The sequence below is a fragment of the Pan paniscus genome, chromosome 11 (assembly GCF_029289425.2).
Source record: "Pan paniscus chromosome 11, NHGRI_mPanPan1-v2.0_pri, whole genome shotgun sequence".
Taxonomy (NCBI): Eukaryota; Metazoa; Chordata; class Mammalia; order Primates; family Hominidae; genus Pan; species Pan paniscus.
In genome coordinates, this window is record NC_073260.2 from 108,174,552 (window position 1) to 109,175,680 (window position 1,001,129).

Sequence of the window (1,001,129 nt, forward strand, 5' to 3'; positions counted from 1 at the left end):
GACACAGGGAGGGGAAAAACACACATGCCAGGGTCTGTTGGGGAATGGGGGGTGAGGGGAGGGAACTTAGAGGATGTGTTAATAGGTGCAGCAAATCACCATGGCGTATGTATACCTATGTAACAAACCTGCACATTCTGCACATGTATCCAGTTTTTTTTAGAAATAAAAAGGAGAAAAAGAAATTTAACATTTTTAAAAAGCAATGGGACAGTATTCCATTGAATATTTAATAATTTATTTAACCACCCCGTATTTATAAAGTTTAGATATCTCTAATTTTCTTTGTTAATATTAGCAATCAGCAATGAACAGTCACGCATGTGAATATTAGTACTTATCAATTACTTTCTTAGAATCAATTCTTCAATAATAATTGATGGGTCCAATGTGTTTAAGTTTTGACACATGTATACAATTGTACTCGGTGAAGGATATACCATTTTGCTTTCTCTAACAATGATGTCATTTCCTTGTAGTTTCATCAGCATTAGATACTATCAATCCTTACAAATCTGATTCATAAAAATAGGTTTTAATTTTCATTTCTTTGCTTATTTGCGGGATTAGCATGTGATGCTGTCTTTGTCACATATTAACATCTTCTGCACACTAGGTCTGTCTAAGGGATGACTATTCTGTCCATCTGTTCATTATCTTTTGTACAAGTCCCTCACTTCAAACAAATTTTGATATCTGATAGCAAGGATCCACCATTGCTCAAAAAATATTAATTGTTCTCACCTATCCATTCTTCCCAATGAATTCTGGAATCCCATTTGTGGTTTTTGGTGAAATTACAACCAGCCTAAGATGTTTATTTGAAAGAATTAACTGTTCTACAGTATTTAGTCTACTCGGGTTCTATCCAGAAAGGAGCTATCTTTCTCTATTTAAAAAATCTTCCATTATGACCTGTAGTAGAGTTCTGTTTTTAAAAAAATATGGGTTCTTCATGTTTACTGCTATAGTTTTTCTTAGTTATTTATTATTATTATTTTTTGAGATCGAGTCTCACTCTGTTGCCCAGGCTGGAGTGCAGTGGTGCGATCTCGGCTCACTGCAATCTCTGCCTTCTGGTTTCAAGCAATTCTCCTGCCTCAGCCTCCCGAGTAGCTGGGACTATAGGCGCGTGCCACCACACCAAGCTAATTTTTTATTTTTAGTAGGGACGGGATTTCACCATGTTTGCCAGGCTGATCTCAAACTCCTGGCCTCAGGTGATCCACCCCTCTCAGCCTCCCAAAGTGTTGGGATTACAAGCGTGAGCCACTGCACCCAGCCTCTTAGTTATTTTTTCTTAAGTTACTTTTATAAAGTCCTTTTTTCCATTATACTGTATTATTATGTGTTCAATGTATTATGTTTGGTATGTAGAAAAATTATTTTTAAGTATTTGGTCATTTTAACTACTTTTGTTATAATAATTTTCAAATTTTCTTATCTGGTTTTATAATTTTGACATCTGGAAGTAATAATTATTCTAGTCCTTTGTTTCTAATAATTATATTTCTTACTGTTATATGCCTTTCTTATTGGTTAAAATGTCTATAAGATTAAACAATAATTATGTGAACTGATATATATTATATAAAAGTTATATGTATATAGGTTATATATACATTGGTTATATGATCTATATCTACATATATAATTTATTTCAATAGTTTTGAGGGAGTACAAGTGGTTTTGGTTACATGGTGACTTGGATAGTGGTGAAGTCTAGGATTATAGTGCAACTGTCACCCAAGTACTGTTATGTTGTACAGAAGAGGTGGTGTTTTTCATCCCCTACCTCCCTTTCACTCTCCCCACCTCTGAGTCTTCAGTGTTCATTATATCACTCTGTATGCCTTTGTGTACCTATAGCTTAGCTTCCACATATAAGTGAGAACATGTGGTATCTGATTTTTTATTCCTGAGTTACTTCACTTAGAATAATGACCTTCAGTTTCATCTAAGTTGCTGCAAAAGACATTATTTCATTCTTTTTTATGGCTGAATAGTATTCCATGGTGTGTTTTTGTGTGTGTGCGTGCGTGTGTGGGTATATACCACATTTTCTTTATCCGTTCATTGGTTGATGGACCCTTAGTTCCATGTCTTTGCAACTGTGAATTGTGCTGCGATCAACATGTGTACAGGTGTCTTTGTGATATGACTTCTTTTCCTTTGAGTAGATGCCCAGTAGTTGGGATTGCTAGATTGAATGGTAAATCTACTTTTAGTTCTTTGAGAAATCTCTATACTGTTTTCCATAGAGGTGGTACCAGTTTACATTCCTACCAGCAGTGTAGAAGCATTCCTTTTTCACCACATCCATGCCAATACCTACTGTTTTCTGGCTTTTTAATAATGACCATTCTGGTTGGGGTAAGGTAGTATCTCATTGTGCTTTTCATTTGCATTTCCCTGATGATTAGTGATATTGAGCATTTTAAAAATATGTTTGTTGAACATTTGTATATCACCCTTAAATGGGATTAGTTGTTTTTTTCCTTGCTGATTTGTTTGAATTCTTTATAGATTGTGGATATTAGTACTTTGTCAGATGCAAAATGTGCAAATATTTTCTCCCATTCTGTAGGTTGTCTGTTTACTCTGACAATTAATTTTGCTGTGCAGAAAATTTTGAGTTTAATTAGGTACCGTTTATATTTTTATTTTCTAATTCTGTGAAAAATAATGTTGGTGTTTTGATGGAAATTGCATTGAATCTGTAGATTGCTTTGGGCAGTATGGTCATTTTCATGATATTGATTCTTCCAATCCATGAGCATGGGATATTTTTCCATTTGTTTGTGTTGTGTATGATTGCTTTCAGCAGTGTTTTGCCCTCTGAACAAGGGTGTCTTATCTAAGAGGTGTCATTCACACTATAGGCATAATGGAGGTATATATTGATTACGACAATTTTCTGGCCCCTGACAATAAAATATCTCGTTCTAAAAGAAAGCTGTCTGAACACTTTCTGATGGAAATAGACTTGAGGAGAGGGCAGTGTTGTGTTTCTCCTATAGGTAGGTGTGTTAATTTCAGTATGAAGGTCCTGTATGGGTCATTGATGGCCCTGTTTTGTGGGGGTCAGCATATGTTTGGTCTGCTGAAGTTCTGCCTGGGGTTTATTCTTAGACTGTGCCACTCTTTGTAATGGAAAAGCGGCCACATTATGTGTCAAAGCTTAACCTGGTGCCTACAGGGCTCAAGGCCTCCAACCTTGATGGTCATTTCAAGTTATTTGTCCCTTCCTTCTCATTCCTGTGTCAGCTTGCTCCAGCCAGTTTTTCTCTAGGATAAGCTAGGGGAGTAAATGATTAAGATTTGGGGAGCAGTGGGTGCCTGCCTCTCCCTCATACAGTTAAACTTCGACTGGCAAGAACTTAACTTTCCTGAGCCTGTTTTGCTTTTTTCTTCTCTTCTTTTTTGAGACAGAGTCTCGCTCTGTTGCCCAGGCTGGAGTGCAGTGGTGCAATCTGGCTCACTGCATCCTCCATCTCCCGGGTGCAAGTGATTCTCCTTCCTCAGCCTCCTGAGTAGCTGGGATTACAAGTGCACACTACCACGCCCAGTTAATTTTTTGTATTTTTAGTAGAGATGGGTTTTCACCATGTTGGCCAGGCTGATCTCAAACTCCTGACCTCAAGTGATCCACCCACCTTGGCCTCCCAGAGTGCTGGGATTACAACTGTGAGCCACCGTGCCTGGCCTATTTTTACTTTTTTCTAAAATGAAGGTAAATAATATTTACCTCATGGAGTTGTTCTAGGGTTAAAAAAAATACTCTCTGTAAAGCACTTACCTGGCCTCCTGACTGGTCCAGCACTCAGCACCCCCGTCATGCCTCCTCTCCAGTGCTGGTCCTCTGGGTTTTCTTGCTTTGCTTTCCCAGCCACTGTGCTCTGGTGACCTCTCCCTCCTCGAGGCTCTTCTTTCTAGAGCGTTTACTGCGTGTGGTGCATGTACCACCTTATTTTATGTGTGCTCTCTCCTGATCCCTGATGGATTTTTAAGTCCCCAGGGACATTGTTCCATAAGCCTTCGTTTTCCCCACAAGAAGCAACAAGGTCTTTTCAAGCATCAGAACATTATTACTTTGGGCCAAAGCTATTGCAGAACTGACAATCATTGGGTCTTCAAAATACAACACAAGATGAATGTACAACAAAATCAATGTAGATATTTGAAGGAAAGGAAAAACAATATGTTCATCCCTGTTTTATCGAATAAATCAGGCAAATGCATCAGATTTTTAAAAGAGGCTTTAGGTCAGTTTTGTTGAAGGGACACGTGCAAATAGAGAAACTAGAATTGTTCTATACAGTTGGCAATTTAACTTTTTCGTATGTTTTCAAGAGCTTAGATGTAATGGAATCACATAAGCATCTCCCTTGGTGGTCCTAGTTAAATGGCAAGGATGGGGATGGTGGATGTTATTTGCCACAGGGTAGAGGGCACCTTAGTTCAGAGATCTCATGGTATCTGTTAAGTAGACTGGGGGATGCTGTGGTTTCTGTGTTCTGTGATGGCTGATGAATGGTTTGGAGGCAACTTGCCGTCATCTCCCCATCACATCCAGTCATTCACATTCTCTCAGGATCTGGCTCCGACTACTATTCATGGCTGTTCTCTTGACCCCTGCTCTGCCCCCCATGCACTCCCTGTGTCAGCCTATCTGGACATCCTGACATTTCTTAGACAGACCCAGCCATTTCCCCCACACTCTCTCTTCCTGCTGTTCTTTCTGCCCTGACTCCCCCATTCTCACTTTCCCTGGTAACCTTCGCTCCTCCCACCCCCATCCAGTTGTTACAGTTGTCTTGTCCTTCAGGGTTTACATTCAACTCCTGCCACCTCCAGGTAGAATGAATTACCCTCCTGAGTGATCTCACTGAGATTTGTTCAAACTGTCACCACCTCATTGACCGCCCTCTGTCTTCTCTGCTGGGTCCTCCATATCTTTCCATCCTCTAAATGCTGGTAGATTGAAAAGCAGAGTCCTGATTTTTTTCTCTGCTCTGTCCACACTCGCTCCCTACGCAATCTCATCCAAGAACATGACGTTAAACACCATGAGATCAATATGCAGATGTCTTCCTAACTTATCTCCTCAGCCTACAACTCTCCCTGAACTTTAGGCTTGAATAGTTAACCCCCTCCTCTAGTCTTTGCTTGGATACTAATAGGCGTTTCAAGCACAATGTGTCCTAAATGATCTCCAGGTCTGAGGAAAAGGAGCCAGCATTCATTCACTTGCTCAGGTGAAAAACATTGGCCTCATCCTTGACTTATCTCCTTCACGTCCTCATCCACTCTAGAAACAAATTTTTTGGCTGTACCTCCAAATGCACCCAGGACCCTACTACTTCTTAGTATTCTCTCTTCTGCTGAATCCATATCTCTTAGCCCCTCGTCCCCGCCTACATTCTCCTGTCCTATTCTCCATAAAGCAGCCAGAGGGCTCCGATAAAACAAAAGCATGTGCATGTCATTCCCCGACTCAGAACCACTCTGAAGGCCTCCTGCCATATGCAGAATGAAATCTACCCTCCTTCTGGCTTGCAAGGTTCTCAAGGCTATGGGCCCTGGCTGTCTCCCAGTGCTGTCTCTGCCTTTCTCTCCTGCTCTGGGCCCAGTCATGTTGGCCTCTGGCTCTTCCTTGAACACACCAATGAAATGTCTGCCTGCCACAAGACATTGTACTTTGTCTCCTCTGCTTAGGTCCATGTTTTTGCTCATATTTGCCCCCTCACTGAGGCCTTTGACAACCATCCCTATTCAAAGCAGCAACTCCTCTTCCATCTCCCTCACCTGCTCTATTTTCCTTCATAGAGTTTTTCTGAAACAATATGCCACTTGCTTCATTGTTCATTGTTTGCTACCTACCCTCACAAGAGTATAAGCTCCCTGAGTGCAGCGGCTTGGTCTGTTTTAGTCACTGCTATACTCCAGCACTTCAAAATGCCAGGCATACAGTAGGGCATCAATATACTTGTGTATCTGAATGACTGAAGGACCCTATCCACAGCCTGCTTGATATAATGGCGTTTTTTGCACTTGCCTGTGGCCTCCCCTTCCTCCACCAGCAATATGAGGACAGAGGCCATCTCTTACTACTTTGAATCATCCACATTGTTCATTGGGCCCTTGATCTATGCTTGTGAACTTGGGGTTGAAAGACTTGTCCGAGCTCATGAGAGGTAAGATGAACTATGTGAGCACTCTCCAGTGACTGCTTGGATTCTCTTGAAGGCTTTATTCCCTTGGGCTTCTCCTTGAAAAGGAAGATGGAAATATGTGGAGGAACCTGGCTCTGGTGCATTAGCTCCAAAGTGGCTGAGCCTATGCAAAGGCTCTTGCTAATGCTTTCACCTCGCATGACTGCACAGGGCTTCCCTCAGACAACTGGATGTATGAGAAGAGCTGAGCAGCTGAGTTAGTAAAAGTGAACCCTCTGCTGCATCCTGCCGACTGCTCCAGCTATGGTGACTCTGGGTGACAGGAGGTGAGGAGGGGCCCTCCATGAAGCCTCTGAGGGGACCGTGGCCATCCAGGGTGCTAAGCAGCCTCCCTGGAGAAGGAGCTACCACCCATTATTCACCAGGGGCTTACTCCTGGAGATGGGAGAGGTGTGGTCAGCAGTGAAGAGTGGCCGGCTCATGGGGAAGACTGTCACATATCACAGGAAGGGATCCCCAAGCACGCCCCTCACTATCAGCAGAGTGCCCCAGGTGCCCTCTTTACTTTGTAGTTAACCCCAGTCACCATTTTACTTTTCCCAACTGGTCCCATTCCGACCAACTGAACTAAAGACTGTAAATCTTAGTCAGGACATCTGGGTGCGGGCATCTAAGCAGCCCTGATGCTGATTCCTTAAGAAAACTCATTTCTTGTAATGTGAGCCCTGCCGAGGATGGCCATGTCAACTTATTAGACTTTTTACTTGGCCGTATTGATTCTGCTTAGCCCGATGCGGCCCGTAATGCTGGCTAATGTTATTGACGAGCCATCAGTCTTGCAGAGAAGTGTGGGGCTTGCAGCTCTTTCTGAACCACAAAAACCTCCTGGTGGACAGTGATGGAGAGGAGGAGGAGGACTTGAGTGGAGCTCTCGGGCTAGCTCCACGTAGGCCGGGATACATTAATGAAAGGCACGCACGTGGTGGCGAGAGACAGATGCGCCTCTCCAGAAGCCATTTATTTATGAAATAATTATGAACGCACAGTTGAATCATGGATTTTCATTACTGTGTGTGTCCAACACTCTTTCTCGGTTCATATTTTGTTGGAAATGAAGTGTTGTTGGTTATAGGGTGGAGGCGGTGAGGGGGTGGGGGCAGGGGACACCTTCAGGCAGGAGTTCTAGGATATTTTCTCTCTGTCTTCCACCTAACCTGCCTCTCTCAGCACCATTTGTTGAAGAAAATTCGTCCGTGCTGGGCTCAGCCCTGTGTCCAGAGGGAATTCAATTTTGATCTATCCTGAGAAGGACCCAAATTTTCAACCTCCTAAATCTGCAAATCAAAGACTCACTCAGCAGTCTGCAAAGTTGGTGCCTGATGACTGAGTGTGCTGGTATAGGAAACAGACCTTTGGTGGGGTATTAAAAAGGCAAGAGGAGATATTAGCCAGGTGTGGTGGTGCGTGCCTGTAGTCCCAGCTACTTGGGAGGCCGAGGTGGTAGGATCGCTTGAGCCTGGGAGATTGAGGCTGCCATGAGCTGTGATTGTGGAGCTGCACTCCAGCCTGGGGAATAGAGTGAGATACTGTCTCAAAAAAACAAAAAAAGCAGGAGGAAATAAAGTACAGAAGACTCCCTACCCCACCCATTCCCAGCTTCTCCAGCCTGAAGGGAACTTTGACTCCTCAGCTCATCATTTTCAAACTGATCCCAGGGGAGAAAGATGGTCCTGGTCCCTCAGCCCTCACAGTTGCCTTAAACAGAAGGAAACCTCGGTGACCATTTACTACTGCGTCTCATGCTCTGTGTGTCTAGAGTAACAAATCCGATACAGATCCCAGCACACTGATGGGGGAAGACATAAGTAAAAGGTTGGATGTCAGGCTTTTCACTCTCTGCATTGGCATTAGGGATTCAAAGTAACAAATTTGGTCAATCCTGTGAAAGTTCAAGTGGAGAACTTCTGGAAGGCACAGGTAAGTGAGGTCGCTGTGGGATTATTTCTAGCAGGGCGGCTGGAGAAGCAGGTGCTCGCACCAGGTGTTAGCAATTTCAGGGCTGCTTTGGTGGAGTGAGCTTCTGCATCCCTCCATTGGTGTCCCCAGCACTGATTTTATCTCTGCCTCCCTGTGGCTCTTTCCTGTCAGTCCTCCCCCTGGGTTGTGAGCCGCTGGAGAGCTGGGACAGCCCTGACAGCTTTGAATCTTAGCACGTAATAAGCACTTCCAAAGTGTTTACTGGGTGGGTAGAAATGTCTACTTTATTACTAAAGTTAGGTCTTTACCAGAATCTATTACTTCAAACTATTTGCTTCCCAATACTTCTTAAAAGTCTGGTTGGTCAAAATGATCCTTACAGCAGATTTTGTGAAGAATCTGCATCCACAGGTGATTTTTTACATAACCGGAGCTGCCAAAGCATAAAACAGATAACATGGAGCTAGTTAGGTGGCAAAGAAATGGGGTGGCAGTGAGATGCGGAGTCAGGGATCAAGCACACTTTTTCTTAAGGCTCTGGTCACCCGTGTGCATCTGACAGCAGAGGCGCATAAGGCAGGAGATATGGAGAAACCAAAGATGATCAGACGGTGTCACCCCATCCCTGAGCCCCACCATTCCCATTACACACACACTCTCATACATGCACACGTGAACACACGCTTGCAAACACACATTCAGAATCACACTTACACACAAACATGCCCACATAAACGCACATGCTCACACACGCCCACACACACATAAGCAGACACACACATATTAAGAGGAAGAAAAAAGCAGCCGCATTTGTTGACTGTTCAAGGGGTGGTCTTTGCCGGACTGTGCACTCTTTGTAGACTGTGGGCCCCTCACAGATAGCCAGCTGCTGTCATTCCCTCCAAACTGGGCTCCTCTTTTGACTCAAAACTTTTGGAGTGGTGGCTTCACTCTGATTATGGCTTTATGGGTCAGTTACCAGCTACTAGCTGGGTGACCTTGGGCAAGTTACCAGTTTGCTTCTCAGTTTCTTCCAGTGTAAAATGGGGATAATAAGAATACTTGTCTCAGAGGTTTGTTGAGAGGATTAAATGACTTAATGGATGTAAATACTTGGAATTGTGCCTGGCACAAAGTAAGCACTCAAATCCTGTTCGACATGATCTCATCCTTATAACAGCCCTGCAAGGTAAATATTTTTTAGATGAGGAAACTGAGACTCATGGACAAATAATTTCCCTAAAGTCCCTCGGTCGCCAACCCTGCGGTCAGAGCAGGAGTCCCATCCAGCCACACTGCCTGTTGCTTGTGAGGCATCGGGGTCCTCTCAATCATCTACCATGGGTGGCACCTGCTGGGCTCTTTGTCTGTAGTCTGTAGCCTCCTTTGAAGCTACTAACACCTGTGTTTTCACCCTCTGTGAATGTTTCGTCCCTTCAGATTTGGTCTCATTGTCTACCACTGTGGGGTCAAGTAGGATCCTGGTGTCAGGCTTTCTGTGTAGCCCAGAGGTGATAGCCTTGATCACCAGTGTTGGGTGGGTGCTGCAGAGCTTGGTGGGCTTGAGGGAGTGTGCCTGGTCCTTAAGGGAAAAGGATTTCGAAAACAGATGCAGTCAATATATACCATTATAGGAGTTGCAGAGGCTGCTGCATTCTTCAAGGTAATGACCTCCCTAAGGGCATGGAGCGTGACTGCTTAATCACCTCCCAGTTGACTCATGGGCGCATTTGTCTTTAATCAGTCTTTTTTTAGCTAATGGTAGCAAAACTAAGAACTTTCCAACTTTGACTTTTTTCTTATGAAAGTGATTTTTTTTTCCTATTTAAAAAAAGACACATTCAGAAAAATGTAAAATATTGGTATTTTGCGTAGAGAACTTTGGATTGCCTAGGGAATACTCAGCACCAGTGTTGGCTTGTGGGCCCTGCAGATGCTCACCAGGCTTAACACATACACCTCGCCATTCAGGGCTGGCAAAATCAGTGTAGTCCCTGCCTTTAGAAAGTTTCTGCATCTCCGCTAAGTGCAGTGGTTCACACTTGTAATTCCAGCACTTTGGGAGGCCAAGGTGGATGGATCACCTCAGGTCGGGAGTTCAAGACCAGCCTGACCAACATGGAGAAACCCCGTCTCTGCTAAAAATACAAAATTAGCTGGGCGTGGTGGTGCATGTCTGTAATCCCAGCTCCTTGGGAGGCTGAGGCAGGAGAATCGCTTGAACCCAGGAGGCGGAGATTGTGGTGAGCCGAGATTGTGCCATTGGACTCCAGCCTGGACAACAAGAGTGAAACTCTGTCTCAAAAAAAAAAAAAAAAAAAAAAAAATTCTGCATCTAAATAAAGGACCACAGACTACACTGAAAGATGTTTAGACCAAGTGGCAAGATGTAGTGCTAAGTAGTGCACACTCCCTCAAGCCCACCAAGGTCTGTACCACCCACCTGACATTGGTGCTAAGAGAAATTGGGGAGTACAGAGACTAAGCAAAGGTCATTGGGTAGTGGTCAGAGTTGGGAAGTTGACTGGAAGGGGTAGAACCGTTGCTGCCAGGGATAAGGAGAGAGTGATTGGCGTGGATGGGGCAGACCAGTCATGATCACTGTCCAGGAAACAATCACTATAGAGGACATGTCTTAGGCCCCAGCTAATGCCAATTCATTATGTGGGTATTTCCAAAGTACTTGTGTGTCTATGGTGGACATGACACTGTGCTGGGATGGCTGAAGGAAGGTCATTCTGTCCCTGTCCTCCGAGTGTTTATAATCTTGAGGAGATGAGACCTAAATGCTTGAAATAATCCCATAGTTACCAAAGGCAGAATTTGTATCTAAATGGGGCACATTTGGAGACAGTCTAGAGAGAAAAGAAGTCAGTTTGTTATCCTCCAGGAATAAATATGGAAGCCTTAGATGGGTGGCTGCGAGGATAGAGGGAAAGCGAAAGAAATCCTTAGATGAGTCTATAAATCTTGAGGACCTGGAAATCAAAGAGGGGGCATGGGACATTGGTGAATCTGCATTGCAAGTTGAAGTTACTAAAAAACCATGGACCCCTGAGAGAAATGCAGATGTTAGGAGAGAAAGCCAACTGGGCTGGTGCCAAGTCATTGAGTTTGAAACTTGTTGGTTTGATCTGGTTATCAGATGCAAAGTAGAAATGTGCTGGAAGCAGCTCCAGATTGGAGAGTCACTGGCCTAGAGAAGATCATTGAGTTTTGACTTGTGATCCCTGAAGAAAAGGATCCTGGCCTTGGAATAAGCTCAAGAAGAATATAGACAGAAAGCAGTTGGTAAGGTCAGAGGGCTGGGGAAGGGAGACACCAGGCAAGCCCAGAGAGGAGAGGTTTGTGGGGAGGAGCATGTGTTCACTGGGGCACCTGCTTCTGAAAGGTCTGGAAGGTTAAAGATTAAGAAATGGTCATTTGGTTTGGAGGCTCATGCTTTTCTGAAGACGTCTGGGAGAGCATCTTCAATAGAGCCATGAGGTGAAAAAGCAATTGGAGAGAAGCGTTTAGGGAGAGAATGGGAGAGAAGGAGGGAGAGGCAAGAGACACCCACTTCTAGATCCAAAGGCTTGGAACTGAAAAGGAAATAATGTGATAGGATGCAGGCCAAATAGGTCAATGGGGTCAAGGCGAAACTCTTCAAACCGGGTGTGAATGCTGCACGTTTGCTTCAAATGGAAGTGAACAGAGGAGCAGGAGAGAGGGAAGACTGACAGTGGGCCAAGAAGAGCCCAGGAGAAAATTCTCTCAAGAGCTAGTGAAATCACTCTTGCAAAATTATAACTAAGAAAACGATGACAATGAAAGAGATCTGACCTAATCAACTCCATCTTGCTTTGAACCTCCAAGCTGCCGTTGTTCATTCCTGGGCGTTGTAATCCAACTAACTTTGGGAGAAACTTATTGTATAGTTTAACTTTGAAACAAAGACCATAACAACCCTTTCCCAAAACAAACGTTCCTGCCTAGGGACTAGCCTGCCTTTGCAGGACTAACAAATTGGCCACAAGATTAGAAATTATGGTTTAGGAGTCATGCAGCTGGAGGCTACAAGATTCTGACCCTCCCCAAATTGCTCTTGGGGAATAACATCATTATTATAAAACCTGATACCAGTGCCTAAGATATTTAGCAGACCCTGCACTTGATGGACCAGCTGGCACCACCCAGATGGATAAACTGGCTCATCTAGTCATATGGCCCCTACCCAGGAACTGGCTCAAGTGCAAGAGGACAGCTTTGACTCCCTATGATTTCATCTCGGACCCAAACAACACTCTGGACTCACTGGCCCCCACCCACCAAATTGTCCTTAAAACCCCCAATCCCAGAGTTTTCTTCAAGACTGAGTAATAATAAAACTCCAGTCTCCTGTACAGCCAGCTCTGTGAGAATTACTCTTTCTCTATTGCCATTGCCCTGTCTTGCTAAATCGGCTCTGTCTAGGCTGTGGACAAGGTGAACCACTGGGTGGTTACGTTAGGAAGGAAGGAAGGAAGGAAGAGGAAGGAAGCGTCTGCACTGTGGGGAAAGCTGTGAGGGTGGCCAGTGGAGGACAGGCAGGAGGGATTTGGTAGGCAGAGGTCAAGAGGCTGGAGGATAAAACTTCTTGTACCATGTGACTATGGCTTTCTCAAAAGTAGGAGGTCAAGTCAGTTTTTGGCAGAAAATTCAAAAGGAGAGGCATGGAGGAAAGCTGAGGGGCCAGCAGTCAGACCAAGAAACCAAAAGTTCTTCTTCCCCACAGAGTCAGGTGGGGAGGGAGATGGGAAAACTAGTAGGGGAGAGGGGCTTGGAAGAAAGCTCATCCCCTGTTGAGTCCAGGAAGTTAGAAAAGTGTGTCAACTTGGGGAAGAAAGATGAAGTTTGCATTAGAAGCTTCAGGGGAAGGGGACCACTGGGGATGCAAGTGAGGGTGCTTCCAGGAACCCGCTTCCCCGAAATGTCAGAGCTACAAAACTGTTTCCTTTCTTCCTGCCTGGAGAGTCAGTACTTTCCTGAGGCATCTGTGGCCTGGTAGGCAGGAGGGGTTAGCCAAAGCAGCTTCTCCACATGCCTGAGGGGGACAAAGCAGGGCTCAGCAAGGGCCTCCCAGGCCAAGAGGAGACACCCTGCTAAAATAGACATTTCCACAAGTGGCAGACTCCAGAAACCAACACAGACTCGGTCTAGGCGCAGAGCCAAGCAGTAGCACAGGAGGCGATACTAAAAGGACGGAAACAAGCAGGTTCCGAGAACTTCGAGCATAATTACTCAGAACAATGGGCTCAGGCTTCTGCTTGGCAATGAATGCCCTGTATCTAATAACCCAGGCATCCCCGTCACCAGCCCTGGGGGCCTGTGGCTGAGACAAGGTAGCAGATCCTAATGGGACCCAAGCATTCAATACTACTGCTACTAATATCAGCTAATCTTTTTGGAATGCACTGCTTTAAGTCTTCCATTATCATAACTCATTCATCTTACTAACAACCCAGAGAGATAAGTCCCATCATTATTCCTGTCCTTCAAATGAATACACAGAGGCATCAAGACTTTAAGTGACTTGCTTAAGGACCCACAAGCCAGACTTGGGACAGGGCCTGGACCCCAGCAGTGGGATGTCTCCTGGGTGACACCGTCAGCCTCATTATCTCAAAGCACCTGTTGAATGTCTACTGTGTGTAGGGCACTATGCTAAGCAGCAGAAGCCAAAAAAGGTGGACGAGTTGGGCCTGGCCTTGAGTGATGAGGAGGTAATAGTACGGCACTGCTATCTCTAGGAAATAATAATTAATGATGTTTCCAGGATTTTGTTTCCTGTTTCTGCCACCCTCCCCAGCCCCACCCCACCAGCTTCCTGAATGAATAAATACACAAATGAGGAGATGGCTTTAAATAAGTGGATAATTACTCTGCTCCTGGCTTATGAAATGTGTGAGAATTACCAGTTTTCTGAAGCAAAACACAACAATAAAGCCTTCCATCTTTGTTCCTTGTTGGGCTCAAAAGCCAATCCAGTTCAATGCCTGCTGCAGGCACAGGCAGGAAGGACTGAGAATGTCTCTCTCAGTCTGCTGCAGCTTCAGGTCTGCACTGGGTCCCGTCAAGTCCTCCCCTGACACACAGCTTTCTGTCTGCTGTTTTCTTTACTATATTTGCCTCCGCACCTTAGTTCTGGCCTTGATCATGTCTTGGCCCTGCGATTGTCATAGCTTCTGAACAGATACAAGCAGGGGCTTCAAAGCCAGCTGAATCTGAATGTCATCTTGACTCTGCTTCTTATTTGCAGTTTAGCCCTTGGGCAAGTGTCTGGATATCTTTGACTTTAATTTTATTATCTGCACGACATAGAAAATACCACCCTAGCTCACAGTTATGTGAGGATGAGGTGGGAGTGACCACATCCAGTGCCTGGTACAGAGTCCCCCGCGATGCTGTTACAATTCCTGGGTATTATTATTATTAGATCTCCCACCTCTAAATCAGCCTACATGTTGCTGCCAGATGAATCTTACCCAAATACAATTGTGACCATGTCATTTCCTATCATTCTGCAAAAGCTGCAGTTGCCAGTGGAGCAAGTCTGTTTGTAAGGGGAGTTACTTACCTCATTTTCCCATTCTGGATGCCAGAATCTTGACTACCAGAGTCAGGTAGCTCCTGCTCAGCCCACTCTGTCTATAAAAATACCTGGAGAGTTTCTCAAATTTACAAAGACAATACAAGGGCTTGTTAATGGTGGTGGAACCCACTCAGTGGGATGAGACTAATGTAAGTTTCACTGTTTGATTAGGTTATGCATACTTATGTGATGGGATAAGAATTTTTGGAAATGTCCACAGAGCCCCGCCCCCTAATCATTATAATTTCTTTGGCTCTTTGTCCCCTTCAATTAGGCTAATCATTCCGTATTCATGGTCTTGGGGAAACAATGTGATAGGAGAAACAGAGAAAAGGGGAACTTCTTCCTAGCTGTTGAGTTCCAAAAGCTAAGCCCCTTTGGGGAAAGAAAGAAAGAATTGACAAAAGCCTGAAGAGAAATTTTGAATTAAAAGTACGTGACCACCCCAGGTCCAAGGCAGCACTCCTAGGGTTCTGCTAGCTCTTTTGCACTCTACTGAGGATTTCCCTTCACAGCAGCCAGAATGTTCTTAGTAACCTACAGAGAGGATGCGTTCCCATTCCCTGAGACTTTGCTCTGAACCATTTGACTAACTTCTGGTGAACTGCCCTCAAGGTCTCCTCTGGGCCAGCAAGACTTTGTGAACACTCTGCTATAATTGTATATTACAAACAAGATCACTTACAGTGGGGCTGTAATCCATATTAACTAAGGATGTCTCTACTGAAGTCAAACCTAAATGTTCCCCCTGCAAAGAATGAAATAATGGTGAGGTGGCAGAGAGTGGGGTTATTTTTTGAGATGGGGGACCTGCTTGGTGCCTCTTGAAATTGATGCCACATAGGTGATGACACAGAATGTAAATTTCTGACTTGAACAAAGCGCGTCCTATCCCTTGCCCTTCTGACTTGAGCCCTGCCTCCCAGAACCACCTGCTGGGGTGGAGCTTTTGGAGGGAGGGTGGATGCTAGGAACATAGCTGACCCAGTGCCCTGGGAGAGGCAGCCAGTGGGTCAGACATCCTGTGAAGCTTCTTGTGGTAGACTGTCCATCAGTGATCCCCAGTAGACCATGATTCTCTTGGTGTGATCCCCTCCCATATGGACTCTGGGCTCAGCCATGGGACTTGCTTGGCCAGTGAGACATTAGAATGTAGAGACTTGATAAGTACTTGCACAGTGGGACCTCCTTCTTGGGAATCAGCTGCCATTTGATAAGGAGGCCAATGGAGACTAGTAGAGGAAGAGAAGCCACTTGGAGGAAAATCTACGCATACCAGCTCTCAGCTGGCACCAGTTGCCACACATGTCAGTGATGCCTTCATGGATATTCCTTGGCTGAGTTCTCAGGGGATTGCAGCCACCTAAGAGACCTTAGGAGGGCCCCTCTGAGCCTTGTCCAAGTTGTAGAATTATGAGCCAATAAATGGTGGTTGTCATCTTAAGCCTCTAAATTTGAGATAGTTTATGTAGTAATAGATAACCGAAATTCCTTCTTTCTAGAGAATATTTTTCCTTTCAATTGCAGGGACTTTCCACAGGATGGGAACCTCATCCAATTTGATCATTATATCCTCAGCCCCTAACAGCCCATAATAGGTTTCTAATAAATATTTGTGGAATTCATGACACAAAATTATATACTACAGCATCTATACTGTATTACGATGCTCTATTTCCTGACTATTTTTCTCCCTTTCAAGCCATGAGCTCCCTAGCTTTGAAGCTTCCATTTATTGTTGATGAATGGTTGACAAAGTTCTAAGAGATTTATATATGTAACAATATATTAAATGGAACTTTGACTATTGTCTATGGAATTTTGGTTGACTGAAAGCTGAGAACAGAGCGACAAATACTCCTGCATTCTGAAGATGGGTACTAGACACAGTTGCGGCACATGCCAAAAAATAACTAACATATTTTCAGATGCTTTAGTCCATTCTTCACTTCTACTTAAGAGAAAGACAGAGAGGAAATAGGAATTTGTGATTAGGGTCCAAAAGCTAAAGCCCAGAGAGTCTGAGTTCAAGTTTCCTCTCTGCTACTACTAGCTGCAAGATCTTGGCTAAATTACTTAGCTCTGTACTTTCATTTACTTACCTATGAAGTGGGGTGACGATAGCATCTACCTCATAGGGATGCTGTGAGGATTAAATGAGTTGTTATATATGGACCAGGCAGTTCTACATCTAGAATTCTTAGAACAGTATTTAGCTCATAGTGAGGGCCTATAAGTGTCAGCACTGTCATCCTCAGTACTGTCAGAGTGAGTAAAGATCTCTTTGAAAAGAATGGGCTACCTGGTGGAGGGACATACATTTCCTAGCAGAAAAACTCAAGTTTGGGGTGATTAGCCCGAAGGGGACTGGTATTTCACTCATCACTCCACCTCACCCTCTAGCTGAATGATCGTGGAACTGAAGAAACACCTAGACACTTCCATAGCTGCTGTGGGAGTAGACATGGTGAGAGAATTCTGGGCAAAATTAATCCGCATCCTCTGGCACATGGAGGTACTGAAACTGCAAAAGTCCAAAGGAGAAGGTTAGCAGAATGAGGAGAAAGGCTGAGGTGGACATGTCACACACTGCCAGGATTGGAGGGGTGAGGATGCTGAGTTTCCCACTAGCTAAGTGGACACTATGGATGGGCAGTCTTAAGAGTAGAGGCCTCATGATAGGGCTATGCCCAAGAGGATGGCCTTTCCAAGGGCAATCTCAGCCACATGGGTAGAGGGGGGATTGGGGAGGAGGTGCTTCCATGGAGGTAGAGGAAGGCACTGAAGTGCCTGTGGGTGACAGTCAGGGTTTGGCCATCTGCCACACACAGGGCCTCATGCAGATCTTCACAGTGCAGCTAAGTCAATTGACCATTTTAGCCCTTGCTATAAACTAAATATTTGTGTCCCCTAAATTCATATGTTGAAACCTAATGCCTAGTGCTACGGTATCAGGAGATGGGGACTTTGAGGGATAATTAAGTCATGAGGGCAGAACCTTTATAAATGAGATTAGTGCGCTTTTTAAAGAGGCCTTGAGAGCTCCCTTACCACTTCTGCCATGTGAGGTTACGGTGAGAATATAGCTCTCTGTGAACCAGGAAGAGGCCCTTACCACACACCAAATCTGCCAGTGACTTGATCTTGGACTTCCCCGCCTCCAGGACTGTGAGAAATAAATTCTCTGTTGTTTATAAGACACCAGTTTATGGTGTTTTGTTATAGCAGTCTGAACTGTCTAAGACCACCCTTTACCTTTCCTCCTTCCTTCTGCGGCAGTCCTGGAGAGGCCAGAGGAAGTGGAGGAGGGACTGAGAGTAAGGAAAAGCCCCCCCTTCCCAACTGCAGGTTACTGAGCCTGGTGTAGGCCTGAGCTGGGGAAAGAGAGAGCCTTTGAATTGGATGAGAAATTGAAGTTTTAGTGTTAGGAGAATCTGAACTTTATTGATTTCTGAGAATCAAACTTTTCTAATGTCTAAAAAGTGACTGATAATGCTCTGAGCTCAGCCAAGATAGCACTGCTGGAGGAGTTGGGGTGCAAGGTGAGTGGGCTGAAAGCTTATGGTTGAGAATAATATCTGTCACAGCAATATATTCATTTATATTGACATCATCTCATTTTATCTTCACAACAGCTCTGTATTAGTCTGTTTTCACACTGATGATAAAGACATATGTGAGACTGGGCAATTTGCAAAAGAAAGAGGTTTAATGCACTTATAGTTTCACATGGCTAGGGAGGCCTCAAATCATGGTGGAAGGTGAAAGGCACGTCTCACGTGGTGGCAGATGAGAGAGAGAGAGAGAGAGAGAGCGAGCGTGTGCAGGGAAGCTCCTATTTTTAAAACCATCAAATCTCAGGAGACATATACACTATCATGAGACCAGCACAGGAAAGACTTGCCCCCCTGATTCAATTATCTCCCTCCCACAACAGATGGGAGTTATGGTAGCTACAAGATGAGATTTTGGTGGGGACACAGAGCCAAACCATATCAAGCTCTTAGAGGTAAATTGCTCTATTCCCATTTTATGTAGGCTTAACAAAGTCAATGATCTTATCCAAGGTGCAGCATACAGCAGTGGCAAAGCTGGAGTTCAGGCCCAGCCTTTTCTGACCACAAGGTACAAACTCTTAAACACTCCTTGGGGTGGACGCTGCCTCTCACAGCTTTGCACCCCCAACAGCTTCTCCCTGTCCCCACATACAGGAAGTGTTCTTGCAGATGAGTGCATTTTCTCAATCAGCAGCTCCCCTGTGCCCTCACTGCAGCTGAAACCACCTCTGGGTTGGCAAATTAGGATTCTTTGCAAGCTTGTCCAACCTGCCTTATTTGGTGGTGGTGGTGGTTCTGTTTTGTTTTAGGCTTTTTAGCAGCCTGAAGCCATGGTTTTTAGTTTCTGTCTCTAGTGATAAGCAGAAAAGAGGGATGAGGAAGGGACTTTACTGGCCCAACCAGGAACAGAAATTAAGAAGCCATGACTGTATCCTTTCCCCTGGACACTCCTGAAGAGCCAAGCACATTAAACTCCAGAGCCTTATTGCTCTGACAGACCAGGAGAGAACAGTTGTACTGGTTGATCTTGGGTACTTCTGACCCACTTCCCACCATCCCTACCACAAGAATCTGCCCTGGAGGAGCTATGGTAGCAAACACTGTGCCAGACTGAAGCTTAGGCTGCAGGAAGGAAACTGCAGCCTGAACCATCTTTGTTGAAGGTCTCCAAGAGCAAAGTTGTTTGCTATCAGGAAATATCTCCAGTGTCCTAAAATACTTGAATAAATTAGCAAGGATTCCTGTGTGTGTTTCCTTTTTTTTCTCTCTCTCTCTCCATCAGAAGCCATTGAGTGGAATGGGTGAGGGTTCCAGGTAGTTGCTTTGGGAGATGTTTGTAATTTACATTCTGCAGGGCAGCTGATTGCATGGGTGGAAGGAAGGGAGGAAAGAAGCAAGGAAGGAAGGCGGGCAGACCCAGCATGAATAACCCTGAATTGAGAGGGGCCAGGATTCCCAGCACCCTTGGCTTGGGTGTGTTTTTTACTTACATTTGACCGTGGGTGTGTCTGATGTTCTGGGAATTCACATCATTTCAAACAAAAGCCCAAAGCCACACACTGAGAAGATTGTCTCTGGAGGTTTGGGAAAACTGCTCAGTTTCCCTGAGCTGCCCCCAGAGCAGCTCCTCCCCAATTTCATTTGCTGTTTGAAAAGCATTTTCACAGATATCCTTTCATTAGCTCCTTACAACTCCCCTACTGCCTCAAAGCAGATGGAAAAATACCATTATCCTTATTTTTACAGAGTTCTCAGAGCCTCACTGTCATTAAAATTCTTGCCTGGGGTCAAATAGCCATAGGTGAGGGCACCTGGCCTAATTCTGGCCCTGTTATTCACCACATCCCCTTCCCTAGTGGGGTGGCCAGTCCTGGCCGCTCCTAGGGTCATCCCTAGTTCTGAACATCCTGCCTGGGCTGGGACTGGGGCTCTGTTTATTCTGGAAGAGTGGTCGGGTACCTGTGAGCATTGTGTGTGAGGTTTGTTTGCACAATGTCATTATTTTCATCTCCCTTTCTGGTGGGCCTTAAATTTTTCCAGAGTCTTGGACCAAGCAATTCCATTTGTAGAGGTTTGTTTTTAGGGTGTATTCAGACCCATTTACAAAGATAGAAGTCTAAAGTGTTCATCTATAGATAGTTGTCTATAGAGTCAGTCATAAAAGGAACACATTGAAAATAGCCTGGATATCCAAGAAGGAGTTCTTTTACATAAATTACTGTATATTGAATCAATGTCATATTTTCAGCGCTTAAAACCTCATATAGGAGGAAATTGAATGGCATGGAGAGATGTTTCTGGTCCATTGTTAAATAAGCAAAACAGGTGATGTAAAAAGTGTTTCAGAATGGTTCCATTTTGCTTTAACAAATATTTATATCTCTGTAGACATGTTGACAAATACCCAGAAGGCTATATACCGAAACCATAATGGCAGCTGTTTCTTGTTGCCAAGATTCTGGATGATTTGTATTTCCTTCTCTTTGATTATCTATACTTCTTAAGAACTCTACATCAAGCATGAATTCATTTTATAATGTGAGAAAACTATTTGCAAGATAGCAATGAAGGATTAGCTCTATGGTTCTGGCCATTCATTAATTCATCACTCAGCTTTTCTTGTTTAATGTGTTCAGTGCTGGAGATTTGGAAATGAATTCAGAATTCGGTGTGTAGTCCCTGTGCCATTGCCCATTTCCAGGTGCACAGGGTCAACCCTTTAGAAGGAAGCCAACATTTACTGAGCATTTACTCTAGGCCAGGTATTTTTTTTCACATGATACATCTCATTTAATCCCCAGTGCTGTTCTGCAAGAGAGGTATTATGATTCCTGTTTTAAAGATGAGACTTAAAACGTTAACTAACTTGGTTAAAGTTGTGCAGCTTGTAAATGGTGGAGCTGGAATTTGGCCACAGGTCTGCTTGAATCCACCACCCCTGCTTCAAGCTCTGGTTGCCTGGCACCAGGCTCGGCTGCCTCTTGGCTGCCTGTCTTTCAGAAGGACTGATCGAGTGGACATGAATGGTTTCTGATGCTTGCTCCCTGGTTGGAATTTAGGCGAGTGTCTGCAGGACCTGAAGAGGTGGCTAAATTGCCAGGAGCAAACCCGATGACCTGGTTCCCTGAGTTCTCCCTCACCTAGGAGAAGCCAAGCCAATGACAAGACACAGGGACCCACATCATGCCTGTTCTTCCCCACCTGCTTCCCTGGCGTGGTGTGCCCTGATCACACACTGCTATGTGTTAGGACTCATGATTCCCTACAATCACACTGGAGTGGAGCAAGGACCTTTTGCTGAAAAAGGAATTTTCCAGTTGGCATTTAAAAGTTTGAGATCCAAAGGAAGGCATAAAAGAAACAAAAACCAAAAACAAAATAAAAATCCACCAGCAGGCTGAGCTCTGGGGATCAAATATTCTCTTTGTATTGTGCAGAGTGAGGCGTTCTGCAGCCTGGGCTGGAGTTTCAGTTGGCCATGCAGAAAATGCTCCTGGGTACTCCCTTTAAAAACTAAATCAACATTATTTTAATTTGTGTTCCCTGCTTCCTCCTTCACCATGGAGGAGAAGGTGCGAGGCTGAGAAAGAGCATATTTCTCTCACAAGTTAACTTAACATGCAATATGCAGGGGATTACTCTGCGCTCACTCAATACCACAGCCCAGAGCTTTATAGAATTCTATTGATCTTAGCTAAAGCTGTTTAATTTTTTTTGCTTTAATTTTCTTTCCTTATTTGTTCATTAAGTTGAGGTGAGGACGGGGCGGGGGACTGATGGCAGGCGATGTTCCTTGGTTTTAAGATTGGTCTGGAGGACCAGGGAACCAGTTTGCCTGTAGTCACTGGCAGCAAGCAATGGCAGCATTTTGTCCCCTGTGGCTTGGGATGGGGAGAGGCCACAGGGAAAGGGGAAATAGAATGTCTAGTACCCCCAGATATTTTCTCCTGCAAATTCTCAGAATAAGGACTCTGTGCACAAGACAGAGGCAGAGCTGGGGTGAATCTGACACTGATATGGCCCGCAGGGAGCTTACTATCTAGTAGCAGAGAGAAGCACACTAATCCCAACTGGCACACCCATGTGTCGGCATAACCGAACAAGATATTCATGTTTGCTATTGTAGGAGGCTCAAAAGGATGAGAACCTAATTTCTCCCATCAACCCCTAAGTCTTTTAACTAGGGTGTGATCCCCACATAGGACCATCAGGGACTTAAGTGGGGCTTGCCCAGGAGGGGAAAGCATGGCTAGAGCTTGGGCAGGAAGTGTGGGAGGTGGCAAGAGGGGAGGAAGTAGGGTTGATGGTCTAAGGGTCAGAAACTCTGCCCTCCTCCCTTGCTTTCCTTCCTGGTCCAGGTGGTAAGACTTCTAAAAGGGCAGCCCCTGTGTTTCTGGGTTGTGGATTAGGCTCCTGTGCTCCAGGAGCTCAGGGTGGGGAGTGGGCTGTGGCTACACTGAGTCCTGTGGGATGCACTTCTGGAATATGTCCCCTGTAGCAGAGCCCAGCCTGTGGCAGAGGGCTCCTGCTCCCCTGTGGCACCCTATAGTAGAGGGACCACAATGACCACCACCAAAGATGAAGGAAATGGACCACTTCTTATTTCCTTGGTATAATTTAAGTCCTAACAGTCTCATGGGACCGAACATAGAGCTAAAGGAAAATACAATAATACTAATAATAAATGTCATCTGTGGAACTTTACTATATGCCAGGCACTGTGCTAAGTCCCTTTTGTAGATTATTTTGGTGAATCTCTCACACAGGTCCCATTATCATTCCCTTTTTCATAGATGATGATATTGAGATGATGATCCTGCCACTTAAAATACCATCAATAAGAAATAAGTCAGATCCCTTGCTCAGGGTCTTATGGGTGGTAAGTAGCCAAGGTGGAATTTGAGGCTTGTCGTGCTGGCTGCCGGACTCCTTGCCCCAAACCGTTGTACCAGTGCCACCTCTTCCAAGGCCTATCTGTCCAGAGATGCATCCCTTAGTCGTCATTAGTAGAGTTTTGTTTGGGGGAAAGAAGATTGAAGCAGAATGTTATTTGCAGCCTAGTATTGTGGGACAAATTCACATCTGATGCGAAATAAATACAACAGAGAGAGTGCTATGGGAGTTTAGAGCCCAAACAGCTTACTTCTGATGGAGAAAATGTGTGTTTAGTGGGGCTGTGAATGCACAAGTGAACATGCAAAAGAGGAGGAGTTTTTTGGACAGGGTGACTGAAAATGAGGCATATACCTGGAGACAGTTGGTAGTTCCATTTGACTATGGCATGGGATAAGGAAATGGCAGGCAATGAAGTGGGAAGTGGAGGTTGCATCCAGATTATAAAGGGTTGAGGGATCAGACTATGCTGAAGTGTTTCATGCAAAAATATTTCATCTCACGGGCTGTGTGGGATTGGTAGTGGCTTTCTGGACTGTTCTGCATGAAGCATACAGAGTCAATAAGAAAGAGAGTGGAGCAAGTAGCTATGTGCACCATAGGCTGAGATTTACCGATCTCACTTCTTGTCCTGGGGTTCAACAAAGGACTCTGAAAGAGGACAGTGAGGTTTGAACCTGATGGGGATGTATACATGCCCCACACTGTTACCAAATATGCAGTATTTCTGGGGTACAGAGAATGGTTCCTTTATTTTGTCAATTATTCCTTCTCTCTCTTCCCTTAACACCAATTTTATTGGGAATGCCTGGAAATGGTGAAAGCAAATATGTTTGGGGTTGGATGGGGAGTACTGGTTGTGTGTGCCTCTGATCTGGAACTGCTGGGAGTCTGATACAAAGTGCAGAATGCTGTATGGAATTCTAGAACACCAAGTTCTAAGCTGGGCTCTGCCAATAACTGCTGGGGCACTTTAGGCCCACACCTGAGCCTCCCCAAAGTAGTCCTACAACACAAAGTTTCGGTGACAGCAAAGGAAGTAACTGTGATACATCCTTGAAAAAACCACAATAACTAAAATATGCCTTTCTTGTTTAATGCAATCAAAGAAAACATGCCATTGCTTATAGGATATTTTATCATTTTGTGTATCACTGAGATGGAAAAAATCCTGCCAGTTACAATACCCCATCCACTGTCAATCACATTCTATATAGCATTTTAGAATCAATTAAATGTAGTAGATTTTGACAAAACTCCTGCTTTCCCTAACTAGGCATGGTGACTCATGCCTGTAATTCTAGCATTTTGAGAGTCTGAGGCAGGAGGATTGCTTGAGGCCAGGAGTTCAAGACTAGTTTGGGTAACAGTGAGATCTTGTCTCTTAAAAAAAAATCCAGCTCATAGTTACTAACCCCTATTTACACAAGTTAAAATGTGTTTGCTAGGATTCCAGTTTAGGTTCCTGAAGCATGAATTTCCATATTCAAAACAACTCATATTGTGTAACACAAAAATCTGGTCTCCCATTTTTTTACTTTGTAGCTCAAAGTTGGAGAGATACCATTCTTAAGGGGAGACTGTCCCAATTTACAATGACTATGAAAACATTAGTCTGACGGCTGGTTCAGATATAACTGTCTCTAAATCATATGGGCTGCCAAACAGCCCTGATTAAGCACTTGCTAGAAATATTCCAAGGTCAGGGAGCCCTGTGATTCTGTTGTGTGACACAGTAAAGCTGTGCTAGACAGTCCGGGGCTGGCAGTGGGAGAGTGTGGGGCCCAAGCTGATGTTCACAAGCCTGTAATCTGCCCCTGATCTTCATTTAATTATTTGTGCACTCCTTGAGAATAAGCTGTGTGAACACAGACTATCACCTAACCAAGCAGGCCCCCTTGGGGAATGTATATGAAATATTCCTGGGAGCCTCAGGTTAGTCTGCTTATTTGAGTTTACACAAACCTGGGGATCTTTTGGTGAAAGAGTTTTGAGAAACGGTAGAAGCATTTACAAGTCTTCCCTTTGCAAAAAGTCTTCTCTTTGCAAGTGAGAGAAACTCAACTTCAATTGGCAATAGGAGGATTATAAAAGGTCTAAGAGATACCCTGAAACCTGGGGACATGATGCTGCCAGGTCTACTTTTGTGTCCTTTGTCTCTGCCTCCCTCTGTGTTGACTTCACCTCCTCCTCTACAGACTGGCTGCCTTCACCCAGCTGGGAATGCAGCTGTTGACGGCTCCCAGGACTGTATAGAACAACTTCACCACCAAGGAGGGCCTGAAATGCTTTCTCTAGCTCCAGTTTGAAAAGCCCTAGAAAGAAATCTGAGTGGCCCACTTTGGATCATATGTGACCCCTAGACCACTCAATTGTAGCAAGAGACTAGAGTGCTATACTTTTAGACCCCAACCACAAATGGATGATTGGACAAAGAAAAAGGAACAACTTCCCCAAAGGGGTAGCCTGCTATCCAAGAGGGAAGGAAAGTGCTGGCAGACAAATAATAGGTGCATTTCAATGATCACATTTATTCTTAGAAAAGCCCTTTCATTTCATGACGGGAAAAGGAAAATACCTTAGAGGTACGGCTGATGACAAAATAATTTTATCATAATAAGAGTCAGGCAATGTTACCTTATTAAGGTAACCATTAATAATGGGGTACCGGGGTCTCCACAGAAAACATGGCCTTCTTGGTGAGGGCTTCACACCCTTTCCTGCAGAGGATATACTTTGAAAGGCAGTGTGTGTCCATACTACAGAAATTCCTGACATTCAAAGTATTGTCATTGGAGAACTCAGTCAAGTTCTATCTGTTCAACTGCACGTGTGCTTTGTGGAAGAGTAAATGTGTATGGGCTAATATGCTCAGAAGGACTAGGTCTGATTCAACTACCCAAACATACAAATAGAATTTGAAAGTTTCTTAGGAAGCCCAGTCACATGTGTGTTCTTGACCAAAAACTTGGTCTCATCATCTCATAAGACACAGACTATGAAACTCATTGCCCTGATCAAAGATGCTGCAGAAGATGGTATTTATTATTCCCAGGGATGCTCAGGAGAGCTATTTTATTGTCTTGGCATCAGGAATGGCTATGTTGCTTCTCTGAACAACTGGCTTATTTTTACTTTACAAACTCTACATCTCATGACCTTTCATGTTTCTCTCTTTATAGTGACTGCTAGGAAGCTCAGAGCCAACTTTATGACCCGCCTGTAGTCCAACCTTGAATTCCTAATGGCAGACATTTAGGGACTAAAACTACGTCTTTAATCCATCTTGCTTCCTTGATCTTATTTTCCCTTATTTTGAAACTTATATAAGAGTTATTTAATTTCATGATAACATTTGTATCTTAGCTAACATAAATCTTTTTTTTTTAAGATTAAATTGTGGAAATAAGTAATTATTTAACCTTGGACTCAGAGGTTTTGAAGGTGCTTTCTGGCAGAAACCATCTTGGTGGAGTGAGTATTTATGGTGCCACTCCTCCTGGAACCCAGGTGAAGTCTCAGGGACATCCTTGATATGTTGTCCCTTAGCAGATATCCTAAAGTCACCTGCTCACCTTTTAGATAAACTACATTGTAAATTTGATTTTGATTCCTAAGAAAACAGAATGTTATCTTGTGCTCTTTTCCAAGGCTTGGGAGGTAAATTCAATACCACTTCCTTGTGATCATGAATTCTAAAGGAGATTCAGTTTCATTCTCTACTGTACTATTATTCCTTGTTCAAAAATATCTTCAAGCTGCCACAAGTCTGTCGTTGCTGAGAGATATATGGTTAACAACGAATCTCAGATATTTAGCCTTCAGGCATTTAAAATGCCAGCAATAATGATAACAAAACTAAAGCAATTGCTGTCTGTAATAATGAGCCATACCAATGATTTTTAGAATAATATTTGATGAACAATTTTTATCCCCATGATTGGGGAGTAGGGTTGAGAGCCTGCTGAAGTCCACCAGATTTAAGAGTGGAAAATTGGATAATCTAAATGAGCCACTCATTTCTCAGGGATGTGGCAAACACTCCTCTGGGAGATGGGCTGGTTCTTTTCCGTCATTTGCTGCAGTTTTGTTCTGGGAGTGTTTTAAAGCTTACATTCAAGGTGTACATCCATACGGGCCCTATTTTTCTGAAGCTTCTCCAATGACATGAAAATGAGGCAAACTTTTTCAAAGTAATCTGCATCATATTCTTCTTTGTGCAAGTTCATATTTTGGTTGAAATGATAACTATAAATATTTAACATCCTAAAAGCTGTGGCTTTCCAGCCCCAACCATCTGATGGGAGACAATGTTGCAGACATTAATTTGCAACCCACTTTCATTTCAAGCTGATCGATAGTATTTCATAAGGTAGGAAACCAGACAGCGTGATTCTGGTGGAAAGAGGAAAAGAGAAGAGGGTGCTTAAAGACCTAAAGACCAAAAGTTGCTTTGTGTTTGAGGCTCACTTTTTGTTTTTTCTTAATCATAACAAAAGTTTGATTTTCTCAAACTGAAGAAATTAATGGTATCATTTTGAGAGGAAGAAGAGGTGAAGGCACTTTTTCTTGGGCTGACTCCACCCCTGCCATCTCTGTCTGTCTGCCCCCCACATCTCCCTCTCTCTCTCTTGCTCACTCTCACACGCACACACACCACAGAGCAGAGTATGTCTGAATGAGGGGTACTGCTGCTCAAGGGACCAACAGCAAGAAAGAAGGAGGGGCTCTGTCCACCAAGGCTGGTCACCGTGTGTCTATGCATTTGACGCAGTTGAACAAAGATGTTGTTTTGAAAAATGACCTCACGCTTGACATTTACATGATACTGAATGATCTATTTGAATGTCATTATTTAAGTGATTGCTTTTCCAGCTTGCAGACAGTCTAGTTCCCATCAATTTCACCTTTAATCTAGAAGAAAAATGTTAACCAATGTTGAGAAGAAGAAGAAGGAAATCACCCCCAACAGAGGCCTGTGTCCTTAAGTTCCAGGGTGGTTTTTCATTCAGAGTGTTTTCTGCAAATGTGATTTTGAATAAACCACAAACTGACAAGTAAACAGTTGGGTAGAAATAAATTCTTCCTTTTTAGTGGAGATGGTAGAAAAACAGGTGACTAATAAAATATTCTAATTATGAAAGCACTACCATAGGATCTGTTAAAATACATAAATATAAAGTCAGTCACATGAAAGTAATTGTATATCTATATGCTGATGTGTGAACCAGCCACTTTTACTCTAGATAACTGAGTGGCTATTGATTTTTTATTTTATATGTGTAATAACATGCTCCTAAGTTCAAAAGAATCAAAATACTGATGTTCAGCGATTTTCACCTTCAAAGACCTTTACCAGTGTAACTAATTAAAGCTCAGGCATCATTGCCCAGTGCCTCAATGAGATCCAAATGCTGAAAGCAGAACTCCAGGCTAGCAGCCCAGAGCCAACCATCCTGTGGGACTGACTCTTTTCTGCTTCTTTTCCTCCCGAACTGAAAGTCTCACACTAGGGTAATGGCAGCAGAGGCACAAAGCTACATCACGTGCCCATAGTTAGCACACATATGGACTCTGGGCTGGGCCTAGAGTCTGAGTCTGTTGTTTGTGGCATATGTTGAGACCAAAGGCCCCTGAATCTCCATTTTCCCCTCAAAGAACTGTTAGTCAGGACTTGTGTTACAGAAAATGACTAAAACAACCAGTTAGACAATGAAAAACATGTATTCGTTCACATAACAAGAGTCCAGTAGTCAGACAGACCTCAGGTCAGACTTGGTCCAGTGCCTCAAAGGATACCCCAGGACCTGGTTTCTCACCATCTCGCTCGTCTGCCTTTTGTGGTGTTGACTTCATTCCTGGACTGCTCAGAGTGGCCCCTCAGCAGCTGCAGTTTCTTATCTGGTGGTTACAAAATCACTCTAGCTGGTCAGATTTCACACCCTCATGCCTCTCCTCATGTGGAAGGGAAAGGGTCCTCCTGCAGCTCCTACAAGTCCTGGGCGTCTCTCTCTTTTGCTCCTGTCACTGGGGAGATGGGATAAGCTGCTTGAGTTCAGCCAATCAGGACTCACCCCTGGAACTGGGGGTGTGGTCATTCCCACCGATGCCCACTTGGAACCAGAGTAGAAGAGAATGGAAGAGGGGTAAATTGCTGAAACTCAAGGTACCATTGAAGGGGGAAGATGGAGGCTGCAGATGAAAACAGCAATTGTTCACTATGACAACTTTGTGGCTTCTTCGAAAGGAATGCCTTTTACTGGACATCTTGATCTTATTTGTGCTTGCCACAGTTACCTGAGGAAGTTGAAGTCAGGTTGCAGGCTGGATTAGGACTCAGATGATCCTTTGATGTTCATCTCCAAGTATTGGTCCTGTGTCTCCAGACCAAGGGGCTGGCAGTGATGGCAGACACCTGGCACACAGGCCCCACATTCCCCTCTCATCCTATGGCAGACATCATCAATCCATCATAGGGTTTCTCCCTGTGCAGTCCAGATGTGGCCCCAGAGACCTCCTTAAAACAGTCCTCTGGAGCGCCCCTACCAATGCATTGGTGTTGACAAGTGAGATAAAACGTACTTGCCATTTCTGGAAAGGATTGCTCACCAGCGACCCAAACTACCAATGCATTTCCCTCATACACTAAGAGCATTCACAATCACATACTCACACCACCCTAGTGTTTGTCACAATGCGGCTTACAGATCTCTCACATCAGAATCTCCTTCAAAGACCTTTAAAATGTCTTTTTTTAAAAAGACCTTTGTATTAAAATGTGGATTCGTGAGACCCACTCTAGAGCTATAGAATCAGAATTTCCAGAGCTAGAGTTGTACAAACACCCTGGGAGTGGTTTCCAAACCATATTCTCAAAATAGCAGGCTTAAAGACGCAATAGGCTAATACATGCAATCAAATAGTAAGCTTCAATCATGCTAGGTCCCTGAGATACTGGCTTATTCTTCATATATTCTTTCAGCAGAAGTTTATTGAGCTACTACATATGGCACTGGGCTAGTTCCTATGAAAGTGGTGAGAGTGGTGCAGTTAAAGATGTCCTAGAACTGCTCAGTGAAACACACCAAAAAAATGCTCTGTGTAAGGGGTTAATTGACACAAGAAAGGATGAGGGCTGTGGGACTTCACATAAGGGCAAGATCTCATCTACATGGTGGGGCTACAAAGAGAGAACTTGTCATGGAGAGCTTGGCCCTGGAGCCTTTGACGTCAGGAACAGCTGGGTTGTGGGATGAGGAGAGTCGAGCCTTCTGGGAGGAGTAAGTGGCAATGGAAAGGGGTGACAATGTGCAGTGAGAGATCATGGACAGGGAGTCATTTAATTCAGGAATTTAAGAAAAGAAGGTGGAAAGACAGCGTTCAGTTTTCATCACGGAGGGTTTTGTGGGGTTGGCTTCAGTGTTTACATTTTATTTTGCAGCCTATTGAGAGCCAGTTTAAGCAAGGGAGTGACATGATATTAAGCCATGCTTGAGGGTGTGGAATCGGAAAATGACATTTCTACATGGGGAAAGAAATAGAGCAGGACGGCTGATGGAATGTTAGCGTAATCATACCATTGAGAAGCTGGGGTCCAAACAGGAATCTTGGCCATTGAAATGAAGGGGAATAGATGCAAAAGACATTTGGGAAGGAGAGCCTTTGTTTGTTTGATAGCTTGGCCAGACTATTAAGGGTGCATTAATCAGATGTGCTGGGCCATGCTGTGATAACAAATTAATCTTGAAATCTCAGTATTTATCATGACAAAAATTGAGTTGCTCATGTTTTACATCCAAGACTGGTTAGCAAGAGGCCCCACATTATGCTCAGGGACTCAGGTTGAGAGAGGCTCTGTGGTCTTCTAGCAGCACCATTTGAAACACGTGGCCTCATGGGATGCTGAAGTACCGGAAGAGAGGGAGGGAAGATACACACAAAGACTTTTAACTGACTTGACCCAAAAGTGACCAACACCACTCATAGTCTGTTGGCTTGAACTAATCACATGGCCCCAGTATGACCATACCCATGTGTCAGAAGTCACATATCCACATTGCCCCTAAGAACATAGAAGCTGCTAAGAAATTAGTGGAAGGAAGAGACTGGAGAATAATTTTTGTAACCCACCCAATCACTCCCAAGGTTGGTGTTGTGATTTCAGGCTTGTGGGTCGTGGTATATATGAACCTGATTGGTTCTGACTTAGGGTTTTCGTCTTTAGGAGTCAGTCAAATGAGCCTGACTATGATTATCTGTAGTAGTGAACACACTTCACATAAGACAAACAAAAAACAGTGCTCACACCCACATGTACACACACACTCCTGGGTTTTAATTAATCTATTTTTGCATAAAACAAAAACAAACCCCTCAATTCCAAATGTATTTATTTTCCTCAAAAACCTTAGAGGTTTTTTAGAAAACACAAATACTTTTGTGGCATAGGAAGTCTTTGGTGGCCCCCAGTTCCTATATTCTTTGAAAGTACTCTGAGAGAAAACCCCTCCCTCCTGAATTTGTAGCATCATTTCCTCCAAAGAAGTCATGGCTATTGTGAAACAGACACATGCATGGAGGACATATACATTTTCCATGTGCCCATGGAGTCCCTGGCACTCTTCTCGGCCCTGGGAATACAATGGCGGGGATGTTGCCTTTCTGGAACTTATATTCACCTGGGGAGATACAGAGCTACTCAGTACACAGCTGACACTTTGACGGAAACTTGAGACTCCAAATCCTCTGCCCTAGCATGTCATGCTAAAGACTCACCTGTTCTTCAGAGAAGTCTTCCAGCTTTCTGTCACTGCCACCTCCTAAAGCATTAGCACTTTTCCAATCCTCCTGAAAAATCACAAACTGGCCCAAGCATATTGAGCAGGATGCCAGGCTGTGGTGCTATGAGGGATGCAAAGATAAAGCTTTCTCATTACTTGCAGAGGGGCTCCTGCTCTCACTTTGGGGTACCAATCTTTTTCTGACATGTCCCCTGAATTCCCATTACTGATCTTTGTTTTAATCAAATTTCAGTGCCATGCAAGAGCAGTTAAGCAACCATGACAGCAGCATGGCCAGGAAAGTGAAGACCTCTCTCTGCCCTCCTTAGGAAGGATAGGGAGATGTTCAGGGACGGGATGGGGGTGCCCTTCACCCCTGCACCACTACCAGAACCATTCTGTTCATTTAATAGATGCGTTTCCAGGGAAAATCCAAAGCCATCTTCTTTTTGCTCCTGGGGACAGCGGCTCTACCAGAAAATACTTGGAGTCATTGGGGCAGAAAATAGAAGGCTCTCTGGGAACATTGTGCCTCTGATCCCATTCCTTTCATGCCCCAGGAAAAGAAAAGAGGCCCATGCGAAAACCCCTCCTGGGGCTTCCCAACCAGTTAAACACCAGGGAGAGAGAGAAAAGGGAAAAAAAATTCTAAATAAAAGCAAAGTCTTTGAAAAACTTCAAAGAAACCTTTCTCCTGTTCAGAAGTCAAGAGCACATCTGGCTGGCGGTAAAAAGAGAAGTGGTGTCATCTGAGCAAAAATGTTCTCTTCAAATATGTCCTTTAAGGAAAGCAAGAGAGGAGAGTGCGAGAGCTGGAGAGGAGAGAAATAATGCAAGGAGGGAAAGGAAGTCAAAGGGAAAAAGAAGAAAGGAAAAAAAATCCCTCCTAAATCTTGTAATGTTTTAGGAGGGCTTATTAGAGCGAAAATTAAGTGTCATACAGAGCTCTGCTCCAGTATTGATGGCTTTTATTCAAAGAGCCATCACCCTGTAAACTCACTTTAACAACTCCCTTCAGATGAAATATAAAAATTAAAGACATTTACAACACAGCTTAGTAGCAGATGTAGTCGTCCTGTTGGGGCTTAGATCAAATAGTGATGTAAACCCCAGCAGGGTAACAGGTCTTATGAAAAAGTCCTTAACAACAGCCCCCAAAAATCTTGGAAATCTTACAAAACATGTTTCCCATTCTCTCCCAACCTCAAGTCCCCCCCCCTTCTTTTACCTCAACCACCTCCCCTGATCTGCTAGACTCCTTTTCCATCGTCATCTTTGTCTGGAGTTCCTATGAGTCACTCTACACTTAGCAATTCGAAGAAAAAAAAAAAAAAAAAAGCCTGGTCGGGCTCCTGGTTATCTTCTCCATGTAGTCATCTTCCCTTGTTTCCTGAGGGAGTGCCTGGGTAGGGAAGCACTGAGCAGTCTGGGAAAAGGACTGAAGTGTGCATAGAGCTCATGTGGGCATGAAGGTCTGACCTTCATCTTGGTCAGTTCTTCCCTATTTGCCTCTCCTCCTCCTTCAGCTCTCATCTACCCACCCCGAGGAGCCTGAAAGGAGTTTCTAATTTGATTTGAAGGCTGGGACACTCAATAGGGTGGGAAACATTGATATCTGTTATAATGTAACTAACACAGGTCACGGGCTTCTCCACACTTCACCCTTTCCAAAGAAGATTTTCTTGAGGATTTATTCTGGGAACCATCCTCATTCACACAGTCATCCACCCATTCATTCATTCATTGTTTCAAAAACTATGCTTGTGTGCTTACAACAGACCAGGCCCCCAGCAAAGTGCTGGGGCAAGGGCATGACCGTCCCCTTGGGCAGAGTTCTCTTTGCTCCTGAGTCGTTGACAAGTCCATAGCCTGCCTCTGGAAAGAGAACAAGGTTGGGGGATGAAAGTGGAGGGGGTAGAAATAAGTTCTATCTGAGAATTTCTGGTTGTTTGTCTAGTTTCTCAATTTCCTTGGCTCTTAAAAATGAAGCCCGCGACCTTTCTTGCCCTCTCAGTGTATGAGAAGAGTCAAGTTGCCCCCAGGCCCAAGGTTTCCTTCCTGAGCTCCTCTTTTCTGGCAGACGAACATTTAGCCAGTAATTTGGGAGTGGCAGTGTTAGATGTTTGGCTGTAGCTTGGCCCTTGGACCAGGCAGAGGCCAAGAGCCTGGAAAATAAGAAAGAATCCGAAGGGCCTTCAAGAACAAGGGAGCAAGCCCCAACTTGTAATGAGCTCCACTCTGAGGCTGGGTTGGGGCCCTGCTCAGTCGGGAGCAACCTGATAAAAATCTAAACAAAACAAAATAAGATGTTATCACCTCAACTGCCTAAACAAAGGCCAGTGAGAAAATTGTCCTAGAAAGCTCTGAAAGCAGCAAATGAGAGGCGAACTTGGATGCCACATAGAGCTTAAAGAGGCTGGAGACTTTCCAGGGCTAAGTGGTGGCCTTCTGAGGTCATGCAGTCTAGAGTTTTCCAACGCCCAAGCCAACAGTTACAGCTTGAACTCATGACCTCCCTGCCCTCTTGCTTTACCCAGGAAATCTGTAATATGATTGAGTTACAAATACTGTCGGGTCCATCCTAAAACCTCCCGGCAGGCCCGGCTGGATTTTGTTTCACACATGCTCTAATTTGAAAACAAATGCTGAACATCATCTGATAAATTGGGAGGCCAAGTTGATATGTCCAATGACCAAGGAAAGTCCTCTCTCTGGATCCCTGCACGAAATGACTTCAAAGGTAGCTTCCTCACTCACACTCACATGCATATCCTCCCAGTCACACACGCATCCTAGCACACACTCACGGACACTCGCACACGCACACAGATACAGACAGCCTCAATCCCACTGGATCACTTCACGACTTTCTGGGCTATTTGGCCAAGAAGGAGGCAGCATTTACCTCTGCTAATGCAAGGTCTAATCTGTGAAGAAAATGTGTGCTTATGTAAAAAAAATCAAAGAAGATAATAGTTACAGCCTATGTCACAGGCGTGGGCTAATCTTCGATTAAATAATGGTATTCAGATGACATTTCTTGGCAACTGGCAGACCAGCTGGAAAAATAAGTCAGAATTTCCACAGAGAATAGACTGTTTTGCCATCCAAAGCTGGCCAAGTACAAACAGCAAAGGTTCTAAATACATAGGAATAAAAGGTCCCAGCACTCAGCTTGCAAAAGGGCTCCCTTTTCTCTATGCACAGATACCGCACACACTGGTGTGCAGATGTGTGTAAAGTGCAGATGTAAATTTAATATCTACTGGTATACACTGTTCTCTTTCTCCTGGGATAGCTGACCTTTGAAACCCTCTAATTCAGCTCCTCATTTTTCAGATGAGGAAACTGAAGTCAAGAGAGCTGGGGAGCTGGAGGGACTTGCCCAAGGTCACACAGCAAGACCTTGCTTCACTCTCCCTCCAGAGCTCTTTCACGTATATTCTGACCTCTACAGAGCTGAGGGGTGAAACGTGGAAGTGCCTGTCATGGGATGTGTGTATGTGCACAGGAGCTGGAGTGGCTGAGACTGCTTGTGAAAAATACACACTTGTGTGTAACATGGTGTGATGGGAAAACGTGCACTTCGGCTCCAGACAGACCTGGTCTATTGTCAGTATCCCAACGGGAAAAAGATGGTGACCCTAACATGGGAGCTATGTACACAGAGGTGGGCGGGGTCAAGAAAAGCTGTAAGGGATGGTCAGGGACCATGTGAGCACCAGCAAGGAGCTGTTTGCCTCCTTAGACTTGAGGGAGGGTAGTGGAGGGAGAAGCTCTCCAACCCAGGGAGATTAAGATTGATCTTTGATGCTGCCACTCAGACAACCAGGGTGACCTGCCAGGGAAGAAGCTGGGAAATCAATAGTGTGTTCTTACCCTTCCCTATTCACAACTCCTGCTCATGCCTCCCAGTGGGTGAATCTAACAGGAGCCGGAGGCAAGGGGGCCATGATGTGGTCCATAATAAGCCTCCTAGGGGAAGAGAGGGGCAATTGCATCCGGAGGGGCAAGCAGAATACCCAGCACATCTGGGCTCCAATCTCAAGTAGCCTTTGCTACTTCCCAGTGCTATAACTCAGGACAAGTGACCCAACTCACTGACTCTGGCTTCCTAGTCTGTAAGCTGGTTGTAATGCCATACACCCTGAGAGGTGCAGTGACTCTCAGAGCCTATGTGTGTGAAGCTCCAAGCTTAATGCACAGCACATATGATCAGTTCCAACACCATAGGCCTGAGACTATTAGGCACTATCAACCAGAAGGCTTACACTTTTGCAGACCTTTGAATCCAGCAATTCTGCTTCTAGGGACGAATCTCAAGGAACAAATCAGGCAAATGCACAAAATTATAACATTGTTCACCACACCACTAGTTAAAATGTGAGAAATGAAGAACAGCTTTACTGTCTGTATCCATCAGGATAGTTGCAATCAATAAAAACTGGGTTAAGTAGAAAAAGAATTTATTGAAGGAATGCCGGGTGACTCATAACTGCCAGAAGAGGCTGGAGAACCCAGCTCAGAAAAGGCCCAACAATAGTAGATAGGCCAAAATGTGATGGTGTTCCCCTAGCATGGACTGTATTACATTTGTGTTGAAGATCTAATAATGTAGAAAGATATTGAATAATGTAGGCATGATACAACTAAAAAGTGTTGGTCACCGTAGAAAGACATCTGAAAAGGTACATGCTGAAATATTGACGGTGGTTCTCCCTGGATTGGAGAAAAATGATTTTTTTTTTGCCTTTGTATTCTAATGGTATTCAATGAACACATACAGCTTTCATAATAAGAATGAAATATCTAAAACAGCAAAATGACTTTGGATATTTGGAAGACGTAGAAATCTCCATTCTGGGCCGGGCGTGGTGGCTCATGCGTGTAATCCCAGCGCTTTGGGAGGCCGAGGCGGGCGGATCACGAGGTCAGGAGATCGAGATCATCCTGGCTAACACGGTGAAACCCCGTCTCTACTAAATATACAAAAAATTAGCCGAGCATGGTGGTCGGCACCTGTAGTCCCAGCTAGTCAGCAGGCTGAGGCAGGAGAATGGCGTGAACCTGGGGAACGAAGCTTGCAGTGAGCCGAGATCGCACCACTGCACTCCAGCCTGGGAAACAGAGCAAGACTCTGTCTCAAAAAAAAAAAAAAAAAAATCTCCATTCTGGGCGGTGACTTCTTGCCTTCTTCCTTCTTTGAAGGGCCAGTGGCTTCCTATCCCTTGAGTGTCCACAGGCCCAGCTATAACCTACGGCCCTGGCACAGATCTAGGAGTGGCATGGCCAAATCACCTGAACACCAGCACACCCTGACAAGCAGGGATGGGTGTGTGATGAGACACCTAGAGTTAGAGAGAGGGAATGGGAGACTAGGGGTGGGCTAAGTTGTTATCTCACACACAGCTCTGGGAAGCTGTTTATATAAATTGCCAGAAACAAACAAACAAAACTGACCGATGCTGTATTTGGGGCTGGGTAGGGGACAACGAGACCCCTAGGACAGAGTTTTAAAATACTATATTTTACTTCCCTGCTTTCTCACTTGAAGCTAATTTCCTAAAATTAAAAAGTACTGTTTTCCACCAAAGTGACTCCGAACTGCAAAGGGAAGGCTGTGAGCACATGTACACACATGCGCACATATACATGCACACGCATACATGTACATATACATGCATGCTCATGCATAAGCATGCAATACATGCAGATGTATACACATATACATGCATACACACATGCTTGCACACATGCACACACAAACTCATTACAAGAGAAGAAGATCCTACAGCTTCCCTGAACACTTTCTCTCAATCTCTAACACCCAGCAGTTGCTTGGGAGCTAAATTCCTGGTTCCCCCTTGAATTCCACACCTGCTCCTCCAGGCTTCCTGGGTGGGTGGGAGGAATTGACCTTTTCTTACATACTTGAATTTGTGGCTGATAACTGGTGGATGTTGGTGTATAAATCATGACCCCGGAAAGCCGGGGTACCAAATAGTTTTGGGCAAATCAACTTGCTTCTACCACCCAAAGTTGTGTTTTGTGGACACATACCTGATGTACAAACAAGATGGGGGAGACATGGCTCAGGACCACCACAGGATAAGACTAAGAGGGGTGGATCCACCCCATGTGGACCCCTGCCCATGCATGTGGTTTCACACTGAGGTTCTGCAAGGAAACTGTTAGCTCACCTTTGTTCACAAGAATGTCCTTTCAGAGGTCACAGATAGATCAAAGTGATGTCAGGGGAACGTGGATCTGATACTGGCCCTTCTGACTCTTATCTGCCTGTAACTGTCCATGTTGAGGCCCCACCCAGATGCCCTTTCTGGGGCCAGTGCACCTGAGACTTTTGGCTGCTGACAGCTCCCAGCTGTCACCTTCTTTGTTGAGCTGACTGCGGAAGCTGCCTGGCTGGGGCTAAGTTTATTCCTCCCCAGACCCCTAAGAGTCAGGAGGACAAGACCTTACCTGAGAATGTATCCTGGCTCTACTCTTTCTCCTTCTCTGACTTTCTTTCCTCCCTCCCTCTATGGTTTTCCCTGAAGAACGCTCCCTTGATAAATCAGGTGCACTCAGTCCCTATCTCAAGCTCTGCTTCTAGGGCAATGGATCCAAGCCACCTCCTGACATAGACTCATGTCTGGTCTGGAGCTCATTTTGTATGTTCATCTGGGCCTTGGCCTCTGCCCTCTGCCTTTTTGTTTCCAGTCTTTATTCTATTTCTAAGTGCAGTGTGATAGTGAAAGACAAGAAGTGTACAGTGCTGAGGGCAGGACTGGGGTTCACTCAGGGCCACCATTTTGCTTTACCCTCTCACAGGAGCCAGTTCTGTGTGATCAGACTGGGGTGACTCTCCCTCCTCTGAGCCCCCCAGAACCCTGTGTTTACTTCTGTTGTTACTATATTACAATCTGCCATTTTCTTGTCTTTCTCCCTGAAAAGACCAGAGCACTAGAGCTAGGCAGAGACTTGGTGCCTGCTCTCAAGAAATGGAAGATGGAATGATTGCCATTATTGATGGGCACACAGGTCATCTTTGTCAAATGAGTGAAAGAAACTCCAGAGGACAAGTTTCCTCCCACTCATTGTCACCCTTTGGGGAGAGTGGATTTACCCAAGAGGCAGGCTGCGTTATCAGGGTAGCCCATAGATCAGTTTAGAGTGAGAAAATAGTGAGCACAGATTCTCATTACATCGAAGTTATTAAGCTGTGATTAGGAAAAGGGAGCAGGGAAGAGATGAACATTTGTAAAGGGATACAACATCTGTATTTCTGTGTACACAGATACCACATGGGACCACCTGGCTACCTTTAGTGAACAACATACATTTCCGTGGACCGTATTTGTGTACCTGCTTTGTGCTAGGTGCTAGATGACATAAAGACCGTCAGTTGAGGTCCCTTTCCCCAAGGACCTCAGAATTTCATTGGGAAGATAGACAAAGAGGCAGCCATAATAATGGATAATATTTATTGAGTGTTCACTATGTACCAGGCATGGTTCTAGACATTTCATATATATTAATTCATTTAACCCTCACTGCAACACTCTGAGGGTTATTTTACAAACGTAGAAACTGAGGCACAGAGAGGTTGATCAACTTGCTCAGAGTGACAAGCTGTGTTTCCTAGGTGGAAAAGCCAAGATTTGAACCCATAGCCTTTTAGCTCTAGTGCACTTACCTCACATCTCTGTAACACTCACTGTGAAGTATATGCCAGAGGAAGCCCACCCTTCTTCCTGAAAGTCTTTTCCTGCCAGCACACATACCCACAAAAGGAAGCATGTCTTCTGTCTCTGATCATTTCCCCCTTCTCCACCATCTGGCCAACCTTGTCTATATACATGCAATATGATCCTGTTATTTCAAAGGAATCTCAGAGCTGTCTTTACTCCATCTCCTGTATCCCCTGTAACTCTACCTGGTAGTTCAATCTGCTGAATTCTGTATTGGATAAAACTCCATAACTCACCCCCTTCTCCCTGTTTTCTTGGCCCCAGGCCTAGTTCAGGCCCTTCACGTCTTGGTTGGATCATTGCAGTAGTCTCTGACAGGTTTCCTGATTCTTGCTCATTCACCTTTCCACACACCTTTCACACTAATGCCACTCTTCACCAGGTTCACGTTAGCCATATTGTAAGCCTTCAGGAAGGGACTTAGACTTTGGTCAAACCCGTCATGGTAGGCTTGGGTTCCACCTTTATAAGAATGATTATGGCTAGAATTAGGAAGTTACTCATATCCCCAGGGCAGAGAAAGAAAGGCCAACAGTGTGCACTAGAAATCACACTGTGTCACAAACCTTAATGCCCATATGAGTCACCTGGGAATCTGGTGAAAGTGCAGTTTCTGATTCAGCAGGGTTGGGGTGGGGCCTGGGATTCTGCATTTCTAATGAGTTGCCAAGTGAGGCTGATCCTGCTGCTCCATAGTCTGAATAGTAGGGTATCAGAGAGCAGCTTCAAGGACAAAGGCAGTCACAGTCTTAGGCCAGGACAAGGGGAGCTGTAGAATAAACTTAAATAAACACAACACTTTATTGAGCACTAGCTATGGGTTAGATGCCATGCTAAATGTTTGTTTTGCATCGTCTCACTTAATCTTTCCAATAACCCCAGAGGCTTCATGGCATTATTATTTATACTTCCTATATTAGAGAATAGAGGCTTAGCAAGATGAAGGAACTTTGCTCAAAGTTACCCAGGGCTGGGAGTCCAAGATCAAGCCCGTTAACAACTATGGAGTCCAGCCATGAGTCCCTAGTTTGAGATGACAGGATGGTATTGCATTTATATAGACAAGGTTGGCCAAAGGAGAAGGGGGAGATGATCAGGGAAAGAAGGCATGCTTTCCATTTTGGACACCTGGGCTGCGGTGGTCCATACAGCCCTTGCAGTGGCCTACCTGGAGCCGGCAAGGCCAGAATCAGGAATTCTTGCCCTAAACAGACACTGCCAGTAGAGTTACACTCAATGTAGACTCCCAACAGAACTGAGAGTTCTCACCCTGGTTCTAGAGCAAAGGACCAGTGTGATCCTGAGCAGCCATTTTCCCTTTCTGGGCTTTTTTTTTTTTTTTTTTTTTTTAATCTGTAAGGCCATGCGTAGGGCTGGCTATATAATTTGCAGGGCCCAGTGTACAATAAATATACGGGCCTCTTGTTAAAAATAAATTCTGAATTTCAAGATGGTGACAGGAGAGCTTTAAATGAAGGGTAGGTTCTCCCAAGTGTGGGGACCTGTGTGACTGAATGGGTCCCATGTCCCTGAAGCCAGTCCTGGAGACAGGGTGAGCCCATGCGATATTTAATGTCCTTCAAGCTCTATTATTCAATAAAATTGGTTTCCTTTTGTTTTCTGCTATTATTCCCTCCTTACTGGTTTATTCTTAGGTCACCATGAAAATATTTGAGACAGCCTTTCCACCTGACCGTGTCTCTCTCTGGCATCTCATAGAATCATCTCTCTCCCCGTTCTGTCTGCTCAGCCATCCAGAGACCTTGTAAGGACCACTGTGTCCTGAATGCATGAAACCCTCCAAGATCTGTTGGCATCTTAGAAGGGACAAGGAGCAGATGGCTTGGAGGAAGGAGAACATGTTATTTTGCGGTCCTGAAACTCACCCTTTTCAGATAGCTTCTTCATTTCCCAATTCTTTCCCAACTTTTCAAGTATCAGAACGGAGAGGCAGTGAGAATGAGTCAGCAGCTCATGCCCTGTCCTTGGCCAGCACCCCCAACCCCAGGGAGTGAATACCTCAGTTCCCAAACTCTCTGAGTCAGGGAGGTCACTCTGAGGACATCTGCCTGTTTGTCTAAACCATGCAAAGCAAGCAACAGCTGCTGAATGAGCCCAGGAGGCATCACTTCCTGTCAGCCAGGGGACCAGACCAGGTGGCCTCCTTGCCCTCCTCCCTGACTCCTGCCACACTGCCCAGGTATCCCAGTACGGGGAGGGCATTTGTTTTCCCGTCCCATTGCAGAGATTCAGCCTAGGGACCAGGAGCATCTTCTCCTGGGATGCCGAGCATTAGGTTTATCCAAGAGTGGAGGCAACCCCCTGGACAACCCAAACCCTGGAGAGACAGACAGAGCACAAGCTCAGTGTCTGGAGTCCTGGGGTCTCTCTTGGGTTTTACCACTGACCTTAAGCAAATCTTATCACCTTGACCATTGACATGGTTAGGCTTTGTGTCCCCATCCAACTCTCATCTTGAATTATAATCCCTGTAATTTCCAAGTGTCAAGGGAGAGACCAAGTGGAGGTAATTGAATCATGGGGGCTGTTTCCCCCATGCTGTTCTCATGATAGTGAGAGAATTCTCACAAGACCTGATGGCTTTATAATGGGCTTCTTCCCCTTCACTTGGCAGTTCTCCTTCCTGCCACCTTGTGAAGAAGGTGCCTTGCTTCCCCTTCACTTTCTGCCACAATTGTAAGTTTCCTGAGGCCTCACAAGCCATGCTGAACTGTGAGTCAATTAAACCTCTTTCCTTTATAAATTACCCAGTCTTGGGCCATTTTTTACAGCAGTATGAAAACAGACTAATACAGACTAAACAGTTTCCTCATCTGTAAAGTGAGAAATCTTCTTTGTCCCCTTCCCCAGGTGGAATGAAGTGGTCATTTTCTGGGAGCCCAAAACATATGACACATGACTTGATCTGGGCACTTAACCCATTGTAATCTGGTTGGCTAATTATGTATCTGACTCTCCATCCAGAATATCAGCTCCTTAAGGACAAGGAGCACCTTTAAGTCTTCCCCTGGTGCCCCATTTAGCTCTAGCCCTCCATCATTCTGTATCGTACATGCTTAGACTGCATTGAGAGGGGCTGCTAGTGTAGAGGAAACAACTGCATTTCACACATTTATTAAGGTGACATTATGACATCACTGCATATCCACCCCCTGCAATGCTTGAGGATAGATTCAAACAAAGAGAAACCCATGATCTCTAGTCACGATGCAGGACCAAATAACCGTAGTTATAAACATGCCCCATCCCATCACTCTCTGTCCCATGCCGGCCACTCACCTGTGCTGAGTTTTTGATCTTCTGTTATCTGATGACTAAAGTCCTGTGTTCCATTGACACATGTCTTGGGGTAAAGACAGATGCTACAGTGCATTGGCTAAGGACCGGCTCTATGGGAGAAGCGGAAATGACAAGGTGCCAGCCATTCTCCACTGCGTCCGTGCAGAGGTGTGCTGATTTTGTAAGGGTTTTCATCCCCACAGGGGGATAGGATCCCCCTCCTTATAGGGTGAGCAAGAGAGAGATCTTGTCAGAGGGGGCAGTCATTAGACCACTTAGTGTAAGACAGGCTGGCATTTACCAGAGTTGTCTGGGAACACCAGCTTCCAGCACCTGGAGCCTTGGGACCTATGTGGTGCCGCAATCTTCCTGCAGAGGGAGGACACTCCGTCCCATGGGCAGGAGAACTCGGCTACAGACTACCTTCCCCTACTCCCCGACAAACCCTAGGGAAATTTGGGGCCTTTGGTTCCAGCAAGATCATTGTCCAGGTAACCCAGAGTGTGCACCAGGGTCATTCCAGATAATCCAGGTATTTTTGTTTAGGCCTGGACCAGAGTAGTTGGGAGAATGATACTTCCCTAGGGTCAGGCTGGTGGGAAGGGGATGCAAAGGCAGCAAACCCAAGAGAAGGCCTCTCTCAGGAAGAGCACGGCCATCTGATCAGCTGCCCCTCCACGTCAGGAGACTTTCCGTCCTGGGGCTGATTTGGAAGACTATAGATTTCATTCTTATTAAGGGCAGTGGCTTCCTTCCACAGGGTAGACAGATGAAGGAACGAGATGACCATGGCAGGACATGATGTACCTCCAGGCTAATGAGCCCTGTGGTTTCACGTGCTCCTGAGATTGCAGTGGCATCCTCTTTGGGGGAAGACAGTCATTGAGTGGGCACGAGGAACTGTGATTCTCATCTGTTTGGGTGAGAGGTCCAGTTTGGCTGCCAGATGGGAATCGTGCCAGCATTCTCAGCCAAAGCTTTCTTGGGTGGGTAGGATGTGCCCAGGCTCTTTTCTTCCCCATCTTTGGCCGCCTTGTTTGGCCCAGTGAGGGCTTGGGATGTAAAACATATTTGCTTGTGCTGGGCTTTGCTTTTCTCCACAGACCTTGGTAGCTAGAATGAGTACCGCCTGTAGTGTGTGTGTGCACACAATGGTACACATACATGTGCGTCTGTGCATGTGCTGGCTCTGGAGCCAAATGGAATAGAGACAGGATAAACCTGGTGGGGCCGGCTGCCAGGTATGTCCAAAATCTCCATCTGCGGCCCCAGATCAGGGTCCACCTTGCAGCAGAGCTTCAGCCAGAGCTCAGACTGCCTGTAGTGAAGGCTCACACCTGGGGCTTCAGAGGGCCGCAGATGGTATGCAGTCCTGTCCGGAGTCTCTGAGAGGCCACTGGTCCTGCAGTGCTACAGAGGCATTACCCCATGCTCGGCACACCTGCCTGCCTTCTCTGTACACCTCTTTAACACATTCAGCCTCCTGTCTTTCAAAGCCCAACTCAGACACCCCCAATCAGTCATCTCAGCTGAAGGTGAACTCTCTCTTCAAAATTCCTTTTTTTTTTTTTTTTTTTTTAAAGAGACAGGATTTCACTCCATCACCCAGGCTGGAGTGCAGTGGCACAATCACAGCTAATTGCAGCCTTGACCTCCTGGGCTTAAGCGATCCTTCCATTTCAGTCTCCTGAGTAGCTGGGACTACAAGTCTGTGCCAACACGACTGGCTAATTTTTGTATTTTTTTTTTCCGTAGAGGCAGGGTTTCACCATGTTGCCCAGGCTGGTCTCAAACTCCTGGGCTCAAGCAATCTGCCTGCCTTGGCCTCGCAAAGTGCTGGGATTACAGGCCTGAGCCACCACACCTGGCCCAGAATTCTTAAAACAAGTAGCACCAAACTCCTGGCACATGCCACGGACAGCACTCATGTGAATTGTAGTCCTGTAAGTATATATTTACTTCCCCTGCTGAACTGGGTCTTGTTGCGGGGCAGGTGAAGACACTGGCAGAAGCATTTCTTGCTCCACATGGTGGCTCTCCCATGTACTGTCCAGCTAATGTGTGTTGCTCTGTCATGGACTCTCTGCCTCTCACATCATAGTCTTCCCCTAGTGCTGACCACCTGCCCTGCTCCTCTGCCTCCCATCACCCGAAGGGGTTTGTCTCTATTGGTGCCTGCTCTGGAGCCTGACCATGAGCTTCCAGGCTGACTGCTCCCCTCCAGCTCCCTGGTAGGTCTGACTCTATCGGAAGCGAGCAGAGAAAGCAAAAAAAATCACCCATGACTTTATGTAGTTTCACCACTGTCTGTCCTCCCTCCACCCTGGGCAATGGTTCAGCTTTGGTAGATTTCTTGGTCACTGTCTTAGTTCAATCAGGTGTCCATAACAGAATAACAGACTGGACAGCTTATAAATGATAGAATTTATTTCTCACAGTTCTGGAGGCTGGGAAGTCCAAGATCAAGATGCCAGCAGCTGGTTCTTGTGGTGTCCTTGCATGGCAGAAGTGGGGAGGGAGCTCTCCTGGGTCCCATTTATAAGGGCACTACTCCCACTTGTGGGAGCTCAACACTTACAACCCAGTCATCTCACAGAGGCCTCACTTCCAAACACCATTACACTGGGGGTTTCAACATTTGAATTTGGGGAGGAACAAAAACAATCTATAGCAGTTACTTCCCTCTAATATTACTTTCAAAATAAATGTTAAAAAGTCCAGTCCCATCTAATACCAAAGCTTCACTCTCTCACCCAATTTAAGGGCTTCCCCTATTCCCAGCCTAGCCCCGATTCATGGCAAGGGGCTGTGGTTGACTTCTTTGCTACTTTCCCTTTGCTTTCCTTTTCTACTGACTATGGAGTTTGTGCAGCCTCCAGGTTGGAGCAGGGGACAAGAGACAAATGGCAGAGAAGGTATTTCTTGCCTGGCCTCTCGTAATCTGGCCCTGGGCACCCCAGGCCGGGGCAAGCTCCTTTTCTTGTGATGAGCTTTTGTGGATCCTCCTGGGGCCCTCTGCTTTGCTTTTCCTTGGCATGGGAGACAGTTTCTTCTTGATATCTGATAACCCTCCCACCTCTACATTCTCTGGATCGCCTCCAACCTCGTTTGTGGGGGCTGTCTTGCCCCTGCCAGAAAGTCCTCTTGTGTGGAAACCTTGATCAAGACAAAATCAAACCTGCTGGCTTCTGTAGGTCTGCTTGGTCCAAAGAAAATTGCCTGTGTCCTCTTTCTGCCTTTGGTGGAAGCACAGCTTGTTCCCGTCGTCACCTTCTCTCTGTCTCCTGCTTTGGACTATGTTTCTCCAGTCACTCATGTTGAGAATTCTCTAAGTAAGAGTCCAGCATCAGCCCAGTGTTCTCCACTCCAGGGGATTCATGACAGGCTCTATTAACACAGCCTTTCATTACTGGTGACACCAGGGCACAGACTGGTATAGCTCAGAGAGCATCTGGCCAGAGGGCTGAGGTCACTTTCTCCTCATGAGAAACTATAATTCTGTATGTATGGTTCCCTTGAAGGCCCCCTCATCTGGCTGGAGTTAGGGGAACCTCTCTCTTCCTGGCCCAGGAACAAGAGCAGCATTGCTAATGACTCTCCCTCCAAGGAAATTGTTTCCATCAGTCACTACTGATCAGTCCTCTTCTCTGCCTTGGAGAATATATGTGGACTAAGGGAATGATCTTCAACTTTGTTGTTTGAGGACCTCCTAAAAGGATTTTGGAAAACTAGTCAGCCTCTTGAGCGTTAGCTGACATTGAAAAAATTTTCATTATTAGTTTAGTTACCAAAAAAACATGATTTCTGGTGTATTGACTATGACATAATATGATATATGTGCTTTAAATATTTAGAATCCTGAAGCTTTAGATTTGGGCCATTCAATTTATAGGAGATATCCACTGTATCACATCATTGGCCAAACCAAACAGCTAAATCAGAACTTTTTATAAAAAAGGGAAGATTCTGATTTCACTTTTCACTATGAATATACATTTTTATATATACTTGAAACATTTGTATTCTGATCCCAAGAAAGACACATAGGCAGGCAGGGGAGGTGCAGAGTTTTGCAACGAGCTTGTCGCTCATGGTAAATATTTTTTGCTTGGATTTTTACTGGACTTTTTCTTAGAGTCCTATGTTTGCTGCCCTGAGGATTTTATATCCAGGGGAGATCTAGCACAGCCAGATTCAAGATGGGTAAAACCTTTCTTTGTTTTGTAGGAAAACTGGAGACCCTCAGTTTATGCTCAGACAAATTGATTTTAGAAAAGAATGCCTAGATTGGAGGGGCTGGAAAGTGATGTCCCTAACACTGTGTATGCTGCGTATTCTTGGGAAAGTCTCCATGTGTCCCCAGGGGTGCCCAGTTGGAAGGCTGCTGTGCTAACTGCTGGATCTTTTGTGGTCACCCCTTAGCAGGTTTGGCACAGGTGGTTTGACACCCCGAGTTACCATGTGGGTGCATTAACACCCTCTGTCTCAGAATCGAGGTCTCATCTGAAATGGGAATGACAGGCAAGTCCCATTTGAACATCCTGCTTGACTCATGAGGGGTTTAGTCCATGGTGGGTGCCCAGTGAGGGTCAGAGGGCCAATGTCCAATGTCAGTGGAGGGTCAGCCCCCAGAGTCCCTGCTGCCACTATCCCTGCCTCCTGCCCCACCCTGCGTGGGAAGGGGTGTGATGGGGGAATTCTGGGCTGAGCAGCCATTTCCGTGTGGTCAGGCCTTTGGTGTGGGCGGCAGTGGGAGACACAGCTGGTTGGCAGGGGCTGGGGATGCCTCTGGGGGATGAGGCCTGGGCCAGGGCAGAGTGTGTCAGCCAAGTGGAATCCCCGTGGTCCCATTTTCAAAGCCATTTGCAAGGCTGAGCTATTCCTTTGTCTGTGTCTGAGGACCCCCCACTTGGGGCCGCAGCCTGGGAAAATGTGTGCAGTCAGGGCCACTGTGGCCTCTAGAAGCAGCAGAAGTAGTGCAGGCAGCTGTTCTGCATCCAGCCTCCAAGGAATCCGTCTGTCTGGCCCATCACCAGCCTTATGCTAGAGTTGGCCTCTGCCTGGGTGGTGAGATTAGAGGACCCAAGGATGTGCTTGATCCAAATATCTCCCACACCAGTCTGTCACGATGCCTGACAGCCCACCATCAGAGAGATGAGAGAGAGACAGAGAGAGAAAGTAAGTAGGTCTTGGGGTTGACACATATCACTCCCTTTGTTTGTTCTTCAAATACTTGTCCCTGGGGAAGCCCCCATGCCTTTCCAAGCCTCAACCTTCTCTCTGTAAAATGGGCCTGGAATACAGGGTTGAATGGATAAAATGAGATCAAGAACATGGAGGAATCTGGCACACAGCACGTGGCCAGTAAAGTCCTGCTTTTCAGAGATGTCCATTAAATCCCCCAGATCTCTTGGGCCTGCAAAAACCTAGAGTACTAAGGCCTGGACTCCCTGACCATAGGCTACTGTGCTGTGGCGTCCCCTCTGCCTAGAGGTGTCAACTCATAGACTGCCCTGAACCAGTCAGATTTGCTTTCTTGGGGTCTTGGAATGAAGAGAAACGAGGAGGAGGGAGCTGAGGTGTGGGAATAGTTGGAAACTAGGAGAGTCTGAGACCTCTAGTGCTGAGCCCCTTACCCACATATGGCCTAACACAGGAATTGTCACACTGTAGTGGAGGGCTTGGAGCGAGGCTTATTCCTGGGCCCCACCACAAGAATTAGGAGGCCAGCTCTATGGACTAGGGCAGGGAGGTGGTCTAGGTCCTTGGAAGCAGATCCCTGTCTTAAACTCAACACCTTGGCTTCTCCTCAGACCGAGACTGCTAGAGGCCTGGGCAGGAGCAGGTTGAACATGATAAGGCTGTCCAAAAATGGCACTATCCAGATAAGAGCATCTCATGATGGGCCCATCCCTGAAGAGGGAGGTGGGTTCTGGGGACTCAAGACAGGGAGAGGAATGGGAGGAGGAGAATTGTGGATTAGATGCTGGAGGAGACAGCAGGAGATATGACCTGCATCTGGGCCTTTGCTGGAGGAATGTCCAGTACTCAGCCTGATCTTGGGGCTCAGTTGACTTTTCCTCTGCATTGAAGGGTGGTGGTAGCTGACTCATCTCTTTTGGGTGGCAGGGAGATCACTGCTCACTCTGGTCTGTAGTGCTGGCCTAGACTCCCCTTTTGACCACACACAGCTCCTAGTGGGGGAAAGAGTCACCCAAAAGACAAATTGTTGCAGACTCAGCTTCTTTGATTCCCCTGACTTAGGGGCAGTCTGAGGACTAGAGCGCTGGGCCAAGAGTGGCTGAAAATGGGCATTAGCACATCTGAAGGCCCCATTTTTCTTCTTCTTTTCATCCAGGGCTAGATCAAATGCCTCCTCCAGGAAGCCTTCCCTAGTTACTCCCTCATCTACCGCCCCCTTGTGCCTCAGTTTACCAATCAAGCCATTCTGCCTTGTGTCATGATTCTGTCTCCCTGAGGGCACCTGTGCGTCAGTAGGGACTCTGTCCTCCCTGACCTGGGCTAGGATGGAGAAGTCTGTCTGGTCCTAGGAGGTCGGATAATGATGTAACAATTAACAGCTCTGCTTTAGGGCCTGAGAGACCTAGATTCAAATCAAATTCTGCCAAGGTGAAACCCTGGGGGAAGTCGTTTAACTTCACCGAGCCTCAGTTTTCCAACTGTACAAATGGAGGAAATAAGCATTCTTACCACATATGGTTTGTTGTGAGGATTGAAAGACATAAAGACGTGAACCCTATACAGTATCAGCACTTTACACTTGGAACACTTACAACATACTTGGAGCTCAATAAACGCAAATTATTTCATTAATGTTCACTCCACTCCCTCTTCCAAGGTTACATGTCTGCCATCTGTCAAGGGCTGAGCCATTTCAGGGGATAGCAGGGTGAAGAAGAAACCTCCCCATCATAGGACAACTCGAGTGATGTGTTATCATACAGATATGGCCGGAAGACTCAGAAAGCTGGAAGAGGGGTTGCTCTTATTAGGCTGAACTGAGATTCAGTGCAGGGTGTCTTCTGTTGGGGGGGTGACAGGAGGCTGTGACTCTGCCCAGGGTGCACAGCTTTTTATAAAGCTGAGGATAAGGAAGACAGGCATTGCAGGCAGAGGAGAGAATACAAACAGAAGGAGCTCTTCTCAGAAGGGAATTCCCAGCCACACCAGGGGAGGAACAGAAGAGGAGGGAGGGGCTGAAAACTAATTCAGGGAACACCCTTCCGTTTGCCTCCCACTGGAATACAACAATTCAGTCCCTCTAATGCTGGTTCAAACCTGTGCACCAGACCTGGGGAAGGCTTCCATGGAGGGGCCCTGAAATGTCAGGTGAGGCTCAAGGAACTTGGGGCAGACGAGAACAGAATGGGCAGAGTGAATATCTTTCAAATGACAAGTCCATCCCTAAGGCCCCCACATGCAAAGAACCAGGTTCCCAGCACAGAGCCCATCTGTGGACCTCCAACTGGACAGACAGAAGGCCACCTGTGGATCATAGAAGAATGGCTCTTATGGGGACATGTGGAGGCTCAGGTCACACACGGGGAACTGGGCTTTTCTCCCTCTTTGTACCTCTGGTCCCGTAGGCCAGGACTGGCTCTGCCTAGAAGTGGCTGCAGCCACAAACATGTCAGGCAGCCCTCGCCATCCCAAAAGTGTGTCTTTTTATTAAAGCTCATACATCACACACTGAAGCAAATACCCGGCGTGGGGGAATTGGAATCATTCAGCGTGGACCCAGATCCGTCACCTTCTAAATCAGGTAGATCAGCCCGTGAATCAAACACATCACCTCTGGATCCACTGGACTCCCAGTCGGATTAGATGCATCACCTATTGAATCAAATGCAACTCTGATTGAATCAGGAAATGCACGTCACCTAGTAAATCATCTAAATATTACCCACATTACAGGTTTGGAATGGCTGCCTCACCAATACATTTGAACAGACGACATGTTAAAGCTGCCGTAACATTTAAACAATTACCTGCAGAAACGAACTCAATACATCCGTCACTTGGGCTGGCGGATCAGCGTTTCCAGAGCAGAAGTCGCTGCCCAGATGCATGGGCTTTCCTTTCCCCTCCTTCTCCCAGCCACCCTCCTTCCCCACTGGCATCCTTTCTCCTCCAGAGACCAGCTGAGGTAGGGCAGGTGGGAGAGGTGGGGGCGCTCCACCACAGTCCCAAGGAGGCTGGCATGGAACCTAAGGCAGCAGAGCAGATATGGGCCCAGCCAGCTGCAGACAGATTTTGCTTAACCTGCACAGTGCTTAAAAAACCGTGAATGCTTCAAAATCAGAAGATTCACCATAAAAACTTGGATTTCTCGGCTTCTCTTAACAAAGTGAGATATGGCAATAATAAATCTGCATGCCCACTATCAGCTGAACCTAGCCAGAGTAACTATTGCCAGGCGTGGTTTCACATACATTTCTGTATCCTATCACGCAATGCTCAAAACAGCCTTATCAGAGTTTAGCGTAATAGACTATTACTATTTCCATTTGAGGAAACCACAGGCACAGAGTGGGGCAAGTGACTTGTCCAAACGCACAGCTGGGCAATGGTAGAGGCAGGTGCACAGCAGCCCACTGAGAGTGTTGTGGAGCCGTGGCTGCTGTGTGCTGCCAGGAAATGCGCTGCTTGGTTCACCTCGGTCCCAGCAGTCCTGGACAGTGAGGCCTAGTGTCGGGGCCTGTTCTTTGAGAACAGATTTACATCCTCCTGGTTTCCTCTGGGACATCACCTAGCTGGCCCTTGTGGGCATTTGTGTTTGTGACCCCATGTACAGATGGCAGGAAGAAAGGTACCCTCATTCTCTGCCTTTGGGCTCATTCTGAGCAAGCCCTGGAGCACCTCGGCTCTCTTGCCCACAAGTGTGATCCTGCATCAGTGAAGAAATGAAAAACAAATCCCACAAAACCCCATTCTTTGTATCATGCATCTGGTTCTCAAATGGTGGGTCATGACCTATTAGCTGGTGGCGAAGTTAATTTAGTGGGTTGAGGCCAGCATTAAAAAGTTGAGTGAATAAGAGAAGGGAAAGTGGAAGAAGGAGTTGAGTGCCGAGGGGCATCTGCTGAGGACAGGCCAGGAGCGCCTGCAGTTCCAGAGCTGGGGACGGGTGGGAGACAGAATCAGACCAGGGCATGTGCAGAGCCACGTGCAGATGACGGGTCCAGGGAGGGGTGGCCTGCAGATCCTGGACTGAAACAGGGACAAAGGACATGATGGGGCTGAGCCTCCATGAGGCTGTGCCTTATGTCCTGATCCCAGATGTCACCCGCCATCACGTGGACCACAGTCTATTCTGTAAATTAGGCTCCGCTGTCTGAAGGCAGCAATATCAAAGGCTTTGTGGGCATAAAAGTGGACATTTTGGAAGCCACCGCTTAGCTGTGCCTGTGGTGATGTGAGGCCCTGGACGTTTCACAGACAGGACTGACACAGTCGGGTTCGCATTTTTTGAAAACTCACTGGCCAGCCACATGGAGATTAGGCTGAAGAGAGGAGAGGTGGGGGTTGGAGGAACGTCAAGGGAGCGGGGAAAGGGAGGCTGGCCTCGCTAAACCCCTATGCCATTGTGTTCCACCCACCTCTCCAGCAGCCAAAGTCCCTTCCCCATGGTAGTGCCTATCAGAGAGGGCCTCAGCTCCAGACCTGTGTATTATCTACAAGAAAATAGGAGGCTGTACTGGCAGAACTGGAAGAAATGTTCATTGCACCGTTTTAAAGTTGCATCCTATGTACTATATTACCTTGAATATGGTGCCATATCATTCAATATGTAAATTTAAAAATAAATTCTGTCTTGCATTGTAAATGATACAATTACACTGTGTTGTATTTCTGTGAATATGTAAGTGTTAATCTCTTAAAAGTTAACACTAAAAAATGATAGCAATAGCACGGTGTTTGAAACCTTGCTTTGTCTTTCTTTCTTTTTTTTTTTTTTTTAATGTACCAGAAGCTTGAGCAGGGAAATGGCCCAGCCTTCTGCTCCCAAGAGGCCCTGCTTGGGCATTGTGGTGGTCAAGGCTGCCACCCTGGGCTCAACGAGACGGCGTGACCTCTCTGTTAGGAGCATCTATGCTCCTGCCCCCACCCATTCCCAGCCTTTGGACTACAAACAAACCAAGTAAAATAAAGGTGACAGTTCTAGACTGCATGGTCTTTGCATATCATCTAGCTCTGGAAAACTTAGTAGAGAGGACTGGTGAGTTTCCGAAGGAGGGCCTAGGAGAGGCCAGGCTCTAGGTCCAGGGAAGCTCAGGAGCATCCCGGGGCTCTGTGGGGACTGCCCTGCAAGTCCCTGGGAGCTTTGGCTGCCAATGCTGATTGCTGTGAGGCCACAGACAGGATGGGACCAGACCAGGGGCAGCATCCAGGCCATAAGCCCAGCCCGAGGGCTCCCCTAGACTGACCAGGAAGCAAAAGAAAAGGCTCCTGCATTCTCTGCAGGAAGCTTTACAAACTATGGTGGTGATGTCCAGTGTTCAGGCCGCAGAGCTGGACATCTCACCCATGGCCAGGACACTTCTCCCCCAGCAAGCAGACACTGGCTGCTCCCCTCCCCTTCCTTTTTCCTCAGCTTGGGGGCCTGGTTGAGAGGGTGGGGACACTCCCTTGAAAAGTACACTCATCCTAGGCCACACCTTTTCTTGCTCTACTATATGCACTTTGCATGATGGGTCCCTGCAAAGCTGGAACTCCCTCTGCCAAGAACCCCTTCCATCCCTTATCTGGCACGGAGGGATTTCATGGGAGGCGCAATGCCTCAATGCTTTCCATTAAGTGAATGCTTTGTAAGCTTTAAAACTTCTTTCTTAGACTACTAGCTCCACTTCCCCTTGTCCTCATCCTTACATTGATATAATAGGAGTTAGACTTTGAATATTTGTTATGAGAAGAGGCAAACTGATCCAAAAGCTGCCCGGGGTGAAAGAGTGCATATCCTTAGTAATGGCAGCACCTGCATTCCTTCAAAGGCAGCTGCACAGATGAGCAGGACCTGCATGATCCTGCCTGGACACTGCGGGTGAGTGTTGGGCCTGGCCGTCCTTTGCGGTCAGTTGGAGAACCCAAGTCCAGAGACTTCCTTGGGAGTCAGGGGCAGCTCATTGAGGTGTTTGTTTTGTTTTCTTTTTCATCTGGCATTCCTCCTGGCCAAAGAAAGTCAAAATGCTCTAATTCACAATCCACTCCTCCAAACCAGCTTATTCCCCCTCCTACCACTTTGCCTCAGTGTCCTTGACTTTGGAAAAAGGCTCAGGAGCAATGTCTGTCCACTTCTACATTTCCATAGATAATGGATGGCAGGGAGAGCCTGCGAAAGGCATGCCAAGGAATGCTTGTGGCTGTGGCTGGAGGCAGGGCCCATGGAAAGCCTCTGGAAGCTTCTCCGTGGGTGCAGTGTCAGGAAAGAGGCCTCAGGTGTTTGGGCCTCTCCCATGCAGAGGCTTCAGTTTTGTGGAGGTCCGGCTGTCCCTCGGGGTTGCCCTGGCAGGTGGTTGCTCAGTCTTGACATTGGGTTTAAGCTGGGGTCTTGTCCTCAGCCCAGTGCTGCTCCAGTCCAAGGTCCTCAAGGAGACCCTAGGAGAGGGCTGCTCCCGAAAGTCGTGCAAATGCATGCAGGGGGTATGTCCCAGACATGGACGCTGGTGAACGACACACAGGCCAGCAGGAAGGACAGACAGGAGTGCTGGACAGTAAGGACAGTTAGCCGTGCAGGGGCCCAGCACTGGGCAGGACGCTGCGGAGGTTGGCAGGAGAAGCAGCAGGCAGGGCCACTGGCCAACATTAGTGAAGAGGAAACAGACAGGGGAGCAACAGGATCTTCATCCTAATGATTGAATGTAGTGGAGTCAGGCATGTCCTAAGTTCTTCTTGTGTATTATCTTATCCAATTCCTACACCCCAAAGGTATTGCTATTATTTTTATTTTTACTTTATTTATTTATTTTGCGCTCTGTCACCCAGGCTGGAGTGCAGTGGCGAGACCTCGGCTCACTGCAACCTCTACCTCCCAGGTTCGAGTGATTCTCCTGCCTTATCCTCCTGAGTAGCTGGGATTACAGGTGTGCACCACCACGCCTGGCTAATTTTTGTATTTTTGGTAGAGATGGGGGTTTCACAATTTTGGCCAAGCTGGTCTTGAACTCCTGACTTCAAGTGATCTGCCTGGCTCAGCCTCCCAAACTGCTGGGATTACAGGCATGAGCCACTACGCCCAGCCTTTTACTTTTATGCATGAGATAACTAAAACACTGGCAACTTAAATAGCTTGTTCCCATTTTACAGGGTAAGAAAACTGAGGCTCAAAGTTATTTTCTTGTCTAACCAAGATCCCAGAGTTATCAGAGTGGTGAAGATGGGGTTTAAAATCCAAACATGTGGCCGGGCGCGGTGGCTCATGCCTGTAATCCCAGCATTTTGGGAGGCCAAGGTGGGCGGGTCACGCGGTCAAGAGATTGAGACCATCCTGGCTAACACAGTGAAACCCCGTCTCTATTAAAAATACAAAAATTAGCTGGACGTGGTGGTGCGTGCCTGTAGTCCCAGCTACTAGGGAGGCTGGGGCAGAAGAATTGCTTGAACCAGGGAGTCGGAGGTTGCAGTGAGCCAAGATCACACCACTGCACTCCAGCATGGGCGACAGAGCAAGACTCCATCTAAAAAAAAAAAAAAAAAATCCAGACATGTTTGACTCCCCACCCTGTGCCCTTCAAGATCCTGGCAATGACTGTGAGCTTGTGTGGTTGGTGCCAGTTGTGTCACGGACATGGCCGAGGAGGATGTGGACAGGCTGTGACTAATACCCAGGAGGTGGAGCATTTGGTTCCACTTCTAGGAAGAGGCTGTGCTACTTCCCACATTACTTACTCCACCCTGAACACCCCCAATTTTTATTATACCTGGAAGTTTCAGGTGGAAACTCATGCCTGTGAGTGCCTGGAATTGGCTCTTGTTGGTTCTGGGCAAACAGGGTTGCTCTGGCATCTTTCATGCCAATGCAGTTTGCAGTTTCCTCTGAGCAGCCCAGGGAAGATGCAGTGGATGCAGCTGGAGGCTGGAGTGAGGTCTGCCCCCAGGCCTCTTTGTGCCACACAGCCACTGCCCGGCCCCCACTCACTCTGCCTGCTCTCTGCAATTAGTAGCTCGGCAGCTCAGCCACTCAGCTGACAGCCTGAACTTTTCTGCCCACAGTAGCCTTCAATGCCTGAGGTCCCCAGAGATTCTCAAAGGTCACAAGAAAAGAAATGCTTCTGTGGGCTCCTTCTTATTGGATGAAAATATTCCTGGCTTAACATTGCCCTGTTTGTATTCAAAGACCTTCACTCTTTGAGGCTATGAGTGTGTGATTAGAGGGACATTGAAAGACCCCTGTCCCTATCTGAAATGCCCCGATTTGCCACTGCTGTAGGCTAAGTAGTTTTCAAACTTTCTTTAGCTGCAGAATTTTTTGTTCAAATATCTTATACAGAAGACCAGTTGATAAAATAGAGAAAAGTAGAGTATCTCTGATTGAATAAGGGTATGCACTGGGGGACCTGGAGTCCTTGTCTGTTGGGCCCTCCCTCACCCCAAAAGCAAGACTAGCCAGGCTTCCCAGCACAGTTTGAAAACCTGTAATCTAGTCCATGTCGTTTGATTTGCCGGAAAGGAAATTCAAGTCCAGAGAGGTGATGTGACTTGTCTACTACTTCAACAGAAAATATAGAGCTGGCATAGTTTATACTAAGTTTGGTTACCCAAGTTTATTTGGCAGAGTATGATAGCCTGGTTAGAATCCATTATTCTCTCTCTTCCTATAAACTAATTATCAGCTATTGAAAACATTGTTGGAAGCAGATATGCAGGTGATTTAAGCTTAATAAGCAGTTAGTAAGTGCCTCGTGGCCACATTCAGGGCACTGTGCGGCAAGAAAAAGCGTAGTGGCTGCCTTAAGGAATGGGAAGAAAGAGACCCTCAAGCAGATCATTCCAGTACCTTGTGGAGTGCAAGGGCAGCATGCACAGACTGCTGTGGGAATGCAGACCACCTCAGTCCAGCCTGAGTGTTTGGGGGGCTTCCCAGCTTGAGTGGAGCAGTGAGAATGAGAGGACTCCGCTGGTGAGGGCAGGAGGCAAAGGGCATTCCAGGCAGCTCCAAGGCCCAGAGGGAGGATGAGTATGGTATGTGCTGTGAATGGCCCAGTGTCACAGAGGGAGGGATGCAAAGTGGGGAGGCAGGAAAGGGTGCTGGGGCCTGGGAGGCCATCTTCAGCATCTGCTGGGGCCTGGGAGGCCATCTTCAGCATCTGTTGGGGCCTGGGAGGCCATCTTCAGCATCTGCTGGGGCCTGGGAGGCCATCTTCAGCATCTGTTGGGGCCTGGGAGGCCATCTTCAGCATCTGCTGGGGCCTGGGAGACCATCTTCAGGATCTGCTGGGGCCTGGGAGGCCATCTTCAGCATCTGTTGGGGCCTGGGAGGTCATATTCAGGATCTTGGGCTTCATCCTCAGCGAATAAAGATCAAAGGTTTTCAGCTGGGGCTAAGCAGTTTAGGATAGGGACATCTGGTTGCTGTGTAATGATGGATCTGAGGGGAGGAGGGACAAAGGGAGGCCCGCTTAGGGCATTGTTACAATGGTCTAGCTGAGTTGTAATGAGGGGCCTGGGGTGAGGCTATCTGGTAGAAGTTACTGGAATGTTTGGGAGATATTTTAGGGAGGTGAGTGATTGGATTTAGGGAAGGGGTGCTGAGGGACAGGGAGGAATTTAGAATATTTGGCAAGTGACCTAGAAGGGCCTGGAAAGAATAGGCCATGTGCTAGACCAGTGCTCTTGAAAGTCTGGAACATGGATAGGTCAGGGAGGCCCGTGGTTGGGGCAGGTACCACCAGGAGAGGCTTTGTGTGGTCAGCAGGCTTCTTGGGCAACAGAAGGTCCCCCGCTGCCCCACCCCCTGCCAGCTCCCTGGCACACCTGTGGAAGCCTTTCTAACTTAGGCAAGCTTTCTTTCCCCCCACAGTGACAACCTGTGGAAAAGTCCAGGAACTGAGGGTGAGCTGGAGGTGAGGCTGTGCTCTGTGTTCACCGTCTCAGTGTCTCCCGAATGCTACTCTTTGTGGTCTCCAGATGACTCTCGAATGTGTGTCTACTGGAACACCTTTTGTGCTGCTGTAACAGAACACCATAGATGGGGTGGCTTATCCACAAAAGAAATGGATTGCTCAGAGTTCTGGGGGCTGGGAAGTCCAAGATCAAGGTGCTGGCAGATTCATTGTCTGGTGAGGGCCTGCTTTCTGATTTATAGACAGTGCCTGCTCACTGTGTCCTCTCCTGGTAGAAAGGGAGAGAGAGCTCTCTGGGGCCTCTTTGATAAGAGCACTGATCCCAATGACGAGGATAATGGCCTGATCACCTCCCAAAGACCCCACCTGCAAACACCAGCACATCGTGGATTAGGTTTCAACATAGGAATCTGGGGGGACACAAGCTTTCAAACCCTGGTGTGGAGCAAGCAGAGAAAAAGCAAACTCAGGCCCAGATCCCTAAAACCAGGTGTGATGCAGGAGGCAGCACCCTCGGCACCAGCAGCCCGGCGAAGAAACTGCTGAGGTCACATCGCCCGCCATCACCCTCTCACAGCAAGGGGTTAAACATTTCTTTAAAAACCCTACGGTGCCTTGGAAATCAGCTGAATGGCCTTTCTGAACAGTTCCAAATGTCCCGGGTGCACTCCTTGGCTTTCTGATGAGATATAAACGGTGGATTTTATGGGCAGCGGCATGGGCCAGTGGGCTAAGGACAGGCCAGGGAGTCAGCAAGGACACCACTTCCATGCCCGGTGACCGCTTGACTCAAGGTGTGACCTTGGGCTGATTGCTTAACCTGTTTACACCTTAGTTTCCTTGGCTGAAAAATGGGAGTCCTGATACCACGGGGCCTCACAGGGGGGCCGTGAGCGGCAGCTAATTGATGGTTGAAGTGCACCCTAGATGTCTGCAGCGCTAGTAAACTGCTAAGTAATTATGCGGCGCCTCGGCGTGCTGGCAGCCAACACGCAGGGCACTCTTCCCAGGCCAGGGGCCCGGGTAGCAGGCTGAGAATGCCGGCTCAGCTAAACGCCAGCCATTCACCTCCCCGGTGAGCCCCTCCGCAAGGTCGTTCTTCATCTCCTGAAGATCTTTCTCCTCAGGGCGCTGACATCTCTTCCCTCTCAGACCTGCTTTTAACCTTCTTTTCTGCAAGATGGGGCTTTTTCTTTAATTGACAGTCTTGTGAACAATCCTGTTTGTTGAGCAGCCACTATATGCAGGACGCTGTGCTAGGTGCTTCCCATGTCTTCTCTCACTGAGGCCTCCTCACAGGAAGAATCTGGGGGATCCTATTGTTCCCATTTAACAGATGCAGAAACCGAGGTTCAGAGAATTTAGGCATTCTGCGTATTCGTTCAGTGGAGCCTGTCCATCACTGTGTCCATTTAAGGGACGAGGCTGCACAGTCCCAAAGAGCCATGAGAAGGGTTCAAAACTAGAGTTTTCTGGTTTCGGAGACCTTCCCATCACTCTGCACAGCCCTCCCTGTTAGCTCTTTATTTCAGGTAGTGGAGCAGGGGATGGAGCAGGAGCATCACTGCACTGAGGTGCAGGGAACCTGGATAATCTTTCCCTGTCTCTACTGCAAAACTATTGTGAGGTGTGGGGCAAGTCGCTTGACCTTTCTGAATCCATTCCGTCCCTGTGACATCCCTTTTGGCTCAATATGTAACAGCTTGACACTGCAGATGTGTATCACATTCACAGATACCTACTCTCTGCTTGTTCTAAAATTTAACAGATAATATATTTGCTCTGCCTGGCTAGGCTAAGTGATCCTTGTGGTCAGAGATGGTACTCGCATCCAGTTGTCTGTAGTAAAATGCACACACAGAATGTGCCAGGAGGTGTGTTAGGAGTGAGAGTGTGTCCCTGCCCTGAGGAGAAGAGTCTAGTCAATAAGACAGATGCATGAGCAGGAGGTTCCAGGAAAATATACCCCAACAGAGGTGGCTTTCCTTCTTCTTGGGTCCACCTGCTCTGACTTGTCAGTGGGCAAGAGCTGTGGAGCTAGCCCCTGAGGGGCTGCTACTTGAGAAACCAAGTGATTCCCATCAGCTCATCTGGGAAGGAGGAAGTGTGTGAAGAAAGAGTTGAGTCTGCGTGACACCTCTCTTACAGGGAGGTTTGGCTCTGGGGGCTGCGTTGACAGAGACCTCGTCCATTGGATGCACAAGGATACTACGGAAAGCCAGCGGTCCTCCCCTCCTGGGACTGATCAATAATACCAAATCCCCAACTGCCCCAGAGGAGCACTCATGGGTCACAAAGAATAAGGAACAATGCCGTCATCAGTTTGAGCTGGCACAGTGATGGTGGCACTGTTTAATTTTGTATTTCTTAAACTGTTGACAAAGCTGTGGAACATTTCACCAGCCCAGGCCTCAGACTGCCAAAATCCAGGCAGGCTGACCGCCCCCTCCCTCTTTAGGCATGCTCAGAATAACTGCATCGAGACCCTGCGTGCCTGCTCCTCCTGCGTCTCTGCCCCTCTGTGAAGGCTCTGCCGGCTGGCCCTTTTCAACCTTCCCAATATCTTCCCTGTTCTCCCCCTTCCTGCTCTTAATAAAGGATTGGCAAAAATAGCATAATCCTTGGTACCCGCAGGGCCAGCTGCCAGCCGCCAGTCCCACCGTCCCTACCCCTCCTCCTCCCCAAATCACAAGTCCCTGCTGTATTTCGGTCCCCATTTCTCACCCCTGAGCCTCAGCTCCCAGGAGAAGGGCCAGAAGAATGTGAGCTTCCTTTAAATCCTGCTTTCCCGGATGTTTCCAAGTAAATGGGATCAACCATCACTTCGTATTAGCACAACTTGGCCTTTCCAGCAGTGATGGGCAGCCCCGGGCTGCTCTGCAATCACTTAGAGTCATAAAAACTGCTGCATGGGCTACCCCTGCATCATGGAGGGCTCTGGGGGGCAGCTGAGGGAAGGGGATGGGGGAGCAGAACACTGATAGCTCTGAATCTTTCACTAAGGCCATCTGCCAGGCCTCCCCGCCCAGCCGGCTCTGTCTCTTTCATTGGATGGCACTGGGAACTCACCAGGGACAAGGACATGGAGCTACAGCAGGTAACATGAGTGGCTGCAACCCTCGGCGCCTGTGCCAGGAACTGTTCTCAGGTCTCCTGCAATCCTGCCATAAAGTCTATGATACATTTAAACACGAGGCTCAAAGAGATTGACTCGCTCAAGAAGGGGCAGAACTGGGATTCCACTGTCATACTCCTTCTCCTTCCCCAAGGGGCCCTTCACTTGCCTGCAAGGGAGGACCCTATAATGTAACTCAGCTCAGAGTAAGCTGTGCCCCTTATTGGAGACAATTCCTTCCAGAAGGGCTGCATCGGAGCGGAACAACCAGAGTTAGCTGTCTGGAAGTCACAGGGACCACCTCTTCAGGGCCCACCCAGGCACTCAGTGGTTAAAAGTGAACATGTAGCATTTATCCCTCTGCCTCCATATGTATGGGGACACTGTTTCCCTCCAGGGAACAGACCCCAGGGTTGAAATTCCAGCTCCAAATTTTCCAGTAGCTCATCTGACTCCCCTGCATAGAGCATGTGGTATGGACAGCAAGGCTGGAGATTTTTTTAAAAAATGAAACAAAACTGAAAAAATCCTGATGTGGAGCTGCTATGAACCTGGTGTAAAAGCAAGCGTGTGAGAAACAGATCTTCAGATCAGTCCTCTCACCGGGCTCTGAAACTCCTTCACCAGTCCATTTCCCAGGGTGGCCGGTGGCGGGGCCCCAAGGCAGAAGTGCCTTACTGTGGTGGAGGATTCCCGGCTTGGCCTGCATCCCATCCGTCCTTCCCAGAGTGACCCTTCACTCCTTCATTCTTTTCGTACAAGTTTCTGCCAAAGGAACCCAGATGGAGAGAGAAAAATCAGGGCTGGGTTTAGATAGGGGAAAAACATTCTCAGAATGCCAATATGTTCATCCTGGATGAAAAACTTAAAACAATTAACAAATCATTTTAGGGTTTGTGTGGCAACATGCACACACACACACACACACACGTGTACAGAAAATGATGGTTTGGTTCTCATGTCATGCTTCTTTGAGCTATTTCTAGAAAATGAAGGTGCTCGCTGGAGAACATTGCAGAGGTGTAGGGCTAGCTTTCAGGCTTTTCTTCCATTTCAGTCCTCAGGGCCTCTCCTGAACCTCTTGCTTTTTGTTCTTTCCCCCTGCCTCTCCTTTTCCTCTCTGTCCCCTCAAGTCCTCAAGTTCTCCTCTCCCTCTCCCTACAAAAACTAGCTTTGCAGAAAGACCCTCACTCATTTACTCCACAGGGAAAAGGACTGACATAAAGTGTCCCCTTCCTGGAGGTTTTGCATTTCCAGGGACAAATGGCTGTGAAAGTGTGGAGTCTCATACCTCAGAAGCACTGAGGCGGGGGTTGCGGAAGGCACACTGAGTTGAGGGCTGCTGACTCCTGCTCACCTCAAAGGCCTGCTCTGAGAATAAGGTCTTGTCTGCTGCCCTTTGCTGTTTGGAATCACCCCTACAGGCTCTGAAGGTGCTTGGTAGATAGAAAGAAGTCTTGGTTTTTTGTTTTTGTTTTTGTTTTGAGATGGAGTCTCTGTCGCCCAGGCTGGAGTGCAGTGGCGCAATCTTGGCTCATTGCAACCTCCGCTTCCCGGGTTCGAGTGATTCTCCTGCCTCAGCCTCCCCAGTAGCTAGGATTACTTAACATGCGTTTCTTCTTCACATTCCAAGCAGCATTCCCACCCTCCAAATAGAGGCACATTGAGAATGAGCATAGATTCGGCTGTGGCTAACTGCGTTTGCGGGGACTAGACCTACTAACCTGGCTGAGGATGGTCTAGTTTGGCAGGCGCTGCCCCGGAGGTGCCCAGAGCTCGGGTTGGAGGGCTCTGCCTGATAAACAGTGCTCTGGCAGCAGTGAAAGGGCAGAGGGAAGGCTCAGGCCAGATGCTGAAGGGAACTGACAGTAGAAGCATGCCTTTGCCCTTTCTTCTCCTGAGTGACAGGGGCCTGGAATTTGAAAACCCCTAAAGGTGACATGGCCCGACCTTTGGCATCTGGGTTTTGGGAACTGGTAACATGACAAGAGAAGCCGCTTGGACTGAAGCCCGTCCTAAAGTGGACAGGGCTTTGCTCACACCACCTCATTAGGTCCTCAAGAGTGATGTGGGCAGATTTCTCACTAACCAAAGCATCAGGCTTTCCTTCTAGGGAATGGGATGAGGGTCTGCCAAGGTCACCAGATGTGTGAGTGACAGAACCAGGACTAGAACTCAGGTCTTCTAACTCCGAAGGGTCAGCCTGCTGATTTTTCCAGAGGTGTGAGAAGTAATCCTACAGGTCAGGGCAAAGTTCAACAACAAATAGCATGCAAGTTCCATATATATGTATGTAATGTATGTAATATATACATTACAGAGAGATTTATACATAACAAAGCAACACTTTCTAGCAACTCATGGTCATGTGATCTTCTCACACTAACTTAGTTTTCATAAGAGTAAAATTTCCTCTTTGTTCTCATTATATCATCTGCTTAGGAACATTTTGTTAAATTACTTATTGCAATAGGCTTATTTTTGCAATAGGAACAAAGATCCACAGAGTCTTAGTAGGCATGCCTTCACCTTAGGATCAAAACATCACACTGTACCCCATAAATATACACATTATTATCTGTCAATTAAAAACAAATCTAAAAAAGATTGGGGAAAAAGGAAGACATCAAAAATGATTCTTCATTCAGATTACTTAGCAAGTGGACATTTTTGTTTCACTTTAAGGAAATGGAAGCTGGAAATGCCAGGGATGGTTTGCTCAGGAAAGACAGCTGGACACGCCCATCCATGGACCCATACTCAAAGGAAAGGTGTTGTGCCTAGATCTAAGGACTGTGAAAGGATGTACGTTTATGTTTTAAGTTAAAATGTTGAAGGTGTGTCATATAATTTTCTCTGATTTGTCTTTTTGAACAACTTTTTCCATTAGCTGACCAACAGCAGTCCATATTGCATCAGATAAAAGGGACCCTGATGTAATAGCTAACAGTTATTGAGCAATTATTCTGTGCGAGATGCTATGCTTAAGTGCCTTTTATATAACAGCTCTTCTAATCCTCACAATCTACCCAGGAGTTAGATACTAGTATTTCCTATGGTGGGACATGGGCCAATTTTAACAGATCTTCGTCTCTCCTGCCTCCCATCCACTCTCCCTTCTCTTGCCAGCTGGTAGCCCATTGCTGAACTGCATCCCTATAAACCAGTACCCTGCCTCTCACAGCCTTGTGTTAGAAGGTGCTGAAGTCCTCGGATCTTTGGAAAGACCAGCCCCTGATGGATCCATGGGGAAGGGGTATGGTGGCTTCCAAATGGCCCAACCCAGGTTCCAGGTTTCATGGACAGACATGAAGAAGTAGACAAGTAAATCCATGGGGTGGGAGCTGTGAAATAGAAAAACCGGTGGAATGTGCTCAAAAAGGATAAAGTCCAGCTCTGGCCCTTTCCTGTGAAGTAAGGTGAAGGGCCAGAGTGGAACGTTCAGCAGCGAAACCCTGGGAAAGCCAGTCCGAGGTGCTCAGGTGGCATGGGGTTGTGGTGAGAAGGACTGGAAGTTGGGGAAGTATTCCTGGTGGCATGTGGACCAGGGGACAGAGCTTCCTGCTTCAAAATGGAGTCTAGAAATGGGGCAATAACAGCAGCAACAAGAACCACTGAAGGAAGAACAAAGAACAGTGCCTCCTTCAATGAGGGGCATCATGGAACCCATGACTCCTGCAGCTCATGAAGCTGCAATCAAACATATTTAGTGAACTGTTGTAGTTGAGTCAAAACTCCAGGGTCCATTCAGGTCGATAAGGTTGGATGAGAAGGATGCTAGGGGGGGAATGTGTCAAGAGCTATGTACTGGGAAGAGAGACAATCCTTGTGACACACACACCTGATGAAGCACTCATATCCAGGATACATACAGAACTCTTACAACACAAAAAGAAGAAGACAAATAGCCCAATTAGAAATAGGTGAAAGATTTGAGTGGACACATCACAGAATAAGACATGCAAGTGGCCAATAAGTCCAACTTCATCAGTTGCCAGGGAAAGGCAAATTCAAGCCACAGTAAAATAGCACCGTGCAGACACTAAGGTAGCTAATGTCTAAGGCTGTCGACCAACCGTGGGTGAGCAGTGGTGTGCCCAGGGTGGGGCAAGCAGGCTGAATAAGGGGGTGTGTTCTCTGTAGAGAATTTTCAAACAATAGTAAAACCGCAAAGACAATCTGCTTTTTATTATCACCATGGAACAGCAATTCTAAACAATGTCAGTGATAAGATATTCCTCCCCAGCTAGGGCAGACCTCTCCCACAGCCCCCTCCCTTGGCACCCCACTTCTCTTGGCCAGGATGTGGAGCCACATCCCAGCGGGATATGTGTGTGTGTGTGAGATGTAGTACAGCCACCTCGGAGAATTACTTGGCAGTTTCTTTTAAAATTGTAGAAATTGCACTTCTACATATTTACCCAAGAGAAATGAAAACACATGAAATGCATGTTTATAGAAGCTTTATTTATAATAATCCCCAAATGGAAACAATCTAAATGTTCATCAATAGGTGAATGGATAAACAACATGTGGTATATCCATACAATGAAATGCCACTCAGCAACTGAAAAAGAATCAAGCCCAATGCTCGCAACCAGTAATGAATCTTAGTAACATTATGCTGAGGAAAAGAAGCCAGACACAGAAGAAATCACACTGTTTGATTCCATTTACTTGAAGACCAAGAACAGGCAAATCTAATCTATAGTGACAGAAAGCAGAACAATGGTTGCCTAGGGTGGAGGGTGGGGCAAGTATTGCCTGGGAAGGGCTACAAGGGAACTTTTTGGTATGCAGGTAATGTTCATTAGATTGATTGCCCTGGTGGCTAGGTGGGTGAACGTATTGGCCAAAACTCATCAAAACTGCGTACCTAAAATGTGTGCACTTTATTGTGTGTAAATTACACTTTAATGAGTTTGATATGAAACCAAAGTTTGAAACAAAGGAGAAAAAAACCCTAGGGTTGGGACCAGGACAGATACTGATTAATTCAATAATATGTCCCAGGCTTTTTGTGGTTATTCCTGAGTGGAACCCCATCAACAACATTCCAGAGTTGTGCCTGTAGACCACACTTGCAGTGTTCAATCTGGAAGTGCATTTACATTAACCATTATGGGGAGCTCTGCATGTTTGAACCCATAGAAGTTTATATTTCTTCCCTCTAAAGTGTTTTTATGTGTCTTTCAAGTTCCAATATTTTTAACTGCTTCAGGAGTAGGTAAAAACTGCCGTTTGAATTACAATGATAGTGATGATAATAACAGCGAACGTTTATTGAACACATACTGGGGCCAGATACTGGGCTCTGTAATTTACCTGCATTGTTTTATGTTATCTTCACATAACCCTGACCCTATGAGGCATTGTCTCCGTTTTTTAGAAAAGGATGGCAGTTCAGAGAGGTGAAAGCTCTTGTCAAGAGCACACAGCTTGTCAGACCAGCACTGACGTTCAAGTATGTTGGATTAGGTTGCTGTGTTCTTGTCACTGCACTCCAGGGCTTCCTACCCTGGGCCAGGCTGACCCCTCCTTCTGCCGTGGGAGGGCACAAGGCATGCCTGCTGCTGCGGAGCACACATCGTTGCTCTGCTGCCAGCGTCTTCAGGACAGCTTCCCCGTCCTGGAGGAGCCCTCTGTAGCTCAGGCTTCCCTGCAGTCACCGCGGTGCCTGGCAGATAGACTTACACTGTGTGACGAGTTCTTGTTAGCATCATTCATGGACTGCAACCAACTGCAAAGTTGAATTGCCTTGTCCTCATGGGCTTTCTGGGTGGGGGGAAAATTCCTCCCTGACCTTCTACTCCTGCCCCGAGCTGTACGTTCTCCCTCTCTTCCCTCCCCTAGGATTCTGTGAAGTTTATTCTTTTGAACTGTGACCGTGACTGTGTATATCTCTGGGTGTCTTCTAACAGGAACCTGTGTTCCTTCCACCGCTGAGCTGGCTAAAAAGAGGTTAGGCAGGGCCCAGGGGAGTCCTGGAGGAATTTGTTCAAGTCTGCTGGGGTCTGCATCCTGACACTCGAGTGCATAAGTGCGGCGGAGCCTGTTTGACAATCAAACCCAGGCATGAACAAGAGGGGGGAGGTGCTGGGGGGCGGTAGGGACCCCAGGCTGAGCCAGCAGCTTGTGTGAGGAGGCCTGTCTGGAAGCCTGGTAGGGGACATGACAGGGAAGAGGGGCCCCAGCTGGGGAGGGGATACATTCGGAGAAGAGAGGAGAAGATAATGGAATCCAATAGAGCTCCTGAAACCGTGTCATCTTGCACGGCCGAAACCCTTTGAATACACTAAATCCTTAATCAGAGTAGCCTAAAACTGCGATGACTACATGGAGACATGTTAGTCCAGATAAATCCTTGCAGGTTTCAAAGATCTGAAGGGCCCGGGCACTTCCCTGTGCAGCGGCTGCCCTCTGCCCTCTCCTCCATGATGTCATTATTGAAGTTGCGCTCTCACCGCGCATGGTGTGAGTTGACATTGACAGTTGTAGCACTCTCACGCCGACTCTGGAGGATTATTAGCTTTGAAGCTATTTGGCCTTGAGCGTTGAATTCCTTTTTGAGCTCACACTGGCTTATAATATCTGAGAAGGCTTGCTCCACTCTGGCCCCAGCTTGAATTAGGAGAAGAGGCCGCTTTCCAACTTGGAACTGATCCCAGCAGGAACAGAACAGGGAATATTATCCATTTCTGATGGGCAACAAAGTTAGTGTTCTCGAATCCCCCAGAGGCCTTCACACCGAGTTTCCATTTGAACATCAGAGTTGGAGCCGCGGCCTGGGCTACGTTTGCCGGTAATCGCGGCGCAGTCTTGCAGCTCGCAGCTGGACCCAGAGGGGGACTCGAGGAGTACACGCTCCTCTGGCCTCTGATCTGTTTGTTATTAGGCTGTTGGAAACCCCTCGGTGGGGCTGGAAGCTGATGTCAGAAGAGTATAATTCAAGTGAATGTTTGGAAAAAATAGCAGGGGGAAAAAAAAGCGCCCTTCTGTGATAATTTGCATGTGGTGAATGTAAGTGTCTGGGGGGATTAATTAGCTGAACAAAGCTGAGGAAGGGACTGCCAGTGAATGGGCAAACAGTGACCCGAAGAGCTTCTGACCTGCCCTTAATTTCTTCCCAGGATTTAAGCTAAGGTCTTGCAAAGCTTATTCCGGGGAAAAGGGACCCCTCCCCAATCCCTAGTGCCTCTCACCATCCCCAGGCTTAGCCCATGACGGCTTTTCCGAAAAGAGAAAAAGTGTGCTCATCACTCTCCACAAACTGTGCCAATGTGCACAAAAGCAGCTTGGGGAATGTGACATGGTGGCCTCAGTTTCATTAGGGACCAGCAGCTGGGGTACATGATGGTCTATGGAGGAATTACGCACAGCTCTCTGGTGAAAGAAAGGAAGAACTCCCAAGTTTTGGGGTTGCTAATTTAGAGAGAAGAAAAGTTTTCTTGAGATTATCACTTATTTATCTACATGTTCTTGTTTGTCTCACAGTTATCACTTATTTATCTGTCTGTGTGAAGGTCAATCTTCCACAATACTATTTATGTCCATAATTTATAGACTGGCTTTCTCTTGATGCAACTGGTTTTTGGATGTACCAGCCTTGGAGCTTAAAAGAAAACAAACTGGATGCCTTCAGATTAGAGCTGGCCCCCGTTTTTTCAGTTGGCTAGAAAAAAACTCAGCACCACTGCCAAACATCAAAGCTGAAGAAGTAAATGTGTCCAGGAAAAGATGCTAATAGAGGTGAAAGTACAGCCTTCCTGAAAACGGGGAACCCAGACCACAGCTGGAGGGGATGGGTTAAGTTACAGGACACAGACATACCTAACAAATCCAAGCACATCCCTCTTTGCAGTGGTTCAGTTGAATAAACCCCTTACATGTTATTTCTGTGATGCTCAGGCAAGTAAACAATGCATTTCCGGGCCGGGTGTAGTGGCCCACGCCTGTAATCCCAGCACTTTGGGAGGCCGATACAGGTGGATCACTTGAGGTCAGGAGTTCGAGACCAGCCTGGCCAACATGGTGAAACCCTGTCTCTACTAAAAATACAAAAATTAGCCAGGCGTGGTGACCGGCGCTTGTAATCCCAGCTCCTCAGGAGGCTGAGGCAGGAGAATCACTTGAACCCAGAGGCAGAGGTTGCAGTGAGCCGAGATCACGCCATTGCACTCCAGTCTGGGCCACATAGTGAGACTCCATTTCAAAACAAAAACAAAAACAAAAACAAAAAACAAAGCATATCTGTAACTCTAATGGATGCTCCCCACCCAGTCTTCACCATTTCTGAAACTGAGACATCTTACAGTTGACATGTGCATTAGATGTATCAGTTTCCACCAAAAGGTGATATTAACATGATATGTCTTAGAGTGTGTGCAACAAGGAAATATGGTAGGAAAAAAAGTATTTAATATTTAAAAAATGACAATGAGACTTGTAATCATTATTTTCACAGTCTAACTTGTAAAAATGATTTGGATATACACTGAGGTGAGAGTCTGTGAACTGGCTTTGTTTACCTGTGTGATATCCAGACAACGAATGGGTGGTTCCAATGCTGACATTCCCATTATTGACTTATTTATGAAATTGATGGGTGCTCACCTCATCAAGGTTTACTTATTTCAGCAAAATGATAAATTGCACTCTTTTTTTTCTGCCTCAAGGCAAGTTGGTGAGCTTTTTTTTTTTTTTTAAATCTTTTTCAGGTCTGTTAATAATTTCCAAAGAAAAGAGCAGTGAATGGTTGAATAAATAAACCATTCTTGATGACAATTTAAGCACTGGAGTGACAATATATGTGCATGTGTGTGCTTGTGTGTGTGTGTGAACACACAAAAGTGCAATCTATTTCTGATTAATCCTATTAATTTGGGAAGTACTATAGTAGCTGATTCTGTGTTTAAGTGTGTGCATTTACATATGCACATGTAATATCTTGCAGAGAAGAGTTTAAAAATAGATAGCTAGTGTCCAGGGTTAGCTAATGACAGATAATTAACCAAAAACAAAGCATGAGAAATTTCCAAGAGTAATTTAGTAATTTATAGCCACAGTTTCAAAGGTAGGGTGGGCTGCCTTAGGAGGTAGTAAGTTTCTGGTCACTGGATGTGCTTGAGTTACAAGTGTTGAAGGACCACTTGATGAGAATGTTTTGGTTGGAGTTCTTTTATCATATGTGAGGAATTGGATGTGGTGAATATTTTAGCCCTTTTCAATGAGAGAATCTGTAATTCTGTGACATAGAATATACAATATCATCTTAAGTGAGAGTGCATTGAAGTCAGGGATTACATCTTATTTTGGCATAGTCCATGTATATAAGATCAATGTATGGAAACATGAATGGATGGAACTAGATGATTTCTGATATGCCTTCCAGCACAAAGATGGCAGTTGAATTAATGTATGTCAGCCTATGCCAATAATGTATATGTGGCACGACTTTCTTGATGCATGACTTTCTTCCTCAGGAATGTATTTTACTGAATCTCTGGTTCTCTCTCTTTTGCTGTCTGTGCTCTTTGAACCTGAATTTTTGGTGGCACGTGTGATGGAGTTAAGTTACATCCACAGACATTTGACTATTCACTTGCCTGCCCTACAGTGCTGCGTTGCCTTGGAATAGACTTGTTGACTGCCTGGGTCACACACTGTTCTACTTTCCTGAGGAGGGGTATCTCATGTCCCAGTGAACACCCGGTACCCTAGGCACCAGCTTCTCCTTCAGCCTCACTTCTTACACATCCTCACATGCAGGAGGGTCATACTTTAATCCTCAATGCTCAAGTCATCCAGTCACCTTGAGTATGAACTTTTCCAATGCTCTGTGTTTTTTGTAAGAAGTTGAGCTTCTCCTGTACTGGGCATGATTTTCAGAAACTGCTGAAAATCAATGAGGGTTGGCAGAGCCAGGGTAGAGCAGCTTCTAAGTATGGGTAGCTCCATAAAAACAATCGGTGACAATAGAGTAGGCTTTCAACAGCAGTTTAGCAGTTTAGCTCCCTGGAGCTGACTTAAGTCATACAACTGTTTTTCTGACTGTGTCCCCCCAGATTCAGCTTTGCTCCTTTTTTTTTTTTTTTTTTTTTTGAGATGGAGTCTCACTCTATTGCCCAGGCTGTAGCTTTGCTCTTGAAGTTTAGCTTTCTGATGTCCTTGAAAGGGTCCTTGGGCTATGCCTGGGCCACATATATATGTGTCTACTAAGCAGTGCCCTGCACAACTGGGGAGTGGAGGTGGTAGAATAGATAGATGTGGATTTAGATGGAGCCGTGTTCACCAACTGTTGCTAGCTACCTCTCCCCACTAATTTTATCCTTTCTTCTTGTGCAAAACTGAGTTTGCCTAGTTTGCTTCACCACATTGTAGGTTCAATGGAGACTATAAAGGAGATAGGCTCTTGTGATTTTTCGGTCCATGTCTTCCATTTCCTCCCAACAGTTGGCAACACTATTTTCCTCGCAGAAGAATGCTGACCTCCAGTTTCACATGGAACACACTGGGGCTCAGCAAGTCTTCCCAGCAGCTTTGATTTTAATTCTAGTGATGTGAGCATTGAGGACTTCTCAAGAGGATATCTTGCAAACTTCAAATTGCTATTGCCTTTTTGGGACTTTAAAGCAAGTTTCTTGTGCCCCTAGGCTTCCCCGAGGACACTTCCAAACACCAAATTTGCTTTGACTTAAAGAAAGTCGACAAGTGCACATGCAATAGAATGGTAAGGAGCAGTGAGGAATAAAGATGTAACAGAGTTGCGAATTCACTCACACTCACTCAGATGTGCAATATTGTGTAGTTTCTGTGTTTCCTAAACCTGAGCTGGTCTTCCTTAGATACTCCCCTACTTGCCAATTAACACTATAGCAGTCTCCTCCAACTTAAATGTTCTTATTTTAATTTAAATAGTTTATTAATCAGATGTTCAATCCTTTCCCAAGGCTGGTTTAAATGTTCCCTTTTAGAACTCTCCTCCTCTTTAGGTAAAGCTCATTCTCCATCCCAAGGTGATTTCAGGGTGGTTAAGGAGGCTCGCCTATTATTTGGTGGAGAGGAGAAAGGGGATCATGTGAGATCCTCCAGATTCTTGCTGGTCTTTGCTGCAAAGTGGCCAGTCTAGCCTGCTTCCTGTACTGGTAATCACTGCCTACCTGGAGTTCTGGGGTAACATGCTGGCACCCACTTCTGACCATGTTTTCTGATCTCAGGGCTGCTTCTGGCCTCTTCATTTTGACCATGGTTTTCATCCTTCCCACCAGTCTTTTTAGTACCTTCACATCTCTATACTCTAGTTCCCCATTGTGCCATCCCTAGGGCAGTAGGGACCTAGGAGCATTGTTCTGGGCTCACTTGCTGGTTACCTTCTCCCTCCACTGTTGCCCCATTGCCTTGTACCATGCTGGCAGTGACCACTCACAGGACTTCTCCTTAAGGCTTGTAGCCTTCCACTAGAATCCCCAGACATGCGTGACAAGAAGTGCTTCATTACTCTCCTGACATTTGCAGCCTTCCCCTCTGTCTATGTAACATGCCCCCCCCCTTTCCAGGATGCAGGACTGGAGAGAAGAATTGGGGACCTAACTGGCTTCCCTTGACTCCCCTGCCCTCTGTCTTCTTCATCCAATCCCTCAGGCTGAAAGCAGCCAGCTTTCCACTCCTCCACATCCTATCCTGATGGCATATAGTAAATCTCTATGATCTATTCCACCAGGTATGGCTCTTGATACACTAATGGGAGCTAAAGGAATTTAGAAAATCCCTTTCCTTCTCAACAATGCCTGGCTTTGAAGACTATTTTCTTGCTTAAGAGGTCAAGAAAGTCAGCTCTGAGATTCAAACTGATCAATGGCCTCTTTGTTCTAGGCAGTATCCCTGGGGCCATAAGCCTCGTGCCTCAGCCTTGGAGGTGGAAGACGGCAGGGGAAGGTGATTTAAGAGGAAACTGAAAAGTTAGAAGTGTAATATTTGCAAAATATTATCCTTGTTACAGAAATATGGTTCTTAGCTTTCATGAAGCACCGTTAAACACTCCCCTTCTAGGAAATGTCCATTTATACAATTTTCCTGTTGGAAACATCTATAATTTTCGACTTCCTTCCTAAAACACTTTCCCCAGAGTCATATGTTCTTTGAAAGACTGTCTTTGAAGGATTTCATTCCACATCCTTTCTCTATTTTTCTGGCTAACAAACAACACTGAATCAGCAATATGTGTTATTTTTACCTATTTGCTCTTTCTCTGCAACCAGAGACTGTCTCCTCATTTAGCACCCTTTTCATTTGTAGGAGCTCTTAAGCCAGGAGGGCATTGTGCAGAACAAAATTACAAACCTTGTGGCTGGAAGAAAGTAGGATGGTTTGGTAGCAGTATGCTGGGTGGTTGCTGTGATCATTACTAAGAAAGAACTGCCAATTTGCTTTTCATTTGGGGAATAAACTCTAGTTCTTCTTTGCATGCCATCTCCACGATAATGGACGTGACCCCAAAGAAAATGGACACAGCACGGAGAGGAGTACGTTTTCCTTATGCTTGTCAAAGCATGTCAGTGTTCTCCCATGGAATGTAGTACTATTCTCCTAATGCAATTAAGCAGCGCCTTCTTTTTCCATGGAAATGCACTTACAAATGTCAGACTGGCTTGCGGTCACCAGTCTGGGAAGAACTTTTGTTATGGAACCTGAAACCTGGCCTGATTACATGTTTTGCACAAAACCCCAAAGTTCACATGAACTTTTCAACTGGTGAGTTTGGCCAGGGGGTCATCGTGGATTCACTTGAGTTTTGGGGCAGAGGATTTTGACTCAGTGATGCTCAGTATGATATTGAGTTTCTGGTGTCTTCTTGTTACCGGAAAGAAGGTCCCGATCCAGACCCCAAGACAGGGCTCTTGGATCTTGCACAAGAAAGAATTCAAGGCGAATCCATAGAGTAAAGTGAAAGCAAATTTATTAGGAAAGTAAAGGAATAAAAGAACGGCCACTCTATAGGCAGAGCAGCCCTGAGGGCTACTGGTTGGCCATTTTTATGGTTATTTCTTGATTATATGCTAAACAAGGGGTGGATTATTCATGAGTTTTCTGGGAAAGGGGTGGGCAATTCCCAGAGCTGAGGGTCCTTCCCCTTGTTAGACCATATAGGGTAACTTCCTGACATTGCCATAGCATTTGTAAACTGCCATGGCGCTTGTGGGAGTGTCTTTTAGCCTGCTAATGCATTATAGTTAGCATATAATGAGTAGTCAGGAGGACCAGAGGTCACTTTCATGGCCATCTTGATTTTGGCGGGTTTTGGGTGGCTTCTTTACCTTAACCTGTTATATAAGTAAGGTCTTTGTGACGTGTACCTTGTGCCAACCTCCTATCTCATCCTGTGACTAAGAATGCCTAACCTCCTGGTAATGCAGCCCAGTTGGTCTCAGCCTAATTTTACCCAGCCCTTATTCAAGATGGAGTCACTCTTTTTCAAACACCGCTGACACTGTCACTCTTCCCAAATCTTCCAGGGAGTGCTTTCATCCCCATTCTTTGGATGTCACAAAAAGCCACTTTTCCTTCACATAATTCAGTGGAAAGTATGCCATCTCCATGAGATGCTTCAAGTTAGAAAACAGCTCATCTCTGCTCATCAACAAATCACCAGCCCTGCCCCTTGACTCCTCCCATAAGTTTGGTTACACCTGGCCTGCAACGACAGTCTTGCCCTTCATTGGGAGCATATATGTAATAAAAATCACAAGTCTTTACATGAGTATTGATATGTAACAATTGCTCAACATGTTCACATACTCTATATATCAGTTAATTCTCATAGACACCTGCACTGCCCCCACACTGCTGCTGAAGAAACTGAGGCTTGAAATTGAAGTTCAAGGCCATGGCCAGAGGAGTACGTGGCAGAGACAGGTTATAGCATAATGGTGGTCCATACAGCCCTTCTTACCATTGTATATCAGTGGTTATGAGAATGGGACTTACCTTGTGGGTGCAATATGATATAGCACCTAATAGCACCAGTTATAGAACTTCCGTTCCAAGTCCACCTACATTTGTGGGGCCCAGTGCAAAATGAAAATGCAGGTCCCTTTTTTAGAAAGCAGGAAAAAATGCCACTAATGCTATAGAAATATGAAGCTTTTTCCTTTCCTCTGTAGTCTCTCTCTAGACTTACCATGGGTTTGAAAATTTGCTTTTTAATGCCATTTAAATGAAAAAATGAAAAATCTTGAATTATTAGCGTACCTTTTACATTCAGCTTTATATTGCAAAAGGCCACTTTTAAATGCAGACATTAGAGCATTTAACTGATGTGGAGTCATCAAAATTACACAATTTGTATTTCGTAGCTTGCACACATATCTCATTGTTACTAGAATGGTGGAAATGCTCCACAAAACCGACCCAACTGTTTTATTTCAGTTCTTGATATGCATGCATTCTACCAACACTCTCTACCTTCAGCTAACTGCTGAGTAAGGAAAAGGAGCTATGGGCTGTCCTATCTCTTCTGTTCCCTTATCATTTTCAGTGTAAGTGGTTGGCTAATAAAGGGAAGTAATAACAGCAAGAAAGGATGTTTATATTTCCTAGAATGCCATTGCCCTCTTTCTATGTTCAAAGCAAATTCTAGTTCAAATGAGGACGAAGCCTCTCAGGGCTCTCAGCACCGCCCCTTTCCCACCACCCCCAGCCTATTCACTTAATTTGCAGACATAACACACTTACCTTGTACTCACTTTGAGTCTTGTCCATGGGTTTCTAACATTCTCTGCCATGGGGTAAACGCTCTATGTGAAGGAGATGGCAAGGGACAGCAGATACTCATACTGTGCCTGTCTCCTCTGCTCACATGTTGTGCTGCATGGTCCTATCAGACTTCACTTACAAAACCCAAGTTCAAAGATATTATGTGACAGAAGCCCTGGCTCATATGGGCCTGATTAGGGCCATTTACCCCTGTTAGGATGGGTTACTTCCCTTCTTGCCTGAAGGCCTCAGGCATCTGGAGAGATGCCTGAAGTGACTAGGAGGTTCCTGTAGCTTCAAGTTTAATGGGACTCTTGCTGGGAAGCAAGGTGTCAATAACTTCCAGCAACAGTCATCCAATTCTGTAATCCTTATATTTCCCCAAAACCTCTTAAAAGTCTGAGATACGAAAATACCAGCACATTCCCTTCCACCACTGTCCCACATCATTTCACCATTGGTGCAAGTGCTAACAATCACATTGCTTGTAAAACCCTAAATGACAAGGATCATATCTTACAAACCACCATATTCCCATTGCCTTGCCCAGGAGCTGGGAAACAGTTGGTGCTGCCTATTTCTTCAGTCACGTGTAGACACATAGAAGGTGCCATTTATGAGAAACAGGCCCTTATCAGACACTGAATCTGCTGCCACTTTGATCTTGGACCTCCCAACTTCTAGAACTGTGAGCAACAAATTTCTGTTGTTTGTAAATTACCCAGTCTAAGGTATTTTGTTATAGCGGCACAAATGAACCAAGACAGCAAGGCACTAGTGGTACGGTGGTGAGCAAAACTGATATTGTCTCTGTCTACATAAAGCTTATAGATTAAGAGGGGACACAGACTTTAAGCAATAATTATGAACTGTGAGGAGGACCATGAAGACACATTACAGGGAGCTCTGAGATTATACAAGTCCTGAACTAGTCTAGGGGGTTAGGGTAGATTTCCCTGGAGAGCTGATCTTAGGAATCTGAGGGTTTTTTAAAAAGTTAATTTATTTTAATTTTATTTGTCCATAAGCTATTGGGGTACAGGTGGTATTTGGTTACATGAGTAAGTTCTTTAGTGGTGATTTGTGAGATTTTGGTGCACCCATCACCTAAGCAGTATACACTGCACCATATTTGTAGTCTCTTGTCTCTTACCTCCCTCTCACTCTTCCCCCCAAGTCCCCAAAGTCCATTGTATCATTCTGATGCCTTTGTATCCTCATAGCTTAGCTCCCACATATCAGTGAGAACATGCAATGTTTGGTTTTCCACTCCTGAGTTTCTTCATTTCGAATAATAGTCTTCAATCTCGTCCATGTCACTGGAAATGCAGTGGTATATATATACCACAGTTTCTTTATCCACTCTTTGATTGATGGGCACTTAGGTTGGTTCCGCAATTTTGCAATTGTGAATTGTGCTGCTATAAACATGTGTCTGCAAGTGTCTTTTTCAAATAATGATTTCTTTTCCTCTGGGTAGATACCCAGTAGTGGGATTCCTTGATCAAATGGTAGTTCTACTTTTAGTTCTTTAAGGAATCTCTACACTGTTTTCCACAGTGGCTGCACTAGTTTACATTTCCAGTAGCAATGTAGAAGTGTTGTTCCCTGTTTGCCACATCCATGTCAACATCTACTGTTGTTTGATTTTTTGATTATGGCTATTCTTTCAGCAGTAAGGTGGTATCACATTGTGATTTTGATTTGCATTTCCCTGATTATTAGTGATGTTGAGCATTTTTTCATATATTTATTGGCCATTTGTATATCTTCTTTTGAGAATTGTCTATTCATGTCCTTGGCCCACTTTTTGATGGGATTGTTTATTTTTTCCTTACTGATTTGTTTGAGTTGTTGTAGATTCTGGATATCAGTCCTTTGTCAGATGTATAGATTGCAAAGATTTTCTCTCACTCTGTGAGATGTCTGTTTACTCTGCTGACTGTTTCTTTTGCCATGCAAAAGCTCTTTAGTTTAATCAGGTCCCAGCTATTTATCTTTGTTGTTATTGCATTTGCTTTTGGGTTCTTGATTATGAAATCCTTGCCTAAGCCAATGTCTAGAAAGGTTTTTCCGATGTTATCTTCTAGAATTTTTATAGTTTCAGGTCTTAGGTTTAGGTCTTTAACCCATCTTGAGTTGATTTTTGTATAAGGTGGGAGAAGAGGATCCAGTTTCGTTCTCCTACATGTGGCTAGCCAATTAGCCCAGCACCACTTGTTGAAAGGGTTGTCCTTTCTCCACTTTATGTTTTTGTTTGCTTTGTTGAAGATCAGTTGGCTGTAAGTATTTTGGTTTATTTCTGGGTTTTCCATTCTGTTTGATTGGTCTATGTGCCTATTTTTATACCAGTACACACTGTTTTGGTGGCGATGGCCTTATAGTATAGTTTGAAATCAGGTGGTGTGATGCCTCCAGATTTGTTCTTTTTGCTTAGTCTTGCTTTGTCTATGTGGACTCTTTTTTGGTTTCATATGAATTTTAGAATTGTTTTTCTCTAATTCTGTGGAGAATGATGGTGGTATCTTGACGGGGATTGCATTGAATTTGTAGATTGCTTATGGCAGTATGGTCATTTTCACAATATTGATTCTACCCATCCATGAGCATGGGATGTGTTTCCTTTTGTTTGTGTCATCTATGATTTCTTTCAGCAGTGTTTTGCAGTTTTCCTTGTAGAGGTCTTTCAACTCCTTTGTTAGGTATATTCCTAAGTATTTTAATTTTTTTGCAGGTATTGTAAAAGGGGTTGAGTTTTTTATTTGATTCTCTGCTTGGTCGCTGTTGGTGTATAGAAGAGCTACTGATTTGTATACATTAATCTTGTATCTGGAAACTTTTAACTGATAAAAGAACTGAATTCTTTTATCAGTTCTAGGAGCTTTCTGGAAGATTCCTTAGGATTTTCAAGATAAACCATCATATCTTCAGCAAATAGTGACATTTTGACTTCCTCTTTACCAATTTGGATGCCCTTTATTTCTTTTTCTTGCCTGATTGCTCTGGCTAGGACCTCCAGTACTATGTTGAAGAGGAGTGGTGAGAGCAGGCATCCTTACCTTGTTCCAGTTCTCAGAGGGAATGCTTTCAAATTTTCCCCATTCAGTATTAAGTTGGCTGTGGGTTTGTCAGAGATGGCTTTTATTACATTAAGGTATGTCCCTTGTATGCCAATTTTGCTGAGAGTTTTAATCAAAAAGGGATGCTGGATTTTTGTCAAATGCTTTTTCTGCATCTATTGAGATGATCATGTGATTTTTGTTTTTAATTCTGTTTATGTGGTGTATCACATTTATTGACTTGCATATGTTACAAAATCCCTGCATCCTGGTATGAAAGCCACTTGATCATGGTGGAATATCTTTTTGATATGTTGTTAGATTCGATTAGCTAGTATTTTGTTAAGGATTTTAACATCTATGTTCATCAAGGATATCCATCTGTAGTTTTCTTTTTTGGTTGTGTCCTTTCCTGGTTTTGGCATTAGGGTGATGTTGGCTTCATAGAATGAGTTAGGGAGGGTTCCTTCTTTATCTTGTGGAATAGTGTCAAAAGGATTAGTACCAATTCTTCTTTGAAAGTTTGGTAGAATTCTGCTGTGAATCTGTTGGGTCCTGGATTTTTTTTGTTGTTGGTAAATTTTAAATTACCATTTCAGTCTTACCTGTTATTGGTTCGTTCAGGGTATCTAATTCTTCCTGATTTAAGCTAAGAGGGTTGTATTTTTCTAGGAATTTATCCATCTCTTCTAGGTTTTCTAGTTTATGTGTGTAAAGGTGTTCATAGTAGCCTTTAATAATCTTTTCTATTTCAGTGGTGTCAGTTATAATATCTCCTATTTTGTTTCTTAGTGAGGTTATTTGGATTTTCTCTCTTCTTTTCTTGATTAATCTTGCTAATGTTCTGTCAATTTTATTTGTCTTTTCAAAGAACCAGCTTTTTGTTTCATTTATCTTTTGTATTTTTTGTTTGTTTGTTCAATTTTATTTAGTTCTGCTCTGATCTTGGTTATTTCCTTTCTTTTTCTGGGTTTGGGTTTGGTTTGTTATTGTTTCTCTAGTTGCTTAAGGTGTGACCTTAGATTTTCTGTTTGTGTTCTTTCAGACTTTTTGATGCAGGCATTTAGGGCTATGAACTTTCCTCTTAGCATCACCTTTGCTGTATCCCAGAGGTTCTGATAGGCTGTGTCATTATTGTCATTCAGTTCAAAGAATTTTTAAATTTCCATCTTGATTTTGTTTTTGACCCAATGCTCATTCATGAGCAGGTCATTTAATTTCCATGTATTTGCATGGCTTTGAAGGTTCCTTTTGGAGTTGATTTCCAGTTGGTGGTCTTGTGGTCCATTGTGGTCTGAAGGAGTGCTTGATAGAATTTCAATTTTCTTAAATTTATTGAGGCTCATTTTATGGCCTATCATATGGTGTATCTCAGAGACAGTTCCATGCACTGTTGAATAGAATGTGTATTCTGAGGTTGTTGGATGAAATGTTCTGTATATTTCTGTTAAGTCCATTTGTACCAAGGTATAGTTTAAATCCATTGTTTCTTTGTTGCTTTTCTGTCTTGATGACCTGTCTAGTGTTGTCAGTGGAGTATTGAAGTCCCCCACTATTATTGTGTTGCTGTCTATCTCATTTCTTGGGTCTATTAGTAATTGCTTTATAAATAAATTTGGGAGCTCCAGTGTCAGGTGCATATATGTTTAGGATTGTGATATTTTCCTGTTCAACAAGGCCTTTTACCATTATATACTGCCTCTCTTTGTCTCTTTTAATCGCTGTTGCTTTAAAGTTTGTTTTGTCTGATATAAGAATAGCTACCCCGGCTCACTTTTGGTGTCCATTTGCATGAAATGCCTTTTTCTACCCCTTTACTTTAAGGTTTTGTGAGTCCTTATGTATTAGATGAGTCTCCTGAAGGCAGCAGATGGTTGGTGAGTTCTTATCCATTCTGCAGTTTTGTATCTTTTAACTGGAGCATTTAGGCCATTTACATTCAGCGTTTGTACTGAAAGGTGAGGTACCATCGCACTCATCATGCTCTTTGTTGCCTGTGTACTTTGGTATTTTTTTTGTTTTTTTGCTTTTGCTTTTTAGCTTGTATTTTTGTTTTATAGGTCTCGTGTGATTTATGCTTCAAAAGGGTTCTGTTTTGACATGTTGCCAGGAGTCGTTTCAAGATTTAGTGCTCCTTTTAGCAGTTCTTATGGTGGTAGCTTGGTAATGGCGAATTCTCTCAGCATTTGTTTGTCAGAAAACAACTGTATCTTTCCTTCATATATGATGCCTAGTTTGGCTGGATACAAAATTCTTTGCTGATAATTGTTTTGTTTGAGGAGGCTGAAGATAGGGCCCCAATCCCTTCTAGCTTGTAGGGTTTCTGCTGAGAAATATGCTGTTAATCTGATAGGTTTTCTCTCATAGGTTACCTGGTGCTTCTGTCTCACAGTTGTTAAGATTCTTTCCTTTGTCTTAACTTTGGATAACCTGATGACAACGTGCCTAGGTGAAGATCTTTTTGCGATGATTTTCCCAGGTGGTCTTTGTGCTTCTTGTATTTGTATGTCTAGGTCTCTAGCTAGGCTGGGGAAGTTTTCCTCAGTTATTCCCCCAAATGTGTTTTCCAAGTTTTAGAATTCTCTTCTTCCTCAGGAACAACAATTATTCTTAGGTTTGGTCGTTTAACATAATCCCAGACTTCTTGGAGGCTTTGTCCATATTTTCTTATTCTTTTTTCTTTGCCTTTGCTGGATTGGGTTAATTCAAAGACCCTGTCTTTGAGCTCCGAATTTCTTTCTTCTACTTGTTCAGTTCTATTGCTGAGACTTTCCAGAGCATTTCACATTTCTAAAAGTGTGTCCAAAGTTTCCTGAATTTTTGATCGTTTTTTCTTTAAGCTATCTATTTCATTGAATATTTCTCCCTTTACTTCTTTTATCATGTTTTGGATTTCCTTGCACCGGGCTTCGCCTTTCTCTTGTCCCTCCCTGATTAGCTTAATAACTAATTTCCTGAATTCTTTTTCAGGTAAATCAGGAACTTTTTCTTGGTTTGGATCCATTGCTGGTGAACTAGTGTGATTTTTTGGGGGTGTTGAAGAGTCTTGCTTTGTCATATTACCAGAGTTGGTTTTCTGGTTCCTTCTCATTTGAGTAGGCTCTGTCAGAGTGACGGTCTAGAGCTGAAGGCTGTAGTTCAGATTCTTTTGTCCCATGGGACATTCCTTAATGTAGTACTCTCCCCTTTTTCCTGTGGATGTGGCTTCCTGTGAGCCGAACTGCAGTGATTGTTGTCTCTCTTCTGGGTCTAGCCACCCAGCCAGTCTACCTGGTTCTGGGCTGGTAATGGGGGCTGTCTACACAGAGTCCTGTGATGTGAACCATCTATGGGTCTCTCAGTCATGGATGCCAGCACCTGTTCTGGTGGAGGTGGCAGGGGGTGCAATGGACTCCTTCAGAGTTCTTAGCTTTGGTGGTTTAATGCTCTATTTTTGTGCTGGTTGGCCTTCTGCCAGGAGGTGGCACTTTCCAGAGAGTATCAGCTGTAGTAGTGTGGAGCGGGATCAGCAGTGGGCAGGGCCCTAGAACTCCCTAGATTATGTGTTCTTTGTCTTCTGCTACCTGGGTGGGTAGAGAAGGACCATCGAGTGGGGGCAGGGCTAGGTGTGTGTGAGTTCAGACTCTCTTTGGACGAATCTTGCTGCAGCTGCCGTGGGGAATGGGGGTAAGACTCCCAGGTCACTGGAGTTGTGTACCTATGATTATGGCTGCCTCTACAGTGTCATGCAGGTTGTCAGGAAAGTGGGGGTAAGCCAGCAGTCACAGGCCCCACCCAGCTCCCACGCAAACTAAAGGGCCAGTCTCACTCCCACAGTGCCCCACCAACAGCCCTGAATCCGTTTCCAGGTGGAGGGCGAGAGGGGCTTGAAAACTTGCCCAAGGCAATCTGCCTTCCAGCTGCGAAAGAAAAAAAGAAAAGGGCTTTAGTTCTTCCCCTGATTTCTGGCCAGGAGGCTTCTTGCCCCATACAAATTGTTACAAAGTTTGGCTACAGAATTCCTTCTTCCTGTGGAGTTTCACCCCCCACCCCTCCTCTGGCCACCCTCCCGGTGGATTCCTGTGGTGTCAGGCAGGAATGGGTTGCTTGGGGATCCAGTGAGCTCCCAGGGCCTTTCTGCTGCTTCCTGTACCCCTGTATTTCACTCAGCTCTCTAACTTGACACAGATCCAGGTAAAGTTGGAAGTTTCTCCTGCATACATACCTTCAGCTTCTCCAGTAGGGGTGTGTGTTCAGGAGAGGAGGGTCTCCCTTTCCCACTTCTGCAGCTGGGGCACTCACAGTACTTGGGGTATCTCCCAGGTCCTGCAGGAGCAGTCTGCTTCTTTCAGAGGGTCTGTGGGTCCTCTTGGGTTTGCTGGGTTGTTCTTGTAGTCAACCTGGAGCTAAAATTCACGACGCAAGCCGCCAGATGCTGCTCTTCCTGGAGCTACAATCTGGTCCTGCCTCCCGTCCACCATGATCCCCTCAAACTTGAATCTGAGGTCTTAAAGGAGAAACAATGGCCAACTAGGCAGTAAATCCAAGGTTCTTTCCAGTTTTTATGTCTGTGAGAATTACTTGATCCTAAAACTATTAAAGAGAAATTAACATTTTATCTTAAGAATTAGGACTAACTGGACTAGGTTAGCAATGAGAAAATTCATTCCTTCTTGATTCTTTGGGCACATTTGCTCTTTTCTGTGTCCCAGAGTGTGAGTGTGTGAATTTGGGAGGATCCCAGCATTGCTGGCAGAGTCCTGGGGTGATTGAGGGGTGGAACAATTCACCACATCATTCCGGGTAAGAGAGTCAATACTTCTGCTTTCTGTCAGATCATAGCTAGAATCCCAGATTGCCAAACGGAGAGTGGAAGCCAGTCTTTTCTACTTAGTGGCTTTCTGGTGACAGCCCCCAAAACTTTCACAGGCTATTTTAAGTGAGTGCCAAAAGCACTGCTGCACTACAGAATGACCCCCTGGCTAAGTGAGTGTGCAGGCAACAGCTTGTACATCAGAGTCTAAAACAAGAATTGAAAAACTCCTCATCTCCTATCCGTCTGCTTTCTAGGGGCATGAGATCCTCACTGCCTCAGTCCCTTTGGACTGCTATAATAAAGTGCAGTAGACTGGATGGCTTATAAACAACAGCATTTTGTTTCTGAAAGTTCTGGGTCTGTAAGTTTGAGATGAGGGTGCCAGCATGATTGGGTTCTGGTGAGAGCCCTCTTTTGGTTGCAGACTGCTAACTTCTCATTTGCTCCTCACATGGTGGAAGGAGGGTGAGAGAGCTCTCATGCCTCTCCTTGTAAGGACACTAATCCCTTTCACGAGGGCTCCACCTTCATGACTTAAGTATCTCCCAAAGGCCCCACCTCTTAACACCATCACATTGGGAGTTAGGATTTCAACATATGAATTTTGGGGGGCACAAACATTCAGACCATAATACACACATTTTCTGAGGCCCTACTGTGTGCTGGGGGCTCCCATGGGCTTTACCTCATTCTATCCTCCAAATCCATTTATTTTTTCAGATGAGGAAACATGTTCATAGGTTTCTAGTTAATTAGCTGGGTTTCAGATCCTAATCTGTAAAGCCCACCTTTCTCCTAGCATCCCATGCATGCATTGTCTATTCTGATGTTTGGACTATTAGAAAAGCTCATACCAAAGCATCCTTCAGTCTTCTTCGTTCCACTATGCTCCCAGTTACATGGGCCAAAGCCCTTGAGAACATTGTTGATTTCTTGATATGAGAAAATATCACATGTTCAATCCATCATCAGTAGATAAAATAACAATAGCCATTTATGTATACATAAGTACCATTTACATAAATATCGGTTATTATGTGCCCAAGTACTGTGTTAAGTGCTTTGCCTTTATTATCTCATTTAATGCTCACAACACCCTGTGAGATAGGCACTAAGTCCTATTTTTCAGATGAGGACATTAAGGTTCAGGGAAGTTTAATAACTTGTTCAAGCTCATATGGCTAGCATGTGATAGATGAAAGATTTGAACTTAGGAAGTTTGTACCCAGGGCCTATGCTCCTAAATCATTACATTTCAAGTATGTCTAATTGACCCTACCCTCCAACATCTGCCTTGAATTTGTTTTATCCGACTCGATAGCTACCATATAGTTCAAACTACCTTTACTTTATGCCTGGACTTTAGCAACTGTCTTGTTAATAGTCTCTTTGCTTTCATTCTACATTTCCCCTGCAATTCCTTCTTCACAAAGAAGTCAGAGAGGGCTTTTGAAATATAAACCACATTCTTCCACCCCGCAGCAAGAGCCTTCCATATGCATCACCATGACCTGTAAGGTTCTTTGGCCTGCTTTCCTCTCTGACCTCACTCCATGCTGTCTCCCAACATTCATTAGCCTCCAACTCCATTGGCCTCCTTGCATTTCTTGAATGCACAATTTCTGCCACAGGGCCTTTGCACAAGCCAGTCTGCTTTTGTGCCAAAGTTTTAGGTAGCTCAGTCTCTGCCTTTTTGCAGATCTTTGTTCAAATATCATCTCCATAAAAAAGCTGTCCCTGACTACCCTGGCTGTGGGAGGCAATATTCTTAGATGGCCTTTATGATCCCTGCCCACTGGTGTAATGTCCTCGTGCAAGTGGAAACGATGATTCAAGGGGATATAACCCCTGTCATGAGGTTACTATTCACTTAACTTTAAGTCATTGAAAAGAAAGACTATCCTGAGTGGGCCTGACCCGATCAGGTGAGCCCTTGGATGAGAAAGAGGCAGTAACAGACATTCTCCTCCTGCCCTTGGTGGCACAGCCTCCATGAGTCCTCCAGCTGCAAGGAAATAAGTTCTTCCAACAAGCCCATGAGTTTGGAAGAGAACCCCAAGCCTTGGATGAGACCCCAGCTCTGACTGATCCTGTGATTACAGCCTTGGGAGACCGAACCAGGGAACCCAAGGAACCTAGGCCTTGATTCCTGACCCATGGAGTGAGATAACAAATGTATCTCCTTGTCAGCCACTAAGTTTGTGGTCATTTGTTAGGCAACAATAGAAAATGAATACACCATCTAAAATACCTCCCTCGACAATTTTCCATCCCTTTGCCTGCATTATTTTTCTTTATAGCATTCTTTTGCTATCTGAAAATATATTATGCAGTTATTTACTTGTTTAGTCTGACTGTCCCACTGTACTACAGTCACCATGAAGGCAGGGACTTTGGCTCATTTACTGTAGCTCTCAGCTTCTCAGAGCGCTGTCTGGCACACAGTGGGTACTCAATAAATGTATGTTGGAATAAACTAATAAATAAATGTTTACCTAATTTAAAAAATGGTTCTTACAGGTAAACTTCAATTTAAAGAAACTTGACATGCAGAATCTCAATTTATATATAAAAAAGAGGTTAGTACTGATTTTTATTTCCTAAAAGGACACAGGATATGAAACAACTCACCAAAATTGTTGCCACAACTTTGTAGGAGCATATGTATTGCATAAAGCAGGCTAAGCCTGGCTGTTGGACAGCCTTATTACTGTTTCTTTTGACAAATGCCAGTGTATTTTACCATTAAACATATAGGAACAGGACAGAAGACAGGCAACCTTGACAACACGTACTTGTTGAAAGACATTTCAGTTAGGAAGGCAATTGAATGGATGGAACATATGATAAAAGTGCTGTCGATAATGTATTTGCCTTAAAAATATTCCAATGATGGCAGTGCCCAGGACAATTTAATGGTTTATTTAAAATTGTTACAATGGTGAAATGCTTGATGAATTAAAAATTCATAATCAAACAAAAATGGGAAAAATAAACTTGCTAATATCCAATACTCTCCCTTCTTTGTTCATTTGTAAAGATAGATGATACACTGAGATACATTTGGACTTGTTTTTCATTTTTCAAAGAAGGGAATTTTGACATTTGAAGCGGAAAGAGATGTTTGCAGGCTCTTAGAACGAGATGCTTCTGATCATGGCGGAGCCAAAGTGAGCTCCTCATGCAGGCTTTCTGCTCTGTGCTTCCTGGTGTCACTGCTATTGGATGGGGTGGAGGACTCACAGGTGGGAGTGCTCAAACAGGCCACCAGGTATGTCTCCTCTGCCTTCTGCAGTGCACCAGAAGCAATGCTGGGGAAGCATGGGTTTGTTTTGAAACCCTGAGATGCTTCTCAAACAGAGGGGAAGTTTAGAAAAGCATGAGTTCTGAGACTGTGGAGTCACGTCTGACTTTGTGGGCTACATTGCTTTGCCTGTAGCCATAAGTTTTTTGTTCACACCTCCAGTAGGGGGAGAGTGGCGTCTGACTGTGAGAGGCAGCCTTGGGGCTGGAGGACATCTCGGTAGTCCTGACTGTGAACACTCATCCCGTTTCCATACACAAAATAAAATGACTTCTTTTTTCTTGAAGAAAACGTCTGATAAAAGAACAAAGCATCCTGCAAACTTACCAGTAGGGAAGACAGTGTTGCTTTTCTTGAGCAAAACCTTTTCTTCCATATAGATGAGGGTCCCAGTGGGTTTAATCTGCGTGTCTTCTGGGACTCTAGGATCTGAAGGCAGGCCTGGGTCAGCTTGCACCTGACATACTGTCAGGGTTACCTTCTTAATGATGCACCTATCCAGTTCCCCTAGCCTTCTTCGCTGGCTCTGCTTCCGTTCTGGTCCTCAGTAGCTCTCCCCTGGATCGCCACAAAGTTCTCTAACTGCTTTTCATACTTCCAGTTTTGTTACTCACCCAGAGGAAGCTTCCTCTGGGGCCCCTCCCTAGGGATCAGCTACAATGAACTTGTTGTCCTCAGACTGTTCTAGGTTGTTTCATGCCACATGGTTGTTCCTCACTCTGATCCCCCTTGCTTGCCTGGGACACCTTAAGTCAGCTCAAACTCTGCTATGGAGGAAGCTCTTCTTCAGACTCAGCTCCTAATGAATTTTCAGTTTAGTAGAATGCTGACTCTGGGCTAGCAGGGGGCAAAACAGTTAAGGGAGGTATGTAAAATGCCACCCCTCTCTTGTCCCCCAGGTACTCTGCAGAGAGCTTTCACAACACTTGCAGCCCTTCATTGTACTTATGTCTTCACTTCTCTGCCTTCCCTCTTAGACTGTGCACTGCTTAAGGCCGAGCACAGTCACTAATTCATCTTGATCTTTCCAGTGCCTATACTTAGGATGCTCAACAAGGTGTGTTGATGAATAATAGTAAATTACAACATCAAACACTTACAGAGGGCTTACCATATGCGAGGCTTTGTCTTGAGTGCTTTATGTCTAATAACTCACAAACCTGTGAGGTAGGTTTTGTTATTATTATCCCTATTTTTCAGATAAGGAAACTGAGGAAAGAGAGTTAATTTGCCCTAAGTCACATAGCTGAATGGCATGTGACTCTAGAGTCCCTTCTGTAAACTCTCCAGGGTTCAATGATGATGGAAAGGGGCAAACGCAGTTAGGATAGGGTAAAGCCAGGAGGCATGAGCTCCAGCTTCAAGCTCAGTTTCACCTTCAGATCTGATGCTGATGGAGGCATCAAGCACCACAAAGCCTGGTACGAGGAAACCTGCTGGCTGCCCCACCATGATCAAGACCTGTCTGACTTTTCAAGGAAGGGACAATCTCATATAGGGAGGAGTGATGGGAGGTCTCCCTTGTCCCTGTTGCTTCCTTGTGGAGGTGTCCACCATCACCACAGTTCTGGGGTTCACTGTGAAGATTTGTTCTATATTGCCAACTGGAGGATCTGTATTAGATTCTGTTAAAGAAGCTGTGACTACCCAAAAAGTTGCATAACCAGTTCCTAAGAACAGCATAGGAGGAAACATGGACATTTCACACTTCACAGCCATGAAACTGGCAGAATAAAGTTGGCTCTGGTTGGTCCATACTTTAAACCCAAGGCTTCTACTCAAGGTAAAAATGCCTTTCCTTTGGAGTAGAAGGAATTAACAGTGTTCATTGGGAGCGGAGCTTGCCTGGGACAACTCTAACCACAGTGAACTGTCATGGTGGTGCAGCAACAATGGAACCAGATCTGAGCCCAACAGTGGACCTGGGGTCCAGAAGAAATGGTCCAGTGGGAAAAAGTGGGCAAGGAGTAAAAAGGCAATTCACAGATGAAATACAAATGCCCTGTAAACATTGAAAAGCCATATACTTTACTCCAGAAATATTTTTTATAAAAAACCAGTTTTTAAAATCTGGTGTATTGATACAATTAAAATGATAATTTTAATTGCTGGCAAAGGTACTCTAGAACAATACTGATACAAGTGTAAATTGGTACAAATTATTAAAATTTTTTGAAAAAGTACCCGAGGTAGCTGTCCTATAGAAATAATGAGATGCAATGGTCAAAATGCACATGCAAGGGTGTTTAATTAAAGTTCTATCTATAGTACCATGAAGCTAAAAATGACATGAATATCCATTCATAGGGGAATGGTTACTAAAGATGGGTTACCTCTTCAATTACAGCTATTTTCCCATGGAGGAAAAATAAAACCTGTATGTTCTACCATGAAAAAAACCTCATTTAGTGAAAAATACAATAGTCCACTCTTAATAAGAAAGCCACAACACACATTTTTTGCATGGTGAAAATTTTGAGGAATAATGAACAAATTAATAAGAGGTGTAATCTGTGGTTGTATGTGTAAATGTGCATGTGTTTGGCAATTATTATTGACTGCCTACCTAGGGTCCACTGCCTCATTCTTACTTCCTAACAGAACCCTAACTTTACCCAGGTATCCACCCCACAAGGAAAGAGATAGTATTCCCAGCTCTGGGGTGAATCCTGATGAGTCTACACCAATTCTAGTGGTCCCATTTCCTTCCTGGTGATTGGTTAGGAACGGGCATGTGACTTGGTCTTGGCCAATGAAAGGCGATGGGGATCTACTGTGGGGCTTCTGGGAAAGGTTTCCCTGTCTTAAAAAAATGGAGTCTTGCCCTCTGCTGAAGTTGTCTTGTTTGAATGTGACACTTGGAATCACTATGACCATTTGGGAACCATGAGGAGAGCTAACCCAGGGACCAAGTCCATACATTGAGAATAACGGAGAGGAAAGATAAAAGAAACCTGTGTTCTCATTGATGTGAGTTACTGAGTTAACCAACACTGGAACCATGCTGCTTTGGGACTTCCTATTATGTAAAATAATCAATGTCCTATTGCCTGTATCAACAGAAGCTCCGTGTGTTCTCTTCCATTTGCCAGAGGCCTCCCAACTGTCATACTAATGAGGGTTTGGGATTTCAGGAGCAGAATGACTTCCACTTCCTAATTTATTTGTATCTTACAAGCTGATGAGATTGTCTATAAATTTTATTTTCTCTTTTGTCATTTCTCATATTTTGTAAATAAAAAGTAGAGTATAAAATTAAGTGTGGGCTACAGATAAATCTCCCTGTCTGCACCCTACACAACAGGGCAGTGCATGCGGTTTACCCTGACTCTGGGTCAGACAAACCTGGCCTCTCTTTTCTACCTATAAGACTTTGCATAGAAATCTGAGCAGTCTTCTTAGCCATAGAATCAAAGTAATCATAGCCACTACCTCCTATGTTGCAATGAAGGTTAAATGTGTCCAAGGATGAAATCTGTCTGGCACCTTGATAAATATTATTCCTTCTGCTCCCCAAACTCCAACTCTAATTTTTCTCAGAACTTCTGTAACCCCAGAAAATGAGGTATGAATGGTGATAATAAAGAAATTGGGCTTGGTAAAGAATGGAAGCTCAGGTTTCAGTCCGACCAAAATGGCCCAGGCAATAAGTTGAAAAATACATCCAATATGAAAAAGGAGTTATCTTAAGGGAATCGGATAATGTGCTGCGTGACTAAAACATGCCCCAAATCTCTGTCAGTTACACAGAACTTCCTTGAGTTTTTTTAGGCAGCGAGGAAGGCTGCAGATGAGGGGTTGCCACACCTGGAAGTGCCTGCCCCATCTTTAGGCTGCTGCATGGGTACATGGATGCTGGTTGTCCGCTTTTGCAAAATTCACTTAGAACAGCTTCAGCTAAGCATGTGGCCTCCACCCACCTTTGAAATCAGTACTTTGTACAAGTTCAGAGGCAGCAAGTCCTCCACAGCTCCTGGGTCCCTCTGCTCAGTGGGCTATAAAACACAATTGCGCTCAGCAAGCCCCGGTCATCAGTAATAATGAGACGGCTTTGAAACTGCCACTATGAAACCCTAAACCAGGCACAGACCCGCATGCTGGGCCAAGGACTTGGGAAAGGTTGGCCAAGGTTCGCAAGCACTAGCCTGGGTTTGCAGAGAGCTTTCTTAGCTTGGGTTTCTTCAGGGGCTGAGTCTGTTTCAGCAGAGGCTGGTCTGGGTGGTATGTGAATGGGCTGATTTACTGGGCTTGGGCAGAAAACAGGCAAAGCCTGGGGCTGTGAGTAGTTTTCACTTTGAGGTTTTGGGGGAAGTGATTGAAGCCTGAGTTTTACCTTCTGGAGGGAATTCTGGCCTCCCTCCCCAACCTCATTCCCATAAGACTCATATATTTCTTTCACCCACTGTCCCAGCCTTCTAAGATGGAGGGTGTGAGTGAAGGGAGCCACCTCAAACAGATTGGCTTTTCAACAATTTGTACATGGAAACCTCAAAAGAAAATGGTTTTCTTTTTAATATGGTCTTTAAAGTCAAGCTTCTGATGGCACAGCTCAGTAACTCCAAAAGATATTATTTGGATCTCCCTTCTTCCTTTGAACAAAACATGACAAATAACACCTGGGCTGCCCCTGCCAGTCAGGGCCAGGGAAGACCTTGTCTGCTGTTAGCCTCTGGGTCCCAGCAGTAGGACAGAGTGATAGAGGGCTTAGGGTGGTCCCAGGAGCAAACTCCCTAGAAAGGTGTCCATGGTGGCCCCCTTTATACCCTATCCCATGGATTTGTAAAAACCCAGTTTCAGGTTAATTTCCTAGATATTCAGTCAGGGTCTCAGTGGGAAGCATACAGCACATTACAACAGGGGGGATTGAAAGGAGATTAGTGAAGGGACTGTTTTCAGAGTTGTGGGCAGTGGTAAGGGAAGTCTAAAAGGTGCTGGAGAAGCACCCAGGCTGAGCACAGCCAAGCACCAGGAGGGCTGACGGGATGAGGGGAGGAGTAGTAAGTGAACCTGGAGAGGCAGCGGTGGCTGAGGGAGGGCCACCCGAGGAGCTCTGGGAGGAGAACCAGCCATGGTCACCTTCTGGGAGAAGAACCAGCCATGGTTACCTTCTTGGAGAAGAACCTTGCTCGGAGGAAGTTGGGGCATGAACACCCCACTCCACTCTTCTTCCAGCTTCTGATCTGCTAGTGCCTCATTGTGGCTGAACCTAATCAGAAGCCAGAGAGCAGTGGAGCACATCTGAGTGTGGTCTATAAAGTTCCCATTCCTTGGGCACAAAGCAGGTGGGGGAAGGTGACACTGAATGCAGTTGTGCATCACAGTCACCTGGAGAGGTTTGGTAACAAGTACAGATTCCCAGGCTGCCCCTGGAAGATTCCAATTTCGGTTGTCTGGGATGGGCCCAGAGAAGCTGTACCCTTCCAGAGCTCTCTGGGTGGTTCTATGGCCCAGCCAGAATGGAAAATGCCTTCCTAAGTCATCATAATTAGTCCGTTCTCATGCTGCTATAAAGACATACCTGAGACTGAGTGATTTATAAAGGAAAGGAGGCTTAATGGACTCACAGTTCCACATGGCTGGGGAGGACTCACAATTGTGGCAGAAGGCGAATGAAGTGCAAAGGCAGGTCTTACATGGTGGCAGGCAAGAGAATCTGTGCAGGGAAATTGCCCTTTATAAAACCATCAGATCTCATGAGACTTATTCCCTATCACTAGAACAGCATGGGAAAAACCTGCCCTCATGATTCAATTACCTCCCACTGTGTCCCACCCATGACACGTGGGGATTATGGGAGTTACAATTCAAGATGAGATTTGGGTGAGGACACAGCCAAACAATATCAGTCATGTGATGGTCTTCTGAATTAAGTGCTATCACCTGGATCTCAGCTCAAGTTGTCCATTGATCCCTGACATCACGTTCAAAGTGGGCAGTAAGGTTTATCCATTTATTCCAAACATTTGCTGAGCACCTACTGTGTGCCAGGCACGTTGCTGGGTGCTAGGGGGCCAGTGGGAATAAATCTTCCCTGAATAGGCATCTCAAATTCTCTCTTGCTTTTGTGGAAAATTCTATATCCTTGGGAGTAAGATGGAAATATTTTTGGGAGATCAGCATATGTTACCAGAGGAAAACTTTCAATATGTTACTTAATCTTCAATTCCTTTATTTGCAAAATGGGCATGATAATGGTACTTTCTCACAGGCTTATAAGGAGGATTGAGTGAGATAATATGTGTAAATCTTAGCTGGAGCCCTGAACATCATACATATCAAATACTGTTATTATTAATTTTACCATTATGATTTATTAGTAGGTCTCCCTCATCCTCTGACTCCAAAATAGCAAATAATTGAGAAAATGCAAGTAGCATTTTGTCTATTTTCACTACTCTCCATTTTTGAACATTTCCTTCAGAAGAAATCTTGGCGAAGTCTATGATGTGATGGAGTGTATTAGTACCTACACAGCCGCCCTGTCCATATGTTTACTCAGTACATTTCTATATAATTTTTAAGATACAAAGCAGGGTCATAGGGATGCAGGGAATGTGGAAATGATTTGAAGGTAGTGATTTTAAGAGTTGAGAAACAGGACTAATGGAGAAACATGAAAAGAACTACAATTATTAACTTGAACAGGAGATGAATGAGGGGATGGGGAGCCATTCTCTGAGATGAAAAGATTATTAAGGAGAAGACGGCAACTGGTGCTTCTCTGGAAAAGGTGAAACAAACGGAAAGCAGAGAGTGTGGCAAGAGGGAATCAGGTCTACTTTAAGGATCATTTCCCAACAGAGCTGGGTATGAGCTCCAGAACAGGCTCAAAAATACCACGGACTTACATGCCGGTGTCTGGAAATCCTCCCCAGTGGAATCACATTTGAGCGGGCCAAGAGTTTGAAGCAGGCAATAGGGTAGCAAGGCAGGACTGGGTGAAAAACTGCCTGCCGCCACGTGCCCCCGTGGCCCCAGCCTCCTCATCTGTCAGGGACAGGTGTGGGACTGCGCCTCCAGAGACTCAGTGAGTCCTAAGGCCCACCTGAAATTTCCAGTCACTGTGGATGTTTGTGGGATGCCCCGTGTGGTGAACACTTTGCTGGCTGGCACACCTTCTGAAATGCTGCATTCCACTTTGAAGATGAACAGTTTTTGTTGACTGGTCAGTTAAAAACTCATCATACCACATATGGAAGCTCAGTATGATTCTAGACAGGTTTTGGGCTCAAAAATGATTTCGTGTTGTGGTATTTCACAGGGTTTTCTACCTCAGGGTAAGTCAAGAAGCATGAGATGCCTTAGGTGCGGAAGACCCACTGTCACCTGCTGAGCGCCTTCTATGGGCCAGGTGCTTGATGTACGTTTTAGGACAGTTCTATTCTCCTTTTCCCTTTTTGCCTTTTGTGGTCTGTAGACACAAGGCAGGGATACCAGAGGAGACTTTTTCTTAAAGCAAAATGCTGGCGTAGAAGCGTTGTGGATCTGGGCAGGGTGGAAGGCCTGCTTGTATTGCAGAAACCACACTGAGAGAGTACCACACTGAGGAGGTCTTCCACCTCCTGCCCAGTGTTCTACTTTCCCAACTCATCCAGAAGGACACTAGACCAAGAGAAGAGGAAGAACCCTGAAGAAAAGACGAAAAAGAGGAAAAGGCTGGAAGGCTGAGAGAGAGAGGCGAAGAGGAGATGGGATGTCCGGGGTGGAAGACCTCTTTGGCTAACCTCCATGGCTTTGTGGGCTCTCTAAGGGCTGACAGCTAAAAACCCCAAACAAAGAAGAAATTGGGGATGGGAAAGTTGCAGGTTGGACTGCTGAAACTCTCCTGAATGTTTATTCTTTGTGGGATCTGTAGTACTTGGAATGTCCAATGAAACTGACTATAAAATCTATTTTTTAGAGCATTCTTCTAGACCAGAGGTCAGCAAACTTTTTCTGTAAAGAGCCAGAGAGTAAATATTTTAGTCTTTGAGGCCTGTTGCAACTACTCAACTCTGCCATTGTAAGTGAAAGCAGCCATATACAACTCATAAACAAATGGGCATGGCTGTGTTCCAAGAAAACTTAATTTACTAAAGCAAGTAGCTGGCTGGATTTCGCCACAGATCGCTGTCCCCATTCTAGATCAGAGTTTCTCAAAGGTTCATGCACACACTCATCACTTCAGGATCTTGCTAAAATGTAGATCCTGGGCCGGGACCAGATTCTGCATTTTGAACACACTCCCAGGTGCTGCTGGGGCAGAAACCACGCTTTGAGAAGCAAGGGTCTGGATATCTCAAACTGCAGGGGCCGCAGAAGCCAGAAGTGGATGTGAGTGAGTTGGTGGGTGTAGGGGCACACACTGGCTGAGAGCTGGGGTCTGTGGCCTGGAGTGAGCTTGCCTGTCTACAGGAAGCAGCTCCTCGTCCTTGCAGGTCCTGCTGTCTGTTGATCTATGGAAATACTGTCCTGTGTGCCCAGATATTCGGCTTCATCTAGAGGAACCGGAAATACAGGTTTTTATGGGAAAATGTTCTGATTTTTGTGCAAGTCAAATAAGACACCTAGCTGGAATGGCACTCACCCACAGGCTGCCATTTTGCAACCCTAGTTTCAGACCCTTGAGCAGTTACCCAGGACTGCACTGGGCCTGCCTTCCATGATAGGAGTGTGGTGCTTGGATTATGCACACAGCACCTCTCAAGCTCAAGGCCTGGAAAAGAAGGAATGATCGTGATTTTATAGATGTGGTTGATGAGACTTGAAGAAGTCAGGAAGAGGGCTGCAATTCATGCTTATGGTGACTGAAATTAAAAGCTACATCCTCAGGCCGATAACTTTAGAAAAGGTACCTCCTCTGAACAGACAAACTGTACAAAGCCCTCTTTGGCAGGGCAGAAACTCTACGACTGACGGTGGTAAATGGCAAGCAACTTTTCCAAACTCCTTGGGCTAGCAGTGAAGAAGCAGGGATTTGAACCCAGGCCTTTCAGACTCCAAATTCCATGCTTCCTCCACTACCACCCATTGACTCTAATTTGATGGATATTTGAAAGTGAAAAAGTTCAACCTGTCATCTCCCTCTAATCCCGGATCTAAGCCACATTTGTAAGATGTAGGCACAGCCGATGTGATATTTTTATCTGAAATATTTACAGGTGGAAAGGATTAAAGCAAGTGATGGACTATTGAAGGTTAATGCCATCTTTTAATAAGGAAAAACTACTCTCTCCACAAGAAATATACTTGTGGGATAATCTTGAGATATGTGTGTGCGTGCTCAAAATGTCAGCTAGAGTTTCATTAATTTCAGCCTCCCCCAAGAACACTATGTTATGGTTCTGAGGCTGCGTGTTAGCATGCTGACACAGGTGGGACCCACAGCACCCGGCCCTCAGGGGTAAATTTATGGTATGATGTGTGAGGAATCCATCATGCAATTTGGCCCATGCCCCCAGCTGCTTAATCAGAGATGGGGGATGCAAGACAAATGTTGTCTCCAGGCTTTGGGTGCTGTGTCTGTTTGAAGCTTTGACCCATTAGGACAAACACTCCAACTAGGAAGGCCAATTAATAAGATGGCTTATTAACACCCAGCCTCTCAGAACACGGAGTGCTTTGCCCTCAGCTTCTTCTGGGCTATTATTTAACTATTCTCTAGGCTAAAGGATCGTGTCCTAGAGTTTTTAGGCAAGCATAGGCCTTTGTGAGATATCTAAAGCATAACCTCATTTACTCTGGATGAGTTGTGAAGATCATGCTTACAACTGGACCACAGCCAGTGTCTACAGATGATGGGTCCAGCAATCCCGTCATGGGCATCTACTTTACAAGCCCCTTTGAAGGGCTGATCTTCCTCCCAGCAGAACAGAGATTAAGAGGCAGCCTCAAGGGGGAGTTGGCCTTCAATTCCTCTCCCAACTCTTCCAGTTGTAACCTGAGTAAATTGTGAGAATACACAAGCCTTACTTTCTTCATCTGTACCATGGGGGCAATAGTAGCAATTCCTACCTTGCAACATGGTTGGGAAGACTAGAGACCCTGTGTGGTACTTTGCTAGTACCCAGAAAAGTACTTGACCCTCAGTAAACAATTGCTGGGTTGTGTCCTAGATTTGGTGGTGTCCCTTTCTATGGTTTTGCTTCTGTGTAATGTCCTGGCTAAAAGGACCCGCTTTGGGGCAGCTGGACTAAGGTTAGTTTCTACTGTACCTCTTTCCAGCTGTGCAATCTGGGATGAATTATTTAATCTCATGAAGCATCACTTTCCTCATCAGTAAGATAGAGATAAAAATAGTTCTTACTTTGGAGAGCTAGGATTAAGATTGGATGGGCAGTTGTGTGTAAAATGCTTATTGCTTGGCATAACCAGGCACCTAGTAAAGGTTGTAAATAGAAGATAGGATATGTACTTTGGAATCTGTGAAGGCTTTGGCTACATGGAAAAATAATATTTCTGCCTCTTATCCAAAATACAGTTGACCTTTGAATAGCATGGGTTTGAACTGTGTTGATCCATTTATAAGTGGATTTTCTTCTGCCTCTGACACCCATGAGACAGCAAGACCAACTTCCTCCTCCTCCTCTTCCTCCTCCTCCTCCTTCTCCTCCTCCTCCTCTGGCTACTCAACCTAAAGATGAGGGAGATGAAGACCTTTATGATGATCCACTTCCACTTAATAAACAGTAAATATATTTTTTCTTCCTTCTGCTTTTCTTAATAACATTTCCTTTTCTCTAGCTTACTTTATTGTAAGAATATAGTATATGATACACACAACATATAAAATATGTGTTGACTGTTTATGTTATTGATAAGGCTTCCAGTCATTAGTAGGTGATTAGAAGCTAAGTTTTGGGGCAGTCAAAAGTAACATGTGAATTTTCGGTTATGCAGGGGGTTGGCATCCATAACCTCTGTGTTGTTCAAGGGTTGAGTGTATATCAAAGTAATATGGAAAGCCTAACCAGCCTCAGGAACTTTGATCTGTAAATTCTGACATTGTACCAAGTGCAAACCTACTTGCACTTACTTGGAAAATAACTTTCTAGGGTGCAGAAGATATTTTAAAAACCATCAACTGCAGCTCAGCCCCTCTTTCTGAAACAAATACATGGGCCCAAATGAACCCAAGTCAGAGTTACTACTTTTTGGGCAACTATACTGTGTGGCATGCGGAGCCGGATGCTGGGTAAGTGCTCAGTCCAGTAACCTCGGAAGGCTACTTTTATTATTCATATCTATGCCGGAGGAGCCCAGGGCTCAGAGTAGATGAGTAACCAGAGCTCAGAAGTGAGAGAGCTGGGACTTGAACCCTCTCACTCCAAACTCCATGGTAATCACCTTGTCAGCTGTCCCGAGGCATTCAGCAAGACAGGTGTTCATGTCTCTCTTTTGTAGAGAAGAAAACTGAGGTTCAGAGAGGTCGAGTAACCCACACATGCCCACACAGCTTGGGCCTGCTCCTTGCCCAGAAGCTGGGTGACTTCTCCTGTAACCCACTCACGGATGCGTGTGCGTGCTAGCGGAGAGTGATTCTTATCTGGGTCCCTTAAAGAAGTGATATTTTTCCGTGGTTGTTTACCTGCTGGCAACCCTTGTCATCTTCAGAGGAGACCCAGAGACTGTGGGCAGGGTGGTGATTCCCCGAGTCAGCCACGGAGGGCAGAGTTCCCTGTGATGGCAAGACAGCAAGCCTGTGTCTCGAGTACACATTTCTCACTATAAAGCAAACAACCCGACTGGCAGAGCACTGTAGGGAAAATGACATCACTGCAGAATTTTAGGGCTAATCATTTAGCTGGATTAGCCCCAAAGTGCTGTGTCTAAAATCAGCATCCCTGCCTCTTTATGTACTCCAGATGAAACACATTAGCAGAAATATGGCAAGGGACACTCACAATACACGGTTCTACACTCTCAGCAGTTTTTGCAAATCTGCAATTAGTCTAAAGGGCCTGGGTAAATTAGGCCTCTTGATAAATGAAGCACCTAGACAGGCCTCAGATTTATTGGATCCCGCTGTCCCGCTGTCCAGAGCCCTTGTCAGCTCCACTGCAGAGCGGGGACTGTACAGGGAAACAAAACAGAGCCAATTCAGGCTCGGAATTGCCCCCAAGTCTTTGAAAAGACTGTGTTTGAGACTGCTGCCTCGGTGGCCTTAAAAGTTTCTGCCAGGAACATAATAGCTGAAATAGGAAGCCATTGCCAGGAAGTTTGCGAGGGGGTAGAAGAGGCCTGTTATACACTCCAGGCAGAAGGAGAGATGGGGGAAGGGTTTTTGTTATAGGCAGGAGGGAGGGGGCCACTGAGAGGCCTGCATGTATCAGCAGTTCTTTGCCCCATCCCACCCTGGGCCTCTCCAGCCTCCTCATGTCAGAGATTAGCAATGGGCACCAACGGGTACCAGTGGGAACCACCAGCCTCTCTCCCAGCACTCCAGGTCTGGGCTCTAGTTGTTAGTTAACACACTCCTTTCCCAAATGCAATTTTCCACATGCTTCAGGTATTAATAATAAATAACCTGGTGTTTTGACTACGCAGAAAGGTTACAGAGATTCTAGAAAAGCACCCTCACCTCCAAAGTTGGGGGGTGGGTGTTTGTAATGCCTTAAAGCAAGCGTCCAGGGGCCAGAAGCCTGTGAGTGGTTGTGGCTTAGGTACAGGGGACATATGGGAAGGGGGTAGTATGGGCCTGTTGTTCTGATTTATGTCTCTGAATCCTGAGAAGCAGTTTGCAGCCATATTGGGGTGACACCTGCTAACTTTGCTGCCGGTGCTGCTGCCGCCGCTGCTGCTGCTCTGAGTGCTGAAGTCAGCTGAACCAGACCAGTAAGGGGCCAGCAGATGCGCAGATGTTTCTTGGGTGGCGAGAGTTATTTTTTGTTAAGTCTATCTTATTTATTTATTTATTTTTGCAACATTTTCTTTACTGATTACTAAAGTAATTGCTGTTTGGGGATGGTGGGGACATTGTCTGAATTTTTAATTTAAAAAGTAGTAAAGGACAATTTGTAGTAGGAGACAATTTGAAACAGAGGTCCCTGTTTTGTGTGTGTGTGTGTGTGTGTGTGTGTGTGTGTGTGTGCATGTGTCTATTTCTTGCTCCCTCCCTATCTCTTTCTGTCTGTATCTTACAATCTTAGGTCCTCTGTCTTCCTTCTTCTGTATGTATCTCTCTGTTCTCAGTAACCCAGCAGAGCATGTTGTGGCCCTCTGTACCCCCAGCACTGTCCCCACAACTGAGCACTTTGCCACTTAACTCTTGGTGGCTTGGGCAGCTGGGTCCACGGGCTCCTTTGAGGTTAGGAGCACCCCAGGGTGTGAGCTTTCCAAGACCACTTTCTCCCGGAGGCTGCAGGAACGACCTCACTGCCATGCCGCTTTCAGCTGCTGTGATTCAGTGTCTCTGGTCTGCAGATCAGCTGGGCGATTCTCCTGTCAGCCCACATTGATTTTCCTGTAGATTACATTACCTCCAATCACAAAAGAAATTGTGCTTCTCTCCTGGAGTGTCAGGGCAAAATGAATAGCAGGCATTTTCCTGCAGGCAGCTCAGCTTTCCTGTCAAAGGCCACTTGAGCAGGCAGAGCACCGTCCTTGCTCCCCCAACCCCCAAATCTTTTCTCTCCAACTCACTGGAAAAGTTTCTGGGATGAGGTGGGACATCAGATGCAACTTGGAGCGCACAAGATACCCAATTATGCCTCATTGAGATCCTTCGGTATCTTAAGACCTTCTAAATTATGGAATTAAGAGGGTTTAGAGGGGGAAAAGAGCGGGTGACACCAGATGTGTTAAGAATTTAGAATGTGCTTCCTCATATATTAAAAAAGACTCTTTGAATATCATCAAAGAGATTGAGCAATTTTTATTCCTTTTAAAAGTACTGATTGGGGTCTCTGGTCTCTGGCTGGTGTGTGTGTGTGTGTGAGTGTGTTGGGAGGCTATATCACAAGGGCCTCTCTTTCTACGCTTGGTTGATGCCAGGTCCACTTTCTGAAACCCTGGCATGCAGGGCGAGCCTTGCTTGTGTGGGCAGCTTTGGCACGGAGTCCTGGCACGGTGGATGAAGAGAAGCGTCAGCACTTTTCAAACAACTAACTAGCAGCAGAAGGCGGGCGCCAGTCTCCAAAGTGGGCTTTGTGGGAGAGAGGTCTGTGTCTGGGCGAACAACCTGCTTGTAGAGGCTGGAAGAGGAAAAGGCCAAAGGCACTTGAAAAGTAAGAGAGAATCTTCTCTAGGGACACTGGGGGGCCACATAAACACAAATTCCTGCCCAGGTGAGCATGGGTTTCTGTGTATCCCATGTGTGTGTCATGAGATACTTATAGCAAGAATTTTCATTGATAACTTAGCCAGTGTTTATTGAACAACAACCATGGGCCAGACACTGGGTCAATGCTCTACCTATCATTGACCTATCTTTTCACTTGTCATCTAAATTGAATCCTTGCAGTGGGGAAGGCAGTGTCATCCCTAGTGACGTGATCTGGAAACAGTGCATTAGAGAGTATAGGAGACTTGCCAAGGTATTATAGATTGAATTGTGTCCCTGACCCCAAGAAATGTGTTGAAATCCTAACCTTCCCCACCTGTGAATGTGACGTTATTTGGAAAAAGGGTGTTTGTGGATGATCAAGTTAGGAAGGAGTCATTAGGATGGGTCCTGATCCAATATGACTGGTAGAAAAACCAGGGAGATTTGGACACAGAGGGAAGACCATGTGAAGACTCAGGGAGAAGAGGAAGGACAGCCATCTGTAAGCCAAGGAATGCCAGCGATTTCTAGGAGGCCTAGACAAGATCCTTCCCCCACAGTCCTCAGAAAGAGCCAACCCTGCCAACAGCCTGATAGCGAACTTTTAGCTTCCAGAACCATGAGACAATATATGTTTGTTGTTGAAGCCACTTAGCCTGTGATACTTTGTATGGGAGCCCCAGGAAGTAAGTACACAAGCTCACCCAAACTGTGGGTGGTGGAGCTGGTGTGTATGTATCCAGGCCCTGCCTGTCCCCGCAGTTATGCAGTGTAGCCTGCACACTGCTGGTTTCCTTGATGAGGGCCCAGCCAGTGCCTGGATGTGCTCCCGTGGGCCTTGGATGTTTAGGAGTTGGTATGTTGGGATGGTTTGGGGGCAGAGGCCAAAGGGAGACTTTATGATGAATCTAGCGTCTTATATATACTTTTGCTTACAGGTCTAGGAATCTGCTAATTTTATCATTTATATAAAGAACCTTAAAATGTGTATATCTTTTGACCTATTACTAGAAATCTATTAAAATAATGATAAAAATGGTGACATATTTCTGTAGAATTATATATCATAGTACTACTTATGAAACAGGTAGGAACGTTCCACATCCCAGGAATGTATGAAATGCCACATTTCCATATTTTCTAAAGTGAAATGAAATCTGATAGAAGTCGACACTAGCCAAGGGTGGTGAGAAGAACTCTGAATTCCTCTACCCCAGCTGGGTTGGCAGAACCTCTCTAGCCATAGTGTGTGGTGTCAGCCACATAGACAGCCACGTAGCAGTGCCCATCTGAGGTCACCCAGAGCATCGGGCTCAGATAGGGCCATATCTCCACCATAGGTCACAGTTCAAGTCTTATTTCTTTTCCCAGTCTTGGGGAGTCATTTAGCCAGGGAGGAGCCCATCTGTTAAACGTCTGCAGCCCACATCATTCATCCTCTTCTTTGGACGATGTAGTCTACAGGTGTCAAGGGCCTCTGTTTTTGAAACACAAAGCTCTCTCACAAAGTACCATAATCTCCTTTAAATAAGCAAAATAACCTTTCAGAAGTACATTTTCTCTCTCTCTCAGGGGTTATAGGGGAGCAGTTGTTGAGAAAGATGTTTCATCTTTCTTTCATGTGACCACAGGAGTCAAAACAAACACAAATAAGAAAACAACACAACTTCCAAATAACAAATCCCTAACACAAATAGTGGCTACATTTAAATGCCCAATCATTCAGACTCATTACATTGATTATAATCCAAATACATACATTAGACATAGACATTAAATTTTTAGTTAACATTAATAGGAGACAAAGTTCAAGTTGTAATGTAAAGTGAAAAAATAGAACACTATATTATTTTCTATTGCTGCATAACAAATTATTGTATGTTTAGCCACTTACAGCAACACCCATTTACTATCTCATGGTTCTGTAGGTCCAAAACCCCAGCAGTCTTGTTTGGGTTTTCTGCCCAGGGTCTCATAAGACCAAAATTAAGGTGTTGGCCAGGCTGTGTTCTCATCTAGAGCTGGGGTCTTCTTTCAAGCTCATTCATATTTTTGGTAGGATTGAGTTCCTGTGGTTGCAGGCCCAAGGTCCCTATTTTCCTTGCTGGGTGTCAACTAGGGGTTGCTCTCAGGTCCTGGAGACTTCTAGCATTCTTTGCCACGTTGGGCTCTCTATCTCCACAGTCACCAAAGGAGACTCTCCCTTGTTTCAAGTCCCTCTCATGCTTCGTATCTGTCTCCAGGAAAAGCCCAATCTCTGTCAAGACTCACCTGAACAGGCCAGACCAACCCAGGATCATCTCCCACCCTTAAAGTCGTGCCATAGAACGTAACCAAATCATGAAAGCGATGGCCCATAATAGTCACAGGTCCCACCTGCCCACATTCAAGGGGGAAGGGATTACATAAAGCCATGTGGATTCCGGGATCATCTTAGAATTCTGTCTAATACAGATACCAGTTGTATATACACAAGATCTCAGCCATGTAATGTTTATGAGCTCAGAGGAACACATGTATGATATAAACCTCAATATTAATAAGACTTTTCTGTGGGGTAGGATTATGGATGACTTTTATTTTCTTCTTTATACTTTTCTGTATCTTCTAAGCATTTTATAATGAGAACGTTTCATTTATGATCAAGGAAAACACCCACATTATTTAGATAGAGAAATAATTGGGCCTCAAGCTAGGGTAGTAACGCATGACTGGTAGGCATTTGCTCTGTAAAATTAAGTGTGTGTAGCTGAATGGTTTGTTCATTCATTTATTCTTTCGTTCATTCATTCACTGGCCCCCTTGGGAAGAAGGTGCAGACAGGTTGCATTTTCCTATAGGACTGCATGCTGATGGGGTCCCTCTGTTCAGAATATCTCTGGAATTGCTTCACACTTTTCAGCAAAAAAAGATTCCAAAAGACAAGTAGTATTTCTATTTGTTATTACTCCTGTGGAAAAAATAGTGAAGGAAAATTACTCAGACTGTTTGAGAAATACTTTGCAATTTCTATTTTCTCACCAGTATCCTAATAGCTTGATAATGTTTAGGTTTTGAAATTTCATATTTTCTTTGTGAGCAGAAAATACCAGCTTCTCATAAAGAACTGAAATGAAACAACAGAACTTTTGGCTCAAATTCACTTTTCAGCCTGACGTGTCAGAAGGAGCCCAGTGCAAAAACTCTCTCCCGAAACAGAAGTGTGGCCCAGGGAGACTAGCAACACAAATGATCCAGAAACCTTATAGTGGGAACTCCCGCCACGAACAGAGCAGAATTGCTCAAGGATGGGAACATCAGCATGTGGCAAACCATCAGAGGGACATCGACTGGCCATCTCAGGCCACCCTGTGCCAGTAGCAAATCTAGGGGCTCAAGTCAGGTGAGAGCGTGAAGTAAATGAGGTTGGGCAGAAAAATAGGGCAAGGATGCCCTGTACCAAACGGTGATGTTGGCATGATTTGCCTTTGGGCTTCTTTGTCTCCTCTTCCTTCTTCATTCATTCCCCTTCCCTTCACTGGTGCCCACTCCTGCCCTGGTGCCGGCTTCCATCTCCCACCCACTTTCAGTTAATGAAGATCATTCAGGGTTTTTTTTTTTTTAAATGCGGATACACTCAGGAGTATTTGCATTTTAATAAGGGATTGTAAAAGGTGAAAAAGCCTTGAAGATAGCAAAGAATAGTTTGCTAATAGTGGAAGGACCAGTAAGGAGGTTATTTTTGCTTGGGGGCCCTGCCCAATGCCCCCAAAGTCATCTTCCAAATACTGTTTTTTGTACAATGTTGACCTGGCTCAGGAATGGGCTGCAGGGATTCTATTCTGTCAGCATTAAATGGGTGTTGACAGCTGGAAGAAAGGCATCAAAATACATAGGAAACAGCATTCTTGAAATGAGAACTAAAATATCTGCTGTGTGTCTTCCACACCGTGTCATGGGGAGAATCAAATGAGGTCATGTATGTGACAGAGTCTCCTAAGAGACTCAGAAATGAACACATGCAGAGTAGTATCAGGATACGTGGCTTATGTGGTTGTCCCCAGCACAGTCAGAGAACAAAAGCCTGGGCACAAAGATGATCGGGCTTTTGACACGGTTGCCTGCCTTAGAAACTGACACTATTTCGTTAGGCCTTTTCTGCAGGTAGTCATTATATGTAAATGTCATGAGCGAATGAATCCACTGAGATATAAAGGAGCATTCGCCCCTTGAGAGTTGTTCTGGGTTCCAGAGACTCACCTCATACTATGCCTCAGTTTCTCATTTGATAGACCTGAAGATGAAAATAAGTATTGGTCTTCCCTCAGCAGAAATAGGAAAAGTGAATGGGCAGCTGGGGTGAAGCTCTTTGAGGCCTCCGTGAAGAAGGGGGAAGAAGCTCTTCTTCCCGAGACGGGGTATATTTGGGCAAAGGTGAAATCATGTTGGTTTTAGTTTTTTTTCAACTTATCAATTATTTTCTAAATATAAACTTACAAACTGTGAAGCATGAGAAGTAAATGGAGAGCCATGAAACTTCCACCCAGTTAACGATAAATAACATCATCACCCTCCACTCCATCCAGGGTCTCTTCCTCACGCTGGGCCCTTCCCTTCCCATCACCTGAATACATGGCAAGGAACCACTATCTGAATGGTGCTTTTATTTTTTTAAAACAATATTCTTTATTCCTATTTTGTATCACAGTTTGACCACATATCCAGTAACCATATATCACTTAGTCCTGCTTATCTTTTAAACTCCATATAAATGCCATCACCAGGTATGTATTCTTTTGGGACTTGCTGTTTTTAGCCAACGTTATGTGTTTGTGATTTGACAGTTTTTATGCCTCTAGGTTTGGTTCATTCATTCTCATTCCATTGTATTCCATTTATGAATATACCAGAAATCAATCGTCTCTTCTCTTCTTGATAGCGCAGCTTTAGTCTTTGCATTTATTTTAAACATGCTTTCACTGTAGGATTTAGGGTGCTTGTCTTAGTTCAGGCTGCTGTAACAAAATACCAAAGATATAATCTTTGGTTTATATCACAGAAACATATTTCTCACAGTTTTGGAGGCTGCAGGTCTGAGAAGGGGGTGTCGGCATGGCCGAGTTCTGGTGAGGGCCCTCTTCCACTTGCAGACTGCTGACTTCTCAGTGTGTCCTCACATGGCAGAAAGGGGGTGAGTGAACTCATGGGCTCCCTTTTCTGAGGGCATTAATCCTACTCACGAGGGCTCCCTGCTCAGACCTAATCACCTCCCGAAGGCCCCACCTGCTAATGCCATCATGTTGGGGGTTAGAATTTCAGCATATGAATTTCAAGGGCAGAAACATTCAGTCCATTTACAGTAGTGTTTATTCCAGTAGAGGTAAAGCCAAGGTGTGGTTAAACAGGACTAGGTGACTGGGCAAAGGAAGTAAGAAACTAACTTTTTTTTTTTTTTTTGAGACGGAGTCTCGCTCTGTCACCCAGGCTAGAGTGCAGTAGAGGGACCTTGGCTCAGTGTAACCTCTGCCTCCCGGCTTCAAGAGATTGTCCTGCCTTAGCCTTCGGAGTAACTGGGATTATAGGCATGCACCACCACGCCCGGCTAGTTTTTGTTGTTGTTGTTGTTGTTGTTGTTGGTATTTTAATTAATAGTAGAGATGGAGTTTCACCATTTCAGCCAGGCTGGTCTCAAACTCCTGACCTCAGGTGATCTGCCTGCTTCGGCCTCCCAAAGTGCTCAGATTACAGGCATGAGCCACTGCGTGTCCTGCCAGAAAGTAACATTTTGAAGGTAAACCAGGCCCTAGCCCCCAACTCTCCTAATGGTCTTCCTTGTCCATGTTATGTCACCATTCTCAGAAACACTTTTTCAGTAAAGTAAAGAAGTTGAGTTAGATAAGCTTCAGATTCTCTTCTAAGGCAACCTCCTAATTCAATAAGTTGTTCACTCACTGAACACATAATCTGCTATTTGCCTCCATTACTAGATTCAGTAGAAAACAAAACAGGCACGTCACAGAATTTCAGACCACGGAAGATGTCAGAGAAAAAAGGAGTAGGCCGCTAAAAAGTTTTTTGTTTTTGCTATTGTTGTCTGGTCTGTTTTAAAATTAGAAACTGTAAATACTATTGTAGAAACACCCATGGGGTGAGGATACAGAGCTCTGGATGGATCTATTTTAGGTAGAATGGTCGGGAAAGGCCTCCCAGAGAATGAATACCTAAGCTTGAGAGGCACCAGCCACACATGGTCAGGAGGAAGAGGATTCCAGTCTCAGAGAACTGCCTGGGCAAAACCTCTGGGTAGAACAAGAGCTTCATATGTTCTAGAACTTGGGGGGATTGTGTGAGAGGGAAGCATGCCTCCAGGTGAGCCCTGACACTTCAGGGAGGCGCTCTGTGGACCATCGAAAGGATTTGAGTTTTATCCTGTGTGCAAGTGGAAGGCGTTAAAGGATTTTTCAGTAGGGGGTGACATGATCAGATCTGTGTTTTTGAAAGATTACTGCGACTGTTGTGAAGAGAACGGGTAGGAGGGGGCTAAAACTAAAACTGCATCTGTCGGGCCTCGCAGGAGGTGACGGGGCTCAGGTTGGAGAAGCAGTCATGGAGGTGAGAGGGAGGGGACGGGCTAGGTCCCAAGATGATGTGGAACCAAGAAGGGGCATTGCCGCAATGTATTTTTAATTAGAAACATAATCAACATTGGGAGTAAATGGGGAAATAATCAGACGCAAGCTCACTTCACTAGAGAAGAGAAGGTTCAGAGAAAATGGGGTTGGTCAAGATAAGGAAGTTGGAGGAAGCTGTGATTCTTTAGTAATGGGACACTACAGATCCTCTGCGCATACTCCTCCTTCCCTCCCTCTCTTCCTTCCATCTTCTAACTACCTTGTCTGAAGACTATCTCTAAAACTCTTCTCTGTTTGAAGATAACCTTCTTTACCAGAATGGAGCAGACAAGAGCCACCTCCCCAGTCTTCCAGAGGAGAGGGGACATCCAACCCCCCACCACACACCCACCTCTACACACACATCCAGGCCCAGGACAATGTCCTCACCAGCACTGTTCCACCCCTCCCAATCCTTCCTGGCCAGAAAAAGTGCCTGAACCGCTGTGTCAGATCCCAGTCTTGGCACAGGCTTTATATCTCCCTAACAATATACTGCCCATTTAAAGAACCATAAAACATGACCGAATGGGGAATAGCAGCGGCTGTTTAGTATGCTTTAAAATTCTTTAATTTGCTGTGCCACAATAACTTGCACTTTAATAAAAGCAATCTCTCGTCTTAATAGCTACACAATAAAGAGTTATTTATATGAGTCAGTGTGCAGGCCCGAGCCTTCCAGGTGTGCCCCAGATTTTAAGCACTCCGAGCGATTTGCAGGCTGGCGCTGCCTGATGCAGCCCATGGAAGGCTCCTGACACTGCCATTTTGCAGTGTCACAACTCCAGGGCCACGGCCCGCCCCAGGCTCCTGGCCCTGCACAGCCCACTCGGCGCGCTGATTTATTTCGGTATTACGTTTAATTGTTTCCTTCTTGTGGAAGCCTTAACATGCAATGCTTGTAAATCTGACCCAAATCCTCCATATGGCACTCTGGTTTTCCATTTTCAAATGCATTCGCCCTGGAATAATGACTGTGGTATAACTCAATTTGAGTTCTGCTGCTGGGGACTTTATTACATAATGCTTTCTAATTGACCCTCATAGTTTAATAAGACAGAACATTTCACCAGAACATTGACAAAAGTTATTAATTTTCACTTCAGCAGAGACCCATGTCCCAATTAAATCCCCTGATAATGCCTGACTGACTGACCTCATTATGGCTAATGCTTATTAGTCCTGCGGAGAAGATAGCATCACACACTGTTAAAATGCCTAAATGAGCACATACAACCATCCACTGTGATTACAATTTACATACATGACAAATTTTACTCCCTAATCCTTGTCTGGTGCAATGAATGTGGCATGCTGCTGTCATACCACGGGATCAGCCATTGAGGATTTGGGAGGTGTAAAAATGCTCTGCGAGTGTGCTAAGCTACACCCAGTTAAATTCTATCTGCCTTTCTAGGAAACTATTTCAAGTGTGTGGGCGTCTTTAAACAGGGAGATGACTTCTGCCCTTTCCTTTTTTAATGAGAACAACTAGTACTCATTTGTTTGTTTGTTTTTAGCCGACTTCAAAAAATAGAAAACCCACCAGCAGCAGCAGCAAACAGTGATTTCAGCCTTTCTGCTTGGGTAGCTCATACTCCCTGAAGTGGACTTTTCTTCCCTGAGTTTAGTTACATTTTTACATTTTTCCTGAGCTTTCATTTTGCAGGGGACAGTGGGTGGGGGCTTGTAGACTCAGCTTCCAGTTGAGGGTATCATAGATACCACCCCATTTAACCAATGACAGGGCCACTTACTCAAGCTAGTCCCGTATTGTGGCACAAGCTGTTGGAAGGTCAGTTGGAAGAAAAATGTATATTTGCATATGCTGATAAAATGGAAGCCTCAGAGTGGCAAGAAAATGAAAGTGAAAAAGCCTTACAGTGTCTGAGGCTTCAGATTGTTTTTCGACCTTTCTTCTTCTGGTCCACACAGCAGTGTTTATCTTTGAGGCGGTCTGACCACGGCTCGATGTCTGTTTTTCCTGTGCAATGTAGTCATTCCCCCTGGGCTGTATGATTTGACACATGACAACAATCTAAGAGCAGAGATCAAACTTCTCAGACTCATGGCAATGTGACAAGTAATGTGTATTGACACAGCAAAGTGCATTCTGGAAATACGAGTGGTTGGGCGGGCACAGCCCCTTGCTCAGCTAGAGATAGCTTAAATCATAGGCTTCAGTTGCCCACAAAGATACAGCCAAAATTTAAATAATAATAATAACCAGCTGCAAGCTGCAATTCATTGAACTCTTTTCTCTCTCTCTTTTTCTTTGGGTATCATCATGTTGAAAGCAGGAATTTTGTGGGAAAATAGTAATAGTAACAAAAGAAGAAAGTGAAAAAAAGAAATGAAACTCAACCTCCTTAGGGAATATTTTAAAGTACTGCATGTTCTCCTCCATCACTCATTCTGCAGATGTCTACTGAGTAGCTCCTTCGTGTTGGGCACTGTACTAGGTTTCCGAATACTAAGGTGAATGACCTAGAGATAGGGCACATCATACCTACTCACAAGACACCCTACCACATGATGCTACAAAGGTTTATGGGACCCCCAAGAGAGGGCATCTAACCCACATTTGGTAGTTCCTCCATGCGTTCGACACATGGGCATTTAGCCCTACTATGTGCTAAGCGCTATTGAGTCTGTCTATTCCCAGTGCTAAAGAGTGACTCCTAGTGGTGACCCAAGGTGTGGCGGCTTCCTCAGTGAGACAAGGATTCAATAGGGCATTGCTCATGAAAGGCTTTCACTGCCTGTTTGTGGCATCAATGATTGATGGCATATATACTGAGGAAAAGTGAACTCGTTCGCCCAAAAGAAGATTTTTTAAAACACTGCTGTGGGAGAAGAATCATCACAGAGTTGTGTAATCGCAGGGAAAAGAAGGATCCATTTGAAGGATGGAGGTAGGTTTAGAGAAGATGTTGCTAAGGAGGTGGTCACAGAGTTCTGGGTATGGCTTTGGTGCTTAGACTTGAATCCACATCCTTTTCCCCTGGTGGGGTCTCCTGCTATTGCACTGGAGCCAGGTCAAACTGGCCCAGAGAGCCAGTCATGCCTAACTCTTTCCTACTGCATTTTCAGTTCTATCACATTGGTAGCTTGAATTTAGCCATGGTGGGAGTATTTACACCACAGAAATTGGCAAACTCTACAAGCCAGAGCTCTTCGTCTACAGCTACCCCTGCCCCCGGAACCAGTTGTTAAATACTGATCAGCACACCACTGTCTCCACACAAGAATCCCTAGCTGTATGAAAAACTCAACATTGATTTCATTAGATGACTGGCAAAGGCTTACACCACAGTGCAAAGCTCTGGTAAAAATTCACATCCATGCCTTAGGTCTGGGGACCCTAACTTCCATGAGGGCAGTGCTGGGACCCTATGCTCAGGCTGTCCACAGAGAGACAAGAAAGACTTCCAAGTCTTTTGAGAAGATTCTGAGCCAATTTCCTGAAGCAACTGCATGGACGAATTACGGAAGTGGCGTGAACTGGTCAAGACAGGCTGCTGCCCTAGATGACGGATGTCCCACTCAAGGGCACTTTACTCAAGGGAGCAGCTGTGAAATAATAGTAATGGGGATGATCCAGGGCTTCTCTGAGAGAGCCAGAAGTGGAATACACCATGCTTGGGGAATTGTGTTCTCTTTCAACTCAGTGACCCCACTCTCTAGGAAACATGACTCACTTAAGGCTGGGCTCTGTCTTCTCAAGCTGAGCACCTTGTCCCATGGAGTGGAGCCCACAGGGAATGGGGAGGACTCAGAAGTGTGAGGAAGGTCTGTCTCCTAAGGGTTAAGGAAGAAATCCGAGTTGATAGATGCCTCTTCCCTCCCCAGCAATGAGGGCTGAATAAATGGCCACCGATGGGAAAGGCAATAGGGCACTGGCGTGTGGAAAGGCACAGCACTGTGGGCAGAGGAAACCGTGGAGATTTCTGTGGGACCTATTGTGTGTTCTCAGGGGAGAGGGTGATGGCAAGAGGAGAGCATAGAAAAGAAGACGGGACCCAGATTGTGTGGGCTGTGGTGTTTGTTCTTTATTCTGTAGCCAACAAGGAATCAACACAGATAGTTAGAATAGGGGAACGATATGGTCCAATCCCTTTTTAGGGACATGGAGGGTAGAGAAGTAGGGGAAGAGTTTGATGGCTGGGGGACCAAGACCAGGCTGTTGCAGACACAGTTATTTGCTTATTCAGTATCAGTTCTCATTTTCTTCCTTCCTGACAGAACCTCAGTTTTATTCAGAGAGGCAATGTGTGCTGCATGCGAAAGAAAACAAAAGAAAGAAAATCCCCACTACCATTCCCAACCTTCCTTGCAGAGGGAGAGGTCAGACAACACAGTTCTGGCCAATGAAATGTCAAGTGACATTTCCCTGGGCGGAGCTTCCAGGAGAGCTCTTTGAAAGGGGTCAGATTCAGGAGGCAAGCTGCTTTTTCCCCCTTGCCCTTCGCTTTCTTCTAACCTGGAATGTGGATCTGAAAGAAGCGCAACCATTTTGCAACCATGAGGTGACAAGCATACTGAGGATAGCCATACGGCAAGAGTGGCTGATTGGAAAGATAGGAGGCATGCAGGGTCTCTGGAGGCATTGTGGGGCTGCCATATTGGCTCTGGATCTCCTACATCTGGATTTCTTATTGTGTGAGGAGAAAATCAGACTCTATTTGGTTAAGCCACGGCAAGTTCAGCTTTCTGTTACATCAGCTAAACCCATTCTTAACTCTTTCTGGTACTGTTTCATAGGTCCAGGTGACAGCCCCTGAGTACCTGAACTACAGCAGCCAGTGGCATGAAGAGGTGAGGAACAGCTCTCAGGTAGACTTGGCAGCAACATCTTGTTAGGGAGAGTGAAGCCTGAAAGACAGTGTAGCTCCTGAAACTGACTGAAATGTAGACGGCAGAATCGGCCCACCCCAAGGATTCAGGTTTAAGGGCTGAGTAGGACACATGCCAGAGACGATGAGCTTGGTCAAGGGCAGACTGAGTTTGAAGTGCTCAATGTGCAATGTAGACGGGGCATCTTCTGGGCCACTGGAAAGGCCCGTCTGCATTCGGGAAAGAGGTAGGGAGAGTTCTGAAAAAGAGATATGGCAGTTACCGGCAAAGTGATGGTGGCTGGATCCATGGGAGTGGACAGGATTACATATGAGACAGGTGTGTGAGGAGAAGAGGGGCAAAGAGACAGCTTTGGGGAACACTGCCAGGCAATGGGCAGGCGGTGCTGGGTTGGGGGATTATGGGGGATAGAGAAAGAGAGTGTGAAGGGCTGGGAGAGAGTGGGGAGAAGAATTCACAGAGGCTGGGTCACAGAAGCCAAGAGCAGAGATGGTCTCGAGAAGGAAAAGAGCAGTCAAGAGTGCCAAATGCGGTGGAGTTGTCAAGGAGGATGAGGAATGAAAATTAGCCTATGGATTTGGCAATTACGATGTCAGTTTTTCTGCTAAAGCTGCTCCCACTGAGGTCACTAATGAAGCCAGAGAAATAGAATGATTTGCCCAAAGTGACATCGTTAGTAATGAGTCTAGCATTAGAAACTGAGGCTCCCGACTCTGGTTAAGTGCTCTTTCTCTTTTATTACATATACTTTTAGGCTGCCCCAAATCACAAAATCAGGTTTTCTTAGAACAGCTTTTGGGTATCATTTATGGTCAAGTGCAAAAACCTTCTAGCTGTCTTTATTGATGTTAGTTTAAATAGGTGTCACTTTGTTCTCAGATTAAAGTATCTTCTTAGCTAATATTTTGATGTGCTGAGGTCTCCTAGTGGAGAAATAAGCAAGCCATGGAGAGGAAGAAAGTCAAGACAGGCACTGTCCGCTCCCCTGCTTGTCACTCAGGGCTCTCAGCCCTGGCTGGAGGCTGTCTTCATTTCTCGGTCCATGTCCTGCCCCACAGCCAGAGGCTGAAGAGAGAGTCTGAAGTATTGCCTGGCGGAGGAGTGCTGTTTCTTTTATCTCAAGCAAGAAGGAGCCTTTCCACAGACTGGCCCACCCTGAGCAGACTAGTATCCAGCCGGACATACAGCATTGACCCCCGCGGGGACCAGAAACAGCCTGGGCACGTGAAGCCAGCGGGAAATATTTTAGCCAGAAGTTCTTACTCTATTTCCAGAACAATCAACATGAAGGTCACAGCATCTATAAAAAGCCTGAGCTATCTATCTACACGAGAGGTGGGGTTCAGAGAGAGAGGCAAGAGAGTCCATCTTGAAATTCTCAAGGCTGAACTCGAATCTGTCTCTCTGTCTTTTTTTTTCCTCCCCTCCCAAAAGCAGAGGTCAGAAAGGTGTCACGAGGTGAGGGCAAAATTGTCAGAACCCCAGTGTGTTTCAGCCCCTGCTCTCCCAGGCGATCACACACCTATCAGTACTGAGGATAGCACAGTAGGTGCACTGGCAGAAACCCCTCTTGGAAAACCTTCCCTATCAGAGAACAGAAAGTAAAGCAAATAAACATCCTGAGGCTGTGAAACTTTCCAATCGCCACCCCCTGCCCCAGGCTGACAGGGGGTGAGTCAGCAGCTTGGATATATAGTGGCAGTTGGTAGGAAAACCCGGTGGGCTTGCTAGGGGGGCCCTGCAATCCATAAAGGAAAATTGTCTCAGCAGAGCAAGAGGTTTTTGTTGTTGTTGTTGTTTTTCCTGAGCAAACGAGCACTGGTGTTTTCTCCCATGCAAGAAAGCTGCTACAGATCTGGAGTCAATTTTTCTCTGATGGACAAGGTAGTGAGGGCCTCTGGCTGATTAAAGAGAGTAGCTACCATTCACTATTTCTCAGTAGAGGGAACATAAAAACGGAGATGCAGCCAAAATAAACAGATGGCTGGATCGGGTGGAGGATGCTGTCACGAGCAGACACACAGGTAGCATGGGCCCCAGGCAACCACACAAAGCCATTAAGAGGAGCCAAAACTCAGCAAAGAGTTCTAGAACCCTGGGAAACAGATTGTGCCCTGCCCCAGGGGGGTCGCCTTGGAATTGTCACTGATCCAAAGGTAGTCAAGTTTGCACAGAGCAGGGGGACCCAACAAGCAAGCAAGCAAGCCTGGACACCAGGAGGACTGAGAAAAGACAGAACTGAGAGTAAAGGGGTGAGGCAGTGAAGTCCGTGTAAACTCTGAGCCGCTCAAGTGGCTGGAAGGTTGAGCAGCAGATAGGATGGCGTACCGACTGGCGGGCTGCTTTCAGAACCAACTCAGAGCCACTAAGGCAATTCCGCAAACATTCACTGAATGCCTTGTAGGTACCAGAGCTCTGACTTTGAGGATCTTGTGGTCTGGGAGTGAAAAGTTTATAGATAAATGACACTGCAATACAATGATTATGAACAGAATCCTGAAGGATCATAAGGGAGAGAGCTGTCAGGGAAGGCTTCAGAGAGGAGGTGACACTGAGGCTGGTTAATAAAGACTGAGCATGGTAAAGAAGGAAAAATTGTACCAAAGACTATAGTTGGGTAACCACAAGACTATTATAATGAAGGCTCTGGTTGCAGAGAAAAAAAGTTCAGTTAAACTAGCTGAAGTTATGAGGAGCATTACTACAGAAGTACAACAGAGACTCTTACCAGAAAGTAAGAGGAAAGAAGTGCTGTGGGTTGCCATGGGGACTGGACCCAGGAAACCATGATCCAGCGTCAATTCCTGACAGAGGCACAAGGACTTCCATCCTCCAAGCTCTGTGTCTCTGTCCACTTCCCGTCTTCCTGAGGTCCATTCTTCTCTGGTTACATGTGGCCTAGGAATCCCATATCTTTGCCTCATAGGCATTCGTGGCTTGCTCTGGCATCAGCTTCAGGAGCAATTTCCTATGACCTTTCAGGTAAAGTGCCTATCATCCTGTGGGCACACCTGACTCTATCCCTCAGTGTTCTACTTCTCAGGACAGAGAACCCAGTTGGCTCTGATTAAGTCATTGATATCTGATTGGTAAACTGGTGTCTGGAGCCAGAAGGCTAAAGTGCAGGTTGTATATAATGTCACCTTTCTTTCTTTCTTTTTTTTTTTTTTTTGAGACAGGGTCTTGTTCTGTCACCCGGGCTGGAGTGCAGTGGTGCAATCTTGGCTCACTGCAGTCTGGATTTCCCAGGCTCAGGTAATCCTCACACCTCAGTCTCCCAGGTAGCTGGGACCACAGGTGCCTGCCGCCACGCCTGGATAATTGTTTTGTATTTTTTGTACAGATGGAGTTTCATCATGTTGTTCAGGCTGGTCTTGAACTCCTGGGCTCAAGCAATGTGCACACCTCGGCCTCCCAAAGTGCTGGGATTACAGGCATTAGCCAACATACCCGGGTGAATGTCACCTTTCAAGGTGTGAGTGGGCGTGGATGGGGAGGTGATGACTGGCATATTTACTAAGGTGCATGTACTCATGTGAGCACTCTGGAAACACAGGGTATCTGCCATAAGTGTCCAGGATAGACTTTTGGCTCTCTGTGCTGCAATTGTACAAACCTTTATCTTAACACCGAAAATATTATAAAAATTTATCTTAATTTATCCTTCATCACAATTTAAATCCTAAAATAAGGGTAAACACTTTAATCATATGTATTCATGTTTACCATTGCAATTCCAGAAAATAGCATAGCATCAGGCACCTGTAAGGCTGAATAAACTTTGGTTATCCTGGTTATTTCTGCCATCATCTTCATTCTCAATTTTCCATTCACTGTAATTGTCTGTTACCTGCAGCTTCCTATGGTGGAAGAGAGGCATACTCAGTATGCTATTTCAGTGGAAGACTGAGAACAGAGATTTTACAGATGTCAGAACTGGACTCAACTTGTGTCCAAATTCCATATGTATGCAGAGGGTCCTAAACTGTGACCACTATAGAATAGTGTCTTAGTCTGGGCTGCTCTAACAAAAGTACCATAGACTGAGTGGCTTATTTCTCACAGTTCCAGAGCAATCAAGGTGCTGACAGATCCAATGTCTGGTGAGGGCCTGCTTCTTGGTTTGCAGATGGCCGTGTTCTCATTTATCCTAACACAGAGGAGACTAGAGGGAGAAAAACAAGTGCTCTCATGTCTTTTTTATAAGGGCACTAATCCCATTTATGAGGGTTCCATCCTCATGACTTAATTACCTCCCAAAGGCCCCACCTCCTAATACCATCAACATCGAGGGTTAAGATTTCGGTATATGAATTTGGGGTAGATGCACAAACATTCAGTCCACAGCTGATAGACATAGCTAGGTGCGTTTACCCCAAGTCTTCTTGCAGGAGGTACCAAGGAGACACGTGGGAGAACTCATTCTAATGGATGATAAAATTGGCAGATATATGTCACCTCAATGGCAGAGAAGCAGACAGTGTCTCAAGACAGTGTCTTGAGACAGTACCTGTCTCAAGCTGCATGGACTCCTGTCTGAATACTAAGAAAGGGGAGCTGGAAGTTAAAACAAATCAGGGTGCTTCACTGAAAGATCTAGAAAACGTGTGGCATAGGGTATCACCATCTTGGCACCTGAGGACAAAGAATAGTATGGAAGGTAAAAAGGCTCCTACCTTCTACCTTCATGGTGTGGCTTTGGGATCTTAAGAACTGCAGTCTGCGCCATGGCAGTGCAGGTGTCTGGCAGCACCTAGGAGGTGGTGCCAGCCAATGACAATACTCAGCAGAAGTGGCAGCGGTGCCCAGCATCAGTACTAGTGCCAAGTGATCAGAGACATCCAGAAGGTAGACATTGGCTGAGGAGTCCAGAGGATACCATTCTCATCTGACTGTCTTGTTAGTGGGATTCACTCTCTGAGATTCACTGAACTATGTAGAAAAGTATTTGGTAGGGCTTGAGGGCCTGCCAGTATCTGTCGAATATTACTGTAAGGCGATTCCACTTGTACCCACAGGCAGTCTGACCCGGGGAAACTTGGGTGACATGTAAACAGAGGCACCTAGCTTGCTCTTGACCCATGGTCGAATGTCAGGAGTTACTGCTTATTCTGTTATGGGCTGAATTATGTCTCCTTAAATATACATGTTGAAGCCCTAACTCCCAGTGTCTCAGAATGCGACTGTGTTTGGAGCTAGAGCCTTTAAAGAGATGATTAAGTTAAAAATGAGGCCATTAGGGTGGGCCCTGATGTAATCTAACTGGTGTCCTTATAACAAGAGGAAATTTGGACATAAAAAGAGACACAAGGAATGTGCTCACATAAAGAGAAGTCCATGTGAAGAGGCAGCAACAGGGTGACCTTCCAAAAGCCAAGGAGAGGGACCTCGAAGGAGACCAACCCTGATGGCACCTGGATCTTGGACTTCCAAACTCCAGAACTGTGAAAAAATAAGTTTTTTATACCACTTAGTCTGTGGTATTTTGTTAGGGCAACCCTAGCAAATGAATACACACCCCATATAAGGCTCAGCAGGCATTAGGACCCTCTTTGAAGGACATGCAGGAGATCCCAGATCAAATAAAGTAGTCAGCTCCTACCAAGAAAAGCCAAGGGCACGAAGAGATTGAAAAGAACAGCCGCCGACGGAAGAGTGTAATCAGAGAGAAATGAATAGAAACTGCCCAAAGAAAACACGTGCTACCTAGCAACAAATACACCAAGTGTAGAGAATAGGCCAGACAAATAGCTCTAAAGAGGATGTGGTCGTGGTAGGGGAAGGAATCAAAACTAGGAAAGCGAGAAAGTATGAAAAAAATCAAACAGCGACTCAGCTAGAGAAATTATAGCGCGAAGTTAAGAAAGTGCAAAAACATGATAAGGAAAGCAAAGGTGAGGAATGAAAAGAAGATTGCGAGAGAGGTTAAGATAAATCATAAGGCATTTTTCAAGTGCAGAAGGAGCAAGAGGTCAGTACAAAAGCTAATAGGTCCTCTAAAAGCTGGCAGAGGCAATTTATTGACAGAACATGAAGACACAGCTAAAAAATATTAAAGGGCTCTCCCCCACTCCCGCTCCTTGCCTCTCTTTTCACAAAGGAAGATGGGGACATATGCCGAAGCAGACAGAAATTTCCCGAGAGTGGAAAAAAGACATATTGAAGGAAATCAGGATCTTGTCAGCACAGGTGATCAAGAAATTAGGACATCAGAAAAATTACGGAAAGTCTAGAGCCAGGCCAGAGCCTCCTGGAATGAGGGACCCAGAGTCCAGCGCGGCCCGAGGCCAAGGCTCGGGAGGGATGAGTACGGGTCCCGGTGCACAGGCGCAGAAGCTTGTGCAGGAAGCAGTCTTGGGCCGCATCTGTAAGTTCATCTTGTAGACGAGTTTTCATCTCTGGTATGGGGAACAGATTCAGGGTTGAATCAGGCCTTTATACCCAAAGCAGCTGGCATTTGATCATCTTTGATGGGGCTCTTGTTTTTAAGAGTACCTGCAAGACCTAAGTTTTGGGCAGAAGTTCACTCTCTTTCCCAGATCATAGACAGAAGACCTGGGTTCAAGTCACGACTCTGCTACAGACCTGCCTGTGATTTCAGGCTAATCGCTGAGGGTCACAGAGATATACGTGCCTCTTCTCTAAAAGGAAGGTGAGCATTCCCTTGCTCTAAAACGGACTATGATGCTCAGATGAAATCATTACTCATTCACCAATACGACAAGTAATCTTGAGTGCTTTTAACGTGCCAGGCTTGTTGTAGGACCAGGGAGGGAGGAGTAAAGACAGATCCCTCTGCCCTTGCATGGTTGACATTCTTTTGTAGGGGAAAGAGATAAATAAACAGAAAAATAAACAAGGTAATTTCAGAGATTGATGAGAGCTTGGGAACAAATGCATAGCTGTGCAAAGCCCTGCCCCTACTGGTGGTCAGGGCAAATGGCATTGAGTTGAGATCTGAACCAGGAGGAGGAAAGATCTGGGACAGAAAATTCTAGAACAAGGGCAGTAGGCTTCAGTCCTAAAGTTAATGTGTAAAGGCATTGTTTAGAGCATACAGTGCGGCCAAAATGCTGGCTCTGAGTGACGTTATCAAGAGCCTTTTCCGAGGCTCAGAATTTGATATTTCTCTTCTGTTCTCTTCAACCTGACTAGACGGTAACGGTTGTCAAATCAAGGCAAACTTCAAGAAGACAAGCCTGGCAACAAAGATGTATAAAGCATACAACACATATAACACTGATTCCTGGAGGAGATGGGAAGGACACCCTTTTTCTTTCCAAACATAGAGCCTCTCTTGTCACAGGGAGACTGAGGCTATGGTCACTGCTTGTGGCCTGCCAGGAAGTCCTAGACAAAGAATCGGTTTCAGGTATATTGCTTACCTTGGGCTCTACAGATTCTGTGTAGTGAATGGGGTAAAACACGAAGATGCGTGGATGAGCTTCCCTGCTAAAAAGGACCAGCCCTCCTTGAAATGGATTCCTTTCCATTCCCACACTCTGCAATATTGTGATTGAGTCATGCAGCAATTAAAGAGAAAAATGTCACTATTGTGCTTCCAAATATATTATTTAATTTTCACAAAACAAATCAAACTCTTGGTCTTGAATGCTGAGAGAAGAATATAAATGGAACCACAAATCTCTAACATTTCATGTTAACGCAATAGTTCAATAAGAGAGAGGTTGAATTTCCTTTCACAAATGTTTATTGAGCACCTACTAGCTTCAGGGCATACACAAAATAAATACTACCTGGTCCTTGTCGTACACGAACTCATGGTCTCTACTTTGAATCACACTCTTTCGAAATACAATATCTATTGGATCAAGAGAAAAGCGTTTATAGTGATTTTTACAAAGAAATAAAGCAGAAGCAATTATACTTAATTTAGGAATACTGGATATTCACAGATGAACACGTTTTCAAGCACACAAACCCCCAGATTTTTGTCTCTAGTAGAGCCTAAAAGGAGTTCTACAGATCAAGAAGATGGGATTTATGCTCAGACAGGCCCAGATTGAAAGCCTAGCTCATCTCCTCACTAGTGGTGTGATATTTGGCAAGATACGTAGCTTCTCAGTTTCCTCGTCTATAACATGGGACTCATGGTACTGACCTCATGGAGTTGCTGTAAGGATAAAATGAGATCATGCATTTAGGCTGAGAGTTTGGCTGTTGTAGGTGCTCTACAATTGCCCCTTTCCCTTTTTAACTGGGATCATTGAAAAGCAAGCAGTTAGATGGTTGAAAATGTGCAATTGTTTGTGTCTTCCTTTTTAAAAAGGAGCTAATACCAGCTCCATGTTTTGGAACTGATGCCTACAATGTGTTTCATGTCTTTCTGTCTTCAGAGAGAATAACTCGTCATTTGATAGCGTAATCCTCTGATTCTCTGGGTCACACCAGCCTGAGGCAGAACAGCAATAGCAATAGCTCAGTGACAGAAGAGACACTGCCCCTGCTTGTATTGAGGGAAACACTCATCCTAAAATCATCCACGTGGTGCTGCAGTTTCTAAGTTTTGTCATGATGCAGTTCACCGAGTGCCTGTTGGGTGCTACTGAGGATAAAATGGCAAAAAAAAAAAAAAAAAAAAACCATGCAGCCCTTGTTCTCAAAGCACTTGTACCTGGGTTGCTAAGCCACGTGACCACACAGGTGCATGTTGGTAATCATTTGACTGCAACTTCTTGCAACTGTGGCAGGTCTTAAGAAGAAGGTGTCCATGGTGTTATAGGAATCTTAAATAGGGAATTCATCTTAGGCAGGGAGGTGAGAAGGCGATACTTGAGCTGAGTAGAAGGCCAGGAAGAATGAAAAGGAAGAGGAGAGGGAAAGCATTCTGGTCAAAAGAACCAAAGGAGGCAAGTGCCTGGGGCTGGAGTGCAAAGAATGGTGAGGTTGGCACCATGCACAGCCTGCTGGGCCTCACTGAGTTTTCTGGGCTTAACTTAGGAGCAATAAAAATCTCCCAAAGAGCTTTGTGTAGGGAATTGGTATGAGTAGGTTGGAACGATCACTAATGTTGGAAACTGAAAGACAGTTGTGTAAACCTATTAGAGGGAATTATGAGTATCTCGAGAAGATTTAATGGTGGCTTGGACAGGGTGGTGGTAGAAGTTGATGGAGGGAATTTTATAGATTTTAGGTTTATTTGGGGGATGAAAATGATAGGAGCTTGAAGATGGTTTGTATGGAATTGGGGAGGAGGAAGCCAGGTTGAAAGGTGAGAAAGCCTTGAGAGATTCCTAGAATTCCACCTTGAAAGATGGATGAGAGGGGACGGGAGGGAGGGGGGTCACTGAGCTGGGGAACACTGGAAGGCACTGGGTACGTGGAAAGATCATGAGTTCTGTTTTGGGTGTTTGATCTTGAGGCTGCCATTGAGAAATATGAAAGATGTTGAGGAGCAATTTCGATTCTTGGATCTGGAGCTCAGAGAAGCCTGGAATAGGTGTAACAGAAACCATTATTTTGTTTGGAGGAGGTCCTTAGAAACACCCTGAGATGAGGGGTCATGTACAAGTTACTTATTAAGGCTGTGTTCCCCTGGGAGACTGGTCAGGGAGTGGGGAGTGGAGCAGGCGAAGGGAAGAAGCTGAGCACAGGGTTATCTCAGGGTAAGGTGTTATCAAACGGTAAGTCCTGCAGAGGACAGGCTTTAGCCTGATCTCTTGGGGGCTCTGGTGAATAAGCCACAGCTTCCCCAACTATTGCAAAGGAACCTCACTGGGAGGGGCTGTGCAAACTCCTGGGCAATCCCTGAGGGCAATCTTCCTCCACCTCTTCCTCCTCCAACGGCCGCAGGTGCAGCTGAAAGCACACCACAGCTGGTGAGGGGTGAGGCAGAGAAAGCCTAAAAAGAGATCCCAGGGCAGCTGGGTGGAATGCTGACATCCTCACTATTGGGGTGGACAAGAATTGCCTAGGGAGATGGAGTAAGAAGAGAGATGGTCAAGACTGCTTTACTGAGGCCCTCCAAAACGTACTGACTGATTAGAATAGAAGCTTAGAAAGGAGGCTGAGGACTATCGTTTCACAACCACCCTGCAAAGACAGCAGCAATATAAGTATTATTATCTCCATTACAAAGATGAGAAAACCAAGTCTTGCGGAGGTTAGAAATTGAACACAGAGCTCCTGACCCTAAGCCTAGTGCTCCTTTAAACCCAACAAGGGAAGGTTTCCCAGCGTTGGAGGGCCCAAGTACTGAAAAGAACTGGTCCTCTTTTGAAAGTGTTTATAGATGCCAGTGCTCATGGTTTAATATTCACCTTGCCAGATTTCAAAACCTGGGGAGAAAGGGAAGCTGGCGCGTGATTTACGGTGATTTTTACAAAGAAATAAAGCAGAAGCAATTATACTCCAGTTAGCAATACTAGACACTCATAGATGAACATGTTTTCAAGCACATGAACCCTCAGATTCTCATCTGGCATAGAGCCTTAAATGGAGTTCTACAGGACAAGATGGGCTTTGTGCTCAGGCAGGCCTGGATTGAAAGCCTAGCTCATCTACCCACCGGTTGTGTGATATTGGGCAAGATATGTAGCTTCTAAGTTTCCTCATCTGTAACATGGGACTCATAATACTTACCTCACGGAGTTGTGTGAAGATAAAATGAGATCACGCATTCAAGCTGAGAGCTTGGCTATTATAGGTGCCCCTTTTCCCTTTTAACTGGGGACATTAAAAATAAGCAATTAAATGATTGAAAATGTACAACTGCTTGTGTCTTCCTTTTTGAAAAGGAGCTAATTCCAGCTCAGTGTTTTGGAACTGATGCCTAGCAATGTGTTACGTGTTTTTGTCTCTTCAGAGAGGTGGGGAGGGGAGGCTGGAGCCACTCCTCTGCATCCCCGGAGACAAAGGTGAATGCGATGAGGGTTTGAGGCAAACGTGTGGGGGTCTGAGCTGCCCAGAGCACAGAGCCCAGCCTGCTTGCTGTCTACCAATGCTTTGAATTTATTTTCTGCCTGTGGGGAAGCTGCTGTTGACTTTGTCCATTAAGCAGGCTTGCAGGATATCTGCTGACCCCAGGTTCCTTCTCCCCTGAGGAAGCACCACTGCCTCAGAGATCAGCAGAGGTGTGCTCGTTCCCAGGGCTTCCCCAGTCCAGAGGGAGTGTGTTGGGGGTGAAGTGAGCTCTGGGCTGGGACATAGGGACATGCCTCAGGGACACAGAGCACGACCCTCTGTTTGCCGACTCTCTGACTCTCTGGCTTGAGGAGCAGTGAGGAAAATCAGAACTAAGAATACCTGCCCCCTGAATAGTCTGGGATTAATTAGGAGACTGATAATGCACAGTGTGTGCCTAGGATGCAAATGAGTTATAGTCTCGTTACTAATATAGCTGGGTGGATGATTAGTATATAAAACAAGGCCACTTCTCAATAAGCCAGAGGTCATTGGGTGTCCCCATAGGGTGACTTAAGCCAACCTTGTATTTGTGAGGAATTCCCACTGATTTACCAGGGAGTAAGAGCCAGCAAATCAAAGATGTTTTGCCCAGTTTAGTAAATAAAATGCAAAGACCCTGCATGATGCTTGTGTTTATTTTTTTTCCCTTATAGAAAATATTTTCCATGGAATTGAACATCAACATTAAAAGTAAAAAGGGGGTGGGAAGAAGAAACCTAAAACCGAGGTAAGTTGGAAGCAAACTAGTACTCATTTCCTGTAGAGGAATTTTATACTTTTTAATGGAGTTACTGTGGCTTTTTATTTCAGCATAAGGTGAAGAGTCAAAGCATGAGGATTTAAGGCTTCCAAGTGTGTGCAGTTATATGAACAGACCCTTAAATTTGCCAGCAAGCCCCAGGCACTGCTCCTGCATAACTAATGTCTCCCTCACCAGGTCCAGGGCGGAGGGCCCTTTGACTCCCCTGGAAGTTATGCAGGGATAAGGGGAGTGTCAGGAATGCAGGATTAGGCCTCATAATTGAAGCTGTCATTAGCTGAAGAGGCAGGCGGGCTTGTGAGCCTTTCCAAGTTTGCATTTATTATGAGATGAAGATATGGCTCCTTTGGTATAAAGGGGGTAGAGGGAATTTCTGCAAGTCGGCAATATCTACCCCCCACCACCACCTTTTTAAGTTGGTTTGTTCTACAACATTCATTATGCTCTTCTTAGTAGATCCCAGAAAAATCATCCTTTAGAGGATTTTCTTTATCTTTTGAGGAAGGCCAGCTGGAACCTTCTGAAATGATTCCCATTCAGCGTGCAGCCACAGACAGTACCAATGGTAAGGATGAAATATTATTTTTGTAAAGTACATGTGGTTACAGCAGTGCCACTTAATTAGCCACTCCTTATTGGATGATGACAATAGAGACCATGGGGCTGAGCATCCTCTATGGCATAAACAAGCCAGGAAAGTGAAAGGTCTTAAGGCTGTGGAGAGAAGAGATTACTGTGATCATTCCTTATATCCATGCAAGTAGCATTCTGCGTGCACCTATTCTTTTTCTATTTAAGTTTTTTTACTGTGGTAAAATATAAATAACAAATTTAGCATTTTTAGGTGTACAATTCAATGGCATTAAGTACATTCACATCATTGGGCAATTGTCACCACCATCCATCTCTAGACCTTTTCCATCTTTCCATACTGAAACTCTACTCATTCAACAACTCCTTCCAGGTCCTGGTCCCTGTATCCCTCCAGTCCCTGGTAACCTCTATTCTATGTTCTATGTTCTGTTTCTATGAAATTAACCACTCCAGGTACCTCATGTAAATGAAATCACACAATATTGTTCTCTTTGTGCCTGACTTATTTCATTTCGTATTGTGTCTTCAAGGTTCATCCATGTTGTACCATGTACCATTCTTTTTTAAGGCTGCATAGTATTCTCTTGTATGTATATACCATATTTTGTTTATCCATTCAGCCATCTGTGAACACTTGGGTTGCTTTCACCTTTCGGTTATTGTGCATAATGCTGCTATGAACATGGGTATATAAATATTTCCCCCAGACTCTGCCTTCAATTGTTTTGGGCATATACCAAGAAGTAGAATTTCCAGATCATACGGTAATTCTCTTTCTGATTTTTTGAGGAGGCTTCATACTGTTTTCCATAGCAGTTGCACCATTTTACATTTCCACTAACTGTGCAGAAGGGTTCCAGTGTCTCTACATCCTCACCAACACTTGATATTTTCAGCTGGCTTTTTTATTGTTGTTAGTAGCCATCCTAATGGATGTGAGGTGGTATCTCATTGTGGTTTCGATTTGCATTTCCCTAATGATTAGTGAATCTGAGCATCTTTTTATGTGCTTGTGTATAAATATTCATTCCAGCCCTCATTTTCAGTTCTTTTGGGTGTATACCAGAAGTGGAAGTATGCACCACTCAAACGTTGGAGCAGCCCCCATAAAGACTTGCTAGGCAATACTTTGAATGGGTTATGACAAACCCTGAGGGTATAAGAAGACTTCAACCAAGCAGAATTATAAGAGGTAGAGAATATTCTGGCTAACAGAAGATTTATTAGATCTTTTCATTTTTGTTTCAATCATGCTTACTAAAATTCTTCCCAAAATATTTTATTATGTTTCTTAGATGAGTTCCACAACCTGTCCTTGGAGAATTTTCATTATCGTAGAGGAATAGTATAGGAGGACCACCTGGGAACTAGATGCTTAATGTGCTATCCTGGAGTTTTAGATGAGAAGCATCACATACGTTTAGCCATGTTATAGGCCAAAAGGTAACTGTTGTATAGGATTGTGAACCTGAAGTCAGTTAAATATTTGGGATGTGGTTTCAGAATAAATGGTCTGTAGCTCTTCTTTCTGGCAGTGACTGGAGAGCAGGGCCTGTTGTCTATTAAGGCCACTCCTAGTTCATGAAAATAAAACCATGTCAACTTCAGATAAAAGAATGTTTATCTTTCTGTTCTCCTAGGAGGGAATTGGAGGGGCCAGGCTGGGAAAGTGTCTTGTTGATCCAAATGTGGTAGCATACCATTGATGTTTCAATGGAAAAAGAAAAGTATGTTCAACATTCATCTATTGTTTCTCCTCATTGCAAATGAGGATTAAGGCAGTTCTGCATTTATTCATAATGATATCCCTAGCACCAGTCTAGTGCCAGGCCATAGTATGTGATCAATAACTATTTATTCAATGATCAATGGTGCCTGCTCCTTTAAAAGACTGCCCTGCTAACCTCATTCTCGTGTAATGTCAAGATGGTAGTTCTCTGTCCGCATTGGAATACAGCCTTTGGCTGGCCAAGCTGGGTCCCAGGTGTTGGTAGTGTAGACAAGCCCACTTTTCACCCCTTATTTGCATCTGTTTGTGACTGTTCCTTTAATTGCATGGGTAACATTTTCTTTGGGAAAGAGGCAGAAGGAAAAGGGAGCTATTGGGTAGAATGCAGGAACAGCTATTTTGAGTCTGGTCTGGCAGAGAGGGTTTGAAGCCACGCCTAGAGGAATGAGAGTTGGAGCACAGGAGAGCTGTTCTCCTGAGAAGGCGAGATTCTGGCATGGATCTGCTGCTTTGGGGCCCACGTGATCCCATAGCCACAGAAGCTTCTATCCTTCTCTTTCCTGCAAGGCTCCACAATCTCCTCTGGGCACATAACAGATGGCAGCCTGGGTGGGAAATGGCACTCTGGGGATGCTCACTGTCCTGGGGCAGCAGGGGCTCCTTTAGGCAGCTCTATGGGAGCCATAGAGGAAGGACAGGAAGGAGATGCAGGAGAGGAAAGAAATGCAGGCACCTGGTGCCCACTGACGCTCCAACAACAAACTGCAGGATCGTGCAAGCTCCTTTCTGGAGCGCATGCAGTGCTCAAAATCATAGCTTGTTGTGTGTGTGTGTGTGTGTGTGTATAATCACCAGCTGGTGAGACCTGGGGTATATTTATTTGTGCTCCAAATTACTACCTTTGTACCTACAAGCAACCAAGCACAAAACAGATACCCACTTTGGTAGCTAATAGACAAGGAAGGGACAACAAACTCCACACCAAAAAGCCATCTATAATTCTAAACAGATTTATTCACAGCTTGGTACAAAGAATGGTCTTTGTGTCAAATAAAAATCCCAGGTTTGAATAATGATAACAATAATAATAACAGCAGACACTTTTCCACAGTGTTCCCTGTGTGAAAGGTACAATTCTGAGTAATTTATATGTTTTAAATAATTAATTTAATCCTCCCAACAGTCCTATGAGATAGGGTATCTTACTACAGCCACTCTACAGAAGAGGAAACTGAGGCACAGAGAAGTTAGGTAACTTGGTCAAAATCACACAACCAGTATGTGGCAGAGTTGGGATTCAAACCCAAGAAGATGGCTTTATACCATCATGAGATATGATAAAGATATCATCTTTATTGAGGTATAATTTACATACCATAAAACTCACCCTTTTAAAGTGTATAATTCAGCAATTTTTAGTATGTTCAAAATTGTACAACCATCACCATTATCTAATTTTAGAACACTTTTATCACCCCAAAAGAAGCTTGATATCCATTAGCATTACTCCCCATTCCTCCTTCCCCCTCCTCGTAACCGCTAATCTACCTTCTGTCTCTACAAGTTTGCCTATTCCGCGTTGCACATAAATGGAATCGTATAATACGTAGTCGTTGTGTCTGGCTTGTTTTTCACTTAGCAAGATCCTTTCAAGGCTCAGCTGTGGTGTGGTATGTATCAGAATGTCAATCCTTTTTACGGTCAAATGATATCCCATTGTATAGATACAACATTTTGCTTGTCCATTCATTAGTTGATAGACATTTGGGTTGTCTCCACTTTGTGGCTCTGATAAGTAATGTTCCTATGAACCAACTAAATTGTATTTAAAAAAATAAAACCAGAATATATTTCACATATGATCACTAATAAGCTAATTTTCTGGGAGATTCAAGGATTGCCTTTCTAAAGCCAGGCAGGCACTCCTGTGCCTATCTGTATTTAAGGAGCTGATAAAAGTGGCAGAGATTATGCCAGATGATGCATATAAAAGTGCTTTCTGAAACTTTAAAGCATCAGTCCAAATATTGGTCATGAATAACATGAGCTTGTCCAACGACTTGAGAGTTCAAGTTAGAGGATAGTTAGATGGCTAATTGAGGTTTTATTGTTAAAAACACTATTTATTTTAAAAGGTTCTATGCTGTGTTAACTGGGAGGCAGGCAAAGGGCCCACTTTGTGTCCATAGCCAGTCACAATGGGCTGTTCCACAAATGTCATTGTGGGTCCCAGGGATACTAGTTTCTCTGCTACTATATTCCTCTTTCCTATTTGGTATTCACTTTTGATATCTTATTGATCATTCCTCATATAAAGAAAAGGAAATTTTTAACTCTCTAATCCAGTTACGAATATGTTTAGCTGCATGTAGCAGAAAACCCAAGGGTGACTTAAACAGAATTGTGTTTTCTTACACAACAAGACATCTGAAGGCTGCTTTGGCATTGGGACCAATGTCTCTGTGCTGATTTTAACCTTTCTCTCATGTTCACAAGAGGCTTGTCTCACCTTGAGCGGTCATGTCTGTGGTCAAGACAGAAAAGGGACTTGGGTAGGGGTGGTGTCAGGAGAGCTGAAACCCTCCAAGAAGCCCCCAGCTGACTTGTGCTTCTGTCTCATTGGCCAAGAGATCACCAGAGTGGCTGGGAAATACCATATTTAGATTTTCCAGCTGCTATAGTAGAGAGAGATAAAGAAAAAGGGGGTTGGAAATAGGTGCCAAATTATTTTTAAAAATGTGTTAGCCACACCTGCCTCTCAAGAGAAGTTAGGAAACCTAGGCAGGTGAGAGGAAGAGGCAGCAGCTCTGAGCTCTGAAGGAAGAGGCTGGCATGGCCCCCTCGCTTTTCCAAGGGTTTTGCTCAGTGAAGTTCTTCATTTGCCATTTCTGCTCTCAGACTTGTGATTTCACTGAAACTACTCATCTCCCCACAGACACTGGTTTGGCTATATAATGGTTGAAGGCATGTCTGGATGTTTTAATGATGTGACCATACTGCATTGTGACATGATGTGGTCCAGAGACACCGTGGCCAGAACCAATCTGGCTGGCTGAGCCATGTCTAAATCTCAGCAAGTTTGTCCAGGGTTGAGGGTCCAGCTTGGAGTGTCACAAGTGTTCTGCCACAGGCTTTCTGAATCTGTTCCTCCTCATTAGGATTAAGATGCTGGAGGACAGGACCCAGGACTCACAATTCTGTTCTATTTCCCTTTCCCTGCTACCCTCCCCCACGGTACTGGAACACTCCTGGGCACGTACGCGAGTCTCAATAAATGCTTGGTGGATAAACTCACATTCCTGGTGACTAGTCAAAGATGTGTCATTTATTATGAAGTGTGCCAAAAAAGTCACTCACTAACTTGTCCAGTAAGCACTTTAGCAATTTAATCTGTGAACCAATTACTTCAATACAGTTTCCAGAAATAGAGTTGTTCATCCTTTGAAGCAGGTTAATTGTCAACTGATATTTTATCTTTGTTGATTCATCTGACAGACAATTAGGGCTTCTAAAGTGTCAGGCACGGTGCTAGGCACAGAGGAGCACAGAGAAAATCATAACACTTCCCACGAGGTCTCAGAGGGGAGTGGGCTAGACAGGCGTGTCAGCAATGCACCCAGGTCTCTGAAGGGCTGCATCAAAGCTCTGTGGGCCAGCGGGGAAAGAGTGATTCAAGGCAGGGAGGAGTTGTGGGGTTGTGAGGTTAGATTGGCTGCTGGAGTCTCCTTCCTTAGACATTCTAAGCTGACTGCTGGCCTGGTTCCACCAAGGGGATCCGGGTGCATGACTCTGTCTGCCTTCCCCACTAGATGGGCTCACTGATGAGAGCACACTGTTTTCTGGAGCTTGTCCACATATGCTCCAAGTTGGCTTTTTCAAGAAGCAGGATAAAGAAGAACATTAAGGAGAGTCAGAATGAGGTTCAGGAAGCCCAAGGCCCAGGTCTCCTCTCTGAAGGAAGCTGGTGGCTCTAGCCTTCTTCATTCCCCAAAGACTTTGGAGGGATGGGGTGAGGTGTTGCAGAATGTCTGGGAAGGACTGTCTACGAGATGCTCACTGGTTAAGACACTCTGAGGGTGGAACACTACGACACAACTTTCTTCACCAAAAAATCAATTTAGGAAATAACATCAGTGTAGTTTTGGAAGCATCTTACATTCTCATTCAAATGTAATGGTTTTATGGAGTCCTATGTGGAGGGTGGAGGGCATGCATATTCTTGGAACTTAGATGACCCATTTATGTGAATACTGGAACAGCACTGAGAAAAATGCCACTGCTCTGTAGCCTCTAAAGGGTTAACATCAGGGCATATTTGAAACTTGGCAGCCAAAGGCAGCTGTGTGACCTTTTATTGTGAAATCAGATTGGAAGCTGTAGCACAAAGCAGGGGGTGGAGAGTGGAGCCAATGGCCCTCAAGACTGCAGGAGCGGGACCCTCACACCCTGTGGTTAGTGACTGAGTTTGAAAAGCAAGCCAGAATGAAGCCTGTATCTCCAAGGGGCATTTCCAAACCAGTAATTGAAGACTTTTTACAAATTAAATTTGTACTTCTTGCTATCCTTTAATTTTTAGTATGTACTAACAATACAGATTTGCTAAATCTGGAAGTTGGTAAGCAAGCATGTAATCATTGGTAACTCCTTATCCAAGAATCTCACTCAATATTTCATATGCTGCCTCATTAATGCCTGTCCCTGCCCACTGATCTCTGGCAACTCTAGGGTATTGCTTACTCCTATTTTACAGATGCAGAAGATGAGGGAGAGAAAATTAAATGCCTTCATGGAGAATTAATCATGCAACAGAACCAAGAGCTCTAAGTGTTCTGGCTTCCAGTTCTTGGCCTTGACGGTGAAACTGAGCTTTTTTTTTTTCTCCTAGGAAAAGCTAGAACTTTCACTTTATGGGGCTGACAAAGAAAATCACCATTTGCTGAAAAGGTAGTGAAATGCCTACTTCTTAGCCCTCTGGTCAAGGCAAGTTACTTGAAAATGCTTAAAGGAGGTTGCTGTAAGACAGATCCAACCGTTTTGTCTCAACTGCAGTGGTGGCTCAGCCACAACTAACCAAAAAAAGTGGGGGAGCAAAATCTAAACCTATGACTGAACTGAATTCCCTGTTTCTTTGATTGAATTTAATCTTCTTTAAACTGTTACTGAATTTATTGGCTAATTAATTACAAGAGTTGAACTGGTGGTGAAACTTCCATGGAAGACTTGTGTCCATGCCTTTCATGTGTTTGGCTTAAAAAATCTATACAATGCATAGAGCTGGGTGGGAGGTAAAGTGAGTCAAAGAGAATGCTTTCCAAGCCATATACTTGCCCTCCAAGGTGACCCCTAGCTACCTCCAAGCTCTCAGACAGTGGAAGGCCATAAAGAGTGAAGAGGTGAATTCTGAGAGTGTTAGAAAAAGCTGGGAGATTGCCTGATTCCTGTTGAACTTCAGACCCAAAATGTATGGCATAAGCAAGAAACTAGAAATTGGCCTAGGAGGCAATGGTAATCATTTTTGGTCGATTAAGCCTAGAAATAAGCAGAGATTTAAAAAACAAAAATTACACTCAGAATTAAGCTGTTAAGAGGCTACTGCCCTAAACCAAGGGGTTTGTTCTTTGTCTATTGAAAGCTGTTAGGTTGGTGCAAAAGTAATTGCACTTTTTGCCATTAAAAGTAATGCCAAAAACTGTTTTTACTTTTGCATCAACCTAATATTTAATAAAAGATAATGTTTTTGAACCAATATTTTGTACCAGACTTGAGGCTAAGCCTTCATACACATTAATCTTCACAACAAGCCCAGGAAAGAAGTACTCTGATTATAATTTATTTTTTATGGAAGAGGAAATGAGGCTCAGAGAGATTCAGTCACATCCCTAGGGTCTCAGAGATTGTAAGGGATGTAGGCAGAATTTGAACTCTGGTCTGCCTGACTCCAGGGACCACATTCTTAACTATTTCTTCCCTGTTTCAATATTTATTAAATATCCACAATGAACAAGTTGCTTCTAATGTGTTGTACAACTATATGAGCCTCTCAAAATTGCCTTAAATGTGACAGTCTGGTTTTTTGTCTTGGACTACATCATGAAAAGTCAAACATTACAGTCGCTGAGGTGTAAGAGACAAGGACCCTGAATTAAGACATTTTTGCTGAGAATGAAGTGGAAGATTCCTGGAGATCCTAAGGAAAAGAGGGTCTCAATATGACAAATCATATGAGTACCTTAGGCTTGAAGATTAGGAGTTGGGAATGAGAAAGAAAATGGCCTCAGGCAAAGACAATAAAACTTGATTGCAGTTTGACATGGTGGCAACTTTCCTTAAAAGAAGGAGAAGCTGGGAGAGAGATGGTGGTGAATAGAGGGAAGAGAGTATGTTCGGGTTGTGTGTGTGTGTGTGTGTGTGTGTGTGTGTGTGCGCGTGTGTGTGTGTGGTAGAGAGAGAGAGAGAGAGAAAGACATTTCTTGAGTCTGCTTCAGTTAAAAGTGATGGAATAGAGGAGATCATCTAGAAACAAAGTGCAGAGGTAGCACAGAGCCCCAGGGAAGAAAGCGTGGCCCTGGAGGAGGTGAGATTAATCAGCTTCGCCTAAGGCAGCCACTATTAAATAAAGGATGCAGGGGGAGGAGGGGAGGCATTCTGGAAAGGCAAGGGTCAACAGTGGTTTCAGTGACAGCTATTCAGGGGCAAGGGAACAAAGGTGGAAAGACAGTGGGAGGAGCCCAGTTTGCAAGAATGAGGAAACAAACACCAACCAGGACATCAGTGGAGGGACCTAGGCAGGAGAAGGGCTGTATTCCTCCCTAGGGGGTGTTTAGGGGCTGGAAGTTGCAGGTGGGAGGGTGGCAGTTAAGGCCTATATGACCACAGGAGGGAGAGGAAAGCTTGGGGCAATCATAAAGAGGGTACTTAGATGCCTCTCTAAAAACTGAAGTTCACTGTGGCTATAAACTGTGAACAAATGTGCCCAAGGCATGTACGGCTTTGGTCCATCTGGCCAGCTCAGTGCTTACCACACAGAGACCTGATCTGGTCATTAGAGTGGCTGCAAACACCAGCCCAAGTCTACCACAACCTGTTTCTGGGAGCTTGCTTTCTGATGGAGGAGGTATCTGATAGACACGTGCGAATGACGGTAAAGAAATTAAAACCTACAAGAAACGGCTCGCTTCATAAAGAAGTCTCTTTTTTTTCCCCCAAGTTGAAGGCCCAGTGAGCTTCACTTTGCAACCGAGTGGAATAAAGGGGGAGGATGTGGGTTTTGGGTTGGAAAGGCTGGGGATCGTGACCTGGTCCTGCCACTTTTGAATTGAGCCTGGGCTGTGATGTCCTCACAGTTCTCATCAATGGACCCTTTGCAGAGTCAGTGTCCAGACAGTGGCTGGCAGTGGAGGGGGTCGTGCCTTTGCTGTGGGAGTGACAGGGAGGTGTGAGGGCAGAAGAATCTGGTAGGACTCAGCAAATTTCCCAGAGCCCGATTTTATAATGGTGTTGAGTAATAAAAAAATATAATTTTATAGTCACCCGTCTTTTCCATATAGCCAGGGAGGACAAATCACATCTTGTTTCAAAATAACAGATGCCAAATTTTAGGAGTCTGAGAGCTGGGGATTATGTGATAATATGAGGGTCGATCTGTTTTTTAAAAAATAAGTTTATCATGGCATATTTATTTATTATTACAGTTATTCATCTCTCTTTATCTAATCTATCCTATCCTATCTGTCTATCTAGCCATCCATCCATTAATCCTGGCTAGAGACACTTGGCAAACTGAGAGACCCTTATCCCTACCTTCTAAATATGCAAGTGTGAGCTTATGAAGTATACAAAAAGTCGATTTTATATCTGCTTTTAGTGCCACATTCAGACTGTAAAAGCTGCTGTTAAAAAACCTTTAGGTAAATATTTGAAATATTCTAAAACTGACATTCTGAATGATATTCTGATGCCACTTCAATAATGTTTTATAAAATTCAGAGGAAAAATAGAATTAAGTAAATTTGAACTTTCCCTTTTCCGAGACACTTAAAGGCCGTACTATTTGCATATTCTAATGTGGGATCACTGTAGCTGGAGGTACAAAGCTTCAAAAGAAACTGTCCCTAGCAGGCCAAAAAAGCATGAGTCCTTATGGCCTCCGGCCTTTCATCTGTATAAGACAAAAATCAAAGTCTTTCCTTTTCAAAGTGGCTTCTGTGTAACCACTCACCACAGCCCACGCTTTCCAGAGCTGTCTTTGGAAGCACAATTAGAAGGTTTAAAAACCAGAAACACAAGCTCCATCCTATTTACACATTTAAAGTAAAGGTCATTCTCAGAAACTGGGCTTCCCAGATTTCTCCCCCTGAAATCCCTTAAGATATGTAATACCAACATAAAGGGAATCACAAATCCAGTTTTCAGAAAATGGCATTAAATATAGATTTAAACTTTGACCTTTAGTCCCAAGTGAGAGGACAAAAAATTCTCTTTACAGTGAAGGGCATGTTGCTACTAAGCTTCAATGAGTAGGAGAGAACCTGCCTGGTAGTAGCCAGGATTAAGAAGCGCCAATCGATTTACCTCCAATGCAGGTGTGCTGCAAATCCGCTGGGCCCAGATGCAGCGCGTGATTGGGCCAGGCTCATCTATATTCTAGAGTTTGTAGAAGTAGCTTCTGGGAAACGGGGGTCTTCTTGGCTTGGGGAATTGATGTTTCCACGGCAATATTTGAAATGCGTTTGGAGTGAGCAGGAATAAGAGATGGAATACACAGGGTCTCCCACTCCACATTAGGGTCATGAGTAATAGTGGGAAATCCATGGGTAGCAGAGTGACGGATTGGGCAAACAGGGAAATCATGGAGACCCAGAGCATTCATATTTTTACATTCCTTATTACCCTGATTGCTCTGCAGGTGCTGACCAGGGCCCCAGGCTGCTGACCCACTCTGCAGCTCATCTCCCTGCTACATCATTGACAAGTTGATATGGGGGCCCAGGTGACGGCAGGGCGGGGGTGGGTGGATGATGGGCAGTGAGTAATGGAACTTATTAGAGAAAGGGACTATTGGTTATGTGCACACCCAGAAACAGAAGGAGAAATGTTCCCTGACCATGGGCTTTGCTAGAACAATTAGAGAAGTAACAAAATATACAGGAAAGAGCACTGGACTGGGAGTCCATTTGTTTTGCTTCTAACTAGCAGGGTGAACTCAAGATGACTAAGAAGCACATTTTTTCATTTCACTAGAGACAGTGACCTTTAGCACAAACCTGATCTTGCTGATCTTATATCCGTGGTTGCCTGCTCCATGCCTGGCTGATACAGGGTACTTAGCAATGTTTGTTGATTGGATAAATGAGGAAAAGAAGAAGATTATTTGTTGTGTGTGGCCCCGGCACTCATCCATTCTCTTTAAAGAAATGGAAGCGTTAAGAGGTGAAATAACTTTATTGAGACCCCATTACTTGTCAGTTGCAGGAAGAAAAAAAACAAGGTATGCTACAAATAATAACAATGATGATGACGAGGGTTAAAATAATCAAGCACTTAATATTTGCCAGGAGTTGTGCTGTTTGTGTTAGTGATTTCCTCTTCTGTATCCAGGGCTGGGAAGCCTGAAAACTACATCTCCCAGACGTCCTTGCCAGGTTCGGTTCCATTCTGTCAATAGGAAGCACTCACAGAATACTGGGAAATGGGAGCAAAAAGTCATTATTTTGATATTTTAACTAATCCAGTGTCTTGTGCTGGTGGCTGCAGCAGCAGCAGCAGCAGCAGCAGCAGCAAACAATAGCAGGTGACCATGGGGCCCCTAACATAGCTGGTAAGTGACAATGCCCTGAGGTTTGTTGAGCTCCTGGGCCCCTGCAATGACCACAAAGGCCCAGGTCCTTGCTTTCTCATTATGGCAGCCAAGGTAACAACAGTAGAGGAAGCAGAGGCACCATAGCAGCCCCACGGGGCAGAGCTTGTGAGCTATGGGCAACCCCACCTCCCTATGGTCTCCTGTCCCAGAGGGCAGGGTCTTCCTGTAGGTACCTATCTCTAAACAACACTGCCTTCCTGGTTTTGCTCCAGCAGCCCTTCCAAAACATTCATACCCAATCACTTGTATTAAACTTCCTTTGTTGAAATACCCAGGGTGGTTTCTGTTTCCTCACAGGACAGACTGATACTACTTTTCGTGGCTTATCTCACCGCATTCTCATAGAATCCTAGGAGAGGTTAGCTGTTAAAACTATACTTCCTATTCACAGATGAGGTAACTGAGGCTAAGAGATGCTAAGTGACTTGCCTCAGGTCACACAGCTATGTGGTGGCAGAGTGGGGACATAAATCAGGTCAGTCTGATGGCTAAATCCATGCATTTAACTCTGCCCCTCAAGAACGCCTCTGCTCCCTGCCCCTGGGTGAGTTTATCAGGGCTTTTTGGGTATTCAGGGACGGGGGCTTCCTGCCTGCACTGTGTGAGACTGGCTTCTGCGGACCCTCTCCAGAATGCCCTTTCTCCAGGGCCCTTGTTTTCTGCCTCTTACCCTGAGCCTCATGATGCAGTCATTTCCTTCATAAAAAATGTTATAGGGACTGGTCCCTCTTCTAACAGCAAAAATAGCACAGGGCATGGCACTTGTTGGCAGGAGAAGCAAGGAGGTTACTTCAAGTGAGGGTTGCGGGGAGGAGGAGGGAGGATGATGTTTAGGGTTATTACACAGCCGACAGGGGCCCCTGTTCTGTCAGGGCAACAGTGAGGGCCCTGGGCCCGGGCTGGGGGTGAGGATGAGCCCAGGGCCAGGATGGAAGGAGCTGGTTCATAGATATAGTTTAGAATGGTGCTGGGCTGTGAGTACTTAATGCGGTTAAAGAAAGAAAGGGCCATGAGACATTTAGTGCTGCAGGAGACACCAGGCTCAGGGGACGCTTGGACCAAAAGGGCTGAGGCAGTGCATATCTGCACTGGGAGGGAAGAGCTGGGAAGCCAGCACAGACATGCTGTGGGGGGTTCCAAGGGCCTAGAAAGGGATAGTGTAGACTCTGGGCTTTGAGCAGGCTCTGGAGTAAGGGGTAAGATAAGAAGTGGCTGTATGGGAGGGAGCAGGAGAAAGCACAATTGGCGGTATCTTCAGACTAAATTCTAAACTCCCGGGATAAATACTACAAAACTTCCTGTCTCCCTTCTAAATGTCTGAGAACCACTCTGGAAGCCTTCAGGTGCCATTCAGCGTTGAAGCTTCCTCCACAGGAGACAAATCCAAGGAATAATTTGGCATTCTCTGTATTAGTCCACTTTCACGCTGCTGATAAAGACATACCCAAGACTGCGCAATTTACAAAAGAAAGAAGTTTAATGGACTTACGGTTCCACATGGCTGGGGAGGCCTCACAACCATGGCAGAAGGCGAAAGGGATCAAGTCACGTCTTACGTGGATGGCAGCAGGCAAAAAGAGGACTTGTGCAGGGAAATTTCCGTTTTTAAAACCATCAGATCTCATGAGACTTACTATCATGAGAACAGTGTGGGAAAGATGCACCCCCAAGATTCAATTACTTCCCACCAGGTTCCTCCCACGACACCTGGGAATTGTGGGAGTTACAATTCAAGATGAGATTTGGGTGGGGACTCAACCAAACCATATTATTCTTTCCAGCCTTTCTCCATCTCTCCATAAGCTCTGTCCACCTCATCCAGCACCCCTGGCCCGGAGCTCAGGACTCCGTCTCTGCTGTGACTCAGTAAGGAAGCTCCTTTACATCAGAACTTTGCTGAAGGAAACTCCCTCACGCCCAAGTCCATGTCTCCTATCCTATTCCTCTAGGTTCCTGCCATTGAACCGAATAGCTATTTTGATAAATGCTCTTGAACTTACGATATCAATGGCTTGTTATAACTTAAAATGTTCCCCTTCCAAAAAGCATTTGTATTTTAATACAAGCCTTCAGCACTTCATTCAAAGGAGTGAGTAATGTGGAATTTCAAATGTCATTGACATGAAATTTATGTCAGTTAAGAATGTCTTTGGCTGTAACAGAAAGCCATACTACAGTGGCTTAAAGAAGTAAAGGTGTTTATGATAGACACACATTCACACCCACACCCACACCTACGCAAATTGTTGAGTTGTCTGTCCAGGGCTTATATGGCAGCTCTATCCCATCACTACAGGCCAAATTTCCCTCTCTCTTCCTGCTTTATCCCCATGGTTGCAAGAAGATCACATGGAGTATTGAACCACGATGGGGCAAAGAGGATGAAAAAGGGGAAGACACAGAGACTATCTCCCCAGGGACTTCTGCTGACATCTCATCGGCTAGAACTGAGTCACATAGCCAACCCCCAGCTGCAAGGGAGCCTGGGGAAGAGAGCTTTTAATTTTTATTTATTTTAAATAATTTGGCATAGTGACACTCAAAATCAAAAAGGAGGTTCTGTTAGTAAGTGGAAAAGAGAATGGATGGGGAATTGGCCATAACAGTGTCTGCCATAAACAGCCACAGGCTAGGACTGAAGAGACCTCAGAGAACATGTTGTCCCACCCTCTTCCTCTATGGAAAATGTGCAGAGGGATGTGCTGAGAAGGGAAGGGATGGACCTGTGTGAAACCACACCAGTCTCTGCCTCTCAGCCCACTGCCCACTCCATCACCCCACGTCTCATCTCCTAGAGCCAAGGGGTGTGCTTTAAAACAAGGAAGAAGAGGTCTCCCTTTCTCCCGTATCCACCTGCTCTACCCATTGCAGAAAGCCACCCCCACCCCCCCACCGCCACTGCTGTCCTCTGGTACAGTTAGAATGGCTTTGGTTTTTTACATTTTTTCTTTGCCATTTTAACCATTTCTAAGTTTAGAATTCAGTGGCATTGACTACGTCTACAATATACTTTATGTGCAGTCATTGCCACTATTCTGTATTTTGCTTTTCATTGCTAATGTAATGTTGGGTTTTCCAGATGTAGGGTTCAGAGATTGAGATTGGAAATAAAGGCAGTGAAATATTTAATTCATTCAAAAACACAAAGTGCTTTTACTATTAGATGTGTCTAACAGTTTAGAAAGACATGTAGTTTCTTCCTGGGAACATGTGGTTTCTCATCTGGATTATTTATCCCCCTCCAATAAATGTTACGTGTAACTCTCTTGCACAGAAAGCTGGCATCAGGGCCAAGCTGCCCCATCTTTTATTCAAGGGCATCAGTATCAATCCCCTTGTGTTTGTACTCAGATTCTACAAATAAATTATTTTCTTTGAATGTTCTCGGGGCCATTTTGTGATTTGGGGCAGATGAACATACCTCTGGATTCCTAATCCCTATGAATTGGGCCATGACCAGAAAATGATGAGAAATTTGGGGGAGGTAAAGACAGTTTCCAGCCCACAAACAACCTTCCACTCTTCGAAAAATTCCTCTGAGTCTCACGGGCAGAAAATGGAGTCCTATAACTTCAGTAGACGGTAAGACTCTGGAGAGAGACAACTGGTGCAATTTCCATCTCTTGAAACATTTAAAATGTATCTGATCAAAGGAGGAGAAAATTAACCACAGTGTAGGAAACTGGCAGGGGGACGGACGAGATGACCTAATTTGCCTTTCCCATTACTAATTTCAGTAGGAGTTGTCTCTGGGAATTCCACACTGAAATTCCAAGGCAAGAGCTCCACAGTGGGAATTTGTGGCTTCAGAAAATGACACTCTGGACTCCTGATTTTCGAAGCCTCTGCTGTTGCATCCTTCGGGGTTTAGCGTCGAACTAAATTCTTCTCAGATAGACACATGAGGCCCCATTCTTATCTACATAATAACTTTGGAGAAATTTTCCCTTTGGGTTTCAAAGGATGTGATTTAGGCCTACGAAAGTTGGGGCTATGCAATGAATTCATTACTTGCTGAAATAAAAATCAACACAAATATGTCTTTGCCTTAATGAAAAAAAAAGAACCCACACCACTTAGTTGCTTTACCAATCTCTGGATTCAATTAATTTTTAACATGGAAGTAAAGTCCCTTTTATTTTTTTTCTCCTTTCAAGCCAGACATTTATTTTTAACAAGGGATGAAATCATCTGAGAACAAAACGGGACATCTGTTACTTTATATCTGTTTATTTTAAGTACTTAAATCTGAGTTTGATTTCACACAATTTTGACATTGTTGCTTCATTAATAATCCTTACGTAATTGCGACCTCAGAGTGAGCCCTGCGATTGCAGCATTCACTTCTCATTAGCGCAGAGTCTGATAGGAAAGCCAGAGTCACCCTGGGATGGGAGAGGCTTCCATGTTCAAAGCTGGTCCAAACGCGGACCCCAGCAACAGCAGGAAATCACCTCAAAAGGTGCAAGGAGAAGGCCTCTGATGGAGCCCCAACATGACAAAATGATGGCCTGTAGTCTGCTGTTCATGTTTGCATGGTCCAATTTTGCAGAAGTTGTTGGATGGGCAACCTAGTGGCAGCAGTTGTTGCAAGAAAAATAAAAGATTGCATATGAAACACACAGAACTAACACCTACATATGTGTACACAACAGTGTGTTGGACCACAAGTACCACTTCATCTACCAGGTCAACCAACCTGCCTTCCAAGAGCCCTGGGATGCAGAGTGGTGAGCAGGTAGGAAGTATGAGAGAGCTGCAGAGCTTCACAGAGAGGGGCTCTCTGGCCACAGTGTGGCTGGCAGATAGGTGTGGCCTGGAACCTGGGGCTGAGAATGGAGAAGTGGGTGGGGCTCACAGATGGGAATGTGAAATAAGGGCAGTAGAATTTTTAATTCATTCAATTCATGTGTAGAACATATACTTAATAAGCCCTATGCCAAGCACTGGATATATGTGGTAAACAGATGATACTTCCGTTTATGAAGGGTAAGAGATTAGGGAGCTATGAGAATGACAGAGGGGTCTATTTGAGATTTAGGTGTCATAGAATGACACTCAAAGAGATAAAATTTAAGCTGACACTAGAAGGATGGGAATGAGCTAGAAACAGGAAGAGGAAGGGAGAGAATTCAAGCCAGAGGAAACAGCCTAATGGAAAGCCCAGAAAGGGAAAGAGATTGGCATGTTGGAGAGACAGAAAGGGGGCCAGTGTGGCTGGAGTACAGTGAAAGACAGAGAGGGAGTGGAGAAGGAGAGGAGGGAGAAGATGATGGAGATGAAGATGGGAGTCATGCTTGGTTTTACAGGCCAAGGTGAGGCATGTGGATTTAACTGTATACACACAAGGGAACTTACTGGTAGTTTTTAGTAGGCAAGTAAAATGATTGGGTTTATGCCTTCATGCTGGCCATAGAGGGAGTGAATTACAAGGAGCAAGAGCCAAAGTAGGGAGGTGAACTTCATAAGCTGCTGTTGTGGTCTAGGTATGGGTCACAGCGGAGATGGTGGGAAGGGGGCAGGTAGCGGCAATCTTTAGGGTAAGATCAACAGGGAATGCTGATGGACTGGATGTGGCAGTGAGGAAGTGTCACAGGATCCTTAGGGTGTCACTTCGCCAGCCAGAAACCTCTGCGGCTGGTGGCGCCTTCTGCCTGAGTATTGCTCATGCCCACTGGGGTTGTTCTGACCACTTGGCCCAGCAGGCTATGCACTACTCATTTTGCACTACTGGCCAGGATCCCACACTGGTCAAGCAGAAGCCAGGTACAGAGTGGCGAGGGGTGTGTGGGTAAGCAAGCGTGTGGTCCAGCCACTGTTCACAGCTAGGCACACTGGCTGCTGCGCAGGGCAGGCAACTCCAGGTACCAGATCTGTGCAAGGCTGCAGCTGGACCAGATACGCTGTATGTGGCTTCCTCTGAGGGCACACATTTCTGGACGAGGGGAATGCAGTGCTGCCTGGAAGCACGGAGATGCCAGGAACCACAGAAATCCAAAAAGGTGTCACAGCCCTGGCTTGGGGAGCCCCTAGGTCTGGGCTCCAAAAGGGCCACAGCTCTTCTCTCCTTGTTGTCCGCAACATGGTGAGCAGGGGGGCGTGCTTCAGCCCTGTTTGTGTTACAGCTCTTTTAGTCCCACCATTTGGTGGGTACTGAGTTCCTGTTCTGTGTCCAGGAAGAATAAGGTACGTGGACATCTGGAGGGTAAGCAAGGCAGAGAAGAGCTTCACTGAGTGGCAGAACAGTCCTCAGGAGATGCAAAGTGGGTAGCTCCTTTCTGCAGGCAGGTTGTCCCCATGAGCGTCCAGCTCTCAGAGGAGACAAGACCTGCAGTGGGGTAGCTCCCTCCCACAGGCAGCTAGCCCCAACGTCTGTGCAGCCCTCAGCCGAGAGGATACCTGGAGTGGGTAGCTCCTATCCTCAGGCAGGTCATCTCATCATCTGCAACCCTCAATGGAGAGGAGACCTGGAGTAGGTTCCTAATCATAGGCAGGACATTCTGTCCTCTGCCTGAGTCTGGCTGAGTCTGGGCTTTTTATGAGCTTCTGAGGGGAGAATGTGTGTGTTGATTGGTCCATGGGTGCCATAGGTGGGCCCAGAAAAAGCACCATAAATTCTCACTCTGGTCCACAGAACTGACACCCTGGCCCTCAAGCTTCAGGCTGTCCCTGGCTTGAAGGTGGGACTTCAACAGGGACCCACCTCTTTCCACCCAGGAGCCTGTCTGCCTCCTGTTGCCATCCGTATGTCATCTACAGTGCCCATGGTCCCCAGGCTGTTCATGGCAAGGGGTGCCTGCAGGCCCATGCCAAGCTGCCCTCAGCCTCCTCTTGGCCTCCCTCCCATGCTTTTTGGTGCCCAAAGTTCAGAGGGGGCCAAGGTGGCAGAGGGCTGGCATATTAGCACTGCCCAAAGCACGTGCGCACCAGGCCGGGTAGTGATAATGCCTGGGCTCAGCCACAACTTGGTCTGAAATCAGAGCAGGTACTGTGAGTGGGGAGAAGCCAGGCAGCATGAGCAGACAGTTTGAGCCAGCAGGGACAGAGGGGTTTCCCTGGTCCCCTAGAGCACAGGGATGCCTGGGTCTGCAGCCATGGCTGGGTGGCTGCAGCTACACCTGGGAGGGTGGGGCTCCCACCCCTCCAACTTGAGAGGGGGTAGGACTCCTGCCAGCTCCATGGAGTGCACTGCCCCAGCCACAAGTGCCCCACTGCAGTTGGTGTCATGTCAGCAGCCACTCCAGACAGGCTGCCACTGCCATCAGAAAGACGAGGGACCAGGACTATTGCACAGGTTCCTGAGTCAGACATCTCAGTGAACAGTGGTCCTATTTGTCAAGATGAAAAAGGTGGGATGGGGTAGGCAGGGAACTAGGTTGTTGGGATAGGTTTGGGGATGAGAAACAAAATACTCCATTTAGGACATGTTGGCATTGAGATGTCAAATTGTCAGTCAAATATTTGAGTCCAGAGTTCTTAAAACAGGTCTGGCTTGCAGATATAAATTTGGAGTTGTTGACAAGTAGATGGTTTTTAAAACCATGGCAATGAATGATGTTACCTGGATTTTGAATAAAAGTGAATAAGTATTGTGCTGGCTAGAGGTCCTCCAGAGAAGGAAGAAAGGTGCCATATTTACTTCACAATATGTTATGAAATGTTTTAAAGTAAATTATGGACATGATATTTCACTCCTAAATTCTTTAGTGTACATATTCACAAAATAAGGACATATTCCTGCTTAAGCACAATCCCAGAAATGACATTTAGGTTCATCAACTCAGAGCCAGCTCTTGCCCTGGGCTCAGCAGTGTCCATTTATATTTTTCTTCTAATTCTCACAACAACTCTATGAAGAAGGTATGACTGGCCCATTCTATCAACAAGGACACAATGGCTCAGAGAGCGTTTGTAACTTATCCAAGGCCAGGTAACTAGAGAGGTGTGCAGCCAAGATTCACAACCAAGTCTGGCTGTAGAGCTTTCCCTCAGTCACTACTTAGCTGCAGAAAATGGCCTAGAAACTCATCTGCATGGAAGGCATATGATCTTTCTCCCCCTCGGGCCCCATCCTTGACCTGGCATCTTTGTCTTGGGAAACTGTCTTTTCCTCAGAGCATTTGACAGACCCCACAATTTCCATTTTTTTTTTCCCCCAAGTTCAGAAGGCTATACTTTGATTCAGGCCAGGCCTAGCCTAATGCCCTGAAGGCATTAGGAATCTGGTTGCGCAGTGATCATAGATTTTTTTTTTTTTTTTTGAGACAGGATCTTCCTTTATCACCCAGGCTGCAATGCAGTGGTGCAATCAAGGCTTGCTGCAGCCTTGACCTTCCAGGCTTAAGCAGTCCTCCCACCTCAACCTCCTGAGTAGCTGGGACTACCTGCGTGCACCACCACACCAGGCTAATTAATTTTTTTTTTTTTTTTTTAAGAGATGGTGTCTCACTATGTTGCCAGGGCTGGTCTCACACTCCTGGGCTCCAGTGATCCTCCCACCTCGACCTCCCAAAGTGCTGGAATTACAGGCCTGAGCTACTGAACTTGGCCTTGATCACAGATCTTGAGAAGCCAGCTTTAATTCCTTCTTGAGCTGCCCACTGCAGTCAAGGGATGGCAGGGCAGGCAACAGCATTTCCCTAAAGCTTGGCAAGGGAGTAGAGGTAGAGTGAGGGGTTCTGACAGTGGTGACAGGATGGGGCAGGATGCATTACCATTGTGTATGCTATAGTCATATCAATATCTCACCCTCCCAGGCCTACCCTCCAGAGGAAAGCCTGGGGTTGTGTCCCTGAGGGACTGCCCCAGCTTCCTGCAAGCCGTGACGGAGGGTAGGGGATGGGTGGAGTTGACTCAAGTATACTGCCAGTTCTGATCTCCCTAGGAAGGGTGTCCTTAGCTCACCCCCACCATCCTCCTTATTGTAGATTGTGTAGACTTCAGGTGTAGAGAGGCCTGTATCATTCAAAGGAGGGTGTGTGTGCACCAGAGTGCTCATGGTAGCCTCCCCATCACTCTCCAGCCCTTACCCTATTTTTTCTTCATACCATTTATCAGCATCTGCTGGAAACATGTTTGCTTACTATCTGTCCCTACTAGAATTTAAGCTTCCTGAGCAAAAACTTTTGCTAGTTTGGCTCAGAATTCATTCTCAGCACCAATAAGAGTGCCTGACACATAGTAGGCACTTAATACATGGTTGCTGAATTAATGATTTTATCAATCAATCATGTAGAGCTATAGACATATCTAAGCAATGACCAAGTAGATTCAAAATAGTCCATAGCAGACTTCTGTCCACCTGCACCTCACCCTGCAAAGCTTCAAAACACTTTCCTGTCTCACAAATCTCAACAGTCAAAAGAATGGGAAAAGGAAAAGAAGGAAGGAAAGCACTAGAGGAGAGAGTGAGTACAGGCAACACCAGAGCCAACCAGAGGGAGCCTCATTCAGAGCAAAGTGGAGAACCCAGGCTGGTTTTCAAGACCTCCAGGTGGGGCACAGGAAGGTTGCCTTACTCTGAAGCCAGAAAATTCAAGGAGTTGTAGCTTTTGATCATCAACTTATTCCAGGCTGGCTTAGAGGTCTGGGGAGGACATTCAGGTGCTCTGAAATACAGCGATAATCAAGAGAAAGAGGGAGTCTTAAATTGAGGATGGAGAGCAATATACTCAGGTTAATGGAAGCACTAGCAATATTAAATGAAATTACTCTACCACTTCTTCATAAGGCGGCACTGGGGAGCCCGCTCTTTGCATAAGCAGGGAGGGTCCTGGGATTTAGCAGGAGGGCGGAGGGGCTGGGGAATCAGTCATGCAGCAACCATTACGGTTCATGGGCGCCCAGCTCGCAACCCCTCAGCGCACCTGCCACATATTTACTCAGGCCCACGCAGGAGCCAGGCAAATTTGGGCAGGATTTCAAGGGAGGCTGGAGCCAGGGGAGCCTGCTTTAGTCCAATTAAATGAAGCAGTATCAGGTGGAAAGTAATTCTGAGTATTCACCATTATAGGGAGTTTTGTGTATAAGCCCCTCAATGGACTTTCTTTTAATGAAGAGCTAAATGCGGCGTCTGGAAGTGGGCAGGAGGAATTGCTCCAACTAGCGGAGCTGAATCTCTCCCTGAGGAAGGCACACAAGGGCAGGCAGAGTTTCCTAAGGGCTACATCTTGTGGCCCCCACTAGACACTCCAACCTGGATCCCGGGACACCTCTATGGACATGTTACTTCCATTTTGTAAAGATAATCGAGAAACCTCACCAGGCCTGGGGCGCTAAGAACCTGATTTGAATCATCACAGGCGGATCCAATGCACTTAAATCTTTGGGGATCTTCTTCCTGCTTCCTGCCTGTCTGTCTTCCTTCCCCAGTGTTGGTCTTCCGAGGCAGTGGAAGCCAAAGAAGTGAAGATGAGCTAACAGGGTTGCAGAGAATCAAGAGTCTTATATAACTGTCTTAGGGAAAACCAAGCCCACTAGTGTAGGTAATAAATGAAAGAGGAGAAGAGTGCAATTCACGAATTCGAATAGCACAAAGAGGATGAGCTGTTTTTAAACTGTTGATGATACCAGAGAAATCTCTCCATCAGTGGACATTTATAGAGGACTTCAGGTGTGCCAAGCACCTGAGGAGACAGTCAGAGGGGGTACCACCCAGAGAAGCACAAAACAGGATTTCTGCCCTCAAACAGCTCATGATGACAATGCCCTGAAGGTATCTGTAGAGCTAAGGAGACAAAGCAAAATTTCGTTAAATGAAATAACCAGGCATAATTTAACCACACAAACAATACCCAGACCCTTATTTCAGGCCCTAATTTCTGTTGCCTGCAACAGTACTCCAGGCATATCTGAGTATCCAGTCCTGCTCACCATTCCCATGACTTTTTAGATGTAGACATCAAGGATGGGGCAGCCAGAGCTGAAGGCCCCAGTATTGGAGTGTTATTGGCCAGATTTTTATTATCAATATACACCACTGGTTCTAAAAAGAAGTCAGTGATAAAATATGCTTCCCCTACCCCCCATAATCCTCTGGTGGATAACGTTAAGCAGTTGTTAAAAATTTCTATAAAGTGTTATTTACATATGTGTACATTTTTATTGTTTATAATTTAATAAACTTCGTATTCTACATGGAAGTTAATTGATAAATTCTCATCCATATGGTCTCCAATACAGATAGACACATATATTTGTCTTCCTTTTGAGAGTAAATTCCTGCAGGTACAGATTATTGGGGTTCACTTTGGGTACAGTATTTGCAGGGAGTCCTGGTTTGTATCTTCCACTCCTGTGATAGAACATATCCCTGCTTTTAAACAACAGATTTTCTTTATTATTATTATTATTATTATACTTTAAGTCCTGGGATACATGTGCAGAACATGCAGTTTTGTAACATAGGTATACACGTACCAGGGTGGTTTGCTGCACCCATCAACCCATCACCTACATTAGGTATTTCTCGAAATTTTATCCCTCCCCTAGCCCCCTACCTCCTGACAGACCCCAGTGTGTGATGTTCCCCCCATGTCCATGTGTTCTCATTGTTTAACTCCCATTTGTGAGTAAGAACATGTGGTGTTTTGTTTTCTGTTCTTGTAATAGTTTGCTGAGAATGATGGTTTCCAGCTTCATCCATGTCCCTGCAAAGGACATGAACTCATCTTTTTTTATGGCTGCATACAATTCCATGGTGCATATGTGCCACATTTTCTTTATCCAGTCTATTATTGATAGATATTTGGATTGGTTCCAAGTCTTTGCTATTGTGAATAGTGCTGCAATAAATATACGTGTGCAGGTGTCTTTATAGTAGAATTATTTATAATCCTTTGAGTATACGCCGAGTAACAGGATTGCTGGATCAAATGGTATTTCTAGTTCTAGATCCTTGAGGAATTGCCACACTGTCTTCCACAATGGTTGAACTAATTTACACTCCCACCGACAATGTAAAAGCTTTCCTGTTTCTCCACATCCTCTCCAGCATCTGTTGTTTCCTGACTTTTTAATGATGGCCATTCTAACTGGCGTGAGATGGTATCTCATTGTGGATATGATTTGCATTTCTTTAATGACCAGTGATGATGAGCATTTTTTCTTATGTCTGTTGGCTGCATAAATGTCTTCTTTTGAGGACTCTTTGTGCATATCCTTTGCCCACTTTTGAATGGAGTTTGTTTTTTTCTTGTAAATTTGTTTAAGTTCTTTGTAGATTCTGGATATTAGCCCTAGTCAGATGGATAGCTTGCAAAAATTTTCTCCCATTCTCTAGGTTGCCTGTTCACTCTGATGATAGTTTCTTTTGCTGTGCAGAAGCTGTTTACTTTAATTAGACCCCATTTATCCATTTTGGCTTTTGTTGCCATTGCTTTTCGTGTTTTAGGCATGAAGTCTTTGCCCATGCCTATGTCCTGAATGGCACTGCCCAGGTTTCGTTCTAGGATTTTTATGGTCCTATGTCTTATGTTTAAGTCTTTGATTCATCTTGAGTTGATTTTTGTATAAGGTGTAAGGAAGGGGTCCAGTTTCAGTTTTCTGCATATGGCTAGCCAGTTTTCCCAAAACTATTTATTAAATAGGGAATCTTTTCCCCATTGCTTGTTTGTGTCAGGTTTGTCAAAGATCAAATGGTTGTAGATGTGTGGTGTTATTTCTGAGGCCTCTGTTCTGTTTCATTGGTCTATATATCTGTTTTGGTACCAGTACATGCTATTTTGGTTACTGCAGCCTTGTAGTATAGTTTGAAGTCAGGTAGCATGATGCCTCCAGCTTTGTTCTTCTTGCCCAGGATTGTCTTGGCTATGTGGGCTCTGTTTTGGTTCCACGTGAAGTTTAAATTAGTTTTCTCCAATTCTGTGAAGAAAGTCAGTGGTAGCTTGATAGGGATAGCATTGAATCTATAAATTACTTTGGGCAGTATGGCCATTTTCACGATATTGATTCTTCCTATCCATGAGCATGGAATGTTTTTCCATTTGTTTGTGTCCTCTCATATTTCTTTGAGCAATGGTTTGTAGTTCTCCTTGAAAAGGTCCTTCACATCCCTTGTAAGTTGGATTCCTAGGTATTTTATTCTCTTTGAAGCAATTGTGAATGGGAGTTTACTCATGATTTGGCTCTCTGTTTGTCTGTTATTGATGTATAGGAATTAATAACATAGGAATCAATGTGATTTTTGCACATTGATTTTGTATCCTGAGACTTTGCTGAAGTTGCTTATCAGCTTAAGGAGATTTTGGACTGCAGTGATGGGGTTTTCTAAATATACAATCATGTCATCTGCAAACAGGGACAATTTGACTTCCTCTCTTCCTATTTGAATACCCTTTTTTGCTTTCTCTTGCCTGATTGCCCTGGCCAGAACTTCCAATACCATGTTGAATAGGAGTGGTGAGAGAGGGCATCCTTGTCTTGTGCCAGTTTTCAAAGGGAATGCTTTGAGTTTTTGCCCATTCAGTATGATATTGGCTGTGGGTTTGTCATAAATAGCTCTTATTATTTTGATACGTTTCATTGATACCTAGTTTATTGAGAGTTCTTAGCATGAAGCGGTGTTGAATTTTGTCAAAGGCCTTTTCTGCATCTATTGAGATAATCGTGGTTTTTGTCATTGTTTCTGTTTATGTGATGGATTATGTTTATTGATTTGCATATGTTGAATCAACCTTGCATCCCAGGGGTGAAGTCAACTTGATCGTGGTGGATAAGCTTTTTGATGTGCTGCTGGATTCGGTTTGTCAGTATTTTACTAAGGATTTTTGAACCGATGTTCATGAGGGATATTGGCCTGAAATTTTCTTTTTTTGTGGTGTCTCTGCCAGGTTTTGGTATCACGATGACGCTGGCCTCATAAAATGAGTTAGGGAGGATTCCCTCTTTTTCTATTGTTTGGAATACTTTCAGAAGGAATGGTACCAGCTCCTCTTTGTACCTCTGGTAGAATTCGGCTGTGAATCTGTCTGGTCCTGGACTTTTTTTGGTTGGTAGGCTATTAATTACTGCCTCAATTTCAGAATTTGTTATTGTTTATTCAGGGATTTGGCTTCTTCCTGATTTAGACTTGGGAGGGTGTATGTGTCCAGGAATGTATCTATTTCTTCTATATTTTCTAGTTTATTTGGATAGAGGTGTTCTCGGATGATAATTTGTATTTCTGTGGGATCATTGGTGATATCCCCTATATCAATCATTTTTTATTGTGTCTATTTGATTCTTTTCTTCTTTATTAGTCTGGCTAGCGATCTATTTTGTGGATCTTTTCAAAAAAGCACCTCCTGGATTCATTTATTTTCTGAAGGGTTTTTGTGTCTCTATCTCCTTCAGTTCTGCTCTGATCTTAGTTATTTCTTGTCTTCTGCTAGATTTTGAAATTGTTTGCTGTTGCTTCTCTAGTTCTTTTAATTTTGATGTTAGGGTGTCAATTTTAGATCTTTCCTGCTTTCTCTTGTGGGTATTTAGTGCTATAAATTTCCCCCTAAACCCTGCTTTAAATGTGTCCCAGAGATTCTGGTACATTGTATCTTTGTTCTCCCTGGTTTCAAAGAATATCTTTATTTCTGCCTTCATTTTGTTATTTACTTAGTAGACATTCAGGAGCAGGTTGTTCAGTTTCCATGTACTTGTGCGGTTTTGAGTGAGTTTCTTAATCCTGAGTTCTAATTTGATTGCATGTGGTCTGAGAAACTTTGTTATGATTTCTGTTCTCTTGCATTTGCTGAGAAGTGTTTTACTTCCAATTATGTGGTCAATTTTAGAATAAGTGTGATGAGGTGCTGAGAAGAATCTATGTTCTGTTGCTTTGGGGTGGAGAGTTCTGTAGATGTCTATTAGGTCTGCTGGGTCTAGAGCTGAGTTCAAGTCCTGAATATCCTTGTTAATTTTCTCTCTCGTTGATCTAATATTGACAGTAGGGTGTTAAAGTCTCCCACTATTATTGTGTGGGAGTCTAAGTATCTATGTAGGTCTCTAGGAACTTGCTTTATGAATCTGGGTGCTTCTGTATTGGGTGCATATATATTTAGGATAGTTAGCTCTTCTTGCTGCATTGATCCCTTTACCATTGTGTAATGCACTTCTTTGTCTTTTTTGATCTTTGTTTGTTTAAAGTTTGTTTTATCAGAAATCAGGATTGCAACCCCTGCTTTTTTTTGCTTTCCATTTGCGTGGTAGATATTCCTCCATCCTTTTATTTTGAGCCTATGTGTGTCTTTCCATGTGAGATGGGTCTCCTGAATACAGCACACTGATAAGTCTTGACTCTTTATGCAATTTGCCAGTCTGTGTCTTTTAATTGGGGCATTTAGCCTGTTTACATTTAACATTAATATTGTTATGTGTGAATTTGATCCTGTCATTATGATGCTAGCTGGTTGTTTTGCCTGTTAGTTGATGCAGTTTCTTCATGTTCTTTACAATTTGGCATGTTTTTGCAGTGTCTGGTACCGGTTGTTCCTTTCCAAGTTTAGTGATTCCTTCAGGAGCTCTCGTAAGGCAGGCCTGGTGGTGACAAAATCTTTCAGCATCTGCTTGTCTGTAAAGGAATTTATTTCTCCTTCACTTATGAAGCTTAGTTTGGCTGGATATGAAATTCTAGGTTGAAAATTCTTTTCTTTAAGAATGTTGAGTAGAGTATTGGCTCCCACTCTCTTCTGGCTTGTAGGGTATTTGCCAAGAGATGTACCGTTAGTCTGATGGGCTTCCCTTTGTGGGTAACCTGACCTTTCTCTCCGGTTTCCCTTAACATTTTTTCCTTTATTTCAACCTTGGTGAATCTGATGATTATGTATCTTGGGGTTGCTGTTCTTGAGGAGTATCTTTGTGGTGTTCTCTGTATTTCCTGAATTTGAACGTTGGCCTGTCTTGTTAGATTGCGGAAGTTCTCCTGAATAATATCCTGAAGAGTGTTTCCCAACTTGGTTCCATTTACCTTGTCACTTTCAGGCATGCCAATCAAACATAAATTTGGTCTTTTCACATAGTCCCATATTTCTTGGAGGCTTTTTCATTCCTATTTATTTTTCTCTAATCTTGTCTTCTCTATTTCATTAAGTTGACCTTCAATCTCTGATATCCTTTTTTTCTGGTAGATCGATTCGGCTACTGATACTTTTGTATGCTTCATGAAGTTCTGTGCTGTGTTTTTCAGCTCCATCAGGTCATTTATGTTCTTCTCTAAACTGGTTATTCTAGTTAGCAATTCCTCAAACCTTTTATCAAAGTTCTTAGCTTCCTTGCGTTGGGTTAGAACATGCCCCTTTAGCTCAGAGGAGTTTCTTATTACCCACCTTCTGAAGCCTACTTCTGTCAATTCATCAAACTCACTCTCTATCCAGTTTTGTTCCCTTGCTGGTGAGGAGTTGTGGTCCTTTGGAGGAGAAGAGGCATTTTGGTTTTTGGAATTTTCAGCCTTTTTGCAGTGGTTTCTCACCATCTTTGTGAATTTATCTGACTTTGGTCTTTGATGATGGTGACCTTTGGGTGGGGTCTTTGAGTGGACGTGCTATTCCTTTCTGTTAGCTTTCCTTCTGACAGGCCTCTCTGCTACCAGTCTTCTGGAGTTTGCTGAAGGTCCACTCCTGGACCCTGTTTGCCTGGGTATCACCAGTGGAGGCTGTAGAACAGCAGAGATTGCTGTCTGATCTTTCCTCTGGAAGCTTCATCGCAGAGGGGCACCTGCCAGATGCCAGCCAGAGCTCTCCTATATGAGGTGTGTCTCCCAGTCAGGATACACGAGGGTCAGGGACCCACTTGAGGAGGCAGACTGACTCTTAGCAGAGCTCAAATGCTGTGCTGGGAGATCCACTCCTCTCTTCAGAGCTGTCAGGCAGGGACGTTTAAGTCTGCTGATGCTGCACCTACAACCGCCCCTTCCCCCAGGTGCTCTGTCCCAGGGAGATGGGGGTTTTATCTGTATGTCCCTGACTAGGGCTGTTGCCTTTTTTTCAGAGATGCCCTGCCCAGAGAAGAGAAATCTGTCAGTCTGGCCACAGCAGCCTTGCTGAGCTGCAGTGGGCCCCACCCAGTTCAAACTTCCCAGTGGCTTTGTTTACACAGTGAGCGTAAAACTGCCTACTCAAGCTTCAGCAAGGGCAGATGCCCCTCCCCCCACAAAGCTCAAGCATCCCAGGTGGATCTCAGACTGCTGCTGTGCTGGCAGCGAGAATTTCAACCCAGTGGATCTTAGTTTGCTGGGCTCCATGGGGGTGGCACCCGCCGAACCAGGCCACTTGGCTCCCTGGCTTCAGCACCCCTTTCCAGTGGAGTGAATGGTTCTGTCTTGCTGGCCTTCCAGGCACCAGTGGGGTATGGAAAAAAAGAACTCTTGAAGCTAGTTTGGTGTCTGCCCAAATGGCCGCCCCGTTTTTTGCTTGAAATCCAGGGTCCTGGTGGGGTGGGGCACTGAAGGGAATCTCCTGGTTTGCGGGTTGCGAAGACCGTGGGACAAGCGCAGTATCTGGGCTGGAGTTCCTTGGACTCAGTCCCTCACAGCTTCCCTCGGGTAGGGGAGAAAATTCCCTGACTCCTTGCGGTTCCTGGGTGAGGCAACGCCCCAGCCTGCTTTGGCTTGCCCTCCACGGACTGCACCCAGTGTCCAACCAGTCCCAATGAGATGAACCGGGTACTTCAGTTGGAAATGCAGAAATCACCTGCCTTCTGTGTCAGTCTCACTGGGTGCTGTAGACCGGAGGTATTCCTATTGGGCTATCTTGCCAGCCTTAACAACAGATTTTTTTTTTTTAAGCGATGGTATGTGATTGTAAGGATGAAAAAACAAAACTTGGGTTCTATCAGTGTTGTCATTTTATGTGACCTCTTGGAGTTTTTGTGTTTGAAATTCAAGACAGTGAAACAGTGCAAACTGTGAGATGTAATGTTTTTGTTTAATAAATATAAATTTTAGTACATATATGAAATGTTTTGCTGACTTTGACTAGTATCTTTAAGGTTGATATTTCTCCTTTTTAAGTTGCTAATTGTTAGTTTTAAAACTAAATAACAAATAAAAATTTTATAATTGAATGCTACACACTGATTCCTAAAAATTAATGTGATATAGGGGATGATGTTAAATAATGACCTGCTCTGAGTATAAAATATATTAGGACATCCCTGCTTTCTAGAAATTCCAGAACTTGTCCTGGAAGAATTCAGACCTGAATTCATGACCTGGATGTTGCTTGGGTTGGTAGAGTTATCTTTTTCACATGCCATGGCAATTCAGGTCCCTCTATAATCCCACTTCCACGCTACCTTTTTCCTCCCTGGTCCCCAAGACTTTCCACTCTGGACTATAGTTCTCCTATCTATCTCATATTCCACAAAAAGAATTTTGAAAAACAGAGTCGACTATTTTTTTTCTTGTAAGCCTGCTACTTGTTTTAACCTCTTTCCACCTCCTGATTGCTTTATGGCCCCGCCTTAGTTCTTTGATATGTATAAAGGAAGCCTAAAGAGAAAGGGTGCTCTTGGAGAGTACAGATCAGTAGATTTGAAAGAATTGGCCTTCCCTGCCCCCAAATTAGAAACTGATCAAAACAATTGCTTAAGAAGTGAACTTGTTAAAGGACTGAAAAATATGAATCACTATCAGGGGATTTATCAGAAGTATTAAAAGAAGACATGTGGGACTGATTTCCAGAATAGGGAAGCATTATTTCCCTGGAAATAATCCAGGGAAAACATAGAACTGGGAAGTTCAATGTTTTGCAAGAAAAGGGAACAAATCTTAAGAGAAAAACCTCAGTATCTGCAAGACAACAGGACAATGGGGAATTAACATGGCATGTTTCTGAAAAACTGAGTTTGCCAAACTTGAGCTCTTTGCATACTTCAGTTTCAGGAGTTTCAGGATTAGCAAATATGGTGGCTTTAAACCACTTCACCTATCTTCCTGTCTTTGTTGGATTTGATGTGAAGACTAGAATAGGTGCAGCAGTGAGAAGTGGAAAGACCCTAAAATATGTGGTACAGCCCCAAACTCAGAAAAGAGGTTTTCAGCAAAGTACTAAAAGGATCTCTCTTTGGCCAGGGTTGTTTCGTCGATATTCTAGAAAGAGAATCAAATAGCATAGTACTGGATGTGGGAATCCAGGTTTAAGAATCATCAATGTGATCGGGACCTGGGAGAATTAGCAGAGTCTGTGATCAATATAAATCTAGCTCTGCACACCTAGGCAGCTGAGAGTGTGAACTCAACTGGAGCTGACATGGGGAAGTAGGGTCCTCCGAGCCCAGCTGGCAGGGTGCCACCCTTTCAGGCACTGACAGAAGAGTGTGTTCAGAATAGACTCCCAGGACAGAGGAGTCTGGCGAAAAGTTGGAGGTTGTTAAACCAGAAAAAGAGAAGCGTCAGGGATCACACAAGTGACTTATTCATGTGTCTAAAGCACTGATTTGCAGACAAGAGACTGTTATGGTTTGAATTTTCCCCCCTTATATCCCCAAATTTATATGTGGAAGAAAGCACAAGGAAGAGCATTCTAACAATTCAGACTGTCTGAGAGTGGGCTGAGCTGCCTTTTGGTGTAGGGTGCTTTGTAGTATTGAGGATGTGTAAGTGGAGATGATGATATGACCAGTTTCTGGAGCTAGTATAGGGAAAATTCCCGCAAGCGGGGGATGCACAATCTCCAAGATTTCCTTCAATTGTAAAATTCTATGCTTCTAACTCCAAAAGTATTCAGAAACAAAAAATTAGCTGAAGATTTTAAATTAGGAATTGTTTTGTTTTTAGAAAGGACAGAATCTAAACGAGCATTAAAAAAGAACCAGTAAAATGTAATTCTACACAAGAAAAAGTGCAAGTTTTTGTTTGTTTGTTTGTTTGTTTTGTTTTGTTGAGATAGTCTCACTCTGTTGGCCAGGCTGGAGTGCAGTGGCACGATCTCAGCTCACTGCAACCTCTGCCTCCTGGGCTCAAGCAATTCTCCTGAGTCAGCCTCCCGAGTAACTGGGATTACAGGCATGCAACACCATGCCCAGCTAATTTTTGTATTTTTAGTACAGAAGGGGTTTCACCACATTGGCCAGGCTGGTCTCAAACTCCTGACCTCAGTAATCCGCCTACTTCAGCCTCCCAAAGTTTTGGGATTACAGGCATGAGCCACTGAGCCCGGCCAAAAAGTGCAAGTTTTCTTTTACTCTTAACCTAAGATCTACCCTCTTAGCAAAATTTTAGGTATACAGTATCATATTGTTAGTTCTAGGGACTACACTGTGTAGCAGTTCTCCAGGACTTATGCATATCACACAACTTCATGCCCTTTGTCTAACTTCTCCCCATTTTTTCCCTCCCTCTGACCCTGGCAACCACCATTCTACTTTCTGCTTGAGTTTGACCATTTTAGATTCCTAACATAAGTGAGACCATGTTGTATTTGTCCTTCAGTGTTGGGCTTTTTTTACTTAGCATAACGGACTCCAGGTTCATCCATGCTATCAAAAAGGGCAGGGGCCGGGTGCAGTGGCTCATGCCTGTAATCTCAGCACTTTGGGAGGCCGAGGCAGGCAGATCATGAGGTCAGGAGTTTAAGACCAGCCTGGCCAACATGGTGAAACCTCGTCTCTACTAAAAATACAAAAATTAGCCAGGTGTGGTGGGCGCCTGTAGTCCCAACAACTCGGGAGGCTGAGACAGGAGAATTGCTTGAACCCAGGAGGTGGAGGTTGCAGTGAGCTGAGATCGCGTCACTGCACTCCAGCCTGGGTGACAGAGCAAGGCTCCATCATCTCAAAAAAAAAAAAAAAAGAAGGCAGGATTTCCTTCTTTTTAAGGCTGAGTAGTATTTCATTATATGTATATACCACATTTTCTTTATTCATTTGTTGATGGACATTCAGGTTGCTTCCATGTCTTGGCTGTTGTGAATAATGCTGCAGTGAACATTGGAATGAAGATATCTTTTTGATATCCTGATATTCAGTTCCTCTGGAAAAGAGCAAGAATTAACAGGGAAAATATTTCAAGAACCCAATGGGCAGGAAGTACAAAAAGAACAATGATGCTGGGAAACACAGGGCATTGAATGATATTAAATATGTTGGATACCACATGGCTGCAGAACAGGGTGGCTTACTATGAGCAGTATCTGTAGCTTTAAGCCAGGCAGGTTCCTGTCCTGCCACTTAAGAGCTTTGTGGTCTTGGCCCATCTATGTAACTTGTCTGAACAAGAGTTTCCTCATCTCCAAAGTGGGACAATATCACCTGGATCACAGGGTCAGGAGGATGACATGAGACAATTAATGAAAACTGTGAGACATGTGGTAAGCATTCAATAAAGAACTATGAATTTCATTACGAAATTAGCATCTTCAGAGCCAAAAATCAAAGGCTTATTACACAGACACACACACAGAAACACAAATGACAAAATTAAAGCTTTAAAGGAAATTTCTTTGTTAGAGTCCATGATGTAAATAACAATCTTTCCTATGTCAGTGTAAAGTTTCATTTGCTAATATTTTATCTACACTAAATGATTAGAAATCATGATTTGCCACATCATTCCACATAGAACCAAGTGGAATGGTAGATTTTGATTTTTTTTTTTTTTTTTTTAGTGGGTACCCAGCTCATTGGAAAGTACTGAAGGCGGTCCCATGTTTGAGACCGTTGGTCTGATGTATGGCCTTGGATAAACTTCTGTCATTCTTGGTTTTCTCATCTGCACCTAACTCATCAAGTTGCTGGGATGATGAAACGGGACTAGGCTTGGGCAAAGTATTAAGTAGATGGCCGATGAGCATGTTACCATCGCATCCTCGTAGCTTTCGGATGGTGATTGTCGGTACTGGCTCTACCCCAAGGATAAATGCCATAAATACCATGGGAAGCAAGGGTCAATTTATCCTGATAGAGCCAGTCAAAACGAGGAATAATGCGTGAAATTAAGGTAGATGAGGCTTTAAGGAAAGGAAAAACTTCTGTTCAGCAGGATCTTTTAGATAATGAAGTGGTCTCTAAGGAGACTTGAAGGAGCTCTACACTGGAAGAAAAACTAAAATGGGCAACCACTCTGCCTACTGAAATATGAGTGATTTCAAAGCTTCTGCCTTCTCTTAGTGTTTGCCGCTTCTCCTTCCTCTTTTAGTTTTGTGCTTTCCCCAAGGATGTTCCTTGATCCAAATTGCTCTTTATTCGAGGCTGTGATTCATTCCTGGTGTGGTTTAAATTGACCCATGTTTGTAGTATCTGATGCTAGAGTCCTGTCTTAAAAAGGCAACTGCCATCTTTCCCCCGGGTTCACCCTTGGTGCCTTCCTGTCACCCCACTCCACGTTTGCAGCGGGCCGTCCACAGCCTGGCCTGGCTCTTCTGCCTCAGTGTCAGCCTCCTCATTAGGCATGCTCTGGAGCTGGCTGGTGTCAGAGCCGGCCGATGCATCAGAATGCAGGGCATGCGTCCGGCTCCTGGGAAGCTGCACATTCCGCATGAAATATGAAGGCAACAGCCAGCCCAGGGGAGACCCAGGGTGGATTTAGAGGAAGAGCAGCAAAGGTGGCTGTTGGGGGAGGGGCATTCTGCAGGGCCAGAAAGACAATGTGGGCACCTATCACATATTTTAAAGGCACTGCTTTGGTGGGGGAGAGGGATGCTGGGAGGGGCACCTGGTTTATGTATCCTCTTGGCCGCTCCTGACACACACTCCCTCGGTACATTCTTTCTGCATATGCTCATGGTATATCTGTGATTATGGTGATGTGCCCTTTTGAGATAGGCAGCCGGCTCACTCCCCGCTGTGCTCATCACTGATTCTTGAGTTTCTCTTTTGGGATAACCTGAAATCATAAGAGCAGTCCATGCGGATTTCGGAGCACCTGACAGTAAGAAACATAATAAAAAGTAATGATTGTCCAGCAAGCCCTGGGGATGCTTGTCACACACCACCTTGGGTCCACAGAGGTTAAGCGTGCTTAACAGGCGGTGGCCTCAGATGGTTCCAAGGCCTGACATTAGAGCCTGTCCTCGTCTTTGTCCAGAATCCTCTAGTTTCCAGCCAAGGCTCCATGCTGGGGTTCTACCCAGCCATTCAGAGATGAGGAGAAAATCATTCATCCCCACCATAGGCACTAAGAGATTACTGCATGCCTTAACATGTCATAGTGTAATGTGCTGTGCACAGACCCTTAGAACACTTACCCACTGTAGTATGCTTGGTTTATGTGCAGGTCCCCGACTTAGCCACTCTATCCATGAAGCAGAAATGCTGTATTATTTGTTTTTATATAACCAGAGGATTGGTACATAGTAGGCACTCAATAAATACTGAGTAAATTATATTTGATGAGACTGTCCTCCCACACCAAGTCATCAAAAAACACAAGTCTACTGGCCCCTCCAAATACAGAAATTTTGGGAGGCCAACTTTTCTCCCCTAACCTAAGTCCACAATGCCCATTACAGTGTACTCAGGGTGTAATTCCATTTCATATCATTGATTACAGAGTATTACAGAGTATCCCACTTTCTTTTGATCAGAGAACATATTCACACACACACACACACACACACACACACAAAAGGAAGCAGTCTGCAATCCTTGTGTGTGAGATGAATGTGAAAGTTTTCTGCAAGAAACTCCAAAGCATTGATGTCTCCTGAAAGCCCCGGCCATTTCTGGTTGGCAGTACTGCCTGCTGCATACCTTCCAGAGGTGCCATTCAACAGGGGGGTTCCACGCTGAGGCTGCCCTGCTGGCTGGAATGCGAGACAATATGTATGCTTGCTTTACATGTGGGAACTTTCAGTGTACAGAACTGTATTTGGTAACTTTCTGTTAATTTTATAAAGAAATTGGCTTTTTTTGTGATCGGAGAGGACTCTGTACTTCTGTTTGGTTCTTGATGCAGAGTAGCAGGAAGTAGCAGGATTCAACTAAAATGTTGGCTCTTCACAAGACCATAAGCTGCCTGGGAGCTGGGCATCCTCTCCCCTGTCCACGGCTGTGTTCCCAGTGGCTAGATCGTAGCTAGAACGGAGTAGACACGAAAACATTGGGTTGAGTGGAGACTTGGACCTGCACTGTCACTTAGAGAGGGTGTCACTTAAACAGATCTGTCTAGATCTGCAGTTTCTGTAGCAGAGAAAGTATAGTGCCTTATCCTCTACCCAGTAATATGTTCAGCGTTGGGTCCATTAGAATCCTCCCTGGTTTTGATATGCCTATGCTGAGAGATAGAATTTCTCTATTGGAGCTACCAAGTTGAGAGTAGGATGCTAATTCGAAAGAGTAGAGAATTAGGCTATTAGACAAAATATGGATATGGAGAGAGAAAGAGAGCCAGCCAAGCAGCTAGCCCTACCAGCATCATATGACTTTGCATATTCAGCCCCAGCTGGAGCTCTAACCCAGAATGTCTTGGTTATATGAACCAATAAATTACTGATTTATTTATTTGCTAGAGGTAATATAGAAGAAGGTTTTCATCACTTAAAACTAAAAGCAGTCTGACTGACAGCCTTGTTTCATACTATCCCTGTCTACTTTTAAAGCTATTCATTTGCTCCATGCTAACAGCTAATCTTCTCTTTACATTTAATGCATGCGGATCTCCTAAATGTCTATTTTCACATGGTGGTTATTTTGCCCAGTCCTTTTGCCTGCTTTAAGCAGAACTGTGTTTAGGCCACATACTCAGGCCAGATATATCTGTCCCACGCAAAGACTATAGAGAGAAGGAATACTTCACATTTCTGGATAACAGACCTAACAGTTCCCGCTGGTGTTGGATCCCCCAGCGCTGCAGCACACAGCACCCCTTTGACAGTACACATTAACTCTGCAGTGGACCTTGGTGATGGTGAGGACACCCTGCTCTGGACTCAGCTCTGCTGTGGCTGCGCTCACTTGTTTGTTTGTAACTTGTTTTGTAGGAATGGGGCTTGGCCCCCAGCTAGACGCGAGATGGCTAGTTTTCAGAGAACAAAGGAGAGGGAAGAAGATAGATGTTCCTTGAAAATCTACTATGTGAGAAACACCACCCAGGGCACTGCACCTGCCTGTGAGTTACATAACTTCTCTTGTCCATAGCTGTGGATGCAAAAGGCTCAGAGTAGTTCAGCAGTTGCTTGCACGTGGGCTGAGCTGTTTAGGTGACAGTGCAGGTCTGTCTAAATGCAAGCATCCATGCTTTTTCTACCACCACTAAGTTGTCTCCTGGGGCCATATTTTGATTTGTTTTGTGCAGTCCAGACCACTCTGCACCATGCTGGCCACACTGTAAGTCCAATGATGACAGCACTGTGTTTATCGCCATTTCATACGAACCTAATGAGGAGGGAATGTTACAGAACACCCCCTCCATAGTGTGAGAGAATTGCTTGACATGGAGATGCACAGAAACAAGAGAAGTTTGGAGTCCAATTTCCTCTTCTGTGGCCCACCCAGCCTCTGGGATTGAAAGCGTGGCCAGGGAAAGCGTTCTGTTCCCGTACACGCAGGGATGTCTCTGGCTGGGTGACAGCCACTGACCCACCTCGTTTTTGTTCTGCAGGTGTTGGAAAGAGGATGCAACCATCCCCAACAGGGAAGGGTGGAAAATGCTGCACTGTGCATGGGTGAGTGTGCACATGTGTGTATGTGTGGTCCTGGGAGCAAGGGCCGGGCAGGGACCAGTCTGCAAAACAACATTAAGAAACCGAAACATTTTCCACTGAGAAACAGAATTACTGCCCATGGAATTCTTACCCAGCCTGAGAAGCGAGCAGCAGCCCCTCCTTTTCATTAGTTAAACAAAGAGGGTTATTTTTCAAATGAAAACTTTCAGTGTGGAAAACAATCTAATTCCCGGGGCTTTTTGAGAAGTGAGATTCTCAGTGCTCCAATAAACATATCTATGTGGATATGCAGCTGCAAAGGCAGTGTGGGTGCGCTGACCAAACGAGAGGGCAGGCTTGGCCAGTGGGGGACACGGGGACTTAGCTTCAGGCCTCTCATGACAATCCCAGGTAGAAAGGCCAACAGACGGAATGAACCATGGCCTGGAAGATTTGAACTGTTCTGCGAGAGAAAAAAAGCGAAAACAAAAATATTTTCTGTAAGTCCATTAAATGATCTCCTTTCTTCCTCCAAGTCAATGAACTCCTTCTGGTCGGAAAATAATCTGCAAACTCAAGCCCTGCTTGGTTCAGTGGGGTGTGTTCCGCCTTATTGAATTCCTGGCCTTCAGAGATCTTTCAAAAAAAAAAAAAAAAACTTGCACCCACTTATGAACCCGTGGGGTAATGTCAGCTTTCTTTTGAGGGGTTCTCTTCATGAAAGCTCCTGGGTACTTGCATTTGTTTAAGAGTGGGCAAGAATAGGAAGGCAGACTGCCAGGGTTCAAATTTTAGCTCTACCACTTAAAAATAGTGTGTGCTTACTCTCTCTGGACCTCAGCTTGCCCATCTGCAAACAGGAGTAAGAATGGTACCTACATCACAGAGTTTTCATAAAGATTACATGAGAAAGTGCTTACAAAGTGCTTACCACAGTTTCTGGACAAAGGAAGACCTCAAAGTGTGGCCATTATTATGAAGTTAAAGGGACATGGCATATGGTCACAGACCTGAACTTTTTAAATTAATAAATATCATTCTTTGAGGTTTCTACTTTTCCCATCTCACTAATGGAAAGCATGTTGTTTAAAAAAATAAAAGCAGACACAAAATAGCCTCTCTTCAAATCAGAGCTTCCTTCTCTAATCAGTCCGTGAATGTTTCGGGGAGTGCTCTATTTAACTTGGCTGGCCCCTGGTTTTGCCGTGAGTAATACACTGGGCTTAATTTCAAACTCCACACAGCCAAGATCACTGGATACTTGAGCTTCCCCAAGCTGAGTTGATACAGCTGCTCTGCCCCTGGTCACTGGTGAGTTGTCCCTGTGGATTCCAAAGGGTCTGAATACAAACAGGCCAAGGTGCATGGGCCAACCGAGATGGTCAAGGACATGGGTTCCCACTGAGCAGGTGTCCAGGTGAGACAAGACTGAGGAGGCCTGGGGAGCCCTACAGTGAAGTCAGAAGAAACTGAGACAGACAGAGGGTGGCCAGAGATTATGGAGAGAGGGGCCTCGCTGACACTTGGGGAGACAAGTGTTGCTTGGAGCATCCTTGCTCTTACAAAGGCAGCATAGGTGGTTGAAAGAAACCATCCTGATTTTGACGTTGCCACAATGATAAACAAAGGGCATGAAAACTCTCCAAATTAGGGTCTCTGAGACCAATTAGGTCAGATGATGAAGATTTGCTTGAAAAATAAAATTGAGTATGGCTTTCTTTTAAACAAGGCTTCATTTCAAATGGAACTGAATAAACCAAATTCAATTTAGACATGTTATTCCCCAGGAACTTAGCTTTGGCATGAAATAAGGCTTGCCTGAGGCCACTTGAGAACCGCAGTCTGTGGGACAGCCCTGTGATGGACAAATAGAGCAGAGTGTTAATTTTGAGGCCTGTCGAACCCCAGTGACAGGCGGGCTGGTAAACAGATTGAAGAAGCTAATGACTATTTAGTGCTTTCCAGGATAGGAAATGTCTCTTTGGCTTCTGAGGTAGCAACACCCTTACCTTAAAAGGTTTAGATTGATGATCTGGGCCCAATAAAAGCCCCTTCTGAAATCTGTTGGGAAGCCCAAGCATTTCAAAAGTGAAAGATAATGAAGATGTTCTAGAAGCAATATCATTATGAGTATACATTATAAATGATAATTACAATTAATCATATTAGCCTTCATAATCTCCCAACATTATAACTCAACAATGGTAGATTCATCTTCCTTGTGTTCTTTGCAAGAAGATTTTGCCTTGAGCTACACATTTTCTCCTTTAATTTGACTTGTGGTGGTTTCTGCTTTCTGACTGATTCTCCGTCTCCTGAAGACAGACATGTGATGGGGAGGGAGGTTTGGGAATTAGATGAAGTTGTGGGGTCATGATGCCCGGCAAGTTCTAGAACCCCAGAATTTACTTGGCCCCTGAAGGAGACACTCGAACAGCCCATCTTGTTACTTCAATGCTGTCAGAACTCTTTCATGCCTCTACATGTGAATCCATGGTCAGGCGTTCCCCAATCCCCGCTGCAATCTAAATCGGCCTCCTCCTTTTATTCTCTCTCATAATTCCCTCTTCTTTCTCCCCAAGCACTAATCATGGTTTTTAATCATTTCTTTTCTTTATATTTATTTGATGTTTAGCTCCTCATTAGATATGAGCTCAATAGGAGAGGGGTCATGTCTACTTTCATCACTACCATACAATGAATACCTAGCTTTGTGACTGGAATAGGCAGGCAACCTATAAATAATTGTGAATGGAAGACAGAGTGGGTTGCACAGCTTGGAAAAGCATGCCCCTTAGAATGAAGCCCTCTCTTCTTTCTCTTCCCATTGACACCAGACATTTACTATCTCAATATATTCCACAAAGGCCCACAGTGACTTCCCGCATGCTGAGTCCAGTGGCTTTCTGGGTCCTCATCCCTCGGTTGAGTTGTAGAGTCTGATACAATGCACTCTGCCCTACTAGAAAGCCTGCTTTCTTGGCTTCTGTGGCTCCAGGCTCCCCTCTCTGGTCTATGCTCACTGACTCCTTCCTCCTGTTATGCTGTAAAGGGAGTAAAGCCCATGGTTCTGGACACAGCCTCATCACATCCTCATGCTGTTGCTTGTTTTGACAGCTCCTCCACTGTCTTGGCTCCAGCCTGCAGCTTTTGACTGGGACCTACAAAGTCTACATTTCTAACCCTGAAACGCTCTTCCTCTTGCCTTCTTTTTCTTCTCCCAGTCACCAGGCTGGACAACTTAGTGTCTTTCCTCAACATCGTTCCTTATATTTTCCAAATAGTCAACATATGAAAATACTGAAAATATGAATTCAGTGTCTTCTCATTGTCTATGACTCAAATCTCTTGATTGTCCACACCTTCCCATCTTTTCCCAATTTCCTGCTGCACATTATCCAAATTTCTCTTATGCCAATAATGCCTTTTCTATTAATACTGTCAACATTCTACCTTTCCTTTAAGGTTTATCTCAATTATTTCCCACTTTAAATCCCCTGTGAGCTTCCCAATCAATTACAATTTCTCCTGCTTTTAACTACCAACACACTATATATCTTTGAGTTGGCATTCTCTTAACTTTTTATTGAATAATGAATTTCTATGTATTTGTCCATATTTTCAGGGAAAGCCTAATAAATAGATCCCTGGAGAGACTGACCTAGATAAATCAAAAGCATAAACTACTAACACACACACTAAAGACATTAAACAAAATATTAAGATGATATTATGAAGAATTTTATGTCAGTGGCTTTGAACATGCAGGTGAAATGGACACATGCCTAGAAAAATGCAAAAATTGACATAAGAAAAAATGGATAATTTGAATATTCACATATTTGCTAGAGAAATTGAATCTATAATTTAAATAGATTCCTACAAAGGAATCTTGAGGCCCAGACATATGAGTGAGGAGTTATTTCAAACATATGAGAAAAAAAATGAGTGTTACACAAATTCTTCCAGGGACTGGAAAAAGGAGTACTTTGCTACTCATTTTATGAGGCCAGCATTACTTTGATACTGAAACTTGTCAAGGACATTCCAGGAGAAGAAAATTATAGGCCAATCCTTCATTGTAATATAGATATAAAACTCTTGAGCAAAATAGTGGCAAACCAAATCTAGAGATATTTTAAAAGGATCAGATATCATGACAAAATAAAGTTTCTTTTAAAAATGCAAGGTTGGTTTAACACTAAAAAATCAATCAATATAATTCACCACAGAAACAAAATAAAGAAGAAAAACCATATGAACACCTCAAAAGATGAATAAAAAGCATTTGTTAAAACTCAGAACTTGTTCATCACTGAAAATATAACTGGCATCAAATTAGGACTAGAAGGGAACCCTTTCATCTATAAAAGTCTGTACTTACTTAATAATGAAATATGAACACTTCTGCTGGAGACCAGCAACAAGACAAGGATGTTCACTCTTACCATTTCTATGTAACAGTGTACTGGAGGTTCTAGCCAGAGTAGTTTAGACAAGAAAAAGAAATTTCAAAATTTAAGGATTAGAAAAGATACCAAGCCTGACAGTATCTGTGGACATGATTGTATGCATAGAATCTACAGGTGAATTATTAGAATGAGTCAGCAATTTAGCTAAACTAATGAATATAAAGTCAACATACAAAAATCAGCTATGTTTTTGTATACTTGCAACAAATATTAGAAAATAATACTTTAAATTTGATGCCATTTATAATAGTATTTAAAAAATTAAGCACCTTGTTAGGAATAAATTTAGCAAAATATGCACCTGACCAATGCATAGCAATGCAGAACATTGCAGAGAATAGTTTTTAAAGACTTAAATAAATGAGGAGATATAACATGTAAATTGGATTGGGAGACCCATAGTTGTAAAAATGTTAACGCTCTTTAAATTGGCCTATGCTTCCATGCAATACTTGTCAAAATCCCAGCAGGTTTTCTTTCTCTGTCCTTCCTCCTTTTTTCCCTTGCTTCCTCTCTCCCATCCACCCTCCCTTCCTCTCTCCCTTCCTTCTTAAAATTGGTAAGCTAATTCTAAAATTTACGTAGAAATACAAAGGGTCAAAAATAGTCAAGACAAAATTGAAAAAGAAGAAAGCTGAAGGACTTGTACTACCAGAGATATCAAAACTTACACAGCCACAGTAATTAAGGCAGTGTGATACTAGTGTAAATAGAGACAAATGGATCCATGGAACAGAGTTGAGGGTCCAGAAACAGAGCTGCATAGAAATCACCTAATTTACAACACGGGCACCACTGCAATGTAGTGTGTGAAAACAAATGTCTGGGTTAATTGGATTTCCAAAAGGAAAAAAATTCTTTGACCCCCTATCTCACACCAAACACAAAAGTCCATTACAGATGGAACATAGGCCTAAGTATAAAAGGTTGAACAATAAAGCTTCTAAAATATAACCTATGAGAATATCTTCATGAGCTTGGTGTAGATAAATCAAAACAATACATAAAATTTACTAACGATAAAACTAAAGATTGATAAATTGGTATCATTAAAATTAACAACTTCTCATGAAAAAAAGTAAACACAGACATACATATACCATTCATAGAGTGGGAGAAGGTAAATATATCTAGAATATTTAAAGATTTCTTATATAACAACAACAACAAGATGACATATAATGTATTAAAAATGGGCAAAAGAAGATGTCTAAATTTGTAACAAACTTATGAAAATATATAAAATTAGGTATGCAAACTTAAAATCACAATTCAATATTAACCACTTTCTTATTAGAATATAAATTTCAGATAAATTGACAATGCTGAATACTGGTGAGAATCTGAAATGACGACAGGAATTCTTACATGCCATTAACAGGCATGGAACCTGAAGTCATGCTTTGAAAAATTGTTCTTGTGGTACCTACTAAAGCTAATGTACGCATAGTCTCTGATGCAATCATTCTCCTAGATACATACACAAAGAGATCTGTATATAAGGGCATCAAAAGTCACGCACAAGAATATTCATAGCAGTGCTATTTCTACTAGCCAGAGCCTAGAAGCAACACAAATGTCTATCAACAGGAGAAAGGTGTTCATTATGGCATATATACAATGGAATACTATATAGCACTGAAAATAAACAAACTACCACTATGTGCAACAGTATGGATAAAAATTATAATGTTGAGTGAAGGAAGAAATAAAAAAATATTGTATGACTCTATAGACCTTCAATGACAGACAAAACTAATCTATACTGATGGCTGTCCAAAGAGGGGTCACTCTTGGAATGTGGGAGTAAAGATGGTAGCCTTACAGTAATGGCATTATTCCATGGCCAGGTCCGAATGGTGGTCACGTGGGTGTGTTCACTCTGAAAAATTAATCAAACTGTACACTAATGCTAGGTATCTTAGTTATACTTCAAATTATGAAGTTTATCAAAACAACCACAATAGCAAAAACCTTTTACCAGAGGATCTGTATGAAGTCATTTAAGGCTTAGCATTCATTTTTGCAGGCTGCTTTGTGTCTTTGTAGTTCTGGGGCTGTCTGCCTTCATAGTTGCCATTGCTTTTGTCTGTTGACATGGTTCTATCACTTTCTTCTATTCAGCCCTTTGCTTTCAATCTAAACTTGATATATTCATCCTGATCCTTCATCTAGTTGTTTTGCCCTTGGAGCTAATTTCTCATTCTCAACTTCTGTTTCAGCATTTCACAGCTGGGCATGGTGGCTCACGCCTGTAATCCCAGCACTTTGGGAGGCCGAGGTGGGTGGATCATTTGAGGTCAGGAGTTTGAAACCAGCCTGGTCAACATGGTGAAACCCCATCTCTACTAAAAATGCAAAAAAATTAGCTGGGTGTGGTGGTGGGCACCTATAATCCCAGCTGCTCGGGAGGCTGAGGCAAGACAATCGCTTGAGTCCAGGAGGCAGAGGTTGCATTGAGCAGAGATCATGCCATTGCACTCCAGCCTGGGTGATGGAGAGAGACTTCATCTCAAACAAACAAACAAACAAACAAAAACGATAACAACAACAACAACCAAAATCACATTTCACTAATAATGTCCCATGTCAGGTAGTTCTACTTCTTCTGTATATTTTGTTAATGGCCTTGGTTTAATTTTATTGCTTAAATGTTCACTCTTTCCTTAATTTTTTTCTGTTTTGGCCTAATGATTTTTATGTTCTTTTTATCAATAATTTCATAATTACTATTACATTATCTGCTTGCTTGGCAATCTTTTTTTCCCCTCCCAATATCACAACTTTTAAACAAAGCTTTCTCCTCTACTTTTCTGTCTAATGGGGTAGGAGTATGGGATACGGAATAGAAACTCTTTCTCATTCTTCACCCTTTACATCCAGCAAAAAGAGCCAGGTGATCTGACATCCAATAGGAAAGGGGAAAAACAAAGATTCAGAAATGATAGCTAATACAAGTCCTTCCCAGTTGCCCGAAGTGGTTTAACAGATTACTTTTCTTACAGATTTAGCTAAGAGGCCGTCTGACCTGAGCTCTTTTATGGAACTATTCGGCCTCGCTTTCATTTTTTCTTTTTAGAAATAAATCCTCTCGTCCTCAATCGGAGACACTGAAGAAAGCAGGGAGTTTGTATTTTTTAAATCCATATGAAGGTTTTGGCCAGGAATTTTTCAAACACTAGAATAAATTTTTAATCTGGACTTTGATATCCAGACAAGCCCAGCTCAAGTTCTCTTGGGTCTCCTTCCCAAAGAACAGACTTCAAACAGACACTGCTCGCTGTCTTAGCAGAAAGGCACCACGGCAGCTGCGACGGCCGCGGTCAGCAGAAACTGCTGCACATCCTGCCTATCTGGGCGGCACCTCCGTTTGCTACATTGCCCTGGGAACCAACACATCCTATTCCGTGGTCCTGAAGCAGCAGTCTTCAGAAAAGAAGGAAAGAGCATGGAGACCATCAGAGCAGGAAATGCTGGGTTCTCTGCTGACAGCATTCTCCATAACATGAGATTAAAATATTGAAGGGAAAAAGACAAACACTATTTTCTTCAGCATTATGATTTGCTTCTTATGCTTCTCATTTTTGACTTTGTCTTTGGAGTTTGGATTGTAGAAGAAATAGATGAGTTTCTTACAGATGAGACCCCCAGAGAACCTTAGGTTTAACTCTTAGTTTAACTTCCTGAAACTTGACTGACAGAACAGAGACTGGGAAAGATAAAGAACCTTAGGTTTAACTCTTAGTTTAACTTCCTGAAACTTGACTGACAAAACAGAGACTGGGAAAGATTAAAAAAAAAAAATAATAAATAAATAAAATAACTGGTTTTCTGTGACAACTATAGAAGCAGTTCATTTCCTTTTGGGGACTTAGATGGGAGACTCTAAGTAATTGAAACTTAATACGCAGAGTCCCTCAGAAAAGTGACCACCCTGGGGCTGTTAGCATCATTTCCTGTTAATTGTCACCTGAAATAACCAGTTGTGGAAATGGCACAGGGGGCCTGAAGCAAAGGAATGTAGTCTAGCCCACTCATGGCCCATAATGAAATACAAATGATTTAACAGCAGTACTGACAAGGTTCTCAGAATAAATCATTTCCATTCTCACCACTTCACATCACTTACTGTAATTGCCCTGAGACAGAATGGGGGAGTTGGCCATTGGTTACCTAAGCTCTGCGACAATTCCCCCCTTTTACCCATGAGGACAAAATGCAGTTCTGACCTAATTTACTTCTCTTCCCTAAGGCTGAAGCGCAAGTACTTTCTGTATCCCAGAGAAATCTAGAAGTTAAAGGTGGCCAGAATAATTGCAAAGTTTTTCTGAGAATCCTTTACCTGTGTGTTGACTCCGAAGTGGCCTCTCACAGGCCCGAGTGCTCAAATGAGCTGCTGTGGCTGGGCTTGCCTGGGTTTTCTACCAAATCACATGCCTGGATGGATCTGCTGTAGTTTGAATGTTTGTTTTGCTCCAAAATGCATAGTGAAAATTAATTCCCAATGCAACAGCATTACGAGGTAGGGCCTTTTGGAGGTGATTAGCCTTCATGAATGGAATTAGTGCCCTTATAAAAAGGGCTTGAGGAACCGAGTTCACCCCACCCACCTCTGCTCTCCCTTCCGCCATGTGAGGACTCAGCACAAGGGGCCATCTTTGAAGCAGAGGCAAGGGCTCGCCAGACACCAAACCTGGCACGTTGGTCTTGGACTTCCCTGCCTCTAGAACTATAAGAGACACATTGCTATTATTTATAAATGACATAGTCTGTAGTATTTTGTTGCAGCAGCACAAATGGACTCAGATAAGACCCAATCATACCCTTCTGTGTATTTCTTCTGTTTTCTCCCAATCTTTCATCCCACTGCAATGAGTAAGGTTTGGAACCTCTCTTGCTTTTTTGGAGAGGCCAAGTTCCTCTGTACCCTTGATCAATAGGGAGTTATGAGTCTCTATGAACTATGCTTCTCATTTGAGTTAGTCATCCTGTTCTCTTGGCCTCCTCTGCACTTTGGCCATGCCTGCCTATCGGTTTGTCTATCTCCTTTGGGCCAAGAACATCTGGGATGAGGAACCTGGTGTGTCTCATCATCGTATCTCCACCGTCTGCCAGAGCACACAGGGAACAAGTAACTGAGGAAAGCAAGGGAGGGGAAGGATGACAGGAAGAAGTCTTGGCCTACTGGCCCAGTTCCCTGGATGTGGTTGCCAATTGATAAGATGCACAGAAACAGAACTTCCAGGGAAGCTTCCTGGAAAATCTTTATGCTTAGACGGAAACTCTGATATGAATGCCACCACAGTATTCATAGGATCAGGATGGCTGGGCAGCCATCTCCCCCAAGACCTGCCAAGACCATGTCATTTCCTTATGTGATGCTGACAGTCTTAGCTCTGGCCCTTAATACCCAACACAAGGTGGCCATCCTGGACAAAGCATGTGTCTAGGCTCCTGCTGGCCCACTCACCATCATTCCACTATGGCCAAGTAATCATTCCCAAAGGACAGATCCTGCCACTGTCCTATTTAAGAATCACATGCTCATTCCCAGGCCCCACCTGGCCTTTGAGGCTCTCCAACAGTGCCCGTGGCACCACACAACCCTCCAGACTCCCCGAGGATGCTTAGGCCAATCCTCTCGTCCCCAGTGTGCTTAGTCCTAGCTTGGACCTTTCAATGCTTCTGGGCCAATATGTATTCATCTGTTATTTCAAGAAACCTTTCTGAGGAACCATATCCAGCTCATCTTTCTCACACTTTGTATGTCCTCCTTGCTTGGGTGCCCCATCTGGACCACATCCTGCCCATCCTTCTCCTCCCTATGCATTCCTTTTGTCAATGCCTATTTTGAGAACCTTACCAGGTGCTAGGCCCATACCTTGTAAGAGGCAGAGCTGAGATTCAAATCCAGATCTAAACAACCCAAGAGCCTGGCTCTCCATCACAACAACACTCCATGGCACCCCCTGCCCCTGAGGCCTCTTTGACCTTGCCTTAGATTCCTTTCTCAGTGAAAAGAGATGTCACTTTGGCCAGAAAAGCAGGAGTCCCACTAGTTGGGCTGCAGCCCCCAGGATCCATCTCTTCGACAGTTTCCATGCACCAGTTGTGGAAATAATATCACTGTGCAGGCCCGGGAGACACCTTTCTTGGAGTGCAAGACAGCAGAAGGGCTTCAAAAAGGGACCCAAGATTGGGATAGAAAGAGGAAAGCATTCCTCCCTCTCATCCAGTGCTCCCTCACACACTAAGTGGAGACCCTTCCTTTGGGAAGAAAGGAAGCAAGTAAAGGAGATGGAGGCAGTGGTGAGGAGGGGACTCTGCCAGGCACAATGATGAGTCACCATCCAGATCCATGGCACAGCGGCTGGACCAAGAAAAGGATAAGGATTTGGACACAGGGGCTGGTACCCTCTTCCCTTTGCAGCTGGCTGAACCTGTGGAGAAGGAATCTCTGGACGTGGGCCTGAGGTTTTGAGTTCACTCATAGTGGGTGACAAAAACGAGATGGTTATTTGTTTTATGGTAATGATCTCCATGAAGCTCCAAACTCTAGGACTGCAGTCGGCACGCCACGCGGCAGGCCTTCCTTCGGGTGCGAAAGGATTTCCTTGGTTTGGTGGGATTCGTTTGTTTTTTAAATGAGGCTGTTTATTTTCTCTTCTTTTAATGTTATGATTTTTTTTCAGGCTCACAAGGAAGATACATAATGTACAGCCGAATCTACAGTCTCCTATTTTGTCAGCTGCTTGTGTTGATTAAAACTTCAATAAAGATCCTGTGATAAAACAGAGCTATGTTCAAAGGATCCTGTTATGTTTTTAAAGGGCTGAGCTTGGCAGAAAACATGTAGAGTATAGCTTTGCTACCTTGGTATTTTTCCCCTTTTCCAGGTTAAAGAGGGAGAAGTGGAGGAGACACATACAGTGGTTTCTAGTACCTGTGGGATCGTTAGACAGCATGCGTTTAACCAAGTCCCAAATAATAAGCAGGGTCCAACTTAAATGCATGAACATTGTTTATCAAACTGGTGTTAAATGTGTGACCAAGAACAGACCTCGTCCCATAAGTCTGACTGACAGCCTCTCTCTGCAAGAGGTCCCAGCCTAACAGGGAAGGGGAGGAGGCAAGCCAGGGGCAAAGTGAGGACACAGAGCTCCAGGAATTCCATACCCAGTGATTCACCCAACTCGCCCAAGATGATCCATTCCAGCAAGATTCCAATAAACTGCCAGTAACACATCGTTTTAAAGCTCAGAGATCACTGAAGGCTCTCAAGGGAGAGGTGTCAGTGGTGCCATCTACTCCCCAACCCCTTTTCCCCCTTCCCTCCAGACAGCCCATTCCTGGCAGCCGCTGAAGTCTCTCAACTCTTATTCTGCAAGAGGCTGAGAAATGGATGTACGTGAACATCAGGCTTGCCAAAGTCGCTGACTTTATGCAAAGCAGGCAAGTGCAGTCAAAACACTTACAGCAATCAATTCGAGTTGTTGGGTAAAGTTTTTTCCGTGTCCCATACATTATTGAACAGTTAATTTCGTCTTTGTGCCTGCAAGACATTCCAGCTCTCAGATGACAGCTTTATCCATTAAGGAGTGCCTGGTGACAGCCGTGCAGCAAGAGCTTTGCCAGCCTGGCCTGCCGAGAGGCGCGCCTGCATCACCACCGAGAAATCCTGGGACACATCAACATCTTAATCAATATGCGAGAGTCAATTACCGGGGAAGCTAGGACTTAAGCAGGAGCTGATGATGAGGTTCACGTGCAAATGGACTTGATCAATACGCAGCTGAATCTCACACGTGGATTCACATCAGTCCTCCCACGGCACCCAGTCCCTGACTGGCAGGCCAATCACACCGCTCCTAACCTCCAATCATCTGCTTTACTAGATTCATTACTGCTTTTCTTTGATTCATTCCTTTGATAAAAGTATTGGGAACAGAGAAGCAGAGTTGAGGGAAACAACGAAAACGTGATGACTGGACTCATGGAGAACTCATGGAGAGTTCCGCACAGAGCCTGGAAGGACTAGCTCAAAGACCAAGAGAGAGGGTTTCTGCAAAGATGTGTTCTCTCCACATTCATTTTTTTTTTTAAACAAACACTTCTTAAAGGAAAAACCAATTCAGCTTCTGAGGGAACAATATTTCTTTTTTACTGATGAGAAAGCTGAAACTTAGAAAGGCCAAGAGCATAGGGTTACACAGAGTGGATTCACAGCAGGGACTAGAACCAAGGTCTTTAGATTCCAATATCTACCTAATCTAATTGAATCACATAGCTAAGGGTTAGAGGACTGCAAAAAATGCAAGAGCCACATGAACTAAGAAAGTGAAAGGGAAACAGTGTTTTCTTGGTTGCAGTAGGAATTTCCAGTTGGACCTTAGAGAGTGGAGAATGACTTGACAAGGGTCAGGGAAAAGGCAGTATTCTCTGTGGGATGGGGGCCTGGGTGTCTGATGAGCAGCACAGAGCCACGTTAATGGCAAATGGCTGCACTAATGTGGAAGGGGATGCACTAACAGGAGGTGAGGTGGATGGGCAGGGCAGGGCAACGTTATTCAAGTCAAGTTAGTCATTGTGTTTGGAACACCAAGGCCAGGATGGCAAACTTGGACTTTATCCTCTAGGGCAGTCTTTCTTAAACTAGTATGCTATGGAACACTCGCCCTCTAAGATGCTTCACAAAAGAGGGCAGCAACGTGAAGGACACTTGGAAGACGCTGTGTACAAAGTCATCCCCTCAAAAAAGTCATACTACACTCTAGCACATCGTCACACTCTGAGAAGACCTAGAACAAAGACATGTCTTTAGCTTTCCTCAACCCAGTATGCACCCATAAACAGCATTTGGATCTTCTTCAAAGAAAGAAACCTCCCTGACCAGACAGCTAGGTGAGATTGGCTCACCTTTCAGGGGCTCCCAAAAGCATTCTGTATTTTTCTTTGAAACATTCACCACCTATGCAACTTTCATTCAATGTCTACTTTTTTATTACCATGAAAGCTTCATTCATTTGTCTCATTGACTTCCTGGCACAGAGCAGATTCTCCTCCAACAAGGGGATGTGTGTGAAATACTCCAGGAACATAGTTTGGGCAAGGCTGCTCTCCTGGGAACCACTGGAGTTTGCTTCTTGCTCAATATGGTAAACACAGCACCTAAGATGAGCTCTTGATGTTGTTCCTGATGAAAAAAGGTTGAAGCCAGGGAAATCATGGTGCTGGGGAAATCAGTCCAGGAGAAAGGTGGTGAGGGACAAGGTGAACTGGGAATAGACCAGCGTTTATGACTTCAAGAGATATTTCTTGGGAAGAACTGAAGGGGATCTGCCTGATTGCCACAAAGTATGGAGAGATTGTGAGTGTAGGCTCTGCGGAGGGGCAGACCAAGATCAGAATTGAAACCCACTTCTTGTAGCACCACAGGCAGTGAGGTGACCTTGGGCCAGTCCCTTCCCATCTCTGAGCTTGTTCCTCATCTATGAAATGACCATGGCATATGGAAGAATCTAATTAAAGTTAGGTATGATTATTAATACATGGGAACTATTGTTAGTATTAGGAAAGACAAGAGAGTGAGAATAGTTTTGGTATTTCAGATGTGCGTATTCAGAAAATTGGGGACATTGGCTCAAATACCAAACTGTGGGAGGAAAAGGGTTTGTTTTGGGGCATGTTGAGTTTGAAGTGAGGCCAGCATGTTTAAATGTCCCACAAGCAGCTAAGCACATAGGACTGAGACCCTAAGGAGGGGTCAGCATGGGGCATGGCTGAAATTGAGAGAATAGATGAGAAACTCTATAAAGGGAATAGAAAGAAAGGGCAGAGAGCAAGAGGCTTCCTTGGGCAGCTGCCTTATTTTGGGAGCAGGAGAACGAAAAGAAAAGTCGACCTTGTTGCTGTTATGAGAAGATGCTGTGGTTCTCAGGCTGCCTTAGACAGCTGAGTAGCATCTCATCAGCCTGAGCTAGGGAAAGTCTGCTGTGTGCGCTAAAGCTTATGTGGTACTCACAGAATATGTGGAAAGTTCCCGTGGCAACTTCTTATTGAAAATCCTCACCCCAGTTATTTTCCATTCCTGCTGAGACATCTCTGTGTCCCTCAGGTTATGGTATAAATATTTTATGAAGTACAGAGGGTTGAGATATCTTAACACTTTTACTGAAAACTCATTTTTCTGAAAGTTAAAGGATGCATTTTCCACTTACAAAAATATGAAACTCTAGATTGGACAAAGAAATGGACATGTCCCATTGCAATATTTTATGCAGTGTTTTTCAGGGTCTCAAAGTACTTAAGATGTTAATTCCATTCCTTTCTCCATGAGGCTTGTAAGTTTCATTATCCAAGTTTAAAGGTGGGTAAGGACTTAGCACAGAGCCCAAAAGATAGTAGGTGTTCAATTGTCCTCTTCCCTTCTTATATGATGAAGGTTGAAATGGGGTCTGTAGACTCAGGGAGGTGAATAATCTGAGATATTTCCAGACTATGCTTAATGCCATTAGCAGGGGTTAGAGGAGAGAAAAGAGAAGAAACTTAATTAGAAGGAGAATAGGCCAGGCATGGTGGCTCATGCCTGTAATCCAAGCACTTTGGGAGGCTGAAGCGGGCGGATCACGAGGTCAGGAGATTGAGACCATCCTGGCTAACACAATGAAACCCCGTCTCTACTAAAAGTATAAAAATTACCCAGGTGTAGTGGTGGGTGCCTGTAGTCCCAGCTACTCGGGAGGCTGAGGCAGAAGAATGGCGTGAACCCGGGAGGCGGAGCTTGCAGTGAGCTGAGATTGCAACACTGCACTCCAGCCTGGGCAACAGAGTGAGACTCCATCTCAAAAAAAAAAAAAAAAAAGGAGTGGAATAGAAAAGATATTCTGAAAGGCAATTAGAGCAAGCTTTATGATGAAGTAGAACTGCAGGACCCCCGAATAGAGAAATGATCCATAGTTCATGAAGGAGTGTAGACCTTAACACTGAAAAGTGGTCGTTTTGCTAACTGCCCAGAAAGAGTCACACAGCCTCTGCCAACCCAAGTTCTGGCAAAATCATCTCAGTTCCAACTCTCTCTGTGGATCACAACCAACTCATAAAGAACAAGAACATATGAAGGGACCAGGCAATGAATGTCATCAGGCTCCATCGATCCTGCGCCTGCTCACAATCTCCACCGAGGTTTGTGTATCTAGAATCCTGTTCCTACCTTATTATACCTGTGGCTTAGGGAATTAAGCAGCTGGGGGAAAACATGGTTTTTGATACCAAAGAGCATCCTGCTAACTCAAAGTCTGTGTCCTGGGCTTCATTGGCCTTCGTTTTTATCAGAAGTAGGTGGGTAACACATTAGGAAAAAAAAAAAAATTGGCCCCATAAAGGGATCCGGAAAGAATGACATATTTGTCTGTTAAGTATAAATACGAACAGCCGTGGAGATACGGTCCTGTGGTGCTAGGTTTTCACTCCAGCAACATTCATCTATTGCCAGGAAACGCTAGATTTAGTACCTGAGGGACTGAAGTTTCAAATACCTTATACTTTTTTTTTTTTAATACTCTGCCAAGAATTTAAATTGGTAAAAGCTGGGGACTGACAAAACTTGATCCCCAAGAGCTTTTCTGGCACTGGTTTATCAGAGAATATGGTGCCATTATTTTTATTATAATTATTATTTTTTTCTTTGGTGGGGCGAGAGCTCGTTTATAACCCAATGACTTCTACTCCCAGATGTATTTTTCTTTTTTTTTTTTTTTTAAATCCCAATGCTTAAATAAACAGAGGCTTTGCCTTTTGTGGTGGCCTTAGAAGCTGTCATTGGATTTACATGCAAGCGGGTGGTTGTGAGCCTTTTCATGTTTTTAGATCAGCTCAGAAAGAGTTGAAAGGAGAAAGCTAATTTTAGGAAATGTGTTTCCACCAGCTCCACACTGCACATACCTTCCTCCCAAGCCTCAGGTCTCCACCATGCCCTGACACCAAAATCACTTAACAGGGCTTTGCAAAGGGGGCCTGCTGGCCCCAAACTGGGACAGCTGTGGAAGAGCAGAAAAGGCCAACATGAGTTAGTAAACCTGAGTTTGAGTCCTGGCACCATCATTTTTTAGCCATGAAACTTTGGACAACTTAGCCTCCCTTAGATTTTTCATCTGTAAAATGATAATTGGATTTTCCTGGGAGGGTTCTCGGAAGGATGAAATTAAACGAGACAAATTATGTGAAAATGCTTGGCGCTGTGAGTTTTTTAAATGACAACCTATAAACGACGAGTCCAGGGAAGAAGGGAGAGAACATCATGGAGCACTATTGTGGATTTTTCTCCAAGGTTAGGCTCTTGACATAGACATTCTAGCCGAGAAAACAACTGCCACCACGGAGACACATAAAACAAGAAGATACTATTTACAGTACAACATCTTTATGGTCCCTCATTGCTCCCCGCAGCCATATTCCCGACTGCCTTCAGATCCTCTGCTGATTTTACCCACAAGCAATTTCCAGGGTCAGCTCACCTCTCTCTTGCCCAGGGCAGCGGCGGCAGCAGCAGCAGCCCTGGCGTGTCCTATCTGGCTGGAAATGATTTGAGTTTTATTATACAATTAGATCAAGTCTCTTCGGGGTAGTAGCCTTCCACATACTTAGAAGAATAGATTAGCCATTAGGACTTTGTATATTTTTCCCAGTAATTGACACCACATCCCATTTTCCTCACCAAAGGGAAAAATAACCGCATAAAACAATCATGATTTGGGGGGCAGGAGGTGGGGAACCGGGGCATTCACAATGCAACAATGTCTCAGTCCCACCTCAATCTCCTTCCTTTGCCCAGCTTTGCGTGTCTCTAGGAGCCAGGCAGAGCGGGCCTCCGGTTTGTTTTGTTTTGTTTTTTTCCCCATTCCAGAGCCCCTCAGGCTCAGCGTCCTAAGCACTTTACTAAGAATAAACCAGGCATCATCTCTGCCACCGAGAAACAGCAGCCACCACTGGACGGGAGCCTGGACATTCTTAAAAAGCCCACATAAACATCACCAGAACAGAATTGGTTTTCTTTCTTTCTTTTGCTTTTTTTAGTGCCTCCAAGGTATCCCAGGATGGGTCTATTAGAAACCCTTTCCCTCAGGAGCCCCTTTCTTGTCCTGGTCAGAAAAGGAGTGGGGCTATTGTGGGGTGGTCCAAGCAGTGGTGAGTTGAGGCTCTTTGGTATCCAAGTTAGGAAAAGGAGAGAAAAAAAGAGTTTAAATCCAGAGGGTTCAAGCCACACCTGTTCTTTTGTCCCGTCTCTTCAACCACTGTAAGTTTAGATTTGGAATAGAACAGGGGGAAACCCATCTTACTGAGGGATTTAAACAGAGACCAGTGCAATCCCCTAGGCTGGCTTTGCCTGTATTTGGCATGGTGCATGTCTGCAACGGGCCTCCATGTTGCATCTCAGCCAAAAGCAGACACCTCAGGCCAGCAGTCTGCATCTACACAAGCAAAACAAAACACATGTTCTCAGATGTCTGGTCAAACATTTGTTTCCTTTGGTCATGTTCTAGCAGCCCAAACTCAGATTCCAACTGCAAGGCCTGGTGGCACTAACAGACATTGTTTTTGTTCCATTCATTGCTGCAAAACATCTGTGAGCTAAAGGTTCTTCCCAATTGCAACGATCTTTGTGCCAAGGCTTGATAGGTCCTTGACAGCTTCCATGCCTGCCCATAGGCCTATGAGGCGGCTCTGGTGCAGACATAGGACTGCAGAGAGAGGCGGTCACTCTTCCCAGTCCCTCCCTTTCTTCTTGGATGGACCATCAGACAATGCAGCTAGCAGTACCAGATTTAGTAGACATGAAGTGTTTTCATACATTTTTCAGCTTGGGTCAATGTGTCCAAAGGGACTCTTTGCTGACACGTCTGGGCTGGTTCCTTGGAGAGAAGCTGAAATGCCCATTTTCCAGTAAGATCAATAAACCCACTCAGCTCCGACCACAGACCTTTCCTCAGGTATCCTCCAGCAAGTCAGGGTGTGCTGGACTTTCGTCGTGGCAATGTGACCCAGTGTGCCACCAGGAAATTGTACTTCAAGCTGAGTTTACTTTCCTGAGGACAAAGTCAAAGCCCTAAAGCTTTCAATTTGGTCCCCAAGGACCGTGGAAAATCACAAGATGGAAAGTGACCTTTCTTTGGCCACAACTGGTGATGACTTGTGAACATGTCTCTTTTGCCCAACTTGGCTTTAGCTAAAACCTACTGTTTTGAATAAAACTTGGGCCATTCTCCACCCTCTTCTTACCATACCTCTAGGCACCCACTGCCAAGTCCTAAGAGGCCCTGCCTCTTTTTAACAAGGAACACAAAATGAAGCTGTAATCATAACCTCTCTTGCTCGTTCAGAAAATATGCAGATGTGATTTTTCTTTCTTTTTTTCTTCTCAACATACCTATGTCCCTTCATTATTTTTTAAACTGTCTCTTACTTTTTTTCCCCCACTCCCACCCCCACTGTTCTTAGCTAGGGGCCAAGTTCAATCAAACATCCCCCAGTTGGCACCAAATGGGCACCTGAGGGTAATAGGGCGCAGTGGCACTTTCCCGCCTCCTTCTTTCTCCGGTTGCCAGAAGAAACCCAGCTGGGTCCCTCAGCCAACACAGGCCCCTAATTTAAGTTTAATAGTACAGCATTTTTACTACTTTTGGCCAGGGCATTTTGAGAAAGGGTAATGTATGTGAAAAATATACCCTAAAAAATTCTGTTTAGAAAACAATTCCAGTCTAAGCGCTCCATGCTCTCAGTTTCTGGCCCTCTTTTCAGGAAAGCAGCTCCAGCAACCACACAATTTAGACCCATTTTGGGGTGGGTGGGGGGGGGTTCCATTTCCTTCCTATGTGATTTTTTTATTAGGTGTTTTTTTTGTTTGTTTGTTTGTTTTTTGCTATTTTTCTTTCCCTATGCTGGTTTACTGCCTTGTACCTATCTACCCCCAAGGAGTTTAAAAACCTCAAGTAAGTATTATTGGATTTTTCTTAGTGTATTTTTGGACATTTCTGGTTGAGAGTGTGTGGTCGGGATCTGTGTGTCTGTGCTGGGAGGGTGCTGGGCTGCATGCCCAATGATGATGGCCATGAAGGCCTGGGAGAGTCAGCAGAGCCTCCCAAGCATGTGTGGAACATGGAATTGCCCCTTGTTTCATGGTAGTGAAAACCCTACTGGTTAAAGGTTGAGGCACCTGGTAGGCTTTTAACAAGTATCCATTTTGTAGACAAGGGAAAGAGAGAACATTAGGTACCATTTCTTGAACTTCTACTTTGCATTTCATAATCAATGCTCTAGGTAGTTTATTTCATTCAACCCTCACAACAGCACTGTAATGGTGACGTACTCCACTACACAGAGGAAGAAACTTCAGAGGTTAAAAGGGATACGGTTACTTCCTGTAGCACATGTGCAATAAGGCAGGATTCTAATCCAGGTCTGCCTTTCTACTGGAAAGAATCTAAACTGGGTGAAATTATTAAAAACCATGATCCCCACTCCCCAAAAGGCAAAATATATTGACTGGGAACCACGAGTAAATGTTTGGGCCTCTTAGAAAGAGGCAACTGGTTGTAGAATCATTGCCTTGAGACATTTGAAAAGTTCAGTTAATTTCTCTGGGCTTCCTCCTCCTCTGAAAAAGGAGCATGTTGGGCTTGATTCAAGAGAGCAAGGAGACCTCACAATTTGCTGTTACCCCCAGCAACCTCCAGCGCTTCCCCGTGCGCCATGGCAGACGTCACTAACAGACAATGCATGGGGCCTCAGACTCCTTCTCTACACAACATTCTAGGCAGCTACTAACAACATTCTCACTGCCCTTCAAGGCAGCACAGCCAGCTGTGGCATCCCCCAACCTCCAGTCATCTGTTCATCTCCTTCATAATTTTTACTGTATCTATCCTCCCTATCAACTCAATATATTTACTTGCTTGATTTATCGCGATTCCCTTTTTTTAAGCCAAAGAATAGCCTTTTTCTAAGAATAATATCCATGGTTTAATGTGGTAACAATAAGATTTTGAATATGTTTTTAAAGTATATAATTATGTAATTTTTAAATAAAGTTGTCCAGGATCCATTCAAGGTTAACTTAGCATGTTTTCAACACTTTCTATGATGCTGGCATGGCAGGAAGACTGGAGATTTGAGGCTCAAAGAGACTTAGTTGGAACCCCTGCTCAATCTTGTACCAATTCCGTGGCCTTGAGCAAATTATGCAATCTTTTTGAGTCTCAAGTCCCAATTATGGGAATAATAAGCCTTTCTTTGCTATACTGTCTTGAGGGTGAAAGTTAACTTAATGCAATAATTTGCACAAAGCTCCCGGCATAGTCTTTGGTACAAGGTAGATATTCAATAAATGGCCACCATTGTAATTGTTTGTATGCTAATACACTGTGTTGCTGGTATCACAGTCCCCAGCGCTGTATGAAAGTCCCCTTCTTTCCTGAAACCCAAGCTAGATCCCATCTGTCCCAATGCCTGGGACTCCCAGAATATAGGATTGAGGGTCCTCAAAGATGATGTTCTTTAGGGACAAATATTTACCCAAAGAAAGTAGGTCCTTAAAGAATTCTGTCATTGCTGTCCTGTCAGAGGAGCCTGGCAGCACTGTCACAGGAGCATGGCTTTGGTAATAAGACTCTGTCATCATTAGGGAGCCATTTTATTTTTGTGACACCGTCATCCCCAGGTCCCAGCACACCTGATTACATAAGTGGCTTTTCTTTCCTGCCTCATCTCTGTTATTACTTCTAATGTTTTTCTGCTTCTGAAGGATGGGAAAAATGAAGCGTATCTATGAACAAGGCCTCTAAGTTGGGGACTGGAGTAGAAAATACAAAACAACCTTTCCCTGTCTCTATGACCAGGTGGACTGCCAGTGAGTCACTGTTTTTATTTCTCCAAGCCCAGCTGAACATACCTATTTTATCAGTTGACTTTGTCAATGCAAAGCAGCAAGTGACACTGAAACACCTGTATTTTGAGGCCCTGGTCATCTAAATCTGCCTGTGAAAAGTAGATGACACAGTAGCACAACACTGAATCCTCCCCCATGTTTTAGCCTGAAAGATGCTTTTGCTTATTTACTTAAAGAAAGGAGGGAAAGGAGTGGCAAACTGCCTGTGTCCTGAAAGACTTCAGGAGTTATTCCTGGCGCTCTCTTTCCGTGAACTCTGAGGTTTGGGGATAGGAGAAATGAGAAGGAAAGATGTGTCTCCAGAGTAAATGGTGAGATCTGCTCTCTCTGCTCCTGCCCACTCCCATATTGTATTCTCACTGAGGTCCTAACCAGCTGTTCTTAGAATGGGGGCTGGGGAGGGTGAGAAGTCTGCGGCCTCACTGATGCTGCTGGGGACAGATGTAGGTCCAAGGGTGATCATTTCTGCCAGGCAGAGGGGAGGGAAATTTCTGATAAAAACAATATAACTCAAAGAGAAAGGGAAGAACCAAAATCATGCCTGGAATGTAGGGAATTCACAGGGATGGGAGAGAAGATGAATAAAATGTCTGAAAAAGACCCGGGAGGACAGGCAAGCAGCACATCTCCACCTCTGATTCTGCTCAACAGAACCCATCTCTTCCCATCAGACAATGGCAAATACCTGGGCAATCGTCAGCCACCTCATTCTCTGACCGACTGTGAACCTAGACCCTCACAGTGTGTGTGTACATGTGTATGCAAAGCAATTAAAAAGGAAGACTGAAGACGAAACAAATCAGTGTTTACAGATTCATAATAAGTTCCTTTCCATATATTTATTTATTTTCTCTTTCGCCACTAAAGATGCAACAGCAAACTTGCAGGGAGCAGTTGTTGCCAGAGGGTGAATCATGGCTCTATTGATTTGATTATGTAAAAGCTCAGAGGAACCTAAAGCCAGATACAGAAATATCTCATAGCCCTGAACCCTATGGGACACACACTAGTAAAAAAGCAATCTTTATATTGTTCCTGATAAAAGCATCATTAGTTTCCTCATAGTGAAACCATTTCTCTGCTGATACAGTATATGGTTTTCTTTTTCTCCAGAATCCACTCAGACATAATTAACACTCAGTTACTAGACTTGAGGTTCCCTGGGGTGACCTGCTCAAGTTGGGGAGGGGGGTGAGGGGCTAGAGATGGAAAGAAAGAAAGACTGAGAGAGAGGTGGGAAGGGAGGGAGGGGGCAGAGAGGAGAGAAGAGATAGGAGAAGGAGGGAGGCAGAGGCGGGTGGAGTGGGGGTACAGTATCGAATCTATCCTTCCTTGGCCTTCCTGAACACCGCCCCGTTGCCTGCACTGCGCGGGAGAAGAGAGCCAGCGCGGTGGCGCCCTCTGCTGGGCCTGCTTACCCTCCTCGCCACGCGATCTGGACCAAGCCCCAAGCCATGCAATTCCGGGACGACCCTCTCCACCCCTTGTTCTTCTTTGCTTCCTTAGGAATAGCACTCCAGCCATCGCCTTCCGATGAGAGAAGTCTGGACTGACCTCTCTGCAGACAGACAAATGCCCAAAGACGTGCTCACAGTTTGTGCTAAAACTGCAGCAGCAGCAGCAACAGATAGCAATATGCTCTGCCTCCTTGTCCCTGTCAGTGTAGGCAGTGGCTCCCTGAAAAGCCCTTGAATAAACAGTGTTGCTGGGGTCAGCAGGGCTGGCCTTGGATGGGATCTTAAGATTTAAAGGTTTGGAAAAATGGAACCTGGAAGGTCCTTCCATATCTCTATTTGACAGCTGGATGGCTAATGTCTATGAGCCCCAGGGACAGGTCCTGGCTGCCCACAGGAATGGGCTCTGGCTTAGAAAGCCTGCATACCAGGGGACTCTGTGTTCGTCTCCAGCTGGGCCTCAGCTTCACTAAAGATAAGAGAAGAATGCCAAATGTATTGCTCATCCTATGGACTTCTAAGCAAATAATGGCCCTTTCAGGAAAAATAAAAATTGTTGATTTTAGAATTCCTGGATGTGAATTTGAATTCACTAAGACAGAAACCAAGTCAGTTTACAAGGAGGCTATTCTTGCACCTTTCATGTATATTAACAAGCCCATGGATGTATCTACAAACACATACATGCACACACACACGCACATGCATATGGTGGGTATTAAAACATAAATGCATGAACACTTTCACACACAGGGACACCCAACCAGAACCACATGTACACAGACTTCCAAACACATATATATAGATGTCTTCATGTAATCCCATATGGACTGCATCTTCCAGCCACAGACTCACCCTCCCGGCCTTCCTCCCTCTGCTCCCAAGTTGTGTGAAACTTGGGAAATTTCCTCTGGGAGTCATTCTGTTGCTCTATTGTTCCATCCTGAAGGCCCTTCCAGGGACCACTTCCCAGACAGCAAAGTCTCTGTGCTCCCACTGGCACCAGATCTCTGTACGTTCATTAGTTTAGGCAGATCACAGGGGATTTCAGTAAAGATTTCTGGAAAAATTTAAAGAGCAAAGCTCTGAGGTCAGGCAGGCTTAGTAGCTAACAGCATGGATTCTGAGCCGGATTGTCTGCATGCACCCTAGTGCTGTCATGCACTAGTGGTGTGCTTTGGTTGCCTCATCTATAAAATGGAAATAACAGTACCTGCCTAATGGGGTTGTGATGGTCATAAAATGGGTTAGTATTCAGAATCTGCTGGAACAGTATCTGACATATAATAATCACTATATAAATCTCTCTCAAATAAAAGTACATAACCCAGGCTGGTTGTGCTATTTCCTGAGTAATCCTGGGGGCCTCTTCCCCTATCTCTCATTAGGTAAAAGGAAGAAGAGAACACAAAGAAATGATGACCAGGGCCATGCACAGTGGCTCACACCTGGAATCTCAGCACTCTGGGAGGCCGAGATGGTGGATCACTTGAGCCCAGGTGTTGGAAACCAGCCTGGGCAACATGGCGAAACCCCATCTCTAAAAAAAATACAGAAATCAGCCGGGTGTGGTGGTGCATACCTGTAGTCACAGCTATGAGGGAGAGTGAGGTAAGAGGATCACCTGAGCCCAGGAGGTCAAGGCTGCAGTGAGCTGGGATTGCACCACTGCACTCCAGCCTGGGTGACAGAGTGAGACCCTGTCTCAAAAAAAAAAAAAAAAAAGGAAAGAGAAAGGAAAAGACATGATGACCAGACACATACTTCATACTTTTTCAGTCTTAGGGACCCTTTCCTGTACCTCATTGATTAGCTTTATTATATGTTATAATAGCATCATGACCTGCAGTCAGTTTGAAAATCTGCAATGCCTCCTCATCTGCAAAGCCTCTTGAAAATCCCTTTTAGTGTACATGATTTTAAAAGTCAGATATAGGCAACTTTTAAACCTCATTTGTATTTTTATTTTACTTTAAGTTCTGGGACACAAGTGTAGAACTATTTGTTGCACAGGTGTACGTGTGCCATGGTGGTTTGCTGCACCTGTCAACCTGTCATCTAGGTTTTAAGCCCTGCATATATTAGCTATTTGTCCTAATGTTCTCCCTCCCCTCGCCCCCACCCCCCAACTGGCCATGTGTTAAACCTCATTTTAAACATTCATTTCAACCTTCTCCATTGATTTTTACCCCTCTTTTAAAAGTTAGAATTGTCAAAAAGTAGAATACTTGACTGTTTTATATTCCCTTCCTTATTTCTTTTTTATCTTTCCCACTTTCTCATGGAAGCATAATTAACAGTGAAATAGCAGAAAGCATGGTGATTAGGGTCACAAGATAAGTTGGCCAGTGAGCTTTAAACCATCAATGCATTAGGAACAAAGCCAGACGCTGACATGATGATCTTAGTAGGAAGCCTAATAATGGAACATGCCTCCATATTGATTTTCTTTAAATATCTGTTCAACAGTTTTGTGGAGGAGTAAGGGAAAGAGAAAGAAGACAGCTAAGAAAAGTCATAGGTCTTTCCTTTGCTCTTCTAACAATTCTGCTCTGCCTCAAATTTGCATATCCCACTCAAATAAACAAAAGCTCTGAAGCAAACTAGACCTGATTTCCTTTGAAGATGAAAAGACATGCAAGTATTGTGAAAGCCCAACCCACTGCAAAGAACATTTAATTGAAATATTCCATCTACACATGTACTTTTGATGAATGCAACTTTTCTCATCTTGTTACATTTCTAGTAAGGTTTAGCATTCAAGTGATACTTCGGTGCTCCTATAGGAAGCAATGCCCCTGGAAACTGCACATAGACCCTACTCAGCAGCTGGTTTTGATTAGGAGGGAATTTTTTTCATAGATGCCTTTTTAGCTCTGGGTCAGAGAAGGCCCAAGACAGTGTCTGTGGTGGCATCTGTCCTCTGGAATGGCCCTGTGTTGCTCTTTGAAGGTCTTCTCATTCCAGGAATAACCTGGAAGACCCATGACTTCCTAAGTTGACATCCACACTCAACCCCTAGAGCAAGCTTGGTGGTTTCCACAGGAAAACATTCTTTGCCCTGTTTTTCCCTCTCAACATCATATACCTAATTTATCTTTACAACACAGACTTTAAGAACCCACAAAATCTGCAGTGCCTTCTTGACAGTGAGTCTTGATAGAAATATTAAATCAATGTGCAAAAATCACAAGCATTCTTATACACCAATAACAGACAAACAGAGAGCCAAATCATGAGTGAGTGAACTCCCATTCACAATTGCTTCAAAGAGAATAAAATACCTAGGAATCCAACTTACAAGGGATGTGAAGGACCTCTTCAAGGAGAACTACAAACCACTGCTCAATGAAATGAAAGAGGATACAAACAAATGGAAGAATATTCCATGCTCATGGGTGGGAAGAATAAATATCGTGAAAATGGCCATACTGCCCAAGGTGATTTATAGATTCAATGCTATCCCCATCAAGCTAACAATGACTTTCTTCACAGAATTGGAAAAAACTACTTTAAAGTTCGTATGGAACCAAAACAGAGCCCACATTGCCAAGTCAATCCTAAGCCAAAAGAATAAAGCTGAAGGCATCACGCTACCTGACTTCAAACTATACCACAAGGCTACAGTAACAAAAACAGAATGGTACTGGTAACAAAACAGATATATAGACAAATGGTACAGAACAGAGCCCTCAGAAATAATGCTGCATATCTACAACTATCTGATCTTTGACAAACCTGACAAAAACAAGAAATGGGGAAAGGATTCCCTATTTAATAAATGGTGCTGGGAAAACTGGCTAGCCATATGTAGAAAGCTGAAACTGGATCCCTTCCTTACACCTTATACAAAAATTAATTCAAGATGGATTAAAGACTTACATGTTAGACCTAAAACCCTAAAAACCCTAGAAGAAAACCTAGGCAATACCATTCAGGACATAGGCATGGGCAAGGACTTCATGTCTAAAACACCAAAAGCAATGGCAACAAAAGCCAAAATTGACAAATGGGATCTAATTAAACTGAAGAGCTTCTGCACAGCAAAAGAAACTACCATCAGAGTGAACAGGCAACCTACAGAATGGGAGAAAATTTTTGCAATCTACTCATCTGACAAAGGGCTAATATCCAGAATCTACAACGAACTCCAACAAATTTACAAGAAAAAAACAAACAACCCCATCAAAAAGTGGGTGAAGGATATGAACAGACACTTCTCAAAAGAAGACATTTATGTAGCCAACAGACACATGAAAAAATGCTCATCATCACTGGCCATCAGAGAAATGCAAATCAAAACCACAATGAGATACCATCTCACACCAGTTAGAATGGCGATCACTAAAAAGTCAGAAAACAACAGGTGCTGGAGAGGATGTGGAGAAATAGGAACACTTTTACACTGTTGGTGGGACTGTAAACTAGTTCAACCATTGTGGAAGTCAGTGTGGCAATTCTCAGTGATCTAGAACTAGAAATACCATTTGACCCAGCCATCGCATTACTGGGTATATACCCAAAGGATTATAAATCATGCTGCTATAAAGACACATGCACACGTATGTTTATTGTGGCGCTATTCACAATAGCAAAGACTTGGAACCAACCCAAATGTCCAACAATGATAGACTGGATTAAGAAAATGTGGCACATATACACCATGGAATACCATGCAGCCATAAAAAATGATGAGTTTATGTCCTTTGTAGGGACATGGATGAAGTTGGAAACCACGATTCTCAGCAAACTATCGCAAGGACAAAAAACCAAACACTGCATGTTCTCACTCATAGGTAGGAATTGAACAATGAGAACACATGGACACAGGAAGGGGAACATCACACTCTGGGGACTGTTGTGGGGTGGGGGGAGGGATAGCATTAGGAGATATACCTAATGTCAAATGACGAGTTGATGGGTGCAGCACACCAACATGGCACATGTATACATATGTAACAAACCTGCACGTGTGCACATGTACCCTAAAACTTAAAGTATAATAATAAAAAAAAAAGAAAATTCACCCCTCTCTCAATAAAAAAAAAAGAAATATTAAATCATGCACAGAGTTATTTCAGACCAAAGTGGTGCTTAACTGGATTCTAATTATTTGAAAATCAGTAAGGTATGGATGATCTCTGTGTAACCCTTAGTTAAATGAAATAGTCAATTAACCACCACAACTTTACTTACCCAGTCATGCTAAGTAGGAGTTTGCTATGGCCGTGATGTGACTTTTCCTATAGATACATGGTTTCTGTCCTTAACATGTGTGCTTTAAGGCTTCTCAATTGCCCCCAGTAAAATGGATGGAACTTACCCAGCTTGAGCATTACCAGCCAGACGCACCAGTGGGACAATTAGCTAGTGGTGGTCACTGTTTGCTGCAAGCATCAAAGAAAGCAAACCAGGCCATGTGGGAAATGAAATCAAGAGACTGACTTCATTCCCAGTCTGCCCAGTCTAACTAGATACAGGCAACATGAAGACATTTTCCTCTTTCTCCCATACCCACCACTGTCTCCTCAAAGGCCTATTGGTGCGGGAAATTCTATTTGGGGAGGGACCAAGATCAGACTGTGGGCATGACCTGTGTAAGACTCAGATGCAAACACTATAGAAAGCCTGAACACATGAGGGGCCTGTAGGAAAATCCCAGCAGCTCTACATAACCTAACCTCAGTAGTCACAATTCCCTGCCCCAACTGTGTTCTCTTCTACATTGTCTGCTCAACAAACTTCTACTCATCCTTTATAGTCCAGCTCAAATATCTCCTCTTTCAGAATGGCTCTCAGGACTCTCACCCCAACCCAGGCAGGAAGAGGCTCCTCCCACCTGGACTCTGCCAGCACTCTGCTCATGCCTTTTTTTAAAATCCCAGCTCTACCAATTATGAGCTGTCTTTCTAAGTAAAATGGGGATAATGTCAGTACCTATCTCATTGTGTCGTTGTGAGGGTTGAGTTAATGCAAGTAGAACCTCTCTGGCAATGATGGGCACACAGTAAACTATCAATACATCCTGGCCATGGTTGTTAGTGCACTGTATGCAATGGACTATAATCATCTGCCTGTTATATTTAGGAATGTGTGCTTCTTGGAATGTTTCTCAGAGCTCCATCAAAACAATCCTATAATCTAGTCTAATGAGGTGCGTAACTAAGATAAACCTTCATCCTTCTGGTTTTATTAACTGACAATTGTGAGAGTCACACACTTCTTGAATGTTTTTGAGATTTCTCAGTGCTCCTGTGGGCCTGCGTGGTGGTTTTTAAATATCCGCAAATAGGCCGGGCATGATGGGTCACACTTGTAATCCCAGCATTTCGGGAGGCCGAGGCAGGAGGATTGCTTGAGGCCAGGATTTCAAGATTAGCCTGAGCAACATGACAAAACCTACTCTTTACAAAAAATTTAAAAAGTTAGCCAGGCGTGGTGCTGCTCACCTGTAGTCCTAGCTACTTGGGAAGCTGATGCAGGAGTTTGAGTTTTCAGTGAGCCATGATCACACCACTGTACTCTAGCCTGGGTGACAGAGTGACACCCTGTTTCAAAAAATGGAAAATAAAACAAAATAGAAATAATCAATAAATATCCACAAATACTTTGATATTATTTCCTTCAATAGGTATACCCTAATTCCCTCTCTGAAATGCGAGCTGTACTTACTGACTTGTTCTAAGGAATGGAGTGTGCCGGAGGGGCAGTGTGCGTCTCCCACGATTCAAACACAAATGGCACCAGGACTTCCTCCTTTACCTTGGATTACTCACTCTGGGGAAAGCTGGCTGCCATGTCATGAAGACACTCAAGCAGCCCCAGGGGGAGGTCCATGTGGCAAGGAAGTGAGGCTTCCTGCCAACAGCCAGCAAAGAACTGAAATCTCTTGCCAGTAGCCATTGGGTGAGCCATTTCAGAAGTGGGTCCTCCAGCCCCAGTCAAACCTTGGATGGCTGCAGCCTTGGAGAGACCTGGAGCTAGAACTCCCAAGCTATGCCGCTCTGAAATTTCTGACCCACAGAAACTAAGATAATTAATGTTTATTATTTTAAGCTGCTAAATGTTGAGGTAAGCCGTTATGCACCAATAGATAACTAATATAGATGATGACAGTACATTTTGAGTCAGATTTCTGTCTGAAAGTGACATGCCTTTGAGTGGAAAGAGAAGGCAGAGAATAGGATTGGTAATTTCCTACAAAACTTTACATGCTAGGGAAAGGGACAACTCTTGTCATCTCTCCTGATGGCTGGCCAGGCTGCTACTCCTCAGGGGTGCCGTGGCCTCCTGGAGGCTCCCCTCCTGGGGAGGGCTTGGTCTGCTCATGGGGGAGGGAGGGCCCACTGCATGCTGTTACCCCTGAATCCTGCTGGCTGCTAGTCACTGGCTACAAAGCCAACCTGAAACAGTTTGTGAATATCTTCAGTTCCCTGGAGAACCCACCTAGAGTAGGAAAAAAAACACCCAACCCATGGACCCGAGTCACACCTAAACTCTGCCCCTTAAGTCTAGAGCTTGGAAAAGTCATGCAATCTCTCAAACCCTTGGTTTTTCTCATCTGACAGATGGGAATAATAAAAGTATCTATCTTTTGTGTTGTGGGGAAAAATGAGATAAATACACAAAGAATTTTTAAAACCACAGATTGATGGTGTTTTATCATTTCATATCATATATCATATCATACTATATCATAGTTTTGTTTTGTTTTCTCCCACAGTCCACATAGATGCCCAGTAATCTCAAAATCACTCGGCAATTCCCTACTGCCCTAGAGAAATGTTATTTGATAAGTTTATATAAAGATCGAAAGAGAATGCCTGGAGATAGGTAGCCCGAACAGATGACTTTTAACTTACAAAATTTTAAGGCAGCAATGGAAGAGAGATTGGAAAAAAGGGCATCTACCTGGTGCTCCTTCAGATAGATCAGATATCAGGTCTACTCTCCGTGACAAAGGAGGCTTTTGGCAGCATGAGCAAAATGGCCTAAATATCTAGAATGCCCTTGTTGCCAATTTGAAATAGGAGGTGCATCTCCCCCGGTTTTAGAACGGTCCTGACTGCAGATGGGGCCTGTAGTGTTTGACCCTTTGAATTCCTTCCGGTTTTATGATTTCACCTTCACTGCATCCTCCTCCTTCCTCCCCTCCTCACCTCCACCTCCACACACTTCTACTTTGTCAGACAAAACCCAGAAATACTGAAATGTGGTTTGAGTATCACGGCAGCCAGGAAGTTGAGAGAACAGGTTAAAACTATTTTCTTAAGTCCCAGCTTCTTTCCAGGAAATACAGCACTTACAATATATAGATAAATAGCCAGAGCCATTTAGATGATTCCATTTGTCCTTTCCCACTTGTCAAAGCATTGCGCTACCAGCATGTCGGGCCCTATTTAAGTAAATGGACCCCTCCCTCAGCCATAAACAGTGGCTCTTCTCTGGGGTTTTGTTCATAGAATTAGGCCACAGGCGATTCAGAGGATTCCCAACCAAACAAACTCTGCTTATCTGAATTAGTTACGAGGCGTGCCCCTTCTTAAGAGTTAGTTCTTAGTAATAATGCTGCTCAGGTCATAGTCAAGGTCATGCCCAGTGGAGCCAACTTCAATTTCCAGACTTCTAAGACACATTTTAGAGTAAGCCTCTCAAACTCTCTGCCTCTGAAAATGGCCTGACAGGGCAAAACATCCAGCAAAACAAGGAGGGTTTATTGTGAATATCCACAGTCATGGGCAGGAATTGGAAAACTGTTAGCATTAGAGACAGTTTTATCAGTTTTAGAGACTAGTTCTCTCTTGTCTCTCTGTTTCTTTCTCCTTCCTTGTCTCTCTTTCACTCTGTCTCTGTTTCTCCCTGTACATCTCTTTCTCTTCCATCCTTCAGTGACCTACGTTCACCTTGTGCACCACGTCTTTGCACCACATATTTTCCCTGCCTCATAGCTCCTGTGTCCCTGTAAAATCTACTTCCTCATCTCAGAATTTGTTTCCCCAGGATCTTGTCCAGCCTAATTCTACCCCAGGATATCCTTTCTACTTCAGCTCTCATCGATGATACCTCATTGCATTCTCTCAGCTCAAATGAAGGTCTTGGTTAATTCAGCTCATTTTGTGGGGGGCCAGACCATGCCTTGTGTCTTTGGCTTGGCTTCCTTAGAGCACTGCCCATCCCTGGTCCAGTCATCCACACCTGGTCCGAGTCGTATTGTATCAAAGATGACAGCTCTAAGTCTTTTAAGCAGAAGCTGCAGGGAGGGAAGGTTCTCCAAGAATGGGAACGTGGGCATGCCAGGTGGTCTTAGTGCTATACCAGCATAACCAAGGTGAGGCCTGTGACTAAGGCAGGTGACTGGTCTTATCTGAGAGTCATCCAGGTTTCCTTCATTATCCCCATATTTACAAGTAAAGACCATTAAATGGCTGGCCGCAGTGGCTCATGTCTGTAATTCCAGCACTTTGGGAGGCTGAGGCAGGCGGGTCACCTGAGGTCAGGAATTGGAGACCAGCCTGGCCAACATGGTGAAACCCTGTCTCTACAGTGTTCACACTAAGTATGTATTAGGGCTATTCTATATCAGGAGAATAGGATTCCGAACTGGTTAACCCCAGGCCTCAGGAAGGCTGAGTCTTTATTATTCACAACTGGTCATCTGAGTACCTTGGTACCCAGAGTAAAGCCAAGTGCTTCCTGAGGCTGGAGTTGCAGCTCTGAGTATCAGTGAAGCCTGATTTATTGATTTGCAGAGTCTGGTTATTACACTACTTGGGATCAGATTCCCTGTGTGTCATATAATAAACCCATGGCTTAATGTGGAAACTCCTTGAAGCATAAGCATATACCAATGATGTCCCAAAGAAAAACAATTTTGTAACTGTCGTACAGATGATGGAATGGTTAAAAGGACAGGAAATCAGCTATGCAAATTGTGAGATGTAAGTCACACTTCTATTTGTACCAGGAGAGTATGAAAACTGGAATTATTTTTTGTCAACATAGAAAAATAGTGAGAGACTATTGAGCACTGTCTTATGAAGAAAACCACTGTTCTATGTCCGAATTATCTGTGATGTGCCTCACTATCCCCTTGATTTTTTTTTCTGACTTAGCCAATGGCTCAAGGACTATCAGTATTGTGCTGAATTTGATTTTTCAAAAACTTAATACAATGAAAGTATACGTGTGACTATTGATAAACACTGCCCCGGTTGATAATGAAGAAACAAATCATGCCATGTTCTGTTGATAATCAGTTGGTTTAATTCTGCCAATTCAATTTCAAAGATGTGGAAAGTAATAAAAAACTAAATCTGAAGTTCAAAATATGTCACTATTAAATAGATACCTTGGTTAAAAGATCCACTATGTTAAACTGTAAGTTTCACGGCCTTGAAGTGGCATTCAACTACTTTATGGAAGATAGCATAGTGTTACATTAAGAATATGGGCTTGGCAGATACAAATTTCTCCCACTAATTATATAATGCTTCTAAGCCCTGAGTTGCCTATTTGTAAAACAATGACTATGACAGCTTGTTCTAGAATTCTTGGAAGGACTTCGTGAGATAATGCCTATGAAGTACTCAGCACAGTGACCGGCACATGATATGTACCTAATAATAGGCAGCATTCATTATTATTTTGCCCATTTTCTCTTTTGGAAAGAAAAAGTACTTAAAGAGCAGCTCACCTCAGAGGCAACTCAAAATATAATAAATAACACAAACCCCTAACTGTTATTAATTACAGCCTCATTTAACTTTAATTCATTTGAAAAATATATTTGTAATTCTCCCTGAATCTTTATGGTAAAATCAGATATTTCCCAGGCTGGGATATTTGGCATAAATGTCTCACAGTCATCAGCAACGTGTTCTTCTTCAGTTACTGGTGGAAAAATAATGATATCACAGCAACAGCAGCAGCAACAGCAGCAGCAGTAGTAGCAGCAATAATCTGCTTGACTATTGATCTTTATTAAACAAAAAACATTGGTCTGCCTTTCTAGTGTCTTTCTGAAACTCTTGCCCTCCAAATTCCTAAGGGCAGAGGAGAGTGACCATTCATAGGCATGAGCCAAAGAACTTCCTGGAAAATAGAAATTCACTTTGATGCTTCCTGTTTTATTTTAAAAATCCATGTGGGTTTTGAATTCTTTTTATAATATATTGGTATTTGTTTTAAAAACAAAAATAATGTTCATCTATGACCTTTGCCTAACTGCAGTACACCAACCCAAACATCAGTGTGTCAATTAGAAAGGGTTTCAGCTGCAGGTAATACAATACCTAACCATAGTGGGTTAAGCCATTAGTACCTACATTCTGACTTAACATGTTTAAGTGCTTCAACTCTGTCATCAGTGACCTGACTCTTTCAAGCCTAAGTTAATACACCATCTTCAACGTGTTGGCTCTCCATGATTGTCTTGTTTTGTTTTTTCATGATCACAAAATGGTTACCATAGCTCCAGGCATTCCTTTTCACACTGTCATTCCAAGAAGAACGAAAGGTAAGGGACAGGCCCTCCAAAATATACATACATAAATCTCTTTGGGTGACACTTGCTATGATTCTCTCTAGCTACCAGGGAGGCTGGAATGTAAGTTCTGGTAAAGGGGAATGGAGTTCCCATGACTGGTTTAGACTAATCCTGATTCATTTAACTGGCTAACTGGGAATAAGAAGGCAGGAAATGTCTATTGAATAGACAAATATAAGAGTCTCCCTTTTTCCATAGCTGACAAGTTCCAAGACTCTCAGTGGTTGCCTGAAATCACGGGTAGTACAGAATGCTATATATACTATGTTTTTTCCTACACATGCATTCCTATGATAAAGTTTAATTCATAAATTGATAAAGTAAAAGATTAACAGCAACTAATAAAATAATTATAACAATATACTGTAATAAAAGTTATGTGAATGCAGTCTCTCTCTCTCTCTTTCTCAAAATATCTTACTGTGTTGTACTCATGTATTTTTGAAGGCAGTTGACCGTGGGTAACTGAAACCATGGAAAGCATCACAGCAGATAAGAGGGGACTACCTAACAATGTCTGCCACATTCAGTTTGCAAAACACAGAGTTAGGAAATTTCACCATTCCTGCTTCCTCTGAGTCCTCTGTTTTCAGGCACCAAAGAAGAAAAAAAATTGTTTAACTGTCACATGAAATCTATACAGTTTCTTTCTCTCTCTTTCTCTCTTTCCAAATATGAAAGGAACAATAGTCTACTTTTTCTTTAAAGAAGAAAGAAAAATATTTTACTTCCCAACAGAATTGTCTAGCACTAAATGGTGCCATAGGAAACCTTACAATTCAAATACGATTAGAGAAGAAAACCTGCAGATTGAGCGAGGTCTATTGTTGGAGCCTCGAGGGCATCTACATACGTTGAGACTTTGGGTTCTTAAGAAGAAGTGCCTATGAGGGGCCAATGAAGGGTAGCTTTTCTGAGCCATGTTTTTGACACTAAGGGTTGGTGGGGAGGAGAGCTGAAGGATGTGGTCTGGCTTTGAAGGGCTCAGCAGGTGAGATCACTTCTTGCCTGGCTGCCTAAGGGGGATCCCCAGCTGAGCCTGCGGATTCTGCAGCACAGGCACAGAAACTGCCCCATCTGTTTGCTGGGTGCAGCCCTGGGAAACATCTGTTCATCTCATTGGTTCTGGCTGCCTTCAAGGGCAACAATCTTGGAATGAACAGCTTCCCTTCCACAGACTTGAAGACAGCACTTCCCCGTCAGTCATGGAGAAAAATAAGATCTTGGGGCCGGACACGGTGGCTCACGCCTGTAATCCCAGCACTTTGGGAGGCCGGGGCGGGCGGATCACGAGGTCAGGAGATCGAGACCATCCTGCCTAAGACAGTGAAACTCCGTCTCTACTAAAAATACAAAAAATAAGCCAGGTGTGGTGGCGGGCGCCTGTAGTCCCAGCTACTCGGGAGGCCGAGGCTGGAGAATGGCGTGAACCTGGGAGGCGGAGCTTGCAGTGAGCACACATGGCGCCACTGCACCCTAGCCTGGATGACAGAGCAAGACTCCGTCTCAAAAAAAAAAAAAGATCTTAGAGGGCTCCTTATGCCCCAGAAAACAGGACTCAACCTGCTAATCTGTTGGTAACTAACTGGTGGAAAACATAGTCCTCTTTTTCCTTTGTTCACTTGTCAATCTTCCACTATGTATACATGCCCAGTAGACACTGGTAGCCTTACCTACACAGGTCCCAAAACAACTCACATACACTAATAGAAAGATTGCAAGTAAAATCAGTAGACTCCAGAAAAGCAGATCAAGCTAAAACCAGGATACATGGCTGCTATGGAGGCTGATTTAATGATAGAAAGAGGATATAAAACAAAACAAAATATAAAACTAAAATGAAAACTCTTAAAATGATAAAAGATGAGGTTGCAATGGAACAACCCAAGAACACAAATGTTTCTGGAATAAAAATATAATTTCTAAACATTAAACTAGAACAGGAAAATTGAACAATAAACTGGACCATGATGAATACTCAACTAGTGACTTGGAAGAGTCAATGGACAAATTATCTCACAGGACAGAGAACAATAGAAAGAAATGGCAATAATGAATAAAAAGATAAGAGATGTGGAAGATGGATCCAGGACATCTATAATGTGAAAATAGTAGCCCAGAAGGAGAGGAGGGAATAGTTTGAAGAGAATAATCAAATGCATTTTAGAAGACAATTCCTCTTACATGAAAAATGACTTGCATTTTCAGATCAAAAATGCTTGCCAGGCAGATTTAATAAGACAAAACAAACAAAGCTGGCTATATCTGGATGATAAAGTTTCTGAAATCAGATAATAGAGAGAGAATGATTTACTTAACAGAGAACAGAATGAGACAGGCATTGGTTTTCTTATCTGTAAGAAAAGGATTATAATTTCAGAATTATCTACCTGACCAAGATATTGGGATGGTCAAAGAAAGACATTTCCACACAAGCAAAGACTCTTGTACTTTTTATAAAGGAATTACTTAATAAAATGTGAAAGTCACATAAAATTAAAATCAGAATGCAAATCTCAAGGTAGCAGATAATGGAGTATAAGAATTAGAGGAGACCAAATGCAACAATGCAATGAAGTTTACAATTTAATCTAAATTGGATGATGATGATACTACCTTACAGATTTTGACTACCTACCATCTGTCAAGCATTTTTCTAAGTACATTATATCTGTTATTTACTATTACTTTCCCCACATTAGAGGCAAATATCACATTTTGCTATTACTTTTCCTTTGGTAATTTGTCCAAGCTCATTGAACCAGGATCTAAAGTCAGATAAACTGATTCCAGAACCTGCATTTATCCTGTATACGGTAATGCCGTGCATAGCCTCATAATAATGCAAATATAAATGATAAAGTGAATGATAAAAAAGAATGTTTGAAAAGAGATGTATTATAATAAAAGTTTAATAGCTTGTCAGAATTAAAATCCCATATTAATTAAACAATACTCAAAAGTGGGAGTGGGGGTGGAGGTGTGTGTAGAAATTAAGAGTGAGAAGGCAAAAACCCTGCTGAAGTTCCTGTGCTTTTTAGGAGAGGGGTGCAGGTGTGAAGTTATTACTTAATTTTGGCAGAGACATATGTTTAAAAATGACTTTTAAAGATATAACTTTATCAACAAAATTAGAAACATAGCAGAATTTCATATTGAAGGAAGAAAAAAGGATTTTAAAATATTCAAATCAGGGAAGAAGAAGAAAAAATAAGAATTAAAGAAAATATAAAATGGAAGGCATCAGAACAAACATATCAGATATCACAATTAATGTGAATGGCTTTATTTTTCTCATTAATAGACAAAGACTCACAGATTAGGTTAGAAAAACAAACCAACCAACAAAAAACAAAATTTAATTGGGCACTGTTTAGAAGATTATAGATACCTGAAACGAAATGAAAATGTTTAAAAATAAATGATAGCTATAATTATATCATCCAAACACAAACCAAACGAAAGGAAGAATACCAATATTAATGTCAGATTAAGTAGTACTTGAGGCCAAAACATGAAATTAGGTAACAAGGAATATTTTGAGTTGTTGAAATGAGCAAAATATAGAAGCAATAAGTTATATGTAAAAAACATTTTAACTGTATACAAACAATTTGGTAAAACCATAATCATAGTGGGAACTTTAGTTCTCTGAGATTCCAACACATCAATTTTGGCAAAAAAAGATATAAAGGAGTAAAATAATAAATTCTAATATTTCATATGTGTGAGTATATATATAAACACACATATATGCACATACATAATGTATGTTACAAAGATTCACTTTTCCTTTTATGTTATATACACATATATAAAAAATTGATAGCATGCTTGACCAAAAAGAAAATGGTAAAAATGTAAAATGTTGAGTTCATATGGGTCATATTCTCTCAGTATAATGAAATAAAGCTAGAAACCAGCCATAACCACAACAAAAAGGTAACCAAACAAAACTTACTCGTCTGGTAATTAAAATGGAAATTTTAAACAATTCCTGAATCAAAGAAGAAATCAAATCACATAATAAATTACATAGAAAATCAGCAGAAAAATGACATGATACAAATTTATGAGTAGTGGCTAATGCTGTATTCAAAATAAAATGTATAGTTTTAGTATTTAAGGAAACAAGCAAACTAAACATGTAACTTAAGGAAATAGAAAAATGACAGCAAAAAATCTACTACAACAAAGTTGGAAGAGAAATTATAAAAAAATAAAATAGCAATTTTAGAAATTGCTATGGTTAATTTTAGAAATATAAATAGCAAAGTATAAGTGACTAGTAAAACCAAAGTGGGTTCTTTGAAAAGACAAAATTAACTAATCCCTGGCAAGCCTGAGAAATAAAGAGAGAAAACTACAACCTACAAGATGAGGAATAAAGAATCAATGGCACAGTCACAGATACTGAAGAGACTGAATGCATTTTAAGAGACAAAAGCAATCACATCTCTTAGCCGCTGAGGTTGCCTCAGAAAATTTCAACTTAATAACTGCCTTAGATAAAGACTTCTTTGTCTCCAGTTCCTCAGAATCAGTCTATAAATGAATTTGTATTTTTACCAGAATGAGACATTTAAAAACTGCAAAAACAAGCCGTAAGAAGGGTTTAAACAGAGTATTGTAGGGATTTTATGACATATGTTCATACAACTTCGTTAAGTGACATCTGTCTTACTAGATTTCCGAGTAGAATGAAATGCCCTAGGCCTTGCTTAGGAAGGAAAATCAACACATTGTTTTTATATCCAAATCCGTAATGGTCCAAATCCATTTAACTGCCAGAAACTGAGCCCCCTCAGAGTGTTTCTCAGCTATTTCTGGGAGTTCCCAAAGGGATGCCTTTCATGTCCCAAACTGTGACAGCAGCAGCCACCCGTGGAGTTGGCCCTGTTAGTTCTCTCCTGCTGTCTCTCTGTTACCCTGCAGAGAGCACCCAGCTTTCTATCGTTTCTGCCACCTGTTTTTCAAACACCTTCTTTTCCTCTGGGTAACCATCCATCCTCTTCTGCCAATGCCAGAAGTGGGCCTCTCTCCATGGTTGGGCCTATGACTCAGGCCTGACCAATCAGACCGTTCATTCCCCTGGACCTTGCAGTTGATTCAAGAGGGTCAGGTGGCCCCATCAGAGGCAACAAGATGCAAAGGCATTTTTGCTGGGTAGGCTGGGAGAGAGGCTAGAATTCTTTCTACTGGACTTGAACTGCTGGCAGCCATCTTGCCACTGCATGGAGTCTGGTTATGAAGCCAACTAGTAGGGAACAGAGCCAAGAGAAGGGTAAGGGTGACATCGTTTGAGCCCCTGGGACAACCTGAGAACTAAAACCAGGTAATTCCTGTCAGTCACATAAACCAGGTAATTCCTGTCAGTCACATGAACCAGTAAGTTATTTTTTTCTTTTCCTTAGGCTAGGTGCCACTAGAACTAAGAATTCTGAGCCTCAAAGCACTTATGCTTGCATCCACAACTTCTCAAGTCTATTTTTCCTTAGCACATTGTTATTTATTTATTGTGCATGTTTAAGATATATAATGTGATGCTTTGAAATACATAAACATCATGAAATGATTACTAGTCAAGCAAATTAACATATCCATCATCTCACATAGTTAATTTTTTTGTGTGTGGTAAGACTATCTAAAATCTACTTCCAGCAAATTTCCAGTGTACAATACAATATTACTAACTATAGTCCTCATGCTGTATGTTAGATCTTTAGATTCATTTATCCTATATAACTGCAACTTGGTACTGTCTGACCTCCATCTCCCCATTTCTCTTACTCCTGATAACCACCTTTCTACTCTCTAAGTTGTTGTTGTTTTGAGATTCCACATATAAGTGAGGTCATGCCGTATTTTTCTTTCTGTGATTGACTTATGTCATTGAGCATAATGTGGTCTAGGTTCATTTATGTTGTGTTGTTCCAAACGGCAGGATCTTCTTCTTTATGGATATATATATATATATGTGTGTGTGTGTGTGTGTGTGTGTATATATATATAATATGTATATATGATATGTCTATATATAAAGAGATTATATATCTCTATATATAGGTATATAATTTAGCCTTAAATTTTATATATATATATACATATATATATACACACACACACACACACACACATATCTCAATTTCTTTATTAATTCATCCATTGATGGACACTTTGGTTTCTTCCATATCTTGGCTATTGTGAATAAGGCTACCATATGATTTAGCAACACAAAGGAATATACCCAAAAGAAATGAAATCGCCACTTCATAAAGATATCTACACCTCGATATTCACTAAGCCTCTTTTGAGCTGCTCTGATGGCTTTTGCCTTTAATCTGCTTTCCCAGAGAAACTTAAAACTAGCCCAAGGGAGTCGATGGAAACCCGTCTCCTCTCTCCAAATCACCCCCTGGCTCCCAATTTCAACGAACATGCCTCTCACCTTTCCCATCTATGCCCACTCATTTCAGAGGATGCACACGGGATGTGGTGAGCAGGAGAGCTGGTGGCAAGCTGTAGGGGCGGTTACTTGAGCAGCATCTAGACTCTTGCCAGGCCAGCTAAGGTATCCTAGTTCACCATGTTCTCAACTCGCATGACACAAAATCTGTCCCTTAAGCACGAAATGCAAGTCCATAGAGAATGACCTTCAAGAGAAGAGTGAAATACGTAGAGGAAGATCTCTCTGAGCTCACACAAATCTTTTGGTTTAAGCTACATATATTCAACTTGAAGGCCTTTAAAAATCCTTTCTAACATTTAAAAACTTTCAATTCACTGACTCAGACTTTTTAAAGATTAATAAGCCTTCACAAATCTGCTCTTGTCAACCATTTTAATAGATTTGTCCTGCAGAGGTCTCAGCCCCACCACCTCAAAATAAAACAAACCAAACAATAAATCAAGACCACTGAAATGAAATCCAGTCTCACATCACAGAGCAACAGTTTTATGGGTGGAACGTGTGTTTGTTAATTTCGAGAACAAATTATTGTGTTTTATTTAGTGCAGTTCAATTTATACAATTTTAGCTACAGGAAATAAAAAATAAAGCCCACAGGCCAGTTTTAATTCGGTCAATTTTTTCTTTCACGAGCATCCCCATGGCAGAAGAAACTGGCTAACACCAAGTCAGAAAACCCCTCTCTAGTATCTTGCCTGACAGTAAACACAGCCACTCAAACTGAGACGTTATTCCACTTTCAGTGTCAATGATGTTTAATAGAACTGCATTATTAACAGAATAATGTTTCTGCATGGCAAAGCTGGAGTCAATATTTAATAGATTTAGGTCCTATTAGCAACTGGATTTTGGAGAAACCTGACAAAATTAAACATAGTATGCAAACTAACAGAGTAGATTTAAAGATGACAAAATAAACGTTTCCATAAACATGCATTCCTCATAAATATTTGAGGCTATGAATGAGATACAGTATCCTTTAATCATTTCCTAATTAATATTCTTTAGATAGGGCAATCCTGAGTAAATATTAGGCTTCTGTTAAAGAGTTCTGTTGAACAACAAAATATCCAACCAAATGTTTTTGTTGTTTTTGTTAAGGAAGTATTAGCAAGGTTTTTCTAAATAAAACAACAGCCTCCATGAGAAGATATTCCTTCCTACATTCCAAAGACTGTTAAAGAAAAATGAAGTCAGCATTTATGATCAGAGGAGATGGCTTGAAGGAAGCTTAGAAATCACCAGGCTGAGCATTTCATTTTGCAGAGGCTCAGCCCTAAGAGATCTGGGAATTACCAAAGAAGAAACTGGGGTTCCAGACTCCACTCTGCCCTGGCCAGCTACGCTTGGATATCACTTAAGTTCTGCTGTTCAGTTTTCTTGTTTGTAAAACGGGAATCATAATTCTTATCCGCTTCCTTTCCAGAGCTAAGTGGAGAAGTTGGTGAAATAGCTTTTGTGAAAATCTTTGCAAACTGTTTTAAGACTCTAAAGAAAAGTCACACTGCCTGGATCCAAAATCCAGCAGTACTTACTACTGACCCGCTGAGTAGCTTTAGGTGAGTCATTGAAACAACCTGGGCCTCAGTTTCTTCAACTGTGAAATGGGGATGATAATAGCACCTGCATGACAGGGTTCTTGAGAGATTTAGATGAATTAATTCAGGAAAAGTGCTTTGGTGGTGATAATCTCTTCCATAATAAGAACACAATACATATTAGCACTTATTAGTATTATTCTCGTTATTGTCATTGTTATCCATGATGAGGATATTCAGTCCCAGGAAAATTCAAGTTCATAATTCCATAGAGAAAGTATGATGTCAGGTGACGAACCTGTGCATTTAAGTCACTTTCTGGACCATGAGGTCTGCTTCATCCTGGCAGACTCTGGCATGGGGCCACCCAGAGTGGCACTGATGGTGCCCTCAGCGGAGAAAGCATGTCTGATGGAAACAGCAGTCAGCTGAACTCAAATGAGACTCAGCCACAATGAGCCCCCGTGAGGGTTGCCACCCTCCCAGCCAGGACTGGGCATTGATCAGCAGCAGCCCAGCTCAGAATGAGCAGAAAAAACCCTTCAGGCGGCCTGGTGGGAAAGAGCAAAGCAAGGTCACCTGACATTCTCGGAAGGAAGGAAAACAAGAGAAGCCCAGCTGCCCTATCTCTGACCCTGGCCTGGGAAGACAACCATAAAAAATGTCATTGTGATTGATGAAGAGCTGATAAGGTGTGAAGAGCCAACGCCAGTTCAAGGTTGGTCTGTGTTCTCGGGGCTTCCCTCCTAAGGGGCAGGTTTATAAATCTCAGTCGGTGCCAGCCATTGTAAATATAGGGTTTTTTTGGAGCAAGACAGCTGCTTTCTCCTCTCACATGAGTACTCGATGGGAAGGGACCCTCTGGAGACACTGAGGAACTTGCTTGAGAGCATGAGAGTGTCCAAGCTACCTCCCAGGCCACCCACGTGGCCATGGTCTTTGCCCTCTGCCCATTTCCACGCTCCATCTACTGCGCTCCCCACCTCCTTACAATCCCACTTCCACTCCCTCTCCCTTCATAACAACTGGGTGCCTAGCATTTTTGCCTCCTGAGAGAAAATAACTAGGTATCACCCAGAGATGCCAAGCATATGTGGAGGGGGTCTAAAACACCAGCTATTTTTTTGCCTGTGGGCTGATGGCTTTCACACAGTTCTTGGTTCAAGGGACCACTTCCCAGTGGCCAGGACAAAGCGCTGCAATATTTGGGAGGCAGATGATGTGAGGACTCAAGAGTATGGTATGGGAGTTTCTCTATTTTCTTTGTCACCCTCTCCTCTCTCATTCTGCATCTTTTCCTTCTTCCTTTTTTCTGACCCTTTCTCCGACTTTTCCTCTTTTCCTTTCATGTATCATTTTCTCCAAAAAGTGGGTATTTCAGGAGTTTCACAGAAGGTCAAATTATTTCTCTTCTTTTCTAGTGTTACCTGAACAACGCCAAGCTAAGTCGATATTTAAAAAAACTTTAACTTGATATTCAGCTCGTTTATCAGGATGTAGTGTAAGCTGGAACCCCTCCTCATCTACAAAAAGGGGTACTAACTAAATGCAGGATCTCAGGTTCCCTCCAGCTCTGCTCTCCCAGGTAGTTTTCGGACTCACGCCTTTTCCCCACCTGGGCCTCTCAAGACTTTAAATTGCTTTCCAATAGGAAATGTACCCCAAACGATGTGAAGTCAAGGAAAGGCACACAAAGTCATGTCAAGTCCTTTTGGGAAAAAAACCCTTTAATGTTTACCCAGGCCTGCTTCTTAGGAAGATGCATATCAGAAAAATATTGCACAGTTTTCTAACGGAAGTCACACAGTGCGGCAGCAAGACACCACCTCCCTTCCTCTCAACCTCACTTACTCTGGCTTCGAGACCTCTTCGACAAGGTGTTTCAACATCAAGGCTGAGTTTCCACAGTTCATTTGGGCTTGGTTTGAAGCCAGGGCAATAACTCAGAGATCCCAGAACCAGAATTTATTGGATTTGTCTAGAAAGTCACCTGCCTCTGAATTAATATCCCATGGGAAATGAGATATTCTTCGGCTGAGGTCCCCTGTGTTAAATGTAGACCAAACCCATGGCAACTATCCTTTGGCCACCTGAGAAGTAGGTAGAAATGCCAGTCTTCTTATTATAAGGCAGCAAACATAACCAATAAATGTATTCCTTCTTGGAATGAAAGCATACATAGCAGGTACTATTACTGCTATTAATAATACATTAAGTGGATGTGAAAGCGCCTGCATACAGAAACAACAACCCAAACCCCAAACCAATGAGAATTAACTTTGAACCTTTGCAGTACACAGTATATCACACTCACACAACCAATTAAAAAGGCATGTCATCTTGTTTGGAAAGTATCTATTGATTTTCCAGTTCATCAGATCAGGTTGATGTGTCTTTCAATGGCCTCGATGACATCATCAATATTTTTCTATTTAAAATAATGACTTATTTTATATGCCAACAGCTATAAAAAACAGCCCACCTATATATATTTCTACCGACACCAGCTTAAGAGCCATCTGGTTTTCTCTCCTTAACATATGATATTGGTAATCTGGGGCAAAAGAAATGTTTTGGTCTTGTCATGAGACTCATTTAAAGACCACAGTAAATTTGTTTAGTTTAAAAACCAACCACTAAATCATATTTTCTCTATTAAAGGCTGATGCTCTCCACTGCATTTGGTGTCCAAATTACATTCATTTTAGAGTAAATTACTTTCATTTCAGAAGCAGCCCCCAACTCTCTTCTCCCTCCCATCCAAGAAGGCAATACACTCACCAGCTGTGTGATCTTTGGCAAGTGACTTAATCTCTCTGAAACTCTTTTTTCTCATGTATTAAAAGGTGGGATAAATATGAGGTAACATGCATATAACTACTTTTTACTCTCACAGTAGCCCCACAACGTTGATACTATTAGCCCCATTTTACAAAGGGGGAACTGAGGTACAAAGAGGCTAAGTAATGTGCCCCAAAACAATACAGTTTGTACAGGATGCAGCCAGATAATCTGACTGCAAATGTTCATAACCAGTTGTACTTGCCTCACAGGGACGTGTGGGGATTCAGTGACAGTTAAAACACCAAAATGCCAGTGCTGGCACTTGACAGGTGCTAAGCAGACATTATGGCAGAGGGTTGGGAATCATACCACTCAAGTTCAAATTCCAGCTTTTACCATTTAGTACCTATATAACCTTGGGCAGATGGTAACCTTTATGTGCTTCAGTTAATTAATTGTAAATGGCAGTGGAATGGCACCTGCCTTGTTGGGTGGTAGTGAGGATAAAATAGCTCACAGCATGCACAGGACTTATATTAGTGCCTGACACAGTTGGTGCTCAATAATGGCAACTGGAGTTATTAATAGCCACTCCATAAATGCTATGCTCCCTTTCCCCCAAATCCTTTGTGCTCCCATAAGTGTTTTCAACATATATTTAACCTCAATCTATGACCTATGGATCAGAAATTCAAGCATCATTGTGGCCTTGCAGGAAGCACCCTGCTGGAAGAATTAATCTTTCCCCACCAAGGGATAGCATTGAGGAGTGAGGAGGAGGATCTTGGCTGAGCCTCCTTACATTTTTCTTCTCAAGTCAAAACATCCATCATTAGTGCATGTAAAATTGAGTGATAAAAGCACGTCCTTTGAGGCCCTGTTTGTGCAGGGTGGTGCCAGAGTCTGAACTGGAAATGAAAAGCTTGTAGTGAGACATGTGTGGCTTAAGATCTGGCTCTAAGTGAATTAGCTGTGTAATTTCCAGCATTTGTGGCACTACCCTGAGTTTTAAGTTCCTCCTCTGTAATCTAGAATAAATGCTATTTCAACTCATAGTATGGCTGTGAGAATTAAACAAGAAAGCACATTGAAGCTAAGTTCCCAACAAATGTCAGCTCCCTTCTTCTGGTCACCATCCATGAAATTATTCTGGGGGATAGGTGATAAGGGGTCTGTACCTTTTCCAAGTCAGGAATGAGTTTCCATTCTAACTGGAGTGTGGAAGGGGCGAGGGCTTGCTTTGAGTGGGTCTGATTATAGAGAGTGGGAACATCTCAACAAGTCATTGGGGGTGATATTTTGGGGAGTCTTGAGATTTCTTTCAGTATAAGGGCTAATAAAACCAGACCGAGTTTTAGGATACAACAGACCATTTACCAGCCCAAGAAATACGGCAGATGAGATCTCATGTGCAGTTCTCTGGGGAACTGCTGCAGTGGGATTCCAGACAGAAACTGGCAGTTAAGCAGCTCTGATGACAGTCTTGGTGCATTTTTCCATAGCTTCCCTGTCTGTTGCCTAGGCTCGCCCTCCAGTTTTCTTTTTTCCTCCTCTTTTCCAAGTCCAAGCCTCAACAATTCAGTTTGCCTCTATAAAAATGAGCCCAGTTGGCCTCTCTGTTTCCCTCCCAGTCGATGGGAAAATGAGGCTGAAGTCCTGAGGCCTTAGGAAAGGCATCTTGGGGAAGAAACTGGAAGGCACCTGGAATCTCCGTCTAAGCTCTGTCCCTAATAGGCCAGGTCACCCTGAGCAAGTTGTTTCACCTTTCTGGGCCTCAATTTCCTTATCTCTAAAGAGGGGAGATTGGAGCAGCTCCATGGTCTTCACACTGTGTTCCACGGAGCCTAGGGCCCCATGGCAGCACCTCTGAAGCTGCCACAGTGGCCTGGGGCAGAGGTCAAACTCCAGCACCTCATGGTCAGCCTACAGATGAGTTTTTATTGATCTGTGCAATGATTTTCTTTTCTTTAAATATTGAAGTAGTAGCTCAAATTTCAAAATCAGGAGGTTTTAAAAATATACATTTTATTTATTTATTTATTTTGAGACGAAGTCTCGCTCTGTTGCCCAGGCTGGAGTGCAGTGGCGTGATCTCGGCTTGCCACAGCCTCTGCCTCCCGGGTTCAAGCGATTCTCCTGCCTCAGCTTCCCAAGTAGCTGGGGCTACTGGCGCGCACCACCATGCCTGGCTAATTTTTGTATTTTTAGTAGAGATGGGGTTTCACTATGTTGGCCAAGCTGGTCTCAAACTCCTGACCTCGTGATCCGCCCGCCTCGGCCTCCCAAAGTGCTGGGATTACAGGCATGAGCCACCATGCCTGGCCCACTTTATTTTTTAATAGCTGTTTTAGATTTACAGAAAAATTCAGCAGAAAGTACAGAGAGTTCCCACATATGTCCTCCCCCCTTCCACGTGGACCCTCACACCAGGTTTTCTCTATTATTCTCATCTTGCGTCTTGCAACAGGTATGCCTATTACAGTTGATGAGCCAACATTGGTACATTATTATTAACTAAAGTTCACAGTTTACATTAGGTTTTACGCTTTGTGTTGCACATTCTATGGGTTTTGCAAATGCACAATATCGTGTATCCACCCACAGTATCATACAGAAGAGCTTCACAGCCCTAAAAAAAAACCCTGTGTGTTCTGTCTAGTCATCCTTCCCTTCCCTCTACCCCCTGGAAACCACTGATCTTTTTACTGTATCTATAGTTTTGCCTTTTCTAGAATGTCATAGAATTATAAAGTATGTAATATTTTCAGACTGGCTTCTTTCACTTAGCAAAATGCGTTTAAAACTCTTCCATGTCTCTTCATGACTTGATAACTCATTTCGTTTTAGTGCTGAATAAGAAGTATATTGTGTGGATGTATCACAGTTTATTTATTCATTTCACCTACTGAAGGACATCTTGGTTTCTCACAAATTTTGGCAATTATGAATAAGTCTGCTATGAAAATCTATGTGCAGGTTTTTGTGTGGACATACGTTTCCAATTCATTTGGGTAAATACCAAGGAACACAATTGCTAAATCATATGGTAAGACTGTGTTTAGCTTTGTAAGAAATTGTCACACTGTCTTCCAAAGACAGCATATCATTTTGCATTTTTACCACTGCTCCACAATGGTGAGAGTTCCCATTGCTCCCCATTTTTGCCAACATATAGTGTTTTCAGTTTTTTACTTTAGCCAGTCCCATAGGTGTGTAGTAGTATCTTGTTTTAATTGGCAATTTCCATGAGTTACAATATATGATGTTGAACATCTTTTCATATGCTAATTTGCCATCTGTATATCTTCTTTGCTGAGGTGTCTGTTTAGAGCTTTGCTCATTTTTAAATCGGGTTGTTTTTCCATTGTTGAGTTTTTTGGTATGTTCTGGATACAAGTACTTGATGAGGTATGTGTTTCGCAAATATTTTCTCTCTGTCTACGGTTTTTTTTTTTTTTCACTCTTTTAACAGTGTCTTCGACAGACCAGAAGTTTTTAAAAATCAAGACATTTCACATAACAATCTGACTTTCTGGCTTCTCTTGGAAGTGCATCTGGTAACACTGGGACCCATGCCTGCAGGGCTAAAGCCACTGGCGGCTGCCTCTGTGGACGGCCAGCTTTCCCCAGTTCTCCAGAGCTGCATCCCTCCCACTTCACTCAGCTGCATTACCTGCCTGGCCCCCTGAGATATATGCCTGGAATGACTCTGGTCTAGAGAAAGCTTCTCCTTTCTACAGTGGGTTTCACATAGGTATGCCTTGAGTAAAACCATCTGATGCTTTAAAAGAAAAGTTTAAACATGACTGGCTTAGATGATCTTCCTGCTCTTTCCAATCAGTCTTACCCTTCCATTGTCACATTCAACTTGAACGAGAGGAGAGGCAATTTCATAAACTCTCTCTCTGTGGCCTGTTGTGCTCACTCCAATCCATGTCATGGAGTATGATGCCTACATAAGGTCACCGCCACCAATGCCACTGTGCTTACCAGAAGTGCCTCACACCAGCTGGATCAATAAGAAGAAAACCTTCACATGCAGCTGCCTTCTATATGGGGATGGGGGTAAAGTCATCTTATACAGCACAAGTATCTTAAACCCCAAATTACCTCGAGGTATGGAAAATAGACATTTGCTATAGGTTGGTTCATTTGACCCTTCCAAGTCTCCTGTTGAAATTTGATCCCCAATGTTGACAGTGGGACTTAATGGAAGGTGTTTGGATCATGGAAGTAGATCCCTCATGGATGGCTTGGTGCCATCCTCATGGTAATGAGTGAGTTCTCACTCTATTAGTTCCCACGAGAACCAGTTGTTAAAAAGAGCCTGGCACCTCCCTCCCCTTTCTTGCTTCCTCTGTTGCCATGTAATCTCTGCACATGCCAGCTCCCCTTTGCCTTCTACCGTGAGTGGAAATTTCCTGAGGCCCTCACCAGAAGCAGATGCTGGTGCCATGCTTCTTATACAGCCTGCAAAACCAAGAGCCAAATAAATATCTTCTTTATAAATTACTCAGCCTCAGGTATTCCTTTATAGTAACACAAATGGACTAAGATGGCATCTTTATAGACAGGAACCACTCTTGCCACAGAAAGATGCTCTTGCATGAAGGCACATGAGAACTGAGACCAGGAGAAAACAGTAGATTGGAGCCACAGATTTCTGCCTCTCAGCTCATACTCATTCTGAGGCATAAACCTATTGAGTAGGGTGGTGGGCTAACTCTCAGCATTATCTAAATTTCTGTCTCTCTCTTTGTCCCCTGAATTGGTGTAGTCAACTTTCTTTAAGGAGTATGTGTTTGGCATGACTCAGTTTTCACCAGGGTCGCTAATGCATCTGAAAACTGCTTCTTGAGTTCTAAAAAGCATCAGTAAAGACAAATCAAAAGGGCCTAGCCCAAATTTCACAACAAATTAGAGGTGAGGTAATGATTTTTATATAAGTTCCTTGTCCCCTGGCCAAGCTTGGTATCTTATCGTGTATACTTGTTGAAGTTACATATGTAGAAGACAATGTTAATTTGCTAGGGCTTATATGACAAAGTTCCACAAACTGGGTGGCTTATATGACAGAAATTTATTGACCCACAATGCTGTAAGCTAGAAAACCAAAATCAAGGTGTTGGCAGGATTGTTCCTTCTGGGAGCTCTGAGGGAAGGAGGCGTTCCAGGCCTTTCTCCTTGGCTTGTAGATGACTGTCTTCTCCATGTCTCTTCACATAAGCTTCACTCCATGGGTGTCTCTGGGTGCAAATTTTCCTTTTTTATAAGGATGCCAGTATATTGAATTGGGATTCACTCTAATACCTCATTTTAACTAATTACATCCACGATAATCTGATTTCCAAGTAAGGTCACATTTTGAGGTATAGGGAGTTAGGACTTCAACCTATGATTTTGTAAGGGGAGCATAATTCAACCTATAATAAGGCCTCTAGGGTAGGACGACAAAAATCCCTTGTCTCCATCAGTCAGTTAACTCATGGGGAAATATAGCTCTTGGGAAAGTGAATTAATAAGGAAAGTCCATAAAAGCAAACCTTAATGATGGCATTCCCAACGTTCTTCATTCTTCCAGAATCTTTCTCTTCTTTTTGAGATAACATAGTTATGGTAGAAACAAAGAGGTGCTAAAAATCAATGGAAGATTATTGAAAGTCTCAAAACTCTTCTCCAGTCTTCCCCCAATCCTCACGACATCTTCATAAAAGCTGTTCTTAATGACTGCCCATGAATAGCTCTTCAAGCAGCTATCTTGGCCAAGTAAATAGAACTGTGAAATAAAGACCAGTCCCACCTCCTGTGCAGGCTTCAAAGATGCCAATGGCTTCCCAGAAGTTCCTCACCTAACTTCATGGGCTCTCGAGGCATTCCTCTTTCTATTCTCCCAACAAACCTCTACCACCTGCTCAGCCATCACCACACCCCACTGTTTCATCTGTGACTTGTTTCTTCAGGGAATCCCAATTCCCTTTTCCTGGTGAGCCCATTCCACCAGCTTTTGGGCTCAGCTTTGTTTTAATCTTAAGTCCTCTGATGTACCCTTCAGAGTTTCTACTCCTAAGGCACTCCTTTCTTACATGATCTCTCTCTTGGATGGAAGCATATTTTGTTTCTCTTCTCTAGTGAAATGGTGAAGGCATAAATTAAAATTGAAACAGGGTGTAAAGAGAGAGGAAGGAGAGGGAGCAATGAGCAATGGGTCTGGAAAGGCAGACCAGCAGGTCCTAGATGGCTCATGTGGCCCAATGGAAAGAGCCAAGGCTTTGTAATAACACAAACACGGGCTGAGGGATCTTAGTTAGATCAGCACCTGGAACAAGTTCATTACATCTCTGTGTGTGGTATTAAATCTCATCTCAGCATCAACAACTCCCCAATTTGTATCTCCAGCCCTGATTTTCCTACTAAATTAGATGGTAAAATTCTAACTTCCTTCTAGACATTTGTATTTGAATGTTTCATAGGCAGTTCTGACTCAGTATATCAAAAAGTAAACTCAATTTCATTGCCAAATATGCTCTTTACCCAACCTTCCTCATCTTGGTAGATGGTAAGTCCATTGTTTTTTGTATTTGAGCCCAAAGTTTTAGGAGTCATTCTTGACTTCCTTTTCTCCTTCTCCTACCTCACGTTTTTACCCATCAGCAAATCTATCTAAACTTACCTTTAAATATATCCAGAATGTGTGCACTTCTCACCATCTCCTGCCCTGTCACTCTAGTCTGTGCCATCATTATTCATTACCAGAATTATTAAAATCACTTGCTAACTACTTCATTAGAGTAGTTCCACCCTACTGGAATTCCACCCTGGCCTTCCAGACTATTTTTTCATCTGATCCTTAGAGTAGTCTTATTAAAAACATAAGTCAAATCATGTCACTCCTTCCCTCAAAACCTGTGACAGACTCCTAGCTATTCCCAAACATCTATTCTCCTTTCTCCCTTAAGTCACAGATCTTCCGAATTTTACCCAATGACTAACAACTCTATTTTCCAGCCTCTGTTGTCGTTGATGTGCCCATGTGACTGGGCTGGAACTAATGGGATGTGAGCAGAAGGAACGTGAACAAGGTGCAGGTCATGCTCTAAAGGAAGGGGAAGTTCAACTTCTTCCTTTCCCCTCTTGCTGGTTGTTCACCATCACACCCTGGGGAAGGGTGGACCAGAGCCACACTAACTACTCTGGACTGTACCTGTGGATGTGACATGAGTGAGAATTCGATTTCATGAAATTATTACAGCAGCTGAACATGTACCCTAGCTATAGACCCCCGCCCCCGCCCCCCCACCAATGCCTTGCTTTTGCAATTAGACTAACATCTGAAACCTTTCCAAGGCCCACAAAGTCCTATAGGATCTTGCCCTTGACTAGCTCTTTGACTTCATTTCTTTTCCCCCTCCCTTGCTCTCTCCACTCCAGCCACTTGGCCTGCTTGTGCATCCTCAAATACATCAAGGACACTCCTCCTCAGGGCTCTGCTTAGATGTCACCTCATCAGGGAGCTCTTGACTGCCCAATGTCACCTCACATCCTGCTTTATTTTTCTTCACCATCTTATCCTTCCTTGACATATAAGTACTTGTTTGTTGGCTGTCTTTGCCCTGCCCCCACTAGAATGTGACCTTCCTAAGAAAGGGACATTATGGTTTTGTTCATGGCTTTAAACACATCGTAAACTTTCCAAAAATATTTATTGACTGAATGAATGAACAAACTTCTGTTTCATCATCTGTGAGATGGGGATAGTAACTTCTGCCATGGAGGCTTGTGATGAGAATGTGGGAACACAATGCCAATGGCTTCATGTGGTGTCTGGCACTTGGTAGATGCTCAGGACACATTAGCTACCCAATTTGAGAGATTTCTTACCTGCACAAACATGGGTGCATTCAAGAAGGATGTTTTCCCATTCAAATCTGGTAGTTTGTTTTTTTTTGTTTTCTGAATCAAAGAAGTCCTTTTCAATTAATATTTTCGGTGTTATAATCTCTGTCTGTTTGTTCATTACTCCCTCCCAATCTCCCTCACATCTGTCTCCATTCACTGGCAATATCCATTTATTGGCTCTGTCATCGATCCAGACATCTCTGAAACTGGCGATCCTATTTCTCATCATTGCTATGCTCATATCCAAGCATGAAACCTTTAGAAACAAGAGACATCCTTGAGACACAACCTCAGGGGACACTCCCTGCTGACCGTCTCTTTCAATTTGGCAGAGGGAAACTGCATTGTGTCTTGTATTTCTCCGTCTTGAGTATAGCTTTGCTGATTTAGCACAAATTTCCCATAAAAAGCTGGCCTCTAGGGAGCAGAGACTGAACTTGGAAACTTTTATCCCAAAAGGAGAATTTGTTGTAAAGTTATGAGAGGCTGAAATATGAGGGGCTGGAACTGTTGGGAGCGGGGTTGAATGGCAGTGGTTTTACAGCTCCTGAGATTCTTTTTCCTCCCGTGAATGGTCAACTAGTCCCCCATGAGCCACCCTTCCCCATGACCCTTGGCAAAAAGCATTATTACCCTGTTTGCCCACTGAAAAAGAAGATTAGGACTGTTACCAACAAAGCTACTTCCCATGGTAAAAAGAGGCTCTTGGATCAAGTTTTCTCTCTATGGTCACTGAAAATGACAATTCATTTCTTCTCCGCCAGCCAAATGCTATCTCCAGATGCACACATGTGTATCCCATTGAAGTCAGAGAGGCCCGAAACACATTTGAGGTCTCTTCTTGGTGGCAAGAAAGTGGAGCTATAAAGACAAGCTCCAGAACAGAGATGTGTGTGTTTGTGTGTTTGTGTGTGTGCACACATGGAAGGTTCTTACCCAAATCTAAAACTCATTTGCCTTCATAGCTTGAAAGCAGCCAACTCAATTGTCCTGAGAATCCTCTAATGTCTATGTGCCAGTGTAAGAGTAAAGATGATGGAAATGTTCTGTTGATAGCAATTGTCAAATTTATAAAACCAAATGATGTGCAGGTCAAGAGGTAGAAGGCACAATGGGTACAGCAACATACACAGATATTGAGGCCACAGACCTGTGTTCAAATCCAGGCCCTGTCACCTTTTAGCTCCATATTCTTGGACAACTTCCTCAATTTCTCTAAGCGCCAGCTATCATGGCTTCCTACCTTTTTGTCATTTGTAAAATGGAAATAATATATGTAAATGCCCGGCTTGTCATAAGTACTCAAATGGTGACCATCTCATTTAAATTAACAAGAACTAGAGGATACCATGCACACTATCCCTATCAATACCACACCTCCCCCCACATTTGCATGGCTACACACAAATGTACTCTTCAAACACATACACCCAATACAACTACCAAGCCTCTCAGTTTTGATACACTCTTGTGAAAGTCTGCTTTTGGGCCTCCAAGTCCTTACCATTCACAAAGCTGGGACCTCTTACCATCACCTCAGTCTGAAAGTCTCTGGAAAGCCCAGAGCAATACCTCAAGAAATTTAGCATGGAGTCATTTTCAATACCTAGTCCAACTTGGAAATAGAAGAACTGAATTCTAATCTTGCTTCCTCTCTTGCTACCCATTGTAAACTTTGTCCATTCTACCTTAAACATGTGGTAATGAATACTTGTCTGTAACCTTGACAAAGGTGTAAATATCAAGTAAAATGTCATAGAGACTCGCCAAGTAATCTCTTCCTTTCATGTACAGCACTTATGTCTGCAGTTTCAATGATCCATACAATGATTTGTTTAAAATCTGCCTCCTCCACTAGACTGTAAGTTCCATGAGGCCTATTTTGCTCACTATTGTAGCTCAGTATGGAACACTATAGCAGAGTGATTACTATATAGCAAGCCTTTGATGAGTATTAGCTGAACAAATTTGAGAATGTAAAAGTACTTTGAAAACTGCAAAGCACATACTAATGTCAAATACTATTATTATTATGCGACATGTCAATACCAAGTGATTGGTTACTAGGCTGCCCTGTTCAACCAATTTATATGTGTATTTAAAACAATTTCCACTGTAAAGTTTTTAGGCTTATCATTTCCTTGAATGAGTATGATGCTTTTAGTCATTTCTATAGAAATTCAGCACAGAGCCCTGATTCAAGAGTATAAAATCCTGCATTAACATTGCTTCCTTGGAAAAATAGATTTTTTTTTTTTTTTTTTTTGCTGGGCATGTAAATGTGAGGGTTACCTGTTTTTTTTATCTTCATATATCCATTCATCAATTCAGTCACACACTTAAGAACTATTAATTAAATGCCTACCCTGTGGCAGGCACTATATTAAGTGCTGAGGATACAATGAAAGATATGACTGGTGGTTCTTGAATTCATCTCACTGTCTACTGGGGAAGCCTAATCTACAAACACAGTTACAACTATGTGATCTGGACTGTAATGGAGAGGTGCACACATGTAAGCAGTGATGGGAGCACAGAGGGGGAAGCTCTTATTCCTCCTCTGCAATGGTGTGGAGTGTTGTAAGAGGCCTTTCAGAAGAGATGATATTTGAACCCAGTCTTGAAGAATGAGTATGGGTTTTCTAGGTGAACTAGATGCAAAAGATGTATTCAGGTATTGGGAAGAGCATGTGATTTGGTGAATAAAGGATGATAGATGAGTGAAAGAATAGCTTAAGTAATAAAGGAGATAAACCTAAATTATCTGCCACCTTGAATTTCAACTGTGTGGCTATTTGTGGATGGAGATGCGTGCAATGAACTCCTTTTAACTAATATGCTGACCAAGTAGCCAGAAAGGACACCTGGAACCATGGGAATAAGAGGAAGGGTCCTAGCAAAGGAAAAACAAAAAAGGAATCTTAGGCAGATACTAGCCACTTGCCCACTTCCAGGAGGAGGATAAGAAATAATCTGCAATGCTGTTACCGATTTGGAAATGTCAAAATGTGACAGAGGACTTAATCTTCGTATGTCACAAAGATGTTCTGAAGAATGGATGGAGTGATGGACATTTTCCTGCTCTCTAGGATGCACAAATGCACTTTGGTTCAAAGCCGGGGACATTGTTAAAGACAACGTTATTCTTCCAGAAAGCCAAATCAAGCACTTTTGAAAGCCTCCGACTTCATTCTGAATGTGTTGCAATCTACGCATTTAAAATCATTTTCTAAGCTGGGACAATGACACAAACATCCACACAACACAAGCTGCCATGTATAAAGTTGGGCTGCCTGGTCGAGTTGAGCTGAAAAGTGCTGGTGCAGGGTGTTTTCATTTAAAAATTCTTATTATTTTTTTAAAGAATTCTTGTTATAAAAAAAATTATTATTATTCAAGTGCATGCTGAAACTGAATCATGCCATTCTTACATAATTTTTCATTGGATTGTTGCAACCCATAAAGAAATCCAATTAAATTTCCCTTGCAGGCACAGGCCTTCATTCAGGGGGCCTTGAAAAAGCTGGTTTGTTGTATTGTATGGCAGGTCGATGAATTGAGAAGCAGAGAGGGCCTGTCCCGTTTCTTGTCCTGTGTGACATGATGTGAAGAGAGTCCGCCAGCAATGTTTCAAAGAGCTGCATTATCAGACAACATAAAGGCCCTCCATCCTTTCTGCTGCTGTGCCGCGGAATATGCACATACCAGTGTCTCCATCTGATGAACAGTTTTGAACACTGTATGGTTAACATATTGCTTTCTGGATCTCATGAGCATTCACCATCATTATCCCAGAGACATCGGACTCCGGCTTAAGGCCAGAGTGTGCCAGAGATAAGATAACGTTTTTGAAGATGTTTTAAAGGGAATGTCCTGGAAACCAGACTACACAAACACATGTTTTCACTACCTAAAAAGAAGGCAGAAGACAATGTGTTGCAGAATTATGTTATTTTACATTAATCTGTTTCTTGGTTGCTATCTGAATTGTTTATGCATTTCTCTTTATTGATTTATATATTATGTGGAATCTCAATTATTTCCAGACATCCAGGGTTTTTGTTTTTAAATAAAAATCCTGCATGAGTAGACGTACAAAACACACATACGCACTCTTTTTTCCTTTTCTTCCCTCGAGTACATCAAAAAGCTCCTCTAAACTTCCACCATGTAAGTGAAACTTCCTTTAAGATGTCAACCATATGGTAGAATTCACTCTTCTTGCTATCTGTCATGCTAGATGTGGAGAATTAAGGTTACAGTCAAAACAAAGAGAAAAACACTGAGAAGCATGTGGAAGAAAGGTACTGCTCTTTGGATTTTTTTTTTTTCCCAAATGCTACCTGAAAACTATTTTACATTCTCTTCTCCTGCTGTTTTTGTTTTGGTTTGTTTTTGTGTTACTTTTCACAGTGTTTCAAAAGAAGTAGCAATTGCCTAAATGTTTTCTACCATCATCTAGCAGCAAACATGAGAAGCTGATTTCACTACAGCTGGGATTTTATAGGACAAGGATAGTCATTCAACTCTGCCTTTTCTGTTTGTTAAAGGGAACAGGCATATCTCACAATCAGATTTTCAAAATAATTCACTTAGGCTATTTCCCTGCACAAGGAATGCAGGCATGTATTTATCTTGCTTTAGCACAAAGCAGTGATTTGATTGGTGACAAGATACATAGGCAGATCTAATTGTTTTATGTAAAAAGATTCTCCAGGACCAAAGCACGCCTGAGTGTCGATCTGTGCTTAATAACTGGAAGCTGCACCGGGACTTTTCCTGCCCTAGTGTTTGCAAATTATTTGTGTGTCAGAAATGTTTCTTTAAAGTTGGAGTTCCAAAGTGACGGCTAGTGATCATCACTGTTCATCCCAGAGGGGCCTAGTTAAAGGTGTAAAAATGGGGTTGATGTTTCCCATGGAGGAGGCAGCACACTTCCTCCTTTGTTTCTGGTTTCTGAATGTCTTACAACAGGAAATTTCCTTTTTTTAAAAAAAAAAAATAATAAAGTACAGTTCTCTGAGCCTGAAAACATCAAAGTGAAATGCAGTTGGAAGAGTCCCTCACATGCAAACCTTGCAAAACCCAGATAAGGTGTTTGTCTGTGTCTATATGTGTGCATGTGTGTGTGGCTGCTCTTTACAGAAACCCAAAATTGTTCTTTAGATCATCAGTAAACCCTCCTTGCACATCAAGTCCTAATTGGACACAGACTCTCTCCCACAAACCGACCTGGGGTCCCCAAGAAACCACTCCTGATGAACTATCAGATTTGCTCAGCCCTAAAGGGTCGCAGCCACAAATCAGCCTTTTGCTGAATTTGGCCCAGGTTTTGGGTTTTCAGTGAAACTTGAGCCCAGGGAAGAGCTCTCAACTTTGAATTTAGCTATGGACATTTCCTCCAAGATGCTTACAGTTTTATTCTTTTTACCAGGACTCCAAGACACCATACACACACACATACACACACACACACACAAGCCCCAGAGTCACACTTTCACTAAAAAGGAAAACTTCAAAAGGAATTGGATTTCAGTGACTCTATCTTATCCTTGAGAAGAACCGTAACTGACTGTTAACTGAATTATTTCCCGAAGAAAAACAAGTCACATTCTGAGAGCTTGTTAGAAACTTAAAAGTAAGATAAAGGCTCTAATGTTGTTGCTCTTTGCAACGTGAGTTTTTCATTTTCATGGAATAGCATGTATAAAATGTCCCTCAAGTAGTAAGGGAAGTGGAGCGGAATTTAGATGGAAAGAATGGCTCCCCTCTTTTGTGGGATCTAAGAAAAAGGAAAAACTGTAGAGAATGGGACCAAATAACTCATGCACTAAAAGATTAACTCCATGTCTAATCAAGCCACTAATTTGTTCTGAGGAATCTATCAGTACTTCATTTTGCCATTTGTAAACCAGAGCTCCTCATTATCGTGAAGGAAAATTAAATTACCGGAGCCATGCAGTGAGTGGACAAGGCTAGGTAAAGACAACATCTGATGTCGAGTAGTTTGCACACTGCAAACCCAAAGGGATGAGAAGTCACACGCACCAAGTTGCAAGCATTGAGCAAATAAAAAGATTATAAAATCTTCATTATGTGAAAGCTGAGACAGCTGGAAGGAAGAAAAGACATCCGTGCATTGGATGTCAAGATAAGTCACCAGTCCCCTCCAATGGGCAGAACGGTCATTGGGAAGAAAACAGGGTTTCAGGAAATCTTTGACAAATAAAAGAGGGAGCTGGGCAAACTGTAAGGAATAAAAAGGCATTTCCACCACAGGCCCAGAAAGAGATAGAGGGCACGGTAATGGCATTTTCTTGGGGGCAAAGAAGGGGAGTATAAGGTTATGAGGTTCTTAAAGATTTTGAAGTTGATAGTAGGAGACATGGTCCCTCTGTAGGTCTAAAAAGGGAAGAATTTTGGGGTGGGGTATTGGAATGAAGCTGTATTGAAAAAAGAAAAAAAAAGCATGTTTCCAAGGCCTGTGAGAAGTTTGCAAAGCAAAATCCTAGAGAAACAGAAAAACATCCAGGGGTAACTGACAGCAAATTCAAACATCAAATAGAGGTGAGCCATGGGCTCATCTTTGTTCAGCAATGTCTAGCAAATTTTCACAAAGAACCAAAAATACCTTAGGAACACACAAACACACACACATACACACACACACACCCCTCAGGAGAAAAGTACTGAAATCCAGATTGCAGTAAACACCTGAGAAGTTTATGTCCTCTGGTGCTAGGGACCTAGGATGAGTTTAGAACCTGAGATGTCCCTCGGGTAGTGACATATTTGATTACAGAGGATTCCCAAGGCAGACTGTGGGTAGCTGAGAGTTCCCAGCCATCTTCCCCCACCTGAAAGGAGAGAGTCTGAAGTTAGGAAAGAGCAGGAACTTGGAGAGACCCACTGAGGTTAGCCTCTGAACTGGCCTGCCAGAGGTAGCTGGGCCAGAAGGGTTGATCTAGAGTGTGGGGCAAAGGTAAAGACAAAGATGGGAGTCGGTCTGAGATTGAGCCATTTGAAGATGTCATCAAGTCATTCAAAAAATTCCAAGCCAGGCCAGTTCTCCAAACGAGCCCAAGCAAACCCCGCCCGAGAGACAGCTGGGCCTGCCAAGCAGTGACCAGACATTATAAGCAAAATTAGCCAATTAATGGGCTCTCCTGTCTCGTGGCTGGCTCGCGGCGCTTGCTGCTGCAGCACCAGCGTGGCGTCGGAGCCGCACAGCCGCCCCCTGCCGTCCCCGGGCCGCGCTCCACCAGGTGAGCGACAGAAGGGTGGAGGGAGCGGGAGCGCGCCAGATGGCCGAGCGGCGAGGAGCTGCGCTCAGCTTTTTCTTTGCTGCAAGTTACTCTCAACACACTCATTCTGTAACCTTCCGGAAGTGATTCTCGATCTGTTTGTGAGTTCCAAGTGTTACCTTAAATGGGTGATTGACACATGATGTCTTTTTTCCCCTACGCAAAAACTTTTTTTTTTTCTTTTGCAAGATTTTCCAACAATGAACTGAGACCTCGACTCGTGCTTTGGGTTACTATAGCAACTTTTTCTTTGGAGGATTAAAACATGTGTGAATGATCTTCTTTTATTCATCTTTACAACACAGCTGACAAATGACCGTCAGGAAGATGGACATTGTCCCCAGTTTTACTGGTGGGGAGGCCAGGATGAAGAATGTCAAATCACTTGGCTGGGTGTGTGCAGAGAGCTAGGAATGGACTCCCGCTCCCAATTACAAACTGGACAACATCTTCCAACTGTGCATTTTGAACTCTGGTAAAGAACGGTTTTAAGAGCAAAGAGGCAAAAACACTTTGCTCCTAAATTAAGACAAGTATAGCTGTTCGTTGTGTATGCTACAGAGATAAGAAAAAAATCCCGCTTTGTGTGACATCTGTAATGTGACTGATCTATGAGGCTGAATCAATGCCGCTTCAAAATAGGAAGGAAATATCGTAAGAGTATCAGTTTTAATATTAATGAAAATAGTCCAATTCAAGAAATATGTATTGCAGGCTTTTTCTTTTTTCTTTTTTTGGCCAGGCACTGAGCCAGGCTTTTTAGAAATTATTATTCTTAAAGGGAGGCATTATTCCCACATATTCTCCAAGAGGAAGTTGAACAAGTAAAGGCTTATGAAGGGATAATTGGAAGAATAACCAGCTTCCTGCCCCATTTCCCACCACCTACCCAGACCTAGGGAGGAGGAGGGGACCTGGCCCAAGAACTTCATTTGAGCATTACAAACTTTGCTTTGGGGCCTCTGTGAAGAGAAGGGACAACCTCAGCTGAGGGGATCAGGAGACCAAGAGTTTGGAGCTGAGGCCAGAAATAAAGAGAGTGGAAGCTCACAGTGAAGCAAAAAACAAAGGCGGGGCGGGGGGAAAGGAGGCTGGGAAGAGGGTGGCACCGCCATTCACTCGGCTGTGCTCCCACCACCATCACACCACCACGAGCACTCTCTGCAAGTTATTAGAGGGAGATGATCCTTAAGAAGGAGGGGAAAAGGGACCTCAGTTCCCAGGGTTGAGCCACTGTGGTTTGCTTTTTCCATGGAGCTGCTCAGGGTGCCCACAATCAGCGGGGAGCCGTGGCAGCCCACCTTTGGAAACTCCGGAACACATAGAGGTTGCATGACTCTTCAAGACACATGGCACCATGAAGGATGGAACCAGTATAATGATCCAGAAAGGACTGGTCCCATCTGCTACAGAAATACAGAAGCTACACACGGAACGCCAGGGAAGGAGCCACTCAATGAAATGTCAATTTTCCTGAATTTTAAACCAGACAAACAAGGAGCCAGAGGCTCATCCAAGTCTCCTGCGTTGTTTCCTTTTGAAAGAATCCGTCCTTAAACGCAGGCCTCTTTCCTGACTAAATATGTCATTTCAGCCCTGCTCATTCTGCTTGTTACCACGACGGTGCTAATTCGAGCATGGCTCACTTCAAAGTTGACACTGATCCTCCTCATAAGCAATTGTTTTTCAGCCAGACCAATCAGTGGCTCCCGTCAGCCCCTTTCAAGCATGGCGCCAGCTCTTCAAAATGCTGACAAGAGTTCCCCTCTGTTGCCTAGGACAAGCCATGGTTGTCCTTTTCTGAGCATGTAATTGTCTCCTGGGGAGAGCAGATCCCCTGCCCCATAGGCCCAGCCACCTGTCTTTCCCATCGCAGCAACTGGTAGTTCAGACTCCGGCAAATGCTGGGGAAAGTTGAAACATTTTAGAGGTTGGCGCCAGAATTAGGTTATGAACCAGAATAAATACAGGACTGATTTGTGATATCCATGGGAATCTTTAAACTGCTGCCCTTGAGTCTAAGGCCATGGGACTAGAAGGACTGCCATTTCTGTTTCCAGGAAGGACCAACCTGTGCCACCCCAAGAGCCATCTTATTCCTTTTTAAGGCAGTGGTTCTCCAGCTTTCATTTGCACCGGGGAAACTTGTCAAGCATGCAAATTTCTGGGCTCCATCCCCAGAAGCTCTGATACAGCAAGTCTGGAGAAGCCCAGGGAGCTGCGTGTTTAACAAGTTCCCCTGTGATTCAGATGCAGGTGGTCTTGAACTATGCTCTGTTAAACTCTGCTTTAGAGCCTTAAGCAAACAAAAGTCCTCCACCTCCCTTAGGAACACATCTGAGAATTTCAAAAGCTTCAAAAAATTCTTCCTTCTATCTATTCCTGTGGGTGTTTGAGACTCACGACGACATTCCTTGAAAACAATATAAATGCATCTGAGTCGGAGGACGATAAGCACCAGGTGTCAGCCTCTGCCTCTCCTCCCCAACTTTCCCATCTGTATTTTCTCACAGGTATAACCTTCTGCTGGGCATCTCCTGCAGGTCCTGGAAGACCCGTAGCCCATCAGGATTGCAGGAAGGAGTGTGTTTGTGGCCTCAGTCCCCACAATGAGAGAGGATGGATTTGGAATTATGTTATCCACCATCTAGATGAGATTCCCAGGGGCAGCCTAGGTGGCAGGGACATCATGCCTCTCTGCCACTTCAGGCTTCCCACCTCCATTTTGTGGGCTCATGTTCACATTTTGGGCTTTTGCCATTTCTCCCCCTCTCCCATTTCTCCTCCCTCATATTTTCTCTCTCAAACTCCCCTGGATCTCGGGTACTGAGTTGGACAATATTCTCTTCATTACGACCTGAGCACCCCACAGCACTAGGAGGGGGTTGTGCTGGTCATTAATGCTATTCACCAACTATTTCCAGTTCTCCTTTCCACCTACCTACTTGGTAAAATTGTACTTCCTGGATCTCTTGCGTAAAGCCCGTGAACCTAGTCCTGGCCAATGAATTGTGTGGGGGTCATTACTCAGATAGAGCACGTATTTACTGATGTAAGTCCCCCATCCCAAGATCTCTTTTCTCTCAGGCAGGGTGACTGGCAATCTTTAAGATGGTGACTGTCACATCAGCCTGTATCCCTAAGTGCCAATGATGAACTGAGTCCTTTGCTGTTGCAGTGGTTCCATAGTACAAGCAAGAACAAACTTGTGGTTTTAAGTCGCTGAGCTTTGAGGTTTGTCACCACAACATAACTTAGCCTCTCCTGGCTAATGTAAGGTCCTTGTGCTCTTTTCAGCTCTTGCTAATCTCCTTCCCTGGGACTTGAGTCCTCTACTTTTATCCCAAGGTATTGGCTGAGAAACTTCCACGAATCAACAGATAGACAGACTCGGCAGCCTGCGAGTGCAGCTCTGACTGCCCACAGGGTGGTGATTTCCCCACCTTCCTCTGGCACTCTTGCTTGACTCAGTATCACCTGTGTTTTGATTCTCCTGGGACACTGTGCTCCAGGCTGTCTTGCTGGAGGTGAATTCCCTCCAGCTGACACCCAACACGCTGGTAGGGAGGTTCTCCCAGGGTCACATTTCTTTCTCCTCCTCTTGGTCTGTTGTTGCTGCCCTGTCTGATCAAAGCTTCCTCCGAGCCTGTTCTCACCATGACAAGGGAGATAGTTATTTTTATGATTTCTGGAGATATCTTCATCATTACAAGTTTTTGCCTAGAGTTGGGAAATTTTTACAAGTATATCCAACCTCACTGCCTCCTCCATTTTTCACGACAATGATAATATAACTGCTAGAAATAATTCATTTCCAGCAGTTGCCTTGTCTACCTTGTGTTCCGATTCCTAAGGACAGTTGGCAAGTGAACCTGCTCCGCTGCAGGCCTTGGCAGCTCACGTGACTATCTGGTTTTGCAATGATGACAAATGAAATTACTGCAGGTCCTGGAGCCTTAGTCCCTGGAAACCATCAACAGGATGACAGCTCCTTCTATTTGGCTTGTAACAAGCTCTTCCAGGCAACTAATCACTAGACAGGGTCTTCCATCCAGAATGCAGAGTTTTTAAATCTTATTTTGAAGAATTAATTGTGTGAGCTCAGTACTGGGAGTATTCCTCATCAACTATTCCAAAACTGCAACTCAATGTAAAAGGGTAATTATAGTGCCAAGGACACAATGACATAAAAAAGGAAAAATTTTACAAAGTGACATGCTTAAAAACAAAGTGAAGTTTCAGGACATATGTGAGTGCAAAGAAATAATTTCTGATGTAAATTTTTTGCTACAATTACAGTAAGCAAAATAGATTTAGTGAAGATTCAGTGGAAAGAGGGCTTTGCTGGAGAGTGCAAACCATTCTTATTTCTTTATCTAGGACTTTCCTCTTGTCCCTGCACCTGGTAGGGAGCTTTACACTTACAGCATACTCAGTTAATGCCTAATAAATTTGAATTTTATGAATCTGACCTCATGAATAAATGTTTTGTGCTTAGTGTGATAGGTGATATGTGTGTATTTGCATGTAGGAGGAGTGTGTGTGTGGGTAGGTGTATACTTGGAAAAATATACAGAGAGTGAGATAAAGATATGTGAACAATAAATATTAAGTCACTCGTTCGTTTCTTCTATAAGTATTTATTGAGCGCTCGCCAGGTGCTAGGCACTACTCTAGGGGCACAGACAAAATTACTAGCCTTGTGATATCTATATCTGAATGAAGGAAACAGAAAATAAACAATAGATAAATAGATCAGTGTTACAAAGAAAAGTAAAGTTGAGGGAATAATGATGGATGGGGTGAATAGGGGGGTGAAGGGAGCCTCTTTGAGCAGAAATGTGAATAAATCAGGAGTTAGATATATAGCTATTTGTGCAGAAGACACTGTAGAAAGATGAAGCAGCAAATGCAAAGACCCTGAGGCAGGGACTATTTTGTGTACTAGAGAAACAAAGATGCCAATGTGATTGGAACAAAATGAAAGACAAGTGAAGCCATGAAAATAGGTAGGGGCCAGGTTATGTAGGGCTTTATATGTCATGGAGGGACTGTGAATTTTGTTCTGAGAGTGAAAGGAAGTCATTGGAACATTTTTGAGCAAGAAAATGATATTATTTGATTTAAATTTCCAAAAAATTTGGAAAGGATGTGGAGAAAAGGGAACCCTTGTACAGTGCTGGTGGGAATGTAAATTAGTACAACCACTATGGAGAACAGTTTGGAGGTTCCTCAGAAAACTAAGGACAGAGCTACCATACAATCCAGCAATCCCACTGCTTAGTATATACTCACAAGAAAGGAAAACAATATATCAAAGAGATATCTGTACTCCTATGTTTGTTGCAGCACTGTTCACAATAGCCAAGATTTGGAAGCAACCTAAATGTCCATCAACGGATAATTGGATAATGAAAATGTGTTACATATACACAGTGGAGTACTATGCAGCTGTAAAAAAGAAGGAGATCCTGTCATTTGCAGCAATATGGACAGAACTGAAAGTCATTATGTTATGTGAAATAAGCCAGACACAGAAAGACAAACTTTGTATGTTCTCACTTATTTGTGGGTGCTAAACATTAAAACAATTGAACTCATGGAGATAGGGAATAGAAGGATGGTTACCAGAGGCTGGGAAGGGTAGTGGTGGTAGGGGGGTTGGGGAGTAGGAGGGAAGTGGGGATGGCTTAATGGGTACAAAAAATAGAAAGAATAAATAAGATCTAGTATTTGATAGTACAACAGGGTGATTGCAGTGAGTAATAATTCAATTGTATATATAAAATAACTAAAAGAATATAATTGGATTGTTTGTGACACAGAGAATAAATGTTTGAGGGGATGGATACACCATTTTCCAAGACATGACTGTTTCTTACTGCGTGTCTGTATCAATGTATCTCATGTACCCTATAAATGTATACACCCACTATGTGCCCACAAAAAAATTTTTTTTAATGGTCTTGGTGCCAGCCCAAACTGGTAAGGAGCCAAGATATCAGAAAGCTCACTATTTATTAATGCTCAAAACTGGAGATGCTATAAATGTTATCATTTTTTCAGAGTTGATAATTATTGGATATAGCATTGAGGGTGGAGAGGCTAGGAGGGTAGTAAAAATTCTACTCTTACCTTACCCTCTTCTGGGAGCCCAGGAATTTCCCCTTATGTTCTCAAATCCATATATAACAATCTTTGGTGTCCTGGTTCTTTGGTTTTATTGCAGTGTTCCCATGATGAGTTTTTGAGAGAAAAGAGTGGTCACACACAGGCAGGAATCCATTTGAAAAATCAAACATGCGAGAGTTCCCTTAATTTTCCCCCTGCTTTTCTCAAACAGAAGGAGTCTTTCACCACAGCCACCACAGCTGGGAATGTGCTGGGTCACACCTGAAGCCAACGTATCTAAGAGCCCAAAGCCCATGGCATATTACCTGGGTATCATTGTTGGTTATTCAGGGCCCAGGGAGTCTTTAGTTAGCAGGTGATGAATCCTGACAGGTCTCCACTGTAACAGGACAGCACTGAGTTCAATGCAAAGTCCCCCACCCACTGTACTCTCCCTCTCCCAAGTTCACAGATTTCTCTGTGCAGCAGGATCAATGCTGGGGGCTGGGGAGGGGTGGCACAAGCACTCCCTAAGCCATCTAGGCTGGTGTCTCAGCAGGTTGTAGGTCCCCCACTCCCTCTGCAGTCTACTGGCTCTGAGCCCAGCTCAGCACTAGGACTTGCCTTGGAATTGCAGTCCTTGTGGCCTAGACTGTCTCTCAAGTTCACTTAAGGCCCCAGAGCACTCCCGCCTGTGGTGCTGAGACTTGCCAGAACTCAAGCCCTGATGCTGAGATGGGCAATGACCCTCCGGCTATGGCTAATCCAAATGCTTTCTCGGGGGCACCAACTGAATATAGTGGGTTCCGCTTTCTGTGACAGGGCAGCACTGAGTTCAATGCAGAGCCTCACAATCACCATGCTCTCCTTCTTCCAGGCACACAGGTTCTCCTTACTGTACTCTCCTGGAAGAAGGAGAACACCGGGGGTGAGGGAGGGGTGGCATTGGCCCTTGAAAATGGTCTTTCCTTTCCCTCCTCAATGTCTCTTTCTGTGAAATAAAGCTAAAACCTGGTACTGTGATCACCCACCTGATTTTTGGTTCTTGTGAAGGTGATTTTTGTGTGTGGTTGTTAAAATTTGGTGTTCCTGCTCAAGAGACAAACGATGTAGGCTTCTATTCAGCCATTTTCCTCCACCCCCTCCCTCAACATTTTCAAAGGGAGGATCAAATATTTCTGAGGGCCTTCCCAATTAAGGTTTTTCTTTGGCCATTAAGAACCTCACAAGAGGCTGGACACAGTGGCTCAAGCCTGTAATCTCAGTGATTTGGGAGGCCCAGGTAGGAGGATCAATTGAGCCCAGGAGTTCAAGACTAGCCTGGGCAACATATCAAGGCTCCTCCTCTACAAGAAATAAAGATAGAAAAATTAGCCAGGCATAGTGGTACACACGTGTAGTCCCAGCTACTCAGGAGGCTGAGGTGGGAGGATCACTTAAGCCCAGGGGTTTGAGGCTGCAGTGAGCCATGATCATGCCACTGCACTCCAGCCTGGGTAACAGAGCAAGACCCTGTCTCTAAAAAGAACAAAAACAAAAACACCTTACGAGATAGGTTGTCCAACAAAGGGATGCCCTTGCAGCTTTTTCAAAATACAAAAGACCTCCAAATCCTTTGTTTTCAAAGCATGATGCTGGAAGGAAAGAGACAAAGAGAGAAAGGGAAGTCGCCCACAAAAGGAAGTAAGGTCATGGGGCTAGTGGAGGGCTCTGAAAGGCTTTCACGCTTCACCAGGAAAAAGAGGGCTTTCTCCCCCGCAATCTGCAGTTGCAACTGGTATCACTTTTCCAAACTCAGACTTTAGGACTCATCTTGTCTATGTGATGATTTTTAAGAATCTTAACTTCTCTGGTCTTGATTTCCTCCCTTTTGAAAGGTAAGGGGATTTGACTAATTTATCCATGCTCAATTTAGCTTTAAGTTCTGCTTCTTAGACTCACACACAAAGAGAATCCAAACCAACATATTCCAAGATCGGTGACCTAGTCCTGTAACATGGAGATTCAAGCATGAATTTCAAGACCCACTCTAAGCAGTTTTGCTTACTATTACACACTTCACTGTAGATATGGTTCTATTTTCATGAAGGCAGAAAAGCAGAAGGAAGAAAGGGAGGGAGAGACCTTAAAAATATGCAACTGATATCCATAAGATAGAGCCGCCTTTTCCCAGTATTAGTGGAAATGTAAGTTTCCTGCCATCCTCCAACATAACCCATGTGTTTGTGGGCTGGAACATTTGGCTCATGTATCAACCTTCCCATTCACAAAATTTTCTTTAGAATATACTTGTTTTGAAAGACATTTTTCTCCTTCCTTCGCATTTTCCTCTGACATCAGTGTAGAGAGCACCTGTCACTAATGTCTGTAGTGGGTCTTCCCCTTGGCCAAATGTCCTTCTTTCCGACTGAACCCAACTCGTGGCAGTAGGCCACCACGGGGCACCCTCTATGTTATGTTTGGCTTACCCCTAACCGATGGTCCCTGGAGCGTGGATCTTGTGATCAGAGGGATCCTCTTAGAGACATCACTATCGGAATAAAATGCTGTTTAATCAGTTCTCTGATTTAAAAAAAAAAAAGAAATGAAATCCATGTTTTGATGCAGAGGACAAGACTGGTCAACTGACTCATTCAGGCCTAAGTAGTCACTTCAAGAAGCCCACACAGCACCACCTCTGATCTCACATCTCTGATCATAATGAGGTTCTGTCTCCCCTTGCAACTTGACCATCTTGGCTCCAGCTGAGAAACACCTGTGGTATTCGAATCTCGTGGAGCCAGTGGCTCCTAAAACCTGAAAGCTGAGAAGCAACATCTGTCTGCCTTTTTCCTCTTCCTGTAACCAGTCTGTGGCACAACCAGGGAGCAAATGCTGTGTAAGACTTGGTGGCTGGTGCCTGAACAGGGGGTACCTAGCAAAGCAGTGAACCCCAGGCCTTCATCATGTGAGGCTTTGTGTGCAAGCGGGCTGGTTTCTCTCCTTCCCTTCCCTCTCACACAGAGGAAAGGGAACTTACTAGACAGATTTCTTCCACAAGAGAAACAGTGTGGGAGTCTCGGTGTTGGTGCATGCTTGACTTTAGGTCTGCGGCATGTCAGGGTCAGGATTTGTAGTGGCTGAAACCATTTGTCTTGTGTTTACGTACAGTCAGAGAACATCAGCTGATAAGAATTAGCGAGGTCATCTTGTTGACCTTTTTCATCCAGCTCTATCCAGGAGGTGGAAGCAGAGAGGGGAGAGGCCTGGAGGCCAATGGGAGAGACAGAGCCACGTGAGGAACCACTGGCAGATGAGAGTTGAGGCATAGAGTCAAGGAGCTCTCTCTCGCCTCACTTTTTTGGGGTTTTTCTCCCTTCTCCAGGGAGCCTGAAGCTGGAAAAAAGTTTTGCTTTTCAATTTGAGCTCCTCATTTCTCAAGGTTCTTCATGGGAATCAAATTTCTCTTCCTTTTCTCTCTTTACTTCTGACTCGGTGTTAGAATGATGCCCGTGTTTCCAAGTGCAGGCAATTGAGTAGTGGGGTCTTGGACCTCTGGCAGTGAAAGGAGGAGGCTGATGGCCTGGTCTTCTGGAGGCTGATGTGCACCCTGGCTTCCAGTTCCTGGGAACCCCACATCTCAGACAACCATGCTGATTGGTTTGGGACAGTAGAAGCCCCAAATCCAATTTGAAGCCTGCTGGGGATTCCTGAGTAAATGAACTTCTGGGCAGGGTCTCAGAGAGGCTATGATCTGAGCAGGAAAGTGTTTGTGGCATGTAATATGAAAGAACAAAGAAACCACAAGCGTGCTATCGCCCCAAATGCCAGGCGTGCCCATTCATGCCAGTGAGATGAGGGCGCTCCAGATGAGAAGCGTTGAAAACTGCTGACCCAGGGGGCAAAAGATGATTGGCCAGACTGTTTCACTGGCGCACTTCTGACTCATCAAAGATACTCTCAAAACATTCGAAAGATAGAATGAGCAAGAAATTCACTACTTATTTAGTGTGCGATTCTGCCCGAGTGTATGTGTTTTCAAACAGGATCTCTGAGACTAAAGCCAAGGAAGGTGTGCGGTGCGTTGGCTGAGGGTGGTCTTCAGTATTAAACAATCCTCAATCTGAGTCCTGGCTCTACCACCTACTTGCTGTGTTATTTTTGGCAACTTGTAAGCCCTCGTTAGTCTCAGTTCTCTAGCCTGAAAATGGGGATTATAGTAGTGCCTACTTCACGTGGTTGCTGTGAGAATTAAGAGAGGTAAAGTATGTGCACTGGCTAATTTTATGCATCAGCCTGGCTAGGTTATGGCACCCAGTTGTTTGGACAAACACCAGCCTAGATGTTGCTGTGAAGGTCTGTTTGAGATTGACGGATTTTTTAAGCAGTGGACTTTCAGAAAAGCAGAGTGTGGGTGGGCCTCATCCAATCAGTTGAAGGCCTTAAGAGAAAACACTGAGGTCCCCTGAAGAGGAAGGAATTCTGCCTCCAGACTCAAGACTGCAACATCGACTCTTCCCTGTGTCTCCAGCCCCCTGGCCTGCCCTGCAGATTTTGCACTTGCCAGCTGCCACAATTGTATGAGCCAATTCCCTAAAATAAATGTCTCTTTCTCTCCCTACCTCTCTATCATTTATTATATATATGTGTATACATACCCCTATTGCTTCTGTTTCTCTGGAGAACTAATACGGTATATACAAAATACTGAGCACGATTCCTGACACAGTATGTGCACAATAAAAGTATGAATAATTCCCTAAATAATAAAGCCTTCCATACCTGGATGAAATTGCAGATGCCTGCAGGAACATTATTAGGAGACTGGGGATTAGGGAGGACAGGAGACCTGCTCCTCACCCTGCAGCATGCAATTTCGGTAGTACCAGCTCTGGGAGTGGAGCCTGCCTGAAACCTGCTATTCTGGGGGCAAAAGACTGACCTGTAGGCCCCCAGCCGTCCAGGCCTCTCTCCCCTGCCATCCTTGCAGCTCCTGGGCTCTCACCAGGGAGATGATTCACGGTCTGTGTGCTGGTGGGTGGATACTGGCTTCCCCTCTCCCTCGCCACAGCCTGGCCTGCAGAGGTTTTCTCCTGGCCTTTCTTCTTTCAGACCCTGTTTCCCTCCCTGACCTAAACTCCCAGCGAGGCTGTTTGGTAAGCCGTGCCTTACCTCGGGAGTTTCTTTGACGGTTATCATCACTAAATCATTGGAATCATCAGCCTAGGATGGAGCCACTGACAGAGATCAGAGACTCCAGCTCCCCTTCTTGCTCCTGCCTCCTGGGGTCACTATTCAGGAGTCAGAGAGTGGGAGAGAGGGGGACCCCGCAGCACTAAAAAGCCTCTTGTCCTTGGTTGGTCCCTAGCCCAAGAAAGCTGCATTTTCCTCCTCCCTCCCTCCCTGCCTGCCCTGGCTTTCCTTGCCTCCGTCTGCCCTGTAATTCACCTCCAGCACTGGGGGTTCCTCATCCTGAACTTCCATCCCTCTTCCCTCCCTCTCTGGTTATGGCTCTGAGGACAGGGCTGCCCACAGGACTGGAAGTCACCCTGCCATGAGCTGGAAGATTTAAGGTCTGAGCGGCAGACACTTGATAATTCAACTACAGCTTCTGAGGAGTCTGTGGCTTTCAGTGACTGTGGCTTCTGCACTGAAGGCCAAGTGTGCGATGGCCGTGGGCACCTGCAAAGGCCACTTACAGACCACCATATTTTGATGGGCTCCAGCAGATCACCTAGGCCACACCCTCTTTAAAAGTTTTTTAAATTGACATAGAAGTATATATATTTATGGCGTACAACATGATGTTTTGATGTATATAATTGTGAAATAGCTCAATCAAGTGAATTAACATATGCATGCCTCACAAATTTGTCATTTTCTGTGATGAGAACACTTAAAATCTACCCTCTTAGCAATTTTCAAGTATACAATATATTGTTATAAACTATAGCCACCAGGATGTACATGAGATCTCTTGAATTTATTCTTCCTATCTAACTGAAATGCTGTGCCCTTTGACTAACACCTCCCCAATGCCCCCTCCCCTCAGCCTCTGTTAACCACCATTCTACTCTCTCCTTCTCTGAGTTTGAATTTTTTAGATTCCACGTATAAGTGAGATAATATGGTATTTGTTTTTCTGTGCCTGGCTTATTCCACTTAACATAATGTCCTCTAGGTTCACCTGTGTCATACATGACACAATTTCCTTTTTAAGGCTGAATAGTATTCCATTATATAAATCACATTGTCTTTATTCACCCCTCTGTTGATGGACACTTAGGCCGATTCCATGTCTTGGCTGTTGTGAACAGTGCTGCAGTGAACATGGAAGTGCAGACATCTCTTTGACATACTGATTTCATACCCTTTGGCTACAAACCAAGCAGTGAGATTCCTGGATCATAGGAGAGTTCTATATGTAGTTTTTTGAGGAAACTCCATACTGTTTCCACAATAGCTGTACTAGTTTATAGTCCCACCAACAGTGTGCAAGTGTTCCCTTTAATCCGCACCCTTGCCAACACTTGTTATCTTTCTTTTATTGTTTTATTTTTACAATAGTCCTTCTACCAGGACCACCCTCCTTTGACAGAGCCAGTGGCTAATTCCCAAGGAAGGAAAGAGGCCTAACAAAGGTCACACAGATTACTGGGGGCCAAATTGGCATGCACATGTGGGCCTCCTGTCTCCAGCCTAGTGTTCCCCACAGACTACCTAGAATAGGCCATGGGACTGGCATTCACGTCGGCAATGACCCTGGATACAGTATCTGAGGGTTGTTCATAGGTGGATCCAATTTTTATTCAATTAGAAAGTACAAGACAGGGCTATGTAGGTAGCCTGTGGAAAGGAGAGAGGAGACCAGAGTAGACCAACTAGATCTCCTAGCTCATCTCTTCATTCATTCATGCATGCCTGCAATCCTCCCTTTATTCTACTCTGGATCTTTGGAGATGCCCTGTCTAGCTCCCACCAGACAACGTCATGGATTCTATCTTAGACACCTGGCTCCGCATTCCAGGCATGGAAGATTTGAGTCCTGGGAGCAGCAACAGCACACGCGTGCATGCGTACACACACACACACACACACACACACACACACACACACACACACACACACACACACACCTGAAGCCCACATCATAGAGAAGAGAATGCTGGGGTTGAGGGCCTACTGCAGGTGAGGGCATCTGCTTTCTTCCCACAGATCTTGGAGTCACAGAGTTTTCCCTCTGTCTCTCTCTCGCTCTGCTTCTCAGTGGATCACCCAACCTGGAAGTCCAGGTTGGCTCCAGTAGCTGTGGCTTCGGGGTCCTGGATGGACTCCATGGCCTCTTCCTCCTTCCTGGCCATCTCCCCTTGCCCCCACAGCTGTGAGAGCTTGGCCTGCCAAGCCTCCTGGAGTCATATGGATCCTACCACCCAGTGTAGATGGGGAGGCCTTGGAGATGCATTCTGCAGAGAAGGCTGCTCCCAGGAGGCAACATTCTGAGCTTCAAGCCATTCCCACTCCTCAGTGCTATTCTCACCAGCTCCATGAGGAGCATCGGAAAGGGCATTTTCTGCAAAGACCATCGTTCTTCACAGCACTGCCACTCGGAAACACGCCAGGGGTTCTTTTAAGAGTCCCAGAGGCCAGTCCACAGACTGAGGGGAAAGAGAAGCAAAGAAGCAGTTCCTCTCCAAGAGGAAGCCAAGGACCCAGTGGAGCCTGAGGATCTAGCCCTACTTGTGGTCAGTCCCTGTAGAGTCCAATGAAGCAGAAAAAAGGAGACAGAGGAAAAGTATTAGGAGGCTGTGGGTTTTCCTACAAAGAGCTTAGACTTTGGAGTCAGGCAGCCTCAAACACTGCCTAGCTCTGTGACCTTGGGCAAGTTCCTTAACTTCTCTGAGACAAATCTTTAAGATAGGATAAAAGTACCTTTCTTGCTTGGTTAGTGTAAGGATTCGAGAAAACATATGCAAAGCACCAAGACAGTGCCTAGTGGTACATTAATAATAATGATGACAGCTAAAGCCTGGGAGCACTCTCTGTGTTCTAGGAAACTGGTAGCTATTAAGCTATTTTAATTTTATTCTTGGTGTAAGAGAATGGGTGTTCGAGGTTCAAATATGGACTGGGTCTTTTGACTTTGTAGCTCATCTTTATACCTTCCTGGGGAGACTTGAAGCCCCGTCTGCTTCTCACAGAGACAAGAGATTCAGAAGAGAGGATGCCAGGACACGAGTCACCGGGCCCACTGACTCAGAGCACGTAGGACCCCAGGGGACTCTGTAGCACCCACCAATCAGGCAGAGTCCTACTTTGCTACTGCAATCGCAAGGTGGTATGGCTGGCAGCCATGGGGGAGTTTTTGCCCCCTAAAGTGTTTGCTGTATAAAAACAATCATAAAATGAAAGCTGTGTATCAGCGATGGCAAGGCTGGAGCAAGAGCGGGAGAGGCATTGTTCTGGAGATGGCTGGTTGTGTCCAGCCCAGCCCCAGCAGTCAGTGTGGAGGAGGAGAGGCCCTGCATCCCATCATGTTGTCACACCCTACTTTCTCCAAACTTCACTTGGCTGGAGCAATTTACAGAGGGTCAAGGGAGAAAGAGACAGCTGGGAGGGGGAGGAGGGGGAGGAGGGGGAGGAGGCGGAGGAGGCAGAGGAACAGGAGGAGCACGAGGAGCAGGAGGCAACCAGGGAGTTATGCTTAACCGCTCCCTCTCCCAGGCTCCAAGGCCTTGCTGGACTCTGAAAAATAATAAGGCTTCCACCAACTTGTCATTTGATCCATAAAATGCACTGCTTGGGTACTTACAATATTCCCCTAGGGCTGCATCTGTGTGATTCTGATTCAAAAGCAGAATTACTGACCATGGAGATGGTTCCACCATCAAGCAGCCTGAAGGATGCTCTGGGCCCTCAGAGCCCTCCAGCTCTGTCCTGTGTCTCCATGGTTAGAAGTTTTCAGAAACCCTCTGGCTTGATTCTACATGGTTAGAATCAATTGGAAGATTGGAACAATGATTTTAGGCAACTCAAGCCTCTGCCTCTTCAAAACACAAAACAAAATGTAAAAACCTCTATAAATCAGCAGAGAATTGGCTTAAGGTCCTGAGTTATCAAAACAGCTGTCTCAACTCTTGGAGTCACTTTGGTGATGGAATTCGATCTTTTACACTCCTGTCCCCTGCCCTGCCTGGTCATATTTCCTCCCCATCCCTACTGCCACGCCTTGTGGACTTTAAGCTCTTCCCCCAAACACTTCCAACATACCACCAGCTCTAGCCACCCCACATTCTTCCCCTCATTTGTCTCTGACTTTATCTTAAAGAACTTGAGTTCTTCAAGGAGGCTGGGGAGCAGGGGGAGGCTGCAAGAGGTCAGAATGTGTATGCTAGGTTCAGAATCCAATTCAGATGTATGGTACTCTGTCTGCTCGGAAGGAAAACTTATGACTCGCAGCTGCATTGCAACAAGCACCGGGATGAAGCCACCAAGGGCCCCCGCATATTTTCCTTGGCTTCGGCGCAAGCAGTTGACATCATTTCAGGTTTTGCCATTCATCCACTGCTGCCTGGAGCTTGTGGCTGTGTGCGGCTGTGTTCCAGAGTCTGGGGAAGGTCTGAGTGAAAATTTGGGGGGGGGGGCGCTGAGGTGGTCCCACTGAGTTTGTAAAAACAAGCAAAAATGCACTGAACCCTGCCTTTCTTCCACTGCAACGAGGAGTGAAGCTAACCTTAACCCCTCTGCCCAGCCCAGTCCTCCAGTGCACACAGACCCGGGCCAAGGCGAGGCTGGAGACCCAGAGAAGTCTTTGTTCTGTCTGTGCTATTTTGGGAAATGATGACAAATGTTCGCCACAGGTAAGAAAAGCTGGAGTTCCAGTAGCAAATTCTATCACATGCTTCCAGACGTCACTTGGGCCGCTCTGGGCCCATCTGCCTTCTCCTGCAAATCCTGGGTAGCAGGAAAACCCTGTTAATGGTTCCCAGGAGTCTCAGAAAAGAAAATGGCAAAAGTAGGAAATGTTAATATTAGGAAACAGGGCATGTGCGTGGGCGCATGCTGTGCATGACTAAGAATCAATTTTAGAAGACAACTCTTCTGTACTGGGGCTGCTGTAAGGGAGCTCCCCTTTTAGTCAAGCCTTCTCAGCTCCACAAAATCTCTCAGTTCTAGCAGCATGAGAAAAGGTCAAGAATGGACAAAGACTTGAGGCAGGATTAGGGAGAGCAAGTGGAGAGAGCCTCTGACCTTCCAAATGTTACTTCCCATGTTGAGAATGTGGGATGTCATGTTTCTATGATATGGGCAAAGCTCTAGACTTTGTCACTGAAACAAAGCATGACTTAGTGAAAAATACCCAGCCTCTAGAGGCTGGCAGAACTGAATTTGAATCCTGGCAAAGGACACTGTTCTATGACAATTTCCATAGAGACTACTTCATGAAAGAGCTTCGAAACAGGATCACCTCCTTCTCAAACGTCATTTGACACAAGGGGTTTGAGGAGAGAGCTCAAACCCAGAGATGCCCATACAACTCAGAGCTGGAGGGGACCAATGACATTCTTGGAAATGTTTAACAACCAGCTCTCTATGGGGAAAAGCCCTGATTTGTAGCACTTGCCAATTTTTGTGGTGTAAATATTCCCATCATGGCCAATTTCAGCTACCAAGAATTAGGAGACAATTCTTCATTAATCTCTTGTGTTTCAGCACAGCTTGTGAGCAGAGATCCTGACAGCTTTTGTTCTTGACCATGTTTTCAAGAATGCTTGTGTTTTCTATCCCTCTCTCTCCACACCTCAACCCCCCATCTTCCTTGCCTCTTCCAGGGCTGGAAACATAGACTCCCAGGTACTAGAAGGTGGGAGATACACACAAAGGAAGGAGTCCTGACCTCACAACTATTTCCCTTAGAGGAGCCACGAAGAGAGCTGCTGATCAAAAGCATTCACATTAGACTTCGCATGCAAGAGAAAGAATCTTCTCATGGCAAGAATATGAAATTTAAGTTTGCTGGTTATGGTACCTAGCAATATTTATCCTAATACAAGTGGTTATCATTACTGTCTCCATTTATTTATGAGGAAACCGAGGCTTGGAGGTTAATGGATTAGGCACCATTGCTAGTAAATGGCAGAGCCTGGATTCAAACCTAGGCCTGCCTGCCTCAAAAGTTTTTTACTCTGCTTTGCTGCCTCTTCATGACAAAGGCCCATGTGTGCAAGAGTTCTGAGGCCCACAGATTTGCCCATAGTGGGAAACAGGTCTCCCTGCCAGAGAAAGCCAGTTATCTTTGGTAATCGGCTCCACCTCCAGGGAAGTCTGGAAAGAAGTCTGACCATCTGCAGCTTCCAAGAAGATTGATTCATCATGTCCAAGCCACTGCTGTTCAGGGCAGGGCAAGGATCCTCTGAAGAACTCTTAACCTGATGAGTATTGCGCATTCAGGACAGCTGGTGGACTAAATGAGGGCCCCCTACAGCCACTGAGAGACTCGGGCACCGTGGGATTGCAAACATTGCAACAATTCAGTAGGAGCTTAGCACCATGAAATTGCATAACACCCACAGATGAGGTTGGAGGGGAGCTCCTAGGGTGTCACAGCCAGGATGACAAGACCCTGGGAAGCAGCTGCCTGGCTTCAACTTCCAGAAGGTCCCGTGTGGCTCAGGTTAGGTGTCTTTTAAGCACTTACTGACCACCTGCTATGTACATACCACTACAATTACTGCTACTCATGAGACCCTACTTCAGAAACTGACAAAGGATTTGTTGTTCTGATCTCTAGGTATTTTTTTTTAAGTCTGACAAAGGTACTAAAATAAGGTCATATTTGGTTTGACATTTAATGAATCATCTTTGCTGAAAAGGAAAAAAATACAGAGACTCAGGACCGTCTTGGAAAATATCCGACGTGGAAATGTTGCTGGCTGATGCACATGAAACAGGAGAGGCGAAGGGGCCCCGTCCGTGCCACCCGATTCTGTGTCCAGTGCCAGCGTAGAGCAGCACTCGGAGAATGTCCACAATGTTTCCTTAATACACAAGAGTTTTCTGAGCTGCTTTGGTAGTTCTTACATCTTTTCTGAAGCCTGAAGAAGTCAGTGAGGTTAATCTACATGCCAAATCATGAGGGCAAGGAGGCATTCCTGCCACTGTCTCTCCCAGAATATTTGAGAAACACACCCGGCTACTCAGTAGTGGGCCTGAATAACCACACACCCTTTGAGCGTGTGCCCTGTGGTTCCACCATCACTGCTTTCCAGAGAAGCAGGCCCCTATGGGTACGGCCCCCACCCAGTCACCACTGTCCAAAGCTGTGGAGCTTCTGACACACACTGAAGAACACTGCCCAAGGTGTGAGTGGATGAACATAAAATAAGTAGCTGCAAGGCTGAGTGCCTGTGTGCTGAGCTCTGGAAAATGCAAACTTCACAGACCATTTCTTTCTCTGGGCTCAGCCCAGCTCCTCCCAAGCCTTGGCATTCTGCAGTCCAAGAGTAGTAATAGTAACTAATAATAGAAATCATTTCCAATAATAACACGTGGACTGATCCTACTATAGAGTCACAGGGATTAAAATATTCTTTGTGTGAAAGAAACTATTTGTTCTATCATTCAACCTTTGGCAAACACAGCCACTAGATCCCCAGCAGTCTCCCTGGGCTGGCCTTTGCATACATGGGTCAGGAAATTCCAGTCCATGTACAACTTATAGGGACCCCTGCCCCTAACAAAACTTGTCATCTTCCTTTTTTCCCTCCTCCATACTGACACCATTTACATTCCAAAAACTTGCACATGAGCTTGCTTCTCCCCTTCTCAAATGTCTTAGATGGTTCCCCATGGTTTAGGTAATAGAGTCACAACTCTTTTGGCATTAAATGCCCTGAACTCTACATCAGTCTCACATCCTACTGCACCCTGCACTTATTCCCCAGTCTAGAATCTCATGCTCTAGTAAAAATTAGCTATTCATTTTCCTGAACACATTTTTTGTTTAGTTTCCATTAAAGAAAACTTTACATATAGTGAAATGCATAGATTTTTTTTTTTTTTGAGACGGAGTTTTGCTCTTGTTGCTCAGGCTGGAGTGCAATGGCACAATCTTGGCTCACCACAACCTCCGCCTCCTGAGTTCAAGCGATTCTCCTGCCTCAGCCTCCCAAGTAGCTGGGATTACAGGCATGCACCACCACGTCTGGCTAATTTTGTAATTTTAGTAGAGACAGGATTTTGCCATGCTGGTCAGGCTGGTCTCGAACTCCCGACCTCAGGTGATCCGCCCGCCTCGGCCTCCCAAAGTGCTGGGATTACTGGCGTGAGCCACTGCACCCAGCTGAAACGTACAGATCTTAAATATACAATTTGATGAGTTTTGATACATGCATATATCACCCCCTCAATATTTCCATATCTCAGAAAGCATCTTATGTCTCCCCCAAGTCGGTCTTCTCCCCCATAAGCAACCACTGTCCTGGTTTCCATCACCATAGGCTGCTTTGCCTGCCTGGAACTTTATAGAAAGAAAGCAGAGCATATACTCTTTTGTGTCTGACTCCTTTCATAAAACATAATAATTTTGATATTTATATATCTTGTTACACGTAGTAATCCATTCTTTTTCATTGCTGAATAGTATTCCATGATATGAATATGGCACAATGTTTATATTCATTCATCCATTGTAATAATTGGACTGTTTGCAAGTTTCGGCTATCATTCATAAAGTTGCAATGAACATGTCTAGCACAAAGCTATCTGTGGATGTATGTTTTTCATTTTTTTAGGTAAATACCTAGGAGTGGAATTACTGGAATGTAGGATAGGCACATGTTTGACTTTGTAAGAAACTGTTAAACTGTTTTCCAAAGCGGTTGTGCCGTTTATACCCCCCACCAACAATGTAGGAGATTGAATAGACTCTGTATCTTCTTGCCTCTGAGTCTTTGTTTTCATTGTTTACTAAACCTGGAAAGCCCTATGGCTACTGCCTGGCTCTTCTCCCTTGAGTCACCTCTATTAAGCCACCTAATATCTGTAACAAATACACCCAACATGCATAATGCCTCAAACCCAATGACACACCTTCTCACTCACATGGTGTCCGAGGTAGTTCTATGTCAGCAGGATGTTTCTGGGGTAAATGTGCTCCACATGGTCATTTAGAGACTAGGCTGGCAGCTCTTCCTTCCCCAAATAAAACTCACCAAGCAACTCGGGCATCAGCATTTAGTCATGAACGAGGAATGAGAGGATGAAGAAGGAACACCTTTTTCTTTATGGATGGCCCAGAGGTAATCATCATCCCTTTGGCTAACATTCCATTGAGAACTCGTCTTAGGCCTTACCCAGGTGAAAGAAAGCTGTGAATTTGAGGGCCATGCTAGACAGCTGCTTACCAATGACATGTGTATACTATCGCAAAGGAAACACACATCTCTGATGTACAGTTAGGCATCTCCAGCACACCAGCGGTTAGAGTATTAAAGTCCTTTTCAGGCTGACTGAGCCCGGTGAACCTGCCCCGTAATCTGTGCGGAATTTACCCCTCCCTCTTCCGTGCTCACTTAGTGCCTGCGGTCCTTCCTACTGCAAGGCTTATCACAGTTATTTATGTTATGTGTTTTCTCCACTAGATGGCGCTCTCTTGGAGGGCTCTGAGCTCGGGTCAGCTGGGATCCAGGTGCTTGGCACGCGCTGGAGTCTCCGTATGTGTTTACTGAATCCACTGTGGCAGGGACATGGAGCGCCCACCAACTCCTCCTCTTGAACACACTACTTGGGCACACACGTCCCAGCTCTCTGGCACCTAGGTGAGGCCATGTGACTTGTTCTTGCCAATGCAACATGAGCCATGACTTGGCTATTTCCAGACTGACATAGGAAGGAGTGGGTGAAGTGCCCTCATTTGAGTTATCCTAGGTCTCTCTTCCCTCACCTGCCAGCTGCCTGTGGGGGCTCCAGCAAAGGACCCCAGACCCGACAGGCAGGGCCTGAGCCCTGAAGACCGCATGGAGAGGAGTCCCTCCGGTGGCATTGCTTGTTAACCAGTTAGCCTACCCTGACAAACACACTCACATTGTGTGAGCCAAAGAAGCTCAATTCAGAGATGGATGACCAGTTCCCTTGTCTTTCTATTTCCTGTCACTACTTGATACAAGATGCCAACTGTACATCCACCCCATGATGCCAGTGTCTAGGCACAATTTTCAGAGTATTAAGTTTAACTGATTTTGTACCTAACCCTGCTACTGATCCCATGGAGTCTTACATGCTATGTCTTTCTTCTGCACCCCATTTGACTATCAGCTCTGAAGAGGCAGGTGCAAATTCTTCCTCTGTGCCCTAAGTCTACAGCTATTCATTTAGTAAATATTTACTGAGTGCCTACCACCTGTCATTCACTATTGCAGGAACTAGAAATAGAGCAATAACCAAACAGACTGAGTCCCTGTCCTCATGGAATTTATGCTATAGAGGGAGAGACAGATAATAAGCAAATGTGACTACTGAAAAAGCAGGAACAACAAAAATTCCTGGAAAAGCCACTTCTATAGTGTGGTGTCCTTCCTTACCAGTGCCTTCTACAGAAGCATTTTCACAATGATTGGGTAAATAATTGATTAATGTCTATTTCATCCACAGAGCTGTGAGATCCATGAGGCTGGGGCACCACTCTATCCCCAGCACTTAGCACAGCACTGGCACATAGCACACACTCCATAAATATTTATGGAATAAAAAAAGTTATAATGATGATAATATCTGCTGTCTGCTAAGAGCCAGTTATTTTCTAGGTGCCAAAGGGTTTTGCTTGCACCATCTCATTTAATCCTTACATCATCCCTGCAAAGTAGTTATTATTATCTCTGTTTTAGCAGCAAAGGAATTGTGACTCAGAGAGGTTAAGTGATCGGCCCAGTGCCACATGGCTAGCAGTAAACGGCCAAGCTGACTTTAGAATCCACGCACTTTTCTCAGGCCTGCCGTGTGACCCACGACAAGTGCTTTTTTATGCCCCATATATTCTTTCTCAACAATGAGGAGCAACAACTACGGGCCACCGTTCCTGAGAGCTGGACCATCCATCCCTCTTTGTGATTTGCTCTGGCCAGCTTGGGCTGCCTTCCCCAGCAGATGGAAGATGTGGGCTTGCGGTAATTACAGACCGTGTTGTCCTTTTCATTTATGTCTTCACAATCCAGCTTGACATTGTGTCATAAAAGTTTATGTACTGTGTTCTCTCTGCTCCTTACTAATATTCTCTGGCATTCTCCCTAGCCATCCGGAATCAATACCATCGCTCCTCTCTCAATAAAGAAGGGAGCTATGAACAAGGCCCAAATGTGCACAATGACTATTTGCAGCAATTAGACGTCACACTGAAAAATGGCCACGCTGAAGGAGTGTGGGCAAGATCTAAGGACCAGCACATCACTAATGTCCCTCACCAGGGACCCTGGAAATTGGACTGCTTAAAAAATATCCTCTCTCCTCTCCCCGCTTCTCTTACTCACACTCTGTCCCTTCTTTCTCACAAGAGATAAGGAGAGAGAAGAGCATTCAAATTAGGGATGGCAGCAATCGATTTTTACTTGCAGTTGGTGGATTGTAATCAATGTTAATTAACCAGATTCTTTTTCAGCAGAGGTTGGAACAGGAGAGTAACTGCACATTATTTTTGATGAAGACAACATATATTAATAGGCTTTGCTATGGTCAGAGGGCAGGAGGCAGAAGGAAGGCCAGTACTGAGGCCTGGTGGAAAAGAAACTGCACAGGCAGAAGAGAGCCTTGAACTATGTAAAGGCAGGCCTGTTTATGGGATCTGGTAGCTGTTTTTGGAAGCTGGAGAAGGGAGGCTCAGCTGTTTGCATATACTTGACCAAAGTACAGGTTTTCTTCCCCAGGAAAAGTGGGCTTCATCAGGGAATGTTTTCCACGCTGTCAACTAGGTCAGTGGCATCCATCAGGAGGGTGACAGGTGAGTCTGGTCAAGCACCTCCCTCTAATGCCAGTCATTCTGGAAAGTTGCTCATTCCTGGACATTGTGCCACAATGGGAAGAGCAAGGAATTTAGCAGTAGAAGGTTTGGGTTTGCGCTGTAGGTGGTGCTATGGAATTGCAGGCGAGTTACAGAACGCCTGGGAGCCTCCATTCACTCATCTACCAGGGATGTGATTACACCAACTGACCTCATGAGAGCCGACGTAAGACTCAAGTAAGATTCGACGTGGAGCTGCACTGTGCCATTCTGTGAGAATGTCAGCAGCTACCATGCTCACAGGCAGCAACGACAAAACCCCAGGGCCTCTGATGTCAACCTGCCGCATACTAGATGGCCCCTGAGGCTTCTTTCTGGTCTCTAATCATGTAGGAGGTTGTCTTGGTAGCAACCCATGCCAATTTTTATTTGAAAAGATTATCCATCTCTATGTGTAACACTGAGGAAGGGCCCCCAAAACATGCCAGTGTTATTTTTTTCAATATCCCAGAAGAAGTAAAAGAACATTAGAACAGTTGGAAACATGATAGAACTGCCAAAAATAAAACCCAAAATTCAATCTATTTTGAAACAGTGCAAGCATTACAAACTTTTGGTCAAGATAGAAAATAAGGATAGAGGAAGCCTATGGGCACCATCCCCTGGCAAGACCTACAACAGCCGTGTTCTCCAGGCTTCCGCCAATACTATTTTGGTCAAATGGTGCCTCTGCCTCCAAGTGAGGCTCCCAAAGCCTTCAACTAAGAGAAGGGCATGCATGGTTTTCATGTTCTTAAGGTCTTCTGAGGGTAGGGAGTACATTGGGGAACACCTGTAACAGGTGACATTGTCATGGAAGAAAACAATTCCTAATTCCTCAGGGTGGTTCCTTGGCATCTGGGATATGAGAATCACAACTGTGGAGCTACATGCTAGCTCCTCCTTTCCCTAGCACCTTTAGAGGTCTATCCCTTAAGAAAGGTAAGTGAAAAGAGAGGAGAAGAGGAGAAAGAAGAGGAGAGATGGAAGAAGGAGGAGCAGAGGAGGGTGTCAAAGACATGGTTAAGACACTGTGCTCAGCACCTGCCACGAGGCAGGCCCTCTGTCTCGGAGTAGGGACCATGGGGGAAACACCATCTCTGCATACGAGCTGCTCACAGAATTCTGGGGGTGATGGGAGAGAGGCAAATTAGCAGATAATTACCATGGGGGTATTTATCTGGGGTACAGGGGGGTGCATTCCTCAGGGGGGCTTAGGGGCTTGGGGAAAGGAGGAGTCTCTAAAGAAAGGACATTGTCAGTGAAGAGAAGGACAAAAGAGCAGAAAGGAGAGGCAGCAGAGGAACAAGAGAGGGAGGGAAATCAGGAGATAGCAGGGAAGACAAATGATGACTTCACCCAGGATTTATATACTAAGCTCATATGCAAATCTGGTCTCATTGATCTGTGACTTCAGTGAATCAAGCTGCCTTTTCTGGAGCCATTGATTGCAAAGCAGGCTGAGAAGACCTGGTCAGTTCTGACCAGGCCTGGGGAGTGAGCTCACAGTTGGTGTATTCAATTAGGGAAGGGCAATCGCCCAAGTGACCAAAAGTGTAGCCTTGAAGGAGGGAGTTTCTCACGCAGCACCCCTCCTTCCTCTTTTATGAAAAACACTGTGGTCTGACAAACAGAACCATGGCCATCATCCCATAGCCCCAGCAGGGGACTTCTTGGCCTGGTGTAAGGGTAGGGGACCTGGCATGCCTCGAGGGAGATCAATCCCCCAAAGCTAGTGGGGTTCCACATAGTATCAACAGGGTATGGGCCTTGAGTCAGAGCCAGTCTGAGTAGTTGGGGGAAAGGGGATGTGGGTTCCACAGGGCACTCCTGTGAGCAAAGGGGAAGAGGGAAAACAGAGGGCCCCTCTTTGGCTACCTGCAGCCAGTGTTCTCAGAGCTGGGTCTGATGGTGGAGGCTGGCATGTGGAGCTGCTCAGGCAGATGTGGCCTTCACACAACAAGGGCTTTTGAGAGAGGACCCTGAGGATGAATATTTTGTCAATTTCCTCTTCAAATTTTTTGGATGGAAAGCCACTAGAGGCTATTAAATCTGTTTTCAGGTGTGTTCTGTCTTCACTGTTAGGAAGGAAGTGCTCTGATTATATCTGCTGTTATGGCTATTGAATACGGAGCCTCTATCCACCCTCTGTGACTGACTGATGCAGAAGTTTAAAGGTGACAACCATTCCCTCGGCCTGAGATGCTTCTAGTTTTAGCATTAAAAATCCCTCAAACCAGTTCAGTTCATCCTAGAAGACATGACCATTTGGGCCCAAGTTACAGCGGGCTGAAGGGCCCTTTTAGTGCCAGCAGGCTGGCCTTGCCCTGGTTCAATGCCCCACTTCTCCCTCTGCCCAGTCCTGTCCCTGGCCCACCCTTCCGGAGGGGTTGATCCCCAAAGCCCTCCCTAATAACATCTAGAACTCTGCCTCAGAGTCTGCATCTTGGAGACCTCAATGGACATTTCCAGTGAGTAAGAATTATGAAAAGGAAGAGGAAGAGAAAAGTTATGCATTCACGTGTGTTCCCCAGGACCTCAGATGTGTTGCTAGGGAATGGGGACTTTGTTGATATAATTAGTTTAGGTGAGGTCACACGGGAGTAAGGGGGGGTCCCTCATCCAATACAACAGGGGGCTTTTTTAGAAGAGAGAGACACAGAGGAGACAATAGCCAAGTGAAGACACAGAGACACTGGGGAGGGGAAGCCCTGTGAAGATGGAAAGGGACACTGGAGTTTCCTGCCTCAAGCCAAGGATGGTCAGGTCCCCAGAAGCTGGAAGAGGCACCTCTCCCAGAGGCTTCAGAGAGCGTAGGGCCCGGCCAACACCGTGCTTCCACACTTCTAGCCTCCAGAACTGCGAGAGAGAAACTGGTTTTCTTAGGGCATTCAGTTTGTGGTATTTTATTAAAGCAGCCCCGGGAAGCTAGCAAAAGATGATGAGAAGCGGGGAGAGTGTCACAGAAAAATGGGAGAACTGTTCTTGTTCAAGCTGGGGGCTGATTCCTGTCCTGGGTGTCAGCTTGACTTAGGGGAGGAGAGACATGCAAGAGAACACTGGGGTCGGAGGGAGCCCAGCCCTGCGGGGACCTGGGGTCCTTCTCCTGCAGTAGGGAAAGTGCTGAAGTTGGCAGGCCCTGAGGGACAGCATGCAGAGAGGAGCAGAGGGCTCTGGGGTGAAGCTTGGGAGTCATCGCATTCAAGAGGTAGGAGAGAAAGAGGGATCAAGGAGATGCTGTCAGGAGGGAAAGAAAAAGCAAGAAAGATCATGAAGGGAAACGGGAGAGGAAAGAACCACAAACCCATCACAGAAAGTGAGCTGAACTGGAACCAGGTGGTGATGAGTGGGTCCCTGCTCATCCTGCCTCAAAGGCCCGTTAAGCCCCTCTTCCTGCCATGATGTGGCAGGATCTGTGAGTGCAACAGGGAGGAGTGCGGCTTACCTGCCCTCATGACGGTTGCACCCTCGTGGGGGAGACAGAGACAGAAGGCCTCAGCATCCAGGGCTTTTCAGCCTCTGTGTGGTGGAGCCCCAGCTGCTGTGGATTCATTTCCTATCCACTGGACTGATGCCATGCCATGCCAATGTCAAATTGTTACAAAATGTCTAAATGTCCATGTTTCTGTGTTTATCTGCTTATAGACTGACATGGACTGCCCACCACGCCTTGAGTAGCTGGGGTGGCGGAGACTTCTGATTGCCCACCCTACTCCTGCCCACAGCTACTCTCTCCTTCTATCTTACCAAGGGCATCTAGTGTTTTCCAGGGTGCTAAAACACTGCATAGCAGCTAAACACAGGCAAGGAGATGGCTTTTGGTAGAGCTTACAGAAAAATTTCCTAAAGTGGGCTAACTCATCTGGGAGTTATTTCCTTTTGTTCTTCCCCTTTCGTGGTTGTGATGCTTCCACTCCACAGCCATACTGCAGCCACGAGATAACACTAAAGATATTGGAACAAAAAGCTTTAAGAACCTGAGTTCCTGTTGATCATAAGCTCTAGACAGCCTATCTCCAAACTTGATGTTACATAAAAGAAATTAGACATTTCTCTTGTTTAAGCCACTGTGATTTAGGAGCTATTAAGTACATTTCATCTGTGACATGAGTGAACAGGTGTTTACTGTGTGGGGTGGTAAATACTATGATCGCAATGATTTGGGAAGTATAGAGCTCCATGGCGTCCTGAGACATTGCCTCTAACCCAACTTGGAGGAAGGGTCAGGGAAAGCTATCTGGAAGAGGCAGTGATGGAATGGGAACCTTGAGGAGGATTAAGAGTTAACTACAGAAATGGATTAATGGGGGAAAAAATTTCCAAGCCCCCCAAATAAACCCAGTTTATGCAAAGACCAGGAGGTGGGAGGGAGTGGGGCCCATGAAAACTCAAAGATGTTTAGTGTATCTGGAAGAAGAGCATGAAGAGGGGGTGAGAGGTGAAGAGATATTGGTGGTCCCCCTGAGGTGGTGGCTGCCAAGTGGTGGAAAGTGTTTGTTCACTTAAAGGAAATCAGACAGCTGACCTTCTGCCTTTCCCAACGGAAGTCGGAAACTTTCAGAAAACAGCGTTACCTGTTAGCAATCAGCTAGAAGCATGGATTCTGGTTTCATCTTAAGAGAGGAAGTATAGAGTTCTATGGCGTCCCAAGACATTGCCTCTAGCCTAACTTGGAGGGAGGGTCAGGGGAAGCTATGTGGAAGAAGCAATGCTGGAATGAAATCCCTAAGGAGGAGTAAGAGTTAACTACAGAAAAGGATGAATGGGGGTTCTGGTCTCAACTCTTCGGGAATCGCATTTGGTTTATCCAAGTCCTTCACCTCTTTGGGTTTCCATTTTCAAATCTGCAAAACAGGCCTCATGATACTGACCCATCAACCTCTCGAGGAGTTTGCACCCAGAGGTCATGATGTCCCACAAACAAGGAACATGACATTACTACGTTCAGTCCTCTCATTTTACTGACAAGAAAACTGAGGTCCAGAGAAGTGGCCCCAGAGAGATGGAGAAAAAGTAGAGCCTAGAATCTCACTCTCCAGACTCTCAGGCTGTTATTCTTTCCCTGCAAATAGCTGTGTGTTATGCACTTGAAGTGGATGGTTAAAGTTCAGGCTCCTGTCAAAGGGAACACAGCAGCGTAAGATGATAGAGTTTCTTATTTCAAGAAACCTAGTACTTGAAGGTGCTTTGAATAACACATAGTTCTGAAACTGACTAAATATTTGGAGTGTGTCTCTTCATCCTTTCTGCTGGAAAAGCAAAAACAAGTCTCTGTAATTTGGTGGGTGGGGGTGACTGAATTAGATAAAAGGAAAATTTAACTCAGTAACCACAGATGTGAAAGTGCCCGAAGTATTTAGTCCAGATATAGATCTTTGGAGGTAAATCTTAAGTTTCCACTGAATCACTGAGAAAACACAGCCAACCCTCTTCGGTGACTTCACAGTTGCTATCTGAAAAGGTCATTGTAATCCACCCTCTTTATACCATAAACTGGCAACTCTGAAGCCATGTTGGGATAACCATTATTGAGGGAACTACTGAAAAAGTTCATAAACCAAATTAAATTTTGTTATAGTAGTAACTGCTACTTATTGAAAGATCACCCATTATTTTGGTTGGTGTCCATAACGCCCCCCAGAGTTTGGGAACTGCCCCTATTTTATGGATGAAGAAACTCTGCCTGTTACTCCACTGACTCTCTTGACGTACAAGCCCTGTTGAATCATTGTTTCACAATGTCTCCTTCATGTGTCTCAGCTTTCCCAGTGCTTCCAGGAAAGCCTTCCAGTCTCCAGTGGCTCCCATCCTCCCAATATCCTCCATTCCCAGATAGATGTGAGTATCACGACATCACCACAAACTCAAAAGATGTAAACCTGAATGTATGTTCCCTTGTCAACTGCCCCTTCACCCCAACTCCTTCATTTTAAAAGTTACTGAAGATTAAGACCACATAACTTATTGGTCTACTTACAGAGCTGTGAATAGACCCTCTTCTTTCTACTCTTGCTCATGCTGTTTCCTGCCCCCCAGCTCTACAAACATCCCACCTTTTCTCTGAAATCTTCCCTAATTTCCCCAAGCAGAAGCTGGTTTAACAAGTGCAAAAGAATAAATGAACAAGGATGTTCGCTGCAACACAATTTCTAAAGGAGTAAAAGAGAACTGAAGTGTCCATCCAAGACAAGACATTATGTCACACACACGATGGAATATTATGCAGCCAATGAAGGTAAAGCGAGGATAAGATATAGCTCTATGTAATGATACAGCTTAGAGAACCGTCAGCGTAATATGCATCAATTCCATAAGAATGCACATTTCTATACACATAAAAATTCTGAAAGGCTACAGCAAAATTCTTAATAGTGCCTGTCCATGAGATTAGAGGTGGGGATGCAGAAATTTTACTCCCTTTACTATACGTTTCTACTTTATATCAATTGTTATGACAGCAAATTAATTTTACAATAAAAAATTTTGTAATAAAAAATTTTTATTTTGAAAAAATTTTTCTTCTTTTAAATTGCTGATGTCTCATAGTGTCCCTGGAGGGTCTAAATATGTCTTGCACATCTCTGCAGCCTCTAGGGCCTGCAGCAGACTGCCTCACGTGTCAAAAGTTGTCTAAAATTGGGATATTTTGATTGGCCATAGAGCACTGACACAAGAGATTAAATGTAAAAGCCCAGCTTTCTGGCATTCCCTCCCATATATTGTGAATGCTCTTGATACACAAACATGCACGTAATTCACCCTCCGTTCATCACCACCACCACTTTCATACTCAGGTGGAATGAAACAAGGCAGAGAATGCATAACCATTCTTCGAAGAACACTTGTTCTTTGGATTTGGAGAGGGGAGCTAGGCCACTCTGATAAATAAAATGAGGAAAAAATGAGGACAGATTTGTTGACTCTTAATCCCTGTTTTCTGTTGGTTTTAAGGCTTTAAAATGTCTCTGGGAGGTGCTGTGTTATAACCAGGGTCAAAATCCATCACCAAGATAGGAGAAACTCTGTTTAAAGTGGCAGTGAAGGAATGGGAATGCATAGGGCCCTATATTTACCTCTCCCTGGTTGGTTATTTGTTGGGAGTTGGTGTAAATAATTTAAAGTGCTGAGTTGTATTCTTGAATATCAGTCATGTCGCAAGGCCTGCAACTCAGGCAGCTCAAACAGCTTGTCAGAGGACTTCTTAAGGACAGAACACGGGGTGCAAAGGGCCCTTTTAGCAAACAGTAGTTGTGAGTGCATGGTCCTTTGGAGACCCACAGGTATATGCCTAAGAAGTGGAGCTTCAAAAACAGAAATGTCTGACTGAGAAATAAAACTCAGCTTTCCATAACTACCTACAGATAACATCAAAGCCATCTTAATGGCTGGCAAGGATATCAGCGTGTGGTGTCCCTTCCAAAAACAGCCCTGCATCCCACAAAAGACTAAAACATGTTAGTTCCATCCCCACTACACCAGTCTTTGAGAGGTTTAAGTTCATCAAAATAGCCTTGTGGGATATGATTTGTGGGAAAACAACAGTTTAATATTCTCATCCATGAATCAGAAAGCCTTTACGAATGCCAACACCATGCCTAGCATAGTCTAGCATAAAGAAGAAGGAGGTGAGAACTTCTTGAAGGAACTGAGACCAACATGCAATAGTGGTCAGCACAAGTGCATAATTATGAGAGTAGATACAGAGTCAATGCTATCCAAGGTTTCAGAGGCTTAGTTCATCAGGAAGGCCTCTTATGAACCCTACAAATGCTGAGAGCTGTGTGGGCTACCACAGACCTATGAGATGAGTCTCAGATGCCGTTCTCTAGGACCTTAATATCCTGTTGGGGAGCGCAAGCCTTCCAATGAAAAACAATGTGAAAACAATAGTACAGAGTAAAATGCAGACTTACGTGGCGCAAAGATAAGTCATAAATTGTGATTAAGAAAAAGGAAAAAGGTAGTTGAAGACCAACTCAATTCTACAAACCTTTATGAAGCTTCTTACTACATAGCAGGCATTAGGCAGACACTTTGGAGAGGAGAGGAATAGGGTGATTTTAGATAAAATAGATTTCCTCTTCTCAAACAGCCTGTAGCTTAGTGGGCCAGAGAAGACCATTAATGCCAGATGCTGTTAATCAGACTCAGTTGCTGGGCCCTACACAGTCAATCCAACAAAAGATTGGTGTTAAACTCCGAATCAGGAAGATTTTAGCAGGATAAAGAAAGGAAAAGAAGAAGGAGGAGGACAAGAAGGAAAACGAGGAAAAAGAAAAGGGAGAATGCGAAGAAGAGGAGGGAAAAGGAAGGAAAGGGAAGACCTTGATTTGGAATGGTTTAAGCCATAAGAAATTTGTAATTTACATAACTTCAAGTCTAGAAGTAGGATGATCTCAGGCTAAGGTTCCCTCCATCTCTCCCCACCACTGTCCTCATCATTGGTTTCTTTCGAAAGCTAGTTCCATTTGGACAGCAAGATGGCTGCAGCAGTTCTGTGTGTCACTTCCAGATACGACACCCTAGAGAAAATAAGGCACAGTCACTTAAAAAGATTTCTCTCCCAGAAGCCCACAGCAGACTTTTCCTCACATCTCATTGGCCAAAGTCAATGCAGCAGTGGAACCATGACCACTATAGTCACCTACCATGAGTTGAACCCTGTGCCAAGGGCTCGTAAGACAAAGTCCCTGCCCTCAAAAGACTCTTAGACCAAGTGGAGAAACAGATCAAAAATACCCTATTACTGCACCATGTCTTATCATGGCACTCAAGAATGGCATTTGAGAGGCACAGGAGGGATAAAGAAGAAGAAAACTCAGGGACCAGTGAAGCTAGCTGGTCAAAGAGGCAAGAATGTAGTTATATGCAGAGAGAGAGAGCTGAGCTCTTAGAAGTAGATTTCATTGAGTCTTGGTCAGCTCGTGTTTTAGGCACTGGCAGAAGCAGTATATTCCCAGTGCCTGGTGAATGGCTGGGAAATAGTAGCCACCCAATAAATTTCAGTTTGATGTCCAAACAAATGAATGAATTAATGAGCCTTTCATACACCTGGTGAAACAGACAGGGGCCTTTCATGCTGTGCTAAGGAGTTTAAGTTTTATTTTGAAGGCTATTTTTTTATTTTGAAGGCTATTTAAGTTTTATTTTGAAGAACATTGTATGTTTTCAGTATAGGAGTGGCATGATCATGATCAGATTTTGGTTTTTTGAAAGATCATTGTTTCCATAGTGTGGTAAAAGAAAGTCTAGAGGCCATGAGATAGGTTAGCAAGAGTCTGCACAAATATAAAGGCAAAAGAAGATTAGGGACGTGGGCAACACCTAAGACTCAGAAGTCTGGGCCTCTCTTCTTGTTCCATCCATTTGGCAGAAAAATCTGGGAATCATCTGTCAGAGACATCTGACAGGGAAGTTTTGCCTTCATTTCCTGAGCTCAACAGGACTACAGTTTGAAAGAAGCAGTATTTCTCCTCTGCTTTGCAACTGCTTGGGTGGAGCTGCGATGATATTTCTACATGACCTAGTAGCATACTCTTAGAAGAGAAACCGTTGGCTAGTAAAAATAGACAGACAAAAACCCTATTAGTTGACTATCTTCTGAGACAAGATATTATATATACCAGGACTTCTAAAACGGCTAGGATTTCTTTCATGTGCCTGCAGTGATTGGGCATGGGGTTAACCCAGAGATGTTTTGCCTCCATGAAGGACTCTCACTAGAGCGGCTCTTCCCTGTCTGCTTCCTGTTATCACAACACAGCTTCTGGCTGCAGCCAGCTGACTCACAGACATCAGTGGCTCGGGGCTGTCATTTCCTCATCTATTAAAAAAAAATGGGAGAGGGGATCAAAACCTGATTCAGCCTCAGGGAGTTGCTGAGGGTGAAGAACATCCTGTCTGCTAGGTGCTCTGAGCTCTTCAAAAGAGCAAAGGAGAAGGCGTGTTATTCATGTAAGACAGTGTTTTCCACTCTCCTCACTGGGGAGGCCCTCACTAGAGAACAGAGAAGATGGAGTATGGTTCCCCCCACCCTCTCTGCACACCGTCTCCCCAAGTCCGGCCTTGGGGAGGCTCCAGGGGAGAATAAATCACCTGGAGCAGGGCCCTGAGAGAAGGGGAGCAGAGTCGCAGGTGTGCAGTAGGCGGTCCTCGAGGAAGCGCCCAGCATGCAGCCAGCTGTGGTCTGGGACAGGCTCGGAGGCTGCCTGCTCCCTTGGCCCAGCCCCTCTCCAGAGAGAGACCCTCCCACAGCCGCCCCGTCCCACTTCACATAAGCCCCATCTTCAACCTCAGGTTCGAAGTTGAGGCCCATTAATAATGCATCACTGGGACTTGAATTGAATTCAGCCAACTGGCATTCATTGGGGTAATAATCAGGGTTTTTATCCATCCTGCATGTTGGCCTGTTTTTCCTTTTTGCTACAGTCACCACCTGAATAGGATTAGAGAAAACAAAATATTGCCATTCACTGGAGATTGCATTTCCCTTTCTTCTACCTTTGCCTTCGCTTGCGGCTGAAAAACAATCAGAAGCAGCGTACAGCTGTGACTGTGGCTCTGGCCCGCAGAGGAGCCCAATGGGGCAGTGATGGGGAACTCAGAGGCTCAGTGCCACCTGCTTAGCCCTCGGCCTTACTGGCCAGGGCTGGGCACCACAGAGCTTGCTCTGCCCACAAGCCCCGGAACAGAGCGAGTAATTCACATAGCCACTGGGGGGTTGTCATCTGCCAGAAGGCCTTGGGGAGGGGGCAGAATATTCAACATTTTTGCCTTGAGGCAAAGACCTCTGGGTGGAATGTGTCCTTGGCAAGAAACTGTGTTGTGTCTTGTGTTTTTCTAGGAGTGAGCAGAAGGTCCAACAGTCATCATCTATGCCTATAAGGGGACAACAGTGGGTTCCCAGAGCCATGACAAGCGGTTCGCTCTCTCTCCCTCTCTCTTATGCACACGCCCTACCCCCTGCCTTCCTGATGAGGGATAGGAATTTGATGATCTGTTTTTGTGGGCATCCCACAGTCATTTGGGGGCATTTCCCAGTTTCTTTCTTCTCCGAGACAGTTGTTGGATCTGCTCAGTTAGGGAGCCTATGGGACATTTGATATCATGCATTTGTTGCTTTAAAAATACCAGTGCCCCAGCAAGAGAGGGTCATGGACTTCTTATTGGCATATTTCCCCAGACATGGTGTTTTCTTTGTCTTGGAGAATCGTTTAGGTTAAATGGGTGTTGCATACAAAGAATGACAGGAATTTGGTGATCATTATTTAAAAAAAGAGAGAGAGAGAAGAGAAATGAAACAAAAATAGGCCACTCTCAGCGCTCTTCCAGGACCCAGCAACTCGGAGCAGTTCTCATTTCTCCCCCAGCAAAAGCCTTTGCTGGAACCAGGGGACTTCTGGATACCCTACTGGAATGCCTCTGGTGCCACAGAAACCATTCTCTAAAGCCAAGGCCTTCATCTTCTCTCTGTGAACCACATGATCTATTTCACTCCACCTCTCCCACATGCCTTCTTCTACCGCTAACAATCCCATCTGTCTGCCCTGTGACCTCGGGGAAGTCTTTTTAATGGAGTCATTTCCTGGGTAACCCCCACTAAGGTAGGATCTCATTCCAGGATGTTTATTTCTAAGATATCTTGGGTGATTTGGGTGATTCTCTCACCTCAGTAAGTCACTTAAGATACAAAAAACAAGGTAATAATTACTGCTGTTAATAAAATGAACATGAGATGTACGGAGGAAGGATAAAGGAAAAAATGTTATTTTGAGAGTAACAATCTGCAGATTGGGAATGGAGCCTCCCGGAAACAGTGAGCACATGCTACACAGAAGGAGAGGAAACAGGCATTTAAGCCTTCCAGGATTTAACCTGCATATTTATCAGGTTTGGGGGATGTCTATGAATATTTATGGAGAAAATCTAGTGCACGTGCAGTGAGTTAACACATATATGACATACATCCCATGTTCACTTTGGGGTGGGATTTTAACAGCAAGATGAAGTTGAATTTGGCTTTTACATCAAAAGGTGAACTATAGGGCACAGAGACATCTTGTACATAGTCTCTGTAAGCCAGCTGGAACTGGCTTAGGGTCTGTGGTTTCTTATCAGGAAAGAATGTTTGCAAGGCCAGTCTCCTATCCAATCAGTGCTGATTGCAGGACCCTCAATATGGGGGTGCCACGGTCAGCTGGCGTCAGGCAGTCCACCAAGTTCAGTTGGGCAGTGTTACACTACAACAGGTTTCTGCCTAATCGCAGGAGGAAAAGTTTATGGCAGTTAACAAACATTACGATAGTTAACAACATTAAGGTATATGACTGTATTAGTCCGTTCTCACACTGCTAATAAAGACATAACAGATTGGGTAATTCATAAGGGAAAGAGCTTTAATTGACTCACAGTTCCACTTAGTTGGGGAGGCCTCAGGAAACTTACAATCATAGCAGAAGGTATCTCTTCATAGGGCGGCAGAGACAGAATAACTGCCGAGTGAAGGGGGAAGCTCCTTATGAAACCATCAGATCTTTTGATCACTCACTTGCTATCGCAAGAACAGCATGGGGGAAATCACTGCCATGATTCAATTACCTCCACCTAGTCCCACCCTTGACACGTGGGGATTATTACAATCCAAGGTGAGATTTGGGTGGGGACACAGAGCCAAACCATATCAGTGACCAAACCATTTTTCCTGCTATGGCCACTTAATTTTCTCTTGAGGGTCTCATCTTAGCCACAGAGAGTCCATCTCATCTGTTAGCTGGAGGTACAGTGCTAACAATGCCTAAATTGAAGCATGGGGAGTTCCTAATACCACTGCTTTCTTCCTGTTCTGCGGATGCCAGCTCTGGGCATGGTTGGCTGAGATGAGAGCACTCCACTCATAAATTCAAAAAGGGGCAGAACACTGATCCATAAATGCCCTGGTCATTCCACTTCTGGCCTTAGTTTGCCTGGCCTGTTCATACTTCAATCAGAAATCTGTTTCTTGTCTCTCCTTTTAAAATCAGAGCGTCTGGCTCTTCCAGGCTGTCCTTGAAGCATATTCCTCAGCAAGATCTGCTTCATCCATCTAGCCTGAGCTTCTTAAAGGAAAGGGCCTGGTCTTGCCAAGTCTTGGGAATACAGCATATAGTATCTCATTGGTCAGGAATCTTAGATGCAAAATCAATGAGCATATAACTAAGGTCCTACATGATCACATAATTCTAAGAGCTATAGGTTTAGTGAACAGAGGTCTAACCAAACCACAGTAATAGATTCACAATTCTCAGATCTGAGTCAGTTCATAGATCCAGAGTCCCTTGAATGAAGAGAGGATGCTTACGCTTAGAGAGAAAGAGAAAGAAAACAAAAACCCGTCATACCACCATGAATATGCACTTTAAATCAGTGGATCTCAAATTCTGGTGTGTCCCAGAATCCCTATATGGACTTGTTAAAATGCAGATTGCTAGGTTCCACTCCCAGAGTTTAAGATTAACAGGGGCTGGGGTGGGTCCTGAGAATTTTCATTTTTGAGAATTTCCCAGATGATAATGATGCTGCTGGTCCAGGGACCACACTTAGAAAACTCTAAATATTCATTCCAGTTCCTCAAAGGAAACTGCAGCAATTTACACATAATTTTGGACTAGAAAAATAGAACTAGCTGGACATTTTAGGGATTATTGGACAGCGACTCAAAACTAATGCTAATCATTAGGGTTCCAGAAAATCACCACAGTCTGTAAGTTAAAATGGATGTTTAGGAGAGTCCATTGATAACTGGAATGTGAGGCTACTTCAGTCTCACTTGGGCCTAGAATAATCTGTGAACACATCTTTTTGTTATTTTCATAGTTCTTAAGGAGGTAGTTTGAATAGGTATACTCAGCGACTCGTAGAACCACCACATTGACTCTTTGGCTTGAAGAATCAGGGCTTTTATGATACAATGGGTAAAATAGAAGCATCTGTGGCACCCCCTCCATACCAAAGTAATGAACTAAATGCATCATCGCATCCCTGGCAGCCTAACACAATTATTTTAGCAACAAAGACTTTAAAGTTGCAAGGGAAGTGATCTCTATTACATCTCTCTAGTTAACTGATCTATTTGACCTCTGCAAAAAATACGATGGATCTTGGAGAAAGATAGTGTATTATTTTAAGGTTGTAAGGTGATGATTACAACTGATGCTGCTGCTGTCTTTACTCTGTGAGTTTGCCATATGTCTATTGATCTGGTGAATACATTTTCTCTATTAGAAGAAAGTTGCTTTTACCTGACAGGAATAACAGCATATATTCACCATCCTGGTCTCAAAGCTGCATTAATTATTTTGCTTTATACCATAACTTATGGCAATAAGGTCTTTGATCTTTTTATTAATCGACAAAACTTTATGCTGGACCACAATTTATATGATATCATGCTAATAACAGACCAGGTGATCAGGCAGGAGCACATACCCTAAATGCCATGTCAAACACATTTATGTTAGAAGGTTGAGATGCATCCATTGGAAACTCAGGGATTTCAGAGATGATTCTAGAAGTTCAGATAACTATATAATATCAGAATAGCCCCTCCAAAATGAAAAATTCCTGCACCATGCATATCCCACTAATGAAAACAAGCAATACATTAATTGTCTCTCTTTGGACTTAATTTTTACTTTTTTTAGAGACAAGGTCTCTGTCACTGAGGCTGGAGTGCAGTGGTGTGATTATAGCTCACTGTTGCCTCAAACTTCTGCACTCAAGCAATCATCCTGCCACTGTCTCCTAAATAGCTAGGAATTCAAGCATGAGCCACCATAACTGGCTATTTTTAAAAAATTGTTTTTTTATTAGAGACAGGGCCTCACTATGTTGCCCAGGCTGGTCTCAAACTCCTGGCCTCAAGCTGTTCTCACACTTCAGCCTCCCAAAATGCTGGGATTATAGGCATGAGCTACCATACCCAACCCTTTTTGGATTTTTAAAAATTATTTATTTTTTTTTTTTTTGAGACAGAGTCTTGTTCTGTCACCCAGGCTGGAGTGCAGTGGTGCGATCTTGGTGGCTCACTGCAACCTCTGCCTCCCAGGTTCAGGTGGTTCTCCTACCTCAGGCTCCCAAGTAGCTGGGCTTACAGGCATGTTCCACCATGCCCAGCGCATTTTTGTATTTTTAGTAGTGATGGGGTTTTGCCATGTTGACCAGGCTTTTCTCAAACTCCTGACATCAACTGATCCACCCGCCTCAGCCTCCCAAAGTGCTAGGATTACAGGCATGAGCCACTGCACCCAGCCCCTCTTTGGATTTTTGAAGGCAACATATAAGGATGTATTCCACATAAGGCTGTATTCCTCTGACCCTGTTGCTGACTAATGCACTGGCTACTATCTTTGAATGGGGTGTTTGGCTCTGTCCCCACCCAAATCTCATTTTTAATGGTAATAATCCCCATGTGTCAAGGGTGAGGTCAGATGGAGATAATTGAATCATGGGTATCATTTCCCCCATACTGTTCTTGTGGTAGTGAATAAATCTCACAAGATCTGATGGTTTTATAAATGGGAGTTCCCCTGCACAAGCCCTCTTGCCTGCTGCCATGTAAGACGTGACTTTGTTCCTCATTCACCTTCTGCCAGGATTGTCAGGCCTCCCCAGCCATGTAGAACTGTGAGTCAATTAAAACTCTTCCCTTTATAAATCACCTGGTCTCGGGTATGTCTTTACTAGCAGCATGAGAACAGACTAATAAAGGGTCCAAAACAAAAGTAGTTGATTCAGGCCATAACACAAGCAATTCTACCCATGGGTCTTATGATTAATGAACCTAATGGTGCTTGAAGAGTGGCTGTTCAGGATACTATATGGACCCCATGCCAAGGCCTGACAGAAGAATCACAATAAAGAACCCTGGAGTTTAAGGGCAAGGGTTTGCCCTCAATAGCAAGTTAGTGTATTCTTCTTCTTTTTTTTAAGTCAACTTTACTGAGATATAATTTACATGCAATAAAATGTAACATTTTAAGTGGACAGTTCAATGAGTTTTGATAAATTTATACACCTGGAAAACTGCAGCAAAATCAAGATAAGGAGCATTTTGATCAAACCAGAATTTTGCCCCTTTGCACCAATCCTTCCTTGAACCTAGCTCCAGTCAACTACTCATCTTCTGTCATCATACATTTGGTTTATCTTTTCTAGAGTTTTATATAAATGAAATTATGCAGTATATACACTTTGGGGTCTGAACTTTTTCATTCAATATAATGTTTCTAAGATTATTCTTTACATGTATCAGTAGTATCAGCAGTTTGTTCCTTCTTAATGATTAAGTATTTCATTGTATGGACATACCACGATTTCCTTACCTGTTAACAAACATTTGTGTTGTTTACAGGTTTTGGTTCTCACGAATAAAGCTACTACAAATATTCCTGTGATATCTTTTTATGGATGTATATTTTCATTTCTCTTGGCTAAATACCTACAAGAAATTTCAGGGACATATGGTAAATGCATATTTAACTTTATAAGAAACCAATGAACTGTTTTCCAAAATGAGGTTGTACCACCTTGTATATGAGGTGTTTTTGACACTGATATTTGATATTTTCAATGTGTTAAATGTTAGTTGTTCTAATGAGTATATAGTAGTATTTAATTGTGGTTTAAATGTTCCTTTCCTGATGTCTAATAATGATGAGCATCTTATCATGGTCTGGTTAATTACATTTTTGCCCCATTTTAATTGCTTTTTAAATTGTGGAGTTGTAAAAGCTTTCTGTATAATCTGGAAACAAGTTGTTTGTCAGATACATGTACTGTGAACATTTTCTCCTGATCTGTGGCTTACCTTTTCATCTTCTTTGTGGAATTTTCCAAAGAGCAAGAGTTTTAAATTTTGATAAAGTTCAATTATCACATTTTATTTAATGGTTTGCTATTTGTCTCCTGTCTAACACATTTTGACTACCTTTAAGCCACACAGATTTTCTGCTGTGCTTTCTTCTAGAAATTGTAATTTAATTAAATTCTAATTAAACTTTGCATATAGTGTATTGCAAATGTTGAGGTTCATTTTTCCATACGAATATCCAGTTGTTCTTGTACCGCTTGTTGAAAAAACTATCCTTTCTCCATTGAATAACCATGTCAAAAATCAATTAATATGTTTGGAAGTATTTCTGAACACTGTATTTTTTAAACGACAATACACAGATGATCCATTAATCAACAGAACAATAGATAGATATAGAATTCTGGGTTGACAGGTTTTTTTCTTCTTCTTCCTGACAGCATTTAAAAGATACCATTTTATTGCCTTCTGGTTTGCACTGATTCTGATGAGAAGTCTGCAATAAATCCAATCTCTGGTCTTTTTCATGTCATGTGCTGTTCCCCACTATGGCTGTATTTAAGATGCTCTTTTTATCTCTGTTTTTTCACCAAATTGATTATGAAGTGCCTTAGTGTTATTCTCTTTCTGTTTATCTTGCTTGGAATTTATAGACCTTTTTGATATGGTGATTTGTAACTTTCATCAGACTTGAAAATATTTCAGCCATTATTTCTTCAACATTTTTTTTGTTTTGTTTTCTCCTTTCTTTTCCCTCCTGGATTACAATTACATATATCTTAGACCACTTGATCTAGTCCCTTACATCACTAAAACTCTGTTCATTCACTTTTAATCTCTTTTTCCCCCTGTGCTTTAATTTGTTTCTATTATGTTATTTTTAAATCACTAATTTTTTCTTTTCTGCTATCTATTTTGCTGACAGTTCCTCCAGAATTTTTTCAGATGTTGATATGGTTCTATTTGGCTTGTTTCTTTCATTTATCTCCTTATATTTTGGTTTTAATTCAAATTTGTAAGTATATTGAGCACATTTCTAATTGCTCTTTTTAAAGTTTTAATCTACAGATCAATCAAATCTGACATTGCTGTGATTTTTTTTCTATTGACTGATTTATCAACTGGTTATAAGTCACATATTCCTGCTTCTTATGTTTCATACTTTTAAAATTGGATCCTGGACATTGTAAATATTACATCCTTGAATATCTGAATTTTGTTTCTTCCTTTAAAAAAGTATTTGACTTGTTCATTTTGCAGTCTGTTCAGTTCCCTGGTGACAACTTTGATACCTTTATGGCTTGTTTTAAAGGGCTTAGGGAGGGTCAGTAGTAATCCTTACTCTAGAGATAGTTTAGCCCTACAACCAAGGCATGGTCCTCCTGCCCCCAGGTGATCAGTGGAGATTCTCTGGGTGGTCTAAGCTCAAAAAGTCTCCTTTCCCTCTATGTACTCTGGGAATTCTATGGCTTATGGCTCCCCTGTCATTTTTTTTTTTTTCTGCTCAACCTCATGGTATTTTACCCTAACCATGTGCATATTGATATTTAGCCAAAGACTCGAGGAGACCTGTATCCACATTTATGGAGCTCGTTTTCTGCACAGTTCTGTCTTCTCTGTACTCCTTTCTGCAAATTTCTCCCACCTTGGTGTCCTTAACTTCCAGTCTCCATCTCTTAACTCAATGAGCCCCTGGCACTATCAGGGGTCCCTGCCCCTGCACGCCATATAGAAATTGATTCCAGGCAGAGTGCTGCCGCTCATATAGAGATCACTTTGTTTGTTTTCTTTCATTTAGCGATTAGTCATGCACTGACTTTTTCCAATTTTGTTTCATTTATTTTTATATATTTACATATAAACCAGCTATGTCCTGTATTTTGCCAGTTTTCTAATTGTTTATGGTGAGAGGGTAACTTCAGAAGTGTAAGTAGCCATGCTATTACCATTAAGAAAAACTCTACACTAGCTATTAACCCTTGGTACTGTCAGAACACCAATCCACTGGATATCAGTTGGCTGTGCTACCTGAGTACCCATCAATGAAATGGGTATTATCTGTTATGCCAAACCACATGTTGCCGCACTCCACCATCAAATGAAGTGTTTCTGTGAGGGTAAGGTCAAGCAGGCCCTGGCTGTTGATTGACTTAGTGGTTCACACTCCTGATAATATCCACTCTGGACACATCCCTACTCTTTCCTCAACCCACATCTGTATTCTCTAGGAGTTTCCTAGGACTGAGAGTTGACTGAAAAGCAAAAAACACTGTGTCTTATTTAACAGTTGGCTCTGAGCTTGAAATCGCCAGCTTGAAATCAATGGCTATGATGTTATAGCTTCTGTTAGGGGTGGCCTGGAGGGCAGTGAAGAAGAGAAATCCTCCCAGTGGGCAGCACCTTGGACAGCACATGAGGTGTTCTTTTCCCAGAGCATCTCAGGCGGTGTTAGGTGCAGATCTACACTGTTTCATGAGAAGTGGCTTTCGGCTTGGCTAAGGGATTGAGAATTTGGAGGAATAAAACTGTAGGACTGATGGTGACAAGGAAGTCAGAAGACAACTAGGTATGGTCTTAAAATGGCCCCAGAGTGCGGAAAGCTTTTGTCCCATGTGGCTGCTCACTAAATGGACCTCAGTTGCAAGTCATCACGTAACATGCCAATAGCAACGACTCACCCTAAGTCCCAAATATAGGCTCATACTCAAAGAGGACTAGCCTGTGACAAGTAGTTATCAGCCTCCAGGAAGGTTCATTACACTGAACCCTTTCCACTGCACAAGAGACAGTGATTTGTCCTCACAGAATGGACACCTTGTGGATATGTATTTCCCTTTTACATTAGGACATTAGATACCTTGTTAACCAAAATATTATTGCACAAAGTGTCACTTTTGCCTGTCAACTCCTTTTACAGCAAAAGAAGCAAGGCAACAGCCTATGCTTATGGTATTCATGGTGTTACTATGTATCCCATCACCCAGAAGCAGCTGTCTTAGGGAATGATGCTTTTTTTCTTTCTCTCTCTCTCTTTTTTTTTTTTTTCGAGACAGGGTCTCATTCTGTCACTCAGGGTGGAGTGCAGTGGTGTGATCATAGCTCACTGCAGCCTTGACCTCCTGGACTCAAGTGATCCTCCCACCTCAGCCTCCTGAGTAGCTAGGAATGGACATTTGAAGCCTTGGTTCCAAGACACAAGAATGCAAGTTTGAAGTGAGTCCTGCAGGATGCAGCATATCCTGTGAACCACTGACTAAGAAATACTGGTCCTATTTCTGATGTTTCTCCCACAGCCAGAAAGCACAGATCACTGATCAAAGCATGGAAGTAGTAAAGATACTGTTAGTATTTCACTCAATGCTATAGTTTGAAAATGTTCTTGTCTCATTCCTGGAACACTGTTGGTTTAGAAGCTGTAGTACTAAAAAATTCTCCCACCAGGAGCCATGTTTCTAGTGACTGTAAAGATTGTCACCTAGCATTTTAGGACCTTCTTCATTCCACTGGATGCTACTATTTACTTCAGGTAAATCTGCCTCCAACTCTAATCCTGGACCTACACAGTACAGAGATGTTCACTCTCTAGCTGATCAATATCTCCCCCAAAATGGTTGCTTGTGTCTCCTTCAAAAAATGGAATCACATTTTAATAGTTTTTAATCAGCCAGGGGCTTTGTATTTTATCATTTTTGCTTTATGCTATAAGTATGATTCAATAAAACACTTTAGATTTCTTTAAAAATTTGAGTTTACCATAAACGGGAGGTATTTTAGAGCCACGTGCATGTTAAGTTAGTTATGGCATGATGTTATATGAGTAGACTAACACATTGCCTATCTTACTCATTGCTTCAGATTATTTTTGCGATAAGCCTATTGGGACCCATCTTGCCCTAGTAGATGAGTGGGGCTATTAGGGAGTTTGGCACAGGATGGATATATATTCAACGGAGAGAGGAGTTTGGAAAAAATCTAGGGTGTGGGGCACCACTGTATTAGCGGGGTGAAAATCCTAGTTGTAGGGAAGAAAAGGGAGTCAGGGTAAGGCAAAATGGTAGTGGGCATGTGGGGCTTTGGAGAGGGAGGTAGAACTGAACTTTCCCTGCCGTTACTGCCAGGCTTCTCCATTAAGGAACAATGTAATCTCCTAGAAACTCAACAGGTACCTAGCTTAGGGAAAAAAGTCTTTGTCCCAACTCTGCGAGAGCTTCAAAGAGAGCTCACAGGGACACCACCGCCCTCAGCTAGACCCCATTTTACCCATCTGCAAAGTGGGGAAATGTAAATGAATGAAGTCAACTATTCTGTTTCTTAGTCTCAGATTAATACGAACTTAATTGGACTCTTTGATCATTCCAAATAATGGTAGATAAAGTATTTAAATTTATGCGAACTACTTATTTTGAAGAAGTACAAGTAGAAACAAAACATATTCTCATCCCATTCATCTTCAAACTTTCCAAAAAGGGCATTTAAAAAAAGAATTGTACTTCCCAAACTAGAAGCCAAACTTGAACTTTAGTCTTAGCTTTGCCAGTAATTGCTCTGTAACTTTAACCAAGTCACTTTCTTTACAGGGCCTTTTCTTTTTTTTAAGAGAAATTACAGTACAAGACATTACAACTCCTGTGGTCCCTTCCATCTCAGGATTCAGTGATGCTGGGCCATGTGTCATCACTTGTTCCAGCCCTATTTGTCCCTCGTCTCAGAGTTTGGAAGATACGAGCAGCTTTCCTGGTCATTTGTTGCAGCGGAAATATTAAGGCACAAATAATGGAAATATAGCTTCTGAACACTGACATTGTTGTTTAAACAAAATTATTGGTATATATCCTCTTGCTCTGTGTGTGTGGGTGTGTATATATATTGTATATATATACACACGTATATGTACATATATAATATACATATGTATGTACTATATATAATATACATATATATGTAAATACATACAATATATATACACATATATGCGATGGAGTCTTGCTCTGTCACCTAGGCTGGAGTGCAGTGGCCTGATCTCTGCTCACTGCAACCTCTGCCTCCCAGGTTCAAGCAATTCTCCTGCCTCAGCCTCCCAAATACTGGGATTACAGGCATGTGCCACCATACCCGGCTAATTTTTGTATTTTTAGTAGAGGCGGGGTTTCACCATCTTAGCCAGGCTGGTCTCCAATTTCTGACCTCCGGTGATCCGTGTGCCTCACCCTCCCAAAGTGCTGGGATTATATGTGTGAGCCACTGCACCCCACCCTCTTGCTCTATTTTTATTGAACCTCACATCCTTCTCAGTCCCACTCCAAACAACCCCCTAAGTTCTAGCACTCTCTAATGAGATTTGGGATCACTTAGGGAAGAAGCTGTCTCCTAAGTCTGCATGGAGACAAGAAGTCTCAAGGACACAATGGAGGGGTCAGCTGTCTGCAAGGAAGTCAAGAAAATGTTTAAATTGTGATCAGAATATTAAGTACCAACATTTTTTTTTTCATTTATGCTCAGGACTGTCAAATAACATTGTGTCATTATTGGTAAACTCACTTCAGCAAAAGCAATTTATCACAAAGTCAATTATCTGTGAGGGCTTGATTCCAGGCCCTCCCCCCACCCCCGCCACACCATAATCCTCAGATGCTTAAGTCCATAGTATAAAATTGCATATAATCTACGTACATCCTTCCATATACTTTAAAATCATCTTCAGATTACTTATAATACTTAATGCAATGTAAATGCTATGTAAATTGGTGTTATACTGTATTTTTAAACATTTATGTTTTTATTGTTACATTGTTCCTTTTTTAATATAAAGAAAAGATATTTATTTGGCTCACGTTTCTGCAGGATGTACAAGCATGACGCCAGCATTTGTTCAGCTTCTGGTGAGGCTTCAGGAAGCTTTTGCTCATGGCAGAAGGTGAATATTCTTACTTTTTAATTGTAATTTTTTTCCCAAATATTTTCAGTCAGGGCCGGCTGAACTGGCAGATGCAGACCTGTGAACACAAAGGGCCAACTGTCCATCTCTTACATGCTTTGTGGAATGGAGGTTTATTCGGACTGAGTATATTCATACACGTGATGCCGAATTCCTGAAAGAAGTTCTACGTGGGTCATTCAGTCCCTGAAATCCTATTCTAAGTCTGCTCACTTCAGAATCCATGAAGAATCTGCCTCTGACATCCTCAGTGCCACATTAACTAGTGCCTATGGGCGGCACAGAGCATACTATGGGGACACTCATTCTGCAATCAAGGAAATCAAGGGAAATAGAAGTTAGGTCACTAATTTTTTTCTAACACATAGAAAATAAGAAATAAAATTCACAAGCCTCCAATATTTACATGTTAAGTGGTAGGTGGTTAATAAATCTTTGTAAGTAAAAGCAAGAAGACAAAGTGTTTGAGTTACTGGATTATTGCTGCCTCCCAAAGAACAGAATACATGTTGAGCCTGGAAGGGCAGACTCCTACAAATGACTGGAAAGCTCAACTGATTGGAGTATCATTCTCGGCCTATGACACTGACCTCCCATAAGTAGCCTCCAATTTTGTTATTTACTGATTCTGAAGCAATTTCCAAAATCTGTAAATTTTCCACCCACTTTCTTCCAGCTTCTGAAACTATAGAATGCTTTGCGACTGAAGTTTATACTGCTGACCCTGAACTTTCCATTCACTTGCCAGCAACAATGTATTTTTTTATTATGCGTAGTACTCTATATTTGATATCATTTATATTGAAATAAAGCTTTCACTTTATAATAGTTACATTATGTATAAATTATGTATAAATGCATGGCATATGCTACATTATAATGAAATGTATTCTTTCATAATAGCTCCTACTACATACCAGGCCCTATCCTGATACTCAGTCTCCGAAAATGATTAAGACATAGGCTTCTGACATTGAGAAACTTATGGCCATGTGGAAAGAGATGAAAATGTTAAAAAATTTTTTTGTTAAGAAAGTCATTGTTTATAAGAAATGCTTTCTAAAATATTTAGGGGTTAAGAGACATGTTTTTGCAACTTACTCTCAAATAGTTCAGAAAAAATCACTTACATGTATATATATTGTTTACATATGTGTATGTATATATGTGTACGTACAAATGGGTATATTTATGCATATATGTATATATGTGTGTGTGTGATACACACACACATTTAGAGAGAGAACAGTAAAGCAAATATGGTAAAATATTAGCATTTGGGGAACTTGTGTAAATGGTATATAAAATACATTCTCCATGGAGGCAATATCATACCCAAGGGAATAAAAATTGTTCTTGGGGATAAAAGAAACCTTACTTTTTACATATAGAGCTCAGATATACGTAAAGTCCATTAGCAGATATAGAGTATATTTGGGTATTCGAATTTCATGTCAGGAGCTAGGCATGGTCACATGCCTGTGGTCCCAGCTACTCAGGAGGCTAAGGTGGGAGAATCGCTTGAGCCCAGGAATTTAAGGCTGCAGTGAGCTATGATCACACCACCGCACTCCAGCCTGGGTGACAGAGCGAGGCCTTGTCTCTAAAAGAAAATTCATATATGAGGGTGATTAGGAAAAAAATCTCTGCAAATTTCTTTAGGGGTGACAATCAGAAAAGGGTTGAGAAACACTGGTATACAGGAATTCCTTATACTCTTTTGGCAACTTTTCTATAAGTCTGAAGTTATTTCAGAAAGAAGAGTGCAAACACTGAGCCAAGACAGTGCTGCGAGAGCTAGGGGAGGCAGAAGAGGCAGCCTGGGTCCCCCGGTTTTGCAGGGGGGCAGTGAGGGTGGCTCCAGGGTAGATGGTATAGAAGTCCTGAACCTGGAGGGTGACACCTGGCCCAAGTCTTGCAGGAAAACCCTGAGTGTGCTGGGCAGATAAGGACATGGCCTAATCCCAACAAGCCTCAGAGGAAGATTAAATTCTCTAGCATTTAGTTTTATTGTTTAGCATATTTTACCATATTCTAATGAGATACAAATGATAAGCCATGTCTTTTCTAAAAGATGACTCTCAATTAAATAACAATCCCTTGTTAGGCGGAAGATCTGACTTCTCAACTTTCTAAAGAAATAGGAGTTTGAGGGAAAACAACCTTTGTTCTGGAATTCACTGTTTATCCAAACTGTTAGTCCCTGAAGGAAAGTTTCTAATTCACAGTTTACAGGCTTGGGAAACCCTTTGGGGTTTTGGAGAGAGAAGGTGCCATCCTGTGAATGCTGCCTTTAGCTCCGGAATTGCACTGGGTTGGGAGGCCTGGGAGAGGCAGAAGGTGGCTTCACATTCTGGAGCATTTCTGCAGGCTGGAAATCTGACACTGAGCTACGGAAATGCGGAGTCCAAAAGCATGCTGTGCGAGGGGCGCAGAAAGGGGCAAACGCTGGAAAAATCCTACTTTTCTCCCCATGACAGCTGCCTTTTGTTTGGGCAAATAATTTGAGGAGAGAACAAAAAAGCAGTTGTTTGCTTAATGCCAAGCCACAAAAACATGGAGCCTTTCTGGCCCCCGTTAGGAGAAAACTCCATATCCCAAGCATTCTTGATGATTTGCCTGCAGACTGAGGTGACACAGAAAACACCCACTGTCCCCGGAACCCCTCTTGCTGGGCAGGGGCCACCTCATTCATTCATAACTCAATAGGACAGGGGTCCAGAGAGGCCAGAGTTTAGTGCCACGTTGGACCAAGCCAAAGGGTGGCTGCGATGGGGTGTGGTGGCCTGAAAGCAGGTCGTTAATGCACGTGGATGCCCTGCCTGCCAGTGGCCTGTTTTCTTGGCCAGAAGAATCTGTAAAAAGAGTACAAAACCTTGTGTTCAAAGTTTTGGAGTTTATAATATATACAAACTCATACACACATGCCCAGAAATACACAAATTGCTTGTGATACATACATTTGGTGCCAACATAAACAGGACTCTGGCCAAAAACCGTGTTGGTTAGCAACTGGCCAATGTAGCATTTAAAGTTAGAGGCCAACAGAAAAACCCAAACAGTGGTGTTTTTTTCCTAAACTTGAAGTCAAAGTCACCAGTCAGTATTGCTTTTCCTTTACAGAATGGTTTTCTATTATCTTCACTCAGGAAAGATCCTGTCTGCAGAGAGGCCCGTGACGGGTTTGCTGTTAGGTGAGTTCATTACCGTAAATCCATCCAAGGCTAGTTCCAATAACAATTACAAGGCCATCAAGCCATGAAATCTGATGTCCACTTTGAATTTGTGACCAGTGCCACTGAAAAAGAGAAGGTGGGGTGCTGGACTTCAAGAACTGCCTGGTCTCCAAAGTTTGTCAGGCCAGCCAAGTGACACGTGGAACAGCAGGTGGACAGGGAGTGTGTGCTTTTTCCTGAGCCCACTCCTGGCACAGTATAGAGGGAGTGCCAGCGTCCTAGGTACCATCAACTTGTTAGGGATGCCTTCTTCCCCACACTTCTCCCGCCCTCAGATATTAAATGTCCCTTCTATCCTCTAACAAGGCCTGTTCCCAAGGAAAGATTAATATCCATTATTTACACATAGCCCAAATATATTTAAGTCACTGCTGCCGTTTCATAGGATGTGTTACATTTGAAGTCTGTAGCCTAACAGCCTTGACTTCTGCTAAAAGAATTTTAGTCTTTGGCAAGCAAATGGGAGGGAATTTGGTAGGGATGAGGAGGGCCAGGCTTTATCAAGAGCTTTCCTTACTGCCTGCATCTTCTCTCCCCTCAGCCTTCAGACCTCCACTTAATACTTCACTCCTAAGTAGGTCAAATCCCAGTGAGATGGTCTGCTGGTACCTACACCTCTCCTTAGCTCTTACTGGAGTTTTACATTGTTATCTGTGATTACTTATGTCTGCCTCTTCTGCTGAGCCCCGTAGGTCAAGGCCCACATCTATATTTGGTCATCATTCTCTCTCAAGTGCCTAGCCCAATGCCTGGCATATAGCACATGTTCAATGAATGTTTTTTGAATGAAAAAAAAAGCAATGAATGATATGATTAAATGAAGGCTTGGGTGAATGGGTGGGTGGATGGGTGGGCGGATGAATGGATGGATGGATGATGATGGGTGCATGGATGGATGAATGATTGATGGATGATGGAATTTCAGTGCCACTACATCTGGGCCCTGTCCATCTTCCTGTAATCCTGCCTCCCTGAGAACTCTGTGGGTCCGGTGTAGCTTAAAGCAGCTCAGTCAATAGGTGAAGGTGTTCCTGGATGCTCATGATGAATTATTTGGGCAGCAGCTGAGAAAGGCCAGAAAGTACAGCCAAAGAGAAAGGCTGGGAAGACAAAAGGCAGAGAGGGAGATATAGACGGGTGAGAGGTAGGCAGCAGCACAGACCATGGGCAGCTGGAAGAGAAAGGCAGGAGCTCTGGAGACCTAAGAGAAAAACAGAGGGAGAAGGGATGTTGAGATGAGCTGTGGGGAGGGGTAGGCAGCTGGGAAGGGGGAGCTTAGAGGAGAATCTGTGCCATTAGGATGACAAAAACAATAGGGGCTTTTCTGAGAGGACTGTAGGGAGGTGAAAGTTGAAAGTCGGAGGCTTGTAAGAGGAAGGAGAGGAGGGAAAGAATCTTAACCAGCTAAATTTAAGTAACAGAGAAAGAGGAAAACAAGAAGAAAGAAAAACGCTGGCCCTGAAAGCTACAGAAGGGGTACCCAGGGTAAAAAAGCCAAAGCCACAGCCTCTCTGCCAAGGGAGGAAACCTTAGGAGACCCACCCAGCCGGCATCTTGAAGTCTCAGACTTTTTCCACCTTATGAGCTGTAAATTGATCTATTCAGTTAGAGAAACCTGGTTTTTATTGAGTAATTTCCTCTGGACGACCTCCAGTTTTGAACATGTCCCCAAATTTCTCTGACTCTCCCCCAGCCCCCCCGGAGTCCATGCGTCAATGCCCGTAAATCACTGGGAGGCAGGCCCCCCTCGCCGCTTGTCAGGTCACTGGGCTAATCCTGATATGGCCCTTGGTCCTGCTCGGTGCAGAGACCTCGGATCTGTTTGTTCTGCAGGCCAATTCCCAGCATGCCCCTTGCTGAGCTCACATCCCGGCAGCAGCGCAGGAGCCCCCAGCCACAGAAGGGATTTCTAACTGGTCCCAAGCCACGTCCTCTGCCTGGCCTCGGCTATCAAGGACATTTCTCAATTTTTCTTCTTAGCCTTCAAATGAGGCCTCCTGCAGATGAAAACAAGGGGCTCTTTATGGAAAACATTGCCCATCACTTGCTTTTACATTGCATCTTTTATGCCAGTATCCCTCAAAGCATTTTCACAGACAAGTGCCGTTGTCTTCCCCCTTACAGATGGCAGTGAGAGGAAAGCACAGAAAGTTAAGTGGTTCAATGAAGGTCACTCAAAAAATCAGAGCAGAGGTGGGAAAGGAACCCAGATCTCCCTGCTCCCAGGCCCATCCCTTGCCCACTCCCAGGCCTAGCTGCAAACAGTTGGTGACTGTGAGTGCCCTTCTCACACCCTGCCAGCATGCAAATTCCCCTTATCTTTGTTACTTAAAGCTCAGAACTGAAACTCCATCTTCCTAACCAGGATTGCACAGCCCTTTGGATGGAAGGGGCCATCTTGCAAAATCAATTGAAGGCCGATGGACCTGCCAAGACCCAAAAGGGTGGGAGGGGGGCCTGCGGGTCCCCTCAGGAGGTGAGACGCAGGCGTCAAGGCTTGAAAAGCAATTGCATTACCTGTGCGGCTGAGGTTTTCTGCCTGCTCAATCCGAAAGTTAGCAAAGTAGTAATCAATGGAAAGGAAATATAATTGAGAAGATTAAAAGCTGAGGGTGGGTATGGACTGGGGAGGGAAGTGATTGCTAAAGAGGTCCATTTGTATAATTCAAAGGTCGATGCCTCTCATTAAACTCACATCTCCAGACACTCAGGGGATGAAAAGAAGCTCTCCATGCTGACTGCCTGACACCTAAGAGTTTCCTCCGGCCACTTTCAAGGGCAGCATGAGGCCAGGGGGACGAAGAGCTGTTGGAAAGTGAATTTAGGGGAATCCATAAGCAGAAGAACATTTGGAGAATTGCAAAACACAAACAGATCTTCTGACCCTTTTAAAAAAGATATCCGAGTTTCTTGTAGACTATGAGGGCTTATTTACATGATATTCACAGAAACTTAATCCATGCCTAAGGAGGTTCTAGACGGTTTCACCTTCCCTGTTTATATTTGTACCCCCCCTCCCCCCCGCCCCCACGTTTATCCTTACATGAAATGCATCTGTTTCTACAGCTTCAGATCCATAATGAACTTTGGCTGAGATGACCTGTTTACTTAGTGAGCCAGCAACTACATCTGTCTGAGACAAGTGACAAGCTCATCCCCCGCAATCCTCCCTGGAAAGGAAGGTGTGTTGGAGAGCAAGCGCGTGTGTATATGTCTACAGATCTCAACTGAGATGTTGGGGCTGCAGGGTCCAGGAGGCCAGGACACGGACACCAAAACAGACAATATCATAATTTCCCTTCTAGCCCTGCTCTTTGACTGTGGAGGAGGCTCACAGGAGTTAGTCCAGTGCATCTGTTTCCTTTACTGTTCATCTTCAGTCCTTGGTGCCTACACCAGAAACCCCTGTAAGTGTACGCTGGAGACCACAGGATGCAGGGAGGGCTGCCAGATTTAGTAAGTGTTTTGGTTTACTATTGCTGCAGAACACATTACCACAAACTCGGCAGCTTAAAACAACGTGTATTTTTGTACCTCAAAGTTTCCCTGGTTCAGGAGTCTGGCATGTTCTGGACAGGTTCTCTACTCAGGTCTCACACAGCCAAAGTCAAGGTGTTGGCCAGGCCTGCCATCTTGTCCGAGGTTTGGGGCTTCTTCCCAGCTCTCAGGTTGGTGGCAGAACCCAGTTCACTGCAGCATGGAGCTGAGGTTCCCTGCTTTCTTCCTGGCTGTCAACTGGAGGCTATTCTTAGCTCCTAGGGGCTGACCACTGTTCCCTGCCCTGTGGCCTTCTCCACAACACAGCAGTTTGCTCCTTCAAGGTCACTGGACAATTTTCTACTGCTTCAAAGGCCTGACTTCCTTTTTCTCTGGACTCTAGACCCAGAATTAAAGGGTTCATGTAGTTTGGTTAGGCACACCCAGATAATTTTCTCTTTAACTTGATAAAGTCAACTGATTAGTGAGCTTAATTGCATTTGCAAAAATCCCTTTTGCCATGTAGTGTAACATGATCACAGGAGTGATGTTGCATCACATTCACGGGTTTCACCTACACTTTGGGGTAAGAGATTACACCAGAGGGAGGGTCACTGGGGAACATCTCAGAATTCTGCCTAATAGAAGAAATAAAAATACAAGATGCCCAATTAAATTTGAATTTCAGATAAACAATACATTTTAATTATTTCTCACACAATATTCAGGACCTATGCATACTAAAATATTATTCATTGTTTATCTGAAATTCAAATTTAACTGGGTGCCCTGTATGTTACCTGGCCACCCTAGGTGGAGAGCCTACAGGCTCCGCTGAAAGGCAGAGACTGGCTTGCAGCAGAATGTATTTTCTTTGTGTAGCAAGAAGCAGTAGACCTTTCTTCAGCTGGGGGCCCTTTGGTGATAAGAGAAGGCCTCTGTGGCCTTATTTCTGCAGCCCGGCTTTCTCTGCTTCCCTCCTAGCTCCTTCAGCCCGAGCCTGTCAACACCCTGCATACTCACTGAGAGCAATTGCTGTTCCCAGGCCGTGTGCAGCAACAGGCCACAGAGGTCAGCCACAGAGGCTCGCTTGCCTAGAATCACAGAGCCTGGGGGATGGGGTAGGGAATCGGAGAGGGGAGCTTGGGTGAAGGGGGAGCAAGAAACCACCCCAGGCCCCCATCTGCCCCAACAGAAGCTGTTGCCCTTGGTGGGGGGTGGGGGGGCGGGGGCGCCTGACAGGCTCTCTGGGCTACAGAAAACTCCCCTGAACCAGCAGAAGAGTTTTCCTTGGGAGCGAGGCTTGGCTCTCCTCGCAGCTGCTTCCAACCCTTGCCAGCAACACTTCCAACTCTGGCCAGCCCAGTGTTACATTTTAACAGGCCAGGCCCTATTAGCCTGATCCTAAGATGGGTTATTCTTTCCAGTTTTCACTAACAAAAATCCCCTTTTATTTGGACACTCAAGTGGCCTCTAGGAAAGGAGCTTTCATGAGCTGCCAAAAATGTTCAGATGCCGCAACATTTGTGTGTGTGGCCAATTACATCGATACCTCTGGGGCTGATCCCACAGGCCTTTCTCAGGCAAAATACCTGTGAACTTCCACCAGACCCCCCACCCTTTATCCTGAGCTCTATCTGCAAGAGGAGGCCTAAGGTAGCTGCCTGACCTGAGCGGCTGGAGATAGGCTTATGCATGGCGTTTTTACTCGGATGAAATCAATCTGAGTGGGGAGAGTGATTTATATAAGCACCCAGTCAATGCATTATTAGAATTAATATCATTATTTTGCTGCTTCCCTTTTTAGTTTTTTCCTCTCATAAATCAATTTAGTTCAATAAGATGGGGCTGAGTTTTGGCTGCACACAGATTAGAGTGTTCTGTGCTGTGGGAGCGAAGGACTGTTTGGTGAGTTCAGACAATGCCCCCATTGTTTTCTGATTTATTGAAAGCTCAAGTTTTGCTGGTATTACATGCATTCACTGATGTTTTGCAAAGCCTGGATTAGATTTTTCTTCTTTTTTAACTTGAAAGCTATCTCCATACAGCATTGGTTTCTCAAAGAGTCTCTAGTTTGTCATAGACTGGCCTTTTTCCACAGGCAAGCAATGGCCAGTGAGAGGGTGGGTGGATGTCTTTATAATCATTCTTTCTTTCCATCTTCATATTTGGCCAACATGCACTAACTTGTGTCTGTTCCGAGTTTCCTAACCACTTGCAGAAGAGGATCTATCTGAGTCTTTTTCTTAATCATTGTCCTTGTTAAATGGCTTTGTTGTGCGATCTCTTTCTTGTTGAGACTATCTCATTGCCAAACCAGTGCAGACTGTGGTCACCCACCAGAAGCCCACGAATATGGCAAACTGGGATGGACTCATGGGAGTTTGGATGCCCCCTTCATGCACCTCCTACAAAGGTGCCTTCTACAAGCTGCTTCTCAGAGACTTGTTTCAGAAATCGCTAGGGAAGCTCATGGCATTTTTCTTATGAAAAGGACATCAGAAATGCTTAGAAAATGGTGTGCAACAATAAATCAGAAACAGCTGATTCGTCTTCAGGTTGCATCATGCTCCCTTGTGCTTCTTCACCTGCCACATCTTTGCCCTGTGTTTGTGAAGCTTTGCTCACCAGAACCTTCTGAGAGCCACTGCGATGGCGTTTCCCATCCATGTTCCCAGCCTGGAGGCTCCTCTGCCACTTTTCCTCTGTTGTGAAATGAAACTTAGCAGAATAAACCAGGGGGAACAGGGTGCACCCCAATGGCACAGACCAAGGCTTCTAAGAAGAATTCTGATGTTAACCCCTCTAAGGGTGTCTAAAAGCCTAGTGGTGCTTTATTAAATCTCCAAGAATTAGCAAAAAATTGATGTTTTAAATGAGCCTTAAAGAGATGAAGTTTTCAAACCCAGGGTCTTACACGTGACAGTCACTCTCTAAACAATCTGGAATCAACTGGATTTGATATTGACTAGTTTTTCAGTTTTAAGAAAAATTATTAAAAATCTTCCCCCAAATGAAAGCTTTCCCAAATAAGGGCTTTTTATATCCATCCTATGTCAGAGCTACAAAATGAGCCCTCCCTGATGCAGGACTTGGCACTGGAAATCCTCAGAGCAGTCTCAATTTTTCTAGGAACATCCGTGCCCACATATGTGCACAGCACACTGTACCATCATTGCTCCCCCACTCCCAATTTAGATGCTTTCTCTGGCTAACACATGTAAGTCTATTTCTTCAAAGGGGGAATATTCCATAGGAAAATGGATCGATAAATTGTTCTTGAAAACAGAAAGGGATCTTTAAAACACTGGTTGTGAATTGAGACAGCAATTCAAGGTGGCAAAAACCCAACTAGTAGTGTTTTAAGTTAGGAGCACTCTTAATCCCTTGTAATTCTGTGTTCTAAGGTACTAGATTTCATTTCATCGACTTCATTAACACAGTACACTGGGAAGCGGACATATGATCAGCCCATTGTACATATGCCAAAACTGGGGCTCAGGGAAATTAGGTGGCTTACTCCAACACTCAAGAGTGTGGACCAAAGCCAGCTTTCTTATTCTCTTTCTGAGGGAAACTGCTCAGAATGAACACATTTTTTTCTAAATAGCAGCTCTTATTCACATATTCTTCCAACCAGGCTATGAAGTCCTTGATGATGATGACGATGACGACAACAATGATGGTGATGATGACACTAGAGACCATTTGTTTTGACCCACTACATTTTAAACACTTTAAAGCACATGTTCATGCTTGAATGTAATGAACTCTTCAAAATGACCCTGTAAGTTAGGGTAATAATATTAGCCCCATTTTATGCATTAGGGGAAAAAAGGCTCAGCGATGTTAGCTAGCCCAAAGTCTCTGAGCTAAAAGATAGCCAAATTCTGACTTAAACCGTGATGTGTATGTTCTCAGTAACTAATGGATTGCACTGAACAAAATACTTGGCTACAAAGGCTACGCTGATTGTTTTCGTGTCTCTTTCCCTTTAAAGCTCGGACTAGCTCCTTATTTCTCACAGTAGGCACTGCTAACTGCTAGTTCCATATAACAATTCCTAACATGAAGGTGACTGGTACCAATATAAAGTTGATCACCACCTAGAGCAGGATGCATGGGGTGCAAAGAAGGCAGAAATGCAAGTCAGTCAGTCTCTTTTTCTCTCTAACTCAGTAGCAACATTTGAAGTTCAATGCTGCTGTGTCTGGATTCTCACCAATAACACAGATCAGATTCGTTCTGAGAGATGCACTTATTTATCTCAATGAGCCTCTTTGTAAATGGTGCACCTTAAACCCAGGGCAGTCTTAGCAAGGCTTGCCCTGGCAAAACTAGCAGAACATAGAAGTATATGGTCATGCCTCATCTACTGGAAACATTCAAGGATCATGCTGGGTAAAGATTCATCCTTTTTTGAGATAGTATGGTTGCTCATTGAAATCCAAAAGGTTGTGTTCAGCTCCTGCCTGTGAAATACACTAGCTGTGTAGCTTCAAGCAAGCTTCAGTACTTAATTTCACTGAACACACTTCCTCACCTAATAAAATGAGAATAATGCCATTCTATTTTCTTGATGCTGTGGGGATTAAAATACACCTGTTCTGACAATGAGTAGGCCTTCAAAAAATATTGCTTTCCCTTTTGGAATATATGGAATGTAATTTAGCTTTTTCTCTTAGACACTAGCATATACAAACCATAACCATCCACCCTTAGATTGTGTCTTAATACAGTGAGGCACTCAGAGGTTACTGACCTAAGTGGGAACCAATTTCCCCATGCCATAAACATTCTATCTCATCTGTTTGGACTGGCTCGTATGGTTTTACCTTGACACTTGGGGTTCCAGGGCTGGGGAGTCTCAGCATGATAGGCCAGCCTCCTGGGTTGGGTTTCAGCTTCTTCCCCCTATTCACTCAGTGGGTGTTACTCCATTTTGCATCATGCCTTCTCTACTCCTCTGTTCTCCAAGGATACCCTTCATCACCCTCATGAACCTCTCTTCTTCTTTCCGAATTTCTATTTTCCCCTTTTGCCTCCTTTCCTTCCATTTTCTCAGCCTTTGATATCAGGGAGACTTGGCTTTCATCAGTGCTAATTGTACCACTCAAGGTCCGAGTAGGAAACAGGTGGTATGCTCAAATTAGAACTCTAGAAGGGCTTAACAAAAGTACTATCTACAAAGTGTGGGCAGAGTGAACCACCTTCTGTTTCACTCTGGATGGTGCAGCATGCTGGGTCTAAAAACAAGGGAGCTATCACTACCTCTAGCCCCAAGTGGATGAGGAAAGGGAGCGGTTTCTAGAACTTGCAAGAAATGTGTCATGGAGAAACACCCCACTGAAGAGGGGCAGTAGCCTCACTTGAGAGGACCAGGGGATAAATACCTCAAACTTTCTCTTCTCCCTCCCTTCCATATCCATCTAGGGCTTCCGCTGGACAAAGAACAAGTGAGAAGTTAAAGAACAAGGCTTCCAGGACACACGGCAGGATAAAGCAAGGTACAGGGGTCTAGAGGCACATACTAACCAAAGAGCTTGCTTTCTTTTAACTCACGAACATAGCAGTCACACATCTTCAGCTTCCTGTAGCAGCACATAATCCTCTTTTGGGTCTGGAATCACCACCCATCTAAACAGCTGGAAATCCTGAGTGCAGAGGTGTGGGGTAATTGGGATGTGGTTGTCCTTTATGCAGACTTACAGGATAAATTGTGTTTTCAATCCTTGTTCCATTTTCCTTCCTTTCTTTAATTTACTATGGCCTGCTCTACATTTTATGGAGTTATTTTAAGCATACACAAGAGATCTTCTTGCCATACAGAGGGAACAATCAATGTTCTCATTTAATAATTCATTCTTTCATTAAATGCCCCAAGTAATTAAATAAAACATGAATAAATTCCACGCTGATATTTGCTAAAGTTTTGTTTCTAGAGAATTTTACCTGTTGGAAGATATGCTGGGACCATTATTTACTATGATGAGCAATGTATAGGAACATACACAGTGTATAGGAACATAGAACTAATTTGATTATATTTATCAAATGCCTACTAAGCACTAGATATTATATATAGACATACCCCTATATCATATATCATATGTTGGAGGCAGTATATATATATATATATATATATATATATATATATATGCCTATGTGTGTATATACACACATACATGTCTATGTGGGTGTGTATGTATACTCACTCCAACACTGCAATAGCCCTATGAAGTATTAAAGACACTGAGGCTCAGAGAAGTTCAGTACCTTAGCCAGGGTCACATCTGGCAAATGTCAGATTCACAAATCAACACCAGGTTCGCCTGGCACCAAAGCTCCTGCTCTATGATTCCCCACCCTTATGTCTTCCTTTCATTTCTACAGGGAAATAGGTGATTTAGAATAACTATCCTAATAACTCACAGTTTTCCATATTTCAACACGTGTGTATGTGTGTGTGTGTGAGAGAGAGAGAGAGAGAGCGTGTGTGTGAGAGAGAAGAGAGAGAGACAGAGACGGAAAGAGAGATATAGACAAAACGAAAGAGTGGGGAGAGAGAAAGAAAGTGTGGATTTCAGAAGCTTGAAAGAAAATCTTTGAGGGAAGTTCTAAAAGAATAGGAGTAGGGGAAAGAACTGGTGGAAAATAAGATCTGTTCTGAGCATTCTTCTCCAGAGCAGTTTGACCCACATGTTTCCATGGGCCCGTATGTGAATGCAGGTTCTGCAAAGCAGCCCATGCTCACCGAAGGCGATTGTGTCCTTGCCTTGCTCAGAGTCAGTAAGAGGCACAACTGCTCCTGAGGGAGCTTCACATTAGCACTGGGATCCCATGCTATATTAGTCCCTTCTCACACTGCTATAAAGAAATACCTGAGACTCGGAAATTTATAAAGAAAAGAGGTTTATTTGGCTCATGGTTCTGCAGGCTGTACAGGAAGCATGGCTGGGGGGCCTCAGGAAACTTACAATCACAGAGGAAAGAGAAGGGAAGCATACACATCTCACATGGCCAGAGCAGGAGGAGGAGATGGGCCAGGTGCTACCCACTTAAACAACCAGATCTCATGAGAACTTGCTCACCCTCATGAGACAGCAACGGGGAAATCTGCCCCCAGGATCCAATCACCTCCATCAGGCCCCTCTTTCAACACCGGGGATTACAATTAGATTTGATGATTTGGATCTGTGTCCCTGCCCAAATCTATCACACTCCTTTCTAATAACCTGTTTCTTGGATGACCTCCTTATTAACACTTTCTGATTATTTCACTTCATCATGTAAGATACAAACTTGTTTGCTTTAATATTAGTTTTGTAGAAGGTGTGGATTGAAACTACATCTCCTGAAAGTCCTCTGAATGTTAACATAGTCCCACTCTTGAGGAGAAAACTCATTTCCATATACATCCCTACCACTTTCCCAAATAACTTCTTTTCCTACAAAGCCCTATCAGTCCTTTTGTGGACTAAACAACCCTTGACTCTTGCCCCTCCCTCATACCCACATCAAATTGGTCATCAGGTTCTGCTGGGCCTGGATTGTGAATCCTTCCTCCTCACACTGACACAGTAGTTTAAAACCTTTTCCCCTCTCCTTTGATACACAATGAGCACTCGCTCCATAAAGGTTTTCCAAATGTGAACACATGAACCATTTCGAAACAGACTCTCCTAACCACCTCACCACTCTTTATTCATCTTCACTGGACCACTAGAGTCAACAGTGTAAATTTTAGATTTGATTTCACATAGGCACCTCCTAATGGCTGCTAAAGGCCTAAAAGAATAATCCAAATACTTTAACCTGATGCAGCTGGGGCCCACCCCGCTTTCCAAGTGCTCCTTCCAGCTCACCGTGCACTCTGTACTCATTTATGCACCCCTACCTTTACTCACGGTCCTTTCTCCCCACACTGCTTATCGTCCAACCTCTTACTACACCTCCTGGCTTAGCCTGAGTCCATGCTCTTAGCCACTAGCAAGAGAAAGAATCCATTGGCCCAATTTGGCTCAATTAACTATGGCTAGGGAAACAAAGCCACACATGGCCAACGGGGAGCACTCAGTGGGGGGCCATAGGAGCGTGAGACATTATCAATCTGGCAGCTACCCCAATTTATCTATTATATTTCCTATATTACTATAGGAACACAGGATAGGCTCTATATCCACGAGCTAGTTGTGGCATATGGGTCTATGTGCTGACTACTAGAGGCTGAGAGGCAGGGTACTCACTTACGTTGGTTAGCTGGCATGCTTGTCCTGTCATTCACAAGATACAGAGACATAATTTTTGGCTAGTTCTTTCTCACTCTTAAGAACTCAGCCTTAAGTTATCACACATACCCTTAAAGCAAGGAACAAATGGTTAAAGGGAAACAGTGGGCAACATCAGAGAGAGAAGAGGCACAGAAATCAATGCACTTCTTGTTAAATTACTATTCTTTTCTCCTTCTTTCTTCACTGGAGCCACTCATTAGAATGCATGTGAGATCAGACTAGACTACAATATTTCAAATGTTCTTCAGATGCTCAACCTTTCCTTCAAAAGCAATGTTAGTGGAAGTGTATTAAATGAATCAGATAGAAATGGGGCTGGTGGGGTGCAGAGGGGCTGAGCACCGCCCCCTACTCCCTACCTCTCCCACCTCCACAGTGGCCTGTGGGAAGCCCCTGAAGGTCAGTATCAGGTAGGTTGGCCCACCACAGAGGACTGGGACTCCACCAGGTCAGGATAAGGACCAGTGAGGGAAGGCGAAGGAAATCTCATTACAACCTCCGGTTGAGTTTTCCGTATTTGCTTTTCATCAAAGAGTTCTAACAAAGCCGTTTTTCTTTTACCTTTGCAGGTCCCTTATTTGAGACGAGAAAATGGCTATATCGTTTGTGGCCTGGGTGTGTTGTGTCTGGTTCCCGTGGTTTGTTTTCCTGCTTTGAAAATGAAACCGTTCATAGCTCAGAGATGGAAAGCAGACCACGTTTTGTCAGCAAGGCCATTCGTCATGTCCCCCAGAGGGGGCCATGAACTCCCACAGCCTTGTGCTCTGCCAGCACGAGGACCACCCGTGTTGCAGAGCTCAGAAGGCCACCAGGCAGCACAGGGCCAGCCGGGCACGAGGCTCTGCTACCCAGCTGGCCTGGGGCTTCAGCCAGCTCCCACCCACCCCTGGGGACACAAGTCTGAAATAAGCCAGCGTGACAGTCCATGGAGACCAGATCCCACATGGTGGTCCAGATCTCTTGTAGGGTGAATCTTGCCAAAGGTGAGCCCAGGGTAAACTTGCAAAAGGGCCCAGAGTGAACAGAGCTCCTCAGATCTGCCTCAGAGCAGAGCCCAGTGAGGAAATCCCTTCACTGCTCTGGTAAAAGTTGTTTGGCTATGTTTAGGTTGAACTCCTTTTTTTTCAAGTGTTCTGCAGAAAGCTAGTTGTAAAATGCTATGACATATAGCAAAGAACCTCTGTTAGCAAATGTCTGCACCTGCTTGGGCGGTGGGGAGGGGGGTGGTGGGAAACAAAGGAGGAAGTGGTGCAGAAGCATCACTGCAAAAAAACAGTTCCCGATGCAGCTGTCCCAGGCAGACCAGCGTATCTCAGCAACTCTGTCAGACTCACCTGGAAACACACTAAAGGTGCCTGAGGGGGCCACCCACACCTTTGGGGCTGGCAGCCTGGAATCTGCATTTAGAACAAACTTCCCAAGTGATTGCAACCTGAACTCATTTGAGAGTCAGGCCACCTGGGTGATATTGATTAGAGGACCCCGTGTCTGAGGAATGTCTCTCCATGTGAGCCTGAAAGGACATTCCAGGCTTTAGGGAATGAAGGAAACTTGGAGTGGTCCCAGAGCTGATAAGCAAAGCTGAGGAGGCAGATCCTATTTGCTTTTCCAAGTTGTGTCAAGACTGGAGAAAAGTAGCACAGAGCTCAAACTTTCTGAATCTATTTTTAAAAACTGGGATAAATGTACCACTTAGACCTGGAACAACAGCTTAGGACAGACCAAGAACTGATTGGAATTGGGCTCAGTGAGGAACAAGCTGAGCCCAGAGCCTGTATTTAAAACCTTGTTCCCTCTTATGTCTTTGTTCATTTTTTAGAAAATGATGACTCACTCACATCGTAATTTTAAAAAAGATATAGCTGTAACAGAAAAAGCATGGAAGTATGTTCTTTCTCACATTCTGTCATTGAAACCTATTAGAGCATCGTATCTTATTCCTCTGATACCTAAAAGAGACATATGCATCCAAGGTACTCTACCATTCACGTGGCGGTAGACTCCAGGCACTCAGGAAGAATCAGAAATATCAACAGGCCTTCCCTTGCAACTGCAGGTATTCCCAGCTCACAGCTCACCTTGAATCTGAGCCTTTCAGGGTTTCCTAGAATGTGCAGAAGGAGCCCCAACTCTCCCGTTCCCCTCTGACTGATCACGACCTGAGAGCAAACTCACACCAGGCCTGTGCTCCAGGGACTGGCAGGTTGACCAGTTGTCCCAGAGCATTTGGTGATTTGTCAGCTCCTACACTAGATGGTGACTCCTGAGTCAGATTTCCCAATTTCATGACTTCAGCATGTATGGCCAAAGGGACTGAGCAGTCATGCTCTCCACAACATCTGGCATGCTCCACCTCTTGGGTCTCATCTTGCAAATTTTCTAATGAAAGAAGAATTCTAATTATCTCATTTCTTTTCCATTGGGTAGAATGGTGAGTGTGGGGTGAGGGTGGAGAGGATACTGGAAAAAAACGGCTCTTATCTCTTCCTGTGCACTATCTGTATTTGAAATCCAGTGACAAAGATGTATGTGGGATGGAAGAGGGGTTCAGGGAGGACACATTCTGAGGCCTAGCAGACTAATCAGGCAGCTCCAGTCGGCTAATCATGTGATTTGCAAATGACTTACAGTCACACAATCAGCATTCCTGGGTGGGGGGTGACCATCACTGGCTACGGCCAAGTCTGTTAGAAAGGGAAGAGCAAATGGCACAAGTAGGCAGAGGACAGAAAAGAGAACTGCAGAACAAGAAAATGAAGAAAGAGGGTGGAAAAAAGATATGGTCAGAGTTAAGAACCAGGACACATGTCTCAACTTTCGAGAATTACTTCTCCTATTGTCCTGATCATCCCTCTTAAAAGGAATGCTATTTTTCTTCATTGTATTAATTCGCTGAAAGGGCTTCACTGCATCAGACATTTTGGAAATTATTAAGAGTCTCTTTATATCAGAATATAGCTCCTACTCTTAGCCAATATTTGAAACTCATGTTAGGCTTCATAAAGGCTCAATGAATTACTAATTTTTAAAAAAATAAACTTCATGGTGAGAAGTTGTTTGCTTTGGGGACAGGTAGATAAAAGTGAGGCCACCATTGGTTTCCTTCTCTTTCATTTTTATTTCCCTACTTTTGTGCTAAAAGAGCATTTTTTAAATTATACTTTAAGTTCTGGGATACATATGCAGAACGTGCAGGTTTGTTACATGGGTATACACGTGCCATGGTGGTTTGCTACGTCTATCAACCCATCATCTACATTAGGTATTTCTCCTTAATGCTGTCCCTCCACTAGCCCCCCACCCCCTAACAGGCCCCGGTGTGTGATGTTCCCCTCCCTGTGTCCATGTGTTTTCATTGTTCAGCTCCCACTTATGAGTGAGAACATGCAGTGTTTTTCTGTTCCTGTGTTAGTTTGCTGAGACTGATGGTTTCCAACTTCATTTATGTCCCTGCAAAGGACATGAACTCATCCTTTTATATGGCTGCTTCGTATTCCATGGTGTATGTGTCACATTTTCTTTATCCATTCTATCATTGATGGGCATTTGGGTTAGTTCCAAATCGTTGCTATTGTGAACAATGCTGCAATAAACATACGTGTGCATGTGTCTTTATAGTAGAATGATTTATAATCCTTTGGGTATATACCCAGTAATGAGATTGCTGGGTCAAATGCTATTTCTGGTTCTAGATCCCTGAGGAATTGCCACACTGTCTTCCACAATGGTTGAACTAATTTACACACCCATCAACAGTGTCAAAGCTTTCCTATTTCTCCACATCCTCTCCAGCATTTGTTGTTTCCTGACTTTTAATGATCTCCATCCTACTGGCATGGGATGATATCTCATTGTGGTTTTGATTGCATTTCTCTAGTGACCAGTGGTGTTAAGCTTTTTTTCATGTTTCTTGGCTGCATAAATGTCTTGAGAAGTGTCTGTTCATATCCTTTGCCCATTTTTTGATGGGTTTTTTTTTCTTGTAAATTTGTTTAAGTTCTTTGTAGATTCTGGATATTAGCCCTTTGCCAGATGGATAGATTGCAAAAGTTTTCTGACAAAAACAAGCAATGGGGAAAATATTCCCTATTTAATAAATGGTGTTGGGAAAACTGGCTAGCCATGTGCAGAAAACTGAAACTGGACCCCTTCTTTACACCTTATAAAAAATTAACCCAAGATAGATTATAGACTTAAACATAAGACCTAAAACCATAAAAACTCTAGAAGAAAACCTAGGCAATACTATTCAGGATATAGGCATGGGCAACGACTTCATGACTAAAACACCAAAAGCAATGGCAACAAAAGCCAAAATTGACAGATGGGATCTAATTAAACTTAAGAGCTTCTGCACAGCAAAAGAAACTACCATCAGAGTGAACAGGCAACCTACAGAATGGGAGAAAACTTTTGCCCATGGCTATATCCTGAATAGTATTGCCTAGGTTTTCTTCTAGAGTTTTTATGGTTTTAGGTCTTATGTTTAAGTCTGTAATCTATCTTGTGTTAATTTTTTATAAGATGTAAAGAAGGGGTCCAGTTTCAGTTTTCTGCACATGGCTAGCCAGTTTTCCCAACACCATTTATTAAATAGGGAATATTTTCCCCATTGCTTGTTTTTGTCAGGTTTGTCAAAGATCAGATTGTTGTAGCTGTGTGGTATTATTTCTGAGGCCTCTGTTCTGTTCCATTGGTCTATATATCTGTTTTGGTACCAGTACCATGCTGTTTTGGTTACTGTAGCCTTGTAGTATAGTTTGAAGTCAGGTAGCATGATGCCTCCAGCTTCGTTCTTTTTGCTTAGGATTGTCTTGGCTATACGGGCTCTGTTTTGATTCCATATGAAATTTAAAGTAGTTTATTCTAATTCTGTGGAGAAAATCAATGGTAGCTTGATGAGGATGGCAATGAATCTATAAATTACTTTGGGCAGTATGGCATTTTTACAATATTGATTCTTCCTATCCATGAGCATGGAATGTTCTTCCATTTGTTTGTGTCCTCTCTTATTTCCTTGAGCAGTGGTTTGTAGTTCTCCTTGAAGAAGTCCTTCATGTCCCTTGTCAGTTGGATTCCTAGGTATTTTATTCCCTTTGTAGCAATTGTGAATGGGAGTTCACTCATGATTTGGCTCTCTGTTATTGGTGTATAAGAATGCTTGTGATTTTTGTACATTGATTTTGTACCCTGAGACTTTGCTGAAGTTGCTTATCAGCTTAAGGAGATTTTGGGCTGAGACAATGGGGTTTTCTAAATATACAATCATGTCATTTGCAAACAGAGATAATCTGACTTCCTCTCTTCCTATCTGAATACCTTTATTTCTTTCTCTTGCCTGATTGCCCTGGCCAGAACTTCCAGTACTATGTTGAATAGGAGTGGTGAGAGGGCATCCTTGTCTTGTGCCAGTTTTCAAAGGCAAAATTTACAGCTTTTGCCCATTCAGTATGATATTGGCTGTGGGTTTGTCATAAACAGCTCTTATTATTTTGAGATACGTTCCATCAATACCTAGTTTATTGAGAGTTTTTAGCATGAAGCAGAGTTGAATTTTATCACAGGCCTTTTCTGCATCTATTGAGATAATCATGTGGTTTTTGTCACTGGGTCTGTTTATGTTATGGATTACATTTATTGATTTGCGTATGTTGAACCAGCCTTGCATCCCAGGGATGAAGCCAAGTTGATCGTGGTGGATAAGCTTTTAATGTGCTGCTGGATTTGGTTTGCCAGTATTTTATTGAGGATTTTCACAAACTAAGCTTCATAAGCAAAGAAGAAATAAAATCCTTTACAGACAAGCAAATGCTGAGAGATTTTGTCATCACCGGGACCAGCCACTGCAAAAACATACCAAACTATAATGACCATTGACACTATGAAGAAACTGCATCAACTAAAGGGCAAAATAACCAGCTAGCATCATAATGACAGGATCAAATCCATACATAACAATATTAACCTTAAATGTAAATGGGCTAAATGCCCCAATTAAAAGACACAGACTGGCAAATTGGACAAAGAGTCAAGACCCATCAGTGTGCTGTATTCAACAGACCCATCTCACATGCAAAGACATACACATTGGCTCAAAATAAAGGGATGGAGGAAGATTTACCAAGCAAATGGAAAGCAAAAAAAAAAAAAAAAAAAAAAAGCAGTAGTTGCAATCCTAGTCTCTGATAAAACAGACTTTAAACCAACAAAGATCAGAAAAGACAAAGAAGGGCATTACATAATGGCAAAGGGATCAATGCAACAAGAAGAGCTAATTATCCTAAATATATGTGCAGCCAATACAGGGCACCCAGATTCATAAAGCAAGTTCTTAGAGACCTACAAAGAGAATTAGACTCCCACACAATAATAGTGGGAGACTTTAACACCCCACTGTCAATATTAGACAGAACAACGAGACAGAAAATTAACAAGGATATCCAGGATTTGAACTCAGCTCTGGACCAAGCAGACCTAATAGACATCTACAGAACTCTCCACCCCAAATCAACAGAATGTACAATCTTTTCAGCACCACATCACACTTATTCTAAAATTGACCACATAATTGGAAGTAAAGCACTCCTCAGCAAATGCCAAAGAATGGAAATTGTAACAAACAGTCTCTCAGACCACAGTGCAATCAAATTAGAACTCAGGATGAAGAAACTCACTCAAAACCGCACAAATACATGGAAACTGAACAACCTGCTCCTGAAAGACTACTGGGTAAATAATGAAATCAAGGAAGAAATAAATAAGTTCTTTAAAACCAATGAGAACAAAGACACAACATACCAGAATCTCTGTGACACAGCTAAAGCAGTGTTTAGAGGGAAATTTATAGCACTAAAGGCCCACAGCAGAAAGCAGGAAAGATCTATTATCAAACATTTAGAAAGATCTAAAACCCTAACATCACAATTAAATGAACTAGAGAAGCAAGAGCAAACAAACTCAAAAGCTAGCAGAAGACAAGAAATAACTAAGATCGGAGCCAAACTGAAGGAGATAGAGACATGAAAACCCTTCAAAAACTCAATGAATCTAGGAGCTGTTTTTTCTTAAAATATTAACAAAATAGATAGACTGCTAGCCAGACTAATAAAGAAGAAAAGAGAGAAGAATCAAATAGACACAATAAAAAATGATAGGGAGGCTGAGGCAGGCAGATCACAAGGTCAGGAGTTCGAGACCAGCCTGACCAATGTGATGAAACCCCATCTCTACTAAAAATACAAAAATTAGCCAGGTGTGGTGGTGCACACCTGTAATCCCAGCTACTTGGGAGGCTGAGGCAGGAGAATCACCTGAACCCAGGAGGTAGAGGTTGCAGTGAGCCAAGATTGTACCACTGCACTCCAGCCTCACCAACAGAGCAAGACCCCATCTCAAAAAAAAAAAAATGATAAAGGGGATATTACCACTGAACCCATAGAAATACAAACTAGTATCAGAGAATACTATAAATACCTCTATGCAAATAAACTAGAAAATCTAGACGAAATGGATACATTCCTGAATGCATACACCCTTCCCAAGACTAAACCAGGAAGAAGTCGAATCCCTGAATAGACCAGTAACAAGCTCTAAAATTGAGGCAGTAATTAATAGCCTACAAATCAAAAAAAGTCCAGGACCAGACAGACTCACAGCCGGTGAGCCACAGAGGTACAAAAAGGAGCTGGTACCATTCCTTCTGTAACTATTCCAAACAACAGAAAAAGAGAAACTTCTCCCTAACTCATTTTATGAGACCAGCATCATCCTTATACCAAAACCTGGCAGAGACGTAACAATAAAAAAATTTCAGGCCAATATTCCTGATAAAAGGGCAATTTTTAAAAGAGAATAAAGAGTATCACATTCCCCTTCTTACTCCCATTCATGTTTGTGGTCTCTGTTATATTTGTGATAATCATAGAGACTAGGTCTCACACAGTCTTGGGCACTATAAGTGTTTATTGCATGCAGTGAAGAATGAAAAATGTTTTAAAAAGGAATAACATTCATGTTTGTTTGTGGGCTGATAATTTGGCATCAATACCACCTCCTGCCACATTCTGTCTGCACCACAGGGGAGGACCTGGAAACACATTTCCCAGAAATCTTCCCAGTGTAGCTGTGAGTTAGAGTCAGCCGCTAAGAGCCCTTGCACAAGATTTGGAACCAGCGTTCTCCAGCATCGGTTCCTGGCAGACCTGTGTTCAGTCATTGGCTGCAGAGGTTTCCAGGCAAGCTCAGTGAATTGCCTGTCCTGGAGCTGTAGGCCAGTGGCACTGGCTTCCTACAGACTCTTGAAATTACAGTGACTTCAGGACAGGCATTTGAGAATGACCCATTTCAGTGCTACATGCAGCTGAGGTCAGCAGCTTGAGTTCCCCCTACCCTAGCTCCCAGCCCTTCCAACAGTGTCGTAAGACTCTACTTCTCTGAATTAAAACATTACTGCTTATAATACTTCGTGTAGCTTCTGTTTCCCTGACCAAGCTCTGACAAATACAGCAAGCCATTGGAATGGGACAAGATCATTTATGGATGGAGTGTCGACAGATAAGAAAGAGGACAAGGGGCACATGAGCTACCTCCTTATTTCCCCTGCCTGGCACAGGCTGACATGCTGCCCTCCAGTTCAGTAGGGCCCCTCCCAGGATCCAAGCAAGGTGGCTACTAGACTGGTTGTCATAATATAATAGGCATCAGTTCTTAAAACCTACCACAAGTAGGCACTATACACACATAATTTTTAGGTGTTACGATTTTCATTTCACAGCAAATGAAACTGATGCTCAAAGAGATTAAGTGAGCTGGTCAAGGCCCCTTGACTGGTTACCAGTTTGGATTGGAACCCTGGACTGTCATGAAATTCCATGTTCATTCTACTCTACCATGCTGCCTTACCTCACCGGCCTTCTGGATTCTTCCACCTCAGTTTTTCCATCTGTTAAATGAAGGAATTGGGTTAGATGACATCCAAAACCCTGCCTGGATCTAATCTTCTGTGACTATGTGAATTGACAGAGTTTATCTCAGGCCTGCTTCCTGGGGGCCCCCATGGCAGCCTGGAGATATTCATCATTGATGGACATAGGCAGTAGGAAGTTTGAGGAGGCGCCATGGCAAATTGGAAAGCGGGTAGTCTGGGTTCAAATAGTATACTTTCCAGCTTTCTAATTGGCCACTTTCTAATTGGCAATGCTGGGCCAATTACCAAAATGCATGGACTTCAATTACATGGAGGTTTAATAAATTGTTGCTACTGTTGTTGCTCTCAAGCTGAGCCATGAATATGAGGTAGACAAAGAGGACAACAGGAATACTGGGATGAAGAGGTGTGGAATGCCAAGTAGAGAGAGGAACACAAGAAAGGTAGCAAGTTACACAGCCCTAGAAGGGACTTCTTGGGTATCTAAGGTACAGGGAAGGCAGGCAGCCAAAGACAGAGAGAGAAAGAGAAATGATCAGGAGCTGAGGATAGGGAGCAGTCAGCCACCAAGGGGGTATTCCTCAGAGTTAAACAAAAATGGCACTCAAGACCAAAAGATAACTGTTTCCCCAATTTAAAGAAGCAGCTTTTACTTTAAGTATTCTGCTTTACAGATTTCAAACATTAATAGCTCAACTTCTGGAACATATTGATTCAGGTTTAAAAGGAACCACCTGCGTCCAGCATTCACTCAATGGGATATTCTGTAAGAGCAGAGTAACTCAAGTAGAAAAACCATGTTTCAGTGTCTTTAGTCTACCACTTATCTTAGCAAAATCGACTGTTTGCTCCCAAATACAGTTCCTGCAAACAAGAAAACATGGTGAGATCACCAGAGGGAGGACTGAGCCCTGCAGCCTGTAATAGACACTCAAGAAATGGTTAACTCAGCGAGTTCTTGAAATCACAAGAGGGAATTCCAGGAGATATGACTATCAGGACAAAATAATACCTCTTAGATGCAGAAAGATCGTTGAAACTTTTCAACTCTTCCATTAGGGGAGCTAACACCACTGGAAGGGCCTTTCAACACCTGAACCTAAGAGGTTCCATCCCCAGGGAATATGAATTTCTGGGCCTTTAAGAAAGATAGGAATGTGTGGCTAGGTCTTTCTAGAACCATCTCCACCCTCGTCCTAAAAAGCCCTTAACAACACAGAAATGATTTAACCATCACACCAGCCAAGGTACCCAAATAAATATATCACTTTCCAACAATGGTAGTTATTGAAAATCTCAATGGAATATATTTAAATGTCAATGTAAGGAACAATTCTTGACAATTTCAAGAGGAAATATTCTGGATGTGATCTCAGAGTACTGTTTCCAACTTTGGTTCTCTCTGTGGTAGAAAGAGAGTAGAACCCAGAAGCTACGAGTGTAAGTCCCAAGACTGGCCACTTTTTCACTGAGTGACCTTGGGAAAAACTACTTTGCTTCCCTGAGTTGTGTGGTTCAACTATAAGGCAGGGATAACAGTGTATGCTTTACTGACTTCCAGGATTATCGCGAGGATAAAGTGTTAAGAGTGTGGAAATGTCTTAGAAAATAGGAACATTCTCAACATAGGACCCATTACTAAAAACCTTGTATTCCTATGATAACCCTATCTAATTGCTCAGATTTTAAGTTGTCATTTTTTTAATGACAAAATAAAAACCCCTGATACCTAATTCTTATGGCATGGGAGTGCACAGTGATTTCATTCCATTGACTTAGAGACAGTAAATCTGCAACCATACACCATTGCCATTACACACACTTAGTCACAAATAGGAAAGTCCACAGCAAAATTTGTATGGCAGCAGCTGGACTGTGAGTATAAGGTTGGAGTGGACCATGTCCTCACTAATAAATGTCAGCTTGATTTGAATTACTTGCTAAAGCACAGCTTAGACAAAGCCAAAAAGGAAAACCAAAGCTTTCTCGAAAAAATGGAATCCCAAAGCATAAATAAAAGATTCCACCTGAGAAGAATGATTTGTCTCTCACTCAAGAATGCACGGTCCATTCTATGTTACCACATCTCTTAAGTTGTTTGTTACTGGTTTATAAAAAGCTCACGCATGCGTGTACTTAGACATACACATGCGTACACTCTCCACAGATATATAAATTTTGCTAAAATAAAACCTAGAAGTTATACTTTGATTACTTGAAATAAAACTAGAAAAGTTTATTCTTTACAAGAATTAGCCCTTCTTTGCTTTACAAAAGCAAATGACCCCAGGCCCAGGTCAAAAACACTGATGAAGCTTTATATTACCCAAAGATAACTTGGAATTCAGGAAACTCCGGGCTACCAGTCCTTAGGCATTAAAATGAAGCTGTCACAAAAGAAGAGAGACCGAACGTCTAAAACTTGGAAACTCATGTGACCTGCCATGAAGCCATGATTGATTCTGCATCAAACCCATTTGGACCATAAAAAACTCACTTGATTAGAAATGTTGGAAATAATCATTTTATAGCATAAAGCCCCTCATTCTCCAAGTCAACAGAGATGTGACATATTACAAAGCATATTTACATTTTTTGTGAGGAAGACATGAAATACCTTTCCTAAGGGCAGTCATCTAGAAATGAAAGGTCATGATCTATTTTTCTTTTTCTGTTTTAGTCATATATGCAGTCCCCCCGAAACTAAGTATTTCCCTTTTCCAATGTAATTTAGACAATTTTACAAAATCAAGAGCAGGTTTTTGAGGGATTTTAAAGGTTCTTTTAGTTATGTATTACTTATAAGACATGTTCAGCTTGCAAAGTGACCATTTCTACTCTTTAGTTAAGACAGGTAGAATATTCAGATAAAATATCTGGAATAAAATATTAGATCAGTGGAGAAGAGTCATTTGAGGATGCAGTGAGCATCTCTGTCCTGGGTTTTTTTTTTTAAAGTAATCAATAAGAAGTAAACACTTTAATTGCATTATGCAAATACAGCCAACATTGAAAATCTGAGTTTTCCCCATGCAAACCTACCTCAGAAGCTCTACTATACCTGGCAAGACCACAGGATTCTTATTTTCTTTAAGGTTCTGTGTCAGTTAAGATGTGTTAGACCCACAGAGGTGTAAACAATAAAAAAAGAAAAAATGTATTACCTCACATAGCAGAAAGTCTAAGCACATCATGGCCTGGGCTCTGTTGCTCTGAAATGTTCCCAGCTTGGCCCTTCTGCATGTGCTGGTGTTGTACCAGGCTGGCTTTCCTCACGATTGCAAATTGACTGTCAACAGCATCTAGAGCTACATTTTTTCTTGTTCATGTTCAGTGAGCAAGGGACAAAAACTCTCCCAACCATAGAAAAAAATCCTTCCCTTCAGTCTTATTTGACCCATGAGTTCTCATGCCCAACACTGTACCAATAGTTGCCAGGGAACTATCAAGCACGAATTGTCTTAAGCCCTGACCAGTAAGGGAGATGGCTTGGATGCATCCAGACTCACCTCTGAGAGATTTGATGAACCTTTCTTGAGTTATTGGGCTGCACTGGCTATAAGGGTTGAATATGTAAAGAAAATCTGGGTTCCATTAGCAAGAAAAAAAGAACGAATTGATGCTAGAAAGCAACTGACAATGTCCATATTAGAACCCACTGGGCTTCCCAGAAGTGATGAGAAGAATGTTGGCTCTGATGGCTTGTCTGAACTTTGGGTAGGAGAGTGGCCCGCTACTCGCAGGAAGGAGTGTTTCTAAGTGTAAGCCTATGTGCTTCCACCTAGTCCCAGGAAAATGGATTATAAGTTCCGCAAGACAGACGGCTGCAAATAAACTTAATAGGCTGATGAAACTTTATCAGAGCTTGTTAGAGAACTATAAAATCACTAGAAACAAAGACATGCCCCACATCAGCAAAAACAGAAGCAGTAACTACTGACTATGGTCAGAGAGATACAGCTTGGGGGCAGCAGAAAAGCCCAAATGCCTTCAAGAAGACAGAAGTCACCCACCATGGAAAAGAAGGAGATTTGAGCTGTCTTTGGGACACAGTATTTCTACTAGATAGGGGCGCAGAGACAAAGATGTATAAGGAATCCCAGAGTCCTAGGTTAACCGCTAAGAACATTGATTTAGCTTTCCTTTCTCTCCCAGGCTGGAGAACATTTCTTATAAGCGAGGCTCTTCCAAGATCTCACAAAAGATGAGTAGACTGGAATTTTTGACTTGCTGCATCACCCGAGGAAGGTCACAGAGAAGGAGATTTAATAGTGCTGGTCTTGGTTAGATCAAGCCAGGAATAAGGCATGGCCTTTTGAGCTGAGCATGATTCAATATTTTAGAGATAGAGAAAAAGATGTAGAAAACAATTAAGAAGCTTAACAGAAATAAAAAAGAACTATGGGCAAACCAAGTTTTAAAACATTGGAATATAATACAAATACCAACAGGCACATATACACACATGCACATACATACACACAAAAGCCCTAACATGCTGGGGGAAAAAAACCAATAAAATGATTAGCGATCACTATAATATTTAGACCATTTCCCAATTGAATCAGACCACATCTGGGGACCTGCCTTTGTTCTGGATCACTGAGGTAATTAATAGTGATGTTGACAAAGTAAGAGGTACTCAGTGGAGAGTGCCTGAGAGGGTAAAGGCTCTAGAAGCCATAGCATAAATGCAGCAGAGAGGCCATCCTATAGAGCAGAAAATAAAGTCACTCCTCTTATTCCAAGGCAGCAGATTTCAGCTTTTTGTAAGAAGAAGCTGATGCCATGAGAAGTGCCCCACATCACAAGCATGGAAGGTTTCTGGTTTTATCACACAGTGACATGATAACTTTGGGCAGGTTATTGAATCCCTCTGTGCCTCAGTTTCCTCATGTGCAAAATGAGGATACTATGAGCTGCTACTTTCTAGGATTCTTACGAGGAATAAAGGAGTTAATATAAGTGCCTAGGACAGTGCCTGCTAAATTGTAAGCATTGTGTAAGTCTCTGCTAGTCATACAAAGAACCAGCTTTTTCATAAACAGAGATTCCATGCGTATCAGGTTGCTAAATTTGCTCTAACGAAGTGCCACAAACTGAGTGGCTTGAACAATAGAATTATCGTCTCACAGTTCTGGAGATTAGAAGTCCAAAAGCAAAGTGTTGGCAGATTTGGTTCCTTACCCAGAAAGAATCGGCTCCAGGCCTCTCTCCCGGCTTCTGGTGATTTGCGGACAATCTTTGGTGTTCTTTGTTCGTTTGCTTCTTGCCTTCATCCAACTCACTCCAATCTTTGGTGCTCTTTGATTTACAGAAGCATCACCTGATCTCTGCCTTCATCCTCACGCGGTGTTCTCTCTAAGTGAATAATTGTCTCCACATTTCCCTCCTTTATAAGGACACCAGCTGTATTGGATTAGGGATCATCCTAATTACCTCATTTTAACTTGATTTTGTCTGTGAAGACCCTAGCTCCAAATAAGTTCACATTCTGTGTACTGGTAGTTAGGACTTCCACGTATGAATTGGAGCTGGGGATGGATACAATTCAAACCGTAACACCAGGCCACTGGGGATCTTTCAGAAGAGTCAGATGGCCCGTGGATCAGAGATGTTGCTGGTTGTAGTCCTACAATGCAGCCAGCTGAGGATCTGCTTTTACAAAACAACGATTGGTCAAATCAGGACTCCCACCATTCAATTTAGGGTGCAATAAAAAGCTTGATTTCTTAATCCAGGAACTTAACTTGGCCTTATAGGTTAGAGCAGTAAAAGTACAAAGCAATTTAACCATTACCTCCTTGGTCTATTTTCCTGCAGAGATCATAAGGGAAAATATCTAGTGGTGACCCCTTCAAGGCCGAGCTTAGTCTTGAATCACCTGCCTTCCTGATTCAGCCTTCTTTCTGCTCCACAAGTACAAAACACCCAAAATAGCAGCACCTGTGGGGAAAGACCTGTAACCAGTCACTTCTGACCCACTGCAGACTTTTTCCACCTTCATCTCATCTTACCCTTTGAACAGTTACAGAGGCCAAGGGCACCAAATGGTATCATGCTCATTCCATGTGAGGGAACGGAGAGGTGAAGCTTTTATCCTGGGGTCATGTAATTAATTAATGGTGGTGCTATGATTAGGTTTAATAAGTTTCCTGATAATCTATCAGTCACAAGTTGATTTCTTGAACATCTCCTATTTGTTTAGCACAGTGCTAAGTATTGAAGATTGACCCCTGGTATCCGTCAAATCAAATCACTAAAACTTCCAGAGTTGATTGAGAAGCCCCATCAGCAGAGGCCAAGTGGACTTCCTGCTCACTCTTAACCAAGCCATGTCCATAAAAGTCCTCAGAACGTTTTTTCTTTTTCTTGGCACAACTGCATGCAGATCAGCCAGTGGCTTTCACTTCAACCACCGACCATAAGCAATGCTCTGAAATGCTGTTTCCCTGCTTGTCACTAGACCCCATACCTCAATTCTCCTCGCTGTGCCTCAGCAAGAGCTGGAGGCTGAGTTCCTGCTCTGCCCTCTAGATTCACACCTTGGAGAGAACGGCACGCCTTTGGATTGGTCATTTTTTCCCCAGCTTTATTGAGGTAGAATTGACAAAAAGTGTACGTATTCAAGGTGTACAATGTGATGTTTTGACATATGTATACACTGAAATGACCGCAATCAAGCCAATTAACATATCCCTCACCTTTGTGAGTGTGTGTGTGTGTGTGTTTGCATGGGTGTATTAATACTTCAGATCTACTCTCTTGGCAAATTTCAAGTATATAATACATTATTATTTACTATAACCATCACAATGTATATTAGGTTTTATTCATCTTATAAATTGCAAATTTGTATCCTTTGCCAACATCTTCCCACAGAAAGCAACAGTTTACATTTTTTCCTGGGTACTGAAACCAGCTCCACTTCTTAGGCATCAACCTCTTAAAAGACAGAAGTGTATGCCTCCCTCATTTGTCCAAGGGCAACCCTGTTCAGGGAATGCATGTCAGGTGTGCTGCATTGCAAACACAACCACACACAAAAACAATCTCAGTGGAAAGCAACAAAAGGCTTTTTTTCCCCTCTTACATCTGTGAGTGGGAGGGGTTTGGCTGCTGATGTAGGCTGAGCTTCAGCTGAGCTGAGGTTGGCTCCAACCTGTGGGTTGGGTTTAGAGCTCCTCCACATGTCTCTCGTCGTCTCTGGATGAGCACTTGCATCAGGTGTTTTCTTCTCATGAAAAAAGGCAGGAGCACAAGAGGGTGAGCACAATCTCACATCACATCCACTAGCCTCCCATTGGCCGAAGTGATTCGCTTGGCCAAGCCTAAAGTCAAGGAGTAGGGAAGTATTCTCCACCTGTCATGGCAAGGTCATGCAAGGTCATGGCAAGGGTGTGCAGGTATAATGCTACCACAAAGGAGCAGAGAATTGGGACCAATGATTTGATACCCCGGTAAGGTGAGGGCCCCATTCTTCAAGTTACTCATGGCTTATTTGCCCACCATGTACCTGTCCAAACCACAGGGTTTGGACTTTGATCACTGAGTCCTCTAACCTTCTCTTTTCCTCCCCAGATTCCATGACACCACCTCTTCTAAAGCACTCCTTCCTCATGCTGCTTTATTCAAAGCTTTCCACCAGGTGCGGAAGTCAAGGAATCCCACCTGCATCTAATACATGATAATTTCCTAATGTAACTCAGCACTATTTGCTTTTTTTCTCAGTCGGTTGCCTGCCTGTTGCATTATTGTTGGTTGAGTTCCAAAAAATCATAAGAGGAAAGGGGAAAAAAGAAACTATTTAGAAGACGATTATCCAAATATCCAAGCCATTCTCCAGGTAATGAATCCATGTTGAGCGAGAGTAGCATTTAGAACAACACAGGAGAAAAAGAACGAGAAATGTCCATCAAATACCGGGTTCTACAAGTCTGTCTTTGCAGGCCCACGATATGGAGCCTAATAGATTTAGTTGTTCACACCTCTCCTATATTTTCAGAGCCATTAACCAGAGTGGACTTGTCAGGGTTTCAACAATGTAATTGTTTAGCTATAAATTTTCCTGCTGGCTGGGGCCTGAGGTTTCTAATAGTCACAGACAAAGGCAGAAGTCAAAACAATGCATGGACAAAAGGAGAGAAACCCAGCATGAAGATGTGCTGAGGGAAGGGCTGGGTGGGGCGGAGAGAGCTGAAGGCTGCCGGAAGCATGGGACCCTAGGGATATGGGACCCTAAGGAGCTCAGCACAGGACCACCACAGCTCCAAACTGGATTGCAGGTAAGGTTTCTGCTTCTGAAAGATGAAAGCAAGCCTGGGCTTCCAGCTCCCTCCCACACAATCAACCTGGAAGAACAGCAAAAACGAGAAGGAAGACTGGATCTGGAGGACTCAAATAGAAACTGTGGGGAACCCTTTGGTTGACTAAATACATGGTGGAACCAACCTGGCACAGGGGGTCCCAGGTGCATGGATGGAGTACAGGTTGAGGGAAAGCTCTTAGTTCTGCACTTGCCCACATAACCTCCGAGGGATAATTACCTGTCCCATGTTGGAAAAGGAGTTAGCAGCATCAGCAGATGATAGGTGTGAGGTGCCAGAGAGCAGAGCAACGCTCAAGCCCTGCTGGGTAAAGAACTGATAAGTAGAATCAATTGACTAGCTGACTGGCCCAGAGCATTCACCCCTCTACCTCCTCCACACCCACTCATCCACAGACCCTCTGCATTGGCGGATCACAGTCAAAAACTGTTCTTCAAACTGATTTTGACTATCGCTTGCAATAAGGAGTACATTTTATGTGATGACTCAGTACATATACATGAAAGTTTCATAAAACAGTGTGCTTACTGGTGGGATGCCCTCTATCTATTTCAACCTATGCTATGCTATGCTATGCTATGCTGTGCTGTGCTGTGCTGTGCTGTGCTATGCTGTGCTATGCTATGCTATTCTCTCTTTAATGCTGGCTGACTCACTAAATTGATTGTGTGACCCATTAATGGGATGCCACTAGAGATTGAAAAACTTATCCATAGAGATTATTTCCTCCCTAAGTTGTTTTTTTCAGAGCATTTAAAGGAGGATCCCGACTAAAGCTGTGGCCTGATAGAAGGACAAAAAATTGGGGTGATGGGCTATCATTGTGTGAGACCTGAAGCACCATGTCTTGGAGCTTACCCTGTCCCTCTTTAGGAGTGGGATTTGAGTTCCTTTGTTAGTATTGATAACCAGGTACAGTAGCTGTTGCCCCTAAAGGAACCAGAGTTTATAGCCCAAAGACTGAGGACCATAAGAAGTCAACCACTAGAAAGATAACAGGCTGAGCAACTTATACTACACGAAGCAGATGTATCGTAACAGACAGATCAAGATTTTAAAATAAGCATAATAAATATATTCAGAGAGACAAGCGATTATGTAGGTAATATGAATAAGGAACAGGAAATCAAAAGAAAGAAAAGATTAGTGATTTTAATTACAAGAAAAAGTAACAGTTGACACAAGGAACACCATAGGCAGAAAAACAACAGGATACAGCCAAATAACGAATTAGGGTGCTGAAATATGAGGATCTCTAACAGAAAGAAGTAGGAAGAGATAAAGAGAAAGTATTACAGGAAACCTGGGAGACATGCCAACATCTGGATAGTAGGAGTCTAAGAAGGAAAGTATGAATTTCAATATCTGGTAAAATGGAATTCAAGGCAAAAGTAATCTAGGACAGTAAGCAAGAACCATGTAACCATCATTGAAATTATATGCACCTCACAATACAGACTCAGCATGTATAAAGTAACAAGCATGAAACTGGGAGGAAGAGAAAACAGTTTGACACACCTCCAAAAGCACAAATGATTTAGTCACTTTTGTACTTTGAGCATTTGGTGGCTTCCTGCCACCCTCAGAATAAAGTCCAATATCAGGGCTTGTGAGGCCCAGTGGGATCTGGTCCCTTCTCATCTCTCCAGCCCATTTTTCATACCTTACCCTCTGGAATGCTTCCTGCAGTAATTTTGAGTTTATTTTTATTCTTCCTATATGCCTTTACTCTCTTACTTTCAAACCCTAACATTTGTTGTTCTTCTGCCTGGAATATCTTCTGCCACCTCTTTGCCTAAATAACCACTACTTATCCAAACCATCTTAGATGAGATGTTCTTTCTTCCACAAAGCCTTGAATGTATTAGCCTTTCATAGAACCCCTCTTATTTGTAAATTTCCTATTTAATTCTCTATCTCCCCCACTAGATGGTAAGCACTGTGAGGAAAGAACAGTGTCTGTGGTGGTCACCAATGTACTTCTAGTACTCAGTGGCACAAGAAGTATACTAACTGAATCCAAAAAAAGTATTTGTAAAGTAATAATGGAAGTTGAACGATAGGAAATTAGCCCAACTTCTGGTTCAACATGGCAGAATGTACATTTAACTCTGTCTCTGCCCACTCCCCATAAAACTTCACTAAAATGCCAGTAAAATTGGTTTTCAAGACATATATCCAGCAAGACAAAGAGAATGCTGTTGGAGATAGATTATCAAAGGAGATAAATATGCAGCTTAATTGGATGGTGGTAGATGGGTGTGGAACCCAACAAGAAGCAAGGTTTAAAGGGCCAAAGAATTGGAAAGGCTCAGTAATTGAAGGCACTGGGTATTTCAGGAAATGGGGGGCTAAAATAAAGGGATTGATTGAAAGTTCTTATATGGAGAATGTAGAAACCCCCATCCTCTCTTCCAGCCCAGTGATACTAAGCAACTGACCTACCCCACATCCAAGCAAAAGATAAGCAGTTTGCACTGTGGCTAGATTGTTCTAGAAGGGCTCTGGCCTTAGAGGCATCAGGTAAGGCAGAGAGCAGCAGTGAGATACTCTACCAAAGACAAGAAGGTTAAGTGAAATTTTGAAAGCCCTCTTCCCAATCCCTTCTCTACTTTGTTTACCTCACCTCAGACAGGTAATTAGAAGGACAGGGGATCACAGAAACTGACAACTCCAATGAAAAGAGGGGGACTAACCCAGGAATACTGAGCACGGAGGTGAAGAGAACAGCACCTGACTCATCACCGACCTGTGCTGACATGGGGCCTCTCTCAAATCAGCTGCCAGATCGCGATTTGGTGAGGTTTGCCACCCCACAGTTCCACTAGGCACATGGGTTTCTCAATTAGCTTCTGGTCCCTCATTCTTAAATATGTATAAATATAAATATAAATGCTTTATATTCTTGGCACTTCAGGAAAACCACTAACCTAAATGGAAGAGACCAAAAGAAATTTACAGGAAATAGAGACAAGGCAGAGAAAAAAACAAACATTAATTATGATTGTAAGCAACATAATTAAGAGAGATAAGAGAAGATTTTACATCCACGTAACAAGAACAGAGTGCTTGTAAAAAGAACTTTCAGCAAATAAGTAAGAGCTCTTGGAATTTAAAAACATAATAGCCTTCCTGCAGGCAGGGACAGAATAATATGAATAAAATATGTGTGTCTAACCCCAAATTGTCTCTCTGTGGACCTTTACCCAGGGTTCCTACACCAAACCCGAGTATATGGATGCTTTCCTGTGCAAGCTGTGCCATCCTGGGGAGGAGGCAGCAACCTTGGTCCTACTCATCCGCTGACTCCAGTTCCTTATTTGCAGCTTCAGTCCCAGACCCAGTCTTCAGTTCCAATCTATGCAACCACTGATACTTCCAGGGGCCCTTAGGCAAAATAGAGATTTTTAAAAATTGTGTGCATGAAACAGATTTGACTAAAAAATAATGCACAGGCTTAGAGAGGTAAAGCAACTTGCCCAAGGACATGTGGACAGATATTAATCCTGAGTCTCCTGATATCTCTTATTTGTCCACTAATTAATTTATTCAAGAAATAGCAGGAATAACAAAGGTGATTAGTTCTTGCATTTAAGGACCCCACAATCTGGTGAGCAGAGAAAGTGGTAAGAAAGATTGATGCTAAGACGCAGCTCTGCTCAGGGGGCTAGGGTATCTCAGGGAAGATGGCCAAGAAGAAAATTATGCCTGAGCTGCATCTTAATGAATAGGACGAGAAGGAAAGGGGAATGGAAAGGACCAAGATAGAGGTGAGAGTGAGCACTGTGCTTTGGCGGCGTTCCAGTGGTTCTTGATCACAATGCCGTCCCAAGAAGAGTTGAGGCTAAAGCATCAGATCAAGTAGAAACCAGATCAGCCAAAAGCCAGTGTGCCATGTGAAGGAGCCAGGACTCATCCCACAGCTAGATATGAGCTTTGTAAGGGTTTTGAGCTACGGAGTGACCCTTGTCTAGTTTATAATCCATTTGTTGATGTGGATTCCAAAGGCTACTCAAGGTAAGATAAGGAAAAGGAGAACAGAGGTCATTTGGAAACGGTGACTGTGGCATGAAACAGAGTTGGGAATGCAAGTATTGAGTTTAAAAAACAGCCAGAGGAGCTCCCTGCCTCCAGGAATAAAGGAGAGACCAGGAGGAGCATAGGTAAGTTAGGGTCAGGAGAGGAAGACACTAAATTGAGAAGGTTACACTGATCTCAACATGCTAGTGCTTCTCAAAGCTTTCTACCCAATAGCAGAGGAAAAGAAAGTCTGGAAATCTTGGGTGGTGACTGGAAGTGGACTTTTACAATCTCAGAACTTCTGTTTAATCTGTAAAATTCATATGAGCTTTGCATTCTACTTTACATAAGATCAGTCTGTTTTAATATAAAAATAGTATTTAATTACTTTCCAGTAAAAACACTTCCCACACTCCAAGAATTCTTGCAGTCAAATTAATATTCCAGCAAGATGCTCCTATGGCTTCTCATGCCTCATGAAAGCCAGTATTGGATGATATACAACAGTGAGGAATTTGGTTTGTTCAGGTGAGCTGTGAGGGGAAACAGGGATTTGGGGGAGTTAAATTGGGGGTTATGGGGTTGGGTCAGTTTGAAATGGATATTAGAAAGCCAGGTAAGAGGCTTTTAAGGGAATCCCAATGAGCTCTCAGACTAGAGAATGGCAGTGGATGAAGCAAAAAACAACATACAGAAGAGAAATGTTTGAAGACCTGGTGGATGATTCACTCTAGGGGGCCAGACAAAGAGAAGAAGGAATAAAAGACAACTCTAACTTTGAACCCTGGGGATGTGATTCCAGGGTTGGGAAGTGAAGCTTCCTCTTCCTAAGGAGCAGGAGGAACATACCAACCTCAGCCAGCTGTGCTCGTGTGCTTGTGCGTGACGCACATGTGGGAATGTATTCTCCATGGCCAGGCACTGGGGACAGGCAAGAAGATCTAAGCAAAAACACAACAGTGGGAGTGGGGCCATTCTCACAGAAGGCACAGCTGACACCACAAGAGTAGCTGGAAAGTCTGAGGGAGCAAGGAGAGAGAAGCAAACACTGAAGGTCGAGGGCTTGACTTAGGGGGAAGACACAGATCAGCAGTGGAGAAGGGGAGAGGAGACTCTGTATGGGACAGACAACAAGGTGTGCTGAGCTGACACATAGCCACAATGCTGGCAATCACAGGAGCAGAAAAACTCAGACTCGGTGGAGGAAAAAGGGGGGATGTCTTGGTTAGCAGCATGACTGAAGAGTCCAGGGGTAGATCCTGACCTCAGCTGTGATTAGGTCTCAGGTCTCAAACGATGCCATCGGAACTCCATCTCCTCTGTCTGCCTCCCTCTCTCCTGTGGATTCGCCTTTGCACAGCCTCTCTCACTGTGACAGCTCCTGGGAGCTCCAGGCTTTTAGCCTCTCATCTCATCAACCTCAGTTGAAAAGGAACTTCCTTGTCCCAAAAATTCCAACAGAAGTTCCAGCTTTGGCTCTGATTGCACCCCACTGGCTCACAGGCCTGTCCTTAAACCAGTCACTCTGGTCAGGCCTGGGTCACAAGCCAAAAGTCCCCCATCCAAACCTACATTAACTAAGCATCAGGAAAAGGGCTTTCCCTGAAGAAGGAGGGCTACAAAACTTCCACATAAAAAGGGAATGAGTACGGTCAGAGAGGTGGAGAGTGGGTCCAGGAGGAGAGGATGTTTAAGAAGCCGAGGGTGGAGGTGGGTGGCCACACATGTTCAGTGTCATGCAAAGGCCAAAGTAGAGGCCATAGAGGCCCCATGGCACTTGGCCAGAGAGGAAACCAGGCAGCTCCTCTCTCTTCTTTCTTGCTCCTGCCTTAGTTGTGAGTCTGAAGACAGTCACACCCATCCCTGGCTTCCCTCCTTCCTCACACCCACACTGGCATCCAGAGCCCAGCTCACAGCCCCCCAACCCCTTCTCCAGCTTTTCAGAACCAAGCCAGAGCCACTGTTGCTGGGCCCCCAGGCCCAACCAGCAATAAAAAGTCCCTTCTGGCTTCTGCAAGGGAGCTCGTAATGTGAGAGCCAGGTCCTCCCTGGCTGGATGTCCCCACCACACACATCATATGATTCCTTCCTTCCCAGCAGGTAATTTTTCCAGTGAAAGAAACACCCCTCCTCTGTCCTTTACCTCTGACCCACCAATTGTTTGCCGAGGCAGGACCAGTAACACTCCTTGGCTGGACTTCAGAATTCCAGTCTGGCCGGGGGTGTTAGGCTGGGATTTAACCACGGACCCCGAGGGGCTCATGTTATATGAATCATCTCCCCAGTGTGCCAAGACATCAAACCAGACTTCACCCCTCGCTCTTTCTTTCCCGGCCGCTTCAGCTCATTGGAGTTTAAAGCTACACGGCTGGCAGCAGCTCATCTGGAACATCCCTGAGCGCTCCCCTTTTCATGAGAGCACACACCCTCAGAGAGCAAGGCAGAGTCAGACAGACAGACAGACAGATGGACAGGGAGAGGAGAGTCTGGCAGACGGACAGAATGAATATGGATTTCCTGCCCCTGCTATGGGAGGGGGAGCCCTGGCAATCACATCCAATGTTAGAATCCAGCTTGGGAAGGGCCGACAGCAACTCCCCTTAGGAATCTGAGTGGGTTCTTTTGTGTGTGATGTTTTGAAGCATGTCAGCATTCCTGGGCACTGTCAGCCTCCTTCAAATGACCCGAGTGGGGGTGTGAACAGCAAGCTCTCACCGCCTTAGGCTGTGCAAAAGGAAAGGCTGGGAATAGTGTTCCAGAGGTTTCCTCTCACTGTGAAAATCAAGGCAGAAATGCCTCAACCTCAGCTCCCCAAATACCCTTGAAGATCAAGGGCCAGCTAAGCTAATCTATTATAAATTCTAATGTAGCACAGTTCCCTGACCAGAGCTGCTTCTCCTTCAGTGCCCCGAGCGTTAGCCAATATTTCATCAAAACCTTCTCCCTTCCTCGGGTCCACATCTGCTCCTCCTTCTCACCCCGAGAGGCTCGCACGCTGGCGCCTTCTTCGTGCATATGGTCTCCACACACACACACACGTGCACACGCACACGCACGTGCACACCGCTGGACTCTGATCTTCCTTCCTGATTGATGATACTACCTGGCCCAGTCTGGTTTGAAATGATCATTTTTCACTCTCAGCATTTTCGAATCTCACAAAAAGATGCTCAAAAACACCAAAATGGTAACACACACACATATCTGCACACACATTACACATATACCAAGCCACTCAGAGCTTTTTTCCATGAGATTTTTTTTTCCGAGAATTAGTCTTTTTTCATGATTTTCACCTTACTCCTTACCTCATGTAGGCCTAAATCGCCAGTGTAATAAAAGTGTATACCAAGGCCAGGGAGTGGCCAAGTCACTTACATGGGGCAGGAAGTCCACCTCATGTGCTTGAAGACCTGAATGCAGCCACTTCAATAGCTGCTCAGTCTTAATCCTCCCTCCTCTAAAATGGGTCTAACTACCCCCTCCAGGAATCAGGCTGTAGGGTGTTAACTTCTGCCAGACCTTTTTGGAGATGAAGACACAATGCTCACCATGGCATGCTGAACCAGGAGGCAGGCGGGACCCCTCCAGACTTTGAGACCCTGTCTGAGTGAGCAGTTTAAGAAAGCATTATAATTTAGCAGCTGGGTGTGAGCAAAGAAACTGCCCCCATAAAAACCAGAATACATCGTATTCTGCCAGAATACATCGTATTCTGCCAGAATACATCGTATGACCCCAGGTATCTGTTGTATGTAATCGTCATCCTAAAGGAATCTCTGTACAATGTTGACTGCGTGCCAGGCACTGTGATTTACGTAGATTCACTCGTCTGCTTCTCTTAACCCCCATGCTGAGGAAGGCACCATCATGAAGTCAAATTAACAGATGACGAAACAACAGCGGAAAAGTTAAGTAACTTGCTCAAGTGGTGGAGCCGGAGTTTGAACTGAGAATGGTTCAAGAGTCTGTGCTTTTAGCCATCACAGTATACTGAAGAGAGCAAGCAGATGAACAAGTGAGCACATGTGTGTGCATAGAAAAAGAGGAAGAAGAAAGTCATTGGTAGCTTGATGGGGATGGCATTGAATCTGTAAATTACCTTGGGCAGTATGGCCATTTTCACGATATTGATTCTTCCTACCCATGAGCATGGAATGTTCTTCCATTTGTTTGTATCCTCTTTTATTTCCTTGAGCAGTGGGGTTTGTAGTTCTCCTTGAAGAGGTCCTTCACATCCCTTGTAAGTTGGATTCCTAGGTATTTTATTCTCTTTGAAGCAATTGTGAATGGGAGTTCACTCATGATTTGGCTCTCTGTTTGTCTGTTGTTGGTGTATAAGAACGCTTGTGATTTTTGTACATTGATTTTGTATCCTGAGACTTTGCTGAAGTTGCTTATCAGCTTAAGGAGATTTTGGGCTGAGACAATGGGGTTTTCTAGATATACAATCATGTCGTCTGCAAACAGGGACAATTTGACTTCCTCTTTTCCTAATTGAATACCCTTTATTTCCTTCTCCTGCCTAATTGCCCTGGCCAGAACTTCCAACACTATGTCAATCCTAAGCCAGAAGAACAAAGCTGGAGGCATCACACTACCTGACTTCAAACTATACTACAAGGCTACAGTAACCAAAACAGCATGGTACTGGTACCAAAACAGAGATATAGATCAATGGAACAGAACAGAACCCTCAGAAATAACGCTGCATATCTACAACTATCTGATCTTTGACAAACCTGAGAAAAACAAGCAATGGGGAAAGGATGCCCTATTTAATAAATGGTGCTGGGAAAACTGGCTAGCCATATGTAGAAAGCTGAAACTGGATCCCTTCCTTACACCTTATACAAAAATTAATTCAAGATGGATTAAAGACTTAAACGTTAGACCTAAAATAATAAAAACCCTATAAGAAAACCTAGGCATTACTATTCAGGACATGGGCATGGGCAAGGACTTCATGTCTAAAACACCAAAAGCAATGGCAACAAAAGCCAAAATTGACAAATGGGATCTAATTAAACTAAAGAGCTTCTGCACAGCAAAAGAAACTACCATCAGAGTGAAGAGGCAACCTACAAAATGGGAGACAATTTTCGCGACCTACTCATCTGACAAAGGGCTAATATCCAGAATCTACAATGAACTCAAACAAATTTACAAGAAAAAAACAAACAACCCCATCAAAAAGTGGGCAAAGGACATGAACAGACACTTCTCAAAAGAAGACATTTATGCAGCCAAAAAACACATGAAAAAATGCTCATCATCACTGGCCATCAGAGAAATGCAAATCAAAACCACAATGAGATACCATCTCACACCAGTTAGAATGGCAATCATTAAAAAGTCAGGAAACAACAGGTGCTGGAGAGGATGTGGAGAAATAGGAACACTTTTACACTGTTGCTGGGACTGTAAACTAGTTCAACCATTGTGGAAGTCAGTGTGGCGATTCCTCAGGGATCTAGAACTAGAAATACCATTTGACCCAGCCATCCCATTACTGGGTATATACCCAAAGGACTATAAATCATGCTGCTATAAAGACACATGCACACGTATGTTTATTGCGGCATTATTCACAATAGCAAAGACTTGGAACCAACCCAAATGTCCAACAATGATAGACTGGATTAAGAAAATGTGGCACATATACACCATGGAATACTATGCAGCCATAAAAAATGATGAGTTCATGTCCTTTGCAGGGACATGGATGAAATTGGAAATCATCATTCTCAGTAAACTATCGCAAGAACAAAAAACCAAACACCGCATATTCTCACTCATAGGTGGGAATTGAACAATGAGATCACATGGACACAGGAAGGGGAATATCACACTCTGGGGACTGTTGTGGGGTGGGGGGAGGGGGGAGGGATAGCATCGGGAGATATACCTAATGCTAGATGACGAGTTAGTGGGTGCAGCGCACCAGCATGGCACATGTATACATATGTAACTAACCTGCACAATGTGCACATGTACCCTAAAACTTAAAATATAATAAAAAAAAAAAGAAAAGAAAAAGAGGAAGAAAACACAGCACGTGACTTCACGGTTATAGGTGGCATGACGGGATTTTTCCCTTTTGCTGTAGTATTTGCACTTTATCTATACTTTTGTGACATCTACAGTGAACAATAATTTTTAAATGCTCTTTTGAAAGAGCATCTCCCAGTTCTGTTTATTGGACTACCATGCTTTTTAACCCAACGCAGCAGACAGGTAGGGGCAATGCTCACACTGTTAGGCAGATTTAAGCCATTCCTCAGACACAGTCAACAAAACAAGGAAGAGTGACCGAGAAGAGGTTAGTCTGCAGTGAAGAAATCTTGTCACCAAGGAAGCAGAAAGTAGCCTGATGCACCCCAAATCTACTCAAGCTCCTGATGTCCATGGACAGCATTAGGGAGACAGTGGGATGGACGGAAAGGACCTAGATTGGGTCAAGGATCAGAAGACCAAGTTTCTAGACTTATTATCTCTTTCTCATCTTGTGGTACCCAGATAATTTCTGCACTGTCTGAACCAGCTTTCTCACCTTGCCCTTTGACGGCCTCCTGGATTCTAAGATAGTCACAGGAGATACTGTTTTTGGTGGTCTTTACATGTGTTGCCTCATTTAATCAGCACACACACACACACACACACACCATGCACACAAACCCATAGGTGAGTGCTGATTTCACAGATAGGAAAACTGATCAAGGTCACAAAGCAAATAAGCTACTGAGTTCAGATGCCAACCCAGGGACAAGTGGCCCACGATTTTGGAGTTCTCTTGGAGTGAATAATGTCATCATGTTTCTAAAGCAAATATTCCAAAGACAAATACCTGGTCTAATCCTCTGCCTCAAACTGTGTGTCAGAGTGGTGCTCACATGGTTGTGGCTGCGTTCTGTGCTGTTTTAAGGAAAGTGCTTTGTAACTCTTCCTCCACTTCAGCTCACCCTTCACTGCTCTCCTTCTTATCCCTCAGGTTCCTTATCCTTCAGGGCCCCTCGAGCTTTCCAAGGTGAAAGGAACCAGCACATCAGGAAGAGAGCTCAGTTCTCTGGCACCCACAGAGAGACAATCTCCCATTAGCCCCGAGGTGCTGGCCCACAAGCTTTTCCCAGAACGTCCCAGAAGTGGTGGGGAGGGAGGGAGCTTGCACTACACACAGCCAGCCAGCTCTCTGGGCAGGCAGCAATAATGGAGAATGTGATAAGCTGTCACTAGAAGCCAGCTCAGTTCTCTGAGACTTAATGGTAGAATAACACAATAGGGTCAGACTAAAAAGGTTCCCTTATGAAAATTTTATCAGCAACTTTGGTAAGTGGCTATGGGAAAGGTGCTTTGCTCGCAGGCAGACCTGGGACCCGATTTTACAAGGTAGAGGCAGCCTGCATTGCATCACCCCCACAAGATATTAAGGGCACTCAAATTGAATTAACACCAAATCAAGCTGGTGCACTTAACAATACAAATGCACTTAAGGGATGCCTCAGGATGATTTGTGACTAAAGAAAGCAAAGAAGAAAACCGACTGCAAGCCACAAGGGCGGTGTTGTGTGTCATCTACAGGAAAGGCCATAAGTAGAACTTAGAATACCGGAAAACCATGAACTTCGGGGGCTCTCAAATACCTTAGACCCAGCCGTAAAGTAGAAGGCCGCTTTTGTGGTATACAGAAACAATTGATAAATAAATTACGGCCAATTTTCTTAGTGGCATGGTCTCCATTACCTCTGACAGTGGCGTAACTACTCTGCTAAGAGGATAAGAGGTGAATAATGGTGGATCAGGTAGCGCCCCAGGAAATTCTTTGCCAGTTGCCAGGCCTCTTCATGACAGTGATGACACAAAGATCCTCATTGAGAGCCAAGTGATGAGAAGTGACAGCTCACCAGGCAGATCTTGACAGGCCCTAAAAAGAATCAGCCAAAAGTGTCCCTGGCAGATGGGACCCCAGAGTCAGGGCTGGCCCTTTCGTCTCTTTCCTTCTCTTGTCAGCATTTGTCTGCACACATTTTCTCCTCTCGTGTCTTCCTCCTCTGCCCTCAGCCTCCCTCACCCTCTCCCCACACCCCTATCTGCACCCCTTCACCTTCTCTCTCGCAGACACACTGTCTACCGAGCTGGAAGACAATTCGGCCATCTTCATAGATGAATGGCTCTTCTGAGGTAATATTGGAAACTTGGATACATTCTGGACTTGGGAGAATTCAGGGGGAAAAAATGGCCTCACTGGGGATTTCTTTCCATCAAGTGAAATACACACAAAAGCATGCTTTTGTTATCCTTTCAGGAAAAGAGCTGCCTCCATGCAGGGTCTCACTCTGAAAACGGGTTACATTTAGGTTGGAGGTGGCCTAATTTTGTCAGAGTTAAAGCAATTGCTCATCGAGTCATGAGGCGGCTGGGAAACTGGGGCAGGCAAGTTCAGTTTTTCACTGTGGAAAAAGGATTTCTGGAATAGTCGGGAGGACCACTTGTAGCTGCTGTTGTGTCTCCAGCAAGACTTGCTCACTCCAGGAGGTGGGCATTGTCGGACAGAAAATTGGGACAATAAGAAGGTCTCTGCATTTAGAATTCACTATCTTGGGCCCTTGCTCTGCTAGAATTTAGCTGCGTGACCTCGGGTGAGTCACTTGACTTCTTTGGGTCGTACTTTCTCCTTTAATAAAATGGAGGCCTTTGCATTTGACTGTTTTGAGGATGGAGCAAATGTTATAATGGGGAAAGTCTTTGGAAACTGGGAACTGTCTATGAACAAAAGACATTGTCATGAGGAATACAATATCCAAAAGGCACATGCAGATCCACTTCTTATAGAAACAGTCAAAAGTCTCAAGGAAGAATATTCAAACCACTCCTGGTTTTCGCTTTTCCATAACAGCAGCCTCCTCTCAGATAATCAAGGAACCAGAAGAGTAAACCAATGCAAATGAAATATACTAAAACCCCCCAACTTCACTTTTTAGCTTCTCCCATACAGAATTTTAAAATGAAGACAGTGAATTGCATAATTCCTGGTATTCCCTAGCAGTGAGATATTCCCAAACTCAACACGTCTTGAGGGCTTGTGGCCAGATCGCCTCCTGCTTCTCAGAGTGGGAGCCAGAGAGTTATCCCATCCCCAGACCATCCTTGGCAAGCCTGTCCCCACCTGCCTGCCAGGTAGTGATGTTCCTCTCTTTCGAGCATTTTACCTCTGCCTGGGGCATCTGGAGTCCCTGTTCATGGTGTCTTCTGCTCACTCTATTACTTGAAAATCACCCCTTAAATGCTTAGGAATCACTACTCACATTGTGCATTTTCCTGCTATCACTGGTCCCCTTTCTGCAAACCACCTTCTTTGGAGCTTACAAATCATTATTCATCAGTGATTCACCAAGTCAACAAATAGTCACCGAGCGCCAACTCTGTGGTACCAGGTTTCGGTAACACGGGGGTGATGCAACAGCATCCCTAACTCCAGGGAGCATACTTTCTCTTCATTCTTCCTCTCCTAGCCCCATCTTCAGTTTCACTATTTAGTTCCAAAATATCAAGAGCTACACTGAGCACATGTCTCTAGTGAGGGAAACTCCCCCACAAATTGGAAAGGAAGCAAAATTTGTGTCACCTGGAACTCCATCCTTCAAGGATCTCCAAGTACAATTAATTCGTCCCTCACCGGGGTCCCCCAGACTCATACACATACTTGTACACATCATGTGCTCAGTCATTTGTGTGCATATCACTCTCTCACCAACACACTCCAGGCTCCTTTTCTTACTCATGTCTGTATCTGAAGTGTGTACCACAAGTCCAGGTACTTAGCTGGTACTCAAAAAGCCTTTGTGGAGTGAATGAATGCAGGAATGAATGAATGGATGAATGAATTTGTCATCTCCTTACTTTCTTTTTGTTTTCTTTCCAACATTTCTTTTAGGTTCAGGGCATACACGGGCAGGTTTGTTAGATGGGTAAATTGCATGTCTCGGGGTTTTGGTATACAGATTATTTGGTCACCCAGGTAATAAACTTAGTACCTGATAGGTAGTTTTTCAATCCTTTCCTCCTCCCAGCTTCCACCCTCTAGTTGTCCCTGGTGTCTATTATTCCCTTCTTTGTGTCCATGTGCGCTCAATGTTTAGCTCCCACTTATAAGTGAGAACATGCAGTACTTGGTTTTCTGATCCTGCATTAATTCATTTAGAATAATGGTTTCCAGCTCCATCCGTGTTGCTGCAAAATCTCCTTACTTTCTCTGTCCATAACCATCTCCCCTTTCTTGTTTGTTTGTTTTGTTTTTTTGTTTGTTTTTCCTATCATCCCCAGCCCCAGCCTGTGATACAAGGAGACAGTGTAGCCTCGTGGTCATCAACACAGGTTCTCTCTGGGATGTGTTGGGGTTGGCTCTGATTGGCTTGCAAGAGTGGATTGTTAAAATGAAGACAGTGAATTATACAATTCCTGGTATTCCCTAGCAGTGAGGTATTTTAAAAAGTTTTTGAGCTGGTTTTAAACTGTTGGTAACTTGAATTCAGCCATAGTGGGAGGGTTTATACCATGGACATCAGTAAATGCTCCAAACCAGGGATTTGGAGTTCTGGTTTTGCATGCCTGTTTGCTGGCACACCACTTCTCCGAGTTATCCCAACCTGAATTTGCAGCTCAGCTTTACCATGGACAAGTTGCTTGCTATCTCTAAGATTCAGTCTCCTTATCTGTAAAAATGGAGATGAAAAGTATGGCTTCATGGGGTTACTGTGAGAATTAAATGACACAATGTTTATAAAGTGCTTAGCACAGTTCTTTGCACACAGTAAGTGTTCAATAAAGGCAGTTATTTTTATTAGCAGTAGTATTGTATTAGCATTAGTGTTATCATTCCTTGGCTTTCCGCTAATGCATTCTTTCCTCCAGTTAGTTATACTTTTTTCTTACTCTACAAAGAATTGGTGGCAACTTGAAAAAGCAAAAACTATTAAATAGAATATATAAATAAAAAATCAGGAAGAAAGAAAATAAACGTTAGGCTACAAAGTCAAAATCACAACACTATTAGAACTGAATGGGATCTAATAGATTAAGACTCACTGGAGTGTTTGTTGTAAATTTCTTAAGGTGCTGCCAACAGAATCACAGAGTGTTAGAGCTCAAGGAACCTCAAAGATGTTCTAGTTGAATCCTTGTTTACAGATGGAAAACTGAGGCAGGCAGGCAGGAAGGAATCATTTCTTGAGCACTAGCAATCATAGTGGCTAACGTTTTCGCTTTCATCATCCCTATAGAATTCCATTTTATAGAAAGCCACTGAGGCAAAGGAAATGACCAGACTTGCCTAAAGCCACCTGGTTGGTAATGGTTGAACTGAAATTGGGACCCAGGCTCCCATCTCATAGTCCACCCCTTTCTTCTGTCTTCTTCCTGCAGAAAGATACATTTGGTGATAAGAGCGTCCCAAAGATCAAAAAGTCTTTCAAGGTCCAACAGAATTACACTCAAATGGAAAAACTGCAGGTGTGTGATGGAGGGGACTTTCCAGGGAATTTCCTAGGTCTGGCTGTGACACATGAAAGAATGACAAGCATAAGCCCAGTGGCAAGAACAACTGCTTTTGCAAAAAACACATCCTCATTTTGTGTTAGCTTTTGAAAAGAGATCTGTGTTATTAATTCATATTCATTTGTGGTCCACTCTGAAGTTCAGGTCTTTTTCTGCTGTTCTTGTAACTAGAAATGTTTTTTTCTAACTCCTACCGATAGCTTTTACTTCCTTCTTCACAAAGCCTTCTGTTGGCGTGGTTAGTGGGTATGGAAATGAAGTCTCTTTTCCCTTCCTTTTCATCTGAAAGAAGCAGCACAAAGCAAAGAAGGTGGTTAAAAAGCAATCAATAGGGCTGACACAGAAGGGCAAAGAACAGGCTATGTCATCCACAGAGTGAATGAACCCACCATTTACAGAGAGTTGACAGCAATGTCTCACTTATTAGGCCACCACCCCTGTTTGGCAGCAAGCGGGCTGAGGCCCAGCCTTGGGGGGTCTGTTTTATGAGGATCATGTTATTGCCCTCAGGGCTGTAGTTGACCTCACGCCAAATAAACACGTCAGCCAGTTCCAAAGTCACCGTTCCCAGGTGTGGTCTGGAGGCGCCACGCAAAGACCCTCACGGTCATCGCTCCGTTTTTCCTCACCTCCACTCAGAAATGGCTCTCACAGTCTCAGCATCGGTGCTGACAACTCTCTCCCTATCCCTTTCCCCAAATCATTTGTCAAAACAGTCCAAGATCTCATGAACTGGACCTGAATTGCCATCTGAGTGCAGGTCCGGCCACTAGCCTTCAGAGAGAAGACCCTGCAAAGGAGAAAAACTAATACACAATTAAATACAAATTTGCATACATATATATTTACATTCTACGTCTCCCTCAAAAATTAAGGAAGGGAGGTTGGGCAGTTGCTTTTTATTTGTTTTTCCAGTTTTTTATTAACAATATGCTTTTCATTATTTGTTTTTCACACAGCAGAATTAACTGCTCCAGACTTCATCTCAGGTTAGCTTAAACACTGGCATAGTTCTGAGCTCCATCACTCTACCACCAGTTTGGGTGAGCTTGGGTAATACTGACTCACTCACTTTCAAGTTTTTTAATAAGTCGGGTGTGTTAAAGAAAAAAAAAAAAAAAAAGACCTGCTATCAAAAATCAAGCAAAAAGCCCAGTGTCCCCTGGAAAGCCCCCTTGAGGTGCTGTTTGCATCACTCACAGTGTGGAAGTCCTCTCCGGACACCGGATGCATATTCTCACCCGGGGATGCCTCTAATTGGGCCGTAGTTTCTAAAGAACATTCGGGTGGATTCCAACACCACCACTCAACTTCTGTGACCTTGGACAAGTCATGTCAATCTTAGTCCTTTAAGTGTAAAACAGAAACATTCGCACCTGCCTGATGTACCTCACGAGCAAATACAAATGTGCTTTGGAAACAATAATGTGGTAGGGAAATGGCAGCTGTTATAATTGTAATAAGATTGAAAATGACCCAAGAACATGGCTCATCAGACACTGTCTGGGGTGCTTGGTTCTGGAAGCATTTCTTTTGGAGCCAGCAGCAAGGTCACTGTGGAGACAGGAACGACCATTTTGCTTCCATGTTTGTGGGAAAAGGCACCATCCTGGAAGGGAGGACAGGAATGCATTGTGGGAAAACCCACAGCATGCCTGTTGTTCAGAAAACACAACTGAAACCACACTAGTTAGAAAGTATTGAGTCTACAACCTGAACAAAAAGAATTCAAACACTTGAGCTTACGCTGGGATTGTTTTCCCAGGGTCAATCCTGCCTTAGAACTTTGCTGAGGAATTTACGTTTCTCATTACTTGAGGGAAATAAGAAGCTCAGTTGAGACAATTAGAATTCTATTCTGGAGGCAAAACAACAGCTCCAGTTTGGCCTGTGTTTTATTCCCACCTCTCCTTCAGGCTTTACCTGAAGTATCTCAAAGGAAACACAGCGGGGAATTGGTATCTTTGCTGGTCTATTACAAGGTCTCTTTGTGTTCTGCTTCTCCAGTTTCTGAATCGGTAACTCCTGAAATACACCTTGCAAAGTCCCTCTTTAGGCAGAAGTACCACTGAAATTCATTATCTCCTCCTCTGAGAACCAGGCAAAGGAACAAGCCCCCGTGTGGAGGACCTTCATGCTCACAAACACATCTGGACAGGGAGGTGACTTGTGCAGGCCGGCAAGTATACCTGCAGCATACCTGCTGTCACTGCAGGGTAACAGGCAAGGGGGCTGAAAAATGGAGGGAGGAAAGAGGCAGGGGAGTGTTCTCACGGTGGATGATGAGAGGAGAGTGGAAGGATGTGGTCATGGGGAGAGAGGAAAGAAAGATGAATGGGGCCTGAGTCAGTCATAGGCTAAAGCAAACAGGAAGGTTTTAAAGTGAGATTTGAGGAGAGGAAGTGGTTCTGAGCAAGGGGAGGGAGAGAGTTCCAGAGATCGGTCTTGGACAAGAGCTACTCTTCATTTTTTTGGATAGTCTCCCTCATGTGAATATTTCTTGGCAGCTCTGACAGACGGGTGAACCAATTTATTATTATTATTATTTTTTTTTTTTTCAAAAAATTCACAACTGGCTTCAACTCTCCCCTAGACCTTGAACCAAAAGGGATTGAGACTTTAGGTCTGAAAACATTCAGGAGATTCATTTGTGCTCTGCTTCATGTGCACTGCTGCCTGCTGCTCACAGCAAACACTCAGGGCCACCCAGACAAGGGCATAGAGGGAGGTGTCCCAGCCCCTGTTAACCTGCAGCCAATCTCTCTGATGCCGTGTCCACTGTGCCTGAGTGGATCCAGGAATATCATCTGGGGGGAGCTTGGCACCTTTATAAATCTCTCTAAACCTAAACTGCTGGATGTGGAATCACGGTTGCTATCTCCCGGTCTGGCAACAGGGCTTGTGTGTGGCAGAGGGAGGGAAAGGGGAGGGGGCTTTGGGGCTGGGGACCCAGTGGCAGGTCACATGAAGAGACAAGGGACAAGGGTTTTGGACTTGGCATTCCCATGGAAAGCCTAAAGGTGCAGATCCTACCAGATAAAGAGCAACCTTGAATAGACACACAGTGCCCTGCCTTCTGAGGACTGATCTTACAATAGCTCTAGAAGCCAAAAACAAAACAAAATGAAGCACTAACAAAAAAACAAAACAAAACAAACAAAAAAAACTTTCTTGAAAGAACTTAACCAAAACCAGCACATCTTAAATCTTTCCAGTTCCTTGGGGAAGTTCCCTTCCCACTACCGTTTATCAGAAACTGTTTTCTCCATATTGTAAAAGATAATAAAATCCTCTGGGCTTCAAGAACTAAGAGGCTTTGATTTTGCTTCTTGTTTCGTGACTTTGGGAACTGAACCTTCATGGTTCTTATCATTTTCAACTATAAAATGGGGTTAATAAGCTTTGCTCCCACCTCAAAAAACATTACTCACATGATATGAACTCCTTGTGTAAAGATCAAGACATATATATAAAAGGATGTCATTCATAACAGCAGAAGTTGTTACAGAACAACACCTAATAATGTCCAGGTAATTGTTTCTTCTTAAACTGAAACTGAACTCAGGCATGAAAACTCAATGCTGGATCGCTTTTTATTGTGCTAGAAAATAAGCAATTTAAATAAAAACTCCAATACTTCTGCTGTGTCTACATTCTCTATTTTGAAATCCAAACTCATTTCTACATTACAATTAAATTTTAAACATAATATACTGAGCACATTTTAAATGCTTATATTACTTTAACAGCTTTAATGAGATATAATTCATCTTCTCTTATATTATTTTTTACACTTTAAAACTTCACTGTTAGGGCCGGGCACAGTGGCTCACACCTCTAATCCCAGCACTTTGGGAAACCGAGGCAGGCAGATCATCTGAGGCCAGGAGTTTGAGACCAGCCTGGCCAACATGGTGAATCCCTGTCTCTACTAAAAATATAAAAATTAGCCAGGTGTAGTGGTGCACCCCTGTAGTCCCAGCTACTCTGGAGGCTGAAGCGGGGGGATTGCTTGAACCTGGGAGGCGGAGGTTGCAGTGAGCCGAGATCATGCTGCTGCACTCCAGCCTGGGCCACAGAACGAGACTCCATCTCGAAAACAAAACAAAATAAAACAAAAGAACAAAAAACTTCTCTGTCAAATATAGTAGTCACTAGGCTCGTCTGGCTACTCGAATTTCAATTTAAATTAACAATTACTTAGTACAACTAAAAATCCAGTTTCTCAGTCATACTAATCACATTTCAAGTGCTCAGTAGTCATGTGTGGCTAGTGGCTATGGATTAGACAGTACAAACATAGACCAGTTCCATTGTTGTAGAAAGTTCTGTTGGGCAACACTGCTCTAAAACAATACAGAATATACTCATTACAAAAATGTGGAAAATATATAAAATCAGGGAAAAGATACAAATTTCTTATTTTCCCACCACCAGTGAAAACCACTATTAATAATTTAGCAGATTATAATGTTTGGGTTTTTTCCTGAATATCTATTTTGTTTCATTTAGATTACATGGTTGTGATCTGTTGAATATGCAATGTTATAGTCTGCTAAGCTTTAAAATAAAAGCATCCTTCCATGTTGTTGCCTCCTTCTCAGAAACATAAATGGCTGCAGAATATTTCATTACCCAATTGTTGGCATATAGAGGGTACATGTTTGAATTTTTCTTAATTCAAATAAAGGTAAAATTTCTGATTTAATAGCACTTGCTCGCTTTAAAAAGAGCCCAGAGAAATTACTGCATTCTGCAATAGTTCCTAACATACACAGAATCTGGGAGCATCAGGAATAATCCGCTTGAACCATTGGTGGCTTCCTCTCCCTTCCTGAGCCCCTGAACTTGGAGGAGGCACATGTGTGTCATCTCCCACTACTTTAGGGCTATGTTCAGCAGATGCAAGATAAGGGCAACACGCTGCAAAATGAGGATAGTCATCAAGAAATTACACGTTTCATTTGCCAAAAGCTAACGCAGAAGGATTATGCCCTCCCAGAGCCTTCTTCCTGCAATACACTATGAGCCTCACAGGGCCCAGCGGTGTTGCTGAGGGGGCAGTGGACATGAAAGGACCCCACACAGAGCCTGGCACACTCTCACAGAAAGCTTCCAGAGCCCTCCCTCAGCAGATTCTTCTCCTACTACACCGGTCTCCTCTTCCTCTTCACATGAGTGTCAAGGACCACAGGCTCTGCCCCCAGGCTCCTCAGTGACCCAGCTCAGCCAGCCTGTGGCTTTAGCCACCAAGAGGACCCCGAACTTCTCTCTGCCTCCTGAACTCTCTCTGAACTCCATACTCAGACATCTGCCAAAACATCTCTGGGCATCTCAAAACTAAAATGTAATTTTACCCCATCTCCCTATCAAATAAACGAACAAAGATAACAAAAATCTCTGCCCCTACGACAGTTCCCCCATCTCCATAAATGACATCTCCATTTTTCTAAATGCGCAGGTCAAAAATCTGAGGTCCTCCTTTGTCCTTCTCTTTCTCTAATGCCTCATCCATCATTAAATTCCTCAAATCCTACCTTCCCACCTCCACCAGCCCGACAGCCACTGCCCCCTCTCACCTGGCCACCTCAGCAGCTTCCCAACTGGCCTCTCTGCATCCACCCTTGCCCTGAGGGGCTTCGTCTCCACGTTAGGTTCTCACCAAGGTAGTTCCACCTGCCCCCCGCCCCTGCGTGTTTGGATATATGTGTGGGGGAGGGGGTGTCTGGGTTGTCACAACAATGCTCATTGCCTTAGTGCCTGAAGGACTAGTGTCCTAAATGCTCACCAATAAGAAATATCCCATCCAACATGCCAATAACACTTCCCTGAGAAGCTCTGACCTGCAGTGATCCTTTCAAGACCCAAGCTGCAAGGACTCTCTCCATCAAACAGCTCCCTGGAGGAAATGTTTAAATGGCTTTTTACATTAAAAAATATATTTTTTGAACCTTGAAGCCGGCAGTTTCCATGTTAAGTCCTCCCCCTGGCTCTATTCCAGACAGTTAGGAGGCCTGTCACAGTCAACCACCACTAATCAAGGAATCTCCAGGTCCTAGAGGGGAAGGCAGAGGAGAGGATCTTTAGAGAACAACAACAACAAAGGTGCTTATGGGACTCGCTATGCCTGAAATCTCCCTCCCCATCTAGCTGGTGCCCTCCTACGAATCCTTGAGAATTCACTCCAACGTTACCTCCTGTGGGAGCCCCACTGACTACTTCATGCAGCTGCAGAAGCCTTTGTGCCATCTCTGGACTTCGTGCACACCCGAATGACAGCCTCTGTCACAATGTAGCAATTATTTATTACGTATCTTTCCCCCTACTAATTAGAGGGTTCCTTGAGGGCAGGATAATGGGTTACCAGGGTGTTCTTCCAGGATCCCTGAATGGGCAACTCCCTTCGCTCCCTCTGGCCATGGTCTAGCTGCCGTCTACAAAGCCCGGACCCCAGAGAAGGACCATATCTTTCCACACACTCAAATACGTGGCCTCATGAGCCCACTTTTAAAAGGAGCACTGAACCCGGAAGAAAAGGAAAGATGGTTTCAGAAGGCAGGAAAGAACATCAGCAGGCCAGGATGCAGGTTCTGGGAACCAAGGCCACCTCCTCTTCCTTTGACAAAGACTGGCTCAGTTCTGAGGCTAGAAGGAGAGTGCTAACGGGGCAAGAACTTGAATGCATCACTGAGGTGACAGGCAGCATGGCCATGAGAAGGGATGCTCAGATTTACTCATCTATGGACCCAAAGCCTTCTAGTGGAATAGTTGTGAAACTGTGCTTTAAAACCCATCACTCTAGAAAGCCTGTGAAATGAAGTGGTGCAGCCCCAGTGAGGGAGACACCATCTTGAGGTGCCAGACTCACATCAGGAGCTTTCTCTGGCCCCACACTGCAGCCCTTGGTGATTCAGCCTTCGTGGCAAATAGCATCTGCTGCCACCATTGATGGAGAGGGGCCGTGCTCAGGAGGCAGGTTGACAGCGGATTGCTTTATGGAGAGGCACAGGAGCAGGAGATGAGAGAAAAGAGGCAATCACTTCTTGACCTATGTGACATGCACCCTCATATCCTCAAACAAACATTCATCAAGGACAGGAAACTGAGGCACGGATGGGTCCAGTAACCTGACTAGACACAGAGCATGTAAGTGGCAGGGCTGACATGTGAGCCCTTAGTTTCCTGTATCCCCCAGTCCCTTCCCTGTACATGACACCCTCCCACACCAAAAACTCAGGCGATGCTGCCATGATGCCGGGAGGTGGAAAATGTTGCAAGTTGCATCACAACAGTGCTGGGCGCTGCCCAAGAGTCAGTGGACCTGGACTCTGGTCCACGCTCAAGCTGATGGTTGACCTTGGGCAGGTCCCCTGAGCACTGCAGGTTTCAAGTTCCTCATCTGTCTAGAGTGGAGCTGCCTGTAGATCTCCAATAGGCTTTCTAGCTCAAAAATTCTTTGATCTTAGAAACTTAACACCCATCGGTTAGGATTTGTCCAGCTACAATTCTGAAAAGAATTATTCCTGTGGATATGAGACATGGAATGTTAAGGTTTTGCAAATGTTACCGTTCCAGCAACAATGTATGCATAGAATATTCCTGGCGAGGGAGAGGGATCTTAGGGAAGAGCGGAAGTCCGTCTGTCAGCAGTGGACTTAAATGTGGCTGAACGGCGAGCCGGGTGATGGGAAAAGGGAATCTGGAAAGACTCACATTCCGTTTGAAAAGAAAAGGGGTTTTAATGGGACACGCTCACTCAATCTGGATTTTAACAACTTCTCAAAGTGTAATGGGGGGCGGTGGGTTGGGGGAGGAAAGAAAGAGAGTTTGTGGAGTGAACAGAGGGGAAGAAAGAGAAAGTGATAAAAACAGGACAAATTCAGAGCTTGAGATCATGGAACAAATCAAATAGAGGGCGGACTCTACAAAAGGCCCCGGGCCCTGGCTGGGGAGGCCCATGATTAACTCTTAAGAATGTTGTTAACACCAGGAAGGAGGTTTAGGAGGCAAATTTTATTTTAAAGCTGGAAAGTTCTAATATATATAATGCAGATCAGTGAGTTACTCTTCCTAGGCCTCAGTTTCCTCATTTCCAGTGTGAAGAGAAGTTTGTGTGGCATAAGAGCTTTGTGAGAATAAAAGGAGGCCGCACATGTGTAACCCAGGGGTATCTTGGGCCTCAGAGTGCTGTCACTCGTTCATGACAGAAAACAGCCTGGATGAGCCACAGTCTCACAGCAGCAGCAGACAGGAAGGCCAGACTGCGTGAGGCCAGCTTTCCACAATGACAGCCCATGATGACGTGCTGGAGAAACAGCAGCAGGGATCACACCAGGACCAAGAGGGCCTCCTCAGAGCCTCCCTCTCTCCCTCCTTCCAGTACTTGGACTGAGACAAAGAATTCAGAAGGATGGAGAGGCTCCAACAGAAGCATGGGGTCCACAACCCCAAAACAAAAGGGGTGATTTGGTTTGGCTGTGTCCCCACCCAAATCTCATCTTGAATTGTAGCTCCTGTAATTCCCACCTGTCGTGGAAGGGACTTGGTGGGAGGGAATTGAATCATGGGGGCAGGTTTTTCTCCTGCTGTTCTCACGATAGTGAACAAGTCTCACGAGATCTGATGGTTTTATAAAGGGGAGTTCTCTCTCTTGCCTGCCACTGTGTAAGACGTGACTTTGCTCCTCATTCGACTTCCTCCATGACTTTGAGGCCTCCCCAGCCATGTGGAACTTTGAGTCCATTAATCCACTTTCCTTTATAAATTATCCAATCTTGGGTATGTCTTTATTAGCAGTACAAGAACAGACTAATACAGGGGGCTCTAATCAGTTCAGTTAGAAAACTAAGGAGATGTGAACTCACTTGCATCCTGAGATGATGAGGACAGTGTAGTGGTTAAGAACTCTGGATTCAAATTACTGGGGTTTGATTCCAGATCCATCATGGTGCACTCATGCTGGGTAGCAAGTGAAGTTTAATAAAGGAATTTGTTTTTCAATGGTGTGGACTGGGTTTAGGAAAACAACAAAGGATGGGTCGTACCTCAAAGCTGGCCACAGCAGGGAGTGTTTGGGCCACAACGGTTAAGGAGGGGGCTGGCAAGTAGAACCCAGAGAGATAGCTCTCTAAAAACAGAATCAGAGCAAACTTACCCAGGCCTTGGTGACCAGAGGATGAGGGCAGCAGTCAGGGAGAGAGAGGATAGCCTGGGACTCCTCCCAGCACAGGGGGCAAAACCAAGGGCTGGGGACTGCTTGCTATGAAAACACATTGTCCAGACACTGTTTTGGATAAGGAAACTGAGATCAGAGGGACTAAGTGACATGAATCATTAGAGACACGGATGACAGCAGAACCCAGCAGAGCTTGGGCTATCATCCCCAAAGACACAATCCTGAATGTTGAAATCCTGAAAATATAATTATGGAAAACAATAATTTTAGAAATTATTTAAAAAACATTTATTTATGTTTTTAAGGGGAATTTATTTGAGAAACATATAAAAATATGATAAACACTGCATAGGCCACTTTGTACAGTAAAATAGGCAATAAAATATATTTTTGCAAGTATAAACACTCAGGTATACTAACTACAGTCATGAGTATAAAAGTTATGAGCAGATGAACCATATTGATAAAGAGGTCAAAAAGTGACATGTATAAAAGTGCTTCACTATGGTTGGTAATTGTGTGCGTCAGCTTTATAACTGCGGTCATCGGATATACCTGGAAGGACAACCTCAGTCATTTGACAAGATCATTCAAAAACTTTGAGGGGTTACTACCACATATGCAGTAGCTCAAGAGCCCAGATCTTGTGAAATTTTATTTTTCACAAATGCAGATATACAAAAGCGACAGCTCTTTGTTTATTGAGGGAGTTTCAACATTTTTATGGACATGTGCAATGCTCATATACAAAGACAATGTTGTGATAATGCACTTTCGTGGTGTGAAATTTGCAAAAAAGTGCATAAAACGAATTAGAACTCCCTAAAGTTTACATAAGTCATACCTCCAGTATTGGTAATAATGTGAAGGTGAAAAACAGTATGGCAAACTGGCATTGTGTGCACAGGGGCAGAAGTCATACATGATTAAATAATTTGCCAGGAGAGAGTTCTTGTATTGTTCATCTGCATTTTTACCTCTAAGATATTCAAAATACAGTGAGTATTGTATTTGTATTTGGACAGTGATTATGGTCTACAAATTTTGAAAGTATATGCTGTCCATTCACAAACTGGATTATTGCTTGGCGATTGCAATTAAGCAATTTATGCTTTTACAGCACCAGTAATAATTAGCCTTTAAACATTTATCCTTTACCATTAAGTAGCCTCATACACTTGACTTATCAACAATTATACAGATCTTCCATTGTGCTGTAAGAAATACAGTAAGAAAGCCAGGTGCGGTGGCTCATGCCTGTAATCCCAGCACTTTGGGAGGCCAAGGCAGGTGAATCATCAGAGGTCAGGAGATCGAGACCAGCCTGGCCAACATGGCAAAACCCTGTCCCTACTAAAAATACAAAAATTAGCCAGGTGTGGTGGCATGCGCCTGTAATGCCAGCTACTTGGGAGGCTAAGGTGGGAGAATTGCTTGAACTAGGGAGGCGGAGGTTGCAGTGAGCTGAGATTTCACCACTGCACTCCAGCCTGTGTGACAGAGTAAGACTGTCAAAAAACAAACAAAAAAAACAACAGTAAGAATAATATCTGGCTTCCCTGATATCAAATCTATATTAGTCAGGGTTCTCCAGAGAGACAGAACCAATAGGATATTGATATAGATCTATGAGAGGGGATTTATTGGGGAATTGGCTCACATGATTACGGAGGCTGAAAAACCCCATGACAGGCCATCTGCAAGCTGGAGACCTGGGGATGCTGGTAGTGTGGCTCTGTCCGAGCTTGAAAGCCTCAGAATCTAGAAAGCAGATGGTGTACCTCTCAGTCCAAGGTCAAAAGCCTCAGGACCCAGGGTGCTGCTGGTGTAAGTCCTGGAGCCCAAAGACCGGCTACCCTGAAGTTCTGATATCCAAGACTGCAGCAGAAAAGCCCATGTCAGCTTCAGAGAAAGACCAATTTGCCTTCTGTGTTTGTTCTCTTTAGACTCCTGGCTGATTAGACGGTGCCTGCCAGCATTGAGGGCAGATCTTCCCTGCCTAATTCATTCAGACTCACACACTAATCTCTGGAAACATCCTCACAGACACACCCAAAATAATGCTTTACCAGGTTTTTAGGTATTCCTTAATTCAGTCAAATTGACACCTAAAATTAAGTCCACAATTCTACCCCTCATCCACTTGGCACCCACACACATCTCTGGAAGCCATACTTCATTTCCAAATAAAGACAATAACAAGGTAATTGTTCTGCCTAATATGATGCAACTGACACAATGCAGTAATCCTGCATGCAACTGAAAATATATTAATCCCTTCCCTAGAATTCGGCTTTCAGGATTTCAACATTCAGGATTTTAATCTGTTGGGATTGTGATTTTCTGAATGTAGACATTAGGGATTTTAGATGTTAAGGATTTTAGACTTTAGGGATTGTAATTTTTAGGGATTTTGATCTTTTGGGATTTCAACATTTGGGATTATGGTGTTTGGGTTTTTTTTTTTTTTTTTTGTCTTTCTATATTATGATTGGCACCAAACTCATCACTTCTGTCTCTCAGCCTATTGTGTGGTCTAAATGCCTCCCTGAAACCCTTGTTAATACTGCCTGTCCACAGCGTTTACTACGTGCGAGGTACTGTTCTAATAACTCATTTAAATTCCCACAATAACTCTGTAAGGTGGATGCTACTATGATATTATCCCCACTTTACAGATGAGAGAACAGAGGCATAAAGAGATTAAAGCCGGGTGTTCTGCCTATGGAGTAGCCATTCTTTATTTCTTTACTTTCAAAAGAAAAAGAAAAAGAAAAAGAAAAAGAAAAAAGAGAGAGAGATAAAGCCACTCACCTAAAGTTACACTGGCTACTAAATGGCAATGGTAGAACTGAGGTTCTAATCCTGAAAATTTTGCCCCCAAATCTGTGGTCTTAATCTCTAAAAGATAAGGGGCACAGGAGGACCCTGAAAGAAACTGAGGGGGGTTGTCACTGTTACTGAAGTACCAGGGCCCAACGTCACTAATTTGTAATGTGGCATTGGCTGGCCCCACTTCACCTGGTGCCTCCAGCTCACTCTTCAAGATGGGGCCTTCCAAGGCAACCTGCCATCCTCCCTCCCTCAGCCAGCTCCCTCCTCAGAGAGAGGCCCATCAGTCTGCACCTTTCCTATCCAGCCCTACTGCCATGCAGAGTGCCATCTGTACACAACTAAGAGCTCTACACGTTTCCCACGAGTTCAGCCATCAGGGAGAATGGTACTGGGAACATGTTAGACCTCTTAAATTTGCTCCAAAGGAAGCTCAAGGGACTGAGTAGCGAATTCTTACAGAGGACGCAGCTCAAGCTTGGCAGCCAATGTCAAAACTTGACAAGTCACTTGGTGCTTTGACTCAAAACCCTTCTTCTGCCTGTGCATTTCCACTGAGGGCCATCCCTTTGAGCCAACTTGCCACTGCAGGCAATGTGTTCATCCTTCCTCTGTCCCCACTCCCTACCTCTCTGAGAGCCATCGGTTCTGTGTCAGATGAGGAAGCAAAGATGAAGAAATGAGAGGATGTGCAGAGGCAGAGCTCTTCCATGAGTGTCCCCTTACCTCACACCCATCACAACCTGGAAGCCAGGCAACAATGATGATCGAGAATATTTATTGATCTCTTAATATGGGCCAGGCACTCTTAAAAGTGCTTTTTATAGATTACGTGAATACTGTGGTTGATCCCTATTCTACAATTGAGGAAGCAGACATTGAGAGAGGATTAGTCATTTACCCAAGGTACCAGGATTCAAATCCACGTGCTCCTGACTCTTACCCACTTCCCAGGTAACAAAGGACTTTGTGTGTCTGGCTAAACTATTGGATTTCATCCTGAAAACTGTGAGATTTTAAAAACCTTCAAATAGAATTTGGTGATGGTCATATATCTTTAAGAAAGAATGGCCACAGGTAGAAAATTAGGAGGGCTTTAGAGACAGGGGGACCACCTGGAGGCTGCAGTGATAATCGAGGAATGAATCCCAAAGGCACCTGTACTAAAGTATTGGCAGGAGGTAGTGAAGAGGACACAGACCTAGGAGATGATGGAGGTAGAACGACGCTTATTAGTCAGGGGTGGGTGAAAGGCAGGTGGTTAGGATCGCTCCCAGATTTCTGGCTTGGGCAGCTGCATAGATAGATGGACCATCAACTGGAAAGAGACCAGGGAGGGCACAGATTTAAGGGCACTTGGAGGGAGATTACTGGGTTCTGTTTGGGACATGTTGAGTTCAAGGTACCCAGAAGACATTTGGATGAAAATGCCACCCCCACTCACCACCCTAAAGGGTCTGAGCTGGAGATCAGACTTGAAAGCTGCCATTCTTAAATTCAGGAACTAAATATACTGCAGTTTAAGAGGTCACCCAGGGAAACTGTGGTAAGTGATGAAATAAGTAGGCCAAGGATGTAGTCCTTAGAGTCCATGCTTACTAGAAAGCAGTAGGAGAAGACCCAGCTACGGGGACTTGAGGGGAATGGTCAGAGTGAAGGGAGGGAAGGAGAGTGAGATGCCTGGGGAACGACTGAAGGTTATTTCCAGAAGGGAGTGGTTTACCGTGTGTATTAGTCTGTTCTCACGCTGCTGATAAAGACATATCCAAGGCTGAGTAATTTGTAAAGAAAAAGGTTTAATGGACTCACAGCTCCACGTGGCTGGGGAGGCCTCATAATCATGCTGGAACGTGAAAGGCACATCTTACATGGCAGCACACAAGCAAGAATGAGAGAGCCAAGTGAAAGGGAAACCCCTTATAAAACCATCAGATTTCATGAGACTTATTCACTACCATGAGGACAGTATGGGAGAAACCACCCCCATGATTCAATTATCTCCCACCCGGTCCCTCCCATAACACATGGGAATTATGGGACCTACAATTCAAGATGAGATTTGGGTGGGGACACAGATCCAAACCATATCACTGTGTCAAATGTCAAGGTCTAGTTGAGGGAGAAATATGTCCACTGAATTTGGCTATTTTGAGAACTTTTGCCAGAGCTTTTCCAAAATACTGTCAGTGGCACTTGGAAGAAAAGAGATTGCCCTGCAGGTGCTCTGGGTGGAACACAATCACAGCTCTGCGAACCCAAGTCTCTGGTTTGGGCCTCAAAAAGCCTGGCAGCCACTGCCTACTCTAATGCACCCTGCTCCTCTGAAACCCTCAGTTCCCACACTCCGGACCCCATTTTACTTCTCGGTTGGTTTCTTCAGCATCCATCCATGTGTTGGAGCCTCCTGAAAATATTCCTCTTTCTAAAGCATTCTGCCCTCACACTCACCAACCCATAGTGAACACAGAAAATCCATGCCCTTTATTAGATGCAAGGAGAGCTGAATTCAAATCTGGACTTTGCCCTCAATAACTGTGTCTACGGGAGTGACCTAACCAGTGTGTAAAATAGGTTAATAAGACTTCTGTCACAGGGCTGATTTGAGGAATTAATGAGATAGCCCATAAGGAAATTGCCTCCCTCCTAATAGGCTCAAGAAATGTTGTTTTCCTTTAGCTTATATTCTCTCCAGGCTCTGAGAATGTGTATATCCCGGGGAAGTAGAGCCTGGGTTTATCTAACCTTTTCTTAGAGAGGATTTTATGGGGGTGAAGGATGAGAGATCACCAGGTTAATGGGAGCTTGCAGAGTTAGAAAAGAGTCGCCAAAAACAAATATTTTCATTGGTTTTATGTTAGGTAGGCCTGCCTCATCCCAGCAGCTGTCTGCTGAGTGACGGGCAGTTCTATTCACTCCTCAGCCTCCCCAAGTGCTGCTCTGGCTCTAGAAGAGAATGCAGTGGACACTCCAGGGCTCACCATGGCCTTTACCATCTCAGAGCACGGTGGCCAGACTGCCCATGGCCAGAGTTGCTGTGGCTCCTGTGGTTCTAAACCATGGGGAGTTTTGTCCCCCTGGGAGTACTAGGCAATGTCTGGAGACATTCTTGATTGTTACAACCCATGACAATAAGCCGTGAAGGAGGGAGTGCTACCAGCGCCTAGCAGGTAGAGGTCAGGGCTGCTGTAAGCCTCCTGTAATTCACAAGACAGCCCCCATAACAAAGAATCATCAGCTCAAAATGTCAACAGTGCTGAGGTTGACAAGCCTCCTGGGCTGTGTTAAGATCCAGTTGTCCACAGTGGCCACCACCTTGACGAGGCTCCCTTTGGTGGCCTCCTTCCTTCCCTGTCTCATTTCTCCACTCCTCTCCTAGGATCTCCTGGGATTCCTCCCCGTTGCGCCACTGCACTCAAATCATTGTCTCAGGGTGTGCTTCTGGGGACCCCCAAACAAGAATTGCGTTGGGCTATTTCTGGTCTGAGTAAGGTGGAATTTATTCCTATACCCACTAGAAGAAGCACTCTACACCACAAGGAAAAAATATGCTTTTTACATATTTACAAAGCAAAGGTACAAGTCCCAACGAATATAAGACAAGCAGTAACCTCTTAAGACACACTATAGGTAACGCTAAAAAGAGCAGAGACTAGATTGGGCAGAATCAATCTCAGCATGTGTCCTTGAGAAGAGTTTGAAGCCAAGCTCAAAGCAAGGAGTGGGGCAAATTGGCAACAAGAAGGAGAAAGGGCTTTTGGAGAAGATTCAGCCCAGATTCCAACCCCAGGCTGCAATACCCTGGGCTTCTTTCCCTTCCAAGGCAGAGTTCATGGGGCATCATGGGAATTGTAAAAACAATTCTGGAGCATTGCAGGGAGTGCATGAGGCCCAGAGCGTCCTCCTCCCTGTGCACTTCCTCTTTGTGGGAGGGAACAAAATGGCTGCAAATGTCTCCAATGTGAAGGGAAATTTTTGCCTGTGTCACGGCCAGGGGATTACATCTGCCTACAGTTACAGGATGTATCACTTGCAGAGAATTCCTTCCACAACATACTCAAAGAACCAAAAAAAAAAAAATTATTAAATAGCTGGCTATATTTGATCTATATTTTTCATTCTTTTTTTTTTCTCCTGTGGTTTTTCACCAAAGTCCACTTTGACAAGCCATTAAAAGAAAACCCTATGTATATGAGCAATAGATGTAAAAAGAAAAAAAACCTAGTATATCAAACAACCCAACGTATACAATTTGGAAGAAGTAACCGGATCCTCTCCTCTGGCAGGCTGTAAACTGGGCTAGGGAGGGACATTGTTTTTCTTTTGGTCATTCTGCCAAGTTAAAAAGGAAGTTGGAGATTAGAACAAAATATTTAAATCAAAAATGAATCCTTCAATGAAAGTTGCTTGATCCCCTTCACTACCACCCCCAGCCTCCCTTCCCCCTTATTGGAAGCATATTTCTCTTTGAAAAGAAGTAGTGTATTGTTGCTGAATAGAAGGGGGACAGCCCACTGGGGAGACACATCGATCTCATCATTTTAAAAGTGAGAGATAAATGACCGAAGGCCTCTTCCCAATCAAATGCTGTTTCTGCACATTCTCAGAATAAATGGCACTGTTTTCCCTGGTGACTGCTGAGCTCTCTCTCCTTGGCTGGGTTTGCCTATGCTAACCATGCATTCCAGACCCTGGAACAAGGGTAACTGCAACTCAAATGGACGTATCTGTGATGCCAGGGCACTGAATTTTTCTTTGAAACCCAAACAAGATCTTGACTCATCCTAAGGGCCCTGTAGTAAGATTCAGTACTTTGATTTTTTGAAATCTCTCTCAAATTTACTATGAGATGGACAGATAGCTTAGGTTCCACAAGCACTATTGTAGGAAAAGGTCCAAGAAAGAAGTAGTAAGGAACAAAGCCACACCTGATATCTACAGATCTCCTCCAGCACTGGGACTTGCTAGTCTCTCCTCAAAAGGATTCCCTTTGGTCTTTGAAGTGGCACAGGTAAATGTGGCCCTTTTGGTGCTGAGCCCACTTCATGCAGGTGTAAAAGAACCATGGAAAACAAATATTGTGGTGGGGCTTTTGGACACATTTTTATTTCTGAGAATGGTTTTACGAAATCTGCTTCATAACTGGCCTGGTTCTACATGTTTCAATACTCATCCCCAAGATTCTGTTTTCTTACAAAACTAATTTATCTATAACTTTTCAACACCCCAAATAAATGTTGGTAATGTAGCTCCCTAATACAAATCATACAGTCATAATAAATTAACAACAGTCATCCAAGATATAAGAACAAGGATACACTAATGGCATTAACACACAAAAATATATAATAAAAATTTTACTCTCCAGAGGCAAGAAAGAGTTGTATTACACAATGGATTTTACAATAAACATTTGCAAATAATATATACTATGATAGTGAACAATTATATAGAACCCATATATATCTGCTTTTTTCCCCCAACCTCTCTGGCTTCAGCATCCTTGGACCTTGCATATTTCAATGCTGACTTGGGCTCATCACACTTTCCTGGCTTAACACTCATCCGATACCTGGGCAAGCCACCTGGAAGCCTGGCACTCCCCACTGCAAGCACTAAATATTTTAGAAGGAGATTTTAAAGCAGGAAAATAGCATCATCTCAAATGATCCTTGATAGGCCTACAAAGGGCACCTACAAGTGGCCGCCTTGTCCTTGGTGCACTTGCTCACCTACAGCGCGTCCCCAGCAGAAGGAAGCATGCAGTTTATCTGGTGTGCGTGTACATGTGTGTTTATTTTCCCTCATCTTCTTTAATGAACTATTAGAAATGAAAACAAAAAAAAGAGTTATTTTCCAAGAAACTTTTCCTTAGAGCCTCTCTTTTGTTCCTGGACATAAACTCCATCAGCACCCTCACCCCTAGAGAAACTGCAGGTCCCCATATCATTGCTAGCTTGACAGTTCTTGATGGCACTCATTCAAAAAATCTGTATTGAATTCAAATGTGTCCCAGAGACTGAGCTAGATGCTTTGTCCAGTCTTCTCATTTAATCCTCTTAACACTTTGTCCTCAGGGGTTATAATTCACTTTATTTAGCACAGGAAGAAGCTGAGGCTCAGAAAAATCAAGTGATTTCCTCGAGGTCCCTGGGGAACAAAACGCCTTCAATCATTGAGTCTTTCCTGAAGCTGGTCCTGCCCAGAAGCCCTCCCTGCCACCTGGCCTCAAGAGGCTGCCTATTAGGTTGATGGGGCCCTCTTCTCTCAGGCCAGAATCCTCATGATCCTCTTCATAAGGGCTTTCTCTTTCATGCCTCATTCCCAGTTGTCTTATTACCATCTCACACCTGCCTGGCTGCAAAAGGCTCTCTGGTCTAATTTGGTTGCCTCCTTGACTATATGTCTGCGCTCTAATCCACTGGAGCCCGCCCACTGCCAGCTTACTATTCCAGAGAGGCTGCCTGGATACCACTAGCTTCGCAAGAGTCTTGCTCCACGACGAACTAGCTGACTGAGTCTGGGAAAGTCATTAAAACTCCCTGGCAGTTTCTTTGCAGTTATAATATGCACAATAATTTCAGCTTTATCTCTGAAAGAAAACTAAAATGAAGATTGAATGAGACTCAGAAAGTGGGCTTTGGGGAACATCATTCCCATACCAGATTTTATCTCCAAAATGCCCCCAAAATGCACATTTTCATCCAAACTTGCTCAGAATATGGTGTTTCTGGATCTGAATCCAATGCCAAATTTTTTCTCCAAAATTTCCTCCTGTGCCCACAAAGAATGAAAGTTGGTCATTCAACTTTTCCCTGCAAAACCTGAGTTCATAATTTGTGTTCCAAAAGGTGTGGCCAAGAACTATATTCAATATTAAACTCTGTATTTCTCATTTACAAAATCACCAATAAGGAAATTTCGATAAGCCCTCTTATTTTCAATATCCAAACATCATATTTAATTAATCCAATCCTAGTTTTCTGGGTTAAGTGATATTCACTAAGGTAGGCTAAAAGAAAAAAAAATAACATTTCAGAAATATAAATTATTGGAAATCCTGAACCTCAGACACCTGGTTCAGATCAAAATAAGTACTAAAAAATCTTCATTGCCTTCCCTTTACCATGAAACAAAAACCCCAGCTTCTTCACCTGACTTGTACAGAACATTCCCAGCCTCAGTCTATCTTTCCCACCTAAACTTCCTTTTCTCCTGCATGAGCCATTTGCTCTAGACACCAGATTATTTGCTGTCTTCTAAAAGCTCCTTCATTTTATTTCCTCTGCATTTTCTCTCAGGCCTTTTCCCTGCTCCCAAATGCCTCCCTGCTCCCACTGACCTAGTTGGCCAAATCCGACTAGCTGAAACCTCCACTTCTTCCATGAAATCTGTCCTGAACACACCAATCTGAACAGATTTCTCCTTCCTCTGAGCCCCTGTGGCAAAGGAAGCCCATGTGCTTACTCATCTAGTGCTGCCTTCTGCTGCTTTGCCCAGTGCCATCTTGAACTTTCATTAAACATCTTTCCTTGTCATATTTTAATGTTGGGCACCCAATTCTGTCTTTATACCCTAGAGTTAGCTACACACACAGTAGCGGCTCATTAAGAACTTGATGCTTAGATTTGACCCACACACTTGCAAACACCTCTCCTCAAAAGAAATATTTCTTATGTATAAAGCAAGGGAATTGTAGAAATTCACCCCATCAAATATTTTTGGCTGCAAAAAAAAGAGAGAGTATCTTTGCAGAGTCTCAACAGAAACTATGCATGCGAATGTGTGTTTGGGGTACAGAAGTAGAGAGAAGCTTGTTAATTTTAAAGCCACATAGCATGTTTGGCTAAGACTGTTACTCCATTTGTGTATTTCAACCACGTAAAATACACCCTGGGATTCTGGACTGAGAAAAATAGCCATATAAGGAGAAAACAAGGCATTCCCTATAGCTGCTCTTGTAAAACACTCTATGATTTAACCCTCTGCTCGGACAGATCCAAGCTCCTGCACTTTACAACTGCAAACAATCAAATTCCTGGGAGGAGCTCAGCGTGTGACCTGCACCACTGGGCACAAACAATCACAAACAAAACCTGACAGGTCACCTATGGGGCAGCATGACCAAAGCTTCGCAGCCGCCTGCCTTTCTCTCTGCGGTGGGCCGTCCCAGCTGGAGCAGGCACCGAGATGAGCTGCAGCCCAGAGACAACTCTGAGGGCTCGTTAATCCCTTTCCTTCAAGAACTCAGGAATCTGAGGTCTGCCTCCACCTTCTAGATGACAGTCCATCAATCTGCAGAATCCCTTCACTGGGGAGGTGTGGGAGGGAGAAGTGGGGGGATCAAGATAAGGAAAGAGGGGCTCCAGGAACAGAGGCAGGACTGGGCAAAGCGTTGGCCAGCCTCCAACACGATGCCTGTGGCTCTCTGGTGGAGTATGCGTCTGGCTAGGGGCCTCTGTGCTATGCAGAGGAGGGACTGTGGAGTGAGGGGGTAACAGGACACCCAGCTGGCCCTCACCTTCCCTCCCTTCATCTTGATTGCCATTAATAACAACTCTGTGAGGTGCAGTTTTCTAGATGATGAAACTGAGATTCTGAAAGGTTCCAGTGTCCCTCACATGTAATGAGTAGGCGATGATTAGAAATAAGCTTGTATGCTGTGGCAGACACTGCTCATTTTCTTCTGTTATCCGGTCCAATCTCCTTCCTTCTGGCAATAGAATGAACACACCTCCACCTCCACCCCCCACCCCACTACACACACACACAGAAGCAAGGAAGATGGCTGCCTGGCTGGAGATGGTATTTCCCAGACACCCACGTAGCTTAGCAGGGCCATGTGACTGAGTGATGACTTCCAAGAAGAGGGACATGAGTAGGAGTAATGTGTGCAAATTCTGGGTCACATCTTTTTAAAATAGCTGCTTGCCTTTCCCATGGGCTGGGACGCAGACGTAAGAATGAGGAAGAGGACAACCTCAGGGGCTACTGGAGTAGCACAGCAGAAGGAGGCTAGAGGAGTTTATGGAACAGCGCCACCTACCTTCCTGGGGCTACCGACCTGCAGGGAAATTAGACTGTTCCGTGAGGAGAAATAATCAGCCTCCTCTGAGCCACTGTATTCTTCCATGTCTTTGTGACAGCCATTTAGCCTACATTCTAACTAACGCATGTGACTTTCTGCAGCCTCAGCTGTGTGTAAAGAATCTTGAGGCCACAATAGCTTGCACTAACTTAAAACGCAGAAGGAAAAAAAATCGTAGCCAAGTTACATAACAGCAGTACTCACATGCCAAAATCACCCCCTCCCTGAGTCAAGGCTGGAATAGGGGCCTCAGCCACATGAGGGAGTCCTTCACAGGTGACAAGCAAAGGTCAGAGAATCCTGCCCCCTCCTCCCCATAGGAGTTTACTACGGAAAATTTGCCTAAGAAGGACCCTGAACCTCATTGAGCTGGAACCAGAAGCACTATTTGGACAACTCTCATTATCATTCCCAGAATGACTTGTTGAAAAGTCTTCCTCACTAATTTTTAAAGTCAGCTTTACTTCCCTGAGACAGATGTGTTAAAACATCTACTATGATTATAATTTCACAGTTCCTCTTGGGACTTCAAGTTTTGAGACTATCATATTATATATATACTAAAAGTGTTACATTTTTTATAACAACCTTTATCAGTAATCATAAATTTTGCCCTTTAGTCTGGCATAAGTGTAACTATATTCAGCTTTTTTTTTTTTTTTTGCCTGATAGGTCTTTTTCTATTTTTTTTTTCTGTTTTTGTTCTTTTCTTTGCCCTCATATTTTCTCTTATAAAACCACATAGATTTTAATTTTTTCATCCAAGTTAACAATCTCTGTGTTTTAACAGATACATTTAGTTCATTAACATTTTTTTAGGGTTTATTTCTGCCATCTTAGTTTGAGCTTTGTGTTTACTTTGCTATCTATGATCTTTGCTTTCTTTTTTCCAAACTTTTAGTGGGATTGATTCTGATTTCTTTATTTCCTCTTTTCCTGTTCTACTGATTTGGTAATTATCAGTCTTATTTGTATTTCTGTATATACATACAGATGTTTTAGATGTTACCCTTACATTTTTAACACACATACTTGACTTTGAAAAGTACAAAATGTCATTTCTACTTACCTATCAATCTTCAGAGCTCCAAACATCTCCCACCCATTTTATCTATTATTGTTGTCAAATATCTTATTTTCACTTTTATACCCTTAAAATCTGTCAATATTATTAACTTCTATAGACAATGCTTCTTTAAATTTAACTTCCCCTCTTAGAGCTCATCCCTTCCTTTCTGGTTCAATTTTCTTCTACTTGAAATAAATCCCTTAGCAACTACTTTACATTTTTGGTGACCAAAACCAAACAAAACTTTAATTTTATATGTGTTGTTGAGTAATAGTTTAGCTGGCTATATAATTGCAAACCGATAGTGATTTTTCCTAGTGCTTTGGGTATGTCATCTTCTTGACTTTTAATATCTGTTGTTGCTGTCAAGAAATCTGCTGCCTAATTATATTTCCTACAAAAAAAATCTTGATTGCTTTAAGAACTTTTTGGCATCAGTATTTTGCAATTTCATTATAGTGGACTTGAAGTTTGAATTCACACTTACTTATTCAGCTCATGACTTACTGTACTTCCTGAATCTTATGATATTTATCTTTTAGACATTGTAAAAAAATTCTCAGTCTTTTTTCTCTCTGAATATTTCTTCTCCTTCATTTTCTATTTCTACTTCTAAACCCTTATTCTCATTCTTTCCTCCATATCTTTAGTTACTCCCTCACATGTTTATGTTTTTGTGATGCATTCTGAATTGGAATTAAATCTCTTCCAGTTTACTACTTTTTTCTTTAACCATGTCTAATCTGTTAAAATTGATGACAATATTTATTACTTTTAGAAGTTTCATTTGTTTCTTTTTAAAATCTCTATTTTATTTTTTCATGGTACCTTATATATTGTCATAATTTATTATGTTTTCAATTCCTAATTTTATGCTTTGAATCATTTTTAAACCTACTTATAGTCTTTATGTAATACATTTATTATCTGAAGTGCCTGGGGATCTGATCTCGCTCTGTGTTCTATCCACTGGTTCTGTCTCATGGGAAGCCATTTCCTAATATGCTTCATAATTTTGGAAGCTGAGATCATCTTCACTGGAGCTTTCTCTATTCAGGGGATCTTGTGTGGTCTGGGTTGAGGACGTGACCTACTGGAGAGTTTTGTGCCTGGTTCATGATTGCATGGCATCATGGCCTAGAATCACATTTATTCATCCATGTATTTATTTTTAGACATGTGATAATTGTACATATTTATTGGGTACAGAGTGGCATTTTCATATATGTGTACAATATGTAATGATCAATTCAGGGTAAATAGAATATTCATCACCTCAAACACATCATTTCTCTGTGTTGAGAACATTCAAAATCCTCTCTTCTAGCTATTTGAAAAATATACAATAAATTATTAACTATGGTTATCCTACGATGCTATAGAACATTAGAACTTATTCTTCTATCTAGCTGTAATTTTGTATCCGTAACCATCATTTCCTCTTCATACCCCGTCCTAGCATTCTACTCTTTACTTCTATGAGCACAACTTTTTCAGCTCCCACAAATGAAAACATGCAGTATTTGTCTTTCTGTGCCTGACTTATTTCACCTAACATCATGTCCCCCAGGCTCATTCATGTTGCTGTGAATGACAGGATTTCATTCTTTTTAATGGCTGAATAGTATAGAATCACATTTTTATGTCAATATCTCATCTCAGATATTCCTAGACCACATCTATAGTGTAAATTCAAACCTCAAACCCAAGTAAGGCATTGGATTCTTGGTTCAGAATTCTTGATTGACAATTGAGAGAATTTTTGGTGCTAGTTAAGATAGGTAAATTTGTTTTTTGCTTGTTTGTTTGTTTTGAGACGGAGTCTCGCTCTGTGGCCCAGGCTGGAGTGCAGTGGCGCGATCTCCACTCACCGAAAGCTCCACCTCCCGGGTTCACGCCATTCTCTTGCCTCAGCCTCCTGATTAGCTGGGACTACAGGCACCCGCCACCACGCCCAGCTAATTTTTTGTATTTTTAGTAGAGACGGGGTTTCACCATGTTAGCTAGGATGGTCTTGATCTCCTGACCTCGACATCCGCCTGCCTTGGCCTCCCAAATTGCCGGGATTACAGGCGTGGGCCACTGTGCCCGGCCAAGAAATTTCTTTTTTGTCTCTCTGTGCTGATGGCTTCTTGGGCTGTTCTTGGGCCATCATGGAAACCACAAAATGTAGGTCTCAGCATTCACAAATACTTGCCTTTCCAATTCACGTTCCCAAGACAACTAATGTAGTTTCTGTGTCTTTCTCACCTTCGGCCAGGAATCCATGTCCAATGCAGCCAGCTATAGGCAAAGACAAGGTCTCATAGTACTTAGGGAACTTCCTGTTGGTCTGTGGAGAAATAACTTTTCTGGCAAGAGGGCCTAGAGGAAGGGAAGAAGTGACCATTAGAGGAAATAATTAGTATCCCTGAAACCAATAACTTTTCTTCAACACTTCTCTTGTATAAATCTATGCCATCAATGATTGTGTACCCCCAGCTGTGGGCACAAAATTATTAAAGGTAAGAGTCAGCTGTTGTAACCAGGGAAGGTGTTGATAGTGTTTCACAGGAAACATCAAGGTGAGCCTGTTTCTGCATAGCGGTAGAATTTATTTTCAACTCTGATCAAATGTGTAAGTTACTCTTCCACACAACATAGCCCAGTGACTGACATAGTGGATATTGAATAAATATTTGTTGAAACAAATATCAATCCCCTCTTCTAATCTTCAGTAAGGGGAGAATGAAACACATAGAGGCAGCAGGGAGAAAATGTTCAGAGAGCCAGAAAGCTATAAGGCCATGCTGACAGAAAGGTAAATCTTTCCTGGAGAAATAAGTAACTAGAAGCAGGCAGTAAGCAAAGAATGCTGGAGGAAAGTAATCTCTTTTAGAAATCATCATAAATGCTTGGAACTTGGAGTGGATTTTGAATTAGCATACATACCAAGATGGAGAATGTTCTTCAGTTCATAAATAAGAGCTCTGTCACAGGTGGTGACATTCGCCACAGATCCTAGGGCAGGAAGTAATCTGTGAACTTGGGTGTTAAATTAAGAGAAAGCACACCCCACAAAAAAAGAAGACAATTCTCTTAGACATAACCGCATAAGAGATTTAGGGGGAAAGAATCAAAATTTTTTTAAAGGGATCCACTGTGTTAGTTTTTTATATCTAATAATGTCCATGTTAATTATGTATTAACATATATGTATTTCAAATCCTCCTGTGGATTCTTTCTTAGTATGTTCTTTTTGTTTTTAAGACCGAATTTGAAGGATCTCTCCAAATGCTATTATAAACAGATATCTGAATTAGCTGAGAGCTGCAGTCAAAACCTGGGAGCTAAGAAAACAGTTCCCTTACAAAATGCTGCTTTACCTAAGTTTTCTTTATTCTCAGTATATAATTCATTCGATTCAGCCCTACTAACGGAGTCGTCAAAGGTCTTGGGGTAGCCATCTGGTTGAAAGATGGGGGCTGGCAGACTCAATTTGGAACTGTGTTTGCATATCAAGTGTACTATGTTTCTTCTCAATTGTGCATTTATTAAGTTTGGCCTGGGGATAGGAGAGGATAGACCCCACTATCCAAGTTAACCCTTGGGCCCAGAAAATTTGAAAACCAAATGGAGGACTCCACATGTAAAAACTCTGGAGAATAAAGCCCACAGCACGAAAAACATGATTGTAGTGCCAATCTGAGATCCAGGGAAGCTTTGGTAGGTAAAGTCTCATGCTATATTAGCTTTCCAAAACACTAAAGCCACCTGTCCCCCAGGATTGGGGCAGTGTCCATCACAGTGGTGAGAACACTGGCCCCTTGTCTATTCTGATGGACAGAACTACGACAGGAGGCTTCCTTGAGGCGTTCAAGAGAACTCAACTATGTCACACGCACTGAAACATCTAATTACAGTAATGACCTCCACATTGAACCTTGGTTGCACTCCCAACAGTGTCTCCTGCAGTTGTTCTCAGCTCAAATCAAATTACTGTGGAAAAAATGTGTGAGATCTCCCTTCCCACAATGAAGTAAAAAGGGCAGTTTACCACCCGTTGAAAATCATCTCACCAGACTACTATTATTCTAGTACAAGAATGTGCAGAATGTGTCAAATGTGTGTGTCAAATGTGTGTCAAATTAGGTGGCCTCCCTCCTGAAACCGTTAAATCTTTGCATCTCTTCATAAGGAAGGCTGATAGACGCCAATGGTGGGAACTCCAACACAACTGAAGTCACGCCTCTTGCTACAAAAACCAGGAGGGCTCTGCGGCAACCCAAAGCCAGTGACTGAACCTAGCACCTGTCAGTGCACGTTGTTGCTTCCTTCCCCCAGGTAATTCTTTCGGGAAATGCTACTAGGTGGCATGTTTCCCCTCTTTCAGCATTCCTGAAAATATGTAAGATATGAGATAAGCACTTGATCTTCAAACTTATATTAAGAAGCTTAGGTGAACAAATTCTGTTGTGCACATATGAAGCACGCAGAATTCTGGGGCAGCCTCAGGCTGGAAGACACCATTCCACTCCCCTCCTCCCTTGAGCTCCCTGTGTGGGCACCACTGACAACCAGGAGGCACACCTGCCCTTGGGGCCCTGCCACCCGATCTTAGCATAGGATGTTGGGAGAACCTAGACAATTTCCTGAGTTTGTCTGTCCTCGGTTTCCTCTTTCTCAAGAAGACTATGGGAGGTTAATACAGTAACACAGCATCCCCAACCTTTTCGGCACCAGGGACTGGTTTTGTGTAAGACAGTTTTTCCACAGACAGGGGGTGGGGGGTAGGGGGATGGTTTCGGGATGGTTCAAGCGCATTAGATTTATTGTGCTAGGTTTTCTATTATTGTTACATTGTAATATATAATGAAATAATTATACAACTCACCGTAATGTAGAATCAGTGGGAGCCCTGAGCTTGTTTTCCTGCAACTAGGCCGTCCCATCTGGGGGTGATGGGAGACAGAGACAGATCATCAAGCATTAGATTCTCGCAAGGAACGCAACCCAGATCCCACGCATGCGCAGTTTACAACAGGGCTTGCGCTCCTATGAGAATCTAATGCCGCTGCTGTTCTGATAGGAGGTGGAGCTCGGGCCATAATGTGAGCGATGGAGAGTGGCTGTAAGTACAGATGAAGCGTCCATCACTCTCCTGCCACTCACCTCCTGTTGTGCAGCCCATTTCCTAACGGGCCACGGACTGGTACCAGTTCATGGCCCAGGGGTTGGGGACCCCTATAATAACGCATACAAAGCAGCAATATCAGACACGTACTAGAGCCCTCCCTTGCTTCCATGACTCTGTGGTATTGAGATGATGCCTGCTTGTGGTTTTATCCTAGCCCTGTACAGTGGACACTGGTGTTTCTGTTCGTCCAGCTCCAGTTCCCTCAGTCCTCTTCCAGGAACCTCTCCTCCCTGGCTCATGGTTTGGGTGCCCTCCTCTGGCCAGCAGGTGAGAATGTGACCCACGCTAAACCAGCTGGAATTGCCCTCCTAAGAATGTGGATCTTGGGGAGGAGCTTACTAAGACAGAAGGCTTTTAGAGCTCATTAAACCTGGAATCCAGGCCCTGGAGAGCCTGTGCATTTGTCCTGTTTTGCTAAATCCCTACAGCTGCCTTGATTCTCACCCCTTCCTCAGGTTCTAGGAGCTAATCCTTATCCTTACAAGAAGTTCCCTGTTGGCCAGGCATGGTGGCTTATGCCTGAAATCCCAGCATTTTGGGAGGCCTAGGTGGGAGGATCACTCGAGCCCAGGAGTTTGAGGCTGCTATGAGCTATGATGGTGCCACTGTACTCCAGCCTGGGCAATAGAGCAAGACCCTGTCTCTAAAAAACAAACAAACTTCTCTGCTCCTTGGAGCCAACCTGGATATCTGTGCTTTGCAATGTGTCTCGGTCCCCACTTCGCTGTACAGATGAGAAAACATTCCCAGGTCAGGGAAACTAATGTGGAAGTAGGAGAGAAGCCAGATCCCAGACTGGCCACCTATGCCCTCTGCTGCCCTCTCCGAACTCTCTTCTTGGCGTCTCGTGCATGGCCAGTGACCCTTCTCCTCCCTGCCAGTCCTCCACATTGCTCTCTTATGTTCCACATCATCCAAGCTTGCAAACCATCGTCTGTTTCAACTCTTGTCTTTTTTTTCCCTCAGGTATCAGGTTATTTTCATAAATCTTCATTTTAAAATAAACCTTGGTGTCTCATTCACCACAACATTTCTAAAATGCATTCCTCTGCCACATTGCTCATTCCAGAGCAGGGCCCTTCCCGCTTGAATGTTGGCAGCATCCTACCCACTTGGCTTCCTCTCCTGCCACCTTCCTCTCTCACAGAAAGCAAATGAGGTTTGGACTTGGGTGGGTTGAAAGCCCATCCATGCATGTCATGCATAACATTCCCTTCCTCGGCACGGATGCATTCCTAGACAAGAAGGCCTTTGAACATGTTTCTCTCAGGGCCCGTTTGGCACCATTTTGTGAGTTGAGCAGCACTGGCCGTGCTCCCCTGCTGAAGAGTAAGCAGTGGGAACTGAGGAAGGGCAAGCTCAGTCTCTGCCCTGCTCTGGGGGCTGCCTGTACAGCTGGATCCTGGGGGCTGCCACATCCCACAGAGCCCTGGGGTGGAGGGCACGCTCACAGACCATGGTGTCCAGTAGCTACCCCATCTCAACATGTTCCCCCTAGTTGAGCCTCATCAAAAATGGCCCTGTTTGGCAGCCAGGGAATCCTATCGACCCCTCAGGAAGTGGTTACATATTATGATTCAGTGTACCTCTTGCAGCGGGGAAATGCATTCTCTGGGCTGTCCTCAGGGGGCCCATAAGGAATTCACACCTGTGATTAGCTTAACTGGCCATTCGATTTCCCTAAAGCCGTATACAGATCCAATTGAGGGAGCAGCTCCCTGACCATGAACAACTTGGTTTTTTAGAGAGAAATTAGGGTGCAACAGATTCAGGTAATTTAGCATATCACAGTAAACACTGTGACTCTAGTCTGGCTAGATTATTGCCAACATCTACAGTGAAGAGTGTATCTGCTGGTTGGTATATATACAACTTACCACATGTTGTTAGATTTTTACTGAACATTCTTTCAAGTTTTTCAGGTGTGAAATATTGGATTTACTAGTCACTAAAAATTTCCTATGCTACTTAAAATGAGATTAGTAACTTACTTTTGTGTACTATTTAGTAGAATGTTATCCCATAGAATGCCCACACATGTGGAACATGCATTGGTGTTCTAGTTGGGAGAAGCTATTTTTACAAATGCAGGCTGAAAAACCTATTTTCAAATGAATGCTCCTAAACATAAAATTCACCTTAAACCTAAGCCCCCAACCAGCATTCAAGAAAGAAGAGAAAGTGGGCAACATTCAACCACTAATTTCATGGCCATGTTGCCTAAGGCGAGGTCTCTAAGTGATTTCTTAAACTCAAACCTCTGGCCCCAGACTCGACTTGGCTCTTCTTCTTTGTCTCCAGTGTATTCTTGTGCCCCTGAACGCTGAATCACAGGCAAAGGTTTCCAGTATTTTCATTCTCTTTCTGCTTTGAAGTCCGTTAATCTTCATGTTGATTTTCCCTCCACCCTCTTGAAAAAAATATCTGCGTTCCCCAGATGGAAAGCCAGGAGTTGGCACCTTGGGAAGCGATCACATGGAGTGGGAATGGTAGGAGAGGCAAGCTCCTGGCCAGCGTGGTGAGCCGCCACCACAAACCATGCCCTACAGCGCGGGAAGGGAAATGAGTCAGGTCCTCTGCATTCTGTGGTCACAAACCCAGAGCCTCTGTCACCTCTTTCCTCCCTGTGGGTGTGTGCCTGACCAAGCATGGGACCTCCTGGTGAGAAGCAGTACCAGACAGATGTTCCTTTGTCCTTAACATACCATACACACTGCTACTTTTGCATATCAAATGTTCGTATTCTCAATCTAAACCCACTTTAAATCAACACATTCTTTTTCTAGTAAAGATAAATTGAACAGTACACACCTATAGACTATGTACTAAAATCTTTTAAAGTGCTTCAAAATAGATGAAATTTCTATACACATTTTTATATCTAAACAACAAATATGTACATAACTAAATATGAATCTGTACATTTATCTATTCATCCAAATATGCCATTCATATAAAACACACAGAGGTATAATGAACGGGAAAATAAAAAGACTGATGATGACCACTACTGCTGCTGCTACCACTACTAGATATATAAAGAGTAACTGAAATTACCAGTCTGCTGTTGTCTAAATGTTTGTGACCTTGCCTCAAAATGTATGTGTTGATACCAAATCACCAAGGTGATGGTATTAAAGGCGGGGTCTTTGGGAGACGATAAGATCATGAGGGCTCTCTCCTTATGAATGGGATGAGTGCCCTCAAAAAAGAGGCCCCAGAGAGCCGCCTTGCCCTCTTGCCTTTCTGCCATGTGAGCACAAACAAAAGGTGCTATCAATGAGGAACAGCCCCTTACCAGGCACCAAATCTGACAGCTTTGATCTTGGACTTCCCAGCCTCCAGAACTGTGGGAAATAAATTCCAGTTTATAAACTACTCTGTCTAAGGTATTTTGCCATAACAGCCCAAACTATGACTTAGTCCCAGTTGGCAAGGAGCTATGGTCCAGCTAGTTGAACACATACAAGCCCCTCAGTCATTGAAACCTCAGACTATTATCTGAGTCTTTCTCATCTTTACTTTGTTCACCAATTTGGTTCCCAAGTCTTTCTCCTTCTAGCTCCAAAAGTCTCACATTTATCACCCTATCTTTTCCTCTCTAACCCTGACAGCCTCAACTATACTTCAGGCCCTTCTGCTTCTGTCCCAGACTGCAGTAATAGCCTCCTTTCAGGCATAGGATATTGGCTTTAACAGTCTACCAACATAGGCAGGCCTAACAAATACAGAGCACTCCTACTGCCCCTATTCCCTCAACCTTAGCAGGCCATCCTAATCAATCCCAGATCTTTTCCCGTGAGCCCAGATGTGGCCACACAGCTTTTGTCAGCACAGCCCTCCAAGCATCACCAATTTATCAGAGTTCCTCTAGAGAAAAAATCTATTTACCATCCCTGACCCAAGTCCTTTAAAACGAGGTTACTCAACCAGGAGGGAACATCAGGATCACAGATGTCTGAATCATCTAAGACCTAAGACCTAAACCAGAATTTTTGTGGGCATGAATTACGGGCATTTTAAAATGTATTATGCATGATTTTGGTGTGCACTCATCGAGGACTAAGTAAAACAAGCCCAAATCAGAAGCTGTTGCCCCTTCTAAGTCCTCTCTCTCCTCTCCTTTTACCACTTGTTGCCTTACAGCCCTCACTAGTTCCTATTCCACGTCTAAAAATCTTAAACTTTCTCGACCCAGCGCCTGCCGTCTTCCATTTGGACACTAGATACATTATTCTGGGTCTTTTCAGAAGAAGAGGCCAAGAGGGGGCTCTATGTGCAAGGCTTTTTACCAGGGCAAGCCCCTAGAGAAAAAAAGGCACCAGCAGAGGCTGGAGAGCTGTCAGACTACAGTACAGGTCTGACTCCATGAAAAGGAAGGAAGGAAAGAAGGTTGGTTGGAAGTGTCTTAGACTGCAGTGCAATACTAGGGGAAGTCCCAGAGCCAAAGTCGTCCATCAGAGAGGTCCCATGCCTAGCCTCCCTGCCATGCCAACTCACTGACTGAGGGCAGCCCACGGGAAGCACAGCCTGGGAACAAATGCACCAATTTCAGAATACAGCAGCTGGGGCCTCAGTCAGTGAATTATTCTCCCTGCAGTTGGAGATCTGAGAGGTGCATTCTCAGAGCTGCCACACCAGGAGCTAGAGCTGCCAGGAGCTAGAGCTGCCAGATTTAACAAAACTGACAGGAGCTAGAGCTGCCAGACTTAACAAAAGTGCAGGATGACAAGTAAGTTTTTATTTCAGATAAACAACAAATAATATTTAGTATGAGTGTGTCCATATATGGGTGTCTTATATTTTATCTGGTAACCCTGACTGTAGCTCCTTTTGTACTAGACTTTATCTGTGAAAAATCCTTTCTCTTTTGTACTAGATCTACTTTGGTCTGCTTTAGTACCCACATCGCTGAGTATCATCTTAACAGATCCCTCTCCCGGTCGGTCTCTCTGCTAACCAGACATCCATTCTCCCCACTACTCCAAATCATTCTTCTGGGAACATTGTGGTCATGCCACCCATCCACCATGGAAGAAGCTTCCAATAGCTCCATGGCTTTCAGATTGGACCTCAGTGTCTGGTATCAGGACGTGCATTTGCAACACTAATTGCCGCTGACTTTCCAGTCCCTGGCTCCAATCAGACCAAGACTCATGGCCATGAAGACATATCTCCTGCCTTTGCTTATGCTGGCCCCCCTCCCTGGAATGTCCTTCACAAAATTTAACCGATGTGTCAAGGCTAGTTCAAATGCTGCCTTCTCCTTGAAGGGATAAGCTAAGTATACCATTACTCTGCCCCGAACCCCTTACACCTAGTGATACAGGAAGCAGCTGAAATAATATGGGAAGATATAACTTGATATGCTCTGAATGTGGAGCTTTCCATACAGACATGATTTCAGCAAACAATATTTCCCAATTCCATGTGTGGCATTAATATCAACAGCTCTTATACAACCAACAGGGTAAGTCTTGCTTTTAGCCCCGGTGCAGATGTTTAATTAATCAGGGCTGCCGTCCTTGTTCGCCCTTGACTGGGTTTCCCTGATGATTACCCACTGAAAAACTCAGCCCTTTAATGCAAACAATGTCCTGATTAATGTTTTGTGCCGTGCACCAGGCTTGGCGAATGGGCCCTTCATTAGGGAATCAGCCTGGACTGCAATACTCAGTCCTGAAAACTCAAACCTGACTTCATACACAAGCGCCTTTCCATTTCATTGTATGTTAAACATTTGCTTAACTCTCTTTCCTTCCTCGCAACTTTGATTCTGGGGAGAAAAGTTTGCATCAAGTGAATATAAAATATTAAATTACTCTGAGTCAGCATAGTTTTGAGACTGACTTGAGTGGTGGAGACGCCCTCCACCCAGCTGTATCAGTGCCTCTCTGCAGTCATAAGCTTGGGTGTTCCTTTCTTTTGTTGGTGGTCCAGGTATTCAGTCAGTCAGTCTCTTTCTCTCTCTTTTACTAGAAAAGGGGGTTGGAGGGAGGATCAGATGATGAAATGAAAACCTTTAAATAAAATATCATTCCCACAAAGGAAAAGAAATTTCCTCTGGGTCATTATCAGTGGAAGCCCAGAGAAAAGATAATAAGCACAAGATTCCTGATTAATTAAACATTTGTGCTCATTGTATGCAATTATTCTGGGGAAAATCAACTCCGGGACATCTGTTTACTCAACCTTGGGCTGAGAAACCACCAAACTACTTCTGCCCTGCATCACCAAGTGCAATATCAAGGCGTAGAACTGATAGCTCATAAGCCCAAGGCATAGGCCCACTAATTTTCTAGGTTGGAAACAGATGACCATGCTGCATGAGCAATAAATTATAAAGACTGAGTAAACTCACAGAGGGTTAACTGGGGAAATCTAAAGTGACAATATATTAATATAATACATATTTACCAATACACATAATTGTGTTATGCTACAGAGCAATTAAATATAGATGATAAACATTTTTGTGAATGCTTTAATTATTATTGCTTTTTATCCAGTGAAACCACATTTCTAGCTTTTTCTTTTTTACCTAGTTATATCTCCAGTTTTAATGACTTTCCTAATACCAGTAACCCCTTAATTGTCATCCCTGTCTAATCTCCTGCCTCTGGCAGTTGGGACAGAGAAATGTCCTTACTCAGCCCTGTGGGAGCCCAGGACTGGACAGAAGCAAATATTTCTCCCATTATCAACTGATGAGCAAAACTCACAAGTTCCGTATTGAGGATCAAGGTCCAAGAATAGGTTAAATGATTACCCACTGGATAAAGGGGTCAAAGGGGTGGAGACGCAGGGCAACAAAGGAGCAAGGGCCCTTGAGGTGGCTTGAAAACACACTGACTGGATTCCAGATGCCTGTAGCAACTTCTTGTGAATCTCCCACCCCAAATCCAGGGACTCCAGGGAGGGGTAGTCTGGATTCACAGCCAGAGAACCTTTATTAGAGGTGATCAAATGAGCACAAGTGTTTGAGGAATAGGTAATGACTGGTTGAATCTCCCTGTCTATCCAACATCACGTGTATCTGTTGAGACCCTGGCTCTGGTGTGGCAGGGTTAGGGTGACCCCAGCTTTACCAAGCAGAGGACTCCACAACCTTTAGGTTCCTCTGTGAGGGGTGAGATGGGTTACGACACCCACTCCTCTGACCCAGGTCCTCTCCAGCAAAACATGGAGCTTGACGTGGTATCTCTGAGTATCGTGATCTTCCCTTACCATACAGTTGAGTCTGGTTTCCTTACCAGTGTGGATGCTAGCCATAGGGTGACCAACTCATCCCACTTTGCCTGGGACTGTCTTGTTTTTTAAAAAATTGTTTAATTATAGTAAAATTCACATAATACAAAATTCACTATTTTAGCATGCGCAATTAGTGGCTTTTAGTGCATTCATGTTGTGCAACCACTGTTATTATCTAGTTCCAGAACATTTCATCACTCCCAAAGGAGACCCCACACCCATTGGCAGTCATTCCCTATTTCCCCTTCCCTAAGATCTCAGCAACCACTGATCTGCTTTCTGTCTTTATACATTTTCCCACTTCTGGACATTTCAGATAAATGGAATTATACAGTAAATGGGCTTTTGTGACTAGCTTTTTTCACTTAGCATAGTGTTTCCCAGGTTCATCTATGTTATTGCATGTTTCAGTGCTTCATCACTTTTAATGGCTGAATCATATTCCACTGTATGGCTAAAGTACATTTTGTTTATTCATCGGTTGATGGACACTTGAGTTGCTTTTTCCTTTTGGCCACTGTGAATAGTGCCACTATCAATATCCCTGTTCAAGTTTTTTTGTTTGTTTGTTTGTTTTTGAGAGGAAGCCTCACTCTGTCACCCAGGCTAGGCTGCAGTGCCGTGGTGCAATCTCAGCTCACTGCAAGCTCTGCCTCCTGGGAGCCCTACTGGTTTCAAGCAATTCTCCTGCCTCAGCCTCCCGAGTAGCTGGGATTACAGGCACACATCACCACATCAGGCTAATTTTTGTATTTTTAGTAGAGACAGCATTTTACCATGTTGGCCAGGCTGGTTTTGAACTCCTGAGCTCAGGAGATCCACCTGCCTTGGCCTCCCAAAGTGCTGGGATTACAGGTGTGAGCCACCATGCCCAGCCCCTGTTCAAGTTTTTATGTGGACATATATTTTCAGTTATTTGGGGCATACCCTTAGGAATGAAATTGCTGGGTCATATGGTTATTCTATGTTTAACTTACTGAGGAACTGTCAAACTGTTTTCCAAAGTGGCTGTACCAGTTTACATTCCCACCAGCAAGGTATGAAAGGACTGTCTTGGTTTTAAAATGGAAAGTCCCATGTCTGGGAATGGAAAGTTCCATGTCTGGGAACTGCCTCAGTCCCAGGCATCTGAGATGATTGGTTATCCTAATTGCAGGTTCTCAGCATACAGGCTGGGCTTCCCAGGATACTATCTCTGAGTGGCCCTAAATTTTGGGTGCCGTATATGTAGGTATCCCCTCTGCCTACATGTTCTTCCATATTGTTTCTGTTTATTGTATCCATAATGCATGGCTACAACTTCCTTTGGTCACATGACTTTCCTATTCCTGAAATGATGCCACCTCTTGATATGTGCTCTGGTTTCCAGAATAAAGGGAATTGCTTGGGTTGCTGGCTGCATGCAGCAGAAGGTAAAATCAAACCTGTCCAAGAAAGTAGCACACAGTTCCTCTTCTGAACCTGCGTTGCTAGGTCTGCCTCATCTGCTCTTGCTTCTGGTGGTCTGAGCATGCCTATGAGGGGTTCTTCTATGCCTGAGGAAGCCATGGTAACAACCAATAATTCATTTCCGTATGGAGTAGTTGCTCTCATAGGGGGCCCAGCTTCTGGAAGTGGATAGAAAGGAGGAGATGTTGGGAGTTGGCTCCTTCTAAATTAGAATAATCTCCCTTTAGAGCGGATGCTCTAAGTTTGATTATATGGGCCTGGTCCAGTTTGAGGTAGGATAGGATTAAGGTATTGTATTAGTTTCCTATTTTTATTGTAACAAATTACTGTAAGTTTACTATGGTAAATTTAAAACAACGTAAATTTATTATCTTAACGTTCTGGAGGTCAGACGTCCAAAATAAGTCTTACAAGGCTAAAATCAAGGTGTAGACAGAGCTGCATTCCTTTGGGAGGATCTAGGTGAGACTCTATTTCCTTGCCTCTTTAAGCTTGCATTCTTTGGCTCATGGCCCCTTCCTCCATCTTCAAAGTGCATTACGGTGACCTCTGCTTCCCTCATCACATCTTTTTCTCTCATGGACCTTCTTATTTTCCTCTTATAAACACCCTGGGATTACATTAGAGCCACACACATATTCCAGGATAATCTCCCCATGTCAAGATTCTTAATTTAACCAGAAAGTTCCTTTTGCCATGTAAGGTAACATGGATCCAGGGAGTGGATATCTTTGTGGGGGTGGGGGAAGGGTGGCATTATTCTGTCTGAAATAGACATATTTGAACACCAGAAAACCTCAGCTGTGACAGTGACCAGTTGAATTCCTTACTGATCTTGAGATGATCAAATACTGAAACATTCAGAGAAAAAAAGCAAAAAAAAGTTGAATAAGCAATTAGTAATGCCCAATGAACCCACCAATTCATGAACATCTTTGTTTATTCTGGAAGTCTCCCAGTTGGAAAGGGCTGAGTCCTTCAGGGACTTCATGCAAACATCTTGGCTGGACTGAATATGGTCCATCTCCAACCTAAGTTATTCCTATGGACAGGGCAAGAGGTGGTGCTGCCTCAAGCTATAGGAATAAATCAGGGTGGTGATTCTTAAGTCAGTGCGGCAATGTTCATTATTTCTTGAGATGTTAATCATTTTGCTCTACTAACATGACTCATGGCCAAATTCAAATAAATTTGAGAAAAAATACAGAAAAATAAATTTGAGAAAAATTGTTTATTCCTTAAGATGTTAATCATTTTGCTATACTAAACATGGCTCATAGTCAAAGTCAGATAAATTTCAGAAACATAAATAAATCAATCTATTTGAGTCACAGAGATTACGTTTTATGTGGGGACCTGTTAGAACTGTAATATGTTAATAAGCAGTTCAAATTGCTGGGAAGGGAAAACAGAATACAATGAACCCGATTGCGCCACTGCACTCCAGCCTGGGCGACACAGTGAGACTCCGTTTAAAAAAAAAAAAAGAATACAATGAACCCCCAAATGCTTTGACCTGAGAACCCCTTAGTATCCCGGCATCTATGTCTTCCAGAACTTGGGTTCTGTGGCATAGTGCTTGGGAAACACTGAATCAGGATGTGAACTATTTAGATGATGATGCTCTGTCCAGGGTTTGACCAGGGCACTGGTAATTCAACATATGAAAGGTTGCTTACCATGCATCAACCTCCTGCATGTGGCTGAAATGCCAGCACCCTGAGATTTTGCACTATAAAGGTAAATGCTACAGGAGCAGACAAATGACTCGGCTGGTGGGACTCAGGTGGACGCCGTGATCTCTTGGGAGCAGAACACTCATTTTCCTCTTTTTGGAGAACACGCTGGCCTGGACAGGGAGATAAAGGGCCTGAAGAAGCTTTACCACAAAGTTTATGCTTTTCTATTTGGAAAAGGTCTCAATTTCAGGTGTGTTAATGGGGTGTGCCCACTTAGAGGGAATATAAAGCAATTACATTCTTGGGGATTTAAAAGCATTTACTGGTAGACTGCATGTTTGTCCAGGAACCCAGATGCAGGCAGCAGTCCCTCTCTGGGGGATCCAGAGCTGAAGCTGAAGAACAGGCATGGTACAGGGGTGAGCAGGTGCCCCAGTCACTCCCCTCTCCATAGGCCTAGTGAGCACAGGTGGTGCATCCCACAGGATGGGTGGGAGGGCCTCCTTGGCCCTCATAGTAGCCACAGTCACCTAATCTGTGCTTCCTTCTCTGCAGACATTAGCATGATAATTCCATCCTGTTTTGTGAAGGAAAGAAGACAGTGCCTATAAAAACATACAGGTCTTCAAATCTCTTTAACCTCCCTTGAGACTTTCCTGGAACTGAACCAGTACGTTCAAGACCATTCCAAATGAGTACTATTTTTCTTGATTCAATGTCGGTTAGGATATGGGGTTCCATGCCTATTCTACAATACTGCTCACTGCTGGAGTAGCCATCACCTCCTGCCAATCATGGCCACTGTGTCCACCACTCATATGCCTACTTGTCCCTTGTTCTGTAAACTGTCCAAATCATCTCTCACCCCGGGTCCTAGATATGGTAGCAGTGGAAGCATCTGTGTTCCCTCCTGCATCCATCAGGAGAGGCTGCTTAGGCTGCAGTAACAAACAACCCCTGCATTACAGTGGTTTAAAAAGGCAAAAGTACATTTCTACCTCATTCCACATGCTCATCGCTCATCAGCAGGGGATTCTGCATGGGCCTCACTCAGAGGTTCAGGCTAACAGATCCTGCACCATCTAGAACATAGCTAGCCACATAGTACAGAGATAGGGGGACATCGCAAATCTTGAATTCACTCTAAGACTTTTGCTCACATTATTTCATTATTAGTACTTTTCATAACAGCTATCATTTATTGAATACCCACTCTGGGGTCAAACACTTTTCAAACATTAGTTCATTTAATCCTCAACCACTACAAATTTATGAGACATTTATTTCCTCCATTTTTCAAGTAAGAGACTTGAATCTTAGAGAGATTAAGCAATTTATTGCAAATCTAGCAAGTCGCAGAAAGTGGTTTTGATTCCTCAGCCAGCTCCCAAATCCCTGCCTTTAGTTACCTTGCCTTCCTCACTTGACAACATTCTCTGATTCCTGAACTTATTTATGTAAAAAATCTTAGAGGAATATTACAGTGAAATCATAGTTATAAATTTAAGTAATTGTCTTATTGAGGCCAGGCATGGTGGCTCACACATGTAATCCCAGCACTTTGGGAGGCCAAGGTAGGTGGATCACGAGGTCAAGAGATTGAGACCATCCTGGCCAACATCGTGAAACCCTGTCTCTACTAAAAATACAAAAACTAGCTGGGTGTGGTGACACGTGCCTGTAATCCCAGCTACTCGGGAGGCTGAGGCAGGAGAGTCACTTGAACCCCGGAGGCGGAGGTTGCAGTGAGCCGAGATCGCGCCATTGCACTCCAGCCTGGGTGACAAGAGTGAAACTCCGTCTAAAGAAAACAAAAATTGTCTTATTGATCAATAAAATACTGGCAAACCAAATCCAGCAGCACATCAAAAAGCTTATCCACCATGATCAAGTGGGCTTCATCCCTGGGATGCAAGGCTGGTTCAACATACGCAAATCAATAAATGTAATCCAGCATATAAACAGAGCCAAAGACAAAAACCACATGATTATCTCAATAGATGCAGAAAAAGCCTTTGACAAAATTCAACAACCCTTCATGCTAAAAACTCTCAATAAATTAGGTATTGATGGGACATATTTCAAAATAATAAGAGCTATCTATGACAAACCCACAGCCAATATCATACTGAATGGGCAAAAACTGGAAGCATTCCCTTTGAAAACTGGCACAAGACAGGGATGCCCTCTCTCACCGCTCCTATTCAACATAGTGTTGGAAGTTCTGGCCAGGGCAATCAGGCAGGAGAAGGAAATAAAGGGTATTCAATTAGGAAAAGAGGAAGTCAAATTGTCCCTGTTTGCAGACGACATGATTGTTTATCTAGAAAACCCCATCGTCTCAGCCCAAAATCTCCTTAAGCTGATAAGCAACTTCAGCAAAGTCTCAGGATACAAAATCAATGTACAAAAATCACAAGCATTCTTATACACCAACAACAGACAAACAGAGAGCCAAATCATGAGTGAACTCCCATTCACAATTGCTTCAAAGAGAATAAAATACCTAGGAATCCAACTTACAAGGGATGTGAAGCACCTCTTCAAGGAGAACTACAAACCACTGCTCAAGGAAATAAAAGAGGATACAAACAAATGGAAGAACATTCCTTGCTCATGGGTAGGAAGAATCAATATCGTGAAAATGGCCATACTGCCCAAGGTAATTTACAGATTCAATGCCATCCCCATCAAGCTACCAATGACTTTCTTCACAGAATTGGAAAAAACTACTTCAAAGTTCATATGGAACCAAAAGAGAGCCCGCATCGCCAAGTCAATCCTAAGCCAAAAGAACAAAGCTGGAGGCATCACACTACCTGACTTCAAACTATACTACAAGGCTACAGTAACCAAAACAGCATGGTACTGGTACCAAAACAGAAATATAGATCAATGGAACAGAACAGAGCCCTCAGAAATAACGCCGCTTACCTACAACTATCTGATCTTTGACAAACCTGAGAAAAACAAGCAATGGGGAAAGGATTCCCTATTTAATAAATGGTGCTGGGAAAACTGGCTAGCCATATGTAGAAAGCTGAAACTGGATCCCTTCCTTACACCTTATACAAAAATCAATTCAAGATGGATTAAAGATTTAAACGTTAGACCTAAAACCATAAAAACCCTAGAAGAAAACCTAGGCATTACCATTCAGGACATAGGCGTGGGCAAGGACTTCATGTCCAAAACACCAAAAGCAATGGCAACAAAAGACAAAATTGACAAATGGGATCTAATTAAACTAAAGACCTTCTGCACAGCAAAAGAAACTACCATCAGAGCGAATAGGCAACCTACAACATGGGAGAAAATTTTCGCAACCTACTCATCTGACAAAGGGCTAATATCCAGAATCTACAGTGAACTCAAACAAATTTACAAGAAAAAAACAAACAACCCCATCAAAAAGTGGGCGAAGGACATGAACAGGCACTTCTCAAAAGAAGACATTTATGCAGCCAAAAAACACATGAAAAAATGCTCATCATCACTGGCCATCAGAGAAATGCAAATCAAAACCACTATGAGATATCATCTCACCCCAGTTAGAATGGCAATCATTAAAAAGTCAGGAAACAACAGGTGCTGGAGAGGATGTGGAGAAATAGGAACACTTTTACACTGTTGGTGGGACTGTAAACTAGTTCAACCATTGTGGAAGTCAGTGTGGCGATTCCTCAGGGATCTAGAACTAGAAATACCATTTGACCCAGCCATCCCATTACTGGGTATATACCCAAATGACTATAAATCATGCTGCTATAAAGACACATGCACACGTATGTTTATTGCGGCATTATTCACAATAGCAAAGACTTGGAACCAACCCAAATGTCCAACAATGATAGACTGGATTAAGAAAATGTGGCACATATACACCATGGAATACTATGCAGCCATAAAAAATGATGAGTTCATATCCTTTGTAGGGACATGGATGAAATTGGAAACCATCATTCTCAGTAAACTATCGCAAGAACAAAAAACCAAACACCGCATATTCTCACTCATAGGTGGGAATTGAACAATGAGATCACATGGACACAGGAAGGGGAATATCATACTCTGGGGACTGTGGTGGGGAGGGGGGAGGGGGGAGGGATAGCATTGGGAGATATACCTAATGCTAGATGACGAGTTAGTGGGTGCAGCGCACCAGCATGGCACATGTATACATATGTAACTAACCTGCACAATGTGCACATGTACCCTAAAACTTAAAGTATAATAAAAAATAAATTAAAAAAAAAATTGTCTTATTGAAAGTGGAAAATTCTAATGAAAAATTAAAATATAGCAAAAAGCATATAACAATTAGTGCAATAACTTGCATTTGTCTTTGCTATTCATCAGTGAGTAAAACTGCTAGTGTATCTTCCCACTTAAGCTTGTGAGAAGAACTTCGTTTGTTCAGTAATTATTTCCAGTAGCCTCCTCTTAGCAGAGATTTTGCTTTCTGAGGTTTCAATTACTGGTGGTCATCCACAGTCCAAAAATATTACATGGAAATTTTCAGAAATAAACAATTGATAAGTTTTAAATTTCTCACCATTTGGAGGCACGTGATGAAATGTCACACTATCCGGCACCATCCCACCTGGGACCTGAATCCTCCCTTCGTCCAGGTATCCACGGTGTGTAAGCTCCCTGCCTGTGTGTCACTCAGTAGCCATCTTGGTTGCCATGTCACAGTACTTGTGTTCAAGTAACTTTCATTTTACTCAATCATAGCTCCAAAGTGCAAAAGTAGTGCTGCTGGCAATTTGGATATGTAAAGGAGAAGTCACAAAATGTTTTCTTTAAGTGAAAAAGTGGATGTTTTCCACTTAATAAGGAAAGAAAAAAATCATATGCTGTACTTGCTAAGATCTGCAGTAAAAACAAATCTTCTACAATTTCTTCATGAAATTGTAAAGAAGGAAAAAGAAATTCGTGCATAGCATATATGGTTTGAATATCCCTTATTGGAAATGCCTGGAACCAGAAGTGTTTCAAATTTTTTATTTTTTTGGATTTTGGAATATTTGCATATATATAATGAGATATCTTGGGGATAGGACCCAAGTATAAACATGAAATTCATTAGTGTTGCATACATACATTATACACATAGCCTGAAAGTAATTTGTATAATATTTTTAATAATTTTGTGCATGAAACAAAATTTGTGTTCGGTGTTATGTATGGAATTTTCCATTTATGGCATCATGTCGATGCTCAAGAGAGTTTTGGATTGTGGAGCTTTTGGATTTTAAATTTGCAGATTAAGGATGCTCAGCCAGTAGAGAGGTCAGTACTACTCAAGGTTTTAAGCTTCCACTGGGGTTCTTGGAACATACCCCTTGCAGATAAAGGGGAACTATTATATTTTCTGTTTCTTTCCCCAAACATCTCTTGACAAGCCTCTGAATATTGATTCGCATTTTAAAAGAGAATTTTCAGTGCCAGAGCCTATTGATAACTTCCCTGCTGCCCAGAAGTCACTAATCAGTGACATCAACTTTCCCTTTGATACCCTTGAATTCATGCTCAGAACCAAGAGAATGAATTCACACACTTGTAATGATTAATGACCTGATTCAGTTACCATTTGTCAAAATATTTACATTTCCAGAATATTTTGATGTTTCATGGGGATAATGAAAGTAAATATTTAAAATGCAGATAGTCCTAGAAAATCTAGAAAATATGGTAATTGTAGACTGTAGCCTTTCCAAAAAAGGTGAGATTTCTCTAACCATGTCTTTCTGTTTCTCTCTGTCTCTCCCTCTCAATCTCTTTCACCCCCACCACCCCTTATCTAAACCCAGATTCCCCTCACAGCTCAACTCTTGCCCTTGCCTATGGGAAAACAAGAAACAATGGTTTTTGTAAACATCCAAAGTCTGGTAGCCTTCTATTTTCCTAACAACAGAATTTAAAATCTCATCTACAGGGAATTAGTCTCTACTTGAGATGGCCCCTCATCTATCCACTAACAGAGGTCATATAATTTACTTTTAGCAGGACTTGATGGGAGCCATCAACTCACTCAGATTCATCCCCACCACTCATAAACCTAGCGGAACTTGGCTTCTCAGCAGCATCTGAAGGATATTTTTTCCAGGGACCTGCCTTTGGTTCTTAGACAGGAGTAGCTGGAGAGAAGAGGTCAGGGTTCAGAAATCTTCCCCTAGTGCAATTCCATTGACAATTTCATAAAAGTCATGGGTTAAGAGTCAACTCCCAATCAAAGGCTTTAAAGAGGGACTTTGAAAGGAACTGTTAATGTTTTGCCTTTGCAACAGATTTGTTCCCGTTTTCTTAAATGAATCCACTACTTCTTTAGATTTAGTCTTCCAAACAGCCCTCAAAGTAAAAGCTGTATCATCCATAGGAAAAATTGTTCAATCTTGGTTGCTAAGTCAAATGGCAAAAAGGCATGAATACAAAAGGATTTCCTTGGAGAAGGATGTTGGTGGGCCTGACTGATGGCTTCTGAGCTCACTTCATCTCTGAAAAAAGGCCCTCCTAGGTTTTTTAAGGGCCCGGTTCCCCATAACCTTTTGTAGCTCCCTTGGGTATCAGCAACTTTCTTAAAATTAGTCTAACAAAAAAAGTAGACTCAGTTATCCAATGAATTAAGGGAATTGACAGGGCCACTGTGTTGGAGCACAGCTCCACTGGGTGCCATTCACGTTATATTCTACGTAATCAGTGAACCCTGGAATTATACAACACAGTGGCCCTAGTAGGTGAGTGAGGGGTAACGAAAGATTCTTTGATTTATTACTGATTATGTTTAAATGATCATAATTCATTCAATGAAGAAACAAGTTATTTAAGAAGTTAATAAATGAATAAGGTCCAATTTTTATCAGGAAGGGAAAAATAATAATATTTGAATTAGCATGCTGCTGTATTAAACACAACAAAAAAATATTTCTTTTTAATGCTTATATATTGACATATATACAAATAAACTTACCTGAGATCTTTGGAACCCCCTGCAATGTGGGAGTATATGGAATCATCTCCTGCCCTTTCTCACTTTCACCGGGTCTCCAGTTTTGCTAAGGATAATGCTATATGCTTCTTAGAAATAATATATCTTTCTGGCCTCTGGTAGCTTCTTTTACAAGTTAGCTCAGAAAGGGTTAAAAATGGACAATTCATCTAATAGGTTAACAAGCATCACAAACACATGGGTGGATATGGGAGATTAGCACCTAACATCTATTCTACCTGCCTTCTCAGGGGTCTTCCTGCACTGTAGAAGCTAAAAAAATCTTAAAACTACATTTATTGGACTCCCTTGCAGCTATGATTCTAGATGTTATTTAATTTGGAAGGCAGAAATGAGATAAGGGCATGTTTTGTGCTGCTTCTGTCATTTCCACCAGCAATTGCTGCAGTATTGTTTGGTTCTCCTATAGTAGCTTCTCCATTGTGACGGCTTCATGAGGCAGGAGCAGTTCTCTCTGTGACCCAGTGCTGCAGTGCTGCTCTTAAAGTTATATCTCAAAGCTCAACCTAGGCCTCTTTCTTGTGCAACGCATGTTATGAAATAAATATTTGTAAGATAGGTGAATTCTATTTCTTGCTACTGAACCTGACTGATTTCAAGTTCACCCAAGGTCAGTTATAATAAAAAATATTAAAATTGTCTCATAAACTAACAAAATGCTTTAATGATATTATTAATACTTGTGCAGTTGCAGTAAAACAAGTATTCTCTACACCGCAAGTTGAAAAACAAATTAAGTATAAGCTTTTTGGTAAGTGATGAGGTAATAAGAATTAAGAACTTTGAAAAGTTTATTTTCTTTAACATAAAAATCCTTCTTCTTAGAATTCTAGCTTTAAAATATATTTTAAAAGTTGTATGGACTATGAGGTTCACTATAGTATTATTTATAATAATTAAAAATTGGAAACAAGCTAAAACTACAAGCATAAGGAATGTAAAATAATTATGCGTTGTCTATGTGACTAGCCATAGTAACAGAGGCATGTTTACATGATTCTACTGAGTTTTTAAATCAAAATGGTATTTTTTTGTGCAGTTTGATAAAAATAATGACAATACATGTAAACACGCAAAGAAAATAATGTCAATATACCAATAAAAATGGGAAAATAGTATTTTCTGGATAAAGGGTATAGACAGCATTTTTATTTATTTCACTTTTCTGGTTTCCTCCTTAATTTTTAAAATTAAAATATACAATAGAAAAATTAACTTTAAAAAAGAACATAATCTACCCCACCACCAATAACATTTTGTGGTTAAGTTTTTACTGCTCAAGTTCATCATTCCCTGCCCCACCATCCAATATTTATTGAGAAGGCCCTTTAACATCACAAGACGCTAATGCCATGCACTGATTTTTACGATCTTACTGGAAAACTGCTGGGTGCATAGAAAAGTATTTGTGCATGTTGTCTGCATGCATATCATATATCATTTTAGATTGCTAGACAGCAAAGGAAGAACACCATAAACACTAATTTTTACTCCTAGATGGCTTAGTAATTTGCTAAATTTCCTTGTAATTGCTTCTAATTATTCATTACATTAGAGTAGAAGGTGGCAGCTATAAATTTTCAATGAAAACAAAATTTAAATACAATGCATCCAAATGTCTCTGCAGACCCAAGTGGCAACCTGTTTTTCCTATTAGGGAAATCCAACAGACGCCAGCAACACATGCTGCTTCTTAATGTAATGAAGGAGAGTGAGCCAAGGAAGTAACACTACGCTGGATTTGTGAAGAGAATGCAGAAGTGGCTCGCCGACCTCATCCATGTACCAAAGCATTTCGGGAGTTGACGTCTTCTCAGGTGGGGAGTTCTCACTAATCCCCTGCACTCTCCCCTGTGAGTTGTCAGCAGCTCTGGCCATTGCTTGATTCATGCATTTATTCTTTCTTTCTTTCATTCATTCACTAAATACATATTGGGCACCTGCCTCTGAGCGAAGCTATGTGGGAAATCAAGAAGACTCTTCTAAAAGAGGCTGAAGGAAGGCAATCTGCAAGTAAATGACCACAACCCTTCCAGATAGAAGTCTCTTCTATCTAGAAGGGGATTTGAAAAATGTCTTGGAGGAAGTAGTAATGGAGCTGGACCTTGACACTTAAAATTTGACAGGATATACTGCCACTGTGGAAAACAGTATGGCAGTTCCTCAAAAAGCTAAACACAGAACTACCATATGATCCAGCATTTCTACTTCCGGGTATATACCCCAAAGAAATGAAAGCAGGGACACAAATGTGTACATTCATGTTTATAGTAGCACTATTCACAATAGCCAAAGGTGGAAGCAACTTAAATGTCCATCAACAAATGAATGGATAAAGAAAATGTGTTATGTACGTACAATGGGATATTATTCAGCCTTAAAAATAAATGAAATTTGGATACACGCTACAACACGAATGAACCTTGAAAACATTACGCTAAGGGAAATAAGCCAGACATAAAAGAATAAACACTGTATGATTCAACTTATTTGGAATACTTAGAATAGTAAAATTCATAGACAGAAAGTAGAATGGTGGTTGTAAGAGATGAGAAGAGGGAGGAGTTAGTGTTTAATAGGTACAGAGTTTCAGTTGGGAAGATGGAAAAGTTTTAGACATGGATAGTGGTTACATGACAATACGAATGCTCTCAATGCCAATGAACTTTACACTTAAAATGGTTAAAATGGTCAATTTTGTGTTATGTATATATTATCACAATTTTAAAAGTATTTAAAAATTTTGACAGTGTACAGGGAGGAGGAACGGCACTTGAGACAGAGTACAGAGGTGGGAAATTATAGGCTGTAGTCAGAAAATACAGAGGAGACCACCTTGGCTGAAAGATATTGGACGCATGACAAGAACAATAACAATAATAACAGTAGTAGTCTTTATAAATACAACCCTTTATGATCATTAACTTCAGTGGTCTGCATAGAAGACTAAACCAGCCACAACAGTCTCTTAAGCCAAAGGCTAATCCAGAGCAAGGCACTAACTCACTTCAATTCTATGAAGGCTGAGAAGGTGAGGAAGTTGCAGAAGAAAGATTTGAGGCTAGCAAAAGACTGGTTCATGAGGTTTAAGAAGCCATCTCCATTACATAAAAGTGTAAGGTGAAACACCAAATGCCGACGTAGAAGCTGCAGCAAGTTATCCAGAGGATCTAGCTAAAATCACTGATGAACATGGCTATACTACACAACAGATTTTTTTTTATTAGACTTTAAGTTTTAGGGTACATGTGCACAACATGTAGGTTAGTTACATATGTAAACATGTGCCATGTTGGTGTGCAGCACACCAACAGATTTTTAATGTAGATGAAACAGTCTTATATTGGAAGAGTTCAAGGCTTCAAAGGTCAGGCTGACACTCTTGTTAGCGGCTAATGGAGCTGGTGACTTTAACTTGAAGCCAATACTCATTTACCATTCTGAAATCCTAGGGCCCTTAAGAATTACGCTAAATCTACTCTGCCTGAGCTCTATAAATGGAATAACAAAGCCTGTTTATGGCATGGTTTACCGAATATTTAAGCCTATTGTTGATAACTATTGCTCAAGAAATGAGATTTCTTTCAAAATATTACTATTTATTGACAATGCACCTAGTCACCCTAGATCTCTGATGGAGATATACAAGGAGATGGATATTGTTATTATGCCTGCAAACACAATGTCCATTCTGCAGCCCATGGATTAGGAGTACTTTTGACTTTCTAGTCTTATTATTTAAGAAATACATTTCATAAGGCTATAGCTGCCATAGATGGTGATTCCCCTGATGGATCTGGGCAAAGTAAATGGAAAACATCCTGGAAAGGATTCACCATTGTAGATGTCGTTAAGAACATTAGTAATTCACGGGTGGAGGTCAAAATATCAACATTAACAGGAATTTGGAAGAAACTGATTCCAATATTCATGCATGACTTTGAGGTGTTCAAGACTTCAACTGAGGAAGTCACTGCCAAGGTGGTGGAAATAGCAAAAGAACTAAAATTAGAAACGGAACCTGAAGATGTGACTGAATTTCTGCAATCTCATGAGAAAACTTGAATGAATAAGGAGTTGCTTCTTATGGATGAGCGAAGAATGGTTTCTTGAAATAGAATCTACTCCTGGTGAAGATGCTGTGAATGTTGCTGAAATGAAACAAAAGATTTAGAATATTGCATAAACTTAATTTGCTAAAGCAGTGGCAAGGGTTGAGAGGACCGACAAATTTTAAAAGAAGTTCCACTATGTGTAAAATGCTATCACACAGAATCACATGCTGCAGAGAAACCTTTTGTGAAAGCACAAGTCAACCACTGTGGCAAACCTCGGTGTCTTATTTTCAGAAATAGTCACAGCCACCCCAGCCTTCAGTAATCACCATCATGATCAGTCAGCAGCCATCAACATCAAGACAAGATCTTCCACCAGTGAAAAGATTACAAGCTGAAGGCTCAGATGATTGTTAGTATTTGTTTTACAAGAAAATATTTTTAATTAAAGTATCTGCATTAATGTCTTAACAGACTACAATATAGTGTACTTAATAGATTACAGTATAGTGTAAACATAGCTTTTATATGCATTGGGAAATTAAAAAATATCTGTGACTCACTTTATTGTGGTATTCACTTTAGTCTGGTGGCCCAAAACTGAACCCACAATATCTCCGAAGCATACCTGTGCTTTTTTTATCTTAAAGTTAGAGATGAGAAAGGTAGGTACGGTTCAGAGAGGGCAAATAATTTGCCCCGTAGGCATTGGAGCCTGCATCTGGCTGTGCCTGTATGTCCCAAGAGCGCATGCTACATGCTCCTGCCTCCCATAGGAAGGTGGGAAGAGAAGTGGGTTGAACCTTTGAACGTCAGATTGCAAAGGTAGGCCTTAGTGAGTAAATAGAAGAGATCCAGGAAAGAATTTTGAGCAGCACAATGATATAAAGAGAACTACATCTGGGAATATTAATCTGACAGCTAATTATAAGAGAGATGAGAGGCAGAAAGTTAGAGAGAAACTTGGATTTTTTCCAGGGAATAAATAATGATGGCCTGACTGGAAAGGCTGTGATGGAAAGAAAGAGGGTGGACAGAGGCAGGAGGAATCCTCAAGGCCTTAGGAACAGACTAAACAAGGAGAGTAAGATCCACTCAGATATTATTCTGTGGTTTTGAATACTGGAAAGACAGTATAGCTATCAGATGTAGGAAGTCCAAGGAGGCAAAGAGGTTTATGAAGGAAGAGAGTTGGGGACATTTTGAGTGGGAAAGGCTGACAGATCTGATGGGTGAAGGTGTTCCCCAGACTGTGTGAAAGTGAAGGTGTCAGACTTCAGCTTGAGAAGTCGAAGTACCATGCAGGAAAACTGTGGTAGCTGGTGTGATGGTTGGTATCCCAGGGCTGAGACCTATACGTTTAAGCATTTAGGAGTTCCCAAGATGCTGGTGGGCTCTCTGCCTGTAAATCCAGCCAGTCCACCCTCTCCATCCATGCACAGCAATGCTACCTATCATCCATGAACAAATAACAAAGGAATCCCAGACACTGGGGAATATCTCAAACATGAATAAGAATGACCAAGATGAGCAAACACAAACAAATGACCTCAGAGGAACTGTGATAATTCAGTGAACTAAAATCATTCTCATTTGTATTCTGCAAGAGTCTGATACAAAATTGTATTCATGGAAGGAGAGCATGCTGCCATTATAAAAAAAAACAACCAGCAATCCATAAGGAATTCTTTGAAAAAAAAAATTATCCGGGTTATAGTAAAAAAAAAATTTCAATAGAAAATATGGAGATTAAAGTCAAGTAAATATCCCAGAAAGCTGACCAACTAATTAACAACACTTAAGACACAGTAAGAAAAATGGTAAGAGGCCCAGATGATGAATTCAGGAGGGCCAACCTCTGACCAACCAAAGAAATAATACAAGAATGAAAGCTCATGAGTGTATTTGTTCAATGTGTTCATTAGATTTCCAGCATAAGGAGTAGAAGAACCGTGCCCAGATAGATCCCTACACAACTTCCACACCAAGAATAAGGAGATCCTAATATCTTCCAGAGCAAAAAAAGACAGGCCACATTCGTGGATGCTGTGGCCATGGGAGCAAAGTGGACAGGAGGAGCCACACATGAGACACACTCCTTCAGTCTTAAAGAACCCTCCTTGGGCAGCACAGAGGAAAGTCCTGGTTAGCCAGAATTTACTTATCTCCTATGTTCACCCTAACCTTCAGAAGAGAACTTCCTATTTGCAGATCAGTCCACAAGGGGATCTGATGCTATCAGAGAAATGAAGTGATTGAGAAGGAAAGGACAATCTCTTCCCCTCTCATCACTAAAGGGACACTGGCCCACTGGGGACAAGACTATCAGTCACCAGGATGTCCCAGTATCGGTGACAAAGTGCACAACCCTTGAGAAGATAAGGAACCAAGACAATCTTCTGACTGATGAGCAGGAGTGGAAAACCCTCAGAGAAAGGAAACAAGTTTTATTCAAACTTCTCACATTCTATTGTCATTTCCTGTTTATCTGTTTCCTAATTAACTGTAAGCTTTGGGAAAGCAACGTCTATATCTTATTTTGCATTTTTATCCTGCCCTAAACCAGTCCTAGTGCAAAATCGCAACTCAGAAAATGCTGAATGACTGTATGGACAGACAAAGGAATGGATACTTTTCCACTATTTTTAACACAGAAAAGGTGACAGTGGCTGTGGACCTGCCAGTAAAAAGTATGCACATTCTGCTCCATTGTTAAAGAAGCTGCATAATTGGGCTCTGTTGTCACTCCTAACAACAGAAAAGACCATTTTGCCTGTCATTTTTCAAAAAAATTGTGAATAATAAGTTTATATGGATTATTAAAACTTCATCTCTAAGAGAATTTTGCTGCAAAAAAAAAGTAAAAAACAGCATTTTTCACACCATTACTATTTTTCAGATTGCATCTTTCATTCCAGCTTGCAGGACTGTCTTCCTGCATTGTTCCTAAATGATGGCAGCATAAACAGGATAGAATAGGTGATTGTCTCAGGAACAAAGGAAGTCCACGGGTAATCCATCCAGGGGCCCAGTGTCTGTCTTTCCAACCCAGCATTTTAGCATCCTCAAGGTCACCTCATAGCCACTACATAGTCCAGTATAGCAGCCAACATACACATACCAGGAGACATAGGAAGGAAGGGAAAAGGGGCATGTGTTGCACCTTCTCCATGAGTCATTAAAGAGGCTTCTAGTAAGATCCATACAACCTCTTGCTTTACATACACTCCATTGGCCTCCCATTTGCAGACGCTGGAGAACAGTGTCTTTTAACTGAATAAATCAGGGTCATCTTACTAAAGAAAAAGGGGAAGATGGATACTCAGGAGCGAATCAGGATCTACCACAAGACAGTCAGATGTGGGTATTCCTGGGGACCTCATCCTAATGCCCTCTTCTCATTGTATACTCTTTTAGGGCAAACTAACCCATGTCCATGGCTTTCAATGCCATGTTATACCACTGGTTATAAACTGGTCTTTTTTCAGCATTCCATGCTCCAGAGGTTTGGGTTTTTTTTTTTTTTTAATAAACTGTTGACCTTGGAATACCAAATAACACTATACTATTATCTTGCAGTTGAACCTAGGTGTGCTCATCACCAAGGATAGAGCTAGGATTCAGGAAATAATGTTTCAACCAGAATACTGTCAGTAGTGAGGAAGCTGAAGAAGCGTGGAAAGGAAAAGAGCTGAGTGGGCCATTTCTTCAGGAGGAAGCTTCTGTGTTAGGGGTCTCTGGAAGCACTGAGGGGGAGCGAGAGGGCTGAGCTGCTCTGCTTCCAGCTTCCTCACTGATTCCAGAGAGACACATATGGCTGCCCCCACAGGCCCTTGCTGCCTGCTTGTTCATTCCTTAGGCATTCCCTAGTGACGCATCTGCACGTATATCCCTGCAAAATCCTAGCTAGCCTGGAGTATCTTGCAAGCAATCTGGGTATTAAAAATATTCAGTCCAAGAAGTTTTTATTTTATTGAACATTATAGAATTATAAAGTTTGGGTAATGAGAACCATTCACATAAAATCAACAAGAAGAAAGTGAGTCTATTCTGTGGAGGAGCTGGGCTAGGTACCATGGAGAGGCAAAACCTCCCCTCCACAAAGTACACACACACACATTCAGACTTCAGAACATTCAATTTCTACTCTACTTAATTCAACAATTTCTTGTTTAAGTTTCTACTCTATGTTGGGTACTCTGTTGAGGCACTTGGGATGTAAGGATATAAATTACTCACACTATGAAATGGTTCTATGTTTTCTGAATTTTAATAATGAAGAATTGAGAAGGATCAATTCTTGTTTTGGAATAAAAAGAACATTATTTATTTTTAACAGAGTTGCCAGCATTCAATTCGCCTGTAATGCATTTTTTAGATCTCAGAGATTATTACTATTAGCTGTCTACTTTCAAGATTTATTTTTCCCTCAAATTTATTTTTATAGCAGCTCAAATAAAATATGTTTTGTTAAAAATTAGTTCCATTTCCCTTCCAAATAATATTGGACTAAATAACTCAGAAGTTTATCTAGATTTTAAAAAAACGAATGCATGTCACTTACATTCACATCATTCTTGTTAAAGGCATTTCGGTGTTCTCAATTTTCTACCAATTTGACTATTGATGTATGTGGTTCTTTCTGCTTTGGTAGGACATAATTAGAACTACTAAGTGATGATTCTCATTCACTTACCAGAAAGAATCGTAAGGGAAATGATCAAAAAGCTTAAAGATAACGGGTCCAAGATAAGAACATATTTTCTTATAGTTGAAACGAGAAATAAGACATAACTCTCCTTTTTTATTAGAAAAATAATTATTTAAGTAAGAATGTTTCTAATTAGAGAATTAACAATGAGCTAAGGAAAAACAACTGTGGTATACTAGGTTTAATAACACGGTTCCTGGAGACTGTACCTCAATATTTGATGTCTACTTTGATATCAGGAATGCAGATGGAAAGGTGAGTATCTGTTATTTCAAGTGGACAGAAATTTCCTTTTTAGCTAGACGAAGACACTGACCCCTCCTAAAGTCAGACCACTCTAGTTTGAAAGGACATTTTTGTGAGCTTCTTAGTTCTACAAAGTAAAACCCATTCCATTTTCTGGAGCAGAGAGAGATAAAGAGGACCTAAACTGTTCTCCATAATAATAGAGAAAGCATCCTTGCTGTAAGCAGTTACATCTTTGCAAAATTATAATAATACAATTTTTATATTAATTTTAAAATTATAATAATACAAATTGTATTATTGCGGAAGAAAAGGTTTTCTTCTCCATTAGGCAAAAGAAGCGTTGGGGGCCTGGACTGGCCAAGGGCCTGCTTATATGAAAAAAAGGTCTGCCGACACTGGAATTCACGTGATGGCCAGAGGGCTAGGGTGGGAGATAGCCAGGTGATGTTTTACAGATGGGCATAGCGAGTGGAACCCAGGGCAGTGATAATTAATAGCCAACCACGTGTTATGGCCTCCTATAAGGCAATTCCATTCTGCTTACCTCATGCCTTCAATAAATGGTGTTAGATGTTACTGTATAGTCTTAGCTGTGCTCTGAGAATTAGAAGTGAGGCTTGTGGCCAGACCTGGGGCCCAGCAATGCAAGGAGAGGGGCAGCAGCCAGAAGGAATTACAAAATGGCAAGAACAGGGGGCCAGAAAGAGAGAGGGCTGCATTTAGGACAAGTAACCACTAGGATGGATCCATGAGACGCCTAAGCATTTCCAGGGGACTCTCAGAAAGACTTGGGAAACAGTTGGAAAAAAACATTTCTGGACGCATGAAAGGTGAGAACTCTGACTATATTAGATGAGATTAAAGGGAGGGATAACCTCTGTAGTCAAGAATGTGGGGACAAGTATGTCAGACTTAGATGAGATCCTAAGAAGAAACCTAGTATGGTGCCACAACCATTCAATGGGGGAAAGAAGAGCCTTTTTAACAAACAATGCAGGGATACCAGGATAACCACATGCAAAAGATTGAAATTGAACTCTTACCTCACATCTTTTAAAAAAATTAACTCAAAATAGATGAAAGTCCTAAATGTAAGAGCTGAAACTGTAAAACTCTTGGAAGAAAACAAGGATAAATTTTTGAGTCCTCTGATTTGGCAATGGAGTATTAAATATGACACCAAAAGTATTAAATATGAACCAAAAAATGGATAAACTTGATGTCATTAAAGTTGAAAACTTTTGTGCTTCAAAGGACACTGTAAAGAAGTAAAAAGATAATCCACAGAATGGAAAAGGTATTTGCAAATCATATATATAAGGGTCTTGTATCCAGAATATATAAAGAACTCTTACAGCTCAATAACACAAAGGCAAATAGCCCAATTGAAAATGGGCAAAGAAAGTCAATCCTACGCCAAAAGAACAAAGCTGGAGGCATCACGCTACCTGACTTCAAACTATACTTCAAGGCTACAGTAACCAAAACAGCATGGTACTGGTACCAAAACAGAGATCTAGACCAATGGAACAGAACAGAGCCCTCAGAAATAATACCACACATCTACAACCAGCTGATCTTTGACAAACCTGACAAAAACAAGCAACGGGGAAAGGATTCCCTATTAATAAATGGTGCTGGGAAAACTGGCTAGCCATATGTAGAAAGCTGAAACTGGATCCCTTCCTTACACCTTATACTAAAATTAATTCAAGATGGATTAAAGACTTACATATTAAACCTAAAACCATAAAAACCCTAGAAGAAAACCTAGGCAATACCATTCAGGACATAGGCATGGGCAAGGACTTCATGTCTAAAACACCAAAAGCAATGGCAACAAAAGCCAAAATTGACAACTGGGGTCTAATTAAACTAAAGAGCTTCTGCACAGCAAAAGAAACTACCATCAGAGTGAACAGGCAACCTACAGAATGGGAGAAAACTTTTGCAACCTACTCATCTGACAAAGGGCTAATATCCAGAATCTACAATGAACTGAAACAAATTTACAAGAAAAAAACAAACAACCCCATCCAAAAGGGGGCGAAGGATATGAACAGACACTACTCAAAAGAAGACATTTATGCAGCCAAAAAACACATGAAAAAATGCTCACCATCACTGGCCATCAGGGAAATGCAAATCAAAACCACAATCTCATAGCAGTTAGAAAGGTGATCATTAAAAAGTCAGGAAACAATGGGTGCTGGAGAGGATGTGGAGAAATAGGAACACTTTTACACTGTTGGTGGGACTGTAAACTAGTTCAACCATTGTGGAAGTCAGTGTGGCGATTCCTCAGGGATCTAGAACTAGAAATACCAACTGACCCAGCCATCCCATTACTGGGTATATACCCAAAGGACTATAAATCATGCTGCTATAAAGACACATGCACACGTATGTTTATTGCGGTACTATTCACAACAGCAAAGACTTGGAACCAACCCAAATGTCCAACAATGATAGACTGCATTAAGAAAATGTGGCGCATACACACCATGGAATACCATGCAGCCATAAAAAATGATGAGTTCTTGTCCTTTGTAGGGACATGGATGAAGCTGGAAACCATCATTCTCAGCAAACTGTTGCAAGGACAAAAAACCAAACACTGCATGTTCTCACTCATAGGTAGGAATTGAACAATGAGAACACATGGACACAGGAAGGGGAACATCACACACCGGGGACTGTGGTGGGGTGAGGGGAGGGGGGAGGGATAGCATTAGAGAGATACCTAATGCTAAATGATGAGTTAATGGGTGCAGCACACCAACATGGCACATGTATACATATGTAACAAACGTGCACGTTGTGCACATGTACCCTAAAACTTAAAGTATAATAATAAAAAAAAAAGAAAATGGGCAAAGAATCTGCATAGTCATTTCTTCAAAGATATACGAATAGCTCATAAACACATGAAAACATGCTCAACATCATTAATTATCAGGGAAATGCAAATCAACACCAAAAGATACACTTCACACCCACTAGGATGAGTACAATAAAAAGTTATTGTCAGATAATAACAAGTGTTAGGATGTGGGGAAACTGGAACCCTTATATATTGCTAGTGGGAATGTAAAATGGTGGAGTTACTTTCGAAAACAGTCTAGAACCTTCTTGGTTGGGCACAGAGGCTCACTCCTGTAATCTCAGAACTTTGGAGGGCCAAGATGGGCAGATCACCTGAGGTCAGGAGTTCGAGACCAGCCTGGTCAAAATGGTGAAACCCCATCTCTACTAAAAATACAAAAAAATTAGCCAGGTGTAGTGGTGCATGCCTGTAGTCCCAGCCACTCAGGAGGCTGAGGCAGGAGAATCACTTGATCCCAGGAGGTGAGACGAGACTCCATCTCAAAAAATAAAAATAAAAAAAGAAAACAATCTAGCACTTTCTCAAATGGTTAAACATAAAGTTACCATGTAACTTTCTTAGGTATATACAGTTATCCCTTGATATCCATGGGGGATTAGTTCCAGCCCACCCTCACCCCTAGCCCAGGACACCAAAATCTATGGATGCTCAAGGCCCTTATAAAAAATGTAGTATTTGCATTTAACCTACTACACATATCCTCCTGTATACTTTAAATCCTCTCTAGATTACTTATAATACCTAATTCAATGTAACGCTAAGTCAATAGTTGCTATACTGTATTGCTTTTAAAATTTGTATTTTTATTGTTATATTGTTTATTTTAACTCTTCGAATATCTTCAATCTGTGATCCATGGTTGCATGAATCCACAGACGTAGAACCTGCAGATACAAAGGGTCAACTGTACTCAAAAGAAATGAAAACATATGTTCACACAAAAACTTGCACAGAATGTTTACAGTAGCACTATTCACAATGACCAAAAGGTGGGAGCAACCCAAATGTCCATCAACTGATGAATGGATGAACATAATGTGGCAATATCCATACAATGGAATATTATTTGGCCATAAAAAGGAAAGAAATAGTGATTCATGTTACAACATGGAAGAATCTTGAAAACATTATGCTATGTGAAAAAGTCACTCACAAAAGACCACATATTATGTGATTATATGAAATGTCTAGAATAGTTAAATCTATACAGATAGAATGTAGATTAATGGTTGCCTAGGGCAGGTGGAGTGGGAGTGACTACTAACACAGGATTTCTTTTTGGGTTGATAAGAAAGTTCTAAAATTGGCTTTGGTGAAAGTTGCACATATTTGTGAAAATACTATATCATTGAATTGTACACTTTAATGAGTGAATTATATGTTACATGATTAATACTTCAATAAAGCTGGTATATATGAGTAATATATATGTTATTCATATGGTATATATGCGATATATAATATATATAGTAACCTAGTTTACCTTCTACTTTAGATGCAATTGGACATCTCATCCTTCCAAGGTCAGACTCTTCTATAATGTTAAGGGCCTCCAGGGAAATGAGATCTACCACTTCCTGCAACTCTTAACTTCAAACAACCCTCAAGGGCTGACCGCTGTCCTTCAGGACTAGAAATACCAATTCTCTAGTACTTAGACCCTTTGCTAACTTTACTAAGAAATCTTACTATTCTACTTCAGAGGTCTCGAATTTAGACACCTGTGGGGATAAGCCAGCTAGTAGAAATATGTGGCGGTGGCTCAGTAAGGCAGTGACGGGGCATTCGGTGAACTGCAGTTGCAAATGGACACCTAGAGTCATAAGATGTGCAGGCCATGAAAATTCACCAAGGGCATTCACAGTTAAAACAAAAGAGAACCAAGCAGCACAAAACCAATGCAAGGTTGAGGAAGGAAAGCAGATCGCTGGACAAGATTTCCCCACTGGGCCACCAGCTCGTCATCTTTGTTCTAGAAGAGACAAGCAATAGCTGTAAGTTTGTTATTTTTCCTTTACTGGACTGAATTTTCCAGCCTTCTCAAGAGCATGTAAGTCAAAAAAATCATCTTTCTTTCTTTCAGTTATTTTTCACTTCTGGTGCTGGCTGTGCTCTGGCCTGACACACTAGTTAAAATCTCCATTTCATCCAGGAGAGTGTCCTATGTCTAAGCCTCTGCTTTGGGCCTTCACTATTGGCTTGTGTTACCCCAAATGTGAATGTGCAGTGTTGAAAGGCAAACTGGACAGATATGGTGGCTAGCCGTTTCTGGTGCTCCCATCATATCTCAGATAGGCTGACTGCATCATCTACAAACTCCCACGTGTTCCTTTCTGATCCCAGCTGCAGCCCTCATTAGTGTTGAATTGATTTCTGGGGCTGCATCACCTGGTCAATGCCCATCCCCTGCAGTGAGAGGTAAAAGGCTGCAGTCCCTGTGGGGCGCTTGTGCTTACTGTAAACCAATCCAGACTCCCCGCCGTGTGTTTGCACACAGCCCTCACCTCTTCAGCTTCTGTCCACAGGACCTGGCTCCACAGCAAACATTTTAGCAAAGTGCATTTTGGAGGTTGAAATATGAGCACCAAAGGGATACTTTGCAGTTAAGGGAAAGTAGGACATCCCAATCCTCATACATATAATACCTCTTAATGGTCAAGGGTGAAAACTTGGATTTTATCTAAGCCTGTAACTCTGTTTCTAAATTCACCTATTATGTTGAGATCAGCAGCATTAGTTTCATTGTCAAATAATGACACGGAAAAAGCCCAACCAGAGTATTTAGTTCTTATATCCAAGCATTTAAAAGCCTTTTTTTATATTCAGAAAATGTGCCCCTCCATCCCTTACCCCAACACCTTATCAGGTAGGTGAACGTTATCAGCTTGAAATCTAAGACATGCAGTTGAGCCCAGGAAGTTGTCCTCCCAGTGGGCTCTTCTTGACACTTTCCCATCTCCTTTTTGCTGTTTTTCTAACTTCTCCAATCAATTTAGTGCAAATTTCCATTTGCTCTGTGCCCAGGAAATATAAGGGAGCCATTGTGTTGTGGAATAATTTGATTGTTGAAACAGGAACTCTGATCTTAGTCATAAAATCCTTGGCATTGTAGAACTGGAAGGGACCTTAGAAATCATCTAGTCCCATCACCTTCAATGTGGATATTATTCGAGAGACACCAAGAGGATATATGACTTGCTCAAGGTTACACAGCAAAGTAATGACAGAGACAGGACTAGAACTCTGGATGTGGGAAGTTGGGATGTTTTCTTTTTGATTTTTCTTTTTTACAATCACTAACAGAGATGCAGAAATTGTGTAAGGGGTTATCAACATGGTGAGTAAGCAGTATGAACATTATAGAGTCGTGCATCACTTAACAAGGATATGTTCTAAGAAACACATTGTGAGGCGATGTCGTCATTGTGCAAATGTTGAGTGTACAGACTCAAACCTAGATGGTATAGCCATCTACATCTAGGCTATGTAGTGTAGCCTACAGCTTCTAGGCTACCAATCTTTACAGCGTGTTACTGTACTGAATACTGTAGGCAGTTGTAACACAGCAGTATTTCTGTATCTAAACATAGCAAAAGTACAGTACAAACATGGTATAAAAGATAAAAAATGGTACAACTACAGAGGGCACTTACCATGAATGGAGCTTGCAGGACTGGAGGGTGCTCTATCATTAAGCCAGTGGTGAGTGAATGTGAAGGCCTAGGCCCTAGGACATTACTGTACATTACTGTGGACTTTATAAACACTGTACACTTAGCTACAATAAATTTATAAAAATACTTTTCTTTCTTCAATAATAAATTAACCTTAGCTTACTGTAACTTTTCTACTTTATAAACTTTTGATCTTTAAAAAAACATTTTGACTCTTTCATAATAACAGCATAAAACACGAACACAATGTACAGTTGTACAAAACTATTTTCTTTCTTATATCCTTATTCTGTAAGTTTTTTTCTATTTTTAAATTTTTAGTTTTTTAAAATTTCTGAACCTTTTTGTTAAAAAACAAAGACACAAACACACACATTAGTCTAGGCCCACACCGGGTGAAGATCATCAGTATCACTGTCTTCCACTTTCATAGGAGGGTCTCCAGGAGCAATAACACACATTGAGGTGTCATCTCCTATGATAACAATGTCTTCTTCTGCAAGACCTCCTGAAGGACCTGAGGTTGTTTTACAGTTAACTTTTTTTTTTAAAAAAGTAAAAGGAGTACATTCTAAAATAACAGCAAAAAAAAAAAAAAAAAGAAAAAAATGATCGTAGGCTGGGCGTGGTGACTCATGCCTGTAATTCCAGCATTTTGGGAGGCTGAGGTGGGAGGATAGCTTGAGTCAGAGTTCAAGACCAATCTGGGCAACATAGTGAGACCCTGTCTCTACAAAAAATCAGATGGGCAATGGTGGCTTCTGCCCGTAGTCCCAGCTACTCGGAGGCTGAGGTGGGAGGACTGTTTGAGCACAGTAGGTCAAGGCTGCAGTGAGCCATGATTGCACGCCCACACTTCAGCCTGGGTGACAGAGCGAGAAACTGTCTCAAAAAAAAAAAAAGATAATAAATCCATAAACCAGTAACATAGTCATTTATTACCAAGTATTATGTAGTATACATAATTTTAGTGCCAGACTTTTCTATTACTTGCAGCACAGTTTTGTTTACACCAGCATCACCACAAACATGCAAGTTGCATTGTACTACTGTGTAATTACAGCTACAATGTCACTCGGCTATAGGAATTTTTCAGCTCTATTATAATCTTATGGGACCACCATTGGGACCACCATCATATATGCGGTTCATGGTTGACTGAAATGTTGTTATGCAGTGCATGACTGGAATAGCAAAATACAAAGTCATCAGCAAACCTTTGAATCTAGGTTACCTAATAAAATGCCCCTTAACTCCCTACCCCCGCCCACGCACACACCCTACCGTAAATACTTATATGCATATATGAGAAAACTCTCTCTACACACACACACACACACACACATACATATGAGAAAACCCTCCTTACTTGGGCAAAGTATAGAGGAAATTAAACTGGGCAGCCTGAGTTGAGGGTGCCATATTGTTTTCTTCAAGAGAGAGAGGCTCTGCATTTAATGAATGCAAGTCATTTAGTCACAGATAAAATTTTTCAGAAGGGCATGAAAAATCCATCAGCACTTTGAGAAACTGGGCAGCATATCCTACAAGATCATGCACTCCTGTCAATTGATTCCTATCTTGATTTTCTAGGCAACTGAATCCTGAAAAGGTGAGGCCCTTCTCTGAGTCACTAGAAAGTTCAGCATGTCATTATAAATCAATGCATTAGCTTTCCAATATATACATACAACCCTCTTGGCAAGTTTGGTTACTGTGAATCAGCCATTCATTTCTGAATGAGCCAATCATCATCTTCAGACTGTGCAAAACTAAGGACAAAACACTGGACTCTGATGATCCTCCCTTCCCACTCCATCCCATCCTCCTCCCCCATCAAAGGCTGTAACTCTGTGAGATCCAGTTGAAGACAGCATTCTCGTCTCATTATTGCTAAAATTATGCTAAGAATAAGTGGATTTTAGCAGGGAAAAGAAATAGGGGAAGATAACATTTGTTGAGAGAGAGTAGTTGTCATACACTTCTGCACATAGTAGGTGAAGCAAAAAAAAAAGTCTCTTCTTATTAACGAGAAGGTCAGATTTCCAGAGTGGTTTGGTAAGTCACAAGGAAATAGGGAGTCAAAAGATATCTACAGACATACCTGTCTGGCAAGATATGGGACACTCACACTCAAATTCTGTCTCCCCATTATCTGAGGATGAATATTTCATATCTTTTTCCCTCTCCTCAATTCTCTGCAATCACTCCCCACCTCAGTCTGCTGATGACCTCACTTCAACATATTAGAAAATGGAAAGTGTTAAAGATGATTAAATTTTTTTTCTACCTAGAAACTTTTAAAGTATTAAAGAGTTCTCACCCACACTTCCTTGCCACAGAGATCCAACTCATTTGGGCAGTTCAAGAGACACACATTGCCTCAAGGGGAGAGGTAACAAAAAACAGCAAGCAAAAAAAGTCAATCCCTTGTTTTTGAAACTTATTCTATAGAGAATAATACGGAAAGAAAAGGCTTTGGGTTTGTAGTTTTACAAACTTTTTGAGCTTCATAAATTTTAGCTGGAAGACATATGGAAATGTGTGTGCATGTTTTGGATTTCACAATGAGGAGGACTAGGGGTTGGGGAGCAGGGCATGCAGTGTGACTCTCATATGATGAAGAATTATCCTGCCCCCAAAGCCTACAGCATCCAGTTAAAAAAATGCTTCTTCAAAGTCTTGCAGGTCTCAGGGCATTATGCTTTTGCCATAAATATTAGATTTTGTCAGAATAGTTACAGCTCCTGGCTACCTTAACTCCAAATTACATAAAAATCTCATAGGATGGCTAGTTGGAGAAGAGTCAGAAGGAAGAGCGCTTAGATACTAGTGTGCTCCTGAGAAAAGAGCCTGAGTTCTTGTTCCCAAGCTGAGTCATAGGAGCCTGGGGACATGATTCATTTCCTCTCCCCCGTCTCCAGATAAGTTGTGGAATCTAAGAGCAGAGACCTATGTCTCAGTCCAGGACAGTGCCCAGGTGCTGGGTGGGAAGGCCCATAAAAGACAAGATAGTGTAGGAGCAGTAGAATTGAGCATGGCTGCAGGAAGTGTCCAGATGGAGGGGCTGGAGGAGCCTCACAGAGGGAGTCTCTATAGCCTTGTCCTTGGAGGTAACAGCTGGATGCTTTCTGGTACAGTGACAATAGTGCAGATGCTGCACCACTATTGGAAGACCTGGGGATGGCTTGGATGAAGACAAGGACTGCTTCGATGGATAGAGAGGTCCGAGCTGCGTGCGGGTGCTCCTCTGGGCAGTCCCCAGCCAACTGCTGAGCATTTGGGGTACGAGAGTCTGGCCATTTCTGCCCCAAACAGGACTTCTCTAAGACGCAGTCTTTGCTCTAGAGCTCCATGTTGGTTTGGCTTTACCTTATCTGCACTGTGGTTTGAGTCTCTCTCTCTGTCCACTCCTTCTTGGAATGGACAGGAAGGAAGACTTTTGTAAATGTCAGATCAGCACATGGTCTGAAGGCTTTTCCTCCCCAATCCTCCTTTCTTCCCCTTTATCTTTCACAGGCACTCCTCTTCAATAAACATCTTTTAATCACTCCTAACTCTGTTTTAGAGTCTTTCCCAAATGACCCAAACTGACACAAATCATAAAAGAGTATGAGGTCCAGGACACGATGACCAATCCACCCACTACCTACCAATACAGGACAAAGCCCTGTTCATTATTCTTTCTTAATGCATGATGTATCTGTTCTTATGTGCCATATTCATTAGCTGGTTTGAGCCTTTACCTCAATTTGTCTTCATATTCATTTATGTAATATTTTAAATAATTATAAAAATAATACACTGTAGAATCCAAACAGTACAAAACTAAAATTATCCTTTTATACTTCAGTACTAATTCTCAGAGCTAAAAATAATACTTGTATATCCTTCCAGATTGACATACATGTCCACAGATAAATGAGATTATACTAAACATTGTTATACAACCTGCTGGGTATTTTTAACTTAAAACTATTTTAGTTGAGCATTCCTAATCCAAAATTCAAAAATTTAAATACTCCAAAATCCAAAACATTTTGAGTGACGACATGATGCCACAAGTAGAAAATTCCACACCCGACCTCATGTGATGGGTTTCAGTCAAAACACAGGTGCACAATACACAGTATATTCCAATGTCCGCCCCCAGCAAAAAAAAAAAAAAGAGCCTCCTAGCCCCATTCAGCTGCCATATATATTTTCTGTGCATGCCCAGATTCCCCCATGCAACCCTGCCCATAGAAAGTAATAAAATGGCAGGTGTGCCAGCCAGGCGCACCAACAGCAGGTTCCCCACGATGTCCCACATGGGGCCAAGGCCTATGTGCATTACTCCCTGTGTTTTCCTACTTATTCTCTGCTCTGTGGTGTAAATAAACTGTTCAAAATGTCAAAAAGGCCTGCAGATACCCCGAAGAGTAACAGTGAAAAGAAAAAGAGAAAAGTAATAAGAAAAAGAGGAATCATTTATGTTTACCTATAGCACAGAAAGTCAATTGTTGGAGAAACTGGACAGCAGTGTTAAGTGTGAAACATCTTACAGAAGAGCATGGTGTTGGAATGACCACTGTATAGGACCTGAAGAAACAGAAGAATAAACTACTGGGGTTTTATGCTGAAAGTGATAAACAGAAGTTAAGGAAAAATAGAAAAACACTGCACAAAGCTATACATGAAGATCTGGGTTGTGTATTGAAAGAGTGGATCTACCGCATAGCAGTGAATATATGACAATTAATGGTATGCTGATAATGAAACAAGCAAAGATCACGATGAACTGAAACTTGAAGGAAACTGAATATTCAACAGACCGGTTGCAGACATTTAAGAAAACACACAGTGTTAAGTTTTTAAAGATTTGTAGTGCTAAAGCATCTGCTGATCATGAAGCAACAAATAAATTCATTGATGAGTTTGTCAAGGTCATCACTGATTAAAATCTGATACCAGAACAAGTCTATAGTGCTGATTAAACATCACTGTTTAGGTATTATTGCCCCAGAAAAACACTGATGACAGCTGATGAGAGCTCCTACAGAAATTAAGGATTCCAAGGGTAGAATAACTGTGCTGAGATATGCTAATGCAGCAGGCACACCTAAGTGTAAACTTGCCGTGATAGGCAAAAGCTTGTGTCCTTGCTGCTTTCAAGGAGTGAATTTCTCACCAGTCCATTATTACGCTAACAAAAATACATGGATCACCAGGGACATCTTTCACAATTGGTTTCACAAACATTTTGTACCAGTAGCTGGCACTCCCCGTAAGGAGACTGGGCTGGAGGAAGATTACAAGCCTTTGTTATTTCTTGCCAATTGTTCTGTTCTTGGCCAGCTGAAATTCTCATCAATCCTGTTATGGCAGGTACTTTCCCCCAAATGTTACTTCATTAATTCAACCATGTGACTAGGGTAGACTTAGAACAATTGAGAGTAAATATAAAAACATTTTCTTGAATAGCATGCTAGCAGCAATGAACAGAGGCGTGGGTGTGGGTTTTCAAAAGGAGTTTAGCATGAAGGATGCCATATATTCTGTTGCCAATGCTTGGAATACAGCGACTAAAAACACAGCTGGGCATGCCTGGCACAACCTCTGGCCTGTAATTATATTCAGTGATGATGATACATAAGGTGGTCACTTTGAAGGAGTCCACTTTGAAGGAGAAAAATTATGTCTGACCTCCTTACATATGCAAAAAATATTCCATCAGAGTCCATCAGTATGCTGGAAGAAGTGGATATCAAAGAAGTTTCTAAAATAGATAATGAGGCTCCAGTTGTTCATTCATTGACTGATGGTGAAATAGCCAAAATAGTTTGGAATCAAGGTGATTGTAAGAATAGTGATGACTGAGACGACGTTGTTAACACTGCAGACAATGTACCTATAGACAACATGGTGAAAGGTGCAATGGGCTTACTGAAGGACTAGAGCAGTGTGAATTCTTAACAGAACAAGAAATCGTGTCCATTTATAAAATCTAAGAGAAACTTTTTTTTATATATACTTTAAGTTCTAGGGTACATGTGCACAATGTGCATGTTTGTTACATATGTATACGTGTGCCATGTTGGCATGTTGCACCCATTAACTCGTCATTTACATTAGGTATATCTCCAAATGCTATCCCTCCCTGCTCCCTCCACCCCATGACAGGCCTGGTGTGTGATGTTCCCCTTCCTGTGTCCAAGTGTTCTCATTGTTCAATTCCCACCTATGAGTGAGAACATGCGGTGTTTGGATTTTTGTCCTTGCAATAGTTTGCTGAGAATGATGGTTTCCAGCTTCATCCATGTCCCTACAAAGGACATGAACTCATCCTTTTTTATGGCTGCATAGGATTCCATGGTGTATATGGGCCACATTTTCTTAATCCAGTCTATCATTGATGGACATTAGGGTTGGTTCCAAGTCTTTGCTATTGCGAATAGTACTGTAATAAACATACATGTGCATGTGTCTTTATAGAGCATGTTTTATAAGCCTTTCGGTATATACATAGCAATGGGATGGCTGGGTCAAATGGTATTTCTAGTTCTCGATTCTTGAAGGAATAGCCACACTGTCTTCCACAATGGTTGAACTAGTTTACAGTCCCACCAACAGTGTAAAAGTGTTCCTATTTCTCCACAACCTATCCATCACCTGTTATTTCCTGACTTTTTCAATGATCACCATTCTAACTGGTGTAAGATGGTATCTCATTGTGGTTTCGATTTGCATTTCTCTGATGGCCAGTGATAAGCATTTTTTCATGCGTCTCTTGGCTGCATGAATGTCTTCTTTTGAGAAATGTCTGTTCATATCCTTCGCCACTTTTTGACGGGGTTGTTTTTTTCTTGTAAATTTGTTTGAGTTCTTTGTAGATTCTGGATATTAGCCCTTTGTCAGATGAGTAGATTGCGAAAATTTTCTTCCATTCTGTAGGTTGCCTGTTCACACTGATGGTAGTTTCTTTTGCTGTGCAGAAGCTCTTCAGTTTAATTAGATCCCATTTGTCAATTTTGGCTTTTGTTGCCATTGCTTTTGGTGTTTTAGACATGAAGTCCTTGCCCATGCCTATGTCCTGAATGGTACTGCCTAGGTTTTTTTCTAGGGTTTTTATGGGTTTAGGCCTAACATTTAAGTCTTTAACCCATCTTGAAATAATTTTTGTATAAGCTGTAAGGAAGGGATCCAGTTTCAGCTTTCTACATATGGCTAGCCAGTTTTCCCAGCACCATTTATTAATAGGGAATCCTTTCCCCATTGCTTGTTTTTGTCAGGTTTGTCAAAGATCAGCTGGTTGTAGATGTGTGGTATTATTTCTGAGGGTTCTGTTCTGTTCCATTGGTCTGTATCTCTGTTTTGGTACCAGTAGCATGCTGTTTTGCTTACTGTAGCCTTGTAGTATAGTTTGAAGTCAGGTAGCATGATGCCTCCAGCTTTGTTCTTTTGGCTTAGGATTGACTTGGCAATGAGGGCTCTTTTTTGGTTCCATATGAACTTTAAAGTAGTTTTTTCCAGTTCTGTGAAGACAGTCATTGGTAGCTTGATGGGGATAGCACTGAATCTATAAATTACCTTGGGAAGTATGGCCATTTTCATGATATTGATTCTTCCTATCCATGAGCATGGAATGTTCTTCCATTTGTTTGTGTCCTCTTTTATTTTGTTGAGCAGTGGTTTGTAATTCTCCTTGAAGAGGTCCTTCACATCCCTTGTAAGTTGGATTCCTAGGTATTTTATTCTCTTTGAAGCAATTGTGAATGGGAGTTCACTCATGATTTGGCTCTCTGTTTGTCCGTTATTTGTGTATAAGAATGCTTGTGATTTTTGCACATTGATTTTGTATCCTGAGACTTTGCTGAAGTTGCTTATCAGCTTAAGGAGATTTTGGACTGAGACAATGGGGTTTTCTAGATATACAATCATGTCATCTGCAAACAAGGACAATTTGACTTCCTCTTTTCCTAATTGAATACCGTTTATTTCTTCCTCCTGCCTGACTGCCCTGGCCAGAACTTCCAACAGCATGTTGAATAGGAGTGGTGAGAGAGGGCATCCCTGTCTTGTGCCCGTTTTCAAAGGGAATGCTTCCAGTTTTTGCCCATTCAGTATGATATTGACTATGGGTTTGTCATAAATAGCTCTTATTATTTTGAGATACATCCCATCAATACCTAATTTATTGAGAGTTTTTAGCATGAAGAGCTGTTGAATTTTGTCTAAAGGCCTTTTCTGCATCTATTGAGATAATCATGTGGTTTCTGTCTTTGGTTCTGTTTATATGCTGGATTACGTTTATTGATTTGTGTATGTTAACAAGCCTTGCATCCCAGGGATGAAGCCCACTTGGTCATGGTGGATAAGCTTTTTGACCTGCTGCTGGATTCAGTTTGCCAGTATTGTATTGAGGATTTTTGCATTGATGTTCATCAGGGATATTGGTCTAAAATTCTTTTTTTTGTTGTGTCTCTGCCAGGCTTTGGTATCAGGATGATGCTGGCCTCATAAAATGAGTTAGGGAGGATTCCTTCTTTTTCTACTGATTGAAATGGTTTCAGAAGGAATGGAGCCAGCTCCTCCTTGTACCTCTGGTAGAATTTGGATGTGAATCCACCTGATCCCGGACTTTTTTTGGTTGGTAGGCTATTAATTATTGCCTCAATTTCAGAGCCTGTTATTGGTCTATTTTGGGATTCAACTTCTTCCTGATTTAGTCTTGGGAGGGTGTATGTGTCCAGGAATTTATCCATTTCTTCTAGATTTTCTAGTTAATTTGTGTAGAGGTGTTTATAGTATTCTCTGATGGTAATTTGTATTTCTGTGGGGTTGGTGGTGATATCCCCTTTATCATTTTTTATTGCATCTGTTTGATTCTTCTCTCTTTTATTCTTTATTAGTCTGCTAGTGGTCTATCAATTTTGTTGATCTTTTCAAAAAACCACCTCCTGGATTCATTGATTTTTTGAAGGGATTTTTGTGTCTGTATCTCCTTCAGTTCTGCTCTGATCTTAGTTATTTCTTGCCTTCTGCTAGCTTTTGAATGTGTTTGCTCTTGGTTCTCTAGTTCTTTTAATTGTGATGTTAGGGTGTCAATTTTAGATCTTTCCTGCTTTCTCTTGTGGGCATTTAGTGCTATAAATTTCCCTCTACACACTGCTTTGAATGTGTCCCAGAGATTCTGGTATGTTGTGTCTTTGTTCTCATTGGTTTCAAATAACATCTTTATTTCTGCCTTCATTTCATTATGTACCCCGTAGTCATTCAGAAGCAGGTTTTTCAGTTTCCATGTAGTTGAGCGGTTTTGAGTGAGTTTCTTAATCCTGAGTTCTAGTTTGATCACACTGTGGTCTGAGTTTATAATTTTTGTTATAATTTCTGTTCTTTTAAATTTGCTGTGGAGTGCTTTACGTCCAATTATGTGGTCAATTTTGGAATAAGTGCGATGTGGTGCTGAGAAGAATGTATATTCTGTTGATTTGGGGTGGAGAGTTCTGTAGATATCTATTAGGTCTGCTTGGTGCAGAACTGAGTTCAATTCCTGGATATCCTTGTTAACTTTCTGTCTCGTTGATCTGTCTAATGTCGACAGCGGGGTGTTAAAGTCTCCCATTATTATTGTGTGGGAGTCTGAGTCTCTTTGTAGGTCTCTAAGGACTTGCTTTATGAATCTGGGTGCTCCTGTATTGGGTGCATATATATTTAGGATACCTAGCTCTTCTTGTTGAATTGATCCCTTTACCATTATGTAATGGCCTTCTTTGTCTCTTTTGATCTTTGTTGGTTTAAAGACTGCTTTATCAGAGACCAGGATTGCAACTCCTGCCTTTTTGTTTTCCATTTGCTTGGTAGATCTTCCTCCATCCCTTTATTTTGAGCCTATGTATGGCTCTGCATGTAAGATGGGTCTCCTGAATACAGCACACTGATGGGTCTTGACGCTTTATCCAGTTTGCCAGTCTGTTTCTTTTAATTGGAGCATTTAGCCCATTTACATTTAAGGTTAATATTGTTATGTGTGAATTTGATCCTGTCATTATGATGTTAGCTGGTCATTTTGCTCGTTAGTTGTTGCAGTTTCTTCCTAGCATCAATGGTCTTTACAATTTGGCATGTTTTTGCAGTGGCTGGTACTGGTTGATCCTTTCCATGTTTAGTGCTTCCTTCAGGAACTCTTGTAAGGCAGGCTTGATGGTGACAAAATCTCTCAGCATTTGCTTGTCTGTTAAGGATTTTATTTCTCCTTCGCTTATGAAGCTTAGTTTGGCTGGATATGAAATTCTGGGTTGAAAATTCTTTTCTTTAAGAATGTTGAATATTAGCCCCCACTTCTTTTCTGGCTTGTAGAGTTTCTGCGGAGAGATCCGCTGTCAGTCTGATGGGCTTCCCTTTGTGGGTAACCCGACCTTTCTCTCTGGCTGCCCTTAACATTTTTTCCTTCATTTCAACTTTGGTGAATCTGACAATTATGTGTCTTGGAGTTGCTCTTCTCGAGGAGTATCTTTGTGGTGTTCTCTGTATTTCCTGAATTTGAATGTTGGCCTGCCTTGCTAGATTGGGGAAGTTCTCCTGGATAATATCCTGCAGAGTGTTTTCCAACTTGGTTCCATTCTCCCCGTCACTTTCAGGTACACCAATCAGATGTAGATGTGGTCTTTTCACATAGTCCCATATTTCTTGGAGGCTTTGCTCATTTCTTTTTACTCTTTTTTCTCTAAACTTCTCTTCTCACTTCACTTCATTCATTTGATCTTCAATCACTGATACCCTTTCCTCCAGCTGATAGAATCAGCTACTGACGCTTGTGCATTTGTCACCTAGTTCTCGTGCCAGGGTTTTCAGCTCCATCAGGTCATTTAAGGACTTCTCTACACTGGTTATTCTAGTTAGCCATTTGTCTAATCTGTTTTTCAAGGTTTTTAGCCTCTTTGAGATGGGTTCCAACTTCCTCCTTTAGCTCGGAGAAGTTTGATCATCTGAAACCTTCTTCTCTCAACTCGTCAAAGTCATTCTCCATCCAGTTTTGTTCTGTTGCTGGCAAGGAGCTGCGTTGCTTTGGAGGGGGAGAGGCGCTCGGATTTTTAGAATTTTCAGCTTTTCTGCTCTGTTTTTTCCCCATCTTTGAGGGTTTACCTACCTTTGGTCTTTGATGATGGTGACGTACAGATGTGGTTTTGGTGTGGATGTCCTTTCTGTTTGTTAGTTTTCCTTCTAACAGTCAGGACCCTCAGCTGCAGGTCTGTTGGAGTTTGCTGGAGGTCCACTCCAGATCCTTTTTGCCTGGGTATCAGCAGCAGAGGCTGCAGAATAGTGAGTATTGCTGACAGTAAATGTTGCTGCCTGATTGTTCCTCTGGAAGCTTCGTCTCAGAGCAGTACCCTGCCGTGTGGTGTGTCAGTCTGCCCCTACTGGGGGATGCCTCCCAGTTAGGCTACTCGGGGGTCAGGGACCCACTTGAGGAGGCAGTCTGTCCATTCTCAGATCTCAAACTCCATGCTGGGAGAACCACTACTCTCTTCAAAACTGTCAGACAGGGACATTTAAGTCTGCAGAGGTTTCTGCTGCCTTTTGTTCATCTATGCCCTGCCCCCAGAGGTGGAGTCTACAGAGGCAGGCAGACCTCCTTGAGCTGCGGTGGGCTCCACCCAGTTCGAGCTTCCCAGCCGCTTTGTTTACCTACTCAAGCCTCAGCAATGGCAGGCACCCCTCCCCCAGCCCTGCTGCCGCTTTGCACTTCGATCTCAGACTGCTGTGCTAGCAATGAGTGCGGCTCCATGGGCTTGGGACCCTCCGAGCCAGGCGCGGGATATAATCTCCTAGTGTGCTGTTTGCTAAGACCATTGGAAAAGTGCAGTATTAGGGTGGGAGTGATCCGATTTTCCACGTGCCGTCTGTCACAGCTTCCCTTGGCTAGGAAAGGGAATTCCCTGAGCCCTTGTGCTTCCCGTGTGAGGCGATGCCTCGCCCTGCGTTGGCTCATGCTCGGTGGGTGTGCTGCACCCACTGTCCTACCCCCACTGTCCGAAAAGCCCCAGTGAGATGAACCTGGTACCTCAGTTGGAAATGGAGAAATCACCCGTCTTCTGCGTCACTCAAGCTGGGAACTGTAGACTGGAGCTGTTCCTATTCGGCCATCTTGGAACTGCCTTTTCCAAATGAAACAGAAACTTCTAAGACCAAAACTGTTAATAATGAGACAAATGATTCTGGAGGAAATATTTTAAAAAGCCGTGCAGCATAATGGCTAGTCATCCCTTGAGGACTCACTTCCTGGTCCCTCAAGGGTTTCTGATGTTTCTTCTAATCTAAAAAAACAAAATACAGTGTACAGTAGCCTTTTAATCAAAACACAGCATCATAGCTTCATAGGTGGTGACTGAAAGCCTGCCATTTGTTAGTTGTTGCTGTAGTTTAACAGCTGAGACAGTATCCGGGTGATGCTACTGTACTGCTTAGTTACCCTGAACACAATTTTTTTCACTGTATTAATGGTATGTTATATTTTTATTGTTAAGTACTGATGTGTGAATAAGTATAACAAAAGGATTGTTTACTGCTGGCATATAAATTCAGAGTCAGGAATGAAGGTTATACCAAACAACCACAGATTGTCCACAAAGGTGGCTGAGATAGTGACATCCTTTTTTCCCAATGGTTCAGTGTACACAAACTGTTTCATGCACGAAGTTATTAAGAATTTTGTACACAATTCCTTTCAGTCTGTGTGTATAAGGTATATATGAAACATAAATGAATTTTGTGTTTAGACTTGGGTCCCATCCCCAAGATATCTCATTATGTATATGCAAATATTCCAAAATGTGAAAAAAAATCCCAAATCTAAAACACTTCTCATCCCAAGCACTTTGGATAAGGGATACTCAACCTGTATTTTGGAAATATGAACAACTTTTCATGTCAATATATGTAACTCCATCTCACTCATTTAACAGCTGTTATCATAGTTTAGTTAACAAGTCATGCCATTGAAGAACATTTATCTTCAGGATTTGGCTACTGCCAACAAGGCTACAGTCAATCTTGTATTCATTTTTCTGGGAACTGATGTTTCAAATCTCTGTCCATTTTTAAATTAAAATGTTTATCTTTCTCATGCTTTTTTTTTTTACATTTGTTACAATATTGTTGCTTTTTCTTTCCAACTTTTATTTTAGGTTCAAGGGGTACATGTGCAGGTTTATTACATGGGTAAGTTGTGTCATGAGGGTTTGGTATACGGATGAGTTTGTCACCCAGGTAATCAGCATAATACCCAATAGGTAGTTTTTCAATCCTCACCCTCCTCCAATTTTTAGGAGTTCTTTAAATGCTAAAGGAATTAGTTCATTTTCTTATATGTGTGTTACAAATTTTTTCTCTACTTTGTTCATCATCTTTTGACATTTGCTAGTGGTGTTTTCTGTATAAAAGTTTGAAATTTGTGTATAGTAAATTTTTTTCAATATTTTCTGTTACAGATTTTAGGTGTGGAGTCTTGCCTAGAAATGCCTTCTCTATGCCAATATTATGAAAAACAAATCAGCTATGTATATTTCTAATACATTCATAGTTCTCATTTTTAAGTAAATATTTTATTTTCTGGAGTTTATTTCAGCATAAACAATGTAGGTTTTTTTTCTGGACAAATGCAAGTAATTCTAATGCCATGTATTAAAGGATACATCTTTCCCCACTGATTTGAAATATTACACCTTAAATTCTCATAATATTTCTATTACTACTTTACTTAATTACTACATTTCTCAGTCCCTTAGAATCCTTATAGAACCTGTGTTAATGACCATGTATGAACAAACAAATGAGATAAACAACAGAATGGAAATAGTCACCTAAGAGTAAGTCAGCAGGAAAGTTCTTCAAGGTCCTAGTTACTTTTACAGAGTGCCATGTCTAAAGTTCAGTAAGTTGGTCTGCATCTCCAGCAGGTGCCAGGCAAATAAGTGAAAGGACAAGGATCTAGGGCAATCTGGGGTTTTGTTGCCTTCTTCGTATAAAATCTTTCCCATTACAGTTCTTGGATTTTTACGAGAGCATGTTAGTTTTTAATGAGCGCATAACTGAAGGAAGGCTTTGCACTTCAAAGCCTGTTGCTGTTACACCGGCTGCATTAGTAAAGTAAGTTCGGGGATCAGCTGGAAAGAGAACTTTAAGTGTCTTATGGCATCCCTCTGCAGCAAGACAGCCTTTCTGAAGGTGATTGCAGACAGACATGGTCCTGCATCTTTGAAGTATACTCAATGAAGAATCAATTCAGGAACTCACAGACACTAGTTATCAGCTTGTGTTTATTCACATCGCAGAGAAGGGTTTAATCAACGTAATACATATTGGTCAATTCTTTGCTTTTAAACTTTACCTTTTGCCTATCAGCAGATCAATATGTATTTTAATCTTCTTCTGTTTTAGAACTGATTTTAAGACTCACAGCAATGAGGCCCAGATTTCACAATCATTAATTGCCATTATCAGCCCCTTTTATTTCCTAAGCATCAGCAGTTTCTTAAAATTCTGCTTTCATTCCTTTATGAAGTTATCCCTTCTTGTTCATCATTTGGTTCTGTTGTGCCTTTCAACCAAGTAGAGTTTATGACTAGCCAATAATGGGAAGAAAAAGAATGCCCTGCAAATTCTCCACTGATTAACCAGTCTATCTGACTTCATCAACAGCTGCACACAAAACTAAAATGGTCTGACCACTTCTTGATGAATGGTATCAAGTAATTCCAAAGCTCCAGGTGGGTCTGTCAAAGGGACTCATATTCATTTTTTCTATCTTTTAAATAAGTACTGAATTACCTCTGCCTCTCATGGGAAGATCAGAAATAAATAATAAATAAATACTGAATTATCATCTTTGGGTGGTCAGTTATTCTACATATTACAGTACAACTTGTTTCTTCCTAAATTGTCAGTATTTTCTAGTATACCAAAAGTTGGAAAGTTGAAGAATCTGCCATTCCATTGCTGCCTAATTTGGGAAAGTCACTTAATCTCTCTAGGTCTTAATTTCCTTGTCTGTAAGGTAGTGTAACAATAGGTCATTTTTGGAAATTATGAGATAATCCGAATAATGTGTTTTGCACAAAGCCTAGCTACCAGGACAAATGAGAAACTCAAAACCCAGATGAAGGACTGTCCCTGTTAACAGTGATGATACTGCTGCTGACTTACAGATTAAAGTATAAGGCAGCAACTGAATGGAAGTAATCTGACTAAAGGATCAGTGTGTTCATACCTGCAAATGTATCTCACACTTGAACCTTAGGAAGAAAAGGAATTTGTATGATTGTTCCAAAAAAACCCTTTTCACTTGGTGTACTGCATTATTACTCAAGTAAGGTTATTTCCATTTGCCACATAATTATGGAGCCTCCCTTCCTGTGTGCCTCTTTGTACACAGTGAAATGTTCCTCTGCTGTCTTTATAGAGTTTATTTTCTTCTAAACATAAAATTATAAATGTTCATTGTAGGAAATTTAGAAATTTATAAAAATATGAAGAAAATAAAAATTATTCATAATTCTACCACTGGTAGATATGTTTGATGCCTTTTCTCTCATATATGTACCAACATAGATATTTATATTATGTATAAATACAGAAATACATCAAAACTTTCATATAGAAATACTTCAAATTACCAATAGACTGGGTTCTGAAATGTAGATCCATTTGTGCAAAAGTCTATAGTGACTTTAAACTTAGCATAATATCTGTTTTTGTTGAGAAGAATTGACCCATTTCTGCTCTGTTGTGAGACTTAGTTTCTATCCATGAAAATCTGTGACTGGAAAATTTATAGAGCAGATTTTGTATCCTATCCTTTTCATCAAATATCAAATCATGAGAACTTTGTAATGTTGATAAATATTCTATAAAACCATGATTCTCAATATTGCCTGATAGTTCATTAAATGAGTATAAGATTTATTGGACAATTTATTTACTAACGTATTTAAAATAACCCCATGACGCATATCACACAGAGAAATCTTACTCTAGCTCTCTAGTTATTTCCTCAGGAAAGATTTCTAGAAGTAGGATCAAAGATAATACACTTATTTAATAATTATGACATATATATGTATATACATACATATAAACATATATATATATACACACACACATATATGTACACACACACTCATATATATACATGGTCAAATGCTTTCCAGAAAGACTGTGCTTAATTACATACCTAACCCCATACCTAACCACAGTGACACTATTACTGGCACAAAGTTAGCATCATCTTTTAAGTCCTCTCTAATTAGGCATGAAGCTATATGCATCCACTGTGGTATGCTTTCTGAGGCCTGGAAGTCTATGCTTTCTCATTGACCACAGCAGGTCTTAGGGCTCTAGATTATCTGTCAGACCTCACATTTGGTCCAGGGTCCATGGCTTCAGTGGCTTTACCTTCTTTCTTATCTTGTTGCCCACCTGGGCTCTATATTTCAAAGAAATACTGACCAGTTTTGCTTGATGTGAAACTATACTGTAGCCTATTCTGATACAGAGGACTACAGATGCTCCTGGTCTCTGCTCTGCAGAGGAGTGGAAAGGGCTATTTATGCTGCCTCAATGGTTCTGGTGGGAAGATGGTTTTTAGCAGAGTTTCTGTTTTATCTACTTAAATTTCTTATCTAGCAGTTGGAGGTAAAATTGATACAGTAGTGCTGATTTCCAAATGCCAACACACACACACACACACACACACACACACACACACACTCTTTATTTAGCTCTTGCCTCCCTACCTTGGGATGAACAAACACAAATAAATGCATTATTATAGATTTATTCTCATTGCAGGCAATCACATCCATCCCATTGAGCAGATTATTTAACTCCTTACACAATTATCTGGCAGCAGTGAAAGTGATTTCTCAAACAGTATGAAACACAACTGTTTATCCAGGAACAACTGCCTGTGAGACTTTGGGAGGAGAACTGAGGATCCCTTAAAAAGGTGCTAAGAACCTACTAGCCACTTGCCTAGATATTCCACATATGCTTCAGAGATTCTCTCTCTCTCTCTCTCTCTCTCACACACACACACACAACTGATCACAAAATCCACAATATAAACTGTACAAAATATGGGAAATACTGCATATTGCCAGGTCTGAAAACATTAAGAAGAGAGTATGAGAAATAAGTTAAAATAGTAAAATATGTTTTTTTTAAAAAAAAAGAAAAACAGATATTGCTAGAAAATTAAAGATACAGGAAAAAAGAGAAATGAAGAGCACTCCCATGTGCTTGTCAACTATTATGTTTCCAGTTCTCTGTGGCTGAATTTCGTCGAGGGATAGAGAACTGGGGAAAAAGATTAAGCAGGAGGGTATAACCTTAAAAAATGTTCAGTATTTAAGAGGAAAGGGGAAGGGGGTTCTGAAAAGATCTGGAGAAGAACCTATCAAAAAAGTAGGAGGATAACCAGGATCATGTATTTTTATGAAAGCTAGAATAGGAGCTTCAAGAAGCAAACACAAGTCTATAGTAAAGTGCTGCACAAGAAATCCAGGGTAAGAACGAACATGTTTCAGTGGGATTTATTTGTAGGAAGTGACATTTAAGAGAGAATGGATGTTAATATTTGAGTGACTTTTCTGGAGATGCCCATTATTTTGACCTCACCCCTGCATCACCTTCTTGCAGAATCTACCCATGTCCCCCTTGGTCTCCCATTGTGTCTGCTGAACAAGTAGAATCCCATAGACCCCTTTCTCTCTGGACACAGAAGAGTGCAGGGAAATGAATCGTGAAGACTCTTTTAGGTTCTTAAACTGGAAAATTAAGTGAGTCGGTTTAAGAACCTAAAGTGACCATGCCTGGGTCATGTGGAAATTAGGCTGAGAGCACCAGTCAGTAGAAGGAAGGGAAGGAAGCAGAGGCACAGAAAGGCCCAGAGATCAGAGAGCAGACACCCCCAGCAACAGAGGAGAGGAGGCTGCATTACAAGAAAGAGACCCCTTGCTTCCTCTAAAGGCTGGGCTGCACTCCTGCCCTCAGGTTCCATGAATTATCCCTCTTTCCTTCCAGTAATTTTGAGTGGGATTTGGTGCCTCATCATCAAACTACTCCATCCGAGACAGTAACTACTGTGTGCCATTTGGCTGTGTGCTAAATACTCTGTCACGTAATGCTTACAAGAGCTCAGTAGAGAAGGTATCATTATCTCCCTCTTCCCTGAGAGGAATCTGAGGTTCACGAGGTTAAATAACTTGCCTAAGGACACACAGCTGGTGAGTGAATACGGTTCTAAATTCTCACATCACTACGCTGGGCCATAAACACTAAACAAGCTCAATTACTGCTAATTGAAATTCTGAGAAGTTCTCAGAAGTGCATGAAGGCTATGATATCTTCCTCTGTATTTAATTATAAACATAACACCTTAATTTGCAGCACTCATACATCAGCCTTCAGTATGCTCCATACAGAGGAAGTATGTCAGAAAGAGCCAGAATCTTCTCAAAAGAAGTTTGCATTCTCCCAGTTCATGGAATAAACTACAAATACAATATGAACTTTATCACGGGTTCTTAGAGACTCTTAACAGAAGTATAAGCCTTTTCAGTTATTAAAAGAATTGAAAGCTTTTTACTGTTCATGAAAAAGACAAACTCCTCCCTTTCAAATTATTCTACTTTATAGTACAATTCCTTCTGGCTGGGAGGAGAACTTCAGACGCTTTTTCAAATAACCCTAGCCATTTAATCTGTACCTTTGGGAAGTCATGCTGAGAGTATATGGAAAAGAGACAGACGGAGCCAGAAAAAGGTGGGGGTGGAAAAGGGAAGGGAGAGGGTTATGGAAAAGAAAAGGTAAGACATTGTTTCTGAAGTAGTAAGAATCTCCCAGTTTTTCTGGCCTACTTTAAAATGAGCTGCGTATTTCTAACCACAAAAGAACATCTAACATTGTTTAGGTAGTTACAACTTAAAAAGCTTCTACATGTCTACTCCAGACAGATCTTTCCACTTATTTGTCATCCTCATCATACATAAATCAGCACTGCTTATATTAATTAGACACTTTCACTGGAAGTTGAGATGCTCAGTCAGCTCAGACTATAACAAAATACCACAGACTGGGTTGCTTAAGCAATGAACATTTATTTCAGGAGGCTGGGAAGTCCAAAATCAAAGTGCTAGCTGATTTGATTCCTGACGAGAGATCCCTTCCTAGCTTACAGAAAGCCACCTTCTCACTGTGTCCTTATGTGGTGGAGAAAGAGTGAGTGTTCTCTTTTTCTCTCTTCCTTTGCATATAAAGCCATTAATCCCATCAAGAGGACTCTCATGACCTCATCTAATCTGAAGTAGCTCCCAAAGAGCCTATATCAAAATATTATCACATTGGGGGTTAGGGTTTTGATATGGTTTAGCTGTGTCCCCAGCCAAATCTCATCTTGAATTCCCATGTGTTGTGGGAGGTAATTGAATCATGGGGGCACGTCTTTCCTGGCTTTTCTCATGACAGTAAGTCTCACAATATCTGATGGTTATTATATGGGGGTTTTCCTGCATAAGCTCTCTCTCTTTGCCTGCTGCCATCCATGTAAGACGTGACTTGCTCTTTCTTGCCTTCCACCATTATTGTGAGGCCTCCCAACCACATGGAACTGTAAGTTCAATTAAACATCTTTCTTTTGTAAATTACTCAGTCTCTGGTATGTCTTTATCAGCAGTATGAAAACGGACTAATACAGGTTTCTATATACAAATTGGGTGGGCGGGGCAGGGTTGGGGGGACACAATTCAGTACGTAGCAGGTGCTTTGAAATAGTTATTAAAAAAAAAAAACCAAATGAGCAACACCCAAGAATATCAACCATGACATTATAACAGAATATAAGCCCAGGTATTATAGAATGGTAAATCTTAGACAAATGCCAAGGACCTTCTTCTATAGCTTAAAAGGGTTGAAGAACAGATCTGTACAGATGGTTTGGGGCTATGAAAGATGGCTTTTAAGAAATCAATTAAAGTAGGTCTCCACTGAGAGAAAACCCTAATTATAAAGCATGGGCCTGGGGAGAGCAGAGAGGCCATACATGCAGGCTATTGTCTCAGAAATAGAACTTGGATGCTGAGGGTGCTGAGAGGGAGGAGAGCTGCTGAACCCCCTTTCTGAACCATTTGCTGGAGAGATCACTGGGGCTAGGGGGACCTTAAGAAATCTGACTTGAGTCCAACTTAAGAATTAGTTCTAGGACCTTTAAAGTCTTGCAAATAACATGTAATTTCCAAAGTCCAGTTGTTGTTTGAATTCGGGGGCAGATTATTCCTATTTCTGAAAAACCACTTTAGTAAACCACTTCAGAACCTTTTGGTTCTACAAAGGTAAAGTCAAAATCCTAATTTGAAATAGAAAATTTCCAGAAAACATTAGATGCTTTGTATTATTATATCTAAAACTCTTTTCTTTCCAGTCTTAATATTTTTACTCTCTATGATAGAATTCCCTTCAGTTATTCTCAAGTCCTTATTAAGTTTTGCCAAATACTACAGCCTTGTTTAGGTAAAGAGATTAAATAATCAAAAACTGTTAACATGGTAAATTTTATGTTATGTATATTTTACCACAATTAAAAAGATTTCTTTAATAATAAAAAAAATTCCCACAAAGAAAAGCTCAGGCCCAGATGAATTCACTAATAAATTCTAAGTATGTTCAAAAAATTAACATTAACCCTTCCCAAACTCTTTAAAAAAAAGAAGAGAAGGGATAATTTCCCAATCATTCTATGAGCCCAGTATTAGCCTAATACTAGATAAAGATATCACAAGAAAACTTCAAACCAATACTCCTTATTTTCAGAGATGCAAAATCTCCAACAAATCCTAGGAAACTGAATCCAGAAACATGAAAAAAAAAAGATTACATACCACACCATGACCAAGTGAGATTTATCCCAGGAAGGCAAGATTGGTTTAATGTGTGAAAATCAATCAATGTTAGAATACAGGACAAAAACCACATGATCATCTCAATAGATACAGAAAAAATATTTGACAAATTGAAACACCCTTCTGTGATAAAAAACAGCCAACAAAACTAAAAATTGAAGGGAACATCTTCAACCTGATAAAGGGCATCTATGAAAATCCAGTTGCTAATGTCACACTTCATGGTGTAAGACTTAACGCTTTTCCCTAAGATCAGGAACATGACAAGTATGTTCACTCTTGCTACTACTACTCAACATTGTACTGAAGATTATAGCTGAGACAATTTGGTAAGAAGAAGAAATGAAAGGCATTTAGATTAGAAAAGAAGTAAAACTGTGTCTATTTGCAGATGACACCACTTTGTCTATAGAAAAATACTAAGAAATTCACACCACAAAACTATTTGAATTAAAAAGCTGGAAATACATCAAAAGTCAATTAAATGGTGAATGAATAAACAAAATGTGGTCTATTCATATAGTGGAATATTATTCCACTTGAAAAGGAATGAAGTAGATACACGGTACCGTATGAACAAACCCGGAAAATGTTAAGTCTCAATGAAGGAAGCCAGATAAAAATAGCAATACATATTGTTCTATTTACATGACATATACAAAAATAGGCAAATCCATAGAGATAGAAAGTAGATTATGGTCACCAGGGGATAGAGGATTGGGTAATGGAAAGTGATTGCCAGTGGGTACAGAGCTCCTCTTTGGGGTAATACAAATGTTCTGGAATTAGATGGTGAAAATTGTTCATCTTTGTGAAATATGTGAAAAACTGTGGATTGTATACTTTAAAAGGATACATTGTATGTTACGTGAATTATATTTTAATAAAGCTGTACTTTTTAAAAAATATATATGTATGTGCTCTAACCTAGGTGTTCAAATTCTTATCTGAATTGTTGTGAAGCAGATAAATCTAGTCAAAGGGTGATTGCCAATTTTGAAAGCTATTTAGACATACAGTGATACAGGGTTTTTACTCTGATTAACTTCATATTCAGGAAAATCAACGTTGGACTTCCTCAAAATTGTCTCTTAGGAAGAACAGGGATTCTGCCTCCCCACAGATTAAAGAGAGCAAAAAGCCCAAGCGGGACGCTGAAGCTGATGATGACCTCCATGTGCCAGGACTCTTCTGTGTAACCCCACCTGTCGTGCACCAGTCACACACATTATGATGTAGTTTGTGCCCTCTTGGACCCATGAACACTTCAGTAAGAACCATTCGTTATTAGAAAGCATTTTTAATTGTGACTGTGAATGAGAACTCTGCTTCATAGGAATCTCTCTAAATCGTCTTCAGAGCACATATTTAGACTAATACTCCTCAGCCCAAGGAAAACTGAAGTGGTGCTTCTGTAACCACAGAAGCATTTACAATGAGTTCAATAGTCAGTAGTACATCAAAGTCACCAGAATGAAATGATGTCTTTAAACCTCAGGTCCTAAATGATTTGCAGGGAGTGTCTACGTTCCAAAGCTTTCCATGTGCACTTTTACTGCCTAAGCCTTCTACTTTTAAACCAGAAGTAAACTTAGAAAAAGAAAATGTATTTTGGTTACTGTTTGAAGAAAAAGGCAAAAATGAGATGTCCTATTATATAGCCTGTAATTATTTCTTTTACAGTTCTTTTTACTAGGCATCCAATACAATTCCATTCATCCTAGATCACATTTAAGATTTTCCTCTTATATAGACACCCAAAACACAGAAGGGATCTACTGAAGACAGGTCACCTTATATTCTTGTCATGGTGAATGTTTATGAATATCTGATAGCTCTTAACCTGTCAGATGAGTCTTCTTCAGATCTAAATAAGCCTTCCTATTTTACGTAGTTTCCTATAGCCGCACAACATTTCTGGAGCCGCTTCACTGGGAGGACTCTGTCAACAATCAGCATTTCACTGGCATTAACATGCAATAAAAGACAATGAACCATGACTCAATTAAACCACAAAAAAACTGTCTTCAGATAACATTAACCCAGTAGTTTTCAAAGCTTTATATGTTGTAGGGCTTCTGTTGCCTAACATTAAGGTCAGCGCTTTAAAAACATATGCCTAAGCATCAAACACACCTACACGGAAGATGATTTAGAGGAAGGAGCAAAACTCTGTTTTGATTTATCTCCTTCCCATACTATATCCAGAGATTTTAAACTTAGAGTATGTGATATCAATTAGGTATCACTACTGCAAAGAGTAAGAACACATTTTCCCATCGCAACATCCATGGAAATGTAATTTGCCCACAAGATACAGTTAGGGAGACCTTTAGATTCTGATTTGTTTAAAACAACAACTAAAAAAGATTATGCAGGGGGAGGTTCGGAAAAAAAATGTAGGCATCCATAATATGAACTAACAGGACACCTGATATCTGGATATGTCAATCAACACATTCTACAGCCAGAAAAGTGTCTCGTAATAAAATTGCTAAGGTATAAGAAAAAAGATGGAGCTCTTCTAATATGTAAATTTACACATTTATGTCTCACTTAACCAGGAGGACTGGAGGAATGGAGGGGTTTCTTACAGAACCAGAGGCTTTATTTTTCTTTTCTTTGCTTGGCTGTACTTGCAATATTTAACACTCTAGGTTTAAATCTTCAATATTTTAGGTTTGATCACATTTAACACTTAGTCATTTCAATTAAAATTGCTCTCCTTTCTCTCATTAAATTAAACCATCAGGAAAAATTATATGCTTTCACCAAAGTAAAGACAAAATGGATTCACATATTACATTGTAAAAATTTTAGATCTCCTTGTTGAATAAAATTATTAAAATTATCTCACTTCAATTATAACAAAAGGCAGGGAGAAATGACCAGGAAATGCTCTGGCATTTTCTTTTAAATATATTTAAATATATAATTTAATTTAAATTATATAATTCATAAATTCCCTATCGTTATTTTAAGCTGTGATTAATATAAATTCATTCAAGATTCAATTTCTTTTGTAAGAAAGCTATTAAAATATGCCAACCAAAATGGAATAAAATAAAAACAATCATTTAAAGTAGATCTTTAAGATATTTAAGGCATCTTTTTAAAACTGTAGGAATTAAAATATACATTGAAATCACAGGTTAATTGAAGAATTATCAAAAGTTATGGCAATAGAGTGTGACTCTATGCTGGCCCAATATAATCACTGTTTATTATATTTAGAAGCCATGAATATAAAATGGAAACCGAAAAGAATTTGAAAATTCAAGTTATGAAGGCAATTATTACGGATAATTTAAAAGAAAGAACATTTTCTCTGTTTGCTAATATTAAAAGATTAACATATTAATCTTTTAAAAAAATTACTAAACGTTTACTGGTGTATTAGTTTCCTTCAGTGGCTGTGACATATTGCCACAAATTACCACAAACTTGTGGCTTAAAGCAGCACAAATGTATTCTCTTACAATCCTGGAGGCTCTGAGAGGAGAATCCATTTCCTTGCCTCTTTCTGCTTCTAGCACGCCCTGAAAGCCTTAAGTCTGGACTCTGCCTCCATCTTCACAGCACATCACTTCAACTTCGGCTTCCATCATCGTATCACCTTTTCCTCTCCATAGTCAAACTAACCCCTGCACCTCCCTCTCTTACAAAGATACCTCCTATTGCATTTAGAGCACACCCAGCTAATCCAGGATAATCTCCCGATCTCAAGATTCTTAACTTAATCACCCCTGCAAAATCCCTTTGCCGTAGACGGTAACATTCACAGGTTCCAGTGATTAGTATTATGGACATCTCGTATGGCCATTATTCAGCCTACTACACTAGTCCAGAAAATATATTTTTAAATCTTTATCCTAGGAGTTACACAAGTGAATGCTTTATTGATCAGCTTTATTTGGCATATGTCATTATTTTCCATTGGGAAGTAATAGCATGGTCAAGCTGACTCACCATCAGTACCTCTCAACAGAGACTCTGCTTCTGAGAGTATCTGTGTGGTCTTTTGGCCAAGCTAGAGACACTGGGCAACACAGTGAGGGTGGTGTTTCCTTTGAAAGATAGACACCAACTTCACAGTTACTGTTTACATAAATAGCGCTAGTATGTATGTATTTTGTTTTGTCTAATCAATTCATAAGAAATCTAGATTTCAAACCAAAACATACTTATCAAAATTATTCCTAGCTGGTCAGGACAATTAAAAAAAATTTTTTTTTCTCTTTAAAAAGTGTTAATTATTTCTGGAAGGCAGGACTAGCAGTGTTTCAAAATAATGTGGACTTTGGAATTGCAGCTCTAGGCTTACTAATTCCTAGGTTATGTATGATCTTTGGTAGCCAAAAGCTTAACATTTTTGATCCTCAGTTATTCATGTCTAAAATGGTGATGGAAACACCTATGCTAGAGGTTTGTTGTGAGATCATTAGTTTTGCTATAATAACTGGCATAAAACAGTTGCTTGATAAATATTAATTATCTTCCACCTTTTATATTACAAAACTTGTCTATAAAAAGTGCACAGTGAGGGCACAGTGGTACGCATCTGTAGTCCCTGGTACTCAGGAGGCTGAGGTGGGAGGATCACTTGAGCCCAGGAGTTCAAGACCGGCCTGGGCAACGTTGTGAGAGCCCATCTCTTAAAAAAAGAATAAGTGCACAGTGAAATAGGATCAACTTCCTATTGTTCAGTATGGTCTACAGAATGAATTCAGACAACTGGTAAATGAAGTAATATGAAAATACTAATAATCTCATTAAACATTCAATAATAGCATATGTCATAAATATGAAATAGGAAATAGAGTTGCTAAGTTTAATAAGAGTCAGATATTTGGTAAATTAAAGTGATCATTCTATTTAAAAGGTTATTTATTTATGTCATTAAATTATCACTGAACTGGCAATTTTTGCAATCCTAAACCTCTTTGTTTTTATATTATGTCATTCCAAAATACATGTATTAAAAATGTCAGCAACTCCACAATATGTAAGTGTGACTCAGGTATCAGAACAATAACTTTAAGAATTAATAGTGATAGGTGATATAGGTGTGTTTCTAGATCACAGAAAGTTAGTAGGAAAATCCACATTCTGAAGTGTAAAGTAAAACTTCCTTTCCTCTACAAAAATATTTGAAGTCATTATCCTGAGATATGTCTACTCTGTACATCATTCTTAAAAAGATAAAGAAGCTGATAGAGCAACTGTCCTTGCCGACACAACAGAGATCTCAAATATGCAGCAATTGGTCACTAAGGTGCTTAGAAGCAGTCTAGAGTTTCTCAGATCTCCATAGGATATGTCATTAAATCTTCTCCTCCTGCTGGGTCTGACTTCTGGGAAAAAAGCATATGGTATAAATATTACTATATTTGGTAGTGAATACTAATGATCGCTCAGGAGGTTCATCCTTCAGTTTCTATGGCCTTTAGCATCTAGTTGCTTATAAATGTGACATGCTTTGATTTGATTTAATCATAATTTACCAATTTTGAATTTGTGGTTCAGAATTCACTGTACAAAATGTACTGTAAAGTTAGATACCCATATATATGGAGACACATACACATTTATTTTTGGAGTTATCCCATTAACAGATTATAAAATTAAGGCAAGAAGACCAAGGCCTTTCCAAGGCACATTTTACAAAGCTGCTTGTTCCTCTAAAATCAGTAGGATGTGAAAACAGATTCAACACAAGCATACACACACACAAACACTTAGACATAGAGGTTACATATAGTAACATTGTTCTTCTCTAGTGAGAATTGTAAGCTCAGTGATATCACATGAACTAAAAAATTGCCTATCAATTTCTGTATGAACAATATCCTAATCATTGTTTGGAACAGCAGAGAAAGGTGTTCTGAAATGTGCAGAAATTATATGATCTGTATAAAAACAATAAATAGCACTTCCATGTTATAATAAATTTGCAAGTTGAATTTCATACAGGTCATGTTACACAGGTCATATTAAAAATAATGCCATAATAAAAAAATAAAAAATAAAAATAAAAAATAAAAATAAAATAAAAATAATTCCAAGGAAAGAATTAAGAGAAATTATATAAAGAGAAATTATATAAAGCTAATTATAGTGGCTCAGTATTACAAGAATAGGATGTGTTACACAGTACGACAGTAATACTGCTGTGTTCCCTCAGATGGCATAAATCACTTGGCTAATTTGGCTACTAATAAATAGTTAGTATAAAATCTTATTTACCAAGGCCAATAAAAAAATTCTCAGCAGTTGGGTATATTTGAATCAAATGTCACTGTAAAGATAAGACAAAAAAACTTCTGTAATACATACTGTTATATTCTAATGTATCCATAATGAAAGATTCCATAATGAAAAATAATATAAAAAATAGATTATGTACCAAGACTCTTTGTCAAAAGCTATAGTTCACATCAGAAGTTAATAGCACTAGGGAGTTAAATGATTAATACAAAAACCAATTCTTACTACAAATATTCTTTTGTTCTTCACTTACCATGATGCAAACTGCAAGGATTTAACCTTTAAGGGTTAAAGAGTTTAATCAATGTCAATGTCTGATCTTCTGAAGGCGATAAAGAACAGTCTGTCTAGCGATACCCAACAGAACATCACTTTGTCAAGCCACAAAGCACCCAAAAGCTTGTCAAGTAAGTTACCAGAAACCTCTTTGTGGTTAGAACTCAGCTCCTTCCTGCTTGACCTATTATTTGATATTTGACCACTTGGTTGCAAGACACTTGCTCTTTCTAGCTGAAATGTCACTGGGGCATCTTGTCAGCTCCCCGACATCTCGGCCTGACATACAATTTTACTTTTGTGTGCTACAAGGCAGAAAATGCAGGGCAATGGCCTTGTTTTAAATTCTGTCAGCATCAAAGATGGGTGTCACTCTTGGGTCCTACCAACAACAAAAACAAAAAAGGAGTCTATTTTGAAGGTCAAAACAGCCATTACCTTGAAGTTTTTCAGCTTATACTAAATATATTACCTGCTATCCTAGTCTGGGAACTGTCCTTATGAAGTGCCTAAACATACCACAGAAATCCTCCAGCACAATTGCTCTACTTTCTTATCAAATGCAGACTTGCTAAAAGAATGAGTTTTCAATGCCTTCAGGGACCAGATTCAGCAGTTAACTTAACTTGTTCAAATGGGCAAGTGGTATCATGTAGCTTTACAAGGAGCAACCTGACCTTCTCACATTGACCAGGAGTGACATTATTGTGCAGGAGGAGAAGCAGTCACATCATTTCTGTTTTGCACAACCTGCTTAAAGTTTGCAACTAAATGCTTGTCTTCAGTTGAGCTGACAAGAGAGAAGAGGGGGCTCAGTGAACCATGGCCGGGCTGCCATGAAATGACAGGAATCATTGGCATACATTTCAAAAAGCTCTCTCAATCCTATTAAAGCATTGCAGTCCTGCTTTAAAATAGACAAGTATGAAACAACTTTGATAGATAGAGACTAAAATGGCTTATTGATTTTTTTAAGTCTGAGGGAAATTACCCAAAATGTGTCATTCCTTAACATTTAAAAATATGTTACATAAAAATGAGCAACTGTGATAATAAATAAAACTTGGAGAGAAAAAAGTTGGCTATTTCCTTATTCAAGGAGACAGAGCTACCAGAATACATCAAGATAGCGCACAAATTTTTTAAATCCACTGCCACTTCTGCTGAAACAAAAGTCAACTGATAAGAAAATTCCCATTCAAAACAATTTTAATTGTACTGTCAACTTTTCCTCCATTTTTTAATTTCATGAAGTCATAATCCAATCTGAGTTGGTCTGTTGGCATTAGCAGACATAGTCACTGGAGAGGAGTGAGGTGATGTCAGAGCATGGGGCACAGTATTTATAAATGTCTCCTTTAAGAAAGTGTAAGTAGTATCAAGTTCAGCTTTCAATGGTAAGAAATCCCCCATACCAGTTGTGTCAGCAGGAAGAGGAGCTCTTGAAGGAATGGAGAGATTTGAATGGTCTCGTGATCCTATCTGTGACATACAAAAGAAAAAAATAAATAAACATAGAGTTGAAAACTCTCAAATAGAGCCTAAAACCATAAACAGGCAAGTAGACTAATAATCATTATAATATAAAAATGAGATGGAAACTACTATTTCAATAATCTACACGAGAATATATAAATAGTAAATTATTTATCAAGTGTGACTGAATCCCTTATTTACTCTTTTCTGAACTTTTCTAGACAACAAGAATTTGTCTAAACACTAAATCTTTGTGTAAAACTTTTTATAAAGTTATTATATCAGAGAGTCAATACAATCAGGGATTTTTACCTTGACTTCAGTCCATTGGCAATTTACAGAAACCAATGCTAATAGCATTTATTTCATTATGCTATAAAATAAGTGCCATATAATATGGAAGATTAGATTACTTAGAAAATAAACTATGAGTATTTATGTTTTTTAAATCTATCCATTTTACTTATTTGACAAAAGTAGCACAAAGTAAAATAAGCCAATCCCAGTGACCTCTAGAAAATGGCATACTAAGATACAAAATTCTAATGAGAACTCTTTGGCTTTACTTTAATAATAATGCCACCACCCTGTTTTTTCTTTCAACTTTATTATTTTTGGTTCAGGGGTACACGTGCAGATTTGTTACATGGGTAATTCTTGATTAAAGTCACTGAGGTACGGTGTACAAATGATCCCATCAGCCAGGTGGTGAGCACAGTCCCCGAGTGGTAGTTCTTCAACCCTCTCCCACTCTCATAGTCCCTGGTGCTCAGTCTCTATTGTTTCCATCTTTATGTCCATGATACCACCCTGTTTTGATAAAGACTATTATACGTATTTAGAAATCACATGTCAAAATAAGGGAATGAAAATAATTTGTCATATATTTGAGAACACTGATGGTATCCAGAAATTGTTGGAAATTAAAAATGCCACAAAGTCATGAAATACTGGACAGTAGAATTAATATTTCGATAAAGCTGCTCCTTTAAGCCTTAAGTGACATCAGTATCTAGTAGTTAATATTTAACATGAAGAAGTCTTAGCAGTAAAGCAGGTAAGTATTATGACATTTAAAGATGGCAGGAAAATAGTGATCAATTGTATGACATAATTTTCCAGATTCCCACAAAATAAATGTTGCTGAAATAACAAGTCTGGTTATAAGTATCTCCACTAAAAATCATACTCTATATTGCAGGGTTTTAAAAAAAAAAACTTTTTAGTAGATCCTCTTACAGTTTTGATAACAAAATAATGTAAACTATAAGGTGTGCTTTATTATGTCATGTTATACAAAATTGTTGCTACATGTAAAAACAAGAGGGAAGCTTATCACTGGCTTTAGGAACATATTAGAAATTCAACTGTTGTATGTGTTACCATTTTTGTGGATTTTTTTAAAACTACAACTGGAGAAAAAATCAATATCTGCATCTAACACCTAGTTCAGCAATTTTCTTTGATCTTTGTTCTTTTGATTTCCTGATACTCTACTGCAGGCCAGTAGCTGACGGAAATCATCTCTTTTTATACTGGAAGTTAGAAAACACCTAAAATGGTCACTTGAAATAGCTCTATGAAGGATAAGGTTTCCCAGTGGAAGGAAAACAACTTCTAAAATCATGTGTTGACCTTGATTAGTAGTATTAATGAGGTTTTGCTTGCAGAACCTTAATGCTGGGCCTGATCATCTCTGCTCAGAACCTGAACAGAGGCATCTCATTACATCAGAGGCTAGAGGTGTACACATCTGCATTTTTACTGCTGCTAGAATCATTTTTTAGCAGTGTCATTACTGGATTGACTTTGCAGCTATAAACATTACAGTGCCATCTACTAACTTCTCATTCTGCCAGGCCTGGGGGTTAGGAGAATGCTGGAAGAGCAGGAAATGGTGGGGCCTGATTTTCTTCTTAATAAACATAGTTATAGCCATAGTATTCTTTAATATAATAGAATATTTTATTGTCAGAAAAGGCTTCAAAAGTTTGTTTTGATACATCTTTATACTTCAAGTTCTGGTCTAAGAAAACTATGTATGGAAAATAGAGGGGTGTGCAGAATCAGTCCAAGGAAGGTCAGATATCCTCTGGGGGTATTTTCTTCTGGATGTTTTAGAGAAAGGTAACTATGCCAAATTGACCAACCATTCCTGTTTTGTCAATATTAGTGATACGCATAATTTACTCAAACTTATATGTTGTACTTAAAGTTTCCCGTTTTGTTCTTGCAAATCCATCAACCTAACACATTACAAAGTTAGGAAGGCAGTCCTTTAGGGAAAGTCTATACTAACTGCTCATTTCTCTTTAATATTCTACAGATCTTGGTAACCTACAAAGAGGTCCCTCTTTTGCCTTTTCTCATCCTACTTTTTCTAATATGTCTACTTTCCACTATGTCGTCTGAAAGCACCCTTTCATCCAATATAATATTTTTGACTAAATAACCTTGAAATGGGGTGTTATTTCCCTAGTATTTCAAATTAGTTTCACTTTTTGCACACTATTTTCTGATGTTATGTCCTAAACATGGAAAATAATCTAAAAAATCTCCAGAGATGAAAAAGAGAGAGAGAGAGAGATTTCCTTAAAGTCTTGTACCCCCCAAAAGTATAGTCTCTAGAAAGTAAACAGAGTTACTTTTGTATAAAGGAAAACAAATGACTGCTTTTGCTACTGGGATCATCTGCTGTACTGCTAGAAAAAAACCTTTTTCATGAAATGAGGTAAAGTCTGATTTTAAGTCACTTAAAAGCTTAAAAAGAAGCCACCGGCTGGGGATGGTGGCTCACACTTGTAATCCCAGCACTTTGGGAGGCCGAGGCGGGTGGATCACCTGAGGTCAGGAGTTGGAGACCAGCCTGGCCAACATGGTGGAACCTCGTCTCTGCTAACAATATAAAAATCAGTTGGGCGGGCGCCTGTAATCCCAGCTACTCAGGAGGCTGAGGCAGGGGAATCGCTTGAATCCAGAGGCAGAGGTTGCAGTGAGCCAAGATCACACCACTGCACACTGCACTCCAGCCTGGGCAACAGAGCAAGACTCTGTCTCAAAAAAAAAAAAAAAGCCAGCAACAATTCTGGTGAAACTTTGATTTGAGAATGTGATGTTAAAATACAAGTAAATATGACCTGTTTTTCCTGTTATAAATATCCAGAATAATATCCAGAAATACATAACACTTTTGTACTATTTTAATGTAACACAGAGAGTAAAGGACAGTTAAATAACTTTTTGTCAGAGAACATTAAAAGTTAGTGTTCACCACCCGATCTTATATTTTAAATCTGTAAAGTCCATGGTCATATAAACTACTTTTAAAACTGCTGAGGTGTTCTGTCTCTTATGTAAATTTAAATTTAGGCAGTTTTTCAAAAGGAAATTAGTTACCTGAAATAAAAGCTAGGCGTCATGTGAATCTTTATGGAAGCACTTTTATTTACTCAATAAGCTATAAATGATTCTATTTGAACTGCTATAGTCCATCAGCTAAATACATATTCACAATACAAAATGTGTCTACTAAATTTCTACATTTTAAAAATCGTATGAAATACAGTAATTGGACATATTCAATAGCCATTTTTCAAGGCTTTAATATCTTAATTTTCTACAAATGTTTTTCAAACAAAAATAAATAAATAAAGCATTAGTCTAGTAATAAAATAACCACCCAATAAATTGTCTGTAAGTCAAAGCCTTTTTGCCGACCAACGCTTCTGAAACTAAGCCATTTGTCTCCTGTGTAACATTTATGATCAAGTTAAGTCTTCTAGGATTTAGTATTATAAAAAGTGAGGAAAAATGTGATTTAGTAAGCCTTAGTAGTATTGCATGGAGATTATGCTAAGCACATAGTGTGATTAAAAGAATACTAGACTGAAGATCAGCAGACTCTAGCTTCTCCTCACAGTTCTTTTACAATCTGACTGGGTCATTTGGGGCAGGTAAATTAGTCCATCCAAATGAGGGGCTGGACTCTTTCCAGCTTTGAAATTCTACAGGTCTGCCATAATTCCACGTGTGACAGAATATACTATAAACCCTAACTTTTTTGAGGGACATTAACCCAGAAATCAGTTTCCTGAATATAATACTTGAGAGGATGTAGACAGACCATTCTTAAGGGGAAAGAATACATATTGCACATTGCACGTTGTTCTAAAATAAAGCCAAATAGATAACAAGATTAGCCACAATTTAGATGATGTGGCTTCATTCAATTAAATTCTATAGTACTCTTTTCACTACTTCAAACTCCATGATGATGTTTTAAGCCCTGTAAATTATTGACTGCTTTTAAGTAGTCTGCACAGCTCCACATAAACAGATGAAGAAATCAAAGCACCCACAAGAGGGTGTTACAGTGAGGCTCCCTTGCCATTTCTACTTTGGTTCCTAACGTGCTCTTACCAGAGTCTCAATACTCAGTGTCACAAAGTTTTCTTTCTTCTAAATACTTCAGATGAGTTAGCCAAATTCTACCTGTCAATTTTCCAGTTGTCATGCTGGTCTCATAGGCCACCGTAGTTTATACAGACAGCCAGAGTTGGCAAAAATCACATAGTTTTCTCTTGTGGAATACTCAATTTTATATCTGAGATATATATACACATAAAAACATACATTCACCTTATAAATATACACACACACATATACTTGATATATGTATCATATAAATATACACAGTTATATATATATATACACACACACACATCTGCTATCATGCCATCCAATATTTATTTCTCATACGGTAGTTACCAGTTCTAACTTTTAGCTACCAATAACAAGCTGGTAGGAATATTTTATGCATTCTTCTCCCTGTAAGTCATTAAACCTTAGTACAGACTAGTTTGACTATCTTACTGACATCAAGGCATGGGAAGAAATGTGAGTTAATGGCAAAAATGCAAAGAAGTTGCATTAGGAAACACCCTAAGGGCCCAGTGTGCCTAGAGATCTAAAAAGGACAACCATAGAGGTAGAAACAAATCAGAAAAAAGAGGTAGAATATATTAACAAGAAACCTGAATCACATCACAACAACTCTGTCCTCAGGCAGACATTCAGCATTCTATCTGGTTCTAATTCAGCCTTGGCTACTCATTTGATGTGGAAGATTGATTGGATCAATGGTTTTGATTCTTCATGCTTCCCTATAACTATGCCCTTGCTCTTGGCTTCCCTGTCCAGCCTCATCTACCATTTCCTCACTTGTACTGTGCAAGCCAGTTACATGGAACTTGTGAGTGCCTAAATAGGACAGTCCATAGTTCACATCACCCTCCAGTCTGTCCAATTCTGCTCTTTGTTGGGTGAGTCCTCCACGTTTCAAACTCTGGTCAAGGTCTGCCTCTTTCATAAGGCTTTTCTGGATCCTCTTCCCATCCTTCCCCAACTACAGCTAACTGTAACAACCAATCTCATTTTTACATTCCTTCATGAGCATTTATTTTACTATTTTTTCACTTATTTGTATATCCTTATATTTCCGCTATAAAACTATGAGCACTTAGTGTGATGGAATCATGACTTTGTACCCCTAGCACTTAGCAGAATATCTGGGACTAAATAAGATTCCTAAATGATGAATGAGTGAATGAACAAACGACTTATATTATTACTCCATGGTCTTGGTGTTTTATTGTTATTTTGTTATTTCACACATATACAGATTATGTCGCAATTAGATTTAGCAAAGATTAATGGAAAGAATACGGGCTTTGAAGGTGGAAGGAACTAAGGTTCTAAACTTCATTCTGCCATTTACTAATTATGTGATCCTTGACAAGTTACTTAACCTGTGTGAGCTTTTATCCTTATCTGTAAAGGAGGAAGACTAATCCCTCATAGGGCTGTTAGGAGGATTAAATGGAATAATATACACAAAAATGTGTAGCATAGAGTAGCTCCTCTTCTTCACTTCTCTTTTTCACTCTTCTCAAATGATATGAATTCTAACTTTACAATTATAGCCAACATGTATTCAGCATTATGTCAGGCACTGTGCTAGATTTAGTTTTACAGGCATTATCTGAATTCTCACAGTGACTCAATCAGAAAGCACTACAATTATCTTCATTCTACAGTTGAAGAGACTAGGGCTCAAAGAGCAGAATAAATTGCCACAGGTTGCACAGCTTGCTAATGGTAGAAAGGGATGTGAATCTTGGTTCCTCTGACTCTCCTATTCATACGCTTGACCATTACCTTACCATGTTGCCCAAAGAAGATATAGCCTAGCCTCAGGCTTATTTTGTATCTAGAGGCATTTCATCAACAAAATAAGGGCTCAACAAACCTCTCTGAAAATGGAAAATAAAAGTACATAGATTGTGCTAGAGGCTAAAAGAAATGTTTATATTTTGATAGCATATTTTATTGTGGTCTAACATTTGAATGCCTGTGGTACTTACTGGAGTAAATACATAGATCTCATGGAACTTACACAAAAATGAAAGTTATAGCCCTTTCATCAAAGGAGCTTATATGTTGTTATATTCAGAGACAAAATGAGGCACCGAGGTTTAAACTTACACTAGAACACTTAAGGCCAGGTACGGTAGCTCACGCCTGTAATCCCAGCACTTTGGGAGGCCGAGGCTGGAAGATCACATGAAGTCACGAGTTTGAGACAAGCCTGACCGACATGGTGAAAACCCGTCTCTGCTTAAAAATACAAAAAATTAGCCAGGCATGCTGGTGGGTGCCTGTAATCCCAGCTACCCGGGAGGCTGAGGCAGGAGAATCGCTCAAACCCAGGAGGCAGAGGTTGCAGTGAGCTGAGATCACGCCATTGCACTCCAGCCTGGGTGACAAGAGTGAGACTCTGTCTCAAAAAATAATTAATTAATTAAATTACACTAGAACATTTAAAGTTTAATTTTAAATTACTTCAAGATACCTTGTGCCTGACAAGACAATATGTCCCATTTTCTTCTCCAGGATGTTTAGATTTCCTGATGTGGCCGAGGTTAGAAAAAGAGTTGAAGAATTCTCCCAAGTGGCTTTTGTTCTTTCTTTTCCCAGTGTTCTTCATACCCTTGCGCTTGCAGTCTGTTGCTGACCTGACAATCCTGACACAACTGATGGTAGAGAGTGCCAGAAATGGCCAGAAAATGCAAAGGGGCATTTTCCCCTCTGTCTTAGAAACATACATTCCCGAACAATTCAGAGAGAATTGAAAATATAAATAACTTTATGCACTCAAATATATAAAAAGACACAAAAACCAAATAAATAAAAACAAGCATACCATATAGAAAAATGCCACTGAAAGTCTGAAATGACAAACTGGTAAAAATATGTGCAACACATAGAATCCCCATACAAGTAACTTTCTTAATTTACAAAAGGCTCATGCAAATCAATTAAAATAATGTAATTAGAAAATAGGCTGAGGGTAGCATATTTATTAAGACTGAGTTCAGTTGTAAGAGAAAACTCTAAATGTCATTGGCTTAAATAAGATAAAAGTTTATTTCCCTCTGATAGGGCAATATAAAGTTATCAAGAATCCAGGCTGCTTCTATCTTGGGCTCCACAGCTCAGTACATGGCTTTTACCTCATGGTCAAAAATGGCTGCTCAAGTCCCAGCTAGCATGTCTGCATTCTAGCGAGAAGAAAGGAGGATGGAGCAAAGAAGGAGGCACTGCTTCTGTTTACAGACACTTCCTAAAATTGTACACTTTTACTTACATCCCATCGACTAGAACTTAGGTCATATAACTAATTTAGCTTAGAGAGGGTCTGAGAAATGTAGCTTGTTTGTCTGTTTGTTTGTTTCCTGAGCAGCCCAGGTAACATTCAGAGGCTCTATTACTAAGAAAGAGAAAACAGATACCAGGAAACCACTGCCAGCCTCTGCCTCATGTACAGATTAGATGTCTGATTGGGGGAGAGAGTAGTATAATAACCAAAAAACATATGAAAAGGTGCTAAACTTAATTCATAAGTAAAGAAATACAATGCAACACATCCCAATTAAAGATTACTTTTCATATATCAAATGGGCAAAAACTTAGATGTCTGATGATCTCCACTGTTGAAAAGAGGGAATCAGGCAAACTCATGCCATGTAGTTAGGGACATAAGCTGTTGCAACCTTTCTGGAAGACAAAAAATTTAAATGTATCTTCCTTTGACCTAGCAATTCCACTGCTAGGCATTTCTTCTATGGCTACACTCAAAAGAGTTCACCAAGGTGAGCATGCAGGTATGTTCACTGAAGCATTTTTAGATAGATAAACAAAACTTTTTTTTTTAACTTTAAAAGTGATTTTTTTTACACACTTTAAGTTTTAGGGTACACGTGCACAACGTGCAGGTTTGTTACATATGTATACATGTGCCATGATGGTGTGCTGCACCCAGTAACCCATCATTTAACATTAGGTATATCTCCTAATGCTATCCCTCCCTGCTCCCCGTACCCCACAACAGGCCCCGGTGTGTGATGTTCCCCTTCCTGTGTCCATGTGTTCTCATTGTTCAATTCCCACCAGTGAGTGACAGCATGCGGTGCTAAACAAAACTTTTTAAAAATAAAACCAGAGGTCTATGAACAGAGGGCTACTTAAGTGAAGTATGACCACCATATAATACAACTATTTTAAACGTGAGGTAAATATGTAAAGGTTGATAGAGAAATATATCCAAGTGAAAAAAACATGTTCAAAATGTATACATGTGTTTATGTGTATATATATATACATATATATAAATAGTAATATACATTTTAAAATAAGCATAAACACACATACATGCATATCTATCCCTATTTTTTCTGGAAAAAAGAATCACAAGAAATCAAAAGAAACTTAATAATCTTTGGAAAAAAGAACTGAATTAGAGTTTGGGTAGAAAAAAAAGGTTTGAAAGGTTAAATTTTTCTTTCCATGATTTTTTATCTTTAAAATTATTTGAATCATGAGAGAAAGTTATGAACTGGCAGTTCACAAAAGCAAAAATACAGCTAAGTAACAAATAAATGGGAAAAAAATGGTAACCCCCACAAGTAATCAAAAATGGAAAATAAGACATTGATTGCCAGTAAAAATTAAATATTACAAATTATGCTAAAGGTTAGTGAAAGCATTGTGAAGCAAGCATTCATAAATTGCTAGTAACTGTATAAATTGATAGAACCATTGGATCTATAATTGGGCAACTGTCTTAAATGCTTAATGCCATTTGATCCAACAATTCCATTTATGATTAGGTTATTTATATTAATAATAACAGACAAAAATTAGAAATACTCTCATATTCAACCAGAAGCATAGTTAAGTAGGCTATAGCTACGCGGTGGAAAATTATGTAGCTATAAAATTTACAGTTATAAACTTTTGGATAACACGGACAAATGCTTGGGTCTAACCAAAGGTCAGACCTTTGTAAAGAGCTAGATAAGTATTTCATGCTTTCTAGGGTATATGTTTTCTGTTACAAGCATTAGCCCCTGTGTTGTAGCACATAAGTGGCCATCGAGGACATGTAAATGAATGAGCATGGCTGTGTTCCAATATAACTTTATTTATGGACAGTGAAATCTGAATTTCACATAAATTTTATGTGTCATGATATGTTATTATTCTTTTGCTTTTTTCCCATAACTATTTAAAATATTAAAACCATTCTTAGCTCACAGGCCATACAAAAACAGGTGGCATGTAGATTTGCTGACCCTAGGGCAAGACTACGTCATGAAAAAAGGGTACACAAAATTACATATGGTGCTTGTTTTGTGGTATTGGAATTGTTGGGGTTTTTTTCTCTATTCTCTGAGTTAGGATTAGGATTTGTATTTTCCAAATTACCTACAGTAAGTACGTTTTACTTTTATAGCTAAAAACCCTTTATTAAAAAATGAAACTATACATATTTATATATACTGAAATACATCTATATATTTTAGTATAGTTATGGCTCTAAAATGTGTGGTCAAAATGAAAATGTAATTGGATAGTTAAAGGTCTCAGAGGATAGGTCTTTAAGTGTTTTTCATGTTTGGAAAAGATTTTGATCAAGCAAAGAACACTCTCATTTCAATGTTTTCAGTTATCTAAGTCATATTTACAGTTTTACATTGAGTAAACACCTACACAAATAATGACACTGAGTAATTTGTTCCTCTACTCTGCGCAAATGCAACTCCTTATGCAGAGTGGCTACTTATAACTTGTGTGCCTTCATTTTACTCCAAATAGCACTTCCAGCTGCCAAATTACGACTTCTGTGGTCAAAATGTACACATGTCACACTCTCTCTGGGAACTATTAGGCAAAAGTTTTCTGACCACTATTTCATTACTGAAGAATTTCCTCTTAAAGTTATAAACCTTTTTTATTCAATGTCAAAAATTTAGTAATAATCTGGAAGCTATAAACTTAGACCTCGTAGCAATATGTTTTTCAAGGAGTGGAATTACTGAGCAGGCACTCAGGTAAAGAAGAGCAGAGGAAGGAAAGAATCATTTAGAATTTAAAGTAGTTTGAAAGAAATGACTTTCCTAAACCTTTCTAACAATATAAGTATCTGTCAATCACACATCTCAAAAAACTTAGCATTAAATTCTCATTTTGCAATTTGAAACCCATTTTTTTGCATGCCCCTCTCTTCCACTGCTGTTTTAGGCCATGTTCCTTCATTGTTCCATTACATCACACCTAAAATCCTTAGCAATTCTTCGTGGAATGCTGCAAGCTGCCTTTATTTCCCCACTGACCATGGTATAAGCTCTATACTCCCCAGGGCTGTGGACCCTTTGAACAGTTCCATAGCTGGGCCTTTCTGGAGGGACTGGCTATCTTCAGTTAAAAGAATGTATTTCTTAGGGAGAGAAAGGTACTTCAGATGTAAGACAAATCATGTGATCTGGGGGTCATATCTGCAGAATGCCTTCAAATCACAACAAGCACTGGGGCACATGTTCTAAAACAAATCACTTAGTTGGCAAAGACATTTCCTTTACATGATAGTCAGGAATGTTATTTCTGATATAACCACATCATCTCCAGCAGTCTCAACCCAGATCCATCCCTAGGGAGAACATCTTATGTAACAGTAAAATATAGCAAACACAAAATTCCAAAATAATATACCCCTAGGCTTTATTTCAGGAATTGACTCCCTGTATTATCAATTCCATATGATAAATTTTCCCTATGCTTGCATAATGCATAAAGATACCTAAACCCATATCCCCTCTTAGTATCCTAAATTAGCTCTATTCATTTATTTTTTCAGTAAATATCTATCAAGTGCCTATGATGTGCCAAATACTGTTCCAGGTACTGGAATACAAAAGTGAATTAAACAAATTAAAATTCCCTGTTTTGGGGACTATTTATTAGACCTTAACTAATCTTCATCCTGATCCAGTTCTTCTTAAATTATAATCTGTTGAAATACTACGAAACCACATAATTGCTATTTTTATAGGAAAAGCTTTGATGCACAATAGCACTGGAAGTTTCCTGTCCTCATTATTCTGTGGATACAAAGTCCCAAGTGAGTCAAGTTACCCTGGTCCTTCCCTGTCCTGCTCATACAAGCCTCAAACACCCCTGTGGATTCCCCATCAAGAGCTGCTTGGTGTCTGCAATCCCTCCATCAGGGTCTGCCTTCAATATATTAGAGGGCTTGCTAGGTCATATGGGTGATAGCTCTAACAAAAATTTGGGGTGCCCATCCTTCCCTTTCTGTCATCTGAAAACTATGACAACTCTGACTGAAACCCAGTGTCTTGCAGTGTCTGTCACAAAACTTTCCTTTCAGCTTCTACCTGTAGGCCCTTTTTCTAAGAGTCCAGATGCCAGTCCATAGGTCTGCATGGAGGAAAGGCATTAGGTCATTCTCTCCACTTCACATCTCCTTCTCTGGGTGCCTGCCCATAAAATCTCCACTAGTCCTTCTCCAACTGCCAGAGCCCTCATTCAGATTAACTCTCTAGAGTCTGCACAATGGTGTTTCAAAAAGGCCTAGACTTGTTTGAAATGCAGTCTGCGCTTGGAGTAGGTTGTCTACTAGATAATAATTTTGACACAGGTTTCAAAGCTCTTTGCTAAATATTTTTCATCAGTTATTTGTCTCTTCACTTTTTCTGGCCTAAACGTACTTTTATTTTTGTAAACAAGTCATCTCTTCAGACTTCGCTGTTTCCTACTTCATCTCTTCTTTATTGTATGTTTGCTTATTATTTGAAAATACTCAAATTTGAGATTAAAGACTAGAAAAATAGGATAGATGAAACTCATAAGAAATATTAGTAAGCACAGATAATGAATTAGCAAGCAGTTTGTGGGACATAAGCAGAATCCATATGGTAACACCTGTTACTTTATAGATAGAAATGGATGGAAAGGCCACATCATAAGGTAGAGATATGCCACCTTTAGTTAATGTCATCCTTACATTGACCCTAGAACTGCAGATAAAACACAAAGCTATTCAGCAGCCTCAGTGGCAAATTATAGCTATTGGCCAGGCATGTTTGTCCCTGCATCTCTCCTAGATAGCAAGTGTGTGTAAGTGGCCTCAGGCACCTTCGGTCTTCCAAGCCCCCTGTTTCAAACTTCAACCCTGATCCTCATAAACTCACAGAGAGTGAAGAAGGCTGAGGCAGTGGAGAGAGACAGGGCACATGAACACTGCATAACCAAGAAGTCAGGTTATGATCCTTCCCCCTGCTTGCTCCCTGCTATATCTCTTCTTGCTTTTTGCTGTGTGTTTAATTCCACAAACCATGTGATTTCAGTATACTAATTTGGTCTGTGACACCTTCTGTTATGACCCCTTGGATAACTTGACTGGTAGTCTTCTTGGACACTACCATTGCATTAATGTAATTTCTCATAAAACAGCTTTGCTCTCCTGTACTAATCAAAATGCTGATCCTGAAGCATGCCCTGCTTTCTCCTGTCTTGGAGCCACTTTTGCATGCTGCCCTTTCTATTTAGAAGGAAGCTTCTTCATCACGTTAACTCCTACTGTTAGTCAAAGCTTACCTCAGGTATCAACTTTACCCCAAACTTTTCCTGGCCTCTGTCACCTTGTATAATATAATATAATATAATATAATATAATATAATATAATATAATATAATATAATACCTCACCTCCGTGTTATTATAACACCCCATACACACTTTTATAATAGCACAGTATCACAGTCTTATGTTTGCTTAGACCTGCACTATTCAATATGGTAGCCACATGCAGCTATTTAATTTACATTAGTTAAAATTTAATATAAAATTAAATTAAAGATTAAAGTTCAGTTCCTCAGTCACACTAACCACATTCCAAGTGCCCCAAAGCCATATTTCTATCATCACAGTAAGTTCTAATGAATAGTGCTGGCTTAGAGTGTTCATTCCTTGAAGCCACAGGCTATTTTGTTTGCTTGTTTCTGTATTACCAGTGGCCTGCACAGTGACAGGTACAGAGCAGGTACTCTATACACCTGCCTCTTGAGGAATTAATGAATGAATGAATGGATGAGTGAGTTAATGGACTTATTCTAATCCATATTCTAAAGAAAATGAACAGGGCATCTTTTAATATTAAACTCCTCTTTCTGCAAATATTTTTATTTCACAGAGTTTAACTTCATTTTCTTTAATTCCAACTTTCTTCAATTCCTCCTTTCGAAGTGTCTCAAGCTTCAGAAGGGAACTTACTGTTCCTTTCTATGCTAATCTTTATTCTTCTGGTGGCTAGAATCATTGCATTTTACCTTAGGCCACTAAGAAAAAGAAAGAAAGAAGCCTATGACAAAAGATAAGAGGAAAGTTATCTTGGCCAGTGTCCATTCTCAAGACATTCAGACAGGAGTCCTAGCTCCCTAAAGCTTGATTTTCTATATCTGAGGAAAATGCATTGCTTATTCTACTGCTTTAATTGTCAATTTTCATACTCTCTTGAGAAAGAGATTCTATTATAAGCTAAATTTTGAAGAAATCTAATTGTTTGATGTAAACCTTCAAAGTTTCCTTTTGGTTGAATGTCTATCTGCTTGCGCAGAAAAGGGGAAAAGAGGGAATTTACATTCACTTTGCTAAACATTAGCATCTTTTGTTCAATCATTTGAATGCAGGACAGTTAGGGGGAAACAGCTTAGAGAACAAGAGTTGACATATACAGTGTAAAATCTTTTAAGGTGCTTGGATTCAATGAGGGAGAAAGTGAGACGGAACCATATTTCAGCTTCCTAACTGTTCCAGTCTGCGGGAACTTTGTGACAGGTCTCTGTCTCTCAGCCACACTTGACTGGCTTTTGCTGACATTCAGCTGTCAGACAGCAACCCTTTACCAGGCCCCTAACATGCTCCACAGCTTCACCCAATTAACTCACTTTCACTTGACACGGCAGCAAAAAGCTTCATAATAGGTGGTCAAGGTGCATGGTGTCTGCCTGCCCTCGAACTGCTCACACACAGCAAGATGTTTAACGACTTCTCTTCTTGCCTGTATGCTCAGAACTAGTATGGCTACAGTTTAGTCATTCCATATCTTGAATTAGACAGGAATCTAGGAAATATTATAGTGATACATTAAGCTCCTCAAAAAAAAAAAAAAAAAACAAAAGACTTCTAGACGATTAAAGTTAAATTTCAAGTCAGTTCTTTCGGCCCTACTGAGAGAAAAGATTTGATTTTTAGACTACCAAAACTTAATATTAACAACCAATTTATAGTTAATTTTTCCATTACATCATTAATAATAGTATTGTATAAAGACTACCTGGCATTAAAAAAGGGGCATCTGACAAGTAAAAGCGGAAAGGTCGAGGCACATTCAAAAGTATGGAATTCAGCGTCTACTCATAAACATGCACTTATGGACAAACTCAACAATAATTATTCTGTAAATTTTCGTCATGTTACTGAGGCTTTCAGATGAAATACATTGTACTTGAAAATATGTTTGACTAAGAAATAAAATTTTAATCCTTTTTTGAAAAATGATCTAAGTATTTTGAACATTTTTTCTCACCTCCCAATATGTTCACTTCTAAGCATATAATCAGTTTTCATTTATTTGCACTCTGAAAATTTGAGTTATTTTAAAAATCAATGTTACATAAAGAAAAGGAAAAGTAATATAAACTACGCTGCCTTCGGAAACCTACATTTGTAAAGCTGTGTGATAAAGAGGCCACACACAAAACCTTAAAGATAGGGCTCTTTGTTACTGACATCCAAATGCAGATCCTTATAGTTACTAAGACAGAATTATGATTTCAATTCCAAGTATCCTATCAGTAATCAAAGCTGAAAAACTAATCACAAGGTGGGGAATCCTAGCCTCCATCATCATGAACTAATCCCAGCAGATACTTCCCACTATTTCACACCAGGCAAAGCACAGTTAGACCACAACTTGCCATTCTGTGAATCTGAGAAGATGCTCCAAGCTTTCAAAGTCAGGTCTCCAAGTAGGAGTGCTTTCATGACATGCCTTCAAATCGCAGAAAATCTTTCTTTACATAAAGGCAAACTTGTTATAGTGAACACTGCTCACTTCTTACCAGAAGTTCAAGGAAGGGAGAGATCTTGAATGAATTACTAAGTAATTAGGAAATTGCCCTGCATCAATTTTATTCATTAAGTCCAGCCACATTTTTCATCTAAATCTATCTAGTATCGAATCCTTTTCTATTTCCACTGTTACTGTACTCACACAGATAATTCTCACTTCTTACTTGTACTGCTTTAATGTTCCTTATTATAATTTGTTATAAGTATACACACACACACATACACACACGTCTAATTCCTCACTAAAGCTATAAGTCCCTGATAGAAAGCACCTTATCACATCTTATTAAAAATGTAATATAATATAGTGCAGCAAGGATTTGAGAGGATTCTGGAAAGATGGCAGAGTAGTAAGCACCAGGAACCAGGTAGACAACAATTGCACTGGCAGAATCTGTCTGATGAAAGTATTTTGGAATTCTGGAGTCTATTGAAGGCTTGCAACTTCCAGGGGAAGGCTTAGACAGTAAATTATGATTAATTTCAGTCAATTTTAGCTCTTAGCACAGCAGCAGCTATCCATCTCCCACTTCCAGCCCCATGACAGACACATGTGCAAATGTTCTTGGAACAGCTTGCACATAACTTGCAGGAGCCAGGGTAGGCAAAAAGAACCTTGTTCTCCAAATATCAGGATCCGTGCTCTGATTGTTGCTTCTTATCACAGAGGTACCAAAAGGCAGGTGACCATTATTGTTGCACCTCCCCACGTTGCAACTCCCCCTCAGCTGAAGTGACATCCAGGGAATTTAAAGGGCCAGCATCCTTTCTTCCCTCCTCTTCGTCTTTCTCTTTTCCCCCCTTTGGGACCAGACATTAAGAACTAAGATTTAAAAGCAACTACATATATGAGGAAAATTAGAAAGTGACCACACAAGCCCAGGGAAAGCTGCAGATCCAGAAAAGACCTGAGAAGACCATAAGTTGACATCTCAGGCTGATCCTTGACACACAGATAGCTACAGCAATTTTTTAAAAAATCAGAAAACCCTAGGGAAGGGAGAAAATCTGATTTCCAGAGTTACTATATTATTCTATTCAAATGTTCAGTTTTCAACAACAGCAAAAAAAAATCACAAAGCATACAGAGAAACAGGAAAGCATGGCTCACTCAAAGGAAAATAATAAATCAATAGAAAACTATCCCTGAAGAAGATTTGATGGCAGGTCTCTGAGACAAAGACATTACAACAACTGTCTTACAGATGCTCAGAGAACTAAAGAAAGATGTGAAGAAAATCAAGAAAACAATGTCTGAACAAAATGGAAATATCAATAAAGAGATAGAAAGCCTAGAAAGAAACAAACAACAACAAAAAAAGAAATTCTGGAGCTGAAAATTAAAATGACTGAAATGAAAAATTCACTACAGTGATTCAAAAGCAAATATGAGCAGGCAAAAAAAAAAAAAAATCAACAAGCATGAAAACAGGACCACAGAAATTACTGAGGCTGAGATACAGAAAGAAAAATGATTGAAGAAAAGTGAACAGAGTCTAAGGGACCTGTGGGATAACAATAAGCAGAGCAACATATGCACTGTGGAGATCTAGAATGAAAGAATGTACTTAAACATCAATAACAGAAGTAAAACTGTAAAGTTCACAAAACTGTGGAATTTAAACAACACACTCTTAAATAACCAATGGTCCAAAGAAGAAATCATGAGGAAAACTGGAAAATACTTAGAAATGAATGAAAATGAAAACACAACATATCAAAACTTATGAGATGCAGTGGAAGCAGTGCTAAGGGGGAAATTTATAGCTATAAATGCTTACATTAAGAAACAAGAAAGATCTCAAATCGACAACCTAACTTCACTACTTAAGAAACTAGAAAATAAAAAGCTAAACTGAAAGCTAGCAGAAGGAAGGGGGAAAAAAGATTAGAGCAGAGATAAACAAAATAAAGACTAAAAAAAAAAAAAAAAGAAAGTAAGTAGAGGAAATCAATGAAACCAAAAGTTGGTTCTTTGAAAAGATCAACAAAATTGACAAACTTTTAGCTAGATAGGCAAGAAAAAAAGAAACTCAAATTACTAATATCAAAAGAGAAAGTGGGGATATTAGTACCAGTTCCACAGGGGGAAAAAAGGGATTGTAAGAGTACTATGAACAAATGTACTGACAAATTGAATGCCCTCGATGAAACAGACAATTCCCTAGAAACATAAAACCTACCAGGACTAACTAACAAATTAGTTAAAAAAAAAAAAGGAAAAGATCTATAACTAGTAAACAGATTGACTCAGTAATCAAAAACCTTTCAACAAGAGAAGCCTAGGACCAAATGGCTTCACTGATAAATTCTACCAAACATTTAAAGAAGAATTAACATTAGTCCTCCTCAAACTCTTCCAAAAAAATTGAAAAGGGAACACTTCCAAATAAATTTTATGAGGCCAGCATTATCCTGTTACTAAAGCCAGACAAATATATCACAAGAAAAGAAAACTATAGGTCAATATCCCCAATGAATATAGACCCAAAAATCCTCAACAAAATACAATCAACTGAATTCAACAGCACAATAAAATGACCAAACACCATAACTAAGTAGGTTTACCCCAGGATGCAAGGAGAGCTCAACATACAAAAGCCAATTTATGTGATACACCACATTAACAGAATGAAGGCTAAAAATCACATGATCATCTCGATAGATGCATACAAGCATTTGATGAAATTTAATACTGCTTCCTAATTTAAAACTCTCAACAAACTAGGAATAGAAGGAAATTACCCTAACACAATAAAGGTCATATATATGAAAGGCCGGGAGCATATATCTTGCTCAATGGTGAAAGAATGAAAGCTTTCTCTTTAAGATCAGGAACAAGGCAAACCTGACTCCTTTCACCACTTGCATTCAACATAGTACTGGAAGGCCTAGCAAAGGAAATTAGGCAAGAAAAAGAAAAGGCACTCAAATCGGAAAAGAAGAAGTGAAATTATCTTTCTTCGCAGATGATATGCTCTTACATGTAGAAAACCCTAAAGATTCCACACAAAATACTATAAGAAATAATAAATGAATTCAGCAAAGTAGGAGGCCACAAAGTCAACACATAAAAATTAGTTACATTTCCATACCCTAACAATAAATGATATGAAAAGCAAATTACAAAAACAATTCCATTTAAATAGCATCAAAAAGAATAAAATAACTAGGCATTAAATTAACCAACGAGGTGGAAACATTTGTATAATGGATACTACAAAACATTGCTGAAAGACATTAAAAACATGAAGAAATGGAAACATATCTCATGTTAATGGATTAGAAGACTTAATATTCTTAAGATGTCAATACCACTCAAGGCAATCTACAGAGTCGATGCAATCCCTATCAAAATCCCAATGAAATTCTTTGCAGAAATAGCAAAATCTGGCCGGGCGCGGTGGCTCATGCCTGTAATCCCAGCACTTTGAGAGGCCAAGGCAGGTGGATCACCTGAGGTTGGGAGTTCAAGACCAGCCTGACCAACATGGAGAAACCCCATCTCTACTAAAAGTACAAAATTAGCCGGGCTTGGTGGTGCATGCCTGTAGTCCCACCTACTCGGGAGGCTGAGGCAGGAGAATCACTTGAACCCAGCAGACAGAGGTTGCAGTGAGCTGAGATCACGCCATTGTACTCCAGCCTGGGAAACACAGCGAGACTCTGTCTCTAAAAAAACAAAGCAAAATCCATCTTAAAACTCATATATAATCTCAAGGGACTGGAAACACCCAAAACAAGATTGAAAAAAGGAGAACAAAGTTGGAGGACTCACTCGTCCTGATTTCAAAACTTACTACTAAGCTACAGTATTCAAAACAGTGTGTACTGGCATAAAGACAGATATAGAGACCAATAGAATAGAATAGAGAGCTCAGAAGTAAAGCATCAGATAATGGTCAAATGAGTTTTGACAAGGATGTCAACACCATTTAATGGGGAAAAAATACGTCTTTTCAACAAACAGTGCTAGGAGAACTGCATGTCCACATGCAAAAGAATGAAGTTGAAGAAGTTCACTGAAGAAAGAATGAAGAACACTATGTACACAAATTAAATCAAAATGGATCAAGGACCTAATGTAAGACCAAAAATCATAAAATTTTTAGAAGAAAACACAGGGTGAAAGCTTTACAACCCTGGATTTGGCAAAGATTTGTGGAATTTGACACAACAGGCACAGGCAACAAAAGAAAAAAACAGACAAATTGAACTTCCTGATAATTTTTAAATTGTGTGCATCAAAGGACACTATGAACAGAGTAAAAAGGCAACCCACAGAACAGGAGAAAATACTTGCAAATCATGTATCTGTTAAGGGATTTATATCCAGAATATATAGAAAACTTCTAAAACTCAATGACAACAAAATGCCTGATTTAAAAAATGGGCAAAGGACTTAAATAAACATTTTCCAAAAAACAAACAAACCAATAAGCACATATAAAGATGCTCAACATCACTAAGCATTAGGGAAATGCAAATCAAACCTACAATGAGATACTACCTCCTACCCATTAGAACGGCTACTTTAAAAAACAAACAAACAAACAAACAAACAAACAAAAAACAGATAATCACAGTGTTGGCAGGAAGATCTACCAAGCAAATGGAAAATGGAGAAATTAGGATCTTTGCTCTGTTGGTGGAAATGTAAAATAGTACAACAGTGTAGAAAACATTATGGTAGCTCCTCAAGAAATTAAAAATAGAATCACCAGGTATGTGGTCAATTTTGGAATAGGTGTGGTGTGGTGCTGAAAAAAATGTATATTCTGTTGATTTGGGGTGGAGAGTTCTGTAGATGTCTATTAGGTCCACTTGGTGCAGAGCTGAGCTCAATTCCTGGGTATCCTTGTTGACTTTCTGTCTCGTTGATCTGTCCAATGTTGACAGTGGGGTGTTAAAGTCTCCCATTATTAATGTGTAGGCGTCTAAGTCTCTTTGTAGGTCGCTCAGGACTTGCTTTATGAATCTGGGTGCTCCTGTATTGGGTGCATATATATTTAGGATAGTTAGCTCTTCTTGTTGAATTGATCCCTTTACCATTATGTAATGGCCTTCTTTGTCTCTTTTCATCTTTGTTGGTTTAAAGTCTGTTTTATCAGAGACTAGAATTGCAACCCCTGCCTCTTTTTGTTTTCCATTTGTTTGGTAGATCTTCCTCCATCCTTTCATTTTGAGCTTATGTGTGTCTCTGCACGTGAGATGGGTTTCCTGAATACAGCACACTGATGGGTCTTGACTCTTTATCCAATTTACCAGTCTGTGTCTTTTAATTGGAGCATTTAGTCCATTTACATTTAAGGTTAATATTGTTATGTGTGAATTTGATACTGTCATTATGATGTTAGCTGGTTATTTTGCTCATTAGTTCATGCAGTGTCTTCCTAGTCTCGATGGTCTTTACATTTTGGCATGATTTTGCAGCGGCTGGTATCGGTTGTTCCTTTCCATGTTTAGCGCTTCCTTCAGGAGCTCTTTTAGGGCAGGTCTGGTGGTGACAAAATCTCTCAGCATTTGCTTGTCTGTAAAGGATTTTATTTCTCCTTCACTTATGAAGCTTAGTTTGGCTGGATATGAAATTCTGGGTTGAAAATTCTTTTCCATAAGAATGTTGAATATTGGCACCCACTCTCTTCTGGCTTGTAGAGTTTCTGCCAAGACATCCGCTGTTAGTCTGATGGGCTTCTCTTGTGGGTAACCCGACCTTTCTCTCTGGCTGCCCTTAACATTTTTTCCTTCATTTCAACTTTGGTGAATCAGACAATTATGTGTCTTGGAGTTGCTCTTCTCGAGGAGTATCTTTGTGGTGTTCTCTGTATTTCCTGAATTTGAATGTTGGCCTGCCTTGCTAGACTGGGGAAGTTCTCCTGGATGATATCCTGCAGAGTGTTTCCAACTTGGTTCCATTCTCCCCGTCACTTTCAGGTACATCAATCAGACGTAGATTTGGTCTTTTCACATAGTCCCATATTTCTTGGAGGCTTTGCTCGTTTCTTTTTATTCTTTTTCATCTAAACTTCCCTTCTCGCTTCATTTCATTCACTTCATCTTCCATCGCTGATACTCCTTCATGCTAAAAACTCTCAATAAATTAACTATTGATGGGACGTATCTCAAAATAATAAGAGCTATCTATGACAAACCCACAGCCAATATCATACTGAATGGGCAAAAACTGGAAGCATTCCCTTTGAAAACGGGCACAAGACAGGGATGCCCTCTCTCACCACTCCTATTCAACATAGTGTTGGAAGTTCTGACCAGGGCAATTAGGCAGGAGAAGGAAATAAAGGGTATTCAATTAGGAAAAGAGGAAGTCAAATTGTCCCTGTTTGCAAACGACATGACTGTATATCTAGAAAACCCCATCGTCTCAGCCCAAAATCTCCTTAAGCTGATAAGCGACTTCAGCAAAGTCTCTGGATACAAAATAAATGTGCAAAAATCACAAGCATTCTTATACACCAATAACAGACAAACAGAGATCCAAATCATGAGTGAACTCCCATTCACAGTTGCTTCAAAGAGAATAAAATACCTAGGATGTTAAGGACCTCTTCAAGGAGAACTACAAACCACTGCTCAATGAAATAAAAGAGGATACAAGCAAATGGAAGAACATTCCATGCTCATGGGTAGGAAGAATCAATATCATGAAAATGGCCATACTTCCCAAGGTAATTTATAGATTCAATGCCATCCCCATCAAGCTACCAATGACTTTCTTCACAGAATTGGAAAAAACTACTTTAAAGTTCATATGGAACCAAAAAAGAGCCCGAATCGCCAAGTCAATCCCAAGCCAAAAGAACAAAGCTGGAGGCATCATGCTACCTGACTTCAAACTATACTACAAGGCTACAGTAACCAAAACAGCATGGTACTGGTACCGAAACTGAGATGTAGATCAATGGAACAGAACAGAGCCCTCAGAAATAATGCCACATATCTACAACTATCTGATCTTTGACAAACCTGAGAAAAACAAGCAATGGGGAAAGGATTCCCTATTTAATAAATGGTGCTGGGAAAACTGGCTAGCCATATGTAGAAAGCTGAAACTGGATCCCTTCCTTACACCTTATACTAAAATCAATTCAAGATGGATTAAAGACTTAAATGTTAGACCTAAAACCATAAAAACCAGAGAAGAAAACCTAGGCATTACCATTCAGGACATAGGCATGGGCAAGGACTTCATGTCTAAAACACCAAAAGCAATGGCAACCAAAGCCAAAATTGACAAATGGGATCTAATTAAACTAAAGAGCTTCTGCACAGCAAAAGAAACTACCATCAGAGTGAACAGGCAACCTACAAAATGGGAGAAAATCTTCGCAACCTACTCATCTGACAAAGGGCTAATATCCAGAATCTACAATGAACTCAAACAAATTTACAAGAAAAAAACAACCCCATCAAAAAGGGGGCGAAGGACATGAACAGACACTACTCAAAAGAAGACATTTATGCACCCGAAAAACACATGAAAAAATGCTCACCATCACTGGCCATCAGAGAAATAAAAATCAAAACCACAATGAGATACCATCTCACACCAGTTAGAATGGCAATCATTAAAAAGTCAGGAAACAACAGGTGCTGGAGAGGATGTGGAGAAATAGGAACACTTTTACAGTGTTGGTGGGACTGTAAACTAGTTCAACCATTGTGGAAGTCAGTGTGGCGATTCCTCAGGGATCTAGAACTAGAAATACCATCTGACCCAGCCATCCCATTATTGGGTATATACCCAAAGGACTATAAATCATGCTGCTATAAAGACACATGCACACGTATGTTTATTGCGGCATTATTCACAATAGCAAAGACTTGGAACCAACCCAAATGTCCAACAATGATAGACTGGATTAAGAAAATGTGGCACATATGCACCATGGAATACTATGCAGCCATAAAAAATGATGAGTTCACGTCCTTTGTAGGGACATGGATGAAATTAAAAATCATCATTCTCAGTAAACTATCGCAAGAACAAAAAACCAAACACCACATATTCTCACTCATAGGTGGGAATTGAACAATGAGAACACATGGACACAGGAAGGGGAACATCACACTGTGGGGACTGTTGTGGGGTGGGGGGAGGGGGGAGGGATAGCATTGGGAGATATACCTAATGCTAGATGATGAGTTAGTGGGTGCAGCACACCAGCATGGCACATGTATACATATGTAACTAACCTGCACATTGTGCACATGTACTCTAAAACCTAAATAATAATAAATTAAAAAAAAATAAAAAAATAAAAAAAAATATGGAAGCATACTTGTATGCCCGTTATGAACCACTGGGAAAAAAAAACAGAATCACCAAATGATCCAGTAATTTCACTTCTGGGTATAACCCTGAAAGAATTGAAAGTAGGGTCTTGAAGAGATATTTGTATACCCACATTCGTAGGAACATTATTCACAATTGCTAAAACAAGGAAGTAACCCATGTCCATCAATGGATGACTGAATAAGCAGAATGTGCTATATACATACAATGGAATATTATTCAGCCTTACAAAAGAAGGAAATGCTGATGTATGCTACTATGCAACAACATGTATTAACCTTGAGGACATTATGCTAAGTGAAATAGGCCATTCACGAAAAGACAAATACTGTAGAATTCTACTTACATGAAATACTTAGAGTCGTCAAAATAATAGAGAAAAAATAGAATGGTGATTGCCAGGATCTAGGGAGATGGGGGAAATGGGAAATTACTGTTTAATGGGTATACAAGTAGGGTATTTTAAAAGTGTATTTAGTGATGTCATAACATAAACTTTTATCCATAAATTCCACAAACACCCTATAAGTTTTTAATGTCTATGAATGTTAAGGTCTCAGAATTTCTATGATATATATGCAACTATAATTTTCTAATAAATATATGTAGAAAGGGTTTATAACAATGGTGACACACATCACTTGTTCTTCCATTATCCAAATTCATATTATAGGTATTTGTTGTCTTTCTAAAATCCCAACTTAGTTTGACTTGTTAGAATCATGTTTTTTAGTTTCTAAATGAATGTAATTTTATTATCACAGATTCTTATGATACAATAAAACTGAGGCAGATTAAAATGCTAATTGTACAACCTAAACAACAAAACCCTGTAATTCAGAAAAAAAGTGTTTATATATAAAAGTGCTATCTCCCCGTCATCAATAAGTCAAGCATTTAACAACATATCTTGAAACCTAACTAAACAACATTTACTTAGGCAGAGGTATAAAAATGCCCATCAAAAGGCATCTAATTCAAAACTATAAGAATTCTAGCCTTGTAGTATAGTTTGAAGTCAGGTAGTGTGATGCCTCCAGCTTTGTTCTTTTGGCTTAGGATTGACTTGGCGATGCAGGCTGTCTTTTGGTTCCATATGAACTTTAAAGCAGTTTTTTCCAATTCTGTGAAGAAAGTCATTGGTAGCTTGATGGGGATGGCATTGAATGTATAAATTACCTTGGGCAGTATGGCCATTTTCACAATATTGATTCTTCCTACCCATGAGCATGGAATGTTCTTCCATTTGTTTGTATCCTGTTTTATTTTGTTGAGCAGTGGTTTGTAGTTCTCCTTGAAGAGGTCCTTCACATCCCTTGTAAGGTGGATTCTTAGGTATTTTATTCTCTTTGAGGCAATTGTGAATGGGAGTTCACTCATGATTCGGCTCTCTGTTTGTCTGTTATTGGTGTATAAGAACGCTTGTGATTTTTGCACACTGATTTTGTATCCTGAGACTTTGCTGAAGGTGCTTATCAGCTTAAGGAGATTTTGGCTACAGTAACCAAAACAGCATGGTACTGGTACCAAAACTGAGATGTAGATCAATGGAACAGAACAGAGCCCTCAGAAATAATGTCATATATCTACAACTATCTGATCTTTGACAAACCTGAGAAAAACAAGCAATGGGGAAAGGATTCCCTATTTAATAAATGATGTTGGGAAAACTGGCTAGCCATATGTAGAAAGCTGAAACTGGATCCCTTCCTTACACCTTATACTAAAATCAATTCAAGATGGATTAAAGACTTAAATGTTAGACCTAAAACCATAAAAACCAGAGAAGAAAACCTAGGCATTACCATTCAGGACATAGGCATGGGCAAGGACTTCATGTCTAAAACACCAAAAGCAATGGCAACCAAAGCCAAAATTGACAAATGGGATCTAATTAAACTAAAGAGCTTCTGCACAGCAAAAGAAACTACCATCAGAGTGAACAGGCAACCTACAAAATGGGAGAAAATCTTCGCAACCTACTCATCTGACAAAGGGCTAATATCCAGAATCTACAATGAACTCAAACAAATTTACAAGAAAAAAACAACCCCATCAAAAAGGGGGCGAAGGACATGAACAGACACTACTCAAAAGAAGACATTTATGCACCCGAAAAACACATGAAAAAATGCTCACCATCACTGGCCATCAGAGAAATAAAAATCAAAACCACAATGAGATACCATCTCACACCAGTTAGAATGGCAATCATTAAAAAGTCAGGAAACAACAGGTGCTGGAGAGGATGTGGAGAAATAGGAACACTTTTACAGTGTTGGTGGGACTGTAAACTAGTTCAACCATTGTGGAAGTCAGTGTGGCGATTCCTCAGGGATCTAGAACTAGAAATACCATCTGACCCAGCCATCCCATTATTGGGTATATACCCAAAGGACTATAAATCATGCTGCTATAAAGACACATGCACACGTATGTTTATTGCGGCATTATTCACAATAGCAAAGACTTGGAACCAACCCAAATGTCCAACAATGATAGACTGGATTAAGAAAATGTGGCACATATGCACCATGGAATACTATGCAGCCATAAAAAATGATGAGTTCACGTCCTTTGTAGGGACATGGATGAAATTAGAAATCATCATTCTCAGTAAACTATCGCAAGAACAAAAAACCAAACACCACATATTCTCACTCATAGGTGGGAATTGAACAATGAGAACACATGGACACAGGAAGGGGAACATCACACTGTGGGGACTGTTGTGGGGTGGGGGGAGGGGGGAGGGATAGCATTGGGAGATATACCTAATGCTAGATGATGAGTTAGTGGGTGCAGCACACCAGCATGGCACATGTATACATATGTAACTAACCTGCACATTGTGCACATGTACTCTAAAACCTAAATAATAATAAATTAAAAAAAAATAAAAAAATAAAAAAAAATATGGAAGCATACTTGTATGCCCGTTATGAACCACTGGGAAAAAAAAACAGAATCACCAAATGATCCAGTAATTTCACTTCTGGGTATAACCCTGAAAGAATTGAAAGTAGGGTCTTGAAGAGATATTTGTATACCCACATTCGTAGGAACATTATTCACAATTGCTAAAACAAGGAAGTAACCCATGTCCATCAATGGATGACTGAATAAGCAGAATGTGCTATATACATACAATGGAATATTATTCAGCCTTACAAAAGAAGGAAATGCTGATGTATGCTACTATGCAACAACATGTATTAACCTTGAGGACATTATGCTAAGTGAAATAGGCCATTCACGAAAAGACAAATACTGTAGAATTCTACTTATATGAAATACTTAGAGTCGTCAAAATAATAGAGAAAAAATAGAATGGTGATTGCCAGGATCTAGGGAGATGGGGGAAATGGGAAATTACTGTTTAATGGGTATACAAGTAGGGTATTTTAAAAGTGTATTTAGTGATGTCATAACATAAACTTTTATCCATAAATTCCACAAACACCCTATAAGTTTTTAATGTCTATGAATGTTAAGGTCTCAGAATTTCTATGATATATATGCAACTATAATTTTCTAATAAATATATGTAGAAAGGGTTTATAACAATGGTGACACACATCACTTGTTCTTCCATTATCCAAATTCATATTATAGGTATTTGTTGTCTTTCTAAAATCCCAACTTAGTTTGACTTGTTAGAATCATGTTTTTTAGTTTCTAAATGAATGTAATTTTATTATCACAGATTCTTATGATACAATAAAACTGAGGCAGATTAAAATGCTAATTGTACAACCTAAACAACAGAACCCTGTAATTCAGAAAAAAAGTGTTTATATATAAAAGTGCTATCTCCCCGTCATCAATAAGTCAAGCATTTAACAACATATCTTGAAACCTAACTAAACAACATTTACTTAGGCAGAGGTATAAAAATGCCCATCAAAAGGCATCTAATTCAAAACTATAAGAATTCTAGCCTTGTAGTATAGTTTGAAGTCAGGTAGTGTGATGCCTCCAGCTTTGTTCTTTTGGCTTAGGATTGACTTGGCGATGCAGGCTGTCTTTTGGTTCCATATGAACTTTAAAGTAGTTTTTTCCAATTCTGTGAAGAAAGTCATTGGTAGCTTGATGGGGATGGCATTGAATGTATAAATTACCTTGGGCAGTATGGCCATTTTCACAATATTGATTCTTCCTACCCATGAGCATGGAATGTTCTTCCATTTGTTTGTATCCTGTTTTATTTTGTTGAGCAGTGGTTTGTAGTTCTCCTTGAAGAGGTCCTTCACATCCCTTGTAAGGTGGATTCTTAGGTATTTTATTCTCTTTGAGGCAATTGTGAATGGGAGTTCACTCATGATTCGGCTCTCTGTTTGTCTGTTATTGGTGTATAAGAACGCTTGTGATTTTTGCACACTGATTTTGTATCCTGAGACTTTGCTGAAGGTGCTTATCAGCTTAAGGAGATTTTGGCTACAGTAACCAAAACAGCATGGTACTGGTACCAAAACTGAGATATAGATCAATGGAACAGAACAGAGCCCTCAGAAATAATGCCATATATCTACAACTATCTGATCTTTGACAAACCTGAGAAAAACAAGCAATGGGGAAAGGATTCCCTATTTAATAAATGATGTTGGGAAAACTGGCTAGCCATATGTAGAAAGCTGAAACTGGATCCCTTCCTTACACCTTATACTAAAATCAATTCAAGATGGATTAAAGACTTAAATGTTAGACCTAAAACCATAAAAACCAGAGAAGAAAACCTAGGCATTACCATTCAGGACATAGGCATGGGCAAGGACTTCATGTCTAAAACACCAAAAGCAATGGCAACCAAAGCCAAAATTGACAAATGGGATCTAATTAAACTAAAGAGCTTCTGCACAGCAAAAGAAACTACCATCAGAGTGAACAGGCAACCCATAAAATGGGAGAAAATCTTCGCAACCTACACATCTGACCAAGGGCTAATATCCAGAATCTACAATGAACTCAAACAAATTTACAAGAAAAAAACAAACAACCCCATCAAAAAGGGGGCGAAGGACATGAACAGACACTACTCAAAAGAAGACATTTATGCAGCCAAAAAACACATGAAAAAATGCTCACCATCACTGGCCATCAGAGAAATGCAAATCAAAACCACAATGAGATATCATCTCACACCAGTTAGAATGGCAATCATTAAAAAGTCAGGAAACAACAGGTGCTGGAGAGGATGTGGAGAAATAGGAACACTTTTACACTGTTGGTGGGACTGTAAACTAGTTCAACCATTGTGGAAGTCAGTGTGGCGATTCCTCAGGGATCTAGAACTAGAAATACCATCTGACCCAGCCATCCCATTATTGGGTATATACCCAAAGGACTATAAATCATGCTGCTATAAAGACACATGCACACGTATGTTTATTGCGGCATTATTCACAATAGCAAAGACTCGGAACCAACCCAAATGTCCAACAATGATAGACTGGATTAAGAAAATGTGGCACATATACACCATGGAATACTATGCAGCCATAAAAAATGATGAGTTCACGTCCTTTGTAGGGACATGGATGAAATTGGAAATCATCATTCTCAGTAAACTATCACAAGAACAAAAAACCAAACACCGCATATTCTCACTCATAGGTGGGAATTGAACAATGAGAACACATGGACACAGGAAGGGGAACATCACACTCTGGGGACTGTTGTGGGGTGGGCAGGGGAGAGGGATAGCATTGGGAGATATACCTAATGCTAGATGACGAGTTAGTGGGTGCAGCGCACCAGCATGGCACATATATACATATGTAACAAACCTGCACGTTGTGCACATGTACCCTAAAACTTACAGTATAATGATAAAAAAGAAAGAAAGAAAGAAAGAAAGAAAGAAAGAAAGAAAGAAAGAAAGAAAGAAAGAAAGAATTCTAACCCAACTACCATGCTCTGCCTAGAATAAAGGAGTTACTTTGTGGCCTTGGTAGTTCCTTCCTACTTTGAAAACAAGTAAAAATTATGTCTATCCTCAATTGATTATAACATAAAGGAAATGGCATTAACAATAATAACAGGAACCTTACAGGCATCCTTTCATTTAAACCCGCATGCCTAGCTACTGTGAATGGGCTCTTGAGCTGAACTGCCTGTGTTCAAATATTTGCTTCAATACGTAATAAGCAATACAGCATAATAAGAGTTCATAAAAATAATATATCCCCATAAGAGTGTTGTAAGTATTGAATACATTAACACATTTAAGGCCCTGACAATGTCTCACACATGGAAAGTATTAGATAAATGTTAGCTAATCCTTCTCTTCCTCCCCATCCTTTCCTTTTACAGCATTTTAGCAACCCTCTGGCTCAAAAACTATATATCGACAAGTCCTCTTCTGTTTCATGTTCACAGATTATGCCTTTACCTGAAAGATACTTTCCAGTGGTCACAAGAAAGCTTCAATAATTAAGTGTAGATGACTTTGGCCAAAAAGAAAAGCAATAGCCACAGTGGTTTACAAAAAGCCAGCACTCTCAGCTCTTTGGTTTAATAACTAGATGATGCTGAGAAAATCCCCCAACTTTTCTGAATCTTACAAATATCACGTTTATCACAAAAAACCTGTAAGAGTATGTATATGGGTATATTTCAAAAATTGTAAAGAACTGCAGAAAGAAATAAAAGCATCAACATTACTGCAAAAGAAAAAACAACACATAGTTTAACCTTACTCTCTTACAGGCTAGTGGCATCCTGTTTCGGTTCACATAGTTCTCCCTGCCTGGAATTCCTTGTTCAAGCCCTATCATTCCTTCAAAATCAAGCTCAAATACAACTTCTTAAAAATATTCCCTAACCATCTCATTTCAATAAATTTATATTTTCAAACCCCATGAGCATTTATCACCTTATTGCACTACAGGAGTCTATCCTGACTCACCAACTGATTATAAGTTCCATCAAATCAGCAACTCTTCATTATGCCTTTTTGTATTCAATCCATGTGCAGATACAACTACCTTGCCTGCATAAAAGATGGGAAGAGAAAGAGCTCTAAAAGATTTTAGAACTCTTCAAAAGGGAAGATAATTTATTGATTGATTCAATAAACCTTCGTTGGGCACTTGGCAATGAGTCAGGTACAGTGTGGGTGCTGCTAAGGCTATAAGGTTAAATAATACACAATGTCTGACTTCGAGATCCCAAGCTTTGCAAAATCAACAATATACTTAGACCTGCATCTGGTTCTAAATATACAAGTATTAATTCATTGCTATTATATGTTTAATTGTTAAATTATTTCATATCAATAACCTGATCTTTTTAAACATACAATGTTCCCACCATTTGCAGAAATAAAAGCAAGCACAATTTCTTATCATCCTGTCTAATGTACCCTATATGTGTCTCATAAGTTCTAAATCATAAATAAGTGTTTTTTTCTGGCACGGATCTAAAGAAAAAGTCTTTTGACATTTCCTTTTAAATATCTCTGCTCTTCTCATCCTTAAACTGATGAAAATACCAAACTGCCACCATGCGAACTAGGATCACTGAATTAAATATATCAGTGACAATAAAGACAAAGCTGTTAACAATGCTGAGAAACACACATGTAATATAGAACCATTCTTATGTTGCCACAAACTTGATACGAAACACAAAATCTTCAAAGGGAAAAGTAACATCAAACAAAGCTGACAAGACAGCCAGCAGTTTAACTCAGGACCCATCTCCTTATACGGCTTGGTTTGGGTTCAGCAGTTAAAGCTCAGAGTTCAGAGCTATTCTCAGGTGGGCCGACATTCTTACCATCTGCCTCCTGAATTGCTTTGTTTCTTTTTCTTTTCTTTAACTTACCATTCTACATTGCTATTAATGTTGTAGGAGCATTTGGTCATAGTTTAAAATTTCTATAATACCCTATATCTTTCTCTATATTTCTTCTGGGAAAGCACAATAATTCAGTATTTTCTTCTTAAGGATATGGAATGTCAACACACAAGGACAATCTGTTGCAGAAATTATGATTCCTACTAAACTCAAAAACATATCCCAAAGCACTCTCTTTACCTGAACTTAGAACTTAAAAGAATATTTCTTCCATTCTTTGCATTATTTTTCAGTGCTACAGATTGTCTACTAGTATATTCCTCACCATTATTACTTATTTATTGTACTCCAGTAGTATGCTTGGCACTGAATAAGGTAAAAACAAGACACAATTCCTGATCTCAGGTGAACAATTCAAATACAACCCACACAACAGCAATTTCTCTCCTTTCCTTTCTCCTTCCCTTAAGAAAGGGGCAGGGAGACCACAGAAATATGACATTTTCAGTAATAATCTGACATACCAGATGACCTTATTAATAAAGAAATTCTGGACCCATAGAGACAGAAGACCAATTACAGCCATTGCTTTTTGATATCTGAACTTCCAAATAGGCTTATGAACTTTAACTTGATCCACATAATTTGGAATTTATAATGGAATTTTTAGCAAACTATTCGTTATCTACCAGTATTAGGTATCGTAGTGACATCTAGGAATAGAGCAATCTCCTACTCACATAGCACTTCTAGAATAGGATTAGTCAACTAAAAATCAATTGTAATATGATACAATTAATGTTATAATTATACAAGAGGATGTTTGGGGAGAGACTTGGGATTTAAAACTTGGGAAAAAATCCAGTAGGTGAAAGGCTGAAAATACTATTCCAAGCAAGAAATCAGCATATACATAAAGGCTCATGGGGGAGAGCATGGTATATTTAAAAAGAAAAAGAATTCAAATGTGGCTGAACATGTTAAAAAGCAATGTGGTCAATGTGTGCTTTTTTAAATAATAAAAACTGAATTTAAGTAAAAACAAACCAATTTTAAAAAACAATAGATAGGTAACCCTTTTAACTGGTAACCTTATATTAGTTCTTTGCATTTTATGCTTAAAAATGAATTGTCTTCTTTTATATAATATTGAGTATGTTGTTTCTAAATAGCTAGTTAAAAGAGAGCATTTCAGGCTGCTACTGTCTAGCACTTCTTTCAAATTATATATTGTAGCACTTGATTTTCAATAAATGTACAGCCAATCTAAATAAAGTTATCACAATTCTCTCTTCTTAACACTGGCTTTGAAACATTAAAAATATCAAGCGTTGGTATAAGAATTTTGATCAGATGAATGGAACTTGTGGATCTGTTGAAGACTGAGGTAAATTTCCCTAATTATCTTTTTTAAGATTCCCTATTATCATTGAATTTCAAACTCAGTGTTTTTTTTTAAGGTTTCCTATCTATCCAATGGTATATTATGGGTGCAAATTAAATGTGAATAACAATAAAAACAAGTTTAAACTGAAAATGGTTAAGATTACAATAGTGTCCAGAAGTGTTAAACAAAGTAATAAGTTAACCAAGTATTGAATTGCTACCGGTGAGCTCCATTAACCAATACACTAACTTTCTATGCATTCCTGACTGCCAAATATTCAATTTCAAAGGTGAAAAACTTTAAATATTTAAATACTCATTTTGTTTGTTATTCTAAAAAATAGAAACTGAAACATATGCTATTACTGCTGTTAATGATCTGAATCCTCTGCAATAGTCTGCCGGCTGGGTGAGGTAACACTTAGGTGGCACAAGGCCCTGAGAGGGACACCTTTAAGTGGCATGGAAGGCTATGACAGAAATAATAATAATAAAGTGAATGAGAAAACACTTGTTTAGTACCAGAAGGCACCTTAGCGATTATCTAGTCCAATCTCCACCTTTTACAGTCATGGGAACTACCAGAGAGGTTAATCACCCGAGATCATATAGCTAATGTTGGCAGTGCAAAGATTAACTTCTTAACTCTATGTTTTATTTTTTGAACCTAGTGAGATAGGGTCTCACTAGGTTGCCCTTGGTTGTTCTTGAACTCTCAGACTCAAGTAATTCTCCTGATCCTCCTGAGTAGCTGGGACTAGAGGCAAGGTCTTAGCTCTTGACTCCACAGTCCAGTTTGCTTTCCACCACACAAAATTAGGAGCATATCCCTTCAATTTCTCTGTACCTCAAAAATAAAGGGGAGAAATATTGAGGAGATAAAGCTATAGTAACAGTGAATATGTATAACTTCTGGTGAGGGAGATGGAGAGAGAAAATTGTTTATTGTACTCAAATAGTACAAGATGTTTGATGATAGATAGTACCTTTTTATATCCTTGTTGGTTCCCACATTTGGTCTGCAAGTTTGACTTTGTGCAAAGGGACCGAACCCTTATTTCCATTAAGAAATTATTGTGTATATCCTTCCTTATGTGGGAAGTTGAGAAGTCAAGTCAGTTACCAGTGTAACTGGTAATTTCCTGGTAAATTCCCTTCAATCATTGAAAAAGAGAAATGACCTTAAATGACTTGCAGCTTAATTAGATAAGATTCTGAGTTCTACAGGTAGATCAAATACTATGGGTGGGAAATCCATGCTTCAGTATATTACTATGAAAAGTCTTTATTCATTAAGTTTATAAAGGTCAAATACAAAATATAGACTGTAAAACATGTATTTACATATATTTCATTATTTCAAAGATAATTTTACACTCTTAGCAAAATTATGTGTATTGCTTTTATCCACTAAACAAATGATATAAAGTTGTATGGCATCAATAATCAAGATCTGTACGAAGTAGTGCCAAAAAGAGTGTACGCATTGAGTAAAGCAAAAGTATTTTTGTTGGAAGAAACAAAAACAAGTCTTAAATTTTCAGGCTTTCAAGCAGTCATGAAACAAATAAAATAATTTTACAAAGTGTAGAAGTTATCATGAAATTATCCTTCCCTTTTCATTATTTTTTGCCTTGAGTATGTAATTGATACTTTATGACATACTTAACTACTTTTTTAACAGATCAGTTGTTCCGGGGTGTCTCAAATAACTACTTATTTAACAGATCAGTTATTCCAGGGTGGACTACCGCTTCCAAATTTTTAAGTAGCAGAATGCATTTATTACATGAAATCTTATTCCAAAATTTAATTTCTAAATGACATAAAAGTAAAGTTATTCTGCTCGGGGAAGTGGTGGAAGTAAAAATTCTGTTCTCTAGGCTTCTCCCACTCCCAGCCTGAGGTATCCATATGAGATAGAGATAAACAAGACTGTGAAACTTATTTAATGGCTGCTTCTAATAAATAACTACCCTATACTTTTTCATGCACTTTTGTTATTGAAATGGTGACCAATTTAAACTCTTTTGAATCACTGCTAAGAAGCATTATATATACCTGATGTCTTTTATTAGCAGTGCCATTAAGGAAACAAACTATGTGATTATAAAAGTTGAATTGTTTCAATAATCTGACTTCAAATATTCTGCAGGGTTTTCTTTTCTTTTTTTTACCTGTGTAGGATAAATACCATATTTCTACAACTGGAGGATTCTGTATGCAAATAAATATGAATCAGGATATATAAGTACATGAACTAAGATATTAAAAAGTGATTACTCCATAGCCAAAATAGTATAATACCATGAAATCGTGAGAATACTTATATCTATATGGATATTATCTATTTAGACACAGTATATAGATATAAATAGGTGTAGACATAATTCTTCAAAACTCCTTCTTGGGCCATTTTCTTTTCTCAAAAAAAAAAAGGTTATATTATCAAGAAGAGGCAAAACCAGCTAGGGTGTATATAATTATAATCATAAGAATCTATAATATTAATATGTTATTTAATAAAAGATCGTGAAAAATTAAGTCATAAGTCACCACAAAATGATATATCAAAGCAATCATTTTATCATGAAAAAATTAAATAAAATCTATTGTGTATACTATCCATATGGCATTTTTTTTCAAACACATTCATATTTTTAGTTAGAACTCATCAAAAATAAAGTGGTAGAGACTAGAAAAATAAAGTCCTGTAACCTTAGCTGGCCCCTTACATTCTGGAAGAGTATCTTTCCAGTTGGTGTCAGGCAAACATTGAGAACAAAAGAATATCCAAAAGAATAAGCTGAATTCAGATTCTATCAAAGTATGCCCTAAGCCAAAGTTCTGGGAAAGACAGCTATTTCTTCCCAATTTCTCAGCTAACATAGAATCTTAAGAACAAATGCAATATATCCAAACTTCAAACCAGTCTAACATGGAAGGATGTACACTTTCAATTCTCTGTGCATAAAGTAACTTCAAAAGGAAAGAGAAAGATCCTTTTGTTCTAGGTAAAAGGCCTTAACCATAGACCCAGTGAATTTGTCAGTCTTTATATACAGTCATTTTTTAAAAGAAAAAAAAAATTAGGATTTTTTTCATAGAAAACTGTAAAACTTTTATTTAAGCTTAAATGCTCTTCTCTATTAATAGTGTATGCACAGAGTAAGGCACACTCCATGTAAACTTGGTCATTCTTAATTTTTCCCCACTATTTCATAACCTGGAATTCATTTTCAAAAAGAAAATCTATTCCCATCTTTAGTTTAGAGCACGGGTTTTGGACACACAGATAATGGGTCCAATCTAGACCCAAACAGCATGGTATTGAGCAAATTACATATTCTCTCTGGGACTGAGATGCCTCATCTGCAATATGAGGAAATAACATTTCCCTCATAAGACTGGTATAAAGATTAAATTAAATAATAGATGAGGTAGATACCGGTGTAAAGTGTCTCTTCGGCATCTGGCAATCAGGTGTTACTGATATTATTTAGATTACGGGATTACTAATTTGTTCTCTATTTTGAATCAGTTGCTCATCTTTCTCTTTCAAGACATACATACTGTATTACCAACCCATCTCTTCACCCATCCATTCCTCACAATTAATTATCTATGTATTAACTCTTAACTTGGACAAAAGCTTCCTTGTCCATACATGATTCACAGTGACGGAGTTAAATACTCAATGAGTTTACCCAGTAGAAAAAGATGTGCCTTGACCACCCACATCACTGTATTTAACGTCTTGGGTGTGGGAGATTTCATTTTAAAGAAAGCATTTAGCTCTCTCTCTTAGGTATTAAGCTTGGCATAAATTCTGCATTTTCAAGCAAAACTTTATTCCAAAATTATAATGAGAATTATGATTCTTTATGTTTGTTGTTCAACTCCCCAGTGTGCTTTTTTAGTTAATGACTTTTAAAATAATGTCTACTTTAAAACTGCTGACAAAAAAGTATTCATAGTATAAAAGGGGGATTTTAGACATCTAAAATACAATGGAATTGGAACTACTTACAATATATAGTTATATTTATACCAGTGACAATTGTATAGAAAATTCTAAAGTACTGGAATCATCTAATTATTACAACTTTTACTTCCCTGGAAGGTGTAAATACATGAGTCTAATAAGCTTTTTTCTCACTATGAAAAAATTTACTTATATTAAAATATTAAAAACTATTTAATGAGGTTCATTTCCTTCCAAAAGTAAACTGAGGTTGTCTCTGAACCAGCTTGAGGCAAAGGAAGTTTCAAACACAACATTTTTTAAACTAGCCATTATTTCCCATGTTGAAAAAAATTGCAATTTTATTTCCTAACAGCAAATGAAACTGTCAGGAAAATTTAGGTGTAATAAAATTGGGCGGTTAAACCAACATGCTGGATTTGAAATAAAACTGAATTAAAGGAATTAAAATTAATTCTTATGTCAGTCAACTCTTTAAAAATACTATTCAAAACTTACTGTTTTTACAAACAGCACTTCCTTGTTCTTGATAAAGTGCAAAGTTAACTATCTCTTTAATGTCCACTAATGGTGCTGCAGTTGAAATTGTGCACTGAACAATATTTTGCATAAAATGTGTTGCTTCTGGCAATCTTTCCACCTAAAAAAAAGTTGTCAAACAGGGTGACTTTAGTGGTACAGAGTTTTAAAATGATGGATTCAGTCCAAGGTTAGCTAATAACGGCTGACATGCCCTGGAATCTTGAGGCCTAAATCAACATTGTTTTCACAGCTGTAATTAAGCCACCTAATCAGAAGCACATTTTGACGGGACAGTTTCTGGAAGCCAGACATTACAATTTCTTATGCCTGGAGCGCAGTGGCTCATGAGAGGTCCTCGTTTAATTTCAGGTTAAGGGGAGGTGGGGAGGCAGTATAATAAAAAAGACTATTTTTTTAAGCAACATACAACTGTTGAAATGCAGCAGGCCCAAGTGTTCATGCCTTGACCAGCCTTGTATCCCACCCTCCTCTCGCTCTCTGCTGAGTCCCCTCAACTCTCAAGTGGCAGCTGCACACAATGAGATGAAGGGTCTCTGCCAAGATCAACAGATGAGCTGGTCTGAACTGGCTCTCTGTGTGTTCTGATTGTAAATTGTGCTGGTGATGATTAGAGAACTCTAACCCAGGATGTCAACTCTTAAAACTGTCCAGAGAAAATAATTTTTTTAAGTTCAGGAAAAAATTTTTAACTTTTTTTTTGTGGCTTGGTGCATAGTGTCGTGTCTATAACTTTCATATGATTCAAATGAATTCACCCAAATTAAGCAACTCTGTTATTAAGAAAAAAAAAAAGAAAAGAAGGCCATGGCTTGGCTTCTAGCAGGGACCTTCATCTGGGTCTGTTTATATAACAGTGCTGCAAAGCATAGTCCTCCACTGGCACACTAGTCTTGTGTTTCTACCACCTGCCAACAGTACCTATTCATAAAGTGATGAGAATCTAGAATGTGACAGTCACATCTTATCAAGTAACTATGTTGATGATTTTCAAACAGCTAAATTGCCAGCCTAAGTTGTTTTCTGCAATGTCGTTACATTCTGTAACATTTAAACTTTCAACCCCAGAGGCCATTGTAAAACTATCAATATGAAGGCACTAGTCACTGGAGTCTGATTACATTTAGTTCTGCATTTTAATTACATATGGATTCTATTAACTAAGCCTTTTGCCTTATAGGCAACATTTTAATCAAATTACTATAATTTTCAAATATGTTACAATAGTCTGATGAGTTAAAAGTTCACATTCCTAACATATTAAGTATCAAAAAATGTTGCATAAAAAAAGGAAATACTCCTTACAAATACGCTAATACATTTTTTTATTACTTTGGGGATTTATTGACTACCTAGTTACAAGTCACACTGTGAGATTCACATAACTGGTACACATTTGTAAATGACTTACATTTATATTATATGTTAATATAACCAAATTCAACATATAATTTTATTATAAATTTAGAAACACACTTATTCTATTGTTGTAAACTGACACAGGAACAAGACAAAACATAGTTAGACTCTTGGATTCAAAATCAGTATTTGTAACTTCAGTTGAATAATTTTAAACCTGACAGGGAATTTAGATTTCATCAAATAGCAACCCTTCATTTTACAGCCAGGAAAATCAAGACCCAGGGAGATAGCACAATTTATTTCCCAAAGCTTTGAGGTGAATCAATAGTGAAGTTTGCTCTAGAACCCAAATTTCCTCTGAGTCTCTGTCATGCTCTTTCCACTACAACATATTGCCATCCTGTGTAAGCAACAATCTACCTGCCTATCCTACACCACCCAAGAACTCAAAGAAATATTTTTAATGAGATAAAATACACATAAAATTTACTAGTTTTGCAATTTTAAAGTGTACAATTCAATGGCATCAGGAACATTCACAACATTGTGCCACCATCACCACCATGTAGTTCCAGAACCTTTTCATCACTCCAGAATGAAATTCCATATGCGTTAAGCAGTCATTCTCCATCCTCTCCTCCCCCTAGCCTCTGTCAATCACTAATGTGCTTTCTTGTCTCCATGGATTTGCCTATTCTGGATATTTCATATAAAATGGAATCATACAAATGTGGCCTTTTGTGTCTGGCTTCTTTCATTTAGCATAACGATTTCACAGTGCATCCATGTTGTAACACGTATCAGTGCTTCATCCCTTCTTATTGCTGAATTTTATTATTAGTCCATGGTTTGGCAGTATGGCATTTACCTATTCATCAACTGATGGACTTTGGGTTGTTTCTACCTTTTGGCTTTGTAAATAGTGCTGCTATAAACATTTGTATACAAGTATTTATTTGTATGAATACCTGTTTTCAATTCTTTTGGGTACATATGCAGGAGTAAATTTGCTGGGTCATATGGTAACTCCAAGTTTAACTTATTGAGGAATCATTTTCCACAGTGGTTTACCACTTTACATTCCCACCAGCAATGTATAGGGGTTCCAATTTCTCCATATCCTTGCAATGCTTGTTATCTTCCTTTAATTATGACCATCCTAGTGGGTGTAAAGTGGCATCTCACTGTGGTTTTGATTTGCATTTCCTTTTCTTTTTTTCTTTTCTTTCTTTTCTTTTTTTTTTTTTTTTTTGAGACAGGGTCTCACACTGTTGCCCAGGCTGGAGTACAGTGGCATGATCATAGCTCACTGCAGCCTTCAACCCCTGGGCTCAAGCAGTCCTCTCACCTTGGCCTCTCATGTAGTCAGGAATACAAGCACATGCCAACACGCCCAGTTAATCTTTTATAGTTTTTGTAGAGATGAGGTCTCACTCTATTACCCAGGGTGGTCTCCCTGGCCTCAAGTGATCCTCCTGCCTCAGCCTCCCAAAGCATTTGCATATCTTCTATGGAGAATTAGCTGTTCAAGTCCTCTGTGATTTTCTAAAAATTAGATTGTCTTTTTGTTGTTGAGTTGTAAGAGTTCTTTGCATAGTATGGATATCAGGGATTAATCAGATATATAATTATAAATATTTTCCCCCATTCTATGGGTTGTCTTTTCACTGTCTTGATAGAGTCTTTCCATGCTTTTAATTTTGAAGAAGTCCAATTTATTATTTTTCTTTTGTCACTTATCCTTTTGGTGTCATATCTAAGAATCCATAAGAATCCACTGCCAAATCCAAGCTCATGAAGATTTATTGGTATGCGTTTTACTAAGCATTTTATAGTTTTAGATCTCTTATGTAGGTTTTTGATCCATTTTGACTTAATTTTTGTATATAGTGCAAGATAAAGGTTAAAGAAAATTAAGAGGGACATTTCAAATTTTCTGAGACAAATGAGAATGGAAACATATCGTACCAAAATCTACGAGACACAGCAAAAGCCATTCTTGCAGGGAAGCTTATAGCACCTACATTGAAAAAGAAGAAAGATTTCTAATAAACAACCTAATGATACACCTCCAGGAACTAGAAAAAAAAGAACAAACTAAGCCCAGAATTCGTAGAAGGATGGAAATAATTTTTAGAAGTAGAGACTAAGAAAAATAATTTAAAAGATTAATAAACTGAAGCATTCGTTTTTTGGAAAAGTAACCAAAATTGACAAACCTTTAGCAAGACTAAGAAAAAGAAAGAAAAAATAAATAATATCAGAGATTAAAAAGAAGACATCACAATTGATACCACAGAAATATAAAGGATCATAACCTTCCAAGATTAAATTATGAAGAAATAGAAAATCTGAACAGACCAAAAACAAGTGAGGAAATTGAACATCTTAATTAAACATCTTCCATCAAAGAAAAGTTCAAGACCTGATGGCTTTACTGCTGAAATCTATCTAACATTCAAAGAAGAAGAAATAAAAATTCTACTCAAACTATTCCAGAAAATTGAAGAGGAGAAAATACTTTTAAATTCAGTTTATGAGGTCAGCATTACCCTGATTCCAAAATTGCACAAGGACACACAGACAAAAAAAACTACAGGCCAATATCCCTGATGAACATAGAGGCAAACTTTCTCAACAAGATACTATCAAACCAAACTCAACAGCACATTAAACAGATTATTCACTGTGATCAAGTGGAATTCATCATGGGGATGCAAGGATGGTTTAATATACACAAATCCATAACTGTGATATACCACATTAACATAAAGACAAAATATGATCATGTCAATAGACACAGAAAAAGGATGACAAAATTCAAAATCTATCATGATAAAAGCTCTCAACAAGTGAGGAATAGAAGGTATGTACTTCAAAACAATAAAGGCCTATGGGAAACCCATAACTAACATCATATTGCATGGGGAAAAGATGTTTTTCCCCTAAAATCAGGAAGAAAACAAGGACACCCACACTTGCCACTTCTATTCAACATAGTACTGGAAGTCCTAGCCAGAGCAATTATGCAAGAGAAAGAAACAAAAGGTATCTAAATTGGAAAGGAGGATGTCAAGTTGTCTCTGTTTGCAGAAAACATGATCTTATACATAGAAAACCCCAAAAACTGCACCAAAAAAACTTTTACAAGTAATAAATGAATTCAGTAAAGTTTCAGGATATAATATCAATATAAGAAATCAGCAGCATTTTAATATTCAAATAGTCAACTATCTGAAAAAGAAATAAAGAAAACAATTCCGTTTATAATAGCTATAAAAAAGTAAGATATCTATGAAGCAATGTAACCAAAGATGTGAAAAATCTCTATACTGAACACTATAACATTTTAATAAAATAAAGTGAAGAGGATACAAATAAATGAAAAGATATCTCATGTTCATGGATTGGAAGAATTAATATTGTCAAAATGGCCATACTGCCCAAAGTGATCTATAGATGTAATGCAGTCCCTATCAAAAGACCAATGACATTCTTCACAGAAAAAGAAAAAAAAGTGCTAAAATTCATGTGAAACCACATACACACACAAAAACCCTGAATAGTCAAAACAATCCTGAGCAAATAAAACAAAGCCACAGGCATCATACTACCTGACTTCAAAATATACTACAAAGCTATAGTAAGCAAAACAGCATGGTAATGGCATAAAAACAGACACATAAACCAATGCAACAGAACAGAGAACCCAGAAATAAAGTCATACACCTAAGGTGCTAAGCACACACACTGGGGAGAGGACAATCTCTTCAATAAACGGTATTGGGAAAACTAAATATCCACATGTAAAAGAATGGCATTAGACCCCCTACCTCTTACCATATCCAAAAATCAACTCAAAATAGGTAACAGACTTAAATGTAAAATGCAAAGCTATGATAACACTAGAAGAAAACATAGGAGAAATGCTTCATGATATTGGGTTGGGTAAGAATTTTTTGAGTAAGACCTCAAAAACACAGGCAACAAAAACAAAAATGGACAAATGTGATTACATCAAACTAAACAGCTTTTGCACAGCAAAGGAAATGATGGACAGAGTAAAGAGACAACCTACAGAATGGCAGAAAATATAGGTAAACTATACACCTCTCAAAGGGTTAATATCCAGAATATATAAGGAACTCAAACAACTCAACAGCAAAAAAAAGAAAGAAAGAAAGAAAGACCCCAATTTAAAAATAGGCAAAAGACCTGAATAGACATTTCTCAAAAGAAGACATACAAATAGATAACAGGCATATGAAAGAATGCTCAACATCACTAATCATCAGGGAAATGCAAACCAAAACCACAATGAGATATCACCTCATTTCAGTTAGAATAATTATTACCAAAAAGGCAAAAGAAAACAAATGTTGGTAAGGATGTGGAGAAAAAGGGAACATTTACACACTGTTGGTAGGGTTGTAAAGTAGTACAGCTATTAATGAAAAACGGTATGGAGTTTCCTCAAAATGTTAAAAATAGAACTACAATATGACCCAGAAATACCACTACTGGGTATATATCCAAAGGAAATGGAATCAGTAGGTCAAAGAGATAGCTGCACTCCAATGTTTATTGCATGGATGTGACTATGGTTAACAGTAAAATGTTGTATATTAGAAAATAGCTAGAAGAGAGGCTTTGAATGTTCTCACCACAAATAAATGATAAATCCATGAGATTATGGATACACTAACTACCCTGACTGGATCATTATACAACATAAATATGCATCAAAACATCAAATTATACCCCAGATATATGTGCAATTATAATGTGTCAGTTCAAAACATAATTTTTAAAAAGAATTTTATAGTTTTAGCTCTTATAAATAGGTCTTTGATTCATTTTTAGTTAATTTCTATATGTAGTGTGAGGGAAGACTTCAAGGAAACACATTTTTGAAAACAAACTTTCTACTGATTTATGTAAATTAGACCTCTATTTCTGAAATAACATAAACTCTTACTTTTTGCTAGGCCTAAGTAGAGTTCATTTTAACTCACTATATCATTGTCACTAACAAACACTTACTGAGTATATACCATGTAAGTAAAAGGTATTATGATGGTTATTTTATGTCTATGTATGTCTACCTCTACATAAACACACAGAGGTAGGGGTGCCAAAATATCTGAGAAAATCATTTAAGTGGTATGTTGAAAAGAATGTTCTTCTTTGTCGCAAATAATTTTGTGTTGTCTTTTTTTTTAGGAAAAGTAGTGAGAAGAAACATCCAATGTATATTATTTAAAAGTATTTACTTAAAATTTTACCATATATAGAATATGTAAATTATTCTACTCATTTTCATTAAGTGCTAATACAGAATAATATAAAACAGTTTGATGGAAATTAAAGAAAATTTGGTGTGGGAAAAATTCGGAGGGAATCATGGTTTATGCAAAGTATAGGTCCAATAACAAGTGTAGATTGAACAAATATTATGAAATGAGTGACCTTCTCATTAATTTCAATTCAAATCAAGCAGCATTTATTAAAGTCAGATCATTATAATGGATTATAAATATGACTAAGACATCGCCTCAAAGTCTCACAATATGCTAATACATACACAACTAATTGGTTATGTAAGTCAGACTACTATACAGAACTCAGACATGTAAATACAGTGATAAATGATCAGAACAAAGGAACTCTTACTTCTTCTGCCAATTGAACAACGGTGAAAAAAAACAGAAGGAGTCAGAATATGCCAGAATGTCAATGGTAAAAAACTCATACTTTATTATGGGGAAACTGTAGAGAAAAAACAACTCTTGAGTTTCTAGAATATGAGAAATCTTTAAAAGTTTGAAAATGTTTTCAGTAATGCTATGACCTGACCATATCTGTGTTTTGGAAGGATAACTCTGGCACTAATAAGGCAGGGTGAATAGAAGAAAAAAGACTAGATATGAGAAAACTTATTGGAAGACCATTGCAATAGCCCAGGGAAATGGTCATGTGACCACACAGATAGAAATAAGAGGATGGGTCTAAGAGATCTGTGGTGGTAGAAACAGTAAGGCTCAGCAATAGATTAAATATTGGTGGTAGAGGGAAAGTGGAACAAAAGTTAAGGACTCTTCCTTGGGCTGCAAGGTGGACAGTTATTTCAGAGACAAGCAATGCAGGCAAAGGAGAATTAGGAAAAACAGGGCACAAAAGTGTTGAAAAAGGTGTTCAGTTTGGGACCTCAGTGAATTTCAGGCTTTTGCAGAAAATCAAAGTGCAGACGTTTAATAGGTAATTGAAACCCTTAAAGAACTCAATTTGGTAAAAAAGATAAAATAGTAGGGGAGACACTCAGAAGCATATTTAGTTGTTGCCATTCTTTGAAAAACTAATAGGAATAATTAGAGCATTATGTTGCCAGTTACTATCCATATTTTCTGCAACTTAATTACTAATCAATTATACTGATCACTTTGAAATTTTAATTCTGGCACTTCTTGCTCCATCCTTGTAAAACTTCATCACTGTGGAATAGAACTATATAAATATATATTAATGTTTATACTGATATGCAAAATAATATATACCTAATATGTTTTATATTATATGAATGTATACTTATATTTATATAAATACAAAATTTATATCATGTCCCAAAAGTCACTATCAGGATTTGGGTTAGTCACCATGATGAAAGTGCATCTTCTTAAACTGCATTACATAAAACAACATTCTAGAAAGAAGGTATGAGGCCATTGGAATATACACTAATAACTCCAGGCCCCTGTTTCCTATACAAACAACTCTTGAGTTTCTAGAATATGAGAAACCTTTAGAAGTTTGGAAATATATGCCACGGATCAAAAAAAAAATCTTTTGCATGCTGACTGAGCTGTCCAGTTTTTGATATTTTCTGTTTTCCTTATTCAGCTCTATTAGTATCCAAAAGCCAGAGCTGGCAGTCACAATAAAAATATGAGAGAATTTAATGAAAATCTAACTAAGAAGTATTTAGCAAAAGGGTAAAATGAGCACTGTTATGACATAAAATGTAGGTGAATTTTGAGAATAGGAAAAAAATGAAATTTGGAGTAAGGAAAATAAAGCAAAAGGAGTAAATATTTTGTAATGTAGTTGTCAGAGATATCACAGTGAGAGTTTCTCAAACAGTGAAATTTATCACAGCTTATATGCCACACAGCTGGCCCCTTCTCCTCCAGTGTCATCTCTCACAATTCTCCATCTAATCCACTCTGCTTCAACCATGCTAGACATCTTTCAATCCCTTGAGCTTGCCATGCTTTCTCATGTCAACTCCGACGTAATCTTCATTTTTTTCAACTGAGATTTCAATTCCCCAAGCAGGCCTTTCCTCACCACAGCCCAAGTGAAGTCCCTCAGTTATATGCTCTGAAAGCACCCTACGCTTGTACTCTAACAGCCCTCTTTTAATTACTTGTACAATGGCTGTATTCTCCACTATATCTGAAGGGCCATGATGGTAAAGATTTGTCTTATTCCACATTGCAGTCTCATCGGAAAGCACCTGACAGGGAATCAGAGGTCTTGGCTTGTAATCTGATTGGTTTCTAATTAAAAGCCAGGGAGTTGAACTCCAGAATCTGTACTTTATACCATTGAAGTGCACTGTATAGCCTCTCTCAACAAATTGTCAAGGCTAACAGCTGTTTCAAAAAAATATTCTTAAAGGGCTAAAAACTCAATAATGAGTATCAATAATCAACTAAGATAAGGTATATGAATGTTTGTGGAAGCAACTTACCTGGAGAAAAACACTTGAATTCTGTGTCAGTTTCTCTATCTACACAACACTAATATTAACAAATGATCCCTCTGCTATCCATAAAGTATAACTAAAATAAATGTGGTGAAATGTTATTTTGGAACTTAAGAGAAAGAGGATCCTTTTTTTTCATCTTAACTGAACCAAAATATCTAAACAATTCACTTTTATTAACAATATAATACCACCTGACAAGTATCAAATCTGACATAATCTGAACAATGATGCAAAGATATTTCTCCCGCAAAGACACTAATGGAATGGTCCTCTGCATTGTAATTTATTATTTACTCATAAATAAAGTCCTATAAAATTAAAAACATACTGCTTAAACATACAGTGGAAATGAAGCAAATCAATACCGTAGTTTGCAGCATCATAACTCACAGCAAAGTATTTGGGTTTGGCATTCTATGTTTCAAGATTGAAGTATCATGTTTCTCCATAGCTGTGGGTGTGCTAGTCTCCAAACACCCACAAGTAATTGGTTCTGACTGCTGTACTGTTCTCTACTGGGCTGTATGGGACTCAAAAGCTCTTTACTCAAAGCCCTTTCTAGTTATTATAACTCAAGATAAAAGCTCTGGAGCAGTCCTAAGTTAATGGGCCAAAGACCAACATACCGGAAAAGTTAAAGTACTGGCAAGTGTACAATTGATGAGAAATCTTACATGAACTCCAGCATTATTACTGTGTGTTGCTAAAAAAATTGAAAATGTTACCTAAAGAGGGATAGTTTTTCAAGATAATTATGTCTACAATATGATCAATCTCTTTATATGCATTACAATGACATGACATATGTTTTTGATAAATAATGAATATTTATTTTGTATCTGGTGAAATGGCTGGATAGGATAGTAATGAGTACATACTGGCTGCCTTGATTCATTAAATAAGTCATAACAACAACAAGTAATGGTAATACAGTACTTATTATATGGTAAAAGCACTTATATAAGGGTTGTTGTAGTTCTTTTGCCTACAAATAAAAAGATTTCCTCATAGTTAACATATTTCTTAAAATTATAGTATAGCTTAGCTGTAGGAAATATATATAACTATCAGAAAATCTATTTACACACAGATAAGAGAATATTTATTGATCACCTACTAATATGCCAGACACTGTGTCTTTGTTTCATCCTCATAACAACACTACAATGTGGGAATTTTCATCTACTTATTACAAATATCTAAACTGATGATTAGAGTGTTTTAATGGCTAACGAGTAACAGTGTCAGAATGTACATCCAGGCCTGCCTGATTCTAAAGCCTTCTGTGAGAAGGGGAAAATGGCAACTGGTTAATAGTTTTGAGAGTAGCCAAAATAAATATGAGATCAAGAAAGAGCATCAAAAACAAAATGGTCAGAAGTGGAATCAAATCAGATTATAAAGTAAAAAGCTGGAATTGGATGGTGCAAGAATGGACTGGGAACTGATGAAGGTAAGGTTTGGAATGACTATTGCAAGCAGTCTTGGGCTCACTGGGTACGGGCTGTTTGGGTGAGTTGGGTGGCTTTAATTAAGAGGGGGAATGGAACTAAAATAACAATACATTTCCTATTATACAAAATGATAATTTCATTCATTAAACATATGTACTATCCGTAAGACCCAAGTCAACTTAAAATATATATTTTGATTGCTCTTCCCACTTTACAAGGTGTCAAATTGCTATACATTCTTCAGAGACTCCTACACATACATTATCTTCTCAGCACTTTCTTCTGACAATGTTAGAATGTACTCTTCTCTCATTTGTGCATCCACAGATTTTTTATATGCCTATTTTTGTGATTTGCTTATGTCTCTGTTTCCCTAGCTAGAAGAGGAACTCACAAGGGCAGAGCATGTCTTATTCACCTCTGTTTCCATACCTCAAATAATGTCCACTTAATGATTATTTCTATATTGTTAAATACAGGTAGAAAATGGTCTATGCAATAAGGAACACAGAGACGTGTGAGTTCCAAAGGAAAGGAAATGAGCACACATTCAGTGCTTTTCAGAGGTGATGGTACAAAGTACTACCTATATGTCCCTGATGCTCAAACCATCTATGTCAGTGGATATTAACATTCCAAAACATTAGATTAAGGGAAACTCAAATTCAACATACTCAAAACTACATTCACAATATTCCCCCCATTCCACTGTTTTCTTTGTCAGTAAATGAGACCATTGATCCATTTCCAAAAGCAAAAAACTAGGAATTGTCCCAGGCACACCATTTTCTCTTGTTCTTCATGTCTAGCTGGTTCCTCACACTGTAGCCAAAATGATCTTTTTTAAAATGCAAATCTGAGCTCATTCCTCCTTTAAAATTTTTCAGTGAGTTTTCCTTTGCTCTTAGGAAAAAGAACAAAGTCTGACCTCTGCCCTTTTCTCCAGACCATTCTTATACTAGACCTCTCTCGCCTTTGCTTTCTTCCGCCAGCCACACTGGTCTTTCTCAGTTTCTTCTTTCCATCACAGAAACTTTGTAGAAGTCACCACTCCCCTTTTCCTGATCTAGATCACTGTTCTTTTGCATCATTGGATAATTCCTATCCAATCTTCAGACACTAGCTCAAGCATCACTGACTCTGAAAATGTTTTACTCATACCCTAGTCTAGGACAGCCCCATTGTTTAAAAAACTCATAATCAGTCAAGTTCTTTCCTTTCAGTGCATTGTCTTGGTTAGTAATTACACATTATTTAGTGTGATTATATGAAAAATAATTCCACTTCTAGATTTTAAGTTCATGAGAACAAGGATTGTCTGTTTTGGTTCGTATGATATCTCCAAGAACAGAACTGTGCCCACCAAAAAGCAGATGCTTAATAAATTTTGAATTAATAGATAAAGAAAAGAATTAAGAATACAAAGAAGGCCGAGCACAAGTAAGCAGAGGCCTGGGAGTCAACAAAGGAAAAGTAGACATGTGAAACAAAGGAGATGAGTGTTTAAAGAAGAAAGGAGTAGCTAAAGACCTGATGTTGCATAAAAATTGAAAGCGATGGAAAGGAACTAATGGATAGAGCAAGCATAAAATTATTGGTGACTTTTGAAAAATAGTCTCAGCAGAATGACAGACTCAAAAGTCAGATGGTACCAAAGCTCAAGAATAAATGGAAAGTGAGTATATAGAAGCAAGTATAGATTACTTTTTAAGAATGTATCAATGAAAGGAGAGGAAAACAGGCTGCAGAAAGGAGCAGAGAGCTCAGTCACTGGAATATGCTAATGGTGATCAAAGAAGAGGAGTTACATGCTCAAGGCTATAGTAGGAAGCAGGATAAAATGATGAAATTTGTAGTTGAAAGTGTTAGGTTAGTAGATAATCTTTTCCTGTGGTATAATCCAATGACTTTCTATCAAGATAATGGTTATCAGAATAATAGCTGACTTTTTTTTTTTGACTAAGTGTGAGGCAAGGTCCTAAGTACTTTAACACTTCTCACTAGACTGCCCAACATCTGTATTAGGTAGCAATATCATTATCCCCATTTTACAGATGAAAGCCCTGACATACAAGCCACATAGTTAGCAACTGACAGAACCAGAATCTGAATCCAAACTTATTTGACTTCTATGGCACACACTATTAACTGGTTAACACAATATCCACTCCTTCCTAACTCCCTTGTCCTTTAACTTATTTCAGCTACGTGTGGCCACATGACCCATTTCCAGCTGTTGGAACATAAGCAGAAATCTGTTTGGAGCTTCTTTAGAAGATTTTCCCTTCTTTGAAATATATAAATATTAAATATATGTTTTTAAAAGGAAAAGCCTTTTAAGGTGTGTATAGAGATCTATCTATATACCCATATCTATATATCTATATACATGCCTTTGGAGGCATATATATAACTGAGTAACACATTATATATAAGCTGTTGTTGGGCTATCCCATCCTTCTCACTGGAATGTTACTACAAATCCTAGATCTGGGCTGCAATCTTATGACAATGAGGGAGTAGCAGAGAAATTACAGAAAAGTTGAGCCACTAAACTAATAACAATAACCACCAACTTCTAGACTTCCTGTAATGTGAGAAAAAAAGTTCTCTATTTTTTAATTGAAAGATGAAATTGCATGTATTTATCATGTACAACACATTTTCAAGCATATATACATTGTTAAATTGTTAGATCTAGCTATTAACAAATGTAATACCTCACATAGGTATCGTTTTTATGGTAGGAACCCTTAAAATCCACTCTTTGCACTTTTCAAGAATACGTCTTTATTAACTGTAGTCACCATGTTGTACAATAGAGATCTAGAACTTATTTCTCCTACCTAACTGTAATTATATATCCTCTGACCAACATCTCCCCATTGCTCTCTCTCCCCTATCCACTCCATCCTCTGGTAACCACCAATCTGTTCTCTACTATGAGATTACTTGTTTAGATTCTACGTATGAGTGAGATGCAGTATTTGTCTTTCTATGCCTGGCTTATTTCATTTAACATAATGTCCTACAGATTCATCCATGTTGTCGTAAATGACAAGATTTCGTTCTTTTTTATGACTGAATAGTATTTATTATGTATATATACCATATTTCCTTCATCCATCCATCCATTGATGGACACTTAGGCTGATTATATATCTTGGCTATTGTGAACAGTGCTGTGATAAACATAGGAGCGCAGATATCACAACTCTGAAACTACTAGAAGAAAGCCTGGGGTAACTCCATGCCATTGTTCTTGGCAATGATTTTTTGGGATATGACCTTAAAAATTATATGCAATACAACCAAAAACAGACAAATGCGATTAAATCAAACTAAAAAGCTCTGCACAGCAAAGGAAACAATCAACACAGTGAAGAGACAACCTACAGGATGGGAGAAAATATTTGCAAGCTATACATGTGACAGGGATTAATATCCAAAATATGTAAGGACCTCTAACAATAGCAAGAAAACAAATAACCTGATTTTTAAAATGGGCAAAAGACCTAAATAGACATTTCTCAAAAGAAGACATACAAATGGACTTGTGTATGAAAAAATGCTCAATATCACTATCTTCGGGGAAATGCAAATGAAAACCACAATGAGATATCACCTCACTCCTGTTACAATGGCTGTTAACAAAAAACAAAAGATAAGTGTTGGTGAAGACGTGGAGAAAAAGGAATCTTTGCACACGCTGGTTGTAGGAATGTAAATTAGTACAGTCATGGAAAACAGTATGAAGGTTCCTCAAAAAATTAAAACTAGAACTATCATGTGATCCAGCAATCCCACAACTGGGTATATATCCAAAGGAAATGAAATCAGTAGGTCAAAGAGATATGCGCACTCCTCTATTTTTTAAATTGTGCTAGTCAGATCTTCTGTTATTTACACCTGATAGTATTCCTAATGGATATACCTCCAAAGCCCATGCTCTTACCCACCAAACAATATTGCCTCTCATCTACGAAATACAAAGACAAAGGTTTTTCTATTTCCTTTAGAGAGTTCTTAAAAAGCTCAAGTTAGTAAATGCATATACAAATATCTTTAAAAAATAAAAACCATCACACAAGTTTATTATTTTTAAAACAGTGATTCTCAACTAAGGGAAAAGACAGGAGAGCACACATCCTGTCAAGACATGGAATTGGGCAGCATTCTCCTAAAAGGATACATCAGAATCACCTGGGGGAATGTTTCGCATTCTATAGATGAAGAATCACTACAGGGTGAACCACCTCTTCTAAATGAAATGATGAATGTATCCTGTAGATATGTTCAAAGGGGAAAAAGTGTTGAAAAGTAGAGTTTTGGTATGATTGTGAAGTATATTAAACACACTTTTATTAAGATATCAGTAGCATAACAATTGGTAAAAATTTTTGGAACCCACGGAGAAACAATCTCACCTTACCAAGTTTGGTCTTCTTAAAATACAAGTACTTGTTTTCATATTAAATAACAGTAAGAAGTAGTAATAGTATGACCCAACAAAGCTGATACAACTTAAACAGTATAATGTAAAATTAACCAATCAAATCAGAGATAGCAAGAAGAAATAGGAAAAAGGCTAGAATAAATCCCAAATACTCCAAAATTTTAAAAAGTTTCCTCTTCATTTTAATTTCTCTTGGTGGAGGTCAAATTTACTAATCTCTCATTAAGAAATTAACAAAGTCATTTTAAAAACTGAACTCACAACTCTGGTCCCAAATAACTGTCTTTTTACATTTATTGGATAGATTACTCATACTTTTCACTCAATAAATATTTATTGAGCACCTACTATAAGCCAGACTGCTCTTAGAACTGGAAAGTCTTAACAGCAATGAAGCAAACACTGAAAACTTCCTTTCTTTATGGAACCTACATTCTACTGAGGAAGGAGGAAACAAACAATAAGCAAATAAATAAAATGCACCATATGTCAGTTTGATGATAACTGCTAGAGGGGAAAAAAATAACAAAGGTGGAAGGTAGACAGGAAATATGGGGCAAAAGAGAGACAGTTTTTCAGGGGGCAGGGAGAGTTGATGGTTGTGATTTTGAATACCCTGGTTACAAAGGATTTATTTGGACGCTGGCACTTGAGCCAAGACTAGAAGGTGAGGAATCAGACCACAGCCATGCATCTATTTGTTTTAATGCTAACTCTTTTTCTGTTGAATGTAGCATTTGAAGCGGGTCAACAGCGGAATAGCAAAATGATACTGTTTTTCTTTATAGGTCACTGTAATCAAACCAAAAAAAAATTTAAAAGACATTCCAATTATTGGTAACCTTCTGAATCTACTGTTGACATATCAGCCTTTTGAGTGAAAGTTTAAATGTTTACTTATTCCTTTATGTCACAATACATTCATTTTTTAAAACTCCCCAAACATATATTTCAAGTGGAGAAATTTTTTTTTTTTTAGTGTTAAGTGAGCCCAAACTTCATCATGGGCTGAAATTTTAAGACATGAAAATAGCTGCTGAAACTGAATTTTAATCATATAGATGAATCACAACATGCATCTTTAGCTAGGCATGTATTATGGATAAGTCTAGATTTCTACAGAGAATAATCACATGTTCTAATTACCATTTTGGTTATACACATAATTAATAATATTCTGTCTTAATGGGACACACTGAATCTTCAGACAGTTGCAAGCTTTAACTATGCATACTGCCAAATTCAACTGTCAGCTGCACTGCCAAACACAAAGGAATCTTGATGTAGCGTTTTAGCATTGATAACAATATGCATATCTTTATACATAATACAATGAAAAAATTAATTGCTTTTCTTCTTTCAAATTTTTCTCCACACAAATAATTTTATGTCACTTGATTGATCATTTACCCTAAATTACATATATTGGCAAATGATCTTATGAACACTAAAAACATAAATGTAAATGTAACCCAAGATTCAAAAAGTTATAAAAATATTGTTAGACAAGGACTTACTGATTGTAAACTTGCATTTTCACGTAAACAAGCTGTGTGAAGTTCTGATTTCAAGGCTGCAATGTGACTTCGATGAGATGTCATTTCCTTCTCTAATGTCATGATTCTAGTGCTTGCAAGCTGGTAGACATCCATGAAACTTTTAATCATAGCCTTAAGAAATAAAAATAATGTCACATATAATTCAAATAAATATGTCCCCAAAGGAGAATTTCCATAATTTGAAAGCAAAACCATTAAAATTTTAAAATAAACAACTTTTCATCTTTCTTTAAAATAATAAAGCTAAACCTAACATTTTATATTGAGAACAGTGACTATTTTAAGAAACTTTGTGAGAAAATAATTGAGACTTCATTCCAGAGTATTTATTTAAATAAGATGTACTTTGAAATACCGTGCTTAAAATTTAGAATGCGGTTTTAAAAGATGGCACAGTTATTTTCTGTAGTAAAGTTAAATTCAAGTTGTAATTTGACCTAAATTTCCATCTTAAGAGAGGTGCAATCTTAACGGGTATACAAACAAGGTATTTCAAAATAAGCTGAGTTAGTAAAATTTTTAAACCACCTAAAAAACAAATGTTTTGAAACAAAAGGAGCTAAAATAATCTTGTGATTTTTAAGAGTAAATGTGATTCTTATTTTGTAAGAAAAGTATAATTATGTTGATGCATGTAACACAGAAATGCCCTCACATTGGACTATACATAATAAAACAATTAACATAAGCAAGTTCTGGTAACCTATTATCTCCTCTTAACAGTACCATATTTAGGGAATTATTGTATCACAGTTTAATCATATTTTATAGAATTTTTCTTCTAAAGCAATTTGTAATAAATTTTAAGTCCAGGATACTATTATGCCTTTTTAAAAGAGACTTTCAAAATAACTCAAATATAGCAAAATAAATCCCATATTTCAAAGACATTTTCAAAAATAATACTACATTGTTTAGAAGAAAAATGTTCCTACAACAGCCACAACTTAGTATAAAGGTAGACAGTCTGAGAATTTGCAAATTACATTCTATCTTAAGGTTGTAAATTAGGAAAGCTTTGAGAAATTATATATTTGAGCAGTTGTGAATGCATGTGAAAAATAATTTAGTCAACAAAGACAGAGTAAGAAACAATATAGTAAATGTATGCAAAACAGAGGTAAGTTAGTTACTTGCAGGTAAGAGTAAGAAAATTCAGACCTTTTGGCCTAATAAATTCTTATTTGCCCTCAAAAAACCAGCTCAGATCTTTTTCAAGAATCCTCTTGTGAGCCCAAAAAAGGCAGTGTTAACTTCTATCCTGGTTTTCTGTGGATCCTTCATGCCTGCTTCTACTGTTGCATATTATTGCTTTAGTAGAAATTTATTAGTTTACATGTTTATCTTCTTTACTAGACTGAGAAGCTACTTAAGGCAAGATACTCTGCCTATACATATTTGGAGCTTCAGGGATAGTGAGTACTTGTTTGAATGACTGCTTGAATTAATGACTGCTTTGAAGAATGAATGGATGAAAAATCAGAAAAGATAAAAACCATAAGTTGAAACCATATATTGTTATAAAATGCCTTCTACGAAAGGGTGATGATGTTTGGGAAAGTATAATCTTAACACCTAATCTAATGAATAAATTATTAATAATACTTTGTTCAAGTTGAAAAAAAGCAGAAGCATAACTATAGGCTAGGCATAAAAGGGTGAAGTACACAAATGTTAATTTATTAACCAACACTACATAAGCATTATATGACTTCTTACCTGGGAATATCTGACATATCCTAACCTATCTTCCTTTGAATCATTTCAAGGCAAGTTTATAGCTAATACTAATACAAACTATATCTCTGCATCTCAAAAGTATGTGAAAATCAGAAACTTGAATTACATCTGTTTTTTCCTATGTCAAGTCTCTCTCAATTCTTATAAATTCATGTATCTTCTCCATTGAGATAGTAGACCAGAAATCACAAGTCCTGGGGTTTTTTTTTTTCTTCTGAGTCTTACTTTGATTCAACTCTATGTTGTTGGGAAATGCCACATAATCCCTCTGAGCCTCCATCTCCTCCCTCTATAAAATGGGAAAAAGAGTCGTTTTCTTGTCTACTTCCAAAACTATTGTAAGGCTCAGAAAATTAAAATAGCTAATGTTTACTAGGGATTTACTGAAGTGCAGGGACCATGTAGCATATTACATGCTTAATTTCATTTATCTTTACAGTAACCATATGGAGTAGATACTTTTTTTAATCTAGTTTTTCAGAGCAAAACACAGGAGCTTGGAGGGATTAAATAACTAGTCCAAGTTTACAATTAGTTGTACAATGGTCAGGATACAAAAATCCAAGTATTTCTCAAGCAAACCCACTCTCTTAACCCTTCACCTATGTTGCATTTAATATAAAAAAGCACTCTAAAAATGGTAAACTATTGAATTTCATTGTAGTATTATTACTATTGTTCTATTTTTAAATTCTCCACTAAAATCTAAATGAGACAATCTGAAATATGTGGTTCTTAGATGTATACTTTTATTGTCTAAGGACCTAAAATGTATAAAAGGCTGAAACATGCATAAATGCTTATTGAATGGTAAGAAAGTTCCCTTCCATCAGTAATAGGCTCCTGGATTATTATTTCACTGTAAGTCACAAGAGAATTGACCTTTAATATTTTAGGATTAAAAGTTCCACATTTTAAAAGTTATCCCATTTTCTAAACTTGGAGAAACACATTTTATGAATTTCATCTTTATGACATTCTAAATGGAATAAATAATATAAATGATATTCCTTCAAATCTCCCTTTAAAAATAAATTTTTTGAGAAGTAATGTCAGAAATTTTATATAGTGGATAACTCTTCCTTGATCTACTTTTAATAACTAAATTCTAATATTCAGTGAAATATTAATATAAACCACATACTACTTCTTTATAACACTAAAAAGAATATAATAATCCAATTTTTCTTAGGATTTCAAATCTTAAACATTCCAACTCTCTTAAAGTAGTATTTTCATTTGAGAGACAAAATAAAATTTGTATAATAGTGCATATGATACTTTTTCAGAGCAGCAAGGTACAATGATCAATACAGAAAGCAGGTTTCATGTTACTAATATGTATAAAATATACTATGCTCTTCTAAACAAAAGTCTCCTTCAAAACTGGAAGGTATGAGGAGTATCACTGAAATGGCAATTATTCAAAGAAGCCACATATCCTTTGAAGAATAAAGAATGTTGACTTCCAGTATTAATAAGTGATTCAAACTATACAGTAAAGCATACCAATGAAAAATTCAACTCCTTAATACAAAAGAAAGGTGTCAAGTTGGCAGAAGAAATGGAAATGACAGTCTGACTGTCTAACCCTCTATGACATATCCTGTTCCCTTATTAAAAGATCACATTATTTTACATTAGGAAACAATGACAAAACAGCATGATATTATATACAGCAAGTCCAGGATTTGAGAACTTATCCTGTTGTCATCCTTGGCCCCAGGGGCTTATTTTGACTATACCATGCAGTGAGATCTGTATCTCAGTGAGACTCGGTTAGTATATGAAGAACAAAAGACAGTTTCTGAACAAGAATAGCCTTTGTTTAAGGGATAATCTACAGTGTTTATAATTGACAGTAATAAGACGAGGGAATTCAAACATAAAATTCCACATCTATCCATTTTTTAAAAGTATATGTGCATTAGAATATAAAAAGTTATAAGATACAAACAGATGCATGTCACTTGAAGACTAGAACACCATTTATATAATTTGTTATGTACATATTATTAAGTAGTTCAGACTGACTTCAAATTTGAACATCAGGAACAATGGGATAGTTGGGGGCCTGATATTAAGAGAAGAAGAAAATAGTGAAAAGTATCATAAAGCCTACATGCCAAAATATCAAATATTTTACCTACATTTTTGAGTAATTGGAAAGCAAAAACCTCTAACGCTTCGACTTTAATTCATATAATTATATACATACTTCATTTCTATATCTTACGTAAATATATTGTGTAAAACATATATGCCAAATATACTAAATATGTGAAATGTAATACATTCTCACAAAATCAGGATAAAAATTCATACCTTATAACATTTTATAGAAATTAAATGAGTATTAATACATGAAATGAGCTTAAACTACCTGGCATATAATAACGGCTCAGGTAAATGTTACCTGTAATAATGATATCAAATAGGAAAATTACTATTTTAGCTCATAAAAGAAAGATTCAATATTTCTGAGAGGTGTAAATTATTAGACATAATGTGAATATTTTAAATATAAAATATTTAAATATTTATTTCTCTTTGATAATAAAAGTTACTATTTATTATGTCATTCCTAAGGAAGAAGATCTCACAATGATAACATGGTTATGCTCAACAAAATACTAGCAAATAGAATCCAATAGCACATCAAAAAGATAATACACTATAATCAGGTGAGATTTACTGCAGGAATGCAAGGATGGTTCAATATATGTAAATCAACAAACATGATATATCACATAAACAGAATTAAGGACAAAAACCATAAGATCATCTCAATAGACGCAGAGAAGGCATTTGGTAAAATTCAGTATACCATCATGATAAAAATTCTCAAAGAACTAGGCAGAGAAGGGAGAGGCCTCAACATAGTAAAGGGCCTATATGACAAATCAACAGCCAACATTATACTTAATGAAGAAAAGTTGAAAGCATTCTAAGAATTGGAACAAGAAAAGGACGTCCACTTTTTGCCACTTTTATTCCACACAGTACTGAAGTCCTTGACAAAGCAATCAGGCAAGAGGAAAAAATAACAGGTATCTTAATTGGCAAACAGGAAGTCAAATTATCCCTGCTCGCTGATGATATATTCTTCTATCTAGAAAATCCTAAAGAATCCACCAAAAAACACTTAGATTTGATAAATTCAGTAAAGTTTCAGGATGCAAAATTAATGTACACAAATCAGCAGCATTTCCATACACCCATAATAATCTACCTGAGGACAAAATCAAGAAAGCTATCCAATTCACAATAGCTATAAAAAAAAAACACTAGGAATATATTTAACCAAAGATGGAAAGATCTATAAGTAGAACCACAAAACACTGATGAAATAAATTGTAGATAACACAAACAATTGGAAAAATATCCAATGATCATGAATTGGAAGGATTAATATCGTTAAAATGACCATATTGCCCAAAGCAATCTATAGATCCAATGCACTCTCTATCAAATTACCAATGTCATTTTTCAAAGAGTTAGAAAAAACAATCCTAAAATTCATATAAAACAAAAATAGAGGATTCCTGGGCAAGATGGCTGAATAGGAACAGCTCCAGTCTGCAGCTCCCAGCAAGACCAATGCAGAAGGTGGGTTACTTCTGCATTTCCAACAGAGGTACCCGGTTCAACTCACTGGGGCCAGTTAGACAGTGGGTACAGCCCACAGAGGGTGAGCAGAAGCAGAGTGGGGCATCACCTCACCCGGGAAGCACAAGGGGTCAGGGAACTCCCTCTCCAAACCAAGGGAAGCCATGAGGGACCCTGACGTGAGGGATGGTGCTATCCGGCACAGATACTACGCTTTTCCCACAGTCTTCACAACCCAGACCAGGAGATTCCCTTGGGTACCTACATCACAAGGGCCCTGAGTTTCAAGCACAAAACTGGGTGGCCATTTGAGCAGACATCAAGCTATCTGCAGGAGTTTTTTTTCATACCCCATTGGCACCTGGAACACCAGCAAGACAGAACTGTTCACTCCCCTGGAAAGGGGCCTGAAGCCAGGGAGCCAAGTGGTCTTGCTCAGAAGATCCCGCCCCCATGGAGCCCAGCAAGCTAAGATCCACTGGCTTGAAATTCTCGCTGCCAGCACAGCAGTCTGAAGTCAACCTGGGATGCTCAAGCTTGGTGTGGGGAGAGATGTCCACCATTACTGAGGCTTGAGAAGGCGGTTTTCCCCTCACAGTGTAAACAAAGGCTCCAGGAAGTTCTGACTGGACAGAGCCCACTGCAGTTCAGCAAAGCCACTGTAGCCAGACTGCCTCTCTTGACTCCTCCTCTCTGGGCAGGGCATCTCTGAAAGAAAGGCAGCAGCCCCAGTGAGGGGCTTATAGATAAAACTCCCATCTCCCTGGGACAGAGTACCTGGGGGAAGGGGGGCAGCTGTGGGCACAGCTTCAGCAGACTTAAACGTTCCTGCCTGCCAGCTCTGAAGAGAGCAGCAGATCTCCCAGCACAGCACTCGAGCTCTGCTAAGGGACAGACTGCCTCCTCAAGGGGGTCCCTGACCCCCATGCATCCTGACAGGGAGACAACTCCCAGCAGGGGTTGACAGACGCCGCATATACAAGAGCTCCGGCTGGTATCTGGCAGGTGTCCCTCTGGGACGAAGCTTCCAGAGGAAGGAGCAGGCAGCAATCTTTGCTGTTCTGCAGCCTCTGTTGGTGATACCTAGGCAAACAGGGTCTGGAGTGGAATCCCAGCAAACTCCAGGAGACCTGCAGAAGAGGGACCTGACTGTTAGAAGGAAAACTAACAAACAGAAAGCAACAGTATCAAAATCAACAAAAAGAACAAGCATGCAAAAACTCCACCCGAAGGTCACCAACAGCAAAAACAAAAGGTAGACAAATCCACTAAGATGAGGAAAAACCAGCTCAAAAAGGCTGAAAATTCCAAAAACCAGAATCCCTCTTCTCCTCCAAATGATCACAACTCCTCGCCAGCAAGGAAACAAAACTGGATGGAAAATGAGTTTGACAAATGGACAGAACTGGGCTTCAGAAGGTAGGTAATAACAAACTCCTCTGAGCTAAAGGAGCATGTTCTAACCCAACACAAGGAAGCTAAGACAAGAAATAAGTAAAATCACAGCAGAACTGAAGGAGATAGAGACACAAAAAACTCTTCAAAAACTCAATGAATCCAGGAGCTGTTTTTTTGTAAAGATTAACAAAATATATACACTGCCAGCCAAACAAATAAAGAAGAAAAGAGACAAGAATCAAATAGACACAATAACAAATCATAAAGGGGAGATCACCACTGCTCCCACAGAAATACAAACTACTATCAGAGAATACTATAAATACCCCTATGCAAATAAACTAGAAGATCTAGATGACATGGATAAATTCCTGGACACATATACCCACCCAAGACTAAACCAGGAAGAAGTCGAATCCCTGAATAGACCAATAACAAGTTCTGAAATTGAGGCAGTAATTACCAACCAAAAAAGCCCAGGACCAAACGGATTCACAATGGAATTCTACCAGAAGTACAAAAAGGAGCTGGACCATTCCTTCTGAAACTATTCCAAACAAGAGAAAAAGAGGAACTCCTCCCTAACTCATTTTATGAGGCCAGCAACATCCTGATACCAAAATCTTGCAGAGACACAACAAAAAAAGAAAATTTCAGGCCAATATCCCTGATGAATATCAACGTGAAAATCCTCAATAAAATACTGGCAAACCGAATCCAGCAGCACATCAAAAAGCTTATCCATCATGATCCAGTTGGCTTCACCCTTGGGATACAAGGCTGGTTCATCATATGCAAATCAATAAATGTAATCCATCACATAAAGAAAACCAATGACAAAAACCACATGATTATCTCAATAGATGCAGAAAAGACCTTCAATAAAATTAAACACCCTTTCATGCTAAAAACACTCAATAAACTAGGTACTGATGGAATATATCTCAAAATAATAAGAGCTATTTATGACAAACCCACAGCCAATATCATACTGAATGGGCAAAAACCGGAAGCATTCCCTTTGAAAACTAGCACAAGACAAGGATGCCCTCTCACCCCTCCTATTTATTGGAAATTCTGGCCAAGGCAATCAGGCAAGAGAAAGAAATAAAGGGTATTCAAATAGGAAGAGAAGAAGTCAATTACCTCTGTTTGCAGATGACATGACTGTATATTAAAAAAACCCCATCGTCTCAGTCCCAAAACTCTTTAAGCTGATAAGCAACTTTAGCAAAGTCTCTGGATACAAAAACAATGTGCAAAAATCACAAGAATTCCTATACACCAATAATACACAAACAGAGAGCCAAATAATGAGCAAACTCCCATTCACAACTGCTACAAAGAGAAGAAAATACCTAAGAATATAAGGTACAAAGGATGTGAAGGACCTCTTCAAGGAGAACTACAAACCACCGCTCAAGGAAATAAGAGAGGACACAAACAGGTGGAAAAACATTCCATGCTCATGAATAGGAAGAATCAATACCGTGAAAATGGCTATACTGCCCAAAGTAATTTATACATTCAATGCTATTGCCATCAAGCTACCATTGGCTTCCTTCACAGAGTTAGAAAAACACTACTTTAAATTTCATATGGAACAAAAAGAGAGCCTGTATAGCCAAGACAATCTGAAGCAAAAAGAACAAAGCTGGAAGGATCACACGACCTGACTTCAAACTATACCACAAGGCTACAGTAACCAAAACAGCATGATACTGGTAACAAAACAGATATGTAGACCAATGGAACAGAACAGAGGCCTCAGAAATAACACCACACATCTACAACCATCTGATCTTTGACAAACCTGACAAAAACAAGAAATGGGGAAAGGATTCCCTATTTAATAAATGGTGTTGGGAAAACTGGCTAGCCATATGCAGAAAACTGAAACTGGACCCCCTTCCTTACACCTTATACAAAAATTAACTCAAGGTGGATTAAAGATTTAAATGTAAGACCTAAAACCATAAAAATCCAAGAACAGAACCTAGGCAATACTATTCAGGACATAGGCATGGGCAAAGACTTCATGACTAAAACACCAAAAGCAACGGCAACAAAAGCCAGAATTGACAAATGGGGTCTAATTAAACTAAAGAGCTTCTGCACACCAAAAGAAACTATCATCAGAGTGAACAGGCAACCTACAGAATAGGAGAAAATTACTGCAATCTATCTATCTGACAAAGAGCTAATATCCAGAATCTACAAGGGACTTAAACAAGTTTACAAGAAAGAAACAAACAACCCCATCAAAAAGTGAGCAAAGGATATGAGCAGACACTTTTCATAAGAAGACATTTATATGGCCAACAAACATATGAAAAAAAGCTCATCATCACTGGTCATTAGAGAAAGGCAAATCAAAACCACAATGAGATACCATCTCACGCCAGTTGGAATGGCTGTCATTAAAAAGTCAGGAAACAACACATGCTGGAGAGGATGTGAAGAAATAGGAACACTTTTACACCATTGGTGGGGGTGTAAATTAGTTCAACCATTGTGGAAGACAGTCTGGTGATTCCTCAAGGATCTAGAACTAGAAATACCATTTGACCCAGCAATCCCATTACTGGGTATATACCCAAAGGATTATAAATCATGCTACTATAAAGACACACGCACACATATATTTACTGCAGCACTGTTCACAATAGCAAAGACTCGGAACCAACCCAAATGTCCATCAATGAAGACTGGATAAAGAAAATGTGGCACATATACACCATGGAATACTATGCAGCCATAAAAAAGAATGATTTCATGTCCTCTGCAGGGACATGGATGAAGCTGGAAACCGTCATTCTCAACAAACTATCACAAGGACAGAAAACCAAACACCCCATTTTCTCACTCATAAGTGGGAGTTGAATAATGAGAACATATGGGCACAGGGAGGGGAACATCACACACCGGGGCCTGTTGTGGGGTGGGGGGCTAGGGGAGGGATAGCATTAGGAGAAATACCTAATGTAGGCGATGAGTTGATGGGTGTAGCAAACCAACATGGCACAGGTATACCTATGTAACAAACCTGCACATTCTGCACATGTATCCCAGAACTTAAAGTATATTAAAAAAAGAGCCCTAATAGCCAAAGCAATCCTAAGCAAAAAGAACAAAGCTAGAGACATCACGTAACCTAACTTCAAATTATACTACAAGGCTATCGTAAGCAAAATAGCATGGTACTAGCACAAAACAGACATACAGATCAATGGAACAGAATGGAGAAGCGAGGAATAAAGCCACATACCTACAGCCAACTGATCTTTGACAAATCAATAAAAACATACACTGGGGAAATTATACCCTATTGTTATAACAAAAAAACAGATGCATTCATATGTCTGTTGCAGCACTATCCATAATAACAAAGATATGAAATCAACCTAAGTGTCCGTCAACAGATGACTGGATAAACAAAATATGGTGTGTGTGTGTGTGTGCACATATATACCATGGAATACAACACAGGCATTAAAAAAACTAAACTCATGTCTTATGCAGCCACATGGATATAATTAAGGCCATTATAAGTGAAATAACTCAGAGACAGAAAGTCAAATACTGCATGTTCTCACTTATAAGTGGGAGCTAAACAATGGCTACACATGGATGTACAGAGTGGAATAACAGATATTGGAGATTACAAAAGGTGAGAGGGTGGTCAGGATATGATGTTCACTACTCACATAATGGATATACTAAAAGAGCAGACTTCACCACTATGCAATATATGCAAGTAAGAAATCTGCATTTCTACCTCCTAAGTATGTAAAAATAAAAATAAAAAGACCACCATTAGAAAAAAATGTGTCTTCACTGGCACCAGGAATTAAAGGAAATTTCATTATTTTCTTCATTATCAAAAAGTTACTCTGATACGCTTGCTCATTTATTAGACTTACTTTCATTCCAATATTTTAATAATATTTTACAAATTTTAAGGATATAGGAGGGAATGAGATACAGACGGCCTATTACTAATAGCACGCAAACAGCAACTGTGACTCCAATAAAATCCCCATCAAAGATGTGGAACTGTACTCTAGTTTGATGTTTGGTTTCTGGTCCTGCCCACAAATACTTGTTTCGCCAGGACATTCCATTCCAGTAAAAAGTTGTGTAAGAAGGACTATATCAGGATGTCAGACTGCCAACCACCTCCTTGCTTTGCCAATGGAATTATGTGCACGTGTGTGTGTGTGTGTGTGTATGCACATGTACATGAATGCATAAAAGCTGCTAAAAATGCTATCAGCTGAGAAGAATCCTGATTAAGCAATAAGGAATAGAAAGTAGAAAGGATCACGAACAAAATTTTAGAGAAACCCTATTTAAAATAAGAGAATACTTCTACAATGGCAACACCAACTACAGTTAGGCTTAAAGCTCAGCATAAACAGGTAGGAGACGGGGTAGAAGGCCTTAGCCTTGCTTTATTAATAGCCCTAAAACATTTACTCTCAACAAAAAGTTGTTACATAGTAGAAAGCAATATGATTGGATAAGCTTTATTATTTTTAAAGACTTGTATAACTCTGTGATATACTCAATTGGAGTCATACTTCTGATTCCCCATGCCCATCACCCATGATACATGGTTAAACAGGTAATGCAAATGGAAGAAGTGCACAGTTGGTTGTTGATATAGTTTGCATGTATGTCCCCACCCAAATCTCATATTGAATTGTAATCCCCAGTGCTGGAAGCGGGACCTGGTGGGAGGTATTTGGATCATGAGGGGAGATCCCTCATGGCTTGGTGCTTTAAAACCATGTGGCACCTCCCTCTTCCCAACACATCACTTGCTCCTACTTTTGCCATGTGACGTGCCTGCTCCCCATTCACCTTCTGCCAGAATCTTAAGCTTCCTGAAGCTTCCCTAGAAGCCTTCAGAACCATCAGTCAATTAAACTTCTTTTCTTTATAAATTATCCAGTCTCAGATATTTCTCTTTTTTTTAATACTTTAACTTTTAGGGTACATGTGCACAACGTGCAGGTTAGTTCATATGTATACACGTGCCATGTAGGTGTGCTGCACCCAGTAACTCATCATTTAACATTAGGTATATCTCCAAATGCTATCCCTCCCACCTCCCCCCACCTGACAACAGGCCCCAGTGTGTGATGTTCCCCTTCCTGTGTCCATGTGTTCTCATTGTTCAATTCCCACCTATGAGTGAGAACATGCAGTGTTTGGTTTTTTCTCCTTGTGATAGTTGGCTGAGAATGATGGTTTCCAGCTACATCCATGTCCCTACAAAGGACATGAACTCATCATTTTTTATGGCTGCATAGTATTCCATGGTGTATATGTGCCACAGTTTCTTAATCCAGTCTATCATGGTTGGACATTTGGGTTAGTTCCAAGTCTTTCCTATCATGAATAGTGCCACAATAAACATACGTGTGCATGTGTCTTTATAGCAGCATGATTTATAATCCTTTGGGTATATACACAGTAATGGGATGGCTGGGTCAAATGGTATTTTTAGTTCTAGATCCCTGAGGAATCGCCACACTGACTTCCACAATGGTTGAACTAGTTTACAGTCCCACCAACACTGTAAAAGTGTTCCTATTTCTCCACATCCTCTCCAGCACCTGTTGTTTCCTGACTTTTTAATGATCGCCATTCTAAATGGTGTCAGATGGTATCTCATTGTGGTTTTGATTTGCATTTCTCTGATGACCAGTGATGATGAGCATTTTTTCATGTGTCTGTTGGCTGCATAAGTGTCTCCTTTTGAGAAGTGTCTGTTCATATCCTTTGCCCACTTTTTGATGGGGTTGTTTTTTTCTTATAAATTTGTTGGAGTTCATGGTAGATTCTGGATATTAGCCCTTTGTCAGATGACTAGATTGTGAAAATTTTCTCCCATTCTGTAGGTTGCCTGCTCACTCTGATGGTAGTTTCTTTTGCTGTGCAGAAGCTCTTCAGTTTAATTAGATCCCATTTGTCAATTTTGGCTTTGGTTGCCATTGCTTTTGGTGTTTTAGACATGAAGTCCTTGCCCATGCCTATGTCCTGAATGGTAATGCCTAGGTTTTCTTCTGGTGTTTTTATGGTTTTAGATCTAACATTTAAGTCTTTAATCCACCTTGAATTAATTTTTGTATGAGGTGTAAGGAAGGGATCCAGTTTCAGCTTTCTACATATGGCTAGCCAGTTTTCCCAGCACCATTTATTAAATAGGGAATCCTTTCCCCATTGCTTGTTTTTGTCAGGTTTGTCAAAGATCAGATGGTTGTAGATATGCAGCATTATTTCTGAGGGCTCTGTTCTGTTCCATTGGTCTATATATCTGTTTTGGTATCAGTACCATGCTGTTTTGGTTACTGTAGCCTTGTAGTTTAGTTTGAAGTCAGGTAGCATGATGTCTCCAGCTTTGTTCTTTTGTCTTAGGATTGACTTGGCAACGTGGGCTCTTTTTTGGTTCCATATGAACTTTAAAGTAGTTTTTTCCAATTCTGTGAAGAAAGTCATTGGTAGCTTGATGGGGATGGCATTGAATGTATAAATTACCTTGGAAAGTATGGCCATTTTCACGATATTGATTCTTCCTACCCATGAGCATGGAATGTTCTTCCATTTGCTTGTATCCTCTTTTATTTCATTGAGCAGTGGTTTGTACTTCTCCTTGAAGAGGTCCTTCACATCCTAGGTATTTTATTCTCTTTGAAGCAACTGTGAATGGGAGTTCACTCATGATTTGGATCTCTGTTTGTCTGTTATTGGTGTATAAGAATGACTGTGATTTTTGCACATTGATTTTGTATCCAGAGACTTTGCTGAAGTCGCTTATCAGCTTAAGGAGATTTTGGGCTGAGACGATGGGGTTTTCTAGATATACAATCATGTCATCTGCAAACAGGGACAATTTGACTTCCTCTTTTCCTCATTGAATACCCTTTATTTCCTTCTCCTGCCTGATGGCCCTGGCCAGAACTTCCAACACTATGTTGAATAGGAGTGGTGAGAGAGGGCATCCCTGGCTTGTACCAGTTTTCAAAGGGAATGCTTCCAGTTTTTGCCCATTCAGTATGATATTGGCTGTGGGTTTGTCATAGATAGCTCTTATTATGTTGAGATAAGTCCCATCAATACCTAATTTATTGAGAGTTTTTAGCATGAAGCATTGTCCAATTTTGTCAAAGGCCTTTTCTGCATCTATTGAGATAATCATATGGATTTTGTTGTTGGTTCTTTTATATGCTGGATTATGTTTATTGATTTTCGTATGTTGAACCAGCCTTGCATCCCAGGGATGAAGCCCACTTGATCATGGTGGATAAGCTTTTTGATGTGCTGCTGGATTTGGTTTGCCAGTATTTTATTGAGGATTTTTGCATCGATGTTCATCAAGGACATTGGTCTAAAATTCTCTTTTTGGGTTGTGTCTCTGCCAGGCTTTGGTATCAGGATGATGCTGGCCCCATAAAATGAGTTAGGGAGGATTCCCTCTTTTTCTGTTGATTGGAATAGTTTCAGAAGGAATGGTAACAGCTCCTCCTTGTACCTCTGGTAGAATTCGGCTGTGAATCCATCTGGTCCTGGATTTTTTTTGGTTGGTAAGCTAATAATTATTGCCTCAATTTCAGAGCCTGTTATTGGTCTATTCAGAGATTCAACTTCTTCCTGGTTTAGTCTTGGGAGGGTGTATGTGTCCAGGAATTCATCCATTTCTTCTATATTTTCTAGTTTATTTGCATAGAGGTGTTTATAGTATTCTCTGATGGCAGTTTGTATTTCTGTGGGATTGGTGGTGATATCCCCTTTATCATTTTTTATTGTGTCTATTTGATTCTTCTCTCTTTTCTTCTTTATTAGTCTTGCTAGCAGTCTATCAATCTGGTTGATCTTTTCAAAAAACCAGCCCCTGGATTAATTGATTTTTTGAAGGGTTTTTTGTGTCTCTATCTCCTTCACTTCTGCTCTGATCTTAGTTATTTCTTGCCTTCTGCTAGCTTTTGAATGTGTTTGCTCTTGCTTCTCTAGTTCTTTTAATTGTGATGTTAGGATGTCAATTTTAGATCTTTCATGCTTTCTCTTGTGGGCATTTAATGCTATAAACTTCCCTCTACACACTGCTTTGAATGTGTCCCAGAGATTCTGGTATGTTGTGTCTTTGTTCTCGTTGGTTTCAAAGAACGTCTTTATTTCTGCCTTCATTTCATTATGTACCCAGTAGTCATTCAGGAGCAGGTTGTTCAGTTTCCATGTAGTTGAGCGGTTGTGAGTGAGCTTCTGAATCCCGAGTTCTAGTTTGATTGCACTGTGGTCTGAGAGAAAGTTTGTTATAATTTCCGTTCTTTTATATTTGCTGAGGAGTGCTTTACTTCCAACTATGTGGTCAATTTTGGAATAAGTGCAGTGTGGTGCTGAGAAGAATGTATATTCTGTTGATTTGGGGTGGAGAGTTCTGTAGATGTCTATTAGGTCTGCTTGGTGCAGAGCTGAGTTCAATTCCTGGATATCCTTGTTAACTTTCTGTCTCGTTGATCTGTCTAATGTTGACAGCGGGGTGTTAAAGTCTCCCATTATTATTGCGTGGGAGTCTAAGTCTCTTTGTAGGTCTCTAAGGACTTGCTTTATGAATCTGAGTGCTCCTGTATTGGGTGCATATATATTTAGGATAGTTAGCTCTTCTTGTTGAATTGATCCCTTTACCATTATGTAATGGCCTTCTTTGTCTCTTTTCATCTTTGTTGGTTTAAAGTCTGTTTTATCAGAGACTAGGATTGCAACCCCTGCCTTTTTTTGTTTTCCATTGGCTTGGTAGATCTTCCTCCATCCTTTTATTTTGAGCCTATGTGTGTCTCTGCATGTGAGATGGGTTTCCTGAATACAGCACACTGATGGGTCTTGACTCTTTATCCAATTTGCCAGTCTGTGTCTTTTAATTGGAGCATTTAGACCATTTACATTTAAGGTTAATATTGTTATGTGTGAATTTGATCCTGACATTATGATGTTAGCTGGTTATTTTGCTCGTTAGTTGATGCAGTTTTTCCTAGCCTCTATGGTCTTTACAATTTGGCATGTTTTTGCAGTGGCTGGTACCGGTTGTCCCTTTCCATGTTTAGTGCTTCCTTCAGGAGCTCTTTTAGGGCAGGCCTGGTGGTGACAAAATCTCTCAGCATTTGCTTGTCTGTAAAGGATTTTATTTTTCCTTCACTTATGAAGCTTAGTTTGGCTGGATAAGAAATTCTGGGTTGAAAATTCTTTAAAGAATGTTGAATATTAGCCCCCACTGTCTTCTGGCTTGTAGAGTTTCTGCCGAGAGATCCACTGTTAGTCTGATGGGCTTCCCTTTGTGGGTAACCCGACCTTTCTCTCTGGCTGCCCTTAACATTTTTTCCTTCATGTCAACTTTGGTGAATCTGACAATTATGTGTCTTGGAGTTGCTCTTCTTGAGGAGTATCTTTGTGGCATTCTCTATATTTCCTGAATTTGAATGTTGGCCTGTCTTGCTAGATTGGGGAGGTTCTCCTGTATAATATCCTGCAGAGTGTTTTCCAACTTGGTTCCATTCTGCCCATCACTTTCAGGTACACCAATCAGATGTAGATTTGGTATTTTCACATAGTCCCATATTTCTTGGAGGCTTTGTTTGTTTCTTTTCATTCTGTTTTCTCTAAACTTCTCTTCTCGCTTCATTTCATTCATTTGATCTTCCATGACTGATACCCTTTCTTCCAGTTGATCAAATCGGCTACTGAGGCTTATGCATTCGTCACATACTTCTCGTGCCTTGGTTTTCAGCTCCATAAGGTCCATTAAGGACTTCTCTGCATTGGTTATTCTAGTTAGCATTCGTCTAATCTTTTTTCAAGGTTTTTAACTTCTTTGCCATGGGTTCGAACTTCCTCCTTTAGCTTGGAGTAGTTTGATCGTCTGAAGCCTTCTTCTCTCAACTTGTCAAAGTCATTCTCCATCCAGCTGTGTTCCGTTGCTGGTGAGGAGCTCAGTTCCTTTGGAGGAGGAGAGGCACTCTGATTTTTAGAGTTTCCAGTTTTTCTGCCTGTTTTTCGCCATCTTTGTGGTTTTATCTACCTTTGGTCTTTGATGATGGTGACGTACAGATGGGGTTTTGGTGTGGATGTCCTTTCTGTTTGTTAGTTTTCCTTCTAACAGTCAGGACCCTCAGCTGAAGGTCTGTTGGAGTTTGCTGGAGGTCTACTCCAGATCCTGTTTGCCTGGGTATCAGCAGTGGAGGCTGCAGAACAGCGGATATTGGTGAACAGCAAAGGTTGCCGCCTGATCGTTCCTCTGGAAGTTTTGTCTCAGAGGAGTACCCGGCCATGGGAGGTGTCAGTCTGCCCCTACTAGGGGGGTGCCTCCCAGTTAGGCTACTCGGGGGTCAGGGACCCACTTGAGGAGACAGTCTGGCCGTTCTCAGATCTCAAACTCCGTGCTGGGAGAAGCACTACTCTCTTCAAAGCTGTCAGACAGGGACATTTAAGTCTGCAGAGGATTCTGCTGCCTTTTGTTTGGCAATGCCCAACCCCCATAGGTGGAGTCTACAGAGGTAGGCAGGCTTCCTTGAGCTGCAGTGGGCTCCATCCAGTTCGAGCTTCCCGGCTGCTTTGTTTACCTAATCAAGCCTTGGCAATGGCGAACGCCCCTCCCCCAGCTCGCTGCCGCCTTGCAGTTTGATCTCAGACTGCTGTGCTGGCAATGAGTGAGGCTCCGTGGGTGTAGGACCCTCTGAGCCAGGCACAGGATATAATCTCCTGGTGTGCCATTTGCTAAGACTGTTGGAAAAGTGCAGTATTAGGGTGGGAGTGACCCAATTTTCCAGGTGCCGTCTGTCACCCCTTTCTTTGACTAGGAAAGGGAATTCCCTGACCCCTTGTGCTTCCCAGGTGAGGTGATGCCTTGCCCTGCTTCAGCTCATGCTCGGTGCGCTGCACCCACTGTCCTGCACCCACTTTCCGACAGTCCCAGTGAGATGAACCCGGTACCTCAGTTAGAAATGCAGAAATCAGCCGTCTTCTGCATTGCTCATGCTGGGAGCTGTAGACTGGAGCTGTTCCTATTCAGCCATCTTGGCTCCACCTCAGTTATTTCTTTATAGCAATGCAAGAATGGCCTAATACAGTTGTGTTTACTAAATCAGGGAATTCATGTTTCAATACTACCTATCAATCAAACAAAAGTTGTAATTTAAATTTTGCCTAGAAAATTTCCAACTTCCCTGAATTAATCAATTATTCTTTAACAAAAACATTTTATATTAAATACTTTCTACATTCGTAACAAAAGTTCAAAAGACACTGTGGCTAGAAAATTACATTTCTGAAATTTTGTGTGTGTGTGTGTGTGTGTGTGTGTATATATATGAATTTTATAGCTTTGTATCATTTTGAGAAAAAAAGTCCATAATTCTGGAAATATTTCCAAACAACTATTTTACAATGTTTTCTCTGCAAAACTCAGAGCAGTTAGTTTTTATTTTTTTACAAATGTCACTTTACCTTGAAGTGACAGAGTATGTGTTTAATATCTTCTAGCTAGAATGTTTCTGTTAGCCACTTGCCATCAAAGAAAAGTTCTACAGATTTGTAACCCTCGTCTTTTTTGAAAGAAAATTGCATAATTCTTACACAAGTTCAAGAGTACTTTGAAGCATGTTGTCACAACAGTGAACTTTACAGAGAAGATTTTAAAGTCTCTCATCTCATTATAAACTATTATAAAGACTGTACTATGTAAAATAATTTAATATATAGATTCACTTAACAGTTACATACATATTTTCATGTTGAAACACAAAAGTAAATAAATGAGTAATGATGCCACTTTCAGCCCCTCTACATTGCAAAAGCCTTCCACTCTTCCTTGAACGTACCTTACAGGACACATTAATGTTTAACAAATAGACCAAGTGAAGACATCAGTGCCAATCTATAGTAAAGAATATATATGCTATTTCTTACTTTATAAATAAGGTATAATTTATTATCTTGTATAATTAATGGCATGTATTTATAGTCAACAAAGTGAGTTAAAATAAAAAAAATTATAGGATGTCCACAGATAGATTTTATGGTATATTTACTTTTTAAATAGACTATTTTTAGAGCAATTTTAGGTTCACAGAAAAGTTGAGCATAAAGTACAGAGAGTTCCCATACATGCTCTGCCCCTATACACATAAACCCTCTTTCATATCATTACCCTCCTACAAAGTGGTACATTTATTGCAACAAAAATGAACCTATGCTGACACATCACTATCACCCAAAATCCACAGTTTACATTACGGCTATTGGTGTTGGACATTCTATGGGTTTTACAAATGTATAGTGACATGTATTCACTATTATTAGTATCATACAAAATAGACTCACTGCTCTAAAAATCCTGTGTTCTGCAGATTCATCCCTCGCTCCCCTCTAACTCCTGGCAACCACTGATCTTTTTAATTTTCTCAATAGTTTTTATAATTACTTTTTAATCTTTCTCTTAAAACCTTTAAAAATCATACCTTTAAAATTTTCTTTTTCTATGTTATGGAGCATATTTAATAACAACACATATATAAGTTATTAAGGAATGAATGTATATATGTTAGGGAAGCTGACTTAAAAATAAGAGTGTGCTATGAAAAAGTTTGGAGACTACTCCCCTGTGGCATCAGGTGACTAACTGTAGACGTACACTGGAAGCAACTGAGCTAGTTGACTCTTCCCGTACTTAGGGCTGTGCAGGGTGGCAGCAGCTGGGTTTGTCCCCAGAAACAAAAACCATGAGTAAGGACCCTAGAATCAGGAAAGCAGAGCAGAGCCTAAGGAAGCTTCCAAACCCAGAAGACAGTCTATCTATTCACTGTGTCTCACAGCATGTATGTCCTACTTCTTTCCCTCACACCCAGATGTAAGCTCCAATAATCAAAATCTTCATCTACAAAGAAGCATAAAAGCAGCACCTCACTCTAGGGTATTGAAATCTGTATTGCATGCTGCATAACAAATTACCAGAAACTTAAAGGCTTAGAACAACACAAATTTATTATCTCTTAATTTCCATGGGCCAGGAGTCCAGCATAGGTTAGTGGGGTCCTCTGCTTGGGGTCTCAGCAGGCTGAAATCAAGGTATCATCTGGAGCTGTGATCTCACCTGAGAAGCACAGTCCTCTTGCAAGCTCATTCAAGTTGGCAGAATTCACTTACTTGTCATTGTGAAAAAGAAGACCCGATTTTCTTGCTGGCTGTCACCCAGGATCACTCTCTGCCCCTAAAGGGCATACTCAGCTCCTTGCCAAATGCCCCCACCGCCCTCTTTCAACATGGCTGTTTGCTTTCCTCCAGTCCATCAGAAGAACATCTCTCAGACACCTTGGCTTCTTGAAAGGAGTCACCTGATTAGGTCAGGCCCATCCAGGACAATCTCTTTTGATGAGTAACCTAATCACAGGAGTGGTATCCATTACATTTACTGGTATCACCCACCATCGAGGGGAGAAGACTAATTTTATAGCAGATGTACAACATGGGAAAGGACAAAGGGGTCATCTTAGAATTCTGATTACTGCAGCCTGAAACACTCCTTATACCAAAACTAACTCAAAATTGATCATAGATTTAAATATAAAACATAAAGCTATGAAACTTTTAGAAGAAAATATATGAAAAAAATCTTTGGGATCTCGAGCTTGGTAAAGAGTTAGTAGACACAAAATCAAAAGTGTGATCAATGAAAGAAAAAAACAATAAACTGAACTTCATCAGAAACTATTCATTAAAAATTATTGCCGTGAAAAAAAATTCTGTTACAAAGAGTAAATGACAGAGAAAAAATATTTGCAAACCACACATCTAATAGTTTCTAGAATATATAAACAACTCTCAAAACTCAACAGTAAAAAGACAATTCAATTAGAAAATGAGCAAAAGGCACTAAGATACATTTTACGAAAGAGAATATACAAATAGCAAATAGGCGCATAAAGATATTTTCAAAAATCACTAAGCACTAGGGAAATGCAAACTTAAAACCATAGTAAGACGTCACTACACCTATCAGAATGGCTAACAGAAAAAAAGTGGGATAACACCAAGTGCTGGCGAGGAAGCAGAGAAACTGGATCTCTTAAAGATTCATAGTGAGAATGAAAAAAATGGCAGTCATTCTGGAAACAGTTTGACAGTTTTTTAAAAATTAAATGTAACTTACATATAGCTAGGCAATCACATTCCTCAGTACTTATCCTAGAAAAATGAAAACTTGTGCCCAAACAGAAACTTGCATAAAAATGTTCAATGCAACTTTATATGTAATAGCCGAAATCCGGAAACAACAAAATATCCTTCAGTGAATGAATGGCTAAACAAACTGTGATACATCCATACCACGAAAACAAGTCACCAATAAACTATTAATCAATATTGACAAATAAAGGAATAAACTATTGATATATGCAAAAACTTGGATGGATCTCAAGAGCATTACACTGAGTGAAAAAGCCAACTCAAAAAGTCACATTCTGTATGACTGCATTTATATTACATTATTGAAATGACAAACTTATAGAAATGGAAACTATTTAGTGGCTGCTATTAGTTAGGGATGATGGCAGGACGGGGGTGATATGTCCATAAACTAGTTACTTGAGAGAGAATTTTGTTGGTACCTTTCTGTATCTTGATTGTGGTAGTGTCTATACAAATATACACATGAAAAAATGTCACAAAACTGTATTTACCCATTGTACTAATGCCAATTTTCTGGTTTTGACATTTTCCTAAACTGATGTAAGATATAACAATGGGGAAAGCTGGATAAAGTGTACACAGGGACCTCCCTGTGCTATTTTTGTACTTTTCTGTGAATCTATAATTATTTCAAAATAAAAAGATAAAAAAGTAAATATATAGCATTCTAATATTTAAAAGGGAAGATATACAAATTTATAGACATGTCTATATTTATTTTAGAAACAAATAAACAAGAAGAGAATAAAACATTAAAATTTTGTTTAAATGATACTGATTTAGCTGGCAAAGGCAAGGACTAGACCAACCAGTCTTCTGCACATAACTTTTTATGCAGATACTTGACTAAAACGACCTAGCATTTTGCTCATCACACTGAACATGAGAGGTTATCAGATACCAGTCTATATTTGCTCACTGACTGTGATAGCAACACCAGCTATTCTGAGACCCTCTGCAGCCTGTTGCCTCAAAAGAGTCAATGTAACCTGAGGGGTATATGCACTCAGCTCAATTCTCCACTCAAAGGCAAACCCATGTAAGCCCCAAAGGAGGTGAACCCCACACTCTACAATCAGGAACTGCCAAATAAGTTAGAATGTATGGAAGTAAATAAAGCCTATGCTCTTACCAAATCTTTGCTCAAAGGTTTTCCAGCTTCCTCTGTAGTTCCCATGTTCCAGGGTTTGCCTGGACCCTGGTTATAACAACAGCTACTGCAGGCTAGACACCATGTTATAAGCTTTGCGTATTTTTTCTAATTCTGACAATAATCCTGTAGGTGTATTGGTGTTACACCAGGATTATAGCTGCCTTCCAATAATCCTGTAAGACTCATATTATCTTTATAGACTAAGAAACTGTGGTTCAGTGATGCTAACTACTTTGTCCAGTGTCACCCAGTTAATAAAGAGCAGAATTGGGATTCACATCCATGCCTGTCCAATTTCAAAGCCCATGTTCACTCAATGTGTTCCAAGTTTCCTGGTTTGATTTGGACTGGTTGATGTTTGTTTATTTGTTTCTCAGTGAAATCAGTAGACTTAATCCAGGCTTTCCAAGTTTCATAAAGTGCACAGCTAACTTATTACAACATTCATATAACACCAATTGAATCCATATTCTCTCTTTTATTGATCCATGTTCTCTCCTTTATTAACTGAAAAAGATACAAAGCAAACCCCTTTTGAATTTTGCTATGACACCAGGATTTTCAAAGATCTCACAATCATTAATAAGTATTACTCTGCATTGACTCTGAGCTACAGATTTTTGTTTATGTAAATAAATATTTCAAATAAAAGAACTTCATATGATATTTTCTTGGGAACTTCATTCATTCTGTAGTTGTTCAATAAACATTTGTAACAAAATAATGAATCTCTATTCTATCAAAGCATGCCATATAACTTCCACACTTCCATCAAAACATCTTTTGATTCTAAAAACATATATAATTTGAAAGAAGACTTAGATTTTTTTAATGGGAAAAAATTAAGCTTAGAAATTATAGCAAATCATCTATTATCCACACAATAGATGACTTTGAAAAAAAGGAAAACAACTTCTGGTATACTCGATTAACTTATACATGTAAAATGATAATGTGCTATGTATCTCTCAGCAGCCTGACTAAAAGGACCTGTTAGCATCAGTAAAGGACTTGACATGCAAAATACCAAGACAGTGATATCCCAAATCCTGCCCACATAGGATTAGCTCATCTAACTCATAAATTCTAATTCTGAATGAGATCTATACATGCTGGATATATGTATAGAAGGAATGGGACTCAGAGACATTATATTCCATTTCCATTTTAAGTACTAAGATGGGGAAGGCTTTCATCTTGCACTGCCTGGAAAATTATCTGACAGAAAAAAAATGACCTTTCTTTTATATAAAAAGAAAGTGAACCAAGTTCCTCTCCCTTCGTTATTTATAAGAAGTTTTCTGGATAGCCCATATTCGGTCCTACATGTATTAGGGTTTGTGTACATATACAAGAATTTTATTCCTTTATAGACTGGTCTGGGCCAGCACTGCCCGGTTAAAATTGTATATGACTATTACAGGCTATGGTAAAAACAATGTGTAACTAGATACTGAATGCAGTGTATACACAGATACTGAAGGGCTTTTTAGTGATAATGGTGACATTGATAAGGATAGCAAATGTATCAGGTCAGTAGAAAAGAAAAAATTTTGTTGCAAATATGCAACCTCCTTAGTCAAGCACAACTGAAGGCAAAATTGTAAACTGACTTGATGTGATGCTGCATGTAGTTCAGCTGTTCTGTTGGTGTTATTTTATACAAGAAAAAGAGAATCTAAGTTCATTTTCCTTTTTTGGCATTTGAAATGGCCCTGGACTTGACTTATCCCATCACTCAAAGTTTTTACTGGCACCATCTTTGAAGGATGTAAATATAATAGCTTTTCAGGTATGAGAAGGAGTCTCATGGGAAACCATATTCAGCAGAGTTGCAGAACACTTTTGCAGCAGACTTTTTTTAAATGATGTTTTCTTTGTATCTTGTTTAGACTCTAAACTTTTTTCTGGCTTCCACTCAACCATGGCATATACAACTTAAATGTGCCAAAAATAAGACCAATACTTTTTCAAATATGTTACTTCCAACTAGAACTGAATCAAGGCTAATTCTAAGGGCAAATGTAGCTTCTAGATTGATGGTGATTATTGCCCTTATTATGCTAAAGATTACTGTAAAGAAAGAGCAAAGGGACAATTACATAGAAAAAAACCAACATGGTTTCCTACAAAAATATGGAAAAGAGGTCATCAAAATAATCAGAGAATGAGAAAAGTTCCTACTGAAAACCAATGCATATGGACATGAAAACCATAAAAGGAAACAATAATCTTAGAAAAAGTCAGAGGAATGAGTTTCTCAGAAGATACTACTAGATCAGTGATAATAACACCAATACTAATAAATTGCCTTACTTTAGGGACTTAGAAATTTAAGCAGCCTGCAAAATGCTTGTCATATTGGTAAATTACGGAATTGCCACTGGCTTTATTAATGTGTTGCAAAACAAGGTCTGATAAACTGGAAGTTGCTTGGTTAGTGACTAAAGCAGAATTGTGGGCCATAGGAAAACAAGAAGAAGCTTAACTTCATTACTTTAGTTCTCCATCACACACAAAAATATATTATTGTGGTTATCATTTCTTCAGCACCTTCTCTCTCTTGACATAATTAGGAGTTTTACAATGAAGATTATTAGAGCTGCTTTGGAGACTTTGGAGTCTATTGATGTATAGATAAGACAGAGTATGGTGGTGTGAGTAAATAGGTGAATATTTGGATTCTATTGCAATGGTGTCAGCTACAATTCAGGCAGTCCACCTCTGCTCAAGTGTCAAAATCATGACATCTGGCCTCGATAAGTGGAAATGTTCTTATGAATTTTTGATATCTAAGAGTACACTCCTTGGAGATCACAGTTACTTTGACTTTCTCTAACACTTAGCAAGTAACAGATACACCTGTGCAGAATGGTTAGGCTCCTCACTCAAAAGGCAGCCATTCTCTGACTCTACTAAATAAAGCATATGTAAATAGGAACATAGTCTGTTTTCTGTGATGGCATACATAATCTCTTACTTTTTACACAGTCCTTGAAAAACAGGAATTATTTAGCAATATTTTAGATATAAAGGTCCCAAGGCTCAGAGTTCATAAATAACTTTGTTACAGGCACATTGCTAAAAAGTGACATGGCTGGAAATAAGAGGTCCATTTGATTTCAAACCTCCTACTTTTTTCCTTAATTTGCATGCAGTTCTGCCTCTCAAAAAGGCCACAAGGGAGAAAATCCTGGTTCATTCATTAACATATTCAACAAATATTATTGAGTACCTATTATGTTCTAGGTGCTGAAGATACTGTGGTAAAGTATATAAAGCCCTGCCCTCTTGGATCTTACATTTTGGTGAGAAATAGATAACAGCCAAACATATTATGTCAGGGCTATAAAATATGCAGGGAGAAGGGAGGTTATTTTAGTAAGGAATGAGAGAAGGCTTCAATGAGGTGATATTTATGCAAAGACATAAATGAAGTAAAGGAGTGAGCCTTGTGGAAATTCGAGAGAAACGGATACCAAGTAAAGGGACCACCAAGCACAAAGCCTCTAAAATGGGCCTATATGCACTGTGTTCAAGTTACAGGAAAAAGGTCAGTGTCACTATAGTTCAGTGAATGAGATGGAGAATGTTAAGATGATGGAGTTGGAGAGCAGCAGGGCCCAGATCATGAAGAGCCCAAGGCCAAAATGAGAAGTTTAAAGTTCATTTTAAGGGTGACGGGAAGCCATTCAGCTGTATAAGAAGGGAGGAATGGCAAAAATGATTCATATTTTTCTTTTTTTATCTTTTAAGTTTAGGGTTACACGTTCAGGATGTGTAGGTTTGTTACATAGGTAAACGTGTGCCATGGTGGTTTGCTGTGCAGATCATCCCATCACCTAGGTATTAAGCCCAGCATCCATTAGCTATCCTTCCTGATGCTCTTCCCCCACAACTTGCCCCCAACAAGCCCCAGTATGTGTTGTTCTTCTTCATGTGTACATGTGTTCTCATCATTCAGTTCCCACTTATAAGTAAGAACATGCAGTATTTGGTTTTCTGTTCCTATGTTAGTTTGTTAAGGATAATGGCTTCCAGCTCCATCCATGTTCCCACAAAGAACATGACCTCGTTCTGTTTTACGACTGCACAGTATTCCATGGTGTGTATGTACCACATTTTCTTTATCCAATCTATCATTGAAGGGCATTTGGGTTGATTTCATGTCTTCACTATTGTGAACAGTGCTGCAACGAACATACGTGTGCATGTATCATTATAACAATGATTTATTTATACATCTTTGGTATATACCCAGTAATGGGATTGCTGGGTCAAATGGTATTTCTGCCTCTAGGTCTTTGAGGAATCGCCATGCTGTCTTCCACAGTGGTTGAACTTACACTCCTACCAACAGTGTAAAAGTGTTCCTTTTTCTCCACGACCTCACCAGCATCTGTGTTTTTTGACTTTTTAATAATAGCCTTTCTAACTGGCACGAGATGGCATCTCATTGTGGTTTTAGTTTGCATTTCTCTAATCATCAGTGATGTTGAGATTTTTTTCATATGTTTGTTGGCCACATGTATGTCTCCTTTTGAGAAGTGTTTGTTCATGTTCTTTGCCCACTTTTTGAAGGGGCTGTTTGTTTTTTCTTGTAAATTGGTTTAAGTTGCTTGTAGACTCTGGATATTAGACCTTTGTCAGATGAATTGCAAAAATTTTCTCTCATTCTGTAGGTTGTCTGCTCAATCTGATGATAGCTTCTTTTGGTGTGCAGAAGCTCTTTAGTTTAATTAGATACCATTTGTCAATTTTTGCTTCAGTTCCAATTGCTTTTGGCATCTTCATCATGAAATCTGTACCCATGCCTACGTCCTGAGTGGTACTACCTAGATTTTCTTCTAAGGTTTTTATAGTTTTGGGTTTTACATTTAAGTCTTTAATCCATCTTGAGTTAATTTTTGTATAAGGTGTAAAGAAGGGGTCCAGTTTCAATATTTTGCATATGGCTAGCCTGTTCTTCCAGCACCATTTACTAAATAGGGAATTTTTCCCCATTGCTTGTTTTTGTCAGGTTTGTCAAAGGTCAGATGTTGCAGGTGTGTGGTCTTATTTCTGGATTATCTATTCTGTTCCGTTAGTCTATGTATCTGTGCTTATACAAGTACCGTGCTGTTTTGATTACTGTAGCCTTGTAATATAGTTTGAAGTCAGACAGCATGATGCCTCAAGCTTTGTTCTTTTTGCTTAGGATTGTCTTGGCTATTCAGGTTCTTTCTTGGTTCCATATTAATTTTAAAATAGTTTTTTCTAATTCTGTGAAGAATGTCAATGGTAGTTTAATGGTAATAGCATTGAATCTATAAATTATTTGGGACAGTAAGGCCATTTTCACAATATTGATTGTTCTTATCTTTGAGCATGGAATATTTTTCCATTTGTTTGTGTCCTTTCTGATTTCTTTGGGCAGTGGCTTGTAGTTTTCCTTGAAGAGGTCCTTCCCTTCCCTTGTTACCTGTATTCCTAGGTTTTGTTTGTTTGTTTGTTTGTTTTTTGCAGCAACTGTGAATGGAAATTCATTCATGATTTGACTTTCGGCTTGCCTGTTGTTGGTGTATAGAAATAGTGATTTTTGCACACCGATTTTGTACTCTGTGACTTTGCTGAAGTTGCTTAAGAAGGTTTGGTCTGAGATTAAATTGGCTTCATCCCCAGGATGCCAGGTTGCTTCAACATAACCAAATCAATAAACGTGATTCATCACATAAACTAAACAACTAAAGAAAAAAAACACATGATTATCTCAATAGATGCAGAAAAGGCCTTCGATAAAATTCAACATCCCTGCATGTTAAAAACTCACAATAAACTAGGTATTGAAGGAACACACCTCAAAATAATAAGAGCCATATGTAACAAACCCACAGCCAATATCATACCGAATTGGCAAAAGCTGGAAGCATTCCCCTTGACAACTGGCACAAGTCAAGGCTGCCCCCTCTCATCATGCCTATTTAACATAGTATTGGAAGTTCTGGCTAAGGCAATCAGGCAAGAGAAAGAAATAAAGGCTATTCAAATAGAAAGAGAGAAAGTCAAATTATCTTTGTTTGTAGAAGACATGATCCTATATCTGATTCACATTTTTCAAGTTGGGGAAATAAAACATTTTAAAATTTCACATTGAAACGCAGTGGATAAAACACTAATAAAGATTATTTCCTTTTAAAAGCCAAATGCCTCTTGTTAGTAAGAAAAAGATGGGGGATGGGGGAAAGTTCCAAAACAAGGTTAGTGATCTATTCAGGCCCTTTCCCGTCTTCATGCGTCCCATAGGCTCACAGCATACATGCTGGTACTCAGTGATTCCCGTATTATTGCTTGTTTTGTTCTCCTTGTAATTAGGAATGGTAACACTGAGGTTCTTTCTTTTTAATTCATCCTCCCTGCATGCTCGTTCATTCTCTGTCATCTCACCCAGTCACCTATTAAGCACAGGGTTAAATAAAGAACAGGAGTTCCATACATACTTATTCCACTTGATTACATTAAGATTATAAAATATTGGTATGGTTCTTCATTTTAGTTAGTGAGCCTTTCAATTTCATTAACAATGTGGATTATATTTGAAGTGCCTATTTAACCCCTTCAAAAGATATTTGGGGCTTAATAAAGGCACTTTCTATCTCAATTATCTCTTTCTGATTTACACTTTTTGCAGACTAAACAAAGTGATAACCAGCACCTCCCGTGTGTCTGTTCCATAATCGACCTACAAAGATCCAACTGCTTTGATCAGATCTGACAATGGACCAAAGACACATCCTAATTCTGACCTTTTGGGGTTCAATATATAAATTGTCTTAAAGAGTAGTGTTAGTGCAAAAAGAAAAGCTACAGAAATAAATAGCTTGCAGGGTTGAGAGCTAGTTGTTCACTACCAAAGAAAAACTGCTCAATCCATTATCTTGAAACAAACAGCTCCTCAGAAAGTGCATTTAAGCTACTGACTCAGAGTAAATACATCCACACATCCACACATTTTTGACTGCCTTATCTTTCCTCTTTTCACATCAAACTGTTAGTTTTATTTATGAATTTCAGCAAAGTACATCCATAATTGGTTTCTTTATATTAATTTGGACAGAGGTGCTAAAAACACATTTAGCTAGAATTATAAGAATTTGATGTACTTGTTTGTGGTTTACTTAAATATAATATGAACAATTTTCAATATACCTGAAGAAAAGCAAATTGGCAAAGAGAGAGAGAAAATATTTTATGCCCTTATTAAGAGCCAGTCCTTTTATCACCATGATTCCACTCTGATTCTGATATAATACAGCAAATTGGTTTGGGAATTTGCATGCTTCAGCCAGGGTTATCATCTACTTCAATAATCCCTATAATCTCTATTCTATAACAAAATTCATTGAACTATGTTAAACTATATCACTCTGAAAAAAATATTGTTACCATTTTAGTTTTTAAAACAGGTTTATTGAGGTATAATTAATAAACAAAGAATTGCACATATTTAATAAATAGCCATTTTGTTTTAAGGACAAATTGATTCCCAGGTGCCTTCTGATTTTCAACTAAAGCAATGAATTTACTTTTTGTACATTGTGAAGGAATAAATAATAAGAGTGCCATGAAATTCTCCTAAGACCATAGTTTATTTGCAGTATCTCAGAGTTTCAGTAGCTGCAAAAAAAAAACCTTACCAATCCTCCAGTTCAATCCCCATTTTGCAGATTAAAAGTCATCCTATAGACTTCACTGCTGCAGAGCTACCTAGTGGATGAGACTCAAACTCCAGATATTTCCTATTTGTATTTCCTGACAATAACATTTTATAGGAAAAGGAATTTGTAGCCACATAAACTTCAAGGTCCACTCAAATGCTACCTCCTCTATGAAGCCTCTCCTAATCACCCAGCAAGAACAAATTTCATTCGTCTCTAAAGGGCAAGCAATGGTACTTTTATCTATGCCTCTCCTATGGCAACCATGTCTTTCATTTCATATCAGTCTCAACTTTCATATTAAACTTCACATTCTCTCTTTCCCCTCAAAAAAAAAAAAGTTTGAGTTACCTTTGTGTCCCAGAGTACAGCGCAATGCCTCACATTTGGTAGGTGCTCAGTACATCACTGAATGATGTTAGCCACATCCAAATCTATATGATCAACACAGCTGGCCATTTTGGTTTAAAGCCCGTATCTTAGTTCACACTGGTCTCTAAATACTATTAAGTGATATTTTTATTTCCTCTCTAGAATAAGTAGAGAACTTTGAAACAAAGCCATTTCTAGTCCCTGTTGCTCCTATGGACTCCCAGGAATCCAGGATACGAACCACCAAGCCACTGGACTCACAACAAGAGGACTTCCTCTCTCTATCTAGAGTAATTGTCTGAATACCAGCAGAGTCTGGCTTCTCCAGATCCTTCAAAAAATCTGCATTCCTTTACCAGTGAGAACACATTAGAATGTTGAGTAAGAAAAGATAAGTAAGTTATGTGTCAAGGCATTTCATCCATTCTGCTTTCAGTACATAAAGTGGGAGGGGCCCAAAAAATAATGCCTCAGAGGATTCCTACTGGCATGGAGTGAAAATGTGCCTTTAGTTTGCAAACAGGTACTATACACAAGCAAGATAAAGCCTATTAGAGCCTTATCTGATTTGCAAATAACACAACTGTTGAAGTCTTTCGAGTTTTCAAGTGGCATAAAATACTACACAATTCCTTTATGACTCAAAACAAGATGCAAGAGAGAGTAGATAGCAAAAATTCACTCAAGTATACCACCCCACAGACTGAATGTGCTTCTCTATAAGAAAAAAGCCTTTGTTTGATTGCACTGACACAATGCATGGAAACAACAGTATATGTCCTTTGCATAGAACCTGTTTTATAATGCTAGTACAATTCTCACATTCCTTTATCTGAAACCCTTGGAACCAATGTGTTTCTCAGTTCAGGATTTTTCCTATTTTAGAAATGTGGGCTGTAATCCCAGTACTTTGGGAGGCTGAGGCAGGTGGATCATTTGACGTTAGAAGTTCGAGACCACCCTGGCCAACACAGTAAAACTCTGTCTCCATAAAAAAAATACAAAAATTAGCCAGGTGTGGTGGCACACACCTGTGGTCCCAGTTATTGTAGAGGCTGAGGCAGGAGAGTCGCTTAAACCTGGGAGGAGGAGGTTGCAGTGAGCTGAGATCGCACTACTGCACTCCAGTCTGGATGACAGAAGTAAGACCTTGTCTCAAAAAAAAAAAAAAAAAAAAAGAGAAGAAAAATGAGGCATATACCATATATTAAATAACACTCTCATCAAGCTCATCAAGATCTGGAATAGCACCCTTTAATCAAAAACATATTTCTCAGGTTTTGCCACAAAATTAGGGCAGGTCAGGTTTTGCCTTCAAGTTACCAGTTTCAGAGCATTCTGGAGTGTGGAATTTCAGATGTGGGATTTGGGTCTGAATGATGAAAAATAACTCCTGTGTTATAACAAAATTATATCATTTGGAGTTGTTGCAATATATACTTAAGTCTATAGGGTCATATTTTACTAGAGCATACACAAATCCATATAATAAGTGAAACGATTCTACTAAATTGTTTAACAATTCATTGTGTAAATTTCTGGTATGATATTCTGCTAGTTTCAGAGGAGCTACAAGTCAACATATACAGTTGGAATTTGAAATCATTCCAAAATTAAATGGTGTAAATAAAGGTGACAAAATGTTTCAAAATATGGAAACAGTAGAAATGTTTGCATTACTTTATATAATTATTTAAATTGTAGTGTATGGCATGAATTTACCACCTGGGTCTTGGAATGGCTATATACTTAACGGGAATGAAACACTAAAGTTGTTGAACATTTTATTTTTTTGAAGGCACATGTTTAACAGGTCATCAATCAAAAGATATATGTATGGCTTCCAATTATTCTTCTAATTATTGCAACCAAAAAAAATTAAGTCAGGATGTGAAAATCACATCAAGTTTTAAAAGTTAAGTAGTACTCCTTTAAAAATGTGTTACCTTCTCTTATTTTTTTAAGTCCATACTAATTATCAGCAAGAAAAGAAACATGTTCTTCAGAGCAAATATCTCCCTAGAGATAAGTCTTTCTACCTGGAAAAGAGTCTGGGATAAAACAAGCGGCCAGTCATGCTGCACAGTCTCCTAGGGTCACCTTATGGAGACTTCATTTAGGAGCTGAGGGAATATGCTTCCAGGGCCTCTCGAGGGCCCTCTCTCATGCTCAGCTCAGCCTGACCACTGGGGCTGAAAGAACTAGGAAAGATGGAGAACAGAGGAGGAGGACATAGAAAGCAGGTTGTAAGAGTTGGCCCAGACTTGTTTACATGCAATTCCTGTTTTCTAAAATTGAAGGAAGGATTTGATTGGCTAGTATTGGCAAGTCTTTTGAGTTTTTTTTTTTTAAGGGTACTTTGTTAAGAAAAATAAGAATACTATTTCTAAATGCAATTATTATGAGAATTTATTTAATTTTTCATTTTTATTTTTCCTTTGAAAATAAATGAATTAAGCAACAATCTTTTATTTCAGATAAAGAGTTGATTTGGGTTTTGGCTTAGTGTCTACAAAAGTGTAGAAATTTGAGTGCGTTCTCTCAACAGGACCTCCAAACTACTTCTGGCCTGGAGCTGCACAACTCATGAATTGCTGTTCACTCAAACAAATACCTTAAAATTTTATATGCCACAGTTTACCTTTTAATGTTTTCTTCAGTGAGTTACTTCTTAAGTTAGTCTTCCCTCAAAAACTTATGCTTCCTTTTAGTCAGCACTATGAGACTTTTGGTGGGAAAAGGGGGGAAAAAACCTACTACTGTTACTAGAAGGCTCCAAAACTGAAAAGTACTTTCTAAACCATTTCTAAAATTACTCTACATTTCACTGGTTACTTAATATACAGTACTATGCAAACTCAAATGAAATTTTTTTTGACAAAGTTTGTATATATTTAAGGGATATAATGTGATTATTTAATATATATATACTTTGTGAAATATTACCACGATCAAGCTAATTAACATATCTATCACCTCACAGAGTTACCCTCTTTTGTGTATGTGGTGAGAATACTGAAGATCTACTCTCTTAGCAAATTTCAAGTACACAATGCATTATATAGCACTGTACCATGATCTCCAGAGATTATTCATCTTATGACCGAAAGTTTTTACCCTTTGACCAATTATCTCCTCATTCCCCCAACCACCCCCAACCTCAGGTAACCACCTTCTACTCTGTTTCTGTGAGTAAGATTTTTAAAAATTCTACGTATAAGTGGAATAATGCAGTATGTTTCTTTCTGCGTCTGGCTTATTTCGCTTAGCATAATGTCCTCCATGTTCATATATGTTGTTGCACATTGCAGGATTTCCTTTATTTTTTAAAGCTGAATTTTCCTCTGGGGGTGTGTGTGTGTGTATGTATAAACATTTCCTCTGTCCATTCATCCATCAGAGGACACTTAGGTTGTTTCTATATCTTGGCTATTGTGAATAATGCTACAATGAACATGGAAGTGTAGACATGTCTTCAAGACAACGGTTTCATTTCCTTTCGATGTATACCCAGAAGTAGGATTGCTGGATCATATGGTAGTTCTATTTTTATTTTTTGAGGAAATTCCATACTGTTTTCCATAATAGCTATACCAATTTACATTTCCACCAATAGTGCACAAAGGTTCCCTTTTCTCTACATCCTTGCCAACACTTGTTGTCTTTTGACTTTCTGGTAATAGCCATCCTAACAGTTGTGATGTGATATCTCATTGTGGTTTTGATTTTCATTTCCCTAATGGTTAGCGGTGTTGAACACCTTTTTACTTATTGGCCACTTGCATGTGTTCTTTGGAAAAATATCTTTTTAGGTCCTTTGCCCATTTTTTAAAAAAGTTATGTGTTGTATGAGTTCCTTATATATTTTGGATATTAAACTTCTTACTGGATATACAGTTTATAAATAGTTTCTCCTATTCCACAAGTTGCCTTTCCATTTTGTTGTTTCCTTTGTTTTATGGCATTAGGTCTTTCTAACATTGTGTACTCCACTTTGAGTTGATTATTGTGCATGTTGTAAGACCAAGGTCCAATTTCATTCTTTTGCATGTGGATATCCTAAATAAAATATTTTTAAAACTGTGATTTTGATAATTCCAAGTTTAAATAACAGGGAAAAGAATTAGGATCTCTGTTGGAATAATTTTTAGTTCTCTTCTTCAATTCAAATACATGTATATAATGAAAACATATATTTGAGAGTAATAACAGTCTGTTTAACAAATGTAAGGCATCTGTGGAATTATTACAAGAAATTATCATTGTACTTAGTTTTAGACTGAATGATTTACTGCATCTTCCTTAATCCTTAAGTTGCATATTCATTGCTGTATTTTCTTCTAACTGCTGTCACTTAAGTTGTCATGCAGAATAGGGCAAATCGGGGTCAGTTTATATAAGCGGCATCAATTTGAAGAACTTCATCAGTCTTCATTTCAAGGCATTATGCAAATAAAACTGACATTAAGAGAGCCTTAACTGACAGCAAATGAAATCAATCAGCAAATCACTAAGCCATAATAAACTCACTCAATTTGTAGATAACCCTTCCTTTTCCAGGTCTTCACCTAGGCAGTCCATCAAACACTGTTTTTTGTCCAAGTAGCTAACATGAATAGCAATTCTGGTTATAGCACTTGAAAGTTCAACTGCTCACAGGCTTCATTCTCTCAATAATAAGTATTAAAAGATATAATAGTTCTAGTTATATTTAAAAAGTAGCCTTAAAATGAACAAAAAGATAAAGCATCAAGTTTAGAATTAGTTTTTGCCTCTTAACATTAATGACAAAGAAATTATGTTCACATCATTTCAGCAGCTTTTCTACTTAGGGCCACCTAGAACTGAGAGTTGTAACAAAAAAAAATTCTGTACTGTACTTTGATATGTTTTGTCATTTTTGTTTTTTACTAATTGCATCTCAAACATTTCACATAAAAGCAAATACTGTCACCACTTGAGTTGAAATTTGAAATCATCCCAAAATTAAATGATGTAAATAAAGGTGACAAAATGTTTCAAAATATGGAAACAGTAGTAATGTTTGCATTACTTTATATGATTATTTAAATAGTAGTACATGGCATGAATTTACCACCTGGGTCTTGGCAATGGCTGTATACTTAACTGGAAGGAAACACTAAAGTTGTTGAACATATTATTTTTTTGAAGGCACATGTTGAACAGGTCATCAATCAAAAACCTCCAAAAGTCAAAACACTAAAACATTTCTCAATATAGTTGGGTCACCGTTCCTGACCTTAGGCCTTTTATAGTTCAGTCCAACTTAGCTTTTATTAATATAGCATTTTTTAATGTGAAAATCACCTTCACATGCACATTATCTCATCTGATCTCCCTACAGTCCTGTGAGCAAAAGCAAGACTGGCGTCACTGTCACCTTTTACAGATGAGGGAACAGTGTGCTGTTGAGTGACTTACCGAGGTGGTTAAATTACAGGGCCAGAACTTCAATCCAGGCATTCTGACTCTCCACACAGGCTTTTTCTAATACTACCCTGCTGACTCCCTCCCCAGAAAATGAAATTATTTCAACTTTTCCAAACACTATGCTGTTAAGAAAGTAATTCCCATTCTAATCAACATAACTCAATGACATACAGTAAATTGCACAGACTTATGGTTGCCAATTTCCATATAATCTGATTTACTTTCTTGTCTTTTAAAGGGGTAAAAATATTAACCTGAAATTGAAAACTAAGCAATCTATATATACCTGACCAAGGGATGTTTGTATGCCAAATATTTAAAGAAAAATTATTTCAAAAACATTAGTGCTATTTAATTTTCTCAGTTCTTTCATATATGTTATAGGATCCTCATAATCACCCAAAGATGCACCAGACCAGGTAATATCACCTCCATTTTACTGATGAGGAAACTGACATGCTGGAAGAATTCAGGGTCAAGGGGTCACAGAAAATAGTGATTCTAGGATAGAACTCCAGTAGCACTGGAATTCTATCCAGTGCTACCACAAGAATTGTAATACATACTCACCCTTCACAAGAAAAGACAATGTTGTATTCCACATAGACACAAAAAGAAAACAATTGTATAAAATAATGAGAATCCCTGCTACTGGTGTAATTTGTGTCTACAGGGGGAAGGATTTCAACTGCTTTACTGCCAGTCCTACTACTTTCTAGCAAAGTTGCATAACTGCTTCAACCTTCTGTAATACTGATTCTGCTATGATTTTATTTCCTTCCTAATTATTCTTTCCTATTAAGAAAATAATAAACAACAAAACTAGAAAAATGAATTTATAACTCTACCTTGTTTTTAAAGAAGTCCTACCAGATTTTCCTTAATCTCAGTTCAGATCAGTTATACCAGATCATTCCCACAAGGTATATAATTCATACATACATTAAGCTGACTTAAGGAGTACAAAGTTATAAGATTCTTTAAAACTGTAGCAGAAGCTTTACACGGATGCAATTACTTGCCCTTAAATGTCATCTTGTCCTTTTTAAAAGGCAAAGAGAGATAAAAATCTCAACAAGATAAAACAAGAAACAAACACACTGGTCTGAAATACAACCCAGGATGCAAGATGTAAGATATCTCATCTGCTAGTATTAAAAAGAAAACTTTATAGAACTCCTTCTACCTATCAGAAGGAGTTGAGAGACAGAAGGTACTACCTTAGTGTGCAAGACTATGTTTTAATAATGGATATACAGAAAATACCTTATCACAATAAATCTTTTAAAATAAAAGAGCCAGCCATGGTGGCTAATGCTGGTAATCCCAATACTTTGGGAGGCTGAGATGGGAGGATAGCTTGAGGCCAGGAGTTTCAGACCAGTCTGGGCAGCATAGCGAGACTGTGTTTCTACAAAAAAATTTAAAAATAAAATATTATCTACAAAAAATTAAAAATATTACCTGGGCATGGTGGTGCACACCTGTGGTCCTAGGTACTCAGCAGGCTGAGGCAGGAAGATTGCTTGAGCCCTGGCATTTGAGACTGCAGTGAGCTATGATCACACCACTGCGCTCTAACCTGAGCAACAGAGCAAGATCCTGTCTCAAAAAAAAAGGAAGGGGAGGGGAGGGGAGAGGAGGGAGGGGACGGGAGGGGAGGAAGGCAGCCAGGAAGGAAGGAAGGAAGGCAGGCAGGCAGGCTGGCTTTTATCGGCTGGTAAAATATCTGAACAAAAAGAGTATAATTTTATATTTTTACCCTCAAGATTCTGTCCTAAAAATCTGATGCATCCCTCCTCCACCACCATCAAACAAACAAATAAAAAACCTAGAAATCAGACAACAGGCACAGAAAGAGAAGGAGGAATAATGGGAGAAAAGGATGGTGAAAAGACTTATGGGATAATACCAAAACTGCTCTAGTAATAGCTGATATGCAAAGCTAATTATCAAGCAGTTTTCCCAGTCATGAAACACTAAAATCTTAGGAGAAGATATAGATTGAGGACGACAAGGCATAACTCACAATGACTATAACCAACGTTTAAATGCTATTTGTATTGATATTGAATTAAAACTAAGATCATTATTGTTATCTCACTTTGCAACAAGCCCTTAAAATAAGTTTTTCTAAACACTGGGGAAACACTCCAGGACACTGATCTGGGCAAAGATTTTTTTTTTAAAGACTTTAAAAACACAGACAACCAAGCCAAAAATAGAAAAATGGGATTACATCAAGTTAAAAAGCTTCTGCACAGCAAAGGAAGCAATCAACAAAGTGAAGAGACAACCCACAGCATGGGAGAATACACTCGCAAATTGTCCATCTGACAAGGGATTAACAACCAGAATATGCAAGGAGCTCAAACAACTCAATAGCAAAATAACAAATAATTTAATTTAAAAGTGGCAAAAAGATCTGAATAGGTATTTCTCAAAAGAAAACATACAAATGGTCAACAGTATATGAAAAGAATACTCAACAACATTAACTATCACAGAAATGCAAATCAAAACCACAATGAGCTATCATCTCACCCCGGTTAAAATTTATATTAAAAAGACAGGCAATAATGGATGCCAGTAAAAATATGGAGAAAGGAGAATCCTCACACACTATTAGGGAAAATGTATATTAGTAAGGCACTATGGAGAACAGTATGGCGTTTCCTCAAAAAACTAAAAATAGAACTACCACATGATCCAGTAACTCCACTACTGCATATGTGTACAAAAGAAAGAAATACATCACAAGGCATCTGTACTCCTATTTTTACTGCAGCATTATTCACAACAGCCAAAATGTGGAACCAGCCTAAGTGGCCATTAATAAATGAATAAAGAAAATGCGATATAGATATACACAATGAATTAGGAATGAAATCTTATCATTTGCAGCAACACAGATAGAACTGCAGGTCATTAAATGAAATAAGCCAAGCACAGAAAGACAAATATTGCATGTTCTGACTCATATGTGGGAGCTAAAAAGGTGACTCTCATGAAGATATATAGATTGGTGGTTACCAGAGGCCAGGAAGGGTAGTGGTTGAGAAGGGGATGAAGAGAAGTTGATTAATGGGTACAAATATATGGTGTGATAGAAATAATAAGACCTAGTGTTAGATCAGTAGGGTAACTACAGTTTACAATAATCTATTTTGTATTTTTAAATAGCTAGAAGAATTTGAATGGTTCTAATATAAAGAAAAGACAAATATTTAAGGTGATGGATCTACATCCCAAGCACACTGATTTGAACTTTACAAATTATATGAATGTATTAAATTATCACATGTACCCTAAAACCATGTACATCTATTATGCATCAAATTTCTTAATGAGAAAAAGAAACAAAAAGAGAAAAATAGTAAGTTCTTCTACGCACCTTAGTATTTCATTTCTTGTAATACTTTGTTTTGTTTAGCATTGCTTAGAGCTCTACTAAGGAAATTTTGAAGAAATTTTAGTTCTACTTGTGCAATATGAAATCTTCAGAGTAGAATTCTAAAATTTCAACTACCAAGTAGCAAACTCTTCCTACTGTCAACAACAACCAAAAAAAGCACCAAATTCACTACTTCTTATATTCACATTCAAGTTAGGCCCCATATCTAGGACATTTAGATTGCTCATTGGCACAATTTACATTCTGAAGAACTAGAGTCTATACCTGTCAAGTAGCTAGATGAGACAAAGGATGGTATTTTTCCATCAAATTCGTTTATTCTCAGATGAACTATATGACTTTGCCAGCTAATTGTATTTCCCTAATAAATAGCTCTTCTCTGGGTAGTATTTACAAACCTTTGAAGAAGGTGACATTCCAACATTATTTTCGATTCCACGACCCAATTAAAAAATTATTTAATATTTTTCAATGTAAAAGATATTTTTATTTTGGGCTGGGTGTGGTGGCTCATGCCTGTAATCCCAGCACTTTGGGAGGCTGAGGCGGGTGAATCACTTGAGGTCAGGAGTTCGAGACCAGCCTGGCCAACACGGTGAAACCTCGTCTCTGCTAAAATTACAAAAAAAAAAAAAAAAAAAAAAACAATTAGGCGGGCATGGTGGCACATGCCTGCAGTCCCAGCTACTCAGGAGTCTGAGGCAGGAAATTCGCTTGAACCCGGGAGCGGGAGGCTGGAGTGAGCCGAGATCACGCCACTGCACTCCAGCCTGGGCAACAGAGAGACTCCGTCTCAAAAAAACAAAAAAGAGAGAGAGAGAATTGGAAGTGACAGATATGTTCATTAGCATGATTTAATTATTGCACATTGTATTCATAAGCCATAAGATCACTCTGTACCATGTAAATATACACAACTACAATTTATCAATTGGCAAGTAAAAAATTTAAGAGAATAAAGAGAATTGCACAAACTCCTATAGACAACAACTTTGGATAATCCAAAATCTTTTTGATAACTTACTATTAAAATGATGTCACTTACCAATTCCAATAATCTCAAACATTCAAAGCACAGTCATGGACTTAGAAAGCAATGAAACAGAAAATCTGTGAGACAAGCAGCTGCCACAAAATGTATCCTCTTTACTTCACCAAGGAGAATCTCTTAGACTAAAACCTAGCAACTCTGTGTAAAATAAGGACCTAGTAAGAACGGATGTCTGCAAATTCAGGGAAGACCAAAATTATAAAAAGAGAAAAAAACTTTCTTCTATTATCAGAAATTAAAGAACGACACTTTAAAAAGAAAATTAAAGGGCTAATAGAAGTCTTGCAGGGGGTAAAGTGGAACCATCTTATCTTTTTCAGGGGCAACTGGAGAATGTGTATTAAAAGCCTTAGAGTATACATAATATTTGATGCAATCATTCTACTAATTTATTCCAGGGGAAAAAAGAGAATAATGAAAAGATGTATGCAAGAGGATATTAATTACCATCTTATTCATAATAACCAAAAACTCAAAATAACTTCAAATATCCATCAACAGAAAACTGATAAAATATACTGTGGTAGAGCCATGTAGCAGAGCACAACTCAGCTACCAAAAATAATTACATAAATCTGTAATTACTGACAAGAAAGATATCATGTTATTAGGTTTAAAAAAAAATGCATACAAATAGTATAGCCCAAGAGAAGTTGGTTAAAGAGTACAAAAATAGTTAGCTAGAAGGTATAAGTTCTAATATTCAATAGTATAATAGGGAAATTATAATTAACAATAATTTACTGTATATTTCAAAATAGCTAGAAGAGAAGAACTGTAATATGCCCAACATAAAGAAAAACATTCGAGGGGACAGATAACCAAATTACCCTGATTGATCATTGCACATTGTATATAGGTATCAAAATATCACATGTGCCTCCAAAACATGTACAACTATTACATACCAACAAAAAGGAAAAAAAGTGAAAAAAACTGTATGGCCCAATTGTTGTTTAAATATATATAGGTGTATTAAATATAAATAATATGTGCATGTGAGTTTGTATTTATGGCTAAAAAATAACTAGAGGAATATATACCAAAATGTTAACATTGGCTGTGTCTGAATGGCAGAACTTCAAATGATTTTTTTTCACTTTTATTTTAGGTTTAGAGGTAAATATGCAGGCTTGTTATATAGGTAAACTCATGTCACAATGGTTTGTTGTACAGATTACTTTGTCACCCAGGTACTAAGCCTAGTTCTCAATAGTTATTTTTTCTGATCCTCTCCCTTCTCCCACACCCTCCAGACTCAAGGCCCCAATTGTTCCCCTCTTTGTGTCCATGTGTTCTCATCATTTAGCTCCCACTTACAAGAACATGTGGTGTTTGGTTTTCTGTTCCTGTGTTAGATTGCTGAGGGTGATCGCCTCCAGCTTTATCCATGTTCCCACAAAAAACATGATCTCGTTCTTTTCATGGTTGTATAGTATTCCATGGTTTATATGTACCATATTTTCTTTATCCATTCTACCATGGATGGACATTTAGGTTGATTCCATGTTTTGCTATTGTGAATAGTGCTACAGTGAACATATGCCTGCATGTGTCTTTATGGTAGAACAATTTGTTTTCCTTTGGGTACATACTCAGTAATGGGAGTGCTAGGTCAAATGGTAGTTCTGTTTTCAGCTTTTTGAGGAATTGCCACACTGCTTTCCACTAGGGCTGAACTAATTTACACTCCCACCAACAGTGTATAAGCATTCCCTTTTCTCCACAACCTCATCAGCATCTGTTATTTTTTGACTTTTTAATAATAGCCATTTTGACTGGTGTGAGATGGTATCTCATTGTGGTTTTGATTTGCATCTCTCTAATGATCAGCAATGTTGTTAAGTTTTTTTTTTCATACGCCTGTTAACTTGTGTGTATGTCTTCTTTTGAAAAGTATGTGTTCATATCCTGTGCCCACTTTTTAATGGGGTTGGTTTTTTCTCGTAAATTTAAGTTCCTTATAGGTGGTGGACATTAAACTTTCATCAGATGCACAGTTTGCAATATTTTTCCCCATTCTGTAGGTTGTCTGTTTACTCTGTTGATAGTTTCTTTTGCTGTACAGAAGCTCTTAAATTTAATTTGATCCCATTTGTCATTTTTTGTCTTTGTTGCAATTGCTTTTGTCATCTTCATCATGAAATCTTTGCCGGTTCCTATGTCCAGAATGGTATTGCCTAGGTTGGCTTCCAGGGTTTTTATAGTTTTAGGTTTTACATTTAAGTCTTTTATCCATCTTGGATTGATTTTTGTGCACTCAACAAATATTAGCTATTGTTACTGTTTAATTATTATTTATTGTTTACTACTGAATCGAAATGAAAACACAAATATTTACTGGATGCCTACTAATATTTGCCAGTTATTACCAATAGTACATATCAAAATTATTGAAAAATTGTAATTCAGAGTATAAGATAATGAATAATAGGTATTATCTTTATAAAGTATAAGTAGAATCTTTTTTATTGCAAAGTTATCTGCATTCACACTACACTGGACTTTTCATTTAAAGCTAATTGGTCTAATAGGGGTGTTTTTATTCTTCTCACTATTATAATGAAAGCCTATTTGCTGTTATTTGGAAGATAAAACACTAGTATAGGTTTAAATTTGCTACAGGAACTTAAACGAAAGGTTTCACTGGAGACATGGCCTCATTGGAACATCCTATGCCATGGAAAAGTAAATACAAAGCTATGGTAGGCTGTGCTTGATCAAAATTATTTAAAGTTTTTGAAGAAACAGGGAAGGGTGAAAAAACTAAATGGAAAGATACAGAAAAAAAAGATCTTAAATAACGATTCCTCAAAATAAAACATACACACACCTTAAAAGTAATGAAAACAAGCTACTGTTGCTTACTTCATCTTTACAAGGGCCTTATAATGGCTGCAATAACAACAGCCACCCTGCATTGTCTGCTTTCTCTAGGCTAGGCACTGTACTACACTTTACATCCACTGCTGTATTCAATCCCACTGCAAGTCTCGGGGATCAGTAGCATTAATTTTTGTTTGTTTGTTTGTTTGTTTCAGCTAAGGAAATTGGAGGGGAAAGCTAGCAGATCTCAGAAACAAGCTGAACTGAGGTTTTCTCCATAGAAAAGCATCAGTCACATGCTCTTCCAGGTTCAGAGAACAAAGGTACTCCACTCATCCTCTTCACTCAGTAATAATGCTCACTGGTCTCTTTCCATTCAGGATTATACCTATAATAAAGTTTGCCCCCATTGAAAAAGACAGAAAACTTCAGCTCCTACTTCTATAAATGACAGCTGAGTAAGTTGGGCAAATGGTTCATATACCACCACACCCTGCTGAGTGATCCTCTCCTCATAATCAAAGGTTGAGAACTCTGAATAGTCCACTTCATCAGTACAGAGTTAGAGTACAAAGTTAAACAACTACTGAATTCCTAAGTCAGTAGCCACACTTAGCATAAATGCACATATTTTTATACTGCAAAAAAAAGGTGAAATTAGAGTTTCATACTATTAGCCCATAATTAGTCTACAATACAGCATAAACTATGATCTATATCATACATAGATGCCTAATTTTTTACAAATGGAAGAAAAATTCCATTATAGATATCTAAGGTTTTACTCTTACCATGTAACATATGTGTCTACATTTTTTTAGTATCAGATTTATTAATTCAGCTTAGCAGTCGAATACTATTATACTTAAATCCAGGCTCTTGGCTCTGCCTTTTCCTTGCTGTTGATCTGAGGAGTTACCCGTTGTGTTTGTTGTGGTGGTGGTGGTGAAGTGTAAAATGGAGATAGTGCCATTTATTTGACAGGCTCATTGTGAGAATTAAATAAGATGATATATTCAAAGAGCTAAGCATGGTACCTGGTACATAGTTGAGTGTTCGCTGAAATTGTAGGTACTATTATTATCACTAATGTCTCCTAATTTTCCAACTATGATGTATACTACTAAACTACAATATATATTACAGCATGTCAATGGAACTTATCTAGGTGGGAATCTAATATTTTTATTAGAACCTGGAAAAGACAGTAGTTTAAACTGTGGGTCTCTACATTTCCTTCTTGCTGTTCCCAGATATCATAACCCCCAAAAAGGGCATTTTGGGGAATCAACCTCTCCAAATCACCAACATCTAGTTTTGAGGAAGTCTTTACTTGTAAATTACGACAAATATTAAGCCTTGTGAGATTCTGAATTGAAATAGCCAAGTAAAAGATTATTTTACAACCACTAGAAAAATCTCAAATCAGACTGTATTCATAGTTATGATGAATTCATAAATACTGACAATCAAATTTAAAATACACATTTTAAATCTCATCTTAAATAACAGTACAGCATTCTACCCTAAAACAGAGAAGAAAAATATTTTATGCTTACTTTTATAATTATATATGTTTTAGACATATTGGACAATCTAATGAAAGAAGCAATGAGTATTTTTTTCCTTGTAGAGCATTAATTTGGTACTAATAACAAATTAAATTAGGATATGGAGCATATAAAAAATTAACATTGCTCCACACACACTGACATTAATTTTCTATAAAATTAAAATTCCACAGGGTTATAAACTAAAGAATGAAAAAGATTATTTTAAATCTCAACATGTGAAAGACACACTAAGTTTTAAGAGATATTTCTCCTTTTAAATACACTAAAAAATAGAGTGCTACTGAACAAGGACAGTCTCTTTTGAAATATCATGCTTCCTATAATTTACATAACATTGATAGTTTTCTTTTTTTAATGAAGGTTTTGGGCATTAAAAGGACACACTGAATTTCATTTTGTCAGATTAAGAAAAATAACCTTAAGAAAAAAATTGATCACAATAATATTAATACAAGAGTGACATAAAATAGAAGGATACCTACAGCATCCAAAAATGAATGTTTCTAAAAATAAGTTTATTAGTGTACTTTAAAGTTATTTGAAGTCTTATGATTTGATATTTTAAGTTTTATAAATGAAATGACCCAATTTGCACATCTTACAATGTTCATTAAAACTAAATATTAAAGGGTAAAATACTCTTCAATAGAAAACACAGATAAGTTTAAGCTTTGCTGAAATTAAATTACTTCATAAGAAATGTTGGATATATTTTGGAATTAATATTGAGATATTTCAGGTATCTCTTTTGATGTTTACATCTAAAGTGATTTATTATTTTATTTTTTATTTTTTTCTAAAATTACTTATTTTCAAACAATAAAAGCAACAAATTGAGACTTGCTTAAAGAGGTAACAGCCTAGTGTCTTATTGTCCTCTGCTGATAGGAAAGTATTTTCTTTTAATACTGTACTTTGCCATAAAACACATTTTTCCTTGGTAAAAACACTTTTCTGGATTATTTTAATAGGCTAGTTCTAGGCTTTAAAGAAAAAAACAATATTTTGTAAAGTATATTGTTACATGATAGAAGAAAAATGAAGAAACATCTATTTGCATCTCCTTTAAATTATTCACAATACTTTGAGGCTTTCATTCTCTCCGGTTAGTGCAATTTATTTTTCTATATGTCTCAGTAGCAAACAATGTTATTTAGACTCTAACCTGGCATGCTACCACCTCTGGCCCGCCCTTGAGCCCCTCCATTGCAAAGGTCTCCAGGTGCAGTTTGGGTAGCTGCAGGGTGAAGTCATTCCTACTTGCCGCAGACCATGACAGCGAGATCTGATCTCTGACCTAAAGGGAAAAAAACAGCATCAATGGTAATTCCCCTTCAGACACATTAACTGGGATGAACTGGGTCCCCTTGAGCCCACTGAGTGGACTTGCATTGATCGCTGGACCTGAAATCCATGAATAAATTTAGGACTAATTGATTTTTCGTTGCAAATAAATCTCTAATTCAGAGTGCTGGGGGAGAATGTTAAGAAGAAAAAGCATCCTCCTGCTTGAAATGAGGGAGGGGAAGAAGAGTCACTAGAGCTCTTCTGATCAAGAGGTTTTGAATTATTTTTTCACAGTTCCACCCTAAAAAGGAAGAAAAGAAAAAACATTCACAAAATCAAAAACAACAGCCATCTCCTAATCATTATCACCTGCTTAGTAACATGTGGTGTTTAACTGATATGAACTGACACATATTGGACAAGATAGTTATTAGGTACTAGTCTTTGAAAAGAAAACTTCAATAACATGTACTCTAGAATCAAAACAAATATACTCAACACAAAAGGAGACTTAAAAATATACAAGAAAGAGGTTTGTTTGCCCTTTTCACTCTTCTAGAATTGCAGGATTTTATTAAACTTGAGTCTTAATGATTAAATACATATAAACCAACACAGTCACACAATTTCTAAACAATACAACAGATAAAATCAGTAGTATTTGTACTCTATTTTAAGTATTCGGAAAGCAACAATACAAACACATCACCGATATGGGAAAAACACCAATTCTCTAGTCAGTATGGAATCACATGCAGTTGATATCACACTGCCACCTTCTGGAAAAATGAGAAAATATTCCTTACATAATATAAATGGAAACATTCAAAAACAGATATTTTGGTTTTTAATTTCCAAACTTAGTAAAAGCCTTAAGAATTCCATAGTTTCGTTTGCATTTAAGAACAAAAATCTCTCATTTTAATCATATAGTTTAATAATAGGAGTTTTCAATACATAGGCATATTTTCTAACTTTCCTTATGCTTGGAACAGGTTTTAAAATTTTATCTATTTGCTACCATATACTTAATAAATATTATACAATTAGCTCAGTGCCACAGAACAAAAAGTTTTTTATCAGACAGCAAAGGTTAAAAACAAGGTTAACTATAAAAATTGCAATAATTGCTCAAATAAATATATTTCTATCTCTAGTTTTATCCAAGCAACTTCAAATATAACTTGGCAAAAATATAAGATAGAAAATTTCTCCTCCATTTTTCTAGTCTACTTGGGAAGCTTGTAAAACTGTTTGAATTATTTTTATTATATTAATTAGTTCCTTAGGATATACATACATTTCACAAAACTATCAAACTCTATTGAGTTTCTTTAAGCCAGCAAACACACACAAACATATAACGGCATCTTTAACTGTTCACGCTAATCTATGGGCATAAAAATCCTTATATGTCCCAAGCTGATCTGAAGACTTTCTGTCAATAAGAGAATGTCAAAGTGTATGCTGTAAAACATACACTATGATGTAATTTTTATAATGATGTGAGTACCACATGCATGCTGGAGTCTCAATTCACAATGTATATTTATCTGCAACAAACACTCTCCAGAGTCTTCACTCAGGATAAGAATGCTGTTAAACTTACTTAGCATAACAAAATAAATCGTATTTTACAAATACATTTGTTTTAGGTTTTATATTTTACATGTATGAATACCTTCTCTTGCTTTTTTTGTCACCAATGTGCACTCAGATAAAAGAAAACATTAACGTGGATTAAGGTTCTGAGAATTTATCAACATCAAACCACTAGTGTTTTGCCTTCTACCCTTCTGAACCACAGTCAATAGATCTAAATATTTTACTGCACCCTGGCCAATTCATTGTTTGATGTTTAAAAACTCACCCAGAATCAAAGAAAATTTATTAAATTTGAGCCCCCAAATGAGATACTATTAGCTTTGAAAGTCAAGTTTAACTGCGATATTGATGATTCTCTTTTTTCTGTGACAAAATTCACTAGGGAAATCCTGGATGTCAAAGTACAAAAGCAGATTGCTAATACGGGCAAAGAGAGGGGGAAAAAACCATAAGCAATGTAAGTATAATCCACAACACAGTTCGAGCACTGGAGGTCCTTTAATCTGATTAGCATCAGGCACCATACTTCATCCATGAGGCTTGACATACAGTGAATAGTAAGCCACATTTTATATTCTCTAAATAAACTTTATGAGCATTGTTAAGCTGTGGCATCTTGCTTTTGAAACTGATTTATTGTCATTTCAATATTTTTGGTATAACATTACTTAATTTGCCAAATTAAATAATTCTTTATATTGAATTTAAAAACTTGCAAAATGCAGCTATTTTTGCCACACCTAATGATGAACATCATAATCGTTTGAATAATATGCATGCTTTAATACTTCCATTTAATTACAAATTATCTGTTGAATCAACTTGACAGTGCCATCAAGAGTGAGAGACCCATGATATATAATAGATGCAATATCACAAATACTTCTACTAAAATTTTAAGAGTTTTTCCACTTTTAAATTAAACTGGAACTTTGAGAGTAAGTATCTAAAATGTTCTCAAATATTTCTAGGAAAAGTTTTTAGAAAAGTCTTCTAAAAGAATTATCCATAATTTTATTTTAATGAGTAAAGGGAGTGAAAGCATCATGTTGAAAGAATCCAAAACAGTGACACTAAGACAAGCAAAAATACAATCATGCAGCAAATGAGAAGAAAAGAAAGATGACAAGAAATGGAAGAAATAAAGGGTAGAAGGAAGAGACTTCAGAAAGAATGCAGAAGGCAAGTCTGAATTTCAAGGTGTGAACAGGGAGATTCAACACAGAACAGTAAGAAAGGACTCTTACCTTGTTGCATTAAGTTCGTTCATGAAAAGAAATAGAACAGGCAGGCTGAGAACAAGGTAACTAACATATTAAAAGAGAGATAATTTGGAATTTCTTTAGGAAGTACAGCTTATTGGATACAAAATTATTTTCAAGAATGAGGATCTAAAGCAAATTAGTTACTGTCAAAAAAGTTTTGAAGTAATATTAGAATAGTCAAATTATTTTTTTCCTAAAAGGAAAAGTTTATCTTTTAAAGTACCGAGTTTAGTGTGAATTAGGAATAAAATTCACCAGCAGTCACCTCTCTGTAGATTAAATTATAATTTCAAAAGCCAATCTTTAATTATCTTTATAATACATTATTATTCATCCTATAATCAAGATTCTATGCCTTTTTACTCTCATTTATTTATCAATATGACTAATACATGTATACAATGTTTTTCTTCTTCAAAATGCCTAACAGCTCATTCTTAACATATAGAATTTCCCAATATAAATCTGTTATCAAATGTTATACATTCCATAACGTTCTTTAAAATCATGCAATATCATATTTTAGAATAATTTTTAAAACCTATATTACTTCTACTCTAAAATTTTGATTTTTAGAAAGAACAGTTTACTTTCTCCCTTTCTTATTACATGCTTTCAGAAAGGAGATATCTCTAATAGACATACCATAAAAAACAGGAGAAGAAAATAAATAGAACTTTCTAAAAAGTCAAAACAGTTCCATGAAATGTATTTATTTCAAGATAAATATATTTTAAAATATATTTTACTATAATAATCCAGTTCTAGATTTTAAGTGATCCACAAGATCCATACTGTACTATTCCTATTTCTCTGATTAGCCTTTACTCACAAGTAAACAATGTTTTCTAATTTTTATGCTCCTACCAAAACAAAAAAAAAGCTATTTCTGCTAGATATCAACTATGAAATTAAATTAGTCATTTCTAGAAAAATTGCTCAACTCCCTCCATCTTTTATCATGCACAGCTATAAATCCCTCTGGACTCTATGTTCCAACTAAAAAAACACACACACACTCATGAAATGATTTACTAGCTGTATTTTTACCAATTGGATACCAAGCCAGAAGACCTCAAGGTATACATAAAAACTGAGGTTGACTTAAAAACACATGTAAGAAGATGTATACAGTGTCTGAATCCTGAATGCCTGGGAAAGGCAACTGATATTAGGGCTTCATGTCATACTTTTAATCTGCTTCAATTTTATTTACTCCAATCTATTATGGCCTCCGATGCTTCAAAATAAACCTTTTTACCAGATATATTTCCATATGAAAACAGACCTCTATAATATTTCTTATAATCTCCATTCTCATTATCCTGTGTTCATGTTGTACTTTGCCTCCATTTTCTTGCCCTCCTTCGTCCTACTCCCTCCCTTGTACTTCCTTCCATTCCCACTGATTCCTTACTGCTTCCCTTTCTTCCTTTTATTTTTCATTCTATGCACTAGAACAGCCTACATACTATTTTTCAACCTATGCACCAAAGAGCAATGTACAGTCAGCACACTACAGCCTGAGAACCAAATCCAGCCCACTGTCTGTTATTATAAATAAAGTTTTATTAGAGTTATACCCATTCATTTACCTATTGTCCATGGCTGCTTTCCTGTTACAATGACAGAGTTGAGTAGTTGAGACAAAGACCATATGGTTCACCAAGCCTAAGATATTTACTATCTGGCCTTTACAGAAAAAGTTGGTCATCCCCTGCTCTGGAGATACAGAAGAAAGATAATATTCTTTTATCATCTATAAAGTTTTTTTAAAATGACTATCTCTCACCAGAAAATCTACAAACAATTTCTAGTGAGTCAAGTTTATATCGCCAATACACGGTGCCATCTCAAAGACACTTTGTTTCCTTTCTTCAATTTTTCCACAAATCTGTGTACCGTCTCCTGATACATTTTCAAGTTTTATATAGTCTAGTACACAATTTGACTGGTCCTAACTTTCCTGACCACAGCTAACTTTCCTGGTCACAACTACTGACCACTTATTCTAATACCTAATTAACAGAAATTCTGGTTAAACAAGTAGAAAAGGCATACTGGAGAGTCTTTTGTAAATACAAAGAGAAGGGAACTAGCCAGAGTTAACCATATACTCTGTAATACACAGTAGCAAAAAAAACAAAAACAAAAAAAAAACCACTACGCTTTCAGAGGCTCTTAGTAAGTATGATCAGATAAGAACACCGTTATAAACGCATGAATTCTACAATGTAGAAGAAAGAAAAATTAATAAAAAAAATAATTAGACAGTTCCAAGACTCTGATATGTACCCAGTGATAGGAGGAAGCATCAAAGTGTGTCAATGCAATGAAAATGATATTCAGGGATAGGATGGTTATATCCAAATGGATACTTTCCTCCTTCTTTAACCTTTTCTTTAACTATCTAATTAATCAAATGGGCAGAGAGATAACAATACTACTTCTATTAGTAATAATACAATTAGTACCTCCAAAAGTACTTCATACTTTTCAAAGTTCAGTTGGCCCTCCATATTTGTAGGTTCCATATCCATGGATTCAACCATGAACTGAAAGTATATATTTTAAGCTGTATCTGTCCTGAACATGTACAAACTTTTTCTCCTTTTCATTATTCCCCAAACAATACAGTATAATTTAGATAGCACTTACATTGTATTAGGTACTATAAATAAATCTAGAAGCAATTTAAAGTGTACAGAAGGATGTGCATAGATTATATGCAAATACTACACCATTTTATATCAGGAACTTCAATATCGTGGATTTTGGTATCCACAGAAGGTTTGGGAACCAATCCCCAAGGAAACCCAGGGACAACCGTACTCTCCATACTACACTTGATTCTGTTACCCACCTTGTGAAATAGTTATTGCCATCTCTAATATGAGGATACTAAGTCTAGTGCTCTTAGCGCCAAACAATAATGCATTTTAATATCTATATATGAACAATTAACAGTTGAAGAAATTACTTAAGATTTTGGTACTTCCATTTCCCTATTTTTTTTCTTTATATCTATTGTCCGGCAATCTTAGCAACAATGTTTGTTTCATAAAAGTGGTTTTGTGATAATCAATGAATATTAAACATCTTTATTTTCCCCAATAGTTTCCTTGCACCTGTGGGCATTCTCATTCATTCATATCCTCTCTCTCTCTCTCTCTCTCTCTCTCACACACACACACACACACACACACACACACATGTGTACACACATGAACACAATTACACTAAGAAACAAGTTACCTGTGTAGCAATCATCCTTATACAATGATCACAATGTCATAATGGAGGATCCCCAAACCACAATGCCCCAGGATATAAGCAACAGTTCCAGCTGCGCTCCACACCTACTGGAAAGAGACCTTGACACTCTCTCAGCAGAAGCAGGCATTCCATTGGCACTGCAGCAAGCATAGAAACTCATAATTTGAAAAGTGGGAGGTAAGCAACTAGCCCTCTTTTGCTGGCAGGTTATTTAACTTAATCTACAACTCTGGAGCAAAGCCAGAACTCTCCCATGACTGCCAGCTGCTGTCACCAGAAAAGAGGGCAAAATCCACCACCACAACCACACCACACATTATAGTTACATCCCAATTACAGAAATAAAAAAACTGATCTCTTGAATCAAATTATCAATCTGGCTACATCCCAATTAAAGATCTAAAAAACTGACTATTCAAATCAAATTATCAAGCTGGAAAATAGGGTGATTTAATCATGGACATCTTATAAAGTCACTAGATAACATGATAAATCTGTAGCATAGGCTATATACTATAGAATGCACCTCACAGAGTGCTTTGACCTTGAGCTATTTAAACAAACAAACAAAAAAACCATACTTGAGAATAGAATTGATAACACTCATCCACACAGATATATTTTCATTCTGAAGATAAATTATTTTAAAGGATAAAGACAGATACACGCTGAAATTAGTTATTTAGATGTGTTTAAGCTAAAAACTGCTAAGCACATGTACATGATATTCTGCAGTGTCTTATCTTTAGTTTATCAAGGTTTTAAAATCCCTCTTGAGCTGGAGTATCATTTTTAGCTTGGCTAGGTCAGAGTGACACTGAACAATATGAATAATGACACACAAGACAGCTATATGGACAGAGTTGTCATCAGCAAGCCAGCTGTGTTAACACCTGTGTGTCCTGCACAGCTGATCTTCAGGAACCAAGATCAAGAAACTGAGAATAGAGTTCAAAGACCATAAGTAACATTTAGAGAGTCATTGACAAGCCACTAAAAATTGGGTTTTTTAGAAGCAGAGGATCATGTTTCAACTTTTAAAATACTGTCAGTTTCATAAATTAAAAATTATTCTTTGTACTCCTTACAAATGTACTGAAAACTAAAAATCAAAAATAACTATATATTATTATTTACTCTGGTTAATCACTGTTAATGTAAAATTATAAAATTATATTTAAAGATTTGGTTATACAGTGTCTTCATCTATCATATCCTGTTTGACACTATTCCATTCCACAATCCACTCTAAGAATAGAAGTAATCATCTTTCTATCTCATAGGAATCAAACTAGTCATTACATTACCTGCAAATTCATTGTTAGCACACCTCTTTCCAAGAGATATTCTGACAATTGAATTTAGACTTTCTCCTCTAGGTCTTGATTAGGCAAAGTGAAATACAGATGCTATTTTTAGTAATCAAATAAACAAAGCAGGTGACCATATCAGCAAAACTTCCATTAGAATCTAGAGATGGCTTATGTTATATTTAGAGACTATATGCTGGTAAAATTTGACTCATTCCACAAACATTCATTAAGTGCCTACTGGGTACCAGGCACAGTGATAGATGCCGAGAATATAAAAATTAAGGAGACAGAATTCCATCCCTCAAGGACTTCAAACTCTAGTAGCATAATTAATCTCTTGAAATGCATTTTCTAGCTTCCCATTTATCTATAATGTCTTGTTTCTCCTGTCAATTGCTATACTGCCTTCTTTCTTTGCCAGAGTATTATGTTAATCAATCTCAAACCTTTATCTTTAGCCCTGACTTTCCCTTGAGGTTCAGACTCACACATCCTGCTGATCATTCCACATTACCTTACATTCAGTATTTCCAAAACAAAACTCATCATTGTCTCCCTTCTCCCTACTTAATAAAAATAATTTAAGAAAAAAGGCTGCTTTCTGTATTTCCAGCGTCTTTTGCCCCATCAGGGGAATCATCCTCCCCTGCCTCTTTCTCATCATCATATGCCACTTTGCTGAATAAGTTTCACATCCTTCCTTCCGACACCACCCACCATCACTCTTCTGGTTCAACCCTTCTCAGCCCCCATCTAGCCTAATGCTACAGCTTCCTAATAGAGCTGTCTATTCAGACTTGTGGCTCTTAAAACCACTTTTATTACTCACTATATCCAGTTTGCAAAATGTGCTCTCTAGAGCTCAAATTTTATAAGAAAATCCAACCACATCAACCCCTAGCTTAAACCCTGGTTTGCTCCCCACTCCTTCCATTATATGATACAAGGCTCTTAGCATGGCAAAAAAGTCCTTCCATTACCTAGCTACTACCTGCCTCATTGAGCTTTATCTCTTTTACTCTTTTTGCATTTAATATTGAACTTAGAATATTTAGTCATTCATGCTTCCATGAACTTGTTGCTCATGCCACTTTCTTTGCTAGCATACTTTTCCCATCTTCCTCATATTTTGAGGCCCCACCCAGGCATTAGTTTTCTTCTAAGAAACTCCAGGCAATCCCTGAGTTTTCTAAGTATGCCACATATGAGAATAACTATCTATATAGAACTGTGATACACACACACACACACACACACACACACGCATGCAGAGTTGAACTTTGAACAACATGTGGGTTAGGGATGCCAACCCCCACAGAGTTGAAAATCCATGTGTAACTTCTGACTCCCCCAAAACTTAACTACAAACAGTCTACTATTGGAAGCCTTACTGATAACATAAACAGTTGATTAACACATATTTTGTGTTATGTGTATTATATACTATATTCTTATAATAAAGCTAGAAAAAAGAAAATGTTATTAAGAAAACCGTAAGGAAGAGAAAATATATTTACTATTCATTAAGTGGAAGTGGATCATCATAAAAGTCTTCATCCTCATAATCTTCATGTTGAATAGGCTGAGGAGGAGAAGGAAGAGGAGGGGTTGGTCTTGCTGTCTCATGGATGGCAGAGTTGGAAGAAGATCCACATGTAAGCGGACCCACACAATTCAAACCCATGTGTTCAAGGGTCAACTTTATAAACATACATACACACACACACACACAAATATGACAAATATACATACATATATATGTGTGTGTGTACATATATGTATGTATGTATGTATATTTTTTCCCCAGAGGCTACTACAGTTTCTGGAACATTATATGTACTAAAAATGTATATGTAGAATTTAATTATTATAAATGTTGTGTTTCATGATGGGTTCTAGGTTTTAAATAACTTTTCTGAAGAAGCAAATCCAAAAAGATGTCAGCCAAAACTCCTGTGACTTCCTAAATATTGTTCCAGTGTCATTTCAGTCCGATAAATTTAAAGGATTTATAGACACAAGGTCTTATGGAGTTTTTACAATTTCTGGATTGTCATTTCCTGTTTTATCTTTTAGATGATTTACGATAAAAGCATCTAACACTTCTCAGTGAATATTCTTTGGTACTTTTAAAGCCTGTATGTTATGGCCGTACATAGGGAACATTTCAGTTAATCTTTCCAAACTTGTAGGACTCATGCTATCTCAAAAGCCTCAAGAATGCAGCCATTCTACTCATTCAACAACAAACATGACTACAAAATTATTAGCTTCTTCTTCACATTTCAATTTTACCTGTTTTCTTACTTTTACTCTTAGCTGCAGTAAACTGAGATATCTCTCTATTAGGCACTTGGTTAGTATCTAATAAATACTTATTTTTATCATATCTAATCCTAAACAACCCAGACATTATCCTACTCATCTAGGCATTATCCTATCCAGAAATTATTTTAATATAATTGTTGTACTTTCCCTTTACCCCACACAATAGAAATACTTAGGCACATTTGGAGAGGCTCTAATTAAACTATCGCAAGGACAAAAAACCAAACACCGCATGTTCTCACTCATAGGTAGGAACTGAACAATGAGAACACTTGGACACAAGAAGGGGAACATCACACACTGGGGCCTGTCGTGGGGTGGGGGGAGCGGGGAGGGATAGCATTAGGAGATATACCTAATGTAAATGACAAGTTAATGGGTGCAACACACCAACATGGCACATGTATACATATGTAACAAACCTGCACATTGTGCACATGTACCCTAGAACTTAAAGTATAATAAAAAAAGAAATAATAATTTCTGTATTATCAGTAAAATTGAAAGCCTACTGGTAGAGCTATTAAAAAACAAAAGTATATGCTTTTAGAGATTGATGTTGGCAAAAATGGTGGACTAAGGAATTCCAAAAGCTAGTCGTTCCATAAAAGCAGCAAATAAACTGGCAAAAAAAGGTCAGAATTAGCTTTTTTCAGAACTCGAGAAGCTAACTGAAAGTTTACAGTAACCAGGTAAAAGCTTAACCAAGAAAAAAAATCTGAATCTCAGTATTTAAGGAACTCTGTCAAAACAGTGGTTGACTACTAAGCCAACAGAGACTTCAGTGGCTATACATGACAAAAGATACAACTTTACAAAATGAGTTCAGAAAGACAGCCTTTACAAAATCAGTTCAGACTTTACACAATCAGTCACTAAATACAAAACAACAACTAGAGCAAGTAGCAACATCCCTGGAGATGGGGAGAATCTTATTTCCAGAGTTGTCAGATTATAATTTTCAAAATATGTACTTTTCAACAAAAAATTGTGTATGCCAGGAAAAAAGAAAGTATAGCTCATTTCCAATAAAAACAGAAATGAACAGGAACTGTCCCTGAGGAAGTCTAAACATTGACCTTACCACATAAGTACTTTAAATCAATTATTTGAAATGTGCATATAAAGTTATAGAAAACCATGTACAAGGAACTAAAAGAAACCATGAGAACAATGTCTTCCAAAATAGAAAATGTAAATGAAAAGAAAAAGAAGCAAAATATAAATTTTGAAGTTGACACATTCAAAATTTGGTGGTGGGGTGGGGGTAGTTAGAAAAAAAAAAGTGTCAACCAAGAATTCTATTTGTGACAAAAGTGTCCTTAAAAACGAAGGAGAATGATAGCAGCCAGATGGTGGAATACGAAACCCTGGACTCTCCTTCCCTCATGGACACACTGATTCAATGGCACATATCAATTCCCTTTATGGAAACTCCAGAAAGTAGCTGAGAGGCTCCTGCAACCTGGGCAACAAGAAATCAGTCACATTGAAACCACTTGGAAAACTGAAGACACTCTCTAATCGTAATCCCCACTCCCAGCACAGCATCGTTATTACCAGGAGGGAACTCTCAGCTCCCAACTTTTTATGAGAAGGGAAGGAACTGGACTGTGCGTACAATGTCCCACTCTTCAGAGTTCTACCTAAAGGATTGGCTTTTGTCTCACCTGTGTTTGAGTACTGACATGACCCAATATACACTAGTCCCACAGAGAAAAAAGGTGGTGGTTTGGACTAGAGCACAGATATTCATAACAGCTCTCCCCTGGCTTGGCACAGAAAGGACCAGTGAAAAAAAATCCCCAGCTCTCAGCCTCTACCTTGGGAGGAAAAGAATTGGGCCATACATACAACATTCCAACTTTTCCAAGTATTACCAGAGGGTAATATTTCTATCTTTTGTCTTGCCTGTCTCAAAGTACTGATGAGGCATAGCATACTCTAGAACCCAGGAGCCTTTAAGAAGATGACAGTTTGGACTAACACAGAAGTTTGAGAGCCCCATAGAAGCTCTGGCCGAGTTTATTGGTGAAGGTCTTCTCTGGTACAAAGCCAATCCTTGAAGTCTGAGAGAGATGGTAGGTTCTTTTTTTTTTTTTTTTTCCTTAATGCATAGATACCAACACAAAGAGTCAAGGAAAATGAAAAAACAGAGAAACATAATCCAAAAAAGGAACAAGATAAAACTCTGGAAACCAATACTAATGAAATGGAGATATATTAATTATCTGAAAGAGAATTCAAAATACTGCCATAAAAATGATCGATAAGCTCAGAAAAATAATATATGAACAAAGTGAGAATTTCAGTAATAAGAAAACTTAAGAGGAACAAATATTAGGGCAGAAGAATATAATAACTCAACTAAAAATTCAAGAGAGGTTCAACAGCAGACTAAAACCTGCAAAAAAAAAAAATTGGTGAACTTGAAGATAGGCCATGTGAAATCATCCAGTCGGAGGAAGAAAATAATAGTAGTAATAAAGAATAAAGACAGTTTAAATCTTTATTCAAAAAAAGAGAATTTTTAAGTCTTTTTTATTCTTTTTTTTAATTCAAAAAAAGAGAATTTTGAAAGCAGCAAGAAGAAAATGACTCATTACAAACAAGGGAATCCCTATTAAACTATCAATTAACTTTTTCAGCTCAAACTTTGCAAGCCAGAAGGGAGTAACATGACGTATTCAAAGAGATGAAAGGGAAAAAGAATGCTATCTAAGAACACTATACCTGGCAAAACTGCCCTTTAAAAATGAAGGAAACATAAAAACTTCCCTGACAAAAGCTGAGGAAGTTCATCAGTAACAGACTTGCCTTACAAGAAGTGCTAAAGGCAGTTCTTCAAGTAGAAATAATAGAATGCTGTACAGCAACATGATACCATAAGAAAGTATAGAACACAAAGGTAAATACACAGATATACAGAATGCTTTATTACTCTAATGGTGGTGGGTAAATCACTTTTATTTCTAATGTAAAAGTTAAAACACAAAAGTATTAAAAACAACTATAAGTAAAAAATATGTGAATGAATACACCATATAGTAAATTGTGACATCAATAACAAAATGTGAAGGGAGGAGGAGTAAAACTGTAGAGTTTTTGCATGTGATTAAAGTTAAGTTGTTATCAACTTCAACTGTCATAACCATATTTTATATAAGCCCCAGGGTAACTGGAAACAAAATACCCATATAAGTTACACAAAAGTAAAAAAGAAATTAATAAAAGCTTATCAATACAAAAAAAATCAATGAAACACAAAGGATGAGAGCAAGGGAGAAAAATGAACTAAGAACTGTACACTAAGGAACTCCAAAAAGCTCTGGAACTCCAAAAACAAATGAACTATAAGACAAACAGAAAATGATGAACAAAATGGCAATAATAAATAATTTCCTATCAGTAATTACTTCAAATGTAAATAGGTTTAACTTCCGATAAATAAATAGATATAACTTCCAATAAAGAGACACAGAGTGGCTGAATGGATTAAAAAAAAAAAAGATCCAACTATACACTGTCTATGAGAAACTCATTTTAGATTTAAGGATGTGCATAGACTGAAAGTAAAGTGTTGGAAATAGATATTCCATTAGTTACCATTTGGTAACCAAAAAAGAGTAGGAGTGGATATATTTATATCATACAAAATAGATTAGAAGCCAAAAACTGTCAGGAGAGACAAAGAATAACATTATATAATGATATAAGAGTGCAGTCTCCAGGAACATATAACAATTTTAACAATTATCACATACACACACACACACACACACCCCCTAACAACAGAGCACCTAAATATATAAAACAAACATTGGCAGAACTGAAGGGAATATAGACAGCAACACAATAATAGTAGGAGACTTCATTACCCCACTTCCAATAACGGGGAGAACAACCAGTCAGAAAAAGAAATAGCAAACACAAACAACACTATAGACCAAATGAACCTAATGAACATACGTAGACCGTTCCAGTATACAGCAGCAGAACACGCATTCTTCTCAAGTGTACACACATCATTTTCCAGGATATATCATATGTTAGGTGTCAAAACAAGTCTTAATAGATTTAAGAATATTAAAATCATACCAAGTTTCTTTTCTGACTATAATGAAATGAAACCAGAAACAAAGTATAGAAGAAAAACTGGAAAATTCACAATATATAGAAATAAATTTTTGAACAACCAGCGGCATAAGAAAGAAATCATTAGGAAAGTTAGAAAATATCTTGAGACAAATTAAAATGAAAATGAAATACAACATATCAAAACTTAAGAGACTCAGTGAAAGCAGTAGTAAGGGGAAACATACAGCAGTAAACACCTACATTAAAAAAAAGAAAGATGTCACATAAACGATTTAATTTGGTACCTCAAGGAACGAGAAGAAGAACAAACTAAACCCAAAATTAGCAGAAGGAAGGAAATAATAAAGATTAGAACAGGAAAAGAATAAAGAACAGAAAAACACAATAGAGAAAATCAGTAAAATTAAGAGTTTATATTTTGAAAAGACGAAATTTACAAACCTTTAGTAAGACTAAGCAAAAAAGATAAAACTAAAAAAAAAAACACACAAAAAGGAGAAATTATAACTGATACCACAGAAATAAAAAGAATCATGAGAGACTACTATGAACAATTATATGCAATATAGTAGATAATCTAGAAGAAACGGATAAAGTCTAAGAAACATGCAACCTAACAAGACAGAATGATTTAAAAAAAAAAAAAATAGAAAGTCTTGAACAGAGGCTGGGTGTGGTGGCTTATACCTATAATCCCAGCACTTCCGTGGCCAAGGTGGGAGGAGTGCTTGAGGCTAGGAGTTCAAGACAGCCTGGGCAACATAGTGAGATGCTATCTCTTCAAAAAATAATAATAATTTAAAAATTAGCAGGATATGGTGGCATATGCCTGCAGTCACAGCTACTTAGGAGACTGAGGTAGGAGGATCTCTTGAGCCCAGGGGTTTGAGGCTGCAGTGAGCTATGAGTATGCCACTGCACCACTCTAGGCTAGGCAACAGAGCAAGACACTGTCTCAAAAAAAAAAAAAAAAGAAAGAAAGAAAGATTGGGGGGGGTGGGGGCAGAGGGGGAAAGGAAGAAAGAGAGGAAGGGAGGGAGGGAAAATCTTGAACAGTAGTAAGGAGATTGACTCAGTAATCAAAAATCTTCTGACAAAGAAAAGCCCAGGACCAGGTGGCTTTACTGATGAATTCTATAAAACAATTAAATAATTAATGTTAATGATTTTCAAACTCCTCCAAAAAATTTGAAAAGGAGAGAAAACTTCGAAATATATTTTATGAGACCAGCATCTTCCTGATACCAAAGCCAGACAAAGACATCACAAGAAAAAAAAGCTACAGGCCAATATCCCTGATGAATATAGATCTAAAAATCCTCAACAAAATATTAGCAACTGAATTCAAAAGCACAATTAAAGGATTAGGCACCATTACAAAGTGGGATTTATCCCTGGGATGTAAGAATGGTTCAACATACAAAAATCAATTATGATACATAACATTAACAGAATGAAGGACAAAATTCACACATCAATAGATGCATAAAAAGCATTTGATAAAATTGATAAAAATTCAATAGCCTTTCATGATAAAAATTCTCAACAAACTAGGAATAGAAGAAAAGTACCTGAACATACCAAAGGCCATATATGTAGAGTTCACAGCTAATATCATACTCAATGATTAAAAACTTAAAGCTTTTCCTCTAAAATCATGAACAAGGTAAGGATGTCTGCTTTTACCACTTGTATTCAACATATCATTGAATGTCCTAGCAAGCGTGATTTGGCAAGAAAAATAAGTAATAGGCATCCAAACAGAAAAGGAAGAAGTAAAACTGTCCCTGATTACAAATGACGTGATCTTCTACATAGAAACCCCTTTAGAATATATGAGTATTCCTTACGTACGGAACATCCTAGTTCAGTATTAATTCAAACTAGATTGTTATGAATTAAGATGTTAATTGTAAACAGCAAGGTAAACACTAAAAAAAATCACATAACCACATCAAAAAGAATAAAATACCTACAAATTAACTACAGAGGTGAAAGACTTGTACACTAAAAAGTATAAAACATTGGCAAAAGAAATTAAAAATACAACAAATGAAAAAACATTCTGTGTTCATGAATTGGAAGACTTATTATTGTTAAAATGTTCATACTACCCAAAGTGATTTACAGATTCAATGTAATCCCTATCAGAATCCCAGTGGCATTTTTGCAGAAACAGAAAAAGCAAATCTAAACTTCATATGCAACCAGAAACTGCCTCAAATAGCCAAAAAGAGCTTGAAAAATCAGGGCCAAGCTGGAGGCCTCACACTTCCTGATTTCAAAATACATTACAAAGATGGCGGGATGCAGTGGCTCACACCTGTAATCCCAGCACTTTGGGAGGCCAAGGACGTGGATCACCTGTGCTCAGGAGTTTGAGACCAGCCTGGCCAACATGGTGAAACCCCATCTCTACTAAAAATACAAAAAAATTAGCCAGGCATGGTGGTGTGTGCCTATAGTCCCAGCTACTCAGGAGGCTGAGGCGGGAGAATTGATTGAACCCAGAAGGGGAAGGCTACAGTGAGCCAAGATCATGCCACTGCACTCCAGCCTGGGCAAAAGAGTAAGACTCCCTCTCAAAAATAAAAATAAAAAATATATATACATATGCATACATATATACATATATATATACATATATACACACATATGCATACATATACATATATATATATCAAAACTATAGTAATTAAAACAGTATGGTATTGGCAGAGAAACAGACATAGAGTTCTATGGAACAAAACAGAAAGCCCAGAAATAAATCCCCACATATATGGTCAATTGATCCTTGACAAGAGTGCAAAGAAGACACAATGGGGAAAGGATAGTTTCCTTCAACAAAGAGTATTGGGGAAACCGGATATCACTTGCTAAAGAATGAAACTGGGCCAGGCACGGTGGCTCATGCCTGTAATCCCAGCACTTTGTGAGGCCGAGGTGGGTGGATAACTTGAGGACAGGAGTTCAAGACCAGCCTGGCCAACATGGTGAAACTCCACCTCTATTAAAAATATAAAAATTAGCCGGTCATGGTGGTGTATTACTGTAGTTCCAGCTACTTAGGAGGTTGAGGAACGAGAATCACTTGAACCCAGGAGGCAGAGGTTGCAGTGAGCCGAGATCACGCCACTGTACTCCAGCCTTAGCAACAGAGCAGAACTTTGTCTAAAGAAAAAAAAAATGGAGCCTACCTTACACCATATTTAAAAAAAAATCTATTTAAAATGGATTAAAGACTTAAACATAAGACTTACAACTATACATTTCCTAGAACAAGACATAGAGGAGAAACTTTATGACATTAGTCTTTGCAGTGATTTCATGGATATGACACTAAAAGCAAAAGAAACAAAAATGAAAACAGACAAGTGAAACTACATCAAATGAAAAAGCTTCTGCCTAGCAAAAAATAATAATAATAATAATCAACATAATGAAAAGGCAACCTGTGGGATAAGAGAAAATACTTGCAAACCACATAAGGGTTTTAATTTCTAAAATATAAGAGGTTAATTTCTAAACTCTATACAACTTAATAGCAAAAAGAAACTAATAACCTCATTTTAAAATGGGCTAAGAACTTGAATAGACATTTATCCAAAGAAGACATACAAATAGTCAAACAGGTATATGAAAACATCCTCAATGTCACTATCATCAAGGAAATAAAAATCAAAACCACAATGAGGTATCACCTTATACCTATTAGGATGACTATTACAAAAAAATTTTTTAAAAGACAAGGGTTGGCAAAGATGTGGAGAAACTGGAACCCATGTACACAACAGCAAAGGAATGTAAAGTGGTGCAGATGCTCTGGGAAAAAAGTATGGAGATTTCACAAAAAGTTAAAATTAGAACTACCACATATGATTCAGCAACCACTTCTGGGTATTTATCTAAAAGAATGGCAATAAGAATCTCTAAGAAATATATATACACTCCCAAGTTCACTTCAGTACTATTTATAATAGCCAAGATCTAGAAACAACCTAAATGTCTATTGAGAGATAAATGGATACATAAAATATGGTATAAACATACAATAAAATATTACTCAGGTTTTCAAAGGAAGGAAATAATCAGCCTTTTAAAAGAAGGAAATCTTATGATATACAACAAAATGGATGAACCTTGAGGACATTATACTAAGTGAAATAAACCATTCACAGAACAAATACTACATAATTCCACTTATATGACGTATCTAAAATAGTCAAACTCATGGAAACAGAGAGTAGAACGGTGGTTACCAGGGGCTGGGGTCAGGGAGGGAGAAGTGGGGAGTTGTTAATAAATAGGTATAAAGCTTCAGTTATGCAAGATGGATAAGTTCTGAAAGTCTGCTTTATAACATTGTACCTGTGGTTAACAATATTGTATTGCATACGAAAAATCTATTAAGAGGCTAGATCTTAGATTAAGGGTTCTTACCACAATAAAATTAAAATTTTTTCTAACGAAGGAGAAATTAAGACATTCCAAGATAAACAGAAGCTAAGGGAGTTCACCACTAGATCTGCCCAAGAAGAAATGCTAAAGGGAGTCCTGAAATGAAAGGATACTAGACAGTAACTCAAATTCATATGAAAAAATAAGGAACACCAGCAAAGGTTAACTATGTAGGGAAATATAAAAGTCAGTATTAATGTATGTTTGGTTTGTAACTCCTCTTTTTCATCTATAGATTTAAAAGACAACTATATAAAACAATCATTATAAACTATGTTGATGGGCACACAATATATAAGAATGTAATTTGTAACAACATGAAGAGAAAGGATGAAGCTATTTAAGAGCAAAATTTTTTAAACATAATTGGCACTACGTTGGCATTAATTCAAACAAGGTTGTTTTGAATTAAGATGTTAATTGTAATCACCAAGGGTAACACTAAGAAAACAACTAAAAATGTATAGTAAAATAAAAGAGAAGGGAATAAAAAATGGCATACTACCAAAGATCTATCTAATGCAGACAAGAAGGAATCATAGAAGAACTGAGGAACAAAACACATATAACACATGTAGAAAAAAATGGCAGAAGTCCTTCCTTATCACAATTACGTTAAATGTAAATTGATTTAAATATCCAATTGAAAGTCAGAAGTTAGCAAAATGAACGTTTTTCAAAACGTGATTCATTTTACACTGTCTATAACAGACTCATCTTAGATACAAAGACACAAATAGGTTAAAAGTGAAAAGACAGAAAAAGATAGCCCATGCAAACAGTAACCAAGAGAGCTGGAGCGCCTACACTAATATCAGACGAAAGACTTTAAAGTCAAAATTATTGCAAGAAACAAAGACACCATATAATGATAAAAGAGTCAATCCATCAAGAAGATATAACAATTTCCACATAATCTCAAAATATATGAAGGAAAACTGACCAAGTTGAAGAGGAAAAAGAGTTCAACAATAACATTTGGAGACTTTGACATCATACTTTCACTAATGAATAGGACACCCAGACAAAAGACAATCAAGGATTTAGAAGACTTGAACACCACAAACCCACTAGACATAACAGACATATATAGAACACTCTACCTAACAAAAGAATACATATCTTTTAAAATGCACATTTAACTTTCAGCAAGACAGACCATATTCTGGAGCATACAACAAACTTTAACAAACTTAAAAAGAATAGAAATCAAATGAAGTATTTAATCCATATAATATTAAAGTATAACTCCATAGCAAAAATAAAGTGTGGAAAATTTCCAAATATTCAGAAATTATCAGCTCACTCTTAAATAATAAGTCAATGAAGAAATCATAGAAATTAGAAAATACTTTGAAATAGATGAATATAAAAAAATAATAAACCAAAACTTCTGGGATGCAGTGTAAGCTGCATCAGACAGAAATCTATAGCTGTAAATGTCTACATTAAAAAAGAAGAAAGATCTCAAAACAATAGCCTAACCTTCCAGCTTGGAGCAGTTAAGAGAGAGACAGAGAGCGCAAACTAAACCCAAAGCAAACAGAAGGGAGAAATAATAATGTTTTAGAGCAGAGATAATACAAAATAGAGAACAGAAAAACAATGGAGCAAATCAAGGAAACCAAAAGTTGGACCCCTAAAAGACAAATAATATTGGCATGCCTTACCTAGACTGACCAAGAGAAAAGTTACTAAATTACTAAAATCAGAAATAAAAATGGGGACATTACTACTAACCTTACAGAAATAAAAACAATTATAAGAAAATGAGCAATGGGATATCAACAAGTCACATAACTTAGATAAAACAGACGAATTCCTAGAAACACACAAACTACCAACACTGACTGAAAAAGAAACAGAAAATCTGAAATCTATAACGAGAAAAGAATGAATCAGTATCAAAAAACTTCCAGATAAGAAAAGTCCAGGCCCAGAAAGTTTCACTGATGAATTCTGCCAAATGTTTAAAGAATTAACACTAATCTCTCTCAAATTCTTGAAAAAAAATGAAGAGAAGGGAGCATTTCCTAACCTATTCTATGAGATCAGTATTACTCTGATCCTAAAGCCTGACAAAGATATCACAAGAAAACTACAGACCAATATGTCCTATGAATTTAGATGCAATAACCCTCAAAAAAAAAAAAACCTAGCAAACCAAACCTAGCAGCATATTCAAAAGATCATACACCATAACCAAGTGAGATTTATCGCAGGAACACAATGGTGTTCAACATACATAAATCATGTTAGGTAGTACAAAACATCAGTAGGATGAAGGAGGGGAGGCACAACATGATCATCTCAACTGATGCAGAAAAAGAAAAGCATTTGACAAAACTGAATTCCTTTTCATAAAAACACTCAAAAAACTAGGAAAGGAAGAGCACTTTCTCAAACTGATAAAGAGGATCTATGAAAAAACCCACAGCTAATATCATGCTTAATGGTGTAAGACCAAAAACTTTCCCCTTAAGATTAAGAAGAAAACAAACATGTCTGCTCTCAACATGTCTATTCAACACCATACTGGATGTTCTAGCCAGATAATTAGATAAGAAAAAGAAACTAAAGGCATCCAAATTAGAAAGAACTAAGTAAAACTATATTCATAGATAACATAATCTTACATGTAGAAAATCCTAAAGAAGGTATACATGCACACAAAAACTACTAGAGCTAATAAATTCAGCAGTTACAGGAGAAAAGATGAACATACAAAAAGATAAACATACAAAAATCAGTTGTACTTTTCTGCACACCAGCAATTAAGAATAAAAAATTAGACTTAAGAAAACAGTTCCATTTAAAATAGCATTGCAAATTATAAAATACTTAAGAATAAACTTAACCAAGAAGATGCCTAACTTATACACTGAAAACCACAAAACATCTTTTGAGAGAAATTAAAGAAGATCTAAATAAGTAGAAAGGCATTCTATGTTCATGAATTGCAAGACTTAATATTTTGTTAAGATGACAATACTCCCCAAATTGATCTATAAATTCAACATAGCAGCTTTCAAAATTCCATTGCCTTCTTTTGCAGAAATGGACAAGCTGATCCCAAAATTCACATGGAATTTTATGAGAGAACTTGAATAGTCAAAACAATCTTGAGATCTAGAAATCTCACATTTCTCAATTTCAAAACTTAATAGAAAACATCGTCATCAAAACTTGTGGTACTGATATGAAGAGAGACATACAATTCAATGGAACAGAATTGAAGAGTCCAGAAATAAACCTATACATCTATAGTCAACTGATTTTCAACAGGAGTATGAATGATTCAACATGATCATTCAATGGGAAAAGAACATCCTTTTCAACAAATGGTACTGGAATAATTGGATTGCCATATAAAAAAATGAAGTTGGGCCTTTACATGATAGAATATATGAAATCAATTCTATATGGACTGAAGACCTAAATACGAGAGCTAAAACTATACAATTCTTAGAAGAAAACAGAGGGGAAAGCTTCACGACTTTGCATTTGGACATGGATTATTAGATATGAGGCCAAACACATAAGCAGCAGCAAGAAAAAAATTAGATTTCATCAAATTGTAAAACTTCTGTTCATCAAAGGACACTATTTAAATAGAAGGTAAAAAGACAACCTACAGGATGGGAGAAAATGTTTTCAAATCATATATATAATAAGATTCTAGTATCCAGAATATGCAAAGAACTCTTAAAACTCAACAACAAAAAGACAATCAACCCAATTTAAAAACAGGCAAAGGATGTGAAGAGACATTTCTCCAAAGAAGACAAACAAATAATCAATAATCACATGCAAACATGTTCAACATTGTTAGTCATTAGGAAAATACAAATCAAAACCATAGTGAGATACTACATAGTAGTCACTAGGATGGCCATTAACAAACATTGAAACTAACAAGTGTGAGCAAGGATGTGGAAAAATAAGAATGCTTATCCATAATGGTGGAGATTTAAAATGGTGCAGCAACTGTGGAAAACAGTTGTGGTTCCTCAAAAAGTTATCATGGTATTATTATTTGATCCAGCAGTTCCACTCCTAGCTACATACCCAAGAGAAGTGAAAACAGACCTTCAAACAAAAATTTTTACACAAAATTTCACAGCAGCATTCACTATTCATAATAACCAAGAAGTGGAAACAACCCAGTGTCTATCAGCTGATGAATGCATAAACAAAATGTGGTATAACTATACAATGGCATATTATTCAGCCATAAAAGGGTATGACGTATCAATACATGCCACAAGATGAATGACCCTTGAATAAATTATGCTAAATGAAAGAAGCCAGACATCTAAAATCACATATTGTATTATTCCATTTACATTAAATGTCCAGAACAGGAAAATCCATAGAGACAGAAGGCAGGTCAGTGTTTGCCAGGATGTAGGGGAAAGGGATATAAGAAATAATTGCTTCTTGGGTACTGGGTTTCTTTTGCAGTGATGTAAATGTTTCGGAATTAGTTGTGATGGGTGCACATACTGAAAACCACTGAACTGTGCACTTTAAAATGGTTAAACTGGTGAGTTTTTTTCAAAAGAAGTTCAACAGTTTTGGATTTTCAAAAAAAATAAAAAGCAGCCAAAATTTCAACTCAAGAGAGAAGGGTGTGTTTTAAAAAATGCACCTCATGAAAAGTTATGATGATTTTATTTCTTCTCGTTCTTATTTTTCTTATCTCCAATAACTTGAAATTGCCCCCCCAAAAGAGTGTCTTTTAAAATTAACTTCTGACCTACATTAAAAACTGGCATAAATAAAAATATATATCTAAATGAAATTAATATAAAATTTACATTTCTTTGAAAAAAAACTACATGTTTTTAACTGAAATGACTGACCTTCCTTATTAAATAGTAGTTATCAGTCCCAAATGGAATTTTGAAAATAATATCTAATCAACTGTTCTGTGTAATATAGTTGTAGTATTTGAAAAGCTGAAATATGTTGCTTAAAAACTAACAAGTATAAATAAAATGTAATTGTTTTTCCTAAAAACAAATATGTTCAGGTTAAGTTCCTTAACATCCAAGAAAAGAAATAACGTCTGCAGGAAAACAAGTTCTTTCTTCTATTTGATTATTGTGTCAGAAGTTAGTATTAAAATTCAACTCAGCGGGTAAGACTTAGTTTTATTCTAGAATGTATGGTACAAACCTTGAAAACACACGTGTTTAAAACAGTAAGAAATATAAATAGTGATACTATTTTACCGTGCACAGTAAACTTTGTTAAAGAGTTTGGATGTATCCATATCCATTTTTACCATCCCATGAAAGAGCCTGGACCCTCCTTCCATACTACTCTTTGTTTCATCGAAGACAGCAAAATGCCAATGGAAAGTCCAAGGTGGCCAGAAAAATAAACCTATTGAACTCTGGCACGAAGACAGGTGGGCCTGCATCTTCCTGAGACTTTCAGAGGACTCTCTGGGCCACCTCCTTATCACTCATTCATTCTCACTCATACCTCACAGAAAACAGAATTATCCCCAATTATCTTTCCTAAGTTTTCACTACAAGCTTGAAAAGTAATTCATAACTTTAAAACCACTATATTAATAGAATTTTCTAAAGATATAAATCAAAATAATTAACTACTAAATCTGAAGAGAGGAAAAGCCATAAAGCAAAAGCAAATCTACAATGGCTATAGACCAGATTTACAGACAGCTTTCTTTCCATATGACACAAAAATCAAAAGATGAACTATAAATGAAGAACTGTATGATTATAATCATCCTGTTGCAGTCAGTCTTTATTATATTTAAACGATATATTTTGCCATTTTCATAAGAAAAGAAGAAGGTACAACACTTACATTTCATACTGGTGATGGTTTTTCCCTGACGTCGAAGTTCATTCCCCAAGTTAGCCGCTATCTAACTTTTTTTTTCTCCAACTGGGATGATGAAAAACCAACTGGATTTCAAAGTCAACATTAACTATATAAAAGGGTATGCCATGTATATGACGTAATTGACTTTTCTATCCACCAAGTTCAAAAAAAATACCAAAGATGTCTCTTTCACTGCAAATCTAAATTTCAGATTTGTGGCACATATGACTTTAATGTGACTATATTTAAACTATACTGACTAGCTAAACTTTTTTAAATGGGAAGGGGGAGAAATCATAATTTCAAAGAAGCTTAGGAAATAGCACTCAGATTATTTTTTTTTTCAAAATACTTTTGTTGACATGAAATAATGCTGGTCACTGTCAAAATATAAAAGAATACAGGGGCCCATTGTTTTTAAAATGTTAAAATGCATTAACTACTAGTTTGCTAATTTTATTTAATATGCCCTTCAAAAGGTTAGTTTTAGGGTATTTTAAGTGACTTACAAAATGATATTATATAAAAAATTGATTCACAAGGTTATTCTAAATGTGATTCATTCATAAATTCCATGTACCTTTAAAGTACTTAATGTTTGCATTTCTAATAATTTGCCTTTCAGACAGTAGCAGAAACACATAAACAATGTTTCTCTACTTTTGAATGATGAAATAATGAACACATCTTCAATGCAGAGTGGAGTGCTAACAAAATACATGGTCAATAAATATGTTTTTACTAGTATCATAATACTTTTATTATGCTGTTCATCACTACAAATTAACACTCAGAGTTTATCATACAGGAGTAATCAAATTTGAAAACAATAGAATATATTAAATAATTAAATTTCTACTTTAAGAATATATTCTTACAAGAAAGAAAATTTCAATTTGAATAACATTACTACCTAGTTTATACATATGAGTATTACTAAATAAAATATATGTTTCTCTCTATACATATATATATAGGACCGTTGGCTTAAGAGTGGTAAGAGGTTAGACACTGTGGTAAAACATTTTATCATTATGAGACATATAAGGATCTTAATGACCTCTGCTTTGTTCAGCAAAGACTGCAAATAATTCCTAGTGCAATTACACCAGTTTGGGGAAACCACTATTTTCATAGTTTTATAGATATATAAAGTGAATTCTGAAAAAAAGCATGCAATATAGCACTATGTAATGGAAATTTCCAGTCATCTACAAAGCATCTTTTTGTTAATTTATTTTTTTAAGTTTCAAAATCAATGAAAGTACTTTGTGGCTAATAAAAATAATGACTAGGTGTCATGACACAAATTGAACAATATTAAAGAAAAATAACAGTACCTTGTGAAGCGTATTTTCTACTGCTCTCATATGATTAGCAACACATTCTTTGTCTCTAGAAAAAATAAAAGATTAAGTGTTAGTAAAACTCAAACCTTACTACAACTGTTACACATTTTAGTATAAGTCACTGGTATTAAAAAATAAGGGTCTGATATCACTGTTCTCCTTTTTTTTAAATTTATTTTAACTTTTTAAATTTTGATTTTTTAATTCATTGTTCTCCTTTTAAAACTATAAAAACTAACCATATTCACTGATATATTTCCACATTTAACTAATATCTTAAATTTTGTTGCCTGTCCTGAACTGGGGTAGGGGAGAACAAAAAGGTAAAAAAGTGAAAAACAAAGAAAAAAATCACAATTACATTATTGATCATTTAAAATGTGCTGTAAATGGTAAAACTTTATCCTTTTATTTCTAATGAAAAAGACTTTAAAAATCTTAGTGATGGGGATATATAATAAATGACCATACTACGCAAAATAGTATTTTCCTTTCCACACAGTCTTTTTATGCTATAATAATTACACAGAAAACTCCTCTGTGACTTGTCTAGGAATATGCAAAGTTACTAGTTTCTCCTATCAGCCTAGTATATTGAATTTAGCCTTCATAATGAAATAAAAAGTTTGAATGAAAATACTGAAGATAAAAATCTAATTGTAAATTGAAATTTAAAACTGTAAATAATGTATTAGTCTCCAGATTTCCAATTAGCTTTCTTTAGATTTATAAAAACATGTGCCCGTGGTCACAGATCACAGACATGTCAAAATACTGAATTAACAGCAATGTTTTGAAAATACAATTTGAATCTGGAGGTCTTATAAACCTATTTTCATTCATCTCAGAATTTTCTCAGTGCTATAAGACTCACTGGAAATTACCTGGGCTAAGCCTCTCATTTGACATGATGAAACTGGGAGTGAACAATAACAACAAAAACTGATTTAGTCAAACTTATATTTTAAAAAATGGCAAAAACATACACCTCAGATGGTGGTGCAATGTTACATAGCTTTACAATTTTCCAAAAAACTATCAGTGGTTATTCAAACATGCCAAAATTTTGGCCTTGTGTCAATTCATGTTTTCATTATGTTTGAGCAATGTCACAAACCCTGTGGCAAAGTTTATGAATATCCTAAGATTGTGGATTCCTTGTTCAGTGATTTATATACATTCTGCAGTTTACAGACTATATTCATATCTGACGGTATTTTATGTTTAAGAGTTTGTCTCAAAAAATATTTAACGTATATTTTTGCAAGTAAAGAAATTCAGAATTCTAAATTTAGAAAACACTGAGTTTATCAAAATTAGATGTTTCTTTACTCCTTGAAAATAGATTTTCTTTAAGCCATGCTGTTGTACAAAGAACTGTCTTTAAACTATTCCATGAAATTTGATATGAGGAACAAATAAAAATGCCCAAGAGAACTGTTCAATGTGAACTTCATAATGTATGTCAACTTGATTACCTGGTTTAAAATAAAAAAGGAAAAACACTTTCATCACATTTACATAGTGGTCTACTCTGAAAACTGTATATTTTTCTACTTAAAATATTAGAATATACAGCTATAAAAATTAAATGAGTTTTCCATGGTCAATATGTTTTATTTTATTTTTTAAATGCTATGATACACATGCTGATTGTATGCTAACATTTCTTTATGGAAATATTACTCGCAATATTAGTATATAATAATATATGCAGAACAAAATTTCGGAGACAGTGGAGCAGAAGAGAATAGGAATGTATAACAGAAGATACTATGCAAAACTTTTAGACTCTTACATTTCACATTAATAAAACATAGTTTCTAACATGTAACACTACAACAGAGCCCAAAATAAGCATAATTAGAGGTTATATAGAAGCTTATACTTTTCTGAGGTTTCTCAATAAAATATACATTTAGTATGTTAAGAGTTTTTCTTTTTTGAGGATATATCAGAGAATTTCAAAGAAAGACAGCTGTACTTTTGTTTTCTAACACTGTATTATCCAGGGCTAAAACCCGGAGCATGAAAGTAAGAATTGATCTTTTGTCTGTTTTAAGTGATCTCCCCAAGGTCCAAATGCTCACTTGGCTGCCATGCGGAGGGCACTCTCTGCATCATGGATGTTCTCCTCCAGTCGACGCTTGTCCTGCTCCAGCTGGGTAAGATGTCTATTGAGCTGACGCAGAGATTGATCTTTTCTTCTCAGCTCCATCTTTGCCTCGGAGAGACTCTGCAAGCAGACAGAAAACAGAGTTACTTGTCAGCCCTGATAATTAACTTCAATTTATGCCATAGGCTATTAAACAAAGAAGAATACAGACTGACTGAGAAGTAGACTTGGGTCATTACACATCAAAGTTTAACAAATTTTCTGCAAAAATTTTATATACTTACTAATTAGAAATGATAGAACTGATAAGGTTTGGGAAATTGTTACAAAATACAGTTCCATTTTATTTTTTCAAATACTACAAGGCAAATAAATTGTATTCTTACTAAAAATAATCTGATTATAAAAATCTCAAGTTGTACTTTCTTTTAATGATGAAAAAATAAAGATTTCAGGGGAGAAAGCACATGAAATTTAGAGTCAATTTTATTCCAAATAGAACTAGAGTTAAGAACTATCATATGCCCAAACTATGCATGTGATTGAGAAAATGATAGACCAGGATATCTATAAGAAAATGGTAAACCCAAGATGAAAGAGTACCACTACTGTCTTTATAAATATATAGTTAGGTGGCTATAGACATTTCAGCAAACAAACAAATTGGACTCCAAAATAAAATCTACTTGCTTCCCAGTAAATAACTCTCATGTCAAGGATAGCAACACAAATAGGATCAACATGTCTTAACTAATAAAGTTATAAATAATACTTGCATTCAGAATTATTTGTGTTCTGTAAATATTTTCTTAGTCACAGAAGTATAAGATCTGTTGATTTATATTTGCTATCTACTTTAATCTGAAATATTTACTTAACACAAAAATTTCAAGTTGCAATTGTGCAACTTTATACTGAAGGCTTAGAATCAGAAGCTCACAATTGAGAGAAGTATTTTCTAGACCTCACGTAAAATTCTAGGATACAAAACAGTACAGGGATCAGAGGATCGCTTAGCACTAAAAATCTTCTTACTCCTTTGCCTAAAAAATTTCTAGAATAAGCTTATCAAACAGTTTTTTATTAAATTTGTTGGATGGTGAGCTAAATAATTGAGTGCATACACATAAAGTTTTCTTCTTGCTCAGTTTAGCCACACATTAACATCCACACTGTGCTTCAAATATCTAGTAAAGAATAAACAAAAATGTTATAATTTCATGTGTAAAACTCTTCTAACAGTATTCTTTTAGTGCATTCACAACGGGTAGTATAAAAAAAAGAATAGTATAAAAAACTTAAGCTGCATACATGTTAAACCAATTAATTCCCTCTAAATGCTGGTGAATTGCAAGCCATCATCAGTCAAACCAGGTATTTTTAAATGTTGAAAGTTTTAAAATTCAGTCATTCACTTTTCAAATAGTCGAGTTACTGTCAAACAAATATAAATCAAAAAATTAAACAAACTATGACTACTTATGAGACATTGTATTTTGTTTTAAATCTTCACTATTAACAGATCTTCATAAACGTTCCACCACAGAAATAGTCACTGAATCAAACCAACTTTAAAAAGATGGCAAAGAATAAATTTTTAAAACCATGCTAAACCTACTAATTTTGTGCCAATGCTAAGATAAAGACACTAAAGCATTATAAGATTTCTTTATTTAAAAAAGTAAAATCCTTTTGAGTTCCTTTTAAAGTCAGCATTTCTGACATCTTTCAAGCAACAAAAAAATCAATTTTTCAAATACGAAGATCAAACTAATGAATGATCCAACACCAGTTATGGATAAAGCTTGAGTTCTTCCAACAAAAACAATACATCTGTGCCAGTCCATTCAAATTCTTCTGCTCAATAACTCTTATGACTAGAGGTGCATATTGGTGAGGGGACTATCCAGCATTCAGTATATTATCTCTAACCTTATCCAGAGTGAAGCTTCCTGATCCAATCTCAGGGAATCCACGACTTTGAAATTATCATAAACCCACACTTGACTTTTCAACAATCCTATCATATACTTTCAAAGAAGATATACCTCATAACATTAGAATTTCTACTACATAGCTAAATCTTCTCGTTTCCATTCTTTCATTTTCATGTCTCAGGGGCAAAGACAGGAGTCATCAAACTCTTCTAAAGCTTATACTATTTCAGGGGCATAGAAAAGAAACAAAAAGTGGTATAAACAAAGTGATATAATTCATACTTCCTTGAGTATGAAAACAAAAATATAGTTTTTTTGGAAAAAAGATCATAGTTTTATAACTTATAGACATAGAATTCTCATTTGAAAAGAGGAGAATGACATCATAAAATACATCAGTGGGTCCTAAGATTGATGGGGATGTGTGTAAAACACGAAGACATAAACCGTGATTCAAGAATATGTCTTTTCCCTAACACTTAACCTTTTTTAAATAACAAAAACAGAATATTTAAAAATCCTAACACTGAGCTTTAAAGAAAAATATATTTGTGTATATATATTTACATATATATACACATCACATATATATTTATAAATATATATCCATATATCACATATAATTTTAAATTCAGCTTTTCTTTTCTCCTGTTCAGATTGATCTAATTAAAACCCATGATAAACTTTATGGACTCTAATATTTCCAACTGAATGACAAACCAAGAGGGTGCGCCTCTAGGCAACAAGGCAACAATGATAAGCAGCAGGTTAGCCACTAATTTCTCAACCAGGGTAGATTGTGAAAGTGTGATGTTCTGATATCCAAGAAACTGTTCAGGAGAGAATAGGATAAATCAAGTTTAATAACTCTGCTCCTAATTGTTCCCCCAATGCTCAACTCTAATTACTTGGAGAGCTCTCCTGACTGTCACCTGATATTAAGTTGTTGGAGGCTGAGCCTGGAACAGCGAGATAATCAATAAACATTTAGTGGGGAGAAGAATGAAGATCCTGTTAAGCAGTGGGAACCTGCAGCACCCAAAGCCCTTCTGCTCATGAGAAAACCTATGGGACAGCCATAGTGATTGCAAAGCAATAATCCAAAGCACTGTTTTTAGGCCTTGAGGCCTTTAAGCAACAGTACATTTGAGGAAAAAAGGTTAACACGGTCACCCTAATTACAGCCCACTTTCACATACTTCATATATAAGTGAAGACAAGCCAATTAGGTAGAAAGGAAGATAAGGGAAGTTTTATTTGTATACTAATTAAACCCCTGATGAAATTAAAGGAAAAACATACAGCTCTGTAATTGTGTCTGAGAAAGGTCACTTCAGGTTCAGTTATCAGAACAGCACAGCCTTGAGATATTTCACTTAATCCACAATACAGCCCTCATTTTGTACTCAGGTCTTAATATTTACCAAGAAAAAAAAATTCAAAGCCTGATACTGAATTTATCTTTAAACAGTGTTGTGAACAATTTTAGCTGTTAGAAAGTTAAGGCTAGATATGATAACAAGAGTCTTTTAAAGAGCAGAAAAAAATATTCTACCTACACAAGAACCAATGTCACAATATTATTTATCAAAGATTTCCAGTTTTCATTTTAAATCCAAAACATTTTAAAGCAAATTTTTACAATGGTATCCCAAAATGACTGTATTTCAAAAGCTATTATATAATATCTTTATTGCATTTCTTTTTAGATAATGATGTCATTGCTTACCTTCATATTCTCTGTTAAGGAAGAAAAAACCAATGCTTTCACTTAACTACTCCTATAAGAAAATACTTACATTTGATTGTTTCCAGAAATGATCATGAAAAGCTATTTACTATTAATGAAAGCTGGCAGGAAAAGTATGGATACAAAGGAAGTAGTGAAGTATAGGAAACGCTTAGGAATAGAATACGTGGTAAATGTGAATATTAAATGACCCACACATTTTTTCAGTGTATTTTTTCTTATCCATAGTTCCTGAAGTTTCTATAATAAGCATGTATTACTAGTGAATAACAGCAAAAATTATTTTAAGTCATACATAATATTATATTTCTAAAGCTTCAAACGTTTATTAAGGCTAATAATTTTTAATTAATTATAAAATAAATTGAAATTCTATTATCTCACACCTATGAAAACATTTTGTGCAATGAAAATTTTTTTAAATAACAGCTTTATTGAGATGTAATCCACATACTAAACAATTCACTCTTTTAAGGTGTACAATTCAGTACGTATTCACAGAGTTGTACAACTATCACCAATAGAGGTCTTTTTTGAAGTAAAATTCTTTAGAAAAAAAAACCTTATCAAAACAATGTGGCTATCTAAATAATATTATCTCTCAGTTTCAGCAAACTCTAGTTGAAAACTGCATAAGATATACAAAGTGTATCATTCTGTTTAGAAATGATTTTTGAAATAAAAAATTTATGAATGAATTCCCTGAATTGGAATATTTAATTAATAAATGTGGTACAGTACAAACGTTAAAGTTATCTTAAAGGGTATGCATATCTCTTCAACTAATATTTCTGGATGCCAAGCAAATCACCCAACATAGTTCTTTCTCATAAGGGTACAGTATAGCAGTGCTTTAGACCATCAGGCCGCTAAGAAGACCAAGCCCCAGGGGATATTGCTTTTATAGATTTTCTTTTGTCTAATGGGAAATATCTATGGATCTACATTCCTACACACTAAAAGCTAATGGCTTATTCAATTTGGTATAAAAAGTTAGTCATACAAAATGAAAGGCAAGACAACACAAGTGTTATAAGAACTAGGTTACATTTCCTTGCAGGGGGAAAAATATAACATTTAAAGAAAAATAAATTTATTGCTGACTGACTGTTCCTTTAAACATCTCTAGATTGCAATAAATTTGGTTAAAAAGCTTAGTAAAATTAATGTTTGAAAAGGAAATAAGGCTGTCTTCAGCCCTACTGTTATGTAACAACTAAAAAATTATATTAATCAAGAATTAATTAAATACTTGCTAGGTGGATCAAACTGTACAGGTTGTCACAGAAACTATAAACATAAAATGATACAACAACCAAATTTACAAAAGGGCTGGGTAAGCAAGTTAGGAATGAAACTAAAGAATAATATATTTTATAATAAAGCCAGAAAATCTGTAAGATAAACAATTAGATAATTTACAATAAAAATACAACAATAAAAGATGTTGGTATATAGTACAGTTTATATCTGAATAAATTTCGATCTTGGTATCTTATATTTTATATGAGGAATTTAAATACAAAGTTATGTAATTTAAATTAATCTTCCTTAGGGATACTATCTTTTATTGTTTTCTAGTAATACCTACACAGAAAGTAGGTGACATATTTATAAACTGAAGCTGAAACTCAAATAACTTACCCACTTTCAGGGTTAAATAAATGGCAGTCTTAGTTAGAACTCACATGTCTAGTAAGACAACAGATGTTAAGGTATCCTATAAACTGTAAAAGACTACATAAATGTAAAAGGCAGGATTAATAATTACACTTCTACATGTAACGTCATTACAGACTGTTCTTTAAATCTCCACCTATATATGACAACTTATGAGTGCCTATATTATTTCTGCCTCATTTATTTACTTACATATACATACAAATACGTATAATTTTTAAAATTATTTTATCACACTTGAAAAAGATAAAAGGAAATTAACAAAGAAGAGTGTAAAATACGTTACTTTTATAAATAGGCCATGTGACAGATGATTAACAACAAATGGGGCAAATGAGCAATGAAAATTCACCTTAAAAATTTCCAGGTATGCTGTAAGATTTTGTTGTATAATGCCTCATGATTATCTGTACCATATTCTCATATATGCCTTTGAAAATGTCTTCCTAAATGGTGTCAATATAAAATAAAAAAGCTAATTCTTCCCAGTAAACTAACTGAAAGTGATCAATAATAAAATATAATGGAATAAAAAGGAACTTCATAAGAGTATTCAAAATATATTGAATGCTATTTGTTCTAAGCCTCGCATATAAAGCACAAAACTCTTCGTGATAGACTAAACGTATAACAGTGAAGTAAAGTGGAAAAGAAATAGTTACACATTTTAAATGACAAAAAAAAAGGAGGATAGTAAAGAGAACCACAAAAACCCTCTCAACTGGAAAATATACTCAGAAAAGTACAAAATAGAAAAGTGGTAGCTAGATTTATTGTGACACACGACATGTAAGCAGTAATGTGACAGTAATGTTTTCTGAGTATAAAGCAAACTGAGTTTGGCTGCACTGCAGACCTCATGAGACAGAAACTACCTGCAGATGACAACCATCATGATGCTGCTATAACAAAATCAGCTCTTATATGACCTCTACATTCTCTTGGCAAATACCTAATAAATATAAGGGGACAGAATACACATGGGCTCTTCTGTTGGACCTTATCAGCTATAGCATACTCAAAAACTTCTCAGAGCTGACAACCCCAGCTATGTGGAGGTCCAAAAAATTGCTGAATTCCCTGGCAATATTTTAAACGAGTCGAGCTATGAATTAAGTTGTAAAAAACTATCATTTAGAATTTAAATGCTGTTTTAAAATCATTTGAGAATTACCTAAAACAAATGTCTGAAAAGAATTTGAAAAAATGTGAATAATTTATAAAGGGCTTCATATAGTTGGGTTTCTAACATTTAAATAAAAAACTTTGTTGAAAAAAATCTTTCAACTTCGAGAATTGTTTTGGTGATAGAAGTGAATAATAGGGTAAATAAGCCTATTAATAATTAAAATACTCTTACATTAATATTTTCACTGTACTACAGAATTTAAATGGCCATTATTTAACGTGAATATGTTATATATTAACTACTTTTAATAAAAGTAAATCAAATACCAACTCAATAAAATTCAATTATTTAAGAGAATTTGAAGGTCAAATTTAAAATTGGGAAAATAAATTTAGGTTATTTTAGACTTAAATGTAAATAAAACAAAGTTTTGAGTTTTTTCTTAAAAGTTTCTTCACTGGATGATTTTTTGTGCATTAAGTATTTTACTACTGATTTCTATCTTAATTTTAGAAGTACGTCCATGGGGGAAAAAATTCTAGACAGCAAATGTTTGCTAACTTTCACTATGGGGAGTGTTCCACATATTTTCTTGTACACACAGAACAGTGCCTCTCATATTGTAAGTATTCAACAAATGCTGGCCATTATAACTGCTGTTGTTATTTCCCTTATAATCACTAGGGGGAAAAATTACTTGAGTAACAACTAAGTGTCATTATTATCATTATAACTCAAGCATATTATAATTACACTAGTTCATTTGATTCTTTATAATCCAGTGAGGTATATAGTATTACCATTCCTGTTTTACACGAGAAAACTAAGAATCAGAGAAGTTATTTCCCCAAAGTCATGGAACTAGTAAATAGGTTTATGTCAAAATGTGAGCCCTTCTTCTGAATCTAAAACCTTCCTCTAAACTCTGTACTACAGTAGTATTAGTAACAACGTCTTCAGATTTTCCATAAAATCTACTAACTGGGAAATCACCATGGAAATGTAAAACCAATATTTCTCTTATTTATCAAACTCCATAAAGTTAGTAAGGTACTTTAATATATTTAAATGGTTACTTTCTACTTATATTAAAGTCCAATAAGAGCTTCAGTATTATTTAAGGATACACTTTCAACATCAAACACTGAAGAATGCACAACTCAAGATCCCTTGTGTGAAAGTAGGATCACTGTCATCACTTATTAAATGTACTAATAAAAAATAAATATTTGTAAAGAAATGATGAATTGTATAGCACTCCACTGTAGTACAGAATTTTATATAACTCAAGACACATTGGGCTGTTGCTTTTTTTAACCTTTCAAAAAGCAATGGACTTATTTACCTTTCCTTTATAAGTTGGCAACAACAGCACTTAACTTTCCCTGTAGATCTTAAAATTTGACTGCCTAGCATAGTATCACCTTTTTAATATTTGTAACAGCAACCCACCCTATCACAACAGTATATCAAGATACCAAGCTCAATAATACAGCATCTGTAGCTACCTCTTCCTAGTTAGGGAGATCTTAGCTGCTATGTAAGAAGACACTTATGTGCCTAATTTAAATCAAAAATGTCATCTTTAAAAAACTGGTATCCAGCCAGGCGTGGTGGTGAATGCCTGTAATCTCAGCACTTTGAGCGGCTGAGGTGGGCAGATTGCTTGAGGCCAGGAGTTCCAGACCAGCCTGGGCAAAATTTGAAGAGGATGCTTGAATTAGTGGGCTCCCAACTCCCATCCTTCTTTAAACTGGAATTTGCTTTAATGTTTTCTATGAACTTTGTGGAAGATTTTTTTAAAGAAAGGGTTCTTTGGCTAAATATACTTGCCAACTATTGTAATAGAAGGCCATGGGAAGCTTCTGAAGGATTCTAGGCTGTGAAGCAGCCCTCTTTGATCTGTTTGGGAATCATATATATAAACTATAACTGTCTAATTAAAGAAATACAAGAGGTCATTCTGGCTATACCATCATAGCTCATTTAAACCTTCAGAAGAATTCTAACCAAGGTTTAATATGATTTCACCTGTGAGTAAAAGATACAATGATATACTATGTTAAAAATGATTTTCAAAGAACTGGCTTATAATAGTTTTCCTTAATATGCTAGAGTATTATATCAAAATTTACTTTTACGTTACTCAAAGTATACATTAAATATTTACTTCCTATAAACGCACATTCTAGCCATATATTTTCTATTTCCATTAATTATTAAATCCCACAAGGTATATGAATTATATGATAGAGAGCCATAAACCCTACATCATAGCAGAAATAAATGAAAAGAATATTATTTTAGGAACACCAAAAAGAGGATTAACAATTGAACTCAGTAATTGTTTTCTAAGGAGAACTACACTATTTCGGCTATGGTTTTAAAATGTTTTCGGTTATTAAGTTGTGTTGTTTTGAAGTAAAAGAGGGTAGAACAAAGAGTTACCACTGGCAATAACCACTGAGTGAGATTTCTAAAAGCCTTTCTAAAAGGGTTGGTACCGGCTTTCCCATCGTGCAATAAACCATGAAAGTTAATTTTTAACATATCTGAGTGAAATATATAATTTTTAACCACTCTTCACTTGTATTAATTAAAGAAAAAGAGAGTGAAGCTGAGTAATACAGAGTTGTTAAAACAAAGATGAAGGCTCACAACTAAATCAACCAGTTTCAGCAACAGTTGGAAGCATATTCAAAGTACTGTTGGGACAAGGCAGAGGGATGGACTCAAGCCTCTGGGCAATTTCTTGAGGAATTGTGCTTACGAAAACCCCTGTATTTGTTCAGGCAGTAATAGTTGAAAAATATATATTCTGGGGAAGTAACATAGCAAAACACAGCATTTTATAGGTTTGCTTCAAATGGAATTTTCCTGTATAAGGGTGTATGTGTATATATGTACATGAATATATGTATACTCAGTAAATAGTACCATTTTGGTTACAAAGAGCTTGCTATAAAATTAGTATAATTTACACTTCTGATCCCTCTGTAACCAACCCATTCACCTGAAGAAAAACATAGTTGTTCTAACCTTCTAAATGAGCGAGATCGCCATCTAGTGGTGATGCTTTAAAATGTCAGGAATATGGCTTCTGGAGCCTAGAAAATGCTCTGTGGAATGTGGTGGACACTGAGTACATATTCTAGAACATTCAAATTTTCTTAAACAACAAACAGCATAATACACGGAATAATCTTTTTCTTTTATACTTAAAAAACCTCTAGAACAAGAGAGAAAAGCATCAACCAGACATATGACTCCCGGAGATAACTATTTTCAACCCTACTGACCAAACTAGTGAAGAGGGTTGCAGATGTTAAAATGTCAAGTTACACCAAATTTGGCCAATGTGGCTAACTAGAAAGCAGACTAATTATTTCTATACATTATATAATGAAAAAGATAAGTTACCGCAGTAGATTTTATTATTGGTCAAACTATTTGTTCCTTCTCCAAGAGGGGAAAGTATATTCTCCTGTTCCACTGATACGAAATTTGACGATGTAAATCGGTGGTGTCCTTTCTGGAAAGAAGATTATATATTCCCTGTCCTGTCAAAATCAGGATGGTCAAGTTACTTGCTTTGACCAATGAAATGTGACTAGAAGTAAAATGTCAATTCCTATCGGAGAAAAGGACAGCAATGTCCCATGTAGACACCTTTAAAACAAGACCGGCCGGGCGCGGTGGCTCACGCCTGTAATCCCAGGACTTTGGGAGGCCGAGGCAGGCGGATCACGAGGTCAGGAGATCGAGACCATCCTGGCTAACACGGTGAAACCTCGTCTCTACTAAAAATACAAAAAATTAGCCGGACGTGGTGTCCCAGCTACTCGGGAGGCTGAGGCAGGAGAACGGCGTGAACCCGGGAGGCAGAGCTTGCAGTAAGCCGAGATGGCGCCACTGCACTCCAGCCTGGGCGACAGAGCGAGACTCCATTTCAAAAAATAAAAACAAAAATAAATAAATAAAATAAAACAAGACCAACAGCGTTCCAGATAAAGAACACTCTATCAGCCTCAATCATGGGGTATGGACATATGAAGCAGAAGCACACAGCTGACCCATGATGAATATGCATAATGTGTGAGAAATCACTTGTGGTTGTAAAGTCACTGTTTAGAGTTATTTGTCACTGCAACATAGGAGAGGGTATCTTAACCCATTTTTCTACATTTGACAATTTAATATTTACATAACTATGAAGTCATCAGGAGATACTTTAGAAAATCAGTGTCTAGGCTCATTTAATATTGGCTCATTGGGGGAAGATATGAATTTTAATTAAATATTAAAATTACAGCAAGTCATTTGAGACTTAGGTAAGTATGTAAATATAAGGACATTACAGAAAAATAATTTAATAATTAAAAATTGAAGACAATAACAAAATAAAGAGGGGTACAATACTGTAAAACATACTATTTTTAATATACATATGATAAATTACTAATATGCATGTATATATATGTAAATAGGTACACTTAAAAATATGAAAGGCATAAACCAAAATAGAAATGACAACACTTATTTCTTGTTAGTATTTTTATTACTTTCAATATAATATGTATAAACTTTATGTAATTAAAAATGCAACTGACAGCCAGGCGCAGTGGCTCATGCCTGTAATCCCAGCACCTTGGGAGGCCAAGGCAGGTGGATCACTTGAGGTCAGGAGTTCGAGACCAGCCTGACCAACATGGTGAAACCCTGTCTATACTAAAAATACAAAATTAGCCAGGCATGGTGGCGCACACCTGTAATCCCAGCTACCTGGGAAGCTGGGGCAGGAGAATTGCTTAAACCAGGGAGGCAGAGGTTGCAGTGAGCCGAGATCACGCCATTGTACTCCAGCCTGGGCAACAAAAGCGAAATTCCAACTCAAAAGAAAAAAATGTAATTGATACAATCTTCATAAGCTCAACTTTCATTACAAAATCTTAAATTTAGACACAGGATATCATAATAGTAATTAAAACTGATTTTTAATGTGCTCTAGTAAACAAAGATAGGAAATTGCTCAGTTATATAACATTTTATCAAATGGTAAATAAATACAAATACATGTAATATGAAACTAAATTTAATCACTATCATTTATTCAACTCTTTGAGAGGGAAATATTTCAATGACCTGTTTCCCTCTAGGGAATAAATAGGGCCTTAGTATTTCTTAAGCTAATAGTCACATCATAATACATATCCATCTGATTCCCAGGATTTTGTCAAACCCTCTCCCCAATTAAAGTTGCCTGTTTTTAAGACTTTTAGCCATGACACAGCTTAGAAACCCCAAATCAACATTCTTCACAGATAAATCATTTTCTAAATTCCACAAGGACTCTATGTTCTGTGTCACAGGACATAGATCAGAAAAACAGATGAATTCTATTTCCATCACAGAAATGATTTTGATGATTTTGGTTTGCTTTGATACTCTGATTTTACTCCTAAAATAAGATAAAACCACCATAAAGTAGCATCCTGTTTCATCCATCATAGTGATTTTCCTTGTAGATACCCTTAACAATAATCCTTGTAGAGTGCATATACGTCCCTAACCACATTTTGGCAACTGGCCAGGCTTTTGCTAGCACAGGATAAAACTGACAAATATGCTTTACCCTTTGCAGTTTCAGGCATTCTAATTTTATCAAGGTTAATACTACTTTATACATTTTCTGAACTAAAACATAGAAAATAATACTCGCCAGCACTCCATAAGATCAAAGCATTATAAAGTCATAACCATTGGGTAGCTTCTTAATTGTGAATATACTAAAATAAAATGCAATTTGTTAAGATTAATAAATAATGGTGTTTTCCAAAATAACATCTTAAGTAGTGATGTGATATAACAGTGCAATATTACTAAACTTCCAAATAAAACTTGAGTATGTTAATTAAATGTTTTCTATAAACAGAAAGGTATAATGATTTAGAATACATATCCCCACATGGGGTAAAATTACCTCTAAAATGAATTAAACATTGCCACTTAATCATGCTAGAAATATGAACATATAATTAGATAATTACCTCCAAAGACTGAGACATTTAAATTTATCCTCATTCCACTACAAATGTAATATTCTAAGGTTGGTTACTATGATTGATGACAATTAAATTAAATATTTCTGAAACAAAACCATTGCTGAGTCTCAGATTAATGAGAACTAAAATAATCATGATCAAAAAGTGAATAAATTTTAATTAGTCCTTTAGGTTACAATGTACTATTTATTAATTTAAAATTGGGCCCACTGAAACAAGTATTTTCATAGTTAACCTCGGAATATCTGTAATTATACTATACAGTCTGGGTCATTTTTGTAGTACATTCAAAGAAAATAATTTTTCTAAGAGAGAAAGTCTTACTACAGTATTGTCATTCTCAATAAACATCTCTGGGTTCAGGTCCTTGCTCCACTAATTACTAGCTCTGCAACTTGGGCTAAGTTAAATCCTCTATACCTTTGTTTCCTCATCTGCAAATGATGGGTAATAATATTTATTTTAAAAATTGTTTTAAAAGTTAGATGAGAAATTATTATCTGCAAATTATTTAGCCAAGTGGCAAGGAAATAAATCCTAGCTATTTTTATCTAATGCAAGGACAAATGCTAACAAAATTTACATAGTCCCTTAAGCCTCCACATTGGAGGTTTATAAGTTTACAAAGAATCCTCATTGTAGTTAATAATAAAACAAACCACTAAAGCAAATACAAGTCATAAGATAATAAAATTGCATATTTGTATTAATAGAGTATTTTGACATATTACCAATTCAACTAATTACAGAGATAATTATTTAAAGAAATGAAAGACTTATTCAACAATGGCAAAAATCAACTTCACTCACAGATTTTAAGTGGCGCAACATAAATCAATATCATTTACAAAATTCCAAATAGTTTACATATATTTGAACACTTCAGTTTCCAGATGGAAATGTATAAAGTCATGTACCACATAAGGTTTTGGTCAACATTGGACCATGTATACTACAGTACTCTCATGAGATTATAATGAGGCCGGGTGTAGTGGTTCATGCCTGTAATTCCAGCACTTTGGGAGGCCGAGGTGGGCAGATCACCAGAGGTCACGAGTTCGAGACCAGCCTGGCCAACATGGCGAAACCCTGTCTCTACTAAAAAGTACAAAAACAATTAGCCAGACATGATGGTGTGTGCCTGTAATCCCAGCTACTCAGGAGGCTGAGGCAGGAGAATCACTTGAACCAGAGAGGTGGAGGTTGCAGTGAGCCGAAATCGCGCCACTGCACTCCAGACTGGGCAACAGAGCAGGACTCCATCTCAAAAAAAAAAAAAAAAAAAAAGATTATAATGAAGCTGAAAATTTCCTATCACCTACTAATATCTTGATGATCCTGACCCTGTGTAGAGCTAGGCTAACATGTGTATTCGTATCTTACTTTTTGCCAAAAAAGTTTTAAACGTTAAAAAAAAGATTTTAAAGAGAAAAACACTTACTGAATAAGAGTATAAAGAAAATATTTTTGTACAGCTTTACAACGTGTTTGTGCTTTAAGCTAAGTGTTGTAAAGGAGTCAAAAAGTATACCGTGCTTATAAAGCCGACAGCAGTATACAGTAATGTCCTACGTCTTCACATTTACTCACCACTCATTCACTGAGTCACTCAGAGCAACTTCCAGTCCCTCAAGCCCCATTCATGGTAAGTGCCCTACACAGGTATATGATTTTTATCTTCTATACCATATTTCTATGGTATTTTTTCTATGTTCACATAACACAAATCCTTACCACTGTGTTACAATTGCCTACAGCATTCAGTATAGTAACATTCTGTACAGGTTTTTAGCCTAGAAGCAACAGGCTTTACCATAGAGCCTATGTGTGTAGAAGGGTATACTATGTAGGTCTGTGTAAGTACATTATATGATGTTTGTACAACAAAATTGTCTGACACATTTCTCAGAGCACAGCCCCATCCTTAAATGACACATGACTGTATTTCAAATGAAAATGTAACCTCATTTAAGGAAGGCACACAAAGAGCTCAAATGCCAACCACAGCTGGATAAGGTCAAATTAAAGGAGAAAGGGATTTGACTTGTATCTCACCATTTGAATGTCCACTGTAGATTTATTTGGCATTTCTATGGCATTTCACACCAAAAGTTTAAAAAATAAAATTCTTTATAGACTTGACTTTAAAACAAAAAGAAAAAGAAGATCATGGGAAAAGTTGATTGAGTTGAAAAATAAAGACACCCTAAGGAAAATTCCTTGTAAGTAGTACTTCTTTACCAAAACAAACAAACAAACAAAAAAGACAAAAAAGTAAGATGCTGGCGCAGGGGACAAAAAAAGAAATCAAAACCAAAATAGTCAAACACCCTCTAACTATAAGGGACTTTAATATTGCAACAAAACCAAAGAAAGAAAGAAACCAAGAAAGGTCATACACATTGATATTCAGGCTACCAGGAAAAATATGATTACAAACATTTTTTAAAAGGCAGTTTTGTAAGCCTATTGATTCCTTTTGCACATTTCAAGGTAAAGTAGTTACTTTGTAGTTGACTCAATAATATTACAAAGATCTGTCAGGAGTCTGAATTTAAAAAGAACCCTCTCTGTTTTTTAAAGAAAATCTAAAGACAAGTTAAAGCTCAAAACTAACTGGAACAAATGGTATGCGAGTACATGTGCTTAACATGCAATCCACTTGTGCAATAATCCCATTTTTCTTCTAAAGCATTGACTTATAATAAATCTTTCCTATTGCACTGTAAATTCCAAGGTCACAGTCAAAGATGTTTATTAGTATAATTACAATGCAGAAAAAATACCAGTAAGCTTCCAGTTCTAAGTTTCATACATTAATAGAATAAGAAGATTAAGAAAGTGTCAAGTGCGTTTTAATTCTTCAGCTCTAAAGATTCCTTATGTGGTGCTCTTTTATTACATGATCTATTTTTTAGTTTTCTTTGCATTTTATCTTTGAAGTTGCTAACTTTTTTTAAGCACTTACGAAGTACAGTTTTGTTATTATAAAAATTAAGGGCCGGGTATGGTGGCTCACACCTGTAATCCTAGCACTTTGGGAGGCCGAGGCAGCCGGATCACAAGGTTAGGAGTTCGAGACCATCCTGGCTAACATGGTGAAACTCCGTCTCTACTAAAAATACAAAAAAAAAAAAAAATTAGCCGGGCATGGTGGTGGGCACCTGTAGTCCCAGCTATTCAGGAGGCTGAGGCAGGAGAATGGTGTGAACCTGGGAGGTGGAGCTTGCAGTGAGCTGAGATCGTGCCACTGCGCTCCAGCCTGGGTGGCACAGCGAGACTCCACCTCAAAAAAAAAAAAAAAAAATTAAGATATGGCCATAAGAAAAGAGGTAGAAAAAGCCAAAATTGCTGAACAGCCAAAAGGAACTCATTTATAATATAATGAATTATTCAACTTTACAGGCATTCTTCAACAGGGTCTCTATGTTCAATTTCTAAATATTTAAGATTCTAACAATTCTTAAGCAATTAAGATTCTAACCACTCTTAACCAGTGTTTGAAATCTATCTCTACAGAACTGTAAATATGCATAATACCAATAGATTCTTGATTATCCTTCAATATCCAATCGCTTTACTTTCTACTCTCAATAATGAACAATCAGTATTTCATAGAAAAAGAGTTTTCCTATCTCCTTTTTGACATTACGGTTAAAGACTCTCGGTGCATTGTTCTACATGGTAAAGCAGATTTCATTAAATGAGAATATCTAATTCTCAATGTCTGAACTTCCTATTATTAGGGACTTTACTATCATTAGAATCAATTGAAAAGGCCAGGCAGCTGTTTTAGGGTTTTGTTTGTTTAGGGGAAAGTCTGTTTCTTAATATGCTTTCCTCGTAATAAGCATATAGTAACATAAAAGTTAGAAAATGAATATCCGGCTTTCTTCTGTAACTGGAATAAGATATGAATTATAATACTACAGAGGTTATTTGTGAAACCTCTGCTGGTTATAACATGTAAAACTAAAATAAATCTCTATAGGTCATCTAGATCAGATGAGTCTTTCATGTCTTACTTCCTAAAAGTTTCCACCACCATAAAAACAAACAAAAACATTTTCTCATAAGGATATTTAATTTAAACTAAATATTCCATTGATGCCTTAGTAACTTAGGAAAATACAAAGCTATCTCAAACAGCATTCCAGCAAGGATTTTTATGGGTACTACCAGTTGTTGTCACTGCTTGAGGAACACTGACATGAATCTCAACAAATCACAGGCACACCAACTTCGCTACTGAAGAAGACAGATTATCAGTAGTAATCTCATTTATTCAGCAACAAGCCTACTATTATGCCATAATTATAGCAAATACCATATTTGCTACCATTATTGCACATTTTTTTGAGCAGGGTCTCACTCTATTGTCCAGGCTGGAGTGCAGTGGCACAATCATGGTTCACTGCAGCCTCAATATACTGGACTCAGGTGATCCTCCCGCCTCCGTTTCTTGAGAAGCTTGGACTATAGGCGCATGTAACCACACCTGGCTAATTTTGTATTTTTTAGTAGAGATGGGGATTTGCCATGTTGTCCAGGCTGCTCTTTAACTCCTGGGCTCAAGCAATCCTCCCACTTCGGCCTCCCAAAGTGCTGGGATTACAGGTGTGAGCCACCATGCCCAGCCTACATAGTTCTTTTAGCATATATAATATGAATCTCTTGCATAGCAAGTTTTGCAGAGTATTTTCACTAAAGAGGGAAAACACATGGGAATCAGACTTACATCACCTTAAATTTTAGATGCTTTAGACACAAAAATTACTAACTTTCACATCTCCGTTTATCCAATCCCAAGTCTTTCTATCCTTCTTCACATTTCCCTCTTCTCATCTTTACATGTTTTCAGAATCAAGGCTTTCATTTTAGACACATTTAAGTGGTCCTAATTTCTGTAAATTTCACTTGGCCATCATCTTCCCTCAAGTTATCATGTATCGGCTTTTCTTTCTGCCTTTGCTAATCCCTCAAAGGTAAAAACCTATATCTACTACTTTCCCTTCCCATCCACACATCAGATGTAATAAAAGAGCCAATAGATTGAAATACAGATTCCTGCTATAATATTTACTACCTGAGGAAACGGTCAAATTACTAACATCCCTGAGCATTAATTTTCTAATCTGTAAAAGGAAATTTGGGTGTCTATACTATAGGTTGCTGTGAGGACTGAATGTAACAATATATTTGAAGTATTGATCAGAGAGCCAAACATATAGTAAACACTCAATAAATATGCCTGCCATTCTTTGCCGTGTGAAATCTGGCCTTTGGACTCACCATTCTCCTAGCAGAGACAGGACTCAACATGCCAGTGTACAGTTCCCAGTCTTCCAAATGCCAGTCAAGAAGGAGAAAGCTCACTTATGAACTAAAGATACAAAAATCCTGATTATTTTTTCCATCAACATAAGCTATTTTCTGACCTATTTTTAGAAAAGAGAAAAATATTACAGAGAAAATCGTTTTCATTACAGTTTGAAAAAATAGTTTTCATTCTGTTTTCTCTAAAAAATATTACAGAGAAAAATCATTTTCATTGTAGTTTGAAAAAATAGTTTTCATTCTTTGACAACCTACAGCTTTTATACATAATATTCAGGCTTCTGTAGCACCCTATACAGAATGATGGTCCTCTCTATTCTGTATTGCACTTAAATCTATGCATATCCGTTTCTTGGAGTACAAGATGAAATGTGTTTTGACCCAGGAATAGCTACTTGCTAAATAAATCTTTCTTTTGAAAGCTATCTTCTTTTAAGGAGTTCCTACATATAAATCTAAAAATATACAATAAGCAAAATTATTTTAAACAAGTTTTCAAAATAGATTCAAACTAAACACCTAATATGTATGGGCATTTGATGTTACTGAACACTTTCTCAATAAAATTCTTCACATATGACTTTTCTAAGTCCTGTTTTTTTTTTTCTGTATCTTCTCTTTTACCTCCTGCCTTCCAAATTTAGATCTTTCCTACATTTGTTTGCTCTTCCTTTCATGCTTTCAAGATGTTTCATCTACTTTTTAAATCTTTAACACTTTACTACAACCAACAACTATGCATTTCCTCACTAGAATTTATGATCATCTCAAAATAAAACAAAACGAAAAGCTGAAATCATCTTTTTCACATTCCCCAAACTGATTCCCCTGCCCCATCTCTTTGTTGTTAGCAGTACTATTAATCTTACAGTGTAAAATATTAATTCATCTTTTATTCCTTTCTATTCCTATATCCTCTACATTTACTCTGTCATGAAATCCTACTATTGAAGACTTCTAAGAAAGAAAGGTCCTCACCTCAGATTTTAAAAATGGATTCTAAGAAATAACAAGATTAATCCTTTTCCTTCATTCTGACCCAGAGGAAAGCAGATCGGGTATGGAGAATTCTAACATGAGTTGCTCAGACACACACAAAAAATTACTTAGAAGCAGAAAAGCTTATTCAGCTACAACAAACTAAAGGCTCAAAAATCACAAGGTCTTTGAACTCAAGTGGCCTAATCAATCTAAAAGAAACATAATCTAGGGCACCCTCACAAGCTAGCTTAATCAGATTAAAAGGACAAAGATGCAAAATTAGGAATAAAAAACAGGTGACAATATCAGATACATGGAAACTTTTAATAATTATAAGGAAAGATATGGCATTCCCCTAGGTGTATATGAAACACTTTCAAACTTGAATAAAATAGAAGATTTCTACGAAAATAAACAAGCAACAGACTCAAGAAGGTCTAAAGTCTAGTTCAAGATGACACTCTTCTCTGGCAAAGTTCCATTTTAGAAAGCAGTGAAAGCTTCAATCTTCAACCTAGAGTATATGTAGGAGATGTGTACAGAAAAGAGGAGTAATGGTCTACAACCTAGAAGAGGCTCAAGTTGTAAAACCACTACAATACAAGGCGGGAGTAAATCAAGCTGTAGAAGATAGAAATTAATTAAAAGACTATACTTGGAATAACCAGCCACACCCACATGTCCCCCCCTCCACACACACATAATCATACAAAACTGTAAGCAGACATTTACCTGCAAGGGAGAAAAAAGAAGGTATTTATTTCATAAAACAAACTAAAAACAAATAAAAATTGAATGAGATCTCTAAGGGAGCAATAGGCAACTAGCTACGAGTGGTGGTGCCAAAAAGGAAGGACCAGCATATTCATTTGAGGGTTGCCCAGCCTAACAGCAAGCTCATAGCCCATCCATCCTAAAGGAAAGCCAACCAGCCACCAACTCTTAACTATATACAAAGAGCTCCTAGTTAGCATTTTTTTTCTTCATTCTTAAATGTGAATGACCAAACAAAGCTTTTCATAAATTTGATGAAAGCCTTTGTTCCAATTACAATTTAGAACAATATGTCATGTGTTCCAGGGTTACATATGACAAATTAATCTAAAACATAATGGTGTCAAACTACTGTGATTAGACTCATGGATTCCATGGATCAGGAAATAGAGTATGGCACAGCAGGGACTGCTAGTCTCTGTTCCCTATTATCTAGAGCCTCAGCTGAAGGCTGGTGTATGAGGTCATCTGAAGCCTCATTCACACAGGTCTGGCATTTGATGCTAGCTTGTTGCATGAGATGCTAGCTTGTTGCAAGAGACCCTAGCTGAGCTGTTAGCTGAGCATATTATCCCTAGTTCACCATGTGACCCAGGCTTTCCCAGAGAATGATGGCTGGTTTCCAACAGAGAAAATTGAGAGAGAGAAAGAAAATCAGGCAGAAGCCATGTCTTTATGACATAGTCTCGAAAGCCATGCACTGTCACTTCACAAAGGCCCATTCAATTTCAAAAAGAGGGAAATAGACTCCACATCTTGATATGGGAGTAGCAAGGTTCTAGAAGCACTTGTGGGATCAGAAATATTGCTGTGGCCATTTTTGGAAAATATAATCTTCCATGGCCTTCAGCATAAAAAAAAAGGATCAACAAAAACAAATGAAAAAAATATGAAGATCTCAGAAGAACGAAAGAGAATTCAGAGAACTTAAATAATTGTTTATTATTATTTGCTTGTTAAACACCAGTTTTAAAAACTATAAGAAAACATAGAAACTTTAAAAAGGATGCCATGAAAAGAGAATGAGAAATTAAAAGCAATTCTTAGAAATTAAAATATGACTACAATAAAAAGCATTTCAATACAAAGAGTGAAGAGAAACTACGAGAATGTAAAATAAGAAGATAGAAATATTTTTAAAATATAAGAGCCATAGAGGATAGAACCAGGATATTCAACTTCCGACGGACTAACAGATGTTCCAGAAAGAGAACAGAGAAAAAAAAAAACAAGAAAATGAAATTTAATTTTGAAGAGTCTATGGAGTATTATTTCACAAAGTGAAAATGTTAATCCTCTGGAAGCTTAGTGTCTACCACATTTTGGTGCCCCTCTACCACCAATACTGAAATGAACTTCAAGTAGTAAATTATACTCACTTGAAATAAATCATTTGACAGCTAACTAGCTGCTATTAGCTGCAGATTAAGACACTTCTAGAATTATTCCAATTTCCATTCCTAAATATTTTAACCAATTTTCTTCTTTAAAAAAATCTCTCCTAGAGAGAAAATGCCCCAAACTTGAAAGAAAATCCTGTATTGGAAATAGGGAGGGTAATGAAGTTGGGCAATCCTGAGTTCAAGTTCTTTTTCTCCCTAGCCACTAAATCACCAGGAACTGACTTCAAGTTCTGACTCCAAAACTTTCTAATATGTGACACTGGACCAATTTATTAAAACTCTAATCCTTAATTAACTTTCTATTTGTAATTTATATTTATTTTTTATTTCCAGGAAATTAGAGGATTGCAGAGAACGTCTGTAAAGCATTCACTTTATAGTGGTTACATTATTAGCATGACTCAGGATCCTCATGAGAATCCAAAGATGTGATAGCCCTATTTCCCTTCTACCTACATTATCAAAGAAACATTCTCTGAACTAATATTGATCTATGCATTGTCTGATCTCATCTGCTCCTTGTCTATATTTTTAGTTATCAATCATGTGGTTGGTGTCTTTAATGCAGGAGACTATAGCAATCTAAATTCTACAAAAACAAGGCAAATTAATAGGTTCTATTTCTAATAGTGTAAACTAGAAAAATATTCTCATCTGAAATTCAGTCATAGGTGGATGAAGAAGAAAATTTGAAGTTGACTCTCTTTTTTTCTATCCTGCTTCCATACCACAAGAGGAACTTTGGGAGAGTTAGAGCAGGAGAAAGTAAAAACTCCTTCCATCTCTTCAATAATATTACTTCTCTAGGTAAAATAAATGCATCACCATCATCCAAGTCTGAGAATCCAAGAGGAAAGGAACCATTTTAACAGCAAACTGGCCTGACATCTAAAGCCATGTAGATAATGACCACTTCATAATAGTACCATGAACCACGTTGGAATCCAGGCAACTACTTGACCACCAGAGGCTGTCAGAGTAAATCAGAAGAGACCATTCTAATCAAAGTACTATGATAAATCTAGGGATGGACAACAGTAAAAGATTAATAGAAAGGTACCACATTATTCAAAGATACTTGTTTCTTAAAGAGTTCGCAGGATAGAAATTAGCCAGCTTCCTGTATATATGTTGTTCTGTTCATCTATTTTAATAAAAGATGTTTTTTAACTACAAAAGGAATTCTGTGAAAGTCATAATCTAGACCTTAGCTAAAACAGGCTTTGTAAATTCAGACCACGAGATCATGTGAATCAAAGTACTTGCCAACACCTGGGGGCAGCATACCACTAACTGTTGAAAGGGACCTAAGAGCAAAGCAAAAATAGAAGACTGAACACGCAAATGACAAAAACCACACCCAAAACACATCACAGAATATATTTCTAACAATAAACATCGTGACAGACAAATATATACACATATATATTAACATATAAAATTAATACATATGTAAATGTATAATTATTTGTAAAAATGTGTAGTATATAAATTTTATTTTATATTGTATATAGACATATACGTGAAATACATAATTTATTTACATAAACTGTAGAGTGTATGTATATACATATACTGAGTATGTGGATATCTACACAGATAAACATAGATACACGATTTCAGAAGTGAAAAGCCAATATGTCATGTTTTTTCATTTAATATAATGAGAATTTTGATAATAAATGGTACAACTTCTTGTAAAGCTCAGAAAAAAATTTTCTCCACTGTGTAGCCTGATTAATTCAGAATATGACTAACTGGCTTGATAGGGGAAAATCAGATTCAATGCTATTAAGTTTTCCTCAAGTGGGCAACATATGACAAGAAACAAGAATGCATATTTTCAAGTCTAGCAATGTCTATTCTAAAACTTACCTAAAAATGATTTTATTAAAAGGCAAATAATTTTTTTCTCTGTCATGTAAATCTTCTTCTAATATACAAAGAAAACATCACATTATCAACTTTCTCTTTAAATCTGTGTAAAGCATTTTATTTTTTTCAATATAAAATACAAAAATCTCCTGCTATGACAAATTAAAATTAGAATTTTCAACAGTAACACTCTTTAAAACTGTGAAGGGCCCAAAGGGAATCAAGCCTTTCATGCAACATTACAAATATATTTGGCTTTTCTATAAAGCAGCGTCCTCATGCGTACTGTCAAGTTCTTTGCAATTATTTTTCTTTCTTCGTTTATACAATGTAAGCAATATTACGTGTCTTAACATGCTGTGACTGTTAAGTAAAATAATATGAAGTGCCTTGCAATGTGCCTAACCAAGGTATATGTGCTCAGTAATCTTAGCTCTCATTTCTCAAACTACACTAAAAATAGCAAATTAACTTTATGTAAAGTATATGAAGAGAAAACATCTGTGAAAAAAAATTATTATTCCTTTTTATGCTTAATGCAAGGCAAGACAATATACCTTTTCTTTTTTTAATATTTTATTATTATTATACTTTAAGTTTTAGGGTACATGTGCACAACGTGAAGGTTTGTTACACACGTATACATGTGCCATGCTGGTGTGCTGCACCCTTTATCTCGTCATTTAACATTAGGTATATCTCCTAATGTTATCCCTCCCACCCCACAACAGACCCGGTGTGTGATTTTCCCCTTCCTGTGTCCATGTGTTCTCATTGTTCAATTCCCACCTATGAGTGAGAACATGCAGTGTTTGGTTTTTTCTCCTTGCGATAGTTTGCTGAAAATGATGGTTTCCAGCTTCATCCATGTCCCTACAAAGGACATGAACTCACCATTTTTTATGGCTGCATAGTATTCCATTGTGTATATGTGCCACAATTTCTTAATCCAGTCTATCATTGTTGGACATTTGGGTTGGTTCCAAGTCTTTGCTATTGTGAATAGTGCCACAATAAACATAAGTGTGCGTGTGTCTTTACAGCAGCATGATTTATAATCCTTTGGGTATATACCCAGCAATGCGATGGCTGGGTAAAATGGCATTTCTAGTTCTAGATCCCTGAGGAATCGCCACAATGACTTCCACAATGGTTGAACTAGTTTACAGTCCCACCAACAGTGTAAAAGTGTTCCTATTTCTCCACATCTCTCCAGCACCTGTTGTTTCCTGACTTTTTAATGATCGCCATTCTAACTGGTGTGAGATGGTATCTCACTGTGGTTTTGATTTGCATTTCTCTGATGGCCAGTGATGATGAGCATTTTTTCATGTGTTTTTTGGCTGCATAAATGTCTTCTTTTGAGAAGTGTCTGTTCATATCCTTCGCCCACTTGTTCATATGGGTGTTTGTTTTTTTTCTTGTAAATTTGTTTGAGTTCATTGTAGATTCTGGATAGTAGCCCTTTGTCAGATGAGTAGGTTACAAAAATTTTCTCCCATTCTGTAGGTTGCCTGTTCACTCTGAAGGTAGTTTCTTTTGCTGTGCAGAAGCTCTTTAGTTTAATTAGATCCCATTTGTCAATTTTGGCTTTTGTTGCCATTGCCTTCGGTGTTTTAGACATGAAATCCTTGCCCATGCCTATGTCCTGAATGGTATTGCCTAGGTTTTCTTCTAGGGTTTTTATGGTTTTAGGTCTGACATTTAAGTCGATAATCCATCTTGAATTAATTTTTGTATAAGGTGTAAGGAAGGGATCCAGTGTCAGCTTTCTACATATGGCTAGCCAGTTTTCCCAGCACCATTTATTAAATAGGGAATCCTTTCCACATTTCTTGTTTTTCTCAGGTTTGTCAAAGATCAGATAGTTGCAGATATGCAGCATTATTTCTGAGGGCTCTGTTGTGTTCCATTGGTCTATATCTCTGTTTTGGTAATACTACCATGGTGTTTTGGTTACTGTGGCCTTGTTGTGTAGTTTGAAGTCAGGTAGCATGATGCCTCCAGCTTTGTTCTTTTGGCTTAGGATTGACTTGGCGATGCGGGCTCTTTTTTGGTTCCATATGAACTTTAAAGTAGTTTTTTCCAATTCTGTGAAGAAAGTCATTGGTAGCTTGATGGGGATGGCATTGAATCTATAAATTACCTTGGGCAGTATGGCCATTTTCACGATATTGATTCTTCCCACCCAGGAGCTTGGAATGTTCTTCCATTTGTTTGAATCCTCTTTTATTTCCTTGAGCAGTGGTTTGTAGTTCTCCTTGAAGAGGTCCTTCACGTCCCTTGTAAGTTGGATTCCTAGGTATTTTATTCTCTTTGAAGCAATTGTGAATGGGAGTTCACTCATGAGTTGGCTCTCTGTTTGTCTCTTATTGGTGTATAAGAATGCTTGTGATTTTTGCACATTGATTTTGTATCCTGAGACTTTGCTGAAGTTGCTTATCAGCTCAAGGAGATTTTGGGCTGAGACAATGGGGTTTTCTAGATATACAATCATGTCATCTGCAAACAGGGACAATTTGACGTCCTGTTTTCCTAATTGAATGCCCTTTATTTCCTTCTCCTGCCTGATTGCCCTGGCCAGAACTTCCAACACTACGTTGAATAGGAGTGGTGAGAGAGGGCATCCCTGTCTTGTGCCAGTTTTCAAAGGGAATGCTTCCAGTTTTTGTCCATTCAGTATGATACTGGGTGTGGGTCTGTCATAGATAGCTCTTATTATTTTGAGATACATCCCATCAATACCTAATTTATTGGGAGTTTTTACCATGAAGCGTTGTTGAATTTTGTCAAAGGCCTTTTCTGCATTTATTGAGATAATCATGTGGTTTTTGTCTTTGGGTCTGTTTATATGCTGGATTATGTTTATTGATTTTCGTATGTTGAAACAGCTTTGCATCCCAGGGATGAAGCCCACTTGATCATGGTGGAGAAGCTTTTTGATGTGCTGCTGGATTCGGTTTGCCAGTATTTTATTGAGGATTTTTGCATCAATGTTCATCAAGGACATTGGTCTAAAATTCTCCTTTTTTGTTGTGTCTCTGCCAGGCTTTGGTATCAGGATGATGCTGGCCTCATAAAATGAGTTAGGGAGGATTCCCTCTTTTTCTATTGATTGGGATAGTTTCAGAAGGAATGATACCAGCTCCTCCTTGTAACTCTGGTAGAATTCGGCTGTGAATCCATCTGGTCCTGGACTTTTTTTGGTTGGTAAGCTATTAATTATTGCCTCAATTTCAGAGCCTGTTATTGTCTATTCAGAGATTCAAATTCTTCCTGGTTTAGTCTTAGGAGGGTGTATGTGTCGAGGAATTTATCCATTTCTTCTAGATTTTCTAGTTGATTTGCATAGAGGTGTTTATAGCAGTCTCTGATGGTAGTTTGTATTTCTGTGGGATCGGTGGTGATATCCCCTTTGTCATTTTTTATTGCGTCTATTTGATTCTTCTCTCTATTCTTCTTTATTAGTCTTGCTAGTGGTCTATCAATTTTGTTGATCTTTTCAAAAAACCAGCTTCTGGATTCATTGATTTTTTGAAGGGTTTTTTGTGTCTCTATTTCCTTCAGCTCTGCTCTGATTTTAGTTATTTCTTGCCTTCTGCTAGATTTTGAATGTGTTTGCTCTTGCTTCTCTAGTTCTTTTAATTGTGATGTTAGGGTGTCAATTTTACATCTTTTCTGCTTTCTCTTGTGGGCATTTAGTGCTAAAAATTTCCCTCTACACACTGCTTTGAATGTGTCCCAGAGATTCTGGTATGTTGTGTCTTTGTTCTCGTTGGTCTCAAAGAACACCTTTATTTCTGCCTTCATTTTGTTATGTACCGAGTAGTCATTCAGGAGCAGGCTGTTCAGTTTCCATGTAGTTGAGCAGTTTTGAGTGAGTTTCTTAATCCTGAGTTCTAGTTTGATTGCACTGTGGTCTGAGAGACAGTTTGTTATAATTTCTGTTCTTTTACATTTGCTGAGGAGTGCTTTACTTCCAACTATGTGGTCAATTTTGGAATAGGTGTGGTGTGGTGCTGAAAAGAATGTGTATTCTGTTGATTTGGGGTGGAGAGTTCTGTAGATGTCTATTAGGTCCTCTTCGTGCAGAGCTGAGTTCAATTCCTGGATATCCTTGTTAACTTTCTGTCTCGTTGATCTGTCTAATATTGACAGTGGCGTGTTAAAGTCTCCCATTATTTTTGTGTGGGAGTCTAAGTCTCTTTGTAGGTCACTAAGGACTTGCTTTATGAATCTGGGTGTTCCAGTATTGGGTGCATATATATTTAGGATAGTTAGTTCTTCTTGTTGAATTTATCCCTTTACCATTATGTAATGGCCTTCTTTGTCTCTTTTGATCTTTGTTGGTTTAAAGTCTGTTTTATCCGAGATTAGGATGGCAACCCCTGCCTATTTTTGTTTTCCATTTGCTTGGTAGATCTTCCTCCATCCCTTTATTTTGAGTCTATGGGTGTCTCTGCACGTGAGATGGGTTTCCTGAATACAGCACACTGATGGGTCTTGACTATCCAATTTGCCAGTATGTGTCTTTTAATTGGAGCATTTAGCCCATTTACATTTAAGGTTAATATTGTTATGTGTGAATCTGATCCTGTCATTATGATGTTAGCTGGTTATTTTGCTCATTAGTTCATGCAGTTTTTCCTAGCCTCGATGGTCTTTACAATTTGGCATGTTTTGGCAGTGGCTAGTACCAGTTGTTCCTTTCCATGTTTAGTGCTTCCTTCAGGAGCTCTTGCAGGGCAGGCCTGGTGGTGACAAAATCTCTCAGCATTTGCTTGTCTGTAAAGGATTTTATTTCTCCTTCACTTATGAAGCTTAGTTCGGCTGGATATGAAATTCTGGGTTGAAAATTCTTTTCTTTAAGAATGTTGAATATTGGCCCCCACTCTCTTCTGGCTTGTAGAGTTTCTGCCGAGAGATCCGCTGTTAGTCTGATGGGCTTCCCTTTGTGGGTAACCCGACCTTTCTCTCTGGCTGCCCTTAACATTTTTTCCTTCATTTCAACTTTGGGGAATCTGACAATTAATGTGTCTCGGAGTTGCTCCTCTCGAGGAGTATTTTTGTGGTGTTCTCTGTATTTCCTGAATTTGAATGTTGGCCTGCCTTGCTAGATTGGGGAAGTTCTCCTAGATAATATCCTGCAGAGTGTTTTCCAACTTGGTTCCATTCTCCCCGTCACTTTCAGATACACCAATCAGACGTAGATGTGGTCTTTCCACATAGTCCCATATTTCTTGGAGGCTTTGTTCATTTCTTTTATTCTTTTTTCTCTAAACTTCTCTTCTTGCTTCATTTCATTTATTTCGTCTTCCATCGCTGATACTTTCTTCTAGTTGATCGAATCAGCTACTGAGGCTTGTGCATTTATCACGTAGTTCTCGTGCCATGGTTTTCAGCTTCATCAGGTGCTTTAAGGACTTCTCTGCATTGGTTATTCTAGTTAGCCATTCATCTAATTTTTTTTTAAAGGTTTTTAACTTCTTTGCCATTCGTTCGAACTTCCTCCTTTAGCTCGGAGTAGTTTTACCTTCTGCAGCCTTCTTCTCTCAACTCGTCAAAGTCATTCTCCGTCCAGCTTTGGTCCGTTGCTGGTGAGGAGCTGCATTCCTTTGCAGGAGGAGAGGCACTCTGTTTTTTACAGTTTCCAGTATTTCTGCTCTGTTTTTTCCCTATCTTTGTGGTTTTAGCTACCTTTGGTCTTTGATGATGGTGACGTACAGATGGGGTTTTGGTGTGCATGTCCCTTCTGTTTGTTAGTTTTCCTTCTAACAGTCAGGATCCTCAGCTGCAGGTCTGTTGGAGTTTACTGGAGGTCCACTCCAGACCCTGTTTGCCTGGGTATCAGCAGTGGTGGCTGCAGAACAGCAGATGTTAGTGAACCGCAAATGCTGCTGCCTGATCGTTCCTCTGGAAGTTTTGTCTCAGAGGAGTACCCGGCCGTGTGAGGTGTCAGTCTGCCCCTACCGGGGGGTGCCTCCCAGCTAGGTTACTCAGGGGTCAGGGACCCACTTGAGAAGGCAGTCTGCCCGTTCTCAGATCTCAAGCTGTGTGCTGGGAGAACCACTACTCTCTTCAAAGCTGTCAGCCAGGGACACTTAAGTCTGCAGAGGTTATTGCTGCCTTTTGTTTGTCTGTGCCCTGCCCCCAGAGGTAGAGCCTACAGAGGCAGGCAGGCCTCCTTGAGATGTGGTGGGCTCCACCCAGTTTGAGCTTCCTGGTTGCTTTGCTTACCTACTCAAGCCTCAGCAATGGCAGGCGCCCCTCCCCCAGCCTCCCTGCCACCTCGCAGTTTGATCTCACACTGCTGTGCTAGCAATGAGCGAGGCTCTGTGGGCCTAGGACCCTCCAGGCCAGGTGCTGGATATAATCTCCTGGTGTGCTGTTTGTTAAGCCCTTTGGAAAAGTGCAGTATTAGGGTGGGAGTGACCCGATTTTCCAGGTGCCGTCTGTCACTCCTTTCTTCGACTAGGAAAGGGAATTCCCTGACCCCTTGTGCTTCCCGGGTGACGCAATGCCTCACCCTGCTTCGGCTCATGCTTGCTGCACTGCACCCACTGTCCTGCACCAACTGTTCGGCACTCCCCAGTGAGATGAACCCGTTACCTCAGTTGGAAATGCAGAAATCACCCATCTTCTGCGTCGCTCACACTGGGAGCTGTAGACTGGAGCTGTTCCTATTTGGCCATCTTAGCTCCACCCCACTGTACACCTTTTCTTATCTGTCACACTGGCAAAGGTTCTTGGTTTTGATTTGTTGTTATTGGTGTTTTAATGGTAACACCTAATGATAGCCAATGCCAATGAGAATGGAATTAGACAAGTGCGCTTACACATTCTCTCAGAAAAACACCAGAACTGAGAAAAACATCCACAGCCTTAAAGAAATACACACACACACATAACTATAAAACTTCTTTTATCTTTTGACTCAGTCTGCTTCTTGAGCTCTATCCTGAGAATATAATCAGCTATGTAGTCAAAGATCTAATTAGAAGATGTTCATCTTAATTTTTAATAGTGAAAAAGGAATACAATCTGAATATCCAACAAGAAAATAGTTAAATACATTTTAGCACATTCATGAAACAGAATATTATATGGTTCATTAAAATAGGTTATTAAATTATCTTAATAACTGCTTAATAAATAGCAATTCCATTCACCCAGTGGCTCAGGATTGTCCTTGTTTCATCTCTCTGACATTCATATCTGATCCATTAGAAAATTACATAAGCGTTACATTCAAAATGCAAGTACATGCAGAATCTAACCTCTCTTTACTCCTACCACCCTGTCCTAAGCCACTCGTCTTAGAACTGAACTGGATTATACTGTTAGCCTCCTAACTTGCCTCTGTTTCCAGTTTTGCATACGTATAGTCTATACTTCAATAGATGCTAGAATTATTCTTCGAAAATATAAGCAAAAATAATGTCACTGCATGCCTCAAAAACAAGATATGAAACTATGTATAGCATATTTCCAGTTTTATTTGCCAAAATATTAATAATGTTTATATGTGAGTGATAATGAGATTATATACAAGTTATTTTGTTTAGTCCATGTTTTTAATTTTTTCTTACTTAAGCAGGTTTAATTTAAAAAACTAATATAATGTTTGTAAAAAAGTTTATACAAATTGAACTGTATGATTCAAATATTTTAATTTTAAAATATGATCTAATCAAAGGTTAGTACTCAAAAAAACTCTAATTTCAAATTATGACTCATTGAGGACAAATTTGAACATGAAAAAACATTTTTAAAATTATGTATGAGAACATACACTTTGAAAAAAGGAAATTATCATATCATAATAGGACATCATAATAAACACAAAACGTGAATGTTTTACATTATTACATATTTTCTGTTGTTCAGGCTAACGAAAATGAAAATGACAACTTTTTATGAATCTTCTACCTTCTATCTTGAATCTTCTCTGCTAAAATTATTATTTTTAAAAAGTGGTCTGAGAGCTATTGTTTTCTTAATTCTTTTTCTCTGACCTTGAAATATAATTGACTGTCTTATAGGTCTCAATGGTATAAGTCAGTAGGAAGATAAAAATATATGGGATTAAAGTAAAAAGTGATAAGACTTTTAAATTAAGTAATGATGCTAATAATCCTACTTTATGAAAAAGGGTTATATGATAGATGTTAATTATTATTATAACCAAGGTTTGGCAACGAAGAGAGCTTTACATTTTGTAAAGAAAATGAGTGTTGGAGTTCTTTTGTTTAAAGGTTTACCAGAGAAAATATGGTTATTTATTCAAAATTAAGTGATTATATTACTTTATGCAACATTTTCATTCTGTACCCTCAGAGTAGGGCAAACAATTTTATTAATAATATAAACGTTGGGACACATTTAAAATAAGAAGGAGGTAAATAATCACAAAATGTTACCCTCTGCCAGAATTAGTATAATGATTACTCCATTTGAAATTTTTAAACACATATTCTTTGTAAAAAAAAAAAAAAAAAAAGTAAAAGAAGTAAAAATAAGTGAAAACATATTCTTTGCAAAAAGAAGTAATTCTTCTTCCCCATGCATGGTCTAAATGTAATTAACTTTTGAGAATGGAGAACAATAAAGCACAGAGTTCACATTCTATTAAAAATGAGACATGGGAGAGAAAAACCCAAAGCAGCTACAGGAAGGCAAGGAATGATACGGGCAGCTAGGAAGAGGCATAAGTCTTGAGACCCCTGTGAGGCTGCTAACAGCTTGATGGGATGAAAGACAAGATAGCAGAAGTAAGCAGATGACACAAAACAATGATGAAAAGGGGTGTGTGAATAAGAGCTGGATCAAGGTTACACAAAAGAACCATCTGGGACTCTTACTGTGAATAAATCTTTATTTTTTCCCCCTAAGCCAGTCTCAGTTGACCAATGTCTAAGATTTTTCATGGACAGACTTGACCAATTCACAGAATGTAAGATTTTATAATACTCCAGCTTCAGAAGCTGTCATTCATTGTCATATCAAAATCTCACCAACCATTAGGATGTCAATATTCTAATTACTTTCAATATACAATATTCATGAAGCCAAGTACTACACTTTTTACATAGTAGAGACTCAAATATGTGTATTAATTGCATGATGAAGATTTGTTTTTTCAGAAAGATAAATCAGTAGATTTGTAATTTTACAAAAAAGACTCTTTGCTTCATTACATGATTCTACAAATACAAAAATATTTTTAAATTTTCTATATATAATAAAAATATCTAGTGTGTTTCATACGCAATTGTAAGTTATAACAATGTAAGATACCTAACTTTTCTCAGAAAAAAAAAGAAAAACTTTAGCTACAATTGTATTTCAATCCCAAATGATTCAGTCATTCTTAATCTCAAACTTAGTAAGCAGAGAGCAACATTTAAAAAAAATTCATATAAGCAATGTCATTTCAAGGAAGTAACAGTTTCTGTACTATTCCCATTGTTTGCTAAAAATTCACAAATTACTATCATTTCCTAAATTTTCATTTATAAGAGCCTAATTTACTCCTCTTCCCCAACCCCATCCTTGTATTATCTATGGGCCAAAATCTTGTTTTTAACAGATGAAACAAACATGAAATATACACCAAGTCAAAGAAGCATGTCATTAAATTATGGTTTGTAGACTAACTGGGAGAAATCAACTCACTTTGGGACAATGGAATGGATTTTCAGAAGATGACCCAGCCCGAGGCTGGTACTAGCTACAGATACCAAAAATATTCTGGGAAATCAATGGGCTATTTCAGATGCTTTGTTTTCCAATATTTCTCTATAACTGACAAAATTAATTAAGACTAGCAAAATTATCCCTTTCCAAAGGAACCCCACAAGTGTCAAGGGGTCAAAGGAACCACACAAGTGTCAAGGGGCCATGGTATTCCCAAGGCCTTCCATTTACTGAAACTGCAAATCACAGGTCCCTATTCTAAAATTTAATTATCCTGACCTCTTCTTATTTCACCTTATATGCAAATACAAAGTGATCCTATTACTCAACTAAATTAAATTAAAAAATTGTGTATGCACCAGAACTAGATCTACCATGGCTGCATAAGGCATTTGGCCTCCTTATTCAAAACTACAGTATTTTAAAAATTGACAAAAACCTAATGCGAATCAGCAGATGAATAGCTAAATAAACAATGACTTATTTACAGTATAAAATTCTGTACATCAATTAAAAAAATAAATAGGTAGATCTCTAGCCCATGTTCTGGAACAAAAAGACACAATATACAATATTAACATATAGTTTAATATATATATACATACACACACACACACAAATACATGTAAAAGTATGTAAAATGTCTAGAAAGAAACACAGACTTGTAATATCAATTACTTCTGGGGAGGAAAAAAGCAACCAAAACTGTTGGTTGTGGTCAAAGGGAGCTTTACCCTTATATTAGTTAGATGCTATAGCCAAAAAACAAACAAAATGTATGATGGCTCAAACATGATAATGTCCAGAGTTTTGGTCACATAAATTCCAAAATAGATGGTCCTGACTGGTGTTTAGTTGTCACCTAAACGGTGATTGCAAGACCCACATGTTCCATCTTGTAGTTCCACTATCTTTAACACACGGCTTCCAAAGTCACCTTACTTGTCTGGCATTATGCCAGAAAGGTAAGACAATATAGAGTTATTGTACATGGGAAATTTCCATAACCATATAACCAATATTTAAGTAAGAAACATTACTTTGCTCACATTCCATTAGCCAAAACTCAATCACATTCTAGCAAGCCCCAAAGGAGAAGGAAATGGGCTTGAAGAACGGTTAGCCAGTCTCTGCCCACAGGCTGCGTTTTTGGCCACCAAATACCCATTTCAGTATTCTGTTCACCCTTATTTGCACACTCTCTCCCCAAAGAGGACAACCTAAATTCCCATCTAGTCATTGCATCCAGCTCGAAATCTAGGATCATCTGATAGTGCTCAGTAGTTACCACGAGGTCCAAATGTAGGTCCTCATAGTACAGCAACCTATTAATTGCAAGATAATTTAAACCCATGCTCAACCCAATATACACAGATTTAGTGGGGACAGGGAATGCACAGCAAATACTCCCATTCAGAGAAAGGAAGAGTGGGCAATAAGTAGCAGTCACTGGTCCACAGTAATAATGAAATCTTGTTGGGCAAAAACTCAAGAGATCCTTCTATCCTGACAGTAGGATAAATTCCTTAATTAGTCCCTAATTCTGGAAGAATCTGTTCTCTACTGCTCTCCATAGTCGCTTGCTCTGCCTTCTGGGAGGTTCTTCTTTATCCTTTATCTTCCATGGCCATATATGAAATGAACATTGAGGACAGTAACTTTTTGTGGCAGATACAATTTTTGCATTCCTTTTCTTACTTTCAAATATTTGAGGGCCCAAATTTTGTTTAAGGTTAAAAGACTATAAGGCAATTTTAGTCCAGACTTGTGGGGTTTTTAGCACACAGTTGACTCAAAAAGTTGATTTTCAATCTGTTTGCTTCCAATCAGTGCATGTGCCAATCAATATACCTAGACTCCTTGAAGATTACCCTCGCTACCAGTTTCCCTGTTTCTATATACCTATGTGTATGTATATGAGTGTGCAATAGGCATGGCATGTGAACTTGAACTTAATGGTGGTTTCCTTGAAGCCATCTAAGATAACAGGTTTGAATAAGAAAGCTATGCCCTTAGTTTCTTTGCCATGGAGCTGAGTCTTAATGGACTTCTTCTAAGCTCCAGATTTCCAGACTCTCTCTCGTCCCTTTTATTTTGGTCACAAACTGACTAATTCTTTCCTGAGCTCACTTCTCTTTTTTTAATACCTTGTTCAAACCAGAGTGCCAAAGCCAACACATATTATTGTTTCCAACCATTTCCCCTAGAAGTGTAGGATCATTAGATACATAGTCTGCCTCCTAAATTATCCCAAGTACAGTTTTATCAAATGTTTTCCCACAACTTAACATAAATCTCCAGCTTTCCAGCCCTAGTACCAGTTTCTCCACCACAAACTGCTTGATCTCTAAGCCAGTGCCTCACACTTTAGGTACTGGTTACAGCAGCAACACATCTTAAGGTAAAAATTTCTGTATTCACTCATGAATTTTACCTATAGGTAGACTCCATCATCGAAGTAACTATGTATTTTAATCATTCTTCCACATCTTCCACTAACATGGGGTGCCTACCACCAAACAGAATCTGAGGTCTCCTAAGGATCAAAATATGTAAGACAGGACTCAAGAAAAAAATCATTAGTAGAAACAGTAACTAAATTTAAATCCACACTTACTTAAAGTTAGTAAGGTTAAAGAAAAAAATAAAATACATTGCATATGCAGCTTTCATTGTCTTCTAAACTATACCACATGAAGTAATGATACCTAACACAACAGTCTCAGAGGTCTGGTACCACTAAAGATATTACAGACCAGGTCAACAATATGAAACATCTCAAGAATAGAGTACGGGGGTGGGGAAAAAAAGAAAAAAAACCCAAGCCTTTAATTTGTTCCACTTTTTTCTATACTATATTTTCCACATTTATTTGTGTAATGTTTCCAATAACAGAGAGGTATGCTGTATCTAATTATAGTTTTTGCCTTCAAAGGACTTTTCCTTCACTGACATAAGGGTTGTTAGAGAATTTGATAACTATTCAACAAGTTCCATTAGCTCAACATCAGCAAAAGAAAGATCTGGCTTTTCAAGCCCTCTGGTTCCAAAAGGTTTCTGCCTAAATGAAGAATACTGCAGGTAAGTTTCTCTTTCCAAGCCCAACAGGTCTGCTACAGGCCTAGATACTTCACGTGACACCTGTCCTCTCGACCAGCACTGTACAACAGAATTTTCTGTAATGATAAACATTTTCTATATTTATGCTGCTGATATGACAGTTACTAGCCACATGAAACTAGTGAGCACTTGCCATGTGGCTAGTGATGAGAGATGACAATGTGCTAGCAGCCCTGGCTCACTCTCAGCACCTCCTCGGCCTCAGCGTCTGCTCTGGCCATGCTTGAGGAACCCTTCAGCCTGCCGCTGCACTGTGGGAGCCCCTCTCTGGGCCGGCCCATGCTGAAGCCAGCTCCCTCTCCTTGTGGGAGGTGTGAAGGGAGAGGCGCAGGCGGGAACCAGGGCTGCGCGCAGCACTCACAGGGCAGCGTGAGTTCCGGGTGGGCGTGGGCTCGGCAGGCCCCGCACTCGGATCAGCCAGCCGGCACCGCCGGCCCCAGGCAGGGAGGGGCTTAGCACCCAGGCCAGCAGCTGCGGAGGGTGCACCAGATTCCCCAGCACTGCCGGCCCGCCCGCACCGTGCTCAAATTGTCGCCGGGCCTCAGCCGCCTCCCCACAGGACAGGGCTCGGGACCTGCAGCCAGCCATGCCCGAGCCCCACCCCCCCACCCCATGGTGGGCTCCCAAGTGGCCCTAGCCTCCCTGACAGGCGCCGCCCCCTGCTCCACAGCGCCCGGTCCCATTTATCTCCCAAGGGCTGAGGAGTGCAGGCACACAGTGTGGGACTGGCAGGCAGCTCTGCCCGTGGCCCTGGCATGGGATCCACTAGGCAAAGCCAGCTGGGCTCCTGAGTCGGGTGGGGACTTGGAGAACTTTTATGTCTAGCCAGAGGATTGTATATGCACCAATCAGCACTCTGTGTCTAGCTCAGGGTTGGTGGATGCACCAATCAGCACTCTGTATCTAGCTAATCTGGTGGGGACTTGGAGAACTTTGTGTCTAGCTAGAGGATTGTAAATGCACCAATCAGCACTCTGTGTCTAGCTCAGGGATTGTAAATGCATCAATCAGCACTCTGTGTCTAGCTCGGGGTTAGTGGATGCACCAATCAGTGCTCTGTGTCTAGCTCATCTAGTGGGGACTTGGAGAACTTTTGTGTCTAGCTAAAGGTTTGTAAATGCACCAATCAGCACCCTGTCAAAACGGACCAATCAGCTCTCTGTAAAACGGACCAATCAGCTCTCTGCAAAATGAACCAATCAGCAGGATGTGGGTGGGTCCAGATAACGGAATAAAAGCAGGCTGCCCCAGGCAGCAGTGGCAACCCATTCGGGTCCTCTTCCACATTGTGGAAGCTTTGTTCTTTCGCTCTTTGCAATAAATCTTGCTGTTGCTCACTCTTTGGGTCTGCACTGCCTTTATGAGCTGCAACACTCACCGCGAAGGTCTGCAGCTTCACTCCTGAGGCCAGTGAGACCATGAAGCCACCAGGAGGAATGAACAACTCCGGACAGGAAGAACGAACAACTCCAGACGTTCCACCTTAAGAGCTGTAACACACACCGCGAAGTTCTGCAGCTCCACTCCTGAAGCCAGCGAGACCACGAACCCACCAGAAGGAAGAGAACTCCAAACACGTTCAAACATCAGAAGGAATAAACTCCAGACACACCATCTTTAAGAACTGTAACACTCACCACGAGGGTCTGCAGCTTCATTCTTGAAGGCAGTGAGACCAAGAACCCACCAATTTCAGACACAGTGAGACTGAGGAATTGAATTTATTATCTCATTTCATTTTAATTAATTTAAATTTCAATAGCCACACGTGGCTAGTGGTTACCATATTGGACAGTGCTGCTCTAGACACTAGACTCCACTACATATATTGAAAATACTATTCATTGCAAATACACTCATGCTAATTCTCAGCCACGTGTGCCTGGCTCACAATTATTATCTAACTCCAATACCCACTTGCTATGGTTTAAATGTTTTATGTTCCCAAAAAATTTTTATGTTGAAATCCTAACTCCCAAGGTGATGGCAATAAAAGGTGGGGCTTTTGGGAGGTGACTAAACCATCATGGACAAGCACTCAAAATCAGGATTAGTGCCCTTATATAAATAGGGCCCAAAGAGCTCCCTAGAGCTGCCTTGCCGCTTTCCACCATGTGAAGACACAGCAAGAAGGTGCCATCTATGAGGAAGCAAGCCCTCACCAGACACCAAATCTACTAGTGCCTTGATCTTAGACTTCTCAATATCCAGCACTGTGAGAAATAAATTTCTGCTGTTTATAAGCTATCCAGTTTATTGTATTTTGGTACAGCAGCCCAAATAGACTAAGACAACATCCTATCATTCTGGGTAACTTGAAAGACAACACAGACAGCCCATCAAAAAATCTGACCTCTCCATTTCCCTAACCTCTTCATCTCACCTGCTCAATTCCATTCCATACTCCAACTTCACGCCTGTGATATCCTAACCTTACTCTGCTTCCAAAATCACTGAGGCACCCTGCTCTCTGAAATCAAGCACCCTGCTCTCTGAAAGCAAGCAATGATTCTTTCAGATTTATTGGTCAACAAGAAATTATATGACCATTCACTGATCACCCAGTCTACTAGCACTCTCCCTTCTTCACTTCTCTTTTAATCCAGCTTACATCCAATGATTGATTCATTCAAAAGTACTCTTGTTTGGACTCCATCATCCCTTGCCCCTCTGTCTTCTTGTCTAATATATCTAACAAATCCCAATCCTTGAAAAACAATGCAAACTCATGTTTGAGGGCATACATCTAAGCATTCAAATGCCTTAGGCAAATTAGTATCACCGTAAATTCTCAAAAAATCCCTCCATTTGTATTTCTATCTAGCATTCCAGTTGTATTTCTACTGTTGACTTGCTCTCCTTCTCTCTAAAGTGACTATTTCAAATCTTCTCTACTCTCCAGCTGCCTTTTCCCTCCAAATGCCCCCTCACTCAGAGTATATGAGTTTGCCAGCTTCACAAAGGAAAAAGTGGCAACAAAGAGAAATGGATTTCTTTTTAAGTGGAGGATACTTTCACTTCTGGACATAATGAAATAACAGGAACCAGATTAACCCTTCCACCTTAAACAATGATAAAACTGGACAAAATATGTAAAACAACTGTTTTCAGATACTGAACAACCAGTAGCATAGGGCAAAAAATCCTAATAAGAGAAAGAAATGAGAGGAGCCATAAAATCATCTGGCTTTCTTCCTGGAGGCATATTTTGTACCATGGAGCAAGGAGGAAGATTCCAAGCAGAAACGGCAATCTTGCTCCGGTGAGAAGACAGAGATCAGATACCTAGGTGCCTGAGATGGCTAAAAGGTATAGTACAGAGTTCTGGAGAGGAAGAAATTACCCTAAAAAATAAATCTAGAATTCCAGCTTAAAGTGTCCTGTGTCTTTGCTTGAACAATAAGATGTGAATGTGCAGAGTAAAAAAATCCATAAGGTAAGGCAATTGAGCAACTGAAGAGCAAAGCAGTAACCAATTTCCAGAGAGATCACCAAGGCTGAGAATCACTCAAGTCCCCTCAAGACATGTGGTGAGTCTATATTTATTATATGTGTCATTCGCTAGAGATCCCAGAAGGACCATACCTCAGTAGTAAGGCTTAACCATCCCTGAGTAAAGGTTATTCTATCCCCATCCTTACAAGCCTCAAAAGGATAAAATTAAACTACAAATAACTGCTTATCTGAATAAAGTCCAATACTCTATAAAAGAAGCAACACAATGCCCAGCAATCAATAAAAAATTACAAGTCATGGCAAGAGCCAATGCAAGAACTCTGGGAAATCAAATGGCCAGAGTGTCTTACGTCCTCCAAATGACTACACTAGTTCTACAACAAGGGTTCCTAACCAGACTGAGTTGGCTAAAATGACAGAAATAGAATTCAGAATATGGATAGGAACAAAGATCATTGATATTGAAGAAAATGGCATAAGCAATCCAAGGAAACTAAGAATTGCAATAAAACCATACAGGAGCTGACAAATGAAATAGCCACAAAGAAGAACTATGTGATCTGACAGAGGGGAAAAACACACTACAAGAATTTCACAATGCAATGACAATATTAACAGCAGAATAAACCAAGCTGAGAAGAGAATCTTGGAACTTGAAGACTGGCTCTCTGAAATAAGACAGATGAAAACAAAGAAAAATGAATGAGAAAAACAAATAAAGCCTCTGAGAAACATGGGATTATGTAAAGAAGCAAAATCTACAAATTACTGGAATCCCTCAAAGGGATGGAGAGAAAGCAAACAAGTCAGGAAACATATTTCAAGATATTGTCAATGAAAATGTCCCCAAACTTGCTATATAGAGGCCAAGAGTCAAATTCAAGAAATACAGAGAACCCCTGCAAGATTCTACACAAGAGCATCCCAAGACACATAATCATCAGATTTTCCAAGATTGAAATGAAAAAAAGAATGTTAAAGGTAGCTAGAGAAAAAGGGCAGGCCACCTCATCAGTCTAACAGTGTGAACTCCTCAACAGAAACTGTACAAGCCAGAACAGATTGGAGGCCTATATTCAACATTCTTAAAGAAAAACATCTTGAACCAAGGATTTCATATCCAGCCAAACTATGCTTCATAAGTGAAGGAGAAATAAGATTCTTTTCAGACAAGCAAATGCTGAGGGAATTCATTACCACCAGACCTGTGTTACAAGAGCTCCTGAAGAAAGCACTAAATATGGAAAAGAAAAACCATTACCAGCAACTACAAAAACACACTGAAGTACACAGACCAATGCCACTATGAAGCAACCACATAAACGAGTCCGAAAAATAACCATCTAGCATCATTATGACAGGACCACATCTACACATAACAATACTAACCTTAAGTGTAAATGGGCTAAATGCCCCAATTGAAAGACACAGAGTGGCAAGCTAGATAAAGAACCAAGACCCATCGGTATGCTGTCTTCAAGAGACTCATCTCACATGCAAAGACACAGGTAGGCTCAAAATAAAGGGATGGAGAAACGTTTACCAAGCAAATGCAAAACAGAACAAAGCAGGGGTTGCAATACTAGTTTCTGACAAAACAGACTTTAGACTAACAAAGATCAAAAAAGACAAAGAAAGACATTCAACAAGAAGAGCTAACTATACTAAATATATATACACACAATAAAGGAGCATCTAGATTCATAAAGCACATTCTTAGAGATCTTCAAAGAGACTTAGTCTCCCAGACAATAATACACAATAATACTGGGAGACTTTAATACCCCATTGACAATATTAGACAGATTATCAGACAGAAAATTAACAAGGATATTCAGGACTTGAACTTAGCTCAGGATCAAGTGGACCTGACAGATGCCTACAGAACTCTTTACCCAAAAACAACAGAATATACAGTCTTCTCATCTCCACACAGCACTTACTTAAAATCGATCACATAATCAAAAGTAAAACACTGCTCAGCAAATGCAAATGCAAAAGAACTGAAATCATAACAAACAGTCTCTCAGACTAGTGTTATCAAATTAGAACTCAGTGCTAAAAAAATTCACTGGAAAACACACAATTACATGGAAATTGAACAACCTGCTCCTGAATGATTTTTGGGTAAATAATGAAATTAAGGCAGAAATCAAGAAGTTCTTTGAAACTAATGAGAACAAAGATAAAATGTACCAAAATCTCTGGGATGCAGCTAAAGCAGTGTTAAGAGGGAAGTTTATGGCACTAAATGCCCACACTAAAAAGCTACAAAGGTCTCGAGTCAACAACCTAACATCACAACTAAAAGGACTTGAGAACCAAGAGTAAACAAACCCCAAAGCTAGCAAAAGACAAGAACTAACCAAGATCAGAGTTTAACTGAAGGAGATAGAGACAGGAAAAACCATTCAAAAGATCAACAAATCCAGGAGTTGGCTTTTTGAAAAACTTAATAAAACAGACTACTAGGTAGACTAATAAAGAAGAGAGAAGATTCAAATAAAAACAATCAGAAATAAGGAGGATATTACCACTGACCCCACAGAAATACAAACAACCATCACAGACTATTAGAAACTCCTCTCTGTACATAAACTAGAAAATCTAGAAGAAATGGATAAATTCCTTGACACATATACCCTCCCAAGACTGAAAGAGGAAGAAATTGAATCCCTGAATAGACCTATAATGAGTTCTGAAATTGAGGCAGTAATAAATAGCCTACCAACCAAAAAAAGCCCAAGACCAGACATATTCACAGCTGAATTCTACCAGGGGTACAAAGAAGAGCCAGTACCATTCCCACTGAAACTATTCCAAAAATTGAGGAGGAGAGATTCCTCCCAGTAATAAACAGCTTACCAACCAAACTCATTCTATGAGGCCAGCATTATCCTGATATCAATAACTGACAGAGATAAACAAAACAAGACAACTCCAGCCTAATATTCTTAATGAACATCAATGCAAAAATCCTCCACAAAACACTGGCAAACTGAATCCAGCAGCACATCAAAAAGCTTATCCACCACAAACATGTAGGCTTCATCCCCAGGATGCAAGGTTGGTTCACTGTACTCAAATCAATAAATCTGATTCATCACATAAGCAGAACCCAAAACAAAAACCATACGATCATCTCAATAGATGCAAAAAAAAAAAGGCCTTCGATAAAATTCAACATCTCTTCATGTTAAAGATCAATAAACTAGGTATTGAAGGAACATACCTCAAATAATGAGAACCATATATGATAAAAACACAGCCAATATCATACAGTGTGAGCAAAAGCTGGAAGCATTCCCTCTTGAAAACCAACAGAAGACAAGGTTGCCTTCTCTCACCACTCCTATTCAATATTGAAAGTCTGGCCAGGGCAATCAGGCAAGACAAAGAAATAAATACGTATGGAAACAGAAAGAGAGGAAGTCAAACTATCTTTGTTTGCAGATGACATAATTCTATACCTAGAAAACCCCATCATCATAGCCCAAAAGCTTCTCAAGCTGATAAGCAACTTCAGCAAAGTCTCAGGATACAAAATCAATGTGCAAAAATCACTAGCATTCCCATACACCAACAGGCAAGTAGAGAGCCAAATCATGAATGAACTCCCATTCACAATTGCCAGAAAAAGAATAAAATTCCTAGGAATATAGCTAACAAGGGAAGTGAAGGACCAATTCAAGGAGAACTATAAACAAATGGAAAGACATTCCATGCTCACAGATAGGAAAAATCAATATTGTGTAATAGCCATACTGCCCAAAGTGATTTATAGATTCGATGCTATTCCCATTAAACTATCGTTGACATTCTTCACAGAATAACAAAAAAATATTTTAAAATTCATACAGAACCAAAAAAAAGCCCAAATAGCCTAGGCAGTCCTAAACAATAACAAAAAAGAAAACTGGAGGTATCATGCTACCTGACTTCAAACTATACTACAGGGCTACTGTAATCAAAACAGCATGGTACTGGTACAAGAACAGACACACAGACCAATGGAACAGAATAAAGAACCCAGAAATAAAATCATACATCTACAACCATCTGATCTTTGACAAACCTGACAAAAACAAGCAATGGGGAAAGGATTCCCTATTTAATAAATGGTGCTGGGAGAACTGGGTAGCCATATGCAGAAAATTGAAACTGGACCTCTTCCTTATACCATATACAAAAATCAACTCAAGATGGATTAAAGTCTTCAATATAAAACACAAAACTACAAAAAAAAAAAAAAACCCTAGAAAAAAACCTAGGCAATACCATTCAGGACATAGGCATGGGCAAAGATTTCATGACAAAAACACCAAAAGCAATTGCAACAAAAGCAAAATTAACAAATGGGATCTAACTAAACTAAAGAGCTTCTGCACAGCAAAAGAAACTATCAATGGAGTAAACAGACAACCTAAGAATGGGAGAAATTTTTGCAATTCTATGCATCTGACAAAGGTCTAATATCCAGCATTTATAAGGAACTTAAATTTACAAAACAAACAAACAACCAACCAACCCTGTTAAAAAGTGGTCAAAGGACATGAACAGACACTTCTCAAAAGAAAACATTCATGTGGCAAACAAACGTATGAAAATAAGCTCAACATCACTGATCATTAGAGAAATGCAAATCAAAACAACAATGAGATACCATCTCATACCAGTCAGAGTGGCTATTACTAAAAACTCAAAAAACAACAGATGCTGGCAAGGTTGTTGAGAAAAAGGAACATTTTTATACTGTTGGTGGGAGTGTAAATTCGTTTGACCATGTGGAAGACAGTGTGGTGATTCCTCAAAGACCAAGAACCAGAAATACCATTTAACCCAGCAGTCTCATTACTGGGTATATACCCAAAGGAATATAAATTGTTCTATTATAAAGGCACATGCATGCATATGTTCATTGCAGCACTATTTACGATAGCAAAGACATGGAATCAACCCAAATGCCCATCAGTGATAGACTGGATAAAGAAAATGTCAAACATATACACCATGGAATACCATGCAGCCATAAAAAGGAATGGGATCATATCCTTTGCAGGGACATAGATGGAGCTGGAGACCATTATCCTTAGCAAACTAATACAGGAACAGAAAACCAAATACCGCATGTTCTCACTTATAAGTGGGAGCTAAATGAGAACACATGGACACACAGTGGGGAACAATACACACTGTGGTCTATCAGAGGATGCAGGCTGGGAGGAGGGAGAGGATCGGGAAGGATAGCTAATGGATGCAGGGCTTGATACCTGGGTGATAGAATGATCTGTACAGCAAACCACAATGGCACACATTTACATAGGTAACAAATCTGCACATCCTGCACATGTACCCCTAAACTCAAAAGTTGAAAATAAAAAATTAATTAAATTTTACAAATAAATTTAAAAATAAATAAATAAATAAAGCTCAATAAACCCTCAGAAGGAAAAACACAAAGAAACCACACCAACATTTGTCATAATCAAACTTCCAGAAACCAATAATAAAAAGGAAACCTTATCAAAATCAGACAAAGACAAATCAAAAAAAGAAAACTACAGGCCAATATTTATTATGAATATTGAGGCAAAAATCCCCAACAGAATATTAGCAAACCAAATTCAATAACCCATTAAAAAGATCATTCAACATGACCAAGTGGGATTTATCCCAGGGATGCAAGGATGGTTCAACATATGCCAATAAATGTGATACATCATATAAACAGAATTAAGGACAAAAACCATATAATCATTTCAATTGATGCTGAAAGAAGCATTTGATAAAATTCAACATCCCTTCATGATTTTAAAAAAGCCTCAAAAAAATGGGGATATAAGGAACATACATCAACATAATAAAAGCCATATATGACAGACCCACAGCTAGTATCATACTGAATAGGGAAAAAAAATGAAACCCTTTCCTCTAAGATCTGAATATGGCAAGGATGCCTACTTTCACCACTGTTACATGACATAGTACTGGAAGTCCTAGCTCGAGCAATCAAACAAGAGAAAGAAATAAAGGGCCTCCAAATTAGAAAGGAAGAAGTCAAATTATCTTTGTTTGCAGATGATATGATCTTATATTTGGAAAAACGTAAAAACTCCACCAAAAAACTATTAGAACTGATAAACAAATTCACTAAAGCTGCAGGATACAAAATCAGCATTCAAAATTCAGTAGTATTTCCACATGCCTAAAGTAAACAATCTGAAATAAAACAATAAAAAAAGTAATCCCATTTACCATAGCCATAAATAAAATAAAATGCCTAGGAATTAACTTAACCAAATAACTTAATGATCTCTACAATGAAAACTATAAAACAATGATTGAAAGAATGGAAAAGAGTGCAAAAATAATGGAAAGATATTCCATGTTCATGGATTGAAAGAATCAATATTGTTAAAATGTCCATACTACCGAATCTACAAATTCAATGCAATCCCTATAAAAATACCAATAACATTCTTCATACAAATAGAAAAAAAAATCCTAAAATTTACATGGAACCACAAAAGACTGAGAATAGCCAAATCTATCCTGAGCAAAAAGAACAAAACTGGAGGAATCCTATTACCTGTCTTCAAACTATACTACAGAATTTACAGCAACCAAAACAGCATGGTACTGGCATAAAAACAGACACATAGACCAATGGAATGAATAGAGAGCCCAGAAACAAATCCACACACCTACACTGAATTCATTTTTGACAAAGGTGCTAAGAACATAAACTTGGGAAAAGATAGTTTCTTCAATAAATAGTGTTGGGAAAATTGAACATCCATATGCAGAAGAATGAAACTAGACCCTTATCTCTTGTCATACACAAACATAAAACCACAATGGATTAAAGACTTAAATCTAACAGCTCAAACTATAAAACTACTACAAGAAAACACTGGGGAAACTCTCTAGGAAATTGGTTTGGGCAAAAAATTCTTAAGAAATATCGCACAAGCACAGATAACCAAAGAAAAAATAGACAAATGGGACCACATCAAGTTAAAAAGCTTCTGCACAGCAAAAGAAACAATCAACAAAGTGAAGACACAACCCACTGAATGGGAAAAAATATTTGCAAACTATCCATCTGACAAGGGATTAATAACTAGAATATACAAGTAGCTCAAACAACTCTATAGGAAAAAATCTAATAATCTGATTTTAAAATGGGCAAAAGATTAAATTGACATTTTTTAAAAGAAGACATACAAATAGCAAACAAATTTGAAAAGGTGCTCAACATCATTGATCATCAGAGAAATGCAAATCAAAATTACAATGAGGTATCATCTTACTCCAGTTAAAATGGCTTTTATCCTAAAGACAGGGAGTAACAAATGGATGCACAAGGGAGAAAAAAGAACCTTTGTATGCTGTTGGTTGGAATGTAAATTAGTACAACCACTATGGAGAACAGTTTGGAGGCTCCTCAAAAAACTAAAAACAGAGCTACCATATGATCCAGCAATCCCACTGCTGGGTATATACCCAAAAGAAGGGAAATTGGTATATTGAAGAGATATCTGCAATCCCACATTTGTCATAGCTCTGTTCACAATAGCCAAGATTTAGAAGCAACCTAAGTGGCCATCAACAGATAAAGAAAATGTAGTACTTATACACAATAGAGTATTATGCAGCCATAAGAGAGAATGAGATCTTGTCATTTGCAACAACATAGATGGAACTGGAGGTCATTATGTTAAGTGAAATAAGCCAGGTAAAGAAAGACAAACATTGCATGTTCTTACTTATTTGGAGGGGCTAAAAATCCAAACAATTGAACTCATGGAGATAGACAGTAGAAGGATGGTTACCAGAGGCAGAGAAGAGTACTGGGGAATGTGTGGGAAGGTCGGGATGCTTAATGGGTGCAAAAAAAACAGAGAGAAAGATTGAATAAGACCTAGTATTTGACGGCACAACAGGTGGCTACAGTCAATAACAATTTAATTATACATTTAAAAATAACTAAAAGAGTATAATTGGATTGTTCGCAACACAAAGGATAAATGGTTGCAGGGGATACCCCATTTACCATGATGTGGTTATCACACATTGAATGTCTGTATAAAAATATCTTATGTACCCCATAAATATATACACATACCCTATTAAGTTTCCACAAACATTAAAAATTAAAAGTTAAAATTTGTAAAGAAAACCTTTACAAAACCTGAGGGGGGAAAAAAAAACATTACATAGAGACAAACAAAGGTAAAATGAACACGTATTTCTTGTCAGAAACAATGAAAACCACAAGAAAAGGGAACAACATATTTAAAGTGCTAAAAGAAACTGTCAACACAGACATCTATACTGAACACCTTTCGAAAATAAAGACAAGTATCACAAGAAATGTTAAAGGGAGTTCCTCAAGCAGAAGGAAAATCACATTAGATGGAAACACGGGTCTATATAAAGGAAATGTGCATCAAAATGGTATATATATATATGGCAATGATGAAAGACAATTGTTTTCCTATTTTTAAAATTTCTTTAAAATCTAATTTTCTATTAAAAGTTGAAATGATAACAATATAGTATGGAATTTAGAATACATGTAAAATTGAAATCTATGACAACAACACAAAGAGAATGAAAGAAAAGAAATGGAAGTATACAGTTGTAAGATTTTTGTATTATACATAAAGTCGAATAATATTATTTTAAAATAGACTGATAGGTGAAATAGGTATATTATAAACACTACAGCCGCTCCTAAAAGTAAAAAAGAGAAATACCTAATAAGCCAATAGCAGAGACTTTATAAAGTTCTAAAAAATATTCAATACCTGTAAAAACTACATAGTCAATATTTCGGGCATTGTGAGCCTCGTGGTCACTGTTGCAACTACTTAAATCTACCATTGTAGTAAGAAAGCAGCCACAGACAATATTTTAATAAACGGGCATAGTAGCATTTCAATAAAACTTTATATATGGACAGTGGGCTACATTTGACCTGTGGGTCACATTTTGCTGATTCCTGATCTAATAGGCTTAACCCTTAACAACTAGAAAAAGAAGGGCTAAACTAACCTAAAATGTGACAGATTGATAAGTACAGCAAACCACCATGGCAAATGTATACCTATGTAACAAACCTGCATGTTCCGCACATGTATCCCAGAACTTAAAGTAAAATTTTAAAAAACTAAAAAAAAAAAGGAAATAATAAAAATAACAGAAATAAATATTACAAAAAAATAGAATAAGTTAGCAAAGCCAAAGCTTATGTTTTTTGAAATGAACAACAAAATTAATAAACTCCTAACTAGAGAAAAGAGAAAATACGAATTACCAGTATGAGGACTGAAAGAGGAATTATCACAACAGATCCAACAAGCATTAAAAATATAATAATGGAATGTTATAAAGCCTCTCTGTATCAGTAAACTTAATGTCTTACAAGAAAATGACAATCTGATTCTAAAACTTGTATAGAAATTCAATGGACCCAAATAGCAAATACAGTTCCAAAAAAAGAGCAAAGTTAAAGGACTTACAGCACCTTAAAAATATGAATTCCAAGGCATCCTATAAAGGCACAGCAATTAAAACAATGTGGAATTAGCAAAAAGGAAGACATATAGATCAATGAAACAGAGACAGAGTCCAGTAATAAAGAAATAAACACACACATACATACACAGAGGATTTAATACAGGGGCCAAGGTAATTCAATAGAAAAAGGACCATATTTTTTAAACAGCACAGGAATAACTTAATATTTATTTGGAAAGAAAATAAACTTCAACCCTTACACCACACCATGTGTAAAAATTAACTGATATAATTGTCAAAAAGGTAAAATCTTTTTCACATCATAGTAGGCAAACATTTCTTAGATGAAATATAAAAAGGATCAACTACAACAATAAAAGTTAGAATATGGATACTTCAACAAAATGTAAAATTTTTATTTGAAAGATACTGTTAAGAAAATGAAAAAGCAAACCAAAGACTAAAAGATAATATTATTAATATATGTGAAAAAAGAATCTATATAGAGAATATAGAAAGAATTTTTACAACGAATAAGACAAACAACCCAAAGTTTAAAATATTAAATGTTGGCCAAACACAGTGGCTCATGCCTGTATTCCCAGCACTTTGGGAGGCTGAGGCAGGTGGATTGCTTGAGCCCAGGAGTTCAAGACCAGCCTGGGCAACATGGAGAAACCCCGTCTCTACAAAAAGTACAAAAACTAGCTGGCATGGTGGCATGCGCCTGTAGTCCTAGCTACTTGAGAGGCTGAGATGGGAGGATTAGTTGAGCCCAGGAGGCAGAGGTTGCAGTGACCCACGATAGCGCCACTGCACTCCAGCCTGGGTGACAAAGGGAGACCTTGTCTCAAAAAAATCAGTCAATCAATCAAATATCACATGGTTTGAACAGATATTTTACAAAGAACATATATGAATGACTAAGTACACTAGAAGATGATTAACATAATTAATCATCAGGTAAATGCAAATTAAATGCAAAAAACATACCATATACACCCATTATAACAGATAAAATTAAAGACAGTGCCAAGTATTCACCAGGATGTGAAGCAAATGGAACTTTCATACAGTGCTGATAGAAATGTAAAATCATGCAGCCAGTTTTGAAAAAGATTTCGGCAGTTTCTTAAAAATTCACACTTACTATACAACCTAGGTACACCTCTGGGTGCTTGCTAGTCACCCACTGGTTTCTCCCTTAGCACTGGTGCTTGAGTCTGCTATAGGGGAACCTGTAGGCTCTCCTATAGGCTGTAGGCTGTACTTGCCAGGTCTGATTTGGCCCATCTTGCACCCTGCCAACGCTCCTCCCCAACCCCAGGGCTGAGGAGGGAGTTCAGACCACTGTGCACTCCACAAATGTGCCTATTGCTTGAGGGCATACTTGCCAGGTCTGACTTGGCCCATCTTGCACCCTGCCAACACCCTCCCCAACCGCAGGGTTGAGGAGGAAGCTCAGACTGCTATAGTGGTAGTTAAACAATGTATACATTCGTCAAAAGGCACTGAGCTATATATATTTAAAGTGTACATTATATTGTTATAATTATACCTCAATGAAGTTATTTTGAATTAAGTCATTACTCTTAGGATCTAATTGTTATTCTTCTGTAAGTAATCCTTTTTCTCCCATAACTTTAAAGACTTACTTTTGTCTTCGTTATTCTGTCATCTCATTACTATGTTTATAGGTGCTTATGGTACTCTACTTTCATTCTTTTATTAAATCTGTTTCATTCTCTTTTTCTTTCCTCTTAATTTCTTATTATCCATCATTTTGTCCCCCTGGACAGCATTATGTGTTATTTCCTCAGCTTTCTTACAATTTGCTAATATACTTCATCAATGTCTACCCAATGTTCACTGAGTTCATAATCTCCATGACTATATTTTCATGTCTTAACTTACAACTTCTATTCATACCTTATCTCTTAGAATGCTTGAAAAAACACTTAAAAGTATCTGTTTAGCTGATTTCAATTCTTCTAGTATTTCTACCACCTAAAGTGTAAATTTTCTCATTTGATGTGCAATTCATTTTTGCGTGATTTGTAATATTGAATTCTATTATCAAATATTGAATTTTTTTATAAAAGTCTTGACTGTATTCTTTGAGATGCAGAAACATCCCTACTTGAACATTTTCATGTTTCCTTCTACAAGGTCACACTGGTGACTGGACTGTACCATTTTAAAGATTAAATCTCAACTAAACAGTCCCTGGATCATTAAGGTGTAAACTAAGACCCTGTGTGTGGCACAGGCCTAGGTTCCAGTTTCCTTAGTAACTTTTCCTACCCACAGTCCTGAGTAGATGTCAAATTCTCATGTAGCTGCTAGGCAGAGATTTTCTCATCCACATTTCATAGTAGGGCAGCCCTTCCAGATGCCTAGCTTTACACAGGTAGATCTCTCCTAGTCTCTGAGGCTTAAAGCCTAGATTTCCCTAACATTATTATTATCAACTCTGGCCTCCAGCTAGGTTTGCACACCCCATTGAGCTAATTAGACTTCAGCTCCTTCTCATCATGTGGTGTTGAGTCCTCATCATTTGGTGTTTTGGTCCTCTTTATTTCTTGAACCTGAATATTTTGCTCTCTTTAAGCTTGGCTATATACCCCAAAATTCATGTTATATTTTTTGTAGTTTCCACTTGCTATGGTTTGAATGTGTTTCCCAAAGTTCATGTGTTAAAATCTTAATCCCCAATGCAACAGTGCTGAGAGGTGAGACCTTTAAGAGGTGATTAGGTCATCAGGCTCTGCCATCATAAATGAATTAATAAAGTTATCATGGGAGTGAGTTAGTTATAAATTAACCGATGAAATAGGGTTTCTTATAAAAGGAGGGGTTTGGCCCCCTTCCCTACTTCCTTCCCCCAGAGAGTGCAAGCACACTCTCTTGCCCTTCTGCCTTCTGCCATGGGATGACACATAAAGAAGGTCCTCACCAGATGCCACAACTTGATATTGGTGCCAGCCTCCAGAACCTTGAGAAATAGATTTCTACTGTTATTTAATTACTCCATCTGTGCTATTTTGTCATAGCAACACAAAATGCACTAAGACACCACTCTCTGTGTTTGGAGTGGGAAGAGAAGTCCTTTCATGTTAGCAAAATCCTGACTTCAAGAAAGTGATGACAGTAGGAGAAACATACATTACAAGACAATTCCAATTAAGACTACAGATCTAAAAGTCCCAAGTGAAAAATTAAGAAATTGGGTGCAGCAATATATTTTTAAAAAATCATCACGACTACATTGGGTTTACTTCAGGAATACAAGGCTGGTTTAACATTAGAATACTAAAATATAACCCAAGGGTCAGCAAACTTCTGATAGGAAATATTTTAGGCTTTGTGTACCACATGCCATCTGTATCACATGTTGTTCTTTGGTTTTATTTTTTATAATCCCTTAAAAATCTAAAAAACCACTCTTAGCTCACAGTCTGTATAAACACAAATCATAGTTTGCTATTACCTGATATAATTCAACATGCCAACAGAATGAGTGGGAAAAGTCATATGATTATCTAAATAGATGCATAAACTGTATTTCATAATATCCAACATCCATTCATGACTTTTCTTTTTTTTGGTGGGGGGGTGGGTGCGGGGACAGAGTCTCGCTCTGTCACCCAGCTGGAGTGCAATGGCACCATCTGGGCTCACTGCAACCTCTGCCTCCCGGGTTCAAGTGATTCTGCTGCCTCAGCCTCCCGAGTAGCTGGGATTGCAGGTGCCCACCAACACGCCTGGCTAATTTTTGTATTTTTAGTAGAGACGGGGTTTCACCATGTTGGCCAGGCTGGTTTTGAACTCCTGACCTCAGGTGATCTGCCCACCTAAGCCTCCAAAAGTGCTGGGATTACAGACGTGAGCCACTGTGCCCGGTCCATGATTTTTAATTTATGCATAATGCAGTAAGATAACTTCCTTAACCCAACAAGGATTATCAACTAAAAACCTATATCAAACTTCCTTCTTAATGAAGAAAGAAAGATTTTCTTTAAGACTGGAAACAAGATAAGGATGCCTACCACCTCCACCTCCACCCAACACTGTATCGTAGCCAGTACAGTAAAGCAGGAGAAAAAAAAACCTAAAGGAATAAGGTTTGAAAACAAAAAACAAAACTATCATTATAGAATAAATATTACTGTCTATGCCCCAGAGAGTATAGATAAAATATTAGAAATGACAAGAGAGTTCAGCAATGTGGCTGCATATAAGATTAATATATCTGTCACATCTATAATCCCAGCACTTTGGGAGGCCAAGGCAGGCAGGTCACGAGGTGAGGAGATCGAGATCATCCTAGCCAATATGGTGAAACACTGTCTCTAATAAAAATACAAAACTTAGCCAGGTGTTGTGGTGTGTGCCTGTAGTCCAAGCTACCTGGGACGCTGAGGAAGAAGAATCACTTGAACCTGGAAAGTAGAGCTTGCAGTGAGCTGACATCCAGCCACTGGGAAGAGAGTGAGACTCCGTCTCAAAACAAACAAAAAAAAAAAACAAAAAAAAACCTTGGAATAAGTGCGATGTGGTGCTGAGAAGAATGTATATTCTGTTGATTTCGGGTGGAGAGTTCTGTAGAGGTCTACTAGGTCCACTTGGTGCAGAGCTGAGTTCAATTCCTGGATATCCTTTTTAACTTTCTGTCTCATTGATCTAATGCTGACAGTGGTGTGTTAAAGTCTCCCATTATTATTGTGTGGGAGTCTAAGTCTCTTTGTAGGTCTCTAAAGACTTGCTTTATGAATCTGGGTGCTCCTGTATTGGGTGCATATATATTTAGGATAGTTAGCTCTTCTTGTTGAATTGATCCCTTTACCATTATGTAATGGCCTTCTTTGTCTCTTTTGATCTTTGTTGGTTTAAAGTCTGTTTTATCAGAGACTAGGATTGCAACCCCTGCCTTTTTTTGTTTTCCATTTGCTTGGTAGATCTTCCTCCATCCCTTTATTTTGAGCCTATGTGTGTCTCTGCACGTGAGGTGGGTGTCCTGAATACAGCACACTGATGGGCCTTGACTCTTTATCCTGTTTGCCAGTCTGAGTCTTTTAATTGGAGCATTTAGCCCATTTACATTCAAGGTTAATATTGTTATGTGTGAATTTGTTCCTGTCACTACGATGTTAGTTGGTTATTTTGCTCGTTAGTTGATGCAGTTTCTTCCTACCCTCGATGGTCTTTACAAATTGGCATGTTTTTGCAGTGGCTGGTACCGGTTGTTCCTTTCCATGTTTAGTGCTTCCTTCAGGAGCTCTTGCAGGGCAGGCCTGGTGGTGACAAAATCTTTCAGCATTTGCTTGTCTGTAAAGGATTTTATTTCTCCTTCACTTATGAAGCTTAGTTTGGCTGGATAAGAAATTCTGGGTTGAAAATTCTTTTCTTTAAGAATGTTGAATATTGGCCCCCACTCTCTTCCGGCTTGTAGAGTTTCTGCTGAGAGATCCACTGTTAGTCTGATGGGCTTCCCTTTGTGGGTAACCCGACCTTTCTCTCTGGCTGCCCTTAACATTTTTTCCTTCATTTCAACTTTGGGGAATCTGACAATTATGTGTCTTGGAGTTGCTCTTCTCAAGGAGTATCTTTGTGGCGTTCTCTCTATTTCCTGAATTTGAATGTTGGCCTGCCTTGCTAGGTTGGGGAAGTTCTCCTGGATAATATCCTGCAGAGTGTTTTCCAACTTGGTTCCATTCTCCCCGTCACTTTCAGGTACGCCAAACAGACGTAGATCTTGTCTTTTCACACAGTCCCATATTTCTTGGAGGCTTTGTTCATTTCTTTTTCCTCTGTTTTCTCTAAACTTCTCTTCTCACTTCATTTCATTCATTTGATCTTCAGTCACTGATACCCTTTCTTCCAGTTGATCAAATCAGCTACTGAAGCTTGTGCATTCATCACGTAGTTCTCGTGCCGTGGTTTTCAGCTCCATCAGGTCATTTAAGGGCTTCTCTGCATTGGTTATTCTAGTTAGCCATTCGTCTAACCTTTTATCAAGGTTTTTAGCTTCTTTGCGATGGGTTCCAACTTCCTCCTTTAGCTCGGAGAAGTTTGATCATCTGAAGCCTTCTCTCTCAACTCATCAAAGTCATTCTCCATCCAGCTTTGTTCCATTGCTGGTGAGGAGCTGCGTTCCTCTGGAGGGGGAGAGGTGCTCTGATTTTTAGAATTTTCAGCTTTTCTGCTCTGTTTTTTCCCTATCTTTGTGGTTTTATCTACCTTTGCTCTTTGATGATGGTGACGTACATATGAGGTTTTGGTGTGGATGTCCTTTCTGTTTGTTAGTTTTCCTTCTGACAGTCAGGACCCTCAGCTGCAGGTCTGTTAGAATTTGCTGAAGGTCCACTCCAGACCCTGTTTGCCGGGTATCAGCAGCGGAGTTCCCTTTGAAAACTGTCACAGACAGGGATGCCCTCTCTCACCACTCCTATTCAACATAGTGTTGGAAGTTCTGGCCAGGGCAATCAGGCAGGAGAAAGAAATAAAGGGTATTCAATGAGGCAAAGAGGTAGTCAAGTTGTCCCTGTTTGCAGATGACATGATTGTATATTTAGAAAACCCCATCGTCTCAGCCCAAAATCTCTTTAAGCTGATAAGCAACTTCAGCAAAGTCTCAGGATACAAAATCAATGTGCAAAAATCACAAGCATTCTTATACACCAATAAGAAAAACAGAGAGCCAAATCATGAGTGAACTCCCATTCACAATTGCTTCAAAGAGAATAAAATACCTAGGAATCCAACTTACAAGGGATGTGAAGGACCTCTTCAAGGAGAACTACAAACCACTGCTCAAGGAAATAAAAGAGGACACAAACAAATGGAAGAACATTCCATGCTCATGGATAGGAAGAATCAGTATCGTGAAAATGGCCATACTGCCCAAGGTAATTTATACATTCAGTGCCATCCCCATCAAGCTACCAATGACTTTCTTCACAGAATTGGAAAAAACTACTTTAAAGTTCATATGGAACCAAAAAAGAGCCCGCATTGCCAAGACAATCCTAAGCAAAAAGAACAAAGCTGGAGGCATCACGCTACCTGACTTCAAACTATACTACAAGGCTACAGTAACCAAAACAGCATGGTACTAGTACCAAAACAGAGATATAGATCAATGGAACAGAACAGAGCCCTCAGAAATAATACCACACATCTACAACCATCTGATCTTTGACAAACCTGACAAAAACAAGAAATGGGGAAAGAATTCCCTGTTTAATAAATGGTGCTGAGAAAACTGGCTAGCCATATGTAGAAAGCTGAAACTGGATCCCTTCCTTACACCTTATACTAAAATTAATTCAAGATGGATTAAGGACTTAAAAGTTAGACCTGAAACCATAAAAACCAGAGAAGAAAACCTAGGCAATACCATTCAGGACATAGGCATGGGCAAGGACTTCATGTCTAAAACACCAAAGGCAATGGCAACAAAAGCCAAAACTGACAAATGGGACCTAATTAAACTAAAAAGCTTCTGCACAGCAAAAGAAACTACCATCAGCGTGAACAGGCAACCTACAGGATGGGAGAAAAATTTTGCAATCTACTCATCTGACAAAGGGCTAATAACCAGAATCTACAAAGAACTCAAACAAATTTACAAGAAAAAAACAAACAACCACATCAAAAAGTGGGCAAAGGGTGTGAACAGACACTTCTCAAAAGAAGACATTTATGCAGCCAACAGACCCATGAAAAAATGCTCATCATCACTGGCCATTAGAGAAATGCAAATCAAAACCACAGTGAGATACCATTTCACACCAGTTAGAATGGCAATCATTAAAAAGGAAACAACAGGTGCTGAAGACAATGTGGAGAAACAGGAACACTTTTACACCATTGGTGGGAGTGTAAACTAGTTCAACCATTGTGGAAGACAATGCGGCAATTCTTCAAGGATCTAGAACAAGAAATACCATTTGACCCAGCCATCCCATTACTGGGTATATACCCAAAGGATTATAAATCATGCTGCTATACACACACATGCACACGTATGTTTATTGAGGCACTATTCACAATAGCAAAGACTTGGAACCAACCCAAATGTCCAACAATGATAGACTGGATTAAGAAAAGGTGGCACATATACACCATGGAATACTATGCAGCCATAAAAAAGGATGAGTTCATGTCCTTTATAGGGACATGGATGAAGCTGGTATCCATCATTCTCAGCAAACTATTGCAGGGACAAAAAACCAAACACTGCATGTTCTCATTCGTAGGTGGGAACTGAACAATGAGAACACTTGGACACAGGAAGGGGAACATCACACACCGGGACCTGTCGTAGGGTAGGGGGAGGGGGGAGGGATAGCGTTAGGAGATATACCTAATGTAAATGACTAGTTAATGGGTGCAGCACATCAACATGGCACATGTATACATATGTAACAACCCTGCACGTTGTGCACATGTACCCTAGAACTTAAAGTATAATTTAAAAAAAGATTAATATATCTATCTATTCATGTGTCAGTTACTTCGTTGATCTTACTATTTGTTGGCTTCTGAAGGAACTAGATTAGGCAAGCCTTTTCCCAGATAGACTTTTGCCTTAGCTTTTGCTTAAAACAATGAAATACTATTGATTATCACTTTCAGGTTATTAAGCAATTTCTTAATGTCAGAGCTTTAGGTTCAAGCTCCTATCTGCTGGTGGAACCCAAAGCTTAATCTCCTATTTCCAGGATTAATATTGGTATAGGTTGAGCATCCCTTATGTAAAATGCTCAGGACCAGAAGTATTTCAGATTTTGAATATTTTTGCATTTTGGAAAGTCTGTATTATTTATATACTTACTGGTTGAGCATCCCAAATCTGATAATCTGAAATCCAAAATGCTCCAATGAGCATTTACTTTGAGTGTCATGTCAGTGCTCAAAAAGTTTGATTTTAGAGGATTTTGGATTTTGGATTTTCAAATTAGGGATGCCCAACCTGTATCTGCCTCCAGGACAAACCTAGCAACTACTCACGGTGTTAACTTTGATTTCCACATACTGACGTTTGACAATATTGTCATTTGTTTTATTTTTGTCCTTGGAGATTTCCTTTATGTGCATTTATGCAATAAATGCACTGCATTTATTGCAGGGAATGTCTAATCCAAGATTTAGCTGTATTAAAACAAAAGGCCATTCTGAGAATCCAGTCTAAATTATTATTTATAAAAACTATTACATATAAAGGAATGATTTAGGCTGGACACAGTGGCTCACATCTGTAATCCCAGCACTTTGGGAGGCCAAGACAAGGTGATCGCTTGAACTCAGGAGTTTGAGACCAGGACTGGGCAACATAGGCAGTTTCCATCTCTACAAAAAAATTTTTTTAATTAGCAGGGTGTGGTGGCATGTGTCTGTAGACCCAGCTTCTTGATAGGGTGAGGCAGGAGAATTACTTAAGCCTAGGAGGTTGTGGCCTGGGCAACAGAGTGAGGCCCTGTCTTTTGAAAAAAAAAAAAAAAAAAAAAGATATGATTTAAATCAAAATTCCCAAAATGTTAAGTGATTGCTTTCAGATTATAAATCATAGATAACTTGTTTTTTCTTCTGTATCCATATCTTCTACTCATGATCTTATTTTGTTTTTAAAAAGAAGAAACAATACACTTTGTTTTTTAAAAGAAGTTATGCACAGGACATATTTAAAAAAGAACTTATTTTTAAAGCATTACTGAAAACACAACAGAATATTTAACAAGTATACACTTGCTTTTCAAATAGAATCTTAATTCATTCTCATAAACATCCTGTAACTTAAGTATCATTATCCTTATTTCTGCAGAAGAGGAAACTGAGGCTCAGAAGGTTAAGTAATTTGCCCAAGCAACAGAGCTGGGATTTGAATTCAGGAATACTTGTTCCAAGGCCAGTGCTTTTTCCATTGAACCATGTTGCCTCCCACAAGAGAGCATTTTCACATTACCACCTGCTAGTTCTAATTAAGAGATAGTAATTAAACAATTCTCCATTCCTGACAACAATATTTAAGCTACTGGCAATTTAAAAAAATTAACATGAACAGCTCTTTATCTGCTTAAAGATATTATACCTAAACACAAACTATAACAGAGAAAAAGACTTCAATATGACAAAGATGCTTTTCCAAAGCACAGTTCATTACATTATCTATTAATAGGACATGAACCATAAAAATGTTGTTTAATGACCAATATGCTTATAAAAATTTTCAACTCCACTAATAATAAAAGAAATACAAATTAAAGTAACAAGGACATATCTACCAAATTGTCAAAAATGTTTTAAATAGTAATAGCCAGGTAGGGCCAATATCTCCTATATCTTAGGAGAGAATGTAATCAGTAGAAACTTGCTGTAGGCCAATTGATAATATGTACATTTTTTAATGTATGTGGTTTCTGACCTAGTAATTCCTCATCTAGGAATTCATCCTGATGAAATAATCACAGATATGTGCGTAACATTTAGATACCAGGTTGTTCATCTTGATACTTACTTATAATAGCAAAAGGAGACAGAGAAACAGAAGAGAAAAAAAGGAAGAAGAGGAGGGAAAGGAGTGAGAGAAGGAAGAGGAGGTGGAGGAGAAGGAGGAGGAAGAAGCTGGGATAAATCTAAGTCTATAATATTAAATTAGGTTAATAAATTATGTACAGTACATTGAAGTGATTACCAGAAGCTGTGAGTGGGGATGGGCAAATGTTAATCAAAGGGTACAAAGTTCCCGCTGGACAGAAAGAATAAATTTTGGTGATCTATTGCACAGCAAGGTGACTACAGTTAATAATAATGTATATTTCAAAATGGTAAAAAAAAAAAGTGGATTATCACCACAAAGAAATGGTAAGTATGTGAAAAGATGAATGTTAGCCTGATTTGATCATTCCACAATGCATACATGTAGCAAAACATCAAAATACACCCTAAATGTATGCAATTATTTGTCAGTTAAAAAGAAAAAGAAAAAATATACATCCAAAAGAATTCAACCAGCCAGGAAATGATGATACTGTCACGCGTGTCCATACAGAAGACCACCTAAACAGGCTTTGTGTAAGCAACAAGGCTGTTTATTCACTTGGGTGCAAGTGGTCTGAGTCCGAAAAGAGAATCAGCGAAGGGAGATAGGAGAGGGGCAGCTTTGTAGGACTCGGGTAGGCAGTGGAAAGTTACAGTTGAAGGTGGTTATCTGTTGTCGGCAGGGGAGGGGTCAAAAGGTGCATGGTGGGGAGATCATGAGATCCATTGTCCTGGAAAAGAATGTCATAAGGTTGATTGATCAGTTAGGATAGGGCAGGAACAAGTCATAATGGTGGAATGTCATAAGGTGGGTTATCAGTTAAGGCAGGAACTGGCTGTTTCACTTCTTTTGTGGTTTTTCAGCTGCTCCAGACTTCTTGGCTCCTACAGGCCATCTGGACATATATGTGCAGGTCACAGATGTTACAATGGCTGAGCTTCAGCTCAGAGGCCTGACAGATACCACTATACTTATTAGCATAGAAAGAAATCCTTGACATGGTATTTGAAGTAAGTAAAAAACAATATGTATAATATAGTATGATTGTATTTTTATTAACCTATATTCAGTTATATTTCTATATTTTTAAAACATAAAGTCTGGAATATATATATCAAAATGTTGATGGTAGATATATCAGGTGATATGATTTGAGATTATTTTAATTTTTCTTTATCTATATTTTCTTATTTTTCCACAATGAATATTTATTACTTGCGTAAAAAAGTGAAAAAAATTCACAGTCATATCGGTTGGTAAGCAAGAATGCTCACAATCTATTACTAAGTAATACAAGTAAGTTTCAAAACAGTATATAAGTACATTCTCATTTATGTAAGAAAAATAATATGCATTAGGTTGAGCCATTTGAAATTCCTGGCATTTGTCTAGTTTTCACTTATAAAAACAGCAATTTCAAATGGTTCAATTTAATACATATATTTGGAAAAACATACTCTAAAATACTAATACCATCCTGGTCGTTTATTCCTCTTCGTAAAGGACATCTATATTTTCCTCTTTAAATTCACGTGTATTTTCCTGCTTTAGATTTCAAAATTTTCTAATTTTCCTGAAAACTAAATCCCAGTTTCAACATTTACAGGATACCCTGGGCAAGTTTATTGAAGTCTCTAAATTTAAACAAAAAAAAAATCAAAATCATAATAATAGTACCTACCTCACAGAGGTAGTTTAAAATGAGTAATTCATGTAGAGACAGTAACACAGAGCCTGGCAAATATATGCTGTCAATCAGTGGAACATATGATGTGGTGGTTAGGAAGACGGATGTGAAATCTGACTCCCTAGATATATTACTTACTAAGAAATGTGTAAGTTATGTCACCTCTCTGGATCTGTTTTCTCATTTATAAAACAGGAATAATCCCATACAGTTTGTGTGAAGAGTACCTAAGTGTTTTATAATCCCATACAGTTTGTGTAAGGAGTACATAAGTGTTTTAAAGTAGTTAGCATAGTGCCTGGTAAACAGGAAGTTAACAATAAATTTTGGCTATTTTATCATTGATCATAATAGTATTATTAAGATATCAGAATAAATAGATATTATTTGTATAAGTTAATACCAACTCTGAGTTGATTAACTGTATTACGTATGATATCCTATATAGTGGCTGTATCATTTTTGTTTCCCTGGATTTAGTTCCATTCCAACGTATATAATCTCACTAGTGAAAAATCCACAAGTTTTATAATCAAAAACTAGAATTCTATTATACTTTGTAGGCAACATTTAAACCCATTAATGAAATTTTCTCAGTGACAACTTTTAAATGATAGCTTCTCTTTTTCCTTTGAAATACCTTTACCACAAATATATGACAGAGAGAACAACTCTTTCTAACCAAACCTCCCTTCTCCCCAAATATGTACTTATATAAGAATCAGACCCAGACCAAAACCTTCCAGAATCCAAAAGATGCGAGGAGTTTCCAAAGTCCATTGGGTACAAAACAAGAAAAGGAAAATTCTAAAGAGAGGAAGAAATAAAGAAGATAAAAGAAACAAAAATTTATTGTTAATTTTATTGTTAATAATAATTGTTATTATTACTGGAAAAGACCTTCACTTCGTTTTCAACCAGCAAGTAAAGCCTACTTTTACCTTCTCGATACATGTGAATGCAGGCTTATAACTGAGGTCTCAGAAACATGTTTCATTCTATCCTCATAGAATAAAATTTTACATCTTGGGATCTATTCCTATTCAGGAGATATCATAATTCCCTCTAAGATCCACACATAGATAAAATATCCCTTTATGCAAACATCTCTTTATTCTCTTACCTTAACAGCTTCTCCAAGAGTTTGGTTTTTGTCAGCTTCCTCACTGGAGTGCAATTCAAGTCTATAATTCAATTCCTGTAGTTGTTGTGCCTGTTCATTCAATAGCATTTGTGCCTGTTGTTCCCGAAGTAATGCATTATTTAGTTCTTCACATGCACTTTCAAACTTCTCATGGGTGACCAATTTCTGTAAAAAGCAGGAGGGGGGAGAATCAGTTATAAAGCTAACTGCATTGTTGTATCATTTCACCTTCAAAACTAAAGGAATATAATACAAACATTTCTAGGCACTTGATACATTAAAAAAATACAATTAGCTTTTCTTAATTGCTTAAGTCAAGATAAAAATACTACTGTGATTTTTAAAGCACAACAGCCACACTTAGTTATCATTTTCAGTCAAATAAAATCTTAGAAAACTCATTTTAAATTCCATATGAATCCATGATGCTCAGTTTACATTTTCATACATGAGCACTTTTTATAAAGATTATGATTGTGGGAATTAAAACCTTTAACAAATTCCTTGGCTTTTAAGTGATCACCTAGAAGTTTGTGTTCAGTGTATGTTATTATTCAGGTCTCCCGGTCAAATATCTTCTCCTAGGCAGGTCTTACATGACTACACCTCTCCAACTCCCACTCACTCTATTATACCATCTTGTTTTATTTTCTTCACAGCCATTGTCATTATCTAAATTCATCTCACTTTTTTTATTGCCTGTCCACACCCTGCCACCAACCACACATATAAAGGTATAGCATCCCCAAAGCAGGGGCTTCATTTAGCTTTTCATCCAACATAGAGAAGAGTGCCTGGCACTCAGTGAGTGTTCAATATTTGTTGAATGAAATAATATTCATATATACACATCTGCCAACAAAATCTACACCATAATACACAACATGGTTTTTACAATATCATGACTGCTTTGGAGGGCACAGTACTCTGCTCTGGAATAACTAATGACAGTTCTAGACAGGGATGGAGAATCCAAGTATCTCCTGTTCAAAACATTTAAACAAATGAAATCTAGATACAACAAACAACAGAGACATCGTGAAGTATAAAAAAGAGGAAGGTTTCACAAAAGGTAGATAACCTGAGAAATATATATGGAAAACTCAAAGGAACGATTCAGGCCACTTAAATACACAAGTTATACATGTATCTATTTAAAAATTCTAACTTTCCCATTGTAAAAAAGGATGTGAGGTGGATTAATATCATTCGCCACAAATATAAAGCAGGTTGATTTGAAATTTTAACAAATCTGGGAGGAAAAAGCAGGGAAAAAAATCCTTTTGATTCTAAGCATCTAGTAACTATTGTAACTGAATACAGACTTTGTCTTTTATTTTTCTGACAAATAAGACAAAAATAGAAATGTGCATAGTCACAGTTTCCTCGTGGGCCAACAACAGCAAGCATGCAATTCATATAAAGAGAAAGACTTTTGCTGAAACTAAGTTTTAGGATAAATCAATTACATAGGTCCTTCTATATCATAATACATAAGCACTCAGTTTTATTTTGGCACCAGGTACCCTGCCTGCCACTTCTATGAAGCAACTGTCTTTTAAAACTCATTTCTCTTTTTAAGGGTGCATTCCTCAAAAATTTAAGAGTGCATTTCTCAACAATGAAGAAATTTTAAAAGCCAATAGTGTAGCATAAAAACAGATGTCTAATGATTTACCTAAGTTAATATAAATTAATGAGAATGATCACAAGGCACACAGGAAAGCTGCCTCATTTTCAGAGAGTCACCTAGTAAAAGGTATATCAAATATGTCACTGATACTTGCATAGTGCTGGGATTATACAGAACACTCAACTTTTTACTCGCTGTTTAACAGCTGCCGAACTCTCCACATTGTGCTATTACAACCAAACCCTCAGCTTTCAAAACATCAAATCTAACAGTCTCCTCTCAGCACTCCAGTTCTATTTCTATTTATTAACATCCCTCTATGCGCTGGGTCTTGTGAACATATATTTTTGTACCTCTTCTATCTTTAATGTGTTGTTTTAAATTACCACTCCTTGCCATGAGACCATTCTGTCCTTTTCAATCCACTTGACCATCAAGTGAATAAAGATCTTTCCATCAACATCCCCACCATTTTGCAGGACTTCCTTGTTTTAACAGAACGTGTGTTCCCTTCACAATCCTCCAAAATTTCCCCTTTACCTAAAAACTCAGGTAATTTTAGCCTCTCTTGTCCATCCATCCATCCCAGAGACTGGCTCAATTCTGTTTATTCCTCTGTAAAGTAAATAAAATCAAGCAAGTATAGCAACGCAGAATAAGAAAGAGATGGTGTGTGAAAGCAAGTGTAAGGAGCTAATAAACAAAGATCATGAGACTGGGGAAGTTAGCTGTTAAAGAACGACTGTCAGTAGATGGACACAGTATTCCAAAACCATTAAAGTACTAAATAGCTTTTGGTGAGCAGGATGTTTCCCTTCATAATTTTAGACCAACTATAAAGAAGCTGTTTTATTCTCTCCAATACACTTTTTCTGAAATGAGTGAGAGACAAATGGTTGCAGGCACTCTCTCCAATTTTCTTAGAGGAAACTACCATCTTTTCTTCATCTATTATGTTTTTAATATAACAACCCTTTATTAGCACACCTAGGTATCAACACTAACCACTGTAATGAAGTGGATAAAAGCATGAGTTTTACAGCCACAGGAACCAAGTTCAAAGTCTGTCATTGCCATTAATAACTATATGACTCCAGGCAAGTTACTCAGTTTCTATCTGCTCCAAAAGCCCCATCTGTAAATTAGAAATAATAATAGTATGTGAGATAATTATAAGGACCAAATGAGTCAACGCCTGTAACGTGCTTAGGGTCAGTGTCTGATACCTGGTCAACACGATCACTAAATATTAGAAATCGTCATGTACTTCATAACTTATAATTATAGGACAATATCTAAAAATTAAGTACTGGCCAGGTGTGGTGGCTCACATCTGTAATCCCAGCATTTTGGCAGGCTGAGGTAGGCAGATAACCTGAGGTCAGGAGTTTGAGATCAGCCTGGCCAACATGGTGAAACCCTGTCTCTACTAAAAATAAAAAAAATTAGCTGAGCGTGGTGGTGGGCACCTGTAACACCAACTCCTGCTGAGGCAGGAGAATTCCTTGAACCTGGGAGGTGGAGGCTGCAGTGAGCTGAGATCGTACCACTGCACTCCGGCCTGGGTGACAGAGCGAGACTCCATCTCAAAAAATAAGGTAAAATAAAGTAAAAATTAAGTACCTCTTCCCTCAGTTACTATGCTATTTTTATTCCTGTACTTCCTCAAACATACTCTTAATTACTGAAAGCCAGTTATTCAAAGCTCTTACAAGAGGATTCTGTCACCTTCCACTAACCTTCCCTCATACTCTAATCTTCTCTCTAGATTCTAGAAATTAAGTCCTGACTACTTCTAAACTAATCAAAGATGCAAACTTGTTTTCTTAATACTTAACTATGGACTAGGAAATCAAATTGTGTAGAATATTTAGAATTCTTCATATATATTCCAGGGAGCAACATATGTAAGGAATTTTCCAGTTTTTACAAAAGCCATTATTATCTAAATCTAAATACAGTTGACTATACTCTAAATCTCAAATTGCATAAATGACTGTCTGTGTCCATTTTGGTAGACTATCTCAATATCCCAAATTCAACTATTTCTATGATACAGAAGCAAATCAAATGGAAGGAGAGACACGCTTCAAAAGAATTCGTTTTTAAAAGTATAAACATCTCTTTATTATTTAAGTAAAATGGCAAAAAATGGAAAAAAATCACATATCTAAGAAAAGGGAAATACTCAAATTTTGATACATTCATATGACACACTAGTATTCATTTAACTAAAATGAAATTAATAATTAAATGACAGAGGAAAATGATAACAGTACTTTAAGTGCATACATGTATACATATATTTATATAAGTCAGGCTGCAAACTATACATACAAAATTATTCCAAACTACAACTGTGCATAAAGGCATGCACAGGCACATATATACACAAGAAATGTGGAGAACAAAAGGCATCCGCATTTCAACAGTGATTGGTTTTGGGTGGTAAGATTAAAATGATTTTAACTTTCCTCGTTTTTAAAATAAATATAATTTTTTTTTTAGAGATGCGGTCTCACTATGTTGCCCAAGTTGGTCTTGAATTCCTGGCCTCTAGTAACCTTCCTACCTTGGCTTCCCAAAACACTGGGATTATAGGCATGAGCCACCATACCCAGTCTAAACTTTCTTCTTAATACTTTCTTGTATTTTTACTTAAGGTTGTCATGTATAACTTTCATAAATAGAAAAAAAAAAGTTGAAGCAGCTCAACTCTTAAATTTTCCTCCTCTGAGCAAAAAACTAAGAGAAGAAAAATTATGGTGTCTTTAGACATTTACCGAAAAGAAACCTATGGCTTAAGAGTAATTCATGATTACTTGACCTGCCTAATTCATAGGAACTCTTTGCCCTTTGAAGGTGTATCTACTTGAAATAATAATTAACACTAGCACAATTACATTATCATAGGATTAATAACTAAACTACTACACCTGCTGCTGCCTCTGTTACTGCAAATGTTAAAACTGTAAATTCCAAATTAATCAAAAGATAAAAGCACATTTAAACTGAAGTTATAGTAGCTGTTTTAAGTTGTACAGTCTTGAAGTTTCAGGGTAATCTTTTAACTCTATGTTCCCATATCCACATTAAAAACAGCAATGTTAATAACTATCCCAACTGCAAACAGAATATGTGGATGTCTGCATTATATTGTGCTTCACACAGTTAGACATTTTGTTCTTGATCTAATGGTATTTGGCATACGGCTGTGCTTTTTCAGCTATTTTCTGCTTTTTAAAATAATACATATAAGTCATTGATGGACGTTAGATAAATTGAACATTTCTTTGGAAAAGCAATTTGATTTCATACTAAATAATCTAATTTACTCAAAATATTCAATATAAGAAGAGAAGAGGCCAGGTGCAGTGGCTCACACCTGTAATCCCAGCACTTTGGGAGGCTGAGGTGGGCAGATCAGCTGAGGTCAGGAGTTCGAGAACACCCCGGCCAACATGGAGAAATTCCATCTCTACTAAAAATATAAAAATTAGCCAGGCGTGGTGGCAGCCACCTGTAATCCCAGCTGCTTGGGAGGCTGAGGCAGGAGAATCACTTGAACCCGGGGGGCAGAGGTTGCAGTGAGCTGAGATAGTGCCACTGCACTCCAGCCTGGGCAACAGAGTGAGACTCCATCTCAAAAAAAAAGAGAGGAAATCTCTCTCCCCACTCCCCCACCTGCCACCAACATCAGCAATTAGAGGCATTTTAGACAGGAAGTTTTCTGAAGAAAAAGAGATGTTATTAATAGTGTTTTGAATTATTTGAAAAACCACACATAACAAAAGTTAAGGAAAAAAGGATATAGAGATAAAGAAATATATATCAGCAAAGCAACAGTTTCCTAAATGATATATACTTACAGACTGCTTAAATTCATTTAATTGCATTTGCAGACCCTGGGCTTTGTCAAGCTCCTTTTTCATTTCATTCACACTTCGTTTGAATTCTGTGACCTCTAAGCGTAGTGAGCGGCGCTCCACTTCTGCAGCATGCAGTCTTTGTGTAAATCCAAGTATTTGCTTCTGCAACGATGCTGTGCTTTTCTGTTGTTAAACAAGAGCAATTTTATGAACAGTAACTACAGATTTACTAACAATAGCAATAACCATTTTACTAAATTAAATGTAACTTAGATTATCCAAAAACCAGTGCTAGCTATTACAGAAACGTAGACGTGAAAACTTTATTTTTTATGTGACCAATAATTTGGCTTATGAAAAATGAACATCTGGAGAAAAGAAATAATCTAGATAGCTAAAAATGAAATTGACAGCTGTTTAGGTCTCGTACAATTCTGTTGCAGTGCATTTATAGAGAACATTAAATTTAGCACTAATGTCATGCCTTTTTTTTTTTTTTTGAGACAGTCTTACTCTGTAGGCCAGGCTGGAGTACAGTGGCACAATCTCGTCTCACTACAACCTCCACCTCCGGAGTTCAAGCGATTCTCATGCCTCAGCCTCCTGAGTAGCTGGGATTAGAGGCATGAGGCGCCCACCACCACCCCTGGCTCATTTTTGTATTTTTGGTAGAGGCGGGGTTTCACCATGTTGGCCAGGCTGTTCTTGAACTCCTGACCTCAGGTGATCCACCTGCCTTGGCCTCCCAAAGTACTGGGATTACAGGCATCAGCCACCGCGCCTGGCCAGTGATTTTTGTATTTAGATATTTTGGACACTTATTTGGAAGTAATTTACTGTATTAAAATTTTACATGAACTATAAAGAAAATCCAGATACATTCATGTACAACTAACAATTTAAACTACAAATTAGGCTAATTCAAAATTAAACCTACAAGTTCTTAGGTTACTACTAAATGAAAGTGTATACATACCGTAATGGGCACGTGGCCACGCAAACCATATTTCAGGGCCAGTGTGTTTACTTTATGAAGTCCATGGGCCAGCCTCTGAACCAGGGAATCTTTTTCTACATATGTAATACTCCTGCTACTGTGCAGAGGTATACATTCCATTACCAGACTAATTTTATCCATGAGTTTTGCAAAAGAATTCTTGGCTGCACCTATGAGTAAATGTCCACAAATTCTGGAATTTGGATCTTCAAAGAAAAAGAAAAAAAGACACAAACATGTGAATTGTCTCTTGCGCATTTCACAACACTGCTAATCACATAATGAAAATATTTTTTAATTATATAATTCCCATTCACCTGTAGTAATTCATTCAGAAAGTTCCTTCCCACATTATTTTCACTATGAAGAAAAGGAATTCAGAGAATAGCTCACCTACTAAAGAATACATCAAAAAAAATCTGCATGTATTTACAGTATGCCATTCACATGGAATAGCATGACACTAAAAATTCATCACTCTTTTCTTTGTTTTAAAACCTAACATAAATGCATTTTCTATTTACAACTGCCAAAGCTTGTTACCTTCATGCCATACTATTTATATTCTCAGACAAGAAAATATAATTTGCCTTATGCCAAGGCAATTAAAATTTTACAACTACAATTACTTATTTCCCCACAGGATTTTGGTAATCATCCTTCTCATATAACGGACTTAAGGTCCCAGCATATCCAACATGGCCTGCTTACTGCTAGATTCATCAGGTCTGTAATTAATAATTGTGTTTAATGTTGATAAATAAAATTGTCAGTGCTCTTTCTACTAATTGGTATTCCAGGTAATGGTTAATAGGTTTATTTACGCCTTAATAAAGCCATGTAATTTAGTTTTCCCTCTGCTAGGTAGGTCTTAATCTGTCATTACTTGTCTTATGATACTATCAATGTAAAATGACAAGCACAGAAAGATTATTTAAATTCATAGTATAACATTCTACATTTTTAAGAGCCTCTGCTGTTGGTGTTAATTTAAATCTTGTCTTTACATCATAAGCACAAAAAGCAAATTCAGCTAGTCTTACCAAATTAAAAATGTTTTATCCTTATAAGAATACATATAATTCAACACTGAAGAACAACATTGACTGAGACGGTAATCAACCAATGGTTTTCTATGGCATAAAGAACTGTCTCATGGAGACATTGTTATAAAATTTGAGCTTCATTCTACTTATTTTATTCCTCAATGTTTAAAGGACAGACAAATTTTAAAATCTATGTAGCAGTCAGAATTTGAAAATGATCTTGCTTAGGAGTTATACATAAATTGGAAATAAAGTGAATAAAAGCATAATATCCTCCAGGTAAAATTTATTTCAATCAGTTATTGATGCATCAACTTCTAGGAATATAAATATACGGTAATATAAGTTTAATTCTATATGCCACTCATTATAAACATACTCTGTGACAGTCCCATGGAAAAAAGACAAAGTATAATGAAAATACACAGTCCTTTTGTTAACAATCATATTCCTTAAATAAATAATGGATGAAGTGCTCGCTTCGGCAGCACATATACTAAAATTGGAACGATACAGAGAAGATTAGCATGGCCCCTGCGCACGGATGACACACAAGTTCGTGAAGCGTTCCATGTTTTTATAATAATAAAAAATAAATAAATAAATAAAAAGAAAAAAATGGATGAAAAAGAATTGAGTAGCTTTATATGGCAATCAATACATAACACAGAACACTGAGTTAAAGGAATTTACTAAAGTACTATATGAATTAAATAGGCCACTGTTGAATGAAAGAACAGTAAAATTTATTTTGTCTATAATATTCAATTTATCATTTCAATACCTAATATATATATGTATTCCCTGTTTCTCCAACTACCTTGCAATTATTTATCTGTGTCTTTTTTCATCTTAACAAACTCTTTTTATCTTCACTGGGCCAGCCCAGCATACATGGGTATTTTTTACATGTTTGTTAAATTATATTTCTTTTTATTTCCATAGCTACTGCAACAATGCTGAACACAAGAATACTAAGAGAAATTAATGTTAACTCTTAAGCTATGTCAAAGGTTCTTGTTTTTAAATAAACAATACAAAAGTTCATTATTTTAGGAAATTTCAGGATACAAAAAAATTTTTCACAGATAAAGAGCCTTTAAAAGCACAAATTAATTGTAATTAAATTTTAATAAATAGGCCGGTCACAGTGGCTCACGCCTGTAATCCCAGCACTTTGGGAGGCTGACGCAGGCAGATCACGAGGTCAGAAGATCGAGACCATCCTGGCTAAAACAGTGAAACCTTGTCTCTACTAAAAATACAAAAAATTAGCCGGGCGTGGTGGCACGTGCCTGTAATCCCAGCTACTCAGGAGGCTGAGGCAGGAGAATCCCTTGAACTCGGGAGGGCAACAGAGCGAGACTCTGTCTTAAAAAAGGAATAAATAAATAAACAAACAAATAAGGTTTTTTACTTTGTCACAGAAATGTTTGTGTAGACACTGACTGATCTGAAGGGTGATACTAAATGACAATATAATTCTGCAATGCAGTCTTCTAAATTTTTAAGAAGTGAAAGTCATATGCTCTAAGTTCCTAACTGCTGACTCTCAATGAATTACAGTAAGAGCACTAAATAATGTATGCTATAATAAGAAGTGTTTTTACAATATAGTTCACATTATACAGTACAGAGGGCAATTTTTTTTATTTCAATAGGTTTTGGAGGAACAGGTGGTGTTTGGTTACATGAATAAATATTTTAGTGGTGATTTCCGAAATTCTGGTGCACCCATCACCCAAGCAGTGTACACTGTACCCCATGTGTAGTCTTTTATCCCTTGTCACCCCTCACCCTTTCCCCTGAGTCCCCAAAGTACAATGTATCATTCTTATGCCTTTGCATCCTCATAGCTTAGCTCCCACATATGAGTGAGAACATACCATGTTTGGTTTTCCATTCCTGAGTTACTTCACTTAGAATAATGGTCTCCAATTCAATCCAGGTTGCTACAAATGTCATTATTTCGTTCCTTTTTGTGGCTGAGTAGTATTCCATGGTATATAGATACCAATTTTCTTTATCCACTTGTTGATTGATGGGCATCTGAGCTGGTTCCGCACTTTTGCAATTGCAAATTGTACTGCTATCAACATGCGTGTGCAAGTATCTTTTTTGTATAACGACATCTTTTCCTCTGAGTAGATACCTAGTAGTGAGACTGCTGGATCAAACTGTAGATTTACTTTTAGTTCTTTAATGAATCTCCACACTGTTTTCCACAGTGGTTGTACTAGTTTACATTCCCACAAACAGTGTAAAGTGTTCCCTTTTCACTGCATCCATGCCCACATCTATGATTTTTTATTTTTTTTGATTATGGCCATTCTTGCAGGAGTGAGGCAGTAATGGCATCATGGTTTTGATTTACATTTCCCGATCTTAGTGATGTTGAGCACTTTTCCATCTGCTTATTGGCTACTTGCATATCTTTTGAGAATTGTCTATTCATGTCCTTAGCCTACTTTCTGATGACTTTTTTTTTTTTTTTTTTTTTAAAGACAGCGTCTTGCTCTGTCACCCAGGCTGGAGTGCAATGATGAGATCTCGGCTCACTGCAACCTATGCCACCTGGGTTCAAGTGATTCTCTCACTTCAGCCTCCCGAGTAGCTGGGGTTACAGATGCCCACCACCACACCCAGCTAATTTTTATATTTTTAGTAGAGACAGGGTTTCACCACGTTGACCAGACTGGTCGTGAAATCCTGACCTCAAGTGATCCACCCACCTCAGCCTCCCAAAGTGCTGGGATTACAGGCGTGAGCCACCTCACCTGGCCTAATCAGATTGTTTTGTTCTTGCTGATTTGTTTGAGTTCTTTGTAGATTCTGGATATTAGTCCTTTGTCGGATGTACAGATTGTGAAGATTTTTCTCCCACTCTGTGGGTTGTCTATTAACTCTGCTGCTGATTTCTTTGGCTGTGCAGAAACTTTTTAGTTTAATTATGCCCCCTCTATTTATCTTTGTTTTTCTTGCATTTCTTTTGGGTCAGAGTGCAATTAATTCTATATTAAATAAATGAAAAAACAAAAAAAAATCCTCTAGTGATACAGTTGTAAAATTATTTATATAATAATACAGAAATAAGAGGAAAAACGTCACTAAAGTTCCTCATGTATACTTGTCTAGACTGTTGTAAATGTTTGGCTTGTTACATTTAACAAATTCTTATGTTAAATACATTTGTTAATCACTTCTTCCTATTTAATAAAATGTGTCTTTAATGAAAGAAGTGAACCCTATATTCTGAAATTACTTTTTCCAATAGAAGGGGGAAAAATGTACATCTAGGGCTAAAATCTTCAAAACAAATTCATAAAGAATTGTTTCGACTTGTAGTTCTAAATCTGTGGGCTGCAGATCTTGATGAGGTGGGGAAGGAAGGACATTGAAAAGTTATTGCAACAGTTCCACTACTTTTAGCTGCAGTAACCATTGTGCATTTTGATCTTTATCTAGCCCTAACAAAATATATGCGTGAATAATAATGATATTGTGAGTAATCAAATTAAAAGTCCCTTGAAAACATTACATAAATCAACTGCTACTCAAAATACATCTATTATGTGGAAGAGAGAGCAATCTACAACATTTTTTCTTATTAAAATGAAGTCCTCATACTCAAAGATTGAGAAATATTCCTTTAACCAAAAAAGGTAATAATTAGTAATGTTTAAAATAATGTTAGTAATGAGTATAATAGTAGCAAAAATAATTAATAATATTGTAATAATGAGTAATGTTAATAATAAGGTTAATAATATTAATAATGAGTATTGTTAACTAAATTTAATTCCACCTCAGTTCTACACACTTGGCAACATTTTGTCAACCCTGACATCTCCATTTCCCTTGCCATATTCCCATTTCTTGTTCTTAATATTTCTCCAATTTATTCCATTTTCTCTGTAGTCATGGCCATATCTAAGACGCACTCTTCTCTAGTCTTCCCGCTCTTCAATCCATTCTCCACAAAGTAGACAGAAGAACTCGTAACACACAACTAGGATCTCATCACACTGCCTGCTTTTATGCCTCAATAACTTTCTTCTAAACTAAGAATGGATTTTAAACTCCTTAAAACATGGCTCAAAAGTCCTACACATCTGGTCCCTACTTACTTTCACAGGAACATCTTTCACTATTTATATGCAACTTTCTTTATATGCACCTCCTTTTAAGTGACCCCAATATATCACAATCTTAAAGCCTTCCCTCTGAGTAAAAATTATGCTTGTGTTCCAAACTGCTAATAATTTGAGAAACGTGAATGTAGACATCATTTTTCAAACTTTGGAGACAAACATTATAATAAGATGTTTGCTTCAAAGCAATGTTTTATCTAAAAGTCACTGGGCAAAACAGCCCAGAAAACGACAAAAAAAAAAGTAGTAAGCGAATTTGTCTTACTGTAAAACACACAGGTATACATCCGTGAAAAAGGCAGTATGATACTGGTACTAGAAGAGAGGTGGAAACGAATGGAGTAAACTGGAAATACAGGAAACAGATCGACCCACGAACTTAAACAATAATTTAACATGTTATAAATGGCATATCTTAATCAGGGAAAAGATGGATTACAGAATTTAAAAATACTGGTGCAGGCCAGGCGTGGTTAATTATGCCTGTAATCCCAGCACTTTGGGTGGCCAAGGCTGGCAGATTACTTGAGGTCAGGAGTTGGAGACCAGCCTGGCCAACACAGAGAAACCCCGTCACCACTAAAAATACAAAAAGTTCGCTGAATGTGGTGGCACGTGCCTGTAATCCCAGCTACTCCGGAGGCTGAGGCACAATCATCACTTGAACCCGGGAGGCAGAGGTTGCAGTGAACTGAGACTGGCCATAGCACTCCAGCCTGGGCAACAGGGACAGACTCTGCCCCGCCCGTCCCCCCCAAAAAAGCTACCTGGTCATCTGGCTGCAAAAATAGTTTAATCATTTATTCACTATTTACAGGAAAAATAATTCCAGATAAACTCAAGATTTAATGTATCGAAAGTATTCTACTAAAATATGAGCAATACTACCTTGAGGTAAGGCTAGCCTTTCTCAGTAACTTACCATAACAAAAAACAGAAATAAATGATTAATAATTTTAAACTATATACAAATATCACAAGCAAAATTAAAACACAAGCTGCAAAATTATTTGCACTATGATAAAGTGTTAATATACATGATACACAAGGAGTTTTTATAATTCCATAAGACACAAACACACACCCCCAAACATGATCATAGTATGATCATTTGTAGAATATGAATGGGCTTATAACAAATGAAAAGATGTGCAACCTAACTACCAATCAAAGAATACAAATAAGTAATAATATAATGTCTTTTGCCTTTTACATTGATAAAGGTCAAAGAGATTATCAAAATTTTGCGTGCCAAAGGTGTTATGAGAAAACCAGAACGGTCAACACTGTTCATGAAAGAACAATGTAAAGAATACTGATAGTACTTTCTAAATGTAAAATATACAATCCCATTTCTCATGAATTTAGCCCAAGAAATAACTGCACAAGTATAAGATGATTTTATATACACGCATATTAACTATAGTATGGCTGATTACAATATTGCTTAAAATGGCGAAAAAAATAAGAAAAAATAAATACCCATCAAAAGGAAATTTGCTGAGTAAATTACAGTAGATATATACAGTGCAACTAGTATGTAACTAAATACAATTAATGATATAGATTTATTTTATTGATATTAAAAGATATTCATTATCCATTGAGTGGGAGTAAAAATAATTACAATGAAGCATGATTATATGATTCCCTCATGTAAAACTGTGTGTGATTATATTTGTACACATGTATGGGATACTTGTAGAGATCATCAAAATGTTAAGAATGGTTGGAGGTGACCCTTTGAGTGATTTTTACTTTCTGTGCAGGTTTCTGTATTGTGTGAAGGTTTTACGCTGGGCATAAGCATTTTCACAGAAATAACAAAACTATTTTTAAAAGCACCATGCACTATCTTACTCACTACCTTACTCATTCATTAAACAGCTAGCTATAGAATAGCTCACATGTATAAGGGAATTGTGTTGGACAATGGAGAGAGGGGACGTGTAACACTGATTAAGAATCAATAACTCCCATTTATATTGTATTATTTATTATTATACAAATGCCCCCAAATAAGAATATCCAGAAACATATTCTGATTTAGACAAATGAAACTTCTGTTATCATTCTAGACAAATGATACATTTGTACTGTAGACACCTTTGGCAGTCTGGTGGAACCTATGGCTCCCCTTCTCAGAATAATCATTTTAAATCCATAAATCAAGAGATGTGGGATTACAAAGGAAACTAATTTTTCTGTAATATAGTTTTCAAAATATTTTAAGTTTGATTATTAATCCATTAAGTACAAGACAGGACATTTAAAATATACATAAAGATAGTTTTTTAGAAGACATAGCATAGTGAAAGTTTTTGCATAAACCAAATAAGAACATTGAACTTTTTGGGTGGTCTTCAACAAGGCATCATACATGTCATGTTGGACATCAAGTTTTTTAATATATTTAAAAGTGATAAAAGTCCTGATTTACAAATATAGTATTTACTGCTACAAATATAATTAAAGCTTCGACAGTTCGTTTTACAACATAGTGGAGGGCTTCTCACAAAAAATACCAGAATTCTCCAAGGCTTTTAAATCCAAAATCTAGTGTGGTAAGTTTTTTTGTCCTAAAGTCAATGAGTTCATCTTTGGCTAGGTCAACATATTCAATGCAATTTGTATTGGAAAGGAAAGAACTATGAATCCATGGTTCAAATTTTATGCTATTTAGATAGAAGTAACTTCAGTAACTCTTTTGAAGGAGTTCTGAAGTCTTTCCAAGGGCTTAAGGCTGCTATTTCAAAGAAAATAACAGAGAATTTTGTATTTAGAGAATACTGAAAAGCAACATAAACAAAGAGTACACAGAACCTCACTTTGATGGATGAACAACTAAATGCAGAGTTGTCCTTTCACTTGGCCAGCTGCACTGCAACAGCATCCGTTGGTACGGGGGAGACTATGATGACTTGCCATGTAAGTGATGACTCTCATGATTACTGATTAGTTAAGATGAGCATAAACTACATGTGTGATAGCTGCAGTAACTGTATTACAATATAAAAATATCTGTGACTTCTATTAGCACCAAAGTCACTATGCTGCTAATATTATCATGGTCTATCGTTACCATTCATAATTGAAGGAACTGTCAAAATTCTGTTAGCAGATAGTGAAACAAGATGTAGTTTTTTTCTCATTCAAGTCCACAGACCGTTCCCCCAGCTCTGCTGAATTCTACCCATGGACCCTTTTGAGAAGAGGTCTATGAACCCCTGGTTAAGAGATCCCTTATTTAAGGAATATACTACCCAATCATAAATCTATATTCTTGACCCTCTCTCTCTGTCAACTTAAATTAACAAGAAAGCTACATCCCTGGACTACTTCAGTCAGAGAATGACAATATACTATCATGCTCTCAGTTTTACTGACAAGAAAAAAACTTCTGCATCTTCTAAGAAATTGCATTTAAAGACAGAAACTGCAATGTTATTCAATATTTCTAATACAATAATCCATGTAATAAATTCCTTTTAAAGTTTAGTGCCAGGAAAAGTTATTTCTCATATGTCTGGAGACATAAGAGAGCATCTCACTTCTGAAGAATAATAAGCAGTTCCATTTGCTTAAATTGCAGGTTTATTATGGACAGCACTGGGAGGTGAGACTGTACAAACAGACGAGAATCTGGTCATGAAGGGTGTTGTTTATCTAGCTAAAGTGTTAATTCATGCAATAAGAAACAAGGAACAATATTGCTGCTGATACTGCGGATAAAGATATGTGACACATCAAGCACTGCTTACATGCATTAACCGATTTAACCATCATTATAACCCCATGAAATGATATCATTATTATAACCATTTAAAATAATAAGTGAGGGGGAAATAATAATTAAAATAATGTATCTATAGAATGACCCCATTATACTGAAATATCCAAAAAACAACTTGATATAAATACTAATTAAATACTAATATTCTCTAATAAGGAGATTACATGGTTTAAATTTACTTCCTTATATACTTTTATATGTTTTAGAATATTCTACAATATACTGATGCTACTTCTTTATTATTTCAATAACTCTCGTCCAAATGATCACTTTGCTAAATGAAGGAAGGCTGGGAGACAGGGAGAAAGGGTGGGTCAGTCTAAGAGTGGACTCGTGGATACCCACTAGCAGGTTAGTAACACATGTAAAAAATGAGCTAAGACCACAGCAATGGGGCTAGGATAAAAAAATAACCCAATAAGAAATGTAGAATATGGAGAATAAGAGTAAGAATAAAAGTATGTTACAGTGACTGCTAGGTTTCTATTTTAGATACTATTTGGCAGATGGTCATGTCAATTACAAAGACAGTTTTCAGAAGGAAGTTTTGGGCCTAAGAAAATGGGTAAAAATTTGAATATGCTGAATTTTAGGGTTTTTTTTTTTTTTTAGGAAACTCATAGGAAGCTAAGTATACAAGCTTTCAGTTCAAGAATGAGGTCTAGGTTACAGATAATATTTGGGAGCCATCAGCACATAGACGGTAAATAAAGCCCTGGCTATACATGGGACTGCTCGGGACAACAAGGAATAAAAACATAGCTAAGTGGCTGGGCGCAGTGGCTCACCCCTAGAATGCTAGCACTTCGGGAGACCGAGGTGGGTGCACTGCCTAAGCTCAGGAGTTCAAGACCAGCCTGGGCAACATGGAGAAACCCCTTCTCTACTAAAAATAAAAAAAAATTTTTTTAATGGCTAAGAAAAGACCCATAGTCAAAGTCCTACTCCAAGAAAGGAAGGAGGGAAGGGAAGGGAAGGGAAGGGAAGGGAAGGGAAGGGAAGGGAAGGGAGGGGAGGGGAGGGGAGGGGAAGGGGAAGGGCAAGAAAGGACAGGAAGGAAGGAAGGAAGGAAGGAAGGGAGGGAGGGAGGGAGGGAAGGAGGGAGGGAAAGAAAAGAAAAGAGAAAAGAAAAAGAGCCCATAGGGCACACACACACTGAACAGAAAGGCCCAAGGACATGAAAAGAGGAGAAACAGGAGTAATATCATGGGCATCAAAAGAATCTGGAAGAAGGAAGTGATCAGCAATGTCAAATACCAAAGGCAGGACAGTGGTCTTTAACTGTCCTCACTAATGTACTCTGTAATTTTTTTTAACTATGTATGCTGTGGTAGGAAGAATAATGACCTCGCTAAAGATGTCCACATTCTAATCCCTGGAACCTGTGACTGTGTTATGTTACACAACGAGAGAGAATTAAGGGTGTAGATGGAATGAAGTTTGCTAATCAGTGGACTTTAAAATACAAAGATTATCTTGGATTATTCAAGTAGACCCAACATAATTACAAGAGTCCTTTAAAGTGGTACACAGAAGAAGAGGTCAGAGTCAGAGAGAGATTTGCAGATGTGATGCTGCTGGCTTTGAAGATGGAATAAAGAGCTATAAACTAAGGAAAGCAGATGGCTTCTAAAAGCTGCAAAAAGAATCAGATTCACCCTTACAGCCTCCAGAGGGAATACAGCCCTGCCAACACCTTGATTTTGGCCCAATAAGACCTATTTCAGACATCTGATCTCCAGAAATATCCGATAATAAATTCGTGTGGTCCTTAGCCACAGATTGTGACAATTTGTTAGCCCAATAACAGGAACCTGATATGTATGCCCTCACACATTTTTAAGTTTACATCTAAAAAAACTTTCGTCATGTATTTTTAACCAGTTGTAAAGCATATCATTCCTGGTACGCTGTAAATTTTGGCATTTTTAAAAAAGACTGACACATCCCTCCTTTAAATATAACCAGTAGAAACCAGGTGCAGTGGCTCACACCTGTAATCCTAGTACTTTGTGAGGCCAAGGCAAAAGGATTGCTTGAGGCCGGGAGTTTGAGACTAGTCTGGACAACATAGTAAGACTCCCATCTCTACAAAATACAAACCTTAGAAATCAGCTGAGTGTGGTAGCACACATCTGTAGTCCTAGATACTCAGGAGGCTCAGGCAGGAGGATCCCTTGGGCCCAGAAATTTGAAGCTGCAGTGAGCTATGATTGCACCCCTGTACTCCAGCCTGGGTGACAGAGACAGAGAGCCCTTATCTCAAAAAATATAAAATAAAATAAAAATAAATGTAACTAAGAGAATCTAAATGCCAGGAAGAGTCGGCCCTTACCATAATACATTTTTAAAATACATGAACAAGCCCTTCCTTAACAATCAGAAATTCTGCCTTATTTGTTTTCTCCAATATCTCATATTTCCATTGCCCTTCTGCTACTTAATTTATTGCAATATGGAACTTACTATCCTATCATAATTTTCTAAAATAAAAATATATATACATATATATAAATTAAAATTGAAGCCAAGCATGGTGGTATACACCTATAATCCCAGCTACACAGGAGGCTGAGGCAGGAGGATCCCTTGAGCCCAGGAGTTCGAGGTCACCTTATTTTCAAGCTAACAAATTTCATGAATGTTGGCAAAAAACACAAGACTCCTGGGTGAGAGACAAGGGGCTGTAACACTCATGGCACAGGAGACAGCAGGAGCTTCATATGCACTACAGTTCCTCTTGCTCCCCAAGTCCCATGGAGGTGACACAGAGTGACCTAGGCTAATGCTGTGCATGTAATGGGTTTGTGTCATAGCTGAGGAATCCAGAACTTAGGAAGCCCAAATCTTTTATAATAGGCTGAAAACAAACCTGCTCGATCTTTTCCCCAAGGGAAACATTATTTTCATTATACTGGAAAGTAAACAAATGTGTCCTCCGCTCTGGAGGGAGGTACTGTCTTTATTTTCCAAGGCTGTTCGCTACATAAACTTCCCTGAAAAAATACCTAATAAATAAATAAATAAGAAAGCTGTCAGTGCCTCTGCTCACAAAATATGCAAAAACACAAGACCTATGGAGAATTTTCTCCCAACAATTATAACTACACTCTTGCATATACTCTCAAGTTCCTTGCTGCTCTTTCTTTCCATTGTATTTACCTGGCAAACCCCCACCCTGATTAAATAAAAACCTCCTATGCCCTGACACCCAAGCAGCGGATCATCTGATGAACTTAATCTCCCACTCACCTGAATGACTATTTCTCACTTTCTCCGCTTCTCAAATAACCAATACCTTCTCACCTTCCTCCATCTCAATTGATAGTCTTGCTTATTTCACTAAATAGTAGCAAGCAGAAAATAATTTTCACATACATCTACTACCAAATCTACCAACCTACCTGCAACTGTACCCATATACTCTGCCTTCCCTCCTGTTACAATGCCTGAACTGTTTGTGCCAATCTTCCTCCCCACTTTTGTGCATTGGATCCCATCCCTTTCATCAACTCAGAGACTTTACATCTGCCAATTGTGCCTTCCCTCATTATCAAGATTTTTTTTTCTTTCATTCATTGAATCATTCCCCTTACCACACAAACACATTGAATTACCCCTCATCTTAAAACAAAAACCCCCTTGACCCCTAAATATTGCTCCTGCTCCAACTCAATGTACCTGCTTGCCTTTCATAAAAACTGTCTTTAACAGAACTCACTTTCTCTTTAACAGACTGCAGTCGGACTTTGTCTCAACTACTCCATCAAAACAGTCCCTTCAAGGTCATCAGTCATCTCCATCTTGCCAAATTTGGAGTGATTCTTCAATTCTCGTCATATTCACCTTAGCAGCAGCATTCCACATGATTAATTACACTCCTACTTGTAAAACACTTTATTTGGCTTAAAGGTTACCATCAGGGTTCACCAACTAGCTCAATGGCTATTCTTCAGAATCCTTTGCTATATCCTTCTCATTTCCTAACCTCTAAATGTTGAAAGGTCCACAAATCCTCAGAGCTCTTCTAGCTATACTCACTCCCCAAAGCAGTTATGTCCCACCCCAGCCAAAATCCGGGTGGAATACAGGCTTCACTTTTTTAAAAAGCTCCACAGGTAATTCTAATGTACAACCAGGGTTAAAATCACTACCCTACATGACTTCATCCAATAGCATGACTTTAAATAACACTTATACTGAGAGCACTTACAATTTTATCTGTCTTGACATTTTTCTCAAATTCAGATATCCAGCCACCTCCTTGACACTTACGAGTCTAATATATTTCTCAGACATAACATGTCAAAAAAACTCTTGATTTTCTCTTCCTACTTGTTCCTTCTCTAATCTCCCCATTTCAGTAACTCTTGCTTCAATTTACCATTTACACAAGACAAAAGCCTTGAAGCCATTCTTGATTCCTTTCTTTCACACCTCACATTCAACATACATCAGCAAACCCTATCAGCTCTATCTTCAAAATATTTCCAGACTCTAGCCAATAACCAAGTCCAATGATGTTATACTATTCCATGCTACCATTGTTCCTCATCTTAGGACACTGCACCCTTACTACCTACACCTTTAACTACTGATAGAAGTCAGAGATAATCCTTTAAAAGGTTAAATCAGATCTTGTCATTCTTCCACTCAAAACTTTCCGATGGTATCCCATCTCATCCTGAATAAAATCTAAAGTTCTTACCATAGTTTACAAGGATTTGCATAATGTGGGTGCAGGTGTTAACCCTGCCCTTGCTATCTCTCTGACATCATCTTCCACCTTTCTCCCACTATTGACTCTGGTTCAGCCACTTGGGCCTCCTTGCCATTCCTAAAAATATCAAGCACACTCCTTTGTTAGGGTTTCTGCACTTCGATTTCCTCTGCTTAGAATGTCCTTTCCCCAACTACCACCGCTTCCCCTCAGATATTTGCATGGCTCATTTTTTCAAGCAAATCACAGGCTTACAACCCAAGAATTCCAAGCCTTTGAGTACCTACTCGAAGGAAATAAAAACATACGTCCAGCAAAAGACATGTATATGAATATTCACATCAGATTTATTCGTAATACTCTAAAATAGAAACAACTCTAATGCCCATCAATAAGTTAATGAATGAACAAACTTTGGTATAACCATAGAATGAAATATTACTCAGCAACGAAAAAGAACAAACTAGTCACAGGTAATACAGGTGAATCTCAAAAACATTATGCTAAGTAGATGAATCCAGATATATATTGTATGCGTAGTAAGAAATTTGGCCTCACCTAAGGAGAAGTCTGGCCATTTTCCCAGCTCCTGGGAGATAACCTCTAAAACCTTGGCATTTCTGGAGTGATTAGAGTGTTTTTTGTATTCGTGGTGGCCCCAGACCACACCTGATAGTTTGTAATGATATGACTCATGTTGAGCATCTGATAGTTTATGCTAACTCTGGATAAGGGCTGGCCATGCCTGAAACACCAACCATATGATTAGCAAGTTGGGGCTTTGAATCATATGCTATCACCCCAATCTTCAAGAAGAGGAAAAGAACTAGATATTGAGGTCAACAATGTGGAGCATGATCCATTCAATCATGCTTATATAATGAAGCTTCAGTTAAGAACTCTGGACATCAAAACTCCAGTGAGCTTCCTGGGTTGGTCATACTCCATGCATATTATCATACATCAATATTGGGAAGGTAACACATCCTGAGGACAACAGAAGCTTTGCATTTGGAGCCATCCCAGACTTCACCCTATGTGTCTCTTCCTTTGGCTGATTCTAATTTGTTTCCTTCTGTTATAATAAAACTGTAATCCTAACAGTTTCCTGAGTTCTATGAGTTGTTCTAGAAAACTGTCCAACCTGAAGGAATCCATGTGGACCACGAATTTGTAGCCAGCTAGCCTGAAGTGAGGGTGGCCCTGGGGACCCCTGAATTTGTGGTGTCAGAAGTGAGGACAGCCTTTGGGAACTGTTACCTCCACCTGTGCAGTTCAGCTACACTCCTTTGCACTGTATGACTCCATTTTTATAAAATTTATGAGATTCTTGAACAGAAAAAACTAAAGGGACAGAGAAGACACCAGTGGTTGCCTTAGACCAGGTAGGAGCAGGGGTGACTGACTCCAAAACAGGTGAAAAGAATGTGCTATACATTTTCTTGTATACATTCTAGTGTATACATTTTTCACAACTAGTCAAATTTTACAGTCAAATAAGCACATTTTATTGCATGTAAATTGTATCACAATACATTTGGCTTAAAAGAAAAAGTCCTATGTCTGATATTACTGAGAATGTTGTTCATTCTATCACTTGATATCCCTTTTTATTAAGAGCTGCAGAACAGTTTCCTATCTACTCTTAGCCTAAGGAACATTTGTATTTTTTCCTAAATTGTGATTTTTCTTTAATAACATAATTGGCAACTGAATCCTAAGACCAAAATGTGAACACAAGTGTGTAGGCCATCATAGTTGACTTTTTCAACGTCATTCCTGGCTTGAATTTGCTCCTTTTCCTGCTTAGGTTTTAATGAATATTATGTTGTATTTTGCAAATACCTATAAGCTGCCATATTTTTTCTGGAAAAGGAGGTAAAAATTTTTTCTAAATATATCTGTAATATTTTAGTACAGATTTGAAGGAAGATTTTTTTTGTTCTTTTACAAAAACCTGAAAAGATAACTATGTTGCTTTGTTAGACAGTATCTGGATATCCAACTTAGCTTTCTTAAAAAAAAAAAAAAAAAAGCTTCATGCTCTTAGAAGTTGCCCAGAAATTATCCACAAACTACAAAATGTGTTCAAGCCTCATCTATGCTTCCTAAAATTATTTTGATTTTGTATATTATTTTGGATCTGCATTATAAAATATATTCTATAAAAGACATGAAAGTAAGATTTTGCATAGTTGTGAACACTTTCAAGGATGAATTATCCATTTGAAAATTGCTCTTAAAAATTGATAGGCAAATAAAATTTCAATTTAAAATACAAAATATCTGTTCACTGTAAAACTCTTTTGACTTTTCTACATGCTTACACTTTTTCATAAAATGTTTGAAAAAATATGGCAAAATGTGAAAGTGATAATATAAGAAATCACAAAATTTGTAAAAATCTGTAAGTTAAATTGTGGCTCCCCAAAATAGAGACTAGCAGCTGAAGCACCAGAAACGATACTCAGTCAGATTGTGCTTGTTTCCGTTCCAGATATGAGTGAAGTTATATAAATAACAAAATCCCATACACAAAAAAATTTTTTTAAATAACAAAATAATAAAATCCCCTAAGTCTCTTCTCAAACTTTACTGTGCATATTAGTCACCTGAGGATCTTGTTAAAATGCACATTAGGTCTGGAGTGGAGTCTGAGATTATGCATTTGTATCACATTCCCAGTTGATGACAATACTCTTGGTCCATGGACCACACTTGGAGTAGCAAGATTCTTTTTATAATTTTTTTAAGATTCAATAAAGCCTCAGCACTTTTAAATATATGCCAATAGCTGCTTATCAATACCAGTATCTTTTCTTACCACTTTGAACTTCCTTAGCATGAAACCTCAATGTTGAGTTGAACACAACCTAGGCTTAGTTTGCTTGAAAGGGTCGCTATGACCTCTAGAAAGTTAACTCAAAGTACGCAATAAAAAAAAGTTCTCAGTTGTACTAGCAGGGGTATATTTGGGTCATCTATCTTCTAGATAATTAAGACGTAATTACAGAGGAAATGTGTGACAAAATGTGTTAACATTCTACTTATGTCCATCTACTCCTGTGTTTGTTCAGAGATATTTCAAAGCAAATCAGCATATTTGTTTCTATCTTGAGAATTTTAGTCTTGACCAGTCATATCAAAAAGTTCAGCTATCTAAAGAATTCTTTAGTCCATTCCCATAATGATTGATATCCTAACCCTTCAGTGGAAGTAACATTCTCCCCTGTTTGAGGTAAATGATCTCTTGCAGGCACACCATTTGGATACCGAGAAGAGGTAATTTATCTCAAGTGGGCAAACACTATAATGAAAGCAAGAAGGTTGCCACCTGTCCAGTATTTACAGAGGCAACATGAAAACTAGGGTCTTTGCCCACTGCCTATAAGTTCATCATCAAAGTTTAGGAAGGTAGCTGGGGCAGCCACCTTTAGCACTTTCTATGCATTGAATTCAAGCTATCGTTATTGAACCTCCTGTTTCGTGAAAAGGTAAAAAGTAATATGCGGGTCCCATTAAGACATCAGTGCACAAGAAAGAAATAAAACAATGAATATTTACAGGACATTTACAAACTCTAGGCAGGTTACATTTCTTCTTAATGTAAAGAAAAGCCAGGAAATTTTATTAGCCAAATTTTACAGATTAGGACACTGAGGCTGAAACGAGATTAAGTAATTTGCCCAATAACACACAAATAGTAAGCAACGGTACCCAGATTCAAATCTAGAGTCCAAGTTCTTAACCAATACTTTAATGTATATCCAACACGTTTTACAGTAAATTTTCTTTCCTAATTAATAGTATGCATATAATTCAGAACTTACTCTAAATAGATAAAAACCTACTCTTTAAAAAGACTGAATGTTTTTTACCTTAGAAAAAAGATAATATGAAAAGCCATACAGTTATTATTAAAAGCTTAGTACTGGCATACATGCACCACAGTTTTCCTGGGGCTAAGAAGAAAAGGGGTCAGTGATGCTATTAATTTGTAATCCCAATATTTAAAATGGCTTAAATTTTTAGCAAGTTCTCAAAAACAAAAAACAAGAAGTACAAAAAGATAAAAACATACTTCTGCCTCATAACAAACATCTTCTTTCACTTCAGAATTTTCAGAATACTTACTAAATAGATTTCCCCAAGATTCTGTCATTTCAATTTCCTACTTGGCTAAAATAATTAAGATACTGCTCATAATTTAACATGATTCAAAGGACAATGAGTCAATTACAAATCAAAGCTAAACTGATATTCCTGCTACCTGTCCTATGACGAAAATATCCTACTATGAATCGGTTAAATTATGGAATATACAAATAATTAAATATTACTCAGAAATTAAAAATCATTCTCTAAAAGAATATTAATAGAAATAGAAAAACCCTCAAAAAGTAAAGCTTTTTTAAAAATGAAGTTATGACACTGTATCATAAGCAAAGTACAGTATCACTTCTGTGAGTTTTCTTGCAAAAGATGCACAAGCTGAATCTAATCATGAGGAAACACCAGACGAATCAAAACTAAGGGATATTCTACAAATAACTAGCCTGCAATCTTTAAGAATGCCAAGATCATGGCCAAGAAAAGACTGAGGAACTCTTCCATACTGGAGACTAAAAAAACATGACTAAATGCAACACATAATTCTAAACTAGATCCTTCTGCTATATAAAGAACATAGTCGGGACAACTAGGGAAAGTTTAATGGGATCTGAATGACAGTAATGTATCCATGTTGATTTCGTGTTGTTGACAGTTGCATTCTGGTTATACAAGAGAATAACCAGAATGCAACTATGAAATACACACTAAAATATGCAGTCTTTGAAATGCATACTAAAACAAGAGGGAGGGACACAGCATCATACTATCAACCTGCTCTCAAACTGTTCAGCAAAAGGAAAAGTTCTTTGTTATGTACTTGCCACTTTTCTGTAAGTTTTATGTTATATCAAATTTTAAATGAAGATATAAACCTATGTATTCTATGATATTATCAATATCACCTGTTAGTCTATTAGTGGATGGATAGGAGGAAAGGAGGAAGGCTGGAGGGAGGGAGGGAGGGAGGGAGGGAGGGAGGGAGGGAGAGGAAATACATTGGAAGAATATATTCAAATGTTAACAGTAACTATTCCTAATACACAGCAATGAAAAAGAATGAAATTATATCCTTTGCAGCAACATGGATGCAGCTGGAGGCCACTGTATTAGTCTGTTTCCACACTGCTGATAAAGACATACCCGAGACTGGGCAATTTACAAAAGAAAGAGGTTTATTGGACTTACAGTTCCACACGGCTGGGGAAGCCTCACAATCATGGTGGAAGATGAAAGGCATATCTCACATGGCAGTGGCAAGAGAGAAAATGAGACTCAAGCAAAACAGGTTTCCCCTTATCAAACTATCAAACCTTGTGAGACTTACTCACTACCACGAGAACAGTAAGAGGGAAACTAACCCCATGATTCAATTATCTCCCACTGGGTCCCTCCCACAACACATGGGAAATATGGGAGTACAATTCAGAGATTTGGGTGGGGACACAGCCAATCCATATCATTCCACCCTGACTCCCTCCCACATCTCATGTCCTCACATTTCAAAATCAGTCATGCCTTCCCAACCGTCCCCCAAAGTCTTAACTCATTTTGGCATTAACTCAAAAGTCCACAGTCCAAAGTCTCATCTGAGACAAGGCAAGTCCCTTCCACCTATGAGCCTGTAAAATCAAAAGCAAGTTAGTTACTTCCTAGATACAGTGGAGGTACAGGCATTGGGTAAATACAGCCATTCCAAATGGGAGGAATTGGCCAAAACAAAGGGACTACAGGCCCCACGCAAGTCCAAAATCCAGCAGGGCAGTGAAACGTTAAAGCTCCAAAATGATCTCCTTTGACTCCAGGTCTCATATCCAGGTCACGCTGATGCAAGAAGTGGGTTCCCATGGTCTTGGGCAGCTCCACCCCTGTGGCTTTGCAAGGTACGGCCTTCCTCCAGCTGTTTTCAAGGGCTGGCATTGAGTGTCTGTGGCTTTTCCAAGTGAACAGTGCGAGCTGTCAGTGGATCTACCATTCTGGGGTCTGGAGGATGGTGGCCCTCTTCTCACAGCTCCACTAGGCAGATGCCCCAGTAGGAACTCTGTGTGGGGGCTCCTACCCCATATTTCCCTTCCACACCACCCTAGCAGAGGTTCTCTATGAGAGCCCCACCCCTGGAGCAAACTTCTGCCTCGGCATCCTGGCATTTCCATACATCTTCTGAAATCTAGGCAGAGGTTCCCAAACCCTAATTCTTGACTTCTGTTCACTCGTAGGCTCAACACCATGTGGAAGTTGCCAAGGCTTGGGGCTTGCACCTCTGAAGCCATGGACCAAGCTCTACGTTGGCCCCTTTCAGCCCCACAGCTGGAGCAGCTGGGACGCAGGGCATCAAGCCCCTAGGCTGACCACAGCACGGGGGACCCTGGGACTGGACAATGAAACCATTTTCTCCTAAGACTCCGGGCCTGTGATGGGAAGGGCTTCCGTGAAGACCTCTGACGTGACCTGGAGACATTTTCCCATTGTCTTGGGGATTCAGCTAATTGTTACTTACGCAAATTTCTGCAGCCCACTTGAATTTCTCCTCAGAAAATTGGTTTTTCTGTCTATCACATTGTCAGGCTGCACATTCTCTGAACTTTTATGCTCTGCTTCTCTTATAAAACTAAATGCCTTTAACAGTACCCAAGTCACCTCTTTTGCTGCTTAGAAATTTCTTCCACCAGATACGTTAAATCATCTCCCTCAAGTTCAAAGTTCCACAAATCTCTAGGGCAGGGGCAAAACACCGCCAGTCTATTTGCTAAAACATAACAAGAGTCACCTCTGCTCCAATACCCTACAAGTTCCTCATCTCCATCTGAGACCACCTCAGCCTGGACCTTATTGTCCATATATCTATCAGACTTTTGGGCAAAGCCATTCAGTAAGTCTCTAAGAAGTTCCAAATTTTCCCACATTTTCGTGTCTTCTTCTGAGCCCTCCAAACTGTTTCAACCTCTGCCTGTTACCCAGTTCCAAAGTCGCTTAAACATTTTCAGGTATCTTTCCACATTTTCAGGTATCTTTTCAGCAACGCCCCACTCTACTGCTACCAATTTACTGTATTAGTCCATTTTCACACTGCTGATAAAGACATACCCGAGACTGAGCAATTTACAAAAGAAAGAGGTTTATTGGATCTATAGTTCCACATGGCTGAGGAGGCCTCACAATTACAGTGGAAGGTGAAAGGCACATCTCACATGGTGGCAGAAAGAAAGAGAAGGAGAATGAAGCAGAATGGGTTTCCCCTTATCAAACCATCAGATCTTGTTAAGACCTATTCACTGCCATGAGAACAGTATGTGGGAAACCACCCCCATGATTAAATTATCTCCCACCAGGTCTCTCCCACAACACGCCGGAATTATGGGAGTACAGTTCAGGATGAGATTTGGGTGGGGACATAGAGCCAAACCATTATTAGCCATTATCCTAAGCAAATTAACACAGGAACAGAAAAGCAAATACCGCATGTTTTTACTTATAAGTGGGAGCTAAGCATTGGGCATACATGGACAAAAAGATGGGAACAGACACTGGGGACTACTAGAGCAGGGAGTGAAAGAGGTGGGTAAGGGCTGAAAAACTACCTATTGGTTACTATGCTCACTACCTGGGTGACAGAATCATTCATACCCCAAACCTCAGCATCACACCATATACCCACGTAACAAATTTGCACATGTATTCCCTGATCTAAAATAAAAGTTGAAATTATTAAAAAAGAAAAAATAACAGTAACCATTCTTGTGTGAGCTGATAGAAAAATATTTTTTGTTTCTGTTATTTTCATTCTTTTCTAATTTATTTTTTTCAAGTTTTCTGAATTGACCAGTTTTCCTTTGTAATGGTAGGGTGGGGCAGTAGATGTGGAGATAATAAATGATATTTGCTTTTTAGAAAGTAAATCCTCTCTATGTTGAGTTTGTTGATTAGTGGATCCATCTACAAAATATCCCTTCTCTGTTGCCACCTTCTAGCTAGCCAGCCAGGAATAACCATGTGATTCAGGTTCAAGTCAATGAAACAAGAAGAGAAAACTGCTGGGTAAGCTTATGGGAAAGCTTTTGCCTTCCTGACATAAAGGAATACATTCAGCAGCCACATCTCTTCACATCTGTAACAGCTTTCTAGAGACATAATTAAACATCATACAGTTTGCCCATTTAAAGTATACAAATCAATGTTTTTTAGTATACTCACAGAGTTGTGCAGCAACTATAACCACAACCAATTTTAAAACATTTTTATCAACCCCAAAAGAAACTCTATATCCATTAGCAGTCAGTTCCCATACTCCCTTAACCCTCACTCCAGCCTTGGGCAACCACTAATCTACTTTCTATCTCTAGATGTGTCTACTCTGGACATTCAAATAAATGGAATCATGCAATATGTGATCTTTTGTCACCATCCTCTTTCACTTTGCATAATGTCTTCAGGGATCATTCACATTATAGCATGTAGCAGTACTTTATTCCTTTTTATGAACTAATAATATTTCATCATTTATATCTCTATCCATTAATCAGTTGATAGACATCTGGGTTTTCTTTTCACTTTTTGACTCATGCATACTGATGCTACGAACATTTGCAAATGTATCCAATTCACAAACACTTGAATTGGTTTGTGTTTGTATGAATGTATGTTTTCCTTTCTCCTTCTCTTGGATACATTCCTAGGAGTGAATTGCTAGCTCATATGATAACTCTATGCTTAACTTTTTAATGAACTTCCAGACTCTTTTCCAAAGCATCTGTATCCTTTTCATTCCTACCAACAATGTATGAATGCCTTCACATTTTGCCCTTCCCTTTTCCTTCTTGCAAAAACACAATCCTGATGCCTGAAAGTAGAGTAGCCAGCTTAAAACTAAGAGACACAAACATGAACACGTTAAGGATAGCGGAGACGAAAGAACCAGTCTAGATTTCTACTTACCTCTAGACTTCCTATTATTTGGGAGGAAAAATTCCTATTTGATTAAGGTATTTTAAGTAGGGTCATCCAATAATTACAAAGAAGGTAAACCTCTTTCAAACATACAATGTCATCCCATTTAGAGAATAAACTTCTCCTTGATCTTTACATACTAATTTATAACAGAATCATCTTTTTAAAATTTATAGCTACATATAATATTTAAATTACCTTGAAATTCTAAGATAAACCAATGTATTTTCATTTGACCTTATTTTTTACAAAATTTATTTATTATTCTGTTAATGCAATAAATATTAATAATGACCAATATATGAACTAAGCAAAGTAAGCAAACCAGTAATCAAAGACTCTTCTAAGCACTTTAAAAATGTATTCATTTAGTCTTCTAAATAACTCTATGAGATAGGTAAAACTACATTCCCCATTTTATATATAAACAAATTGATGCACACAGGATTTAAATAACTTGCCCAAGGTCACACAGCTAGTGTCAGAACCAGTATTCAAAGTCAGGCAGAATTCCTGCTTAACCCTAAAGTATTGCCTCCCCTGTAGAGCAGCTTAGCAATTTTAGGATAGAAGATTAATAATTAGTAGCCTGAAAATGTATAAAGGGGTGTGTGTGTGTATGCGCATGTGTGCTCATTTATGTTATACTCTACATTCACAGTGAGATGAGTAATAAGGTGACAACTATTTTTTTACCACCCATCAAATGCCAGGTATTATACACAATGCTCAAAAAGTATTATCTCACTAAATCCTCGTAACATCAAGGAGGAAGATAATATCTTCATTTACAGGCAAAGAATCTGAGACCCAGTAAAGTTAAATAACGTGCCCAGTTTCACACAACTGATAACTAGATAACTGATAACTACATTTGGATACAAAATCAAATCCCCTTTGTTTAAAGCTAATGCTCTCTCTACCATACAATAATGTTTACCTGTTTAGGTTATTCATATGCTAAATTGGAAACTCCACATGACTATATAAGCTCTTATGGTTTTATATTTATTACTCTCATTATTATCTCTTCATAACTACTCATACGCTTTAACTTTCTGAAAATATGTTCCCATCCTTTCTGCCAAAACACCTGAAATTTCTACTACAAAAATATAACTTAAAATGAAAACACATGACCCTGGAAAAATATTATATAAACAAACCCCTCATCATGTTTGAAGAAATTATTCTAAAAGCTCAGATGGTCAAGTTATATCCAGAGAGGGTCCACACTGATAATTTTGTGTCAGTCCAATAATATTCCATTATCTACCTGTATGGACCATATTCCTTCCAATATTCCTCATGACTGTGATACATCAATAATTCTCTTGCTTTAATTAGCAATCACTTACTCTTCTCAAAGTCGTCTTTCTCAGCCAACAAACACTTAAAACTTACCCTAAAAAAAAGTTTTCCTGAACTTGCTATTTCCTCTAGCTGTAAGAGGCACAGCCAGATCTAATATCAAAGGCACCTCTGCTCCTAGACTTAGGCAAGCATGTAAAGACACCACGTTCCACTTGATAAATCTTACCTATGCATATCTTTATCAGGGTCTTAATTATTGTGTCAATATTTTAACATTGAAAGTGTTGTAAGGGGCCACTTTTGGAATGTGCTCAGAGGAAATTACTGCCTAGTTTTATAAAACCTCTGTAATTTGACCCCATGCCAATGATACATCTCTCTTCCGATATGAATAATGGAAAATATCCTTTATTAATCACTATCTATAAGCCAGGTCTGCTAGGCACAGATTTTCATTCTCATCCTTTTAATGTCTGTTCCTTCCATTCTATGTTTATTCACACAACTGCATCTCTGCTTAACCATGCCCTTCATCTGAATGCCATCTCTCCTCTCTAACTTGCCATCATTCTAAGCCTAGCTAAATCACAAGTTCCTCCCTGAAGTCTTTCCTATACTCATAAGCCCACACTGAGCAGCAAATGCTGTAGATTCTCGTAGCATTAAAAGCCTGTATCTCTTCATCTCACCCTTAATTACATTCTGCTTGAAGTCGCTCATGAGTTGTCATTCTTGTTCTCTTACAACTGTGCGTATTAGCGTCAGACCAATTCACACATTTTTATTTTATCTCCTAGAATATATACATAACACAGTGACAAGAAAAAATACATTAAATAAATTAATAACATAAACAAGAAGATAGCTTAAGAAACCAATCTACTTTTAAGCGTCATACTTACAAAGAATATTAGTAACATAAATCACCTTTTTCTTTTTTCATATATATATACTTTAAGTTCTGGGGTACATGTGCACAATGTGCAGGTTTGTTATATAGGTATATATGTGCCATGTTGGTTTGCTGCACCCATCAATTCATCATTTACATTAGGTATTTCTCCTAATGCTATCCCTCTCCCAGCCCACACCCCCGACAAGCCCTGGTGTGTGATGTTCTCCTCCCTGTGTCCGTGTGTTCTCACTGTTCAACTCCCACTTATGAGTGAGAACATGCGCTGTTTGGTTTTCTGTCCTTGTGATAGTTTGCTGAGAATGATGGTTTCCAGCTTCATCCATGACCCTGCAAAGGACATGAACTCATCCATTTTTGTGGCTGCATAGTATTCCATGGTGTATATATGCCACATTTTCTTTATCCAGTCTATTATTGATGGACATTAGGGTCGGTTCCAAGTCTTTGCTATGGTGAATAGTGCCGCAATAAACATATGTGTGCATGTGTCTTTATAGTAGCATGATTTAGAATCCTTTCGGTATATACCAGTAAGTGGAATTGCTTGGGTCAAATGGTATTTCTAGTTCTAGATCCTTGAGGAATTGCCACACTGTCTTCTACAATGGTTGAACTAATTTACACTCCCACCAACAGTGTAACAGCGTACCTATTTCTCCACATCCTCTCCAGCATCTGCTGTTTCCTGACTTTTTCATGATCGCCATTCTAACTGGTGTGCGATGGTAACTCGTTGTGGTTTTGATTTGCATTTCTCTGATGACCAGTGATGATGAGCATTTTTTCATGTTTGTTGGTTGCATAAATGTCTTCTTTTGAGAAGTGTCTGTTCATATCCTTTGCCCATTTTTGATGGGGTTGTTTTTTTCTTGTAAATTTGTTTAAGTTCTTTGTAGATTCTGGATATTAGCCCTTTGTCAGATGGATAAATTGCAAAAATTTTCTCCCATTCGGTAGGTTGCCTGTTCACTCTCATGATAGTTTCTTCTGCTGTGCAGAAGCTCCTCAGTTTAATTAGATTCCATTTGTCTATTTTACCTTTTGTTGCCATTGCTTTTGGTGTTATAGTCATGAACTCTTTACCCATGCCAATGTCCTGAATGGTATTGCCCAGGTTTTCTTCTAGGGTTTTTATGGTTTTAGGTCTTACATTTAAGTCTTTAGTCCATCTTGAGTTAATTTTTGTATAAGGTGTAAGGAAGGGATCCAGTTTCAGCTTTATACATATGACTAGCAGTTTTCCCAGCACATTTATTAAATAGGGAATGCTTTCCCCATTGCTTGTTTTTGTCAGGCTTGTCAAAGACCAGATGGTTGTAGATGTGTGGTGTTATTTCTGAGGCCTCTGTTCTGTTGCATTGGCCTATATATCTGTTTTGGTACCAGTACCATGCGGTTTTGATTACTGTTTTGAAGTCAGGCAGCCTGATGCCTCCAGCTTTGTTCTTTTTGCTTAGGATTGTCTTGGCTATGTGGGCTCTTCTTGGTTCCGTATGAAATTTAAAGTAGTTTTTTCCAATTCTGTGAAGAAAGTCAGTGGCAGCTTGATGAGGATAGCACTGAATCTATAAATTATTTTGGGCAGTATGGCCATTTTCACGATATTAATTCTTCCTATCCATGAGCATGGAATGTTCTGCCATTTGTGTCCTCTTTTATTTCGTTGAGCAGTGGTTTGTAGTTCTCCTTGAAGAGGTCCTTCACATCCCTTGTAAGTTGGATTCCTAGGTATTTTATTCTCTTTGTAGCAACTGGAAGTGCATGGGAGATCATTCATGATTTGGCTCTCTGTTGGACTGTTACTGGTGTATAGGAATGCCTGTGATTTTTGCACATTGATTTTGTATCCTGAGACTTTGCTGAAGTTGCTTATCAGCTTAAGGAGATTTTGGGCTGAGACGATGGGGTTTTCTAAATATACAATCATTTCACCTGCCAACAGAGACCATTTGACATCCTCTTTTCCTAACTGAATACCCTTTCTTTCTCTTGCCTGATTGTCCTGGCCAGAACTTCCAATACTGTGTTGAATAGGAGTGGTGAGAGAGGGCATCCTTGTCTTGTGCTGGTTTTCAAAGGGAATGCTTCCAGCTTTTGCCCATTCAGTATGATATTGGCTGTGGGTTTGTCATAAATAGCTCTTATTATTATGAGATACGTTCCATCAATACCTAGTTTATTGAGAGTTTTTAGCATGAAGGGCTGTTGAATTTTGTCGAAGGCCTTTTCTGCATCCATTGAGATAATCATGTGGTTTTTGTGGTTGGTTCTGTTTCTGTGATGGATTATGTTTATTAATTTGCACATGTTGAACCAGCCTTGCATTTTTGATGTGCTGCTGGATTCAGTTTGCCAGTATTTCATTGAGGATTTTTGCATCAATGTTCATCAGGGATATTAGCCTAAAATTCTCTTTTTTTGTTGCATTTCTGCCAGGCTTTGGTATCAGGATGATGCTGGCCTCATAAAAGGAGTTAGGTAGGATTCTCTTTTTCTATTGATTGGGATAGTTTCAGAAGGAATGGTACCAGCTCCTCTTTGTACCTCTGGTAGAATTCGGCTGTGAATCCATCTGGTCCTGGGCTTTTTTTGGTGGGTAGGCTATTAATTATTGCCTCAATTTCAGAACCTGTTATTGGTCTATTCAGAGATTCGACTTCTTCCTGGTTTAGTCTTGGGAGGGTGTATGTGTCCAGGAATTTATCCATTTCTTCTAGATTTTCTAGTTTATTTGTGTAGAGGTGTTTATAGCATTCTCTGATGGTAGTCTGTATTTGTATGGGATCAGTGGTGATATCCCCTTTGTCATTTTTTATTGCATCTATTTGATTCTTCTCTCTTTTCTTATTAGTCTTGCTAGAGGTCTATTTTGTTGATCTTTTAAAAAAAAAAACAGCTCCTGGATTCATTGATTTTTTTGAAGGGTTTTTTGTGTCTCTATCTCCTTCAGTTCTGCTCTGATCATAGTTATTTCTTGTCTTCTGCTAGCTTTTGAATCTGTGTGCTGTTGCTTCTCTAGTTCTTTTAATTGTGACGTTAGGGCGTTGATTTTTATCTTTCCTGCTTTCTCTTGTGGGCATTTAGTACTATAAATTCTCCTCTACACAGTGCTTTAAATGTGTCCCAGAGATTCTGGCATGTTGTGTCTTTGCTCTCATTGGTTTCAAATAACATCTTTATTTCTGCCTTTATTTTGTTATTTACCCAGTAGTCATTCAGGAGCAGGTTGTTCAGTTTCCATATAGTTGAGCGGTTTTGAGTGAGTTTCTTAATCTTGAGTTCTAATTTGATTGCACTGTGGTCTGAGAGACAGTTTGTTGTGATTTCTGTTCTTTTACATTTGCTGAGGAGTGTTTTACTTCCAATTATGTGGTCAATTTTAGAATAAGTGCGATGTGGTGCTGAGAAGAATGTATATTCCTTTGATTTGGGGTGGAGAGTTCTGTAGATGTCTATTAGGTCCGCTTGGTCCAGAGCTCAGTTCAACTCCTGGCTATCCCTGTTAATTTTCTGTCTCGTTGATCTGTCTAATGTTGACAGTGGAGTGTTAAAGTCTCCTATTATTATTGTGTGGGAGTCTAAGTCTCTTTGTAGGTCTCTAAGAACTTGCTTTATGAATCTGGGTGTTCCTGTATTGGGTGCATATATATTTAGGATAGTTAGCTCTTCTTGTTGAATTGATCTCTTTACCATTATGTAATGGCCTTCTTTGTCTCTTTCAATCTTTGTTGGTTTAAAGTCTGTTGTATCAGAGACTAGAAGAGCAACCCCTGCTTTTTTTTGCTTTCCATTTGCTTGGTAGATCTTCCTCCATCCCTTTATTTTGAGCCTATGTGTGTCTTTGCATGTGAGATGGTTCTCCTGAATACAGCACACCAATGGGTCTTGACTCTTTATCCAATTTACCAGTCTGAGTCTTTTAACTGGAGCATTTAGCCCATTTACATTTAAGGTTAATATTGTTATATGTGAATTTGATCCTGTCATTATGATGCCAGCTGGTTATTTTGCCCATTATTTGATGCAGTTTCTTCATAGCATCTTTACAATTTGGCATGTTTTTGCAGTGGCTGGTACTGGTTGTTCCTTTCCATGTTTAGTGCTTCCTTCAGGAGCTCTTGTAAGGCAGGCCTGGTGGTGACAAAATCTCTCAGCATTTGCTTGTCTGTAAAGGATTTTATTTCTCCTTCACTTAAGAAGCGTAGTTTGGCTGGATATGAAATTCTGAGTTGAAAATTCTTTTCTTTAAGAATGTTGAATATTGGCCCCCCACTCTCTTCTGGCTGTAGGGTTTCTGCTAAGAGATCCGCTGTTAGTCTGATGGGCTAAAGCGGGTGTGTAACCCGACCTTTCTCTCTGTCTGCCCTTAACATTTTTGCCTTCATTTCAACTTTGGTGAATCTGTCGATTATGTGTCTTGGGGTTGCTCATCTCGAGGAATATCTTTGTGGTGTTCTCTGTACTTCCTGAATTTGAATGTTGGCCTGCCTTGCTACGTTGGGGAAGTTCTCCTCGATAATATCCTGAAAAGTGTTTTCTAACTTGGTTCCACTCTCCTCGTCACTTTCAGGTACACCAATCAAACACAGATTTGGTCTTTTCACATAGTCCCCTATTTCTTGGAGGCTTTGTTCATTTTTTTTACTCTTTTTTCTCTAATCTTGTCTTCTCGTTTTATTTCATTAGTTTGATCTTCAATCACGGATATACTTTCTTCCGCTTGATCAAATCTACTACTGAAGCTTGTGTATGCTTCATGAATTTCTCATGCTGTGTTTTTCAGCTGCATCAGGTCATTTATGTTCTTCTCTACACTGATTATTCTAGTTAGTCACTCGTCTAACCTTTTTTCAAGGTTTTTAGCTTCCTTGCGGTGGGTTAGAACATGCTCCTTTAGCTCAGAGAAGTTTGTTATTACTCATCTTCTGAAGCCTACTTCTGTCAACTCGTCAAAGTCATTCTCCGTCCAATTTTGTTCCCTTGCTGGTGAGGAGTTGTGATCCTTTGGAGGAGAAGAGGTGTTCTGGTTTTTGGAATCTGCAGCCTTTCTGCTCTGGTTTCTCCCCATTTTGTGGTTTTATCTACCTTTGGTCTTTGATGTTGGTGACTTACAGATGAGGTTTTGGTGTGGATGTCCTTTTTGTTGATGTCGATGCTATTCCTTTCTGTTTGTTAGTTTTCCTTCTAACAGGCTCCTCAGCTGCAGATCTGTTGGAGTTTGCTGGACGTCCAGTCCAGACCCTGTGTGCCTAGGTATCACCAGTGGAGGCTGAAAAACAGCAAGTATTGCTGCCTGATCCTTCCTCTGGAAGCTTCGTCCCAGAGGGGCACCTGCCAGATGCCAGCCAGAGCTCTCCTGTAAGAGGTGTCTGTTGGCCCCTACTGGGAGGTGTTTCCCAGTCAGGCTACACGAGGGTCAGGGACCCACTTGAGGATGCAGTCTGCCCGTTATTCGAGCTCGAACACCATGCTGGGAGAACCACTGCTCTCTTCAGAGCTGTCAGGCAGGGGGACGTTTAAGTCTGCAGTAGCTGTGCCCACAGCTGCCCCTTGCCCCAGTGGCTCTGTCCCAGGAAGATGAGGGTTTTATCTATAAGTCCCTGACTGAGGCTGCTGCCTTTTGATCAGATATGCCCTGTCCACAGAGCTGGAATCTAGAGAGGCAGTCAGCCTTGCTGAGCTGCAGTGGGCTCTGCCCAGTTTGAGCTTCCCGGCAACTTGGTTTACACTGTAAGCATAAATCCACCTACTCAAGCCTTGGCAATGGCAGACGCCCTCCCCCCACCAAGCTCCAGCATCCCAGGTCGTTCTCAGACTGCTGCGCTAGCAGCAAGGATTTCAAGCCAATGGATTTTAGCTTGCTGGGCTCTGTGGGCATGGGACCCGCTGAGCCAGTCACTGGAGAGAATCTCCTGCTCTGCCAGTTGCGAAGACTGTGGGAAAAGCGGAGTATTTGAGCGGAAGTGTACCATTCCTCCCAGTACAGTCTCTCACAGCTTCCCTTGGCTAGGAAAGGAAAATCCCCTGACCCCTTGTGCTTCCCAGGTGAGGTGACACCCCGCCCTGCTTCAGCTCACCCTCCATGGGCTCCACCCACTGTCCAACCAGTCTCAATGAGATGAACAAGGTACCTCAATTGGAAATGCAGAAATCACCCGTCTTCTGCATCAATCTCGCTGGAGTTGCAGACCGGAGCTGTTCCTATTTGGCCATCTTGGAAGCACTCAAATCACCTGTTTCTTAAACCAAATCTAAAAACTATTTCTAAGCTCTTTCAAGAATGTTCAGTTTTGCTTTGAAGTTATAATACCAAAATTCTTAAAATACATTTAGTTTAGACTTTTATTTCAGACTTCAAACCCAGTATCTTGAGGTTCTGCCAATACATTAAATATGCACATTGCTTACCAACATCAATGGCCACAACTTAAAAATAATCTTTAAGTTTCCTATTACAAAAGCCTAGGTTTTGATATTTGAAATCACAATGAATAATCTATATTTGCACAGTGGAATTGTCTAAGAATTAAATCCCAAATTATCATCACATATAGGCTTACATTTCATTAAACAGACAAATCTTAACAAGTCCATTACACAATTTTAACAATTAATGTGTCTGAAATGACCATAATTAGTCCAATTAGTTTTCATTGAACCTGTCAGACAAAATATCGTGCAATCTGAATCATAAAAAAAAACTTGCATTTTAAACCTTTGTAAATTGCTGATAATAGGTGGTTCCACACCAGGTGGAAAGGAGCAGACTATCCAAATTAATTCCATCTAAAATAAACTAGAAAAAGTAAAAAAAAATCACAAAACGAGAGACAAAAATTTTCTACTGGCTCTCATATTACTCAAGCTTATGAAGTTTACAGCCAGAAGTAGAAGTGAAATAAGGCCAAAACATATGAAAAAACATTGCCAGTATTACTTAATAAAAAGCTAATGATGAGCTTTCCATAGGAAAAACAGATAGAAAAAAAGAAAAGGTGGATACATTCACCAAGAAATGTCATTTCCCCATAAACAGAGACACAATTTATATTAATTTACATCATTAAGTACAGAGTTAACAATCTCTCTATGACTGAATAAAGATAAAAACAAATATATTTTCTCCCTATATGGTTTATTATAATTTGTGACATAAAGAATTTCTGGATATTTGTTCTTAAATGTATTTTGCAAGGACATAAAAGAAGGAACCATACCTGTTTTACCAATGACGTCTTGTAATTCAGCCATAGAACTGATTATTGCAGCAAGAAGGTCAGAACTGGTGAGCCAACTGAGCGCTTGTAAACAACGCAACTGCTCCTTTTGATGTTCTATAAAATTGAAAAAATCCATTGTAAAATTCTACAAAACTTTATTAAAATCTATATTTAAAATTCGTAGCAGTGGTCAACTATTTAAGAAACAGATAAAACCCTATTGTGAACATTGCCTCATGTGGAAAAATCTATTAAATGTTAGATTAGCTTGACCTAATTTACAAATAACTGTAAATGACACCAAATAAACAGAAAAAAACAAATTTTCTTTAGTTTTACTTATATTACTTAATAGTCTGCTTTTTAAAAATTAAAACTTATATTGTTTCTTCAAAATAGTTAAGCATTCAAAAAACTGGAAAATTTACATTTGTCTCATTTTCACACAATTCTTCAATATATTTTTAACCCATTTCATACTTATTCATAGAAACTGAAAATAAATTACACTGGTAATTTGAAACAGGGCAGTTTTTGATTGACATAACTGAAAAATCACTGTATAAACTCTCCACTTCACTGCAGAGGATTCAAATCTAAAACAAGACAAAGTTGAAATTATATATATTTGCCATCTAATATTTCAACCTGTTTAAAACAAAAAAAATCACAGCCTAATTTATACAAAAATATTCACTTATCCATACACACATATACATACATATGGAGACTATGTTATATTATTTGGCATATTACATGATTTTTTAAGAGTTTTTCCATAATAGCCAGGTATAGTCACACTGTATTTCACTTACATGCAACTTATATTTTTAAAAGCACAAATTATCTTACTTGGAAATTTATGCTTGTCTTTGGGCTCTCCTGTGCACACTAACATGCCTATGCCTTCTTTGAAACTCTCCATCCAGGTAAAAAGGGAGACACATGATTGGCCCAAAATCTTAAGTCTGTTTGCTGCCAAAATTGCAATAACACCTTTCCGAAATATACGTATCAATCCTTTGAATGTTTTCTTTTTCATCTTGGTTTCCTCTTGCTTCTTTTCCTCTACAGTTGACAAAGCCTGGGCTAGAGTTCTAATTTCCAGTTTGAACAACTCAAAGGTGTTGACCTGCTCCTGGAGAAAATCTCTCTGTGTAGACAAGGCGCATGATCGGCTATAGAGGGGATATAAGGCACCAGCCATTAATGCACAGGCTGCCAGCAAGGACATCTGTTCCCTTTGAGTCTGTGATAACAGTTTTTTGAAGTGCGAATTTTCAAGAACCAACTGTTCATGTGACTTCTCAATATGGTTCAATTTTTCCATATTTTTTTCAGCAATTTCTTGAAATTTCTATGGAAGAAGTCAAAAAATATATTTGATCATGAAACAAACAGGCATTATATTAATTCCCTTTACGCAAAGAAAACAAACTTGCTGACAACCACTTCTTCCTCTTTAAAAGATACATGTGCTAAAATATCCAAAATATAAATAAGATAGGGCAACAGTGAGCCAAACAGCTTAGATCTGAATGTGCACATTGATTTTTAAATCCTCTCACATAGAAGCTTTATGTAAAGTAGAACACATAAATTTAAGACTATTTCATAAATTTCCTGTAGACTTATACATAAACACACAAATTTAGAAAAGAAAAATATGCTTTCTCTGTATAATTTCTCTTCTTCCACTCCTCACTAATTCTTCATTTCTACTTTTAAACAGAAATGACACTGCCAATAGAGGGTTTCCTAGATGTAAAAAAGACTTTACTTTTTACCAAAATAAGCAACCGGTTCAATCAATGATATAACAAATAGCATGGTCTACCATTTACTGCATGAGAAGGCACTGTCTCTCAAGGATACTCACTTATTTCAGTTTCTGTCTTACCTCCCCATGACAGAAAGCTATACACAGTGCATCTCCAGTGGTGACAGGAAATACTAATTGTGAGCTGGGCCTCAGCAGCCCTCTGCTCCTTTTTGCCTAATCAAGTTGCTTACAATCCAAAACTTAATTTGAAATAAAAAGAAATTTAACTGTAAGAACCACAATTAATCACTAGAAAATAAATTGGCTCTCTCTATAAAATCTTAACCTAATCAGTAAGGAATCTTGAAAGAAAGAGTAAAATTAAGAAGGGACAGGCAAAATGGCTCACGCCTGTAATCCCAGTGTTTGGGAGGCTGAGGCAAGAGGATTGCTTGAGCTCAAGAGTTTGAGACCATCCTGGGCAACATAGCAAGACCCCATCTCCACAAATAAAAAATAAAAAAAATCAAGACAGGAATGGTGGTGCACACCTATAGTTACAGCTACTCGGGAGGCTGAGGTCAGAGAATCAGTTGAATCCAGGAGGTTGAGGCTGCAGTGAGCCATGATCATGCCACTGCACTCCAGCTTGGGTAACAGGGCAAGACACTGTCTCAAAAAAAAAAAAAAAAAAAAAAAGAAGAAGGTAACAGATCCCAGTTTCCTTTACTATTCACTTATTATTCAATAAACATTTATTGGGGCCAGGCATAAGGGCTCACACCTATAATCCCAGCACTTTTGGAGGCCAAGGTGAGAGGATCACTTGAGGGCAGGAGTTTAGGACCAACCTGGGCAACAGACTAAGACCCTGTCTCTACAAAAAAAAATTTAAAAATATCAGCCAAGTAGGGTGGTATGTGTACAGTTCTAGCTACTCAAGAGGGTGAAGGTGGGAGGATCTCTTTAGTCCAGGAATTTGAGACCAGCCTAGGTGACAGTGCAAGACCCTGTCTCTATTAAAAAAAAAAACAAAAAAAAAGTATTGATTAGTTACTAAATCACATGTACTCGGAAAAGAGACAAGTAAATCAACTAGCATGGTATAATGCTATGATAGAGATATTCCAGGTTGCCTGAAGAGTACAAAAGGGCACTTAAACTTTGGCAGCCATATTCTATCAATGGGACTATGTCCCAGAATTCCACACAAAGACCATTAGTAAAGCAAGTGGTGGCCCACAGGGAGTGCTAAAAGAAGCAAGGAACTCTGAGAAGCAGTAGCTACGCAGACTGCTTGCAAGAGGATGTGCGACAACCCTCTTAAAGCAGGCACACTTTAAGGAAAAATAAAACTTGACACTTGGCTTATAGCTAGATTACAGCAGGAAGACTAGCATGAGGAAAAGGAAGAGCCAGAAAACAGCATAGTATGCTCTAAGGATGCAAATAATTCAGAATACCTGAAGAAATGAGAGAAAGGATGGAAATTTGAAAAGTACACAGATAACAGAGGACTGAGTACCTTATGTGCTACACTAAGAAACTTAACTTTATCTAGAGAGGTATGAGAAGCCATAAAATCCTGGAACTGTCCCTATTCTTAGTAAAGGGATGTGAGAATCAGAAACATAATAAAGATAGCCAGGGTTAGCAGTAGAGTTGCATCAGTTGGGAGTAGGATGAGGGGAACAAATGGAAATCACAAAGGTTGATTCTTTATTCTCTTCAAAATCAATTTCATCTGTTCAATTAGAGAAAAAAAAGAAAATTACAGAAAACCTAGAAAATACAAGAGGCAAACTAGCAATACTTAGGTAAGTGAAAATAAAAGTGAACCTCAGTGTCTCAGGCAAAAGTGTTTTCAACAAAAATTACACATAAAATTACAATAAAAATTGTGCATGTAGATACAGGTAGAGATAGAGACACTGTATCCTAAAGTCAGTATCTTAATAATGGAGAAAAACCTAAAGCATTTTTACCAAGTTCCGGAGCAATGCAAGAACACCCACTATCTCCACTAGTATTTAACATTGTATTTGGTGTGTTATTAGCCAGTACAACTAGGCAACAAAAAGCACGTAGAGACATAAGAATCGGCAAAGAAGAAGTAAAACTATCTCCATTTGTAGAAAATTTGATCATAAATCTAGAAATAGCAAAAGATCCAATGACAGAATTCAAACAGAAAAAAAAGTCAGTAAGGTTAAAATATATTAAATTAACATACAAAAAAATCAATAGCTTCTTGTTCACAGCAACATTATTCACAATAGCCAAAAGGTAGGAAAAACACAAATGCCTAACAGAGGATGAATGAATAAACAAAATGTGGTATATCCACACAACAGACTATTATTCAGCCATAAAAAGGAATGAAGTACTAATACATGGTACAACATAAATTGAAAAATTACGCTAAGAGAAAGAAACCAGACACAAAAGGCCACATTTGTATGACTCCATTTATACAAAATATACACACTAGTAAAATTTATAGACACAGAAAACACATTTTTGGTCACCAGGGGCTGAGGAGAAGAAGGAATAAGGAGTGACTGCTTAACGAGTTCAGGGTTTCTGTTTGGAGTGATGAAAAGTTCAGGAGCTAAATAGTGGTGATGGTTGTGCAATACTGTGAACACACTTAATGCCACTGAACTGTATACTTTAAAAGGATCAAAATGGTAAATGTTATGTCATGCATATTTTACCACAATTTAAAATATCAATATCCTTAATATATACAGATAAACAAAAAAGAAAATAATGGAAGAGAAAACCCCATTTAGAATTCCATAATAAAAAAGATATAATAATTTAGGAATCAATTTAGCCTGAAATGTAAAAAATCTATATGAGGAAAAGTTTTAAATATGGTTGAAAGACACAAAATAATACTTCAAACTTCAACAGCCTAACTCATCACAAAGATTCAATTATTCCTAAGTAAATTGATAAACGTAGTACAATTCCACCAAAAAACAAACCAGTTTGTTTTCTGGAGCTAGGCAAGTTGAGTTTAACCCTGAAAAAGAAGAGGAATGAGAGGGGAACAGCCCCACCACATATTGAAACACCAACAAAACCTCTAATTAAGGCCGGGCACAGTGGCTCATGCCTGTAATCCCAGCACTTTGGGAGGCCAAGGCGGGTGGATCACCTGAGATCAGGAGTTCTAGACCAGACTGGCCAATATGGTGAAACCCTGTCTCTACTTAAAATACAAAAAAACAATTAGCCAGTCATGATGGCACAGGCCTGTAATCCCAGCTACTTGGGAAGCTGAGGCAGGAGAACTGCATGAACCTGAAAAGCAGAGGTTGCAGCAACCCAAGATCACACCACTGCACTCTAGCTTGGGTGACAGAGCAAGACTGTCTCACACACACACAAACAAAAACCTCTATTTAAAAAATCATGTTATTTGTACATTAAAAAAAAAAGACCAATGGAACAGAACAGCTAGAAACAGATGTAAGCACAAAAAAACTTCAATGATAAAGGTAGCAATTCAAAGCAGCGGGAAAAAGACAGACTAAATGGTGGTGAAATAACTGGATGGCCTTCTGGAAAAAAATATAAAAGTTGATCTATACCTGACATTTTATACATAAGTAAATTCCAAATAGACCATAAATTTATATGTGAAAAAAATGAAACCACAGAAATATTAGAAGAAAATACAGGCAAATTACTTAATCTTGTTATAAAGATAGGATTGCTAAAACTAAAAATCCAGATGCATAAAAAGAAAAGATCAATTAACAGATTAAAAAAACACATTGGAGGGCCAGGCACGGTGGCTCAAACCTGTAATCCCAGCACTTTGGTAGGCCAAGGCAGGTGGATCACAAGACCAGGAGATCGAGACCATCCTGGCTAACACAGTGAAACCCCATCTCTACTAAAAATACAAAAAATTACCCAGGCGTGGTGGCACGCTCCTGTAGTCCCAGTTACTCAGGAGGCTGAGGCAGGAGAATCACTTGAACCCAGAAGGCAGAGGTTGCAGTGAGCCAAGATCGTGCCACTGCACTCCAGGCTGGGCGACAGAGCGAGACTTGGTATCAAAAAAAAAAAAATTGGTATTACATAAATAATTTTGTCTCAAAGTTTCCAATTCACTCCTACTAGAACCCAAATCTCAGTGGATACTGTGAGGCCTACTATTTCTCTATTTTAATAGGAATAGTTTGAATATTATAGTGCTTATTCATATTCTAGGCATTGTTCTAAATGCTTTACATATATATTTTTAAATCCTTATACTGAACTATGAGGTTGGCACAGTTTTACTGATAATAAAATTGAGGTTTAGAGAAGTTACACAATTTGCCCACACTCCTTCAGCTAGGTTTATCTAATTCTATTACCTAACTTTTTTGTCTTTACTGAACTAAGGTTCTCCCCTCAGGTACCAACATCCCCACGTCTTCCCCAGTAAAGAATTCACCTTCTCCCACTGTCCTCAACCTGATGAACAAGAAGTTGATCTCTTCCTTTAGTATACAGGCATTAGCCTCACCACTACTTTTCACAATTTAACATGTTCTGTAGAACACCCGGCTCCTTTGCCTTCGATCTCCCCTAACACTATTTGAATACTAACAATCTTCAGAGCCCATTTCAGGTTCTGTCTATTCTATGACTCATTTTACTATCATTTTCCTTCACACTGATCTTGACCTTCTCTGAACTTAAGTAAGGGTCACTCAGGCATTTAACTTCTACACTACTTATTTATTTCATGTGTGTATATCTACTCTCCCTCAAATACAAGATTGCTAGTTCCTAGAGGTTACGAATTATTTACTATAGTGTCTGTCACAGTGCTCTATACTCTGTAGGTATTTAATAAATATTGAAGGAATTAAATAACCCTTTATAAAATCATCCCTGGTTTTGCTTAGCACAGTGTTTTGCCCATAATAGACACTGAATAAATGCCCAATTAATGAAAAAAGCTTTAGAGTGTAAAGGCTTAGAAAAAAGAAAAATATAATTTAAAAAAACAAAATTTCCAAATGTAATTTGGAACTTATCTACATGTCAGAATTCTGGTTTAAATTAATTCTGACTTTCCATAGGGAACTACTTTCAGAGGTATTGCATTATTTACTGTGAATTATTCTTGAAGAACAAAGCCTGTTTGATTTTAAGGGTGGAAACAGCTATAGAGCAAATTTGCTTTAAAAAAAAAATCGAATGTTTTCCACCCAAGGAGATTAAAGGCCAGTATTTTTAAAACAAACATAAGGAACATCGCTTTCATATGGGACAAAAGCATTCCTAGTACTGAAATAACCTGCTCCTCAGTGTGTTTAATTTCGAAAAATAATATTCTCAAATTCCCCCATAAAAACATTCCGATCGTGAAGGAAAAAACGTAAAAATATAGAATGCATACCTTTTACACAAAATTCAATAGCATAACAAAAATACTACATAATTTCACCAGTTTTCCTTTACTCTCTAATAAATTCAAAGTGCATCCATAATGTGGAAAAAGGACAGCTTTTTTCCTTAATGAATCACGGACTTACTTCCTGAAATACATGAACTTTGAGGGATGCCTTACTGGCTTACAGCACTCTGTGAACTTTGAGACTCTGGGCCAGAAATTAGACACTTCCCTAGGGAGTAAAATTCTTTTGTATCACTCTTGCTCGCTGAGTTCTTGCTCTTTATGTTGGCAAAAAGGCAAATTGCACACTGGACATTCAATGGCATATAGACATCAAAGGACTTCATTTAAAGTGTCTTATTTTTATAAGTTTCATATCTTGCCTTTTTAAGCTATGGTAATATTTAAAAATATAACAAACATAAATTCACCTGCTTTCTCTATTATGTAAATGTTTCTCTGTTAAAAAATAAGGACACTTTGTAGGGAAATTGGAACTCTCAGACATTGCTAATGGGATTGTAAAATAGTGCAGCCATTTTCAAAAACGGTTTGGCAGTTCCTCAAAAAGTTAAACATAGAATTATCATATGATCTAGCAATCCTATTATCTAGTCTTCATATACACACACACATTCTCAAGCCCCATAATGGTTATTTAATTTTAAAACACTATTTTCATTATGTAAATTTAACACATCAAAAATATGTGCCAAAAATAGTATGTGCCTGGGTTTATTGTTTTGTTTCTAAAGCACTGTAAATTATAAAATACCCTTTGGATAAGCCATACCCTCAAAAGAACAGAGTTCTTTTTATCGGAAGACTGGGAATAAATATGTCAATACAGGCAAGATGTCTGGTTTGCTTATTGTTAAGAGATATTACCTCTGACTGTGGAAAATTAGCAATATTATCTCTAAATTCTGATGTGTCCTATATCTCCCTTCTTTCTGTGCTTTCAGATCCTGGCAACAGGGCCCAGGTTGGCTCCAGTCTCCTCTGCTAAGCCTCCTCAAACTTTGACCATCTATCTCCTCTTCTAAATGTATAGCATTCTTTTGGCAACTAATTATGTACAGCCCATGATAAACCTTGTGTTATTTACTTTTTCATGTATCTCCCCAATTATATTTTACACTTTTTGAGGAAAAAACTATATAGTATACCTCTTTGTTACTACCGCAGCATGCAACACAGTGTGCTATATATTTGGTATATAACATATACAGTTTTTTATTAATATTAACTAAATTATGTAAAAATTATCTTGATATTCTTATCTACAGTAGCAATTTATGATATAGTGTATTAAAACTTCAGTTTCTCAGAAAAAAAAAAAACTCTGAGAAATACAAATGAAGAGAACTACCATTTGTGGGTGGCTGACAATGTAGCACTATTTAGATTTTTCATACATTATCATGTTTAAACATTAATCAAGAATCACTTAAAAATGTGAGTTCTGGCCAGGCACAGTAGTTCACACCTGTAATCCCAGCACTCTGAGAGGCCAAGACAGGCAGATGGCTTGCGAAAATATGGCAAAACCCAATCTCTACGAAAAAATACAAAAACTTAGCCAGGTGTGGCGGTGCATGCCTATAGTCTCAGCTACTCAGGAGGCTGAAGTGGAAGGATTACCTGAGCCCAGGAGGTCAAGGCTGCAGTGAGCCGAGACTGCAGCACTGCACTCCACCTGAGTGACAGAGTGAGACCCTGTTTCAAAAAAAGAGAAAGAAAGAAAAAGAAATGTGAGCCGGGCACCGTGGCTCACATCTGTAATCCCAACACTTTGGGAGGTCAAAGCAGGTGTACTGCTTGAGCCCAGGAGTTCAGGGCCAGCCTGGACAACAGGGCGAAACCCCGTCTCTACTTAAAAAATACAAAAATCAGCAGAGCATGGTGGCGTGCCCTGTAGTCCCAGTTACTTGGGAGGCTGAGGTGGGGGAATCTCTTAAGCCTGGGAGGTTGAGGCTGCAGTGAGCTATGATCGCACGACTGCCCTCTAGCCTAGGCAATGTAGTGAGGTACTAGCTCCAAAAAAAAAAGGAATATGAGTTCCATAAATATGAAACTGAGGTGTCACTATACCTATTTTCAGATATTGCTTTATATATAAAAATAGCATATATTTCTAAAAGAAGCAGTATTACAATATAATGCAAAAGGGACTGGAAGATAAGGATGGTAAAAATGTACTAAAACAGTCCATAACATTCACTTTGTAATTTCTAAATGCCAAGCAATGGGCTAGACATTTCACATATGGTTATGTTTCTTCTAATCCTGCCCCTAGAACTTCCTTACTACACAAGTAAGTAGTATCAGTTGTCTGAACCTTAGATTCCTCGCTTGTAAAATAGAAATGATACTTAAATGACCTATCTCATATGCCTGTGGTAGGGCTTACATAATAAGGAGAGACATGCAAAATATGCAAAAGCATTGAAAATTATATCAAGCACCATGCAAATTCAACTGCTAATATTATAATTAACAAAAACAATTTCTAAAGCAATTATTTGAAAAGTAGTCAGAAGTCTCTTCCAAAATTTCATTAGAGGTATCCATTCCCATGGACTCACAGTCTATCAGAACATAGTGTACATGTGATTGTACCTAACTCTCTGAATCGCTGCAGGCTGGCATGTATACCTTAAGGAATTGTCACCTCCAACAATATCAATAAGCTCCACTTTATCTCTGAATATTCTTGGAGTTCAATTATGAAGAAAAAAGTTTCAACATCTAATAACACTTTTATGACTCACCTGGATTCCTTGCCAAATACACTCTCAATACCACAGTAAAAGAGGAATAAAATGCAATATAGCATGATGAACCTGAATCTCCCTGAGTTTTGTTCTCCATTCTAAACTCACTTGATTTTACTAAAATGTCAAATAAATCTAAAGTGTTTACAATAAACATTACATCAAGGGTAACCCTTACTTAACTGACAGTAAAAAAAAAAACTTTACTTCTAGAAAGGAAGTCCTTGTTCCAATAACTATCTTTTTCAAATAGAAAAGAAACAAGAACATAAATACTAAGATTACAAAAACAAAGTTAGTAAATGGAATGGTATGTGGCACTGGGCCCAGATACTTTAGTAGGCATAGACACTTGAGATATATTTACATGATGGCTCAACGTATTTAAATTCAAGAATTACCCAACATGTGGCTAGCAAACTTTACCCAGTGCTAAAGACATGCTGTGATAGTAAAACCAGGCTGCCTTCTCTACAAATTTCATTTTTCTAGTAGCATTTACACTAACTGTTTTAAAGCTTAGACATTAAAAAAAAGTCTTAGAAATATTAGATTCTTACAAACACTACTTTTCTAACATCTACTACATTTTTTCAGATAAAAGCAATCAAATCCAAATATTGTTTTTTACTTTAATTTAGTGTCTTTTACTAGTCGCTTCTTTACAATGGCCAAATATTAAACATAAGACTTTAAGAATAGGTCATTTGTTTCCCAGCAGATGGAATATACTTATGGTTATGCTCATCTGACACCAAATATCCTCTACAACTCACAATCCTATACAACAACTGCGGATTTTTTCCCCTCATGTCCTTATCAACATAATTTTTGAAAATGTATTAAGTAAGGTAAAACAAAAATTTTTTATTTGCATTGCACTTTTGGTGGTAAAAGATATAGAATTAATCATAACAAAATTTCCTAAAATAAAATTTACAGGTCCTATAATATGTATTATAGTAACAGTTTATCAAATATAATACCAAAATAAATTGCTGCAGTGTATTCAATTATATTTGATAAAAAAGCAAATATGTACATAAAAAATACAGAATATATGCCAATTTATTTATTTATTTATTTTAAATGGAGTTTCACTCTTGTTGGAGTTTCGCCCAGGCTGGAGTGCAATGGCACAATCTCGGCTTATCGCAACCTCTGCCTCCTGGGTTCAAGTGATTCTCCTGCCTCAGCCTCCCAAGTAGCTGGGATTACAGGCATGCGCCACCACGCCTGGCTAATTTTTTGTATTTTTAGTAGAGACGGGGTTTCTCCATGTTAGTCAGGTTGGTCTCAAACTCCTGACCTCAAGGTGATCCACTTGCCTCGGCCTCCCAAAGTGCTGGGATTACAGGAATGAGCCACCACACTCAGCCTCCAATTTATAATAGTAATGTACTTTTAGAGATAATTAAAATGATCATTTCCATTTGTAGACAGATGGGTCAAAGACTAAGGTATTACAAATTCTTCAGAGAAAAGTCTTCAATGAGAGCTTCTCCTAAAACATTAGCATTTGTGATGACTGATTCTCTTACTTCAAAAAGTGAACTGCAGCTGGGTACAGTGGCTCACGCCTGTAATCACAACACTTAGGGAGACCAAGGAAAGAGGATCACTTGAGGCCAGGAGTCGGAGACCAGCCTGGGCAACATAGTGAGACCTCATCTCTACAAAAAAATTTTAAAAATAAAATTAGTTGGGCATGGTAGTGCATGCCTACAGTCCCAGCTACTTGGGAGGCTGAGGTGGGGGACCACTTGAGCACAGGAGGTTAAGGCTGCAGTGAGCCGTGACTGTGCCACCATACTCAAGCCTGGGCAACAGGGTGAAAGTGTCTCAAAAAGAGAAAAAAGTGAATTGCTATGCCTTCTGGTAGATATCAAAGAGTTCAGGACATTGATGAAAAAAGAAGTTGGAAGATTCACACTACCTGATTTTAAACTTAGTAAAAGGTTAAAGTGATTAAATCAGTATAGTATTGAAAGAGAAAAAGAATTAGACACATAAATAAATGGAACAGACAAGAAAGTCTAGAGATAGATTGACACAAACAGTGAACTGATTTTTGATAAAGGTACAAGGGCAATTCAATAAAGGACAGTGATTTCAATAAATGTTACTGGAATGGACATGAATACGCAAAAAAAAAAAAAAACTGACCTTAATCCATACCTCACACCTTTACAGAAACTAACTCAAAACTGATCATAGACCTAGATGTGAAACCTAAAACTATAAAACATATAGGGAAAAAAATGCTGCCTATAATCTTAGGCAAAGAGTTCTTACATGTAATATCAAAAGTATAACCCAGAAAAAAATTGATAAATGGGTCATAAAAATTTGAAACATTTGCTTTGCAAAAGTACTGCTAAGAGAATAGTAGAAAACATTTACAAATCACATATCTGAAAAATGACCTGAACCTCCGGTATGTAAATAACTCTCAAAATTTGACGATAAGAAAACACACAATCCAATTAAAAACTGAGCAAAATATCTGAACAGATAATTCACCAAAAAAGATATACAGATAGCAAATAAACACATAAATAAATGATTAATTTATTAGGCAGTAGGGAAAATGTAAATCGAAATCACAACGACATGGCATTACACACCTATTATAATGGCTAAAATTCAAAAGAAAAAAATGATGAAGTCATATGCTGGCACAGGTGCAGACCAAATCAAAATCTCTTACATTGCTAGTGAGAGTGCAAAATGATATAGTCACTTGGAAAAACAACTTAATAGTTGCTTAAGTTACACTTACCATACAACCATATAAATATACACTTACCATATAATCTAGAAATCAAACTCCTAAGTATTTACCCAAGAGAAATGAAAATTTATGATCACACAAAAACCTTTCCATGGATGTTTAAAGCATCTCTACTCATAATTGCCAAAACTAAAAGCAATCCAAAGGCCCATCAGCAAGTATTTGGATAAAATTTTACAGCCATACAATGGGACATTATTCAGCAGTAAAAAGCAATGAACTACTGATATATGCAACAATGTGACTGAATCTCAAATATATTTTGCTAAGTGAAAGTAACCAGACCCAAAAGGCTATATACTGTATGAGTCCATTTATATGACATTCTGGAGAGGGCAAAACTATATAGATGGACAAGTCTGTGGTTTCTAAATATGGCCAACTGTTTTTTCACAAAGGTACCAAGGCTATTCAGCTAGGAAAGTGCTGAACAAGTGAAGTGGGAACAATAAATGAAGAGGGAAAAAATGAAACTCTTCCTAACAGCACACACAAAAATTAATTTGAGAGGGATCACAAACTTAGACGTAAAAGCTAAAACTATGAAACTTCTAGAAGAAACAAGAGATTATCTTCCCAACCTTGAAGTAAAGAAAAATCATTTCACATATATAAACAAATAGCCAAAAGAGAAAAAGATTTGTAAGTTGGACTTCATCAAAATTTTAAAATTTATGATCATCAAAAGAAACACTGAAAAGGCAAGCAAGAGATTCAGAGAAAATATTGTGATGCATATACATGACAAAGGATACGTATCCAGGATATATAAAGAACTCTTAGAAATCAATAATAAAAACACAAATATCTCTATTTTTTAAATGAGAAAACAGTAGAAGAGATATTTTACAAATGAATATATGTGAATAGCCAATAAGTATATGAAAGGTGCTCAGCATCATGAATCACCAAAAAAATGCAACTTTAAATCACAATGAAACTCCATTTTAAAACCACTATAATGACTAAAATTTAAAAGACTGACAATACCAAGTGCTGCAGAGGATGTAGAACAATGGAAACTTACATATGTTGCTGGTGGGAATAAAAAATGACACAAGCATTTTTTAGAAACTTTTGACAGTTTCTTATGAACACACATATATCCCATGACCTGGCAACTGCACTTTAGTAATTAATCGAGAGAAATAAAACCATATGTTGACAAAAGACTTGTACAATAATGTTTGTGGCAATTTTACTTACAATATTTAAAAAACAGAAACAACTCAAATATCCATCAACCCACAATCCATCAAATAGTGGTGCTGTGATAAAATGGAACGCTAGTGACCATAAAGAAGAATGAAGTACTGATTCACACAACAACATAAATGGCATTATGCTCGGAACATTAATATTGAGTGAAATTAGTCAATCACCAGACTATTGAATGATTCCACTTACATGAAATTCAAGAACAGGTGAAAACTAATCTACATGACAGGCATCAGAACAATGGTTGCCTATGAGGCGAAAAACTGACTGGAAGAGAGAACATGAGAACACTCTAGGGTAATGAAAATGTTTGAAGTCTTAAATGGGGTAATGATCACATGGGTGTTTATGTTGATCAAAACATCAAATTGTAGTTACCACAGTCTAGGAAGGGTGTGTTGGGGGAGGAAAGGGATGGAGAGAGGTAGGTTAAAGGGTACAATAATACAGTTAGATAGAAGGAATAAGGTGTAGTGTTCAAAAGCACAGTAAGGTGACTTTATTAACAACAATATATTGTGTATTTCACAATAGCAAGAAGAGAAGATTTGAAATGTTCCCAACACAAAGAAATGATAAATGCTCAAGGTGATAGATATCTTACTCTGGCTTGAGCATTACACATTCTATGCATATATCAAAATATTACATGTACCCCATAAATATGTACAAATATTACATATCAAATAAATACTTTTTAAAAACATCAAATTATACACTTAAGATCTGTGCATGTCACTGTATATCAATGCTACCTCTACAAAATTAAAATAAATTGTTTAGCTCTTTTACTTCAATATTAGAAAATGCAGAGCATATAATATAGTAATCTGCATACAATGAAAAAATTACTACTTTTAGATGGCACGTTTGTTGATTCATTCAAATTCATATAGAAAGGCATAAGTTCATATAGGACCTTTAAATTTGGGGATACAGAATGACCTGATTTAATATAATAATAATAATTTTATTTATACGTGTGTGTATATATATTTATATAGTTTGGTTATTTTTAATTAGACTTGCCAATATAAGCATGAATGGATCAAATAAAGAGGTTAAATACCAAATCAACCATGGGAAGAATATACAACCTTCTGGTTCCTAAGTATCCTAACTTAGGAACAAAAGTGACCTATTAATAAATTCAATGCCAAAAAAGTATACCCTATCATCAAGTTATTCCTGATTAGGTGAAGATGATAGTTAACAATATAAATAATGTTGATGATAATTTGTGTAGAAAAAATACATGGTTATGTTAACCCATAACTTCTACTCTCAATCAAGATACAATACATAATACAACTCATAGTGAATTACTTTTGCTACATGGCCTACAACTATAACCTTATATAATATCAGTTATATAATATAACCTTAGATAATATCAGCAGGCATAAGAGATTTTAACCCCAAATAAATTTAAATGATGGTTCACATAGGAACCTCCACAAATGGAGTAAACCAGATAAAGGAATACCTACACTAAAACTGACAATACATTACCAAATACTTTAATATTTTATTTTAAAAATAAATAAAGGAAATATAATTTTAGCATTTAATTAACTGATCAATGCATTTTGGGATATTTTAATCAGAAACCCATATATTTCCAAACTTACATGAAAGACAATCCTTAATATACACACCCATACACACACACGTATGTGTGTGTATCTAAACAAATATATGTGTATCTAAACAAGTTCTACGAAGTTCTTAAGAAGTTTAAACTGATTTAGCACTGCTACTGAAAAAAAAAAAAGTTTCTAATGGTTACACTGAGTAACCCATTTTTTAAAGCTCTTTGTAAAGGTAGCATACCTGTGCCCTCTTCTGCACCTCCAGGAAGAGTTCAGAATACTGCAGCTCTAGTTCCTTCTTTTGTTTGTGCCAGCAGCTCTCTTGGGCTTTGATCTGTTCTGCCACTTTGGTAAAGGTGTCTTCCTGAGTCTGCTGAAGCTCTCTCATCGTGTCAGACTTGTTTTTACAGATATACTCTAGATGCCTTATCTATACGGGGAGATGCAACAGAGAAGGAAATATGCTCACAAGCTATTTCTTTGTGTCATCTCCCCCAATAAAACACCCAAAATGTCCTACTATATTTTATTCCTTAAGATCATATAAAAATTTCAACATAAAATGTAAATAAATTTAAAAAAAGAAAATAGGAGTGTAAACTGCCATACGTTAGCAGAAAATTGTGTTACTTGTATATTTAGATGGCAAATTTTTCATCTTCTCTTTCTAATGAAGTAACTTATTCTATAATTAATTTGATTGAGATTGAGCAATATACTGTTACTTCTGGAACCAAAGCTCAAGCTATTCAAATATCTCAATGGGAAAAAAAGTAAGTAAGATTTAAAAATCTGCAAACAGTTTACATGAAATAAAGCAGAATGTTCTAACCATTTTTTGTTTCACATTCAAACTGTGGAAAGAAAATCCTCATTTTCTAAAATGTATGACTATTAAGGATGTTTTGAAACAATGAAAACTATGAAAAATATAATACCATCTCATAGGGTTAAAACACATTCATTTTAATTATCTTTAATTTTCAAATCCTTTATGTACACATTCACAATCAAGAATAGCATCTGTGCCTCTCACAATTTATTCCCTCATTTCCTAGCCCTACTTCTCAGTGTCTATGGTTGTGTTTGTCAATAGGACCAAGATAAAATGCTCAATAATAAAAAATATCACCCTGAAATTAGGTCAATATGCTGTTTTATCACTTCAACAGAATTTTTTTTTTAACTTACAGGACAGTTTTTCTCTTCTTGTCCCTTAAGAGCACATGTCATTGCAACTAAGACCTGGAAACTAAACCACATAAACACAGTACTGACTAGTTCAATAGACCCAGGATAAGAACCAATGTGTCCTTAATGGTGGCATATGTTGATCTGCTAAGCCACTGTAATTTTCTATGACCAAAAGCAGGTTTTTAAACATTTGTTGGAGACTGATTTCCTAGACTTGTGAGATAGTAATGTTACCATAAAGGTCTACTATATTCTCCTATAAAATACACTTTTTGCAGTCTAAAGCATGGAGTGAGTTTTCTAATATACATTTTGTTGTATTTCGAGAAGCAAATCATAAGCATATAATTTAAAATGTTTAAGCTTTTAAAAATAACACCTTATATTTCCTAAGCAAAGAATTTTAAGATCATGTTTTTGAATAACTATATCCTGTTTCTATTTTATGCTAACATAAAGAGTTGGTTTATTAATGTAAATGACTAAGTTCTTTGAATTGCTTCATCAGTAAGATTAATTTATTTTCTTTTAATTAGGTCCCTGTGGCTAATACTGGCTAGTAGTATTAGCATGTCCTGCACAGAAAGTGGAGCTTAGAGACTTCATACAGACTTCAGTCACATTTACATGCCCACAGCAATGGCACCAAACTGAGTTGTAGACAAGCCATAATTAATGGTATTGAATTATTAACATCCAAATTCTTTTTGAAATAAGATGAATGTCAGCCCCTCTTAATGATACTGTGATGTGGACAAATGTCACTGAATTTAATAGAGGTATCTGGTGCCTGAGGACAGTTACCTTCTCATTAGCCCTGTTGAGGTCTGCAATCAGGGCATCAACATTCTCCTGTAAGACTGCACAAAGCTCAGACCAAGAGAATTTATCCAGCATGCCTTCTGGTTGTTTTATGAGCACACAGCCTGCTACCAAGTGCTGATATAAGGTGTGAAGGAAGGTTAGCTTCTCCTGCAGGAAAAAAAAAAGAAAAATTAATTGCTGTATATAAACATTGTAAGAAGTAAAAGACATAATACTAATGGTGAAGAGTTAATTTAAAAAACCTGAAAAGGAATTACAATACTCAAGTCTCAGAATATTTTAATGACTTTTTTAATAATCAAAACTAAGCACCAGATAAAACATTTGGAATTGCTTACACTTGGTATTCAAAATCAAAATCTGAAGTCTGGAAGCCAGAAGACCAAGATTCATCTCCACCTCTGCTACTGATAGAGGTTGTGATTTGAGTAAACACCTGCTCAGGCCTAAGTTTCCTTAGCTATCACACGAAGCATATGGATTGGACTCATTGTTTATAAGCCTATCTAACTGTAACTCAATATAGTAATTCTATAATTTAATAGTTACATTTGCCAAAATAGATACTACTTGTCAAAAAACAATACAGAAAAAAAGTGTTATTCAACTCTGATGAAAAAAAGTTATACCAATATCTGTACTTTACATGGACACAATTACTCAGCTTTCTTCTTCCTCCAGAGAATCCAGTTTACTTACTACTTATAGGAAATCTATCCCAAGCCCCTTAGGCAAAGCAGATAGTGATATGAAAGATATGGAAGATGGGCTCATTTGTTTTCCCCACTTATAAGTTCATATAGTATTTGGCACACTGGGCATTTGTAGGTGTTTAAATATTATAAAGTAACAGCAAAAAAAATGGATATAGCTGCTCACTACATACTTTCGAAAATGTCCAATTAGAAATACGTTTTTAAAAGTCCCTTAAAATTATATTACCACTTCAGTAATTAAACTATCCATTGCTGAATGACTTAGAAACACTTACTATGCTGCAGAATTCATATAAAGCAGATCACATTTGAACACATGAGGAGGGTTTACTTACTATAATGTCAAATAGCTCTCTTTACAAGGTGTTTCATCTGTAAAGTCCCAAAGCATGGAACTCTAAGACAAGGTAATTGTAAAGCTGCAAAATGAATATTTTTATTTTATGTAGATAAAATAAGTTCCCTCAAGATTTTGTAATAGATCAGCAGGAAGAAAACTTTTAAAAGAGACAAATTTAAAAAGAAAAATTTAGAAAGTCTATTATAGATTTTTAAAAAACTGAATATAGCATATGTAAAAGTTTTATAATTAGAAATTATAGAGAACATTTTCTTACAAATATCAAAATATAAATCTTTAGTTCACTATGTATGCCACCTTTTTTCCAAATGTAATAATTTAAAAATCAAAAAATTTGAAAATGTAGTTACAACAACAAATTTAAGAAATCAGATTTTTTTCACAAATATGCTGTACCTTTCCATAAGCAGTTAATGATGACTTTTGCATTATTTAACTAGGTCAAAAAGTTTTAAAGTCTTATTAAATATAACTTAACAAATACATAAAAATCTTCCTCCTGTGTTTTGCCTACTGATCACGTTTGTTCTCAAGGAAGTTCATCCTCAAGGATAATTCATTGTGTCGCTATTATGTCCTTTTTGCTTGGGCTGTGATAAACCAAGCATGATAATCATCCATTTGGCATGAAAAGAGACTCCAAAATCCAAAATCAATTCACACATGTTGAACCCAACCACAGCGCTGTAGACATGCTGACTTTACAATACAGTCAGGCTTCTAGTTCCCTTTACTTTAATCATTATCTGATGTGTAGAGCAATTCCAACCCCTTCATGTGGACACAATTTAAATCCCAGACTGTAAAAAGAGTGGAAAGAATGTTTCCTTTTTACTCTCTTGGCATTCATGTTCATATTTGTTGGAGTAATGAACTCAATATGCAGGATGACTTAGATAAACCAGTTCCACTAGCTAGACTAGCTCTATAACCCATAGGGTAAAAAGAACTAGAAGACAATTCCATTCACAGAGGCTTAAACAAAATATGAAATTTGTGTCATAATATTTTTATAAGTCATTAATAAACATAAATGGATAGGCAACTCTCCAGGGTTTCTAAATGAAAAGTTTTAATTTTATGGGACTCTTATTTTTCTAAATTTTTATTAACATCCTATAATTATACAGAGTAAGGAGGCTATCTCTTAAAGTAGATATTATTACTGTTTTACAAATAAGGAAACTAGGCCAGGCACAGTGGCTCAGGCCTGTAATCCCAGTACTTTAGGAGGCCAAGGTGGGCAGATCACCTGAGGTCAGGAGTTCGAGACCAGCCTGGCTAACATGGTGAAACCCCATCTCTACTAAAAATACAAAAATTAGCCAGGCATGGTGGTGGACACCTGTAATCCCAGCTACTCAGGAGGCTGGGGCAGGAGAATCTCTTGAACCTGGGAGGTGGAGGTTGCAATGAGCCCAGATCGCACCACTGCACACCAGCCTAGGCAACAGAGCAAGACTTTGTCTCAAAAAAGAAAAAAAATAAATAAGGAAACGAAGATGTGGAGAGGCTAAGCTATATAGCTTGTCCACAGCCACATCATTTACAAACGGAAGTATCAGCATCCAAGTTCAGGTCTATCTGATTATAAAATATTTATTCTTTCCACCATCAATCTACCAAGCTACTGAAATAAAAATAATTTTGTCATTGGCAAACAGGAACCTTGAAAGGACTGTTAGGAACATAGTTACTTGAGTTACAATATTCTAAAAGTCCAAAAAGATAGTTGTACACATGATAATCAAAAAAAATTAGTTGTGCAAGTTATAGTACTTCTCTCACAAAACAGAATGACACAAGAGTAATGGAGTGATTTTGCAGCTGTCACAAACATTTCAAAATACTCTGCTCAGAACAAATTTCTTAATTAAATACAAGTAAAAATAGTCACTTGATGTATAACACTGAGATTAGTGAAAGGCCCTTCCTGACATTGAGTCTCAGGTAATACCTCTGCATCCTTATGGAAAGCCTGGGAAAGCTTCTGCAGTTCACTTTCAGACTGGGCTGCCTGAGCCTTTTCTTTCTCCCAACAGTGCAGCACATTTTGTAGTTCCACTTTTAAAGTGCTTATTAAAGCCTCTCGGTCTGCACATTTAGTGTGTAAATGACTTAACTCTTTATTAACATCAGCCAGTTTATCCTGAAGTTCCTGTCATAGATACCAAATAAAGAGATTGTAGAAAGGCCAGCCAACAAGGGGTGAGGGGACACTAGTATAAAACACATATTGAAAATTTTCAAAGCTTTAAAATGAAAGAATCACAAAGGCAAGCAAGCATTTGTTTACATTAAAATATTTTACTGAATGTATTTTCTAAATATAATATCTCAGCTCAAAAATTAGAACATTTGTTATGTTTAAACATTTACATAAAATGTTAATATGATGGCTTATTCCAAAAAGTTCTTCCAAGGGAGTTTCCTTTCAACCTATTTTTTTAAAACAACGTTGTAGTTCAAAAATTTTAAAATATTTTAAAATAAATATCTTACATTTAACATAAGAACATTTACTTTCCAATGACATCCCAACCACTTATAGAAATCTCAAATATGTGGCACAAAATTCTGCTGAACTGTTTATTCCTTAAACCTAACAAATTCTTTTGAAGTGTGTCCAGGACAAACCCAACATGAAACAACATAATAAAATTCCAGCAATACTGGGAAACTTCTGAGAGTTGACTCAGCATAATTTTGCAAAGATGTTGTACATAAAACCAGCACAGAAACTAAAATAAACTATAGTCCTGGGCCTTAGCCAGGTGTGGTCTCAGCCCATTAACAGACATGATGTACTGAAAACAATGGCTCCACCTTAAAATGATGAAAACTGACTCCAAATACGATGTGCTTATGTAAAATATGTTTAATATGTACCTAAGGCTGGACATTTCATCTTAAATAATTATTTGAATCTCATAAGGTATTATAATTAAATCTGGGAAATAAATTTTCCTTTAACCAAAATAATTTCCAATCAAGTTTTAATTTTTTAAATGAAAAAAACATTCTTGTTACTCTCAATCAACAGGAAAAAATTAAAATTCTACCCATACATACTTTAAAAAATAGAAATATATATTTTCAGGTACCTCAATATCTCTACTTTAAAATATTCCCTAGATAACTATATTTGTTTCTTAATACAAAAGGTAAAAGTGATTCTAAATAATACCTTTATATTTTTAGTGTGAGAGTCTATCTTCTGTTTCGTAGAATCAAGTTCATTACATGCCTTTTCCTTAACATCATTCATGCTGTTTAGCTGATGAAAGAAAATATAAGTAACTTTTTTACATTTTTCAAGGATGGGTAACTCAAAAGTTAATCTTTAAGTGCTTTTTATGCAATTACTTAAATACAAATTTTTCAATAGTAATTAAGAGTCTTTAAAAAATTATTTCTTTTAGTTAAATGCTATATAGCTTCTGTCACAAGTTCATGTGGCTAAAAAGAAAAGAAAGCATTCAAGCTTAAAATATCACTTATGTTACTGTATTTTTACCACACGTCCAGATAAAGGATTTCATTCTTATTGTAAACAAATACAACTTTATTCTTAAAATCCTACTGGACCAAAATGCCAGAAGCAGGGGCATCTATAAGTAAATAAAAAAGAACAGAGCAGAAGACTGTTCTTTCTATACATCATGAGGGTATTCACTGGTCTCTCACTCCATATGACAACTTCAGGGTCGGTCACATGCAGTCCTACTGGGAAGGCTTGTGGCAGGTCATCAGTTGGTCCTGCACCGCTTGTGATTTATTTTCTTTGACAGTTCATTCTTCTTTCTGTCAGACTGCTCTTTTTGCTTTCTTTGCAGCCACCCCCTTGGTCTCCCCACTGCTGTCTCTGGCACTGGTTCACAACAAAGCGCATTACTAAGCCAAAGCCTGCTGAGTCGACTTTTCAACTGTGCTGAGGATCATGTGACATTCATCCTCCCAAATAACAATTCGCTGTGGGTAATATGTTCCTAGTTACCCTGCAGCTTCCAGACCTAGGCCTCAGAAGAGTTTCATAAACTACTAACAATACAGGTTGTCTTGTCTCACTGGGAAAGACTTCGTAATATTTGTTCTTCATAGAAATTTAATTATTTCGATGGTCATTTTCTTTTATGCCTTTTGAACAATTACCGAGGGTATTAAAAAGACTCACTTTTCCTTCTTTGTTCATCTTAGCAAGCTAAAATAAAATAAGCCGCATATGAAATGTGAAATGTAACCGTTTTATGGCATTTATATTATATGAAAGAAAGAGATACACACAAGGATAAACTCCAAATTCCATGCTATGTGACTTGTCTTTGACTCTAACAATCTGTTTGTTGCTTTGCTAACTAATTGTATTTAATGTAATTACTTCATATGCTAATTTGACAAGATGTAACTAGACAAACTCTTCAATTCTTAAAGCACAAATTCATAAAACATTTTAATACCCAAGAAAATTATCAACCCACACATTAAACAATACAAATGAGATGATAAATAGAAGCATGAGCTTTTTCAATCAGCAAACTAAAAGCTCCCAGGCTACATCAAACAGATATTTGTTTTTTAAAAACTTCTAACAACACTTTACTGCCTTTAGAGAATGAAAACTAATTTCTCTCTTTTTTATTAAGACTTCCACAGTTTGTAGAAATCTTAACCTAAAACACTGACAAAAATCTAAATTTCCAGTAGCTATACCAAATGTCATAAAAACACACTGACATTTAAATACAGTACATATTAACTTAAACTACTTGCATAGTGTTTTCATTAAGTTAAAACAGATAAATTATGAAGATCAAGAAGTGATAGAGTCTTTATAACTTTGAAAATAATAGTGTGACTGAAGAGTTACAAAAACGTAAGTGAGACATGACTTTAGGCCACACTTAAAGAAAGAACAGCGAAAGTTAATTTATTATTTTTTGTATCTGTGAAGCTGTCAGTTCAACATTCCCAATCTTTTTGACCTTTGTAACAAGCAAGGAATACGTACTGGTACAGGCCGAAGGCTATATGTGTGGAGCCAAACAGTGCAAGTGTTACCTCATTAGATGCATCTTCCAGCTTGTTCTGGTAATCTGTCAAGGTACGCCTCAATGTCTCAAGGACAACAGAGAAGCTGGGAGGTTTATCTTTGTCCTTGTGGATGCCTAGAGAAAAATATAGGATGAAAATATACCCTTAAAGTCACAAAGGGACAAAACTTAGGCAAATAGTAACAGAGATACTACAATTAGGTAGAGCTGAAAAGACGTTATGAAACCTTGAATAGAATTTTATTCTCCAAGTATACTGCTGTATGGCCAAGTATTAATAGTCTTTCTAAACAAGCGGCCAAATTAAAGTTCATAATATATCAAATTTAAATTTATGACTACTTTCTACCTTATCAAGACCCACATGGTAGTGAGTTTTGCTTTTGTTTTTGTTTTTGTTTTCATGTCTCCTAAGTAACGGCAGTGTTTGTACATACCTTTTATCCAACAACTAAATGAAGTATACATTACCATTGTTTGGGGGAGTTATGTACACTTACTGTGGTCCTTGTGTTTCTGATTAGTCAGGCCTTTTATACTGCACTATTTTGCTTAAATAATAATTTCTGAACCCAAGAGTATATAATTTTCTGTTATACTTGGAAATATTCTTCAATCCTTAAAATTCTCAAGTTACAATTTGAAATAAACAATAAAAATGCTATTATCTACATAGCCTACATCATGTTTCAATTAAAACCCTTAAAACTGATACTCATGGTAAAAATATGAGCATTTCCATGTTATGCCCTCAAACTACTTTAATTTAGTTGGGCCATAAATTATGTTAGTTGAGCTAATAAAGGTCACATGATCAAATGTAGCTCCAAGTATTAATCCAAAAAGTTGAATTTCAAAAACTACTTTAAATTGATTGTTGATTCAAACTATGACAAGGACAAAAAACCAAACACTGCATGTTCTCACTCATAGGTGGGAATTGAACAATGAGAACACTTGACACAGGAAAGAGAACATCACACACTGGGGCCTGTTGTGGGGTGGGGGGAGGGGGAGGGATAGCATTAGGAGATATACCTAATGTAAATGACGAGTTAATGGGTGCAGCACACCAACATGGCACATGTATACATACGGAACAAACCTGCACATTGTGCACATATACCCTAGAACTTAAAGTATAATAAAAAATATACTAAAAAAATTGATTGTTGATTGCACTATTCTTTAAGTGTTAAAAAGCAAGTAGCAAATTCAGTTTTAAAATATTCACATTGAAAATATTTTTCTTTTCTTGTTATTTCTTCTCATCATATTTTATAATATAAATATTTCAATATACACAAAACGGATTTTCAACAAAGCTAAATTTTAAGAGCAGCATTCATATTATACGTCCTACTATTCATTCATTCAACTAATTTACTGAATTCCTACTACATACTAATCTTAGGCATTATGCATACAAAGATAAACAAGAAAGGTATAGCCTCTGTCTTTATAGAATTTAAGGTTTAATAAGAGAGAGAAAGATAGTAGATAAAAAATTATATGACATCATTTATCCATTCTTCAAATATTCTATTATTAGAACTTATGGAGAAGTGGGGGAAGGCAGTAATAAAGAAGGAAGGAAGGGGAAAAATTCTTAGTTAATGATAGAGCAACTTTACTCAGCTCAGAGTATTGGTGATATCTCATGTTTAAATCTTGGAGAAAATGTTATTAATAGATTTATGACATTTATCAAGGTATAATTTAAGCAACAACTTATATATGGGTACAACTTGGTTTTTCTTTAACAGAAGCGGAACATCTAACTTAAAAACCAAAAGTAATGTGGAAACAACATATATGACAGCTAGGAAAAGAAATACACTCTTCTGAGCCATGATAACAGAGGAGACAGTACTCTTCGTAATGACTATGAGTTGGAAAGACAACTCATTAAAAATTTTATTAAAGGTCTTACCAAATATATATTTTTAAACTCCTCTCTTGCACAAGATAAAAAAAAGTAATGTATAATTCTTTTCTTTTGCTACTACACAAGTAGACCATGAATAAATCATTCAAGGACACTCGGGAAATCTGCATTTTTACAATAAGGGAGAAAACTTCCTCTTAGAAATTCAGAAGAATAAAATCATCTTAATATGAGTGCTGAAGAGTAATGGGACAAAATGCCCTCTCCTTACTGACCTATGAATATTCTTATATTCTAAATAAAATAAAGTTTTATTTCCTGAAAATGTTTATATAATAAAGTTTAGTTGAAGTACAAAGTAAGCTTTATGTCTGCTATGGCTAGATTATTAAATGCCTTGAGGGAGTCTTCTTTGGGTTAAATCTGCTTGGTGTTCTATAACCTTCTTGTACTTGAATAATGATATATTTCTCTAGCTTTGGAAAGTTCCCTATTATTATCCATTTGAATAAACTTTCCCTCTCTCTCTCTCTCTCTCTTTCCCCCGCCCCGCACCCCCCCCCCCCCCCCGCCTTGAAGGCCAATAACTCTTAGATTTCCCCTTTTGAGACTATTTTCTAAATCCTGTAGGAGTGCTTCATTCTTTTTTATTCTGTTTTCTTTTGTCTCCTCTGACTGTGTATTTTCGAATACCTGTCTTCAAGCTCACTAATTCTTTCTTTTGCTTAATCAATTCTACTGTTAAGAGACTTTGACACATTCTTCATTGTCAACTGCATTTTTCAACTACAGAATTTCTGCTTGATTCTTTTTATTTCAGTCTCTTTGTTAAATTTATCTGATAGGATTTTGAATTACTTCTCTGTGTTATATTAAATTTCTTTGAATTTCCTCAAAACAGTTGTTTTGAATTCTCTATCTGAAAGGTCATATATCTCTGTATCTCCAGGGTTGGTTTCTGGTCCCTTATTTAGTTTGTTTGCTGAAGTCATGTTTTCTGGGATGGTTTTGATGCTTGCGGATGTTCTTCAGTGTCTGCGCATTGACGAGTTAGTTATTTATTTTAGTCTATGCAGTCTGGACTTACTAGTACCTGTCCTTCCCGAGAAGGCTTTCCCAGTATTTAAACGTCTTTAGGTGTTGTGATCTAAGTTTTTGGCCACTGCAGCTATATCTGCATTAGGGGGCACCCCAAGCCCAGTAACACTGTGGCTCCTGCAGACTCACAGAGGCACCACCTTTGTGGTCTTGATAAAATTCAGAAGAATTCTCTAGATTACTACATAGAGACTCTTGTTGTCTTCTCTTACTTTCTCCCAAACAGAGTCTCTCTGTGCTGAGCTAAAACTGGGGGAGAAGTGACACAAGCACCCCTGTGGCCACCACCAGTAGGACTGCACTAGGTCAAACCTGAAGCCAGCACAGCACTGAGTATCACCCATGACCTGCTGTAACCATTAACTGGCGACTGCCTATGTTTGCTCAAGGCCCTAGGGCTCTACAATAAGCAGGTAGTGAAGCCAGCCAGGATTGTGTCCTTCTCCTCAAGATGGCAAGCTCCCCCAGGTCCTGGGAAGATCCAGAGATGCTGTCCAGAAGCAAAGGCCTGGTGTTGGAAACCTTAGGAATCTACCTGGTACTCTATTCTACTGAGGCTGAACTGGCACAAGACAAAGTCCTTCCCACTCTTCCCTCCCATTTCCATAGCAGAGGAGTCTCTCCCCCTGGCCACCACTGCCACAGGCCCACCAGGAGTACTTCCAGGCTACTGCCAATGCTCACTCAAGGTCCAAGAGCTCTTCAGTCAGCTTGTGGTGAATGCTGCCAGGTCTGGGAATCATCCTTCAGGGCAGCAGACTCCCCTTTGGCCAAGGGCAGGTCCAGAAATGCCATCGAAGAGCCAAGGCCTGGAATCAAGGACCCCAAGAACCCACTTGGTGCTCTACCACCCTGTGGCCAAGCTAACTTAGCTGCAAGACAAAGTCCCCTTTATTCTTCTCTCTGCTGTTCTCAAGCAGAAAGAATCTCTTGCCGTAGCCACTACAGCTGTGAATGTTCTGGGCCACACTTCAAACCAGCAGATCTCAGATTCTCACCAAAGGTCCGTGTGTACTACATGGGTATTGCTACTGATTATTCAGGCCCCAGGGGCTCTTTATTCAGTAGGTGATGAATCCTGCCAGGATTGGGTCCTTCACTTCAAGGCAGTAGATTCCCTTCTGGCCAAGGGTGTGTCTAGAAATGTCATCTGGGAGCTAAGGCCTGGAATGAGTGTCTCAGGACTCTGCCTTGTACTCTATCCTTCTGTGGCTAAGCTGGTATCCAAGTTGCAAGAAAAGGTTCTCTTTCCAGTTTCATCCATGTCCCTACAAAGGACATGAACTCATCATTTTTTATGGCTGCATAGTATTCCATGGTGTATATGTGCCACAGTTTCTTAATCCAGTCTATCATTGTTGGACATCTGGGTTGGTTCCAAGTCTTTGCTATTGTGAATAATGCCGCAATAAACATACGTGTGCATGTGTCTTTATAGCAGCATGATTTATAGTCATTTGGGTATATACCCAGTAATGGGATGGCTGGGTCAAATGGTATTTCTAGTTCTAGATCCCTGAGGAATCGCCACACTGACTTCCACAATGGTTGAACTAGTTTACAGTCCCACCAACAGTGTAAAAGTGTTCCTATTTCTCCACATCCTCTTGGTGGGTGCAGCGCACCAGCATGGCACATGTATGCATATGTAACTAACCTGCACAATGTGCACATGTACCCTAAAACTTAAAGTATAATAAAATAAAATAAAAATTAAAAAAAAAAAAAGAAAAGGTTCTCTTTACTCTTCCCTCACCTCTTAAGCAGAAAGAAGGGGTCTCTTTCAGAGCTGTGAGCTGTGCTGCCTGAATCTGGAGGTGGGGTACTGCAAGCACTCCCTTTGCTGCCCCCGCTGGTGTCTCACTAGGTCACATACCCTCTAAGTCCACTGGCTCCGAGCCCAGCACAGCACTAGGACTTGCCTAGGAGTTGCAGTCCTTGTGGCCTAGATTGTCTTTCAAGTTTATTTAGGACCCTGAGCACTTTAGTCCACAGTGGCAAGGCTTGTCAGAGCTCAAATTCCAAATGCTAGGATGGACAATTCCCCTCTGGCTAGGACTAGTCTAAATGTTCCCTCCATGAGCACTGGCTTATTCTCAGTGTTGCTTTCCACTGTGACAGGGCATCACCGAGCTTCAATGCAAAGTCCCACAATCACTGTGCTCTCCCTTCCCCAAGTGCACAGATACCCCCCACCACATAGCCGCTGCTGGGGCATGGAAGAGGGGTGGTGTCAGCAATTCAAGACTGTCTTTCAACCCTCTTCCATGCCTCTTTCAGTGATATGAAGTTTAAAACAGGTACTGTGACTGCTCATCTGATTTTTGGTTCTTATGAAGGTGCCTTTTTTTGCCTACGTAACTGTTAAATTTGGTATTCCTGTGGGGGTGATGATCACTGGAGGCTTCTATTCAGCCATCTTGCTCAGCCTCCAGCTGCTATGATTTGAATATGTCCTCCAAAGTTCACGTGTTGGAAACTTAATCCCCAATGCAGTGTTGAGAAGTGGCATCTTTGAGAGGTTAATGGGTTATGAGGGCTTTACTCTCATGAATGAATTAATGTCATCACAGGAATGGGTTTATTATCTTAGAAGTAGGTTTGTGATAAAAGTCAGTTCTCCCCAACTCTTGCTCTCTCTTGCCCTTTCACCTTCTACCATGAGATGATGTAGCATAAGGGCCCTCACCAGATGTTGGCCCCTCAATCTTGGATTTCCCAGCCTCCAGAACTGAAAGAAATAAATCTCCTTTCTTTATTAATTACCCAGTCTCAGGCATTCTGTTATAGCAGCACAAAAGGAACTAAGACAATATCCCACCCAAATTTATTATAAAAAAGAAACACTTACTGGTCCCTTAACCTGACAAAATGCTTACAAATAAAAAAAAAAAGGGTCACCCTAAACCGAGGACCTTATTGAGTGATTTGACTTAACCTAATAATCTTCTAATCACTGCAGTATGGCCCAAAAAACAATGAACTATAAAAGCTATCCTATCAAAGAAAGGTTTAAAAACTCACAAACAGTAGCAAAAAAGATCTGAACAGTGATCATAATTAGCTTTTCAAAAGTGAAATTCCAAATGAAGAATAGAATATATCAGGAACACTTTATACTTGAATAACATCAACTCAAAATCCTGAGCTTCTCTCTCCCTCTGTCTATACTTGTACTTAATATAAGGTATCTAAAGTGGTCAAATTCATAGAAAAAAAGTAGAATGGAGGTTACCAGGGACAAGGGGGAAGGAGAAAAGGGGATGTGATGGTGAATTTTTTGTCAACCTGACTGGGTCACTGGGTGCCCAAATATGTGGATTACTTTCACTCACCATACCCTGTTTCGATCTCTCCCTCTCACTTTTAAGTAGGTTTCAACTCTGGCTGTACTTTGGCAAATCTTTTCTTGAATTAGTAGCCCACAGGAGGAGGTGGAGTAGAAAAAAGGTTCCAAGCCCTCTATTTACACGTTTCCTTTTAGACAATCTCAAAAACCAAATAATTTTTCATAACTCATATAAATCATTGTTTTTCAAGCTGGCATCATTATTTCAGTAATCCATAGTTCTACAGAAAAAAACAGTAACTTTTCATGAATGGAGTCTATCTTCTCCATCTTCTTAACCACCTTGTTACCTACTTCATTTTTCTACAAGATCCCAAGAAGGGAGAATTAGTAAGAAATAATGGAGGGAGAATACAGACAAAAGACAGAGCGTTTTTTATACAGCTATCAATATAGAATATGAGTAGTCACGTTCATGTTTTGAACTGAACTCTGTTGTTTAGTGTTGATTTTTTATCTTGTAGTAGAAAACAGAAAATAATGTTCAAATGAGTTTTGTTTTCACCTGATAAAATCCAAACATTTAATATATAATGTATTGATAACTGAGAAAATTCTGTTTTCATTTTAAAAGCACTAATACAAACATTTTATTGGCAGTTAGACTTTTTTTAAACTCAGACCACAACACTGTATATTGTCTTAATCACTAAGTTTATAAATAAACATCTTTCATTATCTTGCAAACATTAGTGCCTATTCTAGAGTGTTTAGGAAAAATGGTTCATAACTTTTCTAACATATGGAAAGTATTTATTATGTAAGTCCTTCTCACTCTCTAACTATGTCTCTTGGGAGAATTCAAAAAACACTTCCTTTACCAAAGCTTGAGAAATATATTAGTAACGGAAGTCCCTGCTTCGTTGATGAGTTCTGTGTAGCTTGATAAGCTCCATGTGGCTAGAAGGCAAAGATTAACAGCAAACACTGGTGCCATCAAAATGGGTTCCCTGAATTTAGTGCAAGTGATTGGATCTTGGGTAACAATAGACCAAATGGTAGCAATTAACTTCCAGAGACAAAGTGGACATGTTTAACATAATGGGTAGTGGAGTCAAAGCAATAAACAAAATGGTTTGACCTACAGAGATCACTGACATTGGCTAACTGATCATGGTGTTCCTAGAACCAAAATAAATGGGCAGCATAGTTAAGTCTCATTTGGTTTGCATAAGTAGAAAAGTCCTAGGTCTGATTACCACAAGCAGGACTTAAGTAAACAAAAAAGGAAGAATTCGTCCTCAAATACTTCTCAGACTTGAGCTAATTCACAGACCTAGGGACCTGTGAATAAAGACGATGGGTCTCTGTTAGCAATCCTGACATAGTGCCAAAAAATACCGTAAATCTTCCTCCTAACCTTCCTCAAAGAAACATGCAACCATCTAACAGGGTAACTGTACCGGGGGAGAGGAATTAACTACACTTATCAGGGATAACTGGACACTGGATCTGAACTGCCATTAATTCAGGGAGACATAAAATGTGCTACTGTGGTTTCTGTAGTCAGGGTAGGAGCTTACAGAGGTCAGGTAATTAACTGAGTTTTAGCTGAGGCCTCTCTCTAGTGGGTCCAGGAGGTACCTGAACCCACCCCATAGTTATTCTCCGAGTTTGGAACACATATTTAGAAAGGACAGATGCAGCAACTGGCACAGTGTCCACAGTGGTTACCTGACCTATAGAGTGAGGGATATTACAGAGGAAAATCAAGTGGAAAAGCCAAGAGGAAATCACTGGAACTTTTACCTACCAAAACACAAATTGAAAGTAATGCCACACTCCTGGCAAGACTGTAGAGATTACTGCCTTTTAAAGGACTGAAAGATAAAGGCATGGTGATTCCTACCACATCAGCATTCAACTCACCTAACTCGGCCGCTGCAGAATACAGATGGATCTTACAGAATGACAGTGAATTAATCAATATGACTCCAATTGCTGCTGCAATTAAATATGCAGTTTCATTGTGAAACAAATCAACACATTTTCTGGCAATTGGAATGAAGCTATTCATTCTACCCCCTTAGTAAAGACCACCAAAACCAGTTTTTTTCATCTAGCAGGACCAGCAATGTACCTTTGTTGCCGCCCTACCACAGAGCTATATCAACTCTGGCTCTCTATCACAACCTAGTATGTAGAAATCTTAATCAACTCTCCATTACCGAAGATCTCACATGCTCCACTTCATTCTCTACTAAATTGATGGCATCATTCTGAATGGACCTGATGAACAGAAAGTAGCAACTACTCAAATTCAAGATGTATATAGCATTTCACAGGTCCTTATGAGTGGATCATAGTGTAAACTTTTAGGAGTTAGAAGCAAAGTAAGCCATCCACTACAGATAACTATTCTCCTTTTGAAAATGGGCTTTTGACTTGCTACTGGTCCTCAGCAGATACTGAATACATGGCCAACAATTCACCATGTGACTAGAGGTTGCCCATCATGAAACGGTTACTGTGTGATCCACCAATCCATAAATTTTGGCATACACAAGAGCACTCTATCATCAAATCAAAGTGGTATATAAGTCCTGAAGGCACAAGTAAGTTGTATGAGCAAGTGGTCCAGATTCCCATGGGCCCTATTCCTGTTACATTGCTTTCTCCCTCTTAACCCACACCTTGGATGCATGGAGAGTTCTCTATGACCAGCTCACAAATAGAAAAAAAAAAGGGCTTGGTTTATAGATGGTTCTGTATGTTATGGTGACATGAATCAAAAATAGGCAGCTGCAGCAGCACTACAGCCCCACTCAAGGCTGGCTCGGGAGAACAGTGGTAAAAAGAATCCTTCCAGTAAGCAGAACGTCAAGCAGTGGATGTGACTATCATTCTTCCTAGAATGAGAGATGACCAAAGATACAAATATACACCAATTCATGTGTGGTGTCTAACCGTTTGGCTGAATGGTTAGGTACTTGGAAAGAATGTGAATAGAAAATTGGTAACAAGGTTGTCTGGGGAAGAATATGTGGACAGACTTCTTCAAATGGGCACTGTGCCCAGATCAACTTCAGTAGACAAGGATCTTAATAATCAGGAGGGCAAAATGAAGTATTCTATGGATATCAACCAGTGTTTTTTCCTAGCTATCTTTGTCTTTACAAAATTGACCAAAAGAGTCATAGCAGCAAGGACAGAGGTAATACACAGGCTCAGCAATATGAACTTCCATTCACCAAGGCTGATTGGGTTACAACTCCTGTTGAGTGCCAAATTCACCAAGAGCAAAAACAAACACTGAGACCATGATATGACACCACTCTCTGGGAGGATGAGATAGCAACTTGGTGGCAGGTTGATCACACTGAGTAACTTTCATCATGGAATGGGCAATGCTTTATTCTTACTAAGATAGACACTTACGCTGAATACGGATTTTCCTTCCCTAACCATAATGTTTCTGACCAAACCACCATCCATGTGTACACAAAATACTTTAATTCACCATCATGTATTCCAAATGGCATTGCTTCTGATCAGAGAATGCATTTTACAGCAAATGAAGTGTGGAAATAAGATTGTTTCCATAGGATTCACTGGTCTTACTATGTTTCTCGTCACAAAAACACAAACACTGTATGATTCCGCTTAATATAAGGTATCTAAAGTGGTCAAATTCATAGAAAAGAAAGTAGAATGGAGGTTACCAGGGACAAGGAGGAAGGAGAAAAGGGGATGTAATGGTGAATTTTTTATCAGCCTGACTGGGTCATTGAGTGCCCAAATATGTGGTTAAACACTATTTCTGGGTATGTCTGCAAGGGAGATTAACATCTGAATTGGCAGATTGCCCTCCCTAACTTGAGTGGGCTTCATCCAATCTGTTGAAGGTCTGAAGAGAATAAAACTCTGAGTAAGAAAGAATGCTTTCTCTGTGCCTTGCTGTCTTTGGGCTGCAACATCAATCTTCTCTTGCTTTCAGGCTCAGACTCCCGCCAGAGCTTACATCATCAGCTCTCCCAGTTCTCAGGACTTCAAACTCAGACTAGAACCATACAGCTCTCCTGGATAATAGACCCTCCTGGAATACAGGTGTGGACCACCTCACCAGAGATGGAACCATATCCAACTGAGATGCTTGCTGACAGCAAAGCAATAGGGTATGGGTAGTAAAGGAAGTTAAAAATACCAGTTACATGTGACCAGATAGAAAAAGAAGGACTAAGTACAGAGTACAGACAGCCTCAACTTACAATGATTCAACTTAAGATTTCTCAACTTTACAATAGTGCCAAAGCAATACACATTCAATATGCTCCTCGACTTACAATGGGTTTATCTGACCTTACTTTCCCAGCTCCTCCCACAATTGCATAAGGTCTAATTCTTACAACAAATTCCTTATTCAAAAATACTATAGTGGTTCTGACTACCCAATCAAACTCTAGCTTTACATGTTCTTATCTTATAATGCACACTTGATCTTCACAGTTACTTCTTATATTTATAATTCTTAATATTCTATCACTAAAATGGAAAAAAAGTCTACAATTTCTCCTAAAGAGAAATAATAAGAACAAGCCTAGTAAAGGCAAAATGTAATTAAACCTATCATAACAAATATGATAGTGTTAAACAGGACATGAATTGAGAAATAAAAACTGAAAATTCAAACTGATATAGGTCAAAGACTTACAGAACTCAAAAAAGAAGTGTACAAGATGAAGAATTTAAAGTGAATTTTTAAAAATATACAATTTTAAAGAAAATCAGAGGCCTAGCCTTAATCAAGCCTTCAATTCTGTACTGTCCAATCTGTGGATAGTAAAATTTATTTAACAGTGATTATTCATATTCATATTTAAATTAGTTAAAATTAAATTTTCAATTCCTTAGTCACGATAGTAATATTAAAAGCACTTAATAGCCACATGTGGCTAGAGTCTACTATACTAGAACAACAGATACAGAGCATTTCCATTACTGCAGATTCCATTACCAATTGAGAGAAAATCTACAGAACAAAAAAACATGTTAAACTATACAATGAGATGCAATCAGAAAAATGCAGGCTGTGAAACTCCTAGAACAAATGAAACAGTTTTTTAACAAATAAATTTCAAACAAAAATGATAAAAAGAGACAGAAGGCCGGGTACGGTGGCTCACGCCTGTAATCTCAGCGCTTTGGGAGGCCAAGGCAGGTGGATCACTTGAGGTCCGGAGTTCAAGACCATCCTGGTCAACACGGCAAAACCCCATCTCTACTAAATAATACAAAAATTAGCTGTACGTGTTGGTGCACACCTGTAGTCTCAGGTACGCGGGAGGATGAGGCAGGAGAATCGCTTGAACCTGAGAGATGGAGGTTGCAGTGAGCTGAGATTGTGCCACCGTACTCCAGCCTGGAGAAGAGTGAGACTCTATCTCAAAAAAAAGAAAGAGGGCCTGGCGCAGTGGCTCACGCCTGTAATCCCAGCACTTTGGGAGGTCGAGGCGGGCGGATCACGAGGTCAGGAGATTGAGACCATCCTGGCTAACATGGTGAAACCCCATCTACCAAAAACACAAAAAAATTAGCGGGGCATGGTGGCAGGCACCTGCAGTCCCAGCTACCTGGGAGGCTGAGGCAGGAGAGTGGCATGAACCTGGGAGGTGGAGCTTGCAGTGAGCTGAGATGGCGCCACTCCAGCCTGGGTGACAGAGTGAGACTCCATCTCAAAAAAGAAAGAGAGAGAGAGAGAGAGACAGAAGAGGAGAGGAACCTACAGATTTTTTAAAATCAGCCAACCATAATATCTAGACCTTCTCTGCATACTAATTTAAACAAACTGATATTATATGAGATATACAAGAAATTTGAAATTTATGACACTAAGAAATTTTTAACTTTTTACATATTATAATGATCTTATATTTATATTTTTAAAAGACTTCATTTTTTAGAGTCAAACTTAAATATTTATGAATACAATTAAACATATTTTCATGTTTTCAATATAATACAGCAGATATCTGTATTATACAGATATATAATACAGAAATAGCTGGGATATGGTTTCAATATAATACAGCAGAGGGGAAGTAGATGAAACAAAATTGGTTCTTAAGTTGATAAATGTTGATCTGAGTGGTGAGGGCAACAGATTTTGTTACACTATTCTGCCTCCTTTTGTACATATTTGAAATTTTTCATAAAAAAAAGATATGCAATTAATTACTGGATGAATTTGAAGGAAGAAAGATCATAGGAGGATCTTATCTTTTTTAAAGTAAACTTTATTGAGGTTTCTCTTGGGAGTAAGAAAAAACATGTTCATTATACATATTTCTGCTCTTACAGGTAACACATTTTTCCTTTATTCTTATAGTTTTAAAAATTTCAAAAATATATTTAAATGCAGGTGTTATTTGATTATTTTTCCCTGTAAAGCAGTGATCTCATCTGGCATGCTACAATCTTTTTTATCTCAAACAAGTATTTTTGAATTATGTCTTCAATTATTGCATTTGTTTCATTTACTCTAGTTTTTGCCTTAGAAAGACGTACAATCTTTTCATTGGTACTCCATATTATCATCTTTTCCCTCTGTTTTTCTTTCCTTATCTGTTTTAATTCTTTGTTCTTTTCCTCTACATTTTATCTGTGTTCTTTTTTCTACATTTTGTCCTCCAAATCACCAATCTAAAATGTTAATTGTAGATTGTAGATTTTCTAATGTCAATTCTGTCATAGCTACTCACAATTTTAATCTACTATCCTATTTTTAGTTTCCTTAGACTCCTTCCTTATGTCATTCTTTTACCTGTTAATCTTACTGGGTTTTTTCAGAGTAGGAGGAGAATTAACCTTTTCCTATTTCAGCCTATTCTTTCCTTATTAATCCCATTTGAAAAAGGTCATTTCTTTTTGTAGCCTACTGTGGATGCCAAATAGCTTCTAAATTTTATTCCAATTTCCATGGTGAATCATTTCACCACTCTGTTCTAAATGTACCAGGTACTGTTCCTTTCCCCTCGTTTTGTGGTGCTTAGTTTTTCACAAATTCTATTTAGTTTTCCTTAATTTTTAAATGAAAAAAAAGAGTAAAACCCTAACAATATTTAGAAAGTTTGAAAAAAGACTGTATGTATAAATTCTCCAAAGTTCTACTCTGAATCAATTACATGGTGATAAAACTCCCTCTAAGATCAATATCTGAAGCTACATGAGTGTACACAGTTCCTATTATATTTTTCAGCAAGCAGCAATCCCTGAACTTAGGTGGTATCATCTCTCAATCTACTCCCTGGACTTCTGGCACATATAGTTAGATAGACTATAGGGAAAATTTTATCTCTAGTATGAACTGCTACCAATGTTTTTTTTTTTTGTCTTGATTCCTAGAGATAATACAAAGGAGACTTCTCAGAACTTTACCTCCAATCTGTGGGTCATTCCTGGCTGGCTGTATTCTGGGAGTTACACGGAGATGGTATGGGAGTTGAAAGAAAGATGGGGAAAATACTCTTATTGCCTCAGAAAGCAGCACCTACACAGTAGAAAGATAGCTTCCCAATTTTATAGTTGGTACAGACCCTCCATTTCCAAAAGAGGGAGGATACCGTGGCAGGAGAACAAAATGTCTGTCTACCGTCATAGGATAAGTCAAAGGGAAGCTGATTGTACTTTCATTCCAGTTCTATTGACTATGTATTATATATACTCTCCCCAAGGGAGGGTGAATATTTATTTGATTTCCAGCATTACTGTGTGTTTTCAACATTTCTGTGCAATCATTAGTATGAAAGTGTGGAACTATTTTATAGGAGGCTACCAGGCTGTTGACACTTTAAACTTGATTGTTTGCAAATCATAAATAACAACATAGGCACGAAGAAATGCTTAATAATCAGTATTTTGGGGGTGCAGTGGCTCATGCCTGTAATCCCAACACTTTGGGAGGCCAAGGCGGGCAGATCACCTGAAGTCAGGAGTTCAAGACCAGCCTGGCCAACATGATGAAACCCCATCTCTACTAAAAGTACAAAAATTAGCCAGGCGTAGTGCTGGATACCTCTAATCCCAGCTACCTGAGAGGCTGAGGCTGGAGAACTGCTTAAACCCAGGAGGTGGAGGTTGCAGCGAGCCAAGATCATGCCACTGTACTTCAGCCTGGGCGACAGAGCAAGACTCCATCTCAAAATAATAATATTAATAATCAGCATTTTTAATTATCTGAATGTTTTCTTTATACAATACTATACTCTCTACAAACAATTTAAAACTTAAAGAGAAATAAGGATAACAAGATGAAACACAATGAATTGTTTCAGTTCAGTCATTTAAAATTCACGTCTCCAGAAAAAGTAGGAAAGAGAAGGAGAATAATACTATGTTTTTAAACTTTGGGATGAATGATAACACCCCATTTCTAGAAAAGTCTATGAAGTTGAGATATAACTGTAAAGTAAGGAAGGGAGAAAGTGGATAAATAAAAAGAAGGCAGAAAATCCAAAGAGAAGAGAACAAGAAGACTACAAAAGATGGTTGGAAATGAGTAGTGATTAGCATAAAGTTAAATGGCATAGTCTCACTTTATTCCAACTATCAACTACCTTTAACATACTCTGAATAGATGAAGCAAAATAGAAATGAGTTTCTATTGTTATCAAATCGTAACCAAAGTAGCTATGCCTGAAACAAAATATTCTGACATTTACAAGCATTCTTTGCATTAAGAAAAGTCAAAAAATGTACATTGGCATATATTAATGACCTCATTACAAAATGTTGAGTACTCAGTAAAGCTACTCCCTTGGATTTCATAAACTGAAACTATGAGTATAATGAAGTGCGGCAAGTTTGGTTTGTAAACCTCAGTGAATTAGGAGATAAGGGAAGCCAGAGAGAAAAAATCTGCAAATGACAACAGAGGAAAAGGTGTACTGCTCCTACAGCCATCCTCAGCTCCTCAACCACCCATGAGACTCTAGTTAAAAAGATACCAGCTACAAGGTTCACAAGAACAATTAAAAATTCTCAAGAGGATACTAGGTGTAGGCAATATTCCTTTATGAAAGAAGTAAAGCAGGAGAGGGAGGAGGAAAAATCCAATTTGCTGTCTTGATTTTCCCAAGAGCACTCCCTGAGACTGCCCAATTCCTGGGTGACACATACATGCCCAAAGGAATCAAATTGCTACTGCTTTTATTTCCTGAGATCCTTCAGCCTCTCTAAGTAAAAAGGAAAAGAATACCTCTAGAGTATTACAAATTATTTCGTCAAGGAAAGCTGAAGAAAGTTGGAGTCTCAGTGAACATGAAAGTCAACCACCCTAAAAAAATTCAAGACTGAGCCACAAGGAAGACTTTCTTTCATGAATCCTAAGAAGAAAAAGTCACATTCTTGATGTTTGCTGACACCCTCAGGCATAAGTGAAACTATTAGAAGAAATACTCACAGCAAAAATACTACATGGGGCTGGGCACAGTGGCTTACACCTATAATCGCAGCACTTTGGGAGGCTGGGGTGGGAGGATTGTTTAAACTCAGCAGTTTGAGACCAGCCTGGGCAACATGGTGAAATCCCATCTCTATAAAAAATACAAAATTTAGCCAAGCATGATAGCGTGTGCTGTAGTCCCAGCTACTTGGGAGCTGAGGTGGGAGGATCACTTGAGCCCAGAAGGTTGAGACTGCAGTGAGCCATGACTGCACCACTGCACTCCAGCCCGACCAACAGAGTGAGATCCTGCCAAGAAAAGAAAAGATGCAGAAAAAGAAAGGAAGGAAGAAAGGAAGGAAGGAAGGAAGGAAGAAAGGAAGGAAGGAAGGAAGAAAGGAAGGAAGAAAGGAAGGAAGAAAGGAAGGAAGGAAGGAAGGAAGGAAGGAAGGAAGGAAGGAAGGAGGGAAGGAAGAAAGACTACATGGGTTCAAAGCAGAAAAAGATTTCCCCACACACATCCTACTATAAGAATTTCTACCTGAAAAGAAATGAGACAGGAGCAACTGTAGTTCTTCAATTTTAGTTGATAGTAGAAAGCAGAAATAGGAAATAAATGTCCCTAATGATAGAGGCAATCAAGATGACATTTCTATGATCCATGAAAGATTGTACATCTGTTCCACTGGAGGTCAATCTTTCTGGTGACTCCTTATGGATGCTACCCAAAGAGCTGCTATAATTTAGAAAGAGATTCCATGATCACCTTTATAACTTCAAAACTTAAAATGTAAAATAGACCTTCAACTGATATTATTTCATTCATATTTTTATTCATATTCGACAAATACTTTTTGAGTGACTGCTTTGTGCCAAGTACTATTCTAGCTGCTTAAAATACACTAATGATTAAAGGAGACAAAGATTCTCATCCTCATGGAACTGAAATATAATAATAAATGTTCCATATACTATGATAGAAATGTTTGACTGCAATAGGTGCTACGGGGGAAAAAAGTAGAGCATGCAAAGGAGAGACACAGTGAGCCCAAATAACATAGGACTGGGAAGTAAGCAAGCTTCATGGACAAGGTGAGATCTGAGCACAGGCCTAAGGAAGACAAGAAAGAGAGTTATACAGATACACTAGGTAAAAAGCTTTCTGGGTAGAAGGAATGGTCAGTACAAAGGCATCTAAGGCAAAAGCATGCTTGGCATATTCAAGAAATGGCAAGAAGCTAGAGTGGCCCAAACACAGGGAAGGAGGGGAGAGTAGTGGGAGGTGAGGCCAAAGAAGCAATGAAAAACAAGCAAGCCATTGATACCATTTTGGCTTCTAAGTAAAGTACAGGACCTTACAAGGTTTAGAGCAAAGGAATGACACACTCTAACTTAGGTTTTTTGTTGTTGTAGTTTCCGTCCAGCTTTACGGAAGTATAATTGCCAAAAAAGATTATATACATTCAAGGTGCAAAACTTGATTACTTGATATCCATATACACTATGAAATGATTACCACAACCAAGTTAATTAACACATCCATCACCACACTTAGTTATCTGTGTGTGTGTGTGTGTGTGTGTGTGTGTCGTAAGGATACTTAAGATCTATTAGCAAATTTCAAGTAAACAGTATTATTTCAGCATTATTAACTATTGTCACCATGTTGTACATTAGATCCCCAGAACTTACTCTACACCTGTAAGTTTGTAACTTAAGCTCATAAATGGTCCTTCTGGTAGCTACAGAGAAAACAGACTGAGGGGGAGCAAAGGTGGAAGCAGAGAGACCCATTAGTCACAAGAAGGCCAGGGTTAGAGGCATTAGGAAACAAGGTGTAAACTGTTACAATGATCACAGGTGAGGAGATCAAGTTAAATCCTCTCGGTAAATAACTTCTGGAACGTCTTGGACTTACTGAAATTTCGCTTATCTGCTACCTGAATATAAGCTGGTGGGACATGTGCATCAGAAAGTTTCTTAATGTAGAAAACTACAAAATCTGAAGGAGACAGGGAATCGAAAACCTGAGAATTACTGCCAGCTCTAAGTTAAGATTAATTCAAGAAAATAGTTTTCATTCATTTCATTTTGAAAAGCAAGCCCAAAAAACAATTTTGCTACTGTCCCTATAAATTTCTACCATGGATTACTTTTCCTGAAATAGTGTTTAGATACAAAGCATGTATTAAACTGAAAGGTATGTCAAGAGACAAAAAGGAGGTAAAGCGCCACTGCCTTCTTGCCGTAGCTAAAAAAGAGAAGATCTCTGGAAAATTCTTCCCAAGATAACAGAATTAATTATTTACTTATTCATTTGTTAAAGATGGGATCTCATTATGTTGCCCAGTCTGGACTTGAACTCCTAGGCTCAAGTAATCCTCTTCCTTCAGCCTCGGGAGTAGCTGGGACCATATGTGCACACCTAGCACTTGATTACTGAATTAATTTTGTTACAAATTCTAAGAATGTGCTACAAACACATACACACAAATGTCACTATTTAAAGTAGATTTTTCCCTCAAAGATATCCTAACATACCTTGTTTTATTGCATTTCATTCTACAGTGCTTCATAGGTATTGCGATTTTTACAAACTGCAGGTTTGTGGCAACCTACCTTGAGCAAATCTATTGGCATCATGTTTCCAACAGCATGTGCTCTCTTTGTGTCTCCATGTCATATTTTGGTAATTCTTGCAGTATTTCAAAGTTTTTCATGATTACTATATATATTATGGTGATCTATGATCAGTGATCTTTAATGTTATTATTGTAATTGTTTTGGGACACCACAAACCATGCCCATAGAAGATGGTGAACTTAACCAATAAATGTTGTATGCTCTAGTATGGAGGTTTCTCAAAAAACTAAAAATAGAACTAGCATATGATCCAGCAATCCCACTGCTGAGTATGTATCCAAAAGAAATGAAATCAGTGTCTCACAGAGATATCTTCAATCCCATGTTAACTGCAGTGCTATTCACAATAGCCAAATACAGAATCCACATAAGTGTCCATCAATGGATAAAGGGATATTTTAAGTGGGATACATACACATTGAAATATTACTCACCCATAGAAAAAGAATCCTGTCATTTGTGGCAACATGGATGAAACTGGAGGACATTATGTTAAGTGAAATAAGCCTGGCACAAAAAGACAAATACCACATGTTTTCACTCATACATGAGAGCTAAAAAAAAATTGATCTCATGGAGGTAGAGAGAAGAATGGTGGTTATCAGAGGCTGGTGGTGGGGTGGTAATGAAGAGAGATATATTAATGGGTATAAACAAGGATTCACCTTTCTAGAAGGTTTCTAGTTCACATTCGTGCTACTCCAGTGAACACATGAATGATAAGAAAGACAACCAGCCTTATTACCTATATGGAGAATGTTGTAATGGTCTGCGCAGATCAAACCAGCCACAACATTCCCTTAAGCCAAAGCCTAATTAAAAACAAGGCCCGGCCGGGCGTGGTGGCTCACGCCTGTAATCCCAGCACTTTGGGAGGCCAAGGCAGGCAGACTGCTTAAGGTCAGGAGTTCGAGACCAGCCTGGCTAACATGGTGAAACCCCATCTCTACTAAAAATTTTAAAAAATTAGCTGGGTGTGGTGGCACACACCTGTAGTCCAAGCTACTCAGGAGGCTGAGGTAGGAGAATCGCTTGAACCCAGGAGAGGGAGGTTGCAGTGAGCAGAGATCGCGCCACTGCACTCCAGCCTGGGCAACAGAGTGAGACTCCGTCTCAGGGAAAAAAAAAAAAACAACCAAGACTCTAACTCTCTTTAATTTGATGAAGGCTGAGAGAGGTGAGGAAGCTGCAGAAGAAAAGGTGAAAGCTAGGAGAGATTGGTTTATGAAGTTCAAGGAAAAAAGCCTTCTGCATAACACAAAAGTGTACGGCCAAACAGCAAATGCTGATGTAGAAGCTGCAGCAAGTTATCCGCAGATCTAGCTAAAATCACCGATGCAGGTAGCTACACTAAACAACAGATTTTCAGTGTAGACTAAACAGCCTTTTGTTGCAAAACGTCACCTAGGACTTTTACAGCTAGAGGGGAGAAGTCAATGCCTGGCTTTAAGGCTTCAAAGACAGGCTGACTTTCTTGTTAGGGGCTAATGTGGCTGGTGACTTTAAGTTGAAGCCAATGCTCATTTGCCATTGAAAAAATCCTAGGGCCCTTAAGAATTATGCTTTATCTACTCTGCCAATGCACTTACAGAGCATTTATAGAGCACAGGGAGAGTAGATATAGAATAATTCTTAAGGGCCCTAGGATTTTTTGAATGGTAAATGAGTATTGGCTTCAACTTAAACTGACAAGCTACATTACCAGCTACCAGGGCACAGGCAGAGTTGATAAAGCATAATTCTTAAGGGCCACAGGATTTTTGAATGGTAAATGAGCACTGGCTTCAACTTGGATGACAAGTTGGAACAGCTCATACGGATGACAGCTCATCTCTTTACAGAATGTTTAACTGAATATTTTAAGCCCACTGTTGAGACTTACTACTCACAAAAAGATTCCTTTCAAAACATTATTGTTCATTGACAATGTACTTGGTCACCCAAGAGCTCTGAGATGTATAAGGAGATTAATGTTGTTTTCAAGCCTGGTAACACAACATCCATTCTGTAGCCCATGGATCAAGAAGTAATTTTTACTTTCAAGTCTTATCATTTAATAAATACATTTCATAAGGCTATAGCTGCCATAGATGGTGATTCCTCTGATGGATCTGGGCAAATTATATTGACAACTTCTGCAAAGAATTCACCATTCCAGGTGCCATTAGAAACACTTGTGATTCATGGGAGTAACTCAATATGTCACAGGAATTTGGAGGAAGTTGATTCCAATCCTCGTGGATGACTTTGAGGGGTTCATTATAAAATGACAATAAAGGATTTAGGATATTACATAAATGTAGTTGATAAACCAGCAGCAGAGTCTGAGACAATTGACCTCAATTTTAAAAGAAATTGTACTCCGGAGAGGCAGAGATTGCAGTGAGCCAAGATCGTGCCACTGCACTCCAGCCCGGACAACAGTGCGAGACTCTGTCTCAAAAAAAAAAAAAAAACGGAATTGTACTGAGGGTAAAATGGTATCAAATAGCAATGGCATGGTACAGAGAATTCTTTCATGAAAATAAGAGTCAACTGACGGAGCAAACTTCATCACTGTCATCTTAAGAAATTATATCCATATGTAGAAGAATGAAAGTAGACCCCTCTTCCTGTATTAAAAAATCAACTAAAAATGGAGTAAAGACTCAAACATAAGACCTGAAACTACAAAACTACTAGAAAAAACATATGAGAAATCCTTCAGGACACTGATCTAGGCAAAGATTTTATGGCTAAAACCTCAAAAGCACAGGCAACAAAAACAAAAATAAACCAAAGGGACTATATTAAACTACAAAGCTTCTGCCCAGCAAAGGAAACAATCAACAGAGTGAAGAGACAACCTGTAGAATGGGAGAATATATTTACAAACTATTCATCAAACAAGGGACTAATATCCAGAATACACAAGGAACTCAAACAACTCAACAGCAAAAAAACACCCAAACGATCCCAATAAAAAGCACGCAAAGGACATAAGTAGACATTTCTCAAAAGAAGACATACTAATGGCCAACGAGTATATTTTAAAATGCTCAAATCATAAATCAGGGAAACGCAAATCAAAAGCACAATAAGATATCATCTCACCACAGTTAGAATGGCTAGTAGCAAAAAGACAAAAAAAAAAAAACAAATAATGGGGAAGATGTGGATAAAAGAGAACTCTTATACATTGTTGGTGGGAATGTAAATTAGTACAGCTATTATGAAAATAGTATGGAGATTTCTCAAAAAAACTAAAAATAAGCCAGGCATGGTGGCATGCACCTGCAGTCCCAGCTACTCAGGAGGATGAAGTGGGAGGACTGCTTGAGACCAAGAGTTCAAGACTAGCCTGGGCAACATCCCAAGAGTCTAACTCCTTAAAAAAAAATAAAAAATAAATAAATAAATAAAAGAAAACTAAAAATAAAGCTACCATATTGAGAGGTGACAGCGTGCTGGCAGTCCTCACAGCCCTTGCTCGCTCTCGGCGCCTCCTCTGCCTGGGCTTGAACCTTGGCGGCACTTAAGGAGCCCTTCAGCCCACCGCTGCACTGTGGGAGCCCCTTTCTGGGCTGGCCAAGGCCGCAGCCCACTCCCTCAGCTTGCAGGGAGGTGTGGAGGGAGAGGCGTCAGTGGGAACCAGGGCTGCGCACAGCGCTTGCAGGCCAGCTGGAGTTCCGGGTGGGCGTGGGCTTGGCGGGCCCCACACTCAGAGTAGCCGGCCGGCCCTGCCAGCCCCGGGCAATGAGAGGCTTAGCACCCGGGCCAGCAGCTGCAGAGGGTGTACCGGGTCCCCCAGCAGTGCCAGCCCACCAGCACTGTGCTCGATTTCTCACCGGGCCTTAGCTGCCTTCCCGTGGGGCAGGGCTCGGCACCTGCAGCCCGCCATGCCTGCCTCCCACCCCCTCCATGGGCTCCTGTGCACCGGAGCCTCCCTGATGAGCACTGCCCCCTGCTCCACGGCACCCAGTCCCATCGATCACCCAAGGGCTGAGGAGTGCAGGCGCACGGCACGGGACTGGCAGGCAGCTCCACCTGCAGCCCGGGTGCGGGATCCACTGGGTGAAGCCAGTTGGGCTCCTGAGTCTGGTGGGGACGTGGAGAATCTTTATGTCTAGCTCAGGGATTGTAAATACACCAATCGGCACTCTGTATCTAGCTCAAGGTGTGTAAACACACCAATCAGCACCCTGTGTCTAGCTCAGGGTTTGTAAATGCACCAATCGTCACTCTGTATCTGGCTACTCTTGTTGGGCCTTGGAGAACCTTTATGTCTAGCTCAGGGATTGTAAATATGATAATCGGCACTCTGTATCTAGCTCAAGGTTTGTAAACACACCAATCAGTACCCTGTGTCTAGCTCAGGGTTTGTAAATGCACCAATCGTCACTCTGTATCTGGCTACTCTTGTTGGGCCTTGGAGAACCTTTATGTCTAGCTCAGGGATTGTAAATACACCAATCGGCACTCTGTATCTAGCTCAAGGTTTGTAAACACACCAATCAGTACCCTGTGTCTAGCTCAGGGTTTGTGAATTCACCAATCGACACTCTGTATCTAGCTACTCTGGTGGGGCCTTGGAGAACCTTTGTGTCAACACTCTGTATCTAACTAATCTGGTGGGGACGTGGAGAACCTTTGTGTCTAGCTCAGGGATTGTAAACGCACCAATCAGCGCCCTGTCAAAACAGACCACTCGGCTCTACCAATCAGCAGGACGTGGGTGGTGCCAGATAAGAGAATAAAAAGAGGCTGCCCAAGCCAGCAGTGGCAACCCGCTCGGGTCCCCTTCCACACTGTGGAAGCTTTGTTCTTTCGCTCTTTGCAATAAATCTTGCTACTGCTCACTCTTTGGGTCCACACTGCTTTTATGAGCTGTAACACTCACCGCGAAGGTCTGCAGCTTCACTCCTGAGCCAGCGAGACCACGAGCCCACCGGGAGGAACGAACAACTCCAGACGTGCTGCCTTAAGAGCTGTAACACTCACCACGAAGGTCCGCAGCTTCACTCCTGAGCCAGCGAGACCAAGAACCCACCAGAAGGAAGAAACTCCAAACCCATCTGAACATCAGAAGGAACAAACTCCGGACACGCTGCCTTCAAGAACTGTAACGCTCACCGCAAGGGTCCGCGGCTTCATTCTTGAAGTCAGTGAGACCAAGTACCCACCAATTCTGGACACAATATGATCCAGCAATCCCACTATAGATATTTATCCAAAGGAAAGAAAATCAGTATATCAAAGGGATACCTGCACTGTCATATAAACTAGACTATTATTCACAATAACCAAGATATAGAATCAACCTAAGTGTCTAGCAATGGATAAATGGATAAAGAAAATGTGGTATAAGCCAGATGCTACCATACCTAAAGTCCTAGCTATTTAGGAGGCTGAGGCAGGAGGATTGTTTGAGCCCAGGAATTCTAGGCTATCCTGAGCAACACAGCAACACACTGTCTCTAAAAAACTAAAAGAAAGAGTATATGATGTGTGTGTGTATATACATACATATACACGCACATACAGACATATAATGGAATACTATCCAGCCATAAAAAAGAATGAAATCCTGTCATTTGTAGCAACGTAAATAAAACTGGAGGTCATTATGTTAAGTTAAATAAGCCAGGCACTGAAAGACAAATATCCTATCTTCCTTTTTTTTTTTTTTTTTGAGACGGGGTCTTGCTCTGTTGCCCAGGCTGGAGTGCAGCGGCACGATCTCAGCTCACTGCAAGCTCCGCCTCCCAGGTTCATGCCATTCTCCTGCCTCAGCCTCCCGAGTAGCTGGGACTACAGGTGCCCGCCACCACGCCTGGCTAATTTTTTGTATTTTTAGTAGAGACGGGGTTTCACCGTGTTAGCCAGGATGGTCTCAATCTCCTGACCTCATGATCCACCCGCCTCGGCCTCCCAAAGTGCTGGGATTACAGGCGTGAGCCACCGCGCCTGGCCCTTATGTTCTTACTCACACATGAGAGCTAAAAAAGCAGATCTCACAGAGGTAAAGAGTAGAATGGTGGTTACTAGTGGCAGTGTGGAGGATGGTATTGAAGAGAGGTAGATTAATGGGTATAAACATATAGTTAGATAGAAGAAATAAGTTCTAGAGTTCAATAGCACAGTAGGGTGACTACAGTTAACAACAATACGTTTTATATTTCAAAATAGCCAGAAGATTTGAAATGTTCCCAATAGAAAGAAATGCTAAATGTTCAAGGTGACTGGTATCTTAAATACCCTGATTTGATGATTACACATATTTTATGCATGTATCAAAATATCACATGCACCCCATAAATGTGCATGAAAGTATGTAAAATTATTCTGTATCCATTTTTTAGGTAACAAAAAAGAAATTGCCACAGCTAACCCAACCTTCAGCCACCACCACCCTGATGAGTCAGCAGCCATCAACATCAAGGCAAGACTCTCCACCAGCAAAAAGGTTATGACTCACTGACGGCTCAGATGATCATCAGCATTTTTTGGCAATAATGTATTTTTTAATTAAGGTATGTGGATTTTTTGACATAATGCTCTCACAACTTAATGGACTACACTATAGTATAAACATAACATTCAAACATACTGGGAAGCCGAAAAATTCGTGACTCACTTTTTTGCTTATGTAACAAAAACCCAATCTGAGTAGAAACAGAGTCCATTATAAAGGCACAGAGCTGTTTTATGCAAGCCAATAGGAGGAATGAAACCAGATCCCAAGCAGTTATGTAAATCAATCAGCATGTAAATTAAATACTCAGAAGAGGTCATCAGCAAGATAGTTTAATGACGAGACTACAGAAATGTGTACAGGTTAACAGATCCCAAAAGGTATGATGAGGCACCAAAAGCAAGCAAGAGTAGAAAACGAATATTATGTCTTAGCTTAAAAGGTCAACTGGAGAGAATGTCACCATAGTCCAACAAGAGCCACAGCCATGAAAGAGGGCCCACCCAACAGGCACTGTGGCTGCTGAAAAATGAAGCCACTGCCAAAAATGCAGTGGAGCAGAGGAAGCAGAGGAAATAAATACTTCGACTGCTTTCTTCTGTCATTCCCTTAATCTCCTGTGGGTGCACCTACTGTCCAAACCCAACCAGAAGCCAGAAGGTAAAGGAGCCCAGATCCACAGAAGTCAGCCTCCCAAGGCACACAGCAAAACAGAACAGAGGAGAATGGATCATCAAGGGGAGAAGGGTGTAAAGGAGAGAAAAATCAGCACAAAATGGAAACATGTTACCACTCTGTAACAATCCAAAAATCACTAATTCAGTGCACGGTCCTTTCGCAGGAACACATTCCCTGTAATACACAAAGTATGCATCTATACAGAAAATGAGGAAAATAAAGATAAAAAAGGATGGTTAATAAAAGAATAAAAATTAAAATTTTAATAGAAAATTCTGTAGGCTTAGTAATAACTTCTGAGTTGCTTTGTTACCAACTATTTTACTTTAAAACTCAAACGACACATGACCACATTATTCTTAGCTTTTCTAATTCAACTCTGAAGAAATATTTAAAATAATATTGAGGCATATGCTATACTGCGACAATATTTAACAATTTTTAAAGATCCTAACACCATTAAACACCACTGACACATCTCAATAATAAAAAAGTACCAGTGCAAAGGAAAATTTTCTCCTCCAAAGCTGTAACAAATATAATTGAAACTGGATACCTATACCTACTTTTATGACACTTTTATATCCTTTGATTTGTCCATGATAACAAATTATGATTATGATACAGTAATGCTTTTGGGAAAAGTTTACATAAAAACAAAGATAGTTACACATTAATTTCATAAAAGCTAAAAACACAGAGACTTAAAACATAGACAATAGCAAAGCACACTACATTTCTAATAGCTTACCAACTGAGAAATCTACAGATCCACAAGGTAAAATATGAACCTTGATGAGGTCCTTCCAAGTTTTCAAGGACAAAAACTTCCTGAACTTAAGAGCTCTCTAAACAACTTATTTGCCAAATTGCTGTTAGATTCCTTTTAAAAATGTTTTCTTAAAAAACAGTCCTGAAGCTCAATTTTTAAGAGTGAGAAATTTAATTTTCTGTGCCTTTTGAAGAAGAGAATTGTGTTAGAAGACCACCAAATAATTCAAGGCTGAAAGCAGGGCAAAAGAAAACTGAGGTAGAAAAGTATTTATGTCAAAGCTACTATAGCACCCATAATAACATAAACACAAAACACTAAGAAAGTAGAAATAGTGAACAGAATTCATTAGCCAACCATTGCTTTTGCTAGTTCTCAAAATATGTCTACCTAATTAATATGTAATTTTATAGGTCTTTATCATATCAAGTGGGCTAATAACTACAACTAAAATATTCTACCTAAGCATTCTTATCTGGACAGTATATGTATATGGTAGTAGGAAATGAAAACCAGCTTAGAAAACCGGCTTGGAAAGTATAGAACATGCGCTATGCTACAGCCTGTGTCCTACATAACCTTTTAAATGCATGACCTTTAAGTTGCTGAAGGTTGCCTCAGAATTTGGCTCAGTTTGATCGAAACATCTGTTCCCCTTGCAGGTATACTGTAAGGACTTTTTTCTCAGTTGGATTCAGAACACAGCAAGTGAGCCCTTGTCTGTCCAATCACACAGACCCCAACACTTGTAAATCAAGTTCTGGGAGGACAACAGCAGGTCCATATTCCGTCACCCTTTCTCAGCCAGCTAGGCCAACTGACTGCTGTGAGAACTGCTCTTATCATGTCATCAAATCAAAACATGTTGAGATGAGGGACTATAAGAGGCATCTGCAGAATTCCCAAAATGTAGTGACTTTGGAACATTGACAGATGCATCTGTCATTTTATACCTTCAACTAACCTGATGTCCACTGGCCCGACACAGTAAAGCTGTCCAAGATCGATTCCAATTCTTTCACGTTATTTTCACATGTCTCTACTAGGAAGGCCTGGTGCTTCTTAGCCTTTTAATTAAAAAAAAATTACACATAAGGTCACGTATTATAAGAGCTGCATATTTTTAGTGTGAACATATATAACACAAGTATAAACAAGATAATGATTCCATTCAAATATATTATTAATAAACCATCTTTCTCTCTTAATCATACCTTTTACTTGGCTTAATGTAACACTGTACAAGGTCTTACTAACAATTTACTGAGGAATTAGTGCCTGGCACTATTCTAAGTGTTTTATATATAGTAATTCATTTTATCCTCACAATAACCCTATGATGGAAAGGCTATTATTATCCCAATTTTAGAGATAAGAAAACTGAGACAGAGGAATTATGGAACACTTAAAAAATCATGACTACAGTCATATGGCAAGTTGCCAGACGGCAGTCAAAAGTGAAGACAATTAAGACCAATTTGAAGTTACTGCAGCAGTCAAGTGACAGTAGTTTGGTCTAGGGTATTGACAGTGAAAGGGGAAGAAGGGGTAGGGAATGGAAGCACTGGACAGAGACTAAGATGGTAGAATGGCCAGACTTTAGTAAAATTGCATGGGGTTAGACCACACTGGTTGGACTGGATTGAAATGGATTGGATTGGATGAGGATAAGGGAAGTACTCAGAAAAAGAAGAGTTGAGACTGATCCCAAGATTTAAGTTAGATGAACTGGGTGGATTTCAGTAGTTGAATCAGAATAATGATGGTAGAGAGGGTCTCGTTTTGGCTATTTTTGTTTGTTTACTTGCTTGCTTCTTTTTGGCAGGAGGTATCAATCATGAATTCTATTTTAATCATATTCCACTAGAGATACCTAAGACACTCTGCACCAGCACAATGCCTGTCAAATAACAGGTCCCAAATAAATATATTTGAACGAACAAATGACAAATAAAGTAGAAAAATATGGGAGGTGGCTGAATATAATTGGTGTAAATCTTAGAAGCAGGGTCAGGTATACGTTTGGGAATCATCTATAGATACTGTCTGAAACTTGCCTTAAAGTGTTTGATGGGAAATGAAAAGAGCCTAGGACAAGTCTTATGGAACTCCAGCAATTTAATAGTTAGAAAAGAAGTCAGCAAACAAAACTAAAAAAAGAAGAAGAAAAACAGAAGGGGATACAAGATGTGGGAACATTTCAAGAAGTTCAGTAACAGAGTTGTCAATCATGCCAACTGAAGCAAAATGGAGACTAAAAAGTGTCTCCTGGGTTTGGAAGTCATTGGTGACCTTGGTGAGATGTTTCACTGTGTTATAATAATTATAACACAGACTGGAATAGGTTAAAGAAGGAGTAAGCCTGAATTTTTTTTCTTGAGTGAGAGATGAGTAAATAGAAACAGGAAGTTTAGACAACTCTCTTCGTAAGAAGGAAGGTGAGATAAAGGGCAGTAGTTGGAAAGGAGGGAAGGGTCAGAGAAGAGTTTTGTTTTTATTTAATATATGAGAAACTTAAGCACATTTAAAGGTTGATGTTAAAGGTATGTTTATAGATACAGAAAAAATGGAAGAATAGATATTATAAGACAAACTTACATCCTTAAAATATGTAAAATTAATCGATGTTTGTTTACATGTCAGCTCAACTATCACTTCCCCAGAAAAACTGTCCTTTACCTCCCTGACTATATCAATTCTCTGTCACATTCATCTCAGCACTTATCACAATTGTGATTCACTTTTATTTGAGTTGGTCTTTTATTAATGTGCCCATCTCATAGAATTTAAGCTCCATGAAGGGAGTAAATGTCTGTTTTTTTTTTGTCCTCACCAGTGTATCCCCAGTGTTTCCCCTAGGCAACACCTAGTTTCTAAAATAAGTGTTAAGTAGTTTAGTTAATTATAGCATGTTATCAACAGAAAAATCAATTAGGATTCATCCACACAGACTTTAGGAGGATGCTCTTCATCAATGAAAACATATCTAAGTTATCTAGTTCAGCTAAAAACAAAAAGGGAAGTGGGTTGACAGTATGTTTAATATACTGCCATATGTGTGAAGTGTGTGTGTGCATGTGTGTGTGTGTACCTATTTGTAAACGCAGAGAGAATTTCTACACAGCATCTGTTTTTTTGGTGTTTTGTTTTGTTTTGCGACAGAGTCTCGCTCTGTCATCCAGGCGGGAGTGCAGTGGCATGATCTCAGCTCATTGCAACCTCCGCCTCCCAGGTTCAAGCGATTCTCCTGCCTCAGCTTCCCAAGAAGCTGGGAGTACAGGTGCCCACCACCACACCCGACTAATTTTTGTATTTCTAGTAGAGAAGGGGTTTCACCATGTTGACCAGGCTGGTCTTGAACTCCTGACCTCAAGTGATCCACCCGTCTCGGCCTCCCAAAGTGCTGGGATTACAGGGGTGAGCCACCATGCCCGGCCTAGAATCATTTTTAAAAGGAGTAATTATGGCCGGGCGCTGTGGCTCACGCCTGTAATCCCAGCAATTTGGGAGGCCGAGGCGCGTGGATCACGAGGTCAGGAGATCCACATCATCCGGGCTAACACAGTGAAACCCCGTCTCTACTAAATATACAAAAAATTAGCTGGGCATGGTGGCGGGCGCCTGTAGTCCCAGCTACTTGGGAGGCTGAGGCAGGAGAATGGCATGAACCCAGGGGGCGGAGCTTGCAGTGAGCCGACATCGCGCCACTGCACTCCAGCCTGGGAAACAGAGTGAGACTCTGTCTCAAAAAAAAAAAAAAGTAGTAATTATGGTTGTCTCTGAGAAGAGAATCTGGATGATTAAGAGAGAGATTTCATTTTTCATTGTAGAACCTTTTTCTATCATTAAAAAGTTAGATTTTTAAAAAAGAGTAAAAAGTAAATAAGCCAACAAACAAAAAATGACTTGTCTTTTTTTTTTTTTTTTTTTTTTGAAGAGACAGAGTCTTGCTCCGTCATCCAGGTTGTAGAACAATCTCGGCTCAGTGCAACCTCCACCACCTGGGTTCAACTGATTCTCATGCCTCAGCCTCCTGAGAGCTGAGACTACAGGTGTGTGCCACCATGCCCAGCTAATTTTTGTGTTTTTGGTAGAGACAGGGTTTCACCATATTGGCCAAGCTGGTCTCGAACTCCTGGCCTCAAGTGATCCACCCACCTTGGTCTCCCAAAGCGTTGAGATTACAGGCGTGAGCCACCACACCCTGACCAAAAAATCACTTTTCCATAGCAGATATACATGCAGGTTGTTGCTGTGCTATAAAATACTCAAGAAGTCCAGATGGAGACTTCTGGAAATTAGCAAAGCACAGACTCACAGGTCAGTGTAAGGCTGGGTGCAATGGCTCACTCTTGTAATCCCAGCACTTTGGGAGGCCAAGGCAAGAGGATCAAGCCCAGGAGTTCAAGGTGAGCCTAGGCAACATAGTGAGATCCCATCTCTACAAAAAAATGAAAAACCAGACAGCCATGGTGGCACATGCCTGTAGGTCCCAGTTACTCAGCAGGTTGAGGTGGGAAGATTGCTTGAGTCCAAAAAGTCAAAGCTGCAGTGAGCATCATTGTGCCACTGGTCTCCGGCCTGGGCGACAGAGCAAGACCTTGTCTCAAAAATAAAATAAGGTAAATACAATACAACACAACATAAATAAGTCTAAATAAAATATATTCTTGCTAATGGCAATCAAAGTCTACCTTAAAAAACATAGTATTTATAAAGCACCAAGTTTATGTGTACATATATATATATAACATATTTATAGGTATTTTTAATCATTAAATATTTAAATATTCTATTAAATTCTTTGAGTATATTATGCTCAGAGTAAAAAAAAAACAAAAAGAGAAAAATAAAAGGTAATTCAATTCTCACAGGTAAGTTTTATTCACAATGTGTTTTATAATTATAGGAAATATCTATCTATAATTTTTTAATTCAAATAGGATCATAAAATACATACTATTATATTACTTTCTTTTCCACTCATAGTATGTTTCACATCTCTCCACGTCAGAAACTTTTTTAGCTGTATAGTACTCCATTGGTCAGATGTACCATAAATTAACTTAACCAGTCCCCCCTACTGTTAATATTTTTTAGGTTTCTGGCAGTTTTTTTGCTATTAGTGACTACACTACAATATACAATCTTATATATGTTCTTTTTATATTTTGCATGTACGTTAAGTATATCTACTCAATAAATTCCTAGAAATAGATTTAATGAGGCAAAAGGAAACACACTGTTTTCAGACAATTGTTAACAAATTACTCTCTAATCAGTTATACCAATGTATACTACCATGAACGGTATGAGCATCCATTTGCCAATATCTATCCAATAGTAGGCATTATCAACTTATTTAATGTGCATTTACTTCATTTTAATTAAGATTAGCATCCTTTCATGTTCACTAGCCATCTGTATTTTTTTCTGTGCATTGCCTGTTCATATCATGTGCCCATTTTTATATTATATCATTCATTTCTTCCTTAGTGGTTTATAAAAGCGCTCCATAAATTATAAAAGCAAACTCTTTTTGTTACATGTTGCAAATCATTTTTTCTCATTTCTATTTGCCAACTGACTATAATATATTCTTAAAACAAAATTATATTTTTCAAGTGATCAAGTGTGCAAATCAATAGTATGCTTTAGGACTTCTGAGTTTTATGTCATATTTTCCTTTTACTCCAAGATGACAAAACAATTCCATTTTTCTTCCAGTGCTTTTTCATTTTCTTCTTTTATGGCTCTTTGATCAATCTAAAATTTGTTTAGTAAAAGCAATGTGTCAGGGATTTAGTCATATTACTTATCATTATAATATAACAAGTTGTCTAAAAACTATTTGTGAGATAATCTATCTCTAAACATTGATTTGGCATACAAACATTATCATATACTAAATTCTCATACATACTGATAGCCATTTTTGAACTCCTTACTGTTTCATTGCTTTCTTCATTATTTTGTCAGTACCAAACTCTTAATTGTGGTAACTTTATATTTTTTTTAAACTTGACTGAGACATAATTGACATAACATACAGCTCACCCAATTAAAGTGTTTAATGTTTTTAGTATTTTCACGGGGTTGTACAAGCATATCCACAATCTAGATTTAGAACAGTGTTGTCCCTACTAAAAGATGTGCCACACCCACTGGCTCTCACTCCCCATTCTCCCACCACTACCCCCAGGCCTAAAGAATCACCATTCTCATTTCTTTTTGTTTTTGTTGTTTTAAGATGGAGTTTCCCTCTGTCGCCCAGGCTGAGGTAAATTCATTCTTTGGTGTTTGGATGTGGATATCCAGTTCTCTCAGCACCATTTGTTGAAAAATATTATTCTTTCCCCCACTGAATTGACTTAACACCCTTTTTGAAAATCAACTAAACATAATCATGAAGGATTTTTTTCTAGATTCTCAATTCTGGTCCATTGATATACATGTAAATCATTATGCTAGTACCATACTATCTTGACTACTGTAGCTTTGTAGTTAGCTTTAAAATAGGAACGTGTTACTACTCCAACTTTATTGTTCTTTCTCAAGATTATTTTGGCTATTCATAGTCCCTTATATTTCTTTTGAGACTGAGTCTTACTCTGTCACCCAGGCTAGAGTGCAGTAGTGTGATCTTGGCTCACTGCAACCTCTGGCTCCTGGATTCAAGTGATTCTCATGCCTCAGCCTCATGAATAGCTGGAACTACAGATACGCGCCATCACAACTGGCAAATTTTTATATTTTCAGTAGAGACGGGGTTTCACCATGTTGGCCAGGCTGGTCTCGAACTCCAGACCTCAAGTGATCTGCCCGCCTTGGCTTCCCAAAGTGCTAGGATTACAGGCATGAGCCACTGTGCTGGGCCTCCTTATATTTCCATATGTGTTTTAGGATCTGCTTGTCAATTTCTGCAAAAAGACAACTAAAAGTTCATTGGTGGTACAGTGGTAAGCATAGCTGTCTTCCAAAAAGTCAACTGAGATTTTGATGGAGATTGCATTAAACCATCAATCTGGGGAGTACTAACATCTTACCAGTATTAACTATTACATGAACATGAGATATTTTTCCATTTATTTCGAACTTGTTTAATTTCTTTCCATGATAAATTGCAGTTTTCAGCAGACAAGTTTTATGCTTCTTTTGTCAAATTATTCCTAAGTATTATATTCTTTATTATTTTATTGTCAATAGAATTGTTTCCTTAATTTTATTTTTGGAATGCTCATTGCTAGTTACAGAAATACAACTGCTTTCCTAAATGGATATTGTATTGTATCCTACAACTCTGCTAAACTACTTTATTAGCTCTAATAATTTTCTCTGTATGTGTGGATTCCTTAGGATTTTCTAATATATACAGCATTATGTCAACTGCAAATAGATAATTTACTTCTACCTTTCCAAAACTGATGCCTTTTATTTCTTTTTCTTGCCTAATACCATTGGCTAGAACCTCCAGTAAAATGTTGAACAGATATGGTGAGAGTGTACATCCTTGTATTATTCCTAATCTTATGGTGAAAGTATTCAGTCTTTTACGATTAAATGTAATGTCAGATGTAGGTTTTCTATAGATGCTCTTCTTGAGGTTGAGGAGGAAGTTTCCTTGTATTCTTAGTTTGTTGAGCATTTTTATCATAAAAGGATGCTGCATTTTATCAAATGTTTTTCTGTGTCTATTGAGATAATCATTAGGCTTCCATCATTTATTACATTAGCTGATTTTCAGGTGTTAAACTAGTATTACATTCCTGAGATAAATCCCACTTGATCATGGTGTAATATCTTTTTTATATCTTGCTGGATTCAGCTTGCTAGTATAGTTTTGAGAATTTTAGCATCTACATTCAAAAGGGAGGCTAGTCTGTAGTTTTCTTTTCTTTCAGTATATTTGGTTTTTGTATCAAGGTAATAATACTGACTTCACAGAATGATATGGGAAGTGTTATCTCCTCTTCTATTTTTGAAAGAATTTATGAAGAATTGGTGGTAATTGTTCTTAAACATTTAAATAAATTTACCAGTGAAGCTATCTAGGCCTGGGCTTTTCTTTGTGGGAGTTTTTTTTATTACTAATTCAATCTCTTTTGATTTATTTTGTATTTTGATATTCTAAGACATCCTGCTATTGCATTGATTTTCTATTTCTTTCTTTCTTTTTTTTTTTTTTTTGAGATGCAGTCTTGCTCTGTTGCCCAGGCTGGAGTGCAATGGTGCCATCTCAGCTCACCACAACCTCTGCCTCCCAGGTTCAAGCGATTCTCCCGCCTCAGCCTCCCAAGTAGCTGGGACTACAGGCATGCGCCACCTTGCCCAGCTAATTTTTGTATTTTCAGTACAGACGGGGTTTCGCTACGTTGGCCAGGCTGGTCGTGAACTCCTAACCTCATGATCTGCCCACCTTGGCCTCCCAAGTGTTAGGATTACAGGCACGAGCCACTGCGCCCAGCCGATTTTATATTTCTTCTTAACCAGTTTTGGTAATTTGTGTCTTTCTAGAAAGTTGTCCATTTTAAATTATCTAATTTGTTGGCATATAGTTTTTCAGAGTATTCTCTTACAATTATTTCTATTTCTGTGTGGTCAGTAGTTATATCCCCCTTTCGTTCATGATTTCAGTAATTTGAATCTCTTCTCCTTTTTTGATGAGTGTAGCTAAAGTTATCAATTGAGTTATCTCTTCAAAGAATCAACTTTTGGTTTCACTGATTTCCTCTATTTTTTAAAATTCTCTATTTCTTTTATTTCCTTGTTAGTCTTTACTGTTTATTTTCTTCCACTTGTTTTGGGTTTAGTTTGCTCTTCTTTTTCTCTTTTCTTACCGTGAAATGTTAGGTTATTGATTTGAGGATTTTTTTTTTTTTAAGAGACGGGGTCTCGCTGTGTTGCCCAGGCTGACCTCAAACTCTTGGACTCAAAAAATTCTCCCACCTCAGCCTTCCAAGTAGCTAGGAACTACAGGCATGGACCACCATGCCCCAGTATTTTTTTTGAATATAGATGACTATGGTTATAAGTTTCCCTCTTAAGCATAGTGTTAGCTGCATCCCACAAAGTTTGGTATGTTGTCTTTTTATTTCACTCATCTCAAAGTGTTTTCTAATTCCTTTGTGATTTCTTTTAGACTTGCTGGTTATTTAGGAGTGTGTTATCTAATTTTCACATATTTGTGAATGTTTCCTCTGTTGCCTTCTGTTATTAATTTCTAATTTAATTTCATTATGGTCAGAGAAGACACTTTGTATGATTTCAATCCTTTTAAATTTATTGAGGCTTGTTTCATGGCCTAGCATATGATCTATCCACAAGAATATTTCACGTACACTTGAGAAGAATGTATCTTCTTTTGCTAATGGGTGTGGTGTTCTATAGATATCTGTAAGGTCTAATTTGTTTACAGTACTGTTGAGTCTTCTATTTATTTGATGATATTCTTCCTCATTGTTCTACCCATTACTGAAAGTGGGGTACTGAAGCCCCGAAATATTATTGTTGTCTATTTCTCCCTTCAATTATGTCAGGTTTTGCTTCAAATAGTTTGGAGGTCTGTTGTTAGGTGTATACATGTTTATAAATGTTAGATCGTTCTGGTGGATTGACCCTTTTAACAACATGAGATGTCCCTCTTTATCTCTAGTAACATTTTTATTCTAAAGTCTATTTTGTCTATCATCAGTATATCCACTCCAGTTTTTTTTTATTGGGTGCATGGTATATTTTTTCCATCCTCTGCTATTTTGATACATATATTATCTTTTTTTTATTTTTTTATTTTTTTTAGATGGAGTCTCGCTCTGTTGCCCAAGCTGGAGTGCAGTGGCGCGATCTCGGCTCACTACAAGCTCTGCCTCCCGGGTTCACGCCATTCTCCTGATACATATATTATTTTAATGATCATCAAAAACCCTGCATGACCAAGATTGTTAGCACCATTTACACATGAGCAAATGGATCCAGAGGAAGAATATCACTAAAGTCACACAACTAAAATGAGATAGGTCTGGGATTAAAACCCAGATCAATATGCCTCCAAAATTTATGTTGTTTCTATTATGCCAGCTGACTGAAGTCCCCATTAATATCAAGGTATAAAAATTTACAGGAATATATCTATAGAAAGCCAGATAAACTGCATACTTGGAGTGAGCTTAATATCAAGGTTCAATTAAATTCCTAGTTCAAAAATAATTCTCTTTCAAGTATAGAGTTCAATCTTAACTAAAATATGAGCTAATATTTCCACACTATTACAGTATGAGATCAAAATTAGGGTGAAATTAGGCAGAAAAGATTGAATAGTGTAACATTTTTCAAAGAGCAAAAAAGAGATTTACTCACTCATCAGGCTTAAAAAGAAGCTAATGTTCATCTACCTGAAAATTACTATTACATTTGTAATTATTAATATTATAATTTTCACATCATTCTACAGAGATGTCTGGCTAATAGTCTTACAAATAATATAGCCAGTAGAAAGTTAGCTTATATTTAATAATTACATTATTAACTTGTTTTACAGTTGACAAGTTTTTTTTCCTAACAAATTGTTTCAGTTTTATTAACGAAGATTCCACTCTTCATTCACACAGTAAAAGTGTCAGGATTTTGTTGTTTTTTAAATGCTGGATTGTGGTTGTATTTATCTTTTTTTTTTTTTTTTTTGAGACAGGGTCTCACTTTGTGCCCCAGGCTAGCATGCATTGGTGTAATCATGGCTCACTGCAGCCTCAACCTCCCAGACTCAAGTGATCCTCCCATCTCAGCCTCCCAAGTAGCTAGAACTACAGGCACACGTCACCACGCACTGCTCATTTTTTTAAAATTTTTTTGTAGATATGGGAGTCTCACTACGTTTGTTGCTCAGGCTGGTCTCAAACTCCTGGGCTCAATGGTCCTCCCATTTCAGATTCTCAAAGTGCTGGGATTATAGGTGTCAGCCACCATATCTGGTCTATGCTTATATTCAAATTTTGTTTCCAAAGCTGGTAGTTCTCTTAACAACCTTTTAATATACAAGGAATTTGAGAATGAAAACAGAATCCATTAGCTAAATAAACAAAACTGTTGAGCTGAAAACAAAGTACTAACTGAAGATAAAATATTGTTTCTAATTTTTTATTAACATATTTTGTCATGTGACATAAAGAATAAGTTTAGGTTAATGATAAATTGTTGACTCAACAAATGCTATAATTCTAAACATCCCCAGAAATTTAAAAGAATTGTAAGATAAAGGGACTCACTTATTTGCCTCAGACAAAACTCACATATGGAATTTGTTGCCCTAGGATTAAAGGTCCCTTAGTGCTATGTTGGCTAAGCAGATGATGTTTAGGTGAACATTTACTCATCACCCAACATGACCCAAGGACTACTTTAAATGCTGTGATGAATCTACAACCAGTGTAAACAGGGGACTAAAAATATCAAAATATTCAAAGAAAGTTCAGAAAATGTTGTGATTGACAAATCCTAATGTATTATGAAAGAGGAGTCAATGTTGGTTAAAAAATATCTTTAACCAGAAAGAAAAATGAGATAACAAACTACCTTTATATGCACCTTGGGATACTATACCTCTCACACTGCTGAACTGAATGCATTTCTGGCTTAATCTAACATGTCATTCTTTTTTGTTTGTTTCATAATCATCTTCTCTTTTTTATGATCCTTCAAAACCTCATGCTCACTTTTTTGCTCACTCAACATGAGTACCACAAATAGAAAGGCACGTAAATAAAAATTTCAATTGACAGCCTTGAAGAAACATATAAAAACTATATATAAATATTTATATCTAAAAATTGGTAAATGGGTCTTGCTGATCTGCTATGGAAAAAGTTGATTCAAGTCATAAATAACAATAAAAACAATGAAGGCCAATTTTAATAAGGTTAAAAATAATAGAAAAAACAAACAGGTTTTAAAAAAGCCTTTAGTCAATGGGTTTTTTTAATGAAATAAGCATTTTAAACATAGGTTGAACTTTTGCAACTAATATATAGTTCTTATAATTTCTGAACATTTTTGAACTCAAGTAAAACTTTTAAGTTTTTTATTTAAATATATGTTAAGCAATTATGAAGAAATTCTAAGTAAAAACGAGGAAGCATCAAAGCCTATAGTCTTCATTACATACTTTTACCCTCACAGCTCACCTTTTCATCATATCTTGTACCTAGTTACCATTATATGCACAATGCATTTGTATGGGCTTAAGGAGGTCTGAGTAGCTTTTGTTATCATCACCATCAGCAGCTTTTCCCTAATCATATTAATGATAGCTAGTCTCTTAGTTCCCTACCACCTTGTTTACCTATGCCACTTCCATGGATGTCAGTATTCCATGACCCCACTTGCTTATCTCACATAATGAAATGTTACCCTTCTTTACTTAGCTTTGACAATCAGTTTATTTTTCAGTAGATGCTACCTTTCAATCTGAACATGGGCCTTAACATATAAACATCTCTCTCGCAATCTCTTGCTCTCTGTCTCTCTCACACACATACATACACAATACCATTTTATTTTTCCCAGGTGAAAAATGAGATTTGGATTTTCAAAATTTACTAATTTGCATAGAAATAAATTTCAAAAGGCTTAATGCAAAAGCTTTATGCCTATACCATAAATTTAGGAAGTCAGCCTCCTAAAAGGAATATTTAAATACACAAAGACACTTACGCGATGAATATTATTTACTAGAACTAAAATTTAAGGGCCACTAAGAGAAACGGAAAGTGATATTTATATTAGCAAAAACAATGCCCATGTATAAATACTACTCCTATTCTTGGTGAAAAACAAGAATCAATCTTTTTTTAGTAAAAAATCAGAATAGAATATTTATTAGCCCATTAGTTTTGAAAACCTCCTACAAAATCAGAAACATGTTCTTCTAAAGCAAACCTAATAGTTCATTGGAAGTAAAAATATTATCAAGAAATATTACCTTCACCACAAAGCATAACCATCAAAGCACTTTCCAAAATCATATTTAATGCTAGCAATCATTATTATTATATAATCAGTTAAACCCCCAAAAGTATTGGGGAAAAAATATACACTTGACCATTTTCAATCACAAGTTCTTTAGAGAATAAAACATTCTTTGAGCAAAACCTCATGAGAACTAGAATTCCCTTTTCAATATAAAGTCTCTCCTAGAGCTGTAACTAAATATTACTGAGTGGCAGGAAAACAAATCTCAAGAAATGACGGACTTAAGAAAATTTCATTGAAGAAAGCACAGAGCAAGTTCTAATAATACCAATTTGAAAATGAAAGCTCCCCTGCTTCAAGAGAAGCAGATATAAAAACTCACAGTAATGTCTAAAAGACCCAGCTGGATCTGTTGAGCCTCAGATGGACTTTAATAAGCATGATCAGTAAGCACCTTAAACTAGAAATTCAGTTTTATTTAGTAGTTGATTAAATCATTATTAAATTCATAGATTTTGAAACTAAAAGCTCAATTTCCAATCAAAACTTTTTATAGTCAAATTCTGTCAAGTTTCATACTCTGTGTTCACATCTTCATGTAAACATGAAAATAAATTTGTTAAGTCCTTGGATGTCCTATGTTGAAAACCTACTAATTCAATGACATTGAAAATAATAATTATATACCATTAATTTATTAGTTATATCTTTTAAATCTATACATTGAATAGAAGTAATTTCATTAATATAAAAGTATAATTAGAATAAAAAGAAATGATAAATGTTTGAGATAGTAATTACCCAGATCTGATCACTTTATGTTGTATATATCAAAACATCACAGTGTACCCTATAAACATGAATTAATACAATTATTTTGTGTCAATTAAAAATAAATAAAGTACAATTAAATTTAGCTGGTTTATATTTATTAAATACCCCCAAAAGACAACATACTCAGTTTAGACTTTTCCAAAATTATGTTTTATATTTATATAATATCTCTCTCAAAACAGGGGAGCTATCACTTTCCAACTGGTTTATTAAGACTTTCTGTATCCTGGGCTAGACGATCTCTAAAGCCTCTAACAGCTCTGCTGCTGTATCTAGCCCAGGATACAGCATAAGGCTATGCTGTACTAACACATACAAAGTTATTTGTAAGTCTCAAAATTTGCTCAAGTCTTTGTATCTTATTAATAACACCTTGATCTCACGAGTAAACCTATAGAGGATAGTGACTTTAACTTTCTTTTCCAATGTAACAGAGAAAATAAAGACCAAGATTTAAATAATGACCATGAACATGACCTAAACTAGAAAATAATCTGGTACCTCAAAAGGGAAGAAAAATTACCTGTTAGTAATTTATGCTTCCCATCCATAGTCTGTAAAATACTGAAACTATTATGCTCAAAAGAAATATAACTGTGGAAAAGACACACTAGGGTACGTAAAATCATGGCATGTCATTAAAACAATTTCGTTTCCAAAAGCAAAAGGGAAAATCTTCCTCATAAGTCATTCTCTCTTCAGTCAACAACAATTATGAATTGAAAGCACAAATAACAGCCAGACTGTGAATGCAGAACTAGAAAAACTTCATTTCTTATGGCTTAAAATTTTAATTTGGGAGAAACATCTTTCAAGAGAAATTTTTCAAGCCTTCTTTCCCCCAAAGGCCACTAATCTACTGAGAAAAGTCAATAAAGGAATATGTACAAGAAAAGAATATATTTAGGAAAAGTGACAGAATAGTAATTTCTAAAAAGAAAAACATTGTACTTACTATTTAAAGACATTTTCATTAAACAGGTCTTAAATTTCATATTATGGTCAGGTAAAGAAATAGAGAACAGCAGCTCTAATAAGCATAAAACAGAAAAAGTTAAAAGAAAGCTAACAGGGAAGAAGAAAGAAGAGGAAGATGGAAGAAAATAAGACGCAAAGCTATGAGTTTAAGAGAGATGAAAAAATTAAGAGGAACATATTAACAGTCTGAGCCACATAAACTGTACATCACTTAATCTGGCAACCTAAGTAAGTTTTTCGAACATCCCATTCGGCAAGGAACTATTAGATTATTTACAGATCTGCCACTGCTTTTAGCAATCCATCAAGCTTTGAAGAAACAATTAGCCTACAATTTTCAGCATCATTATCAAAACAGTAGTGTTTAATGGGTTAATACAATGAATACAACGAGTGCAGACGGTCCCAACAGGAAAACAAAGGTTGCTGGTGAGCTGCCACTTGCATTATTTTAGGCCATATATCACTCTGTAAAAGTTTTAGAAAAAAAAATCTGTTGGTACCAAGTAAAATTTTTTAATCACTAAATATGAATATGCTCTGTGGTGAGTTAAACCAGTCTCATTTTATTTTGTATCTACTCACTAAAGTGCTAGAAAACCAGAATTAGGAAAATTCATGCAACCTATATTGGTGATTACGTCTTAACTCTTGCATTTTTAGTTATAACCCTGGCTTATTTTCCAAACTACTGAGTACAATATCTAATAAGCAAGTGAACCAAATGCAGTACTCAGCTCAACGACCCTGATATATTTTTCTCCACTACTGATTCAACCTCCTGAACTAGGAGGTAAGAGTTAAAACAGCCCATGAAATTTAAGATAACATTACAGTGAACAGATGCTACAGTAGACTACACAGAGGGCTCTTAACTTTCTAAAACATCACATTCAAAATACCAAACTGCAAACTGATTTCTAGAACAAGCAATGATATCAGTTCCCTGAATCAGAACACAGCAAACATCTTTAGATAAATGGAAAATGTATATAATATTGGATCATCTGAAAAAACACTGAAGAGTTTTAACTATATCCTATTATTAGCTTTCGATATGGGCAGCACTGATTTGGTGACCAATTCCTAGTATAACCCAGGGTCCACCTTTTTTGAGGAAAATAATATCCATTGTCCTCAATAACTAAATCACTAAAACTTTTGGAATATAACTGAAAGTGAAGTAGTCAAGCCTCTGAGGAAAGTATGTATGTATAGAACAAAACAAAGAAGTAATACAGTATTACCATAAACTTTACACCCTCCATGGTGGGGTCCCCAGCAAACTGCTGAGAAGAGGATTCTGCATCAACCAAATAAATCCATCAAACAAATGTTTATTGAGCCAAGTACTATAGTGGAATCTAGGTATGTAAAATGAAGTAAGTTAACCTCAATGCATTCATATCCTCTTGGGAGACATAATACACATCAAATTTCGGTGAGTATTATGATAAAGATGCTGAACTAAGTACTAAAGAAATACTGTTGAGGAGGCACAGAATTTTAACTTAAGGTGGATGAGAGTGGAGAAGATAGAATCACAGAAAGCTTCACAGATTGCAAGATATCAGAGCTGGGCATCACAGGATGTAAAGAAATCTGTTAATGGAAAAGAAAAGGAGCATTTTAGTCATTGCAGGTAAAAGAAATGAATAACCTGAATAAAAATAAGAATATATGAAAAGATGGGTTTAGGTCAATGCAGTGCTTCATGCCTTAATCCCAGCACTTTGGGAGGCCAAGACAGGAGGACCACTTGAGGCCACTTGTTTGGTGCCAGCCTGGCCAACATAGCAAGACCTCATCTCTGTAAAAAAATATTTAAAGTAGCCAAGCAAGGTGGCACATCTGCAGTCTCAGCTACTCGGGGGGCTGAGGCAAGAGGATTGCTTGAGCCCAGGAGTTGCAGATTTCAGTGAGCTAGGGTTGCACCACTGCACTCTAGCCTGGGCAACAGAGTAAAACCTCATCTTTAAAAAGAAAAGAAAAGATGTGTTAGAAAACAAGGAGCACTCTAATATGGCTAAAGCAAGACAGATAGAGGGCAAAGGCAAAATAAGAGGGTAGAAAAGTTAATATGAAGACAAAAGGAAAAGGTCCTGAGATTATACAACAAGAAGCTGGCCATTATTCTGAAAACAACAGGGAGACATCGAGATGCTGATGAGTTTTAAATAAAGAGAGGTTAACAAAAACAGATCAATATTTTACAAAGATAAACTTGGTGATGGTGTAAAAGCTAGATTACTGGGGAATGGAGAGAGAGTGATCAGGTACAAAACAATTACAAAAGGAAGTCTTTGAAATCATCAGATGTATTAATTACAAACCCTAATCACCCTTAATCTAAGTAATACTGTTTTATGCACGATAAAAAAAAAACATTTGAATACATTTTTGAAAATCCTATAATTCAGTTTTTACTAGTTCAGTTAGTTTCCCCCAATTATTCCAAGTCAGAGAGGTTTCATTATGTGTATCTTTGATGTAATCAGCATTTCCAGTTTTGGAAATTTTGTTATCAATGTCACTAAAATAACTTTCATACTATTATCTCATGGAATGTGGTGAGGAAAAACCCTGCTATACATCCAATATGACCTAATAAAGTGATTGCCATAGGGTTTTCTTTTTTATCCTTACCATTACTAGTTCTTCCTGTAATTCACTGCAACTTTTTTCATTATACTGGAGTCTCTTTGAAAGGTCTATAATTACTTTCTTCTGTTCCTCGATGTCTTCATTTAGTTTCTTATTTTTGGAGAAATACTCTTTTTCTAATCTGAAAAGTTAAAGTGTCAGAGCAGGTTTTTCAAACATGCTTACATCAACTGATATTACACACCTTTAATACATATGGCAGATGTACTACATATCATGTGTTCATGCTAAAAGACTTTTTAAGGCTAACTCCTTTTTCAAACAAAAAGTACTGAATATTCTTAAATGAAAAACTTCAAAGCAATATTACTTTCCCTTTGATAGTAGGTATTTGTAGTATGCCCAAGGCTATAAGCAAAATAGATTTGGTTACTGTTGATTTGGATTCACCATCATTTTTGACGAGCAAAACCCACCTACCGTAGTTCAATTAGCTCAGAGACTATCTCAAGACTGAGAAAACAGTAGTACCAAACAACTTTAAAATTAAAATACAACATTAGAAATGGAACAAATGTCTCACATCTGAATGTCCATGCAAGTAGAACCAGTGTGGTGGCATAGAAAATCCAAAAGGAAAAATAATCAAAAATAATTCACATTCACTTTGAAGACATACGAATTTCTTTTCAAAGGATTCGCCTTCCTATTTAAATTTTGCTCAGATAGGCCAGGTGCAGCAGCTCACACCTGTAATCCCAGCACTTTGGCAGTCCACAGCAGGAAGATCATTTGAAGTCAGGAGTTTAAAACCAGCCTGGGCAACAAAACAAGACTCCATCTCCACAAAATAATTTAAATATCAGCCGAGCACAGTGGTGTGTGTCTGTAGTCCCAGATACTCAGGAGGCTGAGGCAGGAGGATTGCTTGAGCCCAGGAGTTCAAGGTTGCAGTGAGCTATGATTGTGCCACTGCACTCCAGTCTAGGTAACAGAATGAGACCCCATCTCTTATATATATATATATATAAGACACACACACACATATATATATACATAAACACACACACAGCCATTTGCGTGTGTGTGTGTATATATATGAGATGGGGTATATATATATATACACACACACATATAGGTATATAAATATACACCACATATATATGGGAGAAAAAATATATATGTATATTGTTCAGGTTAGTATTAAACTGTGTTTACATTCTGTATGAACATATAATGAAAGGTAGCTTCGAAGTATTTTCATTTAAAATTTTCTATAGATAATCTACGAAAGGAATAATTTTAATTCAAATTTAAATGTTGTCACTGTTTTAAATCTGAGATCTTCCTAAAAATGTAGTAGACCTGTTTCCCCTGATTAAATTATATTGCAGGAGACAGGGTGGCTCAGTATAATGCAGTCTAAATTACTACTATAATCAAATAAAGAGGTAATTTTTGAGTAGCACATGACCTTACTCTGAGCAATCAACATTATTTTCTCTGGGGTGGAACACAGACAATTCTAGTGTTAACTTTTTTTGTATATTCTCCTTTAGATTAGGAATATTCCAAGGCAGAGTAGCTTGAATTTAAAATAAACACGTATAAAAGGATTGGATGCTACATTTATGTAAATCTCTCAAAGTAGAACTAAACTATAAAAATGAGTCTAAGTAGAAAAAGATAAGAAAATCAATCCAGGAGTCCCAACATATAAAGGAGTCCAGAGAAAGATGAATAAGGTGCAAAGAATAAACAAAGCAATGAGAATTTCCCAGAAATTAATTACTCCAGTCTCTAAAATTGAAAGAGCTGGACAAGAACCTAGCAAAATGAAAGAAAAACGATCCATGTGAGGCCCATCATCATGAAATTTCAGAACACTGGGAACAAAAAATGATTCTACAGAGTGCCCATCAAGTATGGAAACACACGTATTATTATTTTATCATGTATAATAATGTAACATAAGTAAACCATTTCATATATAATCACCTAAAGATTCCAGACTTGATGGCCACTCTGTGTTAAGTTTCCAGAGGAAAACGTGGACTACATACAAAAGATCAGGATTCAACTGACTTCAGACTTCTCAAACACTAAAACTGAATGAACGGCCAGCTGAACTATGAAAAAGGATAAAGATCAAAAACTTTCAGAATGCAAGTTTTAAATTTTCCTCTGATAAATAATTTCTCAAATAGCTACTTTCCAATGGAGAAAATCAAATAAAGAATAAGGCACAAGATTATCAAAAAGAGATCCAAAATACAAGAGAATTAGAGGGAATTCCAAGGATGATGTTAAAGGGTAGTCCTTGGGTGACTGTGTACAGGGAACCTAAAAAACAACTTGTCCAGCTCGAGCGCTTCCAAGATGGCCAAATAGGAACAGCTCCAGTCTGCAGCTCCCACAGAGATCAAAGCAGAAGATGGATGATTTCTGCATTTCCAACTAAGGATCACAGCTCCTCACCAGCAACAGAACAAAACCGGATGGAGAATGAGTTTCACGAGTTGACAGAAGTAGGGTTCAGAAGGTCGGTAATAACAAACTTCTCTGAGCTAAAGGAGCATGTTCTAACCCATCACAAGGAAGCTAAAAACCTTGCAAAAAGGTCAGGCGAATGGCTAAATAGAATAAGCAGTGTAGAGAAGAACTTAAATGACCTGATGCAGCTGAAAAACACAGCACGAGAATTTCGTGATGCATGCACAAGCTTCAATAGCCAATTCGATCAAGTGGAAGAAAGGATATCAGTGACTGAAGATCAAATGAATGAAATGAAGTGAGAAGACATGATTAGAGAAAAAAAGAGTAAAAAGAAATGAACAAGGCCTCCAAGAAGTCTGGGACTATGTGAAAAGACCAAACCTGCATTTGATTGGTGTACCTGAAAGTGACGGGGAGAATGGAACCAAGTTAGAAAACACTCTTCAGGATATTATCCAGGAGAACTTCTCCAACCTAGCAAGACATGACAACATTCAAATTCAGGAAATACAGAGAACACCACAAAGATACTCCTCGAAAAGAACAACCCCAAGATGCACGATTGTCAGATTCACCAAGATTGAAATGAAGGAAAAAATGTTAAGGGCAGCCAGAGAGAAAGTTCAGTTCACCAACAAGGGAAGCCCATGAGACTAACAGTGGATCTCTTGGCAGAAACCCTACAAGCCAGAAGAGAGTGGGGGCCAATATTCAACATTCTTAAAGAAAAGAATTTTCAACCCAGAATTTCATATCCAGCCAAACTAAACTTCATAAGTGAAGGAGAAATAAAATCCTTTTCAGACAAACAAATGCTGAGAGATTTTGTCACCACCAGGCCTGCCTTACAAGAGCTCCTGAAGGAAGCACTAAACATGGAAAGGAACAACTGGTACCAGCCACTGCAAAAACATACCAAATTATAAAGACTATCAAGGCTAGGAAGAAACTGCATCAATTAACAGGCAAAATAACCAGCTAACATCATAATGACAGGATCAGATTCACACATAACAGTATTAACCTTAAATGTAAATGGGCTAAATGTCCCAAGTAAAAGACACAGACTGGCAAATTGCATAAAGAGTCAAGACCCATCGGTGTGCTGTATTCAGGAGACCCATCTCACGTGCAGAGACACACAGAGGCTCAAAATAAAGGGATGGAGGAAGATCTACCAAGCAAATGGAAAGCAAAAAAAAAAAAAAAAACAGGAGTTGCAATCCTAGTCTCTGATAAAACAGACTTTAAACCAACAAAGATCAAAAGAGACAAAGAAGGCCATTACATAATGGTAAAGGGATCAATTCAACAAGAAAAACTAACTGTCCTAAATATATATTCGCCCAATACAGGAGCACCCAGATTCATAAAGCAAGTCCTTAGAGACCTACAAAGAGACTTAGACTCCCATACAATAATAATGGGAGACTTTAAAACCCCACTGTCAATATTAGACAGATCAACGAGACAGAAGGTTAACAAGGATATCCAGGACTTGAACTCAGCTCTGCACCAAGCAGACCTAACAGACATCTACAGAACTCTGCAGCCCAAATCAACACAATATACATTCTTCTCAACACCACATTGCACTTATTCTAAAATTGACCACATAATTGGAAATAAAACACTCCTCAGCAAATGTAAAAGAAGAGAAATCACAACAAACTGTCTCACAGACTACAGTGCAATCAAATTAGAACTCAGGATTAAGAAACTCACTCAAAACCACTCAACTACATGGAAACTGAACAACCTGCTCCTGAATGACTACTCAGTAAATAACAAAATGAAGGCAGAAATAAAGATGTTATTCGAAACCGATGAGAACAAAGACACAACATACCAGAATCTCTGGGACATAGTTAAGGAAGTGTGTAGAGGGAAATTTATAGTACTAAATGCCCACAAGAGAAAGCAAGAAAGATCTAAAATCGACACCCTAACATCACAATTAAAGAATTACAGAAGCAAGAGCAATCAAATTCAAAAGCTAGCAGAAGGCAAGAAATAGATAAGATCAGAGCAGAACTGAAGGAGATAGAGACACAAAAAACCCTTCAAAAAGTCAATGAAGCCAGGAACTCGTTTTTTGAAAAGATCAACAAAATAGATAAGACTGCTAGCAATACTAATAAAGAAGAAAAGAGAGAAGAATCAAATAGACACAATAAAAAACGATAAAGGGGATCTCACCACCGATCCCACAGAAATACAAACTACTATCAGAGAATACTATAAACACCTATAAACACCTCTATGCAAATAAACTAGAAAATCTAGAAGAAATGGATAAATTCCTGGACACATACACCCTCCCAAGACTAAACCAGGAAGAAGCTGAATCTCTGAATAGACCAATAATAGGTTCTGAAATTGAGGCAAAAATTAGTAGCCTATCAACCAAAAAAAAGCCCAGCACTGCACGGATTCACAGCCAAATACTACCAGAGGTACAAAGAGGAGCTGGTACCATTCCTTCTGAAACTATTTCAATCAATAGAAAAAGAGGGAATCCTCCTTAACTCATTTTATGAGGCCAGCATCATGCAGATGCCAAAGCCTGGCAGAGACACAACAAAAAAAGAGAATTTTAGACCAATATCACTGACGAACATCGATGCGAAAATCCTCAATAAAATACTGGCAAACTGAATCCAGCAGCACATCAAAAAGCTTATCCACCACGATCAAGTTGGCTTCATCCCTGGGATGCAAAGCTGGTTCAATATATGCAAATCAATAAATGTAATCCATACATAAACAGAACCAACAACAAAAATCACATGATTATCTCAATAGATGCATAAAAGGCCTTTGACAGAATTCAACAGCCCTTCATGCTAAAAACTCTCAATGAACTAGGTATTGATGGAACGTATCTCAAAATAATAAGAGCTATTTATGACAAACCCACAGCCGATATCATACTGAATGGGCAAAAACTGGAAGCATTCCCTTTGAAAACCAGCACAAGACAAGGAGACCCTCTCTCACTTAATTCAACATAGTGTTGGAACTTCTGGCCAGGGCAATCACGCAAGAGAAAGAAATAAAGCGTATTCAATTAGGAAAAGAGGAAGTCAAATTATCCCTGTTTGCAGATGACATGATTGTATATTTAGAAAACCCCATCGTCTCAGCCCAAAATCTCCTTAAACTGATAAGCTACTTCAGCAAAGTCTCAGCATACAAAAACAATGTGCAAAAATCACAAGCATTCTTATACACCAATAACAGACAGACAGCCAATTCATGAGTGAACTCCCATTCATAACTGCTACAAAGAGAATCAAATACCTAGGAATACAACTTACAAGGGATGTGAAGGACCTCTTCAAGGAGAACTAGAAACCACTGCTCAAGGAAATAAAAGAGGACACAAACAAATGGAAGAATATCACATGGTCATGGATACGAAGAATCAATATCATGAAAATGGCTATACTCCCCAAGGTAATTTATAGATTCAATGCCATCCCCATCAAGCTACCAATGACTTTCTTCACAGAACTGGAAAAAACTACTTTAAAGTTCATATGGAACCAAAAAAGAGCCCACATTGCCAAGACAATCCTAAGCAAAAAGAACAAAGCAAGCTGGAGGCATCATGCTATCTGACTTTAAACTATACTACAAGGCTACAATAACCAAAACAGCATGGTACTGGTACCAAAACAGATATATAGACCAATGGAACAGAACAGAGGCCTCAGAAATAACACCACACATCTACAACCATCTGATCTTCAACAAACCTGACAAAAACAAGAAATGGGGAAAGGATTCCCTATTTAATAAATGGTGTTCAGAAATTGGCTAGCCATATGCAGAAAGCTGAAACTGGATCCCTTCCTTACACCTTATACAAAAATTAACTCAAGATGGATTAAAGACTTAAATGTAAGACCTAAAACCATAAAAACCCTAGAAGAAAACCTATGCAAAACCATTCAGGACATAGGCATGAGCAAAGACTTCATGACTAAAACACCAAAAGCAATGGCAACAAAAGTCAAAATAGACAAAATGGGATTGAATTAAACTAAAGAGCTCCTGCACAGCAAAAGAAAGTATCATCAAACAGGCAACTTACAGAATGGGAGAAAATTTTTGCAATTTATCCATCTGACAAAGGGCTAATATCCAGAATCTACAAAGAACTTAAACAAATTTACAAGAAAAAAACAAACAACCCCATCAAAAAGTGGGCAAAGGATATGAACAGACACTACTCAAAAGAAGATATTTATGCAGCCAACAGACATATGAAAAAACGCTCATCATCACTGGTCATCATAGAAATGCAAATCAAAACCACAATGAGATACCATCTCACACCAGTTAGAATGGCGATCATTAAAAAGTCAGGAAACAACAGGTGCTGGAGAGGATGTGGAGAAATAGGAATGCTTTGACACTGTTGGTGGGAGTGTAAATTAGTTCAACCATTGTGGAAGACAGTGTGGCAATTCCTCAAGGATCTAGAACTAGAAATACCACTTGACGCGGCGATCCCATTACTGGGTATATACCCAAAGGATTATAAATCATGCTGCTATAAAGACACATGCACATGTATGTTTATTGTGGCACTATTCACAAAGACTTGGAACCAACTCAAATGTCCATCAATGATAGACTGGGTTAAGAAAATGTGGCACATATACACTATGGAATACTATACAGCCATAAAAAAGGATGAGCTCATGTCCTTTGCAGCAACATGGATGAAGCTGGAAACCATCATTCTGAGCAAACTATCACAAGGACAGAAAACCAAACACTGCATGTTGTCACTCATAAGTGGGAATTGAACAATGACAACACATGTACACAGGGCAGGGGCAGGGAACATCACACACTGGGGCCTGGCAGGGGGTGGGGGGCTGGGGGAGGGATAGCATTAGGAGAAAGACCTAATGTGAAGACCTAATGTAAGCGAGTTGATGGATGCAGCAAATCAACGTGGCACATGTATACCTATGTAACAAACCTGCACGTTGTATACATGTATCCTAGAACTTAAGGCCAAAAAATAAAGATAAAAATAAATTTAAAAAAAAAACTTTTCCAGACTGGAAAAAGTAGACAGAAGAGTCCAGGAGGAACATCTCTTAGAAGAAATTTAAAATGATAGCGTCTCTGAGGTGTAGGAACATGAGAGACTTTCGGTTCTGTTAGTGTTTACAAATAATTTAATAAGTGATTGGTTAATCACATGAACTAATACAGTTTAAAATGAGGCAATTATTAACTATTCTCATCTGTTGATTCTGCAAATATTTTCTGTTTTGTTTTGGTTTTTAGACAGCGTCTCACTTGGTCGCCCACACTGAAGTACAGTGGCATGATCATAGCTCACTGCAGCCTCGAACTACTCAGCATAAGCAATCCTCATACCTCAGCCTCCCAAGTAGCTGGGGCTACAAACATGCACCACCAAAAGCAATCCTCCCCGACCTTGGCCTCCAGCAATCCTCCCACCACAGCCTCCCAAAGTGCTGGGATTACAGGTATAAGCCACCACATCCAGCCCAATTCCATAAATCTTTATTTAGCAGCTCTTATGTACCTTTCTAGGCACTGACAGACAGCAATAAACAAAATAAAGTTTCTTGTTACATAAGACAGACAATAAATAACAAAGAACACAATAAAATGTGCTATAAAAAAAGATGGGTTAACAAAAATTAAACTGTAGAAAAAATAAAGTATGCTGAACCCCAAAATATAACTCTATGGAAAAGATGGGAAGAGGGAAGGAGTAAGTGTCTGTGGTGTGGGAGAAGCATATAATAGAGATATATAAGCAGAAGCCAATAGATATTTAAAGGTAGAAACTGAAAAAATGGCATACTATGCCTGTTATTTAGAAATATGAAATCAAATATCAGAAGAACCAGCAATAAGATTTGAAAGTAGATGCATCAAAGGAGTAGAAACTGATAGTGGAGAGCAATGGGGCATGAAACTGCTGTTTTTCATGAGCCTAACAGTACCATTTTATTCATTAGACTGTGTACATGTATTAATTTGGTAAAATCAAGATTTTAGTTAAAAATTGCTGTTACTCAAAAAATAGATAATTAAGTGCATCTCTCATTACACACACAATATACACACAGCTTTTTTTTTTTGGTACTATTTTATAAATAAAGGCCAAACTGTGTCCACTGAAATGGGGGAACACACCTTGCTGTTGAGCATTCTGGCGGACAAAAAAGCTGGCTCCTACCATGCTGCTAAACTCCCAACCAAGAAGGAGTAAGTGGAGCAAGAGTAGGGCAGGTTAAGGAGATGCCTTGTCTCTGAATTCTGATGGGAAAGGGCCAGGACTTAAAAGGTGGAGGATTTAGGCAAGAAAGGGAAGAGAGGAGAAGTAAGTTTGTAGCTAGGATCCCTTCTTTCCTACTGGAGTCCCATTTTTTTTTTTTTTTTTTTTTAAGACTCCAGCTAAGAATTTGACAATAACAGGCTATTTTAACAAATAGCCATCTTTGGACTATGTTTTACATATAATGTAAACAAAAATAATGCTACTAAGTTACAATACCATTGATATGTTTATCCTTTTGGGTGATATATTTAGAAAAATAAATTCCTAAATATTGAGTCTAAGAAATAAATTTAGATGCAGTCCATTCAGCATGATATATTTGACTAATGATGTTTCAAATTAAATTTATGTTTCAACTATACCTAAGGATTACTATGATCTCTTTCTCCCTACTATTGCCCAGCAATCAGTTATCACAGCTAACGAAGACTTTACTATATTTGAAAATTCAGATGGTTAATGGGTACAAAAATACAGTTAGATGGAAGGAACAGGATCTAGTGTTTGGTGGCACAACAGGGCAACTATAGTTAACAATAATCTATCACATATTTCAAAATAACTAAAAAAGTGGAATTGGAATGTTCCTAACATAAATAAATGATAAATGCCTGAGTTAATGGATAGCCCAATTACCCTGATTTGATCATCACACATTGTATGCTTGTATAAAAATATCACACATACCCCATAAATATGTACAACTATTATTTACCCATAATTAAAAATAAAAAATATTTTAAAAAAAAACAAAAGATTATTGAAAAGCTTTGGTTTCATACTGCAAGTTTTAGATGGAAAAAAATTTATTCTAAGAAATTTTGATTATAGAATTATGGAATATATACATTCCATCTAAAATAATTTCATGTAGGAATGTCTACTGTTATGAAACTATGGACCAAAACTATAACTCTGCAATATACACACAGCTTTTTTTCTCCTGCCTTTAGTGAGATCCTGCCGAGGTCTGCCTGGCAAGAAACAGAAGCTTAACAACCTTAACCAATGGCAGGTTCAAGCATGATAAACTGCTACATCAGTTCACAACAGGTAAAACAATATACTGCTCCAAAACTCCACATTCTCAAAGTTGTAAGTTAAAGGTATTATTTACCTTAAAGACCTAAAATCTATCAATTCTCTATTTGGAATACATTAACCAAAACTTAGAACTACTTTGAAACAACAGAATTTTTTTCAGAAATTCAGAATCTTCTTTAAAAAATATTTAAGAAATTCAGAATCATCTTTAAAAAAGGTTTTTTAAAGATGATTCTGAAGTATGGTCAGAAGTACAGGCAGAAAATGGAAAATGGAAGTACAGGTAGATCCCTCAAGTCACATCATTCCTTCTTATACTACAGATAGTAGGGATGGAAGTGGCTTTCATTTCACATACACGGAAAAGGAAGATGGGATGGGAAAAGGAAAGTCACAGAAATTTTCAATGATTATTGGGTTTAGTTATTACTTGTCATTATTTATTTATTATTATTTAACTTGTATTATTATGACAGTTATATACAGATGAAGAAGATATAAGGGACATTATGTTAAAGCATTAGGAGTGTTAGTTAGCTAGTGCCTAGTTGGAATATGTAACTAATGTTTAGAATTGTCAGTTGGTGCTTACTGGAATACTAAATTTGAGTAAAAATTTTCAAGTACCAAAATACAAATAACAGCAAAACAAAACTTAAGGAAAAAAACTGCTTTGGGGTCCAATTAGGAAAGTATATAGGTTAGACTCAGAGCTTAAGTGTTAGCAAGTAGGTTAAAATTCCTCCAGTCCAATCTTTATGAGACTCTCTTCTTCAACATCCATGACACAGAATCATCCACTCTGTGTTATGAATTTCCCAAGACAGGGAACTCACTAGTTCCCTGAAAGATGTCTATTATTTCATTGCTAGAAAGCTTTAATTATTGGGAGCTCATTCTGACTTCTTACAGTTTTACTTGTAGGTCCTAATCATTACCTTAAAGCAAAAGTAAAGAAATCTGCACTATATTCTACATAAAAGCCTTTCAAATAGATTTATATGCAGAATAATATTTGAATACATATTTGAATAATATTTGAATACATTCAAATGTATTAAATGTATGCATTCAAGCAATGGTTCAAAGAACATAAAGGATAAATAAGTCCTTAGAATAACATTCACAGAATGTCATTTAAGTCATACTAGAGGAAGCAAGGAAATTCAGTTAAGAATTATTGGTTTAAAATATTATAGGCATTATTAATTAAAGAAACAAACAGTTTAAGAGTTTTTAATGTTTTCAGTCTTTCAGGTGCAATCTTCATGATTTTTGTCACACTCACAAAAATTACCGCTATTTAAATAACACTTTCACTTAAGTTAACTCACTTCTTATAATAAATGAAGCTTTTCTTTTTTTTTTGAGATGCAGTCTCCCTCTGTTGCCCAGGCTGGAGTGCAATGGCGCGATCTCAGCTCACTGCAACCTCTGCCTCCCGGGTTCAGGTGATTCTTCTGCCTCAGCCTCCCAGGTAGGTGGGATTACAGGTGTCCGCCACCACACCTGGCTAATTTTTTTATTTTTAGTAGAGACAGGGTTTCACCATGTTAGCCAGGCTGGTCTCGAACTCCTGATCTCAGGTGATCTACCCGCGTCAGCCTCCCAAAGTGCTGGGATTACAGGTGTAAGCCACCGTGCCCAGCCAATAAAGCATTTTAAAAGGGATCTTTATATTGTGGCTATAAATGGAAAACCATTATCTACTTGCCATAAATAGAAACTAAGATTAAAATATAATTCTAATATGCCAATGTATTATCATGCCACATACTAATGGTAGTATGAATTTCACCCTCTGGGGGGAAATGGTTTAAAATGTCTACTATTGACTTATTTTTGGAAACATATTAATGCATTATAAACTTCTTAAATCATTGCACAGAATTTTGAAGATGAAAGGCTTTTAAACTGAAAAAGGTTAAAATCAGTAGGAGTCAGAAAGATTCTAATTCTGCCACTTAGGAGCTGTATGTCCTTACTCTTGTTTAGCCTCAATTTCCACATCTGTAAAAGAGATTTTTTTAAATACCTTCCTCATACGGTGTTAGACAAATGAAACTGCAATGCTATGTATGAAGTGAGCCACAATGCATGTTGGCCACTATTAGTAGTAGTGTTACTGCTATTATTATTATTTCTGTAGTTTGAGAAAATGTCAAATATTATCCATCTTCATATAGACCATTTTACGTGACTTAGAAATCTTAGCCCCAGATCTTAGCCTTAGATCATAGCTCACTTCAGCCTTGAACTCCCGGGCTCAGGTGATCCTCTCACCTTAGCCTCTCGAGTAGCTGGGACTACAGGTGCACACCACTATACTTGGCTAATTTTTTTATTTTTTTGTAGAGACAAAGTCTCACTATGTTGCCCAAGCTGGTCTTGATACTTAAAGATATTGCGTTACATCACTCATATAATACAAACTACATTAATGTATTTACTTTCTAGTTTATTACTCAATTTCTTGGGCTACTTGGAATATACTTCAATATCCAAAAGAGCATTTCCATTTTTACCTATACCGGAAAGTATAGTTACGTTTTATGAAGTCACTTGCCCCAGTCTACCACTGACATTAATGGGAGCTATATATATCTAAAATACATAGTATACATTCATATTTTATATAGCTCTTTTAAAATCTTTATGTTAATTTAGAGAATTTTACAATAGAATACTTACAAATTTAGTTTTGCAAAGCTCTCTTGTGCATTATGCTTTTCTCGCTCATATGCACTTTCAACTTCTTTGAATTCATTCTTGATAATTTCCAAATCAGCAACAGCTTCTGCTTGACTGGCCTTCTCTACTTGCAAAGCTCCTTCAAGGTCTCGAATCCGTAACTACCAGACGACAGACAAGTAATTAAATCAAGCTAAGAAATGCTAGCATCAATCTTAAATTGAGTAGAATACTTTGTCGGTAACAGATTATCATTCATCCAAGCACTTCTTTCTTTCTGCTTTGGCTTAAAAAAGAAAAATAAATAAAAGACAGTTTATTCCCTTTCTCAATATGTTTAAATGAAAGGAGAAAGAGTAGAAGAATGAAGAGTTAACTGTGTTATGAAAGATAGGCTGGTACAATATAACCCATTCTATCAAAGAAAAATAGATATGTAGACACAACTCAATCTAAATTTTCAAAGTTTCAAATTTTTACCTACTAATCCATTCAGATACTTCTTTTATAAAATATAATAAATTAAATGTTTGGGTTTTTTAAGAGACAAGGTCTCACTTTGTCACCCAGGCTGAAGTGCAGTAGTGTGATCATAGCTCACGGCAGCCTTGAATTCCTGGGCTCAAGTGATCCTCCCACCTCAGCTTCTCAAGTAGCTGGGACTACAGGTGCACACCACCATACCCAGCTAATTGTTTTATTTTTTGTAGAGATAGGGCCTTGCTGTCTTGCCCAGGCTGGTCTTAAACTGCTAGCTTCAAGTGATCCTCCCACCTTAGCCTCCCAAAGCACTGAGATTACAGGCATGAGCTGCTGCTCCTGGCCTGGTTTTTGAAAACTAAAGGGAAGTATTCTTCCTCTCTTACAAGAAACATTATTACATGAGTATCTTTATAAGCCTAAGAAATTTAACAGATCTTTTTATTCCTGAGATTTCTTACTATAGAAAAGTGATCTTCTTATTGTCAAACAATACTATTTGACTGAAATATTTATGGTTATCGTTATTTGATATCTGGGATTTACTTCAAAATAGTCTGGAGGCAGCCGGCGCCTGTAGTCCCAGCTACTCAGGAGGCTAAAGAGGGAGGATCGTTTGAGCCAGGGAGTCAGAAGCTGCAGTGGGCTGTGACTGCACCACTGCACTCCAGCCTGATTAACAGTGAGACCTTCCCTCAAAATAAAAAATTTAAAAAAAAATGTTTAGGTCTGAAACTGGGAGAGTTCCAGGAGGTAAGAGATAAAACACCATTGACGTGAGGAAAGTATTGAAGCTGGGCGATGGGTATGTGGGAAGTTCATTTTACTATTTTACTTTTGCATATACTTGAAATTCTACATAAAAAGACATTTTAAAACTATATTCCCAGGCCAAGGTGGGCAAATCACCTGAGGTCAGGAGTTCGAGACTAGCCTGACCAACATGGAGAAACCCCGTCTCTACTAAAACATACAAAATGAGCCAGGCATGGTGGTGCGTGCCTGTAATCCCAGCCACTAGGGAGACTGAGGGAGGAGAATCACTTGAACCTGGGAGGCGGAGGTTGCGGTGAGCCGAGATCACGCCATTGCACTCCAGCCTGAGCAACAAGAGTGAAACTCCGTCTCAAAAAAAAAAAAAAAAAAAAAAAACTATATTCCCTGTGTCCACCAACCATAGCATGAATAAACAAGAGATTCCAACAAAATAATTATATGTAGCTGTAAAAAGGCTACAAAACAACTCGTGTGAGTGTGTGTGTGTGTGTATGTGTGTGTGTGTGTGTGTGTGTGTATAAATTTAAGGGCCTACAGGCCAAGCACAGTGGCTCATGCCTGTAATCCCAACACTCCGGGAGGCCAAGGCGAGCAGATCATTTGAGCTCAAGAGATTGAGACCAGCCTGGGAAACATGGTGAAACCCCATCTCTACAAAAAATACAAAAATCAGCTGGGCATGGTGTCACACGTTTGTAATGCCGGCTACTTGGGGGACAGAGGCGGGCAGATCACTTGAGCTGGGGAAGTCAAGGCTGTAGTGAGCCAAGATCGCACCACTGCACCCCAGCCTGGGTTACAGAGCAAGACCCTGTCTCAAAAATAAATAAATTAAGGTGTAAAAGTGTAGTTTTGTTACCTGGATATATTGCATAGTGGTGAAGTCTGGATTTTTAGTGTAACCAACACCCAATAGTTTACACTGTACCCATTAAGTAATAGCTCATCCCTCAACCCCATTTCCAGCCTCCCACCCTTTTGAGTCTCCAGTGACTATTAATCTACACTCTATGTCCATATGTACACATTATTTAGCTCCCAATTCTAAGTCAGATCATGTGGTATTTGACTGTTTCTGAGTTGTTTCGCTTAAGATAATGGCCTCCAGTTCCATCCATGTTGCTGTAAAATACATGAGTTTATTCTTTTTTCAAAACAACTACTAAAAAGAAAATTCTCAGCCGGGCGTGGTGGCTCACGCCTGTAATCCCGGCACTTTGGGAGGCCGAGGCAGGCGGATCATGAGGTTAGGAGATCGAGACCATCCTGGCTAACACGGTGAAACCCCGTCTCTACTAAAAGTACAAAAAAATTAGCCAGGTGTGGTGGCGGGCGCCTGTAGTCCCAGCTACTCAGGAGGCTGAGGCAGGAGAATGGCATGAATCTGGGAGGCAGAGCTTGCAGTGAGCCAAGATCGCGCCACTGCACTCCAGCCTGGGTGACAGAGCGATACTCCCTCTCAAAAAAAAAAAAGAAAAAAAAAGAAAATTCTCTATGTAGTTCTCCACATAGTGTTCAAGAACAATGTATTGCTAACATATGTTGAAAATAGCAGGTTCCACATCAGTGTATATAGTATGCTACATTTGGCGTAAATAAGTGAAAAGAATAAAAATAAGCAGGCAGGAGGGTAGAGGAATGGGAGGGACAAGAATAAAGCAAGAACTCTTGATCTAATATTGTTTTAATTTTTTAACTCTGTAGATAGTTTACCTTTTCAGAAAATAAAGTTTAAAAGAAAAATAGTTTCTTTTTAGAAAATAGTTTAAAGACGTGGTGGGGATAGAAAAAAAATGTGTCACATTAGACAGAAAATGGGCTTTAGAACCATAAAACTTGGGTTTGACGCTGTGCAAACATAACAGATATTAGAATAAAACAAACAAACCAACAAAACTCAGGCTGAATCCCAGATCTACAAAATTAACTAATGCGACTTTGGGCATATTACTAAAACTCCAAATATTTGAGGCTTCTCATCTATAAATAGTGAATAATAATAATGTCAACTAGACTATCTACTTTGCGGGGTGGCTACAAGGATCTAATCAGGCAATTTGTTGTTGTTGTTGTTGTTGTTGTTGTTGAGACGAAGTCTCGCCTTGTCCCCCAGGCTGGAGTGTAGTGGTGCAATCTCAGCTCACTGCAACCTCCGCCCCCTGGATTCAAGCGATTCCCCTGCCTCAGCCTCCTGAGTAGCTGGGATTACAGGTGCCTGCCACTACACCCAGCTAATTTTGGTATTTTTTTTTTAGTAGAGATGGGGTTTCACCATGTTGGCCAGGCTGGTCCCGAACTCCTGACCTCCAGTGATTTGCCCACCTCAGCCTCCCAAAGTGCTGGGATTTCAGGTGTGAGCCACCGTGTCCAACTGGCAATGTTTATTTAATCAATATTTATTAAGTACTTAATATATGCCAGTCAATATCCTAATGCTCAAGACATATACAATAATGAAACTACACAGTCTTAGATCTTGAGGAGCTCATAGGTTTTAAGAGAACATAGACTGCGAAATAATATGGTATATGCTTCCTGTGACAGATGCATGCACAAAGGTCCTGAATTCAGAGAAAAGTTATGGAACTCTGTGTGAGGCAAGCGTCACAGGAATGGCAACACACAACCTGAGTTAAGAAAGATAAACTCACCAGGAAATGAAGCCTAAGACACTATGAAAATGTTTCAACATTAATCCATAAAAATGATAATCACCAGAATTATTTTTAATTATCCAAAATTTCTGGAATAATTGAAATGTTTATTCTTTTTTGGGGGGGAGGGGGGATGGGGACAGAGTCTCACTCTGTCACCCAGGCTGGAGTGCAGTGGCACGATCTCGGCTCACTGCAACTTCCACCTCCCAGGCTCAAGCAATTCTCATGCCTCAGCCTCCAGAGTAGCTGGGACTACAGGCATGCGCCACCACACCCAGGTAACTTTTGTATTTTTAGCAGAGACGGGGTTTCGCCACGTTGGCCAGACTGGTCTGGAACTCCTGGCCTCAAGTGATCTGCCCACCTCAGCCTCCCAAAGTGCTGGGATAACAGGTGTGAGCCACTGCACCTGGCATGAAACGTTTATTCTTATACTAAAGTAAGGGAGTAAAATAGGTAGATACAACTGGATTTAAATTTTTTAATTGTACCTCTTAAACTCTATTTTTCTTTGTTATTTTGTCTAAATCCAATGTTTGTAAGCCAAATAGTAAATCTGGGGAACATTTTCTTCTTGTCTACATTGCTACCTTCTTTTAGAAAATAAGCACACTCAATCACAAATGGTAAACCAATCAATTGAAAGAAAAATAGACTACAAAATAACAAATTTGAGTCAACTCTTTTAAGTCTGCTTTCTCATTTTTATGCCAAAATATACAAACAATAACAGATTTCAAATACATATTCAACAGTAGTTTATAAGATGGTGATTAGTTATAGCTACTTAGTACTCTACTTTCCATTAAACTGCTCTGAAACCGAAAGGTAGTAGATGTACCTCATTGAAAATACTTGTAAATATTTATAGATTTATGATTCAAATATAAACTTTTCACTTTTTCTCAGTCATAGCACTGAGATATCAAATATTAATTTTAAACCATATAAGTAAAAAATAGGTAATAATTTTCTTATTTATAGTAATTAACTATATATTCCCAGGGATGTATCACAACTACAATGAAAAACCTAATTTTGAAATTACATTTTTTTCATAAATTTAAAACTTCAGCCTATTACTAAAAAGTCAAAAAACAGCATGTTACTTTTTTTTTTTTTTTTTTTTGAGACGGAGTCTCACTCTGTCGCCCAGGCTGGATTTCAGTGGTGCAATCTCTGCTCACTGCAGTCTCCGCCTCCTTGGTTCACGCCATTCTCCTGCCTCAGCCTCCGGAGTAGCTGGGACTACAGGCGCCCGCCACGACGCCCGGCTAATTTTTTGTATTTTTAGTAGGGACGGGGTTTCACCGTGTTAGCCAGGATGGTCTCGATCTCCTGACCTCATGATCCACCCGCCTCGGCCTCCCAAAGTGCCGGGATTACAGGCGTGAGCCCCCGCGCACGGCAAAAAAACAGCATGTTAAGATGCTGGTGAGGCTGCTGAGAAAAGGAAATGTTTATATATTATTGGTGGGAATGTAAATTAGTTCAGCCACTGTGGAAAGTGGAGTGGAGATTTCTCAAAGAACTCAGAACTACCATTTGATCCAGCAACCCCATTACTGGGTATATATCCAAAAGAAAATAAATCATTTACCAAAAAAACACATGTACTTTTATGTTCATCACAGCACTATTCACAATAGCAAAGACATGGAATCAACACAGGTGCTCATCAATCAATGATGGATTGGATAAAGAAAATGTGGTACATACATACCATGGATTACTACGCAGCCATAAAAAAGAACAAAATCATGTCCTATGCTACAACATGGCTGCAGCTGGAAGCCCTTATCCTAAGCAAATTAACACAGGAACAGAAAACCAAATACCACATGTTCTCACTTATAAGTAGAAGCTAAATACTGGATACTTGTGGACATAAAGACGACAGCAATACACGCTGGGGACTACTAGAGGGAAAAGGGCAGGAAGGGGGCAAGAGTTGAAAAATTAACAATTGGGTGCTATGCTGAATACCTGGGTGACAAAATCAATCATGCCCCAAACCTCAGCATCAGGCAATATACCCAGGTAACAAACTACACATGTACCCCCGGAATCTAAATAAAAGCTGAAATCATAAAAGGAAACAAAGAAAAGAAAAGAAAAAGAAAACTTCAGTCTTATTACTTATTGATGCCATTTTAGTGACCTGATCTTAAAGAAAAGTATGTAAGCTTGCTTTAACAAACAGACATGCTCAAATATAGGGATCTGAGAATTTTTAGGTAAAAAGAACATTTCATTAAAGTCAAAAGTAAAAACATAAATTTTAATACAAAATCTTTACAAATACAGTTGTATCTTACATTGGGAGTTCTTTAAACAATAAGGTAAAACACTATAAATTGCATTAATTAAAACAAGATAGGAAAAAAGTGTAAGTCTTTAAAAATGTAAATTAAATTAAGTAATTTAGACATATTGAAAGCAGTAGCTTTTAATATAAGTAGCTTTTGATGTAGATATCAAATCTAAGTTTTAGAAAAATAATTCTGGTAACTAACATTGGCAAATAAAGTAACAGAGTGGTGATAGGAGGTTGGGTGAAAAGATAATAAACACCTAAATCAAGGCAATAACTTTTTTTAGTCTAAACTAGTTTTAATCTATCTGCTTATAGCTACTTTTCATTTACTGATTTTGGCAATCCCACCATCCTACTTGATATGAAATTCAAGAGCACAAATAAAGTGAGACGATTTTCAAACTTGCTAAAGCCAAATAAGCTTAAAACTACTTTTTCTTCTGGAAAAAGTGCATATATTTTATTTTCATACAGTCTATTACATTTGTTCACAAAGTAGTGCTCAAATGTAATAACTGACCAGCTAAATAACATGAAATAAGAACATCTTAACAGTTTATACTGAGAATCTAAGTTCATAAAGATACTTTCTACCTTCCTAGATTTAAGCAAACAAAAATACTATTATAGGTATAAAATCTTCATTAAAGTTAATCTCTTTAACAGAAGCATAACAAATACCATATTTATTAGATTTTAAAGCATATTATCAAATGCTGAGAAAACATTTAAGCGAAAAGTCATAACTGTCTATAAAATATTAAAATCAAGAAAGTAGCAGGTCCAACAAATCTCCTCCTATGTAATTTCCTTAACTTTCCTAACACCTGGGAAACTGGCTGATCCAAGATAAGCTACCGGCAGTTGCTTGAGAGAATATAAAGAAAGGAACTGTTCACAAAAAGCAGGATGTCAAGAGTAAATGTACATTGTTCAGGTAACTTTGCATGACCATATCCTCAAAGGGCACTATGAACCTCTTAAACTGCTCCTCAAAGTCAACATGTTCAAAACTTACCATTGTCTCTCTTCAGACTTCAGAGTTTGACAGTCAACTGCATCTGCCCACTTTCACACATACTGCAAACCTTGGTGTTCTCTTCTATTGCTCCTTCCCTCCCCTCACACTGCAAATTAGTTACCTAAAATCATGCATTCTTAGTTTGTCCCCTGTACCTTTCCAATCACTGCTATTACCAATTACCACAAATTGGCAATTTAAAACAACATAAATGTATTATCTTACAGTTGTGGAGGTCAAAAGTCTGAAATGGGTTTTCTGGGGCTAAAGTCACAGTGTTAGCAAGACTCCATTCCTTCTGGAGACTCTAGGGAAGAAATCTTGTCTTGCCTTTTCTAACTTCTGGAGGCCACCCACATTCCTGGGTTCATGGTGACCTACTCTGACCTCTGCTTCTGTCATCACATCTCTGCCTCTGACTGTGACCCTCCTGCCTCCCTGTTATAAGGACTCTTATGATTACATCAGTCTCAACTAGATAAACTGGGACAAACTCCCATCTCAAGATCCTCAAATAAATCACATCTGCAAAGTCCCATTTTCCATGTAAGGTAACATATTCACAGGTTCTGAGGATAAGGGCAGATGTGGACATCTTTGAGGGACTGTTATTCTGACACAGGAGCCCTCTTTTCCATTGCTACAGTTGTTGTCTTGATTCAGGTGTTCATCATCTCTTCACCCAGCCTCCTATCTTCACTCCCTTCCTTTATCTACCAATATGGCACCAGAGTTATTTTCCTAAACTTAGATTTCATATCTGTCTGTCCCAAAAGCTGCAGTGGCTTTCCATTGCTTTCAAAATAAGTCTAAGTTTCTTAGCACAAAAAAGGACTTTCATAATTAGTCTTCATCATGCCTTTCCACCATTATCTCCAAACTTTTCCCTAAGCTCTACCACTCAACACTGCAAGTATTGCTCAAAAATAAACAAGTACATTTTATTTAGTGGCTATATCCAAGCAGTTGTTTAGAACAGTGGTCAGTAAACATTTTCTGTAAAGGGCCACAGAGTAAATATTTCAGTTTTTGTGGACCATAAGGTCTGTCTCGACAAGCACCCATAAACAATATGTAAACAAATGGGCATGGCTATCTTCTAATAAAACTTTACAGAAAAAGGCTGCAGGTCAGACTTGGCCCATGGGCAGTAGTGTGCCAACCCCTAATAAAACGCCCTGCTCTCACTTCTCTTAGAAATTCCTTCTCATTCTCTAAGGCATAGCAAAAAGGATAATTTCCTTAGGAGGCCTCCATTTAATTCCCCTCCCAGATTTAATCCTTTTCTTTATTATATTCCCATTGTATTTCAGTATTTTGTACTTCTATGTAAGCATCTATATATCTAGAGATAGATATATAGTATCTCTGACAACAAAATGTAAGTTACAAGAGGAGCTCATTCATCTTTACACCTTCAGCTCTTAATACAGTGATATGCATAGGATATGCACTCAATAAATAACATGCACATTTTTTCAACGTTCTCAAAAAGAAATCCATCCCACAGCCGTAAAAGAACACTCCAATCTGCAAATTTCTTTGCAGACTGCCAGGTAAGTTCTCTGTCACAACTACTCCACTCTGCCACAAAAGTAGCTATGGACAAGACAAAACTTCACAAGAACAGACAGTGGGTGAGACCTGGCCTGTAGGCTATAGTGTGCCAACTCCTCCACTAAGGTAGCATATCTCAACTGTATCCTAACCTTATATACAATAATGAGTGTCATAACAATATGTTACCCATTCTCAATGCACACCTTCATTCTCTGAACATAGTGCTGTTTTTCCCAGCTGTTATAACACAAAGTAAGAAAATGCAGGCCAAAATATTTGTTTACATTTTACCTGAATAATTTCAGAATTAAATTTTGATTCCAAATGCGCTGCTCTTTCTGCTTCAATGTTTTCTTCTAATTTCCTCACTCTTAGAGTAGTTGCCTGAAAACAAATTAAAAGTTTAAATTCATAAACATTGGTATTTAAAGAAGATATGGATCACTACAGTCCAGAATTATAATTAACACTTTAGATTAGTGGACTTGCAGCCTCATTTTTTTTTTTTTTGCAAGAATGGAATGTAAAATTCATGCTCAGGAAGAATGCTTCCAGAGCCTGCTTTTTTTTCTTTACACTTTATAGAGGTATAACTTATATATAATAACCTACACATAGTGAAAATATACTTTTTGATACATTTTTATACACACACACACACAAACACGTACACACCCATTAAATCACTGCCACAATCAATATAGGAAACATTTCCATCACTCTTAAAAGATTCCTTATGTCTCTTGGTAATGCCTTCCTCCAGCCCTCACCACCCCACCACATACCCAAGTAATCACGAATCTGCTTTTTGTCACTACAGAGAGGTTTGTATTTTCTGGAGTTGTATATAAATTGAATCATATATTATGCTTTTTATTGCCAGGCTTCTTTCCCCTTACATAATTATTTTGAGACCCATCCATGTGGTTGCATGCATCAATAGTTCATTCATTTTCATTGTTAAATAGTGTTCCACTTTATTAATAGACCACAATTGGTTTATCTGTTCACCTAATGATGGACATTTGACTTGTTTCCAGTTTAGGCAATTACAAATAAAGCTGCTATGAGCATTTGTGTGCAAGACTTTGTAGAGACACACACTTTCATTTCTCTGGGGTAAATAGTGAAGAATGGAATGAATGGGTCAAATGACAGGTACATATTGATTTTTTTTTTTTTTTTTTTTGAGACGGAGTCTCGCTCTGTCACCCAGGCTGGAGTGCAGTGGCACCATCTAGGCTCACTGCAAGCTCTACCTCCCGGGTTCATACCATTCTCCTGCCTCAGCCTCCCAAGTAGCTGGGACTACACGTACCGGCAACCATGCCCAGCTAATTTTTTATATTTTTAGTAGAGACGGGATTTCACCGTGCTAGCCAGGATGGTCTCGATCTCCTGACCTCGTGATCTGCCCGCCTCGGCCTCCCAAAGTGCTAGGATTACAGGCGTCAGCCACCGCACCCAGCCATATTGAATATTTTATGAAACTGCCACACTGTTTTCCAAAGCGATGGTGCCAATTTACATTACTAACACCAATGTATGAAATTTTCCATTGTTCCACATCCTCACCAACACTTGCTACGGTCATTTTCTGTTTTTGGTTTCTTGAGGTTTTATAGACAATCAAATAGGCATGTAGTGGTTATCTCATTTTAGTTTTAATTTGCATTGCCCCAATGACTAATGACACTGAGCATCTTTTCATGTACCTATTTGCCAACTGTGTATCTTCTTTGAAGAAGTATATGTTCAAATATTTTCACCATTTTTTAATTGAGCTGTTTATTTTCATATTACTGAGCTTTAAAAGTTCATTATACAATCTGAAAACAAGTCCTTTGTTAGATATATGATTTGCAAATGTTTTCTCCCAGTCTACGTCGTGTCTTCTCCTTCTCTTAACAGTATCACTTGCAAACCAAAACTTTTCATTATGATGAAGTCTAATTTATCAGTTTTTCCGGCAAGAGTCAGTTTCTGGACAGAAGCAGAAGTCAAGATCTTTATTTTTGAATACAATTTTTGTTCAGAAAATGCACCCCTGGGAAGTAGCGGATTACTAGTCCCAAAAAGGGAATCGGTCATGACCAAGAATCTGTTCGGGACAGAAAAACAGAACTATGGGAACATCCAGCATGTCTCAACATAACAGTAGCAAAGAAAAGCCATGCCTAGAGTCCTGTCAATGGGGTAGTTCAATAGGGACAGAAAAAGGCATTACTAATTTGATTTCCCTTCCTAGATGAAATTTGGCGAAAAAATAAATTAATATTCATTATATTTACTAAACCATTTACCCTAAGCCAAGTTTTTTTTTTTATACTTTAAGTTTGAGGGTACATGTGAACAATGTGCAGGTTAGTTACATAGGTATACATGTGCCATGTTGGTGTGCTGCACCCATTAACTCGTCATTTAACATTAGGTGTATCTCCTAATGCTATCCCTCCCTGCTCCCCCGACCCCACAACAGGCTCCAGTGTGTGATGTTCCCCTTCCTGTGTCCATGTGTTCTCATTGTTCAATTCCCACCTAAGAGCGAGAACAGGCGGTGTTTGGTTTTTTGTCCTTGCAATAGTTTGCTCAGAATGATGGTTTCCAGCTTCATCCATGTCCCTACAAAGGACATGAACTCATCTGTTCATATCCTTCACTCTGCTTCGGCTCACGCTCAGTGCACTGCACCCACTGTCCTGCACCCACTTTCCGACACTCCCCAGTGAGATGAACCCAGTACCTGAGTTGGAAATGCTGAAATCACCCTTCTTCTGCGTCGCTCACGCTGGGAGCTATAGACTGGAGCTGTTCCTATTCAGCCATCTTGGCTCCACCCACTTAGCCAAGTTTTTATTAATGTTCAACTTGATTAATCTGACTTTCCTTCTCTCCCACCATTTCTTTTTGTTTACAGACAAAGATGGTAATGGATCACAATGAAAAGAAATAGAAATAAAAACTGAATAATCCACAAACTAATCAAGCAGTCTGTGAATAACTTAGAAATGACTATACTTCTTTCTGGGCAAATCCTTCCCATAATGATTATCATAGTGCACAGCATAAACACAAACATCCCTTCTTCTCTAGAGGCCTTTGTAGATGCACATGGTTCTGATGGCCTTCAGAGTCATGGAGTAATCCTGCTTCAGGATATAATCACTCTGTGTTTTGCAAACATGAAAATCACAAAATATTCTTTTACAATGAACTATTTGCTTTATTTAGATTCTACAACCCTATGGAAAATATTTCTTAATGAGCTATTATACTAGAAAATAGTTTTGGTTTTTTTTTTTACAGAAAGCAATAAATCCAAATATGATCCTTTTGGGTCTCAAGGTAATTTAAATCCAAAGGATAAAATAATACTTTGAATAAAATCTGACATTTATAATTTATACTACTAGAGTATTTAAAAATAACAGGCATTCCGCTGAAAGGTGAAACTAGTAAATATTCACAGTTTTGTCTGAAGACTCAAAACACTCTGAAAACCAAGAAATGAGGACATTTGGATATCTGATGTAACTAAGGAATTATTATTACTTTTTAGGTGTGATAATGATTAGAATTTTTTTAAACCCCAATCTTTCGGCCAAGCACAGTGGCCCCCGTCACTTTGGGAAGCTGAGGTGAGAGGACTGCTTGGGGCCACGAGTTTGAGACCAGCCTGGGCAACAGAGAAAAACTGCACCTCTATAAAAGAATTAACTAAGTAAATTTTTTTAATTAATAAATAAAATAAACCCTTATCTTTTAAAAAATACATACTAAAGTGTTCAGGGATGAAACTATATAATGTCTAGATATGGTTTAAAATAATCAAACTGGAGTTAGGGGTGGGGGTTGGTGTTCATAAAATAAGATTGGTCATAAGCTGATAACTGTTGAAGCTAAATCATAGGCACTTGGTTCACTATAATATTCTTTCTACTTTCATGTATGTGTGAAATTTTCCATATTGAGAAACATTTTTTAAACAACAAAACCAAAGTTATTAAAGTTAAGGGGGAAGTATGGCAATGGTATCATTATTTACCCAATTAACAAAATTAGGCCAGGCACAGTGGCTCACACTTGTAATCCCTGCACTTCAGAAGGCCAACTCAGGCAGATCACTTGAGCCCAGGAGTCCAAAGCCAGCCTGGGCAACATGGTGAAGCACCAATTCTACAAAAAAAATCCAAAAATTAGCCAGGCATGGTGATGTGCACCTGTAGTCCCAGCAACTTGGGAGGCTGAGGTGGGAAGATCACTTGAGCCCAGGAAATCAAGGCTGCAGTGAGCTGTCATGGTGCTACTGCACTCCAACCTAGGCAAGAGGAACGAGACCCCAGCTAAAAATATATAGGTATATATTTTGACAATGACAACAACAAAAAACCACTAGAATGAATTAAGACTTTCACGACTAAACAGAAAAAGTAAATGGGAAGTGGGAGTTTAACTCAAACTATTCCTACATATATTGCTGACGTGATAAGATAAGGCAAAGAAAATATTCCCCACATAGTCACTTTTTTCCCACCCTTCTCAAAAAATGTTTCCACAGAATACCAGTCCCACAGGACGTTCTTAGCTATTATATAAAAAAGCAATTACATCATCAGAAGCATGTGACAAACACAAAATTAAGCCAAACAATTTTCTTTACTAAAGACTTATCAAAATGTTAACATGACAATCTTGAAAAAGAAGAATAAAGATGGAAGACATATGTCATAATTGCAAAACTCACTATAAAGCTACAGTGATCACCTGAGCACGGTGGCTCACGCCTGTAATCCCAGTGCTTTGGGAGGCCAAGACAGGTGGACAGCTTGAGCCCAGAAGTTCAAGACCAGCCTGGGCAACATAGTAAAACCCTGTCTCTATCAAAACAAAAACAAAAAACAAAAATTAGCCAAGTGTGGTGGTGGCCACCTGTAAACCCAGCTATAAGGGAGGCTAAGGTGAGAGAATGGCTTGAGCCTGGGAGGCAGAGGTTACAGTAAGCAAAGATTCAGCCAGGTGACAGAGCCAGATTCTGTCTCAAAAAAAAAAAAAAAAAAAGCTACAATAATCAAAACAATGTGGTACCAGCAAAAGGATACACATATAGATTCATATAGATCCACAGAAAGGAACTGACAGTCCAGAAATAAACTCACGAATGGGTGGTCAATTTATTTTTGATAATGGTGCCATCACCACTCAATGGAAAAGATTCATCTTTTCATTAAATGATGCTGAGACAATTGGATATAAACAGGCAAAAGAATAAATTTGGATCCCATACCTCATATCATATAAAAAAATAAATTCTAAATGGATCAATGACCTAAATATATGAGCTAAAAACCATAAAACTCTTAGAAGAAAACATAGGGGTAAATCTTTACAGCCTGGGCAACATAGTCAAACCTGGTCTCTACAAAAAAATTAAATTAGCCGGGTGTGGTGAGGCACACTTATGGTCCCAGCTACTTGGGAGGCTAAAGTGGAAAGGACGGCTTGGGCCCAGGAGGTTGAGACTTCAGTGAGCTGAGATCATGCCACTGCACTCCAGCCTCAGCAATACAGCAAGACCCTGTCTCAAAAAAAATCCAAAAATCTTCATGACCTTAGATTTGGCAATGGATTCTCAGATAGCAAAAGCACAAGCATAAATAAACAAACAAACAAACAAACAACTTCATAGAAATTAAAAACTTATTACAACACTATTCACAATAGCAAAGGTATGTAATCAACCTAGGTGTCCATCAACAAATGAATAAAGAAAGTGGGTTATATATACACAATGGAATACTACTTGGCCACAAAAAAAAGAATGAAATGCTGTCATTTGCAGCAATATGAATGGAACTAGACGTCATTATGTTAAGTAAAATAAGCCAGGCACAAAAAGACAAACATCGCATGTTCTCACTCATATGTGAGAGCTAAAAAAGTTAATCTCGGCTGGGCATGGTGGCTCATGCCTGTAATCCTAGCACTTTGGAAGGCTGAGGTGAGAGGATTGCTTGAGGTCAGGAGTTCAAGACCAGTCTGAGCAAAATCTCTATAAAAAAGTGAGACCTCATCTCTATTAAAAAACAAAAACAAAAAAAAAACTATAGGCCAGGCACGGTGGCTCATGCCTGTAATCCCAGTACTTTGGGAGGCCGAGGTGGGCAGATCACCTGAGGTCAGGAGTTCAAGACCAGGCTGGCCAACATGGCGAAACCCTGTCTCTACTAAAAATACAAAAATTAGCTAGGTGTCATAGCAGGCACCTGTAATCCCAGCTACTCAGGAGGCTGAGGCAGGAGAATCACTTGAACCCGGGAGGTGGAAGTTGCAGTGAGTGGAGATTGCACACTGCACTCCAGCCTGGGTGAGACAGTGAGACTTCATCTAAAAGAAAAAAAAATCCTAAAAAATTAAAAAATAAAAGTAAAAAAAGTTAATCTCAAGGACGTAGAGAGTAGAATGACAGGATAGTTATCAGAGGCTGGAAAGGGTGTCAGGGTGTGGGTGGCAGGGCAGACAGATTGACTAATGGGTACAAACATACAGTTAGAAGGAATAAGTTCTAAAGTTAGATAGCAGAGTAGGGTGACTACAGTTAACAACAATGTATTGTATATTTTAAAATAGCTGGAAGAGAGATCTTGAAATATTCCTAACACATAGAAATGATCAACGTTCAAGATGATGAATAGCCTAACGAGTGACTTGATAATTTCATTCTATGCACATAAAAAAAACACATGTACCCCATAAATATGTATAAATTTTACGTAACAATACAAAATTAAAACTAAAAGACAAAAAACATATGTGTATCCAAGGACTTTATTAGGAAAATGAAAAGATAACCTAAAGAATGGGAGAAAATACTTACAAATCATATATCTGAGCACGTTCTAGTATCCAGAATAAAAAAAGAAATCATACGATAAAAGGACAACTCAAAATATGAGTACAGGACTTAGATATTTGTCTAAAAAAGATATGTAAATGACCAATAACTATATGAAATAATGCTCAAAACTATTAGTCACTGGGGAAATGAAAACTAAAAACATGAAGAGATACCTTCACACCCACTACATGGCTATAATTTATTTTTTTTCTTTTTTTTATTATACTTTAAGTTCTAGGGTACATATGCACAACGTGAAGGTTTGTTACATATGTATACACATGCCATGTTGGTGTGCTGCACCCATCAACTCGTCATTTACATTAGGTATATCTCTTAATGCTATCCCTCCCCCATCCCTCCACCCCACGACAGGCCCCGGTGTGTGATGTTCCCCATCCTGTGTCCAAGTGTTCTCATTGTTCATTTCCCACCTATGAGTGAGAACATGCGGTGTTTGGTTTTTTGTCCTTGCAATAGTTTGCTCAGAATGATGGTTTCCAGCTTCATCCACGTCCCTACAAAGGACATGAACTCATAGTTTTTTATGGCTGCATAGTATTCCATGATGTATATCTGCCACATTTTCTTAATCCAGTCTATCATGGTTGGACATTTGGGTTGGTTCCAAGTCTTTGCTATTGTGAATAGTGCCGCAATAAACATACGTGTGCATGTGTCTTTATAGCAGCATGATTTATAATCCTTTGGGTATATACCCAGTAATGGGATGGCTGGCTCAAACCGTATTTCTAGTTTTAGATCCTTGAGGAATTGCCACACTGTCTTCCACAATGGTTAAATTAGTTTACAGTCCTTCCAACAGTGTAAAAATGCTCCTATTTCTCCACATCCTCTATAGCACCTGTTGTTTCCTGACTTTTTAATGATCGCCATTCTAACTGGTGTGAGATGCTATCTCATTGTGGTTTTGATTTGCATTTCTCTGATGGTCAGTGATGATGAGCATTTTTTCATGTGTCTGTTGGCTGCATAAATGTCTTCTTTTGAGAAGTGTCTGTTCATATCCTTCACCCACTTTTGGATGGGGTTGTTTGTTTTTTTCTTGTAAATTTGTTTGAGTTCATTGTAGATTCTGGATATTAGCCCTTTGTCAGATGAGTAGATTCCAAAAATTTTCTCCCATTCTGTAGGTTACCTGTTCGCTCTGATGGTAGCTTCTTTTGCTGTGCAGGAGCTCTTTAGTTTAATTAGATCCCATTTGTCAATTTTGGCTTTTGTTGCCATTGCTTTTGGTGTTTTAGTCATGAAGTCCTTGCCCGTGCCTATGTCCTGAATGGTATTGCCTAGCTTTTCTTCTAGGGTTTTTATGGTTTTAGGTTTAACATTTAAGTCTTTAATTCATCTTGAATTAATTTTTGTATAAGGTGTAAGGAAGGAATCCAGTTTCAGCTTTCTACATATGGCTAGCCAGTTTTCCCAGCACCATTTATTAAATAGGGAATCCATTCCCCATTTCCTGTTTTTGTCAGGTTTGTCAAAGATCAGATGGTCGTAGGTGTGTGGTATTACTTCTGAGAGCTCCGTTCTGTTCCATTGGTCTATATTTCTGTTTTGGTACCAGTACCATGCTCTTTTGGTTACTGTAGCCTTGTAGTATAGTTTCAAGTCAGGTAGCATGATGCCTCTAGCTTTGTTCTTTTGGCTTAGGATTGTCTTGGCAATGCGGGCTCTTTTTTGGTTTCATATGAACTTCAAAGTAATTTTTTCCAATTCTGTGAAGAAAGTCATTGGTAGCTTGATGGGGATGGCATTGAATCAATAAATTACCTTGGGCAGTATGGCCATTTTCATGATATTTATTCTTCCTATCCATGAGCATGGAAGGTTCTTCCATTTGTTTGTATCCAATTTTATTTTGTTGAGCACTGGTTTGTAGTTCTCCTTGAAGAAGTCTTTCACATCCCTTGTAAGTTTATTCCTAGGTATTTTATTCTATTTGTAGCAACTGTGAATGGGAGTTCACTCATGAGTTGGCTCTCTGTTTCTCTGTTATTGGTGTATAAGAATGCTTGTGATTTTTGCACATTGATTTTGTATCCTGAGACTGCTGAAATTGCTTATCAGCTTAAGGAGATTTTGGGCTGAGATGATGGGGTTTTCTAAACATACAATCATGTCATCTACAAACAGGGACAATTTGACTTCCTCTTTTCCTCATTGAATACCCTTTATTTCTTTCTCCTGCCTGATTGCCCTGGCCAGAACTTCCAACACTATGTTGAATAGGAATGGTGAGGGAGGGCATCCCTGTCTTGTGCCAGTTTTCAAAGGGAATGCTTCCAGTTTTTGCCCATTCAGTATGATATTGGCTGTGGGTTTGTCATAGATAGCTCTTATTATTTTGAGATACGTCCCATCAATACCTAATTTACTGAGAGTTTTTAGCATGAAGGGCTGTTGAATTTTGCCAAAGGCCTTTTCTGCATCTATTCAGATAATCATGTGATTTTTGTCATTGGTTCTGTTTATGTGATGGATTACGTTTATTGATTTGCGTATGTTGAACCAGCCTTGCAACCAGGGATGAAGCCCACTTGATCATGGTGGATAAGCTTTTCGATGTGCTGCTGGATTCAGTTTGCCAGTATTTTATTGAGGATTTTTGCATCAATGTTCATCAGGGACATTGGTCTAAAATTCTCTTTTTTTGTTGTGTCTCTGCCAGGCTTTGGTATCAGGATGATGCTGGCCTCATAAAATGAGTTAGGGAGGATTCCTTCTTTTTCTATTGATTGGAATAGTTTCAAAAGGAATGGTACCAACTCCTCCTTGTACCTCTGGCAGAATTCGGCTGTGAATCGTCTGGTCCTGGACTTTTTTTGGTTGCTTAGGCTATTGATTATTGCCTCAATTTCAGAGCCTGTTACTGGTGTATTTTGGGATTCAACCTCTTCCTGGTTTAGTCTTGGGAGAGTGTATGTATCCAGGAATTTATCAATTTCTTCTAGATTTTCTAGTTTATTTGTATAGAGGTGTTTATAGTATTCTCTGATGGTAGTCTGTATTTCTGTGGGATCGGTGGTGATATCCCCTTTATCACTTTTTATTGTGTCTATTTGATTCTTCTCTCTTTTCTTCTTTATTAGTCTTGCTAGCAGTCTAACAATTTTGTTGATCTTTTAAAAAAACAGCTGCTAAATTCACTGATTTTTCTGAAGGGTTTTTTGTGTCTCTATCTCCTTCAGTTCTGCTCTTAGTTATGTCTTGCCTTCTGCTAGCTTTTGAATGTGTTTGCTCTTGCTTCTGTAATTCTTTTAATTGTGATGTTAGGGTGTTGATTTTAGATCTTTCCTGCTTTCTCTTGTGGGCATTTAGTGCTATATATTTCCCTCTACACACTGCTTTGAATGTGTCCCACAGATTCTGGTATGTTGTGTCTTTGTTCTCGTTGGTTTCAAAGAACATCTTTATTTCTGCCTTCATTTCGTTATGTACCCAGCAGTCATTCAGGAGCAGGTTGTTCAGTTTCCATGTAGTTGAGCGGTTTTGAGTGAGTTTCTCAATCCTGAGTTCTAGTTTGATTGCACTGTGGTCTAAGAGACACTTTGTTAAAATTTCTGTTCTTTTGCATTTGCTGAGGAGTGCTTTACTTCCAACTATGTGGTCAATTTTGGAAGAAGTGTGATGTGGTGCTGAGAAGAATGTATATTCTGTTGATTTGGGGTGGAGAGTTCTGTAGATGTCTATTAGGTCCGCTTGGTGCAGAGCTGAGTTCAATTCCTGGATATCCTTGTTAACTTTCTGTCTAGTTGATCTGTCTAATGCTGACAGTGGGGTGTTAAAGTCTCCCATTATTATTGTGTGGGAGTCTAAGTCTTTTTGTAGGTCTCTAAGGATTTGTTTTATGAATCTGAGTGCTCCTGTATTGGGTGCATATATATTTAGCATAGTTAGCTCTTCTTGTTGAATTGATCCCTTTACCATTATGTAATAGCCTTCTTTGTCTCTTTTGATCTTTGTTGGTTTAAAGTCAGCTTTATCAGAGACTAGGATTGCAACCCCCACTTTTTTTCTTTTCCATTTTCTTGGTAGATCTTCCTCCATCCCTTCATTTTAAGGCTATGTGTGTCTCTGCACATGAGATGGGTCTCCTGAATACAGCACACTGATGGGTCTTGAATCTTTATCCAATTTGCCAGTCTGTGTCTTTTAATTGGAGCATTTAGCCCATTTACATTTAAGGTTAATATTGTTATGTGTGAATTTGATCCTGTCATTATGATGTTAGCTGGTTATTTTGCTCATTAGTTGATGCAGTTTCTTCCTTCCTAGCATGGATGGTCTTTACAATTTGGCATATTTTTGCAGGGGCTCGTATCAGTTTTTCCTTTCCATGTTTATTGCTTCCTTCAGGAGCTCTTGTAAGGCAGGCCTGGTGGTGACAAAATCTCTCAGCATTTGCTTGTCTGTAAAGGATTTTATTTCTCCTTCACTTATGAAGCTTAGTTTGGCTGGATAAGAAATTCTGGGTTGAAAATTCTTTTCTTTAAGCATGTTGAATATTGGCCCCCACTCTCTTCTGGCTTGTAGAGTTTCTGCTGAGAGATCCACTGTTAGTCTGATGGGCTTCCCTTTGTGGGTAACCCGACCTTTCTCTCTGGTTGCCCTTAACATTTTTATCTTCATTTCAACTTTGGTGAATCTGACAATTATGTGTCTTGGAATTGCTTTTCTCGAGGAGTATCTTTGTGGCGTTCTCTGTATTTCCTGAATTTGAATGTTGGCCTGCCTCGCTAGGTTGGGGAAATTCTCCTGGATAATATCCTGAAGAGTGTTTTCCAACTCGGTTCCATTTTCCCCGTCACTTTCAGGTACACCAATCAGACGTAGATGTGGTCTTTTCACATAGTCCCATATTTCTTGGATGTTCCGTTCGTTTCTTTTTACTCCTTTTTCTCTAAACTTCTCTTATCACTTCATTTCATTCCATTCATTTGATCTTCAATCACTGATACCCTTTCTTTCACTTGTTCAAATCGGCTACTGAACCTTGTGCATACATCACGTAGTTCTCGTGCCACGGTTTTCAGCTCAGTCAGGTTATTTAAGGACTTCTCTACACTGTTTATTCTAGTTAGCCATTCGTCCAACCTTTTTTCAACATTTTTAGCTTCTTCACAATGGGTTCGAACATCCTCCTTTAGCTCAGAGCAGTTTGTTATTACCGATCATCTAAAGCCTTCTTCTCTCAACTCCTCAAAGTCATTCTCCATCCAGCTTTGTTCTGTTGCTGGGGAGGAGCTGAGTTCCTTTGGAGAGGTAGAAGAGCTCTGATTTTTAGAATTTTCAGCTTTTCTGCTCTGTTTTTTCCCCATCTTTGTGGTTTTATCTACCTTCGGTCTTTGATGATGGTGACATACAGATGGGGTTTTGGTGTGAATGTCCTTTCTGTTTGTTAGTTCTCCTTCTAACAGGACCCTCAGCTGCAGGTCTGTTGGAGTTTGCTGGAGGTCCACTCCAGACCCTGTTTGCCTGGATATCAGCAGCGGAAGCTGCAGAACAGCAAATATTGCTGAGCAGCCAATGTTGCTGCCTGATCATTCCTCTGGAAGTTTCGTCACAGAGGGGTACCCAGCCGTGTGAGGCATCAGTCTGCCCCTACTAGGGGATGCCTCCCAGGTAGGCTACTCAGGGGTCAGGGACCCTCTTGAAGAGGTAGTCTGTTTGTTCTCAGATCTCAAACTCCAAGCTGGGAGAACCACTACTCTCTTCAAAGCTGTCAGACAGGGACATTTAAGTCTGCAGAGGTTTCTGCTGCCTTTTGTTTGGCTATGCCCTGCCCCCAGAGGTGGAGTCTACAGAGGCAGGCAGGCCTCCTTGGGCTGCGGTGGGCTCCACCCAGTTTGAGCTTCCCTGCCACTTTGTTTACCTACTCAAGCCTCATCAATGGTGGGTGCTCCTCCCCCAGCCTCGCTGCTGCCTTGCACTTGGATCTCAGACTGCTGTGCTAGCAATAAGCAAGGCTCCGTGGGCATGGGACTCTCCGAGCCAGGTGCGGGATATAATCTCCTGGTGTTCCATTTGCTAAGACCACTGGAAAAGTGCAGTATTAGGGTGGGAGTGACCTGATTTTCGAGGTGCCATCTGTCACAGCTTCCCTTAGCTAGGAAAGGCAATTCCCTGACCCCTTGCACTTCCCGGGTGAGGCGATGCCTCATCCTGCTTAGGCTGACGCTCGTTGGGCTGCACCCACTGTCCTGCACCCACCATCTGACAAGCCCCAGTGAGATGAATCCGGTACCTCAGTTGGAAATACAGAAATCACCCATCTTCTGCATCACTCACGCTGGGAGCTGTAGACTGGAGCTGTTCCTATTCGGCCATCTTGGACCAAAACCAGATGGCTATAATTTAAATAACAGAAAATACTGGAAGAAAATTGGAAAAACTAGAAACCTCATACATTACTGATAGGAATGTAAAATGGTTTGGCTGCTGTGGAAAACAGCTAGGTAGCTGCTCAAAAAATTAAACATAGAGTTACCATACGACCCAGCAATTACATTCCTATATATTTACCCAAGAGAAATGAAAACAGATTCAAAAAATTATGCACAAAAGTTGATAGCAGCATTTTTCATAACAGCCAAAGATGGAATGCACCCAAATGTCCATCAACCAATGAATGAATAAACAAGATGTTGTGAATCCATAGAATGGAATATTATCCAGCAAGAAAATGGAATGAAGTACCAATAAATGTGATACCATGGATTAACCTTGAAAACATATATAAAAAAAGTAAAAGAAGTCAAATACAAAAGACCACATGCTGTATGATTTCATTTATAAGAATTGTCCAGAATAGGCAAATCCAGAGACAAAAAGTATATTAAGTGGTTGCAGGAGGATAGGGAAGAAGGAGAGAACGAAAAGGGCAGTAGCTGCTAATGAATATGAAATTTCTTAGTGGGGTGATGAAAATGCTCTGGAATTAGATAGTGGTAATAGTTGCACAGTATAGTGAATATATTAAAAGCATTGAATTGTATACTTTTAAAGGGTGGGTTTTATGATATGTGAAGTATATCTCAATTGAAAAATAAAGAATCCCTGATTGGAATGTCAAGACGTGGCAGCCAGCTAAATTAAACTTCTGATTCTCATTGTGGAAAAAAAGTTATTTCTAAATGCTGACTTTGAAGCCTTAGAACAAGGGTCCCCCAGAGGTTGTAGGTATAAAGCATGATGCATACTGTAGCAGAGAAATTATTATGTTTAGCCCACACCAGAATGAGCATTATCCCAGATGGGCCCAATGCTAATTTTTTCTTTAAGAAAGTATAAAGGATAAGGTTCTTGCCCTTAAAGAACTGAAGTCAGTTTTCTCAGTACCTAGTATACTCATTTTAGTTTCTGTAAGTCAAAAAAAAGTCTAGCCAGTCACAAGGAAATAGCCCATAGGATTGAGAATAAATGATTTTAAAAGCTAGCAAAGGACCAAAATCTCACAAACCACAACTAAATAACTTACTCATGTAAACAAACACCTCCTGTTTCCCAAAAACCTATGGAAATAAATTTTTTTTTAAAAAAGCAAATAAAGGGCACAGAGAGAAAAAAAACAAGGCTAACAATTTTAAAATATTTTCTCAGATTCCAAAAAGCATATATCCTTCTTTATCAAAATGATAGTAATATATTTTGTTAAATGCAGAATATTCAGTGATTCTCTAATGAATCAAAAATTCAAGTTTTCACTTCTTGTATATATATTAATTAGTTAATTAATGATCTAGTTTACACTCCAAAAATCAAAAAGAGGTTCTGTTTTTCCTGCTTAGAGCAAAACACAGGGGGTGGAAATAATAAACTGGAGATCATGTCTTTATTTTCACAACTTCTCATTTTAAATGAAATGTCAGAAAATTATAAGGTGCTTATTATTACTGAAACTATCAATTTCTCAGTAAGGACAGCAAAAAATCTTCAAATCTTTAAACAAACTCCTTCCAAGAGTAGGGTTTGTTGATAGACATAATTAAATTTAAGCCTTCTTAATAATTTTTTTAAATCTTCTAGTCCAATGAATTAATTCTCAAATCCAGCAGAGGGTGCTAGAGGAACATCAACATGCTGCTCAAAAAAATTTTTTCCAATACCACCTAGGAGAACTAGTGTAACATTCATAAACTGTTTCATAGGCATCCAATCCTAACGTAATCAACAAAGAAAGGGCAGAAAGCGGAACAAAATTCTGGTTAAAATGCATATATATATATATATATATATATACACACACACGTGTATATATATATATACGTGTATATATATGTGTATATATATATACACACACACACATATATGTTCATATATACTACAGGTTAATTTAACTATATACAGCTTTGCCTATAATACAGGTATTACACTGTACTATGTACTATACACTACGAACAACAGTCCTTTTTTTTTTTTTTTTTGAGACAGAGTCTCACTCTGTCTACCAGGCTAGAGTACAGTGGTGCAATCTCAGCTCACTGCAACCACCTCCTGGTTTCAAGCAATTGTCCTGCCTCAGCCTCCTGAGTAGCTGGGACCACAAGCACACACCACCATGCCCAGCTACTTTTTGTATTTTTGGTAGAGATGGGGTTTCACCATGTTGGCCAGGCTGATCTCGGACTCTTGACCTCAAGTGATCCGCCCACCTTGGCCTCCCAAAGTGCTGGGATTACAGGCGTGAGCCACTACGCCTAGCCAAACAACAGTTCTGTATGTAACACAAAGTTATCACATATTTTGTCATTTATAAGCTGACTGCCATGTCCTTTCCTACAGCAATGTACTGCCAAGAGATTTTTATTTTAGTAAATAGTAGGTGTTACTCTACCTCTTTTTTGGTGTAATTTATATCTCACTAAATCATATTAAGCCCAATTAGATCATCTAGTACACTTAAGAAAAGGGGGTTTTCAGTCTTTGAAGAGGGCAATATAGAGAAGAATGTCTCCTATCCAACCCTTTGATACATGTTACTTTATTATAAACCAGGAATGAGCTGAAGACTCCAATTCAGCAGCAGAACTAACCAAACATACCCAGATGTTCTCCACGTCACATTTGGTTCTATGGTTTCCATGGGCCTCTTCCAAAAGTTTCACAAAAGTTATGAAAACATATGTGTACAATGAATGTGCTGAAAGATTGAGTAAACAAAACAGTTTCTACTACATTCTGTTATCCCCAAATATATTCAGCTTAGAGGATTTGAACTTAAAACAATTAGTCAAGCAGAAAAACTGAGATATGAAATTTAGTCCACTAAAATAGACATCAAGAAAAATGAGATGAATTATCATGAGTACATACTAGTTAATGATTTCCTCAGGACTGTGTTGTATGTTAGTTTCCTCATTAGTTGCACAAAGTTTACCCCAAATGTATCAATAACTTGTATAAATAGAAAATGATTATTTTTCCAGATTTTATCACCTGATAATTCCCTTTAATAGATGTTTTCATAAGTAATAAATATAGTAATAATCCATCTACAAAAAGGTGATTCCAAGGGACTGAATCATCATAGACTGATTAATTCTACAATGCTTATTTTAATGATAAGTGTATTTTATTTTGTTACATTTTAATAGCTGTTAATATTTTATTATATGCATGTTAATATTTAAATATAACACTTATTCTTTACCTGGGCAGGGAAGGGGGGCATACTTGTTAATACTATCTTTTGAGCCCTTAAACAGAAGGTCTCAAAGGATTTTTATTACCAAAAAAGATGCCTCAGAGGGTCAGAGTCTCCAAGTATTTGATAAGTATTTGTAAAACAGGCATCACAGTATTAAATCACTTAATCGCTAGAGTCATAAATTGAAGGGTCATAATTAAGAACTGTCTATAAGCCCTTTACTATTTATCATCCTTGTTCTAATCAAACATGTTAAGAAACAATAATATTATTCAATTAGTCTGACCTTCAATGTTGGCTTTTTAAATGTAAGCATTTATATTTCTAATGTCACTTCTACATGACAGAGTGTATTTACATTAATGTCACTGAGGAGATTATGCCTAGAGTTAAATATTAATATGCTACAGTTTTCAAAGAACTCTCGTGTATGTTCTCATTTGACTTTTAAAATAACATGATATATTTTACATAAGGGGCCTCGTATGATACATAATATTTTAAATCTTAATAAGGCATTCTAATTTGAAGGTGGTGTTTTTTTTTAAGTAGCTCTCCTACTTTCCATGTGGCCAGCACAGTACATTAGAAAAACGACTCAGAGACAAAATTAATGCTGCTTTGTGACTCAGAACACGGGAACTGCCATGTAAAAGAGAACAGGAAGGAAGTCCAACTGGTCTTGGAAGTGAACTGGTCAGGAAGTCCTATCCACTTTATTCTACCCTCACAGAAGTCCAAAGATTTTACATTTATATTCAATCCCATTAAACAAATGTGAGTGCATAAAAACAAAAGATTATTAAAAACAAATGAATAGGTTTATAACTTTTCATGATGATCTCATTGATACTTATTTTACTATATAGGTCAACTAAAAAGCAGAATGGAACATTATTTATAGAGTACCTACTATATGCCAGATGCCATACTAGGTCCTTGGCCCAAAGGCCAAAACGAGTCCTGACACATCTATAAGCATTTCCATTATGAGTAAGCAAAGGACCTGTGTTGTAGACAAAAACTCATTTGTCACTAAAGGATATTCCTTCTACTTACTTCTCTGAACTACAATTCATCTGTAACTGTTTTATTAATGGCCAAAACATACTTGTTTTCCAGAATCCCCTAGATTATTTTACATAAACAGGCTCATATAAAGCGTAGCAGAACATAGAAAGATTCAGAGTTCTCTGTGCCAGTCATCTTGATCATGATTAACTATGCAGTTCTGAAGGTAGAAAATTCAGAGTTAAAGTCACTGAGGATGGTAACAGAGCCTTAATGGTTTCAGAAGGGATATATGAGGACAATAGGCTGACAATAGAAATAAACTGGACAACACTGTAATTTTTTTATTCAGCAAGAAGTGAAGTATACCACTCAGATTATAAAAGAGTTTAATGAAGAAAAAGTTTTATTACTTCTAGGTATAATCAAAAAACCCACAGATAATAAAAATAAGAAATATCAGGAACAGAATTTGTGGTCGCAAATTCTGATTAACATGATAATAAACTGATTTACCTTCTTTAAAAATTATCTCTACCTTTTCTGGCAAAAAAAACTTGAGTATTTACCAAATTTTTAACTGAAGTTCCAATCTTAAAATTTATTATAAACATAAAATGCTGCATTTAAATGTGTAATACCTATGACTGTATAACACAGGTGATTTCATCATTTACCTATTTTATAGTTAGTAATCTATGCAAATGGACCTTTGAAAATGATTCCTACAAACACATGATGGCTTTAAAAAGATGAATCATACAAGGTGGTCTTTATCAACAATTATGAAAGGTAAAATACAACTTTCTTTTCCTTTTTCACTTGAAGATAGTACGCATTTAGAGAAAGATGCTACCTTTTACCCTTTTTTATGTTACTATAATATAGAATATGACTGACAGAAGCAATTCAGAATTTATTTGCAAAGACTGTTCTCTCTCTACCATAATCTTCAGAAGATTCTTCAGTTCTCTCAGAATTAGGTTTGCATCTTCTCTTTTCTCTTTTCTTATTGAGTTAAGCTTATTTCCCATGATAATAAACTCCCCTAGTTGTAAAGAGGTTTATAAAAGCCATGGATATTTCTTTTTCCAGTTCGCTTTTCCCTTGATTCTATGGTATCCAGTACTGCATTTATAAAATTGGATTGGGAGTTTGTTTGTTTTTTTTTAATCTAAGAAAGCATTGATCCATGTTAAGATGATTAAGACACAGTGATATAAAGCTTATAAGATTTTTAAATTATTTTATATATATGTTTCATATATATAAAAACTTCTTTGGCTCAGGCACATAAAAAAAATCACCTTTCAAGAAATGCAACTGTTAAAAAGCTTCACTAGAATTTAAAACATTCATTAGGCTAAATGTCTATTTTAGTAGTTGCTTTAGTTTGATATTGCTGATATTAAATAATGTACTTTATTAAATTAAAATTTTAACAACTTCTTCTTTATTATTATCCCATCTTACCTTAATTCTTTTAAAAATACCACTAACAATTACTTAAGTACCTAGTATTACTGGTAGTGATTGTCTCCGCAATTGAGTGTAAAACTAACATAAAATGCTCTCCAGAAATTTAACTTCCTGTTCATTATGGCACTATGTGGTCAAACAGCCAACATAAAATATACTAACTAATATACAACACGATATATAATATAAAGCAAAGCTTTTAAAAAGAATCTAAATATGAGAAATCATAGGTAACTTAGAAGACTAAATCTCTCCACTTGTAAAATTCTTACAAATAGAAGAAAAATAAAGACTATCTAGACTACCTTCAAAGCTTCAAGTTCTCCAAAAGCAGAGACCTGGTATTATGAAAAGTATTTACACAGCAGTGAAGAAAAAAACATAAAGTAAAAATATTGTGGAAGTCAGTGTGGTGATTCCTCAGGGATCTAGAACTAGAAATACCATTTGACCCAGCCATCCCATTACTGGTTATATACCCAAAGGACTATAAATCATGCTGCTATAAAGACACATGCACACGTATGTTTATTGCGGCACTATTCACAATAGCAAAGACTTGGAACCAACCCAAATGTCCAACCATGATAGACTGGATTAAGAAAATGTGGCACATATACACCATGGAATAGTATGCAGCCATAAAAAATGATGAGTTCGTGTCCTTTGTAGGGACATGGATGAAATTGGAAATCATCATTCTCAGTAAACTATCGCAAGGACAGAAAACCAAACACCGCATGTTCTCACTCATAGATGGGAACTGAACAATGAGAGCACTTGGACACAGGAAGGGGAACATCACACTCTGGGGACTGTTGTGGGTTGGGGGGAGGGGGGAGGGATAGCATTAGGAGATATACCTAATGCTAAATGACGAGTTAATGGGTGCAGCACACCAGCATGGCACATGTATACATATGTAACTAACCGGCATATTGTGCACATGTACCCTAAAACTTAAAGTAAATAATAATAATAAAATAAACAAAAAAATTTTAAAAAGTAAAAATAAAACCAGTCTATAATAATATTATACCTATAACATCAACCAATAAAAACAGATATTGAGGAAATTTAAGTATTTTACAGAAAAAAGTCAATACCGGGTTGTGCACAACCACATCTTAAAGTTTAGGTTTAGATATTTTCTTTTTTCTGTGCGTTTTATTACTTTTTCTTTTGTTTTGTTTTTGAGATAGAGTCTTGCTCTGTTGCCCAGGCTGGAGTGCAGTGGCACAATCTCGGCTCAGTGCAGCCTCCACCTCCCAGGTTCAAGTGATTTTGCTGTCTCAGCCTCCAGAGCAGCTAGGATTACAGGCGAGTGCCACCATGCCTGGCTAATTTTTGTATTTTTAATAGAGATGGGGTTTCACCATGTTGGCCAGGCTGGTCTCAAATTCCTGACCTCAAGTGATAGGCCCACCTCAGCCTCCCAAAGTGCTGGGATTACAGGCATGAGCCACCACGCCCAGCCGATATTTTCTTAACTGAGTCAAAACTGCCTTACCAAGAACCCTAAAAACAAAAAAAAAATTCGTTATTACATAGTACAGCCTCACAACTATAACACAATTAATAAAATGTTTTTAGTGATGATAGAGTTTTCTAGCATCCTTAAGTGACTTCTAAGTGATCTTTTAAATTCTAATATTCAGAACATTAACTCTATCCTAAACCTTTTTTTTTTTTTTTTTTTGAGGCAGGGTCTCACTTTGTTGCCCAGGCTAGAGTACAGTAGCACGATCACAGCTCGCTGCAGGCTCAAACTCCCCAGGCTCAAGTGATCCTCCCACCTCAGCCTCCCAAGCAGCTGGGACTACAGGCACATTTCACCATGTTTGGCTAAGTTTTGTATTTTTTGTAGGGATGATATTTCACCATGTTGCCAAGGCTGGTCTTGAACTCCTGGTCTCAAGTGATCTGCCCACCTCTGTCTCCCAAAGTGCTGGGATTACAGGCATGAGCCACAGCTCCTGGCCCTTAATCCTTTTTTAGTACGCCATCTACAAACCATAGTATTAAAAATGATGATATAAAATATAATGAATTTCTGAATTTATTGGCCTAAAAAGATGTTCAGCACAAGAAAATATGTTAAAATACTATTTCAAATATAATTTCATATTTTTATTCCTTCTGTAATCTTGTAAAAAATAACCCATGTGTGGTTAGAGTATGAGGAATTTTATCCTTGCCAAGTTCGTATTTGGCATTTCCATTGGTAAGTCCATCTACCTACTCCATACCCAGTCTCCTCCATTGTTAGCATCTTATAGATATATATATATATACACAGTACAAATAATCCAGTTTTAAAAAGACAAGGGTCTAAGGGTCTAAATAGCTATTTCTCCAAAGAAGATACATGAATGCCTAATAAGCACATAAAATGATATTCAACATCATCAATCATCAGAGAAATGCAAATCAAAACCACAATAAGGTACCATTTCACACCTACTACAGCGGTTGTAATATAAAAGAGTGACAATAACAGCTGTTGGTGAGGATCTAGAGAAACTAGAACCCTTATACCTTGCTGGTGGGAATGTAAAATGCTGCCACTGCACAAAACAAACTGACAGTTCCTCAAAATGTTAACCATATAGTTACCATGTGACCCAGAAATTCCTCTCCTAGATATATCATAAAGACAACTGAAAACATATCCACACAAAAACCTGTACACGAATGTTCATGGTGGCATTATTCATTATGGCTGAAAGAGTGGAAACAACACTGTGATGGTTAATACTGAGTGTCAACTTGATTGGATTAAAGGATGTAATGTTCCTAGGTGTGTCTGTGAGGGTGTTACTAAAGGAAATTAACATTTGAGTCAGTGCAGTGGGAGAGGCAGCCCACCCTCAGTCTGGGTGGGCACCATCTAATCAGCTGCCAGCAAGGCTAGAAAAAAGCAGGCAGAAGAAAGTGGAATGGGGAGACTTGCTGAGTGTTCCAGCCTTCATCTTTCTCCATGCTGGATGCTTCCTGCTCTGGAACATCAGACTCCAAGTTCTTCAATTTTTAGACTCTTGGACTTACACCGTGATTTATATATATATACAGTACACACAATCCATTTTTAAAAAGGACAAGGGTGTAAATAGCTATTTCTCCAAAGAAGATATATGAATGGCTAATAAGCACATAAAATGATAAAAAGGGGCTCTCAGGCCTTCGACCACAGACTGAAGGCTGCACTGCTGGCTTATCTACTTTTGAGATTTTGAGACTTGGACTGACTTCCTTGCTTCTCAGCTTGCAGATGGCCTATTGTGGAACTTCAACTTGTGATCGTGTAAGTCAATTCTCCTAACAAACTCCCCTTCACATATACATATATACTATTAGTTCTGTCCCTTTAGAGAACCCTGACAAATACAAACACAAACGTCCATCAACTGATGGACAGAGACACAAAATATATATTACACAACAGAATATCATTCAGGCATAAAAAAGAATGAAGCACGAATACATGCTGCAACATGGACAAACCTTGAAAACATTATGCTAAGTGAAAGAAGTCAGTCAGAAAAGACCATATATTGTAGTTCCACTTGTAAGGAATGTCTAGAATAGACAAATCTATAAAGACAGAAAGTAGTGTTTGCTTAGGGATGAGAGGAAAGGGGAATAGGAAAGTGATGGCTAATGAGCAGGGTTTCTTATTGTGTGATGAAAATGTTCCAAAATGGATTATAGTAATGGTTGCACAATGTTGTGAATACACTAAAAACCACTGAATTGTACACTTTAAATGGACAAATTTATAATATGCAAATTACATCTCAATAAAGTGGTTTTTCTACTCATCGCTGTAAGAAGTTAGACCTCAAGGCATCCACCCTTACCCCAAGTAGCCAAACAAATACCCTACCCTAGCCCTCGCACAAAGGTTTATTATCTGAAGAATATAAATCTGAACCAGAAGCTGAACACAGAAATACACATGGAGAGAGAGGAAGAGGGGTGCACCAGACCAAAATCAGGGAGATGTCTGCACACTAAACAGCATGATAACCAGATTCTTCCTCCATTTCCTTCTTCCATTTTCTAACCATCAAACCTGAAACTAGCAGATATCCCTTTGTAGAAATAAAAGAAATACAGAGAAAAGACCTATAGATTGTAATGTTTCAAAATTTTCCAAAGAAACTTTTTTTTATTATTCAAATTATATCTTTAATTTTTTTTTAAGTTAAAAAAATTTTAAATTATTTTTCTTTTTTGTGTGTGTTTGGGTTTTGCTTTCTTTTGTTTTATTATTATACTTTAAGTTTTAGGGTACATGTACACAATGTGCAGGTTAGTTACATATGTATACATGTGCCATGTTGGTGTGCTGCACCCATTAACTCGTCATTTAGCATTAGGTGTATCTCCTAAAGCTAACCCGCCCCCCTTTCCCCAACCCACAACAGTCCCCAGAGTGTGATGTTCCCCTTCCTGTGTCCATGTGTTCTCATTGTTCAGTTCCCACCTATGAGTGAGAATATGCGGTGTTTCGTTTGTTGTTCTCGCGATAGTTTACTAAGAATGATAATTTCCAATTTCATCCATGTCCCTACAAAAGACATGAACTCATCATTTTTATGGCTGCATACTATTCCATGGTGTATATCTGCCACATTTTCTTAATCCAGTCTATCACTGTTGGACATTTGGGTTGGTTCCAAGTCTTTGCTATTGTGAATAGTGCCACAATAAACATACGTGTGCATGTGTCTGTATAGTAGAATGATTTATAGTCCTTTCGGTATATACCCAGTAATGGGATGGCTGGGTCAAATGGTATTTCTAGTACTAGATTCCTGAGGAATCGCCACACTGACTTCCACAAGGGTTGAACTAGTTTACAGTTCCACCAACAGTGTAAAAGTGTTCCTATTTCTCCACATCCTCTCCAGCACCTGTTGTTTCCTGACTTTTTAATGATTGCCATTCTAACTGGTGTGAGATGGTATCTCATTGTGATTTTGATTTGCATTTCTCTGATGGCCAGTGACGGTGAGCATTTTTTCATGTGTTTTTTTGGCTGCATAAATGTCTGATTTTCAGAAGTGTCTGTTCATGTCCTTCGCCCCGTTTTTGATGGGGTTGTTTGTTTTTTTCTTGTAAATTTGTTTGAGTTCATTGTAGATTCTGGATATTAGCCCTTTGTCAGATGAGTAGGTTGCAAAAATTTTCTCCCATTGTGTAGGTTGCCTGTTCACTCTGATGGTAGTTTCTTTTGCTGTGTAGGAGCTCTTTAGTTTAAATAGATCCCATTTGACAATTTTGGCTTTTCTTGCCTTTGCTTTTGGTGTTTCAGACATGAAGTCATTGCCCATGCCTATGTCCTGAATGCTAATGCCTAGGTTTTCCTCTAGGGTTTCTATGATTTTAGGTCTAACGTTTAAGTCTTTAATCCATCTTGAATTAATTTTTGTATAATGTGTAAGGAAGGGACCCAGTTTCAGCTTTCTACATATGGCTAGCCAGTTTTCCCAGCACCATTTATTAAATAGGGAATCCTTTCTGTGTTGCTTGTTTTTCTCAGGTTTGTCAAAGATCAGATAGTCATAGATATGCGGCATTATTTCACAGTGCTCTGTTCTGTTCTATTGATCTATATCTCTGTTTTGGTACCAGTACCATGCTGTTTTGGTTACTGTAGACTTGTAGTATAGTTTGAAGTCAGGTAGCATGATGTCTCCAGCTTTGTTCTTTTGGCTTAGGATTGACTTGGTGATGCGGGCTCTTTTTTGGTTCCATATGAACTTTAAAGTAGTTTTTTCCAATTCTGTGAAGAAAGTCATTGGTAGCTTGATGGGGATGGCGTTGAATCTATAAATTACCTTGGGGAGTATGGCCATTTTCATGATATTGATTCTTCCGACCCATGAACATGGAATGTTCTTCCATTAGTTTGTATCCTCTTTTATTTCATTGAGCAGTGGTTTGTAGTTCTCCTTGAAGAGGTCCTTCACATCCCTTGTAAGTTGGATTCCTAGGTATTTTATTCTCTTTGAAGCAATTGTGAATGGGAGTTCACTCATGATTTGGCTCTCTGTTTGTCTGTTATTGGTGTATAAGAATGCTTGTGATTTTTGTACATTGATTTTGTATCCTGAGACTTTGCTGAAGTTGCTTATCAGCTTAAGGAGATTTTGGGCTGAGACGATGGGGTTTTCTAGATATACAATCATGTCGTCTGCAAACAGGGACAATTTGACTTCCTCTTTTCCTAACTAAATACCCTTTATTTCCTTCTCCTGCCTGATTGCCCTGGCCAGAACTTCCAACACTATGTTGAATAGGAGTGCTGAGAGAGGGCATCCCTGTCTTGGGCCAGTTTTCAAAGGGAATGCTTCCAGTTTTTGCCCATTTAGTATGATATTGGCTGTGGGTTTGTCATAAAGAGCTCTTATTATTTTGAGATACGTCCCATCAATACCTAATTTATTGAGAGTTTTTAGCATGAAGCATTGTTGAATTTTGTCAAAGGCCTTTTCTGCATCTATTGAGATAATCATGTGGTTTTTGTCTTTGGGTCTGTTTATATGATGGATTACATTTATTGATTTGCATATATTGAAACAGTCTTGCATCCCAGGGATGAAGCCCACTTGATCATGGTGGATAAGCTTTTTGATGTGCTGCTGGATTCAGTTTGCCAGTATTTTATTGAGGATTTTTGCATCAATGTTCATCAAGGATATTGGTCTAAAATTCTCTTTTTTGGTTGTGTCTCTGCCAGGCTTTCGTATCAGGATGATGCTGGCCTCATAAAATGAGTTAGGGAGGATTCCCTCTTTTTCTATTGATTGGAATAGTTTCAGAAGGAATGGTACCAGTTCCTCCTTGTACCTCTGATAGAATTCGGCTGTGAATCCATCTGATTCTGGACTTTTTGGTTGGTAAGCTATTGACTATTGCCACAATTTCAGAGCCTGTTGTTGGTCTATTCAGAGAGTCAACTTCTTCCTGGTTTAGTCTTGGGTGGGTGTATGTGTCCAAGAATCTATCAATTTCTTCTAGATTTTCTAGTTTATTTGCGTAGAGGTGTTTATAGTATTCTCTGATGGTAGTTTGTATTTCTGTGGGATCGGTGGTGATATCCCCTTTATCATTTTTTCTTGCATCTATTTGATTCTTCTCTCTTTTCTTCTTTATTTGTCTTGCTAGCGGTCTATCAATTTTGTTGATCCTTTCAAAAAACCAGCTTCTGGATTCATTAATTTTTTGAAGGGTTTTTTGTGTTTCTATTTCCTTCAGTTCTGCTCTGATTTTAGTTATGTCTTGCCTTCTGCTAGCTTTTGAATGTGTTTGCTCTTGCTTCTCTAGTTCTTTTAATTGTGATGTTAGGGTGTCAATTTTGGATCTTTCCTGCTTTCTCTTGTGGGCATTTAGTGCTATAAATTTCCCTCTACACATTGCTTTGAATGTGTCCCACAGATTCTGGTATGTTGTGTCTTTGTTCTCGTTGGTTTCAAAGAACATCTTTATTTCTGTCTTCATTTCGTTACGTACCCAGCAGTCATTCAGGAGCAGGTTGTTCAGTTTCCATGTAGTTGAGCAGTTTTGAGTGAGTTTCTTAATCCTGAGGTCTAGTTTGATTGCACTGTGGTCTGAGAGACAGTTTGTTGTAATTTCTCATCTTTTACATTTGCTGAGGAGAGCTTTACTTCCAACTATGTGGTCAATTTTGGAGTAGGTGTGGTGTGGTGCTGAAAAAAATGTATATTCTGTTGATTTGGGGTGGAGAGTTCTGTGGATGTCTATTAGGTCTGCTTGGTGCAGAGCTGAGTTCAATTCCTGGATATCCTTGTTAACTTTCTGTCCAGTTGATCTGTCTAATGTTGACAGTGGGGTGTTAAAGTCTCCCATTATTACTGTGTGGGAGTCTAAGTCTCTTTGTAGGTCACTCAAGACTTGCTTTATGAATCTTCGTGCTCCTGTATTGGGTGCATATATATTTAGGATAGTTAGCTCTTCTTGTTGAATTGATCCTTTTACCGTTATGTAATGGCCTTCTTTGTCTCTTTTGATCTTTGTTGGTTTAAAGTCTGTTTTATCAGAGACTAGGATTGCAACCCCTGCCTTTTTTTGTTTTCCATTTGCTTGGTAGATCTTCCTCCATCCTTTTATTTTGAGCCTATGTGTGTCTCTGCATGTGAGATGGGTTTCCTGAATACAGCACACTGATGGGTCTTGACTGTATCCAATTTGCCAGTCTGTGTCTTTTAATTGGAGCATTTAGTCCATTTACATTTAAAGTTAATATTGTTATGTGTGAATTTGATCCTGTCATTATGATGTTAGCTGGTTATTTTGCTCATTAGTTGATGCAGTTTCTTCCTAGCCTTGATGGTCTTTACAGTCTGACATGATTTTGCAGTGGCTGGTACCGGTTGCTCCTTTCCATGTTTGGTGCTTCCTTCAGGAGCTCTTTTAGGGCAGGCCTGGTGGTGACAAAATCTCTCAGGATTTGCTTTTCTGTAAAGGATTTTATTTCTCCTTCACTTATGAAGCTTAGTTTGGCTGGATAAGAAATTCTGGGTTGAAAATTTTTTTCTTTAAGAATGTTGAATATTGGCCCCCACTCTCTTCTGGCTTGTAGAGTTTCTGCTGAGAGATCCACTGTTAGTCTGATGGGCTTCCCTTTGTGGGTAACCCGACCTTTCTCTCTGGCTGCCCTTAACATTTTTTCCTTCATTTCAACTTTGGTGAATCTGACAATTATGTGTCTTAGAGTTGCTCTTCTTGAGGGGCATCTTTGTGGCGTTCTCTGTATTTCCTGAATCTGAATGTTGGCCTGCCTTGCTAGATTGGGGAAGTTCTCCTGGATAATATCCTGCAGAGTGCTTTCCAACTTGGTTCCATTCTCCCCGTCATTTTCAGGTACGCCCATCAGACATAGATTTGGTCTTTTCACATAGTCCCATATTTCCTGGAGGCTTTGTTGGTTTCTTTTTATTCTTTTTTCTCTAAACTTCCCTTCTTGCTTCATTTCATTCATTTGATCTTCAATCACTGATACCCTTTCTTCCAGTTGATAGCATCGGCTCCTGAGGCTTCTGCATTCTTCACGTAGTTCTCGAGCCTTGGCTTTCAGCTCCATCACCTCCTTTAAGCACTTCTCTGTATTGTTTATTCTAGTTATACATTCGTCTAAATTTTTTTCAAAGTTTTCAACTTCTTTGCCTTTTGTTTGAATTTCCTCCTGTAGCTCGGAGTAGTTTGATCGTCTGAAGCCTTCTTCTCTCAACTCGTCAAAGTCATTCTCCATCCAGCTTTGTTCCGTTGCTGGTGAGGAACTGCATTCCTTTGGAGGAGGAGAGGCGCTCTGCTTTTTAGAGTTTCCAGTTTTTCTGCTCTGTTTTTTCCCCATCTTTGTGGTTTTATCTACTTTTGGTCTTTGATGATGGTGATGTACAGAAGGGTTTTTGGTGTGGATGTCCTTTCTGTTTCTTAGTTTTCCTTCTAACAGACAGGACCCTCAGCTGCATGTCTGCTGGAGTTTGCTAGAGGTCCACTCCAGACACTGTTTGCCTGGGTACCAGCAGCGGTGGCTGCAGAACAGCGGATTTTCGTGAACCGTTAATGCTGCAGTCTGATCGTTCCTCTGGAAGTTTTGTCTCAGAGGAGTACCCGGCCGTGTGAGGTGTCAGTCTGCCTCTACTGGGGGGTGCCTCCTAGTTAGGCTGCTCAGGGGTCAGGGGTCAGGGACCCACTTGAGGAGGCAGTCTGCCCATTCTCAGATCTCCAGCTGCATGCTGGGAGAACCACTGCTCTCTTCAAAGCTGTCAGACAGGGACATTTAAGTCTGCAGAGGTTACTGCTGTCTTTTTGTTTGTCTGTGCCCTGCCACCAGAGGTGGAGCCTACAGAGGCAGGCAGGCCTCCTTGAGCTGTGGTGGGCTCCACCCAGTTCGAGCTTCCCGGCTGCTTTGTTTACCTAAGCAAGCCTGGGCAATGGCAGCCGCCCCTCCCCCAGCCTCGCTGCCGCCTTGCAGTTTGATCTCAGACTGCCGTGCTAGCAATAAGTGAGACTCCATGGGCACAGGACCCTCTGAGCCAGGTGCGGGTTATAATCTCCTGGTGCGCCGTTTTTTAAGCCCGTCGGAAAAGCGCAGTATTGGGGTGGGAGTGACCCGATTTTCCAGGTGCCGCCTGTCACCCCTTTCTTTGACTAGGAAAGGGAACTCCGTGACCCCTTGCGCTTCCCGAGTGAGGCAATGCCTCGCCCTGCTTCGGCTGGTGCACGGTGTGCTGCACTCACTGTCCTGCGCCCACTGTCTGGCACTCCCTAGTGAGATGAACCCAGTACCTCAGATGGAAATGCAGAAATCACCCGTCTTCTGCGTCGCTCACGCTGGGAGCTGTAGACCGCAGCTGTTCCTATTCGGCCATCTTGGCTCCCTCCCCAGTGAAACCTTTTAACATTTCCTTATCACCCTACACAATACGGCTTCCCTAAACCCATGATTCTTAGGGTCTAACCCAAGAGACTTAGACTCCCACACAATACTAATGGGAGACTTTAACACGCCACTGTCAACATTAGACAGATCAACTAGACAGAAAGTTAACAAGGATATCCAGGAATTGAACTCAGCTCTGCACCAAGCAGACCTAATAGACATCTACGGTACTCTCCATGCAAAATCAACAGAATATACATTCTTCTCAGCACCACATCACACTTACTCCAAAATTGACCACATAGTTGGAAGTGAAGCACTCCTCAGCAAATATAAAAGAACAGAAATTATAACAAACTGTCTCTCAGACCACAGTGCATTCAAACTAGAACTCAGGATTAAGAAACTCATTCAAAACCGCTCAAATACGTGGAAACTGAACAACCTGCTCCTGAATGACTACTGGGTACATAACGAAATGAAGACAGAAATAAAGATGTTCTTTGAAACCAATGAGAACAAAGACACAACATACCAGACTCTCTGGGACACATTCAAACCAGTGTGTAGAGGGAAATTTGCAGCACTAAATGCCCACAAGAGAAAGCAGGAAAGATCTAAAATTGACACCCTAACATCACAATTAAAAGAACTAGAGAAGCAAGAGCAAACACATACAAAAGCTAGCAGAAGGCAAGAAAAAATTAAGAACAGAGCAGAACTGAAAGAGATAAAGACACAAAAAATCCTTGAAAAAAATCAATGAATCCAGGAGCTGGTTTTTTGAAAAGATCAACAAAATTGATAGACAGCTAGCAAGACTAATAAAGAAGAAAAGAGAGAAGAATCAAATAGGCACAACAAAAAATGATAAAGGGGATATCACCACTGATCCCACGGAAATACAAACTACCATCAGAGAATACTATGAACACCTCTACGCAAATAAACTAGAAAATCTAGAAGAAATGGATAAATTCCTCGACACATACACCCTCCCAAGACTAAACCAGGAAGAAGTTGAATACGAAAATAGACCAATAACAGGCTCTGAAATTGAGGCAATAATAATAGCCTACAAAGCAAAAAATGTCCAGGACCAGATTGATTCACAGCCAAATTCTACCAGAGGTACAAGGAGGAGCTGGTACCATTCATTCTGAAACTATTTCAATCATTAGAAAAAGAGGGAACTCTCCCTAAGTCATTTTATGAGGCCAGCATCATCCTGATACCAAAGCCTGGCAAAGACACAACAACAAAAAAGAGAATTTTAGACCAATATCCCTGATGAACATTGATGCAAAAATCCTCAACAAAATACTGGCAAACTGAATCCAGCAGCACATCAAATAGCTTATCCACCATGATCAAGTGCGCTTCATCCCTGGGATGCAAAGCTGGTTCAACATACACAAATCAATAAATGTAATCCATCATATAAACAGACCCAAAGACAAAAACCACATGATTATCTCAATAGATGCAGAAAAGGCCTTTGACAAAATTCTACAGCCCTTTATGCTAAAAACTCTCAATAAACTAGGTATTGATGGGATGTATATCAAAACAATAAGAGCTCTTTATGACAAACCCACAGCCAATATCATACTAAATGGGCAAAAATTGGAAGCATTCCCTTTGAAAACTGGCCCAAGACAGGGATGCCCTCTCTCACCACTCCTATTCAACATGGTGTTGGAAGTTCTGGCCAGGGCAATCAGGCAGGAGAAAGAAATAAAGGGTATTCAACTAGGAAAAGAGGAAGTCAAATTGTCCATTTTCAGATGACATGATTGTATATTTAGAAAACCCCATCGTCTCAGCCCAAAATCTCCTTAAACTGATAAGCAACTTCAGCAAAGTCTCAGGATACAAAATCAATGTGCAAAAATCACAAGCATTCTTATACACCAATATGAGACAAACAGCCAAATCATGAGTGGAACTCCCATTCATGATTGCTATAAAGAGAATAAAATACCTAGGAATCCAGCTTACAAGGGACGTGAAGGACCTCTTCAAGGAGAACTACAAACCACTGCTCAATGAAATAAAAGAGGACACAAACAAATGGAAGAACATTCCATGCTCATGGTTAGGAAGAAGCAATATCGTGAAAATGGCCATACTGCCCAAGGTAATTTATAGATTCAATGCCATCCCCATCAAGCTACCAATGACTTTCTTCACAGAATTGGAAAAAAAACTACTTTAAATTTCATATGAAACCAAAAAAGAGCCCGCATTGCCAAGACAATCCTAAGCAAAAAGAACAAAGCTGGAGGCATCACACTACCTGACTTCAAACTATAATACAAGCCTACAGTAACCAAAACAGCATAGTACTGCTACCAAAACAGAGATATAGACCAATGGAACAGAACAGAGCCCTCAGAAATAACAGCACACATCTACAACCATCTGATCTTTGACAAACCTGACAAAAACAAGAAATGGGGAAAGGACTCCCTCTTTCATAAATGGTGCTGGGAAAACTGGCTAGCCATATGTAGAAAGCTGAAACTGGATCCCTTCCTTACACCTTATACAAAAATTAATTCAAGATGGATTAAAGACTTAAATGTTAGACCTAAAACCATAAAAACCCTAGAAGAAAAGCTAGGCAATACCATTCAGGACATAGGCATGGGGAAGGACTTCATAACTAAAACACCAAAAGCAATGGCAACAAAAGCCAAAATTGACAAATGAGATCTAATTAAATTAAAGAGCTCCTACACAGCAAAAGAAACTACCATCAGAGTGAACACACAATCTACAGAATGGGAGAAAATTTTTACAATCTACCCATCTGACAAAGGGCTAATATCCAGAATCTACAAAGAACTTAAACAAATTTACAAGAAAAAATCAAACAACCCCATCAAAAAGTGGGCGAAGGATATGAACAGACACTTCTCAAAAGAAGACATTTATGCAGCCAACAGACACATGAAAAAATGCTCATCATCACCGACCATCAGAGAAATGCAAATCAAAACCACAATGAGATACCATCTTAACACCAGTTAGAATGGCAATCATTAAAAAGTCAAGAAACAACAGGTGCTGGAGAGGATGTGGAGAAATAGGAACACTTTGACACTTTTGGTGGGAGTGTAAACTAGTTTAACCATGGTGGAAGACAGTGAGGCAATTCTTCAAGGATCTAGAACTAGAAATACCATTTAACCCAGTGATCCCATTACTGGGCATATACCCAAAGGATTATAAATCATGCTACTATAAAGACACATGCACTTGTATGTTTACTGCAGCACTATTCACAATAGCAAAGACTTGGAACCAACCCAAATGTCCAACAATGATAGACTGGATTAAGAAAATGTGGCACATATACACCCTGGAATACCATGCAGCCACAAAAAATGATGAGTTTATGTCCCTTGTAGGGACATGGATGAAGCTGGAAACCATCATTCTGAGCAAACTATTGCAAGGACAGAAAACCAAACACCGCATGTTCTCACTCATAGGTGGGAATTGAACAATGAGAACACTTGGACACAGGATGGGGAACATCACACACCAGGGCCTGTCATGGGGTGGGGGAGGGGGGAGGGATAGCATTAGGAGATATACCTAATGTAAATGATGAGTTTATGGGTGCAGCACACCAACATGGCACATGTATACATATGTAACAAGCCTGAATGTTGTGCACATGTACCCTAGAACTTAAAGTATAATAAAAAATTAATTTTAAAAAATTGTCATACATTATTTTCTGCCTAGCCTCCTTATTGAATGTTTTTACTAGTGTCAATAATTTCAAAGTTGATTTTACTATTCATTTTATTTACATAACATCTAAAAATATTAGGAATCACACTTCCTTCCTCCCAAAAGTTATAATCCTTATTGCTGTTCTTAACAGTGTTAAGTGACACAGTGAGTTTAATAAGTGTTAACTCTAGCACTTTGCCATTAAATACTCTTCATAAGTATTTATTTGCCTAATAAAGATTACAAATTATGTTTAGGACAAAACTTCTTTATCTGTTTAAATATTTCATTTCCCACAAAGCAAAGAGAAATTTTAAAAAGATGAACTAACAAATCAATTAGATTTCTCTTAAGATTAAAAGTTATTTTCAGTATCATTCACGAATAAAAATCCTGTTTTTCATCTGTAAATTGATGCTCCTTTCCCAAGTAAAGTCTCATCTGAAAAGCATTCCACAAAACCATACATGATTCAAACTACAAAATTAAAATGTAAAATTACTTTTATGATTTAGAACCTATGTAAACCAAAACTTTTCCTGTGTTGCTTTCTCAACCTAATAATGTAAACAATTACTCTCAAACTTCCCAAATATTCCATGAGAGTTAATTGTTCAAAAGTGAACAGATTTTTTTAAACTAGGGCAAAACAGAAAATACTCAGATACAAAAATTTTCAAAGAAGCCAAATATACATTATAAATAAGTGCCCCTAAAATTAGTTTTATATATTATCACAGAGTAAAACTCTCTAATCTTAAATCACGGAATGGGTTTTATGTGTGTGTGTGCGTGCGCGCGCGCGCGTGTGTGAAAGTTTGTACGCATATATGTTATAAAGGAATGAGAAAATGTACCTCAAATTCTTTTCTAAGGCGTTCCTCTCGTTGAGTGCTAAATTCAAGTTCACTTGTTTGTCGCCGTAAAAGGTCAGAGCAGTCCATATGTTCTGTTTCTAATTTTTCTACTTTCTTATGCATATTTTGCACAGCAGTATCTTGCTCCTGGAAAATAATTCATTTTTGCATCAATAAAGTTTATAAGCCATCAGTGACTAAGAGTCACTCCAATAGAAGACAGTGAGTAACTAAATCTGTGCTTCAACCATAATAATAGGTTAATTTATATAGGCAAAAGAGGCCTAGATATTTTCCATCAATGTTTCAGAATGTCCATGTGTTTAAAAAGCAATACTGAAGTTTTAGAATTCAAAAACTCTGATTAATATTACAACAGAAAATGTTATAGCATATGAGAAAGTTACATTAGTTTAACTGACCTCTGAAGGTATTTATATAATGCAGTTGTTCAACTATCATATATTATGTTTCCCCTTCTCATTAAAATTTTTAAATGTATATTGCCCTTTTTATAATAAGAAATGATTAACTTGAATGCCTAATAATGTTTATAATGCTTACATGAGCTCACGGTACTTAAATTACATGCTTACAGCTTTTAAAATTGCATCCACTAGATGGCTGTGTTTCATTTCCTCTTGGATTTTCAAAAAGCTTTCAAATCTTTGCTTAGCTATTGAAAAAGAAATAACTTCAGGTAGTCTTATACTAAAATCTCTCAATCCCCTTTCCCAACTAAACACAGAAATGGGAGTTGAATTTTATTGAAAAAGTTCAAAAGTAAAGTTAACACAAATATCAAAGGCATTCTCCACAGTAACTAATCTAGATTCACTGTTGTCATTTAAGGCCTTTAACAAAGCCCTCTTTCCCACATTTCCCTCACCAGAGTAACGTTATTCATGGACAAACACACATGAATATTTATATATGCTTCCAAGAATACCTAGCCACTCAAAAGATACCATTAGAATCTGAGTATGTTACAAACATCAAATATAATTCTCTATCAAAGATTCTAGTTTGAAAAACACCCAGCATCCTAAGTCCACAGTGAAGAGATGAAGAAACATTTTAAATTCAACTTTTATTTCATATTTCCAATTTCTTATTTCTATTTTTTTAACTTTTGTTTTAGGTTCACGGGTACATGTGTAGGTTTGTTATATAGGTAAACTCATGTCACAGGGATGTGTTGTACAGATTATTTCATCACCCAGGTACTAAGCCTAGAACCCAAAAGTTATTTTTTCTGATCCTCTTCCTTCTCCCACTCTCCACCCTCAGGCAGAACCCAGTGTATGTTGTTCCCCTCTTTGTGTCCATGTGTTCTCATTGTTTAGTTCCCACTTGGAAGTGAGAACATGTGGTACTTGGTTTTCTGTTCCTGTGTTAGTTTGCTAAAGATAATGGCCTCCAGCTCCATCCATGTTCCTGCAAAGGATATTACCTCATTCTTTTTTATGGCTGCATAGTATTTAATGGTGTATATATATCACATTTTCTTTATCTAGTCTAACACTGATAAGCATTTAGGTTGACTCCATGTCTTTGCTATTGTGAATAGTGCTGCCATGAACATATGCATGCCACGTGTCTTTGTGGTAGAACAATTTCTATTCCTTTGAGTATATACCCAGAAATGGGATTGCTGGATCAAAAGATAGTTCTGTTTTTAGTTCTTTGAGGAATCGCCACATTGTTTTCCACAATGGTTGAATGAACTTACACTCCCGCCAATAATGCATAAGTGTTCCCTCTTCTCCACAACCTCGCCAGCATCTGTTATTTTTTGACTTTTTAATAATAGCCATTCTGACTGGTCTGAGATTCCAATTCCTTATTCTTATTCTTATGAATCCCCTTATTCATAAGATTACTATTCTATAGCACGCTATACATGAACTCTTAATAATTACTTCCTTCAGGTAATAGACTTCTTAACACAGGCATACCTTAGAGATATGGCTGGTTCAGTTCCAGACCACTGCCATAAAGCATATATTGCAATAAAGTGAGTCACATCAATTTTTGGTTTCCAAAAAATTGCAAATGAAAGTAATGTTTGCACTATAGTGTAATCTATTAAGTGTGCAATAGCATTATATATAAAAATGTATTTATTTTAATTTAAAAATACTTTATTGAGGTCAGGCACAGTGGCTCACGCCTGTAATCCCAGTACTTTGGGAGGCCAAGGCGGACGGATCACTTGAGCCCAGGAATCCGAGACAAGCCTGGCCAACATGGCAAAACCCCATCTCTACTAAAAATACAAAACATAGCCAGATGTGGTGGTGCACATCTGTAATCCCAGCTACTATGGGAGGCTGAGGCAGGAGAATCGCTTGAACCCAGGAAGCAGAGATTGCAGTGAGTCGAGATCACGCCACTGCACTCCAGCCTGGGCGAGAGGGCAGGACTCTGTCTCAAAAATAAATAAATAAAATTAAAATACTTTACTGCTAAAAAAAAAAAATGCTAACCAACATCTGGCCCTTCAGGAAGTCATCATCTTTAATGATGGAAGGTCCTAACTCAATGTTTGTTGATGACTGCTGACTGATGAGGATGGTAGCAGCTGAAGGCTGGGCAGTCAGTGGCAGTTTCTTAAAATAAGGCAACAAAGAAGTTTGCTACATTGGTTGACTCTTTCTTCAAAAAGGCTTCTCTGTAGCATGCAATGCTGCTTGATAGCATTTTACTAGCAGTAGAACCTCTTTCAAAACTGAAACCCTATGGCTACTTTAGCAACTAAGTTTATGTAATATTCTAAATCTTTTGCTGTCATTTCAGTAACGTTCACAGCATCTCCACCAGGAGGAGTTTCCATCTCAAGAAACTATTTTCTTTGGTCATCTATAAGAAGCAACTCCTCACCCATTCAAGTTTTATGAATGCATGAGATTGCAGCAATTCAGTCACATCTTCAGGCTCCACTTCTAATTCTAATTATCTTGCTATTTCTAACCTACAGTAACTTATTCCACTGAAGTCTAAACCTGCCCCCACCCCCAAAGTTATCCATAAGGACTGGAACCAACTTCCTTCAAACTCCTGTTAATGATGACATTTGGACCTCCTCACATGAATCACAAATGGTCTTAAGGGCATCTAGAATGGCAAATCCTTTCCAGAAAGTTTTCAATTTAATTTGTCTAGATCCATCAAAGGAGTCACTATCTATGTCAGCTATAGCCTTATGAAATGTATTTCTTAAGTAATAAGACTTGAAAGTCAAAATTCTTCATTGATGCATGTGCTGCAGAATGGATGTTGTGTTAGCAAGGATGAAAACAACATTAACTTGCTTGTACATAACCATCAGCGTTTTTCAGTAACCAAGTGCATTGTTAACAAACAATATTTTGAGAAGAATCTTTTTTTTCTGAGCAGCAGGTACCGTGGGCTTAAATATTCAGTTAAATATTCTGTAAAGAGATGAGCTGTCATCTGGGCTTTGTTGTCCCATTTATAGAGCACAGGCAGAGTATATGTAGCATAATTCTTAAGGGCCCTAGGATTTGGAGAATGGTAAATGAGCAATGGCTTCAACTTAAACTCACCAGCAATATTAGCCCCTAACCAGAGAGTCACCCTGTCCTCTGAAGCTTTAAAGCTGGGCACTGACTTCTCCTCTCTAGCTCTGAAACACCTAGATGACACCTTCCAATAGAAGACTGTTTTGTCTGCAATGAAAATCTGTTGTTTAGTGTAGCCACCTTCATCGATTATTTTAGCTAGATCTTTGGGATTACTTGCTACAGCTTCTACATAAGCACTTGTTTCACCTTGCATTTTTATATTATGTGGAAGTCTTATTTCCCTAAACGTCATGAACCAATCTCTCCTAGCCTCCAACTTTTCTTCTCCAAATTCCTCACCTTTCTCAGCCTTCATCAAATTGAAGAGAGTTAGGGTCTTGTTCTAAATTAGGCTTTGGCTTAAGGGAAAGTTGTGGCTGGTTTGATCTATCCAGACCACTACAACTTTCTCCATGTCAGCAATAAGAATGTCTGGCTCTCTTATCACTTATGTGTTCACTAAAGTAGCACTTTTAATTTCCTTCAAGAACTTTTCCTTTGCATTCACAACTTGGCTGTTCGGCACTAAAGACATAGCGTTTGGCCTGTCCTGGTTTTCAACATTCCTTCCTCACTAAGCTTAATCATTTCTAGCTTTTGATTTAAAATGAAACAGGTGTGAGCCTTCCTTTCACTTGAACACTTAGAGGACATTGGAGAGTTAACTTGGCCTCATTTCAACACTGTTCTGTCTCAAGGAGTAGGGACGCCAGAGGAGAGGGAGAGCTGGAAGAACGGCTGGACAGAGGAGTAGTGAGAACACATATATTTACAAATTAAGTACATCACCTTATGCAGGCATGGTTCATGGTGCCCCAAAACAATTACAATAGCAGTAACGTAAAGACCACTGGACAGGGTGGGGAGGGGCCAAGATGGCCAAATAGAAACAGCGGCAGTCTGCAGCTCCCAGCGAGACCAACGCAGAAGGTGGGTGATTTCTGCATTTCCAACTGAGGTACACAGTTCATCTCACTGGGACTGGTTAGGCACTGGGTGCAACCCATGGAGAGCAAGCAGAAGCAGGGTGGGGCGTCACTTCACCCTGGAAGTGCAAGGAGCTAGGGCAACTCCCTCCCCCAGCCAGCCAGGGGAAGTGGGGAGGGACTGTGCTACCCGCCCTGAGTACTACGCTTTTCCCATGGATTTTTGCAATCCGCAGATCAGGAGATTCCCTCGTGACCCTACGCCACCAGGGCCCTGTGTTTCAAGCACAAAACTGGGCGGCTGTTTGGGCAGACACCAAGCTGCAGGAGTTTTTTCGTATGCCAGTGGCACCTGGAACTCCAGTGAGAAAGGACAACCGTCCACTCCTCTGGAAAGGGGGCTGAAGCCAGGAACCCAAGAAGTCTAGCTCAGCAGGTCCCACTCCCACGGAGCCTAGCAAGCTAAGAACCACTGGCTTGAAATTCTCACTGCCAGCACAGCAGTCTGGAGTCGACCTGGGATGATCGAGCTTGGTGGGGGAAGCAGCGACCGCCATTACTGAGGCCTTCGTAGGTGGTTTTCTCCTGATAGTGCTAAGGAGACTGGGAGGTTTGGACTGGGCACAGTCACCACAGCAAAGCAACGTGGCTGTGGCCAGACTGCTTCTCTGGATTTCTCCTCACTGGGCAGGGCATCTCTGCAGGATATGCAGCAGTTCAGTCAGGAGCTTACAGATAAAACTCTCATCCTGGTAGGACAGAGCACCTGGGGGAAGGGGCGGCTGCAGTCGCAGCTTCAGTGGACTTAAATCTTTCCTACCTGTCAGCTCTGAAGACAGCGGCTGATCCTGACAAGGGGGATTCTCCCAGCACAGCGCACCCGCTCTCCTAAGGACAGACTGCCTCCTCAAGTGGGTCCCTGACCCCCCTGCCTCCTGACTGGGAGAGACCTCCCAAAAGGGATTGACAGACACCTCATATAAGAGAGCTCCAGCTGGCATCAGGCTGGTGCCCCTCTGGGACAAAGCTTCCAGAGGAAGGAGCAGGCAGCAATCTTTGCTGTTCTCCAGCCTCCACTAGTAATACCCAGGCAAACAGGGCCTACAAACTGCAGCAGACCTGCAGAAGTCCAGCAAACTGCAGCAGACCATCAGAAGAGGGGCCTGCTAGAAGAAAAACTAACAAACAGAAAGGAACAACATCAACATCAACATCAAGAACCCCCCCCAGCAGGCCGGGCGCGGTGGCTCACGCCTGTAATCCCAGCACTTTTGGAGGCCGAGGCGGGTGGATCAGGAGGTCAGGACATCAAGACTATCCTGGCTAACATGGTGAAACCCCGTCTCTACTAAAAATACAAAAAATTAGCCGGGTGTGGTGGCGGGCACCTGTAGTCCCAGCTACTTGGGAGGCTGAGGCAGGAGAATGGCGTGAACCCGGGAGGCAGAGCTTGCAGTGAGCCGAGATCACGCCACTGCATTCCAGCCTGGGTGACAGCGCAAGACTCCATCTCAAAAAAAAAAAAACCCTCCCACAAAAAGCCCATCCAAAGGTCATCAGCCGCAAAGATCAAAGGTAGATAAATCCACGAAGATAAGGAAAAGTCAGCACAAAAATGCTGAAAATTCCAAAAGCCGAATAACTTTTCTCCTCCAAATGATCGCAACACCTCTCCAGCAAGGGCACAAAACTGAACAGAGAATGAGATTGAGCAATTGACAGAAGTAGGCTTCAGAAGGCGGAACAAACTCCTCTGAGCTAAAGGAGCATGTTCTAACACAATGCAAAGAAGCTAAGAACGTTGATAAAAGGTTATTACAGGAACTGCTAACTAGAATAACCAGTATAGAGAGGAACATAAATTCCATGTGACATGCCTGCTCCCCCTTTGCCTTCCACCATTATTGTAAGCTTCCTGAGGCCTCCCCAGAAGCCGAGCAGATGTTAGCACCATGCTTCCTGTAAAGCATACAGAATGATAAGCCAATTAATTAAATCTCTTTCCTTTATAAATTACCCAGTCTCAAGTATTTCTTCATAGCAATGTGAGAATGGCCAAATACAAACAGTATTATGAACAACCTTATGTAATCTCATTTTTTCATAAGAGTACTTTCATATATGAAAGCACTTTTAAGAACATTATGCACTATACTACGTAAGTATAAAAGACTATTATTCTATATGATAGGTCCTCCTCCTTCAATCACTCAATAGCCCCAGTATTAATTCAGTCACTGTTAAATTATATGCCTTCTTAAATTACAAATACATAATCTGCAACTTTCAGTCATTGACTTACATACTTGTCTACTTTAAAGTAAATAAATAGCAATTTACATGGTTAACCATAAACCAAATAATTTGAAATAATAACAAAATGGAGTCTATAACCAAAAGATGCTTATATCCTAGTTGATCGAAACTATTTTATATAGTATTTTATATAGTAAAATAAATAAAATAGTAAAATAAATTATTTAGGAAGTCTCATGAGATTTATTTATAAAAGAAAATCATAGGCCAGGCATAGTGGCTCACTCCTGTAATCCCAGCACTTTGAGGCCAAGGTGGGTAGATCCCTTGAACTCAAGAGTTCAAGACCACAATGGGCAACATGGCAAAACATCATCCCTAAAAAATAAACAAAAATGGCTGGGCGTCGTGGCTCACACCTGTAATCCCAGCACTTTGGGAGGCCAAGGGGGGCAGATCACTTGAGATCAGGAGTTCGAGACCAACCTGGCCAACATGGTGAAAACTTGTCTCTACTAAAAGTACAAAAAATTAGCCAGGTGTGGTGGCACACACCTGTAATCCCAGCTATTCGGGAGGCTGAGGCAAGAGAATCGCTTGAACCCAGGAGGTGGAGGTTACAGTGAGCCAAGATCACACAACTGCACTCCAGCCTGGGCGACAGAGCGAGACTCCATCTCAAAATAATAAATAAATAAACAAAAATTAGCTGGCGTTGTGGCGCATGCCTGTGGTCCCAGTACTTGGAGGGCTGAGGTGGGAGGATCACTTGTGCCTAGGAGGCAGAGGCTGCAGCAAGCTGAGATCATGCCACTGTACTCCAGCCTGGGTGACAGAGTGAGACCCTGTCTGAAGAAAAAAAAAAAAAAAAATCACACGTGATTCCCATTTTACTGACAAATCATGTAGAAACACAACACATAATCATGTAAATCCCATTGCAATAAACAAAGAGTATGCCCACTATTCCACCAAGTTTAAATTTAATCCTTTTTTAAAAAAAAGAACCTGGAAAATCAAAGGCCAATCAGTTAGGGCTTATGATGTTTATTTTGGTGATATATTACTATATTACTGCTATGATAGTTGATCTATATTTAATATTACTTGCCAAATGGCTTTTATTTAAGAGTATTTCAAGATTTAGATAAAATTCTGACCTAACAATCACATTTTCAATGCAGAGGTCTGGTAGTCACTTAATATTATATGATAATTTCTACTGTATTCTTGGATATGAATATAAATACACACACAGATATAGACACATACAAACACACAAACATGTTTTCACGGAAAAAGATGTTTTCCTAAAATAGTAGAGATGTTTAGGAATTCTACTCAAGAGTAGAGATACTTAGAAATTCTATATGAAGAAAAGTTATATTACATTAATTAACTGACTACATTGAGTTAGAATTATATTGATTGATTTTGTAATGTTAAACCCGCCTGACATTAATTGTATAAAGTCTTTTATATTTTATCTTTTTAAAATCTTGCTACATTTGGTTAGCTAATATTTTGTATAATATTTTTGCATATATATTCATAACTGAGATTAGCTATAATTATCTTTTCTTGTATCCTTGTCAGTTTGGTATCAAGATTATGCTATCAAGATGTTTCCATTCTGTAGAGGAGTTTACATAAAACTGGAATTATTAGCTCCTTTAATGTTTCTTTTTATTCATTGGTAAAACAATATGGGCCAGCAATTTTGACACTGACTCAATCTATTTAATGCTCCATACTATTCAGCTTTTCTATTTTCTACTTCTTAAGTTAGATGGGGAAGGGGGAAGGATTATATCTAGCCAAACAATCCTATAGTAAAGATCATGGCTGAAAAGCCTCACCCAGACACTCAAAGTTTCTAAGAAACTTTTTAGTCCTTCACTCTTAAAATGAGAAAACATGATACTTTTAAAAATTATCAAACATGAAGATAAAATCTAAATCAAATAATGTTAAAGGGGGAGGGGCAACCTAAGAGAAATGGGTATTTAAAAACAAGAAAACTTCAAAATATCCTCAAAGAACATAAGCAGCTCCAGAATGGGGTAGCACCAAAAATCCTTTCCTTCATAAAAGCAACAAGAACGCTGGCAAAAATTATCTGAATCTAATTTCTCGTTAACTCTTTAAATTAACCAAAAACTTGCAGTAATCCAAAAAGCATTTATTCAGGGAAATCAATTGAATCTCAATAAGAATAGTGAGATTTGTGGCATTTTAACTTGTACTATTCTCATGCCCACCCCACCAGCTCCTGATAGCTTCAAAAATCAATTGCCTCAGAATAGTAGTAGCTTATGGAATCCAGCAGCCTAGCCAGCACTGTGGGGAAGGAGAGAAGAACAGAGTTGGAGCTCCCCAAAAGCCCCAGCCACAGAGAACCAGGCACATATATAGCCTTTGAAAAGCTCTGACATATTCCTGGCATCCAGAAAACCATGCAAGTGCAAGTCTATATATAAGCCTAGTCCCTGAGAAGGCCCCAGTCTCTCATCTCTGGCTGACCTTAAGGCTCTGTGCAAGTAGGAAGCAAAGGCTAAGGCAGAGTTTTGATCAGCCCACAAAAGCATTGAATGCATACTCCAACATAAAGAAAGAACCACTCAGCAAAGGCTAGAAGACTTATTTGTTCACAGCATTTAAGAAAATCTTCTGTCCATTCATTAGCTGACCATCTACAAACCAAGTAGAGATTTCATTGGCCACACATGACAAAGAATACACACTTTATAGATTTAGACAGAAAAGTCACAATCAACAATATAAAAAGGTATTCAACATCATTAGTCATTAGAAAAATGCAAATCAAGGTCCAGGCACGGTGGTTCACGCCTGTAATCCCCGCATTTTGGGAGGCCGAGGCGGGCAGATCACAAGGTCAGGAGTTCAAGACCAGCCTGGCCAACATGGTGAAACCCTGTCTCTACTAAAAATACAAAAAAATTAGCCGGGCATGGTGGCGCATGCCTGTAATCCCAGCTACTTGGGAGGCTGAGGCAGGAGAACCGCTTGAACCCAGAAGGCGGAGGCTGCAGTTAGCCAAGACCGTGTCACTGCACTCCAGCCTGGCGACAGAGCGAGACTCCATCTGAAAAAAAAAAAAAGAAAAGAAAAAAAGAAAAATGCAAATCAAAACCATTTGTTTTTATTAAGCTTTCTTAAATGTATGTATAGATAACATTTATTTCAATGTTTGAGTGTTTTGAGTCTTTATTTGGAAGTTTAGTGATTTTTTTTACCAGAAATATGCTCCAAGAACTTAACTCATTTATATCAATTAACCTATGCTAAAACTGGTTTCATTCTACGTCATTCACTTAAAGTCACAATTCCCAAGAACCTATGAATGATGTTAAATGAGGACTTCTATTTCATGCCACTAAGATGGTTATCAACAAAAAGATTGATGATAACAGGTGATGGCAAAGACGTAGAGAAACTGGAACTCTCAAACATTACTCATACTGTCATTCAGCAGCATTAGAAAACAGTCCGTCAGTTCCTCAAAAAGCTAACCATAAAGTTACTATTTGACCCAGAAATTCTAATACTGAGTATATACCCAAGAGAAAAGAAAATCTATGTCAACACAAAAATTTGTATATAGAACCCCCAACAAAATAGTCTATGGCATTTAATAAATCTCAAATAGGCCACAGAGCCTAGGACCACCCACTACATCAGTTGAGTATCTACCATCCTGTCACCATTACATAAACCTGCAGAAAAGTGTTAAGAAATACAGAAGTTCAGTCCTCAAACAGATGTTCACTGGGAAAAACAAACTAGTAAGACACGTAAGAACTCCAACTCTTTTTATAAATAGAAGATCAAAATAAAGCCACCAAAGTATCAGGAAATTGCAAAGAATGGCATGGAAACTATGCAAATATGCAAACTATTCAAAAGTAAGAAAAAGAAAAAATAACAAAGGTAGAAATGAACAAAGCACACAAAAGACAATGTGCCCAACCAAGAAAATAGTCAAAACTCAAGAACAGGGGCACACTCAACACAACAGTTTCACACTACAAAATACTTTTAATACTAAAAACATTTGGTAAAACCAGAATTCAAATATGAGATGAAAAGTGAGACTGCAGTTCTATCAGAAGATCATAAGTTAAAAAGAACACCAAGAGGGGACCACTAAACAGATATGATTAAACATAGCTAATCATCTCTCCTAAAACGCCACTTAAATGAAAGTAAAAAATAAAAACAAATGGCACAAACAATGAATGGTGGAGAAAATGATAGCCAACAAAAGATGTCAGGAGCAAATTTGGAAGACAGAAAGCAAACTGACAAGTGATAATGACTTAGGTTTCAGCTTTTTCACCTTTTCTAAATGCGGAAAAAAAGAGAAGCCTAGTAGGAAGCTGATTTACAGCCACAAAAGCTCAGAATTTGGAGGCACAAAGTCTTAGTCCATCCAGCCTGCCATAACAAGATATACCATAAACTAGGCAGTTTATAAAAAACAGAAATGTATTTCTCACAGTTCTGGAAGATGGGAAATACAAGATCAAGGTGTTGGCAGATTCAATGTCTGGCAAGAGCCTACTTTCTAGTTTATAGAGGATGCTTTCTATCTGTGTCCTAACATGGTGGAAGGCAAGAACTCTGGTTCTTCAGTCCCTTATAAAGGCACCAATTCTACTTAAGGTTTCCACCATCAAGACCTAATAATCTCCTGAAGACCCCACCTCCTAATACCGTCACAATGGCGATTAGGTTTCAACATACAAATTTAGGAGGGACACAAACATCCAGACCCTAGCAAAACAGCTAACCTTGAAGCCAAGCTATATAGTAAAAATGAATACAGGAGCATTGCTGGAAGCCTCTATAACCAGTACTTTACACTCTCGGGTTGCCTCTGCCAGCTCCCTCCCTGAAAAATCCCCCTCCATATCCTGGTAAAAGGAAGGAGTTTACAAACTAGAGGTTGATCAAAAGAGGTTCTGAGGATATGAAAAGTAAACACAACTGGGGGTTGGGGTAAGACACCTTATTAAAAATAAGGAGATTAAGCAACATCTGCATAGTGGGCAGTTAGACCTCACAGCGCCCTGAGCACTGACTCCTACACTCACAGCAATATAAGGAGGAGACTAAAAGATTTCTTTCTAGGGAAACTACCAGGCCAAGAAAAAAGACATCGTAAGGTTCCCCAATTCAATGCAAGGGTTCCACATCCAAAGAGCTTCTTCTCATCTTTTTAGTGCCTCATTCTTAAATATAAACACACAGTCTAGAATCACCGGACATTTGCGGAAAGGTTCTTGTATTAAGCTGTTCCTGCATGGCTATAAAGAAATATGTGAGAATGGGTAATTTATAAAGAAAAGAGGTTTAATAGGCTAACAGTTCTGCAGGCTATACAGGAAGCATGATGCTGGCATCACTTGGCTTCTGGGGAGGCCTCAGGAAATTTACAATCATGGTAGAAGGTGAAGGGGGAGCAGGCACATCACATGGCCAGATCAGGAGCAGGAGGAAGGAGGCGCTACACACTTTTAAATGACCAGATCTCGTGGAGCTCATTCACTACTATGAGGATAGGACCAAGAGGAATGGTGCTAAACAATTCACGAGAAATCTGCCCCCATGATCTCCTCCCACCAGGCCCTATTTCCAACACTGGTGATTACATTTCAATATGAGATTTGGGCAGAGACACACATCCAAACTATATCACTTCTCATGTGAAACTCAGAGGCTACTACAAAATGAAGCCAAACACTCAGAGAAAATAAAGACCAGGCCGGGCACAGTGGTTCACACCTGTAATCCCAGGATTTTGGGAGGCCAAGGCGGGATGACCACTTGAGTCCAGGAGTTCAAGACCAGACTGGGCAACACAGTGAGACCCTGTGTCTACAAAGAATAGAAAAAATTAGCCAGGTATGCTGGTGCACACCTGTAGTCCCAGGTATTCGAGAGGCTGAGGTGGGAAGATGGCTTGAGACCAGGAGGTTTTTTTTTTTTTTAGACAGAGTTTCACTCTTGTCACCCAGGCTGGAGTGTAATGGCACCAGCTCGGTTCACTACAACCTCCGCCTCCCAGGTTCAAGTGATTCTCCTGCCTCAGCCTCCCGAAGTAGCTGGGATTACAGGCACCCACCACCACGCCCAGCTTTTTTTTTTTTTTTTTTTTTTTTTTAGTTGAGATGGGGTTTCACCATGTTGGCCAGGCTGGTCTTGAACTCCTGATCTCAGGTGATCCACCCGCCTTGGCCTCCCAAAGTGCTGGGATTACAGGCATGAGCCACCGCGCCCAGCCGAGCCCAGGAGGTTTAAGCTGCAGTGAGCCATGATCGAGCCACTGCATTTCCAGCCTTTGCAGCAGAGCAAGATCCAGTCTCAAAAACAAGAAGAAAGAAAAGAAAAGAAGACAAAACCATCAAGGGAGGGGTGGGGGGAGAAACACCTTCAAAATAAGTATGACTTATATCCTCAAAGAGTTAAATTAAGACATTACAAACATGAAACAAGGAGAATATACTAAGAAAGGTATCATCAAATAACAAGAATGAGCTTAGAAATTAAAAACCCAAAAGATGAAATAAAATGTAATAGAAAGGCTGCAATATAAAATTGAGAAAATCTCTCAGAAAATAAGAGTAAAAATATAAAAAGATGGACAATAGAAGAGATAAGCATTATAAGGATGTCAACTTTATGTCAAAATGATCTATAAATGCAATCCAATTTTAATCAAAATTACAGGAAGGTCTCTTGATGGAATACAATAAGCCATTCCTGAAATTCACATAGGGAAGTAAAAGGCCAAGAATAACCCCTCCCTCACCCCTAAAAAATATTAAGAATAAAGACAGAGGAAAGTTCTCTACCAGATATCAAGACTTATTCTAAAGGTATAATGAATAAAGCAATTTAGTACTGATGCAGAAACAAACATGTAAGTGAAACAGAACAGAGTACCCAAGAACAAAATCTTAGATATAAAAGAACTTGATGTATGATGGAAATGACATTATAAATCAATATGCGGTAAAATAACAGACAATTGAGTAACTAGTACAGGGACACTTGGCTATCTATTTGGAAAAACAAAATTAGATCCCATCTCATGCTATATACGCATTATCTTTATGACTTTGGGTTATCTAAGACAAAACAATCACAACTATAAAGAAATATACTGATAAATTCAACTACATTAAAATTTAAAACTAGGCCAAGTGCGGTGGTTCACGCCTGTAATCCCAGCACTTTGGGAGGCCAAGGCAGGTGGATCACCTGAGGTCAGGAGTTCAAGACCAGCCTGGCCAACATGGTGAAACCCCGTCTCTACTAAAAATTAAAAAAAAAAAAAATTAGCTGGGCATGGTGGCAGGCACCTGTAATCCCAGCTACTCAGGAGGCTGAGGCAGGAGAATCGCTTGAACCCGGGAGGCGGAGGTTGCAGTGAGCCAAGATCACACCACTGCACTCCAGCCTAGATGACAGAGCGAGACTCCGTGTCCAAAAAAAAAAAAAATTTTAAGCTGTTCATCATACATAATGTAAACTGCCTCTCTGTCTCTACAAAAAAGAAAAAGATGTTTGCAAAAGGAATAGACATAACCAAGAGTTAGTTACTAAATATATTTAAAAAAAAAAAAACACTCCTTTTTTTTTTTTTTTTATTGAGACAGGGTCTTGCTCTGTAGCCCGGGCTGTGATCATAGGACAATGCAGCCTTGACCTCCCAGGCAAAAGCAATCCTCTCACCTCAGCCTCCCTACTAGCCAGGATCACAGGTATATGCCACTACGCCTGGCTAATATATATACTTTTTTTTTTTTTTTTCATAGAGAGAGTGTCTCTGTTGCCCAGGCTGGTCTCGAACTCCTGGGCTCAAGCAATTCTCCCACCTCAGACTCCTAAAATGCTAGGATTACAGGCAGGAGCCACCACCCTCAGCCAAAAGTTCCTATTAATCAATAAAAATATACCCAAAAATCCAAAAGAAAAAAGGCAAAAAATATAAGCTGGCACTTCACAAAAAAGAAATGTGAATGGCCAATAAACGTAACATGGTCAATGTCAAGGAAGTGGAAATTTAAGCAAGAATGAGATACAATTTCACACATATCCTATTTCAAAAGAAATTAAATCTGAAAAATACCAAGAAGCTGTAAAGGAAGAGAAACTCTTCTTTGAAATTGTTAGACCCACTTAAGAGAACAATTTGGCACATATTTTATATGCACTAAATACATACCCACATAAAAAGATGTGATGTTCATGGAATCACTGTCTGTAATAATTTAAACTTGCAAAGAACTTAAAACTCAATGTCAGTGTTATGGTTTGAATGTGTGTCCCTTCCAAAACTCATGTTGAAATGTAATCCCCCATGTGACAGTTTTGAGAAGTGGGGCCTTTAAGAGAGGACTGGGTCATGACAGCTCTGCCCTTGTGAATGGGTTAATCCAATAATGGATTAATGGGTTAATGGGTTATCATGGCAGTAGAACTGGTGGCTTTACAAGAAGAGAAAGAGAGACCTGAGCTGGCACACTCAGCCCACCAGCATGCAATGCCCTGTGCAGCCTTGGACCTCTGCAGAGTTCCCATCAGCAAGAAGGCCCTCGTCAGATGCAGTCTCTTGACATTAGATGTCTCAGCCTCCAGAACTGCAAGAATAAATTCTTTTTCTTTATAAATTAACCAGCTTCATATATTCTGTTATAAACAACAGAAAATGGACAAGGCAGTCAGGTAATGAGTAAATTATGGCACACGCACAAGATAAAATATTATACAGCAGTTAAACTGAATGAACAGAAGCTATTTTATTAACTTTAACAAACCTCAAAAATACAAGCAGGCCAGGCATGGTGGCTCACACTTGCAATACCAGCACTTTGATAGGCCAAGGCGGGTGGATCATTGGAGCTCAGGAGTTCGAGAACAGATTGGCCAACATGGCGAAACCCCGTCTCTACTAAAAAATGCAAAAATTAGCCAGGTGTGGTGACACGTGCCTGTGGTCTCAGCTACTCAGGAGGCTGAGGTGGGAGGATTGCTTGAGCCCAGGAGGCAGAGGTTGCAGTGAACCAAGATCGTGCCACTGCACTCCAGCCTGGGTGACAGAGTGAGACCCTGTCTAAAAGAAAAAAAAAAGTGAAAAATATAAGTTTGACAAAGAAGCATCCTGTATGATATTCTAATATATATCCTAAAACAAAAATACTAAAATAATACAATATACTGTCAATGTATACAGACAGAAAATTAAACACCAACTTCAGAATGGCAGTTATTCTTTTGGGGCTGAAGTTGTGGCAGGATGGGGAAGTGATTCAGAATTGTCTTCAATGATATAACAATTTACTGTTTGTTTCCAGTTCCAGTAAACATAACACACACTAACATGATCTAGGTAGCATTTGTTACATTAATGGTATTGCTGGGTTATATTGGGCATTGAGTATATATAAATCCCTGGGGGGGTTGTATGTTCAAATATTTGCTTAAGTTTATGGTTTTATCAATATCATCCAATTCTGAGATGCAATGTAACACACAAGAAAATCCAAAAAAACTACAAAAATACCTCATGCAATTTACAGAAAAACTTGCCTTCATCCCAAATAAATGTAACTTTAAAATTTTTGTTACAGAACATATTTTCTAATCACACCAAAAGCTACCTGCATCTTTATTATGTGTGTCTGTGTGTGTGAAATAAAATCATATTAAGGACACTGGAAATTGAGGGAAGTTCTTCTTTTTTCCACTAGAGGGGGCTGTTGAACTTAAAATATTTTAAAATGAGGCTTGTTTTTGAACTGACATTTAATATCACAGGAAACTACGTTTGGCTGTTAGAAAATAAACTTGCTTTCTTTCCACATCTTCCAGAAACGTAGCCCAAAAAGTATAATTCTTTATATATACTCATATAAACATTTCTCAGAATCCAAAATACAGTTTCGTTCCAATTCTGAAGAATTACACTAGTTAGAAAAGTATCAGAGTTAAATGTACTCCTCTTTTCTAGCTTAGAAAATATATCAATATAGCTAACTACAACCTTAATCTATTACATTATTATCTCCTGAAAGACCCAGAACAAGTTCCTCCTCTCTAAGTCCCCAAGGCTAGCAAAGTTCTACAATTACAAAGTGTTTGTTGCTATAGAGCATAAACTGGTGCTTTGTATAACATTTATCATAATTGTGAATCCATAAGCTTGAAAGTGAAACAATTATATTTCTAGGCATTTACACAGAAGAATCATTTGTATGACTGCTCAAAGATATGGACAAGAATGTTAGTGAATCATTAATTAGAGCTAAAAATTTTGAAAGAAATAAAATGTGCATTAATAAGAGATTGCTGAAATACAATATTCCCTCTTATCTGTGGTTTCATCTTCCCTTTCAGTTACCCTGAGTCAACCTAGGTCCAAAAATAAGTGAATACAGTACAATAAGATATTTAGAGTGGGAGAAAGACCACATTCACATTACTTTTATTATAGTATCTTGTTATGATGGTTCTATTATTAGTTACATTGTTAATCTCTTACTGCGCCTAATTTATAAATTAAACGTTATCATAGGTATGTGTGTGTATAGAAAAAAACACAGCATATCTGCAGTTTCAGGCATCCACTGGTGTCATGTAACATATGCCCCACAGGTAAGGGAAAGGCTACAGTATGTTAGGAAAATCCACATGACAGAATGCCATGCAAACAATAAAAGAATAAGGTATGAACATCAAAAGATGGAGGCAAAATATTATTGAGGTGTATCATTTTATTTATGTAAAAACGTAATGCTTCTATATCCTGACATGAGGAGTGAAATCAGAGGTGAAAGGGGCAAGACCCTTACTTTCTTGCTTTTAAATTTCCCTAAATTAGGGACTTTTTTTTTTTCTGACAGAGTCTCGCTCTGTCGCCCAGGCTGGAGTGCAGTGGTGCAACCTTGGCTCACTGCAACCTCCATCTCCTGGGTTCAAGCGGTTCTCCTGCCTCAGCCTCCTGAGTAGCTGGGATTACAGGTGAGTGCCACTACTCCCGGCTAATTTTTTTTTTTTTTTTTAAGTAGAGACAGGGTTTCACGGTGTTAGCCAGGATGGTCTCAATCTCCTGACCTCATGATCTGCCCGCCTCAGCCTCCCAAAGTGCTGGGATTACAAGCATGAGCCACTCCGCCCAGCCAAATTAGGGGCATTTTTATAACAGTTATCAGTGTCAGAGTCCTTTTCTATGCCATTTGTTAATAGGATACCAGTACATAGTTTTCCAGAAGAAAAGAAATGCTCCTTGCTGCCCTTGATTATTTAAGGTAAACTTCCTTAAGGTGTTTACCTGTCATACATGTTAACATATGTTAATGTGTTACATAAATAAAATTAAAAGCCAGGTGTGGTGGCTCACTCCTGTAATCTCAATACTTTGGGAGACTGAGGCAGAAGGATCACTTGAGCCCAGGAATTCAAGACCAGCCTGGGCAACAAAGGAAGACCCCCATCTCTACAAAAATTTTAAAAATTAACCAGGCTTCGTGGCACATGCTTATGGTCCCAGATACAAAGGAGGCTGAGGTAGGCAAAGGCTGCAGTGAGCTGTGATAGTTTCGCTGCACTCCAACATGGGCAACAGAGTGAGACCTTGTCTCAAAAATATAAAATAATAAAACAAAATAAAATTATATTCCTAATATTTTGCATCCATCTGTTGATGTTCATATCTTATTTCTGTGTGTATTTGCATACTATTCTGTTACGTGGATATTCCTAAAAACACTTTCTTTTCACGTAACTTCCTCCGAGTTGTCACTACATCACAATCATACTTACTGGGTCAGCTTTTGATATGTTGCACCCCAATCCCTAGATTGTCTTAAGGCCTATCAGACCATGCCTACTAAGGGTGGTCTGATAACTTTCTTCACTGCCTCCCTACTCTTCCTCCTCTTTCTATAGTTCATGGAATTATTTTCAAGCTACACTTCCCATACCGTCACAAACTCCCCCATGCTTCAATCACTAGATACATACACCAAATTTAGTCGATGAATAAGGAAAGGATAACTGTATTCCCTGGTTGAGGTATAGAATTTTGGAAATGAAATAAATATGAAAACATATATATTCATCTTCTAAATGTTTTCAATCCCACTGATAAAGTATACGTGAAATTAACTGGAAAAATAACAAAGGAGGGGCATGATAGTTTAGAAACAAAGCTTTATCACTGCCTGTCCCACAATAGAAAAGCTTGTGGCAGGGCAAAGATTTCATGACAAACTCACCATAAGCAATTGCAACAGAAGCAAAAATTGACAAATGGGATCTAATTAAAAACTTAAGAGCTTCTGCACAGCAAAATAAACTATCATCAGAGCAAACAGGCAACCTACAGAATGGGAGAAAATTTCTGCAATCTATCCATCTGACAAAGGTCTAACATCCAGAATCTACAAGGAAATTAAACAAATCTACAAGAAAAAAAAAAACCCATCAAAAAGTGGGCAAAGGACATGAACAGACACTTCTCAAAAAAAAAGACATTCATGCAGCCAACAAACATGAAAAAAAGCTCAACATCACTGATCATCAGAGAAATGCAAGTCAAAATCACAATGACATACCATCTCAGGCCAGTCAGAATGGCAATTATTAAAAAGCCAAGAAACAACAGATGCTGGCAAGGTTGCAGTGAAAGAGGAATGCTTTTACAGTGTTGGTGGGAATGTAAATTACTTCAACCATTGTGGAAGACAGTGTGGCAATTCCTCAAAGATCTAGAACCAGAAATACCATTTGACCCAGCAATCCCATTACTAGGTATATACCCAAAGGCATATAAATCATTCTACTATAAAGACACATGCACATGTATGCTCATTGCAGCACTATTCACAATAGCAAAGAGATGGAATCAACCCAAATGCCCATCGATGACAGGCTGGATAAAGAAAATGTGGTATATATACACCATAGAATACTATGCAGCCATAAATGAATGAAATCATGTCTTTTGCAGGGACTTGGATAGAGCTGGAAGCCATTATCCTCAGCAAACTAATGCAGGGACAGAAAACGAAATACCGCATGTTCTCACTTGTAAGTGGGAACTGAACAACGAGAACACATGGACACAGGGAGGGGAACAACACACACTGGGGCCTGTCAAGAGTGGAGTGAGGGGAGGGAGAGCATTAGGAAAAATAGCTATGCAAGCTGAGCTTAATACCTAGGTGATGGGTTGACAGGAGCAGCAAACCACCATGGCACATGTGTACCTATGTAACTAACCTGCACATCCTGCATATGTACCCAACAACTTAAAATAAATCCCAGCACTTTGGGAGGCTGAGGCGGGAAGATCACAAGGTCAGGATATCGAAACCATCCTGGCTAACACGGTGAAACCCTGTCTCTACTAAAAATACAAAAAAAACTTAGCTGGGCGTGGTGACGGGCGCCTGTAGGCCCAGTCACTCGGGAGGCTGAGGCAGGAGAATGGCATGAACCCGGGAGGCGGAGGTTGCAGTGAGCCAAGATCACGCCACTGCACTCCAGTCTGGGTGACAGAGCAAGACTCCGTCTCAAAAAAATAAATAAATAAATAAAAATTTAAAAAATTAAATAAGGCTAGGCGAGATGGCTCACGCCTGTAATCTCAGCACTTTGGGAGGCCGAGGCAGGCAGATCGCCTGAGGTCAGGAGTTTGAAACCAGCCTTGCCAACCTGGCAAAACTCCGTCTCTACTAAAAATACAAAAATTAGCTGGGCGTGGTGGTGCGTGCCTGTAATCCCAGCTACTCAGGAGACTGAGGCAGGAGAATTGCTTAAACCCGGGAGGCGGAGAGGTTGCAGCGAGCCGAGATCACATCACTGCACTCCAGCCTGGACAACACAGAGAGACTCTGTCTCAAAAAAAAAAAAAAAAAAAAGAAATGAGAAACACTATCTTAAAATGAGGTAACTTTTTGGGTAACACCAATAAGAATTCACTCATGTTAATATTCCAGAGAAGGACACCTCTATTTAGTGCTCCAATCTCCGAGAAAGAAAAAGAATATGGCATAAAATTGAGATTTTCTTTTTATGGTGGGTCTGAATTCTAAAGCCCAGATGAGAGAAATATTATAACAAATTTTGTCTATTAAAGATGGGGTTTCACTGAGAAGGTTTAAAAAAAACTTATTTAAAAAACTGAATTCTCTTAGAGAGCTACACAAAGAGAACACTATGAGATACTAACACCTAATTATAGTATGTAAAACTAAACCCATCAACAGCCAATAAAGAAGAAAATTTCACTCTATCCCTCAGGTTGTTTTTAAAAAACTTTTTTTTAACATAAAGTCACAACAGTTTCTTAAGATTGATGTATAAAAGGAAAAGCTATTTTCTTTTGTTAACTAAAAAAAGGACAAGAAATTGAGAAACAGAGTTCTAAACATTCCAGTTACAAATTACAATAAAATTTACCTTACAAAAGCAGCAAAGCAAGATACTGTTTGTAGTAACTAGGGAGCATATTCCCGCATTTTTCTGTACACCTTATAATGAAAGACAGATGCCTAATTTTAAATTCTTTTAGTACTTCATATATAAACTTTGGTATAACCACAATGTTTCATTTAGGATTTACAGGACTGATCTGGAAATGAGACCAAAATCACATCATCCACATATTTATACACAGGCCTTTGAATTATATTTTATAAATTTAGACCTCTGACTGAGTGTTTAGAAATAAAAGAGCTATTTTAATTTACTTAATTTTGCTTGTTTATTCCAAGTAGCCTTTAAGACACTTATCAACAACTTAAATATCATGTAGGCTCTCCGAAGTCTTCCTTAGTCTCCCAGACCGCTAATCAACTTCTCTTCTGTGGCACTACAGCATTTTATTTAAAATTTTATCAAACAATATTTTCTCCCTTTACATGTCTCTGCGCTGAAATATCTTCGAGGACAGAAACCAGGTCTTAATCAGTTTTACAGCCTCAGTATCCAGAGCAGTAACTCAGTAAGTACTTAGAGAATGAATGAACGAGTAAATGAACTAATGAACTAATTAACTACACAAACTACAAACAGAATACAAGAGGTCTAAAGCGTGGTTGTACTGTCCTTCCAGATTCTACAGGAGAGGTAATGGGAAGAAAAGCAATGCACAAAGACTGAAGGTTTGGAAAAGCTGTGGTTTCATTGGTATTTTCAATAATGACATATATAACAAATTCAGAATTTCCAATGTTCACTACCAGCTTTTACTCTCAAAAAAATGAAGTGGCTGTGGAGCCAAGATGGCCAAATAGGAACAGCTCCAGTCTACAGCTCCCAGCGAGAGCAACGCAAAAGACGAATGATTTCTGCATTTCCAACTCAGGTACCAGGTTCATCTCACTGAGGATTGTCAGAGAGTGGGTGCAGGACAGTGGGTGCAGTGCACTGAGCGTGAGTCGAAGCAGGGCAAGGCATCGCCTTTCCCAGGAGGCACAAGGGGTCAGGGAATTCCCTTTCCTAGCCAAGGAAAGGGGTGACAGACGGCACCTGTAAATCGGGTCACTCCCACACTAATACTGCACTTTTCCAACAGTCTTAGCAAACGGCACACCAGGAGATTGTATCCCGCGCCTGGCTCGGAGGGTCCTACACACATGGAGCCTCACTCACTGCTACCACAGCAGTGTGAAATCCAACTGCAAGGTGGCAGCGAGGCTGGGGGAGGGACGCCCGCCATTGTGGAGGCTTGAGAAGGTAAACAAAGTGGCCGGGAAGCTCGAAATGGGTGGAGCCCACTGCAGCTCAAGGAGGCCTGCCTGCCTCTGTAGACTCCACCTCTGGGGGCAGGGCATAGCCAAACAAAAGGCAGCAGAAACCTCTGCAGACTTAAATGTCCCTGTCTGACAGCTTTGAAGAGAGTAGCAGTTCTCCCAGCATGCAGCTGGAGATCTGAGAACGGACAGACTGCATCCTCAAGTGGGTCCCGGACCCCCGAGTAGCCTAACTGGGAGGCACCCCCGAGTAGGGGCAGACTGACACCTCACACGGCCGGGTACTCCTCTGCGACAAAACTTCCAGAAGAACAATCAGGCAGCAACATTGGCTGTTCACCAATATCTGCTGTTCTGCAGCCTCTACTGCTGATACCCAGGCAAACAGGGTCTGGAGTGGATCTCCAGCAAACTCCAACAGACCTTCAGCTAAGGGTCCTGACTGTTAGAAGGAAAACTAACAAAGAGAAAGGACACCCACACCAAAACCCCATCTGTACATCACCATTATCAAAGATCACAAGTAGATAAAACCACAAAGATGGGGAAAAAACAGAGCAGAAAAATGGAAACTCTAAATATCAGAGTGCCTCTCCCCCTCTAAAGGAACACAGCTCCTCACCAGCAAAAGAACAAAGCTGGATGGAGAATGACTGACGAGTTGAGAGAAGAAGGCTTCAGACAATCAAACTACTCCGAGCTAAAGGAGGAAGTTTGAACCCATGGCGAAGAAGATGAAAAAAGATTAGATGAATGGCTAACTAGAATAGCCAATGCAGAGAAGTCCTTAAAGGACCTGACGGAGCTGAAAACCATGGCAAGAGAACTACGTGACGAATGCACAAGCTTCAGTAGCTGATTCGATCAACTGGAAGAAAGGGTATCAGTGATGGAAGATCAAATGAATGAAATGAAGTGAGAAGAGAAGTTTAGAGAAAAAAGAGTAAAAAGAAACGAAGAAAGTCTCCAAGAAATATGGGGCTATGTGAAAAGACCAAATCTACGTCTGATGGGTGTACCTGAAAGTGACGGGCAGAATGGAACCAAGTGGAGAACACTCTGCAGGATATTATCCAGGAGAACTTCCCCAATCTAGCAAGGCAGGCCAACATTCAGATTCAAGAAATACAGAGAATGCCACAAAGATACTCCTCGAAAAGAGCAACTCCAAGACACATAATTGTCAGATTCACCAAAGTTGAAATGAAGGAAAAAATGTTAAGGGCAGCCAGAGAGAAGGGTTGGGTTACCCACAAATGGAAGCCCATCAGACTAACAGCGGATCTCTTGGCAGAAAATCTACAAACCAGGAGAGAGTGGGGGACAATATTCAACATTCTTGAAGAAAAGAATTTTCAACCCAGAATTTCATATCCAGCCAAACTAAGCTTCATAAGTGAAGGAGAAATAAAATACTTTACAGACAAGCAAATGCTGGGAGATTCTGTCACCACCAGGCCTGCCCTAAAAGAGCTCCTGAAGGAAGCACTAAACATGGAAAGGAACAACCAATAACAGCCACTGCCAAAACATGCCAAATTGTAAAGACCATCAAGGCTAGGAAGAAACTGCATCAACTAATGAGCAAAATAACCAGCTAATATTATAATGACAGGATAAAATTCACACATAACAATATTAATCTTAAATGTAAATGGGCTAAATGCTCCAATTAAAAGACACAGACTGGCAAACTGGATAAAGAGTCAAGGCCCATCAGCGTGCTGTATTCAGGAGACCCATCTCACATGCAGAGACACACATAGGCACAAAATAAAGCGATGGAGGAAGATCCACCAAGCAAATGGAAAACAAAAAAGGCAGGGGCTGCAATCCTAGTCTCTGATAAAACAGACTTTAAACCAACAAAGATCAAAAGAGACAAAGAAGGCCATTACATAATGGTAAAGGGATCAATTCAACAAGAAGAGCTCACTATCCTAAATATATATGCACCCAATACAGGAGCACCCAGATTCATAAAGCAAGTCCTTAGAGACTTACAAAAAGACTTAGACTCCCACACAATAATAATGGGAGACTTTAACACCCCACTGTCAACATTAGACAGATCCACGAGACAGAAAGTTAACAAGGATATCCAGGAATTGAACTCAGCTCTGCACCAAGCGAACCTAATAGACATCTACAGAACTCTCCACCCCAAATCAACACAATACAAATTCTTTTCAGCACCACACCACACCTATTCCAAAATTGACCACATAGTTGGAAGTAAAGCACTCCTCAGCAAATGTAAAAGAACAGAAATTATAACAAACTGTCTCTCAGACCACACTGCAATCAAACTAGAACTCAGGATTAAGAAACTCACTCAAAACCGCTCAACTACATGGAAACTGAACAACCTGCTCCTGAATGACTGCTGGGTACATAATGAAATGAAGGCAGAAATAAAGATGTTCTTTGAAACCAATGAGAACAAAGACACAACATACCAGAATCTCTGGGACACATTCAAACCAGTGTATAGAGGGAAATTTACAGCACTAAATGCCCACAAGAGAAAGCAGGAAAGATCTAAAATTGACACCCTAACATCACAATTAAAAGAACTAGAGAAGCAAGAGCAAACACATTCAAAAGCTAGAAGAAGGCAAGAAATAACTAAGATCAGAAGAGAACTGAAGGAAATAGAGACACAAAAAACCCTTCAAAAAATCAATGAATCCAGGAGGTGGTTTTTTGAAAAGATCAACAAAATTGATAGACCGCTAGCAAGACTAATAATAAAGAAGAAAAGAGAGAAGAATCAAATAGACGCAATAAAAAATGATAAAGGGGATATCACCACCGATCCCACAAAAATACAGACTACCATCAGAGAACACTATAAACACCTCTATGCAAATAAACTAGAAAATCTAGAAGAAATGGAAAAATTCCTGGACACATACACCCTCCCAAGACTAAACCAGGAAGAAGTTGAATCTCTGAGTAAACCAATAACAGGCTCTGAAATTGAGGCAATAATTAATAGCTTACCAACCAAAAAAAGTCCAGGACCAGATGGATTCACAGCCGAATTCTACCAGAGGTAAAAGGAGGAGCTAGTACCATTCCTTCTGAAACTATTCCAATCAATAGAAAAAGAGGGAATCCTCCCTAACTCATTTTATGAGGCCAGCATCATCCTGATACGAAAGCCTGGCAGAGACACAACAAAAGAGAATTTTAGACCAATATCCCTGATGAACATCAATGCAAAAATCCTCAAAAAAATACTGGCAAACTGAATCCAGCAGCACACCAAAAAGCTTATCCACCATGATCAAGTAGGCTTCATCCCCGGAATGCAAGGCTGGTTCAACATATGCAAATCAATAAATGTAATCCATCACATAAACAGAACCAAAGACAAAAACCACATATTATCTCAATAAATGCAGAAAAGGCCTTTGACAAAATTCAACAACACTTCATGCTAAAAACTCTCAATAAATTAGCTATTGATGGGACGTATCTCAAAATAATAAGAGCTCTTTATGACAAACCCACAGCCAATATCACACTGAATGGGCAAAAACTGGAAGCATTCCCTGTGAAAACTGGCACAAGACAGGGATGTCCCCTCTCACCACTCCTATTCAACATAGTGTTGGAAGTTCTGGCCAGGGCAATCAGGCAGGAGAAGGAAATAAAGGGTATTCAATTAGGAAAAGAGGAAGTCAAATTGTCCCTGTTTGCAGATGACATGATTGTATAACTAGAAAACCCCATCGTCTCAGCCCAAAATCTCCTTAAGCTGATAAGCAACTTCAGCAAAGTCTCAGGATACAAAATCAATGTGCAAAAATCACAAGCATTCTTATACACCAATAACAGACAAACAGAGAGCCAAATCATGAGTGAACTCTCATTCACAATTGCTTCAAAGAGAATAAAATACCTAGGAATCCAACTTACAGGGATGTGAAGGACCTCTTCAAGGAGAACTACAAACCACTGCTCAACAAAATAAAAGAGGATACAAACAAATGGAAGAACATTCCATGCTCATGGGTAGGAAGAATCAATATCGTGAAAATGGCCATACTCCCCAAGGTAATTTATAGATTCAATGCCATCCCCATCAAGCTACCAATGACTTTCTTCACAGAATAGGAAAAAACTACTTTAAAGTTCATATGGAACCAAAAAAGAGCCCACACTGCCAAGTCAATCCTAAGCCAAAAGAACAAAGCTGGAGGCATCACGCTACCTGACTTCAAACTATATTACAAGGCCACAGTAACCAAAACAGCATGGTACTGGTACCAAAATAGAGATATAGACCAATGGAACAGAACAGAGCCCTCAGAAATAATAGCACACATCTACAACCATCTGATCTTTGACAAACCTGACAAAAACAAGAAATGGGGAAAGGATTCCCTATTTAATAAATGGTGCTGGGAAAACTGGCTAGCCATATGCAGAAAGCTGAAACTGGATCCCTTCCTTACACCTTACACAAAAATTAATTCAAGATGGATTAAAGACTTAAATGTTAGACCTGAAACCATAAAAACCCTAGAAGAAAAGCTAGGCAATACCATTCAGGACATAGGCATGGGCAAGGACTTCATGTCTAAAACACCAAAAGCAATGGCAACAAAAGCCAAAATTGACAAATGGGATCTAATTAAACTAAAGAGCTCCTGCACAGCAAAAGAAACTACCATCAGAGTGAACAGGCAACCTACAGAATGGGAGAAAATTTTTGCAACCTACTCATCTGACAAAGGGCTAATATCCAGAATCTACAAAGAACTCAAACAAATTTACAGGAAAAAAACAACCCCATCAACAAGTGGGGGAAGGATATGAACAGACACTTCTCAAAAGAAGACATTTCTGCAGCCAAAAGACACATGAAAAAATGCTCATCATCACTGGCCATCAGAGAAATGCAAATCAAAACCACAATGAGATACCTATCTCACACCAGTTAGAATGGCAATCATTAAAAAGTCAGGAAACAACAGGTGCTAGAGAGGATGTGGAGAAATAGGAACACTTTTACACTGTTGGTGGGACTGTAAACTAGCTCAATCATTGTGGAAGTCAGTGTGGCAATTCCTCAGGGATCTAGAACTAGAAATACCATTTGACCCAGCCATCCCATTACTGGGTATATACCAAAGGATTATAAATCACGTTGCTGTAAAGACACATGCACACATATGTTTCTTGAGGCAATATTCACAATAGCAAAGACTTGGAACCAACCCAAATGTCCAACAATGATAGACTGGATTAAGAAAATGCAGCACATATACACCTTGGAATACTATGCAGCCATAAAAAGGGATAAGTTCATGTCCTCTGTAGGGACATGGATGAAGCTGGAAACCATCATTCTCAGCAAACTATCGCAAGGAGAAAAAACCAAACACCGCATGTTCTCACTCATAGGTGGGAATTGAACAGTGAGAACACATGGACATAGGAAGGGGAACATCACACACCAGGGCCTGTTGTGGGGTCGGGGGAGCGGGGAGTGATAGCATTAGGATATATACCTAATGATAAATGACAAGTTAATGGGTGCAGCACACCAACATGGCACATGTATACATATGAAACAAACCTGCACGCTGTGCACATGTACCCTAAAACTTGCAAAGTATAATTTAAAAAAAAATTAAGTGGCTTCTATTCTCTGCATATTTTTGGTCAACTTCTGTGTTACAAAGTTGTTTGTGAGACATAATTACTCCAAAATGTATTATATGTGGATATTTTTCATTCTTGTGAAAAATGCATATCTTTGACATCTATAGAAAGGTTATTTCAATTTGTCATTCTGTGTCGAAAAAATACATAAAACACATTGTGTTATCACAAAATAACTAGAAGATGTGCTGAAAATGTATTTGAAGTTTTAAGTTAGTTGATTCATGGGTTTTTTTCTTAAAGAGGATTACCTTCACAAATTTCCTTTAAAACACACAATAACACACTAGTTTGAGTTTCTCCTACCTCTCCTTCAAAATAAATACATATAATCTCCTGAAAAAATGCAAAGTACACTGGAGTGAGAATCCAGAGACCTGCAGCCTTTTCCCAGATTAATCATTCAGTCTATAACCTAAGTCAGTAACTTCCAAATCTCCATCTGCTCATGTATAAAGGGGATTAGATGTAATCAGTAATTTTCAAATTGGACTATAGAAGCCTCGGGGATTCTGCGTATTTCAGGGGTGGAGGAATAGAGGATAATTAAGAATTTGTACTTCTTAAAAAGAGTTCAAAAATTACTACACTATATGATTTGTAAGGATTCTTTAACATCCAGAATCCTATTATTCTATTTCTTTATCCTATTCAAAACAGCTATTAGTCTGAAATTTTAAATTGGAAAAATAAAATACCAAATATATATACATCCTTCTTAAAAATCACATAAGGTATGCAATGGAAATCACTGAACTCTAAACACTAATGGTATCTGTTGGTAACAGTTGCCCTATTGTCATGTAACAGCAAATGAAATGTGGCCTTCCAGAATCAAAACTAGAAATTATTTTCCCTTTGAGCGAGTCAGTTATCCCACTAATGTAATTTTGAATATCATAAGCATTAAAAATATATATTTAAGGAACTGAATTATTATTTTTAAAATACCTGTACTATAAATTGTAATTCTCTTCTTTCTGCTTCCCATTGTTCTTCTTGTAATCTAAACTCCTCCAATGCTGTCTCCCTGATATGAGACTCCATCTCATTCTTCTCCCGTTGATGTTTTTCCAACGCTTCCTTTATATAAATAAAATCTTGCTTTACTATTAGATCAATAAAAGTTATCTTCCTTCATCCCCAGTTTAAATGTACAAAGAGGCTCTCCTTACCTATAGATGTTAAAACTCGTCATAATTCATGTTAAAATCATTAATAAAACTATAATTTGATCAATAGAATGTAGATCTGAGTAAGAAACTATGTTTATTTAAACAACAGATTATACCTTGTTTATATAGGCATATATTTACCTATTACCTATATATAATATGTATATATAAGCAACAGGCTGTATATACCTGTTTATTATATAGGGATATATTTGACCCAATTTTTCTGAAAAATGTTAACTTCAGAGGTTTGAACAAAATATCAATATATGATATCATATGATAGATATAAACAAAGTAGATTCCATTTAATATGGAAATCTCTACCTGTGACCAAAACATTTGGATTAGCCCTGATAATTTATATATAAATTTGACACGAGCAATGTATTTCCAAAAGGGAAAAAGGGGCAAAGAAAAGAATTCTGTGCAACAAATGAGGATAAGAAAACTCTAGAATGTTAAAAATTTGAAAAGCAAAAAAACAAGAAATTTAAGTATGGACTTTAATTTCTAGTTCTATAGATAAACAATACTTGAAAAAATGCTTTCCTTTTGGGTTTTCTGAGGTGTACTGCAAGATCTAATTTGGTTTAGTATCTTAAAAACATAAAATGCAATTTGCTGAGAAGCCCAATTTTCTAACTATAGGGTTTAAAATTAAGTTCCCATTAACAGAAGAAAAAGTCTATAGTTTACATGTGAGAGAAAGAAAGCCTCTCATGTCCACATAATGGTAGCATGGATCTGTATAACAAATACTACCCTCCTAACTTATAGAAAGAAAGCTTTCACAAAGAGCCTTGAGGCTTTTTTTTCCCCCAAGGGCTAAATAGTGACTCAGATTCAACTCCAAACTGTCCCAAGGGTCTCTGTGCAGATTAGTGAAGGGGAACATCACACTCTGGGGACTGTTGTGGGGTGGGGGAGTGGGGAGGGATAGCATTAGGAGATATACCTAATGCTAAATGACGAGTTAATGGGTGCAGCACACCAGCATGGCACATGTATACATATGTAACTAACCTGCACATTGTGCACATGTACCCTAAAGCTTAAAGTATAATAATAATAAAAATAAAAATAAAAACAAAAAAAGCCAGGAGCCTAAAATCAAACCACAATTCTCCTAAGTAGCTAATTGAGATCAGATCAAAATCTTCTACCTTCAGGTGCAAGCTGACTGGCTGAAGAAATACTGCCACCATCACCCTCCTCTCCACATAACTCCAAAACATTTTATGTGGGGAAGGTTATACAGGCCCATCCAAGGACTTGTAATATCAGCTACCACCGAAACCTCCCCCATTCACACACTAATGGAGCCCTTCTGCATGCCAGCTACTGTTCCAGGGTCTAAGAATACAGTAGTAAACAAAAGAAACAAACTATGACTACTGATGTGGAAGAAATCAGAAGTAAATTTGCTGACAATGACAACATCTGGGAACGACTGTGCGATAACTTTCACAGTTTTTAAATGCTTTTGTGTAATTAATTTTAGTAAAGACACATTTCCAGAATTCAAAAAAGCCATTTACACCAATGGTAAAGGTAGAAGATTTTTATCACCGTTTTTTTTTTCTTTGTTTTGTTTTTTTGCTTTTTTGGGGGGAGACAGGGTCTCACTATATTGCTCAGGCTGGAGTACAGTGGCTATTCATAGGCCCAATCATGGTATACTGTGGCCTCAAACTCCTGGCCTCAAGTGATCTTCCCACCTCAACCTCCCTACTAGCTGGAACTACAGGCCTGCACCACCATACCTGGCTTTGTCATGTAATTTTTTTTTTTTTTCATTTAAACTGTTACTTCAAACAAAATGGCAAATATAGACAACTCAAAATCTACCTTTTAAGTCACTGGCAACTTCAACCTTATATCACTTTTACTTTAGGGAGTAAAAAGGGAACAAAAAATGAGGGAATAAATAGCTCACAATTTTAGAAGTTAAATATGTTACATATCATGTTTATACAGAACATGCTCTACATAGATAATGAAGCTCATATCAAACATACAAATATTTTTCTATATTTATTGTATATTCAGACCAAAATCCAGGGCCCATATTTCTAAAATTCCAAATGTTCATATTGCTAGACAAAAAGAGCTGTAGATTCTTAGCTTCTTACAATATGCCCACATAAGTGCTTTGTTGGCTTTTAACATTTTGATTAGCGACCGCAAACCGTTTTTCACCCCAAAAAGTATACCTATTAATATACTCCAAAAGAGACCAGCAAATATGCCCCTAAAAAAGAAAAAATGGGAGGGAGGAAGGAAGGAGAAGGCAAAAGGAAGGAAGGCAATCCAGGATAACTTCAAGTAATGTACAACACATCTCGGTGAATATTACATATCGGAAAATTCCTTTATAAAAACTATTTCACCTGTAGAGTTTTCTCTAGTCTGCTTTTTTCTTTCATAAGTAAATCATATTCTCGATTGCAATTTTGGATCATATTGTCTCTTTCCTCCAAATCATGTTCAAATCTTCTGCATTCTTCTTTCCATTTTTGCTGAAAAGTCTGAAATGCTTTCTCAGTCTCATTTGTCTTTGCTTGAAGTTCTGAATTCTGCGCTATTAAGAATAGAATAATAGGTACATTTACAACCATGAATTAAATAACAAGGAGCCCCAAAACCTAGGCATTGGAGTTGACATCATTTACAGCATGATCTTAGGATAAAACATTTAACCTTTCCATTACAGTAAACTCTTGAAAACCTTTCCATTCCGGTAAATTCTTGAAAAGCTCACAGTCTCTAAATCAATCTATTCTATAATTTTCAATCTCTTCTTCCCCTTCAGACAATGATGATTTTGCTATGAAACAGTGTGACATATTTCTGAAGGCATATCCAAGTTTAGGTGCACTTCTAGCACCAGCTGCAACTCTACTGGTTTTTGTCCTCTTCAAGAAAACAAACCAGCTGAGTGTGGTGGAACACACCTGTAATCCCAGCTACTCTGGAGGCTGAGGCGGGAGGATCACTTGAGCCTAAGAGTTCAAGACCAGCCTGAGCAACATAGGGAGACCTCCTCTCAGATTTAAAAGAAAGAAAAAGAAAGAGAGAAAGAAAGAAAGAAAAAAGAAAGAAAGAAAGAAGAAGAAAGAAAGAAAGAAAGAAAGAAAGAAAGAAAGAAAGAAAGAAAGAAAGAAAGAAAGAAAGAAGAAAAAAATCAATTTTTAAGACTGTGATATATAGGGCAAGTTTTTAAAAACAGTAGATTACAAATTTTTATATTTGACTATTGACAACAAACTAGTTGTAACACATCTTACACAAGGGTCACAAAGCTGAGGCTGGAAACCACTACCCCAACCCTTAGAACTGTAGCTATTTACTTTGCCAGATTTAGGTGCAACTCACCTCCTACCCGATTACCTCAACAATAACCAACACCTATCAACACACTAACACTGCTGCTCTGTTTCAGCACCTAGAAAAGAAGGAAATGCTTCCAGGTCTGGCTCCATCACCTGCCACTTATTAAACCTCCCTGATTCTCTGATTCTCACTAGGAATAAGAAAGTCCCTAGTTAAGTTTTTGTGAAGATAAAATGAGGAAATGTTTATAAAAACACATGTTAAAAGATGCCACAGCTATATTAGCAGTATTTCTAAATTATATTTCTTTGCATTTTGAATCAATCATACATTCAAAACGTTCAAAATACAAAGGTATAAAAGGTACAAAAGGAAATACATTAAAAGTCCCCCTCCCATTCAGCTGCCATCTCCAGAAGACATTCTTCCATGGTCTCTCATCCAGCATTGCAGGAAAGTAGTTTGAGGCCATTTTGACTCCTGATCCTTTGCATTTGACCTATTTTTCTTTTCTCATGAAAGCTTTAGAATCTTCTCTGTCTTTATTTTTCTGAAATTTCATAATGCTATGCCTGCAGTAGGTCTACTTCTTTCCATAACGGTAAATATTCAATAGACTCTTTCAATCTGGTAATTCATGTCTTTTAGTTCTGAGATGTTATCTTGAGTTATTTTCATTGATGATTTATCATACATTTCTGTTTTCTCTCTTAGGTCTTTCACTATTCCCTATTATTCAAATTGGTCCTCAAATTTTTTCATCTCTTCTCTCCTATTTTTCTACCTCTGTCTTTTTAATTCTAATTTCTGGGAGGTTTCTTCCATCTTCATCTTCCAGTGCTTCTAGGGACATTTTTCATTTCTGCCTTCATATTTTTAATTTGTTAATTTTTTCAAGCCAAACTGTATCCAACTTTATTAATTATATTTTTCACAAACAATAATGGTATTGTAGGCAGGTATTTCAATTAACAGTATACAACTTTCAAACCCTCTTCTTCAAAGGACTACCAAAATCAGAAAGCCACTATAAACCCAATGAAGTCCTCATTTGATGTTCTCAACAGGGAGTTTAGAGTGGGGGTTGACATTTCACATTAACATGTTGTTTAACAACTTTTCACAAGCAGACTCTGACTTTTAGGAAGTGAAATGAAAATGGCAGGATTTATCTAAAGATCTACAATCTAGAAACAGAAGGGCTGCTATTTTGAGGAGTGCCATCTCAGTGGTGTCATTGGAAAGTCCAGATTGCCTGATACACTGGCAACCAATTACCGGGAGTCAATCCCAAGAGATGTCTGGGCTTAAGGGAGTTAAGTCTATGCTGAGGATGGAAGGGAGAAGAGGACATAAAAACACATTTGTTTTTCCACACCACAAGGTGTTTGTGCCAAGGTGGCTATGTGTGTCAATATCAGGGAATCTCTCCTCCTGGAAGCCAAGAAGAAGTCTCTCAAAACTAGAAGGGAAAGGTGTTTTCCCCCCATCAATCCACTTCAGAGACATTCTAGTAGTAACACATGTCCCTTCCTCAAAAAACAACGACGTTTTCTGTGGGGCAACAACATAGCTCTAAAAAAAAAACACGGCTGGGTGCGGTGGCTCACGCCTGTAATCCAAGCCCTTTGGGAGGCCGAGGCAGGCGGATCAAAAGGTCAGGACATCGAGACCATCCTGGCTAACACGGTGAAACCCCGTCTCTACCAAAAAAAATACAAAAAATTAGCCGGGCGTGGTGGCGGGCGCCTGTAGTCCCAGCTACTCAGGAGGCTGAGGCAGGAGAATGACGTGAACCCGGGAGGAGGAGCTTGCAGTGAGCCGAGGTCGTGCCACTGCACTCCAGCCTGGGTGACAGAGTGAGACTCCGTCTCATAAAAAAAAAAAAAAAAAAAAAAAAAGTCTGCATCTTCATAAAACTTGGTTGAAAAATATTTCAAACTGTATAGTCACCAAAAGTGCACAGTTATCAAAAATGCACACATTTCACTTGGCATCTCCAGCACCCTGAGCTTCCTGTGCCTGGTCTGTTTTGGCATCTCCATTTCCTGCAGGATTCTTCCCCTCCTTGTAAGCATCAGCTTTTCCCTTTGGGTACCTTTTCTCCTTTCTTTGCAGGGGCAAAGAAGGCTTTTTGGGCTTGCGCTCTGGCTTTGAAGGAGCAGGTTTAGCAGACAACCTTGCAGATCTTCTCTGTAGCTTGGCTTTATCTCCTGTAGCATCCCCTTCAGGCTTTCTCTTGGGCATGGTGGTAATGCTGCTAAGACGTAGCACCAGATGCAGGGATGCAATGGCATGTGGGCTTTGGTCAGTCCGGGGGTCCTTCTTGCCTCTTCTTCCCACTGCTTCCATATTTTTAATTTCTTTGAGACAGAGTCTCACTCTGTCACCCAGGCTGGAGTACAGTGGCGCAATCTCGGCTCACTGCAACCTCTGCCGCCCAGGTTCAAGTGATTCTCCCGCCTCAGCCTCCCGAGTAGCTGGGATTACAGGCACTTGCCATCACGCCTGGCTAATTTTTGTATTTTTAGTACAGACAGGGTTTCACCATATCAGTCAGGCTGGTCTTGAACTTCTGACCTCGTGATCCACCCGCCTCGGCCTCCCAAAGTGCTGGGATTACAGGCGTGAGCCACCGCGCCTGGCCTCATATTTTTAATTTCTAATAGATTTCATCTTTTATAACACCTGGTTCTTACTTCATAGATGAAATATATTCTTTCAGATCTGAGGAAATTAATGCTACTTCTTTTAAATGTTCTCCCTGCAGAGCCTCTGTTTCTTCTAAGTTGATTTCTTCTCTCCATTTTAGAGGGTTTCCTCATATATCTGGTAACTCTTGGTTGTCTACTCTCATTAAAAGTTAGAAACTATAAACGTAATACAGTTTATACACTAATATACCAACCACCTAGAATCTGAGCTTCAAGGTGGACGTTAACAACTTTAGTCTTCGCTGGAAAAGGATCTGGATGGCTCATTTATTGGGAAACCTCCAACATCAGTATCATTAGGTTCTTCCTCCTGGCTTTGTATTAGTCTGTTTTTTTGGATAAAGACATACCTGAGACTGGGCAATTCACAAAAGAAAGAGGTTTATTGGACTTACAGTTTCACATGGCTGGGGAAGCCTCACAATCATGGCGGAAGGCAAGGAGAAGCAAGTCATATCTTACATGCATGGCAGCAGGCAAAAGGAGAGCTTGTGTAGAGAAACTCCCATTTTTAAAACCATCAGATCTCGTGAGACCCATATCACAAGAATAGCATGGGAAAGACCCACCCCAATGATGCAATCATCTCCCACTGGGTCCCTCCCATAACACATGGGAATTATGACAGCTACAAGATGAGATTTGGGAGGGGACACAGAGCCAAACTATATCAGCTTGGTCAGGTGATACACAAAAGAGTCCTCCAACATCCGGCATAGAGTGTAGAAATCCAGGTGTTAGCTTTTGGGGAAGTCAATATATAAAGGAAGCTGGGGGCTGAGCATGGTGGCTCACACATGTAATCCCAGCATTTTGGGAGGCCAAGCTTGGAGGATTGATTGTGGCCAAGGGTTTGACACCAGCCTGGTCAACATGGCAAGACCTAGTCTCTACAAAAAAAAAGTTTTTTTAATTAGTCAGGTGTGGTGGCATACACCTATAGTCCCAGCTACTCAGGAGGCTGAGGTGGGAGGATGGCTTAAGCCCAGGAGTTCAAGGCTGCACTGAGCTATGACCACACCACTGCCCTCCAGCCTGGGCAACAAAGTGATACTCTGTCTCTAAAAGTAATAATAATAAATAATTAATTAATTAATTAAAGGGAAGCTGGAAGGAATGGCTCCTCAATATTCAGCATTCAGAATCTTCCTGGTTTTGCCAGTCAAAAGACTCTATTTCGCCATCTCCAGGGATTAAACCTCCTGACTTCCACTAGCAATTCTTAAGTAATCCCAGAGTAGCATGCTCTTGGAAGGAAATCTAAGGACCTATCTGCCTCTCAAACAGCTTTCATCTAACCTTCCTTATTTTACTCACTACTGCTACTCCCATACATAATTCCAATAGTATCTGGTGCTTCCAGTTTATAAGCCTTTTGACTAAGAATTTCTCTTTCGGTTTTCCCCACTCCTGACTTAGGATTTTAACGTCTCTCTAACTCAGTTATTCCTCATCCATTTGCTTTCCAGCTTCCAAAATTTTCTCTCTTGTCACACCCCCTGTTCTCTCCATTGTTATGGGATTATCTCATAACTGCATTAGGCTTTTTACACTACCCTCAACATTTCACTATAAAAATTTTAAAAACACAGAAAGTTGAAAGTATTGTGCAGTGAACATCCATATATCTACAACCTGGACTCTAGGATTGTTAACATTTTGCCATATTTGCTTTATCAGATATTCATCCATCCTTCAATGCATGCATTCATTTATCCACCCAGCAGTCCATCATACATTTTATGCATTTCAAAGCAAGTTGAACATCAGGACATTTCATTCCTAAATAGTTCAGCATGTATATCATTAATTAGAATGTAATATAGTTTTATTTTTTTAACAGATAAAATGTACATCTAGTAGAATGCACAAATCTTTAGTGTACTGTTCAAGGAGTTTTTCGTTTTGTTTTTTTGAGACAGGGTCTCACTCTGTCATCCAGGCTACAGTGCAGTGGTACGATTTCAGCTCACTGCAACTTCTGTCTCCTGGGTTCAAGTGAGCCTTCTGCCTCAGCCTCCTGCGTAGCTGAAATTACAGGCGTACACCACCATGCCTGGCTAGTTTTTGTTTTTAGTAGAGACGGGGTTTCACTATGTTGGTCAAGATGGTCTTGAATTCCTGGGTTCAAGCGATCCACCTGCCTCCACCTCCCAAAGTGCTGGGATTACAGGTGTGAGCCAATGTTCAAAGAGATTTTATGAATAAATACATTCATGTAACCCAAACACCTATCAAAATACAGAACATTTCCTTCAACCCAAAAAGTACCCTCATACTCTTTCCCAGTCAAATCCACTGCCAACCCACCCTGCAGAGGCCAACACTGTTTAGATTTTTTTTCACCAATGATTAGTTTTTCCTATCCTAGAACTTTATGTTAATGGAACCATACAGGATGTCCTCTTGAGTGTAAAGTTTCTCTCACTAAGCACGTTTTGGAGATTCATTCATGTTACCGCATACGTTAGTGGTTGCTTCCTTCTTATTGCTGAGTAGCATTTCATTATATAACACAAATTGTTTCTTCATTCTCTTGTTAATGAATGTCTTTTTCCCCAACTTTGGACCACCATGAATGGAGTTGCTATGAAATTCTTTTACAAGTCTTTTTTGGACAAAAGTTTTTCTTTCTCATGGAGAAATAATAAAGAGTGAAACCGCTGGCTCATAAGATAAATCCATGTTTATTTTAAAAGAAACGGCCAGGTTGTTTTCCAAAGTGGCTGTATCATTTTACGCTCCCATTAACAAAAAATATGAGTCCCTGTTGCTCTATATCCTCACCAATATTTGGTATTGACAATCTTTTCAATTAGAGCCATCTGATAGGTGTTTAATAACATCTACTATGGTTTTCATTTGCATTTCCCTGACAATAAGTGAGGTTACGCATTTTTCCTCTGATTAATAGTCATCTCTCTATCTTACTCTGTAGAATGTCTGTTGAAATTGTTTGACTCTGAGCAAGTAACTTCCCATCTTTCCAGTACTTCACTTTCCTCATAGTTAAATGAAAGTCATGAACTTTCATATCTAGTGCCTTCCAATTCTTATATTCCTAAATTCCAGGTAGTGGTGTAACTATTATTAAACACCAAAGGTAATTACTGGGGCTCAGAACACAATACCCCCAATTATGGTGGCTTGGTATGCTGAATATTTTTCACTTGCAGAACACAGGAGGGCCTCAGAAGGAAGGTTACTCTGACTTCCTGTCTTCTACCCTTCTTTCTCCCCAAAGCAAGATATAAAATCTAGAAAGGTCGCCTCTCTGACCTACTACCTCTGAAAGTAGGTCATGGGGCCCTCAGGTGATCTATCACCTGGAAGAAAGAAATGCTACTGAACAAACAGGCTTGCTGGGTTTCCCGCTCACTTTATTACATTGGAACATATACTTTTGTCCAGTCATATTTCTCCACAACTATCCACTTCTTTCATCAGACTTAACACAAAAATACGGTTTTCCCTGGTTCTTTGAGTCTTCATATCTGGAGGCTCCCATGTCATCTAAAACTTTGTTAAATAAATTTGTTATGGTTTTCTCTTGTTAACCTGTGTTTTGTTAGAGGGTTGTCAGTTGTAAACCTTGCATGGGTGAGTAAAAGATACTACTTTTTCTTCTCTACGTAATCAAAAATACTTCTGACCAATGTCAATAACCCCAGACAGCTGAGCAAAACTAAGGATCTTAACAGTTACAAAATTATACCTTAACATGCCGGGCACGGTGGCTCACGCCTGTAATCCCAGCACTTTGGGAGGCCGAGGCGGGTGGATCACAAGGTCAGGAGTTCAAGATCCGCCTGGCCAAGATGGTGAAACCCCGTCTCTACTAAAAATACAAGAAAATTAGCCGGGCGTGGTGGTGGGCGCCTGTAATCCCAGCCACTCGGGAGGCTGAGGCAGAGAATTGCTTGAACCCGGGAGGCGGAGGTTGCAGTGAGCCGATATCGCACCACTGCACTCCAGCCTGGGCGAAAGAGGGAGACTCCATCTCAAAAAAGAAAAAAAGAAAATTATATCTTAACATTTCTTTAGCCCCATGAAGTTAACAAAACACTTTTTTTTTTAATCAAGGACAATTTTTTTCACATTTTATTTTTTATTTCAATAGTTTGGGGAACAGATGGTGTTCGGTTGCAGGCAAAAGTTCATTAGTAGTGATTTCTGAGATTCTGGTGCACTCATCACCCAAGCAGTGTATGCTGTAACCAATGTGTAGTCTTTCATCCCTCACCCCCATCCCGTCCTTTCCACAGAGTCCCCAAAGTCCATTATATCATTCTTATGCCCTTGCATACTCATAGCTTAGCTCCCACTTATAAGTGGTTTTCTATTCCTGAGTTACTTCACTTAGAATAATGGCCTCCAACTCCATCCAGATTGCTGCATATGCCACTATTTCATTCTTTTTATGGCTCAGTAGTATTCCTTGGTGTATATATAGCACATTTTCTTTTTCTTTCTTTTTTTTTTTTTTTTTTTTTTTTTTTTTTTGAGATGGAGTCTCGCTGTCACCAGACTGGACTGCAGTGGTGCGATCTTGGCTCACTGCAACCTCTGCCTCCCAGGTTCAAGCTATTCTGCCTCAGCCTCCCAAGTAGCTGGGACTACAGGCGTGCACCACCACACCCAGCTAATTTTTGTATTTTTAGTAGAGACGGGGTTCCACCACCTTGGCCAGGATGGTCTCAATCTCTTGACCTGGTGATCTGCCCTCCTCGGCCTCCCAAAGTGCTGGGATTACAGGCGTGAGCCACCGTGCCCAGCCTATACCACATTTTCTTTATCCACTCATTGGTTGATGGGCTTCTAGGCTGGTTCGATATTTTTGCAGTTGTGAATTGTGCTGCTGTAAACCTGCGTGTGCATGTGTCTTTTTCATATAATGACTTCTTTTCCTCTGGGAAGATACCCAGTAGTGGGAATGCTGGATCAAATGGTAGTTCTACTTTTGGTTCTTTCTTTTTTTTTTTTTTTTTTTAATACTTTAAGTTCCGAGATACATGTGCAGAATGTGCAGGTTTGTTACATAGGTATACATGTGCCATGGTGGTTTACTGTACCCATCAACCCATCATCTACATTAAGTATTTCTCCTGATGCTATCCCTCCCCCAGCCCCCCACCTCCTGCCAGGCCCCAGTGTGTGATGTTACCCTCCCTGTGTCCATGTGTTCTCATTGTTCAACTCCCACTTATGAGTGAGAACATGCGCTGTTTGGTTTTCTGTTCTTGTGTTAGTTTGTGGAGAATGATGGTTTCCAGCTTCATCCATGTCCCTGCAAAGGACATGAACTCATCCTTTTTTATGGCTGCATAGTATTCCATGGTGTATATATGTGCCATATTTTCTTTATCCAATCTATCATTGATGGCCATTTGGGTTGGTTCCAAGTCTTTGCTATTGTGAACAGTGCCACAATAAACATACGTGTGCATGTGTCTTTATAGCAGCATGATTTATAATCCTTTGGGTATATACCCAGCAATGGGATGGCTGGGTCAAATGGTATTTCTAGTTCTAGATCCTTGAGGAATCGCCACACTGTCTTCCACAACAGTTTAACTAATTTACACTCCCACCAACAGTGTAAAAGCATTCCTATTTCTCCACATCTCCTCTCCAGCATCTGTTGTTTCCTGACATTTTAATGAACGCCATTCTAACTGGTGTGAGATGACAACTCATTGTGGTTTTGATTTGCATTTCTCTAATGACCAGTGATGATGACCATTTTTTTGTATGTTTGTTGGTTGCATAAATGTCTTCTTTTGAGAAGTGTCTGTTCATATTCTTTGCCCACTTTCTGATGAGATTGTTTTTTTCTTGTAAATTTGTTTAAGTTCTTTGTAGATTCTGGATATTAGCCCTTTGTCAGATGGATAGATTGCAAAAGTTTTCTCCCATTCTGTAGGTTCCCTGTTCATTCTGATGATAGTTTCTTTTGCTGTGCAGAAGCTCTTTAGTTTAATTAGATCCCATTTGTCTACTTTGGCTTTTGTTGCCATTGCTTTTGGTGTTTTAGTTATGAAGTCCTTCCCCATGCCTATGTCCTGAATGGTATTGCCTAGGTTTTCTACTAGGGTTTTTATGGCTTTAGGTCTTACGTTTAAGTCTTTAATCCATCTTGAGTTAATTTTTGTGTAAGGTGTAAGGAAGGGTTCCAGTTTCAGCTTTCTGCATATGGCTAGCCAGTTTTCCCAACACCATTTATTAAATAGGGAATCCTTTCCCCATTGCTTGTTTTTGTCAGGTTTGTCAAAGATCACATGGTGGTAGATGTCTGGTGTTATTTCTGAGGGCTCTGTTCTGTTCCATTGGTCTATATATCTGTTTTGGTATCAGTACCATGTTGTTTTGGTTACTGTATTCTTGTAGTATAGTTTGAAGTCAGGTAGCGTGATACCTCCAGCTTTGTTCTTTTTTGCTTAGGATTGTCTTGGCAATGTGGGCTCTTTTTTGGTTCCATATGAACTTTAAAGTAGTTTTTTCCAGTTCTGTGAAGAAAGCCAGTGGTAGCTTGATGGGGACAGCACTCAATCTATAAATTACTTTGGGCAGTATGGCCATTTTCACAATACTGATTCTTCCTATCCATGAGCATGAAATATTTTTCCATTTGTTTGTGTCCTCTCTTATTTCCTTGAGCAGTGGTTTGTAGTTCTCCTTGAAAAGGTCCTTCACATCCCTTGTAAGTTGATTCCTAGGTATTTTATTCTGTTTGTAGCAATTGTGAATGGGAGTTCACTCATGATTTGGCTCTCTGTTTGTCTGTTATTGGTGTATAGGAATGCTTGCAATTTTTGCACACTGATTTTGTATCCTGAGGCTTTGCTGAAGTTGCTTATCAGCTTAAGGAGATTTTGGGCTGAGACCATGGGGTTTTCTAAATATACAATCATGTCATCTGCAAACAGAGACAATGTGACTTCCTCTTTTCCTTTTTGAATACCCTTTATTTCTTTCTCTTGCCTGATTGCCCTGGCCAGAACTTCCAATACTATGTTGACTAGGAGTGGTGAGAGAGGGCATCCTTGTCTTGTGCCGGTTTTCAAAGGGAATGCTTCCAGTTTTAGTTCTTTAAGGAATCTCCATACTATTGTCCATAGTGATTGTACTAGTTTACATTCCCACCAGCAGTGTAAAAGTGTTCCCTTTTTACCACATCCATGCAACATCTGTTATTTTTTTATTTTTAAATTATGGCCATTCTTGCAGTAGTAAGGTGGTATCTCATTGCGCTTTTGACTTGCATGTCCCTGATAATTAGTGATATTGAACATTTTTTCATATGTTTTTTGGCCATTTGTATATCTTCTTTTGAGAATTGTCTATATATGTCCTTTGCCCAGTTTTTGATGGGATTATTTGTTTTTTTCTTGCTGATTTGAGTTCCTCGTAGATTCTGGATATTATTCCTTTGTCAGATGCATAGTTTGTGAATATTTTCTCCCAGTCTGTGTTGTCTGTTTACTCTGCTGACTATTCTCTTGCTGTGCAAAAGCTTTTTAGTTTAATTAGTTTTTTAGTTTAATTTTAGTCTAAAGATCTATTTATCTTTGTTTTTGTTGCATTTGCTTTTGGGATCTTGGTCATGAACTCTTTGCCTAAGCCAATGTCTAGAATAGTTTTTCCAATGCTATCTTCTAGAATTTTTATGGTTTCAGGACTTAGATTTAAGTCTTTGATCTTGAATTGATTTTTATATAAGGTGAGAGATAAAGATCCAGCTTCACTCTTCTACATGTGGCTTGCCAAGTATCCCAGCACTACTGGTGAATAGGGTGTCCTTTCCCCACTTTATGTTTTTGTTTGCTTTGTCAAAGATCAGTTGGCTGTAAGTATTTGTCTTTATTTCTGGGTACTCTGTTCTGTTCCATTAGTCTCCATGCCTATTTTTATACCAGTACCATGTAGAACCAGGACCTAAATCTAAATCTGAATTCACATTCAGTGTTCTCTTAATTAAAACCTGCTGTGTACAAGAATGTTCATAGCAACATTATTCTTAATAATCAAAAATTGGACACTACTCAAATGCCCATCAATAATAAATGGATAAATATAAGTGTGGAATGTTTACACAATACTACACATCAATACAAAGCTCTTATACAATATGCATGAATTTCAAAAACATAATGTTGGAGGAAAGAAGCCAGAAACAAAAGAATATATACTTTATGATTCCATTCATATAAACTACAAAAAAGTGGCAAAATTAATCTACACTATTAAAAACCAGTATAGTAGTTATCCATGTAGAAGGGCTTTTGATCATTTTCTGGTCCCTCATCTGGGTGCTTGTTATGAGTGATATCGCTATCTAGGCACATTTATTTTTATATATTATATGTAAATAGAAAGGCTTTATTTAAGTCCAAGGGCTACATAACACATAGCTTTTGAAGATTAAATCCAGTGACTTTTTCTTTTCCAAGCACCACACTCTAGCCCAGTGATTTCTAAACCTGGCAAAATAAATGAAAGAGGCAGTGCTTCTTGAACATATAGATTCTCAAGCTAGAGATTTGGATTCATATTATAGTGATGGGGAGCCTGGAGTATATGTTTAAGACAAACAAAAATCCCTTTGTGATTCTGTTGATTATTCATGGAAGAAGTGCTTCTAAAAAGTGACTTAAGAGAATTTTGAACTCCTTTTTCCATATATGCACAGCATAAAAAAATCAATGTAAAGTAGATAAATGTTCACAAAATTGCCAGAAGACTTTTTATACATACCCAGCTAAGTCTGTACATCAAAAGTCAGTCAACGAATCAGAATCTTACCTCTGACCCTGTATGGGATGTACACACAACAGCGAGGAGTGATATACAATCAGGTTACAACCCTAAACTTGGGAAGAAATAGAAACAGTCTTACCACAGAGTTTTTCTTGGATCCTATGTGCCTCGGCTAATCTTTCTTCAGCAGCCCGTCTTCCAAGACCAGCTTCCTTTCTAGCAACAGCTAGGTCATATTCCAGACTTTGTCGCAATGCTTCTCCCTTTTCAACCTCGGACCGTAGCTTGGCAATCTGGCTCTCATAGCTTGCCAGCTAAAAACAGATTCCTGATATCAACATGTGTCCAAAGATTATGAGATCATACACTCAAACATTTAAGTTTCTTAGAGAAACTTGTTTCCATAATATATACAAGGCAAAAATTTATAAATTTATATATTCTGAATCACTGGAAAGAAAGCACTACCTTACAAAATGACACCCATTACGTTTTTTATTTTAGAGAATCCACTAGAGGAAAAAAAATCTTATAAGAACTTTTTATAAAATTAAAGATAAATTACATGTTTTAATCAGAAATAGTCACACCTTGGCCAGGCACGGTGGCTCACTCCTGTAATCCCAGCACTTTGGGAGGCCAAGGCAGGAGGATCACTTAAGCCCAGGAGTTCAAGACCAGCCCGGGCCACATGGGGAGACCCTGTCTCTATAATAATAATAATAATAATAATAATAATAATAATAATACAAAAATTAACCAGGCATGGTGGTGTGCGCCTGTAGTCTCAGCTACTCAGGAGGCTGAGATGGAAGGATTGCTTGAGCCTGGGAGGCAGAGGTTGCAGTGAGCAGAGACCATGCCACTGCACTCCATCCTGAAGGACAGAGCAAGACCGTCTAAAAAAAAGAAAGAAAGAAAAGAAAATATTCATACCTAAAAAACAAACAAACAAAAAAAATGCATGATACATACTAAGCACTTAAAAATTCACTCTTTCCTCTCCTCCTTCTATTCCCTAAATGGAACCAATAAACAAATTGCATCAAAGTATAGTTTAATAAATATTGTCTGTATTATTTATCTTGATTATGATATCACTGATCATAAAGTAATAAAAGTGCCAATTTTGCAGGGATTTAAATGAACGAATATCGAATTTGTGATCCTTCCAAAGTAGCATGACAGAAGGTCAGAGACAACTGGCTTCTCAATAGGCTTGATCAATGAGAGGCACATGTGGAATGATTGACAGCAGGAGAAGTGAAGATGCCAAGTTATTTCTGCCATTCTAGATCTACCTTGAGCAGTTATCCCTCTCTTGCCTGTGGCTGCAAATCCTTATGGATAGTCCCTCCTTCCATGGGCCTTGCTTTGTCCAGTTCTAGCTCTAATCAACCTTGGGAATAGAAGCAGTTCTTAATGTTGGGTTGTCTTAATCTCCTCTAGTTGTCTTTTCCACTTTTCTAGTACCTGTGTAACCAATACCTGCTATTAATGTCCCTTTGTTTTAAGACTTAGAATGGTTTCTGTTTTCCTAACTGAACACCCAGTAATATTGCTCTTGGTATCAGAAATTGTCTCGAGATGGGTTTATAATATTGGGTGGCTAATATATTTAAGCCTGAACACAGCGAAAGCCTCTTTGCAGGTAGAAATGGGATTCTAGTGATCTACAGCATACAGTGGGATCACAGTTCTTTAAATTATGGTGTGCAGTTGTTTAGGATGAAGTGCCAGTTGAAAATAAGCCTTCGGAAAATGAAGTAATGAACGCACTTAACTATGATGCCAGTATTGATTTACTACAAGGCCTGAGGGATAGAAAGGGTAAATCTCACTATACTAGAGAATTTACAAACACAAAATGATAATCTCAGAGCTTTAGAATCTCAGTTCAAGACAGTCAGAAAAACGAGTTTTTATGGTGAGTTTAAAATAACTGCTTATTTAGTACAGCCCCAGGGCAGATAAGGTTATGAACAAACCTGAAAATCTAATTATGGGAAATGCAAAATTACAAGTTCAATGAAGAGTTTCACCAGGTTTCTTCTGTTAAGATGCTATCAGCTGGATATTAAGTAGGAAGAACATAGGATGAGGACTTTCAGAATTAAACAAACCTAAAAACTATGAACTCTCAAATCCCCCCTGAACATTCCTTACCAAAAAAAAGCAGCCTCTCCTTTCTCACTGAGGTAACCAGCCTTTCCTTGCTGAAAGATTTAGTAATGACCACACCTGAAGCAGCTGCCTTGCAGGAGGATTTGCAAGAGCCACCTACACCACTCTGTTCACCACAGATTGACTCAGATCTCAGTATGCTACAGAAGGAAAAATGCAGTCTGCTCCAGGAGGAAATAGCTTATATAGCAGAAGAACTGAAAGCTCTTGCTAATCTGGTACTCACAGGAACTTGGAGAACGTGTACAAGATCGATGCGGATTTCGTCTCTAAGTTAACTCTTAACAGTTTTGCTTGGATGGCTGACTGAAAATTGAATTCGACATTAGCCTACAATCATTTCATAAGGTCAAAATACTAGCACTTTCCTGGCATAATACAAACACTTAAGAACACGGGAGTGGTTTTGTGCAAACCAAGCCTCCCTTTTCCTTGACTACATCCTCTTCAAGGGCACAAAGTACATTACTTAAAATTAAAATGCTGGCCAGGTGCGGTGGCTCACTCCTGCAATCCCAGCACTTTGAGAGGCTGATGAGGGAGGGTTGCTTGAGGCTAGGAGTTTGAGACCAACCTGAGCAACACAGCAAGACCCCATGTCTACAAACAATAATAATAATAAATTAGCCAGGTGTGATGGCACACACCTACAGTCCTGGCTACTTGGGAAGCTGCAGCATAAAATCACTTGAGCCCAGGAGTTCCAGGCTGTAGGGAGCAATGATCACATCACTGCATGCAAGCCTGGACAACAGAGCAAGACCCTGTCTCTAAAAAAAGATTTAAAACAACAAATATATATACATGTATACACACACACACACACACACACAATAACTGAAATATGATATATGATACGTAGCTATAATTTTTTTTTTTTGAGACAGAGTCTCGCTCTGTTGCCGAAGCTGGAGTACAGTGGCATGATCTCGGCTCACTGCAACCTCTGCCTCCCAGGTTCAAGTGAGTCTCCCACCTCAGCCACCCAAGTAGCTGGGATTATAGGTGCGCACCACCACGCCCAGCTAATTTTTGCATTTTTAGTAGAGACAGGGTTTCGCCATGTTGGCCAGGCTGGTCTCAAACTCCTGACCTCAAGTGATTTGCCCACCTCAGCCTCCTAAAGTGCTGGGATTACAGGCGTGAGCCATGGCACCCATCCTGTAACTATAATTTCTAAAATGTGATATGTATCTGTGATTTCTACTGATGATACTCAAAAGTACTGCTAACACTACTATGACTTGTTAAAAGGAGGACTGGCCGGGTCAAGCCTTTCAGAACTGAAGGAAATGCTTAATATCAGTTAGAGGTTAATAAAAATAAAATTATAAGTTTTCCCCATCTATGTTCACAGATTCCCTGATTTCTCTGAGGACTCCAGCTTAAGAATCCCTGCTCTCAAGAGTACTGGCTGGGTCAGACAATATCTTCAGGCCATAAAGCCTACTGATTAGTCCTAAGTTTCCAGTATTTTTTGGCTAAAAGAAGTTATGTCAGCCGAGTACAGTGGCTCACACCTGTTGTCCCAGCACTTTGGGAGGCCAAGGCGGGTGGATCACTTGAGCCCAGAAGTTCAAGACCAGCCTGGACAACATGGCAAAACCACACCTCTATAAAAATATAAAAAATTAGCCAAGCATGGTGGCACGTGCGTGCCTGTAGTCCCAGCTCCTTAGGAGGCTGATGTAGGAGATCACTTGAGTCCAGGAGTTCAAGACCAGGCTGCAGTGAGCCAAGATCACACCATTGCCCTCCAACCTGGGTGACAGAGCGAGACCCTGTTTCAAAAAAAAAAAAAAAAAAGTAGTATGTCACTCTCCTTTACCCTCTCTCTTTCTAATTTATCTGGATTTTCTTGCTCTGTCATCACTATCTGGGCCAATGAGATATCTGAATAGCCTCACGGTCTTCTTGTCCTATTTTCCACAACAGTATTGTTACGCTCAAATGATTCTAAAAACCTTACAGTATTTTCCCATCCCAATCACCTACATCAATGCAATTCAGTCTCATCTGGAACGTATGAATCTATAAGCAATTCTTCTCCCCGTACCCTCTGTCTACTAATAAATCCTTTCAACAGTAATCTATTATTTGAATACCTATCAAAGAAACCTGTAGCTCAGAAAAATGAATTAACTTGCCCAAGATCCCCCAACAATAAAACTCCTAGAGAAGTCTTTAGAGATATTTTGTGCCAATCACCGTGCATTTGTGTTCGCATTAGGAATACCTGATAAGGCAAATATGGCCTTAGTTTTTAAATCACTGCATTCCTCTCTGCCTTGCTTCCTGATGTGTACAGTTGGAGATTACATGGCTAAAAAATTTAACTACATAATACAAGTATGATCATCTAAAGAAATAATTGAAGGCCAGGCACAGTGGCTCACTGGCTTACACCTGTAATCCCAGCACTTTGGGAGGTCGAGACAGGTGGATCACTTGAGGTCAGGAGTTCGAGACCAGCCTGGCCAACATGGTAAAACTCCGTCTCCACTAAAAATACAAAAATTTGGCCAGGCATGGTGGCTCACACCTATAATCCCAGTACTTTGGGAGGCCAAGGCGGGTGGATCACAAAGTCAGGAGTTCGAGACCAGCCTGGCCAAGATGGTGAAATCCCGTCTCTACTAAAAATACAAAAATTAGCCAGGCACAGTGGCAGGCACCTGTAATCCCAGCTACGCAGGAGGCTGAAGCAGGAGGAACGCTTGAACCTGGGAGGCAGAGGTTGCAGTGAGCCAAGATAGCACCATTGTACTCCAGCCTGGACAACAAACTGAGTGAGACTCTGTCTCAAAAAAAAAAGAAAAAGAAAAGAAATAATTGAAAAAATAATAATTAGTAATATAAATCTGGAGTTGAACCAATTATAATTTCCTGTTTTAAGAAAACTGTATTCCTTCCCTAAGATAATTTCCTATCTCCTTAATGTGAACATATACTTCAAAACATTTTGATCAAATAAAAGAGAACAGTGTGTTCTGCTGAGAAATCTAATGACAACTATAAACATATTATGAAAGAATATATTTATTTTTATTTTATTTTTTGTAGATACAGGGTCTCACTCACAGGCCCAGGCTGGTCTCGAACTCCTGGGCACAAGCAATCCTCCTGCCTTGGCCTCCCAAAGTGCTGGGATTACAGGCATGAGCCACCACACCTGGCTGTGAGAGAATTTATTTAATAGAGGAATGATTATCATCACACTAATACTCTCAAGTAAAATGTGCACTTGGTTTTAAAAAAACAAGTTTTAGAGTTTATGAATAATTAGCACACATTTAACACATACCACTTTATATGGATTATTACAATGTAAATAGAAGCAATTACTTCAATTATCACTTAAAAATTACCTCAATTGGGCAGGGCACAGTGGCTCACGCCTGTAATCCCAGCACTTTGGGAGGCCAAGGTGGGCAGATCACCTGAGGTGAGGAGTTCAAGACCAGCCTAGTCAACATGGTAAAACCCCATCTCTACTAAAAATACAAAAATTAGCCGGGCATGGTGGCACGTGCCTGTAGTACCAGCTACTGGGGAGGCTGAGGCAAGTGATTCTCCAATCACTTGAACCTGGAGGCAGTGGTTGCAGTGAGCCGAGATCGCTCCACTGCACTCCAGCCTGGGTGACAGAGCAAGACTTCGTCTCAAAAAAAGAAAAATTATGATAATAATATTACCTCAATTGCTACTAAAAAAATACAAAGAGAATTATTATGTATTCATCTCTTGTTATTTCAATCAGCAATACCACTGCTCCTTAGATATCCTGAAAAAAATCATCTTTTCATACTCTCCTCTGTTGCCCAGGCTGGAGTGCAGTGGCACGATCTCAGCTCACTGCAACCTTCCAGCTCCAGGGCTCAAGCGATTCTCCTGCCTCAGCCTCCCAAGTAGCTGAGATTACAGGTGTGCGCCACTACGCCCAGCTAATTTTTGTATTTTTAGTAGAAATGGGGTTTCACCATGTTAGCCAGGCTGATCTCGAACTCCTGACTTCAAGTGATCCACCCACCTTGGCCTCTCAAAGTGCTTGGATTATAGGCATGAGCCACCACACCTGGCCCTTTTCATACATTTATTCAATATACAACTACTGACGGCCTATTATGTGCTAGTAAACATAAGCAATATGGAGACAAAGTGTGATCACTGTTTTCAGCTCTCAGGGGGTTTACAAACTAAAGAAGAGCAGGTAAGCATGATATAAATGTTTTCGTTCTAAAATATCTGTAACAGCAACATGTTGTGGAAGAACAAAGTAGTAGCCGGTTTTACTTAGAGAGACATTAAAAGGTTTCCCAACATGAGAACTGCAGAACTTAGCAAAAAGGGAAGAAAAACATACTGTTTACACTTAACTGTCAATAAATTACTGCTACTATTACAGTACACAAGCACTTTCCAAATTTTATTTCACTTAATTATCACAACAACCCTTTGGGACCAGCAGTTCACAATGAGAAACCAATGGTGTACAGGATAAATGAGTAGCCCAAGATGACGCATCTTGTAAATGGAAAGGCCAGGAATAAATTGAGCTCTGTGTAATTTGATATTCTTCCCACTATACCAGGTGGCCTAAACTGAGTTTTAAGAATAAATAAGACTTATCAGAGAAAAAAGGAGAAAAAACACAGCAGAGAGAAGAGGCATAAAGATATGACTCATGAATTATCTTAGAAGGGAAGGAAAACTATCTTGGACTATATACATATACATATGAAATATATATACACACACATACATACTAATAAAAGAAATAATGACTTATAAACTAAGACAATTTATGAACTGAACTATGATTAAAAATTCCATACTCAAATTTACTTAAGAGATTGCTCCATAATGGAGACCTTAAAGGAACCTACATTATGATTTCAAAAATGTCTGATTTACAAATCCTTTAATCATCAAACATGTTCATAAATAATTTTAATCAATTGAACCCATTAATTAAAATAAATCTAAGATAACATACAAATAAACATAATTCATTAAAGTTCTACTTTAACACTTATGCAATTACACTACATTTTAAAATTATGTTTCCTTTATTACAATTTCCTTTTTAAGCCCAAGAATGGTATAGTTATAAAGGTTAAACATGGAGTTTTTCATATGAAATAAATTAAAAAATCAAACTCAACTTTTAACATTATTTGAGAGGAAAATAAATCGTACCTCTGCATTGTGTTTGGTTGTTATTTCTAACTTTTCTTTTTTAGCCCAATGGAGTTTCTTCCTGAGATTATCAGTAATATCCAACTCTGTTTCATTTTTAAGTATTTGTCTTACATCCAATGAGGCATTCTTCAACCTTTAAAATGAGATTACAGTAAAATGTATATGCTTCTCATAAAGCACATTTCAGAACATTTCTGATATTTTTGATAACTTATTTTTCAAAAAACAAAGAGAACATGACATGGTTCTTGACTTAGAGTTCACAATCTAGTAAAAGATGTCCACTGCAAAAGCTACGTAGAAATACAAAGTAGTATATATAGATAGATAGATACCTAGCAACAAACCACTGTCTAATGGGAAATTACCACATTATTCAAGATTGCTACTTAAACTGTCTGATCATATCACAACCTGGATAATTTTGGAAGAGACTGGGTTCTCCCACTTTTTTTCTTTGTAAATAATACATTTTGTTTACTGCAAATGTAATACATAATACAAAAAGAAAAATGTCAGACGAAAGCACCCTACTCTCTCCCAAAAATAAAAATAAAAAATTAAAATAACAGCAAACAGAATTTAGAGGTATAAACTCACAAGAGAAAGAACACAAAAGATGAGATAATAGCAACCAATTACTGGAAGCTGAAATGCATGTGGACAAGTGGTAACTGATAACCCCCAAAAGCTCAGTAATTGGCAACACCTTTGAAAATGGAGGTAAAAGTAGAGCAGAAAACAGGAGAATTATTTGAAAGTCTGCCAACAAAATAATTACATCCTCAGATCCCCATCCCCCATACCACACAACTGGGTACCTATCTCTTTCCCAGTCTGGCAGAAAAACACTAGGGGTTTATTCCCTGGAGAGGATAAAACAGAGGGTCTCTGGATCAGAAGACATTAGATACAAATGACCTAAGTTTTTCATACTATATACAAGAAGCTTGAGTTAAAAGTTACATAAGGAAAGAGCGCTCTAGAGTTTTAACACTACTTGTCTTGCCAGAATGTTCTTGCCAGAACGATGGCAGTCAAGCAGAAATTGGAAGTGTCTTCCCTACAGAACCTAAGCAACCAGGTGAAAAATACCTAAAGATACTGATGCCAGTGGTTCTCTAGAAAAACAGCTTAACCATATAACCCTACAGAGCATGCCACAAACACAAAGTCTCACACACTGAGCTTCCAGTCATCTTTTTAGGTTAAGCCCCTACTTTTCAATATAAGCAGACAGCCAACAATCACCAAAAGTTTAATAAGCATCTAATATGATAAGCAGAGACCAAAAATATGGTGCATAGAAAAGAAGCATGCCTTGAAAGACTATGCAGAAAGATGACAACTTAGAAGAGGGGGAAAAAAAAACTAACATTGTCTACTAAAAAAAATAGGAGTATATCATCCATATGTCACATCCATGACTGCAATAAGAAATGAAATACTCAGAGAAAAAAAAAACAGCTCTTAAAAAATCAAAAACAGCCAGGTGCAGTGGCTCACGCCTGGCCTCCAAGCACTTTGGGAGGCTGTGGTGGGCAGATCACTTGAGGCCAGGAGTTCAAGACCAGCCTGGCCAACATAGTGAAATCCTGCTTCTACTAAAAATGTAAAAAATTAGCTGGATGTGGTGGCTCATGCTTGTAATCCCAGCTACTTGGGAGGCAAAGGCAGGAGAATCCTTGAACCCAGGAAGCAGAGGTTGCAGTGAGCAGAGATCACACCATTGCACTCCACCCTGGGCAACAAGAGCAAAACTCCATCTCAAAAAAAAGAAAAGAAAAGAAAAAGAAAAAGAAAAGTAATCAAAAACACAAACTAAGAAAACGAAAAACTAAATAAATAAAAATAAAAGAAAAATCTCCCAGAAAATAAAGCAAAAAAAGAGATGGAGATGAAAAATAGAAAATTTTTTAAATTAGAAGACTGTCCAAGAAGTTCAAAATCTAAATAAAGGTGCAGAATGAAAAAAAATAAATTTATAACATTAAATAGTCTTGTTATTTTGTAAGCATTGTTCTAAGCATTTTACATATATAAACTTATTTATTCTTCACAATAATCTCATGAGATTGGTACTATTATGACCCCCTATTACCCAAGTTCACAGGGCTAGTGAGGGAGAGGCAGAGCTGAAATTCAAACCCTGAAAGCCTGGCTCCACGATATATCCTCTTAACCACTGCACTACAATGTCTCTCTGAACGGGAGGAAACTATTACAGAAACAAATCCATGGAAATAGGCGGATTCCGAAGGATATAAGTTTCAAACCGAAAAGGCCTATTAAAAGAGCCCAGGTTAAATGCATGGAAATTTCAGAAAACAAGGAACAAAAAAGTAGTTCCTCCAAAGTCTAGAGAGAAATAAATAGGTTTTATACAAAAGACTAACAAATATGTTTGACTATAAAAATCCCTGAAAGACAACCTAGGCAATACCATCCTGGACACAGGAACGGGCAAAGATGTCATGATGAAGATGCCTAAAGCAATCACAACAAAAGCAAAAATTGACAAATGGGATCTAATTAAACTTAAGAGCTTCTTCATGGCAAAAGAAACTATCAACAGTTTAAACAGCCTAGAGAATGGGAAAAAAATTTGCAAATTATACATCTGACAAAGGTCTAATATCCAGCATCTATAAGCAACTTAAACAAATTTACAAGAAAAAAAACATTAAAAAGTGGGCAAAGGACATAAAAAGACACTTTTCAAGAGAAGACATACATGCAGCCAACAAGCATATGAAACAAAGCTCAGTATCAGTGATCATTAGAGAAACGCAAATCAAAACCACAATGACATACCATCTCACACCAGTCAGAATGGCCATTATCAAAAAGTCAAAAAATAAGGCCGGGTGCGGTGGCTCACGCCTGTAATCCCAGCACCTTGGGAGGCCAAGGCAGGTGGATCACAAGGTCAGGAGATCGAGACCATCCTGGCTAACACGGTGAAACCCCATCTCTACTAAAAATACAAAAAATTCTCCGGGCGTGGTGGCGGGCACCTGTAGTACCAGCTACTCCGGAGGCTGAGGCAGGAGAATGGCGTAAGCCCGGGAGGCAGAGCTTGCAGCGAGCCAAGATCGCACCACTGCACTCCAGCCTGGGCAACAGAGCGAGACTCCACCTCAAAAAAAAAAAAAAAAGATGTATTGGAGATGTAGATGGTGCAATCATGCAACGCAAAAGAAATAAAAGGCATGCATACTGGAAAAGAAGAAGTAAAACTGTCTTTAATTACAAAGGACATGATTCTGAAAGAAAATTCTAGAAATCCACTAAGAAAAAACAGACTAGAACTAAAATCAATTTCAGCAAGGTCACAGAATACAAGATCAATATACAAAAATCAATTATACTTCTATATCCTAGTAATGAACAATCCAAAAACAAAATTAAGAAAACAATTCCATTTATAACAGCATCAAAAAGAATAAAATAAATTTAACAAAAGAAATGCAAGGCCAGGGATGGTGGCTCATGCCTGATGCCAGCACTTTGGGAAGCCAAGGCAGGAGGATCACTTGAGGCCAGGAGTTCAAGACCAGCCTGAGAAACATAGCAAGATCTTGTCTCTACAAAAATAAAAAAAATTGGCCAGCCATGGTGGTACATGCCTGTAGTCCTAGCTACTAAGGAGGCTGAGGCAGGAGGATCACTTGAGCTCAGGAGTTGAGGCCACAGTGAGCTAAGATCACGCCACTGTACTCTAGCCTGGGCAACAGAGCAAGACCTTGTCTCAAAAAAAAAAAAAAAAGTGAAAGATTTTTATACTGAAAAATACAAAATGTTGTTCAAAGGAGTTGAAAAGCTAAACAAGTGGAAAGACATTCCACCATATTCACATTCATGTAAGGAAAACTCAATATTATTAAAATGGCAATTCTCCCCAAATTATTCTACATATTCAATACAATCCCTATTAAAACCCCAACAGACATTTTTGCAGAAACTGAAAAGCTGATCCTAAAATTCATATGGAAAGACAAAGAATTCAAAATAGCCAAAACCATCTTGAAGAACAAATGGGAAAACTTTTGATTCCTAATTTCAAAACTTACTATAAAGCTACAGTAATCAAGACAATGTGATATTGGGTTAAGAACAGACATGTACGCCTGTAATCCCAGCACTGTGGGAGGCTGAGGCCGGTGGATCACAAGGTCAGGAGTTCAAGACCAGCCTGCCCAAGATTGTGAAACCCCGTCTCTACTAAAAATACAAAAATTAGCTGGGCACAGTAGCAGGTGCCTGTAATCCCAGCTACTCGGGAGGTTGAGGCAGGAGAATCACCTGAACCCAGGGGACAGAGGTTGCAGTGAGATCACGCCACTGCACTCCAGCCTTGACAACACAGTGAGACTCTGCCTCAAAAAAAAAAAAAAAAAAAGAACAGACATGTAGATCAATATATCAGAGTTAAGACTCTAGAAATAAACCCATACTTAAATAGTTAAGTAATTTTCAACAGAAGTATCAAGGCAATTCAACAGGGAAATGTTACTCTTATCAACAACGCTGCTGGAACAACTGGCTATGCACATGCAAAGAGACAAATTTAGACCCTTACCTCGTACAAAAAGTAACTTAAAATAGAGCACTAAATATAAGAGCTAAAATTATAAAACTTCTAGAAGAAAACATAGAAGAAAAATATTCACGACCTTAGGTTAGTCAGAGATTTCTTATATACAAAACCAAAAGCACAACTCCTATAGGAAAAGAACTGATAAACTGGACTTCATCAAAGTTAAAGACTTGTACATTTCCAAAGACACTATTAAGAAAACGAAAAGTCAAGCCACTAAACAGGAGATAAATGTTTCCATATCATATATCTTATTTTTTGTTGTTGTTGTTGTTGAGACAAAGTCTCGCTCTGTCACCCTGGCTCAAGTACAGTGGCATGATCTAGGCTCACTGCAATCTCCGCCTCCCAGCTTCAAACAATTCTCATGCCTCAGCCTCTGGAGTAGCTGGGACCACACAGGCACACCACCACGCCTGGCTAATTTTTGTATTTTTTTGTAGAGATGGGGTTTCGCCATATTGGCCAGGCTGGTCTCGAACTCCTGGGCTCAAGCAATCCACCCACCTCAGCCTCCCAAAGTGCTGGGATTACAGGCATGAGTTACTGCACCAGGCCAGCAAATCATGTATCTGATAAAGGACTTGCATTCCAAATATACAAACACTCTTAAAGCTCAATAACATAAAAAAAAAAAAAACCACAATTTAAAAATAAACAGATCTGAAGAGACATTTCACCAATGAAGATACATGAATTACCAAAAAGCACATGCAAAGATGTTCAACATCATTAATCATTAGGAAAATTCAAATTATAACCACAATAACATATAACTTCACACTCACCAAAATGGCTAAATTGAAATAGATAAAAACCAGTATTGGTCAGGTTATAGAGAAATTAAAACCCTCAATTATTGCTAGTGATAATATAAAATGACCCAGCCACTTCAGAACATAATTTGGCAGTTTCTTGAAAATTTTAACATAAATTTACTATATGATACAGCATTGCTGCTCCTAAGAATCTACCTAAGGGAAACAAAAACATATGTCAACACAAAGACATATGCAAACGTGCACAGCAGCATTATTCATAGTACCCAAAAAGTGGAAACAACTCAAATGTCTGTCAACTGGCAGATGGGCATAATGTGGCATATCCATACAATGGAATACAATCAGCAATAAAAAGAAACGAAGGGCTGCTACGTGCTACAACTTGACAAACCTCAGGAATATGCCCTGTAAAAGAAGCCACAAAAGACCATCTATTATGTGATTCCATTCACATGAATTGTTCAAAAAAGGCAAATCTATAGAAACAAAAAGTAGATTAGTAGCAGATTTTAAATAACTGTGTCCAGATTCTATAATTATAAAAAGTAATTCAGCCATTAAAAATGATGACAAGCCGGAGCAATGGTGCGTGCCTACAGTTCCAGCTACTTGGGAGGCTGATGCAGGAGGATTGCCTGAGGCCAGGAGTTCTCAGACAGCCTGGGCAACAAAACAAGACCCCACTTCAGAAAAATTTAAAAACTTTGATACATTGATGTGGTAAGAAGTTTCCCCAAAATTGAAAAAGCAGGATACTAAATAAGGTGAAATATTCTAATTTGTAAATACATATTTAAAATTAGCCAGGCGTGGCAGCAGGCGCCTATAATCCCAGCTACTTAGGAGGCTGAGGCAGGGGAATCACTTGAACTCGGGAGGCGGAGGTTGCAGGGAACCAAGATCATGCCACTGCACTCCAATCTGGGCGACAGAGCAAGATTCTGTCTCAAAAAAAAAAAAAAAAAAGTGGGGGGTGGGTAGCTTCAAAAGCTAAGTGGAAAACAAATTTACGGGTAAATTACATGTTAGTCTTCGTACTTGTCCCACCCACACATCCTTGCTGAAAAGGCAGTCTAGATCAGTCCTTCTCAAACTAAATATGAGGAAGGACTATCTTCACCCCATCCATGATGATTTTGTAAAATATATTTAATGCATTATTTTTAAAGAAATTTTAAAAACAGACAGAATACAACCCCAAATGTTTTACTCTTAGATTCAGTAGACAGAATATTACACTGTTACATGACTATAAAAGTTTCTAAACATTTACTTTTAATTTCAGTACTTATTTCTTTGTAAAGCACACTTAGGAGAGACTGGCACTGCCCTATGTGGTCCAGTTTTATATTATAGACTCCACCCACCAAAGGTGAATGAACTAAAGGTAGGCGCCACGCCCAAAGGCAGAAATCAATGGTACAAGAAAGATGAGCAACAGCAATTAGGCGTTACGTCTTGAAGGGTAAACTGAGAGATACCAAGTAAGGAAGCGAAACAGCAACAGGAGCTAAGACTAAATGAATGCTTAAACAGTAGCCATGAATTAGAGCTGGGCCAATGAAGAAAGAGGAATTAAAGCCACAGAGGTTAAAGAAAACAAAACAGAAATATAAATAAAAAATACAAGGGAAAGATTTAAAGTAGTGGAAAAGAACGAGCAAGTCTCTAGTAACAGGACAAAGTTCAGACACACAGACCTTTGTGGTCCAAATTAACAGAGGAGCACAAAATCCCCATAAAGTCTCTAGAATCAGTTCCAATTCTTATGAGGCTTCATTCATGCTCCTTCAGTCCCACAGAATTTCTACTCCCCTTACCATCCCATGAGAATTCTTACAGTTAGCTCTACAACCACTGACTTCTCCCTGTTCCTTGCAACTAAAAACGTTCATCAACTAAAAGAAGAGACTAGAGGCTTACCTTTGGGTATCACCAGTATTACTTGAAGTATTCAAATTCATGATGTTTTCCAACTCTTTCAAAATACCCTGCTGTTTCTTAATGACATATTTCTTTCTTGATGATTAAAATTGCCCAAGATGTCTGTGGCTTCACGTTAGATGATTTGAGGTCTGTTAAAATAGTAAATGATACAATAGCAGTTTGAGTCCTGACACTATTGGAGATTTTTCTTGTTTTTTGGTTTATTTGGGAACGATGTAATAATTGATAAGTGAAATTGTAGGTGTATAGAGATATCTAGACCTCAGAAGATCACCAAAAGAAAAGGAACTCAAATAAGCAGACTGAGATGGAGACTGTATCTCAGTGCTGAGAAATGACTAACAGCTCCTACATATAGATCCAAAGGATCTTTACAACAGTGATTCACGTGGCTGACTGAACAGTCTGACCTAGGACACAGGTTGAAATTTTGGCCAAGATGATGTGGGAATGGGGAGATCCCATCTATCCAGGGACCTGAAAGACTAGGTTGGAAATAGTGGTAGACAAATGAATACCACCGTCATTCATCTACTGAACACCTACTACAGCGTCAAGCACTGTAATTGGTATTTTATATATAGCATTGTGATCCTTACAACACTGCAATGTAAGGATTATCCCATTTTTCTACCAAGAAAACCAAGACTGAGATTAAAAGTAACTTGAGCCGGGTGCGGTGGCTCACGACTGTAATCCCAGCACTTTGGGAGGCAGAAGCAGGCAGATCACCTGAGGTCGGGAGTTCTAAACCAGCCTGACCAACATGGAGAAACCCCATCTCTACTAAAAATATAAAATTAGCCAGGCGGGGTGGCACATGCCTGTAATCCCAGCTACTCAGGAGGCTGAGGTGGAAGAATTGCTTGAACCTGGGAGGCGGAGGTTGCAGTGAGCCAAGATCGCACCATTGCACTCAAGCCTGGCCAACAAGAGAGAAACTCCGTGTCAAATAAAAAAAAAAAAGAAAGTAACTTGAAAAAGTCACATAGTTACAGAACCAAGATTCCAATTCATAACTCTCTGACACTGAAGTTCAAGTTCTTTCTAACAGGCCACTGATGACACATAAACCTGAACTATAAGTTATCTTACGTGAGGGTTATTATCCTCACTTTATAAGAAAACTCATCTGATTCAGAGACGCTCAACTGTCTTGCCCAAAGCCATTCAGCTATTAAGTGGGGGGCACCAAGGAGTCTCTATCAAGCTCTTCAGATATTGTCCCAAAATCTTGTCACATTATCACCACGCTCCTGAAGGTCAGACCCCAGGGAAACTTCCTTCAGAATGAAAGTAAGAGTTAGAACCTAGAAGGAATGGACCCTTCTGTATTTAAGAGTAATGTCCAAGGCACAAAAACACATACCTGAAATGTTCCTGTTTTGTTGAAAAGCTTAAATACACATACGCAGAGGTGGCACAACAGGCATAAACAGACCTCTATTTACCTCTTAGGAAAATAATTTCAGATAGTTAGGGCCTTAATCATGTTTTCGTATATTGGGCAGAGAAGTGTGGCAAGTAGAGGTTACGAAACTTTTAATAAAGTTGTTTCAATAAAGTTAAAGGGAATCATCATACTTCAGTGCATTATTTTGGCACCTAACATCTTCAAATCTGAATGGTCCTCCAGAGAGAGTCTTCCATAGCTCAGAAGCAAGTTTCATCTACTTCTAGCTCACTGATATACAACCAGTAGAATACAGCAAAGACGAAGGGATGCCGCTCTTATGATTACATTATATAAGACTTTTATCTTAGCAGACTGAATGACAATCTCCTGCTGACCTTAAAGAAGCAAAGTGTCAGGCCAGGTGTGGTGGGTCACACCTGTAATCCCAGCACTTAGGGAGGCCGAGGTGGGTGGATCACGAGGTCAGGAGTTCGAGACCAGTCTGGCTAAGATGGTGAAACCCCGACTCTACTAAAAATAAAGAAAATTAGCTGGGCGTGATGGTGGGCGCCTGTAATCCCAGCTACTCAGGAGGTTGAGATAGGAGAATCGCTTGAACCCAGGAGGTGGAGACTGCAGTGAGCCGAGATTGCGCCACTGCACTCCAGCCTGGGCTACAGAGTGAGACTCCATCTTAAAAAAAAAAAGCAAAATGTCATGCTGTGAACTGCCCATGGAAGAGGCCACATGGCAAAGAACTGCAGGCAGCATCTTGGACCCAAGGTGAAAAAATCTTGAGTAACAGGCAAGTAAGACAGGAAAATGGGTTTCCACACCAGCTCTGCCTGTGTGTCTTTTATCAAGTCTTCCTTTTTTTTTTAATTTTCTTCATCTTCCTCGCTGATATCAGCCCCTGATGACACAGAGAACAAGGATTTACTTCTCTGTGTGTTTTAGGAAGACTAAATCAATGAAGGACCAAGGTTGATACGGTCAGTGGCTGAATATGAACTATGATGGGATTCCCATGCAATCGAGCATGGCAGAGAAGGTGCAGTAAAATCTCCTCCCTCTTCTTCCACCAGGTAAAAAGGCAAGGAATGATGAGGACAGTCAAGTTCAGAGTTACAGGATAGTAATGAAAATGTCAATGGAATACAAAGTTAAGTTAAAGAACTATAGTGCCCTTAAAGAGTATTTATTTCTAGCTTTACTTGGAACTTCCCTGTGAAACTCCACAAAGTTAAAATACACAATTTGGTCAAACTATGTCAGTGATTAAAAATTCCTTATGACATGCAATCAAAATTAGCCTTTCTCTTCTTCAATATTTGTTGAACTCTAAATATTACTTTCCATTTGAAAACATTCAATTGATCATTACTTGTGAACAAACTATATGATACAAAGTCATTCCCTGCTGTCATCATTCCAACTGTCACAAAACTCCCTTCTCCAGGCATTGTATTAAAAACTTTCTACATATTGTCTCATTTCACTCTACACCAACCCCAGGGGGAAGATAATGCTAATATCCATACTTTATACATGAGGAAACCAGGGCTTAAAGATAAGCAGTCACGGAGGAGGTTCCAAGACGGCCAAATAGGAACAGCTCCAGTCTGTAGCTCCCAGCATAAGTGACACAGAATATGGGTGATTTCTGCATTTCCAACTGAGCTTCCGCTAGTGATATCCAGGCAAACAGGGTCTGAAGTGCACCTCCAGCAAACTCCAACAGACCTGCAGCTGAGGGTCCTGACTGTTAGAAGGAAAACAAATAAACAGAAAGGACATCCACATGAAAACCTCATCTGTATGTCACCATCAACAAAGACCAAAGGTAGATAAAACCACAAAGATGGGGAGAAACCAGAGCAGAAAAGCTGAAAATTCTAAAAATAAGAGCGCCTCTTCCCCTCCAAAAGAACGCAGCTCCTCACCAGCAACGGAACAAAGCTGGACTGGGAATGACTTTGATGAGTTAAGAGAAGAAGGCTTTAGACGATCGGTAATAATAAACTTCTCCGAGCTAAAGGAGGATGTTCAAACCCATCGCAAAGAAGCTAAAAACCTTGAAAAAGATTAGATGAATGGCTAACTAGAATAAACAGTGTAGAGAAATCCCTGAATGACCTGATGGAGCTGAAAACGATGGCAAGAGAACTATGTGACGAATGCACAAGCTTCAGTAGCCGATTTGATCAAGTGGAAGAAGGGGTATCATTGATTGAAGAACAAACGAATGAAATGAAACGAGAAGAGAAATTTAGAGAAAAAAGAGTAAAAAGAAATGAACAAAGCTCCAAGAAATACGGGACTATGTGAAAAGACCAAATCTACGTCTGATTGGTGTACCTGAAAGTGACGGGGAGAATGGAACCCAGTGGAAAACACCCTTCAGGATATCATCCAGGAGAGCTTTCCCAACCTAGTGAGGCAGGCCAACATTCAAATTCAGGAAATACAGAGAACGCCACAAAGATACTCAACAAGAAGAGCAACTCCATGACACATAATTGTCAGATTCCCCAAAGTTGAAATGAAGGAAAAAATATTAAGGGCAGCCAGAAACGTCAGGTTACCCACAAAGGGAAGCCCATCAGACTAACAGCGGATCTCTCAGCAGAAACTCTACAAGCCAGAAGAGAGTGAGGGCCAATATTCAACATTCTTAAAGAAAAAAATTTTCAACCCAGAATTTCATATCCAGCCAAACTAAGCTTCATAAGTGAAGGAGAAATAAAATCCTTTTCAGACAAACAAATGTTGAGAGATTCTGTCACCACCAGGCCTGCCTTACAAGAGCTCCTGAAGGAAGCACTAAACACGGAAAGGAACAACCGGTACCAGCCACTGCAAAAACATGCCAAATTGTAAAGACCATCGAGCCTAGGAAAAAAACTGCATCAACTAATGAGCAAAATAACCAGCTAACATCATAATGACAGGATCAAATTCACACATAACAATATTAACTTTAAATGTAAATGGGCTAAATGCTCCAATTAAAAGACACAGACTGGCAAATTGGATACAGTCAAGACCCATCAGTGTGCTGTACTGAGGAGACCTATCTCACGTGCAGAGACACACATAGGCTTAAAATAAGGGGACGGAGTAAGATCTGCCAAGCAAATGGAAAACAAAAACAAGCCAGGGTTGCAATCCTAATCTCTGATAAGACAGACTTTAAACTAACAAAGATCAAAAGAGACAAAGAAGGCCATTACATAATGGTAAAGGGATCAGTTCAACAAGAAGAGCTAACTATCCTAAATATATATGCACCCAATACTGGAGCAGCCAGATTCATAAAGCAAGTCTTAGAGACCTACAAAGAGACTTAGACTCCCATACAATAATAATGGGAGACTTTAAAACCCCACTGTAAACATTAGACAGATCCACGAGACAGAAAGTTAACAAGGATATCCAGGAATTGAACTCAGCTCTGCACCAAGCAGACCTAACAGACATCTACAGAACTCTCCACCCCAAATCAACAGAATATACATCTTCTCAGCACCACATCACACTTATTCCAAAATTGACCACATAGTTGGAAGTAAAGCACTCCTCAGCAAATGTAAAAGAACAGAAATTATAACAAACTGTCTCTCAGACCACAGTGCAATCAAACTACAACTCAGGATTAAGAAACTCACTCACAACCGCTCAACTACATGGAAACTGAACAACCTGCTCCTGAATGACTGCTGGGTACATAACGAAATGAAGGCAGAAATAAAGATGTTCTTTGAAACCAAGGAGAACAAAGACACAACATACCAGAATCTCTGGGACACATTCAAAGCAGTGTGTAGAGGGAAATGTATAGCACTAAATGCCCACAAGAGAAAGCAGAAAAGATCTAAAATTGACACCCTAACATCACAATTAAAAGAACTAGAGAAGCAACAGCAAACACATTCAAAAGCTAGCAGAAGGCAAGAAATAACTAAGAACAGAGCAGAACTGAAGGAGATAGAGACACAAAAAAACCCTTCAAAATATCAGTGAATCCAGGAGCTGGTTTTTGGAAAAGATCAACAAAATTGCTAGACCACTAGCAAGACTAATAAAGAAGAAAAGAGAGAAGAATCAAAGATGTAATAAAAAAAGATAACGGGAATATCACCACAGATCCCACAGAAATACAAACTACCCTCAGAGAATACTATAAACACCACTACGCAAATAAACTAGAAAATCTAGAGGAAATGGATAAATTCCTGGACACATACACCCTCCCAAGACTAAACCAGGAAGAAGTTGAATCCCTGAATAGACCAATAACAGGCTCTGAAATTGAGGCAATAATTAATAGCTTACCAACCAAAAAATATCCAGGACCAGACGGATTCACAGCCAAATTCTACCAGAGGTACAAAGAGGAGTTGGTACCATTCCTTCTGAAACTATTCCAAACAATAGAAAAAGAGGGAATCCTCCCTAATTCATTTTATGAGGCCAGCATCATCCTGATACCAAAGCCTGGCAGAGACACAACAAAAAAAGAGAATTTTAGACGAATATCCCTGATGAACATTGATGCAAAAATCCTCAATAAAATACTGGCAAACCGAATCCAGCAGCACATCAAAAAGCTTATCCACCATGATCAAGTTGGCTTCATCCCTGGGATGCAAGGCTGGTTCAACATATGCAAATCAATAAACGTAACCCATCACATAAACAGAACCAATGACAAAAACCACATGATTATCTCAATAGATGCAGAAAAGGCCTTTGACAAAATTAAACAACACTTCATGCTAAAAACTCTCAATAAATTAGGTATTGATGGGACGTATCTCAAAATAATAAGAGCTCTTTATGACAAACCCACAGCCAATATCATACTGAATGGGCAAAAACTGGAAACATTCCCTTTGAAAACTGGCACAAGACAGGGATGCCCCCTCTCACCACTCCTATTCAACATAGTGTTGGAACTTCTGGCCAGGGCAATCAGGCAGGAGAAAGAAATAAAGAGTATTCAATGAGGAAAAGAGGAAGTCAAACTGTCCTTGTTTGCAGGTGACATGATTGTATATTTAGAAAACCCCACTGTCTCAGCCCAAAATATCCTTAAGCTGATAAGCAACTTCAGCAAAGTCTCGGGATACAAAATCAATGTGCAAAAATCACAAGCATTCTTGTACACCAATAACAGACAGAAAGCCAAATCATGAGTGAATTCCCATTCCCAATTGCTACAAAGAGAGTAAAATACCTAGGAATCCAACCTACAAAGCAAGTGAAGGACCTCTTCAAGGAGAACTACAAACCACTGCTCAACGAAATAAAAGAGGACACAAACAAATGGAAGAACATTCCATGCTCATGGATAGGAAGAATTAATATTGTGAAAATGGCCATACTCCCCAAGGTAATTTATAGATTCAATGCCATCCCCATCAAGCTACCAATGACTTTCTTCACAGAATTGGAAAAAACTACTTTAAAGTTCACATGGAACCAAAAAAGAGCCCACATTGCCAAGACAATCCTAAGCAAAAAGAACAAAGCTGGAGGGATCACGCTACCTGACTTCAAACTATACTACAAGGCTACAGTCACCAAAACAGCATGGTACTGGTAACAAAACAGATATATAGACCAATGGAACAGAATAGAGCCCTCAGAAATAATACCACACATCTACAACCATCTGATCTTTGACAAACCTGACAAAAACAAGCAATGGGGAAAGGATTCCCTATTTAATAAATGGTGTTGGGAAAACTGGCTAGCCATATGCAGAAAGCTGAAACTGGAACCCTTCCTTATACCTTACACAAAAATGAAGTCAAGATGGATTAACGACTTAAATGTTAGACCTAAAACCATAAAAACCCTAGAAGAAAAGCTAGGCAATACCATTCAGGACATAGGCATGGGCAAGGACTTCATGACTAAAACACCAAAAGCAATGGCAACAAAAGCCAAAATTGACAAATGAGATCTAATTAAACTGAAGAGCTTCTGCACAGCAAAAGAAACTACCATCAGAGTGAATAGGCAACCTACAGAATGGGAGAAAATTTTTACAATCTACCCATCTGACAAAGGGCTAATATCCAGCATCTACAAAGAACTTAAACAAATTTACAAGAAAAAATCAAACAACCCCATCAAAAAGTGGGCAAAGGATATGAACAGACATTTCTCAAAAGAAGATATTTATGCAGCCAACAGACACATGAAAAAACGCTCATCATCACTGGCCATCAGAGAAATGCAAATCAAAACCACAATGAGATACCATCTCACACCAGTTAGAATGGCGATCATTAAAAAGTCAGGAAACAACAGGTGCTAGAGAGGATGTGGAGAAATAGGAACACTTTTACACTATTGGTGGGACTGTAAACTAGTTCAACCATTGTGGAAGACAGTATGGCGACTCCTGAAGGATCTAGAACTAGAAATACCATTTGACCCAGCCATCCCATCACTGGCAGCCAGAGAGAAAGGTCAGGTTACCCACAAAGGGAAGCCCATCAGACTAACAGCGGATCTCTCGGCAGAAACTGTAAATCATGCTGCTATAAAGACACATGCACACATATGTTTATTGCGGCACCATTCACAATAGCAAAGACTTGGAACCAACCCAAATGTCCATCAATGATAGACTGGATTAAGAAAATGTGGCACATATACACCATGGAATACTATGTAGCCATAAAAAAGGATGAGTTCATGTCCTTTGTAGGGAGATGGATAAAGCTAGAAACCATCATTCTGAGCAAACTGTCGCAAGGACAGAAAACCAAACACCGCATGTTCTCACTCTTAGGTAGGAATTGAACAACGAGAATACTTGGACACAGGGTGGGGAACATCACACACCGGGGCCTGGCAGAGAGAGGGGGAGGGTGGGAGGTATAGCATTAGGAGATATACCTAATGTAAATGACGAGTTAACAGGTGCAGCACACCAACATGGCACATGTATGCATATGTAACAAACCTGCACGTTGTGCACATGTACTCTATAACTTAAAGTATAATAATAAAAGAAATAAAAATAGATACTCAGTCACTTGACTAAAGTCACATCTCTCACATCTCTAGTGACAGGGTCAGGATTTACACCCAAGTTAGCTGACTCCAGAGCTCTGCTGTGTGCCTTGCTATTGGCCCTCAAGACACAGTTCATCCCAGTCAGGGAAGCATGTAAGACCTCACTTATCAGGGAAGAATTTCTGCTCTTTGCTGGAGATTTCTTAAAAATATCATTTTTCCCCATATCCAAACTGACAAGCCATGGCCTTCTCAACAAAAGATTACTCAGACCTTCAGTCGATTCTCAATCCAGATAGCACCTTCACAGTTCTGGACCAAAACCAGGCCATCCTGTAGCAGTAATAGATAAAGAAAGGCAAGGTTCAAATTAGCTTTTTATGTTAATGTATTAATAGATTAATCTTTTTTTGATAGTGGAGTTGAACTAATCTCACCATTCCTACTAAAATAGATGATGGGATATTATGTGTATCATTCATCAATGAGAAGCATTTTTAAAAATAGATAAAAGGGTAATTGAGGCCAAGGGATCAGTGATCCCGACATCCTGAGAGGAGGTACCAGCCAGAAAGGCGAATCTACTTTAGATTTCGGAGCCACTACTGGTAAAAAATTTTTCTACCTCACATCTGAGTCCTTCAGTTGGTCATCCCAAATGCACTCATCTTTCAGTGTGTCTGCACAGATCAGAGGAAAAACGAGGGATGGGTGGATGAAAAGATAGAAATTCCTATTATTGAGCCACTTACTATATGCCAGATACTGAGATCAGCATTCCTGATCTCATTTAATCCCAACATCTCTATGAGATTATGCACATTTCACAGATAAGAAAACTGAGGCTTGGAGATGTTGAATAATTTGTGTAAAAATATTCAGCCGGAAAATGAGAATTCAAATCCACATCTGGCTAAGTCCATCCTCTTTCACTACGCAGTGCTGTCTTCATTAGTAACCACACCTGTGTTGGAAGTGTTTCTCAGCATAGGTACATAATCAACCTTTAAAGGGGAAGTTTGGTTCTTACATCAAAACAAGACCAAGACCAAGGGACTGAGACAACCAAAACGTTTTAGAATCAAATGAGACTTTAGAGAATAAGTCCATCCTCCTTATCTGACAGATAAGGAATCTAACGCCTAGGAAGGTTAGGTGGTTTGCCTGTGGGGACGCAGCTCATAAATGGCTGAGCCCCAAGACTAACACAGAAAGCTACAAACTAAGACTATGCCCTTCATCTTTCCTCTTAGCAGGCTGCACTGCCTTTGTTTCCTCTGCATTTTATGAAAAACCATGTTCATCTTCTGCTCTACCGTTTTGTTGAGAGTAGGAACTAGCAGTTAAATAAAATAAGTGACATGCCGGGCGCAGTGGCTCACCCCTGTAATGCCAGCACTTTGGGAGGCCGAGGCGGGCGGATCACGAGGTCAGGAGATCGAGACCATCCTGGCTAACACGGTGAAACCCCATCTCTACTAAAAATACAAAAAAATTAGCCGGGCGTGGCGGCGTGCGCCGGTTGTCCCGGCTGCTGGGGAGGCTGAGACAGGAGAATGGCGTGAACCCGGGAGGCGGAGCTTGCAGTGAGCCGAGATCGCGCCACCGCACTCCAGCCTGGGTGACAGAGCAAGACTCCATCTCAAAAAAAAAAAAAAAGTGACAAAATCGTATGTTCTTTTCTCCAATATTATGAAAACCATAAAACATCGGTATGTCATGTATTCGAAAGAGCTGGACACCAACTCTAATAAACAAAATAAAGACGTATTTATCTCATTTACCTAAAATGTATACATGAAATATGTATTTTCTTAGGATCAATATCATAATGGAATAAAACAATTCAAAAAGTCTGCTCCATTTCTGCAGAAAATTTACAGCTTCGGGAAAACGCACAGCTGACTCAGATTCTAAGTCTCTCAGAGTCCTGGAGGGTAGGTAGAAGCTGCAGGTGACAGTCTAGCACAACTCATTCCCGTTTATCAAACATCTGTAGAGTGTCTAGTGTGTGGCCGGCATTTAAAAAGGGGAGAACGGGCTGAAAGACGTGGTCCCTATCCTTGAGAGGTTTACTGATTCTCGGGAAGGAAAGCGCTCCGCAGCAGGAACCCTAACAAGCTCCAAATCCCGGTCCTCTGCCTCCCCTCTGGTCCCCATCCGGCGCTCTGGTACAGCCGCAGCGATCTCTGGCTAGGATGCTCCACGGAGATCTTCCTCCAGGTGGGCGGGGAGACCCAGCCCAGGGAGCTGGAGGCGTGCCCCAAAGGCTACGCCAACAGCCCCAGGGCCGCCCCAAACTCACTCAGGGTCCCCTACAACCCTCTCAACACCTCCCTCCCAAGTCGTCCGCCTCGAAGCCCCCACACAGTGCGGTTACCTCAGGGGTCTCGCGTGATCCATGCTGCACACCCAAGACCCCAGGGGCCGCTCCAAGTCTCACGGGTAGAAGGAGGCCCAGGCAGCCCACGGGAATAAGAGCAAAAACTGTTGGAACACGACGGACTCCAGGACCCGGGAGGAGGGGGACAAACAGCAAAGGGGTACAGAAGGGGAAGAGCCCCCGGGAGGTGAAGTTTACAACTGCCACTTCCGGAGCTGAAAACACTCCGCTTCTCTCGCAGACCTTCCCAGACTTTCACACGTCAGCCCAACTCAGGCCCGGCCCCACTTTTTCCTCCCGCCTCCCGCAGCCCTCAGCTTGCAGCTCCTGGATACGTACTCCGAGAACGCTGGCTCGGATTGGAAGAGCCCGCCCGCCAAGCAGCGCGCCTTCGCTGAGGGACGAACGGGCGCATGCGCCGTTGCTGGGGAGCGGCGGGCTCGCGACCGCACGCGCTCTCGCTCCAGGAGCTCCGCGTCCCCACGCGGGGGTGCGCCTTGCCCACGCGCTGCTGTGGCTTTTCAGCGTGAGGAGTCCGCGTTCCTGTCTCAGTCGCCAGAGCCGAGTGGAAATGCAGATTTCCAGCTTCTAACCCCTTTTCCCTGCCTGCTGAATAAAAACCTAAGAGGTCGGATCCCAGATCCTGCTTTTTGAAACTGGTTCTTCTGCCCATCTTTAGAGCCACAGCAACAGTGGGCTGGTCCCGGGGCCTGGGGAGAAATTCTCTGGGCTCGGGTTCTGCCCAACTGCCTGGTTTACCTCTGTCTGGACAGCTCTCTGCCTGCACAGGGCTTCCTGTCCCCTCTTCCCGTCCCCATTGTATCCCAGCTGGGAGTGGTGAGCAGGGTCGGAAGAATGCATTGATGCTGCTTGCAGTGCGTTTCATTATCAACATTACATAACCAGGCACATCGTGGAAAACGCCTCGGAGCCTTAGCATGTGTGTTCCCTATCTCTTTCCTCGCTTCTCTCACTTTCTCTCTGACACACACACACCGTCCTCTTATTGATAATTTATACTTTGGTTCCTCCCGGTGGCTGCTTCACAATCTGCTGCCGCCTAAGGGAGAATGGAAAACCAACTCCTCTTTTATTCCTTAACTTTTGAAAGCCTATTCTTCCAGAGAACAATGCAAATTGACAGGATTTAGTCAAAGATTTTTATCTTCACCACCACCACCTCCTCTGCACAAAAAGGTGTTTAATGCAAAACGAGCCTTCTATACTAAACTGAGTCCTTGTTGATTGTAATCAACCTGAAACCAGGTGTAGGGGCCGTCTTTTCTTCTCTCTCCCATGGGAGAGCCAACGGTCATAAATGCAAACACAAATTGAGATTAAAACCTCCTTGATTCTTGTAGCACTGAAACCTTAATTGGTTTGATTTTAGTCATTTACATCTAAAACGGAGGCCTGTCCCTGATTCTTTTTACTAGAGCCATAAAGAGGACAATTGCTCCAGAGGAAATAAAGGGAAAAAATAGCCCACTCTAAAGTTTAGAAATGAAATGGAAAATTACAACTAATGAGATTAGAACTTTTATGTTACAAGCTTTAAAAAATATTTTTAAATTTTATTTTTTTCTTTCTTTCTTTTTTTTTTTTTTTGAAACAGGGTTGTTCTCTGTTGCCCAGGCTAGAGTACAGTGGCACAATCACGCCTCGCTGCAGCCTAGACCTTCAGGACTCAAGCCATCCTCCTGCCTCAGCCTCCTGAGTAGCTGGAACTACTTAAAATTTTATTTGTGTTGGCCGGGCGCGGTGGCTCACGTCTGTAATCCCAGCACTTTGGGAGGCCGAGGTGGGCGGATCATGAGGTCAGGGGACCGAGACCATCCTGGCTGACACGGTGAAACCCTGTCTCTACTAAAAATACAAAAAAAATTAGCTGGGTGTGGTGGCGGGCGCCTGTAGTCCCAGCTACTCGGGAGGCTGAGGCAGGAGAATGGCGTGAACCCGGCTGGTGGAGCTTGCAGTGAGCCGAGATTGCGTCACTGCACTCCAGCCTGGGCGACAGAGCGAGACTCCGTCTCAAAAAAAAAAAAAAATTATTTGTGTTTTAACAAAGTCACAAAAGTGAATATTGTATCGCAAGAATAAATGCTATGTACTATATTGTATGTTTTTGAAATGAAAAATGGATGTGATGTGAAGACCCGTTTTCATTTATTTGTTCATTCAGCATTTACAGAATACAGACTATGTACCCAACATGGAGCTAGATGATAGAAATACAGGGGAATATTGATATCAACCCTGAGCTCCCAGAAATGATTCATAGAAAAGAACTTTGAGCTTAGTTTAAGAAGACCGTTAAAGATTTATGAAGCTAACAAGGAACTAGAAGGAAGACATGGAAGCTGCAAACACCAGCATAAGAACCAGCACCAGACATTTGAAAAGCTGGAAAAAGCTGTGTGTGCAAAGGAGGTGTGAGCGATGAGGCTAGAGAAATATGCAGAACCCAGATGACAGAGGAATTTCTACATCATACTTAGGAGTTTATCAAGCAATGAAACTAATGAGGGGTTTTAAGCAGAAAAAATATAAAAATTACACAATAAATCAGACCATTTCAAAATGCGTGGAGATTCTCTGTTGTCTTTTATTTGCTTAACATGCTACTACTACTTGAAAAAAGCTATATAAAGAGATGTTCTCCTACCCACTTATCTTTTGGCCTCAACATCACTTCATTTCTCTCTCTTCTTTCTACCAATCCTTTTGAGATATGATTAGATTCATTCATTCACACCACTCTACCAATAGCTTCCAAAGTCAGTAGTGACCTCATTGCCGAATCTGAGACCCCTTGACTTTGCTGACACATGTTGATCCTCAGATGCCTCTCCAGCAAAGGTGAGACTCTATACTCCATTGTTTCTCCAACTCTCTGAACTTTCTGCTGCTGCTCAGGAAACCATTCTTCCCTTCCTGCCCCTCAAAGTGATATTTTCTCAGTTTCTGCCCTCAACCTTCCCATCATTTGTACCAGATAAGCATCCTCAGTGATGTCATCCATTCCTGCAAGTATGAACTCCATATCCCCAATATTCAACTCTTTATATCCATCTCTGACCTCTCCTGAGCTCTAGTTTTGAATTTTTAACCCCGGTTTGAACAGTGCCACTCTAATTTCTGGCTATACTTAATTTAATATAACTAAATTTTAATTATCTTTCTAACTTCTTGTGGGAATCCTCTAAACTACTCTCCCACCTCTTTATAAAACTTCTAATCTCCTAGACACCCAGGCAAGAAAAACCCTAAAAATTTTGTTTGCGTCTTTCTCTCTCAAACTCTCACTTCCTGCATGCAGGATTCCTACTTTTTCTCTAAACCTCATGTCTTCTTTCTGTGCCTACTTAGTACTAAGCAACTTCATTTGTCTGTTTCCTTATTGCTTCCTATTGAGACAATCATAATTAGGACCTTCCTTGTGGCCCAATGCAAGTCACTCACCTTCCCCTTCTGTGCAAATTCTTGACATTTTTAGAAGTTGACCATTAACATCTAGGGCATTTTGAAACTGGCATATATAAGAAGAGAGGATCAAAAAAAATAGAAAAAAATCAAAAGCAGGTCTAAGAACACCTGTATCTTTATGAAACTAGGGGAGTGTAATAAACTGATTGTACGTATGTGAGCCTCAGAGTTTTAAAGCACCAGATGAACCACATTCTTTTGACCCTTCTGTAACCTCCCCTAGAAGGTTTAAATACCAGGTTTTGATTATTTTTTTTTAATTGTACTTAAAGTTCTGGGGTACATGTGCAGAATGTGCAGGTTTGTTACATAGCTATACATGTGCCATGGTGGTTTGCTGCACCCATCAACCCGTCATCTACATTAGGTATTTTTCCTAATGCTATCCCTCCCCTAGTCTCCCACCCCCGACCCCCCACCCCACAGCTTCTTGATTATTATGCTGCCTTGGTATCAATTCGTAGAACTGAAAGGCCTTGCCATAATTGTTGCTCTCAGTGGCTCTGGTCCTATGCTCCTTCTATATGCTAAAACGGAAATATCCTTCTAAAGCATAACTCTGATTATGTCACTATACTGATTATTTCTTTTGGTGGCCCCTCAATTGCTGCCTGGATAAAACCCAGATTTTCTGCTGTCAGTCAAGGGCCCTAATCTCCCTACCCGCCTTTCCAGACTTGCTTTCTCTGACCTTGCAATAAATCTTCCTTCTCATTCTTACATTAGCAAAAGAAAACACAAAATGTTTGGGAATAAATGTAATAAGAGGTAGGCATGGACTTGTGTTAAAATATTAAGATACATAGGTTAATATAAAAGATTTAAATCCAGATAATATTATTTTGTGTTTGTTTTTTAAATTTATATGTTTTTTATTTTCAGAGACAGGGTTTCATTATGTTGCCTAGGCTGATCTCAAGTGATCCGCCCACCTTGGCCTCCCAAAGTGCTGGGATTATAGGTGTGAACCACCACTCTTAGCCAAATAACATTATTAAACATGTAATATGTGCCAAGCACTATACTAAGCGGTTTCACATTTGCTATGGTTTGAATGTGTCCCCCAAATTACAATGACTTCTAATTCTAAGCATTAAAGTGAAAGGAAGACACACCTAAAGCTAGAAATGATTAGCTTAGTGAGGAAGGCATGTCAAAATCCGAGACAGGCTGAAAGCTAGGCCTCTTGCGCCAAATGGTAGCCAAGGTATTAATGCAAAGGAAAAATTCTTGAAGGAAATCAGGCCAGGTGTGGTGGCTCAAGCCTGTAATCCCAGCACTTTGGGAGGCTGAGGCAGGGGAATGCCAGCACTTTGGGAGGCTAAAATGGGAGGCAAGGAATTTGAGTCTAGCCTTGGTGACAGGATGAGACTCCAGTGGACACACAAATTATAAGAACGTGAAACAGCCTTATTAGTGATATGAAGAAAGTTGTAGTGTCTAGGTAGAAGATCAAACCAGCAACACTCCCTGAATTAGGCCAAAGCTTAATTCAGAGTAAGACCCAAACTCTCTTAAATTCTGCGAAGGCTCAGAGAGGTGAAGAAGCTGCAGAAGAAAAGTTGGAAGCTAGCAGAAATTGGTTCATAAGTTTTAAAGAAAGAAGCCTTCTTTGTAACATTCAAGTGCAAAGTAAACCAACAAGTGCTGATGTAGCAGCTGCAACAAGTTATCCAGAAGATGTAGCTAAGATCATTGATGATGACTATTCTGAACAACAGATTTACAATGTACAGAAAACAGCCTTCCATCGGAAGATGATCCCTACAGAAGTGAAGTGAATGCCCGGCTTCAGAGATTACAAGAATAGGCTGACTCTTGTTAGGGCCCAATGCAGCTGGTAATTTAAGTTAAAACCAGTGCTTATTTACCATTCCAAAAATCCTAGCACCCTGAAAAATTGGGCTAATCCGGCCAGGCGCAGTGGCTCACGCCTGTAATCCCAGCACTTTGGGAGGCCAAGGCAGGTGGATCACCTGAGGTCAGGAGTTTGAGACCGGCCTGACCAACATAGAGAAACCCCATCTCTACTAAAAATACAAAATTAGCCGGGCGTGGTGGTGCACGCCTGTAATCTCAGATACTCAGGAGGCTGAGACATGAGAATCGCTTGAACCCAGGAGACAGAGGTGGCAGTGAGCCGAGATCACGCCATTGCACTCCAGCCTGGGCAACAAGAGTGAAACTCCGTCTCAAAAAAAAAAAGAAAGAAAGAAAGAAAAATTCCACTAATCTAGTCTGCCTGTGCTCTGTTAATGAAACAACAAAGCCTGGATGACAGTACATCTCTTATGGCATGTTTACAGAGTATTTTAAGCCTACTGTAGAGACTTACTGCTCAGAAAAAAAGATTACTTTCAAAATATTACTGTTCATTGACAGTGCACTTGGTCAACCAAGAGCTCTGATGGCTATGTACCAGGAGATTGATACTGTTTTCATGCCTGCTAACACAACATCCATTCTGCAGCCCATGGATCAATGAAGATTTTTGACCTTCTTTTTTTTTTTTTTTGAGACAGAGTCTCGCTCTTCTGCCCAGGCTGGAGTGAAGTGGCGCGATCTCGGCTCACTGCAACCTCCATCCCCGGGTTCAAACAACTCTCCTGCCTCAGCCTCCCAAGTAGCTGAGATTACGGGCACACGCCACCACGCCCGGCTAATTTTTGTATTTTTAGTAGAGACGGGGTTTTGCTATATTGGCCAGGCTGGTCTCGAACTCCTGACCTCAGGTGATCCACCTGCCTTGGCCTCCCAAAGGAGAATTATAGGCATGAGCCACTGTGCCCAGCCAAATTTTGACTTCCAAGTATTATTATTTAAGAAATCTATTTTGGCCAAGAGCGGTGGCTCATGCCTGTAATCTCAACACTTTGGGAGGCCGAGGTGGGTGGATCACTTGAGGTCAGGAGTTTGAGACCAGCCTGGCCAACATGGTGAAACCCCGTCTCTACCAAAAATACAAAAATTAGCTGGGCATGGTGGTGCATGCCTATAATCCCAGCTACTCAGGAGGCTGAGGCAGGAGAATCGCTTTAACCTGGGAGACGGAGGTTGCAGTGAGCTGAGATCGTGCCACTGTACTCCAGCCTGGTAAACAGAATGAGACTCCATCTCAAAAAAAAAAAAAAAAAGAGTCCGGGCACGGTGGCTCATGCCTGTAATCCCAACACTTTGGGAGGCCGAGGAGGGCAGATCATGAGGTCAGGAGATCGAGACCATCCTAACACAGTGAAACCCCACCTCTACTAAAAACACAAAAAATTAGCTGGGCGTAGTGGTGGGTGCCTGTAGTCCCAGCTACTTGGAAGGCTGAGGCAAGAGAATGACACGAACCCAGGAGGCAGAGCTTGCAGTGAGCCAAGATCGCGCCACTGCACTCCAGGCTGGGCTACAGAGCGAAACTCCATCTCAAAAAATAAAAATAAATTAATTAATTAATTTTAAAAAAAAGAAAAGAAAGACATTTCATAAGACTATGCTGCCATAGATAGTGATTCTTCTGATGGATCTGGGCAAAGTAAATTGAAAACTTTCTGGAAAAAATTTACCATTCTAGATGCCAGTGAGAACATGTGTGATTCATGGGAGGAGGTAAAAAATGTCACTTTTTTTTTTTTTTAAGAGATAGGGTCTTGAAGCAGGGGCAGGTGGATCACTTGAGGTCAGAAGTTCAAGACCAGCCTGGCCAACATGGTAAAACCCTGTCTCTACTAAAAATAGAAAAATTAGCCCACAGTGGTGATGCATGCCTGTAGTCCCAGCTACTTGGGAGGATGAGGCAAGAGAATGGCTTGATCCTGGGAAGTGGAGGTTGCAGTGAGCCAAGATTATGCTATTGCACTCCAGCCTGGGCAACAGAGGAAGACTCTGTCTCAAAAAAAAAAAAAAAAAAAAAAAAAGGAGTGAGAGAGAGATATAAGGTCTTGCTTTGTGGCCCAGGCTGGAGTGCAGTGGTGGTGTGATCATGGCTCACTGCAGCCTGAAACTCCTGCAGTCAAGCAATCCTCCTTCCTCAGCCTTCCCAGTTGCTAGGATTATAGGAACACACCACACTACCACACCTGGCTAATTGTTTTTTAAGTTTTTTTAGAGACAAATTCTCATGTATTGCCCAGGGTGGTCTCAAACTCCTGGGCTCAAGTGATCCTCCCACCTCAGCGTACCAAAATGCTGAGATTACAGGCATGAGTCACTGCACGCAGCTAAAATGTCAGCATTAACAGGAGTTTGAAAAAAGTTTATTCCAACCCTCATAGATGACTTTTAGGGGTTTAATTCTTCAGTTGAGGAAATCACTGCAGAGGTGGTAGAAATAGCAAGAGGACTAGAATTAGAAGTGATGCCTGAAAATGTGACTGAATTGTTGCAATCTCATCATAAAACTTAAACAAATGAGGAGTTGCTTCTCATGAATAAGCAAAGAAGGTGGCTTCTTTTTTTTTTCTTTTTAATTTTATTTTACTTTACGTTCCGGGATACATGTGCAGAACGTGCAAGTTTGTCACATAGGTAAACGTGTGCCATGGTGGTTTGCTGCATCTATCAACTCATCACCTAGGTATTAAGCCGCACATACATTAGCTATTTGTCCTGATGCTCTCCCTGCCCCCTGCCCCCCGACAGGCCCCAGTGTGTGTTGTTCCCCTCCCTGTGTCCATGTGTTCTTGTTGCTCAGCTCCCACTTATGAGTGGGAACATGCGGTGTCTGCTTTTTGGTCCTGTGTTAGTTTGCTGAGGTTGATGGCTTCCAGCTTCATCCATGTCCCTGCAGAGGACATGATCTCCTTCCTTTTTATGGCTGCGTAGTATTCTATGGTGTCTATGTGCCACATTTTCTTTATTCAGTATATCATTGATGGGTATTAAGGTTGATTGCATGTCTTTGCTATTGTGAATAGTGCTGCAATAAACATACCTGTGCATGTATCTTTATAACAGAATGATTTATATTCCTTTGGGTATATACCCAGTAATGGGATTGCTGGGTCAAATGGTATTTCTGGTTCTAGATCCTTGAGGAATCGCCACACTATCTTCCACAGTGGTTGAACTAATTTACATTCCCACCAAGAGTGTAAAAACATTCCTTTTTCTCCACAGCCTCACCAGCATCTGTTGTTTCTTGACTTTTTAATAATTGCCATTCTGACTGGCATGAGATGTTATCTCATTGTGCTTTCGATTTGTATTTCTCTAATGATCAGTGACGTTGAGCTTTTATTCATGTTTGTTGGCTGCATAAATGTCTTCTTTTAAGAAGTGTCTGTTCATGTTCTTTGCCCACTTTTTGATGGGGTTGTTTGTTTTTTTTCTTGTAAATCTAAGTTCCTTGTAGATTCTGGATATTAGACCTTTGTCACTTGGGTAGATTGGAAAAATTTTCTCCCATTCTGTAGGTTGCCTGTTTGCCCTGATGATAGTTTCTTTCGCTGTGCAGAAGCTCTTTAATTAGATCCCATTTGTCAAAAAATGTGGAACACTTCACAAATTTGCATGTCATCCTTGCTCAGGGGCCATGCTAATCTTCTCTACATCATTCCAGTTTTAGTATATGTGCTGCTGAAACAAGCACAGAAAGTGGTTTCTTGAGATGGAATCTGCTCCTGGTGAAGATGCCCTGAACATTGTTGAAATGACAAGAATTTATTATTTTTTTATTTTATTTTATTTTTTGACATAGGGTCTCACATTGCTGCGCAGGCTGGAATGCAGTGGCATGATCACCGCTCACCGCAGCCTTGTCCTCCCAGGCTCAAGTAGTCCTCCCACCTCAGCCTCCCAAGTAGCTGGTACTACAGGTGTGCACCACCACACCCATTTTTTTGTAGAGACAGAGTCTCGCTCTGTTGCCCAGTCTGAAGTGCAATGGCATGCTCACAGCTCACTGCAGCTCCGACCTCCTGAGCTTCAGCAATCCTCCCAGCTCAGCCTCCTTAGTAGCTGGTACTGCAAGCTTGTGCCACTACATCCAGGTCTATTTTGGTATTTTTTGTAAAGATGGGGTTTTACCATGTTACCCAGGCTTATCTCAAACTCCTGGGCTCAAGTAATCCTCCTGCCTCAGCCTCCCAAAGTTCCGGGATTATAGGCATGAGCCACTGCCAGATCTCTATTGCATAGTTAATAGACTACAGAATAGTGTGAACATAACTTTTATATGCACTGGGAAAGCAAAATATTTGTGTGACTCACTGTATTGCAATGTTTGCTTTACTATGGTGGTCTGGAGCTCAACCTGCAAAGTCTCCAAGGTATACCTGTGTATGACATTCTGGAAAATCAAACTAGGAAGAAAGCAAGAAGATCAGAGGTTGCCAAGATGTTGGTAGGGGAAGGGATGAATAGGCAGAGCACGAACAATTTTTACGCCAGTGAAGCTGCTCTGTATGCTACTGTAATGGTGGATTATAAATTTCTCTAAATCCATGAATATACAACACCAAGAGTGAGCCCTAATGTAAACTACAGACTTTGGGTGATTATGATTATGATGATTCATGGATTGCAGCAAATGTAGCTCTCTGGTGGAAGATGCTGAAAACGGGGGAAGTTGCACATGTGTGGGGGAAGGGTGTGTATGAGAAATCTCAGTGCTTTCTGTTTAATTCTGCTGTGAACCTAAAACTGCTCTTAAAGTCTTTTTAAAAAATAAATAAAAATACATATACATAAAAATATGTAAAGTATCCCCAAAGTCCAACTTCTCTACTCCAGATCTAAAAACATTTAAGAATGTGTTTTATTTCTTTATAGATATTTTGATGTATAAATAAATACCTAATTTTTGGCCAGGCACAGTGGCTCATGCTTGTAATCCCAGTACTTTGGGAGGCCAAGGTGGGTTGCTCACTTGAGGCCAGGAGTTCCAGACAAGCCTGGCCAATATGCAGAAACCCTGTCTCTACTGAAAATGCAAAAGTTAGCTGGGTGTGGTAGCACACGCATGTAATCCCAGCTTCTTGGGAGGCTGAGGCACAAGAATGGCTTAACCTGGGAGGCGGAATTTGCAGTGAGCCAAGATCACACCATTACACTCCAGCCTGGGTCACAAGAGCAAGACTCTGTCTCAAAACAAAAACAAAAACAAAAACAAAAAATACTTCTGTTTTTTACAGATAGGGGGTCTCACTATGATACCCAAGCTGGCCTCAAACTCCTGGCCTCAAGTGATTCTCCCACCTCAGTCTCCCAAGTAGCTGGGACTACAGGCATGAGCCACCACACCCAGCTATATTTTTAAAATAATAAGCATTTATTTATTTATTGCTATATTTATTCACATGTACACACATACACATTAGTAGCAGACACTGTTAGTTGCTTATCTATTCCCTACCCCACCCTTGCTGATAAACCCTGATTTGTTTGTAGCAGTTATAGGTACGACTCCAGAAGATGCATGTTCGACTCTTGGCTATCCCGTTTCCTGCTGCCAGCTCCTGGCGCTCCCAGGCCCCCTTGTAGCTAGGGTTGGCTATGTGAACAGTTCTGAACAATGAAATATAAGGGCACATTTACTGAGATAAGAATAAAAAGAGCCTTGATCCTCGATGACATAATTAGTTGCTGACCCTTTCCTGAACTGCCTACTACCGCTGATCTCCCCTGATCTCCTTGTAGTAAGCAATAAATGGCCTTAGAGTTTAAGCCTGTGCTAGTCATGTTTTCTGTTACTTGAAGCCAGTGGCATGCTAGTAAACTAGCTCTGGGGGAGGGAAAAAGTTCCCCTGATTTGTAGTCTTTGCTGACTTCCTTGATGTAAATACTTTAAATGCTCTCACTATGGCCAATTTTAAACAACCAACATGAAGCTTGACTGCACTTGTGAAGAAATGTGCACATTTGGCTCTCAAGAGCCCTGTGCTCTCTCAAGCAAATATGAACCAGCTCTGGCACATCACCGCTTGAAGCCAAACAAATGCTAACATATGCATTGTAATTCTATACTTTTTCTTTACTTAATAAGCATAGACATTTCTACGTTGATATGAAAAAAAAATACCCTTTTACGACTGCATAATGACCTATTTTATAAATGCCCATAATTTATCCATTTAGATGTTTATTAACTTATTCCTTTTATTTAAAAAATTAAACACTGTCTGTCTACGTATATTTCACATATTTGTCTTTTTTTATTTTTATTTTTATTTTTATTTTATTTTTTGAGATGGGGTCTCGCTCTGTCACCAGGCTGCAGTGCAGTGGGGCAATCTCAGCTCACTGCAACTTCTGCCTCCCAGGTTCAAGTGATTCTTCTGCCTCAGCCTCCCGAGTAGCTGGGACTACAGGTGCACGCCACCACACCCAGCTAATTTTGTTTTTTTGTTTTGTTTTGTTTTTTGTATTTTTAGTAGAGATGGGGTTTCACCATGTTGGCCAGGATGGTCCTGATCTCTTGACCTTGTGATCTGCCTGCCTTGGTCTCCCAAAGTGCTGGGATTACAGGCGTGAACCACCATGCTCGGCCATATTTGTCTCTTTAAAATGATAGTAAAAAAAAAATGACAGTAAAGAGCTGGGCATGGTGGCTCATGCCTGTAATTCTAACACTTTGGGAAGCTGAGTAGGGGGGATCACTTGAGCCTAGAAGTTTAAGACTAGCCTGGGCAAGATAATGAGATCTCATCTCTACAAAAAATAAAAAAATTAACCCGGCATGGTAGCACATGCCTGTAGTCCCAGCTATTTAGGAGGGTGAGTTGGGAGGATGGCTTGAACCAGGTTGAGGCTGCAGTGAACCGTGATAGAACCACTGAACTACAGTGTGGGTGACAGAGTGACATATTGTACCAAAAAAAAAAAAAAAGAAGAAAAGAAATGCTTTACAACAATTCCCTTATTGTGCCCACCAATATCAAGCTACTGTATCATAAACTGTGCCCAATCCTCATCATATTTCTGACATTCCCTGAAAGTATTCAGCCCAAGCTCTAAAACTCTACAAATAATTGACTCTAATTTTCTGTTTTGAGACACTGCTAAGGCTCAGTCAAGGTGGTATACTTTCTTAATGAAGTAAATCTAATACACTTAACTTTGCTTAATCAACAGTTTTTATAATGAGCTTTTGAGGAGTCACTATTTGACAACATATTTTAATTATTTAAACATACTACCAGGTTACCTTCCAGGAAGATTGTATCAACTTAAACAAATAATAACATTGGGTGAAAGTATCCACTTCCTTCTGCACTAGATATTTTCTCAGTATCGAAACTTTTCCGATCTGATAAGCAAAAAGTGATATATCGTTATTCTATTGTCCTTTTAATTTACATTTATCTGATTATTAATGAAGTTTAGTAATATCTAGAAATGAGACTTTTATGTAACTGGAAGCACGAAATCACTACTACACCACCACTGCCATCACAAATTAGAGAGGAGAATTGTACCAAGTCTAAGATGTTAGCTTAACCTTACAATGAATAATTGAAATGCTCTGGCCAAGATTCACTAGGCAATGTAACATCCCCTACATAAGCCTATTGTTAAGAATTGAGCCTATTTATTATTACTCCTCGCGGGTCTAAACAGAGTATAATTGAAAAGCAAAAATTAAGGAGTAGGAGTGAGGGCAATGGTGGAAGAAAGACACTAAAATCAGTATGTATAGCAATGTAATGACTCCAATATAAGTAGTGGTGTTCTTGCAAATTACGGGCAATAGGAAAGTGTTACTCTTCCAAGTTTAGACTAGCATTCTCCAGTATTTATCCTCAAGTTATTTATTTATTTATTTATTTATTTATTTATTTTATTTTATTTTTTGAGACAGAGTCTCACTCTATCATCCAGGCTGGAGTGCAGCGGCGCAATCTCGGCTCACTGCTAACTCCACCTCCCGGGTTCACACCATTCTCCTGCCTCAGCCTCCCGAGTAGCTGGGACTACAGGCGCCCGCCACCACGCTTGGCTAATTTTTTTGTATTTTTAGTAGAGATGGGGTTTCACCGTGTTAGCCAGGATGGTCTTGATCTCCTGACCTTGTGATCCGCCCGCCTCGGCCTCCCAAACTGCTGGGATTACAGGTGTGAGCCATCGCGCCAGGCTCCTCAAGTGATTTAAGTGTATATATTTCTAATCCAATAGTTACCTACCCAATAGACTTCCAAACAAAATTAAAAAGATATGTGCAGTTATCTCTCGTGAGAAGATCTGAAAGAGGTCCAAATTTGCTATTGGCCCTCATGGGACTGCAAGACAGGACTTCATCTCCTAAAGCTTACCTTAGACTTCCTTGTTACTGCTCTGAGCCATTGCTCTTGAAGAAATGACTCAAATTTAAAGAACCATACTCCTGGAGAGGAGAATGTCTCCTACAGTGAGACCATCTAACAGTGGTTAGAAGGTGGCATTTCCTCTCCAAAAAAGGAAGCACTATTACAGAAAGGAGGGTAGACCTAAGGAATGAAGAGAAAAGTTAAGAGCCAAGTGAGTCTATAATGGAGCCCTGGGCAGTGTATAACTTCTTGGGAACCTTTGCTTCCAACTTTGCGAAAAGTCACATCTGGCCTATAGTTTCACATGTTAACTCCTCTTAGAGCAACTAACAGCTTTATAACTGGAGCTGTAGATGGAAGCGAGGACCAATTTATGAAGCAAGCTAAGCCGGCCTCATGTTACGTTCTTTTAGTCTATAGAAGCTTTTGTGGAGTTGTCAGCATTGATGTAAGACGAAATCACAGTTAATGAGTTCTAGATTGTAACCAGTGCAACCAAAGAGGGATTGAGGGATCACTGACAGAGAAGCAGTGGTCAACTTGGAAGCAACTATGAGAAAAATTCCTCTCCTTTTAAAACATATACTTGGTTTGGGCACGGTGGCTCACCCATGAAATCCTAGCACTCCAAGAGGCCAAGGGGGGCAGATACCTTGAGTCCAGGAGTTCAAGACCAGAATGACTGACATGGCAAAACCCCATCTCTACTAAAAATACAAATGTTAGCTGGGTGTGGTGGTGTATGCCTGTAGTCCCAGCTACTTGGGAGGCTGAGGCAGGAGGATAGCCTTAGCCCTGGAGGCGGAGGTTGTGGTGAGCAATGATCATGCCACTGCGTTCCAGCCTGGGTGATGAAGCCAGACCCTCTCTCAAAACAAAGACCCCCAACCAAAAAAACACATATACTTGAGAAGGTTGACGTTTCCTTTAAAGTGGAATGAAAGTTTAATAGACGTGTGTGTACGTGTTTCTGGATTTTTTATTCTGTTCAATGGATCTATCTATGTTCCAATACCGCACTGTTTTAACTACTGTACCTTTGTAGTACTTTTTTTTTTTTTTTTTTTTTTTTTTTTTTTTGAGACAAGGTCTTGCTCTGTCATTCAGGCTGTAGTGCAGCAACACAATCTCAGCTTACCATAGCCTCGACCTCCCTGGCCTAAGCTATCCTCCCACCTCAGCCTCCTGAGTATCTGGGACTCCAGGCACAGGCCCCCAAGCCCAGCTAATTTTTGCATTTTTCAAGTAGAGACAGGGTTTCACCATATTGCCAAGGCTGGTCTCAAACTTCTGAGCTCAAGCAGTCTGCCTGCCTCGGCTTCCCAAAGTGCTGACATTTCAAGCATGAGCCACTGCACCTGACTGTAGTACCTCTTTTAACTGCTAAATTGTCTGTCCTTACTTTTTAAAAATGTTCTTGGCTATTCTAATGCATCCATTAATTCAGATTCATTCAGCAAATATTTACCCAACACCTACTATTTCCTAGATGTTTTAGGCGCTAGGCATAGAAAAGTGAAAAATACACACAAAAATATCTGCTCTCACATTGCTTGCATTTTAGTGAGGGGACACAAGTGATAACTGAAACCAACATAATCCTACATCCATGGGGACAAACATGCTTTCATTCTCTATGTTAAATAATATTGACACCAAGCAAAAATAACTAGCTTATTTGCTCTGGAAAATATTTCTTGAAGATAAGATTGTGAACCAGCTAAACAACTTATTTATCAAGACTAACAGCTTTCTCTTTAAAACTTGCCTTGATATCTTCCTCTTCCCAACGATCCAACTATCCCAACAAGTTTCTTACAAGCAAAATTCACCTGAAAAATCACCCTATTAAAGGCCGTTTCCTAATTTCCTCACTGCAAAGAACTACTGAGGTAGGTTTAGGTAATGGCCTTGATACCTAGACAAGAAAAAAAGCTAGATACTTAAGCTCCTGGCATGATGAGTTCAAAAGTCTTTTTTGAAAATGTTTTATATGTAAATACTGAGGGTTTTTAAAAATAATTTTAGAAGTCTATGTAATATTACTGATAGATGATTCTTTGAACATTTTATAGTGATAAAATTTTAGCTTCAAACCAACTTTATGCCTTCTCCCTGACTTTTTCAGAAAATAAAAAGTTGACCTAATATTTTATTTAACGCAAGACTTGGGTTTCGTTTCTCATTTAAACTTCTAAAATTTCTACTAATATAGGATTAATATCCTATCAGCCCAGTAAGTTATCATTTTTACAGATGGTTTAAGATTACAAACATGAAATTGTATTTAGCTGAATGAAATAATAGATTTATCAAGAATTAAAATTCTTGAATTAAGAAAAATTAAATGAATTTTTAAAATATTTTAATTTTCTATTAATTTTAGTTTTTATTTTTGTAGAGATGGGGGTTCTCAATTTGTTGCCCAGGCTGGTCTCAAACTCTTGAGCTCAAGCCATTCTCAGCTTCCCAAAGTGCTCGAATTGCAGGCATGAGTCACTGAGCACAGGCTCTTGGATGCTTTTTTTTTTTTGAGACGGAGTCTCGCTCAGTCCACCCAGGCTGGAGTGTAGTGGCGCGATCTCGGCTCACTGCAAGCTCTGCCTCCCGGGTTCACGCCATTCTCCTGCCTCAGCCTCCCGAGTAGCTGGGACTACAGGCGCCCGCCACCACGCTCGGCTAATTTTTTGTATTTTTAGTAGAGATGGGGTTTCTCCGTGTTAGCCAGGATGGTCTCGATCTTCTGACTTCGTGATCCGCCCGTCTCGGCCTCCCAGAGGGCTGAGATTACAGGCTTGAGCCACCGCACCTGGCCAGCTCATGGATTCTTATAATACAAATGATAAGGACTCAATGGCCTGACCTAAATTTTAATTTCCAGATTTTTAATCAACTTTAAGACATTAAACTAATATTAAAATAAATTAATTAACAAATATACTGTAATTACCCAAATTATTTTATTTTATTTATTTATTTTTTTTTTTGGAGACTAAGTCTCACTCTGTTGCCCTGGCGCTCTGGAATGCAGTGGCGTGATCTTGGCTCACTGCAACTTCTGTCTCATGAGTTCAAGCGCCAAATCATTTTATATAAAAAAGAAAACAAAACATTGAACACTAAGCATAACTTTAAATTATTTCTAGGCTGGGCACGGTGACTCAGCCTGTAGTCCCAGCTCTTTGGGAGGCCAATGCAGGTGGATTGCTTGAGCTCGGGGGTTCGAGACCAGCCTGGGCAATGTGGCAAAGCCTCGTCTCTACCAAAATTCAAAACAAATTAACCTGGTGTGGTGGCGTGCGCCTGTGGTCCCAGCTACTCCAGAAGCTGATGTGGGAGGATCACTTGAGTAGGGGAGGCGGAGGTTGCAGTGAGCCGAGACTGCGCCACTGCACTCCAGCCTGGGTGACAGAGGGAGACCCCTCTCAAAAAATTAAATAAATAAATAATCTTACACCTTATTTTAATGTATGGACTGGCTATAGATTAGCAAGATGTGCAAATCTTTTTTAATGATTACATATATGTATATATATGTGCCTTTATTTATGCATATATATTATTCAGCCACCTTAAAATGTATTAAAGTAATATATATTTGTTCAAAGGAAAAAACATTAGCACTATAGTTCTTGGTATTCTACCTTTTAATTTATCTTGTGTCTGAAAAATCCAAAATAGATTACTTTGGTTACAGTTTGTAATAATGAGAACCGTTAAACAGAAATAGGAGTATGCATTCAAAACAATAAATAAGGTATGCCTAACTGTTTTTTAAAGGTATCTTTGCAGTTTATAAAGATGTTTATTTAATAACATAATATATACTTTGTTTTATTTAATATGCTGATAAAGTTAAATTTTTTTAAGTTAATTTTTTTTGTAAGTTAAATATGCTTTAAAGCTACAATTTAAAGCCTTAGTTTAATCACTTGCTGGCATATTTACATATTTGTGTATGTCTCAATGAGTATCCATAGAGTTATATAAAAATAAATTCAAAAGAATTATTTAAAATTTTAGCTGGGCATGGTGGCTCACGCCTGTAATCCCAGCACTTTGGGAGGCCGAAGCAGGCGGATCACCAGGTCAGGAGATCGAGACCATCCTGGCTAACACGGTGAAACCCCGTCTCTACTAAAAATACAAAAAATTAGCCAGGCATGGTGGCAGGCGCCTGTAGTCCCAGCTACTCGGGAGGCTGAGGCAGGAGAATGGTGTGAAGCTTGCAGTGAGCCGAGATTGCATCACTGCACTCCAGCCTGGGCGACAGAGCGAGACTCCGTCTCAAAAAAATAAAAACATAATAAATAAATAAATAAATAAAATAAAATAAATAAAAATTTAAAAGACAAAAGACAAATTTGAAGGCTTACATATCTTTTACTGTAAATTTTAAAATGGATTGAAAACAAAAAGTAAAATTAAGATCTGCATTTTCTTCCCGTAACAACCTAGTTATTCATGCTCAGATAAACAGAAATTCTTTTTTATTCCCAAAATATTCTGTTAACTCTCTAGACTTCTTACATATGATGGAATCATTTTGGCAAGAAATTTTTTAAAGTTAAATTACTAGTAATCAAGGGCCGGGAGCGGTGGCTTATGCCTGTAACCCCAGCACTTTGGGAGGCCGAGGTGGGCAGATCACGAAGTCAGGGGCTCGAGACCAGCCTGACCAACGTGGTGAAACCCCGTCTCTACTAAAAAAATACAAAAATTAGCTGGGCATGGTGCCATGCGCCTGTAATCCCAGCTATTCAGGAGGCTGAGGCAGGAGAATCGCTTGAACCCAGTTGGTGGAGGTTTCAGTGAGCCGAGATCACGCCACTGCACTCCAGCCTGGGTGACAGAGTGAGACTCTGTCTCAAAAAAAATAAAATAAAATAAAAATAAAAATTACTAGTAATAACTATTTTTTATCGTTGTGTTTCCTATTTGTTACAACCATGTATAGCCTTTGAATAAAATGGCTTATGCGTATGTCTTATGTCCTCTGACAACTCTTCTTGATTATGTGTGTTCCAAATTCAGTTCCCTAATTCAGAATAATCAGACTGTAAAGTTTTCTTTTCTTTTTTTTTTTTTAAGATTTTATTGTTTTCTTTTCTTTTGAAACAGGGTCTTGCTCTGTCACCCAGGCTGGAGTGCAGTGGTGTGATCTCAGCTCACTGCAACCTCTGCCTCCTGGGCTCAAGCAATCATCCTGCCTCAGCCTCCCGAGTAGCTGGGACCACAGGCGTGCACCACCATGTCTGCTAATTTTTGTATTTTTTAGGAGACATGGGGTTTCACTATGTTGCCAAGGCTGGTTTTGAACTCCTGAGCTCAAGCGATCCACCCTCCTCGGCCTCCCAAAGTGCTGGGACTACAGATGTAGTTAGCCACCATGCCTGGCCTGTAAAGTTCTCTTATAAATCAAAACTTTCTTTAAATTTACTGGAATAGCCACCAGTTCAGCCAAAGAGTCAGTTTCTCAATTTATAAAAGAAAAATGTAGAAATAATTAGGCATGTGTGACATTCTCTAAATTTTAATTATGTGTGGCCAGGCCCGGTGGCTCACGCCTGAAATCCCAACATTTTGGGAGGCTGAGGCGAGAGGATCACCTGTGGTCAGGAGTTTGACACCAACCTGGCCAACATGGTGAAACCCTGTCTCTACAAAAATTAGTTGGGCACGGTGGGGCGAGCCTGTAGTCCCAGCTACTCAGGAGGCTGAGGCAGAGGAGAATCGCGTGAACTCGGGAGGCGGACGTTGCAGTGAGCCGAGATCACGCCATTGCACTCCAGCCTGGGTGACAGAGCAAGAGTCCGTCTAAAAAAAAAAATTGGAATAAATTTGGAAACAAAATTTGGAATAAAATAAAATTTGGAATAAAAAAATTATTAATATTGTTTCATGATTGTGAATGCTTATGTGCTAGTTACCAATTTAATATCATCGCTCCATTGCAAATCTACACTCTTTTGCCCTGATTCATGATCAGTCCTGAACCCTATAATCATTTTTTTGCCAACAGATAAAACGTTATGGTTCATCGACAGAGGGCGCTAGAGTGACACTGCATGGCCACAGCTACGGAAAGACACTTTTCGGTTGGGCTCCAGCCCTCTTATAATCTTCAATACACGAGCCTAACAAAGTAGCTCTAGCTGTGCCCTCAGTCTATATAGTCCCTCTTCTTAAGGCGACCTTAGACCAGGTCCAGCCACCTATATCCTCTGGCAACAGCTGACCCTTCCTGCAGACTGGCCCAGCCTGCCTATCCCCACCAGCAGTGGTGAATCACTTTTATAGGCCCCTCTAGCAAGTATCTTCACCATTGCCAGGCTGTGTGGCTGTGTTTGTAGTAAACATATCTTCTGGCCGGGGCGCGGTGGCTCACGCCTGTAATCCCAGCACTCTGGGAGGCCGAAGCGGGCGGATCATCTGAGGTCAGGAGTTCGAGACAAGCCTAGCCAACATGGTGAAACCCCGTCTCTACTAAAAATACAAAAATGAGCCGGGCGTGGTGGCGCAATCCCAGCTACTCAGGAGGCTGGGGCAGGAGAATCGCTTGAATCTGGGAGGCGGAGGCGGTAGTGAGCCGAGATCGCGCCACCGCCCTCCAGCCTGGGCAACAAGAGCGAGACTCCGTCTAAAAAAAAAAAAAAAAACATGTCTTCTTTGAAGAGGTCTGAATCTCAGCCCTGGGGTGGTGGTTGCTGACAGGAGCCCTTTCTCCTCTTTATCGTTCATTCTTCCTCAGCCTAGAGGGATGCGCTGTTTTTCCGCACTTGCTACTTCTGGATTCTTTAGAGTCCTTGTTTACTCCTTTTTGAATTCACTCACCTCCTGCTAGTTAATGATTCTTTATATTAAACTTTCCCTGTTCAAAAAACTGATGTGGTTTCTGTTTCCTGTCTGGTCCCTGATTGACGTATCTTAGAAATACAGTTTTTTCATGTACAAAGATTGGTACAATAATTGTCTCCAAAAAGATTTTGTATCAGGTTATTGAGTTCCAATGTCTTTGTCGATCAGGGACCATTGTAATATAACTTGTGGCACAAATTAAAAAGCCCTGGAGTCTCCTTCTGTTCATATGCTCCTATTCCCAGGATCATCATTGACTATATGCTTATATATTAATTTTCTGTTACCCCTCAAGAAATCATTCAACTGTCTTCTATTTTGATGATGTTCTGATATTTTTCATCTTGTGGAAGAGACCTCAGAGAAAAATAGCCCTTGAGCCTTGATGAAGAGAACCTATATAAGTTACTATAAACATCTAACACTACAACAAAACTCTAGGGTGTTGATGCTTACAACCATTTCTCTCAAGTAAAGAAATTTACTCATCCTTAAGTTACAAGAAAGCCCAATGGGCCAGAAACCACAAGATCATGAGGAGACAGTTTCCACCCAAGACTTTCAGATCAAGATGACTGCATGAAGTAGACAGCTTCCATCAGAGACTCATGAAATAAGACCTAGATGACTGGAGTCAGATCGTCAGGCTTGCATCTGCAGGCTTTTGTTTGTTATTGTTCAAGCTATTTTCTTTCTTTCTAGTTTCCTTGAAGTTTTGGATTATTAACTTTGATACCTATAAGGTCCTTATCCTTAATAATGTGTTTTGTCTCCTTAATCACTCCTTGGTAAAAGTCTAATGCTTGGCTATAATTTTTCATAATTTGGCTAAAACACAAAATCAAACTAACTATTGGGTTTATATTCTCTTTACAGGTAGGTGCCTTCATTTTCCTTTTATATTAGTTCTGTGTAATAAATCAGTAGTCAAGTTCTTCTGCTCTGACAAAAAAAAAAAAAAGGAAAGAAAGAAAAATAAATAAATACTTTCCTGGTAATTGGAGTCAACCACGAAGTGACTTTTTTTTAGAGTAACACAACAGGTCAGACGTCCGGAAATACAAAATCCCCCATCATGTTCCCCTCTATGGAAACAATATTCAGGGACTATGTAATAAAAAATTTGGCAATTTGGCAGGTCTTTGTCCCCAGCTCCTGGGAAATAATTTCCTTTTTTTTTTTTTTTTTTTGAGACAGAGTCTCACTCTGTCGCCCAGGCTGGAGTGCAGTGGCATGATCTCGGCTCATGGCAGCCTTCACCTCCTGGGTTCAAGTGATTCTCCTGCCTCAGCCTCCTGAGTAGCTGGGATTACAGGCGCACATCACCACGCCTGGCTAATTTTTGTATTTTTAGTAGAGATGGGGTTTTACCATATTGGCCAGGCTGGTCTCGAACTCCTGACCTCAAGTGATCTACCTGCCTCGGCCTCCCAAAGTGCTGGGGCTGGGATTACAGGCATGAGCTACTGCACCTGGCCCTCCTTGTTTTTTTTTTTTGTTGTTGTCGTTGTTGTTTTGTTTTGTTTTGTTTTTGAGACAGGGTCTCACTTTTTTGAGGCAGGGCCCAGGCTAGAGTGCAATGGTGCTATCTCAGCTCACTACAACCTTTGCCTCCTGGGCTCAAGTGATCCTCCTACCTCAGCCTCCCAAGTAGCTGGGACTACTGGCACACACCACCACACCCAGCTAATTTTTGTATTTTTTGTAGAGATGAGGTTTTGCCATGTTGCTTGAGCTGGTCTCAAACACCTGGACTCAAGCAATCCGCCCACCTCAGCCTCCCACAGTGATGGGATTATGGACGTGAGCCACTGTGCCTGGCCCTGGGAGATTAATTGCTAAAACCTTACAGTTGTCCAAGTGATCTGAGTATCTTTGTTATTCATTGTGGGCCCCTCAAATCACACCTGATAATTTCTGTTAGTGAAGTGCTTCAGATGTGGGCTAGCCCTGCCAAAAAGACCAACCATGTAATTAGAAGGATGGAGCTTTGAGCCATGTGGTATCAGCTTGACCTTTGAGAAAGAGGGGCTGGAGATTCAGTTCAACCACATACACAATGATTCAGTCGATCATGCCTGCGTAATGAAACCTCAATAAAAACTCTGGGAACTGAAACTTGGATGAGTTTCCCCGGCTGGCAACATGCCTTGATTATTTTCACACTTTGATGCTGGGCAGGTAACACATCCCTGAGGACGATGGAAGCTCTGCATTTGGATCCCTCCCAGATGTCACCTGATACATCTCTTCTTTTGGATGATTCTAATTTGTATCTTTTTGCTGTAATAAAATTATAATACACATACAACTTTAGTGAGTTCAGTGAAACTTTTTAGTGAATTATCAAAGTTGAGAGTGGTTGTGGGAACCCATGAATTTATAGCCAGCTGGTCAGAAGTGAGAGTTGCCCTGGGAACCCCCAAACTTGTGGCTGTTAACTGAAGTAAAGGCAGTCTTGTGGAGAATTGTGCCTACAGACTTTGCAGTTTGACAAACTCATTGTAGAAAACTCTTGCAGGAGCCAGCTTTTACAACCAAAAGAAATCAGTCCTGGAAAGGATTTTTAAACAGATGAGGTGTATTCAAAGATAATTTCACTTTTACTGATCTTACAAGAAAAGCACATTAGTGGGCTTAAGCACAGCCTTATTTTTATTTATTTATTTATTTATTTATTTATTTATTTATTTATTTTTGAGACAGAGTCTCACTCTGTCGCCCAGGCTGGAGTGCAGTGGCACGATCTCAGCTCACTGAAAGCTCTGCCTCCTGGGTTCACGCCATACTCCTGCCTCAGCCTTCCAAGTAACTGGGACTACAGGCACCCACCACCACGCCCTGCTAATTTTTTGTATTTTTTTTAGTAGAGTCGGGGTTTCACCCTATTAGCCAGGATGGTCTTGATCTCCTGACCTCGTGATCTGCCCGCCTCGGCCTCCCGAAGTGCTGGGATTACAGGCATGAGCCACTGCACCCGGCCTCCCCTAGCCTTTTTGTGTTTGCTTTTTTTTGTTTTTGTTTTTGTTTTTGTTTTTGTTTTTGAGACAAGGTCTCACTTTGTCACCCAGGCTGGAGTGCAGTGGCATGCAAGGCCTCCTGCCTTGGCCTCCCAAAGTGCTGGGATTACAGGCACGAGCCACTGCACCCAGCCGTTTTTTGCTTTAGACCTACCTGGTGATTTCTTTATCACAAATATCATTTCTTGACACCAAACGACACTTATGAAACATTGCAAAATATTACCTCACCATCTGACAACATAGGGGTAACTCCATAGGCGTATTATCACCAAAAACAAGGTTGCTCCCATGCACCTAGTGTTAAATTGATGGGGCAAAAACTAACTGCTACTAGCATATTGGACACAGATATGTTATCTTGACCAACTGATGCCTGCTTTCAGGATAGGCCCTGATATCACCTAAGGTTCACTTTCATCGACAAATTTCCATTCCCCAGCCCCTAAACATCTTTAAATAATTTAATTCAATAAGGAGGAAATCTGGGCCTTGATTTGAGTTCAAAACCTAAAAACTGAAGGGGAATTTTTGACTGCTTTCTTCTACACAAAGGCTCTTCATGTTATGCTTTCTAAGAGGCCTGAAAAGTTAAGACTAATCCTACATGCTATGGTTCAGAAGATAGTAAAGGAGTTCCCTGTCTAAGGCCAGGGCCTTACCTAGGAATTTTATAAAATGGGACAGACAATGTTTCCAAATATACAGGAATTAGACATAATTTGGGTTTCTTAAAGGAGAACATGTGCTGCCCTGTCTCAAAGACCAAGAAGATTTCAGAGTGGAGTTCAAGAAGACAAGAGTATATAGATCTCAGACAAGTTGCTCTATGCCTGCAACAAAAATGCTTCCTTTTCCTTTTAACTTTTTTTCTTGGTTTTACCTTTCTGACTCTCTTCTCAACGCTAGAGGAAAGCTTTTATTGCCCTTAGGAATGACCAAGCATAGCCTATTTGTAGTGTAGGTTTGGGGCTACAGGGATTTTTTTTTTTTTTTTTTTTTTTTTTTTTTTTTTTTTTTGAGACAGAGTCTTGCTCTGTCGCCCAGGCTGGAGTGCAATGGCACTTTCTCGGCTCACTGCAACCTCCACCTCCTGGGTTCAAGCGATTCTCCTGCCTCAGCCTCCTGAGTAGCTGGGATTAATACAAAAAATTAGCCAGGCGTGGTGGCACACACTTGTAGTCCCAGCTACTTGGGAGGCTGAGGCAGGAGAATCGCTTGAACCTGGGAGGCAGAGGTTGCAGTGAGCAAAGATCTCTGCCGACTGCCCTCCAGCCTGGGTGACAGAGTGAGACTCCATCTCAAAAAAAAAGAGACGTTCTTCGCCGAGAGTCGTCGGGGTTTCCTGCTTCAACAGTGCTTGGATGGAACCCAGCCCTCGTCCCCTGCCCCGGCCAGCCGCCCATAGCCAGCCCTCCGTCACCTCTTCACCGCGCCCTGGGACTGCCCCAAGGCCCCCGCCGCAGCTCCAGCGCCGTGCAGCAGCCGCCACCGCCGCCGCCTCTCCTTAGTCACTGCCATGACGACCGCGTCCACCTCGCGGGTGCGCCAGAACTACCACCAGGACTCAGAGGCCGCCATCAACCGCCAGATCAACCTGGAGCTCTACACCTCCTACCTTTACCTGTCCATGTCTTACTACTTTGACCTCGATGATGTGGCTTTGAAGAACTTTGCCAAATACTTTCTTCACCAATCTCATGAGGAGAGGGAACATGCTGAGAAACTGTTGAAGCTGCAGAACCAACGAGGTGGCCGAATCCTTCTTCAGGATATCAAGAAACCAGACTGTGATGACTGGGAGAGTAGGCTGAATGCGATGCAGTGTGCACTACATTTGGAAAAAAACGTGAATCAGTCACCACTGGAACTGCACAAACTGGCCACTGACAAAAATGACCCCCATTTGTGTGACTTCATTGAGACACATTGCCTGAATGAGCAGGTGAAGCCATCAAAGAATGGGGTGACCACGTGACCAACTTGTGCAAGATGAGAGCGCCCGAATCTGGCTTGGCAGAATAGAATATCTCTTTGACAAGCACACCCTGGGAGACAGTGATAATGAAAGCTAAGCCTCAGGCTAATTTCCCCATAGCCGTGGGGTGACTTCCCTGGTCACCAAGGCAGTGCATGCATGTTGGGTTTTCCTTTACCTTTTCTATAAGTTGTATCAAAACATCTACTTAAGTTCTTTGATTTGTACCATTCCTTCAAATAAAGAAATTTGGTACCCCCCTCCCAAAAAAAAAAGAATTCTGGCCAGGTGCAGTGGCTCGTGCTTGTAATCCCAGCACTTTGGGAGGCCGAGGTGGGAGGATCACTTGAGCTCAGGAGTTTGAGACCAGCCTGGTCAATATAGTAAGACCCTATCTTTATACAAAAAGAAAAAAAAAGAACTCAACAACACCAACATCTAGAAGGATCTAATTGACATTTATCAAATATTCCATCCAACAAAAAGCAGAACATACAATCTTTTAAAGCACCCAAGTAACATCTAGAAGATAGACCATATCCTGGGCCAGAAAAGCCCTCAGAAAACTGAAAAATATTGAAATCACACAGAGTGTATTTGTTGTCCCTATTTACAGATAACATGACTGTTTATGTAGAAGATCCCAACAGATCTACAAAAAATAGAGAAAGGAAAAGAAAAAGAAAAAAAGCCTTCTAAATTTAATTGGTCAGTTCAACAAGGTCTGAGACACAAGCTAAACTGTAAGAAATCAACCGTATTTCTATATCTAGCAATGAACACTGAAATTAAAACAAGCACTCCAAAAAATAAAATACTTAGTTATAAATCTAACAAAACATGTGTGGGACTTGTAGGCTGAACACCACAAAATGCCAATCAAAGAAATGAAAGAACTAAATTAACAGATACACTGTGTTCAAGGGTTAGAAAACTCAACCTAGTAAAGACCTAAATTTTCCTCAAATTTATATATAAATATATATTTTTCTATATCATATATAATTATATATAATTAAATATATATTTCTGTTTATATATTCTATATAATATGTAATATAGAAATGTATATATAATTAAATTTATAATACATTTATAAATTAAATTCCTATCAAAATTCCAGCAGGCTAGGTGCGGTGTATACTTGTAGTTCCAGCTATTCAGGAGGCTGAGGCAAGAGGACTGCTTGAGCCCAGGACTTCCAGGCTATAGTGCACTATGCTGAGTGATCAGGTGTCCACACTGAGTCCAAGGTCAATATGGTGACTTCCCAGGAGTGGGGGACCACCAGGTTGCCAAAAGAGTGGTGAATTGAACAAAGTTGGAAATGGAGCAGGTCAAAACTCCCATGCTAATCAGTAGTGGGCCCTTGCTTGTGAGTACCCAAAGCACTCCAGCCTGGGCAACATAGTGAGACCTCCTCTCTTAAAAAAGAAAAAAATACCAGCAAAACTTTTACAGATACAAACAAGCTTATTCTAAAGTTTTTGACAAAGGTGAAAAAGCAATTCAAGAAAACAAGAGTAGTCTTTTCAACAAAGGTGCTAGAGCATTCAGATATCCATAGGCAAAAAAATGAACCTCCACTTAAACCTTACAAAAATTAACTCAAAGTAAATCACAGGGTTAAATATTAGACATAGAACGCTAAAGTTTTAAAGAGAAAACAGAAGAAAAATCTTTGGGATCTAGGGCTTAATGAAGAGTTCTCAGACATGAAAACAAAAGGATAATCCATCAAAGAAAAAAACCTGATAAGTTGGACTTCATCAAAATGTAAAACTTTTAGTCTGTGAAAGACCTATAGGGAAGACAAAAAGACAAGTTACACATATGGAGAAAATACTTGCAAATCACGTGTGTGACAAAGAACTCTTATCTAGAATATATAAGGAATGCTTGAAACTGGGTCGCCTGCCACAGCAACGTGAGTGGGAGCACCAGGAACCCAGGGTTGGAGCAGGATGCCACGGATTGCTTTAGACCTTTTCCTGTTTAGAACAAAAAAGGGCAGCTCACTGCCAGTGCTCATTTAATTTTACAGAAACAGGCTCTTTGAAGCTGAAGCAAATCTGACTGACTTTTGATGCGAAAATAAAATATAAAAACCGTTCCTGAAGTTATTTCTAAACAGAACTAACATAAAAATAGTCTGAATCATCAGAATCGTCTATTTCGGAAAAACCGGATTTGTCAAATGAATCTTCGGGCAACAACTGTTTGAGAACGATGTTCACATCCCATGTAGGAATGCTATGTTTTCTAGGATCTGGCATTTTCAGTGATTGAGAATCACTCTATTTTGCAAATGGAAATAGCACTACTAAAAACAAAATGCTATGAACAGAGTGATGTCTTTTGTTTCCAAAGTCAATATTCTAGAACCACGTGAAAATAGTAATAAAAGTGAGATATTTTGTGGCAAAGTTGTGGGTAAACGCTGCAGCCACAAGCCCCGCTGGAGAGTATTCTCAGGGCAAACGGGAAAGTGGGTAAGAAAATGGCACAGAAACTAGACCTGGAAGAAATTGCCAGCTTGGATAAGGCCAAACTGAAGGCCACAGAGATGCAGAAGGACACTCTGATGACCAAAGAGACCACAGAGCAGGAGAAGTGGAGTGAAATTTCCTGAGAGCCTCGAGGATTCTCTATGACTGTCATCTGTGAGCCCCGACTTGAGATGTGGAGGAACAGCCACCTGCAAGATGGACATGCCCCACAAGCTGCGCTGTGAACCTGGGCTCTCCGAACCATGCCACCGACCTGTGAGTCTCTGAGGGGACCCGCAATGGGACTGCCAAATTCTCTGGCTTGCCCCAGGATATTATAGAAAATTATTTGTGGCCGGGCGCTGTGGCTCACACCTATAGTCCCAGCACTTTGGGAAGCTAAGGCAGGTGAATCACCTGAGGTCAGGAGTTTGAGACCAACCTATCATGGTGAAACCCCGTCTCTACTGAAAATGCCAAAATTAGCCAGCTGTAATCCCAGCTACTCAGGAGGCTGAGGCAGGAGAATGGCTTGAACCCAGGAGGCAGAGGTTGCAGTGAGCCGAGATGGCGCCACTGAACTCTAGCCTGGGTGACAGAGGGAGACTCTGCCTAAATAAATAAATAAATAAGTAATAAATAAATAAATGTATGAAAATTATTTGTATGAATAATGAAAATAAAACACAACTTGTGGCAAAAACAAAAAAGAATGCTTGAAACTCAACAGTAAAAAAACACTCCAGTTAGGAAACTAGCAAAGGACATGAAGAGACATTTCATCAGAAGATGTACAGTTGGCAAATAAGCACATGAAAAGATATTTAATATCACTAACCATTTGGGTAATGCAAATTAAGACCACGCTGTTAGAATAGTGTAAAGAAAAAATAATGACGATACCGAATTCTGGTGAAGATGAGGAAAAACTACATTTCTCATACATCTTTGGAGAGAATGTAAAATGGCTTAGCCACTCTAGAAAATAGTTTGGCAGTTTAAAAAACTAAGTGTGCAACTACCATACACCCCAGTAATGATACTTCTGGCCATTTAACCCAGAGAAATAAAAACTTACATCTACACAAAAACTATACATAAATGTTCATCAAAGCTTTGTTTGTAATAGGGGAAATCTGGAAACAACCACGATGTCCTTCAATAGGTGGATGGTTCCACAAATTGTATACATTCATACCATGGAATCCTACTCAGAAATAAAAAACAATGAACTATTGATACATAGAAAAACTTGGATAGGTTTTAAGAGCTTTAAGATGAGTGATGAGAGCCAATCTCAAAAGGCCACATACTGTATGATTTAATATATATAATATTCTCAAAATGATGAAATTATAGGGATGGAGAAATGATTAGTGATTGCCAAGGGTTAGGAATTGGGAGGAGGAGAAAATGACTCTAAAGTGGTAGCACTAGGGGTCTTCATGGTGGTGGAATAGTTCTGTATCTTGATTGTGGTGGCAGGAATCTACAACGTGTCATAAGTGACAGATAATTATACATACACATCGTCCAAGATCAATTTCCTGATTTTGTCATTATACTATAATTCAGATATAACCATTGGAGGATATGAGTGAAGGGTTCAAAGGAACTTTCTGTATTATTTTTGCATCTTTCTGTGAATCTATAATTATTTCAAAATAAAAAGTGAAAAAACACAGATCTATTCACTGTACGTTCAAGAGAAAGTTTTTGTTTAAGGCAAGGAAAATCTGCTTTGTTTATAGATATTATGAAGGTATCGAGAAAAGGACCAGCAGTGAGAGAAATACAATATTTGCAGTGTTTACTCGGCCTTTTTTCTAACACATGGCCCCTACAACGCTTCATTTTCTTCTCTTCATACACCCACAGTGAAGTTTTTTTTCAGAATTCTATTTCCTTGAGTTTGTATTGTGAAAACAAAGGTATAGTAAATACATGATCCTCCGCAATACAGGGCATTGCCTTTCCCCCACTCCCCAAAATAGAAAGAATTAACTTTGGATGGTATGAGGGAAATTCTTTACTTTTCCATCGAGGTAGCAGGGACAAAGAAAGACAGGTATTACTTTGAGAAGAACTTGATGGCAGATCTTCTCTATGGGGAAAAGGTTATCTGCTAAGACTGAGGATGATTCAAGGTTAAGTGTGATCTTGAGTAGTATTGACATGACTTGAAAGAGTCATAATGGGTTATACAATGGAGAGGAAACAAAATTTAATGAAGGACCAGTTGAGTGATCTTACGAGTTCGTGGAAAAGTGGTAAGATACTTTATTGAGCCATATTAACCTTTCTGATTCTCTACATTTTTTTTGCTATCTGTAGGGCTACCAAGACATGCAAGGGATCATCCAATCAGGATGGTCTGAAGATGAGGAAGCTTTCATATGTACCCAGCGCAGCACATCAGCCTACTTCTTGTGAACTTCTAGGAGGAGGAAGGAAACCCTATAGTGAGACTGAATTTCCTGCTAGTCAATAGTATTGAAGTCAGAGTTATTTGTCATAATAGATAAAATGTTTCTTATATAGCTGCTTTTGTGAAATATGATTCAAACTTGCCACATTAATATGAATTTTAACTTAAGGGACCTACATGATTTTGCTGCATTCTTTAGCAACACTTGTGGCCTAGGAAAGAGAAAGCAGAAATGGCCCAGTTCTGCCTCTTCTATCTTTTGAATTGTATAAAAAGAGCGAGAAAGACTCCCACAGGAGCAAAACAAACGTAGCATTGATAAGAAATATAGAACATTAAAGTGTTTCTCAGTCTCCCTTCAAACAAACAATTTTGTTTGTTTTGAAACAGGGTCTTGCTCAGTCACCCAGGCTGCGGTACAGTGGTGATCATAGCTCACTGTAACCTCGAACTCAAGTGATGGTGGCCTCAAGTGATTGTCCCACTTCAGGCTCCTGAGTTGCTGAGACTACCGCAAGTGCCACCGTGCCCTGCCAATTCTTTTTAGATGTTCTCACTACTCATCTCTAAGATTTGTCATTAGAGCTGGTAAATAAATCATCTTTGCACAGATGAAGTGGTATGAACTGGTTAAACTTGATTCTTAAAATGTAACTGTAAAGTTTCCCATGAATACTAAATATTTCCAGATACACTGATTAAAATCCAGGGTAAAACTTTAAGTGATTCTCTTAAATTGAATGTGTTATTCAATAACACACAGTTGGCCCTCCTTATCTGTGGGGGATTGTTCCAGAACCCCCGTGGATACCATAATCCACGGATACTCAAGTTCCTTAGTTGGCACTCACAGGGGGAGGTGGGATGGAGGGGGTGCGGTGAGGAGGTGCCAGATTCTGCATCCGCGGATTCTACCAATGCAGAATGCAGGTACTGTTTTTTCCATCAGGGTTGGGATTGGTCGAATCCACGAATGTAGAAACTGCTGATAGAGAGCCAACTGTATTTCAAGAACCTATCATCACGTAATTTTTTTTCTAGTTTATCTTTATCTTATAAAATGTTTAAGCTAGGCAGTGGTGCGTGCCTGTAATCCTGGCTGACACGAGAGGATAATTTCAGCCCAGGAGTTTGAATCCAGCCTGGGAAACATAACAAGACCTTATCTCTAAAAAAAAAAAAAAAAAGTTAAAAAATTTTACCTCCTAGTAAGAAAAAATTAAAATATCTAGCAACTGCCAGATTGAGTAGTATTTACTACCTATGCCTTTCACTTTCATTAAATATTATACTTAGAAAAAATCTGATCATGACTCATCTGCTTAAGAGAAACATTTCCAATATAATTTTCATAATGAATAATGTATTAAAATGTATAATATATGTTGATTTGGTCAACTATATATGACTAATTTTAATGAAAAACAATCTGAGGAAAAAATCTATGTCTTATAATCACAAGAAAAAAGTGCACTTGATAATTTCAATTTTATACACATTACTGTTATAGAGAAGTATGATGGGTTCAATAAAGTACTTTCTTTTTTTTTTTGACACAGAGTTTTGCTCTGTCGCCCAGGCTGGAGTGCAATGGCGTGATCTTGGCTCTCTGCAACCTCTGCCCCCCAGGTTCAAGTGATTTTCTGGCCTCAGCCTCCCGAGTAGCTGGGATTACAGACACGCGCCACCACGCCCGGCTAATTTTTATATTTTTAGTAGAGACGGGGTTTCACCATGTTGGCTAGGCTAGTCTCAAACTCCTGACCTCAGGTGATCTGCCCATCTTGGCTTCCCAAAGTGCTGGGATTATAGGCATGAGCCACCACACCTGGCCCTAAAGTACTTTCAAATATAAAATGTATTGGATTACAACAAAATTCTACAGGACAAGTAGAATGGAAATTAGAGTTCAGGGAGAATAAGCAAATATGGAAAAATTTAAATGCTAATAAATTTTTATTAAAGAACAAGAATTCTTTATTCCTTAGAATAAAGATGTATTTATTCACGTTTTTCTGAAAATGAATAATAGTGGCTATGAAATCACTGTGGGTATTTATACTACACTTCATGTAACATTTTTATTTTAAAGTATCTCTAATGTGCTAGAAACCGCATCTTTTGGAATGATTAAAATGTTGAAAAAATGTTATATTTCAACTTAAAATGTTTGGCAGGGGGAACTATAGCAGCAAAAAAAATGTGAAGACTGTTGTCATAGGCATCATGTGAGGCTGGAAAGTGGGATATGCTGAGTGAAGTGGGATGCAAAAATGACTAAAGTCAAGTTAACTGAGAAAAAGAGGTTCAATGGATAGAACAGTACTGGAGAGTTGCCTGGATTACGATCACAGCAGAAAGCTCCAAGTTTAAAATCTTGGAGATAAAAGAGTTCTCAGTCAAATAAAATATGCAGGCCTATGCTCAAGAGGTACTGATTTTTTGAAATTATAAATATATGTTCCTTGGAGCAAGGAATGTGTTTAAAACACTACAGATAAAAAATGGAAATTTAAAAAACCCATCATATGATTATAAATTATTAATACAAAACTCTCTAAGTAAAAAATTGTATACCACTTAAATGTGCAACATTTGAAGACTATTTAGCTAAACTATAGTATAGTCAGTAATTCAGTCACTGAAAACAATATTTATAAATAAGGGGGAAGAAACAAATCTTTTATATAGAAGAACTCCAAAGTATATATAGAGAGAGATATTCCCCTCTCTAGGAGGTGAAGCTTCATTTCTGGGTGCCCCTGACCCCCCCTGGGAGTAGGCTAGACTTAGCGACTGTTTCCAAAGACTAAGTAGGGAAAGAGAAAAATAGTAACTTTATAGTGGAGAAACCTAACAGACATCACCAAAATCGTGATGAAGGTTCACATTACGCGTGGTGTCATGTTCATATCATATAGCTGATATGACGTGACCAGAAAGACACTTTACTTTTGGGGTATTCTTTCCGAAATCCCACATCACCAGTGTAACCATGAGGAAAACATCAGACCAATTCAGATTAGGGGACATTCTACAGTGTATCTGGCCAGAACTCCTCAAGACTGTCACGGTCAGGAGAATCGCTTGAATCTGGGAGGTGGAGGTTACAGTGAGCCAAGATTGCGCCACTGCACTTCAGCCTGGGTGACAGAATGAGACTGTCTCAAAAAAACAAAAACAAAAACAAAAACAAGAACAAACAAAAAAAAGACTGCCAAGATCATGAAAAACAATGGAAGACTTAGAAACTGCCATAGACCGGAAAAGACCGGGAGGACATGACAACTCAGAATAATATGGTATCCTGGACAGGATACTATAACAGAAGGAGGACACTAATGGGAAAGTTGGTGAAATACAAATACACTCAGTAGTTTAGGTAACAGTGTTGCAGATATGTTAATTTCTTAATTTTGACACCCTTGCAATGCTAATATAGGATATTAACAAGAGTGAAAACTTAGCAAAAGGTATAAAATAACCCTCTGTACTATCTTGGTAACTTGTCTATAAAATAAAATTATTCAAAAAGGAAAAGTTTATTTCAAAACAATATTTACAATCTTTAAAAATCTATACAAAAATCCAGGTGTGGTGGCTTATGCCTGTAATCCCAACACTTTGGGAGGTTAAGAGAGGAGGATTGCCTGAGCCCAGTTTTCAAAACCAGCCTGCGCAACACAGAGACCTCCTCTCTACAAAAAATAAAAAATTAGCCAGGCACGGTGGTGTACACATGTAGTCCCAGCTACTCCGTCTGGGAGGATCGCTTGAGCCCAGGAGGGTGAGGCTTCAGTGAGGTGTGATTGTGCCACTGCACTGCAACCTGGGCGACAGAGCGAGACCCTGCCTGAAAAAAAAAAAATCTATACAAATGAAGACTGGAAGATAATTCATAAACATTTTAACAGGGTAATTTGTGGGTATGGAAATTTAAAAAATTCATTGCTACTACTTTGTATTTTCGAAATATTTTGTAATCTGTACATAAACACTGTTTTCTCCAAGCCGCCTTAGGTTTCCATATTATTCTAGGTTGATGTCTTAACAAATATTTTCTTCACTAAAGGACACATATAAAACATACTTAAGCAGAAATCTTCTACTAACCACTGTGGAGGAGCTAATAAGTTATGAGCTATAATATAAAAAATAAAATAACAATGAGATACCTAATACACATCTAATAGAATGGCCAAGATCCAAAACACAACACCAAATGCTGATGAGGATGTGGAGCAACAGGAACTCTCATTCATTGCTGGTGGGAATATAAAATGGTACAATCACTTTGGAAAACAGTTTGGCAATTTCTTAAAGTGAAACATATTCTTACCATATGAATCAGCAATTACAGAACTTGGTATTTACACAAATAAGTTGAAAACTTATGTTCACACAAAACATGCACATAGTCGTTTATAGCAGTTTTATTCATAATTGCCAAAACTTGGAAGCAACCAAGTTTCCTTCAGTAGGTGAATATTCGAACCAATAAAATATGTCCAGACAATGGAATATGTTTCAGAACTAAAAAGAAATTACCTATCAAGCCATGGAGGAAACTTAAATGCAGATTATGAAGTGAAAGAAGCCTCTGAAAAGGTTACATATTGTATGATTTGGAAAAGGGGAAAGTATGAAGACAGTAAAAAGATAAGTGGTTGCCATGACTTGGGGAATGGATGGATGAATACGCAGGGCAGAAAGGATTTTGAGGGCAGTGAAACTACTCTGTATGATGTTACAGTGGCGGATACATGTCATTATAAATTTGTCCAAACCCATAGAATGCACGAAGCAATAGTGAACCCTAATGTAAACTATGGACATTGGGTAATATGTCAATGTAGTTTCATCAATCATAAAAAATGTAACACTTTAGTGGGGGATGTTGATAATGATATAGGCTATGCATGTGTGGGGGTAGAGGGCATATGGGATACATCTGTATCTTCTCAATTTTGCCATGAATCTAAAACTGCTCTCAAAAAATAAAATCTTAAAAACAACAACAACAAAAAAACCCAAACCAGGCCAGGCACTGTGGCTCATGCCCATAATCCTACAGTTTTGGGAGGCCGAGGCAGGAGGATTGCTTGAGACCAGGAGTTTGAGATCAGCCTGGGCAACATAGGGAGACCTTGTCTCTACAAAAAAAAAAAAAAAAAAAAAAAGCTGGGGATAGTGGTATGCGACTGTAGTCCCAACTACTCCAGAGGTTGAGAGGGAAGGATCACTTGAGCCTAGGAGTTTGAGGATGCAGTGAGCCGAGATCAGGCCGTTGCACTCCGGCCTGGGCAACAGAGCAAGACCCTGTCTCAGATAATAATAATAATAATAATAATAATAATAATAATAATAAAAGACCAATCCAAGAAGAAGAAAAAAATCCCCAAACAGCAAAGTCAAACCAGTAATTTGTCATCCAGCAGTCCTTAGAAGTGAAGTTTTCATACAGAACTTTTCCCTCTACATCTAGTTGGATTTTAGACCCCGTCATAGCATAATCCTATACATACATGGAAGACAATTACTTATTTCTCCCCCTAGGTTGTAAACATGGCTAAGATACTAATATCATGCACATTATATATTTATGATCTAATTTAATCCTCACAATAGCCCTCCAAGGCAAGTGTCCTTATTCACATTTCACTGATAAGAAAATAAGTACATGAAGTTAAGAGTTGCCTAATAGCACGTATGGAAAGTGACAGAGCCATGATCAGAACTCATGCTTGACTCCAAAGTCTGTGCTCTCTTTTCTTATGTCATATCAAAGTGGTAACTATTAGTTTTTTCTCTGTAATTGAACATCGAGCACCTGAGTTACTTTTTCTAAATATTAAGATACATTAAATTTGCATTTAAAGTAAAGCCTCTGGTGTCTGTCTGGCTATCAGAGCTCAACCTCACATCCCCTGCTTATCAATAAGCTCATAAGAAAGCACATCGCCAAAATGCTGCATGGTACAATATTTACCATCACTAGTCCTAGGTGACGGTTTTCCAGGAAAAAAGAAAGGGGAGTTCCATTATCAAATAACTTTGGACTGATGGCTAAAAACCCATTTTAGAAATTCATAAAGCAAATTTAATATATTAACAGCTCTGAGATGTCTTACTTTAAAGAAAGCCATGCAACTTTGACTCTGTGTTTCTCAAATTCACTTGTCTATAGAATTTCCTTTTCCCTAATTCAGGCCTTTTAACTTCTCAAGCTATACTACTGTTCTCATAAAACACTCTGAGAAAGCTGACCTAGAAGAATCAATGGTACAAAGACAATAAAAGACATCAGTAGGTTGGTAGGTCTATTGACCAGAGCAAGAGATCATTCTACTTTCAAAGCTACACACTTCACACACCAAAATCATGGAGTAAGCACACGGAGGAAAATGAGAAAGAATGTAGACAAAGGAATAAGATGAAGCAGGGAAAAAGGCAAAATCAGGCAGCAGAGTCAAAGAGGAGTATGGCATATACACATGTGGGTAAGAGAAGCCTTAACCAAGACTGGAGATGGAGATGTAAGAAAGAAGCAAACCAAGTATCTGAGATGAGAAGTAATCAGGTCATCTAGTGATTTTTTTAAAAATCCCACTGGACGTTGGGCACGGTGACTCACGCCTGTAATCCTAGCACTCTGGGAGGCCGGGGAGGGCAGATCACCTGAGGTCAGGGGTTCCAGACCAGTATGGCCAACGTGGCAAAACCCTCTCTCTCCTAAAACTACAAAAAAAATTAGCCGGGCATGGTGGCACATGCCTGTAATCTCAGCTACTTGGGAAGCTGAGGCAGGAGAATCACTTGAACCCAGGAGGTGGAGGTTGCAGTGAGCCAAGATTGCACCACTGCACTCCAGCCTGGGCAACAGAGTGAGACTCCATCTCAAAAAAAAAAAGAAAAAAAAAAAAAAAGGCCGGGTGCGATGACTCACTCCCGTAATCCTAGCACTTTGGAAGGCCGAGGTGGATGGACCACTTGAGGTCAGGAGTTCAAAACCAGCCTGGCCAACATAGTGAAACCCTGTCTCTACTAAAAATACAAAAAAAAAAAAAAAATAGCTAGGTGTGGTGGTGGGCACCTGTAATCCCAGCTACTTGGGAGGCTGAGGCAGGATAATCGCTTGAATTCAGGAGGTGGAGGTTGCAGTGGGCCGAGGTTGCGCCACTGCACTCTAGCCTGTGTGACAGAGTGAGACTCCGTCTCAAAAAAAAAAAAAAAAAATTCCCACTGGAACGGCCCACAGTCTAGGCAGTCTTCACAAAAGGCACTAATAGTACTCACAGGTCAACTGTCAAACTCTATCTTTGCCTTGCTTCTTTCTAGTCTTTCTAAGGAGAACTCAGATTCCTTAAGACTTCTCTTATCTCATGTGCTGAAAACAACTCTCTTCTAAACACTGGTAAACCAGCTCAGCAGTAAACCTAGCTACCAGCTCATAAGCTAGTACTTCTTGGTTTTTGCCCACCTGGGAGTCAAAGCTTTGAATGCTTATTGATTTTCATGGGAAGCGAGACCTAGATTGGATTTATGACATCCCCAACTAAACTAGCTCTTTGATTAATGCTCTTTATTTTCCCCCATATTCTTGCTAACTTCCCACTATTTCCCCATCATAAGGATTAACATATAACACGAGAAAACAGTTCAATACCTGTTCATACCAATAAATTGAAGGTGCATCACTAACACTGTGTATTAAGGTAGGAAATTATGCAAGAGATACGAAGGAAGAGATTGTTGCTAATTTTTTAGAATGAAGATCTCATTTAGAAAGATTTTCATTAAAATAGTTAAAATGAATGTATTTGTAGTGAATGAAAAATGTCACTGCTCTTAAAGGGTTAACCTTTAAGTACTGTACAAGAAAAATTCATAAAGTCAAAACAAAAACACTTCCATGTGTCATACTTACCTGTTTTTTCATCCTAAAGGATTAATGAGTCTGTTGGGGTTTTTCACTTGCCCCTCCCTCTCATTCACTCAATAAATATTTTTGAAAAGAAATTTTTTTTTTGAGACAGAGTCTCGCTCTGTCACCCTGGCTGGAGAGCAGTGGGGTGATCTTGGAACACTGCAACCTCCTCCTCCCAGGTTCAAGGGATTCTCCTGCCTCAGCCTCCTGAGAAGCTGGGATTAACAGGCGCACACCACCACACCCGGCTAATTTTTGTATTTTTAGTATAGACGGGGTTTCACCATGTTATGTTGGCCAGGCTGGTCTTGAACTTCTGACCTCGTGATCCACCTGCCCTGGCCTCCCAGAGTGCTGGGATTACGGGCATGAGCCACCGCGTCCGGCGCTTTTTTTATTGAGTACCTGCACTGATGAATAAGATAGTGCCTACTTCTAAGCAGTTTACAGATTAGTAGGAAAGAGTGTAAATAAGAAACTATGTTACCCTAAGATTAGGTCACATCTTTTCCAGAGGTGATTTTTGGGTTGAGTTTTTTAGGACCAGAAGGAGTTAAACAGAATGGTCTCGTGCTGGGGACAAGCTGGGGAATGGCATGGTGTGGAGGGAGGTTGTTAGGAAATTTGAAGCTGGGAATACTTACAAGCCCAAAGGTGGAAGGTGGAAGAGTAAGTACTGGGCTGCTTTTCCTTCCAGCATCTTTTTCTAATTATAAGCCACTCCTCCTTCAGCCTTGCTGCCTCCCTGCCCCACCTAGAGGCGATGTGGGATCACAAAAAAGGCATGGGCAAGTAGCCAGAGGGGCTAGAATGTTGCCTTAGCGCCTGGACTAGATGTGTGATCTTGGGCAAGCTAGCTGCTTACCTTCTGTGAGCTTATTTTCTCATGTGTGAAATGGGGATAGTGGCACTTGGGTTAAATGAGATAATGTAGGCCAAGTTCCTGCCTCAATTCATTTGGATTTTCCTGCCCCCTCCCCTTGCTTCAGTTGTTTTGGAAATTACATTCTTTCTCCTTATAACTTTCCCATTGCTCCTCTGATCTCCATTTTGGTATACTTTTTCAAGTATCCCCACTAAGAAGGCTGACTATGGGAGAGGGCTGCACCAAGCATAGCTGGAAAAGAGCACAGAAAAGCTCTCCCAAGTGGCTAGGATGTGCCCAGCTTTCCTTCCCCGTTCCCTGCCCTCCCCTCCCCTGCCCTCCCCTGCCCTCCCCTCCCCTCCCCTCCCCCTTTCCTCTCAGATTCAGAACTGTTGCTCCCAGGGATCCTGGGCTTTTGTTCTCTGGAAGCTTAAACCACCACCTGTTTTGCCTTTATTGTTTAAAGGGTATCTCCTGTGGTTCACAAACTACCACAGGTTGAAGCGGACAAAACTTAAAGGCAGCAGGAGCTAAGTATGGTACTTCCTTTTTTTAAAACAACAACAACAACAGAAAATACTAATACTAAAACATCAATGCTTTTCCATTTTCCCTTTTTTATTTCTTTTCTGAGGTCCCCTCTAACACTAACTACCCCCTCTTTACCTGTTAATCCTACCATTAGTACTAATAAAAAGTTATCTTTAACGTTAATTATAACTTGTTATATATCTGTTTTTCTTAGTTTGAAGTTTTTACAGTCTGAGGTATCCTCTAAAGCAGTTTCTCAAACTTGAATATGCGTAAGAATCACCTAGGGATCCTGTTAAAACGCAGATTATGATTTAGAAGGCCTGGGGAAGGTCTGAGCTTTACCTGAGCTCCCAGGTAAAGCCCTTGCTGCTGGGCCTTGGACCACACTTGAAGTAGCAAGGCCTTACAGGATTTAGAACAAATAAAGTGCATACACACACAAAAAAGATTGCTGGATGCTGCTTTGGTCTCTCTTACTCTGTATCTTGAGCTTTTCTTCAATGCATCTTTTTTCACCTTTTCCTATGCATAATTTATAGCCAACACCTGACAATCATTCCTTTGTGTAATTACTTAGTTGTGCTCTTCCTTCCCTTTTCTTAGTCACCATTCTCACTGAGAAATGCGTCATTTCATGAGTACTCCAGTTACCCCCAGCCTCTTTCTACTAACATCTACCTTGAAACATCAAGAACTGGTTAAATAATCATTTTTACCCCCTTCTTGCTGAGCAACCTATAGTAGCTTCCTACTACACACATTAAATTCAAATTCAGAATGAGAAGCTTCAAGACATTTCACCAACCCTTCCTTCTCCTCTGCCAATTTCTCTTTTGCTCCACTTGGAACTCTCTGCATATTGCCCAGGTATACTTAGTTTCTCGAAACTCCTTACAGGACATTTTACTTTGGGACTGTCTTCTTTCATTCCTTTTTAAAGACATGCTGTATCGCTTTCAAAAAACTCTCAATTTTTACCAATTCAAAAAAAATTTCCTAATTCATTTCCAGTTGAGTCCCGTATTTAAAACAGTATTATCTAGGTGCTAATATATGTCTTATTATTCTTATTTTTATATGTCTTAACATTCTTTTTAAAAATATTTTCAGCCTCTCTAAAGGATCAAAAAATTAACCTTTAAAATCCCTTGAAGAGCATTTTAAGAGAGAAAATATTTGAGGTGTAGTAACACTTACACATTGTACCACCTACCAGCTCCTATTCTACTAGGGAAATAAAATTTAGATGCAGCTAAAATTTAGTTAGGGCCCAAACCCACATCCTATCTAAAAGGTTTGTTTTCCTGTCATTGTTTTCTACCCTTCGCATTTTGCATTCAGTAGGGTTGCATTTTTCTTAATAGTTCTTGGTGACGCAAATGCAAAAGAAATGAAATAGGGCTCTCTCATACTACAATTTCAAGGAAAAGGAGACTACGAGGCCCATTCAGCGAGGTGCAAGAGGCCTAGATGCAGCACACCCTGCAACCGCCGCATGCTCCAATTTCATCTTAGGGTTTTCGTACAGCTCCTCTTTTTTGGATGATGCAAACCGCGCAAAAGCAGCATTCAAACCTCCCCACCCTGGGAAACGATACAAGAACATGAAGCTTTACTGCCAGTTTCTCCCTAACACGCAGCCAAGGGAGAGAGGCCCGGATACCCGCCCCCAAAACCGCGTCCACAACAATCATTTCCTCCCTCCCCGCCTTTTACATACAGTACACATACAAATACACACACGCAGAGAAGCCAGCAGGGGCGGGCCGGGCCCGACCACTCCGCAAACCGCAGGGGGAACTTGCGGCAGGCCGAGCTATTTTCGCCCAGTCCTTTCTTCTTCGCTTGCGTCTTCCTCTCCATCTGCATGCACCTGTTACATGAAAGCGAACTTGGGGACGTAGGGTTTCCAGAAAATCCGCTTCGGAGCCACACAGCTTCTCCGGGTGCTGCAACATCCCCCCGCTCTCGGTAAACAGTTGGTCGCGCCCCAGTGCTAGCGGGCGCCGAGCGGGAGCCGCGCGGGAGCAGCGCAGCTACGGCGGCGGCAGCGGCGGCGCGGTTGCGATTCCGAGCCGTTGAGACGCCTCTGCGGCAGCTGGTGGCGCAGGTGGCTTGCGTGGACGCGGGTAGAGGCGACCGGCCAGCAACCGCAGCGTCGGCGCCCGCGGCCCCGGCAGGTGAGCGGGCGACGGGGACTCGCCCCACCCCCCCCCCTCGGTGGCGTCGCTCCTGGCTGTAGCGGGGAAGTGGACGCGGCCCGCCCGGGAGCCGAGGGGGCCAAGGCTGCAGCCGCTGGGCAGCAGGTTGCGGGGGAGGCCTTGCGTGGGCGGAAGGGGGCCGCTCGCTTCTCGGAATCCCTGCCTTTTTCTCTCCCATGCACCCCCTCCCTTTTGGGGCTTAAGCTCGGTGGAAAAAGCCCGGAGGAAGATGGGGCGGGCAGACGGGCGATTTGTGGCCGGGCAGCATCCCTGCTTCAGGTGGTGGCGTCTCTTCGGTGGCGGGGCGGAGGACCTGCCCCAGCGCGGAGGCAGCGCACTGGCGGGGGAGGAGCGGGAGGCGGCCCTCCCCTCGCTCTCCCACCCCCACCCGCCGGCTCCCCTCCCCCTCCCCTTGCGGCCCCTCCCTTCGGGGTTCTTCGCTTTAACCGCCCTCGGTGCTCTCCCTAGCAGGCGCGTCGGGACGCCCCGAGGCATCCTCCCCCGCCCGCGGGCCCGGTAGCTGGGCCCGCGTCCGCCGCCCGCATCCCCGCGCCGCCGCATCTCCTCGCCGCCTCCCGGGCTTCGGACCCCCGGTCTCGCCCCCGAAACATGACTCGCGATTTCAAACCTGGAGACCTCATCTTCGCCAAGATGAAAGGTTATCCCCATTGGCCAGCTCGAGTAAGTGATTTGTAGCCCTCGCGCTTAGCAGTGCTACCCTCCTCTCCAGAGGCCTGCTGCCCACCGTGTCTCTTTATTTTTTCTTCTGTCCTTTCTCTCCCTCGCTTTAGTCTCATTTGTAACCTGACCTTTCATTTTAGTTTTTTGCCCAATAATCTCCCGTGTAATTATGAAAATCCAGACGTTTCTACATACCTGTGTATTTCCCTATGGTTTATTGGCAGACTTGGACAGATTTTCTTCCTAGGAAATATTTAAATGCGTTGCTAGTTAATGTTCCATTGTAGGTGAAATAATGAAGAATGAATTTTTGTTTAAAAATTAGTGAAACATTGACATTTCCATAGTTTTGGATCAAGTACAAAATATCAATGGAATTTGTGCAGATTACACACAAACACTTGGATGTCAGCTAAGTGCGTATGTGGTTAAATTGGATTTACAGGGTTTTAAAAAAAATACCTTGTACTTGATGAGGCCTTCTGGATTTGCTTGTTTAATACAGAGATTCAGGACTGGATATTCTTGAAAGTATTACAGTAGTTTAGTACCGAGGAAGGGCCAGAAAATTCATTTCTCCTTTTTTATTTGAGATGTTTATGACCTTGAAGAAGTTGTTTTACCTTTTTGTTTCCAATAGGCAAAAAGGAGGTGTGGACCAGATTCCCCAGTTCACATCTAGTGGTACAGAGAAATGATTAAGGACCCAGGATGTTTTGTGACATTTAGGAATTGAGACTGTTTAAAGATCTACGCTCCATTTTTAGAAAAAGGGGTCTTTTTGTTTATGGTGGTACCCAGGCTCTCAAACAGTGATAGATAGGACCTAAGATATGTTGCAATCCATTAGATTAGGTAAACTCAAGATCCTTTAAAAATGTACTTACATGGGGTTCTGAAGTTTTATTTTTCCAAGCCATTTATTTTCGACTAATTTACTGTCCTTTGAAAATGTATTTCTTACAAATAATTAAATTCTGTAGTTTTAGTTATGTCAGCAGAGGAATGGTGGAAAACACCCATTAGATAACGGAGTCCTGTCTAGGAGCTGAGAGTGCCATCCAAGTGTAAAATGATCACTGTTCCTTGACTTTCTTCCATCTAGCTGCTCTACGTAAACTCCTGTTCACAAGTTTCCTTCCAAAGCTTTTTTCCTTGCCTATAAAGTCTGCCTTTTCGGTGCAGTCTTACTTGAACAATCCTTAGTCATAATCCTTGTCTGTATATTTTACATTCTAATCTATTCCTTTCGTGATAATCTTTTGTTTTAATTCTTACTCTGTGTATGCTTTGACTTCCAAATATATTGTGAGACCGAGGGCAACAACCTTAAATGGAATTTGTTTATACCCTCCATAGTCCGTAGTACATATGATGCACCTATAAAACACAATTCACGTTCAAATGGAGCCTAGGGAAACTGATCAGGTTTAAGGCCCCTCTGATATACTTTTTCATGGTCTTCGAGGTATCCTTGTTTATTTTGAGGTGTTTGAAAATATGAGGTTGTCTAATAGATCTATATTCCGATTTGCATGCCACAGTGAAGTTAAAAGCCAAAGGAAATGTTTAAAAAATCTCCCAAATCACCCTCCCCACGCTCATATGTTAAGTGACTAAGAGTGCTACTGAAAATAAAATAGGGCAGCCTTTGGAAGACCAGAGTGTTTTCCTTATTTAACAAGTTCTACATTTAACAAGTTCATTTGGATTGGAAGGGAAGTGTTTGTCTTTTCCCTTTTCCCCATCATTTTTTCTGAGAAACACCTCCATTTAGTGTTGGTGTATTCTGTGTCCAACAGTTACATTCCTTTTTCTATCTTCTTCATTCTTAAAAATTTGAAATCTTTGCTGTAGAGTTTAGAGTCCATATTTAAAGTCTGAGCTGTAAAGGTGACACCTCTTGTTGCAATTTTTGCTTTAACATTTCTGTCTACATGTCCCAAACTTCATTAATTTTTAAGTCTTAAACATTCATGTACATCATCGTTTACCAGTAACAATTATTTAAAAAATCAACTTAAATTTTGCCCGGCATTTGCTAAAGGCTATAGGTGCTAGGTATTTGCATAAACTCTTTAAGCTGTTTGCTAGCAGAAAGAGGCATATGAACTGGGTTAACAGAAATGATCTCTTAAGGGCTTAAGGATTTTTGCAATTATCGGGACATTCCCACAAAGTTGAGATAACAGGTGTGATCTTCATCATATAAGTGGGGAAATAGGTCCCTAGAGATATTGGGTGGTAATGATTCTGTTGGTGTGTGAAAGCCTTTAGACTTCCCTCACAAATCAGTTCAGTCATCCTCATGGTCTTTTTCTGCAACACCATAATGCTTACAGAGGATAGTAGGTCCTCTGATGGTCAACCCCCTTCTTAACAAAGTCAGCTGATTTTCAAATTGAAGTGTTTTTGAAATTATGAAAATCATGACATTTAAAATAGATATGTTGTTAAATTCTTTTTTTGTTTTTTTTTTAAAGACAGGATCTCACTCTGTCACCCAGGCTTGAGTGCAGTGGCGTGATCTCGGCTCACTGCAACCTCTGTTGCCCAGGTTCAAGTGATTCGCCTCTGGAGTGGCTGAGATTACAGGCACCTGACACCGTGCCCTGCTAATTTTTGTATTTTTAGTAGAGACCGGGTTTCACCATATTGGTCAGGCTGGTCTTGAACTCCTGACCTCATGATCCATCCACCTTGCCCTCCCAGAGTGCTGGGATTACAGGTGTGAGCCACCGTGCCTGGCCGACATGTTGTTAAATTCTAGCTAGATAGTACTGCTTTAGTCCTGAGGTCTGCTTTTCCTTAATTGATGAGGGAAAGTAACAAGTATTATGGATATATTAAGACGTGACAGCACCTGATGATTTCTTCCTTACATAATTTAAAAGGTTGAAAGAGCAGTGAAAAAGGAACAGGTAGCCTCATGTGATTCAGGCACATTAGTGAAGGATCTTTTCATAGTTTTTCAGACTTTGGGAGGTACTGATTTAAACTTTTGTCAATGTCTACTTTTACGTTAGTCTGTTATTTGTATAGATTTCCTGCAGAACTAACATTTAGGGTTGTCAAATAGGTTCAGACTCCTTACCTGAAATGATATGATTAACAATTCAGAATTTTGGGATTTTAGGAAGGCAGGGAGAGTACATATGCCATATATTTTGCTGCTGGTGCGGTCTGGAATAGCACATGATAACATGTCTGCAAAGAAACAACAGTGGAAACAGGTGGATAAAAGAAATGACTGATACCCTCAATGTCAGTCCAGGTTTTGCCACCAAATGAGTTTTGACAGAAATTTTGGTTTTCAGAGCTTCTTGGGTTTCAGATTTGGAGATAGGAGATTATGGGCCTGCAGAACTGGCCCATTTTATAACAGAACCCTTTTGGATGTTGTGCTCTCGTTTATTCAGATAAATGTTGAGGTGTGTATGATTTAAAATATTTTAATTTTTCTCACTTTTCTTTTAGGTAGACGAAGTTCCTGATGGAGCTGTAAAGCCACCCACAAACAAACTACCCATTTTCTTTTTTGGAACTCATGAGACGTAAGTCCTGTTAGCTTTAAAGGCAAATCAGAGCTAATTTAACAGGGTTGTTAGGCAGTAGACATTAATTCAAGGGGGAAATCGTAACGTAATAGGAAACTTTAAAATCTTTGAACTTTGGAAAGAGTCTTTAAGTCTCTATTTTTAAGGTAGCGTTTACAGATGCTATAGGTTTATTTTTTACTGGAATTGATATTTCCTTAACCAAAAAGGAAAGTAGAAATTCTCTGAGCAATAAGAATGATTGATGGATGAAAATACATAAGGAAAGTTTTAATAAGTGATCTGATATTCCTATACAGTAAAATAAGTGCTTTTTATAAGGACTAGTTGGTACCTAATTTTTGGTTTTATGATATCAGATATGCAAACTGTGTATATTGTGGAGAAGGTGAGAAGAGGAAGTCTAGCTAGTTCCCTCCATGTGTTTATATGGTCCCTGAAGCTCTGCTGCCTCTGGTGGGTATGTGGGCAGAGAACTGATGTGAAGCAAATTTTTCAAAAATCGCAGCTGAATGTTGACGTATGTTACTGCCAAGTGCATGGGATCACTCCGGAGGCTACCATTAATTTCCCAAAGAATATTCCTACGTACCTATGATTTAATGGCCTTAGAAATACTATATAATCTGGTTGATTTTGGACTTGAAGTTTGGTGTCTGTCACAATTTTGGTAGTCTTGTTTACCTGGGATGAGGAGAAACAAAACTATTGCTATTCTGATTAGAATTATGTATTCCTAAGAGTGGCTACAATGGCAATATTTGGTTTAAAGTTGCTTAGCTACTGTATAAACTTTCACACAATGTCTTTAATAGCTTTATTGAGATGGAATTTACATACAAAGAAGTTCACCTGCTTAAAGTGATTTTCAGTAGATTTTAGTATATTTAGTAGATTTTAGTATATTGACTATCATAACCTTTTGATGATCACTTTCCCCTCTCCAACCGTAAACAACCACTAGTCTACTGTCTGTATAGACTTACCAGTTCTGGACATTTTATTTGAATGGTGTCATACAATATTTCATAATAAGTTTTTTAAAAAATACAACTTTGGATCCAGAATTGGTTTGGCCTTCATCATAATTAGAGTTAGGTTCAAGTGTATTCTATATATAACAATATAATTTTTAAGAAGTGATAAGTTTCTGATTCCATGGGATACTTTAAAGAAACTCTTCAGTAAATTTAATAGAGGACAAAAGTATCTTTTAATGGAAAATGGTGCAGTGTATATTAGAGTAGGGCTTTTCAAAGTGTGTTGTCAGGTCTAGCACCATTAGCATCTCTTGCGAACTTTAATTAAAATGTAAGTTCTTGGCTGGGTGTGGTGGCTCACACCTGTAATCCCAACACTTTGGAAGGCCAAGGCGGGAGGGTCACTTGAGTTCAGGAGTTGGAGACCAGCCTGCAACATGGTGAAACTGTGTCTCTACAAAAAATACAAAAATTAGCCGTTTGTGGTGGCACACACATGTGGTCCCAGCTACTCCAGAGGCTGAGGTGGAACCGTCACCTGAGCCGGGGAGGCAAAGGTTGCAGTGAGCCAAGATCTCACCACTGCAGACCTCATCTCAAAAAAAAAAAAATAAAAAAAGTTCTTAGGCCTTACTCTAGACCTACTGAATAAAGCTGTGAGTGTGGAGCCAAAGACCTGTTTTAACAAGCCTTCCAGATGATTCTGATTTACATTGAAGTTTGGAAATACTGTAGTAATGTGAGTGGACATTCCTTAGCATTTTTCAGTTTTGTAAGCTTAAAAGTCTTTAATTCTGATTTTTGTCTGAAATGGAACAGGTTTTTTCTTTTTTTTTTTTTTTTTTGAGACCGAGTCTAGCTCTGTTGCCCAGGCTGGAGTGCAGTGGCATGATCTCCGCTCACTGCATGTTCCGCCTCCTGGGTTCACGCCATTCTCCTGCCTCAGCCTCCCGAGTAGCTGGGACTACAGGTGCCTGCCACCACGCCAGGCTAATTTTTTGTATTTTTAGTAGAGATGGGGTTTCACCGTGTTAGCCAGGATGGTCTCGATCTCCTGACCTCGTGATCTGCCCACCTCGGCCTCCTAAAGTGCTGGAATGGAACAGATTTTATACTTCTATATATCCTGATAGTCTTACAGAATACACAGTCCATTCTTACGTTACTATTTTAAATTTAGAAGAGGAATGATTATCCCTTCTCCTGCATTTAAAAGGATTTTCATATTATAAATATATGTACACTTTAAACCAAAACAAACTAAACTAAATAACTAAACTGTTGTTTGGTTAATAGGTAATTAGATAGTTAATGAAGACAATGAATTACTAATATTCAAGAATTTAGGATATATTCAAGGAATTCAAATGAATTTAACTTTAAAGTTAAGCTGACAATACTGAATTTTCATTTCAAAATGCACTTGGTTTTTGCCTTAGTGTTCTTATGATTATACCATTTATCTTTGGAAAAGCAGTGCTGCCCCATATGTATGTTGGTCTGGTGGTGACTTCTTTTGTACTTAAGATTAATTTTTGGGCTGGGCGTGGTGGCTTAGGCCTGTAATCCCAGCACTTTGGGAGGCTGAGGCGGGCGGATGACGAGGTCAGGAGTTCAAGACCACCTTGGCCAATATAGTGAAACCCCATCTCTACTGAAAATACAAAAATTAGCCGGGCATGGTAGTGTGCACCTGTAGTCTCAGCTACTTGGGAGGCTGAGGCAGGAGAATTGCTTGAACCCAGGAGGCAGAGGGTGTGTTGAGCTGAGATTGTGCCATTGCACTCCAGCCTGGGCAACGGAGTGAGACTCTGTCTCTAAAAAACAAACAAAAAAATACTAATTTTTGGAAACTAGGTCTCTGATGATCTTTTTTCCCCTCAAAATTTGGGAGGGTAGTTATTTGAAGTTTTTTTTTTTTTGGGGACAAGAGTCTCATTCCATGGCCCAGGATGGAGCACAGCGGCGATCATAGTTGACTGCATCCTTGAACTCCTGGGCCCAAGTGATCCTCCCATCTCAACTTCCCAAGTAGCTGATAACTGCAATAGCTTGCTAATTTTTGTATTTTTTATTATTATTATTTTTTAGAGATGGGGTCTTGCTACATGGCCCAGGCTGGTCTCCAACGCCTGGTTTCAAGTGATCCTCCTGCCTTAGCCTCCCAAAGTGCTGAGATTACAGGCTACTTTATTTTTTTATTTTTTTATTTTTTGTGATGGAGTCTCCTCTGTTGCCCAGGCTGGAGTGCAGTGGCACCATCTCGGCTCATTGCAACCTCCACCTCCGAGATACAAGTGATTCCTCTGCCTCAGCCTCCCAACTAGTCAGGATTACAGGCACCCGCCACCACACCCATCTAATTTTTGTGTTTTTAGTAGAGATGGGGTTTCACCATGTTGGCCAGGCTGGTCTCAAACTCCTGACCTCAAGTGATCCACCTGCCTTGGCCTCCCAAAGTGCTGGGATTACAGGTATGAGCCTCTGTGCCTGGCCTGTTTGAACTTTTTAGTTTGGATTTTGCATAAATAGTTTAGTAGTCTGCTAAACTAGAAGAAAGGTATATTTGGAAATTGTACTAATTCGTAACTGGTTTATAGATTAAGATTTTTTAATTGTTAATTTAGAGCAGAATTCTTTTGTAACTGCATTCTTTTCCTGGCCTACAGACGTCTGATTTTACTTAGGACATTCATAGTAAATGTTCAGCAATCAAGTTTTGAATATTAGACAGTGAGCCCTAACTGTGACCATGTACTAGATATTTTAAACCTAACATATTCAGACAGATTTTTAGTAAGTGGGAATGACATAGACTCAATTCTTACTGAAGCCAAGTCTTGGTATTATCCTTGATTACATATTATAGTCTTTCCCCTTCCTTTCTACATCTAGTCAGTCAGCAAATCTTGTTCTTTGCCTTTCAAATGCATTCGGATCTGTCCGCTCTTGGTCATCTTTGTATAATTCAAGTCCATGCGTAATTACTTCTGTAAATAATGTCCTAAGTTGGGCACACTGGGACATGCCTGTAGTCCCAGCTACTCAGGAGGCTGAGGCAGGAGGATCCCTTGATCCCAGGAGTTCAAATCTGGCTTGTAACATAGTAAGACCCTGTCTTGGGGGGTAAAAAAATTAAAAATAGTGCGCTTACTCTATGTTGGTTTCAGTTTCCACTCTTCATATACAGTTGGCCTGCTGTATCTGTGGGTTCTGTATCCATGGAGTCATCCTGTCACAGATTGAAAATATTTGGGGGAAAAAGATGGTTATGTCTGTAGTGAATATGTATAGATTTTTTTTCCTTGTCATTATTACCTTAATGCAATGTAACAACTATATAGCATTTACATTGTATTAGGTATTATAAGTGATCTAGAGATGATTTAAAGCAGCAGTGGAAGACAGTTTTTTCCACGGGGGTTTGGGGGGATGGTTTTGGGATGAAAACTGTTCCACCTCAGATCAGCAGTCATTACTTAGATTCTTATAAGGAGCACTCAGACTAGATCCTTTGCATGTGCAGTGCACAGTAGGGTTTGTGCTTCTGTGAGGATCTAATGCTGCCACTGATCTGACAGGAGGCAGAGCTCAGGTGGTAATGCCTGCCTCCTGCTGTGTAGCGTGGTTCCTAACAGGCCACGGACGGGTACTGGTCCTTGGCCAGGGGGCTGGAGACCCCTGATTTAAAGTATATGGGAGGGTGTGCGTTTCATATATATATATATATGTATATATATATATATATGCTGTTTTATATAAGGGACTTAAACATCTGTGAATTTTGGTATCTGCAGGGGTCGAGGAAGGATAATCCACAGTCTTACGGATACAGAGGTACAACTGTGTAGTCAAAGAGATCTTTATATCTCAATCAGATCATGTCATTTCACTGAAAACCTTCAGTGACTCCCTATTTTAACATTAGCAGTGAATCAAAACCAAAAACTACCTACAAATGATATTTATAAAAACCTATACGAACTAGCCCATGCTTACCTCTCCAGCCTCATTACATTTTTCACCGCTTTTTTCTATTGTAAAAATAAGCCTCATCTTATCTCAGGTCTTTTGTTTTCCCTTTGCGGGGAAGGTTATGCCTTCGGATATTTGAAGTCATTTAGATCTTAGCTCACATCCTCCTCCTCGTGTTTATTTTCCCCATTGCAACAGTGACTGAATTTTTTTTTTCCCCTTTTCTCTTTTTTTCACCCACACTCGAAGAGCTGGATCAGCAGGGACCTTGTCTATCTTGTCATCATTAACTTAAGTGCCTGGCACTTAGTAGCTGTTAAATAAATATTTGGTGATTGAAAGCTTTGTGCACTAGATAAAGTCATTTGTTGATTATGCATTTGCTGTCCATTAGCCAACGTTTATGTAGAGCAACTAGATCAGAAGTTTGTTTTTGAATCCTGACTGCCATTTACCTGCTATATAACCTTGGGCAGGTTACTTATATTTGTGTTTTTTTTTTTGTCATTTGTAAAGTGGGGATAATATTATCTTGCCTCAGAATCTTCGGATGCAAATAAGACATGACATGAATAATGCTTAGAACAATGCTTGGCATGTATTAAACACTAAATAAATAGTAGTTATTATTTATTTAAAATGTTCAGCTTTGGCAAACTTTTATTTCATTTTGGGAACAAGAGTTGTGGGGATTTACCCATTTTTCCAAGACTTCTAGTAGTATTTATTAAATTGAAATGAAGCTCAGTTTGAGTTTTGGTGACTAATTACCTTTGCTAATTCAGGGAATATTCCTACCTAGCTCTGTATCTTAGAAGTCTAGAAAATTTAAATAAAGATATTTTGCTGTTTTTTCCTCCTTACTGCTCTTAATTGTCTTAATGCAAAGAAGTTGGGTGCTCAGTTTTAGGAACTTTAAATATACATCACAGGCTGTTTTAAAACCCGTCTAATATATAGTTTTAGGAGTGAAGGTCAGTGCAGAGGTACTGATAGTGGTGACAGGAAGAAAATAATGAATCTTAGGATAGGATTTTTTTCTTCTACACTAGTTCTTCTGTACAAGTTTCATAGCTGCACATATTGGTGTGGGACTTGTATGGTTTCTCTTAAATTTTACACCAAATAATGAGATGAACTGTTTATTCATCTCTTTTTTTTTTTGGAGACAGAGTCTTGCTCTGTCTCCCAGGCTGGAGTGCAGTGGCAGTGGCGCAATCTCCGCTCAAAGCAAGGTCCGCCTCCTGGGTTCATGTCGTTCTCCTGCCTCAGCCTCCCAAGTAGCTGGGACTACAGGCGCCCGCCACCACACCTGGCTAATTTTTTGTGTTTTTAGTAGAGACCGGGTTTCACCGTGTTAGCCAGGATGGTCTTGATCTCCTGACGTCGTGATCCACCTGCCTCGGCCTCCACAGTGCTGGGATTACAGGCGTGAGCCACCACGCCCAGCCCTATTGATCTCTTTTTACCAGCAGGTTCATGACAAGTAGTGCGTGCATATTCAGTTGTCTGTTGAATAATTTTTCTGTTATAGACTAATACATGCTATTATAAAATATAAAATATTTATAATAAACTTTCATATTTTGTGATTTAGTAATGTAGAAATGAAGCAGCAAGTTAGAATCAATATGTTGTTAAAAATGGAATTTTTCTGTTTAGCAATATTACTTGGCAACACTTAAATGAGTTTTGAGCTTCATATATTTGGCTCTGATTTCCTGTTTTGTGTATGTGACTTTGTTTTTTTTTTTTTTTTTTTTTTTTTTTTTTTTTTTTTTTTTGATACAGAGTCTCTTGCTCTGTGGTCCAGGCTGGAGTGCAGTGGCATGATCTTGGCTCACTGCAACCTCTGCCTCCCGGGTTCAAGCGATTCTCCTGCCTCAGCCTCCTGAGTAGCTGGGATTACAGGGACGCGCCCCCAAGCCCAGCTAATTTTTGTACTTTCAGTAGAAATGGGGTTTCACCATGTTGGCCAGGCGGGTCTTGAACTCCTGGGCTCAAATGATCCTCCCACCTCAGCCTCCTAAAGTGTTGGGATTACAGACATGAGCCACCGTGCCTGGCCTGTGACTTGTTTCTTTTAAGAGTTCTAGTTGTGTAACAACTGAATTTTTGTGTGTGTTCTTGTGGGTATTCATATTATTCACAAAAAGTGAATTAAGAGAGATAACTGCTTGTCTTTGTTTATATACCATTAGGAAAATTGGAATGCACATGTACACACTTAGGGCTTCAAAGTGTGTGCCATGTAAGAAACACATTGTAGCATTTGAGCTGCCTCAGTATTATAAAACTAGTATTGAATTCAGTTAATGATTTCCTGTTTTCTTAGAATGTTTTACATCAGTCTTGACTCTTACAAGCTTTGACATTGGTATTTGAGGTCTGAGTTCGTACATACAGAGAAATAGCATGAATATTTTATTAGGAGATGTTTCAAAGACTGTATTACAATGGTTAAAGGAAAGTCCAAAACCTCTTTAAGGAACACTGCAAGTTGAGACTCTGCTGTTTTAATAGGTAGGTGACCTTGCCTGAGTCAGTCTTTTTGAATTTAATTTTCTAATCTTTAAAATGAGGTTTTTGGTGATCCCTCAGTTTCCTTTCAGCTCTGGAATTTGGTGGGTAAGTTACCTTGAATGTGTATCTTTTCTTGTTAAAATTAAAAAAATATATATAGAAGGAAACAAATCCTTTTTTCTCCTATTTTTTAGAAATAACCCCTAAACCTGGTAATATTTTGACGTATTTTTTTCAAACTTGTCTATGCATTTTTTAAAGGAGCTTCTGTCGTATATAGTTATGCCCTGCTTTTGTGTGCGTGTTAAGCATTTGGTATGTTATTTTAAAGTGGAATGCCTTGAAGAATGAATCAGTCAGACCTACTGTTAACATTTTGATGTATTTCAGACTGATTTACAATTTTTTGGTATTTGATATTATGTATAATTATATCCTGCATTTACTTAGCATATTAAGGATTTTTTTATATGTAATTTTAAAGTGGAATGCCTTGAAGAATGAATCAAAACCACAGCTGCACAAGGTTGTACCCTTGGGAAGTAGTATAGTGATGTCTGTCGAAAAACTAATCTGGTCCCTGTTCACCAAACCTGTCGGACTGCGTGCCCAAGGAAGATTTTTTTTTTTTTCCATCTACTGTCATTTTTGAGTCTCATTAAGAGTTCATCAGTCTTGAGCATATCTTACTCTTTGTTTTTTTGTTTTGTTTTGTGTTTTGAAATGGAGCCTCACTCTGTCACCCAGGCTGGAATGCAGTGGCACGATCTTGTCTCACTGCAATCTCTGCCTCCCGAATTCAGGCGATTATCCTGCTTCAGGCTTCCTAGTGGCTGGGATTATAGGTGCACGCCATCACGGCTGGCTAATTTTTGTATTTTTAGTAGAGATGGGGTTTTGCCGTCTTGGCCAGGCTGGTCTCGAACTCCTGACCTCAGGTGACACACCCGCCTTGGCCTCCCAAAGTGCTGGGGCTGGGGTTACAAATGTGAGCCACCATTCCCGGCTTGACCCACTTATTCTTAGAATTTATTGTGAAGATAGGTGCAGAGATTGAGCAATATGTTTATTATAGCAGTGTGATTTTATAATATAAAATTTGACATGGAAAATGGCCCAACAATAGGTTTAGCTATTCAGTGAAATACTGTGTAGGTGTTAAGTAATTGTTGACATAAAAAGATACTCATTTTAAAGAGGTCTACTTTTGAGTAAGTTTGTATCATATACATTGAAATTGCATAGTTATATATGTATATATAAAAATAAGTGGGCTGAAAACAGTAGATTTAGTTGGTGAGATTATGGATTAGTTTACTTTGATAGGATATGTTATTGTCAAAAAATTTTAACAGCTTTATTAAAATATAATTCATTTCTCCAAAAAGAAACCATGTATTCATTAGCATTTACTTTCCATTTCTACCCAATCTTCTTTCCCACCTTGGCCTAGGTGGCAGCTAACCTACTTTCTTCCTATTCTGGGCACTTCATATAAATGGAATCAGCCGGGCGCGGTGGCTCACGCCTGTAATCCCAGCACTTTGGGCAGAGACCAGCCTGGACAACATGGTGAAACCCCATCTCTACTAAAAATATAAAAAGTAGCCAGGCGTGGTTGCACATGCCTGTAATCCCAGCTACTTGGGAGGCTAAGGCAGGAGAATTGTTTGAACTTGGGAAGCAGAGGATGTTGCAGTGAGCCAAGATAGCGCCACTGCACTCCAGCCTGAGTGACAGAGCGAGACTCTGTCTCAAAAAAAAAAAAGGAATCATAGAACGTGTGGTCTTCAGTGGCTGGCTTTTCTCACTTAGGATGATGTTTTTCAAGGTTCATCCGTGCTCTAGCCTGGATGTGATAGTACATTACTACTTTTTATTGTCAAATATTCCATTATATTGATTTACCATATTTATTCATCACTTGATAGACATTTGAGTTATTTTTACTTTTGGCTTTCATGAATAATGCTGTGAACATTTGTGTCCAAGTTTTTTTGTGAACATAAGTTTTCATTTCTCTAGGAGAAAATTCCTGGGTCAGATGTAATTTCACGTTTAACGTTTTGAGAAAACTCTCAGACTTTCCAAATCAGCTGCACCGTTTAACATTCCCACCAGCAATTGTAGGAGGGTTCCAATTTCTCCACATCCTTGCCAACACTTGTTATTATTTGTTATTTTTTGGCCGTCTGAGTGGGAGTGACGGTAGTATATTGTGATTTTTGATTTACATTTCCTGGATAACTTAATGATGTTGAATTATGTGAACTAAAAAAAAAAGTGTGCGAATTTAAAAATCTTCTGTACTTAACATGAATTTACATTTGTAAAAGTCTTTTCAGTTGGAAGAACATAGTTATTTAATTTTTGGTATATTAAGATACGTGAATTTATGTATGACATCAGTTGAACCATTATGGTTAATAATGAAAGGTACAACTTGTAAATCTGAATCTGGGAGTAGGAGCAAGGGGTGAATTTTTTAAAAAACCTACTTAGCAAAGTTAAGAATAAAAACCAATTGTAGTGAAAAGGTACATGTAAAATGAGGTGGTGTGAATAAAACTAAATGTAAACATTACATTTTATGAATAAATATAGTTCTGTTAAGACTTTCTGTTTTAATAAACCACTTTGCTATGTCTTATTTTGTGAGACAAAGCTCAAACAAAACAAGAGCAAGCAATGATACAATGTCACAAAGAAAGCAGGAATGGCAATACTGCTGTCTGTTAAAAGTGGAATTTAAACTCAAAGCTTGAAGAGAGAAGGGTATATATAGGCAGTCCTTAGCTTTACATAGTTCCTGTAGGCACAAATTTCAATTGCCATGACTTAGCTAAGTAACAGTCCACTAACAACATGGTTAAAATTTCACCTACCCTGCCATATTAACTAATTGCATAAACTACAACATTTGCTGCTAGTCTTTCAACCCACAAATTAAGATGTAAATTACAGGTGCATATAATGTCACTTTCAAAGCTTCTTGGTGATTGGTCACCATGCATTGGTTTCTCAAAATCATGCACAGTGGGATGTATAGTTGGCCTCTGTCTCCTAATGATGTCCCCATGTGACAGTTTACCAAAATAAACGAGGAAATTGGTCAACAAAGATGATAGTGCAGCAAAAATCATAATGCTAGATGGGAAATTTGAATTTAACATAAATGGAATAATAGAATAAATAGCTTACCTTGTGAATATAGATGGTTTGCAGTTGGAGAGACACTAATTGTCCAGCCAGAGAAACTTAGTGAAGGCAGGCTTATCAACATAAATGAAAAAGGTAGTTGTAGTGGAAAATATGAAGATATCCTATTAATAGAAGTGATACCAACAAAAAACATTGAGGATATTTCACATCATTGAAAGCATGAAGGATAAAATATTGGAATGTGATCTAAACTTAGGAGTATGACAATTTGCCAAGGCATAGAAGATAGACGCATTCCATATCATAATAAATATCACTAGAAGAAAGCAAGCACTGTTCAAACTATTCTTGATAGATTTTTTTTATACAAAGAAATGATACACTTTAATATCAGTGTTCCTAATGTTTTAAGTTACAGCATACTAAGTTGGTATTGGTTTTACTATTTCATTTCCTTATACATTTACATAACCGTCAGTAATAGACTACTTAATATTCTGACAATTTTTAAAGGTCACAGAACAATCGTAACTTTTCCCATTGATTATTAAGATTGCCTTGCATGGTCCTTTTTAAGAACTGCTTTTTTTGAGGTTAAGAAAAATGATTCATGTAAAAAAATTTAACTCTAGCTTTTATACAGTAACTTTGTGGTAGATCAGTCTTCTGTGGCTTTTAGACTTAGAGCCATATCTTTAAAAAAAAAAAAATATTTGAGGTTTTAAAACATTTTCCTGTAATTATTTTTGAGGTCTTTTCCTACTCCTGAAGTTCCTGGTGACCCCAATTTTGAGCCCTTTGGGGATTTTAAATTGTAAATGAGGGTGCTTAAGATTCAACTTCTTTAGTTGTCTTTTTAGCTTCCAAATTTTATTTCTGCCTTGTTTGGTTTTAAGAGTTTATACTTTTAAAATAATCTCTTTACTGTTGTTTTTCTGGTTTTTCAGGAGGGAGAATTTGTGTTGAATTGGGTTTGTTCTGACCAGAAATATGTTTTCATGGAGGTTTAACTCAAGTCATTTACTTGGAATTTGAAACCTGTTACATAAGAGGAATGTTATACTGTTAGAGCTAAATGTGTTAATTTTTCTAATTTGAGATTATGGACAGGAATTAATGATGTCTAGTAAAATCTTCAGTTTTTGATGGAATGAGATGATTTCAGTTTAACTCCAAAGTAAATTTGGTAAATTATTGGTTTGCCTTAATCCTAGAATAATAATATTACTTTGAAAATGGGATGTGCAGTTAAAATACATGGATACAATGAATGTTACAGAATTTAAATAATAAAGCTGACTTTTATATACCCTGATTTTTTATATATGTGTGTGTGTGTATTTTTTTTTTTTTTTTTTTTTTTTTTTTGAGATGCAGTTTTGCTCTTGTTGCCCAGGCTGGAGTGCAATGGTGTGATCTTGGCTCACCACAATCTCCGCCTCCCGGGTTCAAGCGATTCTACTGCCTCAGCCTCCCAAGTAGCTGGGATTACAGGTGTGTGCCACTACGCCTGGCTAATTTTGTATTTTTAGTAGAGACGGCATTTTGCCACATTGGCCAGGCTGGTTTCAAACCCCTGACCTCAGGTGATCTGCCCTGCTAGGCCTCCCAAGTGCTGGGATTATAGGCATGAGCCACCACGCCCAGCCATATTTAAATAGAACTCTTAAGTCTTTTAATTGAAATTTTATTTTAGAGCCTTTTTAAAATTCTAACTAGAATGTTAACTGTACTCATTAGTTCCCTAATTCTTAAAGAATTTTAGCAGATCAGGAATTTGTGATATGTATCTAATGATAGTAATAATTTTAAAATTTAGTACATTTCAGAGGAAATAAGTATCAGTTCCATTTTCCTGTTGCTTTGGGGAGTATATGTATATCAGCTGTCATAGTAAAATTATCAACATACTTATGTCTAGCTTTATAGAACTGACAGACTTATATGACTCACTGATGTGGGGAGGAGATGTACAGGGTCCATCCCGGATAATGTATCTAAATATATATGTACAGATGGTCCCTGACCTACTGATATGGTTTGGCTCTGTGTCCGCACCCAAATTGCACCTCAAATTGTAATAATCCCCACACATCAAGGGCAGGACCAGGTAGAGGTAATTGAATGATTGGGGCAATTTCCCAAATGCTGTTATGGTGATAGTGAGTCTCATGAGATCTGATGGTTTCATAAGTGTTTGGCATTTCCCCTGCTTGCACTCATTCCCTCTCCTGCGTCCCTGTGAAGAGGTACCTTCTGCCGTGATTGTAAGTTTCCTGAGGCCTCCCCAGCCATGCGGAACTTTGAGTCAATTAAACCTCTTTTCTTTATAAACTATCCAGTCTTGGGTATTTCCTCATAGCAGTGCGAGAACTGACTAATATGGTAAATTGGTACCAGAAAGTGGGGTGATGCTGTAAAGATACCTGAAAATGTGGAAGCGACTTTGGAACTGGGTAACAGGCAGAGGTTGGAACAGTTTGGAGGGCTCACAAGAAGACAGGAAAATGTGGGAAAGTTGAGAACTTCTAGAGACTTGTTGAATGGCTTTGACCCAAATGCTGATAATGATATGGACAATGAACTCCAGGCTGAGGTGGTCTCAGATGGAGATGAGGAGCGTGTTGGGAACTGGAGTAAAGATCACTCTTGCTCTGCTCTAGCAGGGAGACTGGTGGCTTTTTGCCCCTGCCCTAGAGATCTGTGGAACTCTGAACTTGAGAGAGATGATTTAGGGTATCTGGCAGAAGAAATTTCTAAGCAGCAAGGCATTTAGGAAGTGACAGAGCATAAAAGGAAAATTTGCAGTCCGATGATGCAGTAGAAAAGAAAAACCCATTTTGTAGGGAGAAATTCAAGCTGGCTGCCAAACACTAATCACCAAGACAATGGGGAAAACACCTCCAAGGCATACCAGTGACCTTCCTGGCAGCCCCTCTCATCATAGGACAAGAGGCCTAGGAGGGAAAAATGGTTTCCTGGGCTGGGTCCCGGGCCTTCCCTGCTGCATGCAGCCTTGGGACTTGGTGCCCTGTGTCCCAGCTGCTCCAGTCTTTGCTAAAAGGGACCAAGGTATAGCTGAGGCTGTTGTTTCAGAGGGTGCAAGCCACAAGCCTTGGCAGCTTCCACATGGTGTTGGGTGTGCGAATGTGCAGAAGACAAGAATTGAGGTTTGGGAAACTCTGCCTAGATTTCAGAAGACATGTGGAAATGCCTGGATGTCCAGGTAGAAGTCTGCTGCAGGGACGAAGACTTCATGGAGAACCTGTGCTAGGACTGTGTGGAAGGGAAATGTGGGGTTGCATCCCCGACACCGAGTCCGCACTGGGGCACTGGCTATGAGAGGAAGGCCACCATCCTCCAGACCCCAGAATGGTAGATCCACCGACAGCTTGCACCATGCACCTGGAAAAGCTGCAGACATTCAACACCAGCCTGAGGCGTGTTGAGTACCATGCAAAACCATAGGGGCAGAGCTTTTTAAGGCTGTGGGAGCTCACCTCTTGCATTTGCATGATCTGAATTTGAGACATGCAGTCAAAGGAGATCATTTTGGAACTTGACTGCCCCTATTAGATTTCAGACTTGGCATGGGGCCTGTAGCCCCTTTGTTTTAGTCAGTTTCTCCCATTTGGGATGGGTGTATTTAGCCAATGCCTGTCCCCCCATTGTATCTAGGAAGTAACTTGCTTTTGATTTTACAGGCTCCTAGGTGGAAGAGACTTGCCTTGCCTCAGATGAGACTTTGGACTTGGACTTTTGAGTTAATGCTGGAATGAGTTAAGACTTTGGGGGATGGGGACTGTTGGAAGGGCATGGTTGTGTTTTGAAATGTGAGGACATGAGATTTGAGAGAGGGGGCAGGGGCAGAATGATATGGTTTGGCTCTGTGTCCCCTCACAAATCTCACCTTGAATTCTAATAATCCCCAGGTGTTAAGGGCGGAACCAGGTGGAGGTAATTGAATGATGGAGGTGGTTTCCCCCATGTTGTTCTTGTGATAGTGAGTTTCATGAGACCTGATGGTTTCATAAGCGTCGGGCATTTTCCCTGCTTGCATGCATTCTCTCCTGTGGCGCTGTGAAGAGGTGCCTTCTGCCATGATTGTAAGTTTCTTGGGGCCTCTCCAGCCGTGTGGAACTGTGAGTCAATTAAACTTCTTTTCTTTATAAATTACCCAGTCTCTGGTATTTCTTCATAGCAGCGTGAGAATGGACTAACACACCTGTAGTGGTTCAACTTAGATTTTTTGACTTTAGAGTGGGTTTTTCATGGTACTTAAATGGATTTCTGACTTCAGATATTTTAGATTTACAGTGGACTTATTGGGACATAACCTCCTAGTAAATTAAGAACTATCTGTGTATATATGTACACACATATGCAAACAGTTGAGGCTTGTTATTTGTGGATTCCATATTTGCAAATGTACCTACTCACCAAAATTATTTGTAAGCCCAGATCAGTAGTACTTGTTGTACAGGTCATTCACAAACATGCACTGAGTAGTGGAAACACTTGAGTCTCCTGATACAACACATTCTTAGCTGAGGTTGTACAAGGGAATGCTTGCCTTCTTTTTTCAGCACTCATACTGTAAGCAAGTATCTTTTTTGCAGTCTGTTTATTGCCATGCATTTTTTTGTTTTTGTTGGTCATTTTGCTGTTTAAACTAGCTCCCAAGTATAATGCTAAAGTGTTCTTTCGTGTTGCTAAGTGCGAGGTTATAAGGTGCTTTACAGAGAAAGCGCATGTTACATACGCTGTTGGCTATGAGTTCAGTGTTAATGAGTTAGCAGTCTGTATTAAATAAGGTGTCTTTAAACAGAAACACATATAAAATGAATTTATGTATTGATTGGTTCATGAAAACCTTGTGATTACAGGAACCTAACCCTGTATTTCCCCTAGGAGCAATGGTTGTGTATTTGCTAATTCAGTTTTCACAGTGACTTTATAGAACATTACTACCACAGATAGCAAAAATTGATAGTACATATATGAATGAATGGGTTATAATATGTCTGATTCCCTTATTCAGTAAAATTAAATTCTTAACATACTCACTGATTATTTTAAAAACACGATAGTTTTGTGAGTTGTATAATATATGAAGTTATTTTGAAGTGAAACTATATTTGGGGTGCAGTTAAATGTGTTGATTAATGCTAATGTGTCAAAGTTTGTAGTTTAAAAAAACCCAAATTTATTGAATTAACCTTTTTTTTTTTTTTTTTTTTTTTTTTTTTTTTTTTTTTGAGACAGAGTCTCACTCTGTTGCCCAGGCTGGAGTGCAATGGGGTGATCACAGCTCACTGCAACCTCCGCCTCCCGGGTTCAAGCGATTCTCCTGCCTCAGCCTCTCAAGTAGCTGGGACTACAGGTGCACGCCACCACGCCCGGCTAATTTTTGTATTTTTAGTAGAGACAGGGTTTCACCATGTTGGCCAGGCTGGTCTCAAACTCCTGACCTCAAGTGATCCACCCGCCTCAGCTTCCCAAAGTGGTGGGATTACAGGCGTAAGGCACCACGCATGGCGATGTAACCATTTTTAAGTGTATAGTTCAGCAGTGTTAAGTACATTCACATTGTGCAACGTCTGTGGTTTTACTTAATAGGATTATGGATTTAAATAGTAGCTTGTTACTGAATTTAATAAAAGTATTTGGAATTATTAATTGCCCTTTAACTTATTTAAGATTTGTAATGCAGTTTAGGTTCTGTATTTTTGATAATTGTGTAATAGAGTGTCTTATCTAATAAATTATGGATTTGAGTTTGCTTTGCACTCACATCTTCCCCACTTCTTTTTTAGTGCTTTTTTAGGACCAAAGGATATATTTCCTTACTCAGAAAATAAGGAAAAGTATGGCAAACCAAATAAAAGAAAAGGTTTTAATGAAGGTTTATGGGAGATAGATAACAATCCAAAAGTGAAATTTTCAAGTCAACAGGTAAGTCATATTACATAAAATTTGGTATTACTTATTTAATCCTGGGGAATAATCACTATCCTAGCTGTAGGAAAATAAATACTAAAAGCCTTGGGAATTTCATACTAGCTTGTTGTGTTCTTATTTGTGAGGTTGAACCTTGGGCATTTTATATCAAAATGAATTGACAAAATCATTATTTTGTGTAGTTAAACAGATCTCAAGAAACTGGGAACTATTCAGTTATTTAACTCCTGATAGAGGGTTTAATACGTCATTGAATTTAAAGCTGTATGTACTGTTCTAAATTTAGGTTTTGCGACTTACATGGTGTATGCCTAAGTTTTCTTATTCTCTTTAATTAATTAATTAAATTTCTTTTTTTTTTTTTTTTTTGAGGTGTAGTTTCGCTCTTGTTGCCCAGGCTGGAGTGCAATGGTGCAATCTTGGCTCACTGCAACTTATGCCTCCCGGGTTCAAGTGATTGTCCTGCCTCAGCCTCCCAAGTAGCTGGGTTACAGGTGCCCACCACCACGCCTGGCTAACTTTTTGTATTTTTACTAGAGACAGGGTTTTGTCATGTTGGCCAGACTGGTCTCAAACTCCTGACTTCAGGTGATCCACCCACCTCAGCCTCCCAAAATGCTGGGATTACAGATGTGAGCCATTGCGCGCAGCCTTTAATTTCTAAATCCATAGAATTGTATTGGAATATGAACCTCATGAGTTAAATTAGTATGTGACAAATGTACTTATAGCACTATGCAAATTATATTTATTGGTGTCAGCAGCCACCTTATACCTTCTTTTCTGTGGTTTTTCGCATGGGTCCAGAGCTTTTATTAATTTATATGTGATAGTAAATTTTCATGGAGTGGTTTGCCTTTATCCAATTTGTATTGTTTTTATCCTACAGAAAACACTGGTTCTCTTACTTCTCCTTTGTGTTGGTATTGATGTGATTTAGAAAAAAATTTTATTTTTTTTGAGAGGAGTCTCGCTCTGTCGCCCAGGCTGGGGCGCATTGGCTCTATCTTGGCTCACTGTAAGCTCCACCTCCTGGGTTCACACCATTCTCCTGCCTCAGCCTTCCGAGTAGCTGGGACTACAGGTGCCCGCCACCACACCCGGCTAATTTTTTGTATTTTTAGTAGAGACGGGGTTTCACCGTGTTAGCCAGGATGGTCTCAATCTCCTGACCTTGTGATCCGCCCGCCTCGGCCCCCCAAAGTGTTGGGATTACAGGCCTGAGCCACTGTGTCCAGCCTAATTTTTTGTATTTTTAGTAGAGACGGGGTTTCACCTTGTTAGCCAGGATGGTCTCAATCTTCTGACCTTGTGATCTGCCCACCTCGGCTTCCCAAAGTGCTGGGATTATAGGCTTAGAAAAATTTTTTATATTGTCGATTGCACTCTTGAATTGTTGCATATATTCCCAAATGAATGTTCCAGAACTCTTAACGATTTAAAATAAACAGATGGCTTTATAATAGGATCAGAGGGCTATGAGAGGTCTTTATGAAGATAATTGGGACAGTTTCTCTTTCATCAATAAACGTCCTCTGTTTAAGACCTGAGGTCCAAAAACTACGAAGAGCACGAGTAAATCTAAAGAAGCGAGGTAGCAACAAAGTGGAAATTCTGCAGCTTTTTACTTTTTTTTTTTGTTGTTGTTGTTGTTGTTGTTGTTGAGATGGAGTCTCACTCTGTTGCCCGGGCTGGAGTGCAGTGGCGTGATCTCGGCTCACTGAAGCCTCTGCCCCCGAGGTCAAGCAATTCTCCTGCCTCAGCCTTCCGAGTAGCTGGGATTACGTGCGCTTGCCACCGTGCCTGGGTAATTTTTGTATTTTTAGTAGAGATGGGGTTTCACCATCTTGGCCAGGCCAGTCTTGAACTCCTGACCTCGTGATCCACCCACCTCAGCCTCCCAAAGTGCTGGGATTACAGGCATAAGTCACTGTGCCCGGCCTAGCTTTTTACTCTTAAACCGATAAATTTTATTTCTTCACATGTGCCATGCTTTACCTTGGAGAACTTTTTAGATACTGTTCTATCTGGAACATATAAATCTTTCATTGATGCTCCAAGGCCACATTAAATGATAAGTGACTTTATTACTTCCCAGTACTTACTTGTTAATGGATTCATCGAACCATATCATAATTGTTTCTGTACTTGTCTGTACCTGCTACAGAATATTATGTTGCCTTTGTGAACAAAAGTTTATGTCCTGTGTGCCCAGCATGTACACGTGTGAGAAGAATAGCTAATCACTAAATATTTGTTGAATGGCTACATGGTTTCTTATTATTATTGCCTTGACTGTGTGATGGGAAGACATCTGTCTAAAGAGACAGAATTGATTGTTTTCTGAAACTTAACGTCTTGTAATTTCTTTTTTGTTGTTGTTTTTTTGGAGACAGCGTCTTGCTCTGTCGCCCAGGTTGGAGTGCAGTGGTACAGTTTTGATCTTGTCTTGCTGCAACCTCTGCCTCCTGGGTTTTAAGCTATACTCGTGCCTCAGCCTCCCGAGTAGCTGGGATTACAGGCGCGTGCCACCATGCCTGGCTAATTTTTGTATTTTTGGTAGAGATGGGGTTTCACCATATTAGCCAGGCTGGTCTTGAACGCCCGACCTCAAGCGATCTGCCTGCCTCAGCCTCCCAAAGTGCTGGGATTACAGGTGTGAGCCACAGTGCCCAACTATGTTTTGTAATTTCTCTTGGATCATTTGTCCTGTGATTGCACCTTTATGGTCTTTTTTATCCTCCAAATTGCCAAGCCTTGTCACCATATAATCTTGGAGTTTTTTTTTTATTTTTATTATTTGAGACTGCGTTGCCCAGGCTGGGGTACAGTGGTGCAATCATGGTTCACTACAGCCTCGACCTCCTGGGCTCAGGCCGAGGAGGGAGGATGCCTTGAGTCCAGGAATTGAGGCTTCAGTGAACCATAATTGCGCCACTGCCTCCAGCCTGGGTGATAGAGTGAGACCCTGTCTCTAAAAATAAAAATAAAAATAAAGAATTGTAGATATTATTGGGGTAAAAACTTATTTTGTGAAATTGATAGAGTTGATTGCTCACAGGCAGCAACTAAACAATCAAATGCATCATCTGATGTTGAAGTTGAAGAAAAGGAAACTAGTGTTTCAAAGGAAGATACCGACCATGAAGAAAAAGCCAGCAATGAGGTATGTTCTATTTCTCCTAACATTTTAAACCCATTTTGTTTCAAGGAAGAAATAATGAAATGAGTTGGCCATGATTAATTAGTAAGTAATTTTTAAAGTACTTGAAAAGTGAATTAGAAAATATTTAAGGCTTATTTCCTTGTGTAAATATTAAGTACAGTATTGTCAAACAATTTATGCATCTTTAAGATGCATACCTGGTATTATTTGAAGTTATTTTTATATGTAAAACATGAAGTCCAACTATAGGGTGCAGTAGTGTTAAGGATTTTTTTTTAAAGAGAAGTGTTGTAGGATGGATGTACTGGAAAAAGCATTAGACTAAATTTTTTAAAACCTAGGTTGATGTCCAACTGTATGTGATCTGTGTGTGAAGATGACTCCTTTAGCCCTTCCAGGCCTAATGAAATGGTTGTTAGATGATCTTCAGTGTCCCAGCCACCCTTTAAAATTCACAATTCAAATTTATCCACCCCTATAATTCAGAATTCTAGTGTAGAAAAAGTAGTTTTATAAATTTAAATAGACAGACTTCCTGGTGTACTGGCAACCATGACTTACATTTGATCTGACAGTGGAAATGCATTTTTCTCACTTTATAATGTTGAGACACAGTGTTTTTAATTTCAGAACTCTACAGAGCAAAACCGATTTCCCCAATGCTTTCAGTTAAACGTGCTTGTAACTTTTAGTTTAACAGGGTTTCTTTCATTCCTGGAATAATTTATTCAGTATTCAGTTTTCTTTTTTCTTTTTTAGGATGTGACTAAAGCAGTTGACATAACTACTCCAAAAGCTGCCAGAAGGGGGAGAAAGAGAAAGGTAATTTCACTGACTTACCAACCACGGGGATCTGAAAAGAATTTTTATTTTAATTGGGTTGAGGGAGAGTAGATACAATGAAACCTTAAATTTCAGCTTTTATTCTAGACCCTTTAATTTTTTATGGGTTATGTTTTACTTGGCAAAACTATCTGTGTTTCTTTCTTAGTGATATAGCACCCTTAAAATAACTTGAGTGGTAAAGGAAATAAAATGCACCAGTTTTCATTCATTTAAATGACTGTGCTTCAGTTTTCTCTAAAATGGGTAGAAATATATACTCCAAGGTTGTGGAGGATTAAATGATTTAACATATGTAAAATGTTTATGCTAAATCCTGATACCTAAACACTAGTAAGTGTTATATAAGTGTTGTCCATTATGTTGTTGTTGTTGTTACTTCACAACGTTGTGAGAAATGAGTGTGAGTGACAGTGCAAGGTTAGGTACATAGTAGGCTTTTAATTAATATGAAATTTTCCTTCCATATACGAAGTTTTGTTCACACCCTTTTCTGACCTATTTATGTCTCAAATTATCATCATATACCAAAGATGCAAAGAAAACCAAAAGTTCAGTATCTCATGAGTAGGTAAACTATGAAAATAAATAATTACAGTGGCTTATTTGTTGTGCAGTATAGGTTGGAGGTGGTGTGATAACAAGATTTTAAAATACAGGCAGAATTTTGTCAGGCGGATGAAGGAGCAGGGAAGGACACATGAAGCCATTTCACATAGAGGAAATTCCTACTCAAGCATCTTGAGTATTGTATTTCATTATTAACACACCATAAAGTCTGAGGGAAATGGGTACCAAAAAAACCTGATGTTGTCCTAAAGACCTTGGAACTTACAGAAGTGATGGGAAATGATTGAATTATTTTAAATTTTAGATACCTCCTTTTAAAAAATTTTTTTAAGAGATGGGGTCTCATGCTGTCACATAGGCTACAGTAGTGCAGTGGCACAATCATGCCTCACTGCAACCTGAAACCTGTGGGCTCAAGGGATTTTCCCATCTTACCCTCCCTAATAGCTGGGACTGTAGAAGTGTGCCACCATACCCGGCTAATTTTTTTTTTTTTCTTTTTGAGACGGATCTCGCTCTGTCGTCCAGGTTGGTGTGAAGTGGTGCGATCTTGGCTCACTGCAACCTCCACCTCCCGAATTCAAACAATTCTCCTGCCTCGGCCTCCCAAGTAGCTGGGATTACAGGCACGCACCACCATGCCCAGCTAATTTTTGTATTTTTTTGTTTTGTTTTTGTTTTTGTTTTGAGACGGATTCTCACACTGTTGCCCCAGCTGAAGTGCGGTGGCGCCATCTCGGCTCACTGCAACCTTCACTTCCCAGGTTCACGTGATTCTCCTGCCTCAGCCCCCCGATTAGCTGGGATTACGGGTGCACACCACCATGCACACCTAATTTTTTTGTATTTTTAGGAGAGATGAGGTTTTACCATGTTGGCCAGGCTGGTCTTGAACTCCTGGCATCAAGTGATCCACCCACCTCGGCCTCCCAAAGTGCTGGTGTGAGCCACCACGCCCAGCTAATTTTTGTATTTTTAGTAGAGACGGGGTTTCACCATGTTGGCCAGGCTTATCTCGAACTCCTGACCTCAGGTGATCTGCCCATCTCAGCCTCCTGAAGCTCTGGGATTACAGGTGTGAGCCACCGGGCCTGGCCTATATATATATTTTTGATAGACATGGGGTTTTGCTATGTTGCCTAGGCTGATCTCTAACTCCCAGCCTCGGTGATCCTCCCAAAGCACTAGGATTGCAGATGTGAGCCTCTGTACACAACTTGATGCCTCTTTTTTCTTTTTTTTTTTTTAATATAAATTTGTTTTTTTTTTTTTTTGGATACAGAGTTTCATTCTGTCACCCAGACTGGAGTGCAGTGGCATGATCTTAGCTCACTGCAACCTCCACCTCCCGGGTTCAAGCGATTCTCCTGCCTCACTCAGCCTCCTGAGTAGCTGGGATTACAGACGTGCACCACCACGCCTGGCTAATTTTTGTATTTTTAGTAGAGATGGGGTTTCACCATGGTGGCCAGGCTGGTCTCAAACTCCTGGCCTCAAGTGATCCGCTCACCTCTGCCTCCCAAAGTGCTGGGATTACAGGCATCCGCCACCAGACCCAGCTAATTTTTTGTATATTTAGTAAAGACGGGGTTTCACTATGTTGGTCAGCCAGGTCTTGAACTCCTCACCTTGTGATCCGCCTTCCTTAGCCTCCCAAAGAATGCGTCATTTTTTTAAAGCAGTGTGAATGATGGGGATTGGATTGGGGCAGTGAGACCAGTTCACTGTAAAATTCATTCAGAATTTTAGTACTAACTTTACTGGACTTGGCATGGATTTGAGTAGTCAGTAAAGAAGACAAGGTCTTTGTTTCCATTGAACTTACATTTTTTTTTTAGACAAAAAATAAATATTTAAAATAAGAGGGTTTAAATGGGGAGTTAATGAGTTGGCAACAGACTAGGCTACAAAAGGCCTTTCTAAGGAGTTGGCATGAGACTGGAAGGACAAGGATCTTATAGATTTTTTAAGTGGTGTAGACGAGAGATGGGATTTAAGAGCACTTTAAGAGGTTAAGTTGATGGTTGATGAGAAGTGGATGGTAAAGGGGGCAGGGGAGGGAACTAGAATCTAAGGTGGCTCTAAGGTCTTTACTTGAATAAGCTAGTTATTGGGAGTGCAGAGGATGTTGGTTTGGAATCATAGGCATGAGTAAGGGGAAGGTGAAGCACCTGTGGGAACTGAAGTGAAGAGATATATATATTGTTCTGGCACCAAAGAGGGAGAAGATGTAAGTTACAGATGCAGTCTCTGGCATGAAGATAGGGTAATAGATGAGGTCAAAGGAGAACGGTTTATTGAGAGGATGCAGAAACCAGAATCCTGAAGGAATATAATGGAGAGGGGGAAAGGTTGCTCTGTGAAATTATGGCTGAGAATGAACTGTCAAGAGAAAATCTAAGAGGGTATCAAGCTAAACAAGGGAAGGGAGAATGTCCAGAATGAAGAAGTGGTCAGTAATGTCCTGATTTAGACAGGGTCCCAGTAAGATACTTGCCAAATAGGCTGCTCTAGGATACTTTCAGGTGAACTCCATTTAGTTGAATGGTAAGGACAGAAACTAGATTAAGGCGTTAGAGAATAAATGTTAATGGTAAAGTTACACTGTGCTTTTTAAATCTTTGAAGGCAAGGAGAATGTGGCAACATAATAGGGATTTTCATAGCTGAGGGAAAGTGTTAAAATGACAAAAGACAGTAAATGCCTTAACACTTTTTCTCTGCAAAATTAGGAAAGATCAAAGATGTGGAGTCAGTATAAATTATTTTATGTAAATACATGTTGGATGAGAGAATGGAGGGGACATTTGAAGGAACTGACTTAACAAGGAGGAGATGGATGTTTCAGTCTCTTAACACTGAAGGGGAGGGATGGAGGAGGCTCTGAAAATTTCTTGGGACACTAGGAAATTAAGGGAATTCCTTTCTACAGCCCTTACTCCCTTCTGCCCCATCCACATCAAAGCAAGACTTTGGATGTGGTACAAGTGGGGAAGAATAGATTGAGTAAATTATGCAGCTGTTGATGGGAGGAGGAGGCCTGATCAGATAGGGTAAAGTGACTTTGAGATCTCAACTGAGATTGCATAAAATGAATGCATGTTTGTACATTTTTTTTTCCCAGCAGGCTTCAGCAGCTGGGAATAATAGAACAGAGAAGGTAGAATTGTATAGTAACCTCTCTTGAGGATTTGTGGGACAGATACAGCAAAACAAGGATGTGGAGGACTTATGAATACATTTGAATAGTAATCCCATGAGGTTTTTGTGTGTGTGTGAGGTGGTGTGTTTTTAGTTAAGATCAAGGAAGCTGGTAGAGCTAGAAAGGGGTAAAAAATGAAGAGAAAATGAGGGTTAGATGTCTCAGAGCAAGTAAAATATGGAAGAAATAAATCTGTAGTCGGTAGTTTAAAATATTAGCATTTAAGATGTTTAAATATTTAAGCATATCCTAAGAGTGGAAAAAAAAGTTTTAAATATATATATTTCGTATAACTTCATTGGTCCTTTCTTTAGATAAAATATTTATTCTTTGATTTTATTTTCATGAGGAATGGTTCTGACTTGCATGATTTTGCTATAATAGTCATGAACACACGTGCATGGTAGGGCTGATCTCTTAGTATTAGTGTTAATATAGTTTTAATTATTATTGATGAACTTGTTACACTTATTGGTACCTCCTTAAAAACCATCTCTTTTACCTATAATTCTTTGTTTTTTTTGAGACGGAGTCTTGCTCTGTTGCCCAGGCTGGAGTGTGGTAGCAGGATGTCAGCTCACTGCAATCTCTGCCTCCTGGGTTCAAGTGATTCTCCTGCCTTAGCCTCTTGAGTGGCTGGGATTACAGGTGCCTGACTTATTTTTGTATTTTTAATAGAGATGGGGTTTCACCATGTTGGCCAGGCTGGTCTCGAACTCCTGACCTCGTGATCTGCTAGCCCCAGCCTCTCAAAGCGCTGAGTGGGAATTACAGGCATGGGCCACTGCACCCAACCCTACCTATAATTCTTATTCAGTGTTTTGATTTATTTCCAAAAGCAGAAAGTGTAAGTGGAGAGAGTCTTCTTTGCACCAAAGAATTGACCAGTTATAACTGAATTTTAGACAAATTATGCCCTCTTAACTCCTCAGTAGGAAAAGAGCTCTCAGTCTTGAGTTCTTAAGCTTTGTTACCTGGGGAGCTTTATAAAAACACAGAATCCTGGTTCCCTGACTCAGAGCTATTGAATCAGGATTGGGGCAGGGCAACTTTGTAAGTTCTTAAAATTCTAGAAATAAAACCTGAGCTAATAATGTTCAGGGAGGAATTTTCAGTGTTCTCTGAGAACAACTTAAGGGTTACCTTAGATGAGTTTTAATAATACTTTTAATATGCTTCATTATGTTTCAGTTATTTAAAGAAATGTTTAAAAAACTAATAAAGAAATGGATACATTCGTAGAAGTGGAATTGCCATATAAAGGTTTTTTGTTTTGTTTTGTTTTTTTGAGACAGTCTTGCTCTGTCGCCCAGGCTGGAATGCAGTGGCATGAATTTCGGTTCACTGCAACCTCTGCCCCCTGAGTTCCAGCAATTCTCCTGCCTCAGTCTCCTATGTAGCTGGGATTATAGGTGTGCGCCACAAGCCTGGCTAATTTTTTGTGTTTTTAGTAGAGAAAGGGTTTCATCATGTTGGCCAGGCTGGTCATGAACTTCTAACCTCAAGTGATCCACTCACCTTGGCCTCCCAAAATGCTGGGATTACAGGCGTGAGCCACTGTGTCCAGCCCTATATAGAGATTTGCACATTCTACATTGCCAATACTCATTCATAATTATGTGCTTTCATAAAGTATCAGTTTATTGATACCAGCTTATTGATCATTGGTAGTCAATGTATGAATGATTCTCCACATGCTTATCAACACTGGGCATTATGTTTACAAATCATTGATGAAAAGGCAATTTTTAATTTTTTTAATCAATGAGATTGGATTATGCATGTTTTTGAATGCCTTCTTGTTTTTATCTTTAGTGATACAGTTAATGCTGAATTCTAAATAGTTGGGGGAGTTGGGGAAGGAGCCCATCTCCTCCTTTGGTCTTTCTCTTTCCTCCTTTTGCAGTTATGATCAGTACCAACTGCTGCCTCATGTTTACATTTTGTTTCTAATTTGTGTTCTTAACCTTTGTTCCATGCTAATACTTAAATCAATAGTACTGATTCTCATTTGGGGCCATTCTCTCCAGGAGAATCATACTAGCAATTATCAAAGGGCATTAGAGTTTGCAGATGGTCAGTGGATTCCTTACTCTCTGTTGTAGTAAATCCTTTCTTACGGGAAATAAGAATAACTCCTAAAGGAGAACTGTTAGGTAACAGTCTCAGTTTAGAAATAACATGTGTCTGTATGAACGAAGAATTAGAAATAACATTGTGTTAGTTGCAGTGTAATCACATACTTTGTTCTCCATATTGCATCAAGAATATTAGCTTTATTTTTACAAATGACTTCATTTCTAAGAAGTTTTTTGTTTTTTTTAAGAGTTGTTCACTAGAGTTATAAACTAAGTTTGAAGATGTTACTCTTGAGTTGATTGTTGAAAAAACAAAGATCATATAGAGGTTATATCTATACTTGAACTCAACGTTACCATAGACTGGCATATTTTTGCCATCGAATTAAACTTTGAGTGCCTACTATTTGCTAAATAAGTTAATTAAATTTTTGTAATTCAGGCAGAAAAACAAGTAGAAACTGAGGAGGCAGGAGTAGTGACAACAGCAACAGCATCTGTTAATCTAAAAGTGAGTCCTAAAAGAGGACGACCTGCAGGTAGGATTACTGATGTTTAAATATCTGTTTGGCTTGTGATTAATATTCCAGTCCATTTAAAGTGTTGCTGCCTCAAATATTTTGGAATGAAGCAAATAGGCAATTGATTATGTGTAACATACAGATTTCAAAGGAGATAAACATGATTTGTGCTCTGTTTCAAAGTATTTAAATTTGAAATAAACTTTGCTTTATCTCTGTTATGTTTTCCCTAAATAGTGGTAAGAGAGGCTGTGGGGAGGTTAAAATTATCATGAATAATGGGTTTATTTTACCTTTCACTTAAGAGTTGTAAGATTTCAAAATGGAGTTAAAATCAGAGAATGAGAAATAGCATTTGATTAAAGTCATTAATATTTTAAATTTTTGCATTCTTTATTGATAGGGATTTTGATTTCTACAGTTTGCAGCTCTCTTCAGCATTGCCTATTTAAAAGTATTTTCTTAATTTGGCAAATTGGAAATATTTTGGAAAAATCTTTGTAAAACAAAACCAAAATTGAGTGAATTTTTTTTCTACTTTTTAATAGGATTCTTACTGAAAATGGGGGGTAAGATGAGTAATACCCAGAAAAGAAAAAAGATTTTTATTTATATATTTTGGAGTTTAATATTGCAGTGGATAAAATTAATAGTGCTAGGGAAACTCAGTGAATTTTGATATGAACTTCCAAAGATATGTAACTGCATAAGTAATATAATATGTATATGAATATTAAATATAAGTGCTGTTTCCTATTCTAAAGTTGAATTTTGTGACATTACTGTTAAAACGATAGTGAAAAATGTTTTAAGCCCTCTCAGTCATAATAAGGACAAATTGAGGATTACTCTGTTTACCTCTTTATAAATTTTTTGTTGTTGCTCATTTTAACCATGGTGGGGGAGGTATTATTTTTTCAATTTAGCAATAATTGTATCTGTAATAAGCTACTAATATTGTTAAATGGTATGTATCATTTCCAATATTTATATCTGAGATTTGTATCTTAAATAGAAACTAGTAGTTACTGATTTTTTTTCCATGTGTATATTAGCTACAGAAGTCAAGATTCCAAAACCAAGAGGCAGACCCAAAATGGTAAAACAGCCCTGTCCTTCAGAGAGTGACATGTGAGTTTATTTTTAATGTATAATTACGCAATAAATGAGACATTTGACTTTAAACAAGCACATATCTCTGCGATTTTATCAGTGTTCTCTTACAGGATGTTTGTTATTATTTTGATCTTTCTTAAAATTACAGGGAAAACTGGAAAAATTTTGTAAAGTAAAAATTGGTAAGGAATGGCTATTTATCATTTCATTAATTAAGACTCTTGGGTATATCAATTTATATAGATACTTAGATAATACAACATAAAATATATAATAGAGAAATTGGGCAAGATGGTATGTTTCAGGAATTTTAGAATATATTTGAAGTAATGTCACAAATTTTTTTTTTTTTTTTTTTTAAAGATGGGGTTTCACTCTGTCGCCCAGGCTGGAGTGCAGTGCTGCAGTCGCACACTGTAACCTCAAACTCCTGGGCTCAAGGAGCCTCTTCCCACTTTAGCCTCCCAAGTAGCTGGGACCACAGGTGTGTGCCACCACACCTGGCTAAGTTTTTTTGATGAGACTGGTCTCATAGTTCCCAGGCTGGTCTCAAACGATTCTCACACCTCATCCTTCCATAGTGCTGGAATTATAGGGGTGAGCCACGTGCCTAGCCTACAAATCTTTTTTTTATCTCCTCTAGAATAGGTGCTTTATTTAAAAATAGGGCTAAAATAATTTTTGTATGTAAATTCAATTTTTAAAGCATTTCAGAATAACTATTCAGTTATCCAGGAAATTGTGAGTGTTTTTTGGTTTTTTGCATTTTTCCCTTGCTGCCTTTTCTACTTGGATCCTTTTTACTTTGGCTTTTTTTGGGGAATCTTTGCCAGAAGGAATAGAGAGTATATTTAGACAAAGGGGGAGAAAAACTTTTTGTGGCTATTGTGTTTGAAGATTTGAAAGGCTTAAGTGGGGTATGTCTGTTAAGCATAGATTTACATTGTTTTGAATGAACTGATTATAGAAAATTCTAATTGTAGAACACTATTAGAGAATTGGTATGTTTCAACCAAAATATGTTTAAAGAGTTTCACTGCCAGTCTGTATTTACTTTCAAAAATAGTGGCACATAACAATATATTATATACTTGAAAATTACTAAGAGAGTAGACTTTAAGGGTTCTTACCACAAAATAAAAATATGTATGTGAGGTGGTATGGTAAATAGCTTGATTTAGCCATTCCACAGTGTATACATACATCAAAACATTGTGTTGCACACCATAAACACACAGAATTTTTACCTGTCAATTTTTAAAAATAGTGGCAGAAAAATACAACATACTTTAACTATTATAGTGAAATTAAGAAATTGGATACTTAACAGGTGAGTTGGCAGTCATTATTCCCTAGGAAATCTGAAATTCTGCTGGGAAAATACTGGGAGATCCCTCCGTTTTGGATATAATTAGTGTTCCCTAATTAGGTCCCAGTTTTCCCCCGGAGTATGCTTCCCACTCCGTTTGTCTTCATGGCTTTTGGCTGATTCCTCTGGAACTTCTCTACTTTTTCAGTATCATCCTTTGTTGCATCTGAAAAGGTCATTGGAAAATACTGCCCTCCTTATCAGCTGAGCAGCTTTCTCAGCCTACTTTCGGACCATAGTGATCTGAGGGCCCAGTGTACCTTTTTAGGAACTTATCCTTATCTCACTTACTTTCTCTTGATGGAGTCTGGTGTCACTTTTGGTAATGTAATACTTTTGTATGTGTGTTTAATTCTGGTCAGCTTCCTATGCAATTATTGTTAAGACTTTTCTCAGACATGCTCATCTTTTTATATTTAATAACAGATACTTTGAGTTTATAGGTTTTTGTGAGAAACCATCCCTCAGGAATCATTTGTCCATCTGAAGGATTAATGAAGTCCAATTTTAATTCTTAAGGATTGCAGCTATACCCTTTATTGGGTCTTTGACCCAGGCTATCACCCAATTTGAAAGTCCTACATCCTTACTTGAAAATAGGCTAATCTTTTTTGAACACATCTTTCTTGAACACTATCAAATTCACCTTGATAGTCATTTCACACTACCAGTATTCTATTTTGAAACTTCTTCACCCAAAGCCACAAGTTCATTGAATATATTTTCTTATTTCTGCTACGGTCCAACAGTTTTACCCATTGTATAATAACGTATTAGGGTTTCCAGTCTCCCAGCCCTAAAGCAAGTGACTACATGTTTTAGGTTTTTGGTCCTGGTGTCAGTTTCTCTATTAGTGAGCTTTTTCCTGAGGCAATGGACAACCCTAAAATAGCAGTAGCCTTTACAACGTTTATTTCTTATTCATGCTGTACGTAGGCTGAGTGTGAGCTATAACTACTCTTGGCTGTGTATCTGGGCACACACTCAGTGGAGTGCAGAACTAAACTGTATAAGCTCTTTTTAAACTTCTGCTCTTCACCGTTAGAACACCATGTATCTCTTAGCGTCTACTTCTTTGTCACGGGTACTGATGTGACACAACAGTAGAATAGAGCCCAGAAGAGCTAAAAACCAACTCATAATCCTCAGAAATGTTTGTTAAAGCCCACTGAAGCTCTTAGGGTTGTGTTTGCATTAGTCTTTGCTTATATTAACATATATTAAAAGATTAAGAAATCTACAAATACAACTTTGCTAATATCCCTTACCTACTAAAAAGGGAAATTGTCACAAGTCTGTATTTCATGGAAGAACCACTGGGAAAAGACTCATGGGTAGCAAGCAGTGATAGTCATGTTTATGTAAATTGTTTTGGCACAAAGATTATTTCACACCTTGAAATAATCTTTTTTATGACCTTAGGATAAATTTTTAAAATAAATCCCTAAAGTCACTTTTTAAAGACCAGCTGCATGGTATCCCACTGTATGTTTTGTAATTCTTAAGATCTATCCTATGTATGGATAGACGATTTTAAAAACATTGTCATCTATTCTTTTGTACATAATGCAAATATATTGGTTAGGATACATTGTTAGAAGCAGATTTGCTGGGTCAAATGGTATTTGTATTTTTAATAGCTATTTCCTTCCATACAGGTGTAACATTTTGGGAGAAGTAGTTGGCCAGTATTGTTTAAGAGACACAGAAATGTCTTTTTAAATGGGACTCTAGTCCCATTTTTAGGAAACTGATTATCAAAATATTTACATCAGTGGAAATCCTGAAGAAAGCAAATAGTTTCACTTGCATGCTTTTACTTTCATTTATTAAAAGTAAAGGATGGTTTTAATCCCAGAGAGGCTAAAGTTAAAAGGATAAAAACCATAGGACCATTAGAAAATAAGCATACCCAATGATAATTATATAATAAAAAGTTTCTAAAGGGGCAAAAGTAAATTTCTTCTCTTCCAACTTAATAGTTCTTAAGTGGTCAGGGAATCACTTGTCTGGAAAGAGGTTAATGGATTTGGAATTGAGATGTTGGGCTTGTTATTTGACCTTTTGCATCATCATTTTCTCATTTGTCAAATGGAAGGGGTTGAACTGAATGATAGGAAGTCTCTTCGAGCTCTCAAATTCATTGATTTAATTGAATAATTTGCGAAAATCTCAATGAAATTCTTTGGACAGTTAAAAGGTTACAGTTTTTAAACGGCTTATTCCAGCTTCAAGTGAAGTATTTATTTGTAAAAGAATTGCTTTAGAAGAATATATATCAACCATAAAAGTAATTACGTGGTTAGTATTTGCATTATTTGATTCTCCTAGAGCCTATTTCTGTAGTACCAACTTGCATAAATATGCAGCAGTAATTAGGATTATTGAGCAGTTTAGGTAGTTTCTCTTGTTTTAGTGGTGTCTGTGAAATTCAGTGGTGATGGGAATACTTAGGTGCTAGTCAGCACAGCACTGTCTGAAAACATGCTTAATTGGCTATATATTTATCATAGGCTTAAGTTGGGACCTTTTTACCCTGCAAAGAATATTTCTTTGAGTTCTAAAACGACCGTATTTGATTTCACTTCCGCAATTCCATTTGTCCCAGTGTGTCTACTTTTTAAACATAATTTATTCTTACAAATATGTAGAATTTAAGTTCCATAAGAGCCAGGGATCTGCCCATCTTCTATCTTCTAATTTATACCAAAAGGATGTTCTGTGACAGAATTCCTTTTATGATTGGATAGTGAAGACACTCTTTTTACTTTGTTTTAGATTTGCCTTTAAATTAAAAATTATAGCTTACTGATATCTAAAATACTATTCACTTGGCTGGGAGAATATAGTTGAATGACAAGTATACATTGTTATGTTCTCTAAAATAGCATTACTGAAGAGGACAAAAGTAAGAAAAAGGGGCAAGAGGAAAAACAACCTAAAAAGCAGCCTAAGAAGGATGAAGAGGGCCAGAAGGAAGAAGATAAGCCAAGAAAAGAGCCGGATAAAAAAGAGGGGAAGAAAGAAGTTGAATCAAAAAGGAAAAATTTAGCTAAAACAGGGGTTACTTCAACCTCCGATTCTGAAGAAGAAGGAGATGATCAAGAAGGTGAAAAGGTATAAAGTTTACATATATAAAATGGCTGTTCTATTCTTAGTTTATATATATATATTTTGTTTTTTCTTTGTTTTTTTTTTTTTGAGATGGAGTCTTGCTGTGTTGCTTAGGCTGGAGTGCAGTGGCACAATCTTGGTTCACTGCAACCTCTGCCTCCTGGATTCAAGTAATTCTCCAGCCTTAGCCTCCTGAGTAGCTGGAAGTACAGGCATGTGCCACCACTACCGGCTAATTTTTGTATTTTTAGTGGAGACAAGGTTTTGCAATCTTGGTCAGGCTGGTCTTGAACTCCTGATCTCAGGTGAACCTCCCACCTTGGCCTCCTAAAGTGCCGGGATTACAGGCACCACACCTGGCCATTTATGTATTTCTTAATCTGCCTAGTTTAAGAGCTTTTAATATTTTGGAGGAAGTCTATAAATATCAGTGGCAGTTAAAATGAATTTGTTTACCTTTTTGAATAGACTTGAATTAGCTGTATTACAAAGCATATTGAAAACGTTCTCTAAATTTATCTATTTTACAATTATGATCTGGAAATTAAGTAAACAGTACCTTTCCAATAACCCCATCTGTCTAGAAAAGGTAGATGAAATAGGCTGTGGCCAGTGAAGACAAATGTTAAAAGAGGTGGATTTATATAGAGATTTTTGTTATTTACCCCCAAGAAGTTCTTAACACTCTTCAGGCCTATTGTACATTTTATCAGTGGTATGTAACTTTATTTGGACGCCATAGTTGTTGGGAACCTCATTAAAGCTGTGTATCCTTTTCTGTAGAAAAATAAAATTTTGTGTATAGCCTTAGAGATTTACAGATTCAGGTCATGCAAATCTTTTGTTTACTTTCATCTGATTTTTGGCTCATTTCTTAATCTTTTAGAAACCAAACATTTTAAATTGGATAGGTCATGTAGTGTGCTTGTCAGTACTCAAGTCAAATCACTCTGTAGAGAGGCAAACAGACTGACATACTATATTTTATCCAAAGGACATCACTCCTATAGCAGGGCATAAAACAAGATGATTATTTCACGGTCATTAATCAGAGTTAAACTTGCAGAGATAGGTGTAATTCAAAGACTATTTTTAGGTTGCTAATTTGAGTATTCATCCCTTTTTTAAAAACTAGCTGCTGCTTTTCCCCCAAGATTATAATTCCATAAGCACTAGTCACTGACTTTATAGTTAAATAAAACCATCCTAATTCTCAAAACAGAAGAGAAAAGGTGGGAGGAACTTTCAGACTGCTCACAGAAGGAATATGCTGAAAGGCCAACATGAGAAAGAAGCAGCAGATCGAAAACGCAAGCAAGAGGAACAAATGGAAACTGAGCAGTAAGTATTTTTTTTTTTCTAAATTTTGGGTTCTTTATTTAAAGGCTAGCATGGAATTTTTAAATAATAGACTTTCATTTTCCAGACTTTATGAAGCCTTTTGAAGAAGTGACTTTTCCCATGTGTTAGAAAAATCTTCAATATATGATGATGATCTTATTTCAGGCTTCATTCTCTTCTGAGAGGATGAAATTGACTGAGGCAGTCACTCTGTGAATTATTTTTGAATTTAAACGAAGTGCAGATAGGATTTAATTGATACTGGCTTTGCAAGACGTGTACTCATCCTCTACCATTTGTTTGTATAATATAATACATATAGATAGAGGGGCGATAATATACTGGTAGACAAAGAATGCAGGAAATACCCTTATTCATCACACCACCAAGCAGGCCTCACCCTAAAGACCAGCAAAAGTAACAAAAGCACATTTGGAAACCCAGGAAGCCAGTAAAAGTAAATCTAAAGGCTGACAGGGTGTACATTATTATATATGTGCAATATAAATCAAATTCAAAGCTGTTTTCTCTTAAATTTTGATACTTAGAGACAGTACTTGCCATGGGGAATTTCTTTCCCCTTACTATATAATTTTATTACTAGAAGGAAAAGTAATAGCAATGATAGTAATGAACAGACTTCGTGTCTTTATTACATTTGCTTTCCTAGTTACCTTTAGACTGTCACTTCTGAGTTCTTTCTCTGACATGCTTTTCTTTCCTCGTGAAGCGTCTTACATTCTGACTAAATTTTGTGGTTTTTTTTTGTTGTTTTAGTGAGGTGATTTTTAAAACATGCTCTAGGTCAATAAGACAAAGTTAATGATGAGCAGTAAAACAATTCTTGAATAATTTTGTACTTTTTTTCTTTATATAATATATCCGTAAGCCAAAGTCTTTCTTGACAAATACAGCGTTTTACTCTGCTTTCTTAGTTTGGAGGATATACAAGTAGTTTTAGCTCCTTGAGGGAGTAATTTAAATAACTTATCTAAAGCTCAAAAATATTATTCCCTCTAATGTTAGACTTTAAGCACTTCTGTAAATATTTAAGTTATTCTTTGTCACCTATCATTTTCTATTCTATCTTTTCACTGAAAAGCTGTTGGACTGTTTGTTGCTTTTGACTTTATTGTGATCTCAAAATTAAGATACAAAATTAGTTGTTACTAGTATATGTAGCCCAACCCTTCTTTAGTATCTTAAAGTTATCTTTATGTATTTCAGTTTCTTTTGAATGTCCTCCAATGTAACTTTCTCAAATTCTAATATTTGTGTTTTCTTTCCTTCTCCTGTTATTACAAAACTTTGTACTTGGACAGTTTTGCTCTGTAAAGCATTTCAGATGCAGCTTGTGTGAAATGCATTATGCAAAATAAAGTTTATTGTATTGTATTCCCAGCCAAACAACATGTAATCTACAGTAATAAAAAATATATCTCATTTTGGGCTCAAAGCATTAATCCAGTTACTGAAAAGAGAATACAAGTGGAGCAAACAAGAGATGAAGATCTTGAGACAGACTCATTGGACTGAATTTCCCCCTTCCCCCCATTGATGGAAGAATGTTCCAGATTCTAAATTGAGGACTTCATTATTAATGGCATTACTGTGTTATGATTAACAAATTTCCTGTAAGGTACACACTACATACTAAGGTCGGCCATCATTCTTGTTTTTTTTTTTTTTTTTTTTTTTAACCAAGCTTAAAATGAAGCTTTGTGTTTGAAAGTAATAACAAGCTCAGACGAAGATGGTGGTTGTACATTATTCATCTAGAAAATATAAAAATTCATTTTGTTTTGAAGCTAGTTATTAAACTGGAATAGCAGTTATATCCCTGAGAATGGGGCCCTTCTCTTGACATTCCTTTGTTGTTTAATTCTTTAGACTCTTAATAAATGTTTTTTTAATCCTGAGAGATTAAACAGTAGTAGACTTGTTAAGAATGAAACTGTAACCAAAATTTTAAAATAAAGTTTTTTTTAAAAAAAAAACCTGATTTTTAGATATTTTTTGTTCTTGTCTATTTGAATTGGTTCATAATATGGCCTGAACTCTAAGCCAAGGTACTAGAAATTAAGATTTCAATTTTAAGTGGTTATTTTTGTGATTGACAATAAAATGGTACCTTTTGTGAAACATTAGTGAATGTTACTGGACGTCATTCAAGTTTGATGAATTGGCCAAAATTTTAAAAACAGTGTTATCTTAAGTCTATTTAACTTTAAAGCTAACTTCAGAACTCATTAATCTACTTGTTACATGCACAATGATTAAATTGGTCTATTTTAACATGCAGCTTTAAAAAAGAATGGATGTAGAAGCCATTAAATATTTATAGGTATCATCTTCCCATTGTGGCCTATTTGTCCAGTGACCCTGAAATTGGTCTTCTAGCAACACACTATTTGTGATGTCACCGAAAAGTCAGATATGATTTAATTTAGCATGTTAATTAGAGTTTTGCTTATATTTATGCTATGGAACTGCACCATTCTAATAGCTACAGTCAGTTCCTTTGCAGTCTAGGCTATTGACTTATTTTAAGGAAAACATTTTTAGCTTTTACATAGGGATTGTGGGCATTTAGTCACAAAATTCCAATGTTTTGAAATATTTTTGTTAACATTTGATAGGCAGAATAAAGATGAAGGAAAGAAGCCAGAAGTTAAGAAAGTGGAGAAGAAGCGAGGTTAGTTATTTCACTTTCTAAGATACATAAAATTATACATGGAAAGGAAGTTATATAGACATAACTTTTCATGTATTGGTTTTGGAATAATTTTATACTCATATCCTACAAATAGAATTTTTCAAATCCCTAATGGGCTTTATATAAATTGCATTGTATTTTAAGCATAATCAAGTGAACTTGCTTGAGTTGTTTATGTTTAATGCTCATTAATTATTTGATGGTGTCAAATTTTAGTACACTTGCTGAAAGCTGGATGCTTTCCCATTTCAGACAAATCCCTTGGTTAAACATAAGGAAAAGCAGGTGTTTGGGGACTGGAGAGCAGAGGAGTTATCATATGCAGACTATTTATTTTAGGAAAAACGCAGCCAAGTGGTGGTTTTGTGCTTTTACACTGCATGTTGCTTTTCTCAACCACTAAAAATGGCAATAAGTACTTATTCTTAGTTAAGCTATTGTGCATATCTTTGAGCTTCTTAGTAAAGATTACTAAGAACATTTTTTTTTAAGTCCACTAATTCATTATACTTAGCCTGTATACAGAAATACTGGTTTTGGAAAAACTGTTCACTGTTTTTCACATATTTTAATTTGTAGAAACATCAATGGATTCTCGACTTCAAAGGATACATGCTGAGATTAAAAATTCACTCAAAATTGATAATCTTGTAAGTGTTTAACTTCATTTAATACTTCAGTACTGCATTTATAGCTTCATCTTTTATTTTCTCACATGATCTTATGAGTATGTAAATTTAAGGGATAATTACTGGTCATTTTGCACTACCTTTTTTTTTTTTTTGAAACGATCTTTAGAAACAGATTGTTTAAGTGTTAAGATAATTAACAGCTATGAAATTACTGTTTTGTCATGAAGGATGTGAACAGATGCATTGAGGCCTTGGATGAACTTGCTTCACTTCAGGTCACAATGCAACAAGCTCAGAAACACACAGAGATGATTACTACACTGAAAAAAGTAAGTGATTTCAAGTCATGTGGATTCTTTGAATTTTGTCATTACTTCATTTAAAAACTGTTTAAAAAATCAATTAGGAAAACAATTATGATGAATGTATATTGTTTTCTCAGATACGGCGATTCAAAGTTAGTCAGGTTATCATGGAAAAGTCTACAATGTTGTATAACAAGTTTAAGAACATGTTCTTGGTTGGTGAAGGAGATTCCGTGATCACACAAGTGCTGAATAAATCTCTTGCTGAACAAAGACAGCATGAGGAAGCGAATAAAACCAAAGATCAAGGGAAGAAAGGGCCAAACAAAAAGCTAGAGAAGGAACAAACAGGTATGTGGTAAAAAGCCAACAATTTCACACCAGTTTTTAAACCATTTGCCAGGACTGCTTTTAAAAATGGCTTTCATACATAGTTTCACTGTGTATACGCCACAGAAAAAGTATACAAAGGCAAAATGGTGAAAATCTGATGGGCCTATTGAAGGACTAGAGCAGTGTGCATTGAGAACAAAAAATCATGTCAGTTTATATTTGACTTCTAAGGCAGAAACCATTGCTCATGAGGCAGATGACTCTTGATAAACAATTTTTTAAAACCCATCCATCACAATGCCTCCTAATCCCTGGAGTACCCACTTCCTGGTTGCTCAGCTGCTTCTGATGTTTTCTTCTCACCTAAAAAGTAAAATAGCGTACAGTAGCCTTTTAAATTAAAACACAGCCTCATAGGTGGAGACTACACCTGCCATTACTTGATACAGGTATTCTGATGATGCTGCTGAGTTACCCTGAACAGACTTCACAGTATTAATGCCATGTCCTTTTTTTTTTTTTTTTTTAATAAGATGGAGTTTCGCTCTTGTTGTCCAGGCTGGAGTGCAGTGGCGTGATCTCGGCTCACCACAACCTCCACCTTCTGGGTTCAAGCGATTCTCCTGCCTCAACCTCCAGAGTAGCTGGGATTACAGGCATACGCCACCACACCTAGCTAATTTTGTATTTTTAGTAGGGACGGGGTTTCTCCATGTTGGTCAGGCTGGTCTTGAACTCCCGACCTAGGGTAATCCACCTGCCTTGGCTTCCCAAAGTGCTGGGATTACAGGCATGAGCCACCGCGCCTGGTGATAAAGTCTTACAAAGCACTTAGATGTGTAGCATATATGTAAAGCACTCAACCTTAGCTTCTACTTTTTTCACTAACTTTAGCAGTAGTTAAATCCTGCTAGTACTTATTACTAACAGTAGTTATTTTCTTTTCATTTGTATTAGGAAAAATTTATAACGTATACAAATAGAAATAACTTCTCATGTCCTTGTCATCCAGCTTTGGTAGTTCAGTTTATGATCATTGTGCTTTTGTAGCCCATAAGCTTTCTCTATGCCCCTCTTGAAAGTTGTTTTACAAAAAATCCCTGACATACCATTTCACTCATAAACATTTCAGAATGTATGAAAGACTCTTAAAACAGAATCATAGTACCATTATCAGCTCCTCCAGTCTTGTTATTAAACATCTTAGTGGCAGCTGCTTAAGGTAAAAGCTGGCATTTCAAAAGCAGTCGGTTGGTTTTTTGTTTTTGTTGCTTTATTGGGGAATGACATGGGTCCCCTTAGAGAATTATTAATACGACTTACAGGAAAACCCCCTTTATTAGGCACAAAAATATCAATTAGGAAATACTCCTTTAGCACTTTGTTCTAAAATAGTAAATTTTAAAATTTGATTCACATTGCTTTTCCGTAGTAGAATAAATGAATACGCTAAGAATTACAACACCCTGTAGTCTTCCTGGTAATAGTAACAACCAGAACAATCAGATTAATAATCCACTTCCTGTACCCATAGTTAACCTGCTTTTTATGGTGCCTTAGCTACCCAAAGTCTCTGGTGGTCATCTGCTCCCCTTTTTGACAAAGCATCAAAACCCAATTCTAACATTCAAGAGAGGGCTGTATTACAATGTAATTTCAAATAAAAGACATTAAGTAGTAGAAACACGATGGCCATGTTGTATTTTGATTCTGGATCTTTAGTGGACACCTTCAATTATTATTTTGTAAGCTTTAACAAAGTTTTTCCATTGGATTCCTTCGCAAGGGTCAAAGACTCTAAATGGAGGATCTGATGCTCAAGATGGTAATCAGCCACAACATAACGGGGAGAGCAATGAAGACAGCAAAGACAACCATGAAGCCAGCACGAAGAAAAAGTGAGGAATAGGTTTTAATGGGTCTTGTGTGTTTTTTATTATTCAGGTTTTTAATCACAGTTCTGTTCCAAGGTTATCTTACTATAATAAGCAGTTATCTTTTGATCACCCAATTCCTGAATTCAGTAAGCAAGTTACAATTCAAAAAGGAAGAAGAGTAAAAACCTTTTATTGACAGTGACTTTGCCACTGAATTCAAGGGAATGGAACTAGCTGGGAACCCAGTTAAAAAGAAAATATTTGCTCCTGGACTACTTTTACTGAGATACTGTTAGTAATGACTTGCATTCACACTTTCTTGAATTGTGAAAGGATAATTGTAAAAAGTTAGATGGAGAATCACAGTTTTTTTTGTTGTTGTTGTTTTTTCTTTGAGACAGAGTTTCACTCTTGTTGCTCAGGCTGGAGTGCAATGGCACGATCGTGCTCACTGCAACCTCCACTTCCTGGGTTCAAGCGATTCTCCTGCCTCAGCCTCCCAAGTAGCTGGGATTACAGGCACCTGCCACCGCGCCCATCTAATTTTTTGTATTTTTAGTAGAGATGAGGTTTCACAATGTTGGCCAGCCCGGCCTCGAACTCCTGACCTCAGGTGATCCACCCACTTTGGCTTCCCAAAGTGTTGGGATTACAGGTGTGAGCCAACACGCCCAGCCATCACAGGCTATTTTTTAATACCCACCCTAAAATAGGCTATGGAGCCATAGTTGAAGTCTTGGTTTGTTCCACTGTGTATCTGAAGGAGTTAGATAGAAGCATCCCTTCTAATTCTGAAATTGAGGGAAATCTTGTTGTCTATGTGTGTATCAACCTCTCTTTTTATTAAGATTTTGAAATATGTTGGTATCACAGATATAAAACATTCTCATGTTCTTTAAAGAGAATTCACTTTTATGCTAGAAATGATGGAAAGGGCTTGGTCCATGACACTTTGCTGAGTTATTTTGCTTCATCTGCATATTACTTTGGGAAGAAGATACAACATGGTAAAATAACAGTTTTGAAGAAGAAAAAAATAATAATGACTGTTCTAATAACAAGTCAAGTTTTTCTTTTGTTTGGTTGGTTTCAATCTTTTCATGGGTTTAAAAATATAATGCAGACTTAATGTCTTTTTTTCCTTCATCAGGAGAAAATCCTAATTCCAGTTGTACCTTTCCCCCTTTTCTTCAGGCCATCCAGTGAAGAGAGAGAGACTGAAATATCTCTGAAGGATTCTACACTAGATAACTAGGTTGACATACCTGGAATATAGAGAACACTTGAGAAGTTTGTAATGGTTTTCATTTGAAATAGACTGCTGAAAGTTTTAAATTTTTATAAGCATAGGTTTGATGTTGAAAACTTGTTTTGAGGGAGAAAATCCCTTTATCTTTGTTTTAAAGTAAAGTAAACATTATTGCTAAGTGTACTTGTGCAGTATTAACAGCTACATTATACAGTAAATGTGGGATAAAATCCATTTAGAAAATGTTAAACTGCTTTTCCAGACATGGTTGTAGCATATTTTCAATTAGTGTGTGTATGTTAATGTGTAATTGATAGTAGAACAAAGTTACATTTTTAAAACTGCTACTTGTATAAACCTTGCCTCTTTTCCCAAATACTGTGGGTTTTGTGCATAGTTTTTACAAACCTTGGATTTACCAGACTGTCTTTTCACTGTTTGTGGGTTTTGTAGAAGTTACACATTTTTATGGTAGATAAAATGTTACTTCTATACAAGTACTCACTCCCTTTTTATCAAAAGGTAATTTTAATCTCACAGTCTACATTGTGCTACATTATCCAGCTTCTTTGGAACAATGTGTGCTCTGTATGGTTTTTTTTGGTATGACAACTAATTAAGCAACTGACATTGAACTGAGAATTCTACAAACTATAAAACATTAATTTTTGAAGGTAATTTAAGTTTTGTGGCTGGGCATTCAGTGAAGTCTTAGGACTTCTTTGCAGATAACTGACTGGGTATATATAGGAATGAATCTGGCTTTAGGGTTAAATCATTTAAGGTCCTTTTATAGGCAGGCACTAGTAACTAAAACTGAAAACTAAGTAAGTTTATTTTTGAGGAATGTTGTTAAAAATGTCTTTAGGAAGTCACTAAATAGTACTTAATTGGAAGAAAAAATCATGATGCTTATACAATAAATATGAATAAATGTTATATAAGGAAACTCACCTATTTGAAATCATGGCTATATTATTTTTATTTTCTAGATTCCAAAAATACAAACACTAGTTGTTCCAGCATTGTACTTTGATAAGTCTGTACATTGACGTGTATGGACTAAATCCAGGGTAAAATCAATGTTACAAAATTTAAGGGTATGTTAACTAAAGGATAGCATTTCTAAGATATTTTGAATATTAGGGTCATTTGGCACTTCTCAGCAAGTAGGATACTTCTCATGTTTTGAAATTATATGAATATGGAAAAAAATGGCTTAAGACCAGCGTCTCTGTATGACATTGTATGGTTGACCCTCTGAGATAACTGTTTTCATCTACAGAATTGCATTTTTGCTTTTAAAGAGGTCTTATAATGGAACTAGGAATCACCGTTTTGAGAGAACCTGCACATATACCAGTCATTATCTGTTTGGTCCTTATACAGTTTTAACTTAGATTTATTCTAGTTAAGCCATAAGTTCAACGTGTAAACTTGTTTTGATTAAAGAATTTTTCTATCAAACTCTGCTAGTAAATTACTTTCTTGCTATTTACAAGAGTAAGTGATGGAATTCTGGGTTTGCTGCCAAGGAAATAATTTCTTAGTTAACTGGTCACAGAGGTGTTGTTTTGGGAAACGGGGTAACTAAACAAACAGTAAGCTCAAGATGATAAAAAATAAAGGTAATATTTATCTTTTGTTCACCCTCCCTTTCTTCCCATGACCCACCAGATCTATAGTTTTACAAAGAAGCCACAGAATATTCAAATTCTAGAGATAGAGCATCATTCTCATAATTTATGTCAGCTTGTACAGGCTGACCTTGCTCTAACTAGTTGATGTATGTTCGCTTCAAGCATAGTTGCTGTTTCTTTAATCATAACTCTCAAGAAATGTGCTTGGTGTCATAGGCTGATTTACAGATAACTTCTCAGAACTCTTGATAATTATTCATAAGACTTAAGAACTTTCAGGATCATTGAAATTGTTCATTGGCTCAATTTGTGTGTGTGGTCAAAACTCCACAGCTTGACAAGGCACCAAGAGGTAATTTTGAGATAGATAACCCCCACCCCACCCCTCCAAAAAGTACGTGTAATATGTATGTTTTAACACCTCTTTTGGGCTGGTATGTGTGTGTATGTATGTATGTGTTTTGATTACTGGATAAAAGAGTCATACATCAGCCGGGCGCAGTGGCACGTGCCTGTAATCCCAGCTACTCGGGAGGCTGAGGCAGGAGAATTGCTTGAACCCGGGAGGGAGAGGTTGCAGTGAGCTGAGATTGCCCCACTGCACTCTAGCCTGGGAGACAGAGCAAGACTCCATCTCAAAAAGAAAAAAAAAAAAAAAAGAGTCATACCATGACCAAGCAGAACTGACTACTGAAGGTTTTCTTAGCTGCTTGGAGAAATTGCAGATACATCTATCTGAATCTGAGAACTGATTGGGATTTGGTATGTGAACAACTGGAGAGAACCATACACTTTATAATTAATATTATATCCAGTGATTTCAAATAATATGATAGATTTTGCTGATACAGTACTGCTGTCTGTGTTCCTACTCACACACTTACCTGGTTACAGATGGTAGGTCAAGATGAGGTCTGCATCTAATCCTGTATAAGAGCAGAGATTTTTCATAGGGTGCTGTGAGGGCTTTGCTAACTTTATTTTGTCCGATTGGCCAGAAAAAGGATGCTCTAATGGAAATAGCAAACCCGTATCATTAAACTCTTTAGAAACAAAGAAACTGGTTTAATAGGCAGAAATGTGTTTATGTTTGTGTCATGTAATTCTGCAACACAATGTTAGAGATGACTGACCTTTCTCCTAGTAAAACTAGAATGTCTAATTGTCCTTAAATGGTACTGAGGCCTGAAGAATGTTTAAAGAAATAGCTATTGCTTCTCTAGTGACTTCTGTGCATGTGTATCCACTATTATATAAAAGTCAAATTCAACTACCAAGCAGTTTGACATGTTCATGACAACATTTTCAGTTGCCTATCTTCATTAGGTAATGTGTTACATGTAATTTGACAGGCGTGTTACATTTGATTGAAATAAGCATAAAGAAAAGCTGCCTCGAAAAAAGAGAAAAGCTGTCTTAAATCAGGGGTTTTATAGCTCCAGAAATATACAAAGTTAGGAATTTCTTTTGACTTGAACTTGGTGGGATACCTGTATAACTGATACATAACACACGGGCAAACTGTGGGAGTAACCTGGTTGATTAACTTTTCTCCTCAGTTTCACCAGGGGAACAACAATAGGTACCTGAGTCTTTGATGAAAAAGTTAACTTTAAGAACTAGCAGAACAACATTCTCAAATAATTAATAAAGAATCCCAGTAGCAGAAATGTTTTAACTGGCATGTTTCTTCTTTGTCCGCTAAAATGAATTGACACCACACATGGAATAATGCATTATGACAATAATTAACTTTTTGAAGTTTGGTGTTTTGAGAGTATGAAATGAATGAATAAGATAAAATATCCTTGCATATGCATGTAAGACCTATAAGGAACGCAGTATTGAAAATAAAGGAATCAAAATTTTTACCCATGGAATTTTAGGGTTGGGTAAATCATTCATTTATCTTAAATCTATGGTTTGCTGGCAGTTATCAATCTGCTCAATTTTAGCATTGTTGTATACAAGAAAGTAAAAATTTAGGTATAACATAAGCCAGCCTCTTAAGTTCTCTATACTGATTATCTGTGTACTGACTGAATCAGTGAATGAGAACACTAGACATACCAGAAACTCGTGCTTGTCATCTCCAAGCCAATGGACTTAACTGTTTGTGGCATTTAAATCCATAAAACATACTTCACTGTCAAACACATAGGCTTATAGGTTTCGTCAGTTTTCCATGTATAAGATAAATGTCTGTTCTTAGCCATCCAGATATTCAGTCAAATTTAAATACAACCTAGGAGAGAGAAAGTGGAATTTATTTATTTTAAATGATGCATTTGAAATCTATAGTATTCCTAAAAGTCTTCTAAACAGTATTAAATTTTCTACCCATAAAGGTTCCCAGAAAATATTTGAATAAATCTATCTGATGGTCTAGACCTGAAAATAAAGAAAGTTTATTTTGCTGGGTGCTGTGGTTCATGCCTGTAATCCCAGCACTCTGGGAGGCCAAGGCAGATGGATCACTTGAGGTCAGGAGTTCGAGACTATTCTGTGCAACATAGTGAAACCCTGTATCTACAAGAAATAAAAAAATTAGCCCGCCATGGTGGCCTGTGCCACCATGTCTCAGCTACTCGGTAGGCTGAGGTGGGAGGATCACCTGAGCCTAGGGAGGTCAGGGCTCCAGTGAGCCAAGATCACGCCACTGTACTCCAGCCTGGGTGACACAGTAAGACCCTATGTCAAAAAATAAGTTTAAAAAGTTTTTTTTTTTTTTTTTCTCAGAATAAGATGAGAGTAACTAGAATTACTATAGTAAGGGGACCAGAAGAATGGAAGACCTGGGCCAGGAAAACTTATTTTTTTTCTTTTTGCTTATATAATTTTGGTATATATCCAATAGTATCATTACCGGAGAATAAGTGAGCCAGAGCTAGCAATCAACAGGATCTTGATTTTTCCATGTCCCCACAGTCATACGAAATCTGCTATTTTTTAAATCATAGTATTAAATTGACATATTTTAAACTCGTAACATTCATAAAGCTTTTGTCAAGAAATAAAGCTTCAAGTTAATGTTATTTCTGGAGTTATGAGTATATACTCAAGATCTTTTTAAATTCATTATTCACATTGTCTTATTAACATGTCTTGTATGCCTAGTTTCCTTCAAAACAAAACCTAACATTACTAAACAGCACACTAAGATTAAATTCCCCCAAAGCAGCCGGGCGCGGTGGCTCACGCCTGTGATCCCAACATTTTGGGAGGCTTAGGCGGGTGGATCGCCTGAGGTTAGGAGTTTGAGACCAGCCTGGCCAACATGGTGAAACCCCGTCTCTACTAAAAATACAAAAATTAGCCAGGCATGGTGCCAGGTGCCTGTAATCCCAGCTACTCAGGAGGCTGTGGCAGGAGAATCACTTGAATCCGGGAGGCGGAGGCTGCAGTGAGCTGAGATTGCGCCATTGTATTCCAGCCTGGGCAACAAGAGTGAGATTTTGTCTCAAAAAATAAATAATCCCAAAGCTATTAATTTTGTCTTATTTGTAAATAATTCATTCTCCCTAATTTCCATTACAGTTATTTGAAGGATCTTTACCTTGGAAGCCTCATGGTAGAAGGTGTAGCTCTCACATTCTTCAAAGAATTTTCAAAACACTTCCACTACTTGATGTATCATTAATAATTCTATCTTTAGCAAAAAACTCTGACAGAGAATGAATAGGGAAGGCATGGATTGGGAGAAAGAATATGTGTGTCTGACAAAGGATTTAAAGTCAGAATATATAAAGTACTACAACTCAACTCAAAATGGGTAAAAAGCACTAAATTAAATACTATCTGGAATAAATATAAAATTAAACTATGTTATAAACATTTAAATACTATCATTATAAGAAAATCTGTGATTTGGACTTTTTTTTGATAGCTTTAGCGGACTGTTGAAAGTGGATCCTGTTCCTCAGTGGCGTTTCTTAGAAATAAGGTAACCATCCAAGAGAACAGTGATTTCATGAGGGGGTACTTTTGTGAGTGTAGCTATTCTTAATTAAAGGTTCCAGGATCAACATAAGGATAAGCAAGGAATTCCCCCAGTTTGTTGCCTTCTGAATCATAGTGCAGCATTCGGAAGCAAACATCGCAAAAGAAGCATGGGTCCTCTGGTGCAAAACTGTCATTGTTCGTCACCCATCTGCAGTTTTTAAAAAAAGAAGTACATCATTACAATCAAATTTGCCATACTTAACATGCTTTATGACCTGTAGCAATATGTAAATATAACATTCTATTTCCTTATCAGTCTGTTATTAATGCATAATAATCCCTTAATTTTGTATACATAGATACAAATACATCACCACCAATACTCTCTCTACAAAGTGAAAGGGCATCTAACATTAAGAAACACTGGAGAATGCTGTTTCTCTGTAATACTTACCCTTAAAGGAAGAATATAAATCTATTTGAAAGCATCACACATTTGCCACGACATACCTATCCTCCAAGTACGAATATAGTCATTTTCTTCTAACAGACCATCTTGAAAAACCATGGCAAAATTAGATGCTACAAATCTGATAGACTTTTGCTTAATATACCTTCTTAACTGATAAATGAGTACTGGTTAATTTGAAAACTATATAACTCTTTTTACCTAGAACTCAAGATTATGTTATAAAGTATATACAAATAGCAATATGGGCAACATTATTCAACCAAAATGTTGAATGGCATGAAGATGCTATTGTATGGTATGTTTGAATTCTGCATCTCATGGAATGTTTGCTTTTAACATTATTTTCACTTTGATTTATCATGTTTTCCTATTGATCTTTCAGAAAAGAATATTGTGGTGGGGTGGCGAAAACAAACTGAAGATACAAGTTGAGTATCCTTTATCTGAAATGCTTGGGACCAGAAAGAAGTATTTCAAATTGCAGATTTTTTTCAGATTTTTAAATATATTATGCATATATTTGCCGGTTGAGCATCCCACTGAGAATTTGAAATCCAAAATGCTCCAATGATCATTTGAGCATCAGATGTTGCCAAACACTTTCAGGTTTTGGATTTCTGATTCTTGAAATTTGGAACGCTCAACCTGTACTAAATTTCCTTTCCTCTGAGTGGCTTTCAGATTTTTTTAATATGTTTTTTATAGTTACTGCTGTGTTGTCCAGGCTGGTCTCCAGGCCTCAAGCGATCCTCCCACCTCAGCCTCCAAAAGCAACAAATTTTTTTTTTACTGACCCACAGTAAGAAATGCCTTATAATCTAAACATGTAGAATCACATAAAGTAAAAATTTTACAAAACTATATTTTAACTTCATGTGATGTGCTGTGGTTTTATTGATGAAGCTGATTATGTAAACTATGTGGACAAGAGGCAGAAAGAACATGGCTCTCGAGCATTTTGGATTAAACAAGGTTTTCTTTGGTTAGACTTCCCAAATCCCTTTATGGTAATGTGCACTGTGACCCTCTAACAGGAGTTATTGTACAGAGCTTTTCTTGAATGTATTCTATCAGAGAATTCTTTGCTTTGCTTAACACTAGTAACTTTTATTTTTATTCACCTAGCTGTATACATTTTATAAGCCTGAAATTTGACCTATCCCTGGACTTGTGTACATATAATATTTCCTTACTATTTAAGAATGCTAGTTTTAACTCACTAAATTGATTTTCTGGCACTTCCCTACTAGATGATACTTCATATTTATAACCTAAAGTACAAATATTCTTAGATCCAAAGTGGAAAACAAAATACCAAAAGTCAAAACTACCAGTTCTCAGAGAAAAAAAAAATACATTATCACTCACCTAGCTGTATACATTTTACAAACAAAACATTTTCTGGTCCATAGCCAATGCTTCTTGATAAGGAGGGGATACAATGTCCTATCCAAGCAGTCATCATGATGCACAAGCCTTTTGTTCGTGGGAAAATAAAGATATTAAGGTGACAAATATTAAGTGACAAATTTTTATGAGCTATTAAATATATCTGTACCTGAGTATTAGGAAAATAGATATTTTCAATTTTTGCTTACAAGATGTTGCTGAATTACTTGTTATGCCATGTTTGACCAAATTCTGTTCCACAAAATACTTTCTCCAAGAGCATTTTGGATTAAACAAGGTTTTCTTTCCTTAGGCTTCTCAAATCCCTTTATGGTAATGTACACTGTGATCCCCCCTTAAGAGGGAGTTATTATGTAGAACATTTCTTGAATGTATTCTACCAGAGAATCCTTGCTTTGCTTAACACTAGTACCTTTTATTTGTATTTATTTGAAATGGGGTCTTACTCTGTTACCCAGGCTGGAGTATGGTGGCATGATCTTGGCTTACTGTAGCCTCAAACTCCTGTGCTCAAGCAGTCCTCCCACCTCAGCCTCTCCAGTGGTTGGGACTACAAGCATGCACCACCACACCCAGATAATTTTTTAAGTTTTTGCAGAGACACGGTCTCACTATGTTGTCCAGGCTGGTCTCAAACTCCTGGTCTCAAGCGATCCTCCCACCTCAGCCTCCCAAGGTGCTGGGATTACAGCTGTGAGCCACGACACCTGGCTAACATTTAGTACCTTGTAATGAAACATAATTTGGGCAAAGCTACTCAGTGATATTTTACCTAGATTAACTGGTTGTTACAATGTGCCTCTTGTTTTTTTAATGTCTCCTTTATTAACATCTAATTCTGACTCCTGGCATAATATGAATTGGTAGAATCTTAGTTTTAAGTATCAGAATTATGAAACCTTTAAGAAGTTTCATAATTTTTATTAAAAAAGAAATGGAAGTCAATCTCTACTCTGCCACTAATCAGCTCCATGGCTTTGGGTAAATCCTTTAAATGATGACAGACTTCAGATTCTTCTCAAAGATGAAAGGACTACACAAAATTGTTCTAAAGGTCTCTAACAATTCTAAAATTTGATTTTTTTAAAATTAAAACTTTCACCATCAGAAAATAATTAACCTTTTGATAGTTGGTATTATGGAATGGCAATGAATGATTAAATCCACCTGTAAGATAAAAATGACTTCTATAAATTGCCTTTTAAAAAGCCCTACATTGCATACTCTTAATAAATGTAAACTGTTTAAAAAAATAAAAGGGTAGATGTGGTGGCTCACGCCTGCAATCCCAGCACTTTGGGAGGCCAAGGCAGGAGGATCGCTAGAGCTCAGGAGTTCAAGACCAGCCAGGGAAACAAAGTGAGACCCTGTCTCTACAAAAAATAGAAAAATTGGCCAGGCATGGTGGCATATGCCTATAATCTCAGCTATGGGAAAGACTGAGGGAAGAGGACTACTTGAGCCCAGGAGGTTGAGGCTGCATTGAGCCATGATTTTGCCACTGCACTCCAACCTGAGCAACAGAGTGACATCCCCTCTCAAGAAAAAAAAAAAGTGTAAATTGTTTTTCTTTGACACTCAAACAAATCATGTTTCTTTTGTTGATCACTGTATCAAGAAGTTACCATGAGTCTAATGGTCATGTTTTTATCCTTCAGCCTTGGAATCACGTTGTTTATAGAAATAGGCCTACACTATAAGAAATGTACGGAAAAGGCCAGGCGCAGTGGCTCTTGCCTGTAATCCCAGCACTTTGGGAGGCCGACATGGGCGGATCACCTGAGGTCAGAAGTTCGACACCAGCCTGGCCAACATGGTGAAACCCCGTCTCTACTAAAAATACAAAAATTAGGCCTGGCATGGTGGCTCACGCCTGTAATCCCAGCACTTTGGGAGGCTGAGGTGGGCGGATCACCTAAGGTCGGGAGTTCGAGACCAGCCTGACCAACATGGTGAAACCCTGTCTCTACTAAAAATACAAAATTAGCCGGGCGTGGTGGCGCATGCCTGTAATCCCAGCTACTCAGGAGGCTGAGGCAGAAGAATTGCCTGAACCTGGGAGGCAGAGGTTGTGGTGAGCCAAGATCACGCCACTGCACTCCAGCCTGGACAACAAGAGCGAAACTCGGTCTCAAAAAAAAAAATAAATAAATAATACAAAAATTAGCCGGACAAGGTGGCACGTGCCTGTAATCCCAGCTACTTGGGAGGCTAAGGCATGAGAATTGCTTCAACCTAGGAGACAGAGGTTGCGGTGAGCTGAGATCATGCCACTGCATTCCAGCCTAGGCAACAGAGCGAAACTCCGTCTCAAAAAAAAAAAAGAAAAATATACGAAAAATAAGACCATCAGAGAGAATAGGGGATTGCCTTCCATCTTATGTTTATTACAAGGCCAGCACATTTTCCCACATTTGAAAGGAAGAGCAGGCAGAACAGCTTATATAATTTTTTTTTCTTTTGATACAGTCTTGCTCTGTCACCCAGGATGGAGTGCAATGGCACGATCTTGGCTCATTGCAACCTCCGCTTCCCGGGTTCAAGTGATTCTCGTGCCTCACTCTCCCAAGTAGCTGGGACTACAGACGCCCATCACCACACCTGGCTAATTTTTGTATTTTTAGTAGAGACAGGATTTCACCATGTTGGCCAGGCCGGTCTTGAACTCCTGACTGCAAGTAATCTGGCCACCTTGGCCTCCCAAAGTGCTGGGATTACAGGCATGAGCCACCATGCCAGGCTGCTGATACAAAATTTTAATAACATCAAAGACATAAATGTACTGTCTATAATTTTAAAAGTCATATAAATCCAAGGTTTATGTATTATTCTGGCTCTTGCCTCCCCATTCTTCTTCCCTAGGGGCAATTGTTTTCCATTCTTAATTGTTTGTTTAGAATTTAGCTCCTCAACTTCTCACCACAGAACTACCATAATTTTGGTTAAACAGATATTTAATTCAGGACGAATTAGTGCTACTTCTACCTAAGCCACACAGTTGACATCTGTTGGATGACATTTTGTTTTGTAGCTATTAATCTATTAATTCTCTCCCATTTGCATTTGCTTAATTTTCTTATTTATTTATTTTTTGATATGGAGTCTTGCTCTGTCACCCAAGCTGGAGTGCAGTGGCACGATCTCAACTCACTGCAAGCTCCACCTCCCGGGTTCACGCCATTCTCCTGCCTCAGCCTCCCGAGTAGCTAGGACTACAGGTGCCCACCACCACGCCTGGCTAATTTTTGTATTTTTAGTAGAGACGGTTTCACTGTGTTAGCCAGCATGGTCTCGATCTCCTGACCTCGTGATCTGCCCGCCTTGGCCTCCCAAAGTGCTGGGATTACAGGCGTGAGCCACCGGGCCTGGCCCATTTGCTTAATTTTCAATGTACCTGTCACGAATTCAGTCACCTATTTTCTGACAGAACAGTGAACAACCGGGAGTCTACCAGTTCTATTTTTCCTCCCAGACATCCTTCCTGAGTTCTGTATGCTCCTGGCTCCAGACCCTTGATCAAATCTCCGGGTCTGGTGTAAAGCTCTCACACTGGGATTTCACTTTTCCATAATTCTGAGAATCCCTTTTATGTCTATTTAACCTATTCTGTGTTGCATTCCATGTCTTTCTTGTTCATGGTTTACACTTTCTGTGAAGCACTTTTACATCTTCTGATAGTTTCCTGAGATGGAGTGCATGGGATACAAAATTTTGGAGAAGAGTCAGTAAGACCAAAAATGGAAGCAGGGACTTTCTGAAAGCATCAGCTTCTTTCTTTTTTTCTTTTCTTTTCTTTTTTTTTTTTTTTTTTGAGACAAGGTCTCACTCTGTCACCCAGGCTGGAATGCAGCGGCATGATCATACCTCACTGCAGCCTTGACCTCCTGGTCTCAAGCAATCCTCACGTTCTAACCTGAGTAGCTGGGATTACAGGCACACACCACTATGCTCAGCTAATTTTTGTATTCTTTGTAGAGAGGGTTTCACCGTATTGTTCAGGCTGCTCTCGAACTCCTGGGCTCAATTTGCCCACTTCAGTCTCCCAAAGTGTTGGGATTATAGGCGTGAGCCACTGCACCTGGCAAACATCAGTTTCTATTAGTGGTATAATAAATTACTAATTAATACCAGTAATTACTGGTTTCTAATTACTGGTCAAACATAGGTACATTATTGTTCCACAAAAAAACTTTTAAATGGTCTCTCATAAGGAATCAAACCAGCAACGGAGCAGGCTTTATTCGTACATAGTATTCCTTCTTAAACTGTGATTTCCTAAATAAAGAGGAAATGAATAGCCTTATTCATGGAATAGAGCTATTAGCTGTCTAAAATTTATGACTCATCCCTAAGTCTTATTTTAGACTATCTTAGCTCCTTCCCAATTTAAATCTTTGTCAAAGCATTAAGACTTCACATTTGTCAAATATTAGAATTACTCTTCCTCCAATTCCCTTTTATCTTCTTCAAATTTTGGCAAAAAGACAAACCTAAAAACAAAGTTGCAATGTTATATATAAATGGATAAGTACTATCTGAATAACAGCTATTTAATACAAAATAGAGATACTTTTTAAAGTATTAACAGATTTTTAACCATGTAGTAGTAAAGTATTTCTTAAAGATTTTCCAAAATAATGAACAATAGAGGATGCAAATGGATGGAAAGAGTTGGTATTTGCATGGAAAGAAGACAGTATTTTTGCTGCTCCCAAGCCAAGTTGCAATGGTTATTACTTTTATTCCTCTTATTTTTAAAAAAACTATCTCTGGTTTTGTACTCTGAAATAAAGAAAAAAAAAGGTAACAAAATGTCTTAAGTGCTGTCACCTACCTTATGTCAGTAATGACAATGACATGTTCACAGTCTCCCTGATGACAGTATAAGTAAGGAAAACCCAGTTTAATACACAAGTCATTGAAGGTGAAATCTTCCATTCTAGCAGTCTGAAACTTTCCATAGCCTCTATCATGGGACTCTGACCACTCAATGATAGTTCTGAGGGGGGAAAAGGCAAGGATATATCATTTTTCCACAAAAACTTAAAAACTACAGAAAACAGTTTGTGATTGCAGTAATTCACATTAACCTAGCTCACCCAACTAACTGGACAGTTGCCATCTTGAGATGAAGACCAAAATGTTTGACACATGTTGAGATTAGGAACGCTGAATTTTCATAAGGGATCAGTTTTCTGCAGGTTACAATGATGTGCATCACTTTAGCTTAAATGCAAAATGTGTAACAACGCCACTCATTGTGTTTTGAAAAATATTTTTCACAAAATGTTAGTATGTAATGAGATTATTTAATATTTCAAATACTTCTTAGTTTCAATGTTTAATATTATAAATAGTGATAGTTATAACCCACATAAGCAGTAGCTCATTGGGGTCTTCAATTATTTATAGTATAAAGAAATGCAAGGCTGCGCATGGTGGCTCACACCTGTAATCCCAGCACTTCGGGAGGCCGAGGTGGGTGGATCGCTTGAGGTCCGGAGTTCGACTCCAGCCTGACCAACATGGAAAAACCCCATCTCTACTAAAAATACAAAATTAGCCGGGCGTGGTGGTGCCTGCCTGTAATCCCAGCTACTGGGGAGGCTGAGGCAAGAGAATCACTTGAAACTGGAAGGCAGAGGCTGTGGTGAGCCAAAATCGCGCCATTGCACTCCAGCCTGGGCAACAAGAGCAAAACTGTCTCAAAAAAAAAAAAATGCTGAAACCAATAGGTTTGAACTGTTGGGTTAGAATACAGATTAAAAATGGCTACAATATGCTGGGCATTGTGGCTCACACCTGTAACGTTAGCAGTTTGGGAGGCTGATGCAGTCGGCTTACTTGAGGCCAGGAGTTCAAGACCAGCCTGGCCAACATGTTGAAACCCTGTCTCTACTAAAAATACAAAAATTAGCTGGGCATGATGGCACACACCTGTAGTCCCAGCTACCTGGCAGGCTGAGGCACGAGAATGGCTTGACCTGGGAGGCAGAGGCTGCAGTGAGCTGAGATCGTGCCACCATACTCCAGACTGGGTGACAGAACGAGACTTTTTCATTTTTTTTTTTTTAAAAGGGCAACAATAATATATATACTTGTATACTGTAATTGTTAAGACATTGATAATGAAAGTATGGTCTCATTAAAATGAGCTTACAGATTTTTCCTATATTATGTACTTAAGCAATATATATATATCACCATCACCTAGGGCAAACAATAGTATATGCTGGATAGGCAGAAAAAATAGTGAAAGGTTAATTTGCCACTATTACTTATATGTAAAGGCCAGAGACTAATAATGCATGTTAAGGTGATTTATTTATTTATTTTTTTAGAGACAGAGTCTTGCTATATTACCCAGGCTGGAACGCAGTGGGTATTCACAGGCGAGATTATAGCATGCTATACAGCCTTGAACTCTTGGCCTCAAAAGATTCTCCTGCCTCAGCCTCCGGAGTGGCTGGGACTACTGTGCCTGGCTAATTCTTTTTGGATGTATGTAATGCACAAGACAAGATTTATCAATAATTCCTTGGCAAAGGTCCTTAATAGGCAAATAATAGGATTTGTGGAGATAACACTACTTTGATAACTAGAAATAGGAAAGACTTTGAGAAGATTTTTGGAAACTATACCTGCTCAAATCTCTGCATTCTGGGTATCTTTTATCATTATAAAATGTTCCTTCAAAATAAAAGAAGGCTGATTTGTATAGGTCCTACAAGAAAACAGATTGTATTGAGAGAAAATCAACTATTAACAATGATGAAATTGCTCTAAGTATTAATTCAAAATAGATATATCATAAAATCACACTAATATGTGTTACAAAAACTGCTACTATTTTCAGTTTTACCCTATTGCTGTTATAATCACTACGTTTGATCTAACTGTGTACATTCTCCTGAGATTCATGAAAGGAACCCAATTAGAAATCAAATAAACATCATTATTTTATTATACTTACAGAGCAGTAAGTAGTGTTGGATACTAGAACTAAAAACTAAACAAAGTCCTATCTTTAACGTTTCCCCAGTAATAACAATGATCATCGAGCTATGTTTTTCTGGCATTTTTTTGTATTTGCAATGTTTTTACAAAAATTCTCTCTTTATATTTTCAGTAACTCTTAGGCAGACAGAATCTGAATTTCTATTTTTACTCAAGCAATCTTGCCCCAGGTACTGTAGTTGTACCACAACTGGTTGGAAACTTCAAGGGTTCTTAACTCATTCTACCACAGTGTCCGTCAAAGGAGTGGCTCTCAATCCTGACTGCAAAATCAAATCACAAAAACACCAAACACAAGTGTCAACTCAGACTCATTAATTAAGAATCTTTGGGGATCAGTATTTTTCCAAAGCTCTCTAGAAAAAAACATGCAACCAGAGTTGAGAAGCACTCTGTTAAACTGGTCCTTCACCTTCTATTTAGACTCCTGAATGAGGGTCAGAAGACCTGAGTTCTTTTCCTTAACCTACCACTTACTAGCTTTGTGATTTTGGTATGCAGCAATCACTTCTCAGACCTGTTTTCTCATCTGTGAAATGAGAATAATAATATCTGCCACGATGTCTTACAGGATTGTGGTGAAGATCAAAAGCAATTTATGTATAGGAGATATGTTTCAGGTACTAAAATAATTTTACCTTAATATTTTAATTTTTCTCCTACTTCTTTGAAGCTTCCATTTTTCTTTCTTGTCTTCATTCCCCCACTTACAGATTATCTTGTGTTCGCATCAGACACTCCTGCAAGACTGGCTATGTTGTTTCTTCTTGGACCAGTCACTAAATCTCACTCACCCTGTTTTCCCATGTAAAATGTGAGTAAAGCCTTTACCTTCCTCATAGGTTGTTATGGAGATTATGTACATTAAGTATAATGTACTTAATGTCATATGACTAGCTGCTACAATACAAAATCTGCCACTTAATATATTTCTACACCCTCAAAGAGGTAAGCAGGGTCCAAAATAAAGGTTCTAAAAAAATAACTATTATTTTGGAAACAAAATGAAGTTTAATATATATAATTGTGTTTTACAAAACACTGCCATAAAACTTCATCTTAGGTGATTTAAGCAACTTACTATCTTTTGGCATAATTATTAATTACAAGGTGAACTCTAAAAGAACAAAAATGTTTTCCATTTAAATCAAAAGTCATCCACTAATAAACTTCCCTGACTGGCCTGGTGGCTCAGCACTTTGGGAGGCCGAGGTGGGCAGATCACCTGAGGTTGGGAGTTCAAGACCAGCCTGACCAACATGGAGAAACCCCATCTCTACTAAAAATACAAAAATTAGGCGGGCATGGTGGTGCATGCCTGTAATTCCAGCTACTCATGGGGCTGAGGCAGGAGAATCGTGTGAACCCGAGAGGCAGAGGTTGCAGTGAGCCGAGACCGTGCCATTGCACTCCAGCCTGGGCAAGAAGAGCAAAATTCTGTCTCAAAAAAAAAAAAAAAAAAAAAAAAAAAAATATATATATATATATATATATATATATAATAATAATAGAAGAGACAGAAACAACATAACAGGAGATATGTAAATATTTTAAAATACAATTACGGGTTATTTAATCCCTGCTTAAAAAACTTCCGAAGCTATCAGCAGCAATGTACAGACCAAGTAAATTGACAAAGCCTGGTTAAAACCTTCTCCTGGGCAACACAGTGAGTTGTTGCCCAGACTGGACTTGATTAAAAAACAGACAGACAAACATTCTCCAGGGTTTCCTGAAGGTAAGACCGATTCCCAGATCTGACTCAAACTGCTTTGAGCAATGTTCAGATGGTTGGAGTGAAGAGGGTAAATTCAGATTTTTCTTCTTAGACTGATCTTATTATTTAACAGTTACATCTTATGTTTTTTTTCACAAGGTTAAAAAACTTTGCAGAAGATTGCCACCGCTGCTTTAAGGAAAAATCTTGGCCAGGCACGGTGGCTCACACCTTGTAATCCCAGCACTTTAGGAGGCTGAGGCGGGTGGATCACCTGAAGTCAGGAGTTCGAGACCAGCTTGGCCAACATGGTGAAACCCCGTTTCTACTAAAAAATACAAAAATTAACTGGGCGCAGTGGGGCCACCTGTAATCCCAGCTACTTGGGAGGCTGAAGCACGAGAATCACTTGAACCTGGGAGGTGAAGGTTGCAGTGAGCCGAGATTGCATCATCGCACTCCAGCCTGGGCAACAGAGCCCCATCCAAAAAAAAAAGAAAGAAAAAGATAAATCTCATATTTCCTGCTCTGCGTAAAATTTTGAAATTCTACTTTTCTTATCCTATTGTTTCTCTCCAAAAGCACTGAGATGGCAACCCTGAAGAACCTAAATATCTAAAAACCATTTTCAGCATAACTCAACAGGTACTTAAGTGAAATCTACATGTGAGCCATATGCTAGTCTCCACACTAGTCACCAAAAACTGGAATATAGTCAGCCTGTGGAGCAGACGGACACACATTACACTGAATCAGCATACTGAAATACATACTACAATGGACAAAAGAAAAGGTGCCAGGGTAACAAAGAAAGGAGTCAAGAAAAATTGCATATAATTGGTGAGTTTTGAGCTGGGTTTGGAAATCTGAGGATGAACTCACAAAACGGATGAAGTAGGGAAAGGGCTTCCTACCATGTTCAAATACTCAGAGACATGAAAAAGTATGGTACACTGATGAAAATACACAAATTCACTATGGATGAATGAGGTGTAAAGGCAGCAAGTAAACAGTTCAGAAAGTTAATTTGGGAAGCATCATTATAAAAGGCCTTATATGTCAGCCTAGGGAGAAAAAAAAAAGTTAACATGAAACCTCAGTTATACCAACATTTATGTGGCTGGTGGAAAAGGACCCAGGAAAAAAGGAGATTGTGTTGGTTCTTGTCCAAACACTATCTCCATCCTTGTTTTTCCAAATATCTTTTTACTTATCTCTAGGAGATGCTATCCCTCCCCTGAAATGGCCCTGTAAACCTGAGGCCCTCTGCCAGAGTTGTAGCAGGTTTAGTTCAATCCTGCCCTATGATGAAATGTGGAAGGGATCAAGGCCCTCCTGCTTTATTAGGTAAACGATCCTTTCTGAAAACATTGTGGGTAGCCAGTCTACCACACTGCTCCTTTCCATCCTTATCCAGGGGGTATGCAGGGCTTCTCTTTCCTTTTGAGAGCAACACATTGGGGAAACACCAGCAAGGACCAACTTCATATGGTCTCTCCTTGTTGGGTATTGGTCCTTGGGCAGCGAAAGGTGAAGAATGGGTGCTAACTATTTGAGGCTCTCAGGTCGACTCCAGCCTTTTGCTGGGCACAATCATGACAGATCACAACTCTGACAGAGCTTCAAACGAGTGAATGAACAGCAAAGTCATATGCTACAGTGAGGTCAAGTTACATAAAAATGGAAAAGTGACCAACTGCTTAGAAAATTAGGTGGTCACTATTGAGCTGAGATGGCGACACTGCACTCCAGCCTGGGCGGCAGAGCGAGACTCTGTCTCAAAAAAACAAAAAACAAAAAAAACAAAAAAGAAAATTAGGTGGTCACTATTAGCCCAGAAGGAAAAGTCTCCATACAATAGTTTAGAAACAAATGAGAGATGAAGAAATCAAAACAAAGTCTAGCCTCTTCTTTGGAAAAGTTCCAGTGATAAAGGGAAGGAATGAGATAGTGTAGTAGTTTGATGGAATCCCGCAGGAGAAGAAAAGGATTTACTGGGACATTTATGAACCAGCTAGAGTAATCGCTATTTTCTTAGCTTGTTATTTCCTTTTGTTTTATGGGAGGAAATCACCTTACTTTGCTGATGTGCTCAGGGGCTTGGTCAGGAGTGTTGCTGAATTCACCACCAATCTGGAGGTCACTGACACAGCGAATTGAATCCCTCAGTTGTGTGAGTTTTTGACTGCCCAACACCAGCATTGTTTGGTATGGTTTGTGTTCTTTGTGCTAAAAGTCAAAGAATAAATAAGTGTTCATTTAGAGACAAAGCGATAAAACTACAAATCCTGTCCTGACTAGATCAAAATTAAATTGCTGGTTTTCTTAATTTTAAATTGTCCCCATAACTTGATGCTGTGTATTTTCACATCCAATAATTATAGGGCCAAACTCATGGTCAAAATTGTTTACATCTCCCCTGTGATCCAGAGCCACTCTGAAACCACCTCCTTTACCACACACCAAGCCACTATTTCCCCTGGTATTCCCTCAACCTCAATCCACCCAGGGCCAAGCACCAGGCTACAAGGGACAGCCCCTCTGCCACCAAACCTACTGGAATTGTTCGAACTAGCCAATCCTAAACTGTTTACTCTTCCCTACCTTGTCTTTCCCACAGAAACCCCAATAAAAACTGTGGTCTACGCCTTCCCCTCTCCCCTTTCAGCCTCCTAAATGAGAATGATGCTTCTTCCTGTGGCCCTACATGGTGTGCCCCCTCCTCTAAGGAAATGTAATAAAAATCTCCTTTCAAAGGCATTATAGCCTCTCCATGTCATCACTCAGTCATCTCCATAAATTAGAATAGCATGGAATGTCCAAGCACAGTGGCTCATGCCTGTAATCCCAACACTTTGGGAGGCCGAAGCAGGAGGATTGCTTGAGCCTAGAAGTTCAAGATCAACCTGGGCAACATAGCAAAACCCCATCTCTACAAAAAATTTAAAAGTTAGCTGGGCGTTGTGATACATGCTTGTAGTCCTAGCTACTTGGGAGGCTGAGGCAGGAGGATTGCTCGAGCGAAGCTGCAGTGAGCCACGATTGTACTGCTGCACTCCAACCTAGGCAATGGAGCAAGGCCCTGTCTCAAAAACAAACAAACCAACAAAAATCCCATGGGTACAACTGACATACTCAGCCATGGAAATTTTCTGGTTTAAACTAAAGTTTATAATCAAGATGATACCAAACTGACATGAGCATTAAGATCCACTGGAATGTAACTTCATTTAGCAAGACTGTCTTAAAATTTCCTAAAAGTTACTTCATTGAGGTCAGGCAATCTATACTGTAACCTGAGGTTATAAACCCAGATTCATACTTTGGTTTGGTTTCTTTTTATGATTGGTCATTTGGGATCTTTTTCTGGGGAGAAGGGGGTGGTGGTGAGGGACAGTCTCATTTTGTCACCTAGGCTGGAGTGCCATGGCATGATCTTGGCTCACTGCAGCCTTGACCTCCCGGGCTCAAGCAATCCTCCCTAGTAACTGGGACTACAGGCACACACCACCACACCTAGCTAGTTTTTGTATTTTTTGTAGAGATGAGGTTTTGCCACTTTGTCTAGGCTGATCTTGAACTCCTGAGCTCAAGTGATCAGCGCACCTCAGCCTTCCAAAGGTGCTGAGGATATAGGTGTGGGCCATTACACCCAGCCAGCAATTTGAGATCTTAATCAAATAAGATAATTAGTACTAACTACATCCCAGATGTTTCGTAAAAGCCTATTTATTCATAAGTGCAACTTATATATATTAATATTTCAATGACAACTCATCAGAATTTATGACACATCTATTTAAGGAATCAAGAATATATACACTCTGGCCTAGGAAAGAGTTCTTTCTCCTAAGAGATTCCTAGATACCCTTGACTTAATAATGTTCTGTATTTTCATCAAAGAAGAGCTGTCTCTGGTTAGTTCAATAACTTCCCAAGTATTCTAAATTAGTGAACATAGGCTAATTCCTCCATTAGCCACCTATTCTGCAAAAATCCCTCAAGAATTAGTAGAATTAGAATCATTATGGATTTACATATACTTTCAGTTGCTTCTAGTGCAGAAATCAGGCATATATTTCAATACTATACCTGTAATCCTATTGGATCGAGAGATTGTTTGAAATTTGACCTTATTTCCAATATTCCTTATTAGAACAGATGGCACAAGATTATAGATTGTCAACTCTAAAAATAAGACATCAGATAGGCAGCATATGCTTGCATTTATTAGACAGGGTCTCACGCTGTCTCCTAGGCTGGAGTTCAGTGGTGCAATCATAGCTCGCTTACAACCTTGAATTCCTAGGCTCAAGTGATCTCCCCACCTCAGCCTCCCAAGTAGTTGGGATTACAGATGTGCACCACCATGCCTAGCTAATTTTTTTGATTTTTAGTAGAGACAAGGTCTCACTATGTTACCCAGGTTGGTCTCAAACTCCTGGCCTCAAGTGATCCTCCTGCCTTGGCCTCCCAAAGTGCTGAGATTACAGGCATGAGCCACCACTCCCAGAGTGTTTATTTTTAATGTAAGCATAGGAATATGACTCTTCAAATAATTAAACACTTTTACAAAAGTTACTATTATCCATAAAATCCAAAAGGTTTTACTACTTACCTTATGAAATATAACAGGGTACAAGATATTCACAGATAGGATAAGCTCCCCTTCTTCAATCATGTCTGCTGAATTTTCAGGCTTTTTTCCTATGGCATGTGACTCCTGAAGAAAGAAAAAGAGACACTGAAATCAGATACTATAACTCAGATAAGATGCAGTGTGGTACAATGGCTATCAGCAAGGGATCGAGTCAAGCAGCCTTGGGTTTGACACCTAATTATACTCTGGGAAAACTGTTAAGACATCTCTAAGCTTTAGTTTCATCTTCTTTCAATAAACAAACAGAACCAGAAAATACTTACTGTACTGTTGCTGGGAATGTGTACATAATGCATCTGATAAGATGTGTGGTACTGAGTACTTAGCAGCTGATGAGCAAACAGGAGTATCAACTAATGTTGGTATAACACTGGCATTTCCAGTTACATTTTTACATTCCTTATCAAAGATTCCTGTGAAAGCTATTTTACAGATAAAGCTCAGAGGTTCAGTGATTTACTCAAGGTCATACCAGAGTTAGGACGCAAATACAGATTTGTTTGGCTCTAAACCCTATGCTTTTTATAACACCATGACATCTTTAATATATTTTGATCTTTTATGTGTGCTAAATTAATATAAAATAGGGGCCAGGCTGAACTGGTTTAGATGCAGGAGTTTTAAAAATAAGTGGGAATCATGTCACAAAATAGAGTAGGCAGCTCCAGGGCCTAGTCCCTCTAACAGAAGCAACCAGTAAGCTGGAATGAGAGACTGGAATAAACTATTTTGGAACTCTGGAACCTGATGGGACACTTACAACAATCAGGGGAGTGTTTCATGACGAGAGAAGTTGCTGCTTTTCATTAGTAAGCACTGTGTGCAAATCAACTACCACCCTCACTCCTTTGCCCCTCGCCGATGAGACAGGCAGCTTGAATTCCTGGAGAAGCTGGCTGGTGCCAAGGCAGGCAGTGGGGACCTGTTCTCTAAGAACTGAGGATTTTATGTTTTGGTTGGTCTGGTGATGCCGAGTGCCTGGCCCAGGTACATGCATTGGTTTTGACCCTCTTGGTGGCAGCAGCTTCCCCCAGCAGGATCTATATTGGAAGACTTACAGACAAGATGCTTTTTTTCTTTTTGGAGCCAGGTATTTAAGGAAATCTTTGTCAGATCACTGAATGACCGCAGAGAGAATGAAACAGAAACATCAGTGACCACGTACAACAAGTAATACACGTGCTACAATAATCGTTTGGAAAAGTCACAGGCAGCTCCAGCCATGCACAAGAAAAAATATACCTAGAATGTCTAGTTCTCAAAAAAACATATAAATCACAAAAAAGAGGAAAGTATGGACAACTCTTAGGAAAATAAGAATTTGACAAAACCAACCCTGAGGAAGCCCAGACATTGGAATTACTAGTCAAAGTGTCAATTAATTATTCCTACAGGCAATAGCTACATTCGCACATAAATAAAAGTCCACTAGACAAAGACGTTAGCTCCCTCTCCCTCTCTCCCTCTCCCCCTCTCCCCACGGTCTCCCTCTCCCTCTCTCTCCACAGTCTCCCTCTGATGCCGAGCCAAAGCTGGACTGTACTGCCGCCATCTCGGCTCACTGCAACCTCCCTGCCTGATTCTCCTGTCTCAGCCTGCCGAGTGCCTGGGATTGCGGGTGCGCGCCGCCACGCCTGACTGGTTTTCATATTTTTTTGGTGGAGACGGGGTTTCGCTGTGTTGGCCAGGCTGGTCTCCAGCTCCTAACCGCGAGTGATCTGCCAGCCTCGGCCTCCCGAGGTGCCGGGATTGCAGACGGAGTCTCCTTCACTCAGTGCTCAATGTTGCCCAGGCTGGAGTGCAGTGGCGTGATCTCGGCTTGCTACAACCTCCACCTCCCAGCCGCCTGCCTTGGCCTCCCAAAGTGCCGAGATTGCAGCCTGTGCCCGGCCGCCACCCCGTCTGGCAAGTGAAGAGCGTCTCTGCCTGGCTGCCCATCGTCTGGGATGTGAGGCGCCCCTCTGCCCGGCTGCCCAGTCTGGGAAGTGCGGAGCGTCTCTTCCCGGCCGCCATCTCGTCTAGGAAGTGAGGAGCGTCTCTGCCCGGCCGCCCATCGTCTGAGATGTGGGGAACGCCTCTGCCCCGCCGCCTCGTCTGGGATGTGAGGAGCGCCTCTGCCTGGCCACCACCCGATCTGGGAGGTGAGGAGCGTCTCCGCCCAGCCGCCCCGTCTGAGAAGTGAGGAGCCCCTCCGCCCGGCAGCCACCCCGTCTGAGAAGTGAGGAGCCCCTCCGCCCGGCAGCCACCCCGTCTGGGAGGTGAGGAGCCCCTCCGCCTGGCAGCTGCCCCGTCTGGGAAGTGAGGAGCCCCTCCGTCCGGCAGCCGCCCCGTCCGGGAGGTGGGGGGCAGCCCCCGTCCAGCCAGCTGCCCCGTCCGGGAGGGAGGAGGGGGGCAGCCCCCGCCGGCCAGCCGCCCCGTCTGGCCAGCCTCCCTGTCCAGGAGGGAGGTGGGGGCAGCCCCCGCCCGGCCAGCCGCCCCATCCCGGAGGGAGGTGGGGGGCAGCCCCCGCCTGGCCAGCCGCCCCATCCCGGAGGGAGGTGGGGGGCAGCCCCTTCCCGGCCAGCTGCCCCGTCCAGGAGGTGGGGAGCGCCTCCGCCCGGCCGCCGCCCTGTCCGGGAGGTGGGGGGACGCCTCTGCCCGGCCGCCCCTTCTGGGAAGTGAGGAGCTCCTCTGCCCGGCCGCCACCACGTCTGGGAGGTGTACCCAACAGCTCATTGAGAACAGGCCATGATGACAATGGTGGTTTTGTCGAACAGAAAAGGGGGAAATGTGGGGAAAAGATAGAGAAATCAGATTGTTGCTGTGTCTGTGTAGAAAGAAGTAGACACAGGAGATTACATTTTGTTCTGTACTAAGAAAAATTCTTCTGCCTTGGGATGCTGTTAATCTATAACCTTACCCCCAACCCCCTGCTCTCTGAAACATGTGCTGTCTCCACTCAAGGTTAAATGGATTAAGGGCGGTGCAAGATGTGCTTTGTTAAACAGATGCTTGAAGGCAGCATGCTCCTTAAGAGTCATCACCACTCCCTAATCTCAAGTACCCAGGGACACAAACACTGCAGAAGGCGGCAGGGTCCTCTGCCTAGGAAAACCAGAGACCCTTGTTCACTTGTTTATCTGCTGACCTTCCCTCCACTATTGTCCTATGACCCTGCCAAATCCCCCTCCTCGAGAAACACCCAAGAATGATCAATAAATACTAAAAAAAAAAAAAAAAAGAAAAGGGAACTCTTGCACACTGTTGGCAAGGATGCAAATTGATACAGCTATTATGGAAAACAATATGGAGGTCTCTCAAAAAATTAAAAGTAGAACTACTACATGATTCAGTCATCCCACTTCAGGGTATATAAATGAAATAAAATGAAGAAAATGAAATTAAAAAAATAATAATAATGTTAAATAAAAAAAAAAAGACGTTATAGCAACTGACTTAAATGTGCTCAACGAGTACCCCAGAAATTTGTACAATCATTATGTATCAACTTTAAAAATGTGTTCAGTCAGCTAAAGGAAACCAAATACTTAAAGAAAATCAGATTCCTCAATAAGATTAACAGGAGTTTTCTCATCAGAAACCATTGAGGTTAAGAAACCAGAGAATGGGCAGATAGACGGATGGATTGACTGACCAATTTTTTTTTTTTTTTTTGAGACGGAGTCTCACTCTGTCGCCCAAGCTGGAGTGCAGTGGCGCTATCTCGGCTCACTGCAAGCTCCGCCTCCCGGGTTCATGCCATTCTCCTGCCTCAGCCTCCCGAGTAGCTGGGACTACAGACACCCGCCACCGCGCCCAGCTAATTTTTTGTATTTTTAGTAGAGACGGGGTTTCACTGTGTTAGCCAGGATGGTCTCAATCTCTTGACCTCGTGATCTGCCCGCCTCAGCCTCCCAAAGTGCTGGGATTAAAGGCGTGAGCCACCGCGCCCGGCCCTGATTTTTTAAATCTATCTATCTATGTAGCCTAGATTGGCCTCAAACTCTTGGGCTCAAGTGCTCCTTCTGCCTCAACCTTCTCAGTAACTGAGACTATGGGAACCCATCACTGTGTTCAGCTTTTAAATTTTTTTACTTTTGTTTTTCTTTTTTGGGTGACATATTTAAACCCATGAAAGAAAAAAAACAAAACCTGTCAGCCAAGAATTCTGTATTTGGCAAAACTATCTTCAGGAATGAAGGAGAAATTAAGACATTTGCAGATAAACAAAAGCTAGGGGAATTAATTACTACCAGCAGACCTGACCTGTAAGAAGTGTTAAAGAGGATTCTTCAGGCTGAAATGAAAAGACACTAGACAGTAAATTGAAGCCATAAGAAGAAATAAAGAATACTGCTAAAGGGAACAACACAGGTAAATATAGAAGCCAGTATTATTGTACTTTTGGTTTGTAACTCACTCCTCTACGATTTTTCTGTTTTTCCTATATGATTGCAAAATAAATGGATTAAACAATACTTACAAGGTTATGTTAATGGACACACAATATATAAAGACATAATCTGTGACAACCCAAAGAGGGACAGACAAAGATGTGGAAGCAGAGTATTTGAATACTATAGAAACAAAACTGACACAAATGTTCAACAATGATGGGATTATGCCCCAATAAACCCCCTAAATAAAATACATCACAAGTGGAAAATGCATTTAAGACCCCAATAAACCCATCATAAAGTCAAAACATCCTAAGTCAAACCACAGTAGGTTGAGGACTGTGTATAATTAAAAGTAAGTTGTTTCAATTTTAAGATTTAATTGTAATCCTGGCTGGGCACAGTGGCTCACACCTGTAATCTCAGCACTTTGGGAGACTGAGGCAGGTGGATCACTTGAGGTTAGGAGTTCCAGACTAGCCTGGCCAACATGGTGAAACCCTGCCTCTACAAAAATACAAAAATTAGCCGGGTGTGGTGGTGGGTGCTTGTAGTTCCAGCTACTCGGGAGGCTGAGGCACAAGATTCACTTGAACCCAGGAGGCAGAAATTACAGTGAGCCGAGATCGGGCCACTGCACTCCAGCCTGGGTGACAGAGTGAGACTCTGTCTCAAAAAAAACAAAGTAATCCTTAAGTTACAGAAAAATAAGATGTTTTGGCATGTGTTTGTAGTCCCAGCTATCAGAAAGCTGATGTGGGAGTATTACTTGAGCCTAAGAGTTTGAGGCCAGCCTGGGGAACAGAGCAAGACCCCACCTCTAAAAACAATTTTTTTTAAGGTTTCAATAGACAAAGAAGGATATTATATATTGGCAAAAGATGCCATCCAGCAAGAAGATATATACAATTATAAACTTATATACAGCCAACAGAACTCTAAAACATAAGAAGCATGGGAGACCAAGGTGGGCAGATTGCTTGAGTCCAAGAGTTCAAGACCAGCCTGGGCAACACGGCAAAACGCCATCTCTACAAAAAATACAAAACCTTAACTCAGCATGGTGGCGCAAGTTTATAGTCCTGTCTACTCGGGAGGTGGAGGTGGGAAGATAACTTGAGCACAGGAGGTTGAGGCAGCAATGCGCAGTGATGGTGCCACCGCACTCCAGCCTGGGCAAGAGAGCAAGACCCTATCTCAAAAAACACAAGTAAAATAAAATATATGAAGCAAAAGCCAACAGAATTGAAGAAATAGACAGTTCTATGGTAATAGTTGGAGACTTTAATACCCTACTTTCAATAACGGGTAGAACAACTAGATAGAAGATCAATAAAGAAACAGGAGACTTGAACAACGGGAACAATTAGACCCAACAGATACACAAAGAACTCTCCAAACAACAACAGCTGAATACAGGTTCTTCTCAAGTGCATGTGAACCATGTTCCAGGATACACCAACAAATCTTAAATTAAAAAAAATTAAAGTAATAAACATAACTTTTCTGATCATTAAGTGAATATTAGAAATCAATAACAGGAGAAAAATTGGAAAATTCACAAGTATGTGGAAATTTAACAACACTCGACAAAAATCACAGCATAGGAAATTTAGGGAGATGTAGTAAAAAGAGTGATTTTAAAAAGTTATGGCTGTATAACTTTATATAAAAGAACAATCTCAATAACTAGATAAGGAATTAAAAAAGAATAAACTAAACCCAAAGCTAGCAAAAAAAATGAAAATTATAAAGATGAGTGGAGATAAATGAAAAAGAATAGAAAATACAGAAAAATCAATAAAAACAAAAGCTGGTTCTTTGAAAACATCAAATTTGACAAACTTTACTGCACTGACTGAGAAAAAAGAAGGCTCAAATTACTAAAATGAGAAGTACAAGTGGAGACGTTACTACTGATTTTACAGGAAAAAAAGGATTAGAAGAGAAAACTATGAACTACTGTTTGCCAACAAATTGGATAACCTAGATGAAAAGGACAAATTCCTGGAAACATACAAACTATCAAAACTGATTCAAAATGAAATAAAAAATCTAAATAGACCTGTAACAAGTAAGGAGGTTGAATCAGCAATGAAAAACCTCCCAACAAAGAAAAGCCCAGAACCAGATGACTTCACTGGTAAATTCTACCAAACATTAAAAGAATTAATACCAGAGTTTCTCAAACTCTTTCACAAAATTTCAAAAGGAGTAAACACTTCCTAACTCATTCTATGAGACCAGCATTATCTTGATACCACAGTGAGACGAAGACACTACAGGAAAACTACAGGCCAATATCCCTTTATAAATAGGAATGCAATAATCTCAACAAAATACTAGCAAAGCAAATTCAGAAGCATATGAAAAGGCTTTTGTCAAATGTGTTTAATTTGTGTGAATTTTCCAATTTTTCTTCTGTTATTGATTTCTAATGTCATTCAGTTATGATAAGAAAAGGTACTTTTTATGATTACAATTTTTATAGAATCCCACAACCAAGTGGAATTTATTTATCCTCAAAATGCAAGGGTAATTTAACATTAGCAAGTCAATCAATATAATACACCACACTAATGGAATTATGAGGCAAAAAAAAAAAAAAAAAAACAGATCATTACCTCAACTGACACAGAAAAGCATTTGACAAAATCTAACACCCTTTCATGATAAAAACACTAAAGAAAATAGGAACAGGGCCGGGTGCGGTGGCTCACGTCTGTAATCCCAGCAATTTGAGAGGCCAAGGTGGGTGGATCACCTGAGGTCAGGAGTTCAAGACCACCTTCACCAACATGGTGAAACTCTGTGTCTACTAAAAATACAAAAAGTAGCCAGGCATTGTGATGGGCGCCTGTAGTCCCAGCTACTCAGGAGGCTGAGGCATGAGAATCACTCGAACCCAGGAGGCGGAAGTTGCAGTGAGCCAAGATTGTGCCACTGCACTCAGCCTGGGTGACAGAACGAGACTGTCTCAAAAAAAAAAGGAATTAAGAAAACAATTTCACTTACAATAGCATTCCAAAAGAATAAAATATTTAGGGATAAATTTAACCAAGGAAGTGAAAGGGTTGTATACATAAAGAGTATAAAACACTGCTGATAGGCTGGGCACGGTGGCTCACGTCTGTAATCCCAGCATTTTGGGAGGCCGAGGCAGGCGGATCACCTGAGGCTGGGAGTTGGAGACCAGTTTGGCCAACATGGAGAAACCCCATCTATATTAAAAATACAAAAACTTAGCCGGGCATGGTGGCACGCACCTGTAATCCCAGCCACTCAGGAGGCTGAGGCAGGAGAATCGCTCGAACCCGGGAGGCGAAGGTTGCGGTGAGCCAAGATCGCACCATTGCACTCCAGCCTGGGCAACAAGAGCAAAACTTCGTCTCAAAAAAAAAAAAAAAAAAAAAAACTGCTGTAAGAAATTAAATATCTAAATAAATGGAAAGAAATCTCATTCATGGATTGGAAGACTTGATATCATTAAGATCTCAATACTCCCCCAAAGTAATCTACAGGTTCAATGCAATCCCTATCAAAATCCCAATGGCATTTTTTCCAAAAATAGAAACACCCATCCTAAAATTCATAGGGAATTTCAAGGGACTCTGAATAGTCAAAACAATCTTGAAAAACATGAACAAAGTTGGAGGACTCACACTCCCTGATTTCAAAATTTACTACAAAGCCAAAGTAATCAAAACAGTGTAGGTTCTAGGTTAGAATCTAGACCAATAGAATGTAACAATGAAACTTATATGGTCAACTGACTTTGGACAAAAGGGCCAAGATCATTCACTAGGGAAAGGACAGTCTGCAAAAAATAGATAGCTATATGCAAAAGAATGAAATCAAACCCTTACCTTACATCATATATAAAAATCAACTCAAAGTGGATCAAAGACAAACTTATGAGCTAAAGCTATAAAACTCCTAGAAGAAAACATATGGGAAAATCTTCATGATGCTGCATCTGGCAATGTTTTAAGTATGACATCAAAAGCAAAGACAACAAAAGAAAAAGATAAACTAGACTTCATCAAATTTAAAAACTTTTGTACATCCAGCGACAGTATCAAGAAAGTAAAAAGGCTGACTGTGGTTGCCCACGCCTGTAATCCCAGCACTTTGGGAGACCGAGGCGCACGGATCACCTGAAGTCAGGAGTTCGAGACCATCCTAGCGAACATGGTGAAACCCCATCTCTACTAAAAATACAAAAATTAGCTGGGCATGGTGGCAGGCACCTGTAATCCCAGCCACTCGGGAGGCAGATGCAGAAGAATCACTTGAACCTGGGAGATGGAGGTTGCAGTGAGCTAAGATTGCTCCATTGTACTCTAGGTTGGGCAACAAGAGCAAAACTCTGTCTCAAAAAAAAAAAAAAAGAAAAGAAAAGTAAGTAAAAAGACAACATATAGAATGGGATAAAATATTTTTAAATTACTTATATGGTAAGGGTCTAGTATCCAGAATATACAAAGAACTCTTTTTTTTTTTTTTTTAGACAGAGTTTCACTCCTGTTGCCCAGGCTGGAGTGCAATGGCACAATCTGGGCTCGCTGCAACCTCCACCTCCTGGGTTCTAGTGATTGTCCTGCCAGCCTCCAGAGTAGCTGGGATTACAGGTGCCTGCCACCACACCCGGCTAATTTTTTTTTGAGACAGAGTCTCATTCTGTTGCTCAGGCTGGAGTGCAGTGGCATGATACTGGCTCACAGCAACCTCCACCTCCCAGGTTCAAGCAATTCTCCTGTTTCAGTCTCCCGAGTAGCTGGGATTACAGGGGGATGCCACCACGCCCGGCTAATTTTTGTATTTTTAGTAGAGACAGGGTTTCGCCATGTTGGTCAGGCTGGTCTGGAACTCCTGACCTCAGGTGATCCACCCACCTCGGCCTCCCAAAGTGCTGGGATTACAAGCGTTAGCCATGGCACCCGGCCAAGAACTCTTTATAACTCAACAGGATAAACAACCCAATTTGAAAATGGACAAAATATTTTAATAGATCTTTTTCAAAGAAAATATACAGATGGCCAAAAACCAAATAAAAAGATGTTCAGCATCACTAGTTATTAGGGAAATACAAATCGAAACCACAATGAGATACTACTTCACACCCACAAGGATGGCCATTATTAAAAAAAGTTAGAAAACACATGTTCACAAGTACATGGAGAAATTGGAACCTTCATGCATTACTGATGGGAAAGTAATACGGTATCATTGCTATGAAAAACAGGTTTCTCAGAATTAACCATACAATCCATCAATTCCATTCCTAGGGGCAGACGCAAAATAAATGAAAAAGGACTTAAAAAGATATCTGTACACCAATTTTCATAGCAGCATTATTCGCAACAGCCAAAAGATAAAACAACCCAAATGTCTATCAACGGATAAATAGAACAAAACGTGGTGTATACATACAATAGATATTATTCAGCCATAAAAAGGAAGTTCTAATACACGTTACAATATGGATGAACCTATAAAACATTATGCTACGTAAAATATGCCATAGGCTGGGTGCTGTGGTTCACGACTGTAATCCCAGCACTTTGGGAGGCCGAAGTAGGCAGATTGCTTGAGGTCAAGGGTTCGAGACCAGCCTGGCCAACATGATGAAACCGTCTCTACTAAAAATACAAAAATTAGCCAGGCATGGTGGCAGACACCTATAATCCCAGCTGCTTAAAAGGCTGAGGCAGGAGAATCGCTTGAACCCAGGAGGCGGAGACTGCAGTGAGCCGAGATGGCGCCACTGCACTCCAGCCTGGGCGACACAGCGAGACTCTGTTTCAAAAAAAAAAAAAAAAGCCATACAGAAAAGGACAAAAAAGCATTCCACTTACATGAGATATCTAGAATAGGCAAATTCATAGAGAAAGAAGGTAGAATAGAGGTTAGCAGGGGCTGCAGGAGGGAAAACTGGTGAGTTATTGCTTAACAGGTATGGAATTTCTGTTTGGGATGATGAAAATGTTCTGGAAATGGTGATGATTTACAGCATTGTGAATGTACTTATTGCCACTTAACTGAACACTTTAAAATGATCAAAATGGCAAATTTTATGTTATGTAAATTTTACCACAATAAAAGTAAAATAAGTGGGAGAGACAATAGGTGCCCGTATGCATGATCAAGTGCCAGCACAGTGCCTAGCACATTGATTCTGAACCTATCGTGTCTACTAGCTCCTAATTCCTCAAGAGTCATCATCTTAAATTTTCCCAAAGTTTTACACAAGAGATAATAGATGAGGATTGAGAATGTGGTTAAACCAAAATCAGGAGCAGAACAAAAAGACCAGAAATAGGGTAGTGAAAAGGCATAAATTTAGCTTAATACCGAAAGCAAGATAAAACCAAACAAGAATAAAGGCAGAGATCTGAAAAAGTCAAATATGTGGTCACTTGAGTTCTAAGGGTCCTCTTCTCTCACTAGTTCCCAGACTCAAAGGAGTTTCTCTAGTTTGTTTTCAACTAAGCATATCCAGTATAAAGCTACCATACTGTCATTACTAACCCTCAGCCAATGTCGGTTTACTGTTTTAAGAGAAAAGGGTGAAAAAGATGAGACTCTTAATTACCATCTCATAAACGAATGTTTCTTGTCTGCAGGCTCGATCTATTGTAATGGTTTCTTCCCGATGTTCCAAGAACCTTTTTCTAACCCTGTTGTAGATGTAAAAGAAAAAAAAAAAATCAAAGTTCAACATTCGTTATTCGGGCTTCAAAAACATATTTAACATTCAAGTTTTTTTATTTTGAACTAATTTTAAGTAGCAAAAGCAGGAAAAAGTTCCCTTCTATCTCTTGTTCAGCTTCCCTTATGTCAACATCTTACTTGATCATGAGACAATTAAGAACAGGAAATAAATTCTTATACAATATTATTAGCTATATGCCTTTTTAAAATTTCACACAATTTTTAATTTACTCGTTTTTTTTTTGTGTTCCAGATTCCTATCCAGGATCCCACATGGCATCTGTTATTTTTCCTTAGTCTCCTTGAGTTTGTTAAAATTCTTCAGTCTCTCCTTATCTTTCATGATCTTGACAATTTCAAAGAGCTCTAATCAGTTATTTTATAGAATGTCCTTCAATTTGGGTTTGACCGCTAGTTCCTCATGATAGGAATAAATTTAGCATTTTGGTAAGAATACTACAATGATGCCCTTCTCATTATATCATATCAAGATGTTCATGATATTAATATGACATCTTACTAGTGATGTTTAGCTTGTTTCTGTCTGCCAGGTTCCTGCACCAGAAAGACACCTTATTTTCTATGAACTTGGTAAATATTTTGGGGGAGATACTTTGACACTATGCAAATCTTGTTTCTCCTCAAACTTCACCCATGAATTTTAGCATTCACTGATAGATTATGTCTGCAACATTTATTACTGTGCTGTATGCCTAATAGCAATTCTGTCTTTACTTTCTTCTACATTTATTCATTGGATCTTCTACATTTATTCATTGGAATTATATTTTGAGGAAGACCTGCCTCTTTCCTCCCATCTGTTTATTTCATCATTTCTATTAGTATGAACCTACAGATAATTGTTTTATTCTGGGGTTAAAATCTAATACCATCACTATTTTGTTGTTCAAATTGGTACAGCTTTATCATTAGGAGCTCCCGTTCTTTCAGCAAGTCCTCTCCTTTTTAAAATTATTTTTTATTTTTTGAATATTCCCTTACTTTCCGGCACCACAAGATGCTCAAGGCCCATCCTATATTTTTCTTGTCTCGTCCCTGGAATCAACCACTTGTAAGAGCCCTAGTTCCTTTACTGGAAAAAGGTGTTTAGAGACCAGTATCTGGGTTCTAGGCGTTCTCATTGTTACTGGAGTCACTGCTTCTAGGCCTCTCAGCTGAGATAGGCAGGAAATATATGTATGTATACTAACCTATACATGTATAAATATCTGTATTTCTGTATTTTACTGTTATACATTTAAAACTATGAGTTTATACTGATACTTCTGATTCCAAACTAAAACCACAGGATTCATTTTAGCCTTTAACATTTCCTTGTTTATAACGTCTTTCTCCACAGGTGAGAAATCCAGCTTTCACTGTCGGCAACCTATGATTTGTTCAATTCTAGTAAATACATAAAATAGTTACAGAATTGCTAACCTATACCCCTGTGAGAAACACCAAATTATAAACAGTTCTGTCTTCACCTTTACATTATATCAAGATACGCTTTTGGTAGCATTTTATTATTTAAAAATCAGAACAATATATTTAAGATTAGCACGGCCCCTGTGCATGGATGATATGCAAATTCATGAAGTGCTCAAAAAAAAAAAAAAAAAAAGAAGACAGGCTTTAATATAGACTTTAGTTCTTTCTTCCCCACCCTTTTCAGTGGCGTTATATTACACATCCGTAATACAACTAGCCTTATTTTTTAGTTTTTGAATTCAGTTTTGGGTTCCCCCTACATCCTAGTTGGTTTTAATTGTCTGATTACATTTGGGGTGTGTGAAAAATATGTGACACATCACTATGATCCTAAGAGTCAAAAGTATCACTCCCTCTTTGTTCCTACTAACCTGTTCCCATTCCCTCCCTTCTTTCCACCCCTTTCCCACCCACCCCTGCAGGCAATCAGTCTCTATAGTTTTGGTTTATCCTTTCCATTTCCTTTGTTCAAATAAACAGATATTTGTGTATACTCTGTTATCTCCTGTATCAATCTGAGTTCAATTAGGAAGAAAAAAAGAACAGCAATTTGAACAAAGGTTAAGGATTCAATAACTTTAACAAAGGATTGGAATAATGAGGGATTGGCAACGAAGCAGTAAAAGGGAACACTAAAGTATAGAATAATAGCAAACAGAAGGAGCACCCAACCCCTAGGGCTGAGAAAGAGCGCAAGGAAGTCCTTTTTTCTTCCTGGACTGAGATCCAGACGAGCTGGAGAAAGAAGTTGCTATGGTACTGCATCAGTGGAACTTGCTGGAAATCCACCCTCAAGGGCACTAGGAAAACCTGTTCAGGGGAGCTGTGGAGGGAAATGGGGTTGGCAGGAAAGCTGCTGGGCGCGGGGTGCTTCAGACTGCAGTGTATTGCAGGAGCTGGGCACTGGGGAAGCTGTGTGCACTGCAGGATCCTGCTGAGCCAGCACATCAGATCAGGAAGCAAAACCTTTGAGACTCCTGAGAAGTCTCTCCATTGCCCTTCACTGACAAAGCTTAAGGATGTGCTAGTTGGCAAAAGAAAATATTTAAAAGGCCAAGGTCCATTTTTACAGAGCAGGAAAAAGAGGTAAATTTGAAGATGAGAGCCAATAAACTACACCTGGCACACCTTTCTTACATGAAAGGTGGCATATACTTTGGGAGTTTGCTTTTTTCACTTAATAGAATGTACTGGAAATTACTCTGAGTTAATCCTTCCTCATCCTTTATTCTAGCTGCAAAATATTACCGTGTGGATTTCCCATAGCATATTCAACACTCTCCTCTCCTACGTCTGTATATTTAAGGTATTTCAAATATTTTGCAATTACAAACAATAATTCAAGGAATAACAAGCAGACAGAAGCAAGCTAAACATCACTAGTAAGTATTGAACACGCGTATTTCCATATTGTTGGAAGGCACCTTTGGTACAAATTACTAGAAATGGGATTGCTGGGACAAAAAGTATGATTTTCCTCATTGATTTCTGTCATCATCATTTCCTTTCTAGTCTTTTCTTTTCACTTACTTGGTTGTTCTTTTTTTGTCTTCTGAGCTGGAAATTTATTTTCTTTTTGTTTTTTTGACAGGGTCTTTTTCTGTTGCCCAGGCTGGAGTGGAGTGGTAAAATCACGGCTCACTTCAGCCTCAATCTCCTAGGCTCAAGTGATCCTTCCACCCCAGCTTCCTGAGTAGCTGGGAGCACAGGTGTGAGCCACCACAGCTGGCTAATTGTTTTTATTTTTTGTAGATACAGGTTCTCCCTATCTTGCCCAGGCTGTTCTCAAACTCGAGGGCTCAAGCAATCCTTCCATCTTGGCCTCCCAAAGTGTTGAGAATACAGGCATGAGCCACTGCACGCAACCTGTTAGTAATATTCTATGTTATGAATGCCATTGATGTTTCCTTTGTGACCTAATACATAATCAATTTTTGTGAACATGTCATACAGTTCTCATTAGCAGGGAGCAAATTTTATGTATACGTACCTCCATAAGATATAAATTAAAAAGTGTCCTTTATCACATGTAATACTTTGGGGCTTGAATACTATTTGTCTGATATCAGCATCACTACTCCTGCTTGATTTTTGTTTCCATTTACTTGGTATACTTTGGTCTAACCCTTTATTTTTAGCTTTTCTGAATCATTTTTTTTTAGATGTGTCTCTTGTCGCCCCAAGATTTTTGTTTTACAAGCCAAACTGAAAATCCTTTTTTAATACGTTGCTTAAGACTAATGTATTTGGTCTCAACTCTATCACAATATTTTCTAATTATTTGTATTTTGTTGTAATAGCTGTTTTTCATTATGAAATGCATACCTTCTTTTCCATTTAATTTTTAGAAATTGAGGGGGAGTTGATATTTCTATTATTGTTCTACTGGTTACCTTTCTACTCACATTTTTTAAATCCTATAGTTACCCATTTTCTTATTTAACACTTTACTATCTGGTGTGTCAGGTTTTTTTTCCTCTGCAGTAGTCTTTAAAACCCATCTATTGCCCCCACATTATCCATTTTTCTCCTTCCATCATTTCAGTTGCAATACTGTACTTTGTTGCAATACCCAACGGTTACACAAATCTTCCACCCTCATCCTCTCTGTATTAGTCCTTTTGCTGAGAATTTTCCAGTCATCAATTGGTTGGATAAAGCTCATTCTCTTGTATATTCCTCAGAAATGGCCAGCAGGTACAGAAATTACCCAGGTTTTCGTATGTCGAAAACTCTTTTTCTATAACCTTGACATTTGAGAACATTCAGTTAGATATAAAATCCTTAAATTCACACCTTCATTGAGCTTTAAAAAAAAAACACTGCTCTATGTTGCCTTGCTTTGTATGTCAGTTTTTCAACATGTGATGCTTTTTGTAAGTTTGCCTTTGTAAGTTATATGTTCTTTTTGCACAGAAGACTTGATGATTTCATCTTTATCTCTGAAATCTAATAGTTGTACTAAAATATATCCCAAAAGTCAGTAAGTCTGGGTTAATTTTTCCAGGTACCTAGGGAACCCTTTCTAGATTTAGTTTTTTTTTCAATTTCTGGAAACTTTTGTGGGATTATGTTTTTAAACATGAATTATGTTCCATTTCTTTTTCTTCTTCAGGGACTCTGATAATATGAATATTATGTCTTTGCCTATCTACCTACCATTCCCTACTTTCTCGGATTCATCTTACTTTTTTCTTTGTCATTTTCAATTCTCTTGGTTGTTTTTATGCCTTTCTTCATTGCCTCTTGCTTTCATTTCAGTCTATTTTCCCTTAGGTATCTTACAATTTATTCACTTATGAGGTAATTGTCTTTTTCTTCCATTTCTTCCCTTTGTTTCATCAACTCTTTTTTCATTTCTCCTTTAGTCATCATTTCCATTCTTGCTAATAGTTTTAAAAATTCTAAGCCAAGGTAAACATTTTTATACCCTCAAATGCTTATTTGAGTATATTCAATTCTGTTTGGAGTATAGACTTATAGGCTTTCTCTTTTTTTTTTTTTTTTTGAGACAGAGTCTCGCTCTGTCGCCCAGGCTGGAGTGCAGTGGCGTGATCTCGGCTCACTGCAAGCTCCGCCTCCTGGGTTCACGCCATTCTCCTGCCTCAGCCTCCCGAGTAGCTGGGACTACAGGCGCCCGCCACCACGACCGGCTAGACTTACAGGCTTTACCTGTTTCCGAGTGGAAACAGGTAGTCTCCAAAGTTGATCTGTGTAAACAGTTATTTCCTGATTATCTGCAACAAGCTTTCGTTAGATTTTATTTCCTCTTGCTCATTTTTGTAACATCTGGGGCACAGTGATAGTTTACAAGATTCCCAGTTTGATCGTGCTCTTTTCTGTCATTCTAGCCAACTTCAGATATATGAGAGCTGTTTGAGAGTTTTTTTTTTTTTTTTTTGGAGACAGAGTTGCGCTGTGTCACCCAGGCTGGAGTGCAATGGCGCGATCTCAGCTCACTGCAACCTCCACCTCCTGGGTTCAAGTGATTCTCTTGCCTCAGCCTCCCGAGTAGCTGGGACTACAGGCGGGTGCCACCACGCCCAGCTAATGTTTGTATTTTTAGTAGAGGTGGGGTTTCACCATATTGGCCAGGCTGGTGTTGAACTCCTGACCTCAAGCACTCCACCCTGTTTAAGTTTTTTTAAAAAATCATTTGTGGTTGGTTTGGTGGAATAGGAGTTTTGAGTTCTCCAATTTCATGGTTCTTTTGTTTTTTGTTTTTGCAGGACTCTGTAAGTTCCCTTTGTTAACCTTTAAACAGTACATCCTGGACCTGTAAACAGTGCTTTCTTGGTCACAAAAGTGAGGGGGATGGGCAGAATAATCTAAAATTTCTATTGTATTAAAAGTAATGTTGCTGAAGGGCTGGGCGTCGTGGCTCACGCCTGTAATACCAGCCCTTTGGGGCAAGGCCGGCAGATCACTTGAGGTCAGGAGTTTGAGACTAGCCTGGTCAAAATGGTGAAACCCCATCTCTACTAAAAATATAAAAAATTAGCCAGGCATGGTGGCATACGCCAGTAATCCCAGCTACTTGGGAGGCTGAGGCAGAAGAATCACTTGAGCCCAGGAGGCAGAAGTTGCAGTGAGGAGAGATTGAGCCACTGCACTCTAGCCTGGGCAACAGAGTGAGTGAGACTCTGTCTAAAAATAAATAAATAAACAAATAAGTGATGTTGCTGAAGCTTTTGGAATGACAAGTAAGTTTTAGCAGCACCCATGTATTAACAATTATCTCTCCTATTCCTAGGAATTAAAACCAACTAAGTAGTCAAAAAAAATGTCAAAACTGCCAAAGCTATGTAGTTTGCTATAGATTAAGGGAGCAACATGTATCAAGGAAGAATCAATATCTACCAACTACCTTTGGTCCCTTATATGCATAAAATGAGCTCTTTCATTTGATGTGGGAAAGAAAAAGTACCAGAAATTTATTTTATGTCATAATAAAGAAATGATGTACTTATGTTTTATTTTTATAATATAATAATGTGAAATTATTGGTGAGGAAAAGGAAGGTTCAGAGAAAGATAAAGCATAGAAATACAAATTTAGGCTTTTGCCACAAGTCTAATTTTTTTTGGCAGGACTATTAAGGTTAACAATGGTCATGTATTAAATACACTAGCTTCACAGTATATCAAAATAACCCCAGTTGAAGAATACTGTACTGATTTACATTAGATTATATATAATTCTACCCACAAATCCTGTTTGGAGGGACTAGAAGAAACCAAGGAGATCTAGTTGACCTACTAGTGCAAAGTAGTCAAGGGAAATAATGTTTAAGCAGTCTTAAAATTACTATTTAACATGGCTTAACAAAATTACTATAAATCAATGAATACATTATTAACTATAGCAAAAAAGAGTCTGCTTTAATATGATTATCATCAACGTTCTTTTTTCAGTCTATCTCTAAAAATCACTTCCTGAGTCTTCTGAAAGTTTCATTTATTCCATTCATTCTACAAATATTTGTTGGCTCCCTACTGTGCACCACAGTTCTAGGAATTGGTAATATAGCAATGAGTGTGGCAGATGTAACTTAAGGAACTTTCAAGGGTAGCTAAGAAGACAGAAAATTAAACACGTATATTACAGATGTGATGAGCATTTCAATAGGGAAGCATAGGGTGCTACATGAGCATACAAGATGACCTAAATGGAGTCCGTAGTCCTTTAGCTAAGACTTGCAGGATGAGTAGAAGTCAACAAGGCCAGGAGATAAGCAAGAATGACTGTTCTGGGCAAAGGCCTGGAGTGAGAGAGCATATTCGAGGAACTGAAACACAGTGCAGTGTGGCTGGAACACTGCAGAGAGAAAGCTTAAAAAAAATCAGCAAGGTCGGGCCGGGTGCGGTGGCTCATATCTGTAATCCCAACACTTTGGGAGGCCGAGGTGGGCGGATCACGAGAGGTTGGCCAACATGGAGCCTGACCAACATGGAGAAACTCCGTCCCTACTAAAAATACAAAATTAAGCGTGGTGGGGCATGCCTGTAATCCCAGCTACTTGGGAGGCTGAGGCAGGAGAATCACTTGAACCTAGGAGGCGGAGGTTGCCGTGAGCTGGGATCGCACCATTGCACTCAGGCCTGGGCAACAAGAGTGAAATTCCATCTCAAAAACAAAACAAAATGAAAACAGCAAGGTCCATTCCTTAGAGGCCTTTGTGAGCCACTACAGACTCAGGACTTCAGCCTAAGGGACATCAAAAGGTTTTAGGCAAGGGAGTGACAATCAGATGTGCATTTTAGACAAATACAACTAATCAATCAACAATAGTTACAGAGCACCAATTGGAGCAAGGCAGTATAGTAGGCTTGAGAACAATACACAAATGGGAGTTTGGACTCTCATTGAGCCTTCAAGGACTTTAGAAATGTTAAGAGTTTAAGGCAGTATAAATGCATCTGTTTCCTAAGGGAAAGATGGGTTGTGGTAATCTGGAAAGGAATCTTTGGGCTTTTAAAAAAGTGGTATGGGCAAGGTGTGGCGGCTCACGCATGTAATCCTAGCACTTTGGGAGAACGAGTTGGGCAGATCACATGAGGTCAGGAGTTGAAACCAGCCTGGCCAACATGGTGAAACCCGTCTCTACAAAAAATGCAAAAAAGTTAGGCAGCCGAGGGTGCAGGCACCGCTAATCCCAGCTACTCCGGAGGCTGAGGCAGAAGTTGCAGTGAGCAGAGATCACGCCACTGCACTCCAGCCTGGGCAACAGAGTGAGACTGCATCTCAAAAAAATAACGTAACATAACATAACATAGAAGTGGTATGTTTCAGATGGGAGAGAGGCCACATGCATCCTGAGCCATCTGAAAGAGAAAGTGGTTGAAAATAAATCTGGAAAGGCAAATTTGGGATATATGTGGAAGGCTTCAAATGTCTAGTTAAGGAGTTTGAAATTTTTCCATATAGGAGATGTAGGGCCATAGACCATTTTTAAGCAAAATGGCATGCTCAGGCAATAGCATGATGGATAAATCAGTGGGAGAAATGACTGTACTTATCAAAGACACTTAAGAACCTTGCATAGTGCTCCAGGTGTTGCTGCTGTAAAAGTTAGCAGTAGGGACCAGGGGAACAGATTTAGCAGTTATTATGAAAGAAAACCCAAGTAGAGTTGAAATGACTGCCTGAATATTTGAGGGGGATAATAGCGTAGGATCAAGAACGACAGAACATAGCTGAGGTAGTATGAAATAAGTGGACTATAAATTGGAAATTATAAATTTCACTATTACATGCACAATTTCTCTATATTATCACACAACAATGCCTCTCAAAGAGTGGTAGGCAGACCAGAATTCATCTATGACCTATTTGTTAACCAGTCTGTACAGAAAATGACAGTAAGCATTTAGAAACTTCCATTATCATTGAATAATTTTGTCTACTGAATTTAATTAAAAATTTGAACTTATATTGTGTTTGTCTTTTTTAATTCCATTTTTCTAGTAATTCTTTTTATAGTATTTTATCAAAGTATAAATCTGTCAAAGATTAAAAATTTTTAAAAACAAGAACTGTCCTTTACCACAAATAGTTTGAAAAACACTGTCAGAGTATTTAGGTTGCCCCCCAGATCTAAGTAGATTACCTCTATAAACAAACATTCAAAAATATTAAAAAATAAACACAAGTTTGAATATGGACTGAATATTACAGATTATGTATTTACGGTTTTCTTAGGTATAATAATACCACAATAATTATGTAGGAGAATGATACTTTTAGAAGCTATATGCTTATGTATTTACGGGTAAATTATCATGTCTAACTTACTGAATGGGGGATAGCAAAATGAAAAAACACACAGCAGGCATCCCATACACACGGCTAAAGTAAATATGGTCAAATATTAAGAACAGCTGAATTTAAGGGGTGGGTATACAGACAACAATCAATACTGCACTTTCAACTTTTCAAAACATAATGTTGAAAAAATGTTTAAATAAATAGGTCATAAAAACCAAGTCCTCCATACCCCAAAGTCACCAGGTCAGTATTCTCCGGAATGACTTCTGGATCCTCACCGTCCTCAAGGCATTTCAGTTTATCAAGGCTAAAACAAAAAGGAAAAGCAATACTTTAAGGTCGACTCTGCATCTGGTTCACAGCGAGTTAGGGTTGTTTTCCTAAATACATTACTGAATTACGAAGTCAGATAAAATCCAGCAGGCGGCTCAGAGAGGCCAGAACTTAAGACAACGATTTCTGTGATTATATTTTATAATGAAAAGGCCGATGAAGGCAGCCAGTACTGTTAAATGGAGAAAGAGATTAAAGTTATTTTTATATTTTCATCCCCAAATAAGGCACTTTTAAGAAATATTTCAGTAACAGAATACCCGGAAGGTCCCCAAAAGAAACCAGTTAGTCGGGGTTTTAACACTCCTCTGATGAAGTCTCCCGCAGCTTCACTATTACTCAGGTTCCTCCATTGTCAAAGTGTCTGTCAATGGCAGGTACACGTCGCTGTTGCCCTGATTGCTATTCTTTATTAACAAGCACTCTTAGAATAAGCAAATGGAAAAACTAGTCTTTGATGCAGCTGTCTTGTCCCTTTGCTCCAACTCATAGAAACTGTGCATTCGGGTCCCAGGACTTCTGGTGTCCCAGGAAGGCTCCAGCGGGTTGAAAGCTTTAAAGGGTAATACTCCTAGCCCAGGTCTAAACCACAGGCCCTTCTCAGGGATGAGTCCCAGAGGAGCGCACGAGCAAGGCTGCACCCTGTTTGACCCCAAGCTGCAAGAGCCCCTTTGCTCCGCACTCACCCGCACACCGCCCTCAGCTCAGCCGCCGCCTCCAGGCTGCAGTCCAGATCCCTGGCCACCGCGGCATCCTCCCGGTCGGAGTCAGCTGCCTGGCTCCCAGGCAGAGCGGATGCCGGCGGCTCCCTCAGCGACAAGTCCCCGGCCCCGCGCAGACGGCCCCGCCACAGCTCCCCAAAGGCGCCCACATGGAAAGCGCGCGTATTTAGCTCGGGAAGCTCATACTCTGGAAAGTTGCAGCCGCCACTGCCGGAGACTGGGTCCTGCCTGCCACCCACCCCGCTACACGTAGAGCCACCTCGGCTTCCTTCAGCCATGTTCGCCCCACTCCTTTCCCTGCAAAAGCCTGCAGATCAAGGCCTCGCAGAGCGTGATGGAAGTTGTAGTTGCTTGGGGCGCCCGGCGGGCGAGCGGCGAGGCGGCGCGGGCAGGGCATCAGAAACTACATTTCCCGGCAGGCCATGGGCAGGCCCGCCCCAGGGCGCGGCACCGCGAGGCTCTACGTGCAGGGCGCGGCATTGTTCTCCGACCCGGGCGGTACTGGAACCGTTGCGGCTGTGGGTTAACCGCAGCGGGTGGGGCTGGGTTTCTGGTCCCCGAGTTACGTAGCAACTGTCTCTGCCCGGTAGGGCGGCCTCGCCAGGCGCTTAGGCCCCGTTCCTTGCGGCTTTCGGACTAAGGGGTGCAGGGCTTTTTCTTGACTGGGGTTCAAGGACTGCTCTGCTGCCTGCTTGCTTTAGAGCCTAAGAAACAAGGAGGGCGAGGGCCGAGACCAGGGACACGACCAGCCCTCCGGATCTGGTTCTTTCACAACCTCCGCAGAGGCCCCATGTTCGTGTGCGTGTGCAGTAGTGTTTCAGAGCGTCTGTGTATCACACACTACATGATTAACCCTAATGTATGTTTTTAATGTTTTTAAAAATTACAACAACCTTTCCGGATAGGGCGTATCACCCCGTGTTGCTGTTGAGGAAGGATTTACCTGCGGGGAAAATAGAAGCAGGATCGGAACTCAGTCTGGCTTCAGATGGAGCTCTCTCCATTTCTCAGAGGCCCTGAAGGATACAGCAGGACATACTATTTATTTATTAGACTGTAATCACATGCCATATAATTCACCCATTTGAAGTGTTCAGTGATTTTTAGTATATTCACAGGCTTGGGCAACCATCACCACTATTTGAGAGCATTTTTACCACTCGAAAGAAGAAACTTGTACTTTTTAGCTATCACCCCTGATCCTCCCAACTCCTCCAGCCCTAGCCAACCAAGAACCTACTTTGTCTCTCTGGATTTAACTAATCTGGACATTTAATATAAACGGAATTATATGGTCTTTTGGTGGCTGGCTTAATGTTTACAAGGTTTGTTACAGGTAGTTAAGCATGAGCAGGGCAGGAGAGGGCTCTTCCCTCACCCACTAGGAATGTGGGGTGATGCTTAGGCATTTATCACATTGCCTCTAAAAGTGATAAATTGGCAGCCGGTGCCAGGGAGAGGCCATTTCCTGATGGCCCACACCTGTTGCACTAAAGTGCTCGTTGAATGCAGGTGACAGGGAGAAGCAACTTCCTGGGCATATGCATTAAGAGACAAAATCGGGGATTATGACCTTTCAGGGGGACTCTATCGGAAAAGGGAAGAAAGCCTCAGATGGGCACGCATACAACTTCATACATATTGCGCTGTGCTCACTTCCCAAGGGTAAGGAGGGCACTGCGCATGGAGGCAGCCCACCCTAAGGGAAGAATCATGGGAAAGGAGCCAGCCTATAAAGTACTAGGATCGAGGTCAATATCACAGTTGACCTCAGTGACAGCTTGGGACTCTTCCGAGCGTGCTTTCCTTTCTTTCCTAAAGGCCTTTTAAATAAGCTTCCACTCCTGCTCTGAAACTTGCCTCAGTCTCTTTTTGTGCCTTATTGCCCCTCGGTCAAATTCTTTCTTCTGAGGAGGCAAGAACTGAAGTTGCTGCAGACCCATACAGATTTGCCCTAGTAACTTGGATACCTGCCACCTGTAACAGGTTCATCCATTTTGTAGTATGTGTCAGTACTTCATTCCTTTTTTGGCTGAATAATATTGCATTGTATGTATATGCCACATTTTATTTATCAAAAAGTTTTTACCTTTTGGCGTTGCTATGAACATTCATGTACACATTTTTGTGCAAATACGTTTTCATTTCTCTTGGGCATGTGCCCAGTAGTATACAGTCAGCCCTCCCTATCTGTGGGTTCTGCATCCTCCAATTCAACCAACCACATATGAAAAATTACAGTATTCCCAGGTTGCAGAACCTGAGGATAAGAGGAATTTTCCTATGGGCGGATTCCACAGGGCTGACTGCAAGAAGAGCATCTGCCAATTTTGGAGTCCACAGGGGTCTTAGAAACAGTCCACCCTGCAGATACCAAGGGATTTCTGTATTTATGGAACTCTATTTTCAACTATTTGAGGAACTGCCAGATTTTTTTAAAGTGGCTGTCCCATTTTACTCCCCTCCCCAGCAGGATTCTCCACATCCTTGCCAACACTTATCTGAACTTTTTATTATAACCGTGTCAGTGAGTGTGAAATGGTGTTTCATGACTTTTTATTTGCATCTCCCTAATTATATTGATGGAACACGTTTTCATGTGCTTATTGACCATTTGCATATTTCTTTGGGGAAATGTATATTCAAGTTCTTTACCAATTTTTAAATAAAGTTATTGTGTTTCCATAGGAGCTCTGGTTTTTTTTCTTTCTTTCTTTCTTTTTTTTCAGACAGAGTTTCCCTCTTATTGCCCAGGCTGGAGTGCAATGGTGCGATCTTGGCTCACCGCAACCTCCACCTCCTGGGTTGGAGCGATTCTCCTGTCTCACCCTCCTGAGTAGCTGGGATTACAGGTGCATTCCACCACACCTGAGTAATTTTTTTGTATTTTTAGTAGAGACGGGATTTCATCATATTGGTCAGGCTGGTCTAGAACTCCTGGCCTCAGGTGATCCGCCCACCTCTGCCTCCCAAAGTGCTGGGATTACAGGCCTGAGCCACTGCGCCCGGCCTTCTGGTTGTTTTGTTGTTGTTTGTTTGTTTGAGATAGTGTCTTGCTCTGTCACCCAGACTGGAGCGCACTGGCACAATCATGGCTCACCACAGCTTGTCAGGCCTCTGAGCCCAAGCTAAGCCATTATATCCCCTGTGACCTGCACGTATACATCTAGATGGCCTGAAGCAACTGAAGAACCACAAAAGATGACATTCCACCATTGTGATCTGTTCCTGCCCCACCCTAACTGATCAATTGACCGTATGACGATACACCCTCCCCGCCCTTGCGATAACATACTTTGTAATATTCTCCCTGTCCTTGAGAATGTACTTTGTGAGACCCACCCCCTGCCCACAAAAAAATTGCTCCTAACTCCACCGCTTATCCCAAACGTATAAGAACTAATGATAGGCTGGGTGCCGTGGCTCACGCCTATAATCCCAGCACTTTGGGAGGCCGAGGCAGGAGGATCACAAGATCAGGAGTTCGAGACCAGCCTGGCCAATATGGTGAAACCCCTTCTCTACTAAAAATACAAAAATTAGCTGGGCGTGGTGGCGGGTGCCTGTGGTTCCAGCTACTTGGGAGGCTGAGGCAGGAGAATCGCTTGAACCTGGGAGGCAGAGGTTGCAGTGAGCTGAGATTGCGCCATTGCACTGTAGCCTGGGCGACAAAGTGAGACTCCGTCTCAAAAAAAAAAAAAAAAAAAAACCTAATGATAATTCCATACCCTTTGCTGACTCTCTTTTCAGACTCAGCCCGCCTGCACCCAGCTTTATTGCTCACACAAAGCCTGTTTGGTAGTCTCTTCATACTGACGCGTGTGACACAGCGTAGACCTCCCAGGCTCAGGTGATCCTCCCATCTTAATCTCCTGAGTAGCTGGGACTACAGGTACACTGTCATCACATCCAGTTAATTTTTTAATTTTTTTAGAGAAGAGGTTTCACCATGTTGCCCAGGCTGGTCTTGAACTCCTGGGCTCAAGTTATCCTCCTGCCTTGGCCTCCCAAAGTGCTGGGATTACAGGTGTGAGCCACCATGCCCAGCTGGAGCCCTGGTTTTTATCAGTACATTGTTGTAGGAAATATCTATCGTTTTTGTCAGCCTAGTATTGTTTATTAGAGCTGACCTTCCCTACTACTTTTGATCCTCCTGCGGCTGCCAGTCATAGAACCATTCCCAATCTGGCCACAGTGGTTGGTCCAAGGATGATCAAGTGTCTCAAATAGAGCCAATCGGAATCCTCCTGTGGGGTTTTATCTATAAACCAAGAAGCCCTTTATCCATTCTAAGGACCTAACAATGTGTCCTAGACACAGACCGTTCCTGCCAGTGGAAGAGTTAGAAGGAACAGAGGCAAGAGTTTGAACAAGCAAAGGCAGAAAATGGAGAAGATAGAAGTCAAGTGACTTGGAGCTACTGGGGCTGAGGCCATCTGCTCTCCTGTATTTGCCATTATGTAAAGGAGGCAAAATTTTACTTCTACTCTCTTAGGATTTTTCAGCTGGGCCTGAGAATTAAATTGACATAAGACAGAGCAACAGGAGAAAAACATGCAAATTAATTTCATACAAGTGTTATGTGGCATAGGATCCTTCATAAGGAAATGAAGACCCAAAGAAACAGTTACAATTGAACCCTTATAAACTGAATTGGATAAAGAGTTAGTGTGACAAGGCAAAGCATACAAGGATACGGTAGTTAATTGAGTGGAGAAGTGACTAGAAAGCTAAGAGTTAGTTTAACAAGGTTGGTTTGTACAGATTTCCCTTAGCCCCAACTTCCTGTCCTTGATGATAAGAATGATGTTTTCCTTCTGGGTATAGGGAGGACACCTTTCACATGGGAATTTCATCTCCTGCTTTTAAGAAACAGAAGAAAAGTCAGAGTGAACTCCTTGCACCTGCTGTTTCCCAAGTGATACGGCTCAGATGAGTGGAGGAACATGAGCGTTCTTGGTCCTCATGCCGGCAACATGGACACACATGGAGTGGTTTTAAGGAGCGGAGAGTTTAATAGGCAAGGAAGGGAGGAGACAGAAGGAAGAAGGTCCCCAGTAGAGAGACAGGGGGAGGGGGGCTCCAAAGCCGAAAGAGGAGGTCGCCACCTGCCACGGATACCAGCCAGGTATATATGCAGAGGCTGGAGAAGGCAATATCTGATTTGCATAGGGCTCAGGGGATTGGTTTGACCAGGCATGTCATTCACGTAGCCCTCAGAAAAAGCTGGCCCTCTCATCCTAGCCTTTTAAGATGCAAATGCAGGGCACTCTGAATGTTCTACACATGTGGAGATATGTGGGGCGGCCATGTTGCCAGGAACATGTGGGGCAAGGGCAAGAAGGCCGCAGGAATCACCATGTTGGGTGGACCCAGTTTCTAATGCTCTGCATTTGCATATCAAAGGTTGCCGGCCTGGCTCTAAGAGCCGGGGCTTTACAAGAAATTTTTCCGGAGATGCTTTAAAAACCAAAACTCCCCAAGGGCCCCTTTTCCTCTCTATCTGCCTACAGTAATTTCTTAATAACTCTCGGCCAGGTGCAGTGGCTCACGCCTGTAATCCCAGCACTTTGGGAAGCTGAGGCGGGTGGATCATGAGGTCAGTGGTTCGAGACCAGCCTGACCAACACGGTGAAACCACGTCTCTACTAAAAATACAAAAATTAGCTGGGCCTGGTGGCAGGCGCCTGTACCAGCTACTCAGGAGGCTGAGGCAGGAGAATTGCTTGAACCCGGGAGGTGGAGGTTGCAGTGAGCCGAGATCGCGCCACTGCACTCCAGCCTGGGCGACAGAGCGAGATTCTGTCTCAAAATAATAATAATAATAAATTAAAAAAATAATAACTCCTACCACACAAGTGCCTTTAACTGAAAATAGTATGCCACTACTTTGGGGTGGCGTATTCTTAACTCCTTCACTAGTAACTTTTTATTTATTTTTTAAATCTTAAGATAGTTTGAGTTGGATTCTCTTGCAACCTAAAGTCTTCTGAGGTCCTGAAATACTTGACGCAAATTCCTCAACAGGGGGCGCCCTCACTCCAGAGAATGAGGTCATCTTTCAGGTAGAACTGCTAACATATTATCTCGCGATTTAGTAGCATTGGCTTCAGGAGTGGTGACCACATAGGTTCCTGGGCAGCAGTGGGTAAGGGCAGGATCAGAATGGCTGTAACCAAGGGAGGTGGTTCATTGTCACCCTGAGGAGTAGCACTTGGGAGCAGCAGCTTCAGAAGTGGGAATTGCAGGGATCAGTGGGGAAAGAAGAATTCATGGTGAGCATCAGCAGCAGTCACAACAACATGGCAGTCATTTGGGTCTTAGCCTCCATGTAACGCCCCTTCCTGGAAGCAACCATAATCATATTAGCAGCTGCCCTCATTGGGATAAAGTCATGGTAAAGGCAGCTTCTAGCTCAGTGGCAAATTCGGCAAAAGATGGGGGTGTTGTAGGCCTGGCACTAGTAATAGCAGCAAAGAAGTGGAAAGATTCCAAGGTCCTGGGATAAGTATAGTCCCTAAAGTTCTGGATGAGCTTTCTATAATTCTTGGGGGGGAAACCCCTATTTTTTTCTGATTATGGTTATTGGACCCAACCACTAGGTTGGGGTAGTGGTGTAGAATTTAGAATAAGGAATACTGAGTAGTGGCTCAAACCAAGATGATTATGGAGTGTTATCTGGCTCTTGATTTCCCAACTCTGCTTATTGAAGAAAATATTAAAAACTGGGGAGTAGGAAAAGGGGCCACGAACTCTTACCGTTGGCCTCTGAACCAGCTTCCTCACCTGAGATACTTATATGGGCTCCGCAGGTGATGAAAATGAGAAACACTGGCTGGTGGGGACTGTGGGAAACTGGGGAGTACTCTATCCTCTGTCTAACGGGGGCAGCTGTGATGGTGCCACGTGAGAATGCGGGCCTCGCCTACCAGAGTTTTCGGAATTTCAAAAGATCCCCGAGTTAAACCATAGAGGTCTAAAAAAAAAAGAATTTCAAAAGAAGCCAGATAGCCAATTTGTTTAAGTGTGAAATCTCTCGATCTTAAAATGTTGGCAATTAATTAATAAAAAATTTAAACACAGTATTTCCTTCCAGGCTAGTCTGAGCAACATAGTGAAGCTGTGTCTCTAAAAAAAAAAAAAAAAAAAAAAATTAAAACAATAGGCCAGGCACAGTGGCTCACACCTGTAATCCCAGCACCTTGGGCAGGCAAAGGTGGGTGGATCACCTGAGGTCAGGAGTTCGAGACAAGCCTGGCCAAAATGGCAAAACCCCATCTCTACTAAAAATACAAAAATTAACCAGGTGTGGTGGTGCATACCTGTAATCCCAGCTACTCGGAAGGCTGAGGCAAGAGAATCGCTTGGACCTGGGAGGTAGAGTTTGCCGTGAGCCGAGATCATGCCAACACACCCCAGCCTGGGTGACAGAGCGAGACTGCATCTCAAAATAAATAAATTAATAAATTAATTACTTAAAAAAAACAACGTTATGCAGTATTCAAGCCAAACACAACTCACAGGCATCTGGTGTTTGTGATCGCTGATCCGTACTGTGATTTCTGAACTATTATATCTCTAAAATCCATCCAGCTCCCAGTTTATGCAATTCTACATGTAAAATTATTTCAGTTTGTTTTCCAAAGTAATTCTGCCACTGCCCTGAGGCCTTCTTTCTTGTAATAAGGCTATAGGTACCTGGGAGCCTCACTGAGATTGAGGTCATGTGTGTATCCCACCATTTCAATGTTGGCTATCCAAGTTGTATTTCCAGTTAGTTTCCCCTACTGTCTAAATCTTTCTTATAGATACATCATTTATTTTATTATTCTCTGGCTTCAGTTTCTTTTTCTCTGAGTGTAGAATTGGTCTAGTTTTTTTTTTTTTTTTTTTTTTTTTTTTTTGAGATGGAGTCTCACTCCTGTTGCCCAGGCTGGAGTGCAATGGCACGATCTTGGCTCATTACAACCTCTGCCTCCCGGGTTCAAGCGATTCTCCTGCCTCAGCCCCCCGAGTAGCTGGGATTACAGACATGTGCCACCATGCCTGGCTAATTTTTGTATTTTTAGTAGAGATGGGGTTTCTCCATGTTGGTCAGGCTGGTCGCGAACTCCCAACCTTGATCCGCCCGCCTCGGCCTCTCAAAGTGCTGGGATTACAGGCGTGAGCCACCGCGCCCGGCCTGGTCTAGATTTTTAAAAATTATTTTTACCAGCTCGGGCAGCATGGCATTTAGTATTTTTCTACTAAAAGTACAGAAAATTTGCCTGGTGTGGTGGTGCATGCCCGTAGTCCCAGCTACTCAGGAAGCTGAGGTGGAAGGATCGCTTGAGTCTGGGTGACAGAGCCAAGATTGCACCACTGCACTCCAGCCTGGGTGACAGAGAGAGACTGTCTCAAAAAGAATTAAAAAAATAAAAAATAAAAAAAATAAGGCCAGGCGCAGTGGCTCATGCCTGTAATCCCAGCACTTTGGGAGGCCGTGGTGGGCAGATCACAAGGTCAGGAGATTGAGACCATCCTGGCTAACACGGCAACACCCCATCTCTACTAAAAATACAAAAATTAGCTGGGCATGGTGGCGCATGCCTATAATCCCAGCTACTCAAGCATGGTGGCGGGCACCTGTAGTCCCAGCTACTCAGGAGGCTGAGGCAGGAGAATGGCATGAACCTGGGAGGCGGAACTTGCAGTGAACTGAGATAGCACCACTATGCTCCAGCCATTGAGATGGAGCCTCGCTCTGTTGCCCAGGCTGGAGTGCAGTGGCGCGATCTCAGCTCACTGCAAGCTCCGCCTCCTGGGTTCAAGCGTGCACCACTACACCCAGCTAATTTTCATAATTTTAGTAGGGACAGGGTTTCACCATGTTGGCCAAGATGGTCTTGATGTCTTGACCTCGTGATCCACCCGCCTTAGCCTCCCTAAGTGCTGCTATTACAGGCGTGAATCACCATGCCTGGCCAAAGATACCAAGGTATACAGGTATACAGGCAACAAATATCATGATGACTGGAATGGTACCTCCCATCTCAATAGTAACATTAAATGTAAATGGCCTAAATGCTCCACTTAAAAGATATAGAATTAGACTGGGCGCGGTGGCTCACGCCTGTAATCCCAGCACTTTGAGAGGCCAAGGAGGGCGGATCATGAGGTCAGGAGATCAAGACCATCCTGGCTAACATGGTGAAACCCCGTCTCTACTAAAAGTACAAAAATTAGCCAGGCATGGTGGCAGGCACCTGTAGTCCCAGCTACTCGGGAGGCTGAGGCAGGAGAATGGTGTGAACCTGGGAGGTGGAGCTTGCAGTGAGCTGAGATCGCACCACTGCACTCCAGCCTGGGCAACAGAGTGAGACTCCATCTCAAAAAAAAAAAAAGATATAAATCACAGAATGGATAAGAATTCACCAACCAGCTATCTGCTGCCTTCAAGAGACTCACCTAACACATAAGGACTCACATAAACTTTAGATAAAGGGGTGGAAAAAGACATTCCATGCACGTGGACATCAAAAGCAAGCAGGAGTGGCTATTCTTGTTTTTTTTTTTTTTTGAGATGGAGTCTCGCTCTGTTGCCCAGGCTGGAATGCAGTGGTGCGATCTCGGCTCACTGCAAGCTCTGCCTCCTGGGTTCACACCATTCTCCTGCCTTAGCCTCCTGAGTAGCTGGGACTACAGGCATGTGCCACCACGCTCAGCTAACTTTTTTTGTATTTTTAGTAGAGATGGGGTTTCACCATGTTAGCCAGGATGGTCTCGATCTCCTGACCTTGTGATCCGTCCGCCTCAGCCTCCCAAAGTGTTGGGACTACAGACGTGATCCACTATGCCCAGCCAGGAGTGACTATTCTTATATCAGACTAAACAAACTTTAAAGCAATAGCAGTTAAAATAGACAAAAGGGGACATTACACAATGCTAAAAGGCCTTGTCCAACAGGAAAATGTCACAATTCTAAATACATATGCATCTAACATTGGAGCTCCCAAATTTATAAAACAATTACTAATAGATCTAAGAAGTGAGATTAAGAGCAACACGATAATAGTGGGGGACTTCAATTCTCCACTGACAGCACTAGACAAGTCATCAAGACAGAAAGTCCACAAAGAAACAATGGATTTAAATCAAACCCAGGAACAAATGGACTTAATAGATATTTACAGAACATTCTACTCAACGACCACAGAATATACATTCTATTCATCAGCAAATGAAACTTTCTCCAAGATAGACCGTATGATAGGCCACAAGACAAGCCTCAATAAATTTAAGAAAATGGAAATTATATCAAACACTCTCTCAGACCACAGTGGAATAAAACTGGAAATCAACTCCAAAAGGAACCTTCAAAACCATCCAAATACATGGAAATTAAATAACCTGCTCCTGAATGATCATTAGGTCAAAAATAAAATCAAGATGGAAATTAAAAAATTCATCAAACTGAATGACAATAATGACACAACCTGTCAAAACCTCTGGGAGACAGCAAAGGTGATGCTAAGAGGAAAGTTCATAGCCCTAAATGCCTACATCAAAAATACTGAAAGAGCACAGACAATCTAAGGTCACACCTCAAAGAACTTGAGAAACAAGAACAAACCAAACCCAAACCCAGCAGAAGAAAGGAAATAACCAAGATCAGAGCAGAACTAAATTAAATTGAAACAAAAAACAAACAAAAAACAAAAGATAAATGAAAAAAAAACCTGGTTCTTTGAAACGATAAGCAAAATTGATAGACCATTAACAAGATTAACCAAAAAAAGAAGAGAGAAAATCCAGATAAGCTCAATTAGAAATGAAATGGGAGATATTACAGCTGACACCACAGAACTTTGAAGGATCATTCAAGGATACTATGAAACCTTTACACACATAAACTAGAAAACCTAGAGGAGATGGATAAATTCCTGGAAAAATTTAACCCTCCTAGCTTAAATCAGGAAGAATTAGATACTGTGAACAGACCAATAACAAGCAGCAAGATTAAAATAGTAACAAAACAATTATTGACAAATAAATGTCCAGGACCAGACGGATTCACAGCAGAATTTTGTCAGACATTCAAAGAAGAATTGGTATCAATCCTATTGACACTATTCCACAAGATAGAGAAAGAGGGAATTCTTCCTAAATCATCCAATGAAGCCACTATTACCCTAATACCAAAACCAGGAAAGGACGTCACCAAAATAGAAAGCTACAGACCAATATCCCTTATTAACATAGATGCAAAAATCCTTAACAAAAGAAAAGGATTAGCTAACCAAATCCAACAACATATCAAAAAGATAATCCACCATGATCAAGTGGATTTCACACCAGGATGCAGAGATGGTTTAACATACACAAGTCAATAAATGTGTTACATCACATAAGCAGAATTAAAAACAAAAATCACATGATCATCTCAATAGACACAGAAAAAGCATTCGACAAAATCCAGCATCCCTTTGTGATTAAAACTCTTGGCTGGGTGTGGTGGCTCACGCCTGTAATCCCAGCACTTTGGGAGGCCGAGGCGGGTGGATCACGAGGTCAGGAGTTTGAGACCAGCCTGGCCAACATGGTGAAACCCCTTCTCTACTAAAAATACAAAAATTAGCTGGGCGTGGTAGCGGGCACCTGTAATCCCAGCTACTCGGGAGGCTGAGGTAGGAGAATCACTTGAATCCAGGAGGTGGAGGTTGCAGTGAGCCGAGATCGTGCCACTGCACTCCAGCCTGGGTGACAGAGCAAGACTCAGGGATGGGTAGAATCAATATTGTGAAAATGACCCTACTGCCAAAAGCAATCTACAAATTCAATGCAATTCCCACCAAAATACCACCATCATTCTTCACAGAACTAGAAAAACAGTTCTAAAATTCATATAGAATCAAAAAAAAGAGCCACATAGCCAAAGCAAGACTAAGCGAAAAGAACAAATCTGGAGGCATCACATTACCTGATTTCAAACTATTCTATAAGGCCATAGTCACCAAAACAGCATGGTACTGGTATAAAAATAGGCACATAGACCAATGGAACAGAATAGAGAACCTGGAAATAAACCCAATTACTTACAGCCAACTGATCTTCGACAAAACAAACAAAAACATAAAGTGGGGATAGGACACTCTATTCAACAAATGGTGATGGGATGATTGGCAAGCCACATGTAGGAGAATGAAACTGGATCCTCATCTCTTACCTTATACAAATATCAACTCAAAATGGATCAGGAACTTAAATCTAAGACCTAAAACTGTAAAAATTCTAGAAGATAACATTGGAAAAACTCTTTTACACATTGGCTTAAAAAAGGATTTCATGACCAAGGACCCAAAAGCAAATGCCACAAAAACACAGGTAAATAGATGGGACTTACTTAAACTAAAGAGCTTTTGCATGGCAAAAGGAACAGTCAGCAGAGTAAACAGACAACCCAAAGAGTGGGATAAAATCTTCACAATCTATAAATCTGACAAAGGACTAATATCCAGAATCTTCAATGAACTCAAACAAGTTAGCAAGAAGAAAACAAACAACCCCATCAAAAAGTGGGGTAAGAACATGAATAGACAATTCTCAAAAGAAGATCTACAAATGGCCAACAAAGAAGTGAAAAAATGCTCAGCATCACTAATGATAAGGGAAATGTAAATCAAACAATGGGATACCACCTTACTTTTGCAGGAATGGCCATAATCAAAAAATTTAAAAATAATAGAGGTTGGTGTGCTGTAAACAGGGAACACTTCTACACTGCTGATGGGAATGTAAACTAGTACAACCACTATGGAAAACAGTGTGGAGATTCCTTACAGAACTAAAAGTAGAACTACCATTTGATCCAGCAATTCTAGTACTGGGTATCTACCCAGAGGAAAAGAAGTCATTACACAGAAAAGATACTTGCACATGCATGTTTATAGCAGCACAATCTGCAATTGCAAAAATATGGAACCAACCCAAATGCCCATCAATCAGTGAGTTGCTAAAGAAACTGTAATATATATATAATATATTATATTATATAATTTATATAATTATATTATATAATATATATCATATATAATTATATATAATATATTATTATATATTATATATAATAATATATGATATATATTTTATATATATAATATATAATTATATATTATATATATTATATAGTATATATGTATATATACTATATAATATATAATATATATACATATATTGTATATATACATACATATGTAATATATATATATGTGTATATATACACACACACACACACACACACAATGGAATACAACTCAGCCAAAAAAAGCAATGAATTAATGGCTTTTGCAGTGAGCAACCTGGATGAGATTGGAGACTATTATTCTAAATGAAGTAACTCAGGAATGAAAAACCAAACATAATATGTTCTCACTCATAAGCAGGAGCTAAGCTATGAGGATGCAAAGCATAAGAATGACACAATGGACTTTGGGGACTCAGGGGGAAATAGTGGGAAGAAGGTGAGGGACAAAAGACTACAAATTGGGTGCGGTGTATACTGCTCAGATGATGGGTGCACCAAAATCTCACAAATCACCACTAAAGAATTTACTCATGTAACCAACCCCCACCTTTTCCGCAATAACCTATGAAATAAAAAACAAACAAAAACACGGATCCTGTCTAATAACATTCACAAGCCCATTGCTTGGGGGAAGGTAATTACTTTTCAGCCTTGTATCTTATACTCTCTACAAGGGAGGCTTCTAAAGATCAAAATTTCAGATTTTTAAATTGCAAGATGACTTTAGGGTATGCAGTTGCTATGGTCTAAATGTTTGTTTCCTCCTTAAATTTGTATGTTGAAACTCACCAATGTGAAGATATTAGGAAATGGGAGGGCTTTGGGAGGTGATTAGGTCATGAGGGTAGATGCGTCATGAATGGGATTAGAGTCCTTACGAAAGAGCCCCCAAGGCCAGGCACAGTGGCTCTGTAATCCCAGCACTTTGGAAGGCCAAGGTGGAGGATAGCTTCAGGCCAGGAATTCAAGACCAGCCTGGGCAACATGGCGAAACCCTATGTCTACTAAAAATACAAAAATTATCCAGGCATGGTGGCACACACCTGTAATCCCAGTTACTTGGGGGCAGAGGTAGGAGGATCACCTGAGCCCCAGATCATGCCACTGCAATCCAGCCTGGGCGTCACAGTAAAACACTGTCTCCAAAAAAAAAAAAAAAAAAAAAGGAAAAGGAAAAGAAAAAAGAGCCCCTGGAGAGCTGCCTTGTCCCTTCCACCAGGTGAAGACACAGAGAGAAGGTATCATATGTGGAGCACGAAGCTGCCCTCACCAGACATGGAATCTGCAGGCATCTTGCTCATGGACTTCCCAGACTTCAGAACTGTGAGAAATAAATTTCTGTTGTTTATAAGCCACCCAGTCTATATTATTTTGTTATGGCAGCTCCAGAGTAAGAAAGCAGTTTTATTTGTTTTCTTTTCCTAGTGTTTTCAATTAAAAGTCTTCACATCTTTTCAGGAATAAGGCAGAAAGTGTTGTTTAAATGGAATGAATACACTCACATAAGAAGAAATAAAAATTCTGCTTCCAAATCTGTATTATAGATTTCCCTGCCAATATATCTCTTTCTCATCAGCTTCAGATCTCCACTCATATCTGTATTTCTAAAGGTGCCCATTCTCATATTATGTAATTGCTGTGAACAGATAGCTATTAGAATTATTACTGCCCACAAGAGAGGGAGGTGAAGCAGAACATTCTCCCTTACTTTCTTTTGCCAGCAAGTTCCTAACTCATCATACAGTCTTAAAAATGTGTTGTCTTCTGAGTCCTGCATCTAACTTCGGTGTTTCTTTGCAATGTATTCTTTGAAAACAATCTTTAATTGATGGTATTCTCACTTAGTTCAAAAGTTAAAAATGTTAGCATTGAGTGAAAATTTTCACTTTCACTTTTTTCACTGTCTTTTTAATCCTCAGCACCCCATACCTAATAGGAACCACTTTTACCAGGTGTATATTACTCTTATAGCTTTTAAGATAAAAGTGAACGAATAAGAATTATATTTATATTTTACCCTATTTAAGACAACAGGTAGTATTGTTCTAAACCTTTCTTTTTCTTTTTTTGTTTTTTTTTTGAGACAGTCTCGCTCTGTCACCCAGGCTGGAGTGCAGTGCCTCGATCTCGGCTCACTGCAACCTCTGCCTCCTGGGTTCAAGTGATTCTCCTGCCTCAGCCTCCTGAGTAGCTGGGATTACAGATGCATGCCACCACACCTGGCTACTTTTTGTATTTTTAGTGGAGACGGGGTTTCACCATGTTGGTCAGGCTTGTCTCGAACTCCTGACCTTGTGATCTGCCTCCCTCAGCCTCCCAAAGTGCTGGGATTACAGGTATGAACCACTGTGCCTGGCCTAAACCTTTCTTTTTTAACTTAGCATTGTATCTTAAAGATCTTTCATGTTGGTAAACAGAGATCTTCCCCATTTTTTTTATAGTTGTATAGTTTTCCATCAAGTGGATATACCATATTTACATAACCAGTGCTCTATTAATTTACATTTGGATTGGTTTCAGTCTCTTACTCTCACAAACAGTACTTCAATATTTAATTTGATGCATAAGTTGTTTGTTATATATACAAATACATCTGTAGAATAAACCCCAGAAATGGCATTCTTGGGTTTAATAGTTAACAAATTTGTCATTCTTGTGGTGTGTGTGTGTGTGTGTGTGTTTAAAATGCAATACTACTCTTCTTCTCTTCGTGAACTCTTCTTCATTCTCCAATACTCACTTTAGCTACTTGTTGAAGACTTTCTTGCTTTCTTTGTGAGGCTTGTTCCCATCTCTGTTCTCTCATTGCTCCATATTTGTAGCTCCATTATAGTTCTTAGCCCTTTGTACTGAGATTACTTGTTGGTACACCAGTCTCCTCTACTGGTTTGTGGTGTTGAAAAGCAGGGATGCTGTCTGCTATATTTTTGGTAACCCCAGGACCACAGACAGTGCCCAGTGTATTGTAGATGCTCAATATGGATGGCTAGGTGGATACATGGATGGATTATAGATGAATAAATGAATACAGCCAATGACATTACTAGGACTGGGGTAAATTCCAAAAATTATTTTCCGGAGAACCTGGGACAGGCGTCAATGTTAAATATCAGTGTGTGTTGTTATGCTTTAGTATTTGGGCTACCTGGGTGAGTTGACTCAGAGGTACTGAACCAGGAGCAGGACAGAGGAGCTCAGGTAAGTACTGGATAAGGTTCATGTTGGAAGCAAACACCAGAAATGGATCTTCCATCACTTAAGCAAAAATTTGATTGTGGAAGCTTACAATAGAAGGCTTGAACAGCCAAGTCTCAGGAAGAATGGTAACAAGGCCAGGGCTTCTGAAACAGGAAGAGATTGTGGGCTTCTTTTCTGAGCATTTCTGGAGGCAATTCAGCTCTTACTATTTCCTGTCTCTGATTAGGTTCTCAAAATTCTCAGGAAAGAGCCAGATAGGTCAGCAGCCCCTTCCCTTGACTCATTTAGGCATAGCTAAAGGACAGAATGGGTCAACACAAGCAAGACCTCTCAGGAAATCACTATGTGCTGGGCAACCATTGCAATTTTTAACTACTAGAGGTGCCAAGGTGACAAGTAGGTGGGCTTCCTATTGGTTATGTGTGGTAGAGTGACAAAGAAGCCAGGGCAAAGTAGAAAGCAGGTTAATGGGGCAGGGACTCAGATAGGAGAGCAAGCAGAAGTCCAGCCACCAAGAGGTTAGCAATAGATTGGGATTAGACTGGCAGCCAAATGTGGAATAGGAGTCAACTGAACACATCTGGCCCCAGGTCAAGATTGGCTCTGGGAACTAGAAGACTGAGCTTGCCCTTGGGAGATGAGTGTTCAGCTTGGAAGCCAACCTGGGCCTGGCATGCATCGTTCCTTGGTACAGAACTTGAAGCAGACCTATCCATGCATGCATCTAAATTCACCCATCACCACTATGAAGGACAGGGGCAGCCTGCCTTAATCCTCACAAAATATAGCAACTAAACATCTATGTATTTCATTGTCTTCTAACTACTGGTGCTTCTTATTTTTTTTTTAGTTCATGTTATTTGACCTTGAATCCAACTTGTATGCTGGTGTGACTGAGACAGGGGAGGGTACTAGCGTTTATTTCACACCTACTATGCTCTAGACAGAGTTAGTGGTTCAGATCTCATACATATTATTACGTTTTTATTCCCCAAAATAGCCATTTGAGGGCAAATTTTAGCATGTTTTAAAAAAAAGCACTGTTTTGTTTGTTTGTTTGTTTGTTTGTTTTCTTGAGACAGTGTCTTGCTCTGTCTCCCAGGCTGGAGTATAGTGGCGTGATCTTGGCTCACTGCAACCTCTGCCCCCTGGGTTCAAGCGATTCTCCTGCCTCAGTCTACCGAGTAGCTGGGATTACAGGCGCCCACCACCATGCCTGGCTAATTTTTGTATTTTTAGTAGTGACAGGGTTTCACCATGTTGGCCAGGCTGGTCTCGAACTCCTGACCTCAGGTGATCTATCTACCTTGCCCTCCCCAAGTGCTGGGATTACAGGTATGAGCCTCCATGCCCAGCCTAAAAATACACTTTATTGAAGTATAAGTGACACACAAAAAGATGTACATATTTAATGTATACAATTTAATGAGTTTGGTGATGAGTATACACCCGTTAAAACATCACCGCAATCTATGCCATAAATATATCCCACCACCAAAAGTTTCCTTCCAGGATTAGGTCTCTTTTGATAGATAAATTAATTTAAGCAGAGGAAGGTAAAGTAACATGAACAAAATTATCTGAGCCTCCAGTGATCACATTTTCCCTATCACAGCGCCCTCTAGGTCCTCTTGAGTCTTATCACATGCACACAGGGCCCATGGTACCTGTCTTGATAGTGACTACAAGCCAGCCAATCAGGGACAATAGAATGCACTTGGAGTCAGGAAACCTCCCCTCTAACTCAGCTGTGCTGTTAGTTAGCTGGTGGCTTCGTATCTCATCTGTAAAGTGAGGGATTGATAAGATGACATCTAGGCTCTTCCATTGCTCTAAAAATGCCTTGCCTCTGGTTTTACAGCCTTTAAGGCAATTAGAGATCACTTCTGCCTTAGAGAGCTTTAATTTGGTCTGCAGATCTATGCCATACTGTTGCCACATTTTGTTAGCCTCCACAAAAATATGCCAGTATCCTTGACATTCTTCTCTACTTCTTTGCTTTTTTTTACACATAAAATATGAGATTTAAAGAAGCAGAATTGAGTGCCACACCAGTGTGATTCCCAAGGAAACTTGCAACTTACCTATACTTCCTTTCTTTCTTTCTTTCTTTTTTTTTGAGATGGAGTCTGGCTTTGTCTTCCAGGCTGGAGTGCAGTGGTGCGATCTCAGCTAACTGCAAGCTCTGCCTCACGGGTTCACGCCATTCTCCTGCCTCAGCCCCCCGAGTAGCTGGGACTACAGGCACTCGCCACCATGCCTGGCTAATTTTTTTGTATTTTTAGTAGAGATGGGGTTTCACCGTGTTAGCCAGTATGGTCTCGATCTCCTGAACTCAGGATCCGCCCATCTCGGCCTCCCAAAGTGCTGGGATTACAGGTGTGAACCACCGTGCCTGGCCCCTATAATTTCTAAAGTATAATTTGGCATATTGTCTTCTATACTTCTCTGGTCTATAGAAGTTTTTATACTACCCTCCTCCCAATTTTTGGAAATGAAAACCTTTTTTTTTTCAAATGACGTACTTATTCAGAATTCCAAAATGTAAACCAAATGTAAATGAGTAAGAAAGAAAGTTATATCAACAACTGAGAAAAAAATATCCTTCTGGGAAAAATTTTTGTATTTGAAAAGACCTTTATGGATAGAATGTGAGGCAAACTTATGTGCACAAGAAATTAACAGAATTGTGAAGGTAGAGGGATGGCATAGAAATGGGTAGAGAGGGCTCAGCAACAGAGTGGTGGGCTAGATCTCAAGGTTCCTGGAATTAATGGAAAGACATTTATAGGAGTAGATGTGTCTAATATTCAATTTTAAGGTGTTGGGTTTCTGTGATTTAAATCCTGCCCATTTCCTTACTTGGTCTGCTACATACACTAACACCCTTATGTAAGTTGGGCATTTTGTTTGTTTGTGTAGGGTGGGTAGTAGGGGTGCAAAATAAGGAAAAGGACTGATTCCATGAAAACTAATTCATTGAAAGCAGAAACTATTATTTATCAAGTGCTTCCGGGTTCCAGGCAATATATCTGGTACATTTAATCTTCTAAACTATTCTAGGAATTAGGTCCTATTATTATTTCTGTTTTCAAGATGATAAAACTAAACCCTGGGGAAAATGCACATTATTTGTACCAAGTTATCCAAGGAGCAAATGCTGAGAGTAGGACTTGAATTCAGATTTGCCTGACTCCAAACTCCATTTCTCACCCAGTGATTGCTCTCTATGGCTGCCTGTGTGTTACAGGAAAGACACAGGACTGTACAGAAGAACATCCTTTCAAATTGGGAAGGAGTCAAGAGACCAAAGAATGACCCAGAGAAGTCTAGTTATTCTTAATTAGGACTTACGGACAGGGCATTCCTGGGCAGCAGCAGGACATCTCCAGAGAACTGCTCTGCCACCCATCTGTGAACTGCTTTTAAGCTATTTTTTTTTGCCCTTTGCCTACCGCGTGCGACGAGACTGTTTTTTTTTTTTTGGTATGTTCCCAGACATGCTCTGGAATGTTTAGGTTCTTAGGGACACTTTCTTTTCAGCTGGTCGTCACGGCCTTGGCTCACTGCCCAGCCTTCAGGGCTCAAGGAGTAGACATACACCCTTAAGTAACCTGGTGGGGATCCATCACCCAAAACCATGATGGACAGGGATTTAGTCACTGGAACTACAAAAACCTGAAACTAGTAGCGAGTTATGCTTTCTACTCTTCTTTATATTATTCCTTCTGAGTTGGTTTTGTTTTTGTTATTGAAATATTTTGTATGTCAAAGTCCTAGCTGAGTTTGGTGGCTTATGCCTGTAATCCCAGCATTTTGGGAGGCTGAGGCAGGAGGATTGCTTGAGGTCAAGAATTTGAGGCCAGCCTGGGCAACATAGAGAGATCTTGTCTCTATTTATAAAAGATAAGATAAAGTTTAAAAATATCTAAACAAAATATATGGAACAACTATTTTCAGGCTTAGGATGACAGATATGGGCTATAATGCTTTAAAGAAGGGAAACTAGTGAGGTGAGCTCCAAGTTTATCTGCCGGAGCTCCCTGGACTGCACAGTAAAGAGCCCAAGCAGAGAATAAGGGGCTTCTGAAGCTGCTGAGAGAGTTGGAATCTGTGGGACAATGAACCATTGAGGGGGCTCTGCACTTGAAGGAGAATGGAGAAGAAAGCAGCCAGAAATGTTTGTGGGGTAGCTCCTGTGGGCTTCTTGGCTGAGGCTGAAATGCATGTATGTAAGGCAAGGATCTGCAAGGCCTAGCAAAAGCAAAACGTTGAAGACTGAAAGGGAAAGTAGCTAATTTCAAATTATAGCTGAAGATTTTAACTACTCTTTCAATAATTGATAGAACAGAAAGACAAATAATCTTGGATATGGAACATTTGAGCAATACTATTAGGTCAACTTGGACTAATTAACATTTAGAGAACACTAACCCAAGAACTGCAGAGTGTACATTCTTTTCAAGTCACTCGGAATGTTCAGCAAGATAAACTATATACTGGGCCATAAAATACGTCTCAAATTTCAAAAGACGGAAGTAATGCAGAGTATGTTCTCTGACCACTGAAAAATAAAACTAGAAATGAGTTGCCATAGATATCTTTAAAAAAAATAAAACCCAAGCTGGACATGGTGGCTCATGCCTGTAATCTCAGTGCTGAGGCAGGAGGATAGCTCTAGCTAAGGAGTTTGAGACCAGCCTGGGCAACATTGTGAGACCTTGTCTCTACAAAAAAATTTAAAAATTATCCACGCATGGTGGCATGTGCCTATAGTCCCAGCTACTTGGAAGGCTAGGGTGGAAGGATCACTTGAGCTCAGGAGTTCAAGGTTATAGTAAGCCATGATGGTGCTACTACACTCCAGCTTGGGTAACAGAGTGAGACCCTGTCTCTAGTAAACAAACAAACAAACAAACAAAAAAGCCCAAATATTTTGGATATTAAATGACATACTTCTTTTTTTTTGAGACAGTCTCATTCTGTCATCCAGGCTGGAGTGCAGTGGCGTGATCTTGGCTCACTGCAACCTCCACCTCCTGGGTTCAAGTGATTCTCCTGCCTCAGCCTCCTGAGTAGCTGGGACTACAGGCCTGCGCCACCATGCCCGGCTAATTTTTGTATTTTTAGTAGAGACAGGGGTTCACCATGTTGGCCAGGATAGTTTGGATCTCCTGACCTCATGATCCGCCTGCCTTGGCCTTCCAAAATGCTGGGATTACACGCGTGAGCCACCGCGCCCGGCAAATGACCTACTTCTAAACAACCTACAGGTCAGAAAAGAAATTCCAAGAGAAATTTTAAAGTATTTAAAACTGAATGATAATGAAAACACAACATATCAAAATTTGTGGGATGTAGCTAATGCAGCACTTAGGGGGAAATTTATAGTCTAAAATGATTGATTATATTAGAAAATAAATAAGCCTTCAAATTAAGGCTCTGAGTTTACACCTTAAGAAGCTAGAAAAAAAAAATAAACAAAAAGTAAATAGAAGAACCAATAAGAACGGAAATAAGAAAGATAAATCACAGAAAAGAGAGATCAAACTATTACAGCCAAAAGTTAATTCAATGAAAAGGTTCATAAAATTGAGGAAAAATGATAAAGAAAAAACAGAGAAGAGACAAATTAAAATTATCAGGAGTCAAAAAGGGGACATCACAAGAAATCCTATAGAAAGAAAGGTAATAAGGGAATATTATGATGAACTTTATGCTAATACATTTGACAACTTAGAGAAAATGTACAAATTCTTAGAAAAACCTATTTAACCAAAACTGATGCAAAAATAAATAGAAAATATGTATAACTCCATAACTACTAAATAAATTGAATTTGTAATTTTACAAAACCTGAAGCTGAGTACAGTCGTATCTGTAGCCTCAGCTACTTGGGAGGCTGAGGTGGGCGGATCACTTGAACCTGGGAGGTTGAGGCTGCAGTGACCCATTATTGTACCACTGCACTCCAGCTTGGGTAACAGAGTGAGAGCTTGTCTCAAACAAAAGAAAACAAAAATCAATCAATACAATTCATCACATTAACAGAATAAAGGAAAAAAATTATATCTCCATAGATATAGAAAAAGAATTTCGCAAAATCCAACATCCATTTTTGAAAAATTTCGGCAAACTATAAAAAAAAGAGAATTCTCTTTTTTCTTTCTTTATTCTTTTTTTTTTTTTTTTTTTAGACGGAGTCTTGCTCTTTCGCCCAGGCCAGAGTGCAGTGGCGCGATCTCGGCTCACTGCAAGCTCCGCCTCCCGGGTTCATGCCATTCTCCTGCCTCAGCCTCCAGAGTAGCTGGGACTACAGGCGCCCGCCACCACACCTGGCTAATTTTTTTGTATTTTTAGTAGAGACGGGGTTTCACCGTGTTAGCCAAGATGGTCTCGATCTCCTGTCCTCGTGATCCGCCGGCCTCAGCCTCCCAAAGTGCTGGGATTACAGGCGTGAGCCACTGCGCCCTGCCTATTTATTCTTAAGACAGGGTCTCACACTGTCATCCAGGCTGGAGTGCAGTGATCTTCGCTCACTGCAACTTCTGCTTCCTGGGCTCAAGCCATGCTCCCATCTCAGCCTCTTGAGTAGCTGGGACTACAGGTTTGTGCCACTATGCCTGGCTAATTTTTCGTATTTTTTTTTTGTACGGATGTGGTCTTACCATGTTGCTCATGCTGGTCTTGAACTCCTGGACTCAAGCCATCCGCCTGCTTGGACCTCCTAAAATTCTGAGATTCCAGGTGTGAGCCACCATACCCAGTAGAGAATTTTCTCAATCTGATAAAGAACATCCACAAAAAGTTATAGCTAATTTTATACTTAATGATGACAGACTGAATGCTTTCTCTCATGACTGTGAACAAGGTGAGGATGTTCACTTCTATTGCTTTTAGGCAGCATTGTGTTGGAGGTCCTCACCTGTTTAATACAGCAAGAAAAAGGAATAAAAGTTTACAGATTAAAACAGAAGAGAAAATGTCACAAACAACGTGATTGCCTGCATAGTAATTCCTAAAGAATCTATTTAAAAATGACTAAAAATAATAAGTAAATTAGCAAGGTTGCAGGACAAAAGATAAATAATAAACAGTATTTCTATATTGTAGCAAAAAATAATTGGAAGTTAAAATAAAAAATCAAAATATCACCAAAAACATGAACGCTTAGTGTTGCATTTAATGAAATAAGTGTAAGAGCTATATACTGAAACCTATAAAACATTGCTGAGAGAAATTAAATACCTACTTAGGAGATGTATACATATTCAGAGATTGGCAGACTCCATATTCTTAAGATGTTAATTATGCTCCCACTCTTCAAATTATTTATAGATTGATTGCAGTTCTAATTAAAATCCCAGCAGTTTGTATGTAGACAATGACCAGCTGATTCTCAAATGTATGTAGAAATGCAAAGGACCTAGAATAGCTAAAATAATATTGAAAAAGGACAATATCAGAGGATTTATACTTCATGATTTTAAGGCTTACGAGATAGCTACAATATTAAGATAGTATAATCATATAATGATAGCAATTGAACAGAATACCATGGTCAGAACTAGACTCACCTATATATGGTCAATTGATTTTAAAGGTTCAATGCAGTATAATCTTTTTCTTTTTTCTTTCTTCTTTTTTTTTTTTTGAGATGGAGTTTTGCTCTTGTTGCCCAGGCTGGAGTGCAATGGCACAATCTCGGCTCACCACAACCTCCACCTCCCAGGTTCAAGCGATTCTCCTGCCTCAGCCTTCCCAAGTAGCTGGGATTATAGCCATGTGCCACCAAGTCCAGCTAATTTTGTATTTTTTGTAGAGATGGGGTTTCTCCATGTGGGTCAGGCTGGTCTCGAACTCCTGACCTCAGGTGATCCGCCCACCTCGGCCTCCCAAAGTGCTGGGATTACAGGCGTGAGCCACAGCACCCAGCTTCAATGCGGTATAATCTTAAAGCATGCTGGATCAACATGAGAATATATTCATATACATAAAAAACATGACCTTTACCTCATACCATTTACAACAATTAACTTCAAATGTGTCATAGATGTAAAAATAAGAGCTAAAACTGTAAAATTTCCAGATGAAAGTCAAGGAGAAAATCTTTGTGATGTTGGGTTAGGCAGTTTTCTCAGGACACAAAAACATTAGCCATAAAAAGAATCCATAAGTTGAACTTCATCAAAATTGAAAACTTTTGCTCCTCCAAAGACACCCTGAGAACACTGAGGACAAACCACACAGCGAAAATATTTAAAAATTTATATCTTATGAAGGATTTGTATCTAGAATATATAAAAATCTTTTATAATTCAATAAATAATGTAGTTAAAAATGGGCAAAACAGTATAGACTTTTCATGGAAGAATATTTTATTTTTATTTTTTTTTGTGAGACGGAGTCTCGCTCTGTCATCCAGGCTGGAGTGCAGTGGTGCAATCTTGGCTCACTACAACCGCTGCCTCTTGGGTTCAAGCAATTCTCCTGCCTCAGCCTCCTGAGTAGGTAGGATTACAGGTGTGTGCCACCATGCCCGCCCAGCTAATTTTTGTATTTTTAATAGAAACGGGGTTTCACCATGTTGGCCAGGTTGGTCTCGAACCCCTGACCTCATGATCCGCCCACCTCACCCTCCCAAAGTGCTGGGATTACAGGCATGAGCCACCACACCCGGCCCCAAACCATATTTTAAAACTGGCAAATAAGCATATGAAAAGATACTCAGCATCATTATTCATTGGGGAAATGCAAATAAAACCACAATAAGGTAACATTACAAAGCAGTAGAATGATAAAATTAAATGAGTGATGATACTAATTTTTGGCAAGGGTATGAAGCAACTACTACTCTGAATAATAGTTGGTTTTTTTTTTAAGTTAAAATACATTTAATATATGCACCAGCAATCTCACTACTAGATATTTACCCAAAAGACATGAAAACATTTATCCATTCAAAACTCTGTACTAAGATGTTCATATCAGTTTTATTGACAACATCCAAAAACTAGAAAAAATCCAGGTGTTCACCAACTGCTGAATGGCTAAACACATTGTGATTTTTTTTTTTTTTTTGAGACAGGGTCTTGCTCTGTCACCCAGGCTGGAGTGCAGTGGTGTCTACCATGGCTCACTGCAGCCTCAAACTCCTGGGCTTAAGCGATCTCACCTCAGCCTCACAAGGAACTGGGACTACAAGTGTGCGCCACTACCCCCAACTGATTTTTTTTTTTTAATTTTAGAGACAGTCTCATTCTGTCACCCAGACTGGAGTGCAGTGGTGCGATCTCTGCTCATTGCAACCTCTGCCTCCCAGGATCAAGTGATTCTCAAGCCTCAGCCTCCCAGTAGCTGGGATTACAGGTACACGCTACCATGCCCAGCTAATTTTGTATTTTTAGTAGGTTTTGCCATGTTTTGGCCAGACTGGTCTTGAACTCCTGGCCTCAAGATGATCCACCTGTCTGGGCTTCCCAAACTGCTGGGGATTACAGGTGTGAACCACCACTCCTGGCCCCAGCTAATTTTTTTTAAAGTTTTTTGTAGAGACAGGCGTCTTGCTATGTTGCCCAGGCTGGTCTCAAACTCATGGGGTTAAGTGATCTACCTGCCTTGTCCTCTCAAAGTGCTAGGATTACAGGCATGAGTGACTGTGCCCAGGCCATATTGTGATAGATATATACTGATATATATACACACACACATATATACATATATATACACACACACATATATACATATATACATACATATGTGTGTATATATGTATTTTTTTGAGATGGAGTCTTGCTCCATCACCCAGGCTGGAGTGCAGTGGTGTGATCTCAGCTGACTGCAAGCTCTGCCTCCTGGGTTCACGCCATTCTCCAGCCTCAGCCTCCCCACCAGCTGGGACTACAGGCGCCTGCCACCACGCCCGGCTAATTTTTTTTTTTTTTTGTATTTTTAGTACAGACAGGGTTTCACCATGTCAGCCAGGATGGTCTCCATCTCCTGACCTCGTGATCTGCCCGCCTTGGCCTCCCAAAGTGCTGGGATTACAGGCGTGAGCCACCGCGCCTGGCCATATTGTGATATTTTTAAAAATCACAAAAAATTGTGATAATTCCATTCCATAAAATACTAGTCATTAATAAGATGGAAAGCACTACTGATACATGCAAAAATATTGATTAATATAATATTAATTAAAGCTTCCTAAGCAAAACAAGAGTTTTATTCATATGAAATTCTATAAAAGGCAAAACCATTGTGATAGATCAGTGGCTGCCTGGGCCTGAGGGCTGGGAGAAAGGAATGATTGCAAACTTGCAAGAGAAATCTTTTTGGCATGATGGAATGTCCTATACCTTGATTTTGGTCATGATTATGAGACAGTATATATTTGTCAAAACTTATCAAACTGGCTGGAGCAGTGGCTCATGCCTGTAATCCCAGTACTTTGGGAGGCCGAGGTGGGAGGATCACTTGAGGCTAGGAGTTCAGGACGAGACTGGGCAATACAGCCAGACCCTGTCTCTCCAAAAAAAATCTAAACGTTGGTTGGGTGTGGTGGCTTGTGCCTGTAGTCCCACTACATGGGAGGCAGTGGCAGGAGGATCCCTTGAGGCCAGGAGTTTGAGGATGCCGTGAGCTATGATCACACCACTGCACTCCAGCCTGGGTGCCACAGACTGAGACCCTGTCTCTCTTAAAAAAAAAAAAAAAGTAGGCCAGGCATGGTGGCTCACGCCTGTAATCCCAGCACTTTGGGAGGCTGAGGCAGGCAGATCACGAGGTCAGCATAGTGAAACCCCATCTGTACTAAAAACAAATACGAAAAATTAGCCGGGTATGGTGGTGTGCGTGCGCCTGTAATCCCAGCTACTCGGGAGGCTGAGGCAGGAGAATTGCGTGAACCTGGGAGGCGAAGGTTGCAGTGAGCCAAGATGGCGCCACTGCACTCCAGCCCAGGCGACAGTGCAAGACTCCATCTCAAAGAAACAAACAAACAAACAAAATATATATATGTAAATTATGTATCAGTAAAATCAATTTCTAGGAAAAATATATTGCCCTTACAAGGAGTACCTTTCATTTGCTTATTAAATAAAGCACCTTATAGCTTTTACAAAGGAAGGAAAGAAAGAAAGGAAGGACGTAAGAAAGGAAGAGAGGGAGGGAAAGGCAGAAAGATAAATGATTATAGAAAGCTTCCATTTATGTTTAATAATACTTGGAGTAAAACTCTATAATACTTACTAGTGAGAGGCTTGAAGATAGGCACCTGGGAATTGATCAACAGGTGTGGCTACACAATAGGCGTGTGCTCCCTGAATTTTCAATAGAGGGTTATTTATCAACACCTGGCAGTCAAGGTGACTGCCTTGCTCTTGCAGAGCATGTCTTGGTTAAATTAAAGTATCAGAAGAGGGTTGCCAGGTATCCCCCCACACCTGGAATAGCCCCAAGAGAACATACTTCTAAGTGGAAACATAGGCTATGTTCAGTCCTGGGTTGGCTCTAAAGGGCTCCTGAAGGATGGAACACATGGACCCAGATTTAGCTTCACTAAAGATCTTATCCAAAAAGAAGATAGCTTGTAATAGAAACCAGTCTCTTGGTAAGAGCTACCATTTCAGAATTTTCCAGAACAAAATAGTTATACCATATGTTGCTCATACACTTTGGGAGTATTTAAATTAAGTCTTTTTTTTTTCTTTTTTAAAGAGACAGAGTCCAGCTCTGTTGCCTAGGCTGGAGTGCAGTGGCACAAACACAGCTCACTGCAGCATGGAACTTTTGCCTCAGCCTCCCAAGTGGCTGGGACTACAGGTGCATGCCAAGGTGCCTGACTAATTATTTTGTATTTGCAGGGATAGGATGTCACTGTGTTGTCCAGATTGGTCTCTAACTGGCCTCAAGCGATCCTCCCACCTTGGCTTCCCAAAGTGCTGGGATTACAGGTGTGAGCCATCACACCCAGCCCTACCAGTTGTTCATTAAAGGGCTCCAAATAAAACAACCAAAGAGCTAAAAGTATGAACCAGCAATTAAGGAGAACACATAGGATTTGGTTTCTTTGGCTAGCCTGACGCAAAGCAATTCCCAGCGGAAATCTCAGAGCTCAGAGACAGGCTCAGTTGTTTCCAGTGTCCAAGCTAAATATACTGATATCAGCTTCAAGGAAAAGGTAGGTTGATAAAAAGAAAAACAAACGATATGTCAAGAGGTATTATTTTCTCTGTTCCCAGAGGCAAATTAGTACCGAAAGGCAGTTTTGTGGCCGGAATAATTCACTTTAACTACTCTGGGTTGGATTCTCTACCTCCTCTCTTCCTTAATTATTCTCTTTATTTTTTTATTATTATTTTTTTGAGATGGAGTCTTGCTCTGTCGCCCAGACTGGAGTGCAGTGGGGTGATCTCGGCTCACTGTAACCTCTGCCTCCTGGGGTCAAGTGATTCTCCTGCCTCAGCGTCCCAAGTAGCTGGGATTACAGGTGCCCGCCACCGCACCTGGCTAATTTTTGTATTTTTAGTAGAGACGGAGTTTCACCATGGTGGCCAGGCTGGTCTTGAACTCCTGACCTCATGATCCACCTGCCTCAGCCTCCCAAAGTGCTTGGATTACAGGCATGAGCCACCGCGCCCAGCCAATTATTCTCTTTAATTAACAATAATTATAACTGCCTTGGTGTGCCATTGTGAGGTTTGAAAAAAAAAGCATGCAGGACTCCTACCACAATGCCTGTCTCCAAGTAGCTCAGTGAACAGTTAATATTATATCTAACATGGTGCTAAATACATTAAATAGCAAATGTTATATGTAAAGGATGTGTGAATATTTTCTGTGGACCTCTACAGAGGTAAATTGTCAACATTACAGGATTACCCATGCATGATGGCTCATGCATGTAATCCCAGCAATTTGGGAGGCTGAGGCAGGTGGATTGAGCCCAGGAGTTGGAAACCAGCCTGGGCAACATAGTGAAACCCTGTCTCTACAAAAAATACAAACATTAGCTGGGCAGTGTGGCTTGCACCTGTAGTCCCAGCTCCTTGGGAGGCTGAGGTAGGAGGATCGCTTGAGCCCAGGAGGTTGAGGCTGCAGTAAGTTGTGATTGCACCACTGCACTTTAGCCTGGGTGACAGAGTGAGTCCCTGTCCCAAAACAAAAACCAAACCAAACCAAACCAAAACAAAAAAAAATTACAGGATTAATTCCCAGAAAGTGAAGAAACAGTAAGCATAATGGAGATGCACTTGCTTCTATCAGGGGAAGTAGAGATGAGAGATCCCCAGTGAGGGCGGTGTGCCGGGGTTATTCTGTTTGTCTCCCAGATCCATTTTTCTTCTCAGGAGGCTTTCTCCTGACAACATTATTACTCGAGCTCCCTTGCTAGCTGGGTACCAGTTGGGTTTGGCCAGTGTGAGGCACTGGCAGAAACTCAGAGCAAATGGAGGGAAGTCTAGGCATTCCCTCCCTGCATTAGCATTGTGTCTTTAGCAGTGTTTGCATCCATCCAGGACTACAGGCAACTCCTTCCCCTCTCAGCCCTCACTGGGCCCTGGTATTACTGTTTCCTTCCCTTGCCCTTTTATATGTGGGTGGTAATGGCTTCTCACTGCTATGAATCTGTTTGTGACACCGTCCCTTCTATATGCCATCAACTCTGTGCACACTTCTATAAGCAGTGCCTTCATTAGAGTCTCTGTGTTTGAAGCATCTAGGGCAAATATAGTTTCTGCTAGGACCTTGACTGATCAGGGGTCTCCAAAACACTCTCAAATGCACCCATTAGAAAAAGATACAGCTTTAATTATCTGGCACTTCCAAAGAGTGCCAACTACTTACCCACAGTAGTGCAAGTAATAATTTTCCCACTCCCTAGTAATTTTCCTGAAAACATTAGAAACACAGCTAGCAAGACGGAGGTGGAAAAATAAAAGCCCTAAGTAGTAGAGAGAAGCTGGTAACATCTGGCAATAGGTCAGAGCTGGGAGGATAGGAGGAGAGAACCCAGCTTCACATGAAGTTCTAAGTTTGAACTATTACATGTGGCCGATATGTTAAAAATTAACTGGAAGACCTTGCGTTAACTATGGATAATTAGAAAAACCATAGGGCCTGCTATAATGCTTACCCAGAGGGAAGAGGAAGAACAAGCCCCAATGAGTACATTTAAAAGAAGCAAATAAATTTGCTTTATTACATACCAGAAGCAGGCTATTCAGTATAATGCTTACATAGTTCCAGTGTATGAGTAATTATTAACAGCTCTGGAAAGACTTAATTGCACAGCAAAGGTCTTGGAAGTGGGTCTCAATTGCATGCCTACTTGGCTCTAGCCTTGTTACTAAATCATCAACCTTGTCATACTGGGTTGGCAATGAACTTGTTCATTTCCTTATCATTTTATGACCAGAGGATGTTTTCTTCCCATTTTTTTGCCCTAGCATAATTTTTTTTTTGAGATGAAGTCTCACTCTGTCACCCAGGCTGGAGTGCAGTGGCATGATCTCAGCTCACTGCAACCTCCACCTCCCAGATTCAAGCAATTCTCCAGGCTCAGCCTCCTGAGTAGCTGGGACTACAGGCGTGCACCACTACGCCCAGCTAATTTTTGTACTTTTATAGAGATGGGGTTTCACTATGTTGGCCAGGCTGGTCTTGAACTCCTGAGCTCAAGTGATCCACCCTCTTCGGCCTTCCAAATTGTGCCCTAGCATAATTTTTATTATATACCTGCCATTGTATAATATTTTTATTCTTATATGGCAACCACATGACATGACACCACATGACAAATGACCATAATATCCCACTTTATTAGTGTGACTATTGGTCTGTACTCTTGGATTAGATAGAAAGATCACTTGAGTGTTGTTGCCACTGTTGATTACATGCAGAAGTCAGTGGTGGATCTGTAGGAGGGCAGTGGGTCAGAGAGGCAATGCCTGGGAAACAACTGCTTGTCACCCCAATCCAACTTCAGATGGTGGCTGTATTTTGTGAGCTCCACTTTCCAGGAGATAATGCTTAGCTTTTTAGGTTCTGAAATTCAATTGTTAGGTCACCCAGAGGTGTTGCGTTGCTGATTAATGTATCTTGTCCTATCTGTGAAACCTATGTGGGAAGCCAGAATCTGATAGGAAGAGTTTACTTGGTGAGCATAGAATGAACACAAGCAGAATCAACTGATGACTTTAATGGCTAATATCATCTGGGTATGATAAATAATAGGAATCTGGCTGTGTCAGGCTATCTGTGTCCATGCGCCAGGGACTCACTGCCCTGACTCATGCTAGAGGCACACAGTCAATGTCTGTGTCTTTAACTCTCTTTCATGCTTCATTTACAAACCCAGTTGCAACCTGATAGACACATTCTATTGGGGTGATAACCCTAAAGATACCTCAAGTTATGGTTACACTTTACTGGCCTGGGAATCTTACCATCCATCTCTTTACCATAACTTTGCCTATCTCTGATACAATTATTTCTTTGCTTACAATATAATCTAGCTATCTGGGGCAGTCATTTTTCCTTTATCACCAACTTCTTAGGGAATCCTTGTTTTTGGCCATGTGTACCACCCATGGCTACCAGATGGGAGGCAAGATCTCCAGGACTCATCGTGCTGACTGCAACACTTCTTAATTGCAGGCTTCCAAGCAGAGGGACAGTTGGTTTATCTCTCTGCAGGTGGTTTTTCTAATTTTTTTTTTCTGTCCTCTGGACCTAATATCAAAGGTTATTGCTTTTTCTTTTTTCCTTTTTTAGAGACAATTTCTCATTCTGTCACTCAAGCTAGATTATAGTGAATGGCTTGATCATAGTTCACTGCAGCCTAGAACTTGCAGGCCCAAGCGATCCTCTCACCTCAGCCTGCTGAGTACCTAGGATTACAAGTGCATGCCACTATACCCACTTAATTTTTTAATTTTTTTGTAGAGACAGCGTCTTGCTTTGTTACCCAGGCTGGTCTTGAACTCCGGGCCTCAAGCACTTTTCTCTTTTTTTTTTTTTTTTTTTGAGACAGCGTCTCGCTCTGTCACCCAGGCTGGAGTGCAGTGGCACAATCTCGGCTCACTGCAACCTCCACCTGCCAGGTTCAGACAATTCTCCTGCCTTAGCCTCCCAAGTAGCTGGGACTACAGGCATGTGCCATTGCCTGGCTAATATTTTTGTATTTTTAGTAGAGACGGGGTTTCACCATGTTGGCCAGGCTGGTCTCAAACTCCTGACATCGTGATCCGCCCACCTCAGCCTCCCAAAGTGTTGGGATTATAGGCATGAGCCACTGCGCCTGACTGGTTATTGCTTTTGAATCATCACATCTTGGACCTAAATAGCTTCACTTCTAAAACCTAAAACTCTAAAGATTCACACTCTGACTACAAATTCCCATGCTTCCAGTTATCGTCTTTTTTTTCCTACAATTCCTAACTCTCAATTTCGGAGGAAATTTGAAATACCTTGATCCCTCTATCTAACACGTCCTGGCCATATTTCCTTCCTTACATAATCCATAGCCAGATGGACTAGCACTTCAACCACTCTCTCTTGCTTGTTTCTTATAGTTCTGTATCTATCTGCCCTGCACATCCATGGGGTCAAACCAGTATTGGCCTTTCTTGCTTCCACATTGGCGGCAGAGTACTGCTAAAGGAAAAACAACCATTAAGCAAATTGCAACCACTTCAAATTTATAATCTTCCGTTTTAACTGTACTCATCTTTCAATAATTCCTTTATTGAAAGGGTCAGTACATGGTCAGCTCCCCTCCTATTTAGCAGAAAATTTCACTATTTCTCAGGGCCTCTAGCTCACCCCCAACTCTGCCTCCCTCAGTTGATGATCTTGCTATATATTTCCTAGATAAAATAGAGGCCATCCACGCACACTCATTTCCCACCACTTCCCAGCTTGAAAACATTCCCAGCCACAAGCATTCTAGCTGCTTTGCTCCTCTCTTAAAGGAGCCATTCTAAGGCTAATCCTTCTACCTGGGCTCTAATTAGGTTGTTGCTTTTAAAAATCATTCCCTTTCTTTCTAGCCATGGCAACATTTCTCTGATAGCTCCTTCTTCACAGGCTAAAAACAAAGCCTCTCCTTCATTCTACATTTTCCTCTACATATGAACCCCTTTAACCTTCCATTCACAGTTAAACTCCTTAGTAGTCTATACTCATTACTAGCTCGCTCTTCACGTTCCATTCATTCTCCAACTTACTGTTTGTATTAGTCCATTCTCACACTGCTATAAAGAAACATCTGAGACTGGGTAATTTATAAAGAAAAGAGGTTTAATTGACTCACAGTTCTGCAGGCTGTACAGGCAGCATGGCTGGGGAGGCCTCAGGAAACTTACAGTCATGGAGAAAGGCAAAGGGGGAGTGAGGAACTTCACATGGCCAGAGCAGCAGGAAGAGAGAGAGGAGGGAGGTGCCACATACGATCTCGGCTCACTGCAAGCTCCGCCTCCCGGGTTCACGCCATTCTCCTGCCTCAGCCTCCCAAGTAGCTGGGACTACAGGTGCCCGCCACCAAGCCTGGCTAATTTTTTTGTATTTTTTTAGTAGAGATGGGGTTTTACCGTGTTAGCCAGGATGGTCTCGATCTCATGACCTCGTGATCCACCCACCTCGGCTTCCCAAAGTGCTGAGATTACAGGCATAAGCCACCACGCCCAGCCAACGCCACACACTTTTAAACAACCAGATGGTAGGATAACTCACTCACTCACTATCATGAGAACAGCACCGAGAGGGCGATGCTAAGCCATTCATGAGAAACTGCCCCCACGATCCCGTCACCTGTCACCAGGCCCCACCTTCAACATTGGGGATTGCAATTGAGCAAGACATTTCAGTGGGGACACAGGACACAGATCCAAACCATATCACTACTATCTACTTCCTGCTCCCCCCACACCCCCACCCCCACCCCCAGCTTTTCATGAAACTCTTCTGAGAAATGTTATCGTTGGCCTTCTAGTTAGAAAAGTCAATGGACTGTTCTATCTCAATGCAGAAGTTACCACTCTTGGCCACACTTTCATTAGTGGACTTTTATTATCCTTTTGACTGCTCAGCATAAAACTTTCTTCTGATGCTCCATGATTTCCCCACTTCATGCGTCTTAGGGGAGGTAAAAACCGTATCTCACTATGGAAGTTAAAAACAGCAGCATTGCCAGCCTCCTTTGCAACTAGGGCCCTGCTTATGACCTAGGCTTGGCCATTCTGATATACCTGCCCCAGGCATGGAATTCATACTTGGTAATGCAAAGAATCGGGGAGAGCTGGCTTCTCTCTGACAGTGAAGAACATGATAGCAGCATTTCTCTCCTTCCTCTTCCCCTTCCCCTTCCCTTTCCTTTTCCCTTCTCATCCCTTCTCTTCCTTTCTTCTTCTTTTTTTGAGACAGAGTCTCACTTTGTCACCCAGGCTGGAGTGCAGTGGCGTGATCTTGGCTCACTGAAACCTCTGCCCCCTGGGTTCAAGTGATTCTCATGCCTCAGCCTCCCAATTAGCTGGGATTACAGGTGTGCACCACAAGGCCTGGCTAATTTTTTGTATTTTTAGTAGAGACAAAGCTATGCCATGTTGGCCAGGCTGGTCTTGAACTCCTGGGCTCAAATCATCCGCCTGCCTCAGCCTCCTAAAGTGAGCATTTCTTTTCTTGAGGCAGTGCAAATTGTCCAGTCTTCAGAGACCACAACTGTGGTGTCCTTATGCTACCAATTCTGGGGTGTGGTTTGTGATAGTGATTTGACTGCATAGCCTCTGCAGGTGATTTGATGAACTACCCAATAGCCTTTAATTTTTTTCCTCTTATGTTTAAATCAACCAGAGTCAGTTTCTGCTGTTTGCAACTTTACAATATAATACAAACTTTATTTGTATTCTTTGCTGCTTCCTATTTTTAGTGAATCTATTATAGGTTTTTGTGTTGTAGTTACCATGAGGCTTACAAAGAACATCTTACAGATTTAACCAATTATTTTAAAGAAATGACACCTTATCTTAGATCACAAAGAATGCAATAGGCTTGTTTTGTAGCCTAAGATATGGTCTCAGGAGAATGTTACATGTGCTAATGAAAAGACATTTATTTATTTATTCTTTTTCTTTTTTTAAATAATAGAGAAAGGGGTCTCACCATGTTGCCCAGGATAGTCTCAAACTCCTGGGCTTAGGGAATTCACCCACCTTGGTCTCCCAAAGCGCTGGGATTTACAGCCATGAGACGCCTTAATTGGGCCTTTTTTTTTTTTTTTTAAACTTCATTTTTGAAATACCTCCTTTGGTTGATTAGTTCTGCACTCCCATTTCCTCCTCCTTCCAATAGACACTAATTCTCACGTGTTAATATCTACCTTGAACTTGAATGTGTTCTTATAAAATACATAGTATTTTTGTGTGTATGTTTTTAAATTCACATAATTAGTATTTTGCCAGGGACCTCGTTCTTTTCTATCTTTTTAAAAGCTCAGCACTAAGCTTTAAAAAGTCTATATTTTTATATATCAAAGCAAGTTGCATTTATTTTAGGTTGGTGCAAAAGTAATTGCAATTTTCACCAGTACTTCATTGTTAAAACTGCAATTACTTTTGCACCAACCTAAGAACTGCTGCATGAAGGTGTTTCTGCCTCAGGCCTAGGATTTTGAACTTCCCTTTACCACATAAACATTGCAGTGAACATCCTTGTACACATAGCCTCATGCACACCTGTGTGAGAATGTCTCATGTATATTTTACCAGGAGGAAGTTGTTGGAACATGGGGAACACATTTGTTAAATTTCATTAAGTACTGCCATATTATGCCCCCAGAATGATCGTAGGAGTCACCTACCGATAGTGTTCTCATTTCTCATATCCTTGCCAATACTTATTATTCATCATTTTAATTCTTTTTTTTTTTTTTTTGAGTTGGAGTTTTGCTCTTGTTGCCTAGGCTGGAGTGCAATGGTGTGATCTTGGCTCACTGCAACCTCCGCCTCCTGGGTTCAAGCAATTCTTCTGCCTCAGCCTCCTGAGTAGCTGGGATTACAGGCACCTGCCACCACGCCGAGCTAATTTTTTGTATTTTTAGTAGAGACAGGGTTTCATCATATTGACCAGGCTGGTCTCGAACTTCTGACCTCAGGTGATCTACCCGCCTCGGGCTCCCAAAGTGCTGGGATTACAGGCTTCAGCCACCACTCCCGGCCTCATCATTTTAATTCTAAAATGCTGCAATATTTCACAGCTACCATAGAGAACTAATACAACAGCTTGATGATTTTTTAAATATAGTATACATCTGTCAACCCACCACCTGGGACACTGGATTGAAGGTGGGTGCCCTGTGGAGGTGGGTGGGAGCAGTGGGGTTGGCCACAGGCAGATTTCCCTGGTATCAGAGACCTCAATAGCAGACAGCTTTGACAGGAACCGGACATGGAGAGAATAATAGACACTACTGAGGTTCCTAAAAATAACCAGGAAACTTTACAAGGAGATGGATGATGTTGTGAATGCAATCTGTTTTTCCAGGTTTGGGTGGGTGGGGTGCATGTATTAACTTTCTGCCTGGCCCCTAGACAACATGGTCCTTGAACCTAAGGACTATATCTCATACATGGTTATATTTCCAGTCTCTAAAACATTTCACGGCCCAGGATACTCACTAAATGTTCTTTGAATGAAGAGCTACATTCTCTTGACATAGTCTCTTTTATCTACAAAATGAAGAGTTTTCTCCCATGTTGAAATGACGTTTATTTTGCCTTTTCTTTCTACGTCCCAGCTAGCACTTAATTCTAGACTTCCCTACCAACGTTAGCTAAGAAGTTTTCAGCTGTTGGCATCTCAGTTTCAATATAATCTTCACAACTTCATCCTGATCTTTTTCATCCTGGTCTTACAGCGTTTTATCATGTGCTCCTGCAATATTTAGGTCTTAGGACATGTTCTTGAATTACAAAAGCTCCGGGCTTGGTTCCTATAATGGCTTCTACCCCTAATCAACACTGGGAATGCCTACTCACCCTGAGTTCCAAATAAAATATCACCTCTTTAGGTATAACTTCTCTGGTCCCCCAGGCAGAATTAGCCACCTCCTTGCTTATTTCCTCAAGTACTTTTTTCTCACTCTCATAGCCCTTAACTTGAGGTATCCTGATTTCTCTCTTAACATGTTTCTTCTGCATTGAAGGGAGGTCATCTCCTGAATAGGTTTATCTGGGTCCATATTTATTTACTTACTTATATATATTTTTGAGGCAGGGTCTTACTCTGTAGCCAAGGCTGGAGTGCCGTGGTTCGATCATAGCTCACTGCAGCCTTGGTCTCCTTGGCTTAAGGGATCCTCCCACCTCAGCCTCCTCCTGAGTAGCTGGAACCACAGGCATGCACCATCACACCTGGCTAATTTTTTTTTTAATTAATTTTTTGTAGAGATGGGGGTGCCACTATGTTTCCCAGGCTGGTCTTGAACTCCTGGGCTCAGGCAATCCTCCCACCTCAGCCTCCCTAAGTGCTGAAATTACAGATGTGATCCACTGCACCTGGCCAGTCTGGGTCCTCATTGATGAGCATAGTGCATACCACATAGGGGGTGCTTATATTATTTATGGTTCTACAGAGAAACAGAACTATTAGGATTAATTTCAAGGAATTGGTTCATATCATTGTGGGGGATGGCAAGTCTGAAACTTGCAGGCTGGAAATTCTGGTATGAGCTAATATTGCAGCCTTGAGTTGAAAAATCTCAGGGAACCCAGCAGCCTGGAAGGTCAGGTAGGACTTTTTTGTTGAGACAGAATTGCTTCTTCTTCAGGGAACCTCAGTCTTTGCCCTTGAAGCCTTCAACTGATCGGATGAAGCTTTATTGAAATAATCTGCTTAACTTAAAGTCAACTGATAGTAATTGTTATACCTTGGTCAAAAATACCTTGACGGCAACATGTAGACAAGCCTTTGACCAAACAACTGGGCACCATAGACTAGCCAAGAAGACACATAAACTGATCATCACAGTGCTTAATAAATGTTTGTTGCATAAATAAATGAATAGATTTATTCATTCAACACAATAAGTGTTACACAAGTTCAGAGAAAAGACCAGTGGGCTTTGACTTGGATTTCTAGTCTTACAATTTTCTTAACAAGTAATAGAATAATCATATTTTGTTCATTGAGCAGGATGCCATCAGAATGCCCTCCAAAAAACAGAGAGAGAGAATACACACATTTGCGAATTAAACAAATTTAGATACATGGACACATGAAGTATAACCATCCAATTACTTTTATTCTAGGTGGGGGAAATATGGCATTAATAAACTTTGATCAAAATTATTTTACTATTAATTGTTGTGGTACCAATGAAAACATTTTAAGAGGAAAATAAGAAGGCTTTGAAGTGGTTCTTTTTTTTTTTAGATTCAGGGTCTTGGTCTGTCACCCAGGCAGTGGCAGGATCATAGCTCACTGTAGCCTGGGCTCAAGCGATCCTCCCACCTGAGCCTCCCAAGTAGCTAGGAATCTAGGTATGTACCACTGTGGCCAGCTAATTTTTTTAAACTCTTAGCCTCAAGCAATCCTTCTGCCTTGGCCTCCCAAAATGCTAGGATTATGTGATCCACCCCTGAAGTGGATCTTTATACAGATTAAAAATGGTTAATTCAGAATGTTCATTTCCAACTTTTGACTAAGTCATGAAGCCAACAAGGTGCTGGAGGGAGCAAGAAGGAGCAGGACTGAGGGCCAGTGGTTAAGGGGTTAACATGGTGAGAATGGGGCCTCCCTTTATAAATGGTGTTTCCCAGGCTGGACTGTTTCCTTCAAGTGGCTCAGGAGGCAATAGTGAAAAGATCGAGGGCTTTTTTAGGAGCCTCAGTTTCCTCATCTGTAAAATGGGCATACCAATAATGACAGATATGGACCATATGAAATTACAGATATTCAACCATTTTTTGGTTGACAGAAATGGCAATTTCATATGAAAAGGGTAAATGGGTAAGATTAGTGGAAGAGTAGATGGGATATAGGTACATTGTAGGGGATCAATCTTTATTAACAGGTTTAGGCTTGGACTGGAGGCTGAGGTGATCTCTGGCCTGAAGAGCCAAAGGTAACTCTGAGGCTTTTAATTCAGCTCCTGGAACAGGCAGACGGGACAGCGAGATCACCCCCAGCTCTGGGCTCTAGTCAGTTGAGCTGCTGCCTCTTTAGCAAGACCTTGGTTTTTTTTTTTTTTTTTTTAACCAACAAATATTCTGGTTCAGTATTCTGGGTAAAAAGGATCCCAGGGTTGGCTGGGCGCAGTGGCTCATGCTTGTAATCCCAGCACTTTGGGAGGCCGTGGCAGGGAGATCACCTGAGGTCAGGAGTTTGAGACCAGCCTGGCCAACATGGTGAAACCCTGTCTCTACTAAAAATACAAAAAATTAGCCGGGTGTGGTGGCACATGCCTGTAATCCCAGCTACTTGGGAGGCTGAGGCAGGAGAATCACTTGAACCTGGGAGGCGGAGGTTGCAGCGAAGTGAGATTGCGCCACTGCGCTCCAGCCTGGGCGACAGAGTGAGACTCCGTCTTAAAAAACAAAAACAAAAAAGAATCCCAGAGTTGAAAAGACCAGGAGAGCATGGATAATGAAACTGAAGACTGGTCAATTAAAGCCCTTATTTGTTCAATAGCACTTTCTAACCAGAAGCTGCTGAAATAGAAAACAAAATGGACTGATTTTCCTTTTATACCCCTATCTGCACACTGAGGTGGGGAAATGAAAGGGATTGAAGTTATCAAAAGCCAGACAGGAGGGGGAAAAAGTGAGAGACAAAAGGGTGGGGAAATCTTTAAAGTGGTTAATCAATTCCTCAACTATTCACATCAAAATTAAGTCACTACTAGTTGAATAAATGAATGAACAGCTCCTTTAATTCTGATAACACCTCTACTGGTGTTACTATCCCACTTTACAGAGGAGGAAACTGAGGGAAAGAGAGATTAGACAGTATTTCTAAAATGATTCCAAATAAACTCAAGTGTTATTTCATACCCACAAGATGTTAAGTATACTGTGCAGTGTAGACAGCTGGCTTTCAACACATTTATTTTCTCTCTCTTGATTTCAAAAACTCTATTGTAATAAAATTTGCCTGGGCAGTCTTACAATAAGCCCATTCTGTTTCATGTTGTCATATGCTCAGCTTCTCCAGGTTATCATCTGACAGCTATTTTTCCGATTGATTTTCTTATTTTGGTTGCTGTTTCTTCTGGTGTTAGAATTTTTATTTTTATTATTTATTTATTTATTTTTTATTTTGTTTTTGAGACGGAGTTGTCAGGCCTCAGCCCAAGCTAAGCCATCATATCCCCTGTGACCTGCACATATACATCTGGATGGCCTGAAGCAACTGAAGAACTATAAAAGATGACATTCCACCATTGTGATGTTCCTGCCCCACCCTAGCTGATCAACTGACCTTATGACAATACACCCTCCCCACCCTTGCAATAATGTACTTTGTGATATTCCCCGGCCCTTAAGAAGGTACTTTGTAATATTCTCCCTGCCCTTGAGAATGTACTTTGTGAGATCCACCCCCTCCCCATAAAAAATTGCTCCTAACTCCACCGCCTATCCCAAACGTATAAGAACTAATGATAATCCCACCACCCTTTGCTGACTCTCTTTTTGGACTCAGCCCACCTGCACCCAGGTGATTAAAAAGTTTTATTGCTCACACAAAGTCTGTTTGGTGGTCTCTTCATACAGATGCATGTTGACGGGAATCTTGCTCTGTTGCCCGGGCTGGAGTGCAGTGGTGCAATCTTGGCTCACTGCACCCTCTGCCTCCTGGGTGTTAGATATGAGTTCTAAATTTCTTTTCAAAGAATCAATATGTCAGTATGTTCAATTCTTTGCCTTCTACTTTTAAACTTCCTCATAAAGCAACCTTTTTTGATTACCTGCTCCACCCTGACTCATTTCAATCACCTGCTCCACCCTGACTCATTCCTATTACCTACTCTGTCATAACCAAAATTCCCACCAAACCACTCACCCTGTCACTCTCTTTTAATTAGCCAGTCGGAATTAGTTTAGCCTGTGTGGTCTAACCCTAGCCAATAGGGGAACAACACAGCAGCAGGGGCCACGTGGGTCAGGGATAAGAACCCCTTCCCCTGGCCGGGAGAGGTGGCTCGTGCCCTTAATCCCAGCACTTTGGGAGGCCGAGGTGGGTGGATCATGAGGTCAGGAGATCGAGACCATCCTGGCTAACACGGTGAAACTCTGTCTCTACTAAAAATACAAAAAAATTAACTGGGTGTGGTGGCGGGCGCTTGTAGTCCCAGCTACTCGGGAGGCTGAGGCAGGAGAATGGCATGAACCCGGGAGGCGGAGCTTGCAGTGAGCCGAGATCGCGCCACTGCACTCCAGCCTGGGCGACAGAGCGAGACTCCGTCTCAAAAAAAAAAAAAAAAAAAAAAAAAAAAAAAAAAAAAAGACTCAGTCTCAAAAAAAAAAAAAAATCCTTCCTCTCCCTTGTCCAAGTGCGTGCTCACCATTGCTTCATCTGTAAGGGCGTACCCTTCTATAGAAGTACCTAGCCTTGCTGAGAATTAAAAAGAAAATTTTATATTCGAGTGCTATTTCTTTTGTGGCACTGAAACTTTATACATAACACGGGTTCAAGCAATTCTCCTGTCTCAGCCTCCTGAGTAGCTAGGACTACAGGCACATGCCACCACGCCCAGCTAATTTTTGTATTTTTAGTAGAGACGGTGTTTCACCATGTTGGCCAGGATGATCTCAATCTCCTGACCTTGTGATCCACCCACCTTGTCCTCCCAAAGTGCTGGGATTACAGGCTTGAGCCAGAATTTTTATTTTTAATTCTATGATTTAGATTGCTGAAGTTATGTTCATACTTTCTTTAAAAATCTAACTTAACTAGGATGCAAAATGTGGAGGGAAATTCTTCAGTGTTAAGGAGGGTAGAGAATAATCATCATGTTAGTGGTATTAATGAATGCAAGCTGCTTAGACATTAATTTTTTCATCCAGGAAGGAAAAAATAGAAATGTCCAATTATTTGAATTGGGTTTTAATAAAGATAAATGTAAAATGAAAACAGATTTTCTTCTTTTTAAAAACAGCATTTTTCTATTTTCAGCACTTCATGTGTCTCATCATAAAAACTTTGGAAATTACAGGAACATATAAAGAAGAAATAACAATTCCAAATTCCTCCTCCATGAGAGAGCTACTGTGAACCTTCTAGTGTGTGTTTCTCTCCAGCCAAGAAAAGAGATTTCTTAAGATGGAAAGAATCCAGCTGGAAAATAACAAGATCAGTGAAGTGACAGACCAAAATTCAAGGAAAAAAAGGTGAACCAACTGAGAACCTTTTAATGCTTTCTACCCTTGCTCTGTTATAATCGGTTCTTAGCAAGAGAAGACAGTGTGAACTTTCAAATTGCTCAAAAACACTTTCAGGGTCTCATAGACACGTAAACCAAAAAGTGACCGAGGCAGATCTCAATCAATTCAGAGGTTTATTTTGCCAAGGTTGAGGATGTGCCTGGTGCTGGGGGGCAACAAACACAAGTCACAGTAGGATCTGTGTCCTGTGCTTTTTTCAAAGAGAGTTTTGGAAACTTCAGTATTTAAATAGGAAAGAGCAAACAGGAGGATGAAGAAAGTGAAAAAAAAAAGGAGGGGTAGGCAATGAGGCAAGTGGTTATATTCTTGTGAAACTCTGATTAGCACTCTGTGAATCTACATTTTACATGTGAAGAGAAAGGGGAGGAGTCAGTTATGCAGTCCTCTTGGCTCAGTAAATCTACATTTTACATAGGACAAAATAAGCATGTGAAATTACAGCTATGTGTTTGGGAATGAAAGGAAGGCAATTTTCGCATTGACTCAGTTCTCAAGCTTAACTTTTTCCTTTGGCATAGTGAGTTTGGGGTCCTGAGATCTCATTTTCTTTTCACAGATATACCCCTTCCACCAGAGTTAGTACAGTAATTGGCAATTCTAGCCCTTTTTACAATTGGGCATTCCCATGAATATTATAGGAGAGGTCTGGAATTTGGTATTTAAGGTTATATGGATTATTTTTATTTAAGTGTAAGTGATTTCCATGAATGCTTCTGCTGTTGCAAATATTTAGGGAAAAGGAAAAGTGAATACAAGACGACTTTACCTTGTAATTAAAGAAGAGAGGAGTTTTGGGGGCAGAGAAGAGAGAGGGACACAGACCAGAGATGAGTATGGTGTGTGCTCCTGCCCAGATCTCTGGCCTGGGCTGAGCCTGAAGCTGGAGGAGTTGATTTGTTGAGAGACTTTGGGGATGTGAAGAACTGGGCCTTCAGGACCTGGTTGCAGCTTGTGGCACTGATGGAGGCAGAGGTCAGCCTGCTCTGGCATCAGGTTTAGGTTTGGGTGATAGCACCTTTGAGATCAGCTTAGAGATCCCTCAAAGGTATCATTAGCAGTGGCATGATCTTGGCTCACTGCAACCTCCACCTCCCAGGTTCAAGCAATACTCCCTGCCTTAGCCTCCCAAGTAGCTAGGATTACAGGCACCCACCACCACACCTGGCTAATTTTTGTAATTTTAGTAGAGACAGGCTTTTGCCATGTTGACCAGGTTGGTCTCAAACTCCTGACCTCAGGTGATCCGCCCATCTTGGCCTCCCAAAGTGCTGGGATTATAGGCAGGAGCCACTATGCTTGGCCTCTGGAGTGCAGTGGTGCAATCTCAGCTCACTGCAACCTCCATCTCCTGAGTTCAAGCAATTCTCCTGCCTCAGCCTCCCGAGTAGCTGGGACTACAGGCACACACCACCACGCCCAGCTAATTTTTGTATTTTTAGTAGAGACGGGGTTTCACCATGTTGGCCAAGATGGTCTCAATCTCTTGACCATGTGATCTGCCCACCTTGGTCTCCCAACGTGCTGGGACTACAGGCGTGAGCCGCCATGCCTGGCCTGGTATCTTTTAAGTGAAGCATTTAGGCCATTTATATACAACATTTGTATTGAGATGTAAGATACTGTTCTATTCATCATGCTAATTGTTGCCTAAATACCTTGTTGTTTTTTTTTCATTGTGTTATTGTTTTATAGGTCCTGTGAGATTTATGCTTTAAGGAGGTTTATTTTGGTGTATTTCAAGGTTTTGTTTCAAGATTTAGAACGTCTTTTAGCATTTCTTGTAGTGCTGGCTTGGTAGTGGCAAATTCTGTCAGCATTTGTTTGTCTGAAAAAAATTATATCTCCTTCATTTATGCAGCTTAGTTTTGCTGGATACAAAATTCTTGCCTGGTAAGTATTTTGTTTGAGGAAGCCAAAGATAGGACCACAATCTCTTCTGGCTTGCAGGGTTTCTGCTGAGAAATCTGCTGTTAATCTGATAGGTTTTCCTTTATAGGTTATCTGATGCTTTTGTCTCACAGCTCTTAAGAGTCTTTCCTTCCTCTTGACTTTAGATAACCTGATGACTATGTGCCTAGGTGATGATCTTTTTGTACTGAATTTCTCGGATGTTCTTTGAGCTTCTTGTATTTGGATGTCTAGATCTCTAGTGAGACCAGGCAATTTTCCTCAATTATTCCCTCAA

General features: G+C 40.0%; 5 protein-coding genes, 1 long non-coding RNA gene, 2 other non-coding genes and 1 pseudogene across 30 annotated transcripts; 5 read left to right on the top strand and 4 right to left on the bottom strand.

Moving 5' to 3' along the window:
• Window positions 1–101,269: 101,269 nt before the first annotated feature.
• On the top strand, window positions 101,270–173,760 carry LOC130540496 (uncharacterized). The gene is made up of 4 exons (XR_008954480.1): window positions 101,270–101,352; window positions 161,647–161,774; window positions 162,267–162,330; window positions 173,474–173,760. It is a non-coding gene; the product is annotated as an uncharacterized LOC130540496 (long non-coding RNA).
• Window positions 173,761–405,405: 231,645 nt separating this feature from the next.
• On the bottom strand, window positions 405,406–851,924 carry CCDC171 (coiled-coil domain containing 171). 10 transcript variants are annotated; one of them, XM_034967201.3, is made up of 27 exons: window positions 826,697–827,351; window positions 824,590–824,649; window positions 815,862–816,013; window positions 808,554–808,689; window positions 801,310–801,484; window positions 788,757–788,947; window positions 786,140–786,271; window positions 756,953–757,099; window positions 723,171–723,263; window positions 714,068–714,228; window positions 701,536–701,674; window positions 685,082–685,184; window positions 657,864–657,970; window positions 655,993–656,082; window positions 654,763–654,963; window positions 651,708–651,875; window positions 649,951–650,139; window positions 635,009–635,513; window positions 634,154–634,270; window positions 601,922–602,148; window positions 600,946–601,128; window positions 595,423–595,608; window positions 533,319–533,464; window positions 531,220–531,274; window positions 505,553–505,684; window positions 459,822–459,974; window positions 405,406–405,696 (listed from the first exon to the last, which is right to left on the bottom strand). In XM_034967201.3, exons 3-27 carry the CDS (start codon window positions 815,900–815,902, stop codon window positions 405,469–405,471), a joined length of 4,005 nt encoding a protein of 1,334 aa, XP_034823092.1. In that variant the 5' UTR covers window positions 815,903–816,013; window positions 824,590–824,649; window positions 826,697–827,351; the 3' UTR covers window positions 405,406–405,468. The 10 variants fall into 10 exon arrangements, with proteins under 10 accessions (XP_034823092.1, XP_054948076.1, XP_024785956.1 ...); XM_055092101.2 differs by lacking the exons at window positions 824,590–824,649; window positions 826,697–827,351 and adding an exon at window positions 851,716–851,924; XM_024930188.4 differs by lacking the exon at window positions 824,590–824,649 and having other exon boundaries at window positions 827,039–827,701.
• Window positions 603,461–603,567, top strand: LOC112440943 (U6 spliceosomal RNA). The gene has a single exon (XR_003028920.1). It is a non-coding gene; the product is annotated as a U6 spliceosomal RNA (small nuclear RNA).
• LOC100979059 (non-histone chromosomal protein HMG-17) lies at window positions 788,964–792,027 on the bottom strand. The gene has a single exon (XM_003822616.4). It carries the CDS (start codon window positions 791,944–791,946, stop codon window positions 791,686–791,688), a length of 261 nt encoding a protein of 86 aa, XP_003822664.1. The 5' UTR covers window positions 791,947–792,027; the 3' UTR covers window positions 788,964–791,685.
• Window positions 835,654–835,760, bottom strand: LOC112440948 (U6 spliceosomal RNA). Its single transcript, XR_003028925.1, has one exon. It is a non-coding gene; the product is annotated as a U6 spliceosomal RNA (small nuclear RNA).
• On the top strand, window positions 851,812–852,528 carry LOC100995096 (ferritin heavy chain-like; annotated as a pseudogene).
• Window positions 852,529–854,390: 1,862 nt separating this feature from the next.
• Window positions 854,391–855,802, top strand: LOC130540497 (thymosin beta-11-like). The gene has a single exon (XM_057298740.1). It carries the CDS (start codon window positions 854,771–854,773, stop codon window positions 854,900–854,902), a length of 132 nt encoding a protein of 43 aa, XP_057154723.1. The 5' UTR covers window positions 854,391–854,770; the 3' UTR covers window positions 854,903–855,802.
• A 12,696-nt stretch (window positions 855,803–868,498) lies between these two features.
• PSIP1 (PC4 and SRSF1 interacting protein 1) lies at window positions 868,499–915,451 on the top strand. Of its 10 annotated transcripts, none has more exons than XM_008976205.4 (16): window positions 868,499–868,693; window positions 869,183–869,395; window positions 872,873–872,949; window positions 889,409–889,547; window positions 892,615–892,719; window positions 893,479–893,541; window positions 899,854–899,950; window positions 900,988–901,063; window positions 905,306–905,534; window positions 906,754–906,872; window positions 909,512–909,567; window positions 910,168–910,238; window positions 910,448–910,549; window positions 910,663–910,876; window positions 912,645–912,756; window positions 913,930–915,451. In XM_008976205.4, exons 2-16 carry the CDS (start codon window positions 869,324–869,326, stop codon window positions 913,988–913,990), a joined length of 1,593 nt encoding a protein of 530 aa, XP_008974453.2. In that variant the 5' UTR covers window positions 868,499–868,693; window positions 869,183–869,323; the 3' UTR covers window positions 913,991–915,451. The 10 variants fall into 10 exon arrangements, with proteins under 10 accessions (XP_008974453.2, XP_003822665.2, XP_024785802.2 ...); XM_003822617.6 differs by having other exon boundaries at window positions 868,506–868,693; window positions 869,186–869,395; XM_024930034.4 differs by lacking the exons at window positions 909,512–909,567; window positions 910,168–910,238; window positions 910,448–910,549; ... (1 more) ...; window positions 912,645–912,756; window positions 913,930–915,451 and adding an exon at window positions 906,958–908,869 and having other exon boundaries at window positions 868,532–868,693.
• On the bottom strand, window positions 879,647–959,531 carry SNAPC3 (small nuclear RNA activating complex polypeptide 3). 5 transcript variants are annotated; one of them, XR_008619773.1, is made up of 12 exons: window positions 956,213–959,531; window positions 955,423–955,500; window positions 945,814–945,898; window positions 934,801–934,905; window positions 932,262–932,411; window positions 928,090–928,172; window positions 926,283–926,447; window positions 921,407–921,514; window positions 919,181–919,774; window positions 917,695–917,869; window positions 916,509–916,634; window positions 879,647–883,753 (listed from the first exon to the last, which is right to left on the bottom strand). XR_008619773.1 is itself a non-coding variant. In XM_003822618.5 (9 exons), exons 1-9 carry the CDS (start codon window positions 956,524–956,526, stop codon window positions 919,627–919,629), a joined length of 1,236 nt encoding a protein of 411 aa, XP_003822666.2. In that variant the 5' UTR covers window positions 956,527–959,531; the 3' UTR covers window positions 917,871–919,626. The 5 variants fall into 5 exon arrangements, 2 of the variants coding, with proteins under 2 accessions (XP_003822666.2, XP_054948092.1); XR_008619767.2 differs by lacking the exon at window positions 879,647–883,753 and having other exon boundaries at window positions 912,754–916,634; XR_612507.3 differs by lacking the exons at window positions 879,647–883,753; window positions 916,509–916,634 and having other exon boundaries at window positions 916,906–917,869.
• Window positions 959,532–1,001,129: the final 41,598 nt, after the last annotated feature.

What these genes read in the sequence shown, in the direction of transcription:
- LOC100979059 (XM_003822616.4), bottom strand. Translation starts at nt 791,946, where the DNA reads ATGCCCAAGAGAAAGCCTGAAGGGGATGCTACAGGAGATAAAGCCAAG.
- CCDC171 (XM_055092101.2), bottom strand. Translation starts at nt 815,902, where the DNA reads ATGAATTTGAATACTTCAAGTAATACTGGTGATACCCAAAG. An exon ending in GTCGGGCCAGTGGACATCAG is followed by an intron (nt 657,971 to 685,081) that starts GTTAGTTGAAGG and finishes ATTTTTCTCTAG; the next exon opens with GCATCCACAAGGACAAAGAT. An exon ending in AGGTGCAGAAGAGGGCACAG is followed by an intron (nt 635,514 to 649,950) that starts GTATGCTACCTT and finishes CTTCTTCCATAG; the next exon opens with AAATTTCAAGAAATTGCTGA.
- LOC130540497 (XM_057298740.1), top strand. Translation starts at nt 854,771, where the DNA reads ATGGCACAGAAACTAGACCTGGAAGAAATTGCCAGCTTGGATAAGGCC.
- PSIP1 (XM_008976205.4), top strand. Translation starts at nt 869,324, where the DNA reads ATGACTCGCGATTTCAAACCTGGAGACCTCATCTTCGCCAAGATGAAA. An exon ending in CACTCAAAATTGATAATCTT is followed by an intron (nt 910,239 to 910,447) that starts GTAAGTGTTTAA and finishes TTTGTCATGAAG; the next exon opens with GATGTGAACAGATGCATTGA. An exon ending in GCTAGAGAAGGAACAAACAG is followed by an intron (nt 910,877 to 912,644) that starts GTATGTGGTAAA and finishes TTCCTTCGCAAG; the next exon opens with GGTCAAAGACTCTAAATGGA.
- SNAPC3 (XM_003822618.5), bottom strand. Translation starts at nt 956,526, where the DNA reads ATGGCTGAAGGAAGCCGAGGTGGCTCTACGTGTAGCGGGGTGGGTGGC. An exon ending in ACTGACCTGGTGACTTTGGG is followed by an intron (nt 945,899 to 955,422) that starts GTATGGAGGACT and finishes CATCTACAACAG; the next exon opens with GGTTAGAAAAAGGTTCTTGG. An exon ending in GAATGCAGAGATTTGAGCAG is followed by an intron (nt 926,448 to 928,089) that starts GTATAGTTTCCA and finishes TTCCCCCCTCAG; the next exon opens with AACTATCATTGAGTGGTCAG.